Source organism: Pelodiscus sinensis, chromosome 3 (assembly GCF_052426305.1).
Source record: "Pelodiscus sinensis isolate ZL-2025 chromosome 3, ASM5242630v1, whole genome shotgun sequence".
Classification (NCBI taxonomy): domain Eukaryota; kingdom Metazoa; phylum Chordata; order Testudines; family Trionychidae; genus Pelodiscus; species Pelodiscus sinensis.
In genome coordinates, this window is record NC_143054.1 from 53,323,130 (window position 1) to 54,327,592 (window position 1,004,463).

Sequence of the window (1,004,463 nt, forward strand, 5' to 3'; positions counted from 1 at the left end):
ACCTGCCTTGAACTAATTTTGAGGCTTCCCTGCAGTGTAGATATGCTATTTTGAAATAAGCTATTTTGGAATAACTATTCCAGAACAGTTTATTTTGAAATAAGTGTGCAGTTTAGATGTACCTTAATTCCCAATGGCGGAAGGAGCCAAAACTCTTGTAAGTAGCATTTGCTGAGTATCAAATTTTGGCTCTATGATCATCAGACTTTTAGCCTCACAACAGCTCTATGAAATAGGGAGGCATTTCCATTTGTGTTTTAAAGACTGGAAAACGGAAGGTTAGGGATGTGTGATTTTCCCAAAGTCTCACAAGTCTGTAGCAGATGTGAGAGCAAATATTAAATGTCCTGTCTCAGTCCTATATTCCAGCCACCAGAGTATTTTTCCTTTCTCTTTCTGATTCTGAGCATGGAAGAGTAGAGTCTATTTAAAACGTCAAGTAAAAAAGATAAAAGAGTATGAACCATGATTTCAAGTATGACTTATTTGTTATCCTGCTCACTTTTTTCATGTTGGGTGAAACTAGAACTCTTGTTGGAAATTTTGTGAGGAAAAACCCAGTATAATGAAGATTCATAAGATCTGATTTTAAGGCCAACAAAGTTCAGATAAATTCTAGATAAGCATTTTTAGATGTTTATCCACTCAACATTAAACTGTTGAACCCTTTGATGATTCACTTTTCACAAATCACCACCTCATCTTCACATAAAAAACCAGATCTACAAGAAAAAGAGTGAACTTTAAACATATTTAAATGAGATGCTTTAAAGTAAGACTCTGTTCTCCTTACCTTCTATATATGAACTTGTAATCATTTTCTTACTCTATATCCTTTTTATCCTCTGGTTTACATGCCTAAAGGCTACATTGGAAGGCTGTCACAAGCACACTCACAAGGCCCAAGAAAAGTACAGTTTAGCATATTCAAGTGAGAATTAGCGGCAAGGCTCACTGTCATCAGTTTATCACAGACAGATGATATTACAGTGCAAGAACAGCCTGGCTTTTAAATGATGGGCTTAAAAAGGCAAACTAAATACCAGTCATCTGCTGTGCTTTGCAACATCAGTGCCATAAATAGGCGCATTTGCTTGCTTGGTTGGCTGGTTTTAAATTTATGATAAAGTATATAAAATTAATGACATGTGCTTACACTTAAGTGTTAAAAGCCAGTTCCCTGCTGGTGTGCTAATGCTGGTATACTTCATAGCCACTGCTCTACAACCAGAACCTATGCAACCTTTCATTCATGCAATCAAACTCAGGCAATTTATCTGTTGAAGAGTTTATTATTCATATAAAATAACTTTTTTATATTATTACCAGACTTGGAAGAGATTAGTGTGATTATGTAAAATCCCTGATTTGTGTTGGTGTCTGTCCTATCTTGCAGTATATTCTGTGCTCACTAAGTGGGAGGGTCACACTGTCTGAGACTAATAAGGACAGAGCTGCATCCTACTCTTTGGAGACTGGCTCCAGCAACTCCTCAGCACTACAGCAGCTTTGTGCAGACATTTACTGTGCTTCTGGAGGACTTACTAAAAATTAAAGGTAAGTTGTTCATATTTGTAGTCAATTAATGTTTACACATCACCCATACTATAGTATTTGTGTTCTGTTCACTTTATTGCCAATCAAAGTTTATTTCTGATTTAGCTGTATGTTTATGTATGATAGTCACTCTCGGGATAATGTACTATATAAATCTGGACACACTTGTGTAAATATTAGTATAGCTATGACTGTATATGTATATATATATTTGTTTCAATTAAAATGCTCCTAGTGCATGTATTATAAACAAAATGATTTACATGCTGTTACAAACTGGCACACGACCAAAATGTGGATATGTGTTAAATATTTGTGGATGTATGTATAATGTCTGTACAAAAAGCAAATATTGATTAGTCTGTAACATTCTCTGCAGTTGTGGGGCTCTGCTGGCCTAACTGCAGAGAGTGGAAAAGGTTTCTTGAACAAGGTATGTGGTGAAAGGACAAGGTTACTGGAATTTGCAGGTGCACTGCCAGGAACCTATGTGGATCTGGGGTGCTCTTGCACTTTCCTGCATGGAATCACATTGTTTGTGCATTTCACTGCCCGTCATACTTTTATTTGACTAGAGAGCATACAGGCTGGAGCAAAGAGAGAGAGAGCCTGATTCACCCTCTCCTCCCTACCTGGAGGCAGCAGGCGCTGCCCCTACAAGCCCCACCTGCCTTTTATGTTTGCTAGTTTTCTGGTAAGTTTGACTGAGTTTTGCTGCAGTTTAGCTCGTGGCCCCAGCTAATGCCGGATTTTGCAATGCCCCGGCAGAAAAAAAGGCAGTGTAGGCTAAATGCAAACCACCAGGTCCGCTGCCGTAGGCGCCGGGCATCAGCCCCAGCGACAAGCGCCGCGCTCTGCCGGCTGGGCCCCAGGAGGGGCTCTGCACACAGAGCCACCGGGTGCAGCGGTGACAAGCTGGGGCACCCCACACAGAGGAGAGAGGGGCGTCCCCCTGATCCCACGCGGCGCGCTCACCTCTCCCACACGGACGTGGCCACGGGGGGCGCCCGAACAGCTGCCGGGAAGGGAAGGGTCGGGTCCTGCGCCCCCAGCTTTTGCCTCCTTCTCTGCTGTGCGTGGGCGGCGGGCACCGCCGTCTCCTTGCCGCGAGCCGGGCTACGGGAAACACGGTCCCCAGATGCTGGCGCGTCTCCGCCGGGCGGGCTGCGCGGGGCACGCCCGCCCGGGGAGGGGCGAGCGAGTTGGGCTGGGGACAAAGGGCTTCGAACTAGAGAGGCTGGGCTGGTGACCCGGGGGCAGCGGTGGCTGGGAGCTAACCCTGGAGGGCTGCGCGGGAGGCTGGAGCGAGGCAGGAGTCTGCAAGCACAGGGCAAAAGCGGCAGGAGAGCAGCTGCTGCAGGAAGTCAAGAACCTGCAGGCAGCGCCAGTGGTGTTGCTGCCTCTTCATGCCAACTGACCAGCAGCGCCATGTCAGGCTGGGGGGTGCGCTGCCTTCCCCATAACAGCTTGGGCGTGCTCACGTGCAGAGGACTTAAGTGTCTGCACATTTCCCCCTTGTGCTGCCCAGTTATCTCATGGTCTGTCAGTTGGGATCAGTGTGTCTTTTATTGGCTGTAAAACAAATCAAAATGAATCAGAGAAACTAAATTCTAAGGCGGGTTCTGTTACATTCTGGACCGTCGTGAACTCAAGTCGATTCTTGCTATTAAGTTCTGGCATGTTGATTGTATAAGTGATCGATCATCCTCTGAAGTAATGAACTAGCTAGCTATACATCTACACGCAGAGATACTGTAGGCATAGTGAGGGAGATAGTGGCATTGGTAACGGTGTTATTTAATTTGTAAGAGCTTTCCAAGGATTTTAGAGCCATGGGCTGTAGCTCTTGTGCATTATTTAAGTCTCCTTGTGAAGCAGGTGGAGGAACATACAAGATGTTCTTTTGACATATATTCATTTTGTGTTACTGCCTGTGCTGCTGACAGAATAACTGTGAAAAAGAAAATAGTTCAACGCAAAAATAATCATAAAGATGACATTTCCGGAGCAGAGGTACCAGCAGATTTTTTTCTTCAGTTCATCTTCCTATTACAGGACCACATCATGCTTTCTCCAAGAAAAATGAATAACAATTTAGTGTTGCATTTTACTGTGCTTTGTTAATCCATATTTTCCTGATAGTTGTAATTGGCTTAGAAGAAGCTTGGTATTGTGTTCAGAGAACAAAGATATTTTGTTGGACAAGCTTCATTATTTTTTTTTTATAAATTTAAACTGCAAACCTAGGTCAGACTGCCCTAGACACTTGCATATTTTGCAAAGAAGAAACATGTCATATATGATTTTGTTTTTAAATAAAATACTATATAAAGGAATTATAAGTTCTCATTTGGTCTGATGACTTACTTCAGCAGTCATTCTGCAGCACTGTGCCACTAAATAATTTAACTAAAATATCTAAGAATAATAAACCCGGGGGGGGGGGGGGGCAGGAGAACTAGTCATTCTAATAAAATGATAATTTAGTGCCTTTTAAAATAATATCTGAGTTAGTAGTGCTATAAATGAATTCCTCATGAAACTAAAAAAAGTACCAATGAAATTCATTTATCACTCAATTCAAAATTCAGATTATTCTATATACTTTTTCAGTCTCTTTACGACAGATAAATAATATATGTTGTGTACAACAAATGACTTCCTCATGTGTGAGGGGTTTTGTTTCTGTTAGTTTGGTAGAGGACTGGGAAAGAGAGAATAAGAGTATATTGTTCCCATTGTAAGTATTTTTTTTGTTTGTTTCAGATTTGTGGCCATTTGTTCACATGTGTCCGTGGGGAGATGAAGAACATTGGACTCTCCATAATTTGGCTTTGGATGACAATTCTCTTCCTCCTTCCTGTTTCAATTTCTATGGCAGCCACTAACAAGACAGGTACTTTTCTCTCTCTCTTTTTTCCCCCTATCCAAACAGACAAAAGGCTGAAAAGAAGTCTCAATATTGACACAGCTCAACAAATAAATAATGATGCATAGAAAGTAAATGGACTGTGTAAGTATATGAAGTTACGGAAGCTCAATCAGTTTTAGCATCTCTTTTTCAAGAAGGCTGTATTGGATGTATCTAAAGGCAGCATTTCTGTTTCCTATACACAAAGAGGAATATACTTTTGGAAACAGCTTTAGATGCTTGCATTTTTGCAGTGTATTCTGATATTTTCTGGCACATTTACTTTACACATCCATGAAGAGTCCAGTCCTTGACTTGAAAAAATCTAGAACTCCATCAATACAGTTTTTTGTTAGTTTATTTTGTGTTTTAATCTGATTCTGAGGAAAGCACTTATTAAGAGCCCTAACAGCATTCTGTTATAGAGATACAGAATAAGGCAGTTTCTTGCCCCTAAATACACAGAAAAGAGAGTAATGTGATAATATTCTAGAAAAAATCGTCATAGTAAAGTGTGGTACATGTCTTATTATTTCTATGATTTCCCTTCCCCTCCTTTTCTCTGCTACCTCTTGCTATCTGTCTCTTATCTAATTGTCTTCTCTAGAACAATGTCCTTCTCCCCAACTTTTGTTTCATTTCTTCTGTATTCTGTCACTATAACACATTATCTCTGAAGAAGTACTGTAAATCATTTGTGCTCTTATCCATGGGACCATATGTTATGATATTGCATCAGGTAATGACATGTCAGTTTTCTGGGGTTGTCCATAGATACTCTCCACATCCCAGCTCCCTGCAGCATGCCTAACATCACTAACAAAAAAAGAAAAGAAAAGGTTTGTTATTTTTTTAAAAGAAAGATTAGCAATTAGGATCTGATTTTCAAAGATGCCTTCCTCCAGAAAGCCATTTGAAGATGGTATCAATTGTGGGTGCTCAGTGCTCTAGAAAATCAGGCACAAGGTGTTTAAAATTAGTACTTTGTACAATGCGATTTTAATCCTAATTAAGGCTTTTAAGTTCAACTAGTGTACAAATAATAAATAATAGTGATAATTATGATTTGGCATAGAGTACAAGTATTCCATGGTGGAGAATCTGAGTTTGAGTTCTATACTCTCTTGAATTGCTAGAGGAGCAAAAACTATGAGCTCTTTTTTATATATATATATATTTATTTATCTAATAACCCTTCAATAATCCCCTCTAATAATTCCTTCTTGCCATTTGAAGGAGTGTAGTTGGTGGGCCCAACCAGCTACCTCAGTTAGAGGGTTGAGGAAGGAACATTTTATAAGTTCTGCAGAAGATGCTAAAATGAACACCTGAAAACAGAACAGGAAGTGCAGCTGCCTTTAGTCAGGTAAAAGCCTTTTTATTTAAATGTAAGACAGTCATAGAAGACTCTTAGGCTGGGACATATAAAAGGAGAGACAGATGTCTAAACTCTTAAAAAAAATTTCTTCTTTCATTAAATCCAAGTGACTTTCTTATTCCCTCCTCAAGGTAAGTTCATCCTGGATGGTCCTATTGCCTCTGCTTTTTCCTCTCAATATCCTTGCATGTCATCCCTTGCTGAGGAACTTCTTAATGGCTGTCCTTTTTCACCATCTGTATTTTTTTCATTTGCCCCGACCTGCCTTGCAACTCAAGCTATGCTTTATCAACAATGTACTTCTGTAAAAGTCTCATACTGTGTAGCCTCAGGACCCTGACAACCCCTGTAATAAAGGCTACTTGTGGTACAGGTTGAACCTCTGTGGTCTGGGACTCTCTGGTCCAGCAACAACTGTGGTCCAGTAGAACCATGGATGTTGCGGGACTCGAGAGCCCCAGTGGCAGAGGTTGCTGGTGACTCAAAGTGGAGTTGGCCAGCAGGGCCAGTGGAGCAGAAGAGCTAGCGGGGGACCAAAGCACACAACAGGCAGGGCAAAGAAGCAGGGGGTAGAGCTCATGGGACAGTGGAGCCCATAGTGGGGTTACTGGAAGCTCCAGGAGGGTGAGAGGCCAACGAGGCGGTGGGACTGCTAGGATTGCCGGCAGAGTTGCTGCAGCTGGGAGGTTGGCGCCCACCTCCCAGACTTCACTTACTCCAGAAAACTCCCTGGTCTGGGACCTGTCAGGTCCTAAAGGTGCTGGACCAGGGAGGTCCAACTGTGTTTTGATGAAAGGCTTTGGAATGAAGGGAGAGTTCCCACATAAGTTTAATTATAAAGAAATATAGGAAATCAGTCATGCAAAAGAAAGTGGAAAGCTACATGTGTGGCTTAGCATGGTAAGGGGACAGATTTGTTTTCCATTTGTTATTCTGAACGTGCCTTGGGAATTATTTCATTTCATTAGTTAATATTGTTGTAATTAAAGAAATGGCAGTGCTGAAAAGAGGAAATGTTGAAGAGCATAACAAATTGCTCCGGGCCTACTTGGAGAAGTCTTATTTAGGCCCTGTTGAGTGTGCTGACATCTGTTTGATTCACAGCAAACATCCCTTTAAGTTTTTGTTTGTGCAGAACTTCTAGTGTAGTAACATTTACTGGAGGGAAGGGATTACTTCTAAAAATAAAAGATAGTAAATCTAAGGGAGAGGATAGTGTTACCGTACTGAAGATCAGTGAAGTTCTCCACAGCCATGCGTTAACTTTTCCTAAATACAATTAATGTTTTTCTCTATTTGTTTTCTTTTGTTTACATAGATGATTCATCTAGTTTTTTGTTATTGGGAGCATATGTTTTCATAGTATGGAACTGAGTCAATTCTAATGCTTCAGATAGCTCTCTAATGGGAACATTTCTGTGTTCTGTTTGAATGTTAATAGCTCTGCCTCATTCTGATCGTTGTCTTGTCCAACTTTTTGCAATGACTACCCATTTTTTGTAACATGGACTGCTAAGCTTTGTTGTCAGACTCATGATAGTATAGCATATAAAAAGTTTGGGGTCTGCCAACAATACAGGAAAAGACCTGCTGGATTTCCACTGCTGTTGACATGAAGTATGTTATGAAAAATATTCTCTTTAAATCAGATTTTTTACTCAGACACTACTAATGATTTCAGGGACACACTCCAATCATTTTGAAGTCTGATATGGAATATATCTCATTATAGAACATACTATATTTAATATTAGATAGTATGTTAGTACTGTGGTGAATTCATTAATATTTTGAATGTATAAACTGCCAGACTTATATCTACACTAGGAGTTAGGGGTATGTTCCCCAACTTGGTACAAATATACTTGAACCTCTTCAATCCGGCAACCCTGGAAAACAGGGTTTTCTGGATTAAAGATTTTGCCAAGGCAGGGAGGGAATGAGGGGAAGTGGATAGGGTATTTACAGACAGACTGAGGACAACGGCTGCAGCAATACTACTGAGCATGCTCAGTACAAGCCAAGCAGCAAATGGGGGGGGAGCGAAATTCCATTTGCCATCCCCCCACACACATATCATCTCTTTCTAGGGCTACTAAGGCACTAGAAATTTCTAGGTTTTTTTTGGGCAGATAACTTAGCAATTAGTTGACAGGAGCACTGTATATAATTCCTACATAAAAGAAAAAAAATTAAATATTAGACCCACTCAGCTCTAATATTAACATTCTGGAATCTCGTGGCAAGCTGCTTAAGAGACATTGGTTAGCTTTAAAATTTTAATATATATTCTTACTAACTCAGAGAGAGAGAGAGTAACTGTTAGGACTCCTGGGCTCTATCCCAGCTCTGGAATTGGAGTGGGGTCTAGTGGATTACAGCAGGGGGCGGGTACATTTGGGTTACATATAAGATTAGAATGGCCATACTGGATCAGACTAGTGGTCCATCTAGCCTAGTATCCCATCTTCCAACACAGGCCAATGTCAGAAGGCATGAACTGAAGAAGCATTCATTAGATGGTCTGTCTCCTGTCGCCCATTCTCAGCTTCTGGTGAACAGGCTAAAGACATCATTCCTGCCCATTCTGGCTAGTAGCCATTGATGGACCTATTCTTCTTGAACTTATTTTGTTCTTATTGGAACCCTGTTATAGTTTGAGCCTTTCCACCATCTCCTGGCAGAGAGTTCCACAGGTTGATTGTGAAGAAATAATTTGTTTTAAAGCTGATGCCTATAGATGTGATTGGGTGTGTTTCTTGTGGTATGTTAGTGAGGGAGTAAATAACATTTCCTTATTCTATTTTTCCACACCATTCATGATTTTGTAGACTAGTAGTTCCCAACTGCCAGTCCGTGGACAGATAGTAGGCCATGAAACGCTGGATGCTGGGCTGTGGCACACTGCCAGGCCACGACCACATGCTGGTATTCCCCAGGCACGTGGCCAGTGCCTGCTGGAGCTGAAGCTATCTGTTTGCAGTGGCCCTGTGGGTGAAGCCAGCTGCTGTGCGGTGGCTCAGGGGGCCAGGGTGTACTTGCATCTTTTCACACAGGTCTTTGAAGTTTGCAACTCCAGCCCCCAGAGCCACTGTGAAGTACCCCAGCCCTGGCCCCCGGAGCTGCCGTGAACAGCCGGCTTCAGATGTACAACCACCTGCCACATAGCAGCAGCTCAGGGGACTAGGGCTGGGGTACTTCGTGGTGGCTCTGGGGGCTAGAGCTGTAGACTTCAAAGAACTGTGCAAAAAGATGCAGCAGCAGAAGTCCCATTAAATAAAGTGTGTAAGTACAATGTTTAATTTATGCTAGTATTAATCATCATGTCAGTTATCAATAATATTACATTGTATATTTTCAGTCATGCAAATAAGCATTCTTATACAGCTCTTTGTTGACCACTTGTTCTGAATTTTGATGTAGTTTGGCTCTTTGGTTTGAAAAAGTTGCAGACCACTGCTATGTGGGGTAGTGCCAAAATTTCAGGTGGGTTAAAAGCTTGTAGGCTGATTTTGAATACTGGAACAAAAGGCCTAGCTCGTGACATTTGCATGATTACATTACATAGACGTTAATAACTTAAGATAAGAAAGGAAAGGAATCTTTTAACATAATTTGTTTTTAGTGTTGTAGATATCTGCAAACTCTGCTTTTTTATTTCTCCGGGTGGGTAGTTGAGGTTTATAAATGCTTGGTAGAGATCCTGAAGTTTCTACGTAGCCATTCCGAACTTTCTGTACTCCTCGTGGAACTATCTGTACTCCTCGTGGAATGGCTACGTAGTTCGAACTATCTAGCCCGTGCCGCGTGTAGCCGCGTGGCACAGGGTTCGCACTAGCCGGCTTTTAAAAATGGCGGCGCCGGCTTTATGCTAATGAAGCCCGGGAAATTCAAATCCCGGGCTTCATTAGCAAGTTCGGTATGCATACATTACCCCGCTAGTTCGAACTAGCGGGGTAGTGTAGACATACCCATACAGATTCAACTTAAGAACAAACATACAGTCCCTATCTTGTACGTAACCCGGGGACTGCCTGTATATGGTTGTGACATTTTTCTTCCACTATTTGATCTGAGGAAGTGGGTCTGGCCCACGAAAGCTCATCACCTAATAAACCATCTTGTTTTCAGGGAACTATCCACAATGATTCCAAGATAGCTTTTACTGCTCAAAAAAGAATTTAGACCCCATACTTTTTTATGTATAGTTGGAATTATATTTTTCCATGTGAATTATTTAGCACTTACCAACACTGAATTCCATCTGCCTTCATGTTGCCCAGTCACCCAGTTTTGTGAGATCCCTTTGTAACTCTTTGCAGTCAGCTGTGGGCTTAATTATTTTGAGTAATTTTGTACAATTTGGAAATTTTGTCACCTCAATATTTACCCTTTTTTCAAATTTAACAGTACTAGTCCAAATGCAATCCCAGCAGCACAACACTGCTACTCTTCCCCCCCATCTTTTAAATACCTGGCAATGTTTTCATGATGTGCTAACGACCCTTCAATTACTTGAATGTCCAATCATTATTCTTAATCACCTACCTCCCTCTTTTTATAGCAAACTTCCTGGCCCAAGGGCAAAGCTGCAAGCATCTCAAACTTTGTTGCATTTAAGAACTGCATCTGGAGCTACGGCATGTAGATTTAAGCAGCCCTCAAGTATGAAATATAGAGGTGCAAACTTCGGCGGGGAGGGACTACTATGTCCCCCCTATGGCCCCATAAGTGGCACCTTTGCTGCCAGGGTCTGTACTACAAGTGTTCCTGAATTAGGAAACCTGGAGTACTGAGTGTGACGGGGCGCTCCCGCCCCGCACTCGGGGGTGCCGGAGCGAGGACCGGAGGACTCCCTGGGGGGTGAATAGGAGGCCCACCACAAGGACCCTAGGGCGGAGCACGGGCCTAGGGTCCGGCATCACGGGACGTGGGGAGAAAGGGGCGCCGCCGGAGAATGCCCCGGGGGGAGGGGCTAGTGCGGTGCGGAGGGGTGACGTCACAGGGGGAGGAGGGCTGCCGGGCGTCGCAGGCGTGATGGCGCCAGAGAGCCAGGCCGGCGCGGGGTTTAAAACCACGTCCGGCACAGGGTTTGAGGGGAGAGGAGCGGAGGACTGGGGGATGTGGACCCGAGGGAGCGAGGGTGAGGCAAAGACCCTTGGAGGGGACTGGTCCCTGGGAGGGACCGAGTAGGAAGTGGCCCAGGGCAGGGTTGTGGAGCCCGTGAACGGGTGTGTTTAGGGGCACTACCCCCATCCGCTAGGCAGGGACACGTAGTCCCTGTCTTAAGGGCCCTGGGCCGGAGTTCAGAGGGAGCGCGGGCCCGAACTCCCCTACTCTGCCCAGTGGGGCAAGGCGCTTCGTTGGGGCCGTGCTGTTTGGTGCCAAGCCTGGGACTAGAGAGGCTCTGGGACTGAAGGGCCGGGGGCCGGGACTATGTTAAGGGGTGCCGGGCTATCTGAGGGGTGCAATAAAATGGGTGACAGGCGCCCACTAAAAGCACAGATAGCGTGACTTCTTTACACTGAGGTTGCAGTGTGCTAATGTAGATATAAACAGTGTAGGCATGGTAGTACAGAGAGTGGCAAGTGTGGCCTGGTTTAGCCTTGCCAAGTACAAATCCTTCTGAAATTAAGTCATGCTGCTCCTGGTACTGCCAATGCCTGTGCTGTCATGGCTGTGCTACTATTTGTACACATGTTAGCATAATCCACACACTTACTGTGTGTGGTATACTGTCCCATCTAGTGAAACTGAGACCACTTACATAGAGAAGAATGAGTCTGGTTTACAGCCTCACCTAATAGCTCACCAGTTGGCTTTTAGCTCATGTGGTAGAGGCTCATGTTCTAAGATTCAGAATTACACTAGCTCTCATTAAGCTACTGCTCATACATGTATGCGAGTTAGGGAATAATACCTGTAGCTTGTAAAGTAGAAGCAGCCTTATAAATTACTGGGGTTTGAAGTTTGTACTATATCTCTTTAGAAAGTTAATTTATCTTAGACTTGCATTGAAGCTTCAGGTATTGGGTATGATTCATATGTGAGATTATTAGTCTATATACATATAGTATTTGTAGAGTTAAATGAGTTTAGTCTTCTAAATCAATACAATTCTATTAGAAGAAGTCAGGCATTTCTATAATTTTAAGTTGTACACCCATTCTGAGGATGAATATCCTTATTAATTGCTGTATGTTACATTTTCAGTGTTCTTTTCAGGGCAGATGTGCCACTATCATTTACTTGTAATGGAAATAATGGAGCTACACTAGACACAAAACAATGCTCCACTCTGCGACTACATCTTCACTGCGAGTTCTTCCAGCAGAAAATATGCTAATGAGGGACTCATTAGCATACGTTGCAATCTCATTAGCATGTTTTCTGCCGTTTCTTTTTGCGCAAGGGGTTTCTTGCGCAAAAAGAAGCAGTGTGAACAGGGTTGGGTTTTTTGTGTGCAAAAACCCTGTTTTGTGCAAGATCCTTATGCCTGTCCCAGAGAGGCATAAGGATCTTGTGCAAAATGTTTTTTTTTGCGCAAAAAAACCCCTATCCACACTATTTCTTTTTGTGCAAAAAACCCTTATACAAAAAGAAATGGCAGAAAATATGTTAATGAGATTGCAGCTTATGCTAATGAGTCCATCATTAGCGTATTTTCTGCCAGAAGAACTCGCAGTAAAGACGTAGCCTGTTACTTTTATTCTGGTGTCATGTAAGTAAGAGTGAATCAGGACATCGTTTTTATACCCTTGATGAATGTTAAGAACTCTCTTATTTTTCTGATCATTCTCTTTATGTAGTCCCCTTGTCTAATGTCGCTTTCTAAACTGTTTAGTTTGAGTGGAGTATATAGGAGCTGGGTTGTCAGCAATAGTTAAAAATCATGCTGGGCCTTTCTTCCTCACTATAAAACATAGCTGTGAAACAGACATTGTATCAGTCTATAAAACTCAGGGAAGTCAACTCCTTGTATGAAAAATAATATGTATGGAAAGCTGTTGGTCTTAACATGCTAATTTCTTGGTTCAGCTCTCTAGAAAAATGTACTGTTGAGGTGATGGGGTCATTTTTAGCACAAGTTAAAAGAGTTGCTCTACTTCTTTCAGTTTTTGTGGGTTTACAGAATACAGCCAGCAAAGGAGCATTTATGTGGTCTTAGTATACTGTGTGTCCTGCCATGTCTGTTGTGCCATTGACAAAAATACACTCACAGTGCATGACATGGTCTTAGGCATCTCAGGAACAGCTTCAGTCAGCAAATAGAAGAGAAATTAGGGCTTGATTCTTCACTTGGACTTAGTGGAGAGGGGCCAGAGAGAGCCAGGTGCAACTCCCTGATCCTCTGTCAAGTAGCCCTAATGTGAGTTTAAGATGATGGACTGGAATTATGTTGGTGTCAATTCAGGGTAACTCCATTCACTGTCACAGTTGTTATAGATGTATATTTGTATAAATGAGAGCAGAATCTGACCTGCACATTATCTGACTGTCAGGGGCAAAAATTATCTAATGTGAACATGCCTCTGCGCTCTAGAGTGTATATTTCCACAAGAGCATTGGAAATACAATAAGTGCATGATAACAGAGAACTCGCTATACAATAAATAAAACTGAGAATGGGGTTGTATTGTCAGCTAGGAGTCTGATGAAAGATTACATATAAGCTACAGAGATGGCATTGGCAACACAAAGACTCTTATAGTTCTGCAGTCTCCTTGGAAAAAATGCCTCTAATGTGAACTATTATTCTTGTTCTTTTGTAAGAACATTTAGAAGAACATTTATTATCTATGACTCCTTACATGTCTAATAGTTGGTATTTTTGAAACAGATCTGCCCATAAATTACCTTGCTTTTTAATTGTGGGCTACATTGTAGATAAATTACCTTAATGTTTGACATAATCTGATGGTTCTTGCATATTACTGCTTTTATACATTCTGTGTTTAAAGATTTCTGAAATAAAGATGACATTGGTTTCATTAATCATTTCATGAGGTAGTAATTTTTTAATCTAAATTATATTTCCATCTATAAATTTATTGGCTACTTCAAATAATAATGCTAATTATAAAGATGTAATACTGTTATTGAATGGAATTTAAGATTTTTGTAGAAGAATGAATTTTCTGTATTTAATACAAAGTCAGTGTTATATTGCAAGCATTTTACAAGTGTTGCCATTTTCTGAGGCAATTTTCAATCTCTAACATATTTGGACATCCTTTAAATATATATATATAGTTTTAGTTTAGTGCTAGTTCATTCTTTGTATCATTTAACTGAACATACACACTGGAAAGTCCCTTGTCCTCTATTGCTGAAACTTCAGAAGTACTTTGGCAGTCTTTTCTGGGTACTTCAACTCACAACAGTATTGTATGCCTACAGAGTATCTGAATCAAATCCTGCTTCCTTTGCCTCTAGTAGTCTCAATAGGCTTTAGAGGGACTATTTTAATGAGTTTAGTAAAAAAGATATAGCCCTGTTTTAACATGCACAAAATTGATCTTAGTCTTTATCCTCTTCATGAAAAGGTGTGTGTATCTTTTCTGAAGAAGCTACTGCAACATGATGAAATGTTGGGTTAAGTTTAATTGATTTTAAGGTTTTGGAAATATAGGAGTCCATATATATAGATCCTCATACTTTAAAGCTAATAATAAAGGCCAGTTACTTTAAACTTAGCTTTTAATATACCTCACATTGATAAACTAATTTATCCTATTTTTATTATTGTCTCAGCTGTTAAATATAACCAGTCTGCTAGATTTAGCCTCTGCATGTGTACCATATTACAGATATTAGAATACTGTGCTTGTTTACTGGAAACATATTAATTCATAGATAAAACAATTTATAATGTAGAGCTGCTTAATTTGTAACAATCTTTTAAAGAGAAAAGCAATGAGATCTTCATTGTTTATATAATGTGACAATATCCTTGTTAATCCATATTTTGAAATAGTTATTTTTACATTGCAGGTAACATTTAACTATTTCTAGGCTAATCCATCATATGTGTATAACTTTTATTTTTGTATTTTCATTACTCTGCTGTAATTTCCCCCCAAAAAATTTACAGTACACATAATCTCTCCTGACAAGCATACTATAGCATGTTTTATAGTATTCTAGATTGGGAATAAAAGTTGTAAGAATTTAATATTATTTCCCATAGTGCTTGAATATTTAATATGTGCTTGCTTTAATCACAAATAATTTAATTAAAACATGATTACATCTTATCTGTTTATAATTATAATATTAGGGGATACTTTGAACACTAAAATGCAATTACAGATGTTTTTAATATGGTAGTTTGGTTTATTTCATAATCCTAAATGTAAAGAAACAAGAAGGAATATTACTAGTAATTTAATTACTTTGAAAATTGAACTCTGTTCATGTTGCTTTACAGTTCTGTGATCACTTCCATGATAATAAATAGCTTTATGTCTAATTTATTTTTTTTATTTGCTAATGTTTGATGGGAACTGTTATACCGTATTCTTTTGTAGTTGCAGTGTGCCCTATAATGAGATCAGATGAACATCATCTTCGACAAATCTACAAAAATAATCTTGATGTTTCAGGTAAGTCATTTCTTCAACACAGAAGGTAGAGTATCTAAAATTTAAAACCCTTGTGTGAAATCCTGGACCCACTGAAGCTGGCTTTAACTGTATAAGATCATTTTAGAAAATATATTTGTATTAAAATAATAATACATTACTTCTATAATTTTGTGGTTTAAATTATATACACAAGATTTTTTTTTCATGCTTGTTAAAATCTGGATTTGACATTTACTTCTCAGACTTACTGTAGATCTGTAGCATAGTTATTCTCATTAGTTCAGATGGTAAAAGAAAACAGCCAATGCATTCCTTAGAGGTTGAAAAGTCAAGTGTTCAGGGAATTTCATACTCGTATCCCCTCCTATGAGAAAATGCAAACTGGAAGTTTCTGTGACCTAAAGCACTTGGATTTGAAATAGCCTGTTAGTCTAGAGACTAGAAAAGCACCAAGCATGCTAAAAATCAATACTTCCCCCAGGTTTTAAAATCACTTTAAACAAAGAATAGACTAAATAAGTGTGTCACATTTCACAGGTTTTGATCTAGCAGACAGTTTTTCTCTGAGACGGGCATCTTGTGGAGATGAGAAAACTTGTTTTAAACTGGGAAGCACACCTCTTATAAGAAACACTCGGTAAGTAAAACAGTACTTTATCCCTAAATATCTTTAACAGGATCCAAGTTCAATATGTTAGTCCTTAAGTGTTTTCAGTTGTAAAAGTCTTTCCATACAAAACCATAATTATTATAGCTTTTCCTTATCTGGAGTGCAGAGATACATGAAAATGTAATTGAATGTATGCTAGTCCTTAGCATGCCATAGTGCTGGTATTGACATTATTTCTCTTTGGGCTTGTCTATACTACGGAGAAGATCGATGCTGCCACAGTCGATCTTCTGGGTTTCGAATTAGTGGGTCTAGTGAAGACTCAATAATTTGAACTAAGAGAGCTCCCCTGTCAGGACCAATAGTCCTGCTCCTCATATGGAGTAAGGGAAGATGACTGGAGCATGTGCTCCCATCGATCTCCCACTGTGCGGATAGTACAAACATGTGATTTTAGATACTTCAACTCCAGCCTTGTAATTAATGTGGCTGGAGCTGCATATCTTAAGTTGACTTTTCCCTTTATTGTAGATCAGGACTTTGTGTATAAAAAGAAGTTTTATCATTCTTAATTAATAGCAGGGTTTTTTCCCCTTTGGCTTCAGTGGATCTGGCACTGTATGGATTAAAATTAAGCGAAGTTGGAAATAAAATACTGATCCCTCAATACTTCCTCAGACAAAATACCCCTTGAACTCATACATGTTTCTCTCCTCATCTTTCTCAGAGTTTATCTTTTCTTCCCTTTGCTTTTATTTAATATTATTTTTGGATTCTTCTTGGTCTGACGCCTTCTTCACACATCTCAATTTTTTTCTGTCTATACAGAGTGGAGTTTATTTGAGTTTCTATTATGTAAGTTTCTTGTCTACCTCGATTTAACAGAAAACACAAATATTTGGCAAATCAAAAATCTGAAAATAAATGTTGGAAAAAATTTGGTATGGGTTTGAAATGAAAAGTTTTGTATGGACCTAATCTGAAATTTTTCATGTAGATTTCAGGTACTCTTACAAAAAATGATTAGATTAATAAAATGCTAGGTGAAAGAGGAGCAGGTGAGATATATGACTTTTATTTAGCTCAGTGAATAGGGGTATGTCTACACTACAAAGTTAATTCGAACTAACAGACGTTAGTTTGAATTAACTTTGATAGGCGCTACACAGCAAACCGCTAGTTCGAACTTAATTTGAACTAGCGGAGCGCTTAATTCGAACTAGGTAAACCTCATTCCACGAGGACTAATGCCTAGTTCGAATTAACTAGTTCGAATTAAGGGCTGTGTAGCCACTTAATTCGAACTAGTGGGAGACTAGCCCTCCCCAGCTTGCCCTGGTGGCCACTCTGGGCACCACCAGGGAAACTCTTCTGCCCCCCTCCTGGCCCCGGAGCCCTTAAAGGAGCATGGGCTGGCTACGGTGCCCGTGCCAGGTGCAAGCCTGCCAGCACCCAGCCAGCAGACCCTGCACCTGGCACAGCACAAGCCAGCCAACCGCTGCCACCCAGCCCTCCACCTCTTCCCGGGACCAGGCTGGCGGCTCCCGGGAGCCTGCCCAGGTCTGCAAGAGGCGGGCGCCCGCCTGGTCTAGTGCAGACATCGTGGACCTCATCCACGACCTCCACACTAGGCACAGAAAAGTGGCCATCTAGGGCAGGATAGCTGCCAGCCTGGCCACCCAGGAACAGGTTTGCATGAAAATCAAGGTGGTCCCCTGAGACCCCCGACCCTGAGCCCTGAGCTTAGAATAGCTGTACTGGGTCAGACCAAAGGTCCATCTAGCCCAGTAGCCTGTCTGTCGACAGTGGCCAACACTAGGTACCCTGAAGGGGATGGATCGAAGACAATGACCAAACCATTTGTCTCGTGCCATCCATCTCCAGCCTTCCACGAGTAGAGGCCAGGAACAGAGACCATTTCTACCCCCTGGCTAATAGCACTCCATGGACCCAACCTCCATGACTTTATCTCACTTCTCTTTAAACTCTGTTCTAGTTCTAGCCTTCACAGTCTCCTGCAGCAACAGGTTCCACAGGTTGACTATTTGCTTTGTGAAGAAGAACTTTCTGTTGTTAATTTGAAGCCTGCTACCCATTCATTTCATTTGGTGTCCTTTAGTCCTTCTATTATGGGAACTAATGAAGAACTTTTCTTTATGCACCCTCTCTACACCACTCATGCTTTTATAGACCTCTATCATATCCCTCCTCAGTCTCCTCTTTTCTAAGCTGAAAAGTCCCAGTCTCTGTAGCCTCTCTTCATATGGGACCTGTTCCAAAACACTGATCATTTTAGTTGCCCTCCCCTCTCCCACGCTCTCTCTTCCCCTCTCCCACCTCCTTTTCCCAGTCTCCCCGAGTTCTGTTCAATAAAGAAAGTTTCTAGTTTTGAACACACGTGTCCTTTATTTTGTACATCAGGAAGGGGGGTTAGGGAGGGGTAAGTGGAAGGTGGTGAGGGAGGAATGGGGTACGAGCCCCCGATGGGGAGGACTGGGCTGGCTCTGCGGGCTCCTTAGGGTGGAAGCTCTCCTGAAGCCCCTTGATTGACTCCCCCTCCGGATGGCAGCCTGCGGCAAGTGCTGTGATGTGTCGAGTGTGGGCACTCAAGGCACTCCAAGCCAGGACTGCTTTGCAAGCGGGGAACCCCTGAGAACTGTCTGTCTGGGGTGGAGGTCGGGTCCCTTTAAGCACAGCCCTTGGCTAGCCTGAGACAGCAGCTCCACACTCTAAGTTCTAATCTGATGCCCTGCCGGCACTGCTTCCGGCCATCCTTAACTCCGGTTCAGGGTCCACTCAGTGTGGACATGCTAGTTCAAATTAGAAAAACGCTAATTCGAACTAGTTTTTAAGTCTAGATGCGCTAATTCGAATTAGCTTAGTTCGAAGTAACTAATTCGAACTAAGTTAGTTCGAATTAGTGTTATAGTGTAGACATACCCCAAGATACTATTCTGTAGTGTATGAGACCCATTTTCAATTCTTCCTCTGTTTGAGGAGTAGAAACTACATGAATTTGGTTCTACCACATTGTAGAAAAGCATCCTAATCATTGGAGGTATGTCTACACTACCCCGCTAGTTCGAACTAGTGGGGGTAATGTAGTCATCCGCAATTGCAAATGAAGCCCGGGATTTGAATTTCCCGGGCTTCATTTGCATGAAGCCGGCCGGCGCCATTTTTAAATGCCGGCTAGTTCGAACCCCGTGCCGCGCGGCTACATGCGGCACGGAGTAGCTAGTTCGGATTAGGCTTCTAATCCGAACTAGCTGTACTCCTCGTGGACTAGCTACTCCGTGCCGCGTGTAGCCGCGCGGCACGGGGTTCGAACTAGCCGGCATTTAAAAATGGCGCCGGCCGGCTTCATGCAAATGAAGCCCGGGAAATTCAAATCCCGGGCTTCATTTGCAATTGCGGATGACTACATTACCCCCACTAGTTCGAACTAGCGGGGTAGTGTAGACATACCCTGGGTTATGGTATAGTAGGGAGTGTTGAAACTGTTCCACTGTGAATAATTAAATAGCACCCAGAACAGACACATGAACCTGAGTCCACTATATTTTAAGTGACAGCCCTAACCACCAGGCTACAAAGTTACTGTTGTTCTTGATCTCTCGGTGGCTTTATTATCATTATTAATTGCCCCTGTGAAGGACAATAAAGTCATTCATAATGAGGATGAATAGTCATTAATCCAGAGAGAGAGAGCGAGGGCAAATCTAAAGCTTGCTCCCCTCTTTGCTCCTCCATCTCCTGGCATTGTCTGGCTATACAGAAAGAAGGACAGGAGACATTTGATACAGGTTTAATGAGGCTGAACCTTTATTATTAAATGTCTGGTACTACCCAACAGATGTTTTCTCCCATAATTAACTAGTGGGGAGGGATGTTTTTACCAGCACTCCTGCCCCTTTTCAACCCATGTCCTTCCAGTAAATCTATTGCTAGGAACTTACCAACCCCCCTCTCACAGGACAGGTCGGGTGGACTCTCATAATGGGGGTGTTGGCTCCCTGCCATACCAATCATAAGAATCCCCAACTCATTTAATTACTGACCACCCTTCTCAAGTCCTTTCCCAAGCCATTTATCCATTATTGCAGCAGTTCCCAACTGCTGGGCAAGCTGCAGTGCCGTGGCAGCTCTGGGGTCTGGGTCTGGGGTACAGCGCTCCTACCATGGCTGTTTGGAGAGGTGTGTCCTGCCTCACCTCTCAGCTAACCAGCCCTGGGCAGAGGAGGGATTTCTTCCAAGACATAGAAGAGCGCTTTGCTGCATGGCAGGAGGGCCACGCAGAGCCTGGCACAGCAGCCTTAGAGAAGCTGGTGGCTGGGAGGCAGTGCAAGACTAGGTGAGGGGGGTGGGCAAGAACTGGGTGGGGACTGGGGGGAGCTAATGTGGGGGGGCTCTGGAGGTGGGGAGCACTAAGGGGGGAGCCTAAGAGGTGGGGGGCTGACACTGGGGGGCACTGGAGTGTCTGAGGTGGGGAGCTGGCTCTGGGGGTGGGGCTAATATTAGGGACTGGGGGCTGGCACTGGGGAGGGCTCAGGGGGGTTGGGTGCAGTGGGGCTCTGGAAATAGGCTAGCACTGTGGAGTCTGGTGGGTGGCTCATAGGGACAGGGGGCTGGCAGTGAGATGTTTGGAATGTGGGGGCTGGCACTAGGGGACTCTGAGGGCGAGAGGCTGGAACTGGGAGCGTTGGGTGCAAAGGACTCTGGGGTCAGTAGCTGGCGCTGGGGTATAGTGGAGGGGTTTAGGGGTTAGGGCTGGCATTGGGGGGCTCTGATGGCTAGGGCTTTTGGTGGACTGGTATCATTTTTGCATATTCACATATTCATTATTTGAATAAAAAACTATGCAAAAGTTTGTGAATGGGTTTGCCAGTCCACCGTATGGAAAAGGTTAGGAACCACTGCATTACTGTATGCCACCTTTTATGGAGTACCTGCACTGAACATCTGCTATACCCTTAAATAGTAAGTTATGACATATGGCCTCTGCTTCTCATGTCATGCATGAACCGAGCCCACCGGAACTGGCTCTGGGGAAGGCAAAAAAATAACAACAAACCTCCACCCCTCCAAAAAAAAAAACCAATCCTGTATGCACCTGTCCAATATGGTAGTAAGGGAAAAATTCGGTCCCAGCCCTCCTTATCAAGGTGGCCAGTGTAATAGGGATAGCCAATAACCTGATATGGTTTGGACCTCTCTGGTCCAGCAGACTCAGGACATGACTGATCCTAGACAAGGGATTTTTTCGGACATGGTTTGGACCCCTGCCACTAGCCCCCTGGCCCAGCCACTGGCCTCCCAGCCGGATCCCCACCTCCTGCTGGCCCTGCCGTCTTGTTCGGCAGCCATCACTTCCATGGGTCTGCTGGGCAGCCCAGAGCTGGGGCTCCAGGAAGCCATTAGCATCATATGCAGGGGCTCTGGGCAGCCGTGCGCACCAGGGCTCCCTGAGCAGCATCATGCACTGCTCATCAGGGCTCCCTGGGCAGCCTCATGCATTGCTCTCCCGGGCTGCCAGCCCTGCAGGGTAGCCACATGCCAGGTCTCCCAACTCCATTGGGCAGCCCCACTGCCACATGCTGGGAAGTCCAGCCATCAACTTCCTGTGCGCAGCCCACTGCTCTGCCAGTCCCGCTGGGATCCTTACTGCTGGCCCTCCACCAGAACTCTCTGGTCCTGTAACATCCATGCCAGACCATAGATGTTGCCGGACCAGAGAATCCCGGTGAAGAGAGTTTCAGTCTGTATACTTATCACCTGAATAAGGAGGGAGGGTGGGTGCTGCTGAGCCTCCTCTATGTGAAGGGAAGGGTCCCGGCACAGGCTGACCTTTTTAAACTTCTCATTCCTGGGTTGTGAGTCTGCCACCATACTGACCCTTTTCCCTGTAGTTTTTTGTCTCTCCTCCTCTCCCCTGCCATCAAAGGAACATTCTCTTCTCTCAGCCAGCCAAATATCCCCCAGCTCAAGATGCAGGACAGTGATTTTGTGGATGTAGTCCTTTGCTTTTTAAAATTGCCCAAAACTGAAAAAAAGTTCCAGATCAGGTTGAAACAAAACATTTTTTGTTTCAGTGTTGTTGAAACATTTTTATATTTTTTTTGTTCTGTCTGAAGTATTCAGCTAACTTGACACGAATTTATAAATTGTTTCAGGTTGGCAGAAACCACATTTTTTGGCAAATAAACTAGTTTCCAAAAAAGCCATGCAGCTCATTTTATGAATGAGTTATTCTAAACACCAGCAAAGTAACATCATTCTTGCCTGTGGAACCATCCTATAAAATTTTATAGCAGGGATATGATTAACGCATTCTATAGGTTTATTTTAAAACACCTGCAGAATATTTATTCTGTTTGGTTCTGTAGGTCTGTTTTATAAAGATGACGATAGTGTTAGTTGATTTCAGCAGGGTTTTTTTCCCACTCCCAAGGGAAAAAACTCAACAGTTGTTATCCATGTTACTTCTTTCTCCAGTTGCCCTTTATGCCTTCCTCGCTGTTGTTCTGAATGAGGGAACAGCCAGAACAGGGAGCAGCAAAATGAGGGAATCAGGATGATAGCTGTTGGTAAGCACTCAGCAGTTGTAATCAGCAACTCATAGTGTCTGTAGGGCAAAGCTGCACAAAGAATCTAGCAGAGAGTTATTTTTCTTCCTTACCTTCTTTTAGTAATTGGGGAGGGGAGGCATAGAATCACTCTGAGCAGTACAAACCAAACCACAAAATAAATAAAATACTCCGATTGTGACTAGATTCACTTTTTCCCTTTACTTACTCACGACCTTCTCTTGGTTCATTCTACTTCCATGCCCTGAATTCCTTAGAGGCATGGTAGTCCTGCTTGGGTTTCAATTAAACTGTGTCTCTCAACTCCTGATTTAACTCTACCACCCAAAGAAAGCAGGCATGGTGTCTATATCCAATTCAGATTTCAGCACTCTATCTCCATTCGTTCTTCTGGCCCTTTGCCAACACCCTTGCTAGCTACCTGAGTTTAACCCCTTAGTCACCTGGTGCTGGTCAGCACTCCTCCTATCCATTACAGAAAGTCTGTACAGGAATTGACTTTACACATTTTAAAGGAAAAATAGACTTTTCGGTCTCATCCCTCCATTCATTGTATCCAACTACAATTTAGCTGGATATGATTTCTGAATTCTTAGCAGTGAAATACTTAGCAAAGTTGACATTTAAAGATAATTAGGCTGAAGAGTTGTTCCCTTATTAATATTGACAGGGGCAGGTCAAGACTTCCAGAGAATTAGTTTATACTTGTCTATCTGCAGATGAAGGAAGAAAGCAGAGCATTGGTTCACATTCAGAAATATATGTCTGCATTCAGAAAAAAGTTTGATAATCTTTTAAAATGAAAATGTAAACTTTGCAAAAGCAGATGAATATAATGTTGGCTCCTCCTCATAAGCGTCTGGTATGTAGGCAGGTGAAGGCTTTGTCTTCCCAAACCACCAGGCATGGTCATGCCCACATGTTGCCCCCAGAACGCCTACAGCAGGCATTCTGAGGGTGGAGTGTTACTGCCCCCTTTGCCTGCCTGCTCTCCCCGTGCTCCTGGTAGGGGAAGCTGAAACCATGCAACCTCCTTCCCTTCCCAGGTGCTCCAGGAACTGTGCTGCATGCACACCTCTCTTTCCCTCCCTGGTGCTCTGGGGAGGCTGGGGAGAGCTTGGCGTGCTGCTTCACCTCCTCCCTTCCCACTGGTGCAGAAGGGGTGGAGCTGTGGGTGGGGTTGGGGGCCTGCCTCCTCCAGTCCCAGCTGTACCAACTGCCCATGCTCCTCTTGGTAAGCGAACTGGGAGTTTGAAGTCTATAGTTTAATGTAAATTAGAATTCTCAGGGGAATCAACTTTTCTGAATGGTTATTTCCTCCATTTTGCAGTAAAATGAAAAACACGAAATTTACTTTTTCTACAGTTTGTTAAATGTATAATATTTCTCAGGTTTTCTGCTAAAACAATGTGTTTGAATCCTTTTAGTACTTTCAGATACATTTCTAATAACTTGAACTGCTTTTCAAAAAGAGAAATTTCATAAATTAATTTGAAAGGATACTTAGCAGGAAGGAGAGTAAAGTCATTTTAATTTGATATGGTAGGATTACAATGAAAGCTGGTCAGGAACTCAGTTACTCAGAACTACTTTATCTCAGCTGCTCAGTGTCTTTAATATGTTATTTTTCATTAAATCTCCTTCTTTTACATTGTGTCAGATTATGTGGTTCCAGACATCTCAGTTTAATCAGATGCAATATGATTTATATGTTCATCCCATTTTATAGGATATGTAAATAGATCTGGTGTGCTATGAGTAGCAGGACACTGGTACCCATACTACAGGAAACTAGAAGGTATCTGATTAAGCTGACTAGCAGATGTCAAGATCTCCACTTACAATTGATTCATTCAGCTACAGCATTGGTAATAAGCTATGCTTTACCACTGTTCTTTCATGATGCCATTTTACTTTTTTTTCAATGACCCTGGAGTAATGCTGCAGCTATTTAGATGTTTGTAAATAAGTTGCTGTCAGGGGATTTACTACTGTCCTCTAGGGCACCTTCTTGTGGCCCTCTTGGGATTATCTGTCAACAGATCTGATGCCCCCTTCTTTGGTTACTTACTTGATGGTCTCCCTCTCTCTGGACTCATGTTACTCCCTCTTCATGACTTGGCAGGAGAGCCAAATCAGTATAATCTTCCCCTTCCAGGTATCCGGGGTCCACTGGCCATACTGTATATCTGAAATCTTGGACAGTCTTCCAATCCACTTCCCAGTTTGTGCTACTTTCCCAGAGGTTGGCAGGGTAACCCAGGCCTGCCTACTACTCCTGTTTCCAGCCGAGGGATCGTATGTCAGCAACTGTGGTCTGTTCAAGCACAAACCTTTTTGTTGTTCTCCTGAGTTCTTTCCTACCTCTTTCTTACTTATCTTCTTGCCCACCTCCAGGATACCAGTGGAGCTTCCTCCTCTCCTTCCCACTTTTGGCCAGAGTCTGTGATCCAAGGCAGGATCTCAGGGCCTGCTCTCTCTAGAACTTGTCCTTATACTCAACCAAATCTCTCTATTCTAGTAATGACTACAGCACTTGTGCTTGCTGCCCATTCTTATTATCAGCTTCTTCTTTTTATAGGCTAGCCCAGCTCCGCCCACAGTCCTTTATACTGAATTTGGGATGTTTCCTGTATCAGTATTTCTTATGCTCAAGAGATTTTAAAGGTAATGGTTGGCTCCTGTGTCAAGAGGCTACTATGTACACTTTATGTTTTATACTGCATAGAAAGAATAGCAATTTGATTATATTTATGAAAGTCCTTTGTTAATGGTTACTGTGAGTACTAAATTTAATTTAAAATACTATAAGCCAAATGCTGTAGTCATTTTCTGGCTATCATATTCATTCAGAGTTTTTCCTATTTAAGTCATACAAAATTTGTCCTCTAAACATTGAACAAAATGTACATTATTGGATAATCTTATTTTATAGTCGTAATAATAAACTTATAAAATATATTATTTCATTATGGTTTAATAATTATAAATAATTGAGATGAATTCCAGTAGGTATGGTTTAAAGAGATTGTAAAGGAAGTGAACAAGCTTGTTACTTTGCTAGTTTGAGAGGATGAGAGAGAAACTAAAATACTGTGTGTGGAAGTAAATCTGCAGACACAGGAAAAGTAGTCATTAAGTTTTTGTTACTACTCTTCAGAGTTGGAAAGCTGAATGTAGGACACAACTATAGTGTGTGTATATCATTGTCTGAATGTTTCACCATTCTTTAGCACTTGTAAGGATAAGAAAATACTGCAGCATCTCAGATATCATCGTGTGATAAACGGATAAAATTTATTTCTTCAAAGTGATCAGTACCTGCAATTTTATCAGACTGCTAATGAAAGGAGACTCTTGGCTTTGTGAAATCTGGTTGCCTCCTTTTGAAAAATCCTAGATTAAAAAAAAAAAATTTATCCACTTTCCTGTGGTCTAGACATATTTATAGTGTTTGCTTTTAAAGGCAATGTTTACCAACAATATTTCCTTGTCTGAAAATGGGACAGGGAACCTAGTTTTCATGAAAGGGCTTTCCCTTCACCCTCTCCATGGTTCTTGTCATGCAGATAGAAAGCAGAACATCAGAAGTAAAAGGTACAGGCAATTGAAAGTTTATTGGGCTTAGTTTCCAGTAAGCATGTATACTATAACTCTGATGCCGTAGAGCCTTGTTTCCTAGTGTGCCTTCCTGCCTTCCTTAGTATTTATACCTGAAATGCACAACCTCTGTCCCACTCCTTACAAAATATAGTCATGTTCAGTTTTGTGGAACTGAGGGATATTTGACCTACCTCTTTTCTACCCTATGGCTCTATGCCCCCCAGTTTGAACTAGGTATACAAATATAAGCAACCGAAATTGCTAATGAAGTGGGGATTTAAATATCCTGTGCTTCATTAGCATAATCTCGCCCGCGCGCTATTCCAATTGACAGCTGATTCAAACCAGGAAGTGCGCTCCGGGCCACTTTTGTTTTCTTCCACAGAATCAAACTTCTTGGTTCTAACTAACATTACTCCTCAAAAAATGAGGAGTAACGTTAGTTCAAACCAAGAGGTTTGATTCAAACTAATGAGGCCCGGAGTGCACTTCCTGGTTTGAATCAGCTGGCAATGGCAATAGCGCACGGGTGAGATTATGCTAATGAAGTGCGGGATATTTAAATCCCCGCTTCATTAGCAATTTCAGTCACCTACATTTGCATCCCTAGTTCAAACTAGGGGGCAAGTGTAGACGTACACTGAGTGTTGTTTACAGAAATTAGGGATTGTATGATTAAAAGATAATATACTCAACTTTTCTGAATGGAGCAATAGAATATGTCTGTCTTATGGACATTGGGTAAGACCTGTATGATCTCTCCAGCTAAAGAAGTAGTGATCTGTAGATGAATTAAGATCAGGAAAAGGGCTAAATTCCTCTGTTTGTTTAATTGTGTTAGAAATATTAAAAAAATATTTCTTTAGTGTTGTTTTGCTGATTATATAACAAAAGTAATATGAAGACACTACTTGGGAGATTTGACTCCCGTATCATGTTTGTTTATGTGAGAACGTGCAAGGCCTATTTTAATGCACACTGCATCTTGGAGAGTGGGGGGAGTGGAGAGTTCTAATGGCATCTGAAAGTATAAAAAACAGTGAACACCAGTTGAGTGCTTACAAACGACTTAAGAAGAATACTACCTTTTCCTGTAGTTGACCCAGCTAATTGACCCAGCTAGTGTCTTTAAGTGTTGCAGGGAGACTCGTAGCACAGCAATGTGGCTTCGCACACTTTTATGGAATTTGGAAAACTCTGCAGCTAGAATGATCTCTCTTTCCCTTATCAGTTTTAAAATTCCATCATGAAAATGCCAGTCTACAAATTTGAACATGTTTGTGGAAACATATGAAATGGTGCCAAATATTGTATGTTGTCCTGTTACGCCGTACGTTCCCCTCAGGCATACAACTTCTTCATCATTGGGGCATATTGGAGTTCTACCTCCGTTACCCCAAGTATTCCCCACACCCAAGCCAGTCTTTGGCTCGGACAGTCTTTGGCCTGCAGACCATGGTTTGAGCTCACTGGTTTAGACAGGCCTTTCTACCCACCAGGTGCGCTGTCTGAGTGGAAGGGGGACCTGGGCCCACCCTCTCTTCAGGTCCCAACCCAGGACCCTAAAGGCAGAGGAACGACTCCACTACCTGGTTGGTGGGGTGGTTCTCCGTAACTCACCAACCCTTGGGGTTGTTGGTGACTTCTTTACCCTGTCCTGGGTCGCTTCCTTCCCTCCGTTTGGCTTCTCCTCCTGCCAGCCGTTGGGTCGTTGTGGTCTGGTTCTTGCTGCTCCCCCGAAGCATTCGGCGAGCCCTCCATTCCCCCACAGCTGTTCGGACTTCCTGGAGTCCTGCCAGCCCCCGGCCACGGTCCTCCTGGGGTCACCTTTCTCTGCTCCTCTCTCCCCTCATCTGCGGAGTGTGGCCGCCATTTGAAGTCGTGCGCCGGCCCCATCACGCCTGGCGTGCCATGGCCTCACCCTGACACCCGACGTGCGGTGTCAACCCCCAGCATCTCCTCCCCCACGACTGTTGGAGCAGTGCTGGAGCATGCCGAACATGACCATCGCAGTGTAGCGTGGTCGCCAGCCAATGCCTCTTCAGGCTGCCAGAGAGTGCGGGGCTCTGCGGACTCAGCAGCCGCTGAGTCCAATGCCCCATCACATGTCCCAATAACTTTGTACCTAGGACACCAACTTTGCTTTAATAAACACTATTGCATATATAAATGATTGTTGTCTTCTATTGAATTAATCAATGTATGGAACATTATTTTAAATATTAATGCTATTTTCAAGTTATATGGAAAAGGGCAACAGAGAGGGCCGATTAAGGGTTTTTCTGGAGTAGAGACACTTCCTTTTTGTCTGCAGAATTGGTGAATGGTATTTGAGGAGATGCAGGTCAGTGCATTGAGATATGCCCTCCAAAATTAATCTTGTTTTCTTTCAACTTTCTGTGATGCACAGGAATCTCTGATGGAAATAGCTGAGGGTCAAAGTTTTGCATTTTTAGTGATCAAACTTAATGGTAATGAAGTATGAAGCATGGTTCACTAATGACATAGTGTGTACTCAGTTGCTATAATCCACTGAACGTGTTCTCACTGAAATTGTAAAAATAAGAAGTTATTTATTACAATAACAATATTTCAATTAATGGAGCAATTGTGGCCACTGCCAGTGCTGATCAGTGGTGGCTCCTATATTTAAGTATAACATTCTTTTTTTCACAGAAGGGAAGTTTCTTCATGAATTACCATATAGAATTGTTGCATAATTTGGTGCTATCTTCCTTTCCATATGGAGATTTTTATGGTAATGCTCCAAGCATCCACAGAGAGGGGGAAACTTTGATATAGACATGTGTGCAGAAAGGCTAGTGACAAGTTTTTATAGATTCGGACTAGAGATGACCATTAGATCATTTAGTCTGACTCCTGTATATTCCCATAACTTTTTTTCTTGTTACCTCTGTATTTAGCATAATAAGACATTGTTTTACTAAAATATATATTCTAGACTGTCATCTAAAAAATGAACACATATGAAAAGGACAAATCAAATTTCAAAACAGATGGGGGGGAAGGTAAATGTCTGTGAGCTAATGATATTAGAGGTGATAATTGGGGAAGCTATCTTTGTAATGGGTAAGATAACTAGAGTCTTTGTTAAGACCCCGGCATAAAGTGTTGAATTTTAGCATGAATATTTGAGGTTGGATATTGGGAACAAGGTTCTAATTATAATAAAGATGGTTAAATATTGGAATAGATTATCAAGGAAGGTTGTGGAATTGCTATCATTGGAAGCTTGAGAAATACCTTTCAGGAATGATCTAGGTATACTTGGCCCTATATCAGTGAAGAGGGTTGGATTTGATGAATGACTTCTCTAGGTCCCTTCTAGTCTTACATTTTTATAATTCTGTGATCTCTGAATCTTTTCAAAGTCACTGCTTTCCATGGCACAGAGTCCTATTTGGTAGGTATGGCCAAAGTCTTGATTCCTAGATGTATTAAAATGCAATTTGTTTGAATCCAGATTCCTCTGTAGTACTGCTGTTCTCATCATTATTTACCCCCTCCCACCAATCTTTATGTAATCTAGAAATTTTTATCAACAGTGGTTTTATATTTACTTCTCAGTCATTGGTGAAAATGTTGAATAGTGTTAGGCCCAACACTGATCTCTGCCAAACTCAATAAGAAACACCTATATGCAATATGGATTTCCTCACAGACTGTTACTTTTCGAGATCTGTCCATTAGCTCTTTCTTAATCAATTTATTATATGCTTTACTGATATAGCATAGTGCTAATTTCTTAATCAGAAAATTTGGTTCTAAGTTAAAGTATATTATATCCTCTTCTGTAGAGATTCTTTTCTGTCATGATGACTGTAATATGCCTGCATGCCTTTTACAAGTGCATTAAGCAATGGGATTACACATCTGTCAAATCGCGTTTTTTTTTCCTTTCATCCTCTTTCCTAAGGGATGGAAGTATCTGCACTGGTCTGCCTTGTTTTAGCAGATTTTGAAGTTTTATGTACTACTTAAATATACATGCTCCATATATGTGTTAGAGTAGGGAACTTAAAGAAATTTACCTTGCATTTGGAGTGGAAAGGGGTACGGTATCCCTGCCCTCTGAAACTCTCGTTTGTTGCCAGGCTAAAAGGTGTGTATGTGTGTGGTAGTCAGGGCGGTGGGGGGAAGGGATGACTGGTGACATAGCCCACAATTTTTGGAGGAAATTTCAAGTAAAGGAATTCCCTGTCTCAGTTACAGTAGAACTATAGTGGGGTGCCACACTTGGGGTGACACCAGATTTACTTTATTGAGTACAACCAGTGAAAACAGCTACTTATTCAGTTTCCAGATACAGAATGGAAATAGAGTAAGGATGTGTCATGTGGCTGCATATTGATGGAGCTTTAGGGCAGGGAGTGGCATTTCTCATCTCCTTCAGAACAGTGTGACTGTCATGGGGAACCGGTCACTTGGGATGACCTGAGACTTACTTTGTAACATAAGTCAGTAAAAAATTCAGCTCCATATTACAGCACATTTTACAATATGATGTTGTAAATAGGAGCATGATATCTCACAGCGTATTGCACAGGAACAAAGCTTCAGGAGAGTTACTTGGCTCTGCTTCTTCAGAATAATCGGAGACATGTGACAGTATGTCACTTGGGATGACCCAAAACGTATTTTGTCATGTATAACAGCCCTTCAATATCAAGTCCCTTTTCACATTAATTTGAATACATTTCTAAATATTTATTATTTAAATATTTTTAAATAATGTAGGGGATTTGAATGAATAACTTGGAATCAAATATGAAGCTGGTACCATGAACAAGGAGCAGGGCTAGGACTTCTAACAGTATTGAATACCTTAAAAATTACCCCCCAAATCAGCAAAATTTCTAGTGTAGACCTGGCCTAAGAGTGGCATGTGGGTTCTTCTACTGAACAGCCTTCCTTGCACTTTAAATATGCTGATCTTCATTCATTCTGAGACAGTTAGAAAAAGAGTTTTGCCTTTAGGACTTCCTTGTGGTAAACTCTTTGTAAGTTTTATCATTCTACTACAAAGTGTTGTTCGTGGTTGAAGGAGATAAATAGCCAAACAATTTTCACAACACTTCTTTAATTTTATATGAAAAGTATTAGTGTACTAGATTTTTACTTTAGAGTCCTGAATTCCAAATTCACTCAGCTCACGAGTATAATGAGCTTGATTGTTTCATCCTAGTCTCTGTTGGGTCTTTACCATGTCACAAAAATCCTTTCACAATTTGGAGTGATGTAATGCAATTCATCATGAATTTTGATCTCTCTGAATAGACTAAAAAGTAGGTTAGTGGGGTGGGAGCTGGGGGATGTAAACCACCACAGTAGCACATTGAAAGAACTGTGAGCAGTAACTTATACATTTTCTGCATGCATTATGCCTTCCTTTAACTGGTGCTGCTAGTCTTTCACTTTTATGAGCTCTGAAATTCTAAGACACAATAAATAAATAATAGCTTAATGGAGAACTCTACAACTTCTTTGCATCATTAGAGGTCTTGATGACATCCAGCCTTCAAACTTATACCTACAATACAGTAAATACAATGTTGTTATACAATGACACATAACATTGTAGGTTTCAAGGCCTAATATTTTGATGGGCCTCTTCAAAACAGACTATTCATTTGAGAGTTCAGGGTACTCAGCACTGTACATTTTGTGGCCTTTTTTGTTCAAATACTAGGAGCTGTTAGGTGCTGCTGGAATAGAATTTTTTCTAAACAGGCAAGAACACAGATTAGTAGGGGCTTTGATTACCAAATAGGAGATAGCGGAAATGTGAATTTAGAATAAATATTTTGTGTGTCATATGCTGCTATTCAACATCACCATAGTATCTAAGGTCCATATTCTTAGAGGTAGTTAGCTCCTAACTGCCGTCAAAATAAACTGGAGTTTGGTTTAAATACCTTTCAAGATATGACCCTGAGCACCTTCCATATAAAATGAACAGTACTAGTGAAGTTCCTTGTATACTTCTTGGAGTCTCTGAAGTTGCTTTCTTTTGGGGGTAAATATTCTGTCCAGGGTAGGAGTTTTTATTTTAATGTTTACACTTTATTAATTTCTTTGGTAGGGGTTTATTCGGTAGAAGGGATTATCATTGATAAGATTATAATAAAGATGTATATTTGACAAGGTCAGCCTCCAGCCCTGGTTTACCCCCAAAATCTGCCTCCAACTGCCCTGCTCTCATTCTGCATTGTGTCTGATAAAAATTCCAGGAGTAGCCCAACTTCCTCTACTACAGATTAATTCTCTTCTCTTCCTAGTTAAACAACTCTACTTCTCCAATTTAATTAAATTCCATGCTTTTAATCTGGGCCACTTTTTCACTACTTCCTTCCACTTACCTTTATTCCTCACTCAGCACAGGATCCTGCCAATCTGTCCCAAGGAAAAAAAAAAGACAAAATATGTAACTTTTTCATCTCCTCATGGCCTACTTTCCCTTTCCTCAACTCCTTCTATGACTCTTCCGAGTCAGAGATGTTGAAGTTTCCAATCTTCTCTCCTCCTCTAATTCTTCAAGTAGTTGCAGTTACCCACCCCATCTCCTCATTATAGTACTTACTCTTTCACCCCTCATTTAAAAGCATGTTTTAGTCTCTCCCATTTTCTAACCCACCCAACAACAACTAACCCCTCTCTTCCCCCCCCCCCTTTGACCCTTCAACAACTGCCCAACCTTACTTCTATCTCTAAGGCCATTGGTTGTGTTGTTTACAGTTGCTGTCTTGAGTTTCTCTCATCCACTTCTATCCTAACCCTTTTCCAGTCTGCCTCATGCCTCTTGCATTCAGCTGAAACTGCTTGAAGTCTCCAATTATCTCTTCCTAGGTAAAGCTCTGAATCATAATCCATCTTCATCCTCTTGGATGAATCAGCTGCTTTTAGTATAGTTGCCCATGCTCTTCTTGAACACTCATCTTTCTGTGGTTTTCTGTGACTGTGCTCATCTGGTTCTCCTCTTATAGCTATAACCACTCCATTATATCCTCATCCATGCTATAACTTTCTGAGGGGGTTCCACAGGACTCTGTCTTTAGTCTCCTTGCCATCTCCCTCTGTACAGCATCTCTGGGTAATCTCAGCTGCACACGCAAACTCAGCAAACAAAGCTGGGGCCGGAGGCAGCACGTATGTGCTGGCTCGACAGTAATGAGCAGCCCAGCAGTGGTAATGGAGCCCTCAGTAGTGGCACAGGGGCAGCCCAACAACCCAGCTGAGGCCAGAGGCAGCACAAGTGTGCTGGCATGGAAGCAGTGTTGTGCTGCGGCAGATGGATGGGGGCTGCTTGCCAGCCCAGCAGTGGGGACAGAGCCGTGGCAGCCTGCCCACTGCAGCTCCGCAAGGGGAGCCCTCTTGAAACTGTGGCAGCACAGTCGGGGCTACAGAAACCCAGCTGGGGTTGGGGCAGGCCAGCAGCCCAATCAGGGCTGTGCGGCAGCTGGCAGTGGGGCTGGTGCCCCAGCAGTGGGCTAGTGCTGTGTGCTGCCATGCCTAGCTGGAGCAGCAATTATGGCATTGGGGCAGCTATGTCACCCAGCCAGCAGCGGGGCCAAAGGGGAGGGGGCGGCAGGCCGAGTGGACCAATGATCGTTTGTGACTGCGCAGCTGTTTTCTGATCAGAAGTTTAAAGCTGCTGCACAGGGAGGGAGCTCATCTGATTGGTGGCAAGGTGGGGCATTGTCTTGCTGAGCAAGCAGCTAAATGAAGCAGTTTCAAGCATGGGGCAGCAGTTCCCAGAGCAGGTAGTAAAAAAGCAAGATAAGGAGAGAATAATTGGCTAGTCAGGGTGAGGAGGCATGAGAGAGTAAGTGAATGAGCAACTGGGAGGCGGAGTCAGAAGGGTGTGGAGTTTGGAGAATCCCTTGTGTGCAGGAGAGAGAGGCAGAAACTTAGCACTCTCAAGCTTGCTGGGAAGGGGGAGGTAATGGCTGATTGCATGGGGTAGATAGGGGAAAAAGGAGGTGGGAGGGTGTTGGCATTAGGGTGAGGAGGAGGCAGGAAGGGAGTTTGTGCTATGAGGTGGGGGAGGTGTAGATAATTTTTTTGTGCTTTAGCTGGGAGTTAGGACTGGACAGAATGCTGGTGCCTGCTACTTTGAGAAGCAGGATTTTATCCCAGCCCCCACCTGGGCTACGGGAAGAAGATTGCACAGGGGTAGGTGGGGGAAAGACTGTTGTTGACTTCAAAAAGTATCAATGGCATGTAGACCATAAATAGAAGTGAATAGGGTCTGAAAGTTTGATGAACCATCTTCTAAACAATCAGGATGGCCACTGGATAAGCAAGGTTGTAAAGAAGAACCCCCACAAGATAAGACTATTGTAGAGAAACCAAGTGAGTTTTCACCGCAGAAGATGTAAAGGAGATTCTCAGGCCTGAGACATTCTTTTTAGGTGACAAATCTGAGGAATAATCACAGATTATTAGACTAGAGGACATTTTCGAACAAATTGATAAATTAAACAGTAATAAGTCACCCAGTCTGGATGATAGTAACACAAAAGTTTAGAAGAACTCAAATATGAAATTGCAACATTCTTAACTGTGGTATATAACGTATCATTTAAATAATCTTTTGTACCAGATGACTGGAAGATAGCTAATGTCATTCCGGTATTTAAAAAAAGCTACACAGGCAACCCTACCAACTTAATTTAATTACCCTGCAAATTAGTTAAAACTATAGTAAATAGTATAATAACAGAATTATCAGTGATACAGATGAACACAGTTTGTTAGAGGGGAATCAATACAGCATTTGTAAAGGTAAGTCATGCCTCACCAATCTTTTGGATTTCTTTGACATGGATATGGGTGACTGTAACATGGCAGGATTCACCCCCATGGCACCTCCTGCTGGTCACTCAGGGAATCAGCTCTTCAGGCCTGGTGCTCCCCCTTCTGGCTGGTATCAAACCTGCTGTTAGCTTTTATTCTCCATCACTTTGTGTTAGGACCCACATACCTTCCAGACCGTGGTACCCTCCTATATGGGTACTGCCTTACCACAGTATACCCCTACTCGGGGTCCTCCCCATCAGAGAATGCCTAACCCTCTATACCCACCTTGCCACAGTGACCCACTGCCAGTCATTACCTAGCCTCTGCCACAGCGGCAAACTACAGTCTGAAATGGCCACACATCATGGGGGGGGGGAGGGGGGAGAAGAGACCCGCTGCCTTCTACTGCCATGGCTGCCTCTCTGCAGCCCTAATATCTTCAGGCCTTGCTTCAGGCCCTGCAGCCTGCAAGCTTGGCTGATCAGTGCTTCCCCAGCTCTGACTGCCTATCCCTAGTCCTGCTCTGTGTTAAGAAGCCTCTACCTTTTTTTGGCAATTAGGTCCCTCCTGCTCCACAGCTGGAGCAAGAGTGAGTCCCAGTCTTTCCTCCCTTTCAGGATCCTTTATTGATACTGCCCTCAGCTGGGCCCTAATTGGCTAATATCTGCCACAGCTGCTGGCTTCAGGGCTGGGGTTTAACCCTTAAAGGACCAGTGCAGGGCAGACATCTTGTCACAGTGACCTAGTTCATATAGTGTACTTGAACTTTCAGAAAACCTTTGATATCTTCCCTCTCCAAAGGCTCTTAAGGAAAATAAGAAGCCATGAAATAAGAGGGAAGGATCTCTCATGGATCATAATTGGTTAAAACATAGGAATTAAAGGGTAGGAATAATTCAGTTTTCAGAATGGAGAGAAGTAAAGACCAAGGTTTCCAAGGATCTGTACTGGGACCAATGCTGTTTAATATATTCATAAATAGTTTGGAAGAAAGGGGATAGCTTTGAGGTGGCAACATTTGAAGACAGTTCATAATTTTTCAAGATAGTTAAGTCCAAAGTTTATTGCAAACAATTACACAGGGTCCACAAAAATAGGTGACTGGGAAGCAAAATGGCAGATGAAACTCAATGCTGATAAAGGTAAAATAGTATATGTTGGAAACCATAATCCCAATTATACATACAATAAAATGGGATCTAAATTAGCTGTTACCCCTCAATAAAGAGATCTTGGAGTCATGAGATATGTCTACACTGCATGACTATTTTGGGATACCAGGGGTATCCTGAAATAGCTATCCCACATCTACCAAGCCACCCATTCTTTCAAACTATTTTTTGAAATAACGGGCAACCTATTTCAGCATCCCGGTAACCCTGGTTCCATAAGGGTTAAGGGAAGTCTTGAAATAGTATGTTATTTCAAAATATGTCGCTGTGTAGACATACCAAAATTTCAAAATAAGCTATTTCTAAATAGATTTGAAATAAAATATGCAATTTTGCATAGAGCAAATTGCATATCTTATTTCAAATTTATGGTGCTGTGTATACACAGCCATTGTGAATAGTTATCTGAAAACATCCACTGAGTGAGTAGTGGCAATCAAAGAAGCTAACAATGTTAACAAGTTTAAGGAAAATGATGGATAATGGAACATAAAATACATAGCTCTGTAAGAATCCATGGTAAACTCAAATCTTAAATACTGCTTGCTGATCTGTCTATAACATCTAATTACAATTGGAACACGTATAGAGAAAAGAAACAAAAATGATTAGGAGGTATGAAACAGCTTCCATATGAGGTGAGATTAAAAAAAAAAACAACCACCTTGGACTTTCTACATTGAAAAAGAGATGACTAAAGGAAGATATAATAAAAGATTTATAAAATCTTGACTGTTATGGGGAAAGCGGATAAGGAAATGTTATTTACTCCTCTACATAACTCAAGAACCAAGGGGTCACCCAATGAAATTAACAGGCAGCAGGTTTAAAACAAACGAAAAGAAGTACGTATTGATACATAAGTATAGTCAATATGAGCAACTTATTGTCAGGGAATGCTCTGTAATATGGTTCAAAATTGAATTAGATAAATTGATGTAGGATAGGTACATCAGTGGCTATTAGCAAGGATAGTGAGTGATGCAACCTCCTATCTCTAAGGCAGCATCTAAATTATGAACCTCTTCCGCAAAAGGAAATGCAAATGATGTGCTCATTTGCATTTCCTCCTTGGATCCCTTTTGCGCACAAGGTTTATGCTCAAAAAAGAGCTGTGTAGAAAGCTCCTTTTTACGCAAAACACCCCTTTTGTACATGAGCCGGTCTTCCTCATTTTTTGAGGAAGGGGTTTTTGCGCAAAAACCTCTTGTGCAAAAGAGATCCAAGGAGGAAATGCAAATGAGAGCGCAACCTATGCAAATGAGCACTCCATTTGCATTTCCTCTTGCAGAAGAGGCTCATAGTTAAACGCAACCTAAGTGTCCATAGGGTTTATTTGCCAGAAGCTGGGAGTAGACAGTGGGGGATGGATTATTGATTGCCTGTTCTGTTAACTCTCTCTGAAATACTCAGCATTGGCCTGTGTCAGAAGACAGGATACTGGGCTACATGGACCATTGGTCTGATTGACATGGTCATTCTTGCTTTCTTATTCAATATCAAAAGTCTACTACTACCTCCAATTAGTTCATAATGTCAACTTCCCAATGCCACTTGGTAAATTTTCAAACAAGCACATTCATGCTTTTTTCCCATGCTACCCTTCATGTTTGAGAGAAGCTCTCAATAAACATTCAGTAAATTAACTCAGTATTCTTGTTCAAAACCCCCAGAGGCCCATAAAAACTTAACAATGATTAATCTGCTAGCATGCAAATTCCATAGTTTATCATCTTGACTAACATGGTCTCATTGTTTCTTTTAATTCCCCCATCCGCTGTCTCTTGTCTTATACTTAGATTGTAAGTTTTTAGGAATAGGGACTGTCTTTTAATTCTGTCTGTATAGTGCCTTGCCTGGGCTTCTTTTCCATGACTGTGACTCCTAGGTGTTGTGATAATATAAATAATAAAAAATTAACATCAGTCAGTCAATAGCTGTGAAGTTAATCATATATAACAATGAAAAGTTTAGTAGGAAAAAAATCTGACAATTTAAGAATGTGCTTGTCTCTTTGAGGACTATCCTGTGAGATTAAAGGCAATGGGAGTTGAGGATGTTTAGTTCTGAAAGTTTGAGGTCTATATGAATGCTGGACAACTGGCAACATAGAAAGTAAATGAGCAGGGATAGCCATATGGAATAGAGAAATAGTGTAAGAAAATTCAAAAGCTGGAATTATCAACAATTTTTTATGGAACATAATTAAAAGCAACAAACCCAATAACACCAAAAGTTATTATGAAAATATTAGAATATCTGAAAATTGATTAATCAACAGGAATCATTCATCACCTCAATTTACTAAGTGAAAAATGGACATAGTCGAACTGATAGCCTATATGTGTAAGAGCTAGCTTTAGAAGGAGGTTCTTGAAGTTTGGAAAGTGGTGGATGCTAAATGTATTTATAAAAGTATGTGTAGCTGGATATGCTACCAGGAAGTTACATATCTATTAGCTTAACTTAGCTTGTGGAAGTGTTAGGAATGTTTAAAAAAACTTGTGCTTCAAGATAACTGATATGATTTCAGGAAAGGAAACTCATGATTCAGTAGCTGGTTGGAATTCTTGAAAGATTTAAGTGTTATAGCAATGCCCAGAAACACAGCTTGTGTTAAGGATCTATGAGTAGTATTAATATTTTGGGGGTCTGCAATTAAACTGCTTTGATTTGTATCATACTAAAACCATGTCATTGCAGTTAGAATTAATATCGTATCTTTAAAATATCTTAAAATTCATTTCATTCTAATCCATACAGTGATTGTTTCTACTATCAGATGTATTTATTATTTTATTAACTTACCTTCATAATACATTTTAAAAAAATTGTCTTTCTAAAAGGAGCTGTCAGCGGTCACTGAATTCAGTTTATAGAAGTGAATCAGAGCAGTCTGTTTGCACTTGTGATAGTCCACGAATTAAGTTAATGGCCTGATCATTTTACTTTATGCATGTATAGAAGGTGCTTTTATTCTAAATTTACAGATCTGAGATATTTAGTCTATGCCTCGTATGATGTTGTAATACAAAGTTTCTTTAAAGTTATGATAAGTTTGCCAAAGCATTTTTCTCATTAGCCAGCATTTTCCAATAGGCATTCAGATTTTCCCAGGCTAAAAATGAAGAGTTCTTCGTCTGCTATCACTTACTATAGGTTGAATCTCTCTAGTCTAGCACCACTGGGGCATGACTGGTGCCAAACCAGAGAATTTGCATTTCCAAAACTTCCACTGCTTCCTGGGCTCTTAGAAGACATTTAGGAGTAAATTAGAGCTAAATAACAGCACAGAACACTGAGAGCAAGAACTGGTGGCTTTAAACAAACTTTATGGGACCACTGGAAACTTGGCCACACCCAAGATGATTGGCCATCCCGCTAACTAAAATTATACCAGGGCACGGATTTTGCCAAACCAGAGAGTTCCGGACTAAAGGGTTTCAAGCTGAACTACTATGCCCAAAAAAAATCAGTTCTCCATTGCATATCATTATCACAGCAGTTGTATGATTTATTGGCAAATGTAACCTATATTAATACAAAGTGATTTGGTACATAACAAATATTTGTATTAAACAGGATGCTCCATTATATCAGTAAACTTTAATACTAATGACGTATGGATGCAAGACTTTCTATTACTTTGATTTTTTTTGAACCCAATCCACTCTCTTTAGGTTGTTAAAAAAAATTAAATTCTATAAAATGTCTGAAATATTGGCCTGAATTAATGAACTTTTTCAGAATTTGAGATTAATTGGATACATCATCCCAGAGAGTTTTGGAGATTATTTTTTCATTTTTCATGAAGGAACAGATAGTGAAAGGTACAAAAAAGTAAATGCTTTCCAGTTCTGTGTATGGATTCCAAATATCATATCCTTCACAGGATCCCCAGTTGAATTATGTATTTTTGCAACTCACAGTGGCAAGACCAGACAATATGACAGACACAAGGCACTAGTTTGGTAATTACATTAATAAAATAGAAGAAAATCTATACAAATAGGGAGAGGAGAGAAGGGGGAAATAGCAGAGGCAAAAGGAGTATAGGTTTGGTGGAATGAAGATCTAGCTTTCTTTGAGTCATCTCAATACGCAGGTATAGGTACCAAATTTCTTATAATTAATGTTGTAGATGTTTCTTTGAAAACAGGTCTGAATATGTGGGTTTTCACTCTTTGAAATTCCTCTTCCCACCCCCACAATTCAAATGCCTTAGTGGAAAATATTTAAAACTTGTGTTAGTTATTAATTCATGTTGAAAGCTATTGCAGGAGTCTTAAAAAAATTTACAAGTTGGAAAGCACTTCATTTAATTTGTCTTCAATTGTAAATAGAACACCAGGCACATAAATTCATGGATTAGTCATCAGGACTCTTAGAAAAGTTTATGACTCCCCTTCTACAGCTGCTAATGCTCCTTATGTCAGTTACTCTGCTGGCATCTTCACCACTTGTGCATTCTTTTTTGAATATTACTCTTGGGGCAGGTCTACACTAGACCCAGCAGATCATCTTAAGGTACTCAACTTCAGCTATGTAAAATATGTAGCTAGAGTCAGCTTACCTTAAGCTGAGCTTGGCAGTGTCCCATGGAGTGTGTGTGTGTGGCAAATGCTTCCTTTGGCTTCCCTTACTCCTTGCAAAAGCAGGTATGTCTACACTACAAAGTTAATTAAAAATAACAGCAGTTATTTCTAATTAACTTTAATAGCATCTACACCGGCAAACCACTATTTTGAAATAAATTCAAAATAGTGGAGCCTTTATTTCGAATTTGGTAAACCTCATTCTATGAGGAGTAACACCAAATTCGAAATAGCTATTTCGAATTAAGTGCTGTGTAGACACTTAATTCGAAATAGGGGGCCTCCAGCCCTTCTCAGAGAGCCCTGGTGGCCACTCTGGGCACAACCAGGAAAACTTACTCTCCTCTCCCCCAGCCCTGGAGACATTAAAGGGGTAGACTCTGGCCACAGTGCCTGTGCCAGCTCCAAGCCTGCCAGCTCAGAGCCAGCAGTGGCCACCGGGGCCCCTGACCAAGTGGCCCCAAAACATGAGCCAGCAAACCACTGGCAGCCAGCACTCCACCGCTCCCCAGGAGCCTGACATGGGCTGGAGAAGGCGGGAGCCTTCCTGGTTCAGGGTGGAGATCATGGACCTTATTCAGGTTTTGGGGGGACGCTCCCAACTTCCATGATCTCGGCCCTAGACGGAGGAACACAGCCGTCTATGGCAGGATAGCTGCTAGCCTGGCCACCAAAGGCCACATGCGAACCCAGGAGCAGGTTTGCATGAAAGTCAGGTTGGTCCAGTGAGACCCCCAACCCTGAGCACTGAGCTTGCCCTGCCCCTTCTTCCCCTTGCTTCCCCCTTCCAGCTCCCTCCTCCCAGGTTTTCCCCTCCCCTCTCCCACCCTCTCTCTTCCCCTCTCCCACCTCCTTTTCCCAGTCTCCCCAGAGGTCCACCCCCCCCCCCCCCAGTTTTGTTCAATAAACCCAGTTTCTATTTTTGAACATACGTGTCTTTTATTTGACATCAGGAAGGGGGGGCTAGAGAGGGGTAAGTGGAAGGACGTGAGGGAGGAATGGGGCATGAGCCCCCGGTGAGGAGGACCAGGGAGGCTCTGAGGGCTCCTCGGGGTGGATGCTCTCCTGCAGGGCCTCCTGGATCCTGACAGCCCCCCGATGGATCCCCAGATGGCAGCCTGCGGCAAGTGCAGCTCATGGCAACAACCCCATGAGATGCACCAGGGGCAGCTCTGGCTCCACGTGGCCGAGTGCTGTGGTTTCCCGTGTTTGGGCACTTAGGGCACTCCAAGACAGGACTACTTTGCTGTCCCTCATCAAGGTAGACAAGCAAGTGGGGAACCCTGAGAACCATCTGTCTGGGGTGGTGGTAGGGTCCCTTTAAGCAAGGAGCTCAGTAAGCCTCAGGGAGCAGCCCCACACACTAAGTCCCAAACTGATGCCCTGCCGGCACTGGTTCCGGCCAGCCTTAATTTTGGTTCAGGGTCCACTCAGTGTGGACGTGCTATTTTGAAATAGCAAAACACTATTTCAAAATAGCTTGTGTGTATAGATGTGTTATTTCGAATCAGCTTGATTCAAATTAACTATTTCAAATTAAGTTAATTCGAAATAGTGCTGTAGTGTAGACATACCGCAGGAGTGCCAGACGCATGCAGGGGCACCCTCTGAGTTTGATTTAGCAAGTCTTAACTAGACTCGTTAAGTTGAACTCTGGAAGATTGGTTGCGGCAGCAGCAATCTTCTCTATAGAGTAAACAAGTCCTTGGTTTTAGCTCCTTCTCCATCAGTGCCAATAGAATAGGCTGGCAATACATGCACTAATGTCTGAGCTACTGTTTCCAAATAGTTTTGCCTAATGAGATGTATCACTTGAGTCAGGGAGTGATTTCTTTTGCAGACAGTCTTGTGCTCTCACAAGAAAGGGGCTACAGCAGAATGTCCATCCCATTGGCTACCTGAAGAGAGTGTGGAGAAAACAGTTCGGCTACGTCTACACTGGCATGATTTTCCGGAAATGGTTTTAACGGAAAAGTTTTCCATTAAAAGCATTTTCGGAAAAGTGCATCTAGATTGGCAGGACGCTTTTCCGGAAAAGCACTTTTTCTGGAAAAGCGTCCGTGGCCAATCTAGACGCTCCTTTCCGCAAAAAAGCCCCGATCGTCATTTTCGTGATCGGGGCTTTTTTGTGGAAATCACTACTGTGCTGTCTACACTGGCCCTTTTCCGGAACAGTTTTCCAGAAAAAGACTTTTGCCCGAACGGGAGCAGCATAGTTTTTCCGGAAAAGCTCTGATGATTTTACATTAGATCGTCAGTGCTTTTCCGGAAATTCAAGCGGCCAGTGTAGACAGCTGGCAAGTTTTTCCAGAAAAGCGGCTGATTTTCCGGAATAACTTGCCAGTGTAGACACAGCCTTCTTCTAAACTTCATGCCACTGTGGTCAATACACCAATCCTATGAGCTGCTGCTGCCTCCTCCTACCAGTTGGGTCCTTTTTGAGTTATGGCAAAAATATGACAGCGTGGTTGTCTCAGTTTCTCCCTTTGTCCTTTGACCTACTGCAGCCATAGGAGGGACCTGGCTCTCTGGTCAGACCATTTTACAGAGTCCTGCCCCTTTCCCAGGCCACACAGTCCTCTACCGAAGTCCAGCAGCAATATGTCTAAAACCAAATGCTGAGCCCACCTATGCTGAACTGGTAATTATTTCATTACAAATGTGCCTCTGATGCTCAAAATTGTCCATCTGTGCATCAATCAACCTGTGATCTAAGGGCTGTCATACTCCTGCCTTTGCTGAAGGGTTCAGACAGGCGCTAGCTCTCTTGGATGGCTTCTAGGTCATCTTTGGAAAAACAGTCTGGTCTTTCTCTTTCCAGCCTTTTTTCAAGCTGCTGCTTCTCCTCTGGGTCTCCTCCACCAACTAGTTTTACTCAGGTTTTTATGACAGTCCCTATTTCTCCCCACAACCAGGTCTAATAACTAATTAGGGCTTGACCAATCTCCAGATGTGGCCAGGCTGGCTAATTGGCCTCTCAGGCCCATATTCTGAGTAGTCTGCAAATACCTCATCAAAAAGATGATATTTGTAGCCCCCTTCAAGGCTGTCAGGTGACAGAATGTTCTTTAGAATGGATAGGAGACATCTCCTCACCCAGCCCAACCTATGAAGTAGGTGGGGTGGGAGCTGTAAATCACGGAACTCAAGAAAAGTAATGGAAAATCATGCTACCCATGACTTCCTTGAGCACTATGGGTATGTCTACACTACCCCGCTAGTTCGTGGAACTAATGAAGAACTTTTCTTGATGCACCCTCTCCACACCACTCATGCTTTTATAGACCTCTATCATATCCCCCCCTCAGTCTCCTCTTTTCTAAACTGAAAAGTCCCAGTCTCTTTAGCCTCTCTTCATATGGGACCTCTTCCAAACCTCTGATCATTGTAGTTGCCCTCCCCTCTCCCACCCTCTCTCTTCCCTTCTCCCACCATCTTTTCCCAGTCTCCCCGACTTTTGTTCAATAAAGAGAGATTCTATTTTTGACCACACATTTTCTTTATTTTGTACATCAGGAAGGGGGGGCTAGGGAAGGGTAAGTGGAAGGAGGTGAGGGAGGAATGGGGTTCGAGCCCCCGATGGGGAGGACTGGGGTGGCTCTGCGGGCTTCTGGGGGTGGAACCTGTCCTGTAGCCCCCCAATTGTCCCCTGTCCCCAGATGGCAGCCTGCGGCAAGTGCTGCCGGTCTGATGGCCGAGTGCTGTGATGTGCCCAGTGTGGGCACTCAGGGCACTCCAAGACAGGACTGCTTTGCAAGCGGGGCACCCCTGAGAACTGTCTGTCCGGGGTGGGGGTCGGGTCCCTTTAAGCACAGCCCTCGGCTAGCCTGAGACAGCAGCTCCACGCTCTAAGTCCTCATCTGATGCCCTGCCGGCACTGCTTCCGGCCATCCTTAACCCCGGTTCAGAGTCCACTTAATGTGGACATGCTAGTTCGAATTAGCAAAACGCTAATTCGAACTAGTTTTTAGTTCTAGATGCGTTAGTTCGAAATAGCTTAGTTCGAATTAACTAATTCGAACTAAATTAGTTCGAATTAGCGCTGTAGTGTAGACATACCCTCTGAGACACTATAAACAGCAGCCACATACTGTTCACTTATATTTGTTGCTGCTACTTCCCTGGGTCTCTTCCCACTTGGCCCCTTTATCTTCACCTCTTATGTCTGGGTTAAAATTCTGAGGCTTCCCTCTCTCATCTTAAGCAACTGCAGCCAGAATTCTCTGGCTCTCCTCCACTACCTGGTTTTACTCAGCTGTTTATGGCAACACTTATTTCTCCATTCCACCCTTCCTTAGCTCTCTAGTTTCAGGTAGGAACTGACCTGCTTTGGTCCTCAGCTCTTTTATTTGGAACTATTGCATTCTGTTTGGCGGCTTCCATGAGGCCCCTCTAGATAGGCCTGGAGCAGCCACCTTCACTGCTGTCTTCTTGGGGTGGAATGTAGTAGGACTGTAGGGCTTGCAGCAGAAGATCACAAAAGCCTGATACTCCAAGTCATAGAGTGGATATAGTTTTTGGACATGCTGGCAATTGAGCTAGGTCTGCCTTACGTATGACAGGATGGGGGAGGCTGGAATGGAACATGGTTGAGATTATCTTGATATGTATATTGTTTTCATGATTTCTGAGAGAGCAATTCTCAATGGTCTAATGTTATGGGGTTATAAATTTTGTATAGTCATTTTAAATAATTTAGTTATTTTAAATAATTTAGTCATTTTAAATAATAGTTATTTTAAATAATTTGGGTATTAGGGAAGGAGTTGTAGGGTGTCTTAAGTGGTGCCTGATGAGAGGCCAGAGTTCTGAAACATGTTTTTTTAAACCCTGAATTGTGTATGAAATTTCAGATCCATCAGTACTATGCTAGAAGAGTTTCTTGTTCGAGTGATGTCCCAATGGATGCTCCACTATAAGTGCAGCAATGTTTTTCATCTGGAGTTGGATGTCTTCATCAACAGTGCCTATGAGACCACATATGTGCACTTTCCCTCTCACTGTGCATGGGACATATATACATAGCACTGACTACCATTGGTTCCTTCTCTATTGTCTGCAGTCTGGAACGGAACAGTTAACAAAGCCCCTGTTGTTATCTTGCTAGTGTCATATCTGTTTTTTTCTCTAATAGTTAGTGCCTTTGTTTTCCTTTTCTGCTTCTTCCTCCTTCAAAAAATAGTTTTCATTCTCTAGTTTGTTTCCCTCCCCTCCCCAGGCAAGCTATTTCCTCCTGGTTCACCTGGGTTTAAGCAGTGTGTCTCATGCAGAGTTGCCTTCTCTATAATGGATGGCCACCAGTGTTCCCTCTAAGCTGTGTGGCCACACAGCTTCACAGGTGATTAATTGGCTCCGCCCAGTCTGTCAGCTCCCTGCATGGAGCCCTGAGCCTCTGACTGGCGGGGCTGATTAATCATCTGTGAAGCTGTGCTGCCCAGAAGCTTAGTGGGAACACTAATGGCCGCACCCAGTATATCTGCTGCCTGGGAGACGGACACATACTCGATTCCAGCATTTGAAGCTGAGAGCTAGGAAGGACAGTGATCTTAAACTCAAATTAATTCTCATGTCAAAGTCCCTATGAGCAGCATCAGATCTCAGTTCCTACCTGGGCCATCCTTAAGATTTATGAGCCCCAAGCAGTTCTATTAAAATGGTGCCCCTATGCCTGATGGCAACTGGAGGTGATATTTTAGAGATGTGACTTTATAATCTTCAGCAACACACTAATTAAATAGTTTTAAAACAAATTTTAAACTAATGTCCTATAGACTAACACAATACATTCAGAAACTGCCAGGCTGTGTCTACACTGGCACCTTTTTCCGAAAATGCTTAAAACGGAACAGTTTTCCGATATAAGTATTTCCGGAAAAAGAGCGTCTTCATTGGCAGGATGATTTTCCAGAAAAGCCCTTTTTCCGGAAAAGCGTCCGTGGCCAATGTAGACGCGCTTTTCCGGAAAAAAGCCCCGATCGTCATTTTCGCGACCGGGGCTTTTTTGCAGAAAAGACTACTGTGCTGTCTACACTGGCCCTTTTCCGGAACAGTTTTCCGGAAAAAGGACTTTTGCCCAAGCGGGAGCAGCATAGTTTTTCTGGAAAAGCAGCTGATTTCTTACAGTAAATTGTCACTGCTTCTCCGGAAATTCAAGGGGCCAGTGTAGACAGCTCGCAGCTTATTCCGGAAAAGCGACTGCTTTTCCAGAATAAGTGGCCCAGTGTAGACACAGCCCCAGTGTATACCTGGGGTTGGGAAATGCCCATTAAATGGCTTTATTACCACTTGAATGACTCACAGGTTCAGTGTTCTGCTAATAGGTCTGGCAGGCTTTTTCAATTTTAAGTTAACTAGATCTTCTCTGAAAGAAGCATAGCCATGGAACAAGGAAAGAAAGAGGCTGGTGACCAAAGCCCAACAACATCTTTCAGAGCCACATTCTGTTGCTGGCAACCATAGAGAGTCCTTTACCTCATTGGCTATGCCAGGACCATTTCTGGCACTGAAGAAGCCCTCAGCCCAGACATTGGTGTCAACATTGGCACTAGCAAAACAGACAGCTCCAGTGAAGCCCTTGATCCCAATGTTGCCTCTGGCACTAGAGCGCTAGTCACACAAATCCTTAGCACAGAATAAGCCATTGACACTATCAAAAGACCAAATTAAATACACAGCTCTGGAAAGCACACTGACACCATCCTCTAATTTTTACATCTGACACCATACTCTGGAACATCACCGACAAGCATCTACCCACCATGGGAATTCACACAGTCATCAGACTTTATTATATCTGACAATCTGGATTCTCCAGACCTCAGGACATTTCCCAATCAAGATATTCCTCATACTCTCCCACAGGGATGACACCTCCTTTCCCTAGTGATGTGGTGGACGAGGAGGATGAATATCAAAATTGTTTTTTCCCATTAACATTAGGGCAGTTGCCAGTCTTATCCTGCTACACTTTAGAGCTCCCATGGATGGAACCTCATATTCCTTTTCCCCTTAATTGGTCATACTGGGATCCCTGGGGCATGTAAACGGCACAAATTGGTAATCCCATGTGGCTTCAAAAGCACAGTGCTCCATCCCTCCATCCCCACCTCAACAATCTCTCAATTTCCAGGATCACAACCTCTGCAGATACCTCCACCAGAGGAAGAACTGGAAGGACAGATGGATGAGGAGGTACATCTGGTTGCTCTCCTCTCTTCTTCTTCTCCACATGACAAAACTATCTTGCCACCACTTTTGATTGTGGCTGATGATTTTAGGCACTTTCAGGAGTTATTTTATAGCGTGTCTGACTCCTATATTATCCTACTTGAGGAGCTTAAGTAACAAGAAAAAGAACTGATTGACATTCTTCATACCTTCTCAACATCAAAAATTGCCCCATGTATTAATGATTCACAATTTGAACCTACAAACTTACTTTGCCAGACTTCAGCCTCTATCCCATCTACGTGCAAATGGGTGGATAGGAAATATTATGTACTAGTGAAAAATGCTGAGTTCTTGTTTTCACATGCTGCCCCGAATTCCCTCATGGTGAATATGGTGCAAGACAAGAGCCCACAGTACAATCTGATCCACCTATACTTACCAAGATTTGAAGGGTATACATCTTTTGGGTAGAAAATCCTATGTCTGCTACCCTCCAATTTCAAATTTCTAATTAAAAAGCCCTTATGGCCAAACACAACTATAAAATTTATTCTTAGCTGGAAGAATTTTGTCAGGAACTACAGGAAACAAAAAAGGAACAATTCCCACTCCTCATTTCAGAAGGGCACTTAAAGAGCCTGCACAGTCCTGCAGATTGTCCTGGACTTATCTGACACAGCATGACACCTTTCAGGAGGTGCAAAATAGAGTAAATGTTCTCCTGTCAGCAGGACAAAAGCTGTTTTTGAGCATACGAACAACTCCTTACACTCATTAAAGAGCTCCCAAGCTACTCTAAAGTTCTTTAGTATCTACATGCTACAGCCAAAATGAAAATTGGTAAAATATCAGCTCACTCCACAATCTCACCATCAGCCATACTACCCACAATGACATGTTGACACTAACATTGTCACCAACAGTGTCCCAACAGGCATAGAAAATCAACTGAGCATATTTGAAAGCATGGTCAAACTCCAGGGAACATTTTGCCTGCTCCAGTTGGTCCAATCTTCTGTAACCATCTGTGTAATTACAGTTTGGCAACCACCTAGCTCCATTTTTACCTCTTGGATGCTCTTTACTTTGGGTCCTTCCTCAACACAGAGCTCATGGTTTTTACTTCCACTCCCTTCTGGTACAAAAGAAGCCTGATATTTGGTATTCCATCCTAGACCTTTGCAACCCCAACAAGCTTGTCAAATTACAACAGTTCAAGATGATCACCCTATCCACCATCATCTCAGCACCAGACCAGGGAGATTGTTTCTTGGCTCTCAACTTACAATATGCATACTTTCATATTACAGCACACTCTGCTTACAGAGATTTTCTATGATTAATCATCTTCCATAGTCACTGTCAGCACAGAGTACTACCCTTCATATTGTCCACAGCTCCACACATTTTTCCAAGGTACTTACAGTGATTGTGGCTTTCCTACAAAAAGAAAAGCAAAAAAAAAGTATCACCTTTTTCTGTATCTTGACATTTTCCCTCTGCAAGTGCAGCGTGAGATCAAAGTGCTCTGAATTGTCCATACTACAATGACCATCTTCACAAAAGTTGGCCTTCTAATCAGTTTCAAGAAATTGACACTAACTCTAGTCAAATACTGGAATTAATTGGTGCTCTACTCAATGCCAAAGAGACAAGAGAATTTTTACCACCTCACAGGTCCACAGTGATAATGCAACTAATCTCAACTGCTCAACCATGTCCCCAAATACCAGTACTTACATGCCCTCTACTCCTGGGACATATGGATACATTTGTGTTCAAGAATGTCCACCATATACAGTGCTTTATAGAGACAATTTTTCTCCATCCAAAATCCCTACCACAGGTTATAACATTCTTTCATCTAAACCAGTTTATACTCCTCCCCTTGTTATTTTGCAAACCACACAACAATCACCAAGAAGCAGCTCTTCACACCTTAGACATGCAATGTATATTGTCTTCTTACTTGTGTAGAACCAAACCATTCAGAGAATGACCACAACCCACCACATGTACTAAAGGGCCTGTAATATCTAAACATTCTGTGCACAGAGAGAGAGGCAGGAGGTGAGCATGTGTAGTTTGTGTTGTTTGACTGGCTTGGTTATTGAAGATATCCGACTTCAGATGCAAAGGCACTGCCACAACTATAGTGGAGCACCCATGTGGACACACAACTTGAAAAACCTTAGCTACTGCACAAGGTGAGTAACCCTGTCTTGTCTATGTGAGCCTCCTGGGCTATGTAGTTGCCATTTAGAATTTTAGCAGGTTCTGACCTGTGGGACTCAGTTTGGTTACCGATTGAATTTTAGGACAGCATAGCTCATAGCTCCTGTTATTTCCTGCATGTCATTCTGCTCAACATAATTTGCAGTTTGGATTACAACGCTAATCTCATCTCTTCCCGTCTGTTCACCTCCACATTTATGCCAGAGATCTTCTCTTTCACTATGTGTGAAATATCCTTTTTTCATCCACTATTTCCGTATGGAGCAAAGACAATACATTACAATCCTGTATGCTCCATATCAGTATGTATTAGAGACTCTATTCTACCTCATCCACACTCCTCACAACCCACTTTCTAATGTTATCCATATGATGAATACATGTGTAAAGTGTCAGTTGTTTCATAAATGCATACACACAAGGGAACTGAATTAAGTTTTCAAAGGCAACCTTAATTTTGGCATTTCTAACTTCTGTATGCTTGACTTTGCAATGTTAATGTTTTTAACATAATCCTTGTATGTAATTTTCTTGGTTTTTAAAAAGAAAACTGAAAAGATGAATTTCTATCATGTGACATCCTACTGACTCACATCGCTTATCAGGAAGGTTGAAATCTTTAAGATCCACTGCACAGACCTTGCCACATGAACGAATGGAGTAACGCTTTGCCTGCAGGTTTCACATATGTGCGGATAGGAGAGAAATGATGAGATTTAGGAATAAGATTAAGTACTACTCCAGCCTTTGGAAGGTTGAGTGCTGTGGTGAGTATAGGCTCATCTGTCCATTCCTCCCACGAACTGTCACTATTCCTGTCCTATCGCTATATCACCACTGGCTCCTCATCTTCATTTCATCTTTCTTACTTATTAGTTCCAGTCTCTGTCCATTAAATCCTATTCTCACCCTTCTAGATTCCCTCTCCCAGTTCCTCTTTCTTCCCCATCTGTAAGCTCCCAGTTTCTTTACTCAGTCATTCTTAGCTCCTTCCAACCACCACCTCCTGGTTCACATTCTCCCAGTCAGTTCCAGTTCTCTCCATTCACATTCTGTCTTGCTAGTCCTTCCTGATCTCCAGTCACCCATCTTCCCCTCTCCTCATGTTCATCCTCCCGCTAGCTCCCCAATCCTGTTTTCCTCCATAAATGTGCTCACCTTCGCTGCTTCTTGTCCTAGTCTCTTTGTCCATCCACACCAGATCAGATCTGTTTCCCCTGGACACCAACACTTTTCTCAGTCTCTTGGGGTATGTCTACACTACAAAATTAATTCGAACTAACGGATGTTAGTTCGAATTAACTTTGATAGGTGCTACACTAGCGCTCCGCTATTTCGAACTTAATTCGAACTAGCGGAGCGCTTAGTTCGAACTAGGTAAACCTCATTCCACGAGGACTAAGCCTATTTCAAACTTACTAGTTCGAATTAAGGGGTGTGTATCCCCTTAATTCAAACTAGTGGGAGGCTAGCCCTCCCCAGCTATCCCTGGTGGCCACTCTGGCCAACACCAGGAAAACTCTATTGCCCCCCTTCCGGCCCTGGACCCCTTAAAGGGGCACGGGCTGGCTACGGTGCCCGTGCCAGGTGCAAGCCTGCCAGCACCCAGCTAGCAGACCCTGCACCTGGCACGGCTCGAGCCAGCCACCCGGTGCCCCCCAGCCCTCCCCCTCTTCCCGGGACCAGGCTGGCGGCTCCCGGGAGCTTGCCCGGGACCGCAAGAGGCGGGCACCCGCCTGGTCTAGTGCGGACATCGTGGACCTCGTCCACGACCTCCGCACTAGGCACAGGAAAGTGGCCGTCTAGGGCAGGAGAGCTGCCAGCCTGGCCACCCAGGAGCAGGTGTGCATGAAAATCAAGGTAGTCCACTGAGACCCCCGACCCTGATCCTGAGCTTACAATGGCCGTCCTGGGTCAGACCAAAGGTCCATCTAGCCCAGTAGCCTGTCTGCTGACAGCGGCCAACCATAGGGACCCTGGAGGGGATGGACCGAAGACAGTGACCAAGCCATTTGTCTCGTGCCATCCCTCTCCAGCCTTCCACAAACTTTGGGCAGAGACACCACTCCTACCCCCTGGCTAATACCACTCCATGGACCCAGCCTCCATCACTTTATCTCACTTCCTTTTAAACTCTGTTCTAGTTCTAGCCTTCACAGCCTGTTGCAGCAAGGAGTTCCACAGGTTGACTCTTTGCTTTGTGAAGAACAACTTTCTGTTACTAGTTTGAAGCCTGCTACCCATTCCTTTCCTTTGGTGTCCTCTAGTCATTCTATTATGGGAACTAATGAAGAACTTTTCTTTATGTACCCTCTCCACCCCACTCATGCTTTTATAGACCTCTATCCCATCCCCCCTCAGTCTCCTCTTTTCTAAACTGAAAAGTCCCAGTCTCTTTAGCCTCTCTTCATATGGGACCTGTTCCAAACCCCTAATCATTGTTGTTGCGCTCTCCTCTCCCACCCTCTCTCTTCCCCTCTCCCACCTCTTTTTCCCAGTCTCCCCGAGTTTTGTTCAATAAAGAGAGATTCTACTTTTGACCACACGTTTTCTTTATTTGTACATCAGGAAGGGGGGCTAGAGAAGGGTAAGTGGAAGGAGGTGATGGAGGAATGGGGTACGAGCCCCCGATGGGGAGGACTGGGCTGGCTCTGCGGGCTTCTGGGGGTGGAACCTCTCCTGTAGCCCCCCAATTGCCCCCTGTCCCCAGATGGCAGCCTGCGGCAAGTGCTGCCGGTCTGATGGCCGAGTGCTGTGATGTGCCCAGTGTGGGCACTCAGGGCACTCCAAGACAGGACTGCTTTGCAAGCGGGGCACCCCTGAGAACTGTCTGTCCGGGGTGGGGGTCGGGTCCCTTTAAGCGCAGCCCTCGGCTAGCCTGAGACAGCAGCTCCACGCTCTAAGTCCTACTCTGATGCCCTGCCGGCACTGCTTCCGGCCATCCTTAACCTCGGTTCAGGGTCCACTTAATGTTGACATGCTAGTTGGAATTAGCAAAACGCTAATTCGAACTAGTTTTTTAGTCTGGATGCATTAGTTCGAATTAGCTTAGTTTGAATTAACTAATTCGAACTAAGTTAGTTCGTATTAGCGCTGTAATGTAGACATACCCTTGTTCCACCCCCATGGCTCACAGTCCCCCTCTTTACTGCATTCTTCAGTCTTCACTTCCTGCCAGCCTCCAACCCCAACCTTTACTACCCAGTCTCCTTTCCAGATCTCCTTCCCCAGCTGTCCTTTACAACACACTAGGGTTTGGCTATTGCCTCTTTGCTTTTGAGTCAGGCTGTTTCCTCCTCCACACTGCCTGAGTGCTAGTTTGAAGATCATTGACAATACAGGAGATAGAGGGTTACTACACATAGTTGAAGCTTAATAATAGGTAGTGCTGCAGTATATGACTTTATAGTAAGTGTAAACTGGAAAGTAGAGAAGCATACAAAATATCTCTACTTCTGCTTCTACCTCTACTGCTACCTCCCTCTACCTCTACATCTATATCTACATATCTGCATCCTCATGCCACCCCTGCTGCCTGCTTCTGCCCTCAGTCACTTGCTGTGGACAGCCTTAGCACTGTCCCCTCTGAGCACGGGCTGCTACAGCTCCAGCTCCCACTTCACACCCTAGGGGACTGTGTTGCAGGGGAGGAGTGGCTGCTGCTGGGGCTGGGTCTCCTCTGCTGCCCAGCCCATTATCCACCCCGCCTCTCCGGGGAGCTGCTTCTGCACAGGGGCGAGAGCCACACATGAGTGCTTTGAAGACGTGGGAGCCATGCGGTCGTCTCCCGCACATTCCCCCCCTCTCATCTCTGCCACTGAGTGGGATAGGGGTGGTGGTGCAGGATATGGGTGGGAGGTAGGGTGCAGGAGGGGGTGAGAGTGCAGAGTCTGGCCAGGAGGGAAGGTGCAGAAGCAGGCTGGGTGTAGGGCATAGCAGCCAGAGGGGGTCGCTGAGAGTAGTGGCTGGGTGAGGGGGTACGGTCACAGAAGATCCCTTGGGGGTGCCTACCAGAGTGCTGACAAAGCCACTGCCCCTTACCTTCCTGCTTTCTGGGGTTTCTCGCTGCCTGATCCTGCTGTGCCAGCTCCACTGGTCTTCCTCAGCCAATCAAGCTGAGATCAATGCTCCCCCCACAGCTGACAAGCCGTGCAGTTTAGGGCCCAGCTTCCCGGGATACCACTCACCAAATGGGTTTAGAACCCCAAAGGTATTATTTAGGTAAACCCCCTTTAGCAATGAAACATCACATAGTCATTGCCCCCCCAGTTAACAATTATTTACACTGGGCTTGATAGAAAATAAAAGTGACTTTGTTAAGTACTAGCAGTAGGATTTAAGTGGTAATATGCGAGAACAGGCAGAACAAAGTACAGGCAGTCCCCGGGTTACGTACAAGATAGGGACTGTAGGTTTGTTCTTAAGTTGAATTTGTATGTAAGTCGGAACTGGTACATATTGTAGGGGAAACTCTACTCAAACATTTCTCCAGAGCTCAGTTTTATTCTCCCACACCTCACTTCCCTCAGTCCTTTATTCTCAAGCTGAGGTGTATGCTGAGAAAAGCTGCTCCGCGTCTCCCTGGTCTGCTGGGGGGAAGCAGCTAGTGCAGGGTTGCCTCACCCCGTTTGTAAGTAGGGATCCGATGTAAGTTGGATCCATGTAACCCGGGGACTGCCTGTAGATTACACCAGAAAACACTTAGCAAACTCTAACACTGAAACCTCAGTATACAAACATATTACAAATTCACCCTAAAACTGTTTCTTTTCCAGCTAAGCCTTCCAAACCAGGGCTGTTCCTCACCCTTGGGTCTTTAGTTCCTGCCCTCAGGTGTGCCAGCCATAGATAAAAAGCTCCTACATTTTTCCCATTGTATTAAAGATTTTCCCTTTTGCATGGGAAGCTACTTGACCATCCCCTATCAGGTAGTCACATGACTTTCTAAGACCAACCACTGCTAAGACTTAAAGGACAAAAGAGTTGTTTACAGTCAATCAGACCTTGTGGGGAAATGTCCTTGATGGCTTGCCTTTGCATTTTTTTAACCCTAAAACATTCCAGACTTCATGTATCTAACTTTACACATAAGCATGATACATACACCAAAATAAGATATACAGATCCAGCAGATTATGACATGCATACTGATAGGTTACATGAGACAATTTGCTCAAAGCACCCCTGAATTAGGCATATCTGTGTCCACAAGTCCACTTTCTAAAGCTTGTGGGAGGGGCAGCTCAGGGAGGTTGGCAAGCATACTGGCCAGAGGGACGGAGGGTTGGCATGCATAGTGGCCAGTGAGGGAAAGGGCTGGCATGCGTAGTGAGCAGGGGGCGCAGTCCCCTAATTTGTTATTTTTAAATTAGCACAGTCAAACATTTTGAATTAATTTTCACTTCAGTGTTCAGACTGAACTGTGGGCAAGGTTTTCAGTTGATTCTTCTATCTGAGCTGGTTGTATCTAAGTTATTAATGTTTCTTAAATTACATAAATAGTTTCCCTTAAGTTGTTTTCATATGATATTATATGATGCAACTTGATGCCTGATGCAACCTGAAACCACACTGTCCATCATAATGTGATTTGAGGAAGATGGATCAGGGAAAATTATTTCAGGTAACAGCTGACCTTAACTTTTATATCAATAAGCTTTCAAAATACCCATTTTAGGCACAGATTGGTAGATAGCTCCTATTAGCTGCTATCTTCTTTTTTGTTTATATTATTCAGTTGTGCTTCCGAATACCTCCTTTTTAGTCTTAACTCTTTTCTACATAGTAAATGCTATGGATAGTGAGCAGGCATTGATGATAAGAGCAGATGAAATTATTGCCTTTGGTCATCTGAGCTTTGTTTTCTCATTAACAGTGAGTGTCACTTTGAATTCCCTCATCACAAAAAGGGTAAGACTTAGAATCTCTGTCAATGGGGTATTAAATACATCATCCATTGCCATTGGAAAGCAGTTAAAGCTGACTGAGCTCTGCTCACCAAATTATTTGTAACGCAACAGCTGATGGTATATGTCAGCTGGAAAAGAAATGTCTTGACATAAACTCCAAGCATCTCTCACTTCACTCTCAGGAAATGTAACTCAGATCATCTTTCGCTTCCTGGAAGATATTCAGCAAGTCAGCGGCCCCACTGATACTTGTAAATACGGAAGTCATCATAAACTCTAACTCAGTCTCATTCACTGTGGAAGAATTAGAGTTCGTAAGATTTAAAAATAGCAGCTTCTTGTCCATCAGTGCTTTTTAAAGCAAAAAACAAAAGGTAAATAAAAGATTGCCTTACTAAACTTGATATGGGTAACTCTTACTTCTGCTTCACTAAAATAGCATTGACGACTGGATATAGCAGAGTGCTTGCACAGTTTAATTCATTAATTCATTCACAGTTCTTTCTTCAAGCACAGTAGAGCTAAGCAAACCATAAGAGATTTAAGTTTGACATGTCCAGAGCTTGTATTTGAAAAACCCAGAACTTGTATTTGATTGTCCCAAATCCCAGTGGACAGTGTGTCCAAGTATAAATTTCATGAAAAAAATGCATGTAGCTATTCCTTCACATTGCGTAAAAGGCATACTGTGTTGTCAGGAGTTGGTGGGAGACGCTCACTGTTGCCAACCCTTGAAAAGCATAGCAATGTATATTGCATTGCTGCAAAAGACTATGACAAAAACTTCTTGCCAATAGAAGACAGAAACTGATTGCATGAACTTATGTTGTCCATTGGTGTTATGATTGTGTGTTCATAGTTAATGTTCTTTTTAAAAAAGGCTCTAGAGGTGATCCTGACAATTATCAGCTGGTGAACCTAATTTCAGTACTGGACAAATTGGTTGAAAGTATAGTTAAAATTGACACACAGATAAACACAATATGTTGGAAAAGAGACAACGTGGTTTTTGAAATCATACCTCACCAATATATTAGAATTCACTGAGGGTGTCAATCTGCATATAGACAAGGGTAATCTAGTCAACTTAGTTTACCTGGATGTTTGGAAAGTCTTTGATAAGGTCCTTGTCAGGAGGTCACTACCTAGCAGCACTATCTAGCAGCTGGGGGAACTACTGCAGACCTTTTCTCACCCCTGGCATCCTCAGTATGCTTTTGGCTGATTTTGGTGGATCTTCTGTGGGTTGGCCCTCTGGCAAAGTCACAAAGTTCAAATGAACCCCTTTTAGGGTAGTAAAGAATCCAATAACTGAACTGTCCCGTTGCCCTCACTAGGGTTTTCACCCCAGCTCAATACCACTTAAATCCAGTCCTTTGTTCAGGCTCTTAAATAAGCCCTGTCTCCTCCTTGGGACCAATGCCACTAAGGCTAGTAGGGAAACCTGAGCCTGCCCACTACTTCAGGTTCCAAAACAGAGACCCTATATATAGCAGCTATGCACTGGTTGACTTTGGTTAGTTGCTATGTTTTCCCTTGGCCTCCTCTTATCTGACTCCTTTTTAGCTTAACCTTAACTCATAGTTAAGGTTCTTGGGTCCTTTTTCTCCCTGCAAACCTAGTTAAAGCAAATACAGCCAGAAACAAACTCTACTTATCCCTTGAATGTCACCATTTTTACCCCTCTGGTTCTAGCCAGGAACTGATCAGCTAAAGTGCTTTTCATTTTAGTCCACTGAGCTCTGATTGGCTGTATCTCTGAGATCTCTCTAGGCAGGCCAGAAGTACCCACCGTCACTGTTCCTTTCTGGGGCAGAGTGTAGTAAGACTGCAGGGTCATTTAGAGAGCCAAAAAGTCAAGTACAGGCAGTCCACGGGTTACATGGATCCAACTTACATCGGATCCCTACTTACAAACGGGGTGAGGCAACCCCGCACTAGCTGCTTCCCCCCAGCAGACCAGGGAGACGCGAAGTTAGCGCCCCCCCCCCCAGCAGACCAGGGAGATGCGGAGCGGCTTTTCTCAGCAGACACCTCAGCTTGAGAATAAAGGACTGAGGGAAGTGAGGTGTTGGAGAATAAAACTGAGCTCTGGAGAAATGTTTGGCTAGAGTTTCCCCTACAATATGTACCAGTTCTGACTTACATACAAATTCAACTTAAGAACAAACCTACAGTCCCTATCTTGTACGTAACCCGGGGACTGCCTGTATACCTCATCACAGTCGCTCAGCAAAGGCTATTAAGCAAACTAAACACTCATAGGATAAGAAGAAAGGTCCTCTAAATATATTAGAACCTGGTTAAAGATAGGAAACAAAGGGTAGGAATAAACGGCAGAGGTGAACAGCAAAGTCCCCCAAAAATCTGTTTTGGGACCTGTGCTGTTTAACATACTGATAAATTATCAGGAAAAGAGTATGAACAGTGAGGTAGCAAAATTTGCAGATAATCCCATACAGAATTACTTGAGTTAAGTCCAACGTTGATTGTGAAGATTTACAAAGGGATGCCACTAAATTGGAAATTCAGTTTTTGATAAATGTAAAATAATTCACATTTGAAAAAATAATCTTAACTATATGTACAAAATTATGAAGTCTAAATTAGCTGTTACCACTCAAGAAAGAAATCCTGGAGTCATTGTGGATAGTTCTCTGAAAATAATTACCCAGCATGCATAAGCAAACACGACAGCTAACAGAATATTAGAAACTATTAAGAAAGAGAGAGAGGATCTCTCTTTCTATATATAAAAAACATTTCCTGCTGGATGACAGAGTGACATCATCACATCACTCGGCATCCTCAGGAACAAGCCCCAGCAATTCCCAGCCTGGGTGCTGCGGCCCCAGCCTGGCTGGCCCTCGCCTTCCCTCACTAGTGGCCAGGTCAGAGCTCTAGTTGCCACGGATGGCTCAGCCCTGGCACATCTCCAGCAGCCAGAGGGGGGCCCAGAGACCATGGTCTGCACAATCTACATGGCCTGTGCTGCCCCAGCCCTCCTCCGGCAGCCGGAGGGGGCTGAGAGACCATGGCCTGAATGGCCTACGCTGCCTCGGTCCTCCTCTAGTGGTTGGAGGAGGGCCAAGAGACCACAGAATGCACAGCTCCAGCACTCCTCGGGTGGTCAGAGGGGGGCAGAGAGACTGTGGCCTGCATGGGTTGCCAAGAGGCTGGGGCTGTCTGTGGCCAGTGAGGGAGCTGGGGAGAAGGTGCAAGAGGCTTGGGGTGGCTGAGGCTGGGGGGAGGTGAGAGCCTGGGCTGGGTGTGGCCCCAGCCCTCACCTCCCCAGTGGCTGAGGGTAGGGGACAAGAGCCAGCTGGTGCAGCCCTGGCCCTCCCCTCCCTAGTGGCTGGGGGAGAGCTGGCCTACTTCAGAGACGAGTTGGCGAGTGTAGCAAGTAGGGGGGCACAGCCCCCTAGTAAAACTGAAAAATAATATTTCCACTATATGAATCCATGGTATGCCCACATCTAGAATATGTCATTCAGTTGTGGGTGCTCCATCTTAAAAATAATATTAAAATGGAAAAGGTACAGAAATGGTAACAAACAAAAAAAGATTAGGGGAATGGAACAGTTTCCATATGAGGAGAGATTAAAAAGACTGGAACTGTTCAGTTTAGAAAAGAGACAACTAAAGAAGGGGAATATGATGGAAGTCTATAAAATCATGGATGGTTTGGAGATAGTGAATAGGGAGATATTATTTAGCCCTTCTAATGACACAATAACTAAGGGTCACTCACTACAATTAATAGAAAGGTAAACCAAAAGAAGTACTTGTTCACAAATTGCATAGTTAACCTGTGGAATCTAGTGTCAGGGATTTTGTAAAGGTCAATCATATCATTGGGTTAAAAAAGAATTAGAAAAGTTCACTGAGCTTAATTCCATAAGTAACTACTAGCGGAGGCACCACGGACATAAACCTGTGGTCTGGATGTCCACAAACCACCAACCAACAGAAGCTGAATCTGGACAACAGGGAATGGAAAACTCAAAATTGCAGTCATTATTAGAAGACAATTATGCTGGGCTTGATGGACCAGTGGTCTAAATGATTAAGGCCATTTGTATTTTCTTGTTTGTGTGAATGTATGTTCTTTGACATATACTACATTACTCTGATATCACAGGGAGGATACTCTGAGGGTGCATCTACATTGCAGAACTTAACTCGAAATAAGCTACACAAATTTATCTATGTCAATTGTATAGCTTATTTTGAAATAGGAAGCATCTACACAGCACTTATTTCGAAATAGAGTACTCGTCCTTCAACTTCCCTTATTCCTCGTACAATGAGGGTTACAGGAGTCAGAATAAGAAGTCCTCCAGCTTGACAGTATTTCAATATTATTTCAAAATAACTGCCTGCTGAGTGGACACTGAGGGTATGTCTACACAACAGCACTAATTCGAACTAACTTAGTTCGAGTTATTTAGTTCGAACTAAGCTAATTCAAATTAGTGCATTTACACCTAAAAACTAATTCGAATTAGCGTTTTGCTAATTCGAACTAGCATGTCCACATTGAGTGGATCTTGAACTGAAGTTAAGGCTGGCCGAAACCAGTGCCGGCAGGGCATCAGGTTAGGACTCAGAAGTTGTGTCTAGACTACAGGGTTTTGTCGACAAAAGTGGACTTTTGTCGACAAAACTACACCTGCGTCCACACTGCCTTTGAGTTATGTCGACATAACATCAACAAAACTCAGCAGTTTTGTCAACATATGTAAACCTGATTCTACGAGGAATAACGCCTTTTGTCGACAGAGTTCTGTCAACAGAAGGCATTATTGCATCTAAACTGTCCTTTGCGTCCACACTGTTATGTCGACAAAGCAGCTTGCTTTGTTGACAGAACTGGATGTAGTCTAGACGCTCTTTGTCGACAGAAGCTTTGTCGACAGTTTCTGTCAACAAAACTTCTGTCGATAAAACCCTGTAGTCTAGACGTACCCAGAGTGTGGAGCTGCTGCCTCAGGCTAGCCGAGAGCTGTGCTTAAAGGAACCCGACCCCCAACCCGGACAGACAGTTCTCAGGGTTCCCCGCTTCCTTGTCTACCTCGATGAGGGACAGCAAAGCAGTCCTGGCTTGGAGTGCCCTGAGTGCCCACACTCGGCACATCACAGCACTCGGCCATCAGCTCGGCTGCACTTGCCGCAGGCTGTCATCCAGGGGTACCAATCGGGGGACTGTCAGAATCCAGGAGGCCCTGCAGGAGAGCTTCCATCCCGAGGCGCCCACAGAGCCACCACAGAGCCATCCCAATGTAAAAAATAAAGGACACATATTCAAAAATAGAAACTCTCTTTATTTAACAAAACTGGGGAAGGGGGGATTAACCTCTGGGGAGACTGGGAAAAGGAGGTGGAAGAGGGGAAGAAAGAGGGTGGGAGAGGAGAAGGGGAAACCTGGGAGGAGGGAGCCGGAAGGGGGAAGCCAGGGGAAGAAGGAGGAGGGGAATTACAAAACTATGGTACGCCATATCTTCAGTACTGTGTACAGATGTGGTCTCCTCACCTCAAAAAAGATATTTTGGCTTTGGAAAGGGTTCAGAAAAGGGCAACTACAATGATTAGGGGTTTGGAACAGGTCCCATATGAAGAGAAGCTAAAGAGACTAGGACTTTTCAGCTTAGAAAATAGGAGATTGAGAGGGGATATGATACAGGTCTATAAAAGCATGAGTGGTGTGGAGAGGGTGAATAAAGAAAAGTTCTTTATTAGTTCCCATAACAGAAGGATTAGAGGACACCAAATGAAATGAACGGACAGCAGATTTAAAACTAATAAGCAAAAGTTCTTCTTCACACAGCACATAGTCATCGTGTGGAACTCCTTGCCACAGGAGGCTGTGAAGGCTAGAACTCCAGGGGTATGTCTACACTACAAAGTTAATTCGAGCTAACGGACGTTAGTTCGAATTAATTTTCATAGGCGCTACACTAGCGCTCCGCTAGTTCAAACTTAATTCGAACTAGCGGAGCGCTTAGTTCGAACTAGGTAAACCTCATTTTACGAGGACTAAGCGTAGTTCGAACTTACTAGTTTGAATTAGGGGCTGTGTAGCCCCTTAATTCGAACTAGTGGGAGGCTAGCCCTCCCCAGCTTTCCCTGGTGGCCACTCTGGGCACCACCAGGGAAACTCGTATGCCCCCCTCCCGGCCCCGGACCTCTTAAAGGGGCAAGGGCTGGCTACGGTGCCCGTGCCAGGTGCAAGCCTGCCAGCACCCAGCCAGCAGACCCTGCACCTGGCACGCCATGAGCCAGCCACCCGATGCCCCCCATCCCTCCGCCTCTTCCCGGGATCAGGCTGGCGGCTCTCGGGAGCCTGGCCAGGACTGCAAGAGGCGGGCACCCGCCTGGTCTAGTGCAGACATCGTGGACCTCGTCCACGAACTCCGCACTAGGCACAGGAAAGTGGCCGTCTAGGGCAGGAGAGCTGCCAGCCTGGCCACCCAGGAGCAGGTTGGCTTGAAAATCAAGATGGTCCACTGAGACCCCCGACCCTGAGCCCTTAGCATAGAATGGCCGTACTGGGTCAGACCAAAGGTCCATCTAGTCCAGTAGCCTGTCTTCTGACAGCAGCCAACCCTAGGTACCCTGGAGGGGATGGACCAAATACAGTGACCAAGCCATTTGTCTCGTGCCATCCATCTCCAGCCTTCCACAAACTTTGGGCAGGGACACCATTTCTACCCCCTGGCTAATACCACTCCATGGACCCAACCTCCATGACTTGATCTAACTTCTCTTTAAACTCTATTCTAGTTCTAGCCTTCACAGCCTCCTGCAGCAAGGAGTTCCACAGGTTGACTATTTGCTTTGTGAAGAACAACTTTCTGTTACTAGTTTGAAGCCTGCTACCCATTCCTTTCCTTTGGTGTCCTCTAGTCCTTCTGTTATGGGAACTAATGAAGAACTTTTCTGTATGCACCCTCTCCACCCCACTCGTGCTTTTATAGACCTCTATCATATCCCCCCTCCGTCTCCTCTTCTCTAAGCTGAAAAGTCCCAGTCTCTTTAGCCTCTCTTCATATGGGACCTGTTCCAAACCCCTGATCATTTTAGTTGCCCTCCCCTCTTCCAGCCTCTCTCTTCCCCTCTCCCACCTCTTTTTCCCAGTCTCGCCCAGTTTTGTTCAATAAAGAGAGATTCTATGTTTGAACACACGTTTACTTTATTTTGTACATCAGGAAGGGGGCCTAGGGAAGGGTAAGTGGAAGGAGGTGAGGGAGGAATGGGGAAAAGCGCCCCCGATGGGGAGGACTGGGCTGGCTCTGCGGGCATCTCAGGGTGGAAGTTCTCCTGCAGCCCCCGATTGGCCCCTCCCCCCGGATGGCAGCCTGCGGCAAGTGCAGCCGGGCTGATGGCCGAGTGCTGTGATGTTCCGCATGTGGGCACTCAGGGCACTGCAAGCCAGGACTGCTTTGCAAGCGGGGAACCCTGAGAACTGTCAGTCCGGGGTGGGGGTCGGGTCCCTTTAAGCACAGCCCTCGGCTAGCCTGAGACAGCAGCTCCTCGCTCTAAGTCCTCATCTGATGCCCTGCCGGCACTGCTTCCGGCCATCCTTAACCTCTATTCAGGGTCCACTCTGTGTGGACATGCTAGTTCGAATTAGCAAAACACTAATTCGAACTAGTTTTTAAGTCTAGCTGCGCTAATTCGAATTAGCTTAGTTCGAATTAACTAATTCAAATTAAGTTAGTTCGAATTAGCGCTGTAGTGTAGACATACCCTAACAGAGTTTAAAGAGAAGTGAAATAAAGTGATGGAGGTTGGGTACATGAAGTGCTATTAGCCAGGGGGTAGGAACGGTGTCCCTGGCCTCTGTTGTGGAAGGCTAGAGATGGATGGCATGAGACAAATGGCTTGGTCATTGTCTTCGGTCCATCCCCTCCGGGGTACCTGGTGCTGGCCACTGTTGGCAGACAGGCTACTGAGCTAGATGGACCTTTGGTCTGACCCAGTACAGCCATTCTTATGTTCTTATGTTCTAAGCTAAGGGCTTAGGGTTGGGGGGCTCACTGGACCAACTTGATTTTCATGCAAACCTGCTCTTGGTTTCGCATGTGGCCTTTGGTGACCAGGCTGGCAGCTATCCTGCCATAGACGGCCACTTTCCTGTGCCTAGTGCGGAGGTTGTGGACATTGGAGGCCTCCCCCCAAACCTCGATGAGGTCCACGATCTCCGCACTAGACCATGCGGGCAACTGCCTCTTGCGGCCCCGGGCAGGCTCCTGTGAGCCGCCAGCCTGGTCCTGGGAAGAGGTGGAGGGCTGGGTGGCAGTGGGTGTCTTGCTCATGCTGTGCCAGGTGCAGGGTCTGCTGGCTGGGTGCTGGCAGGCTTGCAACTGGCACAAGCACTGTAGCCAGACCGTGCCCCTTTAAGGGCTCCGGGGCCGGGAGGGGGGCAGAAAAGTTTCCCTGGTGGTGCCCAGAGTGGCCACCAGGGCAAGTTGGGAAGGGCTAGCCTCCCATTAGTTCGAATTAAGTGGCTACACAGCCCTTAATTTGAACTACTTAATTTGAACTAGACGTTAGTCCTCGTAGAATGAGGTTTACCTAGTTCGAATTAAGTGCTCCGCTAGTTCGAATTAAGTTCGAACTAGCGGTTTGCATTTATAGATGCTATGAAAGTTAATTCGAACTAATGGCTTTTAGTTCAAATTAACTTTGTAGTGTAGACATACCCTGACTAAGTTATTTCAGAATAGCACTAGTTATTTCAAAATAGTGTTGTAGTATAGACGTACCCTGAGTGTTTGTGGGCAGGCTGGAGGCACATAACTGATCCTGCAACCTATGTTATAGTTTGAAATACATAGGTGTCTGTATTATAGATTTATATCCCATCTGCTACTTAATGAGCTAAATGCTTTTTACATTATGGTATGAGGAATTTCACTGATTTCTTCCATATACCAGCTATGCCTTATATAATGTACAACATGCTTCATATGCACAACTTAATATGGCATGGGTCCAACTGTGTTTATTCAGTTCATGTGTTTGGTTTTATTCTATTGTTTTCAGCAGTCTGTGCCAAAGACAGGCTTGTCTTTGAGAGCACAGAACTTCATATCAACTTTTATTGTGAACAATTGAGAACATGGACTGAAGGAGACTGTGACATTACATTTATTGCAATGGTTAATATGCCAATGTTACTGCAACTCATGTTGTATTGGGTCATCCTTAAATCTTTTTTGGATCTCTCCATTAGGTGTCTTCACAATTCTTCCTGCACAGCAGTTACTGTCTGTGACCACATTTGTTCTGCAACTCATTGAATACACGGTTCAGACTTGCAATTTTCCCCCATTTTAGGCTTAGACAGTGAGATGTACCTCTGTAAATTAAGATCACCATACTTTCTTTCTCTGTACCACTCAGATATTGGGTGATACTGCATCATGCCATCATCATTACACTGTGTAACTTGACTCTTTTTCACTAATGTGCAGTGTTGTGTATTTCCTTTACTATTGCAAATAATGGATGGTTCATTCTGATTTCATGGGCAATTCTATTTTCATGCTCACTTTCATAAGTACACCTAAATCACATACTATATTAAACTTTAAAATAGATTCTAAATTCCAGTTCTGTAAAATTCTAAATTGGATTTCCCCGCATATTAATGTTATGGTGTTCTGTGACTGAGGTTGTGTGTCTTGTCTTTTTATGGACTCTTGTATATTCCACCTTTGAAACACATCTCTCCCTAATACACCCTAATTTTGGTTTCAGTCAAAGACTTTATTATTTCAGTCTTTTTCTCTTAGTATAACTCTTTTACTAAGCATCTCTGTCTAGATACTCTTTAAAGTGGGTAGCTGCTTCTTTTATGTATAGTAAGAGCCATGCAAGCAATAGAATGTAGGCAGAGCCCAATAATTTTTTAAGATGCAATTGTCAAAGTTCCATTCCCTAGATGCCTCCATTATGGCATTCACTATTGAATCCTGTGAGACATCTCTTAATGATTTTCCATTAATTGGTCACCAGAGAATGTTCATTTAGTTGCGCTGTTGACTTTCTTTCTCTACTCAGAGACTAAATGCATGCCTTCTACATGCCTTTTGTTAAATTACATCTTTGCAATACAGTAGCTATGCCATGTGCTGACATAATGCAGTTGAGATAATTGTAGAGTTTTACAATTGTCTGTTTTTCAAAGAAGTGAAGAACACTAAGGGTACGTCTACACTACAGCGCTAGTTCGAACTAACTTAGTTCGAATTAGTTAATTCGAACTAAGCTAATTCGAACTAACGCGTCTAGAACTAAAAACTAGTTCGAATTAGCGTTTTGCTAATTCGAACTAGCAAGTCCACATTGAGTGGACTCTGAACAGGGCTTAAGGATGGCCAGAAGCAGTGCCGGCAGGGCATCAGAAGAGGACGTAGAGCGTGGAGATGCTGTCTCAGGCTAGCCGAGGGCTGCGCTTAAAGGGTCCCGACCCCCACCCTGGACAGACAGTTCTCAGGGGTTCCCCGCTTACAAACCAGTCCTGGCTTGGAGTGCCCGAAGTACGCACACTGGGCACATCACAGCACTCAGCCATCAGACCGGCTGCACTTGCCGCAGGCTGCCATCTGGGGAGAGGGGGCAATCGGGGGGCTGCAGGAGAGCTTCCACCCCCAGAAGCCCGCAGAGCCAGCCCAGTCCTCCCCATCGGGGGCTCGTGCCCCATTCCTCCCTCACCTCCTTCCACTTACCCTTCCCTAGCCCCCCTTCTTATTGATGTACAAAATAAAGGACACGTGTGTTCAAAAATAGAAACTCTGTTTATTTAACAAAACTCGGGGAAACTGGGAAAAGGAGGTGGGAGAGGGGAAGAGAGAGGCTGGGAGAGGGGAGGGGGAAAACTGGGAGGAGGGAGCTGAAAGGGGGAAGCAAGGGAAAGGAGGGGGTGGGGAAACTGAAGGATCAGGGGTGGGGGTCTCACCGGGGCGACCGCCTCCCAGTACGGCGAGGGAGGGGGCCTCGGCGTCCCCGGGGGGATGGGGTGGAGGGTGCGGAGGTTGAGGTGGGGGGTGTGGACATTGAGGAAGAGGTTGTGGGGGTTGAGGAGGGAGAGGTGGGAGGGGGAGCAGGAGTGGGAGGAGGGACAGCAGTTGGGGGGACAGCTGGTGCAGGATCAGCACGGGGCACCATGCTCTGCAGCAGGAGCTGCAGGTTGGTGCTCAGCCCTCAGAGCTCAGACAGCAGCTCGTGGCGGACCTGCAGGTCTTCCCGCATCCACGACCGTAGTGTGCGGTGCACGGCTTGCAGGGCCCCAAGGTGCTGGTCCCAGTATTCCTGCTCCGTGCTGGCAGTCCGGAGCAGGCTGCGGGTGCGGTAGCATGTCCCGGGCGGGGTGGTGCGCCCTGCACAAGCAGCTGGTGCAGCTGTAGAGAAAGAAGAGAAGGGGTCAGTTCTCCCTGGGGACGCAGAGGATGATGCCCAGCCCCCTCCCCAACTCCGCAACGTGAGGGTGACCATGTCCTGCACCGTCACAGCCGCTGTGCTTGTACAGAGGCCATGGTCAGGATGTCTGGCTCTCCCCGGGACTGGGAGCTGCCCCAAGACCGCACCCATGTCCCTGTGCCATGTATAGTGTGGCCGGGGCGGCGGGGGGGAAGGGGAGATGTCCCCTGCCTCCGTGTAGAGGGGACATGTGAAGGGAAATCATCCTGCTGGGTCCTGCCCCGGGGTCGGGAGCATGTCACGTCTCTTTGCACAAGCATGTGCCTATTGGGCAATGGCCCCTGGGTGTCACGCAGCTGGAGCCACCTGCCCAAGGGTGGCATGGCACGTGCTCGCACGTGCACAGGTGTCTGCGTGATCCGTGGAAGACATGGCCCACGCGCGCGGTCCCTGGTCTCCCTCCCACCTCCCCCCCGAACTACTTAATTCAAACTACTTACCTGGTACGGTCTCCCTGGACGACGCTGCTGGCGGTGACCCTTCTGGTGTGCCCAGGTCAGGGCCCTCTGGTCCCGGCTCGATGTCCCCCGGGCTGGCACGGACCGCCCTGCCCCCCAAGACTTGGTGGAGGGCAGTGAAGTAGGGGCAGGTGGCAGCCCCTGCAGTGGCGCCGCCTCTTGTGGCCCTGGCGTACGCCTGGCGCAGCTTTTTAATTTTAATGCGCACCTGCTCCTGGGTGCGCCTGTGTCCCCTGGTGGCCATGGCGGCTGCTATGCGCCCATAGACAGCCGCATTCCTCCTCCTAGTGCGGAGATCATGGACGTTGGGGGCCTGCCCCCAAACCTCAATGAGGTCCATGACCTCCGCACTAGTCCAGGAGGCCGCGCGCCGTCTACGGCCCCTCGCTGGCCCCTGGGTGCTGGGGGACTGGGCAGGGGACGTGTCACTCGCACTGGCCGCCTGGCTCATGGTGGGGCCACTGGTTCGGGGCAGAGACTCCTGGCAGGGCTGGCTGACTCTAGTGCCGTCTGGCCAGAGTCTACCCCTTTAAGGGCCCGGGGCTGGGGGAGAGGAGAAGAGTTTTCCTGGTTGTGCCCAGAGAGGCCACCAGGGGGAACCTGGGAAGGGCTAGCCTCCCACTAGTTCGAACTAAAGGGCTACACAGCCCTTAGTTCGAACTAGCTAGTTCAAACTAGGCGTTAGTCCTCGTAAAATGAGGTTTACCTAGTTCGAACTAAGCGCTCCGTTAGTTCGAATTAAGTTCGAACTAACAGAGCGCTAGTGTAGCGCCTAGGAAAGTTAGTTCGAACTAACGTCCGTTAGTTCGAACTAACTTTGTAGTGTAGACATACCCAAAGAGAGTAGTACATGTACTAGTAGTAGTAGTTGTTGGTGGTGGTGGTGGTATTTTTTGTGGGGGTGTGAGGGCCCAGGGTTATTGGTGATAAATAGATTAATATACTACTTCATTTATTTAGGTCTATTGATTCACCAGTACATCGTGAGTCTGATTCTTCTAGTATGAATCTTATTTAGAAATTTGAAATACTCCACAAAATTTACAACATTATCAGGAAATCATATGAAGCATGACTGATGGATTGTAGGAAAAATTAATCCTTGGTCTAACTCCATTTAAATCAATAGAATTAAGTTGACTCTCTGTGTATGCGGGTGTGTGTGCGCGCAGCGTGTGTTTGTACGTGTGCGTGCACGTGCATTTTTTACTCTGAAATGCTGTCCTCCATTGTCACTTTTCCAGCTCAGTGACCAGGGAAGCAAGAACAAACCCCTTATATCTGAATTATTTTGTTTCCCAAATTGTTTAGTGAACAGTGAGGATGGAAGGATGTGGTTTTTGTGTGATGCACATTGCACAGTCAGTCACAACTCTCCATTACAATACATCTGAGGTAATCTTTCAAAAGACAATTAAATGTTATTTATTTAGGCAGCACCACAAATGCTTAATGGGGCTAATGAGAGAAACACTTAATTGTACTTTTTAAAATATTAATGTAAAGACATTTTCTAGGAACTTCTTCACTATCTCACTTAACGGCCTTTCTCTCTTCTTTTCCTCATCACACCAACTTCTTCAGTTCACACCAAATTTTCACTGGGCCTCTCCTGCTGACTGGTAAAAGCTTTTTGAGGACATTCTTCTGCCTCAAGAAATATTAGATGTTCAGACCCATTTCTCCCAGCAGCTGAAACCATCCCGTGTCTCCTTAATAAGGGGTTCATATATTATGGTAATAGGCATCTCAGGAAAATTAACTGTCAAATGATCCCATGCATTGATGTGCTCTGTGGATTTGTAACAGGGTGGAGGAACCTCATCCACTGCAGGTTAAGTTCACCCAGTCCTTTGAGCTGCCCTCTGTCTCTAAGCAGAGAAACCTGAGGACAAAAGTTAATAGAGTTGCCCTGATCCACAGGACAGTTGGACGTGAGGCTTAGGTCCGCAAAACCATTATTCTGGTTCACAGAGCAGTGAGGCCTAGCAGACAGTGTCAACAAAGGTATCCTAGGTTCACAGGACAGTGAAGCATAGCAGCCCAAGTCAGTAGATACCCTGGATTTGCAGGGTAGTAATACCTTAGCTGCCAGACACAATAGAGTTACCCTCTGGTTGGGGCAGTTAGGCCTACTGGCCAGTTAGGAGGTGTGGGCTGCCACTTTGGGTATGGGTGAGAGCTAGGGTAGAAAGACCTGGGCCCTCTTTGCTCTATGAGGTCTCAGTCCAGGGCCCTGTCAGTAGCAAATGTGTCTGAAATTGAGTCAGCAGGGGATCTGTCTGCAACAAGCTGTCATTAAGTCTGTGGCTAATCCCTCCAAGGTACTTCCTATCATGATACTACTGGTGGTGGTGTGTGCATCTTTGTGGTTTCTGGGTTTCTTGGCTAGTGCTACTCCCTGGGGCATCCACAGGTACCTGGATGGCTGCTTGAATCTTGGTGCCTTTGGTTTCCATGGTCCAGGGCTCCATCTGCACTCAGGCAGGAGCTGCCAAGGAGCATCTTTTTCCTGCAAGGGCTAGCACAGACTGTGCCGTGCTGCTCCCTCTTAACATGGTGCTTCACTTGGAACATGGCCAGTTGGAATATGGGGACATGGCTTACTCCACGCACAGTGAGGAATCAACCTTTCCTCATCCATAGCAAGATGAATTCACTCCATCACAGGGTTATAGGCTCCTGCCACAGATCCTACTTGTCTAATATTTTGCTGTAAAAGAGGATTAGTCCTACTTCTTAAAAAATAATGTACTGTTTATCTATGGAGCCTCTTGTGTATTGTTTAGACTTGCAAGTACATGAAAATTCTTGCTCTTATGAACTGGGACACATTTAATTTCTTACTGAATGGGAACATGCAAATAACTGATATGTAGGTTCAGATTTACAACTTTCATAGAAACTATGCCCCTTTCTCTTGATGCCGGCCTGCGCTAACACACTTTTGGGAAAACAAGTGTATTGCAGCATAACTACCATTATGAGTGGAAGCTACACAAAGCCCCTCAAAGCAATGAAATATTGCTCTTGATCTCACTTCAGAATCAAGACCTGAAAAATCCCTATTTAAAAAAAAGTTTATTTCACATAAAAAGATACCTATGCAATTCTGTGTTTGTTTCATTAGACATGTATTGATCCCTGTGCAATGAAAATTAGAATAGACTACTACAGGATATGAGTGTAGTTTTATTATATCTGTGTCTGTTTACATTTGTCTTCCCAGTTGGAAACTTATTTCTTCAAATTGTGTTTACAGCATATTATCTTTTAGTTTCAAAACTCTAAGTCTTAATTATTGTAACCTTTGTCATCGGTAGGGTTTCATGAGTGTAAATGAGATCACAATTTGATACTGTGTGTTGAATGTGTGTCTGTTTTATCCTTAGGTTCCTCCCTCCCACTTTCTTTTCATTTATCAGAATAAGTTGAACCTTTTTTTCCCCATAGGCAAATATTTCCAAATGGGCTTCCTGAAGAATATTCCTTAATAGCCACATTCCGTGTAAGACGCAGCACCAGAAAGGAGCGGTGGCATATATGGCAAATTTTAAATCAGTATGACATCCCACAGGTAAGAATATATTTTATTTTTCACTTAGTTTTCTTTTTTTGTTGGAAGAGGCTATATAGCTTAGTGGATCTTTTACCTATGGAATCAGATCTAATTTATAAAAGACAAATCTGCTGTTCTGAAATAGCTTGATAGTTACTTATTCAAATCTTAGAAATACAGAAGTTTAGTAAAATGTCTCCAGTAATATTAGAATGAAAGGTGTGTTGAAATGTAGGATGGATGGGCACTGAAAAAGTTCCATGAGAGAATCTTTCATGATTCCTGCCTAATCTATTCTTTTAGGCTATTTACTTATTTTTCATCCTAGTTTATGTTCAGTCTTATTTGCTTGTAATTCTGACTTATTCTAAATTATGTTTCCCCCCACAGGTGTCTGTCATAGTTGATGGTTCAAAAAAAGTTGTGGAATATATAGCAAAATCTACTCAGGGAAATGTGCTATACCACACCTTTAAAAATCGTGAAATTTATCCTCTCTTCGATCGGCAGTGGCATAAGCTTGCCATTAGTATACAGTCAAGGATTGTTACCCTCTATGTGGATTGCAATGTGATCGAGAGATGGCAGACTGTTGAAAAGGACTCCATTGAGTTTCAAGGAAGAACTTTCATTGCTGCTCGAGCTGCAGATTACAAGCCTGTAGATGTGAGTTGTACCAGTGAGATGACACTTAAAGAAAATGGGATAATATGGAAGTCATGTTTTAAAAATACTTGTAATAGCACAATAAAGAAATATATGAAAAAACCCAGCATGCAAAAAAAAAAGAATACCCATTGGGTGGACTAGTAAAACTCTGTTATTCTAAGTGAGCGGTATTGTCTGAATAAGGACTACAGAATCAGGTCCCCGTTTTCAGTATTAGCTACATTTCTGTATCCATTTACAAATGAAAATTATTTTGGCTTATTGTTGTTATACCATTTAGGACTCAGTTTATAATAATTGTTTTGTGCTTAGTTTTTAACTTTTTTATTATTTAAAATGTCATTGAAAAGGAAAGAATGTATGACATTTTTAGTCACTCCAATTATTTCCTTGGGATCCATTAAATCCTTCTCCACCCAAACATGGAATTTGTATGAGTCTGAAAACAGTATAATTCATGCAGTACAGTCAGGGAAACTTCATAAGATAATACTTATTATCTTTAAATAAAATGGTGTAGTAGGTGCTCTGCAAAAGTGTCAGGGCAACTAAATTTTCCTATCTAATGACAAAGGGGCCTTTTTCTGCTGTTTGAGTCAACAGAGGAACCCTTACATTTTATAATCTGTATTCTAATCCAGAGATTTCCGCTTACATTTTCTTGTGCAAAAACTCGAGGAATTTATTTGCAGTTATGAGAAATGTTAGCTTCAATATTGAGTACACATCTGCGTAGCAGGTTTTAAGCCTTCTGTATGAGGTTTAGACTGATGGCATGAAAGTACTGCTTTCTACACTACACTATCTATATTGTCACATTATTATTGCTAAGTGTTTTAATTTATTTTATATTATTAACATAACTCAGCATTATTGCAGAGCTTGATCCTGCAGGGTGATGTATAGTTTGGTCCTGCTCTGGAAACACGTTTAAGCATGCTTCAGTGAAACTACTCATACACTTGAAGTTAAGCAAGATTTTAAATTTGTTATTGGATGGTAAGTACATAAGAATGGCCATACTGGGTCAGACAAATGGTCCATCTAGCAGTGGCTGTTGCCAAATGCATTAGAGTGAATGAACAAAACAGAAGATTATCAAGTGATGCACCCTGTTTCATCAAGTCCTGGCCTCTGGCAATCAGAGGTTTAGGGACATTTGGAATCATGGTCTTGCTTCTCTGACTGTCTTGGTTTATAGCTCTTGATGGTCCTGTCCTTCCTGAACTGAACTCATTATTTTCTTAACCCAGTTATACTTGGGGCCTTCACAGCATTCCCTAGTAATTAGTTCTATAGGTTGACTAAGCAATGTGAGGCTGTATCTAGACTGAAGGCTTCTTTCGGAAGAAGTTTTTTTGGAAGAGATCTTTGGAAAAAACTTCTTTTGAAAGAGAGCGTCCACACAGCAAAAGCACATTGAAAAAGTGATCTGCTTTTTCTAAAGATAGCATCCACATTGATTGGACACTATTTCACATTTAAGTTGTGATTACTATGGACAGAGTGGCCATCAGGGCACCTGTGCTTTTTCCTGAAGGCCTCTTCTTTAAAAAAAACCAACCAAACAAACCTCGTCCCCGTCCACACGTGCCTTTTTCTGAAAGACAACTTTTGGAAAAAGGCTTCTTCCTTGTAGAAAGAGGTCTACTGCTGTTGGAAAAACCCCTGTGTTCTTTCGACTTTCTGTCAAAAGAATGTAATTGCAGTGTAGACATACTGGCTACGTCTACACTGGCCCCTTTTCTGGAAGGGGCATGTAAATTTCACTAGTCGTCGTAGGGAAATCCGCGGGGGATTTAAATATCCCCCGCGGCATTTAAATAAAAATGTCCGCCGCTTTTTTCCGGCTTTTAAAAAAGCCGGAAAAGAGCGTCTAGACTGGCCCCGATCCTCCGGAAAAAGTGCCCTTTTCCGGAGGCTCTTATTCTTACTTTGAAGTAAGAATAAGAGCCTCCGGAAAAGGGCACTTTTTCCGGAGGATCGGGGCCAGTCTAGACGCTCTTTTCCGGCTTTTTTAAAAGCCGGAAAAAAGCGGCGGACATTTTTATTTAAATGCCGCGGGGGATATTTAAATCCCCCGCGGATTTCCCTACGACGACTGCTGAAATTTACATGCCCCTTCCGGAAGAGGGGCCAGTGTAGACATACTGAGATGTGCTTTCTTTTGTTTCTTTAAACCTCCTGCCTATTAATTTGATTGGGTGCTGGTTGGGTAGTGTATGAAGGGGTAAACAATACTTTCTTATTCACTTTCTCCACGTATTTCATGATTTTATATGCTTCTCTACCATATCCCCACTCAGTCATGTCTTTTCTAGCTGAACAGTCAAGGCTTTTTAACGTCTCTTCTCCCTTTTTAGAAGCTGTTCCATCCCCCTAAAATTGTTTGTTGCCCTTCTATGTTCCTTTTTCAATTTTAATATATATTTTTAGATGCCGTGATGAAAAGTGCAAATAATTCAGAATGCAGAAAAGTGCAAAAATAATTCAATAATAATTCAATAATTAAATATCATGGACTTATATAATATAATTATGGTATTTTATGATCTATTCCTTTCCTAATATTCCCCAATGTTATGTTAGCATTTTGACTGATGCTGAACACTGAACAGATGTTTTCAGAGAACTATCCACAAGATTTTTTCTTGAACAGTAACAGTTATTTGAGGCACCATCATTTTCTATGTATGGTTGACATTATGTTTTACTACTTTGCATTTTTCAATACTAAATTTCATCTACCATTGTATTGCCAAGTCACCCCATATTATAAGATCCCTTTATGATTCTTTGCTGTCAGCTTTAAACTTAACTATTTTGAGTAATTTTGTATTGTCTGCAAAGTGTACCTCTGAAGTGTTTGCCTCCTGATTGTTTACCCCCTGTTTCTGTTCATTTCTGAATATTTTGAATAGCACTTGTCCCACATCAAATTCCTTGCTGCGGGATCCACTATTTATCTTTCTCCAATGACTACTTACAAAATAAGCTTTGTTTTCTAACCAATAAATTAGTTATTGATCCATGAAAAGACTTTCCCTCTGATCCCGTGACTGCTTAGTTTGCTTAAGAGTTGTTCATGTGGGACCTTGTCAAAGGCTCCCTAAAAGTCTAAAGTGCACTATATCGATTGGATCACTTTTGGACACATGCTTTTTAACATCTTCATAAAATTTGAATAGATTGATGAGGCATGCATTCTCAACTAAAGCATGTTGACTCTTCATAAACATCATGTTCATCTACATGTCTAATATTTCTGTTTGTTCCTATCATTTCAACCAGTTTGCCTGGTTATGAAGTTAGGTGTACTGGCCTGTAATTGTCAGGATTGCTTTGGGAGTCTTTTTTGAGAAATTGGTGTTACATTAGCTATCTGTCAGTCATCTGCTGCAGAAACTAATTAGAATGATAGATTACAAACCACAGTTCTGCAGTTTCATATTTGGATTCTTTCTCAACTTTTGGATTAATATCATGTCTGGCTCTAGAGACTTATTACTGTTTAATTTATCAGTTAGTTCCAAAATCTCCTTTAATGATACCTCAATCTGGAACAGTTCCTTGCATTTGTCACCAAAATGAATGGCTCAGCTGTGGAAATCACACATCCTCTGCAATGAAGACTGAGGCAAAGAATTCATGTAGGTTCTCCATTGTGGCCTTATCTTCTTTGGGTACTCTTAGGCTTTGGTCATCGAGAACCCTGTTGACTGTTTGGCAGGCTTCCTGCTTTTGATGTTCTTACACAAAAAATAAACAGCAACTTTTTTTTTTCTTTTACTAGTTGTTCTTCAAATTCTTTTTTGGTCTGCCTAATTATACTTTTCTTTTTTTTCCTGCTTACTTTATTTGGGATATATTTTTAGTTTTATTCTGTATTATGGTGGGTTTAGTTTCCATACAGCTTACAAAACTGAAATGTCTGTGGTCACTACTTTTAATTTCCTTTTAACTAGCTTCCTCATTATTTTGAAGTTCTCCTTTTTGAAGTTAAATGGTACTGTGTTGTGTTTCTTTGGATTTTTTTCTCCTACAAGAAAGATGTATTTAATTCCATTATGGTCACCATTACTGAAGTGTTCAGCTACATTCCCCTCTTGGACCACATCCTGTGCTCCACTTAAGACTGAATGAAAGATTCCCTCTGTCTTTCTGGGTTCCAGGACCAGCTGCTTCAAGAAACCCTATATGGTGTCCAGAAATTTTCTCTCTGCCTCGTGTCCTGTGATAACATGTACCTAGTCAACAAGGGGATAGTTGAAGTCCCCCATGATTATTGGGTTTCTGGTTTTAGTAATCTCCCTCAGAATTTCAAAATCGCTATCATCATCCTTTTCAGGAGGTTGGTACTGTAGTCCTACTTCTGTACCCTTATTATTCAAGCCTGGAATTTCTCTCCCAACAGATTCTTTGATCAAGGTCAGAGTACTCAGCACATTACAGGTTGAAACCCATATTTACTGAAAATGTATAATGCCTCCCACCACCTCAGAAACTGCCCTTAAACCCAAAATACAGCCCCAGCCATTAACACAAAATAAAAGACCAAATTTTCAGTTTAATTCTCTAGCAGGAAATGTAGGGAAACTCCATTTGCATAAAGCTGATGAAGGCCTTGGAGATGGGTCCAGTATCACCAAGCACTTTCACTACTCCCCAAAGTACAAGGTGTTTTGGGGAAGAGAGGTGGTGTGCTGGTGCCCGAGGAGGACTGAGGAGGAGTTGTAGGAGAGTAGAGTCATGCTGTGCCAGTTCTCTGATACAAAGTACCCTGTGCAAGTGATTTCCATTAGTTCAGTGACCTATCTGCTCTAACATCTGCCAAGACTATCATCGGCTAACTATAATCAGATTCCTGGGGCTACCTCCTATCTGACAAGTGACCCTCAAGTCTCCAGAAAAAAAAACTTGCATATAAAATCTTGTATTCCTGCACTTCAAATGATGTTGTGGAAAGGGTTAGGCAAAGCCTGTCCAACATGATAGATCAGTCTCTGGCTCTTGAGGATTTCTAGAGGAGGATCATTCTAGAGGTGTGTGACATTGAGAATGCACTTCACTGGGTGTATAATACTCCAGTCAGATAGGAAGAACAATGCAGAGGATTACAACTTCCATGAAGACAACTAGGTCCCATTATAGGATTTATACTAAGAAGTACAGGCAGTCCCCGGGTTACATGGATCCGACTTACATCGGATCCCTACTTACAAACGGGGTGAGGCAACCCCGCACTAGCTGCTTTTCCCCCTAGCAGACCAGGGAGACGCGAAGCTAGCGCCCCACCCAGCAGACCAGGGAGACGCGGAGCGGCTTCTCTCAGCAGACACCTCAGCTTGAGAATAAAGGACTGAGGGAAGTGAGGTGTGGTGGGAGAATAAAACTGAGCTCTGGAGAAATGTTTGGCTAGAGTTTCCCCTACAATATGTACCAGTTCCAACTTACATACAAATTCAACTTAAGAACAAACCTACAGTCCCTATCTTGTACATAACCTGGGGACTGCCTCTATACTCGTATTCATACTCGTGTGATTTTAATTAAGTTCTGATTTTGTTTGTTTCTTGCATATTAAGTCAAACAAGATATTTCAGAATGATATATTATAAAGGCAAGTTTGGAAAATACAGTAGTTTCTACTACAGGTTGAACCTCTGAAACCTGGCTCTCTCTTGTCCAGCAGGACCATGGATGCTTCTGGGCCAGAGAGCCCGGTAGCCTAAGGGCCGGAGGGCCAGCTGTGGCCAATGGGGTTGGCAGCCTGGGGGGAGCATAGGACTGGAACTGGAGTTCTCTAGAAGCCTGCAGCAGCACAGGGCCAGAATCCCACCACAAGCCCATAATCATTGGGCGGAGCCAGAGCCCCCACAGTAGCTTCATGGGGCTGGGGCCCTATGGCAGCCCATGGCAAGGGGACCAGGGGTCTATTGCAGGAGCTGGATCCTGGGCCGCCTAGGGAGAAGGCAGCAGCTGGAACTTCCTCTGGTCCAGCAAATTTTCTCATTTGGGATTGGTCAGGTCCCGACAGCGCCAAACCAGGAAGGTCCAACCTGTAGTACCTAAACATAAACCTCTTTTTACTGCAGATATACATCCCTTTTCTTTTACATTTCTTAACAGATTGAACTTGGTCGCCTAACAATTTATTGTAACCCAAAATCTGCAGCTCAAGAGACCTGTTGTGAAATATCTGAGGTCATGGTAAGTTATTTTGCAAAAATGTAAATATAAAACTGAAAATGCATTAATCATCTTTTTAATGATAACATTTTCACCTTATTTTATTTAAAGAGCATAAAAAAGAAGTGTGGTAACTTTAATAGGATACATTTTCAAGGCAATCTCTTGCTAGGTGAGTCATTGGAACGTGATAGCATTGGCAGAGCAGCACTTGGGTGAGGGGCGCTGTTTAAATGGAGAACTCTGAAGACTGCCATGCCCCTTCTTCTAGATACCATAATCCATACTGATTAATAGCTGAGGAATTCACAGGTACAGGGATTAGAATATAGGTTGTTCCCACTGAGCTAACGGAATGTGTGGTTTCAGAAGAGAGAGAGACTTTTATACTTTATTTTCACTTTTACTTATGATTCCATTATGTGTAGACAGTGGGGCTTGTGGAAGAGGCATTATAAACCTGTATAAGATGGAATGGTGGGGAGGGGAAGGAAACAGGACAGAACATTTGTTAACATATTTTCATTGCACTACTCTAAGGAAAATGGAAATAAAGAACATAATAAACAGCTGGATGTCCTGTGCCTGATACCTATTTTTATCTCTGATTCACTTTGCATTTTTTGGATATACTTATAGTCAAGCAAGGGTGCCATATTAATTTAATTCAGTGGTATTATTTTTCTCCTTTGCTTTGACAGATACAAGATATGTGAGCTTGAAGTCATTGGGATTACTCACATTTTCTTGAAGCTGAGCATGTGATTAAGTTCTTTGTTGAACTAGGTCCATATTTTCAAAATAGTTGTACCTGAGTTGTGCATGCAAACATGGGCACTAGCACACACTTACCTAAATGCAGATTTGAGAAGAAGAAGCTAAGAGGGAGGGAATTTTAGATGGGTAGGGCAGCTTGGATGCATGATTAGTCAGGCTTTCACCAGAATATACACATGGATTTGAGAGGGAAGAATGGGCTTCCCAAATCCTCAACGTCCAAAAAGGGAAACAAACCATTGGATGGAGGACCACTAGTTTATCTCAATTGTAAAGAGACAGGGAAAGGAGAGAAAAATTTGCCATGATTAGAATAACAGAATACAGTGTGTTTGAGCAAGGAATAGGGAGATGTGAGGTCAGAAATGTGATGTGAAGCAAGCTTTTGAAGAAAAAATTCAGTTTTCAATAACACTTTTATGTTCAAATACATTTCATCATTTTTTTCCTGGTGAGAGAAACTTCCTCCTCAATATATAAACTCCTGGGCTGAGTATGATGGGTGGCATTTCTGTTAACTTCTTGTGCATGTAAGTGCAATGATTTTAAACTGGCTATACCACAACTACAAAATGTAGTAATGTACAGCTTCTGTTGGTGAGAGAGACAAGCTTTTGAATTACACAGCAGTCTTCTTCAGGTGCTTTTTCAGCTACCTTTCCATATTGAATTTATAGCATTCTTAAAATACAGTTCAATTACACTGATAAAAGAAGCTTTGAATACTTGCATATCTTATTCCAGAGCCAAATGACAAAGTGTCCTGTACTGATTATATAAAATGAATGGTGTAAACATGTTACTTTATTATAATCATAAACTTAGTTGCTTGAAATGTTACTATCATATGCAATTTTATATTTTCTGATTTTATAAGCCTTTCTTAGCAATCATAAGGGCTAAAATTTCATTTTTTTAAAATAAAAGCTTATATTGTAAAGCAAAAATCTGAACCAAGAGAGATATTCTGGGTGAAATGGCAGTGACCCTGGTTATTTATTAGAATATGCCACTAGTATGCCTCTTTCTAGTCAGCTTTCAGTATATGTTACATGTAGATTCAGCTGAGATTGTTTCCAGACATTTGAGCACTGGCTTCAGTTTTGGGGGTGTTCAGACTAGTAAACCCAGAAAGTTACATTATAAAAGTGACAAACCATGTTTGCCCATGAGTTTGCCCTTCTGACTTGTAATCATTTTCCGGAGTAATAAGGTGGCTCTGTAGCCTTTTATTCCCCTCTTGCATTTTCAAGGAAATTTGCTGCCTCATCTTCACTTCTTTCATTGGTAGGAGGCTCAGGTCTCTTTTTCATTTGTAGGGGACCAGGCAGGGGACAGTCTGACCCTCAAACTGTCACAGGATAAATAAAGGATTTTATAATGTTGTATTGCTCCTATAGTGACTTCTATTGTATTTAGTACACAGGCAGGCCTGGGTTTAGTGTCAGTAAGGAAGGGTCACACATCTGTAGTCCTCATTTTACTGGGGTTGCATGCAGTAGTAGGAGACAAAAAAAGCTGAATAGGGACAATGTTTGGTTTTTACTTGTCAGTTACCAGCAGTGGACTCAATTCAGAATTATCCTTATTTCTATTTTAGTGCCCTCTGGAGGACAGGTTCATTACTCCTACTTCATCACCCGTGACTGTTCATGTCAGCAAAATACATGCTCTTCCAGTAACACAGCATGAGTCTAAAGACCATTGCCTCTGCCTTCCAAACAAAGTATGAGAGTCTTCTTCTACACATATATCCTTTATCTTGCATGCTTTGCAGATTCTCAGACTGCTATTTCTACACCATCCTGCTGTAGAATTCCTGATTTTTTTAGGATGTGCAGAAATGGTTTATTTCTGTGATGCATTTATCCTTATAAAATAAATGTAAATTACATGAATGGTTGTTAGCTTTACAAGATTAAATGCCTTGAAAGCACAAAACAAATGGACTGTTTCTGGATCATTTTCAAGACCAGTGTCAAAAATGAAAACTATTCTTAAACTATTACATTTTATCTTTGTTTATGTGAGAGCCTACTAATTCCCTATACAGTTATCTGTTTCGTGTTGAAGTCTGTGTTAGAAAGAGGGAAAATAGCATACTTTTCTGTGATCTGAAAACTCATTTTTTTATACAGGGTGAAGCAGGATTGCCAGGAGTAGCTGGTTTGCCAGGTCAGAAAGGCGATAAAGGAGAAAAGGTAAGATACCAATCACTTATGACCTCTGCCAAGGCTTTACCTTTGTTTCTTCCTACTTTCCATGACAAGACAGATTATACAGCTTTTTTTAAAATCACTTAATACCTCTGTTTAAATATAATAATATAAATATAAAATAAAATATCTGTCTATATATTTTAGAAATGTCTGTCTGTCTATCTATGAGTCCATTTGTTTAAGAACTCCTAAACAATTAGAGCTAGGACCACCAAATTTGATGTGTAGCTTCCTCTTATCCTTACTTAATACAAGGTCAGAGTTTGGTTGTGCCATGACAATGGGATGTTCCTGGAATTCGATTGTTTTTCATAAAATGGAAAGAGAGAGGTCTGACAGGAGGAGCAGTTCTATTGTGGAATGACCAGAGGGGAGCAGCAAGTGACCCAGTCAGAAGTCATTGGCCAGCAGTACCCAACATCCTAACCTGTCACAGGGAATAGCTGCCAGCTGCTATGTTCTCCGGCCCCGGGGGATACTGGTGAGCAGCCCGCATGGCCCTCTGCAGCCTCAGGGCCAGCACCGGGGAGTACTAGCAGGAGGCAAGCATGGCCTCTTCCACCCCGGGTTGGGCACAAGGTGAATCTGGAAGACAGTGTATGCGGCCCCACCCTTGCACCAGGCCAGCCCCTTGTCATGCTGGCAGGAGGCCTGTGTGGCCCCCCTGCACTTCCAGGTTAGACCAAGGGCAAAGCCTGCAGCCAGAGTGCACAGCCCTGCCACTTCTCTGGCTGGACCTGACAATGCCAGGTAAGTCTACTAGTATTGTAATAAAACAGAATGGCACCCATCTTGTGTTCCCTCCATTTTCCTTGTGCTTTTCCGCTCTTCCCCACCACTATTCTGGACACTGCAGGGAGGGAAACAAGAGACCCAAAATGTGGTTTAACCAAGCCACCACTTTAAATAACATTTGGAAATTGTCCAGCAATAAATCATCCAGCAAAGGTCATCCTTCCTTCATCATCCATACAAAGCCTCTCAGCAACGTGTCATGGTCCCTAGGTAAGATGCTTTTTCACTCCTCCTGTTGCCCCACTGCACCTTTTTCAATTGGCGGGCCTGTGCCTTCATCTTTCTTTGGGAAGGGATCTTTGATCCAACCACCTTGACTTTGTCTTTGGGTCACATTTCCCTGGTTACCAACAATGGGTTTTTTTTTTAGATGTTGCAAGAGGCTTGGCACCTGCAAGAGTTTCCCTCTGGGAGATTGTGAACAGTGATAGGATGCACTGACACAAACCACTTCTCCTAACAAAGGGTATGTCTAGACTGCAGGCTTCTTTTGAAAGAAGCTTTTTCAGAAGAGATTTCTGAAAAAACTTCTTCCGAAAGAGAGCATCCACACAGCAAAAGTGCTTTGAAAAAGCAATCTGCTTTTTCAAAAGATAATATCCACACTGAATGGATGCTGTCTCGCATTTAAGCTGTGATTACTATGGATGGAGTGGCCATCACGGCAACTGTGCTTTTTCCTGAAGGCCTCTTCTTTCCAAAAAAACTCCCTCTTCCACGTCCACACACACCTTTTTCCAAAAGAGCTCTTTCTGAAAAGGCATTCTTTCTCATGGAATGATGTTTACCAATGTCGGAAAAACCCCTGCATTCTTTCAGTTTACTTTTGGAAGAACGTGATGGCAGTGTGGACATAACTCAGGTTTTGTTGGAAAAACGGCCGTTTTTCTGAAGAAACCCTGTAATCTAGATGCACCCAAAGTGGGATTTTTTTTGCCAAAAGGCACACAGCACTCAGACATGGATTTAAAATAACAAAGCCCTGGATATACTTTTTTACTCCCTTCTTGACTCTCCCTTTAAGTCTGTAGGAAGACCTGACTTAATTCTGGTGCCATTCCATTTTCCCTAGGCACCAAGTTACAGTCTTCTTGCTGAGGAACCCTGATTTCAGTCAGTCTCTGTATCAGCCTTATGACATCCTGAGCATTTACATCCACTCTACCTGAGGGGCAGATCATTGAACAGATCAGTGTCTTTTGATCCTCAGGTTCTCAGCCTTGGGATATAGTTCTGTAAGGAGAGTTGGAGCTGAGTCATCTCTCTTTGTCTAAACATGGATATTGTGTTAGCAAGGATGTTCTTCATCTTGGCTATTCATCTTTCCTTCATTTTCAATGGTCCATATATAGATATTGCAATGAAGCACCCCTTTTGCGGTAACCATGCATTCAGGTAGGCTAATCTCGTGTAGGGACACCCAAGGAAGAGATGGTACTTTAAAAATAAAGTTTCTTAGTTTTCCACATAATTTTTCCTCTATCTAGGTCTATTTCTCCCTTTAAGCAGGGTTCTCCCAGCTTGGGCCTTTTCCCTCATATCAGATCTCTTGTTGCTGCCTGGGATGAATCCTACCATAGAACGGAGTGTCTGTGAAGATCTGCCAACTGCCAACTCCTTGTTGTGGCAGCATGCAGTTCTAGATAGGCTCGGCTTGACACTGTTTGGAAGTTCCTTGACCCCAGGAGTAAACTTGCCAGAGATCCTCTTACTAGGGGCTTTCTTTCTTTAGAAGCCCTCCACCCCTCAGAGCTGAGCCCTAGTAACTCTTTATATTGCTCATTAGTTTCCACCCAGCCATGTAGGGATTTGATTACTTCCAGGTGCATCGGAGTTGCTCCATTCTTCCTTATAGCAGCCTGTCACAGGTAGGCCAACTTCCTGGAATGTGTCTGTGTTATACTAGACAGTATATGCCCTAACCCCATTTCCTACATTCTTTAGGAGATGCCTTCCCTAATCCACTTCCTGTTCTGGACTCTCAAGGAGCCAGATGCCTTATTGAACAATTATCTTCCCTGGGCTTCTGCCACCAGGAGTCATCAGCAGTTTTCTTGGCTGCCTAACCTGCAACATTTGCAGATTCCAAGACTATCTATAGTTCCTTCTTGCATAGCTGCCAGAATCTAATCCTGTCCCCTCTGGAGAAATGTACCAGCTCTTCCTAAATAGCCTGGATATTAGATATGCAAATTCAAGATGAGCAATCACCAGTCTACCCTGTTCATGTAAATTAGATAATAGTGGATTTACCTAGCTCCTGGTCTCATCTGTACATAAGGCCAGACAGTTCCCCTTCCAGATCCTTCCCTGTGGCATCTCAGACCAGGTTATGGTTACCTGGGAAGAGTCCTGGTTCCACCCCTAATCTCAATTTGTCCTTATTTTTAACTCTATTATTTTATTAAATCCCCAGATGCACTCTGATCCATTCACTAGGCTGAACATCTTAGCTGGGTGACTGATCAGTCTTTGTTTATCCATTTCCAACTAGGTCCATCGCTCCCTTTAAGTAGTGTTCTCCCAGCTTGGGTCCTTACCCTCATAACTGGTCTCTTGCTGCTGCCTGGGGTGAATCCTTCCCCAGAGCTGAATGCCTATGAAAATCGGCCAACTGCATCTCCTCTTTGTGGCAGCATGCAGTTCCAGGTATGTTGGGCTTAACACTGTTTGGAAGCTCCTTAACCCCAGGAACACGCCTGCCAGAGTTCCTCTGATTGGGGGCTTTCTTTCTTTAGGTGCCTTCCACCCCTCAGAACTGAGCTCTGGTAACTCTTTACTCATTAGTTTCCGGCCAGACATCTAGGGATTTGATTACTTCCAGGTGCATCTGAGTTGCCTCATTCTTCCTCATAGGAGCCTGTCACAGGTACGGTGAGTCCCTTGAAAGAGGTCACCCCTATTGCAACATGACACCATGTAGTTCCTCACCCTGAATTGGACATGAGTAAATTCTTCAAAACCTCCAGCAATATCCAAATATTTAAGGTCTAGCTCCTTTGCACCAGGACAAAATTGTTCAAGAACCAAAGTTCCAGAGGTCCAGCTGCACTTGAATACCCCTGCTCCTTGCTGGCTCCCAGTGCCAGCTCTCAAATTCTGCCTATGTCACGCCCTGAATGACTTAACAAATTGTTACCAACATGGACCACTGCCTGGTTTCTACTTTAGGCTCATTCCACTCATTCCTCACCTCATCCCTGCACCTAGCCACAGCCAGTAGTAAGGGAGCAAGAATTCCCATGCTGTGTATCTTTCACTGTTTTCTTTCAGATCCAATTAGCACTATTTGCCATAGTGGAGAACCGCAGCCCAATATTCCCCATTACATCAAATTAACTCTCAGGTCTGGCTCTGGCATCCACTTTTGAAAAAGAAACCCCGTTTCATTCACGACTCATCCAACGTTCAGTTGCCTCTCCATTTCTTAATTTGTCTATAGTAATAAATTGGGCCTGGCTGTGATTGAGGAGGCAGCTGTCGGCCAAGTGCAAGACGCCCATCCTATGGGCACCACCTGGGATATGAAATTAAAGATGTCCAAGCTTGTCATTCATGCAAAATAATCTTGGCTTAGGTACACCAGCCCTCCTAGCCAAGTTCCTCAACCCTGCCAGATTATTATCAGTGAGTAGAGATACCCGCATCCGTGTCTAACTCTGTCTCCAGGCAAGCCAGGCCAGTGTGTCTGTGTGTGTGTGTGGGGGGGGGGGGTTCTTTTCTTTTGCTGGCTGTACTCCTAATCCACCAATCACCCGAGAAGAGGCCAGCTGGCTTCTCTCCTCTCTCAAATCCACCTTCTTGCTGCAAATAACCATTTTTCCCTCAGCTGGCGCATCCTCTAATTCAGAAACCTGATCTGCATCCCACCATTCACTCTGACACTGTACCATACCTCTAGAGCCTGAGCACAACCAGGAACATATCTTGGGATGTGGCCCAATGAAAATAACTTGACCCTCAGAAACCCCAAGCAGAATAAACTCCCAGTGGGTAGTGGGCTTAGCTAGAAATCTGTTTAATGTGAACCTTACTCCTAAACTGCAAGCCCTCCACCAGTTTTCAGCAGAACAAAGGAGAAGTTAGAGATCATTATTCTAGGTTTTACCCATCATTCACTAACTTCCTCAGATGAAGGTAGTTTCTCAAGAGATACCTCCCAACAAAAGAGAGTCTGGCAGATCATCTATCCTGAAAAACCCTGCATCTTTTTTACCCCTTTTAAAAATAAAGTCTCACCTCTTGCTACACAATGTAAAACTTTCTACAGATGTCAAAGTTTGGAATAATTTTAGGAAATCTACTTGTATAAAACATTCAGCTCTGTTGAACATCCTTCCCACACTTTGCCCTCCCTTGTTAAGGAAATATTGCTGGAGTCCCCATAGCACCGTGAGCTCCACTATGGAGGAAGCTATTCTCACTATTAGTCATGCTCCTAGACAGGGAGCACTTGAGTGCCTCCCACCCTGTTTTTACATGGTGTTCTCCTGGGGAAGCAATACAAACCCTCTGTTTGTATTTGTGACAGGTTGGCTCACAGGTGCTGATCATACCATTGAGCCTGCCTGCCTGCCCTCTGGGGCACTCCCATCACCTGGCCCCTAGCCAAGGAACAGAGTTGGGGTAACCACAGAGTAACACAGATGCTAAACAAGCTCAGCTCTGTGAGGGCTTTCATATGGGGATTTGATAGCATCCAGAAACATAACCCTCAAAAGAGACCAAAATCCCAAATCAATTTGTTTTACTCTGTATAATAGTTTTACACAGAGAAAGCTTATAAAGATATTTGTCCCCTTTATGGCTCTAGCCATAACCCTATCCTAATCTGCAGCCTACCAGGTATCTGCAGTGAAGCTCATAATGCAGGCTGATGCTAGATATTCCAGGGTGTATGACAGCCAAAAATTGCAGCTTTCAGGTGCGGAATTTATTAGTTCTAGAGAATATTTTTAACTGCTCTCAAAGCTTTTCAAACAAGTAATGTAAGTATTCTGCAAGTACAAAAAGCCAGAAGTCATAGGGTATTTGCCTGAAGATTACTGCATTTTGATATAATTTTTTAATATTAGTTTTCATCTTTCTGCTGAACTAAGAACTTTACCTTGCTTCCTGTTTTGGAAACAGCTTCCACATCTTTAACATAGTGTGTGGCTATTCGAAGTCTTGCTTAGGTATGCATTGATTACAGTGTATTTTAGATCAGGTGATATAAACAGCCAAGTATATCATAGCTAAAATAATATCCCTGGTAGCAGCTTGAACAATAATGTATTTTAAAAAACTTAAAAAACAGCAATGGTCTTGTAGCACCTGAGAGACTAACCTCAAAAATATATAGATAAACCCTGCATCTTTTTAGAAGAAGTGGGTTGTGCCCACAAAAACTCATGATGCTATTTATATGTATTTCTTGGTTAGTCTCTAAGGTGCTACTGGATCATTGTTGTTTTTTAAAGTTTGTTTAGTTACAGACTAACATGGCTACTCCTCTGAGACTAAATGATGTATTTAGTGAACATGCAGCCCATTTTCCTGTCTTTATTGGAATATTACTGAGTTAGTGGAAAATATTCCTTGTTGGTTATTTACTTATTCTTTTGAAGTGAATATAGAGCTCATGAAAGGTGCTAGGCAGACATCTCTGGAGAATTAAGTATTTTATTATAGCAATAAGCTGCTCCAAGATGTACATTCATAGGCTATTGGAGAATTCCCTCAGTATAGCTGAGTGCCTTCAGACATCAAAGAGCCTATTGATGCACATCCTGGAATGGTTTATGGCTATTATATTATGGTTCATTAATTTACATTTTAATTAAAAGAAAAGAAGTGTCTTTCCACTAGGAAAAAGACACTGAAGCAGAATAAGAGAAATTACTAGAAATAACGAACTCATGGAGGACAGGAATAGTAGTTTAAAATTGCCCTTCTATCTCCTTCTGTCCTTCCTGCTTTTCCTCCTCCTCTTCTTCCCTTTCTCTCTTACTAAATCCCCAATTCAATAAACAGAATTGGCAGCCTTAAATCACCTCCCAATTTAGGCACCTCAGTCCCTCTTAAGCTAAAAAGTAATTTGGCAATGTTTAAGTTATATTTTTAGGACATGAAATGGTATAAGACTCCCAATTAAGTTTCTTAGGAATTTAGGACATTGGCAACAGGAGGCAAACACAGGAGATCAGAGGTGGGAAAGGCATGTTAAAAGCTTTGCTGCTTCTGAGGCCAAAACTCGTAACATGATAAATGGTGTGGTTGAGAAATAGAGCAGAACAAAGAAAAAACATCTTCTATACTTTCTATTTTACTCATAGTGGTGAGAAACAGTCTCTTCTCTCCTTTGAGGAAGAAGGCTCAGCTGTTCATCATTAAAAGTTGGTGCATCATGAAAAAGATTTAACCAGCCATTAGAACTTGGCTGGGGAAAATTGGAATTCTCAGCCATTATGCTCTGGTGTGCTCATCTAATCATACACAGAGTGTGCATAGCTCAGGCAATAGAGTCTTTTCAAGCTTCTCTATATTACTCTGCCAGTGCCCTCTCTTTTCATCTAGGAAAGAGCAGTGGGGGTGGAGAGGGATGGGACACTCCTTAAAGGAGAATGACGTTAATTCTTCTTTGAATGCTTTCTCATGTCCATTCCATTCTAGGTGTGTGTGCTTGCCACATGCACGGGTGCCAGCAGTTTTTCTCTAAGTGGTATTAATAGGGAACTGGCTCTAGCACCCCCTCTGGAGTAGCATGTATATGCCATGATATAAGGGGTGCTGCTGGCTCCCCCACGAGTGATGGTGCTGGAACTACTCATTACCTCCGCAAGCATAGTATAACTCAGTGGTTTCCTTCTGTGTAGTCTGAAAATAATTAAGTGTTTCTTTTATATTTTAGTGTTAGTAATAATTATTCTAGATAGTCCCCTTATGGGACTTTTGCCCAGGGCTGGGCTATCACCCGTTTCCTGGGATTTAAGTTTTGTGACTGCTATGTAGAGCCAATGTCAATCGGCAACCCACATCAAAGCTTCTTGAAGTGTTTGGGTGAAGCCTACATCAGTGACAAGTATCACATCTGCAAGAATGTCAAGCCAGGAATGAAAAAAAGAGCATGACATAAGATTGAGAACACTCCTTATGGAGTCAGCCCTCGCACCTGTCTCTGAGCCACCAAAGTCAGATTCAAGCATGAAGTATGGAGGCATCGGTGTGAAGTGTGCCTCTGGCACTGATTTCCTGATACCAGTTCCAGCCACTGGAAGCTGGAAAAATGTTCAAGAAGCACTGAGGATGGAGCGTGTTCTCTAGCTTCACATGGGGTGAGGGAAAAGGCAGCAGAGGAGCACAGACCCTCAAGGGGTAGAAGGTCTCCACAGCCCTGCCACGCCAGGCATTGCTGGCCAGATTCTCTAGTCTGCCAATGGACTCACTGTCCACTCTGTATAGTAACAAGAGATTCTGAGCTGCTGAAAACCCCATCCACATTGGAGGCCATTGTAGGTGGCCAAAGACATTGTCTTTGCCAGTGCCATGAAACCTTGCCTCAGCAGGTTTTTCTTCAAGGGGAAGCCATCACTGGGGCCTGCACCATGGTCCACATCAATGCAGCACTGAGGTGGTTGACGTCAAAGTGTTGATCCATGGGGATGCATGTCTACCTGCTCACACTGACTGGAGTCCCTGTCATCATTCCTGGGACTCTCAGTGCTGGTACCCTGTAGGATGGTGACACTCACCCAAGGCCTGGCATGTGATTGAGGTACACCAGTTCTCAGAGCAGTGCTGGTCTCTAGACAGGAGAAATTGCTCTCTGGGACATAGGTCTGCAGTGGAGCCACAACGTGGCAGATCCCTAGCACAGAATGAGAGATTGTTGGGCCCATGGTACTCTCTGGCTTCAACTAGGCATCGTTCCTTGCCATCATGATCCTGGTTGCTGGACTTCCAGTATTGCTCAAGGAGCTTTAGTGTCAATCAACAGATATCCATCACTGATCCACCGAGTTCCCTCTTTTGCCTCTGAAAAGCTGTCATTGAGATTTTGAGACTAAGTACTGGGGAGGATATCAGGAAGACTCAGAAGTCTTGTTGGCATCACAGTGGTCTCCTCACCTTCTTTAGACAAAGAGGAAGAGGTATAGGGGACACTTGAGTCAACTGCTTTCAGCCAAGCATGGAGAATACTGCCAGCTGCTTGGCCCCAGGGTCAGGGTCATGCTCATCAGACAGCAGATAAGCAATTGCCTCCCTCCCTCCCCTAGCATTGGATGTGGGTTCTGAGTCCAGTGCCCAAGAGCCTCCTACCAGCATAGAAACTTACCCAGACATGGAAGTGATGCCCAATCTTTACCTGAGCTCCACCTATTGTCCACACCAGAGGCTGTGTCAGGGTCATCCCAGTCACTGCCTCAGGATGATATTGATGCTGAGGCATATGAGGAGCTGTTAAAGACAGTTGTAATAAGGTGGAGGACTTGGTGGAACCCTCTGATGGTCTGTTCAATATCCTGGCCACTTAAGCCCCATCCAGGGTGGCACTTCCTGATCATGAGGGGGTGACAAAGCTGGTGAAAGCCCTCTGGCAAACCCCTTCTTCCTCCTGCTCCTCTCCAAGCAGGTGGAGAGAAAGAACTATGTCTCTGCTAAGGGGGTTTAAATATCTGCGCATACACCCAAATCTGGTTTGATTTCCAAAGATGAAGGTTACAAGAGGCTGGACTTGTTTGGGAGGAAGGTTTATTCATCTGCCAGACTCCAGCTCAGGGTGGCCAACCATCAGGCCCTTTTATTCCTGGTATTTTTCACATTCCTAAGACTCTGTCTCATTCTGAACCTACAAAATCTCAACAAATATCTCAAGAAGTTGAAGTGCCACATGTTCTTCCTGGCTTCTACCCTGCCTTCTATTGATGCAGAAGAGTGCTATGCCACCGTCCATTTGAAGGACACTTATTTTCATATAGTGATATACCACAGACAATACTTTTTCTGCATTTCAGAGTGAGGACTACTCACTACCAGTTTGCAGTGCTTCCCTTTGAGAGAGCAATAGCCCCAACGGTGCTCAACAAATCCTTAGCTCAGACATCAGGGTATCCAGATCTCCCCATATCTTGATGACTGGCTTGTCAAGGGTTACTTCAGGTCCCAAGTCCAGTGCAGTGTAGGAATATCTATGTGCATTGGGCCAAATTATATCCATCCATTCACCCATTCACTACATTTCCATATAACTTACTAATAAAACCATTGTCTAGTATGTGTGAGATAGGCAATTGGTGCTTCTCTTTGCACAATAGATTCATTTGTTGAAACTGATTGGAGATACTGTTTTCAGATTTAAGGACTAATATATCATGAATCCAATGTTATATTGTCATGTAAATACATTTTATTGGACTTCAATCCTGAACTTTCAAATATATGTTTTTAATAGCATGTGTAGCAAAACTGCTGTGAAAACTCGGTGGGTCCTGTGCTTCTGATTCTGGTGGATTTTGCTTGCCTCAGAGGCTCATAGCAGCCCACAATTTTAGGCACCATGCCCAAGGCTTTAGATTGCTGTTTGTTGAGCTCTTTTCATCATTGGAGAGCATATAGTAAAATGGAGAATAAACTCCACAACTATTTTCCCTGAGTGAAAATGGGGAGTTGAATGTTTGAGGGGGAGGGGGGAACCTGGGCCCACCCTCTATTCTGGGTTCCAGCCCAGGGCCTTGTAATAGTAGATGCCTATGTGAATCCCCAACACCTGCTATAAGACAGCTGCAAGACCCCTGGGCTAATTCCCAATACCTTCCCCAGCACCTTCCTTCTTTCCGGTTCATTCTTCTAGTGTTCAGTTGTTTTCTCCTTTCCTCCTACTCCAAGTGGCACCCTCCTTCATCCTCTCAGCTACATGCATGCCCCAATTGTAAGCAAAGCTTCTTTTTTAGCCAGTCTGAACTGGTTTTCTTAATTACCCGCAGGTCTCCTAATTAGCCTAGGCTGGCCTGACTCTTCAGGCTTGGTCAATTAGCCCCAGATGTTCCACTGTCCCTGATTGCCTCTGCTGGTTCTAAATCATCCCCTCCCTTTTACTCTGGGAACAAAGATCTTTTTAGTCAAAGGCTTATATATCTCCCTTCACTACTTTTTTATAGCCTTCTATATTGACCCTGTCATACATGTCTTCAGGATTGAGATATGAATTGAATTAAATGTGTCATCTTGAAGACAAGTTACACTTGTCATTCTTTTTAACACGTTTTGTTTTAGATCAGTTTTTCAGTGTATGATCCTACAATTGTAATTCATGATAAAAGAAACAAGAAACCATCTTTAGTGTTCAATACTAGTATGTACTTTCTAATTTTACAATAGGTACCCCACATAATGGGTGCATGGCATAAAAATTAAACAGCCAATTGTCTTTAAGGCATTCTGAAGAGTTAATGTAATGAGATGTTAAAAAATAGTGCTGCAGGTAGTATCAGATGTGCAAAATTCAGACCTGGATATGGTTTGCATTAAGGAAAGGAATATGTTGCTTTCAACTAGGGATGTGAATAGTTAACCAGTGGGGGCTGGAGAAGCCCCCTATCTTCTGTGGGTAGGTAACTGCTACAGTTCTGCAGGGTCCACCATGGGTGGGGAGATGCTCCAGCTCAGCCAGACTCCAGACAAAATTACTGAGGTCACCTCACTCCAGGAGGCGGGATCCTGGTTATGGATTGGTAGAACCTGGATTTAGTCACTTAAGTCCCTGAGGGGGAGGTTATAGAATATACCCATTCTCCTCAGAGTAGTAGGATGAGGGCATGAGACATAAACCTGATCTGAGGCCTAGCTAACAATGGACAAAACATGGCAAACATAAAACAAAGCTAAGCTGTGAGCAAAAGCAGACCCCTGTTCACAAAAATTGGCAAGAACAACGCTGAGACTAATTGAGACTTATCATGAGTTGTAAATACACAGCTTGTTGAAAAAGACCATGGTACCACTCCCCATAAATACTAACTGAGGTTCAGTGAAAGGTCTAAGATAACAGCCTGATGGAAGTTTACTCCCCATAAATACCAATTTAAGTTCAAGAAAAGGTAGAGGTTGATACATGATGGATGCAGATGGTCTAATCAGATCATGAGGCACAAAATGATTGGTGGTAATCTGGCAACATTAGAAGGTGGCAACCTCACACATCAGCAGTGATGTGTTTGTACCTGTATATACGGTGGTGTCTTGGGAGGACAGTCTTTGAATGGCCTCGGGCGGAAATGGAAGAGTTCCATTGTTTTGAGCCATTTCATTGTTACAAATGTGTAGAGGTTCAGTAGAATCTATTGACAACTATTACTGTCCTTCGCTTACCAATAAACCTGGCCTGGCACTTTCGATCCTTATCTGATTTTTGGTCTTTGGGGACTCTCTTGGAGTCTGCTGTAAAGACTAAGTGCACAAGTCTACACGGTCCATATCATTGAGCACACACACAAGCAGCCTTCTGGTTATCATCATAGACGGAGTCAGAGACATGCGAGGACATCACAACAGTGAATCTTGGCTCCTGCTAACTAACAGCATTGCTGAATGGCTGCCTGAATAACTGTACTCAGCAGCTCCTATTGTCTGTTTTAGGCAGCTCTTCACCTAGCTTGCTGGCTTTTGTGAATCACATTCTTAAGTGCCTAGTTATAAGTCCCTTTGAGGAGCAGGACCATAATGGCCTAGGATTAGTGTATTCTTTTCCTGCTACTTGTGTAGGAATCAGATCGTGTCCTTGCCTCTCTCCAATAGCTTTTGTGTGTATTGAAGATAGGCTATTTGTAGAATCATAAATGGTTAGGGTACGAAGAGAACTCAGGAAATCACCTAGTCCAACCCCATGCACAAAGTAGGATGAACCCCAACTAAATCATGCCAACCAGGACTTTGTCAAGGCGGGTCCTAAAAACTGCTAAGGATGAAGATTCCACTACCTCCAATATGTCTAGGTTACTCTAGATCCTATTCCTATCCTCCAGTGTATCTCCCTCTTCCACCCAGCTTAGTGTCATTCACAAACTTGCTAAGAATGCAATCCATTTCATTATCCAAATCATTAATGAAGATGTTGAACAAAACTGGCTCCAGGATTAATCCCTGGTGCACTTTGCTTGATACCAGCTGCCAAGAAGACATCAAGCCATTTATCATGACCCATGGATCCCAGTGATCTAGTCAGATTTCTGTCCACCTTACAGTCCACTCATCCAAGCCAGATTTCTTTAATTCGCTGGCAAAGAATCATAGAATCATAGAATAATAGGACTGGAAGGGACCTCAAGAGGTCATCGAGTCCAGCCCCCCGCCCTCAAGGCAGGACCAAGCTCCACCTACACCATCCCTGACAGATGTCTATCTAACCTGTTCTTAAATATCTCCAGAGAGGGAGATTCCACCACCTCCCTTGGCAATTTATTCCAATATTTGACCACCCTGACAGTTAGGAATTTTTTCCTAATGTCCAATCTAAACCTCCCCTGCTGCACTTTAAGCCCATTACTCCTTGTCCTGTCCTCAGAAACCAAGAGGAACAAATTTTCTCCTTCCTCCTTGTGACACCCTTTTAGATATTTGAAAACCGCTATCATGTCCCCCCTTAATCTTCTTTTTTCCAAACTAAACAAGCCCAGTTCATGAAGCCTGGCTTCATAGGTCATGTTCTCTAAACCTTTAATCATTCCTGTCGCTCTTTTCTGTACCCTTTCCAATTTCTCCACATCTTTCTTGAAATATGGCGCCCAGAACTGGACACAGTACTCCAGCTGAGGCCTAACTAGTGCAGAGTAGAGCGGCAGAATGACTTCACGAGTTTTGCTTACAACACACCTGTTGATACAACCTAGAATCATATTTGCTTTTTTTGCAACAGCATCACACTGTTGGCTCATATTCAACTTGTGGTCCACTATGACCCCTAGATCCCTTTCCGCCATGCTCCTTCCTAGACAGTCGCTTCCCATCTTGTATGTATGGAACTGATTGTTCCTTCCTAAGTGGAGCACTTTGCATTTCTCTTTATTAAACCTCATCCTGTTTACCTCTGACCATTTCTCTAACTTGCTAAGGTCATTTTGAATTATGTCCCTATCCTCCAAAGAAGTTGCAACCCCACCCAGTTTGGTATCATCTGCAAACTTAATAAGCGTACTCTCTATCCCAATATCTACATCATTGATGAAGATATTGAACAGTACGGGTCCCAAAACAGACCCTTGAGGAACTCCACTTGTTATCCCTTTCCAGCAGGATTTAGAACCATTAACAACAACTCTCTGACTACGGTTATCCAGCCAATTATGCACCCACCTTATCGTGGCCCTATCTAAGTTATATTTGCCTAGTTTATCAATAAGAATATCATGCGAGACCGTATCAAATGCCTTACTAAAGTCTAGGTATATGACATCCACCGCTTCTCCCTTATCCACAAGGCTCGTTATCTTATCAAAGAAAGCTATCAGATTAGTTTGGCATGACTTGTTCTTCACAAACCCATGCTGGCTATTCCCTATCACTTTATTACCTTCCAAGTGTTTGCATATGATTTCCTTAATTACCTGCTCCATTATCTTCCCTGGGACAGACGTTAAACTGACCGGTCTGTAGTTTCCTGGGTTGTTCTTATTCCCCTTTTTATAGATGGGCACAATATTTGCCCTTTTCCAGTCTTCTGGAATCTCCCCTGTCTGCCATGATTTTTCAAAGATCATAGCTAAAGGCTCAGATACCTCCTCTATCAGCTCCTTGAGTATCCTGGGAATACTGTGGGAGACCATATAAAAAGCCTGCTAAAATCAAATATAGCACATTCAGTGCTTTTCCCATATTCACAGAGCCAAATATATCATCATAGGAGACAATTAGATTGATCATGCATGAGTTGCCCTTGGTTGACTGTTCCTGATCACCTTACACTCCTCTAAGTGCTTCACAATGGATTCTATGAATGCCTCCTCCAATTTTCCAGAGACTGTGATGAGGCTGACTGGTCTGTCATCCCCTAGATTATTCTTCTCTTTTTTTAAAAAAGATGGGCTCTACATTTGCCTTTTTCCAGTTGTCCAAGACCTCCACTGATCACTGTGAGTTTTCAAAGATAATGGCCAATGCTCTGCAATCACATCAGCCAACTCCCTCAACACCCTATGATGCATTGCATCCAGTCACATGTTTGTGTGTGTTTGTCTAGCTTTTCTAAATAGTGCTTACTCTGTTATTTCACTGCTGAGGGCTGCTCACCTCGTTCCTAATGGTTTCTTTAATAAGATAAAAAGTAGACGTTAAGGCAACCTGAAAATATGATATAGGAACAACTTCACAGTCCAATTAGCTATGGAATATAGCTGTTTTCAAGTCTTTAGGAGGAAACTCTGTGTACTGTTATGAAACAGTTGTGTAAATTTAACATAGTTGACTAGTTAGTAAGTTGCTCACACTTAGAGCTTTTCCACAAAAGTAACATATAGAACTGTGTGAATTTATAACACACAATATGTAAAAGCATTCTCTGAATATACAATGTTTCTGGTCTCTCTCAGCTGAAAGTGGCATAGGAAGCAAAGTATGATGTAACATTTATTATGTGGGTGATTAGACAAGGAAACAGGAGTAATTTCTGCTGTTCAGAAATGGTGCTGCTGTCTACTTGTCATTCACATAATGAAGATTTTATTCTTCTATTGGGATTGAACTAACTTGACATAACTATATTCAAGAAAATTTCAATATGAAGAAAATTTTGTAAAAAACCTAATCATTGCCTTAGTTCAGTGGATTTGAATTTTTGCATGGATACACACGTGTAACTCATTTTGCTTGATTTGCTGATCCCACTCGCACACCATTAAATAAGAGTTGCCAGCTGGATTGTGCAGGTGCAATAATATGTATGGTTTTCTGTGACTGGATGTTGTGTCAAGAGAGGACAAAGACAGAGACAAGGGTAAGGGATTATAGGTGACAGAGAAACATTAAATTATGTAACTTAAAGGATCTTTTAGTTCAGGTAGGAATCATCTGGTGAAATTGGCTTTTAGAAACATAACCAGAAAACATGACCTTCAGATTGTAGACTTTCTTTTCTTTTCCTAGTGTCTAATTCTGTAGCCATTTCCTCCCATTGAGAAATACTTATGTGAGGTAATGCCATTGAAATCAGTGGATTACTGTCATATGTACCATTAACTGAAAAGGGGCTGCAGCATTGAGCTGTTAATTGCTAGGAAGAAAGGTTTTTTTTTTTTTAGATAAGAGTAGAAAAACTTTGATTTGTGATTATTAGAGTGTCTAATATTGTTTCAGTGTTTTTGTTATCTTCCTTTATTTTAATTTCAAAACTCCACAGATTCTCATACTTGACATTATTAATGAAAATTTAGATGTGTGATATTTTTTCACTTGTTTCTAAAAACAGTGGTCCAGTTTCCCATCTGTTATACAGTAAACTTCCGATAATCTGGCACCTTTAGGACCCAGGGGGTGCCGGATTATCAGATATGCTGGACTATCGGAAGGGGGGGCTATGAAGGGTCTGGGGTGGGGCGCATGCCACCCCAGACCTCTCATAGCCCCCCCCTCCGATAGTCCGGCTCTGCCCCAGGTGTAATTCAGCCGCTGCTGGTCAGTTTCAGCAGCGGCTGAATCAGGGACAGCTGGGGTGCTGCTGGGTTGGTCCCCGCAGCACCCCAGGTGCTCTGCCCCCGGCTTCCCCGATTCAGCCGCTGGTCAATTTTAGCAGTTCCGGGTTCCTGATGGTGCCGGACCATCAGGAGTGCCGGACCATCAGATGCCGGACCAATGGAGTTTTACTGTACATTGCAATAGCATCACTGAAGTCAGTGAGGTTATGCCAATTTACAGCAGCTGCAGATTTGTCCTATACAGCTTTTAGCAACCCCTTCGCCCCCCCCCCCCCGATTTTATACTTGTTTTTACGTATTAGGAATAGATTTACCCTAAAATGACTTGTTAGCATGAGGTGTGGATATTCCAGTTTAGTGAGAACTTTTGTCCCTGATCATTAGCATCTTAAAAATAAAGAAATACTAACTGCACATATGAGCTGTTAGCTGTAGAAATATTAGCTGCATGTAACTATATGTAGATACTGAACTAACTTCTGCAGTGAATGGGGATTTTGTTTTAAGACAGTAGGATTTTGGCCCCTATATTTTTGAAACATCCTATAATATGACAAAATTGATTGAAACACACTTTTTTCTCCGATGTATCCTAGTGAGTGGAGTACTAGATACTCATATTTGTGTGTATATATATAATCTTGCCATAGAAAGACAAATCTTGCCTTCACACATCTGCAATGTAGAAGAACACAAATCCCACCTTTTTTGTTATCATGCAAGCCACCAGAAGTGACCACCAAGAGGCATACCTTTAATACGATAGTGAGTAGTCCCACTAATATCAATGAGACTGATTAGGTTGGTCAAATTAAGCATGTGTATAAGTCAGAGATGCGGAACCTCAGGCACAGGGGCTGGATGCGGTCCCTGGTTTGACTGAATCTGGCCCCTGAGGCTTATGGTCCCCTAGCCTTGGGAAGCCCACAGTGGCACTCCAGCCTCCTGTGGCCCCACTGCAGGGCTGGAGCACCCAAAATCTACTAATATGGCTCTCTTCAGGCTGTAGTGTGCAATGGGAATATGGGGAGTGCCTTTCTCCTTCTCAAGTCAGTGGCCACGTCAGTGAGGGAGTGAGGGAGTGGCTTTTTTCCCCCTTCTCACTTGTGTGTGTGGCCCCCAACTGATTTTTCCATAGGTTAGCAGCCCCCAACCCAAAAAAGGTTCCCCACCTTTGCTATAAGTGCATACTGGGTTGTGGCTTTAATTTTAAATGGCTTTTCTTTTCTCTTTTTCATTAACTGAGGCATTTTAATGTTATGCCAGCAGGTTTTTTCACCAAAGTTTACATAGCTCATATTTTCACTAATCAAATGTTCTCACAATGAGAACACCATTTTATGATATCTTTTTAAATTGTGAAAGAAAACACAACTATATACATGGAAATAATAATCTATTAATAACATGTTGCCTTGGTGGCAAGCCACTTTTAAAAATGTTCAAAATCTTTAAATATGCAATTTATTTTTTAGGGTGAAGAGGGAGTTAAAGGAGAAGATGGTGCTTCCGGGCTTCCTGGAGAAAAGGTATGTTTGTACACATAATTGCATAGAAGATATTAAAACAACGTATCAGTGAAATAAGTTAGTTACCACATTTCAGCAATTATTTTTAAATTATTAACTGGGAATATTTGATAAAACCTGGGAGGCTTTCTACTCTCAACATATAAATGTACTCTCATTCTGGCATCTTTAAAATGAATATCAGCAGTTAAAAATATCATATTTAAATATGTTCGACTCTCCGAAGTAGTGGTGGCGTCTGTTGAGTATGGTTATGTAGAATAATTGTATTGGTTAAATTGGTCTAATTCAGTTTTGAGGTGGCACAATATTATGAATGGAATTGATCGTCAGGTTCAAATGAGGTTAATTTCAATTACTAATTTAAAAGATTATTTATGCATTTTAATAGGACAGTAAGAATTAAGAATATACTAAGGAAGTGCTATAATATAAATAAATCTCAGTGACTTTTTCCATAGTAACATGAATGTGAAATGGAATAAACATTTTATACTATTAATATTAGACTGAGAAGTGTAGGTATGTCTACACTGGGAAGGTTTAGCAACAAAAATATGATTGACATGCAAAAGTTACCAAAAGTGAAAACCAGTCAAACTAATTTTTCTGCTTCCCATTGTTGATATTTCATGGCCACATTGCTAGCACCCTGTTGACAGAGCAGAGCAATGTGGGTAAGCATCCCACAGTGCAGTGTTGTGGGAAGGCCGAGCTGATCCCTGCACTTGGGATTCCTTCGTAGTTCTGTGAGCTCACTGTACTAAGGAATGTCAAAGTAACATAGCAGTCTTTCCAGTCCTCCCACTGCAGCAGCAGCAGCAGCAGCCTGCCTGCTGCTGTGTTCCTAGCGCAGGGCAGATCAGAAGCATTCCAATGATTTGTTCTTTGTTCCCCAAGTGGAGCAGCTCACTCAGCTGTCAGTTACTTCCCAGAGCTTTGAAAGGGGATGGGCGCATGCCTACAGGGCAGCAGAGATCACAACACTGAGCACAGTCTTCAGGGCAGGCATTGTGGGATACTGGCAGAAGCCAGTTCTCTCAATAAAACAAACAGCAGAGTCCACACTAGTTCTTTTTCCACAATAAAGGGAGGAGAAAAGACAAAAGTTGCTCCCAAGGTTAGAAGTTTCTGTTACCAAAACTTGGTGTTTTTCCTGAGAAAAGTTGATTCTAGTGTAAACTCTCTCACTGTTTTGTCACCAAAAGGCAGTTTTTGGTGACAAAATATGCCAGTTTAGACAAGCCCTGAGTAATTTCTCTAGAAATCTGACAATTCAATTTCAGTTGTCATCTGAGAAATTTCCCATACAGTTTATTGTAATAATATTTTTTTAAAATAAAGTAAATTGTACCTATTTCTCTGTATTCATCAGCCTGAAATTTTAAAATGAGAAGCTCTGTTCATCAGAAGTAAACCATGAAATACAATTGAAAATTAAGTTTAATTACAGTTTGAATTTTGGAACCTCCTATTGAAAGTTACATTTTAAAATAGAACAATATAATAGGGGACTGGATAACTCTGAGGTTTGTATTTAGAGTAAAGAGCTTCCTCCTTTACGTTGTCAATTTAATTCCAGCACTGTTTGGAAGTGACTGAGGCTATGTGTATGCTGGTAACTAAACGACAAAACATTTATAGTTCAGAGGTGTTAAAATGACAAAACTTCAAAAGACAAAAGCTGTGCTGACAACAAGTGTTGTCGTGAGCACCCCTTTGTCGGCATGCACACTCCCATGCTGACAAATCTAATGCCATTTGTTGGAGGTGGAAGTATTTTGTCAGCAAAAGAGTTGACAAACAGTGATTACCCTGCCTAGTTTTTAGCAGAACATCTGTAGTGATATAGCCATGTCATTAAAAGCTGTGTAATATAGACAAAGCCTGAGTGTTGCTACTGTAATAGCAATACGGTACAGTAGTGCTGCTATGGTTAAAGTTGCATTAACACCTCTGTTTAAAGGTTGATCTTTACACAAAATCTTCTAAACTCAACATGCTTAGTCAGTTTTCTCTAAAATTCGGTGTTCCTCAATCATTTGAGCAAGGTCTAGAGAGCAGGCTATTTTTGTCACGTTAGTCAAAATGGTCTCAATTGTTCAATTTTTATCCAACGTAGTGCATGGCACTGATTAAATCTTTGGGGGTTCCAAAGTTTGAACAGTGTTTGAGAAGATATTTGCTGCTTTACCTGCAGAGATGTGTCGTCTCGGAGGATTTCAGTGTGCACGTACCTATAAAGAAATTAACTGTCAGAGGTTTTCTGAGCAGCCACTTGCTATATGTAAATTACTAAAAATATGTGTATTAGGAAGTCAGTAATGGCACTCTAAAATGGAAATATTGTACTTGGCTCTTTTTCTCACTTTACTTTTGTCTTTAGAAGTGCAGGTTTCCCCAAAATGATATGACTATGTAAATTTATGCAATTTAGTTTCTTTTGGGATGGGGGTTGGAATTATAAAAAACATCTTGCATTAGAATAAGCTCTGTTTAAGTCCCATAATAAAACACCTCCTGTTGTTTCCATAGTAATAACAAAGGTGAAAACTCCAAGAAATTTGCCTAAATTATCAGAAGTTGTTCCTTCCCTAACATGCATTCTGTGAGGGTATGTCTGTACTACATGGAAGATCAACACTGACATAGTCGAATTTTGGGATTTGGTTTAGCGGGTGTAGTATAGATCCACTAGATCAAACTCAAAGGGCACTCCCATCAGTGCTGGTACACCGGCTCCTCACAAGGAGTAAGGGAAGCCCATAGGAGCATTTGCTCCCATCAGGCTCCCATTGTGTGGATGGCACAGAAATGTGATGTAAGGTATGTCGACTCCAGCTAGAGTTGGAGCTTTACGTAGCTGGAATTGCATATCTTACTTCGACCTTCCCATATCATACAGACTAGGCCTAATTGCAGTTACTATTCTATCTTTGGTATCCGAGGTTAATGCTGATCGTTTGTTTAGTCTTCTCTCTGTTTATTGTAGCTTTACTGTCTCCCCAAATCCCAAAGCTGCTGTCTGTTTATACTTACTTATCTAACATCGGTAATATCAGAATTTCCAGCTTTCCTAAGCATTGTATTCCTTTTTCATTTTAGAAAAATAAGAGCTGAATTCTCAGAATATCGGTACATCTACACTAGCCCCCTAGATCGATCTAGGGAGGCTAATGAGGGCGACCAGAATTGCAAATCAAGCCCGGGATTTAAATATCCCGCACTTGATTTGCATGTTCTTTGCCGGTCGCCATTTTAGAAATTGACTAGTCCAAAGTAACTGCCTGCATCTATATGCGGCAGTGAAACGGGATTCCAGAATAAAGCCCCTACATCGAATTAGGTGGTAAACCTCATTCCCCAAGGAATACCACAGTTACTTCGGGCTAGTCAATTTCTAAAACGGCAACTGGCCGGGAACATGCAAATCAAAAGCAGGATATTAAAATCCCGGACTTGATTTGCAATTCCGGTCGCCCTCCTTAGCCTCCCTAGATCGATCTAGGGGGCTAGTGTAGACATACCCTATGAAATTAAAAGTAAACTAATATTAAATTAGAAACTGCTAGAATAAACTTGTCAATAACTGCTTTTTAAAAATTAACAACACACCTTTACAGGGCATAAATTATCTGAATAATGAGTCACTGTGATGCTTTGGGGGGATTTATCCAGGCAAGTAAAGTGTTGTGTCATCTCCTGCTCTGTATCAGAGGGGTAGCCGTGTTTGTCTGAATCTGCAAGAACAATGAGAAGTCCTGTGGCACCTTATAGACTAATAAATCTGTTAGTCTATAAGGTGCCACAAGACTTCTCTTTGTTCTTACCTCCTGCCCTGTAACCTTGAGTAGTTCTGTGCTGGGCATCTTAGAACCCTGACACCAGAAGCTTACTTACAGCTCAGTGATTTCACCCTGGTTTCCATCAGCCCGACTGCTCCTCCTGCAGTGACACCAAAAGCTTTCCAATCTCCCCAAAACCATCTTTTCTGCAGTGCTTAGCCCCTCACAAAGCCTTATCAAAGATATTGCTTCTTTAAAGAGACAGTACCTTTTAGTTTGGATGAGGAGTTCACTATTCACTGTAATATACTGCATAGGGATAGTTGTGTGATAAAACAAGATTAAGTTAATTAACAAAGAACTTCTACTTAACTGGTACAAAGTAAAAAGAATTGGGATAGAAATGTTTACTAAGAAACAAAATATGTTTCTAAGAGTAAACCTTAACATAATAAACTTTTGCTCACAGTAGTGCCATGGGACTATTCGTTGTTTTAAAGTTACAGACTAACATGACTACTGCTCTGAGACTTTTTTCTCATCAGTTTTTCTTCTAGTATGGCTGCCTGACCCTTAGTCAGGATACAACACAGAGCCTATAGCCTGTGGCTTTGTAGGGATCCTTCAGCTAAGGAGACAAAATGGATTTTTCTCTCTGCTTTATATCTGTAAAGTTTCTTTTCCTCCCACCATTGTGATAGTTAATTGATCATGTCCCCCGCAAGTTAGTCTCATGTCTTTCTTTACCTTTTATGTAAATGTGCTTCTGTTGTTTTTTCTCTTTTTGCTCAATGTGCATAGGGGGCACATTCAAGCAGGCAGGACCACATTCCTTTGACTGGGGCAAGGTGTATTAAGCTCTAGCTGCTAAAATCACTTTAAGAGCATATTTCCAGCACATATCTATAATTTGTCATATCTCTCCTGTACAAGCACCACACAATAAGATTAATGACTAATGTGTTACCAGTTCACATGAAACCTTTCATGACATCTGTTAAATATATTTCATGACAACAGTGAGCTGGTCAGGTCAGCTGAGACTCACTACTAGATACCAGGGAGTTCCTTGCCTACTGGACAGGTATGCTCTTTGGGTCACAGATAACCTGAGTGGATTAGTAAAAGCAATTGCAGAAAATGTTTGCAAAAACTATTATTGACTATGTATTTTACATCTCACATGATGTTTGCTAATCCCTGAGGGGATGTTTACACTAGCCCCCTAGTTTGAACTAGGGAGGCTAATGTAGGCATTCGAAGTTGCAAATCAAGCCCGGGATTTAAATATCCTGTGCTTGATTTGCATCTTCCCGGCCGGTCGCCATTTTTTAAATTTACAAGTCCGGACTAACTGCCCGTGTCTACATGTGGCAGAGACCCAGTAGTTCGAAATAAAGCCCTAGTTCGAACTACCTGTTATTCCTCCTGGAATGAGGTTTAACAGGTAGTTCGATTTAGGGGCTTTAATTCGAACTACCTGGTCCCTGCCACGGGCAGTTAGTCTGGACTTGTAAATTTAAAAAATGGTGACCGGCCGGGAAGATGCAAATCAAGCGTGGGATATTTAAATCCCGTGCTTGATTACAACTTTGAATGCCTACTTTAGCCTCCCTAGTTCGAACTTGGGGGCTAGTGTAGATATACCCTTAGTTGACAGTAGCAAACCTACAGCACCCAAGAACTGCCTGACACTCCAAGTCAATGTTTGTAGTAAATTATTTCAGGCTGGTGTAACAGATACAATGACTACTACTAGACTATTTGCTTTTTTACCCCTCCTACTCTCCTTTAGTAAAAATTTGGCAATAATAGCTTCTCTTTCTATGACTTTTATTTCATGATAATGTGTGCATGCTCCTTATACTACCTTTTGGAATTACTGAATTGTTGGTTGCTGTTAATTTGCAATAGCTGACTTTCAAATGGCTGCAAGGGATCAGGCTTATTTTTATGCTAATAGATTTAAGCTATGTGATGGACTGAGAGCCTAAAATATTAAATATTTCAGTGCCTTTTCAAAAAGGGGAGGTCTGAGTGATATTAGCTCTCTAAAACCAGTAAATATGCATTACTCAGCACTTTTGATTCAGCAAGATGGATTTACTCAGGCAGTGTGTTATTGATATAAATAATTTAGCAAGCTTAAAAGAAGAACTATATGCTTCTATGAACAAAAACCATTCACCATTTTGCTACATAGACTTATATCAGAGGTCAGATAGGAAGAGAAAGGAGCAGTGCATACTTTTTATAATCTCCATTCACAGCTCAAGTATCACCGCCACCCCAACATAGGAGACACCACTGTTCTTGGGAGACTGCAGTTTTCAGTGTTAGGATTGTTCCTCTTTTATGAATTTGTGATTATGTTTACAGATCCCCACATTAAGGCTAAAGAGTACTTCTAACAGTAGTGGGCTAAGAAGACATGGCCACTCAAAAGTTGCCTGATGTGCTTGCCATCGAGAACCTATTTAAATGGGAGCTCTGGTAGTCAGTCTATGTGGGAGAATGAAGGAGAGATTTGTTGTAAGAAGATAGTCAGTCAGTGGCTGCTGAAGCAGAACTCCCTCCAGAGAGAGAACTGGGATTATGAGTAAACTTGCTTGGATACCACGGACCTGGCCCTGCCCACTTTCTCCCAACTTTCATATCCAGGGAAATACCTGGACTCAGAGAGTGAGCTGGGAAAAGGCTGGGGCCATGCTCCAAACTGAAGGGACAACAGAGAAGGCAGGAAGCAGCTGGGGGAAGGCTTATCTGGAGTAGCAGCCAGAAGGACTGAGCCACTTCTTGCTTCTCTCTCCTTGTGCCTTGGGTCAGGACCCAGTGGAGAGTAATGGCCTTGGTTTCCCTACCCTTCCTTCCTCCACCCGCACTCTGATGCCTGAGGTATCCTGAAAGATGTCAAGGGAAGGAACAAAACTGTGCTGTGACCTCTAGGCCACCTGGACTGCTCAGAAGAGCCACCCTAAGACTTGAAAAGACTGTTTGGCCCAACATGACCACTGGGCCTGCTGGCTTTTGAGTCTGTCACAGCATGCTCTTCATGACCATTTTGAGCCATGGTAGAACATATTTTGAAACAGACTTTCTTACTGATAGCCCAACAGTGAATACAAGTAACTGTGGACAGTCTTCAGATTGAAAGGCAGTGGAACTTGGATGTATGATGTGAATTTGAAATTGGAAGGCAGTTTGTATGAAAGTGATCATAAAATGACAGAATTCATAATTCTAAGCAATGGCAGGAGGACAAATAACTGAAGTATATAGACACAAAATTATCTTACCTTAGCTAGTCATAAAGAGCAATAAGAAAACATTCTACAAATACATTAAATACAAGAGGAAGATCAGGGTTTAGATAGGCCTATTATTCGGGAAACAAACAGAAAATGTGGCAATGGCAGAAATGCTAAATTAATTCCGTTTTCCAGTTTTCAGCAAAAAAAAATTCATAGCTATTGGACATCTAATATAGTTAATGCCAATGAAAATGAGATAGGATTAGAAACTAAAATAGGAGAAGGAGAGTTAGATTTCATCAGGCCCTGGCGACTTTGACATACCTCCTAGAATACTTAAAGAACTGATGGAGGAGTTATATGAGCCATTAGCGATTATCTTCGAGAACTCATGGAGGACAGGAGAGATTCCAGAAGATTGAAAAAAGACAAATAGAGTGCCAATATATAAAAAGGGGACTGAGGAGAGTCAGGGAAATTAGACTGTCCACCTTAACTTCAGTATCTGAAAGGGTAATGGAGCATATAATTAGGGAATCAATTTGCAAACATTCAGAAGATAATAACTATAGGTGATAAGTACCAGAATGGATTTGTTAAGAACAAATTGTGTCAAACCAAGTTAATAGCTTTCTTTGACAAAGTAACAAGCCTTGTGGATGAGAGGAAGCAGTAAATATGGTATTTCTTGACTTTAGTAAGGCTTTTGATACTGTCTCACGTGACTTTCTCATAAACAAACTGGTGAAATACAACCTAGAGGCAGCTACTATAGGAAGGCCGCATAATTAGTTGGAGAACCATTCACAGAGAGTACAGATTGAACCTCTCTAGTCTGGCAATATCTGTGGTCCGGCATGATTTTAATTAGCCGGATGTCCACTTATCATGGGTGTGGCCAAGTTTTCCACAGTTTCATAAAATTTGTTTACAGCCACCAGTCCTGTCTCTCAGTGTTCTCTGCTATTATTTAGCTCTAATTTATTCCTAAATGTCTTCTAAGAGCCTAGTAAGCAGTGGAAGTGTTGATAATGCTGCCAGACAATATTGACCCTTCCGTGGTCAGCAAATTCTCTGATTTGGCACTGGTCAGGTTCTGATGGGTGAGAGTGTTTTGACCTGTAAATATCAGTGGTTCACAGTCAAGTTGGAAGGACATATCAAGTTCTCAGTCCAGTTCTCTTCAATACCTTCATCAATAATTTAGATCAAGAGTTCTCAAACTGTGGGTGAGGACCTTAAAGTGGGTTGCTACAAACCCATTTTAATGGAGTTGCCAAGGTTGGTGTTTGCTCTGAGCCCTAAGAAGTCTGAAACCAAAGACCAAGCGTTACTGCCTAGGGCTGAAGCCCAAGACCTACCACCAGGGCTAAGGTTATATGCCCCTGGCCCAGGGCAGAAACCCTTGGTCTTCAGCTTTGGTCTCCCTATCTGAGAACGCAGGGTTCTGATAGCAGGGCTCAGGCAGACACAGTTTTTGGTTCCCCTCTTGGCGCTGTGTAGTAATTATTGTCAGAAGAGGGTCACAGTGCAATGAAGTTTGAGAACTATGGATTTAGATAATGGCATGGAGAGTACACTTACAGAGTTTGTGGACATTATCAGGCCGGGAAGGCTTACAGGTGCTTTAGAGGGTAGGATTAAAATTCAAAGTAATTTGGACAAATTGGAGAAATGGTCAGAAGTAACTAGTTTGTCAAACTAGTTTTTCAGACCATTTCTCCAGTTTGTCCAAATAAGGACAATTTTATTCCCCAATTTGTCAATAAGGACAGTTGCAAAGTACTCCACTTAGGAAGGCACAATCAGTTGCACAAAACAAAATGGGAAGTGACTGCCTAGAAAGACGTACTATGGAAAAGGCCTGAGCATCATAGTGGATCATAAGCTGAATGTATCGACACCAGCTGAATGTATTGTTGCACCAAAAACAAACCAACAAAAACCACATAATTTCTGGGATGTGTTAGCAGGAGTGTTGTAAGCAAGACAGGGCTGTGTCTACATTGGCACCCCTTTCCGGAAAAGGGATGCTAATGAGACCAGTTGGAATTGCAAATTCCATGGGGGATTTAAATATCCCCTGCGTCATTTGTATTTACATGGCTACCGTGTTTTTCTGGCTCGGGGATATGCCGGAGAAAAGCGCCAGTCTAGACGCGATTTTCCGGAAAATAAGCCCTTTCCCGGAGGATCCTTTATTCCTACTTGAACGTAGGAATAAGGGATCCTCCGGAAAAGGGCTTATTTTCCAGAAAATCGCGTCTAGACTGGCGCTTTTCTCCGGCAAAACCCCGAGCTGGAAAAAAGCGGCAGCCATGTAAATGCAAATGCCGCGGGGGATATTTAAATCCCCCGCGGATTTGCAATTCCGAAGTGTCTCATTAGCATCCCTTTTCCAGAAAGGGATGCCAATGTAGACACAGCCAAGAGGTAATTCTGCTGTATTCCATTACTGCATGCTGTTAGGCTTCAGCTATAACATTATGTCCAGTTCAGGAAAGATGTGGACAAATTGGAGAAATCCTGAGAATATCAGCAATGATTAGAATAACATGACCTGTAAGGGACAATTGGAAAAAAAATGGCCTTGTTTAGTCTGGAGAAGGGAAGACTGAGAGAAGACATAACCGTTTTCTTGTATATAAAAGGTTGTTACAGGGGCGAGGGAGAAAAATTGTTCTCTTTAACCCCTGAGATAGGACAAGAAGCAATGGTCTTAAATTGCACCATGAACAGTTTACTTTGGACATTAGGAAAGAAGTTCCTAACTGTCAGTGTGTATAAGAAATTGAATAAATTACCAAGGGAGGTTGTGGAATCTCCATCATTAGAGATTTTAGAGAACAGGTTAGACAAACATCTGCCACAGATAGTCTAGATAATACTTAATACTGCCTTGAATTCAGGGGACTAGATTAGATGACCTCTCAAGGTCTCTTCCTGTCCTACAGTTCTGGTTTTTGCTTTTTATATTGAATTCTCTCTCCTTTACAGAAATGGGAATTTTTGTCAGTGCAATCTTCAGTTCTCTCAAGTCCAAGCATACTATCATTCCTCTTCATTCTTTGTAGACTCTGAAGCATTATCCTGGTTGTTGTATCAACATTAATTTTTGTCACATTTACAGATGTGTCAAGGTTCCATTTCTATTTTACTAAAATATTTATCTGGTGTTGCTCAGGTACTTCAGGACAGGGGGCTGGATGTGAGGAGGGTGCAGGTGTTGGAGCAGAGGGCATGATGTTCAGGGCAAAGGTGGGGATGCAGGAGTGAGGGCAAGGGGTATGGAGGTATGTGGGGGTTCAGAACAGGGAGTGGTAACAACCAGCAGGTGCTCCCTGGGGCTGGTCCAGGGTAGTGGGGGCTGTATCGCCTACTTGCTGGCTGCTCCCTGGGTCTGGCCTGGAGCACTGGGAGCCACACTGGCCAGCCAGCAACTGCTTCCAGGGCCAGGCCAGGGTAGCAGAGGTTGTGCTGCTCAACCAGCAGCTGCTCCACAGGTCTGGGGTTCTTGCTATCTCGCTGTGATCATCAGGAATACAACCATCCCTGCTTTCACACTCCTCCCTTTCCGTTTGATGAGAAACAGTCACATTCCACATACATCCTATTGTCCTGGCACATCCAAGTCTTGACCTTGCTTAAATTATGATAAGAGAAATCTGTATGCCAAATTTGGTGATCCTAGCTATTATTGTTTAGGAAGAGTTCATAGAATCATAAAATCATAGAGCTGGAAGAGACCTCAGAAGGTCATCAAGTCCAGCCTCCTGCCCAAGGCAGGACCAATCCCAACTAAATCAACCCAGCCAGGGCTATATCAACCCGAGACTTAAAAATCTCTAGGGATGGAAATTCCACCACCTCCCTAGGTAACCCATTCCAGTACTTCACCACCCTTCTAGTGAAATAGTTTTTCCTGATATCCAACCTACACATCCCTCTCTGTAACTTGAGACCATGGCTCCTTGTTCTGCCATCCATCACTACTGTTAATAGCATTTCTCCTCTTTAGAACCTCCCTTCAGGAAGTTGAAGGCTGCTATCAAATCCCCCCTTACTCTTCCCTTCTGCAGACTAAACAAACCCAAATCCCTCAATCTCTCCTTATAGGTCATGCGCTCCAGTCCCCTAATCATTTTGGTTGCCTTCCGCTGGACCCTCTCCAATGCGTCCACATCCTTTCTGTAGTGGAGTTCTTGAACAAATGCACAGATGGACATACAGACAGATATACAGATGCACAAACTTTCAAATATATAGTAGATAAAGGTTAGAACATGGTTAACAGGTGGTTTAATAGTTAATCAATATTTATAGAGGCTTCAGGGGTAGCCGAGTTAGTCTGTACAGGATAAACTTAAAAAACAACAAATGGTCTGGTAGCTCTTTATAGACTTACAAAACATGTAGCTGGTATCATGAGCTTTTGTGGGCACAGCCCATCTGAAGAAGTAGGCCGTGCCCACGAAAGCTCATGATACCATCTACATGTTTTGTTAATATTTATAGAGTCCAGCAGCTGAATAGGCTATTGATAACCATTTATAATGTTATAAATATCTATGAATTATTTATTAATCCTTTGAAAAAATGTGTAAATGAAATCTTAATATGAAGTGTGACTGTGACAGTATCTTATAGGGCTTGTTTGTTTCCTCCTGGAAACAAGAGCGCCCTGACACTGCTGTGCTCAAGGAGAACCTTCTCAAACAGGGCTATTGATCAGACTCAGTCTTCCAGGGTAGGTCTGTACTGCAATAAAACACACAAGCTGGCTCAGTTAAATGGCTTGGGATTTGTGGCTATAAAATTACAGTATAGATCTTTGTCTTGGGCTGGAGCCCATGTGGTGATCGCAGTAGTGGGAGGTCCCCAAAGGCTGGGCTGTAACCCAGGCCAAAATATCTACACTGCAATTTTAAGGACCCATAGCTCGAGCCCATCAAGCCAGTGTCAGCTGACACAGGTCAGCCAGGGGTGTTTCATTGCAGGATAAACATAGTCTCAGAGACCTAGAAGAGTGAGGAGGAGACTCTGACTAATCAGAGACTAACAACCCAGTTAAGGTGGTTTGTCTGCTTCTTCTTAAGGGTATATAAGGTAAAACTGGGACACGGGAGAAACTCTTCAGTGCTAAATTAGAACTCCAGGGCCAGGTCAAGGCCTTGCCCTCAAGCATTGAACTAAGTGGTTACCTTTGTTTAAAGATGCAGACAGCCAAATTCTGAGGGGGGGAGGGGGCGGGTTTATCCTTAGTTAACTGTTTAGAGACTGTTGCTTAGATAATGGCCTGAGCTGCTCGGTTCTGAGCAGGTGGCCATGAGTTTTGGCTTAAGGCAGGGAGTACCTGCAGCACCACCTTTAACTCCATAGGGGAGGAAGGCTATGCAGTATCTTCATCTGTGACTCTGAGTTTAAATTCATTAGGGACACTTTGTAATTTGTTCCAATAGATTATATCTTCATTACTAGGTCAGATATTTAGAGCCAATATTTAATGAACTATATCACCAGAAACTATTCAGTTAATGTGTGACAGAGTCAGCTCTTGAGGTCTTGAAGCTCTTGCAACAATCATATATGTTGTTAACTATAGTGTGGAAAACCTATCCAACATAGACCCTGTCAGGCTGTCTGAAGTAGCTCACAGCTGTGAGTGTCAATCTCAGGGCAGCCTGTTAAAAGCAGGGCCAACACCCTATGCTGGTGGAATGTTCTCTAATTAGATCTCAGTAACAAATGTGAACTTGTAGATCTCTCTGACAGTCTTACCATAGAGTCACAGACATTCCACTTGGGCTTGCCAGTCTACATTACTACTTAAGCTGGACTTAATATAATGATGCATCACTATGCCAAAAATCACAAAACACTGAGGTTGCACCAAGTCACTTACCCCAGATCATTTTGTACCTTAGATCTGACACCAAAGACAATGTCTTTAGCCAGTCTTTTAATAAACTAACTACAAGCTTATTAACTAAGAAAAAAGAAATGAATGGTTTTAAGGATGTTAAATATTAACTAATTGACTAATTGAATAGTCAAAGCATTTCGATGCATTTCAATAGGGTAATTCTGCCTTTGAAGTGTAGCAACAGCCTAGATGAAAGCACCGCGTGGAGCACAGGATCAGTTGGGGACTCCAGCTGATCCTGAGCTCTACGCGGTGCTGCCACTTTGAAACTCCGAGTGCAGCTTGACACTGGGCCCCCTGCATCATTTCAAAGCAGCAGTGCTTCATGGAGTCCTGGGTCAACATGGAAGTCCCCAGCTGATCCTGGGCTCCATGCAGTGCTGCCGCTTGGAAATGCTGTGTGCAGCTTGGGGACATACCAGCTAGGCCCGGACTGCACACAGCATTTCAAACAGCAGTACTGCATGGAGCCTGGGTTCTGGCCATAGGTTTTACATGGTGTTGCTGCTTTGAAGTACCCCTTCCTCTCCTTCCCCCCCCCCCCCGCCTCTTTCTGATAAAGGCAGCACGGGATGGGGGAGTGACTAGTCAACTAGCATGTCGACTATCCAATAAGCATTTGCTTATCGGATAGCCGACTAGTCCTTCACATCCCTAAATTGTTTTCAGGTTAAAGCAAGAAAGCATGTATGCAGAAATTAATTTTAATTCGTGATTCAAAAGGAGACAGAGGTATAGCAATCTGTCTGTATTGAATATCTTTTTAGGGCTTAACCCACATTGTTCCTGCTTTTTTTTTCTAGTTCCAGCTTTTGTAAAAGTTCATATCACAAAGAGATGAAAAATTATTGTGTTAGCTATGTTTATTTCCCTCTTCCAGTGTTCAGACTCATGGGACAAGGCCCCCCTGTACATAGCGCTCCATGGGTGGGTTGAGTTATTAACAAAACTTTTGTGCTGTGATGGCCCACTTTATTTTGATAGGCCTCCTGGATGGAGAGGGGGTTCTACTCTTCCTGTCTGAGTTAACAAGTTCAAAATCAGACATTTTTACAATTATAAAACATTTATATTTTATCTACTATCAGGAAGTACAGACATTACAAGTTAAATCAATGCATGCAGCAATTTACAAGCATTTCATGAAGTCTAGATGCAAAATACTTTTATACAAATAATACTTTTTTTTGGAACAAAGTAACATAATGATGAACTGATTTGGTTGCCAGCTTGAATTTGTCAAACTTGTTTACTAGCGCTTACAGACCAGAGCTGGCACCCGGTTTATCTACATCACAGACTCAAACACATTTTCCATTACATAATATACTTTCAGTAGTACAAGTATTCTGGCATTATCTTGAGGTCAGCAGAGAACATGTCACTGGTGATGATGCTGTCTTGGCTTTATACCCTAAGAATGATCTTAATACAAATGCACTTATGGGAAATTGTCAGATAAGTCACTAACATAGATGCTTAATAAATCACTATCATAGATACTTAATCCAGTTTGGATTCTTAAGGTGAAAGGTCAATGTGAGTGTATATTTTGCTCATCTGCCCGTCAAGAAAGATTTGGTATCTTCAGTTGCTCAACATTATGGGCAGGACTCACAGAATGCTACAGTTTTTGATGACCCTTCATTGCTCATGTCTCCATACTATATCATATCATAGGTGGGGATACATTTATTAATGCTATTCTAGTTTTTAGGTATCACTGGAAGTCAGCCTGGATGTAACTAGTAATGGTGAGTACCTGGTTTCAGCAGCTTCATCCTGATCTAATAGCAGCCTTTTCCTTTGGCAGGATGACGTCAAAGATAGGGCAGTCAAAACCCTCTCTTGTTACCTTATAAGTTATGGAGAGGAGCAATATTGGGTGTCAACATGAGTCAGTAAACCAAGACTGAGAAGAGAAATGACTATCATCTTGTACCAGGTTTGGGGGATCTTTCCAACTGCTAACTATGCTTGTCTCTTTGGCCCCAAATTTTTAAGGAATTCAGGATGATTATAATACAATATGGGAGCAAGAAGACAGTCTTTACATGGTGCTCATGTTGCACATTATTGATTAATACAGTGAATGTCATCAAAAGGCTACTGGATGTTGATTTTCAATCTCTCAGTATAATTAGCAATATGAAAGTTGTTAAGAGTCCATGTCTGGGAAAGCATCAAGGACCTATAGAGACAGCTATACTTGTATACAGGTTGAACCTCTCTAGTCTGTCACCTTTGGGATTTTACCGGTTCTGAACCAGAGAATTTTCCAGACCATGGTAGGTCAGTATTGTCTAGCAGCATTGACAAAACTCTCAGTCCTTACTGGGCTGTTAAAGGATATTTAGGGATAAATTAGAGCTAAAAACCATCACAAAACACTGAGAGCTAGGACTGGTGGATATAAACAAACTTTATGGGACTACAGGAAACTTGGCCATATCTATGATAAGTGGACATCCAGCTAACTAAAATCATGTCAGAAGCCAGATGTTGCCAGACCAGAGAGTTCTGGACTAGAGAAGTTCAACCTGTACCAAATTAATGTGGAAGATGTAACTATTTCTTAAGGAGTATTAGATTGATGTTGTTGCTGTATAAGACACTCAAGACTCAGATGATGAGCAAGCTTTAAGATGTACAATTCATGGCTATGAATTCACTGTCACCATGGATACTACAAAGTGTGGCCTTGCCATATTTACTGACACAGTCTTAAAGATGTCTCAGTCCTGGAGGAATCCAAGACCATGGGAATCTCTATTACTGCAATAAGCATTTGATAACTGACTGTAATGTGTGTCTGTGGACCTCCAAATAAAGAAGGGGTAAAGCCTCCCACACACCTCGCAGTGTACTTTGGTGACTTTAATAGCAAACTGTCTCGATGGGACTATAACAGAAATTATGCAGCTGGTGAGCAATTTACAGACCAGGCCTGATTTGCAAAGTTTGTCTCTCCCAGTGTGGAAGGTGCTTAGTTAGATACAAAACAAATTCAATTTCTTTGCAAGAAACCTTGAGAAAATGTCTTAGATCATGGTCCTGGAGAGCTACTATGATACCTGCACCAGTGCAGTCATTTGTATGGATTAGCTCCTGGAGACTATTCTACAACTAAATGAAAGCGCATGATCAAGATTAAGTAGCTGTTTGTATTCTCCACTCACTCCTCTGCCATCAGAGCTGGGTTGCTCTGAATTTCCTGTATATTTGAGATATTTCTACTTTTACTAATGTATGTTCAGTGATGCCTGCATATAGTTTGACTGAACAGCTCTTCTCATGTTGAATACATGCAGGTGCATGAAAAAAACAAAGTCCATAAAAGCTCTGATATTTTAAGATTGTATGTTGTGTGAATAATCTTGATGGGCAGACTCACTGAGTACTGCATTTTCCAAGATCCATTTGGTTGCTTCAGTGAGCACTGTATAATTTTAATCTGCAAGTTGTGGTTTGAATAGCCTTTGATAATAAATTTGGTTCCATAGAGCTGTCTGCTACATTGACTTCTTTTTGTCACCTTAGGTGATTTTTGTAGTTCAGATTTCATATACAGCTGAACATTTACGATGTTTCAGTTCTCAAACTCCTAACATTCACTCACTTGCAACAGTACAGCTTCTTTTCTTGACAAAGATCCTCGTATAGCTGGATTACTTCTATAGGCACTAGCTAAGAGTTCTATAGTCAGAGGTGATGTTGCTGGAAAGAGTTGTGTTGATAATTGAAATTATGCAGCTGGTGAGCAGTTTACAGACTATTCCATTTATACTGGTGAATGTTGGTACCCAGGAGCTTCCATTTTCTTTATTGTGGGTGTCCTTTTTCTTTTGTCTTTTACTTTAACTGCTGACCTGTGTGTCTAATCCACCATCTAAAGCATGCTTCATGCACTTCAGGAAGATAATTGCTGAGGTTTATTTGCTGCTCCCATCTCCCTAAAAATAAAGAGGCAGCAAATTGACTATAAGGGAAAAATGCAAGTTGAATACAGAAGTTTAATACAAGAATTACTGGAACTGCTCAGCAGCTCTGTGGTAAGACTCCTTTGGACTGGCTTCACTGCAGAATTTACATCCTGTAAAGATTTGATTTAAAATAAAACAAAAAAACCTCATGATCACTGGTCAGATTTTTTTTAAAATATATGCTAGCTGGTGAGCACTAGTTAATACTGTCTGGGGTCCTGTTGGATGGGGTCTGTTCCAGGGCCTTCATCTGAGATGTGGGGTTTCTGTTTATGGTCCTCTAGCTGGAATGTGCTAGATTTAGAGTTGTCATCTCTGAGATGCAGAAAAGCTGGCCCTTCCCCCCCAAAATTGGACATTTCTGTTCTCCCTTCCCTTAGTGCTGCTATCACTAATTCTCTCTCTCTCTCTCTCTCTCTCTCTCTCTCTCTCGCTGTTTTTGTCTCTTTCTATATTATTTTCATGTTATAACATTTTTCTTATCTAACATAGTGCCACAGCTCGTCGTACAGGAATGTGAACTCTAGAATGCTCAAACATGTCCCAACCCTGGCACATTTAATTTTTTAACTGGCCAATAATTACAAAACAAATCTATCCTGTTAAAAACTGGCCCATGATAAACCTAGTTGGATTCCTTCCTCTCTAAACTTGTGGCTGGGCTGTTGCCAGGGCTGCAGCTGTTCTGCTGGCTTGTAAGGAGTCATGCTTGGACATCTGTCTTATTGACACAGCAGCAGCAGGAGTTGTTTCTGAGCCCTCTCTATCGGGGGCAGTTCATACACTTCTCCCTCGGGAACAGCCATTCTCATCTACCTTCCAGAGTGCAGTCACATGCTCCTCCCAGCCCCTTCTGCAGGCAAGAGTAGCAGTCTCATCTGCTCCTTGCCTCTGTCTCCCTTTGTAGATAGCTCAAGCTGCATCTTCATGCCCCAGCCACAACCTGAATTTGGTGCCCCAAGCTCTGAGTAGCCAATAGCACTGATACAGTTATAAGAGAAATAATAAAAGAAACAAGATAGGCTTTGCATTACTGCTCTAGTGAAGAAACTACTAAACCAACTGGAGAACTTCCCCTGTCAGATAGATAGTCCACCTCCCTGAGATGCACTGTTGATGGGAGAAGCCCTCATCGGAAAAATGGCCATTTTTCTGAAAAAAACTCCAGTTACGTCTATACTACAGTCACGTTCTTTCAAAAAAAAATCAAAAGAACAGAGGAAATTTTCCAACACTGGTAAACCTCTTTCTATGAGAAAGAAGCGTTTTCCTAAAAGAGCTCTTTCGGAAAAAGGCATGTGTGGACTGGGAAAAGGGAGTTCTTTCGAAAGAAGAGGAAAGAGGAAAAAGGTCAGGTGCCCTGGTGGCCACTCAATCCATAGTAAACACAGCTTAAATGTGAGATAGCGTCCATTCAATGTGGACTCTATCTTTTGAAAAAGCAGATAATTTTTTCGATGTGCTTGTGCTGTGTAAGCGGCGAGGAGTCCTGTGCCACCTTATAGACTAAATGAAGTGTTGGAGCATAAGCTTTTGTGGGCAAAGACCCACTTCGTCAGATGCATGTAGTGGAAATTTCCAGAGGCAGGTATAAATATGCAGGCCAGAATCAGGCTGGAGATGACGAGGTGGATCCAATCAGGGAGGATGAGGCCCACTTCTAGTAGCTGATCTGGAGGTGTGAATTCCAAGAGAGGAGAAGCTTCCTCCAAGAGAGGAATTCACACCTCCAGATCAGCTACTAGAAATGGGCCTCATCCTCCCTGATTGGATCCACCTCGTCATCTCCAGCCTGATTCTGGCCTGCATATTTATACCTGCCTCTGGAAATTTCCACTACATGCATCTGATGAAGTGGGTCTTTGCCCACGATGCTCCAACACTTCAGTTAGTCTATAAGGTGCCACAGGACTCCTCGCCGCTTTTGCAGATTCAGACTAACACGGCTACCCCTCTGATACTTGTGCTGTGTAGACGCTCTCTTTTGGAAGAAGTTTTTTTGAAAGCTCTCTTCTGAAAAAGCTTCTTCTGAAAGAAGCCTGCAGTCAAGACATAGCCCCAGTGTTAGGACATAGTTATATTGCCATAGGTCTGTACTAGAGAGTTGGCCGATGATAGTAGCCTGTGTGAAATAGCAGTTGTTGTTAAATGAGGATATAGAGGGCACCTGTATCCTCCATTTGGAAAGTGTACCCTGAACAGGTTAGAGTAGGCTGCTGCATGTTGGCGACTCTCATCACTGTATTGCACAGCATTTAAATGAAAAAAATGTAATTGTTAAATGTAAGCACTCAGTGCCTTCATAAAAAAACAAATGAACACTACAATTCGAGTCCTGGATTAAATAGTTGTAATCCCTGTAATCATTTTCCAGTGTATTAACCCCAAACATTCAAAAAAATCATGAGTCAGGTCCCCAGAAGTCATGAGAATGGCTTAAAAACGGTGATATTTTTAATAGTTATACTTTTTAATTCTTTTAATGAGCTCTTAGGTTACACAGGGGTCACATTTTCATTAATTTTCTCTGCTATTTTGAAGGCTAGAAACTTATTTTCATCTGTTAACATGATTCTAGAAGTTGGAGTTTTAAGAAAAGCTAAACTCTTGGACTTTCAATAATAAGATATGGCAACTATGTTTTGGGAATGAAATTAGTCCACATGTGACAGGAAGTAATTTCTCTCCTCATGCTATAGCATTTTTAAAACTCGTCAGGCACCTTGTCTACTTCTGTTTCGTGTTTTTGTTTTTCTTTGAAGACATTGTCTATTGGATTTTGTCAAAGGCAGGATTGAAGACTTGATTGCAGACATTGATTATTTCGGAGAGGATAATTCTTATGTTAACGCTCTAATTTAAAAAGCAATGTATTATATTGAATATAACAAAATATTCCATGTGACTTACACCTTGTAGTCCAATTTTTTACTTAGAAGAAATTGTAAAAGCTCACTGCAAGCCCCAGAAAATAGTGTCCTTTTATATTTCACAAATTATATTGAGGCTGCAGGTTGTTTTGTTGGCTGCTGTGAGATTTAATGAATTGAACTATAATTCCACCTTTGCCATATTTTAAACTTTGGAGGATCTGTAATTGTGCAAAGGAGAGCCCAGGGGAAGACTTTTATAATAATTTTTGATCTCTTGGCTATAAGATCTACACTATATTTTTCACAGCAATACTGTTGGGGTTGAAGTAATACTTTATTTGCTTTCAATGAAACTAGCTCAAACATGAATTTTCTGCTAGACTGATGTTGTGGGTTGTTTTTATTGTTTTCCCACCCACAAAGCTGTTATAGCTACATTTTTAAAACAAAGATAGTATTTGTTACTTGTCAAATATCCAGTTGTCAGAAGTAAAAGCTGGGTATATTTAGATTCTTCATAGAGTAAAATCAATATGAGGTACTAAAAGTGTGATTTATTTTCACAGTGGGATCCCGTCAAAATGTCCATTGCAATGCACAAGATTCAGGTTGCATGTCTGAAACCTCAATTGATTAGTCCAACACAACTGTCTGAGGCTGGGCCATATTTAATATAATCATCAGTCAGTATTGCTGCTCTTGTATAAAGCTTCCAAAAATAAAAAAGGGCTTGCTAACTCTGCTGTTATATTTCCATCCAATGAACTCATTTCTAGCCTACAAAGTAAAACAAATGGCAAAGTGCATGTACTGCAGATGATTCAACACTTACACACATGTAGTACAGCTGGTAACACAGGTGTTTGATTCATAATAATAAAATATCTGAGAGAAGCCAGATTTTTACAATTGTTGTACAGAGAGCCTACTCAGCTGATTTTTTTTCTTAAATACAAGGTGCCCCCCACTATTATTCTTCCTGTGAATTTCAAATTCTTTGCCATGCTCCATAAGTGAGGGGGTGGGGAATTGTTTTAATTTGGAATAGGAGAGCACAAATCTTGAACACTAGTTGGGCCAAATTTATCCTGATGTTATGTCACCTAAATAGTTATGTTGGGGGATTCATTTATTGCATTTTCTTTATTGCATGTAAGATCTATTTTCTTTATTGTCAGTAATGGTTAAGTATTTTCATTAGCTGAAGTCTCCAGTGGTTGGTTTTCATTGAGCTGTCTATATCCTTCAGTGAAAGCTACCTCCAAGAGCAGCAGACACATAAAAATTATAAAAAACTCATTGGGGCAAACAGCTTCAAGTTATTGATTTAATTAACAAACAGCAGCTCAAAGCTCCATTGTACTGTGTGATGTAAAAACATAAAAGAATAGGAAATCTCCCAACGGGTTTACAATCTAGATGCCAATCACACAATACAGGGAGAGAGAAGCAGTGGGATAGGACATGTTGAAACAATGCAGCTGTAGTACTTAGTGAAGACGTTACGGTAGAATCATAGGGTAGGAAGATACCTCACGAGATCATCGAGTCCAGCCCCCTACCAAAAGCAGGAGCAATCCCAACTAAATCATCTTAGACAGGGTTTTATCAAGCAGGAACTTAAACACCTCTAGGGATAGAGATTCCACCACCTCCCTAGGTAATCCATCCCAGTGCTTCACCACCCTCCTAGTTTTCCCTGATATCCACCCTAGACATCCTCCACTGCAACTTGAGACCATTGTTTTTCGTTCTGTCATCTGTCACCACTGATAATAGCCTCTCTCCATTCTCTTGGAACCCCCTTCAGGTAGTTAAAGACTGCTATCAACCCCCCCCCCCCTCACTCTTCTGTAGACTAAATAAACCCAAATACCTCAGACTCTCCTCATAAGACATGTGCTCCACACCCCTAATCATTTTTGTTGCTCTCTGCTGGACTTTCTTCAATGTGTTCACATCCTTTCTGTAATTGGGGGAGGAGGCAGAATTGGATGCAGTACCACAGATTTGGCCTCACCAGTGCCAAATAAAGGGGAATAATCACTTTTCTAGATCTGCTGGCAATGCTCCTCCTAATGTATCCTAATATGCCAATAGCCTTCTTGGCTACAAGGACACACTGTTAATGTATATCCAGAATCTCATCCATTGTAATCCCGAAGTCTTTTTTCTGCCAAACTGCTACTTAGCCAGTCAGTCCCTAGCCTGGAAATTCTTCTGTCCCAAGTGCAGGACTCTTCACTTGTCCTTGTTGAACCTCATCAGATTTCTTTTGGCCCAATCCTCCAATTTGTCTAAGTCACTCTGGACCTGATCCCTACCCTCCAATGTATCTACCTCTCCTCCTCAGCTAGTGTCATCTGCGAACTTGCTGAGGGTACAGTCCATCCCCTCATCTGGGTCATTAATAAAGATATTGAACAAAACCATCCCCAGAACTGGGGCAATCTGCTTGGGTATGTCTACACTACCACCCTAGATCGAACTAGGGTGGTTAATGTAGTCAATCGAAGTTGCAAATGAAGCCTGGGATTTAAATATCCTGGGCTTCATTTGCATCTTGCCGGGCGCCGCCATTTTTAAATCCCCGGTGGTTCGGACTCCGTGCCCATGGCTACACGCGGCACGGAGTAGGTAGCTCGAATTAGGCTTTCTAATTCGAACTACTGTTACACCTCGTTCCATGAAGAGTAACGGTAGTTCGAATTAGAAAGCCTAATTCGAACTACCTACTCCGTGCCGTGTGTAGCCGTGGGCACGGAGCCTGAACTACCGGGGATTTAAAAATGGCGGTGCCCGGCAAGATGCAAATGAAGCCCGGATATTTAAATCCCGGGCTTCATTTGCAACTTCAATTGACTACATTAACCACCCTTGTTCGAACTAGGGTGGTAGAGTAGACATACCCCCAGATACCAACCGTCAACCAGACATTGAGCGATTGATCACTATCCATTGAGCCTGACAATCTGTGATGGAGTATGATCACAGAAAACCCCTTGGGATTGTTCCCCCATTTGCCACTGACACCCACCTATTTGCTCTGTGAGTCTTCCCTTTTACCTTGTTCTTCTGGGCCAGATCCTCTGGTGTCCTCCACACAAGGTACAGAGTTGGGGTTACTGCCCCTTGAAAAGCAGTGCAAACACTGAATCACTTCAGCTCTGGTACAATGCAGTTTTAGTGCATAGCACCCAGGAAACCACCTCCCAGAAGGGATCAAATCCCCAAATAAATCCATCTTTCTCTGTGTAGAAGTCTTACACTTGAAAGCTCATTCATGTAAGCTTTCTTTGTCAGTGAAAGAGGAACATGAACACTGGTTGTCCTCCCCCAAAAGATAGCAATTATTTACACTGGGCTTGATAGTAAATAAATGTGTTTTTATTAAGTACAAACAGTAGAATGTAAGTGGTTGCAAGAGAAAAGACAGATCAAAGAAAGTTACAACATTAAAATGAAAAGAAAATGTGTAGCTAGTTCTAATACATTAAAACTTATTGCAAATGGATTCTTCCCTAAAGAGCTGTTCTTGTCCTAGCTATCATCTTCAGGTACTAAGACTTTTTTCTTGATCTGGGTTCCCAGTCTTTTTTTTGTGTGCGCCATCCCAGCCAAAAACAAAGACCTGATAACTTTTCTTAAATAATCTTTCCCTTGGAGCAGGAATCCTTTGTTCTTCCATGGAAAAGTACCTGGTCAAAATGGAATCCTAGTGCCAGATGGTATGATCACATGTCTTACTAGTCCAATCACCTTTGGACTTAAAAGACAAACAAGGCTGTTTACAAATTGTTAAGTTAACCACACAGTCCTTAAGACTTCGGGAGGGGAGCGGGAGAAGGGAGGACGATTTATGGCTCTCATTAGCATATTTCAAACTATAAACAGTCTCATACTTCATATTTCTAACTTTATGTACAAGAATAATACCTGCACCAAAATAGTATATACAGATCCAGCAGATTGTAACATTAAAATTGATAGATTACAAGAGGTACTTTATCGAAAGCATCTTTGGGTTACACATATTTATATTCATAAGCCAATTTTCATAAAGCAGGAGGGATCCTCACAGCTATCTGTGCCAAATGAGAGCTTCTTCCATTGGCATAGGTTCTCTACCTTCCCGAGAGGTGGTAACTATGGCAATGGGAGAAGCTCTCCCATTGATATAGCACTGTCTACACCAGGAGTTAGATTGGCGTAACACACTCCTGAACAATGTAGTTATACTGACATAAATTTGTAGTGTAGTCTAGAGCTTAGATTAGCAGACTAGAAAAATATGTGTGCATTGGCGGCCTGTCAGTACAGGCGAACTAGGTAGTCACCTAGGGCACCAAGATAAACGGCCGTTGAGGGCTTTGGCGGCAGGGGCGCCGATCGCGTGCCGATCGCGTGTTTTGCATAGGGTGCCAGTTGCCAGCAGTTTGTATAGGGCCGCTCATGTTTGTGTGTAGAATTTAAATGCTTATTATTTATACTGTGAGCTTCAAAATAGCACTCTGATTACTAAAGAAAAGATTTCACAAATCTCTACAGGAAACTATTTTGTTGCTCTGTATCAGTGCTTGGTGTTCTAACAGTGGCGAAAGGAGGAAAAGGAGAAAAGTTCATTTTTATGTAATCTTATTGCGTTTGAGTGAGTGACTATAAACAAAACAGAAATGCCATCAGAGATTGCAGTGTTAGCCCTTTGTCTCACCTTTGGTTAATGTGAACCCACAGAGCTTTAGACAGTAGGATCTGAAGTACAATAATGGCTGCGGCTATTTTTTTCCTTTGAGATTTTCAATTTTTCATTGCATTTTAGATTGGGGCATTTTTCCAAAGTTGTAATGCAAGCCAGTGAGCTGAAAAGAGATGAAGCTACAGGAACTTCAACAAAAACATGTGGCTATTTTTCACTGACAAGGTCATGTTTGTAGTGCTGCAAAATGGCTGCAGGAGCTTCCTAACCAGACAATACAGATGCTTGTAAGTTGCGTGCTTGTGGAATGTATGTTGTGCCTTACATGAGAAAGAAAGGACATAGCCAGAAAAATGTATAATTACATCTATTTTCTGCAGCTGATTTTTCCACCAAGCAATTTACAAAAAATAATGATTAAAAAACCCATCCAAAACACAATACTTTATGGTACTGCTCAGGACTGTCCTGTGTGAGATGTAGTTTCAGTTATCCGTGTTCTGAACCTGGCTTCTTGCCCCTGATTTTTGCAGGTGAAGAGAATATTGTAGTTGAGAAAAGTGTCTCAGACAGACAGTCAATAGGAGTGTTCCTCTATTTACTATAGAACAGATTTTCAAAGGATCTCAGCTGTCTTTTGGGGCACCTTTTCTCAATAAGGGATATCTGGTACATATATGTTTGGTGCTGTCTGAGGAATCTCAGCTTTGAGACCTAGTGCAGTAAGAGTGACTGCACTTTGAGCCATTCCCACTCAGCTGCAGCAGAATGGGAGTGGTGGGCATGCAGGTAGCCTATCCCCCCTGGAGACATGGTTGTGTAATGCCCTCCTTCTGTCACTTGCCCCATAAAAAAGAAAAGGCTGAAGAAGAACCAGCCATCCCAAATATATTGTAAAGAAAAGGGGCAGGGGAACTATTACAAGGTTACTACACTGCTGTACTCCTCCCTCTGCTCCAATGAAAGATCACTCACGATTAGTAATGATAAGGTGACCCGGAGCTTGTGAGTAGGAGGCAATCCCATGGGGATCTCAGCTATTAAAATTATAAATACACTGTGTGTATATCCCACCTAATCCACATAGCCTCTGCTCCCATAACTAAAATATATCAAAGGGCTTTGGTTTCAAAATTAGGAGATACAACCATGAAAAAAATCTTTACATTCCAAATGGCAGTAGATAAAATAAAATGGTATTACTGCACTACTTGTATTGGATCAGTAGTGGGTACAAATTTCATAACTAGCTAAGAACACCACCCTCATGTTATCAGAACAAAAACTACTCTGATTTATGAAGTTCCACAATTTGGACCAGACCCTCCATTTCAGATATTATTTCAGTAAGTTCAACTGAGTTTAAATGACTTTAGTGGGTTTTAGATATGTTTTAAAGCTGTGTAAATCAAGCAACGTTGTGTCTCAGACAGTTTCTCTTTCGATAGATTCATACTGAGGAACCAAGTTCAGTTACAAAAATCTATCAATTTTTCCAGAATTTAATATCAGAATTTAAAATTTTGTGTATTTTATCAATACTGATGATAGACATATCCAGCTAGCTAGGCTTAATTTTCTAAGAATTTTCCACATGAGATTATTAATCTTTTAGAACCTTTTGTAAACAGAAGTCCTGCTTGTTTGGGGTTTTTTTCTGTCCTCAATAGCAAGTGTTTTCATGGGGATTTTTTTATTTCAATAGAAGTCATTTTCAACCGAGAATGTACATGTATCCCTCGAGATCTTCTAGAGGGCATATCAGCTCATCTAGCTATTTGCCTAGTTTTACAAAAGGCTACAGAAAGTCAGTACAACTAATATTTCATACAGTGACGGTTTATAGTTTTCTAGATACCTTACAGTGAAATGTAAGTACAATATTTATAAACAAATTACCATAAAATCACGAGTATAATATGCACCTAGGTATAATGCGCACTCTACCTTTTCAATGTCAGAATCATGGAAAAAACGGAACTCCTATATATAATGTGCTCCTATATATATCTACACTCCTGTCAACAGGTCTGCCAGCACCAAGCCCAGACTCACCCGCTTCCTGTAGCCGGCCCCAGGCTGCCCATGCGCTGCACTGAGCTCACACCTGCTGCGGGGGCCCTCAGGCTCAGCTACCTCCTCCAAGAGCCTCTCCAAGTGGAGGCTTTGCCAGACCCACAGCCTGGACCCGGCCATCATCATCAGCTGCAGCTGAGAGTAGGGGGACGGCCTGCCCAGGACACCCCGGGCCAGGGCAGTTGGCGGCCCCTTGGCAAAGTGCCTCACTGTCTTTTCCTCCTGTGCTCTGCTGCACCCGGGGGGCAGCGCGCTCTGCGGCTCACTCTCCACTCCCAGCCTGCTGCAGGGGCTCCTGGGTGCAGCCTGGCGGCACCACTGGCTCCTCGCCTTGTCCGGGAGCCAAAATAAAACTTTAAAAAATAACTGCTATGTATAATGTGCACCCCGACTTTGACCCAGAAAAAAATCGGAAAAAAGTGTGCATTATACTCGAGATTTTATGGTAATTTATTTTATGATTATATTATAAAATGAGAAAGTAAACAGTTTTTCAGTCATATTATTGTGATGCTTTTGGTATTTTTGTTTCTAATTTTGTAAGCAGGCAGTTTTTAAGTGAAATAAAACTTAAGCGTATGCAAGACAAATCAGACTGAAAGGAGTCCAGTAGTTTGGAAAGGTTGAGAGACACTGTCATAGAACATTCTCATTGCATATGTGTAAAAAGTTTACAAATCCTTACTAACATCTATTGGGGCCCAGTTTATAGCAGTGTTTCTCAGCCTATGGGATGGAAGTTAAAGGTGGGTCATAACAAGGCTGATTGCTAGGTAATTCTCACAGGTAGAGAAACTGTACAGCACCTTAAAAGCCTTCAGCCACTAGAGCATTGTAAACTGTTGTTTGGCCGTGTACAGTGTTTTTGTCTGCTCAGTAGACTCCATCACTGCAATATTTAAGTGCTTCACAGGCATTAGTGAATTTATCCCCAGAATACCCATCTGAGGTAAGGAAGCAAATAGAGATTTAAATGACTTGCCCTAGGTCACACAGAAGGTCTGGGAACTGAACATAGATCACTGAGACTCAATCTAATGTCTTATCAAAAATACTTGCCTTCATTTCCTCCTCTTCTTTTTGTAGTTCATTTCCTTGACACCCAGTTCTGCTCCCATTGAAATCGGTGGGATGTAATCAAGGCATTGTGCTCAGGGTTAGAGAGTGTACTCAGAAGGAAAAAATGTCAGAAAATAAAAATGGTTTTTCTCTCTGTATGGAAGTGAATATGCAAGAAAGCTGTTACTGGATTTTTTGGCAGTGCAGAGTCTGCTTTTGCAAGCATTTTTTTGATGTTGGGGAGTTCTTCATGGTGTCAATCAAGTCAGGGATAGTTGTCCATTCAAAGAGCTTGATAAATTCCATTCTTAGGATATTTTAAGGAAAAAATAGAGGCATAGCATTTTGACTATTTAGAAAATAAATTGTGCATGTCTTTGTGCCCAAATTTTCAAAAACGCGCACTCATATTTCTTCCTGTAATTGTGTGCAAAAATAATTAGTGAGTTTGACAACAGAAATTATGTTTGATTTTTTTTATGAACACCAACAATTCTACACATACCTTTATTTTATTGATTTAGTTGAATGTACAAAATGTGTCAGTCATTCTTTCTTGGTGTATGCACTATTTTAAAACATATTAATTAATCATTTAAAAAACTAGAATCCGTGCCAGCTAAAGAGAGTGGTCTAGAGCACTGAGCTTGGGGATCATGTAGTCTTACTTGCTAGTTTAAGTAATTTAGTAAATAGGACAAGAAATCCTGTGGCACCTTATAGACTAACAGATTTATTGAAGCATAAGCTTTCGTGGACAAAGACCCACTTTGTCAGATGCTACAATAAATTTATGACAAAAGTTTATGCTACAATAAATCTGTTCGTCTATAAGGTGCCACAGGACTTCTTGTCATTTTTGCAGGTTTTTGCAGATTCAGACTAACATGGCTACTCCTCTTATACTTAGTAAATAGGATTTAGCTTCTGCTTTTCAAATGATGTCTTTTTATCTCTCTCATTGCTTCCTTTACTTGGTTGTTATGCCACACTAGCATGTTTTTGGTTCTCTTACTAAGTTTTTTTTTAATTTGGAGCATACATTTAAGTTGAGCTATATTATATCTTTTAAGTTGAGCTCCTTGAAAAGTTTCCATGCAGCTTTAGCAGGAATTTCACTTTTGGCACTGAACCTTTTAATTTCTGTTTAATTAACCTCATTTTTATGTAATTCCCCTTTCTGAAATTAAATTCCATACTGCTGAGCTGCTATGGAGCTTTTCCCACCACAGGAATGTTAAATTTAATTATGTTATGGTCACTATATCCAAGTGATTCAGCTATATTCACCTCATGGACCAGCTCCTCTGCTCCACTTAGGACTAAAGCAAGAATTGCCTGTCCCCTGGTGGGTTCTAGAACCAGCTGCTCCAAGAAGCAGTCATTAAAGGAGTCAAGGAACTTTATCTCTGCATCCTGTTCTGAAGTGACGTGTACCCAATTCTGGTCTGTGAAATAGTTTGGTTCATTTAAGATTATTACTTCGTTTGATTCTAACCTGTCTTTCACATATAGTACCACTCCCCCACCAGTACGGTCTGGGAGATTAATACATGAAGCAACGTACAAGCATTTCATAAATTCTAAATACATTCTTATTGTTAAAGTAAATATTAGCATTATAACTAACACTCAAGTGAGCAGACTGATTCTAGGTACACATTTGTCAGTGATCAGCTGAGACCTAGAGACTTTGGCATGTGCCGGCATCCAATCTGCCAACATCACAACTACAACTTACATTTTCAACTATCTAGTTTGGTCGCCTTAATTTGTCGGTATCTGACTTGACATCCAGAGTCGCATTATCTCTGTGCTGGGGCCAGTGTAAGGAAAGGACTGGTTCAGCCCTCACCTTAGGTTAGGTTATCTTCTGAGGGTCAGCTGACTTGTATGTACAGTATCAGTGGCACAGAATCACCAAGGATGTAAATGTCTCCTACTCTGGGGCTGCTGTGGAAGGAGCACAGAGAGGTAGGAGATTGTTCTGTAACTCCTGAGGTATTTGGGATATTCTTGGGAAGGCCTTAGGCCTGCTACAAGGTCCCTCTTTGTTAATTTAGCTTGTTCAAAGGGGCTGCAAGGCACAACTGAACTGAGCCCTTAAGGCTTGAGTTTTCAGAGTGCTAAATATTGACAGTTCTCCCTGACCTTAGTGTGCTTTGAAAATGTGTGTTCTGGGTCTGTAAATGAAGTGTGAACATGAAACAAAAATGTCAAAATTTGAAGCTGGCTCCAGGACATGACTAGTCCATAGGATTCTCAGTGTGAGCACTAGTAAGTATCTGCTGTTGGTGGGGTTTTTTAAATCAAATTATACTTCAAAAGGTGATTCTAACCATTTGCTTTGGAAAACAAAGTAACATTCCAGTAAGATCAGGAAAATATCATACCAGTGGAGGAAAATCTGATATTTTTATTTATAAAAAAGCAATAACCTCTTTTTGTGGTTTTAGGCTTGTTCTTCCCATAATATGACCCTCTGGTGGTACATTTTGATAATTCCGCTCCATTTCTTTACCGCTAAAAATAGTTGTCCTCATATTCAAAGGCTGGGCCTTTAAGTGGATCCAAAGGCCTGGAATTCTCAAAGTAAATGAAAGGTGCAAACATGGATTTCAAAACTGTGAATAAGCTTTAACTGCATTACTTTAATTGATATTAACAGGAATTGCATGACTAGTGTTTCTAAAATATCATATAAATCCTGTAAATCAAACTTGAAATAGTAGTTCAAATTATACAAAAGGACTATTTACTTTTATATTGAGGATGGGAAATAGCTAAACATCTTGGATTTCATAAACTTTGTTGGTAAAATATTTATAAACTTTTAAAGTGTTTTTCAAGTAATTATTTTCATTCTTATCCCAAAAAAGAATCTCATTAAGTTCTACTATGTTTGATGTGATGTATACCACATTAACTTCTAAAGTGCTGTCAGTTCTAGACAGGGCTGGCCTTACCATGAGGCAAACTAAGGCTGCCACCACAGGTGCCAGACTGTAGAAAGTTGTGTCTGCTGCTAGGTGCATATGTATTCTCTCTGCTCTAGATGCATAGAGATGATTGAGTGTCATACTGGAGGAAAGAGGGCACAAGAGACATAACAGGCAGGCAGGAGAAAAGGTGTCATGGGGACATCATTTGAGCTCCCCACCTCAGGTGCCAAAATGTTGTGGGCCAGCTCTGGTTCTAAAGCATGTGATGCACTTAATGATTCTAAGTTGTTCTAAGTTTTTGGTATAAGTTTCTCCTTACCCTTTAAAATATGGATAGGTTATGTGATTTTTAATTAATTTTGGTACCATTTTGAGTAATCTTATATTACTACCTGATTCATGTAATACATAAAAATCAGGTATCTACATGTTAAAATAATGAACTGTGATCAATAATAAAATAAAAAGTATTTCCATCACTCATCTGAATCACTTCTGTTTGTGCTATCTGCTTTTGCTGGTAAAGTGCCGAAAAAATTACAGCATTCAAAGGTAGACCAAGGCCACTAATTTATATAATGGCCTAATCCTTTCCTTAGCCCTTTCCTACTACAAAATAAGGTCTCATTTAGTGTTTTGATTACATGTGCACATTGAACAGATATTTTCATTGAACTGTCCAATTGAATACATTGGAAGCTCTTTCATTTTCTCCATTGTGGAGGCATAAGTTAGAATTTGACTCTTTAAGTAGCTTTAGTCAGTTACCATGAGAATTCTTAATATTTCTTTTGCTTATGTGCTTTCCTTGCTTTCTTTTGCTTAAGTCAACTTTCCCCTTTAGCTTAGAAATTTTTTTTTCACATCTGCCTAACGTCTGCCCAGCAGTTAATTCTGCTCTGCTATTGGAAATAATTTTCCTAATACGTTTATCAATTCTTGGTGTCCACATGATCATTCCTGTATTAGCCCAACCACCAATTGGTATTGGTTATATAAGAAATAATGCAAGCACCTAATCAGCTGTTTGTCAGCTCAGCGCGCTAGTCTGGACACTCCTGCACCGACCTGAAAGCCCTTTATCGACCTCCCTGTTATGCCTCGTAGGATGAGGTTTACCGGGGAGGTCGATAAAGGGCTTTCATGTTGACAGGGGAGCGTCCAGACTGCCCCGATCTGCCAACAAACAGCTGATCGGCAGAGCGGGGCAGCCATTTAAATTTAAATGAAGCCGCGATTATTTAAATCGTGGCTTCATTTCCCTTTGCCGAACAAACAAATCTACATGGCTCTGTCTATGGAGCCATGTAGTCTAGATGTAGCCTTGGTGTAATGTTGGCCTGTATCTGCTCATAATTACTTGTAATGGGACTTGATTTGTTTGAAAATATTTCTGGGAATAAGCAGCCTTTATATTTTTCTTTCGGTTTCTTCATGTGTGCGATAGCCAATAATTAAGGTAATGTACATTTTATTTCAGGGAGAAGATGGCTTGGTAGGTGTTCCTGGCCTTCCTGGTTCCAAGGTAAAGGCATTTTAGTTTTATCTTGTATATTTGCATTTCTGAAGTTTCCTTCATTTCCCCATCTATTTAAATTGGTCAATATTTTAAATTACTTATAGGGTGTAAAATTCACTTACATCTAAGTGGAACTCTAGCTCTGGGCCTCTGGCACCATACCTGAGTCACAGTGGCCTGCATATGTCGTTCTGCATTCAGAGCTTGGAATCAGTTGAAATCAGTTCAAAATAGCGGTTTGCCTGTGTAGACTCTATTAAAGTTAATTCGAAATAACGGCTGTTATTTTGAATTAACTTTGATGTGTAGACATACCCTATGTTACTACAAAAAAAGACCTCTGATACAAACATAACTTAATTCTTTTTATATTTACGATAAAGTATAATCTTTCCAGATCTTGGGTCAGGAATTTTTAATGTTGGCTGTCTTGTGCTTCTTGGAAATATGACAAAAAGGTGTGTGTTCATTGTACTCATTAACAGAATATCAAATGTTCAGTTAACAAGACATAAGATGACCACCAAAGATGTACCTTGTGAAAAGAAGTATGTTTGTTATAGGCAGGACGAGTAGCCCTGCCTGTTAAAGTTGCTTGACACTTCCCACTTTGAGATCTTGCTTTTCAGCTGCATATAACTTTGCCAAACTCAAAGCATTTGGGCTGAAATTTTCATACCTCTCTGCCTCAGACTGAAAGCTTTTGACACATGACTAATCAGACTTAAAAGTTTAAATAAAGAAAAATAAATAAAACACTGATTTTCAGAATGAGAGGATTGGTTTCTTGGGCATGGTTGACTGGACTAACTAAAATGGACTATAAACAGAGTTAGTTACCGAAGCCAGAGAAAGTTTTCCACATAAGTTTGAGACCTTTTAATATGAATAAAAGATATTCAGTATCCAAGTTGTGTGGTCTCATCTAGCCTTATTTTTAACCTGAAATACAAATTACTGTAAATAGAATATAAATTGTGTAGAATGTTTGTCCTATATATGAGATTTGCTTAACATTTTCTATCCACAAATCTCGTCATTTGTTTTTATAAACAGGGAGAGCGTGGCTTTGAGGGTAAAAAAGGAGCTGAAGGTGAAAAGGTAAATCACTTCATTCATGCAGTTTTTGTGGTTACATGTTTTCAACCTATGATACTTCAGATAACTTTTGTCCTCACACACAGGGCCTAGTTCCAACACCCTCTTTCATAGACAATCTGTACTTTATACTATGTAAATTGTAGAATAAGGACTTTAAGTTGAACCATATTGTAGATATAATGAAATGTTCTCAGAGTTCCCTGCCTGTTGTGTTAGGTTGTGTAGGGAGATAAGATTTTATGTTAACCCTACTAGAATGACAGAATACTTGGTAAAGCTTCAAGTTTCAGGCACTAATATTGTGTGTGTTCCTTATTTCCATGGTAACTGGTAGCATGTACTGCTTGGTGAGAATATAAATAATTAGTATGGGGATATATTACTTTTAATTACCAATCAATTTTCAACATGTAAAGTTATTTAATTATTACAGGTAGTGCAAAAATCAAAATTTACTGTAGTTACTCTTATATGTAATGTTTATTGACGTAAGCTGATGTTTTTAATGGAGATTACTGTATGTAGTTAAATAACATTTAGCAAGTAACACATTTTTCCCTTTTACATTTTGCTCTTCTACTGATACTAGAATCCATTAGGGCAAAACCATTAGCAGAATTTGACTTACTGGAGTCTTACAAGTGTAACCAAGCTAAAAATTTAGTCTACTATGTCCAGGAATTAGAGGGGTAGCTGTGTTAGTCTGAATCTGCAAAAGCGACGAGGAGTCCTGTGGCACCTTATAGACTAACTGAAGTGTAGGAGCATAAGCTTTCATGGGCAAAGACCCATTTTGTCAGATGCATGTAGTGGAAATTTCCAGAGGCAGGTATAAATATGATTCTGGCCTACATATTTATACCTGCCTCTGGAAATTTCCAGTGCATGCATCTGACGAAGTGGGTCTTTGCCCACGAAAGCTTATACTCCTACACTTCAGTTAGTCTATGTCCAGGAATTAAACCTGCTTGCCTTGTTTGAATTCTTCATTCAGGTTGGGTTTATTTGCATGTGTGAATTTCATTTACAACTCCTTGCTCACCCACTGCACAATTTGGCTTAGTGTGTGACACTAGTACTGAATGTGTTTTTTTATCTCCTACCTTTTTTTCCTAAATATTAATATATATTTTACCTAGGTCACTCTTCACCAAAGCATACTATCATGTTAAAATTTCCAGCACCTGAAACAGATAGTAGAATACAAATACAGTAGCCGTTTCCTCATAGTGTAGCCCTTTCTAAATTTTCCTGAGGAGCTACTTAAACATAAAACTGGCATACCTGCAGAATGTAGATTCCAAGGTGAAGAACCAGTTCCACTATACCTAGGCCATATGTACATTATGTGAAAGATAGATGCTGCCCTATCGATCTTCTGGGATTCAATTTAGCAGGTGTAGTATAGATCTGCTAAATCGAACTCACTGGGTGCCCCTGTCAGCACTGTGAGGAGTAAGAGAAGCCTATGAGAGCATTTGTTCCCATGGGCCTCCCACTGTGTGGATGGTATATAAATGCAATGTAAGATACATCTACTCCAACTACATAATTTACGTAGCTGGAGTTGCATATCTTATTTCAATCTTCTCAGGTAGTGTAAACCTGTCCTTAGAGACTACATAAACAAAACTTTGAGAATACAGTTATGTCCACATCTCAGATAAGCCCCTGTGCTCTGAAACAGTGTAGAATACATATGTTAACCTAGGACCTAATTTGCTTACACTTCTGAAGAAAGATGATCCAGTGGCTAGGGCACTATGCAAGCCATTGAAGGCCTGGATGAAAATCTTGTTCTGTCATGAACATCCTATGTTACCTTGGACAAATCATTTAGAGTGGGACCCACAAAACTACTTAAGTGCCTGACTAATGTTTTTAGGCACGTCTGCTATCCACAGAACTACTGCTTAGCTGCCATTGAACCCATAGGTGCCTTGCTTCGTGCTTAAGTTTTTGCTGTAAGAGTTTCCTAGGTGCTTATGTTTCTGCCGTTGAATACATGCACTGTTTCTTCACCCTACACCCTCTAATGCCTGTCTCCCACCTGAGCGCCAAAGCAATTAATTAACCAGGAGAGTGATAGACGTCAAGACACCTAAGAAGTGCATGGGCCTAATCTGGTTGGCTTGCTGAGAGGCCACATTACTTCACAGAAAACAGCCTGGGTCTGTCTACACTACCCTCCTAGTTTGAACTAGGAGGGTAATGTAGGCATACCGCACTTGCAAATGAAGCCCGAGATTTGAATTTCCCGGACTTCATTTGCATAAACTGGGCGCCGCCGTTTTTAAATCCCTGCTCGTTCGAACCCCGTGCCATGCCGCTACACGGGGCACGAACTAGGTAGTTCGGACTAGGCTTCCTAGTCCGAACTACCGTTACTCCTCATTCCACGAGGAGTAACGGTAGTTCGGACTAGGAAGCCTAGTCCGAACTACTTAGTTCGTGCCGCGTGTAGCCGCGCGGCACGGGGTTCGAACGAGCAGGGATTTAAAAATGGCGGAGCCCAGTTTATGCAGATGAAGCCCGGGAAATTCAAATCCTGGGCTTCATTTGCAAGTGCGGTATGCCTACATTACCCCGCTAGTTCGAACTAGCGGGGTAGTGTAGACATACCCCCTGAGAGTAAAGGGTGAGAAGAAAGAGAGGAAGACTTCCCTTACAACCTTTAACCTTGTTGCCAGGGTACTCAACTGGGAAGTGGGAGAAGGGATTTGATTAGAGATCTCTGATCTCTCGAGTGAGTTCTTTACCCATTGGTTATGGCATATTCTGACATTTATTCTCCTATTTATAATAGGAGAATTAAGTTTTAATTTGGTCTGAGGAAAAAAATTAGAATGGCTCCATATCCTAGGGCAGTGGTCCACTATACTCAGAGTTAGATCCCTGTTCAATATCTTCTCCTTCTCAGCAAATCGGGGACTTGAACACTAAGACTCTCTCTTACATCTCAGATCAGTACCCTAACCACAAGGTTATAAGGGAGATCTTTCACCTCCCCTTCTTCCTCCCGGCTATTGTGTGTGGAATTAGGTGGCATCTGAATGTGCCTGTTTGGTCAGGCTTGCATATGGCTTAGGCCATGGAATGCTTGTGTTTCCCTGATTTGTGAATCATAAGCAGAGATTGGGCTGCAGGGAGACACCTGACTTCAGGGCCTGTCTCAGGGAGAGAATCGGGGCTTAGTACACACCCTGGTGGTTGGAATTTCCCTTTTGCTAACTAAGGCAGCTCCCTAGTATGCTGGCTATCTCTCTCCATACATTGTATAGGGAATGTAGGCGCCGAACTCAGGTTTTTTGTGGATTGTAACAGTGTTCCTGTAATTTTTCTAGTCATGTGAAAATTAGGCATTGTGATGCTCATCATGGCAAGACCTAAGTCCCTTTTGTGGGTCTGGTGCTCAGTCTCTCCGTGCCTCATTTCCAGTCTGAAAGAGGAGGCTAATTATATTACTTTGCTAATTTACAAGTATATTTGTGAGAATAAGGCCTGGTCTGCTCTGCTGTGGAAGTACTAAATAAGATACGCAACTGCAGCTATGTAAATCCAGCAAACCCTCCCATCAACTTCCCTCACTCCTTATGAGGAGCAGGAGTACTGGTACTGATGGGGGTGCCCACTGAGTTTGATTTAATGGGAAGCTTGACCATAGCAGCATCAATCTTCCATGTAGTGTAGACATGCCCAAGTGCATTAAAGATTGTGTGGTACTCAGGTACTGGGGCTATGTGGCACATATAAGATTGCCCAACAAAGAATCAGGATGGAGGAAGACAATTGAGGATATCATTCCTGAGCTCAGGAAAATACAGACTACTTATGAGTTGTGTTCTTTTTAAGAACTGGGGTGCAACCAGCCACCACACCTCTTCAGAAATGCCAGTCAGTTTTCACTGTTAATGCTTTAAAAGAAAATGTGTTATGGATTAGGAAAAAGTTAGTCAGATTTCAAGTTGTTTGTTTAGGAACAGAGAGAGAGAGATGCTATATTAACCAGTTCTGGTAATAAATAACAGAAGTAAAAATTGGCATCTGCAGTCTTTAAAAATTATGAGATGAGAAGATTCAGTTTCAGTTTTCTGAAAAATTAATTGTGAAGTTAAGGGGGGTTATCTAACTCTCTGTAGAATTCTCAGTCCTTTGGTTATGTTCCCATCCTTCAGTTCTGGAGTACTTGTTGACTTTGTAAGTATTTCCCTTGCAGCTGTGCCACAATTTCCTTCAGTCTTATGAATAAACTTTGTTTGGACACATGGTCATGATTCCAGCTGCTGCTGCCACTCTTTGTTCAGCTTCCCTTTATTTTAAGGTGACCATTTAAAAACATGGACTCCATAGTAGTAACAATTGTGAAAACTGAGTCAACAAGTCCAATTTTACCATTTTAGGCATTAATTAATAAGAACCAGTAGTTAAATTTATTCCCTGTTTAAGTGTTGACAATATACTTGGCTCTGAACAAAATGCAGAAAGCATGTTTTGAGCCTAATGGAATTTACAATATACATAGATGGAGAATGTTTGACTATGGAAAAGTTTTTCAGTGAAATAGAGGACTCTTGCCTTCAGCAATTTAACACTAGATAGGGTAAAGCACAGAGAAATTGTAGGGAATAATGTATAGGGAATTGTAGGGAATAATGTAATGATTGAGGTGGATTAGGTTATTTAGTCCACCCTTAATTTGTATTGTCCTTCTGAGGACTACTGATATGGTGCTCTTTCTCTGACTAATAGGGCAAATTGACACTATTTTCCTCACACTATCCTGAATCTCAGTACATTACTTTTGCAATTCACCTCAGATCAATCACTGGTGTGCAAAAGATTCTTGAATCCATGGTGTCTGGTGTTTTTTTTAAATCATACATTCCTGCTGACTGCTTTGGATCTGGTTTCTAACTGAAGTCAAGTGCCAAGTAGAGCAGTTTACCTATCCTGCATTTATTATATGTCTAGCTAACCTAACGGTAATAATATGTTATGGGTTATAAGCCACTGAATTTTAAAACAATATGTATTATTATTATTTCAACAACACAACTGAAGATATCTTTATCCAAAGGGAGCTTATCCAAAGTCCTTATCCAAAGGGGCTCACAATTTTAAAAAAGGACAGTGCTCACAGGGAGACAGGAGTGTGATAACTTACAAGCTTTCTTGCTTATAAGAACAAATGGGTATGAATAGTAATAGCGTTATATTCATGTAGTTTAGCATTTGTGAGCCAAAAAGAAGAAATGAGGCTTCCAGCGAAATTAAAATGAAGACGGGGGGTGTTCAATATGCTGGAAATGCATTGTCATTCAGGGCCTTATGGTAGTATAGAGGAAAACATGAAGTGAGAATGGGAAAATGAAATTGTAATTTACAATAAATAAAATAGGATATGTTATTTGCTAGAAACTTATCCTAACCCTATGAGTCCTGCTTTAAGAACACTTGAATGGCAAATTATTGAACCTTCATCCTGAATTATTATTTACATTTGTAAATAGTAGTTGTTTCTATAATCTTCTAAAAATTGGACTTTTCTGCCAAATTCATGATCCATTAAACTTCAACTTTCATAGCAAATTTACTGACTTTCAGGTCTTAGAAGTCCAAAAATGTCAAGGGGGCAACAAGCACAAAATAAAATTTTATTGATGTGGATAGAAGCAATTATCTTGTACAGTATTTGGGTTTTATCTGCTGTTGTAACATAGTCACCTGTGATTTGGGTATCTCTTTTTAGCTATATGATAATAAAAAATGTAAAGAGAACAGTTTCTTTCCTCGCCAGTGCCTGCCCAAACCTTGTGTAATGAATTGGTATAATCTCATCAGAGTGAGAAATGCAGCAAACTGTATACTTTCCCCTCACTCCCAAAGTTCTTGTACAAAGTGAGCAATCCTCCCCCCCATACAACCAAACCCTTACATTGCTTTAAATGATAAGAGGAAGCAGCATACAAAATTTAGTGTTTCTAGCTCTTACAATTTAGGAAGAGTTCTTGAACAAACTGACAGACAGACTTGCTCATTCTCAAACTTTATATATAGTGTATTAATACCTGTGATATGTGGCATATAATCATGATGTATAAATGCTATGTTAATGTGTGTAACTGATCACTTGCTAGACAACATTAGGTTGAGGGTTTTTTATTTACTATATTTAGGATGGAAATGTCAATATTGCTAAATTAAAATAATTGTAATACTAAAAAATTTTACTACTGCAAAAAAGTCACAGTCACATCAGGATTTACATCTGTCACATAGAATGAAATAATGTCAATTCAAGCAATATGGCATGTTTAAAAAAGCGCTGGTGATTTTTGACAAATGTAACAGCTACTCTTTTTGTATAAAAAACGTGTGAGAATTGAATTTTAGACTTCTGTTATGCTGACTGTGCTAATCTGTAAAGATGAACATTTAAAACTGACCCTATCTTCAATCTCTAAATTCATCAGATGTGAACTTGTTGGTTTGGATTCTTTGCTGGTCTAGCCTCTGCTTGCACACGGTGACAATGAGGGATGACAGGAAACTCAACACACTCCCTTTTATTCTCAATGGCCTCATCTTGGTTAGGTTTGGATATACAGCACAAAGGAGCAATTTTAATTTACACTGGGTACGTCTAAACTACATGGCTCCGTCGACGGAGCCATGTAGATTTGTTGTTTTGGCAAAGGCAAATGAAGCCGCGATTTAAATGATCGCGGCTTCATTTAAATTTACATGGCTGCCGCGCTGAGCCGACAAACAGCTGATCAGCTGTTTGTCCGCTCAGCGTGCTAGTCTGGACGCTCCCCTGCCGACATCAAAGCCCTTTGTCGGCATCCCCGGTAAACCTCATCCCATGAAGAATAACGGGGCTGCCGACAAAGGGCTTTGATGTCGGCAGGGGAGCGTCCAGACTAGCGCGCTGAGCGGACAAACAGCTGATCAGCTGTTTGTCCGCTCAGTGCGGCAGCCATGTAAATTTAAATGAAGCCGCGATCATTTGCCTTTGCCTATGTGTCTAATCTACATGCCTCTGACGACAGAGGCATGTAGTCTAGACACAGCCACTTAGTAGAAGATTCATCAGGGATGGATCAAGTATAGCAAAGCCGTAGTGTGCCATGCTTCACCTCCTCTTCCCACTCCCTGCTCCTCTTTACACTGGACAGTGGAGCCGAGAGAGAGAGACCTGGTCCATGAAGATTCAGATTTGTATTCACCAGTTTTGTGCTGGTGTAGCTTTCTCTTACACAGGGAGAATTCTCAGTGTAGTGTCTGGCTGTTTTAAATTCAATTTGTGTTGTGTAAATGGTGCAAAGTGAATTTGGCTACACTATCCAGCCCGTGGTATCCATATAACGAGTGAACCTAGGAGGAATGGATTGATTTCATGTACAAGACTACCTTGTATGGAAGTAAGTTGTTCTCTGCTATTCTGCACTTTGTTGCCTTCTGTGTAAGCACAGTAATCTAAAGAAAGATGTATTATATGAGACTGGAAGGTCAGATCTGTCATTTCAATTCCTCTAATATGATTGCTATGGGCACGCTTATCAGTACTGGAGATTGTTGGCTTTCTGAGCAGTGCAAGTATTATTCTTTAACATACAGTCAACCTGTCAGCATTCCAATAAAGCAGTAAATCAGCCTGTAAACTCACTTTGTTGTCATGCCATAGAGCCAAGTAGTGTGTATAAGTTACATTACCACTTCAGTTTATTTCTGATGGGATTAGTCTAAAGAAGACTTAGATGATTTGTTCTTTCAATATAATTTATTTTAACATACACTTGATAAAATGCTAGTTTAAGGCTCAAATAAAAATTCTAAATTCACATCTCATTCACCTTGTAAAACCATCATACAAGAACGTTTTTAAAAAGTTTCAAAATAGATGTAATGTTTCATGGTTCTTGAAGTGTAGGCTTAATTTATAGTAAGTACTAGGGAACAAATTCTAAACTGGTCTGGGGTAAATTTTTCATAAAATTGTTGCAATTTCTGGTTAAAAACTGTGAGGATATTATGAACTTGACCTAGAAATGAATGTATAATAAGAGATCAGGGACAGAATTTTTAAAAACAATGCATATTCATGGTTTCTACGGTACCTTTTTCATGGATCAAAATCTTAGCTAACTATTCCTTTATCACCATCCCAAACTTATTTTCTAATCATAATAGAGATGTAGCCGTGTTAGTCTAGTCTAGCTGAAACAAAAAACAGGACTATATAGCACCTTAAAGACTAACAAGATGGTTTATTAGGCGATGAGCTTTCATGGGCCAGACCCACTTCCTCAGATCAAATTGTGGAAGAAAATAGGCATGACCATATATACCAAAGGGATACAATCAAAAAAAAGTGAACAGATATAAAAAGGACAAATCTAATTTTAGAACAGAGGGGGATGTTCTGAAATTTGATTTGTCCTTTTTATATGTACAGGCAGTCCCTGGGTTACGTACAAGATAGGGACTGTAGGTTTGTTCTTAAGTTGAATTTGTATGTAAGTCAGAACTGGTACATATTGTAGGGGAAACTCTAGCCAAACATTTCTCCAGAGCTCAGTTTTATTCTCCCACACCTCACTTCCCTCAGTCCTTTATTCTCAAGCTGAGGTGTCTGCTGAGAAAAGCCGCTCCGTGTCTCCCTGGTCTGCTGGGGGGAGGGGGCGGGGATGCTAGCTTCGCGTCTCCCTGGTCTGCTGGGGGGGGGTGCAGCTAGTGTGGGGTTGCCTCACCCCGTTTGTAAGTAGGGATCCGATGTAAGTCGGATCCATGTAACCCGGGGACTGCCTGTATTCACTTTTTTTGATTGTATCCCTTTGGTATATATGGTCATGCCTATTTTCTTCCACAGTTTGATCTGAGGAAGTGGGTCTGGCCCATGAAAGCTCATCACCTAATAAACCATCTTGTTAGTCTTTAAAGTGCTACATAATCCTGTTTTTTATTTTCTAAACCACACACTCTTTCTCAAGCCATAGTTTTATAAGGCCAAACTTGTAGTAGTACTTCCTCCTGGCTTGGAAGGATATGGGATGATTTTACAATAACCTAAGTTAGAGGAGTAAAATGCAAATATCTCCCCAAAATTCATTTTTGTACTGCATAATTGTTAGAAAAATGTTAACATACATGAAAATTAGAAATAAAAGAAAAGCTACTAGGGGCATTGCTTCTCTAACTTCAATAGAGCTATCACAAGTGTACTTGTTGAAGATTTACCCCTCTGTCTTAAAGGGTGCAACTATCATTATTTTGAAATAATAATGCGAGCGTCTACACAGCCGTTCTGTTATTTCGAAATCTGTTATTCAAAAATCTGTAAACCTCTTCTACGAGGAATAATGCCTATTCAGAAATAGCTATTTTGAAATAAGGCATGTGTAGATGCTGCACTGCTGCTATTTCGAAATAGCCCCTCACCAGGGCCATTCTAAGTTATTCCTCCCCAGTGTCTCCTTGTAGAATGAGGTTTACCGCCATCAACAAAACTGCCGAGTTCTGTTGATGTTATGTCGACAGAATTCGGCGGTAGTGTAGACTCAGGTATAGTTTTGTCAACAAAAGTCCACATTTGTCGACAAAACCCTGTAGTCCTGACATACCCTAAGAGTTGCACATATAAGAGAGAGATTGTACACATGAAGAGATACGATTTTCTGGATTCCCTAAATCCTTTAATTCTTTCTTACAGTTTAAATATTCTTCTGGAAACTACACAGCAGGAAGTCAAAGGATGAGCACTCTTCCTTTGACTTCCCTTAGTCCTTGTGAAATGAGGGTTATAGAAGTCAAAATAAGAAGTCTGTCATCTCGAAGTTATTTTGAAATAGCTTGCTGTCTAGACACACACATCAGTTATTCTAGAATAACACTGCTTTGTAGATGTAAAGTGCCATAGGATTACTCATGTTGTTAAAGTTACAGATTAACACAGCTACACCTCTGGGACTTTTATAGCTACTTGTAGTAATTGCTAAGTTAAAAATAAATCGGTCACCAAAAATTAAAAATAAAATTAAAAACAATCCATCTAGATTACTTTAGCAGATTTTGACTTTTAAAAAAATTCTGTTTCGGAGGACCTCCCCCTTAACAAATTTAGTAATCAGAAATGTATCACCAGGAAATATTAAATATTACTCTTCATGCATTCTGATTTGGTTGAGATTTTTAAGGAATATTTAAATCTGAACTCAATGTTCCAGTTGAATATACTTTTCTAGTGATAGTTTGTAAAGACTTTCGGTTATTTTTTTTTATAAAACTGAAGCATTTAACCTAAATTAGAAAACCCCTTTTAAGTTTCTAGTTTCCTAATGACTCTAAATCATCTTGAGGACTCGGATATCTTTGAACAAGCATTCTGTAATGACTGTGCTCATGTTTCTGGCATCACTGAATCATGATAAAAGGTCTACTGATGGATGGAATTCAGGTAACCTCAGTATTACTAGAAACTTTAAACAAAGATCAAACTTGAGAAATCAGTATTTGATGAAAGAAGTCTGTCACCTGATATTAGTTACATTTTTCTAAGAATTTGTCAGAAATTACTACCAGTTCAGAAGTATTTATTTCACTTGAAGATTCACTACACAAGCCACACATTGCTTGTATTTGGATTATTAATAAATTATTGTGAATAGTTCTGTTTTGAATCAGGTATTGAAAGTTTTAGATGTCACATTAACTTTGCCAGTGTCATTCACAGATATTTGTAAATGACAGTTAGTACATGGTACATGGTACATGGTACATGGTTTAATTCTAAATCCTTTCACTTCTGGGACATCAAGAATATAAGTGCACAGGATTCACAAATGAGCTTTTGTGTTCTGGCACTTTTGTTCTTTGCTACTATAAAAACAAATAAAAAGCCCCAAATATTCAGAAATCCACTCAGTCATAAAATCAGGAAATTGTTTTATTGTCAACAAAGACATATTTGGACTATATGTACAGTCAGTGTTAGCTTTTTTCTTCTTCATCTCAAAGCAGTGATATTCACTGGCACCCGGTCACCACTAAAGAAACAGAGCAGTTGATTCTGCTGCTATTCTATAACCTGCTTTAAGTGGACACATTCCAGCCCTATTGTTTCAAGAGGGAGCACTTACCTGTTGTCATGCTTTGTCCATTGGAACTGACAGGTGTGGGACAAAATGGTGGCAGGATCACATAAGTACTGGTATGGATAAAGGTGAAAACTGCCTGATACAAGATCTGAATGCTGAAAGATTTTATTCTGACAACTCCAAGAATTTCTGGATTCCCTAAATCCTTTAATTCTTTCTTACAGTTTAAATACTCTTTTGGAAACTAACTCCATTGGCTGGTTTCATTGGAAGCTTTGTGGGATTTAACTTTTTAATCAAAATGTAACAATACTCTCATTTCTTGCAAAAACAAGGAGCTTCTTGGCACCTTTAAAGACTATAACATTTATTTGGGTATAAGCTTTCATGAGCTACAAGTCTCAGTTAAGTTCTGCTATATCTTTAAGGTTCAATTTAATTTTATTTCACAATTTCAGATTTGTTTAACAGAAAAATCAATAATTTATGTGTAGGTATATTGTCCTTGAACTTTCAAATGTGGGTGTCTAATATGGGAGACTGGTGTAGGTATCTAACATTTTTTTCATTCTTTTTTCACAATGAACTAGGTATTCTTTTGCAATGTAGCAAAGTATTCAATGTAAAAGATGAGAGAAAAGATGTAGACAAGTAACAAATACATAAAAATTGGCATCCTTCATATATATCCCTACTATTGCCTATGCACCCTTTTTTCTGAGTTTTAGACAAGTCAGTCTTGCCTTTCCCAGATCTGCCCTTATGACCTCTTCTTTCACAGATAGCTAAATTGCTGAAAATGTTCACTGTCTTCATGCTCTCTGTATAGTGTTTAAAAGACAAAAAAGGAGACCACATCTCACTCTAGAATGAACAAATTATATAAATAAAATAAAAGAAATGCCTCTTTTTCTAGCCCATTTTTTGCTGCATGTATATATTCCTATGTTCTCATTGTTATTTCACATTGATTAAGCAGAAACCAGGTGAAGCCCAGTATTTTTACTGGTTTGAAATTAGGTTTAAAATTTAACATGGAGTACAACCTTCATAGATAGAATCATGGGGAGAAAGTTCACGTGAACTCTAATTTGCGCAATACAAAAATTTAAAAAAAACATTCAAACAATATGTGCCCACCAGTAAGGGCTAAATATCATATCCAGGATATTTCAGAAGTTTGGTAGAACCAAAAATGTCACAGAACTAGCAACATATAGGCTGTGTCTACATTGGCCCCTATTCCGTAATAGGGATGCTAATGTAGCACTTTGGAATAGGCAAATCCGCGGGGGATTTAAATATCCCCCGCGGCATTTGCATTTTCATGGCTGCCGCTTTTTTCCCGGCTTCTAGATAAGCCGGAGAAAAGCGCCAGTCTGGACGTGATCCTCTGGAAAATAAGCTCTTTTCTGGAGGATCTCTTATTCTACTTGAAAGTAGGAATAAGAGATCCTCCGGAAAAGAGCTTATTTTCCAGAGGATCACGTCCAGACTGGCGCTTTTCTCCGGCTTATCTACAAGCCGGGAAAAAAGCGGCAGCCATGAAAATGCAAATGCCGCGGGGGATATTTAAATCCCCCGCGGATTTGCCTATTCCAAAGTGCTACATTAGCATCCCTATTACGGAATAGGGGCCAATGTAGACACAGCCATAGTTACATAAGATTGATAAAATAATGGTTTTTTTAATCTAAATAGACAGAGGCAACAAATATCAACCTAATCAAGGCCTGATAAACACATTACATAGTCATAAGTACAAAACATATTTCTGTATAAGTACTATAGAAGTATATCCAGCAAGTTTCAGCCCTTGCAGAAAAAATACTGTGGTCCATCAACTAGAGCAAATATTTGACATTCTTTTAACCATCTGCAATACATTTCTAGTGTCTAAATATCAAAAGCCTGCCATAGCTACGGAAAGAATTGGTGCCTAAAACAAAACAAAAACCTAACACATTCTGTGAAACCAATACTATTTGTCAGCCTCGTGACAGAAATAGATTGATTTTTGGTTTTCCTTAGGAGATCAGCCTTGAAAAAAATAAGTTTGTTCCTCTTACAGAAAAATCCTAACCCAACATTAACAAGAATGCAGTATAAACAGAAATCAAACTTTAGATTACAAAATGTGGGCCGTATCCTAACTCTGTGACATGGAAGTAAAGGAGATGTTAGCCCTTTTCCCCCTTTGCTTTCTCCATCACTGTCACTCTCCCATCCCCCTCTGGCACATAAGGGGAGGCACTTTCTTTTCTAGTTATACATTTCCTAGTATTCCAACCACTATGTGTGGCAGTACTATGAGGAGTCTTTTATATCGCCACAGAGTTGGGCTCAGCAGTTGTAAATAGCTGTTTCTAGGTGGGTGGTGGTGTGTTGTTTCATATTTTTTCAATTTGGCGTCGGCAAAATGAACGAGAATGGCCAACGCCTGCTCGAGCTCTGCGCTTTCTACAACCTGTGCATCGCCAACTCATACTTCCAGACCAAGCCCCAGCATAAGGTCTCCTGGCGACATCCGCGCTCGAAACACTGGCACCAGTTGGACCTTATACTAGTTCGCCGCTCAGCTATCAATTGCGTCCTGCACGTACGCTCTTATCACATCGCTGACTGCGACACAGATCACTCCTTAGTGTGCTGCAAGATCAGGCTGAACCCGAAGAGGTTTCATCGTTCAAGGAAACAAGGAAATCCTCGCATCGACGTCAGCAAGATGTCGCAGCCTGACCTGATGCAGAAATTCGCAGAAGCGCTTGAGAAGGAACTTGATGCTACACAGACAGGAGACTCTGCCATGGAAAAGTGGGAAACACTGCGGAACATAATGCACTGCACTGCCCTGGCAACCTTTGGAAAGAGGACCATAAAGACGCACAACTGGTTTGAAGCAAAGTCCTCTGTGATGATTCCAGTCATAGAAGCCAAGCGCGTCGCCCTGGCAGAATACAAGCGGTGGCCAAGCCAGAGGAACCTACAAATTCTCAGGGCTACTAGGAGCAAGGCTCAACAGGTTGCCAGACACTGTGCGAACGAATTTTGGCAGCAGCTCAGCAACGACATCCAGAAAGCAGCCATATCAGGGAACACAAGAGGCATGTACGACGGCATTAAGAAAGCGCTGGGCCCTACCCAGAGCAAAACAGCACCCCTCAAGTCATCTACTGGAGAAATAATCTCCGACAAGCAACAACAGTTGGGGAGATGGGTGGAACACTACTCCGACCTCTACTCCAGACGGAATACGGTGACCTCCGCAGCATTAGATGCCATTGAATGCCTGCCAACCATGGAAGAACTTGATGCAGAGCCAACAGTAGAAGAGCTCAGCAAGGCTGTTGATAAACTGGCCTCAAGAAAAGCCCCCGGCAGCGACGGGATTCCTCCAGACCTGCTGAAACAGTGCAAGTGTTCCCTACTGCACCCTCTTCACAAAGTGCTCTGTCAGTGCTGGAAAGAAGGAGCCGTACCGCAGGATATGCGGGATGCTAAGATCGTCACCCTCTACAAGAATAAGGGCGAGAGAAGTGATTGCAACAACTACAGAGGCATCTCCCTTCTTAGCATCGTAGGCAAAGTATTTGCTAAGGTCATCTTGACCCGACTGCAGAAGCTGGCTGAACGTGTCTACCCGGAGTCACAGTGTGGTTTCCGCGCAGAACGGTCAACCGTAGACATGATTTTCTCCCTACGACAACTCCAGGAGAAGTGTAGAGAACAGCAGATGCCCCTGTACGTCTCCTTCATTGATCTCACCAAAGCCTTTGACCTGGTCAGCAGAGACGGACTCTTCAAAATCCTTCACAAGATCGGCTGCCCACCAAAACTGCAGAGTTTGATTGAATCCTTCCACACAGACATGAAGGGAACAGTACAGTTTAACGGCAGTTGCTCCGAGCCTTTCAGCATCAGCAGCGGCGTCAAGCAAGGCTGCGTTCTTGCCCCCACATTGTTTGGGATCTTCTTTGCCCTGCTCCTCAAGCATGCCTTCGGCTCAGCAACGGAAGGAATCTACCTCCGCACCAGATCGGACGGCAAGCTATTCAATCTCTCTCACCTCAAAGCCAAGACGAAGATACGTGAGATGCTGATCAGGGACATGATATTTGCCGACGACGCAGCAGTCGTCACACATACCCAGGAAGAACTACAGTCGCTGATGAGCCGTTTTTCCATGGCCTGCAAAGACTTTGGGCTGACTATCAGTTTGAAAAAAACAATCGTCCTAAGCCAGGACACTGTCACTCCACCAGCCATCACAGTAGACGACTACCAGCTTGACGTCGTCCACCAGTTCACGTACTTGGGCTCCACCATCACCGATAATCTCTCCCTTGACGCTGAGCTCGACAAGAGGATCGGGAAGGCAGCCTCTACTTTAGCCCGCCTGACAACCCGAGTGTGGACCAACCCCAGGCTGACAATCGCAACAAAGATGGCAGTGTACAATGCCTGCGTCATCAGCACCCTGCTGTACGGGAGCGAGACATGGACCACATACGCGAGACAAGAGCGGAGACTGAACGCTTTCCATCTACGAGGTCTGCGCCGCATCCTGGGCATTACCTGGCAAGACAAAGTCTCCAACCTCGAAGTTCTGACTCGAGCCGGCCTCCCCAGCATGTACACCATGCTCCGACAACGTCGCCTGCGTTGGCTTGGCCATGTACGCCGCATGGAGGACGGGAGGATCCCAAAGGACATCCTCTACGGGGAACTGGCATCTGGGAAGAGAACCACAGGGCGCCCGAACCTGCGATTTAAAGATGTCGTGAAGAGGGACATGAAAGCCATCGACATAAACACGCAGTCCTGGGAAGACCTCGCAGCAGACCGCCTGAAGTGGAGGGGCACCCTGACCACACAGCTCAGGTCAGGCGAAACGAACATGATGCGTGCATCAGAAGAAAAGCGAGCCCACAGGAAGTTACGCAACAACAACAGCCAGAGAACCACCTATAGCTGCGACTTCTGCGGCAAAGAATGCCTGTCCCGGATTGGCCTTTTCAGCCACCAACGACGCTGTCCCCGACGCTGTCCCAGACAATCCGACACGAACCAAGACGAGAACTAGGATACGTCATCCATGGGCAACTGACCGACGGAGGCCAACAACTATGAGGAGTCTTTTATATCACCACAGAGTTGGGCTCAGCAGTTGTAAATAGCTGTTTCTAGGTGGGTGGTGGTGTGTTGTTTCATATTTTTTCTGCAACTTGAGTGCTTGTGGACATATTTAGGATTCTACGAAGAAACCTGAATCAGGATCTGGCTCTGTATATTAATATAAATATGAACCACCTCCTTTTGCATAGTCTAGAAAAGAGGAGACACCATAGTGGTTTCTTTTTTCCATTTACCTTAAACTATAAATATACTATTAATCGCTCAGATCCAGACTGATCAGAGTCTACTTTATTTCTCATTCAGTCTCACTTCTGGTAACAAGAGACAAACAGCTTGTTCCCCTCTGTCTTTCTCATGGCCAGTAGAAATGCTGGAGTTCTACATTCCTGGATCACTTTATGGAGCCACATCTTGTTATCCTAAGTTATTGAATTGCTATAATAGTAGCTTCCTTTGTTAACATTCCTTTGACTAATGAGTTACTGGAAGTAGGTGTTATCTCAGCTTCTAAAAATGCCCAAGAAAACCCAATGACTTACATAATTGTATTTAGTTGTTTTGCTTTTGAAATGAGTATTGTGCTAGTTAAAAGTGTTGAATGACAACTCAGGCCATCCTTTCAGATCCATGGAACAGATGTCATGTGTAGCGGTAGTGTAGGCTTCCCCATACTGCCCCACTCTTGTGTCTTATCCCTATTCTTGGTGGGTTGTTTATTCTTTATATCCATTTTGTTCTGCTTAGATCTCCAACAAAAATGTTCTGCCAAATAGCATGATTTGTAATGGTAATTTCTATGTATGGGGTATTTGTCCAGGAGGACCTAGACTGAGATCACCTGACATTGTTCATTTAATGGGTAGTAATCAATTTTGTTTACTATTAATTAGGTCTAAATTTAAAATAATGGTCTAGAGGTAAAAGATTTTATATTCTATTGCTTTCTTCTGAAATAAATATTTCTTCTTAAGAAGTAGATTTCTAGCAGGAGTGCACAATTCCTATTTACATTAACTCCAGCACACAATTCTGAAAAGTTACTTTTATCTCATCAGCTGATGTTGCCATAATTTACCTGGAAGATAATGTCTGTTGGTTTTCTATGCCTATTAAATATTTAGTCCCACTAAAATGTAGATTTTTTTTGTTTATTCAAACAAATTATCCTATTATTAGGCATGCCTAATATACATTTTTAAACAGTTGCTGTTGTACATGAGATCCATATATTGATAATATTTATTTCGAGTACAACTAATTCACATTATCAACTCAGCAGTTACTATGTAATGTGTGATTTACTCACTTATACAAAAGAAAGTTATAATGCTATTGTAGATTTTGATACCAAAGCTTTGGAGCTTAATTCAACCATCAGGTAAACATGTGTAATTTCATTTGAAGCCAATGGAAAGTGAACACCCTTATCTCAAGGCAGAATTTGTACCAATGACATACAATTAAGACTTTGTGTATGAGTGCTGTAATTCATATGATACATCTAAAATGCTTTTTGTGCCTGGATACATCATATGGTGTGCACTACAGTTGCATGCTGGACCAAATTTTTGAACATCAGTGGTGTTCTATGGAATTTAAGGCAGTGCAGAGTTTGACCTAAAGAAGAGTGCCAAGAACGGCATTTCAACCACTACCCCTACTTCATTTTCTATGTGGTCTATATTTTTCTGTGAAATTCTTTTTGCATTTTGATGTAGTTAAAATAAATAGAATATTACAGTTCAGAGTACTTTAGAATGCATACTACTAATTCAACTGAGTTCAAGTTGTTATAGTCTATAAATATACATCCGGGGATATTTTTAAATAGACATCTCAATGAAAAGCATTTAAAGGGTTACAACATACATACATTTTACTACTACTTGCTCTTAGATGGTATTAGAGTCTCTTATGAAAGATATTTCAAGGTAGTTTTAAGAATGTTCATTTTTTCACATTATTGAAACAACATGCATTTGCACACTTCACACTTAAATTAGGCTGAATGGCTCTACCTTTTACAAATGGAAGTTTGACTCTTTGATAACTTATTTCTCAAATTTTAGCCTTTGGAATTGTATCAGCTGAGATATAAACCAATATAAATCTTTTTAGTACGTAAAGGTTTTAAAAAATGTGTGACTGTCAGTTGTGCCAGCATAAATAGAAGTATTAATTAGAAAAGTGAATACAACAAAAATGGTTACTGTAGAGGTTTGCAAAGAAAAAGTTAAAATTTGTCCATTTCAAAGATACATTTCACTGAAAAGAAAGCAAATTGTAAGGCTTTAGATAGCTTGATACACGTTGTCAGGGAGCACAAGGTATCCTCAGTCTTGTACTCAAATATGGAGAGTGTATCTGTAGTCAACAACAATGTTAAACAGTCCCAAAGAATGAAGTTGTGTCACCATTCTCTTTTCATTCTGACCAAGGGCATGAGGGTAACATATCTTGCACCCTTTAAAGGGGTATCCAGCTTCTTCATCTTCTCTGGGATACCACTCTTTCAGGACTGTCAGAGGTGTTCTTACGCGGTCAGTGAGAATATCATTGTGATGGAGGGCCTTTGCAACCCCACCCCTGCATTACTCTGTCTGTAAAAGCCAAAATAGAGCTTTAAAGGCTTTCTTCAGCCCAATTTTCCCATTTTTTAAATTTATACCATCTGCAGGGAAAATTAGTGAATGTTGCTAAAGCTGGATTCAATTTATAAGGAGTTATGAAGAAATAGTCATGAGGAAAAGAAATTATTCTTTGGATACAGCCTACCACCACAAATACAGCTGTCACAAAGCATATAAGATTATTAAATGCAAAATTAGCTTTAAAAGCTGTAAAATAATGCACCCTAAAATCAGGAATTTCCAGAAGTCAAGGTTTCCAACTCAGCACTTAGGTACGTCTAGACTACAGACTTTTGTTGACAGAAGTTTTGTCGACAGATACCATCGACAAAGCTTCTGTCGACAAAGAGCGTCTAGACTACATTCAGTTCTGTCGACAAAGCAAGCTGCTTTGTCGACAAAACCCTGTAGTCTAGACACAACCCTGGATGCAATAACGCTTTCTGTCGACAGAACCGTGTCGACAGAAGGCATTATGCCTCGTAAAATGAGGTTTATCAGCGTCGACAAAACTGCTGAGTTCTGTTGACGTTATGTCGACAGAACTCAGCGGTAGTGTAGACGCGGTATAGTTTTGTCGACCGCGTCTTTCATAGCCTGCATATTTCATAGCCTGCATATTTCATAGCCTGCGTATTTCATAGCCTGCATATTTTAAAGAATAGATTGGATAAAATGAAGAGAATTATGGTTTTTTTATTTAATAATATTGACAAGGTAATGTTGTGAAAGAAATTTTAATTTTTGGAATTCTCTGACATGATTTTTAAATTAATTTTGTATTAATTATAGATTTTGTGTGTGATTTAAATGGGGGAAGAAAAATTGGAGGGGAGAGGGAAAGAGAAGGAAACACGTTTGCAAATTGAAGTATCTTCATAACTTGTTCAACTTAAACTCAGGCAGCCATAGCTGAGGCATCCATAACAAACAACTCCGAAGGAGCCATTATTGACATAAACTTCTTTTAACTGACTCCTTCTTAACAAATACATCTTTAAGTAATCCTTATAACTTTTCTTAACTGAGCCATCTTTAATGAATAGTTCCTAAAATGTAGCAGAAAAGTGAGAACATTTTTAACTTACTTACATTAAAATGCCAGATTTAAATGCTTACATTACAAAATACTGAAAACATTTTTTTTCATTTTAGGTTATATTTCCTTTCTCATACAAATTGTAAAAACAAGTCAAGCTTAATTTTTCCATCTTCAGCTATTCTTGCTTTATGTAAGCAGAAAATTCTCATGAGGATATGTGGCTCTCACCATGCTAACAAATTCAAACACTAGGTAGCTTAATTTTTACTGAACCCTTTTCTCTCTGTCTCTTTTTTAAAATATCTTTTTGGGGTGGGAATAGACTTGGAAAAAAGACCATACAAGGGATATGAGTCTTGGTCTATACTATCTGGGAAGGTAAATTAAGATACACAATTCCAGTTACTTAAATTAGGTAGCTGGAGTCGACATATCTTAAATACCTGTCCCCATATAGCAGGAGGTTGACCAGAGCAAACACTTCTGTTGGCTCCCCTTACTTCTCGTGAGGAGTACCAGCGCTGACGGGGAAGCTTTTTGACAAGTTCTTGTAGTGGCAGAGAGCAAACTCCTGGCCCCACAGAGGTATTTCCATTGACTTCATCAGGGCCAGAGTTTCATACACGTATCTTCAACTCTCTGAAGCAACCCACAGACTTATTGTTTGAGTATAATTGAAAGCAGAGTTCAACCCAGGAAATACACTCTCAACACATAATTCAACTGTATTTTTGGATTAGCTTTAATTAACAAATAAAGCATGCAGTACTTCCAGATCATTGTAATTTTGTTTTGCAAGTATCTCACAAATTAACTTTAATTGTCCCATCTGAAGATGTTTTGAGCAGACTAAAACAGGGGTCTTAAAATAGATTTTAACACTTTTTCTCCAAATATAAGACATATCCCACATATGTGGGTTATTTAAAACACCTACAACATGTCACTGAATATTAAATTTTTCAAATTGGCTATAGTTTAAGGTGTCACAAAGTGCATAATATATATAGTGACAAGATAACATGGTTTAATTTTCATAGGACAAAGTGATGAGAATCAGAACTCTTTTTATAGGCATTTTGCTTTGCCAAAGGAAAACATAAACAATCCAAATAATAATTTTTGTCATATGTTTGTGAATTAAAGTAATTTAATCTACAGAAAATTCAATAGAAACTCACATGAAATTCATCCAGTGTGGTGGATTTAACTAGGTTCTTTGGATGCTGAAGGAATCCTGGCCTGTCTTTTACATAGTCTTTGCATTTGTCTTATCTCAGCAACCAATGAGCATTTTGAAGTCTGACATCTTTTCAGTCATGGAAATGGTAATCTTTGTTGTACCTCTCACGTGCTGCCAGCTGCAATAATCACCACACTACTACCCCTTGCAGCCAGAACCCCTTTGAGCTGACTGCCTAAATGCAGAAGGAAGGAGCTGTATTCTCTAAGGCCCTCGTTCATGGTTTGTGATCCATCATCCAGATGGTCTGAGTTGTCTTAATTTGTGTTAGGCCATCTGATGATGCATGTTCTTTCTGCCAATGTGGAATGAAATATGGAAAGGGATACTGCATTCAAATTTGTAAAGACTTCATTTGGGTTCACCGAGCAACATCATTGTTGAAGCAACGTTGCATGTGTTCATACCATTTTCATGTAATTAAAAAATGTAAACAAAGATTCAAATATAAAAGAAAATATTTCCTGATAGTCCGTTGATTTTTAAATCTAGAAATATATTAGAAAAATCAAATTTTAAAATTCAGCTATAGTAATGGGATGTTGTTATAAATATAGTATTGTACTTATGGAAGTTCTGGCAAACTAACCATAATTTGACTGCTGGGAGTTGAAAAAAAGCAAAATCAGAATTAAATTTGTTCTTATTTAATGCAGTTTATTCTGAAGTCTTAAGATATTTTAAACAATATTAATTTGGGGGTTTGCTTTAATTTTAAATTGTCTATCAAGGAATATTATGCTCTTGAACATAAGGACAGAGAAAAAAAGAGTTTAGCTGATGTTTAAAATTCTGGTGATATATTTTAGCTAAGGATTTTTTAAATTTCTAGAATAGCCTTTCTAGAATGACATTAGGTTCCCTCTCTTTCTCTGTCTCCATCCCCAATAAATAAATAAACACAAATCTATGATAGCCTAGTTTGAACTGAAGCTTGGGGCAAATATAAAAGTATAGGGTGATACTTAGGGAAAAGCCTTCAATTGATAATATAGTTTAATGTACATATATATATATTTTAGTAACCAAATGGTGAAGAGTTAAAACAAAGAACTACCTAGAGGCCTCTGGTGTGGAAGTCCATTAAATTTATAGTCCTATTGATGGCAATTTATTGGTAGGCTTCAGTTGTTTAAGAAAGCTCATATAAACTCATTTTGCAAAAATGATCTTCTATTATTAGATGAAATGCCTTCTGTTATTGCCACTGGAGGAATAGCTTTGAATCAGGGTCATGTCACAAATGGAATTACTTGATCTCAGTTCTACAGCATTTAGCTAACAGAATTATGAAGATTATACAGACCTAATGAATAGGCTTTGCTCTGACCAATGTAGTCCCCCTGAGATGACTGAAATTCAGTGCACTGCTATTCTCTTTCTTTGGTTGACATGAAGGATTTGGTCTTTAGCACAATCTCTCCCCATGGTTTTATGGGAATTATATTATTCTTATTACTTTTGCAAAGCTCAGTCTAGCTGCATTTACTGAGCAGGTTAGCCTTGGTGGGTTTGGAAACCAATTTCCCATTAATTACGCTACTTACACAGAAATCTCTGTCATTCCTGATGGAATATGTAGTAAGGTGAATGGAGACAAGAGTTTGTAAAGAAGTACAGTTAAACCTGTGTTATCTGGCACGCTCAGGATAAGGGTGTTCCTGTTATCTAAAAAAAATCTGGTTATCTGAGGGTCCCATCAACCTAGGAAAAACCAATAGACAATAATAGTAAAACTCAAGTTTTTAATATTGGTAGTTTTGTAGTGTGAGGCAGTTGGTCTCACATTTCTATTTTGAGTTAAAGATGATTAGTACTTCTTAAATAAAAATTATTAAGCCAATAATAGTAAACCAAGCCAGGCCTGTGAGCCTGAAGATTTGACAGTATTTTGGCTAGGGGCAATGCTGGTTAACAAAGTTTTCTGGTTAACAGAGTGCCGGATAACAAACGGTATGTCTAGACTACATCCCTCTGTCGCCAGAGGGATGTAAATTAGACATACCAAAATTGCTAATGAAGCAGGGATTTAAATATCCCGCACTTCATTAGAATAAAAATGGCCGTTGCTTTTTGCCGTGGTGTCATTTTGCCGGCAAAAAGCGACAGTCTAGACGGGAATCAGTTGGCAAGGAAAGCCTTCTCCAACCAATCCCTTATGCCTCATGCAACGAGGTTTACAAGAGCAGTCAGAAAAGGCTTTCCTTGCTGACCGATCCCCATCTAGACTGCTGCTTTTTGCTGGCAAATTGCCGTGTTGGCAAAAAGCAACGGCCATTTTTATTCTAATGAAGTGCGGGATATTTAAATCCCTGCTTCATTAGCAATTTCGGTATGTCTAATTTAAATCCCTCTGGTGACAGAGGGATGTAGTCTAGACATACCCAAAGGTTTCTCTTTTGTCTCCTAACTTTAAAATAATATTTACTTTGTAATTAGTTCATATGTGAATGTGTTAAGTAGCCTATATCCTTCTATTCTTCAAATTGCATTTCCTTTCTATTCCCCAAATAAAGATATATTTTAAAATGTACTTAAAAGAAATAGTTTTAAAATGTGAACTCTGCTGATTTTTAAGTGAATTTGAACACCCATATAGCATTGTGGATTGAAGGCAGAGAAACTCTAAAAAAAATATAGTAATTTGTAAGATACTTCTTTAATACCGTGATATAAAACATGAACTTAGAATAGTCATTCCTGAGAATCATTTCCTTTGTCAATATGTTAAATTGTAGGAGAATTTGATGTTGTTACATGGAAGTTCCAAAGTAACAGATTCAAGTCAACATGTGGCATTCATTTTCTATTGGAACTTATAGTATAAATATGTAAGATCACATGTGGTGCTAGTGATAACTGTCATGGCAAGGATATGGGGAATAATAGTAAATAGTTATTCTCCATCTGGATGTAACTTTCTACTTTTAAAATTGTTTCTTGACAAACTGTAAACAAATATTAAATTGAAATAAACCATGTGGTAGAGGGAGAAGTAAATTATTTCAGTCGTAGAGGAAACTTCTTGTAGATTTCTTAGTCAAAGTCAAACTTAGTATTAGAGCACACTGTTTCAGCTGGCATATAGGAAGAGTACTAGTTCCCAGACATTTAACAGAAGACTGTCTCATGGGGTAGTTTTATGTATTTCATTTAAACATTGATCCATCTACATTTCCGTGAGTGCAACATTGCAAACATGAATACTTATATGTTGTTGAGTTCCTCTAGTAGAATACTGAGCATTAGCTCCTCAGATATTTGGCACCTTGCAAGGTCAGGATCTTAATTTGGATGAAACGCCTCTTGAAGTGTCAGAAATAGTTTTCTTATGCTGTCAGCAGTACATATATTGTATTGTAATTAGAGCACAGTAATGAATAGGATAACGTTTTTCCCTTAATGCAAGTTTCCAACTGAAAATAATTTTTGTTTAAAAATCTAACATATATGCTTCTCCTCCTAGGGTGAAAAAGGAGATAAAGGAGAATCAGGACCAGAAGGCATTCATGGAAAAGATGTAAGTTGGTGGATAAGTCTATAATTTTTATGCTTACATACAAATAACATACATTTTAAATTATATCCTTCACTAGAAAGCAGAGACAAAATTGCTGGTTTAGGGAATATGCATGCTGTGTTGAAAGTAACAGTGGATTTTCTCATTTTCTGTCTCCATTCTAAAAATGTCTTAATTAATTATTAAAGGCAGTGATTATTGTCCACGATGCCCACAAAGAGTCATCATTCCTGTTGGGTTTTAATCAGAATATTTTGAATGAAATGAAACTTAAAATGAAACAGTATAATGGAATGTATAAGTAGAAAATGTTACTTACATGAAACAATGAGTGTCTGGTAAAGCAGTAAAAATAAGTACACTACCTTATGAAAAAAGAGAGAAGGGGCTTTGAAAGTCTGTAGGGCTTGGGAGCTAAATGGAGGAAAATTTCAGGAGCATAATTTGATGGGGCATTCAGAGGTAAGAGGACAGGGAGCTCCTAGGAATTACTGCTCAGGTGCCATGAAGCAAATTGGAAGAAGTTTGCAGTTGGATATGAGCTCTAAGGGTGTTTTTGTATGTGTTTGCTATTTGTTTGTTTATTTTCGATTTTGTGTGTGTGTGTGGTAAAGAGAGGTCTTTTGGAGTGAGGGAAGCGAATGCTGGATCCTTGATGTCTGAGGAGGAAAAAGGCTTGCTGGCTAGGGTCATATGTTACTATGGGGCAAAGGAGGTTGTATTTGGAATTGTGGCGAGGAGTCCTGTGGCACCTTATAGACTAACTGAAGTGTTGGAGCATAAGCTTTCGTGGGCAAAGACCCACTTCGTCAGATGCAAGACTGGGCAGTATTTGGAATTGTGTGCAGTAATTAGTCCAGATTTTGTGCCTGGGGCTATGTCTAGACTGCAGAGTTTTTCTGGAGGTATACCATAAAAACTGTCGCATCCAGGGAATACATCCACCTTTTTGGAACAGTTTCTGAAAAAGTGGGCATATTCTTTCAGCATCCCTGTATTCCTCTTGGTGAGAAGAAGAAGGGTTGTTCTGGAAGAAGAAGGTTTTCTGAAATTTGTCCCTATGTAAATGGGCCAAATTTTGGAAAAGCCTATCTGGAAAAAAAAAGCAGAAAAAGATCTGCAGTCTAGACATAGCCAGAGGCTTCTGCCTGCATTGAACACTTCTTAGCTATCTCCCCCATTGCTGTACAAAGTATTGCATATATGCTGGAGAAGTCAGCAAGATGGTGTTAGTACCTGCTCCCATCCCCCATGTATCCCATTCAGGAGTATCATCACTTCTGTTTTTCAAGCCAGCTCTCTCTTTTGCTGGGAGTCTGAGATCTCCATGAGGAAAGAAGCTGGGCATTCCTTTCAGCTCCCCGGCCTGGGACTGCCCAAGTTTGGACTGCCCGCTGACTCCATGACCAGCCCCTGCCAGCCCAGCTGGAGCTCTCCAGTACCCACAGAATTCCCAGCTGACTCGTGCTCCTCGCCTTGCCTTCCTTCTTGACCATGGATGTAGCCAGTCCCAGATTTGGGAAGTTCAACCTGTATAACAAATTGTTATTTATTTCACCCTCTTCGGTCCTTGCTGTGACTTCCTAGATTGGGGCAAGGTAGGCTAAGTTCTGATTCTGCAAGGTATCAGTTCTGCAAAAAGAAGGGAAGCTGTAATGGGGATTGAGGGCACTTAGCGCCTCACAAATGCTGTCAAGAATGTTGCAGGATCTGAACCTTAATATATATGTAGCCAAGGTTCAGTGTGCTTCAGAGTTGCCTATAGATTCTGTTGAAAACTAGAAACATTACCAGGATCAGATGTGGAAGTCATGAGAATTAATTAAACAACTTTAGCCACTTCATCAATGAGAGATTCAGCCTCTGTGATATGAAAATATGTTGACAGTGTGTGCAGTATTTGCTAATAACTTTGAATAATAAGTATAATAAAATCATTAAATACTAGAACTGTAAGGGTATGTCTACACTGCCACCCTAGTTAGAACTAGGGTGGCTAATGTAGGCATTCGAAGTTGCAAATGAAGCCCGGGATTTAAATATCCTACCAGTAGTTCCAATTAGAGAGCCTAATTCGAACTTCCTACTCCATGCCGTGTGTAGCCACGGGCACGAGTCTGCACTAACGGGGATTTAAAAATGGCGGCGCCCGGCAAGATGCAAATGAAGCCCGGGATATTTAAATCCTGGGCTTCATTTGCAACTTCGAATGCCTACATTAGCCACCCTAGTTCGAACTAGGGTGGCAGTGTAGACATACCCTAAGGGACTTTGGAATATCATCGGGTCCAGCCCCTGCCCTCACGACAGGATCAAGCACTGTCTAGATCATCACTGATAGATGTCTATCCAAACTGCTCTCAAATATCTCCATTGATGGAGATTCTACAACCTCCCTAGGCAGTTTATTCCAGTGTTTAACCACCCCGACAGGAAGTTTTTCCCAATGTCCAACCTAAAACTCCCTTTCTGCAGTTTAAGCCCATGGCTTCTTGTCCTATCATCAGAGGCCAAGGAGAAGAATTTTTCTCCCTACTCCTTGTGACACTCTTTTAGATACTTGAAAACTGCTATCATATCCCCTCTCAATCTTCTTTTCTAAACTAAACAAGCACAATTCCTTCAGCCATCCCTCATACCTCATGTTATCTAGGCCTTTAATCATTTTTGTTGCTCTTCTCTGAACCTTCTCCAATTTTTCCATATCTTTCTTGAAATGTGGTGCCCAGCACCGGATATAGTACTCCAACTGAGGCCTAATCCACACAGAGTAGAGCAAAAGAATGTATCTTCTTGTATCTTGCTCTTGACACTAATGCATCCCAGAATCATGTTTGCTTTTTTTTCAACAGTGTCACACTGCTGACTCATATTTAGCTTGTGGATCTATGACCCCTAGATCCCTTTCTGCAGTACTCCTTCCTAGGCAGTCAATTCCCATTCTGTATGTGTGAAACTGATTGTTACTTCCTAAGTGGAGTACTTTGCATTTGTCTTTATTAAATATCATCCTATTTACCACAGACCATTTCTCTAGTTTGTCCAGATCATTTTGAATTATGACCCTATCCTCCAAAGCACTTGTAACCCCTCCCAATGTGATATCATCTGCAAACTAAATAATCGTACTCTCTAGTCCATCATCTAAATCATTGATAAAGATATTCAACAGAACCAGTCCCAAAACAGACTCATGGAAAACCGCACTTGTTATGCCTTTCCAGCATGATTGTGAACCATTAACAACTACTCTCTGAGAATGGTTATCCTGCCAGTTACCCACCCATTTTATAATAGCCCCATCTAGGTTGTATTTCCCTAGTTTACTGGTAAAAATGCCATGTGAAACAGTATCAAATGCTTGAATAAAGTCTAGATATACCATGTCCACCACTTCTTCCATTTCCACAAGACTTGTTATCCTATCAATGAAAGCTATCAGATTGGTTTGACATGATTTGTCCTTTACAAATCCATGCTGGCTATTACCAATAACCTTATTATCTTTTAGGTGTTTGCAGATTAATTCTTTAATTTTATTTGCTCCATTATCTTCCCAGAAGTTAAACTGACTGGTCTGTAGTTTCCTGGGTTGTTCTGATTTCCCTTTTTATAGATGGGCACTATATTTATCTTCTTCCAAACCACTGAAATGTATCTTGACTTCCATAATTTTTCATAGATGATAGCTAAAGGCTCAGATACTTCCTCTATCTGCTGTTTGAGTATTCTAGGATGCATTTCATCAGGCCCTGGTGACTTGAAGACATCTAAGTTTTCTAAGTCATTTTTAACTTGTTCTTTTTTTATTTTAACTTCTAAACCTACCCCATTTCTACTAACATTTACTATGTTAAGCATCCCTTCACCATCCCTTCAAACTTCTCTGTGAAAACCAAAACAAAGAAGTCATTAAACACCTCTGCCATTTCAAAATTTCCTGCTATTGTTTCTCTCTCTTCTATGAGCAGTGGCTCTTCCTTGGTCTTCCTCTTGCTTCTAATATATTTATAGAATGTCTTCTTGTTATCCTTTATGCCCCTAAACACGCTAGTATTAGCTCGTTTTGTGCCTTTGCCTTTCTAATCTTGCCCCTGTATACTTGCATTATTTGCTTATATTTATTGTTTGTAATTTGACCTACTTTTCTCTTTTTATACAACTCCTTTTTAAATTTAAGACCATGTAAGATCTCCTGGCCTAAGCCAAGGTGGTCTCTTGCCATAATTTCTATCTTTTCTATGTAGTGAAATAGTTTGCTCTTGGGCGCTTAATAATGTCCCTCTGAAAAACTGCCAACTGGATTCCCATGGGACCTTACCTACCAGCTCTTTGAGTTGACTAAAATCTGCCTTCCTGAAATCCATTGTCTCAAATTTGCTGTTTTCCCTTCTACCATTTCTTATAATCATGAACTCTACGATTTCATTATCACTTCACACTTCATGAGTATCCTTAATTGCATTGGAGCCTGGCATGCAGTATAGTTTTTTTGAACATGCATCCCATTTATGTAACTCTTTATTTCAACTGGCTTTTTATATGGTGTATGTTCTTTGCAGAAAAGATTTGTCTTGTATCGGGGAGCTATATTTTTACACCATATATCCAGTCTTTCTGCAGACCAGCATCTCCCACAGTTCTTGATGTCTGGGCTGCTCTTGTCTCTCTGTGACTCATTGATGAAGAACACTCCTCTCCGCACTTGCTTGCTTCCAGTTTCTCTGTCTCTTGAGCAGCATGTGGAAGCTGGCTTTTACAGCTCTCACCATCATATCTGCCTAACCGGGTGGGCGGGCGGGGAGGGCTTTTTGTCAGAATTAGGAGCAATAGTGAGCAATGCTCTTCATCTTGCCACAGGTCAATTTTGTAGCCAGCTGTTGCATACTTCAAAACCTCAGGATGAGTCTGCACTGCACCCTTTGCTCGAAATAAGCTACCCAGTTTGAGCTATGCACCAAATTTTGAAATAAACCACCTTTCCAAAATGTGCCTTTATCCTCATGGAACAAGGTTTACAAGTCTGATGGACTAGCGAGCCTGTTATTGAGCTGCAGAGGAAGGAGAGCAACCAAGACAGCCAGAATTGTGGGAGATATTGCTAGCAGAAAGGAAATTAACAATTAGAAATGTTCTGATTTTGGCTAATTATAGAAATCCTCTATTTGAAAGTGTATACTATACATTCGGCTGAAGCTACATTTAAAGATTCAAACATGTAATCTCTTGTAGCCTTCCTGTCTGTAAAGGTGAACTGTATACTTCTGTCATTCATACATATATGCTGACAGCATGGAAAAACACATCTGTGTTTCTTTCCATAGCACTGGAGACATTTCTGTGTTGGTTCTTACAAGATCTCTGTTACTACACAGGATCCTATTCCATAATCCTTTTTTGTATGGAGTAAAGTATACTGTGTATCTGGTGAACCCTGAGATAGGTTTGCACTGAGGTAGTATGAATGCATACAATATTAAATCTTTACAGTTTGAATATTTTAGTTGAATGTGCTGTCTTATAATGTGTCAAATGTGGTAGATTATTAGCAACACAGGACCTTCAGAAACTCTCTTAGAAAAATATACATTTGCAAGTCCTATTATACGTGACAATAATACACTAAGTTAGCTGGAAACATCACATGATTATTTTTAACAACACTTAAATAGGATGCTTTGGATTCAGTTATCAGCATGCTTAGAGATGCCAGTCATTAGGTTTAAACTTAAAGTGTAGTATACCCTTGTGTCTCCATTGCTATCAGTGTCTCTCAAACTCATTCCACACACAGAAATGCCACATCTAATATTTCTGAAATAAAGTAATCTGCTTACACTAGTGTAATTTGTAGTGCTGAATAAAGAGAGACTGAAAACACACAAAGGCAGTGGTATCAGCTGCTAGCAGCTGCTATCCCACTACTCTGGAGGATGATATCTACCATTTTAAACTGGGGTTCTATACTCACCACTGAAGAAATGTTAGAAGATATCATTGAACGGTTTTGAACAAAAGACTAAAATACAATATTTAAATAACATCTATTATTTTAACCAAAATCATATCTATAGAAAAGGTTTGATCTCTTCTTCAAAAAAATAATAATTGTACACAGGTAGAATCATTCTAATTATTTCAGGTATAATATCTTGGGATTAATCATGTTTTCAGGTATAAGGGAGCATATTGTAAAATCAGCTACTGCACAATGTCCTTGATTTTAAGTCATGATGCATGACAGGTAAGATCTTTTTCATCTTTGAGTAGCGTCCCTGTGGGTCCTCCACTTCACTTGTGCATCCTCCTCTCAAGACCTTGATTGGAAATTTCTAATTAGCAGTGCCCATTTGGCCCATACAGTGCACTTTATGCCTCCTGGTGGCACACACTAAGCCTATGCAGGGGTTTTGGCCAACTGCCCCCAGCTCCTTCTGTACTGCCTCATCCCAGAACTAAAGTCTAGCATGTCTCCCCTGAGTGTACTTGATATTCTCTTTATACATTTTACCTCTATGGTCCGGACTTCTATAATCCGGAGACATCCCTGGTGGCAACTGCATACCTGTGCAACCATCCCTTTCTGCCATCCAATCCTGTCAGTGTCTAAAAACCAAAGAATCCCTATTGGGGTAGGAACATGGTTCAGGGCAGATGTTTGACCCATGAGATAGGTCTCCACATCAACCTGTTGGAGCACAAAGAGAGATCAGGAACATGTGTCTCCATTTCCAATAGAATGATCAGGTTCATTACAGACAACACATTCTTCATGTTTTACATCAACAAATGGGGAGGAGCAACATCACTCTCTTTATGTGTGCTCTGAGTTATAAAGCTCTAGAACTGGTGCATATTCAACCACATTGAGATTTCAGTTGCCAAGCTTCTAGACATTGGAAACACCACTACCAATGCCCTCAACAGACTCTTCTCCAATGACTGTGCAGGAAAGGTTTCAGCCACCAGTTATTCCCAATCTTCTGTCTCAGGATGCAGCTCAAGCCCCTCATTTCCAACTTGGTGCTTCTGTGTCTCAGAACCTGGTTTCTAGATGGCCCTAGAGAACAGAAAGCTTCTGCTCTGCAGATGTACTGCAGAAGTTGCACAATAGAAAGACAACAACCTTCACCGTTTAAGCTATGTAGGCTTATTTTGGAAGAAGCTTTTCTGGAAGAGATCTTCCAAAAAAACTTCTTCTGAAAGAGAGTGTCCACACTGCAAAATTGCATCGAAAAAGCCTTTGGCTTTTTCGAAAGATAGCATCCACACTGAATGGACTCTATTTCGCATTTCAGCTATGATTACTATGGGCCAGTGTTTCTTAAAGTGTGTTCCGTGGCACACCGGTATGCCACGAGGCAGTTGGAGGTGTGCTGTGGAGAACAGAATTCAAAATGGACGCCCTTAAAAGGGAGAATTCAAAATGGCCTGTCTCCTGATAGAAGAGCAAACTGTTTTTCTGTGGGTTTTTTTTGCTCAACAAAAAACCCTTCGTGTTCTTCGTAAAAAAAATTATTGTTTGGTGTTCCTCAGTCTTCAAAAGTTTAAGAAACACTGCTATGGGTGGAATGGCCACCAGGGCACCTGTGCTATTTCCTCTTTCCTCTTCTTGTGAAAGAACTCCCTCTTCCCCATCCACACATGCAAAAGGGCTTCTTCCTCATAGAATGAGGATTACCATTGCTGGAAAAAACCCTCTCTTCTTTTGATTTTCTTTTGAAAGAATGCAATTTCAGTGTAGATGTAACTCAAGTTTTTTTGGAAAAATGGCCATTTTTCCGAAAAAAAACCCTCTGTAGTGTAGACATATCCTTACTTGCAGAAGGGAAAAAGAATAGACTGCTACAGTCTGCGTTGGTTCCTCTGACCCTCATCCTGAATTACTTGTGGGATCTGAAGATATCTGATTATCCAGCTTGATCAAGGAATACTTGGCTGTCATATCAGTCTTTCACCCCTCAGTCAAGGCATTCATTACCTAGTTGCCATCACATTGGTCTATAATGTAGGGAAAGTGGGGTTTGATGGCTTATCTGTCCTTTACCACATTTTTCATGATAAGGTCTCTTTATGCTCAGATCCCAGATTTCTACCCAAAGTTACTTCAAATTTTAATCTGAACTAATCTATATAGCAGTATGTTTTCTGAAACCTCACAGGTTTTAACAGAAATCTTAATATCATACCATGAATATTAGAAGGGAATTAGCCTTCTACTTAGATGGGACTAAGCAGTTTAGGCGATAACTAAATTCTTTCTAAGCTTCACAAATAAGTCTAAGGGGCCGTCATTTCTTCTGCATGACTTTCAAAATGGGTATTAGGCTGTATCTATACCTGTTAAGCGCTGGCAAACTCATTAAGCCATCTTGCAAGTGACATCTGCAGCATTTCTGAAGAATATTCCAGTTTATGAGATATGTAAAGTTGTTACATGCTCTTCATTCCATACGTTTGCACAGCATTATGCCCTTCTTCATGTCATCAGGTCCAATGATACGTTTGGTGAACGTCTTAAAGAGAACTGTCTGATAATCTGTTAGGGTATGTCTACACTACCCCGCTAGTTCGAACTAGCGGGGTAATGTAGGCATACAGCACTTGCAAATGAAGCCCGGGGTTTGAATTTCCCGGGCTTCATTTGCATAAGCGGGGAGCCGTCATTTTTAAAACCCCGCTGGTTCGAACCCCGTGCAGCGCGGCTACACAGGGCACGAACTAGGTAGTTCGAACTAGGCTTCCTAGTAGCCTGTGCCCCGTGTAGCCGCGCTGCACGGGGTTCGAACCAGCGGGGTTTTAAAAATGGCGGCTCCCCGCTTATGCAAATGAAACCTGGGAAATTCAAATCCCGGGCTTCATTTGCAAGTGCGGTATGCCTACATTACCCTCCTAGTTCGAACTAGGAGGGTAGTGTAGACATACCCTTAGAGAGGAGCAGCCATAGGGACAGTATGCTAAGAAAGGAATGGTACTTACCCTGTGCAGTTACTGTGGTTCTTCAAGAATGTTTCCCTATAGGTGCTCAACTATCTGTCCTCCTTCTTCTCTCCTTCATTGCTCCTAAAGTGTATAACCGGATAGAAAAGGAAATGATAGCAATTTGCCTATGCATTCCTATGTAGCCTCAGTGTCTGCCACAAGGTGGTGAGTTGAATGGTTACAGATAGCTAGAAACCACTGCTTAAGGGCTAAAGAGGCACACCCATATAGAGAGATGTATCTTGAAGAACTTCATTTGCTGCACAGGGTAAGTAACATTTCTTTTTGATGCAATATTTTATTTCTTTTTTCTGTTCTCCTCTTGTGAGAACTTTTCATCCAGCCAGAATGACACAGGGTTGCTGCGTCTTTTCTTTAGATTGGTAGCATGAAGTGCTGAGATGTGACTCCAGATTTACTTCCCTGATTCCAGATTAATTATATTTTCCATTTTATTTCATTAGTCTTATTTACAGAAAAGTTTGGGAGGGGAACTCTAGATATATTCAGTCGCATTGCACAAATCTGTTTACTACTGAGTAAACCCGAGTTATACAACACAATATCCCAGTTTTAACAATTATTCTAAATTTATCTGCCAGCATAGATACTTACTGTGCATGCCAGTAGCACAGCTGCTACCAATGGTTTTGTCTTCCTAAAGAATTTTTTTTAATTACAGGCTAACATGGCTACCCCTCTGAGACTTTTATACATATAAATAATTTACATGTTGCCCTTTTACTTCTTCTAATGTATATGTTTCCATTACACCTGTAAGTAATTATTTACATATAACATAAACAATACAAGAAAAACTTAAAAAACAACAAATAGTTTAGTAGCACCTTAAAGACTAACAAAACATGTAGATGGTTTCATGAACAAAACCCACTTCTTCGGGTTTTGATGACCGGAGTATAAGAAGTCCATTTCCAAGAATAAATAAGGGAAGGAGGTGAGAGGGGGAGAAGGAAAAAGGAGAGAGGGAGAAGAAAAAAGAGACAGTGAGCAGATAGTTCAAATAGTTACAAGAGGCTGTTAGAACCATTAGCACCTCCATTGGTTGGTTGGTTACGTCATTAAAAGGTGGAAGATAGTGTGTGAGCCACCCTCTATCCCAGTTCAGATCATTTGCATAAGAATTAAACTTGTGAATGAAGTTAAGTTCCAATCCTTCTCTGTATATTTGTGGAATTGGTCTGAAACAAAACGGCGACTTGGAGATCCAATAATCAGTGTCCAGGATGATTAAAGTGTTCTCCAACCAGTTTTTGTGTATTGCCTTTTTGGATATCTGATTTGTGTCCATTGTGATGGGCCCGCCGAGGCTTGCACTGAAACCGCTGGGACTCCGGCTGCTCGGCCGGAAAGGGGGCAGGGTGACGCGATGCTGGCAAATGGAGGCTGGCACCCACAAAAGTGGGGACGCTGGCAGACGGCTGTGGCGCATGGGGGCAAGACCCGGCGCAAACCTGTGATGTTCCAGAGCAGTGGGACGTAGAAGGGGCGGTTCGATGTGCCACAGCAGCCATCAGCGGGCCTTTTGAAAAGGCCCTGAGGAGGAGACGGAGGGAGGGTGCCCGGGACAAGCGTTGCCAGGTGCCTCTCAGGGAGCGACTTACTCCATCCCAGTGGAGGAACAGCTAGTGTCCCCCAGGAACCCAGAGCAGAGACGAAGGAACGGGAGAAAGCAATGAACTGGTAGGCCCCTTGAACAAATCCGGGGAGTTCTCTACTCAGGAGGGGGATAGGAAGCGCCCAGGGCAGAGCGCTTCTGGTACCCAGGGGCTCACGTGCTTCGGGTTGAACCCCATCAGCCGTGTAGGGGTCAATTACCCTGAGCTCTTAGGGCCCCGGGCTGAGACCCGGTGGAGAGGCGGTCCTGGGTCCCCCTAATTTTCCCCTCCGCCCCACTGCATGCTCAACCTCCTTTGACTTGACCATTTGGTACTGCAGGCCAAACGGCCTAGTGGCTAGCAACTGCCATTATACAGACCCCTGGAGAGGGTCACGATTTAGGGGCTGAAGGACCCCAGAGATCCCATGAGATACTTAAGGCGGTAGGCTCACTGGGCCCCACCCTCCAACAGGGGAAAGGGGAGCTTGCGCCCACAAACTCGCTACACCATTAATTCTTTATTCATAGAGACTGTCCAGTTTGGCCAGTATACATTGCAGTGGGGCATTGCTGGCATTTGATGGCATAGATCACATTAGTGGATATGCAGTTAAATGAGTCTCTGATCAGCATGGTCACACTCTCTGATAGCTATGTAAAGAGTCAGCTAATAATCCTGAAATATGCCCTGAGATGTATAATTACTTCTCAGTCAGGCATATTTCTGCATCTCACATGAAATAACAGATTTGCAATGTAAATACCCATTAAAGTAGAGATGGATAAATGCTAAGATCCATGTGCTATTCAGATTACTGCAATTTGAACAGGGAAGGAAACAAGGAAAGTCTAATCAATGAAATGCCAGGTTTTTCAGTCAGGCAGGACAGGAGTTTGTGTGACACTGCTGGTAGTTTTTTTGATAAATTAAATAAAATCCCTAGAATAGTAATTAAATGCACAGTGTTGTTGTATAACATCTACAATTTGGTTTAAGCACAACTAGGAAAAATTGAGTGGAAATAATGATAACTGAAATAAATTAAATAAATAAATAAATAAATATTAAAGGTTGAATCTCTCTTGTCCAGCACCCTGACTGGTGCGGAATCTGAGAGTTTCCTGGACCACAGGAGGTCAATATTGTCTACGAGCATTACCAACACTTTCACTTCTTATTGGGCTTTTAGAAAGTTGTTTAGGGTAAATTAGAGCTAAATAACAGACAGAGACAGAACACTCAGAGCCAGGACTGCCGCCGGCTGTAAAACTTTATCAGACCACGGGAAACTTGTCAATACCCCATGATAAGTGAACATCTGGCTAACTAATATCATGCTGGACTAGAGATGTTAAAATATGGGTATTTAACTAATTGAGTAGTCGATAGAATTTTTATTGACTATTCTATTAGTCAGTAGTGTCAGCCGATGGTAAAGGCAGTGCATGTGTGTGTGTTATACACCTGAGTCTTCAACTGATAGGACATGAGGTCCTGTCGCAGCGGGTGTCCTTAGGGGAGGCCGATGGGCGCCCCGAGAAGTTTTACGTCTGTGTCTTTGACCACTAGGACCGGGGTCCCTTCGCGGCGGGCAGCCATCAGGCTGACAGATGCCCCAAAGTTTGCAGGGAGAGCTTATTACACCCGTGTCTTTAGCTGCTAGGACCGAGATCCCGTCGCAGCAGGCAGCCTAGGGAAGGATGACGGATGCCCCTACAGATCTGTCCCCTGGAGGCGACATGATCCAAATGCCCAGCTCTGCCTGCGTCTGCTGCCTATGACCAGCTGGAGTTCTTGTGCTTGGTTCTGTTACAGCAACTGAAGGAGTCAGGTTAAAGCATAAACAGTTACAGGTTTATTAAACAAGCTTACAATAGCTATTGCTCTATTTCTTAACTGCTAGCAAATATAGATCTTAAAAATGGTTACAAAGAAAATAAAGATAGAAAATAGAAATAATGGTACCAAATGACAGCTTAATCTTTAAAGAACTCTAAGGCTATGTGTACACTTAAGACAAAGGACACATCCAGGTACAATTTTTCCCCCTTCTGTGCCTCTCGACTCCAGAGTATCAGGCCAAAGCCGGTCCCTCAATTCCTAGGAAAGACGAATACGAGGTGGGCGTCCCCGTGGAACCTCGGGAGGCCAATCACCTAACCCGACCAGCAGATAGATGGTAGCTTGACACTCAGAGTAAGTGTGCTGCTGGACCCATCTTTATACCCATAGGGACCCGTATCTTCTTTCTTATCTAAAATGCCAAATTGTGTTGGTCCGTCTTTGTGACGCCAGTTCTTACAAGGGTGTTTCAACTTAATTTACACTTGCAAGAGAGATAACTAAATTGTGAGTACTGGACATTTTTTACTGGGCGGCAGATTCCTTCCCCCGTGGATGGCTGTGTGTTCATATCAATAGAGGTGCTAGCCAAAGCATTTCTCACAGCCTTGAGGTCAACAATTGGCATATCTCTGTTTACAGCCATCCAGGGTCACTGTGAGCTAGCATATCCGGGTCGCCTGTCAAGACTTCAAAGACTGCTGATTTTACTACTCTGTGTGCCCTGTATGCTTCCAGGCAAGCAAAGATGGATGTTATAGGTGGGGGTTCCTGTCTGGCTACAAATAGGCAGTCCGTCTCAGTTCCAACTCGCACTGGGTGTGGGACCAAACCATACTGCAGCTCTGCAATTTAAAAGGCACTAGGAGCCAGGCAACCTGCCTCTTGGACATTATCCTGAAATAGTGCCTCTATGGAGATGTACCCTGAGAGACACAGAGAAAGATAGTCAATTGTTTATGTCCAAGCATGATACTGTGTGCCCCACTCTGTTACATCCTGGTGATATCAACCTATATGGCACCACAACTGATATTTCAATTTAGATTTCTTGAGTGTGCTATATAATAAATTATGGATTGGTTGGCTGCAGTTGTATAACTCAGAATCAATAGTCTGCCCTGAAGACATTTTTATTCATATTGCATGCAGTAGAATAGTAGGTTGTTTGCCCTGTTTTCAGTACATTAAGGGGTTGTACCTTTAACACAAAGATTGACTCCATTTATTCAATAACTTTAATTTAGAATGAAAGATCTACCATTCTTAAAAAGTTATTATAATCTTGTAGTATTTTTCAATCAGATGTTTGTGCAATGCAGTGTTTATCATGTTGTATTCCAGGTTTCAATAAGTGGCACATTGTGAATTGTGTGTGAAGAGACCAGGTTATGTGGTGGAGGTTCCACTGAGCTTATTTGTGGCATAATTTGTTCTCTGGAACCATAATCTGACACCACTTAGTGGTGTTTCTTTATATCTTATGAGGCATGTATGCATTGGCTGCCACCTAGCCTCTAAGAACATTATTTATATGTAGTCCTGATAGCGCTCAAAGGAGTCAAAGAGACTACTTTTTATATAGTAAGAATTCATCATGGAAAACATTTGGGAGCAAAAAAATCATTTTACTAATTTTCTTTAGGTTTCAGAATGTGACATGATTCTTTCAGGTAAATCCATATTGAATTCATAGTTCTCAGCACTATACGTCTCTTCTGTGGCCAGGTTCCTGGTTAATGTCGGGTAATAATCTCAAAGACTATGTCTAGACTGCAAGCTTCTTTCAGAAGAAGCTTTTCCAGAAGAGATCTTCCAGAAATGCTTATTTCGAAAGAGAGTGTCCACACAGCAAAAATGCAATGAGAAAGTGATGCGCTTTTTCAAAAGATATCATCCACATTCATTGGGCGCGATCTCGTATTTAAATTGTGAATAGTATGGATGGAGTGACCACCAAGGCACCTGTGTTGTTTCCTGAAGAGTTCCTCTTCAAAAGAATTCCCTCTTCTGCATCCACACATGCCTTTTTCTGAAAAAGCTTTTTCAGAAAAAGGCTTCTTCTTCGTAGAAAGAGGTTTACCGCTGTTGGAAAAACCCCTCCATTCTTTCAACTTTCTGTCCAAAGAATATAATAGCAGTGTGGACGTAAGTATAGTTTTTTCAGAAAAACTACCGTTTTTCCAGAAAAATGCTGCAGTGTAGACATACCCAAACAGTTGAAATCCATAGTGTAGGTAAGAGCAACAGAAGATCTTGCTAAGAGAAACAGGACGCTGAAAGTTTTCACAGTTCTTTTTTCTTATCTAGTAGTTAATAGTTGTCAGCAGTTGTTAAGTGTAGCACTTATTAATTAGTTCTTAGCTGTGGGGCTCACTTCGTGTCTCTGGGATGTCCGGCTAGGCATGCCCAGGCCCCAAGGCTTCAAGCTCTGTGAGAAGTGCCAGAAGCCTATGCCCTGTGGAGACTCCCATGGAGCCTGCCTCAAGTGCCTCAGTGAAGCCCACTTGTCTGAGGCTTGTAAGATCTGCAAAGTCTTCAAACCACGCACTAAATGGGAAAGGGAATCTTTCCTCAAGATTATCCTCATGGAGGCGGCCCTGCACCTTGCGCCAGCATCTGGCATCAGCAATCCAGAGTACACCAGCTTCAGGGCAGGAGGCACTTAGAAACTTGCATGCCTCTCTGGTACTGTACAGTCCTCGGCACCAGTCTTAGTCTCCGGTGCCACATAGCAAGAGGAGACCTTGCTGGGGCAGGTCTTCTTCAAGGCATGTGCCCTCTGTGCACACTAAGGTGGGTCTCGTGGAACTAGCGAGCACAGCTCCTGGACCATTGCATTCGGGTTGGCACCCCTCCAGCTTGCACTGAGCCCCTAGTCCAGTGGTGGATCTCCCATGGCACTTCACTCAGGATGCCTTCGAGGCAGTGAGGGATCTGATTGAGTTGACCTTATCCCTGACTCAGTGCCAGGTCCACCTAAGGAGCAAGATACCAGCCAGCACCGGTCCTCAAACATGGTACATGGCGCTCCAGCCCTGGAGGAGAGAGGGCATCACTGCTCCACCACGGCACCATCATCTTTGACCCCGGTGCCAGGTGCAGTTCACCCCCAGTGACAGCACTGGCCCTGGCTTCCACCTCAACCCAGGGACCGGCGCCAGAATTGGTCCCGATGCAGGGGCCTCACACAGCACCAGCCTGGCTTCCTGGCCCCTTAGATGTAACATTGAGATGCCAAGCACTGCCTCCAGCCATGGCCCCCTCCTCTTCCTTGGCACCAGGGAAAGCCTGAATTCATGGTCTGGCACACCCTGCACCAGGAGGTTGACAACTGCCTCTGCCACTGCACTGCCCTGGTTGACATCTGAATACTCAACCAACTCAAGAGGCAGAATTGGTTTGGTCTTTGCAGAGTTCCAGATCAAGGTTGCGGGACCAATCTTACTCCTGCCACCAGTCCAGGCACACCCACAGCACCAGCAGCAGCAGCTCTGGCCACAGACTACCCAGTGCCGGCAGTGCAACACTCTTGGCCCCCACAGCTCCAGGACCCAGCTCAGTGGCCTTTTTGGATTCCCTGGGCCTACCACCTAAACCAGAGTGTGGGTTCAGGCTAATAGAGTGTCACAGGATTTGGACACTATGGGTGACATCTTACAATCTGACACCCCCACCAGAGTGGCCTTACCCATCAACAAAACTGTGATGAAGATCACAAAGGCCCTCTGGTAAAACCCCAGCCTCTATTCTGCAGACCGATAAAAAGGCCAAGCGGAAGTACTTTGTACCACAAGAGGGGAACAAACACTTCTTCTCCCGCCTGCCCCTGGAGTCCTTGGTTGTCCAGGCAGTAAACCAGGGAGAGGCATGATGGCCATCCGACTGCCTCGCCAAAAAATAGGGATGCCCAAAAGATGGGCCTTCTGGGCAGAAAGACTTATACCTCAGGAGACTTACAACTCTGCATAGTGAACCAGCTCCACATAGTGAACCAGCAGGTCCTGCTGAGTCGCTATGCATATAATACATGGGCTGCTATGGATATGTTTGCTGACACCATCCTGAAATTTTAACTAGTTTGGATTTTCTTCAAGGAAGCATAGATAGTCCTTCTGCCCAGTCTCATTGTGTGCCAGGTGTCTACTCTGATTAACATGCTATTTGCAGGATCCTCAGCTCTCTGACAGACAATCCAAAGGTAGCCAGATTCCTTGGAGCAATGCAACTAACCAGACATGCTGTCTATACAAATAATCAGAGATTCTTTGGATCAAAGCACACTCCACAAGTTCCTTTGCAGCCTTGTAGGTAGAATGAGCAAGTGCATCCAATGCGGAAATTGTAAAGCAGCCACTTGGTATACAGCTGATATCATTAGTAAGCACTACAAGCACTATCTTTTTCTGAGGACTCCTTTGACAGGAAAGTAGTGCAGGTGGTAATCAAGAAATAATATAGACCTTTAAATGAGCTCATAAAAAGAGAGAACTTTTTGTGTCAGACCCCCCGCCTCCCAGCCTACATCTGGTCACTATTTACTGTTTCCCAGATGTCGAAATTGTGGGAGATGCTGGACTGCAGAACAGAATATTTCTTACTGATAATTTCCTTTTGTGCTAGGAGCTTCTCCCACAATTCTGTACACCCTCAGTCACTCAGGAAGGTCAGATATTAAATGGAATCATTAACACAGGACCATTTTTCCTTGCTTTACAGTGCATAGTTATTTCATTGTCATTGAAAATCTTTGTGAATAATGTTATGCAAGTTTTACAGCTTGCAAATAATTCAACTGATGGCCAAACATGATCAGAGTGTGTGTGCCCAGACTGTGAGGACGCAAAATGCTGATCTGCCTCCATGAAGAGGCAGAAAGAGGTAAGAAGTCCAGATGTCCAGAACTGAGTGAGGCACAGAATGCAGAAAGAATTTTTTCATTGACATGTTCTGATCATGGTGGCTGCTCCCTTCTCCTCATTGTTTTGGTTTATTAGATCAGAAAAACTGATATTAGGGGTGAGGAAAATAATTTTTAAAATAGTCAGAAAATGGTGTCAGTTAATACCATAATTTACCCCTTTAGCATCTAATGATTTGCCCACAGTTGACAGTTAGATCATTAACTCTTCTGGTAGTGCAACATTCTAAAATAAATGCATTTATGTAAGGAAACCAAATGGAAAGTTCAGATTCTTAGCACAACTTAGTTATGCTGTAACTTTTTCTGCAGTCAGTGGTTAAAGACTTTAAATAAAGGAAGCTTTCAGTCATATATTTGATCTGTAAAAAGAGCAAGTTGAATTTCTCTCAGAAGAGAAGGACATCTAGTTGAAACCTGTATGTAGAGTTTAAAAGTGTCATGAATTCCTTTACTCCTATATGTGCATCTACACAGCACCCTAAACTCAAAATAAGATACGCAATTTGCACTACACAAATTGAGTATCTTATTTCGATGTAGTTTCAAAATAGGCTATTTTGAAATTTGGTGCATCTACACAGCACCAAATTTCAAAATAACATGTTTTTTTGAGATATCCCTTAACCCTCGTGGAATGAGGGTTACCGGGATGCCGAAATAGCGCACCTGTTATTTAAAAAAAATATTTTGAAATAACAGGAGGCTTATTAAGATGTGGGGTAGCTATTTTGGATTACCGCTGGTATCCTGAAGTAGCCGTGCTGTATAGATGTACCCAGAGGGTATTATTGTGCTCCCTAGAGAAATTAGATTTAGAATTTATTTATCCTTTGTCATTAGATCAGTTGGAATTTTTATAATGTCTTTGCACATCAGTGAAATACTAGAATGGACTCTGAGTCAGTGGAAATTAGTCTGTTTTCAGAATCAACCATTTTCTTAAAACAGTGCTGAAAACAGCCTTTTTAAATGTAGTAGTTAGGTTAAAATTTCTTATATTATTTCTGATGAGACCTGAGTAACCACATGAATTCTTCTGAGGAATCTGAGTCTGGCCACTGTCAGTGACAGGATACTGCATTAGATTTAACACAGGTCTAATCCAGAATGGCAATTAATTTGCTTTTATGTGATTTCAGAGTCAGCAGCAGCTAGAACTTCTGGTCAGTTTAAAAGCAGGGACTACAGAGAAGAACAAGGCTGCTACAATGCCAGCTGTTTGTTTCCTGACATCAACTATGTCTGTAACATATTAACCTAATTAAAAATAAATCAAATTTAATTAAAACTATACAGTAGAAAAATATAAAATATTTATAGCATGAAATCATCTTAAGGATTTTTCCTACTTATTTTCTTGTTCATTAAATGTTGTGTAACCATAAAGGACAGACATGTGGCTAGCTATTGCTAGCTTGTTCAGGTATGTTGAAATAAATGCACGATTTAAAAGCCATGCTGGCCAGTTTGATTCCTTTCTTTACTCAATTTAGTCTATAAAGATGTTTTCAAGTGTGCTCATTTTAAGGTACTAACTGTAAATATAAATATTATCCAATTTCTCCTATTCCTCTCAATTTAAGATTGACCTCCATCTTCATTGTGTCCCGCAGTAGTAACTATTCTATGTACCTCTGCTAGGTACCCACAAGGCTCAGCAGTAACAGCTGTAAACATACCAGTTAGAAAAAAGAAGCTCATATCTTGACTGTGCACAGTTTGATTTCACTGTTTTTATTCTTCCACTGTTGCCCTTCCTGACGAATAGTGCCATATTAAACAGAGTTTCATTTTGGTAGCTGAAGAATCCTGTGTCTTTTTCACTTCTCTGTCTTGTTTTGTCTGATCTGTAAATACACAGCCAAGAACTAATTCCTCTAGTGAAACCTGTTGTTGGCACCACTGATTCTCTAATGCTGTCAATTCTGATTCTGATCCATAAAATAGAAAATAACACACTCTCTACAGTTACCTGACATATCTATCAAAAGTCTTCTATTTTATATATATAAAATATTGCCTTTTATACTCTTCTAGATGATGTCTGGTGCAGTAGGTACAGATAGATGTATATATGGGCTCTAAACATGAAAATTAAGAAGAAAAACTGGGAGGTGGCTTGTTTTTTGAACCTGTTTGCTTTAAAAAAAATTAAGATCAACCAGCAAAACTACTTCTGATTTAACTCTTACATATTTGGCAAGCTTAATAAAGGACAAATCAAAGCTAAATCAGGGGTATTTACAACAACCACAAATTTAATCCAAAGTGGGCACTTAAATGCTCGTATAGTTCTAAATGATGTTCCTTCCAGATGGTGAATTAATGTAATTTTAGCAGGAAGTGAAGTTGCACAAATATGCAGTATTTAGAACACTCGCTGATTTAATGTTTCTGTACCCACCAAGGCACAGATGTTGCATATCATTTTAGTGCCAGTTGTCTCTATCTTTCCAATTATTGCAAACTGAGGAATGGAGTTTTAAGGCATGGAAGACAGTGGGGAAGAATTCAGTGCAGTCAATCTTAATTCATGTCTAGATGACATCCAGTTTTTATTTCACTACCTCATCCAACACACTTAGTGCTGAAGGCGATGGCCTGCTTCTTAAGTGTGACCATATTACATCAGTGTTTCATGGCCTGTAACATCTGCTAGTTGGTTTCCAGGTGGAGTTTAAGGATCTGGTTTTGACCTATAAAGCCCTAAATGACTTAGTTCCTGCTTGCTGTATACCAGTTGCTTACTTCTGAAGCTGAGATCAGTGGAGGTGATGAGCTGGAGATGACTTGATTTAAAGGAAAGGTAGCTTCTGGCAAATTTGTTTTCTGTGATTGGCCCCAGCTTCAGAATTCAGTCCCAACCTAGTTCTAAAACGATTTGAACTGGCTGAGTTTAAGGGCACATTGCAAAATCTATCAATTCCCCTGGCTTTGGGGTAGTAAAGGGAAAAAGGAGAGTTGTTGAGTAGTAGTACTGAGGGTACATTCCAAGCAAGAGAAGATAAAGACATTTTTAGTGATGAAAATAAACAAAATTGCTGGATTTGTAATATTTAAGAATGGCATCCCATATTCTCTGCTTCTCTAGCTTTCACTGTTTGCAGCATGGAGAGGGACTGTCAAGAAACTGTTTCTCTCCAATTCTATTCCTGGCCCTAGCTGAAGGTTAAAACTTTCTGGGGAGTTGCTACCCTGACTATGATCTTGGAACAATATGTCAGCTGGAGACTGCACTCCCTGTCATATACAGTCCAACTACTCCTCCTGCTTCTCATCCTTATCCTCCACATAACTTCCCTAATGGACACGGTGGAGTGAGTGGTGTATGACCTGGCTTTTTGCCTGCAAGGCCATATGAAAGAGATCCTGAGCTGGACTCTAGAGGATGTTCCCATTCCCTTTACACTTCTGTCCAGATAATCTGACCCTGTATCAGGTGAGGGCACCTAAAACTTCTGGTAGGAGTCTCTTCAAGAATGTCTACACTACAGAGAAGATTGAAGCTGCCGCTGTCAATCTTCCAGTGTTCAAATTAGCGGGCCTAGTGAAGACACGGTAATTTGAACTGAGAGGGGCTCTCTGGTCAATGCTGGTAGTCCTGCTTCCACGATGAGTAAAGGAAGTCGAAGGGAGTGTCCTCCCTTTGACTTCCTGCAGTGTAGACAGTGCTAAAAGTTGAGTTAAGGTATTTCAACTTCAACTACACAATTAACGTAGCTGAAGTTGCATATCTTAATTTGACCTTATCCCATAGTATAGACATACCCTTGGTTTTTGAAAACAATAAATTGTTTCCTGTATTTCAGTACTAATAACATTAGTGATTTAACACTGATTTGATTAACAGATGCTAATTTATGCTAATAGAGAATTTTGCCCAAGATCATTTGTGAATCAAAAATGTATATGTACTATATGCTTTTTTTATTTGTATAGGGCTTAAAAGGTGATCCTGGTGAACCTGGTCTGGCTGGTCCTAAGGGAGAAAAGGTATTTGTGTGTCTATAAATTAATTAGCACACACATCATACACACACACACAAAGACATATTGCACATATAAAATTGTTAGAAGAGTATTATAGTCGCAAAGATGAACACTGAAAAGTTGAGACATAATAGAATTAAGGTTGCCTGCAAAAATTCAGTTGGGCCCTTTTGTATGTATTATGATATAATCTTTAATTACATGATCACATACAGCTTTTTTTTCCCCCACAAGGCCTGGTCTCACTTAGTATGTAGGATGGAATATGCTCACTGAATGAGCAATTCCTCAATCTTTTGTTTAATCCTCATTGTTCAATCTGTGCCCCCATATTTTGTTAACAACAATATGAGTCCTTATGCACTGTGCTTTTCATCTTAATAAGCATAATCATTACTGTCTTCCATTGCTAGCATCCACAAAAGCACACACCCTCTGTCCTCTCTTGATCTCTCAAATGTTAAATATAATATATCGATGTATTTTAAAACTCTAAATATAAATATAAATTATTTTAGTATAAGAATCAACAAGATGTGTGCATTAATGACTGTGATATCTATTTTTATACAGTATTTAACAACCGTGTAATGGGATGGCACTCACCTCTTGCAAGCTCCCCTGTTGGTCACAAGTCTACAGCAGAGGGTTTCATGGCCTAGTCCACACTGTCTCAATCCCCCAGTCTTCCCCAAGCCCTGCTCCCAATTTTGTCAGGCCATCCCTTGCTGTCCTTTATCTAGCTTAGGGCATGGATCTCAGCCTTATTTGTATACTTAGGCCCTGAGGATCTAATTCTAAAAATTACATACAAACACGACTTTTCAAATATAAACAATCATATTGAGTCCAATGAGCTAACTTATGTACATTAAATTAATCTTGTGTAGTGACTGTAGCATTGGTTTCTCAGATTGTAATCTCTTTAGATCAGGGGTTTGTCTTTCTGTTTATGTGTAAAATACTATGCACATCTGGGACAATACAGAAATAACATTTTATTTATACAAAAAATAAACATTTTATTGGACCAGCTTCCATTGGAGAGAGAGAAGCTGTACAGAGCTTTTCTTCAGATCTAGTGCAGGTATTTTAGATTTTACATATGCTTTTGTAATGTAAAAGCATCATATGGTTGACTAATATGATATCAAATTTACTTATGTTTCTGTCTGATATCTTCTAACTAGATGTAAAAGTAAGTGAAAGGAACTGTTAACTCTCCTCCCCTCTGATTTTCTTAGGGAGATGAAGGGCCTCCAGGACAAGCTGCCTTAAGGGTATGTATACCAGAAAACAAAGGAACAAAAAACAGTGGAAAAAGGAGGGAAGGAAAACACTCAAGAAATGTAGCTTTTTTTGGTGGTGTTTATTTGTCATGCAAGCCTCTTTCTCGTTAAGCAAAATATCAAAATCCTTCCTTCCAGATATCTGTACATTTTCTAAATGTCATATTTATCAGTATGTAATTTATTGTTAGATAGGGCATTCACTTCTTAGTTGACACTGAAAAGGTAAATGAAAATTTATAAACAACAAAAAGAAGGTAACAGTATTCAAAATATCCTGAAGATATTTTCCACAAAATTTTAATGAGAATGTCCTTCTTTATTCTTCTTGCTTGTAACATTTTTGATACCAGTTAAAGAACTAGATTGCTGATTTTTAGTAAAATACTTACTATATCCCAAAATCCTATTGAGGAGGGACTGGCTTTAGGTGGAGATAAGTCTGTCACAAATGCTATGGCAGGTGGAGAGGAGGGGCTCTGCACTAGCTAGTATCTAGTCCACTCAACAGTTATTAAAACTAGCACCTTGAAATTAATCCAGAATTGAACAGGGAACGAATGCATAGCCCAGAGCATGGGAACATAAAAATTGTCTGGATATGGTGGATCAGAATAAAGGTCCATCTACTCCAGCATCCTTTCTCCAGCAATGACCAGTACCAACTACTTTAGACGTAGGTAAATTTCATAGACTAATCTGTCCATACTGAAAATTTGTTTCCAAACAGCTAGTATTTAATTTGGCCTTTGACGTGAAACTCAAGTGCTTGTAGGCCTTCAAAGCCTCTGGGTCTTTTTTGTTTGTTTGTTGTTTTTCAAAAAATTCTTTACTAGTGTAACTGGATAATCTGGTGATAGGTAGTATTAGTTGTAGATAATCTGGTGATAGCTAGTTCCTAAGTATGATAGGTTCCTATCATATCAGGAACATCTATATCAGTTTAGAGGAGAGGTCCATCTTGTTCGGTATCTTTTCTGCAATAGTTACTAATACCATATGTTTCAGAGGCAATTATGAGACATCCTGTAGTGGAAAACTATGAAATAATTGTCTCTCTACAATAGAAGTTTCTTCCTGAACTCTGTCTGTGAATGGTTGCCTGATGCCCTAAAGCATCACTTTCTTATTCTATCCAGTTTCACTGTGGATATCTTTATTAGAAGTATAAACATCTAGTCGTTTGATATTTGTGTTTCATTACTCTATAATTGCTGAATGGATTTCTGCTTGGCATATGCCGTCAATCATATGTTGTCATATAGCACAGTCCATTAATCTAACCTGGGATGACAAAAGCATCAGGCCATATAGCTAAGTCCTGTTTCAAGAATGGGGGAGGGGAGTGAAGTCTTCTTATCAGGTGAAGACGAAGGAAGGCATTTTGGATGACTAGTGCTGTGCTGGGTCTAACTGCAATGAGTATAACAGAACCCTGAGATTGTGCGTTTTCTTAACCACTGATGGTTGCATAACATTGATACAGAGTCATGGGGGTTTTTTAGTTCATCTGACTGCTTTTCTCTTCTTACTCATATCATCTTCATCTTAATTGAATTTAGTATGAGTGAGTTATTTTTTATCCAAATTCTAATTTCCTTCTGAGTCCAAGAAAAGTAGAAGACAACATTGTCTCTGCTAGAGGAGAAAGACCCATGGAGTTGTGTGTCATAATGTGTTGCTAATATATAAAATATATCAAAAAATACATATTCTATATTTTTGGTCCAAATATCCAAAAAGTAATTATGCCATATTGCCCTCTTAGCCTTTCCCATCATTTTGTCACATCTAGAAGGGCACTCAAAGGAGGAAAGCAAATTATGAAGTTAATAGTGCTTCGTTGACAATCCTATGCCTCCATCACCCACCTTCCAATTTAAAAAGGGCACTGTCCCTCACGTGTTTCAGCTGATGTAACAGCATATGGAAAATGTTTCTTCAAGTAACTAGGAATTTGTAGAATAAAACCACAAGGTTTAACTGCACATGGAAATTAATTGAAAGGCAGTGCAGTCTGTGAAATATTGCAAGAAACACCATTTAATTATCTTCTGGGAAACACATAATACTTGTAGTCACTGTAAACCTACTACTAATAACAGTAGTATAATTCCGCCCCAGCTAAAGTTTAAAAGTAGCTTATGCTGAACATGTTCTAGTAATTTTTTGTCAGAGCAATGTTAGCATTGCAAGGCAAAAAGATTGCAAAATTATTTCAAATGTACAAGATTAAAAACATTTTGGGCTAGTTCTGTGTGATGGCTGAGTGTTGTTTTGTGCATTGGAGGTATTGCTGCCCATAGTGGTTTTCTGTCTTTCCCAATGTGAAGAAATGCACATTGAACGGGAGGGAAGAAAGAATAAAATCCTGCAAAAGATTGCATGAGTACCATTAGCGTAAATGTGCAATGACCTGATTTGCCACCGGAACCACATGATATGCCACCTAAGTAATTCCATTTATCCCTTTTTGTTTCTTCACCTATGGTACTAAAACCACATCGTGAACAATATCAAAAACAGTGGTTGAACTTGATTTTTTATTCATTCCCAGGATGAGATTAGAAACCAAAAAGCTTCACAGTGGTCTCTATAATTCTGTCAGGATCAAAGAAGTCTCAGGATTCCTTGTATTTGCACAGTTCCTGTGTTACTCCTTCCTTGTAACCTGCTTCAAGAAAAGAAAATTTGAGGTGGGGTGATAATTAGAAAGACCAGTTTCAAGAGATGATTTCTTGATCATGTTACACTTGCTTCTTTGAGAGAAGCTGGTACCTTGTGCTCCAGAAAGGAAATGTTGGCAGTCCTCTCTGCAAATATGCCACATGTCTCACTATTACATTTTATTAACCAGAAAGAAAACTAATCCAGTTTGCACTGTGTTAACTTGATGCTCCCTGAGCACCTACAGAACCTCATTGATGTATCCAGGCCAAAACTCTCCAGAAAAGGCTTTTGTTCTATAGAACTGGAAGTTCTGTCTTCATTAAATAATCGTATTCCCAAAGTAAAACGAAGCCTTCTCACAGCAAGGATATTGAAATTGTCTGAGGGTACGTCTACTCAGCAACATTATTTAAAAATAACTAGCATTATTACAAAATAAATTAGTCTGCGTCTACACAGCAGGCATTTATTTTGAATTAATGTTGATATACAGTCAAACTGGAGGTCTTCTTACTCTGACTCCTGTAACCCTCATTGTACAAGAAATAAGGGAAGTCGGAGGAAGAGTGCTCTATTTCAAAATAAGTGCTGTGTAGGTGTTCCCATTTCAAAATAAGCTATTTTGAAATAAGCTACACAATTGACGTAGTTCAATTTGCGTAGATTATTTTGAGTTAAGCCCTGCTGTGTAAATGCCCCCTCAGTGAAGACACCCAGGAATAATCATGTTTGTTATCAAAATGCAAGTTCCATGTTTTCTATCTTAATTCTCAGTCCAAAATGAGATTCAGTGTCTGACCAGCTGTTTGCATTGAGTCAGTGAGCCACCTGAGAGAGTACCTTGGTTTTCATGAGCTAACCCAGAGGAGCCATCATCCATACTGACATTGATTGCTTTGGGTGACTTCGTTCTTAGCATCTCTACAACAGAGAGGATCTCATGCAGTTCAGAGAGGACTAATAAAGCACAACAGGGTTTTCTGAATACTAAAATCTACTATAGCTCTGCTGCACCCTGGAATTTTCATAATAGATGTGTACAGTCTATCAGAGACATAATATTCTCACAGATGAATGGGAGTAGTTCACACTTTATATAGATTCCTAGATTTTCAGGCCTAAAGAGACCATTAGATCAGAAGACCATCCACAGCTCTTATTTACTTCACCCACAGTTCTTATATACTTCAGCTGGACTTGTGAGTGATCAGCGTCTCCAAAAATCAGGTCCGAGATGTGTCAAGTTGGTCATCCAAAATCAGAAGCCACTTTTGAACTGCTTGGGCTTAACCTTAATGTTGCTTAAATCATTCACCTTTATGCAACAAATGTCTAAACCTATCAGGCTTATTCTTTGATGGAAAGGTCTATAAGAGTGTTCCAGTTCAAATGATTCAGGCATAGTAAAGCAGCATTGCAGTGCTTCAAACACAGAAAGTTATGGTCTCTTCACAGCTTTTTCAAAAACAGCTTAAAATCTGCAGAAACTGATGAAACTCTCAGAGAATTTCTAGTACCAGCTGAAGAATTGCCATGTTGTTATCTGAGATATGAGATGAGAGTGAGGCTGGATCTCCATACCAATTTGAAGACTGATTATAGCATTACTTGAACAGATAGCCCAGCCAGAAAACTGTTGCTTTACTACTGCAGAAAATCATGCATTTCTGGTGGAAAGTACTGAAAAAAGACAAATGAGATCAGGCATGGTGATCAGGGAAAAAACAGTTTGTGTGGTATTTTTTTATTTAGCCATAACTTATAATACATATCCTCAGATGAAAGATGGCTCATTGTATCATAAATAAATACTAGGTACAAATGACACTGAATTTGGTCTGATACCAATACTATTCAGAGTACTATAGCAGAGACTGAGGTTTCAATGTTTCAGTTTCAGTTATAAACCTGGTTAAATGTAGGAACTTAAAAATCATCACAAAATAATAATTTGGGGCTATATCTACACTACAGGGTTTTTCCGGGATTCCTCCCAGAGGTATCCCGGAAAAACTCTGCTGCATTCAGGGAACGCGACTGCTCTTCTGCTTTTTTTTTTTTTTTTTTTTGCAGAAGAGCAGACGCACTCTTTCGGAAGTCCCTGTATTCCTCCTTCCACGAGGAAGAAGGGCTCTTCTGTAAGAGGAGGGTTTTCCGAAATTTGTCACAGTATCGACAGGCCAAATTTGGGAAAAGCCTCTTGTGAAAAAATTATCAGAAAAAGGTATACGAATTGCACTCCGCAATTTCCATACCTTTTTCCAATAGATCAGTGTAGTCTAGACATAGCCTGGGCTGAAGATTGGCATTACTTGGAGCCATTTCTGAATTTTCCTACTAATAAAATGTTTTGGTTATTTTGGTGATATGGAAACATAAAATAAATTGTTCTTAAGTGATTAAGTAAAATCAACTTGACTTTTAATCAGAAATTTTGTGGGGTAAACCATTCTTCACCCCACTGTACAGGAAGTGCTCAGGGCGTGGAGGATGCTGGTGTGGTAGAGCTCTGTTTTACTAATGCTCGTCCTCCACTGCATGAGATTTCTTCAGACCATGCACCAGTGGAATAAATTAAAGAAGGCCCGAGGCTCCCATATTCTGTGCTGCTCCAGCCCTACCATGAACTAGATCAGTGGTCCCCAACCTTTTGGGGCTGCCAGGCACCTGGGGGTGGGGCTACTTGCACGCCGGGCACCCGGGAGCAGGGCCACACACGCACCTGGGGGCATAACCATGCATGTGCCTGGGGGCGGGGCCACCCATACGGTGCACGCCTGGTGCTGGCACCACCCATGAGCCCCACTCCCAGGGCTGGCACCAGCACCGCTCCTGTGCCGCACGCCCAGAGTGGGGTTGCCCGTGCGCTGGGGCTGGAACAGCCGAATGCACCGCATGCCCGGGGGCGGGGCTGCCTCTGCTCATGTGCTGCATGCCTGGGGCTGGCGCCGCTCCTGTGTTGCACGCCCAGGGCCGGTGCCACCCTTGTGCCACGTGCCCAGGGGCTGGCACCGCCCATATGCTGCGCACCAGGGGCCGGCACAGCTCTTGCCCCACGCGTCTGGGGGTGGGGCCACCCAAACGCCGCCCGTCTGGGGCTGGCACTGCCCATGTGCTGTGCACCTGGGGCTGGTGCTGCTCCTGTGCTGCATGCCCACAGCCGGGGCCACCCCTGTGCCGCACACCCAGGGCCGGCACTGCCCATAGGCCACACGCCCAGGGCCAGCACAGCCCTTGCACCACACATCCGGGGCAGGGCCACCCAAATGCTGTGAACCGGGGGTGTGGCCGCCCATGTTGTGCGCGCCTGGGGCTGACGCTGCCCATATGCCGTGCGCTCGGGGCCAGCATCGCCCATGCGCCGTGCACCCGGGGGCAGGGCCATCCCTGTTCACTCGGCAGGTGCACAAAAATGGCCTGGCGGGCGCCATGGCGCCCGTGGGCACCACGTTGGTGACCACTGAACTAGATCAAACCGTTAATTGATCTTATTCATGCTGAACATGTGCTATTATAGAAGCAGGGAGACACAAGACATTTCTAGGCTCTCTATCTGCCTCTTAACATTGATCAGAATTAGGATACAGGGAATGGTGACACCCTCTGTATTTTCAGGGAAAATCCACATTTTTTCAGTAAGTGTTTTGACTGTGTGTATATGAGAGAAGTAACCCTTAGAGACAGTGCAGCATGTCTTATAAATAATTCAGGATCAGAATTGGTATGTGTGTCAAAATATATAATTTCTCAATAAACGTTAACAATCTTAACAGACAGGTGAAACACATACCAAAATATTTTAACAAGGAAAATACTTCTAAAATTCCCCAAAATGTTTAGTCAGTTGTAATGTATATTGATATGTCAAAATAAGCAGTACTCTGAGAGATCATAATGGTCTGGAAAATGTGTTCAATTAAATCTGAAAACCTTTCATAAAACCTCTTCACTGTCTTCCAAAATACAACACAAACTTTGGGCAAAAAGAGGCAGCAAAGAATTTAGGAAGGAATACACATGTTATACTGCTAAGTAAAGGTCAGATTCTAGCTCACTGAAGTCAGTGGGGTTTGGGTACTACAAAGAGGAATATGAAAACATAAATTTCCACAACATGTATACTTTGTTGTTTTCAACATAATCCCACCATGTTTAAAATATTTAGGAAAAAACAAACTAGAAATATAATATAATATAATATAATATAATATAATATAATATAATGTAATCTAAGAAGGAGACATAAATATAAATTTAAAGGCCTCTGTACATGGAACTTCGGTTGAAGTGAGTAGTCAAAAGGAACTTTGTTCAGGGAAAGTTTCTAGGATGTCTTACATATATAAGCAAATGCATTTGAATCATACATCATTACACAATAAGCTCTAATGGCTCTGATCACTACATTTTTAGGCATTTTTAAAAGATCTTTAATTCAAGATGTTATGTTTTCCTGATGTCAGTCATTCATACATCTGCTCATCGAATATCTTTTTTATTGAGTCCTTGATTATGGTAATGGTATGGCACAGGGAAGCCAAAGTTAAGGCTCATAGTCATACTTCATTTCTGCCAGTGTCTGTAATTTGCATAGTGCTTTACCTTTCCAAAGTTTTATACAAAGATGAAAGGGTCATGATTATTCTTTTGTAATACATTTTTAAAATTTATAATAGCAAGCCACAGGAATTAACTTTGAATCTTCTCACTTTAGTTATCTGTTTTTATACCCTTAATATTATTTAACATATTGAACTGGCTTACACATGAATGTTTTTAAGTCTTAAAAAGTTAATAATTTTATTATATCTAGTGCTAGCTCTAGAGATCAAACAGGGAATAAAAATTATAGTATTCTACCATACAGTTTTGTCAGAATATGGAATTTAGGCTCAAGAGGGGAGAGACTAGTCTCTGAAATGTCACAGATGGCTAAGCTCCTCTCTCCCTCTCTGGCATCCACCGCTCATGCCTGTGCATGTCATGTCAGAAGAGTGACAGGTGAAGGAAGGTGGTGCAGCGATCTCTCTTGTAAAGTATATGAAAACTATTCCTCTTGACACTTGATCTACTGATTTTAGTTCCCCAGGAAAATGAGTGTCCGTCTGTACGTTCTTGTGGGCCTATCCCTTTTGGGAGTTATAAAATACTCATCCAGATGGCACCAAGTGTTTACACAGAAGTCCTGGGTTAAGTCAGTCACAAGCAGACATACCTAAGACTTGCTTACTAAACAGATATTTGGAATGCTGACTCTTTGAGCCTTGAGGGATCAATTAAATCAAGCTCAAGGGAAATTCATACACATACTTTGCAGAGCAGCCACCATGAGGAAGTTGCAAATTCAGGCCTGGGCATGTTCTGTGGTCACTTTCAGATTCAGTAAACAGATGACATATTAACCACAGATTACGCAGCATTGATGCATCAGGTTATGTAATATTCACAGTGGAAATTGGGTTTAGATCACAAATCTTCAAGATACCTATTTAAACCTTGATTACTAAATTAACTGAAGATGTAACATACTGCTTATTTGAGTATTTAAGTTTGCCATTTGAAATTATGCTTTTCATACTCCATGGGCAGATCTGCACTGCCTGTGCAATTGGGCCTTCCAGACATCCTAAACTAGGTCTATTAGGGTATGTCTAGACAGCGGACATTCCACATCTTTTAAACGCGCCCATTATTTCCAAGTAGATTTTGAAACAACGGGCGTGCTATTCCAGCATCCCTGTAAGCCTTGTTCCACGAGGGTTATGGAATGTCTCGAAATAGCACATTATTTTGAAATTTGGCACTGTATAAATGGTGCCAAATTTCAAAATAAGCTATTTCAAAATACATTCAAAATAAGCTATGTAATTTGCATTGCACAAATTGCATTGCTTGTTCTGAGATAAGGGTGCTGTCTAGATGCACCGTTCATGTGAAAAAGGGTGTGCAGATTCAAGTCCTACAAGAGAACTCCTCTTTATAAATATTTCATCCAGTGTTATTTCTCCTGTTAATTTTTTTTTTTAAATTGCCAACAAAAGAAATGCTAGTGAGAGCAGGCTAATTAATAAAATAATATACAACTTGCAAGTGATGTTATATTTTCATTATTTTAAAAATGTTTCTATTGACAGAAACTGGATTTTAACCATTTCTGGCACATAAATAGAGGTTATTAGAGTGCATGCACATAAACCTATCTAGTTCTTTTTAGCTGAATGTAATCATGGAATCATCTTTAATGCTGATAGCAGAATTTGGAAATGCTCCTAGATTTTAAGTGGGGGAAGATTCTGTCAAGGAAAATTTGTCTAAAGAAACAAGGTGATATTAGACAATCTAGATAGTTTCAGTCTATTTTTATTTTTATCTTATCTGCACAGTAACACAAGAGAACTGGTCCTCAGGGTTTGAGGGAAGATTTATGTTTTGGTCTCAGAGATTTATGTTTTGTAAAAACCTGCACTGTGCTCAGTTGACATGGAAATGATTAATGTGTCTTTCATCAGAAGAATGATGTGAGAATAGTTTCCTGTTCCTTTCTATTACTAATGCACTTCAGTGTAAAGAGGCATTGCAAGTGACTCTCTTTCAGGAGTCTAAATTATGCATTTTTTTCATTTAGAAAATAAACTCTTGTCTAGTAAAAATGTTAGGTTCATAAACTATGAACATTTATGAAAGACTACTCTATATTTCTTACTGAAATGGCTGTCTCTATTGAAAAGAAATTAAAATAAAATAGATTTGAAGCTCTACTTTCTGAAAAAGGTGTACCACACCTATAAGAAAATGAGATTATATTTTTATTTGCTTCAGTAAAATATTATTTAAAAATTAAAGATACACTGTATACATTTGTTATCATTTGTAATATACAATTGAACATATAATTGAATGATTAATAAATTAATGTACATGCTATACCTTCTGTAATGTTGAACTGTTCAACTTTCTTAGCATTTTAATTCTTGCTCAGTCACCAATTAGTTCATAAAATAGAGGTTCTACTCTAAAGAATATATTGCTTGCTCTGGGCCATTAATGGCATTTCGCCACAGCCATACATTAGAGGCAAAACAGAGCAGCAGGACCCTGGCTCTGAGATGGCATGCATGTTGAGGGCTTTCAGGTTGTTCTACACACCTTTTATAGGAAGAGTATAGAAAGCTTCATATATGGCCAGGATGGGCAAATTTTTTAGCCCAAGGGCCACATCAGGATGTGGAAATTGTATGAAGGGCTGTGAATGCTCACAAAATTAGCATCGAGGTGCAGGAGTGGGAGAGAGCTCCAGCTGGAGGTACAGGCTCTGGGGTAGAGCCAGAAATTAGGAGTCAGGATGCAGGAAGAAGCTCCAGGCTAGGCCAGCAGATTGAAGTGTAGGTGTGAGGGATCTGTCTGGGTTCTTATGCAGATGAGGGCTTTCAGCCAGCTCCTATGTGGCTCTGTCCTCCCTTCTCTGACCCTCTCCCCATACTCCATCTGCAGTCACCACCCCAGCAGCTCCCACTGGCAGTGGTTCCCAGCCAATGGGAGCTGTACAAGCTGTGCACAGATCCCTCTGGCTGCCCCTGCACATAGGAGCCAAAGTGGGGGACATGCAGTTGCTTTGGGAGTGGCATGAAGTCACAGCATGCCAGGAGCAGGACACACAGGAGTTCAAGGACTAGATTAAAATGACTGATAATCCAGATGAGGCCTGTAGGTTGTAGTTTAGTAGTAAAATCAAACCAAGATTCTGCTTATCTTCTATCCCTTCTTTTCCCTTCTCAGCCAAATTGTACTGTGCGGTGGCTATGATTTGAGTGCAGTGGCTATGATTCTTAGTGTGTCATGTAAGTGTCTTTGCTCCCTCCAGCATGCAGTAGCTTTTTCTCACTTCAAAATTGCCATTGAAGTTAATTGTTACTTTTTAATCATGATACAAAATTACTGGTACTACTTGACTTCATTAATGCCATTCTACCATTTATTTAATCTTTGCAAGAGGCATGGCCATATATTGCCTTTTATCCAAGTCAGGACTTCCATTAATATAAATGAGACTTGTGCATGCAGATCAACATCAGCACATGGCAGTAGACATAAAATAAAAACATAAAGAGAGGGCCAAATTCTGCTTTCTTGTTCCCCATCATATAAATGAGAGCAGATCTGGTTCTATGGTATTTGAATAATTCTATTTAAAGAGGCAACGTACATTATATTTTAGAAATGTATTATTGTACATTATTTAGACAACTAAGTAATGCCCATGACACTTGAGTCTTAGAAAGATTTATTATAATGTGGTTACATATTATAAAAGCTCACACGTTCCAAACCTGGGGAAGTGATCTATTTAAACATCTCTATGAGTGATGGTTCCACATGTCCGATTTGGATATTTGTGTACTTTTGTTTAACTTGTCTCCTTAATCTCCACATACAGTTTACCTCCTGTTTGCAGCATTTATAGCTTGTGAGAATTGGGTACACCTAAGACTCTGACAGCTTCATAATGGGGCGGGGGAGGGGGGAGAAGGAAATCTGAGTTTTGTGCATATATTTTTAAAATGAATTAATCTGTGAAATTCTCATGAAGAAACAATTCCATACTTCAGTTAGGCTAATGTATTTATTAATTGTGCTAATGTAAGTTGTTGTGCATGGAATTCATTTCAGCAGCACTAAGTGTTTATGGATATCCTATCCAGTCTCACATTTCAAAAACCATCAGACACATTGCAGTAACTTTTATATATTTACAGTACACTTGTATAATATTTTTGTAGTACTTTGTTTTTGGAGTGGACTGAGGAAGTAAGTAATATAAATAATGTCTTTAAGAAACTTCACTTGTCCACTTCAGCTGCTTTTCATAATTAACTGACAGGTTTTGATTTGTGCTTTGATTTTGTTCAAAGCATGTTCTAATGTAATTTGTTTGAACCATTAAATCTAGTAGGCAGACATCTGCTGTGCTTTTTAACCATTTTTAAATATATGTTGAATCAGTACAAATGTTGTTTGTATCTTTATGGTCACATGAGAAGATTTTACTCTATGGCCTGTAGTCAGCAGCTTATAATGAGGGAGTTGTATGAAATCTAACACAGTTCAGGATACCTTCTGAAACTAAAAACAGTTTAACTGAAATGCATGGTTAGTCACTTACTTCCATCTTTGCCAAACACATATCTTTTCTCTCATATAAGTTTTAATAACACTTATATCCAGTTGATTGTCAAAAATATTGATTTAGGGGTATGATCAACTTAAAATATTAGCAATTACTATGTGTCATCACAAAAGGAAAAACTATGTAGTACTTTAAAGACTAACAAGATGGTTTAATAGGTGATGAGCTTTCGTGGGCCAAACCCACTTCCTCACTTCATATTCTGGAAGAGAATTGGCATGACCATATATACCAATTCTTGTTAGTACATATTAAACCATCTTGTTAGTCTTTAAAGTGCTACATAGTTTTTCCTTGTTTTAGCGAGATCAGACTAACACGGCTACCTCTCTATTACTATGTGTCACCAGTAACTGTAGTGCAAGAAATTATACATATTTTAATGATTCATTCAAGACATTTATCATTCACACAATTTCTTCAATGTTAGCCCATAAAACTTATGTATAGGACTTGTACTGCTATAATAACCACCTAGTTAAAAATATCAAAAGTATAGATTCTCTGTGCTGTGTGAGATTTATAGTATGTGACTTAGAAAAACAAGGAGAATTGGGCAATATATTTTATCCTGCTGTAGGTGAGTGAGACAAGCTTTCAGGCTCACAGAGAGCTCTTCCTCAGGGTCAAGTATTATCTAGATTATTCCTGACATTGGAGATTTTTAAGAGCAGCTTTAATGAACGCCTCAAAGGTAATTTATTCCCATGTATTACTACCCTAACAGTTAGAAAGTTTTTCTTAATGTCCAACCTAAGCATTCCTTGCTGCAATTTAAGGCCACTATTTTGTGTCCCATCCTCAGAGGCCATTATGACAATTTTTTCCTTTAAGATTTTTTTATACAGATACATAACACAGAGTGGTTCCTTTTATATAAAGCATAAGTTTCTGAAGTTCATACTCTGTCATATTTGTTATGGCTCTCTATTATTTTTAAAGAAACGTATCTTCTTACTGATCAAGATACAATGGATAGTTAGGTGCACAGACAAAAAATGGCTACGGTCTAGGAAGACCAAACACTATCTGTAAGGCTAAGGTCAGTGTCTTCAGTAAATTCCTTCATAAAGTTATTTGTTTTACTTTACAAATAAACTTTCTGACATGTTCTCATTTTACCTAATTGCTTCTGCCAATGAATAGTTTTAGGAATCTTTCCACTCCCGGAATTTCCAACAAACTATATTATCAAAAAGTTGATCGATTCTCTGTACAAGTTAACAGTACTCAGCAAATTTCTAAACCAATCTGGTGCTGTGCATTCTCAAGTAAAGGGGAAGTCATGGAGAATGCATGTGTGTGCGCCTGTGTGTGTCTGTTTAAATTAGATACTTATATTACAATTAGTTCTGTATGATTTCAGGTTGACATCAGAAATTTTTCATTTTCACATATACAAATATACTCTAGCAATTCTGTTATATTAGTTACCTTGTGAAAAACTATGCATCATTAGCCATTAATAATAGAAAATTTAGAAATTGTTTGCAGCATGAATGTAGTTTGCCGCAGTTTGAAGTATCTGAAACCATAACTTGTTAACATTAAATTCACAAGGCAGAAAATTTGTAGTGAATTAATAAAGTCTGAGGAGTTCTTCCCAGCTGTTGTGATTCAACAGGGGAATTTATATAAGTGGAAAAGTTCTAGAACAGATTAATTTTTATTTAAAATTGAATTCAGACAATTCATTTTAATAAAGTGATATCAGCTTTTGAAAGATTGGGAGGTAGCAATTTAAACCTCATTACTTTTCTCAGACTACATGGAATGCCTTATAGGAGATCAGAGACCGAGATACACCAAATGTTATCCTGCAAGGCAAAGTAAAGGTTGGCTCATGAATATAATATAGTCCTTTACTATTTTACATTTCTTTTGGATATAAATGTGGTTTGTTACAGGCTGAGACAAAGTAAGCCAATATCATTTTTAATGTTACATTTGCAAATGTTTGTATTTTCAGGGTTTGCCAGGGCTAGATGGTCCTCCAGGTCCACCGGGAAAAGAAGGTCAGAGGGTGAGTAAACTTTGTGAACAACTGGCAAGTGTGTGAACTGACTTTAATGAGTTACTTCTTTCCAAGCACCAATAAAAACAAGACTCAAAGATAGCAGCTGAGTAGAAAACAGTCACCTTAAACCAAGCTTTGAAATTTAAGTTTTGTCTTTGTTTGAACGAGGTTTATAATCTTAATTGTTTCAATGACTGACAGCACATATTTGAATGAAGTGCACCTGCGGACATTGAAACTAGAAAAAAATAATAAAATCAATCTCAACTTTCAGTTCTCTTGTGGGAATGGAAGGTATTCCAGTGTACGTATCATACGTCAGCATGTCATTTTTATACTAAGTCGTATACTGTTCAAAGCTAGGGTCAATGATCAGGTTTTACTATGGTTCTTTATATGTACATATCATAGCTGATAATATCTATATCAAGAATGGACAGCAGTTGGGAAGAAATAAGAAGCTAACAAGATATGCTCAAAACATGAAGTAAGTCTAAACTGATTTGTGAAAAATGTTGGATTAATTGGGTTTTTTATTCATTAGTGTTGTGCCTCTGTATTTCTTGGCTTCCTCTTGTACCAGCAGAAATAGTAAAATACAAAGATGGATGTTGATCATAGTATTTGAGGGTACGTCTACACTACAACGTTAATTCGAACTAACTTAGTTCGAATTAGTTAATTCGAACTAAGCTAATTTGAACTAACGCGTCTAGAACTAAAAACTAGTTCGAATTAGCATTTTGCTAATTCGAACTAGCAAGTCCACATTGAGTGGACCCTGAACAGGGCTTAAGGATGGCCGGAAGCAGTGCCGGCAGGGCATCAGAGGAGGACTTAGAGCGTGGAGATGCTGTCTCAGGCTAGCCGAGGGCTGCGCTTAAAGGGTCCCGACCCCCACCCCGGACAGACAGTTCTAAGGGGTGCCCCGCTTGCAAAGCAGTCCTGGCTTGGATTGCCCGGAGTACCCACACTGGGCACATCACAGCACTCGGCCATCAGCCCGGCTGCACTTGCCACAGGCTGCGATCTGGGGAGAGGGAGCAATCGGGGGTCTGCAGGAGAGCTTCCACTCCCAGAAGCCCGCAGAGCCAGCCCAGTCCTCCCCATCGGGGGCTCGTACCCCATTCCTCTCTCACCTCCTTCCACTTACCCTTCCCTAGCCCCCCTTCTTATTGATGTACAAAATAAAGATAATGTTTCTTCCAACATTGACTCTGTCTTTATTGAACAAAACTGGGGGAGACTGGGAAAAGGAGGTGGGAGAGGGGAAGAGAAAGGCTGGGAGAGGGGAGGGCAACTAACATGATCAGGGGTTGGGAACCAGTCCCAGATGAAGAGAGGCTACAGAGACTGGGACTGTTCAGCTTAGAAAAGAGGAGATGGAGCGGGGACAGGATAGAGGTCTCTAAAAGCAGGGGTTGGGTGGAGAGGGTGCATTCAGAAAAGTTCTTCATGAGTTCCCATAAAGAAGGACTAGAGGACACCAAAGGAAAGGACTGGGTAGCAGGCTTGAAACTAGTAAGAGACAGTTGTTCTTGACAAAGCAAATAGTTAACCTGTGGAACTCCTTGCTGCAGGAGGCTGTGAAGGCTACAACTAGAACAGACTTTAAAGGGAAGTGAGATCAAGTCATGGAGGTTGGGTCCATGGATTAGTCTTAGCCAGGGGGTAGGAGTGGTGTCCCTGCCCAAAGTTTGTGGAAGGCTGGAGAGGGATGGCACGAGACAAATGGCTTGGTCACTGTCTTCGGTCCATCCCCTCCAGGGTCCCTAGGGTTGGCCGCTGTCAGCAGACAGGCTACTGGGCTAGATGGACCTTTGGTCTGACCCAGGACGGCCATTGTAAACTCAGGGCTCAGGGTCGGGGGGTTTCAGTGGACCCCCTTGATTTTCATGCACACCTGCTCCTGGGTGGCCAGGCTGGCAGCTCTCCTGCCCTAGACAGCCACTTTCCTGTGCCTAGTGCGGAGATCGTGGACGAGGTCCACGATGTCCGCACTAGCCCAGGAAGGTGCCCGCCTCTTGCGGTCCAGGGCAAGCTCCCGGGAGCCGCCAGCCTGGTCCCGGGAAGAGGGGGTGGGCTGGGGGACATCGGGTGGGTGGCTCTGTGCCGTGCCAGGTGCAGGGTCTGCTGGCTGGGTGCTGGCAGACTTGCACCTGGCACGGGCACCGTAGCCAGCCCGTGCCCCTTTAAGGGGTCCGGGGCCGGGAGGGGGGCATACGAGTTTCCCTGGTGTTGGCCAGAGTGGCCACCAGGGAAACCTGGGGAGGGCTAGCCTCCCACTAGTTCAAATTAAGGGGCTACACACCCCTTAATTCGAACTAGTAAGTTCGAACTAGGCTTAATCCTCGTAAAATGAGGTTTTCCTAGTTTGAACTAAGCGCTCCGCTAGTTCGATTCAAATTCGAACTAGCGGAGCGCTAGTGTAGCGGCTATGAATGTTAGTTTGAACTAACGTCCGTTAGTTCGAACTAACATTGTAGTGTAGACATACCCTAAGATCCATTCTGAACTGGAAAATATTATAAAACTCAAGAGAGTATTTCATGAGATGGGTAAACCAATTCTAGCCCAAAGTTTGGATTTAAATCCAAAGTTTGGATTTACATTGGTTTAAGGTCATAGAACTATAGCATCATAGAATCCTAGGGCTTGAAGAGACCTCAGGAGGTCACTGAGTCCAACCCCCTGCCCAAAGCAGGAGTAACCCTAACTAAATCATCCCAGCCACGGCTTTGTCAGGACCTCTAGGAAAGGAGATTCCATCACCTTCCTAGGTAACCAGTGTTTACTCACCCTCCTAGTGAAATAGTTTTTCCTAATATCCAACCTAGACCACCCCCATCCTTGTTCTGCCATCTGTCACTACTGAGAACAACCTTTCTCCGTCCTCTTTGGAACCTCTCTTCAGGAAGTTGAAGGCTGCTATCAAATCCCCCCTCACTATTCTCTTCTTCAGACTAAATAGCTCAAATCCCTCAGCCTCTCCTCATAGGTCATGTGCTCCAGCCCCCTGATCATTTTGGTTGCCCTCTCCTGGACCCTCTCCAATGCATCCATGTCCTTTCTATAGTGTGTGGACCCCAAGATATTTATCTCAAACTCAGATTTACTGGAAAACCACACTAGTGTGCCTTTCTAGAGTTTGTTCATTCATAATTAATTTTGGCATAGTCCGATAAGACATTGAGGTACTCATTTTTTATTGAAGTTAATGGGAACGAGGGTGTTCAGTACCTTAGATTATTGGGTTCTTTCTGTGCAACTTTTCATTAAAGGCATAATGCTGATTGCTAAAGATGTGATGCTGCAGCCTTTATACAAAAGAGGTTTTTTTTTCAGGAAAGTAGTCCCACTTACTTCAGTAATACTATCTATAGTCCTGATCCTCATTCTTGTACACAATGATGAGTGTAGCAGTGTTCTAACTCATACTGTTATGCAGTTAAATAAGTGGACATTGCACAGGCCTTGCTTATCTTTTACACATCCCCTAAATAGGAAGTTTTTCCATGGAGTCTCAGATCTGCAAAATAAACAGAATGCTAACACTTATTTGTCCCTTGTATCTTATAATGTGAAAGATTATGTGAAAAACAGACATTTTTCTGAACTTTTATAATGTAGCCATTTTGGAGTGCTGCTTTTAGCCCAGGATGATATCATGATGTGCAGAGCTTGAAAAATGTATGTGTAGCTGTATTATTTTTGTTATAAAGGGAAATTTAGTAAGAATATAGATTTTCCTTAGTCACTTATATTTCAAATGTAACATTAAGCTGGTATCTTTTCCAGTATACAGATGATACAGTATAATCAGAAGTGCTTCAGCCCTGATTATCACAGCCCCTGCAGATTATATCCAGACAAACAATAACATAAGTATGGACTATGTCCTCTCTCATGCACTTTGTATTGTGTAAAGTGAATGGAAATGCCAAAGTTTTTCTATTTTCTTTAATAATCTCTTGCCCTGCACCATTCAGTATAATTATAATCATTAATAAATTAATAATGATGCATCATTGCAGTAGCTTCATTTACAAATTTAAAAAATCTAGAAATGGAGAAGTTAAGGTTTTAACACAGGCCCTCCCAACAGTTAGGTTGTTAGCCATTATTATAGTTACACTAACATAGGTGCATCATTCTAAATATGTAGCATTAGATATGGCATACTGATGTGAATCAACAGTTGCAAATCTGGGTCTGCACCAATGTAGCTATATCAGCATAGCCACCTGCATGCTAAATACCACCTGCTCTATGTTGTTATATGTACTGGCAAACAAAAACTATGCTAACAATGTTAAGATTGCAAAGTCATGTGCTGAAGAGTTAGGAAATTCCAGAATGGAGGTCCTGCATGCAATGTTAATTCCTCTTCCTTCTTGCATATGGATTTTGATGCACTCTTTTAATTATTGTGACTCCTAATATTTTTAATGAGACACTATAAAATAATCATGATTAACCGAAACACCAATTGAAATGTATTACATATTTTGGATGTTTTTCTACATTTTAAAATATATTGATTTCTGTTCCAACACAGAATACAAAGTGTACAATTCCTATCTTATATTATTTTATAACAAATATTTGCATGTAAAATGATAAAAGAAGGTAGGGGCTGTTCTCCCTACTTGCCACACTTGCCAACCTTCCATCGCAGGCGGTAGGCAACCCTGGCTTTCGCCACAGTCATTGGAGAGGGCTGGGGTGCAGCTGTGTAAGTTCGGCACCCTCCTTCTCCCTCTCATGCTGCACCAGCCTGGCCCCCTTCCTCACTCCCAAACTCCCTGCCAGCTAGGGCCCCCTTCTCCCTCCACCAGCCAGAGCTCCCTTATTCCTCCCCCCATCTGACAACCAGGGCCCCCTTCTCTCCCCCCACTCCCTACCGTGGCCTAACCATAACTCCAGTAACTGGGCAGTGGCACACAGCAGGCCCAGCTCTAATCCCAGTGGCCAGGCTGTGGTGTGCACCAGACCCAGTTCCCGGGTGCCAGAAGGGGCTGGATCCGAGGTGTCCTGGCCCTGTTTTCCTGCCAGGATGTGCTGGACCCAACCCATGCGGTCAGGGCCGCAGGACCAGCTTTCCCTCTGGCCATTGGGAAGGGGAGGGGAGGGCTGGGGCCATAGGCAGTCCCAGTCCTCCACATGGTGCCTGGGAAGGGCCTGACTAGGGGTGGATGGGGCATGTTTCTATGAGAAGCAAAGTGACATGATGACATCATCTGTCATACAGGAAATACTTTTTTATAGATAAAGTAAAATAGTATTTTTCAGTTCACTTCATTCAAGTAGTATAATGTGATCTCTATATCATGAAAGCATGATTTACAAATGTAGATTTTTTTCCACATCGTTGCTCTCAAAAATACCAAAACAACGTAAAATTGTGGCACCTGACTCAGGTTATGAAAATTAACACGTGTTGGTCCACTCCGCTTTGGATCATTATCAAGTGGAAACCATCATCAGCATGGACATGTGTCCTCTGGAATTATGGTTGAAACATGAAAGCATTTACAAATTTTTAGCACATCTGGCATATAAATATCTTGCAATTCTGGTTACAGCAGTGCCATCCTAATGCCTTTCCCACTTCCAGGTGTCATTGAAAACAAGAAGGGGACAATATTTTCTCCTGCAAATTGTAATCAAACTTGTTTGTCTGCCTAACTGGCTGAACAAAAAGTAGGTCTAAGTGGACTTACAGGCTCTAAAATTTTACATTGTTTTGTTTTTGAATGTGGTTATTTTTGTACATAATTATACATTTGTAAGTCCAGCTTTCATGGAACAGTTTGCAGTCAAGTACTTTTGTTAGGTGAATTAAAAATACTATTTCTTTTGTTTTTACAGTGCAAATATTTGTAATCAAAGTAAATATAAGCAAGCACTGTACATTCTGGAATGTAATTGAAATCTATATATCTGAAAATGTAGAAAAACATCCATAATATTTAAATTTATAGTATTCTATTATTGATTAATAGCATATTAATAGTTAATGACAGTGTGATTAATTGTGCTTTTTTTAATCATGCCATTAACTGCAAATAGTTTTTTTAATACATGATTAATTGTGATTAATTTTTTATCACTTGATAGCTCCAGTTTAAAAAAATGCTCTAATCTGCAGAGGCTGAAAAACAAGAACACAGAGTATAGCGAGAAACTATAAACAACAATTATAAAATAGGCAGCAAAAGAAGGAGCACAAGGAGCAAATTTTAACAGACAAGGAGGAGATGATGAAATCGGATGGAAGCGCAAATAGAGATGTTGAAGTCCCTAATTGCACTTCAGGCAAATTACATGCATGCATACATGTCTTACCATGCCCTACTCAAAATCCTTGCACAAATTCCTTTCATTTTCCCAGCCTATCTCAGTACCTCATTTACTCCAACCCTTTTGACAACTTCCAAAATGATTGCTAGAGTTACATTGTTACACAGACACATACACAAAACCTCACAAATGTTATGCAGTACATAGCAGGCTGTTATGACTATGGGAATGTTTACCTTAGTTACGTATAACCTGCCACAAAGGCAACACCAGTGAGCATTTAATCTGCCAAAAGTATATTCTATGGTCATTCTGCATCTGTTCAGCCAATTCTTGAAGTGTCTTTTGCTGCTTTTCAGGTTTCCCATGTAAGGCTTCATGAGCTCTGTGAATAAGGCTTATATTGGGTCTCCCATGAGTACTATAGGTATTTCAGTATCCCTCAATGGAATCTTCTGGTCTGGAATGTAAGTCCCTTCTTACAGTTTTTTGTACAGACAAGTGTTCCTGAAGATGCATGCAGCATGCACTTTCCCCAACCACCCCACATGAATATCAGTCAAACAATACTGGTGATCTAAAAGCACCTACATTATCATAGAGAAGTATCCCCTTTTATTGAGGTACTCTCTTGCAAGATAGTCTGGGCCAAAACTGGGCTATGCATGCCATCTATTTCCCTACTGCAGTTAGGGAATCCCATTGCTGCAGAGCTATCTATAATTTCACACACATTTCCAAAAGTCACAGTCCTCCATATTGATTAGTTATAGAAATGTAACCGTGTTAGTCTGGTGTAGCTGAAACAAAAAACAGGACTATGTAGCACTTTAAAGACTAACAAGATGGTTTATTAGGTGATGAGCTTTCGTGGGCCAGACCCACTTCCTCAGATCAAATAGTGGAAGAAAATTGTCACAACCATATATACCAAAGGATACAATTAAAAAAATGAACACATATGAAAAGGACAAATCAAATTTCAGAACAGAAGGGAGATGGGGGGGGGGGGAGGTAAATGTCTGTGAGCTAATGATATTAGAGGTGATAATTGGGGAAGCTATCTTTGTAATGGGTAAGGTAATTAGAGTGTTCAAACCTAAGTGTAAAGTGTCGAATTTGAGTATGAATGACAGTTCAGAGGATTCTCTTTCAAGAGTATTCTTGAAAAGCTTTTGAAGCAGGATGCAGGTAATTAAGTCGTTGAGACAATGTCCTTTCTGGTTGAAATGGCAAGAAACTGTTTTTTCTTTGTGATCCTGTCTAATATCTGTTTTGTGGGCATTGATCCTTTGGCGAAGTGTCTGAGACGTTTGTCCAATGTACATAGCAGACGGACACTGATACCATTATTGGACCTAACCAAGTGAATTATAAGATCAAGAACACATATTCCTGTGCATCCAGAAATATAATTTATGCTATCATGTGCCAAAAGTGTCTTTATGCCTTTAGTACTGCTGCACAGATAGCTTAAAACGAAAATAAGCAAACGTATTCACTCATTTTGGCTGCCTAACTTGAGACCCCAGAGTTTTGAGTTCTATTTTGTTTTTGTTTTGTTACTTTAATATTTGTACAGCATTTTATATGTTCAAAGCACAACTTCCAGTGACATCAGTTGCAGTTGAGAGTGCTCAACTTTTCTACAAAACACAAGCCAGGTTAGATATAGTGGTTGCCAGTAAAAGCAGGAGGAGATGTTGTGTTAATTGGACCCACAAACAGGCTATAGAACTTCCCAAAAATAATTCCTCTTGGAACTCATCTTCTAGAAAAACATCCAATCTTGATTTAAGAATAACCAGTGAGATCTCAAAACTCAGTTTACCTGAACTATTAACAAATAACTGATGATTTTCTCAATATGCATATCATTTATTTATGTGCTGACTTCTATAGCTGACTCTGCCACTCTGTGCTGAGCATTATTTATCAAGAAGGCACTGAGGTAATGTCCCAGAAAATGTATGAGAATTATTGTGAATTACATACAGTAGAGTGAGAAACAAAATTGAGTTTGGCACATTTGGATTAATAAACTTGTTAGTTGGTATTGGCTCCTTTCACCATGCTTCAGTTAGGAGCTCACATCTTCTGGAAAGATAATTATTTGACGTTTGACATTGTTCCTCTTTGCTCTATATTATAGAAACCACATTTCTCATTTATGTAGGTCTGTTCTGAGCAGAATTGTGGGGCCTTCTCTTTTCTCTGGGGTTTTTTTCTTAGTAAACTTTTATATAGCATGTCTGTATAAGGGTTCTTCCTTGATAGTTATATTTAGCAAGACTCACAGCTTCTCCTATGCTCTTTGTTACCCGGCATAAATTTGGAGTAATTGCATTAATTTAAATGGAGTTATTCTGGATTTACAAATGTGTAGATAAAAGCAGACGTTAGCTCTTGGGTTTCAGTCTTTGATTTCAGTCAGTACAACAGTGCTCAAGCATTTGGCACAACACTGATTTTCTAATGTCTTCATTTTCAGTTCAACAAATTACTTTTTCTACTGACTTCTTTAAGTATATTTTGTTCCCTCACTTCTTGTGAAAGTGAAGATCTGAGACACGGCTGTAGAGGAGAGCCCCTTTAAGCACGAGCCTCAGCTAACCTCAGGCAGCAGCTACATTAAGTGACTGCTATCCTGATGCCCTGCCCGGAGTGCTTCTGGGGGGCTTTAAATGCAAGTTAGGCTCTGAGTGTGGACGTGCTATTTTGATATAGCTCTGTGGTATTTTGATGGGGATTTGTAGTGTGGACATATTGTTTTGAAATAGTTATTTTGGGAGTTATTTCAAAATAAAGCTGTAGTGTAGACATGCCCTCCCAGAATAAGAGAAAGTTAGGAACCAAATTGTGACTTTGAGTATTACAGTTTTGTTCTTTTTTTGCTTTTGGGTACTCACAACTACATGCAAGTACTTACTCCAAGCTCATAGTGGCTCCATAATTTATCCCAAAGAAAAAGTGACACAGTCAGTGTGCACTCAACTCTTAATGATCCTGGGTTGTATCCACATTAGAATATTATTCATTAATCAGTTTGGCAGAGGAAACAGTAACTACATAGGGCACATTTTCAGAATTAAGCAGACAGATGACAGGCCACTTGTAGATTCAAATTGGTTTAATTAATGAACTTTGATCAAAACGAGCCTTTTCCTTTTTTTGCTGTTGAATTAGAGGGATCATATCTCTAGTTATGCTGAATTCTGGCAGTTAATGTGAATGTACTATATGGTTAATAAATAATACTTTTCAAGTGGGTAGTAGGATTTTTTCCCCTGGCTAAAAGGTAGATTACCATTAACGTTATTCATTATTTGCTCCTTAGTCATGATTTCAAATTCTGGCCTTGGAAATAAGTGTTTATCTGAAGTCAGTGGGAGGTGGCTATTCATATAGTAAATCATACTGCAATTTAGTACTTTATTTGTACCACAAGGAAGTTTTTGACCCTTATGTATGTTCTTGAAATATGCAAACTCCAAACATTTGTGAAGAAAAGGATAGCTGAGGGCTCAGTAGTAACTCAGTACAGGAAAAGTAAACTTATTAACTACCATTATTGTCATATTTTGTGTAACATTTTATGAAAATGTGCTAGACTATGCACAGAAATGCAACAGGGAAAGTCTGTTCAAATGAGATCATAAATACAAAAAAGGGTGGAAGGAATTATGAGAGCGACAAGTAATATGTGATTCTGCAAGAAAGCATGCACACACATCAGGGCTGTGTCTACACTGGGCCACTTATCCCGGAAAATCAGCCGCTTTTCCGGAATAAGCTGTGAGCTGTCTACACTGGCCCTTGAATTTCTGGAAAAGCAACGACACTCTACTGTACAAAATCAGCCGCTATTCCGGAAAAACTATTCTGCTCCCGCTTGGGCATAAGTCCTTATTCCGGAACACTGTTCCGGAAAAGGGCCAGTGTAGACAGCCCAGTAGTCTTTTCCGGAAAAAAGCCCCAATCGCGAAAATGGCGATCGGGGCTCTTTTCCGGAAAAGCGTGTCTACATTGGCCACAGACGCTTTTCCGGAAAAAGGGCTTTTCCGGAAAAGCAGCCTGCCAATGTAGACGCTCCTTTTCCGGAAATACTGAAAACGGAATTGTATTCTGTTTTAAGCAGTTCCCGAAATTCATGCCAGTGTAGACACAGCCTAATGGTTTAATTAAATTATGTGGCTGTTTTTGTGAATTTTTAAATTCCCTTTTCATTGAGGATATAGGAGAAATGAAAGGAGTTTGAAGGATAAGAGTGAAATATGGGTGATGCAGATTTGGGGTAAATGTTCTTTGCATAGGACAAAATGTAGGGGGGAAAAGGATTGCATCACTGAAGGATCAGAATGGTTTGATAGGACCAATTCTAGAAGATGCTGAACATTTGGTTTCCATGAATATCAGTAGGAGTTTCAAATGGTGAGCATCTTTCATCATTTGAATTGAGAAAGGCAAATACTGTGGGGCCAACTTTCAGTTGTTTTATGAACTTGAGGCACAGACCATACTTGCTGAATAGCTCCTTTTGTTGTGCAAATCATCTGACTCAGCCCAGGTTTGTAAAATTGAGTATAATATCTTTTTTTATTTGGTGTTGTTTATCTGGTCCCAAGTTCAACTTGCTGATCTTAATCAGTATTTCCTATAATTATTTTTTCCTAAAAGAAGAATGAATTCCTGCTAGAATTAAAGTTAAAGACCTATAAGCCCAGTCTCTCAATCCATTTTCTCCTTCATTTCATAGTCTCTTTCTTCCATTTATTAATTAATTTATCTCCCTACTTATATCATACATGTAATTTATCATTTTCTTTCGAGGATGCACATCTGCACCCTTTCGTTTCCCTTTCTCTCTCTCTCTCATTCTTCTCCCCAACACCACACAATATCCTATTCCTCACATATATTGTAAGATGGGAGATGAGATATCTCTCATTATTTATACATATATTTAATACCCTTTCAGATGATAAAATTAACTAAAAAGTCCTGTGATACCATGGTGATTGGATCCGTAGAAACATATTGTAAAGAGATTAAACCAAAGTTGAGAAAAGCCTGTGGGAAAATAAGCAATATTCAATACCAATTGCTACTTTTCTTTGTCATCACCATAACTGAAAAACAGGATTTCTTTTTGGAAATCTCTTTACTTACCCGTGACTTATCTCATTTAATTTATTTTGGTTTAGAAAACTGTTCAGCTAAAATTGCATACTAAACTCCAGGGAAGCACGTTATCATTGATATAATGCAAATGATGTCAGCATATCATCTTCTCCCAAACTGTTTTTATGTTTATTGCTATTGGCAATCTTCACATCTTTATATGTTGATTCACATTCTTAACTTCTGTCATTTCTTTTCTAGAATTGTATTAAATGTCTGAAAGATGCTAATTGAATGCAATTATAAAAACATTCAATTCAACATGCTAAGGGAGGTGTGTCTTTTAGAAAACAGAACTTTATCACTTAAAAAAAGTTATTGAGCTTTAGGCCATGTTTACACTGAGAGATTGAATTTATTAAAGTAGATTCTTAGTACCAGTTTTTGTAAAGACAAAGGTGCATGTCCTCACTCTTTGCATTAATTCGACGTAGTTTGAATTAACACAGAGATCGGCAACCTTTTCAAACAAAAGAGCCAAACTACATCAAAATTCAGAGCAAATGGTCTACAAAGAGCCACTATAAGTATGCCCATTGGCATGACTGAAAATACACAATTTATTAATCACCATTTCAATTATCAATAATATTATCAGCACAAATGAAGCGTTCTCACTGACTTTATTTAATGGCACTTCTGCTACTGCTGGGGGTGCAGTTTGTGGAAGTGGGGGTGCAGGATTCAGGATTGGGGTACTTGAGGGGCTCAGGGCAGAGGGCTGAGGATTGTGGGAGGTTCAGGAGGCAGGGCAGGGGAGGAAGCAGAGTAAGTGGGGGAGCCCTGAGGCCAGATTACCTTACCTGGCTGGGGCTGGGATGCTGCACTCGGGCAGCCACTACAGCCGGGCTGTTGCAGCAGTCACGGGGCCACCAGGGCCAGGCCGCGGGGTCTGCCGCAGGAGCACAGAGTCTGGAATCAGATCGTGGAAGTCTGATGAGGGCTGGAGCCAAGCCACCACAACCAGATGGAGGTATCTGCTGCCATTAGCCCTTCACACTATCCCAGATGAGAGCGAGCACACATCGGGTAAAGCATGCCCTCAGCTGGCCCTTTAAACCAGCAGAGTGTCCCAGCTGACTCTTGCCACAGTGCAGCCAGTTCTTACCAGGGTGCATTGCCTTACTTTCACCTCTGGTTAAAGGAGAAATAGACAAAAAAGACTCTCTGGACTTGAGGAATTACAATTTTTAAAATTTTTGAATTAAATTTTCATTTTAATTCAAAAAGTTGCATGTATTTGGGGAATGACTGAAGAGCTATAAGTTGCTGATCCCTGAATTACCACATCCCCAGTAGGGTGTCTGCCATCAACTTTGAGAGAACTGCACTGTGGATAGGTATTTCATAGAGCCTGCACCCCTTTGCATTCAGGGTTATCCTCCTAGGGCACACTGGGACTAAAACTGTGCAATGGGTGGCTCTGAGTACATGTCGTCAGCAGCCCATAATGCACTTGTTTCCTCCCTCCCCATGCAATGACAGATAGTCTATTTGTGCCCTTTTTTCTCTTGTTAGTTATCTGTGCGGATGCCATAGCAGCTGTAGTGGTCAATTGTGGAAGAACTTTGTACGTGTTAGTTTAGGGCTGCATTCTTTCCCCTCCCCTCCGCTTTCCCTTTCCCCTATATCTGATGAGCCAGAAGCAAGTTTTTGGGAACATATGCCACTTAAGATAAGCATTGTTGCCAGTATAGCAAGAACAAGTATGAGATAAGGGTAAAGGACAAGAACGCATAAACAATTCTGTTTACCCTAACATACTGATCACGTACTTCTCAATGGTGTTGTAGGAGCTGGTGGATCACAAAGGCCATTTCACTAATATCAATGTGAGATGATGGGAAATGTGCCTGGCACATCTTTAGGAACTCCTGCCTATTCTTCAAGTTACAATCGGAAACGTTGAAATGTCAATTGTGATACTTGGAGACACAGCCTACCATTTGCTCCTGTGGCTCATGAGCCATACACGGGCAGCCTGGAGTGCAGCAAGGAGCAGTTCAACTACAGGCTGACCAAGTGCATAATGGTGATAGAATGTGCTTTTGAGCATTTAAAGAGAAGGTTCTGCAATCTTCTAACTAAGCTAAACCTCAGCGAAAGCAATGTTCCCATTGTTGTGGCAGCCTGCTTTGTGCTTCCTAATATTTGTGAGAGCAAGGTGGATATATCTGCCCAGGTGGAATGCCAAGGCACAGTGTGTAGCCAGGGATTCTGAGCAGCCAAACACCAGGGCAATAAGGAGAGGACAGTGAGAGGCAGCATTAATCAAAGATGCTTTCAAAGACAGTTTTATGAATGTCCAGATCTGAGAGTCATGCATGTTGTTCTCAATGAAGTGCCCCTCTGTTCAGTGTGCTTTCCTATAACTCCCCACCCTCTCATTACAAACAATGAAGAGATGGTAGTTCAGAAATCATGTGTTTTTGTTAAGGGATCATTGAGCAATGACAGAAAAGGAGTCCAGCACAGGATCTTATGGGGGGCAGGGAGGAGGGAAGTCTGCTCACATTTGTGAGAAAGACAGCCTTTTGCTTCTTGACATTCCTGAGGGTTGAGTGTGAGGCTGTCCTTGGCTCCCCACCACCACTGTGTTCTAGGGCACCAGGGAGAGGAAACTATGGGACTCCTTGAGGAGGGAACGTTTGGTGCGCAAGTGAGGCTATCTGTCCAGAAAGGAGCCCTGGAATGCTGCCGAGCAGTCCATCACATTTTGTATGGACAACAGCACTCTCCTCTGATTCTTCACTTCCCGTTCCCTGTACACTCTCCTTTCCTTATTGTCAAGGCTGCTCCCTACTCTGGCACTTTGAGTGTAGAGGGTGAGGGCTTGCAAGAGATCTCAAAAATATCTTGGCTCTATAGGCTTTTAGGTCACAGATTCCCTGACCTTGGGAGATATACTGCCTCTACCCAAGTGGAAAACTTTTTTTCTTGAACCCAGGAAGAAATCACTTGGGAACTTCTTCCAGAGGGGTACCCCAAGCTCTTTTACTACAAGAGAGCTTGTGGGGCGGGAGGGGGAACAAACTGTTATCTCTTTCAGTTTTAGGCATGCATACACAGACCTCCTATTACCTTTCAGGACACATGAATCAGATCATAGTCTTAAAAGAGGTGATTTTGTTAACAAAACAAAAAATATTCTGGATTGCTAGGTGTTATAGAGCAATTTAGGAAAAACAAAATAAAGCACTGAGAATTGCTTCCCTAGGATTCAGCTTTAAAGTTGCAATGTATGGGCGGGGGTGGGGGAGAATGCACATAGACTCAGCACAGAGGAGTTTAACGAAACAACAAAACAAAGAAAATAATCTGACCACATCTAAATAAAAACATTCCTTATGTACTCACATATCCATACTTCCAAGATCCAATACACTCAAGTTAGTGTGACTCAGCTAGAGGGTTGAGCAACAAAAAGGCTTTTAAAGAGACAGTGCAGCCAAACAAACTTGACTAGACGGGGGCACTTGTGAAAGCTGGTTGCTACCCCCTGACTTCCTTGTGAAAGCAGGAGTACAGAAATTGACTTTAACAGCCCTTTAAGTCAATGGAATGGGCTTGGTATTGTGGACTTATTGTTTAGAAGATCAACCTAATGAGGCTAAGTTTGACCAAAACTCCCAGTGTAGACCAGGCCTTAGTGAGGAAATTGTCATACTTTTATTACATTTTTGATAACTAATGATTTGAACATGATGAATTCAAATTTGAGTATTCAGAGGTTGCCATAGAGACTAAAACTTGAAGTAAAAAAGTAAAAATATGAAACATTACTAATCCCGAAGAAATTATGTTACTAATTGTGTAATGAAAAATGTCTCACAGAGCCATTTATTTTTGCTAACATGTAATTTAAGCATGTTTAATGTAGCTTTGTAAGAAAGCCTCTAGTGTGGACATATAGTAGACAATAATGCAAAGCAATAAACACAAAAGGGTGCATTTAGGGTATCAGGGAGAGGAAGCTATGGGACTCGGTGAGCATTTTTTGAATGTACAATTTTTTCATTTTTAAAATTTTATTCTAAAAACTCATAACATGCTTAATTGTGTTCCCCAAATTTAGCTTCCTTATCCCTTTTGAATACTTGTACACAATTTCAAAGATAATGACCTTGTAATAGGTTTCCTTGCTGAAAAAGCAGTATATTTACTTTCTTTGTCTTAGCATTTTTAATAGAGGGATATTTTCTAGAACAAATTACAACAATGAGTAATAAAAAAGTTCCTTGAACATTTTTTCAGCTCCTGCAGGCAGTTATTGCTTTCTGGTATGTATGTGTATATATATATATATTTTAAGTAGCCTACAATTTAGGGAGAGATTTCTCTTAGAAAAGAAATACCGGGTGACTTTCTCTACATTAAGATTTCCTAATGGGGTATCAGTTCAGATAATAATGAGGAAATACTGTTACTCAGGAGTCCCAGGGTGAGCTATGTATTTTATTCTGACCTGTGCTTTTTATAATAATTTTCCCATTCCTAACAGAGTTAAGTTCTACAGTTTTTATATATACATTTTTATTGTATATTTTATTGATGTCAGGTAGAAGCTGTGAGCTTCTAATTGGGGTTTGAAATCTTGAAGCCTCTGCTCATTGGTTGAACCTTAATCATGGGGAGGGGCTATCAGTCAGTCCAGGGCTTTATAAAGGAGTGAGTCAGCAGCCAGAGAGCTTGCGACCAGGCGCTGCTAACAGGGAGTTTGAAGAGGGAGTTGGGAAGGGGGTGAGAGACACTCACCATTCTTTACAATATTTTCATTACACTCCTCCCCATCAAAGAAGCATTTAATAACATCTGAGGAATCTCTCAGAAGGAACGCAGGTATGGATGGTGATAGTTCTGCTGTTGTTACCTGCACAGCATGTGCCATGTTTGTCTCTCCCAGAAGAAAGAAGGGATTTCATCTGCACTAAGTACAAGATGGTCGCTTTTTTGGAAGGAAAAATTAGAGGACTCGAGGCCCAACTATCGACCCTACGTTCCATCAGAGAGTATGAAGACTTCCTCAATAGAAGGCAGCGTTTAATCCTGCAGGCACAGCAGGCTGAAGAGCTGTGCAGGACAAGGAAGAGAACTGGCAGCATGTAACCTCTAGAAGAATAAGAAGGCCAACTCAGATATCTCCCATTCCTGTGGAGGTAAGTAACTATTTTCAGGCTCTCTCCACAGGCACTGCAGTGGAGAACACTTTGGCAGGGACCTCTCAGGGAAGAAATCAGAAGGGAACACCATCTACCAGAAAGCATAATGCATAGTCCTACGGATGAGGGTTCTAGGACCACCACCCCAAAAGAAGAAGACGGGTGGTGGTGGTTGGGGACTCCTTCCTAAGAGGGACTGGGTCATCCATCTGCCGTCCAGACTTGAAATCTCGAGAAGTGTGCTGCTTATCAGGAACGCGCATTCAGGATGTGACCAAAAGTGATTAAACCTTTGGATCGCTACCCCTTCCTGCTTCTCCATGTAGGAACTAACGATACAGCCAAGAATGACTTTGAGCAGGTCACAGCAGATTGTGTAGCTCTGGGAAGAAGGATCAAGGAATTTGAAGCGCAAGTGGTGTTCTCATCCATCCTCCCTGTTGAAGGAAAAGGTCCAAGTTGGGATCGTCAAATTGAGGAAGTAAATGCATCGTTGCACCAGAGAGAGGGATTTGGTTTCTATGACCATGGGACTCTGTTCTGGGCATGGGGATTGTTAGAAAGAGATGGAATCCACCTAACCAAGAGAGGAAGGAACATCTTCATGGGCAGGCTTGCAAACCTAGTGAGGAGGGCTTTAAACCAGATTAATTGGGGGATGGTGACCAAAGCCCTGAGGTAAGTGAGGAAGTCTGATACCAGGAAGAAACACAAGGAGGAACGAGCAACAAGGAAGGACCCCTGATTCTGATGGAGAAGGTAGGGCAATCACCTGGTTATCTAAAGTGTTTGTACACCAATGCGAGAAGCCTGGGAAACAAACAGGAAGAATTAGAAGCTCTGGTCCAGTCCAGTAACTATGATTTGATTGGAATAATGGAGACTTGGTGGGATGACTCGCATGACTGGAGCACTGTCATGGAAGGGTATAAACTGTTCAGGAAGAGCAGGAGGGGGTGAAAAGGAGGAGGAGTTGCATTTTATGTAAGAGAGCAGTATGATTGCTCGGAACTCCAGTATTTAGAGAGAGAAAAGCCTGTTGAGAGTCAATGGGTTAAGTTTAGAGGTGGAAGCAACAGGGGTGATGTTGTGGTTGGTGTCTGCTATAGACCACCGGATCAGGTGGATGAGTTAGACAAGGCTTTCTTCAGACAACTGAGAGAAGCTTCCAGATCGCAGGCCCTGGTTCTCATGGGGGACTTCAATCACCCTGACATCTGTTGGGAGTCGAAAGGTATGTCTACACTGCATTCCTCTTTTGAGAGAGGACTGCAAATGCAGATGATCGAAATTGCAAATGAAGTGCGGATTTGAATTTCCCACTGTCTTTCAAAATTACCCTTAAACCTCATTTTATAAGGAGTAAGGGTAATTTCGAAAAAAAGGTTTTCTTTCAAAATAACTGCATCTAGACAGCATTTCTTTTTTCAAAATAGGGTATTTCGAAATAGCGCCTGGACCCAATTTTGCAAATGAAGCTCAGGAAATTCAAGTCCCAATACAGCAGTACACAGACAATCCAGGAAGTTTTTGGAGAATGTTGGGGATAACTTCTTGGTACAAGTGCTGAGGGAACTGACCAGGGGCCATGTGCAGCTTCACCTGCTGCTCACAAACAGGGAGAAACTAGTAGGGGAAGTAGAGGTGGGTGACTGCCTTGGAATCAGTGATCGTGAGATGGTAGATTTCAAAATCTTGACCAAAGGAAGAAAGGAGAGTAGCAAGATACACATCCTGGACTTCAGAAAAGCAGACTTCAGCTCCCTCAGAGAACTGATGAACAGGATTCCCTGGGATGCTTGAATGAAGGGGAAAGGAATCTAGGAGAGCTGGCAGTATTTTAAAGAAGCCTTATTAAAGACACAGGAAGAAACCATCCCGATGCGCAGCAAGAGAAGCAAATATGGTAGGTGACCAGATTGGCTTACCGGGGACATCCTGGGTGAGCTTAAACACAAAAAGGAAGCTTACAAGGAGTGAAAACTTGGACAGGTGACTAGGGAGGAGTATAAATATATTGCTCAAGAATGCAGGGGAATTATCAGGAAGATGAAAGCACAGTTGGAATTGTAGTTAGCAAAGGATGTAAAGGATAACAAGAAAGGTTTCTACAGGCATGTTAGTAATAAGAGAGTGATCAGAGAGGGTGTGGAGCCCCTACTGGATGAGAGAGGTAACTAGTGACAGACGATATGGGAAAAACTAAAGTACAAACTGAAATGGATCTCTTGAGTCACCAAGTTGAGTCCCTTACTATTGCAGAAACCTACATTTAAAATTCCTTGAATAAACTTCTCAAGCTATATCTTAAAACTAAATAGGTTTCTTGCTCCTACTCCTCTTGTTGGAAAGCTGTTCCAGAGCCTTACACCTCTCATTATTAGAAACTTAATTTCTAGCTGAAATTTCCTCAGAGCCAAGTTGTACTCATTTTTTCTCATGTCAGCTTTTTCCTTTACTTTAAATAGCTGTTCTTCATTCATGATGTTGACCTCCTCTCATCCCATGTACTTATAGAGAGCAATCATATTCGTCTGAATCTTGGTATTGCTGATTGTTGCGTTCATCTCCCCATTGAATTGGTTTGGGCTTTTAGCCAAAGTTGTTCTCTTGGTCATGGAATTTCAGTATTCTGGCCATATAATAAACTGTTCTTAAAGGATTATCAGGCTATGGCTAGACTGCAAAGAAAAGTTGGAAAAATATATGCAAATTGCAAATCACAATTTGTGCATCTTTTTCCGCTTTTTTTTTAGAAGAAGCTTTTCCAAAATTTGGTCCATCTTCATGGGGTGAAATTTTGGAAAAACCTCCTCTTTCATAACATTCCTTTTTCCTTGTACAATGAGGAATACAAGGATGCCAAAAGAATGCATCCACTTTATTGGAAACTAATACCTCCGGTACCCCGGAAAAGCTCTGCAGTGTAAACATAGCCTCAATTTTTATTTACATTGTTCTTCCCAGACAGTTTTGCTCATAATTTCCCTTAGTTTTGGGAAATGTGCTTACTTGAAACACTAACTACATGTGTATATCTGACATAATTTATTTTCTCATCTGGTGAATAAATGTCATATTTAACCAATTGTAATATCAGTTTTACACAGCAAGGGATGTAATAACTGTCATGGGTTAGCTTCTGGCACAATACAAAATCAGTGCTAATTGTGCAGCAGTTAGAAAAGCTAGGAGTCATTAGGAAAGGGATAGATAATATTATAGAAAATATGATAATGTCACAATATAAATCTGTGGTGTTCCCACCTTTTGAGTACTACATGGAATTCTGCATGTCCTATCTAAAAAACTGTGAATTCAAATTGGAAAAGGTACAAAGAAGAGCAATGATTAGTGGCATGAAATAGCTTCAATTAGTGGGATGGAATTGCTTCCATTCAAAGAGATATTAAAAAGACTGGTAATGTGCATTTTAGAAAAGAGATGACTAAGGGGGATATGATGGAGATCTGAAAACATTAATGGTATGGAGTACATGAATAGGGAAATGTTATTAACCTCTTCAATTAACCTATGAACAAGGGGTCACCCAATGATATTAATAAGCATCATGTTTAACACAAACCAAAGAACGTACTAATTCACAAAACATAGTCAATATGTGAAACGCATTGCCATGCAATGGGAAGGCAAAAGGTATAATTGGGTTCATAGATAACAAGTTCATAGAGAGTAGTCCATCAATGGGTATTAGGCAAGATGGTCAGGGATGCAATCACATGCTTTGGGTGTCCTTAAACCCCCAATTGCTGGAAGCATAAGGCACTAGCCAATGTCAAAGAAAGGCTACTGAGCTAGATGGACCACAGTATGGCCATACTGGTCTGGCCGTTCTTATCCTTTTATATGCTGAATTTGTCCTTCTGAGCAATTTCTTTCTAAAAATGGTTTAGTCATAGAGATTTTTTTTCTGAGGAGTCTTACAGGCCAGCCAGTTGACATATTGCTCATTAATCATACATATTAGTTAGAGTAGTTGAGGCTTTAAAACCCAACAGCCTACTCTCCAGAGGGACTAGTTCTTGTTTTCAAAATGTGATGACATATGCTTCAGACATTGCTAATTAGACCTTTCTCTTGAAAATTCATTCTGACATGTTTTAAGAACATTTTTCCCCTCATACTTTAGCATGGGATCATTACATTATTAATTCCCTTTCATAATCCTTATAGGATTTCCTGCATAATGCTACTTGTTTATATCTTAAAATATTTAATAATCGTGTAATATATTCTAGGCACCAGTGTTACTTGTATGTATTCTGAAGAATTCTGTTCTTAAAGTTGAATAGATTACATTATTTTATGATGCAGTAGAGAACTAAAGTACAAATTAATGTTCTTTTAGTATATATTAGCATTGTAGTAGTGCCTAGAGGCCCCAGTCAAAATTTGAGCCCAGTCTTGCTGAGCACTATACAAATGAATGGAAAAACATGCACAGTCTCTGCTCTGAAGAGTTTATATTGTGATTTAAGATAAACCTCTTCAGTTTTGACAAGCTAGAGAAATGAGCTCAAGAATAAGAGTAATAAGTTCCCAGGGGTACATATTCTAGCTGTGCACACAAGTTGAGAATTCTGAAGCATATATATTTTTGGTTGGTTTTTTTTATGGCTTTTTTTTTTTTTTTTTTTTTTTGCCTGTGACCTATCAATCGCTATATGATTGGTTGATCTGTTGGTGACAAAGAGTCTTCAGTGGTAGAAGAAGTGAAATACAAATTATTTCAGGGAAGGTGTTTCATGAGTAAAGGGAGGTAGGGTATGTCTATACTTGCACCCTAGTTCGAGCTAGGTTTGCAAATGTAGGCAACCGAAATTGCGATCACCCCCTACCGGTTGGGGGGGGGGTGTCTGCGGACCCCTCTGCCTCGTGACCGGGTCTGTAGTTCCAGCCCTTAGTCTAGTTTTCTGCTTTTTGGGTGAGATCACCCCCCTTTCTACGTGACAGCCGGGGGGGGGGGAGATCAGTGAACTCTGGTTCGTGTCCGGCCTTCGTAACCGGTTAAGGGTAATCGGGGTTCCACCGGGGAGGGGGGGTATTTGGGAATGTGGGAGGGGGACCCGGTCCCGCCCCCTCTCCGGGTCCCAGCCCAGGTCCCTAAGTGCAGAGGCTCGCATTAGCCCCTGCACGGCAGACTGGGGACGTGTTCCTCCCACAATTTATCTGCCCACGGGAGGCAGAAGGCTTCCGCCCTGGGCTGCTTCCTCCCTTCCTCCAGCCCCCTGAGATGTTCTGCCGCCTAGCCTGTCTTACCGTGCTTCTATAGGTCGGGTCCGGGGTTGGTCCACAGGGAACCCAGGGGTCAGCCAGCTCCCGCTTTTCTTGTCCCGGCCGGGCCGTCCTCTTCGTGGCCGCCGTAGTTCGTCCTGGTCGTCGCCTGATCCGGGCCTGGCTGCTCGCCAGCTGTGGGGGCTGTCCTGGGACCCCCGGGAGCGGGGGTGGGCCACCGGCCGGACTCGGGTGCGTCCCCGGTCCGTCCTGGGAACCGGGCCGCCTCCTCCTCCCTGGTGGAAGGCCTCCCCCTTCCTCCGAGCCAGCGGGCCGTTTTAAAATGGCCCGCCGGACCTAACGAAGGCCGGAGGCCCCATCCCTCTGGTGAAGCAGCTGGTGCGCCGGCGGTGTCCCGGCAGATGCTTGCTGCCATGGCCCCTCCCCCTGCTCCCTCAGAGAGGGGGCCACCCTCCTCCCTCTGGCACAGGCGCGGCGGCGGGCTCCAGCTGCGCCGCTCACCGTGGCTGCATCTGCAGCGCTGGGGCGTCTTGCCCGCAGGCCCGCGGGTCTCCCAGCCGGCTTGGCTCTTTGGAGTGCAGGCCGTCAGCAGCCTATCACACTAGGTAGTAAAAGAAATGAACAAATACAAGCTAAACATAATGGGAATTAACAAAACAAGATAGTTACAGTCAGGTAAGGTACAAGTTTCATCAGGGGAAATAGTGCTCTGCTCTGGCCATGAAGAGGAAAATGCACCACATACAGAGGGGGTTTCACTTTTGCTGTCACCAGACACACATAAAGCTCTTAGGGTATGGCTACACTAGCCACCCTAGTTCGAACTAGGGTAGCTAATGTAGTCATTCAAACTTGCAAATGAAGCCCAAGATTTAAATATCCCAGGCTTCATTTGCATGTTCCTAGGCGCCGCCATTTTTAAATGCTCGGTAGCTCGAACTACCTGCCTGCGGCTACACGCGGCACGAGCTAGGTAGTTCGAATTAACACTCGAACCTGCAATGAGGAGTAATGGTTGTTCGAATTAAGAGTGTTAATTTGAACTACCTAGCCCGTGCCGTGTGTAGCCGCAGGCAGGTAGTTCGAGTTACCGGGCATTTAAAAATGGCGGTGCCCAGGAACATGCAAACGAAGCCCGGGATATTTAAATCCCGGGCTTCATTTGCAAGTTCAAATGACTACATTAGCCACCCTCGTTCGAACTAGGATGGCTGGTGTAGCCATACCCTTATAGCATGGGAATCTGCAGGGCCAAGAAGTATCCTTGCAACATTTAGGACCATAAACAGGAAAATTAGTATGCACATCATTCAGTGTTATGCACTGACAAATGATAAAGAGGAATCAATAAAAGAAGAATTTTATAACAGACTACAGAATGTGCTTGATAAGACAAAACCAAGAGATGTCATCATAGTCATAGGCAATTTTAATGCCAAAGTAGGAGATGACAACACAGGATATGAAGAGACCATGGGGAAGCATGGGCTAGGTGTTATGAATGAAAATGGAGAAATGTTTGCTAACTTTTGTGCAGTTAACTAACCTATCATAGGAGAAAGTGTTTTTCCACATAAGAACATCTATTAAGCAACATGGATATCCCCCAATCATCAAACACAGAATTAGCTCGACCACTTCTGCATTAATTGACAATTTAGATAATCCTTACAGGATGTTAAAGTATACAGAAGAGTTGATGTGGCCTCAGATCACCATCTACTGCTGGCCAAATTGAAGCTAAAATTATGAAAGAACAGGACAATACAAAACTATAGACCATGTTATAATGTAGGATTTTTAAAAGACCAGGTAAAGAAAGAAATGTTCTGTATCATGCTTAGCAATAAATATCAAGTACTGGAACATCTAGATAAAAAGTTAACCATTGATAGCCAGTGTCAACAAATAAAAGATGCCTGGACTAGTATATATGAAGAAGTCTTAGGCAAAAAGCAGCGTCAGCACAGAGAGTGGATATCAGGGGGAACGAAGAGAGGAGAGAGAAGAAAGTATTCTTATATAATATTAAAACCAGAGCTGCCAAAATTATAGCCCAAGAGAACTATGCAAATGCAAACTAAAGGGTTAAGAAGAGCATTAGAGCAGATAAGAAAAATTATACTGACAACTTGGCAAAAGAAGCCAAGTTGAGGAAGCAGCAGTTATAGGAAATATGAAAGATCTGTATGATTCAACCAAGGAACTCTCCAGAAAATATTTACAAAATAACTGACCCATCAAGGATAAAATGGGGAGAAAGATTACAAACATAGAAAACCAGATGGAAAGATGGGTAGAACATATTAGTGAACTTATAAACAGACCAGTTCCAGAAGATCCCCCAGAAATCCAGCCAGTTGAAGAAGAACTCTTGGTCAATTGTAGCAAGCCAAGTAAAGAAGAGATAAAGGAAGCAATTCAATTTCTAAGAACTGGGGAAGCTACGGGTCCTGATGGAATACCAGCAGAAGCTATAAAGGTGGACATAGATAAATCAACAGAAATATTCCATAGCTTTATTGGTAACATTTGGGAAAAGGAAGAATTACCGAGAGACTGGAGAGAAGGATATTTAGTAAAATTGCCAAAGAAAGGTGACTTACAAGAATGTATGAATTATAGAGGAAACATGCTTTTGTCAGTGCCAGGCAAAGTATTAAACAAGGTAATTCTAGAAGGACTCAAGAAAACTATAGATTCCAAGCTAAGAGATGAATAAACAGGCTTTTGTCAAAATAGATCTTGTATAGATCAGATAGCCACATTGTGCATAATTATTGAACAATGTTTACAATTAAATGTTTCTTTGTATATCAACTTTGTGGACTATGAAAAAGGGTTTGACAGCTTGGATAGGGAAATGTTTTGGAAATTATTACAGCAGTATGGGATCCCTCAGAAGCTCATAAATCTCATAAAAAAGACCTATGAAGATATGGGTCTTGCATGAGGGTCAACTTACAGAAACCTTCAGAATAAAGTCTGATGTTCTGAAAGGTTGTCTGCTGTCTCCCTTCCTCTTTCTTTTGGCTGTTGATTGGATCATGAGAGAAACAACAGCTAATGAGAGGAATGGAATTCAGTGGACCCTGTTTAAACAGTTAGACCTTGATTTTGCAGATGACCTAGCTCTTCTGTCACATCATCAACTTCAAATGCAAAATGAAACAGTAAAGCTGGAGAAGATTTCACAGCAGATGGGACTGAAGATCCACAAGGAGAAGACCAAGATCATGAAAGTGAATGCAGCAAATAACAGTAGCCCAATTGTCTTGAGAGGAATGACACTGGAGAAAGTTGATACCTTCACCTATTTAGGTAGTATTGTAAATAAATTGGGAAATACTGACGAAGTTATTAAGACCAGAATACAGAAGGCAAGAGGTTCTTTTATTATTTTGAAGAACATATGGAATTCAAGAGAGATCAAGCTACAGACCAAAATAAGGATCTTCAGCTCAAATGTAAAATCAGTACTTCTATATGGCTCAGAATCATTGCAAACAACAAGGACAAACATCAAAAGGTTGCAAACTTTTATTAATAAATGTTTGCGTAAGATCATTGGTCTGAAGTGGTCTGACAAGGTTACGAACATTAGTTTATGGGAAAGAGCAGGGCAATGCCCAGTAGAGCAAGAGATGTTGAGAAGATGGCGATGGATTGGCCATACGCTGATGAAGTCACCGACTAGCATTACCAGACAATCCCCATCCTGGAACCCACAGAAAAAAAGGGGAAGAGGAAAGCCAAAGAATAGTTTGAGAAGAGACCTGGATGTGAATGTGAGGAAAACGGGCAAAAGCTGGAGAGAATTAGAAAAGGTGGCACAAGACAGAGAGGTTTGGAAAGAAATTGTTGATGGCCTGTGCTCCCATAGGAACTAAGGGCAAAGCAGCAGCAGAAGAATAAAGTATTTTTTTAATTTATCATTTGAGCAGTTCCATAATCCAGATATTTACACGCTCATGAGCCCAACAACTTGGTGAAAATGTGAATTTCACTCTAAATGTAACATTTCCTAGATAATGATGGGTATATGGAGTGCTGTGCTAAGTAAATGTCTAAGACCTAAACTTTTTATTATGAGCCTCCAGTTTGATTTAAAATTGTCCCATTTTTTAAGGTATATGTTCACTTTTATTAATTTTGTAAAGAAAACTCATTTTTTAAAATCGGTTATAAAAGGAAATAGAAGAATACCTGGAAACAACCACTTAACACACATAAACCTTGCATTCCTGGAATATTTCACCTCATATTATTTTAACCTCCTTTTGGCCCTATAACCTTGAGTATAACACAGTTTTTCTTGTAGCCATATGGATTGTATACACATGACATAAACCATTGTCTGCTACATTAATTGTAGAATATAGAGTAGGAGAAAGTATACTGTGTATTTCAGTAAATAATGAATGGCAAAGCAAAAACAGAACCAAAAAAGCTATTTGTCTTCCTGATTTTTTTTTCATGTAATTGATTTTAAAAGGCTTATCACCCTGTCTCATTTTAATTTTGCAATATCCATCATGAATTATATTTCGTGTCATGTTAAAAAAAAGACAAATTTAGCTCCCAGAATATTCTGTTTTTGCTATGTAATTAACACTCCATTCATGGTTGTGTATGCCAGTCAAAATCCTGTCTTCATTCCTTTAACACTTCCTTGATACTCAATGCACCCTAAAAATACTACAAAACAGGGCTATTTTATATTTAAGCCATCATATTTCTGTCTAAATTCTTTGGCGACACATCTGACTACTTACTTTGGGTATGTCTACACATCAAAGTTAATTCGAAATAACAGCCCGGGGTGGGGATCCCTTTAAGCGCAAGCCTCAGATAGCCTCAGGCAGCAGCCACACAAATAAACTCCTGACCTGATGTCCTGCTGGACCTGGTTCCTGCCAGCCTTCAATGCAATTCAGTGTCTACTCGGTGTGGATGCGCTATTTCGAAATAGCAAAACACTATTTCGAAATGCACTTTGTGTTATTTCAAAATAAGCTATTTCGAATTAACTATTTTGAAATAAGATATTTTGAAATAACTCTGTAGTGTAGACATACCCTATCTCACATTAGACTATATTTATAGTTGTAAAGGATATAATCCCAAACAAAACCATGGCTCTCTACAACGCTAAACCGTCAGAAAGTATGGAACCAGGTTTGAACCTAGTCCCTAACATCAATCTGTAAAGGGTTCAAAGAAAGCTTCTAGGTCTAAACACTTTTGAAATTTTAAAAAAGTTGAAGGTCTGAAAACAAATCCAAATGATGCTGTCATGAATTTAAATAATCGATTCAATTCTGTGATAATCTAGCAATGGCAATTTGTGACAATCATTTGGTATCTATAAGAATTTTCATTTTGAAAATTTTTGGACATAGTTTTTGGAACATCGTTTCTATGTTGTTCCTGTAAAAAACACGTTTATATTTACACACAAACAATGGAATGCACAAATAAAATATTTTCTGGCTAAATCAGGTTCTTGCAAATAAATCAGATGTATTTGTAAATTGTCAACTTGTACCTTTCTGAGTGTATGGTTACCCGCTATCCAGCAGTAGAAGTGGGCTTTTGGCCACAAATATGTATTTATTTTGCCATAGTGACTTGACAGTAGTTGTCAGTAGTTTTTGTGCCTAAAAATGCTATACATTAAATTTTACAATCAAGATTCAAGCTTGTAAATTTTCATTTTTTGGCCTGTTGGTCAAAAACAGAATTACTGCATTTGTTTACTCAGGGCTTGCCCTATGTCTATTCAAATCAGAGGAAATATGCCTGTTCACTTGGATCAGGCTTTAAGTAGGTATTTGCATGATTGGCATTTACAAATACAAATGCATATTTTATACAGAGGTAGTAACTGCATAAATAGGAAATATTTTTGAAAATCAAATGCTCTCACTCCTTGCCCTCCAGAAATCAACATAGCCGTTATAAGACATAGGGACACACTTCCTTTAAAAAAAAGTCTAACTGGCTGGTCAAGTTCTTCCTCAATATCTCCTATGTGTAGCTATTGATGTTGAGTCATCGTTTGGCTAAATTATTGCAGGTGTATTTACAGAATGTAAGAAAAGACAATGGTGCCCTCAGTTTTTGAACTCCTGTGAATTAAATAATCTTAAGTCTTTATATGCCTTTGTAACCTTGCTGAAGTCACTAAAGGGTGAATGTATATCAGAAAACAGCAGATGGGTCTTTGTGTTTTGATTAACAAGTAAGCAATAATTAGAACATATCATAGACGAATTGAGTTTTATATGAAATAATAGGAATAATATTGAGCTTAGCTAGTATCTATATCAAAAAGAAAGAAATCATGGTTAAGTTTCAGTATTATGGATAAATGTTATTGAAATTCAATGACAACATTCTTAGCTTGTTAGTAACATAGGACTATGAGGGGAAAAACAAGGAATGAAACCTCAAAATATTGCTAATTAATTTTTTCCAGTCTGACTTAAATCAACAAAGGTTTTCCTCTCAATCAGCGATAAAGAAACCTTTGATTATAAGCTGTGTAATTGGGTGTTAGCATGATAATTGAAGACTATAAATTATGAAATGGTACCAGGAAATGTATAACTGCTGAAGGATTTTAATCTATTCTCTTCCAGTCTTGGATTCCTGTATAACTGCTTAGCTTGTAACCTCTTGAAATCGAGGTTTTGCTGTTTGTAAATCTGAGTAGGTGACAAATGACTTAAGTATTGGAGATCAATAAGACACACATATTTCAGTTCAGTAGTGACACAGTTGAAAACCAGGTTTGAGAAATAGGGTGCTGGGCATATGTTAAGTGGTTTACATTCAACCTGTACAATTATTATATGGTTTATAGTGACAGCTGTGTTATAGTTTTACATCACCGACCATCGAATGATCAAATACAATGTAATTTATTTGGACATTGTCAGCATGCTCGGTTTTTTATATGTTACTGCCCTATCAGTATGCTTTCACTCTTGAAACCTACTGGGGAAAATGTGACTGTAAAAATTACAATGTTTGCCAGAGTTGTTAAGAACTTTTCTAAGGTAATAAGTTCTTATCAATGCTGCAGTAAGTGATGCAAAGTGTTTCTGCTTTGGATAGCTTTTGTTTTTTTCTTAATAAATAATACAAACAATCTTGATTTTACACAGATTGTTTTATTCCAAATCAATCCTCAGATGTAATATTCATGAATGTCTGGTTTTTGTTTTTGTTTTTGTTTCCAGGGAAGGCGAGGTAAACCAGGACTCCCCGGTAAACCAGGATCACCAGGACCTCCGGTGAGTAACCAGCATGGTTACTGAAATGAGGATTTCCCACTTTCAAGAATTGCTGTACACTTTTTTGTAGCAGCTTACCTGAGGATAACTTTAAATGAACACAATGTATCTTTGTTCTCTCTGCAATAGGAGACAGTTACAATTCCCAACCTTTTGATAGAACAAGGGTAAAGAATTGGATCCCAAATAAGAGAGGCTACAAAGCTCAGTATAATAGGGAAAATGCAAGCTCCCACAGTGCTGTATAACAATTCAGCAAGGGGCAGACTATATATGCTAATTGTGGATATTGTGCATTCATTCAGTTTACCAAATGTGTGATGCTGTATTTAAGATCAGATAATTTCTGTCTCAGGGGGGTAATTTGAAAGACGAAGGACTGTGTGATGAGCTTGCCAACTGAATGGTGTAGAGGATTATACCCAATAGTGAAATGAGCACTCAACTGTAGATCAAATGAGTTTACTGAAGAATTAAAAAGATTAAGAAATGCAAAACTATATGAAAGGATTAATAACATGTAGCACTAAGTGTTTTAGCTGAGATCTAAGAGTTTTGGTTTTATTAGAGGTACATGATTTAGAGTTTGAGCTCATGTATGAGTTTGGCTTGCTTCAGGTCTTCTCTGAGCAGTAACAAATGTGATCTTTGAGAGAAAAAGACTTGATGAGAATTGTGACATTATATCCCATTTGCCATATTGTAAAAATGCTGGTTGATCATTAGTAATATTCCCTATTTCAAACCATATTTTTAACAGTTTTCAGCTTTCCCTGGAATAGGTGATATCCAGCACTCCCTCTTTCAGAAACGCTCTTTCTACACATGATGTTGCTGGATACAGTGAAGAGCAGCTGTGAAGGATAGGTAAACTAGAATAGATGGCCCTGTACTCATCTAAGAAGATACAAAAGTTTGCACATTCTATCACTGCCAATTTCTTTAATTTTTTCTAACGTATTTTCAGAAAGAAAAATAGATGGCAGGGATCATTCATTGTGTATAAAAATAAGTAAATATTAATGAATCTTCATATAGCCATAGTACACTTGGATTCCTATGTACTTGTACAGATTGTGGTTCCTTGTGATAGAGACATCATACACCAGAGAGAATCTTTCCAAGAATAATGGAACAATAAAAGCAAAAATGTAGAACCTTATTGATTATAGCTGCTAAACATAATGGCTGTGTCTACACTGGCACCTTTTTCCAGAAATGCTTAAAACAGAACAGTTTTCCATTATAAGTATTTCCGGAAAAAGAGCGTCAACATTGGCAGGATGCTTTTCCGGAAAAGCATCCATGGCCAATGTAGACGCGCTTTTCCGGAAAAAAGCCCCGATCGTCATTTTCGCGATCGGGGCTTTTTTGCGGAAAAGACTACTGTGCTGTCTACACTGGCCCTTTTCTGGAACAGTTTTCCGGAAAAAGGACTTTTGCCTGAGTGGGAGCAGCATAGTTTTTCCGGAAAAGCAGCTGATTTCTTACAGTAAATCATCACTGCTTTTCCGGAAATTCAAGGGGCCAGTGTAGACAGCTCGCAGCTTATTCCGGAAAAGCGGTTGCTTTTCCGGAATAAGTGGCCCAGTGTAGACACAGCCAATCTGTTTAGAAATCAAGGTAATGGGTATCAGTTTTAGGCCTGATCTATCCACATTTTTTGTATCTGTATAACTGGCGGGGGGGGGAGGGGTTATTATATTTGTATTTGGTAGTACATCACTGGTGATGATGATGATATTGTTTCAGTTCTCATATATGGCTATGCATATCACTCCACAGTTCAAATCCTCATGTCCAGAGTCAACTGCTCTGAGGGCATGGGAAGTCTATATCTATTATGTCTCATGATTCAGTTCTATGGCATCTTTCACTGTAGCCTGGAGATGATTTTGTCACATGCTGATCTTATCAGAGATCATAGATGACTCACAGCAGCATTGTGCCCCAGCCAAAATTATAATTAAATGGGGTGCCCCCACATGCCCCTCTGAGTGGCCTTCCCTGCACCCCCTCCACCTGAAGCACAGGTACCATTTGCCCCAGTCCGAGACCACCTGTCCTGTTCTGAGCCATTTGCTCAAATTATTTGGGATTGAAGCCAGCCTACTGGAGACTGCTCTTCAGATTATCTTTGAAGCATTTATATGGATGAGCATCTCTCTCTTGCCCACCTGACTAAGCTCTCCATAAAAGATCTGTTTTGGGAGACAGCAGTCTTCCATTTTGATTACATGCCTTGTCCACCTAAGTTGCTCTCTCAGTAACATTTCCTCAATAGTGGTTGTGTTTGCTCTCTCAAGGACCTTAATACAGCTTACTCCGACCTGCCTTTGTTTTTGAACAGTGATACAATAGTAGCATCTTTGAAGCCTCATGGCATTTATTCTTCCTCTCAAATGCTACTCGGCATGTTGTGAAACCCCTTAATAGCCTTTGGACCTGCTTCTTTATACAGTTGTGATGGGATACCATCCTTTCCAGATGCTTTACCAGAGTTCAGTTTTTGATGGCTCTTAAAACTTCTTCAACTGATGGAGGGAGATTGTGATCTTCATCAGTGGGTTTCACTACTGAAGTGTTCAGCCCATCTCTGTATGATTCCCTCCTTGTCTTTGATGAAGATTTTACTATCTGCTGACTTCAAGAGGGCAGTGCCAGACTTAGATGGCCCGTAGACTGTTTTGAGAGAGTCAAAGAACATTTTTTCATTGTTTGTATCCACATAATGCTGGATGTCTGCAACTTTCCTCTCCCACCACTCCTCTTGCAATCTCCTTAGTTCAGACTGGGCCTTGCTTTGTAGGTATTTAAAACTATCTTTCTTTGAAATGAAAGTCAGTTCATTCTGCCATTTCACAATGTTTTCTGTTTTTCAGTTTGGAGATGTCCTCATTGTTCTCATCACACCAGCCCTGGTGTAATATTTTTTTTGATGGCAGCACTTATTTCTCTGTGTCAATAACTATATGTTTAAACTGGTTCCATTTTTTTCTGATTGGTTGTCAGTGATTGGCAGGCATGATAAAGTTTACCATCAAGTATCTGCTGAAACTGCACCTGATGGCTGGAATGGTTGAGTTTTGCTGTGTGGAAGGCTGTTCTATTAAGTATGCGACACTTGTGCTCTGAAGGGACTGTATGCAAGTTCAGCACAATTCTTATCAGTCTGTGGCCTGTTCAGCATTCTGCTTCACACATGGCTCTGGTAATGTCTCATTGGTGGTCGATAACACAGTCAATCATATGCCATTTTTGGATCATAGGTGCCCTCATATGTTTTAGATGTATTTTTTTCCCTAAAGATTAGCAGACTCTGTTCTGCACATTTACCCAAGAGAAGGAATTCATTGCTGGCATAATTTATTCCCCTTCTCACATGGGAATAAAGGTGCCAATATACGCACACATTCACCAGTATAACTACATCCACAGTAAGGTCACGGTAGTACTTCAATTATACTGGTACAACTAAACCAAAATTAGAAGTTGTTCTAGAATTTCTAAAGAGGCACTGTTTTTGTGAGTAGACAAGGCCATAGAAGGCTTTTTAAATTTCTTCTTTCTTTTTCAAGTGTGTCACTCCTCATTTTTGCTTGTCATTTCACGTCCCATTCAATCTACATCAATCCAATATCTTGCTCTTCCGTAGGCCCTTCCTCTGCTGGACATTAAATGGAGAGAGCTGCTTCATTCATGTGGGCACATTGGCTGCTCCTACTTTTGACCTTGCATCTCCACAGTCTAGGGCACAGCACAGTTAGCACTCCTGCCCATAGGTTTGCTATCACAAGATTAGCAGCTGTGGTTTATGAAGAGCTTAAGGGAGCTCAGCATGTAAAGCCTGGACTCTCCTGAAAGAATGAAAAGGGAGATATGAGATCACCACTCATAAGTACCTCAGAAAGAATAAGATAAAAGTGAGTAATTATTTAAGGTGGATAACACAGAGATTGGGTCTATGAAATTAATTCAGTAGTGTTTAAATTTGATAGTAAGAAAATGTTTTCAAGTATTAAAATGTGAAAAGGGCAGAAACTTCAATAAGGAGCACTCCATGACAGCAATGCTGAAGACAAGATAAAATCTTTAGGGAAGTTGGTATAAAAGATGCCCTAAAATAAGGCAGAGTAACAGGCTAGTGGGACCAAATGCAAGTGATGTGTATTGACTATTAAGTTGTACACTGGTAAGTCATGTGAGTGTTAGACAATCTAAATGACTGTTATTTGTGGAGCCAGAAGCTGCAAATTAAGCTAGTTCATATTCTCTTTACATCCCTTTGTGAATCTAGCCTGGTGACTCCTGACTTTCTCATCTGTGGCTCACTAATTTGTTCAGTGCCTAAATTCTGTATTATTTTTGTAAACTCTATATTTGTAGTGAGTTTATATTCCTTTATAACCTACTTTACAGTCTTGATTAAGAACTGTCATCCACCAGAAAGGCAAGTGATTACAGTTGTTAGCTGGAGTGTTCAATAAAGAGACATTTTTTGTTCATCCCTTTCCAGTGACTTTTAGTTTTGCTTCATGTATTCTCTGAGGTAAATCTTGCCCTCATGGAAGTCGATTAGAATTTTTGTTAATGAGTTATAAAATAAGATTTCTGTCATCTTATATCCCCCAGATAATATTCTGCTTTCCCCTTTGAGTTTTTAATGGGTTTATTAAACAGTGCGTAGTTGTAAAATGTATTATTTACTCCTAGTGCAGAATTCTTGATTTTTGTTCTTGCTCCCTGATATTGTTTTTGAGTATTGTTCCATTATTTCAGTATTAGACAGCTGAGCTGTGTGCTCATACTTGTCACACTTCAATGCATAAAAATTTATGCTGAAAACTGCAAAGCCAAGAAGTTCCTTATATAGAACAGCAGCTCCCTCTAGTGTTTCTTTGTTAGTTTCCCACCTTTTAAACAATTGCCAATTATATAATGGTCTACATTTAAATACACAGTATTCAATGATGCAGAATTAGATCCTGTATTTTCTCTTCATACCACTCTGGCATCTATGGCATTCATGAATTCATACTGCCCTTGGTTATTTGAGAAGTTTCCCAATGTTATGACTCTTAAGCCAAAAACTATTCATCTTTTGCATGAATTTCATATTTTTTCTTGCTAGTTTAATAACCATTTGTGTTGAAGGGAAAGTTATTGGTCTCACTAACTGTTCTTCCTCTTCTTCAGTCTTTGTTGAAGCCAAAATGATCAATTTGTGATACTAAAGTAGTCATTATCATAGCAAAACCCAGTGAGGTCATAAACACAGGATTATGCCTTCATTGCAGAATTAAGCTGATAAGAGCTTTCTCTCGCAGTATCTGCTTTAACTGCTAATATAAATTTCTCCTGGAATTGCAGCACAAAAGGTGATGCTGCCAAAGTAGATTCGTTTATATAAAATTATTCTGTTTGCAGTCTTGTTCCAGCAAGAAATTTCTCTTGAACATTTAAAGTAGTTTATAGGGAGTTCTGCATTTATATATGTTGTCAGCCTAATCCTGGATTGGCCCAAACCTGAAGTCCTTAGGCAAAATACCTTTTAATTTTAATTATTGTTTCATCTCCCTAAAGAACTACATGATCATAGTGTGTGTATTTGGGCATAGGTCCACATATTGCTTCATTTTAACATTTTTTCAGGCTTTCACAAATGCTGTTATGTCCACTTGTCTTTATGGCCTGCTTGGGTCATAGTTCCAAACCATACAACTGCTAGTGACATTGTTGACATTACAGTGTCCCCTTGTGGGTCGTTGGGATACTGAAAGACACCCTTATAGAACACATGAAGCAGCTAGTGAAATCCATCCAGTGATAAAAAAGCTTTATACTGGTTTAAGTTTCTGGAATTCTTCCCCTCACCCTCCTTTATGCTGGAGGAAGAAATGAAGAGGTTTCTTGTGCTTTCTTATACTGTCTCTTCCTATGATCCCAATATTACAGTATTCATTTGGACTGCTTTCAAGAGTACATGCTATTCAATGATGCAGAATTAGACCCTGTATTTTCTCTTCATACCACTCTGGCATCTATGGCTTACTATGTTCAATACCCGTCTGTTATTGGGGAAATCAGATTGTTTCAAAGCTAACAACATCACACATTCATGAATTCATACTGCCCTTGTTATGAAGTATGCAAGGTTGTCTCTCTGCATATAATAGTTCTGCATGCTTACATCTCTTTTCTCCCCTCTCCCACAATGTAGATGCACACACCCCATATTATCTCAGATAGCCCTAGTACCATAATAACTGTTCACCTCAGTCAGGAAAGTATAGTTATCTCCATTTTTTCAAACTAGGGAATTGAGGCACAGAGGGTTTGTCTACACTGTAATAGAACACCACAGCCTGCCCACGTCAGCTGATTTAGGCTCAGATGACTGGGCAATAAAATCTCAATGTAAACATTCAGGCTTACACTGCAGCATGGACTCTGGGACCTAAGCCCAAGCCCAAACATCTACATGACAATTTTTAGTCCCACAGCATTAGCCCCAGGAGCTTTACTAAGGTAAACTGACACGGGCCAGCTGCAGATGTTTTATTGCAGCATATACCTTGAAAGGCTATGACCAGACCAAGGTTATAGTGGAAGTCTGAGGCAGAGCAAGGAAATTAACCTTATGTTTCCTGACTTCCAGGCTAGCACCTTAAACTGAATGATCTGTCCTCTGAAAACTGCTCTTCTCTACTTTCTTTCGACCAAAACTCCCAAGATTTATGGTTTTCAGAGTGTCTATTTCACACATAGTTTGCCATTGAAATGCTTTTTTTAAAAACCTCTTTAGAATCACCTGCGGCCTTATATCCAGATCTCGTTCTCATCACTGAGTTCAAGGTTTGTTTGGAAATGGTTGTGGTTACGTATAGTGTTATGATCACACTTAGAAGTCCCAGTCATGGACCAGAACACCATTCTGCTAGGTGCTCTATAAACAGAACAAAAAGTCAGTTCCTGCTGCAAAGCGTTTACATGCTGCTATTTCTGTGTGTACCTTTAGCAATAGTTATTTCTTGAAAGATAGCCTTTGTGTTACTTGCTTATCTTTTAAATTATATGGGGTTTCATTGTTCTACATGACACCTTTTCAAAAGCTCTCTTCTTATTCATGTTCTATATGAAGCAATGGGGTGAGAGTTCATGGACCATTTGTATTCTGTCCATATTCTGTACACTTCTAGTCTCTTGTAATTCAGTATGTATGTCAGTGCCACTAGCCTACTTATCTGAAGTAGCCAGCAGTTTGCCTTAGAAATCTCATTTTCTCTGCTCAGGAAATACTGTAATGCTACCAATATTTTGAAAGTGAATAAATGTTATCAGTTAATTACAGTAAATAGAAAATCAAAGCAATGGTAAGTGGGAGACTATTGGTAGAGTTTCTAGCATTGTAAGACTTTTCTCTGTCTTCATAAGTATATTGGAAAACTGTGGTAGAGCTAAAGCATCTCGCAGTGTTTGGTCTTATTGGGTGGTGGGGGGGTTTTCTTTGTTTTGGGGGGAGGTTTGGGATATGATTATTTTTAAAAGACATGGTAACACATGACATGTTTTATTTATCCAGTCATGGTTGGTCATCAAGTCTTTGTGGCTTTTAGCAACTTCTCTTTGGTATGGCTACATTTTGTCACAAATTTGTGCTAATGATCCTCATATATCTTTATAGTATAACAAGCAGAAAATAATGTTTTTCTATGGGGGAAGCAATATGATGTAGAAGGAAGTAATTACTTTGAAATATTTCTTAGATGGGCAGACAGACTGACTATAGAAAATTCAATTTTTCATTTATAATCCTGTGAAAATCAATACCAAATTTTCTGTTATGTTTGCTATAAAAGCAGATGAAGTGCAAAACTGAAAGGACCATAATATAATTTATTAAAAATATTTTAAAATGAATTTAAAGGCACTTTCTCATATGCTTCCACATTCTTGCTCCCAGCTTCATTTAAAAATAATACCTAAAACCTGTGTATAATGTTTGGAAAACAATCAGGATGCACTTTTATTACTTCTTTTATTCATACAACCATAAACTATCTGTGCTTCATTTCCCTCAATTATATAACTCAACATGCAGTCCAAAAGCAGGCAAATCTAATTCAGGTAAGCACTTTGCTGATATTCATGAAGGAGCAAGTTTGAAAAATATCCGAAGTAGGAGAAGTGAAAAACAGACGCTAATTTTGCAGTATTCCTTTCACCTGTTAATTAAATTGCTGCTGAATGTGTGAACCAGTCATACGAGTTCTTTTGTGGCCAAAGAGGTCTGCAGGTCTTTCCAGAGCATTATATAGGCATGTTGGTATAGGAAAGTAATGTGAAAGAAAAAATAAAGACTGGTCCTCTCTAGGTATAGGTATATAGTCAAAAGTAGGAATATTTATGCTGATAAATTCTACTTTTAGGTTATTTATAGTCTTTTCATGGTGTTCATTACTGTAGCAATTGGACACCTCAATCTCTTTAATAAATTGTGTTCTACCCTCATTCATATACTGTAGGGAAGTGTTATTTCTGTTTTTACAGATGGCAGAGAGATTAATTTGTTCTCCTAAATTAACACTGGAAGTCTGTGGAAGATCAGGAATACAGTGTAGGTCTTCTGAGTTTTACTCCAACGCCTTAAACACAAGAAAATGTGGGATGTTCTTTATCCAACATCTCACCAAGGGGGTGAAGAGAAGATGATGAGTCAGGCATGTGATCTCAGTAAGAGTATTCAAATCTAACATCAGCTACAAATTTTAAAAGGTTCAGTGGGGGCTTTCTCCCACTCTGATCTAGCTATATTGGCTGGTCTTAAGGTTCTGCAATTATACTTCCTCGTGATGTTTTTAGGGTTGCCTTCAGTGCTAAAATGCCCATGCTTTGTTGCACCTACAATAAAAGAGTTGCAATTTTGCCAGGTCTCAGTACAAGAGCACCTTTAGGAGGAAAACTTTGATGTGCCTTGCTCTTCCTCCCCCCACAGTCCTAACTCCCACTCTTTCTTTGTAGCTGTGCAAGGCTACGCACCATCTCACCCTTTGGCATTAATTTTGATGTCCCTCTTTTTATAATAGCATTATCACAGTAAGCCACATGAGACATGCATTTTATAATTACCTTGTTTTGTGGCTGCTTGCAATTGGCCTTCAATTTTACATCTCAGAATACACCTGAGTTGTACCTTTTTGAAATAACACTCCTCTCTCAGACTTTATTATCCAATTCTTCATTTTAAATAACTTCTGTCTATTTGACTTTCAGTTGTCTGTACTGCTTTGTTAGCTTTTTATCTCTGCAAACTCCATCGGGAGTTCTGGAAGAATTTATACCCTTGAATGTCTCTCTTCAATGAATTCACTTTCATCAGGGCAAAAAGTTTTCCACCAAGGAAGTAACATTTTCTTTGGTTACTTGAAAACATGAGCCTGTTTCTCATGTTTAAAGTACAGTGCCTCCAGGAAGATTCGCTGATACAAGACATCATTAGGATTTTGCCGAATGGTGTTCTATATATTGGGGAAAATTTGGTGTTTGCCATTCTGTGCACTCCTATGGAACAGAGAGAGCTTGCAGGAAAAGACTTTGGGGTCAGAATTCGAATAATTTTCCCTTACCATTTCAGATTTATCTCATTTAAATGTTTTTAAAACAGGATTATATAGGAGCCAAATGATACCACCCTCAAGAAATGTATCCTTGAATGGACATCTGACTTCAACATGAAAAACAAAATTATTGAACTAGTATTATGTGCTTTATACAATGTCTTTATATTGTGGTCATTGTTAAGACTTGCTGAAATAAGGATTAATTAATCTAGGCTGATGTCTCAGTGTACACGACAGAGAAATGTGAACAGGCGCTCTTGTACTGATCCAACCTTGAGACTTGTAACTTTTCAGGCATGTAAGTAGTAGGAGTTGAGTGTGTCATGAAGAGATCCTTTATTTTGAAAGTTGAGAACAAAGGGAAGTAGCACTTTCCTGGTTATAGAACTGGCTGTTCCTTTAAGACACAGGTTGAATATGATGACCCTGTCTTCTCTTACAAAAGGAAAACATAAATTACGCTTGAAGAAATTACTGAAAATAACTGGATGAGTGAAAGCCATATTACCCTTTCCTCAACATTCCCATGAGTCACTCCTTTGAGTATGCATCTTCTTATTATATGCCTTTGAAGGAGCAAGAGTAAGATTTATGCTCAGAAGCTATCATTTCCAGTTACTATCTCCTCACCCAAAAGAATATATTAATTATACTCATTGCTCACTCTCCAGTGTGACCTAGTGGAGAAAGACAGTTTAGAATTGTGGATTGCACTCCAGACTGGGACCTAGGAGACCTGCCAAGGCAAGTCACTTTAATATATCTGTTCCTCAGTTTCACCACCTGTAAAACATGGGTAATGATACTGACCTCTTTTATAAAGCACTTCAAGATATATGGATAAAAACACTATGTAAGAGCTAATAATAATAATTAGCAATAATGTCACTTAAGATAACTTAATATTCTTCAAAGGAAGCTGATTTAGGGAAAAGCTGTATGAATATATATGGGAAGAATCCTCTTCTGGTATCAGTTATCAGATATTAGCAAGGTAACAGTTTCATTTTTCTTTTCAATCATAGTTGGAGTTCCATTACTCTTGAGAGCTATTATTTTCTCAGAAGTTATAACAAAATGCTTCCAGGAATCCATCACTACGTCTTTATGTCCAGAACAATTGGTACCAAAATGCAAAAGTATCACATAACAAAGACCTTCTGTCATATCGAGTTCACAGGTATCATCTTTCATACCCATTAATACTTGGAACTGTCAGAGCTATCAAGAATGTCATGACAAGGCCATTATATATAGGTATAGTCAAATTGTTCCTTACATTTTTCTTTTTTCCTGAACTATCTGAATTTTTATTTTAGCTACTCTAAAATTGGATAGTTGGATTTGTTTGAACTGTTTCTGCATTCTCCTTTATTCAGAAAAATGTCTCTATGCTTTATATTTAAAAAGGCATAAATATCCTTTCAGTATTTGCCTTCTGGCTATCTATGCCTGGATGGTTTTACACAAAGCAGAATCTTGTTTGGCCATGCTCCATTTGGACGTTCCTCCAAGTTGGAAGCTTTCTGAGGTTTTCCTTCTTGATATGATCAAGAGCCAACCCCTTTAACAGGTTTTTATTGAGTTTCCTTTAGCATCTCTTGATGTTCTATTCTTTTGAATTTCACATTGTCTCTTGATCTGAAAGTCTCTGCTCCTACCCAAACGAAAACAGTAGAATTCTAATACTGAATTATTTCCTAATCTCTCCAGTGTGCTATGGTGATTTGGGCTACTATCTTCTTGAAGATTATGGTAATGTGCTTACAAGTATTTGGGCAGAATGGCAGGATCACAGGGTTTTTCTATAAATTTATGCTATGAATATTTCAAAAGCATTTTTCCTCTTTCATGTTGCTTAACAATAATATCTTCAGTGTATAAGTTCTTGAAGGCTCTTAAAACATTTGTGAAAGTGTTACACAAAAACTGAACCTAGGGAGAAGTCCTGTGATATTTTAAAGACTAACAAATTGATTAGGTCATAAGCTTTCATGAGCTACAGTTCACTTCTTGAGATGCAAGAAAAGAAAAGAAAAGAAAAGAAAAGAAAAGAAAAGAAAAGAAAAGAAGGCAGAGCTGGGAGTGTAACATCAGGGCAAATTAAATTGGGCTGGAAATGGCTCATCTCAGCTATGTCTACACTGCGGAAAAACTCCACCACATCCAAGGAACTCATTTGCTCTTCTGCTTTTTTTGGCGGAAGAGCAAATGCGCTCTTTCGGGATGCCCTGTATATCTCATTCCACGAAGGATAAGGGCTCTTCTGAAAGAGGAGGCTTTTTGTGCCATTTGGCCCTGTCTAGATAGGGCCAAATGGTGGAAAAGCCTCTTCCGGAAAAGTGATCAGAAAAAGCTATGCAAATTGCGTAGCACAATTTGCATAGCTTTTTCCGATAATGGACTGTAGTGTAGACCTATCCCTCCAACAGTGATGAGGTGAGAATACTTAAAGGTGAAATTCTCTCTTGTAATGTGAGAGCCATGCCATGTTTCTTTTAACCTCTTTTGACATGTCAAATTTGAATATAAATACCAGATCAGCAGTTTCTCATTGCAGTTTGTTTTGAAGGTTTTTTGCCTGAGAATGGCAAGTCAGTAAGGCTACGTCTACACTGGCCCCTTTTCCGAAAGGGGCATGCTAATTTTCCAGGTCGTAATAGGGAAATCCACGGGGGATTTAAATATCCCCCGCGGCATTTAAATAAAAATGTCCGCCGCTTTTTTCCGGCTTGTAGAAAAGCCGGAAAAGAGCGTCTACACTGGCCCCTCTTATTCCTACTTTGAAGTGTTACACAAAGTAGTAACTTTGAAGTAGGAATAAGAGTTCCTCCGGAAAAGGGCTTTTTTCCGGAGGATCGGGGCCAGTGTAGACGCTCTTTTCCGGCTTTTCTACAAGCTGGAAAAAAGCGGCGGACATTTTTATTTAAATGCCGCGGGGGATATTTAAATCCCCCGCAGATTTCCCTATTACGACCTGGAAAATTAGCATGCCCCTTTCGGAAAAGATCCCAGTGTAGACGTAGCCTAACTGTGTGTCCAGTGAGATTAAAATTCTCCAACACTGGGTTTGGTATGTTGCCATTCTTGATGTCTGATTTGTGTCCATTTATTCTTTTGCATAGAGACAGTTTGGTTTGACCAATGTACATGGCAGATGGGCATTGCTGGTACATGTTGGTATATATTACATTAGTAGATGTGCACATGAACAAGCCTTTGGTAGAATAGCTGATGTGGTTAGGTCCTGTTAGTGTGTCATTAGGGTAGATGTATGGACGGATTTGACAACAGTGTTTGTTGCCGGGAGTGATTCCTGATTTAGTGTTTCTGTTGTGGGGTGTGAAGTTAGTGATGAGTATTTGTCTCAAGTTGTGGGGGGCTATATGTTAGCAAAGACTGTCTTGCCTCCCAAGGTCTGTAAGAGTGAGGGATTGTCATCTATGATAAATTATAAATTCTTGATGTGTAGGAGAGGTTTTAGGGCTGCATGTAAATGGTGTTCTGTTGCTTTCTCTGTTGGTCTGTCCTCTGTTGGCGAGAGTATGTGTGACCATGCAAATATAGATTCTGCTCCTGAAGTCCTTTCTCTCAGTTTAAAACTAGATGTCAGAGGAGAGCTAATTCAGACCCTACATTCTTCCTCCCCCCAGGAAGAATGTGTAATTCTGCCAAATTGAAGTCCATTTTGTCCAAAGTCCACTAGTTCTCTTGATAGGGTGTTAAGCTTGTAGAAGTTATTGTAGGCTTCCTATCAGGCAAGTGCATAATTTCTTTCCCAGGTATAATTTCTTCCCCATAAGTTAACCTGTTTACTGGGTTTATACCCATATTAAGCCTACTGAGAGTTGGCATTGAAGGGTCAGAGGGGGTTCTCCTGGGACTAGAGAAGGTGAGGATTCCCTGAGGGTCTGTCAGACATGGAATAGGCCATTGTGTCTGGAGCTCTAGTACTGAAGGGAACAAGGGACACCTTTCATTTGTATTAGTTGCTGTCCAGAAATTGAACTGTGTCATCACATCCTGTCTTTCTTATAGGATGTCTGGGAATTCTAATAGGGCAGATCCATTACTACAAACTGGTATTAGGTAATGGGCTTAAATGCTTCACAGTGGATTTTGGACTGAAGAAGTGAAGCTTTCACAGTGTTCAACAGATCAATGCTAGAATTGATCCATTTTAGGATACAGCACAGTAGTGTCCTTCTTTTGAGACTCATTCTCAGATGTGCTGAGTACGGGTGTCCATGGAGAAATGTCAGGGAGTTCTTATTCAGACCCTCCTTCCACAAGTTATAATGACCAGGCATTTGTGGTTATGTGGTGTTTAAACCATAAGAACTGCATAGTATCAGGCTAAACAAACTCTGTTTTAGAAAGAGACAGCTCTTTTCAAAATTGAGCCAAATTCAGCTCACAAACACAAATCTCCAGCTGGTATAAAGCCCCCAAAACGTGTTAGCCATCTACTAATGCTACCCCGGCCCCAGCCCAAATGCATTGGGTTGCTTGGACTTGTGCCAGGGGCTGAAATGACCTTAGGTGGCCACAGGGTCAGAGATGGGGAAAAGTTGCCATAGTGACATGTCTGCACCTAATTTAGCTCAGAGAGACCAAAGGATGTAATCCAGTATATTTTCCCATTGTTAATTTTAAATGAGTATCTCTCTCAGCCATCAAAATGGTATGTAATTTCTTTTATAAATTTCCCAGTTTCCTGCTTCCAAGGCTCTAATAGAGAAAGTTCTGTTCTCATTTCCAACATGTGCAAACCTCATTAGAAACACAGTTCAGTGCAATTGCAAGGGAAGAACTTAGCAAAATTCATTTTATTCTTCTGAGTTTTACAGATCTACATGGAATGTTTCTTTTCTAGAGCACTCAGCAACCCAGTATCTAAACATGGTATCTTCTTGTATGACAAAATTATACTACTTGGCATCTGTAAAACTGTAAAATATAATTATTCCTGATAAAAACTGCAAATTAATCCATCTCCTAATGGACTAATGGCATTCCTGTTTTCTCCTGTAAAAACAAAAATTTGCTATCTTTCATCTTAAGATTCATTAATTGAGCTGTTTCTCCAGTTCCATCAGTGACTACTGCTTAAGAATTTGTGTTTTTTTTTCTTCCAGTATAATTTGATGGGAGACTGTTAGGAGACATTCCAAACTAAAAAAGATTATACACCTAACAGAACAGACTTCATTTAAGCCTGATACAAATGTTTTCTCTTGTAATCTCTGCTATATTAATCCATGATAAAATAATCTGCTGGATCCCAGATTTGGGGGACTTTATCATGCTTACATGATGCACTCTTTTACAGTATTGGTAGTATTTTATTTATCCAGAAGTAATGGTAATGAATTTAGAACCAATAATTTACTATGTAAGCAAAATTAAAATGTGAAGCCATTAAAAGTGTGCCAGAGTTTTCACGTGGGAATATGTAACGTTAAGTGTCTCTATTTGAAAAGTATCTCCTTCCTCCCCCTCCAATAGGGTCCTCCTGGGTTACCTGGATTTCAAGATTTCTTAAACAGGCATCCTAACCAGGTATGAAGGTTAACTGTGTGTGTGTGTGTATGTGTGTATGTTTGTGTTGCTGTGTCTGTGCAAGTGAGAGTGAGAGATTGCCAACTGTACTAGACTCCATCATTGGAGTAGCACAAGCAGGTCAGAAGCTCAACCCAAAATCTGGCCTTTTAGATGCCATTCATGTGGTAAACTCTGGCAATAGAAATTACAGTCTGGGCACTGTGCAGTGTTTTGATTTAGAACATAGATATCAATATGCAATGTACTATGAAGACCAATTTTACAATATATTCCCAATTATTCTTTACAAAAAACATGCTGAAGTGGGATTCCTATAATCAACAGGTAGAGATCATATTTTTTCTCATCCAGATAATTGTGGAAAAACATGCACATACAAATCTAGTGCTCGTTAAATCAGCCCTTTTTGTGCCTACATGAAAATGAGATTGTGTATGTGTGAGTGTCATATTGTTTGCTAAATTCATAATTTTAATTTTTTCTAATTTGGCTTTCCATTTAGAAAAGAGACGGGGGGCATGTCTACACTAGCCACCCTAGTTCGAACTAGGGTGGCTAATGTAGTCATTTGAACTTGCAAATGAAGCCCAGGATTAAAATATCCCGGGCTTTATTTGCATGTTCCCGGGCACCGCCATTTTTAAATGCCTGGTAGTTCGAACTCCCTGCCTGTGGCTACACTCGGCACGGGCTAGGTAGTTTGAACTAACGCCTCTAATTCAAACTACTGTTACTCCTCCTGCAATGAGGAGTAATGATAGTTCGAATTAGGGGCTTTAGTTCGAACTACCTAGCCCGTGCCGTGTGTAAACTAGGGTGGCTAGTGTAGACATACCCTAAGACTTAGTGGTCTCTCAAAGGAACTGTGAAAGTCTCTTTGCTTGTCTAAAGGTATTTTTTAATAACTTCCATGAATTGTCACACAAGAGAAAATTCAGTAAAGTCTCTCAAAAAGAGAGCACATCATATTTTAAAGTTATTAGATAATTAAGGTGTGAAGAAAGCATTAAACGATTGCTAGTTTTCCTCCCCTATTTACATGTTCCTCACTGATATTCCTTTTTGATATCGTTTAATCAGTCCTTTGTAAAGAGCTATGAGAGCTATGGATGAAAAGCATACATAAAAAATAGGTATAATTATTATTTAAACTAAAAAACAACAAGGAGTCCTGTAGCACCTTAAAGACAAAAGGCATATACAGTGCAGAACTAAAGTCAAATTAAGCTACTGAACTTCAGCTATATCAATTGCATAGCTGAAGTTGAAATAGTTTAACTTGGCTTTTTGGCACTATCTAGACAGCAGGAAGTTGAAAGAACACTTTTCCTTTACTCCTCGTGAAATGAGGGTTACTATGAGTTGGTATAAGAAGTCCTCCAGCTCGACATGATTTTGAAATCAAAGCTTGTAGTGTAGCTGTGCACTTTGTTATTTTGGAATAACGTCAAGTTATTCCAAAACAATGCTGCTGTGTAGACGTATCCAAACAGATTTATTTGGACATAAGCTTTCATCGCTAAAAATACTTTGTCAGATGCAGCCCAAATAAATCTGTTAGCCTTTAAGGTTGCCATAGGACTCCTTATTGTTTTTGCAGATACAGATTAACGTGGCTACACCTCTGAGACTATTCAAGATAAAAAAATTAAATCCATTTGCATCAATCTGAGCTAAAAATATGCTTCTTAATCTGATCTGTGATGATACTGAGAATAAAATGGAAAGCTACAAACTTGGATTAAGAGATGCAAAGAAGTGTTTTCCATAAAAACCATATAACGTCTTTGAATATCTCAACCTTAAGGTCTAGTGTATTTCCTTGAGTATTTACTGTGTTGGAATCCAAATATATTGTCACTTTTTTATGTCCCTGGTCATTTCAGATTTCCAAATAACCTTCTATAAAGCCCTACATTTTCATTTTAGTACCTCAAGATTATAAGGAGTTCATTAAATCTTCTCTCCAATACCTACCAGATAAAAGTTTGAATTACTTTGACAATTTTGTCATTCATTCATTTGAATGTTACCAGAGTTTTGCCAGTAGTTCTGCTGTCTGTTGTAATTAGGAAATATGATTTGGCCTTGAGTTCACTTTTCTGTCACTGTAAGATGCTAAATCTTGGCTTTGAATTCAGTTTTATGTGTTACATTAACTATAGCTATATAGTGGACTTGATGCAGAAATTACTAGTTGAATTCAGTGGCTTATGTTATGCAGAAGGTCAAATTATATTATTATAAAAGGTATTTTTTTGTCTTTAAAATATAATATCAGCTATATCGCTGCTTATAGTCTGATAGGTTATGTTTTTCTAATGCAACATGTTGTGATGAATGTCATAACTCTGATTCTTTACAGAGAGAACTATAGAATGTTTAAATGATTTCATCAATGTTTGTGGCACAGAAGTTATATGTGATGTGCAACTGATTCCATGATATATCTCAGTTAGTTGACTCATTCCATAAGATGCTTTCTAGCTGTAAGCCCTAATTCAGGACATTTACTTTGCTGAAACTTAAGCACGTGCTTACGTGCCATCCTGAGGAGAGATGTTTTCCAGATTCAGGGCTTTAGTCTCTCTGCTTGGTCTGTCACCTTCCTGTGCATGTGAATATCTGATCACCTTAGCAATTTCTTTTTCTTGCCAAAAAGTAAATTCTCTTAATATCAAGTATTTTCCTTGTCTGCAGCTCATTAAAGCTGCTTCTCTATTTTCAGGCTATTTGACATCTTCCCTTTTTACATGTCAAAGACTCTCTTTGAATCTACACTATTTAAGACTAATTCTAAAGTGACAGTCGAGGTCTTCAGGATTTGGTATGCATCTGTCTACAGGAGTCATGTTTCTCACCATTCTGAGGCTCTAAGGGATGCTAGGGCATCTTATGTTTCCCAGTTAATGTATTTTGGAAAAATATAGTCCAGCTGTTTGTTTCAAGAAATTAATCATCTTTTAAATCATTTGCAGAGCACGAACTTCCTTCAGCTGTCTAGTGTGAAAAGTTTAATGACTAGTCACAAGAAAGTAACTTTTCAGCAAGGGCGCAATCAGTTTAGTATTTACTCTGATAGAGGGTTTACTAGTCTAAATACCCAGGTTTAAATACCCAGACTTTCTGGAAGCACAGGTTTACATGTCAGAAGGCTGATCCATGCCTTTCAAAAGCAGATACATTACGTTCTGTGTGGTTTAGGGTAGGGGAATATTATGGGAACCTATCAAGAACTCTTCCTGAATATTAAAAAATATATATCCCATTGAGTTATTCTCACAAGCAGGGGATTGTTCTGGCATACTTGATCTACAGTTCTGTTTTCTCACATTGTTATACAGGCAGTCCCCGACTTACGCGGATCCGACTTATGTCGGATCCGCAGATACGAACGGGGCTGCCACAGAGTACACGGACTGCAGGACCTCGCGGTCCTGCCGTCCGTGTACTCTGGGGCTTTCTCTGCGTCTCCCTGGTCTGCAGACCAGGAAGACGCAGAGCAAAGCCGTGGAGGGGCTCAGGCAGCTGGGCAGCCCCGCTGCCCGAGCCCCCCCCACACCCCCCCACTCCCCCCGCGCGGCTTTGCAAAGCCGCGGGGAAGCCGGCAGCGGAGCAGTCCAGGCGCCCCTAGGCTGCCTCGCTGCCCGAGCCCCCCCCCCCCCCCCGCGGTTTTGCAAAACCACGGGGAAGCCAGCAGCGGAGCAGTCCAGGCGTGCCTGGGCTGCCTCGCTGCCCGAGCCCCCCCCCCCCCCCGCGGCTTTGCAAAGCCGCGGGGGGGCTCGGGCAGTGAGGCAGCCCAGGCGCGCCTGGACTGCTCCGCTGCCGGCTTCCCCGTGGCTTTGCTAAGCTGCGGGGGGCTTGGGCAGCGGGGCACCCCAGGCGCGCCTGGACTGCTCCGCTGCCGGCTTCCCCGTGGCTTTGCAAAGCTGCGGGGGGGCTCGGGCAGCGGGGCACCCCAGGCGCGCCTGGACTGCTCCGCTGCCCGCTTCCCCGAGGCTTTGCAAAGCTGCGGGGGGGCTCGGGCAGCGGGGCACCCCAGGCGCGCCTGGACTGCTCCGCTGCCGGCTTCCCCGCGGCTTTGCAAAGCTGCGGGGGGGCTCGGGCAGCGGGGCACCCCAGGCGCGCCTGGACTGCTCCGCTGCCGGCTTCCCCGAGGCTTGGCAAAGCTGCGGGGGGGCTCGGGCAGCGGGGCACCCCAGGCGCGCCTGGACTGCTCCGCTACCGGCTTCCCCGAGGCTTGGCAAAGCTGCGGGGGGGCTCGGGCAGCGGGGCACCCCAGGCGCGCCTGGGGGAAGCCGGCAGCGGGACATCCCAGATGCCCCGCGGCTGTCCCGCTGCCGGCGTCCTCAGAGGCTTTGCTCCCCGTCTCCCTGGTCTGCTGGTCTCACCAGGGAGACTGGGAGCAAAGCCACGGAGGATCCAGGAGGCGGGACCGCGGTGCGTCTCGGTCCGCCGCCCGTGTCTTCCTGGTCTGCTGGGGTGGGGGGTGGGGCGCAGCTAGTACGGATAGGGACTGTAGGTTTGTTCTTAAGTTGAATTTGTATGTAAGTCCAGATCCCCCCCCCCCCCCCCAGCAGACTAGGCTTTTCTCCGGACGCCTGTGGCAGAGCAGCTGGGGCGCCGCTCTGGGTGCTACTGGTCCAACCCTGCAGCACGCCAGCTGCTCTGGTCCTGATTCAGCCGCTGCTGCTCAGTTTCAGCAGCGGCTGAATCAGGACGCCTGGGGCAGAGCAGATGGGGTGCTGCTGGGTTGGTCCAGTAGTGCCGAGGAGCGCCCGAGCTGCTCTGCCCCAGGTGTCCTGATTTAGCTGCTGCTGAAACTGACCAGCGCTGACTACAGGAAGCCCGAGGCAGAGTTGCTCTGCCCCGGGCTTCCTGGAATCAGCTGCTGATCAGTTTCAGCAGCAGCTGACTTGGGGACACTTGGGTTTCTTAAGTTGATTCTGTATGTAAGTCAGAACTGGCGGTCAGTTTCAGCAGCGGCTGAATCTGGACGCCAGTTCCGACTTACATACAAATTCAACTTAAGAACAAACCTACAGTCCCTATCTTGTACGTAACCCGGGGACTGCCTGTATAATGTGGAGAATCCAGACTGGGTAATCCTGCTGTGAGGTACCAGATCCCTTTACTGATAGTTTATCAATTGTAAAATACCTGTAAGATGAGAATCTTTATATAAATGCAAGATAATAGTTTCTGTGATAGTCTATGCGTTATGAGAGTCCCTTCAGTATGGGTAACAATAGAATGCCAATTTCCTTGATTTTCTGCAGCCTTCCAAGGCTCTCTCAAGTTCTCACTGAAGATTTTTTTGAATGGTTTTCCATATAGGGAAACTCTTGTGATGTCTTCAGTATTAGTCTTTCCTAGTGATATTTTCATGGTTTATTTAAAGTGGCATTTCTAGGAATCATGATGAATGCTATGGTTCCCATAAGACAAAAAATAGGAAGTGGAAATGACGAAGATTAATCATAATTTAATAACCACTCATCTCTACCTATTTCTCCAGATAGTCAGGACATAATCTGCTGATTATGTAGTTCTTCTGACCACATGTAGTTCTTCTGACTTTAATTTGTGGCTTCTTATAATTTCAAGGTACATAAACATAGGGTCACTTCAGTTTTAAAATCAAATCTTCTTCCAGACGTCATCAGCTCTGTGGGTCTCAATCAGGTCACAGGCATTGGAAGGTAAAAATGTAAAACACAGTGGAAAGTGAGTGAAAGAATATACATAAATTGTTTTAGCAAATGTTTTCAAAGTTTGCTTTAATTCTTGAATTATCTACAGTTACTTTCTATCCTGTTTTCTTCTTCAAAATATTTTTCCTGCTTCTTAAAATAGTAACAGAGAATGTTTTATATGTGGATATTCATATAAAATACAGCTGGTAGATCTAATATTATCTTTTTCCCAAAGATTGTTTTACATTTTTCCGTAAATATAAATTCAAGGCATATCTCAATACAAACAAAAACTATCTAGATCTATAGACAGCTTCAGTGTAGTAGCTATTTGCCTCTGGTTTGTTCTCTTCACCAACTGAGCTGTCATTCACTTCTGCAGCTATCCCAATATTAGTTAGTAACCAGCAAGCAGGTATTGACTCGTGTACATTAAGTACTGAAATACTCCTGAAATTGAACAAAAAGCCATCAAAATATAAACATTTTTCACTATAAAATCATTAGGACTATTAAGTGAAGTTTATTTTATCTCCTTTATTATTAATAAAAATATATATGTAGCTCTTGTTATTAGTAGATCTCCAAACACTTTATATCATTATCCCCATTTTAAACATGGAGAAGCCGAGGTACAGACAGCTAATTTACTTGAGGTCACCCAGCTAGCTAGTAAGGTACATTGCCTTGGCTACACATACCTATTTCATTTTTTTTACCATGTCTTCCATATTTCAGGCCTAGAGTGAATGGATAAATATAGTACAATAAAAATAAAATTTGAAGCCAAATTGCCGTAATTTGTTTATTCTAAGGAACAGTGAGAATGTAGTGTCACTAATTCATCTTTTTCTTTATCATTGTCTTCATGCTGCTCAAAACTAAAATGAATATTTCTTGAATTGCTTGTTCATATTAGAAAAGATCCATTATAATTTAATAACCTCTCATCTCTTCCTATTTCTCTAGATAGTCACAGCATCTTCTGTGCCCATGCCATATGTAGTTCCATTGACTTAAGTATGTTTTCAGTGGTTTTAAGTGAGCACATAATTTGGCCTTTAATTTGTGTCTTCTCATAACTTCAGGGTACATAAACATAGGGTCACTCAAGTTTTTAAATCAAATCTGCTTGCTGACATTGTCAATCACACAGAAATATATCGTTATAATAATCATAAAAATAACATTCTTTCCAGTGATTTAAGACAAAATTCTCAGATCTCTACAGTAGTACTTAACATAGATATTTTTCTCTCTATAGATGTAGAACTCCCTTTGAATGGAATACAAATATCTCCCGCATGGAGAAGTATACATTCTACTACCGCATAACTTTGATCTAACACATATTTTATCTTACCCTCTCCTTGATGCTAAATTAGAATATTTGCATTTATATTCAAAATCACATAACATAGGATCTAATATTGCAAAGTTATGGTTTCTGCATAATGCATTTATTAAAATATTGTATATTATATTTATTATATTGTTTCACTTGCAATTTTTCACAGGGTGATGCAGGACAACTACAGTTACCTGAGGCTGCCGGACATAAAGGACAAAAGGGAGAAACCGTAAGCATCTGAGATCTAATGGCATGAGGAATTGCAAAATACCAACCAGCTTGTCACTTCTAAGTTTACCTGTAATCTCATTCACCTGGTTTGTCATAGTCTTTTTCATAGGCAGGGCCGTAACAAGGGCAAGGCGAATGAGGCACTTGCCTCGGGCGCATAGCTGAGGGGGAGCAGAAAAGACAGCTACGTGCCTCGCACCACATCAGCACTCCCACCCACAACAAGGATGGTCTTGCCTCAGGAGCCAAATTAGCTGGTTACGACTCTGTTCATAGGAGGGGTGGATTTCCTACTTGATCAGCCTTTGGGTCCATCTAGTCTGGTATCTAACTTCTGTCACTAGCCAGTGAGAGAAATGAAGTAGGGAAAAAATTCTTAGTAACTCATGCCCTGAAACTGCCTAGCTTGAATGGCAACAACTGTTTAACCAGTCATGTATGTGTCCACTCTTTTTTTTTCTGTCTATTCTTAGTACTTGTCCAAAAAACTCCTATGTAAGTGAATTACACAGGTTAACTATTTTATTCTATTAGTTTTAAATGTATGTTTCTTTAATGTACTTGAATTTTCTTTTTTGTAGTGAGAAATCAGCTTTATCATTTGAAAGGACACTCAACTACAGTATACCTAACCCGCTGAAAAGTGCTGTGAATGCTAGGGTATACCAATCCAGAAGATGTTTAGTAGTGATTTGGGTGTACTATGTACTCAGAAGCCAATGTTGTAGGCACTACAATCATTAAACCTTCCAGGCTCTAGCTCTTCGTGGGTCCCCACAAATAGAACTTGATGATTTTTTTCAAATAGTTTATTCACTGGAAAATTCAGTTTTGATCACCCAAATCTATTTGAAATTTGGCAGAAAGCAACCAAATAAAATTTGGGAGTCAAGGAGGGTGTAATGTAGACACCATACACAAAGTAGGCTTATATGTGCACCTACCGGACATCCCACAGGTTAGGGTACTCACTCAAGGTGCAAAGGCTAGAGAACCATGGGTTCAACTCTAGGCTGGACAGGGAGAGGGGGTGTACACTTTGGTTTCCCACATTGTAGAATGGTGCCCTAGCCACTGGGCTATGGGATCTTCTGGGATGGGTTTCTTTCAATCTCTCCTGGTCAAGCTGTTCTGCTGTGTATAAATAATGAAGGAGATTGAAGGCCAAAAGCAAGACCTCAACGACATCAATCATGGAGCTCCAATACGTGGATGAAAATATTGTCTGATCTTTACACCGTAGCTCTTCAGACCATCTTAAGCACCTTTGCTGAAGTGTACAAGAATCTCGGCCTCACACTGAACATCAAAAAGACCAAGGACAACAGGATAAACTCATGTACCATCAATTAAAGTCAACGGAGAACTGCTGGAAAACGTGGAGCATTTCCTATATCTTGGAAGTCACTGACATTGACACAGAAATCCAGTGTCACCTGAGCCGTGCAAGCTCTGCTTTTGCCCGCCTGAGATGAAGGGTCTTTGAGAACCAGGATATCAGTGCCATGACAAAGCTCCTTGTGTACTGCACAGTGGTTGTTCCAACATTGCTGTACACATGTGAAACTTGGACAACATATAAGATTTACCTGAAGGCACTTGAACAATATCATCAACGCTGCCTCAGGATAATCCTAAATATCTCTTGGGAGGACAGGTGCATGAAAACTAGTATCCTGAAAGAGTCGAACATGACCAGCATTTAAGCTATTATCATCTACCAGCAACTGCACTGTACTGGTCATATGATCCAGATGCCTGATTGGCGCCTCCTAAAACAGATTCTGTTTCTAAGCTGAAGGAAGGGCGGAGGAGAGTTGAGGGCCAGAGGAAGGAATTTAAGGACATGTTGAAGGCAAATATGAAAAAGTGCAGCATCAGTGTCGACACTTGGGAGAACTTTGCCCAGGATCGTCCCCAGTGGAGAGCTGTAATCTGTGATGGGGTGGCACAATTTGAGAGGTCGTGCTGCAGTACAGATGAGATGTGGAGAAGGAGAAAAGAGTGGCAAAACCTGTCCAGAGTCCCCCCAATAGCCAACAGCACCTGCCCCTTTTGCAATAAGACCTGCGGATCTAGAATCTGGCTGGTCAGCAATCAGTGGATCCACAAATAAGAGGGTGACAGGAAAACGTCCTACTCATTATCGAGTGACCAATGAGACAGAAAGAGAAATAATGAAAGAGCCAGTAGAGCCATGGAGTTAACGTAGTTCTGTAGCTTGTAGATGAGAGCACTGATAAACAGGCCATGGGTCACTCTCATTTTCTCTTATACAAAATGGAACAGCTTTATTGGGGCAATGTCTAGACTGCAAGCCTCTTTCGAAAGAGGCTCTTTCGACAGATACTTTCGAAAGAGCCTCTTTCGAAAGAGAGTGTCTAGACTGCACGTTGAACTTTCGAAAAAGCGGCTTGCTTTTTCGAAAGAAAGCATCCAGTGAGTCTGGATGCTCTCTTTCGAAAAAGCCCTATTTACATTGAAGAACGCCTTCTTTCGAAAGAGGAACTTTCGAAAGAAGGCGTTCTTCCTCGTGAAATGAGGTTTACTGCCATCGAAAGAAAAACCGCGTTCTTTCGATTTAATTTCGAAAGAACGCGGCTTGAGTCTGGACGCAGGTGAAGTTTTTTCGAAAAAAGGCTACTTTTTTCGAAAAAACCCCTGAGTCTGGACACAGCCTGGGAGAGACTGAGAGAGCTGTTGAAGACTATGCTATAGTCCAGAGATAAAAGCACTCTCTTATAGTGTCTGAGACCCAATTTGATGCCAATGATGTTTTAATTACTTATACACAATGGAACTGCTCAATAGGAGAGATTGAGAAAGAGATCACCGCTGGCTAAGAGATGCTTCCATAATGTGAAAGACCTAAGTTCAAATCCACACTGGGCAGGGAGTGGAATTAAACTTTAACCACCCACTTCCTTAGTTACAATACTAAAAATTGTAACATGGGGTGGCACCACTGTCTTCTTCACTTTTTTTCCTTTTTCATTTCTGGAAATGAAATTATTAGTTTAAAAAAATATATTTGTTCACCCAAACCTAATTTTTCACCTTTTTGTTTGATTCACCACAATTTTTTTAAATAATCAGATGAAGATCAAACTTATTTTTTATCTGCCACTAAACTGAAAAATCAGTTATTTGCTCAGCTCTACCCATCAACACTCATAGTCTGATGAATAACAAAGAACTGCATTATGAGGGCTGCCAAAAATAAATACTACATTTCTCCCAGGTATCTAGGTTTTAATGATTCCAAATTAAAAGAGCGAAGCTTAACACAGAATCCCTAATCCAACCCCTATGGATAGTTTGAATCAAGTGTTATAAAGGTCAGCGACCTGAGGCCTACGGCCAGGGCTGTTCCCTGAAAGAATCAGTCATACACAGGCCTGGAGATCCCACAGGCAGAATTATGTTTCTTTGTCATCTTTAGATCAATCCATGAGTCCCGCTGTTCGCAGTCTGATAATAATTATCTGCCTGTCACAGCTAGCATTGGACCCCTGTAAGGAACAGGATTCCTTACAGCCTGGCTCTTAGCTATTCTAAATTCTCTGAGCTTCTCACCACAAGCAGCCTCACCTTGCCACTCCCGTCATTATAAGCCTCTTGTTCTCTCCTGAGCTAGGTCCCGTTTGACTTGGAGCAGTACTTCCTTTACTGTACTGGAGAGAGGTTGAACTCAAGGTTAGCACAGTGCTCAGTAATGAGTCAGTAGGTTCATTACAATATTATTAATCGCCACTGCTTTGGAATGCACTACATCTAATCCCAAAAGTTGAAAAATCATGAGTCAAAGCTCCCTCCTGAGATGGTTTTAAGAGATGATCTCATGTTTTATGGTCTGTCTTTTTGTTTTTGAACACCCTCTGGTATTTGAGTGACAATTCCACCATTGGCACTGCTCTCAAATGTATAGAGTTAGCTGCTGTAGAAGATCTCACAGAGGGATCCACATGAAATATGGATCGCCATATTTGGGGTCGGGAAGGAATTTTCCTCCAGGGTAGATTGGCAGAGGCCCTGGAGGTTTTTCGCCTTCCTCTGTAGCATGGGGTACAGATCACAGCTTGAGGATTCTCTGCATCTTGTGGTCTTCAAAGTATTTGAAGGCTTCAATATCTGAGATATAGATGAGAGGATTATTCTAGGAGGGGTGGGTGAGATTCTGTGGCCTGTACTGTGCAGGGGGTCAGACTAGATGATCATACTGGTCCCTTCTGACCTTAAAGTCTATGAGTCTATGAAATCAAATTACAATTTTTTTTAATAAAATGCTGCATGATTGTGTGGATCATCCTCCTTCTCCCCAAACCACAACATTCTAATTAATTCTGTGCCTCCACAGTCCCACATCTGTCTGTCATCTAGCCTAGCAACTCTCTCAGCATTTCTGGCCCCCAGCCCCACCTCTTCTCTTTCAGCTCTGGTGCTTCTTCACTCCATTTCTCAAATCTGGCAGGAAGGATACAGGGTATTCCTCTTTATCTTCCCAGTCCTGAGTGTGGGAAACAGTTTCAGGGTTTATTCATGCTCTTCTCCAACTTCTCAGGTCTTGTGTTGTTGGGTGTGGGGGCACACAGGGGCGATTACCCATTTTTAACAAGGGGAGAGGAAGAAGCTTGCTGGGCTCTTTCTGCTCCTTCTTTCCCCCCGCTCTCTATGAAATGTAAGCTGGTCCCTCTCTACCTCAGCTACCCAAAAATTCATTTCCAAAGGGTGGGGAGGGAGCTCTGTCTGATTCCTGATTGGCCTCCCTTCCTCCGGGGCAGGGGGAGGAGGCAGGGAGATGGGGAATAAGCCTGTCAGAGGGGTTTTCTCCAAATAGGGCTGAAATTCCTATGTCATTTTAAAGACTGGCTCCAGCAGGGGCCAAAAATGTGTGACTTGTGATGAAACTATGACACTTTGTTCTACTGTAATATTCTTTTAGAACTCTGAAAATATCATGTCTTCTTTTGTTCATTTCCTCCATTTTTTAGAAGTGAAAAAATATTTTCTTTGTTTTTAGGGGAGCAAAAGGAAATATACATTGTGCTTGGAAAATGTGCATACATAATATTATTTATTGAATCAGTAAGGGGAGCTCAAAAATATTTTAGTAGCACTGGCAAATGATGGGTATTTAAAAAAATTCTCTTTAAAAAAGTGACGGGGTTTGTTATAGCAAAAGTTTTTTTCGAGCAGTTTATAGCGAATTAAGTGGTCAAATGTTGGATGCAATCTTTTCACAACAATCACATGTGTATTTTTAATGGTGGGATATATATTTGCCAATTTCATGTACTGTTTGTCTGAGGAGAAAAGAGAGACGACAAAACAGATATATCACGGTGTTGCCAAGTGTTTGATTTTGAATAGCATATAGAACCTCCTGTTCTCCAGCAAATGACAATAAATTCAGTTGAGGCTGGTTAAATCACACACTTCAGTTATAAGGATTAACAAGAATTAATGCCACATTCAGTTTAAGGAGCCACTGGCAGGGGAAGATTCTTTTCATTTGTCAGAATAAAAAAAGGGCAAAGATTGCCAAGAGGGTTTTTTTATTATTATTTTCTTAATAGGGTCAGCAAGGAGAAATGGGCTTAGCTGGTGCAAAAGGTGAAAAGGTAAATAATAATTCAATATTCTTAGATGTGATGTCTAAGATAACTATGTCTGTTTTATTTGTATTGGGCCAAATCTTTTAAAATAGAGTCAAGGCCTAGTAGAAGAACTAGAGCCAAAGAAAAATATCCTCCATAGATAGGCTTTAGGCCCTTAACGGTTTATGTTTTGTTTCCTGGCCTGGATGTCTCTGCAGGGTAGCCATGGCTGTTGAGCATGTGGGTTTCTAATGGACTGGGCCAGCTGCTGTGCAGCAAAGCTGGGTTTAACCCTTGTGTATTGAAACTGTGTCCTAACTGCAGGCATCCAACTAACAGTTAAGCATGTGCTTAAGTAAGTTGCTGAATAGAGATAAGGTTCTGAAAGAGTGCTCCACTAACTGCTGAGTTTTTCATGTACTCATTGTACCCTGGGTACTGCTGCTCTGTGACATGCAGGGGGCTCTGAATGCTTTCTCTGCTGAACTGCTTACCAGCCAAGTAAGCAGATATTGCCCACAAAACAGATATTAGACAGGATCACAAAGAAAAAACAGTTTCTTGCCATTTCAGCCAGAAAGGACATTGTCTCAACGACTTGACTAACTGCATTCTGCTTCAAAGGTCTTTTAAGACTACACTTGAAATAGAATCCTCTGAACTCTCATTCATACTTAAATTCGACACTTTACACCTAAGTTTGAATAAAGATGCTAATTATCTTACCCATTGCAAAGATAGCTTCCCCAATTATCACCTCTAATATCATTAGCTCACAGACATTTACCTCCCCCCATCCCCCTTCTGTTCTGAAATTTGATTTGTCCTTTTCATATGTGTTCATTTTTTTAATTGTATCATTTGGTATATATGGTTATGACAATTTTCTTCCACTATTTGATCTGAGGAAGTGGGTCTGACCCATGAAAGCTCATCATCTAATAAACCATCTTGTTAGTCTTTAAAGTGCTACATAGTCCTGTTTTTTGTTTTACCAGCCAAGTGACATTGCAATATTACTGGTCCTTTGGGGCTTTCCTTTCTGATCCTGATGAGTCAGGATAAAGTCTATAATTTAGAGATGGGCAGCCCTGTTTCCATAAAACAAGACAAAAACTGCTGACTAAAAAAGTGCCATATAAAATTAAACTTTTTTACATTTTGTAAAAAGTTAGTTCACTTTTTCTTTTGCTTCTTCATTTTGTGTGCTTCGTTTTCTGATTTCAAGATGCACACATTCCCAAAACACCACAAAACTAGGCACAACAGGGAGGTAAAATAACAATATTCTTTTATTTTCTCTTAAATTAGGAACACATGAATGGCCATAGTGAGTCATGAACCAAATGGGGCAATTGTTGAGTGATCCATCCTTATGATTTAGTTAGGATTGGTCATGCTTTTAGTAGAGGATTAGACTCAATGTCCTCCTGAGGTCTCTTCCAACCCTATGAGTCTATCATCCAGTTGCAGTTTCTGGCACCCAGAGGTTTAGTGATACCCAGAACATGGGATTGTATCCTTGAGTATCTTGACTAAATGCCATGGATGGACCTGTCCTCCATGAACTTATCTAATTCTTTTTTTAACCCAGTTACACTTTTGACATTCATAACATCCCCTAGCAACAAGTTTCACAAACTGACAGTGTCTTATGTGAAGAAACTCCATCTTCAATACTCAGATGAAAAAAACAGCATTCTTAGCATTATCAAAGTTTAGAAAAAATACTTCGCTAGTTAATCATGTCTTTGTTTTAGTTGAAGCTTTCCGACAGCAGATTCAGCTGAAATAATTTTTTTCCCATTACTGGTGAAAAGATGCAAAATGCATTTTTCTAGAAATAGCAAAAAGCTCAATCATGCATTCATTGACTCAGTAAGAGTTTTGCTAGTGATTTATATCAGAGTAATGTTCAGCCCCAGCATATCAGAGAATCAAATAGTTATTGTTAAAACCTTGGTCTGTAAGAAGTAGTCATGCAAACAGAAATTTAGTTTAGCCTGTTAATTTGAAAAAGTCGTGGATTTGTGTAGTACAAATTACTAAAAGTCTTCTTAATTCAAATAATTTTTGGTTTTTGTAAAATAAAATGAAAATGTACCTACTTCATTTGAATCATTGCTCTGAGGTGGTGTTGGTGATGAAGAGTTTGGTGTGCGGGCTGCTCTGGGGAGAGAGGACTACAACAGCCCTCTCTCACTGCAGCAGCTTGAGGCCAGATGAGAAGCACCTCTCCAGCTGCCACCTGTCCAGTGTCTGGGGCAGATCTACCTTCATCTACCTTCTGCACTCCCCAGCAAATTGTGCACGTTCCCCTCACTCCCTAACGAAGGCGGACAGACAGCAATGTTCCCCTATGACCTGGGGAGGAGGGGTGGCGAGGATCTTCAGCCTGCCCTCCCTAAGAGGTGCTTGGGAGTAGGAGGCTCGGAGCTGAGACTGTGTTGGGACAAGGGAGAGCACCCCCAGCTAGCCCCTTTGACCTGCCTAGTGATTCTGTCTCTTTTCTGTATTGTTTTCTGAAAAGCAATCCCATTGCAGACACATCCCATTTTCCTGGTAGACAAACCCTTACGCTGCTTTAAGTCAGGATAAGAGGGAGATGTATAGTGAATGTGGTGGTGCTAGCTCTTACCATTTAGGAGTTCTTGAACAAAGAGAGACACACAGACAGTCTCACAGGAAAACTTTATAGTAGATTTGCTTATGAGATTTTAACTCATATAATCACTTAATTCAGTCATCACTTTCTGATATCTGATCCTGTATCAGACCCAGGTCATAGATAGATAACAGGCCAGCTGATTGGTATAAAAGGAGAAGCCAGATGCTCACACTGCCCAGGGTTCAGAGGCAGGAGCTTAAGAGCAGAGAGATTGAGACCAGGAATTAGACTGAGTTAGGAAATCAGGAGGGCAGGGTCATGAGAAGAGATGGCAGTCTAGAACCAGGAATCAGGCCAAGAAAGGAAAGCAGACAGTTAGGAACATATAGCACTGGGTGAGCAGTGAACAGCAGAAAGAAACCCCCTATTGTACTGACAACTTCCTGTTTCTCCGCCTGCTTTAAGTAGGGGAAGCGGGCCAGTCAGGAGCTCCATTGTCCAAGCAGTTGGTGCCCAGGGGTAGAACCATCTATCCAAGTGGGGCTTCAAGAAGTCCCAGGTGTAGCTGATGCTAGTAAGTCAGTGTGTAGAAATTTGGAGCATGATGATGTGTGGACTGAGGTTTGAAAGCTTTATGCTCATGATTACATGTAATACATAATATGTGACCCAGGCATAAAAGAAATGACCTTGGATACAATCACATTTTCTTATATGTCCATATTTTTATAATTGAATTATTGTAATCTTTAAATGGGCTTTCATAGTGTACATATTTTATAAAGTTATTTGTATGTATTAATTACATATAACTGTTAGTTTGTTTTCTGAATGTTTTGAAGAGTAGTTTTCCAAAAGCAGACATACATACTATTTAACATTTAAAATAACCATGTAGGTATTAACATTTACTGTATCCTATCACAGGGAGAATCTTCTGAAAAAGGAGAAAAGGGGGATCCAGTAAGTACACTTAAAACTTTGACTCAATATTTATGCTTAAATCCTATTTTATCACCATATTTGCATTGTCTTTTTTTTTTGGACATTTGAATATATTTCATGCCAAATATTTCAAACTGGACTATAAAAATGGCATCATGGGGTTCCATCTTTATTGCTTCTCAAGTACTGACATATCAGATTCACTCAGGTTACAAATAAAAAGTCAGCCTTTCCAATCACCAGCTCTTCAAACTCAGAAAGAGGTGTGGGTACAAAGGAGCCTTTCCCTTTCTTACACAGCTGCATGGTGGTAGCTAGAATCTCAGTGTTTGTGGTCCTTGGGCTAAATTTGTCCTGGGCTTTGGGCTAAATTTGTCTTGTGGAGCTATTTCTGGGATCTATTTTTGTCCCTTTAAATACAAGAATCAGGCTTTGGCACTGTAGATCCCTAGAAAGTAGAGATGGAAGTAACTAAGCCTAAACATCTCAATAGTGGCCTTATTCTGCTTATTAAAGTCAATAAGGGTATGTCTACACTAGCCCCCTAGTTCGAACGAGGGAGGCTACTGTAGGCATTCGAAGTTGCAAATGAAGCCCGGGATTTAAATATCCCGGGCATCATTTGCATCTTCCCGGGCGCCGCCATTTTTAAATCCCCCTTAGTCCGAACTCCATGCTCACTTGGTTAGGTCCAATAATGGTATCAGCAGAATGAATATGCGGACAAAGCTGGCAACGGGGTTTGTTGCGAGGGAAGGTACCAGGGTTGGTATTAGTGTGGTATGTCCTGTGGTTGTTGGTAAGAATCATCTTGAGGTTAGGTGGTTGTCTATAGGAGACTATGGGTCTGTCTCCCAGAGCCTCTTGGAGTTTTGTATCCTGTCCACATATTCATTCTTCTGATACCATTATTGGACCTAACCAAGTGAGTTATAAGATCAAGAACACATATTCCTGCACATCCAGAAATATAATTTATGCTATCATGTGCTGAAAGTGTCCGTCTGCTATGTACATTGGACAAACATCTCAGACACTTCGCCAAAGGATTAATGCCCACAAAACAGATATCAGACAAGATCACAAAGAAAAAACAGTTTCTTGCCATTTCAACCAGAAAGGACACTCTCTCAATGACTTAACCACCTGCATTCTGCTACAAAGACCTTTTACATCTGCACTTGAAAGGGAATCCTCTGAACTGTCATTTATGTTAAAATTTGACACTCTCCGAGAAGGAATGAACAAATACTCAAACTATCTTACCCATTACCAAGATAGCTTCCCCAATTATCACCTCTAATACCATTAGCTCACAAACATCTAACTCTCCCCACCTCTAATATAATTAATTCACAGACACTTACCTTCCTTTCCCCCCCCCCCCCCCCCCGCATCTCCCTCCTGTTCTGAAATGTGATTTGTCCTTTTCATATGTGTTCATTTTTTTAAATTGTATCCTTTGGTATATATGGTTGTGACTGTTTTCTTCCACTACTTGATCTGAGGAAGTGGGTCTGGCCCACGAAAGCTCATCATCTAATAAACCATCTTGTTAGTCTTTAAAGTGCTACATAGTCCTGTATTTTGCTTTTAGCCATCTTAGGGTGCATCTACATGGCACCATTATTTCGAGATAACTAGCGTTATTTTGAAATAACTTAGTCCATGTCTACACACGGGCAGTTATTTCAAAATAATGTCAAAATACTGTCAAGCTGAAGGACTTCTTACTCCAACTCCTGTAACCTTCATTGTAGGAGGAGTAAGGGAAGTCAGAGGAAGATGCTCTATTTTGAAAAAAGAGCTGAGTAGATGCTCCCAATTTCGAAATAAGCTACTTAGAAATAAGCTCTGCAACTGACGTAGTTGGGTCTCTAAATAGAGATAGCCTGTCTACATTTGGGAAGCCTGCCTTGGACTAATTTTGAGGCTTCCTGCAGTATAGACATGCTATTTTGAAATAAGCTATTTCGGAATAACTATTCTGAAATAGCTTATTTCAAAATAGCCATGCAGTGTAGACATACCCGTCGTGAGAAACTACAGCTATTTAATTAACTCTGCAATTAACACTGAATATCAAGCATAGTAAGTAAAATATGTATCCACCTTTATTACAAACACATTAATCCCTTGGGAAGCTCCAGAAAAAATTATTTTCAGGCAATTCTTCTTATAGTCCTATTTTTATATGTCACTTTTTTATTTCTAAAAATGTTTTCAAGAAAACAATCATTAGTCTTTAAGATTTCTTCTACGGCTGCTTTGTATTTCTTACTATGAGTTATAATCCTCTCTGTTATATTACAAATGTTAGTCACATTGCTTAATGCACTGTGGGTCATATGGTGATGCATGCTGTGTAAGAACCTATGTAGACTAGGATATACTGTAAAAATTAGTAGCTTTGAAGAGGCATACAATATCACAAACAGGTTCAATTCAAGTGAGGAGTAAACACCAGGAAGAGATAAGTGCTTAAGCAAATAATTTGTTTTCATTCAAATACAGACAGTCCCCGGGTTACGTCGGTCCGACTTATATCGGACCCCTAGTTACGAACCGGGGGGGGCGGGCCACTAGTGCAGGGTGCCTCCCCCACTGTCACCGCCTCCGGTGGCACGAGGGGCGCTTCCCCCCAGCAGACCAGGGAGACGCGGAGCGGCTTTTCTCGACGCGGAGGACACGGGCGGCAGGACCGCCGAGACGCGCCACGGTCCCGCCGCCCGCGTCTCCGTGGCGAGAAAAGCCGCTCTGCATCTCCCTAGTCTGCTGGGGGGGGGGGGCGCAGCTAGTGCGCCCCCCCCCTCAGCAGACCAGGCTTTTCTCGCCGACGCTTGGGGTAGAGCAGCTGGGGGACTGCCGGGTTGGTCCAGTAGCGCTGAGGAGCGGCGCTGTGGGACCAACCCAGCAGCGCCCAGCTGCTCTGCCCCAGGCGTGTCCGATTCAGCCGCTGCTGGTCAGTTTCAACAGCGACTGAATCTGGACGCCAGTTCCAACTTAGGGTGTGTCTAGACTACAGAGTTTTGTCGACAAAAGTGGACTTTTGTCGACAAAACTATACCTGCGTCTACACTACCACTGAGTTCTGTCGACATAACGTCGACAGAACTCAGCAGTTTTGTCGACTCTGGTAAACCTCATTTTACGAGGCATAATGCCTTCTGTCGACAGAGTTCTGTCGACAAAAGGTGTTATTGCATGTAGGGTTGTATCTAGACTACAGGGTTTTGTCGACAAAGCAGCTTCTGTACAAAACTTCTGTCGACAAAAGCCTGTAGTCTAGACGTACCCTTACATACAAATTCAACTTAAGAACAAACCTACAGTCCCTATCTTGTACGTAACCAGGGGACTGCCTGTATCAAAAATAAAACATGAGAAATTACCATACCCCGAAGTGAAAATAGAATCTTTCAAAAATCAGTCCTTTCCAAAGTTTTCCATGTTGCATGGACAACTCTTTAAATAATGGTCAGATATTAATTTTTTGCTACATCATGTTAATCAAATTGATATGACAATGTTTTTGTGTGTAGTAACTTCAACATAGTCAATCTTATTGTGATTATATCTGTTATTTTCAGGGGGAAATTGGAATGAAAGGATCACAAGGAATTAAGGTATATTTCTGATTGGTATCCACAGTATCTATTTTGTACATAGCTGTCTCTTGTGGATGTAACATTAAATTATTTGAAAAAAATGCTTTTTAGGGTGAAAAAGGAGATCTTGGTCCTCCTGGACTCACTGGAAATCCAGGACCAGAGGTATGCAAAAGTCTTTATTATAAAATTGAAAGAGGATTATTATTATGCCCTTTGTGTAAAAGGACTTTGGATGCTATTTCATTCATTTTAGATGGTATAGCCCAATTATTTTTACTGTGTGTACAAGCAGTCCCCGGGTTACGTACAAGATAGGGACTGTAGGTTTGTTCTTAAGTTGAATCTGTATGTAAGTCGGAACTGGCATCCAGATTCAGCCGCTGCTGAAACTGACCAGCGGCTGACTTCAGGAAGCCCGAGGCAGAGTTGCTCTGCCCCGGGCTTCCTGGAATCAGCCGCTGATCAATTTCAACAGGCTGAATCTGGACAGTTCTTACATACAGATTCAACTTAAGAACCTCAGGCGTCCCCAAGTCAGCTGCTGCTGAAACTGATCAGCGGCTGATTCCAGGAAGCCCGGGGCAGAGCAACTCTGCCTCGGGCTTCCTGTAGTCAGCTCTGGTCAGTTTCAGCAGCGGCTGACTTGGGGACGCCTGGGGCAGAGCAGCTGTGGTGCTGCCGGGTTGGTCCAGTAGCGCCCAGAGCGGCGCTACGGGACCAACCGGCAGCGCCCCAGCTGCTCTATCACAGGCGTCTGGAGAAAAGCCTGGTCTGCTGGGGGAGGGGGGCGCACTAGCCGCGTCCTCCGTGGCTTTGCTCCCCGTCTCCCTGGTCTGCTGGTCTCCATTCATTTTAGATGGTACAGCCCAATTATTTTTACTGTGTGTACAGGCAGTCCCCGGGTTACGTACAAGATAGGGACTGTAGGTTTGTTCTTAAGTTCAATCTCCAGCAGACCAGGGAGACGCTGAGCAAAGCCGCGGAGCACGCGGGCAGCGGGACAGCCCAGATGGGCCGCGGCTGTCCCGCGGCCCGCGTGCTCCGCGGCTTTGCTCCCCATCTCCCTGGTCTGCTGGAGACCAGCAGACCAGGGAGATGCGGAGCAAAGACACAGAGCACGCGGGCAGCGGGATAGCCTCGGCGCATCTGGGCTGTCCCGCTGCCCGCGTGCTCCGCGGCTTTGCTCAGCGTCTCCCTGGTCTGCTGGGGGGGCTCTCCCCAGCAGACCAGGGAGACGCGGAGCAGCTTTTCTCGCCCTGGAGGACGCGGGTGGCGGGACCGCGGCGCATCTGGGCGTCCCGCCGCTCCAGTCCTCCGGGGCAAGAAAAACCCCGTTCGTAACTGCGGATCCAACATAAGTCGGATCCGCGTAACTCGGGGACTGCCTGTACTTTAGTTGCATGCCTATAGTTCTTGTGTACATAAAAGCTGGGTTGTAAGTGCAGAATGGGTAACTTGTGCTCAAAATACATGTGTATGCAAAAGTCTGAATGTGCTTTTGGGGAATTACATTTTTAAAAATATGGCCTCCATAACCAAAAAGAGGCTATTCTGATGCCACTGTTTATGTAGGAGATCAATTGTATTCTATGAAGGGTGCTAAAAAATAGCAAACATCATTCTGGGATGCATTAGCTGGAGTGTTGTAAATAAGACATGAAAAGTAATTCTTCCCATCTACTCTGCACTGATTAGGTCTGGATTATTGTGTCCAGTTCAGAACACCACATTTCAGAAAAGGTGTGGAGAAATTGGAGAAGGTCCAGAGAAGAGCAACAAAATGATAAAAGGACTAGAAAACAAAACCTATGAGGGAAATTTGAAAGAACTGGCTTTGTTTAGTCTGGAAGAGAGAAAACTGAAAGGGAACATGATAAGAGTTTTTAAATATCTAAAAGGGTTTTGCAAGGAAAGAGAGAAATATTTTCCTTCACCTCAAAGGACAAGACAAGAAGCAATAGGATTAAATTGTAGCAAGAGTGGCTTATATTGGACATTAGGAAAAACTTCCTAACTGTCAGAGTGGTCAGCTCGGGTATGTCTACCCTACCCCGCTAGTTCGAACTAGCGGGGTAATGTAGGCATACCACACTTGCAAATTAAGCCCGGGATTTGAATTTCCCGAACTTCTTTTGCATAAGCCGGGCGCAGCCATTTTAAAATCCCAGCTAGTTCGAACCCCGTGCTGCGCGGCTACAGATTAATCCGAACTAGCTACTCCGTGCCGCGTGTAGCCGCGCAGCACGGGGTTCGAACTAGCCGGGATTTTAAAATGGCTGCGCCCGTCTTATGCAAATGAAGCCCGGGAAATTCAAATCCTGGGCTTCATTTGCAAGTGTGGTATGCCTACATTACCCTCCTAGTTCGAATTAGGAGGGTAGTGTAGACATACCCCTCTAGAATAAATTGCCTAGGGAGGTGTGGACACTCTATCATTGGAGATTTTTAAGAGCAGGTTATACAGACATTTGTCAGGAACAGTGCTTGGTCTTGCTATGATTGAAGGGAATTGGACTCAATGACCTCTGGAGGTCATTTGCAGATGATACACAGTTAGAGCCATATTCAATCCTCAGCATATGGCAGGGTTGATGTCAGTGGGAAAGTTACACAAGATAAGGCAGAATATAGTTATTCTACTTTTACTTAGTAAAGTTGTGATTAATTTCAGTATCATGCACTGGAGAAAAATGATGCGAGGAACTTTTAGGACCACTGCTGTTTTTGTACTTTGGCTATTTTTGTGTGCAATTACTCATTTTGTATTGAGGCTATGTCCAATACAGGCTAATTAGTAAGTCATCATCTGTCAGCCAGCCAGGTGGAAGTCAGAGTAGATTCAGCACTATTCCCCTTCCTCACAGAATGCAGGCAGGGTTCTCTAGCTCTTCTCTTGCCTCATTAGAAATAGCTTGTGCCTCTTCACTGAGGAACCATCTTTCCTAGAGGCCTCAGCTGAACTCTGTAATTAAATAGAATTGGAGGTAAAATGGAATCTTCTTCTTAAAGCCAAATATACGTATCCTGTGCCTTTCCTGTGCTACCTTTGTCAGTGGGCCCATTCCATCCATCTTTCCAAGCTCACTTATGAGCCATGCAGAGCATGCTTGCAGCACAGCCAAGCCCAAGCAGGGACAGAAGTGGTTCTGAATTTGTGGCCATCCTCATCTTAAGGCATTCAGGAAGAAACCATAGCCTGAATGAATAAGGCCTTTTCTGTTTCTTGCCTTTTTTGATTCTGCACCCACTCTGCCTCAGAAGGTGTTCTCAGACTCTACAGTTTGTATTTTGATTTTCATAACCTCTGGTTGCCCCAATCAATCATGGACTTAGTCCAGTGTTTCTCAAAGTGGTCTGTGGACCCACTCTAAGAAAACTGCTACTGGGCTGCTCCAGTTTGTTTACTTACCGGCTCTGCAGCCTCATGACTTCCAGTGGCTGCAGTTCTCCATTTGCAGCCAAGAGGAGCCACAGGAAGTGGTGTGACCTGGGCCACTGCATCCTGCAGCTCCCCTTGGCTGCAAACGGTGAACTGCAGTCAATGGAAGCAGTGAGGCTCTGAGGCTGCAGAGCCGGTAAGTAAACAAACTGGAAGGCCCGGTAGCATCTTTCTCAGAGTGAAAGATGAACCACTTTGAGAAACACTGACTTAGACATAATTTCCCAGTCTAAGGCCTGATAGCTAACTCTGGAGGCCAATGTGTTCTCTCATGAACCCCTGGAAAGAAGCTATGAAAATAATCTTTTAAACTGGGAAACATCCAAACCACTTTCTGGGCCTCTTGCCCTCTGTGCTTCACAGAGGATCAATGCTGTTTTCTCCAAGCTACCTTTCCTGGTACCCAGGAACCTCTCACGTTGCCCAGTCAAATATTCTCAACATGGCTCAGTATTCTGTTCACTCGCAGACCCATCTTTTTAACACTTCTGAACCTGGTCGTGAGGTGTGACTATCTTTGAGTTATGTCTCCTTGCCCTTGATCTTTGAGGTATGTCTACACACAGCAACGCTATTTTGAAATAAGCTATTTTGGAATAAAAACTCCAAAACCGCTTATTTCGAAATAGCGCATCTACACTACAAATGCTCATCAAAATAGTGCTGAACTATTTAGAAATAAAGCATCTACACTGATTGGCACTTCAATTGCATTTAAAGCCCCTCCAGAAGCACTTTGGCCAGGGCATCAGGACAGCAGTCACTTCCTGTAACTGCTTCCTGAGGCTCATGCTTCAGTTGTGACTCAGGCTCCTCTCTTTTGCCTTCCTTCTTAAGGGACAGCAAAGCCCTTTAACCTACTGCTCTGGTTGTCCTTGTGGACACCACAGCACTTCTGCCAATGAAGCCAGACCTGCTACAAAGCAGTCTCCAGCTCCTGAACCTCTTGATGCACCTTCTGGTGCAGTTTTTGCAGGCTGCTCTCATGGCACTGCAGAATCTGGACCCAGAGATCCTTACGGGACAACTCCTCATCTCTCTCCACATGCTGCTCAGGCAGCACAGCCTCTCCCACCTTTTCCTGTGCATCATGCACCGCCGTTTCTGGTGACTGGACACCAGTTCCGACTGATGGGACCGGATCATCATGGACTGGTGAGATGACCAGCAGTGGCTTCAGAATTTCCACATGCTGGAAACCTTCATGCAGTTCTGCAAGTGGTTCACCTTTGCCCTCAGGCAACGGGACACCCACATACGACCCACCATCCCCCTCCAGAAGTGGTCACCATTGGTCTGTGGAAGCTCGCCATGCCAGACAGCTACCATTCTGTCAGGAACCATTGTGGTCGTGGTCTTGCAGGTATGTTATACTCTTACTATGTTATTGGGAGGGTGATGAACTGCTGGAATGGGGTTCCCTTCCTTTGAGGTTTTCCAGTCCCACCTTCACAAAGCCCTGCTGTGGGATGGGGGAAGTTGGGTTGGGACTAATGCGTGTGAGAGGAGAAGCTGGACTCGGGGAGCTCCTGAGGGGTTTGGCAGCCCTGTGATTCCATTTGTCTCCTTCTACAGATGATGAGGCCATCGACACCAGCCTGCTGCACTGGCTCACCATCCTGGGCATTTTGGACCCCATCGTCACTGGCTTTGCCGCCATGGGTTTCGCCAACTGTGGGAGGGGGGCATTGATCGCACTCACCTCCCCATCCAAACCCCCAAACACCGGACATTTAACCAGAAGGGATACTCTTCCATGATCCTGCAGACCATATGAACCACCGCAGCTGATTCATGGACATCAATGTTGGGTGGTCAGGGAAGGTGCATGATGCCCACATCTTCAGGTACTCCGGACTCTTCTAGAAGATGCATGCCGGCACTTCTTTACCCAACTGCACCATCAGGGTTGAGGATGTGGACATGCCGATGTGCATCGTGGGGGACACTGCCTACCCTCTGCTCCTCTGGCTTATGAAGCCCTACACCAGACATCTTGACCAAAGCAAAGAATGGTTTAACGCCAGCCTCAGCAGGGCCCACATTGTGGTGGAGAGTGCCTTTGGGCATCTCAAAGGGAGGTTCTGCTGTCTCCACACTTGCCTGGACCTGGGTGAGCAGAATGTCCCCCAAGTGATGACATCATGCTCTGTCTAGGACAATATTTGTGAGAATAAGGGGGAGAGGTTCCTGTCAGGGTGGGGGCCAAGGCCAAGAGGCTTGCCAGAGCTTTTGTGCAGCCATACACGGCTACCATCCTACAGGCCCATCAAGCTACTGTGCACACCTGGGAGGCCCTGAGGGAGAGTTTCAGATAAGGACACCTGTGAGACTCTCCCCTAGGCCTCCCCACAGGGACCTGTGCATTGTTCCTCTGTGCCTTTCCTCCCACACCTTCCCCTTCCCCTGCCCTCCCTTCCCACTGTACCTTCCCCTCTCTACTCTCCTGTTGATAAAATAAACCAGACCTTTGTTCTGAAGCAAGCAATTCTATTTTTTGTTTAATTGGGGGTAATTGTAACTGGGGAGGGACTGGGTAAAACACCTGGGAGGGGAGAAAAAGGGGAATAAAGGGGAAGGAGAGGCTCAGGTATGGGGTTGAGAGTGGCACCTGTCTTGGGTGGTCCCACCGCCTCGTGTGCGGGGCCCTTGGTGGACATGGGGGGCCTAAGGCGAGAAGCCAGAGGGGCAAGAGCAGGAGTGGGGGCATGAGTAGGAGCAGGAATGGGAAAGGGAGCAGGAGTGGGAGGGAGGCTGCTCAGCTGCTCAGTGGCAGCAACCAGGTGGTCAATGGCGGTCGTGTATGCTGCACACGTGCTGTGGGTCTCTTGTGCCGGCTCAGACCGCGTGATGAGGAGCAGCTCCTGGTCTGCTTCCCTCTGCTGGTCCTGCTGCTCCAGAGATCGCTGGAGGCCACACAGGAAGGCGACATGTTCCCACTCCAGTTCCTCACAGGCTTGTCTGTGGTGGCAGCTCCAAAGGGGTCAGGAGGTGCTGCTGGAGCCTCACTCGCAGCTGTTCTAGCTGTGAAGAACAAAGACAAAGGTGATGTGCTTGGAGCAAGGCTATCTGTGGCCTATACAGTGGGTCTCTTACAGCAGGGGCACAGATGTCCCCGGGAGGGGTGGGGGAGCCTCACTACCCCCATGTCCTGGGGACAAGCAGGCATGGGAAGGTGCTGGCCGGGCCAGGAGCCTGTGGGGCGATGGGGTAGCTCGACTTCCCTCTGTGCCACGTACACACCCGGTCCAGCAATGGCAGCATCCCAGAATAAGAAGACTTCTGTCCCTTCCTGCTGGAGAAGAGGGGGGAGGGTATTCGGGGAGGTGTGACTGAGCGGCAGATGCCGCTTGCCGGGAAGGGTGCTAATGGGGTCTCCGCCCAGCAGGATCTGTTAGCAGGGGCTCAGTGTCCTCTGCCTCGCTTTGCCTGCCCGGGAGAGCACGGTGACCCGAGAGTGGGCATGCCTGTGTGCCGTGCATGGCACTGCTGTGTGTATGTGTATGTATCCCTAATCCCATCCTCCTTAGTAATGGCTTGTGGTAGGAAGGTGTCTCACCACGGAGTCGGGAGTAAAGGAGGCCTCTCCAGAAACCCTGTGTGCAGGAGCACAGGAGTCCTCTGAGGCAGTCTCAATGAGGCCGTCAGCTCTGGACTGGCGCTCCACATAAACCCACGTGCACAGGCTACTTCATGATCCCCAGGCTGAGCAAGGAGTGAGGAGCACGCAGCCCCTCGCCACCCAACACCCCTCCCCCCATGTGTGTCAAAGGCAAGTAATGGAATTCACCTGATGGCCCTTCCCTGGCTTCGTCCGATCCATGGGCGACATCCTAGGAGGATGGCACTGGGACTGAATGAGCTCCTGGCTGGTAGGCGTTGTGGATGCACTGGCCTGCTCCTCCTCCTCCTCCTCCTTCTCCTCCTCCTCCTCTTTCTTGGCCCCAGGCCTGCCCTCCAGGAGGGTGACAATAGCCATCTCCAGCACAGAGTCCACAACTGGGAGCGGAGGAAGGGACATACCTTCGCCCCCCCCCCGCCCGGATGCAATGGAGCTGGTCAAAGTAGGGCCAGGTCTGGGGTGCACCCCTGAGTGAGAGCTGCACTCCCTGGCCTTTGTATAGGCCTGCTTGAGCTCCTTGACTTTCACGTGCACCTGTTCCTGGTTGCGCATGTGTCCCTTCTGGCCTAGGCTATCAGCCATCCGCTGTGATCTTAGCATTCCTGTGCCTAGTGCAGAGATTCTGGAGGTTAGTCTCATCTTCCCAGATCTCAATGAGATCCAGGATCTCTGCACCAGACCAGGATGGGCCTGCCTCCTCCACACACAGGCAGGGGCTTGGGATCTGCCTGCAGCTGTGCTTGCAACCATGAGGGACTCAGGTGGCATGCTTGTTTCTGCTATGGTAGCAGGGAATCAGAGCTAGGTGTTGCTGTGTGGCACGGTGCTAGCACGGCTTGCATCATGCTGCAAACTGTTACCTGAGTCTGTGGCTTTAAGATCTGCAAGGGAAGGGGAACTATAGAGTTCTGATGCGTGTGGACAAAGTGGCCACCAGGGCACCTGTGGGAAGCCCTGGAGGCCATTTATTTTGAAATAACTCCAGCTGCCCCGTCTACACACACCCTATTTCAAAATAACTATTTCAAAATAGGTGTTATTCCTCCTAAAATGAGGGTTACAGAATTCGGAATAAGACACCCATTATTTCAAAATTATTTTGAAATAGCTGGCTTGCTGTGTAGATGCTTACTTTGTTATTTTGAAATAACACTGCTGTGTAGATGTGCCCTAAGAATCCCCATCTGATTGGAAATTTAATGGATTCTGCATTGATGAATATTTTGGAGAAAACAATCTTCCTCTCCTCCCCTGCTTCCCAGCTAAGGAAACACAAACCTTCATCTTTCTCCTTTTCCTCAAAAAGGAATAGACCCAGCTTCTTGGTGGGGAAATCTTCAGTGAAATAGGAACCTAAGAATAAACAGCATTCCTTTCACAAAGGGAAATCTAGCTTTGTCCAGACCAAAACTACTGGGGCTATTTCTGACTATTCCTGTCCCTTAAATCAGATAAAAAAAATCAGTGTTCTCCAGAAGAATCTGTCTTCTTTTACTCCTGAACCATAATTGCCTCAGACTAATGATAAACTCTAAAATCTGCCTCCATCAGAGCATTCCTTCCTTCAACAGCATCCTCAAGCAAGAAACCCCTATTCTTTTTTTTCCAATTCAATGGCTTAGGGTCTATCCAGTCATGCACGGTCTTGTTGGGAGTCTTATAGTCCTAACCTTTTCAGCAGCAGCTATTATCCTCTTCCTGTGAACATATTAGGCCAAATCCTCAGCTGGTGTACAATGTCCTAGTTCCATTGACTTCAATAGTTCTACACGATTCACACAATTGAGGTTCTAGCCAGTAAAGCAGACCTCCTCCGTGGACATGTTTTGAGAAATTAGACCCTTAATATGGAAGCTTGAAATGTAATATATTTCATTGGGAATGATAACTATGCAAATCCTATTGGGGATAGTGGAGAATGAAGTAGCAGTAACTGTTATTCCTTAAGCAAAGTAGAAAATAATTCTTAGTAGCTCTTTTGTATATGTCCTTGTAGAGGATAGAGTGCTTTACCATTTATTCAGTATAATATTATTGCAAATATATTGATTTTTAACTCAAATTAATGAGTATTTATATATATACACACACTGTAGGGACTGCAAGGGCCTCCAGGACCACTTGGACCCAGAGGACAGCCAGGAGAAGTTGTAAGTATTGTGTAATTTTCTACAGTCAGTAAAATCTGTTGAGGTGAAATATTAGATGATGAAACAGTGTCATGGGAACTATCGTTGTGTGGTCTTTTTATAGGGGTGGTTTAGTAGTTAGCTCATAGGATTTGAAAATGCCAATTCCAGCTCTGCCGTTGACTTGGTGTTTGGAGTTGTGCAAGACCTTTGTGAGTCTTTGTTTTGTCACATACCAAGCGGATATTTTATCACTACTTTGTCTAACTCACAAATGTCCAGATAACACCTTGCTATAGAAATACATACTAGACGAGGTGAAAAAATGTCCTGTGCTCCTTATTATATTATTATTGCTAAAATGTGTTGTTAAGCAATATAGAGACTTATTTGTCAATTCTGTTATTAGTGTTGGCCACACAGAATACGTGCAGGCATATTCAGATCGGCAATTTAAGTACAAAATGTGCAGCTCTGTGTGGAAAAACAAGTGACTTTGAACACAAGTAGTTGGTTATGCATGTATTAAATTTTTGGCACCTGAAATTGGTTACCAACACTTAGCTTATTGGTTACCAACACTTAGCTTATACATAATTTTCATGCCCAATTAGGTTTGTACAGTACATTCATCTACAGTGTCTTTGAACAACTGGCATATTAAAATATATATAATTTCAAGACGGAACTCTCCAGTTCCAAAAATTATTTCTGCACTGAACTGCAGATTTCTTGGGGTAGGGACTGCACAGCACCAACCAAACCTGTGTGTGGCATATAGAGTCATAGTTCCTGTTTTTGCCTACTCCTTGCTTTGCAACAGTAGAATTAGGATGGAGGTCTATCATGAAGTTAGTTTTGGTTCCCTGATTTTCTGCTCAGTGCATGGAGATGTGGGTGCTGCTTTAACATTGTTCGCCATCTGAGAAGTACACCTTCTCGCCTGTCTTCCTCTCTACCTCTCACATGGCTCATACACTAGGGCTTGCCAGGGTAGATAGCTTATCTGTACAGGGAGAGTGTCCCAGATTGAATCCCCTGTGTCACTAAACAGAGGTGGAGCAAGGCAGAAAGTCTGATTCATATACTTTTCACTCAGCTACAGTTCATGGATTTTTTTTATATACTTTTGAAATAAATGGCAATATGAACAAACAGTTGTTTGCATTTAGGGCAGAATACAGCCAAGCAAGGAAAACACACAGCCAATTGAATGCTTCCTGCTGCAGTTGATAAGAAGATGAAATGTTTGCTACTACAAAGCCGAAGTGATATGCCTTTCCAGATCTTTTAGACAATAATTAATTTTTCATTTGAATGTGCATATAATAGTTTGGCATGAACACTAGAAATTCCTGTCTTTGACTAGATAGATTATTTGCTATGCAAATGGTTCAGAATGGAAAAGCACACCCTACTTCATGGATTAAATGTAATGTAAACTATCAGCACATATGATACTTATACTTCCTTTTGGAACAAATGTAGAAAACACTGTTCTATTAAATAAATGAAAATCTTTTCAGTTTAAGCTATGCATGTTTAAGTAGGTTATTTATTTATTTTATTATTCTTTCATGTCTCTGCATATCTAGTTGCTTGTAGTATTAGGATGGAAAGGGCAATTATGAAAAAAAAGCTTTGAGGTTAAAGCAGACATCTGAAAGAGGGTCAGAATGTCATTATTTTTCTGAGATTTTTAATGGTCATCTTTTGAATATTTAAAACTAATATTTTAAAGGAATTTGGTGTTAATCAAATGTATAATATTAAAATTTGGTTCTTTAAGTCTTTAAGATTAAATAAAATATCAAGTGAGTTGTGCCCAGCACCATGCACATTGTATACCAATGCTACCTAATCTTTTAAAACTAATCATTTTATTTGTTACCATTTTCCTATAAACTCCATTAGTTTTCAGGACTTTGTTTTACTTTGATTTTTATTCTCAAAAATCTCTTAATACTGTAGAATCTTTTTATAAAGGTGCTGCTCAGAAGGCCATAAAGGAAATTTTTGGTTAGTAAATATTCATTTAAACAAAATATAGAAGTTCTCACTTATATGAGTAAGAGGAGCTCACCTGGGTCACTAATATACTCTAGTGCCTTTTTTTCATCTGTGACCAGAAAGATGCTGTAGGTCAATGTAAAATGTTGTTTATTTAATTAACTAGGGTTTACCAGGAGAGCCTGGAATACCAGGAAAACCAGGAATTAAAGGAGAAAAGGTAAGCACTAAAATGTGATCAATTAAATTTATAATTTAGAAAATATGAGTCATATATTATAATCTTGAAGGAGTCTTCTTCCATCCTTCCACATTGATCTGTTTAGGTACTTTAAGAATAAATAAAAACATGCCTCTAACTTGAAGAGTTTACCTTCTAATGTGTCGAGCTAATTGCTATTTAATAATTGCAAGAATCCCATTGACTTTGGTGTGGGGAAAAGGATGGAGGTTGGATTAGACCTTTAGTTAGACACAGGCCCTATCAGAGGGAGTGGGGTAGGAGGGCCACTTGGCCCTGGCCTCAGGAGACAAAGGGGCCTCAAATTTTGACATTTTCCCACCAAGTCATACATGGAAATGTATTATAACAGAGACAGCAAAGGAAGCTATATATACCTGCAAAAAACTGATTTAAAGGCTTTTTTGTGCTAATAAATATTTAATTCTAGTTGTTTAATAAACTTTATATCTAATCTGGCAATTGCCCTGTGTTCATATTCATAGTAACAGACCAGTTACTAGAGGAATTTAATAATGGGGACATGTTAGCAGATGAAATTTCAAGACTTTGAAATAAGGGACACAGTAAATAACACCTCCAAACCATTATTTTATAATTTATTGTGTGTTACCATGTTTTAAAAGAACTCCTTTATAAAAATGAAGTGAAATTTTGAAAGTGGTGCAAGTAAAAGACAGTGAAAGCAAAAGAGCGAAGCAGCAGTTAAGAGTTTAAAGCCAATAACATCATTTCTTGTAGAAAAGATGCCTCAGCCATTAGACCATACTGACAGTGACACTTCCAGTTTTGATGATGAAAATTTTGTATCCACAAATGACATTTCAATGCCACTGCCTCAAAATGAAGAAATCATTAATCAAGACACAGAAATGCCAATAGTGATAGACGCTCAATTTAGAGACTGTGCAGGCAGAAAATGAGGACCTTGGAGATGCTGCGCAGCAAGAGCAAGAACTTATGGCTAGCACAGGACTCAGCAGCATCAGAACCTGATTCTGGACTTCTTGATAAGAACAATATTGCTCAAATACAGTCGTTTATCATAATTGTTTTCTTATTCCAAGTAATATACCGAAAGATGCTGAGAATCATGCTTTTCCCACTAGTTTGCTGACAAAAACCTCTTCCAAATGCAGAGATCAACCAAAGAGACTGTCTCTGCTGGAGCATGGTAAAGCAGTCTCCGAATTGGGTACTCTGTTTTATTTTTAACAGTAATACTTCAAATGCATCAGCACTGTCTGATCCATCCAGATGGAGAATAAGTAGAGATTGGAGGAAGTTGAAAGACCTAATACCTGCACATGAAACTTCAGTATCGCATAAAGATAACTTTGTTACATGGAAATCAGCTAATAGAGCAGCACTAGCTGAGAGTTCAATTGAAAACTGAATCCTGAGTGAAATAAACACAGAAACTGATAACTGGAAAAAAAACTCCTTGAGCATCTGTTGAATGTCATTCTTTTTCTTTCTGAACAGGGATTGGCTTTCTTTGGTTTTAGTCAATGTATCAGTGACCCTACAAACAGAAACTTTCTTGGTATACTTGACCTTCTTAGCAAGTATGACACACTTTTATCAGGCCATATTAAGCGTGTTTGAAAATCACAAGTGAGCGGAAAACGCATGCAAGTCCATTACTTGTATAACAGAACACAAAATGAGTTTATCAAGCTGTGTGGGATGTTTGTGCAAACAGCAATTCTTGAAGAGATACGACATGTGAAGTACTTTTCAGTTATTATTGATGCAACTCCAGACTGTTCTCATAAGGTACATGCAACCTTCATTGTTTGGTATGTTAACATTGCAGAAGTTCAAAGGTTTCAATTGAAGAACAATTCATTTTGTTCAATAACTTCATAAAAAATGGAAAAGAAATTGCTGCTCATATATTAGAAATTCTGGAACGCTTCAAATTAAATTTTCAAGTCTGCATTGGCCAAAGCTATGACAATGGGTCCGATATGGCTGGGAAATATAAAGGAGTACAAGCAGTCCTTCTTGAACAAAATCCAAACTGTATTTTCTCCAATTGTGGCAACCACACACTAAATCTTGTTTGCACTGATTGCTCTGAATTATGCAAGGAAGCAATTGGAACAATCCAGCAATTGTATAACTTCTTCAGTATCAGTCCTTGAAAGTGGGAAATTCTGAATCAGCATCTGCCTGTTTCCCTTCATGGCATGTCAACAACGAGATGGTCAGCACAAATTAATGGCATTAAATCTGTTGCACAACATTTGGACTCTGTGAGAAAAGCTTTAAATGAGCTTGAATCTCTTACTCTCACAGCACAGGTTCACACTGACCTTAAGTCAATTCAAAAGTATACATACAAATTTGAATGCATTTTAATGTCATCCATGTGGGTGAAGCTGCTAAAAATGATCCACAAAACTAATCTTGTAATTGAAGTACGCAATGCTATATTAGATGTTGAGATGTTGAATGACTTCTTAAAGATTTTCGAAAGACTTGTGATCAATGGGACACAATCCTTTCAGAATCCAAATCAGTTGCACAGGTTATTGACATTTTACCTGATTTTTCCACTTATCGCAGCCTAATATCTCAATCTGATGCAGAAAGGCACCATTGATTCAATGGTTTGTTTGGGGGTTTTTTTATTATTGACGCCCTCAAATCTGGTTTTACATATCGATTTGAATCACTCCAACAAATTTGTATAGTTTTTGGAATCCTTTGGGAGTTTAGAGAACTAAGTGATGAAGATTCAGCAGCTGGACAGTGTCAACAAAAATACAACAACAAAATTTCAAAAGATCTCTGTGACGAGATCATCTTCCTGAAACAAATAAATTCAACAAATTTTAAATCAGACTGCAAGCCAAAAAAACTGCTTCAAGAAATATATCTGTCTTCTGTATTTTCTAATATCACAATTACATTACGTATTTATCCATCTCCCTGCATCAGTGGCTTCAGGTGAATGCACATTCAACATGTCAAAACAAGTAAGGAACTGTCATTGTTCTACAATAGGACAATGGTGTATGAATGGGCTTGCAGTGCTTAACATTGACACTGATGCTGCATGTAAATTAGATTTTTCTGCAATTATAAATGAATTTGCACATAGCAAAGCCAGAAAAGCATTCCTAAAATGAAGAGTTTTGCTTGCAGTGGAAATTCACAATTAAACTTACATTTAATATACATGCTATTGGTATAATGACTTAGTTGTTAATAAATAAGTGTCTCCAGTGTTCATTTCCATGTATTCTTTTGGTTTTAGTATGACCCTGTGGATGAGAAATTAGATACATCGGGGGTCTGAGGCTGGGGCTGTGCTAGGGCCTCTAAATTGAAAGTGGCCTAGGCCTCTGTCATTCTCTGAGAGAGCCTGGTTAGACATACCAGTACTACAGAATAGCAACAGTTAACTGTGTATATGTGCTGGCACGTATGGGGACAAGGGGATAATTATATAGGGAGAATGTGAGTTCTGAGATAAGTTATTGCATTTAAACTTCTTGGAGTTTGTTTTTTAAAGAAAACCAGTGAAGTATCTTAGTAGTTTGTGGGTGCAAGCAGTTAAGAAAGCAGAAATAGAGATCAGCATTGGAGCACAGACCTAGAGAAGCTAATCTTGTGAAACAGGAAGAAGCATAAGGTTGCACAATGGGACAGGATGAAGGAAGTCACTTGTGGTAGAAGGAGTTGGGCTAGCCAGAGAAATGCTATATTCATAAAGTGTAGAATTAAAATAAGAAAGATAGGGAAAATGTAGGCAGGAGTACAGCTGAGCAGAGCTTTCAAAGTAAAAAGAAGAAATTTCAGTAGTTGAGATAAGATATGGCTAAGGTAAAGACCAAGGTTTTTGCTATAAGGATGGAGAGGAATGAATGTACTATGGAAATGCTGTAAAGGAATACCTGGCAGGATTTAGAGATAGTCTGGGTATTAGAAAATAAGGGGCAAAGAAGTGTAGGTATGGTAACAGCATTGCAAGCCTTAGCAACCTGGGCTATGTCTAGACTGCAGGCTTCTTTCAGAAGAAGCTTTTCCAGAAGAGATCTTCTGAAAAACTTCTTCCAAAAGAGAGTGTCCACACAGCAAAAGCACATCAAAAAAGCGATCTGTTTTTTCAAAAGATAGCGTTCACACTGAATGGATGCTGTCTCACATTTCAGCTGTGATTACTATGGACGGAATGACCACCAGGGCACCTGTGCTTTCTCCTTTTTCCTCTTCTTCTGAAAGAACTCCCTCTTCTCTGTCCACACGCCTTTTTCCAAAAGAGCTCTTTTGGAAAAAGGCTTCTTCCTCATAGAATGAGGATCACCAATGTTGGAAAAACTCCTCTGTTCTTTCTATTTTCTTTCAGAAGAACGTGATTGCAGTGTGGATATAATAGACGTTTTTTTGGAAAAATGGCTGTTTTTCCTAAAAAAACTCTGTAGTGTAGATATTCCCTGGGAGAATGGGGTTATTAACTAGGTTAGATGGACACTTGGTGTTTTCTGATATAGCAAATCCCTAAATCCCTTGTTCTTATGGTTTGTTGGTTGGTTGGTTGGTTGGTTGGTTGGTTTGTTTACCTTGCATACTTACCTGCATAACATTTTTAGGGAATATATATACAGATTTCAAGGCATGTCAGTACTTCCAAACACTCTGTCGTAAGACTTGCTACTCTGTAGAATAAGTGTTGGCATATCCGATTTACTGTGAAAAGTCTCTGCTAGCAGTACAGTAAACACTTCTCTAGACTGTAGAGCCAGATTGGCATTAAAAGTAATGTTTTAAAGGTTGGTTTTGTTTTATGAAATTGGAGTCATGTCTTGGATTTCTAGGTATGCTGTAACAACAGTGGTGCAATCTGAAATAGGGCTGTTTAAATTTGTTCCCAATACCTAGAATTAACAAGCAAAGGTATGTCTTTACTTGCACCCTCTTTCGAGAGAAGGATGCAAATGAAGACATGTAAAACTGCAAATGAAGCCAAGATTTAAATATCCCGCACTTCATTTGCATAATCACGTTATGGCGCTATTTTGAAATAGCACTATTTCAAAATAACAGATGCTGTTAAGACGCGGTTATTTTGAGAGAAAAACCTCTCAAAATAACCCATATTCCTCATACAATAGACTTACCAGTTATTTTGGGAGAAAGGGTTTTTTTTTCAAAATAACCACATCTTAACAGTGTCTATTATTTAGAAATAGCACTATTTAGAAATAGCGCCATAACACAAATATGCAAATGAAGCACGGGATATAATCCCAGCTTCATTTGCTGTTTTGAATGCATTCATTTGCATCCCTCTCTTGAAAGAGGGTACAAGTGTAGACATACCCTAATAGAGAACTACCATGGAAGATAGTCATGATAACCAAGATGTACCTTAATGTTAATTTTCCTGAAAGAAAACACTAACAGTTCAATTAGTGGTTTATATCTATTCCACAGGGTGATTATGGAGGAATTATAGGGCCTCCTGGACATCCAGGTCCAAAAGGTGAGATAGGACCCCCTGGACCAAGTCTGCCTGGGAAACCAGTAAGTACTCATTCTCTGGGCTTTCATGGCTTATTTCCATGTAGCACTTATAGCATTACTGAAAATTACTCATATAGCAGAAGTAATATACTTTTGAAAACAAAGTCTATGTTATGCCTGTACAGAGAAAGGAAGTACAGAGAAAGTAAAGTTATGTTGTTGTTAATGCAAGTGCCTGTTCAATAATCCTCCAGGCTGTGGCACTAATAATGAAAGTGCAGCTAGATAATTTTTATTTATGATACCTCTGACAATACAATTCAATCAGACAGTAATTTCAAGATAGAATTATTGTTTTTTAGGGTCCAGCTGGCACTCCTGGGACCCCGGGTCCAAGAGGGCCTAAGGTATACAAAAATTATCACAGTTCCTGTCTCTAAGAGACATAAATAAAATGACTAATTTCTGTTTTTAAAGATTAAACAAAGTTTTGTAATCTTATCAGGGTGAAAGAGGATTTCCTGGCCTACAAGGGTCCCCTGGAGAGATAGGGCCACTCGGAATAGGAATTCAAGGACCCCCTGTAAGTATTGCAGACAGCAAATGAGAGTTTCATTGTAGTTATTATTGAGAAATCTATGTAATTAACAGGTTCATATAACATGTTTCAGATTAGATATTCCTGATATGAGTTGTGTGCTGCTCTGTGGCCACATCTACATTGCAGAAGTATCCTGAAATAGCTATTCTGCATCTTTAAAGCAGCACCTTATTTCAAAATAGATTTCGAAATAATGGGTGCGCTATTCTGGCATCCCTGTAACCCTCATTCCACAAGGGTTAAGGGACATTTTGGAATAGCACTTTATTTCAAAATTACCTCAAAATAAGCTACACAATTTGTGTAGCGTAATTTGCTAAGCTTATTTTGAGGTAAGGGTGCAGTGTAGATGCACCCTGAAGGTATGTCTACACTTGCAGCCTAATTCAAAATAGGGCTGCAAATGTAGGCATTCGAAATTGCAAATCAAGCCTGGGATTTAAATATCTCATGCTTGATTTGCATCTTCCCAGCCGTGCACCATTTTTTTAAATTGACAAGACCGGACTAACTGCCCATGTGTACATGCGGCAGTGAAATGGCCATTCGAAATAAAGCCCTAATCGAACTACCTGTTAAACCTCATTGCTGGAGGAATAACAGGTTCTTCGAAATAGGGCTTTATTTCGAACAGCCATTTCACTGCCACATGTACACGCGGGCAGTTAGTCCGGTCTTGTCAATTTCAAAAGTGGCACCCAGCCAGGAAGATGCAAATCAAGTGTGGGATATTTAAATCCCGGGCTTGATTTGCAATTTCGAATGCCTACATTTGCAGCCCTATTTCGAATTAGGCTGCAAGTGTAGACATACCCTGAGATTCCTGCCCCAACACTCTTTCCCTCTTCAAAGACTAGAAAAGGACATTACTGTCTAGGTCTTGCTGTTAGTCTCTCTAGATCTTGACTTGTGAGGGATGGGAAAGTTGAAAGAACGTGTGATATGAACCATCCCACATTAACTGCACTTTGTTGTTATAGCTGATGGCTTTTTTTCTGGCTGACTGCTATTATAAAGTTCTCTGATGATTCTGGTTCCAGCACCAGCACATGGGAAGAGACACAGGCCCCGTAAAGCATCCCTAGCTGTCAGTCAATAAACAGAGTCCCCTTTTTTATGTCATTCCCCATTCCCTGTACAGTGAGAGAAGCTGAGTCAGGTACTCTGCCTTGGGGAGGAACCAGAATATTGAGTATTGCTTGTGGGTGAAGAGTTTCTAGCTAGTGCTGCAAAACTAAGCTTTGCACCCAGAAAGCAACAACATCCAGATATTTTACCATGTATATTTTAAATATGAAACAAGGAAAAAACTATGTATCCAAAGTAATCAGAGTAAATCGCTGCAGCAGAATACCATCAGCGGCACACTTTTCAAAATGCTACTTCATTCTTGTTCTTTACACTGCATTTTTGTGACACTTATTACTTTAGTATTCGGCCCATTTTTTGAAGTCTCAATTCTTGCAGGAGCTTCTTCAGATATTTCCCCAAATTAAAAAGAACATATTTTTGAAAAATATGACACCAGAAAATATCAGTGTTTTTTTCTTTAGAATGTAGCTTTCTCCACAAGAGTAAGATAATTATTAATTTCATTTCAGTAATGTATGTTTATCCCAGCTTTTGCTGATAATGTAAAACATTTATGGCCCTAGAATTTTCCAAGGTTGCAATACCAAGTAACATATCCTTTGCCAAGGCTGTGTAAAGAAGTGTTGTACAAAAGGAATCTGTTATAGTGTGGACTGGAGGACACATTCCTCTTCAAGAGAGATTCAATGCTGCACTGGATTCCTTGAGGTTGCTGTCCATGTTCACCATGTGAAGGATTTCTCTTTGAACATTTACATTGTCATTCTTCACTTACTCATACATTCTCACTATTGTATTAGCCCCTCTAGAGAATAGGTCTACAGTGATCAGGACCCCTGTGTGCCCCCTCCATGACCCATGAAACCCTCTGCAAGTGAGAAAGCTGGTAAAAATTTGGCCTTAAAAGAACGAAGTCTTAGATAATGCCAACATTTGATCTGTAATCCAAACTATAATCTTTCTGTGTCTAGTGCTCTTCAGTGTTCAATAATATAGGGAGTAGATGGCTCATAAATTCTACTGTGATCAATAAGGCAATATCCTTTTCAGTTTATTGAAATGAATAAGTATTAGAATTCATAATGCTTGAGGCAGCTAGCTGTAAATTCAAATATAAATTTTAAGCAAGTCTTTACCATTTTAAACAAATTAACGTTATATAATTTTTAAAAAAAGTTTACATTGATTCGTGGGCACCTTACAATTTATAAAGATTTTGCAGTGAATAAATTTCAGTTTTCTCTGTAAATCTCATGCTAACTAAATAGCCCATTTCATAACATAGCTGTGTAGTTAAGTTACTCAGTAGCCTTACTTTCCATTTGAAATGGTTCTTAACCAAAATACTGAATCTAGTCACCCTTGAACTTCAGCAAAATTGGGTCCAGATTTGTAACCAGAGCTTTCAGCAGGCCCTTCTAAGATGCACTAAACCAAAAATCCACATTCAGTATGTTTGGAACATGCTCACTGCTGCTTTAAAAGTATTGCTTCTGTTATCTAACTTTACATTTGGCTTTTTTTACAGGGTCCTAAAGGTCCATTTGGGGAACCAGGTCCCCAGGTATAATGTGGAAAAATTATTTTAACTTAACATATATTCCATTAAACAGTCTCTTGAATCACATCTTAAATAACTGTTCTGTATGTTAGGGGCCTAGAGGACCTCCTGGATTACCTGGAACTCCAGGTACCCCAGGTGTTGATGTAAGTAACAGTTCTATTTATAATACTATATAGATATATATGCCACTTATCAGTGACTGACATTTTAACAGCAATGGCCTTTTTTTTAGGGTGCTCCAGGAGTAGATGGGAAGCCAGGACTTCCAGGCCCTCCAGGTGACCCAGTATGTATACCAACTATGCTTGATTTATATTGCTGGGATGCTAGTATTTTAAAACAGAAAGATACCAGTAGGCCAAGCAAACTTTATTCAGTCGACTGCCTACTGACTTCTTATAGTTATTTCAGGTCTTTCATGATAAATGTTTGTTTTCAGGAAGTTATGATTTAGCTGTTATAGTTAAAGCTAATAGTTTAATAGCTGCAACTTGACTTACCATGTCTGAATCCATTTTCAAGGAATGCAGTTTGTTTCCTTATTAAATACAAAACTAAGGAACAATTGTAAGATTCTGATTTTGCTCTTACCTGGGGTTCACCAAGTTTAACCCTGGGAAGGCTGCCAGATACTTCATTTAACTGAGCATCTACAGGCCTGGCTGCTCACAGTTCCTGTTAGCTGCAGCTCATCATTGCCAGCTAATGGGAGCTGCGGGAAGTGATGGCCCAGCCTGTGCTGCTTCCCACAGCTCCCATTAGCTGCGAATGGCAAACTGAGGACAATGGGAGCTACAAGTGGCTGTACCTGTGGAAGTTCAGGTATATGAAGTGTCTGGCAGCCTGCAGGAGCCAACCCTGGCAAACCACTTCAGGCTCGTGGGCCACTTATTATGCACCCCTGCCTTAACATGAACTAACTTTCATAAGTACTCACAAAACAATTAAGCTAAGATGAACAGCTAAGATGAACAGACATCTGAAATGAGTTTAAGTCCTTTAACATGTTTGTCAAGGCTGAAACTACATAAGCTTAATTTTGAGTTTAAAACAAATGCTGATATTGGCATTTAAAAAGATAAATAAAGCTCTCAGAATTCCTAGAGCAGGTCTTGCAACTTGTTCTTCTGCAAAGCAAAACCCTTTAGTCACTCATTAACCTTGCTTGTGGTTCAGAATTATATGATTTTGACTTTCCTAAGGGTTCGGACCAAAATCTATTACAATATAACCAGAATCTTAGAAAGGCTTAGTTTCAGTTAACAGGTGAGATATAATGATGATTCTCTTAATGTAGATAACTACTGCAATATCAAATAGCTTCTTAGTTTTCATTTGAGATATATCATAAAACAAAAAAGACATGGCTATCCAAAAAGCCACGCTTCCGTGCTGGGAAACCATATAGTGTCTTTCAGCCAAATCCCTGCTGCTTACCAAGATGTGAATTCAGCCTCTTCTCTATAAGAGCCGTCTTCTTGGTGAGTGCTTAAACCCTGCCATGTTGTAGACTAATCCTCCTCTAAGAACGTCCTTGGCAGATTTTCCAGAGTTTGTGAAGCCATGCTGACTGTGGTATGTCCTTCTCTACACTAGCTGTTAAGCCATGGTCAGCAGTGGTTCCATTGCACAGGTTGCTGACCTCCACTGTGAGCAAAGATCAATTTTCCAAATGTACTGAAGACTTCTGTTTTCCTGGCTCGGAAGCTTTAAAAATGTGAACATTTGAAACTGGTTACATTGAAGACAAGTGCACACCACATTTGTCAGTGTATCTAATACATTTTTCACCATGAATGCTCTTTATTTTTCTTTAAAGATATCATAATAAAACAGCCTTAGAACATAAGAACATAAGAACGGCCATACTGGGTCAGACCAAAGGTCCTTCTAGCCCAGTATCCTGTCTACCGACAGTAGCCAGCACCAGGTGCCCCAGAGAGGGTGGACCGAAGACAATGATCGAGCGATTTGTCTCCTGCCATCTCTCTCCAGCCTCTGAGAAACAGAGGCCAAGGACACCATTTTATCCCCTGGCTAATAGCCTTTTATGGACCTAACCTCCATGAAATTATCTAGCTTCTCTTTAAACTCTTTAAGCCTTACTCATTTGCATAATGATATACACTCTTTATACCATTAATACATATGAGAACCGTGGGCCAAATATTTAAAAAGATCAGGTATATAAAGCATATTAAATATTTCTTAAGTATGTGCATGTGTTTTATTTCAGATTGCACTTCCACTTTTGGGAGACATGGGTGCTTCATTGAAGGTAGTGTATTGGTAATGGAGAAAGTCTTTCCATAATATGAAAGGGTATGTCTACACTACAGTGTTATTTCAAAATATCTTATTTCAAAATAGTTTACTTTGTCTACACACAAAATACATTTTGAAATAGCATTTTGCTATTTCGAAATAGCACATCCACACTGAGTGGACTCTGAATCGCATTTAAGGCTGGCCGGAACTAGTTCCAGCAGGGCACCAGGTCAGGACTTACCATGTGGGGCTGCTGCCTGAGGCTGAGGTCTGTACTTAAAGGAACCTCCCCGGACAGCCAGTTCTCAGGTTTCCCTGCTTGCTTGTCTACCTCAATGAGGGACAGCAAAGCATTTTGTCTCTGCGTGCTCTGATTGTCCTCACTCGGGACACCACAGCACTCTGCAACATGGAGCCAGAGCTGCCCCTGGGCACTCTGGTGCTTCTCGTGGATGCGTTGCTGCAAGCCTGGCTGCCCTTTCTGCAGGCTGCCATCTGGGAGGTCCATCGGGGGGCTGTCAGTATCCAGGAGGCCCTGTGGGAGAGCTTCCACCCTGAGGAGCACTAAGAGCCTCCCTGGTCTGCCCCACTGGGGGATTGTGCCTCATTCCTCTCTCATGTCCTTCCACTTACCCCAACCTAACCTCCCTTCCTGATGTCAAATAAAATACACGTATTTTCATGAACACAAACTCTCTTTATTTAACAAAACTGGGGAAGAGGGAATGAGACTCTGGTGAGACTGGGGAAAGGAGGTGGGAGAGAGGAGAAGAGAGGGTGGGTGAGGGGAGGGGGAACCCTGGGAGGAGGGAGCTGGAAGGGGGAAGCAAAGGGAAGAAGGGGGAGGGGAAGCTCAGGGCTCAGGGTTGGGGGGTCTCACCAGACCAACTTGATTGTCATGCAGACCTGTTCCTTGGTTCACATGTGGCCTTTGATGACCAGGCTGGAAGCTATCCTGCCATAGACGGCCATGTTCCTCCGTCTAATGCGGAGATCATGGACATTGGGGGCATCCCCCCCAAACCTGAATAAGGTCCATGATCTCCACCCTGGACCAGGAAGGAGCCCACCTTCCCTGGCCCTGGCAGGCTTCTGGGAGCTGGCAGGCTGCTCCTGAGGAGCGATGGAGGGCTGGCTGCCAGTGGCTTGCTGGCTCATGGTTTGGGGCCAGTGGGTCAGGGGCAGTGACTGCTGGCTCTGAGCTGGCAGGCTTGGAGCTGGCACAGGCACTGTGGCCAGAGTCTATCCCTTTAAGGGCTCCAGGGAGGAAGGAGGGAGAGAAGTGTTCTTGGCTGAGGCTAAAGTAGCCCCTAGGGCACCCTGAGAAGACTGGATGCCCCCTATTTCGAAATAAGTGTCTACAGAGCACTTATTTCGAAATAGCTATTTTGAATTTGGCATTATTCCTTGTAGAATGAGGTTTACCAAATTCAAAATAAGCTCTCCACTATTTCAAATTTATTTCGAAATAGCGGTTTGGCTGTGTAGACGCTAGGAAAGTTATTTCAAAATAAGGGCTGTTATTTCGAAATAACTTTGCTGTGTAGACATACCCAAAGGGTTGTTCAAAACAAAATAGGCATTGGCATGTTTCCAGAGATATGCTTTTCCTAAAACTGAGGTTATGTTTTACTATATTCTGTAGATCACAAATGTTATGGATGTAAGACATTTCAGAGACAGTGAAAAGCTTGTCATGTCTGCCATTGGTAAAATTGAGTCCTGATTCAAATTCATACTTTGAGGCCTGGGTCCACCTCATGCTTTTCATTAAATCACTCAATCCTGTCCTTTGTCTAGAAACAAATCTAGTTCTTCTTCTTTACATAAGACAAGTAGTCCGGTAGCTCATTAGAGACTAACAAATATATATATATATATATATATATATATATATATATAATATTATGAGCTTTTATGGGCAAAACCCACTTCTTAGAGTTGGATTTTGCCCATGAAAGCTCATAATACTATTTATATTTTTGTTAGGCTCTAACGTCTATACTTCAAAACAAAGTCAAATTAAGATACGCAACTTCTGCTACATTAATTCCCAGCATAGACCAGAGTTCCCCTCTCAGTTTGAATGAGCTGTGTTAACTAAACCTGCTAATTCAAACCCTGGAAGATCAACAGACCTAGAGGGTCTGTTTTGGGACCCGTACTGTTCAATATCTTCATCAATGATGTAGATATTGGGATAGAGAGTACGCTTATTAAGTTTGCAGATGATACCAAACTGGGTGGGGTTGCAACTTCTCTGGAGGATAGGGACATAATTCAAAATGACCTTAGAAAGTTAGAGAAATGGTCAGAGGTAAACAGGATGAAGTTTAATAAAGAGAAATGCAAAGTGCTCCACTTAGGAAGGAACAATCAGTTCCATACATACAAGATGGGAAGCGACTGTCTAGGAAGGAGCATGGCAGAAAGGGATCTAGGGGTCATAGTGGACCACAAGTTGAATATGAGTCAACAGTGTGATGCTGCTGCAAAAAAAGCAAATATGATTTTAGGTTGTATCAACAGGTGTGTTGTAAGCAAAACTCGTGAAGTCATTCTGCCGCTCTACTCTGCACTAGTTAGGCCTCAGCTGGAGTACTGTGTCCAGTTCTGGGCGCCACATTTCAAGAAAGATGTGGAGAAATTGGAAAGGGTACAGAGAAGAGCGACAAGAATGATTAAAGGTCTAGAGAACATGACCTATGAAGCCAGGCTTCATGAACTGGGCTTGTTTAGTTTGGAAAAAAGAAGATTAAGGGGGGACATGATAGTGGTTTTCAAATATCTAAAAGGGTATCACAAGGAGGAAGGAGAAAATTTGTTCCTCTTGGTTTCTGAGGACAGGACAAGGAGTAATGGGCTTAAAGTGCAGCAAGGGATGTTTAGATTGGACATTAGGAAAAAATTCCTAACTGTCAGGGTGGTCAAATATTGAAATAAATTGCCAAGGGAGGTGGTGGAATCTCCCTCTCTGGAGATATTTAAGAACAGGTTAGATAGACATCTGTCAGGGATGGTGTAGACAGAGCTTGGTCCTGCCTTGAGGGCGGGGGGCTGGACTCGATGACCTCTCGAGGTCCCTTCCAGTCCTATGATTCTATGATTCTATGAACAGCCACAGCTTTGATCTTCTCTGTAGTGTAGATATACCTTAAGGCGCCAATGGACTACTAGTTTTTAAAGTTACAGACCAACACAGCTACCCTACTGAGTTCTTTCAATAAACTCACTATAGACACTTTAGTTCCTTCCCTGTAGGTGTGCTTGCATCCTCTGTGCCTTTGATTGGAGATTTCTCATAGAAGTGACTGTTCAGCCTACAGCTACATGTTACTCAGACACTTGCTCTGTGCTGGTGTCATATAGCACTGCATGGGAGATCTGCCCTTAGCTCCTTCTCAGTTGCCAAGCCCCGAAACAGCCTTAGCAGTTGTCCATGTTGTTTTTCCTCACATGTGTCCCCTTAGCTCTTTTAGTTTTTAGTTTATTATACTTGTTCTTAGTAGTAGTTAGTACTATTACAGTTTAAAAACAACTTTAAAAAAAGTCCAGAGAGAGAAACTCTTGTAGATAGCTTCTCCAATCATGAGAATTTTTACTTTACTGGGAATGGGCGCCCAATTCTCCTGGTTTTAAACACTGCCCAGTACCAGATATTCCCAATGCATCCTCTGCTTCAGGCAATCTCAGATTTTCCAAAAGTACAACTTCAGTCTGGAATTAAAATCTAGAGCCAAGAAACCAGGGAGATCATTCACCATTTTCTGTTTCATTCACCTTTAATACATTATCACTGAAATTTACAACACAGGAAAATTTTAAATAATAAAGCCCCTGGCATGTCTTGATATATTTAATGTCTCTCTAGAAATGTTCACCACCACAATTCTGTATATTTGTAACAAAAAGTTTGTAGCAAGCTGCCAAGCTGATGTTCCTGCATTAATAGGCAGGAAAGGAGGAAATAAAATAACAGGTTTACCTAACAAGGATGGTCACAAAATCAAGAAGGCAAGGCTACGGATGTGACTATATAATAACACAATCCTCTGTTTCTTTTTCTAAATTAATTCCTGACATTTTTTATTTTCCTCTGTTTTCCAGGGTGATACCGGACCAAAAGGTCCTCCAGGAATCCCTGGTAGAGAGGGGCCAAAGGTAAGTTTATTAAGTGAGTATTTCCAATTACTTTTTTTACCCATTAAAAATTCAGGAATAAATCTTATTTGCCTGTCTTATGTACTTATATCCCCCCCCCCACACACACACTATTGTGGTATCTTAGCACCTCACAATTTTTAATGTATTTATTCTCCCAACACCCCTTGTTCTAAAGTGTTGTGATTCATTCCCATGTTATAAATGGGGAACTGAGGTACAGCGAGCTGAGTGAGTTACCCGAGATTGTACAGAAAGTCTGTGGTAAAGCAGGGAATTTTCCAGTTGCCAGGCTTCCACCATAATCGCTGGACTATCCTGAGCAGTTACATATTGATATTCATGTGAACAATCTCATCGATTTCAAATGGGACAAATTCTAAACTCATGTCGAAGTCACTAGGAATTGTGCCTTAATGAAGAATGATTGAAGACTGCAGGTTTTGACACCTACATTCCTTAAAACAGAATCCAATAATAATAATTTAAAAGTAAAAACTTATTTGAAAATAATTCTAAACTAGTCTTCTTAATGCATGCATAATGTATCTCAGGTATCATGTGAGTAGGTTTCATCATTGAATTTGGTCTGGTAGTTGGATTATTACTTTCCTTGGTCTGGGTCAGGTACTGCTATGGAGTGCAATATGAATGCTGATCTATGCCTCCTCTAATCTAATTGTAATTTTTCTGACTAACTTTTGCATTCAGCATCAGTCTTTGGGACCAAACTCAACCTCAGAGGAATAGGAATTAGATATAATGTTTATTGACCATAGTGGGATATGTGCAGGTGTGGAATTTGACTCTGTCTGTTTTAGGGTCCTTTACTGCTAAGCCATAAGTTCCATACTAGCAAATTTACAATGAATCACACTACAGTCCATGAGTTTTGGTAACAGTAATAAAATACAGTAATCATTCAAAAGTTATATCTTCATAGGGAAGTAAAGGTGAACGTGGATTTCCTGGACTTTCTGGAGAGAAAGGTGATGAGGTAAAGTTATTTTAATTTAAATAATAATTTTATTAGTTATTACAAATTGAAAATTAAATCCACATATTATCTAATTTTCCAGAGTATCCAAAGAAGATATGGATCATTAGGAAGGCTGATATTAACAGTTCTTGAGTCTGAATTTTCCAAATAGTTAAGTTCTGTTGCTCAATTAAATAAGAGCCATTTTGTTTTCATAGTTCTTAATTGAATTACAAATGATTCTGTATAATTTTAAATGCTAATATTGAGACGATAATATAGGATGGTACAACAAATGGATATATGCTGAGCTTTCTCAGAATGTTCACATTTTATAACACATTTGTTTTGAGTATGTTATTAGTCCTTTAGTGTTTATGTTCCAAAAATATTCCAATGAACCAATTTAGTGTCAGGATAATTCATGGCAACATCAAATATTAACAGAATGTAGGAAATTATTCAGAGACTGAATTTTAAATTTGAAAAAGTGCCTATTTTCACCAGGTTTGAGATTCCAATGGTACTGTAATCCATTAAGGTTACAGAAAAAATGTCATATGACCTTTTGCCCAACGAAAATGAAATACCACAGCTCCAATTTTAAATGGCAGATATTTGCAATGAATGCTCAAGAGCAATCGTGTATCAAAAGAATTCACTGAAATTATAAATGTGAGTGAATCATGAAATTCTTGGAGATAATTTTCTAGATAAAATAGATTGAATAAAATATCCATTACAATACCAAAGCACCTGAATTGAAACCAGTAAAATACTACTCTCTTGTGAATGATATTGTTGTGATAAGAGTGAAAGCATCTGAAAAATTACGTGAGCTATTACTTGGAAATTTGAATGTATTCAATCATTTCTTATTCTTCCTGGCTATTTCTTGGTACATAGCTAAGGTTAATTATGGAATAAAGGTGAAATTTCAAACAAAATGATGGATTGAAAATGGTTTTCAAACTTAAATTTGTACCATCCATCATCTCAAGAGAGTTATCAGGTAGAGTGGAGATCAGGTAAATGGAATGATGATATTTTTCCTTTAATTTAATCAGTATGTTTCCCTTCTGCCCATACTCTGTCCTAGATCTTAGCTGCTTGCTGAAGTATAAATGTTTTTCAAAGTTATCATGCTTTTTTCTTTCTTTTGTGGTGACACTATTCAGAGAATTTTCCAGGCCTGTTTTTCTTAAATATTCAGGATGTCCTGAGGTTAGATTTAAAGACATACTTAAAAATAAAAATTACAATAATGAATAAGACCCTTAAAATATTTTATTTTAAAAATAAACAGGACTGTGGTAAATCAGTAGTGTGGCCTTTTTCTGTGCTCTCCATAGAACATCTCTGTGCAATGCATGCAGCAGTAACTTGAAGCACGGAGAACCAATTGTAAACAATTGTGACTGTATATAACTGCTGAGAGTTGAGACAGATTTTAGAGGCAATTGAGAAGGTAATAACAAAAAGACTAGGTTATAACTGGCACTTAGACTTTTAAAGAGACTCTAGGGTAAATTCATTTTAAGCAAATTTTTGTTAATTCAGTAGGGTACAGTGCTCATTCAGTCAATAAGGAAGCTATTTGAATGTTTCTTCAGTATTTGGTAGGTGCTTATGCATTTCAGAAATGTTGGGTGGCTCCAATGTTTCAGCAGATGCTATAGGCAACTACATTGTAAGTGGGTGAATGAATGTTACTTCCAGGAGACTACATAAATGAAGTTGTTATTCCAGCAATGGATCTAAAATTATCATGTTTTTTATTATTTAGTTTGATTACCAGAGTCACAAAATGGAACAATAGTTTCAGGGTCTTCTAAAGTTCAGTGGAAATACTCTCATAGACATAAATGAGCTATTGGTACAGGCCATTAATGATTATCCATTTGGATTCACATAGTATTTTATAATTCATGGAAATATAAACCAAAACTCTGTTCACACAGCTGAAAGATCCAGTGCCTCCCTAATCTCATTCAATGGTATATTTTTATTTGCTTCAATATCAGGACCTCTGTTGCTTACATATTATGTTTCTTCCATAACTGAAGAGTCTCTTTCCCTTATCTTCCCTTCACCTCTTTCATATTCCCTAGGAGTATCTGGTCTCCAAGTTTCAATATGGTTTGAGAATTTCACTGTTAAGGCAATTTAGGTTTTGCAAGGGTCTATGATATGAATTTTATCAGGTGCTTTTCAGATTGCACTTTCCTATTACAATATGAACTAAAGTGTAAGAATTATAACAAACTTAATTCTTAAATCTATTCTAGGTGTCTAAGTATTATTAATGAGGCTCTATAGCTGGGGTCAACTAATTCAGAAAGGGGCACAAGTCCCACAAAATATTGGGTGGCCCCTTTCCCCGGGGCTTGAGTCAATATGGCCTTGTCCCCCTGTGCACAGTTTGTAAAGCTCACTCTAGTCCCCACCTCTCCATCATTTCATGATTTTTCCCTTTTCTTCTTTAACTCTCCCACTTCCCTGTCAGTTTTCCCTATTCTGGGCTCCTTTGATTGCAGATTTTCTTTCCTACCCCCTCAGCAACTCTTTCTTTTACTCCCCTTCCTTCAACATGAAGTCTGTGTCTCAGACCAGCTCTTCTGCCTTCTGTAGGGCCCATTGCTTTCCCTTCTTCAACCAACTGGTGGCCATAGAAATCACATGCCTTTCACTAGTACTATCTGCCTCTTTTTTAGTAGATCGCACTAGAATATGAAAAAAAGATGCTCTGTATATAGCACACCCTTATCCAAGTAGGACGGAAATTGCTGTCCTTGTGGCAGAAGTGCCAAATCCAGGAGAAGACTGTATAGGGACTCACCTTTGTACTTTCCATACACATATATACTCCTGTTCCCTGTGATGTTGGGATTTGATATCAAGTTTAATATATCCAGAACTTAATGTGCAATAAAGGCATATCAGATGTTGATTGTGGTGCTTATAGGTCCTTTTAAGGTGCCATTTTGTAGATTTATCAGGATTATCATGAGAGTCATGGTTTTCTTAATATTTTCATATTTTAAATACATTCCCATTATTTGTGGCATACCAGGGCTACTGCATGTGTGAGGGCAGATGAGAGGGCAGATGCTTGAAGAGATGGGTAGATTTATACAAATTTTATTGATAATCTGAAGAGACCAGTCTATAGGATGGCACAAGAGGCTAATGGAGAGCAGTGAGTCAGCAATGGAATGAAGACATAGGGCTCGCAATGTCTGCCTTAAACACCAGATTATTAGACACTATGTTACATGGGAACCAGGTATTTAAAAAGTTAACAGCGAGAAGGCAGAACATTAGATTTCTCCACTGTATTGGGATAATGTTCACAAGCTGAACTATCAAAAACAGCGAATGAGACTTGCTCTGATTTTTTGTTTAGTACACTTTTATAATATAATTGGTAAAATATTCAGTGTTAGACACAACATCCCCAAGCTAGGTAACATTATTCTCATATTATAGATATGGAAACAGAACTACCAACTTGCTAAACAATTTGCCTTTGGTTACCTAGAAAGTACTTATCAATACACAACAGAGATTGTCTGACTCGGGTCCTGTGTTTTGGTCATAAAATTATTCAAAAGAATAACACAATTTAGTTATAGTTCAGATTATATCCATGTGCAGCCATTATTTTATGTAAGGTGCCTGATCTGATTTTATAGCCTCAAATTAAAAACAGATGAAGCTTTCTGAAATTATTCCATTGTCCTTTATGATTCTATACTGACATCAACATAACATGTTCAGATGCTAATTTCTAGAATTTGTAATGTATTTGATAGTATTTTTTTTACTTTTAAGTATTTAATACGGTACTCAGAGTTTAATAAACCTCAGTTTTACAAGCTAACTAGTTTGGACGTCAGGACTAAGGAAATTTTTGAGCACACTGAAAAGACTAGGGAAATTTTTGAGCACACTGAAAGAAAGCATCTTTTGGTAACTGAAAGCCACAATCAGTTCTGGAATCTACTACAAAAAGCAGCAGCACAACTGATGACAGCAAATGCAAAAAATATAATTTTCCCTCCCTTCAGGTACATTGTTATAAAAGAAAAACAACTTTGGGAAGTTACAGAGAATCTTTTTAGTTGATCTTTTGGAGCCTGAGACCTCCCATCATATGTTGAGATCATTCAGGAAAGATAAGGATAGTGAACTAACTTTCTTTGTTCGGAAATACTAAATCTGCATAGTGGCTAAATGTTTTTCCTTTCTATCCCATGCTCATCACCAGAGATTACACTGGAATTCAGAATATTAAACTGATAATATCATTCAATGACTTTTTACTATTGATATGAGGCATGTTTTATGAATTCAAACATTTATAAAGATTTAGCTATTCACCTTTGAGATGAAATCTTATTAAAACTATTAAATATATTTAAACATGAACATATAATGCTAGAGGATAGATATCAGAATCCATCAGAGTGAATTTTTATCCATAAAATAGAATTATGAGCAGTAGCTGGAAGTAAAGTGTGCAGTAGTTCATTAAGTGCTATAACAGAAATCCATACTTTTTATATATATAATACCAAAAATAATTGAGAAATTAGGCACAAAGTAATCTTTTGCTTAGATAACATCAGCTAACAGAGAGGAATTAACATATACCTTTCAGAATGGGTAGAAAGCTCATAGTGATAGGAAATGACAAAAATGTTTCTGAGCAAATCACAGATACCATTCTCTTGTCTACAGAGCTAAAGTGTAAAAAATATAAAGCACAGAAGTTACCAGTAGTAATGATGGAGAAGAGTATAATTTATCACTCAAACAAAAAGCTATCTTTTGTATGTTGTTTCAGAACAGTATATTGTTGTTGTCTAAAATCATTTGTATATGAACCGTAACAGTGATGAACATGATAAATATAATGGATTTCAAAATATATACCTGTGTTTTGGAAAAATATTTATAAATTGTTTTTACTTCTCAGGGTCTTCAAGGTATTCCAGGACTCCCTGGTATAACTGGGCCTAGTGGGCCTTCTGTAAGTGTTTGATATAATCTGTGATCTAATCTTTTTTTTTTTTTTTTTTGAGATTTCAATAACTATCTAGTAAACCTGGAGCACTCAATATCAAGATTAATAAAAAAGGGTATGTCTACACTACAAAGTTAATTCGAACTAACAGCCATTACTTCGAATTAACTTTCATAGGCGCTACACATGCAAACCGCTAGTTCGAACTTAATTCGAACTAGCAGAGCGCTTAATTCGAACTAGGTAAACCTCATTCTACGAGGAGTAATGCCTAGTTCGAATTAAGTAGTTCGAATTAAGGGCTGTGTAGCCACTTAATTCGAACTAGTTGGAGGTTAGCCCTTCCCAGGTTGCCCTGGTGGCCACTCTGGGCCAAGTCAGGGAAACTCTTCTGCCCCCCTCCCGGCCCCGGAGCCCTTAAAGGGCCACGGTCTGGCTACAGTGCCCATGCCAGTTGCAAGCCTGCCAGCACCCAGCAAGCAGACCCTGCACCTGGCACGGCATGAGCCAGCTGCCCGCTGCCACCCAGCCCTCTGCCTCTACCCAGGACCAGGCTAACGGCTCCCAGGAGCCTTCCCGGGGCCGCAAGAGGCGGGCGCCCGCCTGGTCTAGTGCGGAGATCGTGGACCTCATACAGGTTTGGGGGGGAGGCCTCCAACATCCACAGTCTCCGCACTAGGAACAGGAAAGTGGCTGTCTAGGACACGATAGCTGCCAGCCTGGCCACCAAAGGCCACGTGTGAACCCAGGAGCAGGTTTGCATGAAAATCAAGTTGGTCCAGTGAGACCCCCGAACCTGAGCCCTGAGCTTAGAACATAAGAACATAAGAACAGCCGTACTGGGTCAGACCAAAGGTCCATCTAGCCCAGTAGCCTGTCTGCCGACAGTGGCCAACACCAGCTACCCCGGAAGGGATGGACCAAGCCATTTGTCTCGTGCCATCCATCTCCAGCCTTCCACAAACAGAGGCCAGGGACACCATTCCTACCCCCTGGGCACCAATCAATCCAGAGTTGATTGTGTCAAACTTGAAGATGAACTGTAGCTCAGCAGTTTCTCTTTGAAGTCTGGTCCTGAAGTTTTTTTGCTGCAGGATGGCTACCTTTAGATCTGCAATTGTATGTCCAGGAAGATTGAAGTGTTCCCGTACAGGTTTTTGTATGTTGCCATTGCTAATATCTGATTTGTGTCCATTGATTCTTTTACGTAGGGACTGTCCAGTTTGGCCGATGTATATAGCAGTGGGGCATTGTTGGCACATGATGGCATATATTACGTTAGTAGATGTGCAGGAGAATGAACCAGTGACAATATGGCTGATCTGGTTAGGTCCTGTGATGGTGTTGCCACATATATACAAGTTAAGCTTTCTTTCAAAAATTATAACACATTTAGCAAAGCTTAATGGGCAATATGAAAATTGACATTTAAATAGCATGGCTACATCTTTAGCAAAAATTAAGGTCACTACATTTAGTCTGTCAAGGTTAAAATGCAAACACAAACACAAATTTTATCCTTCATAGGCTTATCGGTAGTATGCAGCTGTTGTTCAGTCAGAAGAAATATAAGCCTTGCGGGAGAGACATAATTAAGTTAAAATGACCTTCAAAATCTATGAGTTTTAATAACATAATTGCAATGCAGTACACTTTATTTTATTGTTTTATCACTAATGTGAAACAATCCTGTGTGTTTTAGGGAGCAATAGGAAGACCCGGACATCCCGGTCCAGTTGGGGCAAAAGGTGAAAAGGTATTGATTATTATACAATATTTCAGTTCTGGTGAAGGACTACAAAGAATTCTCTAGTTCCTTTCCTTACCTATGGTTTCCGTGAAATGCCAGAAACAGAGCATGATTACCTAGGGAGTCAAAGGGCTGTTTGGTATAAACAGGAATTGAATAGACAATATGGCTACCTATTTTTGACCCAAGAAGTTAGCCAAAATTTGGAGTCTTACAAGGTTTTTCCTGTTAAAAGGATAAATTGATGCTGCAACCAAGTATTTCTATAATGCAATCCCAATTTTGTATGAAGATGTACACAGTCTCTTTCAGCCATCTGTCCTGTCTCCTTAGTTTTACGCTTCTTTTTTCATGCTGATTTTAATGTTTCTTGTTGCTTTTCTCTATTACACACAGACATATATGTTTTCAGTCCAATCAGTTCCACTCCTGAGTTTATCAGAGCACAATGGAAACCTTCTTAGACCACATGTCTAACTCTACTCCAGCCTGGAACATGGCTTTATTTTAAGTGGAAGCCCATATTGTTTCAATGTTGTATAACAAAGCTCAATTTTACATTTTTTTTATGAATAAATAACACCAGGTTCAGTGCAGTTTAACACAGTCTATAAAGGTACCTTTTTCTAGAAGATTTCTCTGACTCACTAAAACAAATAATATAATTTTAATATGGTGTTTTTACCAACAAGTGCCATCCTTGTATATATCTCTCATGTTAAAGCAGTGGTTGTATTTGTTTGCTATTTCTTACAATCGAAAATATACTGCAGCCTTTTACTTACTTTGCATTAAGGTTTTTTTTAACAATATTGTACATATGTCCAGCACTCAGTAGTTCCCAGTCTAGTTGGAAGGCAAAATTCATCTCTTGTGTAATTCAGCTCAGTTCAATGGAGTTACAGTAGGTTTAAACTAGGCCTATAGTTACAAAGCAACGTCCATTTATAATCTTCTTTTTGTTCTGTGTGTGTATATCCTTTTGAAATTTTCACCATTAGCCTGAAGTTTTCCATGCTTAACGCTACCACATTAGAATCTTTCTGCAATATTTGCTGTGTTCCATAGTATTCTGCAAATTCTGAACTGTAACTGATTTTTCAAAAAGAAAAAAAATATTTGTCATTTTATTCCCATGAAGCTTTAGAGTCTTCATAAAGTAGATTAATTGAAAACTGCCTCTAACAAAACAAAAGCAGCGATTAAGTTAGGAACATACCTTGTTCCTCCCAGTCACTTAAGACAAAATTAAATGTGAAAAGCTTCCTTTTCTAATCCCAGAGTCTGGCACTACAAAGTTCCAATAATATTAAATCAGACATTGGACACACATTTTCTATTTTTGGATTTCTAGTTGCACACATTTTCTATTCTTGGATTTCTAATTGAGGGCAACTGGGGGGAAGGGCGCTTTCAAAGCTCTTTAGAAGACAGGCTCACAATTCAAAAGATCTAGATAAATTAAAGAGAGTCTGAAATCAATAAGATGAAAATCAATAAAAACAAGTGCAAACTTCTGCACTTAGGAAAGAAAATTCAAATGTGCAAATACAAAATAACCAGGTAGGCAGCTCTACTGCAGAACAGGTTCTATGGGCTGTAGAGGATCACAAACTGAATATGAGCCAACAATGTCATGGTATTGTCAAAAAAGCAAATGTCATTCTGGGATATATTTACAATTGTGTCATTCATAAGATGGGGAAGGTAATTGTTTCACTCCACTGATTACTGCTCAGTGGAGTAGTGTCCAGTTTGGAGTGCCATACTCGTAGAAGGATGTAGACAAATTAGAGAGAGTCTGGAAGAGAACAACAAAAATAATGATGGGTTAAGAAAAGCTAACAGTGAGGAAAAGTTAAAAGAATTGGACATATTTAGTCTCCAGAAGAGAAGGCTGAAATCTGAAGAGTGACCCTAAGTTTCCTGCGATAGATCAGATGAGAAAAGTTCACAAGCTGTTATATGAAGTTAAAGTAGCAATGCAGGGGTTCTCAAAAGAAGACGTTAGCATGACCAGCTAACTGGAATGGAATGAAAACGAACATGATTAAGACTACAGTTGTGTGGGTGAACAGAAGTTTCTCTCAACACTGGATATAGAGATTACTGGACTATAGCTACACCAGACTGACCAGTGTAAGAACCTTACTGGCTGGGTTAAGGAAGACAGCGACATAATATATGAGATACAGTTCAGACTAGAGAATGTTGGACGAGAGAGGAACACGTCAGGTTTTGTGTATGACAAGCACATGCCATAGGCACGGAAGAGGAGACTTTCTTTACCCTGTCTCCAAACACAGACTACCCAGACCCTGAAAACCCTCCACTGACGGGGAGCCAGGTACACACCAAGGGGGAGTTCAGAAGTGGCCCAGGGGAAACAGATGGTGGTCAGGCTAACCTAATTGCCCTTTGACGTGTGTCGGTATGTTATAGATTGGATTCCCCACTGACCCCAGTGGCCACCAAGACTGCCACTGCTAGGGCCCTGGGCCAGGATGCAGTGGAGTAGGGAGGGCCCACATCCCCCCTGCTACCCCACAAACTGGGTGGCAGTCTCCCCCTCCCCACTTGTGCCAAGAGACTGTTTATTTGCCTGCCCCACCCTGAACCAGGGCCTGGACCAAACTGACTTCAGTAACTGTTTGTTTGCCTGCCACGCCCTGAACCAGGGCCAGGCTGTATTGACATTGGACTGGCACAGACATTATGACCCACCCCACAGCCTGAAAGGGGCCTCTGGACCATTACTCAAGGACCTGAGCATAAGTCAGGGGGCCCAGGATTAAGCGAGACCACTTACAGAGCACAAGGAAAGCTGAGGAAGCAATGAATGTATTATTCATCAAAGAAAATGGACCCTAGTACAGGCTCAGACAGGTGAACATGGTGGATGCTTGCAAAACATCCTGATGCCAGATGATGACACTAGGAAAAAGAGAAAAGGAAGAAATTAGGCAAGCATCTGCCAAAGATGGTGTGTTTATTCTTTAGGTACCCGGGACTGTGAGCCACCTTGTTACCCCTTGCCTCCAGCAAGAGGGAGACTTGCTTGTTGTTAACTGAGTATAAGGTCCCTGATACCATCAGCCCTTTTGCCAGCCAAGCAATCTCCTCTGGACAATACCAGCCCTTACTTTGTATTGTATATTGACAATAGGTATGCCCCAGTCCCCAAGATCTTTTGACGCATAATCCTGTAATCCCGTCCTTTATTCATTGAACACTTGCAGTTTGTATAATTCAACTCAGGATCAGAAGTTTGTTTAATAATACAAGAACTGAGATATTTTTATAGAGAAAATTATACATTTATTATCAAAGACTCAAGAAAGAATGAATAAGAATAAGGTAAGCAAAAGGTTACATACAAATCAAAATTATAATCAACTTTCTAGAGATTAAACTTGCCTTGGCAGGCAAATCTCCTGCCTAATGAAGTTTATTTCATCCCAAATGTTGAAGCGTTTCAACCAAAGTGTGTTGAAATCCCATTTTCATGAAGGTAAACTTAGTGCTCATTTACTTCCTAGGTACACAATGACAGACTGCCTTCTCTGTTCCCTTAATATAATACAGCAAGCCTTTGTCAAGATATGCCCCCTGTGTTGTCTTCATAACTCTCTATTGACTTTGTATATAATGTCCCACCATTCTGTTGGTTTACTTAACATCTTGACCGAGAGACAAGAAAATAAACATCTTTTGTCTGACAGAACCCTGTTTCTCAACCTTTGCTGTGATACAGAATCTAAGAACATATTTTCAACGTACATATATAATTCTTTATCTAGTAGCTGTATGTACATTCACAGTATATTACCAATCAGTATGACCCTGGCTTTCATTTAAAACCTCACATGACATTATTTGGTGAACCAGAATATATATAGCAGAATCCAGATATTCATGTAACATCCCTTGGGTATGTCTACACTACAGCGCTAATTCGAACTAACTTAGTTCAAATTAGTTAATTCGAACTAAGCTAATTTGAACTAACGCGTCTAGAACTAAAAACTAGTTCGAATTAGCGTTTTGCTAACTAGCGCGTCCACATTAAGTGGACCCTGAACCGGGCTTAAGGATGGCCGGAAGCAGTGCCGGCAGGGCATCAGAGGAGGACTTAGAGCGTGGAGATGCTGTCTCAGGTTAGCCGAGGGCTGCGCTTAAAGGGTCCCGACCCCCACCCCGGACAGACAGTTCTCAGGGGTGCCCCGCTTGCAAACCAGTCCTGGCTTGGAGTACCCGGAGTGCCCACACTGGGCACATCACAGCACTCGGCCATCAGCCCGGCTGCACTTGCCACAGGCTGCCATCTGGGGAGAGGGGACAATTGGGGGGCTGCAGAAGAGCTTCCACCCCCAGAAGCCCGCAGAGCCAGCCCAGTCCTCCCCATCGGGGGCTCGTGCCCCATTCCTCCCTCACCTCCTTCCACTTACCCTTCCCTAGCCCCTTTTCTTGATGTACAAAATAAAGGACAATTGTGTTCTGTCTTTATTGAACAAAACTGGGGGAGACTGGGAAAAGGAGGTGGGAGAGGGGAAGAGAGAGGCTGGGAGAGGGGAGGGCAACTACAATGATCAGGGGTTGGGAACAGGTCCCATATGAAGAGAGGCTAAAGAGACTGGGACTTTTCAGCTTAGAAGAGAGGAGACGGAGGGGGGACAGGATAGAGGTCTCTAAAAGCAGGAGTTGGGTGGAGAAGGTGCATCCAGAAAAGTTCTTCATTAGTTCCCATAAAGAAGGACTAGAGGACACCAAAGGAAAGGAATGGGTAGCAGGCTTCAAACTAGTAACAGAAAGTTGTTCTTCACAAAGCAAAGAGTCAACCTGTGGAACTCCTTGCTGCAGGAGGCTGTGAAGGCTAGAACTGGAACAGAGTTTAAAGGGACGTGAGATCAAGTCATGGAGGTTGGGTCCATGGAGTGCTATTAGCCAGGGGGTAGGAGTGGTGTCTCTGCCCAAGGTTTGTGGAAGGCTGGAGAGGGATGGCACAAGACAAATGGCTTGGTCACTGTCTTCGGTCCATCCCCTCCAAGGTCCCTAGGGTTGGCCGCTGTCGGCAGACAGGCTACTGGGCTAGATGGACCTTTGGTCTGACCCAGGTCAGCCATTGTAAGCTCAGGGCTCAGGGTCGGGGGTCTCAGTGGACCCCCTTGATTTTCATGCACACCTGCTCCTGGGTGGCCAGGCTGGCAGCTCTCCTGCCCTAGACGGCAACTTTCCTGTGCCTAGTGCGGAGATCGTGGACGAAGTCCACGATGTCCGCACTAGCCCAGGCGGGTGCCCGCCTCTTGCAGTCCCGGGCAAGCTCCCGGGAGCCGCCAGCCTGGTCCCGGGAAGAGGGGGAGGGCTGGGGGGGCATCGGGTGGGTGGCTCGAGCCGTGCCAGGTGCAGGGTCTGCTGGCTGGGTGCTGGCAGGCTTGCACCTGGCACGGGCACCGTAGCCAGCCCGTGCCCCTTTAAGGGGTCCGGGGCCGGGAGGGGGGCAATAGAGTTTCCCTGGTGTTGGCCAGAGTGGCCACCAGGGAAACCTGGGGAGGGCTAGCCTCCCACTAGTTCGAATTAAGGGTCTACACAGCCCTTAATTCGATCTAGCTAGTTCGAACTAGGCTTAATCCTCGTAAAATGAGGATTACCTAGTTCGAACTAAGCGCTCCGCTGTTCGAATTAAGTTCGAACTAGCGAAGCACTAGTGTAGCGCCTATGAAAGTTAGTTCGAACTAACGTCCGTTAGTTCGAACTAACTCTGTAGTGTAGACATACCCTTTGTCAGTTGTCACTGAGGGTTTATAGGTCATAGATCATGTAGGTACATGAGGTCCAAGCATGGGTTCAATGATGGAAATGACTGCAATGTCTCTTTCAGTATTGCATTTCCATGAGTGTGCTTTTATTCACTCATAGTAGTGACATTACCAGGGCTGTGTCTAGACTCAGGGGTTTTTTCGGGAAAAGTAGCCTTTTCCCGAAAAAACTTCCCCTGCGTCCAGACTCAAGCCACGTTCTTTAGAAATAATTTTGAAAGAACGCGGCTTTTCTTTCGATGGCGGTAAACCTCGTTTCACGAGGAAGAACGCCTTCTTTCGAAAGTTCCTCTTTCGAAAGAAGGCGTTCTTCAATGTAAATAGGGCTTCCTCGAAAGAGAGCATCCAGACTCGCTGGGTGCTCTCTTTCGAAAAAGCAGATTGCTCTTTCGAAAGATCCGCCTGCAGTCTAGACGCGATCTTTCGAAAGAAGCCTGCAGTCTAGACATAGCCCAGAAGAACTGACTGTAGCAGTCCACACTTGGTCAGAGTGCCCACAAGTATGTAAACTGGTTGAGGAACTGCTCACATTTCAGTCCATGTCAGGCAAATTGGCAACAAATATATCTACCCACAGTTAGACCATCATCACAACTCACCACAAAAAGTGGTGATTCATTCTTTCTGGCATGTTTCAATAATAGGTGTGTTTTTGTTTTGTTCTGTTGTTGTTTTTTTTGTCTAAGTGATTGTTGTTTCTTTACCTCTACCCATAAACTGAAGCTAATGTTCAGCAAAGTGGTTTATTATTTACTAAAGTGATTCTGATCCTTTATCTTCCAAATGCTGTTTATTTCTAGAAAGTTGATATGAACACCTTCCCACTGCCTTCTCTTCTATATTGTATTCAGTTACTAAAATCACTGTGGCTTACAAGTAAAGCTACTATGTTAAAAAGTCCATAAGGAGACCTTTAGCAAATAATCAGATCTAATATAAAGATATTATTCACATATTAACTTGTGTGCTTATTTATTCATTTATTTTAGAGGATTAAGGTGAAGCTAGAGAGAGAGGGTGATGAATTCACCTCTTATATAACTGTGCTTCTTTGGGCTCACCTTCCAAAAAAGAAAAGAGAGGGGAGGAGTCACAAGAATGTATTTCTTGTTCATTATCACTATGCTAGGTACTACATCAGTTTAATTAAATGAAATGTATGAATCTTGTATTGTCATAGGGTAATGAGGGTTCTCTTGGAAAGCCTGGACCACCTGGACCTCCTGTAAGTCATTTATTTCATAGTTTGAATAATATATTTTGATAATTTGTCTAGAGATGTGATGGATTCTCCAAGCTCTTGAATCAACATTGGATGTCTGTCTAAATCTAAAAGATATGCAATAGCTCAAGCAGAAATGTGAGGACTTGGTCCAGAAAGTTTTGGGGGAAGTTCTATGGATAGTTTTGTGCAGGAGGAAAGATTAATGATCGTAATGGCCCTACTAGCTCAAACTCCCATTGATACGAGTAGCCAAGATTTCAATCTCTGGAAAATAATATGAGAAATTTTCTCGGTAAAGCCCCCTTCCTAAAATATTTCTGTTTTGAAAAGATGAACTACAATAAAATAAAAATGTTTTAAGAATATGACAGGCTACTGTGGAGAAGATATACTGAAAATAATATGAGAGAGAGATTCTTTCTCAACAAACTTAGAGGCAAGGTTCAGGGTCCAGGTTATACATGGAGTCTTGTACAGCCAATGAGTTGTTGTAGTGTCTGAATATGTGACCATTCCCTGTTCTCTGCCATTCCCTTGTTCTCCCCATCCACAGCTGTGACTGTTCTGCTGCAGCCTCCTGGTTTCACCAATAAAGCATGTGAAAGTAAAACCTGCCTTTTTTTGTTTTGCATGATAAAACTTCACATTTTAAACTCTTCTGAACTTAGTAAATTTCTCTTATGCTGAAAACACATAGTAGTTCAAATGCAAATTGATTTCAGGTCTGACAAGGTGCATGTCATCTTTGGTCTTCGCTTTGTCATTTTTCCATTTTTTATGCATAAATTTTATAAATCTCCATATATGAAAAAGATTACATCCATATTTCCTACCTTCACCTTAAATATCCAGTGAATGGCATTTGAAATAATATAAATATCTTTCCAGAAGCAAGAGTTTCATCCATTCGTATCTTGAATGTGCTTGTGTTAACTCATGCTTTTTAGGCTGTAAACATTTAGCATAAATAGTTCAGCTATTGAGTTTTATTGAATACATAATTTTTCTCCTGAATTTATTAGTGTCTCATCTGTCAAATCTGAGCATTATTTCAAAGTTATAGTACAAGCCTCTGTATTCTTGGGATACTTGAAGCCTGACTCAAATGCTTTGCAGTTTTCATTTAAAATGTAACTTTTTAAGGTGATAAGAAACTAAATGTACAATACTTTGCATTCCTTTACCCACATCATTTGGCCAGTCACATAAATGGCTTGGCAATTTTATATAGCAAAAGTTATACAATTACCTTAGGATTCATGAGCCTTCATTTTTATAAAATGATAAAAGGCCCAATCTTCTATTCATCATAAATCCCAAACTCAAACTGACTTCCCTGGAGTTTTTGCAGGACAGACCTGTCACAGGTTGGGAAGCTGCACCTATATTTCCCCCTTATAAGGTGCCACAAAGGCGTCCATCTTGGGCTTCCAGCTGCCGTTACCACTCTGGGCATAGACAGGTATCTCTGCCTTCTCACCATGGTAATTTCAGGCCGCACCACGACTACAAAAAAGGCTGTGGCCAGAGAGTAGTTTTTAACACCCTACAAAGGGTTTATTCTGTGGTCACAAGTTTATAACAGCAGTTAGCTAAGAACAAACACACATATTGGGCCATGTCCTTCCAAGGATTGGAACTCACCCCTTTTGGACAGAAGGTTTTGTTTGTTCAATGAATCAGAAATAATGAGCTGAATCCGTTTTAAGTCTTTTTTTATTGCCCCCCTGAGAATCCAGTTTGAACCAGGATTTATGAATCTCTCTAAAGGTGGCGGTAGCTCTCTAGAGGTGGTAGAACCTTAGAGAATTTATCTAACCACCCCACACTGTTCTTAGGTCCTGTAGAGTAGAGCTCTGCTTCCCCTCTCACTCCCTCCCCCATAGAATTATACATAGTTCCTGGCCTACAAAGATAATAAACTTAATTCAATAAGGTTTGACCATGATATTTCAGGTAGTTGCCTTGCCTGTCACAAGACCCATTAACAGAAATGGTACTTCAGCTTTATTGTGAACTAAAAATCCAAATGATGAAAGGCAGTATTGCCATTGATTTTTGGAATATTTTCTGAATATTTTCATATTTTTAGGGTATGTCTTACAATGAAAGGAATGGAATGAGCAGCTTATATAAGCTACAGGTATTTTTCTTTATTAAATTATTTAACATTTTTCCTGATTACTACTTTATGGAACAAATAAAAATGTAGACTTTTCTCTTTCCAGGGAGGTGTAAGTGTTGCTAGTTATCCTGGCCCACCGGGCCCTCCTGTAAGTAATTTATAATTATCATCTGTAGCATTTACTTTAAAACATAGAAATCTTCATATTTTGCATGCAATTTGTTCCTTAGCTGGAAACAGAAGACTTTGCATCTGAAAAGTAGCAATAAAAACCAAAATAGGACATAACTGATACACATTAATTATAAAACACACATTTTGTAAGTATGCCTGACAAACATCCTAACATATACTGGGAGGATTTTAATTTAAATATTGAGAATTACAATGCTGGGTTTTGCTGGATAGTTTTTAAAAATGCCAGCACCCTGAATTAAATTAATAGGATTACCCCTGTGAGTAAGTGCAGTTAACTACAAATATAGGTTGAAGAACTGGGGGTATGTCTACACTTGCCCCCTAGTTCGAACTTGGGAGGCAAATGAAGCGTACCAAAGTTGCTAATGAAGTGTGGGATTTAAATATCCCGCTCTTGATTAGCATATTCGCGGCCTTGCCATTTTAAAAAAGCCGGTAGCACGAATTAACTCGCCGCATGTAGACACAGTAGTCCGATCCAAAACCCTTTCCTCGAATTAACTGTTACTCTTCATTGCACGAGAAGTAACAGTTAATTCGAGGGAAAGGTTTTGGATCGGACTACCGTGTCTACACGCGGCGAGTTAATTTAGGCTACCGGATTTTTAAAATGGCGACTGGCCGCGAATATGCTAATCAAGTGCGGGATATTTAAATCCCGCGCTTCATTAGCAACTTTGGTATGCTTCATTTGCCTCCCAAGTTCGAACTAGGGGGCAAGTGTAGACATACCCAGGGCGATTTTTGAAGACCAAAATAATTAAATCTTGGACTATGTATTGTAGTAATATCATAATTCTTAAAACACAGTGCACTTTTTGTCTTTAGAGGCAGTGTTGTGTAGTAGTGCATTAAATTTGATGCTGAAAATGAGGAGCTGACACTGACTCACTGCATAGCTTTGCACAAGTCTCTTAGGGTATGTCTACACTACCCTCCTAGTTCGAACTAGGAGGGTAATGTAGGCATACCGTACTTGCAAATGAAGCCCGGGAAATTCAAATCCCGGGCTTCATTTGCAAGTGAGGTATGCCTACATTACCCCGCTAGTTCGAACTAGCAGGGTAGTGTAGACATACCCTCACTTCTTCAAATGCTTTCTCATGTCTATTCCACACTAGATGTGTATTCACCACATGTACCAGTGCTGGAAGTTTTTCCCTTAGCAGTATCTACAGGGGAGCAGCTCTGGTGACCTCTGGAGTGGCACCCTCATAGGGCGGAATAAGCAGTGTCACCCTCCAAGGTTTTAAGTCATGTGATTGCTCTAAGCACCTCATGCCCATCAGCGATCTTCATATCTTCTGATGGGACAAATTAAAACCCATGGGCCCTACAGTCTGGCTCCTACCAGGCAGCAAGATTAGGACAAATTTGCCAGAAGGAGCCAGCCCAACACCCAGGCACTGTGGCAAGCAAGTGCAGCTGGTGATCTACCCATCCTGGGAGGCTAGAGGGTGGGGTGCATGAGCCAACTGTGATCCTGCAAGAGCTGGTTCAGATGGTTGGAAAGGGACCAGGGAAAAGTCACTGCCATGGTCATGAGCGTACCAAACCAAGCATGACAATCATGCTCAGTCCCTCTAGATTTTTACCAGGACCCATTCCTCTTACACATACTCTTGGACTATGGAGCCAGAAAACCATATGGCTAGTGCCTTTGTGATGTTACAGCCATAGGCAGGCTGGGCATAATCATTTGGGCAGCTGTGTGGCCACTGAAGAACTGCTTTCCCCTTTGGGATATCATTTGCACTTTGTGACACAGAATCAAGCAAGGCCACAGAGATATGCCCTGCTTTTCCCTATAGAATAATACAGAATTTGATTTGACCCACATTTAACAAAATAAGATTGCTGGTAGTAGAGATTCACTACACTACCATGTTGATACAATTGTTATATATTTATATTGTAGTAGCATTAAAGACATCACACTCTTATCTAATTGTGTTCAGTTAATTCCTAGTACCTTTGTTTCTCTTTCTTGGCAGGGTCCAAAAGGTGATCCTGGCACTATGGTATGTATATTTTATTGGAAGGTGTCCTTTCTGGCATACTGATAAGTGTGTCTTCATGAACTGGGATGTGAGGATGATGATGATCATAGGATCATAGAACACTAGAACCTCGAGAGGTCATCAAGTCTAGTCCCCTGCCCTCACGGCAGGACCCAGTACCATCTAGACGATCCCTGATAGATGTCTCTAACTTTCTCAGAAATATCTCCAGAGATGGAGATTCCACAACCTCCCTAGGCAACTTATTCCAGTGTTTAACCACCCTGACAGTTAGGAAGTTTTTCCTAATGTCCAACCTAAACCTCTCTTGCTGCAGTTTAAGCCCATTGCTTCTTGTCCTATTCTCAGAGTGAAGGAGAACAATTTGTCTCCCTCCTTCTTGTGACACCCTTTTAGATACCTCAAAACCGCTATCATGTCCCCTCTCAGTCTTATGATAATAAGGAGTGGGGTTACTACCAGGGAACTGATGTCTTTATAGATCATCAGAAGAGCCCCTCACAAAGCTCAAGTATGACCGTAACAATTTGAGTGGCACAGTCCAAGTAATCTCCTTAACCAGAAAGTTAATCTATGAATACATTTAAGAAAACTTATTTTATAACCTAGGCTAAAGAAACGTAATACTTGGGGTACATAGTTTTCTTTTTAAAGCTGTCAATATTGTGTTCGGTGATACATTATAAAAGCTGTTTAGTAATCCATACAGGCATTTAAGTATACACATGAAGAATGTTTATTATTTCAAGAGATGAAATCACTATGGACACATCTACAAAGCAGGTTTAAATTCCAAATAAGCTATGCAACTTGAGCTACACTAATTGCGCTAATTGCTTTTGGTGCTGCCTACACAGATGTTATTTCAAGAAAGAGCACTCTTCCCCTGACTTCCCTTACTCCTCGTACAATGAGGGTTACAGGAGTCGGAGGAAGTGGAACTCTAGCTCAACATTATTTCGACATTATGTCTAAAGAACTGCTTGCATGTTGACGCGAACTATGCTATTGCAGAATAACTGATGTTATTCATGTAGAAATAGCCTACGTGAAGCAGGCCCACCAGAAATAAAGATGGAAATGTTTTAATTTTGAGCCAAGTGCATTAACATATAAAGTTGAAGTTGCTCATAGGAGGTGATTACATTATACCAACATTAGGTAACCAGATGAATATTTTTTTCTTAGGGAACAGTGCATTGATAGGTTAATGCTCAAAAGTAATTAGAATGTGATAAGGTTTTCTGTAGCTGCCAAGAAGCTGATAATTGGAGCATCACAACTGTATAGCTACACATTCAAAATCTATCATGAAAAAAGCCAATTCACGGAATGCTTTGCTGTTTCTCCTCAAAGATTGCAGTCAGCCCTTTTCACATAATCTTTATATTTCATATATTTACAATTTTAAAGTACATAGAAAAGCTTTGTAATGCCCAGGTTTTTATAGGTATTACCAGGGAATACTTTTCAATTTTAATATGGAGTTTTCTAATAGCGTTTCATTCAAAAATGGACATTTACCACTCACAGCAGTTAATTTACCACAGTATTCATTATTTTCTAAGTGTAAGGAATGTCACAAATATCACGGTCATGAGGACAAAGCAGCACAAACATACAATTATAGGCATGAGCCATTGCAGAAAAGGAGGCAAAATGGCCCTTCTGTTCCTCCACATTCAGTATGGCAGAATCATAGCCAGACAAGCTATTTTGCATAGTATACTGGCTAATGAACTCAGACTGCCTAGCCCAGACATAAGTTCTCAGAATCAACTACTGTGGACAGCATCTTTCACTGAAAAGTTCAATAGAATGTTTATAAAGCCCAACAGGAAAGAAAGTTGTATTATCCAGCCTACCACCTGTGGTTGAGTTGAAGCTATCACTTTGGACAGACTCAAATCAGCTTCTGATGACAGTTCAAGGCTTTGGCCCTAATTTTCAAAGCAATTAATGGATGGAGCCTTAGCTATATCATAGACCAAATGTTGGTATTTAAACCCATGTGATATCTGTCCTTCTCTAGAATAGTACAGGTTATAAAGCACAGGCTCAAGTATGAGAAAGCTAGGAACAAAGCATTCCCTGTCAAGGAGCTGTTGGTAAGGAACAACCTTCCAGAAGAGATTGGGCAAATCCAGAGTTTACACATTCCTAGGAAGAATAGGCTTTACTTAGGAAACAGATTTTTGCTCTCAATCCCCCAGACACATCTGTTTTTTACAGTCAAAAGGAAAATTCTAGAATAATCTTGCAACCCATGTTACCTCTCTAATGGACAACATACATTCAAACCTCTCACTTTGTCTGGTAGTGATTTAGTGCTGACCTTGATCAAGTAGATAGACCACAGGGGATTCTCTCCTGCAAGTTCTTAATCAAGATTGGGAAAAAAAAGAATCAGAAAATTAACCTCTACTTGCTCTGGGAATAGTTCTGATTCTCAGATCAACAACATACAGCAAAAGCTCAAAATAAATAGAATATTTAGCTAATAGTTACATTATCTCAAGTTGAATGCTTTTATTTTCTATATTACTATATTCTATATTATTTTGTATGTCATTCAGAATGCAGACACTAAGCAACACTTTTTTAAAAAACAGGGAGAACCAGGTCCAATGGGACTTCCTGGACTCGAGGGAGTCCGAGGAGAAAAGGTAGGTCTTCATTAAAGACAAATTCCTTGCTTTTTTCCACTAGAATTGCTGCATTTTATATATCTAAAGTGTTTATTGGCAGGCAAATGTTTCCTTCAATTAAAAGTCTGTTCTCTTGTTAATGGTATCTATCTAAGCAGAATGTTTGGTGCAAAATTGTGTCTGCATATGTAGAATTGTATACCTACCTGTATTTCATTTTCTGTTCAAACTCTGGTCTAAGTAATACAGTTCAAATAAATCCACTTTTCCAGGAATAACTATAGTTGTGTGTTGTCAGCCTTCCATCCATTACATCATCTTAATCTAATCTAGTTATGCTGTCCCATTATAAATGCATTTCTGAGGCAGAGAACCCACCTGAAAGCGCAATAGGCAAGTACTGTAACCATCAGACTGCCTGCATTGCATGACTTCTATAAAGAAAGCTAATTCAAATTAGACCAAAAATGTATGTAAGCAAAGTGGACCAAATCCAGAGAGTTGGATTGCAAATTCTAATGGGCTCAGTCCTGCTCCTAATAAAGCTAAAGGCAACTCTTGCCTGGTAAAATTTAATCTGCTATTTTTAAATTTGTGAATTGTAACCATTTTTATGTAGTACTGGGTAACAAACAGGAAGAACTTGGCCCAGTCCAAGAACTATGATTTGATTGGGAAAACAGAGACTTGGTGGGATGATTTTCATGACTGGAGCACTGTTATGGAAGGGAATAAACTGTTCAGGAAGAACAGGCAGGAGAGAAAAGGAGAAGGAGTGTCACTTTAAGTAAGAGAGCACTATGATTGCTCAGAACTCTAGTATATAGAGGGAGAAAAGCCTGTTGAGAGTCTGTGGATCAAGTTTAGAGGTGTAAGCAACAGCAGTGATGTTGTGATTGGTGTCTGCTACAGGCTGCCGAATCAGGTGGATGAGATAGATGAGACTTTCTTTGGACAACTGAAAGAAGTTTCCAGATCGCAGGCCCTGGTTCTCACGGGGGACTTTAATAACCCTGACATCTGTTGGCAGACCAATCCGGCAGCACACAGACAATCCAGGAAGTTTTTGGAGAACGCTGGGGATAATTTCTTGGTAAAAGTGCTGCAGGATCTGACCAGAGACTGTGCGCAGCTTGACCTGCTGCTCACAAACAGGGAGGAGCTAATAGAGGAAGTAGAGGTGGATAACAACCTGGGAAGCAGTGATCATGAGATTTTAGATTTCAGGATCCTGACCAAAGGAATAAAGTAGAGTAGTAAAATACACACGTTGAACTTCAGAAAAGCAGACTTTGACTCCCTCAGGGTATGTCTAGACTACAGGGTTTTGTCGACAGAAGTTTTGTCGACAGATACTGTCGACAAAGCTTCTGTCGACAAAGAGCGTCTAGACTACATCCAGTTCTGTCGACAAAGCAAGCCGCTTTGTCGACATAACAGTGTGGACGCAAAGGACAGTGCAGATGCAATAGTCCCTTACAGCTGCCATCAGGCGCCGACCGCCTGGCTCCCACAGCACTGGCCCGCCCGCATCCCCGCAGTGCCGGCCAGCAACACCCTTTCCCCCATGGCCATGGGGCCCTACATGGCCCGGCGCATTCGCCAGCAGCAACAGCCAGGCCGGACTGGGCCACGCTTGAGCTGTGCGCCCTGGGGGCAGGCCCTGCTCTGTGCACCAGCGGCCATAGCCGGGCCGGCCATGCACCATGCACCCCGGGGGTGGGCCTGCGCACCCTAGGGGGGGGCCCGCTCCCCATGGTCAGGCCCACGCATATGCCATGCACCCCGGGGCGGCACCACACGCCTGTGCCCGGGGCCCCAGAATGCCTGGGGCCAGCCCTGTTGAGAATGCAGGGGAGTTATCAAGAAGGCAAAAGCGCAATTGGAATTGCATCTCACAAGGGATGTTAAGGATAACAAGAAATGTTTCTACAGGCATGTTAGCAAGAAGAAGGTGATAGGAGAGGGTATGGGGCCCCTACTGGATGAGGGCGGTAACCTAGTGACAGATGATGTGGGGAAAGCTGAAGTACTTAATGCTTCCTTTGTCTCTATCTTCACGGACAAGATCAGCTCCCAGACTAATGCATTAAGTAACGCAATATGGGATGAAGGTGGACAGCTCTTGGTGGGGAAAAAACAGGTTAGGAACTATTTAGAAAAGCTAAACGTACATAAATCCATGGGTCCGGACTTAATACATCCAAGGGTACTGAGGGAGTTGGCAAATGTCATTGAGGAGACTTTGGCCATTATCTTTGAAAAGTCGTGGAGATCAGGAGAAATTCCAGATGATTGGAAAAAGGCAAATGTAGTGCCCATCTTTAAGAAAGGGAAGTAGGATGAGCCAGGAAATTATAGGCCTGTCAGTCTTACTTCAGACCCTGGAAATATCATGGAGGGGATCCTTAAGGAATCCATTTTGAAGCACTTGGAAGAGGGGAAGATGATCAAGAATAATAAGCATGGATTCATGAAGGGCAAGTCGTGCATGACCAATCTGATTAGCTTCTATGCTGAGGTAACCTGGCTCTCTGGATATGGGAAAGTCAGTGGATGTGATATACCTTGACTTTAGGAAGGCTTTTGACACGGTCTCCCACAATATTCTTGCCAGCAAGTTAAGGGAATATGGATTGGATAAATGGATTGTAAGATAGATAGAAAGCTGGCCAGAAGGTCAGGCCCAGCGGGTAGTGATCAACAGCTCAATGTCAGGATGGCAGTCAGTTTCTAGCAGAGTGCCCCAAGGTTTGGTTCTGGGACTGGTTTTGTTCAACGTCTTTATTAATGACCTGGATGAGGGGATAGATTGCACCCTTAGCAAGTTGGCAGATGACACTAAGCTAGGGGGAGAGGTAGATATGCTTGAGGGCAGAAATAGGGTTCAGAGTGACTTAGACAAATTGGAGGATTGGGCCACAAGAAATCTGATGAGGTTCAACAAGATGAAGTGTAGAGCCCTGCACTTGAGACGGAAGAATCCGAAGCATTGTTACAAGCTGGGTACCAACTGGCTAAGTAGCAGTTCTGTAGAAAAGGACCTGGGGATTACAGTGGATGAGAAGCTGGACATGAGTCAACAGTGTGCCCTTGTAGCCAAGAAGGCTAATGTCATAGTAGGTTGCATTAAGAGGAGCATTGCCAGTTGATCCAGAGATGTGATTATTCCTCTCTACTCAGCTCTGGTGAGGCCACATCTGGAGTATTGTGTCCAGTTCTGGGCCCCCAATTACAGGAAGGATGTGGATGCATTGGAGAGGGCTCAGCAGAGGGCAACCAAAATTATTAGGGGTCTGGAGCATATGATCTACGAGGAGAGACTGAGGGAGTTGGGTCTATTTAGTCTGCAGAGGAGTAGAGTGGGGGGGCGGTTGATAGCAGCCTTCAACTTCCTGAAGGAAGAATCATAGAATCATAGAATAGTAGACTGGAAGGGACCTCGAGAGGTCATCAAGTCCAGTCTCTGCCCCCATGGCAGGACCAAATACTGTCTAGACCATCCCTGATAGACATTTATCTAACCTAGTCTTAAATATCTCCTCAGATGGAGATTCCACAATTTCCCTGGACAATTTATTCCAGTGTTTAACTACCCTGACAGTTAGGAACTTTTTCCTAATGTCCAACCAAAACCTCCCTTGCTTCAGTTTAAGCCCATTGCTTCTTGTTCTATCCTCGGAGGCCAAGATGAACACGTTTTCTCACTCCTCCTTATGACAACCTTTTAGATACCTGAAAACTGCTATCATGTCCCCCCTCAAGCTTCTCTTTTCTAAACTAAACAAACCCAATTCTTTCAGCCTTCCTTCATAGGTCATGTTCTCTAGACCTTTAATCATTCTTGTTGCTCTTCTCTGGACCCTCTCCAATTTCTCCATATCTTTCTTGAAATGCGGTGCCCAGAACTGGACACAATACTCCAACTGAGGCCTAACTAGCGCAGAGTAGAGCAGAAGAATGACTTCTCATGTCTTGCTCACAACACACCTGTTAATGTATCCCAGAATCGTGTTTGCTTTTTTTGCAACAGCATCACACTGCTGACTCATATTCAGCTTGTGGTCCACTATAACCCCTAGATCCCTTTCTGCCGTACTCCTTTCTAGACAGTCGCTTCCCATTCTGTATGTGTGAAACTGATTGTTCCTTCCTAAGTGGAGCACTTTGCATTTGTCTTTATTAAACTTCATCCTGTTTACCTCAGACCATTTCTCCAATTTGTCCAGATCATTTTGAATTATGACCCTATCCTCTAGATTAGTCGCAAGCCCTCCCAGCTTGGTATCATCTGCAAACTTAATAAGTGTACTTTCTATGTCAAGATTCCAAAGAGGCTGGAGAAAGGCTGTTCACTGTAGTGATGGATAGCAGAACAAGGAACAGTGGTCTCAAGTTGCAGTGGTAAAGGTCTAGGTTGGATATTGGGGCTATGTCTAGACTGCAAGCCTCTTTCGAAAGAGGCTCTTTCAAAAGATACTTTCGAAAGAGCCTCTTTCGAAAGAGAGCGTCTAGACTGCACGTTGAACTTTCGAAAAAGCAGCTTGCTTTTTCGAAAGAAAGCATCCAGTGAGTCTGGATGCTCTCTTTCGAAGAAGCCCTATTTACATTGAAGAACGCCTTCTTTCGAAAGAGGAACTTTCGAAAGAAGGCGTTCTTCCTCATGAAATGAGGTTTACCGCCATCGAAAGAAAAGCCGCGTTCTTTCGATTTAATTTCGAAAGAACGCAGCTGCAGTCTAGACGCAGGTGAGGTTTTTTCGAAAAAAGGCTACTTTTTTCGAAAAAACCCCTGAGTCTGGACACAGCCTAGGAAAAACATTTCACTAGGAGGGTGGTGAAACACTGGAATGGGTTACCTAGGGAAGTAGTGGATTCTCCATCCCTAGAGGTGTTTAGGTCTCGGCTTGACAAAGCCCTGGCTGGGTTGATTTAATTGGGACTTGATTGCCTTCTATGGTCTCTTCCAGCTCTATGGTTCTATGATTCTATGATTATGTTACAATGAGTCTCTATGTAGGCTCTTCAGGAGACCATCTGATCCCCAAGCACTTGCTCCTTCCCCCAGTTTTGAGTCCCAGTTAGGACCAACAATACTGAGTTCTCTGAAATCCATGGACAAATGGGAGGTCTCAATCCATCATTTGCTAATCACTGAAGCTAAATTGCATTCTTAGTACATACTAGTGGTCAGATGAATGACTTAATATGTAACCCTTGTGGATTCTAGGATATTACAAATTAAAAGCAACTGAAGATCAACAACTCTTAAAAAGGAATAAACTTGTAATTAATAGAAAGGATATGAACAATTTAGTAGAGGTAAATACTGGAAATATGTAAAGGGACGAGGCAAGGGAACTGATAAATTAATGAACAGGTTTAACCTTCCAACTGCAATCAGATCCTTTCTGAAATAAAAATATTCTTCTAATAAGGTAATGCAATCAAAATCCCAGGTGATCCCAGAAACTGCCAGCAGGTCCCAGGTGAATGCTGTTGATGAGTTGAAGCACAATAGGGCTGACAGAAGAGAAGTAAGTTGAATCATGTAAAGGTAGCAGGCCTAACCACCATTCATGTGCAGTGTGGTATCACCCACTTTGATTCCAGGTGAGCATTTTCTTGGCTCTGCATCCACAAACCAGGGCTCTTCATACCCCTGGCTTCCCTTTCTATATATCTTGGTGTACCCCAAATATTCACTGTTGAAATTGCAAGGCAGATCCCTCATTGAGTGGCAGACCCCAGGTGGCTCCAACCCTGGCTTTCACTTGTTTTCTGATAACCTAGGGTTCTCAGTTAATCATTTTGTCAACAACATGTTGACATTCCTAGTCTGCGCCAAATACTGTAGTATGTTATATTTGTATCTTTGATATGAAAGTCTCAAAACTAATAACAATTAATTTGTTCTCACAGTATCTCATACTTGTCTTGCTTATTATCATCAGAAACCCTATTTTATATATGTTGAAAATAAGGCACAATGCATTAGAGAAAAGATCTATGGTAAAGGCAGAAGTAGAATTCAGAACCCTAATGCTCATGGCCTCCCTCCCTGTGTAATAACTGGACCATGTATATATCAATAATATTGGTATGAGTATCAACTATTTTAGAGTTACATGGAAGTTAAAGATGCTTGTAAAGTACCAAATTAAGTGATTTATTCAATACCAAAAAATGAGTCAGTGGCATAACTAAATATTAAAATGTAGGAGTTCCAGACTCTTGTCCCTCTGCTGAATTCACTGTATAATCCTGCCTCTCCTATTCTAGTAATAGAGAGGTAGCCTGATCTTGCTAAAACAAAAGGAAAAACTGTGTGGCACTTTAAAGACTAACAAGACGGTTTAATAGGTGATGAGTTTTCATGGGCCAGACCTACTTCCTCAGATCATATTCTGGAAGAGAATTGGCATGACCATATATACCAAAGGAATACAATGAAAAAAGTGAACACATTATTAAACTGACACATCAGATTTAGTACAGAAGGTGGGGTGAGGGAAAGGGAGGGAGGGAATAGCTGTTTATGAGTCAATAAATGGCTAATCAGGAGTGCTAAGTGGGGAAGCTATCTTTGTAATGGGTAAGGTAATTAGCATTTTTGTTAAGGCCCATTCGTAAAGTGTCAAATTTATGCATGAATGAAAGTTCTGATGTTTCCTTCTTTAATCTGATGTTAAAGTCTCTTTGAAGTAAGATGCATATAGTAAAATCATTAAGACTATGTCCAGGTAGGTAGAAATGAAATAAACTGGTTTTTCCTTGTGAAGATGTCTGATGTCTGATTTGTGGGCATTATTTCTTTGGCGAAGTGTCTGAGAAGTCTGTCTAATATACATAGCAGAAGGACACTGTTGGCACATGATGGCATAAATTATATTTATGGATGAACAGGAATATGTGTTGCAAGGGAAAGTTTCAGGGTTGGTATTAATGTGGTATGTCCTGTGGTTGTTGGTAAGAATCTTCCTGAGGTTAGGTGGTTGTCTATAGGAGACTATATTCTAAACATATCTTCATTAATAAATACTGTTTGAAGATTCTGTGTCCTCATTTGCTGGAAATATTACAATATAGTGGTATCTTTTCCTTAGGGAGATCAGGGACCTTCCGGTTCACCAGGAGCCCCAGGGTTACCCGTGAGTATAATCACAAAAGAAACATATTATTTCTTGGGAAAAGTTGAAAAATGCAAAAGCATATAAAATGCTTGTCATATTACTAATTACTATTTGTGGAGCATCAATGGTTTGCTAGAAATTTTGTAGACATGTACGAAGACAAGATCCTTGATCTACAGAGTTTCCAATCCTAATAACATCAGAAGATAGCCTTTTTAATAAAATGATAGGAGAGCATGTGACAAATATGCGATGTAGGCCTGAATTCAAAGCTGCTTATATAGACTGTGTCAAAACAGTATATGAGATTGTCCTGAATCTCATCAGTTTATTAAAAGACAAGTGAAGAAGATATTTTATTTATTCTTGGAGAAAAAGACTCTGAACATAGTTCTAATATATTGATATTAGAAGATGACTCTGAAAGATATTTGAGCTCACAGGGCCCAGCCATAATTTTTTTTTAGTCAAGATAAATGCAACTATAAAGATAAATTTCAGTTGTTCATTTTAATTGTGCATTTATTTCATGTAGGAAAATAAATTAAACTTTTATTTAGATTGCAATTTCAGGTCGCTTTTAAATGGTTAACTTCCATTGTTCAGCAGGCAGCATGATAACAGCAGTGTTTCTATGCAAGTATACTTATTACTATTAAATTTGGGACACCGCCAACCAGTTCAGTAACTGCTTTATAAAATGGATGTGGTAAAAAGGTAGTCAGTATTTCTACTTTAAATTTTCATTAGCTACTGTTCCAGTGAGAGATAGCATAAGAGTTTCAAGGCATGTTGCTGTAGGAACATCAAATGTTGGACATTATGAATTAATAGTGCAGGAGCAAATTAGACTAATCAGCTGCAATTCAATCAAGGGTATTTATAGTATAAGTCATGGACAGATCACAGGCGAAAAACAAAAATTCATGGCCCGTGACCTATCCTGACTTATTCTATTGGTAGCATGACTAAATCTTAGTGGGGCTACTGCTGGTTGGGAGCTGGACCAGGACACCAGCTGTCAGGGGTCACTGAAGCAGCAGCTGTTCCAGCCACCCCAGAGACTACTGCTTGGGTGGTCCCTGAGACCAGCTGTGCTATCTGGTGTTTAGGCAATCCCCAGAATGCTGGAGATCAGGTAATGTGTCTGGCCATCGTTCACTCCAGCAGCAGCTGCTGCAGCTGATTGTGGGGATACCCAAGTGGCTTGCTACAGAGCCACTCTAGCAGTGGCCAGTGTGGCTGTCCCTGGGATCACCTCACCGGCTGGCCCTCAACCAGCTCCTTGAGCACACTAGCCACTGCAGAGTCATAGGGGTCACAGAAAGTCTTGGAATCCGCAATCTCTGTGACAAAGAGCCCTAATAATAACTGTTCATTCCCTGTGGATTTCTCAATGGTTATGAGGGTGGAGACACTGCAGAAAGAAAAGAGATGCAAGGATGTCAAAGAAAAATAATTCCAACAAAACCAATACTAATGGTATCTAAGGGCTAGTGGAATGTTGTGTGCTCGGACCTGACTGCATAGACTGTGCTCAGTGGAGCATGACTGCGTAGACAGAAAGGAATGGAGGTGCTGTACTGCTCCTGTATCTGTATATATGCTCCAGGATGAAAAGAAGAGGGCTTGGAGTATGGTTTTCACTTGGTTAAACTAAGCCGTATTTGTTTTTAGATAAGGAATTGGATGAATATGGTATAAAAATAAACAACTGTGTTTTAAAGCATTTATTACAAAATATTTCTGATAGCCCTCTGAAAGCATTTAGTGAACTATAAATGATATAACATTTTGACCAAATAAGCATAATATTTTCTATTTTATTTAAAAGAAAATGATATTTTAGGGCTGATACTTTAGTTAAATGTTTCTCTTTGGTCTCTCTCCACAGGGAAAAACTGGATCTCCAGGGCCCCCGGGAATGCCAGGAGAACCAGTGAGCATTATTATTATTATGTTGTAATTCTTATATACAGGGGTCGACAAATTATGGAAAACCCTACTCGCCAGACAAAAAAAGGGACTTGCCACCCTCCCCCACAAAAAGTGTTTTTTAATGGCATAAATTCCTAATAAGAATAAGAACAGTAATTACTAATAAGTTATTAATAAATATCACCCAGGTTATTAATAAATATCTTATAAACCTCTACCTTTTCTCTCTGCTGCCATGTCTCCTCCCCTTGCTCCATCAGCTCCCCTGGTGCCTGCTGCCCCCCAACCCCTCACCCTCCTCTGCTGTCCTGACTCCTGCCCTTCTCACTGCCCTCAGCCTTCCTGAGACCTGCCCCCCTCCGCCAGCCCTTCTCTCCGCCCTGTGCCCACTTCTCCAGTAGCCCCACTCTGATCATGTGAGCTACCTCTCCTCATCCCCTCTCCTAAAACCTCCCTCTACACACCTGCCCTGCCTCCCTCCCCTGCAGGTGTCTGCCCTTCTGCTTCACCCCCAGAATCCCTTGGCACCTGCACCCTCCTGGTGCCTCCCCCTTCCCTCACTGCCCCTGCCCCTTTTGCTCTCTTTTTCCCTGATACCCACCCCCTCACTACCCTCTGCCCCCATTCCCCTCATGCCCCGCTGTCCCTTGGTGCCTTGCCCTTTCTTCTTATTCTTCTTCTCCTGACCTCCTCCCCTCAGCACAAGCCCCTTCCCCATACTTCCCCCTCCCATCCCACAGCTTAGCTCAGCCCAGCCCCTTCCCCTCCTCAGGGGACAGCTCTAGGTTTTTTGCTGCCCCAAGCAAAACATTCCCCCCCCCCCCCCGTTGTTGTTTATTACACGTTAGCATTTTGCAATGGGTTTTTTTGTTTTCTTTTTTGTCCCAGCATTTTAGCCCTATAAATAGCCAGTAGCATTTTCATTTTTTTCCCCATAAAGCCAAAGGTGCTCCAAGTGAACTCCCCCTTTCACTCACTGCTGGGTCACAGCAGCCTTTTCCCTGCCCTGTCCAGCTCCTCCCTATGGGCAAGCACCCTTCACTCCCGACCCACAGGGGGAGCAGGGTGCAGGGACAGCACAGAGCCAGAGGGGTGCAGGGAACAGTGGGAGAGTACGGGGGTGGCGCGGGGAACGGGAGGCACTGAGCCAGAGGGATGCAGGGATCGGGAGTAACAGGGTGCGGTGGAGGCACGGGGAATGGGATGCGGGGAACGGGAGGGGCAGAGGGATTGGGGTCTAGGGGCAGTGCATGGAACGGGCAGCACAGAGCTGGGGGGGCAGGGATCGGGGGGAGCGGGGTGTAAGGGCGGCACAGAGCCAAAGGGTCGCAGGGAAGAGGGAGAGCAGGGGTCCTGGGGTGCAGGGGAGGCATGGGGAACGGGCGGCGCGGAGACAAAGGGGGGCTGGGGCTGGGGCTGTGGCAAGACTGGAGCCAGCGAGGCGGGCCCTGGCTGTGCCGCGCGCCGCAGCCAGCTCCCAGGGACACATGGCCAGCGCCGAGCTGCCACGGCCCTTTGAAATCAGCGGGGCTAGGTCATACCAGTGTCCTGCGTCTCACCCCACCTCCTCACGCCGGAGCTGCACGCAGGCAGCTGGATGGGAAGAATCGCAGCACTTCCCCCTTCCCAGCGGCGCTGTGCTCCTCCGCCAGCCAGCGGATTGGATGGGGCCGTGCCGCCCGTAATGCGGGCTTCGGCCAACCTGTCATAACAGCCCACCGGGCTAGTCCACCCCTGCACTCGCCAGCTGGAAAAATCTACTTGCCACAGGCGAGCGGGCGAGTGCATTTGTCGAGCCCTGCTTATATATTAAATATAAAATGGAAAATTGTATATATTTGTGTGTGTGTTTCTCATTTAAGGGTGAAAGAGGCCCCGTAGGAGACATCGGCTTTCCTGGGCCAGACGGGCAAACTGGAATGCCAGTAAGCAGTTAATCACATATCTAGTGTGTATGAAAACTAGAAAGGGGTAGAGATAGTGCCCATCTATAAAAAGGGAAATGAGGGTGACCTAAGAAACTACAGACTAGTCAATTTAACTTCTGTGCCAGGAAAGATAATGGAGCGAATAATTAACGAATTCATCTGCAAACATCTGGAAGATAATGAAGTGATCAGTAACAGTCAGCATGGATTTATCAAAAACAAATCATATCAAACCAATTCGGTAGCTTTCTTTGATAGACTAACAAGCCTTGTGGATAAGGGGAAAGCAGTAAACGTGGTATACCCAGACTTTAGTAAAGCATTTGATATAGTCTCATCTGACCTTTTTATCAATAAAATAAGGTGAACGCATAACTGGTTGGATAACCGTTCTCAGAGAGTAATTATCAATAGTGACCAGTTATACTGGAAGGGCATAACAAGTAGGCTTCTGCAAAGATCAGTTTTGGGACCGGTTGTTTTCAATATCTTCCTCAATGAGTTAGATAATGGCAGAGATTATGCTTATGAAGTTTGCAGATGATACCAAGCTGGAAGCGGTTGCAAGTACTTTGGAGGATAGGATTATAATTCACAATGATGTGGACAAACTGGAAAAATGGTCTGAAGTAAATAGGATGAAATTCAACAAGGACAAATGTAAAGTTCACCTAGGAAGGAACAATCAGTTTCACGCATACATAATGGAAAGTGACTATCTAGGAAGGAGTACTGCAGAAAGGGATGTAGGATTCATAGTGGACTTCAAGCTAAATATGACTCAACGATGTGACACTGTTACAAAAAAAAAGCAAACATAATTCTGGGAGTCATTAACAGGAATGTTGTAAGCAAGACACGAGATGTCATTCTTCTGCACTACTTTGTACTGATTAGGCCTCACTTTGGGTATTGTGTCCTGTTTTGGGCACCACACTTCAGGAAAGATGTGGAGAAATTGGAGAAGGTCCAAAGAGCAACAAAAATGATTAAAGGTCTAGAAAACATGACGTATAAGAGAAGATTGAAATAATTGCATGTTTAGTTTGGAACAGAAAAGACTGAAAGCGGGCTTAATAACGGCTTACCTAAAAGGGTGTAACAAGGAGAAGGGAGAAAAATTATTCTCCTTAACATCTTTCAAAATATTTATTAATTCCATCACAGTTCACAAGATTTTCCCTTGCCTGTTTCTTATTTTTAACATATTTAGGTGCCTATAGTTAACTTAAAACATAGTTTTCTTTTTACAGGGAATAAATGGAAAAGATGGATTACCAGGACCTCAGGTAGGAAAATTTAATTTGGATTGTTAGTAGGAAAATTTAATTTTAGACTCTATTTTTCACAGATAATGTAACTCTTAGTCACAGACAATTACTTTCAGCTGTGTTAATAACTTAATGTATAATCAAGTTGTCAAGCAAGTCATTTTACACTTTCAAAAAATTATTTTCAGGGTCTGATGGGAAAAGCAGGTGACAGAGGTCCCAAAGGAGAACGTGTAAGTCTTAGCGTAATAACCCTTTGTAGTATATACCATTATTTGACTTGGCTCTTTGAAAAACATCCAGGTGTCTGACTAATACATTTTTAAATCTTAGAGACAAAAGCAACAAAGAGTTTTAGTGAGAACTTCAATAAGGGTCGGCTTTTAGGTCTTGAGTAGGTCAGGGCCAGAGGCCCCCCTTGTATTGGGGAGCTAGAGTTGTAAAGGAGAAATCCTGCATTTGTAAAGAGAAAAGGTTTGTAGCATTTTTTCTAGCAAAGATGGCCTTAACAATTTAAATCAATCACTACTTGTGGAAAGGAACAAGAACCAAAACTCTACTCTTACAGTAGGCAGCTGAGGGAGCAATAAAGATTCCGGCCTACCCTTGCCAGGACTCCAACACACATACACACATTTTATATGAAACAATTTAATTAAGTTTGAGTGGGGGAAGTCCAGAAATCACTTCACTTAGGCAGTGTTGTTCATAGTGGTGTGATTTTGGTATCCATGAATCAGTTATATTTGGGGGATGTAACAAAAAATATTTTCCAAGCTCACACAAAAGTGCTAGTTCTGGCTCTGACTCTATCAGCAGTTTTCTACTGCTGATGGTTCTGTTCCTTGGAGGTAAAGCTCCACAATTCCAATGTAACAACATTAACAACATGTTTTAGTTGGAGTATCAGAAAATCCTGTCCCTAGGGTAACAGAAGGAACTCAAGATTATAGTGTAGAGAAAGAGTGAAGTTTGTATCAGTTACAATAATTTCCATGTTAACTAATGTTTTGATATTTTCTATTCCTGCCTTTAAAAGTAAAGGACCCAAATGAACCTTATGAATCATGTTCTAATTAAACATTCCACTACATACTATGTTCTATTGCTCTATCTTGCCCTTTACGGTGTTCTTTAATTTTATTGATTATCCATGCAACTAGTAGAAAAGATACTAAGGGGGGGATATGATAGAGGTCTATAAAATCATGAGAGGTGTAGAAAAAGTGAAAGAAAAGTTATTTAATTATACCCACAATATCAGAACTAGGGGTCACCAAATGAAATTAATAGGCAGCAGGTTTAAAACAAACAAAAGGAAGTTTTTCTTCACTCACCACACAATCAACCTGTGGAACTCCTTGCCAGAGGATGTTGTGAATACTAGAACTTTAACAGGGTTCAAAAAAGAGCTAGATAGATTCATGGAGGCTAGGTCCATCAATGGCTTTTAGCCAGAATGGGTAGGAATGGTGTCCCTAGCCTCGATTTGTCTGGAAATGGATAACAGGAGAGAGATGACGTGAGGATTACCAGTTGTGTTCCCTCCCTCTGTGGTATCTGTTGTTGGCCACTGTCAGATGACAGGATACTGGGTTAGATGGACCTTTGGTCTGACTCAGTATTGCTATTCTTATGTTCTTATGTAGTATCCTCTCAGGTAAAGTTAAAAGAAAAGGCTGTCCATAGAGAGGTTTTACACTGAAACATACATTGGGTGCACTTACAACTTTTCTGACTCTTTGAAAGGGCCAACCCATTCTAGCATCAGTCAAATCCCTAGTTAGTGGGATTCTGAGCAGTGGGGCATTGGAGTACACAAGAAGCGGCTTCCCTTCACCATTCTGTGCAGTAGCTTTTGTGCTCCTTGCATTCTGCTACTAAAGAGTAAGACACCAAAAAGGGGTAAGAAGGCTAGGATCATGGCCCTTACTCCTCTCTGAACCAGAGTTGGACTATAGAGGTGTGTCTAGACTACAGGGTTTTGTCGACAAAAGTAGACTTTTGTCAACAAAACTATACCTGCGTCTACACTACCACCGAGTTGTTGACAATAACTCCTTTTGTCGACAGAGTTCTGTTGACAAAAGGTGCTATTGCATCCACACTGTGCTTTTTCAAAAGAGAGCGTCTAGACTCTCTGTTGACAAAGCGGCTTGCTTTGTCGACAGGACTGGCTGTAGTCTAGACACTCTTTGTCGACAGAAGCCTGTAGTCTAGACGTACCCTAAGGGTATGTCTACACTGCATTCCTCTTTCAAGAGAGGAATGCAAATGCAGCCGAGCGACATTGCAAACAAAGCACGGATTTGAATTGCCCGCGCTTCATTTGCATAATCGCGTCCAGCCGCTATTTCAAAATACCCTATTTTGAGATAAAAAACGCCATGTAGACGCGGTTATTTTGAAAGAAACCCCTTCTTCTGAAATAACCGTTAATCCTCATTTTTAAGTAGTAACGGTTATTTCAAAAGAAGGGTTTTTTCGCATCTACACAGTGTTTTTTCTCTCGAAATAGGGTATTTTGAAATAGCAGCTGGATGCGATTATGCAAATGAAGCACAGGAAATTCAAATCCGCACTTCGTTTGCAATTTCGCTTGGCTACATTTTCATTCCTCTCTCAAAAGAGGAATGCAGTGTAGACATACCCTAACACTCAGGCAGAAATCAGTTCCATCCAAGTGAATGGAAAAGATTGTATACCTTTGCTCTCAAAAAACACAAGGTCAATTATGCCTGCCTCTGCTGCTCTTCTTGGAGAACAGCTTCCCTCTGTGCACTCCATATGTGGAAAAGCCATACTTAAAACATTGACATGTTAGAGATCGTAATGGTTCCAGTGATACTTGCCATTTTAACTATAAAGATCCCTCACTGTCTTGTAAAACAGAAGGGTCATGAATGCAACCACTGTACCATGTTTACAGAATGAGGATGAAATTAACTTCCTCTCTTGGAATCAATTTTTCAAATTCTTCAGTTGTTCTGCAAACACTAGTCCCATTGATGTGAACCATAGATTTGCATGGGGACCAATTGTAGAGTGGACAGTACAAGTCTGCATTGCAAATAAGAGATCTGTAGTGCCAATCAGAGAGGAAACATTTACTTTGGAGAAGGTGATAAAGCCTTTGAGAGAGATTTCAACAATTACAGAAAATAGCACAAGTCAGTCCATTCTTGCAACAGTGCCTTCCTTGATTTCTCTCATTCATAGCTTCAGGATACCTTCTTCAGGGTGAGAGCAGTTGTAATGGTTATAAAATAAGAGAAGCATCAATTCTTGAAGGGCAAAATGAAAAGGAGAAAAAAATAATAGTGCTGATGATTTCATACCTAAGTCTTTGTTGAGTCCATTTTAAGCAGGAACAGGACCAAGGTGGATGAATGTAAACTGAGATCACTTTACAAACTCTTTACATGATTACACACACCAATGATAGATATTTTGTAAATGCTATGTAACTAGAGGTGCCAAATACATTCTTTTTAAATAGCTATGACATTATTAAAATATAATAGATTCCTAGGAATACTTGTATGAGACCACTTGTGCATCTGCAATAGCATTTTTGCCAAAAAGAAATCAACATTTCTAATTTTTTTGTGATACCCTATATGTCCTTAAACCTAAACCAGTAAATGATAATTATATATATGTTTGCACTGCTGAAACTCTTAAATTAGGCTTCCTGTAAGACTACTCTACCTCAGGTTGCTGTTTTGTTTATAGTCTAGTTTGAATTCATAATGATTCCAGAGCAGAACTGGGTCTGTTGACATTTTTTCCATACCCAATTTCAATCTAAAAAAGTTAAATCATAATGCTGGTTATTCTTTTAACTTTCAATACTGTACTCACTCCAGAACAGGATTTTCTCATCAGGCTCATTTTAGAATGCTTCTCTGGCTTCACTATTGGGGCATAGGCCTTAGAGTCAGAAAGGAGCCCATCTGCACTGTTGAGTTCTTGCACACCTTACAATGGTGAATTAGCTTTGCATGCGCAGCAAAGCCTTCATCAGACATATTATATTTTTCTCCCAAAATATAATTACACATGCTTAGTAGACTTTTCCATAAGAAGCTAAGTGAGTGTAGATTAGTCCACTTCAGTAATACTGGCAGAGCAATTGTCTAAAAACATCATGCTAATGTATCCCTTGAATCCATAGCTGTAGGAGAATGTTATTGTGACACTCTGAAACCTTCAATGTGCACAATTGTTAGCAGTTTGGGACAGGTTACATTGATATATTGGGTGGAGAGATTACAGGATTTAGAGATTTTTTTGCAGTTACAGCCTTTCTGCAGTCTATTATTGCCTGCACGTTTACCATTGATAATTTAAACCCCAGTCAGAAATTCATTACAATTTCAATTAATTCAGTAAAATATCACAAATCACAGTGTTCTCAATAAGTGTTTAATAAGCTTTAACTCATTGGAAATCAGAGATTTGGAGGTAAAATAACAGATAAAAAGAGATCTCTAAATTTCTGCTATACATCCTTCACTTGCTGTGTGTCTTTTTTTCCCTGAAGTCTTTAAGTTTTGTGGTTACTCCTACAATGTACAGTTACAGTTTTACTATTTAAGGAGTCAGTAATGCTTCAATCTCTGTACAGATTACCATCAATTCATTTCATTGCAGTTTATTAATACAACTAATAATTTTGTTTACTTCATTTTTATCACTGTGAATTCAGGACTTAGTAAAAAAAATAATTTCTTTGTAATAGTCACTTGCAATAATGTAACTTAACATTAATGTAAGTGAGTCAGCAAGGAGAGTTAGTGACTCTTAAGGGCTATCAGTTGCTCATTAGTGGTTCAAATGCATGACTTGCTGCATACTGTTCCACAGCTTAAGTTCAACAGACTAATAACAACTATATTAAGTCATTCTTAAAGATTTAATTCCTTCAAACAAAACAAATCAAGGGACATCTGAGCCAGGAGCACCCAAGATCTGATTAAATCTGTTGCTGGCTGAAATGCTGACCTTTGATTTGTTTGTTTGCAAGGAAGTAAATATTAAAAATAACTTCTTATATATGCTATTATTTTGATGAATTGAAACTGTGGAATACACTAAGCCTAGAAAAACACATGCACTTAATTTCTTACATTTTTATCGTCAAGGTCAAATGCCAGAGCTGTTCAAATGTCTACTGTACAGGCAGTCCCTGGGTTACATACAAGATAGGGACTGTAGGTTTGTTCTTAAGTTGAATTTGTATGTAAGTCGGAACTGGTACATATTGTAGGGGAAACTCTAGCCAAACATTTCTCCAGAGCTCAGTTTTATTCTCCCACACCTCACTTCCCTCAGTCTTTTATTCTCAAGCTGAGGTGTCTGCTGAGAAAAGCCGCTCCGCATCTCCCTGGTCTGCTGGGGGGAAGCAGCTAGTGCAGGGTTGCCTCACCCCGTTTGTAAGTAGGGATCCAATGTAAGTCGGATCCATGTAACCTGGGGACTGCCTGTATTTCTTTTCTCTAATTTATGTCTGGTATATTGAGTCTGTGTATTCTTTTAGTACTGTATCGTGCACATGGCACATAAATATCCCCACTGATGTATTATGTCCTGACTCAGTAGAAACTGTGTTGCTCTGATATAGTTCTTTCTCTTCACTTTTTGTGGACGCTAGAGCAGGGATGACCAAAATATGGCTTATGGGACAAACACAGTTCATAGAATTCAACAGTGCATCTTATTGCTACTTCACTCAGTTTAGTAGGGAGGTATGTCCCATTGAGTTCAAGCCAGATTGCTAGTACAGCTCCCCTTTGGTCACAGCTTGTAAATACTTGCTATGCTGAATGAATGCTAATTCATATTTACCTCCCAGTAGCATTTCATTGAACTACTAACATTCAGTTATATTTGCACTTTATAGTATAACTCCTTTTAGTCAATTCATATCTATATTATGTCCCTTCTAGCCTGTTTTATGTGTTAGACCTACTACAACCTGCTGCTAATAAGGTCAGCTGTAGGTCTTCACTAGAGAGAAGGTTAAGCTTTCTGTGGTTCAGTGGTTCTAGTCCTTTAATAGTTTGGCCTGATCCTTTGTGACGTGAGGTAAGTCATTCAGTCACTTTGGGCCTTAGGTCCATATCATCAAATGTGGATGATAGTACTTCTACCTCACGGGGTGCAGAGGATTAATTAAAGATAGTCAGGAGCTTCAGGGGGTAGCCGAGTTAGTCTGTTAAAGAAAAAGCAACAAATCATCTAGTAGCACTTTATAGAGTTTCGTTAGTCCAGACCATTTGTTGTTTTTAAAGATGGTCAGCGCTCAGATACTATGATAGTGGGGGCCATATAAATGTGAATTATTGATAGGAAACAGTCTCTTGATCAAGCATAATGATCAAAGAGCTTTTAAGAGAGAGGCCATCTTTTGAAATGCAGTACAGTAATGCCCAATGTGTTATCATTGGGTGTTATTTCATTCTTGTTCATAAACATTTATGGTCATTGAATGTAAACACTACAACAGATGAAAAGAGAATATTGTTGCCTTTGTTTTTCAAAGAAAGCATCAGCTTCTGAATTATTTTTTGGAATGTTTTCTCTCTCCAAATAGACATTAAATGTCATTGAGGAAAGAAGAAATTTCTTCTCAGCATTTTGATTGAGTTTTAATTAATTATAATGGATGAGACTGGTATATAATAACAATCCCTTTTATGCTTCTTAATTTGGATAGGGAGATCAAGGTATTCCAGGGGACAAAGGTCCGCAAGGTGAAAGAGGAAAGCCTGGCCCTCCAGGAGAAAAGGGGGTCATAGGGCATGCTGGACCACCAGGAGACAGAGGCTACCCAGGATCACCAGGTCAACAGGGTTCCCCAGGTCCTCCAGGTCTTCAGGTAAGAAAAGAAAGAGCTCTGGTTGGTTGCTTGTGGAACCTAGAGAAGTAAACGCTTTGTGTGTTGCAGAGTGGAAATGAATCCATATATACCCAGTACAAGCAGATCACAAATACTGAACTTACTCTGAGCTGTGTAATTACTCAGTTATCAAATGAAAAATCAGTGCAAGCAATCAAGTCATCATTTTTAGTCTTCCTTGTTTATTTGTTTGTTAGTGTTGTATATCTAAACTCTGGTAGCCTCTGCTAGACTGAAGATAGTTTAAGACATTTTTTAATAAGTGAAGCTTCATTAAATGAATGGCTCTTTATTTTTGCATCAGGCTGACCCAGATACATTTGAAGAAATAAAAAAATACATCCGACAAGAGGTTCTTAGGGTTTTTGAAGGTAAGAAAATATGATGTTCTGTTCTAAATGTTTTTTTTCTGCATAATCTTTGTGTATGCTTCCTAAACAATTGTACAAGAATTTCATTGTGCTTGATTAACTATTTATACTTAAACATAATAAAAGTGAAAGTCTACTTCATTCCAAAAAACAACAAATAGTCTGGTGGCACTTTGTTTTTAAGTTTATTCTGTACAGACTAACTCGGCTACCCCCTTTACTTCATTCTCTTAGACTTATAGGGTGTGTCTAGACTACACCTCTCTGTTGACAGAGAGATGTAGATTAGACACGTTGAAATTGCTAATGAAGCGGGTTTTAAATATCCTTCATTAGCATAAACATGGCTGCTGCTTTTTTTTCAAAACGGAGCTTTTTCGAAAAAAGCGGCAGTCTAGACGCAGATTTGTCAAAAAATAAGCCCTTTTTCGACAGATCCTGTATTCCTCAAAAAATGAAAAAGGGTTTATTTTTTGACATCTGTGTCTAGACTGCCATTTTTTTTAAAAAAGCTCTGTTTTGAAAAAAAGCGGCAGCCATGTTTATGCTAATGAAGCACGGGATATTTAAATCCCCACTTCATTAGCAATTTAGAAATACCTAATCTACATCTCTCTGTCCACAGAGAGGTGTAGTCTACACTCACCCAGGGTATGTCTACACTACCCTCCTAGTTCGAACTAGGAGGGTAATGTAGGCATACCGCACTTGCTAATGAAGCCCGGGATTTGAATTTCCCGGGCTTCATTAGCATAAGCGGGGAGCCGCCATTTTTAAATCCCCGCTGCTTCGAACCCCGTGTAGCGCGGCTACACGGGGCTCGAACTAGGTAGTTCGGACTAGGGTGCCTATTCCGAACTACCGGTACACCTCGTTTCACGAGGAGTAACGGTAGTTCGGAATAGGCACCTAGTCCGAACTACCTAGTTCGAGCCCCGTGTAGCCGCGCTACACGGGGTTCGAAGCAGCGGGGATTTAAAAATGGCGGCTCCCCACTTATGCTAATGAAGCCCGGGAAATTCAAATCCCGGGCTTCATTAGCAAGTGCGGTATGCCTACATTACCCCGCTAGTTCGAACTAGCGGGGTAGTGTAGACATACCCCCATAGAGTTGTTTGTTTGTTTGTTTTCCTATTTGAGGAATAAATTAGTATATCTTTAGTAGAGAATTTTCCAGTTCTCAGTCCTCAGTGGAAAGTTATTTCCCCCAGTACCTCAAAGCCATTTTCCCTATCAGTTGGCTCTGCTTGGTTCATGATGCCTTCAGATATCTCCCTCCTTCCCTTCCACCATAGTGATTACTAGAAGCAAAGTTAAGGTTGAATGTGCAGCCTTCAAAACACTGCAAAGAGCTCGGGAATTAAACCTGTCTTTCTGACATGACAATCCAAGCACTAACAACTGGACCAAACTTATGCAGAACAATAATCAATTTGTTACAAGATAGGTATGTGCCTATACTTGTAAATGGAAATCCTGCCAATGAGAATAGGAATCCTGTACATGGAGTGGCTACAGATTAGGGATGCAAGAGAGTAGTCAATTAGTTGACCGCCCAATAAGCGTAGGCTTACTGGGTAGTCGAGTCGACTGCTTGCATTTCTCCACCTCTTACTTCCTCTATATCAGAGGCAGCAAGAGGGGCAGAGCAGGCGATGGTGCTGGGAGGGGCCAGCTTAAAAGGGATCCAAGTGGGGAATTGGGACCCCCCTGTGAACATGAGCTTCTGCAGTGAAGCAGCCCCTGTTGGCAGCCAGCCAAGGTGAACAGAGGCTCCATCCCAGCTCACACTGGGTCCAGGAGCTACCCCTGCTGCAACTCTGCAGTTTAATTGTAGTAGGAGTCGGGCTGTCAGGCTTTTACTACATTTATACTGCAGAGCCACAGTCAGGGTAGCTCCTTTTGAGTGCCTTCCGTTAATCATGTATTCGATCCAAATTGTTGCCTCTTATTACCTGTCTTTTAACATCCTTACTACAGGATCAGGCCCTAGGTTTGTGTGTTGTCATTCATGGACAGAAATGTTTAAAAAGCAGAAATGAATACTATAGGAAGCCATTTGTGCATATGTTTTCTATGCACAACATCCCGCATGATAAATATAGTGATTTGGAGTCAAACATAAGCAGGAACCTCATAGTTGTGTTTCAAAATAGAATTGTATGTACTGTCCTCTTCTCCTTTTTTCACCTTAATATTTTATTTTCTGTCTGTGCTGTTCTTTATTCAATGTTTTGAATCTACAGTATTAGAGTGGTTTCAAAATTAGACACTAACAACCTTTTTCTATATTTAAAGAATTAATAAGGCAGCTGCAAGTAGATTAAATTATCCCTAAACTTCCAACTACCAGGACTTCGGACTGAATAGCAGAAAATGAATCACTCGAAATTGCCTGCTTTATTCATTCCCTCTGCGGTATCTGGTCCAGAAACAGTATATTGAACTACATGGACCATTGGTCTGATTCTTATGAATATTTTAAATTAAAAATTTCTGCAATAGACATGGTTGTAATTAGGAAATTGACCAACAACCATAAGCAGTTTCTTTCCTACTACATCTACCTAAAAACTAAATCCTGCATATATCTCTCCCAATTCTTGTGTATTAGAGGCAGTGAGCTAGCAAGATATAGTGGAACCCATTTCTCAATTATTTTTATTCAATAATGAATTAATTCAGCATTTCCTACCTCTCTACACACTGAAAAATTAGTTACTTGCACCTCTCTGACAGGTCAAGTATCTGACAACTTTGACTTGCCTCTGTTTTTAATTGTGATTACTTTTTAAGATTTGACACCTTCAGATACTCCATCAGGTCAGCATTTTTTTAAAAATTAGTAAAATGCCAAGGTAACCAGAGAAGGAAATTCATCCTACTGCAGAGGGCAGTACAAAAGCTGTGTAGAATTTAAGTCCATCTTAAGCCCTGTTATTGTATCTTACATAGAATTATAGATCTTGTATAGATTTTTGACACTGGAGTGAATTTCAATAAGATTATATACTGTCTGTTCTGTAGCCATGTATTTGAAAACTTCTGTCACCAGGAGATGGTGTAAATATTGTGTGTGTGTGTGTGTGTATGTATTGATATACATAGGGACACACACAGTGTGTCTTTACCTATATCATATTAGTGTTAGTATTTTTTTATAAAGGGCTCAACTCTGGGAGGTGTAAGCACTCCTGCCATTAAAGTCGGAGTGTTTGAAGTTTGCCAGTGATTACACCTTGCAGGATCAGGATATTAGCCATTTTAAAGGAATAGATAAAATTATTTCTGGTAACTACTTCTGGATTACTTTGGAAATTGAAGTTGAGGGGTTGGTTAGTGATTTTAATAGGTTGTGCTAGTAAATCTCTTACACGTTCTCTTTTCTGTGTCCTTTGTTGATGAAGAGAGGATGACTCAGTTTATATCCCAACTGAAGCTGCCAGCTGCAATGTTAGCCTCCCATGGTCATGGAAAACCAGGTCCACCAGGAAAAGATGGATTGCCAGGCCCACCAGGAGAACCTGGACCTCAAGGTAGGGTTTCCAATAAAATGTTCCTAGGTATTGTGCTTTTTAAGTCTTCATATACTTGCTAATGGTAGTTAAATTAGAACTACATATCTAGCTTCCTAATGATTAACTTTTAAAACCATACTACTGCATTTCCAGAGCAGATCTGTAAATTAACTCATAGCAAATGTGTGGCTTTTACTTATTAAAAACACCTAAGCAGTGCATTTTTTTCTAATAAATAATAAAGTTTAGATATCGAAACATGTTATAGTAGTGATTTGGTTCAAAAATACATTCACAAGGAAGAAAATATATACCTTCAATTCTAGCAACCAGGTTATCTCCTGAGAAGCAAAGATTTAGTCTGAGTTCTCACAGCTCTGATCCAGAGACAACACTGATGAGAAAAGACGGAAGGCAAAGAATTTTCCCCATATAGTGTATCTCTCTTACAGTGAAGTCATTTATTATCATAACACAGCTTCACACTAAGTGGATTTGTATTATATCCAAAACTACAAGTTGCACAGTGCAGTGCATTGAAATAATTTGAGACTTTGATTCTACTGTACTGTCCTTCACCATAGAAGTAGTTTCACAGTATCTGGTCTCATTATAATTGGATTTTCCTGTATTTCTGCACAAACTACACTGGTATGGGAGATTAATAGGAAAAGATTGACAGAAGAATTTATAAAATATATAAAATGATTTGGGGAGAGTATATAATTTACAGTATATGTATAGGCAGTTCTTTATTATTATCTTTTGTTAGTTTGGTCTGCTCTGGAGTCAGAGCAAGTCAGACTGGAATGAAGAACATGAAAGCAAATCTGAAGATGTGTGGAATGGAGAGCTAAAAGAAGAGTAAAAACTATTAACACTGATAAGAGCAAAACCTTGACTGAAGCTTGAAAAATGAGATGAGTTCAGACTAAGAAGAACAAACAAGAATAAAGGATCAAAGAAGGCAATAAAAGGGATTTAGAGTTTTACAATAGTGACTTGGTCATTATCTAAATATTCAGATCACTGTAACTGGTCATCATTAATGCCAATGTTAGATTGTTCAATGAGATTGTACATGGTAGATACTCTCAGATGAGTCTGGGAAGTAACAAACCATAATATGAATTACTTTAAGTTAGTGAATTTCAAGAAGTGAAGATGATAGCTAAGTATAGAGAAAAAGTGTTTAGAAAAATTAATCTTATTATTTTTGTGCTTTATTCTTAAGTAAAAGTAATGTCCCATTGACACAGGGTTCCCAAACTTTATCCTTCATTTCAGCACACTGTTTCAGTATATAAAACAACAAGACTTGAACTAGATGAGAGGCATTCCTACCTTTGATGCATAAAATATAGACATATCAATGTAAAATTACACTTTGAAGGAAAGGAAAAGCAAAAGTTTCACTTACTTACGCCTACAGCCATAGTGAAAAACCAAAGAGGGCACATAAGCACTTGATACCCTTCCCTGCTATGCCTGTTCATTTCACTCTTGGGAGCAGGCACCAAAATAACATTTAAATTACTGAGCAGACTAACGCTACGGCTACACTATGAATTTTTTCCGGAAGAGGAAAAGCAAATGGAGCACTCATTTGCATATCTTTCGCTCTCATTTGCATATTCTCTTCCGATCCTTTTTGTGGAAGAGATTTTTGCGAAAAAAGTGCTGTATAGGTGGGGCCTTTTTGTGCAAAACCCCCCTTTTGCGCAAGATCAAAGGAAGGGATCTTGCACAAAACGGGGTTTTACACAATAAGGCGCCATCTACACAGCACTTTTTTGTGCAAAAACCTCCTCTGCAAAAGAATCAGAAGAGAATATGCAAATGAGAGCACAATATATGCAAATGAGCACTCTATTTGCATTTCCTTTTCCGGACAAAGTTTGTAGAGTAGCGGTAGCCTGAGACAGTAACAAATGTAGTAGAAAGATTGTTCAAGAAAGCATGTAACATACAAGTATGCCTAGTCGCAGCAAGATAGCATGTTATTTGCATGTGTGTCTAGTTTCTGCAGGGTATGTTTATGGGCGTACCTGGTATACCAAAGAGATAACATGTTCTGGACTGGTATACCAAAGAGATAACATACACTGCAGTTCTGCCATTGTTTTTTGAGAAAAGTAAAGGTCTTAAATGCCAGTGCATAAGAGCATCAGTGCTCACATTTAAGAAAAAAAATTATGCCGTAGGGATCACTAGAACAGAGTCATAAAATTTTAATGAAGCTCAGAATTGTTCTCTGCAAGAATTGTTCTCTGTAAGTGTTCTTACAATGCAAGGAAAACTGAAGTTAACCTCATTGGTAGGTTCATCGGACAAAACATGTCACATACAAATAATCATGAGGTTACTTTATGATTGCAATGAAATGATATAATATAATAAAGAAGTTACAGCATAGATGCCAGAATATAGGATTAGCTATGAAGCTTTTAGGCTGTATGTAAAAGAAGTTTTCTGTTAAAATTAAAAATTTCAGTACTAATATTGCAACATTACACTATGCAGCAGTGTTATCAATGAAAAATTGGTAAAGTAACACACCAGTTTAATGAGGATTATAGGTATTTTGTGAATGTTAAGATTCTGGGAATAGTACAGGTTGTACATCCCTAAACCGGGACTCTGATCCGACAACACCCATGATCTTGCCAGAGCCCCGTGGTGGGTAGGACAGTTCTGCGGCGCATCCAGGAGCCCGTGGCAGTGGGGGCAGTCAAGTGTCCTGCAAGCCCAGCTAGGGACAGCAGCATAGCTTGTTGGAGGTAGAGGGGGCCATCCAGTACATGAAACAGAGCTGGTGACAGGCTGGGGACTTGTGGCAGGGATATTCACCTGGTTCTGCAAATTCCTTCATTTGGGACTGATCAGGTCCCAAGGGTATCAGAGCAGAGAGATCCAGCCTGTATAGTAAAGGAAACAAATGTCATACAAAAATATATGCAACTGATTTACAAGTTATTTACAGCAGTAGCATTCATGTTAGGCTATATTCTGTCCAAAGTTATAGTAGTTGACTTAATGAATTCCATTGATTTAAGTGAGTTTTCACAGACGTAACTGAGAACAAGAAGGGAAGTGCAGAGATCTTTCTGTATGAAGCAGTTTGTTTTTACACACTCTATTATACTGGAGCACTAGCAGTATACATGATCCTTGCAGCCACAGATTTGGCTGAACTGGACCCACACACAGAACTAACATAGAATATCAATGGGAGATCAGACTAGCATTTTGTTCTTATAATTCTTTATGGTGACTTGCTGCTCTCTATATATTCAAGAGTTCTTTAATATCTAGATTATTTGTACAATAAAATGCATCAGATATTTTGGCATTGTTGTCCATTGTCCTCTCATGTATGCTAGCGAGCCTCATATTTCTCTAGACACTACTCATATAACTCTCGTGAGTAGTAGTGGAGAAGAGAAGAGACTCTGGATTTTATCCAAAAAATCCTGTTGAAGCTTTTCTGAATTAAATAACTCAGTGATTTTTCTCTTCTAGAATGCTCATGCATGTCATTTTGCCCTCTCTGAATACGTACTATTGGATTAGATTTGTGATGCTGCTGATGGACTATTAATGATGATAATATTGTCAGTTAGCAATATAATGAAACTGTATAAAATTCCACTGAACTCAGTCTCTGAGAAGAAAACAGCACTATACCATATTTCAGGTTAGACATCCCTGGTCCAGCACCCTTGGGACCTGATGGGTCTCAAACAAGGGAATTTGTCAGACCAGGGAAGATCCCCGTCATTGACTTCCTAGCCCCCCGCCCTGCCTTACTGCCAACTGCTTCTAACCTACACCTGGCTCCCCTTCCCCCGGTATTTACCAAAACTATTGGCATAGACTCCTGATGTACCTAAATATTCTGGGTCTATGCTGCTTTAAGAATTACAACAAAGTAAAATTTCCAGACACAGCTCTAAGAAAACTGTTGCCTTTGTGAACCTTTTGAATAAAGCCTGGTACTGGAGTTTTAACTCTGCGAACAAAAAATGCACCTGTGCCTGGGTTTTCTGTAATAAACCTAAAGCCTTATTTAGGTGAATGGTAATATTTTTCTTTGCCTCATGTTAAAAATTTGCTCAGGTAAATTGTAATATTATCCTCCAGAAGTGAAATCATGGGACCTACTTCTGCATAAAATATACCTCATATAAAACTGACAGTTTTACAGAAAGAGTTAAAATCTTGGGTTGTTTCAGAAAGGTGCTCCAATAATATACTTACATGCTTTCCTTATTGTTTACATGCTGTAAAATAAAGCATTATTTTTAGAAAAGTTACACGAGAAATGTTTTATTAAATGTTGGTATAATTGAAACTTATTATGCTGATATGTACAAAATATTCATTTGTACATGTGCACAAATGCAGTTAGCCTTTGTTTATACTATTTTCACTCATGAAGTGTGCCTATCTCGACTGCTTGGTTTTGAGAATTTTTTTCATTATTATTATTTACTTGTATTTCAGTAATATTTACAGAATTCGTCAGTCTGCCTCAGTCCCCTTGTGACCATGTTGTTATGTACACATGATACATTGCATAGATTGTAAACATGATTATTTTTAATGTGATTTCTTTGTGTGCCATACATATAGAAATACAAAATGTAAACAATTAATGAGAGTGCTGTTTTATTAAAGTATTATTAGGTGGGTTTGTTCTGATAAAATGTAGTCTACTAACTATAAAATTAAGGTGCATAGAAAAAGAATAAATAGGAAATGTAATAAGCATCTTGATTATATGGTTGACTTTAGCAAACATTGGCCACTACAATGAATTGCACAAAATTTAGTCACAAATATTGTTAATCGTGGCAATTTAAAAACAAATTCAAGATCTATTATTGAATATAAGCTCATTTATCTTTCCTATTGAGGGTTTCACAGTGTGTGCATCTCTTAGGCACTTCTGTTTAATAGGGCCCAGCTACCAGAATGCATGGCTGATTTAAAGAGTGGGTTTTCTTTTCTCTCTCTCTCTCTCTGAAATATTTAATTGCTTGCTTTCTTTTTAGACCCCTACCTGTTTTTCTATGATTTTCCTTTTTTGCATGTCACATTGCTTACATAGCCTATTGTTTTGGAATGCATGCATGCCAGTTACCATTTCAGCGTTAACTTGAGGAGGAATGTTGGGATGCTGAAAAAGGGGAATAAATTACCAATTGCTGCTTGCGACAGTTGATAATAGATTTTCTATTGTATGAATGTGTGTACTGTTCAATTGTATAGTTTCATTTGGTGCCCACAATAGTTATATGGCTTCCCATTTTCTTTTTCAGTTGCAATAGGCAGTGGTGTTGCCTTATAATCCTGCTAAAAGGCTACTCCAGCCATACATCTGACAATCCCATTGTTGTTCAGATAACAATTAACTAAGTACTCATTTGTCACCTCATAACCCTCCTCTTCTAATTTTTCCCTGACCAACGGAAAGCTGCCCCAAAAAGGGAATGGCCTCGTAAAATACTGGAAATATATTGCAATTCTAAATGTAACCATGGATGGAGCATTGCTGCTCAATGTATATAACCAGCCCACCCATACACACAGACACATTTACTCCTGTATGGAGGAGGAGGGCCTCCCACAAATCCTTACAAAAGTTAGGTGTTGGTGTCAGATTTGTTATTCCCCATAAACTATATTTATTTACCATCAGTCATTTTGCTTTAATGAAAAAGTTACAGGCCTATTTTTAACGATGGGGAAAATTATAAGTGACCACGGTACTGCCATTGTAAGCACATACAGAATTTTCCCAGATGATGGAACCATCAGCTTGCCAAGAAACAAGTGGGGTGAATCTAATTTGCATACAGCTGAGAGCTGACTTTGTTTGCATACAGCTGAACAAATATAGCCACTCATCTTCAGTACAGAGTAGTGAGGGCAAATCCCAGTGTGCTGTGCACAATTATTGAACATGTGAGCAATTATCAGGTACATAGCTCACAGTAGTCCATTGCATGCTGGCACCTATAATCTTCACAACCTCCACAACAGTGTATTAAAAGTGAAGGTAGCTGTAGGCTATAACTAAAGGGATTTCCTCCTCTTTATATAGTGGGATAGGTATACATAATACTTTACAAACCCACCAGATGATGTAGCTTTGCCCAAGAATTTTACAATCTAAAACACACACATAATACAAATGATAAAAAATTTACCTGCAGTAGCTCTTAGAGATACTGAGTTACTGGTGGTTAGTAAGTTTGACTACCTTGTAATGGAAGTTACCCTCTGGCATTCTATTCTGCTCAATACAGTGAGCACATTGTGAGACTATCAAATCTCATATTCTTTCTTTAGATACATTGTAGGAAGCTATTTTATTTTTTCTGCCATACCTAAATTTTTTGTCGATATATTTTTTCACCTCATGGTTAATGTTGAAAGAGCTTACACCATCAGCTTTTTGTCCTTTCCAAGTAGCAGAAAAATTTTGGAAAGGGAGAGGCCAATTGACTCTTCTATGTCAGAATCTATTAGTTAGGGATTATTAGTTAATGAGTGGATTATTAACGGCTGAAAAAACTGACATCGGTTTCCACATGGGGTTTGGGACTTTTTTGTAGTTTTATGTCGGAAAGTTGGATAGAAATAACTATTTTTATAATTACAGGGCACTTTTATTCTTTTTTTCTTTTTCTTTTTTCTAGGTTACAGAGGACAGAAAGGAGAAAGAGGTGAGCCTGGAATTGGACTCCCAGGTAATCCTGGTCTACCTGGCCCTTCAGGTAAATGTCTCTAGTTTTACAGAAACAAAAAACAGGACTATGTAGCACTTTTTTTACACACTTCTTTCAATCTGCTTCTGGTCTCACACTAGTTTTATACCAGTGTACCTTCATTTATTTTTCATAAGGTAACCCCTGATTATTTTTTTTTATTTCTTTTATTTTTGGTTTGAGGTCAGAATCAGTCTCCGTGCCTCTTGTGTAGTTGGTATGAAGGAGCAGGCTTCTGAGGCTCACATATGCACAGTGAAGATGTCTATGCTAATGGCTATCTTTCTTTCATCAGCCACTGGTGTGCCAGGTCCTCCAGGCACTCCAGGATCACCAGGTCTCCAGGGGCCTCCAGGGCCGAGTGGAAGGTGCAATCCAGCAGATTGTTACTATCATGTATCTCAGGCTCGACAGCGTGCCAGTGGGAAATAAACATCCCTCCAGAGACACACTTTGGTTCATGTTTATACCTTATTTCCCTTTATGAATCCATTTAATCTTCATAATACTTAGTGTATTTTTGTCTATATATATATATATATAGACTGTACAATGTATAGACATTTTATAGAGCATTTAGACTGTGTCTTTTACTACAGTAATTGCCTTGTTGGAGTTTTGAAATGATTTTATGAGTTCATTCCATGTGTCATATTTTTACTGTTTCTCTGATTTAGAGCGGGCAACAGGCCCAAATAATTCTTCTGAGCTTTTGTTTTTAAACAAAATTTATTTTCTTACATTTTGATGATCTTAAGTCAGTACCGATTCTGAAGTATTGTTAATACTATTTTATTCCCCGTATTACAGAGTAAATTACAATTGTAGAGTTTTTAAATTCAAATATTCACACTGAAGTTTATTTTCTTAGGTACAAGTGCTGAGGGAACTCTGTTCATACAAAATGTTACCAATCACTTCAGAAAGTCATGTCTTAGGTTTTCATACCCAGCTGACCTATCCTTATGGTAAACACCCAAAACATTCTGGGTTGCTTGAATGCCTTCTGTGGAGCAAGAGGGAGGAATGAAGATTCTGTTGTTATATCCTCTCTACCCTTGTGCACCATATTGCTGCATTCAGACTGTCAGGAAATCGGTCAGCTCTGACTAATAAAGGCATTTTGTATCTCTGAATGATAATTCTATTCAGAACCAGCTCATTCACTGAACTTCAGGTGATTAATCCAAGATGGCCAATTGTTGGGGATTGGCTTTATTTTTAACTTGGACCTAAATTAGTTGTGGTATGTCCTACATCAAATAGGTTATATGTGGTCTCCTAGATGTCTACACTCAAATTAATCCAGTAAGCAGGCATTATCCCTGCTTGCAATGTAAAGACCTTTTACTTTAGAATGTAAGTATTAGACAATGATAGAATCAATGAGGCAATCTTTAAAACTCAACTGGTGTTACATTCACAACATCTATTTCCTTGATGTCCTCCTTACACTGACAGTATGTGTCAAAAAAGGATATCTGAACAGGGACTGATAAGGATACAAAAACCCTAGTTGGAATACATGATATGGCTTGGAAACATGTAAAATTCACTTTGGAAAAGCATCATGGAGCATAACTGTGTACGGTTTACAAACACTGTGTATGTCTCTTACCATGGCAGATTCTATCACTGGAAAACAAAATAGAATGAAGTGAAATGAATCCTAAAGATATTTAAGAAGTTGGGCCATTTAGCAGAAGGTCAGCAACAATAAATAAAATGTTCAGTTCATCCAGGGCTAATGAAAAGAAGCTTTTTTCTTGCCAAAGATATTGTTAGGGCTGTTCCCCACTCTGACACTCTGAGTGCAGAAGTTGGGGGCTTCCAATAGACCTTAAATACCTTGCCTCTATAAGCTCTGCTTACAAAAACTCCCCAGAGTTACTGACTTTTGGGAGGCTAGCTGCCACCACCACATGAAACAAACAAAAAGAAAAACCCTTTCTTCTTGAACCCAGGAAGGAAGCACTTGGACTTCTTCCAGAGGGGTACCCCCAACCTCCTTTACCACAGGAGATCTTGCAAAACACAGAGAAAACAACTGCAGTCTCTGGTAGCTGACCTCTTAGTTTGAAGCATGCATACACACAGAGAGACAGACGTGTTTCTTTCCAGGACACAAGAATCAAATCATCACCTTTAAAAGAGTGATTTTATTAACAAAACAAAAAAGATATACTTAATAAAGAATACTTGGTTGCCAGATGTTACAGAGCAACTAAGTAAAAGAAATTAAAACACAGAGGCTGTGTCTACACTGGGCCACTTATTCCGGAAAATCAGCCGCTTTTCCAGAATAAGCTGCGAGCTGTCTACACTGGCCCTTGAATTTCCGGAAAACAACAATGCTGTACTGTACAAAATCAGCCGCTATTCTGGAAAAACTATTCTGCTCCCGCTCGGGCATAAGTCCTTATTCCGGAACACTGTTCCGGAAAAGGGCCAGTGTAGACAGCCCAGTAGCCTTTTCTGGAAAAAATCCCCAATCGTGGAAATGACGATCGGGGTTCTTTTCCGGAAAAGCGTGTCTACATTGGTCACAGACTCTTTTCTGGGAAAAGGGCTTTTCCGGAAAAGCAGCCTGCCAATGTAGACGCTCCTTTTCCGGAAAAACTGATAACGGAATAGTATTCCATTTTAAGCATTTCCGGAAATTCATGCCAGTGTAGACACAGCCAGAGAACTTATCTTAGATAGTGAACGTTGGAGGGAATCACACAGAGAAGTTTAACCAAACAACCAAAACAAAGAAAAATTCCCCAAGCGTGACTAAATACATCTTTTCCCTTTATTTACTCACAATCCCTTCCTGCTTCAGTCCAATTCCATTCCCAGTGTTCCTTGTAGGTATGGTAATTCTGATTACTGCATGTTTTTCCCTCTCACCCTTAACTTAGAAGACACTAAGAGAGCAGGCAATGTAGCTAAATACAATTCAGACTTCAGCACTTTATACCCATTGGTTCTTCTGGTCCCCTGCCAACACCTTTGCTAGCTATCTGAGTTTAAAGGAAGAAGCCTTTTTCCGAAAGAGCTCTTTCGGAAAAAGGCATATGTGGATGGGAAAGAGGGAGTTCTTCCACAAGAAAAGGAAAAAGCACAGGTGCCCTGGTGGCCATTCCGCCCATAGTAATCACAGCTTAGATGCGAGATAGCGTCCATTCAGTGGACTCTATCTTTCAAAAAAGCAAATTGCTTTTTTGATGCGCTTTTGCTGTGTAGACGCTCTCTTTCGGAAGAAGTTTTTTTGGAAGATCTCTTCCAGAAAAGCTTCTTCCAAGAGAAGCCTGCAGTCTAGACGTAGCCTCAGTGATTTGTTAGTGGTTTTCTTGGATTGTGTTCAGCTAAGTGGTCATATATAGTATGAGCTTAGGGAGACAAGACTTCTTGATTCACAACTATTAGGGGGCTGTTGCCAAATCTTGGCCTTTCAGACACCAAAAGAGAGATTCAGAAGATTTTTTCTTTTTTACTTTTGAGTACAAATTGGGTGTTAGTGAAGCTGTTGTGTGGATGCCTTCAGAGAATCTGCAGTGACAATAAATTTGGTCTGAATAGAGTTCCTCGCAAGTATATCTAAAGACAGACTTTAAATGGGTTGCTTTATTCATTTGTTCTCCTGAGTATATGGTCAAAATTCACTTCTGGCATAATTCTATTGATGTCAGTGAATTTATACCAGTAGAGAAATTGTCCCCATGTGTTTTCAGTTTAGTTACATGAACTGCTGGTCAGGTATATTTCATGGGTATTTTTTAAGTTGATTTATTTGTACATCTCTAGTGATTCCAAAACTTATTTAAAATATTCAAAATATTTTTTATTTTATTAATTAATTTTAAACTTTATTTCCTGTGATAATACTAAAAAGGATGCTATCTTTTAAGAAAATCACATTATTGGAATCTTTATTAGCTTGTTCCCTTTCCGGAATGCTACACAGAACAGTGTATATAGATATATTACTTCGTGTTATGTGTATATTTTGGACATTGAGCTTGCTGAACTACAACTCTGAAAGCTTGTAACTTACCTAGCCTGATTTTATAAATGTTAATTTACTTGAATTTATCACAAAACAAAACATTTTACATATTTTAAAAAGATTATTTTTCTTACACATTTCTTACAGCTGCTTTTTTCCTCGTTTTTGACTTAGTAGAGTGTTAAAAATCTGCATTTGAACATTTTGATCTCACAGGTAACTATGTTAGTAATTAATTTATTTCAGGCTTTTTTTTTTGGTTAATGATTTATGATTTAAAATAATTGCATACTTGTTCCAAGTTGCAGAGCCACATCATATGTTTAGCAAGAATAGTATCACTGTAGATTAAGTCTACTTTTATGCTGAGTTATTTCAGTTTTACATGATGAGACTGAAAAGCAGAATGTGGCCTGAAACATGCTTCTCTTCTTATTTGGCAGATTTAACCTTCCAATTTTTTTTTTTCAGTTTCAGATTAATGTTTCCTTGATTTATATCTTTTTTGAGAAGGTTGCGTCTCCTCTTCAATTACACATATATATATATATGTTGGTTAATAAACATGTGCTATAGTAAACATTGCTTAATAATAAGGGATTATCTTTCTGACAGCACAAAGGTATTTTTCTGAACTAGGAATTTTTTAGGTAAAACAATATTTAAAATGAAATATGAGAAATGATGGTAATAAGGTACTTCAAATTGTTCTAGAGTTTAGATTGTACTCAAATCCCACTGCCCCATATTTATGAAAATAACTTTAGAATTTGTTTAATGTAGATGGTATATTTGGAACTATATAGTTTGGCTTTAGCAAAGTAATAAAAGTTATTGTGGCTTAATATCAAAGCCTTTCAAAGCTATTCAGGACCAGGACTATAACCTCATTTTGTCCACATGATGGTACTCAGGACAGTTTTGTTAGTGCAAAGGATTGAACAGAGACTGAACTCTAAAAATGAAAGGAAGGAGACAGTGCAACGTAGCTATATCAAATCTTGTGCCATCTTTCCACTTTTATCCTTGAGGTAAATATTTTTTTCAAAATTAAGGTTTGGTTTTAGAGAGCAGTGCTGGGAAAAATAGTTTCATAGGTGGTCAGTGCAGCTAGGGCTGAGGGATGCAGGCCCTTAGCCCCATCTACAGCCCTGCTCCCTCTGCTGAGGCCCCACCCCAACCACAGGGAGAGAAAGAGTGGAGAGGAGTCAAGCATGTGTGCCCCAGCCTCCCTGGCTCTGGAGAACCAGGGAGGGAGGAAGGCACAAGCTCCAGCATCCCCGACTTCTGGAGCAACACTCTGCGCCCAGAACGTCTACAACAGTTATTCTGGGGTTAGAATGTGGGCAGGGTCATGCCTGGCAGTTTGGGAAGGCAAATTCTTCTCCCATCTAAGCTACCAGACACCTATGCTGCCTTGATTGTATGAATATTTCTAGGTGATATGTCATAGATTTTGTTTATGTTTTGTATATGCATACAGTGCAGGAGAATATATAGTAATAAAACGTCACTCCTAGACATTAATTTGTCTCTACTTTAAGGGTATGCATCTCTAAGGGAGCAGTAAGTCTATTGGAGTATTGATTAAATCAAGGGAGGGGAACCTTTGTTAAGTCGGGGGCCACTGACCCACAGAAAAATCAGGCAGGGGCTGTACACAAGTGAGAGGCAAAACAAAAAAAACCCCAAATCCTCACTGACATGGCCCCGACTGAGAGGCAGAAAGATGCTCCCCACATTTTCCTCACATACTAGAGCCTAGGGGAGCCCAGGCTAATAGATTTTGTGTGCCCCAGCCCCGAGGGCAGGCAGGCGTTGGAGCTCCATTGTGGGCTCCCCAAAGCTGGGGGGAATCCTGAGTCTTGGGGACTGGATCCAAGCACACCACGGGCCACATCCAGCCCCTGGTCCTTAGGTTCCCCACCCCTGAATTAAATCTTAGAGTAGGGTGCTTTTTAAAATCAAGTAGCTTTGCAATCTACTTGTGACCTTTCACATTAATGTTGTTAATACATGGATATTTTGTATAAATGACCTATACTTGGTTTCAGTGGTAAAATAAGCACATATGTTTCTATAGCATACTATTAGGATTGATTTCCCTTATTATCAATCCTCCTTTTGTGTTTTCTGATCATATGTGTTGTAGACAAATTTACCTGTTTACCTGATAGGAAAGGCTAAGTGTGAAGTAATTTCTTAACTCACTTACTGATAGCCATTTAATAAAATATTTTAATGCTTCTGATTGTTACAATAGTGAACTATTACTTTTCATGTGCATCTGTGCCCATCTTTATGGAATACAGAACCTGTTTCTTTTCTTTGTCCTTTTCATATTATTTGCTGTAGTGTCCATAGTGTTGCATAACAGTTGTATGAAAAAATATGATCTAGACAGTTTATATTACATATCCACATACCTCTGTTTTCCAAATATACTGCCATGTCATCTTTGAATTTTATCTATTTACTGAAATAATTGCTGTGATATAAAATTGTTTTTGTTCAAATATTAGTTTCTCAATAATCAAGACTAAAATTGACAGTATTTTTCGCTGAATAATTTTACTTTATATTCTGTGTATGTCAATAGCATAAATTTAACTTTGAAACATGGCATGCATGCTAAACCTAAAACACATTCAGAAGCACATCACATCCGGCATCATCCCCTATATTTGGTATGGTTCATCAAGACTTACAAATTAAACTTTGTAAGTGGCTTTGACTAAAAAGTTTAGCTATTCAAATGGAAAATCCAAGCTTTACCATACTGTAAGAGAATGTGTTTATCATACAGCATGCTAACAGAAATGCTACATTTTAATCGACCAAAACAAGCTCATAAGTGTAAAGAATGTAATCTACAAAGATTTTGAGACTTCTGTTTTAGAAAATTGTTGCATTTAATTACATACCGAATTTTTCACTGTAAATGTATTTTGTGTTAGTTCACAGTTTGAAGAATTTTATGATATACTGTATTTTTATTGTATTTAATTTTCAAATAACATTTAGCTGTCATTGAATCCATCATAGTACATGCATACTGATAAACAGAGCCCTGGAAATCTGAAGATGTCAGAGGACCATGGTTGCAGATCATGAATCTGATGTGGATACAAATTTTGTATCCATGCAAGGCTCTACTGATAAACGTTATACCTCTTGGTTTCCTTATTTTTTTCTCAATGTTTGAAGTTCAATTCAATACATACATGTTAAATGGATTAAAAGATATGATCTTTCACTGCTTTGTATCTTGCATAGTCATTTACACCCATGTCAGATACTACCAGATAAGAATGGTAGTGGATTACACCCATTCCATAGCTACAATAATGACAATATAAGCTTCAAAGACAGGTGGCCTCTCCTTTCCTTGATTAAGCATAAAAGGCATGATTAAGGCCAGGCTCAGTGGCAGAACAATTGACCGCCAGTCAGATTGATTAACTTCAGTGAAAGGCAAAACCTCTCCTATCATTGTAGTAACTGTCTACACAGAAGATCTACATTAGTGTAGCTGCATCAGAGCATCATCAGTGCTGCTGTAACAGTTTAAGTGTAGACATAGCCTCAGCTACAAACAAGTAAATTCAGATTTTGCTATTCACAATGGCCAGTGTTTTCAAAGGTAAGTGCCTGGCTATCTAAAAGGGTATTACAAGGAGGAGAGAGAAAAAATGTTCTCCTTAGCCTCTGATGATAGGACAAGAAGCAGTGGGCTTAAATTGTAGCAAGGGAGGTTTAGGTTGGACATTAGAGAAAACCCCAATTGTCAGGATGGTTAAACATTGGAATAAGTTGCCTAGGGAGGTTGTGGAATCTCCAACACTGTAGATATTTAAAAGCAGGTTGGATAGACATCTATCAGGGATGATCTAGATCAGTGGTTCCTGAACTTTTTGGCATCACGCCCCCTTCCAAAAAAATTGCAGCAAAACTTGGGATGGGATTGATAGGGGGTGGGGGTGGCTGGGTTGCCTCAGGCCTTCCCCCCCCCCCCCCGAAGTTCTTCACGTCCCCCAGTTTGGGAACCCATGATCTAGATGGTGCTTGGTCCTGTCATGAGGGCAGGGAACTGGACTTAATGACCTCTCAGGTCCCTTCCAGTTCTAGTATTCTATGATTCTACGATTCTATCTAGGCTGAAATCCTGGTTTCATTGAAATCAATGGGAGTTTGATTTCAGTAGAGCCAGAATTTCATCCCTAATTTGTGTTATAGACATCTGAGTGTAGACTGATTTTTCAGAGGCTCCATTGACTTCAGTGGGAGCTACAGGTAGATAATCAGATCATCTAGTTAGTTGCCTAAATAGCGGGTTGTAGAGTTGCCTATTCTTAGATTCCTGCATCTGAAAAATTTATAAAAATGTCCAACTGTCTCATGAGGAAAGAGAACAGGCAATGGATTGAGTGGGAATAGGCTCTGGGCTGCATTTTGACCATTAATAATAATTTTCTTCTCAAGATAAAAGCTGCCTCAGCAAGCTCACTGAACCTATTGTGTACCGTTTTCTGTCTTTAAGGATAATTCACAGAAATGCAAATCACAACAAGGTTTTCTTCTTACTATGACTATTTTGAAATTAAAGAATTGGAAAAAGTCCATTTTTAAGTGCAGGATTATGACATAATTAAAATGGGAGCAGAAAGGGCCTTGCCAAGGAAGAGAACTAATGTACATATTGTCTCTCTTCCTTCTATTTGTTGTCTATGGCACTTCAACAGAGAACATATTGCTGAAAATAAGGTCATTAACTTAGAGAATGGAAGAAAAAGAACCTATGGTCAGTTAATAATACCAAATGCAGTGGCATCCACCATCTCCTTGAACTATCCAGTTATCACATCAAGGTTTCACCCAATTACTCCATCCAGCATGCAACACTTGTGCAGCATGACAAACAGAGGCAACTAGCCCCCTGCCCCTCCTCTTCTGCCTTCCTTCATAGCCTCAGCTTCCCAGTGCCTGGATGGCATGATTGCCATGCCACCAGTCCCAATGCTTCAGGAGCATGGCAGCATCTTCAGCGAGCAGCACAGCTGCAGTGCCACCAAACTGGTGCTCCAGACAGCACAGTCGGGGGCAGAGAGCAGGTAGCAGGGCATGTTGGATAGGGTAGAGGTTTCAGGGGAGGCCAGAGGAAACGGGTGGATAGGTAGGTGACAGGAGTCCTTGGGGTACATGAAGGGTGTAGGAGGCTTGGTTGGGGCCATGGTTTCCATAGGGTCAGGTGGTGGGGAGTGGAATTGGCCACACATAGCTGTTTGGGGAGTTATAGCCTTCCCCAGCCTTCCCCACCCAGCCCTCCAAAAAACATCCATATAAAAATGTGACCCCACTAACCCTGCCTCTTCCACCTGAGGCCCCATCCCTTCTAGGCTTGTGGAGATGCCCTTCCGCCACCCTGCACATTGTCAGGTGCCCAGCAATCCTATTGGTTCCCCTGCTGTATTCATATAGAGCTCGTGATCCACCTCAACTCTCAGATCCTTCTCAGTAGTGCTGCTTTCAAGCCAGTTACCCCATTCTGTATTTGTGCATTTGATTTTTCTTCCCTAAATGTTGCATCTCATGTTTGTCTTTGTTTAATTTTATTTTGCTGGCTATAGCCAGTTCTCTAATTTATCAGGATCTTTCTGAATGTTAGCGTTATCTTCTAAAGCAGTAGTGACAGGCCACATGCAGTTCCTCAGGGTAAGCTGCTGGTGGACCACCAGACAAGTTGTGTACTTTGTGCCTATAAATACAGTCTCCTGCAGCTCCCATTGGCTGTGGGTCACCATTCCTGGCCAATGGGAACTGTGGGCAGCCGTACCTGATGACCCATTGCCTGCAGGTTGCCCACCATACACTGAAGTAATTAATGCCAGTCCCTTCCCCTCTCCCCCCAGCTTTGTGCCATCTGCAAAGTTAATCAGGAAGCTACATCCCAGTCATTAATAAAGATGTTAACGAATATCAGATCCAGAACATATCCCTGTGGAACAGCACTTGAGACCTCCCTCCAAATTTACATCTTTCTGTTAATAGTTACTCGTTGTTTGCATTTCTCCAGCTTACTTAACAGAGTGTCATGTGAGACTATGTCAAAAGCCTTGCTGAAGTCCAGGTACATTATTGTGACTCTTAAATGGCAATGAAAAATTGTTTGTGAGTCATTCACACTGAATGTATTTTAGATAAGTATTTGAAAAGAGAATGACTAGGAGCACCTGTGTGCAATATCATGTGCCCAATGCCTTGCAAGTGAAGAACCATCTATTAATCTTGATGTGATTTCATATGCTGGGTTATTTAGCTGAAAACCTAATAAGTGCTACATCAATTAGATATATTAATTGAATCTTATCTGAGTGTCATAAATTGATTAACCACATGCAGGTATTACATTTGTATTTAATATGAAGCAACATTTTGCTGCTGTTTCATATGTTGATAAAGCTTCAGCTAGAGTATTGTTTCCAATTCTGGGTGCCACATTTCAGGAATGATGTGGACAAATTACAGAAAATCCAGAGAAAACAACAAAAATGATTACAGGTTTAGCAAGCATGAGCTATAAAGAAAGACTGAAAAAAATGGGTTTATTCGGTCTAGAAAGGAGAAAATGGAAAGGGGACATGCTAAAAGGTTTCAAGTACATAAAAGACCATTACAAGGAGGATTAAAACATTTTTATTAACCTCTTAGAATAACACAAGAAGCAATGGGCTTAAATTTCAGCAAGGATTTTTTAGGCTGGACATTAGGAGAAATTTTCTAACAGGGTAGGTAAGCACTGGAATAAAGTGGAATTTCCATCATTGGTGGTTTTAGGAACAGGTTCGACAAACACCTGTCAGGAATGCTCTAGTCATTACTTAGTCCTGGCCTTGATAGCTAGTCCTGCCTCTAGGTCCATACCAGTCCTAAACTTCTGTGGTTCTATGATTCATTCTACACTTATCCTGGAGTGCAGTATAGGTAACTGTGTTATTTCTCATTATGCTGTCAGATTATAGCATTAATGGAGATGCAGTCATACCCTTGATTAATGACACCCATTCATCTTAACTGATACTCTTCTGGCAGAGATTTAAAATAAATATCAATGGCAGGTGATGCCAGGATTTCTGCTCTTTCCTTGTTAAGTCAATGAACTCCCATTTATTTCGGGTAATGTTCATGCTATAGACTCTGTTTAGCAGTGACCCATGTCACTACTTCTATTTTGTTTTCTTGCTCTTTTTAATATAATTTTAATATTTTAATATAATTGTCTATTTGTAACCACAGTTTTGTTTTTGTTTTAAATATTTGATACATCTTTCTTTGAAAATATTTATAAATTCCATTGATTAACTTGCCAGATCTTCGACAGAATAATGTCACCACTAAAATCAATTTTACACACATACCACCTTAAAAATGTTTGGTGTTTTCACCTATCTTATTAAATGAATGGAACATTTTATTATTCCTAACTATGGAAGAATGGTATATACACATAGATTACAAATAGGTGCCATCCATATATATTCTGACCAGTGAGACCTCTGTCCTTGTTCCATGTACTTGGCTAATTCATAGTACTGAGGATTTACGAGTCAGTTGTATTTTGCCTTTTAAACTAGAAATTCACCTCCCAGTTCAACTGTAAAATAGAAATTCTGCTGCAAAATCAAATGTTATCCATTTAACTGAAGTTTGCATTGAATTGAACTCAAAACGTTTAATGTGTTTATTGTAATAGTTCTATTTATTTATTTATATATATATATATATATGGTAACGTTTTCTACCTTACATCATTCATTTCTATTGTGGAATTTTTGGCATTTAAGACTGTAATAATTTTTTTTAAAAGCAGTTGAATTTGTTTTGCTTCTTTTTCTTCCAATTCTTCTTGATGTTACTTTATTACATGTAGAGAAACAGTTTTCAGTATGTCTCCACGTTTCTTTTTACTTGTAAGAGTTTTACACATTTTATTACATTGATACAGTGGAAATAAAAATTTGTTGATGAAACTATACCTTTGTATTCAGATTATTGACTTCACCGTAGTCCCTATTCTTTGGGGAACTAAGCAATTACAGGAAATTGAAACAATGCAGCACCTCACAGGATTGCACCCTACTCTTAAATTATGTGGGTTTTTCAATTAAAGTCCATATATCTGTGGAAAACACAGGCCAACATCTACTTATTGAATAACCCTTCTCTCTGGGTGAACAAACTAATCACCTTTCATAAAAGTGCTGAGCTGTATTTCCAAAGTATCTAACTCCCTGGGGCAGATCCTGTACGGCTCACATTATGGGGGTATCAACATAGAGGACTTTGGCTGAGAGTCAATGTGGTATTGTGAATAGCACACTTGGCTGTAATGCAGGAAACCCAGCTTCTCTCCTTAACTCTGCCACCATCCTACTGTGACCTTGGGCAATTCACTTTGTCTATCTTGGCCATTTAGACACTAAGCATTTGGAAGAGGGAACTCTCCTACTTCACTACTCCTACAGTGCTTCTGCCCTGATCTTGGTAGGATCCTCTAAGTCATACCAATAATACTAGTAATAGATAATGCCAGTGGTGCTTCAATTATAGTTAAGGTTGAATTGCTTTGTTCTTAAAGCAGGGATACAACGGTTTAGATATATCGTATCTCAATTACAGTGTATTCTCTCCAAAGTTACATTTAGTGATACTGAATTAATTGTTCTGAATATTTACAAGAACATTTCTAAGAATGATTTTAATGGATTCTTTAAGAAATGCTGAAGACCTTTCAGTCGCAGAAGCTCACAATTAATCCATGATCTGACTACACAAGAGTGGCAGATACACAAAGCTTGAATACTTCTTGGGCATTGGGTAATTTAAAAACAAACATTGGAAGTAAGTGACCTTTTCCCATTATTCATCGTAACTTAAAGTTTCTCCTTCAGCAGAGGCTGAAGAAATCTCAGAGCATCTCAGAATGGGTGCCCATTGTTTTCAGTGGGGCTAAGGCCACTGGCTGCCTCTATCATTGCTGATGGCTGCAGAAGAATGGAGACTGTATCTGAGGTGTGATGTGTGGCTGCTGGAAAGGATTTGCTTCAGGTTGGAGGGTTCTCTGTGAGCAAGGACTGGCCTATTTCCCAAGGTCTGTCATAGTGAGGGAACATTTTCCATGATAGGTTGTAGATTGTTGATGATAAGCTGGGGGGGGCGGGGGTTAAGGTGGGGGATTGTAGGTGATGATCAGTCATGTTCTGTTCTTTTCCTTGTTGGGCCAGTCTTGAAGTAGTTGACTTCTAGTACTTGTCTGGCTCTGTCAGTCTGTTTCCCCACTTCCCCAGATGGATAGATCATGATAGCACATGATTTTATATATTTTGGTTAGTGTCTAAGGTGCCACAGGACCACTAAGCACAGACATATTCATAAATACTACCACTCATGTGAACCTGCATGGGGCCATCAACCAATTTTGTTTATTTCTTCTTTTGTCCTTATTTCCTTCCCAAAGAAATATCCTGTAACTGCTGTTGTAACACCAAGCTCTACTAACACATCACCAAACCTAGAGAGATCCTCTACTTCTACCCCCGGTCTACACTAGCACCTTATTTTGAAATAACCCACCCTGGTCAAATTTCTAAGTGGTGTGTCACATTACCAAGCTCAGAGGGGTAGCCATGTTAGTCTGAATCTGCAAACTCCTTGCCACTATTACCAAGCTCATTATTTTGAAATAACAGGCCATAGAATTAAAACTCTATACTCCTGTTTTTCATCATGAGTAACACTAATTCCAAAATAGTAATTTTGAAATAACGGTGGTGTGGATGTTCTGGTGCTGCTAATTCAAATAATTGGCCTCCGGAGGCCTCCCGCAGCTGCAGTTCTGACCACTCTGGCCACACCAGGAATCTCTACTGCTCTCCTCCTCCTATGGAGCTCTAAAAGTCCCAGGAAGAGGAAAAAGGCTTCTCCCATGTGGCTAGCTGTGTGAGCCCTGTGTGAGAGACCAGGAAGAAGTGTTGGCTGAAAATACAAGTGCTGCACCAGGCCTACCACATGGCCAGGGAGCAGACTGGATGCTCTGGAGAGGCACTGCACAACTGCCACTACTTTGAACAGCTGGATGCCATCCTGGGAGGTAGGGCCTGTCATCTTCCCCACCGTCATCATCAAGTCTGGCCAAAACATGCCAGATGTCAGTCTGCAGGAGGGCAGGATGGCAGAGGATGAGGAGGAGGAGGAGGAGGAGAAGCTTCTCATTACAAGTAATGCCAGGTAACCATGCCCTGCAAGCCAGGAGCTGCCCCTCACTTTGGAGACAGTTCTACCCACCCCAGGCTTCCGACAAACCTAGAGAATGCACTTCAGGTGAGTTCTCTACCTTTCCCTATCTACAAGCAGGGTCAGGCAATGGGCTGCAAGAGGATGCATGCTCCTTATTCAGTCTAGGGTCGCACAACAGTTTGTTCATGTGTGTGCACATGAAATGCCAGTCTGGAGCACTCAGCCCCAAGGCTCTCACACATGGGAACCCCTTCATCCTTCTCACAAGGTTCCTGGAAAGGTCTGTCATAATCCGGCCTCCAAGGTGGGACACCTTCCCACACCAAGCCACCACTAAGTAGTCTGTGATCATGGAACCACACAGAAGTGTCACACATGGCACTGGGTCGTGCCCTCACTCAGTCAGCATCCGCTCTCAGTCAAGCACAGTGATGCAAAAGCAAACTGATATTGAGCATGGGAACTCACTGGGAGGAGGAACAGGAGGGGGAACCCTTTAGCACTCTCTCCAGCAAGCAGTGTCTGCTGCTCGTACACACCTCCCCCAACACCACCCTCCTCTAGTGGGCAGCGATAGAAGTTCTCTCTGTGAGATGCTGCGAGTGCTGGACCTGGAATGTATGGGACGCAAAAGGAAGCCAAGCCACCCCTTTCCCTCCCTCCATGCCTGCTTGTCCCCAGGCCATGGGTGTTCTGATGCTCCCCTGGGACATCTGTGCCCTGCAGGAAATTCCTACTTTCTAGGCAACATATGGCCTTGCTTAAATTTCATCGCCATCATCTGAACCGAGATCTTCAGTGTCAGCTCAGAGATTAGAGGCAGGCTTCATACATAGTGTCTCCTGTGATGACTGCCCTTCTAACTTTTCTTCACAGCTGGGACAGCTGCGAGCGTGGCACATCCCCTACCTCCCACCCCATCTACCCAACTGAACAGGATCTGCAGGCAGAAAAGCACCCAGGAGGAGCTCATGAAGGAGCAGATGGTCTGCTTGCAGTCCCTCATCCAGGGACTCGAGGCAAAGTGTCAGGAGCGGGCCACTGACTGGGAGGAGCACCAGACTCCCCAGGAGGAGAGGAAGGCTATGTGGAAAGAGCTAGCACAGCAGCATGACCTCACCTCAGTGATGGAGCACATGGCATCATTCATGGAACAGGCCACCAGCCACCCACCTGGCCACCTGATGGTTTCCTCTTCAAGAATACCAAGGGGCTGCCAGGGCCCCAGATCTCAGAATGTTGGGGCCCTTAGGGCAGCCAGAGCCTCCAGACCACCTGGAGGCAGGCGCCAGTCCCAGCCCCAGCCCTGAACCTCTCCCCTTCCGTATTCCAGGTTCTTTACCCTGTTGTATGTCCCCCCCGAATAAAGATTCCTGTTTTTTCAAAAACAGTGTCTTCATTGTTTGGTCTGCAGGGGAAGGTGGGAAGAAAGGACAGGGAAAGGGTGGGGTGGGGGATGAAAGGCACACAGGGAATGCAAGGGCCACTTGTGAAGAGGCACAGGGGAAGAGTCTCCAAACTGTCCTTGCATCAAACTGTCCTTCAAGGTCTCTCTGATGAGAATAGCCCCTTGATGTGCTGTCCTGATGGCACTGGTATCTCGCTGCTCAAACTCCCTGGCCAGCCATTCAGCCCCTCCCCCCCTCCCCAGCAGAAAAGTCTCCCACTTGTTCTCACACAGGTTGTAAAACACACAACAGGCCACCACCACAAAGGGGATGTTTCACTTGCTGAGGTCCAGATAGGTGAGAAGACTCCTGAACCTCCCCTTTAAATGCCCAAATTCACAGTCTACCCCCATTTGGCACCTGCTCAGCATGGTATTAGACTGCTCCTTGGTGGGGTCCAGGTTGCCCAGGTAGGACCCCATGAAGCAGGGGGGCAAGGGATAGGCTGAGTCACCCAGGATCATGATGGGCATTTCCATCTCTCCAACTCTGATGGTTCAATCTAGGGGAAAAAAGTGCTGGCATGCATCTTTCACAAGAGGCATGAGTTCCAAAAGATGCGGGCGTCGTGCGCCTTCTCCGACCATCCAGTGCTGATGTCAATGAAGTATCCCTTGTGACCTATGAGGGCCTGCAGCACCATGGAGAAGTACCCCTTCCTATTGATGAAATCTGAAGCACGGTGGTTGGGGACCAGCATGGGGATGTGCATAGCATCTATGGTCCTTCCCCCCCCCCCCCCCCGCTCCCCCTGCTCCCCTCCCTCCCACAGTTGGGGAAACCCATGGCAGCAAAGCTGTCAACAATGCTGTCCAAGTTGCCCAGAGTGACAACCCTCCGTAGCAGCACGTGATTGATGGACATGGCTACCTGCATGAGCATAGTCCCAACTGCGAATTTCCCCATACTGAACTGGTTCCTGACGGGTAGCTGTCTGGTGTAGTGAGCTTCCACAGGGAGATGGCCATGTGCTTCTGCACAGGGATGGCGGATATCATGCAGGTGTCCAGTCACCTGAGGGCAGGGTTGAGCCACTCACAGAGCACAAGGAAGGTGGCCCTGGCATATGCAGAAGTTCTGCAGACACTGCTGATCATCCCGTCTCTGCATGACAATGTGGCCCCACCAGTCCGAGCTCATCTCCCTCCTCCAGAAGTGGTGTTGAACTGTGGCCAGGGGCTTAAGGGGTGTGCACAGCAGCAGGAGTGCCAGGACCTGGTGAGCAGGGCCTGTGGGCCATCCTGGGGTTCATCCTCCTCGGCCTTGTCCTGGTCCCACTGGAGCAGTATGTGGGCAGTTCGGAAGTACTTCACTATGAAGCACATCTCGAAACGTATGAGCCTGGCATGGTTTTGCAGCTGCTCTTGCTCTGTGGTGTCAGTGCTGTGGCATTGGCACAGGCAACCAGAGCACAAGAAGGCACATGCCCACTGTGTCCCTTTTCTATCCCATGACGGGAGAAGCAGTGGATGAATGACTTGTGATACACAGCCATCGATAGGAGCCCCTCTAAGCTGGCATTCTGCAGCTTTCTGGACCAAAAAGCCACAGGAAGTATCCGCCCTCCTGATGCCCTCCCCAGAGTTTTTCCTTGGGCTCTAAGTCCGAGACAGGGTCCTTTCAATGTGGACATGCTATTTTGGACTACAGGCAGTCCCCAGGTTACATCTATCCGACTTAAGTCGGATCCCTAGTTACGAACGGGGGGGGGGGCGCAGCTAGTGCGGGGTGCCTCCCCCATGGTCGCCGCCTCTGGTGGCACGGGGGGTGCTTCCCCCCAGCAGACCAGGGAGACACGGAGCTAGCACCCCATCCCCCAGCAGACCAGGGTGACGCGGAGCGGCTTTTCTCGCCGCGGAGGACGCGGGCGGTGGGACCGCCGAGACGCGCCGCGGTCCCGCCGCCCGCGTCCTCCGCGGCAAGAAAAGCCGCTCCACGTCTCCCTGGTCTGCTGGGGGAGGGGGGGCGCAGCTAGTGCACCCCCCCCCCCCCCCCAGCAGACCAGGCTTTTCTCACCGCTGGTCAGTTTCAGCAGCGGCTGAATCAGGACACCAGGGGTAGAACAGCTGAGGGGCTGCCGGGTTGGTCCCACCGTGCCAAGGGTCGGCGCTACCAGACCAACCCAGCAGCACTCCAGCTGCTCTGCCCCTGGCGTGTCCGATTCAGCCGCTGCTGGTCAGTTTCAACCTGGCAGCACCCCAGCTGCTCTACACCAGGTGTCTCAAGTCAGCTGCTGCTGAAACTGATCAGCGGCTGATTCCAGGAAAATGGAATCTGCAAAAATGGAAGTCAGCCCTGGGGGAAAAATTCCCCTCTTTAAGTTGTTTTGCTATAAGTCCAAGTTTTTTGGAATGTATCTTGGACTTATACTGAGGCCAGCCTGTACATTTCAAGTTAAGCACATGCTTCAGTACTTTGCTGGATCTGCTATTACATCCTCTTGGTATGTGCCTGAAACAAGAAGGAACTGATTTTCTTGGAGGAAGAGAAGGAGAGAAGATTGCCATTGTTCTGCTAATTATTAATTCCATTACTGCCCCTCAGAGGAATTACTCAGAAATGCATTGAGCTTTAATGCACAGTCTCATCAAGTGAAACTGTTTCAAGCACATTTTATTTCCAGATTCCTCCACTTCCACCTTCCACACACATTGATCTTGTTTGTATTTTCTGGTCAATAGTTTAGCTGACTAATTTCCTCCCGCCCCCATTTTTATTTGCATGTGAAGAATTAAGCATAAGCAAAAAAAAAAAAAAGAAGAAGAAGTGGAAGACATTAATATTTATGGTATCTGTATACTGGTGTCAAATTTTAAAATCATTTGAAAACTAATGGCAAGAGGGGAAAAACATTAAATCAGGACAGTTTTATTTCTATCTTGAGAGAGGACACTTTAGAGAAGATATATATTCAAAAACGCACAAACTTTAATTTACACAGTAGAGAGAAACAAAAATATCCACATTGCACATTTTTCTCTAGCAATGGAGTTGTAATAAAAAAGGAAAACAGTGATGTTGCTATGGGACAGACTCTACCTGAACTATTTCTTTTAACTGTAATGTATATGATCATTCATTCAAAACGTGCAAGGAGTTAAGAAACATCATTTATTTCTTCGTTTTGTACAACCAGAGATGTCACTTTAGACCTTTAAAATAAATAATCTCAAATTCATTTATTTCTGGTTATTAAAATTCCCTTCACAGTGGCTTGTTGCCTTCTTATTTTGATTTCACATAGAAGGACCTGAGATGGAGCAGGCTTCATATAAAATCAGGGACTTAACACAAATAGGAGACAAAAAAAGAAACCCAGCATTATGAATAGAGGTTATTGTACATGATGTACTCATAATAACCCAGTGATCACACATTTACAGAGATTTACAACATACAAAGTATTGAGTGTGACATATTCTTACAGGAAGGGTCTGGCAGTCATGTTTGTACAATTTAAATCACAGTTTTTGGAGACAGATTTAGTATACATCGTACCACACATACATATCATGAGATGAATGTAGCTTAGATGATTAAATAAGTTCATTTCAGCTCCAAGGAATTTACTTTATAAGTGTATCCCCCAAAAAAGTAACTGCTACAACTGAAGTAAACAAACCATTCTGTCTTTTTATTTAGTTCATGCCCTAAGACACAGTACATCCCTGTATATCACATAGGAGGGGAGGGAGAGTGGTAGAAGTGACTGGGAAAGGGCTTTGCTTATTTTAAAAAGAAATTGGTTTAAGACAACTGCCTTTTTATCTCCAAGGGGAAAAGAAAGCCAAAGGGTCTTGACTGTGTAGTTTTTTAAGCACCAGCATCCTAAATTTGGTTGTCTTTTTGTTAAGTATGTCCTATTGAAGCCTTGGATGCTAGGTTTCTTCTCTTTGTTTGGTAGGTTTTGTCTCCATTTTTTTTCTTGTTAGCTATATGTGCAGAGAGTAAACTGATACTAACAGTTCACAGCACTTGCATTGCACATTCATGGCCCTTTCACGTTCTTACCAGCTGTCTGTCCAGCTTGCACTGTGCAAGATGATGGCTCACAATATCCTGGAGGACCAGCAGGACCTGGAGGACCAGGTACTCCAGGCTGACCAGCCACTCCTGGTGGGCCTCGTTCACCATCATGTCCTTCTCTTCCATAGCTGGGTCTGCCAGGTTCACCTGGGAGAAGGGACATACATGTAAATGGAAGCACTACATGGTAGATATAAAATGAAAATCGTTTTATTTAAAGTTTGGCTTTCTGTTTAAAAGAGACAGTGAAAATGGCTGTAGGGGGTTCAGTGTTTACTGTCTGTGAGTTCCATATAACATGTTTTCCTTTTACAAATTAAAAGATGTTTCTTTATCAACCGTCTCTCCAAATTCAATCTGAGTTTATCACGGGTAGTCTGTGAGAACCCAGACAAAGTGTCCAGAGGCCAAATTCTCCCTGCAGTTACTTCTGTGCTATTTTAATCCCCTCAGTTGTGTTGCAGTATGAATTATTAGAACCTAGTATACAATTCCGTTGATGATGCACAAGGATAGAATCTAGGCTATTAGTACTCTAGGGCTAACAGAAATAAAAAGCACTAAAAATGTATTTCTGTCCTCCAGAAAAATATGACTTTTAATACACATAGGCTGTGTCTAGACTGGCAAGTTCTTCCGGAAAATCAGCAGCTTTTCCGGAAAAACTTGCCAGCTGTCTACACTGGCTGCTTGAATTTCCGGAAAAGCACTGACGATCTCATGTAAGATTGTCAGTGCTTTTCCGGAAATACTATGCTGCTCCCGTTTGGGCAAAAGTCTTTTTCCGAAAGACTTTTGCGCAAAAGGGCCACTGTAGACAGCACATTACTGTTTTCCGCAAAAAAGCCCCGATCGCGAAAATGGCGATCGGGGCTTTTTTGCAGAAAACTGCGTCTAGATTGGCCACAGACACTTTTACGCAAAAAGTGCTTTTGCGGAAAAGCATCCTGCCAATCTAGACACGCTTTTCCGAAAATGCTTTTAATGGAAAACTTTTCCGTTAAAAGCATTTTCAGAAAATCATGCCAGTGAAGACGTAGCCATAGAGAGCTGCTCTCTTAAGCAGTAAGGTGTATTTTTATGTATTTCTCTTTACATTGTCAATGAATGGATAACATAATAAGCAATTTCTGTAAGTTTCTTCTAGTGGCACACACACATAAATTGAGAGCTTTATAGATCTCAAAACATCTGTGTTTGTTAATAAGTGAAACCATTGTCCTTGTTACACAGAAAAGGACATTCGGTAGCTTATAGCCATACATACACACAGAAGTGTGTTGTAGAGAGAACTTGTTATATTGAAAATGAATATACCTCTTCACTTAACCACTTGAGGGCAGTTGTGTTACATTCATGAGCAAGAATCTGGATTCTGAAATTCTGTGATGCAATATGGCAAATAACGAAAATAGGGGACTGTAATTTGAACTGCTGTCTCCTCACAAAAAAATAATTATAAACAGATTCTTTAAATTCTCCACTATTACTGATGAATTGGGGGGTTTAGGGTTTTGTTGTTGTTGGGGTTTTGTGTGTGTGTCTATGGTTGTTATTAGAGGAACTGCATATGTGTTGTTTTTGGTTTACACATGCTGGTCCCAGTCCTAATCCCATGGAAATCAATGGGAGTTTTGTCATTACTTAGATGATAATAGGATCAGGCCCAGGCCTATTTTTCTTACTATGAACATGATAGTTCTTATTCATGACAGTGTATATAAATAAAAACACTGGCATGCAACTGATTCCTTAACAAATTACTGGACTTTTTTTTTTAAATAATGTCAATTCCTCCCTTTTCCCCAGCTCCCTTCTTATATATTCCTCTTATTACCTCCACATACCCCTGAATATTTACCTGGAAGACCTGTTATTCCAGGTAAGCCTTTGGGTCCTCTGCCTGGAAATCCTCTCTCTCCCTTTTCACCAGCTTCACCTGAGGCAAATTAGTGAAATGTCATTCACAGATGTGCAAAGTTTTTTTCTACCTCAAGACAATTAACCATCAGGAAAACAGACTCTATGAGAAGGGGAGTTTAATAGAAGACGCATGTGGTGAGGTGCAGAGCAAGCATGCCAGAGTGATGATCTGACTTTCTTTCACCAGGAAATAATGTGACAAGCTTCCAAGCTACACAAAGCTCTTCCTCAGCTCTGTGTAGCTCGAAAATGGGTCGCTTTCACCTACAGTTGATGGTCCAAATCAAGACCATACTTCACCCAGCTTGTCTAATATCAATGAGACCAACTTGACTACAACAACACTGCAAACAATGAATTACATACTTGTAAAAAGTCAATGTGGACTTTGTAATTGTAAAAAGTCAATGAGTTGCATTTAAGGGAAAAAGGGGGAAAAAAGCATTTCCACCTATGATGGCAATGGCAATTGGGTTATACTATGTTTCACATAGCTTAAAATATCTAGTCACAAACAAAACATGAAGGATGAAACAGGCAAGGAATTTTGGAGGGAAAATCTGAAATAGTCAGTGAAGGAACTTTTTTAAGCTACATGAGGTGGACTACAAAGTACAATAGTTCTCAGGAGCTTAAGGGATAAGTTTGAATTAAGATACCCAACTCCAGCAACATTAATTGCATAGCTGGAGTCGACATACCTTAATTTGAACTTTGGCACTGTCTACACAGTGGGAGGTCGATAGGACAAGTGTTCCCATTGACTTCCTTTACTCCTTGCAAAGAGTAGGAATACCAGTGTCCCCAGGGATGCCCTCAAAATTTGATTTCATGGGTCCTTACTAGACCCGATAAATCAAACGTCAGAAGATCGACCTCCAGAGCATCAGTGCATGAGTAAGTGTAAATGTGGCCTCAGTTTGTGCATGGCTACATTGGATGTCATGTCTTTACAGGATATGGCAGGACAGAAGAAAAAGAAGCCAATTCTTACTAAATGTTCTGTGGTATCCCAACTGGGTTTAGGCAGCTGAAAGAATAAGGAATACAGAAAAGGAGATGTCTCTTCTCTTGACATTAAAACATTACAATTATGATAGTTTAGACATTAGGGTTAGGTACTGTAGAAAAGAAAGAAGTTCAATTAGATTTTCCTTTTGTAGAGTCACAGCCTTCCTTCAAAATCTGTTTCATACACTGCTCTGAATAAAGAAGAGGATGAAGTCCCTTAGAAAGATGTGGGAGCTTTAAAATCTTTGCTATTTGACCATCTGGATTCAATGCTGTTCACCCCATGTAGAGTCACTGTCAATTCTTGCATCCTCTTTTGAAGAGAGCTATGCAAGCAATCCCTTTGGTGTTCCACAGCAAATACAAAGATGGAAGTTTAACCCTTTAAATATGTACTTAATAATGTTTGAGACCATTAAGACTAAAAACTACAGTAGTTTCGTTCCTTTTCATGATCCTAATGTGCTGCATCCAGTATTGTGAGTCTGACCTTGATTAGGAATGGAACGGCAGAAACTTCGTGGGTTGTCATTTGCACTGTCCAGCTCTCTCATGTGTTGGAATAGCCATTGAGGAAGATGAAGGAGTACCTAAGAAGGATTCTGCTATCTCTAAATTTTAGAGATTTTAGAGATTACAGCTGGCCAGTCTGCCTGAAGATTAATTCTGTCCTTGTAATTACAGCCTCAGGCAGACTTGATGTTAAGTTACATTAAATATATATGGGTATGTCTACACTACCCCCCTAGTTCGAACTAGGAGGGTAATGTAGGCATACCGCACTTGCAAATGAAGCCCGGGATTTGAATTTCCCGGGCTTCATTTGCATAAGCGGGGAGCCGCCATTTTTAAAACCCCGCTGGTTCGAACCCCGTGCAGCGCGGCTACACGGGGCTTGAACTAGGTAGTTCGGACTAGGATTCCTATTCCGAACTACCGGTACACCTCGTGGAACGAATCCTAGTCCGAACTACCTAGTTCGAGCCCCGTGTAGCCGCGCTGCACGGGGTTCGAACCAGCGGGGTTTTAAAAATGGCGGCTCCCCGCTTATGCAAATGAAGTCCGGGAAATTCAAATCCCGGGCTTCATTTGCAAGTGTGGTATGCCTACATTACCCTCCTAGTTCGAACTAGGAGGGTAGTGTAGACATACTCTATATTAGTACTTCTAACTACAGAAAACTTTGGAATGGAGTCTACTACTAGTTATAGACACACATCCTTTCTCTTTGCACTAAAATCCTTGATTTTATCATTTGCAGCTGCACCCTCTGACTCTTTTCTTCCCATTTTCTATCTGACCTACTTCAATGTGGCTTTCAATTGAATTTCCACTTCTAGCTGCCTGCATTCCATCAAAGTTGCTTTCACTACAGACCTCCCTCCTCAGACCCAATCTTTTTCACCCTTGCCACAACTGATCACTGCTCACATACTCTCTTCCCAGATTTTCTTGCATTGTGCTTTCGACTTTTGTACTAGCCTTTTAGCGTGCGCTCCTTTGGCTCTGTAGTACTTGGTGACCCTGCATAGACCTCATTTCTTTTCTCTCTTGGCTCTCTCCCTAGCTGACCTCTTCTAGTCCCATGGGTTCATTTCTCTGCAAATACTTTCCAATGTTCACTTTTTCCACTGCATTCAGAACCGCATCTTTGTATGACTCTATAAACTCTCTGTCACGACTGTGCATTCAGGTGGTAACACTTATTTTCAGAGCAGGGACTTGCTATTTGCTTGGCACAGTCTGCCTGTTGCAGAACACCATGTATCCTTTTGCCCTGTATTAATAAAAGAATGCCAGAAGGCAGGGATTATCACATTCAGAGCTGTACTTTGTATTTTGTTCAGATCAACTGCAGCATGTTATTTTTCTGCAGAATAGTTTTTTTTCTTGGTGCCACTTAAAAACCTCTTTCCATCTTCCAAACCTAAACTAGCAAGATCAGAAGCACTCTGCTGCTGTTGGATTTTTTTTTTTTTTTTTTTTGAGGCACGGTGTCTAGGTGCCAAAGCAGATACAGCCTGAAATGTCTCAGACAACTCCGCAGAACAAGCAACATCCAAATACTCCTATGACTCCAGTTGTTTGGGATGAAGCCTCTGCTGAAGCTCGGGGGCATCATTTCAGATTTTGGTGGGGGTAGAGAGGTGACCTGTGCATGCCACGATGTGAGGGGGGGGGAGGAATGAGAGCATGGAGAGGGTGAACTAAGGACAGAGGCTTCAGCAGTGTTACTGAGTATGCTCAGTACAAGCAAAGCATCAAATGGGGGGGTAGAACATATCCCATCCACCCTCCCACACACACACACACACATTATTTCTATTTAAGGGCTACTAAGCACTGGAAAACTCAACTTTTTTTTTTTTTTTTTTTTTTTTTTTTTGGCAGACAGCTTAGCAGCTAGCTCACAGGAGCACTGTATCTAATTCCTTATTGTCAACAGAACTCGGCGGTAGTGTAGACGCAGATATAGTTTTGTCGACAAAACCCTGTAGTCTAGACACACCCTTAGTGAAGGAATTAATAGCATTTCCTTATTCTAGTTGTCCCCACCATTCATGATTATCTAGATCTCTAAGGGTATGTCTACACTACCCCGCTAGTTCAAACTAGCGGGGGTAATGTAGTCATCCGCAATTGCAAATGAAGCCCGGGATTTGAATTTCCCGGGCTTCATTTGCATGAAGCCGGCCGGCGCCATTTTTAAATGCCGGCTAGTTCGAACCCTGTGCCGCGCGGCTACACGAGGCACGGAGTAGCTAGTTCGGATTAGGCTTCCTAATCCGAACTAGCTGTACTCCTCATTCCACGAGGAGTACAGCTAGTTTGGATTAGAAGCCTAATCCGAACTAGCTACTCCGTGCCTCGTGTAGCCGCGCGGCACGGGGTTCGAACTAGCCGGCATTTAAAAATGGCGCCGGCCGGCTTCATGCAAATGAAGCCCGGGAAATTCAAATCCCGGGCTTCATTTGCAATTGCGGATGACTACATTACCCCCGCTAGTTTGAACTAGCGGGGTAGTGTAGACATACCCTAACATATTCACCACCACCCCATTAGTTATTTCTTTTGCAAGTTAAAAAATTCCCATATTGTTAATCTCTCCTTATATGGAAACTGTTCCTTACTCCCTACACATTTCTATTGCCTTTTCTGTACTTTTTCCAACTACAATATATCTTTTTTTCGATGGGGTGACTAGATCTGCATACAGTATTCAAGATGTGGGTATACCATGATTTTATATAGTGGCAATCTGGTATTTTGTGTTATTATCTATTTCTTTCATAATGATTCCCAATATTCTGTTAGCTTTTCAGTTTTCAGACTGCCACTCCACATTGAACAGATGTTTTCAGGGAACTATCCACAAGGATTCTAAGATCTGTTTCTTGGGTGGTAACAGCTATTTTACACCCCCATCATTTTTGTATCTATAGTTAGGATTACATTTTTCCATGTGCATTATTTGCACTTATCTACAGTGAATTCCATCTGCACGAGTTACCCAATCACCCAGTTCTGTGAGATCCCTTTGTAATTCCTTGTCGTCTGCTTTGGATTAGTCACTGTTTCCCCCTTTTTCAAGAACATTTATGAGAAGTTTAACAGTAGTGATCCAAACGCAGATCTATGCATCACAACACTCATTCGTACTCAAGCAGCTCAAACTCTTTGCAGTTAAGCACTGCCTCTGGAGTCAGAACATGGGTTTTAAGCAGACATCAAATATGAAATCCAGGGATTCCAACTTGTAGGGGTGGTCTACTGTCTCTCTATTCCACCATAAATGGCACCCTTGCTATAGATTTTTCTGTACTTATCTTACTTTACTACTCTAAATCTCTTGTATTCAAGAGTGTAGGAAAATTATCTAACCATTACGTGCAAAGAAACCTTTTTGTAAGGATTGGTCCAAGAACAATTATAACCAAAGATAAACAATTTCAGGTGATGGCTATTTCACAGCCTAAAATACATGCTTCACCATAAAAACTCTTGCATTGGACAGAAAATATACAACTACAGAGGTATTTAGATATGCACCCACAAATTTACCAGAGGGTAACATGGAAACAAGTCATGATAGGACGTTATTTTTTCTACATTCTGTTTTTTATTTGTTGTTTGGGCTTAAACTTTTTTATTTATTTTATAATTGTATTTTTGGCCAGGTAAAGAATGTTAAATATGTGAACTTTTTTCTTCTTTCTAAGAAGAGAATGTGGGTGAGACTACATTGTATATTCAGATTCCTTGGCCAGAAGGAGCTACTGCGATCATCTTGTCTGACTGCCTGTATATACCATAGAATTTCTTGAAAATAATTCCTTGAGCAGCACATCTCTAGCACCACCGTAATTAGAGTTTGTCTTTTCCTTTTATGCTGTACCTCTCATCAGGTCATCAGGGTTTTATATAATTTTGCTTTGACAAAAACTAACACTCCAGTACTGTAACCCAGAGGGTTTTGCAAGAGAACAGACTTTTTAAAAGGACACTGCTGCTGCCTTCATACAACAAAGATAGCTGGGGGAAAACCTGGCTGCTGGCTAGAAACAGAAATAAGTACAATAGTTTTACAGAAAAATTCCCCGACCCCAAACCTTCCTTTGATGGCAAAATCCCATTAGGGTATGTCTACTCTAGCCACCCTAGTTCGAATTAGGGTGCCTAATGTAGTCATTCAAACTTGCAAATGAAGCCCGGGATTAAAATATCCCGGGTTTTATTTGCATGTTCCCGGGCGCTGCCATTTTTAAATGGCCGGTAGTTCAGACTCCCTGCCCGCGGCTACACGTGGCACGGGCTAGGTAGTTTGATCTAAATCCCCTAATTTGGACTACCGTTACTCCTCCTGCAATGAGGAATAATGGTAGTCTGAATTAGGGGCTTTAGTTCTAACTACCTAGCCCGTGCCGCGTGTAGCCGTGGGCAGGGAGTCCGAACTACCGGGCATTTAAAAATTGTGGCACCCGGGAACATGCAAATAAAACCCAGGAAATTTTAATCCTGGGCTTCATTTGCAAGTTCAAATGACTACATTAGGCACCCTAGTTCGAACTAGGGTGGCTAGTGTAGACATACTTAGTGAGAAACGAACAATTATTAATTTAGATTAAATAAAGATTTTTAATACATTCAACAAGCCAATTCTTTAACACAGATTTCACTTTTTCAAAGGATCCATAGATTTTGCAATGTAGCGTGCAAAGGTGCTGAATGTAGAATTTGATTTATTATTACAACAAACCAATAAGGAAGAATTCTTTTAATCAGCTGTAAGCCAAGACTCCTGATGGATGAAACTCAGAGGGTGCGTCAAGACTGGCAAGATTTTGCACAGAAGCAGCCGCTTTTGTGCAAAAACTTGCCAGCTGTCTATACTGGCCGCTTGAATTTGTGCAAGAGCACTGACGTTCTAATGTAAGAATTCAGTGCTTCTTGCGCAAATACTTTGATGCTCCTGCTCAGGGATAAGCCCTCTTGCCCAAGAATACTTGCCCTCACTCAGGACACCACAGCACTCTGCAACATGGAGCCAGAGCTGCCCCTGGGCACTCTGGTGCTTCTCATGGATGCGTTGCTGCAAGCCTGGCTGCACTTTCTGCAGGCTTCCATCTGGAGGTCCATCGGGGGGCTGTCAGTATCCAGGAGACCCTGCGGGAGAGCTTCCACCCTGAGGAGCACTAAGAGCCTCCTTGGTCTGCCTCCCTGGGGGCTTGTGCCTCATTCCTCCCTCACGTCCTTCCCCTCCCTAATCCTCCTTCCTGATGTAAAATAAAATAGATATATTTTCATGAACACAAACTCTCTTTATTTAACAAAACGGGGCAGGGAATGAAACTCTGGTGAAACTGAGAAAAGGAGGTGGGAAAGCGGAGAAGAGTGGGTGGGAGAGGGGAGGGGGAAACCTGGGAGGAGGGAGCTGGAAGGGGGAAGCAAAGGGAAGAAGGGGGAGGGGAAGCTCAGGGCTCATGGTTGGGGGTCTTGCAGGACCAACTTGATTTTCATGCAAACCTGCTCCTGGGTTTGCATGTGGCCTTTGGTGGCCAGGCTGGCAGCTATCCTGCCATAGACGGCCGCATTTCTCCATCTAGTGCGGAGATCATGGACGTTTGGGGCATCCCCCCAAACCTGAATAAGGTCCATGATCTCCACCCTGGACCAGGACGGCACCTGCCTTCTCCGGCCCTGGCAGGCTCCTGGGAGCTGGCAGACTACTCTTGGGGAGCGGTGGAGGGCTGGCTGGCAGTTGCTTACTGGCTCATGTTTTGGGGCCACTGGGTCAGGGGTATTGACTGCTGGTTCTGTGCTGGCAGGCTTGGAGCTGGCACAGGCACTGTGGCCAGAGTCAACCCCTTTATGGGCTCCGGGGAGAGGGGAGGGAGAGGAGTGTTCTTGGTTGATGCCGGAGCGGCCACCAGGGCATCTAGGGAAGGCTGGAGGCCCCCTATTTTGATATAAGTGTCTACACAGCACTTATTTTGAAATAGCTATTTTGAATTTCATTTATTCCTCATGGAATGAGGTTTACCAATTTCAAAATAGCAGTTTGACTCTGTAGACTCTAGTAAAGTTATTTCAAAATAACAGCTGTTACTTCGAAATAACTTTGCTGTGTAGATATACCCTCAGAGCCCCGGTATACATCCTGGGGGTTTTGTTGCAGCACTAAAAATAGCAATGAGATGTTCCTGGTCAGTCTTTGAAATTTGGCGAGGAGGGTGGATCTGGCAGTCAGGGCTCAAGCCCAGATAGGGACATATTTACCACTATATTTAGTGCCAGACTTTGAGCCCCCTCAGCCAGACTCTATAGGGATTGGCTGAGAGTCTTGCTACAGCAGGGGGTTTCTTTGCAATCTAGATGTACCCAGAAATGCTTGAACTGAAGGCTCAAGGAAATGTACTTCAATCTGCTGAGGGAAAGGAAAAATTAAAGATTTAAATTCAGACACTTTAGCAGAGAAAGGAGGTTACAGCATTAATCCTAAAATCAAAGTGTTAAGTGCTTTCTGACCCAGACAACTTATGACTCAGTGGTGATTAAGCGTGTTCCTTGTAATGCTCAACCTCACCACAGATTCGATTGCGCAGAAGGAATGATCCACCTTACCAAAAAGCAGACAACATTTATGCTCCACAAATTAAAAAGCTTATTATAACATTTCTTACCTTTTGGACCTTTGAAACCAATCTCACCAGGAGGACCTTTAAGACCTGGCAAACCACGGGGTCCAATCTGTCCTGGAAAGCCATTTTCTCCAGGAGATCCGGGAGCACCTGGCGGTCCAGGTCGACCGGGGAGACCCGTAGCACCAGATTCAGGCCTCCTAAGGCTGGCTGCTAGTTGAGCGAGGTGTTCTGTAATCAAGCAACCGGCAGAAAGAAATCAAGAGACAGACATATACACCACATAGTAGTGATTTGCAGATTTTGAACCTCACACTCAAAACATTTTATGGATGTGAGATTCTAAAATGATCTAAATAAAGTATATACATTGTAAATCATCTATATGTAGCGTTAATAAAATAGTAAATAATAGTGCTGCCTTAAAGGGTGTGTGTGTTTGTAGATCTGTGTGTGTGTTTCCATTTTATTATAGTTAATAATAGGATCTGGCCTCAAAAGAAGGGGCATTTAAATAATAGCAAGATAAGGAAGAAATATATCAGTTTACATATAACACTAAGCCAAGACTTGGAATATAAAGTAATTAGAGAGCAGCTCCTAATTTTCAGGGAAAAGAAATTAAAATTCGCATTTAATTTGCCAAAGACAACGTGTATACATTCAGCATGTAATTGTGTGAGAGTTTATCTGCATGTGTCATATAGCTACTTGTCTCATTAAAGTCAATGGCAAAGTTCTTTTTTATTGTTAGAGGCATAAGATCATCTCCTCAATATTCCTTCACATTGGCTCCACAAACTTCTTCTTCTTCCTTCTTTTCTTGCAAGCCACTGCCATACTCATCCCAGACTATTCAGCAGTTTTCTTTCATTTAATGATCCTAACCTACATTGAACAGTCATTCCCAGGCACAGTCAGGCCCAGTTTTGAGCCAGACAGTCTGTTTTTCTTGGCTAAGCTCACTCTTCTCAAGAGGAAAGGAATAGAGTGAGCCTAACATGTAAACGCATGGGATTCCAGTAGGGACCAGAAAGTAGGAATGTACTACAGTTAGGGAACCCTGGGATAGCTGCCTCGAAGTTAAAAGACAATACAGAGGTGAGAGAGACATTTTGGGGTGGATGGATATGAAGAGCTGGGCTTCAAGGCAACTGTCTTTAAACAAAGTTGGTTTCAGGAGCAAGGTACTTTGAATATTTTTAATAAGAACATTTAAAAGGTTTGGTGTTGTTTGGAAAGGACTGAATGGGCACAATGGGACAATCGAGATTTTTCCAAGCCATTTTATTCATCACTAGCTGTGATGCCTGCACGTTTATTCTTCCATTTCTATACCTGATTTCATTATAAGCCTCTTCCACTACCCTGCATTTTCTACTTTGCAAGGGAACACTTCTTTTAAAGGAGTCCTTTAATATTGGTAATGGACAGATCAAAATCCTGTTTTGCTAAAGCAGCCAAGTCTGAAATGAAATAAGATAATAGCCTATTGGGCAGTTTTAAAAATGGTTGAGAATTTTCAACTTAAGTAATAAAGAACAATGTCTTCCAGGGAAACAATAACCTAATACCAAAGAGCATCCTTTGTGGCAGACATCTAGAAATCTTTTTTTGTATTTCAAGGATGGTATCAATGCTTATATTCAAATCCCACCCAACCAACGGAGTTAGAGGTTTGAATATTTGCTTATGACTTCCACGTAGCCAGATCATTTAATGCTACAAGACCCCTACTAGCCCTCTGCATTTATATTTATATATATTGCAAGTTAATGGTTTAATGATATAAAGTAAAGTGAACAAGTATCAATAGCAAATCATGCTTTCAGTGCAGGTAGTTACTTTCATTTTAAACCAGAGTGGCTGAAGTGATTTCAAATTAAGCAAATTTACTTTTTTCATAAAAATACTTTCCATTTTCCAGTTACCATGCACAAAAGAACTGGCATTTCAGTGGGCTGCAAAGGACTCTTTGATAGGTAAGAGATGTTCACTTCTTCAATAATATGGGTGGGATTGTCTCTCTCAGGTCCTAAAGCAGAGGAAGCCCACTCTGTAGCCATTGCCGTAGTCTTCACAAAAGTAGAAAGGCCTAGCCACCCTTGGCACAGTTGTTCTAATCTGCAGAGGCTATGTTGTGGGTCCAGAAACTACAATAGGCAAGGCTGGGGCCTAGGTATAAAGGGGAAAACATTGTCCCTCACAGATGTAGAGTCCACAAAAACACAGGAATTGGGACAGCTATGGCAGCTGGTCTATGCCTTGGCTGCAAGGCACTGCAGGGATTTGTGCCTGCTACTCTGGGGAGGGCGAAGATAGGAATCCCACCCCAATAGGGCCATAGACAAAGAACTCTGAGGGGATCATGGCAGTGATTTCTCCTGGGGGGGGAGGGGAAAGGCGGGTTCCCATGAAAGTCTGTTCTCCAGCTCTCTGTTTTAAATATCTTACCAAGCAATATCAATTGTGTGTAATGGGGATCCACAGGGCTTGCAAAGTCAGAATAGTAGTTCTAAGCCACCTCTCTTCCCCTCTTCTAAGGGCTGGGAGGTGGGGGTAAGATGGCATGTCTGGGGAAAGGGTGAATGTCTGAAGCACCACGCTACTCTGGCTATCTTTGGCTGATGGGGCTGTGGAAAGGCAGAAACAAGTCAGAGCAGCCCAGAGGATGCTCTTATGCAAGGAGTGGGACCAGCCCCTAGTCGGCCTCAGAATCAAATGGGTTTAACGGTGGCTTAAAACTGCCTTTTCTCCCACACCCACATTCTGGTCCTGCACTGAGGGCATTTGTAACACTGGCACATCTGTCTCACAACTATTTTATTTATTTTTCAAATGAGAATTTAATCTACTATCCCATGTAATGCCTATGCTATAATTACAAAATAGATAGAGTCTGATTTTATTTTATTTATTTTAGGTGGCATTTGGGATTTAGCCGGAGACGGTAGAGGTGGCAATCACATTTGGGTTCATTTTTTGCATTGGTCTGGATAGGACATTTTTCAGGATTAGGAAAGGTTTCACTGTTTCAAAAGATGATAGGATGACATCAATAATGGTAAAGCTTGCTTCCACAGCTGCCATCTGTTTTCCATCTTTTTACCCGAAAGTCTCTTTCTTTAAGGACCCTAAAAAGGCAGGACTCAGTGGAATAGCCATCCCTTCATTCTGTCTATCAATTAGGCCTAATATTATTACCAGGTATGATTTTAACTTAGTGTTTGAACCATAATAGTATGCCCTTTGTTTAAGAGTAATTTAGTCTTTCTTCTTTTCATGCCTTTTTACATTAAAATGTCACAATAACATATAGTAACTAATATTATGAGTTTTTACATACTTTTTACAGTTGAACTTACAATAAGGGTGAATTTTAGGCCTAATTATTACAACAGGTCAAATAATAATTATGTAAAAACAATAGATGGTGTTATTCAAAAAATTAAAGTTTTACAATCTTTAAATTTCATGTTAAATATATGGAATAAATATTCTTAAATCAACCTCCAATAAGATCTCAAGTAGCATTTTTTCTAACTTCGCCTATCTACAAATTTCTGTTCTTAGCAGTAGAAATATTTTTGTAGTAGTTTGTGGGTGAACTGTGAAACTGACACTTACTGATACAAAAACTAATCCTTCCAAGTATACATTGACAGGCCCACTGACAAAGGAAAAGAGGAGGGGGCAAAGGGGGCAACTGTCCTGGGGCCTGTTGATAAAGGGGCCTGTGGCTCCCAGCTACCAGGAGCAGTGGTGGTCAGAGTCTTGGGATCATTTAATCACTGCTGGAGCCTCATACTGTGTGCTCTGGACAGTGGTGATGGCTGCCTGGAGTAGGCTAGCTCCTCCCCACCCCTCCTGCCCATGATCCCACTTCTTCCAGAAGGCAGAGAGCTGCTGCATCTGCCTCTGCACTGCCTTGTCTGGGGGCCCGGTGAGGCTGTCAGCCCCACTGTACATTAATATGTAAAGTCTCCCCTTAATGAAGGCAGTAAACCCCTAGAAAGGCAGAGTTATACTAGAGAACTCCATAGGGTTGCATTGGTTTGAGGGAGGGAGCAGGATTTGGCTCTAGAAATATATCTTTAAATGGTTTTGAGCCCACTGAACCTATTTGGCAATTATTGTGTTTCTAAACGAAGAAGGGACCAAGACTGCTCTGCATCTGGTTAGATTAGTCCACAATTATTTACATGAAAATAATCTCTCTGCTTGATAGAGCCCAAATTCTGCCTTCATTTAGTCCCTGCATAGGTCAGTGGTATTGCACAGGGGGGTAAGTGAGGGGAATATTTCTCTTTTCAGGGGTCTTCATGGGAAAGCATTCAATCCAAGACAGAGTATGCTGAACTCATCCAAATTCTACTTCCTCTACTCTAGGGAGATCAAACTCACTCTGTATATGGGGACAAATTCCATTTTTAATAAATTGTACAGCTTTAAAAGCACCCTCAGTTTACAGCTGAACTCATAAGACAGTGCAGGGTTTGCATAAAGACCAAGAGTACAGTATGGCCTTTGTGTAAGAATTATATGTTATCACAATTATTTACTCTTTCCTCAATAGTTTTTGCTGTAGTGAATATCACTCAGTGGGAGAATGTGCTCAACTTTAGGACCACCACTATTTCCACTCTTTATTTCTCTTCTTTCCCCTTCTCTATCCCTTTCCTTTGTGTCATCTCTTTTCTTCCCTTTGCATTTTCTCCTTGCAATAATTCCCAATTCCTGCCTTCCTTTTGGCTTTGCTCCCACTCCTCCCTTATTCTTTCTGCTAAAATGTTCTGCAATCAAAAGTTAGTGCTGACATTTAACATGTAATCATCAGGCTTTTGATGGAAAATGAATAAAATAGGAATGATTGTTCCAGGTTCTCTGTGGGTTAAACTTGCTTCACTTTGAAGTCTCTCTTTGTAATCAGGAGGGTTAAAAATGTTTTTAAAAAAATCAAAAACCTTAGATTCTGCAGAACTGACTGTGTCAAATGTTTTGCACTAATTCATCACAGAGAATGTATCAACCAGTGGATTAGGTGTTTGAAACCCCTGCTTTAAATGCACAAGAAAAATTAAGCATTAAAATTATTTACCTTGCATGACTCTCATGCAGACCTGCTTAATGTGCTGATCTGTTGGCTCCCTACCCTGGGATTAAAAAAAATATTTATTAGTGGTTAATATGTTCTAGATATTTATAAAATGAGAATGATGCAATAAGACTCTGACTGGTGGATGATAAAAGTTCTAGTTCTTCAACCATATACCTGTCCCCAGTCCCAATGAGGTAAATAGTAGTATCAGTGTAGGACTATTTTTATGATCTTGATACACAAACATACCACAAGAATGCATGCAGTGTAAGAATATGAATAGAACACGTCAGTAGACTGAATGCCATAAGTTAGTTACTCAGATATGGGGCATTACTACATTGTAATCAATTGTCACAAGATTCTTAGACGTATAGGGCTAGAATGGGAGCTTGAGAAATCCAACCTTTACACTGAGACAGGGCCAGATAAACTTAGACCATCCCTAATAGGTCTGTCCAATATAAAAACCTCCAATGATGAGAATTCCACAATTTTCCTTAAAAGCCTGTTCCAGAAATTATCTATCCTTATAATGAGAAAGTTTTCCTAATGTCTAACCTAAATCTCTCTTCCTTCAGATTAAGCCCATTACCTCTTCTCCATGTCAATTGAGGGAGGAAAACAATTGATCACAGTGCTCTTTATAACAGCCCTTATCGTGTCTCCCACTGCACAATCCTCTTTTCTCAAAAAGAAACATGCTCTATTCGTTTTCACCTTTCTTCATGCGTCAAATTGTTTAAATCTTATCATTATTGGTGCTCTCTTTTGCAGTCTCTCCAGTTTTTCCATATCTGTCCTTAATGGGGTATCCAAAATTGGTCACAAAATTCCAGCTGATGCCTCACCAGTGCCAAGTAGCTTGGGACAATTATCTCCCATGTCTTACATATGACCCTTCTGCTAATACACTGCAGAATGATATCAGCCTTTTTCATAACTGCTTCACACTGCTATCTTGTATTCAGTTTGTGATCCACTATACTCCCCAAAGCCTTTTCAACAGCACTAGCACGTACAAAGGAATAATATAGTACAGAATATGCAGAGGTGTTTGCTGCTGATGGGTTGAGGATGTGAATAACGCATTGAAGCAAGTCCATGTGATGTTCTGAGGACCTCAGCAACTTCATCCAGGTGATTTCAAACACATCTCTGGTCTAACTACATTCCTTGTTTAATGAGCTAGCTGAGAGACAGAAAAATCCATGCAACATAAAAATAGCACTTACAGCTGGACCCTGGCTGCCAGGCAGACCCGGAGCACCTTGTTCACCCTGCAAACCGCGAGGTCCAGGTGAGCCTCGTGGCCCTTCTATGCCAGGCAGTCCACGACTTCCTTCAGGCCCACGAAGGCCAGGCTCACCAGGGTTACCAACCTACAAATGAAAGACAGTGACCTCAGATGACTGCCATTTTGTAATACAAGCCATGCTCTGTGTTTCTGCAGTAACGGATATGCTGTATGAGGTGCCCGTGCTTTCACGTTCCTAACAATAAAAGAAGACAGCCCACTCTGTCAAATTCCGTTAGCTATTGGCTGACTTGTTGCTTATCCTTTCTGTTGCAATGGATGAACCTACACAAGGAAGTATAAACTCTATGGCTGCGTCTAGACTGGCATGATTTCGCGCAAATACTTTTAACAGAAAAGTTTTTCCATTAAAAGTATTTGCACAAGAGAGCATCTATACTGGCATGTGCCTTTGCGCAAAAGATTTGCTTTTGTGCAAGAGCATCCATGCCCAGTATAAACGTTCTCTTGTGCAAGAAAGCTCCGATGGCCATTTTAGCCATCGGGCTTTATTGCGCAAGAAATTAACGTTCCTGTCTACACTGGCCCTCTTGCGCAAGTATTCTTGCGCAAGAGGGCTTATGCCTGAGCGGGAGCATCAAAGTATTTGCGCAAGAAGCACTGGTTTTGTACATTACAAAGTCAGTGTTCTTGCGCAAATTCTCGCAGCCAGTGTAGACAGGTGGCAAGTTTTTGCGCAAAAGCAGCCGTTTTTGCGCAAAAGCAGCCACTTTTGCGCAAAATCTTGCCAGTCTAGTCGCACCCTATGTGTGAAATTCTGGCCCTGTTGAAGTCAAAGGGAAATGCCCCTTGACGCCAATAAGGCTAGCATTTTACCTCTTGGCTACGTCTACACTGGCCCCTTTTCCGGAAGGGGCATGTAAATTTCAGCAGTCGTCGTAGGGAAATCCGCGGGGGATTTAAATATCCCCCGCGGCATTTAAATAAAAATGTCCGCCGCTTTTTTCCGGCTTTTAAAAAAGCCGGAAAAGAGCGTCTAGACTGGCCCCGATCCTCCGGAAAAAGTGCCCTTTTCCGGAGGCTCTTATTCTTACTTTGAATGTGGAACCAATTACTACAGAGGACATCTGCAGTGAGTTACAATGCTTCCCCCCTTTCTGCAGTTATAGGAACTGATGCAGGTGAAGGGATCCCAATGGAGGCAAGGCACTGGTGGAAACAAGTGACAATATGACAAAGTGGAGGTCTAGGAATCAGGGGGGGAAATTATGTAAGAGTTTAAACACAAGGGCTACGTCTACACTGGCCCCTTTTCCGGAAGGGGCATGTAAATTTCACTAGTCGTCGTAGGGAAATCCGCGGGGGATTTAAATATCCCCCGCGGCATTTAAATAAAAATGTCCGCCGCTTTTTTCCGGCTTTTAAAAAAGCCGGAAAAGAGCGTCTAGACTGGCCCCGATCCTCCGGAAAAAGTGCCCTTTTCCGGAGGCTCTTATTCTTACTTCGAAGTAAGAATAAGAGCCTCCGGAAAAGGGCACTTTTTCCGGAGGATCGGGGCCAGTCTAGACGCTCTTTTCCGGCTTTTTTAAAAGCCGGAAAAAAGCGGCGGACATTTTTATTTAAATGCCGCGGGGGATATTTAAATCCCCCGCGGATTTCCCTACGACGACTAGTGAAATTTACATGCCCCTTCCGGAAAAGGGGCCAGTGTAGACGTAGCCCTTGTGTTTAAACTCTTACATAATTTCCCCCCCTGATTCCTAGACCTCCACTTTGTCATATTGTCACTTGTTTCCACCAGTGCCTTGCCTCCATTGGGATCCCTTCACCTGCATCAGTTCCTATAACTGCAGAAAGGGGGGAAGCATTGTAACTCACTGCAGATGTCCTCTGTAGTAATTGGTTCCACATTCCTCCACAGGAAAGAAAATCCCACAGAGCACTCTCATGCCTTCCTAGCCCAGGGAACCCCAAAGATGCCTTTTCAGTGTCAGGGAAGTAAGAGGAGTGTACTATGGTGCTGAAACTGTCCTTCCTGTGGCAGCCAAGCTCAGATTGGTAAGTACAGGCTACCCTAGTAGGGTCCTATGAAACCTACAAGTACAGATTAAAGGTCCCCCAGACTAGTCACACAGCACAGAAAGACACGTAGTGTGCTTTTTTTTTAGAGGATAAAGTTCAGTCATCAGAAGATTTATTCTCTTTGTTACAGGGAATAAAGCATTGAAGCAAGGCCATGTGATGTTCTGAGGACCTCAGCATCTTCATCCAGGGGGTGGGAGAAGCAATCATTTCCCCTGACAATGCAGCCCCTAAACCTCCACAGTGCTATACTACAGCAATCAGAGTCCCTGCACAGGCCTAAAAAGGTTAAATCCAGTCCTAGGAGAGAACTGGGGCTGTGGAGCAAGCAGGTAAAGCAGCTAGCAGCCAGTTAGGGCCCAGCTGAGGGCTATATAAATAAGGGCTCCTAAGTGAAGCCGTCTCACATACTGTTGCTACAGCTGGCTGCTATGGAAGCTAGAGGTTTCCTGACACAGAACAAGGCTGGGGGCCTCTGTCCAGGCAAACTCCCAGGCTGAGGCCGTGCTCTCAAGGCCTGAGGCAACTAGGGCTGCAGGGAGACGGACAGGGCAGCAGAAGGTTCACGCCCCTTGACAAGGATGTGTCCATTTCAGACTACAGTTTGCCCCTGAGGCAGGGGCTTGATGATGACTGGCACTAGGGTCACTGAGACAAGTGGGCATAGGGCAGTTGGAGGTTCCCTGATGGGGAGAGCCCCAGAGGGTGGAGAGCAGTACCCTGAGGGAAGGGTGATGCAATCTGGGAGGGACATGGTTCCCAATATAGGATGGCAGAACCATTAAACACAAACAGGTAACAGTGAGACACCGGCCAGAAGAGGGCGCTCCCTGGGCTGAATTGAGCTGATTTCCTGAGTGTCCAACAGGAGGCGCCACACAGTGAGTGCTCTCTGTTACAAGACCTAATTTTTTATTAGCCTTTGCAAAAATCCTATAATAGTAAATATTTAAAAGTAGCCTAAAAACCAAAAAGGGAAGCATCTCATTTTTTATTCTGTAAATATAAATATTTAATATGCTGAAGAAAGGTAATCAAAGTGCTTTTAAGCTGAAGCCTCAGAACCATAAGGAAGAAACTTTACTGCAGTCATTTAGCTTTTCAAAGAAACAGAAATTAAGCAGTCAATGTTAATGGCCACAGCTCTTCACACGCACTGCTCAAGGATTTTGCTACCACAATCTTTGCAGTCAAAGTAAAAACTGCATTTGTTTAATGCAGAAAAAATGGTTTGCAAGTCTCCCAAGGGTCTTGCATTTCTCTATCTCAGCAGCCTGAGCTGTAGAAATGCAGTAGGTATTTGCCTGAAATTTTGTCTTCTGATCACACAGAGCTGGTGTGGTGCTTGCCAGTGAGGCAGCCAGGTGCTGCCTGCCTTGTTGCTCCCTGTGCTGAGTGCAGCCAGAAAGGAGCAGAGAGAAGATGAGATAGTGGCAACACAATGATAAGGTGAGGGACCCAATACGAGCTCCTGCATCCTCCTGTAGTGCAACAGTCCATCACATTGCTCCGCCTAATCCCACCTAAGTACTCACCAGCAGTTACCAGGAACCTCACTACTCCATGCATCAGGTCTCAGCCTGGGATCCAGCCCAAGCCTAGAGATCTATACTGCCATTTTTAGCCCTGAGACCAGATCCCCCAGGTCAACTGACCTGGGCCAGCCACAGCCATGCCACAAGTTGTTTACTGCAGTGTAGACATACTCTCTGTATCTCAGAGAACTATATATTAATCTAGATCAATGAATACTGGCAAAGTGGCTGGGATGGGACCAGAAGAGTTGCTTTATATGTCTTTTAAAATAAGTTACTGGAGACAGTTTTGACATAACCATCATGGGACATATAGCCTTATCTGGAGCGTTCTGTCGTCCTGAACTCAGGAAGTCTGACACAGATTAGTCAGCATCCATGTCAGGTATACATAGAAGATATTGGGGATGGGTTACACACAACTTTTAAAAGTATATTTGTATTCCAATTTCAGGCCAGGTTCTGTCCTAATTCATATCATGTGCAATCCCACAAGAAGAGGTGGCCCTGTAACAAGTCCACTGACTTTGCCACCATGTCCCACCTCCTTCTCTTTCCAAATGCCTAATATTCCTCTAGGGTACAGCTAAACTACAAGTTTTTGTCGGAAAAAGGAACGCAAAGTGTGCTCCACTTTTTGCGTACCTTTTTCCAATTCTTTTGTCCGAAGAGGCTTTTCCAACATTTGGCCCATCTAGACTGGGCCAAATGTCGGAAAAAAACCCTCTTTCAGAATCCCTTTTCTTCCTCATAGAACGAGGAATACAGGGGCTTCTGAAAGAGCGCGTTTGCTCTTCTGAAAAAAAAACGGAAGAGCAAACACATTGCCTAGACGCTGCAGTTTTTTTGAGATACGGAACCCCCCCCACAGTCTAGCCGTACCCCTAGTGACAAAAGCCCTGAGTGTCTTCCAGCTACCAATCCCTGTTGACCCATTGTCTGCAGACCCAACTGCAACAGCATAAGTACGTACTGTCAATCAATACAGAATTCTGCATAAACATGATAACCTGTGACAGTAAAGAAATGGGACAAGTTTTGATGGATTATTTTGTGGTGAGGTAAATACGAATATGCAGACTCCAGTCTTGCAAACCTTTACACATTTCCTAAACTGAATGTTCATGAATTAATAGGACTGCTCATAGTTAAGCAAGTGCGTTAAGGTTTGCAGGGTGTCAAATGTGGATTCTAAAATTTGCTGTGTCGTCAATCCCTTGAGCCCACACAGAGTACCAGGGAGAGCAGGCAGAGAAAAGTTTGAGAAGATTGGGGCGGGGGAGGGGGAAGAGATGTTTGTTTGCTTTGTTTACCTCATTTGTGTTCAGCCAAGGCATAATGCTTTGCCTTGAGCACACACTGCAGGGGCTGTAGATCTAGTGTAGATTCGCCAGCAAAAAAAGTCTGGAACTGGAATAAGCTATACAAGCAAAAGCACTCATTTGCCAGCATAAACTGTGTTTCCACTGGGGGTGGAAGGTGGGAGATGTTTTGCTGGTATGTCTACACTGCTGTATGGAACATACTAAAACAAAAGGAAAAACTATGTAGCACTTTAAAAACTAACAACATGGGCAATCACTTTCCAACTATTAGCAGGCCTGAGACTGTAAACTCTTCAGGTCGGGGACTGTCTTGCACTCCTGTGCTTGTGCAGCACTCAGCACAACCTAACTGGGGCCTCTGGGTGCTCCTACAATCAATCGATTGATCCATCAACAAGCAAGCCTTTTACCTATCTATAAACCTATCAAAAATAGGCAACTTCCCAACACTGAGGATGCCCACAAATGTGGCAAGTTAACCATATGTGATCTCTGTAAAACCCACAAGATGGAGCTCTTTTAAAAGCTACTGGACTTGCATAAAAGAAATCTTACAAGTATGCTTTAACATCTTTGCTACAAAATGAGCTGACCCACCCTTTACTCACTCAGAAGGCCCTGCATTGCCCCAATCTCTATATCTCCCCATATTTGACCAATTGCCAAGTTTATCTCTGCACTGCCAGACCATTCAGTAGAATGCTCAGTCTAGGCTGCAGTAGGGAAGAATGCGATTTTAGGCAGCAACCCTTTAAAAGATCCCATGTTTCATTTATTCTATAAAACTCCTATTTAGCATTGTATGGATTCTAGCAATTGCCCTGAAACCTTTTTCAGCCCCAACGTTCCGCCTTCCATTGATGATGCTGGCAGAGCTTTTCTTTGTAGCCTCTGCCCCTCAGTTTCTCATAAGAATTATAGTCACATTCCAATCCCTCAGCTACAGTAACACTCTCAACCTTAAATGTTCCAAAAATTAAGGATCAAAATGTAGCCTCCAGTTCTTTTTCCTCTTTGGTATATAAGGTGCTTCTGCTAGGCTTTCCCATCAGCCCACTCTCGTTAATTTCAAAATGAGGCTGAACACGGGATTGGTACCAGAAATAATTCTGCTTTCAAAGACATTCGAACCTTATATCCAGAATTGTCACAAAAGAAAAACTATATACTGTCTTCAGGACACCAGTCCTTTTATACAACATCACTACATTATATGCATCCATCTTCTATTCAATTTTATTAGGAAAGGGAAGGTTACCCTCTACCTGAAATAGTCACAAGACATATCCTAATTTTAAATAAAAATATCCCATTCTTATGGGATTTAATTCACAAGAGATAAATTCCTGTTCAAAAAGGAGTTAGGCTGCATCTTCAAATTATCCAGAATTTAAAAACAGAAAATGAGAATGGGGTCTCATTTGCCTACACTGCAGCTCTTGAAGAACTAAGTGTTTGTACTGTTTCTTAATCCAGAAAACAATCCATGTAATTTATTGTGCTTTGAATTTCTATAACAGTGTATTTCATCATACTTACTGATCCCTTTGGGCCCAGCAATCCCACATCACCCTAAACAAAGAAACAAGACAAATTATGTCATAATGGGATATTCATATTCAATTACAAATGCAGTGTACTCGACATGTTTCCCCTCAATATTTAAAAATGATTATTCTATTAAAAGCTAAGAAATTTGCTGAAGTACACAAAATGTCACCTATAAATCAACCAAAAGAATTTAAAGACATTTATATTAACACATTTACTAGCAAAGAAAATGGATTTCAACTTTTCCATTAGTTTTGCAATTTCAAAAAGAAATTTTTCTACCATGTTGTCAAATATGTTTATTGACATGCATCTGACGAAGTGGGTCTTTGCCCACGAAAGCTTATGTTCCAATATATCTGTTAGTCTATAAGGTGCCACAGGACTTCTCGTCACTTTTGCAGATTCAGACTAACACGGCTACCTCTCTGATACTCAAATATGTTTGTTTGTTTGTTTTTCAAAATAAACAGGCAAAGCCCCCAGACATCCCAATGCTGAGTAATAATCTATAATAATTAGAGCTGGGCAGAAAGTCATTTTTAATCAGAATTTGCTCATTTACTGAAATCAGAATGTTCTGCAGAGCTGCCTCAGACTTAACACGTCTTCACCAGAAGCCAAGCAAGTTTCAAACCCTGCCTGTTGTCCTGCCATCTAGCCAGCATGGCTTGTCGGTGATAGCCTGACTACCTGAAGGAGAGTCAAAAGCCTGGAAGCTCTGGAGACCAGGGTCAGCAAGCTCCCAGCTCTCCAGCAGCCAGGCTCTCTAGGTCTGGAGTGGGTTGCTGAGTAAGCAGCCTGAAAGTCTGTCTACACTAGAACTGGAGGTGTAATTTCCAGGTTGTGCCAGTTTTGATTTGTCTTGCTTGCTAAAAATAGCAACGTGGGTGCAGCTGAACCAGAAGAGAGAAGCTAACAACCTTGAATATGTACCTGTGGATTCAGGTCTGGACAGTGTGTCCATTCTAGCCAGCTGTGGTGAAACTGCTATTTTTAGTGATCTAATTTGATTAAAGCTAGCACAGATATGTCTACACAATCTGGAAATAACGCTTCTAGCTGCAAAGTAAATATATCCTAAGAGGCAGCGCTTACAGGACTTCCAGCATCTCCAGCTCCAGAACAGCCCACCAGGAGGAATATCCCAAAATCAGCCTCCCAGTAGAGCTGGGCAGGGAACGGTAAATTCCATTCATTATAAAATTTTGAAATTAATGGGTTCTGTTCCAAATCATAACAGAACCAAATTTTAAAATCTCAACTCCCTCTGTGGAACAGAATTTTATTATTGTGCCCCATCCAGCTCCAATAAGTATATTTATGATATGTGGATTCATTTTATCATTGCGCACAGAGATATTTCTCTGAAAGTGAATGTTCTCCCAGGTCCTGAAAGCGCATAGTGGAGTAGCAGGTTTCCAGTGGCAGGGAATGAGGATTTATTATCATTACAACAAATTTGAAGTAACTGGTTTTACAGAGACATGTCTGTACTGTCATATTTTTCCATTTAGTACCAAACATGCCACATCATCTCTTTAGAAACTGACTTACTAGTAACAGTTTCAACATTTTGCTTCACACTTGCTGAAGAGCAAATCCCCTGAAGTCTTTTAATTGCTGATGTAAGGATAATGAAACATTATACTTTAGGACATATGCTGATCACTGCAAGAGATAGGAATGAATTTTCTTTTCCAGTGTATCACATTATACAGTTGGTTAGTATATTGTTTTACAAAAAACAAGGCTTTGTCTTCCTGTGAAACATCAAGTATTGGCCATTGTCAGAAGCAGCATATTGGACCTGATTGACAAGTGTGCTGATGTTTCCATTTTTACACATATTTTTAAAGACAGAAGCAAAGCTTTTATGTTTCAGAGGAACCAAACTGAAACATTGGTGCAGCAAGTCCCAAAGGACATTGCAAAACTCTGTAGTACAATCAAATAAATCCATGCTACTTTTGCAGTGATTAAATTACATAAACTGAGATTTGGTTTCCAATGGGGGGAGGGGAAACATGCTGGAAAAATTTCTTCAGGAGTTGAAACAAAAAAAAGTTAGTATCATGCACAGAAAAAACATCTTAAAATAGGTGAAGTGAAAATAAGACCTTACCAGGTCACCCCTTTCACCTGGTTCTCCTTCTCCTCCAGCAGGACCCTGTAACAAAAAAAGACACATGCTATAAGAGTCTGAACTTCCTTAAAATGTAGCTGATTCTTCAGAGTACAGTGATCAATATCACGATTAGCATTAGGAGACTTACTTGTTCCCCTTTAGGTCCTGGCTCCCCAACCAAACCCTAAATGTAAAATAAAAACAAAATATTTTAGAAATCACTGAGGAATTTCATACTTCACTCTGGTCAGAAGTAAGAGGCAACAGCGAAACTAAGAGGCAATCATGAACAAGCATTTCTAGGGCATTTGGTACCAAAAGCAGCTTTTTCTTCCTTCATCCTTTTTCTTTTTCTTTCTTTTTCTTTTCAAAAGTATTCTGAGAGATATTTGGGTCTCAAATCCTGTTACAATATCCAGATCAGGTGCTTTTTTGGTGTACTTTATAAATCAGATTCACTTTCCATGTCTCTTATAGCAGGGGTTTTCAGCTTTTTTCTTCCTGAAGCCCCTCCAACAAGCTGTAAAAACTCCACAGCCTACCTGCCACAACAGGTATTTTTGCATATAAATGCCAGTATCCATGTTAGGAAGTAGCCAGCAAGGCAACTCCTTGGGCCCACACCACAGGGTGCCCAATAAAGCTAAGTTGCTCAGGCTTCAGTTTCAGTCCACGTGGTGAGGGTGGGGCCCCAAGCTTCAGTCCCATGTATTGGGGCTACAGATTTCTGCCTGGAAAGCTGCTTGACAGACCCCTGAAATTTGCTCACAGAAACCTAAGGGCCCCAGATCTGTGGTTGGGAACCACTATCCTTCCGGGACGGATCATGATAAGGACAAGGAGAAGGCTCATGTAGGGCTGTTTCTGAAATTTTCCAAACCCCTTTGTCCATCTTTAGCCACACTTGTTTAGAACGTGTATACTTGGGGAACAGAAAGTTCAAACATTTGGCCACTGGAAACAACATTTCATTCCAGTTCCAGTTCAAAGCAGGAGAGTAGTGACCAAATGTTATCGGGGTGCCAACAACCTCCATGGACCTCTGGGCAAGATGTGGGGAGACTGACTCCCAAAAGGGGTAGGGCCTCATGTACAAGGGGTTGGGCTGGGGGCAGCCAGTCCTCCATGCTACCTGGAGCATGCTGTTGTCCCCGCCCTTCCAACTGTCAGAGCTGCCTGAAGAATGTGGCACGGTGCTCCAGTGGCAATTTAAAGGGCCTAGAGCTCTGGCCACCACCACTGCTGCAGTAAGCTTCAGTGGGCTTTGGATCTGACCCTATATTGGTTATCTCTGTCCAATTTAAAGTGGAAAGGTGTTCATAAGACAACACCATCATCACAGAGGACTTTAAATGGCACTTCAAGACGGGCCACAAAAAAGCCAGAGGTAATCAGCCCAAAAGATGGTGAATCAGAAATATTGTAAGACATGAGAGTTATATTTCCTTCACCTGCCCAAATAAATATGAAAAAGCCATGCAGTGTAATGGTGGCAAAGAACATACAGCATAATTCCTGGGGTTTAAAGGATTATTAAAATGCATTGTCATGCGTTAAAGTGACTTTTTCTGTTTACTCTGTACATCAACTCTTAACACACAAACCATTGGGCTTTTGGTTCCCGGAAGGCTGGGTACGTTGCCAGTTCCTAGGAAATCGGGAAGGGAAGATGGGTCTCTCTCAAAATAAGAAAAGTAAAAAGGAACAATGAGCTGAAATAATTCTTAGCATAACTCCACTTACTTTAAGGGAGTCACATTGGGAATGAACTTGGCACTATGCTTAAAAAAAGGCAGAAGTAGAAATATTCTCAGAAGTTATTTAAATAATGGAAGTCATCTGTATGTACTCTCCCAAACTATGAAAGACACTTTGATCTACCAGAAAAGAGGAATTTGCAGATATCTGTCTGCCATATTAGTGCATATACCTGAAGTCAACATTCTGAAAACCACACCCAGGTATACTAAGTTTGTAGTAATCCAGAGAGGAGAGATGTTCATTGCTAGTCTTTAAAAACTTGCCAATTTACCTAGACAAGAAACTTAAACATTTGCCACAAAGCTTTTGTGAGCAAGCACAGGAGTAAGGGGGCATAAAGCACAAACCCTGCCTAGCCTCTCCACATCACAAATCTGTGTTCTTTGTGCCCTTTCCTGAACAACTGGAGGAAAAAAGAGCATCTTTTGCAAAAGAATCCGTTGCTATTCAGTGACATTCATCCTGCAGGGTAGGAAATCTCCCACAAGTGAGGAGGAATTACTATTTGAGATACATGTTGCATGTGTACAGATAGCCTCAGAAACTGCAGCAGTCACTTTGTTTCTATAGAATGTACAGAGTATATAGAAACAGAAGTAGAATAAAATTTTCAGTGACTTCTCATTTTTAAGCGTGCCTAAGTCAATGATTTTCAAAGAGGGTTAGATACTTTTGAAAAATGTATCTTTAAACCTATTTATGTACTGGGTTGGAGAGAGATTCTTGGGTGCTTTAATTAGGTATAGAACACATATAGCACCCTAACTTCTAGGCAGCTTGTACTGATCTTGGCGTGAAACAAGAAACTCTGAGAAATTAATAATCCATAACAATGAATGAGTGAGGTTAAAATCATTTTATCCTGTTGTTACTCTGGGATTCTTTATGGTACATACAAACACATTTCTTACCCTGTCACCTTTGGTGCCAGGCAGGCCTGGAGGACCTGGCAGTCCTGGTAGTCCTAGGTCCCCTTCAGGGCCCTGTGAAAACAAACCAAGGTTGCAATGTGTAACAAAGGGCCATATTCTGGGCCCCTTACATACACTGCGAACGATTTTATTTCAGGAATGGTCCAAACTCATGTCATAGGGGAATACTCAGTGTTAGTAAAGGCAGAATCTTGCCCATCAAAATAGTACTTTTGAGGATCTTTTTATAGACATATACACATAGCAGCACTTATTAGACTTTCTCCTCCAGTCCTAGTGCTAAATAGTTTAGTTCTTTTAAAAAATCCTGTGATTTATCACCCCCATGGCTTGTACATTCCTTCTTAACAGCAGGCTCTTTCAACTCAGACCTCTCCAACTGGGCTTCGAACTATTCCTGTGTAAATATTGTTTGAGTGGTAGTAAAAGAGGGCATTCATGGTCTGTCCCATTCATTAGTTCAAGGCAGTTGGGGGCAGAAAACTAGTCTTTCAGTAGTCCTACTTCTTAAAAATGTACCACACATACACACACAATTTTACAGCATGGGCTTTGGGCCAAAACAAAAAGCTTTACACTTTTTCTACCTTGCCCCCTCTTACAAACACAATACACACTCAACACCTTTTCACATGCTTTAAAAAAAGACACATTGTGATTTTGCTACAAAGTACTAAAAAGAAAGCTTATCAATCATCCTTTCCATCAAATTCCTTCAGCTCTCTGGGCAAATGAATAGGTGAATGAGGATTCCTTCCTATGCCATAAGTTCCTGGAAAATAAAAACAAGCAGATAGGAATCAAACTATGCTGCTTACCAGTTTCCCTGGTGGACCGGGAGGCCCAGCAGGTCCTGGCTCGCCTCTGCTACCCTTTTAAGAAACAGAAGGGCATTGTTACAACATTGACTATTTATTTTCTAATGAAGTGTAAATGAATGACCTTTCTTCCCCTTTCTCTTCTTGATTCAGTTACTCTTTTAACAGTGGGCTGTAATTAAGGCTCATGTATATTAATGCAAACAAATGAAAGAGTCATAAGTTCTTAAAAGTAGTTTAGAAATCACTATACATCTGTGTCATGTCATAAACTCTGTTAATTAACATTACATGCCTGGACGTTTCTTATAATTTCCAAATACAGACAAATATTGTTCATTTTACCATTTCAATGTTTACAACTATTTTATAATATTTATGGACAGTGTGAGCTCCCAAGTCATGCTAGTAAGCCATTACTCACAGAAGTGATCTTGTCTGTGAGACTATCCAGTGTATAACAACTCATCACTAGCCCCACTGCCAGAAATCACTTGGTCACTTCATTAAATCCATCCCTATCCAAGACAGAACTTTAGTGTGTGCTTAACTTTAGGCATGTGCTTTTAAATCTTATCAATCGGATTTATGTGCATACACAAGCAAGGTCATGGGGCCCAGTAGTATATCATAATCTGGCTTTTAACTACTAGTTTAACGATACATACTCCCCTACAGAGGACACATCCAGAGCCAAATGTGAAGATTTCAAGGGAGAATCCTGGTCAACAGTAGATTCAATATGGTAATATAGACCATGAATTTTATGGAAAAAAGTCCAAAACCTTCCAGATTTTGTTAGGAAAGTCATAACAAGCTACATCTTTACTTTAGGACACTTATACATATTAAGATTTCAATAATTTGTTTTTACACGTCATACTCATGTTGATGATTTAATACCAGCAAACTCTGTTTAAAATATGTTTTGGATGAATTTCAAAATTTGAAAAATTTTTGAAAGTGTATAAAAGTCACATTTTCAAAAGGAATGTAGGGCCAAATTTTCAAAGATATTTCACTGAGAGTCAAGCACCTAGGTGCTTTTGAAAATCCCACTAGATGCCTATCTTTATCTTTAGATGCCTAAGTAACCTTTAAAATCTGGCTGTTTCCATAAGACCCAGGCATCTAAATCACTTGTGTCCAGATTTTTAAAAGTATTCAGCCTTTGCAGTGCTCACTTTTGAAAGACATTTAGATTCTTGGGAGCCTAAATCAGTAAGTAACTGTCCTAAGTCTCTTAATCCCTTTGGAATGTGAAAATTGGATTTTTAAAACAGTTAGGCATTGCACTGGTGAGTGTCATAACAACCTTTAAATCCCTGCAATTCAGGGACTTTTGAAATTTCTCCTGTATACAATTTACAGAGAATACTTGCTATGAAATCATGATGCAGCAATTAATAAGAATATAACATTGTTTGTTTGCTTTAGCAATTATAATTATCAGTTATAAAAACAGGTTATTTTAAGCGGTTGTATGTGTCTAGCTAAGAGTAGATCTAATTACTCTAATATGGCATACAGAAGATAATTTCATCTATAGTTACTATTTCAGAATGAAAAGGAAATTGTAACATGAGTCGATAAAAGTGGAATGAAAGTAGACATGAAAAATGCATTTTACACTACATGTCGTAAAAGCATGGACTGGCTTCTCAGACAAGGTTTGAAAGACTGAACTGTCAAATATTCATAAAATAATGAGGTATCCTGGAGAGATCAGAGAATTTATAAAGCTTTGTTTCCAGTCATTTCCTCAGCAAAGTTCCTATGCTGTTAAAGCCATTATTTTAAAAAAGCATTGCTGCATAATTTGTGAAAGCATTTTTCATAATAATAGTCTGATCCTCACCCTCTGACCCAGAAAACCCAGTAATCTTCTGTAAATCCTACATTTAGCCACATTAATTCTGTATTACTCTTAAACCTGAGGATTATCACACATTGTTCTAGATTTCAGGTTTAAGAAAGAAAATTTAATTTTAAGTAGGATCCATTTTAAAACCATTTATATCTGTATATCCCATAAGGACCACTTCTGAATGACATGCAAATATGAGATGTGTCCTTGCAACACAATTACATTGACACAGAAAAATTATTTGGGAGCTGAATCATAAAGGTTCTGGTGCTATGGTACTAAATTTGCAACTTTCCCACAAATACTAGTATATTTTTTTGTTTCTTAGTATGGTGAAAAAGTACATTGAAGATATTATCTCGTGTTACCACTACCACCATCACTTATTGGATGGATTATTTCAAACTAAGCCACATCTTTGGACCCAGATGAGCTGTGCTTGACACTGGTCCTGGGTGGAGAGATTGGTAGACAGTAACTCAAAGCCACTTTCCACCAGCAACCACTCCACAATCCTAGGGCCAGCCGGGGATCTACATAAGCCCCCAGCATAATTTAAAGTAGCCCAAGCTGTGTTCAACATTACACTTGATAGAACAATCCCTAGGATGTGTTTCGCTGGCCAGAGATCACCAGAACACAAAAGAGGTTGGCCAGGCTCCCAGCACATTGTTTCTGTCATTGGTGGAGGGGACAGAAGTAGGTGGCATTTCACTGCTTGGGGATTCCCTGATGTCATATGATCCCCAGATGGTCTGTTACAATAGCATCCTGGCTCCTCTAGTACAAAGCAGCTGGAGGGCAGGCTGATGGTGTGGGCCAAAGACAAATTCTGATCATCAAGAAAAAATATAAGAACATCTTAAATCACATCAGTTTTATCTTATCTCTTATATAAAGCAGATGGATTTTATATTACATGTCTTGCAGCTGTGGAGGGACCATCTTGCTCTGTCTGAAATCAGTGGGAATTTTAACATTGGCTTTAATGGAGGTAGGATTGTGATCTTCATATGTAGAATGTGCTTCTGATACAGGTTGTAGGAATAAAAACTGCTTCCTTCTCTAGAGATAAAACTGAAGAGTAATAAGGCTTTGAGTGGGAAAGTCCCAACCAGACCCTCCACCCAGCACCATAATAATGCTAATGAATAATAGAACTGTCAATTAATCACAGTTAACTCACATGAGTTAAAAAAATTAAAACATGATTTAAACATTTAATCACTGTTTTAATCAAACTATTAAATAATGGAATTCCAGTTGAACTTTATTAAATATTTTTAATGTTTTTTCTGCATTTTCATATATATTGACTTCAGTTACAAGTGCTCATTATATATTAGTATTTTTATTACAAATATTTATACTGTAAAAATGTAAAAATACTATTTTCAGTTCACCTCACACAGTGCACTCTCTTTATCTTGGAAGTGCAAATTACAAATGTAGATTTTTTTTTGCATAACTGCACTCAAAAACAAAACAGAGTAAAACTTTAGAATCTACAAATCCACTCAGTCCTACTTCTTAATCAGCCAATTGCTAAGATAAACAAGTTTGTTTACTTTTTCAAGAGATAATGCTGCCAGCTTCATATTTACAATATTACCTGAAACTGAGAATAATCATTTGCATGGCACTTTTGTAGCCCTAGCATTGTAAGGTATTTACAGGCCAGATATGCTGGCTCGTAAATATCTTGTGACACCAGCTAGTACAGTGCCGTGTGAACACCTGATCTCACTTTAAGGTAACATGTAAACAATAAGCGGGCAGCATTATCTTCAAATTAAAACAAACTTGTTTATCCAAGCAACTGGCTGAAGAAGAAATCGGACTGCACTGACTTGTAGACTTGAAAGTTTCACATTGCTTTATTTTTAAATTCAGGTTTTTAGTACATAATTCTACATTTGTCAGTTCAACTTTCATGATAAAGAGATTATGTTACAGTACGTATAAAAGAGGAAATGCTATTTATTTTGGTTTTTTTACAGTGCAAATATTTGTAATAAAAATAAATATGAAAATTTGCACTGCACATTTTAAAGTCTGTGTTGTAATATGAATATATTTGAAAAAATATGAAATATCCAAAATATTTAAATAAATGGTATTGTACTATTATTTAATGGCATAATTTAATTGCAGAATTAATTTTAATCACTTAGAAGCCCTAATAGAGAGGCATCACATGGAGGAACTTCAACCAGACCTCTCCGCTGGTATGAATTTCACACCATGTGGAATTGTTATGTAAAAGGTGAATTCACCTCATTGTTGGTGAATTCGTTAAATTAAGTCACTTGTAATGCAGTACAGACGTATTGTCAGGCTAATTATTTTATTTCCATGGCTTTCTGAGCTTCTATATATTCTATAGTGATGCTCTTGTTAGTGAAAAAATGTGAGAAATACAGATGTATTGCTAACCTTGCACTTCAGTAAATTGCACTGCTAATCTACATAAAAACCAGCAGCTCTTCTCCACCTTTCAGCAAAGATGGTACAGACAAAGCTTACTGAAATCTCACATTGCTAAGTCTTTGCTACTTTTACAACATTTATTATGGGGCATTTTGTAGTTTATGAGGGAGCAATATGATAACTAAAGAAAACTACAATTGAAAAAATAAGTGAACATATATTTTGTGATGTTTTAGCTTTGCTTTTATATTTACTCGCTATTTCACGTGATGCAATCACTTGCAAACTCAGTCATCATTATGATTAGCAACTGCTTGTTGTCCTTGTAAAGTTGCATTTATTATGGCTATGTCTATATCTGAAGCTGCGGGTGTGAGTCCCAGCTCATAAAGACATACTACTAATTGTTCTCATGCTAGTGTGCTAAAAATAGCAGTGTAATTAGGGTAACATGGGCTAAGGCTGGCATGGAATAGACTTGCTGCCTAGAGTATGGACCCATTGGGTCCAGGTGGGTTTTTATTCACAGAAGCAAGCTCATAACACTGCTCCCCATGCTACTGCAGCAACACTACTACTATTTTGCCCATGAAAGCTCATGATACTATATATATATATATATTTTTGTTAGTCTCTAAGGTGCCATAGAACTACTAATTGTTTCACGGCTACTCCTCTGAGACTATTATTTGTAGTATGCTAACTCAATGAGAGCGAGTGGAGGTACTATTATGCAAGCTAAGAACCTTACCCCTCACTCTCAGGCTTTGTCTACATGGCAGGGTTTTTGCAAAAGAAGCTTTTTGCAGAAGAGATCTTCCGCAAAAACTTCTTGCACAAAAGCGCATCCACACCTCAAAAGCACACTGCAAAAGTGATGTGCTTTTGTGCAAGAGAGCGTCCACATTGCATGGACACTCTTGTACAAGAAAGTTCTGATTGCCATTCACAGAATGGCCATCAGAGCACCTGTGCTTTTTCTCAGAGGCTCTTTTTGCCCAATAAACCCCTGTTGAGCATCCACACACATATTTTTGCGCAAGAACTCTTGCACAAAAAGGAATTATGCCTCGTAGAAGGAAGTTTACCTACACCACAAAAAGCCTTCCGTTCTGTCAATTGACTGTAGATTTTCTTGCGCAAAAACGTGCTTGAGGTGTGGACGCTCCACAGGTTTTTGCGCAAAAACTGCTGGTTTTGCGCAAAAACCCTGTAGTGTAAACATAGCTTCAGTGTAGATCTAACCTTAATTTATTATATATATCATTTTTCCCATCCTAAACATCTGAGAGAGGTAAATATTAATATGAGGTCAGGGATTTAGCTATGACTCCTGCCCAACCCATAAGCTTTGCACTAAAACGTGCCCCAAAACATGTGCTGGAAGAAGCATTTACAGTACATAGTGCCCTTTATCTGATGTTCTATAAGGAACTTCTGCACATGAACGCATGAATGCATAGAATGTACGGAGGGAAGAATGCAGATGACATTCCATTAATCAACCTGCATTATTTAAAGTTACCTGGGGTTAAATATTTAAAGTTCTGATATGTGCTAATTAATACAGTAGAAATATACATTCTGATAAGGATTAATATACACTTATTGCAAGTGCCAAGTGATTGCATGGCCTGTGTGTGGCTTATGACATTACCCCTTCAAAATCAGCTCAGGCACAGAAGGGAACCTGGAAACCTCGGTTCTTTGGCTCACATCTCCTGTGCATCTTTAAAATAGGAATACTACTGTGCCTCCCAGGAGTTGTTTAAAAACAACTTCATTTTTTGGGAAGCTCTAATACTAAAGAGAAGATCGGTGCCAATACATTTGTGCATGCACAGTACATCTTGGGAAGCTGAAGATATCTGACTATATATCTTGCCACAGTGTTGATGTTAAACCAAAAAAAAAAAATGGACATACTATTTAAACTTCAGGCATGCATAGAGACCTGGTATCAATTAGTACAGAAATCCAGGATTCATTTCAGGCTTAAAAAATAGGTCTTACAGTTGTACCTATGAAAATAATTGTAGCATATCATAAAAAGTAATTTAGCTAAAAACTACTGTATATATACTAAACATGTTTTTAAAAACTGCCAATATATAAAAGCAAATATGCATACAAGTCTCAAGGGTGTTTACTGAACTTAGTATTAAAGGTTGTAAACGTTACATTAAATTCTTAAAATACCCAACCTATTTAACAAATTCAGAACTATACAGATTGTTAGCTTGCCGTAAAAGCTAGGAATGAAGCAAAAGGAACAAGTATCTGGTATAAATTCACTATGAAGAATTAAATGCTGCTAAGTCTTAATTAATGTGTGAGGAGGAAAAATAGTAGATAATTAGCTGGAGGAGCACAGTCGACCTTACTGATTAGGCGTGACACTTCGACATTTCAGAATTTTTTCTTTTGGGCCAGCAGCCACTTGCAATGACCAGTTTAAAAATGATTTAAACCGTAAATGATTTCTGTAATTATAGTATTCAGAATGATGTGTAATGTGATGCAAACATACTGTTAACTGACAAAACAATTACAATGGAAAGGAAGATATGTTTGATTTAAAAATTAGAAGTTGCAAGTTCTCTGGTATTCTTGTTACACATGAAAGCATGTCATTTTCCGGTTTTATTAAATGAAGGTTGAATATTTCATTAAACATGTAAACATTAAAACATGCTTTTTGCAGCTGCCCATATCAATTTTCTAATTAAGATTAGCTAGATGATTATATTTTCTCAAGTGTTCATTTTACTATGCAGAAAATCTTCAGTAATCAAACAGATAATATTATATGATCTCTTCCAACAAACAGATAAAAGTATTTTATCTGTTGATGGAATAGTCTAAGTAATCTAATTTTCTTCATTTTGAATCGTTAAAACCTCCGCTGGACAGCTGGTATAAATATTTAAAATATTGGATATGACAGCTCTGCTTTCTGAGCACTGACTGGATTTTAATAATACAAATTATCCTATTTATATAGCATATTACATCCTGAAGGTTTCCAGGCGGATATGTTAACAATACACAGGTTTTACTTCACCACTGAAAAGGAATCGCCACTGTGGGAAATGAAGCCATCGTTTAACAAGTGCACAGAAGCAGCTTCGGGGCTTGAAAATTCACTCACTAACAGAAATGGAAAATTTCCACTGGTAAGTGTCTCTTGCAGACTGCTTAAGTAAAAGAGGCAGACTGAAAATATTGTTAATAAAACAGAAAAAAAATCACCTGCTTAAATTAGTAACAAGAAAATCACTTCCCCTTATTCTTCTAACTCATAAGAAGGTGCAGTGGCTCTCTAGTCCTCTTACTTTCTTGGGGCCATTAAAAAAAAGATTCAGACAGCAGTGACTTCTGGATGGCTCCTACTCTTCTCTGTCAGAAGGAAAAGGGAAGAACTCCAGTACCCTCCTGACTCTTGCGACAGAGCCCTTCACAAGGAAAATGCGGGTAGGGGTTGGAAAGAGAAGGGAGTCTGGAATACAGGCTTAATATGAGTAGAGGGCCTTTGACAGTAGAAGGAACTTGGAGAGAAGAGAAAGGGAGGGAATGATTGGTAGGAGGATGGAAAGTGTAGACTTAAGGAAAAGAAAAAGGTAGAAGAGAGGAAGGAAGAAACTGCAAAGAGGCAAAGAGGAGACCAAAGAAGGAATTACAGGATGGGGAACAAAAGACAAGGAAAAAATAATTCATTGACGATCACCCATGGACTCTTTGACTGTATGTCACGAACAGAGCTCATCAAAATATTTCAATTTTTCCAAAACAGATAACATTTAAAAATATGTTTACCCCATTTTAAACAGTTTCCACTGTTTTTGACCAGGTATAGAAACAAGACAAAATACTGCAAATGTCTAATGCTGACATTTTGATTTAAAAATCAAACCTGCAAATATACTGAGAAAAACATTGTCAAATGTTCCCTCTTTTTTACTATATTCTAGTCATGCCAGCCAAACGATGGCCTCTCCAGAAGCTTGTTGTTCTACACCAACACAGCAGGGCATTGGTTCATCAGGAGTAGCTCATAGAGTTAATCATTGATATATATGAAACAATGTTTCCATACTCAGAAACAGATTTCTAAGTAATCGGTGGGCAGTTACTATCATTGTTTCATGAAGATTGAACTGAAATTTGAGGCAACTGTGTAATGAAGTGAGTTTTATTTTGTCAGTAAAATGTGGACTAAATGCAGTGCTTGGCTCAGCTCTCCAACTGTTCTCACTCTTTGGATGTCTAAGCACAAAATAGGGTTTTGCACAAGCTCATCAATATGAGGCCTGATCAATATGACATGGGAAGGTCAAAGTAAAAAACACAACTCCAGCTACGTAAATTATGTTGACGTATCTTACATCACGTTTCCGCACCATCCATACAGCAAGAGGCTGGCAGGAGCAAATGCTCCTGTTGGCTTCCCTTATCCCTTGTGACGAGCAGCAGTACTGGTGCCAAGAGGGGCACCCTTTGAGTTCAATCTAGTTGGTCTATACTACTCCCACTAAATCGAGCCCTGGAAGATCAACTGTGGCAGTGTTGATCTTCCATATAGTGTAGATGTGCCCAGAGAGAGAAGTTACTGACTGGACTTATGAGACTGCTCAAATCCCTTGAGTTGTCCTCCTATGGTAAGACGTAAGAGTACGCACAAACCAAACATAATTCAAACACTATGGAAATTAGAGCTTATTAAGCAGAGCACTCCTTACAGTATGTGTTTTATTTAGGGGCCAGCTTCTAGATTCATGTCCAGCTGTTCTGAATGCTGTCACCATATGTTGCAATGACTATCACTTAACACTGGATTTCATAAAACTTCACAGTAAGGCCATTCTTTTTCTTTGTAGACCCCATCCAACTATAGGACCAATTCTGTTGGAGAACTGTCATCCCTACACCATCAGCAGAACTAATACTACTTCCAGCATATGCAGAAACTGTACAGCATCTGCTACAAGTTTCAGATAAAAGCTCCCACAGGTTATGCACAGTCCAGAGTAAAAGAGAGTGCAGCGAGCACAAGGTGCTATACCTATTGGGCACTGCAGAGGAGACAGGTCAGGAGGCAAGTTGTAACTGAGTAGTAGGGGGAGAGCAAATGTTGATATACAAAGAGTACAAGGAATGTGCCTGCTGCACAACTGAGCATACAAGCAAGGACAAGGCAGAATTTTGTCCAAAATAAAGTGAATCTCAACTATCCTCCCTAAACTGAACATAGATTCCTGACTCTTCTCACTATCATTGAAGCTCATGCGTGAAAATGACTTGGACTTCCTACCCTGATTTCCCACCCTGGTTACCCAGACAGCAGGAACCTGTGACCACCATTCACAGTTTGCCTCAGTAAAATGGCACTGAACAGTGTCAGAGTTTTCATCCAAAAGGTAGCCTATATATTTGGGGGGAATAAAATGCTATGGCTGAAAAACTACATCATTCTACTTAAATCTGTGTGATGTGCTTTATTTCTAATTCCCTATAATGATAACATTCACAAGCTGTTCCTTTATTTTTGTGGACTTGAAGCCACTCTTTTCTAGATTTTTTCCCCCATATTTCTTGCATGTTTACAGAAACTGTTGCACTACTGAATGATTAAATGAAATGAGTGGAACATGTTCCTCTGATCTCTGCAAGGGCAAACAGAAAAATCATTGTATTTAATCTGCATTAAACGTTTCTGTCTGACAACAGGGTTGCTAATAATTAACCCAGCATGTCAACTCCTATTTCTCTGGACCATTGGTTTCATAAACTCAAACTTGCATGTTATGGGATTAAAGGCATAGTTCAGCAGATTATTTTGCATTATCAATTTAGAGAGGTACTTTATTCAGATCAAATTATAACTTTTATGTGTTTCGTAAGTATTTAGGAGAGCAATGCCAGTAGAACAGTTCAGAAGAAAATTCCATTCCATCCAAACTAATTCAGTTGGAGGCTACCAATGAACTCAAGCTTTTATGAGTATAGTTATGGCAGGTATGAGATATTGTGTTCCAACATTCTGAGTATATATGGTCATGTTATCTATTTTAATATCCTTCCTAGGTAACCAATGGCCAAAAGTCATGCCAAAGTGTGTTTCAAAAATATAGTGTGTTATAATAAAGTGTATTCGGCAAATGGAAATGCAAACCTGAAAAACATACAGAGAGGAGAAGTAAACCTGTTCTTTAGCTGAGATTTCTTAACTATTAAAAGTCAGAAAACAATTGGTTGTATGAGCCAATTTTCCTGCCTATTTCCCCTTAAAAGTAAATTACTAATGTTATATCATAGCACAAGATCAGTAGGTTCCAAGTGAGCACCTCTGGAGTGAAATGGCGAGAGAGGAACTTAGGTCATGAGGCATGGGCTCTTCTGAGCAGCAAATGATCTAACTCTGTGAATTCTAGTGCATTTAAGCTACCCTCAACTCACAGACAGTCTGTTGGGGACTATTCCAGCAGCCTCATGCTCTTCTAACTTCTCTTCCCAGGCAAGAGACAGAGAGAGAAAATCAGAAAGCTCTTACTAGTCCCTGACAATCACCACTGCTCATATCTCATCTACAGCAGAGACTGTGTCCCTCTGTCTTCACCACTGCGCTTCAGTGAGTGCCACCATCCTTCTCTGTGTAACCTCTTTCTTCTCCTACCCACTCTCCCTCAAGCCTTATTCTTCTTACCCTCAACTAACCATCTTGCAAAAGCTTCTCTAAATGTTTTTAAATTAGGTAGTGCTGTGGAATCAATCTTCAGTGAAAGTACATGCCCCTCTAACATCAGAGGGAGTTTCTGCTGTTGAAAGCACTTCCAGCCCAGCCCCCATCACCGGTGAGTATATCTATTGAAACATTACAAAATGCATCCATGCTACAAAATTCATGTTTAGCAGGCCAATGTTCAGATGTGTGGCTGTAAAGCACTGGCTCACTGCATATGATGATGCCTCTTCTGTTGCTAAACCTAGCCTTGTAAAGGAAGAGCATGTTCTTTGCTGATAGCTAATGCAATTCCTTTTTAAACTTAATTTATAGGGATTATGCTGTCAGTGTTGAAAGTGTTGGGCTTTGGTTCCCACTCTTGACTACGTGGCTCTGTACATGTGCATCTATGGGTCTTTCTATCTGGATGTGAGGATTTTGCTCAGTGCATTATGAAAAAAGGGTCTAGCTTCCACATGAGGATCCATGTTTCGATTTAAAATTTGCCACTCCCTCCCCTCCAAAAAAAATAAGTAGTGGAATATTTGTATCTATTGTTTTGTTTAAGTCCAGCTGAATTCTGTGCATACTGTATGCATGAACACAAGAGCTTTGGGGATTTTTTTTTTTTTTTTTTGTGAGTTGAAGCTCATCCTCTTGACTAAGGAATTAGAGCTCTTAGTGTTTTCCTTAAAAAAACTGGCACTATGATACATAGCATGTAGACTACATTGCTGGGTACTTCAGGACCTGATACATTACAATTCAAAATGTACACAGTAGGAAACAATTCAAATACTTACAGGTGGACCCCTTGGTCCTATTGGTCCCTGTACTCCCTGTGGTCCTTGTTCACCCTGTTTTCATGATAATAAGAATAAAGCATGATTGAAAACTGATTCTTTGCACAAAATAGGAATGTTCTTGTGAAAGACTCAGAAAAGAAGAAAAGTGATCTTACAGGTTTACCAGAATTTCCCATCAAACCTGCTCTCCCAGGGGCACCTGCATTACCCTGTTAGACAGAAAAGTTAAAATGTTAACCATGCCAAGCTACCAGTTACCACAGCAGTTTAAGAACATTAACAAAAAAAATTAACAAGCAATGAAATCAAATCACTTGTTGTACCCATTTTTGCTCTTACTCTTTATTCCCCATCTGATTCTCTTGTATGCAATGCCTCTAAGTTCTTCTCTTACTTTTGGACAGCAACAAAACATATTGATGGGACGCCAATTGTAGTGACTACATGGACACATGCAATTTATTTAAATTGAATCCCAACTTCCAATTAGATCTGTTTTGAGTTGCTCATGGTTTTCCTCAAAAAAATTTCTTTTAGTCTGTTAGAATCAAAAGCTTTTGTCATTTTATCCATGTAATGCAGCTGCATAAGTTGGTCTTACTAATGTATCTAATACTTTTTTTAAGTATAATATGCTATTTGTGTCAATTATATCCTTTAGCAGTGAATTCCATAGAATTTCTATATGTTGCATTTTAAAAATACTCATTTTTAAGTATTTGGAATCAACAAAACCTTCTCTTGTCTTTTATGCAAGATCAATGCTATTGTCACAATGAAAGAACTACAAAAACTGCAGACCAGCCACTGATTAAGTGTTTATTTACTTATCTGGCATGTATCATTTTTTATATCAACAGATATTTTCTTCATTTTATCACAATGATAAGAGGAACAAAACATCATTGGCTGTTTTAGAATTTGATACACACAAGATCCAGTTTTAGAGAAGAAATGGATTATTTAAACTACGATATTTTACCTTTGGGCCAGAAAGACCTTTGACACCTGGGGAGCCAGGTAAACCCTAAAAGAAACAACATTATAAATATCACCTATATGTTACTACAGAGTATAGAGAAGTATAAAAAGCACCTGCTGAAACTGTTGTTAAAAACGTAACTCTATATTCTCACAATAATAATTTACACTTTTCTAGTGCTTTTATCTGAAGATCCAGATACACTTTCCAAACAGCTGCCCCCCCATGAAGCAGGTAAGTAGTACAGGTTGGACCTCTCTGGTCTGGCTCCCTCAGGACCTGACCAGTCCTGAATGAGAGGATTTGCTGAACCAGGGAAAGCCCCTCCCCTAATGGCCACAATACCTGGCTCAGCTGGTTCTGCGGCTGGGGGCTGGGGCTGAAGCTTCCTGGCTGCCACTAGAGCTGGAGCTCCCTGGCCGAACTCTGGCCCTGTTCTGGCCCCACAGGCCAGGGAGCTCCAGCCCCAGGCACAGCCAGGGAGTTCTGGCCTCAGCCTCAGCTATGGAGCCAGGTGGCTGCAGAGCTCCTGCCGCAATAGCAGCCAGGAAACTCCACAGCTGCCTGGCTCTGGGGCTGGGGCCAGAGCTCTGTGGCAAGGCCAGAGCTTCCTGGTCTCTCCTGGGCTGGAGCTCCTGGACCACTGTGTCCAGAACTCTCTGCCATGCTGACCGCCCTCCATCCCTGACAGGGCACTCCCACCTGAGTTGCTGTCCCTTCCCCCACACTGGGCTCCTACCCCAGCACCAGATCTCCCTATTCCTGGGCTCTGTGGCCCAGAAATAACCATGTCCATGCCAGATCATGGATGTTGCTGGACCAGAGTCCCGGGTTAGGGAGGTGAAAGACTGTGCTTTGCACAAAAAGGCTGTGTTTATTCTTTCAAGTAGGAATAAGAGATCCTCTGGAAAAGGGCTTATTTTCCGGAGAATCACGTCTAGACTGGCGCTTTTCTCCAGGTTATCCCCAAGCCGGAAAAAAGCGGCAGCCATGTTAGTGCAAATGCCGCGGGGGATATTTAAATCCCCCGCGGATTTGCCTATTCCAAAGTGTCTAATCTGCATCCCTTTTCCGGAAAAGGGGTGCAGTGTAGACACAGCCAAAGGGTTTTTTGCGCAAAACGGACATGGCCACACTGCTTATTTTTGCGCAAAAAACCTCTTGTGCAAAAACACTCGGAATAGATTATGCAAATGAAGCACAACAAAATGCTAATCAGCACATCATTTGCATTGCCTCTTCTAGCAAAAACTCGTAGTGTAGGCATAGCGAGCAGAGTGATTGTAACCAGCCTAGGTAATATTCTTTTCCCTGGCACTAGAGATTGATTTTTTTCTCTATCTGCAAATATAAAGGAAACAAAGTTTTTAATTTGGGAATATTATGCACTATCCATATTCCTAACATATTCATCATTTTAAAACTATAAACTACAAGATTAAAAATAAAAATGTAATTACTGAAATGGTACATGAATTAAGAATAGCACTGTATTTTAACAGCAGAATAGTGCTATGCTTTTTATGTACATATTTTATGGTAGATTAAATTTGTTCTTAGTCATTCATACTGTTTGAATTAAATGAAACCCTTTTAACAGTCAAGTGCAGAGAGCCCCATAATGGGATAGCCGGTGATTCTCCTATAACAGGCAAATCCCTCACCTACAAAAAGCAAGTGCATCTGACCACTAGCTCCCCCACACTCTTTCCATATGGGACATTTTGGGGCAGGAGGAAAATATGGGGTGCTCCAGCAAGCCTAGAACAAAACAGGGGATTCTGCAGAACAGCCATGGGGAATTACTTCACCTAAGGTATACTTACTTGGTCAGCCTTAGGCTGTTCTAACCTGAACTGTGGATCAGTTTGGCCCTCAGTCAGTCTGGAGATTAGGGAAGGTGGAAAGCTATCTTTCACTACCTCGCTTTCTTTCCCAAACACAAGATCAGCACATCTGAGGAGTTAGCTCTTAGGCTGTGTCCAGACTCAAGGGTTTTTTCGAAAAAAGTGGCCTTTTTTTAAAAAAAAACCTTCACCTTTAAATTAAATCGAAAGAACGCGGCTTTTCTTTCGACGGCGGTAAACGTCATTTCACGAGGAAGAACGCCTTTTTTCGAAAGTGCTCTTTCGAAAAAAGGTGTTATTGAATGCCAACAGTGCTTTTTAGAAAGAGAGCATCCAGACTCACTCGCTGCTTTCTTTCGAAAAAGCGGCTTGCTTTTTCGAAAGTACTGCTTGCAGTCTAGACACTCTTTTTCAAAAGAGGCTTTTTCAAAAGATACTTTCAAAAAAGCCTCTTTCGAAAGAGGCTTGCAGTCTAGACATAGCTTTAGTGTTGATAAAGACAAAATAAAATCCTGATATACAAATATTGGAATCTAGCTTCAATCCTATAACTCAGACAAAAACAACTACCTCAGCAGCAGCAATGCCTCCTACACATCAGGATGACCACAACCCTCACATCCTACAGCATGAAATCCAAAAGCCACACCAAATAAATGCATTCCAACAAGTAATCCTGGATGCTTATGTTAAAATTTATAAGGCACTCAGCATAGGATTCAGAAAGATATTTAGGCACTTAACTCTCTTCATTTCAATGTGTGATGAGTAAGTATATAAACCTAGATAGGTGGACAGAATTACAGCGAGATAATGAGTAAAAAGAACTGAATAAAGACTAAATACTGGTAGAAAGAATGAAAACAGTATTCTATTGATTTATAAACTAATTCCTTTATATTTAAATCCAACTCAGACTCATAAACCACTGCTTTTAAGACAAGGTTTAGTAAACTTCACTGCCTGGAAAAACTTCTGCAAAATTAAAAACTTTTTGGGACACATCCTCAGATATGCCCACTGTGCACAGAGCAAAAGTCAGGTGTATAAAGCTCCTGCTTACCCTGTTCTGATCCTAATTCCCAGGACTTTTGCTATGTGCTCTTTTAGAGTAGCCCGTGGGCTGTTATAATTGTCTGCAAAGCATTGAACCCCTAGGCCAGAAAGAACTCCCAGTGAAATTACATGTGGGTTCATCCTTATTTAGTAATCTACTTCCCTATTATGCAGACAGCCAAGAGGCTGTTTTGCATGCAACCTCTATTGTGGCTATATACTTCCAAATCACTCTTGCACTGGAGTTAGCCTTCCTACAGCATTCACTCAATTTTTCCACCCAAAGTTGAATAGCAATGAAGCACAACACTGGGTACAAATGAATCTGAGGACCTGTTCCCTTCTTTGTGTTTGAATGGAATACTACTTCCACATTTAAAGATAAGATACCTACTGGCAGTCCTTGAAGTCCTGCATCACCTGGAACACCAGGTTTTCCTGATTCACCCTGAAAAAAAAAGATTTACATAAATTATATAAAATTGTATTAAATAAGTTAAAAAACTTTATTCCTAGAAAGCAGAAATAGAGTGACTGTAGACATTTAGATTAGCCAAGTATACGACAAATTGCCACAGTATTGTTTACAAACCAAAAGCAGTAACACAAATGAAAAACACACAAAATATATATGTTAGTGAGTGGAGCTACTGCAATTAGAACAATGTGAATCAAATTACATGTAAACTGAGATTGCTAGATAGACTACAGTTGCCTACCTTTGCTCCAGGCATTCCAGGGATCCCTTCTCGGCCATCAACCCCCGGTAAGCCCTTTAAACATAAATAGCAAATTGTTATGAAAAACATTCATTGCTTGGCTTAATGCTACTCCCCAGCATTTGCAACATAAAGGATCATGAGAGGGAGCAAGTTTTTAAAATAAATGAGATATACATACAGCTTCTCCTTTAGGCCCCGGGAGACCGGTTATTCCTCTAATACCTTGAGGACCCTAAAAAAAAAAATTGAAGTGACAGATGCATGAAGCATCATGTATTAGGTAAGTTACCATCAGCACATGTAATGAGATATATACTATTATTGCTAAATGTTTGCTTGTAAATGTTACTTGAACCTACCCTGTCTCCTTTTGGACCTGTTTCTCCCCGTAGACCTCTCTGTCCCTGGTCACCCTGCAGGAAATATTTTCATTTAGCAACAAAGTCAGAATAAAGTTAGTCATATTGATTAAAATAAATCACATAGAAAATCAAAGGTGAAATTCACTCTTCTGAAGAAAGTGTGTGCTTGGCCTTTGCAAAACTAGAACCCCAAATCAAGGGTTTAGGTCGGCTTTAACTGGTACATAGCAACTTTGTGGTTCCCTTCTAAATGGTGAATTTCAGGTCTATGTCTCTTTTTTGCATTATTTTGGAACATCTAAAGTTCCCAGTGAAGCCTGTTGGAGTTTGGGTACATAAAGATATCTAAATCCACTGCATGCTAGTGTCTGCTCACTAGTCCATTTGGGCAATTATAGGTAGGTACGTTGTTTTCTCAACCCTTTAAAATATATTAGCTGGTACTTTTCCTCCCTTTATTGCATCAAAACATCATTACAGGTATTTAAGTATTTATGCTCTGAGTGAGCAAATCTATATTTTTTCTGAGGAGGAAGCACTAATTCTAAATAAATATGTCTAATTTACATTGAAACTAAAATGTAATTTACATTGACGTGGATTGGATTATGCAGTTTATAGTTGTTAGGCCCTGATCAAGGCTAGAAGTTAAAGTGCTCACACAAGAGGTGTCACCACTTGCCTGATTTCTACTTGATAGAAACTACTTAAAAATTGACTGGGCCACAAATCCATCCTGCAGCTGCCCTGCCACGCCCCCACCCGCAGGCAAGTCGAGATCACATCAGGAAACCACACACCCCTGGCATGGTGGGGCAAGGAGAGAGAGACTTTGCATGCTCCCCTCCAACCGCAGAGAAAACCACATGCCCCTGGTGGGCTGGGCAGGGCAGGAGAGCCAGGGACTATGTCTTCTCACCCATCTCCAGGCCCTTTCTAGTGGTTGGGAAGCACAGCACTGTGAGGGGAGGGGAGGTGCCTCCCGAACTAAGGGGAAAGCCTCCCTTTGGCCCCTCTCCTTATGCTGCTGCATCCTTCCTTCCTTCCTTGGCAGGGATGGGATGCGTCCCCGATTGGCTTGGAGGTGGAAGGACCACAGGAAGTCTCCTCATACCACCAGGGGCACATGGTGCCCAGAGGGAAACTAAGAGCCAGGCACCCATGGCAGGATGGGATCAAAGACTTCACACACTCCTTGCCCCAGGCCAATCAGCCCTGCCCCTTCCACCCGAGGCCCACCTCTTCTGCCTGAGGCCCCTCCCCTTCTGGGGAGGCCGGCAACCATTTCCAAAATTCACGACGTGGCAGTTAAAATGGAACATAGACTCTTCTTCAGGTTTTGGAAGAAAGCTTTTCGGAGAACTGGACTTAGATATCACCCATGTCATAAGCATTTCCTGTTGTCTAGTTCTGGCAGCTCCCCTCTCAGCTGGCTGGCTTTTGTGAATCTTTTTCTTTAGCACCTAACTCTGCCCATGCATTATATGTGGAGCCTGGACACCTAACTTAAGGCTGAGGATTCCATTGGAGATAAGGTACCGGAAAGTTAAATACTGAACCATTGAGCCAAGAGTCATTTTATGGATCTGTTCCAATGTATAATAATAGTGTGCAAAAAGAAAACAACCCACTTCACCTTCAGAGCTCAAGAGGAGTTTACAGACTTTGCAGTGAGGAGTAAACATATTTTTAATAAGTGCTTGCTCTGCTGTTATCAAGTTGTATCATTAACTTCAGTAGCAACATTATCATACTCAAAATGTCTGAAAAAAGCTGATACAATACACAATACCACCAGTATAAAGGTGCTTAATTAGAACAATTTCTCTGCTTTTATTTCTCTTTTATTCTCTTTTATTTCTAAATATATTGAATTCTTTTATTATAATATCTAAACCACCCAAACTGTTTTCGCCACCAAAACAAATATTGTTAGAAAAGGGATAAAGTGCCCTTGTGTAAATGAATAATATTTAGCTTCTATTGGAGCTAAAATTATTTGCTTATCCTCGTATATGAAAAGGAAGCATCTGCTTATCCTCGTATATGAAAAGGAAGCATATCATTCAACTGAATAATTAAGGGAGAAGTTTTTCTGTTTTGTTTGTAAAACAAGTGATTTTTGTGTTTTCAAAACATAAGAGTGCCCATAGCCATGTTACGAGAGTGGACAGGGATAGATGCAAAGTTATGTATGACGTGCCCAATTTTTTAAAAAACATTTTTTCTTTATTTGTTACACGTGTTATTTGAAAAATATGAGTTGTTATACCACCTTAGTCTAGCCCATCTTCTTTTATAAGTTATAGAAAATCATCTGTTCCTCATGCTTCAGACATAGAAATGCTCAAACACACACAGGTTAATTGTGCAATGTTACATCATGGACTGGAGAAAAAAATATTTACACACATTAAAATTCATACAGTAAATGCTTATATCCTTCTGCATGAAGAAATCCCATCTAACATAGATTAAGTCAGATCAACTATAAGGTAGAATGTTATGTGAAGGGTGGTTGGGGTCACAATGAGAGAGCTATGTCGACACTGCAGGCTTTGCTCAAGAATTGTTTTGTGCAGGAGTTTCTGCACAAAAATTCTTGTGCGAGAATGCGTCCGCACTGCCATATGCTTTTGCACAAGAGATGTGCTTTTGCACAAAAGCATCCATGGCAGTGTGGATGCTCTCTTTCACAAGAAAGCTCTGATGACCATTTTAGCCATAGGGTTTTCTTGCACAAGAAACCTCTGTTGCCCGTCCACACTGCCTTCTTGCTCAACAGCTCGTGAGCAACAGGGCTTACTCCTCGTGGAGAGAGGAATAACTCTTGCGCAAGAAGCCCTCTGTTCCAATGCTTTACTGTAAATTTACTTGCTCAAGAACATGCGTGCTGTGTAGACGCGCCGCATGTTTTTGTTTAAGAACACCTGTTCTTGCTCAAAAAGCCTGCAGTGTAGACATAGCCAAGAAGAATAATGAACCTAGGTTAGAGTGGGCAATAAAATGGTGGTGATTCGCCATAGTTAGCCCCTTGAGAGATGCCACCACTATATTTACCTGCACCTCCACAGGTACCAGCAACTGCAGCTCCTGTTGACCGCAGATCACGGTGCGGACTGGGATACAGCTTCCCACAGCTCCCATTGGCAGGGAATGGCGATACCTGAGAAGGCGCAAGTAAATATAGCAGTGGTGGCCCGCCAAGGGCTAATCCTAGCAGACCAGATCTAGCACATGGACCATTAGTTGCCCTCCCCTGAACTAAAAGGCTGCGTCTAGACTGGCATGATTTTCCGCAAATGCTTTTAACGGAAAAGTTTTCCATTAAAAGCATTTGTGGAAAAGAGAGCCTAGATTGGCACGGACGCTTTTCCGCAAAAGCACTTTTTGCGGAAAAGCGTCCGTGCCAATCTAGACGCACTTTTCCACAAAAAAGCCCCAATTGCCATTTTCACGATTGGGGCTTTTTTGCGCAAAACAAATCTGAGCTGTCTACACTGGCCCTTTTGCACAAAAGCTTGGAGCAAAAGGGTCTTTTGCCCGAACGGGAGCAGCATAGTATTTCCGCAAAAAGCACTGATTTCAGACAGTAGGAAGTCAGTGTTCTTGCAGAAATTCAAGTGGCCAGTGTAGACAGCTGGCAAGTTTTTCTGCAAAAGCAACTGCTTTTGCGGAAAAACTTGCCAGTCTAGACACAGCATAAATGTTTGTGAAGGGTACTTGGGGAGACAATTAGGGTATGTCAAAATAACTTTCCTAGAGTTTACACAGCCAAACTGCTATTTCGAAATAAATTTGAAATAGCGGAGTGCTTAATTCAAATTTAGCAAAACTCATTCCACAAGGAATAATGCCAAATTCAAAATAGCTATTTCGAAATAAGTGCTCTGTAGACACTTATATCGAAATAGGGGGCCTCCAGCCTTCCCAGGGTACCCTGGTGGCCACTCCAGCCTCAACCAAGAACACTCCTATCCTTCCCCCCTCCCCGAAGCCCTTAAAGGGCTTGACTCTGGCCACAGTGCCTGTGCCAGCTCCAAGCCTGCCAGCCCAGAGCCAGCAGTCACTGCCCCGACCCAGTAGCCCCAAAACAGGATCCAGCAAGCCACTGGCAGCCTGCCTTCCACCGCTCCCCAAGAGCAGTCTGCCAGCTCCCAGGAGCCTGCCAGGGCCTGGAGAAGGTGGGCGCCTTCCTGGTCCAGGATGAAGATCATGGACCTTATTCAGGTTTGGGGGGGGATGCCCCAACATCCATGATCTCCACACTAGACAGAGGAACGTTGCCGTCTATGGCAGGATAGCTGCCAGTCTGGCCACCAAATGCCACATGCAAACCCAGGAGCAGGTTTGCATGAAAATCAAGTTAGTCCAGCGAGACCTCCCAACCCTGAGCCCTGAGCTTCTCCTCCACTTCTTCCCCTTGCTTCCTCCTTCCAGCTCCTTCTTCCCAGGTTTCCCCCTCCCCACTCTCACCCTCTTTTCTCCCCTATCCCACCTCCTTTCCCCAGTCTCACTAGAGTTTCATTTCCCACCCCCCCCCCGCCTAGTTTTGTTAAATAAAGAGAGTTTGTGTTCATGAAAATACGTGTATTTTATTTGACATCAGAAAGGGGGGTTAGGGAGGGGTAAGTGGAAGGATGTGAGGGAGGAATGAGGCACAAGACCCAGTGGGGCAGACCAGGGAGGCTCTTAGTGCTCCTCAAGGTGGAAGCTCTCCCACAAGGCTTCTTGGTTACTGAGAGCCCCCAATGGACCTCCCGGATGGCAGCCTGCAGAAAGTGCAGCCAGGCTCACAGCAACACGTCCACAAGAAGCACCAGAGTACCCAGGGGCAGCTCTGGCTCCATGCTGCAGAGTGCTGTGATGTCACGAGTGAGGGCAACCAGAGCACTCAGAGACAAAATGTTTTGCTTTCCCTCATTGAGGTAGGCGAGCAAGCAGGGAAAGCTGACAACTGGCTATCCGGGGGAGATGGGTCCCTTTAAGCACGGGCCTCAGATAGCCTCAGGCAGCAGCCACACAAAGTAACTCCTGACCTGATGCCCTGTTGGCCTTGGTTCCGTCTGGCCTTAAATGCGATTCAGCGTCCACTCACTGTGGATGCACTATTTCGAAATAGCCAAACACTATTTCGAAATGCATTTTCTGTGTAGACTTATTTTGAATTAACTATTTATATAGATTTATATATAAGATATTTCAAAATAACGCTATAGTGTAAACATACCCTTAGAGCAGTGGTCCCCAACCTTTAGAGGTTCCCGGGTGCCTGGGAGGTGGGGCCATTCACGTGCCGGGTGCCTGGGGGCGGGGCCGTGCGTCCGGGGGCACACCAGAGGACTGGGATGCCCTTGCACCTGGCGCAGACGTGTGCCCTAGGGCCGGGGCTGGGGCCGCCCGAGCGCCTTGTGCTGTGGGCCCGGGGCCGGCGCTGCCGCCTGAGCCACACACCTGGGGCCAGCACCGGCGCCGCTCGAGCACCATGCGCCCGAGCGCCCACATGTGCCCCGGGGCAGGGGCCGCCCAAGCGCTGCGCACCCAGTGCCAGTGCGTGTCACGTGCCTGGGGCCAGCGCCTCCCGTGCACCAGGGGCGGGGCCGGTCCAGGTTGTCAGCGGGCACACACGAATGCCCCAGCGGGCGCCATGGCGCCCGCGGGCACTGCATTGGGGACCACTGCCTTAGAGAAATAGAATGATCTTAGGTAATATGGGGCAATTACTTCCAGATTCCCTCAGAATCTGCTTACCCATGAAACATGTTGAAAACCTTTATAACTGGGACACTGATGCCAAAGAGTGGCAACTGTAATCCTCAGTAAGGGTATGTCTAGATAACATGCCTCTGCTGACAGGGAAATGAGGTTTACAGGAGCAGTTGACAAAGGCTTCCCCTGTCGACCAATCCATGTCTTGACTTGTGCGCTGTGCCAATGATCAGCTGAACCGGCACAGCGTGGCGGCCGTTTTTATTTTAATGAAGCCGGGAATATTTAAATCCCTGCTTCATTGACTATGTCGGGTATCCTATTTTATGTGTCTCCGTCAGCAGAGGTATGTAGTCTAGACATACCCTAAATGGTATCATTTGATCTCTTTCTCCTTCCCTTCATTTCCTCCCCACCTTCTCCCATTAGTTTAGCTAGATCTGAGAATTGAAAACCTGGGAAACTAGGGGGATGTGGTAGGTTGACAGGGAAGTACAAGGAAAAAGAGGCCTATTGTGCCCTCTCTCTTAATTTTCTCTGAGGATACCTGTACTGATCATTCTTTAAAAGTTTGTATTTCAATACTGAATGTAACACAACCATGGGCATGCTTTCACTAAAAGGGCCAGAGGCCTGGAGAAAGTTTGGAAGCCTTTACAAGAACCTGAAGAGTTTTGGACAGGAAAATAAGAGTGAATGCTAACTTTGGAACATTAACATGGCAGCTGGGACTGGTGAAAATTACCCAACAAGAACATCATGCTGCAGTAAACAGAGGTGGAACTAGAGCAGTTCCAACATAACCAGGAGTCTCACAGTTGCAACCAGCTGTGAAGTATATAGCAGCATGTAAAGCAATGGTATCCAACCTGAAGACTGGAGTGGGAATGTTTGTGGCCCCCAGGACACAGAATTGTTCCCTTTCAGTGCAACGATTTAGATATCGGCATAGAAAGTACGCTTATTAAGTTTGCAGAGGGTTGCAACTGCTTTGGAGGATAGGGTCATAATTCAAAATGATCTGGACTATTGGAGAAATGGTCGAAGGTAAACAGGATGAAGTTTAATAAGGACAAATGCAAAGTGCTCCACTTAGGAAGGAACAATCAGTTTCACACATACAGAATGGAAAGCGACGGTCTAGGAAGGAGTATGGCAGAAAGGGATCTATGGGTTATAGTGGACCACAAGCTAAATATGAATCAACAGTATGATGCTGTTGCAAAAAAAGCAAACATGATTCTAGGATGCATTAGCAGGTGTGTTGTGAGCAAGACATGAGAAGTCATTCTTCCGCTCTACTCTGCACTAATTAGGCCTCAGTTGGAGTACTGTATCCAGTTCTGGGCACCACATTTCAAGAAAGATGTGGAGAAATTGGAAAGGGTACAGAGAAGAGCGACAAGAATGATTAAAGGTCTAGAGAAAATGAGCTATGAGGGAAGACTGAAAGAATTGGCCTTGTTTAGTTTAGAAAAGAGAAGATTAAAAGGGGACATGAAAGTGATTTTTAGGTATTTAAAAGGGTGTCAAAAGGAGGAGGGAGAAAACTTGTTCTTCCTGGGCTGTGAGGTTAGGACAAGAAGCAATGGGCTTAAACTGCAGCAAGGGAGGTTTAGGTTGGAAATTAGGAAAAAGTTCTTAACTGTCAGGATGGTTAAACACTGGAATAAATTACCTAGGAAGGTTGTGAAATCTCCATCTCTAGGGATATTTAAGAGTAGGTTAGATAAATGTCTATCAGGGATGGTCTAGACAGTACTTGGTCCTGCCATGAGGGCCAGGGACTGGACTCGATGACCTCTCGAGGTCCCTTCCAGTCCTAGTATTCTATGATTCTATGAACTATGTCAAGAAAAAAATGCCCTGAAATGTTTAAACCAAAGTGTTTGAATTAACTCTTTTACTACAGGGATGCAGATGGGGGTCACCTCTTTCTCCATTGCCTCAGGAGCAGCTCTGAAGTGAGTAGGAAGCATACTGAGCAACTGCTCTCCCATCATTGCTGTAATTGCCATGCAGCTCACCTGCTAGGCAACTGCTCAAGAGGCTGCACAAGTGGCTGGACAAAGCAGCATGGATTGTTTCATTTCCTGCTTTCCTGTCCGAATGCAGGAAACTCGATTGGTTCTGTCTGCACCTGTTGTTGTGCCTACCAAAGAATGATTCCCCTCCTACCAAACCTACCCCGAGGGGAAATGAGAGAGAAGCTGACAAACAACACTAATAATAGCTCACTTATCCTAGAGAAGTCTCCCCTCAAACTGCTCTGACTTATGCCAGCTAGAGATGTCCCCCAAAAGCTATAAACCAGCTGGGGCTAGCCAGATCAGTGTGCTTCATCTATTCCTCCTTCCAACCCCCGGAGCCAAACAGTGCAAAGTACATGCACTGGGGCAGGTGGCCTGCTCTAAAGTATTGTCTGTAACCCTTTGACCTTGGTGAAATAATGTGTTCAGCCCTGGAGATGAACATATTAAGCAGCACTGCTGCTGAGAATGTAGGTGCTGGAAAGATTTCAGCTTTCTCAATGTGGTAATACATGAGCCACACTACAGATAGAACAATGTCTATTGTGGCTGTTGTGGAATTAGCTAGGGGCTAGTTCCAGGAGCCCTTAAAGACCAGCTGCCCCTGAATTCTAGTTAAGGTAAGTGACTATTTAATACTTGGTATGAAAATATGTAATCTTTTGAAATCATAACTAATCTCAGTGGCCCAAATTCTTCTCTCATTTGTACTGATATCAGTGGAATCACACTGAATTTACAATGATCAAATGAGACTAGAATTTTGTCCTTTGGTCTTAATTTATCCACAGATCAATTGCACTCTTGTATCAGAGATGTCAGGGTAAACTCTCACCTTCATACTTGTAAGGAAAAGACATCTTAAATCACTTATTACCTCCTCTCTGTTTAGGAAAACCTTCAATTCCACATACCGAGGGAAACCCGTTGCCAAAGCAGACATCCGCCTGTTATATGTCTATAAACTTACTTAACTTTGAAGGATCTTGCTAATACAAAGCTCTACTTACAGATCCACCAGGGAGCCCTCGAGGACCAGCGTCACCATCCAGGCCACGGGCACCCTACAAAATAAAGAGATAATACAAGATAGCAGAGCTGACACTCTGAGACCTACTGAGTATCTACATATCCCACTTACTGCACCTCTCTGAATTTGTAATACAAATAGTTTTACAAAGTGCTTTTTAATTTTCTTTAAACTCTAGTTAAATGCCAGCATATATTATATATGGAATTACATCATTCCTCTATTAATATGTACTGGTCAATGATGAATTAAGCCACTTAAAACTATTTTAGAACAATTCATTGTTATCCGTAACTAATTCCCTGTATTACACCAAAACAAATTGCACATATATAGCATTATGGACTGACACCAGCATGTGAACTGCATTTGAATAATTCAAAACAGTTGATTTTTATATAGCGTATTATACAACTATCTTCAAAAATGCTTTATAGAGAGAATCACTTATAAGTCAATGTGAAAAGAAATGTATTCAGGAAAGATTTAGAAAGGATAAGGAACGTGTGTCTCAAAGAGAGCCATTAAGTTTTTCGTATTGCTGGGGCAGAAATATAAGTGGCCAAATAACAGTGGAGCATGAAGGGACATAGCAGGAACATATGGTTGGAGTAGCAGAAAGAGAAAGAGGGAGAAGTCAGTCAGTAAAAATTTCAGAAAAGTTGAAAAGGCTAGTCATGGAGAATTTAAAAATCAGAGAAGCAGTTTGATTGGGTTCCAAAGACTAATAGGAAATCAGTGAAGATTAATAAGAAAATAAAATGGAATGGTTCCACTTCATGGGTTGAGAGATTATTCTGGTCACTGCATTCTGCCCCCCACAAAGTGCATGTAAAAATCAGGAACAGTGAGATGTTATTAATGAATGGATAATGATTCAGGAAGAGCAGAATGAATTCCCAAAATATTCTGGTCATGGTAATAAGTGAATGAGAAGATGGAGGAAATGCAAAAATCTGGGTGGACAATGGATATCAATAGATCTGAATAGGTATTGTATGTTGTCAACATTGAGAACTGGCCTTTTGCACCAGGGAAATAAATTTCAATAAACAGTGAGTTTTGCTTTCCATATCGCGAGTTGGATACTCAGACTGGATTTGTGCCATTCTGTTCAGTGACTGGCTATCAAAACTGAATTAGTGAAAGTGACCCATGAACCAAAGCAAGCAAGTAAAAACAGGAGAAGAAAAACTAGACAGGTTGAAGAGGTCACAATCAGGGAAAGGAATAGTCAATACACTTTGGTTTTATTTCAGAAGTTTATGCCCAGTGTAAATTAAGTTCCCATTGCATAGTGACCCGGGGTTTAAAAAGTGATGTGTAGTGGCCCACTCCAGCTACCAGCTGCATGACTGATAGCAATAACTACTAGTACTGCACTTACTTTGTTCCCTTTGGCTCCCATTATTCCAGTTATGCCTCTCAAACCTTGAATCCCCTGGAAATGAAAAGTAAGAAGAGTATTGTGACAATTTAGATCATACTACTCTTTCATTGTAGAAATACAGTAGTTTTCAGATAGTAGTCTTCTTAAGATACTATATATTCTCTTTGTCTTCTGCATTAAAATGTTTAATTCATATGGTAATTTGAAAACTGCACCATTAATAAAATATCACATCAGAACATAGGTAGTTCAGTTTAGAGAAATTCTCAGATACACCAAAACTGCACCAAAACTTCAAACACAAGTATAGTTTAGGGCCAAGAAAAACACTCATTGTTCATAAAGTTGAAGAGAATCTCTTAAAAAAATCTGTGAGGAACTGGGTCTAGGGTTTTGTATTTAAAAGAAACATTTTACAGACTATTTCAATCCTTATAAAGCTACCCCTCCAGCCTAGCAAAACCTTTTTTTAGGCAGACATCTCTTTCTCTGCCTTCTGAATCCTGGATTGTAGTGGTCATCACTTAAAAAATATTGTGATTTTGAAGATCTGTTAATAAACCCACCTAGTGATGATGCAGTGGAGTTGAAAGAGCATTGTGTTATTTCCTGATGAATTCACCACATGAGAACTTGTCTGGGCATAGGCCACTAACTACAAGTGTGTTAAATGACTAGGCCTGTCTGAAGACAATCACTACAGATCCCCTTCAGGAACAGAAAATGGATATTTTAGTATAGTGAGCTCAGGCAACTACTTTATCAGGGAAATTGTATCAGTCTGAAGTACAAGAAAAGACTGTATTCTTTATTCTGTGCAATCTCTTGTAATTTGTTAAGCTCTAATTAGACTTCCGTGTTTATCTAGACCTCCAGGATTTATAACTTGTAAGTTATAAGCATGAAGGATTATTCAGGCTTACTGAGTGATTTTATTTCCCCCAAAATTGTACTAGTCGACTCTCCAGTCAAACTTGAGTACAGTAAGCATTACAGAATTTTTTTCAGCCCCAGAAAAATAGAAGTCTTCACCATCCACACTTCTTTCTCCTGACTCCTACCAGGAAACAACAGACTATGACAAAGGAAGTAAGCATGGCCTGATTGTTTGGGATGTTGTTGTTGGGAATGACCCCCTTTGCTCTTTCCCATTCCCTACTGCCTGTCCTAGCTATGGGAACTGGAAGGAGGTCTGATCACAGAGGAACCTACTAATGAAGAAAAAACAGGAACAGGGAACTTAGGATTCTTGGGGAAGGCACAATGAAACTATAGAAAGAGTATGCCACAATCTGCCCTATACTGGTGGTCACTAAGGCTATGTCTACACTATCACTTTTGCTGGAAGAAGCAAAGTAAATGAAGAGCGGATTAGCATTTTCTTGTGCTTCATTTGTATACTCTCTTTCGTTCCGTTTTTGCTATAGGGGGTTTTGTGAAAAAACAGGCAGTGTGGCTGTGGCCTTTTTGTGCAAAACCCCCTTTTTCCGCAAGATCCTTATGTGTCTCCGGGACAGGCATAAGGATCTTGAGGGAAAAGGGGGTTTTGTGCAAAACGGTCATGGCCACACTGCCTGTTTTTGTGTAAAAACCCTTAGCACAAAAACGGAAAGAAAAAGAATATGAAAATTAAGCACAAGAAAATGCTAATCCGTGCTTCATTTACATTGCCTCTTGCAACAAAAGTCATAGTGTAGACATAGCATAAATGCCCAGTTCTGTAAAGGATATATCTACTCTGCAAAAAAAAAAAAAAAAAAAAAAAAAACCTTGTGGCAGCAAGTCTCAGAGCCAAGTTCTAGAGACATGGGCTCATATTGCCATGCTAAAAATAGACTTGTTAGATGTTCCCACTCAGATGAGGAGCATGGTCTCAAAGGTTGAGCTCCAACACAAGTGAGAACATCTGGGAAGTTAATTTTTAGTGCTATTGCGCAAGCCCAAATCTGTGGAAGTGGGTTCTGAGATTCTCTGCTGCAGGGTTGTGGTGTTTTTTTGTTTTATTTTTGTCAATATAGATGTGCCATAATTCTTAAAGTTGAGCACATCTATGTCACGTAACTCATGCACTGTAAGGCCATTAAAGTCCAATTCAGTCATCTAGTAGCCCCCATGGTTTAAAAAAAATAATATAAGAAACACCATACTAATTGTGCACAATGTAAAAGCATTATAAGAACCAGGCCATGACTGCAGAAAAGGGCATGTTGTGAGATTTTACTATGCAGTTTTAAATATTTTAGCTTTATTCATGATCAGTGTCATATTATTAAAAGATGGATGTGTAATATTTTTTAATTTCTAATGCTTATAATAAAAGATATGGTCACATCAGACAAATTGATAGTGCTGTTCAAAAGGAAATACTTTACTGGAGGGCCTTGAGCTCCAACATCACCTATGACTCCCTGGGCACCTTCCTCACCCTGGAAAAAAAAAGAAAAAGAAAACTGAAGCAAATACATACCAGGAATGGTAAAACACTATCAATATAAGAGTTACCACTTCTTACTTAAAGATTCTTGTCAACATGCTCTACATTGAAGAAAACACAGAATAAGACACATTTTCTGCCCCACAACACTTAACATTAGTAAATTAAGATACATAATATATTGGCTCATTAAATCACAACACAATTCAACCATTTCTGTATTAAAAAATTCTTTCTTTGCCAAATCAATTTTTATAGGCTTCATGGAAGAAATGTGTTTTTAAAAGGACTATGAATTAAGATAAGGGGGTCATTTCATGCAAAAAAAAGCAAGGATATTTTAAATTTAGGCTAAATTATTTACATTTTTCTCACAGTTACTAATCCAAGGTTTGTTAATTCATATTTTAAAAACAGTAATGAGGTTTAGTCCGGAGTCTGAAAACTGGATGTGTGTACTGGTAGCCTTACATGCAATGTAGTATTATCCTTCGGTGTTATTTTTATTAAACCAAATACTGTGTCTAATTAATCTGGAAACCTTCCTAGTAACCAGCTGGCACCGTGCCTTATGCTGTTAGAGACCAGAGCTACAATTCAAGCTAGGATGACTTACAAGAGGTCGTTCTGGGACACAACAAAGATTTGTCAACTCTTAAAGCTCAAGAATAATGAAAAGGTGGGGGACTACTTCTGAGAAGTTAATATTGTTTTAACTGTACATGTGGATAAGGAGCCTGAGTTTATGGCACAAACTTTTTTCCTTATTTTTAAGGTCTTTTAAAGTGCTAGATTGCCTACCATGGAAAGAGAAGTCCTCTATGGAATAAAAAGCTGTGTTATGGCCGAAGGTGCCCCAGATTTCTTCACAAACTATCCAACAAGCCCATTCCAAATTAATTATGTTTTTAGGTGAGAATGTAGTTCAGTCTTCAAGCAGATTCAGTTCTTGGCCCTTTCCTTTATCTCTACTGTGGTTTCTCTTTCTTTTCCTCTCTTCACCATACACCTCTATATAGTATTCTCTCTTCTCTCTTTTCCCCCAGGATGCCATCTCATTCTCTTTTTGTTCTCTCCGGCTACGTCTAGACTGGCATAATTTTCCGCAAATGCTTTTAACAGAAAAGTTTTTCCGTTAAAGCATTTGCAGAAAAGAGCTTCTAGATTGGCACGGACGCTTTTCCACAAAAGCACTTTTTGCGGAAAAGCGTCCGTGCCAATCTAGATGCAGTTTTGCGCAAGAAAGCCCCGATCGCCATTTTCGCCATCGGGGCTTTTTTGCGCAAAAATTTTTAGCTGTGTACACTGGCCCTCTTCCGCAAAAACATTTCCAGAAAAGGGCTTTTGCCCGAACGGGAATGTCAAAGGATTTGCGCAAGAAGCACTGATTTCGGACAGTAGAACGTCAGTGCTTTTGTGCAAAATCAAGCGGACAGTGTAGACAGCTGGCAAGTTTTTGCAGAAAAACTTGCCAGTCTAGACGCAGCCTCCCTGTTCAGATGTGACACCCTAAGCATTTAGTCTCCTACAAACGCTCTGTGCTTAATTTCCAACATTTTAATGCTAATGAATGCTGGTTTTATTGTTCAGCTAGTTCAATAATAATTATTGTCAAAATGAAAAGTGGGAATGCCAATTTCTGAGTGATAATGAATGCAGAATGGAGAGATGACTTAGCGTATAATATGCTGATAGAGACCCAAATGCCATACAGGAAGTGGCCTCTCAGTCCTTTATGGCAGGACTATCAATAATTTTGATGGATTCTAACAAGATTTTTTTTTTTTTGAAGCAGCTGGCAGATAACTTGTCAGTTATTTTGCTACAAATCATTGACCTTCCGTTAAAATGCTACTTGTCTATCTTACCTTATGACCTTGTTTTCCTGGTTCACCAGCCTCTCCTTTTACTCCTTTGTGACCCTAAAGTAAAGGAATAAAAAAAGAGTGTAGATAATTAATTTAGAATTTTAAATATCCAAACAGCCTACCTACTGCTCTTCAGCTGTACCTTCTGTAACATCTCAACTCCATGCACATCTAGGCACATTGGGACATGGGTTGTGATGCCATCTTCAGAAAAACCTAACCCCAGTAAATCAATGTGTCCAACACTGTACTAGTTATCTCCTCACAGGGTTAGTATCCCCAGAAATCAGACAAAACAACATAAGAGAAGCTAAAGTGTGAGTCAAGAAGGTGCTTTTTTCAATTTGACATATACTTCTATTAAATCTAACAGTTAGCATGTCTGAAGCTCTGGGACTATACACACTGGCTACATCTAGATTGCATCCCTTTTTTGTAAAAGGGATGCAAATTAGATGTATCGCAATTGCTAATGAAGTGGGGATTTAAATCTCCCCCATTTCATTAGCATAAAAATGGCTGCCGCTTTTTTTCGGCACAGAGCTTTGCCGGAAAAAAGCGCCAGTCTAGACACGGATCTATTTTAAGAGGGATAAGGGATCTTTTGGAAAAGGCTTTATTTTCCGAAAGATCCGCGTCTAGACTGGCACTTTTTTCCGGCAAAACTCCATGCCAAAAAAAAGCGGCAGCCATTTTTATGCTAATGAAGTGAGGGAGATTTAATTAGCAATTGCGATACGTCTAATTTGCATCCCTTTTACGAAAAAGGGATGCAATCTAGACGTAGCCACTGTGAAAAGTGATCTGAGACATATCTTGGCACCAGGCTTTTTTAACAATACAATGGGAGACTCCAAGGCCAGCAAGACCACCCCATCAGTGATTCAGCATTACAGTACACATATCTACAGTGGTAATACAACTAGTTTAAGTACATCAATTCTCTTACCTTCATTCCCATAAGGCCAGCATGTCCTGGACGGCCAGGTGCACAAGCATTGGGACACTGAAAAAGTACCCACACATTGAATTAACATGGATAAGAATTGTTAAAAAGGTATATTGTGGTTTAAGATTGAATTTTTCAAAACAATGAACAAATGTCTCACCAGTGGATCTCCTTCATGAAGCCCAATTGTTCCCTAAATTTGATGAAAAGGTTCAAAGTTAGAAAGAGATCAACAGAAAAAAATGACCTTGTCTCCTACAACAAAAACTACATCTAGCATTGCAGTGTAGGAATCAGAAGGTACCGAATTCTCAGATAATCAGTGGGCTGAAATTCTGAAAAATGTGTGTCTTCTGTTTGAGTAAGTGTGTCTTCTGTTTGAGTGAGACTCTTAGGGTATGTATAGACTATAGGCTTTTGTCGACAGAAGTTTTGTTGACAGATACTGCTGACGAAGCTTCTGTCGACAAAGAGTGTCTAGACTACATCCAGTTCTGTTGACAAAGCAAGCTGCTTTGTTGACATGACAGTGCAGATGCAAAGGACAGTGTAGATGCAATAATGCCTTCTGTTGACAGAACTCTGTCGACAAAAGACATTATTCCTCATAGAATGAGGTTTACTGCCATCAACAAAACTGCTGAGTTCCGTCGACGTTATGTTGACAGAACTCAGCGGCAGTGTAGACACAAGTATAGTTTTGTCGACAAAAGTCCAGTTTTGTCAACAAAACCCTGTAGTCTAGACACACCCTTTGAGAACTGATATAATTTAGTGAAAACACAAGTATTTGGGAAAGGTTGGGAAACTTTGGGAGAATATAGTAACCTTAATTGGAATGTGGGTAGTGCACTGTAGTAATCTGAGAGGGATGAAATCTCCAGGATAAACAGAGAAGGAGCAGCACAGCCTGATCTACGTCATGGCTATTTGCTTTTTGGGCATTTTTTGCAGTTTAACCATTCATATTTTCTACAGTGGCGACATCAAATTTTGTAGCAACTTCTGTGGAAAATGAGATATGCCCTCCTTCCTTAGAGCTCCAACCAGAAGCCTACCCTGTATCCCTTGGCCTAACTTAAAGAGTTAGTGGAAGGTGAACCGCCCTCATGGAGAGGCAGAAGGGGGCACCTTTTTTATGCAGGCAGGAGGCGTGACAACAAGGGAGCCCCAGTACTCAACCCAGGAGGCAGGATGTCCCTACTTGCACTAATGGGCTAGGCCCATTGAATACTTCTCTCCAGAGCAGTAGGCCTTAGAGTTAGCCCTTCACTGAGATGTAAGGGATAGTTCACACCCCTCAGAGTTCCTTACATTCTGTTAGCTCTTTTGACTGCTACTGTATATTCAGTGGATGTTTTCAGCGAATTATCCACAGTGACTCCAAGATCTCTTTCTTGAGTGGTAACAGCTAATTTAAACCTGATCACTTTATATGTATATTTGGGATTATATTTTCCACTGTGCATTACTTTGCATTTACCAAACATTACATTTCATCTGCCATTTTGTTTCCCCTTCACCCAGTTATGTGAAATCCCTTTGTAAATCTGGGCAGTATGCTTTGGAATTAACTATCATGAGTAGTTTTGTATCATCTGCAAACCTTCCCATCTGACTATGTACCCCATTTTATAGATCATTTATGAATAGGTTGAACACCACAGACACTGTATGGTCTGCTGTGGGACAACACTATTCATCTCTCGCCATTCTGAAAATTAACCATTTATTCTTACCCTTTATTTCCTGTCTTTGAAGCAGTTACTGATCCAAAAAAGGACTTTCCCTGTATCCCATGATAGCTTTTTTACCTAAGAGCCTTTTTTGAGGGACCTTATCAAAAGCTTTCTGAAAGTCTAACAATCACCCTACTCCACATATTTGCTGACTCCTCAAAGAATTCTAATACAGTAGAGTCCTGATTATCTGACCTAAACGGGACCGACAGGTGGTTGGATTACTGAAAATGTTGGATGAAAGGGACTCTGCTGTAGCCGGTGCTGCTTGGTCCCCATCCCTGCCTGACCGTGGCCCCTTCCCTCCCTGCAGCTCTCGGGCACAGGTCGGGAGAATGGCCCCACACGCTGCCCCGTTGCTCTCCTGGAGCCACTGATGCTACTCCGGCCGGCGCTGCTTTGTCCCTAGGTGCTGCAGGGTCGGATAAAGAGGAATGTCAGATTACCGAACGTCAGATAATCCGGACTCTACTGTAGCTGAGTGAGGTATGACTTGCTTTTACAAAAGCTGTGTTGACTCTTTCCCACCAAATTGTGTTTAGGTGTCTGATATTTCTGTCCTTTAGTATAGTCTCTACCAATTTTCCTGGAACTGAAGTCAGGCTTACTACCTGTAATCAGTGGGATTGACGTTTTTGTTAAAAATTGGTATCATATTAGCTATGTTCCAGTTATCAGATACAGTATCTGATAGGTCATACAGGACACAGCGCTTATCCAAATATTAGCATATATTAAACATAATCACTTACTCTGGGGCCTGGAGGGCCTGGTGGGCCTGGAGGGCCTCTCTTTCCTGCATCACCCTAATATTGAAGAACACATTTAATTAATTCATCATAATGATATACACATCAGCAGTACACAAGACTGAACAACCAATCTCAGAACAAGAAAACTCAAATTTCAAGAATACAAGTCTGGTTGTAGAGAATGAGGAGACAGGAGACAGGTGTGAGATTGTATTTGTTTGTATTCCATGATTGACATAAGAGTGTGGAGTAATTCTCATACCACATGTACAGTAAGAGCCTTTTTGAATAACATCAGTCCTCTATTTACTTCATATGACAGTTTTCCCCCATGTTTTATGAAAATTAGCTTATGATTATGAACAAGCATAATTTGGAGCTGCTTTGAACAAAATACCCCATGTAACCTATCAATTTTAATGTTCCAATCTGCTGGCTTTGTATATCCTATTTTGGTGCATGTATCATTCTTGTATGTAAAGTTGGAAATATGTAGTATATAACTATTTATAGTTTTAAATATGCTAACGAGAGCCATTACTGGTGCTCCGAAGCCTTAACAACTGGATGATCAACTTAATGATTTGTAAACAGCCTTTTTTGTCCTGTAAGTCCAAAGGTGAATGAACTAGTAAGACATATGACAATACCATCTGGTACTAGGATTCTATTTTTGATCCAGGTAATTTTCCATGGAAAGGGGATTGTAGAACAAAAGATTCCCACCCTGGGGAGAAGACTATTTAACCAAGGGAAAGTTATCAGGTCTTTGTCTTCGGCTGGTGTGACATTCGCCAAAAAAAAAAGGGCTATGGGCCTAGGTTAGAATGAAAGATCATCTCTGACCTGAAGATTATGCCTAGAACAATAACAGCTTTTTAGGGTAAGCATCTTCTTGCAGTAATTTTTTTTAGTGAATTAGAACAAGCTATGTGTTTTCTTTTCACTTTTTTAGTAACTTACTTTGATCTGTCTATTTTCACTTGCAACCACTTAAATCCTACTCTTTATACTTAATAAAAACATTTTTATTTACTATCAGGCCCAATGTAAATAATTGTTATGGGGGGAGACAAACAATCTGTGTGCATATCTTTCTTTCATTGATAAAGAGAATGAACATCTTCATGAGCTCTCTGTGTGTAAAATTTTTACTCAGTGAAAGATGGATTCATCTGGGGTTTCAATTCCTTTTGAGGGTTGGTTTTCTAGGTGCTGTGCCCTAAAACTGCACCCTCCTAGAGCTGAAATGGGTCAGTCTCTGCATTGCTCTGCATAGCAGTGCTAATCCCAATTCTGTGCTTTGTCTGAGGGAGACCAGAAAATTTGGCCAAGCATGACAGGGTGGTGGGGAGCCCCAGAGAGAAAGAAGGTAGGTATCAGTGGCATAATCAGCACACTGAAGAACAATCCCCACAGATCTTCTGTCACCGCACCCCATCACACTTCATATTGAGTGCAGGTATCACTGGTTCTTATTTAATAGTGAGTGAAAAGATATCACATAACATCTGCCATAAAATGGCCATTTCCAGCATGACAGGCCACAACAGAAATTTCCTTTGAACTCTAAAGCTTTGGATTTCGTTTGCTATCTCCCAGGGAATTCTATAGAATAACAAGTGAAATGATGCTGTCAAGCACTGTTGTATGCAAGATGTTTGGGAAGCAATATTTTACTGTGCCCCATTACTTTTGGAATTTTCTATTTTTCAATCTCACGCATGGCATAAGACAGAAAAATGATTGTGTTAAACCAGACATTTCCTTATCTACTCTCTGTGTGTCTTCAAAACATAAACCTGTACCGTGGACTAAATGGGAACTCTGCAATTGTCTTTACAGGGAGCAGGAGCGGCCCCAAGCTAAGATTTTACTACTGTTGTCATTGGAGAACTAGTAGAGTATTTTAAGTAAACTAGATCCTATTCTGCCTCATGTGTCTTCCAAAAAATTGTCAGCTAACTTGTAAAGAAAGAGCCTTCATCTCTGGAAATGATGTACAAGTCAGAAGAGAACAACGCGATTTTTAAAGCCCAAGCTAAGAATTAGAATATTTTGATTTACAATGTTGTAGTCATATTGGTCCCAGGATATGAGAGATACAAGGTAGGAGGCAATACACATTATTAGACCAACTTCTATTGATATAAGGTACAAGCTTCCAAGCTACACAGAACTCTTCTTCAGATCTCAGGAAGCAGACATGCTGCTTCCTTTCCCAAACCTGAATAAGGGCTCTGTTCTTATTAAACTCTTGATCAAAAGCTTGTGCCATCAACAGAAGTTGGTCCAACAAGTTATGTTACCTCACCAACCTTGCGTCTCTAATATAATTTTATTTATAAAACAGAAAATTTGACGTGGAAATAAGTGAAAGGATAATTCAATAAAAATATCACTGTGGTAGTTCTGTATCATTTTTCTGACTACAGTCTTCCTTTAAATCAAGTCTTATTACATATTGATTGAACTTAGCTTTTAACTATTTTCTTATCTGCTATGACTGACTATAAAGTGTTTTGTGATGTTAACACTGGTGTTAAATGATCAACTGAGAAAATAGCTTGGATGCTTCATTTTAAAAGTAAAATGCTATTTCTTACTTTCTTTCACATTCAAAAGTATAGTGTTGTCATATTTCAGTGGTAAAATATGATGCAAAAATAGGACAACTTGCTGAATCTGCCCTTACTAACATTTGTAAAGTAGCCACCACCGTGAAAAAGTGGTTAGGAGAGAGGGGGCAAGGGACACCATTGTTCAGAGTAGCTATGTAAACAATGGCAAATAAGCTGTTCTAAAAAAAAGTAGTACTGTAATTACACCACTATCCACTCCCACTGCTGGTCAAGGGAAGTAATTATGACTGAATTACAGTTTATTTTCAGTTTACTTATGAAGTAGTGGAATTATGTACCATCTCTGATTCAAGGAAGAGTATAACCCATAATGTCTCTACAGAGCTCTGAAGATGTGAAATATAGTGCTCAGTAGACTACAGAGACTACTCCATCCTCATGGCTTTGTGAATGGATGGGATGTACCTAACTTGTACAGACTAGCCCTTAATTTCTCTCTATGTCAGTTCTCCTTCTGAAAAGGAGGATGATAATAGTTCCTGACTTCACAGAAGTGTCTAGGGGAAAAATTAATTAATTATGTTTGCAGGTGCTCAGTTAGTCTGAAGATAAGTGCTACAAGAGGTAGCAAGAAAAGAGAAAAAATCCTTAATTAGGGCAGGATTGATTGGTGTGCAGTAAATGGGGCCATACTAAATGATGAGGGTAAAAAGAAATATTGAATAACTGCATTTTATACTGATATGAGATGGCTCCTGGGGAAAAACAGTGTGTGATCATGTAATAAAATATTTAACATAATGTATACACAAAAGGGGCCAAAAGTTAACATTCTATATCCAGCCTTAACTTTGCCATTTCCTAACTATTTAGTGCCTGCTATTGCATACAACGAACAAGATTTTTTGTGTGGAATACTGTATGAAACACTTTGTTGCATTATTATAAATGATCTATTTGTGCTATTAATTATTTATTTCTGGAGAGATTTCCTCCAACCTGCTCCTCTGCCTAAAATCCCAACAGGAAAACAAACAAACAAACAAAATACTTATGTATGTTTTTGTGTTCTCATGTCTTAAAGCATGTTTGGATGGCATAAAAATTATGTTTCCTGCTGCACAGTGTCTTTCAGACAGCAAGAAAATGCAAATTATGGCAAACATAATGCAGTACTCACGGTTGGACCAACACGGCCTACTTCACCAGGAAGTCCTGCTACACCAGGGGTACCCTACAATAACCAAGTAAAAGAAAGAAATATTTATAAATTGTTTACATCATCTTCATAATAAAAATGGAAGTACCTAGGCAAATATCTTCCCAAAGCAGAAAGAGACAAATAATGCCCTCAGAAACGCATACCTACTCCCAAAGAAGCTCTCTCTTTGGGAGAACTAAAATGGTATAAAATTTTATACTCTTAGGTAAACAGGATGAAGATTAATAAAGACAAATGTAAAGTGCTCCACTTAGGAAGGAACAATCAGTTTCACACATACAGAATGGGAAGCGACTGTCTAGGAAGGAGTACAGCAGAAAGGGATCTATGGGTTATAGTGGACCACAAGCTGAATATAAGTCAGCAGTGTGATGCTGTTGCAAAAAAAGCAAACATGATTCTGGGATGCATTAACAGGTGTGTTGTGAGCAAGACTTAAGAAGTCATTCTTCCGCTCTACTCTGCGCTGGTTAGGCTTCAGTTGGAGTATAGTGTCCAGTTCTGGGCACCACATTTCAAGAAAGATGTGGAGAAATTGGAGAAGGTCCAGAGAAGAGCAACAAGAATGATTAAAGGTCTAGAGAACATGACCTATGAAGGAAGACTGAAAGAATTGGGTTTGTTTAGTTTAGAAAAGAGAAGACTCAGGGGGGACATGATAGCCGTTTTCAGGTATCTAAAAGGTTATCATAAGGAGGAGGGAGAAAACTTGTTCATCTTGGCCTCTGAGGATAGAATAAGAAGCAATGGGCTTAAACTGCAGCAAAGGAGGTTTAGGTTAGACATTAGGGAAAAGTTCCTAACTATCAGGGTAGTTAAACACTGGAATAAATTGCCCAGGGAGATTGTGGAATCCCCATCTCTGGAGATATTTAAGAGTAAGTTAGATAAATGTCTATCAGGGATGGTTTAGACAGTATTTGGTCCTGCCATTGGGGGTAGGGGACTGGACTCGATGACCTCTCGAGGTCCCTTCCAGTCCTAGTATTCTATGATTCTATGATTCTATGAAAATGTTAGTTGTAAAAAATGATACTTATGAATAGATATTTATGAATAAATCAGTGCCCCCAAAATTATTATCTATCTTTCATTTTATTACTTTGATTTGTTATACAATCATGATCTATACATTGTATAAAATGATACTTACTGGTGGTCCAAGAATCCCCTTACCCTGAAAAAATAATAATGTGTGTCATTGGCCAGGGTGGGAAGGCAGGGATAGGAATCAATTTAATCTCACTAAAGTGAAGATCATTAATATTAGCAATATAGAAAGAAGTTCAGTAATTTACCTATTCTCTCTAGCATTCAGTCAATTTACTCAGTCTGAAGAGTAAACATAATTCCCCAGAGAGGTTTATCCTGAGTGACACTCTGTCTGAATTTGGCTTTCTCCTGTTAATAACCATGGTGCCAGATCATCAACACTGAAGTCCTCCATACAGTGTATCCTTTCCTCAAGTGTAGGGCTCAGGAGTCACATTACTAAATGGACAAGCAATGTGCTATATCCTGTCTTATCTAAGCACAATGAAATGATACTTTTCAACAGTAACAGCAAGTACGTCGAGTACATCCCTCTTTCTTGGCCTGAGGCATTTCCTTTGACCTGAGAATTATTAATATCTCTGTTCTAGGTCACAAGTTTTCACAGAACATCTGCTACCACACATTTCAGAATTAGTGATACCTGTTTACCAATCACACTACCGTTCATATCCTACTAGGCATATACAGCAGTACAGTTTGCAATGAAGTAAAAAAAAAAAATCAATTGCTACCAAGGCATACTGGAGTGTATCACAGGCGGCTTAAAAGTCATAGGTCAAATGAAGGTCATTGATCTGTAAAACAATGGCCCGTAGTCCCATGATACTCAGATATCCTCCATTTATGACTTTTCCAGCCCCCAAATATGATTTCTAAATCACTGTCTTGTCACAGGTGACATTCTTCCATAATGTGTGTGCATGTGAAAAACCTGTGTTCTCTACAAACTTTACCAGGATCATTTGAGCTCTTATAGGCCAAATCAATTCCACTCCTAATAAAAAGGGCAGTAATCTTGGAGGGTTAAGAAGCTGAGGTTTCTTTTAGTGTGATGTATCTTTGGTGTTTTTTCATAGTAGCATCTCTACTTACAAAGGAACAGCTATGCTTTTTACACGTTTCTAACATCCACCTTTCCATCAGGTTCACCTATTATTCTGTTCTGGAACCAACATTTTCTGCAGATTCCCTTTGTATTAAATTAAAATACTTGATGCATTTCCCAAGTTTCACATATTCTATAGGAATGTAGCCCAACTACATGCCATTTACTTCAAACTGAAATAAGACAATTAATATGCCTTTTAATTTTCCCCAGCATGTTTAGTCTCAAGTGTTAAAATCTCTTGAAAACACATTTCTTTCTGATCCTCTGAGTAAGAGAACTGGAAAACCAAAGTGGTTTCCTTCGTGCTATGTCTTTAATTGTGCAGCTAATTTAAACCACTCTCCTAAGCAACCATTTCACCTTCAACTTTGATGAATAAGTGGCAAATCCTCTCCTTCTCCCAAAACAGTCCATTCAATCTACTCATCAGCCCTCTCAGTCTTACTATTTCTGTAACTAGAGATTGGTTACATTATGGATCCAAAGACTGCCACTAGCTGTCACAAGTTAGTACTTTAATTGTCCTAGGTTTCAGATTTTCTGCTAAGGAAGAGAAAATAAACGAATATATCCACATGAAATGATGGACCTTAAGTATGAACTTTTTCTAAATGTAAGCTCTTCTTCAGGATAAGGAATATATTTTCTTGTATGCCTAAATATTTAAGTGATTCTATATCTAAATAATAGTAAGACATTAATTGAAAATGAAAACACACAGTCAGTGCTCCAGAGTTCTGGATCAAGATGGAATAGAACAAGCCTAATTACAGTCTGAGTCTCAGGAAAGAATCAATTCTTAATCCCATGAAGACATACAGCAGGACACAATAGCCCCCGTTTTTTCAAGTACTCAGCTTTTTAAGAATTTCCTTTACAATTTCAGTTTCTGTTTATCTAGAATCATCCAGGTCTCCAATTATGGAAGGTCCTAAACCTAACAATTATTCTCAGCCTCCAAATCAGAATATGGGCTTTGGGCTGTGACCTAGGGCAGGAGGTTGAGGTGCCAGGTCTGAGAGGGAGGTATGTATGTAGGAGGATGGCAGAGTGTTTGGATTCTGTGGGATAGGGCGACAGGAGTAGGAGGCAGAGTGTTGGGGAAGGGAAGGTCTGGGATCCCAGAGGCAGGCTCTGGCTGGAAGGCTTGTCTGGGTGACTCCCAGCCAGCAGCCTAGAAGGTTTCTCAGTCATGGTCCCAGCCTTCCCTGCCCCCCAACCCAGCTGCAGGGGCTATATGGGTCTATGAATAGCTGTGAGCCTGAGAGGACAAGATGAGCAGTGCTTTTGCACTCTGCTTGTTCTTCAAACAGGCAGTTCCCATTGGCCGGAAACTGACTAATGGAATTATGCTGGGAGTGGGGGCAGCATGCTAAGCCTCTCCCCACTCCCCTGGCTCCCAGCTATTCAACGACAAACAGGGGTCTGCAGCTCTGCAGAAGCTTTTCTAAGCAATGGGAAGGAGGGGACGAGGCAGGCAGGTAGCCTGCCTGAGGCTTCCTGCTGTGTCCAGGGGCCAGATTTGGCAGCTTGGAACTAGCCCGTGGGACATATTTTGCCCAGTCTTAGTTTATATTATAATGAATATATTACTTACTGGAAGTCCACGGCCTCCAGGCAATCCAGGTTCACCCTGCAAATAATACAAATATTATTTGTCAAATTATAATAGCTCACTTGGAGTATGTCTATACTGTGCAGCTATTTCAGCATACCAGAAGTATCCCAAAATAGCTACCCCGTGTCTTAACAAACTGTCCATTATTTTGAAATATCTTTTGAAATAATGGATGCTCTATTTTGGCATCCCTGTAACCCTTGGGTTAAGGGATGTCTCGAAATAGTACATTATTTTGAAATTTGGTGCTGTGTAGATGCACCATTTTTCAAAATAAGCTATTTTGAAATAGAATCAAAATAAGAGACGCAATTTGCGTCTTATTTTGAGTTTAGGGTGCTGTGTAGACGCACCCTTGGTGTTGTACACAACATGTAGGAAGATATAGTTCTTGTCTCCTGAAGACTACTAACTAAAGGATTATTCAACTCTTACTTACCTTGACTACCTTATTCAAACAATCTAATTTAATTCAGTGGAACTGCATATAAAGGAAATTTCTATTCATAGTGAGAAAAGGACAAAGAATTAGCCTATCAATATTAGAGTTTTGTTTTGTCCCTGCATCTGATGAAGTGTTTTTTACCCATGAAATTGTATGCCCAAATACAATTATCAGTCTTTAATGTGCCACAGGACTCCTTGTTGATTTTACATTTGGATTGTGGAGGTACTGAGGTTTTGCAGCTACAGTGGTGGCTATGATAACTGCTATAATAAGGCCCAATGCAAAGGACTGAACATCCCCTGAGACATGCTGCGCTCTTTCAACTCCTAATGAAGTCAGTGGGAGTTGAGAGCATTCAGTGTCTCAGAAGGAGGCTCCGACTGGTTCAGCGTTGCATTCCATACTAATTAGAAAAAATGACTATTTTATTATCCTCAAAAAAAAATCTATGTTCCTGTGAAAAATGAATCCAAGATTTATTCTTACCTTTTGTCCTCGGGATCCAGCTGGGCCAGACGATCCATCTGGGCCTGTCAGTCCCTTTTGAAATGAAGTGCAACTTATCAGTTAACTCACATTTTTGTTAATCACAAAAGAATAGTCTATATTTAGAAAAGTGTATAAAATACTATGAAATTGTCTTGTAATGAGAATAATTTAGAGAGATATAGAGATGGAGCTGACTTTCATGTTTGAAATCAGCCGAGAAAGATGAACTTTTGGTGACCTCTAATGAAAAGCCCCACCCTTTCCTCCATATTCAGCTTAATGTGAAAATGGAAATTAATAATCAATCAGTCCCTTCCCTAAAAACCTCTACATTACATTTGATTTATGCCCACACCAATACTGTTCATATTTTGTACATTTTATCCATACATATAAGGCCAGGGGTGAACAATAAGCCAGATGCAGCTCTTCAGGGATAGCCCCTGGAAGGCTGCAGGCTCTTTATTTACATATGCCACTTCAGGTACAGCTTCTTGAAGCTCCCATTGGTCACATATCACTGTTCCCAGCCAATGGGAGCTGCAGGAAGCAGCAGCTCCCATTGGCCAGGAATTGCAATCTGTGATGAAAGGGAGCGTCAAGCGGCTGAACCTGCGGAGCAACAGGTAATTAAGAGCCAGCAACATACCAGAGCTAAACCTGATCAACCACCTCCAGCCTATGGGCTGGTTAGGGCCCACCTCTGTATAAGGCCTTACTTTGACTTTAAAACATGACTTCAATGACCGTTATTCACAGGCATCCAGAATAGACTATTTTTTACAGTAACTTAGGAGATGCAATCATTTTGAACCAAATGTTAGCCCTATGTGTGTAATAAGGGACATTACTACATATGGCACTACACCCCGGGCTGACCGGTCCAGAAGACAGTTAGGCCTAGGGAGTTGGGGAAGGGGAAAAGAAACCACATCTGCTCTGTGCAAGAAGGAACATGATGCAAATGACTTTCCTAAATCACTCCTCACAGCAGCCCTCTATGAATCTTCTCACCCTTATCTTCTCTCCCAAAACAAGTTGAAGAGGTTATTATTGAGGGAGAAAGGCTAGAGAGAAAGGATAGAGAGGAAGGCCATAGCACTCTGAGGAAGATTGTCTTCCCTTGCTACTTCTGATTGCAATGAGAAAGGACAGAAATTCTTTAGCCCTCCCTTCCCTCAGACTAGCAGCTCCCCTGAGGCCATGTCAGTCATGATACCATTCTCTAGGCCACACGGATCCCTTCAGTATCCCTAACTGTCACTCTCTTCTTCTTTGCCCTTAGCTGCTATGGGAGCATAGGCCATCAACAATTTCTTTCCAAGCCTCTCTGTCTTGTGCCACCTTTTCTTATTCCCTCCAGCTTTATCCATTTTCTTGACTTTCACATCCAGGACTCTTCCCCAACTATTCTTTGGCCTTCCTCTTCCCCTTTTTTCCCTATTGGTTCCAGGATAGGGATTGTCTGGTAATGCTAGTTGGTGGCTTCCTCGGTGTACGGCCAATCTGTCAAACTGTCACTCTGGCCGCATCTATACTTACTGGAAAATCGATGCTCTGGAGGCACCCCTGTCGGCACCAGTACTTCTTCTCACAAGGAGTAAGGGAAATGTTTCCCCTGTCAACCTCCCACAAAGGGGACAGAGCCAAAGTTCAAATCAAGGTACATCAACTCAGGGCCAGCCTGAGCCCTTTTGACACCCTGGGCCAGGGCATGAGGTGCCGCCCACGGGTGCAGGGCGCATTCACAGGCCCGCCCGTGGGGTGCAGGCCCGCCCCCGGCACCATGGGGCCAGCGCTGCGGGAGCTGGGCACGCGGCTCCTGATGGCAGCTGTAAAGGACGCCGCACGCCCCTTACAGCTGCCATCAGGCGCCCCCCGTGGGTTGGTGTCCTGGGCAGCTGCCTGGCTCGCCCATGCCTCCGTCCGGCCCTGCATCAACTCCAGCTACACAATTAACTTAGCTACAGTTGCTTACCTTAATTCAAATTTGTCCCCCAGAGTAGACCTGGTCTCAGGGAATGAGGAACTGGCTCCCATACTATACAGAAATATTGGAATAGGCCTCTCCAGTGTCATCCCCACCAGGGTCTTGATAATCACACATGGCAATTAGGGAGTATGGAATCATAAACTCAGCCTCTGAGGGAAAGTTATTAAATAAAATATCTGTGCAGATTCTTTGAGGCTAGAACTATACCCTGGGGCTGACATAAGTTGGGCCATGATTTGGTCCTTAAATCATACTTGTCTCTCTGACTTTAAAAAAAAAGACAATTGTAGCAAATTTTGGCCAAAAAAGGCCCAAAAAAGGGCGTTTGATAAAGTTCAATTTGTCCTCAATCATCTAATGTTGTTTAATAATTCAAGAAATCTATTAAAATCCTTGCTTTTATGTTTGTCTAACATTTTCCTTTATGGTGAGTTTCTAACAATTAAATATGTGACCCCAAAGGCTTTTTTCCTGCTAATTTTCTTTCTGCAGTGGACATGGTCATTATGAACAATTAATGGGCAGTATTTTTTGTTCAATTTTTTATGCTGGATAGTGGAATAATTTGTAAGAGAAAAACAAAACTAAAGAACTCAGAATTGACCCAGCAAAGTATGGATGAGAAAGGACAGTATCAGTGAAAAACCCAGATCCATGATATTTTTAATTCTATACCTATTGGATGCACAACGATTATATATTAAGTTCAATTTGTGTACTTTACAACTGTAAACATGGTTACATTTTACTATTTTTCACTCATTCTATAACAGCAGGGTATATGCATGAGCAAGAAGGCATCAAAACCACAATAACTTCCATACAGGGAGAGAATAAAAAGACTGGGACTGTTCAGTTTAGAAAAGTGATGACTAAAAGGTGAGTATGATAGAGATCTATAAAATCATGATGTTGTGGAAAAAGTGAATAAAGAAGTGCTATGTACCCCTTCATATAACACAAGAACCAGGGAGTCACACAGTAAAATAAATAAGTTTCTAAAATACATAAGGAATATTTCTTCACACAACACACACTTAGCCCCTGGAACATGTTGCCAAGGGAAGTTGTGAAGGCCATATGTATAATTGCGTTAAAAAGAATTAGATAAGTTCATAAACTTTAATGGCTATTAGCCAAGACAGTTAGGTATGCAATCCTGTAGGTGTTCCTAGCCTCTGTTTGCCAGAAGCTGTACTGGATAGCATAGGATAGATCCTGATAATTGTCCTGTTCTGCTAATTTCTTCTGAATCATCTTGTACCAGCCACTGTCAGAATACAGTATATTGGGATAGATGGACCATTAGGTTGAACTGGTATGGTTATTCTTATATTTTAAGGAGTTTGAGAAAATTATGTTGTTTAGGTAACTGAGTTGCCTTGAAAAAGTAAAAAAGCATCCAGAAATTGAGTCTTGGCAGGAAAGTAAAGGAGACAAAGATTTTCAAATATTTGGTTTTATATTTGGTGTTTGCTTATTGCTTTTCAGTTTGCACACAGAGAGTTTCAGAGAAACTTAGTGAAGTCGATTTGTAATGTGAATTTGGCATGAACAAATCTCTATTTTATTATTAATTTTAAAAAAGTTGTAATAGGAGTTTTAAATTCCCCTGCTTCAGAAGACCTTCTGCAGAAAAATGAATAATTTTCCAACATATTTCCTTTTATTTTCAAGTGTATTTTTAGCACTTCTATAAAACGTAGGTAGTTTAATGTTCTCTCCTCTAAAATTGTGGGGTCAGGACTTATTATATAACAAACTATTTTTTCTGTCAATTTTTATATAAGCTATAGAGTAATGTGCTTAAATCCTTGCATAAGACATAAGTACCAATATGAAACTCCATCATAGCAAAGAACTACAATAAGAAGTTTCCCCAATTATATGAATATGATAGTGTTTTAGTGCCAGTATATCTTTTCTATGGATTTGTTTTAGCTTTCCACCAAATAAGAATTCCCTTGAATCTTGATTCTTTGAGCCCTTCTATTGTTCCTCCTGAAGAAATAAAGTCATGAGGGCAGTAAAATTGTTGGGGTGGACTGAAGTCCTCCTTGCTTCAAAACAGCATATTGTCAGGTCATTTGGGATTCTGTTTCTCCAGGGATCACATTTAAAGTCCATCCATAAGCATCAGCTCAGTAAAGCATAATATTACTTTACCACAGTTTCACATAGCTAACTGTCTCAAATTTGGATGTCCTAAATGTGATATTATAATAGTTTTCTTGCACTTACAGGATTATGTATTGCTACAGAGGAATAAAAATTCCATTTGGGAGAAATGTTTATATAATATAAAAAGAGCAAGATGTGTTACGCAACACTTTTAAAGACCATCAATCATCTGCTTGGGTATTCAAATGAATTTGTATTTTCATATTATATTTTGTTTGTAAAATTATATAAAGATGTCCAAAATATATATTTTAAATTGTGCCAAATCAGCCTATTCCTTCATTTAAACTGCAAAAAATGGGTCTCGTTTATTTCCATAGGGCACTTAAAAACTTGTATCAATTTTGTAACTATGTGTTACAATAAATACATGGCCATTCACATTATAGAGTACATTAGAATTCTATCTGAAGTTACTGAGAAACTAGTGTTTCTGATTAATAATACAACCAGACAATAATTCTCTGTTTATTTACTTCTTATATCATATGGTTTCATGGTCCAGGGTTTATTATATAAGGCATAATGTTTTCGCATTGGATTACTGCTTGACCTGTCACTATAAAGCTTCATAATCAGAAAGTAATGAAAAATATGTGGCAGATGTTTTTCTCCAGTTCATTTTGTAGGGTGAAAAATCTAAAAATATCCATTCCTGACTGAGCTTATGTGTAGGTAACATATTGTTAAATCTATGAATGAGATTTTTATCTTCTGTATTTTAGTTCACACACTACTGTTATTCTAATATAAAATAAAATAATAATATAAAATAAAAGTCTGTTCCTCAGCAGTAAATTGCAAATCTCAAAAAACAAACAGAAAACATAGCTTTTCTCATGGAGAATGACTCAAAACAACCTTTGAGATTTCCAGAGCATTGTATCATGTTTTAAATGTATTCCTTCTCATAGTGAGTTTCTTGCATGAATCTTGCATTTAGTCTTGTTAGGCTCTTGTACAGATATTCTCCATTTTCTTCATTCTGTCTCAATGTTCCCCAAAAGAAAGTTGCTCTGTTTGTACCATCAATTGCCCTTAAAGTGTGTTGTACAGGGGAAATGAATGTGATACTTCCACAGGCAGGATAAAGTGGTTTAATCTATGTAGCTAGTACTTAACATTCAGGAAACTGCTAATAGACCAGTTATATCATCTGGAAATGGGGAAATTACCTCAGTCCTTGGTTGGTTACCTCAGTCCTTACTTATCTGAAGAGACAGCTTTTGCCCTTCTCTATTGGTCAGTATGAGGCAATTGAAAGCATCTTTCACTGTTTTCCTTTTTCTCATTACAGAGCAGGACAGAGATGATTCCCCAGGGTGCTCCCAGAACCCCCTCAGGTAGGGGAGGAGCTGATGAAGAATGCTATCTGGCAGGGCTTGCTGCTAATGAGACTCCTTTCATCTTCTCTGGCTTCATTCAGCCACAAATGCCCCTGGCTCCCATTAGTTCCCTAAACTTGGATTTAATATGGAAGGTAGCATGCACGTCCTGGTCTACAAGAACCCAGAGCCAGACATAGGGCTGGAGAGAGTGCCCTTCCCTAGGGCAAGGGCTGTTGCTCGACTCCTCCTCCCTCTTCATTGCAGCAGCTGGGTCTGTGCATACTGTGTGTAGATGAATGGTATGGGCACCTACACAAGGGACTTTTGCCTGGTCCCTCCCTCCCTCCCAATCACTTTCCTCCCTCCAAGTACCTTCTCTCCTCTTGCCACAGCTCTTTTCCCTCCCCAGAGCAAGAGAGGAGAGAGCTGCTGCTCAGTAACTTGAAACAATCATTGCTTTGTTATTACTTAAGGAAAGGCTGGAATCCTTAGTCTACCCCAGAGACCTCAGGCCTCCAGACTCAGCGCCCTGTCTCTCTAACCACCTTCCAGCCCAGCCTGCTGTGTGTAAGAGAGAGTCTTTCAACCAGTAGCCAGATCCTTCACTCACACACTCCCACATGGCTGGCCATCTGGGTTGTTATTAAACAGGGGACCTGTCTACAGAAATAGCCTGGAGAATGAATTATTTTTCCAAAAAAAGAAAGCAAATTCTACTCACGTCAGCTCCTGGCTCTCCTGGCGTCCCTGAGGCACCTGGTTTACCTGGTTCACCATCTGGACCCTTCAGGATTCAAATGGATAAAGAAACAATGTAATTTAAAGCAAAAAGCAAGCAGACCTGATACAAAGATCTGGGATGAACGCATTGCAAGATCAAATGCAAAGCAATGTATATTACTTACCGGAGGGCCTGGGGGACCATTGGGACCTCTGTCTCCCTAAAGGGATGTAAAAGGGAAACAGTTCAGTCAGCCACTTTTACGGTCCTGGGGTGATACCAACAAACCCATGTTAATTGAACAGGTGACGGGGAATGATCCCTAATCCATTTCTATTGTGTAATCCCTTTCTATGGGGAATAATTCTGTCTACCTACTGTATGCTCTGAAGAATAATCCTGTATAGTTCTTTACAGATTATCAAGAATAATTGCAGATGATTTCTATCACATGCTATAATAAATAATCCCAGATAATCCATTTTTACAGACTACCAGACTGTCCCAGTCCCCAATTCCATCCCATTGCTGTTTCAGCCAATGTGGAACAATAATTCTTATGTGCGTTATTTAGCACACTAGAGAGTGCTGTCACATTCAGTGGATCCCAAGGGCTAAATATTGATAATAAGAACAATTCAGGTGTGTGCAGACAGCATTCCTAGCTGCCAACTGTGGTGACTCATGCGTGGGAGACACTTACATCTATGCCATCAATGCCAGGAACTCCTGGTGGCCCTGGTGGACCAATGGGACCTGGTGGACCTGGGGGGCCTCTCTGACAAGAAATAAAACAATTAGACATTGGGCGGATCACAGGAAATGTGCTGCAACTTGGAAGTGGGGGAGCAGGAAAGCGGAAACCCCACCCTATAGAGAAAGAACTTCCAAAGGCTGCTAAGTCACCAGGGCTCTTAGCTGACCATACAGTAGGTCTCATACACCTGAAGATTAGAGTAATGGCCATTTTCTACAGTCCATCTTGTTTAGTGGTTGCCAAAATGTCCATTGCAATCAGAATAAGGATTATAAATTGTCAGAAACTCCCATTATCCTCATCTATTGTCATTCACGCACTGCGTAAGAATAGGCACACTAGAGTGAATGTCACTGTGTAACAGCACAGTACAATCTGAGCTTGGCAGAGTGAAAGGTTTGAGGATAATATCTGAATCGGAAATTCACTAGCGCAATACTTGAAAATCAGTATAAAATCAGTGGAGGAAAAATAATGATGTTCTTTATGAATAAAGTTTTGAAATTCTCCACACCTATTCTAACGAGCTCATTGAGCCAAAACAGAAGAGACTTCTTAAGAGTATGTGTTAGGGACAAAAAATAAAAAATACAACTCTTCTCTGTTCTCACTAATGTATTCACAGAAAGAGCATTTTTCCCTTATAAAAAATTCCTGTCCTCCACGGGCTGGGCCCCTGAAATGGGTGTTAGCAGGCACTGCTCAGGTTTGAACCCAAAGAAACATGTTCTTTGAAAGAATGTTTGTAACCCTCGAGTTCTCTAATATACTGAACTGTTTTCTTTATTGCTAAACACCAACTGCCAGGCGAAGCAAAGCTCACAATGGGGGCTTTGTGAATGAAATCTCAAGCCACCACAGGAGGAGGTGATACACTCAGTCTGCATGAGCTGCCAGAGTCTGAAAATTCCAGTTGCATCAGGCAGTACTAGTCCTGTCCTTCCTGCTTTTTTTCTAAATTTACTGGCACATTAGCATGCCTCTTTCTTAGAACAACCTCTCAGGTTCTTATTAAACTGCTGGTATTCCTACTTGCATTTTAAACCCTGCCATGCCACTGCTCATTGGCACATTACATAGAAAGGTTCTGTTCAAAGCAATTGCAACTACTGCATCTATATCTCTTTGCTTTACTTATTTTCTCCACATTATAAATGTCAATGTGATTTCAGTTGTTGTTTTTTAAATTCAGTTACAACCATTTTGAAAAGTATCTGATTCCGGACAAGAGGACAGGAGAGTGTCCTTCGCTTTCCAAGGACTTTGTATAGACCTTTCCCTTTCCACTGAGCAGATTCCTTTTCCTTAAAACTTTCCTGCGCAGAAATCTGGCTTCTCTGTATTGAATAAGAAATGTACAATAAAAGTCAGGTACAACTTACTTGAGCCAGGCAAAGGCACATAATTTGTAGAAAAACCCCTAGAGGTAAGGATCCCCTGCCCCGAGCAGTACTAGCCATGGTCACTTCTCGGCTGGCCAGCAATACTTTCCACTCTGTTGCTCCTGATGGATTTTAGGACCTGCAAACAATTTCCCTCAAGTGACTCTAGCCGCAGCAGCAGAAAGGTAAGCCCTGCTACTTGCATCTGTTTCTTCTGTTTATTAATGGCCTTAGAGGAGGTTAATGGGGATTGGAGAAAATCTGAATGCCAGGAGGGAGGGGATTGAATGACACCAACTCCTTTAACCCTTTGCCCTGCTGCTGCTTTTCTAATTGTGGTCCTCAGTAGCAATCCCTTAACTTCCTGTGTTAATTATCAAGCAAGAAAAGCATGCTATGCCGTGGTGCTTTCAAAGAGCCCCAGTCCCTACAGAGGCACACATTTTAAATATCTCTGCCATATCCAGTCTAATAAGAAAAAAAATAAGACAAAAGAGAAGAGTACAAAACATGAGATTATTTTGAAAAGCACCAAATCCCAGATACATTTGTTAAAAATAGGTCTCCATAACCATAAGAAAAATGAAGATACTGATAACTGCTGATGATTCAGAGCAAAATATTGCAGAGGTTGACCCCATGATGGTCTGACTGTTACGTGTGTAAGACCCAGAAAACCCTTACCCGTGTCCTGGCTGGAAGTTCACTGCAACTTTCTCTTTGTGGTCGCAGAGGGTCACAATGAATCAGCATCCATTGGATTTCAAACTAGTGAAGGAGATAAAATGAGATTAATTTATTCCAGATGTTCATGCTTGTCAGGTTTGAATAACAAAACAACTCTGCTCAGCCATATCTGAGTTTTAAAAGCTGTGTAACAGAAAATAAGTGAGAGGTCACTGAGTCCAATCCCCTGCCCTCATGGCCGGACTCAGTACCATCTAGACTCTTAAATATCTCCAGAGATGGAGGTTCCACAACCTCCCTAGGCAACTTATTCCAGTGTTTAACCACCCTGACAGCTAGGAAGATTTTCCTCATGTCCAGCCTAAACCTCCCTTGCTGCAGTTTAAGCCCACTGCTTCTTGTCCACATATTAAACATATTTAACAGTTAGAGTTTCTAGAATATTAACCAAGCATTCAACAAATGAATGGTATCAGGTACTAAAGCTTCTTTAGAACAGACCAGTTAGTTACCTTCGACTCTTTCCTTGCTCTAGTATCAATTTGTGTATGTAGAAAGGGGCATGTAACCTGTTGTATGCATTAAGGGAGAAGGAAGTCTATAGTTGGTCATGTCCAAGAACATGTGTTCTTTCATGTTTTATATTATTCTGTGGAAGTTGTTTAATTAACGAGCACACATTCACAAAATTATGTCCTTAAAATTAGACAGTTATATGGTCTGAATGCAAAGGTCAAAGATCTACAAAAGAGGAATCCTAGAGACACATTACATACTAAAAACCTTCTAAGGAGGTCTGATACACATTTGTGAGATTTCACATCTTCTTCAATATTTTCACATTAACTCTATAAAAAGACCCAGAAATAAAAGTCCTTCTTTGCCTCTAAGAACTAAAAATTGGTCCTTTATGTGTGTGCATAAAATGGGCTTTACATATCCTCTGCTAGAAATGACTGGGTAACAGATGCAGTAAATAGCTTCGGAAGTATGTTATCTGGTATGTAATGTGCATATTGTGCATTAAATTCAAATGCATCCATGTACATTATATTAGCACTTATTCATATTATTTCTTTTTGTGAGATCTTAGTTCAGCTTCCCATCTCATTCTACCTGATCTTTGTGGTCATGAAGCTAATGAATGGTCTCTTCCATTTTTTTTCTTAGGATGCAGAAAGGTCAAGTTCATAACCTTCCTCCCTTTATGAGCAAATGGAATGGGAATGAAGGAGCATGAAGCTTTTTTTCTGGTGTAAAATGTACTCATAATATGGAAGAGATTGAGAGCCGCCCTTCCTAAGAACCTCAAGAAAGAAGTAGGAGGGACTTTCATTTCCTGGTTAGGTTCCCATTTCCCTGATTCTTATTATTCTTATTATTAATGAATGTGACATCTTTCCTTCAACCCTTGCACTGTTTAATGCCTTGAGGCTTTTTGGTCTTCTTCTTTGCTCCCTTTGGGACATCACATTGTCCTCTTCAATCTTGGTCATGATTTCCAGGCAGATAGAAACCAGTCTACATTTCCCTTGACACATTCTTAGATCCCTCCATTTCAATCTAGTTTCTTATGTTGACTTCCTCGTTTGTACATTGTGCTGTACACTGTTCCTCATCAATACATTAGAAAGTGAAGCACAGTCACATATATGTCTTGTCATTTGCCCATTGCCACCTCCAGAAAATGGTTAGATCTCTTCTTTACTTTGATTCTGCCTTTACTGAAATTCTTGCAACAAGTCTTTATTGTTCTCTATATTTACTCAGGATATTTCAGAGTTTCCAGAATGGAGGAGCTAGATCTCTTCCCCAAGGATTTTGTGCCATAGTCCCCAATCTCTCACATTTACTGTCACCTCATGTATTTAAAGCAAATTTAAAATCTCCCCTCTTGGTTTTCAAAACTCTCCATAGACTGGTTCCATCCTACTTCCCCAACTATATCTACTTTCTTTCTACAGTAACTAACTTGTTCTGTTTGCTGTTCATGGCCACATTTTAGCAGTGCTATATTACCTATTTTGCATTATTTATTTGGCTCTCCTATCTTATTTGTGAGTCACTTATTTACTTCACTTCTCCAACAATCATTTTGAAACATTCCTGCTTGTTCTAACCAAAGCCAATTGACTATAACATGATGTAAATTATAGTTAAGCATTGTAAGGCCATAACAAAATAATAAAAAGACATTCAAATTCGTATATACACCTTATGACTTCAGATTCAATTAATTCCATAACTGATACAAGGAAATCTTGACTCTAGACATCAAAAGATTAACCAGGCTGAATATTCCAATGAGTTATTTTCTTTGATATCATTGAATATTCCAATGAGTTATTTTCTTTGATGTAGCTGGTAGTGCTATTGACATTTTACATTTTAAGACCCTGTTTTCAATTATAGCTTTGTTAAACTGTAACTATGGGGACCAAAATATTGATAGGAGTAGACAGAAGTGTGGCAGGATCTAGAATGTGTAGGGATTGTATAGATACAGAGTAAGAGAGGTACAGAAAATATGGAGGTGCGGAATAAGAACCTATGGTACAGGAGCTGGGAAGATTTACTGGGGTGTTAGAAGCAAAGGAGAAGATAACCAGGAGCAGAGGGATTGCGTGCCTGGTTGGATAAAAGCGTAGGGGTGAGGTGCTGGAATCAATGGCAGAAGAGGAAAGGTGAACATGTATGAGCCGGTATAGACGGGACAGAGTGCTGGAATTTCTGATTTTGTTTGGTTTGTTGTATAGTTTTTAAAAATATAACATTTGATGTAGTTTAATATAAGGCTGGAAAGTCAAACATTCAAAAGTTAGTAAACACCAGAATTAAGGGTTGTCATTTGTAAACTTCAGCTGGGTCCTTATGTGAATGACTAATAATACAGTCTTTAATAACACAATCACATCCTATTTTTTCTACAGGATCCCTACCTCATTCAATGCACAAGATGGAAAGGACTTTTGGAATGATTCATGGTGTTGTACTGAAAGAAATTGTTGTCTGTAGAACCCCTACCTCATTTACTGCAGAAATTGGAAGATGAGTAGTGAATGAGGAGGGAATTTTAGGAAGAGAAAGCATGTTTGTTTGTTTTTTAAATCTAAACACGTTACTCTAGAGAATTGAATTCTACCCCTGCCTCTGCCACAGAGATTTTATGCAATGCTGGGAAAGACACCTAAACCAAAATTTCTACATTTGGTTTCTAATGGTGTGTTCCTCATTTTCTGGGTGCCCAGTGTAGGGAACAGGTGTGAAGAAGTGTTGAGGACTTCCAATTCCAGTTGAAGTCAATGTTAGCTATGCTGTGACATATAGGCTAGATCTACACTACCAGGTTATTTTGAAATAAATTATTTCAAAATAATAACTCCCAAAATAACTATTTGAAAATAAACTTATTCCTCTTCACAAGCAGGAGTTATTATTTCAAAATAACAAGCTCGTTATTTTAAAATAACAGGTTTGGTAGTGTGGACACTCACTATAAGGTAGTGTTATTTTGAAATAAGGTAAGTTATTTTGAAATAACTCCCCAGTGTAGTCATGCCCATAATAAAGTGCTAACTAATGGTGATCACTCTAAAAATCAGGCCCTCAGTATCTCAACTTGGATGTCCAAACCTGGTGGGCACTTGACAATTTTGATCTTAATCACTCTCCTGTGTCTCAGTTCCCCAGCTAATCTCACAGGGTGTGGAGAAGATATATTCACTGATTTTTCTGAAGAGCTCAGATAGATGGTGACAGCATTGTAGAAATGTCCAATCAAACAAAAACATGGAAAACAACCATTCACTGAGTGAGGGAAGTGTCCTTTGTGAAAAAATAGTGAATAACCATATAATTCAAGACTAAATCATAATGCAGTCTCCCAAAGGCGAAGGATGCAAATTAAGGTTGCACTGGCAGTGTAAATTCTGGCATTTCCTAACTTTTGAATAATTGCCTTTACAACCTTAATGCTTTTTCCTTGTGTAATGTATAAGTAAGCTTACATGAAAGCAAATTGTCTCTCTCTATATATAAAAAAGTTTTTCCTGCCACATGACAGAATGATGTCATCAGCCTACTTGAAAGCAGAGTCTCAGCATCTTGTTTACTTGTGCTTCAACCAGAACCAACTGTGAAACTGAGATCTGTGTGTAGATCCATCTGTAACATGTAGTACGTGGGCAATAGACAAATTAACAGGTTTTTTCTATACAGCTTCATGTGTTCACTTTTCTATATAATCAGTGCAAAATTAATCTGCCTTTCACTGACAGAGAGGGGGTTAGCAAGCCTAGCAAGCATGGGCACAGCCCCCTAGGTTTTTTTTAAATAGAAAAATAAAAGTTTATCTATGAATTCATTGTTCAAAGCTTCAGCTATTTGTAGCCAATTAAAGAAAGAGAATAACAATTTTTAGAGAGATGCTGCAGCCCAGCCTTGCATTATAGGTCTGTTCCCAGATAACCAAACCATCATAATCAAACTGACCCTGGATTATATTCTGTTGAACAGGTATAGGTGTGGATATGAGGATATTTTGCCATGCTTTCTTCCCGTACAAATCAGTACAATGAGTTATTACTGGAGAAATGAAGAATTGAAGTGCTCAGAAAAGAACATGGAAATATTAGCACAAATATAAACCAAGCCTATTAAAAGAGCTTTCCTCACTTTTTTATTTTCTTGTGGTTTTTAGATCTGAATAATAGCGTTATATGTGAAGGAGACATGGTGACCAGCACATTTTAAAAATAAGGGATCGATCCTGAAAGCTTTTCTCATGTAAATACAGATGATTCATGCAAGCAGACCCATTAATGTCAAGGATGTATACACGTGAAAATAATAAATTGCATGAGGAGGCATACAAAGTTAATTATAGTTAATTAACAATTCATTTCTGAATCATTCCATCTTTTAAATATTATACTTGAAGCAAATGCATTATATCTGTGTGATATTCACCACTATGTATTATATGTCTAGTCACATAGGATACATCTACACTACAGGATAAAGTCGAATTAAGATATGCAACTTCAGCTACTTCAGTTAATTGCATAGCTAACGTCAAAGTAGCTTATCTCGGCTTTTGGCACTGTCTAAACTGAGGAAGTCGAAGGGAGAACACTCTCCCTTCGACTTCCTTTACTCCTCATGGAAGCAGGATTCCTGGCATTGACCAAAGTGCCTCTCTCAGTTCAAATTAGCTGTTTTAACTAGGCCCTCTTATTTGAACCTTGGAAGATCAATAGCAGCAGCTTTGATCTTCTTGGTAGTGTAGACGTACCAATACAGAACAAATCTTGTCACTCTCATTTTACTCTGGGTTTATTTAGAATATCTAATTTCACATGCCTGTGTTACAGAAACATGACTATATGATGGAAATAATTTGACTGGATTCTTAATGTCAGTTGATTACTTCATCATGTCCCGGGTCTGCTCTCAAACATTCGTTTATGAATTCTTTTGTAGCCATATGCAAAGCAGACCTTTTTACAATACCTAGATACTATAATGATTGGTGTTTTATAAATGCAATAATTTAGGAATTACGTGATTAATAGATTAACATCAATTTTCCAAGATTTCTAAGAAGCAGTTTTCCCTGTAAGCTGAGCACTTGGGCAGCCACCCGGGAAAGAATCAAATGTCGCCCAGCTAATTAACAGTGACCACAGATGACAGCATGTGTTTCTACTAGTAGTGTACATGCCTCAGTCACATAACAAAATTTATTCTGCACATGGATGGAAAAATTTAGAGGGAACATTGCTATGGAGGTTAATTTATTATATATTTAAATAGCAAATACATATGACTGAGGTTAGTTCTATTTTTCTGTACATGGTTTCATTTCCTAAGTTACCTGGAATCGTATGTAAAATGTCAATAGTTTTGTAAAACATTAACAACAGAGCAAAACATGCTGTCTTATCTGTGCTGTGTCAGAACGGAGGGAGATTAAGCATAAGTAGGATCTAAATGGGACCTGAGTTTCCAAAGCAGAATTTGCTTTACAGTAGCATGAGAGCTGACTCTCATTTAGCTGTCTAATATGCTTTAAGAAAATGTGTTCCACTGCATGTAGAATAAATCTAACACATTGTCTCTAATCAGTTGAACTGCCTGTTCAGTGAATTGCCTTGTATGTGCCTCGTTGGTTTTATTGCCATCTAGTGGGTGATTCAAAAGGTAATACACCTTTTAAAATACAATAAATCAACTCTGTTTTTAAATTTTCTCAATCTATATTGATGCGCCTCTCTCTTAAATCACTGATTTTACACAGTGTAAAAGAGCAGTTAATCCTAGTCCCCTAGGTCCTGTCATGGATTCTTTGACACACAACCTAAACAATGGTACATTCAATGTGGATTATGTACAGTCAATGAGTGTTACACTGTATAATTCTGTAATATAATCTCTTCAATTTAGTTTACACAAAATCAGTATTATTTGTATTGGGGTGCTTTAGTGTGCAATTGGACATGCAGATTGTGTAAGAAGGGAGTGTCTAGGAAGAAATACATGCTTAATAGCAAGTGGAATATGGAAATAACCAGCACAAGAGAGCAAAATAAATAGAGAATTTTCAGAAACATGAGGCATCTTAGAGCCATCACTTAGGGCATGTCTACATTAGGAAATTATTTCAAAATTACTTATTTCAAAATAATAACTCCAGAAATAACTGTTTTGAAATAGTGTGCACACTACAGGGAAGCCTCAAAATTAGACCGAGGCAGGCTTCCTTAATGAGGATGTGCTACTTCAACTTAGAGCCCCAGGAAATACTGGGGAGAAATTACTTTGAATGACTCTGAGGAGCAGTTATTTCAAAATATCAACATTGGAGCATCCACACTACCACTACTTCAAAATAACTATTTTGAAATAAGTGTTATTCCTCATGGAAAACAGGAGTTATTATTTCAAAATAACAGGCTTGGTAGTGTGGACACCCCGCTTGTTATTTTGAAATAAGTGTAGATCCGGACTTAGTGAAGTTAAGGCTATATTCTCACTCATGCATGTCTGGGGCTCCCAGTCCAGACAATGGCAGCCTTACTGTTTGGAAATTACAACGAACCAAAGTTTTGATGTATTAAGCATATATGAGCATTTTCGAAACATTAGAGGTAAAATCTTGGCCAACTTAAATCAATAGTAAAGCTTCCATTTTCACTTGGAGGAGCTGGAATTTCACTACAGGCAGTCCCCGGGTTACATGGATCCGACTTACATCGGATCCCTACTTACAAACGGGGTGAGGCAACCCCGCACTAGCTGCTTCCCCCCAGCAGACCAGGGAGACGCGAAGCTAGCACCCCCCCCTCCAGCAGACCAGGGTGACGTGGAGCGGCTTTTCTCAGCAGACACCTCAGCTTGAGAATAAAGGACTGAGGGAAGTGAGGTGTGGGAGAATAAAACTGAGCTCTGGAGAAATGTTTGGCTAGAGTTTCCCCTACAATATGTACCAGTTTCGACTTACATACAAATTCAACTTAAGAACAAACCTACAGTCCCTATCTTGTACGTAACCCGGGGACTGCCTGTATAGGTATTTTCTGTGTTTCAGTTTCTTTTACACTGTATTAATTGTATACCTACAAGAGAAATATTACTCTACATTACATTTCAGTTCTTTCTGTGAAGTTTAGCCTACAGAATTGTCCTGTAATGAAAATGATTTGAGAATAAATGCATCTTAGAAATGTTAGAAACACTGATAAACGTCCTGGCTCATATACCCCTGCCTTTCGACACACCGAATTTTAAGACCTGACAATTCATAATATACTGGAGGAAAAGTGAAAGCAAGATGCTCTTTCACTGAGCTCCTTTCTCAGGGAGATTGGAGAAAATCTTTTCAAGGAGAGCATCAATAGAAGAAAAGCTTAAACCAAAATTCATGCTCTCAGAAAATGGAGATGGAGGCATCTGTATGCACTTACAGTATATAAAAAAGCTGAGGAGGACCCCATGGTAGAAAGGGCAGATAAAACAGATGGTTCCAGTAAGATTATTAATTTGTTATGTTCATTCTGGTTCATTGGAGCTTAAAGTTGAGCCTGGGACCACATAGTGCCACTTGCATCATGAGCAACAGAAGCTTCACAGCTGGAGAGCTGGCTCGCAGAGGAATCACCTGATTGGTCAGACTGTCTCCAAGGTTGCCAGCTATATTCCCAAAAATTCAAACACCCTTGCCCTGCCCCTCCCCTGGGGCCATGATCCTGTCCCGCCCCTTCTATGAGGCCTTGCCCCCTCTGTCACCATTCTCCCCTCCCTCCCTCACTTTCACTCACCAGAGGTTGGGGTGCAGGAGGAGGTGCAGACTCTGGGCTGGGGGATTTGTATTGAGGGATTCAGAGCATGGGAGGGGGCTCCAGGCTGAGCATGGGGCAGGGGATTGGGGTGCAAGAAAGAGTTCAGACTTTGGGCTGGGGCCAAGAGGTATGGAGTGTGGGAGGAGCTATAGGCTGAGCCAGGGGTTTGGGGCACGGGAGGGGATGCAGAGTGTGGGCACTGGGAGCGAGCTCAGAGTTGGGGTAGAGGGTTGGAGTGAGGGAGCTGGTGCAGGGTGCAGGCTTCAGATGGCAGCACTCACCTTGGGTAGCTCCTGGAAGCAACTGGCATGTACTGCTCCTAGGCTCAGGGGAAGCTAGCTGGCTCCATGTGCTGCTCCTGCTTACAGGCACTGCCCCTACAGGTCCCATTGTTCGCAGTTCCAGCCAATGGAAGCTGCAGAATCAGTTGTCTGTGTGGGGCATCGCACAGAGATCCCCTGGCTACTCTTGCGTCTAGGAGCCAGACATGCTAGTCACTTCTGGGAGCCACATGAAGCCAGCACAGGTAGAGAGCCTGTCTTAGCCCCATTGTGCTGCCTGACTTGTAGCTGCCTAAAAAATCCTAAATTGGCTTCAGTAGCCTCCAGGAGATCAATTACAGGATACTCCTGGCCAGTCCAGGAGGGCTGGAGATCCTATACCTCACTAGCTGAGGGGATCAGCTATTAAGCAGTGTGCTAGCTGTTCAAACCCCTATCTGTGTCAGTGCCTTTGCCTGCTTGTTCCCAGTGCTACCTCACTCCCAGGTAACCAGCTTCTTATTGTCATTTCTGACTTCAGCTCTGGCCTTAGACTCCATTTCTTATTCTTGGTACTCATTCCTGACTTCCAGCTCTGACATATGGACTTTTAGCTCTGACCTTGCATTCTTACACAAGGTTACCTCTCTAAGCACTAGGCATGACTCCTGTTTTAACCAATATGCATGGTTTAACCAAAACTCCTGTTGCATATTCTAACTACATACTGAATCCATATGGTATTGGTTTTTTGTTTTTGTTTGTTTTTTTGAAGATTTGACTTCCTTTACATTTCTTTTTCATTGCAGGATTCTCCACCTAAAGACTTTCAATATGATTATTCTAGGCCTATTTAAGGATAGAAAAGCCACTGCTTATGTTAGCTGACCTTTTATAGCAAGAGTTCCACCTTTTGAGCTTCAGAATACCCATCATAAACACAATCAGAAAACTTGTAGGCAACATCTTTTAGCACACCAAGACCATTGGCCATAATAATATCCTAAATTGAAACAATTCTCCTAATCTGAGTATGGAACAAATCCACTACTATGCACAGTGTACTGATAACAGTTGCCTTTTAGATGTTACATGCCATTTCACTGGTTCAGACTGATTAATCTATTTAAATATAAACATAAATAATGTGTAGGATGGCAGCTTGAGGGTCAGCTCCAACAAAAGGCAAAGGCCTACAGTGAGGAGCTGTACACTCTTCATTCCTTAAAAATTAGTGGGAGCAAGGGAGCTCAATACTTTGTAGCAACAATCACTTAATCACTACTTTACTGAAATGTTGTTCTTTTCTTGTTTTCTTTAACAGGAATAGCCTATGATAAAACACTGATTTATATAAATGACATATAATTATAATTAAGAGATTGGAGTCTAAATCCTCCAAGAGAAAACCATGGGCATTAGATGACTAAATAGCTTAAAGATCCTTCTGTCCAGATGCTCAGTTGGTATAAATTAAAGTAGCACCACCAAAGTAATGGAGCTTCAGCAGTGTTACATCATCTGAGAATCTAGAGAGAGCATTTAGCAAATGAACAGTAAGGGCCTACTGTTCTAATGGTTTGCAAGGTGGTTTTGGGTGGGGTTTTTTTCTTTATTTTAATTTGGTTTGGGTTTGTTTGTTTCTTTGTTTCGTTTTTTTTGGGGGGGAGGGAGTGGGCTTTTTTGATTTATTTTGTCTTTTGGTATCACAAACAATTGGCAACAGATTTTCAGCAGGGTTTTTTTTCAGTTTTCAGACGATAGTATACTCTGTATTGTTTTGTGTCTATAATGGATTATTTGGTTTACCATTTGACAAAAAAAAGAATGATAGCATACAATGTAAAGCCACATGAACTTTTAGCCTCTGAAAAACATACCAGAAACCTTGGGCATAAATTCTTATAGAGGCTCAAAGGTCAGTACACTTTTCTAACAGAGCTATACTAACAACTCTCCTAAGCAATCATAGTGACATGTAGGCAACTTCTTTTAGAACACTAAGAATTTCTCTAAAAATATTTTTTTATAGTATACCTACTAGAAGCCAGGCTATTCTGTACAATAAACAGAGCTATAGTAAAATATTGGAAAAGGAGAATAGGAAACACAACTTAATTTCTTTGAAAAGTTATACTCTAAAGGGTACATCTACACTGCAGCACTATTTTGAAATAACTAGCTCTTTTCCAAAATAATTTAGTCCACGTCTACACAGCAGGCACTTATTTCGAAATAGCGTCAAACTATTGTCAAGCTGGAGGACTTCTTACTTCAACTCCTGTAACCCTCGTTGTACGAGGAATAAAGGAAGTCGGAGGAAGAATGCTCAATTTTGAAATAAGTGCTGTGTAGATGACACTCTATTTCTAAATAAGCTATTTTGAAATAAGATACGCAATTGATTTACCTCAATTTGCATAGCTTATTTCGAGTTAAGTACTGTAGTGTAGATGCACCCTAAGTAATATATTCCAACAGCACATTGAAATGTGCCTTGAATCCCCAAAATAATAATGTTGAGGTATTTATTAGTATACTGTACAGTCAATTAGAGTGAAATGCTTAGAACTCCTCCCTCCACCCCCACCACAACTGATTTTATTATTCAGTTTCACGTGAAAGCAAAAAAGGCAGGAAGAAACATATACTTGTGCAAAATAAATGAAACTTTTAGGATTAATAGTCCATCACATTGGGTATTATCTGTGTCATATATTTAAGGTATATGGTTTTCATAGCTTTTAAGATCAGACAGGACTATTATGATGACCTGATCCGACTTCCTGCATAACATAGGCCATAGAAGTTCATCAAGTACTTTGTGCCAGTCCATAAATTAAAATTGAGTCAGACCTTATTTTTTTTAAAAGACATCCAGACATGATTTAAAGATTTCATATGATAGTGAATCCACCTCATATCTTGGTAATTCTTTTCCTATGGTTAATTACCTTCTCCATTAAAAATGTGTTGTTTGTTGCTAGTTTTCAAAGTCTATTTTGTGCCAAGAACTATATCCATTCAAACTTATGCCTTGGTTTTGATTGAGTCTTCTCTCAAAAATAATAAGATTGACAAATTATAAATATGACTTGATTCAGTTTTATTAGAATAAAAAGCTAAAATTTAATTTTAACCCTACCTTAGTCTAGTGCTTTTAAATCCCTTAGTTGGTCACAAATAACTTTCATACCCTAAGTCATTGCTTTTATCTCCCAGGCAGAAAAAATGGATCTTTGTTTCATTAGGTGGGTAGCACTAGAAAAGTCAACTTTTTTTAATCTTTGTGTATCTTGCAATCACCAGTAACTAAGAAAACATTCCTAGAGCTATGCCATCTTGTACCATCCCTATTCTTTTGAAAAGGATCCCAAAGGAATTAATGTAGTAGTGGCAAATTCAAAACTCATGAGGCAGTTCCAAAAAAAATCATGAGAACATAATGAGGTTTTAGGGTTTTTAGTAACAAATTTGGAGTTGTCTTTATTTACATTCTGTTTTTGAGCTTTGAGGGTTTGTTCAAGTCACATTTTTAAGCTTTTCTCCACAATCATGAGGGTTGGAAATGTATTTTTCCCAAGAAAAACAAAAACTGATATTCTTATAAAGCACCTGTCTTCAGGAACTGAGGTTTTAAGTAAGACATTTCATCTAAAATTGTGAATTGGCAACATTATGAAAGGGAAATTATCTCTTTTCCAACCAGCCTAGTGCTGGGGGATTTTTAATGACTCGTGCCAGATTTAACTTTAATGGGGTCTGAATTCATGATGGGCAAAAGATCTTGAACAATCCAAGGGAAAAGGTCAGTTCTGGTCCAGCTCATTCAACTCTTTCATTCATGAGCTTTCAGTGCAATGCTGTGGCCAAACAGACTGATTCATTTCTGAGATGAATAAACTAGGGATTCTTGAGTAGAAACACCAAGGCTATATTGCCTCAGTATTCGGCAGTCATGCAACTGCTGTTTGAACTACTGTCTCCAATTCCACAAGGATACTGATAAACTGGAGAGAATTCATAGAAGAGCCATGAGAATGATAAAGGACTGGAAAGCATACTTTATAGTCATAGACTAAGCATATTGAGTCTGTTTAGCTGAAAAAGAAGAATGTTAAGTGGTGACTTGAACACAATTTGTAAGTACCTCCATGGGAGAAAAAATCTGATAATGGGGTCATCAAACTAGCAGACAAAGGTATAACAAGAACCAATGGCTGGATGTTGTAGCTAAGGCTACTTCAGATTTCAAATACGATAAAAAAAATTAACTTTCTGTGTTATTTACAGTTGGAACAATTTGCCAAGGGTTGTAGTTGATTTTCTATCACTGGCAATATTTAAATGAAGTTTTCCTATAAATTATAGAAATTAATTCAGCAAAATCCTATGGCCTGTGTTAATGCAAGAAATCAGACTAGATGATCCCAGCAGTCTTACTCTGACTTTGAAAGCTGTGAGTTCTCTAAGAAAAGATACTGTATTCTTTGCACGTCCAAAATAATCATTTACTTTCAATATACTGACTCGATTGAAAATTTTGGGCACATGGTGGCCATTAGGATAGGTGAGGAGGGAGCACCAGATTTTTGCACTTGATCAAAGTTCCACAGGTCACACATCTGATGGGCCTGGCCCAAACTTTTCTGAGTAATGGTTCCCTATTAAATTAGAATAGCTGATGCTGGAGTGTCCTGGGGTATGTCTAGACTACATGACTCCGTCGACGGAGCCATGTAAACTAGTTTACCTGGCATAGGCAAAGAAGCGGGGATTTAAATAAACATGGCCACCGCACTGTGCTGATAATCAGCTGATCCAGCACAGCGTGGCAGTCTAGATGTGGATTTGTCAGCTGGGGAAGCCTTTGCCGACTGATCCCTTATGCCTCGTGAAATGAGGTTTACAGGATCGGTTGGCAAAGGGTTCCCCAGCCGACAGATCCGCATCTAGACTGCTGCGCTGTGCCGGATCAGCTGATCGTCAGCACAGCGTGGCGGCCATGTTTATTTTAATGAAGCAGGGATTATTTAAATCCCCGCTTCTTTGCCTATGCTGGGTAAACTAGTTTACATGGCTCCGTCGACAGAGTCATGTAGTCTAGACATTCCCCTGGAGTATTGTTCTGTCTGCCTGGCTGCAATGACAATTAAATTTAATCTGGCCGCCCCTACTTATAGACAGAGGAGTGGCCAGCCCACATTTCAGTGAAAGGCATTGTGACCTGATGCACAGGACAATGCCATTCAAATTTGGGAATTTTCAGACCAAATGATGTTGTGACTGGTACAGAGGGAGCCTGTTCTTCTGTGGTGGAATGCAGGGGAGTCTGCAGCTCCATAGAGTTCAATGGGGTTGCAGAGTGGGAGAGGGTTCGCCATAATATTTTAAGAAGGTGAGAATCTAAAATCCTTTCTAGGTGCAATATAACATTTGTGGCAGATTTATTGTTGTCATGAAAGCATGTATATTAAGTATGCTATTTGCACAATATATTCCTCCAGCATTGCTTAGAGCAGGCAACAAGATAGAGTCAAGATGAAAACATGCAATAGTCAGGCATCAGGTCTTTATATTGACTCTGCCATTGAAAATTGAAACAATTTTTCAAAAGATTAACTGGAGCTTTTAATGGAATTCATTTGGTTTGCCACCTGCTGATGTTTTCCAATCTGAAGTCATATCAATATGTAGAAAGGTCATTTCCAGGCATTTATGACAGCTTGTGGCTTAAGCTGCCATTTTTCAAGTAGAACTATTTTCATTTCAGCAAATGTAAAGCACTTTTTGTATAAATATAAAGGTGATGGGGCCATATAAATATCTGAGTAGCTTAAAACTAAAGATGCTTCAAATTTTATAAACCAAAGCACATTGGCTATGTCTACACAGCAATGTTATTTTGGAATAACTGACATTATTTTGACAAAATGTCGAGCTGGAGTTCTGCTTACTCTGACTCCTGTAACTCTCATTGTACGAGGAGTAACAAAAGTCAGGGGAAGAGTGCTCTATCTCCAGATAACTGCTGTGTAGACAATATCTAAAGTTGAAATAAGCTATTTCAAGTTGTGTAGCTTATTTTGAGTTTAGCCCTGTGTAGATGTGCCCATTGAGAGTATTTCTTATGCTGCAAGATACATCCATAGGGATGGCACAACACTAACTATTATATAATGATGCTTGGAGCCCATATAGAAATAAATAATCATGAAAGAACCTTTTTTGGTGCCATATATTATTATCATTCACATTATCTGTTTCTAACATATTTAAGAGAACTCAAGTGTCATGTGAGAGACAAAGAAGATAGCATGCTGGATTTTGCAATGCTCTGTGCATTTTTCCTCTTCATTTTTAAACTATTTTCATCCTACAAGTTGAATCCAAAAATATCCTGCCTTTCTGTGCTGTCATAAGGCAAAGGTCTTCTGCATTGCTGGACATCCAGTACATTATAAATAATTAGCAGAGAAAACACTGTCACAAGTGTCTACAAGAGTGGAGATGTGGCAGCTAAAAAAAATTTCTATCCATCACAAATTATAAATATTTCACTTTTCCTACTTCACACCAATCACATTTTTTTTCCTTGAAATAAGCTAATTTAACAGTGACAAAACTGAGAATCTTAATATCCAGTTTTCACTGCAGAGGAAAGAGAAACACATTTGAAATTCACCATGTGCCCCCTTCAATGATGCTGTCACCAGAAGAGCAATTGTGTGTCTATTATGACTGGCTTATTATTAAAGGTTCCAAATAATTTACTCTATGAAGCAAACACCTGCCCAACCATACATATTTCATGTGAAGAAATAAAGGTTATTTATTTTAATAAAGTATCCATTTATAAAAACAAGGAGTACCATTCTGCTTTCAGCTATATTCATGCAACCCAGTTGACTCTAGTATAATTTTCAGGTATAGCAGAGAGCAGCTTTTCTCATAAGAATTAGTAAATATTTTAATTTTGGTAAATGTACTAACTATAAAGTACTGAACAAACTATCCATGCTCAATTGTAATTTATTAGGTTCTAATTATTTTTGGCATTGCACTGTAATGTAAATGGCAAATACTAAATCTTTTGTGGGAAATAATATTCATAAACAATAACTGTAAGACACATTTTAGGATTAGATATGGGACAATGCCTAGCTTTCATTAATGTTTTCAGTACTTGGCTGTGTCTTATTTCCATTTCTCTAACGCTTTCCTGGAAATGAACTCTTTTTGTTTATTCAAGTTCTATATGTACAAAGTTTAAAAGCCAGTAACTTTTACTTACCTCCAATTTCCCATTGTCAGAAGCTATTTGAAGTGTTCACCGGGGAAAAAAGGGTTACAAATAAGAAGATTTTCTAGCACTTTTTCTGTAGTATAAGATTTTGAAACTTACCGGAACTGAAATTTGAGGAGTATTTACAAGTTTTCCCAGCAGAGCAAAGCCATCAACGTTGATTTTGCCCCTGGGCTTTATCTTTAAGGATTCTATCATAATACAGTCAATAAAAAGAGTAACATTGTTCTTTTCCACACTGACCATAACCTTGTGCCATTGAGAATCAAACAAAAAAGGCAAACGTGAAAAAGTTGCAGTCTGGAGACTTCCATCCAGTCCTTTATAAGAAAACTCAAGAGCTTTTGTTTGACTATTAAGCTTCACTGCAACTTGCTCTTTTCCTGATGAATCCTGGACCTGCCAAATACTCCAGCTTTTCTGAAGTGTGCTTCCAGTCATTCGAAATGTAGTTAGAAAGGAATATTCATCAGGCAATCCATTGGGATACAAAAATCTGTATAGGATAAAGTACAATAGAATTTTGTTGGTATGTGGTGAGTCTTCTATCACTCAAAGGACTCCATCACTCAAAGGAACCACACTATAGCTATAATCCATCCCTCTAGAGAACTAGGGAGGGACCCTCTTTGAGCCATTAGTGTTGCTCCTCATTTGGGCAAAAGAAACTTTGTTTTCTTCCTACATTACATATTGTTCATGCCAAGCTCTCTGCCCATTATAGTTTAAACCATCAGAGGTCAATAGTTTGAATTAAATCAAGATCTTAGATAATAATGCTATGTACCTACGGCCTATGAAAACAATAAGCCAGTTCCACTTTTTAAATCTGTTGTTCTGCTATAATGTTCTTTCTAATCAATGCAGAACTGTTTTACTTCTAAAATTCCACGATTATTTTATTTCAAACACATTTTGTTGATCTATCCAACAATAACCATTTATCTTGTATTAGCAATTGCTTTAGCTGAAGCGGTTTATTCATTTCAAAATTATATAAAAGGTAAGAACTCACACACAAAAAATGTACTGTATTCTGTGGTAGTCAATTTCAGTGCAATCTGCATTAGAGAACAGATTGACTATTATGAAAAAGTTAATCCTTCTCTTTATCATTTGCATTATTTTATCCTTTAAAATATGCAGTTCAGAAACATAGAACCAGCTAATGTTTGGGAGACCATATTTACCTGTGCAGAATATGAGACACCTGGTAAAATTACTCATATTCAAGCAAGTTCCATGACAATCAAACAGAACTATGCAGTACAAACTTTCCAATTAACATCAAGTTGAGAGCTCCTGTTAAAAAGAAATTCTGTGAAGTTGGATAACTTCTTATCTTTAAGTCTTTAGTGTTCACATACGGAAGGGCCGCACACACACACACACACACACACACACACATTCCTTTTCTCACACAGGTGCAAGGGAGGAAGGAAGGTGACCTGGTCCCTGTTTTTGCAGAGCACATCTCTTCTCCTACTCCCCCTCTCCTCTGTGGCTTGAAGCAGTTTGTCCTTTCCAGCCCACACACTGTCAAAAGGCAGCTAACCCTCTAGGTTGCTGCTGAGCCCCAGACACAGTGTGAGCAGAAAAGGGTTAAGCCCTAAGAGAACCTGACTTCAGGTATTTCAGCAAACCCAGAGAGGTGGCACAGCAGAGAAGGGCCCTAGGTGATGGAGCAGCCTCACCCTTCCTGAGGGCAGGACCTAGGGCAGTGGTATGTGAAGAGAGCGTTCCCTGAGGGTCCCTGTCTAGATGCTGCACAGACAGGGACAGGTAAGAGCATCCCCCGGGACTGCTGTGGAGCCTACAGGGTCTGGGTGCAAGCAGACTTCCCCATCACCTCACCACAGCTTAGCTGAGATGCAGAGAGGCTTCCCTGTGCCAGCACAGTGTGGGGGTTTGGCACATGCAAGATGCAGCTCCTGGCCAGCGTCATGAGCTGAGTGGTCTTGGGCTTTCCCAGGGCACCAACACAGCCAGGGTATGTCTACACTACCCCGCTAGTTCGAACTAGCGGGGTAATGTAGGCATACCGCAATTGCAAATGAAGCCCGGGATTTGAATTTCCCGGGCTTCGTTTGCATAAGCGGGGAGCCGCCATTTTTAAATCCCCGCTGGTTCGAACCCCGTGCCGCGCGGCTACACGCGGCACGAACTAGGTAGTTCGAACTAGGAAGCCTAGTTCGAACTACCTAGTTCGTGCCGCGAGTAGCCGCGCGGCACGGGGTTCGAACCAGCGGGGATTTAAAAATGGCAGCGCCCCACTTATGCAAACGAAGCCCGGGAAATTCAAATCCCGGGCTTCATTTGCAATTGCGGTATGCCTACATTACCCTCCTATTTCGAAATAGGAGGGTAGTGTAGACATACCCCCAGAGATTGGGAAGAAAAGAACCTGCTAGCCAGGCTCTTGATGAGCTCAGTGCTCTGACCAGGGCTAGTTCTCCACACAGTGCTGGGAGTGAGATGCATCCTACCGGGGGTGGGGCATGGAGGACCAGTGGGGCAAAGCATAAAGAGGACAGTGAGAGGGGGAGCACATAAAGGGCTGATGGGTGGGCAGCAGAGGTGATACTTAACTGGCCACCACCTGCTGCCTGCTCGCATACACCAGCCACCACTGCTCACAGTGCTCAGCCTGTACCAGCCAGAAATGGGACAAGGGGCAGATCCCTGCCAGCCTAGATCTGGCATGCAGTAGGGACTACACTGATGGACCAGCAGGGGGAGTGGCCAGCCTCATCTGCTGCAGTTTTGCCCCATCGCCAGCCTTATAACCCTACCCCCATCCTCAGCCGTTGACCTCCCCTCCACTCCTCAATGGTGAGTGGGTGGCTGGCAAGAAGGAATCTGGCCAGCAGCAGGATCTGCCAGTACTGATGAGAAGGAAGCAGAAAATATGGGACAATTTGCCCATTTTTAAGAAAAAGTCAGGACATCTGCAGGCAGGCTTAAATATGGGACTGTTCCTTTATAAACAGGATGTCTGGTCACCCTACTAATGTTTTTTTTTCAAAATGGCAATGTAATATAACTGAAGCATGCTTGTTTCTAGAAAGCTGTCTCAATGCATCTGATTTGAAAGATTATGCTACTTATACTTGCTACAGATACTTTCACCAACCTTTAGATCAGGTAGGGCTTTTGTTCACATTTAAAAATCTTATAAAAAGAGAAATATGTTTCAGTAAGCCTAATAAAGCATGGGGATGTGCCAGACTACACTGTCGAGACAACAGTTTCTGGGGGACAAGTAGGTTACCCAAAAGAAGTCATCTGCCTTGGCATTGTAGGGCTTATTGGACCTTCGCTAATGGCAATTCAGCCACTAGACCTATGGAGAAAAGTGAGGAAATAATCTTAGAATAAATGATCTATCCTAGCACACAGTTCAGTTAATATAATAAACTAGCCCTTCCGGATTAACAACTGCAATATAAACAATAGAGATTTTAAGTGCCTGAGACTGTGAAAGCGACGAGGAGTCCTGTGGCACCTTATAGACTAACTGAAGTGTAGGAGCATAAGCTTTCGTGGGCAAAGACCCACTTCGTCAGATGCTGCATCTGACGAAGTGGGTCTTTGCCCATGAAAGCTTATGCTCCTACACTTCAGTTAGTCTATAAGGTGCCACAGGACTCCTCGTCGCTTTTGCAGATTCAGACTAACACGGCTACCCCTCTGATACTTGAGACTGTGAAGTCATATTCCAGTAGGGGGCTCCAAAGCAGCAGCAGGAAGGAACATGACTAATCTGGCAGAACTGAGTGTCCAGGTATAGACTCTACCTAAAATATTCATGGAGTGGTGCCTCTGCTTCTCTTCTTTATCCTGTGAACCCAATACCTGCTACTATCTGGGCAGCAAAAAAAAGATGGTATTTTGGGAGGTGGAATGTGCAGTATGAGATTTGCCATAGCATAACCTTCACTCCTGTATGCATAGCATAACCTTCACACTGTGCAATGCAGAATTAATATTCTCTGTAGAATTTCCTTTTTCTTTGCAGAACAGATTCTAGAAAACTGCTGGCATTGCTGGATCCCCGGATCCCCAGATGCCCAGCTCACAAACAGAAGATGCTGCTGGCAGGAGAGAGAGGTTTCCTGGCAGCTGCAATTCACAGCACATTCTGAAGGAAAGAAGTGGCACCTTGGAAACTCCATTCAAGTCTAAGATCCAGCATCAGTCTGTTTCTTCCTCTGGATCCCTGGGCTCTGTGGGAGATGGGTATGGGTATGACTGTCTGGGCTGTGGGACTCCCCACAGCTTGAGGTGTGGGGGTGACTGTGTGGGTTAGGGAGCATTGGGAGGCTGGGAGTGAAGGGGTGCTATTGTCTGTGAGGCTAGACTTTGCAGGTGAGGATGGGACAACGAAACAATTACAGCGTTGTCATGAAGGGGTTAGTGCTCTACTCTTGGGGGAATCTTTTCTGCTGTCTTTATTGTTATAGACATAGATGCTGGCAGGTATTTTGAAAAGAATTATCAAAACAAATAAAACTGGTGTGATTATATAGTGCTATTTTGACAAATAAAATACACCGAATTTTGTAGAATTTTGAAATATTTTACACAGAATTTTTAATTTTTGGCACAGAATTCCCCGAGAAGTACTATATGGTGGATGGTATGTCTGTGTAGACTACAATATGTCTTTATATATTGGTGAGAATGCACACAGGCAACCTGGGCTGTACCTATATATGAATAAACCTTTAGAGTTGGATTTTGAACTCAGTATGAAAATGTCCACATGTACATGCTTTGCAGAAGCTTAAGTCTTATTGTGCAGATTCTTTTGTTTTAGTTTTTATGTTATCGCCTCTAACATAAAATGTCAAACCTGATTTTCTATCTCTGTTCCTTCCCTTCTTTACCGGTAGTGACAAATCCACCATCTTCCCTGCTACTTAGTATCATAGCCTCAGGGTTGCTTTTTCATACCCTCTTTCCTCCCCCACATTAAGACTCAATGGGACTCTTTCACTGCCTTCAGTGGAAATCATCCTCTCGAATATCTCTTAAATGTGTACTTCTTTCTATCCCTACTGCTAAGTCCTTAGTTTATGTGTTGGACATTTCTTTCCAACTACTGCAACCCTTGTATCTCTGACCTCCTTGCTTCTGACCTATCTTTACCATGTGTCTATATAAGATGTTGCCACTACATCATCTTTCTATCCTGCTGCTATAACCACATCACCCCTTTCTTCAAATCTGTCAATTGAACTTGATGTACAAAAAGAGGAATCCAATTACCCCATAAGAACCCATATGTTACTCAGCTACAGTGAATGCCTCCACATCATGGGGTCTCTGAGGAAGATGGGAGTAGAATCTGGCATTAGGGAAATAATGAGAGAATCTCAAACAGTCCCTCCTCTATCTTATTTTAAAAATATATTGTAATTTTTGGAAACTGCATAGAAAGAAGAGAAATGATTGTCTAACCAGAGCTACTGTTTCCTTTAAGAGAAAACAATGAATAGAAATACATATGTACCAGTAAAGGAAAAGACTATGTCTTTACATAAACTTAGCTTCATAGTTCAATCCTGCTGCCCTCCTATCAGAAACTGCATTCTCACAGAGCAGCATGAAACTTGGTAGGATTCCAAACAAGAAATATTTAGAGAAAGAAATTACCTAATATTGTGAATGTTTTATGAATGTGTTATATGCATAACACTATTGAATCGTGCACAGGCAGACAGATTCTCATTTCACTTATACTGGCATAAATGTAGAGTAACTCCACAGGCTTCGTTGACATCAGTGTAGGTGGGTACAGAATTTGGCCCAAACTCTGCCATATTGACTAAAGCAAAATTAGAAACATTTCAGACAAAATATTTGCAGCTAATTCTTCCTTTATATCCCTTCAAAGACTGGAGAATCAGGTTCTTGTATTCCCCTGTGACTACTGATGGTGACACAAGCACTTAAAGCATGAAACTCCGCTGCAATACATGATTCTGTTAGCCCTAACGTATGGAGGGGAGAAATCAAGGAATTCTGGATTTAGAACTTGGCAGATAAGTAAAAGAAAAGCTAACGTGCAAATATATATTTAGCATGTGGACCAAATTCAGACCTGACTTAATCCCTCCTCTACCATAGGGCTGTCAGAGCAGAATTTCAACCTTTATCTATTTATAATTCTTAACTCTATACATAGGGCCTAATCCTGCTTTCCATGTGAACTCAGAAACACTACTAACAGTATGAAAGTGCAAACAATGCTGGATCAGGCTGATATTTTGTTATTCATCTGAGTTCCTAAACACTTTTTTGAATGTGGTTTTCTCTATATATATACTTTTGCAGTTTCCATTTAGCAAACTTTTTAACATTACCACTTCTTTTTAAAATGTTTCATTAAGACAGGAGAGTTACTAAACCTATAAATCTAGAGCACACCCCAGAAAGTTTCCTTTAATTATTTAGGACCAGTTTCTGCCACCCTTATTCATTTTGAATAGTACCTTTCTCCTTAACTAGTTCCACTGACTCCACTGAGACCACTCGTGATGCAAGAGTGGCAGAAAGCAGCCATTCAAAAGGTTAACTTACCCTTGCTGTTGATCTGCAGTAATACAAATCTGTTTCTTTAAGATCAGGTTCCTTAAGTGGGTTCCATTGCCCTTTAAGATGATATATCCTTAGAAAATTAATACCTTATTAGTAGGCGACTGCTTTTTATCCCTGTTGTTATAGCATGACACCAACATCAGTGGTATGCTTGTACATAGGTTTGATACTCAAGATAAAAAGAGAAAAGATGGTAGAAGACCATTTATGGCCTGGACCAGACCAGCAGGATCTTCATGGAGCCCTCCTTCACAGAGAAGTGTTATTCTGGAATAGTTTCCTCAGGAAATAACAGTGAAAGCAGTTTCTGAGAGTTCTCTGCAGAGATACAAATCTCTCTATGTAGAAAATTTATAAAGCTACTTTTGTTGCCTTCTACCTTGTTAATGTAATTTAGTTGGCATTTCACCTGTTAAAGGGAGCTTGCCAAACCCTTGTAAATAAATATTGTACTATTTGCTCTAGAAATTTTTACAGCACTTTGGTTTCCACTCCAGGGAAATCTTAACTTGAGAACCCAGGCCTGCAGTTTGCAGAATCATAGTGTTTGGGTACTGAGATACCAATCTGCAGGTAATTTCAGTCTTCACTGTTTATGTGTGCACTCTGGGGACATAGAATGGTAGTTTGTTAACACATTACATTGCAGTGGGCAGACTTCATCGCTGCTTAGCATATCATAAACACTATCCTCGTATAATTTTTTTTCAAAAGCCTGTAGTTAAACAGTTATTTACAATAGAAAGGGATATTCCATTTATATTTTAATTTACTAATAACAGGTACTTTTACAGATACTAGCAGTGATTTGAGAAGTGACACATTCGCCGTACTGGTCTTGAGTACTGGACTTGGATTGTATGTGTAAAGTGAGCATCATATCTTACAATTCCACAGGCAATTCTGATTCTAACTGACACCAATTCTCCAGTGAATTTTATATCAGAGTGAACAAGGCTGGGATTTTATACCAGAGTGAACAAGAAACTAATTTGGATTATGTGGGGACTTCAAATCAGACCTTGCAAGCAACCACGTACACATGTACCCTGGCTCATTCTCTTCTCTCTTCAGCATCCCTGAAATATGGATCTAGAGAACTTGGCAAGTACCATACAGTAAAAAGGATCTGGGATATAAATTAATAGGTTTTAAAGAATTTCTGCACAAAAAAAGTACAAGCTGTCCCTAACGAAAATGGTGGATACATGTGCAGAAAAATGCTGCTCTGATAAAGCCCTTTCTGAAAAAACTTTAAAAATAACTAATAGTCTTGCAGCACCTTAGAGATTAACAACATTTGTAGACAATATCATGAGCTTTTGTGGGCACAACTCACTTTTTTCAGATGAATGGAATTATGGAGTCCAAGTTCCAAAAAAATAGCAGAGAAAGAGAGGGAGTTGGAGGTGGAGAGAAGGAAAAAGAAGGGGGGAAAAGGGTGGGTGGGTGGGGAATTGTCAATTAAAGTGTCCGTGTTTAGCATGTTTTGAATGGACTCTCTGACAATTTTTTTCGCTTCTTTTTCCTTCTCTTACTCCCCCAGCCACCAGTCCCCTTTCTTTCTCTGCTATTTATTTGGAACCTGGACTCCTTAGCTCCAGTCATCTGAAGAAGTGGTTTGTGCCCACAAAAGCTCATGATACCATCAACAAATGTTGTTAATCTCCTTGGGATACGTCTACACTGCACTCTTATTTTGAAATAAGCTATTCTGGAAGAAATACTCTGAAACAGCTTATTTGGAAATAGCACGTTTATTAGAAGGAATTTGGGATGCCTATTGCCTACATGAATCAGAGTGACAAAGACTGTATTATGCAGGTCACATCAAAGTATTTTCAGTCTCTGTGGGTGTCATGCATAGCCCTTTCACTACTTTAATGCTCTGAAGTCAGCCAGCTAAAATTCATGCCAATAAACCCATAAACCACACATAACCATGCATGTATACTAGAAAATCTATTAGAGAAACTGTTGAAAGAGTTTTTAAGAATTTTTCCTTGGACTACACATTGCCTCAGGGCTGACTCTACTGAAGTGCTAGATCCAGTTATCTGAACTCAAGTTCAAGTGGCCATGCTGCAAAAATACACTTGTGCTGCATTGAATGACTAGATTAGTAACATAAAGTAGCTGCATTCCCAGTGCACCACTAGCTTGAGCATCAGACTCTCTCACTGGCCAGCTAACTGGAGCTTAAAGCACCACCTAAATCAAGATAGAAATTTTTGTATGTGGACAGGAATCAGGATATGGGCAACACTTAAATTACAGCACGAGCTAACAGTGCAGCGAAGACAGGTGATCAGTTACCATATGTCCCAATAAAGCACCTCTATGAATGACTTAAAACAGCTTCTTGATCAGACTCCAAAGTTGTAACATTTTAATTTCTATATTAGGCTATTTGAAAATCAGAAACACGAATTACATATCACATTGAAAATCTGGGGCTTTCCCCTTTTCAACGGGGAATTAACTTCCCCATTTTCTGCTATGGTTGTAATCAATAAGGAACCAGGATTTCCAGCTGTTTTGTGTGACTTCAGTAATGCAAAGCAATCATAAACCCAGTTTCCCCAGACAGTTAAGCTGGATTCTAGCTTTAGTCTAGTAGTTAAGCAGATAGGAACCAAAATATTTTCCTGGGGGCAGGAAGTTGTGCAAGACGACCTGCTAAAACGTAGCAGTAGTATTGTGCTCTCCAGTGATCCATAGCTAAATAATGGTCCATTCAGGGGCACTGTCAGCCATGATAAAATAAAACCGTTCTAATTTTCAAAGAAGCTGAACCAGCCCCTTTTCTCCAGGTGAACATAAGGTATCTTAATTATGAATTCTCTCTAACCTTGTGCTAACCAGAGCTCACCTCGAACCAAGGAGCTGGCTTATAGAATGCAAATATGAATAGATCCCAAAATACAGTCTCCTGAAGCAATCTGTCTGTGATGTGTGGGGAGAGAGGCTTTCAACTCTTCTATGCCATGTGACCAACACTCAACAGAGAGCATGTGTACACTCCCTTCCCAAAAACACTAAAATAAACCACAATATTATCCATCTCCCTCCTCCCTACCTTCCCCCTGTGACCACTCTTCTTGCTCCATGACAGAACTATTCACTCCCTTTTCCTGTGAGGCATCACCACTGAAAGGATCTTCTCTAGCAGGAAAATTCCAGTCCCAAAGATCAGCACTACTGGTAGGGGAAGGGAATGGGGAAAACTCCCTCTAATTGTTACTGCCTGGTCAATCTAGTCTTAGGACATCACCCAAAAATAAGAAGGGGGAGACACTGGATAAACTGTATACATTCCAAGAGCTTTGCCAACCCCAAGAGGTCAAGGCATCAAGAGGACAAAATGCTAAGACAGTGTTTTATGTATTACCTGGTTGGGATCCTGAAGTCTACATCTGTGCCTAATTTATAAGCCACTTGTAAAGCTGTGGAGCCCATCACTCTCTGGATAACTCCTCGGGAGGCAGCTTTATCTAGCTGGAACTGAGAAATCAGGTCGTAACCTACAAGAAGAAACATGTACTGCTAGAAATTATTTCTTTATTTTGAAGTGAGCATTGAAGAATCCCAGAGCTGAATGTAACTTGATTATAACATCTGAACAGCAGCTTTTCCCTGCAAAGTTTTTACTTGCCTGGCAAGTCATCTTCACCAGTCCTGATTGCTGGGCAGAGGTCAGTCTTTGGGTTAGAGCTGAAGGTGACCGGGAACCCTGCAAAGAAGAACAAACATGTCATCCTGCTCTATCACAAAATGGAAATTGGCTGAAATTGCCCAACTAAGGGAATTAATATGAGAACAATGGTCATATACTAAATCCCAGAAACCGATGAGCATCTGCTTTTAGAAGTCTCCACATTCAACAATATCATTTGACAGCTGGTTTGCTTGCACATTTTTGTGTAAGTCTTTACATGAAAAAAGGGTTGAAATTCTTCCTCCTTCGGCACTGTTTGTGAACTGTGGCTAATGCCAGAATTCATTGCAGTTGTCTCATGTATCTTGCAATATACAGCGGCTTGGTCGAGAACCATTGGTGGTTTAGGCAAATGTTTCAAAAATGCTAGTTAGCTTAATCTACTGCCTCTCTAACTCAAAGCAATCCTCACACTAGCTGAAGTGGCTGTTGAGAAGGGAAGCTGTTGGCATCCAGTCCTTTTTTTGATATTCCAGGTGTTCCCATCTACATCCTTGCCATGTTTCACCAAATAACAAGCCCTAGTGAAACATAGGATTGGGGCCAAAAGACTTGCAGGCTCTCTTTATTGACAAGGACAAACGTGTAAAAGAAATTTATTTGGGAACCCAAATAAATGTTCAGCTTTCTAAATACTCTTTTTAAAAGTATTGCTGCGAGCAATAAAATAAAACAGTTGCTCTGTCTTAAAGAAGTAAAATGGCAAAATAAACATTTGCTGGAAAGAGCTCGGCACATGACTACCACCAAGTCAAACTGGAAAATGTTACTAAAGTTTGGATGGGAAAGAAAAGTGCATGCAAGTTGGAAGGAGACACCTTTCCAGCCTACAGAGGGCTTCTTGTTTGCTGAAAGGACTCAACCATAAATGTGGGTTTCCTTGTCACAACATAACTGTAAAGGAAAATGGCAAATTTACATTTTCAACTTAGAAATAGCCATATTCTGTGTCATTGAAATGGATATGTGGCAGACATCCAGTCATTTATGCCTGATGGGTAGCTAATACAGTGGATCCAGTTTATTGCACATCTACCAGAAGAACCTTTAACTAGAGTTGCAGGATGACTTTTTTACTGTATCCAATCTTTAGTATCCATTTCCAGATTGTAATCTTGCTTTAGAAATGTATTTACTCTCTGATCTGTTTGGGTGGCAAGAAGAGAAACAAGAACAATGGAAAATGTAAAACACAAAAGATAAATTTAAAATACTAGATTGTGAAAGACATCACACTCTTTAAATTACCTCTTTTGCTTTCACTGTTTTACACACATGTTTTTAGTTCCATACTTAAGCGATGTCTAGGCTAGTGAGAAGTTTTAGCTACATCTAAGCATAGACTAACTCTTTTGAATATCAAAATACCAGTGAAATGAAACACAGATAAACGATAAACCCTTACTTGTTTGCTGCTGGATGTCACCTATCACCAGACCCCACAGAAAGCTGCACATGTACAAGAAAATGGAAGCTTGCCTGTGAATAGAAAGAAAACATAAACAACTCTTGAGCTATCATGCAATCCGCTTTCATCTCATGGTCAGGCATATTAAATAAATAAATAAATAAATAAATGGATGATTTAGGGATTGCTAACACTTGTCAAGCAAACTTTTAAGCTTTTTATCTTTAATCAATGAAGCTACCTCAGTTTCCATTTCTTACATACAAAACCTTAATAAAAATAATTTAAAAAATTGGGAAGACAGCAGGAAAAGACAGTTTTAAATGCTATCAATTCATCACATTCTTTCTCATCTGTTAATTACTGACCACTTACAAATGCCACTTGCTCTTTTACCTGTTATTCTTCATTTTCTTTGCTGGTTTTCTTCAGCTCTATCATGTGAGTATTTTGGGAGTATATTTATGTCCTGTGATCTCCTGTAGTTAATCCCATAAAGGAGTGTATGAATGAAGACAGATTCAGCTCTTTCTGCCTCATACAGGACTTCTGAAGGGAATGAAGCTCAGTTTGCTGGGGCTGCTTTAATCCTACAGAGGCAAAGAGGTGGGGGCTGGACAGCTTGTGTGTCTGGGGGAGGGGGTGGTCTGAGGGCAGTTCTCGGGAGCTAGCTAGGATATAAAAAGTCAACCAGAGCAGAGGAAAAACTCATGTTCATGCCAGCTTCAGAGGGAGGATGTGGCTAGGAATAATAAATTATACCAGTGGTTTTCAAACTTTTTGGGCTCCGGAGCCCTTTACATGTGTAAAAATTTATGCGGAGCCCCAGCTGTCCACTGATTGTGTGTGTTGTACCTATCGATGTTTCCAGTTTGTCAACCTCGTGGAGCCCCTGGAGATGTCTTGTGGAACCCTGGGGCTCCACACAGCACAGTTTGAGAAACACTGAATTAGACAATACCACACACTGAACGGCAGAGTCTGCTGGGTGAGAAAAGCCAATGAAAAAGAAATGTGTTAAGGGGTCTAGAAGAAACAAGTAGGCCTACGGTGTGTCTATGTTGCCAGTTCTGGATAAGATTAAACTACACCTTGTAGTAGAAAGAAAAGCCTTTTCACTGACTTTCTCACAAGACTGTCCCAGCTAGACCCTGGTAGATATGACAAAGGACTCTTCTGAGCAGAAGTCATCATTTTTAAATTGGTTTCACTGCTTCAGCCAGAATCCTGCCAAGGTATACATATTTCATAGCTAAATAGACTGAAGTTGCTTAGTCCTGGTTGATAAGCAGTCTTTCCTAGAGGCCATTTATTTTATGTTTTCAGACATAAACATTTGCTCTCATGGCTGCAGAGGGTGAAAGGGACTAAAGCTTATATGCATGGAAAGGCTGAGTCAAAGAGCATGAACCACTAGGAGGAGACTCTGATATTTCCTGCTGAATGTGGAATGGAAAGGCATGGTCAGAGGCTATGTCTACACTACAGAGCTTTTTCAGAAAAATGGTCATTTTTCTGAAAAAACTTGCATTATGTCCACACTGCAATCAAGTTCTTTAGAAAGAAAATCAAAAGAACAGAGGAGTTACTTTGACAGTGGTAATCCTCTTTCTATGAGGAAGAAGCCTTTTTCCAAAAGAGCTCTTTCGGAAAAAGGCATGTGTGGACAGGGAAGAAGGTTTACTATCGAAAGATGAGGCCTCCAGAAAATAACACAGGTGCCCTGGTGGCCACTCCGTCCAAAGTAATCACAACTCTATAGTTCCTGTCTCCTGACCCCTCTTAAAGCTGCAGGCACCCTAGACAAGCCTTGTGGCAGGAAGCTAGTCTTGGAGCAGAACCCTGACCATGTGGCTCTCCCTGCCACAGGCCTGCTCACCCATGGTGCAGCCACAAGCCCTCCAAGCCTCTTCTAGCCCTCGAAGGGAGCAAAAGCAGGGTTCCCAGGACCCTGCTAGGGGTAGCAAGTGGTGTGCGCCCTCCTGGTCTGGAGCGGACATCCTGTCCCTCCTCGAGCTGTGGGACTAGGAGGAGACACTACAGGATCTCTGCTCCAAGCGCTGGAACGCAGACATTTATGGGCATATGGCTGAGTCCCTGGCAGAGCACAGACATCTACCCCAGACCGTGGAACAGCTTACGCTCAAGGGCAGGACCCCACACTTGCCCCTACTATGCTGAGCTCCACCAGATCCTGGGGGGTAGGGAAGCCATTTCCCCACCCATCATGGTGGACTCCAGCCTCAACATGCCCGTTGTCGCCTGCCCAGAGGTCATGGCAAAGGAGGAGGATGAGGGACAGCAGTAGGAGGAGGAGGAGGAGACGGCCACCGTCACGCTATTCTTGGAGACAGTTGGCTGTAGGCCAGGATGTCTCCCCAGAAGAGATCTTCAGGTGAGTGCTCTCAGTTTGTCACACACACAGGGTGGGGGAGGCGGGCGAGCGCCACTTGGCCTGCTCGGGCTAGACATCATGCTGCAATCCGTGCACGTGGAATCACATGCAGTGATATTGTGCACCACACGGACTCAGCAGGCAGCCCTTGAGCATGTCCGGGATCCTGCTCACAGACTCAGGGGAGGCCATACACATGTCTGGCCCCGGGCGGGGAGGAATGCCCTCCCACCACCCACCATCTGCCACAGCTGAAAGCAGGCTAGCCAAAAGGGCGCAAGCATGATCCCAGACACCCCTACGAGTGCTGCACACAGCAAAAGGGCATGCCTGCACGTGTGAGGCAGCACCTGCTCCCATGGCACTGCTGTGAGCCGCAGGTGTGTGTGCAGGCCCCAGGGAGGGCCAGGCTGCTCCTGGTTCCTCTGCCACCCATGGGGGGGATCCCACTGTTGCCGGACACTTCCCTTGCCTGCTTGTCCATGGGCCCGGGGGATGGGAGGGGAAGCAAGCAGAATGGTCCCCTAGGCATCATGGGGCCCCTGTGAGGCCTGCTGTGCAAGCCACACATGACCTTGCTCCCAGGACATCCGTCTCCTCTGGCCCAAGGACTGTTGGTCGCTGATCACAGAGAAGGGCATGGCCTTAGGGACAGTGTCTACATAGATGATTGACCGCCTCCCCCTCTTTGTACTCTCCCCAGCCAGACCAGTCAGGACTGAGGGGCGTGCCACACCACATAAGCCAGCCACCAGAGCCTGGGGGACCTGAAAGCACACCAAGTCCATGAAGACCTGATGCGGTAGCATTTCAGCATCCTACGCGACATGCAGCAGACTCTGGCGCAGAAGATCTAGGAGGATGCAGAGTAGCAAAGCCATGTGTGGGACCAGCTCATTCAGCAGTGAGATAGCATGTGTGCCAACATGCTTGACATGATGGCACACCTGGCTGCTGTTGCTGCTCCCGCCTACCACGCTCCTGTCCCCCTGCTATGCCCATTCCCCCTTCCCCTGCCCCCCAAGTGAGGCCTCTGCTCCTTCCCCAAGCAATGCCCATCACCCCTCACCAAGTTATGCCCATGCCCCCTCCCCCTGTCCCCTGCCATCCCTGACCCCACTCCAGCCCCCCTCCGGCCCACCCTCCTGTGATCCCAGGACCAACCTAACCCCAAGTCTGACAAAGTCCCTGCACCCAAGGTGGTACATCCAGCCACACCCCACACCACTCCGAGCCCTCTCCCCCTCCAGGTTATGAGCCCTCCTCCCCTTTTTTTCTGTAAAAGACGAATACAAAGTTCATTGTGTTCAAATCCAAACAGGTGTGTTTATTCTGAGATCATAGAAGGGGTGAAGGGAGGGGCTATGGTGGGAAAGGGATAGTGGAGCAAAGCCAAAGGCCTCTAGGGGGGAGGCCCTAGGGAGAGTTACTGGGGTCCTTGAGAGAAACTCTCTCTTAGGGCCTTCCAGATATGCACCCTGGCCTGATGGGCCTGGTGGATGGCAGCTGTCCACAGCTGATCAAAGGGTCTCCCCTCGCAGCCGGCATCTGCCCCCGACCCTGGCAGGATGGCCTCCCCCTTCTTCTCCACAATGCTGTGGATGACACAACACGCTACACCACCTCAGGGATGTTGTGCTCCCCCACGTCCAGGCAGGTCACGAGGCACCCGAAGGCGCACTCCACCTGAATCCTGGCCCGACTGAGATGGGCATTAAATTGGTCCCTGCTGGGGTCCAGGTGGCCAGTATAAGGCTTCATAAGCCACGGCATGGTGGACTAGGACCTGCAGCACCATTGAGATGTAGCCCTTGCGGTTGATATACTGAGCTGCTCCATATTGAAATGAACGGATTGGGATGTGGGTCCCATCAATCACTCCATCGCAGTTCGGGAACCCCAGGGCAGCAAATCTAGCCACGACTGGGTCCAGGTCTCCCAGGAGGATGACCTTCCACTGCAGGATAGAGTTGATGGCCCTCACAACCTGCAGAAGGAAACAAACAAACACACAAAACAGAGAATGAAAGAGGGATTCTCATCTCCTCTCCCCCTCAAAAACCCCATGAGTCACCCCCTGGGAGGCTGCCTGCCCCAGCAGCAGGGCTGTGTGAGGCAAGACAGCACAACCCCCCCCAGGGATGGGGCCTCTCCCACACCCCAACTACACCCCCACATCTCCTCCCTCCACCCCCTTTCTCGAGGGTCACCCTTTTCCAGGACTTCCCCTCCTCCCCCGTGTAGGGACTGCAGCCCAAGAGTGCCTTACCTCCATGAGGAGGGGCCCCAACAGTGGACTTCCCACGCCAAGCTGGTTGCCCACCAACCGGCGGTGAGCTTCCACACGGCAATTACTACCCGCTTCTCCAGGGGGATGGCAGGCCCCAGGTGGGTGGCACATGGTCAGAGGACAGGGGTGAGCCAGGAACACAGTTCCAAAAAGATGGCCTTCCACATGCAGAAGTTTTGGAGCCGCTGCTGGTGGCTCTCCATGACCAGCCAGTTGCACCAGTCAGAACTGGTGTCCAGTCTCCAGAAACGCCTCTCCACTGTGGGTTGCGGTTGCACAGGTGTTGCTTTCGCACACAGGGAGTGAGTCCCCAGAATGAGCTCTGAGTCGGGCTCATGCAGGACCAGGAAGGCAGCTTGCACAAAGTGCTGCAAAAACTGCAGCCTGGCCGTGTGAGGCCATCACCTGCCCAGAGAGAGCTCCGTCTCCATGGCACAAAGACAAAAGCTATGGCATCCAAAACAACTGGGCAACCACAGCACACACTGCAAGAGCTTTGCTGTTCCTCGAAGAGGTAGGCAAGTATGCAGCAGAAGCAGAGAAATGGCTGTACAGGGGGGTCTCTTTAAGCGCACGTCTCAACTAGGCTCCAGCACCAGCACTCGGAAGCAACTGGTGACCTAAAGTCCTGCCTGAAGTGGCTCCGGGTGGCCTTTTCTGTGAGAGAGCATCCAATCAGTCTGGATGCTATCTTTTGGGGATCAGAGCAGTTGAAAAAAACTAAAGCCCAGATTGGTTTGTTAAAGTGATGATTTTAAAAAAGTAAGGAGTGGAAGGAGTGGTCATTGCTACTTCTTGACTCTTAGGGCATTGCTACTCCTTGACTCTTAGACTACATGCCTCTGCTGATAGAGGCATGTAAATTAGACTTACAGACATAGTCAATGAATCAGGGATTTAAATATCCCCTGCTTCATTAGAATAAAAATGGCCACCGCATTGTGCCAGCTCAACTGTTTGTTGGCAGAAAGCGGCAGCCAAGACAGGGATCCGTCAGCAAGGAAAGCCTTTGCCGACCGATCCCTTATGCCTGGTGCAATGAGGTTTACAGGATCGGTTGGCAAAGGCTTTCCGTGCCGACTGATCCCTGTTTTGACTGCTGCTTTGTGCCGACAAACAGCTGAGCCGGCACAACACGGCCATCATTTTTATTCTAATGAAGCAGGGGGGTATTTAAATCCCCGCTTCATTGACTATGTCGGTATGTCTAATTTACATGCCTCAGTCGGCAGAGGCATGTAGTCTTGACATACCCTTACTTTCTGTTCCTCCACACTGTCCCATTTCCGTAACTCTGTACCTGTGCGAGGTGGAGGCTATTCTCCTATTGATCCTACTCTATGTGGAATCCTATCTCTGAAGCACTTTTCAATTTTGCCTTCATATTTTAACTTTAGCTTTCACATATCAAATTTTCAAAGATAGGCATGTAAACTGAGGATGCAAATGACTAATTGCAGTCCAGATAGCTATTTTGTTCACGCAAATATGTATTTGCAGATAAAGTTACCATTCAGTACATTCAGGGTTTATTGATGGTCCTGAATATTAACTCCCTTCTGTTGCTGTGACCTTCTATTCTCTAGTCTGCACACTATAACTTAATTAAAAAAGGTGTTAACAATTCAGCTTTTTTCTCCTTATTCTCCTGCATAAATAATTTCCTCATCTGTCCTTTGATTTCAGTTGTAGTACCAGATTTGTAATGTAAAGACGTGTAACTCCCTTGAGTTTGTTCCTGCTTATATAATTTTATACTGGATTCTAAATGTCCTAACGCCTAAAAAAATAACTATGTATAATTTGAGGGATTGTATTTCTGGAAGTTCTATTCATTGTAACTCATTTGAAGAGTTGAGATATCTTGGATCTGAGAGTGTTTTTTTTTCCTAAAATAAATGTCAGAAATTGCACTGTCATCAAATACCTTCTAATTAAAACACCAGAAATCATTAAGCTAATATCTAGAAGTTGGAGCTAATTGAATTGACAGTAAAAGTATAATCAGTCAGGCTCCAACACATTATTGGAGGGTAATAAATAATTTATTATCCTAATTCGTTTTTACCTTCATTATAAAAGTATACTTTTTAGTCCAAAGTTTGGCATAGGAGTATGGGGAGAGATTAAGCAGCTTTCTCCAACCTAACATAGTCCAATTTTTGTTAAAAAAGGGGGGGGGGATATTTCTAGGATAGGTCTGGAAAATCTGAGAATATACAAGACCAAATTTTTATCTCCTTTACAAAGAAGCCTGTCTAGAGTAACGTCAGTGAAATGCCACTGAAACCAGTTGCAAATTCAATTTCCATCACAAAGTCATCTTTAAAATTAAACAAAATTATCAGTGAAATGTTTAAAGGGCAAAGGTAAAGAAAATACATAAACTGGAGCCAGTTTAACTGTTTCCATGCTTCTCTGTCCTTTTGATCATTACAATTCCTTTTTCATGATGAAACCTGCAGTTCCCATGCCTTTGAATGAAAATCCAGATTGTGCTATCTTTTCTAGGTCAGAAGATATGTACTTTTGTCTGCAGGGGTGCCAGACAGTCATTATCCTCTAATGTTACAGTCAGTAATTCCAATTAACTTAAATACAGCAAAATTTATTTACTAACTGAATTAAAGAGAAAATTAAAAGAAAATAGTAGAATATAATCAAAGCCATGCTAAGATGACAATAAATACAGTTAGGCTGCAGAAGAGTACCAAAATCTTATCTTACTTATAATGGCTTGACATCACTGTAAATACATTTGACTTCAGTAGCTTCATTCATTTATACAATGTCGGAGAGGTCAGAAACAGACTCTGCATGGCTATGTGTTGGTGTATATAAGTATAAGCAATTTAAAATGTACCAAGGAATAATTTAGTAATAATATTCAGTAATTAGTGAGTCAGCCTGCAAATTCCCTAAGTGCTGGTGTCTTAATTTACAAGTCATAGAATAATGAGTGCACAAGAATTTTCAAAATATTTCCAAGTATTTTCAGTTACATTTTAACGTGCCTGCCTGGATCTTTACCTTATTTCTCTTACTGTCCCCATTTGCTCCCATTGTATGCTGTTTGAGAATTCCACAGTGACAGCTCAGATGAGGGAAATGTGTTTTTATAAATCCCAACAGAATGGGAGAGTAATAAAATATTTAGGTAAAATATTTTCAACACATTTAAATTAATTTTGAGCCAGACTCACATTATATGATCACAAATTATTTATTCTTATGAGCAGGTCCCTATGTACGCTCTATGGCACAATGGAACTGAATTCTGTGGTAGCAATCCTTAAATGCTTCAAGTGAAATCCCAGCCTCATTGAAGTCATTGGCAAAACTCCTATTAACTTCAATGTGGTCAGGACTTCACCCATAATTACTCTCTCTCTCTCTCTCTCTCTCTCTCTCTCTCTCTCTCAGGGTATGTCTACACTACAAGGTTAATTCGAACTAACGGACGTTAGTTCGAATTAACTTTGATAGGCGCTACACTAGCGCTCTGCTACTTCAAACTTAATTTGAACTAGCGAAGCGCTTAGTTCGAACTAGGTAAACCTCATTTTACGAGGACTAAGCCTAGTTCGAATTTACTAGTTCGAATTAAGGGGTGTGTAGCCCCTTAATTCGAACTAGTGGGAGGCTAGCCCTCCCCAGCTTTCCGTGGTGGCCACTCTGGCCAACACCAGGGAAACTCTATTGCCCCCCTCCAGGCCCCGGACCCCTTAAAGGGGCATGGGCTGGCTACGATGCCCGTGCCAGATGCAAGCCTGCCAGCACCCAGCCGGCAGACCCTGCACCTGGCACGGCTCGAGCCAGCCACCCGATGCCCCCCCAGCCCTCCCCCTCTTCCCGGGACCAGGCTGGCGGCTCCCGGAAGCTTGCCCGGGACCACAAGAGGCGGGCACCCGCCTGGTCTAGTGCGGACATCGTGGACCTCATCCACGACCTCCACACTAGGCACAGGAAAGTGGCCGTCTAGGGCAGGAAAGCTGCCAGCCTGGCCACCCAGGAGCAGGTGTGCATGAAAATCAAGGTGGTCCACTGAGACCCCCGACCCTGAGCTTACAATGGCCATCCTAGGTCAGACCAAAGGTCCATCTAGCCCAGTAGCCTGTCTGCCGACAGTGGCCAACCCTAGGGACCCTGGAGGGAATGGACCGAAAACAGCAACCAAGCCATTTGTCTTGTGCCATCCCTCTCCAGCCTTCCACAAACTTTGGGCAGGGACACCACTCTTACCCCCTGGCTAATACCATGGACCCAACCTCCATCACTTTATCTACTTCTCTTTAAATTCTGTTCTAGTTCTAGCCTTCACAGCCTCCTGCAGCAAGGAGTTCCACAGGTTGACTATTTGCTTTGTGAAGAACAACTTTCTGTTACTAGTCTGAAGCCTGCTACCCATTCCTTTCCTTTGGTGTCCTCTAGTCCTTCTATTATGGGAACTAATGAAGAACTTTTCTTGATGCACCCTCTCCACCCCACTCATGCTTTTATAGACCTCTATCCTATCCCCCCTCAGTCTCCTCTTTTCTAAGCTGAGAAGTCCCAGTCTCTTTAGCCTCTCTTCATATGGGACCTGTTCCAAACCTCTGATCATTTTAGTTTCCCTCCCCTCTCCCACCTTCTCTCTTCCCCTCTCCCACTTCCTTTTCCCAGTCTCCCCGAGTTTTGTTCAATAAAGAGAGATTCTATTTTTGAGCATACGTTTTCTTTATTTTGTACATCAGGAAGGGGGAAGGGTAAGTGGAAGGAGGTGAGGGAAGAATGGGGTACGAGCCCCCGATGGGGAGGACTGGGCTGGCTCTGTGGGCTTCTGGGGGTAGAAGGTCTCCTGCAGCCCCCCAATTGTCCCCTCTCCCCAGATGGCAGCCTGCGGCAAGTGCAGCCGGTCTGATGGCCATGTGCTGTGATGTGCCCAGTGTGGGCACTCAGGGCACTCCAAGCCAGGACTGCTTTGCAAGCGGGGCACCCCTGAGAACTGTCTGTCCGGGGTGGGGGTCGGGTCCCTTTAAGCACAGCCCTCAGCTAGCCTGAGGCAGCAGCTCCATGCTCTAAGTCCTCATCTAATGCTCTGCCGGCACTGCTTCTGGCCATCCTTAACCCCGGTTCAGGGTCCACTTAATGTGGACATGCTAGTTCGAATTAGCAAAACGCTAATTCGAACTAGTTTTTTAGTCTGGATCCGTTAGTTCGAATTAGCTTAGTTCGAATTAGCGCTGTAGTGTAGACATACCCTCACACACACACACACACACACACACACACACACACACACAAATATAAACACAACTATGGTTCATAATTGCAAGTACTCAAAGAAGTAAAGTTAGTGTGTGATTATTTCAGACAGCAATTATTTTTTCATGTGGATTTTCCGTGACACTTTCCAGAAAGTCTATTTCTACTCCATAGATTTTGTCCACCACATAGTTGTCCTGGTGACCTGGCTCCTTTCTTCACTGTTCCCACTGCAATGCAAGCAACAAGATGAACTTTGTAAACAGCTTCTGTGGCTCATGTGTCCACCTTACTAGGCCTCAGCGGCTGCACTCTTCTTCAGGCAGCTCAGCTGGCTCCCTATGCCACCAAGCTGCCAGCTGGCTCTCCTGACCTTTTGCGGCCTAGCTCCATGTGGCAGTGCAGGAAACATAGCCCATTAGTCCAACTAACTCCCTTTTGTGGGGGAAAGTCCAAGAGCAAAATGCAGCTGCAGACAGGTCCCAATAGGGCACACAGAGAGAAAATAAAATGTGAGGTATTTGCAGCAGAAAAGGCAGATTCCTGTGGTGGGGAAAAAGAATCAGATTTCTGTGGGCAAAAGCCAGATTCCACAACCAAAGACCTCATAGAATAAAAAAGAATTTCATATTTTTTCTGCCTCTTGTCTCACACTTGTACTTCTGTAAACTTCAGTGGGCATGTGTAATGTGCACACATTCATGTTTTCAATGCTATCTTCACAACCAGAAGAATAGACACATATTTTTTAAAAAAATGAAAACTGAGTTTTTGCTGCACAATTCCTCAACAAGGGGTACACCTAGTAGCAAATTCCATGGCCACAGAATCGCGGAACGTAAAAGGGCCCTACCTACAAGTTATAAAAGTATATCTTTTGTTTGCGAAGTTGCATCCGATATTAAAAAGATCTCTGTTAATATTTTATATTCTAAAACTCTTTTATCTCTTATAAGAAATACAAAATATCTAATATAATTTTCCACTTGACAAACTCTCACTTAATATGACAAACTACTTAATATGAATAATGTAAAATGTAGCAAAGTATGATTCTTAAATCTTATAAATATGCTGCCGTTTTATTAAGAGAAAAAGGACCAGATTCTGTTCTCAGTTATAGCTATGTAAATAAAAAATAATGCTCTTGTCTTCAATATACTTGCACCAACATGGAAGTATTGTGATCAGAAATTTACTGAAGGGAACCTAAGGATTGGGGAAATGTGCAAATATGTTTCAGTAAATTTGCTAAAATTAATTTTGCCATCTTAATTTGCTTCTCAGTCATTTCACTGTTATACCACTGCTGGATGCATAGTCCTGTGCAATGTGCCTGCTTTTTTATGTCTCTCCCAGAATTTTATTTGGAGCTGGATGGACACAACAGCAATTAGCAGTTTAGACTTCCTCTGTTTTCCAATGTAGGCCCTTCTTTTTCATGTGACTGCTGTCTGGCAAGTCTTCTAGCATTGAGTCATATAAGTGATAATTGGGAATAGAATATTTTTCTCAGTTATGCTGTCTTTTCTGACACTGCTGACACTGATTGCCTGAACTTCTTTTTCCCCCTTCAGTTTAAATATAGGCATGTGCAAAGCAAGAAGGGGCACCTTGCTGCATGAAAAGAGAAAGCCAATGTGCTAACAAGACTTAAAAGGCTGCTTAAATGAAGTCTCATGGTAAAGGTTTGACTTTTCTACATTATACATTTAAAACCAGGAACTACACTGTACCAACTGTAAAAGCCAGAAAATGTACACACAATAAATGCCACCAGAATCAGCAATATTTTTCATAGCGCACCTATCACTGATGTGCCTTCCCTTCTATCTCCTTTTCTCAAGTAAAAGGTGGTTATATTTCCACAGCTTCAACAATTAGAGTTTTAAGAAGAGACTGCCTAGGTGGACTTATTTGAGGAAGTTTATGACCCCCTGGCATGCTAGGGTCCAGTGGTATAATAACTCCAAGAAAGAAAATCTCTGTCTCTGTTTATATCATATAAATAATATGTATCTATTGGCAACATAGTGAATTACCCTGATCCTTTACTGAGCTCTCTGCAAGCAGTCCACTAGATTTTTGCAATAATTTGTTTTTACTATTGGCTATACTCCAAGACGTCTTAATATTTTCCTTCTAAATCCCCGTTTTCAATTGCAGATTGAACTTCTCTAATCTGGCACTCTCTGGTCCAGCATGATTTTAATTAGCCAGATGTCCAATTATCATGGGTGTGACTACATTCCCACAGTCCCTTAAAGTTTGTTTACAGTGGCCAGTCCTGGATCTCAGTGTTCTGTGCTATTATTTAGCTCTAATTTACTCCTAAAGTCTCCTAAGAGCCCAGTAAGCAGGGGAAGTGGCTGCTAGACAATGCTGACCTCCTATGGTTCGGCAAATTTGCTGGTTTGAAACTGGTCAGGTCCTGAGGGTGCCGGACCAGAGAGGTTCAACTTGTACTTATAACTTTTTTGTCAAATTTTAACCTTTCAGGGTAAAATTTTTCCTGCTACGCATCTGCCTCAGCTTCATATTTTGTTTGAATGCTTGCTTAAGTGTCTGTTAAACTCACTTCAGAGAATGAGGTAAAGGGGGAAAATATTTTAACCGTGTTAAAAATTCTTACATTAGTTTCATGATGAACTCTCGAGCCTCTGTACTTTGAAGCAGGGACTTGAAATTGGACAGAGGGACCATCCTCATGGCAGAGATATGCTCCTTGCAACCCACATGAAAATCTTCCTTCATCTGGTCCAGTTATAAACCTCTTGAAAAAAATGACAGTCTGCACATGGTCATTATAGGCTAGCACATGATACTCTTCATGCTCTTTCACATCTACAAGCTGATGAGACTGCACATGTTCTATCTCAGGACTGGGTCATCATCAGGGACCACTGTACAAGGCAGCAGCACTGAGAGCAAGACTTTTTCCTGGGCAATCGGTAAAAGCCCTGGAAGGCAGTGTTCAGCTAAAAGAGCAAGGGAGAATTCTTCAGTAATCCCTGAAGCATGAAGGACAGAGAGACAATGGGGGGAAAGCCCTTGGAGCTATAACTCAGGGTGAACTCAGAAACTGTTTTTGTTTGTTTTGCCTCTGTCTGGAAAAACTAAACTATGCCTAGAAAGAGAACCTAGGTGTAGCACTGGGTCTTTCAGGAGCTGGGGCTAAGCCAACATATGATATAGGGACAGACGGGGGAAGACAGGAGCAAAGGTAGACATGGACAGGTTGGGGACGTAGGACAGAATGGAATAAGGTATGGAGTAGCCCAGGGTGGACAAACATTTTGGTCTGAAGGCCATTTCAGGTATAGAAATTGTATAGAGGGCTGGGGAGGGAAACCTGGGTAAGGCTGTGACCCCTGCCCCTCCCCAAACAGCCAGGCATGTCCTGGCTTCAACCTCCTAATCTACTCCCCCCTCACACACTCCCTTCCAGGGTATCATGGCTGGTAGTATGGTGACTGCGCTGCCCAACATTCCTTTTCTATTAGCAAACAGCTCTGAAATCTGCTGGCAACCTATGTCTCTCATTCTCCTCTAGTGACTTTTCTATGTGGAGGATAACAAACTACTGCTGCTGTCAGTTTCCCCATTACCTCAAATGGCAGAGGTCAGTACTAAGCACCTACAGCAGGGGTTCTTAACCTTTTTACTTTCACATCTCCCCCGAAAGTGAACTTCATGTTCACATCCCCCTGGGAGCTATTTTGTGCACAGCCTAGTCCCACCCCCTCAGGTGACAGGAAGCTAAGGGGCGTGGCTAGGACTATAAGAACTCTGCCAGGGAGCTCAGTTGGGACCTAGCCTCTGATGGAGACAGAGGCCTGCCTAGAGCTCCTGGCTGATGAGGCTGAGACCTGCCTGGGCTGCTGAGGCCTGGCAAAGCTGGACATCAGGGCTACCCTCTGACCTAGAGGAACCCAAGGCTCTTCTGGTGCCTGGCGATTCGGAAGACCAGCCTGAGCTGAAGGCCTGGCTCGAACCCTGAGGCCTGCCTGAACCCTGGGATCTGGTGAACCAGCTGGATGCTGGATGCTGCTGTCCAAGCTAATTCCCAAGTCTGATGGCTGGTGGTGCTGTGGGGTTAGTGAACCCCATTACAATGCCTAAATGAATAATATGAGCTTTTTACTTTGAACCTTTTCCTAACAAATTTACGTAATATTTGAAGATGAAAGTTGGCAATGCTTGCGTACTGTTATTGCAGTGTGTCATCACATAGGCCTGATTGATTCGCACTGCTATTGTAGTGTGCTGCTCTCTAGAAGTTAATAAGAAATTAATGTTTATAATTTTAATTCATAATATTAATTATGAAGAAATCTAAACTTTAGAATTTTATCCAGTGAGAAGGCAATTGCGATAAATTTTCTGGGAGGCACCTCACACCTCCCCCTGGGGAGGCTCACCTCACTGGTTAAGAACCCCTGACCTACAGCTTCTGATGCTGATGATGAACCTTGTGGGTATGAATATGGTTTAACCTAATGGAATTTCTGTGGGGCTACTTTTTTTAAAAAAAAAAATTAGAAAATTTCATACAAAAATTAAGGTTGCAAAGTCAAGAGTTGATAAATTAAGAAATGCTAAGCTGAGTTGCCCATGCAATTTTAATTTGGCCCTGTGGTGTACATATCTCATTCACTGCTCAGAAAGGAAGTGTTCAGCAAATGAATCTGGGAAGGAGGCTGTTCTTCATAGAACCCCTGCTTCATTTTCTGCAGAAACTGTAAGGAGTGTGATGACAGAGGCAGGAAATGGCTAAAATATGATCTCCTAGTTAAGACAGCTGGAGGCTGTCCTGGGGGGACTCGATTCTATTCTTGTCTCTTACATAAAGCTTCCATGTGCTGCTGGGTATGTCAGTTTAATTCAACTTTCCACCGGTGGTCCTGAATGGCTGACTTGAGTCCTTGTAACCTGATTTATAGAAATGCAGAGCATTTACAACTTTAACTAAAGTTAATGGGATCTGTGCCCTAAAATGCTATAAATATGCTAAGTACTCTAAAAAAATCAAGTGTTAGGTACCTCAAGTTGGGCATCTGAATTTAGAGGATACTTGAAAGTTTTGGTCTTAACCTCTGTTCTTCAGTTTCCCCAGTTTTAAAATATCACCTATTTTCATGCCTATAAACATACATTCATTAATGTTTGCTAAGTGCTCTCATACTATGGTACTAAGGCTACAATTTTTTCAAGGAGATTGTGGAAGTCACAGAATCCATGAACTCCATGATTTCAGCCCATGGTGGCTGAGATCTGTGGGACACCACTGCCACTGATGGGGGTAGCTCAGAATTCCTGCCCACCATGAGTGGTGTGAGGACTTCACTGCTGAGCTCCCCATTTCGTCATGGATATTTTTAGTAAAAGTCATGGACAGATTATGGATTTCCAAAAAAATTTCTTTATTGCCTTTATTTTGTTCATGACTTTTATTTTTTCTTAATTGGCTGTATCCTGTACAAACTCAGAACAAAAAGCTGGTCCCAATTCTAAAGGGTTTCTAATAATCCAAGATGAAAGGCAAAACATGGATATAATAAACAGAGAAAGCTCAGGGAACAATGAGACAGTACTCATATCCATCTTAAGCAGTAATCACAGCACAAGAGCTGCCTAATCACTGTTGAGATGTGGGGCATCAGAGCAAAGGAGAGTTGCCAGGAAAGGTTAGAAAGAGGACAATGAGGTGGCTTTATGAACTGTGACTTTGCCTTGAAAAATGAAGACAAGCTGTTGGGGTGAGGAGGCAATGCAGGAATGCAAAGAGAGGCGTGACATGGTCAAAGTGAGAAGCTGGGGAAATAATCATTACGAGTGTGTTGAAGACTTCTAAGTGGAACAACCTGGAATTAGTTGAGCCTGGGAGAAGTCAAGCAATACTGAAGGCTGTGAGGAATTTTTATCTGTGTGTATGGAAGGGAAAGGATGGATTTTAAATGTTGTTCAGGAAGAAACAGCATGTTTTGAATGCCTGGATATGAGGCTCTAGTCTAGAGAGTATCATGATCAGTGGAACTGGATTTGGAGAGCCCATGTTTGCTTGGAGGGATTGGAGAATGTGGGGAGCTAGGCTGCATGCTGTTCAGAAACAAAACAGTGCAGAGGGTTTTAAAAAGTTCCACTTGCACAATTTAATCTGCATTCAGCTCTAGGATACAGAAAAACACAGACTGGTACAGAATGTTTTCTCAGCAACTTTTCCATTTTTAAGTTACCTGTATATTTGTCTTTTCTGTCACCCTTTCAAATGCTGCCTTGTGACATATTTCCAGACTGAGGTCAGGTCTGCATTATAAACTTTTTCCAGGAAAGCAAGGTTGGTTAGGTATTTGGGGGAGGAGTGTTATAACACATTGATGCCTGCAAAAGCCCTACCATACACGGTTATACCAACAAATAAGTGCTGTTGCCAATATGGAGTATTTTGTTCAGAGAAATGGTAAAAAATGTACCGTAAAAGCATGTCTACATTAGAAGAGTTGGCTGGTATGGAAATACTGGTATAGCTATACTAGGAAATTTTTCTGATACAGAATAGGCCTGAATAAATGAGTACAGCACAATTAGTGAATTCTCCTTTCTGTCCAATAGGTGGAGTTTTACAATCACTAATACTCTCTTTTGCAATTAGTTATTTAGACATTGCCTTGGTTTTTATCTTGTATATCAGTTATTTAACATTAATTATATAAATTAATGTATTGCATGGATTAGTAGATTACCCTTCAGATCTTTAGTACTATTGAGTCTATTGAGAGTCAGAGATGGTCCAAACCCAGTTCAGAAAGGTGCAGTATTATTATTATTACCACTATCAGTCCAAAAGGAATTGTCCATGACAATATCAAGAATTAAATTTTATTCTTGTATTTTTTTTTAGGCACATGAATCACTCTAACATCACCTACAAAAATCATAACTGAACTGTTTACATAGAAGTTTGCTGCAAATATTTAGGAAATGTTCATTCTTCCAAATATTGCTTGTTGACTTTTAACATTATGTCTTTGTTGTATGAATACTACTCAGTTTGACCTCCCAGTTTAACAGTGAGCTATTTACCACTTTTCCTATTTTTGTGTCTTATGCAAACTTCATCAATTATGATTTTATGTTTTTGTCCAGGTTACAGATAAAAATCACATCATAAATAAAGCTAGTGTGTGGTACACTCTATACACCAATCAGTGGGTTTTAGCATTTCTTCTATAAGAATCAAATATCTTCTGCCTTTTTTGTTTTGTTCCATTTTCTTTTGTTTTGTGTTGTTGTTCACATTTGTGCTGATAATGTGCTTGGCCCCATACAGACATATGGAAAAGCCCTGATGAGATGATAGTCTAAAAAGATGACGGTTAGTCAATGTAAAACACAGGCATTCATTTCAGTATTCCTTCATATGTTGCCTCATGCACAGAGCCTTTCATTTTTCAATTGTCATTTGTTTAACTCTTCAGTGAGTGCAAAAAAATGGCTGAAATGTGTAGCTTCCTTTTTCATTTGAAGAAGGGAAATTTTGCTCCTAAAACTTTGACAGTCCTGTATATATGCTGAATGTGCGGGACTGGGAGATGGGTTGGAAATGGGAGGGACTACGGCCTATAATGGCAAGGAGAAAGGAGGGTCAGGGCACAACAGGGAGGCAAGATCAAATCAGTATCTTAGATGCCTATATACAAATGCGAGAAGTATGGGTAATAAGCAGGAAGAACTGGAATTGCTAACCAATAAATACAACTATGATATCATTGGTATTACAGAAACCTGGTGGGATGGGACGCATGATTGGAATGTTGGTATGGAAGGGTACGGCTTGCTCAGGAAGGACAGACAGGGAAAAAAGGGAGGAGGGGTATATTAAAAATGTGCACACTTGGACTGAAGTGGAGATGAACGTAGGAGATAGATGTGTAGAGAGTCTCTGGGTTAAGCTAAAAGGGGTAAAAAACGAGGGTGATATCATGTTAGGAGTCTACTACAGGCCACCTAGCCAGGTGGAAGAGGTGGATGAGGCCTTTTTTAAACAATTAACAAAACTATCCAAAGCCCAAGATTTGGCGGTGATGGGGGACTTCAACTATCCAGACATATGTTGGGAAACTAACACAGCAAGGCACAGGCTATCCAATAAGTTTCTGGACTGCATTGGAGACAACTTTCTGTTTCAGAAGGTTGAAAAAGCTACCAGAGGAGAAGCTGTTCTGGATTTGGTTTTAACAAATAGGGAGGAACTAGTTGAGAACTTGAAAGTGGAAGACAGTATAGGGGACAGTGATCACGAAATAATAGAGTTCATGATCTTAAGGAAAGGTAGAAGGGAGACCAGCACAATTGAGGTAATGGATTTCAGGAAGGCAGATTTTGATAAGCTCAGAGAACTTGTAGGTAAGGTCCCATGGGAAGCAAGACTGAAGGGAAAAACAACTGAGGAGAGTTGGAAGTATTTCAAAGGGACGTTGTTAAGGGCCCAAAAGCAAACAATTCCGCTGTGTAGGAAAGATAGAAAATATGGCAAAAGACCAGCTTGGCTTAACAAGGAGATCTTGCATGATCTCAAAATAAAAAAGGAGTCATATAAAAAATGGAAACTAGGACAAATAACAAAGGATGAATATAGGCAAGCAACATGGGAATGCAGGGGCAAGATTAGAAAGGCAAAGGCACAAAATGAGATCAAACTAGCTACAGGCATAAAGGGAAACAAGACCTTTTATAAATACATTAAAAGCAAGAGGAAGACCAAGGACAGGGTAGGCCCACTGCTTAGTGAGGAGGGAGAAGCAGTAACAGGGAACTTGGAAATGGCGGAGATGCTCAATGACTTCTTTGTTTCGGTCTTCACCGAGAAGTCTGGAGGTGTGCCTAACATAGTGAATACAAGCAGAGAGAGGGTAAGTTTAGAAGATAGGCTACACAAAGAACAAGTTAAAAATCACTTAGGAAAGTTAGATGTCAGCAAGTCACCAGGTCCTGATGAAATGCATCCCAGGATACTCAAGGAGCTGATAGAGGAGGTATCTGAGCCTTTAGCTATGATCTTTGAAAAATCATGGCAGACAGGGGAGATTCCAGAAGACTGGAAAAGGGCAAATATTGTGCCCATCTATAAAAAGGGGAATAAGAACAACCCAGGAAACTATAGACTGGTCAGTTTAACGTCTGTCCCAGGGAAGATAATGGAGCAGGTAATTAAGGAAATCATATGCAAACACTTGGAAGGTAATAAAGTGATAGGGAATAGCCAGCATGGGTTTGTGAAGAACAAGTCATGCCAAACTAATCTGATAGCTTTCTTTGATAAGATAACGAGCCTTGTGGATAAGGGAGAAGTGGTGGGTGTCATATACCTAAACTTTAGTAAGGCATTTGATACGGTCTCGCATGATATTCTTATTGATAAACTAGGCAAATATAACTTAGATAGGGCCACGATAAGGTGGGTGCATAATTGGCTGGATAACCGTAGTCAGAGAGTTGTTGTTAACGGTTCTAAATCCTGCTGGAAAGGGATAACAAGTGGAGTTCCTCAAGGGTCTGTTTTGGGACCCGTACTGTTCAATATCTTCATCAATGATGTAGATATTGGGATAGAGAGTACGCTTATTAAGTTTGCAGATGATACCAAACTGGGTGGGGTTGCAACTTCTTTGGAGGATAGGGACATAATTCAAAATGACCTTAGCAAGTTAGAGAAATGGTGAGAGGTAAACAGGATGAGGTTTAATAAAGAGAAATGCAAAGTGCTCCACTTAGGAAGGAACAATCAGTTCCATACATACAAGATGGGAAGCGACTGTCTAGGAAGGAGCATGGCGGAAAGGGATCTAGGGGTCATAGTGGACCACAAGTTGAATATGAGTCAACAGTGTGATGCTGTTGCAAAAAAAGCAAATATGATTCTAGGTTGTATCAACAGGTGTGTTGTAAGCAAAACTCGTGAAGTCATTCTGCCGCTCTACTCTGCACTAGTTAGGCCTCAGCTGGAGTACTGTGTCCAGTTCTGGGCGCCACATTTCAAGAAAGATGTGGAGAAATTGGAAAGGGTACAGAGAAGAGCGACAAGAATGATTAAAGGTTTAGAGAACATGACCTATGAAGCCAGGCTTCATGAACTGGGCTTGTTTAGTTTGGAAAAAAGATTAAGGGGGGACATGATAGCGGTTTTCAAATATCTAAAAGGGTGTCACAAGGAGGAAGGCGAAAATTTGTTCCTCTTGGTTTCTGAGGACAGGACAAGGAGTAATGGGCTTAAAGTGCAGCAGGGGAGGTTTAGATTGGACATTAGGAAAAAATTCCAAACTGTCAGGGTGGTCAAATATTGGAATAAATTGCCAAGGGAGGTGGTGGAATCTCCCTCTCTGGAGATATTTAAGAACAGGTTAGATAGACATCTGTCAGGGATGGTGTAGACGGAGCTTGATCCTGCCTTGAGGGCGGGGGGCTGGACTCGATGACCTCTGAGGTCCCTTCCAGTCCTATTATTCTATGATTCTATGATATGTTAGACCAAAAAGATGCCCTTAAAAGGAAACCATACAGTGCTGAAGTTTGAAGTAATGGTAAAAAGTGTATACCAGCTCAATGTTTAAACAGTAAATGTGATTTAAGTAGGAGAGAGGCTAAAAATTAAAACTGTAAGGCATACATGAACATCGCAGCACAAGAAATAACCATTAGGTACCTCAGAGTAATGCAAAAGACATACTCCTTTTAAAAAATTGCTAGACATTTCAGGTAGTGTATAATTCTGGCATATACTCTGGTAACAACCAGGAAGAGTTGTCTTATATTGCATTCAGTTAAAAAACAAACAAACCATTAAAGTTACTTTGGAAAAAGAAAATGAATTGAAGTTACAATAGACTAAGAGCTCAGTTTAGTTAGGTCAGACAAACTGAGATGAGTTACTCTATATTGCCATTTAATTCTAAAATCTTATTCAACCAAGTGTTACAAAACAGTAAAGAAAACAATAATTGACTAGCATAGTCAATGTTATTGTGCATTACTGACTACACTGCTCTCTTTTGCAACAGTTAAGAAATTGCAGGTTTAACATGGCTGTCTTTACCAATGCTCTTTTAAGCCTTATATAATCTGATTTGGACAAATGCCAAATGTGGAAAGGTACCAGTATAACAAGTACCAGAGGAGCAACAAGTAGGAATGTCTCATATTTCAGTATAAGAAATATTAGCTTTGTTGAAATTTGTGTCTCATAAAAAAGAGGACCAGAACATGCTGCGAGTAGTAAAGGCAAGAAAACTACTGTATGACGTGAAGATGCTAAATGCTATATTCTGGTATGAGAAATCCTATGGAAACTAAAGACTATGGGTATGTGTACACAGCAGGGCAAAAGTCCAATTAAGATATGCTACTTCAGCTATGACAATTGTGTAGCTGAAGCTGAAATAGCTTAATTTGGCTTTTGGCACTGTCTACACAGCAGGAAGTTGAAGGAAGAACACTTTTCCTTTGACTTCCCTTACTCCTTGTAAAATGATTACAGGAGTCAGAGTAAGAAGTCCTCCATCTTGACATTATTTCAGAATAATGGCTCGCTGTGTAGACATACATTTCATTATTTTGAAATAACATCAATTATTCTGAAATAATTCTGCTGTGTACACATAGCATATACGATTTATTTGGGCATTAGCTTTTGGGGGTAGAAACCACTTCATCAGTTATGCTTATGCCCAAATAAATTTGTTAGTCGTTAAGGTACTACAGGACTCATCAGCTACCCTTCTGAAAATAATCTGATATGGTTAGATGTGATAAAGGGCATTAGAATTGAGTGTGTAAATATTACTAGAACTGAAAATACAAGGCATCCGGAACTATATTATGTCTTTTAGACCACAGTTCCCAGTAGGGATGGTGAGTTCCATGGTTTGGGTGTACATTTCAGGTAGTGTATAATTCTGGCATATACTCTGGTAACAACCAGGAAGAGTTGTCTTATATTGCATTCAGTTAAAAAAACAAACCATTAAAGTTACTTTGAAAAAAGAAAATGAATTGAAGTTACAATAGACTAAGAGCTCAGTTTAGTTAGGTCAGACAAACTGACTACAGGGGTTGTTGTTTTTTTTTTTTTTTGAAAAAAAGTAGCCTTTTTTCAAAAAACTTCTCCTGCATTTAGACTGCTTCCGCGTTATTTCAAAATTACATTGAAAAAATGCGGCATTTTTTTGACCGCGGTAAACCTCATTTTACGAGGAAGAACACCTTTTTTTGAAAGTGCTCTTTTGAAAAAAGGCATTCTTGAATGCAAATGAGGCTTTTTCGAAAGAAAGCATCCAGACTGCCTAGGTGCTCTCTTTCGAAAAAGCGGCTCACTTTTTCAAAGAAGTGGTTGCAGTCTAGACGCTATCTTTCAAAAAAGCCTCTTGAAAGAGGCTTGTAGTCTAGACGTAGTCTAGACGTAGTCTAGAGGCTCGTAGTCTGGACACTGTAGCAGTCGCTCTTCCAGCGTTTGATTTAGAAGTCTAGTAAAGATCCGTTAAATCGAAAGCTGATGGCACCTCCATCAATTGCAGTACTCCTCACAGTTCTTTGTGTATGAAGACTTCACCTGCTTTCCCATAGTTCTCAAATAACTTTCTCATCTCCTCCTCAGTAATATCTAGGGGCAGTTGTGAGGAGTAAGGGAAGTCAATGGGCATGTTTCTCCCATCGATCTCCTGCTGTGGAGCCATCCCGGAAAAATTGATTGTCATAGCTGGAATTGCATATCTTACATCGATTTTTTTTTTTTTTTTTTTTTTTTTTTCTGTCAGCGTAAACCTGTGTAGACCTGACCTTAAATACAATACCTTCTGGAGTGCATGAAGAGTACTACCATCTTTTGATAGTATTTGCTCACCACTGTGCAAAAGAAACTAATAGTACAGAAACTTACTTTCCCTCTCATTTTCAGATGTGAGTCTGTCAGAACAGGATCATTACATATTTTATATCATTGCACAAGTCTGTCAGACTTCACTGAAACACATAAAAGGCAGCTCCCTGCTTCCAGCCGTTTAGGGCAAAATTTTCAAAAGGAACTGATGATTTTGAATGTCAGTGTGCGACAGCTTGAGGAGTAACGTTAGTTCGAACCAACGGGTTTGATTCGAACTAATGCATCCCGGAGCGCACTTCCTGGTGTGAATCAGCTGTTGAGCAGAATAACAAGTGGGAGAGATTATGCTAATGAAGTGTGGGATATTTAAATCCCCGCTTCATTAGCAATTTCAGTCGGCTACATTTGCATCCCTAGCTCGAACTAGGGAGCAAGTGTAGATGTACCCATAGAGCCTCCCACGGCTGCCAGCACTCCTGCTGCTCCCTTGGCTGCCACTGGCCAAGGATGCAGAAAATCTCCTGCCTGCACTATGCGGAGATCCTAGACCTCATCGAGGTCTGGGGGAAGGAGACCCATCTCCAGAATCTCCACCCCAGAGAAAGGAATGTAGCAATCTATGGCTGGATCACAGCCAGTCTGGCTGACAAAGGACACAACTAGACACTTGACCGGGTCTGGATGGAGATCAAGGAGCTCCAGCAGGCCTACCACAAGGCCAGGGAGTGAAGTGGATGCTCTGGGGTGGACAAGGAAAGGCACGCAGAAGGAATGCAGGAACCCCTTGTGGAGAGCCACAGGGGAGAGTCTCACTGCTGGCCTTGCATGAAACACTCCTTAAGGCCTCCCTGATGAGCACAGCCCCTTGATGTGCTCTCTGGGTGGCACTGGTGTCTGGTTGCTCAAAAGCCCTGACCAGCCTCTGCCCCCCACCCTGGCAGAAAAGTCTCCCCCTTGTTCTTGTAAAGGTTGTGGAGCACACAACAGGCCACCACCGCAAAAGGAATGTTGCACTTGCTGAGGTCAAGGCAGGTGAGGAGACTCCTGAACCTCCCCTTTAACCAGCTGAATACACATTCACCTACTCATCCTTGTGCTGAAGTGCTCCTTGGTGGAGTCAAGGCTGCCTGTGTAGGGCTTTGAGTCAGAGGAGCAAGGGGTAGACTGTGTCACCCAGGATCTCTATGGGCATGTCTACCTCCCCAAACTCCGATGGTCTCAATTGGGTGTCCTGTCACCTGAGGGCAGGGGTGAGCCACTCGTAGAGCTCCAAAAAGGTGCCCTTCTGCATGCAGAAGTTCTGCAGACATTGTTGGTCGTCCTATCGCTGCAGGGCAATGCAGTCCCATCAGTACAAACTGGTCTTCCTCCACCAGAAGCAGCTTTCAGTGATGTCCAGAGGACTGAGGGGCATTTGCAGCAGTGGGAGCACCAGGACCTGGGTGATGAGGGCCTGTGGTCTGGACTGGTTGTCATCCTGCTGGAGCAGCATGTGGGCAGAACTATGAACTATGCCATGAGGCACAGCACAAGGCCTATGAGCCTAGCACTGCTTTGCAGCAGCTTCAGCTCCATGTTGTGAGTGCTGTGGCATCTGCAAGGGTAACCATAGCACACTGCATCAGTTTTGTGTCCTAGAAGGTGGAATACGCAGCCATAGAGAGGAGCCCCTGAAAGTACACACCGCAGCTTGCCTGACCAAGCAGCCTCAGGAAGTCTCTGCCGTCATCGTGCCTGGGGACTCTACATCCAAGGCAGGCTCCAAACAATGTGGACGTGCTATTTTGAAATAATTCCGACTAATTGTGATGCTTCCCCATAGTGGGAGCATGCTATTTTGATTTTGTTAAATCAGGAGTTATGATGTCAAATTTCATTATTTTGAAATAATTTCCTTGTATAGATATGCCCCAAAGTATCAAAGTTTACAGGTGTCGAGGGATAAAGATAGAAAAGCTGCCTTGAGATTTAACGAGGAACTTGGTGCGTTTTAAGGAAACCTGATTGGCTGTAAAACAGAAGCACTGTTTCTGCTGCATACTTTTGTCAATAAATGATTATTTTAATTTCTGGTTACATCAATGTTATTTTTCACAATTCACTTTAATGTTTAAAAAAATACAGATAAACAGTTAACTTCTAATCCCTTTACCACCCAACGTTAAGAATAAGATTAAAAAATAGACATGGAGGTCCAAATTCTACTATGTTGCACTGAAGTTAATACTGAGTATCTCCAATGAAGTCAAATCATGTTCTTCAGATTAACAGGGGTAAAGTTAAGACAGGAATTTGGCTAAAGAGTATATCTTTCAAATACTACATTCACAATACGTGAAGAAATGTCATATATAAATAATGAAATCTCTTAATATCTGTGTTTTGTCTGTTGGCATCCCATCAGAAATTTGGACAATGAATCATGAAAAAATTGCTAAAGGAGGAGGCAGAGGTTAACATAAGCCATGATACTGGCCTAGGCATTACCTATTCAGTGAACCTCTGTAACTTCCTAGGATGCTGTAATGTCAGAGAAGCATATGTTTAGTCAGCATTCCTGTTGAAGGAATAAAGCAACCACCTTAATGATAATAATGACTTAAATGAAGTGTGATATGGCCTGTATTAAAGATGGCATGGAAATAATTATTTCCACTAGAACCCCGTCATGGCCTGCAAATCCTAGGCTGTGTCTACATTGGCATCCCTTTCCGGAAAAGGGATGCTAATGAGACACTTCGGAATTGAAAATCCGTGGGGGATTTAAATATCCCCTGCGGCATTTGCATTTACATGGCTGCCGCTTTTTTCCGGCTGGGGGTTTTTGCTGGAGAAAAGCGCCAGTGTAGACGCGATTTTCTGGAAAATAAGCCCTTCTCCAGAAGATCCCTTATTCCTACTTTCAAGGGATCCTACTTTGAAAGTAGGAATAAGGGATCTTCTGGAGAAGGGCTTATTTTCCGGAAAATCGCGTTTACACTGGCGCTTTTCTCTGGCAAAAACCCTGAGCCGGAAAAAAGCGCAGCCATGTAAATGCAAATGCCGCGGGGCATATTTAAATCCCCCACGGATTTTCAATTCCGAAGTCTCATTAGCATCCCTTTTCCGGAAAGGGATGCCAATGTAGACACAGCCTAGGATTTGCAGGCCATGACGGGGTTCTAATGGAAATAATTATTTCCATGCCATCTTTAATACAGGCCATATCACACTTCATTTAAGTCATTATTATCATTAAGGTGGTTGCTTTATACAGCTGCAAGGCACTCATAGTTTGAAAACTCCTAAGACCACTGTTTATCTAAGAAAAAGATGCAATTTTCTAATTCTCTTAATTAGTAGGAATCAGTCATTTGCTCTGTACAACATGCTAAGGCAAATAGCTTCAAAGGTTTTGTCTTCCAGCGACATGGATTGTTTAAACAAACAAAAAAACCCAAATAGTCTGGTAGCAATTTAACATACTTCAGCATATTTTGTTAGTCTTTAAAGTGCTACCAGACAATTTGTTGTTTTTAAAGTTTTTCCCATCACAGACTAACTCGGCTACCCCTCTGAAGCTTTTGTTTAAACAAAATCATGAAAGAAAGAATCAAGGCATTATCTAACCTCAACATAATTAGTATATTTAGTTCCTATTAGAATGGATGAGTGTTTACTCATTAAAGATATAGAAATGAATAAATAATTATAATTATTGTTTAAAAAGGGGTATTTTATGGAATTTTACTTGTCAGGCTTGCTAGTCTGTGCCCCAGGTGAGCTACTTCTGAAACTGGAAAGAGTAGGGAAAATAAATGTTTATCCATTTTTTAAAAGGTGTAAATTTATCATCACCTCTAGTGCTGTATGGCTGGGACTAGCACATTGAAATTTGGAAAGAAAATAGCTCTCATTAAAAACAAGTGAACTTGAATGTGCTAATGAAAATCAGTTTTGATTTTGCAAGTTAGGGTATGTCTACACTACAAAGTTAATTCGAACTAACAGCCATTAGATAGAATTAACTTTAATAGCGGCTATACATACAAACCGCTAGTTCGAATTTAAATCGAGCTAGTGGAGAGCTTAATTCGAACTAGGTAAACCTCATTCTATGAGGAATAACGCCTACTTCGAATTAAGTAGTTCGAATTAAGGGCTGTATAGCCACTTAATTTGAATTGGTTGGAGGCTAGCCCTTCCCAGGTTGCCCTGGTGTCCACTCTGGGCCAAACCAGGGAAACTTTTCTGCCCCCTTCCCAGCCCCAGAGACTTAAAGGGGCACGGTCTGGCTACAGTGCTTGTACCAGTTGCAAGTCTGCCAGCACCCAGCCAGAAGACCCTGCACCTGGCACGAGCCAGCCACCTCCTGCCACCCACTACTACACTTCTTCCCAGGACCAGGTTGGCGGCTCCCAGGAGCCTGCCTGGTGTCGCAAGAGGCGGGCGCCCGCCTGGTCTAGTGCGGAGATCGTGGACCTCATCCAGGTTTGGTGGGAGTCCTCCAACGTCCACAACCTCTGCACTAGGCACAGGAATGCAGCCGTCTAGGGGAGGATAGCTGCCAGCCTGGCCACCAAAGGCCACATACGAACCCAGGAGCAAGTTTGCATTAAAATCAAGTTGGTCCAGTGCGACCCCCGAACCTGAGCCCTGAGCTTAGAACATAAGAATGGCCATACTGGGTCAGACCAAAGGTCCATCTAGCCCAGTAGCCTGTCTTCTGACAGCGGCCAGCACCAGGTACCCTGGTGGGGATGGATCGAAGACAATGACCAAGCGATTTGTCTCATGCCATCGATCTCCAGCCTTCCACAAACAGAGGCCAGGGACACCATTCCTACCACCTGGCTAATAGCACTCCATGTACCCAACCTCCATGACTTTAGCTCACTTCTCTTTAAACTCTGTTATAGTTCTAGCCTTCACAGCCTCCTGTGGCAAGGAGTTCCACAGGTTGACTATGTGCTGTGTGAAGAACTTTCACTTATTAGTTTTAAACCTGCTGTCTATTCATTTCATTTGGTGTCCTCTAGTCCTTCTATTATGAGAACTAATGAATAACTTTTCTTAATTCATCCTCTCCACACCACTCATGCTTTTATAGACCTCTATCATATCCCTGCTCAGTCTGCTCTTTTCTAAGCTGAAAAGTCCCAGTCTCTTTAGCCTCTCTTCATATGGGACCTGTTCCAAACCCCTCATCATTTTAGTTGTTTTTTTCTGAACCCTTTCCAAGGCCAAAATATCTATTTTGAGGTGAGGAGACCACATCTGTATACAGTACGAAAGATATGGCGTACCATAGTTTTATACTTCCCCCTCCTCCTCCTTCCCCTGGCTTCCCCCTTCCAGCTCCCTCCTCCCAGATTTCCACCTCCCCTCTCCCACCCTCTCTCTTCCCCTCTCCCACTTCCTTTTCCCAGTCTTCCCAGAGGTTAATTCCCCCCCTCAGTTTTGTTAAACAAAGAGAGTTTCTATTTTTGAACACACGTGTCCTTTATTTTGTACATCAGGAAGGGGGGCTAGGAAGGGGTAAGTGGAAGGAGGTGAGGGAGGACTGGGGCACGAGCCCCCGATGGGGAGGACTGGGGTGGCTCTGCAGGCTCCTCGGGATGGAAACTCTCCTGCAGGGCCTCCTGGATCCTGACAGCCCCCCGATTAACCCCCTGCGCCCCCCCCCCCCCCCCCCGGATGGCAGCCTGCGGCAAGTACAGCTGGGATGATGGCCGAGTGCTGTGATGTGCCAAGTGTGGACACTCAGGGCACTCCAAGACAGGACTGCTTTGCTGTCCCTCATCAAGGTTGACAAGCAAGCTGGGAACCCTGAGAACTGTCTGTCTGGGGTGGGGGTTGGGTCCCTTTAAGCACAGCCCTCGGCTAGCCTGAGGCAGCAGCTCCACGGTCTAAGTCCTAATCTGATGCCCTGCCAGCACTGGTTCCAGCCAGCCTTAACTTCGGTTCAGGGTCCACTCAATTTGGACATGCTAGTTCGAATTAGGAAAACGTTAATTCGAATTAGTTTTTAGGTCTAGATGCACTAATTCGAATTAGCTTAATTCGAATTAAATTAGTTTGAATTAGTGCTGTAGTGTAGACACATACCCTTATAGTCTTTTGAAAATCACACTTTTTGCATGGATAGGTAGAATGAGAGCTCAAAGCTGTAAAAATACTGCACTCGAGTTACAAGACTAATATGATCACATAACCAAATACTCACCGTGACATGATGAAGTTCTTTAGCTGCAACTTTTTAAACTGCATTTTATATTTATACATTATATATATAAATTAATTTTATGGTCATTGATTATATGGTATGTGCACAGAGTATTATATAGCAGAAGAAAATGCTACATATTTGGTACAGAAACGCAAATGATTTAAGGAGTCACAGGAACATGAGAACGGCCATACTGGGTCAGACCAATGGTCAGTCTAACCCAGTATCCTGTCTTTTGGCAGTGACCTATGCCAGATGATTCAGAGGGAATGAAAAGAATAGCACAATTTATCAAGTGCCTCATTCAAACGTGCTGATGTCACTGTTCCCTACACCCCCTTCAGGGAGGAGCCATTCCCATGGTGTCTGCAGAGTCCCTAGAGTTGGGATAGCTAGTGCAGGAGGCTGCGGAGCTGGAGAATGCGGTGCAGGGCGCACTCAGGCTGTGTGGGGGGTAGTTGCTGCTGGCCCATGGGAGAGACACTGTTAATGCAGGATGGGAGGACCATTGGGTAATGCATTCACAGCGCACACACTCCCTCCCTTCTTCCCCCCACATACGGGCCTGTAAATCTGGAATATTTCATTACTTGATAGGGACACCGGGACAGAGTATTAAAAATAGTGACTGTCCCTGAAAATCCATGATGTACGGTTGGCGTAAGCATATAGGACAGCTCCATCCCTGGCTGGAGGCCGAATGGAAAAGCCTATATGGATGACTGCATCACAGGGCTTGGTGGAGTTTGCTTGATCTGGACTCCATGTGAGCTCCTAGCAGTGTCTTCTCCTCAGTGCTCACAGGCACCAGCCCCAATTCCCCTTGGCAGCTGGTTAGTCAATTTCTTATAATCTCTCCCCCCAGGAATTCCCTACTGAATGCACAGGGGCTGTCTGTGCAAACATCCTTGCCTCTCTGAGACTGTGAGGCCCATCCCCAGAGACAGCACCCTGCAACCCCCTTCTACACCCCAACACTCTACCTCATCCTGAAGTCCCCTCCTGCACCCAAATTCCCTCCCAGAGATTGCACCTCTTACCTCTAAAATCCCTCAGACCCAGCCCAGAACTCAAACCCACTGCCCTAGACCAGTGAAAGAGGGGGGGCAGTAATAGAGAGTGGGGGGAATGGAGTGGGCAGAGCCTCAGGGAAGCAGGGAGCCTCAGGGAAAGGGCAGGGTAGATCCTGGGTTACTCTGACATTTAAAGTGATCATGGGAGAACAGTGTTCATCCCATTGGGCCTGCTCTCTCTTCCATGATGGTTGAGATAACTGGTACAGGGGAGCAAGCAGACCTCTAAAGAGGACAGACCAAACTCAGGCCTTTTGTAATTTGAGAAACATACTAACACAAGATTTGCCTTGCTAGATCAGATTCACACTCCATCAACTCCAGCATTATGTCATGTTGGAAACATGTACAAGATGTTTCAAATAAAGGTTCACGAAATCCACAGTACATAAATGTTACTCTGGCCCTGTGAAGACCCAGATTAATCCCTGCTAGTTAAAAAAACATGAGGCTTATAGCCCTTCAAATTGTCTGGGTTTTAGTATTAACTGTCATGACTCTGGACAATCTTGTTATCTATAAAAATGCAAAATCGATTTTTTTAATCTTGCTGTTCAGAGAGAACTTCCACTGAAGTTCGGATTGGGCTCAATTTTAATTTCCTGCACTAGATTTTCTTTGATATAAACCTAGTTACATTGAAGTTCACGTTAGGTTTGCCACGGGTTACAACACTAGCAAACTTGAGTAATTGTTAACTTCCCTTTTCCTTAATTCTTTCTGAGAATGTACTGGTATGGCCAAAAAGGTTCAAAAGTGCTAGCAAACTATTCTGAATATTAGGCTGAGCTCAAGTAAGTGTGAACACACAATATTGTATCTCCAAATACGGCCTCAAAATGTATTGTCTGAAAAACAAGGCATGAAAATTAAACTATGGGCTGTGACAGTGTTATGTTATGATGCAAAAACCACTATTACGGCAAACTACTAAAACTTATACATTCCTTTAAATAATACCTCACGTGTCCTGTGCCTTAAAAAGAACTATATTAATTCCTATATTTCTTTGCCATGAAAAGGCAAACTATTAGAATGCATTTAAGCACAGAGAAAAACTAAAGCTTCCTCCCATCTGTAGATAGAGAACTGGAACACATATACATATGTTCAATTTGAGGACCCTTCTAAACTGTTGGCTCTGTGTCTATGAAGTGACTCATCCTATTTTAGACTGTGAGTGGAAACAGTGTCCAGGCAATGGAGAAAAAACTCAAACATAAATGGAATGATTTTCAAACTAATCTAATCTTGTGACAACAACCAAACCTGGACCATTGCACTTCTAATAATTCTAATCCAGTAAAGGAGCAGCCTTTCTAATGCTTTAGTATATTGATAAGATTGGCTTTGTCTTGAAATATATTTTAATAGGCTTTATTTAATTTTAGACGGCTGCCCAAAAAGTCTGTCAACATTCACAACCGACGCCTGGCTAGTATTTTAACACTGATAAATTACATGAGTTTAGGATGGGGTGGACAAGACAGGGTCCATGGCGCATATTTGCCCCAACAAGCCATTTGATCAGACCCATGGCAGTCCTGTCACTCCCCCCGCCTCCAGGCTAATTGAGACCTGGAGACGTGGGAGTACACAAAGTCTTCTGCCCTCACCAGGGCATATGGCACCAGAGGGAACCATCAGCAATTCAGGGCAGGGGCGAGAGACTTGTATGCTCTCCCGCCCCCAGGCCCTGATTGGCCTGGAGGAGGGGAGAGCGCGCAAAGTCTTCTTCCGCCACCAGGGTTACGTGGTGCCTAGAGAAAACTGCCAGCTGTTCAAAAGAGCTGACAGTTCTCTCCGGGCACTGCTCACCCCTGGCAGGGTGGAGGCAGGGGGCAAAGACTGTATGCACTCCCCACCCTCCAGGCTAATCAAGGTCTGTGGGCAGGGGAGCATGCAAAGTGTCCTCCCCCACCTCCAGGGGTGAGACACATCTAGAGGGAAGAGTCCCCCTCTGCCCAAGACCCTGTCCCTTCTACCGAGGCCCCATGCCTTCCAGAGTGGCCCACAACCACTTGCAAAATTCATGAAGTGGCCCCCCTTCAAACATTATTGCCCACCTTTGGTTTAGGAACATGACCTCATCTCCAAAATTTTACAAAAATATTTTTCTCAAATTTGATTAGCCTCAGTGCCCTTATTGTCTATGCACAGGCCAGCTGAGCTAATATTCACTTGCAAAGTTTCTTGAATAATTTCAAATCTATATAGTTAATATGGTAACCACTGGACCTCAGGATTCACATATAAAACCGCGGCACGGGGCATGGGGTCCGACCTAGCCGGCATTTAAAAATGGTGCCGGCCGGCTTTATGCAAATGAAGCCTGGGAAATTCAAATCCCAGGCTTCATTTGCAACTCCGTATGACTACATTACCCCCCCTAGTTCGAACTAGGGGGGGTAGTGTAGACATACCCCAAGATAGCTGCCCCTTTCTGAGGGAAAGGAGGGTTCATCCAAAAACAGTCAGAGCCCCCTTTGCCACATATAGACATTAGTGATCCCTTTTTATCTTTCTTTGTTTGGACTACCCCATCAGGGGAAATCTTTGGATTGAGCTAGCCTGGGCGGGAAGAGCACGGAATTAGCCCAAGGAGGGCAGCCTCAGTAGCCAGACCACTGGTAGCCCCAAAGGACCCAGGGTCAGAGCCTAGTAGAATAGGAGGACTTGAACTCTCCTACCAACAACCCTCTGGTGGTCATGGCTTTTAGGCCTAAGCATTATGCCACACTTCCTGACTAACCCCCAAGTGAGGGCCAGTACAGATATAAAGTACTAAATAGTGTTAAGCATCATTATTTATGTAAATTACAAGGCCTGGATTGAAAATAAGGGGAAAATGAAATATGATTCTTCTCACAGTTTGGACACCTTCCTAAAAATGTCCTTTAGAAAGTAGTAGAGAATTATAGGCTTGAATAAGATTTTTGAACCATTCTACACAATTTATAGAGAATTATGTCTATGCTAGAGTGGATCAAGAAATCCTGCAGGAAGAATGTAATTCTCAATCAACTATAATAGATTAAGTTTTTTATAGAACCTTATTAAAATTCTATTGACCTTCATTAATTTCATGTCCATTAAATTCCATAGGATTTTTCCATAAGAATAGAATGGAAAAGCCTGCCAGCCTTTAGCTAATAACATCCTGTTTATCACCCATCTAATAAAATGAATCTCAATCATCATCTATTATAGAACATCCTTAATGGAATGCTGAAAATGTGCTTTGATTGCCTTAAAGTTGAAGGGCAAGACTTATTAAATATATGGAAAAACTAATCCGTTTGGTTACAATTTTTAGCATTTTACTTGTGATACCCATTAGAATCTGAATGGAAATTGTACTGAGAGCATCAGGTATAATGTTGTGTTTATATAGTCATTTTCCTGTCGACAGACCAAATACTGGCAGCTGATATTATGGGATAGAATGAAAACAATACAATGTAACAAACATCATCAATCCTTTTATTGTAACTAAAAATTTGTAATTCTACTTTGGGCTTCAGACCTGAAGATATGGACAAGAAGTTTATGACATGTGGAGGATAGCATTGTGTGCTTGTTTAAAGATTAGGGTTCAACAACTAACTATGAGAAAGTTATTCTCCAGATCAGATAGCATGTGCCCAATGATGTTGCAAGTCCAGTCAGCCCTATTAAAAAGATAACACAGTGCATAAAATCCTTTAATAATTATTAATATACACAGACCTAGAATGTAGACACCCTACATTTTATATTAGAATTCTCTGATATTAGCAAAGCAGTGAAGGACAATTACCTAGTAAGACTTTTGACATCCTCTCAAAAGCCCACTAACAATAGCATTGTGTAGTGCTATACCATCTTTCATCCCAGGCTCTAGAGGTACAGTATTTTACAAGTATTATCCAAACCATAAAGTAAAAAACTGTAAAGTAGGTAAATATTATCACCATTTTATAGATGGGTAACTTGAGGTATGGAGAAATTAACTGATTTTTTTGAAGTTCATATAACAAGTCAGGAATAAAACCCAGGAATCCCAAGAACTTGTCTGAAGAAAAATAGTAATTCATGTGTTATGGAAATTATATAGAGATTAATTTGTTTGACAATCTGAAAAGGGTTTTCTTGATGTGGAACATATATATATTCAGAAATATAGTGAAGAATATGTTAGGAAACAACTTCCTGGCAAAACTATTATTAAAGAGCTATTATTATTGTGCCTTTATCAGATGTCTGAGTAGTAAACAGGATATTCAGTCATGCTGCCAAGGAAAGGCATGGGAAGAATTGTTTTTAATAAATGTTTGCTTTAATCCAATGGGTGGATATAACAGACTGTACCCTTATGTTCACTGCTTTTTTAATACTGATACATATTGTACATTGTATGCCTTGATGTATCATTTGAAAACTCATAATCTATTGGACAATATTATTCTAGTAAAATATGTATAGTAACAGTATCTGTAAAGTTATAAAATTTTACTGTATGACATTCTAAGGCATTTGGAAAGCAGCCCAGATTAGTTCCTTGGGGACAAAAGGTTAGTCAGCACCTCAGCTGGGTGTCAACATATTCAGGTGGGCTATTACTGAGTAAAGCTGCCATTCTTTGCTAGATAGAAGGGTTTGAATGAAAAATTTACATATTAGCAAACAATCTCATTGTCTCCTGATTCCCATCTGGAAATAATTCTTGAAGAGAAATGCTTTAAGAAGAGCAAACAGGGGATACAAATCACCTCTCTCCCCTCATCTCTACCAAGAGCATCAACAATGTTTGAAAGACAAAAGGAGCATCATCGAACTGGGATGCCTTTTATGCTAGTGTAAGGGGACTGTTACCCCTTACTAAAACTCTGTGGGAGTTTTTTGGTTTGCCAGCTCCCAGTTTCAGAAGGGGAAGGGTTCATGAGACTGACAGACCCCAGAGACAATGGAAAGCAGCCAACACTCCAGCTCAGCCTGATTGACAGGTTGGAGAGGCCAGTGAGGAAGGGGAGAGGCCAGGCCCCGTCCTCCCTGTGAGCTGGGATTGTTCTGGCTCTCTCTGAGCAAACAGAGAGCTGAGACACAGCCCAAGGAGTGCAAGCTGTGTGCTGAGGGGCAGTTTTTGCAGCAGCTGAGCCTGACACACACAGCTCAAAGAGCACAGACCCTGTGTTGAGCAGCAGACTGGCAGTGCTCAGAGAGCCAAAAGGAACAGAGAAGCAACGCAAGAAGCTAGAGACTGGCCAAGCAGCTGGGATGTGGTGAGCAGCTGGGATGTGGTGAGCAGCTGGGAACTGCAAAGTGTGGGGAGAGGCTCTGGACTGGGAGAGGGATCTGGCCACTTAGAGCTTGAGGCTGTGTGGTCACTGCCAGAGCAAGCGTGTCCAGCCTGCAGCCCCCCCCCCCCCCTCCCGCAGCACATCCAAGGCCTCTAAGAGGCCTCTACGGAAGAGACTGTGGACTGTCCTTACACTCTGCAGGCTGCTGTTTTGATATCCCGGTGCTACAGAGCAGGGCTGTGTGTTCTCATTTAACCATTCTCATTTTTTCTTATTCTTTTCTCTTTAATCAGTTGATGTTTAATAAATTGTATTTGCTTTGAACCTTATGAAGTGATCACTGGGCCAAGAAGGCCTGCAGTGTAAAGAGAGCACCTCAGAGTGGGGACACCCTAACTCCTGCCCCTAGTGACTACAAGGTCGGGGATTAAGCCCCAGGAAACCTGGGCCCAGCCTTGTTGGGGTTTCAAGGGCTCTGCTACTCAGGAGAGTGGAGGGGGAGCCCTCAGGATCAGGGAGGCCGTGGGGTAAAGGAAGTGGGAGCAGGGACTCAGATCCTTTTGTTGGTCCATTTCACCGGGGTGGTATAGAAGCCAGGAAAGTTCCCCACAATAGTGGGACCATTCCCCCGCTTACACTAGTTTTCTGTGACAGCAGTCACTCCTGATCTGCTCACACACAGCTTCCAGCACGTAAGTCATCCCTACCTATACTGTATGTGTACGCCTACACAGCAGTTATTCCAAAATAACATAGTCCACATCTACACTACAAGCAGTTATTTCAGCATAATGTTGAAATAATGATGAGCTGGAGGACTTCTTACTCCAACTCCTGTAATCCTCATTTTATGAGGAGTAAGAAGTCAGAGGAAGAGTGCTCTACCTTGGATTTCCTGCTGTTTAGATAGTTCCAAAAACCGAAATAAGCTATTTTGACTTAAGCTATGCAATTGGTGTAGCTCATGTTGTGTAGCTTATTTTGGCTTTAGCCCTCCTGTGTAGACGTGACCTTTGAGTGCTATGGCAGTGATTTTTGAATTACACTGCAGGATGACATCATCAAACTCCCAGTCCCAGAAATGTATGTCTTGTACTGCCCAGAACCCTCCTGGACAATACAAACTTATAGAATATGCTATTTTATTAATAGAATATGCTATGCACAAGTCTTATTATCTCAAATGGAATCCCCAGATACTTCAATCCAACCATACACTTGTATAGATTAAACAATAAAATCTGTTTAACTACAGAAAGATATATATTTAATTCATTTTAAGTAATGAAGCACAAAAGTCAGAATTGATGACAAAAAAAGGTAAAATGTGCTAATACTTATCAAACTCAGTAAATCCAAAGGAAATGATCTCTTACCACACTTGCTGGATGGAATCCTTTCAATCAGAACTTATAGACTCATAGACTTTAAGGTCAGAAGGGACCATTATGATCATCTAGTCTGACCTCCTGCACAGTGCAGGCCACAGAATCTCACCCACCCCCCTTAGAATAATCCTCTCACCTATATCTCAGATATTGAAGCCTTCAAATACTTTAAAGACCCCAAGATGCAGAGAATCCTCCAGCTATGATCTGTACCCCATGCTACAGAGGAAGGCGAAAAACCTCCAGGGCCTCTGCCAATCTACCCTGGAGGAAAATTCCTTCCCGACCCCAAATATGGCGATCAGCTAAACCCTGAGCATGTGGGCAAGACTCACCAGCCAGACACCCAGAAAGTTCTCTATAGTGACTCCTATCATCCCTCCATTGACCTATTTCCCACTGATAATGAATGGTCAATTAGTAACCAAGATCATGGTATCTCATTAAACCATCCCCTTCATAAACCCATCTAGTTTAATCTTGAAACCAGATAAATCTTTTGCCCCCACTACTTCCCTTGGTTCCAGAACCTCACTCCTCTAATGGTTAGAAACCTTCATCTAATCTCAAGTCTAAACTTTCTACTAGCCAGCTTATATCCATTTGTTCTTGTGTCCACATTGGTATTAAGCTTAAATAATTCCTCTCCCTCCCTGGTATTTATCCCTCTAATATATTTAAAAACTGCAATCATGTCCCCCCTCAGCCTTCTTTTGATTAAGGTAAACAAGCCAAGCTCCTTGAGTCTCCTTTCATAAGACAGGTTTTCCATTCCTCGGATCATCCTAGTGGCCCTTCTTTGTACCTGTTCCAGTTTGAATTCATCCTTCTTAAACATGGGAGACCAGAACTTCACACGGTATTCCAAATGGGGTCTCACCAATGCCTTGTATAATGGCACTAACACCTCCTTATCCCTACTGGAAATACCTCGCCTAATACATCCCAAGATCGTATTAGCCTTTTTCACGGCCATGTCACAATGGCGGCTCTTAGTTCCAGTGTTATTTTCTTTGTCCTTCAAGATTTGTAGATATCTTTGATCAAACAGAGGAGTATTTTGGAGTGTCTGTTTTCCTTTCCTATAGTTCTTTTTCCTTTGAAAATCATTTCCAGTTGAGGTTCAGAATACAAAATATCTGGGTAAGGTAACTTCCCACTGTTTCTTTGCCTACAGTGTAGGCTTCTCGTTGACATCCTTTTGTCCTCATAAAATGAGGAGTAACGTTAGTTCAAACCAAGGGGTTTGGTTCGAACTAACGTGTCCCTGCGCACACTTTCACTTTCGAAACAGCTGTTGATCGGAGTAACGCGCCGGTGAGATCATGCTAATGAAGCGTGGGATATTTAAATCCCTGCTTCATTGACTATTTCGAATGCCTGCATTTGCATCCCTAGTTCGAACTAAGGTGCCAGTGTAGACATACTCTTGGTTATTATGACATCTTATAAACTTCATATAGTTTTTACTAATCTCTCAATAAGTATTACCAACTGTCAACAGATCTCTAGCATGCCTGTACTAATACTATTACAAACAAATAGTAACAATGGTATTAAGTACTACCTAAGTAGTTTAATTTTGCAAGAACTTAAAACTCCCCCCTCCCAGCCCTGGACCCCTTAAAGGGGCACGGGCTGGCTACGGTGCCTGTGCCAGGTGCAAGCCTGCCAGCACCCAGCCAGCAGACCCTGCACCTGGCACGGATCGAGCCAGCCACCCGATGCACCCCAGCCCTTCCCCTCTTCCCGGGACCAGGCTGGCGGCTCCCGGGAGCTTGCCCGGGACCACAAGAGGCGGACACCCGCCTGGGCTAGTGCGGACATCATGGACCTTGTCCACTATCTCCGCACTAGGCACAGGAAAGTGGCCGGCTTGGGCAGGAGAGCTACCAGCCTGGAGAGCTGCCAGGAGCAGGTGTGCATGAAAATCAAGGGGGTCCACTGAGACCCCCGACCCTGAACCCTGAGCTTACAATGGCCGTCCTGGGTCAGACCAAAGGTCCATCTAGCCCAGTAGCCTGTCTGCCGACAGCGGCCAACCCTAGGGACCCTGGAGGGGATGGACCGAAGACAGTGACCAAGCCATTTGTCTTGTGCCATCCCTCTCCAGCCTTCCACAAACCTTGGGCAGGGACACCACTTCTACCCCCTGGCTAATAGCACTCCATGGACCCAACCTCCATGACTTGATCTCACTTCCCTTTAAACTCTGTTCTAGTTCTAGCCTTCACAGCCTCCTGCAGCAAGGAGTTCCACAGGTTGACTCTTTGCTTTGTGAAGAACAACTTTCTGTTACTAGTTTGAAGCCTGCTACCCATTCCTTTCCTTTGGTGTCCTCTAGTCCTTCTTTATGGGAACTAATGAAGAACTTTTCTGTATGCACCCTCTCCACCACACTCATGCTTTTAGAGACCTCTATCCTGTCCCCCCTCCGTCTCCTCTTTTCTAAGCTGAAAAGTCCCAGTCTCTTTAGCCTCTCTTCATATGGGACCTGTTCCCAACCCCTGATCATTTTAGTTGCCCTCCCCTCTCCCAGCCTCTCTCTTCCCCTCTCCCACCTCCTTTTCCCAGTCTCCCCCAGTTTTGTTCAATAAAGAGAGATTCCATTTTTGAACACAATTGTCCTTTATTTTGTACATCAAGAAAAGGGGCTAGGGAAGGGTAAGTGGAAGGAGGTGAGGGAGGAATGGGGCACGAGCCCCCGATGGGGAGGACTGGGATGGCTCTGCGGGCTTCTGGGGGTGGAAGCTCTCCTGCAGACCCCCAATTGCCCCCTCTCCAGATGGCAGCCTGCGGCAAGTGCAACCGGGCTGATGGCCGAGTGGTGTGATGTGCCCAGTGTGGGTACTCCGGGCACTCCAAGCCAGGACTGGTTTTCAAGCGGGGCACCCCTGAGAACTGTCTGTCCGGGGTGAGGGTCGGGACCCTTTAAGCACAGCCCTCGGCTAGCCTGAGACAGCATCTCCACGCTCTAAGTCCTCCTCTGATGCCCTGCCGGCACTGCTTCCTGCCATCCTTAACCCCGGTTCAGGGTCCACTTAATGTGGACATGCTAGTTCGAATTAGCAAAATTCTAATTCGAACTAATTTTTAGTTCTAAATGCGTTAGTTCGAATTAGCTTAGTTTGAATTAACTAATTCGAACTAAGTTAGTTCGAATTAGCGCTGTAGTGTAGACATACCCAAAGGTATTTTGAAATAAGATACACAATTAACATAGCTCAATTTGCATCGCTTATTTCGAGTTAAGCCCTGCAGGATAGACACACCATAACATAGGATAAATCAAGAAGTCTAAGAATGGACTAGAGGCCACTAATCCTGATCAGAAGAAGACATTCACAGATGACATTAATGAAAGTTGTTACAGAGCATGAAGAGTTTGAGAGAATTAGAGGGGAAATTGAAGGGATGTGAATAAACCACTTGCTTGAGAAGCACAAGCACAAAGGAAAAAGCAATCTCCTAAAGACAGATGGAGCCACCACAGAGCACAGTTCCCCTCTGAAGCTTTTCTACATCTTGCTCTGCTGCTCACCCTACCTTCAGTGGAGCTGGAAAGCATCCTGCTGCTTTCCATTCTTCCTATGCAGAATTTGGCTGGAAGCAAGTAAAAATTGCAGTGACCATGCAATCTGGCATGTCTAATTACAATTTTCCAGTTGCAGCATTGCCATTTAAAGGAACATAATTGTACATTTGCTCAAAAACCACAAACTTGCATGCTTTATAGGTGGTAAAGCTTGAGTCACTCTTCTAATCGCATTCAATTTGCAATTATTGTACAATAACATACATCTTTTGTCTTAGACTCCAGGAGCTAAATTCACCATCGGAGTTCATGGAGTTATATTCACATATCCCAGGTGTGAAATTTGTCTCTAATGTTATTGTATAAACGAATAACATTTTTCTATAAGGCTTATTTCCAGAGACTACATTGCAAAGTACTGCAGCTCTCTATTGTGTCACATTCTGGTTTAGTGGTGGTTTTGGTATGTAAATCAAGAGTGTTGCAAAAGAAAGCCATTAAGCAATCATCTCAGAAAACCGTTCAAAGAGAAGCCAATGTATTAGATTTAGTTGAGGACTTAAATTACTGCTACTTTTGCCTGGCATATTTTTGTATCTTCACACTTTAATAATATCATTTAAAGTTCAGACCTCCTGAAAAGTAAGACATGATGCTACAAAGCGATCAAGAACACAGGATGAATAAATCATTTTGTAGAGGATTTGATGCTTAATTTATTAAACAAGCTGACTAATCAAATCTATTAGAGAACCAGAAACTCTTGCCATAATTTTCCACTGCAATAGAGAATCTGGCTGGTAAAGTCTATTGGGAATGGTTCGGCTTTCAGTTAAACTGGTTTAAAAAAATCCTTTGAGTCAACACTTGGCCCTACTAAAGTCTAAGGCCCAACACCCATTAAGTTCAACAGGGCCAGGATTTCACCTTTTCAATTTGTAATTTATTCTGTATGTGTCATTGAAAGATAAAAAACTTCTGTGGTAAAGACCAGACTGCTACAAACACTGGACAAGCCATGTATGATCACTGTCTTTTAAAGACTTCCATCCACATAAGGAGGGAATTTAAAAAACCTCTAGTAAATTTAAGATGCATAAAACACTATTCTTCAATAAAGCCCACTGCTGCAACTAACCTAATTTCTATCGGAAAACCAAATTAATGGTATCTCCTAATGAGTCAACGCCATCTACATTCTCAGGAACCTATGATTACTTTGATGTCGTCTTTCAATGACACCTACAGAATAAATAGCATGGAAATGGAAATGCTTATCCAAAACTGGACATTTGTTTGATAATATATACTCCAAAATACCCAGATGAGTCTTTGAAACTCCCTCTCCCTCTCAGGGTAATTATATTTAGTAGTAAAGTTCACCTTTATTCATTGCTAAAGTTTAGTAGCAATGAGCTAGCTTCTGGAAGAAAACTACATATTGCACATGCCCAGTGAATAATAAGCAAGGGTATGTCTACACTACAAAGTTAGTTCGAACTAACGGACGTTAGTTCGAACTAACTTTCACAGGTGCTACACTAGCGCTCCATTAGTTCGAATTTAATTCAAACTAACGGAGTGCTTAATTCGAACTAGGAAAACCTCATTTTATGAGGATTAAGCCTAGTTCGAACTAGCTAGTTCGAATTAAGGAGTGTGTAGCCCCTTAATTTGAACTAGTGGGAGGCTAGCCCTCCCCAGGTTTCCCTGGTGGCCACTCTGGCCAACACCAGGGAAACTCTTCTGCCCCCCTCCCGGCCCCGGACCCCTTAAAGGGGCACGGGCTGGCTACTGTGCCCGTGCCAGGTGCAAACCTGCCAGCACCCAGCCAGCAGACCCTGCACCTGGCACAGATCGAGCCATCCACCTGATGCCCCCCAGCCCACCCCCTCTTCCCAGGACCAGGCTGGCGGCTCCCGGGAGCTTGCCCGGGACCGCAAGAGGCGGGCACCCACCTGGGCTAGTGCAGACATCGTGGACCTCGTCCACGATCTCTGCACTAGGCACAGGAAAGTGGGCGTCTAGGGCAGGAGAGCTGCCAGCCTGGCCACCCAGGAGCAGGTGTGCAAGAGAATCAAGGGGGTCCAGTGAGACCCCCGACCCTGAGCCCTGAGCTTACAATGGCCGTCCTGGGTCAGACCAAAGGTCCATCTAGCCCAGTAGCCTGTCTGCCGACAGCGGCCAACCCTAGGGACCCTGGAGGGGATGGACCGAAGACAGTGACCAAGCCATTTGTCTCGTGCCATCCCTCTCCAGCCTTCCACAAACCTTGGGCAGGGACACCACTCCTACCCCCTCGCTAATACCACTCCATGGACCCAGCCTCCATCACTTGATCTCACTTCCCTTTAAACTCTGTTCTAGTTGTAGCCTTCACAGCCTCCTGCAGCAAGGAGTTCCACAGGTTGACTCTTTGCTTTGTGAAGAACAACTTTCTGTTACTAGTTTGAAGCCTGCTACCCATTCCTTTCCTTTGGTGTCCTCTAGTCCTTCTTTATGGGAACTAATGAAGAACTTTTATGTATGCACCCTCTCCACCACACTCATGCTTTTAGAGACCTCTATCCTGTCCCCCCTCCGTCTCTTCTTTTCTAAGCTGAAAAGTCCCAGTCTCTTTAGCCTCTCTTCATATGGGGCCTGTTCCCAACCCCTGATCATTGTAGTTGCCCTCCCCTCTCCCACCCTCTCTCTACCCCTCTCCCACCTCCTTTTCCCAGTCTCCCCCAGTTTTGTTCAATAAAGACAGATTCCATTTTGGAAGACAAGTTATCTTTATTTTGTACATCAGGAAGGGGGGCTAGGGAAGGGTAAGTGGAAGCAGGTGAGGGAGGAATGGGGCATGAGCCCCCGATGGGGAGGACTGGGCTGGCTCTGCGGGCTTCTGGGGTGGAAGCTCTTCTGCAGCCCCCCAATTGCCCCCTCTCCCCAGATGGCAGCCTGTGGCAAGTGCAACCGGGCTGATGGCTGAGTGGTGTGATGTGCCCAGTGTGGGTAGTCCAGGCAATCTAAGCCAGGACTGCTTTGCAAGCGGGGCACCCCTGAGAACTGTCTGTCCGGGGTGGGGGTCGGGACCCTTTAAACACAGCCCTCGGCTAGCCTGAGAAAGCATCTCCATGCTCTAAGTTCTTCTCTGATGCCCTGCCGGCACTGCTTCCGGCCATCCTTAAGCCCGGTTCAGGGTCCACTTAATGTGGACATGCTAGTTCGAATTAGCAAAACGCTAATTCGAACTAGTTTTTTAGTCTGGATCCGTTAGTTCGAATTAGCTTAGTTCGAATTAACTAATTCCAACTAAGTTAGTTCGAATTAACGTTGTAGTGTAGACATACCCTAAGTGATTAGATCCTCTCTTAATAGTCAAAAAAATACTTTAAAACTAGAGTAGGTCAAATGCTGCAAAAATAGTAGTCTCAAAAATTCATTGGAATGTTGATTGTCTACTCAATTCCTCCTCACCTAGTACCATTTGTTATTTTTCTGATTATTCATGCAAATAGATTATGTTCACAAATGTTTTGGGAACAAGAATATTCACCATTTGTTGTTGATCTTCTCCAGATTAATAGTTTGAATCAGCTGTTTGTATAACACAAAGAATACCATATGACCAGGGCAAACAGTCACATGTCCTGAAAAGATCCCATAAGCTGAAATTTGATCACATAATTGGTAGGTGAACATCTGTGAATAACAAATCTTTACAGAAATCGAGACCGGAGATTGTTGTTTTTCTAAGGTCACACAGCAAGTCTGCAGATTAAACTGGAACAGTACTCAAATTGCCTGAATCTCACTCCTGTGCTTTAACTAGAAGAAAATTGTAGAACAATTACACTCCACAAAGGACAACAACATCTAAGGTGACATAATGTGTTGGATAACTACAGCCTATAAATTCAGGCCTGTAGTTATCAATTCCTGTATATAGTGTTTTTTCTTAGCTGTTGTCCCATTAAGTAGCAGGATCAGCCCATATTTATCTACATTTGTATTTAACATTGAGAAACTCTAAATATGAAATGTGATTACCTGTATTTTAAATATAAATACGAGTTACTCATGGAAAAAACACATGCATAAACTGTTCAGGTTAACTGAGCTATGCTCTGAGGAAGCCTTCAAATTAATTTAAAATCCCTATAAATTAATATTCATGACATGCTTATATAACAAAAAATCTTAAAATTAAACAAGTCTTCCCTGCATAGGCTAAGTTAGATATTAAATAATTGTATGTCACCTAACATATTTACATCTATTCTACAAACTCTCAGAAGGCCACACTAAATGCCTTTTCTAGCTCACATAGAACTTGATATCTGTTCAATCAAGTTTGAATTTCAGGCATTTCTAGAGACACACTTACTCATTGTCTCTGGACATTCATAATGCTTTGTCCAAAAGCTTCAGAGAGGTAGCAGTGTTAGTCTGTAACTGGAAAAACTTAAAAAACATTAAATAGTCTAGCAGCACCTTAAAGACTAAGAAGTGGGTTGTGCCCATGAAGGCTCATGATACCATCTACATGTTTTGTTAGTCTTTAAGGTGCTGCTAGACTATTTGTTGTTTTTTAAGTTTTTATAATGCTTTGTGTCGGAAAATAAAACCACAACAATACAGATGAGTTAAGCTCTTAGATAGCTTTACAGCCTGCAGTATTTTGAGTAAAAACCATACTATATATTTAGTGCTAAAATTCTGATTTTAGAATTATGAACAGTTCAGTAGTGTTTTTGTGGAACATGGTGATGCATGAAAAGATGCACAGATGTACACATCGTGGCTACGTCTACACTGGCACCCTTTTCCGGAAATGCTTAAAACAGAACAGTTTTCAGTTATAAGTATTTCCGGAAAAAGCGCGTCTACATTCGCAGGATGCTTTTCCGGAAAAGCGTCTGTGGCCAATGTAGACGCGCTTTTCCGGAAAAAAGCCCGAATCATCATTTTCTCGATTGGGGCTTTTTTGCGGAAAAGACTACTGTGCTGTCTACACTGGCCTTTTTCTGGAACAGTTTTTCCGGAAAAGGACTTTTGCCCGAATGGAAGCGGCATAGTTTTTCTGGAAAAACACTGACAATTTTACAGTAGATCGTCATTGCTTTTCTGGAAAAGCAAGCGGCCAGTATAGACAGCTCGCAGCTTATTCCGGAAAAGCGGCTGCTTTTCCAGAATAAGTGGCCCAGTGTAGACACAGCCAGTATATACTAAGGACCAGTTACATTTTTTATTTATTCATTTCATATTCAGTGCTCTTCCCATTTGTATCTGAGTGCTTTATTAATAGAGTACTACATATTGGCTACGTCTAGATTGCATCCCTTTTTCATAAAAGGGATGCAAATTAGACGTATCGCAATTGCTATGGAAGATCACTTATCCCTTATTTTAAGAGGGATAAGGGATCTTTTGGAAAAGGCTTTATTTTCCGAAAGATCCACGTCTAGACTGGCGCTTTTTTCCAGCAAAGCTCCGTGCCGAAAAAAAGCGGCAGCCATTTTTATGCTAATGAAGCAGGGGAGATTTAAATCCCCGCTTCATTAGCAATTGCGATACATCTAATTTGCATCCCTTTTACAAAAAAGGGATGCAATCTAGATGTAGCCATTAAGTATTGAAATGTTTATGACACAATGGCATGAATCCAGTTAAGCAATTGTAGACATGGTCCATCTGTTACCATTAATTATTTTATCAATGGCATGAAAAGAATCAATTATAGATGCACACAGCATAAAGAGTTTGGGGATAAACATTATGGGAATATGTTGCACATTCTTATCTCAGCACATTCCAAGCACACACCTATTTTTGTCAGGTTGGCTTTCTATAACCCACTGTTCCTTTCCAATATCTCTGCTGCCACATTTTTGTATTTAAAATCAAACTTCTTCTGTATTATGTAGAATAGTTAAAATAAAATCAAAAAAGAAGGGGGCAGAAGAAAAACATTATGTACGAGCAAGTCAGATTTTTGCATGATATAAAATGTCATATGTCTTACATAAACAATTTGCTCTGCAGAGCCTCTTACTTTTTAGTCTTTCTTATCTCATATGGTTAGATTTTTAGAGCTCCCTTTATCATACCTTAGATCATACATGATACATTTTGGTATCTCTATGTTATTCTACCTCCCTGAATATAGTTAATACTTCCAGGCTTCTATTAATTTGATTTATTATACTAAATATCCATCAGCGTTATTGTGCCCCTTTATTTTTAGTGAGCTGTTTCTCTCTAGTTTTGGAAATGGGATTAATAAAATATTTGGGATTCCAGATAAAATCTTTTAAATGTAAGGGTATGTCTACACTTGCACCCTCTTTCGATAGAGGGATGCAAATGAAGGCATTTGAAATTGCAAATGAAACTGGGATTTAAATATCCCGTGCTTCATTTGCATATTCACGTTATGGCGCTATTTTGAAATAGCACTATTTTGAAATAACAGATGCTGTTAAGACACGGTTAGTTTGAGAGAAAACCCTTCTCTCGAAATACAGTAGACTTCCGATAATCCGGAACCTATGGGACCTAGGTGGTGCCGGATTATCAGATATGCCGGACTTTCAGGAGGTACTATAAAATGGATATATATATATACTGTGTACATTATATACTGTATATAAAGTGTTCTTAACTCTTTTTATTGTACATACTGTATACAGTATACTGTAATGTTTGTTTTTTTAAGCCTTTTTTACCCTTTTTGCTCAGTTCAGCTGCTGCCGCTGTTACCTTGTGACTCATTTTTTGCTGAAGCTCACTCACTAGGCTCTTGCCATTTTGATCCCGGACTATCAGGAGTGCCGGACTATTGGATGCCGGACTATAGGAGTTTTACTGTAACTGGTAAACCTCATTGTATGAGGAATAAGGGTTATTTCAAGAGAAGGGTTTTTTCAAAATAACTGCTTCTTAACAGCGTCTGTTATTTCTAAATAGCGCTATTTCGAAATAGCGCCATAACGCGAATGTCTTCATTTGCATCCCTCTATTGAAAGAGGGTGCAAGTGTAGACATACCCTAAAGCAAAAGCAAATCAACATTGAAACATTCTTATTTACCAGTAACTCCAACTGTTACCCTCTCGTTCATCAGCCCTGAAGGCATGAAACCAGACCCCGGTTACCAGCTCACTTTGGTACTCAACCCCCATACAGTTTGCACACCCAACAGGTGCTTAGGATGAGGAGGGGAAGGTTATTTAATAGAAAACACAGATTCAAAGAAGAGCCAATAAGAGAAAAGTAAAAAAAAATTTTCTCCATTTCTCCCCCTCCTCCCTGAGTCCAAAATTTCCCCTGGACTTGATGCTTAAGAGTCAGTGTCCTTTTCAGTTTAGAGTTGTTTCAATGTCTTTCGCTTAACTCTCATGTCGGCCATTGCACTTTCCTATGTTGGACACTGGATAATTACTTACAGCCAGTTTTATTTAAACTATTGGTTTGGGAGGTACCTGTGACAGAGTGCTGTTATCTGACAGGCTGTTCAGTGGTCTGATAGCTATAGCCTCAATTAGTTCCCCTAGTGATGGCTGACTGAAAAACTAATTAAAAGAGAGACTGTGGAGGTAAGGAACTAATTAGCTCTGATCTGTCTATCCTGATAAAAAGCCAGGAAGGCTATTGCTAGGGGGAAAGGAGGACAGGGCTAGTTGAACCTTGAATTAAAGAGTTCCCTAGAGAGGGAGGCTGCTTTTCTACTAGAGCCCTAGTAAAGATGGGCTGAAAGATGTGGAGATTTAAAAATGATGTTGCTTTCTATAGGTGTGGGTGGAAGGATTTAGAATAAAATACAGCCAGAGCACTAAAGGAAATTGGGTCTGTGCAGTCTCTGGTGTAAAAGAGGGCCAGAAGAGAGAATGGCCCCCTCACAGTAGCCTTACTTGCCTGCTGTTCATAATCGTTGTCTGTACATTTGTCATAGGGTATGGCTACACTACAAAGTTAATTCGAACTAACAGCCGTTAGTTTGAATTAACTTTAATAGCGGCTATACATACAAACCGCTAGTTCGAATTTAAATTGAACTAGCAGAGCGCTCAATTCGAACTTGGTAAACCTCCTTCTACGAGAAGTAACACCTAATTTGAATTAAGTGCTGTGTAGCCACTTAATTCGAACTAGCTGGAGGCTAGCCCTTCCCAGGTTCCCCTGGTGGCCACTCTGGGCCAAACCAGGAAAACTCTTCTGCCACCCTCCCAGCCCCAGAACCCTTAAAGGGGCAGATTCTGGCTACAGTGCCTGTGCCAGTTGCCATCCTGCCAGCATCCAGCCAGCAGACCCTGCACCTGGCACACCATGAGCCAGCAACTCGCTGCACCCAGCCCCTGAAACAGGGGAAGAGGGGGTATGTCTACACTACCCCGCTAATTCGAACTAGCGGGGTAATGTAGGCATACCGCACTTGCAAATGAAGCCCGGGATTTAAATTTCCCGGGCTTCATTTGCATAAGCGGGGCTCCGCCATTTTTAAATCCCCGCTCATTCGAACCCTGTGCCGCGCGGCTACACGCGGCACGAACTAGGTAGTTCGAACTAGGCTTCCTATTTCGAACTACCGTTACTCCTCGTGGAATGAGGAGTAACGGTAGTTCGAACTAGGAAGCCTAGTTCGAACTACCTAGTTCGTGCCGCGTGTAGCCGCGCGGCACAGGGTTCGAACGAGCAGGGATTTAAAAATTGCGGAGCCCCACTTATGCATATGAAGCCCGGGAAATTCAAATCCCGGGCTTCATTTGCAAGTGCGGTATGCCTACATTACCCTCCTAGTTCGAACTAGGAGGGTAGTGTAGACATACCCAGGAGGAATACTAGGAGGACGACAGCCAGGAGCTGCAGGAGCCTACAGGGAGCCTGCCCAGCACCCAGGAGCCCCGAGTCATCCCACAGAGCCCATCAGCTATGTCATCTGAGGCCGGGGAGGGCTCCATATGTGAGTGCCATCATGGCCCCCTTTTGTGGGGGGGAGAGGGAGACCAGGGACCGTGCATCTGGGCCTTGCCCACCATGGTGCAGCAGCTGGGTGTTATGCAGGGTCCCTGGCTCATTCCCCACACGCCGGCCTTGCCTTGCAGAGGGGGACTGGGTTTCACCCACTGTGTCCCCAGGGAGAACTGATCACTGCTCTTGTTTCACCACAGCCGCAGCACCTGCGAGTGCAGGACGCACCACCCCACCTGGACCAACCACCCACTGCGGGGCCAGCAGGCGCACCCAGAACTAGGAGGAGTACCAGTGGTGGCACCTGTGGCTACTGGGGCAGCAGCTCCGCAACCAGGAGCACTGGGTCTGCGAGGACCTGCGGCTATGGCAGCAGAGCTTGCAGGCACTGGAGGAGCAGGGCCGTGCCTTCCAAGGCCACCTCCAGACCCTGGTGTACAGGTTCCTGCCTCCTCCTGCTCCAGCCCCTGTGGCCACCCCAGCTCTCACTCCTCCTCCCATCCCTGCTCCCCCTCCCGCTTCCTCCGCCCCCCTGTCCCTCCTGCCCCACCCTCCACACCCACTCCCCCCCGACGCTCCCGCCCCCACCCCCGTAGTGCTGCTGGGAGAACCAGCAAGACCCTGAACCCTGAGATTTCCCTTCCCTTCCTCCCCTTGACTCCCCCTTCCAGGTCCCTCCTCCCAGGTTTCCCCCTTCCCTCTCCCACCTCAGTTCTATGAAATAAACAGACATATTTGTTGGCAAAACAGGTGTTTTTATTTTACATTAGGAAGGAGGGTTAGGGAGAGGAAAGGGGAAGGAGGTGAGAGTGGAAGAAGGCCCCAGTGGGGCATGCCAGGGAGAGTTCAGTCCTCCTCCACATGGAAGCTCTCCCACTGGCCTTCCCGGATCTGGACAGCCTCCTGCTGGGCCTCCTAGACTGCGTCGGTGTGAGGCTGCGCGTACAGGCCAGCCAAGTGTTCCACCTCAGCCATCCAGGCTGGCAGGAAAGCCTCCCCCTTCCGCTCACATAAATTGTGCAGCACACAACATGCTGCCACCATTGGAGGAATATTGTACTCAGCGAGGTTGAGGCAGGTAAGGAGGCATCTGAAGTGGCAGGCCCTGGTGAGCCTGGCATTGAAGGTCTGCCAGGAGGGGTTGAGGTGTCTCATGTACGGCTTCATCAGCCAGGGCTGTAGGGGGTAGGCCGCATCCCCCACCAGGCACACTGGCATGTCCACTTCCCCAACCCTGATGTGGTAGTCGGGGAAGAAGGTCCCGGTGTGCAGCCTCTGGCACACAGAGGAGTTGTGGAACACCTGTGTGTCGTGTGCCTTGCCGGACCAGCCCACACTGACGTCCATGAACTGGCCCCAGTGGTCAGACACGGCCTGCAGAAGCAAGGAGAAGTAGCCCTTCCTGTTGATATACAGGGAGGCCTGGTGTTTGGGGGCATGGATGAGGATGTGCGTCCCGTCGATCGCTCCCCCTCTCCCCCACAGTTGGGGAAGGCGAGGGCGCTGAACCCTTGGATGACTGCGTCCAGGTCGGTGAGGCAGACAACCCTGCGGAGCAGCACCATGTTGATGGCCTTGACCACCTGCAGAGAGACACACAAAACCGAGAATCACTGGGGTGCCCGGGTGGCTGAGAGTGTTCGTTCCCTGGCACTGCCCCACGCTACACTCCCAGAAGCAACCCCTGCTGCAATCCTGATAGCTGTCCAGCATGGAGAGCTTCCATAGGCGATGACCACCTGCTTGTGGAGGGGAATGGTGGGCCCCATGAGAGTTTCCTGTTGCCGCAGAGCAGGCGTGAGCCACTCGCAGAGCTCCAGGAAAGTGTCCTTCATCCTGAAGTTCTGGGTCCACTGTTGGTCTCCCCAGTGCTCCAGAATGATGCGGTCCCACCAGTCGCTGCTGGTGTCCAGATGCCAGATGTGGTGGGGCACGCTGGCATCCAGGCGCTGCTGCGGCACCTCCATGGCCCCCAGGGAGGCCAAGAGCAGAGACAGGGGGCTGACGTACACCAGATGGTGCCAGGCAGCCTCCAGTCATTGCTGCCAGGCTTGCAGCAACAAATCCAAAAACTGCACCAGAATGCCCAGGGGCAGCTCTGGCTCCGTAGGTGGCTCAGGGTAGGAGGCTGGGGGTGGGTGGGGTGCAGAAGTCAGAGTGGGGGTTGAGTAGGGGCACAGGAGAAGGGGATGTGGGAATCAAGGTTGGGAGGTGACAGGGAGCTCAGGGTGGGGAGTGCTGGGGGTTGCGAGGAGAGGAAGCTCAGCTGAGTGTGTGGGAGGCTCCCTGGCATCTTCTCCAGCATGGGGGTAGCCACGCAGGGGGGCCAAGGGAGGAGGCGCATGCTCCCCAGGCTTAGTCCAGGGGCCAGAGGGGGGGGTTGCATGCACAGGCTGGCCCTGCCAGTGCTCCCTGTGCCCAGCCCGGGTGGCGGGGGAGAAATGGGGGACCATGCAGGCTGGTCCAGAGGCAGAGTGGGGTGCCATGCAGGCCGATGCTCTCTAGGTTGGCCCAGGGGCAGAGAGAAGGGAATTATGGAGGCTAGATGGGGGGAGCAGGTATCCTGGCAATGTGGGGGGGGGGGAGAGGCCAGGCCATTGCTCCTCTGGGGTGGGTGATGGGGCTGCACAGCTCAGCCTGGACGATGTTCCCAGAGTGGACCATGGCAGTAGCACTGGTGCGGCTTCCCCCTCCCTAATTCAGCACAGCAGTTCAGAGCTGAGGGGAGGGGTTTGGGCCGGGGGACCACGTACCCAGGCCAGTAGCCATCAAGATGGCAACTCTATTCCTTGTGCAGCAGCCCCCCTGTGGTCACTCTGCAATACAGCTGTTCCCCACATTTGCTGCCCTCAGTCACACTGCAGTATAGCTGTCCCTCTGATCAGCAACCTCCTCCCTTTCCATGTTATAGAAAACAATTGAATTCCAAGCATATCCTGTTTTTGTGGCTCAGCCAAACCCTCGCCTTGCTTTAAATCAGTATAAGAGAAAGCTGCATGCCAAATTTGGTGGTCCTGGCTTCTATCATTTAGCAGGAGTTCTTGAGCAAGTGGACAGTCAGACACACACACACACACAAAACTCTTATCTAAATATAGATGGATTCAAATTGTCCGATATGGAAAACAAAGAAAGATTAGAATATTGCTTGGGCCTTAAATGAGTTTGAGTGATAATCCAAAATTACCTGGCTTGTGAGTGCAGAGAACTTGTCCTTCCAAACAGGTGATGTTACCTTACCACGTGAATCTTTTAAATTTGATGTTTATTGTACTTTGAATTATATTGCATCATACACCATGCATAGCTAGCTTCAAAATAGGCTCCAGATCCTAGGGATCTACAGAAAAGAAAGCAAAACACCTCTGTACAATAGAGTTCAGTTTTACTAATCACTGCTTACAGTAGACTTATTATTACATAGATAAAGTTTATTTTCCAAAATCCATTTTCTGTTTATGGACACATTCTTATGTAACATAAAGATGGCTCCCGAAGGACAAAAGTGAACAATAGTCAATGTTTTCATTCATTCATCACAACAGCGATGTTGTTGTGCTCATTTAACCTACTTACTACGTACATCAGCATCCTCCAAGTTTTCCAGTTTGTGATCATACATTTCAGGAGCCACAATATCAACCAATTACTTCAGTAATTTTTCCAGGTCCATTTTTGACCATCAATAATCCTTCCAGCATAGGAATGGACAGTTTATGTCTTATATTTAAGTAACTGCCCTGCTGTGACTTACCAGAGGGAGCCTGGGGAAGGTTGCTATGCCCAGTCCACTGGATCTTCTTCACCACGCGCACCCCAGCCACTGGCAGCCCAACAGGAGTGTGTGCTGTACCAAAAGTGTGTGCTTGCCCACCAAAAGTTGCTGCTTTGCTGTTGCTAGTGACACCAAAGAAAAGTTCAAAGCCAAGTCAGAGGGAGCCCCCACCAGAAGAATTCCCCTCTCTACCCCTGTCCTGGAACTTATAGATTCCTAGGAACTGCCCACTGGTGTGAAACTCGCCCCGGGGTCAAGGAGGAGGGACTCCTCATCGATATTGTAAAACTCTGGGTTTTTTACAATAGCTAAATGTTTTTATGGACAGATCCAATTTTAGCTCTTTTTCATGCACTGTCCATGAATTTACTGATGTTTGGCAACCCTGGAGTAAATGTGATTGCTTAATGGAACATTCAGTAGTATCAGAGTGCAAGTGCTTTATTTTATGTTTCCAAATGCAGAAAGGTATTTGAGTGGTATCTCACTGCAGGTAGAGGTATTTGGATCTTATTTGTCAAATTATTTGATGGATTTTTTTCCTTTCTCCATTTAATAACTTTTTCGGCAGATCAGCTTTTTGAGTATTTTACCAGTCCTGCCTGTAGACAAAGGAAGTAGGGCAGGGCCATTGAGACCCAAGTTTGAACAAGTGGCCTAACTATGGTGTGATGTTTTTGGAGAATCTATGTATAGCATTCGAATTCCACTTTAATTTTCTGAACTGCCTTTATACTTATTTCTTAAAACTGTCTTTGCCTTATGCTCCTTGTGCTAAGGGGATAGGCATTGGCAATTGCATGTCTGTATATGAAAAGGAAATCATAAAGAACTATCAGCACCTAAATAGATCTTACCTGGACAGGGGGGAAAAAGCCTCCATCCTAACGAATGCCAATTTTATCCAACTTCTCTTCAAGGGCAGGCTGGGTTTTGAAGGAATGGAATTTCCCCAGAAGCAGAACAAACAAACCAGATGTTCGTGCTAAGATTTAAAACCTCAGAGAGACTCTCAGAGACAGAGGATGCTTGGGCAGAAGAGAGGAACAAAGAGGGTTTATTTCATAGCAGGAGAGTTGTTTTTCTAACAGTGGAACCTGGAAGAAGGAAACTGGCTGGAGATGAAGAAAAACTTCATGATTCAAACAGAGACTGTATCTTGGAGGAGGGAGATTCTGGATGCCTTTGAGGACTTGACTAAATCTCCTAAAACTGTTTCAGATTGGGGAGGAAAGTGAAGCATGGAAGAGTGTACAGATGTTTCACTGTTTTGTCTCTATCTGTATTTCTCTTGTGCTGGCAAACTTAGGGATGATTGGTTTTGGAATCTTTTGTAACATCTGCCTATTATGTGCTTAAATGATCGCATGTTTCTGGAGAATTCAACTGTAACTGAGAGTGACCACAAGACTGGAGCTCTGAGAAGGCGTGTTCTTAAGCAGCTGAGATGTCTGTGAGGTCAGCGCTAATCCCGAGGGCTAAGACAGTTGGAGCATGAGGTACCTATTCCCAGAAATAGGAACAGAAAAAATTCTACAGCCACAAAGTGCACAGAAAGGCCAAGGTAAAAGACAGTGCTGGAGACTGTTCAGCCAAAAGGAAACTTAAAAGCACATAAGCCCAGTGTGTGAGCCCAAATCAGCAGCCTGGTGAGTATTCCACAGGGAGAGCTTACCAGCTGCTGTGACATATAGATAGAATTAAAACTCCTAGTAGAACTTCCTTTATCCTCTCAAGTTGGAGATGTTTTCTTCTGTGTACCTATGGGTATGGAAAGTTCACTGTTTCATGAAGCTGCGGGCTTCTCAGACAGAATGATCAGCTGGAGGGTTATCAAATCATCCTTACCATAAGGTCCTGAGTACAAGAAAAATAGATTGTAAATTCCCGCACATATAACACAGTTGTTTCACATTTTGAAAATATAAAGATAACAGAGAAATGTTTAAACACTGATTAGGTGACTTAGGTGACTAGGTCTTACTGACTTTGAAAGTTAATGAAATTTTGGCTCCTAAGTCATTTAGGTAATTTTGAAAAAATTATGCAAAGAATGGAAGATTTCGACTACAGTACTTTGCAATGAATCAGTACGGCTCTGTAGTAAATTCTCTAATTTTTTTCCCTTTAAATCATGGCCTGCTGTTAGAATGAAAATCTTCTATTCTCAGAGAAAAAATAAAAAAAGGTTTTGTGGAGGGAGGTGGAATGTTTTTTGTTATTCCTTAGCCAGGTGTCTTCTCTCACTGCTCTTGGTACCAGTCAGTGTGACAATTAATTTTCTGCTTCATTCTGCCTACCTATTTAATTTCCTGCTTTTCATTTCCTTTCCAATACTTTTCAATATTCAGTAGAGACTCCTTCCCAAATGGAACTTTGATTATGCTCGTATTTCCACAATAAATTTAATTTGCTGCAGCTCAACTCAAAATTAAAGACAAGATGACTTTCACTAAGTATTTTATATGGAGTAGCTGTTTATTAATTATTTAATTTGTACTGTGGTAGTGCCTCAGAGTCCCAATGATAGACTAGGTCCCAGTTGTGCCAGCATAAAGCTACATCACAGTCCCTGCCCAGCAGAGTTAACAATCCATGTAAAGTTTATGCCAGACCTTTCCTCCAGTCTGCTGAATTCTCTTTGACTTGCTTAATCTTCTTGTTTACATTAAAAACAGATATACCTCACAGTTTCCAACCCAGCCTTTGAGGGCACTCCAGTCTAAAGGGGAAATAAAGGGTGTTAAGATTCCAGAATAATTCTTCAGCATTGTCTTCTTGCCTGCAGGTCATTGCTCTGTGATTTCCTGCTGATTCCTTGTCAGCAGCAAGGTATGTCTCAGTCTAGCTCTAAGGCCCTCCTGTCCCAGCTATTAGCCCACCTGCTATCCAAACTTCCTTCTTCAGTAAGCACCCCGACTGCTACCTCTGGCCTCACAGTTGTTGTTCTCATGCAATCTTTGCTTCCTTTCTACCCCTACTTCCCTGTGACCTCAGACTGTATTTCCCTTTCCTGTACTCTCAGGGCTATAGATCTTCCACTGGTTAGATTTTTGCACAGAGAGTTTGTGCAATGCCTAGTATTGAGCCAGCAGGTTGACTACAATAGGCACATTGGCAGAGAGTGTGAGTGTCTCCATATTGCTTTGGGATATACTTCCACTTGCCCTTGAAGGACAAATTTGGTGACAAGATAATTCACTTTAATGGCAGATGCAAGCCCACTGATGGGAGGAGGATGGAGGAAAGCAGCAATTGCTATGGAGCCTGGCGATTCGAAAGGGCCCAGGATTCCTGGCTGCTGCTGCTGCTACCCTGGTAGTGGTGATAGCCAGAGCCCTAGGCCCTTTAAATTGCCACCGGAGCCCTGCACAGCCCACTCTCAGCAGCTCTGAGATGTCAATGTTGGGGGGACAGCCTGATGTGGCATGCTCTGGGTGGCCCTGAGGACAGGCTGCCCCCATCTTGCCCTTGTTTCCTTTGTCTGCTTAGATTGTTTAAATTGTAAGCTATTTGGGGGCAGAAACGGTCTTTGTGTGTCCCTAGCACAATGGAACCTTAATCTCTGCTGGCACTACTATAGTACAAATAAGGATGCAAATAAACATGTTTTAAAACAACATGTATCATCTGCTTGTAGACAAAGACGTTTAAATACATCACCTACTTGTGCTTAACCCTAAGGATCACATGGGACTGATTCAGTCTATTTAGGAACAATGTGGTGTTTAATAGTGTGTTATTAGTTAACTCGTTCTCTAAAACAGCTCATTATCCCATTGTAACATAAATCTCAGGAAATCATTGAGATCGGTCCTATAGTTGTGTCAACACATACCATTGACTCCTTAGAAGGTGGTACCTGAAATCTTGTTGTTACTAATGCTATAGATTAATTTTAAAATCATTTTTCACTACTTCAAATTTTGTCAGATATTATTTTTCATACATCTACTCCTAATCACTTTAAAGGACATGCAATGTTTGTAGGGTAAAAATTTGACCTATTTTGGTTTATGTTTGATTTACGCAATCCATGTAATTCCTTCGTATGTGATTTTTTTTCTCCCCAGATAAAATTTTAGAGCCATATTCTGCCTTCAGGTCATGTAAGAGGGATACAGAGGCATCTAAGAGCATAAGCAAACAGTATTTAATTAAAAGTCAGTCATTAAAAGATATTGTGCACACCTGTAGTCCATATTCTAAACCTACTGTACAGACTGAAGATTTTAGAAGGCAGGAGCAAAAATGATTTTTTATATTTGGCTTTTATTTCTAACAAACCTGGCTGAAAATTTTCACGCAAAAGAGGGTGCAAGCAGCACAGCCTTATCATTGCATCCCAATTTAACATTGCTGCCCAGCATTGCTCTGCTGAAATGTATCTGCCCCAAGCCAGCAGTAATCTCCTAAAAAAGATCAGTGTCATGATATATACTCCTAATCTGAATATTGAATTATGGAAACAAGATCTAAACATAGGATGACATTCTGTGCTTTGCCTGTAATAAGTATACCACAGAACTCAACCCAGAGGCTGCGTCTAGACTGCCATGATTTTCCGCAAATGCTTTTAACGGAAAAGGTTTTCCGTTAAAAGCATTTGCGGAAAAGAGCGTCTAGATTGGCACAGGTGCTTTTGCGCAAGTACTTTTTGCGGAAAAGCGTCCGTGCCAATCTAGACGCGGTTTTGCGCAAGAAAGCTCCAATTGCCATTTTCGCCATCGGGGCTTTTTTGCGCAAAAGTTTTTAGCTGTCTACACTAGCCCTCTTGCGCAAATACATTTGCGCAAGAGGGCTTTTTCCCGAACGGGAGCAGCATAGTATTTGCGCAAGAACACTGACAACCTTACATTAGATCATCAGTGTTCTTGTGCAAATTCAAGCATCCAGTGTAGACAGCTGGCAAGTTTTTCCACAAAAACAGTTGCTTTTGTGGAAAAACTTGCCAGTCTAGACGCAGCCACAGAGTTTAGGCCACATTTGCCTCTTTCCAATCATGGGCTGCTCCAGGGGCTGGAGAGATTCTGAACATAGTTTGGCTCCAGGAGCCTGTCTAAAGTATAGCAGCCTCCTTCTTAGGCCTGCCCTATGGGTGACAGTACAGCTCAGAATCTCAGCAGTTCTGTGTCCAGTGGTTCCATCTCTAACACCGGTTGGGTCGACAGCCTAGCCAGGCCCCTGGGCAAGGTTGGGGGTGGCCTGCTCTATGCTCCCAGAAGGGGCACGGCTTCAGTCAGAAGGGGCAGGATGAGAGTTGGGCAGCCCTCGGCACCACCTAGAGAGTGCCGTGCGTCCCCCAGATAGCCCGTGGTACTGCCCAGCGTGTACCATGCAGCACTCTGGCAGCAATTTAAAGGGCCTCTGGCTCTGGCTTCTGCCTCTGCCACAGTAGTATCAAAGGTGGGTGGGAGCTCTGGGCCCTTTTGTATTGCTGGGCCCCATGGCATTTGCCCCTATTGCCCTCCCCCAGCAGACCTACCTAAAACATCCATCCCAAACCCAATAAAGGGGTTTGCATGCAGATCCCTGTAAGGAAGGCTGACAACTATATTCTGTAGTGCATATGCCAAGGAAAAGTTCTCCTCTGGCTGGATATGAGGAATTTAAGGCCACTTTATAAACTGCTCTACCCCTTTCACCGAGTATAAAGGGGCAAGGGCCAGGGTGAGAATCTCAATCATAAAATTAGCAACCAAGGGTCAGAAGTAAAGTGTACATATCTACTAGAGCATTATACATTATTTGCATTATTTCATGCACTCAAGCAGCCAAGATGTGCAGAACAATTTTCACCTCCAAATCCATAAAACATACACATGAACCATCCAGATATCAGCCCCAACAGCCTGAGTGAGAACTAAAGCAGGGGAGCACCATGTAGGTTGAAAGAGGAGTACATATGTGTGAGCTCTACACCACTGACCACACAAACTTCTGTTGTACTTCTGCAAAATCACAAGTTCCTTATGCCCTATGGAATCCTGCCTTATTCAATGTGTAAAAGTTTGGTACATTTTAGTATATAGATAAATTATTCACACACATCTGCATACATAGTACACACTATTTTCATCCTGAAAATTAGATAATCTGTAAAAAATTGTTTAAAAAATTATGTCACAGTATGATTTTCAAAGATTCATAAAACACAGGCACAGCTGCATCTACAAATGCAAAGCACTCCACTTAGAAAGGAACAAAGAGTTGCACATATGCAATGTGAGAAATGACTGCTTAGGATAGAGTACTGTGGAAAAGAATCTGGAATAACGGATCACTAGCTAAGAATGAGTCAGTGTAACTGTTGCAAAAAAAGGCAAGCATCATTGTGGGATGTATTAACAAGAGTGTTGTTAGCAAGAGACAAAAAGTAAGTCTTCTGCTCTACTCAGCACTGATTAGGCCACAACTGGAGTGCTGTGTCCAGTTCTGGGCATCTCAATTCAGCACAGATTTGGACAAATTGAAGACAGTCCAGAGAAGAGCAACAGAAATGATTAAAGGTCTAGGAAACATGACCTATGAATGAAGATTCTAAAAAATCTTTGTTTACTATGGAGAGAGGAACAGGAGATTGAGGGAAGACCCAATAATAATTTTCAAGTACATAAAAAGTTGTTAGAAGAAGGAGAAAAATGGTTCTCTTTAACCTCTAAGGGTAGAACAAGAAGCAGGGGGCTTAAATTGCAGCAAGGGCAGTGTGAGCTGGACTTTAAAAAAACTTTGTCATGATGGCTAAGCACTGAAATAAATTGCCTAGGGAGGTTGTGGAATCTCCATCATTGAGGATTTTTAAGAGCCAGTTTGACAAACATTTGTCAAGGATGGTCTAGATAATACGTAGTTCTGCCTTGAGCGTAGGCGACCAGACTTGAACATCTCTCTATGTCTCTTCCGGTTCTATGATATCCTGACCAATTTTCAGCAGAAAGCATAATGGCAATTTTCATCAATGAGTGCTTGTTCCATGCTGTATTTAAACTTTTGACTCCAGATATTTCTGTGTAAGGATGATCAAAGTAAAATCATAAGAATTGTTTTATATTGAGGAAAGTGTTTCTCACCTAACAGCTCCCAAACATTCCCTGTGTCTCCCCTTATTCAAAATGGTTGAACTGTTTTGGCTCAAAATATTGTTAAAAAAAGGTTTTTTTGCATTAAATGGCTAAAACAATAGGAACCACATGGAAGGGCAGTCAGAAATTAAGCTATGTTGTATGGGATATTTGCTGTTTATTGTTTGATCAAGATGTACATGTTTGTAAGTAGAAGCAGCTTAAGCCACATCTATACTTACCAAGCTGGAGATTGATTTTCTAGCATTTGATTTAGCAGGTCTAGTAAGGACCCACTAAATCAAATGCTGAGGACATTCCCACTCGACGCTACTACTCCTTGATTCATGAGGATTAAGGGAAGTTGATGTGAGCATTTGCTACTGTTGACCTCCTTCTGTGGAGATGGCACCAAGCTCGGTTGAAGGTAAGTTGACTCCGGTACATTATTTACCTACCTGGAGTTGCATTTCTTAAGCCAATCTTATAGACCTGGCCTAAGAAACAGAAAGAGAAGGCAGCAAGCAAGCCAAAGAGACAGCTAGAAAGGCACTGAGAGCATGAGAAGGAATTAGCAAGAGAACTTTTTGGGTAGAATGTCTCTTCTTAATGGAAACAACCCACAAGATCCTGAATATTGGCTAATCATTCAGGAAGAAAAGAAAAGCATTCAGTATTTTAATATAATAAAACTTATGGCATTGGAGTTGTTGCTTTAATGGATTTATTCTTAATTTATTACCTCAAAAAGTTAGAAAGTGCAGGTTATTTTCTGTAAACTGAGTTGAGAAAATTCACAGCCTACATGTGTGTTCCAAAAATAATGACCTATTCAAGTTTTTAGGTCTATACTTGCTAAGTTCATCCATAATAACCAGAAACTGGTTCATCTGAATATAAATACTGATCCTGAGAGTCTAGATACTAGATTTTGTGACATTGTTGTCCCAGTTATAATAGAATGTATTGCTCTCATGTTTACTGTGTATTCTGTGCTGGTAAATTACCAGTTTGCTTGGAAGTATGTTACAATTAATTTAGTAGATAGAGAAGCCTGTCTTTTCATTTAAATAACAGCCTATTTCTGATTTGGTTTTTTTTTTTGCCTCTTTAGGAAACCTAATGGGAAAATTGCGCTGTAACTTGGGGATATATTTCTGAATAAAATGTACTGATTTTATTTAAGTCCAGCAAAAATAGAAAGTGATTATAGGTAGGTGACAATAATAACTTGAAGCATGGAAAGACTCCCATATGAAGGGATTGGGATGGCTTAGTTTGGAGAGAAGATGAATAAGGCTGTCTACAACGCAGCCTTTTGTTGGCAGAGACAATGCAAATGAAGTGCTCATTAGCATTTGTCACGCTGTCATTTGCATATCTCTGCCGATACTTTTTGTGGAAGAGGTTTTTGGGCAAAACCAAACAGTATAGATGGGGCCGTTTTGCGCAAAAAAAACCTTTTGCGCAAGATCCTGTATACCTCCTTTTTTGAGGCATAAGGGATCTGCGCAAAAGGGTTTTTTTGCACAAAACAGCACCATCCACACTGCTTGTTTTTGCATAAAAACCTCTTCCGCAAAAAGCATCGCTCTAGATATGCAAATGCCAGCATGACAAATGCTAATGAGAGCTTCATTTGCATTGTCTCTGCTGACAAAAGGCTGCAGTTAGATCTAGCCTAAGAGGATATATTAACAAGGCATACAAATTAATAAATGAGGCTGTGGAGATTCTTTCATATGCCCCTGAAGCATCTGGTTTGCATCAGAGACCAAACAGTGAACTAGATGGACTACTGGTTCACTCTATTATGTCAACACCTATCCTCAGTGAAAAATTACTCTTCCATTGTGGACTATATAATGAAAATAAGTGTTGATCTGAAATCTGCTTAAATCAACTACTAATTTAAACTAGATATAAATCAGAATAAATGTATTCTCTTATTACCTCAGTGATATAATAACTTGCAATTTGCCCTGGTCAGGGCTCTATTATGTTAGATACTGACAAACAGGGTGAACAACACCTATATTTTGCACCTTTTACCCTAAAAGATCTGAAAGTGCTTTACAAATTTTAATACATAAGAATTTAATCTATTTTAAACATTCACATAGAATGTAGGATGTATGAGAACAATGAAGCTATCCTCCAGTTCTGCTTTCATGAACAATATTTAATGATACACTACAAATTAATTACAAGTTGGCATGACAATGCTCACATAATCCCCAACCTGCGAACACTGAGACCTTTCCCTCTCAGTATCCCTTCTCTCACCCTCAGAAAAATCTGCATGACCGGATAGGTTTTGCAATGTGCCCCTATGATCAATAAATATGAGTTCTGTTTAAGCAAAAGGGAAGTAAAGTTCCAGATTTGGAGTACTCCTATTAGAACTTCCTGAACATGAGTCTCTGCTGCTCTGGACTTCGTATAGTAATTTACACTGGATCAAAGTGGTTGTAAAGTGCTATTATATCAGAATAGTAGCATTTTATCCACCACTTTAAATTCACTTTGCACGGTCGTAAGTGTATAGTTATTTATGGCAGTATATACAAGGAAATAGGCTTTGGAAGCTGGCAAAGTATAATTGATACTTTCTGTGATGCCTGAAATAATAACTCCATGAGATATGAACCACTCCACTCTGCTTAACTCTGAAAGCATCTGCTAGATCAGGAAGCATAGTCAGTGTTTTCATATGGGGTTGGCTATGGGATCCCCATATAGAGTGTGTCTAGATCCCCAGATTACATTATTTTGACCCTATATGGGCCCTATTAATCTAGAATGTGACCTTCTCTGTGCCAGATCTGCTTGTTTCTCCTACCTTTTCGTATGGTAGCCAAAGGAATAAACGAGGAGATGTACAAGAAAATCATGAGTCATAGTCAAGTTTACACAATCAATTTTTCTACTTTGGACTGGGTGAAATGTCTGCTCATTAGATTGCTTCATCATTCTCCTGTTTCAGAGAGTAGCATACAAAGTAGGTAATCATCTGAAGACACCTATTTGGAACAAAGCCAGGCTTCATGTGGGAGACCTGCCTTACAACCATGTAGGGTGTGGGCATTAGGGTAGATAGTCATTTCAGAGATGGAAGAATTCCAAGTTTTAAAGGCTGCTTTTTGACCGTTCCAGACTAATAACAACACTCATATGGAGCTCTTGGAGTTCTTCCATTGCTGAAAAGAATAGAAGTCTCATTCTCAAAATGCAGAGTGTTGCACTTCTCTGGCCAGCTGCCATAGGCGTAGCACTCTTGCCTGTCAGAACTAAGGCAGTCACTGCAGATTACAGCTCTGCAGCTCACGGGAACTGCTGATTCCTTGTATGGGTTCTCCACCCTCCTATTCATCTGTAGAGCAGACATTTATCAGTCTTGCTATTTAGTCAACACCCATACTAGAAGAGGGCTTGGTTATTCCCTATGTAAAATATATTATAACAACTCCCCAACTTCCTTAACTATTATGAATGGAAATTTTATAGAATGATTCTTAGCCTGTAGCAATTGTTTAGACAAAATAATCTGAATATACTCAAGTCAAAATAATATATTATTTCAAATATCTCACATATTTGCAATGTTTGCTTAATTAGTGTTAATGTAATCAAATGCATCTTTGTGAGAAAATGTCCATTATTATTTAAATATAGACAAAGCTTAATGAGCTGCTCATCCACCAGCTAAAATGATAGTGGTGCTGATATTCTCCTAAGGAAGCCACATCCAATCTTCTTTGCTCAAGGAAGATTGCTATGATGTAATGCTTTGAACAAAGGAGTGTCTAAAAGTGGGAGGAGAAAGGCCTCTACTGAGAAATGCTTATGATTTCCTTTTGGTTTTTTTAGTATTTTAAAAATTAGATTAGGGTGGGATTCTGGGCCAAAACATTTTCTGACAAAAAGTATAGATTTGGGTTGACTGACATTTTTGCAAATTTGAGTTGATTTTGGCTAATTGTTTTAGCTGAAGTGAAAGAAGACTTTTTTCCTAATATCTAAATAGTTTCAATGTTCTAGATTAGATTCACATGGGGATTTAGCAGTGGTCCCACCACTGCTTCCTCATCTCTTTATTCCTACAACCCCTGACACTCACTGGGGGATGACACACTAGAATAGGGACTTAAACCCAAGTCTTCCCTCACCCAGGTTATTGGCTATTCTAGGGTGGATTACTCTTGGTCTCTTCTGTTGAAGCAGATCCACTTGGTATAAAGTACTTGACTAGTCACTGAGCCAAACAGACTGGTTCTGTAGCCTGGTGATTAGGGCACTTACCTAGCAGGAGGTTTCAGTCCCTGCCCCCAATGAACATTCAACAGGAAATACAGCATGTGCTGGAGATTGACCTATTTGGGCACAATTTTTCACGTGTATACTGAGGCAGTTTCTAAAGAATTTACTTCCTCAGTGTTCATTATGGGTGTGTTAATCATTTGCATTTGATCATAGCTGAATCATCATGAAGTGTTTTCTAAGTGACAGCTGAAATTATTGTCTCTTTGTCTTCATACAAAAAAAGTTAGACTTGTCCTATCAGTGTAGTCACCTGGAAGATAGCCTTGAGTATCAGCGTGTTGGTTAATCTCAGTGGGCTCAATTCACCCCTGATATAACTTTATTAGTTACAATAGGTTTACACCGGGGATGAACTGGGTCCTATGTGCACTGAGCCTTTGGTTTCTTTAAAATTTTCCTCACAGGAATTAATTACCTCCAATAAGAGGATGATTCTTCTGATGTGTATGCCTGTTAAATGACTAGGATATGGACTGAGACCATTAACAAATTTCATATAGGCCAACAAATAGCTACCAAATAGCTATGTCTTTTTATCTCTTTTAATCAGAGAATATGTTAAAATGGTTAACCAGTTAAATGATAGCATTTAACCAGTTAACCATTTTAACCTAGAATCCACTGCCTGACCCCACATTGGTGTTGGGGTTCAGCCAAGGCCAGGGTTTCTCCACTCGTCCCACTGGCCCTCCACAGCTGGGACTGCTCTAGCCTGGCATGGCTGGCCATCACTGAACTTAATTGGCAAGGGCCATTTAACCAGTAATGAGTAACTATACCTCATGCTTACCAGTATATTTACCAGTTAATATCCCTAAATCAGGGTCAATTTTGAAAGGATCTGTTTTCCTTTAGGGTACATCTACACTAGCCCCTTAGTTCAAACTAGGGAGGCTAATGAGGGCGACCGAAATTGCAAATGAAGCGTGGGATTTAAATATCCCGCGCTTCATTAGCACATTCCCGGGCGGTCGCCATTTTGGAAACTGACAAGCCCGGAATAACTGCCCGCGTCTACACACGGTAGAAAAGCTCGATTCCAAGATAAACCCTTTAGTTCGAATTAACAGTTAAATCTCATTCCAAGTTTAACTGTTAATTCAAACTAAGGGGTTTATCTCGGAATCACGCTACTCTGCCGTGTCTAGACGCGGGCAGTAATTCCGGGCTAGTCAGTTTCCAAAATGGCGACCGCTCGGGAACATGCTAATGAAGTGCAGGATATTTAAATCCTGTGCTTCATTTGCAATTTCAGTTGCCCTCATTAGCCTCCCTAGTTCGAACTAGGGGGCTAGTGTAGACGTACCCTTACTTATTTGTTTAGCCATGCAGTTCCCATTTAATGTGTACAATTAACAACAAAGTGGAACACTTCCTGAAGAACTGTCAGTTTATTCATCAGTATCAAATAGTTCCTCCAGACTTTTGATTGTAGACAGTCAATTTCACATACATGGTGCTTTATGAATATTCCATAAAGATTAATAATATTCCCCTCATATTCAAAATAGACAAGAAACCACTCAGAGCCCTGGTCTACACTAGGGAGTTATTTCAAAATGACCCCTTTATTTCGAAATAACAAGTGGAGGATCCAAACTACAAAGCCTGTTGTTTCGAAATAAAGTGCTGGTTATTTAAAAATCTATATTCCTGCTTTCCTCTGGAAAATTTTATTTCAAGATAGCATTAGTGTGGGCCCTCCAGTGCTGCTAATTCAAAATAATTGGCCTCCTGAGGCGTCCCATAGTTGCACTTGTGCCTGCTCTGGCCACACCTGCCAGTTCCACAGCTCCTCTTCTCCTGAGGAGCTTAAAACAGCAGGCCGCTGGAGAAAGGCTTGTGGTACATAGACAGCTTGGCAAGCCCTGTGTCATACAACAAGAGCCCATGGAGCCATAGCAGACCACAATGCTCCCTCTGAGCCTCCCACTGCTGCAAGCACTCCTACAGCACCTTCAGCTCCCTCTGGCCAGGGACACAGGAGAGCTCCACCCTGGACTGGTGTAGAGATCCTGGATCTCATTGAGATCCGGGGGGAGAAGACCAACCTCCAGGATCTCCGCATCAGAAAGTGAAATGTCGACATCTACAGACAGATGGCCACAAGCCTGGCTAACAAAGGCCACACCCAGATCCTCGACCAGATTCAGATGAAGATAAAAGAGCTCCGGTAGGGAGCAGAGCAAAAGCTCCGGGGTGGCAGTACACATGTGCCGCTACTATGAACAGCTTGATGCCATGCTGGGAGGAGGGCCAGTCAGCTCCTCCCAAGTCATGCTCAACTCCAGCCAGAACACGCCTGGTATTAGCCTCCAAAAGAGCAGGGTTGTGAACGAAAAGGAGAAAGTGGCCAGCCAGATGAGCATGCCCACCAGCCAGGACCAGCCCTAGAGCCAGTCTCCCTAATGCCCCCAGAACGTCTCCCAGGCTTCGGACAAAGCCAGGTGAGTTCAGGTGAATTCTATAATGTTCCCTATTCACATGAGGGGGCAGGCAATGGGCTGTGAGAGGCTGTGCTCCTCTTTCAGCCTACTTTGCCTGGGGGTCACACAACAGTCTGTGCATATGGAGCACCCGTTTAGAGCACTCAGCCCCATGACACTCTCACACAGGAACCCCATGGTCCTTCTCACAAGATTACTGGAGAGGCTGGCCATGCTGGGACACCTCCCCTTGGAAAGCCACCACTTAAGAGTCTGGGGTCATGGAACCACACAGCAGTGTCGTACACAGCACGGGGTCATGCCTGCACTCGGGCAGCTTCTGCTCCCAATCAAGCTCAGTGATGCAAAGGAGACTGATCCCCTCCATGGGAACCTGCCAGGTGGAGGAAGATGGGAGGAGACCAGTAGCACTCTCTCCAGCAAGTGGTGTCTGCCACTCATGCACCCCTCCCCCAATACCCTGACCCCTCCAACAAGCAGGGATAGAAGTTCTCTCTCTGCAGGACTCCACCAGTGCTAGACCCAACAGGTGTGGGACACAGAAAGAAGCTGAGCCACTCAATCTCCCCCTCCCATCCACAGGCTCATGGCCTGACTGACACCTTCCCATGCTTGCTTATCCCAGGCCATGGGTATAGCAATGCTTCCCTGAGATATCTGTGCCCTTCAGGAAAGCGCTCACTGTCTATACAACATATGGCCTTGCTCGAAGCACATCGCCATCATTTGAACTGAGACCTCCGGTGTCGGCTCAGAGATTAGGGCTAGGCTTCATACAAAGTGTCTCCTGGGAAGATTGCCCTTGTAACTTTTCTTATCAGCTGGCCCAGCTGCAAGCATAGCATGTCCTTCACCTCCCACACCATCTGTATGACTCCACAGGACCCACAAGAGGAAGAGATCCTGGGAGGAGCAAATGAGGCAGCAGAAGGCCTTCCTGCAGTCTCTCATCAGGGGCTCAAGGAGGAGCGCCAAGAGTGAGCTGCTGACTGGAAGCAGCAAAAGGTTGCCTGGGACCAGCTGGTGCACCAGCATGAGGCCATGTGCTCCTCTCTCACCTCGGTGGTGGCATGCATGGCCTCATGCATGGAGCAGACCACCAGCCACCTCCCTCCCCCATGGCATTGAAGTGCTCCTTGGTGGGGTCCAGCTTCCCGTGTAGGGCTTCATGAGCCAGGGAAGAAAAGGGCAGTCTGCATTGCCCAAGATGAATATGGGAATGTCCATCTCCCTGACTCTGATGGTGCAGTTGTCGGGGGGCTGGGGGAGGAGTGCCAGCATGCATCTTTCAGAACAGACATGAGTTCTGGAAAATGTGGGCATTGCGCACCTTCCCCCATCCATCCAATGCTGATGTCAATGAAGCTTTCCTTATGATCAATGAGGGCCTGCAGCACCATGGAGAAATACCCCTTCCTGTTGATGTAGTTCGAGGCACAGTGATCGGGGGCCAGGATGGGGATGTGAGTGCCATCTATGCCTCCCCCTCTGCAGTTGGGGAAGCCCATGACGGCAAAGCCATCCATGATGTTATCCACATTCCCCAGAGTGACAACCCTCTGAAGCAGCATGTGGTTGATGGCCTTGACTACCTGCAGGAGCACAGCCCTGACTGTGGATTTCCCCATGCCGAACTGGTTCCCAAAGAAGCGGTAGCTGTCCAGTGTGGAGAACTTCCACAGGGCAATGGCCACATGCTTTTGCACAGGGATGGAGGGTCTCAGTCAGGTGTCTTGTCACCTGAGGGCAGAGGTGAGCTGTGCACAGATCTCCAGGAAGGTGACCTTCCGCATGTGGAAGTTCTGCAGACACTGTTGGTTGTCCCATCGCTGCAGGGCAATGAGGTCCCACCAGGGCAAACTCCTCTCCCTCCACCAGAAGCAGCGTTGGATGGTGTCCAGAGGAGAGAGGGGCATTGGCAGCAGTGGGAGCGCCAGGACCTGGGTGATGAGGGCCTGTGGTCCTAACTGGTCCTCATCCTGCTGTAGCAGCATGTGGGCACTGTAGACAAACCGTGTCATGAGGCACACCACGAGGCCCATGAGCCTGGCACTGCTTTGCAGCAGCTCTGGCTCCATTTTGTGAGTACTGTTGAATCATCAAGGGCAACCAAAGCATACCACATCTGTTTTGTGTCCCATGGGGGGGGGGATACACAGCAATGCAGAGGAGCCTCTGAAAGCACACACCGCAGCTTGCCTGACGAAGCAGTCACAGGAAGTGTCCAGCCTGGAGTGCCTCCATGGGCTCTAAGTCTGAGGCAGGCTCCAATCATTGTGGATGGGCTATTTTGAAATAATTCTGAGTAATTTTGATGCTCCCCCGTATTTGGAACACTCTGATTTGTTTTTCTTATTTTGGGAGTTATTATTTTGATTTTACTTAGTTTGAAATGATTTCCTAGTGTTGACATGCCCAGAGAGAGGCTTCAAAGTCAGCTATACACTAAAGACATATTTATATCTTGTTATCCTACTGCAAAAAGTGTAATCACATGAATGTCTCAGTTCTTCTCAAGATAAATACCTGGATGTAAAACAACTGGCTGTAGCTTGCTCCATCTAAAATAGATGCTGTGCTGAATGATGTTGATAAGAGAGAAAAATTCTTATAAACAGAGATTGATTATATGGGATGTACAAGCTCCAGGAAACAGCTGATCATCTCCTTGGGAGTGCAAAGGATATACCATTAAAAGGGAATGTTTATAAGAAAAAATTATTGGCCTTAAAGTACCAACATTTTCACTGCAACATCAATAAGAGCATCAAGAAAATGAGCCCTTATTTTTTTAAAAAATATTACAGTGCTGGGAAAGGTGAAGGTATTTAATTCTTGAATTATATTTGGTGTCATAGACTTAGCGAGTGAGTCTGCTTTGCCATAAAACCAAAGAAGAGCAAGGAGAGGTAAGACTCCAGATAAGAATGCCTATGGGTTTCTGTTGGATAGAGAACAGAAAGATAGACTCTCAAGGACCTGCAGTGAAGACTTTGTTTTATATTTTGGACTTGGGTACCCCAGAAGTGGTGAAGCTTGTGTTAATATGTCTAGAAGGCCATGTCACAGCCGTAGTCAAAATAAGCTGTGAAAGTTCTTGCAAATCCCCCCAAAAGTGGGGAACTAATGCAGGGTTGCCTGTAAAGCAGGGATTCTCAACTTATTTCTCTCTGTGGGCCACTATGCAGCCACAATGTATTACCTGGGGTACAGATTGAGAGCTGCAGCACTACCACTCCAGAACTCACTTACGCATCCCTTTGTGCAGTGCCCTTACCACCCTGGCTCCACCACACAGCAGCCTTGAACTGAACCCTGCCAGATGGCAGGGCAGCACCACCCTGAACCTGAATCCCGTGGCACAGGGCTGCACGGGGGCGCAACCTCAAGCACAGACCCTACAGTGCAGGACAAAGCAGCCTGGCAATTCCAACCCCTGACTCTGCCAAGTGGGGAAGGGCATCTGGGACCCTGAACCCCACCACACCAGAAAGAGAAGCATGGCAGGCAGGACTCTGGACCCCACCACACCAGGCAATGAGGGAGCCTACACCCTTGACCCTGTTGTGGGCCCAGTGGCCATTAACACACAGGCTAATTTGCCTGCATGCAGCCCATGGGCCTGGGGTTGAACACCACTGCAGTAAAGCATCTCAGGCCATGAGGTGGTCTCTGGAGATGGTGAACCTGTTACAGGGTCTTAATGTATTTGGGTATCCTAATCCCATTAAAAATTCTTAAATGGCAGCCCAGAAACAAGAGGGCTGCTATGGGAACATGAACATCTTTGAAAGTCTTCAAATTAATAGTTTACTCTATTAGACGTCTATTGGACCTAAAGACATCTACGGGACCTACAGTTTTCTTAATGGATAACTATGAGCTATTGAGGAACATTCTATTTAAAATATGAGTGGACAAAACAAAGAAGAATAGATGAAGGAAACATTGTAAGCAGAAGATGAACTAGAAGTGTTAAGAAGTCATTTCCAATTCACTTTTCTATTACTTTAATTTGTTCATTGCCTAAAAATCAAACTGTATAGTTAACTTTTGATGTCAATCTGACAATATTTTCTTAATTTTTTTAAAATCTTAATATAATTTAAATAGCAATAAAGACAAATCCATAAAACAATAGTAAGGCTCATAAAATTATTAGTAGTATTATTGGTTTCCAGATCATAATGTATATACTCTCATGGAGAAAAACCACAATACTAAACATAGTGTACAATATTAAATACTGAGAAATTAATACAGGGCAAATTCAATGAGAAATCAACTGACATTTAACTATTACAATCTTAGGATAATATCTAATTCAGGGATGGTCAGTAATTTTTAATAGGGGAACACTTTTGGTAAGAGATCAAGGGCCACACTTCTATGGAGGGGGTGCAGGGTCTGGGACTATGGGTTGGGACAGGAGGGAGCTTGGGATAGAGGACTGGGGTGCAGGAGGGATTGTGGGGGTCTGAGAGGGAGTTTAAGTGGAGTAGGTGGCTGTGATCTGGAGCAGGAGCTTGGGATGCAGGGTTCAGGAGAGGGTAGAAGTGCAGAAGAGGATTCTGGCCTGGGGAAGAGGGTTAGGAGGGGGTGAAGGGCCTGGGAGGGAATTGTGACCTGAATGAGGTTGGGATAGGAGATACAGAGGGTAGGGGTGGTGACCTGGAGCAGGTAATTGAGGAAAGAGGGGGTGGGGCGCCAGAGGCAGGCTGTGGCTGGGAGACACTTACCTAGGTAGCTCCCAGCCAACAGCCCAGCAGGAACCTGAGACAAGACTCCATGCCTGTTTGTTGGATTGCCTATTCCATGTGGCTCTGCTCCAGCACTGGGAGAAATGCAGGAAGGAGACTTTGCTCTGCCCCTGCCTCCAGCAAAATTTCTCAGTTTCTATTGGCCAGAAATTGGGCCAAATACTCCCACCCCTCCCTAGCTTACAGAGCTATTAGCAGCCAACTGTTTAAAACACCATGAGCTCCTGTGTCGGCGAGGTGGCTGTGAGCTGAATCCGGCCCACTAACAGCCTCTTGACCACTCTGATCTAGTAATTCAAGAGTTCCATAGAAAGGCATGAAGACACAAGACTAGACATTTTCAAAGAACAAAGACCCAAAGACACAGAAGAAATTAAGTCTCTGGCTTAGTTAAATCAGAGTTTTCTTTTTCTGTTTGCTGGTGGAAGCTGTTCATATGATAGTATGGTTAGTATATCTATTATTTCTCTGCTTTTCCATGGAAAATACATCACTAATCTTGTGCAACCACTCAGCTATTGTAAGACTGATTGGTTAGGCATTTGGAAGATGCAAGACTTTGGCAGCAGCAAATGGGAACTCTGGAAGGAGGGGATATCCGCTGAAGAACACCTTGAATAACAGAGGCAGAATACATACAGGGTCAGATTATTCAAGGCATTTAGAGGCCTAATGCCAATTGATTCAACAGTCAGCAGAACTTAGAACAATAGAGTCAATACCTACGTTTATCATAGTGAGCTGCATTTTGTTCCCTGACAGACAATGAAACTCCATTTTGTATAGCACGAAAATAACCAATTACATTAGATGGGATATTTTATAAGGAATACATATAAGCACTTATTTTTCAGGGCATAAGTTAAATGGAAGGGATAAGAAGAAATGTCCTTTGTAGCCAGTTGTAAAAAGTTATTCAGGGATCTTTTTGAATACAGGCAGTCCCCGACTTACGCGGATCCGACTTATGTCGGATCCGCAGATACGAACAGGCCTGCCACAGAGTACACGGACTGCGGGACCTTGCGGTCCTGCCGCCCGTGTACTCTGGGGCTTTCTCTGCGTCTCCCTGGTCTGCAGACCAGGAAGACGCAGAGCAAAGCCGCGGAGGGGCTCGGGCAGCGGGGAAGCCCCGCTGCCCGAGGCCCCTCCCTCCCCTCCTTCCCCTCCCTCCCCCCCTCTCCCCCCGCGCGGCTTTGCAAAGCCGCGGGGGAGGAGGGGGCTCGGGCAGCGAGGCAGCCCAGGCGCGCCTGGACTGCTCCACCGCCGGCTTCCCCGCGGCTTTGCAAAGCCGCGGGGGAAGCCGGCAGCGGGACAGCCCAGACGCCCCGCGGCTGTCCCGCTGCCGGCGTCCTCAGAGGCTTTGCTCCCCATCTCCCTGGTCTGCTGGTCTCCAGCAGACCAGGGAGACTGGGAGCAAAGCCGCGGAGGACCCAGGCGGCGGGACCGCGGTGCGTCTCGGTCCGCCGCCCATGTCTTCCTGGTCTGCTGGGGTGGGGGGGGTGCAGCTAGTACGCCTCCCCTCCCCCCCAGCAGACTAGGCTTTTCTCCGGACGCCTGTGGCAGAGCAGCTGGGGTGCTGCTGGTTGGTCCCGCAGCGCCGCTCTGGGCGCTACTGGTCCAACCCAGCAGCACCCCAGCTCCTCTGGTCCTGATTCAGCCGCTGCTGGTCAGTTTCAGCAGCGGCTGAATCAGGACGCCTGGGGCAGAGCAGATGGGGTGCTGCTGGGTTGGTCCAGTAGTGCCGAGGAGCGGCACTACTGGAGCAACCCAGCAGCACCCCAGCTGCTCTGCCCCAGGCGTCCTGACTTAGCCGCTGCTGAAACTGACCAGCGCTGACTACAGGAAGCCCGAGGCAGAGTTGCTCTGCCCTGGGCTTCCTGGAATCAGCCGCTGATCAGTTTCAGCAGCAGCTGACTTGGGGACGCTTGGGGTTCTTAAGTTGATTCTGTATGTAAGTCAGAACTGGCGGTCAGTTTCAGCAGCGGCTGAATCTGGACGCCAGTTCCGACTTACATACAGATTCAACTTAAGAACAAACCTACAGTCCCTATCTTGTACGTAACCCGGGGACTGCCTGTATATCCTAAAATCATGTGTTAGAACTCTGCACAAAGCTGCTGATATGGAGTGGTTTGTGCAGCTTGTTAATTCCACCTGGATATAATGGAGGTAGGAGCAATTTTTGAGCGGGATAGAAAATCAGAATCAATACTCAATGGCAGAAGAAAAACCTGCAGTTTTCCTCAGAATTTAAGCTATTTAAACAAGCGATGGAGTGAATTTACACTCCTGATGAAGAATTCTCATTGTCAGCTCGTCCCTCGTTTCCAGACACTCTCTGATGCTCCAATATAATTACAGTTCTAAGAACTACTTTTTCCATTCTCATTCTAGTCTTCAAGAGTCCCAAATTGCCTTTGGGACTTACTAGCTAGCACCTGTTCTTCCTTCTTCTCTCTCTCCAAAATTTTGTCAGAAGACCTCAAGGAAATAATTAGATTGCCTTCTGACTCTCATATGACTCTCTTTAGATAAAATGGAAAGTAAAAAGCTGTTAGAGATGGTCCATAAATTTCTTCATTCCACTATTACTCTCTGAGAGCATAGCAGACAGAAAAAAAGCCCTTTAAAGAGATCTCATGCCAACTTTCTTAGTCTACTATTAAAAATATGAAGCCACAGGAAGAGTTTGAAGTTCTGTACTGCAATTATAATAATAAAATGTCAAAAGGCTCACTTGTGGCCCATTCATATGATGTAGATTTGATAACTTAATTATAGGATCAGGTAGAAAGAGGAGATGGGCTGAGAGTGTGATAGCTCTTATGTAAACAAAAATGTTAACCCATGAAATAAGAAAACACAGAAATCTGAAATCCTGGTACGCTGCTTTTCCATAAATGTCCTCATTTTTTAAACGTTTTTCTCTCTTATGGTTCTTATTCTTACCATTTCATGGATAATTGTATGCAGATAGGCCACTTTTCAAGGTGCACTTGTTTCTAACTTTAATGGTCAGATGTGGTTATTAATGGTTCATAATATGTTTTCTGTGGTAACTATTAAGAATAGTCTAAATACTCTGTGGTGACTCTGGAAAATATCTTATAATGTGTTGGATTTCCACAGAAATCATGTTTATTTTTGCCATCGGAACCATGAAAGATCTTCCATGAAAAGTACATCCATTTTTTTCATAGATGTTGAAAGCAAACACATCTTTTCTGTGAAGTCACTAGACAATCTTTAGTAATCAGAATGCATTTTCTAAAATGATTAGAGAAAATAAGTGAAAATTAACTTCAAAGTTAACCTTCACTCTGAAACTTTTAAAATCTCCTACAATTTCAATATTGTTACAATTAATGCCTATGATTTCTGTAAGTAAAGAGATTAGAGAAAAAAGTCTCTATTTCAGTGTATTTACTCTGTGAATTTGGCAGCATTTATTGAAGAGTTAGTTATAGGTGGTGGGTTGATATTCTGGCCAGATCCTGCTAAAACATGCTTAATTTTACATGTATTAAACTCTATTGTCTTAAAAATACAGCCATGCCCTAAGAGACAACCAGATTTGCTCCAATCCCATAGACAAATTCTTACAGGATCTATATAGAACATTCTTAAAACTGAAATACTCACCTGGAGAAGTGAAAAAACAGATTGACAAAGCCAAAAGAGTAGACATGAACTACTTCAAGACAGGCCCAAAAAAGAAAACAATTCCACCTGTCATCACTTACAGCACACAACTTAAACCCCTCCAACACATTATAAAAAATCTATAATCTATCCTGGAAAATGTCCCCTCACTCTCACAGGCCTTGGGGGAAAGGCCAAGCCTCACCTACAGACAACCCCCTAACCTCAAACAAATTCTTTCAGTAACCACGTAACACACCTCCATCATAATCATCCAGGAACCCACCCCTGTAATCAGCCCCGGTGCCAACTCTGCCCACACAGCTACACAAGTGATTTCATCACTGGGTCCAACCACATCAGCCACCAAATCAGAGGCTCATTTAACAGCACATTAATAATATTAATAACACTAATATGATCTATGCCATCAAATGCCAACAATGCCCCACTGCCACGTATATTAGCCAAAATGGACAGTCTCTATGGGAAAGAGCCCCCTCCCCCCCCCCACACACACACATTTATTCTTGGATCTGGACTTCTAATACCCCGTCATCTGAAGAAGTGGGTTTTGCTCACGAAAGCTCATCATAATACCATCTACACGTTTTCTTAGTCTTTAAGGTGCTACTTGACTAGTCATTGTTTTTTAAGTTTTCCTGTTAGGGTATGTCTACACAGCAAAGTTATTTCAAAATAACAGCCATTATTTTGAAATAACTTTCCTAGCGTCGACACAAGCCAACAGCTATTTTGAAATTATTTCGAAATAGCAGAGGGCTTATTTCGAAATTGGTAAACCTCATTCTATGAGGAATAGCGCCTATTTCGAAATAGTGATTTCAAAATAGGCGCTGTGTAGACAGGGAATAGGGGCTATATTGAAATAGGGGGCCTCCAGCCCTTCCCAGGGTGCCATGGTGGCCACTCTGGGCACAAACCGGAAAACTCCTCTCCTCCCTCCCCTCTCAGAGCCCTTAAAGAGGTAGAGTCTGGCCACAGTCTTTTGTGGCTAGCATCAGGCCTGCCAGCCCAGAGCCACTCTGCTGCTACCCCTGACCCAGGCCACATCATGAGCCAACAAGCCACTGGGAGCCAGCCCTCCACTGCTCCCCAGGACCAGTCTGCCAACTCCCAGGAGCCTTGCTGGTCCAGTGCAGAGATTGTGGACCTGACTGAGGTTGGGGGGATGCCACCAACGTCCATGATTTTCGCACTAGACGAAGGAATGCAGCCATCTACAGCCGCATGGCTGCTAGCCTCACCATCAAAGGCCCCATCCGAACCCAGGAGCAGGTTTGGATGAAAATTAAGGAGCTGTGGCAGGCATATGCCAGGGCCACAGGGGGCAGCTCACAACCAGGGGCAGACCCAGAGAGCTGCCCCTATTTGGATGCCCTAAACTGCATCCTGGGTGGCGGGATGATCCGTGACCCCCAGGTGATCATCGACCCTGGGACAGAGGGCCCTGACCAGGGCACAGAGGAGAAGGAGGAGGAGGGCCAGGAGCCACAAGATCCCAGAGGGAGTGTGCCGTGCAGCCAGGACCTCCGAGCCATCCCAGCGGACCTGTCACCGGTGTCATCCGAGGCCGGTGAGGCAACATGTGAGTATCATCACTGTCCTCTTATGCCAGGGCAGGAGGGGAGGAAGACCAGGGACTGCACCCGTAGGCCTTGATGACCACGGATCATGCAGCAACCTGTGCACGTGCGAGCATGTGCTGTGCCACCCCAGGCACATGGCCCAGCTGGCTGCCACACAGGGGCCTTGGCCTGTTAGCCACACGCGTGTGTAAAGAGGCATGACATGCTCCTGGACCCAGGGTGAGATGCCCTCCCTTCACAAGCCCCCTCTACACAGAGGCAGGGGACATCTCCCCCTCCCCCATACACACCCACACTGATGCCGCACAGAGGCATGGGTGCAGCTCCCACTCCCGGGGACAGCAGGAGATCCTGAACATGACCTGTGTGTAAGCGCATCGGCTCTGATGGTGCAGAGAACTGTTGTCCTCACTTGCAGAGGGGGGCTGGGCTCCACCCACTGTGTCCCCAGGGATAACTGACCACTTCTCTTGTTTCTCCACAGCCACACCAGCTGCGAGTGCAGGACACACCACCCTGTGCAGGACATCCTCCCGCACCCAAGCACTCTGCAGGCTGACCTGTGCACAAGAGGACTACCAGCGGCAGCACCTGGGGGCACTGCGAGCCCTGCACCACCCAGTAACCCAGGCTGGTGTTTTTACAATGAGTTTATGATTTAAAATGGAGTCTGCTGATCCCCAGCAGTGTCTCTTCCTGCCAAAACCACCTTGAAGAAGGCTTCGTACTCCACTCTGGCCTCTGCACACATCACCAGACCTGTGCACCCCACACTAATACCATGCGTGCGCATCCCAGTTATGCACCCAGCACCCTTTTTCCTGTGCACACCACCCTATTCTGTTGCACCCCACTCACTAGCCCTTACTATCATTATAAACCCTCCCCTGAGAATGGTTCAGGTTGGATCTCCTCTACCCGTCCATTGGTCTTCGTCGATCCGATTGTAGCTGTGTTGTTGTTCGTCTTCGTCGGTCAACCTTGAGGAGTGCCATCCACACGTGGCCTGGTAAAGACTACTCAGGTCCAGCACTAGTTGTGCCCTCCTGAGGGTGAGAGAAGTCTCCTCTCTGTAAGGATTTTTGGGGACTGGTGATCCTGGACTCTGGGACTGTACCATCATTTTTACACCTACGGACCTCACCTAACCGAAGGATTGGTGATAAGGAATCCGGAGGGCGTCCACCACATGGAGAGGCAAGGATCTGCTTCGAGGACCTACTCAGGATCCGGAACTGGTCGGAACCCCAAGGGATCTCCCTGCAGTCCTCCCGCAAGGCTTTCAATTAGCCACAAGATAGAAGGTCACAGGCGTCCATCGCCGCCTTCAATTTTTTAAGTATAACCCCTTTTTGTATATGGGATCTTTCCTATGTCCTTTTCTTCCGGGTTAGGGTGGGACGCTTACTGTTTTATTGTTGATTGCTACGTGTTCGCAATCTTTTAAAATATATGGTTTGGCCCTAAATTCCATCTCAGACCTGATTTGTGACTAGCTGTTCACCGGTGATAGATACGGGTACCAGGTCAAATCTGGCTTCTGTGGGGGAGGCGCATTAGGCTTTAATTAATTGCCCACAGCAGTTGTTTACCTCAGCCTTCTAGGTAACAGTTTGGCAACCGCGGCAGGACCTGGTGAGAACAAGTTTAGTTCTTGCCAGGCCCTGGGCCCACCTTTACTTATAGGGGTGGTGCATGAACATGTATCAACAGCCGGATAATTGTACGGTCCAACGAATTGGGGAGGAAATCGGGGTAAGCTGCGGCCTACTCCCGCTTTGCCGCTTTGTGGATACATTGCGCAGGAGCCCCCATCCTTTTCCTGTTGTTTTATTTTCAAGGTGATCTTGTGGCAAGGCAGAGTGAGGATGCTCCTCTGTAGCCCAAATCATCATACAGCAGCAGGTTCCCAACCTTGCTGGCTGAGGGCAAGGCCCTACCCTTGGAGTAGTTAGCCAAAGCAGGCTGCGGCCTACTTCTGGGTTTTAAAACCCCTTTTGCCATTTGCCGCTTTTGCAGGCAATCAGTTGGTACTGCTCCACGCTGTCTTGTTTTGTGTTTTGCGTTCGGTTTCTGGTTTATTTTAGTGAGACACCACCAGCAGGCTTTGGTCATCAAGCCTAGCTATAATCTGGTGACGCAGTTCTCTTTAGTGGGGCTGGGTAAGCAGCCTGTAAAAGCAAGATGACAACACCCTGGCTTTTCAATGATGATGGCTGGAGACCCGCGCATAATAAACTGTCTTTAGAATTTGCTGTAAATAGTTATAGGAAGGGGACTAGCCCCTGGGTTGAAGGATCTTTTAAGGGAGAAGACTCCATGGAAAAGTTTTCAAGTTTGTGGGAAAAATATATGAGGGCTAAGCCCCAACCCAAAAAGAAACACCAAAAGCAGGCATTGTTGTATGAGTTAGCCATGACTAACCGAGAGCAAGCCTCTCAACTTAAATTGTTAAAATCAAGGTATGATGAAAAGGAGTGTCGGTTAACTGAGGTGGAAAATCAACTGGTAAAAAGGGTAGCGGAGACGGAAGCTAAAGACTCTCAGATTCAGAGTCTGCATGCTAAGATCTCTGGTTTGGAAAGTAAAATAGAGGACCTGTGTGAAAAGAAAAATAAGGCAGAAGAAACAGTTTTAGAACAGACTGAGCAGTTTAATGACACCCAAGCCGTCGTAGGACAGCTCCTTAAGGAAGCCAGTGGTGCTCATGCTGCAGGGGATCACTCACAATGTCAGCAAGAAATTGGTAAGCTGCGATAGCAGCTTGGGATGGCCAAAGGGGTGGTTGCAGCTATTCAGCCCCAATATCAAGTGGATTGGTTGGGGGAAGGTGAACCTGACTCCTACCTCCCCTTGGCTCCCCCTCCCCTGTATCCAGGAGGGGAAGATAAGGTGGACTCTATGGCAATGGCACCAATCACCACCACCTGAGTGCAATATCCTGGGCAGCCCTACCCAATAATAAAACAAGAACAGAGAGTCCTGACCCCTGAACAGGCTCGGGCCTTGGGAAAGAGCATGGGCCCATTCAGTAAGGAGAGAGTGCTAGACTGGATAGCAAGAATATGTGCAACCCCGAATCTCAGCCCAGAAGATATTGGGATATTATTGAAAGAGTGTATGCTGGTGGAAGACTATCTTGCAATGCAGTACATGGTAGTAAATAACCCCACCATAGAACCTTCTGAGTTATACAAGGCTGTGCAGCTGTGCAGGGCTGCGTGTACAGGCCGGCCAAGTGAAATGCCTCTACTTTCTCAAAAGATCATCTCTAAGGGTGCATCTACACAGCACAGTTATTTCAAAATAACTGATGTTATTTTGAAATAACAATGTAAGTATCTACACAGCAATTTCATTATTTCAAAATAAATTCAAAATAACGGATGGCTTATTCCAACTTCTATAAACGTCATTCCACGACGTAAATAGCTATTTAGCTATTTCTAAATAGCTGTAGTGTAGAAGCTCCACTGCTGCTATTTTGAAATAGCCTCTCCCCAGGGCCATTCAAGCTAATTACTCCCCAGTGCCTCCTGGGGCTCTAAATCGAGGTAGCATGTCCACATTAGTGAAGCCTGCCTCAGACTAATTTTGAGGCTTCTCTATACTGTAGATGTGCTATTTCAAAATAAGCTATTTCGGAGTATTTCTTCTGGAATAGCTAATTTTTAAATAAGTGTGCAGTGTAGATGTCCCCTTATGGACAACTGGTCCATTACTTCCTTCCATTCTTCCTCATCTCTCCATCTACAAATTTTTTGTTGAAGAGAAGCACACATGAAACATTTCAGAAATATTTAATTTGGGTGAAATCAGGGGTATCAAAGTTAAAATCAGCTTTACAAGCTTCCACAACCAAATTTTTGGAGGAATTGCTATCTGTTAATAATTTTGAAACAGCTTTTGTAATGCCCCAGAATAACATGTGAAACTGACTAGGTTTTCTACTCGACTATAATTAACTTCACACCGTCACCAGCACCTGTAGAATATATTAATACTGCACAAAAGCAGTTGTACTTAAGTGATATGTTTCTGTAATAACCTTGTAGTTTTTCACATTGTTCACCTGGCAGATCACAGTAAATTAAAAATGTGGGAACAGAGAGAAGCCAGATCTTTGGATGTCATGCTTGAAATATATAATATATTATTATGGATTTAGAGACTCAGAAAAGTGTAAGCTGGATAGAAGTTTTGTTTATAAGGCTGATTGATTAGGAGAAAGCAAGTTGTCATATTATTATTTACTAAGCACTATGTGTTTGGCTCTGTACAAAACACATAGAGTTTACACAGAAACATATTTTTAATCTTGAAAATAGTATAGATTTTATGGAATAAAGAATCTAAAATTATTTAATGCTTTTGGATTGAACTAGGTTCAGAGTCTTATCTGGGTGGTACAATTTAGAGAATTTAGTCCTTAGAATGCAGAATACACAAATCTTGCTGCACAGAACTTTCAGAAATAAAACATAACAATCCTTGTTATGTTAAAGTATATCCCATTTTTATACTGAGTAATTAATGACCATAGGCAGAAACAAATGTCAATGTCCTTCGTGCAGCTTTTTTAATAAAACTACGTAAATTATTTTTTAGTCATTAATTGTAACTGTCCATATTTTTATATAATAAATCTATTAGCAATTTGCAGTGATTTAAATTGCACTCTTTAATGTAACTCAAAATGTCAAAGGTAGTGCTCTGCATTTTATATTATTTTGTGGGCTTGATTACTGTCTTATTAATAATTGTATCATCCATCTGGAAATAAATTCATTTGACATTTAGCTTCAGTTTGTTTGCTTATAAACTGTGAGCAAACTTTTTTGGTAATCATGTTCCGAACTAGTGGAATAATGCTTTGCTCTTTTAAGCCCTGCCTATGCTGTGCCAAAAACTAGGTTTGAATTCATTTAAGACATGGGAGACCTAGTGTAGAACACAAATTCTAAACATGGCATGAAACTATCTATATTGGCTGCCTAACCATGTTTAAAGCAAGAAAGTCTCAGATGCTTTAATACCTTGTTTTTAACTTATTCAGCAAACTGATATGGAATAAACTTGCTATAAATAGTTACAACACTCATTGTCCAGTATTATTTCCAGAATATGATAACAAACTTGGACTACTTAGAACTTTTCTGTTGTCAGAGAACTGGTCATTATAGCTATTCATAACTTCACAGAGATTGTGTTTATACAGTAAAACTTAACTACTTTCTACTCCAAAACCATTGGCTACTAAAAGGGAAATTGATTTAGATAGTAGCAGCAATTTCCCTGTGATGAAGAACAAAATACTCGCAGTTCCCATTGGCTACGGTTTGCCGTTTCCAGCCAAGGAGCGCTGGGGGAAGTGGTGTGGCCTTTAGGATTTGAGTGTTGCTTTACTGGGGATATCACAGTTTAGATTAGGGAGTTATACAACCTTAAAATCCTGTCCAAAAGCAATGACAGCTGAGAATGGAAGCTTTTAAGTGGGTGTCCCTATGGGACCGTGGAGAGGCAAAATATAGAGGAAAACTGTGACAGACGTATCTAACATCCCTATGACTTTTAATATATTTACCCAGTGAAATCACATTATAATCAAACAAGTAAAAATTAAATGGGCTTTAACATTGGTTCGTGCAAAACAATTTTCAAGGACAATAACAGTAATGAAATGAAGTGATAAAAGCATGCTAGCAGCCAAATTTTTTTCAGTCAACATAAAATTTTCATTGACAAAGCTGATATATCACTGTAAACTCTTTAAACAGAGAAAATATAAACAGATTCTGGTATGCTGACTTCAGTGAGTTTTGGACTGGATCCTTGAACTGGAATAAAAATTTTAAAAATTTGAATAGTAATCTGTATTCTCTCCAAGTTTACATATTTTGCCCTGAGGAACCAATTTCAGGGTAACAGGTTAAATTTATTTGTAGCATTAAAAAAAACCCTAAGACATGGGCTATTATTTAAGCCTAACATGTATATATATGGCTTCTATTTATATTTTTATATGTCTTGTTCCAAAGGACATTTGAAATTCAATAGGACAATCTAATAACCTCTTAGTGTCCTCTGGAAAAGACAAGCTGCTTTCTGCTCAGTTTACCTTTTCATTAGGGCTGTCAAGCAATTGAAAAAATGAATTGCAATTAATCACACTATTAATAATATAATACCATTTATTTAAATATTTTGGATGGTTAGTACTTTTCAAACATTGATTTAAATAACAGCAGAATAGAAAGTACTCAGTGCTCACTTTATTTTTTATTACAAATATCGGTACTGTAAAAACCAAAAGAAATTCTATTTTTCAAACCCTCCCATTACAAATACTGTAGCACAATCTTTAATTATGAAAGGTGAACTTACAAATATAGAATTACCTTCAAAAATAACTGAATTGAAAAATAAAGTAGACTCTAAAGTTTTACATTGTAAGTCATCCTAGTCCTACATCATGTCTAATCAATCGCTCAGACAAACAAGTTTGTTTACATTTGCAGGAGATAATGCTGCCCACTTCTTCTGTCACCTGAACAAGAGAACAGGTGTTCACATGGCACTGTTGTAGTCAGCATCACAGGATATTTATGTGCGGAGGAATTCATAAGTCCCTTTATGGTGCTGAGGATACATCTGTCTCTTCATGCTTCAATCACCATTCCAGAAGACAAACCCAAGCTGATGGTGGATTCTGCTCAATAATAGTCGAAAGCAGTGTGGACCAATGCATGTTTATTTGCATCATCTGAGTCAGATGTCACTAGCAGAAGGCTGATTTTCTTTTCTGGTGCTTTGGGTTTTGTAGTTTCTATATCAAAATGTTGCTCTTTCAAGACTTCTGAAACAATGCTCCACAACTCCTCCCTCTAAGATTTTGGAGGACATGTCAGATTCTTAAACCTTCATCCCAATGCTGTAGCAATCTTTAGAAATCTCACATTAGTGCCTTCTGTGTGTTTTGTCAAATTAGTGGTAAAACTGTTCTTAAAATGAATATGTACTGGGTAATCATCTGAGACTGCTATAACATGAAATATATGGCAGAATGTGGGTAAAACAGAACAGGAGACATACAATTCTCCACCAAGGAGTTCAGTCACAAATTTAATTAACACTTTTTAATGAGAATAATACACCAAAGTATGTCCTCTGGAATGGTGTGTGAACCATAAAGGGGCATATCTGGACTGTAAATAATTTGCAGTGCTGGCTACAAAAGTGCCACGAAAACACTTTTTCCTCACTTGCCAGTGACATTGTAAAGAAAAAGTGGGCAGCATTACCTCCCATAAATGTAAACTAACTTGTTTCTCTAAGTCAAGGGTGGCCAATAATTTCTGACAGGGGACCATTCCAAGTTTTTGGAAAGTGGTCAGGGGCCACACTCTTCCATGATATTAATGGAGGAGATGTGGAATCTGGGATGGAGGTTGGGTGCAGAAGGGAACTTGGGGAAAGGAATCGGGTGTTACCCTGGGTTCTTTCAAACCAAACCTCTCGGTAAGTTTTACTCTCTGCGAGGCGATGTCAGGAAATAATTCAGGGGAGACACGGTCATCCAACCGATAGATGGATGGTACAAACAGGACAACACAAGAGTGCTTTCACTTAAAGCTAAACTTTACTTTGTCTCAAGCACTTACACATATCTGCAACAGGTTAGTAAAACACCCCCACCCTCGATAGTTACTGAAGTTGAGTGTGGCTCTCAAGTGACACTGGGCAGGCTTCTGATGGCCAGTCTTCCATCTGCCGGTGGGGACAAAGATGCATCCAGATGTGAAGAGTCCTCAAGGAGTCCTTGAGGCGTCCCTCCAAGTGTTCCCCAAAATTGTCCCTCTAACTCAAACTTTCCTTCCCTATTTATCCATTAGTATTACAATAACATGTCACTCAGAAACTTGTTAGGCAAGCACTTTTTAAAGGTTAGGCAAGAGATTTTCTTCTGATCATCACTTTCACCAGATGTGCTTTTCTTTTTCAGAGACTCCATGTTCGGGGGGCCCTGACAGACAGGGCCGGCCCGAACTATTTTGTCACCTTAGGCCCCAGGCGCACGGCGCCATCCCCAGGATGCATGCGCGGCCCCACTCTTGGGGCATGTGGGTGGACGCACAGCACATGCACTGCCCAGTCGGCCCAACCACCGCCGATGACATGCAACCCGGGGCCGCCTGGGGCGGGCTGTGCCTGGCCGTGCAGGGCCCTGCGGCCGCGGGGGGAAGGGTGCTGCTGGCCGGTGCTGTGGGGATTAACACGGCCCCCACCCCGGACGGCCGCTGCAGCCTGCCAGGAGCCAGGCGCCCCCCATAGGTTGGCGCCCTGGCAGCTGCCCGGCTAGCCCATCCCTTAGTCCAGCCCTGCTATTTAAATAATCGCGGCTTCATTTAAATGTACATGGCTGCCGCGCTGTGCCGACAAACAGCTGATCAGCTGTTTGTTGCCTCAACGCGCTAGTCTGGACGCTCCCCTGTCGAAATGAAAGCCTTTTATCGACATCCCCGGTAAACCTCATCCTACGAGGCATAACGGGGATGTCGATAAAAGGCTTTCAGGTCGGCGCGGAGCGTCCAGACTAGCGCGCTGAGCCGACAAACAGCTGATTAGCTGTTTGTCGGCTCAGCACGGCAGCCATGTAAATTTAATGAAGCCCCGACTATTTAAATTGCGCCTTCATTTCCCTTTGCCCACAACCCTCATCTACATGACTCCATCGATGGAGCCATGTAGTCTAGACACAGCCTTGGAGATGATGAGAGAACATCCGTGGTGCCAGAGACTAGATGAAAGCTGAAGAAATTAGCAGAATAGCAGAGTCCTTGAGACAGATGGACACTCCCGAAGGTGAGACCACAAACAAAAGATAAGAAGCTTAACAATAACCATCAAAAAATAACTGAAAAACTTGAGATTAATACCTTTTAAGGATAAATGATTGCAGCATGACATAGCAATATCCGTAGACTCAAATGGGAATTTACGTGTATAAGAAGGAAAGTTTTTGCCAGTAAGACTCTGAGTTCAGTCCTGCAAGCCAAGCCGCAGAGGAGTCTCAGAGAAACCCCAACTCCTCACTCAGTCAGCCTTTCCTAGCCAGCAAAACAGACTTGAGCCATGGTAGACTGGTAACTATACACCATCTGCAGGACCTGTGTGTGTGTGGGCTTGTCTTTATGAAGCATATGCTAATTGCTTTTCTACTGAATTCTCAATAAATGCGGTGTATTGCCTTTTCCCCTGAAAAAGATCCCATGTGCTTCTTATAAGCATAATAACTTAAAAGTCTACTTTTGGTATAGGTTCAAAAAAGAACTAGATAAATTCATGAAGGTTAGGTCCATCAATGGCTATTAGTCAGGATGGGTAGAAACAGTGTCCCTAGCCTTTGTTTGTCAGAGGCTGGAAATGGATGACAGGAGAGGGATCATGTGATGATTACCTATTCTGTTCACTCCTTCTGGGGCATCTGGCATTGGCCACTGCTGAAACACAGGGCTAGATGGACCTTTTGCCTGACCCAGTGTGGCCATTCTTATGTTCTTATGTTTTAAGTTGGTCAGCTATCTCACCTTCCCAAGAATCAACCAGTGCAAAGCCCAAGTCCATTTCAGACTCTTTTCCCATGGCACGCTTTACTGTTTAAATATATACATTCATACACAAACCGAAGCGATTCCCAGGACCAAACCAGACTACATCCACAAACAGTTTGCCTTGCTCAGCTCTCCATCACCCAGGCTTGCCTCCTTTATAGATTCCTCCTATTTCCAGGTTCTCTCTGAGGGTATGTCTACACTACAGAATTATTTAGAAATATCTAATTTCGAAATAATTATTTTGAATATCTTATTTTGAAATAGCTTATTGGCTCAGGGCTGGCAGGCTTGGAGCTGGCACAGGCACTGTGGCCAGAGTCTACCCCTTTAAGGGCTCCGGAGAGGAGACAAGGGAGAGGAGTGTTCTTGGTTGAGGCCAGAGTGGCCACCAGGGCACCCTGGGAAGGCTGATGGTGCCTTCACCCCCTATTTCGAAATAAGTGACTACACAGCACTTATTTCGAAATAGAAATTTTGAAATTGGCGTTATTCCTCGTGGAATGAGGTTTACCAATTATGAAATAAGCCTTCCGCTATTTCGAAAGAATTTCGAAATAATGGAATGGCTGTGTACACGCTAGGATAGTTATTTCGAAATAACGGCTGTTATTTCGAAATAACTTTGCTGTGTAGACATACCCTGGTTGAGCTGGGACCACTTCATATGGTCCAACTGGGAACCACACAAACCAGTCTTCTCTCCCCTTCCCAGCTTAATCTTATAATCTTCTATGAAAACTACCAAGCCCGAACTCCTATTCTTAAAAGGGTCCTGCCTCATATTTGGGCTGTCTGGACCCAGAGTCATCTCAGCCCTTAAAGGGGCAGACTGCCCTGTTACACAAGTATGCAAAATATCTTACACCAGCAAAAGGACTGCGGTCTGGGAAAAGGACTGTAGACCAAGGACAATGATAAATGGAAACATAGAGCTGTGGGGAAACATCTAATTGAATATCACAAGTGTTGATTTTAGGTCTTGCTTTAATAACAATTTAATTAAACTTCTTGAATTGGAGGTAAACAACATATTAAGTAAAGTTATAAGTGACACTAAATGGGGATACAAGTGAGGGCAGACAAAGAATACAGAATGATTTAAAAAGATTATGAGCAAGAAATAACAAAATGAGATTCAAATTGGATAAATGCAAAGCTAATACATCTACAGAAAAATCATTCAAAACAGAAATATGCAATGGAAAATAGAAATGATGAAAGTTCCCTAATATAGTGGTGATAATGGATAGCAAATCACATAAGATTCCAGTCTCATCTGGCCCAGAAAAGGCATTGCTGTTTTGAACTGCAGATTTGGGGGCATTGGAACATAGAATAAATTGACAATAGTAATTTCCTTATGATACTGATGAAAATGCACCTCAAATATTCTGTTCCATCAATAGCATAAAGGTGTTGAAAACGCTGAAGGAATTTAGAGAAGAGCAAAAAATTGAGACACAAAAGATATTTGATTATGAGAAAATATTAGTAGTCATAAATATGTATAATTTGCCTAAATGATGAACAAAGATTTAGTGTGGGAATATAATTATCTACAGATATTTCAGATATCAAGACATTATAAGAGCAGAAATGGTGCTGTAAGTATAATGTGGAACAGCAGCGTGAAAGTGTACAAAAAATACAGAATATCTGCTATATATTTTGAAGAGTTTGATTGTTTGTGGGTTTGTTTGTGCAAAATAAAGTCATACTTTGCTATTACCTACAGATACCAAAATTTGCATAAACAATCCTGCCACTTAAATTAGCTGAAGGGACTACTTTTTGACCCAGAATATGTTGGATGGAAGGTTTAAATAATTATTTTTGTTTTTCAAATGAAAAAAAGTCAGGAATCCCACACTAATTAGAGTTTATAAAAAATATTTGCTAACAAAATTACAATTGAGTCACCTGTTCAACTGTCATTTTAGTGCAAAAAAATATTTACTGATACAAATCAAAAAATAATTCAAATTAGTTTACGGAAAGAATAATGAAAGCTTTACAAGTTTCTGATTCAAATTTACTAAGTATGTAAATTTACTATGTATTATTCAATAAAATGAATGATATTTGAAGTTGAAATCTTACACATTTAAAACTGTTCTTTTACTTCCCTTTTGCAAGTACATTAATAAAAAATTCTATTACATATATTTAATTTCTTGAAGTTTCCTAAAAGTGTAATCTATGTAAAATGACTTTATCCGGTCAACGACAGGCCTCACCTGCTAGTTAGGAAATAGTTTCTAGCTATGAAATATTCCTTCAACAGATATGGTAGTAATCCCCAAAACTCAAATAACTTAAAAGTAGGCTGGGCCAAAGCACTGAAGAACAGTAGATGATGTTTGTCATTGATGTCACAGAGTCTCGGGAGAAGGTTCCATGGCAGTTGGAGCCTAGAATCAGTTGGGAGGATTGCTACCAGAGAATGATATGTGAAGAAAGCGATTTCCAGTAGCTCCATGGGAGAGGTTGAGTATATCTATCACCCTGTGAATGATCTAGTTCTGTTGCTGCCCCCAAGAAAGCTTGGAAGATTGAATTAATTCCTGCTGTTAAGTTTTCCTAATAAGGACAAAAGATGCTAGATATAAATAAGATTATTGGTTATTTACTGGATTCAGATGTTGGAATTTGACGTATCTTTACTTCCTGACTAGCCATAATACTTTGCAGTATTTTATTTTCTATAATCTCTCTTGGTTTTATTTTTGTAGTATGTCAACAATCTGTAAATTACATTTGCTTTTTATAAATGGTAGCAATTACAGGCCTAGGTTTTTTCTTTATTTGTTTTTTACATTTCTCTGTCTGTGGCATTCATTCTGTGGACTTTTTCTATAGCATTTGATACAATTTTTAACATATTTCTTGTCTTGTACCTGTCTCATTTGACTTTTTTTTTTGTTTTTTGAAATATTGCACACTTGTGATCAAAATAATATGTCAGTTCTCTTAACTAAAACTATTTACTCCAAGGTCTCTAATGTCTTCTGATGAAATATAGAGGCTTGCATTTCATCTTTATCTTCCTTGACCTCTCTGCTGTTTTTTACAGTTGATTACATGTTCCTGATTAAATTCTTTTTCTCCCCGACTCACACGTCTCATTTTTGAGATCTCTTTTTTGCTTAGACAATTCCAGCCTCTTGAGGAGGAGTATGAAGAAGATCAGGCTGATGAGAATTGCTGTTGGGCTTAGATAAGATGGAAGACATTTCTGATTGCAATTACATGCCTAGAGTAACTCAACACAAAGATAGATACTAGCACTCCTCCCTTGTTATAAAAGCTGTCCAATACCACATGCTGATATGCTGATTCTGAGTTAACATCTATTAAAAAATCTATAAGGTATGCAACTCCAGCTATGCAAGATGCATAGTTGGAGTTGGCTTACCTTAAGTCAAGACTTGGTAGCATCCACATTTTGGGACGCTGATGGGAGCAAATGCTCCCATTGGCTTTCATTCCTACTCACAAAAGGAGGAGTACTGGACGCCAGCAGGAGCTGCCCTCACAAGTCTATACTAGATCCACTAAATCAAATGTCAGAAGATGGACCTCTGGAGCACTGATGTTCTGGTAAGTACAGACATGCCATTTGGCTGATGGGACTAATATGTAACTAGTGATGATGTTCCACACACCGCCCATTTTGATTGTCATGTCTACGGTGCATCCAATCTTAGATGAATCCATGCAGAGGAACTCCATAACCAAGGAACTTAATCACTCTAAGTATAGCAATTCCACAGAATGTCCTAGAGGTGAGGGCAGTTTTCTGTACATAATAAGGACCTTCAAAAAGCTGGTACAGGCAGTCCCTGGGTTACGTACAAGATAGGGACTATAGGTTTGTTCTTAAGTTGAATTTGTATGTAAGTCGGAACTGGCTCCAGATTCAGCTGCTGCCACTGAAACTGACCAGGGGCTGGCTACAGGAAGCTGGAGGCAGAGTTGCTCTGCCCCCAGCTTCCTGGAATCAGCCTGATCAGTTTCAACAGCTGCTGAATCTGGAGCCTGGGACAGAACAGCTGGGGCGCTGCCCGGTAGGTTCCCACAGGACCAACTCGGCAGCACCCCAGCTGCTCTACCCGAGGCGTCCCGCAACAAAAGCCTGGTCTGCTGGGGGGGGGGGGGCACACTAGCTGCGCCCCCTTCCCCCCCAGCAGACCAGGGAGACCCTAGCAAAGCTGCCCAGGAGGCGGGACCCCCGCCGCCTGGGCGGCTTTGCTCCTGTCCCCCTGGTCTACTGGGGGGGGGGTCCAGCAAAGCCGCTGGACCCCCCCAGCAGACCAGGGACACCCGAGCAAAGCCGCCGCCTGGGAGGCTTTGCTTGTAAAGCTGCCCAGGCGGTGGCTTTGCTCGGGTGTCCCATGTCTGCTGGGGGGGTCCAGCGGCTTTGCTGGACCCCCCCAGCAGACCAGGGGGACAGGAGCAAAGCCGCCCAGCCGCTGCCTGGGCGGCTTTGCTCCTGGGCAAACGAGCAAAGCTGCCCAGGCGGTGGCTTTGCTCGGGTGTCCCTGGACTGCTGGGGGGTCCAGCGGCTTTGCTGGACCCCCCCAGCAGACCAGGGAGACCGGGAGAAGCTTTTCTCGCCCCGGAGGACACGGGGGCGAGAAAAGCCCCGTTCGTAAGTGCGGATCCGACATAAGTCGGATCCACGTAAGTCGGGGACTGCCTGTATCCCAAAAAGTGTTTCAAAAGGAATGTCAGCCCCTATGCTGCACATAAACAACCAATGGCACACTGGACTGCACACATCTTTTGTTCTGGGACCCACAGCAAGAGTAGGAAGTGAGCTCTGCCCCACACTCATTGCTACTTATTTAGAAAGGAAGAACATGAACACAGATTGAACCGATCTATGACAAGTGGTCTCTGGATCAGGGAATGGCACATCAGAATCACCTCGTAGGAGATGGATCTCTGCCAGTCATCTGAAGAAGCTATCAATAGTCTGATCATGGCTTCAAAACAATTGTATTAGCAGACATTATTTCTCTATCCACTGGGGAAGAAGTTTCCTGTACACTGATTCACTAGTCCCTCTCTCAACAGTTCTAGCAAAGTACATGAGAGACAAAGAGTAACTATCATAGCGGTCCTGATAGTTATATTTCTGAATTCTGTTGCAAATATCCAATTCTAATCCCATCGTGGTATCAGTTTAGCCTTGGACACTTGATCTGAATCAGCTAATCTTTCTACATTGCGATGCAGGAGCCTTCTATGCAATGCTTTGGCTCCTGGCATCAATAAGCATGATTTCTCTGGGAAGGTTGATTGTGTGCCTCTGGTATTTTATTCTCAGGTACCATTTACCAGAAAGATCTACCTCTCCAAATGGAAAATATTTTTGTGTGGTGTAATCAAGATTAAGTGCATCATTTTATATGCCCTGCACAAAAACTGTTTCAGCACCTTTCTCGTGTGTCTGAGTGTAATTTTATCTAGTCATCTAGGCACATTTGGCAGTTATTTTGACCCGTCATGAAATAATCAAAGGCAAATCAGTATCATTATAACCCCATATTGTCAGATTTCAATGTCAGTGTTGACATTTTGGAAAGCTTGATTATAACAAGCCCTTGGTACATTCATGAGGTCCTGATAAAGAAGATGTAAGCTTTTTTCTGACTCATTTACTTCCTGTGAACTTAATTTTTTTACAGGGAAGTTCCTCTCAGCCTGCAGATTGAATAAACACCTGGCAGTAGTGCCTAACCTATATTTGATCATATTTTACAAGGATAAACAGGGGCTGTGGACTCATTGGAGATTCCTTTCCAAGGATGGTTTTGAAGTGCCACCATTATTGGTCTATAATCCTATCATTCTTTCAATGCCAATCCCAGAGAGGCCTTCCTCCTTATCACTGATGCTACGAAGTTCTTGGATTTCTATTTGAACCAGACTAGTTTCAGATTCATCTTTTAATTTCTCTTGACACTGGGTGATTGGAAAATAGTATTACCAAAACAACCATATCTAAATAGAAGTCCTGTCATGTTTAACTCTGTCGTGAGTTGACTGGCATAAAGCTGGAAAGTTACAAGGTTTATAAGACTAAAGGTAGGCCTGCAAACCATATGTGTCTTATAAACATTTCCAATACAAACATCTACAAAGCAGCTACATGTTGGTTTTGAACTTCAGACAGACATCCATTTGCTTCTACAGAACGTTTCAAGGCAGGGGAGGCCAGGCCGTCCTATCATAAAGAAATTGGGGGATGGAGGTAGGAGAAAGGGTTGATTTGAGTGATTTTATTTTCTGGGCTTTTGGCAGGAATCTCTTATTTTCACTAGGTAACCTTTTCTTGGGGGGTGCAGTGGGGGAGAATGGAACTTTTCTGAATGGAACCTGTTAGTGAGTTTGGGAAACATCTTAACCCTCTTGCTTTCCTAGTACTACAGTATTGTTGTTCTTATTAGTGTCTTTTTGCAAATGTGCTCTCATTTCCCCTCAGTATCTTCCTGAGGTCTCTCCAGGAGTGAGAATGCTGTCTGTAGACTGTGATTAGAGAAAGCTAATCATCTTTTAATTTTGCTTCTCTGAAGCCACTGCCTTGCACAGGATTCTGGTCCAGCTTCCCTGCCACCTTCCTTCTGATTTCGGAATTTCTCTTTTTTGAGGTGTTTTTCCTCTCTTGGATCTTGATGAGTATATGGCTTCTGAGGCAGATATTAGGTTGATTATTTTAAAGAGGCTTTTTTTTTTGTGTGCGAGTCTGATGTCTCTCGCCATGTAGCCTGTTTGGAGGGTAGTATTTGTAAGTGACAGGGGCGGCCATAAGCGGCCAATAGGGGGCCTGATTTACACTACCCCTCCCGCTGCTATCAGACAGTCCCAAGCCTTGGCGAGAAGCTGCGACCCAACGAGGGGAGGTCTCTGCGTTGCCTCAGAGCCAGATTTCGGGGTGAGTAGTATCCTCTCGTTTATCGGCTCACCGCCCGCCCCCCCCAGGCAGCAGTGCGAGCGGGAGGCCAAGCCAGCCTCCCGGGAGCTGACAGAGGCGTCTGGGTGGCAGCCGACCTTTGCTGCCGCGGTCCTTCCTGTGTGGCTAGGTTCGGGCCAGCTGCACCCGCCCCCAGCGCTGCTGGCACGGAGCAAGCTTCTGCCCGACCCTCCTCGCAAGCAGCAGCAGGAGCCCGGCTCGTAGGAGCAGCAGGGGGAGCACGAGCCCGAGCAGCAGCCGCAAGGGGAGCAGGAGCGGGCGCCGGTTCGGAGCACAGAACAGGAGCCGGGGGCAGCGCGAGGCTCTGGCGCCACCGCCGAGCCTGACGCGGCCGCAGCGAGACCCAGGCGCGCGGGGCTGAGGATGTGGCGGTAGCGGAGCAGTCACCACCGCCGGCCTCTGCCCTCCTACCTCCCGCCCCCCCAGGCTGCGGCCGCCTCGCAGCTCCTGGGAGCAGGAGCGGCGTGTGCCCGGCGGTATCAGCGGCCAGCAACCCCCGCCCTCCTCGCGGAGCGGGGCGCCGGCGACACAGGCCGCTCCTGCAGCAGTCGGCGCTGGCGTCGGATGTATGCGCTACGCCATCCCGGTGTTGCCGCGGCCTGGCCTCTGCTGGAGGAGAGCAGAGCGGGGCGGGCGATCCCCGGACTCCAGCGGCGGCTCTATTGTGGCACAGGTTGGTGCGGGAAGGGGCTGCGCGAGGCAGAGCGGAGGGAGGGTTGAATGCCAACGCCGCGGCCCCTCACCGCAGCTGGGGTGGGGCAGGGGGTCTGCGTTCAAAGCACGCGAATGAAAGCTCCTCTGCTCAGCACCGAGCGCGCCTGCCTGTCTGCCGCCCTCCTGGGTCTGGCCTGGGCGCGGGGCGGGGAGTCCGGGGTCCCGGGCACTAACAGCAGGGGCTTGTTTGTTTCCTTCTGGCCTGCGAGGCTCGTGCTAGCCCCGCCTCGCGATGGGGCAGCAGCAGGGGAGACTTGGAAACCAGGGAAGGGAAACTGCCGGAGTTCCCTCATTACCCCCGCCTCTGGGACGTGGAGGGCCCCGGATGGGTGCCCTTTCCACCCCCCTGAGCGTCCCCCAGCAGCGGCAGCAGTGACTACAACTCGCAGTGCCCCTCTCCTCTTTCGTTGTAGCGGGAGGTGAGAAATCGTTTATATGCGCCCTGTCCTTCTCGTATCGCTCCTTTGGCTAATGGATAATTCTAGTGCTTTGTCTCTTAAGAAGTTATGCCATGGAAGGATTTTTTTCTTTGTGTTTAATCCGTATAACATAAAGTATTAGATATATGTTAAAATAATTCCCACTTCATTCTCTTGGGAAAGTGACCAAGTAACAAATGTGGTGAGTGCATTAGATGCACTCCTTGGCTATTGTTGCTTTTTTCAGGTTCTTTTTGGCTACGGCAATTAATATTGGCCTGTTGTTGAAGTATTATCAGCACTGTTAATGTTGTTTCCTCGAGTAATCCAGAAGTTGTTGGATGTCTTTTGGGAATATTTTATAGCTATATTCTGGTACACAGAGCTACTTAGAGATTGCATTTAAAGGACTTGCCAAATACATTTGGACACCATCATCTAATGCTCTGCAGAAACTTCACATAGGGAAGTGTGCTTCCGTGTGGGGGGGGGGGGAGGAGATATTGTTATTACTATTCCTGCTGAATACTTTAGCTGTGTTTAAAAAATGTAATCTATGCAATTATATTTGTATAACAGTGAATTGAGCTTTACACTTACTATAAATGATCTATTTTCACTCAGCAAATACTCAAACTTCCATTAGCTGTGTGTATTATTAAAGAGAGAATAAATCAAAATATCAGTACAGTTATAGTGAATTTGATCAGAAAGTACTGTTGTAGAACTGGGAAGAGTCTTATTAAATAAGGCTATGTCTACACTGCAGTTATTTCAGAATAAACTATTCCGGAATAGTTATTCCAAAATAACTTATTTAGAAATATCACATCTACACTGCGGGGAAGCCTCAAAATTAGTCTGAGGAAGGCTTCCCTAATGTAGATGTGCTATCTTTATTTAGAGCCGCAGTAGGAATAACTTAGAATGGCCCTCGTGAAGGGCTATTTCAAAATAGCAGAAGCGGAGCATCTACACACACCTTATTTTGAAATAGTTATTTCAGAATAGGCGTTATTCTTTGTAGAATGAGGTTTACAGAAGTTGGAATAAGCCGTCCATTATTTCAAAATTACTTTGAAATAACAGAATTGCTGTGTAGACACTCACATGGTTATTTCGGAATAATGGCTGTTATTCTGAAATAAGTTTGCTGTGTAGACACACCCTAAATTATCTAGAGAGACTGCCTTAATGTGACTCTCTGATGTTAAATTTTATATCATATTTAGATTATTTGAAATATTTTATGAAATCTAAGATCAGTGTAAACGTTTTTCTGAAGTCTGAAAACGTTTTAAAAAAATATTCATGCTAGTGCATGAGACACTGAAGATAAATTTGACTGCAAAATTGACAAGATACAAAAGTGACTACTAAATTTTTTCCCATTTGAGAGAGAAATCACACAACATATATAACAAATAAATGGAAATAACTTTAAAAATCTAAGAGAGTGTTAGACTAACTCGTGTTAGTCTGTAACTTTAAAAACAGCGAGCTGTCATGTGATACCTTAGAGACTAACAAATTTATTAGGTCATGAGCTTTCGTGGGTAAAACCCACTTCATCAGATGCATTGGAGTGGAAATTACAGAATCCAGGGTATATATAACAGCAAAGGAAGTTACATGTTAATTGTAAGATCAGTGTTAATGAAGTGATTAGTGGACACAAATCAGGCATCAGGAATGATCAAATGTTTCCCTACAGGTTTATGTATGTTCATCTCCCTGACCCTCAATAATGGATTTAAAAGTAGGCATTCTTCCACAAAAGAATTGTATCATCCATTACAAAGGGAGACATCTGAACTGGAGTTCATTTACAAGTTCAACACTAGTAGCTTACGCTTCGAGTAAAGAGCTTAACTGGTTAGCACACTACAAAAACAAAATCCCCGCCTTTAATGTTCACATTTACACGTCACATGCTATGAATGAGACACAACCAGCTTGACTTAATTAGCTTCATTAACATTGATCCTACCATTGACAGGTAATTTCTTTTGCTGTTATATATATATATATATATATATATATATATATATATATATATATATATGTATATATATATAAAAATACAGGCAGTCCCCGGGTTACGTACACGATAGGGACTGTAGGTTTGTTAAGTTGAATCTGTATGTAAGTCGGAACTGGCATCCAGATTCAGCCGCTGCTGAAAACTGATCAGTTTCAACAGCGGCTGAATCTGGACACCAATTCCGACTTACATACAGATTCAACTTAAGAACCCCAGGTGTCCCCAAGTCAGCTACTGCTGAAACTGATCAGCAGCTGATTCCAGGAAGCCCGGGGCAGAGAAACTCTGCCTCGGGCTTCCTGTAGTCGGCCGCTGGTCAGTTTCAGCAGCGGCTGACTTGGGGACGCCTGGGGCAGAGCAGCTCGGGTGCTGATGGGTTGGTCCAGTAACACGGCCGCTCCTCGGCGCTACTGGACCAACCCAGCAGCACCCCAGCTGCTCTGCCCCAGGCGTCCTGATTCAGCCGCTGCTGAAACTGATCAGCAGCGGCTGAATCAGGACGCCTGGGGCAGAACAGCTGGGGTGCTGTCGGGTTGGTCCAGTAGTGCCAAGGAGCGGTGCTGCGGGACCAACAGGCAGCGCCCCACCTGCTCTACCACAGGCCCCGGGCTTTGCTCCACGTTTCCCTGGTCTGCTGGGGGGGGGGCACTAGCTGCGTCCCCCCCCCCCCCAGCAGACCAGGGAGACGCGGAGCAAAGCGGCGGAGGACCTGGGCCGGACCGCGGCGCTTCCAGATCAGCGCCGCGGTCCGGCCCGGGTCCTCCGCCACTTTGCTCAGCGTCTCCCTGATCCAGCTGGAAGTGCCGCGGGTCTGGCCCTGGGTCCTCCACCACTTTGCTCAGCGTCTCCCTGGTCTGCAGACCAGGGAGACACTGAGCAAAGCGGTGGAAGACCTGGGGCCGGACCCGCGGCGCTTCCAGATCAGCGCCGCGGGTCCGGCCCGGGTCCTCCGCCGCTTTGCTCCCCGTCTCCCTGGTCTGCTGGCTCCCCCAGCAGACCAGGGAGACGGGGAGCAGCTTTTCTCGCCCCGGAGGAGGCGGGCGGCGGGCGGCGGGACCAGGTGTCCCGCCATTCCAGTCCTCCGGGGCGAGAAAATCCCCGTTCGTAACTGCGGATCCGACATAAGTCGGATCCGCGTAACTCGGGGACTGCCTGTATACACACACGCACACACACTGGATTCTGTAATTTCAACTCCAACTCATTTGATGAAGTGGGTATTACCCATGAAAGCTTATGACCTAATAAATTTGTTAGTCTCTAAGGTGTCACATGACTTTGTTATTTTTAGAAATCTGTAGTGGTATTGTTAACATAAGTAAGAATATGTCAGATTTAAAGTATTGTGTTTTAGAAACACTTTTTGTTTTGTTTTTTAAGGTCTACCCATTCTGTTTCTGTGATTTGCTGCTAGTGTTGGAGATAAACTTATTTCAGTTGTTTTCCTATCTTACCTTATCTAACTGTTTAGGTTTGTTTTATCAGTGGAGAAAGCACAGGTTTTTTGTTGTTTTTATTTTTTTCTGTTATGCTTTTAAAAAAATCAACCCACTGAGTAATCTGAATTAATGTGTGATACTATTTGGTAATTTTTCATTTTTTGAGCTGGCAAGAAGTGAAAGTTTTACTAAGGTGATACTTATTACTGTAGAAGGGATTGATCATATTGGTAACAGTGGCACTGGAATAATTTTTGACGGTGCTGAAAGACATTTAATGAAATTGTAAACCCTGTATGTGATGGAAGCCACTTAAAGCCAGGGGGTGTCACCACAACCCCCGTTCCCTCACCCCGATTGGTAATATAGAAATATGTTAATGTTTTGAGTATGAGAAACAACTGAAAAGGGTGGGTGGGATATTTACTGTAGGTTGAAGTATGTTAACACAATCTGAATTAGTAAGGATCAGTTCTGTTGGTGCATCATTACTGTATGTCGTACTGGAACAACCCTTGGTATATGAAAAATACATTGAGTGCTTTAACCTCCCTGTATAGCTCCTGCAAAAATTCCTTGAGCTTGTTCAACCCAAAAGGACTTGAATATGAAAGTTGAGAGGTGGATAAGCAACTGGTTAAAGGGGAGACTACAGCGGGTCATATTGAAGGGTGAACTGTCGGGTTGGAGGAAGGTTACTAGCGGAGTTCCTCAGGGATCAGTTTTGGGGCCAATTTTATTTAATCTTTTTATTGCTGATCTTGGCACCAAAAGTGGAAGTGTCCTAATAAAATTTGCGGATGACACAAAGCTGGGAGCTATTGCCAATTCAGAAAAGGATCGGGATATCATACAGAAAGATCTGGATGATCTTGTAAATTGGAGTGATAGCAATAGGATGAAATTTAATAGTGAGAAGTGTAAGGTTATGCATTTAGGGATTAATAACAAGAATTTTAGTTATAAGCTGGGGACACATCAGTTGGAAGTAACGGAGGAGGAGAAGGACCTCGGAGTCCTGGTTGATTATAAAATGACTATGAGCCGCCATTGTGACATGGCCGTGAAAAAGGCTAATACGATCTTGGGATGTATTAGGCGAGGTATTTCCAGTAGGGAAAAGGAGGTGTTAGTGCCATTATACAAGGCATTGGTGAGACCCCATTTGGAATACTGTGTGCAGTTCTGGTCTCCCATGTTTAAGAAGGATGAATTCAAACTGGAACAGGTACAAAGAAGGGCCACTAGGATGATCCGAGGAATGGAAAACCTGTCTTATGGAAGGAGACTCAAGGAGCTTGGCTTGTTTACCTTAATCAAAAGAAGGCTGAGAGGGGACATGATTGCACTTTTTAAATATATTAGAGGGATAAATAGCAGGGAGGGAGAGGAATTATTTAAGCTTAATACCAATGTGGACACAAGAACAAATGGATATAAGCTGGCTAGTAGAAAGTTTAGACTTGAGATTAGATGAAGGTTTCTAACCATTAGAGGAGTGAGGTTCTGGAACGGCCTTCCAAGGGAAGTAGTGGGGGCAAAAGATCTATCTGGTTTCAAGATTAAACTAGATGGGTTTATGAAGGGGATGGTTTGATGAGATAACATGATCTTGGTAACTAATTGTCCATTCATTATCAGTGGGAATAGGTCAATGGAGGGATGATAGGAGTTACTATAGAGAACTTTCTGGGTGTCTGGCTGGTGAGTCTTGCCCACATGCTCAGGGTTTAGCTGATCGCCATATTTGGGGTCGGGAAGGAATTTTCCTCCAGGGTAGATTGGCAGAGACCCTGGAGGTTTTTCGCCTTGCTCTGTAGCATGGGGTACAGATCACAGCTAGAGGATTCTCTGCATCTTGGGGTCTTCAAAGTATTTGAAGGCTTCAATATCTGAGATATAAGTGAGAGGATTATTCTGGGAGGGGTGGGTGAGATTCTGTGGCTTGCACTGTGCAGGGGGTCAGACTAGATGATCATAATGGTCCCTTCTGACCTTATAGTCTATGAGTCTATGAGACCGTTCTATAAGAGGCAAACAAGATGTCAGATCTCAGTGATGTATCTTTGAAAATACCTTCTATGAATGACACATAAATTTCTATCACATAAATCTATCATCTTCTCTCCATGTACATCCTAGGCGCTACCCTTGTCACTTTCAAAAAACCCACACCAGAGATGTCAAAGCAGATTAAATATAATACCAATCTGCACCAAACAGGGAGCTTAAATTTGTGTTTTTCATCCTTACTACTTCTGCTTTCCTCCAGTATTTCTAGGTTTCTTTCACAGCATATTTGATTCTCATTCAAGCTTCTCACAAACATTGTCTACACTACAGCTTACGATGATGTAAATTAAGTCACTTGGGAATGAAAAAACACACCCTGTCCTTCGAGTGATGTAACAGACATCAATCTAATGCGGTGTCTACGCTGTACTGTGTCAAGGGGAGATGCTTTCCCTCTGGCTTACCTTCTGCCTCTTGGGAAGGTGGAATACTGAAGTTGACAGGAGAACGAGCTCCCTTTGACTCATCATGTCTTCACCAGACCAGCTAAATTGATGCCGCTGCGCCGATCAACATGCAGTATTGACAAGCCCTCGGTATTGGCTTGTAACCAATTCAAAATAACAGAACATAAGTTAGAAAGTATTCTTTACATTATTTAAACAAGCTTATGTGAAATGTAGTACTTTAAATTCAGTTACAGAGACTGACTAATAGAGTGAATGGAAGACACCAGCTTTTTTCCTCATAGAAAGGATAAGTTGTTGCCCTTAGTGAAATGAATACAGTATGTTTAAATCTAGTTCAGGTGACTTATGCAACATTTATGCTGTCATTGTTAGAATGTTTGGCATGAATAGTAGCCAGGTATGATTGGGAGCACGAAAGGACTAAGCTAATATACTGGTTGAGTTGTTTTTTCTAACAGAAGATGGATCTTTTAAGGTCAGATGGATCTTTTAAGGTCAAAATTAAAATTAATTGCAGTGGAAGAAATTAGAACTTAAGATTTTATTACTAGCATCTTTTTTTTTTTAAAGAAAGTATAGTCTAGTGCCCATCATTCTTTCTTCTCTTTTCAAAAATAACTTGTCTTCTCTTTTTGTGATCTCAGACTACTCACCTTTTCCTCTGTTGTGCCCCTTCTCTCAGAATTCTTTTGTAAAGCAGTCATACTAAATTCTACTCACTCACTCAACAAAGGTATGAGAGTTGTAGGTATTTATTTCATGGGGACAAAAATATCATTAAAGCTTTTATTTTCTTGATAAGAGCAGATGAGCAGTGTTTATTGTGTATGAGTGGGTAAATACTCTTGACAGTTTTGCTAGTTCACTGTTATATATGATAGTCAGTTTTGTAAATTCATTGTGTAGGCATTTATATTCAGTGCAAAGGCATATGATTTCACATTGATTTTTTTTAGATAATTTTTTTATTAAAAAATTCATGAATTCCACATTAACCACTGCTTCCGTATTCAGTATACATAAATATGATATAGATATTTACATTTGACTTTTTTCCTTATACGGGTTGGTGAACCTTCTGAAACTCTGGCTGGATCTGGTTTATCAGGGTTAGCAGTGGTGGGGTGCCAGATTCTTTGTTTACCACAGGCACAGTGCCCCACAGCTCCCAGTGGACACGGTTCGCAGTTCCTGGCAAGTGGGAACCGTAGGAAGTGGTGCCTTGGTCTGCAGTGCTTCCTTAAGGTCCCATTGGCCAGGAATGAGAGCATTAGCAGGGAGCTGGGAATGGCTGTGCCTGTGGATGCTCAGGTAAACAAAGCTTCTGGCAGCTCATTGGCAGCTAACCTTGAGGACTGGAGGTTCACCACTCTGCCTCATAATAGGACCAAGGAAGGGGTAGGAGTATTTTGGTTTTGCTTATTTGTAAATTTTTATTGTGTAGAAAATGTTGTGATTCTTAGACAGTGACTTTGCATCTGGGAAACTATCCATATATCCATAACAAGAAAAAAAAGACTGTTTGAACCTGCAAATCTCATTGACTAGAGTCAGACTGCTTATGAGTAAGGACTACCTCTGAATGTGATTACAGAGTCAAGCTCTATGGCTCTGGTTCAGCAAAACACTTAAGCATGTGCTAAAGTTCCCCGCAAGTGAGACTTAAGCGCACAATTTGCTAACCAAAAATGCCATTGAGTACTTGCTTAGTGATTTGCTGATTATGGGTATTCACAGATATTCTGTTGGGCAGAGAACACTTTCTCTCTTTTAAGTACATCCTGAAGAAAACAACAAATTTTTTTGTTCTAGTTTCATATTTTGAAATTAAAAGTTAATATAAATGCATGTTTTCTCTTTTCTAATAACAGCAGCAGATCTTTGTTATAGTATATGCAATTTAATTAATACTTGTAGAAATCTCTCTCTCTTAATAATTCACTTTTCTCACAGAACAGTGTACGCGAAGCATCCAACAATAAAAGCAAAAGGGCCTACAACAAGGAAGCAGGAAGGGAGGAAAAGAGTTCTTTCCACTCTTTGGGGTCAGTGAGATGTCAGGGGAGCAAGCTGTGTTTATTTTAAGCAGAAAATAGAAAACTGTCACAGCACAGTTCCTATGGCAAGCACAGATGGAAATTCAGGGAATAGAATGAAACATCTGTGACTGCTGTTTCAAGGTAGATTACAGATTGAAATATTGCGAATAAAAACATAGTTTGAGAGGGGGAATAAAACCACATCTATTGGTTTAATTTTCACCAGACCAGTTCTATTTTATAGTTTGTGTTCAGTTTACTTTTTCATCAAACGCAGAAGTTTTGGAATAAAGGATACGTCTCAAAACAGAAAAGTTTTATTGTTACACTATTGTCAGAAAAAGGGTACAGAGAACTCATCAACATTTCTGTTTGAAATACATTCAGAATTTTCCACCGTTGCAGAACTTGAATAAGGAAAACTAAAAACACCACTTCCCACAGCTCCCATTGGCTGAGAGTGGGAATCTGCAGCCAGTGGAAGCTGTGAGCAGTCATACCTGCAGATGCACAGGTAAATAAAGCACAGGTGGCCTTCCAGGGGTTAAGCCTGATGTACTGCGTCCATCTTTCAGGCTGCTTATTGCCTCCCCACCCCACAGTAATGGGCTCAGTATAGGTTCTTTAGCCTTGGTGTTCAGGGTGGTCTGATAAGCCTGAAGCTTTCAATTTTTCCTTATCTGTGGTAGGTGAATCTTCACTATTGAAGCCACAGAGCCTACATGTAATGCTATCACTGGCTCCTGCTGCAGCTATGATGTAACATCACAGTATGACTATCCTGAGGATGGAGGAAGAGGCAGCCAATGGTAGGGCAGCTTGATTTGGGTATGGGGTTTGGAATTCACCCCAAAATGGCAGCTGGAAAAAACTATTAGAGAAAGAGACACATCTAGATACTGAACTAGTGGATAAACTGGCACTGGGCTAGGATAAGACTGGGGACTTGGAAGTGTGAAGAAGGAAAGTAGGAAAGACTTTAGGACAAAAGAAACATTGAAAATAGGCTTGAGAGTGAGATCAGAAACTATTAGAGAATGGATATAAAATCCACAGACATGAGAGAGAGGGAATCTCAAGGAAAATAACTGATAGGAAAAATAATTGATTCCTCTTTAACCAATCAAAACACTATTAGGTGAAAACAGTAAATGAGAAGCCCACCCACGAATCACCTAAATTATCTGAACAGAGAGAATAGAACAAGTGTTTGACCTGTTGATGAAATACAATTCAAAGGTGTCTAATAGAAAAGTAAGGGCCCACTAGGTGAAAAAGCCCTGCTTTTGGATAAACTTGATGTAAAGTATACAGCCACAGGAACATTGACTCTGAGTACTTCAAGCCCAAAAGAACAGGACAGCAGGAAAAGAGCTGGATTTATAGCAAAGAAGAGGAAAAGCTGATTCTTTTCTGAATTGACAGTATATTGAGTAATCTCTTTTGTTCGTGTTCATAACAATGCATTTGGAAGCATGTACGCATTTGAAAAGAATAATGTGTTGTAACCTATACTTCATGATTATCCATAATAAGTACTTGGTAAAGGGCTATATTATTTATAATGCTGGTACCATTTTGGGGTTTTCACTTACAATTTTAAATTTTTAGAGCTTTATCTCTTGTCTTCTTTTGCCTCTGCTTCTTCTTGCGATTAGCAGAGTCTAGTGTAGGTTTGTCTCCACTTCAAATTGCATCATAAACAGGATAGGAGGAGTGCAGAGCTGGAGATAAAAGTCTAAATGAGGCAGACGGGGGACAACACAGGAGAAAGTTAAGAATGTTAACTCCAGGAACCTTAACTCTGTACCACAATCATCACCCCAGACCAAGAGTCACATTATTCATAATTGTTTTTAGGCTTGGCAGTTGATTTTGATTGGTAATTATCAGTAATAGTCAATTTAACGGTCAGAATTATTCATATTTTAAATTATTAATATTGATGGAAAATCAGCAAACACTAATTTAATAATAATTTCCCTTGAATTTAATAACAATTTATTTAATTTAATAATTTAATAGCTATACGGTTGTTCTAAAGATGCCTAAAAAGCCTAACTAGTAAGAAATTTATAATAATCAGATAATATTCAGTGCAGGGGCGGGGGCAGGCTGGAGCCAGTGTGCGTAGGGAGCTGCGTAGGGAGCTGGCTTAAAAGCTGGCTCCCCCTGTGCACTGGCTCCTGGGGAGCCAACTCTCCTCCCCCCCCCCCATGTAACCACTGAAATTTTCAGTGGTTATATGTTTACTTAATTAAATGCTTTTTAATATCCTTAATTGCCCATTCTTCCCCCTTCCTCTCTCCTTCCTTTCCTCCCAGAGTTTCCTGAATGGTGCAAATCAGCTGTTTGTGGTGCTCTGGAAGTGCTGGAAGGGAGGAGGAGGGCTGTCAGTGCTCTGAGGGGAAGATGAGGGTTGTGGGAAAATTTGTGCCAGTGAGGGCTCTGTACCTACTAATTTTTCCCCATGATTGCTCTAGCATCAGAGCACTCACAGAGTTAGTGCCTATGTTCCCAAGGTCTTTCCTTTTCTATTTCTCCCTCTATTTCCCCCCCTTGCCTCCCAAAAAATACAACCCTGCTTTACCAGCAGAAGGGGGAAGATCTGGGCTTCAATTAAAGACAGTTTTTCATTGTCTTGTTATTGTAGCTCTTTATTTTATTAGTTACTTTTAGACCCATATGTCCATCACACACTGCAAGTTAAAATCATAGAGAGGATCCTCAAGGAATCCATTTTGAAGCACTTGAAGAGGGGAAAGTGATCAGGAGAGGTCACCATGGATTCATCAAGGGCAAGTCATGCCTGACCAATCTGATTAGCTTTTATGATGAGGTAACTGCCTCTGTGGACATGGGGAAATCAGTGGATGTGATATACTTTGACTCTAGTAAAGCTTTTGATACGGTCTCCCACAATATTCTTTCCTGAAAGTTAAGGAAGTATGGATTGGATAAATGCACTATAGGGTGGCTGGGGACCGACTGGCTAAGTAGCAGTTTGGCAGAAAAGGACCAGGGGATTACAGTAGATGAGAAGCTGGATACGAAGCTGGCAACAGTGTGCCCTTGTAGCCAAGAAGACTAATGGCATATTAGGGTGCCTTAGGAGGAGCATTTCCAGCAGCTCTAGAGAAGTTATTAATCCCCTTTATTCAGCACTGATGAGGCCACATCTGGAGTATTGTGTCCAGTTCTGGGGCCCCCACTACAGAAAGTATGTGGATACACTGGCGAGGGTCCAGCGGAGGGCAATTAAAATGATTAGGGGGCTGGAGCACATGACCTACGAGGAGAGGCTGAGGGATTTGGGCTATTTAGTCTGAAGAAGAGAAAAGTGAGGGGGATTTGATAGAAACCTTCAACTTCCTGAAAGGAGATTCCAAAGAGGATGGAGAGAGGCTGTTCTCAGTAGTGACAGATGGCAGAACAAGGAGCAGTAGTCTCAAGTTACAGTGGGGGAGGTCTCAATATCGGTTGGATATTAGGGAAAACTGTTTCACTAGGAGGGTGGTGAAGTACTGAAATGGGTTACCTAAGGAGGTGGTGGAATCTCCATCCCTAGAGGTTTTTAAGTCCCAGCTTGACAAATCCCTGGCTGGGTTGATTTAATTGGGATTGGTTTTGCTTTGAGCAGGTGGCTGGACTCGATGACCTCCTGAGGTCTTTTCCAGACCTAGGATTCTATGATTCTACTACTTATTCTCACAGCCTTCTTTTTTTACTTCCTGGTTGAGGCCTTCTGTACAAAATATATAGAGAGATCCTTAACCAAACTTAAGCAAAATCTTAATTCTTTAATTTCATGTTTATCCTACACACAATAGGACAAATTTTTCTATTGATAAGGATCAAAATATTCAGATAGGCAATGTAAAAAAAATGCTGCTCAAGAGCTGATTTATCTTAATCTGATTTAAGGCTATTTAGTCTGATTTAAAGCTATTTACTTTTTTAATTTTTGGTAATTTGTGTTTTAATGGCTGTAAAGCTTTACTTTTTTATCTATATATCCATTATTATAAAACGTCTGACCTCTCTGCACTTCCTGAAACTGTGAAAATAAAAGTAAATTCTTAAATAAACATAGATATAATCCATTGAATTTATACAAATTCAATTCTGCCTTACCTAACTGTTACACGTGTCATTACTAAAATGCAATTTGATAGAGAGGACCAAAACTAGCAAATAGCATCAGTTGTCTCTATGTTCAGGAGGAGAATAAGTTACTGTGAGTGATAAGGAAGGCATTGATGGCCACACTCTAAATACCTAGAAGATTAGCAGGTAGACTTATATAACTTGGCTCTGTATGGTAGGTCAGCTTATTTCTTATTCTTCATAATGTTGTATTTAATAGGTTTTCTCTCATTTTGACATAAATTTGAAAGCTATAAATTGGTGTTTACCAGAGGTCGAGTTAATTTCTTACTCCAATATGTAAACAGTGGAAAAAACAAATTAATAGACAACTATTTTAAATTACAATGTACATGTTGTCAGTAGTTTTAGCGACAAAAAGGATTCATGCTCCTCTGAAAAAGCACAGAAAACTGGTACCTTTGTATTCATCAAGATTAACAAATATGTGATTAAATGTGCCTGTTGAAGCTTTTAAAGCTGATCCTTCAGTTTGATACATTTTCAGGGCCATTGTGCCTGAAACATGCATGATAATTTTAAGTCTCAGTCAGAGGCATTCTAGCAGCTCTTCTGTACTGGCTTCATTTTAGAGCAGTCTGTCTATTTTAGACACTCAAATTGCAAAGATCAATTATTTGCCCTTTTATTTTATGAATAAAGTTGTACTTGATAAGTTTGCTTACATTCCTTTATGCTAACTTTACCTTCAGTGTAACACAATGTCAGAGAGACATGATTGAAGCACTTTGTTCTAGAAATAATTCTGCAGACAGTTTTAAATTCTCATGTACTCTGCATTAGATGGTGCAAGTAAAAAAAAATTAAAGGATTATTGTTACATTAATGCAATATTTTTAGTCTGTTTTAATAATGGCTATACGCATTCATTCAAAGAAAAATGCTATTGGTTTTTCAGTTGAAAAGAAAATTGGTCATCTGGAAATGCAGAGTGAAGTGTGACTCTTTGCCACTTGTTCAATCTACTGATCACTGTTCTTACCTACATGCCTCTAGCTCAGTGATCACCAACCTGTGGATCGGGATCTATTGGTAGATCTTGGAACCTCTGACAGGTGATCCTAACTGGTTTGGCCGCATAGCTATCAATTGCCAGCACTTCAGCTGTTCCTCCTCCCACTGCTGTGCATCTCTGGCCCTCTGCCTTGGTGCTGTTTCCCCAGAAGCCTCCTGTTTGCTGTCTAAGACAGGGGTGGGAGTGGGGAATGCTGATGTCAAGGTGCCATCTTCTCCTACCCTGTATCTTATCTCTACAGAGCAGAAAGGGGGCACAAGAGGAATAAGGATAGAGCAAGTTTGTTAGCTGCTTTTGGGAGTGTGCAGAGGTGAACCTGCATGTAGGGCAGAGGTGAACCTGCATTAGCCCCACTGCACTGTCCCCCAGGAGCCACCTGAGGTAAACAGTGCCTAACAGGATACCGCATCCTGAACCACTACCCAGGTCATGAATTGCATCCTATACCTAAAGTCCCTGCTCTAGCTCTGAGCTCCCATCATCCAAACTTCCTCCCAGAGCCTGCACCTAGAATGCCCTCCTGAAACCCCTCTGCCTGCCCCAAGCTCAGTTCAGAGTCCCTTACACTCTAAATCCCTTAACCCAAGACCAGAACTTGCACCCTAACCCTCTGCCCTAGCCTGGTGAAAGTGAGTGAGGATGGGGGAGGAGGGAAGATGGAGTGAGCATGGGTGGGGCCTCAGAGAGAGACAGGGCAAGGAGCACAAAGGAGACAGGGTAAGGGTATTTGGGTTTGAGGTAGAACTTTGCTTGCACTTAATTAAAAAACTGATCTCGTGCTTAAAAAGCTTCCATCACAGATTCATTACATTATACATTTTCTATAGCTAAGCTCTAAGATACAACCAGATTTGCTCAGATAGAGATAAACACCTATAGGATCTTTATCAAGCATTCTTAAAACTTAAATACCCACCTGGGGAAGAGAAGAAACAGATTAACAGAGCCAGACAAGTATCCAGAAGTCACCTGCTTCAGGACAGGCCCAACAAGGTAAATAACGGAACATCATTGGTTATTAACTACAGTCCGCCCCCTCTCCCCCCCCCCCATCTAAAACCTCTCCAGTACAACATTGATAATGTACAACCAATCAAGGAAAAAGATCTCTCACTCTCTCAGATTTTGGGAAACAGGTTGGTTCTCGTCTGTACATAGCCCCCCAACCTGAAGTAAATACTTACCAGCAGCCACTCAACACCAAGGAACCTATCTCTGCATCACACCCTGTTGCCAACTCTGTTCCTATATCTATTCAAGCACCACCATCTCAGGACCTAATTACATAAGCCACTCCATGAGGGGCTCATCCATGTGCAATGTTCCTCTACCATGTATATTGGCCAAACTAGACAGTCTCTACAACTAAAGGATAAATGGACACAAATCAGACATCGGGAATGGTGACACACACAAACCTGTGAGGGAACACTTTAACTTCCCTGGATATTCACCTATGGATTTGAAAGTAACCATGCTTTTACAAAAGAATTTCAAAAAAAGGGAAGCAGCAGAACTGGAATTCATTTGGAAATGAAACACTATCAATTCAGGATTGAATAAGGACCTCAACTGGTTAACACATTACAAAGGCAATTTCTCTTCTCTGGATATTCACATTTCCACACCAAATGCTGTGAACGACCCACTTTCATCCTGACTTGATTAGTTTCATTAACACAAGCAACTTCTCCCTTGCATATACTCCTGCTTCTGTAACATCCGATGAAGTAGATTTTATCCATGAAAGCTTATGCCCTAATGAATCTGTTAGTCTTTGAGGTGCCACAGGATTCCTCATTTTTGCAGATACAGGTTAACACCCCTCTGTACTAATGAAGTAAATTACATATCATGTGTATTCTGCATTTCAGTTAATAAAACTGATTCTTTTTCCAGTGGGCATGCTTCAATTGGGCAAACTTGCAAGAACTGTTTGTTATTTTGTGCATTATTCTGATTTATGAAATCAGTAGTAGAAGTTTAAACAGGTCTTTGTTTTGCATTCTAAGATTGCTCCACCCAAGCAAGTGTGAAAGTGAGGTGAACTCCAAGGATATAGATAGGTCCAGTTAAATAGTAGAACCCTTATCAAGGACTTTTACCAATTGCAGTTTTTCATGTCTTACGGAATCAATTTTTTTTGAAAATATCAGTCAGCAGCTTCATTTTACGGTATGCATAATTCTTTATTGTAAATAACATTAAAAAAGTGTAGCATTCCATTAACAATTCTGAATCTTGCTAAGCTTTATAATTTGTTTAGCCTGAAAGAGGCATTATAAAAGTTGGTTTAAAATAATTGATTGATTTTTCCGTAATTTAAATGCTGTCTTATTCTCTCAGTGTTTTTGGAAAAGTGTGCTTATAGGATATGTCCATAGATATATATAATATAAAAGCTACTATGTGTTTCCTTATTAGTGTTTTCCAATGCTTCTATCCGATTTTATCTAAATAATTAGTAAAAAGATGCCATGATTGAGAGTTTGGGTCTTTAATTTAATTGTCCTGCCCTGCAAATTTGCCCTAGATTGTTTCTGACTGTCTTAACTCTCTATATTTATTAAAAAATAATTCCTGTGGGCTGACAGAGTGACATCATCATATCACCAGCGTCAACAGGATATCTCAGGAAAGATAGGAAGCATGGGATAGGAGAGAGGCCCTGTTTAACTGTGAGTCAAATGTAAGAAGGAGGAAATGACCTGACCTACAGCAGAGAGGGAAGCAGGGCCGGCCTGAGCCATTCGGGCGCCCAGGGCCCCAGGAGTGCGGCGCTGCCTGTGGCAGTGTGACGCATGCAGCGTGCACGCGGCACATGCATGGCACCACCCCGGGTGCCTGGCGCATGCGCTGCGCCACCCCCGCCCGGCCCAGCAGCCCCGCACGGTGCCCCTACAATGGGGTGCCCCAGGCAGTAGCCCGGTCAGCCTATAGCTTGGGCCGGCTCTGGAGAGAAGCCCTGTGAAGGAAGATCCAGGATTCTTTACAGGACCTTTTACCCTTTAACTACGGACTCCTTTGTCTGTCCGTTTCCTTTCCCAGTTATCCTGCAGCCCCAGTTCGTTCCCTCTGAATCCCTGCTGCCCCTCCAATTCCTGCCTTCTCAAACACCCCGCGCCCTTTCAGCTCAGGGCGTGTGCAGTCCATTGCAGAGCAGGTGGGCTTGGTGCTAGCAGTGCCTCCTGGCTACCCTGGGGGGACCCTGCACTGCAGCTTTTGGGGTGGGAGCAAGGAGTGTGGGGGCCCAGTCCCTGACAGTTGCTGCAGCACTGCCTCGTCAGCATGGCCAGTAGCAACTCTGCTGCCTGGTTCCCTCCCATCCAGGATGGTGGAGAGCACCTGGCCCCTGCAGCACTGTGCAAAGCCTCTCTCATGCATCTGGCAACTGGTATGGGGGCACAACCCTTTGAGGGTTTGCCCCCGCTGAGCCTTGGGGTCCTGTCAGCCCTCTTGGAAAGGCCTCTCCCTCTGGGGGCACCTTGTCTGCCCCTCTGTTCACAAAGCTAGGCCCCGTTCCTGCGGGGCCCTGGCTTACCGCTTCCTCCTCCAGCTTCCTGTGGGGCCCTGCTCGCAGCACTGCACCCTGGCCTTGTAGTGAAGGGGTATTCTCACAGGAGCATCCCCTACTGCCCTATTAGCCATGTCTGGCAGGGGCCATGGGAGCTGTCAGAGGAAAAGCATTGGTGGGGGCAGATGGAGAGTTCAGGGACCCCCGCACAGGTCTAGCTGCTTATTGTAGCAGCACGGGTCAGGCAGCCCTGCAAGGCCTGGGTGCTGCCCCCTTTATAGACATGCTGCCAGATCCATATCACATGTGCTTCCCATAGCCTGCAGCATCAGCCTACTTAGTTTTTCTGCTGTGGGAAGAAGGGCTTAGCTTGGCATGTTCCCTCCCCACTGTGGGCCGGGTCAGAACTGGTTCCAGGGCAGAAGGCGATCCCAGTTTGTCTAAAATTAACATGCTCTACAAGGGAGGAAGGGCACAAGGGAAGCAAAGCGAAAAATAACAAACATCCATCCAAAAACCGGTATCTGGAGCGCTGTGTAAAGCCGCCTCACCCTTCCCACCACCAGAGAGAGGTGAGTGGGAGCTGCTGCAGACACCGGGCATGGTGAAGGGTTGGGGGGCAGAGGGTATGAGGCACTGATGGAGCTGGGCACAAGAAGGGACTGGCACGGTACAGGGGCGGGGAGTATAGTGAGGACTGGGCAGGCATGGGGTGGGGCTGGCAGGGTGCAGCAAATGGGAGGTGCTGCAGGGTCCAGGCACAGGAAGGGTTGGGGGCACTGTAGGGCCTGGGCATGGAGAGGGGTGGAGGGCCCTGAATGGACTGGGCACTGGGAGAGGTTGTCAGGATGCAGTGGGCTGGGTGTTCTGCAGGTACTGGGATAGGTACAGGGAGGGAAGGATGGTGCAGTGGGTGGGAGGGGCTGGTGGAGCGCAAAAGGTGGGGGTCACTGCATGGCTCGGCTGGGCACAGGGAGAGGCTGGCGGGGTGCAGTGGTTTGGAGGGGCACTGCAGGGACTGGGCACAAGGAGAGCTGTGCAGAGAGCTGTACAACAACAAGGAAAGGTTGTTGGGGCACAGTGGGTAGGGGGGCTGCTGGGGTCCATCATGGGGAGGGACTGTTGGACACAGGGGTCACTGCAGGGTCCGGGTTTTTGGATGGATGTTTATTAGCCTTGGGGGGTTTTGTTTATTATTATGTATTGTTATGTTAAGTTGCTTTTGGTTATGAATGTTTTCTCAGCGTCAACAGGCTCTCTCAGCAAAGCAAAAGAGGCCAGAGAGAGGGTGGTTGGTGAGCACAGTGAGCAGGGAGCAGCTCCTTAGTACTTGCTAAAAAAAATTCTGCCATTTGACCTTAAGCATAAGTTGTGATAAGAGGACCAAAACATAAACCAGTTCTTAGAATTCCTGACACAATCTACAGGGCTATCATGAGTAAAAACTTAGTAATACAACAGATTTGGCCCTGAGTACACACAGATAACTACCGGTAATATCTTTTACCCCCTTTTTGGAATATGAAATATCATCTTTCTATGTGTATATGTACTTTCTCTAGAGTGTGTGTGTGTGTACATATACTCTATCTATCTATAAAAATAATCTTTAAATATTAGAGTGCCTGTTAAATTAATAATTAACTGCAATTATAATATACAAACATTGGTTAAATATAAGCCCCTTCTAATATCTAAGCTGTCATAAAAAATTGTCGTAAAAATTTCAGAATAAGGTTCACAAAAACAGCAAAGTGGGAAGATTGAAATGATGAGGGTGTTTTAAAGCAATTTCATTTTTGATACCTTGCATTTTTGAAAGACAGTTTCTGATATACTTTTTTTGAAAATATTCCTACAAACTTAATAGGATTTAGCATTTCTGATGTTAATAATATACAGTCCTTACAAAATGTTTTTTACACTGTTAAGCTATTAAGCTTATTTCGATCATTAAGGATTTTTAACATTATACAATATTTATACTACTGTCAAACATCATAGAAATACAGTGGGTTTGAATGAAATATAAGCCACAGATTTTAGCTCTAAGGATCATCATTTAACATATTTACATTACTATGAAATACTTGAGAATATTCAGCTAGTTGGTTTTTATCTCACCATTCTTAAGTTTCTTTCTAACTGCTTTGATAGCAGTACATTACAAGACAAAAGATACCAGATGCACTTTATTCATTAAAGTTAGAAACATAATAAACCTGTCCACTTTATTGTCTTTCTGTATGCATTTTCTAAGGAATTCAACTTATTTCCTACCAACAAACTATTATATTTAACTAGCAGATGTACCTAGCATTGCTCAGGTTTGCAATTCGGGAATTCCATCAAGTATATTCTTCCTCCCTATAAACTCTTATTATTTTAACAAAAAAGGGCTATAGTCAATTATATCACATATTGTCAATAACATCTTTTTCTAGTTTTCAAATATTACGCATTGATTTGGCTGTGCCAAAACAGAACATTTCTCCACATTTTATCTCTTTTCTGTAAGGTTTATTGAGAAGCAGTCGTATTCCAGGTTCATTGTATTTTTCTGGCTCATCTTGGTTCAGCCTCTTTCAAAATCCTCTCAGTTTGTCTATTTTGAGGACTGTAAAGGTTAAAACTCTCTTAATGGGTATTCTCTGGTTCGTTAACATCCATGGTTTGGCACGGATATGGCAGGATCAGAGAGTCCTGGTGGAGGGCCAGCAGCAAGGATCCCTCTGGAGCTGGTAGGTCTGTGGGCTGCCTGCAGTGAGTTGATAGTGGGGCTGCTCATCATGTGGCTGCCCAGTGGGGTTGGGATTCGTGGTAGCTTGGTGGGGCAAGAAGCTGCAGTGATTGTGGCTGCTCGGCAGGTCCCAGAGCCCCACCACTGCACATGTGGCTGCCTGCTGGGTCCCAGAGCCATGGCAGCAATGGCTGCCCAGCGGAGTAGGCAGGGCAGCAGGGCCAGCAGGAAGTGGGCAGCAGGTCAGCGACTGGGTCAGGGCAGTTGGTGACAGGGGTCCAGAAATGACCTCCCCTGGTCCAGAGAAATCCCTCATCCAGGACCAGTCAGGTCCTGAGGGTACCAGACCAGGGAAGTCCAGCCTGTACTTACTTTGGTAATTATGTCTCTTTTCTGTTTGGTTTTATGAGAACCAATCCCATTCCAGGCACATTCCATTTTCCTGGCACAAACAAACCCTTATGTTGCTTTAAGTTATGATAAAAGGAAGCTGTGTAGTGAATTTGGTGGTCCTAGCTGTTACCATGTAGGATCAGATAGACAGACAAACTTACTCAAATATATAATAGATTTTCATAACTGATATTAAGTAGACTTAAAGTGAACATGAGAGTCCACTGCCAAAGTACTTTGATCACTTTCATTCTTCTTTGAGAAAAGGAAGTGATAGTAACTAGTTTCATTTTCTCAACTTCTACTCTCCTCACAAGTCTGGCAGAGGCCTGCCTGCATAGGCAAAATATGGAATACCCTAAATTTCTGCTAACTTCCATGGGAGAAAATCTGTTTTACTTATGAACTTTGATTAGCAAACATGTGCTTTTCTTTCTCGAGAGAAAGCGAAATAATGTCCGTTTGTTAATTGAGATTTTTCTCTTTTTTTATAAATGAGCATGGAAATACTATGTTATCTATTAGATATAGAAAAGAAAATTGAAAAGATATTGAAAGAGCCGTAGCTTGTATTTGGGAATGAGGAGCAAGCAGAAGGATGTAAAGAGAAGGGTAACATGAACGAATCAACAGACAAAAATATGAAAAGGGTGTGTTGGGTCCAGGTTGTGTCATTCTTTTCTCTAGCCTTGACAAATGCAGTAATTAAAATGTGAGATGAGTTCTAGATGAGAGTTTTAGCTGTGTGTGGGGAATAAGAGAGGTAATCTCTTAGGCCTTTCTTGCAGCTAATAGTTAGGTTAACCTCACTGCTCAGGTGTGAAAAATTCACCTCTACCTCCAAGAGATAAGAATGGCCATACTGAGTCAAACCAAAGGTCCATCCTGCCCATGGAGATATAGCTAAGGTGACCTATGCCTAGGTGTAGAGATGCTAGGTCAATGGAAGAATTCTTCCATTGGCCTGGTTATTGCCTCTCAAGGGGGTAGTCTTGTACTAGAGTGACAGAAAATCTCCTTCAGTCTCTACGAGTATACTATCCAGTACTGTTCTGTGTAGCTCTGTTTTGCTATATTTAACTTGAACTGATGTCTAGACATCAATGATGCATGTCAGAGAGGCTGAGATTTTGGTTATGGCAGTTCTGGAGTAGTGAGGTAGATCTGTGAGTTGTCAGCATAGACCATAGATGGTAATTGAATTTGTGTTTGCAGATGAGATTACCAAGAGATAATGTGTAGAGGTAGATGAGAGGGGGACCAAGAACAGAGCCATCTAGTCCTTCAACTTTTTGCGGGGAAAAATCACTTCTTCTGAACTCACTGAAAGAATGATTAAAGACATAGGAGAACCACAAGATTACAAACTCGTGTAATTTACTGTCTTCTGTCCTCCCTTCATTGTTTTATGTATATCTTCTATTCAGTCTTTTCTCACTGTGCTTTAGTGGCTGTGAAGGTCAGCTGCTTCCTCAAAATTTAAATTGTGACGGATTCTTTAGGATTTTAGCACTAAAAATATCAACTACTCAACTTGAGTTTTTTCTAAATTCAGTTATCCCACTGTAAATCTTTTTAAAGATAGGTGTGCGGAGATCTGTGTTACCCACAATGTTATAGGGATGTTAACAAATAACCGGTTGACTGGTACCTGGGGAGCAGCCCCCTGCCGTGGGCACAGGGCTACTCCAGCCCCACTGGACCCCTGCATAGGGCTGCCACTTCCAGTCCTGCATGAGCTGGGAGCCCTGCATGAGGCCAGAAGTAGCTGGACTGGAGCAGCCTCTGCCCCTGGTGGTCTGGAGTGGTCCCCTAGTTCACCCCCATTTAATCAGTGAACTGGTTAAACTTAACGTTTAACTCGTTAAATAATTAAACAGGATTTTGCATCACTACTCTGTAAGCAAAAGAAGGGAAATTCTGGCCCTACTGATGTTTGTGAGGGTTTTGCCATTGGTATTAGTGAGAGGGGCTTTCACTTAAGGAACTTTTAATAGAATCCTTGGAATTTAAAGGCACTGTGTTAAGACTGGCCCACCAAGAAGAATTCCCATTTTGAGAAATTGCATGTATATTTTTATATACTTTTATATCTTGATTTTTTTTTTCTGTGAAATTAAGGCAGCAACTATTTAAATTGTATGGGAAATCTAATATCTGCTTGAGCCATCCTTAAGAAAAAGTAGAGTTCATTTTATTGTAATAAGTATGAATCCTATTTCTTTCCCGCTTGAAATCCAAAGCAGACTTGGAAAATCAAAATTTTTGACAGTACTTTCATTCAGTTAGAAGCCTGGATTTTTCACAAATATGGTGGAGCTAGAATTATTCTTTACTAATATTTTGAAGATAATAGATTAACAAATATGAGGAAAAGTTAGGAAAAATAATCGTGTGCTCACCTTAAGAGGTATCACTTTTTTTTTTTTTTAGCATGGACGTTATGTTTTTGATAGCAGCAATGGAGAATTGGAAGATTGGTTATTTTACGTATTAAAATGAATTGTTTACCAATACAGGTAAGAATAAAGTTTTTTTTTCCCTAATGGTCATTGATCCTGTTTTGTCACCTAACCTCGTTGCAACTCCTTCTATAGCCAGATAGAATTAAAGGTGTAAATGAAAGTGGAATTTTGTCCCTTAGCATAAAATAAGATGTTTGTAACTAACATCTGATTCACTAATTGCTGTCTAATGTAAGGATTTCCATTCTTAGTGCTTAATTCTATTGGATTTCAAAATGATCTTCAGATTTTATGTGTGTCAAAAGAACTGGACACAATACAGTAGAACTTGGGAGTTTCAAATTCCAGAGCGACAAATGGACTTGTCAACATCACACCTGATTTGGAATCAGAATTATTCAGTTAGGCAGCAACAGAGTCAAAGAGCAAAAAAACCCAAATGCGGTACAGTACTGTGTTAAATGTGAACTATTGTTTTAAAAAGGGAAATTAAAAATAGATTTGAAAGGTAAGAAAACTGTTTCTGTGCTTGTTTCATTTAAATTAAGATGGTTAAAAGCAGAATTTTTCTTCGTGGTAAAGTTTCAAAGCTGTTGTAAACTTTGGAAAGAATAACCATAACATTTTTTCAGTGTTATGAACATAAGATGTTCATAACTGAGGTTTTACCCATTACCAAGATGTTCATAACTGCACTTTGTACTAGTCACCAAGGGCAACTAAACCCTTGCATTAGTTCTGGTCTTTATATTAGGCTACACTTCACTTTCATTATAAGGTCTGCTGTAATGTATGTCAACTGCATTGGTTCTTGTAGTTGTAGCTCTGGGTATTAGAGAGATTCTTTGGGTAAGATGATATATTTTTTCTTGGACCAGTTTCTGCTGGTGGTAGAGGCATGTTTTTGAGCCACACAGGTCTGAAGAAGAGCTCTATATAACCCAAACACTTCTCTCTTACCAGCAGAAGTTGGTCCAATAAAAGATAAATTACCTCACCCACCTTGTCTCTTGACTCCGGTTCTCGTGCATAGTCAGTTTTTCACAAAACAGTCTACTGTTTCTTAGGCGGGACATCGAGTGTTGAAATACCTCTTTCTTGAGGGTAATCACTTGTCTTAAGACCTAATATGGCCTTATCTGATTATTTTCATAATGCTGCTACTTGTTGAATAAGACGCAAATTTTTATGCTGTTAAAGTCAATGGTATCTGGTTTTAGCAGTGTGCAAAGAAACACTTTTAAGGTTATGTTTTCTTCTTTTTAACTTTAGCTTTTTTGGTGCTACATCATATGTAACGAACAGCATTCATAGATATGGACAGACAGTTTTAGAGAAGAAACTCAAATCTACAAAATCTGTAACTAATTAGTAATTAAAACTGTACAGCAGAAAGAATGTTGAAGTTCAAGACACTGTTCTTGCTTGCACTGACTTGATTTAAACTTAAGTGGAACATAGTGATTCAGTCTGTTTTTAAAACTGATAACCATCAAAAAAAAGTGAATTAAGCAAAGAATGTCAAAATAGTGTTCTCCGTGGCTAGGATTAAACGGTATCCAAACAATGATCTTTTTATTTTTGTCAAGTATCAGAGGGGTAGCCGTGTTAGTCTGAATCTGCAAAAGCGGCAAGGAGTCCTGTGGCACCTTATAGACTAACTGAAGTGTTGGAGCATGCATCTGACGAAGTGGGTCTTTGCCCACGAAAGCTTATGCTCCAACACTTCAGTTAGTCTATAAGGTGCCACAGGACTCCTCGCCTCTTTTTATTTTTGTGTCTGAAAATGTATGTGAAGACTTATTAGAAAATAAATATAAAATCATTTTTAAAAGGGCTAGATAGTGGTTTTGCTAGAAGCCCTATGTATGGGATGGCATGAAGGTGTTGTGGATGAAGGAGCAGAACAGGGAAAGCATTATGCCTAGGAGAAGCAAGTTCTTCCTTCTAATTGTTTTGGGGTAGAAATTTGCAACTAGCCAACAAGGAGTGGAAGCAAAACCTGTATTTAAATTACTAGACCTCTACCAATCCCACATGCTGGCTCATCTGCACTCCACAGGTATGTTTTGGTGTGGAGAGATGAAGCTGAATCAAGGCGTGGTAGTAGGATTTATTGGCATGTAGTATCTGCTTACTCCTAATGCATCTAGACTCAAAAGTGTGGAGAGACAGTGTGGAAGCTTATGCACAGCCCATGTCACATACTGGTTCTGAAAAAAAGGTGTCTTTTTGCCTCTGACTACAAAAAAATGTTTTCTCTGTTTTGTTTTGTTTCCAGTAACTAAGGTGCTGACAGCAAATCTGGCTTATGCAGCTATAGAAAATGAGTGAAGTACAGGCTATGGTAGAATTCTCCGTGGAGCTCCACAAATTCTACAATGTGGATTTGTTTCAAAGGGGGTAGGTATTTCATTTTTTTTCAAAATTTAGAGGAAATTGTATTGTAGTGGATGGCTGTTACAGGAGAAAAATATTACAATTTAATTTCTGTCAGTATATTAATTTAATCTTGTCAACTACACACATCCCTCCTCTTGCTGCCTCTGTATCAGAGGCAGCAAGTGGAGGGAGGATGTATGTAGTTGACAAGATTAACCAATCAGAGGCAACAAGTGGGGGAGAAGCAGAAGCCAGTGCTGTGGTGAGCTGACTTAAAAGTTGGTTCCCCCTGGAGCCTCCTGCTTTCTACCCATGCTGGGGGACGGGCAGGGGGGCTGCCATGAAGCAGCCTGTGTCCGCAGCAAGCCCAAGCTTAGACCCCTCTGCAGCCAGGGGCTGCTGGTGGACCAGTTTTTGTCCTAGGCCAGCTCGGGCCACCTCTGACAAAGGCTGCTTTGTGGCAGCCTCCCCGACTCTCCTCTCCCCCCTGCAGCACCCTCTGTCCATGCGGAGCTTGGACTCCCTGAGGACAGGAGCTGCTGCCAACCTACACTGCTCCCTCTGTATCAGAGGCAGCAGACAGCTGGTCTGCATGGGGAACTTGTTTTTAAACTGGCTCCCACCTGGCATCCCATGCTTCTGCCTCTGATACAGCATGGGGTGGCAGGGGTCTCCCCAGGAGAGAGGTCATGAGTACACTGTCGGCCAGCACCACCCCCAAGAACTATAGAATAGTTGAGAGATAAGAATTCATGCACTTACTGAACAATTCAGTTATCCAATATCTAATATCCCTGCTTTTAAGGTATGTGGAGATATATACTGGCACTGTACACCAACTTCAACAGGTATGCTTATAATTCCTATAAGTGACGATGCATGTTTCATTCCTGATTTTGTATGGTGACCTGAAAATTGTTTACTGCTCATTACAAAAATAGATGGGAAGAGCAACTCCTGCCTTAGAGTTTATATGAAGATTCAAAAATCTTAAGTAGAGAGCTTCAGCTAATGTCAAACGTGTAATTTGATTGGAGAAGAGTTGTAAACGTTACAGACTCTGAATGTGGATTTTGCTCTTGTTCAAGCCCTGCCTTCCCCATCCTACTGTAATCTCACTGATTTACAACAGATTTAATTCCTTTGTTGAGCCTCTGCAAGAGAAATATTGTGATCAGTTTAAAGCCACTGTTGAGGAGGGACTTTTAGCAAAAACATTGCTACAGGTCTCCTTAAATTCTGGTCTATATCCACTCCAGTGTTCATGAGAAGAATGTGTTGGCTGCATATTTTGAGACTTCTGTGAGAGGTTCTTGTATTTGAAGATCTTCCTTTTGACAATTACAAGTTCTTTGTGGACTCAGTGAATGTCTGTTTACATTGAGGACTTAAAAGTCATACTGAGATCTCTTTGAATCTATATTCTTGTAAATAGGACGAGATTTTGTAAATTTCAGATGGCATAAAGAGCATTCCCAGTCTTGTATTTAACTTACTGTACACTCTCTGAATCCCTGGCCAACGTATTCAAAAAAGATAACCCAGCGGCTACAATTACATCCACTCAGCCATCTGTATCTGTTAGGCAGCAATTTTGGAGGCTTGGTTGAGTGTCTCAAACAATTCAGTCCAAGGGACTTTACAACCGCAACATTCTACATGCCTGTAAGTGCGCGCACACCCCGCGCGCCTCAATTCCCCTCTTACAATAAGAGACTTTACGTAGTCCACTGTCTGCTACACCACTTTTAATAAGTGCACCCCCAGTCCCTGCCAAAGGTTTCGCATTACAAGTCAAGGGCCTCTGGATGCCCTCTCTGAGTATTGCTCTGTGGGGTGGAGGGTAGGAGGACCTGGGCCCACCCTCACAACCGGGTCCCGGCCCAGGGCCCTAAAAGGAAGAGAACAGCTGCCTTCTCTCCCTTATGGTCAGCGGGGTGACTGCCCGTAACACGCCGACCCACGGGCTTCCCTTGCCCTGCCCTGGGCCACTTCCTACCCTCCGCTGGCATTCTCTGCGCTGGGGTGGGAGACCCCTGTTTCCCGGCACCTTCCCGCAAACGCCCCTCAGTCCTCTGCCTCTGGCCATCCTGGGCCGCCTCCTCTGCCTCTGCCCACCGGCCAGCTTTTAAAGTTGGCAGCACAACGCCGCCTGACACCGCCACACCCCCAAACACTCCTGCCGCACCCCCGGCGTCCTGCGGGGTGCGCCGAGTGACATCATTGCCCGGCGCACGCTTGCCTATGGCCGCGGCATCCTCCCTGGCTCCCTGGCCGGGCTCTTGCGGCACAGCCCCGTCCCTCCTTCCCGGTTGCTGTAAGACTGGCAGGGTTTGAACGTGGAGCTCTGGCGCTCCGCTATGCTTGGCGCTACGCTACGCTCGGCTTCCTAGCCAGACTCGTGCGGCGTGTCCTCACACCCCCCCCCCCCCAGTAACTGGAAGGCTGGCGGGGTGCCAGTGCGGAGCCCCGGTGCTCCGTCTTACCACCCCTCCTCATTTTGGATGCTGCTTCTCCACACACCCCTTTTTAGGGATGCAGGGATGCCTATTAGCGATGTAATAGTATAGTCGATTAACCAATAAGAAAAAGCTTATAGGTTAATGCTGTAGACTACATGCATTTCCACCCTGCCTTACCAGTAAATTTTTTAGCAGGCTGGCCAGCAGCCCAGCTCAGTCACAGCTTACACTGGGTCCTGGATCTACCCCGGCTGTGGCTCTGCATTTAAAATGTGTTACGAGCCAGGTAGGCACCCTGGCTCAGTTCCGGCTCATGCTGGGTCCGGGAGCTCAAACCCCTCCCCTGGACAGGGCTGCCCTGGGACCATAGAATAGTCGATTAACCGATAAGAATTCATGAGGGTAATCGACTATTCAATTAACTGCTATTTAACATCCCTAGTGCCTATAACGTTGGACAAATGGGTTTTGGGAGCAATATCCTTTGGTTTCACTATAAATTTCAAGGCTCTCCCGCCTACACATCCCTGTTCTTTAGGCATTCTTCTCACAGTCTGTTACTAGAACAAGAAGTGACCTCACTGTTAAGTTTAGGAACAACAGAGGACTCTCAAAATATTTCCTGATACCCAGGGCTCGACAATCTATGTAATCTACTCGCTCGTGGCAAGTAGATTACAACCTGGAAGAGCCGGGTTCGGGTGATCTGCGCATGCGCAGATCGCCGGATAGCGCGGCTGGTGAGCGGGGCTCGCCACGGCTCAGTGAGCCCTGCTGATACCCAGAAAGAAGGGGTAGTGGAGACAAATTTTAGAACTCAGACTGCTTAACCAGATACATTAACATAAAACAGCAAAAATTCAGGAAGAAGACCCTTGCAGCAATAATTTCATTATTATAGTTAGGAGATTGGGTCACAGGTCCCAATCTACAAGATGCATATTTTCATTTTGCTATTCACCCATCACAAAGGAGGTTTCTTTATTTCCAGATCAACATCAAACACTGCCAAATCACCGTGCTTTCTTTAGGAAAGATGTGCTCAAAGATTCTGGCAGTAATTGCTGTCCACCTTTCATTTGGGTAATGTTTTCCATTCCTAGATGATGGGCTGATAAAGGGCAGATCCTGTTGAAAGGTTTGAAATCAGTAAAGACCATGTGTTCTCTGTTTTACAGCCTTTGGGAAGTTTATTTTGATCCCTCTACAGTGTCTAGATTTAATAAGGGCTTCCCTAAATTAATTGATATGCACAGAATAGCTACCATCTCAAGATTTCTCACACTAGTAAACCACATCTCAAGGATTCAGGGACATTTACAGTAAGATATCAATTGCTGGGACATATTTGCATGTTTTTTTTGTAGTGTACCATGCCTGGGACCTCACAAAATGCAGGGCAAATGATATCCACAAGAGCAGTTTCTCCACATAAACCTTTTGGAATTCAGAGCAGTTAAAAATGCTTAACTACACTTTCTGTCAGTAATAAGATAGAAGTCAGTAAATACAATGACAGACAACATATCATGCATGTTGATTACAAACCATCAGGGAGGTACGTATTCCTCACTTATCTCTGCTGAAGTGATAAAACTCTGAAATTGATGCACACTCAGCCACATACTCAACCTCTTACCTCCAAGCTATTCAAAATGTCACAGCAGATGACTTCAACAGACATTTCTCTCTAAATTACAAATGCATCACATATTGCTCCAGGGAGAGTCTTGATCCCCCATCTATAAGAGATGCATTTCTCATCTCTGGTAGAGTCCATGTATCCACTAACACAATTATTATTGATGGTTTTCAATAAGATTGGGCCAGAGTCATATTAGTTACACCTATGTGGCCAAGATAAGCCTGGTATCCCTATCTCATGACTCACTTCTTCTTCATGGAAGCTGCCAATCATTTTTTACCTACTAACTTAGGATGCAGGTCAAACATTTCACCCCAACTTACAGATTCTGTGGCTCCAAGTACAATTCCTCAGTGGTTCACAGGAATAGAGAGATTTTGTTCCTCTTTTATATAATGCTGTATTGAATAAATAAAACCATCTACAAGAAATGGAAATGATAACATCTTGGGTGTAATCGTCATCAGATGTTGCTATCTTGCTTTCCCTTCCTAGGGTACTGGATTACCTGTTTGTGATTGAAGACCTCAAGTCTCTGAATTCTATTAGGGTTCATTTAGCAGCAATAACAGCCTTTCACACACCCATAGGTTTCTTTCTTTCTGTCTCTGTCTTTCTCATCATCCAGCTCTGGCAAGATTCCTGGAAGGTTTGACAGTTATTTACAGATTAGAAGAGGGACCAGGGCCTAGTCTAGGAGTGGGCAAAAGTCTCTCAGCAGGCCAGATCCAGCTTGCCTTTGATCCACCCTGCACTTCACTTTCTGGCCCCGCCCTCTAACGCATTACCTGGGAGCCAGAGACATGCGAGCTATTTTAACTGCTTCTGTTTGAAGGGCTTGTGCCTTCCCCACGCCTGTCAGGCAACATATTGCTTGTCAGCTGTGGGGAAGGCATGGGCCCTTTTAATAGAAGCAGTTAAAAGGGCATGCATGTCCTGGCTCCCTGGCAACATGCTAGTGGTGTTGGGAGCTGTGAGCCCTTTTTAACCACTTCTCTTTAAGGAGCATGTGCCTGTTGGGAGGCTGCATTGCCTGGCAGCCATCTGGCAGGCACAAGCCCTTTAAATAGAAGTAATAGAAAGGGCTCGCAGCTCCTGGCCCCATGCTACCCTATTGCCTGGAAGCCATCCATTCAAGTCCTTTCAACTGTTTCTATTTCAAGGAATCACGCCTTCCCCACGGCTGTCAGGCAACAGCCCAGGGGAAGGCACAAGCCCTTTAAATAGAAGCAGTTGAAAGGACTCTAGTGTCCTGAATTCAAAGGGCTTGCAAGTCACATCCCTTGCTAATGTGACCAGTCACCACCTTGGGGTTGACAGGTCCTTTATACTAGGATCAGGCCCAGTATTTAATTATTCTGTGATTGGGAATCTTGATGTGCACAGTTGCAACACTTTCACTATAGGAACTCTTGTATATTTACAAATATAGTTATTAATATATTTAGCACAAACACACCAATTTCATAAGATACTTAGGGAATGTACATCTCTATTTCCATACCTTGTAGTCACACTATTCCTTACAACTTTTGAGGTGTTAGTCATCATCTTCCTCATCAATTTCACCTTCTCCACCATCAGCCGTGGCCATCATTCTGGCACCTCCCAAGGACTACATCTCCATCTCCTACTGCCTCTAGTCTGAGATGCCACTTCTATAATATGTTATGCTGATATTGTAGAGAAAGTTTTATGCATATTCAGTAGAGAAAGTTTCCTTTCTTCTTTATTTGTATTTCCTCACCTTACTAATGGTGAAGTGTCTTTTCCGTGTAGGTGAGTATATTTTTTATCTCAGCTTACTAGCATATACGTCAGTTTGTTACCATGGGCCTTTTGTGGTTGACTATCACATTTGTTGTTTGGATTATTCAGCTAGGTCTTAATCAGTTATTTCAGATTTTTCCAAGTAATGATGTACCTGCTAAGCTTGAGGGTATTCTTTGAACCCCTTATGCCATTGAAGGTTGTTTTATGTAGGTGAAAGATCCCGAATAGATATGCACATTGACTTTGTTATCTGGGTGAAAGGTCCCAGGCTAGGGCATGCTAACTTTGCCTTAGCTTAACATACAAAATGTGGCCAGTAAATCCCTTGTGATGCAGCCAAACTGCCAATATAAACCCACTGAAACTTATTATAATAAACATATAATTAAAACTGTAAGGAAATAATAAATGTATATATCTATAGGCAAGCAAGCAGGTTACCCCTACTGGGTTAGCTCAGATTGCAAAGGTGAATGCTTTTTTGTGCTTTATCCTCTGATGTGGAAGAGAAAGAAAGACTCAAAATCTGCCATTTCCGGAGGGAAAGGAAATTATACCTCAAAGGCCAACAAGAAAAAGAAAACGTATTCCAAAATGAATTGTGGGGGATTCTCTCTAATTGGAAATTTTTTAACCCAGATGGGATGTTTGGATGTTAAATTGTGTTTAATCAGCTAATTGAATAGTCTTTGGAATTTCCATCGACTACTCAATTATTTGATAAGGAGGAAACTGCAAAGCCACAGCGGGGTTAACTCTCAGCCCCACTGTGGCTCTGCCTCTTAAATGTCTTAAGAGCCTCCAGGAGGCATAGTGGGAGGAATGGATGCGAGCTGAGAATCAGCTGATTCCCAGCTCTCACCTGATCATCCCCCCCCCCCCCCACTGTGTCTTGCTTTTTAAAACATTTAAACATTTAAAAAGCAGAGGCTCGGCATCTGGGATTGGGCTTGTGCCAGGAATCAGCTGATTCCCAGCTCACATTTTGCCCCAGCTACACCTCTGTCTCCCCTCCCATCCCACCCCCGAGATGGTGCCAGGGGGAACCGGCTTTTAAGCCAGCTCCCCGCAGCACCGTCTCCTGCTCCCTCCTTATTGCCCCTCTCTGATAGAGGCAACAAGGCAGGATGGGGAGCGACTAGTCAAGTCACTACTTGATTACCCTCTAAGCATATGCTTATCGGGTATTCTATTAGTCTCTTACATTCCTACTCCTGTTACATCAGTGCCATTGGACTTTGAAGTAGGAAATAATTCAAGGAAATCCTAGGGCTTGTGTTATGTATATGTTGTTCTCTTCTGGCTTTATAACCCATGAATCTAAGAGAGAATTACAGTAATCATGTTGTGTCAGGATGTTATCAGTGTAAATCCCATAAACCATCCTCTGTTCCCTCTTTTCCTCAGCTACCATGGGCTTTGAATTGTGAGGTTATGAATGAGGGTGAATGAGGGTGAGGGCTGGCCTGCCATGTATTCCCAATCATGAGGAGTCATAGGGTGCATGTGTGACCCTGCTGGTCACAGCTGTTTAAAACAAAAAAAGAAATAAAGCAGATCCTGTGCATGTGAAGTGCATTCACACCTACAATTAGATATACACTGATACCATCTTGTGGAACCACGGTTACCATAAAGTAGCGAAACTGTTCTAAGATGCATTGATGTTTCCTTTTTTTTAAAGTAGCTTTTCCTTGATTATATTGTATTGTGTTACCACAATTTTTTTCTGATTTCTATTCAGTCTTTAAAATTTTGACTAGATCCAATGGCATTTCATAAAGTTAGGACAAATTTTAAATAACCAAAAGACACAAGTTCTGACATAATAGGTTGCTGGAATAACTTTTCAGGAACATGGGTTATTCATAAATATCTATTATTAGGTTAATTTTTAATTACCCATACTATTTTTAGACCTCAAAGGTATAACTAACCATTTAAGTATTTATTTGCCATTTGAGATGTTGTGTATGCACTGTGGTAAATAGAAGATACATTCATGCACATATTTGCATCAGATTTATAAAGAATTGTAACTAGTTACTGGTGTTACTAGTGTAATGAGTGAACTGTGCTAAACAATTAATAAGTACTTGCTTTGCAATATTATGAGCTAGAGGCACAAACAGGTGCAATATAGTTGAGTACAGTACTTAAACAGAACATCATAATTGAAATGTTTCATGAAATGGGCAGTTGTTAGCAATTCTTTTGAAAATAGACACATTGAGGGAGCTTAGCTTAAATTAATTGGGAAGCTGACCCTAGCTTACAGAGAAGGCATAGAGTCAGGCAAGACAGGAGTGAGTGAAAGAGGCAAAGGGGAGTGGTCAGGAGTGAATCTTCAGTGGAGCAAAGAGTGGGTGTGAAAGAGAGGGGCAACAAAATACTTGGTAATATTTCTTTTAGAGTTTATAGGTTATGCATATGTCTCGGTGACTGAAATAACTTTTCTCAGTGTAGCTCTTTGTCTGCAGCTAGACTCTTAATATTGATAGTACTGTATTTGCAAATCAGAAAGGCAGGGTACTTCTGCACAATTTTGGTAAATTGTTTGTGAAAGTGCATGAGGATGTTCACCTTCCTGTAGTTAACTCATTACTAACACCATAAATCAGGGAATGAGATTTTAACTTAAAGTTTACATATTTTGTCCTGAGCTGAACCCCTACCGGATTTTGATATTAAGATTAGAAAGTAAAGATTTTATATATTAAATAAAACCTCCTAAAGTATATATGTGCATGGAGTATCATGATGCCACTTGTCCTCAACCTCCCCCCTCCGCGCCCCCCCCCCTGCAAAAACTCAACCTCCTCCCCTCTTCAACACACCCAAATTGAACTACATAGTGCAGATAGCATGCTGTGTGTAGAGTTTTCCTGAATTGGAAGTGAAAGGAAAAGCACAGGTGAAGCAATATATTTTTCTTTTTATCTATTTAAACTTTAAATTAATACACGTCATTTCATAAGAGTCATTTTGCTGAAATATACATCTGTCAATCTCTGGATACATTTATCATAAAACAATTTAAGTACTTTGGATTGTAAGTATTATTAAATAGTATCATTAAGGCAAATTAACTTTTTTGTATGAAATAATTATTAAAGATTTCAGAAAACTCTCTTCCCCTTTTAAAATATATCTTTTCCAAATTCTGTTTTCTTTGCAGTAATCTTTTTGCTTTTAGCTTCCTTCTGACTAAAGAGTTAAATTAAGGTTCCAGTTCAGCAAACCATCCTTATGCAGTAAAGTTCTTAAAGTTAAGTATATGCTTAAATGCTTTGCTGAACTAGGACTCAAAGTCCTGAATCTGCCTTTAAAACTGTGCAGATGCAAGGATCTGCCCACATGATTCTCAGTGTGTGTTTGGGAACCAACTTTGCAGGTAAAGTTTCAAATGGAATAAACTCTGAGTGAGATGGCTGACATCTTTACAAACTGTAGAGAATAAATATTTAATCTATAGGATGCCCAAGTTTTTCATGTGTAAAAACTACTTCCAAAACCTAAATCTGTTAAACAGCAGCTCACTATGCTGCTGGAAATCTGTGTTGGACCACTACCAGGAGTTTTGAAGACTAATAGTTGTGTTGAACCACAGTTTGAGAACAGCTATTTTAGTATTAAATTAATTAATTAAAAGTAGACTTATACAAATGCTAAAAAGGGCACATAATCAAGGTGCCTTTGAGACAATTGATAAATATGTCACAAATAATATCTTCAGTGTTGCAGTAAAAGTCACTGTAACACACCAAAGTTGAGACAGGCAACTTGAAAGTTTGTTAGTGTCGCTTCCAACAATTTTCTACGTTTTTAATTTCCCCCAGTTTTAAATGCATGGGGAAAGGAGAGGAATTTTGACATGACCCTCAGGGTCTAGTTATTTTGGACAAAGAAGTGGAGCAAATTCCAAAGTCATATTCAGAATAACGTGAAAATCTAGGTGGTTATTAGAAAAATGTTATATTTGGATCCAGAAACTATGTACATTTGACTAGGGATGTTAACTAATGTGTATTTGTGTAAATATATAATTTCTGGATTTTTTAGTAGTTACATATTTACATGTAGGAAGGAGGGTCAGGAGGGAGCCGGTGCTCAATAAAGAGGCAGCAGTGCGGGGGGGCAGGCAGTTCCATGGCGAGCCAGCTTAGCCCTCCTGAGCACTGGCAAAGGCAGCTTCATGGGTACCGGCTCCTGCCTGCCCTCCCTCACCCTCTGCATTGCTGTGTCTTTAAGCTGGCTTCCCCTGAACACTGGCTCCTGTCTGCTCCCTTGGGCTGCTTCCTTGGTAGGAAGCATTGGGAGGAGGGCAGCTAGCTCCGTGGGAGCCGACACGAGTGGGGAGCTGGCTTAAAAGCTGGTTCTCCATAGACACCAGCTCCTGCCCCCCGTTGCTGCCTCCCACAGAGGTAGCAAGGAAGGGGTACACGTAGTCATTAGGATTAACCAATAAGCCCATGCTCATCAGTTAATCTTGTAAACAACTACACGCTAACATCCCTACATTTGCTTATAGCATATGTTTAAGATAATAGCCTTTGATGAAGTCAGCAGAGAGTTGGTTGACTGTGGTATGCCACCTCATCTTGCTTTAACTGAAATCATTATTACCATTATGAGATGATGCAAAGTCACAGTTGATCCAAGAAGTTTCTATATTAGCATGCTTCCTACTGGATTTCTGTTGAAGAGTTCTATTTTAGTTAAGCGGTCTTCTCAGTTCCTTTATAGTGATAGAATGAGATGTTGGATATCTAATTTAAATATTTTGCATGTATTGAATGAAAAATTATCATACTTAACTCATACTTGACAGTCATTTCTTTGAGTATTTAATTTTGATAGCTGTTTTTGGACAGCTTCAATGTAGATTTCTGAAAAATTGCAAAGCTGGTAAATGTAATATGGGTTATGTTTTATCACATTTTTAAATGGTGATATTCTGCATTATGCAAATTCTTCAGAGCAAGGATGATCTCCCTTCTGTCTCTTCTACAAACATTGAGCACATTATTAGCATTAACTGCGTCTTACAACAATTGACTGTTTATCCCACAATTTTGGCCAAAAAGAAGCTTTCTTGTAACATAGTTTTGTGTAAAGGTTCAAATTTAGAATGGATTTTAGTTACCTAGTTCTTTCTTACATTACTTACAGTAGTACCCAGAGGTACCTGTTGTGTTGAGTTTTGGTGATGGCATTTCAAAAGATATGTAGTAGAAATAGAGGTGGATAGGTGACTAAAATGAGTCACATGAAATTGACATGATTATTTATGACTGCTTCGTTTAGAGAAGAAATGAATACGCGGAGTATACAGTAATGAATGAAATATAAGTGATAAACTATTCACTTCTAACTGTACTTTATCATAATATGAGAATGTAGGGTCTGTGTGAAATTGGAAGGAAGCTAATTTAAAAGGATACACGTAAATTCTTTACATAACCTGTGGAACTCATTTCCATAAAATATTAGGCTTAGTCGATACTTACACAAAGATTGATGCTCCGAAGCTCAATCTTTTAGAGTTTGATTTTAGTGGGTCTAATAAGGACCCACTAAATCAAACGCCGAGGGTGCCCCCATCAACCTCAGTTATCCACAGGTTGTGAGGAGTAAGGGAAGTCGATGAGAGAGTTTCTCCTGTTGACCTCCCACTGTGGGGCCACTCCCAAAATTTGGTTTAATGTCAACTCTAGCTATGCAATTCTTGTAGCTGAAGTTTCATATCTTAAATTGAATTTCTCCCCCAATGTAGAGCTGGCCTTAGTGAGACTGAACTTAGTGGGATTCAAAAACTTGATTAGACACTGATATGGGCAATCAGAAATTCTCCATTACATTAGATGAGATTTTTTCTAAATTAGAAAGGAATAATTTTTATGCCTCTGAGATTTTATGAAGATGCTTCTGCTATGGCATGTTATTCCTGTCCCCTGCAGAGCTTCTTATACCTTCCTGAGAAGTATCTGGTCCTAGGGTTGGAATACTAGCCTAGGCAGAGGATCCGGTTGAATGCAGTGTAACAGTTCCCACGTCATGAGCTATACAAACACAGATATAGACACATTTCTATGAGAGATTATAACCTGATGATGAGCAGGTCTAAAAGTAAAACCTCTCTTCACACCAGCCTTTCCAAGATGATGAAAATAAGGAGTAGACAGAATAGTGATCATGTACTTTTAGACTCTTATGTCTCAGGGATGAGATCATTAGGAGTTCAGTAGATTAAAAGAAATATCAATGATACGTTTTCTTGAGCTGTGGGTGGGTTATTGTTTTTTTTGTGACCAAAACCTAAATCAGTATTAATAAGGAATTGGAAGGGCACTAATAAAATAAGGAAGAGAATCTCAGAAGATGAAATTGTATAATTTAGGCTTCAGAGGGTATTTGAATTTTAGACATATCCTTACAGTTAATGATGGGTAATCATGTGGAAAGTAAAAGAAAGTTACAATTGTAACCTAATCTTTGGAATTCTCTCTCCAGCCCACCTCTCACTTATAAAAGTATGAAACATGAAGAAGGTCATGAAAGGAAAATATGTATTTAGTATTAGAATTTTTGTATCTCTGTCAGGAGTGCTGACAGCCTCTGCATGTCCCTGAACAAGGAGTGGAGGGCTCCTACTCCTGGAAGGGGTTGGACCAGGGAAGCCAACCCGCAGCAATGCCCAGAACACACCATGCCAGCTCCCAGGAAGCCTTCTGTGGTGCATGCTCCCCTCTAGTTTTTAGCGCTGCCCGGAGTGTGCAGCATGGTGCTCCGGAAGCAATTTTAAAGAACCCCCAAGGCAACTACCACTTTTGTCCCCTCATTGGTGGGCCTGGTCTCTATATATGCGTATTGGTAAATATATGAGAATGACTATTTATTTTATAGTTTGCAAATGAAATTATTGGTCTCTTTCTTTAGTTTTTACCAGATTCGTGCATCAATGAAAATTCCTCCAAGAGTTCCACACAAATTAGAAGCTAGCTTGTTACGTGTTACAGGTAAGTACAGGAATTTTTACAGTGAATGTAGTCTGATTTGACTATATTAATTAAGACAACACTACCAGGATTTTAGGTGTGGAATCTTCCTTTAAATTATTATAAGACAGCTGTTGGCAATGCTTCATGTTTCACATTTTGTAATATAAAAAAAAATCTGTAAGAATAACTGAGAATAAAGTTTCTTTTTTGTGCTGACCTATGTATATTATCTGCCTTGTTTATCTTCATAGAACTATTCACTGAAGCTGATTATACTCTTTATTACTAGAAATGTCACAGAAGAAACAAAAAAAACAGCTTGACTTTCAGATTTAATGTTATCATGAGCTTTCGTGGGCACAACCCACTTATTCAGATGACAGGAGTGTTGGAAGTCCAGATCCAAGAATAAATAAGGGAACGGGGGGGGGGGACGGGAGGAGGAGAAGGGAAAAAAAGTGGAGAGGAGGAAGAAAAAAGAGACGGTGAGTAGATAAGCTTCAGAGGGATAGCCTAGTTAGTCTGTAACAGAAAAAACTTAAAAAACAACAACTACTCTAGTAGCACCTTCAAGACTAAATAGTTAAAAGAGGCTAATAAGAACCATTATTATAAGTTTGCACCAACACCAGATTCTACACAGACATCAAGAACCGTTAGCAGCTTTGGTTGGTTGGTTGGTTAAGTTATTAAGGTGTTGAAGATAATGTGCGAGCCATCTGATATCCCAGTTCATACTATTTGAATAAGAATTAAACTTGTAAATGAAGTTAAATTCTAACCCTTCTCTGTGTATTTGGCTTGTGGAATTGGTCTGAAACAAAACAGCAACTTGGAGTTCCATTAATGAGTGTCCAGGAAGATTAAAGTGTTCTCCAGCAGGTTTTTGTGTATTGACTTTTTGGATATCTGATTTGTGTCCATTAATTCTTTCTCGTAGAGACTGTCCAGTTTGGCCAATATACATGGCAGTGGGGCATCGCTGGCATTTGATGGCATAGATCACATTAGTGGATGTGCGGTTAAATGAGCCTTTGATTTGGTGGCTGATGTGGTTGGGTCCAATTATGAAATCACTTATGTAGATGTGTGGGCAGAGTTGGCACTGGGGCTTATTGCAGGGGTGGGTTCCTGGATGATTATGATGGAGGTATGTTGCGTGGTTACTGGAAAGAATTTGTTTGAGGTTAGGGGGTTGTCTGTAGGTGAGGATTGGCCTTTCCCCCAAGGCCTCCAAGAGTGATGGGTCATTTTTCAGGATAGGTCGTAGACTGTTGTTTTCTCTTGGGACCTGTCTTGAAGTAGTTCCTGTCTGGGTACTTTTTGGCTCTGTTAATCTGTTTTTTCACTTCTCTGGCTGGGTATTTCAATTTTAAGAATGCTCTATATAGATCCTGTAAGTGTTTGTCTCTGCCTGTAGGATTTGGAGCAAATCCGGTTGTATCATAGGGCTTGGCTGTATATAGTAGATTGAGAAATGTGTCTGGGATGGAAGCCAGGGGATGAAGGTAAGTGTAGCGGTCGTAGGTTTCCAGTATATAGTGGTGGAAATTTGTCCCTAATTTAATTGTACTGTAGTGTCAAGGAAGTGGATTTCTCATGTGGACTGATCCAGGCTGAGGTTGATGGTGGGGTGGAAGTTGTTGAAATCCCTGTGAAATTCTTCAAGAGTCTCTTTCCTGTGGGTCCATATGATTAAGATGTTATCTACATTGTGGAGGTAGAGTAAGGTTGTTAGGTGGCGAAAGTTGAGGAAACGTTCAAGGTCAGCCATAAAGATGTTGGTATATTGTGGTGCCATACGGGTGCCCGTGGCTGTGCTGCTGACTGGAAGATACAAATTGTCTCCGAATTGGAAGTAGTTGTAGATGAGGACAAAGTCGCAGAGCTGTGTAATCAGGTGTGCTGCGCTGTCATCTTATATCAAATTTCTGTTCCTCATATATGTTCTTAATGGGTGATTTGACCAGAGTATAGAAGTCTGTTGACGAGTTAAATAAATTGAAGTCTTTGAGTGTGTCACTGTAAGGCAGGTTCTCTAACCTTTCTGAGCTATTCTCATGGCACTTATCTGAACCATCTCCAATTTACCAACATCCTTCATGAATTTTGTATACTATATTCCACTAGCAATAACTCCAGTAGTTGTGAAGACAAAGGTAATATATTTGTAGTGCTTCTTGAGCTTTCCTAGTAGTCAAAGATTACATTAGCCTTTTTAGCCACAGCATCTTGCTGGGAGTTCATGTTCAGCAGATTATCCTCATAACCCCTAGAGTTGCTGTTTCCCCTCATAATCGCTAAGCTACGTCTAGACTGGCATGATTTTCCGCAAATACATTTAATGGAAAAGTTTTCCATTAAAAGCATTTGTGGAAAAGAGCGTCTAGATTGGCACGGACGCTTTTCCGCAAAAGCACTTTTGGTGGAAAAGCGTCCGTGCCAATCTAGATACGCTTTTCCGCAAAAAAGCCCCAATCGCCATTTTCGTGATCGGGGCTTTTTTGTGCAAAACAAATCTGAGCTGTCTACACGGGCCCTTTTGTGCAAAAGGACTTTTGCCTGAACAGGAGCAGCATAGTATTTCCGCAAGAAGCACTGATTTCAGACAGTAGGAAGTCAGTGTTCTTGCGGAAATTCAAGCGGCCAGTGTAGACAGCTGGCAAGTTTTTCCGGAAAAACGTGCCAGTCTAGACGCAGCCCTAGAGTATACTATAAGCCACAGTTATAGTATAAAGGACTAAGTGCCTGATCTTATATTTGGCTGTGTTGAAATGTACTTGTGCTTGTCTTACTTAGCGAGACAGATCTGTATCAATGACTTGTTCTTGCCACTTCTCCAATCTTTGTGTTATATGCACACTTTTTTATCAGATTTTATATGTTCTTCTAGATCTGTGGTCCCCAACCTTTTATGCCCAAAATCCCTTTCTGAATTTAAGATCAACTCAAAATCTATCCAGCTCCTTCCCTGAGGCCCAATCTCTCATCAAAGCCCCACCCACTCATTCCACCCCCCTTTCTCTATAGCTCAGTCTCCCCACACTCACTCACTTTTACTGGGCTGAGGCAGGGGGTTGAGTGTTGGAGGGCGGGGTGCAGGAGGGAGTATGGGTACTGGTGCTCAGAGGGGAGCTCAGGGATAAGGTTTTGATACAGGAGGGGATGCAGGGTGCTGGCTCTGGGAGAGTGGTCAGGTTGAGATAGTAGTTTGTGGTGCTGGTTCTGGGATGGGGGATCGTGAAGCAGAAGGGAATGTGGTGTGCTGGCTCTGGTAGGGGGTAAATTAGATCTTCTGAATTTCCATTGTTTAAAGCAAATTAATTAGCTTCTCAAACAAAGAGATCAGGCTGGTGTCATATGATCTACTGTGTTGTATTTTATCCCAATTTACTGTCATCCTCTGTTTCCTTAACTACTTTCTCTTTCAAAATTTGTTGGAAGACCTTGCATATAATTGAGGTCCAACTAATGAGCATGTAGTTTCCTGGATTGCTTTTTTCTCCTTCCTTAAAAATAGATACTATATTAACGAATTTCCAGTCATAGCATCTGTCCCTTATAGATGAATTAAAGGTCCTTGCTATTGGACTTGAAATTTCATGCACCAGTTCCTTTAATATTCTTGGATAGAGATTATCCTGGTCCCCAGATTTCTGTCTCATTAAACTATTTGAGTTCGACTTCCACTTCACATGTGGCAATTTCTACTTTCATATCCTCATTTCAATTTGTTACCCTGCCTTTACCCCTAAGTTCCTTATTACTCCTCTTAAAAACTGACAAAATATTTATTTAGGTATTTAAAAATCAGTGCTTAGTGGTCATTTTGTTGGTGTTTTCTTCTTATTTATGTAGTGGTAGAAGCTTTTGCTGTTGGTTTTTGTTTTCTTTATGAGGGTTGAACTCTGCTTGGCTTTAGGCACTTTCTCTGCACTTTCTACTACACAAAGTTAGTTTTCTTTGCTGATCCTGTCCATTTTCCATTCCTTGTGGGCTTTCTGTTTTCTCTTAATAACCTGTTTGAAATGCTTGCCCATCCAGCTTGGTTTGCAATTGTTCTCTACAAGTTTTTCCCCTTGCTTGGGGCACAGGCTTCAGATAACTTCTGTAGGTTTATCTTAAATTAATTCCAAGCCTTCTCCAGATTCAGATCCTTGAGTTCTTCAGGCCAGTCCACTTCACTATATTCCCTTTACAAAAAATAAGTTTACCCTGTGTACAGGCAGTCCCCGGGTTACGTACAAGATAGGGACTATAGGTTTGTTCTTAAGTTGAATTTGTATGTAAGTCAGAACTGGCTCCAGATTCAGCCGCTGCTGCTGCAGTGGACCAGGGGCTGACTACAGGAAGCTGGAGGCAGAATTGCTCTGCCCCCAGCTTCCTGGAATCAGCCACTGATCAGTTTCAACAGCGGCTGAATCTCAAGCCTGGGACAGAACAGCTGGGCTGCCAGGTAGGTCCCTGCAGGACCAAGCCGGCAGCACCCCAGCTGCTCTACCCCAGGATCCACAACAAAAGCCTGGTCTGCTGGGGGGGGGGGTAGGGGGTAGGGTCGGGGCGAGAGAGTCCCGTTCGTAAGTGCGGAGTAACTCGGGGACTGCCTGTATATCAAGAACCCTTGTTCCAGACATATTTTTTAATCCTTCAATTTGGTTTAAACTGAATTAGCTTAGGATCACTTGTCCCATGAACTGCCTTCTCCAACCAATTTTTCTGTGAAGTCCTTGCTACTTACCAATACTTAATCTAAAATGGCATCTTGTTGGTTCAGTGACTGTTTGATTTAAAAAAATCATTCAGCTGTCACATCTAGAAATATTTAGGTCCTATAATTATTAGTAATGCTTGTCCTCCAATTCATATTGGGCGAATTAAAGTCTCCAATAATAACACAATTCCTATTACAGGTTGAACTTGACTACTCGCTCCCAGCCGCGTTGGTGCCTCTGTATCAGAGCAGGAAAGCAGAGAGGAAACTGGAGCCGGTGCTGGGAGGAGCTGGCTTAATTTGTATTTAAAAATACAAATTACATAAGAACTTATAAATTGTACTGAGTACACGATTAGTCAGTTACCTGCCTCTTAACATCCTTAGATTTGAACCTCTCTAGTCCAGCACCCTTGAGATCTGTCTGGTGCCGAATGAGAGAATTTGCCAAACCATAGGAGGTCAATATTGCTTGGCTGCATTACCAACACTTGCACTGCTTACTGGGCTCTTAGAAGACATGTAGGGGTAAATTAGAGCTAAACAGCACACAACATTGAGACCCAATTGGCTATAAACAAACTTTATGGGTCTGCAGGAAACTTGGCCACACCCATGGTAAGTGTACATCTGGCTAACTAAAATCATTCTGGAGCACGGATGTTGCCAGACTAGAGAGTGCCACACTAGCGAGTTTCAACCTGTAGTATATATGTCAATAAAAATATTAAAGAAGTCTCTGCATATAATCAAATCATATCCTGGGATCAGCAGTGGCACCAAGCACTATCCCAATGAAACTATTTTCCAAAGTGATTTTGACCCAAACAGAATTCTGTTATCCATCCATTACCTCTAATTAATTTCCAGTTTATCTCATCATTAACATATAATGGCTACTACACCCCTTTTTCTTTTATTTCTGTCTTTGCTGAACAACACATACACTTCAGTACCTGTGCTCCTGTTATGACAACTATTCCACCATGATTCTGTTAATCCTATAAAATCTAGTTTCACTTCCTGCACAAGTCATTCTAGTTCTTCTATTTTGTAGCCTAGAGTCCTTGTATTGGTGTACAAACACATTAGTTATTTCTGCTTGGCTTCACCCGGATCCGTCACCCATCTCTTCAGTTGGTGTCTGTTTTCCTCTACTCTGTTGCTCCTTTTTCCTTTGCCAGTTACTTCAACTGCAATTTTTTTACAATTGGCTGCTTTTTGTGTACAGGCAGTCCCCGGGTTCCGCGGATCCGACTTATGTCGGATCCGTACTTACGAAGGGTGCTTTTCTCGCCCCGGAGTACGCGGTCAGCGGGAACGCCCAGACGCGCCGCGGTCCCACCGCCTGCGTCCTCTGGGGTGAGAAAAGCTGCTCCGTGTCTCCCTGGTCTGCTGGGGGGGGGGAGCCCCCAGCAGACCAGGGAGACGCGGAGCAAAGCCGCGGAAGACCCGGGCGGCGGGACCGTGGCGCGTCTCAGTCCCGCCGCCCGCGTATCCCTGGTCTGCTGGGGGGGAGGGGCGCAGCTAGTGCGCCCTCCCCCCCCCCACAGCAGACCAGGGTTTTCTCACGGACGCCTATGGTAGAGCAGCTGGGGCGCTGCCGGTTGGTCCCGCAGTGCCGCTCCTCGGCGCTACTAGACCAACCCGGCAGCACCCCAGCTGCTCTGCTCCAGGCGTCCCCAAGTCAGCCGCTGCTGAAACTGACCAGTGGCTGACTACAGGAAGCCTGAGGCAGGGTTTCTCTGCCCCGAGCTTCCTGGAATCAGCCGCTGATCAGTTTCAGCAGCAGCTGACTTGGCGACACCTGGGGTAGAGCAGCTGGGGTGCTGCCGGGTTGGTCCCCGCAGAGCCGAGGTGCGGTGCTGCGGGGACCTACCCAGCAGCGCCCCAGCTGCTCTGTCCCAGGCGTCCAGATTCAGCTGCTGTTGAAACTGATCAGCGGCTGATTCCAGGAAGCTCGGGGCAGAGAAACCCTGCCTCAGGCTTCCTGTAGTCAGCCACTGGTCAGTTTCAGCAGCGGCTGAATCTGGATGCCAGTTCCGACTTACGTACAAATTCAACTTAGGGACTGTAGGTTTGTTCTTATCTTGTACGTAACCCGGTGACTGCCTGTATTCCTTCTTTTCTGAGCACCCAACATGTAACGTGTGGGGTGTGGTTTTCAGAAGTATAGAGGACTGATAGCTGGGGATGTGAATGGGTAGGCTTATTGGTTAATTTATTTGACTACTCACATTCCTTCCCCCCCTCCCGCTGCTGTCTCTGTATCAAAAGCAGGTACTGGGGGGAGCTGCCCAGTTCTCCTCAGCATTGGCTCCACGGTGCCACCTCCCCTTCCTGCACTGCAGTCTCTATCAGAGGCAGCAGCGGGGGGAAGAACACCATTGTGTTCTTCAACCACTGATATTATCCAATGAAGTTCAAAGAAAATAAAAACAAAATTCAACAATCCTACTCCATAACAGCACAGTGGGTACTAATTAAGTTTGCACAAGCAACCGTTCTGGTATTTCCTGACTTTACAACTTTAACATTCTTTTAATTAATATTTTTGAACAAAATACTATAGAAGTGCCCAAGGACCTCTGTCAAGCCTGAGACTCATACTGAGAATACTGCATTATACACACATGGAAATACACATTTCGTTGGGATTGGTCCTTGGGCAGGGAGCTGGACTTGATGACCTCCTGCTCTATGATTCTATGATTCTATTTCCTTCGTTTTAGAGTTTATACTCTAAGACCAGTTGTTATATAAAGAATGTATGAAAACTAGGAAAGAGATAACCATATGCTGCTTGAAATTGTTGTAACATTTATAAGTGCCTGCTATCCCAGTCTAGTAAACCCAGACATTTCTAGTTCAGACCCTCCTGTTATAAGGAAATTTCTTATTGTTTTGTGGAGAAGATTAAACAGATTAGAGATGGGCTGTCTGCTTCCATGGTGCAAGAATGAATGAATTCTCCCCTGATTTTGTTCAGTGGTTCTGTATGTTGACCTTTCAGTCACTCCCTCTCTGAAGCTGCATAAGCCACAGGAATTAGTCCACTTGTGTCTATCTAAGGTTGTTGAGAGAGTAGTCTGAAGAGTCTAGATCAGGGGTGGGCAATAATTTTTGGTGGAGGGAGGCACTCCAAGATTTTGGTAAGTGGTCAAGGGCCGCACTTTTCTGTAGAGGGGGGTGCAAGATCTAGGTTGGAGGTTGCGTTCAGAATAGTGCATGGGGACTGGGGTGCAGGAGACAGTGTGGGGTCTGAGAGGGTGTTTGGGTGAAGGAGGGGTTGTGACCTGGGTCAGGGGATTGGGGTATAGGGTCAGGGCAGGAGTTTGGGTGCAGGAGAGGATTCTGGCCTGGTGGAGGGGTGTAGGAGGGGGTACAGGGTCTGGGAGAGAGTTGTTTCCTGGGGCAGAGGGTGCACAGAGTTTGAATGGTGATCTGGGGGAGGGAGTTGGGATGCAGGAGGGGATGGGGTGCCAGAGGCAGGCATTGGCTGGGAGTTTACCTAAGTGTCTCGCCCCAAGATATTTTTTGCTTAATATCTGTGGGGGTCCTTTTTTTCAACAATTTTTCTCCAGTGTTTTTTTGGGGCGGGAGGGAGAGGGAAAGTGTTTGGTATTTTTGGTTAAACCATCTGGCAGCCCTAGAATCAGCTGGAAAGGACTCTTCACAGGAATATGTGTTTGTAATAGAATGGCTTGCTTGTGGCCTGGAGAACTTGGGGCTAAGACAGCCCTGATTGCAAGATGAGCCTCACTGAAGAGGAATCGGGATTCCAATAGAAAAGGTATCAGAAAGCTCATACTAAGCTGCAGAAGTTCAGGAGAAATCTCTTTTAGCAGGGAGGCCCGAGAGTGACCCTGCACAAGGAGCAGGGCAGAGACTGCAAAGACCCATCTGAAAAAGCCTTTGGAGAGGGACAGCTTCCATACAGGAAGTAATGGGAAAGAGACAAACTTTCAGGGAGAGAGAAGACTATGCCCGACTGCAGTGGGTGAAGACTTCATGAGTATGTGTTTTGCTTAAAAAGACTTTGTCATAGATTAATAAGGGAGGGAGATTGAACTAGGCTTGGAGTTGGAGGGCCCCATTGTACATGATGACTAAATGAGATCCTTTATGGGGATTATTTGAATTACTTTTTTCAACTGTGAGTTTTTAAAAGGGTCCTGAAGAGATGGGACAGCCACAGAGGGGTAGGGCTGGGGCTGGGGCTGGGCCTGGAAAGCAACTTTGGGCCAACAAGGGTGTAAGTTTTCATGGTATTACATTGTATGTTCATGTGTGAACTTTAAATTTCTTCTTGACTGACTGCTGGTCTGCCTTGAGAGAATGTATCCTTTGTCATCACCAAATTGATGTAAGCTTAGTGCATTCTCACCATTGTTCTATACCATCTTGTGCAGCCTATAGAAGAGACGAGATTTGGGAAGCTGTGTAAAGCTGAAAATGTTATTGTGAAATCATTGTCAATTGTATCTATCGCTTGGGATAGATAGGATGCAGCCAGTATACTTATTTAGTCCAAAAGGCATGCAGAGAGCTTGCAGGATAGGAGTTGGAGGACTTGAATTTGAGGTGGTTAGAACTCAGAGCAGCCATTTAACCTGAGTATGTAGGCATAAATACTCCAATGAGTAGTGTGACCATATTTCTGTATGTACAATTCGGGACACAAGGGGGGGGGCTGGTGGTGCTTGGGGCTTCAGCCCACAGTTCTGGGGACGGGGCATCGGCACTCAGGGCTTCAACCCTGCAGTGGTGGGGGGAGGACCAGGAAAGCTGCCAGTACTCAGGGCCCCCACAATGGAGGGGAGGAGGAGCCACCAATGCTTAGGGCTCCTGCCCCACAATAGAGGAAGGAGGAAATGGGATAAGGTGGGGGCCACCTAGGAACGGGGCTGAGCTCTGGGGCGGGGTCTGCCTGAGAATGAGGTTTTGGCCCTGCAATGGGTCCTCCTGGGAATGAGGCTTCAGACCCCCGGCGACGGTTATGTGGGAACTGGGCTCAGCCCTGTGGTGGGAGGCTGCCTGGAAACAGGGCTTCAGCCCTGTGGCATGGGTTACCTGAGAACAGGGCTGAACCCCATGGCAGCAAAAGGGCTTCAGTCTGGTGGCGAGGTCTGCCTGGGAAAGGGGCTGCAGCCAGCAGTGGGGACACCAGAGAAAGGGGTTTCAGCCCTGGGAGGGAAGAGCTGATGGTCTGGACTTCAGTCCCATATTCTAGAAAGGCTGTCAGACTTTCCCCCTTCTTTAGGGTGCACAAGGAGAGAAGACACTATATCTGGTTACCCTACACCTGGTTTCTTTCTGTGTTTTTCCCCTCTGTACCCTGTCTGACTCCAGACACCACATGCTTTACCACCAGCCGCTAATAGGAGGCTGCTGCAGCTGTGCTGACTGGGGTATTCAAGGACCAGCAGAGGGCATGCAAGTACAGGCCATTTTTAAAAAAAAGTTGGGATGCTTGGAAGATGTCTTAAATATAGGGCAGTCCCGGTAAAAACAGGATGGATGGGCACCCTCCCAGTGAGCTAATACTTGTATATGTTTCAGCTTCCTGATAAAATGCAAAACTATAATGTTATGAGGGTTATAAAAGAGCGTTGTTTGCCATACTCACACAGTACAGAAGTGAAAACATGTTTTAGGATATTGCCCTGTCTATCCATTGAGGGTTGTCCCTTATTGCACAGTAATGATCTTATTGCTATTTGTCCTGCTCTAATTTTAAGTATATTCCCTTGGTCATTATTCAATAGGTTAATGCATTTCACTGTCAGTAAATATTTGCTTTTAAAATTGTATCTCATTTACTCCTACTTAAACCCTTTCTATCATAATGGATGAATTCTCTATATTCTGGTGTTTACACTCTTTAAATATTTGTAGCTATTACTCAACTTTTAAAATCTTTCCTTTGAAGTTGGTCTCTCTCCTTCTCTAACCATTCTTGCCATATTTCTGTACACTCATTTTCTTCAATACATCCTGTGTTTAAAGTAAATGTGCCATATTGAACAGATATACAGGCAGTCCCCGGGTTACATGGATCCGACTTACATCAGATCCCTACTTACAGACAGGGTGAGGCAACCCCACACTAGCTGCTTCCCCCCAGCAGACCAGGGAGACGCAAAGCTAGCGCCCCCCCCCTCCCCCACAACAGACCAGGGAGATGCGGAGCGGCTTTTCTCAGCAGACACCTCAGCTTGAGAATAAAGGACTGAGGGAAGTGAGGTGTGGGAGAATAAAACTGAGCTCTGGAGAAATGTTTGGCTAGAGTTTCCCCTACAATATGTACCAGTTCTGACTTACATACAAATTCAACTTAAGAACAAACCTACAGTCCCTATCTTGTACGTAACCCGGGGACTGCCTGTAAAGGTTGGATGCTATGTAATGCAAAGAGAGTGATATGCACAGTATTGGAATCAAGATGACCTATGTTCTATTTCCAGATCATCCACTGATTCACTCAGTGACTTGGTCAAGTCAGTTTTGCCAATTCTGAAATGCAAGTAATATGCAACAATCTGGCAGGATGTTGAGATGACTGATTTCATAGATTCTACAAATCTCTATGTGTTTACTATCATAACATTTCATAACCTTACTTGGTTTATTAATTAGGCAAAAATAGGTTAGTGCCCTCAGTCTATTATGTTTTTGAGTAGTAGTGCATACTTTTATGTGATTTGAAAATTTTACGGTAGTCTTTGTTTGATCTCCAATAATACTAACACAAAAAATGAGACTATTGGGTCTCATGTGGGAACAAAGAAGCAATAATATATTAGCAGTTTAGAAAACATTTAACTGTTCCGTTCTCACTTTAAAACCCTCCTGAAGAATCACTTTTAAAGTAGTGCCCCAAGAAGTGAGTCAACAATATACTTGCATGTTACATTTAAATATTTATGTGTGCATGAATACAATATCTCTGAAAAAAAAAACCCTGACTGCACTGTGGTACCTCTTTGCTCAGTAACTTGAATCTGATTGCTATAGCCCCCCTGTTCTTCCATCAGTCTCTCATCTCCATGGTTTTATTGCATCATAATCTGAAATTAGGTAGAAATTCTTAGAGATTGGGACCTTGGCTTCTAGTACTCATTTGGATGCTGTAAAATTATAATAGATTCCAAAGTAGAGCAAAAGAATATTTTCATTATCTGCACTGGTTTCTGCTAAAACTTCTCTCTCTGCTTGATTTTCAGGTGCTGATCTTGCCTTTCCAGCTTCAGTCCATGACAGTGTAATCTGCAGTAAAACATTTCAAATTCTTTACAAAAATGAGGAAGTCTCTGTGAATGATGTTATGATCTTCAAAATTAAAATGCTTTTAGATGAACGGAAGGTAATCTGGCATTCAAGTATATTTATCTATTCATATACAGATGGAAACTCTCTAAACCGGGACTCCGGTTTGGCAACATCCATGGTCCAGCACACATTTTGCAGGACCAGAGAGTCCCAATGGAGGGCCAGCAGCAGGGAGCTCTGCAGGGCTGGCGGGGCAGTGGGTTGCCCACAGCAAGCCACAGGTAGAGCCACTATGTACACAGCAATAGGGCTGCCAAGCAGGGTCAGGAGCTCTGGCATGTTGCTTCCTGGTGAGGCCAGAAGGGCTGATGGGCTGGCAGCAGGTGGAGAGCCAGCTGGGATGCTGGCGACTGTGCCAGGACTGGGTGAGGTTGGAGGTAGGGGGGTTTAAAATGACCTCCCTTTGTCTGGCAAAATCCCTCATCCGAGACTGATCAGATCCTGAAGGTGCTGGACCAGGAAGGTCCAACCTGTACTTCATAATCTTAAGGTATAATTTGCAAAATACTGAACATAATTGCCATATTTTTAACTCCTTTTCAGATTGAAGAATCCCTCAATGAAATGAATTTCTTGCTATCCTTAGATCTGCATTTCACAGACACAGATTATTCGTAAGTTTAAAAATAATACATATAATACATGCTTGTTAATCTTTCCATTTTAAACAAACAGCTAAAACTATCATATATATACAAAATATTGTTATTACACAAAATATTTATAAAATCTAAAATGTTTAGTTTATTTTAAATTAGCTATTCCTATATTAGAAATTTATTTGCTTGGGCAGAAAAATCTGGTAAATCTCTTGAAACTGCTTGTGGGTTTAGGAGAGAAGTCTTGTTTACCAATTTATCCTGCTGTACCCTTTTAGAGATGTAAATGGACAACAGTTTACCTAGTAAACATCGCCCTTACCGAGTGCTGCTTACTCGTAACTGGCTAATCAGTCCCTAAGCTGGTTGGAGCAGCTTTTGCCTGCAGCATGCTGTGGGTGGGGGCCACTCCAGCCCGGCCAGGCTTACCGCAGTGTGCTGTGGGCGGAGAACTGCTCCAGCCCAACCAGGCCTGCCGCAGCATGCAGTGGCGTCAGGCAGTTACAGCCTGACTGGGCCCACTGCAGCGTGCTGTGTTTGGGAGGCTGATCCTGAGTAAGTGGACCCATGGCAGCATGCCATGGGTGGGGAGGAGCAGGGTGCACTTCAGCCTGGCCAGATTCACCACGCCATGGGCCAGGAGTTGGCAGCCTTTGGGGCTGGGAGTCGGCAGCCAAGACCCATGGTTAATCATATACCGATAGAATTTTTGTAAGTTACATGGTTAATATTTCATGGAGGTTAGGTCCATAAAAGGCTATTAGCCAGGGGATAAAATGGTGTCCTTGGCCTCTGTTTGTCAGAGGCTGGAGAGAGATGGCAGAAGACAAATGTCTTCGTGTCTTCGGTCCACCCTCTCTGGGGCACCTGGTGCTGGCCACTGTTGGCAGACAGGATACTGGGCTAGAAGGACCTTTGGTCTGACCCAGTACAGCCGTTCTTATGTTCTTATGTGTGTGTGTAAATATATATTTTACATCCCTCTTCCGAGAAGTAATACAATACAGGCAGTCCCCGGGTTACGTACAAGATAGGGACTGTAGGTTTGTTCTTAAGTTGAAACTGTATGTAAGTCGGAACTGGCGTCAGCCGCTGCTGAAACTGATCAGTTTCAACCATGGCTGAATCTGGACGCCAGTTCTGACTTACATACAGATTCAACTTAAGAAACCCAGGCGTCCCCAAGTCAACTGCTGCTGAAACTGATCAGCGGCTGATTCCAGGAAGCCTGGGACAGAGAAACTCTGCCTCGGGCTTCCTGTAGTCAGCCGCTGGTCAGTTTCAGCAGCGGCTGACTTGGGGACGCCTGGGGCAGAGCAGCTGGGGTGCTGCTGGGTTGCTCCAGTAGCGCGGCTCCTCCACACTACTGGAGCAACCCAGCAGCACCCCAGCTGCTCTGCCTCAGGCTTCCTGATTCAGCCGCTGCTGAAACTGACCAGCAGCGGATGAATCAGGACACCTGGGGCAGAGCAGCTGGGGTGCTGCCGGGTTGGTCCGGAGCGGCGCTGCGGGACCAACCCGGCAGCCCCCAGCTGCTCTACCCCAGGGGTAGGCAAGAAAAGCCTGGTCTGCTGGGGGGGGGCACTAGCTGCACGCCCCCTCCCCCCAGCAGACCAGGGAGACGGGGGTGGCGGGACACCCAAGTCCTTCACGGTTTTGCTCCGTCTCCCTGGTCTGCTGACCTGGGAGATGCAGAGCAAAGCCGCTGAGCACGCGGGCAGCAGGACAGTCCAGGCGCGCCGCGCTGTCCCACTGCTGGCATGCTCCGAGGCTTTGCTCCCCATCTCCCTGGTCTGCTGGTCAGACCAGGGAGACGGGGAGCAAAGCCTTGGAGCATGCCTGCAGCGGGACAGCCCCGGCGCGCTTGAGCTGTCCCCCTGCGGGCGTGCTCCGCGGCTTTGCTCCCTGTCTCCCTGGTCTGCAGGGAGATGGGGAGCAAAGCCTTGGAGCACGCCCGCAGTGGGACAGCCCAGGCGCGCCTGGGCTGTCCCGCCGCCGGCTTCCCCCGAGGCTTTGCAAAGCCGCAGAGGGGCTGGGGCAGGGGCTGGGGCTGCGGGGGAAAGACTCGGCGGGAAGCCGGCCCCTCCGCGGCTTTGCAAAGCCTCGGAGGAAGCCGGCGGCCGGGACAGCCCAGGCACGCCTGGGCTGCCCCGCAGCCCCAGCCCCTCCGCGGCTTTGCTCTGTGTCTTCCTGGTCTGCAGACCAGGGAGACGCGGAGCAGCTTTTCTCTCCCCAGAGTACACGGGCGGCGGGACCACGAGGTCCCGCAGTCCATGTCCTCCAGGGCGAGAAAAGCCCCGTTCGTAACTGCGGATCCGACGTCATTCGGATCCGCGTAAGTCGGGGACTGCCTGTACTATATAGTATAGTAAAACAATACTATATATAATATATTAAAGTTATTGAAGACTAATATTGCTATGGCCTTGTGTTGTTTAAATAATGGATTGCTATTTATGTATTTGGGATTTTATTATTGAATGACTTAAAACATTGTTCCAGTAATTACATTTTTTTTTTAAAGGCCAGATGACCTGAGCACACTGCAACTAATTAGTAGCCGAACTTTAAAGTTGCACTTTAACTTACACCAAGGCCTTCATCACTACGTCAATGTTATGTTTGATTACTTCCACCTCTCTGTCATATCTGTTACAGTCCATGCTTCTTTGGTTGCTCTACACCAGCCACTGATAAGGTAAAATCCTATTAATAAGATGTGATTAATGTATTAGGTTTTTCATTATTGTAACTTGAGAGTTTGGTGAAATGGATGTAAAATATAAAGTTTATGTGCATCATATATTGTGCTTTATGATGTTTTTTAATTAGAATTTGCTTTGGTGATTTTTTTGTTCTAATTAGTACTAAAATAAAAGGAGTGCAGATGATAAAACACACATAACTGCAATAATTAAACACATCTAAGAGGAAACAAGTAGAGAGCAAGCAAATATCGTCCTCTGCTAATGTTCATACAATTTGTAGTTAGAGTGAGGTGATCTTGATTCATTTTATTTGTCCATGCATTGAGCTGATTCTCAGTGACTTGACACAGAACTCTTTTCTGATGCATACACTTTGTACTCCAGAATCTGCTTTCATCTATGTAATATGAACATGGCATAAACAATATACTAGTGTCTTTTTGAGTGTAGAGACAGTCTGAAAAAGGAGCTGAGTTGTGAACTTTCATTGATTAAATAGATTAACTCTGAAGCATAGTGATGACACTATCCACATCAGCTTTAACTATTACATAGATTATCAAAAAATATGCAAGAAAGAAAAGGGATAACCCTGTTATAAGCTTGATCATTGTCTACACTGTGTTATATTCTGATACTTCATTTTGTCCTGAGTGGCGGAGATTGGTTTGTAGTAGGGATGTATGTGGGTAGTTGTGTACTCGACTACTTGATAAGGCTAAGCTTATTGGGTAGTTGAGTTGAGTACTTAACTACTTGCTTCCTCTCTTTGCTGCCGCTGTGCCTTTTATCAGCAGCCCCAGGTGCCGCGAACAGAGGCTGTTCTGGCAACAACCACTGTTCGCAGCAGCTCCGGCTGGCTGTGGGCAAAGGCTGCTGCCAAAGACAGCTCTGTTTGCAGTGGCTGGGGCTGGCTGCAGATGGGCTTCTGCCAGAGAAGCCTCTGCCTGTGGCCAGCCCAGGCTGCCATGAACAGGGGCTGCTGTAAATAGCAGTGTAGACAGTGAAACACTGCTTATGTTAGTAAAGACACACCAGAACTCTGAGTATGTACCCTACATGGCTCTCTGCATACTCAAGCAGTGCCTCTCTTATCTACACATCAAAACTAAGTGTGGTGTTTGGAAAAACAAACAACATTACACTGTAATATTATTGATTTTGTAACTTAAACACAGATTTTTCTTTAAAGTATCTTTTTTGCTTTCCTCCTAAGTCTTCAAATACTTCATGCCAGCTCTTTCTCTTTTTCCGAACTTTTCCTCATGAGTGTCAAGATAGAAAGTACATGGGTAAATGTCAATCTGCAAAACGATATTACAGGAAGATGAATTTTTTATTTAATCAGTGGTGCACAGATTTCATGTATGCTAGTAAAATTGTTTTTGTTTGTATGTATGAGTTTTCAGAGTATCAGGATAATATTCCTTCATGGCACATTTATACTGTACTGGCAAAAAAAAAAAAATTGCTGGTGTGCTGTATGTGCAAATTTTTCCTCCCAATTTTGGCTCTTACAGTGGTGAGTGAATGGAGCGATTTAACTTTATATCTCAACCCAAAGTAATGTGAAAAGAGGCACTAAAACAAAGTAGCAATTTTCATGTTGCTTCAGTCATCATTAAAGTAAAATATTACCATTTCACCCAGAAATATTTTTAAATACTTTTAAAATGTTGATTACTCCAGGTGTACTTTTTAATACTTTGCATGACATTTTAAATAAACAAGCTTTACAAATATAAGACAGTACTCAAAACCAGTAATTACCTGCACATTTTGATTCTCCCTGATTTCAATTACAAATACAAATGTTTTGTGTTAATTATTCAGTTCACTTTGTATTTATAATAAAGTGGATATTCTTCTATATTTTTAAATGATTCTGTCAGCTTTCCTCGTCCAGTGAAGAATACTTGGTTAAACAGGAATGCACCAGCACAGAATAGGGACACTGTGATTCCTACTCTTGAAAGTGTGGTCTTCGGCAATAACTACACAAAGCAATTATCAGCAGATGTAAGAATATAATCAATTGACTATTTTATTTATCATATTTTTTACTTTTATTGAATAATAATTATTTTTTAAGTACAGGTAATCCCCGGGTTATGTCAATCTGACTTACGTCGGACCCCTAGTTACGAACGGGAGGGAGGGGGCGCAGCTAGTGCGGGGTGCCTCCCCCACTGTCACTACCTCCGGCGGCGCGGGGGGTGCTTCCTCCCAGCAGACCAGGGATACACGGAGCGGCTTTTGTCGCTGCGGAGGACGCGGGCGGCGGGACCACGGCGCGTTTCGGCGGTCCCGCCGCCCGCGTCCTCCGTGGCGAGTCCCCAGCAGCTTGTCAGGTGGACTGCTTAAAGGTTCGGGGGCAGCCCACCATGCAGAATGTCCCAGAGGCATGGTTCAATGCTTTTTATGGAGAGTTTTGAAATGATGGAGTTTTGTTCTGAATAGTAACAAAATGTTTGAGAGCCCCTGTTGTTTAACCTTACTAAATAAATAAATACAATTAAAATGAAATAATCAAAAGATTGGCTAACAAATCTGAAACCTCCTCCAGTAAAATTGCTTTTTAGCAGAAAGCTGGTTCATCCACTTTTTCAAGTAATTCCTGTACGAGAGAGCACATACTTAGAAAAAATATAAATGAATAAAATAACCGCGTTTTCCTTGTGCTTTTACCTCAGTACCTAATATGCTGTCAAAATCACAGAATCCATGCATAAGTATCTCTGCATGAAAACACACAAGAGAAATGGGCTTTCATTTTTGCATTAAAGTCATGTACATAGTTAATATAATCCTATATAAATTACTTTGCATCATCTCTTTACATTTGATGGATCCCTTTAAAAAAAACAGGAAAGAAAGGAAAAAAACTACTGGCAATTTGACACCTCTTTATAGTTGGAGTTTGAAGGTGACAGTGGGGGAGGCACCCCGCACTAGCTGCTTTCCCCCAGCAGACCAGGGAGACGCAAACCTAGCGCCTCCCCCTCCCCCCCAGCAGACCAGGGAGACGTGGAGCGGCTTTTCTCAGCAGACACCTCAGCTTGAGAATAAAGGACTGAGGGAAGTGAGGTGTTGGAGAATAAAACTGAGCTCTGAGAAATGTTTGGCTAGAGTTTCCCCTACAATATGTACCAGTTCCGACTTACATACAAATTCAACTTAAGAACAAACCTACAGTCCCTATCTTGTACGTAACCCGAGGACTGCCTGTAATGGTAATGAAGGAAAAATTTCATGAAATGCACTTTACTATGCCTAATGACATGACATAAAGGGAAGAATTTTATCAAAAGTTGTGATGTATTTTTCATGCTCCCTTTTTTGGAAATCTTAAAATATTTAGGGTGTGGTGTTGTGGGTGTGGTATGTGTTTTTTTTGAGATTGCACTTCAGTGGAAATTGTAGACCCATGAACAAGTTTGTTTGAGATAAGTTTGAGATGGAGGATGATGGATAGAAAATAAGTTTTATTTATTCTACTAACTCAATTTCATTGAATGCCATTAATATGTGTATTAATCCTTTTTTAGGGTTGCAGTTTTGTGATTGCAGAATCCTTCCTGAATCACGCCCACAATCTCCACTATACACTTTGTGCCACTTTGCTGCTGGCTTTTAAAGGGTTACACAGCTATTTCATCATGGTAGCAAAAGAGCTTCCCTCCTGTCACCGAATAGAACTGGGTATGCTGAACATAATAAAATAAATCACTTTAATTTTCTATAATAAAATATTTTTCTATCTTCTTGCTGTGTTCCTTAGGCATTTTTCTTCTCCTTTCTTCTAGATTGAAATATAATTAATCTTATACCTTGTACCTATTGTGCATCTTCTGTTTTACTACTGGAGTTGAAATGAGACTTTTAGTAATGATCAAAAAATAATGAAAAACACTGCCATCAGGTTAATAATATTGACAGACTGACTTTACATTACGGTATCTTCCATTATTTACTTGTAACTTTTTCAAATCCATACATTAGTGCTAACATAAGAACAGGTTCCTCTAGCCCACTATGCTGTCTTCTGACAGGGTTCAGTGCCAGATGCCCTGGAAGGAGTGAACAGAACAGGGAATCATCAAGTAATCCCTCTCCTGTCACCCATTCCCAGCCTCTGATAGAGGCTAGAGACACCATTCCTACCCATCCTGGCTAATAGCCATTGATGGACCCAACCTCCATGAATCTTTTGAAGCAAAATACCCCATTCTAAATATTGTGTAATGCCTATGTGCATATGATAAGAAAACATGCTTGTGTATATAAATAAATTTAAAGTTTGATTCTAAGAAATTCTGGAAGTTTTGGTTTGAAAGCAACATCATGGGAATATATGGAGGGGAAAAAAGCTAAAGAAGAAAAGATTTCTAAGACAACTTTTTATTTTTTTTTAAGTCTGGATGCTCTTAAATTGACATAACATTAATTATCTGAGTCTTTGGAAACACAGATTACATTAAGGATTAAATCTGTGTAACAGAGCAGACACTAAGATTAAGCTTAGTTTTGAGAGCAGCCACTTTCTCCTCATGATTAAACTTGAATAATTAGAGAACATATTCCTAATATAAGAGAGACTGCACGGAACTTGATACATTTTATTGACTTTGAAGAAACTCTGGCTAGAGTTTGAATCAGCTACCATTAACAGATGGAGCTATACAAATATTGATTAAAATATAGTTCTAATAATAAACCTTCTACAAGTCCTTCTACAATAAGAATTTACTTTAGTATAGCATTGTCCCATTGGGCTGTGAAAAATCCATACTCCTGAGAGACCTAGCTATACTGACGTAACTCCAGATAGACAGAGCTAAGTCTAGCTCTTGGGGAGGGAGATAACCTATAAGAATAGAAAATCTCTTCCCGTCACTATAGCAATATCTATGCTATAGTATTTTAAATATAGGTGTATTCTAATATTCATGATTAGTACTAAGTTAATGTCTCTTGAGTTATGGATCCAAAAAGATGTCATGGGGTAAAGGGATAACATATTGGCATTCTCAAGGACAACTAGTATTTACATCAAACATGTTTGTGTTGAACATCAGTTTTTTTGGCTTTAAAAATAAAGTGGGTGGAAGGGAATTTTGGAATCTGAATGTGATATGGTTTACCATTTTTACTTCTGTTAATTAGCTTTGTCTTTTAATATTATAAGTTGAGTAATCCGTAGCAATTTATCATGCAGGTCTTGAGACATGAAAACTGTTGGCAAAAATGAAAGAAAATAAATTATGAATATAAGGAATACCCTATAAATGCAGGAGAACCTCAGAGTCATGAACACCAGAGTTACAAACCGACCAGTTAACCCCACACCTCATTTGGAAGCAAAAGTATACAGTCAGGCAGCAGCAGAGACAAAAGAGGAAAAAAAGCCCCCAAATACTTGAGTTAAATGTAAACTAATTACAGGTTGAACATTTGTAATCTGGGATTTCCTGGTCCGGCAACATCTGTCATCCAGCAGTATCACGGAGGTTACAGGGACGGAGAGTCCCAGTGGAGGGCTGTGAGGCTGGGCTCTCCCTGCATCTGGGCTTCCCATTTCCCCACAGGTGGGCTGCCTGGCATGCTGCAGCTGGGCAGCCAGGCACAACCCAGCAAGGCTTCCAGGCAGGGCCAGAAGCCCAGTGTGCCACAGCAGGGCTGCCCGGTAGGGCCAGAATTTGATGCGCCATAGCAAGGCTGCCTGGAGGGGTCAGGAGCCTGGCATTCTGTATGGGGACTGACCAGCAGGGCCAGGAGTGCACCAAGACTGCCTAGAGGAGCCCAGAGCTTGGCATGCCATAGCAGGGCTGCCTGGCAGGACCAGGAGCACAACGGGGCTGCCGAAAGGGGCCAGGAGCTTGGCGTGCAGAGAGCTGGGCTGCAGCTGGGTTACCTGGCATAGCAGGGAAGGAGGTGGGGGGACCAGCAGGCAACAAGGCTGATGGCAAGGGGAAGTCAGCCAGGAGGCCAGCGGCTGGTCCAGGCCTGGCTGGGAACCGGTAGCAGGGAACCAGATATGACCTCCCCTGGTCCAGCAAAATCCCTCATCTGGGACTGGTCAGGTTCCGAGGGTGCTGGACCAGGGAGGTCCAACCTGTAATAAAAAAAGAGGGGGGAGCATTTTTTCTTCTGCGTAGTAAAGTTTTCAAGCTGTACTAATTCAATGGTCAGTTATATATTTGAAAAGAACCATCAAATTTTGTTAGTGTTATAACCATTTAAGAATTATAAAAATCTCTGTTCTTGACTCTGAGGTTCTACTATAATTTATTTGATAGTGTCTTTTTTCTCCATAAAAAATTATGCTAATTAAAGTGCCATTTACACTAGAAACTAGGCTTTCTATTAATCAATAACAGGATTATAGTCACAAGTGCTTATAGTCACAAGTGGCTATATTGTGTGCCAATTACTTGGATCCTCTTCTGGCAGGGAACATCTTTTTATGTCAATTACTTAGCTTTTATCAAGGAAACACCTTAAGTGCCAGATGGTATCTTTGTTTTACTCTTACTGAAAAGATATGCTTAGAATATAAACTTAATTGAATACTCCAGATTGAACTTCTGAATCAATCACTGCTTTTCCTTCAATTTCCTGAACACATTTTATAAAATAAAAAAATATATTATAAAATAGAAACCAGCATCTGAATAATATAGCTCTAAGTATCCAAAGCCCATTGAAGTCAGTGGAAAGGTTCCCATAGTCTTAAGTGAGTAGGGAATCATACTTACTTTCAGAATCTTAATTTACCATGAGATATTGCAAGTCAGAACAGAAATAATCAAAATAATATATTTACTGCTTTGAAAATTAGGACTCATCTTCTATACATGTTATACATTTATTGATGTCATTTTCTGTATTTTTTTTCAGTGTTTGAAGTTTAGTGTGCTGACATCTTTTTTTCTTATCTGATTTTTTTTGTTTATTTTATATTTCATATACCTTGATTTGGACTGTTTATATGATAACAGTGATTAAAGCTGTTTATACAGATACTAACATTGCTAATATTATTCACTTTGCTTCTGAAAAATAACTAATATGGATAGCTAAGAACAAGGACAGCTTTTATTAAAATCTAGCAATTATCAAAGACAATTGTACTTCTGTAAATATCCAAAAACCAAACAACAAAAAAACCCAAACGTGGCAGATTAGATTTTCACATTCTATAATACATGTTTTATTTTTGTCTTCTGTTATTACTCTTTATCTTGAATTTTTACATGGTAAAGTATATTTTATATCTCAGATTTAAATGGGCTTTTTTTGGGGAAAGTCCAAAATCCTTTTTTAAATCTCATAAAAACTATCGCTATCCTTCATGTTAAATATAATGTCTTTATCTTGCTTTAATTTTGTTTATTTTGTTTACTTAATTCTATGATGTACATTTTTATTCATTTAAAAATTTTGATCTATATTTTAAACATAAATTGAATTTGCAACAGCATGTGCAAAAAATTGTTGGACTTGATAAATAACCTTAATTGTGAGCAGCTGATCAATGTTCATTTTAAGAAAACCAAACATTAGAAAATTTCAAAAATAGCTTTGATGTACATCATGAGTAACACCTAATCTAGAAACTTTACTAAAATTTTATGCTTTAATGTTCTGATCTAATTGCACTAATTTCTAGGTTAGCAATAAACTTTCTTACTAACTTTAAGGCAAATAAGCACAGATTGAAAAAAGGAGTGTAGTAACTAGTCATGTGTGTGCAATCCTTATAACTAGCCCAGGCCAGCATGCAGGTCCTTTATGAACGCCTTCTCAGAAGAAAATATCCACGAACCCAGAGAGACGCCTATCTAGGTATGTTTTTAAAGCAGATGATATAAACCATTAGATTTTTATTATTAGTCCAGAGTATTTTTGTTTCAGGTTTAAGCAGGAGCAACACCAAAAAAAACCAAAAAAAACACCTAAAAGGACTTTGTATCAGGGCTGAATGTGTGGCACTTGAGTGAAAATAGTGGCTGGGCTAAATCTAGCACTCTATATCAATGGAATGAGCTACCTCTAAAGATATACTATTGAGTTTCTTTCTGCTTAATTTAACAGAAGTGATTGAATAGTTAAATGGATTCATCTGATTTGAAATCAAGTAACTGACAAAACAAGAATTCCAGTTAGCTTCATTAATTGGTACCTCTTTCTAAATGGTAAAGATGAAGGTATTTTCTTCCTGGGGAGTCTTCCATGTCTCTGCTGAAGTACCCAGACTTGGCTTATTTCTAAACCAACCAGTTCTCAAGTCTTCAATTGCAAATGTCTTTTTCTAAATGTCAGCATTGTTCCATAATTGATCAGGGGAGGCTGACATTGTAGTGATCTCTACCTCAGAGATTTAGTGGAAAGGGGGTAGGGGAGAAGCTGGTCCACCAATCAATTGCAGGAATTTTGCATGACAGTGCAGAGACTTTTAGTAGGCCTAAAAGTTCGGCAAATACGGATATGACAGTGTTTGGACTGGAATTTTGTACTGCTTTTTAACCAACAAACCTGCAAAATCATATCAAATCATTGCGGGATGAACAAATATTTTACCTTATAAGGTGGTCTGATTTGAAAGTTGGTTATATTCAAGAATAGTAGCACAATTGCAGTTTCATCTTTCAATTTGTTCTTCAAAGTATTATAATTGGAGGTGAAAATCAATTTGGGGTTGCTGTTGACACACATGGTAACCCTTCAGCGTGATGATGGTTGAATAAGCCATGTCATCGTTTTATCAAGTAACTGAATGTGCGTGGTCATACAAACAATTGAAAATGATCTCAAATAACAAATTTTCATTTAAGTTTTGAGAAGAGGATAATTATCTTTATCAGCTATTTAGGTTATAGGAGTGTAATTTAATTGTTTTTGCTGTTTTTGCTAGTATTGACAAATTGCATTACTACAAATTGAAAGTTTGATTTCTCAGAATGAAATAGGCTTTTGATTATGTAGATTATTGCTCATTTGTTGTTATTTTGAAACTTTTTTTAAAATAGGTATGATAGTTAAAATTAAATACATTTTACTAAAAATACTTTAAGAAATCTATTAATATAAATTAAGTAAATATTTCTGTCATTCTGTAAATGTGTAAATATAAAGTATATCCATGAGGTTTTGTGTTGACTCACATGTGTCCATGAGATGTATTTCCTCGCTTGCCATGGTCTTATGTGATATTGCAATGTTTCAAAAATGGAATTAACCATATAAAACACAATAAATAATTTAGGGGTATATTCTGCCATCCTTAATCATGCAGCCTGAGGTAAGATGGCAGAATGTTCCCTAAATTAGTGTTTGTATACAGATTTGTTTAGAGGAGTTATCTGGTACAGGTTGAACCTTTCTAGTCTGGAATTCTCTGGTCCAGCAACGTGTGTGGTCCAGCATTGTTTTAGTTAATCAGATGTCCCCTTTGGGTGTGGCCAAGTTTTCCATGGTCCCATAACGTTTCTTTACAGCCACCACTCCTGGCTCTGTGTTCTTTGCTGTTATTTAGCTCTAAATTGCGCCCTAAATGTCTTTGAACAGTCCAGTAAGCAGTGGAAGTGTTGGTTATGTTGCTAGATAATATTGACCTCCTGTGGTTCGGCAAATTCTCTTGTTTGGCACCCGTCAGGTCTTCAGGATGCAGTACTAGAGAGGTTCAGCCTATGTTCCATTTTTTGAAATACCTACAATATCATGAAAATCAAGGACAGTTGAAGAAATAATTTATCTCCTGGCAATATAAATGAGTGAGACTATTGAGTGTTCATGATGTGAGGCTTGTCCATAAGTCTTTGAAGGATTTGGGCTTTACTCTGCATACAGTTCTGTTAATTTCAACACTAAATTCATTCTTACAAGATATTTTATTATCTAATCTCAAACTGTCTTCATGTACAATTTCACAATATCGACAACTTGAAATGATAAAGAGTACTTATTTTTTAACAAATATGTATTCCCTGAATAATTTGAACTAAGGTTAAAAAAAAGTGATAACTTTGGCAGCCTGGCCAGTATATTTGAGATATTTCATAAGAGAGAACTCTTCTTTAAAAATAGATTCTTTTTGAGTACGAGAGAGAGGTACAGTTGTTTCGTAAGTGTTCCTGGCATTTAATTGCTACCTTTCTTTTTATAAAGATTGTGCCCCATTCTCAATCCTGCATATGATCAGATTCTACTACCATGCTCAAAACTCTTCCAAAAAAATTCTGCCATTCCAAATATAGAGAGAAAATATTTCTAATTTATAGATAAGTCAGAGCTGCAAAATTTCTGATAAGTTTGGTTGGCAGGTATTTAAAAGAATAGTTTCAAGAATAAGAAATTGAAAAGCTCATGAGCCTCTTTTCTAATTAGAGTTAGACACTTGAGTCATTTAGATGCTTTAGAAATTTGTATGCAAAATATTAATTTTTATTCTATCAAGTATACAAATTTATATAAAATACATGTACATTAGCTATACCACAAAATATAAATGCCTTATTTACATACAAAAGAGTTGATACTTCTTAACAAATTTTATTTTTTTTATTCTGAAATTCTCTATTGATATAAAAGCATTTTAATCCAGCAGTTTTCTTTTATTGGGAAAAAAAATGAACAATTTATCAAGTCCTAAAAATGAATGTTTATAACTGTGGAATGGTTCCAGAAAACAGTTACATATGTGTGTATTATGCATTCCACTGACTTCAACAGGACTATATATATGTTTAGTTTTTCACATATGGGTTGAGGCGTATATATTACTGGAACAAAGAATGTACATCATATAAATCAACACTTAGGCCCTGATCCTGAAGTCCAATCCATGAGGATGAGCCCTATAGAAGTGAGTGAGACTGTGCAAGGGTACAGACACACTGATCTAATTGCATCATCATCATGACCTTAGTCTTGATTTCAGTCATGAACTTCAAATCACTAAAATACAAATGTCAGTTCCTTTTATTATGCTGTGTTCCTTTAAAGGGACATCTTCTATTTTAAAAAAAATCACACATCTATATGAAAGTGTTATCGATAACATCTAAGGTTACTATGATTAAAGGAATGTTCTAACCTTTATCAGTAGGTTTTCTTTATGCATTTGTCAACATAGTATGTGTGTGTCCCTGTTGCTCAGTTTTTTCAGTTACTCATTTCCCATGGTTCTTATAAATATTTCAAATAGCTACCGGAGAGATTAAAAAAAGTAGGCAAACATAATTATAAAATTAAATTAAACAATAACATACTAGCTTTCAAGTTGAGGTTGGCTTTTAAATGACATCATGCTTTCTTTGAGTCTTTTTTTGATAAATTACTTTATGAGGGAAGTTGATTTGCTTTATAAGTTGGAAAGTATTAGTCTAAATTTGGTAAAATATAATTTCATGCATATGCATCCTAATCTTTTCAGAGAACATAGATGTAGAAGCTCGCCTTACAGAACTGTGTGAAGAAGTAAAGGTACTTTTTGTCTTCTATTCATAATAAATATAAAATAAGTTAAAAGCAAAATATTTTTCTGTCAGTATTTCATAGATTGCTGCAGAGAACATTTCTGGTTTTAGTAATAATTTCCTATGTTGTTTGTTGTTCATTTCAAGAGATGGTGTATCACGCTTATGGACTGTGGCAATTTGAGTGACATAATTACTAGTGATGTTTGAAATGCAAAGACTACTGAGTCAATTTTAATTTTGGTACTATTTCTCCTCCAGTTGGACAGTCTGTTGCTAATCTCTACCTACTCTTCTTTAAATTTGACTTTCTTCTAACTGTTCTCTTTCTAACCCTTCTCTGCCTAGAATCTGAGAAATAATAATAAAAAAAATTTGCTTTCAACAGACTTTTCTTCTATTTTACCTCATCGCCAGGTTCTGATATCTTACTTTTGCTACTCCATAACCTATGATTTATATCCCAATTTCCCTTATTACTACTTTCAAATCAACTTCCCTTATTTTATTAACCCAAAACACAATTTCAGTATGCCTTTGTATTCCATTTTCTATCTGTAAACCTTTTCCTCTTCTACTTTATTGCCAAAATCCTTGGACATAAATGTCTACTTTCTCTGCTTAGTTTTCCTTCACAATTCTCTCCTTAGAATTTATCCAGTTATATGCTCTCTTCATTCCATAAAAACTGACCTGAGCTAGGTTACTATTTACTCTGAGCAAAGGTTAAATCAGGAATTCACAAATATTTTCATAGCGTAGTCCTCCTTTTTTGTAATTCAGGAATATGCAGTCCATTCTCCCTTTCATTCTCAATAGCATAATATTGCTGAGGCAATTATGTGCAGCAGTATACCTTGGGTAAGAGCAACATGTCCCTCTGTTGGTCCGATGGAGCAGGCAGCAGGTTAGGCTGCTTGGGGTTTGTCCGGGTGGGGCAGGCTCTTGTGGTGCGTAAGAGGCCAGCGCCTCTTCCCCTTCCCCCACAGCAGGTTGGGCTGTGCCATGCCCAGCAGCAGTGAGAGGATGCCACACAGGGACTGAGGACCCTGTACACGCAGGAGGCAAGTGGGGTCCTGGGGTCTTTTGGGGCTTTGCACCCACGGGGACTCAGTCAGGGGGAGGGGCTGAGCAGCGGCTCGGCTCCCAGCCGTGCAATGGACTGGACCTCTGTGAGACACCAGCATCACCTGGACACCATAGCATCACCTACCTACCCACCCCCACCTTGCTGCGCCGCGTCCAGCTTCCCTGCCCCTTGCTCCTCCATTTCCTTGAGCCACCCTCCCGAACCACCATGACCCCAGCCCTATTCCCAGGCACTCCTTGCCCCCATCTCCCTGCCCCTGGCTAGTCTGCTTCTACGCCCTCCCTCCTGGACAGACTCTTCACCCTCCTCCCTGGCTAGATACCATGCCTCCAGCCTGCTCTTGCACCCTACCTCCCACCCAGACCTTGCACCCTCACCCCTTTCTGCACCCCACCTCCCTCCTAGATCCTGCATCCCATCCCTATCCCACTCACTGGCAGCCCTGTCCTGTGCACTGAACACCTCATTTGTGTCCTCGCCCCAGATCCTAAGGAGATCCATAAAATCCACTAGCTCAGGAACCCCAGAAAAATAGATCTGGCCTATGGGAAGTCCTGAACCTCAGTCCTCCCTGTCCTTTCTCTTCTCTTCACCCCGTGGGGTTGGAATACTAGAGGAGTGAGGTCTCAGTTGGGAGCCACATCAGTGAGGGTTGGGGGTTTTTTGGAGGAGTTTTTTTGCTTCTCGTTTGTGTGGTCCCCAACTGGTTTTTCTTTGGGTCAGTGGCCCCTGACACAAAAATGGTTCCCCATGTCTGCCATAAATAAAGAAAAGATTGAAACCTTTTGTGTTGGACATTAGTTAATATTTTTCTTTATTTAAAATGAAGTTTGAAAAACTAACATGAGAAAGTTAAAGCGCTTAAGCTATGTAATAATTTAAATTAAACCAGTCTCCCTAGCTGCAGCACTAGCAAAATGTCTCGGTGTAATTATGTAATTAATGGTGAGTTACCATTAGCAACTGGTGGCCGGCAGAAAGGTTTACATTGAGCCAGATGGTCTGTGGGCCAAAAAGTTTGAGAACCACTGACTTAGAGGTTTCATCTCTGTTCCCAACCTCACCTAGATGATTATTACATCTCTGACCTTTGTCCTTTCTCCAGTCTTATGTCTCCAGATACTCCTAAGATATCTCTTCTTGATTTGTCCCAGTGTGAAGTTAAACTCCTCTTTTCCAAAATGGAACTTTTTAATCTTTTCGTCCGCTTTCTTTTTTTCTGACTGTTGAAAATACCAGTACTTACCAATCTCTCAAGATTAAAATATCTGTGCATTTTTTTTTTACTTTGAATTAGTTACTCTCTTGGTCCTCAAAAGCATGTTGGGTGTTTTACACATCCACACTCCCGCCCATCCCCCACTCCACAAGACTGGATTCTAGGGTCGTTTGAGTGTAAACGACTAACTGTTGAACTGATAAGTGGATGCTTACCAGTTAATGATGTTACACTCAGCAAAGCTGCTCCCCAGGAGCCAGGTGGGCAAAAGATACCTGCTCTACTGCTGGGGAGGAGGCCTCACTGCCACAGAGAAGCCTCCTTCCCAGGAGTCCGGCTGGCAGGGACTGAGGTTCCTACTTCCGGAGAAGCTTCACTGCTAAGCTTTTCATCAGTGTTTCCCAAATGGTGTTCTGCAGAACCCCGGGGTTCCGTGAAGTGAAAATAAGGGTTCTGCAAGAAAATTCCATTATAGTAAGATTTTATTATTGAAAAAAATAATTATTAATATTTTATGCATATTAGTTTTTGAGCTTCATTTTTTGTACACATTAAATGTGATTTTTGTTTCTAAATATGTGAAGTTAACTAAATGTTGATATCATGACCTTGTTTAGCATTTGTTTATTCTTATTCTTATTTGTGGTCTACTTTTTCACCTTCATATATAAGACTGTTATTCGGGGATCCGCAAAATTCTTTTGGATTTTAAAAGGGTTCTGTGGCCAAATAAAATTGGGAAACACTGCTTTACATGACAGCCTGCAGTGCAGGAAACTGTGTAACTGTTGAGATTTTCAGCAGTTACACCGTTACCCTATTACACAATTTTTAACATTCCTACTGGATTCTAGCCACCTGAATGCTGAACATAGTATGAACAACAAAGGGAAAGGAATGTATTCCTAAATAGAAAAATAACAAGTGAGATTATTTATAGATAAATTAAATGTATTCAAGTATGTAGAGTCTGATGAAAGTTTGATGGTGAGGTCCCAGAAGACTGGTTTCTATACTACTACAGTGGTTTACAGAGACAAAAAGAGCTTCCTTGTGAAAGGCAGCATATAGGACCGGTGGATGCAGCCCTAAATTGCCTACCTCATAGCCTTCAGTGTCAGAATATGGTAGGGCTGGGGGTAAGAAGAGTAATTGGAGCATACTATGCTCTGGCAGTTCTGTTCAATTCTGCAGAACAGTGCATAGCCAGTCAGATAAAATTAGAGCAGCCCGTTAGCCTTCTCTAAATTACGCAATGGTCAGTATTAGCTCTCAAATAAAAATCTTGGAGGAACAAGTATAGATGAAAGCTCCCTTTAACCTGCCCATACCTCTTTCTGAGCTTGGGCTGTTCCTTGAAGTGCATGCAGCTCAAAGTTCAGGCAAAATGTCAATTGAGAGCAACAAATAGTGGGAAGAAACTGAAGTATGGAGAACTTGTACATCATCTCACTACACCTAATTCCTGATTCTTCTTCCTCGGCAACATAACCAAAATTAGCTCTTTCTTTACTAAACTAGCTGCTAACATTTTTGCATCAATACCTTGGATCATTTCTCACCTGGATTACCTTCCCTTGCCACTCGTATGTTTATAGTGGGGCTTCAAGAACATGTCGCTGGTCTAATAGCAATTTTAATTAAGGCTGTCAAGTGATTCAAAATTAATCAAGATTAATTACATGATTAAAATTAATCATTAATCACATGATTAATCACACTTAATAATAAAGTATAATTTATTTAAATAGTTTGATGTTTTCTAAATTTTTAAAAATACTGATTTAAATTATAGCACAGAATACAGTGTTATGAGTATTTATACTGTAAAAAACAAAAATAGTATTTCCCAATTCACATCATATAAGTACTTTAGTGCATTCTCTTTATTATAAGACTTGAACTTACAAATACAGAATTATACACAAAACCCACTACATTAAAAAATAAAACAATGTAAAACTACAAGTCCATTCAGTCCTATTTTTTTGTTCAGCCAGTTGTTCAGAAAAGCAAGCTTTTTCTATATTTGCAGGAAATAACGCTGCCTGCTTCTTGTTCAGTGTCACCTAAAAGTGAGAATAGATGTTTGTGTGCCACTGTTGTAACCAGTGTTGTAATGTATTTACATGCCAGATGCGCTAAAGATGTCCCTTCATGCTTCAACTACCATGCCAGAGGACACACATCCATGTTGATGACAGGTTCTGCTCAATAATAATCCAAAGTAAAGTGGATTGATGCATGTTAATTTTTATCATCCAAGTCAGATATCACCAGCAGAAGGTTAATTTTTATTTATTTATTTATTTTTATTTTTTTGGTACTTTGGGTTCTTTTGTTTCTACAATGGAGTGTTGCTCTTTTAAGACTTCTGAAACCATGTGCCACACCTCATCTCTCTCAGATTTTGAAAGGGCACTTCAGAATAAACCATGGGTCAAGTGCTGTAGCTGTCTTTAGAAATGTAGTACCTTCTTTGCATTTTGTCAAATCTGCAGCAAAAATGTTCTTAAAATGAACATGTGGCGAGTCATTATCTGAGACAACTGTAACATAAAAGATATGGCATATGTATGGGGGTAAAACAGAGACATACAATTTTCCCTCAAGTTCAGTCACAAATTGTATTAATGCATTATTTTTGTGAGCACCATCAGCATGGATGCATGTCCTCTGGAATGGTTACCAAAGCATGAAGGGGCATACAAAGTATTTAGCATATCTGGCATATAAACACCTTTCAATGCTAGCTTAAAGAAAAATCCCAATGCGAACACCTGTTCTCCCTTTCTGGTCACATTGTAAATAAGAAGTAAGCAGCATTATCTCTCATAAATGTAAACATACTTGTTTGTCTTAATGATTAGCAAAATAAGTAGTACTGTAAGCTCTGTAGAAGTAGTACTGTAAGTAGGACTTGTAAGCTCTAAAGTTTTGCAGTTTGTTTTTGAATGCAGTTATGTAACAAAAAAAATGTACATTTGTAAGTTTCACTTTTCCAATAGGATGCACTATGGTATTTTTATGAGGAGAACTGAAAAATACTAGTTTTGTGTATTATTTTTTCAATGGAAATATTTGTAATAAAAATAAATACAAAGTGAGCATTTTATTTTGTGTTGAGTTGAAGATGCAGAAAAACATCCAAAATATTTAATACATTTCAGTTGGCATTCAATTGTTTAACAGTGTAAACTGGTGACTGATCATGATTGACAGCCCTAACTTAATGCATGGTGTTGTTTTTCTGAGATTAGTTTAGATTAGTGTTAAAATATATATAGTAATTGAACATTAAGATCCTTATAGCAGGGAATGCCAAGGAAAAACACCATCTGTAACAATCAAATTACATTTAACTCTAATGGAACCATGCTGCAAGAGAATGTCTTAGGGCTGCACTAAAACTCAAGAAGGAAATACTCCATTTCCTATATATCTTTGTTTTCGAGGGACTGGTTCTACAACATCATTAGAACCTCTTGAGAATGGGCCCTACGGAAGCAAAATGTCTTTTTAAAAATACAAGTACCCCACAGTCATAATCAGTGGATATATGGTGCTATGTTGGAGATATGGTGCTAACTTTAAACTAGATGTAAGAGAGCGTCCGTATCTCAGCTTTATAGCTGCAACACCCATTGTTGGCAATCATACTGGTTTTGTTAGTGTGTCATGTTCTCAATCACAAATTTTATTAATACATTTTTTAATGATTCCCAGTTTTTGTTCTTTATACTGTAGTTTAAAACTATACCAAGTACAGTGGTTACAAACTGGCCTTCATTTTAAAATTGATATTTTAAACAATTGTTGTGAGTCAAGTTTTCATTGAAATTTAAGACGATGTAGCCTGATTCTAAAAGACTTTTCAGGATAAAATCCAGAACTACACAAAAGGTGTTCTGTTAGTAATGTAATTTTAAATGAAACCAATTGTTTTTTATATTTAGATGAAAAAGCTTTAATTTAAGCATCCTTTTTCATAAAATTGTTGTATTTTATTTTACTATATGAAACTGAGTTTAATTTGTTCTGTGTGCATGTTACTGTATCCTCTATACCAATTATTTATATATGTAGTAAGAATATTTTTTCCTGACTTCAGAAAATGGAAAACCCTGATGAACTGGCAGAACTTATCAACATGAATCTTGCACAGCTTTGCTCTCTTCTTATGGCTCTGTGGGGACAGTTTCTAGAGATCATTACTTTGCAGGAGGAAGTCACAGCATTACTTGCCCAAGAACATCACACTCTGAGGGTAAGTATTGAACCTGACAGTTGGGCATTACATAGAACAAATTCACATCTTTTTAAATTTAATTGATGACCTTTTAATCTGTAAACTGGTAGACTTTGTCAGATGACAAATTCTACTTTTTTCTGCTATACCTGCCTGGTCTACCCATTGTACTCCTCTGTTACGTGTAGGAATTCCTTGCCAGCCATAAATCAAAACATTCAACTTATTGAATGATAGTATTTATAACATCTTGAAGAGAAACGGCTGTTATGGGGAATCTTAGAAGAAAAGAGACAAATAAGAAACAATCCAGGGCATGAGTAACAAGCATCTGCTTTGGGCTTATTTTAAACAAAACAAGTGTTGCTGGTTGGGAGTAAAATACTTTCAAGAATAAGCAAAACTATGAGCAGAGCCTCAAATTAAGGTATTTTCTCCTTCCTCTCTTCAATTATTAAGATTATGTACAAACTTGGAGTTTAGGAGATAGTAGGAGCAGGTAGAAACCTCTTCTGTTTATATCTGATCAGAAAATGGTATCCGTCCTTGCTGATGTTAAACATAAAATATTTGAACTGATGATTTGTAAGTGCAGTATCTTGTACTTGTTTTTAAATACCCTATGATTTTAAATTTTTTTGAATCTTTTTAGTTCTTTGAAAATTACATTTTGATGCACTTACATTAGGTAATTTCAGTCAACTTCATCAGTGTATGCTAAACACCCTGTTAACTATGCTGAGTTATATACATCTACAAAAACATTTTTTTCACTGCCACAACCCTACTGCAGCTTCCACTCCACTATAACATCCCACATAATTTCTATATGCATTACCTCCATATTATTGACAGTGTTGTACTGTTTTACAATAGCTTTTTTATCTATATATTATTATTTCTGTTTGGGATATTATGTGTTTAAAAGAAACTTGTAATGTATACCAATAGAGTCATTTGCTGTTACATGGGTTTGCTTTGGGTTCTCTCTTTTGAAGTTGAGGGATGGCTGCTTTCAAGCTACTTTTGATCTCAGAATCACTTTTGAGCATAAATATTGCTCAAACTTATTTCTTGGGCAGAAAACCAGAGTTTAAATCTTCAAATGTAGCTACAGTAATATACTTCTGTGAGGTATAAACCCAGATTCACAGCCCCAAATCGGGATAGAGGGATTCCATGTTATCCACAATGTAGGGTCCTATGGAGGGATTCACACTTTTGCAGTGTTTCTGAAGTGGCATGACATCTTTGTACTTGAAGGTGATCCTTTTTATAGCTAAAAAGAGCCAAGCTAATCAGGTCTTTTAGAAAGTGACCCACAAGTATTTAAAAATAAATTAAAGTTCCCATATACAGTGAAACTCCGATGGTCTGGCATCTTATGGTCTGGCATTCCTGATGGTCTGGCACCATCAGGAACCCGGAAGTGCTCCGGGCAGCCGGACCATTGGAGCTACTCTGCCCCCAGCTCCCCCGATTCAGCCGCTGCTAAAACTGACCAGCAGCTGAATCGGGGACGCCTAGGGCAGAGCAGTTGGAGTGCTGCTGGGTTAGTCCCGTAGCGCTGCCCCTCGGGGCTGCGGGACCCAACCCAGCAGCACCCCAGCTGTCCCCGATTCAGCCGCTGCTGAAACTGACCAGCGGCTAACTCCAGGAAGCCCGAGGCAGAGCTGCTCTGCCCCGGCTTCCTGGAATCAGCCCCTGATCAGTTTCAGCAGCGGCTGACTTGGATACACCTAGGACAGAGCAGCTGGGGTGCTGCCGGGTTGGTCCAGTAGCGCTGAGGAGTGGCGCTGCGGGACCAACCTGGCAGCACCCCAGCTGCTCTGCCACAGGCGTCCCCAAGAGCAGCTGGGGTGCTGCCGGGTTGGTCTCACAGCGCCGAGGGGCAGCACTACCGGACCAATCCGGCAGCGCTCCAGCTGCTCTGGTGCAGGCGACCCCGATTCAGCCACTGCTGAAACTGACCAGCAGCGGCTGAATCAGGGACGCCTGGGGCAGAGCCGGACTATCAGAAGGGGGAGCTATGAGGGGTCTGGGGTGGCATCCCCCCACCTCACCCCAGACCCCTTATAGCCCCCCTTTCCGATAGTCCGGCAAATCTGATAATCCGGCACCCCCTGGGTCCTAAAGGTGCCGGATTATCGGAAGTTTACTGTACTATGTGCTCTATCCAGACATCAAAGGGTGAAAAGGAAATGCAGGATATAAATAGTACTAAACCTCTCTTTGTCTCTTGACAAACTCAGGTTTTTTGGGTCCAGCTCTTTGGTCACAGTTGGACATGAATTGGGTCAGAGGTTCCCAAACTTTTTGACACGGGGACCAGTAAATCCATTCACGAGCTTTTGGAGGACCGGTAACAATCATTTGCATATTCATTAATCAAATGATAAATATTCAGATAAGTTGTTTCTGGTCCTCCAAAGCCCCCAGTGCCAGCTTTAGCAAAACTTTTGATATGGTCACCCATAATATTCTTGCCAGCAAATTAAGGAATACGGATTGGATAAATGGAGTGTAAGACAGACAGAAAGCTGGTTAGAACAGGGTTTCCCAAACTTTTTACTTTAGTTGAAACCCTTTTTTTCCCATACTGTTTTTTGCAGCCCAAAAATATAAACACGTACAAAACAAACTGAGAAAATATCAGACATATAACATGTCTGGTATTTTCTCATTAGGTAAGTTGTATTATTACTAGATGTATCAGTTCGTACTTTTGAACTGCCTGGCTGGTAAATGTGCTCAGACTGCATGAGTGTGTCTACCAGCCAGACAGTTCACAACTACTCGAGAGGGTGGGGGAGGCACAATAGAATCCCCGGGCCGGACTCACTTGTGCTTTGTGGGGGGGAGAGAGGGAGGGGAAGGGGAGCAGTGCCCCAAGATCTGCATATGGCCGGGTCAGTCCTGCTTCCCGCCTGCCGATTCGCTCCCCCCTGCTGCGCCTCTGGCCAGCCCCACTTCCTCCAGCCCCCTCCCGGACAGCCAGTTCTCCCCCACTTCTCCTCCCAATCTCCCTTGGCCAGCCCCACTGCCCACGTCCAGCCCTACTTCCGGCGGCTCCTTCACCACCACCCCCATCTTCCCCGGCCAGCTCCCTACCCCCGACCTCATGCACCCCACCAGCTCTGCTTCCGCCGGCCCCCCAATCTCTCCCAGACAGTCCCAGGCAAGCCATGCTTCCAGCGGCCGCTTCTCCCCTACTCCTTCTCCTGATCTCCTAGCCAGCTGCCTGCCACCCGGCCAGCTCTGCTTCCGCCAGCTGCCCGTCCCCCAATCTCCCTAGCCCACCCCAATTTTCCCGTCCGGTGCTGCTTCCGATGGCTGGCTGTCCCCGCTCCTTCCCCACCACCCCCCGACCTCTCCTAGCTACGCCTCTGCCGGGATCCGGAACATCCGGCTGCAGACTCTGCCCAGGCTGGCCGAGGCCTTGGGGGACCCGGCGCCACACAGGCAGTCCGGGAGCCTGAAACACCCTGGCAACCACGCTGAGGCCCGGTATTTTTTTCCTGTGGCGTGGTACCGGGCCACAGCCCATAGTTTGGGAAATGCTGAATTGGGTAATATACCATCAATTGAGAAACCCTCCTGGAACTAACTTATAGGATGGCAGTTACATGGATTTTTTTAAATTTGTAGAGCACTAGCTTGCAAAGGTAATTTTTTTTTTACTGTTTTCTATACCAGAAGATTAAAAAACACGTATCTTTTAATGAAAAATAAGAAAAAAATCAATGTCTACTTAATTGACCCATATAGGTTGGCTGTAGGAGTGAGTAGAAAACTCTCGTCCATATAGTAGTCCACAGAAGACACTCTGTTGTTCACATATCATTGGAACTGCAGCCAATCCTAGAGTTCAGGGGACCTAAAATAAAAAGGGAATGGTAAATTTATGAATATTGATTTCAAAGAATGTTTGACTGTCTACTTGGAACCTAATTCTGTGACTCACCCTATAGCACTTTAGGTTATGCACTAAATACTAGTATGAGTCTTTATGCTCTGGGAATCCAGGAGAGCTTCTTGTGCAGAACTTGCAGTGAAAAGTGTTCTCACTTGTGATATGGTCTGTTCATATCCAGTGGTGCACCTTTTTTGGTTTCAGGTTGCTAATAATTGTAGTTGTGATAAGAGAGATCCTGTTTTTTGTCTCTTAGCCACAAAGTCTTTTGCACTTTTATTGCAAGAAATTGGTAGATTGCTTAATAACATGTTCTATTTAATGTTTCTTATTTGCTGATTGTACCATTCTCATATAGACCATCCCTTTTGCAAAGCATCACCTCTCCCTATGACAGGGGTGAACATAAGAACGGCCGTACTGGGTCAGACCAAAGGTCCATCCAGCCCAGTACCCTGTCTGCCGACAGCGGCCAATGCCAGGTGTCCCAGAGAGAGTGAATCGAACAGGTAATGATTAAGTGATCTTTCTCCTGCCATCCATGTCCACCCTCTGACAAACAGAGGCTAGGGACACCATTCCTTACCCATACTGGCTAATAGCCCTTAACCTTCATGAATTTATCTAGTTTTCTTTTAAACCCTGTTATAGTCCTAGCCTTCACAACCTCCTCAGGCAAGGAGTTCCACAGATTGACTGCGCTGTGTGAAGAAGAACTCCTTTGTATTGTTTTAAACCTGCTACCCATTAGTTTCATTTGGTGGCCCCTAGTTCTTATATTATGGGAACAAGTAAATAGCTTTTCCTTATTCACTTTCTCCACATCACTCATGATTTTATATACCTCTATCATATCCTCCTTTAGTCTTCCCTTTTCCAAGCTGAAAAGTCCCAGTCTCTTTAATCTCTTCTCATATGGGACCTGTTCCAAACCCCTAATCATTTTAGTTGTCCTTCTCTGACCCTTTTCTAATGCCAGTATATCTTTTTTGAGATGAGGAGACCACATCTGTATGCAGTATTCAAGATATGGGCGTACCATGAATTTATATAAGGGCGATAAGATATTCTCCATCTTATTCTCTTTTCCTTTTTTAATGATTTCTGAGATCCTGTTTGCTTTTTTGACTGATACTGCACACTGCGTGGACATCTTCAGAGAACTATCCATCATGACTCCAAGATCTCTTTCCTGATTAGTTGTAGCTAAATTAGTCCCCATCGTATTATATGTATAGTTGGAGTTATTTTTTCTAATGTGCATTACTTTACATTTATCCACGTTAAATTTAATTTGCCATTTTGTTGCCCAGTCACTTAGTTTGGTGAGATCTTTTTGAAGTTCTTCACAGTCTGCTTTGGTCTTAACTACCTTGAACAGTTTAGTTCTGTCTGCAAACTTTGCCACCTCACGGTTTACCACATTCTCCAGATCTTTTATCAATAAGTTAAATAGGATTGGTCCTAGGACTGACCTTTGGGGAACGCCACTAGTTACCCCTCTCCATTCTGAAAATTTACCATTTATTCCTACCTGTCTTTTAACCAGTTCTCAGTCCAAGAATCTTTCCTCTTATCCCATGACAACTTAATTTACATAAGAGCCTTTGGTGAGGGACCTTGTCAAAGGCTTTCTGGAAATCTAAGTACACTATATCTACTGGATCCCCCTTGTCCACAAGTTTGTTGACCCCTTCAAAGAACTCTAATAGATTAGTAAGACATAATTTTCCTTTACAGAAACCATGTTGATTGTTGCCCAGCAAATTATGTTCTTCTATGTGTCTGACAATTTTATTCTTTACTGTTGTTTCAACTAATTTGCCCGGTACTGACGTTAGATTTACCGGTCTGTAATTGCCGGGATTGCCTCTAGAGCCCTTTTTAAATATTGGCGTTACATTAGCTGTCTTCCAGTCATTGGGTACAGAAGCTGATTTAAAGAATAGGTTACAAACCATAATTAATAGTTCCGCAATTTCACATTTGAGTTCTTTCAGAACTCTTGGGTGAATGCCATCTTGTCCCGGTGACTTGTTACTGTTAAGTTTATCAATTAATTCCAAAACCTCCTCTAATGACACTTCAATCTGTGACAAGTCCTCAAATTTGTCACCTACAAAGGACTGGTCAGGTTTGAGAATCTCCCTAACATCCTCAGTCATGAAGACTGAAGCAAAGAATTAATTTAGTTTCTCCTCAATGACTTCATTGTCTTTAAGTGCTCCTTTTGTATCTCAATCATCCAGGGGCTCCACTGGTTGTGTAGCAGGCTTCTTACTCCTGATGTACTTAAAAAACCATTTTATCACATTTTGAGGTTTTGGCTAGCTGTTCTTCAAAGTCCTTTTTGGCTTTTCTTATTACATTTTACACTTAATTTGGTAGTGTTTATGCTCCTTTCTATTTACCTCACTAGGATTTGACTTCCACTTTTTATAAGATGTCTTTTTATCTCTCACTGCTTCTTTTACATAGTTGTTAAGCCATGGTGACTCTCTTTAGTTCTTCTACTATGTTTTTTAATTTGGGGTATACTTTTAAGTTGGGCCTCTATTATGGTGTCTTTGAAAAGTGTCCATGCAGCTTGCAGGGATTTTACTTTAGTCACTGTACTTTTTAATTTCTGTTTAACTAACTTCCTCATTTTTGCATAGTTCCCCTTTTTGAAATTAAATGCCACATTGTTGGGCTGCGGAGGTGTTCTTCCCACCACAGGAATGTTAAATGTTGTTATATTATGGTCACTATTTCCAAGCAGTCTTGTGTAAAATTTTTGAAGTAGCACTGGGCCACCCAGGAAGGGGTGGGGCGGGGCTACCCCATCCCAAGACCATGATTGGTCTGGGGGTTAGGAAGCCCCTTAGCCCCCCCCTTCCCACTAGGCACCCATGCCCTGGAAGAGGCTTGGCACGCTCCCCCACCCCCAGGCTAATCAGGTCCTGAGGGCAGTGGATTACGGTGAAGCTTCCTTCCCACACGGCCAGGGCAGAGCGAAAGAAGCTTCACGCAGCTCCCACACCCTAATTGGCCTTGGGGGGTGAGCTCTCAAAGCCTCCTCCGCTCTCCCCTCTGCCGTGCGAGCAGCACGTGGCACTGCTCCTGGCAGGGTGGGAGGAGGCTTCATGCGCTCCCTCTCTGCGTGCTACTCGCAGGACAGGGGCAGAGCAGAAAAGGCTTTGGGCACTCCCCCCGTCCCCAGGCCCTAATTGGCCTGGTGGTGAGGGAGCAGCTGGGCCTCCGTGGGCCGGATCCATCCGTTTGGTGGGCCAAATCCAGCCCGTGGAGGTCCTTTTGCCCACCCCAGCCCTAAGATAAACATGTATTATGCTGAGTGACTTTCCTTGCTCTGGATTTTGTGTAGTGTTTATCAGAGACATTTGGGTCTGTTAGTTATGGTCATTGTATGTCTTGATATTGTAGTGTAAATATTTCTGAAGCAGTTGTGCTGAATTTTTGTTATTGGAGACATTCAGCATATCATGCAATTACAGATTTTGATTGCTGTGTTACAAAAATAACTACAGTATTGCTGAAAGAGAGTTTGTGTACATAGTTACAAAATATATCCAATAAGGTTTTTGATTAGGTTATGTGAAAAAATTATTTAAAATTAGAGAATGTTATTTCTAGTATGTAAACATTTTGTAATGAAAAATGTTTGTTCTATAATGCCATCTTCTGGGAGCCCTGAACATATTATCCTTAAACTATTTCTTCCAGCTTGATATCCCTATTAAAAATATAATGAAATTAAGTATCTCACATTGTTTGCCTGCTCATCTCTGGACAACAATGAGGTCTCCTCAATAATATATTTTTCTAAAAGATCCCTCCTTTTTGTCTGTTTTTATTTCTTATTGATGAACCATAAAACAGTTTTGGGGGCCTTCAAGCTAGAGGATTTGTAACAGGATATAGAGCCTTTCACAGCCAAGTCTTTTTTATGAAACCACCCCAAGTTGGTAATGATAGAAAGTAATTGCCACCTGCTGGTTGGTAGATGTATATTGCACCTCTGGTATTGACATACTTGACTAACTTGCCAACAACTGTCTATATTATAGCTATTCCATTGTATACGGAAACCTGTTTAGAGCTGTTAAACCAACTCCTTTCAAAAGTATTAAAATTCATTTACTAAACAGTTGTTTAAGTTGTCACAGCTCTGTCAGTCCCAGGATATTAGAAAGACAAGGTGGATGAGGTAACATCTTTTATTGAAGGGGTTCCCAAACTTTTTGACATGGGGACCAGTAAATCCATTCACAAGCTTTTGGAGGACCGGTAACATTCATTTGCATATTCATTGAGCAAATGCTAAATATTCAAATAAGTTATTTCTGGTCCTCCCAAAGCCCCCAGTGCCAGCTTTAGCAAAGCTTTTGATACGGTCACCCACAATATTCTTGCCAGCAAGTTAAGGGAATATGGATTGGATAAATGGCTTTGTAAGATGGCTAGAAAGCTGGCTAGACCAGGGTTTTCCAAACTTTTTACTTTAGTTGGAACACAGTTTTTTTTTCAGTACTGTTTTTTGTAGCCTAAAAATATAAATGCATATATAAAAGGAATTAAAAATGAATAAATTTTCAGTGTTTTGCCCGGCTGCAGGACTTGGGGGACCCAGTGCTGCATGGGCATTTCAGGAGCTAGGAGCAGATTGGGGGTAGAGTATCTGGCTAGGAGTGAGGGTATGGAGGGGTAGGGTTGCCAGGTGTCCAGTTTTGTACCGGATAGTCCGGTATTTGAGGGGTCTGTTCTGGAAACAAATTGAGAAAATATTGGACATATAAAATGTCCAGTATTTTCTAATTAGCTAAGTTTTATTATTATTAGGTGTATCAGTCCGTAGGTGTGAACTGCCCGGCTGGTAGATGTGCTCATGCTGCATGAGTGTGTCTACCAGGCAGGCAGTTCGCAACTACTCAAGAGAGGGTATGCGTGGGGGGTGGCAAAATGGAATCCCCGGGACTGGACTTACTTGTGTGCCCGGGTCTGATGTGCCCGGATCAGTCCTGCTTCCCATCGGCCGATTCACTCCCCTGCCCCCGCTTCTCCTCCCGATCTCCCCAGGCCAGCCCCGCTGCCCTCGTCCAGCCCTGCTTTTGACGGCTGGTTCTCCTGTCCTCCTCCTCGTGATCTCCCCCATCCAGCCCCCCTTTTCCCGTCCCCTGGCCAGCCCGCTGCCCCCATCCAGCACTGCTTCTGGAGGCTGATTCTCCAGTCCTCCTCCTCCTGATCTCTGCCAGCCAGTCCCCCTGGCCAGCCCTGCTTCCGCTGCCCTCCCACCCCGATCTCCGCAGGACAGCCCTGCTGCCCCCCAACCCTGCTTCTGCCATCCGATTTCCCCCCCACACACACATCCACCTCCTCCCAGCCCGCCCCGCTCTGCCCAGCCCCGCCCCACTCCCCTCCCAGCAGCCATGTTGAGGCTCAGTATTTTTTCCCCCGGCTGGTAGTTTGGGAAACGCTGTTTTATTGGATCAACTTCTGTTGGTGAAAGACACAAGCTTTTAAACTTTTATATAGAGCTCTTCTTCAGGCCTGGAAAATGTATTGTGAGTGCCACAGCTAAATACAAGGTAGAATAGATTGTTCAGTCTCAGTTAATAGATATTATGAGAGCATTCAAGGTCAAGTGGTCTGTTAACATGTCTCTAGGTATAGGGGACAAAAAAGGGTGCGTGCGGGATTTTGTGGGTAATATTGTTATCATAAGCTATGAATCCAGTGTCTTTATTCAGTCCATGATTTTTTGTGTCTAGCAAAGTTATGAATTTAAGCTTCCAGGTGTTGGGTAGGTTTCGTTTTGAGGATGAGGACTGAGAGGCCAGATATGCTTTGGGAGAAAGTGTTTACCGTGAGGTAATTTGGTGTTTGTCATTTATCATTTTTCTGTGAGAGTGAATTCAAGAGTGTATTGATTATCTTGTTTCACCCACATAGCTGTTTTTGAAACATTTAGAGCATTGTTTTGTACCTTTTGAGATGAATTTGTAGGACGCATCATAAGGTCATTGATGGATTTCATTTATATCATTACATCAATGATAAATCCCTAAGTACCACCATCCATCAAAATGATGTTGCTGCATTCTTCAAATATCTTCAAGGCAATGGACAACTCTCAGCCATCTCAAACACATTGCCAAACTCATCTGTTTCATTCTTTTCCGCAACAGTTTTATATTCAACAACAAACCTTTTATCCAAATCATAGGAACAAGCAAGAGAATTAGGATGGCTTATAAAATTTGCAGATGACACCAAGCTGGGCTGGGTTGTAAGTGTTTTAGAGGATAAGGTCATGCAGAGGAGGAGCGCATGAAGCCTCCTCCCACCCTGCCAGGAGCAGTGCCACGTGCTGCTCGCAGGGCAGGGGGGAGAGCGAACAAATGCAAAGTACAGTAAACTTCCGATAATCCATCACCTTTAGGACCCAGGGGCTGCCGGATTATCAGATATGCCGGACTATCGGAAGAGGGGGCTATGAAGGGTCTGGGATGGTGTGGGGGGATGCCACCCCAGACCCCTCATAGCCCCCCCTTCCGACAGTTCAGTTCTGCCCCAGGCATCCCCGATTCAGCCACTGCTGGTCAGTTTCAGCAGCAGCTGAATTGGGGATGCCTGCGGCAGAGCAGCTGGGGTGCTTCCGGGTTGGTCCGGTAGCGCCGCTCCTTGGTGCTGCAAGACCAACCCGGCAGCACCCCAGCTGCTTCGCCCTAGCTGTCCCCAATTCAGCCGCTGCTGAAATTGACCAGAGGCTGACTCCAGGATGCCCGGGACAGTCCTCGGGCTTCCCAGAGTCAGCCGCTGGTCAATTTCAGCAGCGGCTGAATGGGGACAGCTAAGGTACTGCCGGGTTGATCCCGCAGCCCGGAGGGGCAGCGCTATGGGACCTACCAGACAGCACCCCAGCTGCTCTGCCCCTGGCTTCCCCGATTCAGCCGCTGGTCAGTTTCAGCAGCAGCTGAATCAGGGAAGCCAGGGGCAGAGTAGCTCCAATGGTCCGGCTGCCCAGAGCACTTCCGGGTTCCTGATGGTGCCGGGCCATCAGAAGTGCCGGACCATCAGATGCCGGACCGATGGAGTTTTACTGTACTCCACTTAGGAAAGAACAATCAGTTTCACACATTCAGAATGGGAAGTGACTATCTAGGAAGAAGTACTGCAGAAAGGGATGTAGGGGTCATAGTGGATCACAAACTAATAGGGTTGCCAGGTGTCCAATTTTCTACCGGACCGTCCGGTATTTGCACCGTCTGTCCAGTAGAAAAATTCAGAAAATACCGGACAATACCCCCTCCCCGCCCCGCCAGCTCTGCTTCCCACCCTCCCTCCTCCCGTCTAGCCCCCCAGTCCTCCCCTGCCGGCTCTGCTTCCCGCCCTGCCCACCTCCCGGCCGGTTCTGCCGCCCCTCGCTCCCCTCTCCATCCCCCCGCCCATGACCAAGTGTGTCCGTTTTTTTGGCAGGATCTACCTGGCAACCCTACAAGCTGAATATGAGTGAGCAGTGTGACACTTGCACAAAAAGCAAACATGATTCTGGGACAAAATACAGGACTATGTAGCACTTTAAAGACTAACAAGATGGTTTATTAGGTGATGAGCTTTCGTGGGCCAGACCCACTTCCTCAGATCAAATAGTGGAAGAAAATTGTCACAACCATATATACCAAAGGATACAATTAAAAAAAATGAACACATATGAAAAGGACAAATCAAATTTCAGAACAGAAGGGGATGGGGGAGGGGGGAGGTAAATGTCTGTGAGCTAATGATATTAGAGGTGATAATTGGGAAAGCTATCTTTGTAATGGGTAAGATAATTAGATTCTTTATTCAGACTCAGGTGTAAAGGGTCGAATTTAAGCATGAATAACAGTTCAGAGGATTCTCTTTCAAGTACAGTCTTAAAAGGCTTTTGAAGCAGGATGCAGGTAATTAAGTCGTTGAGACAATGTCCTTTCTGGTTGAAATGGCAAGAAACTGTTTTTTCTTTGTGATCTTGTCTAATATCTGTTTTGTGGGCATTGATCCTTTGGCGAAGTGTCTGAGACGTTTGTCCAATGTACATAGCAGACGGACACTTTCGGCACATGATAGCATAAATTATATTTCTGGATGCACAGGAATATGTGTTCTTGATCTTATAACTCACTTGGTTAGGTCGAATAATGGTATCAGCAGAGTGTATATATATATATATACACACAGATGATAGCATTCAATCTTCTATTTCCATTTCTAATCATTAGTTTAGGACAAGAATCAATTGTGCTTTAACTATGGATAATTTGAGTAATTTCACTTTTAAGAAAAGAGACCAAATACTCAAAGGGGATGGGAGAGGATGGGCAAGAGAAGGTAACAAGAAAACATTGTTAAACAGACTAGCTACAAGTACAATTAGATGGCAAAGTGATTTAAGCTTTCTTAAAATTATTATATAAGCTAGAAAATGAAACAGATGCTCTGCTGAAGATAGTAGCCCATGGAGTTGCTTGAAACTCGGTTGTTATATACCCCAAGAGCTTTCTTTGCACCTCCTTTAAAACAAACCTAAGTAAAATCTATTGTAATGCCCATTATAATTTCATGTTTGAACTCAGGGGTGAGGAGATGCAAAAGTAAGACTATTTGTCAGACTATTGTAGGCATATATAAATATATGATACATGCAATATGGGAGATGTAAGGTTGCAATAAGAACCTTAACTTTTGATTTACTGACTATCGTGTACTAGAGTGGAATATTAACGTTGCACTACTGCAATTTTTTATATGTATAGAATTATAGAATACTAGGACTGGAAGGGACCTCAAGAGGGACCATCTCTGGTAGACATTTATCTAACCTACTCTTAAATATCTCCAGAAATGGAGATTCCACAAACTCCCTAGGCAATTTATTCCAGTGTTTAACCACCCTGACAGTTAAGAACTTTTTCCTAATGTCCAACCTAAACCTCCCTTGCTGCAGTTTAAGCCCATTGCTTCTTGTTCTATCCTCAGAGGCCTCCTCCTTGTGACATCCTTTTAGATAACTGAAAAGCGCTATCATTTCCCCTCTCAGTCTTCTCTTTTCCAAACTAAACAAGACAAAATCTTTCAGTCTTTGTTCATAGGTTATGTTCTCTAGACCTTTAATCATTCTTGTTGCTCTTCTCTGGACCTTCTCCAATTTCTCCACATCTTTCTTTAAATGCGGTGCCCAGAAGTGAATGCAATACTTCAACTGAGGCCTAATCAGTGCAGAGTAGAGCAGAAGAATGACTTCTCCTGTCTTGTTCACAGCACACCTGTTAATGCATCCTAGAATCATGTTTGCTTTTTTAGCAATAGCGTCATACTGTTGACTCATATTTAGCTTGTGATCCACTATAACCCCTAGATCCCTTTCTGCCGTACTCCTTCCTAGAAAGTCATTTCCTGTTCTGAATGTGTGAAATTGATTGTTCCTTCCTAAGTGGAGTACTTTGCATTTTCTTATTAAACTTCATCCTGCTTACATGAGACCATTTCTCCAATTTGTCCAGACCATTTTGAATTATGACCCTATCCTCCAAAGCAGTTGCAACCCCTCCCAGCTTGGTATCATCTGCAAACTTAATAAGCATACTCTCTTTGCTGATTATCTAAATTGTTGATGAAGATATTGAACAGAACCGGTCCTAAAACCGACCCCTGTGGAACCCCACTTGTTATACCTTTCCAGCAGCATTGTGAACCGTTAATAACTACTCTTTGAGAACAGTTATCCAGCCAGTTATGCACCCACCTTATAGTAGCCCCGTCTAAGTTGTATTTGCCTAGTTTATTGAAAAGAATATCATGTGAGACTGTATCAAATGCCTTGCTAAAGTCTAGGTATACCACATCCACTGCTTCTCCCTTATCCACAAGACTCGTTATCCTATCAAAGAAAGCTATCAGATTGGTTTGACATGATTTGTTCTTTACAAATCCATGCTGGCTGTTCCCTATCACCTTATTATCTTCCAAGTGTTTGCAGATGATTTCCTTAATTATGTAATAGATTATACTCCACAGCTCCCATTTTTCCATTAAATATATGGTATTCTTGTATTTTGAGAAATACATCTATATAGCTCGTTCTTGTTTTTTGACTATATGCTCCTTTGTGCTGCAAAATAACTAAATATTTGCTTTATTTTATTCATATAGTTTGACAACTAAATCTTAATGGATAATCATTGCTGGCACTGTACTTTTGTAATTGCAAACTGCAGGAGCAATGGTAAAGACAATTTAAAATGTAAAATACATTATACAGATTGCATCTCTGAAAACTGGCACTCTCTGGTCTGGTGCTGGACCAGAGATCCAGGGAGCCTAATGGCCGGAAGGCCAGCAACCTGGCCAGAGCCAGGAGCAGCAGGGCAGGAGCCCCACAGCAGTACTGGGGCTGGGACAGAGAATCCTGGCAGTGTAGGGCCAAGCAACCGTGGCTGCCTGTGGATAGCATGGGGCCGGAGGCCTAAGAAGCCTGGCTGCCCTCAATAATTCAAAGCCAGGGAAACCTGGCTGCTCACAGCAGTGCGGGACTGGAGAAGCCTGGCAGCACATGGCAGCACTGGGCTGTAGAAGTTTGGCCACCCACAGCAGTGCGGAGCTAGGGATAGGGAAACCTGGCTACCTCCAGCAGTACGGGACCAGGGCTGGGACCTGGAGAACCCCAGCTACCCATCGTGGGCTGGGGCTAGGGGACTAGCAGCAGCAAGGTGGACAGTCCAGCTAGGAAGGGAACAGAGGAGCTGATGGTAAGGGACACCTCCCCTGGTCCAGTGAATTTTCTTGTTAGGGATTGGTTAGGTCCAGTCTAGGCTAGACCATAGAGGTCCAGCCTGTCATTGGATAAATGGACTATATTTTGTTCACTTTGAAATCTGGGACAAAAAAAAGGTCTAATTATGCATCTTTATATAATTTTAGCCTGCTGCATTCTCATGACCTGAAGAATATTTGATGAGTTTCCACTCTTAAAGATAATCATAATATATTTTTGAACTTGCTCATATGAAATGAATTAAACTTCCTTTTATTCAAATTTATCATAGTGTGGTGTTTTGTTTTTTTGTTCATGTCCTTGCTGTGTATCCAGATAGGCAATGGGGCATGTTACATCTCACTTAATTTTTCAAGACCATGCTTCCCATTCAAAACTACCTATCCTAATCATACATCTGTATAGTGCTTTTTAAAAAGAGTATCAGCTGGCACGCTTTTTCATGAAATGTGTTGACTGAACATTTCATGAAAATTTTACTATTTATTTATTGAAGACACTGACATTGTGGCATAACAATGTTGTTGATTTTTTTAAAATAGTTTTTCCCTATAGAGAGAATTGTTTCATTTGCTGTATGTAATTGTTGGAATCTTTCAGGTACGAAGATTTTCAGAAGCATTCTTTTGTCTGGAGCACCCAAGGCAAGCTGCTCTTGCATATCAAGAACTACAGTAAGCAATTTGAAATAAAATATATTGAGACTTTTCTTATTACTTTTCTAAATCTTTTTGCTAAATACAGAGAAACAGCTGTTGTAACACACAGCATGTCACAAGCATTATCTTTTAATATGCTTCATATTACAAAAATGTCTGTACACACTTGTGTAACTAATTAAAATAAGAATTTAGGTTTAATGTGTTCTGTTTAAGTATTAACAGTAACAACTTACCCTGTAGGATTACCATCCTCTTATAATTTTTTTAATGCAAAGTAATATTTTTTCAGTGCTCAGAGTCATCTACAGATGTGTACAGCTATCAAAAATACCTCCTTCTGCAGTTCTCTTCCACCTCTTCCTATTGAATGCAGTGAACTAGATGGAGACCTGAACTCATTACCTATAATCTTTGAAGATCGGTATTTAGATTCCATTACAGAAGGTAAATACAAGTTTGTGTGTGTTTTCTCTGAAGGATGAGTAAAACTAGAAAAATTAGGTATATTTTTCTGTATATTTTCTAGCTGAAGAGAAATGTTCCCTTGAAATGTTTTTCTAGTTTGTATTTTGAATATTTGTAAAGTTTATTTATTAATGAAAGTTGTATAGCGTTAGTAACTTGCATAACTGTGTTATAAACTATACTTTTCTTTTCTCACTTTTTTTGGTAAAAGATTTGGATGTACCCTGGTTGGCAGCAGAAAATCTTCAGAGATCAGAGTCCAACAAGCTGGATAAATTTGATGCTGAAGAAGGTTTTATAGCTGGTTTTTCTAGCCCTGAATTGAAAATCAGACCTGCAGGGGCCTCCAACATTTGGCATTCAGAAAGTGAAAAGCAGCTATCAAAGTCTTTGAAAGGGAAAAATGAAGATGCAAATAAATCCAAGGTTAAGGTTACTAAACTAATGAAAACAATGAAAACTGAAAACACAAAAAAAATAGTAAAACAGAACTCTAAGGACTCTGTGGTCTTGGTAGGCTATAAATGTTTGAAAAATACAGCACCAGAGGATGTCTCTAAATGCTATGAAGGCAGGCCTTCATCTCATCAGAAAGGACTGGATCCTGCAATAGGTGGCTTTGCTTGTGACACAAGGACCTGCACCAGGCAAATCAGTCAAAAAGAACTGAGATGTTTTCCATCTAGAACTGAACAAAAATCTGCCAAAGCTGATGATGTACAGCAAAGCCAGTGTAGCCCTGTGATCTCTTATTGTGCAAATTCAGCCATTTTGGGCAGACTTAATATCCCCCAGGCAGGTACTGGAGTTACACAAATGGATAGTATCTTGACATCTAGAAGCACAGTTGAAGGTTGTCATGGCTCTCAGCCAGCATCGTTGGGAGTGAGGACAATTGAGGTCAAACCAAATAAGAATCCTTATGAAGGGGAGAAAGTGACTGTTCATATTGGGTCATGGGCAGAATTTCTGCAAGATGGAGAGAATTTACAGGTGCCTGACTTTTCGATTACAGAATCTGGATGTAAAGCTAACTTGGAGGAACAGGTTCTGCTTGAAAAGGAAAATGTGCAAGAAACAAACTTCCAACATACTGAAGATGCCTTGACAAGATTAAAAAGCAATCATTCTGCTCTCGCTACAAAAGAGACTCATATTGCTGTATGTGGAGACACGATTAAGTTACCGGATGTTAGTGTCTCACATGCCTCATCTAGGTTTTCAGATTCAGGTGTAGAAAGTGAACCAAGCTCTTTTGCAACACACTCCAACCCTGATGTGTTTTTTGAAGCCATTCAAGGGCAAAGTGCTTACAATAGTGAAAGACTATTTCCTCAGCTTTTACTAAAAACAGATCATATAAAAAATGCAGTAGAAAGCTATTGTACTGAGAGTACTAGTGCACTGAGCGAAATACAATCATCCCTGACATCCATAAACTCTCTACCATCAGATGATGATGAGCTTTCACCAGATGAAAATTCAAAGATATCTCTTGTACCTGAATGCCAGCTAAGTGACAGCAAAACTGTATTAGATCTGGGAACAGTATATTTGCCAAAATGCGATGACAGCAAAAAATCAAATATCATATTACAGAAACAGTGTGTGGTATTTTCAGGGCATTCAGATAATGAAACTGTTTCTCTACATTCCTTACTTTCAAACATAAAAGATCCTTTACAGTTAGTTGCTTCAGATAAAGATACATCTGCTGAGATAAAAGGTTACAGCCTGCATGGGAACTTTGACACAGTTTTTAAGGACTCTCAAAATCTTGATAGGCATCAAAACACTACAGAAGGAACAATTGAATTACATTCAGAAGTTATTTATCTGGGAGAACCATGTGTTGTTTCAGGTTCAGTATCTAGTAATGCTGAGTGTAATGTAGAGAAAACAAATGAGGGAGAACTTAATAAACTTTTAGAATTAAAGCAAACAATTGAAGAATTGTCAGCAGTTGAAAGTGAGACTCACCCAGATGCGAATAATCTCTCATCAACCAGCAGTACTGATATGGTAAAACAAGGTCTTGTAGAAAACTACTTTGGCTCTAGAAGTAGTACAGATATTTCTGATATTTTCCCTACTGACAACAGCAATCCTGTTAGCCCTCAAAAGGAAACATCTGAAAAACAAACTGTTGGCTCTTCACAACAGGAGGAGGAAGAGGAGGAGGAGGAGGAGCAGGATCAAGATATGGTTGAAAATGGGTATTATGAGGAAACGGATGATTGTAATATTTTAGATGGAGATACAAATACTGACTTTGAGCAGGATCATGGTCTAATTGAAGAGAAAGCTTTGAGATCTGAGAGGATCAACAGTGAGCATCTAAGGGATGGAATGAATATAGCTCCTATATGTACTCCTAGTTGTTTGTCTTTTCCTTCTGTACTGAGAGACTCTCCTTGCAGTGTTGTATGTTCTTCAAAAAGCAAATCTGATGCAATTACAAAACAGCCAGGCAGTACATTTTGCAGCTCAGCTTCATCTGTTTCCTGGTATGAAAGCTCCCCCAAACCTCAAATGCTAGCGTAAGTGGTAATTTTTAACCAAAGTCTCTTTAAATGTTGAAAAACTTTAAAATATGATATTCAGAGGCAAAAAATATTATCTTTGATCAAGATGTCTTCCAGATTGCTCAGTTATATATTTATTTTCTCTTGCATACATGACTAATTTTGCCGTTTTAGAGGTTTGTTAGAAGGTTTGTGTTAACACAGAATTCCCATTATCACATCTCATCTTATGTGGTCTGGCAAGTTTAAAGCTAAATTGGAAATTTGAGATTTAGATATTGAATAAATTTATATTAAAACACCTTTAAAATGAGGAGTTACAGAATAGAATATTTCAGGTTCTCAGAGAAAAGAAAAATGGTGTTTTATAAAATGAAAACTTAACATAGTAAACATACATCATAGGTTACAGATTTGTTTAAACAACTAAACTAGCTGCCCAGCATACCTGGCCAAGCAAAGTGAAGTGTAACACTCAATTCGTGGCAATTTTCTGACATCTGTTTGTCTGTAACACAATAATTTTGAAACCTAGAATTACAAGGGAAAGTTCTAAGCATTCATAGTCACAAACCTATTAATTTTTTACCAAATTAGAACACCAGAGAAGTCTGATTCAGGGGGGAAATCAGGGCCCAGAGGCTGCTCGGTGCTGGAGGCAAAGGAAACTCTCTGCCCCCAATCCTTACTGCCTAGACATATCAGAGACAGCAGCTTAATTTGCCATGTGGAGACATTGTTCATAGCCCAAACTGTACCACAAGAGAGCTTTACTGGAAGGTTTGTGGTGGGATGGAGTACAGGGTGAGGAAGAAGTGAGGTCCAGTGGGGGAAGCAGGTGGGAACAGGGGGATAGGGAATGGTGGGAGGAAAAACAGCCATGATGAAATCTGGTGAGGGTGGTAGAATCAGGGACAGAGATATGGGAGGCGTGTGTGGAGGGACCTATAGGTGAAGGGAGGAAAGCAGAATCCCAGAATATAGATGAGTAGTTGAAGGGCAAAGTAAGAACTTTTGCAAGATTGGCTGGAGAGGAGGAAGTGGTGGTGATGAGGGAAATGAGGATCTGGAGTAGGGGATAGGGTGGGTCTGGAAACAGAGACGCAGGTTTGAGGAGTAGAGTTTGTGAAAGGAAATCAGTAACTGGGGAGGAGATATGAGGAGGAAGGGAGAAGGATCCAGAGGAAGGGGAAACTGACATCGTAGGGGTGGGGTTGGGAGTTGGAGATAGGATGGGGGAATGAAGAGAAACACAGAGACACTGCCATTGTGAGAAGTAGGGGCCAGAGAAAATAAGAGTCAGTTATATGGAGGACACATACACAGCCCCTGGTATGGGGGTGATGGGACTAGCAGAGACTCCTTGAAATGGCTAGGCAGGGTATGGTGACATACAAGGTGTTTATGGGAGCTGGAGTGGATGGGGAGAGGAGGAATGGAGGGAAGCAGGAAGCCTCCGGTTGGTGCAATGTGCTTGGCCTACAGAAGCTATGATGTGTGCAACCCCCTATTGGTAAAGAGTGAGAGCATTTAAAATATTCTCACCATTTACATAGATTAGAGCCGTGGCATCAAACCACTTCTGAAGCAGTAGCCAGTATGGTGGGTACTGCTGTAGCAAACTAGCCACATTATTCTGAAATAATCAAGAATTGTTCAAGCCAAGTAGCCACACTCAACTGGCCAAATGTAGCTAGTGGCTAGCACAGGGGTGGGCAAAAGGGCCTCTGCGGGGCAGATCTGGTCCACCAAGTGGCTTGATCTGGCCTGCGTAGGTCCTGCTGCTCCCCACCCTGAGGCCAATAAGGGCCTGGGGAAGGGAGAGCTTCCTCCTGCCCTGCCGGGAGCATGCAGTACTTTGAAATGCCATGTGCTGCTCTTGGGGCAGAAGAAGATGTCACGCACTCCCCCGCCCCCAAGTCCTGATTGGCCTGGGGGTGGGGGAACTGCACAAAGTGTCCTCCGCCCTCCCCCCCACTCCCTGCAAGGAGCACTCAGCACTTCAAAGTGCCGCATGCTCGCGCAGGGTGCGGGCAGGGCGAAGGACACTTTGTGCAGCTCCCCCGCCCCCAGGCCCTGATTGGCCTGGGGGTGGGGGAGCGCGCAAAGCCTCCTCCTGCCCTGCGAGGAGCAGGGAAGTGCTGTGTGTTCCTGACAGGAGGGAGGGGTAGGGTGGGAGGAGGCTTCATGTGCTCCCTCACCCCCAAGCCCTGATTGGCCTGGGGGTGGGGGAGCATGCAAAGCCTCTTCCCACCCTGCCAGGGGCATGGGTACCTAGTGGGAAGGGCGGAGGCAAAAGGGCTCGCCCATCCCAAAACAATCGTGGGTTGGGAATGGGGAAGCCCAGAAGCATCCTGGCCCTGCCCCTTCCAGTTTAGGCCCTGCCCCTTCCAGAGCGGCCTGGGGCTACTTCAGAAACCTTTGAAGTGGCCCTGGCCAAAAATTATTGCCCACCTCTGGGCTAGCATTTGGACACACTGTATTAGAGCCATACATGTGGGGCTCGTCTACATTGGCCCCTTTTCCGGAAGGGGCATGTTAATTTCAGCGATCGTAATAGGGAAATCCGCGGGGGATTTAAATAAAAATGTCCGCCGCTTTTTTCCGGCTTTTAGAAAAGCCGGAAAAGAGCGTCTACACTGGCCCCGATCCTCCGGAAAAAGCGCCCTTTTCCAGAGGATCTTATTCCTACTTTGAAGTATGCTTCCTACTTTGAAGTAGGAATAAGATCCTCCGGAAAAGGGCGCTTTTTCCGGAGGATCGGGGCCAGTGTAGACGCTCTTTTCCGGCTTTTCTAAAAGCCGGAAAAAAGCGGCGGACATTTTTATTTAAATGCCACGGGGGATATTTAAATCCCCCGCGGATTTCCCTATTACGATCGCTGAAATTAACATGCCCCTTCCGGAAAAGGGGCCAATGTAGACATAGCCGTACAGTAATTCATAAAGTCTGGATCTATACTAAGGACTTCTATCTGTACAGTAATCATATATAAACAAGCATTGGCAAGGGCACTTAGAATAGATGTGTTTTTTATAGTGAACTCATTTTAGGATCTGCTATTTTCCTGAATCTCCTACTTGATGGCTTTCTCTACTAAAGAGGATGGTGCATGGTTCCTTTGGGAGCACATCAAAGGTTCCGCAGGGGTCTGTTTTGGGACCGGCTCTGTTCAATATCTTCATCAATGATTAAGATATTGGCATAGAAAGTATGCTTATTAAGTTTACAGATGATACCAAGCTGGGAGTGGCTGCGTCTGCTCTGGAGGATGGGGTCATAAATCAAAATGATCTGGACAAATTGGAGAAATGGTCTGAGGTAAACAGGATGAAGTTTAATAAAGACAAATGTAAAGTGCTCTACTTAGGAAGGAACAATCAGTTTCACACATACAGAATGGAAAGCGACTGTCTAGGAAGGAGTATGGCAGAAAGGGGTCTAGGGGTTATAGTGGACCACAAGCTGAATATGAGTCAGCAGTGTGATGCTATTGCAAAAAAGCAAACATGATTCTGGGATACATTAACAGGTGTTTGGTACGCAAGACACGAGAAGTCATTCTTCCGCTCTTCTCTGCGCTGGTTAGGCCTAAGTTGGAGTATTGTGTCCAGTTCTGGGCACCACATTTCAAGAAAGATGTGGAGAAATTGGAGAGGGTCCAGAGAACAGCAACAAGAATGATTAACGGTCTAGAGAACATGACCTATGAAGGAGGACTGAAAGAATTGGGTTTGTTTAGTTTAGAAAAGAGAAGACTGAGGGGGGACATGATAGCCGTTTTCAAGTATCTAAAAGGGTGTCATAAGGAGGAGGGAGAAACTTGTTCATCTTGGCCTCTGAGGATAGAACAAGAAGCAATGGGCTTAAACTGCAGCAAGGGAGCTTTAGGTTGGACATTAGGAAAAAGTTCCTAACTGTCAGGGTAGTTAAACACTGGAATAAATTGCCCAGGGAGGTTGTAGAATCCCCATCTGTGGAGATATTTAAGAGTAGATTAGATAAATGTCTATCACGGATGGTCTAGACCAGGGGTGTCCAAACTTTTTTCAAAGAGGGCCAGATTTGAAGAAGTGAACATGCGTGAGGGCCGTCCCCGCACTCTCAGCCCCAAGGCGGAGGGCCCGCAGGGTCGGAGGCGGGCGGAGAGCGCAGGGCACGGCGACCTGGGGGCAGGGCGAACCCGCAGCCAAGCGGGGGAGCGGGGCTGTGGACGTGCCCTACAGGGCAGGCTCTAGGACCTCGGAGGCCATGGGCAGCGGCGGCGTGGCCGGAAGCGGCGCACTGGGCACGCCAGTTCAAAAGAGCGTCGGGGAGCCAGGAGAGGGGGAGGAAGCGGGGGCCGTATTAAATCGGAACACGGGCCGCAATTGGCCCGCGGGCCGGACTTTGGACATGCCTGGTCTAGACAGTATTTGGTCCTGCCATGGGGTTAGGGGACTGGACTTGATGACCTCTCGAGGTCCCTTCCAGTCCTAGTATTCTATGATTAGTGCCAGGCCCCCAGTTCAATCCTCAGTTTGATCCTGAGTCTCCCATATCTTAGACAAGTGCTTTAACCTCCAAGCTATAGAGTCATTTTCATGCTTGAGTGCCCTCACTCTTGCTCTTTCTCAAAGTTCATGGAGTGAATAGAGACACTAATTTACGATTTATTGCAACAATCTGTAATCCACTAAAACTCTGCTCCCAGCTTCCCCTTTCCATCCATGATTAAGTGTAACTGGTCACTTCATCTTGTATGGTCCCTTGAATTATGTTAACTACTTGTGTATTCACCTTGTATTTTAGCTGTGGCACTCTAAGTACAATTCCAGACCTGAAGAGCTCTGTGTAAGCTCAAAAGTTTGTCATACAAGATAGTATTTCTGCTTCAATGATTGTTATTCATTATTTTGTACAGTGCAACAGCTTCAACAAGAGAGATGAAATGAGTCCCATATCAAAATATACCACAGTCCAGTGGTTGGGCATTCACCTGAAAGGTGGCAGATTCTGTTCACATTTCTTTTAACCCTCAGGTGGCAAGGGGAGTTGAACTAGGTATCTCTCATATTCCCAATGTGTACCCTAACCACTAGGCTAAAAGTTGAGGGAATGTCTCTTCCACAAAACCCTACCCTCTTCTTGCTAAAACATCATAGATTTCTAACTTCAAAGATAGCTTCCAGCTGTGAATTGCTAGCAGAGATAGATATCTTCTTGCAGCCAAGATTTAGGCTACATCTACACTACAGCACTTACAGCTGTGCACTGAAGTATTTGTGCTGAAGACACTAAGTTGAGAGAAGAGAGCTCTCCCATTGGTTTAATAACACCTGCCTCTATGAAAGGAGGTAACTATGTTGATGTGATGCTCCACATTGCAACACCTAATTCCTTTTGTGCATCCAGGACTAAGGGCTTGTCTCCACTACCCAGTGGGTCAATGCTGTAGCTATCAATCCACTGGCGGTCAATTTATTGCATCTGTTTAGATACAATAAATCAGTCTCTGAGGGTATGTCTACACTACCACCCTAGTTCGAACTAGGGTGGTAATGTAGGCAACCGGAGTTGCAAATGAAGCCCGGGATTTGAATTTCCCGGGCTTCATTTGCATCTCGCCGGGCGCCGCCATTTTTAAATGTCCGCTAGTACATGTAGCCGCGCGGCACGGACTAGGTAGTTCGGACTAAGCTTCACGAGGAGTAACGGTAGTTCAGACTAGAAAGCCTAGTCCGAACTACCTAGTCCATGCCGCGTGTAGCTGCGCGGCACAGAGTCCGCACTAGTGGACATTTAAAAATGGCGGCGCCCGGCGAGATGCAAATGAGGTCCAGGAAATTCAAATCCCGGGCTTCATTTGCAAATCCGGTTGCCTACATTACCACCCTAGTTCGAACTAGGGTGGTAGTGTAGACATACTCACAGAGCTCTCCTGTTGACTCCAGGATTCCACGAGGATGAGAAGAGTAGGCAGAGTTGACGGGAGAGCATCAGCCACTGACTTTGCTGCATGAAAGACACTGTCAGTTTCAGCTAATCTATTTGTGAATTTGAGGTTGCATATCTTGGAGGGAAGCGGTGGGGGCGTGGTGTAGATTGGGCCTAAGTGCCTACCTAATCCAAACTCCAGTAAAGTTAATGGGAGTTTGTATTTAGTTTGACATCAGTGGGCTTCAGATCAGGCTTTAAGAAAGAATTAAACCCAGTTGTATTCACATTAATATTTCATATTGTTTTTGAACTTGGCAGGAATAACTTCAGTATCTTGTGAACCCATATGATAAACCTCACTGACCAATTTGCACAGGTGTTTGGAGCATGGAGAGCTTGTGTTTGAGGATGGGGACTTTATTTGGGTAGAATAGGATTTCATGAGAGTTGTGGCGGGATCTGCCCATCTGGTCACATAACTATGGCTCCTCCGATGTGTGGTCACCATTCTTGATTGGTCACTGGACTCCCGGCCTTCTTACTAGTCCATAACTCCCTTGCTCCGTGCAGGACTCTCAGTCCACCAGTAGTCTGCTCCACAGGGCTAATGGTCTCTTAGTCACAATCAATAAATGTCCTTAACCCCAGGGTCCTAGGGCCTAATGGCCGAGGTCAATCAGTGCCCCTGTTTTCAGGGCATTAAGGCCTAATGTCCAGAGTCAATAAGCGCCCCTGGTGGCAGGGTTGTAAGGCCTAATGGCCAGAGTCAGCAAGTGCCCCTGGTTGCAGGGCAATAAGGCCTACAGGCCAGAGTCAATAAATAAGGGTTTTTCCCCTGGTAGGGGGACCCAGACCCATCCTGCTCCACTGGGTCCCAACACAGAGCCCTATGAGCGTAGGGATTGCCTATTGCTCCCTTTCATTGGGGACTCCTGCCGAAACGCGATGAGGATACCTGAGTGGGAGGGGCAGCCCTCACACCCTCCCTGGGTCGGTCCCTACAAGTCCCGTCAGGGCATCATCCCACGTAGCTGTTGGGTCTTTCTGTTCCCAGGTGGTGGTTTTTCCTGGGCTGTCCGTAGGGGTTGAGCAGTCTCTGCCTCTTGGCCTCTCAGCTCCCTCTAGCTGGACCATGGGCTTTAACACAGCTGGAGCTCCATCTAGGGAACCTTCCCCTTTGCTGGCCAGCCCAGAATGAGCTGCTCCCTGGCCCTTTATACTGCCCCAGCACTTGGAGCATGCCCAGTCTGCTTGGGGGGGGCGGGACTTCCTCCACCCAGAGGATTTTCACCCCTCCCATTCTAGTGCGGGGTCTGCCCACCCCGTCACAAGAGCTGAGGCGGAAAATTTGGATTTTGGGTAGTGACTTGTTTTGTTAGTTTGGCACTGCTTGTATTTATCTTGGATTGCATTTTTTAATAATTTGTCATAGATGTCTGAGCCTAGGCTAAAGGTTTTTATGCTTTATATGAATTAATTAAATGAAATATTTAATAAAAAGCAGTGGGAAGTTTATGGTTTTGCAGACCCTATATTTATTGGATTTTAATAAGGTGTATAACGAAATTATAATAAGCATTGTTTTATTCCAGTTTTCTCCAGGCTAAAGAGGAATTAAAACAACTTAAACTCCCTGGATTTATGTACAGTGATGTTTCCAGACTAGCTTCATCTGCACCTTATTTCAGCACAGAAGACGACGAAGGTGCAGAAGATGGAATACATCTTGTAGTCTGTGTTCACGGCCTAGATGGTACGCTGTGGTGGTTGTTACTGAACAACATATCAATTGAGAATGTAGATCAAGCTTTGGTTTTGTTGTTTTGAACTCTTGAGTTAAAAGAAATAGATTCATTAAAGTGAATTAAGAATGTGGAATTCTTCAAGGAGCATTCCTGAGTGCTCCATTTGAGGGGTGTATGCACCTCTTGGACCCTTCACTGGAGATTTTTCCATTAGTAGTGCCTTTTTGGCCTGCACATGTATCCTGTGACTTATTGTCCCAAACACTGGGACTATTTAGCAATGCACAGGCCAACCACCCTAACTTCCTACTCTGACTAGTTTGTCTGAGATAGAGCTTTAGCATGTCTGCCTTGATAGTGCCTCAGCTGTTATGTGTTCTCTTTTACCTATAGTTGTTCATTAGGATGAGTTAGTATAAGTTAAAATTAGTTAGCTTTTAAGTAGTGAGAGAATTGTTCTTCAAGTGATTGCTCATGTCCATTCCAGTGTGTGTGCACACGCGCTATGTACATGGTCATAGGGAGATTTTCCCTAGTGGCACCTATCTGGTCAGCTGTAGCACCCCAGGGCATAGCAAGTATATCCCTGCTGACTGGACTCCCGCTTCAGTTCCTTCTTTCTGCCAGAGCTTCTGCCAGATGCTTTGCAAGTAGTTAGCCCCGGCATAGCATTTCTTTGTTGTTTTTGTTGTGTAAATTAGTAGTTCTTCAAGTTACTTAGAGTAGTTCGTTTTGGGGGGAGGGTCTCCCCCCTCCTATTGTCTGTGTTCCTGAGGCCCAGCAGCCCCAGGGTTTCAAGCAGTATGCTAAGAGTGGCAAACATATGCTCAGAGGGGATCCTCATGCCACCTGCTTGGAGCCTCTTGAAGAGGGTCATCTGCGAAAGTGTAGTATCTGCAGGGGGTATAAGCTGCAAACGAAAGAGTAGAGGGATCAGCAGCTTAAACTAATCCTCATAGAATTGGTACTTAGGCCTCAACCAGCCACTCTGATACCAGTGGTGTGCAGCACACTGCCCCATGTTCTAAAGAGTGGCATTGGCACCATTCATCTGTGCAGAAGGCATCATCCTCCCAGCAAAGGTTGCATTCCATGGTGCCACATAAGATGAAGACAGACAGAGGCAGATCCCTCCCAGGAGGTCAAGTAACGCCATGAAGTTATCCCACCGCATGCAGCCCAGTGCTTCAGTCTTGACACTGTCAACTCCGGACCAACTCCCAAGGGCAGGTCCATCAAGTCTGGGGTCGGTTGACTCCCCAATGCAGATGGTGGTGGAGGAGGACTTTACTCTTCTATACACAAAACACATTTGTGAGTGCCCGGGACCTTATTGAGTTCATGGTTGTGTCACCTTTTGAGACACAATACCTTCCCTTGCAGCCACTGGCGATACAGGCATAGGCACTGGCACCAGTATTGATGGCATCGACAGCACCTCATTACCATGACACTGGTAGCATCGACGCATAGGACCCACCCGGCACCGAGCATCACACTGGTGGCTCCTGCACTGATGATGGCTCCATTGCCTGCCATGGAGCCAATGTAATCTTTGGCACTCTGGGAAGCTTGCGGCCATAAATGTCCACTCCTGTTTACTTCAGTACTGTGTTCCAGAATCATTGGAGTCAGTTGCTCTATAGTTGGTGTAGGCGTATACTTCAGAGTCAGAGATGAAATCCTTTTGTGTCCAGGAGCTCGCAGTACCACTTCCATTCTCGTCAGGGCTCCCAGCACTGTCATCCAGAGGTCCCGGCAGCACCGACGCAGGCCTAGCCTCTGCAATGACAAGTGCCTGTTCAGTGGCCCTTTTGGACCCTGTGGGCCTTTCACTGGGGCAGGAACTGCCCACTCACACTACATCAATGGCACCTTCCACTCAGGCACCAAGTTCTGCCTCATCAAATACCCCAAATGGTCGGAGGCACAGGCCTCAGTGGTGGCTCAATCATTGACAGTCGTCCTCTCCTCCTCCCAACCAACAGCCAAGAGGGGATAGGGATGACGATCAGGCAAGACAAGAGGACCTGATTCCCTCCGGTGGCCTCTTCCTCATCATCCCCCTATGAAGCAGTGATGGGTACCACCGTATCACCACCCTCTCTGGACTCTAGGACCCACCAGGACCTGTACAAACTCGTGATCCAGTGCCTTTAATCTCCAAGCAAAGACAGTGATTCAAGAGTCCTATCCTGTTGTGGATATCCTTTCACCAGTGGCCTGGCAGTGGTGGCCCTGCCTCTTAAGTCACTAAGATGGTCTGGCAGACCCCAACCTCCATTGCATCCACAGCCAAGGGTATGAAAAGGCACTATTTTGTGCTACAGAAGGGGTACGAACACCTATATACCCACCGTCAATGGGACTCACTGGTAGTGGATGCATTTAACCACTGTGAGCATCAGGGACAACCTGGTCTTGCCCCAAAAAATAAGGATGCTAAAATGCTGGACCTGTTCAGATGTAAGGTCTGTTCGACTCGGGGGCTTCAATTGCAGGTCTTGAATCAGCAGGCGCTCCTTAGCTGGTATGCGTTTAATTCCTGGAACGACCTCTCCAATTTCCAAGCATTTCTCCCATTGGACACCTGGCAGTCATTCTCAGTGTCAACTACCCCAGTGGCTTTTACAGCACCAGGGGATTTACTCTCTCTCTCAGTACTGGTATTGCTGGTTGCTCAGGAGTCACACCCCTCAAGAGTATTGAAACTTTTGACACCAATGCCAGTGATACAGCATGTAGTACTACACCAGCTGCTTATTTCACAGACAGTCACAGACATCAATACCATTCAAAGGGGAAGCTAGCAATGATTGTGACTTTTCCCATCACCAGGTTCTCTGCACGAGTCCTCGGCACCAGCTAGAGAAGTTCCTCCATGGTTGGAGGAAATGGAATCCTCTTCATCTGACTTGGAAGTGGCATCTTATATCTCACAGCTTCAGAGCAGGATCCACCAGTCCCCACCTAGATTCTCTTTTTACACATTCCATCTGAATCCAGGTAGCTTTACACTTCAACTTCAGAAAGCTGTCAGATTTTTATGCCGAGTTTTTCAGCTCCTGATCAAGGGAAACAGCACTAAGGATGTTAAATATCGACTAATTGACTAATCGATTAGTCAATGCATTTTGCATCGACTATTCAATTAGTCTATAAGACGCATCCACCTTTGAAGTGCTGCGTGGAGCCCAGGATCAACTGGGAACTTCCCCACTGATCCTGGGCCCCGTGCGGTGCTGCCACTTTGAAACACTGTGGCGCTGCTGCTTTGAAATGCTGCGTGTAGCCTGATGCCGGGCTCGCTGCAGCATTTCAAAGCGGCAGTGCTGCGTGAATCCCGAGGTCAACGGAGGAGTCCCCAGCTGATCCCAGGCTCCATGCGACGCGGCCACTTTAAAACACCATGTGGCACCTGGGGATGCCCCGAGCTGCATGTGGCATTTCAAAGAAGCAGCACCTCGTAGATCCTGGAGTCTGGCCCCAGGCTTCAAGTGGCGCTGCCACTTTGAAGTAGCTTCTCTTCCCCCCCCCCCCCCGGCTGCCTCTTTCTGATAGAGGCAGCAAGGGAGGGAGCTACTAGTTGATTATCCTTTCGACTGTCTGATAAGCATTGCTTATCGGATAGCCAACTAGTCCTTCACGTTCCTAGATAGCTCATTGACAATGTCCTACCTCAGCAAGCCGGAAGGAGCCCATTTGTCTCCACTCTGTAGAGGGTTCTTTGGTTTGGGAGCCACTGAATTGCCACCTTGATAGATCTGGAAGCTTCTTACCTACCAGGGGTTCAGAATGATCCAGTAGGTCATTTGAGTTACCATGAGTGGTCTTTTTTTCTAGCTATTTCCAGTTACATCAGTGAAATCTCCAAACTCATTTATACTAAACTTGAACCTAATCCCCCTGAGATGGGTTGTGACTCACCATGCTAGCCTCCTGCATGCCAGCATCCTGCTGGCTGTCCCACGGATTAGCTCTGCTAGCCAATATACCATTGCCTTATGATGTTTCACCACCTGGAACCATGTCATTCCAAAGATCATGGCATCCTCTTAGGACACAGCCCTCCAGCTGTGCCACACTTTGTACCTCACCCCTTTCTGCAAGAACGCACCACAGTCCAAGTGTTCAGCTACTTTCTCAGTGGCAACTGGGGATGAGAGGAGGACCCAGGACCACCCACGACTCTGTGTCCCTCCCAGCCAGAGATCTGTTGGTGGCTGCTGCATCGCCTCCAGCCTTTCAGTTTACTTCCCTGGGCCACCTCCCTGCAGCCCTAGCACCTTCTCTGGCCTTATCTCAGGGCCTTGGCATGCCAGTCTTAGCAGTCAACCAGGAGCTTTCTCTCTCTCCCGACTCCAATCCTGCCCAGCCCTGTTCTGTCCTAGGTGCTAGCTTCTTCCTGTTGCAAGGCAGCCAGTTCTCCCTCCTGAAGCACAAGGGACCAACTAACTACATCGGCTCTGCCATATAAACTCCTTTTATATGGGGCTGCAAGCCACAGATTGGCTGTTCCTTTTAGCTCCTCTCTCACTGACAGCTTTCTTCAGTCTCCCTAGGGCTCCATTAACCCTTTACAAGCTACTGTTGGACAGTTGCCCCATCACCCTCCTAAACTCATGGTCATCTACTGCAGCCAGGCCTGCAGTCTCTCCATTTACTTGTTTAGATGTTCTGTGATTAGACTTTAGAGAGAGGTTTTGTTCAAAAGTTCAAGAAATCCAGCTAAATAGTAGAAAGACTTCTACTAGTACTACTTACCTCTCTAAGTGGGTTTGTTTTTCCTACAGGTCTCTCCATTACGGAGTATCACCTTCCCATTCTTCCATTTAACACATACTAGATTACTTATTACCTGAAACCACCTAGATTAAGATGTTAGTTTTCTATCAAGGTACATCTGGCATCTATTTCAACTTTCCACCCTAAAATAAATAGCTGGTCTTGGGGAGGTTTTTTTCTAATAAAATGTCCATAAAGTTTTTTAAAAGACCAGTCAAATTGTATAATCAGGTGCAAGACCCCATAGTCCCAGGAATGTAAAACTTAATGTTGACAAACATATGGGTTCCCATTTGAGTCTTTAGCTACTTGATTTTTGCCACATCTATCAATGAAGGTGTCATTTTTTTATTTCCATCACCTGTTCTAGAAGAGTAGAACACCTGTGTGCCTCAGTGTCAGGTCTTTCTATGTGATCTTCTTTAAGGGCAAGGTATACCTGAGGTTTGTCCTAATGTTGGTATTCACTTTGCATATCAACCAGCCAGTTTTCTTACCTGTAAATACATTTGAGCAGGGAAAAAGGATGTTTGAAGAGCTATTGCATTTACCTGGACAGAACCAGGTACCTCCGTAAGTCGTCTCACTTATTTATAGCTGTGGCAGACAGAATAAAAGGACAACCAGCCACCAATCAGAGAATTTCATCTTGGACAGCCTTTTGTATATGCATGTGCTATAATTTGGCTAATATAACCCTGCTAAGCTGGCCACAGCTCATTCAGTGAGATCACAGTCATCCTCAGTAGCATTATCCAGCATATGTTCCAGTTGTGGACATTTGTACAGCGGCAGACTTGTCTTCAGTCCACATGTTTGTATCACATTGTGCTGTCACTAAGGACTAACAACAGTGCTACAGTTGGACAAGTCCTATAGTCTTTATTGAAATACACTCCGAATTTCAAAACTGGAGAGTTAAATGTACAATGACTCAAAGAAGAAAAATGTTATTAACCTGTTCAGTAACTGTTGTTCTTCGAGATGTGTTGCACATGTACATTTCACAAACCATCCTCCTGCCCTAGCAAAAAGAAACTAGGAGGCCTGGGGGTGGCTCTGACCTTTTTATGTGTACACAGTGGCACATAGCAGCAGAGGCTCTCAAGTCACCAAAAGGGTACCACAGAAGGGAAAAAGTTTCAGGTGGTAGGGGATGCGGAGACCAAGAGTGAAATGGATGTGTAAGTCACATCTTGAAGAACAGCAGGTACTGAACAGGTCAGTAACCTCTTTTTCTATAATCCATTTTTCCTTAGTACTTTACTTATCCTTTTGTAGTGCTGCTTCTCACCAATCTTTTACTCCTCACCGCCATCCCTCAAATTCTCTAATCCTCCCCTGGTCTGAGTTCATTTCACTGAATTTTATCAAAATCACTACTTTCTGCCTTAACATCCAGCGAATGGAAAATACTGTGAACATATTCACCAAAACTTAACTATGTAAGTCTTGCATTTTCTAAAATGGCTATGAGCTTTGTGTCATTTCTGTAGATTGTGATTATACCATTATGTCTGATTTTACTAATACGATATTAGAAATATTAATGAGTTTTAATTCTGAAATGATAAAATTTAAATTAGCATAAGTTTTCTGGGGAGTGCCAGTGCTGCAGTTGTCTGTCTGGCCATTTTATCTGTCTTGTTTTTAAAGTAGAGTATTTACTTTATTAAACAAAAAGATAACTTTTGTCATAGCAAACATGTGAACTTTTGTTTTGTTTTAAGGTAATAGCGCAGATCTAAGATTAGTGAAGACTTACATTGAGCTTGGACTACCTGGAGGACGAATAGATTTTCTTATGTCTGAGAGGAATCAGGTATTTGAAAAACAACAATAGTATTTTCATACAAAAAATTAAATAGTATACATTTTTAAAAAATAATGTTTACATAATTACCATTATTATTGTATTGTAATGAAGTTAAACCTCGATTCTGCAGAAGTATCTATACATGAAGACTGCTTAGCCCATTCAGATAATTACAGATTGGACCTCCTTGGTCCGGCAACCTCAGGATCTGAGAGGTCCCGAACCACAGAGTTTGCTGGACTAGGGGAAGTCAAGGCTCCTCTCTGGGCTGTGGGCGTACCTAGAGCATGGGCTTCCCTCCCTGCTGCTGGCCCCATGCTGAGGCTTCCAAGATCAGCCTCTTCTGGTTGGGATTCCCCCGCTGCCAGCCCCTCTCTGCTGGGGTTCCCAGCTAGGCTGGAGCTTCCTGCTGGCCCCACTGCCACTGGGGTTCCAGACTGGAAATTCCCTTTGGCCATCACCGGCCCCCCGCCCAGCCACCACTGGCCCTGCTTCCACCAGGAATCCATCTGGGGATTCCCCACACCTGCCGCTGGCTCAGCTGCCACCTGGGTTCCCGACCAGGGATTCTTCTTAGCCGCTGCAAGGGCTCCCTGGCCTGGGGCTCCCCAGAGCTGGACTCTTCACCCACCACAGGACCAGCCCCTTTCAGCCCAGCTGGGACTTCCCAGCACCCCCAGTACTCCTAGCTGGTTCATGCTCTTCACCTCCAAGACACTCTTGTTCAGCAACATCTGAGTTCTTTCCTTCCGGACCATGAACGTTGCCAGACCAGAGAGTCCCAGATTTGGGAGGTTCAGCCTGTATTGTAATAAGGTAACTCAATGGTCATAAAATGGTCCGTGTAAGTGGGTCCCCTTACAGAATCAGGGTATGTCTACACTACCACCCTAGTTCGAACTAGGGTGGTAATGTAGGCAACCGGAGTTGCAAATGAAGCCCGGGATTTGAATTTCCCGGGCTTCATTTGCATCTCACTGGGCGCCGCCATTTTTAAATGTCCGCTAGTACAGACTCCGTGCCGCGTGTAGCTGCACGGCACGGACTAGGTAGTTCGGACTAGGCTTCCTATTCCGAACTACCGTTACTCCTCGTTACTCCTACCGTTACTCCACGGAGTCCGCACTAGCGGACATTTAAAAATGGCAGCGCCCGGCAAGATGCAAATGAAGCCTGGGAAATTCAAATCCCGGGCTTCATTTGCAACTCCGGTTGCCTACATTACCACCCTAGTTCGAACTAGGGTGGTAGTGTAGACATACCCTCAGAGATTTAATTTTATTATATACTAAAGCAATTATACAAACTGGCATGACCTTGAAATTAGATATATATTATAAGTTATGCATATTATATAAATAGATACAGTTCTACAGAGCATTCAGAGATATAGTAATATAATCTGGAATCCCCTCCACTTCTCATCATAATAGGCAATAAAGACTTAGACTACTTCTAATTTTTCTCCATCTTAGCTGCCAGGAGTGGAGCCCATGTTGGGCAGAAAAAAGAGTTAAATGTTTCATGGAACAGAATCTGAGAACCACAAAATAGTCAGCTTTTTTTTTTCTTTTGTCATTGCACTTCAGTATGGGCACTTTGATGATAAAAGTAGCAATTACCAATCTTAAATATCTTTGATTTTCTTAGAATGACTTTAGCTTGAAAAAAGTATAGCTTGACATTTCATATGATTTTTATCCAATTACAATAAATGTTCTAGATGTACTTCAGATAGCTAGTCACTAATAGATGGAAGGTAAAACAACTTGTTGCTATAGAGAAAAAGCCCTAGATTGAAATAAGGGCCATTTTTTCACACTTTGAAATAACAAGATGGCGGCATACGGTAACTACTACTGTTGCATACAGTAAATTGCCTTGTTATCATTTCAGATACAGTGTGGCTTAATCTGGGCTATGTGGTTTGTCTTTTCTCTGTCCAGCTGATGAAAACTGTGCATATGTGATAGAGGTTAGACCATCAGTACTGTTAATATTTATTATGGTGTTTTTAGTGTGAAGTACTTACTATACAATTATGTTTAAACAGTCATTTATTCCCTGCTCCCGAAAAGCCCCCACCCAGTGGGTTGCTGCAATGTTGTGTTCTGTTATTAAAGTTAGTATGCATTTTTTATAGGTGAATTAAATTATTTCATAGTTGATTAATAAGAGTTTATACTGAATGCAGAACAGCTGACAGTATTTGGAACATACATAATTATTTTTCCCTTCTACAGAACGATACCTTTGCTGATTTTGATTCCATGACTGATCGCCTTTTAGATGAAATAATACAATATATTCAAATTTACAACCTAACAATTTCAAAAATCAGGTAATATCTTTATTATATATTACTTTATTTCTATAAAATATATAATGTCCACTAGAACATACATGGATAGTTATCCTAAACTGTCATGCAAATACTTGATATTCATGTTCAAACAATAGTCAGTTAGGGGAGAATATGCCAAAATGGAAGTAAGAAAATTAGGTGACGGAGCTAGAAAATAAATAACAAAAAAAGTTTTAATGCACAATATAAAAGCTATAAATAATATTATGGCTGCAGGTAACTGACTGTTTAAAATTTTAATAGCCTGCAACATCTTAAAAGAAGAATTTTTTCCTCAGTAACGGAAGTTCCCAGAAGATAATATATTGACTTTTAGATGCACACTGTGGGAATTAGTGTGATGGGCTCTGTAATCCTGAAACCATTTCAGGTAGTCTAGCTTTAAGATGTTATTGTAAGGATTTAGGCACACTGCATGCTGTTGCATTATAGGCATCATGGGCTGATTGTAATGGATTCTGGGCCCTCCTAACGTATTGCCTTCAGTAACCTGAGAACATCAAGAAGGAGATTTTTCATTAGGAGGATCTTATTTCCTTGATCAGTGGTCTCTGAAATTTAAAAAGTGATCTTGTGAGTAAAAAAATTAAAGCAACCCAGGATCTACCCTGCCCGTTACCTCAATGCCCCCTTTCTCTCCGTCACTTGCTCACCCACTTTCACTGAGCTGGGGTAGGGGTTTGAGCTCCAGGCTGGGGCCGAGGGAAGCAGGAGGGGGTGATGTGTGCAAGCACTGAAAGTGAATTTGGGTACAGGAGGGGGCTCCAGGCTGGGACAGAGAGTAGGGATAGGGATACAGGCGGGGGTGCTCTCTCTGGCAGGGAGCTCCAGCCTGGGGCAAAGTGTTAAGGTATAGGTTGGGGCATAGAGTTCTGGCTCTGGAATATAAGGGGAAGCAAGAGCTTAAAAAGACGGTTTCCCCTAGCACCATCTCCACACCTGTGTGTGTGTTCCCCCTCCTTTCCCCCTCTCCCCCCCCCCCGGCTGCCTCTGATAGGCATCCTGGCTCTTACTACATGTAAAATGAAGAGCTGCAGCACTGGGTCCAGGAGCTTACCTTCTCTGTGGCTCTGAATTTTAAATGTAGTAAGAACTGGGCTGCCTGATTCCTACTACATTTAAAATGCAAAGATGCAGCAGGGGTTACCCCCAGAGCCAGGACTGAGCTGGGCTTGCTCAGTCCTGGCTTGTACCGGGTTTGGGATCTACCCCCACTGTGCCTCTGTAGTTTAAATGTAGGAGTCAGGCTACCTGTGTGCCCTGCTCTTACTACATTTAAACTGCAGAGCATCAGCCAGGGGTAGCTCCTGGACCAGGCGCAAGCCAGAACTGGGAAAGTCTTCCCTTATTGACTAATCGTGTGGTCAATAACAATTTTATCAACTATATGATTAGTGAATTACCCACCTTTTAACATCCTTAAGATGTACGCCACACGATATCATCAGTCCTTGTTAACGAACAGTACTCATGGAGGCACCAGTTGCCAGCTCCATAGTTAAAGCTATATTGTGGTTTGCACTTGAAGAAAAAAATCATGCCTTTTATTATAAGGTCACAATTCAGACCTCCAAACTATTATTTTTGGCTCTCTTCAAACTCAGACACACGGGCTGTGTCTACATTGGCATCCTTTCTGGAAAAGGGATGCTAATGAGACAAGTCGGAATTGCAAATCCACGGGGGATTTAAATATCCCCCGCGGTATTTGCATTTACATGGCTGCCGCTTTTTTCTGGCTTGGGGATAAGCTGGAGAAAAGCGCCAGTCTAGACACAATTCTCCGGAAAATAAGCCCTTTTCCGGAGGATTTCTTATTCCTACTTTCAAGAAATAAGAAATCCTCCGGAAAAGGGCTTATTTTCCGGAGAATCGCGTCTAGACTGGCACTTTTCTCCGGCTTATCCCCAAGCTGGAAAAAAGCGGCAGCCATGTAAATGCAAATGCCGTGGGGGATATTTAAATCCCCTGTGGATTTGCAATTCTGACTCGTCTCATTAGCATCCCTTTTCCGGAAAGGGATGCCAATGTAGACATAGCCACATTGTTCTACTGGTTAGACTTGGATCACATTTTGAAGATTTTCTTCACAACAGTAACAGCAGGCTAATATTTTTAATGAAAGTTGAGAGAAAACATAAATCTATCTACAACCACTGTTATGGGAAATGCTGTTCCTCCACCTTTTCAAAGATCTAACTTTCTTATTAATAGCTTTTGAGGAGACTGAAGGAAACCAGAGCAACTCAGTTTCTAGAGGGGTTTCATCTTGCCAATAAGTGAAGACAACTTCCATCAGGTATAATAGGCACTCTACCCAGTATCACATGGAATCACTCACCAGGAGTGTCTTTCTTACAGCCAAAAATATCCCCAAAACCTATTTCCAGGTACTCTAGGACTGCTTCATCATCTAAAAAGTAGCAGTTTTGATATCCTAGTAGAGAGCCCATTCCCAGTACAGGCACATGCTGTTCCTCTTTGTCATTCTTCTGCATCATTTCACAGGGTAAATGATCTGTATCCATACACTTTCTGCATCAGATATCAGTTTCAGCTATATCAGACTATGCCTTTTTCATTTGTTTTCACAAAACCTCATTAGCATCCTTCAAGAGATTATAATGCAAAAACCATGTGTCGAAAGAGCCTTGAGTAATTGTTTAGAAGGATCCAAACTCTTTCAGATTCTTATTTCCCTATTCATTCATTCTTTTAGGAAAAGTCCAAAGGGAAAGTGATCTATTCAAAAAGAGTCCAAATGATTACAACTCAGTATCTAGAGCTGTTATGAGCAGATAAGAGTTTCAACACCAGAAATACCTTTAAGTCTCTTTCTACCATTTAGCAGATATCTCCATGACTTATCTGTGTAATGTACCTTCCTCTGATGTTAATAAGGCTGCCTTTCAGAATTTAATCCACACATTTAACTAGCAGATTTTCTTAACTTTAGAGCTGAGTATATAAATAAATAGAACCCAATTACATGTTTGTTTCAGGATAGCACGACTTCAGTATGTATTTAGTTAACCATTTAGCTCTCATTTTCTAGAGTTCTACTTCTTGTTAATGTCTGGAGGAAGCATGTATTAACCAAGTAATTAGAGTTCTCTGAATATAGTCCCTCTACAAATCAACACAGAACCTTCATTCTTCCCTGCTTCTCTTGGAGTTTCAAGTGGCTTAGATAAAAGAAATACCAACTTAAAACGCTTGAAGTAACAGGCCAGTTAGAATGTTAGTTACCGCCTAATCTTTATGCACCACCTAATAGCTAACCTATTTTAGAATCCTCAGAGGGGTAGCTGAGTCAGTCTCTAACAGGGAAAACTTAAAAAACAACAAATAATCTAGTAGCACTTTAAAGACTAACAAAGATGGTATCATGAGCTTTCATGGACACAACCCACTTCTTCAGATGACAGGAGTGTTGGAAGTCCAGTTCCAAGAATAAATAAGGGAAGGAGGGACTGTGCGGAGGGCTGGGGGGCAGAGAGAAGAAAAAAACATGGAGGGGAGGAATAAAAAAAGAGACAGTGAGTAGATAAGCTTCAGAGGGATAGCTGAGTTAGTCTCTAACAGGAAAAACTTAAAAAACAATGAATAATCTAGTAGCACCTTAAAGACTAAAGAGTTATAAGAGGTTGATTAGAATCATTAGTTTGAATGGGGATGTCAGATGGCTTCACATTATCTTCCACACCTTAATGACTTAACCAGCCAACCAAACAATGAAGGTGTTAATGGTTCTTGAACTCTGGCCCACAAAAGCTCATCACCTAATAAACCATTTTGTTAGTCTTTAAAGTGCTACATAGTTCTGTCTTTTGTGTAGAATCTGGTGTTGGTCATCTCCCTTTCCAAGTGCAAACTAATGATTCTTATCAACCTCTTATAACTCTTTAGTCTTTAAGGTGCTACTAGATTATTCGTTGTTTTTTAAGTTTTTCCTGTTAGAGACTAACTCAGCTATCCCTCTGAAGCTTATCTACTCACTGTCTCTTTTTTTTATTCCTCCCCTCCATGTTTTTTTCTTCTCTTCCTTCGCCCCTCCCCCCGCCCCCCAGTCCCTCCTTGCCTTATTTATTCTTGGAACTGGACTTCCAACACTCCTGTCATCTGAAGAAGTGGGTTGTTTCCATGAAAGCTCATGATACCACCTACATGTTTTGTTAGCCTTTAAGGTGCTACTAGATTATTTGTTGTTTTTTAAGTTTTTCCTATTTTAGAATGGTTTCCAAGATTAGAAGGCTTAGCTCATACCTCCTACAATGAGGGTCAACATAAGCAATTATATGAGAGAGAATAGCAAACTTTAATTGCATAATTATTAAAAGTCCTTTCCAGCTGACATTTCTATTATTATTCAGTTAATATACAACAAATACCATAGGGTGCAGGGATAGTGAAGTGCTATCTGCTGAGACAGCATTTTAAAAGGTTACCTTCTGGAGGACAATACTGTGTTAAATGATGTAGAGCCAGAAGATCAAAATATATCACACACTACAAAACCCTTAAGAGAAATAACACTTCTGTAGGGGAGTATGCCCGACACTGAGTTATATAAGGACTTCCAGAACTCCTGTGTTCAAGTTAGACAAATTTATAGTTCTTAATTTTCGTCATGTATAATTTTGTCCTTGTGAAAAATGCCGGATAGGCATCTCTGAAGATTGCCCTTTATTCTCGTAGAGATCTAATACATCATGGATAGTAGCAGTACCACATTAGTACTGTCACACTATACTACCAGACTATAATAGCAGTGTAGCTTGTCAAACTGATGGAATCTACCTGAAGTGTGGGAAGCTACCTTATTTTCCATGTTGATTTAATTCTTGACTTATCTCCTGTGACTGCTTTCAAGAATGCCAGTTGTGGCCCTCAATGAGTGGACTGACATTTGATTAGCTTTTAGAGTAGCATGTTCTGTGCCTCTAATGTCCCTGTCCCTGAGGCCAGAAGAGCTCTGTGGCTCTACTGATTATTGGGTAAGCCCAGTCGACGCAGTGTGCAGCGGCAGTCAAAAAAGCAAACAGAATGTTAGGAATCATTAAAAAAGGGATAGAGAATAAGATGGAGAATATCTTATTGACCTTATATAAATCCATGGTACGCCCACATCTTGAATACTGTGTACAGATGTGGACTCTTCATCTCAAAAGATATACTGGCATTAGAAAAGGTTCAGAGAAGGGCAACTAAAATGATTAGGGGTTTGGAACGGATCCCATATAAGGAGAGATTAAAGAGACTGGGACTTCTCAGCTTGGAAAAGAGAAGACTAAGGGGGGATATGATAGAGGTATATAACATCATGAGTGATGTGGAGAAAGTGAATAAGGATAAGTTATTTATTTGTTCCCATAATATAAGAACTAGGGTCCACCAAATGAAACTAATGGGCAGCAGGTTTAAAACAATACTAGGGAGTTCTTCTTCACACAGCACATAGTCAATCTGTGGAACTCCTTGCCTGAGGATATTGTGAAGGCTAGGACTATAAAAGAGACTAGATAAATTCATGGAGGTTAAGTCCATAAATGGTGTCCCTAGCCTCTGTTTTTCAGAGGGTAGAGATGGATGGCAGGATAGAGATCGCTTGATCATTATCTGTTCCATTCACTCCCTCTGGGACACCTGGCATTGGCCACTGTCAGCAGACAGGATACTGGGCTGATGGACCTTTGGTCTGACCCAGTATGGCCATTCTTATGTTCTCTGCTTTCCCCCCTTTTTTACATGCCATGGAATATTAGTAAATGTTCTAAACAATAAGGATATTTAAGCTCTGGAAGATTTGTCCAGAGAAGTTGTAAAATCCCCATCATAGGAAGTTTTAAAAAAACAGGTTGGACAAATTCCTGTCCGGTGTGGTCTGGGTTTAGTAGCGGTGGACTTTTTTTGATTTCTCACGGTCCCTTGCAACTCTACATTTCTGTGACTGTTTAGATCAGTTCCTGGCACTGATTCCTGGCAGGCCATGATTTCCTTTGAAATCTGTAGGTACTTACCGTAACTATGAATTCAATGGCAAAAACAAATTAAAAAATCCTGTGTTAACATAAAGTTAAGGTTGCTTGGTGGCTATGTCATCCCCTTGCAAAAAGCCGAGTTGTGCAAAACTCTTGAAAACCAGGAAATGCACAATTAAGGTTGCCTATGTACCCTAATTCTGTCCTCCCTCAGCAAAGCCCTAATACACCATGTTAACACAAGTACCATAGCTCTACTAATGCACAGTTATTGAAACGTACAAGTTCTTCATCTCCTTTTACAACCCATTCTCTCTTACCTAGAGTATTCCATCTAACACTACTGAAGGACCTAAAGATAAAAGGTTGGGGGCTGCCCATGTCATCTTCTCTCTGATCCCCTGGGTCTGACAGTAGTCAATAGGAATTTTTTGCATACTCTCAAGGTGCAATCAGTATGCTGGAGACAATAATTGGGCTTGCTTAGTAAAGATGCATTTGTGATATGAGGGCACATGCAAATTACTTTGAAGCATGTGTAAGAGCTGTGATTATGATACGAGATGTGTTTGGTACCCTCTCATTTTTTGCAAGAAAAGGAATGTGCCTTCAGGAGCCAGTATGTATCATTCAGATGCAGAATTATGTAGGTTATCAGTATAGGACTTTTATTACAAAGGACATTGTCAGCATTGAAGTGGAAAATGAAAGGATTTAAATGCTTTAATAATGGTTAAGAGAAAGTGTAGGGTGAGGTGATAATCATGTCAGAAAGCATAAGGGAATTGTAAAAGGCTGTGAGGTGGTTCTTACTCTGCAATGTGTGATATTCTTCCTGGGGAATTGAATAAGTGTGTGAGTATATGTCAAGACTAAGAGCCATCTGAACCTTATAGAACCAAGGGCTAGTGAGAGTATGTGCATATTAAGACATTGCTTGCAGAAGGTAGAGGAAAGGTGGTGTGGGCAACCTAATGTTTTTCCCCTCTATCCTTCAGTAGTACTAGTCCTAATCCTCTTTTTAAAAGGAGATGAAGAGCATGTATATTTCATCAACTCCTGGGTTGGCAAAGTAAAAGTATATACGTTAACAGTACATTTTGGGACATTGTTGACAGAGGGCCAAGTCAAGTATACATGGGCATCCTTAACCATGCATTGCTTAGTTTTCAGAAGTTTTGGTTCAACTATGTATTCTGAAAAGGAACAATAACCTTAATGCTGTGTTAACATAGTCTTTTGCCATTGGATTTCCTAATTTTTTTTAACAGGAAAAGCTAAGTTGGTAGAAGGAGTTAGAAGTCATTTAGGAAGTTGCACATATGTCCCTCAGTTTGCTTACTAGGCCAAATTAATCTATAGTAAGCAATTCCCATGTCATTGTAGTCCTTGCTTTGCCACAAACTTCTGCAACCTCGTAATCCAGGAATTGCTTATAATCTACACATTGGCAACCCACACATTTCTTTTCCCTCGGCAGTCAAGATACTTGCACTTTCAGTTCCAAACCTTCCTGCTCTGTGTCTTTTGAAATAATACACTAAACTGCCCCAAATTCAGAAAGTAGCACTTGTCCCCTCTCTCCGTTGCTTCCATAAGGGTGAGTAAAGTATACATTTTTCAAACAACCAGTCCAACACTTGTTTACCATCCCTATTCATTGTCTAACCCTTCTGCAGACACAAAACATGTAATAATAGAGGCATTTTGTAGCAAGCAACATGAGATAACTAACTCTTCACTACAAAGGTGCCCAAAGGTTCAGATAAGTGATGTCAGCAGTGAGGTGTTCACTGGAGCAGTGGCATCAGCACATTCTCTTCAGTTACCCAAGCAAGCACAAGTGACTGCATGGAAACTCTCTATTTTTTTTTCTGTATTGGTTCATGTGCGCTATAATCATTCCAGACTGCACATCTATCAGACAAAGAAATGTTTTGAAAAAAAAATACATACCTAGAAACTTTTTGAAAAAAAAATCTATTTTTGAGGGTTCATGTCTCTAGAATCTGTGGCTCACATGACCCAAATTAAGGTCACTGTAACCTTACCTAGCACACACAGAAGTCATTGCAGATTTTTAGAAAACTGAGCAAGCATGCAGATTTTAGAGCACTTAGAAGTGTTGCTGTGCTTAAAAGAAGCACCCGGGATCTTTTTCAGGGGTATAAGGCAACACGCCACATTTATTGAACATACATAGATCAATCAATACTTTATCATATGCATATGATACATTACACTCGTGCACTCTTTCTCTCTCTCTCTCTCTCTCTCTCTTTCACACACACACACACACCCCTAACTACACAGGCCAGGTGAATTATAGGGGAGGGGTGGAGCCGGGCTTCTGCTGATCTGGATCGATGCTCCAATGTTGACAAGACGAAAACCCGGAGTCCCTCTGCAAGATGCCTCATATTTATCCCTCTTATGCAGCCAGTTAGTCATCACTTCGTCTTTTTTAATGCTGCTTCAAAGAGGGTCCTTTCAAGGGCAGGCACTTGCTGCTTGACTCCCAAGGCAGTCTATATGTCAATGAGCTCACTTCACAGGTATTATCTTGGATCTGGCTCCCAGCCCCTCTTCACTTTTGCAACTGCTGCTGGGGGTGCTCACCTTTCATTCTCCAATCACACCTTATTCATTTCAACAGGACAAGGAAAGGGGAGAGATCTATTCTACTCCTAGCAAAAGACATTTTTCTTTATCTTAACTATTCCTAAGACCTATAGCATAAAGAGCTTGATACAAAGTTTCTATGGAAAAGACTGGATACAAGGTTTCTCTTAATATAAGGATAGAAATGTAGCCGTGTTAGTCTGGTGTAGCTGAAACAAAATACAGGACTATGTAGCACTTTAAAGACTAACAAGATGGTTTATTACATCATCTAATAAACCATCTTGTTAGTCTTTAAAGTGCTACATAGTCCTGTATTTTGTTTCTTAATATAAGGATTCTATAAGAAGGCTTAACATAAAGATGTATGTAAAAGAACAAGATATGTGTATATATAAAATCTCTTAATACAAAGTTATATAAGAATAATACATGGTTATATGGAAATGTTACAGAGATTTATCCACATTATCCCCCTTTTGATCTCTCAAGAACAATTCTTGAGTGGTCAGCATTTACATTTTATGGATCTGTTTTAAAGCTACATACTGGGTCTTGATCTCAACCTGTGGTTTCAATTTACAATGCATTCGTTTCGTCCAACAGCACATGCAGAGCTTTAGAACCAGCATAATAGCCAAGATTATTACAAAAATAATAATAGGATGAAGGATTATATTAAAAAATATAATCTGCTGACCAGGTAGGGGACCAACCCTTATAAACACATCATACCAATGATGAATACTTAATTGTTTTGCCTGGTCAGCCACCCTGAGTATTTCTTCTCCCTCATGGAGGATGGCCAAACTTCTGGTTTGGATTTTCCTTCGAGTGGTTTTTGTTAATATACTAATTTGTTCATTATTATAAATCCACCCATACAGGCCTGTCCAATTAATACCAAAAGACAAATCCAGATCAAGGTCCACCATATCTTAGGTTTCTATATCAATTTGTTTTTCTTTGTGTTTTGGGAAATAGTATACCAGTTGAGGGGAACGGAGTATGGAGACATTACACATATATTTTTGGACCAAGGGATCTGAATGAACCTTTTTTTGCCATATTACAGGCTCCAATCCCACATCACAAACACAATTCTTTCCATTAAAATACACTTTGGTGATGGAGTTATCCATTTCATCCCAAAAACATGTAGCTAATTCTCTGCTTGGAGGGAGCATGGTTTCTTCCAATATGGGGAATGTGGGGCACACCCATTGTTGTGGGGACCACTCCTCACACCCTCGGAGGTCCATTATATTCCCTTTGATATTCATGTATATCCCAGCTAGCCTGGGAACCCAAATATGTTTTCCTTGGATTACTGGCAGTGCTTAGAATGGCCAAATCAACATAGTTGTCTGTACATCCTGGGCTCTCAGCACCTGGATGGAAATGCTCCTGCTCAGTTGCTGTACATTAAGGAAAGAATATAATGGTTGGTGCCATCCAGCAATGTATGGCAAGAATAAATTACTTTAATGTTGTGTCAATAGACGGGCTAGGACCATCATATCCTTAGCCTTCACCCAATCCATTTCCCTTTCCATTAGCATGATGGAAAGGATTTGTTGTTGTGAGTACCACAGAGCCAGGGCAGTTTTATCTGCAATGGCTCTCATGGTGGCGAATTCTGCCCAGAAAGTATGGTTTATGTGTTGTCAAATATGCCATTTTAAGTCTTCAGTATCTATACTTGTTTGAACCATCTGAGTGATTTGATGTTCTTGTCCTTTGGTTATTGACTAGTGAAGGGTTTCAATGGCACTAACTATTTCTTAATGCTTCAAGATCTATGGAGATCAGGACACCGGTCCTGGTTCCTGTCCCCCCTAGTACAATGTCTACTATACTCCAAGCCCTCCTCCTTGGAATATGTTCTTGCAGTAATGACTGATACCACGCATCAAATATGGGGGAACTGTGTGGGGCACACTTAGGCTTAACCCCAGCCAGGTCATTCTTATCCCGTCTCATCGTGATATGTAGAGTAGAGATCACGGAGGCCACTTGCACCTGAATACAGGGTTGCCTCCAGAGCAAGTGGGGAAATTTCAGTCTCTGGATCTGGGCCATTTATAATAAAAAAAAAGTGACATTCCCAACAAACATTGTTTTATTCACCCAGAGTGGTGTTGTTCTAGTCTCTGTAGGCTCCTGTTTAAAAGGGGGTATAGTTTGGATTCCAGGCTGAGCAGGTTCGCAGGAGGGGTGGAGCCCTATCTAGCGTCTCCTGGAGCTGATACAGAAAAGATGCATCCATAATCACCAGGGGTGATATTTACCCAGACTTGAACTGATAGGAGTATGAAGATTCCCTGCAGTGTGTTGCTGGCCACTAGTATCTCCTGCGGTGTGTTCCAGCTGGTCCAATTATACCACTAAATTCCCCATCGAGAGTCCCATTGCTGTTTTGGTTCTAGTGCGTGGATTGCCAAAGTTATATAAGAATGATACATGGTTATATAGAAATGTTAGAGATTTATCCACAGTGTTGTCCTTTAAAAACGGATAGTGGGATAATGGAAGGAGATGCCTTTTCTACATACCCACACACAAAGCTCAGAAAGCTGTGACTTGATCTGTTCATCTCAGTGAGCTGTCCTCAGCTCTAAGAGAACACCCACCGGAAACAATAACTCTAAGATGTGTGAACTACTCCATTCATCTTTGCAGGTGTTCTCATCCCCTTTCTATTGCACCATTATAATGCCGTAAGTTTACCTCTCAGCATATTTAATTGAAAATCCTTTCAAAAGAATTGCTTTAAGTATAAGAGGAGAGAGATATACATGGAGTATGTATGTATGGTACCATAGAGCTTAGGACAGGGTTATGTTTATCCTGATAAGTGAATCCAACTTTCAGATAAGAGAAGAAGAGGTCCACTCCTCTTTACCAGTGGAGGTAAGAGATTTGATATAATCCTGTCAGCGATAGCTGTCTGACTTTTGCAGTTAGCGTAACTTGCTCACAGCTCTAGAGGAACAACTGAACCATAAAGCTAAGTATTCAGCTCTTTATTCCAAATCTACCTGAGATGTTGCTTCCACCAGAAATAAAGTATTCTACTTGTAGAATCTGCATGATACAAGTTGTGTTGGCAACTGTTAAGCTTCCATCCAGTTAACCTCTACAATTATTAAGTACTAAAATGATGTTTTATTTGGTCATGCACATCCAATTTAAAATGTTTACAGAAGTTGTTGCTATTGGTAACTAGTTCAGAAACAGTAAACTTGAAGAAAATTGGGGCATATGTTAACTGAAATGGGTTTTTTATGTGTTTAATTCTGAGGAGTTCACAAAAGACTTCTCTCTAAACTAGTTGGACAGTTTGAAAATACTGAACCTTTTTAGTAACTTGTTTTTGTTTTGTTTTTAAACTTGACATCAAGTCTGGCAGGTAGGCTAGAAATGTCTTTCTTTACTCCTTAAAATATTTATAATACAATTTCACTTTAAGGAAAAATCAAATTTAAAAAACTCCACAGGGTTTCAGTTTACACTGTTTTGTTTTTCTTTTTAAATAGCTTTATTGGACATTCTTTGGGCAATTTAATAATCCGTTCAGTGCTTACAAGACCTCGGTTTAAATATTACCTCAACAAACTTCACACCTTCCTGTCTCTCTCTGGACCACATCTCGGTACTCTCTACAACAGCAGTGCTCTTGTTAATACAGGTAAACGCTTCTATGACACAAATTCAGGATAAATTTGTTCAAGGGAAAATTAGTAGGCATTTCTGGGGCCTACAGCTTTGTGTATTCTTTGGATTAGGAAAATCAGGCATATTTTTACACTCTGCCTTTAAGAACAAAGGGAGAAAGTGGCAAATGTAAAACCTTAATAGGAAAAAAGATAATTATATGAGCATACATGTGATGGCTTAGATCACAAAAGTCCCCTTGGGATTGTCACCCAGTGTGCAGATTAAGCCACTGAGCCCACCTTCCTGCCCTCTGGGACTTCCCATCACACTGTCCCCGCTGGGTCAGAAGCTCTGGTTTCCCGGAGTCAAGGCACAGAGTTGGGGTAACTACCCCCAATAGAGCGACACTGAACCAGCTCAGTTCTTGAAGAGCTCAGCTATACGGCCCTTGGCAACACACAGGAACCCAGCCTGCAAAAGGGACCAATGAAAGAGAAATGCTTTACCTCCCCCCTCCAGTAGCAATTATTTACACTCGTCTTGATAATAAACAAGTTTTTATTAAGTATAAAAACTAGGATTTAATTGATTACAAGTGAAAACGGACAGATCAAAGTATATTTCATTAAAATAAACAATAGATACAAAATAATTCATATATCAGGCCATATTTGATCTTTTTCTGGCCTGGGCCCAGCAGCTTTGCCTTCACCCTTTCACTACAGTTTTTTATTCCAGGTCTCTTTATTTGTATCCTCTTTGGGGTGGGGAGGCAATTTCCAAAGCCAGCTGAAGACAAAAGACTGATTCTTTTCCATTACTTAAATAGACTTTCCATCAGGGTGGGAACGCATTGTTCAGTCTCCGTCACTATTGAAAAGCACTAGATTCTAGATGGATTCCAGTACCTGGTGGCATAGTCACATGTCTTTCTAGGACAAACCACTGTTTGGGCTTTGTACACGGTTGGGACTCTCGGAAGGGCTTTTCCCCTTCCGGGTCAGTGTGCAGCCACTTTGCCCCACTACAGGCTACAGGAAAAATAAAATCATTCAGGGATTGTTAGTTTGAGTACTGAGCCATTAAGCTCCTAAAGTATCACAAATGGCTCTCATTAGCACATTTAGAATTAAAAACAGATTCACACTTCATATTTCTAACTTCACGTACAAAAATGACGCATGCACAAAAATAGGATATATACATTCATCAGATTGAAACTTTAAAAATAATGTTAATGACCTGTTTTGCATAAAGTGTATTAGAATTATGCATATTCATTTTCATAAGCCAATTTTCATAAAGCAAGGGGGTATGACAATACCAATGTGTTTGAACTAGTTTTTATGTTAAAATATGTTTCAAGGTATAACTTTCTAAGATTAATTTTAGCTATGATATAATTCAACAAATCTTCAAAGAAAAATATTTTAAACAGATAGACACATCAATTCACCATACCAAAACAACCTTTGATCCTTGTGGTCATAAAAAGTAACAAAAACTATTCAAATATTGAATATCAAATGCACTCAACAAACTGCTTGGTGTTCCCAGACCTTTAATACTATATGCAATTTTGGACAGTCCTTTGAGAAAAGATAAATTAGAAATGCAAAAGTGTTCTCCAACAGGTTTTTGTGTTGCCTTTTTGGATATCTGATTTGTGTCCATTAATTCTTTCTTGTAGAGACTGTCCTGTTTGGCCGATATACAGGGCAGTGGGGCATTACTGGCATTTGATGGCATAGATCACATTAGTAGATGTGCAGTTAAATGAGCCTCTGATTTGGTGGCTGATGTGCTTGGGTCCAGTGATGAAATCTCTGGTGTAGATGTGTGGGCAGAATATGCCCAGAACAGAAAACAACAGAATTCCACTTGTCATCACCTACAGTCCACAACTTAAACCTCTCCAATGCATTATCAACAATGTACAGCCTATCCTGGAACATGACCCCTCATTCTCACAGGCCTTGGGGGAAAGGCCGATTCTTGCTTACAGACAACCCCCTAACCTCAAACAAATTCTTTCCAGTAACCACGCAACACACTTCCATTATAATCATCCAGGAACCCACCCCTGCAATCAGCCCCAGTGCCAACTCTGCCCACACATCTACACAAGTGATTTCATCACTGGATCCAACCACATCAGCCACCAAATAGAGGCTCATTTAACTACACATCCACTAATGTGATCTATGCCAGCAATGCCTCACTACCATATATATTGGCCAAAATGGACAGACTCTGCGAGACAGAATTAATGGACACAAATCAGATGTCTGAAAAGGCAATACACAAAAACCTGTTGGAGAACACTTTAATCTTCCTGGACACTCATTAATGGATTTCCAAGTTGCCGTTTTGCATCAGACCAATTCCAAAGAAGCCAAATACACAAAGAACTTAACTTCATTCACAAGTTCAATTCTTATGCTAAGGGTCTGAACATGGATATAGGGTGCCTCACACACTATCTTCCACCTTTTAATGACTTAACCAACCAACCAATCAACCAGTGGAGATGCTAACAGTTTTTAGCAGTCTCTTGTAACAATTTCAATTATCTACTCTCTCTTTTTTTCTTCCTCCCCTTTTCCTTCTCCTCTCCTCTCCCCTCCCCCCCCCTCCCCCCCTTTCCTGTCCCCCCCCCCCCCCCGCTTCCCTCCTTTGCTTATTTATTCTTGGATTTGGACTTATTATACTCCGGTCATCTGAAGAAGTGGGTTTTGTCCATGAAAGCTCATAATACCATCTACGTGTTTTGTTAGTCTTTAAGGTGCTACTAGACTATTTGTTGGGTTTTTTTTTTTTAGTTTTCCCTGTTACAGACTAACTTGGCTACCCTTCTGAAGTTTCTTATGTTTTAGAAAGGTTAGATATTTCAGCATCAAAATATTTGAAATATTATTTTAAAAATCTTGAGAGTATATCTGTATGTTACCTTGTTAATATTTAAAGAAAAATCTTGATTTTATTTTTATTTATTTTTTTGCGAAAAGGAAAAAAGTATCACCAAGAATGTTAATTTTGTTTTTACTAAGGACAATATTCATTTTTTATTAAATATTTATCAGATAGGAAACATTGATGGCTGAGAGAACAATAAAATGATTGTAGGCTTAATAATGCAAACATAAAAATGAAAAAAGAAGGGGGAATGTAATGTATGAACTTTGACTTTATGCATTTAATTGACATTTAGTGGTTCTTATTTTACTGATGAATGATACTTACTTTCACTGTGTATAACTGTACAGGTCTTTGGTTTATGCAGAAGTGGAAAAAGTCAGGGTCTTTATTACAGTTGACATGTCGAGATCATTCAGACCCACGGCAAACTTTCTTGTACAAACTTAGTAAAAAAGCAGGTAAGCTTTGTTCATGTTGTTCATCTTGTAGATAAGTAAATATAAGAAGTCAATACAAAGAAAAAATAGAGAACATCTTTTCTTAGAGAAATAATTGCATGTTCTACCATTGTGTCAATTTTGCAATGCATTATTTGTTTATACAAAGTATTGTTTCAGAAATAAATCGGCCATTGTGTTTGTACTCTGGTAGGTAGATCTGGACCATAGTCTCTATTCCAGTGTGCTGAATGGAAAGTACCACACTGCTTAGGGCCAAGGACTAGTGTGAGATCATTATTTATTGCTATCTTAACAGTTGTTCATCAGTTGGGTCTGAAATTGCATAACCTCACTTGCAGTGAAGACTATTAAAGTTGCCAACCTCTAGTGCTGGATGCTTATGCGTAGGGGGATTTGCAAACCCCATGTTTTACCCAATGGCTTATATACATTTTGTGATTTGAAACCCACCAACTTCAAATTGTCACAAAAGGGTGAAGATTAAATATGGACAGCATCCAGAATATCCTTACTGATGTACATGGGTCAGCAACATTTCACATGAAGACTGTGGCTTACCTTCTCTCTCTCTGTGTATACAGGCAGTCCCCGGGTTACGTACAAGATAGGGACTGTAGGTTTGTTCTTAAGTTGAATCTGTATGTAAGTCGGAACTGGCGTCCAGATTCAGCCGCTGCTGAAACTGACCGCCAGTTCTGACTTACATACAGATTCAACTTAAGAACCCCAAGCGTCCCCAAGTCAGCTGCTGCTGAAACTGATCAGCGGCTGATTCCAGGAAGCCCGGGGCAGAGCAACTCTGCCTCGGGCTTCCTGTAGTCAGCGCTGGTCAGTTTCAGCAGCGGCTGACTTGGGGACGCCTGGGGCAGAGGAGCTGGGGTTCTGCTGGGTTGCTCCAATAGCGCTGCTCCTCGGCGCTACTGGACCAACCCAGCAGCACCCCAGCTGCTCTGCCCGAGGCGTCCTGATTCAGCCACTGCTGAAACTGACCAGCAGCGGCTGAATCAGGACGCCTGGGGCAGAGCAGCTGGGGTGCTGCCGGGTTGGTCCAGTAGTGCCCAGAGCTGCGCTGGGGGACCAACCGGCAGTGCCCCAGCTGCTCTGCCCAGGGTCCACAACAAAAGCCTGGTCTGCTGGGGGGGGGGGCACACTAGCTCTGCGCCCTCCCTCCCCCAGCAGACCAGGGACACGGAGAGCAAAGCCGCAGAAGCACGGGAACCTGCCGCTCCTGCGGCTTTGCTCCCGGTGCCCCTGGTCTGCTGGAGACGGTCCCCAGCAGACCAGGGGCACCGGGAGCAGCTTTTCTTGCCCCGGAGGTCGAGGTGGCGGGACCGCTGCCTGCGAGCTCTGGGGCGAGAAAGTCCCGTTCATAAGTGCGGATCCGACATAAGTCAGATCCGCGTAAGTCGGGGACTGCCTGTATATACAAATTTTCTGTGGGACAACAGTGATGTCATCAAGTCATTCTGTGTCCACAGGAGCCAAGCCCCACCCACTCCCAGCCTAGCCCTCCGCAGGGCCCATGTGGAGAGTTGGGGCTGCCTGTAGCCCTGGCCCTCCCCTCCCTTCCCCAGCAGCCAGTGGGAGAGTTGTAGCTGCCCTGGCCTCAGCTCAGCCTTCCCCAGCGGTGAGAGGAGGCGAGAAACTGGCACTGCCTCAGCTGTGGTGCAGCCGAGGGAGAGCTGGGCCCGGCATGGCCTCGTCCCGCCCCTTTCCCAGCCAGGGTAGGGGGCAAGGAACAAGGGAAGGGGCCCAAGAGCTATTAGCGTTGCGAATAGGAGGTGCAGCCCCATAGTATTTTCTTAAACTGATTTGCTTCATTCAGCATGGTGTGAGTTTCTTGTAGAAAAATGTCAGCCAGAACTTCCTTTGACAAAATACCAGTAAGTTCTGACTTGGCAACAGGCAGCCCTTCAACAGTCAGCTGATTTTCTATGACTAGAAAATCATTGTCAGGAACCCATTTGACTGGTTGACAGAGATTTGTAATAATCCTCAAATTTGATCTGCTAGTTGGAATGTATTTCTCCAGATCGCAGACAAGCTATAGCTGAATAACATGCATCGTGAAGGCCGATTCTTTGTCCCCCAGAATAAAATAAATATTTCATAGCAGGATTCTGCACCTTGATAGTTTTTCTGAAATCTTTTTGTCATTATTTATTCTGGGTTTGATCTCTTTGAACTTACTAACATTTTTTAAATTTGCAGATGAGATTTAAAACAGAACAGTATAATTCAGAAGGAAAAGAGTCCACATTTTTGCCCGTTATATTTTGTATTTTCAATTATTTTAGGGACAAGGCAATATATCCTACAGGAATTTAAACCATTATTAATTCAATGTTCATGTTATCATAATTTTATACAGTCATTTTATACATGATGATCAATTTTCTGAATGCTGGTGTCCTCTTGATGTTTATTTTTAAAATTCTGTCCTTACCTTTTGGAATAATATTTTTGAAATCTGCCTATCCTATCTTTAGCAATCACAATATTGTTTAGCAGCATTACCAACACTTTTAATATTTTAATACATGACAGTAAGTTTAGAACTTAACATAGATTATCTCTTTTGTGTTTAACTTTAAATATTTGAAATAGAAACTTGAATTTAAATTAATTTTTAATAATCCAAATTTCAGTAACAAATCAGATATTTAAAATTTTTATTTAAAAATCGATGTTGTATATCTGTCTGCATATGTCACCCGTATAGAGCTGCCAACTGTCAAATCACATAAACCCCTTTGCTTTGCTCTTTTTGAGGCCCTGCCTCCACTCACTATATTCCTTCCTCCCTGTCATTCTCTCTTCCCTACCCTCCCTCATTTTCACTAGATCAAGCGGGTTGGAGTGTGGGAGAGCGTGCAAGCTTAGGGCTGACTGAGGAGCTGGGCATGTGGGAGGGGGACTCTGCACTGAGCCTGGGGCAAGTGGTTAGGGTGCAGGAGGTGGGTGCGGCTTCTCAGACGGACCTTGGGTGCAGCAGAAGGTTGGGCAGGGGGTTGGATGCAGGGAAAGGATAAGTGGTGCTGGTACTAGGAGTGAGTTTGGATATGGAGAGGATCGCAGGGGTTGGGGTTAGTGTTCCCTCTAAGATTTTCCAACCATGAGTGGAGTGAGTTTTGGCCATCTCAGCCGGCTCCGCTTGCTGGAGCACCCTCCTGCTGTGCGAGTGGGAGTGCTGCTGCACAGCTCTCTAAAGTAGGTGGGCGGGGGAAGAATTTTTTTGTGTGCAACTGTGCAGGCACACACCTTAGCAGGAACTATGGTTGGGGTATAAGAGAGACTGCAGGTTCTGGAGAGGAGTGCAGACTCTGGGTTGGAGTTTGGGTATAAGAGAGTGGTCTGAGCTGGTGCATGGGATTGGGATGCAGGGTAGGGAGTGTGGGCTCTAGAAGGGGGCTTAGGGCTGGGCAGGAGGTTGGGGTATGGAAAGTTGAGGTGTGGGCTCTGGCCAGGCAGCACTTACCTCAGGCAGTTCCGAGTCCCAGGTGGCAGCACAGTGGAGCTAAGGCAAGCTTCCTCCCTGCCCTGGCCCTGTGCCACTCCCAGAAACAGACAACATCTCTCTGCCACCTCTAGGTAACGCCCATGTGGCTCCATGCACTGCCATTGCTTGTAGACACCACTGCCATAGTTCCCGTTGCCTGCAGTTCCTGGTCAGTAGGAGCTGTTGGGTCACTGCTTGGCATCGAGGCACCGTGCAGACACCCCGTGATTATACACACAACCTGTGGTTGTAAAAGGAAGGGAAGTGCCAGTCACTTTGGGAGTAGCATGGAGTCAAGGCAGGCAGGGAACATGCTTTAGTCTTGCCACGCCATTAGACTTTTAGTGGCCGATCTTCTGATTGGCTTCAGAAGCCTCAGAGAGATCAAGCCCAATTCCAGGAGACTCCCAGCAAAATTGAGAAAGTTGGCAACCTTATACCCACACAACTCAAGTGTTTGAGTGTGTGAACTTATTTTGATGATAAAGCTCTTTGAGCTGAGTAATCAGGGGAAGGAGCTTCTCCCTCAGCAATGTATGCTTATAAAGTTACGTGGTTGTAAATCTCTGAATTCCATCAGAAAGTGCAGAAAAAAATTGAGAACCTTTTTGCAAGTCCCATGTGTAGGCCTCTTTCTGGAAAGCAGAAGCCACAGTGTGTTCTGTGTGCCTCAGACATCTCCTATTTCATGAATAGGAAAAGCCTAGCTTTTCAAAAAATCAGTGTTTGCTTCAGTTGTTTTCTTTCAAGAAGTCCCTTATTTCAGTTCTTTGAAAGGTGTTTTTTTGGAGTACAATTTCTAGCTGTTTGAAAAAGTTCACTGTTCTTGGAAGGGTTGAAATGCAACTTGATTGGATATAATATTTTTAGCTATAACAGATGAAATCTCCTTTTCTTTTTACAAGATCTAATAATAAATCAGCGTCAAATTTCTGTTTAAAATGTTTTATGATCTTGAAGCAATTTTCAAATGAATCATATTCTTTATATTTGCAATTTATTTCCCTTCTTACAGGTCTTCATTACTTCAAAAATATAGTGTTAGTTGGATCCCTGCAGGATCGTTATGTTCCTTATCACTCTGCCCGCATAGAGATGTGTAAAACAGCTTTGAAAGACAAACAATCAGGTAATAAATGAGTAGCATGTGAAGTCTCCCTATGTTTTAGTCCACAGATGGCTTTATAACAAATGTCAGGATAAACAAACATTTTTCATATAATGTTGACTTCGGGAGCAGAAAGGTGTCTGTAATTTTTTTTTTTTAAAAGATCAGCTTTTATTTAGCCAGAGACTCAATTCCATACTAGCTGTGAAAAGAAAGTTGATTGTTTTCCCACTTAGGATCGTTTATGACTACAGTTCATGGTGCGATATTACTATAGCATTCTCTATCTGAAAAATAAATAAACAAAATATTCTGGATTAATTATGAATTAGTACTAATAAACACACTTTGAAATACGAACATAAAATTGATGAGTTATAAGATTATCTTTTTTAGAAAAGTCTATAGAAATCAGGTTTCAAATGTTCTCTTAGTAGGGAGACAATATAAAATAGGTCTCTTTTCTGGAACATGTACAGTAAAACTCTAGCTGTCCAGCATCCAGTGTTCCCGCACTCCTGATAGCCCGGCACCAACTGGAACCCGGAAGTGCTCCAGCCAACCAGACAATTGGAGCTGCTCTGCCCCCGGCTTCCCCAAGTCAGCTGCTGCTGAAACTGACCAGCGGCTGACTTGGGGAAGCCGGGGGCAGAGCAACTGGGGTGCTGCCAGGTTTGTTCCGCAATACCGCCCCTCACCTGAGTGGCGCTGCCGGGTTTGTCCCGCAGTGCCACTCAGGTGAGGGGCGGTATTGCGGGACAAACCCGGCAGCACCCCAGCTGCTTTGCCCCCGGCTTCCCCAAGTCAGCCACTGGTCAGTTTCAGCAGCGGCTGACTTGGGGAAGCTGGGGGCAGAGCAGCTGGGGTGCTGCCGGGTTGGCCCTGCAGCACTGCCCTCTCCCACGCTGCACAGTTCCCCGCCAACCCCCCTCCCGCCACCCCAGACCCCTCATAGCCCCCATTCTGGTACTCCAGCATATCTGATAGTCCAGCACCCTCTGGGTCCTAAAGGTGCCGGATTATCGGAAGTTTGCTGTACGTATTTTCATATTCAAGGAAACATAACATTAGCTCATCCTGGATGGCTCGTGTAATTCAAATTTTTTGGTTTCTTTGTTTTTTACAGGACCAATTTATGCAGAAATGATCCAGAATCTGCTCCTGCCCGTTCTTCAAAACAAGGAATGTAATTTGGTTCGTTATAATGTCATCAATGCATTGCCCAATACAGCTGATTCTCTCATAGGGAGAGCTGCACACATTGCTGTTCTTGATTCAGAAATATTTTTAGAAAAGTTCTTTTTGGTTGCTGCCCTAAAATATTTCCAGTAGAAGAAAAGCATTGCAAGAAACTTCACTATTACCTCATTAACAGATGAATTAAATAATGTGTGGTATTGAAGTATAGCTGCAGCTGTATTTTGAGATATTTATACTTTTGTATGGAAGATAATTTATATCATCCATGTTTAGAGCTTTTTTAACATCAACTTTACTTTCTAGGTAATGTGGTTGTGCAATATTTTTTATTTGATTCTTTTTATTTTTCTATTACTTTTTCTTAATTTTGGGGTACCTAATTGAGTGGAGATTAAATTGCAGTATGTACATTTGGTTGGTTTATTATTGATTCTTAGACTATAAAAGTCACTGCTATATGACTACATTTTAATAGAGGCTTTTGGATGCCAAAATAAATTGGAATTTAAAAATTCTAATAAAGTATTATGCATCTGATTGCTATATTTTAGCATTTTAGAAGTCTAACTGGAAAAACAATTAGCTGCTAAAATATCATACTTTGAAAACAGCTATATCTGAAATACTGGTAAAGGCCATTATTTTAATGAGCAAACTGAGTCTTCTGTTCAGATATCACTACATCCTAGTAGTTTTCTATAAAATTGTCATTATTAAACATGTTATGCCTGTGGATATATATTTTCTACTGATGATCTCAAAAACATGTTGGTTTACATATTCACTTATATTACTGGAACTGTAAGGTTCAGAAGTAAGCTGCAATTAGGGATTTTTGAATGTTTAAATGACAGCTGCCTTCTAATAATTGAGATTTTGCAAAGTTAAATAAAATTGCTCTTACTCTCAGTTCAGTTCTTCAAATGAACCTTTTACATGGACTTCCTTGTATGTGCATAAAATAAGTAATGTAATAAATTTCTGCAATACTTTTATGAATTTAGATAATTTTTAAATATTCTTAAAATATTTTATTGATTACAAAGTATTGTAAATATAAATCAAGGTATCTTGAAATGGAACAAAATTATAAACTTTACATGTTCAGTGATGCAGATAAAATGTTTTTGATATACAGGAATGTTAAAGATCTGTTGACTTTTTATTGGTGCTGAATAGCATTATGTTCAATTCCTCCTCCCTACCCCTTTACCTGTTTAAAACAGTAATGCACTAAATGTGGAAAAGAGGTAATATGTGCATTCACTAATTGTACTGAACAGAATTTTTTGAAAAACAAATCGGTTGTATAAGTAATGCATGTTTATTTTTAGTATTGTGTTCTTGCATCTGGCATTAATAAAATGAACAAATGATTCTACTAGAAAATAAAACTGAAATCTTTTGCTAATTTACAAAATGTTGGGAGGCTGTATATTGTGTATTATTTAACACAGCTATGTCAATAATAGTTCATAATTAAGTAACCTTGCATTTTGATAGGGTTTGATCTTGTAATCTTTGTCAAGTTATTTTTTCTCTGTAGTTTATAAGCGTCAAAGGGCCATCTTTATATTAGTCTGCAAAGCAACCATTTGATCACTTTAAATAATGTTGTATTATTGAATTGCATAAGGCAAGTCCTTATGCTAGTGGTTCTCAACTCGTTTCAGTCCATGGACCACCAGGCCAATCAAAAAATTTTCGTGGACCACCTCCTTTTTGAGACATGATAAAAAAGAGCAGACAACGAATATTTTGTTTTGAAATGTATTTCTTACTAAGAGATTTTTAGATTCTCTTCTCCCTGACAAGTTTTTCAGTGTTTGGAGTGGTACTTGATAATGCACAACAAATATCGCTTTCCACTGCAAGCTGATTCCTCTGTTTGAACTTAATGTGCAACAAATATGAAAATCCAGTCTTACACACACAAGTTGATACAAATGGCAAAAGAAATCTGACTGCGTGTGTTGACAGATTTGGGTAACTCCCGGTCATGCTGACCCAAAATTTCTCTATGGTGGACTGCTGGTACACGTCTTGAGCCGCAAAATCATTTTTCAGATCCAAGAGTTCCTTCTCCAGATGCTCTGGAACACTATTAACATCTGTTGTAAATGGATTCCTGATGAAAAATAATCCATCCCTTGTCCTGTCCACCTCCAGAAAGTATAGTTGGAATTTGTCTCATAGCTTCTGTAAATGATGGAGAATTTGCATCCGAATGGCTTCCTTTTCCCTGAGCATGGCATCCATGTATGGAAATTGAACCAAATGATTGCCTTCGACTCTTATGATCCAGAGTTCCAATTTGTCAAGAAAAGCCTTGATGATGCTTTGGTGAGAAAACAGATTTGCACCTTTCCCTTGCAGCTGAAGATTCAGTTTGTTCAAGATTCCAAAAATTTTGACAAGATACGCAAGTTCTAAATTTGACTGCGTCAACACATTTCGGAATTCCTCTTTCCCTTGAGCCTGGAGAAATAAATCCATCTCCTCTCTCAATTGAAAAACTCTGTTGGGTATGTTCCCTGCTGACAACCACCATACAGAAGTATAGAACAGCAACACATCAAAGTCGGAACCCATGGCCAAGCAAAATCTTTTGAACAGCCTGGTGTTCAGAGCCAATGATTTGATGTGATTCACCACTATTGTCAACCCTTCGAAAACGGCATTCATTTGATCAGGCAATGTTTTTTGACACCAAAGCTTCCCTATGAAATAAAGCAGTGAACTCCAGTTACCATTGGAGCGTGCTGTTTCACTAGCGTGTGGTGACACCCACAAGATTTACCCAATCCAGATCATGTACTTCAAAGAAATTGTTAATTTCCATCACATCCTGAGCCTTTGTGGTGGTATCAAGAGTCTTACAAAGAAGAAACTTGTCTTTGAAGTCTCCCTCAATCGTGCGAACACCAATAGCTGAGAGCACGTGATGTCAGTCGATTCATCCAATTGTAAGACAAACAATGGAGACTTCTTTATTTCATCCACAACTTGTTCACTGATGTTCTGTGATATCTCATTTATCCATCTTGATACTGTGTCATTAGAGACAGATATATCATTCAGCTTCTTTGCTGCTTCTTCACCAAGAATAAGTCGCACCATCTCTTTTGCACAGGGGAGCACAAGTTGCTCTACAATGGTATGAGGCTTCTTGGCCTGTGCAACTTTGTATGCAACAATGTAGGAAGCATGCACTGCATTGCTTGTCTTATTGCAGAATGCACCTGTTGAGGCGCTGCCGTTTCAGACCTGATAACTGCCATTCAAAATAATCTTCATCCTTTTGCAACAAGTTGGGGTGACACTTTTTGAGATGGAGTTTCGGCTTAGCTGGCTTCATTGAGTCATTCCCCAAGACTTTGAAACAAATAACACATTGTGGCAAATCCACACCTTCTTTTTCTTAACAAGTGAAGCCGAATTTGATGTAGTCCTCTGAATACTTGTGCTTGACATTTCTTCCTGTCGTTGCTATTATAAACAAACTACACCACACCTGTAAAACAGCACATGTAGCACCAGACGAATGACACAGCAACCGCTCAGCACAATGGCGGCAGCTACACTGGCGCTCAGAGCCTCAGACGGAAGTTACTGGCAACACAATGTGGTTGTGTCCTAGGTGAAGCTATAGATGACGCGCCGTGTGCTTCTGAACACGGCATAAAACAGCCTAATGGCAGCACTTGCTCATGCCGTGTGACTTTGGACAATGTTCCTGTAGACCACCGAAAAAGTCACCATGGACCACCAGTTGAGAACCACAGCCTTAGGCTGACAAAAGAATACAACAATCAAGACATTCAACTATGAAAATGGCTCTTTTATTGGTTGTGCATAGTATTTACACTCACATTACTCTAAAAATGTATTTTACATTCTTGTAAATGTTTGTTACGTTTGGAGGCATTTTTGTCAAAAGACACCCAATAGCCAAAGCTTATTGGGTAGTCAAGTGACTACTCGCTTCCCCCCTGCCCCACTGCCTCTGTGTCAGGGGCAGCAAGAAGGGGGGAGCAAAACCCAGCTTTTAGACGGTTCAGTCCAGCACCATCTCTGTGGTGTGTGAGGAGGGGGAAGGGAAGCAGAGCCCCAGGAGCTACCCACACTGCAGTTCTGCATTATAAATGTAGTAAGAGGCAGGTAGCTCTTACTACATTTAAAATGCAAAGCCTCAGTGGTTCCAGAGCTGGCGTGAGCTCTGCAGTTTAAATGAAGTAGGAGCTGGAATGCTGCGCACCCAGCTCCTACTACATTTGAACTGTAGCGGTGCAGCAGGGGTAGCTCCTGGACCCAGCATGAGCCAGGACAGAGCACCTCCCCTTATCGACTAATTGTGTCGTTAATACAATTTGCATTGACTACATAATAAGCGAATTACCCGCTTAACATTCTTAAATGGGATCAAATTCTGCAGCAGAAATTAATACACTTTTATGCCCCTTCGTTTACAATTTAAGCATATTTTTACTAAAGAAATCCTGAGGTCTACAGAAAGTATTTTTCATTTTGTTCTGATTGTCACCCTACCTTTTTGTATCAGTCAAATATAATTATTAGGATAATACAATACATTACATAATCTATATTTATTATGATAAAACATTAGTTTGTGGTTATATGCAAAAGCTGTCTGTTGAAGTAAGGCTATGTATTAATCTAGAAGATGGGTGAGCAATCATTTTATTAGGGGCCACTCCAAGAATTTGGTAAGTAGTCAAGAGCTGCGCTCGTCTATGATATTAATAGAGGAGGTAAGTCTGGGATGGAGGTAGGATGTAGAAAGGAGCTTAGGGCATAGGGTTGGGGTGCAGGAAGTAGTGTGGAATTCGGGAGGGAGTTTGGGTGAAGGAGGGGGTTGTGAACTGGGGCAGGAAAATTTGGGCACAAGGTGTGGGAGGACATTCAGGTGCAGGCGAGGATTGTGATCTGGAGGAAGAGTGTATGAGGGTGCAGGATCTGGGAGAGGATTGTAACCTGGGGCGAGCATGCTGGAGGGTGTCCATAGGATTTGAGTTGTGATATGGGGCAGGGAGTTGGGGTGCAGGAAGGGGTGGGGTACCAGGTGCAAGCTCTGGCTAGGAGGTGCTTACCTGAATCCACTCTCTGGCTGGTTTCCTGCCTGTTATGCTCCCTCATGCTGTTCCAAGTGTCTGGCTGTGGGGACCATGTGCTCTCTGCATCCCATGAGCCCCTTGGGGAGGGAAGCCCTCTGTGAACTGTGCAGCAAGCACAGCCCAAGCAGGTTTCATTGCCTAGTTTCTGGTTGTGTGAAGTGCCCCCCCAGAATGTGTCACGCAGAGAACATACGGTCCCCACAGCCAGACACTGTAAGTGGCATGTGGGGGTGTAGCAGGATGGGAGCCTGCCTAAAGCTAGCAGTGAGTGGCATGACAGTAATGGGCCAAATACGGTAGTTTGGCAGGTCAGATCTAGGCAATGGCTGTATTTTGACAGTCCATGGCCTAGAAGATAAACCCAGTAAACAGGCATATATGCGTGCAAGCTCCAAAGTGCATGAACCTCACACCGACCAGATATGCATTTCAAGCTGGTAGCAGATAATACTAAAATAGGAAGACAATGAAGCTCTGTACCAGCCAGCATATGTTTGAGAAAGCAAGGAAATATTCAAAGGTATTTAAAAAACAAAAACAGAACGTGATGAAGTTGAGTAAGCTTTACTTGAGAATCAGAGATACATTGTTTTCTTAAACTCACATGTTTAATCTACTGAATAAATGTTTCCTGGCTACTCATCTGAAGCAAGAATTGTTATTAACAAATGTAAATTGTTTCTAGAAACTGATGTAGTTAAACTACTTAAATCTTATTGTGTACACACTCTCAGATTAAGCATATTTTATTATACTAGTTTCATTTCCATTGATCAGAAACTGACAAGTTAAATCTATATGGGTATAGGCTATGCAATTGATGTAGCTGAAGTTGTGTAGCTTTTAGCCCTGCAGTGTAAATGCACCCTATAAGATGGTCCAATCTGAGCGTCCAAAGAAGAGTTATGCAGATTTAGTGATGGTTGGTATATTCTGCTTGTAGACAAGGTTACAGTAGGAGTTTTATCTTCCTGATGGTGCTTTATTCCTCTCCTTAAACTCTCTGGACTTTTGATGGGGAGGGGGCTAGTTTAAAATATTTTTCAGTGAATGGCACTAGCTATCTTCCTCTAGCCTTTTTATCATTCTACCAACATCTCTTACACTTATGGCACAGAATAGGCTTTTCCACTGTTTTCAGAGAAGGCCCTGGGAGAAGGGGGGGCTGTTTAAAATATTTCTCTTACTGCAGTAGCTGAAGGAGTAGAGAACGTGAAGGGGACGGTTCTGACTCGGATCTGTGTCCCTTCTGCAACGGAAGCGCCCGGGACCTCAACGCGCGTTGTTCCTGAAATGAGGGGTTCCCACGTTGTTTTATCAGACACGGGCGGCGCCCACCGCCCGGCTGTAGCTCCCCGGGAGCCGGAATCGGGCGGGAATAGGGGCAGGGCGGGGCCCGACACGCGTGTGCCGGCAAGCAGCAGCTCAGCGGTTGTCACGCCCAGCCTCGCCCGCTGCGCGCCCCGCGGGGGGTGAGCGGAGCTGCCGCGCAGGCCCAGGCCGGCCCACGCCCCTGGGAGCTCCGCGCTATGGCGCTGCGGCTGCTGCAGCTGGGCCGAGTGGCGAGTAAGCGGCGCGGGAAGGGCCCGCTGGCTTGAGGCTGCCTGAAGCGCCGGGGTAGGGGGAGCCCCGCGGCCCGGGACGTTGCAGCACGTCTGGGCCCCAGCGCCGCGCCGCTGCCGGGGGCTCTGCTGCTGCAAGCCAGGCCTGCTCGGGCGGCTCCCCGGGGGTCGGTCTCCACCAGCTCCTGCGAGGGCGGGCTGCGGCCTCCCGGCGCTGGCTCGCAGGCGGGTGTCCGGGCGGGAAGCCCCCCGGCAGCCAAGCCGCCTTGGGAAACCCGCCTCTTCATCGGCCCCGGCGGGCGCGCGGGTTTCGGGCCGGATCCAAGTGTTTTGGAGGGGACCCGTAGGCCCAGTACCAGGGAGCGGCCCGGGGCGCGCGAAGGCTTGTTCCCTCGCTTTCCCTTTGCACGCGCCCTGCTCTTTCTGCCCCTGCTCTTCGGTCACGTTCCATCACGGACGTTTCCTTGAGCGAAATTCCCCTCCCCTCCCCTCCCTTCTTTTTAAAATTCTCTCTCGTTTTCTGCGTACTCGAAGCGTCCTTTTCTCCCAAACCTGTAACGTCACCGAGCGCACCTGCACCTCCATCTCCACCGGCTTTGTTAGTAAGTGACAGCTCGATCTCGGTGCAGACACGCTGCTTTGTGTACGTGTGCGGAGACCTTCGTAGCTGTGCTTTGACGAGCTGGCCGGTTTTCCCGCGTGCCTTGGCTGCAATGGATGGTGAAGTAGGGCTAGTGCCAGATGTTCTCCCAAATTCACTTTTTAATGTGGATCGGGCTTGCCGACAAAATCAATGTTTTTCTTTCTTTAAATGTTACCTGTACAGGCTGATTGTATAAATTAGATTGAATTCGGATCTGCTCACTGTTGTCTCGGTTTACTCAGTGAAAGCTTTGGTTGTAACTGCTTTGCTGCTGTAGCAAGGGGTTGTCCAGTGGTCCCAACACCTGCCACTAAGGTTTGCTATCTAGCTCCAACTCTGGGTGCAGGCCCCAGAAATCAACTAGGAAGTAGAAGCCCGCTCCTGGAGGGGGGGAAATGTGTATATTGGTGTATGCCAGCATACTTCTTATCTTGACTCTGAAATACAGGACAAGATACTTCAAGTGATATATAACCTTGTCAAGTTTAAAAGCCACAGATACACACTAGACCATTGATGGGTTTGTTTGTATCTCTCTCTAGGGGCTACATTTAAGAATATGCCCTAACAGTTTAGGATTTGGCACACAAAATATCTTTTTGTGCTCTTGCCCAGAATGAGCATTCATTCTCCAGGAGGTGGAGTGGAGTAAGTTTGGATGAGGGTTTTTAAACACTGGTTGACACAGTTATTCAGCATAAAACTGTTAATTTTAATAAACTTACCTGTTAATGTGTGTTTATTTGATAGGGCCAGTGTCACTGTGCAGCTCTTTGAGGAGAACTAGTTCTAGTGTGGAAGGAAAGTCTGAACCTATCCAGAAATCCCCTAAGAAATCAAAATTACCTGTAGGTCGTCTTGATGAACCAGAAGAGTCCAATAGAGAGAGAGAACCACTGGAAAGTAAGTTATGGGTTTTCTAAAAAGAGGGAAACAATGCAATTAAGGGAGATGCTAAGTGCCTGCAAATCTTATGTGAGCAGTGGATGCTTAGCAGTTCTTGGGATCAAGCCTTGTAGAGGAAAACTCTGAAACATGCTATTTATCTGTTCGTAGCTGGCATTAAATACCTGTTTTATACTGCAGTGGGAGGTGGAAATGGGTGATCTGGTGATTCCTTCTGTCCTTAAATTCTATGACTGAGTTGTATATAGTGGTAGAAAAGCAAAAGCATCAGGCCACTAACTCCTTACAAACTGCCATTTTAGGCATTGGTCCTGTAAAGCCCCTTGCACTTGATTTAAGTGACATATAAATTGTGTGTGTTTTCACAGCCATCTCTAGGAATCGTTCCTCTTGGCCTAAGACAAGTAGTTACTTTAAACTAGCAGTACTCACCCATTGCACCATGATCAGTTGCCTTTTGTTGTTCATCTCTTAGAATTTGTGTCTTATAGTTGTGCCACCTAAATTACTTTTAAGCTGTCTAGCGCAAGGCTTTTTTTACATGCCTGTAAACACCATAAACATTTATAGTGCTATGTAAATGATTTACAAATAAGAGGAATGTCTGAGGCTGTGAATAGTATTGAACTGTGATTACCATCAGGATTTATGCAGCTTTGGAGAGACTGTGTAAGGAGAGAGACAAATGTTTAATTCTGATTCTGTCTTGTATCCTTTTACACCCAAAAGAAGTGAATGCCATCACTGATATTACTTTAATGAATCCATACTTTTTTGTTGTGTTCATGTTTAGGGTTTCTGTATTTAGGGCTAAGTCAGAAAAAGCCTTGAGTTTTCATTTTACCTGTACCTGGGTTTACTGATCATGACACTGCAGTAATTCTCACTTAGAAGGCCAACAGCTCTATGCTGGCTCTGAACCAGATAGCAGAGGACTTACAATAGCAGTAGATAGTGAATAATTAGTTTATCAAAACCACTGAGGAATCACTTGAGATTCTACTGCTTAGATATTTTAAGAAGTTTTATAGCGTTCTATTAAATAGAGATGATGAAGCATTTGTGCTTCTCCTACCCATGCCAGAATCATATGCATATATTGACATTTAAAAATCCATGTAGATGCTGAACAAAGCAAGATAAAAAGGCACATTTAAAAATATTTGATTTTTTTTAAAGCTTTTCTGTCTATTTTAGGGTTTTATGTTTTTGCCTGTCATTATAGTACTTGGTGCCTTCCTCATGAAGTGATAGCAATCAACACACAGTTCCTGGTAGAAATTATTGCTTCTATAAAAACTCAATTATTTTTACATAAACTGAGATGTCTTCCCACTCTCCTGCCTAAAAAACAAAGAAATATAGACAGAATGTATCTTGGCCAATATTTTTAGATTTGAGTATTTAAAATTAGAGGCGTAAGCAAAAGTGAAGAGTGGACTGATTTTCAGAGGTGCAAGTATGTGCACTTCCTATTCAATTAAGTGTATTTTCATTTCAGTGTTAATAGCTGTGAATGAGCAGCTTTTGTTTTGTTTTGAATATCAGGTCACATTTATTAAGGGGCCTAAATTATGGTATTAGGTTCCTGACTATAGCTACTTATGTTTGATAATTGTGGCCAAGATTTTGAACCCAAAGCTCCCAAGATGTAATAATGTCAATCTTTACTGTTGTACTATGGCTGCCAACTTGATTGGTCTTTTAATCATAGAATTATAGAACCATGGGGATGGAAGGGACCACGTCTCATCTAGTCTAGCTCCCTGCCAAGATACAGGGTTTGTTATGCTTAATCATTCTGGGCAGATGACTGTCTAGCCTCTAAAGTTTCCATATTGTTTTAGAATTTCCAGATAACATCAATCCTGCCACAAAGGAAAAGGGTGGACCCAAAGGCCCTGAACCTACTCGTTATGGAGACTGGGAGAGAAAAGGACGTTGTATAGATTTTTAATGTACAAATATATCTATATTGCGAACAGGATGTTTGATACATGTTTAAAATATTTAGATAGAAAAATTTCTCCTAATTGTTCCTTTTAATTCTTAAATGGAGCTTCTTTTTTGCAACATGTATTTAAAGAATATCCTGAGAGATGTTTTCTGCAAATAAACATTGCTAGTTAATATTCATCATTTTAGTCCTTTTTTTCTTGTATATTAAATTCATTTGCATATAGTCCTGGGGGATTTCTGTGACAAAGTTAAATTCTGCACACAATGTTTGAAAATTCTGTATATTTTATTTGCCAAAATAATATAATATAATTGTGCCACTTTCAATTATTTTAGTAATTTATTTCAAAATACCTGTCAGCAAATATGTCTGTAACAATACAAGCAAAAAACTTTTTTTTTTACAAATAGATTCCTTACTAGACATATTAATACAGAACTATGTGTAATTCATTTAAATTACAATTCAGAACTGTATTTCCCGCAGAAGCAATACAAAGGCTTGGGGGAGTCGGGTACTGCAGGATTTGAGGGAGAGAGAAGGAGCCTAGGAATGAACCTATAGGTTGTTGGATATGGTTGGAGAAGGGCTTTTTGTGGGGTGGGCATTGTTAGGGAGTTGGGAAGCCACCCTAGCAGGCCTTGACTGACACCAGTCTCTCCAATTTAGTCTGGAACATTTACCCATGGTCCTCCACACCCTATGGATCTCTTCATCTACTATCCTCAGGCTCAGGGTTATCACCCCATTATCCCTAAGTCCATAAGTCTGTCCCTGCACTAGCTATTCTGAATCCCAGGCTGTCTCTCCCCACCAGCCCTATTCTGTCCTAACCTGGCTTTGCAGGCAGGGGTGCTGTGATGAATTGCTACTCTAAGGGGAATTCTATAGAACTGGACATAGAACTTTTGTTATTTTCATACACGAAAAAACGTTGCCTAAACGTGCTGCAGTTCCTCCTTTTGCCTGTCACAGCAGCCTGTGCATCACTTCTTATGCAACATATTTTTTATGCAGGAAAATACAAAATTAAACAAGATAGGAATTCTGGGGAATTATGTGCATCTGCAGACACACAGGAGTAGCATATTAATTTCTCCTGGAAATGTTAAGATAGTAGCAAAGAGTGTGTTTGAATACTAAGGCCCAAAGAGTTGGTTCTTAAGCTACCAGGACAAGCTAGTGCCTCCAGCCAGATGCCATCAGAGTTGATTAGCAGTCACATGTCAAATGGCCTTTAATTTGCATTGGAGAGGTAGGAACAATTTAAGTTGCATTTTAAGAAATACAATCAGGGAAAAAATCCAACATGGAACTTTCTTCCTCATCAGACTCTCTTCTTTCTCACAGCTTGAATGAACTATATTTGGGGGATTAGCCTTCAGAAGAATCAATTTCAGAGGTTCATTGGACTTTAAAAGAGGGAGGCAAGGAATACCAATTTTTTTTAAAGGAAAACTAAAGGATCCAGCATCCTGTACTTCTGTGGAAGGTCCATGTTGGACAAAGTGATTGGTGAGAGAAACCAAAGCCCGTATCTTGGCTAGATAAAGTATTCGATTTTTAGATGTGATTTTCATTTTTAATTGTACATAACCATCTGTACTTTCATTTATTTTACTTGGTATCACTTAACCTATGTTTTGTTGTTAATAAACTTATTTTGTTTTAATCTACACCCAATCTAATACTGTATTTGAATTGAAAAGATTAACTCCAATTTATATGGTAAACTGCTAGGCCTTCATTCTTTATAGGAGCAAACTAACCTTATTCCTCTGAATGGTCCAGGAAGAGGCCAGACATTGCAATGTGTGTGGTTTGGTGAAAATTCCACACTGGGAGTGTGTTGGAGTTACTTGGTTAGAAGGAACCAAGATTGGTGTACACCAGAATGTGGCTGGGTGTAATAGGAAGGCTGCTGTGTGACGGGGTGGAGCAACCCCGTCACCAGCTGCGGGCGGAAGGACCGTCCGGGGCTGCAGGAGCCGCCGGGGCTGCGGCGGCAGCCCTGGGGAACCCACCTCCGGACTGCCCCCGAGACGGGCAGGGGCCGGGGAAGACTGCGGCTGGCTGGCCCGAGGGCGGGGAAGACGGCGTGCAGCAGCGCTCGGAAATGATATCAGCTGACGTCACCAATGCGATGGGCAAAATGGCCGCCGGGAACCCGGAAATGGGGATAAACGGCTGAGGGGAGGATAAAAGGGGCCGGATGGGCCAGCGAGAGAGAGGAAGGAAGCAGGAGGAAAACGGAGGAGCAGGTACCGGGGCTGGGGAGGAACCAGCGGGCTGGGAGCCCGAGTCGCTTACGCCAGGGTGGAGCGGGGAGAGTTGAGCCCGTCGCTGGCAGGGTCTTGAGGCCCAGGGAGGGTCGCGAAGCCCGTGAGCAGGCGAGTTTAGGGACAAGCCCCCACCTGCTTCCACTGGGAGTCAAGCTCCTAGTGTTAGGGCCCTGGGCCGGGGTTCGGGAGCGAGGGAGGGCCTGGACCCCACCCCGCCGGCAGCAGCCGACACATTAACCCCAAAGCCTTCCTTGTTTTGTTTTTGTTGACAATACGGTTGGGACCAGCGGGTGGACCGTGACATGCTGTAATCAGAGTACTCAGCCAGTGCTGTTTAATACACAGACACTCAGTACTAGAGATGTTAGACAGCGAGTAATAGAATAGTCAACTAACTACATGAATTTTTAGTAGAGTCCGCTATTCTATAGTCCTGGGGACAGGGCCGGCAGCCAGTGAACTCCAGCCCCACTCCCAGGGAGCCCACTGCCATCCAACGCTGCTGCCTCTGTATCTGCAGCAGTGGGGGTGCCAGACGGGAGCTGGCCCACAAGGGGAGACCGTTTAAAAACCAGCTTCCCTCACGGACCAGCTGGCTGCTGCCCCATGTTGCTGCCTCTGATAGGTCACATCTACACAGCTATGCTAAAGTAAAACTAAGCTACGCAACTTCATCTGTGTCAATTGCGTAGCTTAAGTCGAAGTAGCTTAACTCGGCTTTTGGTGCTGTCTACACAATAGGGAGTCTTCCTTCGACTTTCCTTACTCTTTGTGAAATTAGGGTTACCATGAGTCAGAGTAAGAAGTCTTCCAGCTTGACATTTATTTTGAAATAAAGGCTTGTAGTGTAGACGTGCACTATGTTATTTCCTAATAATGTTGTATAAACATAGCCATACAGAGGCAGCAGTGCAGGGTGGCAGCAGCTCCTGTCCATGGGGAGTCCAAGCTCCTTGTGGACAGACACTGCTGGGGCGGGGGTTTGGGGAGGCTGCCATAAAGTAGCCTTTGTCTGCAGGAGCCTGGGCTGCCTGCAGACAGATGCTGCTGCTAGAAAGTCTGAGTTCCTTGCAGACAGAGGATCCCCCATGGACAGAGGCTGCTGCTACTGGGGAAGAGCCTCTGTCCATGGCAGGCTCAAGTTCACCACGAACAGAGGCTGCTCTCTGGAAGAGGGAGCAGCCTCTGCCCACTGGGATCTCAGACCCCGCCACCCACCGCGGACAGAGTGAGTGGGGGAATGAGGAGTGCATGTAGTCAACTACATTAATGGATAAACCTTAGCTTATCTGTTAATCTACTTGTAAACATCCCTATTCAGTACATTCTTGTCTGTTGGCTGTCAGTATCTAGGCTGCAATACATATCAGCAGAGCATCTAAGGCACTTGGGATTACAGGGCAGACAGTGACACAATCACTGGAGTGGTCTGGATTGCACCCCAGAATGTGACAGTCTCCTTATTTGGGGGTCAAATGTTTGTGTTAATTTTTAAAATAATTATAGTGGAAGGATTTACTGTAACAGAAGCAGTAAAATTACCTTGAATAAAAAAAAGTATTGAAGATCATGGGATGTTCTTATAAAACCCTTGGAACATAGAATTCCTAGTTTGAGAATCACAAGAAAATACATTTATTTTTTAAAATTAGAAAACTTGTACTATCTTTTCAGTTAGTTGAAATAAAGTTATCACAAATACTAATAGATTATATATATTTGTGTACGTTTATAATATATTTTGACTTTATTCCTTGAAGGACCAAAATTTCTTACTTTGAAAAGAAATATGAATAACATGAAATGTTAAAGGACTATAGCAAGGCAGTTATTTTCCTTGGTAACAGGGATGTTTTAGAAGTCACTGATTTTTATTTGCCTTCCCTCAACTGTAAGTGAGCAGTATGAGAATGTATCTCTACCTGCATGCAAGTAATGGTTAGATTTTTCACTGAAATTAAATTTCTAATAGTTTTCATAGCATGTTTCTTTTAAAACACTTTTGTTGATTTGATAGTCTATATACCAATTAACACAGACTAAGAAATTCAAACCACATGCTGGTAGGAACACATTAATGCTTCCTGTTTAGCTCTTGCCATTGGTAAGAGGAGGGGTAACTAATATAAGTTATGAATTTTTGTTGCGGTCATGGTAATCTACAAAAGGAAGCAAGGCAGTAAAATTGGGATCAGTCATCTAAATTTTAATTTCTCTTACTGCTGCAAAAACTGATTAATGAAAGTTTGCCCTATTAAGAACGAACAGATTTGGCCTATGTTTTCCTTGAAAAATTCATCATCTCTCCATGTATTTCATACGGTAGAGATTAGGGATGTGAATGGTTAATCAGTAAGCCTCCCCTTTAATGAGTGAGATTAATCATACTGACCTCCTATTAAAATGCTTTGAGATTTCCTGCTGAAAAGTATTAGAAACAAGCTAGGTGGTTGTAGAATCAGTTTGACAGTGGGACATCAACCGTTGGTACTGTGGTGATGGAGGTTTGCAAGGCAATGTCTTTGGTTCACCCATGGGTAACAAAGACTGGAAATGGCCCTGAAATAATGAAGAGCTTTCAGCAAAAGAAAACCCACTGACTCATACAGTTACCTACATGCTTCCAGCTCCCATCCAGAACACACCATACGATCCATCATCTATAGCCAAGCCCATCGATACAACCGCATCTGCTCTAATCCCACAGACAGAGACCAGAAATCCTCTACCAAGCATTTATAAACCTCAACTACCCACCCGGAGAAATAAAAAAGCAAATTGAAAGAGCCAAACGAATACCTAGAAACCATCTACTACAAGACAGACCCAAGAAAACCAACAATAGAACACCACTTGTCATCACCTACGGCTCCCAACTTAAACCTGTCCAACACATTATCAATAGATTACAGCCTATACTGGAACAGGACACTAAACTCCAAGAAGCTCTGGGAGACAGACCCATAGTCTCCTATAGACAACCACCTAACCTCAAGATGATTCTTACCAACAACCACAGGACATACCACACTAATACCAACCCTGGTACTTTCCCTTGCAACAAACCCCGCTGCCAGCTTTGTCCACATATTCACTCTGCTGACACCATTATTGGGCCTAACCAAGTGAGCTATAAGATCAAGAATACATATTCCTGCGCCTCCAGAAATATAATCTATGCTATCATGTGCCGAAAGTGTCCGTCTGCTATGTACATTGGACAAACGTCTCAGACACTTCGCCAAAGAATCAATGCCCACAAAACAGACATTTGACAGGATCACAAAGAAAAAACAGTTGCTTGTCATTTCAACCAGAAAGGACACTGTTTGAATGACCTGCTAACCTGCATCCTACTTCAGAAGACATTCAAATCTGCACTTGAAAGGGAATCCTCTGAACTGGCATTCAAGCTAAAATTCGACACTCTCCGCACGGGACTTAACAAAGACCCCAGCTATCTTACCCATTACAAAGATAGCTTCCCCCATTATCACCTCTAATTCTGTTAACTCACAGACATCTCCCCTTCCCCACCTCTAATACCATTAACTCACTGGCATTCACCTCCTTCCCCCCCCCCCCCCCATCCCCCTTCTGTTCTGTAATGTGATTTGTCCTTTTCATGTGTGTTCATTTTTTTTAATTGTATCCTTTGGTATATATGGTTGTGACTATTTTCTTTCATTATTTGATCTGAGGAAGTGGGTCTGGCCCACGAAAGCTCATCATCTGATAAACCATCTTGTTAGTCTTTAAAGTGCTACATAGACCTGTATTTTGTTTCAGCAAAAGGTCTTTTTAAACAGTGCTGGTTCCATCTGTCACAGTTTCAGCACCTTTAACAGCCCCTACCCCTCCCTCAAGAGACACACTGTTCGAAGAAAGTGCTAAATGGCCTTCATTGGGAGCTGTTTTGCTATGTTAATTGCTCAAATCAGAACTGACTTCTGTTATGGCAGGACTGTGTTTCTTCCCTATCTGATAAGAACAAAAAATCACTTGACAGATGAAATCACTTGAGATGTGTTTCTGTCCATCCTGCAGAGAGCTGAAAATTAAAGGTGACTGACAGCTGATGAACAAGTGGCAGGGGAGATGGAGAGGTGCAACATGTAGCCAGCTGGGCAGTGTTGGAAAAGCATGATGAGTGGCTGGTGGGAGCAGCTGAGTGCAGAGAGCAGCTGGGTGGTGGGAGCAGCAAACAGACAGCCAGTGAGCAGCCAGCAGGGTGGCTGCCAGAGAGAGGTGGCAAGCAAGCATGCCTGAGGAGCTAAGCAAATTAGGTGACTCTTCACCTTCCTCTCAGGGTGGGAGGTGAACTCTGCAGATGCACCTCGGAGCTCTGTGTCTGCACTGACCAAGGGCAGCAACTGAGGGTGGGCTGCAGAGAACGGTTTGACACATGAAAGGGACATTTGAGTTGCTGGACTTCAGAGCCTGAGAGGAAAATGAGGCTGCCCAGCCTGTGGGGGATGGGTTTATGTTTATGAGCCCTCTTTGTGGTATTTTCCCAAATTCTATTCTTGCATCATACTGATCACTATAGGATCTGAGTCCCTTCCAGTAACGCATTAAGCAACATGACCATCGTTTATTCAATTAAGTGTGCAGCGTCCATGAACCCTATTTCAAACTAAGCTATTCCGGAAGAAATACTCCAAAATAGCTTATTTCAAAATAGCACCTCTGCACTACAGGGAAGCCTCCAAATTAGTCCAAGGCAGGTTACCCTAATGAGGATGTGCAACCTCAATTTAGAGCCCCAGGAGGCACTGGGGAGTAATTACTCTGAATGGTCCTAGGGAGAAGCTATTTTGAAATAGCAGCAGTGAAGCGTCCTCATTATCGCTATTCTGAAATAGCTATTTCGGAAGCGGCATTATTCCTTGTAGAATGAGCTTTATGGAAGTTGGAATAAACTGACCATTATTTCAATTTTATTTTGAAATAACGGAATTGCTGTGTGGACGCTCACGTAGTTATTTAGAAATAATGTTTGTTATTTCGAAATTACTGTGCTGTGTAGATGCACCCTTCTCTGTCTCCAGGTGGGGACAAGCATTTGCAGAAGTCTTGTTTTGGTTGAGTTTGGGGGGCAGGATTAAATATTATTTATTACTAGTATTACCCATCCCATTGTGATGGTAGACATACATGGGGCTTCCTCCCTCCCTGTTGTTCCCTGAGGCTTGGGCCAGCTCAGGCTGTGTGGCCGCCTTCCTTTCCACTGTCCAGGGCCCGGGAGACTGGAACCACATGGCCTCATCCCTCCCTGCTGCCCTTGGGGCTGGGGAGACGTGGGCTGGCTCAGACTGTGGGGTCTCCTTCCTCCCCGCTGTTCCTGGGAGCGGGTGGGGATGCTTGGGATCATGCGTCCTCTTCCCTCCCTGCTGCTCCGGGGATGCTGGGGGGCGGGGTGTGCGAACATGGCTTCCTTCCTCCCCACTGCTCCCTTTGGTTGGGAGGCTTGGGCCATGCATCCTCTTCCCTTCCCGCTGCTCCTGGAGGCAGGGGGAGGGTTGGGACCATGTATCCTCTTCCCTCTCCACTACTTCGGGGATGCTGGGGCATGCACACTCGCTCAGCGCACTGCTTCTCCTCGTCCTTGTGGTGGGAGTCGGGGTGGGGTCTGCCTCCCCCTAGTAACTTCTCAAGTCTTCTCAAATGTTCTCTGACTGACAGCATGAAGGATGCCTCTCCTTTAGTGATCTCCAACCTTTTTAACCGCAAGATCACTTTTTTCACTTGAAGTGCAATGTAAGATCCACCTCAAACCCAAATACCCTTTGTCCTGCTTCTTTCCTGCCCTTTCTCTAAGGCCCTATCCCTGCTCCACCCCTTCTCCGAAGTCTCGCCCTGCTCACTCCATCCCTCTTCCTCCCCCATCCTCACTCACTTTCAGTAGGCTGGGGTAGGGGATTTGGGTGCAGGCTCTGGTTTTGGGCCAAGTGGTGGGGAGTGTGGGAGGGTCTCTGGGCTTAGCTCAGGGCAGGGGATTCAGGTTCAAGTGGGGATTCAGGGTGTAAGCTCTGGGAAGGAGTTTGGGTGCAAGAGGACTTGTGTCTGAGGCAGGAGATTGGATGCAGGATGAGGCTCAGGGCTGGGACGGGTTCACGATTCAGGTTCTGGCTGAGCACTGTTTTATTGAGCTGGCTTCTGGGTGGTGGAGTGGTAGGGTTAAGGCAGACTTACTCCTGAAAGCGTCTGGCATGTACAGCAATGGCTCCATGCCACCATGTGCTGGCCCTCATCTACAGGCATTGAGCCCACAGCTTCTACTGGCCACAGTTCCCCATTACTGATCAATGGGAGCTGCGGGAGTGGTGTCTACAGGTAAGGACTGCTTGTGGTGACCCCCTGCTCTGCCTTTCTCAGGGACTTGCCAGTCACATCCAGGAGCAGCAATTACCACAGAGATAATACTCCAGCCACGACAGGTTCGGCATTTTATAACTCACTGCTCAAAGACTTAAATGTAAGTGTAAAAGAGAAATGAAAATTATGAAATGCACAGACCAGTGAAAGCCCCAAAATAACACACTTTGTAAGCAGTAACAGAAGTAACAACAACTGCCCGCCCCCACGTGTGAGTTAGGTTAGGAGATGTGAGTGAAGGATAGTGTGGCTACATCTACATTGCTCTCTCTTGTGCAAGAACGTATGCAAATGAAGCAAGGCAATGAATATCGCTGCGCCTCGTTTGCATGCTTAGTGAGCTGCCATTTTTGCGCAAGGGGCTTTTGCACAAGAAGAAGCAGTCTACACTGCTCCTTGCGCAAAAAACCCCTCTTGCGCAAGTGCGTTCTGCCGCTTATTTTCAGGCAAAACGGCTCTTGTAAAAGGGGTTTTTTGCGCAAGAAGGAACAATGTAGATTGCTCCTTCTTGCACAACAGCCCCTTGTGCAAAATGGTGGCTCAGTAAGTATGCAAATGAGGCACTGTGATATTCATTGCCGTGCTTCATTTGCGTATGTTCTTGCACAAGAGAGCGCAATGTAGATGTAGCCTATGTGTTTGTGAGAGTGACAGATTTTCCTTCCATCCCCTTCTCTCTGGGTGGAGATGGAGACAAGAGTGGGGGGAGGAGGGAGACCCTAACATCAGCACACACACACACACACACACACCCATCTCCCTCCCAGCACTCTACTCCCTCCCACACGCAAACAGGAGGCTCCCACGTGATAGTTCTAAGGCAGGAGCAGCAGGACAGTGGGTGGAGGGTAAACTGAAGTGCCAGTGCTTGATAGCTTCCTGGCCAAACCAGTCAGGATCACCTGTCAGAGGCTCCAAGATCTACCAGTAGATCGGGATCTACTGGTTGGTGATCACTAGTATAGATTATTGTATTATTCGATATTACCTTTGTTAGAGAAGTCAACATCAAATAATATGTCTTGCTTTGGAGTTACTTCCCTCTCTTTATTAAAAGTTTATTTTGTGCACCCAGAGTCTGCTTGTGAGTGAGGAGGTAGCACCTCTCAGAGGCACCCAAAAGCGGTGTATAAATTTCCCAGGTTACTGGGTGGAGGCCAGAGCCAATTCTAACTGTATCGATGGAAAGGAACCCTAGATATTGGGCCCAGCCCTGGTTGTTGCTGGTGCCACCTGGCAGAAGGGTTACTCTAGCAAACTCTAAACTGCAATCTGCTTCTGAGCCTGGATGGCTCCAGCATCTCCGTCTGCATACTGAAGAGGTCATTCCTTGATCTCTTCCTTCTGTTTAAGAGGTTCTGGATCCTGGTGCTTCCTGTTAGAAAATCCCAGATTGGTGCCTCATCTGCAGTGGGACAGATGAAAAGCAGTGAATGTATGATATTTTTCTGTCTGGGTTAAAAGTGAAAAGTTTCTCTCCTCTAACTTTCTCGGTCACAGAAAGGAAAAAAATGCAACCTTTATTCTGTTAGCAGTGATTCCCCATATCTGCATTTCTCTACCCTGAAGCTTCTTGATCCAAGGTTCCTTCCTGGGAGGATAATGCTCTCTATATAAAATATTTTAAATTTTTAATTTTAAAGTCAGCTTGGAAGTGTGGGAGGAGAGATCTGAGTCATCAGAACAGTATTAATGATGGTGTTAACATTATTTCAAACTATGGAGGCATTTGATGATATGAACTTGTCTGAAATTTCTGAGTGAAAGAGAACAGTTTTTCTAGGTCTCTAGGGGTACGTCTAAACTACATGCCTCTGTCGGCAGAGGTATGTAGATTTGTTTGTTCAGCAAAGGCAAATGAAGCCGCGATTTAAATGATCGCGGCTTCGTTTACATTTACATGGCTGCCGCGCTGAGCAGACAAACAGCTGATCAGCTGTTTGTCGGCTCGCGCGCTAGTCTGGACGTTCCCCCTGTCGACATCAAAGCCCTTTGTCGGCAGCCCCGGTAAACCTCATTCCATGAGGAATAACGGGGCTGCCAACAAAGGGCTTTGATGTCGACAGGGGGAACGTCCAGACTAGTGTGCGAGCCGACAAACAGCTGATCAGCTGTTTGTCGGCTCAGCGCGGCAGCCATGTAAATGTAAATGAAGCCGCGATCATTTAAATCGCGGCTTCATTTGCCTTTGCTGATCTGTCTAATCTTCATGCCTCTGCCGACAGAGGCATGTAGTCTAGACACAGCCTAGGAGAAAACCCTTCCTCTGTGCCATGAAACTGTTTCATTGTCTGGTGACTGCTAGGCAGATTCATGCCTGGAGAGGAGGGCCTGGGCGTTGTTCTATGGCAGTGGTCACCAACCAGTAGATCGGGATCTACTGGTAGATCTTGGAACCTTTGACAGGTCATCCTGAGAGGTTTGGCCGGGAGGTTATCAAGTGCCGGCACTTTGGCTACCCTCTCAGCGCTGCCATGCTGCTCCTGCCCTTTGCCTTGGAGCTGCCCCTCACCCATGGGAGCCTCCTGCTTGCAGTGCAGGGCACAGGAAGAAGAGGAGGGGGGTACTGATCTCAGGGTGCCCCTCCCTCCCTCCACCTGTATCCCATCTCCACAGAGCAGAGGGGGGCAGGGATGGAAAGAGTTTGCTGTCTGCTTTTGGGAGTGGTGTAGGGTCAGGGCAGGGGTGAGCCTGCCTTAGTCCCCTGCACCACCACTCAGAAGCCACCTACGGTAAGTGGAGCCCAGCTGGAGTCTGCATTCTGATCCTGGCCCCAGTCCTGAATCCCTTCTGCACCCAAAATTCCAGCCCCTGGCCTGATAAAACAGAGTGAGGATGGGGGAGGGAGGATGGAGTGAGCAGGGGCAGGGCCTTAGAGAAGGGGTGGGGAGGACGCGGGGCAGAGGTATTTGGGTTTGAGGTAGATCCTGGATTGCACTTACATTCAAAAAGTGATCTCATGTTTAAAAAGGTTAGAGACCACTCTTCTATGGGAAATCTGGCAGACTGGAATTCCTGCTGCATAAAAAGTCATCCTACATCCTTACCCAACAGTGTCTTGCTGCATCCTAACCCTGAATCATTTTCTGCCTATCTACATTCTAAACTCTTTGTGGCACATCAGATGTTCTTCTTTGACTGCAAAATACCTAGAGCACATTTGATTAAATGTTATCATAGTCCAATATTGGGCACATATTAGTTATTGATACCCATGTTTAAATGCTCACTTTTTCTGCAGGTTGCTGGATGAGGATGTTAACCTAGAAGGGTAGCCAAACAGCACTCTGAACACACAGAAATGCTAACAAGCATGCTTTACTCCAGCTCAGGTCAGCATTGTGTGCCATGCTATGTATGCCTCTTTCTGGGCAAGTTACATACCATTTTGCAGATGGTGCCAATACAGACATTATGTGTTTGGTGACCCATCCTTTTTCAGGGATCACATTATATGATGGAGTCAACAGTTGGCACAGAAGTTGATGATATAAACATTATTCCTATGGCTTAAAGTTAAAGACAGACATTTTCAAAGTAGAAATAAGGCCTATTTTTTAATAGTGAGGGTTACTGACCATTGGTACAAACTACCAAAGGAAGTGATGAAGACTCCAGATCTTAATGGCTTCAAGATTGGATGCTTTCTGGAAGTTATGCTTTAGCCAAAAACAAGGTACTAAGTTCAATACAAACATAAGTGGATGAAATTCTTGTAGCCTGTGTTATACAAGCAGTGAAAACAGGTGATCTAATAGTTCTTTCCTTAAAATCCATAACTCATCAGATTGTGGTGATCCCTAATATAACAATTTAGGTACGTCTGTTCAGATGAGAGCTATTTTTCTACCACAGGGCTTTGTTTTGGACTCCATCACCCCAATATGTGTTTATTGGAGTAAGAAGATCTCAGCAACATCTACAGAAAGTCATTCACAAAGACTTTGCTTTTGCTTGCCCTTTTTTATTGAGATGAACTGTATAAATCATTCCTCCTCATGCTGGGAAGTTACTTAAATAACAACTTCCCACACAAAGATGAAATTGAAACATGTACGCACTTCTCAAGAATGAATATCTACATACATTTAAATACATTTTCTCGTATATATGCCTATTACAGAAATGTTTGCAGATTTTTTCAGTGTGTGGGAGGTTGCCATTTCATGAACTAATTTCATAGTGCTTGGAGTTTTGATAGATATAATGTGTAAGAAAATATTTTATAGCACTGCTAAATCACAGTGAACACCTGTTTTTATTCTGAAGTTTAATTAATAGTCCTTTATGTGTCCGTTTATAAAGCTATATTTCAGATCAGGCTCTTCTACCAGACATCTACTCCAGAGAGTTGCAGCAGACAGGCAGTCACTATAAGATCATTTAATTCCCAGCCCTGTTTATCTATGATGAGCTCAGCTAAGGTATGTTGTTTGTGGCGCCATCTAGTAGTTAAATACTATAATACAGTTTAGTATTTTGATACAACCACAGCCCACACAGTAGGCTTTCCAACACCAAACTTGTTAGTAACGGACCTGTTTGAGGTGTCCAACTTCCAGGTGGTTATAGTAACCCACTTCTGACCAGCATGGCTTCCCTCAAGTGTGTGCCTTCATGCTGGAGAGCTGGGGCAAGCGGCTCAGAGAGCTCCATATATGTAACTTGCCTCATGTGAATGCTCTGGAACCAGTGCTGGTCATTTCAGGTCTCTATCATGATGATAGAATCCCATGAGTCTTTGCTTATGGCTTTGTTCCAGAAGTGCTAGTCTCCATAGGGGGCAGCAGCAGCTATATCAAGCCACATCAAAGACAGTCCGAGACTTCCATGTCTGTATTGTCATCCTCCTCTTGTCTTCAGTACGTCAGGAAACATTACCAAAGTGTCCACCAGCATCTCATGGATACAATGTTTCCTGACCCAAGAATGGAAGTGCAGTCAGGACCAGTTCTTTACATGATGATTTCTGTGTTGCTGACTCTGGTTGCCAGGAGCCTGCAGACCCAAAAGACAGATGTGTTAGTGGGCTGCAACCACTTCCCCGAAAGTGCCATGGGATGGACAGTCAAGTTTTCCCACATACAAAAGGCTAAAGCGGCTACAAGTGGGCAGAATGCTAGGATGCCTGAGAGAGGCTGGTTTGTCTCAGCTTTGTGCAGAGTAGTGCAGATGCCTTAGAACAGGTGTTAGGCCTGAATGCAGAAAGTCTAAACCTAAGGTCGGTATTCAGCATAGATGCTCAAGCGTAAGCTTACAAATAAGAACCCTACAGACCTGGGCTTACGTTGCAGTATAGAGCTAGCCTTAGGGTATGCAGGGGCAGCTCGTCCATATAGGCGAACTAGGCAGTTGCCTAGGGCGCCAAGTTAAATGGGGCACCAAATGGTGGTGCAATATCATTGGGGGCGCCGATTGCATGGTTTGCCTAGGGCGCCAGTTGCTGGCAGCTAGTCTAGGGCCTCCCCTGAGGGTATGTCTACCCTTCAAGCTGTGTCATTTAATTCCCACCTGTTAGGTCACAGAAAATTGGGCCTAGGGCGGGTATCCTAAGGCAAACCAAAAAGAAGCTAACAAAGGTTTCTGGGTAATCCCTGAGCAGAACTGGAGACACGGTTCAAGCAAGGGCACACCCTACATACTTGCTTAGGTTGCAAAGGTACAATAAGTAAAAAATTGCATTCTTGTATCTGCGGTGAGTAGAACAGCTTGTTTTGAGAACTGATAAACTAACTCCCTGTTTCTGTTCTCCCTCGCTGATCTTAACTCCCTGTTTCTGCCCTCCGTTTGTTCCTAATTCCCTGTCTCCTTGTTGTCTGGTACCTGTCTTCTGGGCTGATAAGAAAGTTACTGATACATTTTGAATTGCTTAAGGCCACGATGTATAGTCGGCTAGGTATGCATGAGCACTAGAAGCGTCCAACTAGTTAAGGGGGGTGGGTTGCTTGGGCAAACGTTTTATGACGCGACGGAACTGTCTATATAAACCTACTTGTTACTGAAATCGGGGCTGGTTCTCTTTGGAGACGGGCCGCTCTCTATTGTTGTGTGCACTCTTCAATAAAGAGCTTGTGATTGGACCTTGCTGGCGTTGCCTGTCTCTTTGCGGTCAGACAACGAACTGAAGCCGTCTGGGTTCGAGTCCCCGACACACCCAAGGAGACATACCTACAGTAGCTGTGTTTGTAAATGGTGCTAGCATGAGCAGTGGGATGGTTCAGCTACCCCAACTGCATACCTGGCATCTCAGACAGGATTGTACTCCAGGAGGCTAATCCCACTTGCCCCTTACTATGGTGAGGCTACACTCTCTTTATAGAATGATAACTCAGAGTTAGGGGGCATCTCAGAATGTGGAATCTCCTCAGAGACTTTGTCTACGCCAGAGAACTTGCAGCGGTGGAGCTGTACTACTTTAAGCTCTCTAGTGTGGTTGCTCTATGCCAAAGGGAGAGAGATCTCCTATCAACTTAATTAATCAATCCCAAACAAGTTGTGGTAGCTATGTCAGTGAGAGACACTTTCTTGCCAACATAGCACTGTCCATACCAGCACTTATGTTGCAGTAACTTATGTTGTTCAGGGAGGTGCTTTATTCAGATCCCTGAATGACAAAAGTTATATTGACATAATTGGTAGAACAGACATAGCCTAAGTTAGTCCAACATCATGGGAACCCAGTTCCCTGCTGAATGTTTTTAAATGTTTTAACCAGTCTAAGTGCTTCAAATAAGAGGGATTTTCACTGTTTTGAAGAAAACATAAGAGTAAAGGGGTACTGTCAAAGCTTCTTCCCCACTCTGGCACGATAAATGTAGAAGCAGGGGCCCCCAAAAGTAACCCAAAACCTTATCTCTACAGGCTTTGGTATAAAACTTCCCCCCAAAATCTTAAAAACCTAGATTTTGGGGATAAAAATCTGCTGCCGCCACCAAGTAATAATAAGGAAACCAGAGGAGAGATCACTTGGGAAATCTCAGCCCTACAGTAAAACCAGGACACAAAAATTAACCAATACCAGGTTAATAAAAAGGAAAGAGAAATAACTTTTATTATCACCACAATGCTCCTGTTACAAGCATAATGACTAGAAGGAAAAGTCACCAATTAATATACTCATGGGGGGATCCCCCCATGGGCCTGCCCTTGAGCTTAGTTACAAGGAGAGGAAAACTCATTTTTAAATGCACATACATCAGATTCCCATTCCCAAACCATAAAACAATAAAACCTAATGGATTTATCTAAACTTTACCCTACTTAGAGATAGTGAAGAGTCTTTTCTTGGAGCGAGATATTTTGTCTCTCCCCCTCAGTAGCTGGAGAGAAACTGCTCAGGGACAAAGGAGGGAAAAACCAAAAATTCCTTTGTCCCAATTTGAAATTCTTACCTACATTTCTATTGGTTACTGGCTACCTGGTTAGGTAAGGGACATAGTTAACCTCTTAGTCCACAGCTGCTGGCTAACCCTCATGGTCATGACAGGTACAATCAATAAAACTACAAGGCCTTTGCTAATATAAATAATTAGAAGATATTCCTGACTTTGTTTGGATCCTTAACTCAATTATTTGTTGTTTCTCTTCATTTAAATCATTAGCTTGGGATGGGGCTAAGGTTGAGGAGTTCAATATACAGGCTGTCCCTGGGAAAGAGAAGTGCCTCTCTATGGCTGCTGCAGCTCCAGCAGGCACATCCGGAGGGAGGGCTGTATGTCCCCCAGCTGAGGCATGTTCAGGTTCGTCTTCCCCCTTTGCTCTCCAGCCAGAGTGAGGAATGCAGCAAACTGTGCACTTTCCTCTCCCACTCTGATGAAGTGGAATAGCCAGCAACATCCCCATATGAATGAGCACCTGGGGGCAGGGAGACACAGAGCTGGAGCAGTTCCAGATGGGGGGATATGCCCCCAGACAGCACCTTTCACCTGCTTAGTGATTCTGTCTCTTTTCTGTATGGTTTTATGAGACTCAATTCCATTCTGCACAAAGCCTGTTTTCCTGGCACAACAAAATCCTTGCTTGAAGTTATGATAAGAAACTGCATACCAAATTTGGTGGTCCTAGCTCTTACAGTTTAGGAGGAGTTCTTGATCATACAGATGCACAGACAGGTTCATGCACAAATGCACAGCAAACTAATTCTCTCAAATATATAGTAGATGTGCAAAACAGGCCTAACTGAGCAACAACCTGCTCTCGCACCTAATGAAGTCAATTACACAATTTCCGTTGATTTTAATTGGAGCAAGATTGAGTCCCAGGGGGATAAGGGAATCTTTTTATTTAAAAATGTTTGATTAAAACATTAGTATTTTGCATATTTATCATTTGCAATAATAATACCTTTACACTGACTTTTTCAGTAATTAGAAAACAAAATTAGTTTGAAAGACTTTTTAGATATGGAATTACATTTTCAGACTACTTTCTGCCGTTCCACTGCCTCACTGGAGGGATCATTTGATTAGTTCTATCTTCAGAATTCACACCCACAAATGTCCCCTTACTTAGCCTTACTGATACATCAGCCAATCCATGTTGTGTATGTACGTACTGCAGCTGCCTTGATGTTTTTAATTAATCTTCCCCTAAATTCTAATGTAAGCTGCAGTGTCTAGTTATGATGGACCATATCCTGGCTTCTGACTACACTTTTAGTAAAAAATAAAAAATAAAAAATCAGGGAACTGCATTCTATATGTATTGTGTAACCACAGCTAGCTTCTCCACAGACTTACACAGTTCACACTTCCTTTGTCCTCCCACGTACTGAATTGCCAAATTGCATTCCTGGGCAAGGGAAATGGTCTGCACATGATAGTGTAATCTACCTGTGACCTCCATCCACCTTCTATTACTTGGGTTGCTGCTATGTGAGGGTTGAATTGGAATTCCCTAGCTGGTCAGTATACAAGCACAAAATAATGTTGCTTTTGCATCAAGCTGTAAGCTGCCAGAAGAGGTTAAGAGAAGCAGAGTCCTAGTGCTCTGTACTCTCTGTTTGCTCAGCACCCGTACCGCAAGGCTTCTGTGGGAAAAACACTCACAGGGCTTAATAATAAAAAAAACTTTAAAAACAACAAATAGTCAGGTAGCACTTTAAAGACTAACAAAATATGTAGATGATATCATGAGCTTTCATAGGCACAACCCACTTCCTCAGAGGACTGGAGTGTTGGAAGTCCAGAACCAAGAATAAATAAGGCGTGTGGGTGAAGGAAGAGGACTTTGGGTAGATACGTTTCAAAGGGATAGCCAAGCCAGACTGTAACAGGAAAAACTATAAAACAACAAATAGTCTATTAGCACCTTAAAGACTAAATAGTTAAAACAAAAAACAGGACTATGTAGCACTTTAAAGACTAACAAGATGGTTTATTAGATGATGAGCTTTTGTGGGCCAGACCCACTTCCTCAGATCAAATACAGGCAGTCCCCGGGTTACGTACAAGATAGGGACTGTAGGTTTGTTCTTAAGTTGAATTTGTATGTAAGTCGGAACTAGTACATATTGTAGGGGAAACTCTAGCCAAACATTTCTCCAGAACTCAGTTTTATTCTCCCACACCTCACTTTCCTCAGACCTTTATTCTCAAGCTGAGGTGTCTGCTGAGAAAAGCCGCTCCACGTCTCCCTGGTCTGCTGGGGAGGGGGGGTGCTAGCTTCGCGTCTCCCTGGTCTGCTGGGGGGAAGCAGCTAGTACGGGGTTGCCTCACCCCGTTTGTAAGTAGGGATCCGATGTAAGTCGGATCCATGTAACCCGGGGACTGCCTGTAGTGGAAGAAAATTGTCACAACCATATATACCAAAGGATACAATTAAAAAAAAAAGAACACATATGAAAAGGACAAATCAAATTTCAGAACAGAAGGGGGATGCGGGGGAAGGGGGAAGGTAAATGTCTGTGAGCTAATGGTATTAGAGGTGATAATTGGGGAGGCTATCTTTGTAATGCGTAAGATAGCCAGAGTCTTTGTTGAGCCCCCCGCGTAGAGTGTTGAATTTTAGCATGAATGACAGTTCGGAGGATTCCCTTTCAAGTGCAGATTTAAAAGGCTTCTGAAGCAGGATGCAGGTAATTAAGTCATTGAGAAAGTTGATTTGTCCTTTTCATATGTGTTCATTTTTTTTTAATTGTATCCTTTGGTATATATGGTTGTGACAATTTTCTTCCACTATTTGATCTGAGGAAGTGGCTCTGGCCCAGGAAAGCTCATCATCTAACAAACCATCTTGTTAGTCTTTAAAGTGCTATATGGTCCTGTATTTTGTTTCAGCTACACCAGACTAACACGGCTACATTTCTATCACTATTCTAAATAGTTAAAAGAGGCTGATAAGAATCATTAGTTTGCAATAGGAAAGGAAGAGTACTAACACCAGATTCTACACAGACATCAAGAACCACTGGCACTTTTATTATTTGGTTGGTTGATAGTGTGCGAGCCATCCGATATCACGATTTAGACCATTTGCATGAGAGTTAAACTTGAGAATAAAGTGGAGTTCCAATCCTTCCCTGTGTATTTGGCTTGTAGAATTGGTCTGAAACAAAATAACAACTTATAGATCCCTTAAGGAGTGTCCAGGGAAGTTAAAGTGTTCCCCAACAGGTTTTTGTGTGTTGCCTTTTCGGATATCTGATTTGTGTCCATTAATTCTTTCCCATAGAGACTGTCCAGTTTGTCCAACATATATCGCAGTGGGGGCATTGCTGGCATTTGATGACATAGATCACATTAGTGGATTGCAGTTAAATGAGCCTCTGATTTGGTGGCTGATGTGGTTGGGTCCAGTGATGCAATCACTTGTATAGATGTGTGGGCGGAGTTGGCACTGGGGTTGATTCAGGGTTGGATTCCTGGATGCTTATGAGGTAGCTGTGTAGGGTGGTTACTGGAAAGGATTTGTTTCAGGCGGGGGGGTTGTCTGTAAGCAAGAATAGGCCTTTCCCCCAAAACTGCTGAGAGTGAGGGGGGTCATTTTCCAAGATAGGTTGTAGATTGTGGATAATGCATTGGAGGGGTTTAAGTTGTGGACTGTAAGTAATGATAAGTGGAATTCTGTTGTTTTCTCTTTTGGGTCTGTCTTGAAGTAGTTCATGTCAATTATGTTAATAATTGTTATATCGTGTGTGTGTATATATATATATAGAGAGAGAGAGATTAGATAGATATAGATATATAAATGTTAACCATGTCAATTAGTTAATATGTCAGCTAGTCTGTATGCCCAAGAAACCACAGAGTATGTGTGTAATGGATTGGCTCAGAGGGAGATTACTCCACCTTACTATATCTTAATGGTCAACAATCAATTGGGGAGAAATAAACAAATCTCCAGTCCATTGCCCTGGCTCTTTGAGCAGGATTTAGCAATAACCTGTCTTTATCCCCGCCTCCTGGCCAGGACAGACAATGTAGGGCTGGAAAATGAAATCACTCTTGTAATGAATAGTATCTACCAATATGACTCTGTACACCTTCAATAAAATTGCTGTAATGAAACCACCTTTTATTATTAATAAAATTATCACTAATGTGACATTATGTAACATCAAGAATTATGAACCAATTTTTATTAATGGGATTTTATAAATGAAACAGTGTTAATTACCTTTGGATAAATTGTGTTAGTAGCTTGTTAAAAATTGCCTTTGAGAAATCCTGTTCTTATAATTCCTTTTTAATACATTGGAACTAAATTGACTCATTATTATAACTGAAACTCCATTTTAAATTTCATATTGCCCTAACTCTGTTTGAAGTTAAAGCAATATGATCTCATTAAAAGTGTGAATGTGAGTGGGTATGTAATGGGATCAGTCCCAATGCCATCCCATCTCGATGACCAGCCGCCAACACCATGATGGCTGAAGAAGAACATGGGTAAGGCCTGCAAAAAAACAACAACAAAAAATGTAACCCCCTTTTTCCTCCCCGGGTTACTCAGGAGTAGGTCACATTCACAGGTGTACCTGGGTACCTGATGGTCTTGACGTAAAAAAAAAGATCCTGAGTACCCCAGTGGTGATGTTGTTTGGTTGGGGAAAACCTATCCCCCCCCCCCTTTGCTGCAGTCCCTTGCTCATAAAGAATGTACAATGGCGGTACCTCCACGTGGCGGGCCCTGTACACACTTACTGGTGTGCCTTGGGAACCTCCAGGAATAAACTTATTCCAGCAATAAACTAAATCTAACTTCAGAACAGCAATTACAAATCATAAATAATATACATCTAATAGATTGCATTAGAATAAACAACCTTTACTTAATTTAAAGAAACAGGATTTAACAAATTAACAGTGAATAACATCAGTTAACCAAGTACACAAAAGTTAAAGGAACTTATCTAGCTGCCATTTGCACTGCCAATATTTACCCCACCCCAGAATGTACATACCCCTGGACTCAGAGTCCCAGACTCTTGCTTGCGTGGGTGCGCTTGAAGAACTGCAGCTGTAATGGAGATTCTCTGTAGGTATTGTATATGTGGGTCCAAGCTATGCAGCAGCTCTGGTTCCCTGGGTTGGTGTCTCTGCCTCTCTTTGAACCCAGAGTTAGTCTGTTGAAAAAGCTACCAGGGGGAAGCTGTTCTAGATTTGATCCTAACAAATAGGGAGGAACTGGTTGAGAATTTGAAAGTGGAAGGCAGCTTGGGTGAAAGTGATCATGAAATCATAGAGTTCACAATTCTAAGGAAGGGTAGAAGGGAGAACAGCAAAATAGAGACAATGGATTTCAGGAAGGCGGATTTTGGTAAGCTCAGAGAGCTAATAGGTAAGGTCCCATGGGAATCGAGACTGAGGGGAAAAACAACTGAGGAGAGTTGGCAGTTTTTCAAAGGGACATTGTTAAGGACCCAAAAGCAAGCTATTCCGATGTGTCAAAAAGATAGAAAATATGGCAAAAGACCACATTGGCTTAACCACGAGATCTTGCATGATCTAAAAATAAAAAGGAGTCCTATAAAAAATGGAAAGTAGGACAAATTACAAAGGATGAATATAGGCAAACAGCACAGGAATGCAGGGGCAAGATTAGAAAGGCAAAGGCAAAGAATGAGCTCAAACTAAATACGGGAATAAAGGGAAACAAGAAGACTTTTTATAAATACATTAGAAGCAAGAGAAAGACCAAGGAGAGGGTAGGTCCACTGGTCAGTGAGGAGGGAGAAACAGTAACAGGAAACTTGGAAATGGCAGAGATGCTCAATGACTTCTTTGTTTCGGTCTTCACCGAGAAGTCTGTAGGAATGCCTAACATAGTGAATGCTAGTGGGAAGGGGGTAGTTTTAGAAGATAAAATTTAAAAAAAGAACAAAAATCACCCAGAAAAGTTAGATGCCTGCAAGTCACCAGGGCCTGATGAAATACATCCTAGAATAGTCAAGGAACTGATAGAGGAGGTATCTGAGCTAGCTATCATCTTTGGAAAATCATGGGAGACAGGGCAAATATAGTGCCCATCTATAAAAAGGGAAATAAGAACAACCCAGGAAACTACAGACCAGTTAGTTTAACTTCTGCGCTAGAGAAGATAATGGAGCAAGTAATTAAGGAAATCATCTGTAAACACTTGGAAAGTGGCAAGGTGATTGGGAACAGCCAGCATGGATTTGTAAAGAACAAATCATGTCAAACCAATCTGATAGCTTTCTTTAATAGGATAACGAGTCTTGTGGATAAGGGAGAAGCGGTGGATGTGGTATACTTAGACTTTAGTAAGGCGTTTGATATGGTCTCACATGATATTCTTATCAAAAAACTAGGTAAATACAACTTAGATGGGGCTAGTATAAGGTGGGTGCATAACTGGCTGGATAACCGTACTCAGAGTGTAGTTATTAATGGTTCACAATCCTGCTGGAAAGGCATGACAAGTGGGGTTCCGCAGGGGTCTGTTTTGGGACCGGCTCTGTTCAATATCTTCATCAATGATATAGATATTGGTATAGAAAGTACGCTTGTTAAGTTTGCAGATGATACCAAGCTGGAAGGGGTTGTGAATAATCTGGAGGATAGGGCCATAATTCAAAATGACCTGGACAAATTGGAGAACTGGTCTGAGATAAATAGGATGAAGTTTAATAAAGACAAATGCAAAGTGCTCCACTTAGGAAGGAACAATCAGTTTCATACATACAGAATGGGAAGCGACTGTCTGGGAAGGAGTACAGCAGAAAGGAATCTAGGGGACCACAAGCTGAATGTGAGTCAGCAGTGTAATGCTGTTGCAAAGAAAGCAAACATGATTCTGGGATGCATTAACAGGTGTGTTGTGAGCAAGACACGAGAAGTCATTCTTCCACTCTACTCTGTTCTGGTTAGGCCTCAATTGGAGTATTGTGTTCAGTTCTGGGCACCGCATTTCAAGAAAGATGTGGAGAAATTGGAGAGGGTCCAAGAGCAACAAGAATGATTAAAAGTCTAGAGAACCCATGACCTCTGAGGGAAGGCTGAAAGAACTGGGTTTGTTTAGTTTAGAAAAGAGAAGATTGAGGGGGGACATGATAGCCGTTTTCAGGTATCTAAAAGGGTGCCATAAGGAGGAGGGAGAAAACTTGTTCATCTTTGCCTCTGAGGATAGAACAAGAAGCAAGGGGCTTAAACTGCAACAAGGGAGGTTTAGGTTGGTCATTATGAAAAAGTTCCTGTCAGGGTAGTGAAACAATGGAATAAATTGCCCAGGGAGGTTGTGGAATCTCCATCTGTGGGGATATTTAAGAGTAGGTTAGATAAATGTCTATCAGGGATGGTTTAGACAGTATTTGGTCCTGCCATGAGGGCAAGGGACTGGACTCGATGACCTCTCGAGGTCTCTTCCAGTCCTAGTATTCTATGATTCTATGTATCTCTGAGGTCTGTCCCAGGCAGCATTTTCCCAAAGATGCCCAGTTACTCTCAGTCTCCTTCTGTATGCTGGATGCAGAGTAGCTTCTAGCCACAAGTACAGCCAAAGGGCCTCCCCTCTAGGGCAATCAGAAGCACCCTGCTAGATCCCAGTTCCAAAGGCTCGCTGTCCCAGACTGTAACTGCAACATAACAGTTCCTGAACTGGATCAAACTCCTCCACAACAGCCTGGCTCCCTTTCTGCTCTAAAAGCAGAGGGAAGAGTCCATAGACTGCTGAGTCTTCCTCCACACACGTGGAGAGACTCCCATCTCCCCAACAAAAGTCACTTCCTTCCTGGTTTCCTCCAGGGCTCATGGGAATTGTAGTCTCTGGGGCTAGACTGTAGCACACAGGATCTTCCCAGAGAATAAGCAGAGGCACCTTTAGTAAGGGGACCTCACAAAAAAAACCCACCCCACCCAAGAAAGAGAAACAAAAGCCCCATTAAGAAAAAGATCCAAGTCACATCTGCTCTTTAATTGATGATTCCTGGCCATACAGTGCCATGGGAGAGTGGGAAAGGATGGGTTCTATGGACTAAAACATATAAAAAGATGAGCACTGAGCTGAACAAGAGCCTGAGTGACTACTGCAAGATATGGACCTTCAGTTGACCAAAAGCAAGACTATCTCTAGCACAGCGGTTTTCAAACTTTTTTTTCTCACTCATTCTCAAGAAAATTGTTGATGTCTTCAACCCAACATACTTTGCCTAGAGTTTAGGCCCTGGGGTACTGTGAAGCCAACCAGCTTCACAACAGACTGACCTTTGGCTAGCTGCACCAGATGTTTCAGAGAAAGTTACAAGAAACCTCACAGATGTGAGATAATCTGCCTTCATTATAGTCTCCTCCTAATTCCCAATACTGAGAGCTTTAAGTTTTATAGTTCTTCTAAAAACTTTTTGTTTTAAAATTTACTATTGTATGTAAACATCCGGTCCCTCTTTGAATCTTTCTAAATTCTTGGTTCCACATCAATGATTCAAATGGTCTATGTATGTGTTGTGTGAAAACATATTTCTTTTATCACTTTTGAATTTGCTATCTTTCAATTTGATTAAAACTCTAGTGGGGATAGGTATTAGTGCAAATACTGTGTCATGATATAATTAGAGAGAAGCAGAATTTACAATGTAAGTGCCTATAAGGAGTCCAGAAGTGACAATCCTGCACAGATGGTAAATAAGAAACTCAAAGGATGTTACTCAACATGGAAGCATAATCAAGAACATTGCAGGAGGGAAGTAAAACTAATGTAATGACATAGTAACTGTGTTTTTTAAATAAACAAAGGAGTGATAACTTGCCTCCCAACTTAAAAGTGTATATAAGAAAATCCTTTTGGGATATATTCAAACAAAATTCTATTTAGCTTAATAAAAGAGAAGGTTGAGAAGTAAATTAATCACAGTCTATTAGTGTCTGTTTGGGGAAGAAAGTTCTGATAGCAGAGGGCTCTTTAATCTCATAGACAAAAGGTATAACAAGATCTAGTAGCTGAAATGAAACAAATTCCAACTAGAAATAAGTAAATTTAAGTAATTAACTAAAGGAACAACTTACCTACAGGTGCCGTAGATTCTCTGTCACTCGAAGTCTTTAAATCGAAATCTTATCTTTCAACATGATGTGCTCTAGCTCAGCCAGAAGTTATTGAGTTTGAAGCAGGAATTACTGAATGAAATCCTATGAACTATGTTATACAGGAGGTCAGACTAAAAGATCATGGTGGATCTTAGAACGAAAGTTAATACATTTCCAAAACCATTGCCTTTGTTAATAGGGGACAGTCTGATAGGCTCAAAAAATTGAATGGCATGAAAAAGTGTGGGCCCCTTGTTTCAGAAATAGCTTCTGGAAAGCTGACAAATGATGCTAAAAACAGAATTTATTCTTAGAGGCTGGATCTAAATAAGAATCTTGAAACCAAAGTAGAGGAGACATACACATGCTTTACATAAGGCTATAATTAAACCATCCCTGTGGCATTTGGATGGAACTTCTCATAGTTGAATTCTATAGGCTTTGACATGACTGAATAATTGTGGGCCTCCAATGTTAGGTATTAATAAATGCAGTCAGAAAAGCTATTGAATCAAAGTCCTCAGGGTGACAGTACCAACCAGGGAACTGGATTCATAAAATCACAAGCTGAGTGGATTTTCTAAGGTCTCTACTCCAGTTCAGGTAGGACTGCAAGGACCCTGAAATTTTGGAAGAGGAAAAAATCCTTGTTGGAATAGATATTTGATCAAGGTAAACTCTATGCTATACAGTTGAGTATCTTTTAACTGATTTTTTAACTGTTCAGCAACAGCTTATTAGTTTTACAGCTATTCAAATCTGAAGTTCATCAAATTTTGCAGGAAGGTTCCTTAATGGTTTCTGTCCTCAATCAAGCTGAAAATATATATGGACTTCTGAATCACTCTGATCCTGAAAAGCTATGGATGCTTTCTCCATATAACAATAACTTACATATGGAAAAGGTGAACTAGGGAAAAAATCTGAATAAACTCAGCCTCTCCAACTCTGCATTGGGGCATTGTGGAAAGACTCAGGGAGAAGACTGCATGGAAATGAGTTGACCATTACCAGTGCTCCACAACTTCCCTTTGTTGGAGTTGCCTCTGTTAGCCTACGTACTCAACCTACAGGGAATTCTGAAATCCTTCCGCTAGCAAACACAAGATGGAATAGTAATGGCCCAGTGCAAGGATAAGTTTTCCTTGCGCTAAATAATAAAATTGGATTTGATAAGAGATGGGGAATATTTCTTTCATCCTCTATGGATCCAAAATTTTTCACAGCGGTGCCCTGCCATGCGGCACATATGCAGATGGCACCTGGTGGTGTAATTGGTCCCCATTGACTGCATGCACAGCATGGCTCCCTCAGTTCCTTCTCTACCATCCTCGGCAGCATATGGTGCTGCCTGCACTCACCCTCTACTAGCCTAGAAAAACGACGATAGAGTTAGAAACTTTAAATTCCCTTCACCCCAGTTTCAACTAACACCTTTTTTCCTTTAAAATAAACACTTTATTTTTTGTCTGGGGCCTTCCGGCCCATTGGATCCTGCCCTCCATATTTTTTGTTTACCCTTAGACTATCTATCATGCCTTGTTCACTGGGATTTGAAAGCTGTGACACATGTAAGGATCCAATGCCCATTTCTGATGGACTTTCCTCCTGTGGCAAATGCCTAAGAAAGGGCCATGTTCCACTGAAGTGCCCTCATTGCTCTAACATAAACGTCAGAGCTATGTGAGTTAGAGAACTGTGCCTAAAAATGATCCAGATGGAAAAATCTCTTCAGCCTTCAGGTGAGGACCCTGCTGCTCAAGATAAGACCAGTCCAAAAGACATAGGACAAGTCTCAGTCTTTTACCACTGTGAAGAAGTGCATCTCTTCATCTTCTGATAAAGACTCTCACAAGTCAAGGGCTCCTCTCACCAGATCATTGCCCACAATGCCAAACTCCACCAGAGTGAGCACCATGGACAAGCCAGGCATTTCTGGCACCACCTCAGTAAGGGCGCCAAGACACAGAAGCAGGCAAATTCAAAGCTGAGCCAAAAAGTCTCCACAATGGCACTGATCATGCTACCTTGGGGTCCAGCACGAAAGCCAACGTTCACCAACATGCTGCCTCCACCCGCACTCAAAAGAAAATAGGGGGTTGGAGACCAATACTCAATCTCAGGAGACTGAACAAGTGTATACACAATCAAAGGTTCAAGATGATCACTCTTGCCATGGTCATACCAGTGTTAAACAGGGGAGACTGGTTCTCAGGATGCATATTTTCATATAGCGATTCATCCAGCACATAGACGTTTCCTGCATTTCAGTCAGCACAGAGCACTACCAGTACAGGATGCTCCCATTTGGTTTCTCTACGGCTCCAAGACATTAGCGTTAGTTGCAACACAGCTCCGTTGCCAGGGGGTGATTATATTCCCCTATCTGGATGACTGCCAAGGGTACCATTTATGAAGAGACACTAGACATGGTACACACCACAGTCTCTTTATTCCAGTATCTGAAATTGCAGATCAACCTCCAAAAGTCAACATTGGAACCAACTGAGATCCTAAAATTTATAGGAGCTTTATTAGACTCTACACAGGCCAGAGCAACATTGCCCCAACAGATTCAATATACTCACCATTCTTATTGATACAGTTCAAATCAGCCTTTTCATTACAAAAAGGACCTGCCTCCAAATTCTTGGGCATGTGGATGCCACAACATACGTCATGAAGTTCACCAAGCTACACATGCATTGTCTTCAGGCTAACTTCTGTCAGAATCACAGACACCTCCCTCCTCAGCTGGGGAGCTCATCTAGGAAACAACATGATACAGGAGAAATGGTTTCCTCAAGAATCTATGCTACACATCAATCTATTAGAACTGAGGGGGAAATGCAATGCCTGCTAGAACTAGGTCCCACTCATGCCATACATACAGAACAGAACCATCTGGATTCTCACAGACACCACCTGTATGTTTTACATCAAATGACAGAGGAGCATGGCTGCACTCCCTCTTTGCGGAAGCAATCCAGTTATGGAACTGGTGCATCCACCACAATAATACACCTATTGCACCTTACCTACTTGGATTCCCACAACACCAGGGTGGACAGTCTCAGCATCATTTTTCTGAACAGCATGAGTGGATATAGACACTATGATTCTCCACAAGAACTTTCACAGGTGTGGACCACCCTCAAACCGATCTTTTCACAACTCGCATAAATCACAAATGCTACCAGTTCTGTTCTGGAGTGGGTTCAGGCAAAGGACCACATAGTGATGCCTTTCTCATCTGATGGAAAGCACCGGTTCTGTACGTTTTTCTGCTAATACCACTCATGCTGCGAGTAATAAAAAAGATACGTGAGAACCAAGCACTCATCATACTCATAGTACCAACATGGCCCAGTCAGACTTGGTTCCTCTACCTCAAGCGACTGACTCTCTGCATCTGCATACAGCCGCAATCTATTATCTCAGCACCACAGTTGTGTGCTTCATCTGGATCCAATAACATTTCACTTCAACGCCTGGCTGCTCCATGGCTCCATCATGCCAAAAACACCTGCTCACACAAAGTAAAACAAATATTAATAAATAGCCGCCACCCCATGACCAGAAAGACTTACCTGCACAAATGGAAGCAATTCTCTGTGTGGTGTCAACAGAGATGACAAACTCCACCTTCCTCAGTACCTCTTTCCATAAAACTAGACTATTTACTGGACTTGGAGGAACTGGGTTTATCCTTTAGCTTGTTAAGGGTACATGTACACTGCAACACTATTTTGGGATACGAGTATCCCAAAATAGCTATTCTGCATCTTAAAAGGTACTTTCGAGAGGAGCTCAGGTAAGTGTGGCTTTTGGGGGGCTGTGTTGTGAGCTGGTGGAGTGAGTATCAAGTGTTTTTCTGTCTGTGAGCATTTGTTTGACTGTGTGTTTGGCAGTTTGAAAAGAGTGAGGTTGGAAAGTTTGAAAACTATGAATTGGGAGTGCTGTGTTCCAGGTGGGCCTTCAGGGGCTGATTGGATTAGAGGCAAGACTTTGAGATAGGCCTAACCAGCAGCCTTATAAAAAGGCAGCCAGAGCAAATGTAGTGAGCAGCAAACAGGGCAGTTTGCCTTGGAGTTCGCCTTGGTTGGTAGTCTTTTTCTTGTTTTTTTCCCTCTTCTGCCCTTCAAGGGGGCATTTAAAAACACCCGAGGAATCTCTCTGAAGGAAGGCAGGTATGGATAGTGATAGGTCTGCTGTTGTTACCATGTTTGTCTTCCATGTTTGTCTTCCTCCCACAAGATAGAAGGGATTTCATCTGCACTAAGTGAAAGCTCGTCGCCATTTTGGAAGAAAAAATTAGAGGACTTGAGGCCCAAGACTTCCTCGATAGAAGGCAGCATTTAATATTGCAGGCACAGCAGGATGAAGAGCCAGTGAGGGCAATACAGAACAAGGAAGAAAACTGGTAGCATGTAACCTCTAAGAGAAGAACATGGCAGTTCGGCGAGCCCTGTTCATTTGCATAAGCTTTTCTGCAAGAAGGCTACAGTGTAGACATAGCTCTAGTGACAGCTGATGTGGAAAAAGCTGAAGTACTCAATGCTTTCTTTGCCTCTGTCTTCACAGACAAGGTCAGCTCCCAGACTACTGTAATAGGCAATGCAGAATGGGAAGGAGGTGGGCAGTCCTCGGTGCAGAGAGAACAGATTAAGAACTATTTAGAAAAGCTAGACATATACAAATCCATGGGTCTGGATTTAATGCATCCGAGGATACTGAGGGAGTTGGCAAATGTCATTGCAGAGCCTTTGGTCATTATCTTTGAAAACTCATGGAGATTGGGAGAGATCCCGGATGATTGGAAAAAGGTAAATGTAGTGCCCATCTTTAAAAAAGGGAAGAAGGACGATCCAGGGATCTATAGACCATTCAGCCTTACCTCAGTCCCCGGAAAAATCATGGAGGGGATCCTCAAGGTATTCATTTTGAAGCACTTGGAAGAGGGGAAAGTGATCAGGAATAGTCAACATGGATTCACCAAAGGCAAGTCATGCCTGACCAATCTGATTAGCTTCTATGATGAGATAACTGGCTCTGTGGATATGGAAAGATTGGTGGATGTGATATACCTTGACTTTAGCAAAGTTTTTGATACTATCTCCCACAATATTCTTGCCAGCAAGTTAAGGGAGTATGGATTAGATAAATGGACTATAAAATGGATAGAAAGCTGGCTAGATTGTCATAGTGATCAACGGCTTGTTGTCAGGTTGGCGGTCGGTTTGTAGCGAAGTGTCCCAAGGATCAGTTCTAGGGCCAGTTTTGTTCAACATCTTTATTAATGACCTGGAAGAGGGGATGGATTGCACTCCCCAGCAAGTTTGCAGATGACACTAAGCTATAGGGAGAGGAAGATATTTGGAGGGCAGGAATAGGGTGCAGAGTGACCGAGACAGATTAGAAGATTGGGCCAAAAGAAATCTGATGAGGCTTAACAAGAATCCCACGCATTGTTACAGGCTGGGGACCGAATGGCTGAGTAGCAGTTTGGCAGAAAAGGACCTGAGGATTACAATGGATGAGACACTGGATATGGTCAACAGTGTGCCCTTGTAGCCAAGAAGGTGAATGGAATATTGGGTTACATTAAGAGGAGCATTGCCAGCAGACCTAGAGAAGAGATTGTTCTCCTTTATTCGGCACTAGTGACGCCACATCTGGAGTATTGCATCCAGTTCTGCCCCCACCCCCTACAGAAAGGATGTGAACACATTGGAGAGGGTCCAGTGGAGGGCAACCAAAATGATTAGGGGGCTGGAGTACGTGACCTACGAGGAGAGGATGAAGGATTTGAGCTTATTTAGTCTTCAGAAGAGAAAAGTGAGGGGAGATTTGATAGCCTCCTTCAACTTCCTGAAGGGAGGTTCCAAAGAGGATGGAGAGAGGCTGTTCTCAGTAGTAACAGATGGCAGAACAAGGAACAGTGATCTCAAGTTACAGTGGGGGAGGTCTAGGTTGGATATTAGGGAAAACTATTTCACTAGGGCCGTGTCCACACTCAGGGGTTCTTTCAAAAAAAGTACCCTTTTTTCGAAAGAACTTCCCCTGCGTCCAGACTCAAGCCGCGTTCTTTCGAAATTATTTTGAAAGAACGCGGCTTTTCTTTCGACGGCGGTAAACCTTGTTTCACGAGGAAGAACGCCTTCCTTCGAAAGTTCTTCTTTCGAAGGAAGGCGTTCTTCAATGTAAAGAGGCCGTCTTCGAAAGAGAGCATCCAGACTCTCTGGGTGCTCTCTTTCGAAACAGCGGATTTTTCTTTCGAAAGATCCGCCTGCAGTCTAGACATAGCCTAGGAGGGTAGTGAAGTATTGGAATGGGTCATCTAGGGAGGTGGTGGAATCTCCATCCCTAAAAGTATTTAAGTCTCAGCTTGACAAAGCCTTGGTTGGGTTGATGTAGTTAGGATTGGTCCTGCTTTGGGTAGGGGGCTGGACTCGATGAACTCCTGAGGTCTCTTCCAGCCTTCTGATTCTATGATTCTATGAACAGCAAACCTGTTATTTCAGGCTCGCTATTCCGACATCCCTGTAAATCTCATTCCATGAGGTCTAAGGGACATTTTGGAATAGGGGATTATTTTGAAATTTGATGCTATATAGAAAGCACCAAATTATGAAATAAGATGTTTTGAAATAAGATTGAAATAAGATACTCAATTTGCATAGCTCATCTTATTTTGAACTACAGTGCAGTGTAGATGTAGCCTAAAGGTCCTTTTGGCATTCCATGATCCAATAGAGGGCTCCTTACTTTTTTTTCCCACCCCATCAAAAAACATTTCCTCTTGGGTATTCAAAACACATATCCCATGGTTAGGGACCCCACACACCACTCTAGGACCTTAACCATATTCTTAAGAGCCTGATCAGGTCTCCTTTCGAACCATTGGTGACATGTTCTCTCTTCCACTTGTCCATGAAAGTGGCATTCCTTGTGGCAATCACATCAGCCAGACATGTTGGAGAGAAAACAGCTGTCTTGGCCAACCCTCCCTACATCATTTTCACTGTTTTTCCTAATGTCCAACCTAAACCTCCCTTTCTGCAATTTAAGCCCATTGCTTCTTGTCCTATTATCAGAGGCCAAGGGGAACAATTTTTCTCCTGCCTCCTTGTAACACCCTTTTGGATACTTAAAAATTGCTATCATGACCCCTCTCAGTCTTCTCTTTTCTAAACTAAACAAGCCCATTTCTTTCAGTCTTCCCTCATAGGTCATGTTTTCTAGAACTATAATCATTTTTTTGCTCTTCTCTGGACATTCTCCAATTTCTTCACATCTTTCTTGAAATGTGGTGCCCAGAACTGAATGCAATACTCCAACTGATGCCTAACTAGTTCAGAGTAGAGCGGTAGAATTACTTCTCGTGTCTTGCTTACAACACTCCTGTTAATGCATCCCAGAATCATGTTTGCTTTTTTTGCCATAGTGTCACACTGCTGACTCATTTTTAGTTTGTGATCCACTATGTCCCCTAAATCTCTATCTGCATTACTGCTTCCTAGAGAGTTGCTTCCCATTCTGTATGTGTGAAACTGATTGTTCCTTCCAAAGTGGAGTACTTTGCATTTGACCTTGTTGAACTTCATCCTGTTTACCTCAGACTATTCTCTAGTTTGTCTGGATAATTTTGAATTATAATTCTGCCCTCCAAAGCTTGCAACCCCTCCTAGCTTGGTATCGTCCTCAAACCTTATAAGCATACTCTGTAGGCCATTATTTAAATTGTTGATGAAGATATTGAACAGAACTAGTCCCAAAACTGATCCTGTGGAACTCCACTTGTTTTGCCCTTCCAGCATGACTGTGAACCATTGATAACTACTTTCTGAGAACTGCTATCCAACTAGTTATGCACCCACCTTATAGTAGCCCCATCTAGATTGTATTTCCGTAGTTTATTGATAAGAAGGTCATTCAAGACTGTATCAGATGCTTTACTAAAGTCTAGTTATACAACATCTACTGATTCCCCTTTATCCATCAAGCTTGTTATCTTATCAAAAATAGCTATCAGGTTGATTTGACTTGGTTTGTTCTTTACAAATTCATTCTGACTGTTATTTATTACTTTACTATCTTCCAGATGTTTGCAGATGCTTCTCTATGGTATAAGTTCCTCCTTTGTGGATATGTCTTTGTAGAATATGTCTTATAGTTGGAGTGGGCAATAAAATGGTGGTGGTTCACCAGGGTTAGCCCTGGTGGGCCACTACCACTATATTTATCTGAGCCTTTGTCACTATGGGCAATTGCAGCTCCTGTTGTCCATACATTGCTGTTCCCAGCCAATGGGAGCTGTGGAAAGTGGCACAGATCAGGACATCACTTCCCTCACTCCCATTGGCCAGGCATAATGATCCGAGGCTATTGGGAGCTGCAATTGCTGATAGCTGCTGAGGTGCAGCTAAATATAGCAGTGGTGGCCCACCAGGGGCTAACCTTGGTGAACAGGATCCGGCCCACGGGCCAGAATTTGCCCACACTTGTGTTATAGTATTTCTGCAGTCTCTGTCTTTGTTTTCTCTCTTTTCCATCTTCATGACAGCCTGACAGCTCTTGCTGACACTTCCTGGGTAGCCTCTGGCTATCTATTCAACCCTCACTCATTCTTAGGCCCAGACATGGGGAGTTGGTGAACACCCCATTGGGGGACCCCCTCCCACCCTCCTGAGGCCCTCCTCCTATCCCACCTCAAGACTCCCACCAAGGCTCAAGCTTCCTCAGCCCCAGGCCATCCCAGCCACCATCATTCCATGCTACCCCAGGCCACTAGCCACCACAAGCTGAACCCTGTTGGCTTTAGGGGAGAGGCAGAGCAAGGCCTCAGAGTGGAGCATAGACAGAAATGTGGCCTGCGTTTGGGAAGGCTTAGCTTGGCTATTATATTTGCTGCCCATGGGTCCAGGGACTTGTCGCCCTGGTCTACACTAGGACTTTATTCCAAAATAACCCCCAAGGTTTGAATTTATAAGTGGTGAGTCCACACTATCAAGCCCATTATTTCAAAATAATAGGCCACGGAATTCAAACTCCTTTTCATGAAGAGTAAAGTTAATTCCAAAATAGTAATTTTGAAATAACATTAGTGTGGATGCTCCGGTGCTGCTAATTCGAACTTATTGGCCTCCAGGAGGCTTCTTGCAGCTTCCCAGAGGCTCTAAGTCCAAGGTAGCGTGTCCACATTAATGGAGCCTGCCTTGCACTAATTTTGATACTTCCCTGTTGGGAGGATACGCTAGTTCAAATTTGTTAGGTCAGGAGTTCTTAAATCAAATTTAATAATTTCAAAATAGTTTCCTAGTGTAGACATGGCCTTACTTTTTAGTATCCTTCTTTTGATCCCAGGCTTAGCTTTGGGAAGAGTCATCCATTCTTAGCCTGGCTGGAATCAGATAGTAGATATTCCCAATAAATAATTTCCCCGTGATTTCCTCAAGGACTCTTGACAAGTGTGTCATTATTTCAGCTTTCCTACTTGTTTCCTTTTGCAACCCCTTTTGATCTATCTCAGTAGCAAGTGACCCATCAGAAACAAAAACACAGAAGCATGCACCACATTTCTGAAAAATTCAGCTATTTCCTAGTTTGTCATATCACATTTAAAATGTTTCTACTGCCTTGAATACCTTTACTGATTTGAGTAAGAGTTCTTCTAAATATAATGGGTAATACTGGTAGGACCAGTGAAGATTTTCAAACTGGTAGAAATATTCCCTTTTATTTAAAAGCAGTACTCTGACTTGAAAATGTAAAATATGGATTAATTTACACCAGATATTACACAAACAATATCAGATAAACAAAATTATATATATACCTTGAGTACTAATTATGGAAGATTATCTCTGTTTTCACCAGCTACATATAAATGTATGTGTCTATGGAACCCGATTCTTCTTAGCAGTTACCAAGGGCAAGATCTTCCAAGGTATTTATGTGCCTAGATCCCATAGCTCCCATTGAAATCAATAAGAGTTAAGTGCCTACATATTTCTGAGGCTCTGAGCCTTATCCTTTGTACAATGGATTCTCCAAGTGTGTGACTTCACTGGGGCTCAACAAGAACTATATACAGTAAACTTCCGATAATCCAGCACCTTTAGGACCCAGGGAGTGCTGGATTATCAGATCTGCCGGACTATCAGAAGGGGGAGCTATGAGGGGTCTGGGGTTGGGTGGGGGGGATGCCACCCCAGACCCCTCATAGCCCCCCCTTCCAATAGTCTGGCTCTGCCCCAGGCATCCTCAATTCCACCGCTGCTGGTCAGTTTCAGCAGCAACTGAATCTGGGACACCTGCGGCAGAGCAGCTGGGGTGCTGACAGGTTGGTCCGGTAGCGCCGCCCCTCGGCGCTGCGAGCCCAACCCGGCACCACCCCAGCTGCTCTTGGGGATGCCTCGGACAGAGCAGTCGGAGTGCTGCTGGGTTGGTCCCGCAGCGCCGAGGAGCGGCGCTACTGGACCAACCCGGCAGCACCCCAGCTGCTCTGCCGCAGGTGTCCCAGATTCAGTCAGCCCCGATTCAGCCACTGCTGAAACTGATCAGCAACTGAAACGGGGAAGCTGGGGGCAGAGCAGCTGAGGTGCTGCCGGATTGGTCCCGTAGCGCTGCCCCTTAGGACCAACCCGGCAGCACCCCAGCTACTCTGCCCCAGGCGTCCCCAATTCAGCCGCTACTGAAACTGACCAGCGGCTGATTCTGGGAAGCCTGGGGCAGAGCAGCTCTGCCCCGGACTTCCTGGAGTCAACTGCTGATCAGTTTCAGCAGCAGCTGACTTGGGGACTCCTGGGACAGAGCAGCTGGGGTGCTGCCGGGTTGGTCCCGAGGGGCAGCGCTACGGGACCAATCCTGCAGCACCTCAGCTGCTCTGCCCCCAGCTTCCCCATTTCAGTTGCTGATCAGTTTCAGCAGTGGCTGAATCGGGGAAGCCAGGCGCAGAGCAGTTCCAATTGTCCAGCTGCCCAGAGCACTTCTGGGTTCCCGATGGTGCTGGACCATCAGGAGTGCTGGAGCATTGGATGCCGGACCAATGGAGTTTTACTGTAGTACATGGATCACAAATGCCTGTCATTAGAAAGCTGAAAGTAAATCCCATACTATCTGAAGAGAAGAATGAAACCTCCCTAGTTTCAATCATCCATCTTCTAACAGTTCACTTTATTTGTTCTTGATATATTTCTTCAGAATTCTTTTAGTTTATGCAGCAATTTATTTCAAAACGGATGATTATGCTTGTCCTTGGAAAGTTATCAAGGACTGCTGATACCTAAGGCTAGCTCTCTTATTCTCATAGACTGAGGGAGCCAAATATATGACTCATAGTTTCCTCTAATACTCTCTCTATGATATATATTCATTATAACATCTGTTTAGAAAGCTTGAAGTTAAAATAAGGTAAAATTAAAAGTAATACTGGCTGAACCACACGTGTTTTAAATAACTGAAAATGTATCCTGAACATTTAGAATGCAAAATATTTTGTTTTAAAGGGATCTTCCAGACCTGTCAGAACAGAAAGGAATCTTGCGTTTCCTCAGATGTTATACAATTACTATAGACTTAGAGAATACAGTAGTCCAATATTTATAGTAGTTTGACAAGCATTGTATGAAAGTCTTTCATTCGCAGTCCATTGAGTTTATACAATTTATGATCAGCAGCAGATCTCTTTCAATATGTCCAGCAACCTCCACCTATTTTATTTGTAACGTGACATTTTAAAAATTTTCTACTGGCCATTTGTAGTTAGCATTGCAATTGAGAAAATAATAATTGCTCTCTGTAGAACAAGCCTGTTTGCATGTGTGCTTGAGAAGTGCCATCATATGCTGGGAGGTTACCATATGATTAATCTCTTTAAATATGAATAGAGATCCATATCTAACATTTACAGATTCTTGGCCTGATTTTCAAAGGTGCAGAAAAACCACAACTGTGATTTCAGGGGAATTGTGTGTGCTCACCACTAACAGTCAGGCCATTCTTTTAATGGATTAATGCAGTCACAATCTGTTGCATGGCAGGCATAGAAGTGGTGGATTGATGGTTCTGATTCTTTTCATCTGTGTCAACTGCTCCATATTAAATAGCAGGATGAAATCAGCAATGAAAGATACTCATAGCTGAACCCAGCAACTGCATCCATCAACACTGGTTTGGTTTTGGCAGATTTCTCGATATGGGCATATTATTGTGATGGAAGACCAATAAATTACATAGAAGGTATAACAATGAATGCTGCGACTCAGCAAAAGATCAGCCAATCAACAAAAACTTTGGTGATGCAGCAAGATTGAGATTGATAGATATAAACTGAATATCCAACCAGACCACCTTAAGAACCTAGCTAGAGATTGTTCTGGGTGGGGCTTGCTCTGCAATTAGGCTCTGACCCTTGGGATTTCCAATGATGACAATGATGCAGTCACAGCTTGGAATTTATTGACTAATTTAATTTAATACCAGGTGCTCAGTCTCCTTGTTACGAAAAAGAGGAGAAGCAGGGAGAGAAGAAGAGGGATAATTTACATCTGATGAGGCAATCAACAATGAACTGTTAATTGTATGATTAAAAAGGGAGGAACACCACAGTTCATGACTGTCCTGGGATCAACTATCAACTAGTTGCAATTATACAATATTTATAAATCATAGCTATTTAATTTGTCTTGTACTTTATAATTATGACTTCACTATGTGAAAAAAATAGTGAAACATTTGGGGGAAAATGAAAGCATAATTTTGTCATCTTTATGGAAATGCAGTCTTTCAAGTTTTTTCCAAGTAACGTTCATCATGGTAGTGTCTTTGCTGACATCTTTATTCCTGATTGTTTGAATTATATAAACATTGTATTGTATTAATCAATGTGTAATAAATACAATTACAAAGATACATAGCTATTATAAAGTATAAGTACAAGGAAGCAAAGGCAAGGTTGAGCTCCTAACTTTTAGCCCTGTGCTTTTTGAGTTTTGAGTGCATGATTTAAAAAAAATCATGCTGTGTTTACAGTATTTCATGGAATTTTCTTGCGGTTTCATGGGTTTTTTTAAAAAACAAGGAGAATAATTTAGCTAATGTAGCTGTAAATTCCATGACCTAAGACTTTTTGAGTGAGCACATAAATAAATATCAAACAAAAATAGGGTTCTTATCAGCTTTAATATTGCACCAGAGATTAAAATGTCACACCTATTTAACATCTCAGTATATACTACTTAATAATTGTGCACTTGATAAATGCATCTTTATTAAGTCAAATTTATGCTAATACTGTCCTGATTTAGCAGAATACTGAGTATGTCCTAGTTAGGTAAGTATGCTTTGTCTATGTTTAGCCCCACTGTAATGGTTTATGAGGCAAAGTAGCCATTGGCAGTTGAGAAGAAGAAATTTTGCATGACTGAGGCAAATTTTGCACTTACAAAATGCACCTTGATCTCTTTAACATCTATACAGAGAGGAACCAGAACTTCAGTTTATAAGATCTGATCTAGAAAAATGTATATACTGAGTCACCTGGACTCATTTTTTCTTTCTTGAAGGTAAAGGCCTGAACCATATCTCTGTGGATTTGTAGCTCTAGCTAAATAATTTCAAACCTGTTGGTTGCGTCACAAAATCAAAGTCAGTCTACAAAGCATAGTTTATTTTTATAGTATCCTGACCTTCTGTAGGCTCTGAAAAACAAAAGTAGAGCTAGGATACAGAGAGTGATGTTTATACTTCCATGTCCTTCTTTAAACTGTAGGGAGAATGTAATAGTATGTATATGGCATGCTATTTTCAAATATTATCTAAATATTCCTCTCTGTCCCACGGTGAGGTGGGTAGATAAATCAGTGCTGATTTACATAAGAGAAGACAGGCTCTTAGAAATAAGACCTTCTTTTTCAGAATATCTAAGCACACACATTTTTCTTGATTTCAGTCTGAATGGGGACTTGATACCTCTGAAATTCACCTTTACATGAATTGTTCAGTGCTAGATAAGAAGGCATTAGAATCTAGAATTAAAACCAGATTCTTGATTGTTAAATCAATGGCCAATCCACTAGGCCTCAATTCCTTCAAAGCATATGCTTCAGTGATCTGTCTCACTTTCCCAAGGTATACAATTTAAATAATATTTTGTACTTATATCATGCTATTTAAATACATGGTCTGTGTATCTGAGAGTACTGCAAGGTAGGTGAATAGAATTATATCCATTTTGAAGAAAGGAAAACTCATGCACATAGATTAGATAAGGGGCTTCTCAAAGTCTGTTAAAAATTCCAGCAATGTGTTTTAATTCATTTTTAAAGGCACAACAGGCCAGTATCAGAAACTGGGTTGGAAACACTCAGATATTCTAAGTCCTAGGTCTAAGTCAGATCATGTTTTCACAGATTACTTTGGGCACCTTTGCAGACATATGAAGATTTGGCAACTTCCAGTTCTGTCCATTCTTATATTGTAGCAGTAGGATGGAAAGAGAAACTCAATACAAGTTGAACCTCTCTAGTCTGGCAACCTTGGGACATGACTGGTGCTAAACCAGAGAATTTGCTGAACCATGGGAGGTCAATATTGTCTAGTAGCATTACCAATACTTCTACTTCTTACTAGGAAGACATTTAAGGGTAAATTAGAGCTAAATAACAGCACACAAACTTGGCCACTCTCACAAGTTGGCATCTGTCTAACTCAGTGTTTCCCAATTGGTGCTCTGGGGAACCCTGGGGTTCCACGAAGCAAAACTAGGGGTTCCGCGAGGAGCTGGCACTCCCCTGCCTCCTCTGAAAGAGAGAGAGAGAGAGCCGGCTAGCCAGCAGAGGCATGAGCAGCGAGTTGTATGGGCTCGTGTTGCCCATGTTCCACCAATATTTGGAGCTGGAGCAGGTCCCGCCCCCTCTCCGCGTACCCTCCCCCCCGGTCCCAGAGCGTCTCTCCCCCGTCCCCGGACCCGTCCCGTCCCTGCCATGCACAACCTTCACTGAGTTCCCCCTTGCTGGCTGCTGCTGCCCTGCGCAGCGTGCTCAAACCGGTGGGCGGGAGATGCCCGGGCATGACATAACGTCACAGCCCAGGATTTTAAAACTTCTGGACGCTGCATTGTGCCGCACGGCTGAGTTGTGGGTTCAGAGTCCAGGGATGGAGCACAGACTCCAGCCCCGCAAAGTGGAAGGCAGAAGGTAGAGGAAGGGGAAGGGCTGGGAGAGGAAGGGGCTTGTGCGGAGGGGAAGGGGAAGGGCTGGGAGAAGAAGGGGCTTGTGCGGAGGGGGAGGAGAGGGGGGGAAGAGAGGGGAAGGCACCAAAAGGACAGGGTAGAGGAGAGACAAATGCCAGGGGGCCAAGTGCAGGCAATGAGGAAAAAGGCAGGAGGGGAAGTGCTGGGAGAGGCTTGAAAGAAGGGGAGGGCATGAGGAAGGCTGGGATGGAGCAAGTCACGTGTGAGGACACAGGGGCATGAGGGGAACGGGGGCAGAGGGTGGTGAGGGGGTGGGCATCAGAGAAAAAGAGGGCAAAGGGGGTAGGGGCAGTGAGGGAAGAGGGAGGCAACAGGAGGGTGCAGGAGTAAGAGAAGGTGCAAGTGCCAGGAGATTCTGGGGGGTGAAGCAGAAGGGTAGACACCTGCAGGGGAGGGACCAGCACCAGAGGAGAGAGGCAGGGCAGGTGTGTAGAGGGAGGTGTTAGAAGAGGGGATAAGGAGGGGTAGCTCACAAGATCAGAGTGGGGCTACTGGAGGAGTGGGCACAGGGAGGAGAGAAGGGCTGGTGGACGGGGGCAGGTTGCAGGAGGGCTGAGAGAAGGGCAGGAGTAAGGACGGCAGAGGAGGGTGAGGAGTTGGGAGGCAGCAGGCACCAGGGGAGCTGATGGAACAAGGGGAGGAGACATGGCAGTAGAGGGAAAAGGGAAAGGTTTAAAAATATTTATTAATAACTTTGGTGCCACAGTTGCACATCCAAATAAGCCACATGAACTCAGTACTGGTGCACAACACAAAATTCATTTTTGCTAATGCGAGGAAACTCTTAGGCTGTGTCTACACTGACAGTTTCTTGTGCAAGAACATCTTGTGCAAGAACAAGTCCACACTGCCATGTGCGAGCTGTGCTTTTGCACAAGAGCATCTATGGCAGTGTGGATGCTCTCTTGCCCAAGAAAGTGCCAATGGCAATTTTAGCCATAGGGCTTTCTTGAGCAAGAAATTCATGTTGCCTGTCCACACTGGCCTCTTGCGCAAGAACAGTTATTCTTGAGCAGGAGCATCATAGTTCTTGTGTAAGAAGCCCTGATTTCATACATTAGAACGTCAGTGTACTTGCGCAAGAACGCAGCCAGTGTAGACAGGAAGCAAGTTTTTGCACAAAGAGCAGCTGCTTTGGTGCATGATCGCAGCAGTGTAGACACAGCCAACGGGAGGGATGGAGGGAGGCAGGGGCAGGGAATCAGAGCTGGCTCAGCATGTCTGCATGGTTTGGGGGAAGGTGCAGGGAAATTGAATCAGCTGGGTTGCAGCATGGGGAGGTCCGGGGAGCTGGGCTGGGCTGGGCTGGGCTGCGGGGTGTGCGTGTATGTGTGGAGCTCAGAGCTCAGTTTGGCTGCAGGAGGAGGGAGGTGCCGGGAACCGGAGCTAGACTCAAGGGGAGGGAGGGGCAGGGAATTGGCGCTTGGCTCAGCAGTTTTGCAGGGCTTGGAGGAGGTGCAGGGAAACGGGGCTCAGCTGTGCTGTAGGGGAGGCATGCAGGGAACCAGTGCAGGGCTCAGCTGGGCTGAGGTGGATGGGGGAGAGCATACGGAACAGACAGGCAGCTCAGTTGGGCTGTGAAGGGCTGCAGGGAACTGGTGCTGCACTGGTTTTGGGGGAGGTGCAAGGAACCAGCAGCGTGGGCAGCTCATTTGGGTTGCAGGGGACAGAGGTGCAAAGAAGCGTAGTGGGGGGAGGAGGGAGAGACCAGGAGCCCTGAAATGACCTCCCCTGGTCCAAAAATCCCTCATTTGGGACCAGTCAGGTCCAGAGGTGCCATATCAGGGAGGTCCAACTCCTACCCAAGTCTCCTCCTTGCACCCTCCCTCATAGCCAGACACCCTACCCCCAATCTGCTCCTGCTTCCTCCCGCTGGCCAGACACCCTATATCCAGCCTGCTTCTGCACCCTACTTACCACCCAGACCTTGCCCCCTACCACTCCCCACCTCCCTCCCAGATACTGCACCCCATCCCTATCCTGCTCCTTGGCAGCCCTGCCATCCACCCTAGCACCTAGCATCATCCTGGCCCTGGCCCTAGCACCCTGCCTCACACCCCAGGACTCAGCACTCTGCCATCCACGCTAACACCCAGCAGCACCCTCTTCCTTGTCCCAGCACCCTGCCAGTCATTCTTGTGCCCAGCAGGACCATGCCCCTGACCACAGCACCCTGCCACCTGCCTGCCTCAGCACTCCGCCACCTGAGCCAGCATCTTTCCACCCAGCAGCATCCTCTCCCCAGCCCCAGCACCCACTTTCACTCTGTCCCCTGCCCCCACCAGCACATTTGGGACCACATTAGTGAGGCTTGGTTTTTTGTGGAGGGTTGTTAGTTTTTTTTGCATTTCACTTGTGTGGCCCCAACTGACTTTTCTGTGGATCAGTGACCCCTGACTCAAAACAGGTTCCTCACCCCTCTCATAAATAAAGACAATGCTAAAACCTTTTGAGTTTGACATAATATTTTATTTAAAAATGAAGCCTGGCCAACATGCTCCCAATTGGGGGCAAACCTCCACCTCACTGCAGCATCATAACACTCTTGCACCACCTGAGCTCCAAATCTGAGCCTGTCATACACTGGAACCCCCAGTCCTGAGCCTCTTACATCCCCAAACTCCTGCATCCCCACATCCTTAGTCTTCTGCCACAACATTCCTCCACCATCCATACATCACAAATCTGTGTCCTGAGCCCATCATACTCGCAACCTTCTTGCCCTGAGTCCCTCACATATCCAGCCCGAATTCCTGCACCCTCACATCCACAAGCCCAAGGCTTGCTCAGCACCCCAACCTTCCACCTGAGCCCAACACTACTGAGCCTGGAACCCCCTCCCCGAGCCAACATCTCCTTCTCCTGCATCCAAATTGCCTCCCAGAACTTGTACTTCTCACCCCTTCCCACATCCAAATCCCTTGTTCCCACCCCAGACCTCCTGTCTCAACCTAGTGAGAGTGTATAAGGGGATGGCAAGTGATGGAGAAGAGGGGAACAGAACGGATGAGGCCTCAAGGAAGGGAGTGGGGAGTCTTGGGGAAGGAATGTGATTTTCATGCATTGGTGGGTCTCTCTCCCCCCACCTTTTTTTTGCTTGATAAACCTAGGGGTTCCTTGAAATTCTGAAAAGCTGAAAAGGATTCCTCGGCCAAATAAAATTGGGAAACACTGGTCTAACTAAAACAATGCTAGACCACATATGTAGTCGGACCAGAAAGTCTCAGCCTATATCAAATTCTCCTACCCTTGTGTGACGTAGTCGGGAGTACCTTGCTGGTTGCTATGCTGGGCAGTGAGCTGTGGGTGACCTCCACTGGCTGCTGTCTGCAGCAAGGCCCAGCAGGGCAGGGGATGAGTCATTATGCAGGGAGGCTTCAAACCTGTCTGACCAGTTAATCCTGGGAAATCCCAGGTCTTGGTGAGTGTGATGGCGCGTTGGGGTTTTCCGATCTCCTGCACCCCCATAATGGCACGGACAGACTCCACCAGCCATTAGAATAGAGGGAATTTATTGCTTCTCCAGGATATAGCACAGCACAGATGTAATCTGGTTACAGGGCAGGCCTAGGATGCCTCAGCCCCCCCTTGAGATGGGGGAGACTGGGCCCCTAAATTCCTGCCCTTTTCCCCACTGTGTCACACCTTGTACCTCTTGGATCCCATTATTGCAGTGGTAGTGGTGAGGCACACAACCTATTGCTGCCCCTGCAGGCTGGAGGCATAGGGGTGGCATGCAAGGAATGACAAAGATGAAAATGGGAGGAGATGAAGTGGGCTCTTAGCTACCAAGCCATGGAATGGGTTGATTTTCTTGATATTCTACTTTTAAAAGACACAAGAGATATGATACTTAGTTTTCATTTTTTTTAAATCTTCCAGTTCAGTTGTGGAAAAAACTTGAAGACTAGGGTTGCCACGTGTCTGGTTTTGAACCGGAGAAGTCCAGTATTTGAGCTTTCTGTCCGGGAAACAAATTGAGAAAATACCAGACATATAAATGTCCGGTATTTTTTAATTAAGTAAGTTTTATTATTATCATGAGTATCAGTACGCAGTTGCATACTGCCTGGCTGGTAGACACACTCATGTAGCATGGGGGCGGGGCTGGGGTGGCATGGAATCCCCCGGGCCAGACTCACCTGAGTGCTCCGCCAGGACCATGCACGGGATGGGCAGCACCCTGGCATCTGTGTGCACCTGGGCCAGCCCCGCTCCCCGCTGGCCGGTTCCCCCTGATTCACTCCTCTCCCGGCCAGCCCCACTCCCCGACTCCCTCCTGGCCAGCCCCGCTCCCCTCCCCTCCTGGCTGGCCCCCCCATCTGAGATCAAGTGTGTCTGGTCTTTTTTTGAAATCATCTGGTAACCCTATGGAAGACCTTAGTAAGTCGACCACCCGCCCACGTATACACCGTTTTATTTTTCTAATGCCGCCTGATTTCCAAGCCAATCTCCTGCTGTTGGGGTTCAATCAATGCATTTTGAACGGTGGGGGCCATAAGAACGTGCCTGTGAAGTGTAAGGTTGTGCCCAGCTGACACTGCGGGGGAGGGGGGGGGGGTTGAAATACACCCCTCAGCAAGACCCAAATGCCTTGGAGTTACAAGACTCGTGGCAACTAGAGCACGAGGCTCCCCCCACCCAACACGCCTGGCTCCGCCCCTCGCCGCTGCGGCTGCAGGTGGAAGCGCTAGGCACAGTCAGCGCTCGAGGCTCCTGTCCAAGCCCCGCCCCTGCCGTCATTGAGGTGCGCCCGGATCTCGCTTAGGCGTTCACCTGTGCGCGGATGGATACGTGCGGTGGTTTGACACCCCGCCTGTAATTCCAACACACTGGAGGGATATTTGAATCCCAGTTAAATCGCAAAGGCAGGAAGCGCCGTGGGAATCCCACTAGGAAATCCTGTGGGGACAGGGCCCCTGGGACTAGTGTTCCAGGCGGAGGACTATTTTTTCTTGTGCTATGTGGACGCGGTCCATGGTAAAGGGGAGCAGGCGGATGTAGCTACAAGTAGTTCCGGTTGAGGAAGTCGGTCCGCAGCCGGCTGCCGGTGCCTGGTTGCGCGAGGGGCCGGAGCGCTGCTGGTCCCCGCTCTGCGAGCGCGCAGGGAGCCGCCGCCGCCGCCGCCATGTCGACCCGCTCGTGCCGGGAGAAGGCGCAGAAGCAGAACGAGCAGCACCAGGCCATCCTGGCCAAGCTGCTGCGGGAGGAGGACAACAAGTACTGCGCCGACTGCGAGGCCAAGGGTACGGGCGGGGCCGCGCCTGGGGACCCCTGCGCCGGCTCTGTCGGTGGAGCGGGAGCTCGGCAGGGGAGGGGAAGGGCCAGGCCGGGGGCCCCGCGCAGGAGGCGGCGGCTTGGCAGCGCTTTGCGGTGCGGGCAGGACCGAGCCTCCCTCCGGGGCTGCGGGCTTGTGGGGAAGCGGGCGTGGGCGGGTTTCCTTACCGGCCACTTGGCAGGGCCCGAAGGAGGAGTCAGGGATGGCGAGCAGGGATCGCTCCGCAGGGGCTGGGCTGGCCGAGGGGCCGCGAGGGCGATGAGGTCGGGGCGGGGTGGTGAGGGCGCTCTGTGCAGCCTGCCTGTCAGCGCTGACAGCTCTGCCGGGGGGCGCCGCCGGCCAATGGCTGACTAGGAGTGAGTGTGTGTGTGTGGGAGGGGGCGGGGTGGGGTGGGTGTCTTGGCCTGCGAGTACGAGGGACCCAGGTTGCTGCTTGTACTGCGAAGGGAAGAGCTGGGATTTGAATAGCGAACACGGGTCGGGAGGGGGCTGCAAATCAATTATCCTCCCCTTTAATTGTGAACTAATTTCTGGTCCTTCCTGCCCCACGTGCGTTGTGTTCGATTATTCCAAAATCCGGCGAACGTCATTTGGGGTTTGATGCAGTAGTTGACGTTCCTCCCTTGCCTTTGTTGTCACTGTTCAGAAGCTTGTTTCAGTGAGCTGTTGTTGGTATCAAGCATCAAGAAACTCCCTCGAATATCTGGTACAGACCCTGGATTACTTGAATTACAACCCTAGACTATAGGTGATTTTTTAAAAAAAGATTAATAACTTAATTGCCTAAATACTGAATATTTAAGGTCTAATGCACATAAGACTTCACAAACAAAATATTTAGCAGTATTGGTTTGAATGTTGTGATGAATGAAATGGAAGGATTATTAATAGTAGTGTTTCTCAAACTTTGGTCTGCAGACCCCTGGGAGTCCATAAGGGAACTCCAAGGGGCTATGTAGGTCCTGCTGATGAACTTCTCCCCTTCCTTATGATGTGACTGGAAAAACAGAGATTTGGTGGTGGTAACTCATGTGACTGGAGCAGTCTTGTGGATGGTATAAACTCTCCAGGAAGAACAGGCAAGGAAGAAATGGTGGAGTTGCACTATGTTTAAGAGACTTATAATTGCTCAGAGCTCCATTATGAAACTGGAGAAAAGACTGAGAGGCTTTGTGTTACAATTAGAAGTAAGAGCAATAGGATTGATGTTGTGGTGGGCGTCTGCTATAGATCAGACAAGGAGGATGAGGTAGACAAGGCTTTCTTTGGACAATAACATATCTTTGGTTCTCACGGGGGCCTTCAGTCACTCTGTCATTTGCTGGAAAAGCAATACAGCAGTGCACAGACAATCCAAGAAGTTTTCTGAGCGTTGAGGACACCCATCTGCTGCAAGGCCTGGATGAACTAACTAGGAGATGTGCTTCTCTTGACCAGCTGCTTAAAAACCCATATGGGATATAGTTTGATTATTCCAAAATCAGAAGAATGTCATGTGACCTCACCCCGTCACATGTCATTTGGGTCTTATTCAGTATCAGACCTAACCTTTCTTGAAATTTCATTGTGGTCTTTTACTGTTCAATTTGTAATGGACAGAAGTGAATCCTATTTCGGTGGTAGTTCATCTGTTTAAGTTCATAGCTTCAAGAAGCTAGAAGATTTTGATAGGGGCAGTAGAAATGGGTGGCAACCTGGGCAGCAGTAGACATGAGGTGGTTGTGTTTGGGATCCTGACACAGGAAGAAAGGAGAATCTCAGAATGCATACACAGGACTTCAGAAAAGCAAGGGATTGATGGGCAGTACCCCTTAGACTAATATGAGGGGAAGAAGAGTCTTGGAAAACTGGCTGTATTTTAAAGAGACATTTTTGAGGGAGCAGGAACAAGTCATTCTAGTGTGCAAAAAGAATAGCAAAAATGGTAGGCCACCAGCTTGGCTAACCAGAGAAATTTTGGTGAGCTTAAACACGAAAAGGAAGCTTGCAAGAAGTAGAAGATTGGGCAAATTACTAGGCAGGATTATAAAAATATTGTTCAAGCATGCAGTAGTTTAATCAGTACAGCCACTCCCTGAGTTACGAACCAGCACTTGGTCCATAACTCGAAGTGGTCGTAACTCAGATCTCATAGAGTTACATGGTGACCGGGCTGTTCGTAAGCACGGATTGCCATTTGCAACTTGGATCTGCATTTACGACCGCTTTAGTCGTTAAGTGCAGATGGTTGTAAGAGGAGGTGGTCATAACTCGGGGAGCGGCTGTAAAGCCAAAGCACAATTGGCATTCCTGCTAGCAAAGGATATGAAGGACAACAGAAGGGTATCTACATGTGTGTTAGTACTAGGAATGTTAGATATTGTGTAATTGAATAGTTGTGTAAGCACATGGAATTTTAGCAGTTACATGATAATTCAGTAGTCCCTGGGTGTGGGGCCATCAGCCAGTGCAGCCTCCTGGGAAGCCTCCTGCCACCCCGTGCTGCTACCTTTCTGTTGGGGCAGCAGTGTGAAGTGGCAGCAGCCCCTCTATGGGGACTGAGGAGGGGGAGAATCCAAGCTTCCCACAAACAGCAGCTACTCCGTGGTATGTGGAGTCCAGGCTTGCCCCACAGACAGAGGCTGATTGATGGGATGCTGGAGCCCCCGCAGACAGGGGCTGCTTTGTTGCAGCCTTCCTTGCTCCCTGTGCTGTTGACCCTTGTGCAGCCAGCATTTTGGAGCTGATACCATGGAGCTTTTAAGATTGCTCCACCCAGCACTCATTCCCACCTTCCCCCTTTGCTGCCTCTGTAGGAGTCAGTGGGAGGGGGCAGACAGGTCCATTGGAGCCAATATGCATGGGGAGCTGCTTGAAAACCGGCTTCCTGCACATATTGGCTACAGCCTGCCCCCCTCTCCCTCTGAGCTGCTGCCTCTTTAGAGCTGCTGCATGGGGTGGGGGAGCAGGAGGATCTGGTTGTTGTGAGGAGCCTGCTTAAAGCTAGCTCCTACTTGCCCCTCTTGTTGTCTCAGATAGAGGCAGTAAGGGGGAGGGAGTGCATGTAGTCGATAGGATTAACAGGTAATCTAAGGCTTATTGGTTAATTGCTTACTTGACTATACACTAACATCCCTAGTCAGCACCGAGGTCAGGGAAAGTGAGGGGCTCTTGCTGTACGGGGAAGGTAAATTACAGACAGATAATGTGGAATAAGCACGGTGCTTTTTTTGCCTCCATCTTCACAGACAAAGTCCGCTCCCAGACCACTGCACTGGGCAGCAGACTATGAGGAGGAGGTGAGAGCCTTCAGTGGTGCAAGAACAGGTTAAGGACTACTTAGAAAAGCTGGACATGCCCAATTCCATGGTGCTGAGTCTGATGCTTCTGAGGGTGCTGTGAGAGTTGGCTGATTTGATTGCAGAGTTCTTGGCCATTACCTTGAAAACTTGTGGCGATTGGGGAGGTCCAAGACAACGGGAAAAATGCAAATGTAGTGTTCATCTTTATTAAAAAAAAAACCCCCCAAAAACAAAAGAATCTGAGAAACTACAGACCAGTCAGCCTCACCTCGGTCTTTGGAGAAAACATCATGGAACAGGTCCTTGAGGAATCCATTTTGAAAGACTTGGAGGAGAGGAAGGTGATTGGGAACAGTCAGCATGGATTCACCAGTGGAAAGTCATGCCTGATCAACCTGAATGTCTTCTATGATGAGAGAAATGGTTCTGTGGATATGGGTAAGAAAGTGGGTATGATGTATCTTGACTTTAGCAAAGCTTTTGATATGATCTCCCACAGTATTGTTTGGATAAAGGAGGAGGTGACTGGGATGCAGAGTTGGGGACGAGTATGGGTGTAAAAGGATTCTGACATTGCGGGAGGGGTGTTGTAACCTGAGGCAGGGAGTTAAGGTGTGAGAGGAAGTGGGATGCCAGCTGTAGGCTCTTGCTAGGAGGTGCTTAGCGTAGGTGGCTCCCAGCCAGCAACCCAGCAGGACCCTTAAGCAGGCTCCCTGTCTGCTGTGGCCCCTTCTGCTGTGGCCCCTCATGCTACTCAATATGGCCAACTGCTGGGGCCTGTGTGTGTGTGTGTGTGTGTCTATGCAGCGTGCTTCTTGCTGGGGGGCAGTGGGTCAACACATGCAGCACATGCCAGCAAGGATGGCACAGACAGCTCCTCTTAGCCAGTTTCTGGCCAGTAGGAGCTGTGAGGATTGTGCTGGGGGTGGGGAATAAGAAGGGAGAGAGAAGAAAAAAAATTAGCTGTCATTTGAAGTCCTGAGGTTAATTGAATGAGCTGAAAGTGTCCCATACTTAGCTTTTGATGTCAATAGGGTTTTGAATATGAGGAAAGTTGGTTTTATAATATGCTAACCAATTCAAGCCTTTGTTCAGGCCAAGGGAGATGGTGGTTCAAGTTCAGGGCCAGATTATCATTTTGTGGGCCTGCATGTAGTCGTAATTAGGGATATTAAAGAGTAACTGGTTAAATGGTTACTCTGTGTGGCTAATAGTTACCTGGTACCCAGGAGCAGCTGCTGCCCACAGTCCAGCTGCAGAGGGAGGGCATCTCCAGGTGCAGGGGACTCCTTGTGCAAGGCTGCCAGCTCCCCGCCTGTAGCTCCCCACAGGGGAATGGGAGCTGTGGTAGTGATCCCTGCATGAGGCCAGAAGCAAATGGACTGGAGCACCTAGGGCCTACCTCTTTAATTGGGTAAATGCAGCGTTAACTATGTGTTCAATCATTTAACCAATTAAACAGAATTTGACATCCCTAGTCATTATCAGCCCCTTTCAAGTGTAAACCTAGTATGTCAGTGCTATAGTACACCTGGTACTGAGTCTCGGAGGCATTTTTTGTTTTGATCACACACTGCTGTGAGATTATACTTCTATACACAGCTTCCTCAGCCCCCAATTTTTCTTTACCACAATAAGCAGAAATGTCCTAGTGATCAGGAGAAACTCCCCACGGATTTCTCTCCTTTCTTTTCCAGGCATCCTATAGCAATGTCTCCAGGACAGGGGAGGCCCTTGAGGCTAGGCAGTCGCCTAGGGTGCTGCCTGCCCAAGCACCCGATGATGACATCACGGGGCGTTGGGGCACCCTGTGATTATGTCACTTCCATTGACGGCTGTGCAGGCAGGGGTGCCAATCGCACCTTCCGCTTGGGGCACCAGCTGCTGCAGCCAGCCTCGGGCTGCTCCTGCTCCAGGACCAACCTGTTTCACTAGTCGCTGTGTGTTGTCCTGGTTTCAGCTCAATAAAGTTGTACAGTGAGCAGCTATCTAATCAATTCTGACCAATCCCTACCCCAACACCCAGTAAAGTAGAATAGTTTTTAGTTTGTGTGTCTGAAGAATATCTGGAACCAATTGTGACACTGTCCCATATAATGAGGAAAAGTTGAGGTGCCTTTGTTCTTTTGTTCCATTCTTTGTTGTCCATAGCACTGCCCCCTTCCAGCAGCCCATGGTGTGCACGGCTCACAGCTTCTCCCACTCCTTCCCCTTCCTGTAGCTAACAGCCAGTAGAATGCTAGGAAATGTAGATCCTTCCCTGTTCCAGAGCCAGCTCTCTAGGCAGTGAGCTAGCCAAGGAACTACAGCTTCCAGGGTACTTTGGGCTCCCCATCATGCCCTGCACAGTACAGCTGTGAGGAAGGCAGAGAAATGGGGCCCTTCTGAGCTTGGGCCTGGTGCCGAGGAACAATTGGCTCAATGGTAAATCCACCACTGTTCAATATAATAAAGCAGTATTAACATTTTTATAAAAGCTGATTAAAGTAGTATTGTTTATATGTCTCTTTGAAGATTGTGGTAAACTATGAACTGTTTAATAGGTAAATTACTTTGTGCTAATTGCCATGATGTTTGGGAGACAGAAGGTATCTTAAAAGCCTGTTGTGCTTTTCCAAGCCAAGAAGACAGGATCCTTTTTGTCTGGTATCTGCTTGAATGCTCAAGGGGGAAACTGCAAGCCATAAGAAATGAAATCCCAGGATATCCTGGTGCCCCTTTAATGAACATTAACTTAGGGTCTCAGATCTGCTCCTGTTTTCATACAGGGGAAGCATAAGTCACAAGGGTTGAGGTCCCAATCATTGGCTTTTAAACAATACTCTCTTTAAAATAAATGTTAGTGTAGTTAATAGGAATTGCATACAAGTGTGAGCCTTAAGTTAGTTAACCAGGTATGGTCTCTGGTCCAGAAAGATCAGTGTGTTTACTAGGAGTGACAAAGTGTAGTAGATGAGAGGATGATAAACTGATAATCCTGGGCTTACCAGAGATCCTATTGACTACACACATTCCTCTTCCCCCACTGCATCTGTATGAGAGGCAGCAAGGGCAAGGGGAGGCAGGAGTTGGTGCCTTTGGGGAGCTGGCTTTTAGGCCTGCTCACCACAAACACTGGATCCCATGTAGAAAATTGACTACACACTTTCCTCTTCCCCCACTGCATCTGTATGAGAGGCAGCAAGGGCAAGGGGAGGCAGGAGTTGGTGCCTTTGGGGAGCTGGCTTTTAGGCCTGCTCCCCACAAACACTGGATCCCATGTAGAAAATTTTACAATGTTTCATGAAATGTAGCTTAATGTAGTGTATAAATGAATGTTATAGTTTAACTTTGTTCGTCATTCTTCTCTGGTTAGCATCAAGCACACTGCATTTGCCTGTTCCTGAAGTTAAAGCAGAGAAAGATCAGAAGGATCCTTGTGATTTTTAGCATGATCACACTGTTGCTTTAGAAATAGTTAGAATATAGATTGTATTATAAAGAAAATATGATGAATTATTAAACGTTTATACTAATAGAAGCTTTGTATTGGAAATAGATGGATATATTTTGTATGGACAGTTTTTCCCTTTTCCCATGTGAATCAATTGTGTAGTTCTTGGGGCGGAGGAGTGAATGAGTGTGAAATGTGAGTGTTTAGAAAGAAATAACTGCTTGAAGGCTCAGCTGTTTCAGAATTCAGATGATAAAGGAAGGGGGAAAAGAAGATGGTACCTTGGCACCGCCAAGTTTTACAGCAACTGGGCCAAGGTAAGACAAACTGGCGCAGGACATACAAACAGCCTAGGAGTTGAGAGCAAGCTCCTATTTACAAACAAGACAGCCTTGTAATAACACTGGGAAGAAGGCACTAACATACTGATGTCAGATGACAAAGAAGAATGACTTCCAGATAAACAGAACTGATAGTGATTAAGACCTGACACAGGAAAATATATAGACCTGAATGTGAGAAAAGTCTTATAAAAGATGGGGTGTCTTGCATGAATCTCTGGGTCTCATCAAGATTGGAGTGTTGGTCCGGACTGAGAGAAGCCCCTGCTCCTCCCCCTCTCATTTAACTTGCCTGGCCAGTGAGTTAATGTGAGCAGCAAATTGGTAACTTTAAGCAACAACAAGACTGTGTATGAATATGCATATAACATAATAATGTTACATTGTCAATAAATGTGGCGTTTTGCCTTATCCCCTTGAAAAAGATCCTGTGAAATTCTTTCAAGTATGACACCTGCGGAGCTGCCTGTTAGAGAGGCAGCAGTGCGGAGGCTGTGTGTGGGTGGGCGAGGGAGGAGGGGTGTGGGCTTTTGTAATACTCATACATTTACTCTGGGATTCCTGGGTAAACATCCTGTTTGTCACTGCTTATTACTGTACAGGTCTAACTAGACACATGCATCTTTCTTCCCTATTGGAAGCTTGTGACCAGTGATACAGTGACCACTAGCCATCTTAAAACTAAGTATTAGATTTCAAAGACTTCATTCATACGTAATTTGATCTTAGTTTCTATGCTTCACTCTAAGATTCCATTTTGAGTTACAGGAAAAGAAAAGAGCCAACCTACTTTTAGGAGGCTAAGATGCTTTGGTCAATCCATGTCTGATGTCTGTCTTCCAGAATGTATCCTCTGGTTAGATTCCCCTATGCTCTCCGACTCCATAGAAAATCATTGCTCTTGAAAAGTCATTTTTCTAAATAAGCGGTGTCTTTGTGTATTTTCCCCAGGTCTTTTAAGGCCTTGTTTGGCAGCAGTGGGGCCAACAGCCTTGCTGGGTCCCTGGCTGGCACAGGGGCTGCTTAGATCTGCTCAGGCTGCCCCAGAGCCAGCTGCATTGGGCATTGCTGAAGTCACAGAGGTTCTGGAAAGTCATGGAATCAGTGATCTTTGTGACAGACACACAGCATTAATTATGACCATTTAAGAGTACATAGATTTAAGCCTTGAATGTCAGTGAAGAATAGAGTGGTAACTTATCGAGTTAGATAACACCAGTAGAATTGAAGTGTCTTCAGAACTGATTTCCGGACAGCCTGCACATGTAGGTGTGCAAATCTGTGTAGAATAGCCTGTACTGTAATAATCTCAGGATATGCTCTGGTTCCCATTTATTGGATGTTTCTCTTCTGCACTCTATACACCTCTCTTCAGACACATTAATATAGCTTTACTTATGTTTATCCCCACCAATGCCCCTCTAATTTCTTAGTATTTGGAGTGAATTTTATGCCCGTTAATATGGAGATAATGTGTGGCAAATCACCTCCATATTCGTGCACATAACAAAGTTCGTTCTGCACATGGATGGTGTGTGTGGTGGGGTGGAGTTGAGGAGTTCACCGTGTAAGGAGGAGACTCTGCAGTGGTGCAGGGGGAGGGCTCTGGCTGGGGGTGCAGGTTCTGGGGTGGTGCTGGGGATGAGAGGCTTAGGGTGCAGTTTTCCCCTTGGGGAATGAGACTTCCCCACCCCCAGTAGCTCAGGGCCAGATGACTAGTCTCTCTCTCATGGGCATGTCAGTTCTGTGCGGTTGGGTCTGGGTTGGGTTCAAGGGAGGGGCAATTGTCCCCACTGTAACCCTGAGCTCCTACACAGGGCTCAATAGACAGCTTCCTGACCACACAGCTTAGAGGGAACTTGATCCCAGTCATCTCTTTAAAACTTGTATCTACTTAAGATTCCAACATTCCCCCTCTGCATATTGAGGCTGTCCCAAGAGCTAAGCTGTAGTTTAAAGCTGTTCCAACTCTAGTCTTGGATGTGTTCTTTACCAGGAAGCTGTCATTCTACCAATCTGTACAAAGACCAACACAGCTCTTTCCAAGTCCTTGGTCTCTTGTAGTCTGAGACTAGAGTACGGCTATATTATAGCATCATCTAAACTATAATTAGTTTGTGGAAACCCCCTTTTGTGTCAGTGACTTTGCAAAGCTATAGAACACTTAGAAATTGGTCATGCCTCATGGGGGTAGCGATGTGCTGGTGTTGAAAGGCAAGTAAATGATCTCAAATTTAGTCATTTGAGCAAGGGATTCTTGTTAATTTCTACCTAAGTGTCTTTGCACAGACATAGGTATTGAATTATGCTCTAATCATTCCCAGACCATCACTCAGGCTATGTCTAGACTGGCATGATTTTCCGCAAATGCTTTTAACGGAAAAGTTTTCCGTTAAAAGCATTTGCAGAAAAGAGCGTCTAGATTGGCACGGACACCTTTCCGCAAAAGCACTTTTTGAGGAAAAGCGTCTGTGCCAATCTAGACGCGCTTTTCCGCAAAAAAAGCTCCGATCGCCATTTTTGCAATCGGGGCTTTTTTGCGGAAAACAAATCTGAGCTGTCTACACTAGCCCTTTTGCGCAAAAGCTTTGCGCAAAGGGACTTTTGCCCGAATGGGAGCAGCATAGTATTTCCGCAAGAAGCACTGATTTCAGACAGTAGGAAGTCAGTGTCCTTGCGGAAATTCAAGTGGCCAGTGTAGACAACTAGCAAGTTTTTCTGCAAAAGCAACCGCTTTTGCGGAAAAACTTGCCAGTCTAGACATAGCCTCAGTGTATATCGCAGTAGAGTATGGCCTTCCACTATCCCTTTTGGGGGACAGAATTGAAAACTATATTTGAAAAAGAGCTTGGGTCTACAGATAGATACAAGCCTGGTAATACAGGCAGTCCCTGGGTTACGTGGATCCGACTTATGTTGGATCCCTACTTAAGAACGGGGTGAGGGAACCCCGAACTAGCTGTGCCCCCTCCCCCAGCAGACCGCCGAGACGCGCTGCGGCAGTCCCGCCGCCCGCGTCCTCTGCAGAGAGAAAAGCTGCTCCGCATCTCCCTGGTCTGCTGGGGGGGGGGGGCCTCCCTAGCAGACCAAGGAGATGCGGAGCAAAGCCGCGGAGGACGCGGGTGGCGGGACCGCCGAGACGCACCACAGTTCTGTCACCCCCGTCCTCCGCTGCGAGAAAAACCTGGTATGCTGGGGGGGGGGGGGGAGCTAGTGCGCCCATCCGCCCCCAGACCAGGCTTTTCTCACTGCTGGTCAGTTTCAGCAGCAGCTGAATCAGGACGCCTGGGGTAGAACAGCTTGGAGGGCTGCCAGGTTGGTCCCACTGCGCCGTGGTGCGATGCTACTGGACCAACCCAGCAGCACCCCAGCTGCTCTGCCCCAGGCATCCCCAAGTCAGCAGCTGCTGAAACTGATCAGTGGCTGACTACAGGAAGCCCAAGGCAGAGCTGCTGTGCCCCGGGCTTCCTGGAATCAGCCGCTGGTCAGTTTCAGTAGCGGCTGACTTGGGGACACGTGGGGCAGAGCAGCTGGGGTGCTGCCGAGTTGGCCCAGTAGTGCCGAGGAGCGGCGCTGTGGGACCGACCCAGCAGCACCCCAGCTGCTCTGCCCCAGGCATCCCCAAGAGCAGCTGGGGTGCTGCTGGGTTGGTCCCGCCACGCCAAGGGTTGGCGCTACCAGACCAACCCAGCAGCACTCCAGCTGCTCTGCCCGAGGCGTGTCCAATTCAGCCGCTGCTGGTAAGTTTCAACAGTGGCTGAATCTGGACGCCTGGGACAGAGCAGGTGCGGCGCTGCGGGGACCAACCTGGCAGCACCCCAGCTGCTCTACCCCAGGTGTCCCCAAGTCAGGTGCTGCTGAAACTGACCAGCGGCTGATTCCAGGAAGCCCGGGGCAAAGCAGCTCTGCCTCGGGCTTCCTGTAGTCAGCTGCTGGTCGGTTTCAGCAGCGGCTGAATCGGGGACACCTGGGGTACAATATGTACCAGTTCCGACTTACATAAAAATTCAACTTAAGAACAAACCTACAGTCCCTATCTTGTACGTAACCTGGGGAATGCCTGTATATGCCACACAATTTAACTCTGCCTGTGCAGATAGAATCAGCCACTAATAACAGATGTGAGTTGTTCAAGGTCACATACAGGCAGTCCCCGGGTTACGTACAAGATAGGGACTGTAGGTTTGTTCTTAAGTTGAATCTGTATGTAAGTCGGAACTGGCGTCCAGATTCAGCTGCTGCTGAAACTGACCGCCAGTTCTGACTTACATTCAGAATCAACTTAAGAACCCCAAGCGTCCCCAAGTCAGCTTCTGCTGAAACTGATCTGCAGCTGATTCCAGGAAGCCCAGGGCAGAGCAACTCTGCCTCGGGCTTCCTGTAGTCAGCGCTGGTCAGTTTCAGCAGCGGCTAAATCAGGATGCCTGGGGCAGAGCAGCTGGGGTGCTGCTGGGTTGCTCCAGTAGCGCCACTCCTCAGCACTACTGGACCATCCCAGCAGCACCCCATCTGCTCTGCCCCAGGCGTTCTGATTCAGCCGCTGCTGAAACTGACCAGCAGCGGCTGAATCAGGACCAGAGCAGCTGGGGTGCTGCTGGGTTGGTCCAGTAGCGCCCAGAGCGGCGCTGTGGGACCAATCGGCAGCGCCCCAGCTACTCTGTCACAGGCGTCGGGAGAAAAGCCTAGTCTGCTGGGGGGGGGGGGCGTACTAGCTGCGCCCCCCCCCCCCACCCCAGCAGACCAGGAAGACACGGGCGGCGGACCGAGATGCACTGCGGTCCGCCGCCTGGGTCCTCCGTGGCTTTGCTCCCAGTCTCCCTGGTCTGCTGGAGACCAGCAGACCAGGGAGACTGGGAGCAAAGCCTCTGAGGACGCGGGCAGCGGGACAGCCGTGGGGTGTCTGGGCTGTCCCGTTGCTGGCTTCCCCCGCGGCTTTGCAAAGCCTCGGGGAAGCAGCCCAGGTGCGCCTGGGGTGCCCCGCTGACCGAGCCCCCCTGCGGCTTTGCAAAGCTTCGGCGAAGCTGGCAGCGGAGCAGTCCAGGCGTGCTCAGGCTGCCTTGCTGCCCGAGCCCCCCCGCGGCTTTGCAAAACCTCGGGGAAGCCGGCAGCGGAGCAGCCCAGGCGCGCCTGGGCTGCCTTGCTACCCAAGTCCCCCCCCGCGGCTTCCCCGAGGTTTTGCCAAGCCGCGGGGGGGCTCGGGCAGCGAGGCAGCCCAGGCGCGCCTGGACTGCTCTGCTGCCCGAGCCCCTCCGCGGCTTTGCTCCGCGTCTTCCTGGTCTGCGGACCAGGGAGACGCGGAGAAAGCCCCGGAGTACACGGGCGGCAGGACCGCGAGGTCCCGCAGTCCGTGTACTCCGGGGCAGCCCCGTTCGTAACTGCGGATCCGACATAAGTCCGATCCGTGTAAGTCGGGGACTACCTGTACTAAGATCACTGAACCTAAGCACATCCAGGCACTAGAGGTTTTAATTCAACCCTTCACAGTCATTTTAAAACAAAATGTAGGCATGTAGCTACAATATGCCTTTGTCAAAGAGGGTGTTTACTTTTCCTGAAACAAATAATCTGAGCACAGCAGGAAATTCAGAAGGTATTCAAACTATATTTGAAAAGAGACTGAATTACACAAGGAAATGCTTGTGAAGGAATGAAAGAGGAGTAAAGAAAAGGGCTTTTGGTGAGAGGGGAGAGAGATGATAGGGTACTGTGAGGGTGTTGGGAATTATAGGTCGGATGGGTTGGTAGGAAGACTGACAGGGGCAGGGTGAGTGTGAAGAATTAGAGATAAGGGAGTGCCTGTCAGCCCCCACAATCTGCTCCTGTGTTTTCTGAGTTTGTAGGGGAGGATTTGTTCCTCTGACTGCAGGAGAATTTGATCCCATCACATCTTTTTGCCCTGTGAGCAAACATCTGGGGAAGCCCTGTTCCTCTGGGGGCTGCCTATGCAGAGATAATATCAAGTCTACTTATTTTACAACCCCTTCACCCTTAGGCACTCTATGCTATCTAACAGTTATGCTTTCTCTCACCCGTTAAGAGCATAGATAGGGATATTAAATATCGGTTAATTGAATAGTTGAATAACCTCATGAATTCTTATTGGTTACTCAACTATTATATAATACCCCGGGGCAAGGCTGGCAGCCAGTGCACTCCAGCCCTGCTCCCTAGGAGCCTCTTGTCACTCTGCGTTGCTGCCTCTCTATTAGAGGCAACAGCCTGGGGTGCCAGATGGGAGCTGGTCCGTGAGGGGAGCCAGTTTTGGCTGTCTATTGACCGATGCTGCTACCTCTCACAGAGGCAGCAGCGTGGAGTGGCAGCAGCCCCTGCCTGGAGACGGGTCTGAGCTCACCGACCTGATGTGAGCTGGAACTGAGCCGGACTGCCTGCTTGCTGGGCTCCAAATATACTTCAAATGCAGAATTACAGCAGGGGTAGGCAGGGGCCGATGAGAGCGCTGTGGGGCCCCTCCTTTGACATGGCGCATGCGCCGTGGCGCCATGACACATGTGCGGGGCCTCGGGAAGCGCGGGGCACGGGGCAGCAGCCCTGCTCGCCCTGCCCTAAATTCGCTGCTGGGGGTAGGTCCCGGACCCATCATACACCAGGGCTGAGCCAGACTGCTGGCTAACCTGCTAAAAAATTTACTGGCAGGGATGTGGGAAATACGTGTAATCTTTAGTATTAACCTATAAGCTTTTGCTTATCGGTTAATCGTCTACACTATTACATCCCTAATCACAGATCACATTTCTAACTCTTGAAAATTTTCATGGCAAGAAAGCCCTCATGCCTTGCTCCTGACCAACCCACGCAATACAGTGCTGAGATGAGCACATTATACCTTATGGTACATGTGCACATCTTTCCTTCGATCACCTAGTCAGGGAGTGGGCTCTTCCACCCTGAGAGGTACAGTCCCCCTTTCTTCCCTCATATCACAATCACAGATCTGATAAAATATTTCAGCTAATTTCTTTATCAATATTGCTACACTTAATACAGTCAGTGCAGCTTTAGGGGGGCATGTGTGGCATGCACCTTAACTTTTCATTTTCTGGTTTTTGAAACTGCCTTTTGCTGAACTGTGCATTCTAAAAGGGCCTGAGATGCTACCAGATAATATTGGCTCTTGATGATAATTGAAATGAATACTATTTCATTTGTATTAATGAAGTTTTATGTCAGCTAATAGGCACATGACACTCTTGAATATCTCTGCACTGGTTGCAACCTGTTGTTGCTGTTCCTAGGACAAAAGGCTTAAATGCTTGCTTGCATAGAGAAGGAGTATGCACACCCTATCATAAATAGTAAAAAGGCTATTTATGGATACCAGAACTTTAGTTTCTCAGTTGGAAATTATTCTGTAAGATGTATCTTGATTTTTGAGGAAATAAAGGCCAGGTTTACTGTAAGGATGTTAAATAGTGGTTAATTGACTAGTCGAGTAGACGATGGAATTTCTCTACTAGTCGATAGGCAATTCTGCATTCCTCCTTTAAAATGTACAAGAGCCCCCCCTCCCCCCTTTGAAATGTAGAAGAGGAATGCAGAACTCCGCATGCATCCTGGGGCCAGTGGGAAGTCCCGCTGACTCTGGGCTGCACGTGGTGTGTCTGCACGTGGTGTGCCCCCAATGGGGCTCTTGTGCATTTCAAAGTGGCAGTGCAGCATGGAGCCCAGGGTCAGCAGGGGACTCCCCAGCTGATCCCGGGTTCTGCAGAAATGCAGCACTGGAGCCTGAGATCAGCTGGGAGTCCCCACGCAGCAGTGCTGCACAGCTGATCCTGGACTCAGCTGTGTGGCACTACTGCTTTGAAATACCCTCTCTATCAGATAGAGACAAGGGGGAGGAGGGGGTGCGCAGATATTGACTTAAGTATTTGCTTATCAGATAGTCAACTAGTCCTTAACTTTCCTAGTCTACCCTAGACTTGGACAGTTAGCTTAAGGTATGCAACTCCAACTATATAGAATATGTAGCTGGAGTCAACTTACCTTAAGCCAGGCTTGGCACAGTCCCCATTGTGGGAGGCCAACGGGAGCAAAAGCGAAGAGTACAAATGCTGACTCACTGACACTGATGCTGAGCTGCCCTCAGCGTTCAATTTACGGGTCTATACTAGACCTGCTGAATCAAACACCCCAATGTCACACTCTGGTATAAGTGAAGACATGTCCAAAGACTGATTAAAACCAGCTGGTGTAGTTGGATTTATGTTGACAATTTTGTGGAAGAACCTGCAGCATTTCATATTTGCAATATTGTTGTAGTCGTGTTGGTCCTAGAACAACAAGTTACCGGTAGGTGATGTGATGATTTTTAGTGGACCAGCTTTTATTCAAGTCTGGTACTCAAAAGCTTGTTGTTTTCATCAACAAAAATTGGTCTTTTTCATGTCATGTTTCTAATATTCTGCCTTCTCTTGTTTCTTTGCTTATATGAACAGATCTTAACATTAGGGATGTCGTGTAGATGACTACATGATTAACCGATAAACCTAGGTTTATTGGTTAATCCTGTTGACTACATTCATCCCACCCCTGCTGTCTATCAGCACTGCCCATGGGGAGCTGGCTTTTAAGGCTCCCCACAATCACCGGAGCCACCCTCCCACTTCCCCCCGTGCTGTTATCTCTGCAGCAGCAACCTCTGTGTGTATGAAGCTTGGACACCCCTCCTCCCCTCCACACACACATAGGGGCTGCTGCCGCAGAGCAGTGTCTGTTCACAGAGAGCTCCGTTGTTCCACAGACAGGTACTGCTGCCACCCCATGCATTTGCCTTTGCATCGGAGGCGGCAGTGTGGGGTGGTAGGCAGATCCAGTTTGTGCAGGGAGCTGTTTTAAACTGGCTGTTCTCATGGAGCAGCTCCTGCCTGCCACCTCACGCTGCTGCCTCTGATAGGCAGCAGCATGGGGCTCCCCAGAAGTGGAGGCCAGGAACACACTGGCTGCCAGCCCCGCCCCCAGGGACTATCCCATAACTGCTTATATTTGATTCACAACTATTCAATTACATGTTCTCTAACATCACTTTTTTCTTGTTTGGTGGAAGTAAAATATCCAAAGATTTTTTACAGGGAGATTTTCTTATTTAGTCAGTAAGTGGGAAAAATTAATGGTTGATTCAATAAAGAAAAACATTTTGGTTTAATAATGTTTGTAGTATTTTGGTGCTTGTTTCTAATGAGGTTTTAATATATATATAAATTGTGAAATCTCAAAATTACATATCTCTATATAGTGAAATCTTGTTGAACCAGTTAACGCTAGAATTAAAATCTGTATTTCCTACAATAGGAATAACTTTAATGTTCCGCCAAAATTAGTGTTATCGGCGTGAAAAATATCATACTCCTCACTTACCGCTTCGTTAATTTACATTGGTAGCAACATTTATATTAAATTCTTACAAGAGTTCTGGTAAGAATAAATGAGGCAGGAAAACCAGTTTAATCAGTAGTCTGTATGCCAAATACTTTATCAACTAGTTTGACATAGTGCAGTATTACCATTGTGTTGCCTTAAATTTGAAAGGTTTGTTGAATACTTCATGGAAGAGTAAAAACTGACTTTTGACAGTTTTAGACTGTTAGCGTCTAGTTTTCTTAAGCCAAAGCAAATACAATGTTGCGTATTTGAGGCTTACATTTAGAAATAGTTACATTTTATTTGTAAATGTGAACGTTATCATTCACGCATAGTGTGACCATTCATAATCAACAATGGAAATACTTTCTCATCACCTAAGAGGCTACTTGAGAATTTATCTAAGGATATTTACTTTGTGTATATTAATGTGATGCTAACAATAACTACTTGAAGGGAGGGATGGGTTCCAAAGAGGTGGAGAGAGGCTGTTCTCAGTAATGACAGATGACCGACTGAGGAGCAATGTTCCCAATTTGTAGTGGAGGAGGTCCAGGTTGGATATTAGGGGAAAATTTTTTTTTTTACCAAGAAGGGGTGAAACCCTGGAATGGGTTACCTAGAGAGGTGGTGGAATCTCCACCCCTGGAGGTTTTTAAGTCTCGACTTGACAAAGCCCTGGTTGAAATGATTTAGTTTGGGTTGATCCTGCTTTGGGCAAGGCATTGAACTCAACCTCTTGAGGTCTATTCCAACCCTATGATTGTATTAAAAAATCCACCAAGATTCAGGGCAAGTAAGTTCCCAGATACCTTACCCTTTCCTCAGGCAAGAGACAAAGATAATGCAAGTGATAACTTTCTGTAACTTCCCTCGTGGGGCAAAAATATGATGCCTAGCTTACAAAAATACATTTTAATAAAGAAGTTGTTAGTGTCAAATTTTGTATGTGTCCATAATATACTAAGGCATGACTAATAATTGTCTTTGAAGCTTTCAGTTTTCCAAGATCTTGTGGTTCCCGCAGCTCACATTTGTCTCAAGGGCCTTTGCCATGTACCTAAATAATGGCACATGTTTGCTTGAGATTTTTTTCCCACACAGCCAAGTTGTGAATACTAAGACAACCACCGTCCAGATGGCCAGTTGTGTTATGAACTTTGTTCTAGGTGATTATGTGCATTTTTCTTGTCACAGTTCTCAGTTTCTCTTTTGTTAGAGATTCTTTAGACCCCTTTAGCAAATGTAGGGATGTTTGGCAAGGATTATCAATATAAACCCAAAATGTGATCTATGAATTTGGATTTTAGGGGATGCATCAGACTCTGGGAGTGGACAACTTCAGTCCCCTTACGCATCGGTGGATTGTCACCAGAAGAATGATTACAAGTCAGATCTAACTACCCAAATGATGGAAGAGCTTTTGCCTAGATCTTTGGGCTGGCTAACTGGGAAAAAACAGTCTAAAGCAGAAGGAAAACTTAAAATCAGTACTATAACAGTTACCATTGAATAATGGTATGCTAACTTGACACATGAGCACATGGAGATCTGTGCCTTCAGAAAAAGTTTCCTTGAGAGGCACAAATTCAGGGGTGGGAGGCACTTAGGGTTAGACCAAACAAAGTTTTAGGAGTTATTGACTTTTCAAAAGAATGTGGTTTGAGTCTTTTCAGTTCTCCTTAAAGTGTATACATGTATAGCCTATATACCTAAGTTCTAAGTCCTTTGGTCAGCAGTATCAGTTACAGCTGTACATGTACCATGAATATCCTTGTATCCTATGCCAATGTCACACAGAGGTGCAACAGACCAACCACCATTCTCACTGCCTCCTGGTTTTAACATGGAGTGGCTTGCTGTGAGTTAACAAACACTTGTTCTTTTTACTGCAGTTGTAAATAATACAGTTGGTGGTTGGCATCTTGTTACCGACAACACTGCTTGCATATTTTACATAAACAGGCTAGATGGGGCATGATCTCATGCATTAGGCATGGAAGCTATTATATTATGGAACTGGTGCCTTATCTGTGGCATCCACATAAATGCATGCCACCTCCCTGGCACCCCATATACCACTGCCAACGTGATAAGCAGAGCCCTACCACAGGACCACAAGTGGGAGATCAAATACTTTGTCCTTACAATGATATTTACACAGTGGGGATATTCCTGGATAGACCTCTTTGGCATCAGGGCAAACAAAAAGGGCTCCTTTTACCTGCTCCAGGGTGGACACTGGAAAAGAATCTTTGGGAGATGCCTTTATCCTCATGTGGGATCATCACCTACTCTGTGCATTCCTTCAAATTCCCCTCCTCAACAGAACACTTACGAAAAGACAGAGGGACAGGGCGAGAGTCATCCTCATTGCCCCCTGTTGGCCTCAGCAACTGTGGTTTCTTCTTCAAGCATTATCCCCATGGGTGCTCCACTGTAGGTATCAGGCTCTTTCTGGGGTTGCAGGTTGGAGAATCGTTAGCAGTAGTCTGCAGGACTGCGCATGCACATCTTCTGTCTCATGCCGGTCGTGCCATTTCTGAGCGCACGCAGTCCTGCTCCCACCAGTTCATCCTAACCATCCTCGGTTGCAGGCAGCGTGAACTTCCTCTCCTCAGGTTTTCCTATGAAGAAATCAAAGTTAGATAGTTAGTTGTTGTTGTAGTTCGTTTACATAGTTCCGACTTCTTAAAAAAACCAACAACACACTGTCACTTCAGTATTCTGGGACCTCCTGGATTCAAGAAATGCAGCTCATGTAGGGAGCTTGTGCCTGCCTCCGACAGGCACTCCTTTTGTGTTAAGTGTCTTGGTGAGGGGCATATTCCCCAGAAATGCCCTCACTGCTCTAAGCTTACAGTGCAGGCTAGATGCGAGAGGGAGATGAGGCTGAAAATGCTCCTATTCAGTAGAGCATTACAGCCAACAAAAACAGATTCCTCCCAACAAGACAAACCCTCGGAGCCCAACAAGTGCCGGGCACTCTCTCTGGCCCAGACAAAGAGGAGGCCTTCACCTTCTTGTTCATTGCTGCCCATACGGGAGAAAAACCCGGGACTTCAGGCATGGCTTCTGTGCGCCGCTCTGATAAGCAAAAGTCGTCCTGGAGCATATTGGCACTGGTGCCTCCAAGGGTGCATAGAGTGGCACCGACTATTGACTGGGCACCAACTACTCCTGTGGTGCCTAGACACCAGGAGGCACTGGCCCCATTGGCACCGGCCCCTTTGGCACTGGGGATCTCGGCGCCGCAAACTATACCCGTTTCAGCACCACGAACAGCATATACGTGCTCTGTATCAGTGTCCTTGCAGGAGCATTCGCCGCAGATGACTAAGGCAAAACAAAAGTCTTAGAGGGTAATTACTCCCTCCCTTGAATGTTCTACCGTTTTGCCGGTACTGCCATCACCATAATCGGTTTTGTCAATCCACTTCACGGATGAGCGTGGATTCTACTCCCCCAGGTTGCACTATTCACCGAGGCGAGAACCCGCCTCTCCACATGATTACTGCCGACACTGCCATGTGTCTTTATTGCCCCAACCTTCAAGGGCCATGTCTTGATTGCTTAGATCCCTCTCACGATTGTCTTATTCACAATAGCACCACATGCATGATAGAAGATACTTTCCATGATATTCCCCTTCATATTCAAGATGATGGTTACTATGCTCATAGTGATTACTGCTGCCGCTGTTCATACTCTAGAGCAGGGGTCTCCAAACTTTTCAGCCCGAGGGCCGCATTAACTATCAAACAGCAGTTCGGGGGCCGACTACACACTTGAGGTCCAAATAAAAAACAATCAAAACATGGATGTTGTTTTTAATTATTTATTTAATATTATTTTATTCAGTTATTATTTAATAACACATTCATACACTACACATGAACACCTGTATTAGTGTGAATGGTGAAATTGTTTCCTGGATGCCAAAATAGCAGACATTTCTGGCTTTAGATTTGTTGTCCCTAACATCAACAGTGACCTGAGATTATCATCGGACAAGTTTGTTCTCAAATTGTTCTTCACGTATTTCATTCTTGAAAATGTTTGTTCACACAGGTATGTTGTTCCAAAGATTGAAAGGTACCTTGATGCAAAAGTTTTGACATTAGGAAAGTCTTCCTTGGGCAAAAACTGGTAAAAACCCACCAGTCCTATTTTGAACTTGTCCCTAAGGAGGTCATTTGCTTGCAACTCAATGACTTCCAGCTGCAGTTCATCTGGGCAACTGGCCACATCTGCTTCAAATGGGTTTTGAAACAATCTCACTTCTTCTGCCTTTGAATCCAAAAAGGTCTCCACGGGCCGGATGAGAGGGCCTCGCGGGCCGCATCCGGCCCGCGGGCCGCATCCGGCCCCCGGGCCGTAGTTTGGAGACCCCTGCTCTAGAGAGTGATCCCCACATGGCCACCAACCACATGTGGAAGTGGAGAAAGCCAACTCTCTTACACCTCTCAGCACTAGACCTCTCAGTCCTTCTGGGAATGTGCATATGCCGGCATCTCAGGACCCTGAACTGGAGTTAGGCCAAATATCTGACCAAGATCAACCTCAGGACATATCAACCACTGACCCATTCTCTTTGCCTGCTGACAATGCAGTATTTCCAGGAGATTCGTCACCCACGGATGACATCTGTCAGTTCCAGGAACTGTTCAAACGGATGGCTGATAGCCAAGAGGTGCAACTCACTGAGGTCCAGCAGAAACAACGTTGTCTGCTTAAAAACCTTCAGCCATCACAAAAGTCTAAGGTTGCTCTCCCTCTTGATGAGGTAATCTTAGAAGTAGCAGATGACATCTGGCAAACGCCCACAACCAATAAGATGGCTGACAAAAAATACTTTGTTCCCTCCAAAGGAATGGACTTTTTGTACACATCTGCATCCAAATTTTTTAGTAGTTGATGCTGCTCAACATAGGGGCAAGGCCCCTCAATACAAGAACACAGCCAAGGACAGGGACAGTAAACGCTTAGGGGAACCCTTATTATAGACCTTTTTGCTACATATCTCAACGCAAAGTGTCAACACTATTGCTCCAGAGCGGGCATAGGACCGTGTTCCCTAGGGGATGCCTTCCTAATCAACTGGAACTGGTACCTCCTGTACACTTTTCCTCCAACTCCTCTACTTCCAAGAGTCCTAGAGAAAGTAACCAGAGACAGGGCCACAGTTATACTTGTAACCCCTTTCTGGCCATGCCAAACATGGCTCCCGTACCTTTTCTGGGTATCCCCATACTCTCCATTTCACCTTCCCAATCAGCACATTCTACTGATGCAGGACCAGGGAACCTTAATACACCGTCTGCCCAACTGCCTCTATCTCACGATGTGGCTCCTAATTGGTTCCAACAAGCAGAGATGACTTGTTTCCAAGATATAAATCAGGTCCTGATACATAGCAGGCAATCCTTGACTCAATCAACTTATCTTCAGAAACGGCGTTGTTTTCATTCATGGTGTTCGCACAACAACCTGGATCTGTCATCCGCCCCACTACATTGGATCCTAGACTACACTCTTGATCTCAAATGCATGGGTCTCGCGCTCTCCAATTAAAATCCATCTGGCCACGATCACAGCCTTCCGACTGTTACTAGCACAGGCGCACTAGCAAACTAAATTTAATGGGCCTTGTCTTAAATGACATTAAATGCCTTTGTCCCAGAAGATGGTCCGCCCTGGAAACTACTGTATCTAATCACTGGCGGGTTTCTCATCTCCGAAATGAAGCACAGACACAAATGTCAAATTTAAGAATATATTGTAAAGTATAACAGGTAACAGGTAAATTAAAATCATGGATTACAAACACTGAAAAAATTAACCAACCCCTCACCCACTGATATAATAGAAAATAGAATAGGTAAATGAAACAGGCTGTACTCAGTTTGTCAGAGGCTCTGGTGGTTTTGAAGCTCAGGACCTTCTACCTTTTAGCTGCTGTTAGCATTAGGGCAGGACCACTGACTGAAGCATCCTGAACTCCGGTATGTTAGCGATGGTATGGCGGAACAGTTCAGTTCTTTGCTTAGTCCCTGCTTTCGCAACAGACCAGTATACTGTTCACAGAAGGCAAGCTGAACAGTTCCCGGTGCTGTAGAGGGCCTTCGCCACAGCATGCAAATGGAGAACAAGACTCCGTGGTGTCACGATCTGATGGTCTGGAGAGCAGGTAGCTGGGGTTCACATTGCTGAGCAATTGCCACAGCTATGGAGCGGAGCGCCCTGTTGGCGGCAGTGGAGTTAGGTCTGGTCGGTCACTAGACTGGTCCTGGCCTTCACCACAGTCTCCAGATGATGGAACGACTCTCCTCCAGGGTGGAACAGGAAACTGCCAACCTGATCTCCTCACGAATCCAGATTATATAGAACCCAAGGCGGGAAAACACTGAAGGTCCCGAGTGCAAAAGGCAAAGTGTAACAAGTGCAAAACTTTGGGGTCTTGTGCAGATTCAGCGCCGTGTGCAGCTTGATGGTGCCGTGAACATGGCCACGTGCTATGTGCAAAGATGGTGTTTTGGCGGCAAAGTCACTTGGGTTCCATCTTGAATTCTTTCTCAATCCACAGACTCCATTTTGATTTTATAATGTCCATGAAGCTAACACAATCCCGTCGACAGCTACTCAATCTTCACTCCTCCAATTACTAGAAGATTAACAAAAGGGTTAACGAACCTCTTTTACCTCGAACCTTTGGCCACATGTGATTTGCCAACCCTAACTATGAGGATTTCCTTCTTGTTAGCAATAACTTCAGCACGGAGAGTGGGTGAATTGGCAGCCCTCTCCGCAGCACCACCCTACACTGTTCACACCTCATAGGTTGGGGGCGGAGAATGGCCCTACCTTCTTACCAAAGATAAACTCAGAATTCCAAATAAATGAACCAATAGTTCTTCCAATTTTTTTTCCTAAGCCACATTCTTCTCAGCAACGTGCCTGGCTTCACATGTTAGATATGCGGCGAGTTTTAGCATTCTATATTGACCGGACACGACTTTTTCAGTTATCGCAATGACTACTACTTTCCATGGCCGATTGTTTGAAGGGCCAACCAATATCAGCACAATGCATATTGAAGATCATAGTCACCTGCATAGTGCGCTGCTATTCTTTACAGGGCAGACCACTCCCGCACATGGTCAGAGCCCATTCTACTAGGGCAATGGCCACCTCTAGAGCCTTTTTAAAGAGAGTTCCCCTTAGAGATATCCATCGTGCAGCAACATGGTCCTCTGGCTATACTTTTGCAAAACATTGCGCCCTCTTTTACATTGGAATCTGTGACACAGTAGGTGCCTCGGCGGTACTTTTTATCGCCTCAAGGTTCTAACTCCGAATCCTGCCTCCTTACATCGGGGCTACCGCTGTGAATCACCTACAGTAGAGCACCCACGGGGACACTGCTCAAAGAAGAGGAGGAAGTTACTCTCCTTGGTGCAGTAACAATGGTTCTTTGAGATGCGTGTCCTTTTGGGTGCTCTTCAATCTGCCCTCCTCCTCGCTTTGGAGTTTTCTCACTGTGTCTTTCAGATACTCGGCATTTAGAAGGAACTGGTGGGAGCTTTGGGGGGTTTATGAAGGCTTTTGCTGCGGGTGTGGGCTCTGGGATGGGGCTGGAGATGAGGCATTTGGGATGCAAGAGAGGGCTCCAGGCTGAGGCCAAGGGGTTTGGAATGCAGGAGTGGGCTCAGGGAAGGTGGCTGGGCTGCAGTTATGGGGTCTAGGCTAGAGAGGACTCAGGGTTGGGGTGTGACATGTTTGTGGTATTTGAGTAGAAGTAACTCCTATTGATGAGGTATTTTGAAAATTGTTTTTGTCTGCCTTGAATGTTCTTCAAATAGTCTCTTCCTCTGTATTTGTAAAATATGATTGAAAGTGTCAATAACTGTAACTAAGGTGTGTGAATAAACTGTAGTGAAATTGCCAGTGACAAACTTTCTCTAATTGAGTCTGATTACTTTAATCTTTATAGCTTTAGGAAGCTGAACTTAAGGTATCATTTCACCTACAAATACACCAGTTTTAGCCCAGATGATAAAGTTCTGGACAAGTTGTGAACGAAATGAAAATAGGGTCAGTCAGCTCTCAATGTGGCAAATGCCTCAACTGGAATTATGGCATTAGCTGTGATCATGAATAGGGATGTAAGTGACTAGTCTCTCTCTCTCTTCTCTACCACCCCACCCCCCGCTGCCTCTATCAGAAAAAGGCAGCAAAGCGGGGGGGAGGGAAGGTGTTGGCTTAAAAGCCGGCTTTCTCCAGCTCTGCGGGAGGGGACTGGGGTGCAGTGGTACATTTCCATCTTTGAAATGTACAAGAGTTCCCACTGGGGCTCCTGTATGTTTCAAAGCAGAAGCTCCGCATGTGGCCTAAGCCAGTGGGGGACTCAGAGTTCCCCGCCAGCCCCAGGTTGTATGTGTCGTTTCAGTCTTTGAAATGCACAGGAGCCCCTGCTGGGGCTCTTATACATTTCAAAGGCAGACCGCGCTGCATGGCACTCTGCCTTTGAGATTTAGCAACAGCTGGGATGGCTCTTGCTACATTTCAAAGTGGAAGCACCTTTATTGACTAATTGAATAGTTGATGAAAATTCTGTTGACTATTTGATTAGTTGATTAATCTAATTTTAACAACCCTAATCATGAAGAGAGCCTCATGGGCTGCATAATTATGGGCATTGTGTCTGATGTGCAGCAAAATATTGGTGACTTGTTCAATGCAGGTTTTTGTTTCTGAAAAGACCTGAGACTGTATCTTTTAAAAGGATTCTTGAGCTAGTTTGCATTCTGTGAGAGTTAATAGTTCAGCTATACAAAGACATGGCTGTAGTGATCAGCAGAAATAATGCTTGCAGTATTTTTTAAGCAGCTCTCCTTTCCTGTAAGGCAATGAGACTACCCCGTGAAGGGTCGAAGAGCCAAGAGTTGAAGGCCCTGTGATTCTGGTGTTAGCTTCCTCTCCTGGTGTTTATCAAGTGTACTGTTTGACTTGTGTGTCCTGAGGGGCAAGTCCTGGAAAGAAGTTCTCTCATGTTTTGTTCATGCTGTGCTAACTTGATTGTCTAGGTCATGGGTTCCCAAACTGGGGGGGGGGGGCGCATGAAGAAATTCTAGGGGGAGGGAGTGAGGTGATTCAGCCCCCCAACAAACTCCCCCCTGGTCCATCCGTCCGCCCACTTGGGCTTGCTCGGGCAGATTAAAATGGCCACCTTAAAGGGGTAATGCCTGCTCTTAAATGCAATTTTTTTTCCCAACAAGTTTTGTTGCAATTCTTGTTTTTCGGCCCCGGTCAGTTCCTTTTTTTTTTCCCCTCAAGTTTTGCTGCTATTTTTCTTGCGTGTGTGCATGAGGGTTTCTCAAAAATCAAAAAGGGGGCATGATTCTGAAAAGTTTAAGAACCACTGGTTGAGGTCATTCTAAACAGCAGAAAATTTTCATTTGGTCCCACCTCAAACAATTAAGTTCACTGGGGCCCTGAGAGTCTGTACAAAGTTGTGTTTTTTGTCAACCATCTGATTCCATGTGATCTGCCGATTCTGTACGAAGCTACAGTCTTAACCCTCAACCAAAGGAGTATTCAAGTCTAAGGTTTATTTTCTTTTGAGTCTGTGGGATGAAAATCTTGCTTTCAAAAAAATCAGCTCTTCAGTGCTTTTAATTACTAAATTATATTCTAGTTATGATTAGTCATTAGTTATGATGTCCTTAAATGTTATGATTAATTTTAAACAATATATCTAGAGTTGTGTATTCAGATCATATCTAGTGGTCTTTTTATCTACTCTAGGTATTCTATTTTTTTAATATTGGATGCTTTGGTTAATGTTCTTGTCTGGGTTAGTTTTCACCTACTAGTGAATAATCATTATTCTGTGCAGAAGCTCAAATACCACTGTCAACTCGAAGCAGAATAATGTGGATCGATACGTAAGCCTGCATTGAAAACTTGATTTGTTATGGTAATATACCATTGCATTGTGTTTAAAACAACAACAAAAAACCCTAAATCACTGATCAAGTGGCTGCTGCATTTGTTACTAATTAAGATATGGTAAAAATTGCAAAATTATCTTTTTAGTATCTGAATGGAGACTTGCATTTGATGCATATCCAGAGGGATTAATTTAAATGCAAGCAAGACCTTGATACTGTTAATGAATCCAATTTTTACTGTGAAATTTCATGGGATTCCTGACTTACGTGTGCTGTCTAAAAGGTTTTTCACATAAATTAGTTATAAAATGATGGACAATTGTAGGTAAAATTGCCACAGAGTGAGTGGAGAAAACCACTCAGTTTTTCCCTGGATGATTTATAACTAGACATTGCTAACAGAGACAAATGGCTTTGCTTAATATGTAGCAGTCAATCTTATTTCTCTTAGCACTATGTTAGAACAGTGCAGAAATTCAAATCTCCTTGTTATGTGGAATTTTTAAAAGAAATTGCCAGTTAATACTTATTTTTGTTTTAGGTCCAAGATGGGCTTCTTGGAATACTGGTGTTTTTATTTGCATCAGATGTGCTGGAATACATCGAAATCTTGGGGTTCATATATCAAGGGTAAAGTCTGTCAATTTGGACCAGTGGACACCAGAACAAATACAGGTAAAATATCTCTTGTAAATGAGATTTTTGAACTGGAAGGTCAGGTGTAAAAAGCTACACTAAGTCATGAAGGGGGGGAGGGTGTCCTAATTTTGCTTGCCTGATATATGGGAATCAAGAATAAGTGATCTTTTTTACAGTCCTATTGAAAACTCAGTATAGGTAATTACTCTAGTTTCAAGTAATTATCTATACTGGATGGGTAATTTCAAAATAAATAAGATTAATATCTAGCATATTTTATGTGCATCACAAATCATGTATTTATAATGCCACGCTCATCTAGATTTTGTAAGAAAAATAATATTCATATATATCCATATTGTAATGAAAATGTGGGGGGGATGAATATTTCATGCATTGAAAAAAACTTTGATTTTTCAAATGAGTCCTTTTCAAATTCACTCTATTTCTAAATAATGGTCAACTTGAGCAATTACACCTTGGAATCCCACTGCCAGATCCAATTTTATATGTGTCTTCCATTGTGCTGTGTGTCAAACTTAGGCAAATGGGAAACTAAAGTACATGGGGTTTTAAAATTGCAGTAAAATGTGTGAAATAAAGAAGCTGACTGATACAGTTCATGTGGCCTCTGTGTAGGGATGTAAGCGAGTAGTCGAGCAGTTAATGACTACCCGATAAGCCTAGGCTTATCAACTACCCACATTCCCCCACTCCGCTGCCTATGTATCTGAGGCAGCAAGGGGGGAGGGGTGGAGCAGGAGCTGGTGCTGGGGAGAGCAGGCTTAAAAGCTGGTTCCCCCCAGCACTTTCTCCGCAGTACCACCTTCTCCCCCCACCCCCATGCTGTTGCCTCTAAATGTTTGACTACACAATTAGTGAAATACCTGCTTCTTAATCCCTACCTCTGTGCATTCCTACACTTGGGCTGTGCTTGTGGTTCATCTCTGGTGGAATGCTTCCTAGCAGTGCCCCTTCCTGTCCCATCTCTCACTGTTTCCATAACAGAGGGTCTCAGACAGCGTTCCCTCTAAGCTGTGGGCTTGATTAATCACTTGTGAAGCTGTGCTGCCGCACATCTTAGAGGGAACACTGGTCCTAGATTACAGAAGTTGAGCTGGCAATCAGAATCAAGTTGTTCATGTCTTGGGAGTGAAATGGAACAGAGGTAGCAATGTAATCTCTCTCTGTCCCTATATGGATCCTCTGTCCATTGAGTAGGTCACATCTGATGAAGCAGTGAAGCTAGAAATCTCAGCAAACTTAAAATTGAGAAGGGGAAGAGCTGTTTCCAATGACCCGTAGTTTTGGTACAGGAAAAGGACAGTTCTAAGGACATTAAACTATACTCCATGGCTTTTTGTCCTTTCCTTGGAGGGGAAAACAGGAACAAGAATGACGGTTCCTCTTTACAGGCAGTCCCCAGGTTACGTACAAGATAGGGACTGTAGGTTTGTTCTTAAGTTGAATCTGTATGTAAGTCGGAACTGGCGTCCAGATTCAGCCGCTGCTGAAACTGACTGCCAGTTCTGACTTACATACAGATTCAACTTAAGAACCCCAAGCGTCCCCAAGTCTGCTGCTGCTGAAACTGATCAGCGGCTGATTCCAGGAAGCCCGGGGCAGAGCAACTCTGCCTCGGACTTCCTGTAGTCAGCGCTGGTCCCTTTCAGCAGCGGCTGACTTGGGGACGCCTGGGGCAGAGGAGCTGGGGTGCTGCTGGGTTGCTCCAGTAGTGCCGCTCTTCCCCGCCTGTCTCTTCATCTTCCAAGGACTGATACCCACAGTAGTGGTCTTGAGGAGGCAGTTGGAAGAAACTAAGGCTGGAGGATCATTCCCTTTTATAGTTTTGTCCTCACTTTTACCATTAGAACTTCATTGCCGGTACTATCTAAGAGTCCATCTTGAATTTGAATTACAGATTAGCAATTTCCTATTCCCTTTAATCTTTCACTTGCAATCTTAGAAGTTACATTTGAAATACTACGTTTAAACATTCAGTGCATGCAAATAACCAATTCTGCTTTTATCTGAGAGACTTTGTGTGTCAGTTCAAGAACTCCTAAATGGTAAGAGTTAGGAGAACCAAATTCGCTATACAGCTTCCTCTTGTTGTAACTTAAAATAAGGTAAGGGTTTGGTTGTGCTAGGAAAATGGAATATGCCTGCAATGGGATTGCTTCTTGTATTACCATACCAGAAGAGAGAAAGAGAATCACCAGGTAGGGGCTATCTGGGGGTGCAGAGCAATGATTTAAATAAAGAAAAACAGAAATTGAATTAAGGACCCAAGCAACGTTGGGTAAATTTTCTATTAGAATATAACACTTAAATTAAGTGGTAAAATCAGAATATTGCATTCAGATGATTTTAAAGAACTTATGTGAAACAAGTTGATGTGATCAGAAGATTTAACCTTTTTTTTTTTTTTTTTTTTTTTTTTTTAAAAGCAGTGCACAGGAGTTTTTAACACTCTCACTTAATGTGGTCAGAATAACAATGTGACATGTGTTTCCAAGATCTAAAACAGCAGTGTACAAAATAATTCTTTTACTGTCTGTCTTAGTGCATGCAGGATATGGGAAATACGAAGGCAAGGATACTCTACGAAGCTAATCTACCAGAGAACTTTCGAAGACCACAAACAGATCAGTATCCTTTTTCTGTTCTAAAGCTTTCAAATTCAAGGAACATTTGTATAACCCAAGGGTTACATAACTAGATGAAGAGTTTGATAAACATGTCAATTTCATACCAACCTTAATTAATGTTGATTTTTTTTTATATCGTTTTGTGGTGCCTAACTACAAGCATTGAAAAATGGGAAATGATTCAGAATATATAAACTATCTGAGGTGTAGCAAACCTTCTGTACGGTAAGGAACTTAATCTATTTATCGTCTGAAAGGGTAATTAAAAACTCATAGTGTATAAGTACCTTCATAGGGAGAAGATTTCTGATAGAGCACTTTCAGGTGTTATGCCTTTCTCATTTAGAACAAATTGCTGGAAGCTAAAGCTAGACAAATTCAAATTGGGAATTTGGATGGGGGGGGGGGGGTGCAATGAGGATAATTCACCATTGTAACTTACCAGTGGAAATAGTGGTTTCTCCCTCACCTTTTGTGGTTTTAAATCAAGATTGAAAGTTTCTTTTAAAATATATGTTTTAGTTCAACCAGAGGTTATAGGACTTGATACAGAATTTAGTGGTTGAAACTGACAACCACTGACAATCATGCAAAATGCCATAGCAGATCAAGGATGTGCAATTTCAAGATATTAGGAGATTTCCAGAATCTACTAAGAGTGATCCAATTTGCTGCAGAATACAGGTTTTGGTAAAGCTATTGCTTCCTTAAAAGACTTTGCTTCCCCATAAACATGGGGTCTGACACCTCCATGCACACCACCAGCTCCACTTATTGTCTGCACACTGGCTGAGAGTTTGGGAGCTGAGAATCAATTACCAGTAGTTTCTGACCAGTTCCTTTTCCAACACTGGGGAGAGGCAGGGTACACCTGCAGTAATTGGAAGGAAGTAACTAGAACTAGGTGGCATAAGATGGAGCCAGAACCTGTGTCAATAGGGGGCCAGTGCATGGGCCTGATAATGCCTGTATCCTAACAATACCTGTATCCATGGGAGAACAGAATGGAGGCAGGGAATGGGACAAAAGGACCTTGTGTGCCAGGTCAGAGCCACTGAAATTTGGCTTGGCTGTCCCTCCATGCCAAAGGGCTCTACGTTTAGGTCATCAGGTTGTTAGTACTTCACCAGAAGCGCTGACTCTATGGGAATAATAAGGCTGGAACACCCACAAAGTTTAAAAACCACAAGACTATATTAATTATATATCTCAAACAAAATATCAGCTATGCACAACAGCAGGGGGTTTACCAGAGTCAGTGACGCTTGGGACGATTGATGGTTGCTGGCGACCTCGGTCTTTGGTCCTTTTGGGACTCAGACGAGGAACAGTCAGGAGTCCCTCGTTGGAAGAAGATGTTGAGGCTGGCGACCTCAATCCTTTGGCTTTTCTGAGCCTCGGGAGAGGTACTGCCAGGAGTCCCACGAAGAACTGGAATAGAGAGCGACGATCGCCTTCCGCAGGTCATGCCTCTTCCTGCTCTTTGGGGGCAGCTGGAGCAGACGATGGAAGTTAAACCCTAAACTGCTATGCCCTAAACTTATCCTAAAAATTAAACCCTAAACTATCTCCCGATGTGCCCGCCGTACAGACTCGATGACGGCCAATAAGCGGTTCCCGACGCGGCCTAATGGACAGACTCGATGACGAGAGATAACCTAACTAAAATACTAAACTAACTTAAATCTAAAGTGGAAAGACATAGACCTTCCGTCTAGTCACTTCCTTAACTTATCATAGTGCATTTGCTCTAATCAGTCACGCTCGGGACAGCACGATCCAACCACCAGGTCTCTCATACCACTAACCTAGCCTATGCCTGACCCGACGCAACGCCCACCGTATGCGTTGCGGAGGCTTTTATAGGCTACAGTCATGCATATGTATGAGGACTTAGATTTAAAACGGTTGGCTGGTGGAGGACGCTAATTTACATAAGTTTGAAATGATTGGTCTTTCTACACATTAATACATTATTCAGGAGACAACGGTATTCCTTATGAATATTCATCCAGTCAACTGTTAGACTGATGAATATTTATTTACAGTTGGTCAGATTTTTAAAAGACCGCATTCGCACAGTCAGCATGACTCAGCATTATACATATATGATGACATATGTGACAGATCTTAAGCAACACAGCTTATTCAGTTTACATACATATGACTCATTAACATTAATTATACATAGTTAAAACAGATGCTCATTACAGGTGTTATTACAGATATCATGTCAGGCATTCATTTAATATGCAAGCATTTATTTAACATGCAGTTTATTCCAATTCTGTCAGCAGCAGTTCATGTTCACTGTTGCTAGTCACAGTACAAGCTATTAGGGATTTTAAGAGGCAGGTTATCGGGTAATTGTGTAGTTGATACAATTTGTATCAATTAGGGAAGGTGTTCAGAAGGGACTACTCCTGCTGTGGCTCTGCAGTTTAAATACAGTAAGAGCTAGGGCTATGTCTAGACTGCAAGCCTCTTTCGAAAGAGGCTCTTTCGAAAGATACTTTCGAAAGAGCCTCTTTCGAAAGATAGCGTCTAGACTGCACGTGGAACTTTCGAAAGAGCAAGCCGCTTTTTCGAAAGAGAGCACCCAGTGAGTCTGGATGCTCTCTTTCGAAGAAGCCCTATTTACATTCAAGAACGCCTTCTTTCGAAAGAAGGCGTTCTTCCTCGTAAAATGAGGTTTACTGCCGTCGAAAGAAAAGCCGCGTTCTTTCGATTTAATTTTGAAAGAACGCGGCTGCAGTCTAGACGCAGGTGAAGTTTTTTCGGAAAAAGGCTACTTTTCCCGAAAAAACACCAGAGTCTGGACACAGCCTAGGTGCTCAGGCAGCCCAGCTCCTACTACATTTAAATTGCAGAGCTGCAGCGGGGATAGCTCATGGACCCAGCATGAGCCAGGACTGAGCCAGGCTTGTTCAGTCCTGGGTCACGTTGGGTCTAGATGTCCCTGTCTGCCGGGGGTCCCAGCAGTGGGAGTGAAGCTGGCCGCAGACAGGGGCTGCTTTGCTGAAGCAGTTCCTACCTGCAGGAGAGGGGGTCCCATTTCCCTTTGGGGACCCCCCCTCCCGCAGACAGGGACTGCTGCCAGATTAGCCTCCCCTGGCCCTCCCACATTACTGCTTCTAATAGAGGCAGCAGAGTGTGTGTGTTGGAGGGGGGAGGGGGCGGAAAGTGGCACTGAGGAGACTGTGCTGGGGGGAGATGGGGGGATGCCTTTTAAGCCAGCTGCCTCCAGCACTGGCTTCTGCTTTCTCCCTTTGCTGCCTCTGATATAGAGGCAGTGGTGCGGGGGGGGGGGGAGGGGGGAGGTTTGCAAGTAGTCGAGTCAACTACCTGATAAATCTAGGCTTATTGGGTAGTTGACTAATCTACTCCTCTTTTACATCCCTACAAGTTATTACATATTGCTGAGAATTTTTCTATATATTTATAGGGCTTCTGTAAATTCATGCTTTGTGTCATATTCTTGCTCAAAATAAAATTATAGCCACAATCAGGCTAATGGGAAATTGGTAATAAGTGCTGTGTGGTATGAGGTGGAGCCCCACCCTTTCCTGAGTGACAGGAAGATGGTTGAATCAATGAGTGACATTGGGACTCTGCACATAGGGGTCCTACCCCCAAGCCCTGGGATCTGATCATCTCTTTACCCCCTGCTACACTTGTCAGTTTAAATACTCTGACGGGTGCTCTGATTTGTGTGGGTACAGATTCTAATTTGCTGGTCAATTCTAATTAGCCGGTGCATTGCACATCTCTCCTCCCCAAAGTATTTTCACCAGCTGCCTATGGGCATGCCAAATAAAACCATCTGTATTATGCTTAGACCCTAACCCTAAACCATCCCTGCATTAGATGATGATTTTGATATCCCAGGTTGGTGTCATGTATTCTAGATTAGGCAGAACTGAAAAGTCCATCAAAAGAAGAGTTTTTATCACAGTAATGTTTAAAACAGAATGCACCATCTTTCCTTACCTTAAATAAGGTGGTTCTTCAGATGATGTTCCCATGGGTGCTCCACTGTAGGTGACGGGTTTATCTCCAGAGCTGCAGTTCAGAGCTTTTCCTAGCACTTGACAGTTGGGCCACATGTATGGAAGGTGCCTCACACCATTGTCAGTTTAGTGCCTTGCATGCACAGACCAATTCCCCCCTCCCCCTTTCAGTTCTTCGCTTACCTCCCTGGGTCGTGAATGGAGCTCATATTTTGCCTCAGGTGTTTATTCTCCTCATGCAGCCTCACAGTTTCTTCCTGACTCCTTTATCAATTCCTGGTGTCTTCTTCAGCTCCCCGGACTTGCTGAATATGATCAGGGGAGTGTGTTTTTCCCTCACAACACTCCTCTCCTATGACATCTCATCACTACCATCAGTACCATGGAAGACTACCACCCGCCATGGTACCTGGAGTGGTCATACCCTCCTCCCCATTACCCACCTTGATGGGCCCCATGGGACCTCTGGGAGTTTGAGATGCTGCTACACGCCCTGTCTACTCCAGCAAGGAGGCTTCCATCAGCCTCTCCATCCCACACCCTCTCGACTACAGTTGACTCGGAGAAAGAGGAGGGTCAAATCCTAGATAACATCAAAGCACAAGCTCCAGAGAGCGCTCTTAGAGACAATTCAGCTTCACCTCCTTATGACGCTGTAGTTCCAGAAGACATGCACACCTCTGATTACTTGAAAGAATTCCAAGAACTTTTTAAGAGCGTGGCCACCACCCAGGAAGTTTCCCTCCTAGACACAAGAGAAATAGCATTGCCTCCTGAAGAACATCCCCCCCCCTCTTATCAGGGAAGGATTGCTCTACCAATCGGTGAAGCCATTATGGAAGTGTCAGATGACATATGGTAAACACCCGCCTCCATCCAGCCAACTTTCAAAAAAGGCGACAAAGTACTTTGTTCCTGCTAAAGACCTAGACTTCCTTTTCTCCCATCACCCACCAAATTCCTTAATAATAGAGGTAGAAAACCAATGCTCGAAAACCCCTCAATTCAAGGTGGCACCCAACAACAAAGAACATAAAAAATTAGACCTCTTTGGGGAAAAAAATATATTCTTCAGCCACACTAGAACTCAAATTTACTAACTACTCAGGATTCCTAGCTAACTGTGATTTCAACAACAACTACAAACTGGCTGAACTTCTGGAATACCTTCTGGACTCCAAAAGGCCCACCCTCAGAGCTGTCCTCTATGAGGGGCATACCATCTCCCATATGGCACTATAATCGGCAATTGATGTGGCTGACACAGTGGCTAGTGCAACATCCGCAATGGTGGTGATGAGGAGAGAGTGCCTAGGAGCTTCAAACTAAGGTGGAGGATCTCTCTTTCGACAAAAAAAGCTCTTTGCCGCCACCACAGACAAGATCCTACACAATAGCAAGGACTCCAGAACTACTCTCATACAGGCGGAAACACTACACCTCATACAACAGAAACAGGGACTCCTACTACAACTGTCCTCAGCACAAACTTTATGATTACAACCGATCCAGACCATAGCCTCAGAGGAAGTGCGTACCCCAATCACGCTTCACCAGCCTCCAGGCTTCCAAACAGCAAATTAGAAATTTTTGTCGAGGGTCTGCCCAACCTCCCCAGTCATCCAGTGACAATAAGCTAGAAACGCCTTTTTCCACCATTGGGACTCCATAACGTTGGACCAATGGGTAATAGAAATCATCCATACAGGATACACTATTCTCTTCACTTTGCTTCTCCCTACCCTCCCCCATTTTCTGTCCCTCTTCAAGGACCCCCTCACAAGACCCCAATTAGGAGCAATAGAAGGGGTCCTTGATCCATACTGGGAAGGTGGGTTTTATTCAACTTCCTGACCCAAAAGTGCACAAGAGGCTGGAGACCAATTTTAGATCTCCGCAAGCTAAACAAGTTTCTACGGAAACAGCACTTCAAAATGGTCACCTTGGCTTCAGTTATTCTGGCACTGGACAGAGGGGACTGGTTTGCAGCCCTTGACCTATAAGATGTGTGCTTTCACGTTACGATACATTTAGCCCACACACGTTGCCTCTGCTTCACTGTGAGGAAGGATCACTTTCAGTACAGGAGTCTCCCCCTCCGCCTTTCCTCTGCCCCTCGAGTTTTCTTGAAGGTCCTTGCAGTAGAGGCAGCCAACCTTCATCAACAGGGGGTCGTGATTTTCCAGATTGGACAACTGCCTCATAGAGGGCTACTCACAAATGGTAACCACCAGCATAGTTTCAAAGGCCAACCATCTATTCAGGCATCTAGAACTTCTTATAAATAAACAGAAATAAACTTTACATCCTGTTTGAGAGAGTTCATTGGAGCTCATCGTGATTCTATTTTGGCCCAGGCTTGTCTCCCACATCAACCGTTTATTATGCTGCAGGACTGAGCGGTCACCCTTTCTATGAGCCTTTCAACTACCGTACATACCTGTCTTCAGTTGATGGGCCATATGGCCACTACCACATACTTTGCTCAGTATGCATGCCTCCATTTCTGTGCCCTAGAGCACTGGCTGGCATCCGCTTACCTGTAAAAATGGAAACAGTTCTCATCGTGGTGTTCCGCTCCATTCAGTCCTCAACTACATATACCGTCTAAAAAGTGGAGGCATGTCCACCTCCTCTCTCAAGGTACATTTGGCAGCGATCACAGCCTTCCATGAATGGATTGATGAATCATTGGTATTTGCTCACCCCATAACCAAGAGGTTCCTCGAACCTCCAGAACCTCTACCCTCCTTGAAGCCCCCCATCACCTTCCAGGGACTTAAATTTGGTTTTAGACCCTCCTTTGAACCCATGGTTAGCTGCCCACTCTCTCTTACAATGAAGGTGCTGTTTTTAGTAGTTATCTCAACAAGGAGAGTTATTGAAATAGGGGCCTTAATGGCTGGGCTGCCTTACATGATATTTACCAAGGACAAAATAACTTTACGACTGCATCCGTCATTTCTACCCTAAATTGGCACCTCCTTTCATATCAGTTAGCCCATAGTTCTACCTACGTTTTTTCAAAAACCCCATGCATCCAGAAGGGACTCCATGCTTTATACCTTGGACGTTTGGCGGGCGTTAGCATTTTACATAGACAGGACATAGGTAATCCACACCAAAATGATACCTTCCTATATACCGCAATGCCACTCTCTCCACAATAAGTCACTAGCAGCTCCATCAAAGCACACTCCACCTGTGCTACAGCAACATTTATGGCTTTCCTACACAACGTGCCTCTTAAAGACTTATACTGGGCAACCCCTTGGTCATCTGACCATACCTTCTCCAGGCATTATGCTATCATGCCTCAGCTTGCAACCAACGCAGTGGTGGCTACAGTGGTGCTATCTGTGGCTGCCAAGCAGTAACTCAGAGTCCTACCGTCCAGAATGGATACTGCTTTGTAGTCACCTACAGTGGTGCACCCACAGACATCATCCAAAGAAGAAAAGGAAGTTACTCACTTTGTGTGGGTGCTCCGCCTTCCTCCCTTCCGCTCAGAGTCCTGAGACAATGAAATGAAGGGAATGGTCAGGCTATGTGCGCAGGGCACCAAACTGCCAATGGCATGATGTGCTTTCCGTGCATCTGCGGCCTGACTGTCAACTGCTAGGAAAAGCTCCAAACTGTGGGTCCAGGGATGATCCATCACCTACAATGGAGCACTGGGGGACACACCTTGAAGAACAGTTGTTTCTGCACAAAGTGAGTAACTTCCTTTTCTGTGCCACTGTTGTCACTTGTATAGGTCGAATGGAGTAATGCTTGCTTTTTTTGTTGTTGTCCCACTTGTCAGAAAATTGGAAAACCTCTTTTAAAACAAGAATTGCCTTCTCATATTTTCACATACGTGTGTCAAACTTGGGAAAAAAAATCTAGAGAACGTTACTTTTGTGTTGCACAAGTTTTCACTCAGAGCTGCATGTTTAAACCTTTGATTGCTAGGGATCATGTCCCTACCTATCCCTAGTACCTTCTAGCAGGGATGACTGATAACTGTCCTCATGTTTGCAACTACTATGCCTTACCTTTCTTTAGGAAGGCTTCATGCTTTGTCTTGTATATTTCTTACCGTGACTTTGTAAAATTACCTTGAGTTGATGGGATAAATATGATCAACTTCTGTTGAATTTAAGCTTTTATTTAAAAAGGTCATGGGACTCTTGGTTGACTAAAACCTTAAAAATGTGAACCATATTTAGTAGCTGCTTTATTTTCCATTGTCCTTGTTTCAGGAGCAAAGATAATAGCAGGGTAAGGTTGCAGCTACAACAGCTACTGCCGAATACTCTGCTTCCCTTTTCCTTGGGATATATCTGTTAACTTTTGACTGTCTAAAGTTAGACGCAAAATATGTCTCAGCTACCTCTTGAGACTAGTCCCAGCTGCTTCCTCCTGCCTGACTCCAGATGTTCTCTCCTTTGGTTTAGATAGTGAATAGAAAATACACAGTTCTTTATTCTCCCCAGCAAAGGATCAAAGCTCCTGTCAGTTTAGTTTCCCTTTTCGGCAAGCAAGGGAGTTGAATAAATGCCTGGTCCCTTGGTGGAATGTGAGGAAAAACTGCTCAATATGAAGCAGCAGGAGATGAGATCATGGAAAAACATAGCCTGTACATTTCTGTATACAGCCACTGAACATTTGAAGGTGTACTGCTGAGTTCATTTGGTGTGACTGGGAACTGAACTGAATATGTGGTGAGTACCGGGGACAGAAAGGAGTATGAGAATTGATAGAGACCAGAAAAGATTGGATTAGTTAGCAAAATAAGTGGTGAATTTGCTAACGTTAGGGAAATTTAATTTGAAGTGAATGAAGGGCTGAGTGAGTCAGGTGGATGAATGGTGACTGAATAGGAAGGATAAGTAGGGGTTGAGTGGGGCTGAAGAGGGAGTAAATTGATATCGTGGTTTGGTATACATGGAAAAACATTTATGAAATGTGTTGGTGTGCCCTGGAGTGTTGAAGCGTACAACCAAGCTGGTGGTAATTTTAATAGTGTGCTGGTAATTTTTTTTTAAATTTTATTTTGGAAAGCTAACTTACTAGTATTCATTTAGGTTCCATAAACTAGCTCGATTTTCATTTCCAGACAATTGCGGAGCTAGTACTAGCTGTGTATGTGGGCTTCTAGCCTTTATAAGCTACCTCAATTGTTTGTTTGAAACCTAGCTGATCCACAAGAATGGATCTATACTAATATCTCATTTCTTTCCCTGAAACAGAGTTGAAAATGTTTGGTGTTCTTTGAGGAGTGTCCCTGTGAGCACACCACTGTAGGTGTCTTAGTGCCCTTGTACTTCTATTTGGAACTTTTTAGCAGCAGTACCCTGGGTGCAGATGTGTATGCGTGGTGCCGCTCACGCTGGAGTGAATGTGTCAACGTATGTGCATCATCAGTCGTCCCTCAGTTTCTTCTAAACTGCCTCAGGCTTAGTTGGAACTGAGCAGCGGTTCATTCTTATCATCAGATAAGATTGTGTAGTTTCTAGTGAGGTTTTTTCCTCCCTTATTTAGTTTGGGTGCTTTTCCTTCCTTCCTTTTTCCTATTTAAAAAAAAATCCCATTTCTTTCGTTATTTCCTTACCGGTTAGTTGGAGAAGAATGCCAGGCTCTCCTGGGTTTGAGAGGCTTTACTTATTGGCTGTCCATCCCAATAATGGATGGACATGTCCAATGTATCCGTTGTCAGGAGCAAGATCATTCCCCACAGAAAAGCCACCATGGTGTAAAAAGCTTTCTTGCAGATCACTGGCTCTTAGGGACCTGGAACTCAAGTTCCTTATGATGGAGAAGACTGAAATCAACATCTGAACTGGTATCACAAGCTTATCCACCCCAAACATCTCCCACAGCAACTTCAGACCAAGGGACATCAGTGCTGTAGGAGCCTCTGGCTAAGACAACCTTGAAGAGGAAGCATTCCTCTCCTACCACTGAAAGACCTGCAAAAAAGGTTTCCCCTCAAAGCCTTCCTCAGCACTGACTGTAAAGGTTTAACGGGACAAGCAGGTTCCAGGCACTCCTGGCGCAGACAAGTTCTGATGGGCAGTGCCAACCAAGGAAGCACTCCCTGTGGTCTCGGCACCAAAACCAAAAAGGACCACATTTGCACCATCTGTACTAACAGCATCATCACCAGGACAAGTGGCACTGAAATGCACACCACATAGGAGTAAGGACTGTTTGGATCCATCAGCACAGACCCTGTCTAAGAAAGTACTGGGGCTGTGTGCTGAGACTTCTTCGGTACTGATGGCAGCCATGACTCACCAGCATGATGACTCTGTACTGCCACAGCATACCCAGGTGACTACCAGTACTGGTTAACCACACAACAAGAACTGGTGGTCATGTCAGTGCTGGGGACCCCTCTCTTCAACACTAATGCCACACCTACCCTTGAGAGACCAAGAAGGCTTGCCACCCCCTGTAGTTCTGCTCTACCTTTTTCGAGTGCGGATGAGGACAACGAGGAAATCTCTCTCCTCGCCACTCTTTGCCCAAATCTGCTTCTCAGCTGCAACAGCAGGCCAGATGTTGGCAGCCTTTCCTCTTTTCTTTCAGGAAAGATGTTCTCCATAGAGTCAGCACTCCATATCAGTACACTAGATCTCTGAGCGGTCATATGAGTCTGCAAACATTTCCTCTCCCTGACACGCCATGAATAAATGAGAATACTGACAGACAACATGGCATTCATGTTTAATATAAATCAGCAAAAGGGGAGCCAGGTCTTACTATCTTTGCAAGAAGCCACCGCCCCCATAGAACGGGTGCATTGAGCATTGATGAGTGGGGCGTCTACCTCCCATGAAAGGAAAATGTGATGACAGATTGTCTGAGCCAAAACTTTCATCAGAAATGAGTGGTAGATCTACTCATAAGTCCTGCATACCATGTTCCAGAAGTGGGGTTTTCTGAATGTAGACTTGTTTGCCATATTTCACAATGTGAAATGTCCCAAGTACCGTTGCAGACTGGGTCTGGACCAGAACTTTCTGGGTGATACTCTGTTGTTCAACTGGGCAGACAAACTAACCTATACTTTGCAACTCCTTACCACTATTCAAGGAGGTCATCCAGAAAATAAAACAGGACAGGGCCAAAGTCCTATTGGTAGCGCTGGCATGGCCCAGGCAGACCTGATTTCCTTTCCTGTTGCAGATGTCTGTTGCTTCTCTGCTTTGTATTCCACAACTCCCGAATCTCCTTATCACAGGATGAAGGCAGAATTCTCTACCAAGGTTTTCAGAGATACACCTCAAAACCTGTATCCTTCAAGGCTAACCTTATCCAACTTCATCTATTTGAAAGAGGTCTGTCACTTAATCATGAACAGTCACAAAGCGAGCACCAGAAAAACCTACACCGAAAAAGGCATAATTTCATTATTTGGGCCACTCACAATGAACTATCCTCTCGCTCAGCACTGCTACCAAGAGTGCTAGATTACCTTCTTTTCTTGAAGATGCAATCTCTCAAACTCATCAGTGAAAGTTCACTTGGCAACTATCTCAAGTGAGTATTCCCACATAGACGGATACTCTCTTCTCACCTGACTACAAAGAAGTTTTTGAAAGGATTCAACAATGTGTTCCCTCTCTTGAGGCAAATCACACCATTCTGGGATCTGAATTTCATCCGTTCCACCTTGACTAGTCATCCATTTGAATCAATGGCAACTTGTTTACTTCCACTTCTTTCAATAAAAGTTGTTTTCCTCATGACCATTACCATGGCAAGAAGAGTCAGTGAGCTCACTGCATTCATGGCTGACCCACCCTTTACTGTATTGTGTAAGGACAAAGTGGTGCTCAAACCTCACCCAAAATTCCTTCCCAAAGTGGTCTTGCAGTTCCACATCGAACCTTTATACTTACTTGTCTTCTGCCAGAAGCCTCATCCAGATGCCAGTGCCACTTATATCCATTCTTTAGACGTCCGTTGCACTATTGGCATTTATGTTAAAAAAAAAAAAAAAAGACATTCTCTAAGGCTCTTTCTTTCCATAGCAGATTGTTCCAAAGGCCAGGCAATTTCTAAAGACTAAGTGGATGGTAAATTGAATCAGAATGTGTTGTTCGCTCAACAAAGTACCACTCCCAGATCAAATTCGAGCTCAGTTCACCAGAGCAGTTGCTGCCTCTACAGCTTTTCCTCAATGTCCCTATTACTGACATTTGCCGGGCTACAACATGCATCTCAACACATACCTTCACAAAACATTACACTATTGATAGATATGCTTTTCAATACACAAAATTTGGAGTGGCAGTTCTCTCTGCCACTCATAATACAGATCCAAAGCCCCTCCTTCCAAATTCTCAGTGCACTGCTCCATAGTCAACTACAGTGGAGCGCCCACAAGGACACTCCTCAAGGAAGAAAAAAAGTTACTCACCTTATGCAGTAACTGGTGTTCTTTGAGATGGGTGTCCCTGTGGGTGTTCCACAACCCTCCTTCCTCCCCTCAGCTTTGGAGTTTTAACATCTCTGGTAGAGAGGGAACTGAGGAATGGTTGATGGCATGTGTGGGTCAGCAAGCTCACTATGGAGCAAGTGGCACTGCGCATGTGTGTCGGCACTCAGGGTATCACTGCTAAAAAGTTCCAATTAGAAACATCAGGGTGCTGAGACACCTAGAGTAGAGTGCCCACAGGCACTCTTTTTAAAGGAATAACCTTTTTTTATGGAACAATAAATTTTTATTCTCAGCAGTCTTATCTATGGTGCATGAAATGGTTAGACTATCTGAAAGCTTTCTGTTTGCAAAAGCATTAAAACTGAATGCTTTTTCTTTCATTCTAAGCACATTTTAGGGAACATGTTCCAGACTGTAGTTAGAGCCTGGATAACTTTATATTTGGACAAATGCTGAATGAAATTTATTATAATAAAGAATGCTAAAGCAGCTTTGATTTTTAGGTGATTGGGTACTGGAGTTGGTCATGAACTCACCATGAGCGTTGAGTCTCTTTTCTCCTATAATGCTTATTGCCACAAGAAATAAGTCGAAATGTATGAAAAAGAATATTCAGGATGGACCTTTATATTTAGCAAAATGATAAATGGCCTTATTCTATTACAGTAAACACCTTTAGGACCCAGGGGGCGCCGGATTATCAGATTTGCTGGACTATCAGAAGGGGGGGCTATAAGGGGTCTGAGGTGGGAGGGGATGCCACCCCACACCCCTCATAGCCCCTCCTTCCGATAGTCTGGCTCTGCCCCAGACGTCCCTGATTCAGCCGCTGCTGGTCAGTTTCAGCAGTGGCTTAATCAGGGATGCCTGCAGCAGAGTAGCTGGAGTGCTGCCAGGTTAGTCCGGTAGCGCCGACCCTTGGCACGGCGAGACCAACCCAGCAGCACCCCAGCTGCTCTTGGAGACGCCTGGAGCAGAGCAGCTGGGGTGCTGCCGGGTTGATCCTGCAGCGCCACTCCTCAGTGCTACTGGACCAACCCGGCAGCACCCCAGCTGTCCCTGATTCAGCCCCTGCTGAAACTGACCAGCGGCTGACTCCAGGAAGCCCGAGGCAGAGCTGCTCTGTCCCGGGGTTCCTGGAGTCAGCCGCTGGTCAGTTTCAGCAGCGGCTGAATCAGGATGCCTGGGGCAGAGCAGCTGGAGGGCTGCTGGGTTGGTCCCACAGTGCCGAGGAGCAGCGCTACTGGGCCAACCTGGCAGCACCCCAGCTGCTCTACCCCAGATGTCCCCAAGTCAGCCGCTGCTAAATCTGATAAGCGGCTGACTCCAGGAAGTTCGAGGCAGAGCTGCTCTGCCCCGGGCTTCCTGGAGTCAGCCGCTGGTCAGTTTCAACAGAGGCTGAATCCAGATGCCTGGGACAGAGCAGCTGGGGTGCTGCTGGGTTGGTCTGGTAGTGCCAACCCTTGGCGCTGCCAGTCCAACCCGGCAGCACCCCAGCTGCTCTGTCCCAGGTGTACCCAAGTCAGCCGCTGCTGAAACTGATCAGGGGCTGATTCCAGGAACCCCGGGACAGAGCAGCTCTGCCTCGGGCTTCCTGGAGTCAGCCGCTGGTCAGTTTCAGCAGGGGCTGAATCGGGGACAGCTCGGGTGTTGCTGGGTTGGTCCCGCAGCCCTGAGGGGCAGCGCTATGGGACCTACCCGGCAGCACTCCAGCTGCTCTGCCCCGATTCAGCCGCTGGTCACTTTTAGCAGCGGCTGAATCGGGGGATCTGGGGGCAGAGCAACTCCAATGGTCCGGCTGCCTGGAGCACTTCCGGGTTCCTGATGGTGCCGGGCCATCAGGAGTGCCGGACCAACAGATGCTGGACCATCGGAGTTTTACTGTAGATAGAATTTTTTTGCCAACTCTTATCCCATACTCTGAAGAGTACATCTATTTGTGGTCACAAACAGATTTTACAAGAGAACCTCTACCTTGGTCTGGAATTTTCTGTTATAGCTTCCTATTGAGATCTCAAATTATTGGTCCATGATGAACTATAGGCAGCATGCTGGAATCTCTAACTGAACAAAAGTGATTCTTGAGGCAGAGCAAGAGAACCCTGAATCCTGTGGGGGGGGGGGGGGAAAAGCAGAAGAAGTGGGAGAGTCTCACTAAAAATGGCACCTGAAGTTGTATCCTGTTCTTTGCTCAACTAGCCATCCAGAGAATAAGTGAAAGACTATGCATCATCTAATCCATGCACCAAGTCTATACAGGTGACCCCTGCATTTACGACCTAATTGGTTCCTGGAGAACTGTTATAAGTCAAGCCAATATTATAAATGGTGGTTCCATTCCTGGAAACCCATTTCATACCCTAAAAATACCAAAATTGACTATGGAAATGGAAGAAAACTAAACTAAATAGTTCAAATAATGCACAAAATAACTAAAAAGTGAAGACTGATATGGCAGAGATGTGCATAGGTCAAGCAGCAGCTGTAGACTTGTGAGTCTTACAGACGTTATGCATTTCCTCTTTTGGGATGACATGTGGACTCTGCGTCATATGCCGCCGTAAATACGATGTGGATTGGGGGATTTTAAGATCTATTTTGGATGAAAAAATGGCTGTAAATGCGGGGGGTTGTAATTCGGGGGTCGCCTGTGTACATCTGAAAGAGAAAAAGGAGAATCACTTCCCTGCATGCAAACTGAGTTCAAGTCACTTGCAAAATCAGAACTAGTTCTCAGCTGAGATTTGTCACATGAGCTAGGAAGACGATGGCTTCTGAGTTCTCCAAGATTCCAGTCCTAGGTTAGCTACCTAGTTAGTCAGAAGTCATTTTGGGTTAAAAGCATACTATTCCAAAGCTACCAAGAGCCTGATTTTAGGGTATTTTCATATAGATGCAGAAATGATTAGAAAGATGCAAGCATTGCATTTCTGTGGTAGGGGGAATAGACTAAGTGAATAATGTCTAGCATAAGTTCATTATGTACACTATTTTTCTTTCAGATTTGTTATTGCCTTAATAGCTAACCCTTTTTTCTTCTCATTGTCTGAATTTATTGTATTTTTCTGCCAGGTAAGTACTGCTTTACTATTTATGTAGTTTAAACATGGATTTTTTTTCTGAAGCATTTTTCATAATACAAGCAGTTTTTTTTCTATAATCAAATTTTAATGCATAGTATAAATCATATACCACCAAGATATCTCTAAAAACCTGAGCCTCAATTGTCGTTCCCTAGAGCAGTGGTCTCCAACCTTGCTAAGCATGAAATCACTTTTTGAATTTGTGCAATCTAGCATCTACCTCAAACCCAAACACCCTTGCCCCGCCTCCTTCCTGCCCCTTCTCCGAGGCCCCGATCCTTCTCACTCCATCCTTTCTCCCCTATCCTCACTCACTTTTATCAGGTGAGGAGTAGGGATTTGCGGTGCAGAAGGGGTTCAGGACTGGGGCCAGGTTTCAGAATGCTGGCTCCAGCTGGGCACTTCTTACTACAGATGACTTGTGGGTGGTGGTACAAGGGACTAAGGTAGGCTCACCCCTGCCACTCCCAAAAGCAGCCAGCAAATTCTCTCCATTCCTGCCCCCACTCTGCTCTGTGGAGATGATGGGTTACAGGGTGGAGGGAGGGGCATCCTGACATCAGCTCCCCCTCTCCTTCCTCTTCTTTCCGGGCCCTGCACAGCAAGCAGGAGGCTCCCAGCGGTGAGGGGCACCTCCAAGGCAGAGGGCAGGACTAGCACCACAGAGCTGAGAGGTACAGATGAAGTACCAGCACTTGATAGCCTCCTGGCCAAACCAGTCAGGATCACCTTTCAGAAGTTCCAAGATCTACCAGTAGATTCTGATAAATTGGTTGGTGACCACTGCCCTAGAGAGAAAATGAGGTATGTTTCTTTTCATCCCATTTTTACCAAAAAATGATGCTGTCATTAAAGCTAAAAATGGGAAAAATAGAGGTGACATCCTGATAGTGATCCATTGTAAACTGCCAAATTAGGAAGACGATTGTGGCATTTTTTGGGGTGGGGAGGGGGAGAAATAAATATCCAAAACACAAGACCTGGTGGTGGTAGTTCTTGGAATGTTCTAAGGACAACTTTTTGTTTTAGTAAGTTTAACCAGGGTCAGCTATTTTTGACCTGTTTCTGCCTTAACAGTGAATCTGAAGGTGGAAGGCAATTTGAGCTAAAGTGGTCAGGAAATGATAGATCCAATGATTCTAAGAAAAGGAAGGATTTGCAAAATAAGGACAATAGACTAAAAGAAGAAAAAGCAGACTTTGACAAACTCAGAACTGTTAGGTAAAGTCCCAGGGGTAGAAAATATAAACGAAAAGGAGTGCAGGGAGCTAGCGGTTTCTAAAGGAGGCAAGATTAAAGGCACAACTCAATGCAGAGATAAAATAGGAAATATAGTAAGGGAAAAATATATACTCTATAAAGAGTTTTTTAAACGCCTGAAAAAAAAAGAATTCTACGGAAGTGGAAACATGGACAAATCAGTAAGGAAGAGCTTAAAAGAATACCACAAGCAACTAGGGATAAAATTAGTTGCAGCTTTTAAAAGCCGCCAGACTATTAGAAAAGGTTCTTTAATATAGAAAAACAAAGGAATGTGTGGATCCTCTACTTAGCAGAAGAGAGCTAATAACTTACGATACCCAAAAAGCTGAAGTGCACAATGCCAATTTTGCATCAGTTTTTTTCTTTTTTTAATGTGAAGGGTGATCAGATATGCATTCAACTCAACTGATATCAACAAGGAGAACAGAACACAAGTCAAACGGGGGAAAGAACAGGTTTAAGCTTATTTAGGTAAGTTAGCTGTATTCAAGTAAGAAGGGCCTGATGAAATTCATCTTGGGATATTTAATGAGCTAGTTTCTTGAAACCATGGTTTCTTGGAACCATTAGCACCTTTGTAAGCTCATGAAGGACTGGCAAGGTCCCGAAGGACAGAAAAAATTGTGAATGTAGTACCTGCCTTTTGAAAAGGGAAAACGATGAACTAGGAAATTAGACCAGTCAGCCTAATTTAAATTTCTGGAATGATATTGGACTAATTATTAAGTTTGTAAGGTCCTAGAAGATACAACAGTTGTAAGGAATAACCTGCATTGAGCAAATCATGGTACACCAATCTAATTTCTTTCTTTGAGAGAGTCACTGACTTAACAGGGAGAAGCAGTATATATTGATTTTTTTCGTAAGATTTTTCACATGGTCCCATACAACATTCTGAGAAGCAAAGCAGAAAAATAATACTGACTAGATGAAGTTACAGTAAGAAAGGTGCACAACTGTTTGAAAGACCATACTCAAAGAGTAGTTATCAATGGAAGTGTCTAGTAGGGTCCCACAAAGACTGTCTTCAGTTGATAGAAAGTATTTTCATTAATGACTTGGGTAATGGAGTGGAAAATATACATATAAAATTTGTGGATTAATACCATGCTGAGAGAGTTGCAGGCACTTGGAAGGACATAATGAAAATTCAATTAGACCTTAACTAATTGAAGAGCTGATTTGAAATCAAGAAGTTGAAATTTATTAAAGTATTTATTTAGGAAGTAAAAATTAAATGCACACTTACAAAATGGGGAAGAATTGCCTATATGGTATAGGTTGAACCTCTCTTAACTGGGACTCTCTGGTCTGGCAAGATCTCTGGTCCGGCAGGACCATGGGTAGTCCAGGACCAGAGTGTCCCCATGGAGGGCTAGTCACTGGAAGTCCTGCAGGGGGGCTAGAGCCCAGTAGTAGTGGGGTTGCCCTGTGGCAGCAAAACTGGGAGCCTAGCAATAGGGTTGCCACCCGGTGCCAACACTGTAGGAAGTGGGGTTGGAGCAGGAGGCAGCAGGGATGAAGCTCAGCAGTGAAACTGCCTGGTGAGACTGGGAGGCAGTGGGCCACTCAGCAGCACAATCAGGAGCCTGGCAGCTCTGCTACTGCCAAGTGCCTCAGCTGAGCGGTGGCATTAGGAGGCAGTGCTGCTGCCTTGCAAATCCAGGATTCTGACCATGGGGCTGCTTGACAGCGGGGTCAGGAACCCAGGAGTGGGGCTGTTGCCCAGTGGAGCAGCTGAACCCCAGCAGGGGGCTGCCCCGTGGGGCCGGGAGCCTAGCGCTGGTGGCGGGGCTGCCATGGAGGGGTCTGGAGCCAGTGGTAGGAGGGAGCCGTCTGGGAGGTTGGCAGTGAGGCCATGGCTGGGGGCCTGATAACGGGGGAGCCAAGAAATTACCTTCTCTTGTCTGGCAAAATCCCTCATCTGGAACCGGTCAGGCCTCGAAGGTACTGGACCAAGGAGGTCCAACCTGTACTATTGTAGAAATTGATCAACAGGTGGCAGTGGGTCACAAATTGAGTATGAGTCAATGAGATGCAGTTGTGAAAAAACTAATACTGTGGGATATATTAATAGGAGTGCCACATATAAGACATGGAGGTAGTTATCCTGCTCTACAAGTCTCTGGTGAGGCCTCAGCTAGAGTACTGTGTCCAATTCTGGGTGCCATGCTTTAGTAAAGATATGAACAAATTGCAGAGTTGAACGGAGAGCAACAAAAATGGTAAAATGTTTAGGAAATCTGACTTTATAACAGAAGTTGTATACTTTATAAAAAAAATAAATAAATAAATCCTCACTGACACGGCCCCTGACTGAGAGAGACACTCCCAACATTCTCCTTGTACACCAGAGCCCTAGGGGGGCCCCAAGCTAGTAGATTGTGTGTGTGCTCCAGCCCTGTGGTGGGATGGCAGGGGGGCTGGAGCATCAGCACAGTCTCCCCACTGCTGAGCGGGGGAGGGACCCTGAGCCTGGAGTCCAGATCCAGACAAGTTGGGGGCCACATCTGGCCCTGGGGCTGCTTTATAAAGACAGTTTTTAAAAAACTGGGCATGTTTAGTTTTGAGAGACTGAGGGAGAAACTGATAAGTCTTTAAATACATTAAGGGTTTTTAAAAAGACAACTGTGATTAAAGTGTTCTCAATGTCCATTGAAGGTTGAACAAGAAGTAATGGGCTTAATCTGCAGCAATACAGATTTAGGTTAGATATTCGGAAAAACTTTCTAATCATAAGGGTAGTTAAGATTTGGAATAGGCTTCTATGATAGAAATTCCTTGGCAAAGGATCTCCTATTCGTTGCAAAAATTATCACCACTGACTTGACAAGCCCACTACTCCACAAACACGTATCTGATGGGATATTTATCCATGAAGAGTAACATGTCAGATATCTATCGAAAGCTTGTAATTTGTTATGATTTATTAATCATTGCAAGATGTATGTATGGGTAATATTTAAGGAATATAATTTTATGGAAAATATGCTTTATGGACTTCGAGTAGAAATTACTCACAAGGGCTATGTGTAGACTACATCCCTCTTTTGAAAGAGGGATGTAAATTAGACATATCAAAATGGCAAATGAAGCTGGGATTTGAATTTCCCACACTTCATTTGCATAATATGAAATGAAAATGGGTTCTTTTGAAAATGGGTATTTCGAAAGTGAAACTGCTATCTAGACGTGGTTCTTTCTAAAAAAAAATAAAACCCCTTTTTTCAAAAGATCCTGTAAACCTCATTTTTGAGGAGTTACAGGATCTTTCAAAAAAGGGTTTTTTCGAAAGAACCACATTTAGACAGCGGTTTCACTTTTGAAATACCCGTTTTCAAAAAAAGAGGGATGTAAAAGAGGGATGTAGTTTAGACATGCTGACAGAGATAATGTTTCTCAGGGAGGGCCCATGTGGATAAGGGAAGTTGTCGCTCCACCCTGTTTAGCTAGTAGTGCAAGCTAACCAGTCAGCTCAGTTTTCAAGCCTTCGTCCTCCTGAAGACTTGACAGAAAACCATTAGAGAACTAGAAAAAGTGAAACCCTGTGGCGCTGAAGAGAAAACTTTTTACAGTAAAGGAGAGTTTTCCTAATCTAGGAACAGAAAGAAAAGGCTGTTTACTCTATAAAACAGGAGGGTGAATCACATTACGCACATGGTAGAATCATAGAATACTATAACTGGAAGGGACCTTGACAGGTCAAGTCCAATCCCCTGCCCTCACAGGTACCATTTAGACCTTCCATGATAGATGTTTATTTAACCTGCTCTTAAATATCTCCAGAGATGGAGATTCTATAACTTCCCTAGACAATTTATTCCACTGTTTAACCATTGTGACAGTTAGGAAGTGTTTCCTAATGTACAACCTAAACCTCTCTTGCTCCACTTTAAGCCCATTGCTTCTTGTCCTATCATCAGAAGCAAAGAGAAACAATTTTTTCTCCTCTTCCTTGTGACACCCTTTTAGATACTTGAAAACCTCTATGATGTCTCCTCTTAGTCTCTCCTTTCTAAACTAAACAAGTCCAATTCTTTCAGTCTTCCCTCATAGCTCATGTTCTCTAGACCTTTAATCATTCTTGTTGCTTTTCTCTGGACCTTCTTCAGTTTCTCCACATCTTTCTTGAAATGTGGTGTCCAGAACTGAACACAATACTCCAACTGAGGCCTAATCAGCTCAGAGTAGAGTGGAAGAATGATTTCTTGTGTCTTGCTCACAACGCCTCTGTTCATGCATCCCAGAGTCATGTTTTCTTTTTTTTGCAACGGTGTCACACTGTTGACTCATATTTAGCTTGTGGTCCACTATGACCCCTAGATTCCTTTCTGCAGTATTCCTTCCTAGACAGTCGCTTTCCATTTTGTCTATGAAACAGATTGTTCTGTGATTGGTCTGGGAGTATCGGAGGTAGGGGGGGCTTGCAACAACCCTTCCAGTCTGGGGAAAGCTCAGGACAACCTCCTTCCACCTTCTCCAACCCACCAACCAATGTGGCTTGCAGGAGATTAGCAGGACCAGTACTAGCAGCAGGAGTCTGCTGCCCCCCTTTTCCCCAATGCACTCACCAGCTGCTTTGCTGCCGCATTGCTCTTCTTCTCTCTGGGAAATATAGGGTGATCCTACTCCCTGCCCCGGAGCAGTGCGGACAGGAGAGCAAAGCAGCATGGCCGCATTATTCTGCATATACTTGCTGGTGAGTGTGGGGGATGAAGGGGTGGAAGATGGCAGATGCTGCTTTCCCTAGCAGCTGCCATAATTGGAGGATGGGGCAGTAGTCTTCTCTGCTAGTCCCCACAATGGCTGGTGGCAGGTCCCTTGCCTCTCCCACCCCCCAGCATTGGGGGTGCACATGACCCTCCCCCATGTGTCACTTCTTTAAATCCTGGTACCTGTGAAACCAGTCAGCTCTACAAGAGTGAACTTTGTGGAGAAAACCTATTTTATTATATAGGAATAATTAAGTGCAGACCCAGGTTTTTGTTTTTTCTTATAACAAATAATTTCCATCACCTTCTCATACTTCTAGTTAAATCCTACACTGTTTAGATAAGCCTTAAATTTATTGTAAGGGCTCACAAGTGCTTTGTCATTTACAGACATGTTGGCTTAAGATTAAAGCTGTTAAACAAGAGTACTCTGTGAGTAAGCGATGAGTAGTGAACTTTATGGGCTAGATATCATAGGGGAATGATTCAAAATATTGTGAACATAAGAGCGGCCATATTGGGTTACACCAAAGGTCCATCTAGCCCAGTATCCTGTCTGCCAACAGTAGCCAATACCAGATGCCCCAGAAGCGGGGAACAGGTAATCCTCATGTGATTCCTCTCCTGTCACCCATTTCCAAACAGAGGCTAGGGACACCATTTCTACTCATCCTGGCTAATAGCCATTGAGGGACCTAATCTTCATGAAACTATCTAGCCCCTTTTTTAAACCTGTTAAAGTCCTAGCCTTCACCACATCTTCTGGCAAGGAGTTCCATAGGTTGACCATGTGCTGAGTGAATAAAAACTTCCTTTTGTTTGTTTTAAACCTACCTATTAATTTCATTTGGTGACCCCTAGTTCTTATATTGTGGGAATAAGTAAATAACTTTTCCTTATTCACTTTTTCCATACCAGTCATGATTTTAAAGACCTCTATCATATTCTCCCCTTAGTTTCCTCTTTTCTAAGCTGAAAAATCCCAATCTTTTAAATCGCTCTTCATATGGGACCCATTCTAATGCCCTTTTCTGAACCTTTTCCAATGACACATCTTTTTTAAGATGAGGCGACCACATCTGTACAGAGTATTCAGGATGTGGGCGTACCATGGTTTTATATAGAGGCAATAAGATATTCTCTGTCTTATTCTCTATCCCTTTTTAAATGATACCTAAGATTCTATTTGCTTTTTTTGACTGCTGCTTTACACTGAGTGGATGTTTTCAGAGAACTTTCCACAATGACTCCAAGATCTCTCTCTCTCAGGTAGTTGTAACTAAATTAGTCTCCCTCATATTGTGTGTATAGTTGGGATTATTTTTTCCATTTTTTTAATTTACATTTATAAACATTAAATTTCATTTGCTATTTTGTTGCCCAATCACTTAGTTTGGTGAGATCTTTTTTGAAGCTCTTCACAGTCTTCTTTCGTCTTAACTATCTTGAGCAGTTTGGTATCATCTGTAAATTTTGCCACCTCACTGTTTACCCCTTTCTCTAGATCATTTATAAATAAGTTGAAAAGGGATGGGTCCCAGGAAGGATCCTAAGGGGACCCCACTAGTTACCTCTCTCCACTCTGAAAACTTACCATTTAGTCCTACCCTTTGTTTCTGGTCTTTTAACCGGTTATGAATCCACGAAAGAACCTTCTCTCTTATACCATGACAATTTACTTAAGAGCCTTAGGTGAAGGATCTTGTCAAAGGCTTTCTGGAAATCTAAGTATACTATATCCCTGGGATCCCCCTTGTCCACATATTTGTTGATCCTCTCAAAGAACTCTAGCAGATTAGTAAGGTGTGATTTACCTTCACAGAAACCATGTCGACTTTCCCCAACAAATTATATTAATCCATGTGTCTGACAATTTTATTCTTTACTATAGATTCAACTAATTTCCCCGATGCTGACAGACTTACCAGTTTGTAATTGCCAGGATCACCTCTAGAGCCCTTTTAAAATATTGGCATCACATTAGCTATCTTCCAGTCATTAGATATGGAAGCTGATTTAAAGGATAGGTGACAAACCACAGTTAATAGTTTTGCAATTTCCCGTTTGAATTCTTTCAGAACTCTTGGGGAAATGACAGCTGGACTTATTACTGTTAAATTTATCAATTTGTTCCAAAACCACCTCTAATGACACCTCAATGTGGGACAAATTCCTCAGATGTGTCACCTAAAAGAAATGGCTCAGGTTTGGGGATCTCCCCGATATCCTCAGCTGTGACGTCTGAAGCAAATAATTCATTTAGCTTCTATGCAATTCTGGGTGCACCGATTAATGTACCAGGTGACGTTGGGGCAGATATCCCAGAGGACGAGAGTGCTTGAGTCTCTAAAAGGCTGGATGTGTTAAGGAGCTGATAGCCAGCTACCATAAGGAAGACTCCCTCTTGCTGAAGGCAGGAGTAAAAAGATGTCTGTCCTGGAAGCCGTGAGAACCGTCATAGCTTCCAAAGGAGACTGTGCAGTTCTCATTGTTGGAATTCGTTAGAAATGGGTTAAACAAACATCTGATGGGGTGGTCAAGATTTACTTGGTCCTTTTGCCTCATAGCATGAGTCTGGACTTGCTAACTTTTCAAGGCCTATTCTAGCCTTATATTGCTGTGATTGGTGATGCGGCATTGTATGTTTCTGTAAGTCTTTGAGTATGCACAACCTATTGCATGATATAAATATTGACTGTACGTGTTCTGATGTCAGGAGATTTTCACATTTATTTTATATATCCATTATTCATGTTGTCATTGTGAATTTTATTAAGAACAGTTTGTATGAAATCTAAACATTGTTAGCTGTGAATGAATTTTTACTATTGATGAGTTTCTTTGAAAGTGATTGAGTCTGTTCAAGACTAACCAAAGCAGTTTGGGTTTGATTTTGGGGTTTCCTGCCTTAAAATGAGATTGCAAAAGTGAAATGTTGGAGAACTAGAACCTAATGCCATTCTTTTAGTCTGAATGTCTTAATTAACCAATTTTTAGATTGGGTTTTCTTCTTTGTGTTTTCCTTAACTGTGTGTTTTCAGAGCTGTAGAATTTTTCATCAGGGATAAATATGAAAAGAAGAAGTATTACGACAAAAATGTGATCAGTGTCTCCAGTGTAAGTATGCAGTTTTTCTAACTGCAGGTAATATTTTTTGTAGTTTTCTTGAAGCTTTATATTACTCTCGGAGAAATTTAAAATTTTTACTTACAGTATCTCTTCTAAGTACTTATCTGAGAATATTAAATAGATTATAAAAATGTGGAAACATAATAGTAAATGTTCATTTGGTCCCCAGCCATACAATGCTGACCTCCATTATCTGTGTATTTAAAAAAATATACAGAGAACTGTCCTCTCCCCCACAAAAACCTAGAGGTGAACAATTTGTTTGTGAGATAATTATAATTTAGTTAAGCTTGTGTTTCAGAGTTTAATTTTAATGGGAACTTTAAACTTTATTTTGTAAACATTTTATTCAAGTGTCAAACTAAAACACAGAGTATGAACTTGGAGCTGTATTGATTTTTTTTTTCTTGGTTACTTGATGAAAAAATTATTAAATTGAGAGAATAATAAAAAATTTAAAATCACTGCTTTAGAAGACTTCTCCCTTTGTAGGCCAAGAAAAATGAAGTGAGAAAGATCTTGCCAAATAACCCTGAAGTATTAAGTTCCCTGAGTTGGGAAAGGGGAGACTACAAATTCAAATCTTACCCTCACCTCCTAAGTGCAGTTTAAATTCTCATACCATTCCAGCACCCTTCCTTCCAGAATGACTGAACCACTTTTATCCTTTTTCTAACTACTGTAAACTTCCTTCCCAAAGGCAAGGATAGAATCCAACAATGCTGATCACCAATATTCTACTAATAATTAAATGTAATGATATGAACCAATGTGAAAGTTTGTCAAGCTGCTGGTCTTCAAAGGGCTAACAATTACTTCTATAGCTCATATAGTCAAGATATGAGCTGGTAATATAAAGGCCACAAAGGTTTCAAACTGTACTTTTGGGCTGTGTGGGAGGGAGGTGATTCACACAATTAGACAACTTTAAAACAAGATTGATAGTAGTTTCTCAAACTCAGATGAACTGCTCTTTTGAAATGGTTGATATAAAAGCATATGAGGTCAGTGATACATTTTTTTGCATTAGAATGTGAGTTTGATGTTGAGGTATCTATTGGAGGTTGAAGTGAAAGCCTTATGAACCATTAGTGTGTAATCAACTCTGTTACAGGCAATATGAAGAGGAAAATATGTGTCCTTTTCTGCCATGGGCTATTGGATTTCCACTGTGATCTATATTGTGGTGGGCAATAATTTTTTGCTGAAGGCCACATCAGAAATTTTTGAAGTGGCCCCAGCTGCTCTGGAAGAGGTGGAGCCAGAATACTTCCCTGCTTCCTCACCCCCGGACCATGATTGGTCTGGGGGTGGGGGAGTAGGTGAAGTCTTTGCCCCTCCTCCTGAGGTGCCCCTTAGGTGCCCATGCCCTTGACGGTGGGAGGAGACTTCATGTGCCTCCCTGTTCTGCTCCCAGGCTAATCAAGGCTTAGGGGCGAGGGGGAGTGCAAAGTCTTCTCCTGCCCTGCTGAGAGCGCATGGCGCTTCTAAAGCACTGCACGCTCCTTGCAGGGTGGAGGAAACTTCTCGCGCTCCCCCTGCCTTGGGACAGAGGGAGTGCTCAAAGTGTCCTCCCATCCTGCCAGGAGCACATGGGGCAGGGGAGCGGCAGGGCCTCCAAAGGTTGGATCAACCCACTTGGCGGGCTGCATCTGGCCCGCAGAGGCCCTTTTGCCCACCCCAATCTGTTATGGAGAAGTCCTAGTATTTTCTGTTATCTAAGATTAAAAACAATCCTTCTGTTGTCAGCTCAACTTTTGCTAATCTCCACTCTTTCAAAATAAAAGCAAATAGATAATAAAACCTTTGACAGGGAGTGTGTGTCGTGTGGTGAGATACCTAGCATTCTTTTTTGGGCACTGTGAAATAAATGTCAGCCTAAAATATGTTATCCTAGATCAAAGAAAAGATATTCTGAAAAATATGAAGCATACTGGGCAGTATGTTGTAGAGATGGATGTCCGTATTTGCAATCTTGTTGGGTTTTTTTACTTTTTTGGGGGGACAGGGAGAAGTGAGAGAGAACGGGAGCATTCTAAAAAAAGTGTGCTAACAACTTCCAATCTGGTTTGAATCAACTCAGTTCCCAGAGCAAAGTCCAATGTTAAAACCCATTAGCGGGGAGGAAAGCACTGCCAGTCTCCTGACAGATGACTTCAAGCTCTTCCATGAGTTTACCTAGCTCTTTTCTGAGCTTTGTTAAAGTGCTGGTCTTCGCGACAGCCTCTGGCAGGGAGTTTAAGTTGACTGCATGTTGTGTGAAGAAATAGATTCTTTTGTTTATTTTTAATTCTGCTGCCCATTGATTTGATTTTGTGATCCCTAGTTTTTGTGTTCTGGGAAGGAGTAAATAACTTACTTACTCCACACCAGTCATGATTTTATTGATCTCTATCATGTCACACCTTAGTCATTTATTTTCTTAGCTCCCACATGCTGATCAGCTCCTGGCGAGCCAGCTTTCAGTTAGCATAAATCAGAAACAAAAAACAGGACTATGTAATACTTTAAAGACTAAAAAGATGGTTTATTAGGTGATGAGCTTTCGTAGGCCAGACCTACTTCCTCAGAAGTAAGAGTAGTGATGAATGAACTTAACTTGAAATTAGAGTCAGGAGAAGTGTAAAAAGCAAATGTTGTCACCCATTGCTGTATGGTAACTTGTTAGTGTAGAACAAGGAAAAGTTTTACTCTGAGTTCAACTTTTTTTACTCTGAAAGTTTTGTATTTCACCATTTTTTTTAGATTTTGAAGCAAGTTTTTGGTTTATTTTCCAATTGATTTTATCTCACTTTTTATTCTTTTCCTTCCTCATTATCACCTTCCCCCCAAAAAAACTAGAAAACCATTTGGGAATACAGGTGACAGTGCAAATAAATATGCAAAAAATAACTTTCAAGTATAATATTGTACGCAGGAGTTTAGACATTGCCTGTGTTGAGTCAGTGCAGACACTGACCATTTCCCCCTTTAATGGAACCTTACTTCCAGATAAAGATATGTTTTTTTTAATTGTGATGAAAATGATTTGAATGCGATGAGAATGATTGATTTGAATTTTTGAAAGCAGTTTATTCCAACATTGAGGGTTTAGGTCATAGTGACTTAGCACTAGTGCAGTGTTTCTTAAACTGTGTTCCACTGCACATCAGTGTGCCACAAGGTAGTCGGAGGTGTGCTGCAGAGAACAGAGTTCAAAATGGCCACCCTTAAGGGGCGGGCGACCTTTTTGCTCAATAACTTCCCCCCGACCCTTTTATTTTTTTGGCTCAACAAAAAATCCTTGGTGTTCCTCATTAAAAAAAATATTGTTTGGTGTTTCTCATTCTTAAAGATTAAGAAACAATGTACTAGTGTGTAGTACTGTGTATGGTAATAAATGAGCTAACTTTAATTTCCTCATGTTAAATATAAATAGCAAATGTTCCTGAGACCTCTCAGTAATGTCATTTTATTTGATGTACCTACTGTGTGACACATTTAAAATTTGAGATGGTCTGAAAATTAAGTTGGTATTGATTTGTTTGTGAAGGGGCGAAAGGTCCAGCTACTACAAGTTAGTGTTAGCAGAATGTAAAATATTCTTGAAAGCACAATGTTCTCTTCGGGTGATGTCTCTGTGGTTACTCCACTCTAGGTGTCAGTGCATCTCTGTGCTATTGATTGATTTTATAGCAGTGCCTGGTCAGGATGTGTACACGCAGTTGGTGTTTTGTGGCATAGGCATCTGTTTAGTATGTGAGTGTGATCTGAGCCCCTTAGTTCCTTCTCTACCATAGAGTTCTGTAGGCAAACTCCAAAGTAGAGGGGAGGAGTTCGGGTAGTGGCACACCCATAGGTACACATATGTTTGAGAACCTCAGTTGTTGCACAAGGTTTGTAACCTTCTCTTCTCCTTTTAATGATGTCTATAGGTGCTCCACTTTCAGTGAATATGAAGCAGTACCCTTCAGGATGCAGGGACTTGAGAGATGCAGAATTGGTAGAAGCAGACAGCACCATGCAGTCTAGAAGGGTGTCTGATGTAGGGATGATGGTTCATGAGTTAACTGGTAAAGATTATGTTTAACCAGATAACTGATTAAACAGGGTTGGGCAGGACAGCTAAGCCTGGCCTGCTGCAGGTGGGGGCTGCTCTGGCTGTGCTGGAGTGTCTCTGCCCATGGCATGCTTGGCTTGCTGCAGATAGGGGCTGCTTCAGCCAGGCTAGAGCACCCTTGTCTGCAGTGTGCTGGGCCCTGCTGGAACAGCCCCCTGCCTGCAGCGGGTGCGGTGTTGCTCCAGTCCACCTGTTAACTCCCAGTAAGGGTGATGCTTACCGGTTAACCATTCACACCCCTAATCTGACCTGGTGTCTTCGATTGCATAATGTTTGGCATTAATAGATCAATAATAAGAAAATTGTGTAAAAAGGCTGTGGAATTAGACATGGCTTAGGTGGAGTGAGGAGATGTCCTCAGTGGATTTGAAGCTATTTGTTTGGTAGCAGGACCTAATATAGTCCAATATCCACTTGAATGGTTGCTGATCAGACACCACACTCTTGGAGTGCTCAGCAATGTACAGGAAAAGTCTTGGGGATTTGTGAAAGGGTTTAGTTCTGTCCAAGTAGAATGCAATTGCACATCTGATGTCAAAGGTATGAAGTGTTGCATTTTGTGAATTTTTGTGGGCTTTGGGATAAAATGTAGGTAGATGTATAAGTTCATTAAAGTGGACAGTGGACGCCACCACCAGTGGTCAAACCAACTGCCTAGGCATCTAAAAGGGCACCTACTAGGGGCCCTGGTTTAACAGGCACCAATGGCATCAAGGACACCCGAGGTGCTTCGAGCACATTCAGTATTCCTGGCATAATGTGAACCCCTTATGCAATCTCCTCCACAGGTGTCAGGAGGTGACAGGGCTAGTTCCAGTTGCCCTCCAGTATCTCATGCTAACCCCACATCTCCCAGGGTCGTGACTGCACCAGTGCCCCACCTCATATACCGGGGGACTCAGCAACGGCTCACAGAGCATCATCCCACAGCCGTTCCCCAATGCACAAAACACAGGTACCAGCGGGACAGGACAGGAGGGTCAGAACTGAGCCCCCTGTTCAGCCTTCAACTCGGCATCACTCTCCATTACCAATAAGGGGCTCACCATGTTTACCTGCTTTGTCTCAAATCAATGCCTATGAAAGGGGATTCAAGGAGTAGGTTCTCCTGTCAACACTCCTCCCCTGAGAGAGCATATGCACCTTACGGGGCATACGGTCTATGACCTGTATACTTTCAGAACCATTGTGTTCCCCATCCAAGGGCACAGACCTAGAGGAAGGGCAAACTGAGGATGAACCAATGGTCCAGCAAAAAGATATACCACCTAATGATGACTCCTTCTCGACTCCTGATGAAGCGGTTATTCCGAATGATCCAGAACCTAGTGATGACCTTAAACTGTTGCAGGATCTGTTTAAGAGAGTAGCTATCAGGAGGTAGTTTTATCACAGGTGCAGGAAAAACACCACAAGCTCCTAAAGAACCTGCAGCCCTCTGCAAAATCCAAAATTGCCCTGCCTCTCGATCTCTAGATGAAGCTTTTCTTGAGGTAGCTGAAGAGGTATGGCAAACCCCAGCCACGGTCTCCACAACCAACAAAAGGGCCAACAAAGTATTTTGTCCTATCAAAGGGCATGACATTTCTGTACTTACACTCTCAGCCTAACTCCTTGGTGATTGATTCTGAGAACCAAAGGGCCAAAAACCCGCACCACAAGGCTCAGGACAAAGACCACAAACGCTTCGATGTCTTTGGGAGGAAGATGTACTCCTTCTCAACCCTGCAACTTCGCATAGCCAGCTATACATTGTTGCTTGTAAATCTTGATTTTGACAATTACATGAACTAACAGAGCTTATGCACAATATTGCAGAGCACAAAAGACCTACCCTTAAGGCAATCATTAAAGAGGGATACACTGTATCCTGGACAAAAAACAGGACTATGTAGCACTTTAAAGGCTAACAAGATGGTTTATTAAGTGATGAGCTTTCGTGGGCCAGACCCACTTCCTCAGATCAAATAGTGGAAGAAAATGGTCACAACCATATATACCAAAGGATACAATTAAAAAAATGAACACACATGAAAAAGACAAATCAAATTTCAGAACAGAAGAGGGATGATCGGGGGGGGGGGGGGGGGGGAGGTACATTTACATCCCCCTTCTGTTCTGAAATTTGATTTGTCCTTTTCATGTGTTCATTTTTTTTCTGCTACACCAGACTAACACGGCCACAGTTCTATCACTATATCCTGGACAGTGCTACAAATGGCCCTAAATGCTGCAGATATTGTGGCTAGGTCTACTGAGACATCTGTGGTAATGAGACGTGCATCTTGGCTGCAAGCAGCAGGAGCCCCTAAGGACTTCCAGTTCAAAGTAGAGGACCTGCCATTTGATAAGACCAAACTATTTGCTACAGATACTGACAAGGCTTTGCACTCTAGCAAAGATTCACACATTACTTTGCACTATACACATTACCAGACAGACAGGGATACTGCCTTTACTAGACAACAGCAGTACTAGCCTTTTCACCAGAATCCGGGAATGCCATTCTCTACTTGCACATGCGTAGCCTGCCTGATGACTGCTTGAAAGTCTCCGATCCGTGGCATTGAGACGAGCCCGACACCAACAGTGGAGCACACAGGGGGACACACATCTCGAAGAACAATCGTTACTGCATGAAGTGAGTAACTTCTCTCTCTTCCCCAACAAGGTAATACTGTGAGCACCACAGGCATAGGCATTCTTACAACCATTGACCCCATTGGATGACACAGTATCATTACCCAACGACCTATTGCATACCGCTCTCTCTCTCTAGACACCAGTCAACAGTTTCCTCTATGCTAGGCTATAAGCAACCATCACTCCACAAAATGGCTATTTTATAGGGTTGCATTTACTTGCATCTGACAAACTCTAATGGGCAGGCCCAGAAAGACCTAACTAAATGAGCCTGTTTTGTGGGTTAAAGGACTAAAAAGTCAATAAAGAAGTACTGGGAAGTAGGGATGTAAGAATTTAACCGGTTAACCGATAAGCTGATGCTTATCAGTTACTGTTAACAGTTGAGCACTGCATAGGCCAGGAGCTGGCAGCCTTGTGGAGCTGGGAGCCAACAGCCCCACAGTGACCCATCTAACCAGTAGTATTTTGATTGGTTATATAGTTAATATTTTTATACCCTTTTTACATTCCTACTATAGTAGTGGGAAGAGTACTACTTTGGCCTTGTGACTTGATGTAAGAAAGCATTGTACTCATTTTCACTTTAAAGGCAACTTTTGATGCACTAGGTTCCTTGTAAAAGTCATACTCTTTATGTGAACCTACTGTGACATCTTCTGATTGTTTTGGTTTCAGCATATAAGTAAAGTTGATAGCATGAACAGGTATTTAATTTCTGAAAACCAAACTATTGACATTGCAAAGATACTATTTCACTGGGTTTCAATTTGTTTACATAAAACTGCTTATTACAGTTGTGTTGCGAACCTATCAGTCTTATTCACAGTCCTTTGTAGCAGCTACAGGATAGTGGTTGTTACAAGAGATGTGGAATTGCTAATATTCTATGAATATTAATGTGCAATTCTTGGGTCACATGCAATGTTTATACAGTCAAGTCAGGTAATGTTATATAACTATGGTGGGATTAGAATTTCCAATGTGACTATTGATTTAGATTTAGTGCTGTTGAAAGAAACTAAAAAAGCAACACAGCAGATCTAAATAAGGACATCTTAGCACAGTTGAAAACAGTGGTCAAGCTGTTAGCGTCACGTATCCTTTGTCTCTATCAAGTTGCAAGCTTTTTTGCCGAAGTTAGGAGCCTGGAAATTAAAAGGACACTGAAGTTATAAAGACCTTCCTTGGCATTAAGAATGGGGAGCACTAGCCAGTTGCTTTCTGGAATGACAGGTTGACATGGACTGCTGAGAGAATCTAAAGAAATTAGAGAGCCCCAGATCCAGGGAATGGTAATCCTTAGGGAATAATTAGGTTATGTGTAGGGTTAATTTTGTTGTTTTAAGGCCTCTTTTAAAAAAATGCAGTGGTTCTTGGAGGCCTGGTCTGAGAGTGGGATAATCTTGTGATTCCATCTGGAGCCAGGTGACAGCTAGAGGTCTCAGTTGTGGGAATGGTGTACTCCACAAAACCAGAAAGGGTACAGTAACTGAGATATCTGTATTAAAAAAGAGTTTGAGGAATTAAATAGACAAGCTTTTTAATGCAGTGGATTCTTGGTTATATCTCCATATGCTTTATTTCCTTTCCCTGGCTGTAGGACTTCATTTTCTTTAGTAATAAGCCTCTCCTCTTTGCCTGGAGTCTTCCATTACTGAAACTTCTCCAGGTCCTTTTACACTTAGGTTGTATCTTGCATGTCTGCTTACTTGTCTTTTTTGTGCCTGTCAGGAGACTGGGTTATAGGTGGTCAGATTGAGGGCATAAGGTCAGAACTAGATTATCAAAAGTCAGAGAAGGCAGGAGCAGGGCTGGGACAGGTTGGATGTGGGCAGGAGTTGTGGAGGAATGGAGCAGCACTTGGTAAGAGACAAGTCACAGGGAAGCTGAATGTCTATGGGTGTGTGTGCTGAGCCAGCTTTTGCTGCTGCTTAGCTTTAAGAACTGTCCTGCTAGCTTCATCAGCCAGTCAGGTAGGATTGTCCATTAAACATCTTAGCTGGCTCATTAGCCTATCAGGACCATTGAGTAGGTGCAGCTACAGCTGTAGTAGTTTTTCACCAAAACATCTTAACTGCACTCCACAAACAGGCCCACTGACATGGGCAAAAGAGGCAACTGTCCCGGGGCCCGGTGATTTTAAAAAGGGCACGGGGCTCCCCTCTGCCACCGCTGCTACTGTGCTGGAGCCCTACACCTTTTAAATTGCTGCTGGAGCTCCAGCTGGCGCTGAAGGGTGGGTGGGTGGTGGCTAAGCCCCAGCCCTGCCCCTTCTGTCTGAGGTCATGCCCCTTCCGGGAGTGTTGAGCCAAACCCCTCCCCCCATCTTGCATAGGGGTCTGACAATTTTGTTTCCCCTCCTGGTTATAAATATATTTTGGAGGGGCAGGGAGGATTATAACATTCAAAATGGAGCTGTTGGAAGACCTATTGAGATGATCCTATCCTCCTAGAAAAACTTATTTCATTTATATACGCTTTACTTTTGTTATGGAAACAATTCTCTAGATCACACAGTGGTCCTTTAATACATTAACAGCTCTCAAAATGAACAAAGGATCAACATGAACACTATTTGAAAAGTTTTCCAGTAGGTGAGACCTCATTACTAAAGTAATACTACAGTATGATCCCACTTGTAGATTTATTATCCATATCCCATTTTACAGACAGAAGTGTGTTTTTTTTTTTTTCTTCTGAAAACCATGATTCTGGAAACATGATTCTGTGGTTCTGTGTATGTCTCCCTTTACTGCTTAGTTTGGGTCTATTATTAAGTGTGTATTGGCACCAAATGTAATAGAGACCTAATTGGGATTCTAGCTACTATTGCTAAGCAAATAATAAAATATTTTAGTAGTCAAAGGTGCATTTAATTTTTTACTACTAAATATCTCAAAGGCCTGAATTAAAGGAGAAGTCTAATTGCAAGATATAATTAACTAGATACAAGAGTTAAACTTTAAAATGGTTTACTTGTGTTTGAGGTTCAATTCTGAATTTCTTCTCTGTAAATTAACTGTGCATATGTTAAACAGACACTAGAGGGCACCCTTGCTTGGTTCAGCTCTTAAACTCTGCATTAGTTAAATTTAAACATTGAGGAGTCCTGTAGCACTTTAAAGACAGATTTATTTGGTCATAAGCTTTTGAGGGCAAAGACCCACTTTGTAACATTTTAGGTACTGTTCTTTTGTGGTCTTATGAAATCCATCCATGATTTAGTGCATGTTTAAAAGATTTTTTTTTTTAATTTCTTGGTGTCTGAATTACCTGGGAAACCAACAGTGTCAGAGTTAAATAAAAGGTTGTGATATTTTTGGTGTTGCTGGGTTCTTACTTGGCATTGTTTTTTTTCAAAATAATAAACTAAAACGCTACACATGCATTCAAAATAATGAAAGAACTTTTTGGAAACAGCTTGTAAAAGCTTTTGTAAAGTTACTGTAAGTATACATGTTTATGGCTGTTTGTTTAAAAGTAGTCACTTCTATGACTGTATACTTCCTTCATGTATTCCACCCAGGATCATATCTAGGTAAGTATGTCAGGTTTAAAACTGAAGCAGAATCCTACCTGGTACTTTAGAAACTTTATCCTTCTAATTCCCCTCCCCCCTTTAATACACATTTAAGAATATTTCACTTCTGGTAATGAAATTTGAAAATTCCAACTTAATAATTTTCATTCAAATGAAAATCAGTTCAAAGTGTACAGGCAGTCCCCGGGTTACGTACAAGATAGGGACTGTAGGTTTGTTCTTAAGTTGAATCTGTATGTAAGTCAGAACTGGCGTCCAGATTCAGCCGCTGCTGAAACTGATCAGTTTCAACAGCGGCTGAATCTGGACACCAGTTCTGACTTACATACAGATTCAACTTAAGAACCTCAGGCATCCCCAAGTCAGCTGCTGCTGAAACTGATCAGCGGCTGATTCCAGGAAGCCCGGGGCAGGGGCTTCCTGTAGTCAGCCACTGTCAGTTTCAGCAGCGGCTGACTTGGGGAGGCCTGGGGCAGAGCAGCTGGGGTGCTGCTGGGTTGGTCCAGTAGCGCCGCCGCTCCTCGGCGCTACTGGACCAACCCAGCAGCACCCAAGCTGCTCTGCCCCAGGCGTCCTGATTCAGCCGCTGCTGAATCTGACCAGCAGTGGCTGAATCAGGACGCCTGGGGCAGAACAGCTGGGGTGCTGCCCGGTTGGTCCCGTAGCGCTCAGAGCGGCGCTACGGGACCAACTGGCAGCGCCCCAGCTGCTGTACCACAGGTGTCTGGAGCAAAGCCACGGAGCACGGGGGCAGCGGGACAGCGGGACAGCCCAGTCGCGCGTGGCTGTCCGCTGCCCGTGTGCTCCGCGGCTTTGCTCTGCTTTGCCCCCCCCCGTCCTCCTGGTCTGCAGACCAGGGGGATTGGGGGCGGGGGGGGTAAAGCAGAGCCAAGCCGCGGAGCGCGCTGCCTGCCCAGACGCGTCTGGGCTGTCAGCTGACCGCGCACTCCGCAGCTTGCCTCTGCTTGGCTCTGCTTTGCCCCCCCCCCCCGTCCCCCGTCCCCCTGGTCTGCAGACCAGGGGGACGGGGGGGGGGGGCAAAGCAGAGCCAAGCCTCGGAGCGCGTGGGCAGCGGACAGCCCTGTCCGCTGCCCACGTGTTCCGCTGCTTTGCTTCCTCTCCCTGGTCTGCTGGAGACCAGGGAGAGGAACCCCGTTCGTAACTGCGGATCAGACATAAGTCGGATCCGCGTAACTCGGGGACTGCCTGTATTGCACAGATCTTGGCAAAAATGTAAAAGGAAGTTAGGTACTGTAAATGTTAAGCACTTTTCCTATGAGATACTATCATATTTAATCTATTAATTGGATGGTAGAACAACTGGGCAGTAATTTCAATTCAAAGCAATCAGTTTGTATAGGTTATTAGATTGTTTTTCCAGCTAGAGAGTGAAATAAGAACATTCAAATAAGAAACTGAAATCTAGTGCATTCTATTACATTAACTTTTATTCCTATTAAATTGGATCTTTTAGTGGACCAAGAATCTTTGTTGGTAAGGGTAGATGATGAGGTTAAAATCTTAAATTCATGGAAATGTTTTAGATGCAAAAACATTTTGAGTAATGATGATTTTAACAAATTATTTACCATAATGTCTTGTGCAAAACATCTGACACAGTGAAATATACCACTAAGTTAAAATGGGCAAAAAGATCCACTAAGAAAAACAATATCACCAATAGTGATTGAAAAGGAAGAGCTGGTTGGGGCTAGAAGGAAGAGAGGCTTGAATTGCTGTAAGTGAACTGGTTTCTAGTAGGTCTTTCACAAATCCTTGAAAACATGTACAGTGGAAATCTAACATACATTCTGTGAAATAGGAATAGGGGGAATCTATAAATAGTTTCCAGATTGAAGACCCTTCCTTGATATCATCCTGCAATGAAAGAACTTGAAGACAGATAAGAGAGGATCCAACTGATCTCAGTAACCTTTCAAGAAATGTAGCTTTTTATAATTTAAAATTTTTATAAAAAGCATCAGTTCCTCTACACACTAAGGCCAAAGTGTGCTTCGTGTATTCAATAACAATATAACTGGTCACACTCAGGTTTCTCAGAATAGTCATCTTGCGAACTATTGGTATCATTGTTTCCTCTGGGCTAAACAAAAATCATTCAACCCTTGACAAATAATGTTTCCAAAGCTCTTATCACCATAATATCTTGATATTAGTTGGCAGTCCTTACAGAGCTGAAAATACTGGTGGTATCTCAACCCATGATTTAGGATTATCCCCTGAAGATTTCAATTGTATATTTAATAGCAATGGTAATGTAAGATATTGTTGGCTTCGTCAAAGAAGATGAGACGACAGCCCACTGCCTAAGTTGGGCATTCCTCTCCTGCTTGGATACAGCTAATCTAGTGTCAAATGGCCTACGATCTTATCAAAGAATGAAGAAACAAAGTCACAGTGGACAACTGTTGAATCAGTTGTTGTCATTCTGGATTCAAAATGTTTGATTCCAAGTGCATTGTAATACACTTAAGATGTTTAAAATTGTTATGCCTATTATGTAGGCACAGGGTTTTTGTGTTTGTCATTTAGTAAATGGACTAATGCTGCAACATATGTTTATGGTATAGATCATGATGGGCTCAGAAAGTTTGATACCTACTGCATCATTTGAATGTGTGTTATGTCCTGGCTAATGGAAGTTATCATTTGTTTAACGGACTTTAAAATGCAGAAAACTCCAATTTTGCAATTTAAAAAGATTCCACCCCCCAACCGCAAACGCTGCCTCGTATTTTGATTCTGACCCATGTGTGAGAGAATTGAAGAGTATGTTTCTAAGCACCAGAAAGAACAGCTGCACATTTAAATGATTTTATGGGGTGTCTTGCACATCTGACCAAAGACTTGGCTGTCTTGATTTTAAATAAGAGCAGTGCTGTAGCACCTTAGAAACTAATAAATACTGTATACAGAATCCAAGATATATATAACAGCAAAAGCAATTAACTTTTCATTGTAAAACCAGTGTTAGTGAAGCTAATTAAGTGGGCAGGCTGTTGTAGTTTACTATGTATTATTACCAAATCTTTTCATGCTAAAATAAGGCTATAAGTGACTAACCCCCATGTCTTCATTTTGGAAATTAATTTGGTAAAATCAAAATGCTGAATGTGATATCACTATTTCCATAGCAACAGAAAATTATAAGCATAAGATTAAATTTACTGCATTACACAAGGAGAGTTGCTCTTACAGTAATACTAGTAGTTTCTATAACAAAGTAAAAGCAAAAACATACTGACCAAGTCACATTTGTATAAATGTTTCACTTATGCAAGTTTAACCCAGGGTGAAATTTCTTCTTGAAAATACTGAGCACACTATTTTAAAAATGAAACCAAACACCCTTTTCTTTTCTAGAATATTATGCACCAACCTTCAGAGCAAAGCATATTTCCAGGGTCTGTTTCTGTATGGTTAGTGGATATTAATATTCAAAACATGCATAAAATAGCTATAGCAATACTTCTGGGATCTTCTATGACAAACATGCAACACTAAAGATATAACAAGGAGTTTATTTGTAATTTTCAACTACATTGTAAGAAGTTGAGTCAGTTTATTTAGTAAAAAAAGATAAGAATGCCACTTTAAATATTAGCGGTACAAGATGGGTGAGGTGGTAATTTTTATTCAACTAACTTCTGTTGGTAAAAGGGACAAGCTTTTGAAATTACGCAGAGCTTTTCTTCAGTTGCTGGAAAATACTTTTCCCATGCTTGAAGAAAGAGCTCTGTGTAAGCTCAAACTTGTGTGTCTCAACAGAAGCTGGTTCAGAAAAAGATATTACCTAACCTACCCTTTTTCTTTATTATTCTCGGATCAACACAGCTACAACACTGTATCTAAATAATCAGGGTTTTTTGACAGTACAAAGACCTGTGCTATAATAGCTCCATTTATTTTTAAATTTTCCTTGTAGGTACTAATGATATATGGCAATTCAGAGTTGTCAGATTTATTGCTCTGAAGATTTACTGCACATTTAGTAAACCTATTTCAGTGGCCTTTTCCTGTAAAAAGGAATAGAAGGATAATGTTGATTACTTTAATGGAAGCTACACACACCAAAAAAAAAAAAGGGGGGGGGGTGCTAGGAAGATGTATAAAAATGCTTTCAGACTAATCCCATTTTCAAATGTAAATTGCCTCTGGTGCATATAACTCTCATATAATATCTTTGGTAATTCTGGAAGTTGTGTTGGTAATAGTGGTTGTGCACAATGATTTTTAGAATGAAATTTATATATTATATATAAATAAATATAAAATTGCTTAGTGCTGCTTTGTAGAAACCACTTTTCCCTGTTTAGTATGTTAAATGGAGAGCAGTTCATTAGAACTTTAATTAAATGTGTAACTTTCAGAGTTATTTTTCTGTATTCTTTAAATAAATATTCCGTTACAGTGAACAAGAACAAAAGCATGCCTTCATGCTCCAGGACATTAATATTTCAGCAGTCACATTGGATAAAATTGAACAGTGGATGAAACCTAATTATTTTTCTCATTCTTGTGATGTGATCTTATCCAGGTTCATTTTCTTATTTTTATATTCTAGTGAATTTCATCATAAATCATTCACTGTTACCTTGACAAACCTCTCTTCCTTTAGAAGTAGCACTAATAAAATTCAGAAGACCAGAATGTAAATGCTTTCTCTCGTCTGCTTTGGTCTTTTAATATTGTAAGATTCCCCTTCCTCCAAAGTGCTTCTGTATCTTGGGGGAAAAAATGGAATCTTATGTTCTTTGCTCTTTCTGTAGTCTATTAATTCTGATAATCTGCCTTGGTTCCTTTCTCATCCCTTTCATCTGCTTTGTACAGATGCCCACCTCTGATGCTGTTCAGCCTTTGGCATCTTCTCCTTCTCTGCAAGCTGCTGCCGAAAAGAGCAAATTGGAGGTATTGTTTTCCTAGTGTAATTTTTTGTCAGTCTGAATGTTATAATATAGTGCACAGATTTGTACATTTGATTTAATCCATAGTGTAGAGTTGCTTCCCTGGATTTTAGCATAGTGTTTCATTATCTTTGAAAAGAGCTAGTGCCTCTAGGGATATGATTTTTCACCTATATATACTTATTTGGGGTTATCATGTTCAAAATTTTACTGTTTTGTCCTAGAAAACCATATAAACATACCTTCACACCACTAGCAAAGAGGCATGAGTTTGTTTAATCATTCCTTTCTATTAGAGCATTACTTAGATAAGGCAACAAGCTTCTGCCTTCTAGTAAAGCAAGATTTCCAAAATTGCTTCAGAAATCTCCCCTGAAAGGGTGCTGCTATTCCAGTCAACCCATCTAGCAGGTCTAATAACTTTTTTAACTAATTTTAAGCAGTGAGCCCATAAATATGGACCCATTTGGTTGAAATTTCACTAATTCACATTGTCTTTTTAAAAAAAAGACATTCTTCTAGTTATGGACAGGGTATACACATTGAAAAAAATCATAACCTCCTAAAACACTGAACATTTATAACCCTCTGACACTACACAACTACAGGTGGTATGTAAGATATTACACTCATGCTTGGGACTGTTGTAGTAAAACATGTATTTTTCTTTGATGAAACCTGTATTCTCCATGTGCCTGTGGGTGCTTCATTGTAGGTGTGTCTGTAGGCTTCTGATTGGAGAATATTGGTAGCAGTGTCCATTCAGCCTGCCTGTGTTCTGCTCTCCCTTGTCTACCCTCCCAGCTCTCTCATGAAGCTAAATGGTTTTGTGTGGGCAAACCCTTCTCAATTCTTTCTCAATGACCATGGCTAGACACTGAGATTTAGCTGTCTATTAGCAGTTACTCTCTATGGAATTACTCATTTGTTTCTCAGTCTTTTAGAACTTCCTTTTCTTTTTCACTTCCTTATCTTATATTTTTGCCTTCTAAAAACCATAATACTTTAAACTTAATATCTCTTCAAACTCCTGTCACCTCTTCTCCTTCCCCCAACAGGGTATGCTGGGTTCACCAGGTTTCAAGAGGTCCCTCAGTTACAAAGTCTCTCTCACAGTGAGTGATGGGCACACTGATGATGCATTTGCTGCTGAGAGAACCATACCTGATACAAGTACGGTTTATGCCAGCAGTTGAAATCCAGATCCAGAAAGGAGGGAAAACTGAGACTCAAGCTTCTGCTAATGGAAATGGCCCCCAAACATCCTTGAAGTCACTCCAAAACTGTGAATGGTGGGAATCCTCACTACAAACCTCTACAGCAGTGGTCAAAAACCAGTTGATCACGGTGCCACTAGAAGTCGATCACCATGGCCCTGGCTGGGTGGTTGCTTCTCATTGATCCAGCCCAGCTGGAGCATGGTGCAATCTTGGCAAACACTGTGACCAGTTGCGCTGCATCAAAGAGGTACAGCCGCCTGGCCAGCTGGCTGGGGGTTCAACCTGCCGAGGCTATGCCGTGCTCCATTTGGGCTGGAGCAGAGAGGGGCAGACGGCTGCATCTCTTTGTTAACTCGCTACATTTCCAAGTATGTGAAAGGCCTTTGGTGCATCAGATTCACCTCTATTCGTTACTGAGTGCACTTAGAGATCTAGGCTGCTTGATGACATGCCATGCCACCCCCATTTTCTGACCTTGGGGGACACTGAGGATTGACTTGTTTGCTACTTGCCACAACAAGAACCTCCATGGTACTGTCCTCCCTGTCTGTTCCCCTGCCCTTGCAGCCCATATGAACCATGTGCTGGTTCCTGTCCCGTTTGCAGCCCAGCTGAGCTGTGTGTCAACTCTTGGTTCTCTCCCCAGCCTGGCTGAGCTGTGCACTGGCTCCTGGCCCCTCCCCAGCCTGGCTGAGCTGCGCATCGGCTCCTTGCATGCCCTCCCCCAGAGCCCAGCTGAGCTGCATGGCTCTTGTCCCCCTTGCAGCCCAACTGAGCTGTGTGTTTGCTTCTGGCTCCCTCCTTACAGCCCAAATGAGCCAACCACAGGCTCCCAGGTGTCCACTGCCCTGAAGCATGCTGGGATTCTGGAACATCCATTGTCATGCCAGACCACGGTTGTTGCCGGACCAGAGAATCCTGGATTTTAGAGGTGCAACCTGTATCATCGATCACTGGCTCTATTCCAAAATTTAGGAGTTACCTATGGTGGTGCACACATGGGGGCACTACTCAAAAGAAGCAGAGGAAGTTACTCACCTTATGAAGTCATGATGGTTCTTTGAGATGTGTGTCCCTATGGGTGCTCCATGACCCTCCCCCGAGTTTCAAAGTTCTCCTCATTCTCTGCAGTAGAGAAGGAACTAGGGGAGGAGGGCGGGGGGAGGGGGGGCTCACCCATACTGCTGGTTAGCCTCATGGCAGACCATGAAGGGGGACAGCACATGTTCAGGCCAAATGGACACTGTTACCAAAATTCTTCAATCAGCACCTCAGGGACACAAACACACCTACAGCTGGGCACCCATAGGGGGACAGATCTCAAAGTTCCCTTGTTATCGCACAAGGCAAGTCCCTATTTTATGCAGTGATAAATGTGACACACAATGTTTTGGTTTTCAAACTTGGGTAACCATCTTTAGGTATCATACATTTTGAATTTTTGGCTTAATTTTGGCTTTAGAATGTATGAAGGTAATCATGTGACCTAAAGAATGTATGAAGGTAATCATATGACCTAACATCTGATTCCTGTGATGTCCTCTACGATAGTTAGACATAGGAAATCTAAGTAGTGAATGTATTTATTGTATAAGTAAGCCATATCTTATTCTAAGCATTTTCAGCAATTTAAGCCCATTCCTTCTTGTCCTATTCTCAGAGGCCAAGGGGAACAATTTTTCTCCCTCCTCCTTCTAACACCCCTTTAGATACTAGAAAAGTGCTATCATATCCCCTCTTAGTCTTCTCTTTTTCTAAATGAAATGGGCCAAATTTTCAGTTTTCTCTCATAGGCCACGTTTTCTAGATCTTTAATCATTTTTGTTGCTCTTCGGATCTTCTCCAATTTCTCTACATCTTTCTTGAAATGTGGTGCCCAGAACTGGACGCAATACTCCAATAAAGGCCTAATCAGCACAGAGTAGAGCAGAAGAATGACTACTTCTTCAAGGAGTGTTCCTGTAGGTGCTTCACCTTAGGTGCTTCCGTGCCACTGAGCCCACGAAGGGATATTTGTGACAGCAGTATCCCCTGTCTGGTTGCACGTGCGAGTGTGTGTTCTAAGGAGGCTATTGCACATGCGCAGCTGGCTGCCCCCCCTCAGTTCCTTCTCAACTGCTGCCAGCTGTGGTCTCCGATCAGCAGTCTCCCTTTACCTCATCTATTACTTACTTATCTATACTTTGCCCTCAGAAACCCTTCCTACTTTTCTTCTCCTAACTGCTGCCTCTCCTTAGTAGTCACAAAAAAAATCACTAGAAAAGTGCACGAAGGACATACTAAACCCACGCTTACTGCCCGCGCTCTAGGATATGCTGGGCTTGTCCTGATTTAAAAGTGTACGGGCTGCAGGCTATCCATTTCAATTTCTGACAGGCACGCAGAATGTGTTTGCTGTTTTGGTGAACAGCATGCCTCAGAACACTGTCCACATTGTCAGAAACTAACAACCCTATGATAGGGTTTGGAAGAGGCTGGATACAATGGGGCGGGGGGGGAAGGCATATTCATCAGCAAGCTTGCTCCATTACTTTCATGAGTCAAGTAAATCTTTCTTTTTTTCCCTTGCTCCTCAATTGGGGCCAAGTCAGTAAGATAATTTTTCTCCCCTCCTGCTTATTTGGGAGTCAGATCATTGAGGTTTTGAGTTTTCTTTCTCTTTTTTCTCTCTTCCTTTGACTGATTTTTCTGTGGGTCAGTGGTCTCTCACCCCTGTCTTATTGCATGTCACTTTGGCTGTATTGGCTTTACTGGGGACTGTCATTGCATGTGCCCCAGAGAAGATCCCCTTTGATGCATCAAAGAAGTGGGAGAAATCCTAGTCTCTGGTGACATTTAAGTTTTCAATGAGTACACTGAAGGATATGGACTCTAAAAAAGTAGACATTTATGGGCAAAAAGCATACTCCTTTGCCTTACTGCAATCTCAGGTGGCAAACTACCAGGCTACGGTCACAAAACTAAGTTTCTTATGTACAGAAAGGATTACTGCTTGTGTTCCCTGTAAACTGTGCGCTTTTGGGCCACTCAGGAGAGAATCAGATACTGCCTGGCTGATTGGCAGAGTTCCCACAATTAGGTCTCTGTTTCTATTGGTGGTGGACATTCACACATGCTTCAGTTATGTAAAAAATATTCCGCATGTGGATGGAAAAGATTAGAGGGAACAATGGTCACTGCCTTCCTGTCACTAGGTAATTGTAGAGTAAGATCCCATAGGACAACAGGAAATATAATAGATTGGCACTTATTTCTCATGAGTATCCTCTTTCTCTGACTTTCAGTGCCTGCAATTTCTTAGCTCTTTTCGTTGTGGTGGCGCCCATCTCTCAAAGTGCCCTCCCCTGGCCAATGTATTTCTTCAATGACTCAGTTTTCTGGTCAAGATGCCACATTATCTGTAGCCCTCTTTAGACTCTGTTCCTCAGTCTGACCAACAGGGCCTGTCTCAGTACTTTAGTTGGCCATCTCACATATGGAGGTTCCTGCTCTTGGGTGGAGCAGCACCCCCAAGGCTTCCTCTTTGAAGGTTCTTCATTTTCCCTTTGTTTTCTTACTCTCAGCTCTCCAGCTGGGTCAGTCTAGATCAGCCCCCTTCTGCAGGGAGAGAGGGAAGAGGACAGTTTCACAGACAGTTCTTTTCTTGAGCCTGTCTTCAATGAGTACTGGTAGCCGTATACCTATGTCATCAGTGAGTCATAATATTTCCATATTTAGACAACTGCCTCATAAAGGCACGTCCTTCCAAGAGACAAAAATCATGTGAGACTACCACACGCCACCTGTTCCGCCTCACTTCGATATAAACTATGAGAAATACACACTCCATCCCATTCAGGTGTTGGAGTTTATAGGAGCACACATCATTACTGTCGCAGCCAAAGCAACTCTGCCCACACACAGTTTTGACACATTATACAATCTCATAGCAGTGGCTCGGGCAACCGCTAACATGGCAGTTCACGAATGCCTAGAAGTCTTAGGCCACATGGCTGCCACAACCTGTGTCATCAGGCTGGTGAGGCTCCACGTGAGATGCCTTCAGTCTTGGCTCGCCACACTTTATACCCCATCCAGAGACCTGCTCTCCAAGTCAGTTACCATTCCGCCACAAGTCCTCAACTCCTTGCACTGGTGGAAGAATCCACACAATGTTTTAAAAGGCATTTCATTCCATCAGCCATCCCCTACACTTACCATCATGACTGATGCATCACTCATCTAGGAGCCCTCATGTCCCAAGACAAATGATACTTTGCAGAGCAAATGCTCCATATCAGCCTTTTAGAACGGAGAGCAGTGTGGTATGCATGCCAGCATTTCCTACACTATATATCTCACAAGACTGTCAACATTGACAGACAACACCACTTGCATGTATTATATTAATCGGCTAGGCAGTGTGCGATCCCCATCCCTGTGCACGGAAGCTCTCAAACTATGGAATTGGTGCCTGGTGCACCAGATTACCTCCGTTGCCACTTACCTCCCAGGGGTGCTAAACGTTACAGCAGACGCCCTCATTCACAAGTTCTGCCACCGCCACGGATGGAAGAGAGACATGCACACCCTCAGTTATGTGTTATGCCAATGGGATCAGCCAGACGTAGACCTTTTCATGACCAGGGACAATCGCAAATGCCACCTTTACTGTTCCAGGGCAGCCTTAGGGAAGCACTCTCTCGGGAATGCTTTCTCCATCAAATGGGATGCACTGTTATTCTACACGTTCCTACACCTTCCCATGCTCCACAAGGACATCATCAAAAGCAGAACAGAGTGAGCACCCATGATTCTCATCGCACGAGCATGATTGAGTCAGACATGGTATCCTTACCTCCACAGAATAACAGTAACGGAGCCATACGCTTTACCACCTCAACAAAATCGTCTCTCCAAGAATCAATGTGATCGTGTCTCAAACAGTTCTCCACCCCAAACCGCACAAATCCCACCCTCTCCCCTCCATGCCTGGCTCCTTCTTGGTTCCAGGATGCTGAAAACACCCATTCAGAGTAAAACAAATACTAATCAACAGCAGAAGAGAATCCACCAGGAGAATGTACTTCTACAAATGGAACTGATTCTCCCAGTGGCTTAAATGTACTCACACTATACTCTCTGAAACCCTCCCCCTCCTATTGGACTATACCTTATACTTAGAGGGTCGGTCCTGGCTTTAAGTACTATCAAGGTTTATGCAGCTGCTATAGCAGCCTTTCTTTACACCACTGAGGATAATTATTTCCCCTCTAACCCAATCGCCAAAAGATTCCTCACTGGTCTACAAAATACCTTTTCATCCATTTACCCACCAGTTCCCATGTGGGACCTCAATCACGTACTTAAGAGCCTGATGAAGCCACCTTTTGAGCCATTGACAACCTGTCCTTAGTCATACCTATTTATGAAGGTCTCCTTTCTAGTCGCAATAATCTCCTTTTTAGTCGCAAGTAGGGGAACTTGCAGCCCTAATGGCGAACCCCTCTTATACAATTTTCAGCAGCAACAACAGAGTGACGCTTTGACCCCATGCCAGATTTCTTCAGAAAGTTCTCTCTGCCTTCCACATGAATGAACAGATAGACTTTCCTGCGTTTTTCCCCAAGCTGAACACTGGGGCCACCCAGGAAAGGCTGGCAGATTCCTTCCCTCCCTGTGCACCTTAAAGAAGGGGGGGGGAGACAGTACTACCTTGTTTCTTTCTGTTTCTTTGTTGGCACCCTGCCTGGCTACATGGGTTGGTGCCTGTTATACTGCCAGCCACAAATAGGAGGCTGCTGCAGCTGCACTGACTGGGGAACTCAAGGACCAGCAGAGGGTATGCAAATATGGGACATTTTGTCCCCTTTTTAAAAAAAAGTTGGGATGCCTGGAAGACATGTTAAATATGGGGTAGTCCTGGTAAAATCGGGATGGATGGTCACCCTATTGAACCTACATAACCTCATTCATGTCCCGTATCTTCCCAACAGTTCGGCACATGGAGCAATGTGATAAGAATTCTGCAAAACTTGCATAATTATGTCTAACATAAAATTATGATTAATGTGCAATATTATTTTGGTCCCAGTTTAAGGTGGCAATTTTTTGGTGGCTTTCTGTGGATTTCTATGGTAGGGTGGGGGAGAAGAAAAAGTTGATACAATAAAGGTCAATTAATGTAGCAAGGTTATAGTACTGTAATACAACATTGAATCTTTTTTGATTTCATTGTTCCCTCTTCAGAGTATCATAGTACATTGCATTCAAGTAAAGGCATTCAGTGTTTCATAGGCATAATTTGTGCAAGCTTCAAAACCTCAGTTTATTAGTGCCATGTACTACAATTATAAAAACTAGATCATTTTAGGCCTGATATTTCTCATATCTCCTGACACTAACTGAAAACTTGTGAGATAAGGAGTGTTAGGCAACGTTTTCAAAAGCATCTAAGTTACTTGGGGGCCTGAATCCTATGCTCAAGGTGACTTAGATTCTTAAGTTTCTCAGTTTCTAAGATAACTTCTGAAATGGGAATTGTGCTTTTCAAAATTTTATCCATTAAGCAAGCGGGAATTCAACCTTGTTTTTGTGTAAAGAACATATGGTGTATCTTCCCAAAATTATAACATTTGCTCTCTGCACAGAATGAGTTTGGAACATTTACAAATAAATGAATTAATAAATTCAAATTAATTTTATTGTAGGTCCTTCAATAAATTAGCACTCAAGTGTGAGACCTTTCATATCCAAATTCTTACCTTATCTTAAATTACCAAGAGAAAAATGCAGATGCTTCAGACTTCACAAGTAATTTAAACTAATGTCTCAGCACTGACTCTACTTGAAGACTTTTAAAAATAGGATTATTGAACATTTTTTACCATTATACTTCATAACTAAAAGATTATTCTTCAACAAGGCTGTTCATTGACACTAAGGGGAAAAAGTCTAGGGTGTGTTGAAAAATTAGTTTAATCTTATTGTGGGCCACAAATCTAATATTATACACTAATTGTAACTTTATGCCAGATAGTTATGCAAACTTTGAAAAAGCTGGTACCGCACTGTTGCAGGTGACAAACTGTTGAAAAAATAGTACAAATGATTTTTGCGGGGGGGGAAGAAACTGATCAAAGTAGTACTAATTGAAAATGAACGTTATTCTAACTGCCATAGTTCTCTGAACTCAGATTATACATTTAAAAATTATTTCCTATTCACTCCGAAGTGTAATGAGGTGTGTAATAGGGATGTTAAGGACTAGTTAACTAGTCGACTATCTGATAAGCATGTGCTTATCAGATAGTTGACTAGTCGCTCTCCCCCTTTGCTGCTTCTTAGCACCACACAACTGATCCTGGGCTCAGCACGGCGCTGCCCTTTTGAAATGCCACCACAGCATTTCAAAGTGGCAGCACCACGTGGAGCCCAGAGTCAACTGGGGACTCTCTAGCTGATTCCGGGCTCCATGTGCACTGCCCCTTTTAAACACTGTGGAAGTGTTTCAAAGGGGTAGCGCCATGTGGACCCCACAGTTAGCTGGGGAGCCCCCAGCTGACCGTGGCTCTGTGCGGTACTTCCCCTTTGAAATGCCGTGGCAGTGTTTCAAATGGGCAGTGCTGCCCTATCGACTAATTGAGTAGTCTATGCAAAAATGCTTAGTGAATTACATGGTACTTACCATCCTTAGTGTGAACCCCTGCTATTAGAAGTTAAAAATCACTAACTGTTGTGTCTTGAAACATCTTCACTTAGAAAACTAGATTGCTGAGCCTGAAACAGCTTGGCTTTTTTACTGACTAGAGACTTATTTTAGTTTGGTAATCTCTCTTTGCAACATTGAAAACTACCATACTGATTATAGACTATTACTATAACATACAGGATGAAAGTACAATAAATAATTTTGTTTCAACATTTTCAAAAATTATAACTCTAAGATGTAGAATAAGTTTCTATATTTTATATGAAAACTTTCATTTGTGCTCAGCAGGATTTACTTAAAATTTAAAATTTAAGTTAATAATATTTGCAAACATTTTTTTTTCCTGTCAAGTAACATGGTCTTTCTTTTACAGAAGGAAAAAGAGAAAAAAAAAGATGAGAAGAAGAGAGAGAGGGAATCAGAAAAGCCATTGAAACCCCTAACAACTGAAAAGGTAAAGCTATTTCATTTTATTTCTTTTAATTTACAAATAGATATGGCATTAAGCCATGTATTATGCCTGGAGTTAGAGATATTTGAAATGTAATTCATAATTATTTGAGTGATTGTCCTACCTGCAAGGACTGAGGATCGGAAGTAACTTTCCATTCGCATGAAGGGAACAGGGAAAAAGGGCTGTTATTAAACTGTTTGACTGAGATCCTACCGAGGAACCACTCTGCCCTCTTCCGAGCCGAAGCTGTCTTTCACCATGCCTTACTAATGATCAGCAGTCAACCCTCCAGTTGCTGTATGTGGAGCCCAGCACCCAGCCAGATCTCATGAATTCTCCCAGAGTCACTTATGAATCTGAGTAATGCACCAGATCAAATCTCCCTCAGCTCCCAGCTCTGTACCCCAAAAATATATTATCTAATTTATTAATTAATTCACTATTGATCAATAGAAAGTGGATATACACTAGTCTTTGTAAAACTGGTGAACAAATTTACCATACACTTCATACAACTAATTGGTAAAAATAAATAGTAAAAGAAGTTTATCGACTACAAAGAATTTAAGTGACTATTAAGTTTTAGGCAAAAATTCAGAGTAGTTACCAAAAGAAAATATTAAACAGTCTAAACTCTCAACCATATTAGACGGGGCAACAAACTAGATCGTGCAGTTTTTTTCTCACCTCATTGGACACTGCAGTTCATAAAACAGAGATTTCACCTTTGAAATCTGGACCCATGCATCTGTTGGATTCTTCAGAGTATCCTTGCACATAGGGCAGGAGAGACAAAAGCATGGGTCCCTGTGATAAGTTTTTATTAAGTTGGAAAGCACAAGCCCAGGCATGTCTGGAGGCATTGCTGAGGCTAAGTTTACATTTAAAATGTAAAAATATGGCCATGGCACCAGTGCTGGGAGACAGATATCCAGTGCTCTATGTAAACCAAATAAATGAGAGGCATAGTTCCCAGCTCTGGAGCCTGTTTACATTGGCGCTTCACAATGCTGTAAATTGGTGCGCTCGGAGGTGTATGTTTTTTCACACCCCTGAGTAAGAATATTACAGCACAGTAAGTTGCCAGAGTAAACAAGCCCTGAGTTTCCAGGCAAAGATGAGTAGTTTCCTTAGGGTGGCTTCATGCAGGTAAGTCATTACATTGTAGCTGTCTTGCTGGAAAATGGCCATTGACACTCTGCCTGGGCATTGGTTACTCTCGTTGTTGTTGTTGTTGTTGTTGTTGTTTCTGGGAAACTAGTATCTGTCTGATTCTCCAACTTACAATCTGTTTTAGTGATAACATGCACGTACAAAAAATGTGAAATGACTACCTAGGAATGAGTACTATGGAAAGGGGACACAGTGGACCACAAGCTAAGTGAGTCAACAATGTGACACTGTTGCAAAAAAAGCAAACATTGTGGGATGTACTAATAGGAGTGTTGTAAGCAAGACACAAAGTAATTCTTCTGTGCTGATTTGGCCTCAGCTGGAGTTTTATATCCAGTTCTGGGTGCCACGTAAATAGCTTTGCATCACCCTGTATGTGCAGCTCTCTACACTAAATTTTTTCTCACTGATTGGAGTTCTCCATAGTAAAACTCCTCATTGAGCCATGGTCGATGTACTGAAGTTGAGGTGTGAGTGCAGATGTTGCATTATTAGGGTGAACTCTTTCAGTCTTCCAGAAGCTGTCTAACATTGACTGCTGTTTTGCCACTGTGAGCTGTACTGCCAACGGGTCATGTTGACTGGAAGCCCACTCTCCTAGCCTGCTCCTTTAATGCCAGCAACAACCTTGAATTGGTTCTTGCTACGTCCCAGAGCCATTTAACCTGCAGAAAATCATCTCTTCTTGTGACTCTGCAAATGCTGGCAAGTAGTACACCCTGTGCTTGTAATGCCAGTGACAGTAATGTAGATTTGTGTGGGCTCTGTGCCCCTGTTAGATGGCAAAGAGCAAGATCTGTGCAGGTTCATGAGATTTTCAAAATAGGTGTGAAAGTTATGAAATGGAGATGTCATTATGGAGTGGAGAATATTGCATGATGGGAACTCGACTACTCTACATTTGCAAAACTTTCCAAAAGACAGCATTTTGGGTGTTGACAAGCTGCACACCAGGATGCTGTCCATTTTGCACTGCATGTTGAAACACGAACTCATGATCGGTACGACAAAGCTAACTGTGCAAGAGCTTTAGCTATATATTAACTATGGTGGTTTTATGCCAATGCAATTTGCAGTGGCAAAAATTTGTAATGTAGAAATAAGCTTTTAGTACATGTGAAACTAGCTCAAAAGTGTGAACATCACAGTTCATTCTAGTGTATGCTAAATCAAATGCCAAAAATGATACTTTAAATGCCAGCATAGTTAATTATTTCACTGTTCATCCAGGCAGGTGATAAAGGTGAGAAAGTATTGTATCAAAAGTAGGCCTACACAGTTTATTCTGAGGCCTCACTTTCACTATGAAAAAGGCCTTCTATTCACTATCTTTCATGTTAGCTGATCAAGCAAAATCTCCCCAGAGTTCACCTCAGTTGTATTAAAACTCCAACTGCTCTATAGCTGTACACTTTACGCTAGGATTCACACTTTTTAACTTGTTGGCTTTTTCCCCCTAATGTGAACGTGATCTTACTGATTGCTAGTTTGGGTAGTTCTTTAATAACTCAAGAGAAACAATGTAGGTCAGATAATCTTTTGGATAGGATCAGCTTCTGGTTGTGAAAGACACACACTTTTGACCTTATACACAGCTCTTCAAGTTCATAAGATGAGGGCCCAGCCTAATTACAACAACACTGTGTACATTTAATAATTCATGTTAGTGTGTGAGGGTGGAGAAAGGCATCGTTTTATGTATTTCAAAAGCAGCACTCAGCCAGAAGTTTGACAAGATTTTTTTTTATTCATCTTGTGGGCTTACCCCATATTTTAGTTTGAGAGAACAAAGCAGACAGTCAAGTACTGAAGCTAATGCTATTGTTCCAAAATATGGTGGTAATAATGCTGATTGGTTTGTGTATGAGGCCATGTAGTGCCTTCGAGTTTTTGGCTAGATTAAGGGAGCTGTCCATTAAAGAACTTTATCTTCCAACCAAGTTTTAAAATCTGTTACATTATTTTGAAGAAATAGCTGAATATAAATAAGCAGTGTGGCGCAACTTACCTTTTACACTTTGATTTCCTGATTGGCTTTGTGATTGCTGTAGTAACTGTATGCTTTTATTCTTGATCCTCAAAGGCTTATTGCTCCAAAATGTCTCCTCTTCTCTAAAAAATATGTATGTTAAGATACTCCTGTGTCTCAGGTCTTTAGCATAAGACCAGTGAAACATTCTCTGCTTTTAAAGTGCTTGTGGTTCCCTAAGGGTGCCAGATTCAATTGAATTGTGAAAATTAAATTGTTAATGATTACAAATTGCTACTTAGGAATATGGAGGTTTTTTACAATTTTTTTATTCAGAATATTCCATCAGTTTGACTGACCTTAGCTTAAACAGCATGGAGACTAGGCTGGTTTATTAACATTTTTTACTTAGTGATTATGGTTAGAAAGCAGACTGTTGAAGTTGTATCACTTAATCAACAGCTTTGCTCCTGTCTGTTTCTGGTGTATCTGTTTCAGTAACAAAATATTTTTTCTGCTTCCATTAGTCCTGCAGAATTTACAAAATACAGGCAAGTAGTGAGGAGACTATTCTAGTTCATTCAATATCAGCATATTTGTTATTGAAATTTAATTGCATGACAGATTTATCCCTGTGGAAACATTGTAAATCTTGCCGAGGACAGAAATTGGGGTTACAACCCCTAGCAGACTAACACAGACACTGAGAACAGCTCAGCTATGGGAGGGCTCAGCTACAAGGATTTGACAGCAACCAAGAGTGCAGCCTTAAAAAGCACCAAAACCCCAAATAAATCCATTTTACTTCGTATAAAAGTTATACACAGAGAAAGCTCATATGGTTCACTCTCTTTATTAATGAAAGTGAGAGATGCACAGCTGTTGAATGTCCTATCTCTTCTCCCCCCTTCCCCCCGATAACCATTAAGTATAAAAAGTAGGATTTAAGTGATTGCAAGTGAAAACACACAGATGATCAAAGCAAGTGAGTAATCTAAAATAGATAAAACATGCCAGCTAAGCCTAATACACTCAGAGAAATTACCAATCACATTGCTCACCCTAGTCCTTATTTCATGTAAAATTCTTCTTGTCAGAGTTGATCTTTTCTCTGGCCTGGGTCGTCTCTCCTTAATCTTTACTTTCATGTTTCTTCATGTGTGTCCCCTTAAGGTGGGGAAGCAGTTTCAAAGGCCAACTGAAGACAATTCTTTTTTGCTGTTGTTTCCTAGGGCAGGAATCCTTTATTCAGTTGTACCCATAGTCATGGAAGAGTATCAAATTCCAGATGAGTTACAGCCCTGGATGGCATGCTCACATGTCTTTTGTAGGACCAACCACATTTTAGGCTTACATGACAAATACAGCCATTTACAGATCATTGACTTTGTCACCGGGTCATTAAGTACCTTAAGTATCACTAATGGCTTTCACTAGAAATTAAATGGAGTAGCTTTACCTTTCTTTCTTTATGAATAAAGAAATCAAATTATATACATCAACCGTAAAGTTCTTGGTGCAGTCTTGTAGCAGTGATGGAATAATTTGCCATCTTAAATGAAGTCTTTTGAATACATCTGCTCTTAGGATGGGTCCTCAGTTATTTGTTTCAGGCTTCAATTCATAGCAAATATCCTCCGGGGGGGAGGCGCAGTATTGAAGACAAAATGAAAGAATCTCCAGGGCCCTTTTTTATATCGCGGGCCATGTGAACAGACTCCCATTGTTCTCCTGTATAAAAGGATAACCCAAGATGGAGTTTGTCACATGAGCAAGTTACCTGGCCATGCATAACTCAGTTGTTGACAGGTGAACACCATTGCTTCCATGCTCGTCTGAAGGTTCACAGAAAAGCTCATCAGATGTGGATTGGCACAATCCACTGTCCATTGGATTAAGGTTCATTGTCTGTCTGTCTCTACTTCTATTTAGTTTACTATTATGAAAGGACAATTAGTTTAGCCAAGCTTATTTTGGTGTGTCCCAGAAGCAAACATTTGAAATACAAGTACATAACCCATACTGGTGCTCACCAACCCATTAATTGTGATTGACTAGTCGATCACCATGGCCAGTTGGCAGAGTGGCTGCCCCTTTTTTTCCAGCCCAGCTGAAGTGCAGTGCAGCCTCAGCAGGTTGAATGCCACAACTAGCTGGCTGGGTGGCTGCCCCTCGTTAACTTGCCAGATGGGGAGAAGGGTGCACATGTCCCTGGCTCTTGCCTCCTGCTCCATAACGGGGTGGGGCTGGGCCTGCTCCGCAGAGCCAGGGCTGGGTAGCTGACAGATGGCACACTGTGCTGTATGCGGGGGCAGGGAGTCCCTTCCCCAGTGCCCCACTGCACCCCCAAGTTCTGCCTGCCCCTGCCCTGGCCCTAGGCTCTCTTTGCCCCAGCTCCTACTCATATTTAGCTTGTGATCCACAAGGTGAACCAAACCCCCCAAGATCAGTTTCTGCGGTTCTCCTTCCTAGACAATCCCATTCTGTATGTGTAAAATAGATTGTTCCTTCCTAATTGGGGTACTTTGCATTTGTCCTTATTAAACTTCATCCTATTTACCTCAGACTGTTTCTCTAGTTTGTCCAGATCATTTTGCATTATGATCCTATCCTCCAAAGCAGTTGCAACTCCTCCCAGCTTGGTATCATCTGCAAACTTAATCATACTCTCTATGCCAATATCTAAATCGTTGATGAAGATATTGAACAGAACCAGTCCCAAAACAGACCCCTGCAGAGCCCTACTTGTTATGCCTTTCCAGCATGACTGTGAACTATTAATAACTACTCTCTGAGGATGGCTATGCACCTACCTTGTAGTAGCTCCATCTAGGTTGTATTTCCCTAGTTTAAGAAGGTCATGCAAGAGTGTATCAAATGCTTTTCTTAAGTCTGTGTATCCCACGTCCACCGCTTCTCCCTTATCCACAAGACTTGTTATCCTATCAAAAAAAGCTATTATATTGGTTTGACGTGATTTGTTCTTAATAAATCCATGCTGGCTGTTACCCATCACCTTCTTATCTTTCAGTTGTTTGCAGATGAAATCCTTAATTGCTTTCTCCGTTATCTTTGCTGGCTTAGAAGTTAAACTGACTGGTCTGTGGTTTCCTGGGTTGTTCTTATTTCCCTTTTTATAGATGGGCAATATAATTGCCCCTTTCCAGTCTTCTGGACGGTCTTCCGAGTTGCGTGACCTTTCAGAAACGATAGCTAAAGGCTCAGATATCTCCTCTATCAGCTCTTTGAGTATTCTAGGATGCATTTCATTAGGCCCTGGTGATTTCAAGATCTCTAACTTTTCTAAATAATTTTTAACTTTTTTTTTTAATTTAAATTCTAAACCTATCCCATTTCCACTAGAATTCACTATGTTAGGCATTTCATCACCATCAATCTTCTTGACAAAAACTAAAACTAAAAAATTGTTTGCCAAGATGGGATGGCTTGCAAGCACATTGAAGGACTAGATTAGAATTCAAAAGAATCTTGACATATTGGAGAATTATTTGAATTGGACAAGATGAAATTTAATAAAAAGACATGTGCAAAGTACTTCAGTTAGGAAGGAAAAATCAAATGCATAACTACAAAAGGGGAATAAATGACTAGTTGGTAGTACTGATTAAAAGGATCCTGGGGGCTATAGTGAATTACATAATGAATATGAATCAGTAGTGTAATGCAGCTTAAAAAAAACTTCTCACCATAATATCCTGGGATATGTTAAGAGAAATGAGTTTAACATTTCAACTGACTTGATGAACCTATAGGGATCTGTCTCAGAACCGCTTCTACCACTCAGCTGGTAGAATTTTATTCCGGATGTTACAAGCCATGCAGAGAACGGTGTTCACTAGACAACTTTGTGGCATTATTTGTAACATGTCTAAAACGCATATGGTACCATCTGTGGACAGTGACATTGGTAGTCTGTAGACCAGAGTGAACATAAACATACATATTACAGATTTTGTCATTCCACTTTATGCCCAATATGCAGTGTCAGCATTTTGCATGGAAAGTCTCCAGCATTTCCCAGTCCGAGCGGTGTTGTGTCTGTTTCACAGCTGAACAATAGCATGGGGAGGATACAGCTTGAATAGATCCTGAACTTGGTGGTTGTGCTGAGTCAGGGATGTAAAATCCCATGTAAAATCGTTAACCAGTTTAACTATAGGACTAACTGCCTGTTGTGGGTGCAGGGGTGGGGAGCACTGCCACAGACTCCTCACCCACAATGTGGTGGGCCCAACTGGACTGATGCAGTATCCCACCCATAGTGGGTGAGGAATTGCTCCGGTAGACCAAACAGCAGTTAGCCAGTTATCCTGGTAAACATGTTAAACTTTTGCATCTGATTGATGTTTATTCCTTATTCATTGTAAATGACCTATGGCAACTGCTCTGTTGCCAATTTGATGTAGAATCTCCATTAGACGGTTGGATGAACTAATGAGTATAATATCCACAGGGCAAAAAATGGACACTGATTGAACAAAACTGTTTAAAGAGATGAGAATCATGAGTGAGACCTAATGCTACATTTTGCAGTTTTGTCTTTCACCACAAAACCTGGAAGCCCATTCCTCTATTTTCTAGAGTGTCTTGTGAAACCTGTTGCGACTCTGTACTAGAAGAACAACATCAGCAGCATACTTAGGGTCTGAGAGTGAGCAATTATGATATTTATGTAACTGACAGATTTCTGCATTATGAAATCCAGTGCCTGATGATGAGGTAACGTCGTCTGATGTCAGATATTGATTTAATTGGTGTTGACATCCAGTTCTCAAGACTTACGCGGACAGTGGTTCCATTATGCATCTCTCTAATCAAAACCAGAATTATAGGGACACTTATGCCCTTTAAGGCCTTTCATAGCATGGCACAAGTCAACTGAATCAAATGCACCCTTAAGATCAATTTACGCTATGTGCAGAGGCTTCCTGAACTTGTGGTGTATGTCCAACAAAAAGTAGAGAGCCAAAATGGCATCTAATATGGACTTTTCCCTCATAAAGCCTGACTGTTGTAGATTAAATTTCTGATGTAACAGAGGCTCCAAGTGTGCCAGCAAAACATGCACAAACACCTTCCCTGGAACAGACATCAAGGTGATCACCTGTAGCTCTTACAAATCAGTACAGTGGTCCCTTGTTCTTATAAAGCAGGCCTTGGAAAAATACAGCGTGCAGGCTGGATCTGGTCTGTGAAGCCACTAGATCCATCTTGCAGAGGCAGTGGGGAGCCTCCCCTGCTTTGCCCTTCATCCTGCTCAGAAATGCAGCTGTGGGGCATTTTCTCTTTTTAAACTGTAGAGGAGGGGGGAGGATTCTAGATGCTGCTCCTACCCCCAGCAGAATCCCATTGGCCAGTTTCTGGCCAGAAACTGGCCAATGGAGCTGTTTGAACAACAGGCAGCCACAAAGCACAATCCACCTCTTTTCCTGCTTAGTCAGTCACTCTCACACATGGTGGGGCACATAGAACCATTTTAAGTTCTGCAAGCCTTTAGCTCTGTAGGCAGGTTTGGTTTGCAGCTGGCTGGTAAGTCTTCTGGGCAGAGTCTGTCACTAGCACCCAGCCCTTCCCTTTCCCAACCCTCTGCCCGCCACTCCTGCCCCTCTACTCCATGTATCCAATCCTTCCCCCCCCCCCACCCCTTTGCGCACACATACTCTCCCAGATCTGGCACTGCAATCTCCTGCCTGAGATCATAGTGTCCTCATACTCTAGGTCACATCCCAAAACCCTGCACCTCAGTGCCCTGCCCTAGGTCACAACTGCCTCATTCACTCAAATTCCCTCCCAGACTCCATTCTCCCTCCTTCACCTCAATCCCTTACCCCAAGCTCCCTTCTGCACCCACCCTCCCTCCCATTGATACCAAGGAAGAGTGTGGCCCTCAACCACTTTCCAAATTCTTGGAGTGCTCTTTTCCCACATCAAAAATTATTGCTCGCACTTGTTATAAAGTGAGATCACAATACTATCCTTCCTGATGGTAGGTAAGATTCCAGTTCTCCAACAAATAAAAGATGGCCAGAAATGTTTCCTTTTTAAGAGTCAATAGCATGTACTGTACCTCCAACCTGTGAAAAGGCTGGCCAGAGGTATTATATATCAGCTAATGGCTCAATTTTTATTTTCGCATTGACTTCCAAATTCTCTAGTAGATACTACGAATAAAATAATGAAATGACATTGTTCCACACCAGCCCCCCCAGAATAAGGACCTTAATATGCATGATCTGTTTGGGATAAAAATTAGTTAACTCATCAGGTTAGAACAGTTAATTATTAGGCTTTGTTGGTGAGGTATGGCTATATAAAGTATAATGAATGTTTAGAGTTCATTGAATTGTTTTACTACAAGATTTAAAAGGGTCATTTTCAGTTCATTGTTTGAGGGACAGTCCATAGCCAGAGCATCTTTACAGACTGGTCTAGATGGGACTAACAGCATTGTGATTTGTTGCTGTGGTGGAGGTGATGCCTATAGCATCCTGACTTGAGTTGTAAAACATTCCAATTGAGGGAGGCGCAAAATACAATAGAAGGTCTACCCTTTGATGGGTTGACATTTGTGTGTGTGTGTGTGTGTGTGTGTGTGTGTGTGTGTGTGTGTGTGTGTGTGTGTGTGTGTGTGTGTGTGAGAGAGAGAGAATATGAATCCCACTGCTTTTTTTTAAAAGACTCTTGAGTGACATGATGGTCCCTTAGAGTATACACACATGCAACTCAAAGAAAATACACATCAGTTCTTTCAAAGACTGTTTCAACCATCTTACTATAGATCACGGAACCTCCAGGGAGACAGCAATATTTTCAGAAGAAATAGTCTGCTGCTTCATGTCCTGGCAATGTGCAATCCTCTTCAGCTGAACAATGTTGATAGGCAGCTTGAGAGCTGCATTCTGCTCAGTCTGTTAGATCTAACAAATTCCTACCCTTCTCCTGTTCATCCCAATGGAAACTGTTTTGCACACTTCTGTAGTGTGTGGGAAGTTACAACATCAGAAAGCTGGGTCTTGGAAGTGATTACTTCTGGTTATACAGTCCACTATATGGTTATCTCGTTCTCTCTGACTGTGCCCCCCCCCCCCCCCAACCCCATCTCCCTTCAACAGTTACTTTCTTGTAAAATAAACCAGAGCTTTGAAGGACAATTGAAATGCCTATCTGCATCTGTCCTCCCTTATCTAGTCCTTGGAACCTCCAAATTGGATGTCATGAATATTGCTTTAATGTTTGTGGAGTACTAAATCAGACAGATTTTACTAAATTTATTGGAATGACAAACTGGCCTATAAACAGGGATTGCTGATCGTTGTGCTAGGTGTTCTCAATACCCTATTTTGAAATCCTTGATTAATTCAGTACACACCTTTGGCAGAATTGATCTGTAAGGTCAAGCTGATATTTTCCTTGCCTGAACCAAGAATAAAAAGATACAATTTCTTAAGTGCTATTTACATTAAAATACAGGTTAGATAGTTTTACATACACTTTTGATGAAGGAAAGATATATATCTGCTCTGCTACTTGGGTGGAAGAATTGATGAGCAAGAGAATAATTGACCAATTTAAACTTATATAGAATGGTGGATTGATAGACCACAAGAGTGGTAGGCTGTTGATGTCAATAAAGAAACTGATAGACACCTACTGAATAATGCGCAAGTATCCATGAGTTTGTAAGATGCCTGGAGAAACATAAATCTGACCCTAAATAAAAGGCAAGACTAAAATTCCTCCTCTTCTTTGAAAGACAATGCAAAGGATTAGTGGCTTCATGAATAACCGTTCAAGAAAATACGAGGGGAAAATAACATTTTCTATTGTAATTGAACAAAGAATAGGAACCAAACAGGTTTATAGTGTTAGCTTTGCTGGGAAATGATAAACCATCTTTTAAAAAATTAAAGGGGGTGTGTGTGGGCGGGGAGGGGGGGAGGAAGGGAGGCAGAATAATGACTTGCATGTAGTCAAAAGAGTAAAAAGAAATAAGGGCCAAGATTTTTTTAATGACTAATGATTTTGGCTGCATAATTTTCAGAGGGCGAGTGTGCAGCTAGTTCCTTTAAAAAATGTTGGATGTGGGATTTGTGAATAATTGGAGTAAAAGTAGTACTAAAAATTAGGCATAATCCTAAGGAGGAAGAAGATGAAATCTATCATTCTGAACTGGCTGAGAGAGTGAACTAATTAGTTTTGTACAGTTACATTTGTGGAGATCTTGTTAAACAAGATTTGATAAAAAGCAAGTATGTGACCAACTGGAAAAATCTGAATATATGCACATCAATGGTTTGAATAATTCGCAACTGACTATGTTAATAGGCTTTCGTGGGCACAGCCCACTTCTTCTCTGTGCCCATGAAAGCTTATGATACCATCTACATGTTTTGTTAGTCTTTAAAGTGATACCATACTATTTGTTGTTTTTTAAGTTTATCCTGTTAGACTAACTTGGCTACCCTCTGATGCTTATGTTAATTGAGTAACATGATAGAAATTTCTGAACCAGTGAAAGTTGCTTCTGAAAACTCATGGATAAGTGGTGTGAAGTACCAGAGGTTTGCAGAGAAAAGTAAAATGTTTTGAAACGTTAAGTGATACTGGCAAAGTCCAGGTAATCTAGCTTCACTTTCTGGTATTTGCCTGCATGTTCAACAAAAACTGTGTACGTTTTTTTGTTTATAGAATCAAAAATTGACTTGCATGTCAATATCAGGAAAAATGTCTCAGCTATGCTGTCTCAATTCTCATTGATACAATATTAATTGAATCCTCCTCTTTTAATTACTAATATCTCTGAGCTCTAAATTCTGTCATCAAAAAAACTCTGGGTTGGTGTGTGGGGGCAGGAGGTTGTTTGTTTTTTAAAGAAAGCTTATAAAGCATAACAAGTGAACATTCTTTGCATAAACATTTAAATATATCGGGCCTGATTTTCAAAAGTACTGAACAGTTTCAGCTCCAGTGAAGTGAGCTTGTGGTTCACATCTCTGAAAACTGAAGGTCACAATATGAATTTCGATATTGGCATTTAGTGTATAGAAAAAGATTATGGGAAAAGATGGCACTTAAAATATTAAATTACTGTTAAGATCCAGTGTTTTAATTACTCTTCCAAATCATGAGTGTAATGAGTATACACCTAACTGTTCCCCCTCTACTGTAAAATACCCTGAGTATTTTCTTATGCTGATTGTGAAATGTTAGGCAGATTGGCATTTATGTGGATGGTAACAGTTAGTAAAATGTTCCAGGTCTGTTTGAGTGGCAGTTCCTGTTCATGTAGCAGCCCTGAATTATAACATTAAGAGACATTTAGTTTAAAAAAAATACTTGACCAGTAATAACATTGTGTGTTGGCCTCTGGTAATAAAGGTCAAAACAAGTCAGACTTCTAAATAATCAGTCACAAAAGGTCTGTATTCACCAACGAGAATTATCACAATTAGCATAACTATTTATCTATATTATCAGGCTATTCTAGCTGCAGTTCAAGGACAAAGGAAATTGAAATAGTGAATTGTATAATCTGAAATTGGTTTGTTCACCCAATCTTCTTTATAGTAGCATTTTATGCTCATTGTGCTTTTTCAGAATCATGGATCCGGTCTTGATGATAATGTTATTTTAGGAATATACAGTAAGTGTAGCAGCACAGACTTCTACCCAGCACAGTTGAGGTGAGTTAATAACTCAGAAAGGGTTGTAAAATTACTTTTGTGGATATAGAAGAAAGAGACCATCTGGGAGGAAGCTGTGCTTTTAACCCAGGCTGAGTAAAACTCCAAGTTGGGAATGCTTGTTACAGTTCTTAGGGCTTGACCTGCTAGTCCCCCAATACAAAAGCGTAGATTCTCCTTTCCAAATATGTCCAATTTAGCCGTCACTTGCAAAATCCAGAGGGTGTCTGATTTTATTGGGAACGTCTTATAGAAATGTATAATTCTGAAAATAGAAGTAATTCTCCATTGTTCACATATGACGACAGCTATAAATTCAAAATGTACCGAATAAAGTAAACAGACACTATGATTGCAGGTAGTTGAACAAGGCAGTTGTCTTGTTTCTATTCTGAAAAGACGTGCCCATGACATGAGTGAGACTCATGGCAAGAGTGAGGGCTCGTCTAGACTACATTCCCCTTTTGAAAGAGGAATGTAAATGAGCCAGATTGAAAGCACAAATGAAGCATGGATTTAAATATCCCTTGCTTCATTTGCATATTTGCGGCTGATTGTTGTTTCGAAAAAGGGGTTTTCGAAAGTGAAACCGCAGTCTAGATGGGGTTCTTCTGAAAATTTTTTGAAAGAACCCCGTCTAGACTGCGGTTTCACTTTTTAAAAAAACCCCTTTTTCAAAACAGTGATCAGATGCAGATATGCAAATGAAGCACAGGATATTTAAATCTGTGCTTCATTCGCACTTTCGATTGGGCTCATTTACATGCCTCTTTCTAAAGAGGAATGTAGTCTAGACGAGCCCTCACTCTTGCCATAAGTCTCACTCATGTCATGGGCATGTCTTTTCAGAACAGAAACAAGACAACTGCCTTGTTCAACTACCTGCAATCATAGTGTCTGTTTACTTTATTCGGTACATTTTGAATTTATAGCAGTCGTCATATGTGAATTTGGTTCTGGCTCTTAAAATTTAGGAGGTGTTCTTGTACAGACAAACTCTCTCAAATATATAGTAGAAAATACTATATACAACCAACTTTCACCTGATCACCTATGAGTACAACAATCTGTATTTTGTGTGCTTCTCTCTAGCTCATGTCCTTCATAAACAGTCCTGATCTTTAAAGTCTCTCATTAAGCTACTAATCATTTATGTCACTAGTCTTTGAATTAATGCCCTCTTGTTTTATTTTACCCTTTTGGTGATACAATAATTTAACACAATATTGTAAACGAGACTGTTCTGTTAGTTTTTTATTAAAATGTTGTTATCCTAGTCCTTCTGTGCCCTAAGACTGCTTTTTGACTACACTCTGAGCAGATATTTTCATTGAACTGTTCATTGCGGTGCTTAGTTGTTTTCCTGGAGTGCTGACAATTCATTTAAATGCTGCAAGGTGTATGAATAATTCATGTTAGTTCTGATACACATAACCTTGCATTTGTCAATATTAAATTGTATATACCATCACTTAGCTTTGTGTTATGATGTTTCTATGGGCTGTTGTGACAATTTTTATCATCTGTAAATGTTATTGCCTTCACTGTCTGGTCTCCCTTCTCCAGAGTACTAGAAATAAACATTTGTTTTTGGTATGCTACCTCTTATTAATCTGCATTCTGAAAACCATAAATTATTCTTGATTTTTCTTTCTTAGCTAATTTCTAATCATCTAACCTCTTACTCCATAATCAACTAGCTTCCTTAGTAGCTTGTTGTGATAAAAATTCTGGTTCTTTTTTATCAATTACTTTAACACCCTCAAATAATTATTCTTGGTTAGAGACACTCTGCTGTGCTGGTTTGTCCTTAACCTATCATGCTCACATTGGTGTTTTTAATTAACTTTTGATTACTGAAATAAATTTACTGCTTCACAAGATCACTTTTTTATATGTATAGTATTTTCTAACCACTAGTATATTACTTCATCTTAATGCAAGATAGCATATTTTCATAAGCAATTAAGCACTTATTTTCAAATTCCTTCAGAATTCTTGGGATTTTAGTATATAATGCTATCTTGAATTTAAATGGGATTATACCAGTCAGTCCTGGTCACTGATGCTTTTTATTTATCAGTTTGTTCCAGCTCCTATTTTTAAATTGAGGAACCAAAAAGTTTCATCTGTGATCAGGACCTTGTTGTTGTAGGAGCTATACATATAACCAAACAGATAAAAAGGTCAGCCTCTAAAAGCATATCCTTTTTCTTACTTGGGAAAAGTAGACTCAGGATAATTCTTTTGAATATCTTCATCTGTGATGAAGACTGAGGCAAAAGGAATTGAACTTCTTTGCAATATCTTTGTCCTCAATTGCATGTAAAATGTTCTGGTTATTAACATGTTCCCCATTTTTATTGCGGTGAAATTTTTCTTTCTTTGAATATTTGCTGCTTAATTTCTCTTGGAGCTCTTGGCCTTTACATCTTACCTGACGTTTTTATGCTCTTTTCTGCTGGTTCACTAGGATTGGATTTCCTTGATGATGATGAGGTTGAGGTAGTTGTGGTGTGTGTTGTTGTTTGCCTACTTGGTTTAAGTAACATCTTGAGTCTTGCCATTTAACCATAATATTTTTTCTTGCTCTCCTGCTTTCTCTGAGAATGGTGAACTTAATTGTATTGTGGCTATTATAATTATTGAACTACTTCCTGGATTACTTATGACTGTTGAGAATAATCTCTTCTTTATGTGCCTCTAGCATTAGCTAGTCCATTACCCAATCATTTAAATAATTGAAAAATTATTTCTCTAGACTTTATTACATTGTAATATTTGACTCTGTGATAGATAGGTCATCAGAGTTACCCATGGTTGTTTTGTCAGATTCAGTACTTTTCATACACTCTTCCTGATCAAGTTGCATACCCAAAGTGATATATTGCCATATGTTCTTATGGGTTTAGAGCCTCTTTTGTTAGGTGGTCTAGTTTATTTATTTATGATTGTACATTTTTACATTGATATATTAATGTTGTAGACTTTGAGACAGATTTAAAAAAAATCTCATCTCCTACTTAGGCATATAAACAAAGCAGCTGGATTTTAGAATTCAGCACCTAGCAGCTGTTTGTCAGAGTTGTTTGTCAGACATGAGTGCTCATCAGGACATGTCAGTTTTCCTCCAGTTCCCAGTTTATACCTTGTCCATTTTCTGTGCCAGCAGTCTGGTTGCACTGTGCTTACACTAGGGCCCATATCTTTGCCCTCCCTTAGAAAGTGCCCCATTGCCAAATAAATTTCAGGTGCTCCTATTTATACTGTCTTCTCATTCACGCAGTAAGAAACTGAATTCTTCATTGAATTGATATTATCTCCTCATTCATGCAGTGAGAAGCTGACCCTGAATGTGGAACTGGAAGAACTTCAGAAAAAGCTAACATTAGCCCTGGAACTAAGTCTATTCTGGTATTCTAAGTAGACTTCCAAGATTTCTTTCTCTCACCTCCCCATATTATATACCTTGATCAAAGAATTCACTCTAGAAGTCTTGAGATCCATTGCATTTCCATATGTGTGGAAGTCATCAGACAGTAATGGTCAACATATACACTGTCAATGTTTCTAATAATTGAATCTCTTAAATTTACAGTTATTTGTATTATGGGAGCACCTAGGAGCCCTAGTCATGGACCAGGTGTTAGTTGCCGAAACAAAGACAAAACTCCAAGATTAAGAGATAATGGATGCTGACAAATGGATAGTACTAAGATGCAATTAAGCAATATTGGTCACATGATCGGCAGTAGTCTCAGCACATCAGAAACCTAGTCATTGTCAAACAGAAAATGTATCTAAATCTCACAAGTGTAACTCATTTACAAGAGTGACCTCTGAAATCTGAGAGGAATGATCAGTAATCACTGTCTCATACTTCTAACAGATTATGGTAGTGATTAAGTTAATTTTTTCCTCCATTCCACTTGATATTCTCCTAGCATGAAACGAGGTTCCTCAACTTCAGCTGGACTGATGCAATCAGTTCTGAATTGGGACTGTTTGAGTGTGTCTCTATGCAAATAATTCTGTCTATTTGCTCTGTCAGTGCAACTGCCCTCACTTCAAGATGCTACACTTTGAGGACTGGCAATTGCTTGAAGTTGGTGCAGACGTACATCAGTTGGCTGTAATCCAAAGTATTGTCAGTTCTGTACTCTGTGTAGTAAAGTGGTAATATCAGTCTTTGAATAATATACTGCTGATCTTCTACATCTAAAGTTAAAGTGAAATTGTACATTGTTACTGGGTATTAGATTTTATCTTCATTTTAGAAGCCATTTAGTAGTCAGTGTCATTTTAGATTTTTCATTCACTTTATGCTGAGCTCCCCTGTGTTCATTCTGCCATGGCCTCTCATTGCAACAAGTCAATTTGGTTAACTTTAGATAGAAATGTTAGAACAGAAATGTGAAGGTACAGATTCCAGCAGAGTTCATGAAGCCCACAAATTTAAAAGCGTCACTGATCAAAAATCAAAGTAATATCAGAGTTATTAAAGTAATGAGTCTGAGAGTTTTAAATAATTATCATGACATTTGAGTAAGGATGTTATGGCATTAATTGGTATGATACGAAGAGCTCTTAAATAGACTTCTGTTTTATTCCTTAAATTGAAAAAAATAATGTAATGTAGAAAGGAGTGTAAGGTTAGTTGATAAGCTCTATATATTGCTAAGAGTTCGATGGTAAGAAGCACCTCCAACTCAAAGATAATTCTGAGAACCTTTAGGGCACATCTAAACTACATTCCTCTGACAAAAGAGGAATGTAAATGAAGCAAATTGAAAGCACAAATGAAGTGCAGATTTAATTATCCCACACTTCATTTGCATATTTGCATCCAAGTGCTTTTTCGAAAATGGGTTTTTCGACAGTGAAAGCTCAGTCTAGACGTGGTTCTTTCGGGGGGGAAGGGGGAACGGACCCTTCTTCAAAAGAACCCGTACTCCTCAAAAAATGAGTACAGGATCTTTCAAGAGTTTTTTTCCAAAAGAATCGCGTATAGACAGCAGTTTCACTTTCAAAATACCATTTTTTTTGAAAAAGCGCTCAGATGCAAATGAAGCACAGGATATTTAAATCCCCTCTTCATTTGCACTTTTGATCTGCCTAATTTACATCCCTCTTTCAAAGAGAGATGTAGTTTAGACATGCCTTTAGTGTCTTTTAAGGACAATGTGTAAGTGGACAATGATCCTCTTTAGCAAAGAGAATGGAGTAGCTGACAAGTTACGTTCATGCAGCTATGCTTATGTTTCATGCTGAACAATACAGAACTAAACGTTTTGGCTTATCAAAAAGAAAAATGTACTATATATTGCTTAGTTGACCCTCTACAATTGGGTGGAAGGCATGCTCTAACTAACAGCTTATGATGTATCTTGATGGAGTAACTGAAGGTTAATACCAGAGGTAGGAGAGTGAGGTGTGAAATAGATTGATGAAGTAGCTTGGATTAGTAGAATTTTCAGGGAGTGGGGGCCACGTAGCCTTCGTCTCGTTGCTGGAAAATTGTGGCCTGATATTCAAAAAATTATGAAGCTGCTGAATGTATTGGGAGATAAGGTATTGTCCTAATCAACAGTCTAAAACATTTTTTTAAAAAGTTGTATTAGCACCAGAACTATCTTTAGCTCCTCGCTTGTCTGTGCACTATATAATTATTACTCTACAATTATTCAACTTGTTCGGTAGAAAATTGGCAATAAGGTGACACTAGTAATCAAAAAAATATTCTGTGACCGATACCTCTGGTGTTCTGTGTTGGAATTGAAATGACTGAGTGAAATCTCTGTGATTTCAAAGCAGGCATTTTGTATTCTATCAATGGAATGTAATAACAAATTCATCATATAAAAAAGATTAATCAAATGTGATGGTTATTGCATCTGTACAGAAACAATGAAACATACCCACTGAAATCCAGGTGAGATGCATTATCAAATTCTGTTAATGGTGCTAAGCATATGGTAATTACTACTCTATTGTATAAACAAAGGTATGGTGGCTCTTCAAGGAGTGTCCCTATGGGTGCTGCACTCTGTGTCTGGGGCACTGCTGCACCTCTAGTCAGAGAATTTTGGTAGAAGTGCCCTTGGTAGGCTGTGCACAGGGGGCAGCCAGCACCCACTGGTGCAGCTACTCTGCATGCGCAGACAACCGTCCATTCAGTTCCTTCTCTGCCGTCCCTGCCTTCAGTTGGAGCTAAGAGATGCCCTCCGAATATTTTGAAAGTTTTATTAAATAGTTAATGTTGTTAGTTCTTGTTACAGTAGCTGTTTGTTCAATAGTCATAGTTAGTTTTAAAAAATTTGTTTTAAAAAAAATATATTTTTTCTTCTTGAGGCCCTTTTTGCTGTTGGCTGATTTTTCTCCCTGGGATGTCTTGTTCCCCAGGTTTCAAGTGTTGCCTAGTGTGTTCGGTGACTGGGACAAGCTCACACTACTTCCCAGTGTGAGCACTGTAAACATCTCACAGCGCACATGTGGAAGTCCAGGTAACTTCTGCTGAATTTACTCTTGCTAGAAAACACCATGCACCCGGCATCAGACCTTGACCTCTCAACATCACCAAAGCAACCATCCCCAATGGTGATGTCAGACAAAGACGCCCCTTCAGGCTTCAGCACAAACCAGCAGTCCAGAAAGCAAGCCTATTCAGTGGCCAGAGGTGACTCCCTTTTAAAAACACAGGCACTACCTCACAAAATGCCTCACACTGGCTGCATCTAAGGTGCTGGAAAGAGAGGCACCAATGCATCCCCAGGGTCTAAGGACCTTGCTATGTCCAGTTCCAAGGTGCTGAGAAAGTACAAATCTAAGTTGGCACTGCCAGCATCTTCCAACTCCACGTTAGCACCAAAAAAGCCACGATCTACCTTGGCACTAACTGCATCCATACTGCCCCCAGCACTGAGCAGACATAAACACTTGGCGTCGATGTCACCACACATCCCTCTGGCCCCGCCTTCGGTACCAGCTGCGGCACTGCCTTCAGCACCAACAGCAATGGCACTGCAGCTCTTCACCATTAGTACCCACTGTTCCATATTGACAGCACCTTGACCTCGCTAGGTTTAGCCTCTCCACTCCTGCAGGATCTGTACAGGTGCTTTCCAGCGATGAAGAGGAGTCTACAGTGAGTGTACACACACCCAGGCAGGCACCCTTCTCCCAAGCAATCCTGACCACCACCTTAGTGGCAGCCATCATACTGGATCTTCTTCCACCCCCAGTACCAATGCCCAATAACTGGCCCTATTGGGACTCCTGGGCATTATATAGGACACAGGAGCAGCAACAGCAATCTCTATCTCAGGCGCTGCCGTTCTGCATAACATAAGCTTCAATTGTATGCTCTTTAGACAGGTCAGCAGTGCAGGAAGAGGATTCAGTTACAAGTGATGAGGAGATCTCCACTTCATTACCATCCACCCATACCTCATTCTCATCACCAGACGATACCATAATGTCTTCTCCGCCCACATCAGGAGATGACTTCAGGTCATTCCCGGAGCTCTATAAGAGAGTGGCAGATGTGTTGGAGATCTACCTGCTGGAGACCCAGCATGAACTAACCGGCATTCTGCATGCCTCCCCTTCAACGAAATTGGCATTGCCAATAAACCTGCCTCTGATGGACCCTGCCAAATCCATCTAGCAGACACCTGCTACCATTCCATCAGTCTGTAAAAGATCAGAAAAATCAGCCCTTATGGTGCCACATACTATTTTCTGTCTGTTCTCCCACTCCTCCCCAAACTTGCTGGTAATAGAAGCAGCAAACCAGAGTGGAAAGCAAAGTGCTTTCCGGACCACTCAAGGTGTAAGGTCAGTTGTCTCCAGAGGAATCCAAATTGTACATAAACATACTGGAGCTCAGGGTAGTCAGCAATTCTTGCCAACACTGTTTATATTTAATTTGCAACAAAAGAGTACAAATTTTCATGGAGAGTCCACAAAGAAGCCATGGCATCTTCCAGTGCTCCTGCATCTCCTGACTCAGAACGCTGGTCACATACACCATCCACATGTCCAAACTCTGCATATGCAGGCATGTTTTCTGACTGGTTCACCTCAATAGAGCTGATCTGTCCTGGGCCTGTGCAAGAGATTCCTCTCAATAGTTGCAGACTAACTATGAGAACATCATACCTGTATAAATGGCCCAGATTTTCCATGTGGTGTCAACAGAAGCAAGCAGCTCCTGCAACTGCCTCCCTATCTCTGGTCCTAGAGTACCAATTATCTCTCAAAACCTTGGGGCTCTCCTTTAGCTCCCTAAAGGTTTAATTGGCTGTGATAACTGCATTTCACCTCCCAATAGATGTCTATTTTTACCCATCCCATCATTGAATGTTTTTTGAAGGGGATCCAAAATACTTTCCCACTCACAAAGAGCCCATCTCCACCTTGTGACCTCAACCTAGTACTTAGGGTGCTGACCTGCAAGCCCTTCAAACCTCTGACTACCTGTTTGATGCTACACTTATCTATGAAGGTGGCCATCACCTCTGCCAGAAGAGTAGGAGAACTTGGTGTTCTTATGGCAGATCCACCTTTCACGGTATTCCACAAGGACAAAGTTATTCTATGCCTGCACCCAAAATTCCCCCTGAAACGCCCAACTCCCTCCCATTGTAACGAACCCATCTGCATACCTGTCTTCTTCCTGAAACCCCATGAAGATACCAGAGAGTCTGTGGCATACAGTTGACATCCACAGAGTTGTCAAGGTTTATTTGGACAGAACTAGACAGATACATAATCACCAAGATTTTGTCAACTATGGAAAGATCCACGGGCATGCCAATTTCCAGAGGCTGTCCAGATGGATTGTGGACTGCATAAAACTGGCTCGTCGTACCTTTCGGCAGGACCCTCTGCTGCAGCTACATGCTTATTCCACAAGAACAATGATGACTTCTACAGCATACCTGAGCAACATTCCTCTGACAGACATTTGTAGAACTGCCACATGGTCCTCCGCTCATAAGTTTACCAGGCACAAGACACTTGAAACTTGCGTGTCTTATGACACTCGCTTTGGCCAGTGAATAAAAGTGATCGACCAAAGCTCCCTCCTCCAAGCACAAGTACTGCTTCATAATCACTTAAGGTGGAGCACCCACAGGGACACTCCTCAAAGAAGAGAAGGTTTACTCACTTTGTGTGGTGGTAGAGGTTCTTCAAGATGGCTGTCCCTGTGGATGCTCCACCATCTCTCCTTCCTCCCCTCTGCTTTGGAACAACTTATTTCTGGGGCAGTTGGTTGCGCTTGTGGAGTAGTCACACCAGCGCATGCTGTCTGCCCCTTGTACATAGCCTACTGAGGGAAGTGTTACCAAAATTCTCTGACTAGAGGTGCAGTGGTGCCCCAGGCACCTAAGGTGGAGCACCCACAGGGACAATCACCTTGAACCTCCATTACTGCACAAGGTGAGGAACCCTTTCTTCTAAAGTGTTTTTGGTCCGTGGGTACTGGTGTCATTCTTCAGTTGTTTAATATTTAGGCTCCTATCCGTTACACTAATCTTGAACAATGCTGACTTTCCTTAAATAAGGAAGAAGAATTTATTTGGAGTCTAACAACAACTGTTAAAGAGCTTCATTTGGCTTGGATGCTTCATGCATCCCTAGTGGCCCAGTTCAGTGCATGGAATCTTTATCTCTAATTTCCTGTGTTACAGTGCATTGCATAGCCACTGGATAGATCCCAAAATCTTGATTAAAAACAGATAAAAGAAAGTTCAGTTACGGTAGATATATGAAGGCACAGTTGGAGTATTGCATTTATTTCCTTCACTGGGCCTTGGCTACTGCTCTTCCCAGGTAGTTCTTCTCACCTGAAGATGTTCCCAGTCCATCATATTTCTGAGACTAAAGCGTTGCTCCAGGCAGTGACATGATTCTACTAAGTTGAGGTTTTTCCAGTTAGGTGCTTTACTGGGGATTTTCAGTCCCATCTGGGACTAAACTATCAGAACGTCTTAGAGGAATACGATCCATAAAAAACATAATAGGATACTTGTGTATGCACTGAATCATGTATGCTGTTAGTCATATTTATTCTCTTCTTTGTGGATACATCTTTGTCTCATTTTACAGGTCATTGTCATCACATTTATCTCTAGGTGAAAGTCATTGAGAGTTTGTTATTATTCATTTCTTTTGAAAGTGGGAGAGATGTAAGTTATTCCATCTCCCTCCTGTGTCATCCTATTCCTTTTTGCTTCCACCTCTCTGTGCTGACATCTCCTGCAAAATCTCTCTTCAGCTTTGTTCCATTCAGCATTGAAATGGGGGAGACATTACTTGTCCCTACTGTTATCTCTTCCCTCTAATCATTCATCATAACATTAAGGAATTCTGGGACTGAGCGCACACGAGATTATTCCTGCCTCTTTGGACCCTTCGTTCTCTTCATTCTGCTCTGGAATTCTTGAAGAGTCCAGTGCAGCAACTGTGGCAAGGAGAAGAGGGAATTAAGCCCCTGGCAAGCCAGGGGATATGGCAACACTCCAAGTTCTAGCAACTAGAAATGATTGGATCTACATTTTCTCTAACCAGGGGCAAGCCCATCAAAATAATGAAACTGTATGCCCTTAAAGCTTTATGTGAATCAGGGATGAGCAAGGTCTCCTTCTCATATTATGAAGCCATGAAATGGGTGCACATTCAATCAAATCTTGATCTCAACTTCTGATTTACCGGGAATACATCCTACCCCAGCAGACACTCTCAACAGGCATCTCTCCCAAGATTTCTCCATGGTTTTTTCCCCCCTTTTAGTTTTCCTATAGGGTTCTTTGCTTACCACCCTCAATAAAAATACATGAAATTCTGGGTTTTTTTGGGGGGGGGTGTCTTCTTTGTTTAGGATTATATCTTCCCTAAGCATATCCATCTGACCTGAGTACTGAGCAAGATCAAAACAAGAGAAAGTCAGTAATTTTAGTTGCACTGACTTGGCCCAGACAGATTTGGTGCGCTTACCTGATTTGTCTTGCTTCTCATCCACCTTTGAAACTCACTCTTTCCTTATCTTCTTTCTAGGACTCTAGGCATAATCTTTATCCCAACTTCGGAATTCTTCAGCTTAATATTTGGCTTTCTAGATGGTTGGTGGAGCTAGAGACTTGCTGTTTGACAGAAGTACCACAGGCATCATTAAACAGCAGAAAGTCTTCAATGCAAAATTCTTACCTTCAAAAATGAGAGATGTCACCATTGGTATGTCCAGCAGACATTGCCTATTCATTCCCCCCCCCCCTTTTTTTCTGTCCTTGACTATCTTTTTAAATTAAAATAGTCAATGAGCTCTGTTAAAGTGCACTTGGTGATTGTCACAGTCTTTCATTCATTCACAGAGGATTTTTCAAAGTTTGCTCGTCCCATAATGGCAAGATTCCTCCAAGAACTGATTAACCTGCAAAACCATTTAAGAACAAACTTTAATATGGGATTTAAAGTTGGTCCTTAATTGTCTTATAAAGTCCACTTTTGAACCGCTGTTACCTGTTCATGACTCGGCTTGTCCATGCAAATGGCCTTCCTTGTTACCATCACTTCTTCCTGAAGTTATGTAGAAACGGGGTCTCTGGAAGATTGCACATCACTTCAGTGTTCTTTAGGGACAAAGTTTCATTAAAACTATATCCTAGATTTCTAACTAAAGTTTCTTCTGAGTTCCATGTTAATCAACTTATTCTTCTCCTGGTTTTCTTTCCTATGCCATACCAGACCTGAAAGGAAGCCACTTTTAATTCTTTGGTTGCTAGGAGGCCACTGACCTTCTGTTTAGGTAAATTCAAGCATTTCAGGATATCTCCTAGACTTTTCATGTCAGTTGCTAACACATGCAGAGGATCTACAGTTTCATCCCAAAGTGGATCTTTGGGTTTGTTCTCTAATATGATATTGATAATAGTAAGCCTCATCCTCATCCTAGGATAACAGCCTATTCTACAAGGTCCTGGTCTATTTCTGTGGCCCTCCTGAAGTATGTTACAATTGTTGAAATTTGCTGAGCTGCAACATGAATCACAGTATGAATCTTTTTCAAACATTGGGTTCCAATTTATACTTCTATGTGCAATGCTTAGTTGGCAATGAAATTTTGTCTTCAAAATTAGGTCTAGCTCCAAAGATACTATCTCCTTCAAGGGATACTGCTCTGGTCAGGTGAAGTGAAGCACCCAAAAGGGCACCACTCAAAGGAGGGAGTGGTTACTCACCTTGTACAGTAATTGGAGTTTTGAGATGTGGAGCACCCATTACAGAGACACATTTGTAGCACATCAGATGCTACACAAGGTGAGCACTTCTCCTTTGCATACAATGATTCTAAAATAGTCTACAGTGTATTTATTCCAAGATCCTCAACCAGAACTAGCTTTTGAAAACTGTCACAGTACTGTAAACAAATATATCTCGTGATACTAATGTAGATTTTTATATATTTTCTCTTCACTATAAAAAGCACCAACATTTTAATTATTTAAAAACAACTGAGGTCATCTGAACTCTTTTGTTATAAGACACCTGTACGTGTAAATGAGATGCTGAATGAAACCTTTAATAATATGGCATAAAGGGCTTATCTACAGAGTGGGATGATGTTCTCTACAAGGGTGTTATTTCTAAGACCATGTGTCTACTTACCATGTTAGAGATCAATTTTCTGGTGTTTGATTTAGCAGGTCCTGCTAAATCAAACACTCAGGGCTCCCCCAGTCAGCACCAGTACTCTTCCTCCTCACAAAGAGTTAGGGAAGCTGACAGGCGCATTTGCTCCCATAGACCTCCTGCTGTGGAGATAGTGCCAAGCTCGGCTTAAGGTATGTCGACTCCAGCTATGTTATTTACATAGCTGGAGCTGTGTACCTTAATCCCACCTTCCAAGTCTAGTATAGACCTGGCCCAAAGCACAATATTTTACATATGCATTATTTGGTACATGAAGACTCTTGGTTCACTTTAACATAGTACTGTTTTTGAAACAGTATCACATTATCATGAAAAGCACTCTATCGGTGGTCAATATAACTGCTATAAAGACATTTTAAAGGCCAATATGAAGTCATGCAGCATATCTCCCAATGATCTGGAAACTCTAGTTCAGGACAGATTGTTCTGGTGACATACCATTGTACAGGCTCTTAATTGCTTTGAGAGTCAGTGTATCCAGGCATTGCAGGAAAAGCAGAGGATCCGAAAAGAACATACAGCACCTGTAGTTGGTGGCTTTTTATGTGACATCTCTAATCGGCTCTGCCGATCAAGGATTGGTTTAGTAACTCAGCAAAGGGATCATAGAAGATGAGATCTGTTGATTGATGGTTCAGTCCACGAAGAAGTACGATCAGTAACCTTTAATGCCTACCACCACTGGCAAGGTCTTCATGGGCCAGCTAATGTTCAGTAAGCACATTCATGTGCTTTAGAAGTCACATCTCTATAGAGCATCTTACCCCACCCGGTAGACAAGTCCTAAGATACACTAACATCAAAAGGATGTTTGAAGCTTGATCCCATACAGTCCTTCATGTGAAGACTTGCTCAGGCTCCTTTTAATCTTGGATGGTAAACTTTCGGACCAGCTCACTTTTTGATTCTGTTCTCCCAGTGATAAGCCCTACCTATCATTATTATAGCTGACATAATTCTGTGCTGTACAGATTATATTCTCTCATTGTGGTTTTTTTGAGAGTTTTGCTCATCTTTATCCAATTGTGAGCGTCCTTTTCCCCCACCAAGGTAAGACCAAAAAAGGGATGGCTATCCAGGTGAATCAACCAAAACTCAAACTGAGGACTCTGTTTAATAAATAGAATCAGAACTGGGAAGCCAGTACTTCTACAGATAGATTTGGGTTTTTTTTGGTTGGTTTTTCCTTCCTTCTTGACTTTGGATTTGCTTTCTTATGTCTCCACTATTCCCTTTTTTATATTAAATGACCAGTTTTCCTCACCCCTATTTTTTGTATTTCAAATAAGTGTTCTTTTTTGTATAAAAGTTGGTAGAAATGTACACATCTATTTATTTTTTCAAATCTGAATTGTAACCCACAATTAAATGTCCATTTTGATGGTTTGCTTAACAAGTGAATGTACAGTTTTTTGCCTCTTATCAGAATGACACCTCCTTTGATGCTCATCTTCTAAGGAACCTCTCCCTACTTAACCTTTTTTCTACAACCCTGCCAGTCCCAGTAATGGTTCACAAAATAACACAAGGCAGAGGCATCAATTAATTTAAGGATGCATGACAATAAGCAGGGCTCGCCGAACCGCGGCAAGCCCTGCTCACCAGCTGCGCTGTCCGGCAATCTGCGCATGCGCAGATCGCCCGAACCCGGCTCTTCCGGGTTACAATCTACTCACCATAGGTGAGTAGATTGTATTATTTGTCGAGCCCTGACAATAAGTATAACTTGTTACCAGTAGGCCTATTACATGTTGTTATGCAGATTTTCCTTTCCTTGCCCCATTTGCAAAATGCCACAGATAGCTGGCAAGTGGGTAGGTAAAGTAGCTTCGGAAACTGTACACCATGCCAGCGTGAAGAAGGCTATAATTCCTGACTCTTGCAACCATGTGGATTTTGAAGACTCATTCCATCAGCCTGCATATGTGATCCCTTCAGTTCTTTGTACTATATTTCTTAATCTTCAAAACATGGAATCTGTATGTTGTTCCAAGTTGCACTACTAATATATGTTTTAAAGGGCTTTTCCTACTGCTCTTTGGGTGGGTGGAGCAGGGGACTTGAATCCTCAACCTTGTTACAGGCTACTCATGAGAGGTTTTTCCGGGGGAGGACCTATTAGTTAAAAAACTGTGTATTTATTTGCTCATTAGTGCCATCTATTCTGAAGTACCTGAAGGAAGAGAGCTTAGCTGCAGGCAGGAAGAAAGAGAAAAGCAGTCAGAAAATTAGTGAGCAGTAAGAGAAAGGCCAGAGAGAAGAGGGGGAAACTTGATTCTGGTAAACAGCCTTTGTCTAAACAAGTCTGGCCCTTTTGAATGCCCTCCTCAAACACCTCCTGTGTTCTCCTTGCTAGATAGTAACCTGGCTCTCCTTGGATGGAAACAGCAAACCAGAGCCAATGAGAGCTGTGAGGCTCCGTGGCTATGGGGCCTTTACATAAACAAAGCAGAGTGGCCCGTTAGTAGCTTTCCCAAAAGACTAACGAATCCATGTGTATTATGTTAAATGATTCAGTGGTGCACTCACAAAGCCCTTTTGGACAACACAATCTGTTGGTGACTGTAAAGATGGTCTCTGTTGAAACACAGATTCTGTGCTAGCTATGCCAAAAACTATGGATCACAAATCTTACCCCTTTCCACATTAAGAGCAAGACACATTTATTTGACCTTGCTTCCTCTAACTTTTTTTTTTGCATTTGCATTTGAAATAGATCTTTCCTGAGACAAAGGCTAGAAGACAATTTTCTTTGCCCACAAAGAAGTTAAATTTGCGACATTGATAAACAAGTAAATTTAAAACGAATAATTTTTACTGTGAAATACTGAAGTTGTATTTTGCAGCAAATATTAATTAACTGTACACTTAATTAGGATTTTCAAGCATTTAGCTTCTTACCTTATTTTGTCTGCATATTTCTTCTCTATTTAGGAAGACTTGACTTATGCAGAAATCATGAATTCCCTTGTACATCACAGAACAAATAGTTGCTCAAACAGGTCTGTTTGGTTTGTCTTCCATTAATCAGCTGTGCGCGCCTATATGGTACTATTATCGATAGAAGTAGGTAAGGGAGAAGAAAAATAGAATATATAAAGTATACTACATGAATTAAAGAAACCAAAACATTGTAAGAGAGAAATGGGTAAAGAATAAATATAAACTGTTTATATAAATAAAGATAGGAAGGTCGTGCTATAGTTTTGAAAGTATAAATCTGATGTACATTTTTGAACAGCCTTAAGAAGAAAGTGAGGGGCGATGAACAGGAAGCGAAATAATGTGTGGAAATACTGAAGTGACTGGACTGGAAACTAGATATTGAAGGACTATGTAAAGCTGCCAAATGTCTCATGGCTCAGAATACTTGTCTTTTATTTTGTACAGATCACCAGAATGGACTATGTTTTGTATTGGTAGGTACAGATTTTCCCTGCAGTTTCTTTTCCCAGTTACCAGGGGCTGCTGTTCTGCTGGATGTAGAGAAAACAGGAAAATGAGATGTGAAAATAACCGAAAAGGTGGGGAAGTAGGAATTAAACAGAATTATGTCTTTGAGAAGGTATAATTCCTACCTATAATTCTGCTCTCATTTATTGGGCTCCTATTCTTAATAAACTACTCAAATCTGTAGATTCTGCTGTGATGGAGAAACAATTAAAATAATAGATGAAAGTAGTTTAATCTATGCAGAAGCTGTCTACATTAGGAAATGGACCTGTTGTGCAGAATATTGAAAGGATGGCAAATAGCCAGAGGTAGGGCCATATGGTTCCCAAGATGAGAACAATTAAGTATATACTTCAAATTAGATATGGAGATGGAAATGTATTGCTTCGTATTAGTAGAAGATTAGGTTTTGGAACAGATGTTTGCAAAGTGACATGCCAGACCTCTTGAAAGTTATCAGGAAAGGGTTGTAATATAGTGTTTGCAAGAACCATTTTCACAGGAAATAATCCCTAGAAAACATCATTTACCAGCATGATGGTAACCTTTGTCTAGCAGAAAGCTCAAATGACTAGGGGTGTTAGATGTTGTGTAATTGAATAGTCATGTAACCACATGAAATCTTAGCAGCTACACAACTATTTGATAGTCCCCAAGGGTGGGTCTGGCAGCCAGTGTATCAGAGGCAGTGGTATGGGGCAGCAGGCAGGAGCTGGCCCACGTGGGGAGTCAGTTTAAAAACCAATTCCCTGTGCAGACCGACTGCCTGCCGCTCCTTGCTACTGCTTCTGATAAGAAGACAGTAGCTTAGGGTGACAGCAGCCCCTGTCCGTGGGCGGTCTGAGCTCCCCACAGACAGAGGCTACTTTGCCTCCCATGACACCTTCTGCCCCGCGCTGCTGCATTGTATAGAGGCAGCAGTGTTGGTGGGGCAGCACTGGGGAGCTGGTGCTGAGGGGAACCGACTTTAAACGGGCTCCCCCACAGCACTGACTTCTACCTTCCTTTTTCCTCCTCCTGCCATCACTGCCTCTGTAGGAGGCAGCGGGGTGGAGGCAGGCAGGTCTGTGGGAGCAGATATGCGGGAAGCTGGCTTGGAAGCCAGCTTCCCACATGTATTGGCTCCGGACTGTTCCTCACCCTCTGCACTGCTGCCTCTCTATCAGAGGCAACAGCATTGGGTGGGGGGCAGGTGGATCTCATACTTCTGTGGAGCTAGCTTTTAATCCAGATCCTCATGGGAACTGGCTCCCGCTCTCCTCCACCCCCTACCCCTTGCTGCTTCTGATGCAGAGGCAGCAAGGGGAGGAGAGGTATAGTGGACAAGATTAACCGATAAGCCTGGGCTTATCAGTTAATCATGTAGTTGTCTACATTATAGGTGACACACATTCTGACATTTGGAATCCAAATTCCCAATGTGAAAACAATTACTGTAAGGGAATTTTGTTGAGAGTGGAAGAGCTATAGGCTGCTTCTCTGAAGTATCCGGATTAACTCTATAGAAGATATGTTAATATTGGTATTCTATCCAGAATAATATTAAAATGAATGGCTGTTAGTATCTTACATATATCTAGTAAGTAGCACAAATGGTTTTTTCACTTTTAAATATAATCAGAATTTCAGGTACTTGTTATGCCTTCCGGATATGAGGTTGTGAACTGGATATTTCATTCATAAAGCAAGCAAATTGCATTTGTGCCAGGGGGTTGAACAGAAAGTCTTTAACACTTTGTCTAGCCATTCACTTCTGCTTCAGTCAAGAAAAGATATTTCATTGGTCACTGAATTCGTTAGATACATATTAGTGCTAACTAGACAGATGTAAAAAGTAATAAAAGATAGTGGGCTAGAGCTTGCAAGACAACAGAGGTATTTCTCAGTGTTGGGGAGGTAGGCAAAATATATGAGGTTTAGAGGTGATTTGGTGAGGATAGAGGGGAAAGTATTTTAAGAAGTTAAATGTTATAGATTTTTGTAAAATGGAATGTGTTTAATATTATGTAGTATTTGAAATATTTTTCTTAACACTATAGGACTACATCTAGACTGCATCCCTCAGCCAACAGAGGGATGCAAATCAAGCACTTTGGAAGTGCAAAGGAGCCCCGGATTTAAATATCCCATGCTTCATCATGTTCCGACACTGTGCCGATCAGGCTCAGTATTGAAAGTGAAAGTAAAGTGTATCTGTGGCTCTGCCAACAGTGAGGAGCTTTTTCAGCAGCTCCAGTACTCCTCAAAAAAATGAAGAGTAAAAGGCAATGTAAGTTGACGGTTGACATCAAAATATTATAAACATAATTGTCTTGGGGCTATTGTTGCATGCAACACACATTAGGCAGTGATGGCTTTGTACTTAAATAAAAAAATAAATTCAGATCATGACCTTCATTCGTTTTTTTTAGACCACTTCACTGTATTTCAGAAGTACAGATTTATATCCCAAAATGTTGTTGGGATTGGCAATTGAATTTAGTATTGTATCTCTGCTTTAAAACATCTAATGGCTTCCTGCAAGTACCTTATTTTCAAATAGGACTGTAGTACAGTTCCTCTTAGCATTAGTCTGTGGCTGAGAATTAAGTTTGATGTATAATGTTGGCAACTCTGAAATGTAAGCCTCCCCTCCACTCTACCAGTGATAGCATTTAGGCTTTTCTGGAATGCACTAATTGTTGCCCTTAAGTTATCTCAGATGCAAAGTTAGAGTCTTTTTACGTAAGTAAAAAATAATTCATTGAAAAGTTTGAAAGGCTTGTTTTAGAGAAGTTTTAAAAAAATGAATGCGCCTATACAGCTACAATCTTGTAGAATGGTTGTAAGAATTCTGTCAAAATGGCACTTTTAAATTATACACACTTAGAATTTGCAGGCATGTGTTAGGATTGTACTGAAATATGATGCAAGTTTTAAAGTACCATTTCTCAACATTTTTTATTTAAACAAGGTTTGACTTTTTTTTTTTGTGGTAATGGGGAAATTGGGGTGATATCTATCAAAACTGTGGCCACCAGTTAGTGATAGGGCCATATGGTTCCCAAGATGAAGACAGTTAAGTTTGTACTTCAAACTAGATATGGGAAAGGAAATGTATGAGTAGAAAACTAGGTTTTGGAGCAGGTGTTTGCAAAGTGACATGCTAGACCTCTTGAAAGTTGTCCTGAAAAAGGTTGTAATATAGTATGTTCAAGAACCATTTTCACAAGAAAAAAAATCCCGAGAAAACATAATATACCAGCAAGTAAATGCTCTCTTAGGGAATTTTTGGTTGTCTGACTGGCTAATTTGCTAAACACTGTATTTTATTTTTTAAAAATACTTTTCTGAATGAAGAATAGATAAGACTACTGCAACATAACATAGCTACCTAGGCAATCCAGAAAAAGCTTTAGCTTTAATGCTAGTGCTATGCAAAACATTTGATTTCTAAATAAACTTTTGATTCAATAATTGACAATACAGCAATTGAATGAAAAAGTATTAAGTGTCTCACTTCCATGTAGCAGTAATACAGAACATAATCATTGACTAGAGTTGACCATTTATGTCTGTTCATACAATCTAAAACTCTAAATTCAGCAAAATATAGTAATGTTTCTCAGAGCTGAGAGAAGCAGTAAATAGGTCTCCTAAAATAAATTTATAAAAAATCTCCACCTTAATCTCATATGTTCTATTATATAAAATAGTTTGGTGAGGTGAGGGAAGAAGCAAGATCACATTTCTAATCTTGTCCCAGATTTGCCTACAGAATGTTTGAAAAAGGATGAGACAAAAGGCAGATTTAAATTGTTGGGGCCTATTCTTACATATTTATAGATACAGTGAGCCCTCGCTACTTCGCGGTTCGACCATCGCGGATTCACGACTTCGCGGACTTTTTTCATTACGTATGTATATATTATAAAAGAAATATATCGCGGATTTTCCGGAAATTTCGAAAATAGCCGCGATATATGAAGACCCCAAATATTTCGTTAATTCCATTAATAATTAGTAATATCTGCTCTTACTGATGGTTCATTGCATTACATATGACATATAATTCAGTACAGAAAGAAATAAAACACGAAAAGAGAATGTGATCATACGATAATTCAGTATACGTAGTAAAATTAAATCGAACATGAAACACAAATCAGATGCAGTCTGACTTTGTCATATTTGAATGGTGTAAGGCTGCTGATGGCTACTACTACAAATGTAATGGATGTGCATCTTTTCCATGAATCTTTTGTATGTATACGTAGTACTGCATCCAATAATATTGTTTGTTGCTTGTCTCCGACCAGTAGCATCTTCTCGCGGCCACTTTGTTTGCCGCTCTCTCGCCGGGTAGATGCTGCTACGTTACTGTGTAACTTTAACCTGTGCTGTGCGTGACTGTTTGAAGTTGACACTACGGTGTCCCTACTTCGCGGATTTTCAGCTATCGCGGTCGGGTTTGGAACCTATCTACCGCGATAAACGAGGGTTCACTGTATATTGTTTCGCTCAGATTACATGAACAATGGAAATCTCCAATATGAATACCGGAATAATCTTATGAAACAGTCATGTTTAACAGATATGCAAGATAGACATATATGATTTCCCTCACTTATTTTCTTTTAAGTAATAGCACATAACTTTAAACAGAAGAGAGAAATTCCAATGGGGAGAGTGTTTGACCTAGTCACCTAAGGCAACTTCCCATTTAATTTTGATTAGTTGATGTCATTGCTTCTTTTATAAGCTTTTGATGTTGATATGGCTTTTCACAACAACAAAACTTTTGCAGGATTATATAAAAGAAAAACTACTATTGATGAATATTAGAAAAGATTTATTGATAAAATAAATATTAATAAAGATTTGGGGATATTCTGAAGTGTTTTAACATAATTATAGAGATGCTGGCAACAATATTTATTGTAGTGAAGATTTTCTTGGTAGAATATTTAGACTCTTTATGATAGTTATACCTTGCAAGAATGCCTCCTAAGTATTTTTAGTGCAGCTCAAAAATAGACATACAGTATTGCAGTTAACAACTAATGTTTTGATGGTGCATCTTGAGCTCATTTGTTTCTTCTGCGTTTGAACTCTGTATGAACTCTGACCATCACAGGACAAGCAGAAAACTTTTATGAATTGAGAGTATTAATAGCAAATTTGATGGAGTTATGAGAAGTTGAAGTGATTCTAGATACTGAATGTGAATGGCAGCTAATGTGACTTAAATTTTAAAAGGAAAAGTTCCTCAATGCATGTAAATTGAGCACATTTCAAAAATGTTCTCTTATGTAAACATGATATAAAGGTAGGAAATTACTATCCTGGGGTATGTCTACACTACAAAGTTAATTCGAACTAACAGATGTTAGTTCGAATTAACTTTGATAGCTGCTACACTAGCACTTCGCTAGTTTGAACTTAATTAGAACTAGCGGAGCGCTTAGTTGGTACTAGGTAAACCTCATTCTATGAGGGCTAAGCCTAGTTCGAATTTACTAGTTCGAATTAAGGGGTGTGTAGCCACTTAATTCGAACTAGTGGGAGGCTAGCCCTCCCCAGCTTTCCCTGGTGGCCACTCTGGCCAACACCAGGGAAACTCTATTGCCCCCCTCCCGGCCCCGGACCCTTTAAAGGGGCACGGGCTGGCTACGATGCCCATGCCAGGTGCAAGCCTACCAGCACCCAGCCAGCAGACCCTGCACCTGGCACAGCTCGAGCCAGCCACCCGATGCCCCCCCAGCCCATCCCCTCTTCCCAGGACCAGGCTGGCGGCTCCCAGGAGCTCGCCCGGGACCGCAAGAGGCGGGCACCTGCCTGGTCTAGTGTGGACATCATGGACCTCGTCCACGACCTCCGCACTAGGCACAGGAAAGTGGCCGTCTAGGGCAGGATAGCTGCCAGCCTGGCCACCCAGGAGCAGGTGTGCATGAAAATCAAGGTGGTCCACTGAGACCCCCGACCCTGAGCCCTGAGCTTACAATGGCCATCCTGGGTCAGACCAAAGGTCCATCTAGCCCAGTAGCCTGTCTGCCGACGGCGGCCAACGCTAGGGACCCTGGAGGGGATGGATCTAAGACCGTGACCAAGCCATTTGTCTCGTGCCATCCCTCTCCAGCCTTCCACAAACTTTGGGCAGGGACACCACTCCTTCCCCCTGGCTAATACCACTCCATGGACCCAACCTCCATCACTTTATCTCACTTCTCTTTAAACTCTGTTCTAGTTCTAGCCTTCACAGCCTCCTGCAGCAAGGAGTTCCACAGGTTGATTCTTTGCTTTGTGAAGAACAACTTTCTGTTACTAGTTTGAAGCCTGCTACCCATTCCTTTCCTTTGGTGTCCTCTAGTCCTTCTATTATGGGAACTAATGAAGAACTTTTCTTGATGCATCCTCTCTACCCCACTCATGCTTTTATAGACCTCTATCCTATCTCCCCTCAGTCTCCTCTTTTCTAAACTGAAAAGTCCCAGTCTCTTTAGCCTCTCTTCATATGGGACCTGTTCCAAACCTCTGATCATTTTAGTTGCCCTCTCCTCTCCCACCCTCTCTCTTCCCTTCTCCCACCTCCTTTTCCCAGTCTCCCCCAGTTTTGTTCAATAAAGAGAAATTCTATTTTTGAACACAATTGTCCTTTATTTTGTACATCAGGAAGGGGGGCTAGGGAAGGGTAAATGGAAGGAGGTGAGGGAGGAATGGGGTACGAGCCCCCGATGGGGAGGACTGGGCTGGCTCTGCGGGCTTCTGGGGGTGGAAGCTCTCCTGCAGCCCCCCAATTGCCCCCTCTTCCCAGATGGCAGCCTGCGGCAAGTGCAGCCGGTCTAATGGCCGAGTGCTGTGATGTGCCCAGTGTGGGCACTCAGGGCACTCCAAGCCAGGACTGCTTTGCAAGCGGGGCACCCCTGAGAACTGTCTGTCCGGGGTGGGGGTCAGGTCCCTTTAAGCACAGCCCTCGGCTAGCCTGAGGCAGCAGCTCCACACTTTTAAGTCCTCATCTGATGCCCTGCCGGCACTGCTTCCGGCCATCCTTAACCCCGGTTCAGGGTCCACTTAATGTGGACATGCTAGTTCGAATTAGCAAAATGCTAATTCGAACTAGTTTTTTAGTCTGGATCTGTTAGTTCGAATTAGCTTAGTTCAAATTAACTAATTCGAACTAAGTTAGTTTGAATTAGTGCTTTAGTGTAGACATACCCCTGGAGAGTTTACAACCTGAAAGAGACACTAGGAATATAGGAAATTTATAGGAGAAAATATTTAAATTTTATTGCATCTTGTGGGCATTGTGGAAGTGAGGATTTTAGGAGATTTTTGAATGAGGAGAGGGGTTTTGTGAACCAAGATTGGAAAGTTATTTGAGATTTTGGAAGATACTTTAAAAAGCCGGAAGTGAAGCAATCTGTTTTAAATCCCCAAAATCCTATTTTCTATTTCTCCCCTTGTTTCTGTATTTGAAAATTTACAGTTAAACCCCCCACAAATATTTTCAAAGCATCCCTGTATGGCTGACCATTGCCTTAACTAATCTACCTACCTTTTTTATTTTCAGTTAGGTCATTCTCACAAACTTTCAATGCTGCTGTTTTTCTGCTGAAAATAGACCCTCCATTTCAGCAGCAAGGGAGCCTCCTAAACCATTATGTATAAAAGGTTAAACCATTAGTCTAGATTCAGATCAAAGCAAAGTAATGGGAAGCAAGCACTAAAAGTGATGCTGTTTTGTCTTCGTTAATTTGAGTTAAAATTTAAGTCCTTGGAAATATTACAAAGGTTTTTATTAAAAAAAAAAACCCCTCAAATCTATTAAATATTGTTTGCCTGAAAAGCAAATAGCTATTCATTTTATCTAATTTATTCAAGTATAACAATTTTTAAAGCGCACGCATGAGATTCAAAATAATGCACAATGTGTTTATTTGCTTTGCTGCAATAGTTACGCATTTAGGTGGCTGCCTTGCATGACTACGTAATGGGCTTAAAAAATTCAATTATGTTGGCTTCCATTCTGAGAGTACATGAAACTACCACATCTACATCACCTAATCAATAAGTATGACAGGACTTCAGAGAAGTAATCAATATTGGCTACCGTATATTCCGGCGTACAAGACGACCTCTGATGTTAAAAAACATCCCCCAAAAATCGGGGGTCGTCTTGTACGCCGGATGCCCCGCCGCCGGAGCCCCTCCGCGGCTTTGAAAGCCTCGGGGGAAGCCGGCGGCGGGGCATCCCAGGCGCGCATGGGCTGCCCCCCCGCCGGAGCCCCTCCGCGGCTTTGAAAGCCTCGGGGGAAGCCGGCGGGGGGGGGCATCCCAGGCGCGCATGGGCTGCCCCCCCGCCGGAGCCCCTCCGCGGCTTTGAAAGCCTCGGGGGAAGCCGGCGGGGGGGCATCCCAGGCGCGCATGGGCTACCCCCCGCCGGAGCCCCTCCGCGGCGGCGCGGAGGGGCTCCGGCGGGGGGGCAGCCCATGCGCGCCTGGGATGCCCCCCCGCCGGCTTCCCCCAGGCTTTCAAAGCCGCGGGGGGGCAGCCCATGCGCGCCTGGGATGCCCCGCCGCCGGCTTCCCCCGAGGCTTTCAAAGCCGCGGAGGGGCTCCGGCGGGAGGGGGGGGGGGCAGCCCAGGCGCTCCTGGCGGCTTTGCTCCCGGTGCCTCTGGTCTGCTGGGGACCATCTCCAGCAGACCAGGGACACCGGGAGCAAAGGAGGCGGAGGGGCGCTGGGGTATAAGATGAAACCCTATCTTTTAATTAAAAAGATAGGGGGTCGTCTTATACACCCAGTCGCCCTATACGCCGGAAAATACGGTAGGTTTATTACTTTCAGTTTTTGGGGTTTATAAAAATATTTGTCTGAGAAGCCAGCTTGTTGGTTGTGCCACTCAAGTTCAATTCTTAGTTGCAGCATTTTTGTTGACAGGCTTCTATGTACAGGCAGTCCCCGGGTTACGTACAAGATAGGGACTGTAGGTTTGTTCTTAAGTTGAATTTGTATGTAAGTCGGAACTGGTACATATTGTAGGGGAAACTCTAGCCAAACATTTCTCCAGAGCTCAGTTTTATTCTCCCACACCTCACTTCCCTCAGTCCTTTATTCTCAAGCTGAGGTGTCTGCTGAGACAAGCCGCTCCGTGTCTCCCTGGTCTGCTGGGGAGGGGCGCTAGCTTTGCGTCTCCCTGGTCTGCTGGGGGGAAGCAGCTAGTGCGGGGTTGCCTCACCCCGTTTGTAAGTAGGGATCCGATGTAAGTCGGATCCATGTAACCCGGGGACTGCCTGTATTACTCTTTCATTGAAATTCAAGATACTGTGACTTTTTTTAAATTGCTTGGGTTCAATTTTCAAAATATGAAAGTCTATAAAAGAAATTGCTGAAAGGCACATTTTTCATGACAGTCTTGTACTACATTAATGTCTGCAGTTGGATCTAAATTTTTCACTAGTGTGCTCATAAGAATGTGTAGATTATCAATCTGTGGGACTGAAGTATAGAAAAAATTGATTATAGTGAATTAGAAGCAATTTAAATAACTAAAATAAGTTTTCAAACATGTATGAGACAATTTTAAATTGTTTTGTTATTTTAATTATCTGCAGTGAAGCTGCACAATAAATTTTAATCTTTAACGTTTAATTTCAAATTTCAAAAATGTTTGACAAAGTAGTAATATGCAATGAAATAAGATTTGGTTTATCTATTTTGATATAAGATTTAAGGGCTACAAATAATTTTTAAAATGATCTGAAAACCAGCTGCCAGCAGCAGCTGTTATGGTTTCTAATACCTGCTTAAAGTAACTGGTATCATAAGGGTATAGGAGCTGTCAGGAAAAATCATATCTTCCAGCCTATTTCAAGTTTATAGTAAATTGCTAACATTACTTTGTCTCCTTATGGGAATTCTCAAATGTTTATGCCGTTGTTTAAAGCTTTATTGCAAGCAAGGCAATAAAAAGGGAAGGAATCCAATTACTTTAGGCACAAAGCTTTACAATTCCCATGTAATGAGTGTAAACCTAAGACTTTGTTCAGTAAGCATGGAAGCATTACAAGCTCTAGTGAGTAAACTGGAAATTACTTTAAGTAGCTTGAAAATACTTTCTTGGTAAATTGCTTTGATAGAAGTTAGTTTTTATAACATTATGATAGTGGTAGCATGTAAATTTTTTGGAGAGCCATAGTAGAGCATGGAAATGAAGGAGACATGTTGAAGAAAGCAGGCCTGATATCTGTAAAATTGGGTTTTAAAGGAAGCTTAATCCACTAACATTTTTTTCATCTTTCAGATTTGAAAATGAGAAAACAGAATGTAAAGGAAATGTGTTCTTCACAGTCATTTTTTTTTTTTTTTTTTTTTTGCCCAATAAGAATGTAGGAATAGCCATAGTGTGTCATACTAGTATTTAACCTGCATCTCATTCTTCTGTGTAACGGGCACAACTTCTTTTAGGGTGGACTTTTCATGCAGTACTGTTTTTGGAAATAGGAAGAATAATTTCTATTTCTTTCTAACGCTAGATAGTTAGGATTGGCTTATGCCCTGCATCATGGGATTTGATATAAATTTTTCTTCACTGCAGCTCACAATAAGATGAATATAAATTTCAAATCCCATTTTGAAACCTGCAGAGTTATTTGTATCAGTAGTTTGTGGTAGTGAGCTAAGCAAGGTAACTTGGAAATATTAGAAAATATACATTTGTCGTTGTGGCACTCTAGCTCAAAGCACTTCCTTGGAGCCCCCATATTCACCACCCTTATTTTAGCAAAATATATCATAATTCTGTATGCCTTGTGAGAGATCATTTTGAAAGTCACTGAACATTAATATCCTGTTGAATTGTATGTGCTCTCATTGTGTATGAAGTTGTTTGCTATGCGCGTGTTGCTTATATGTGTTAAGAGGTTGGGAACACCAACAGCCAGCCTTTCAGGTAAAACAGTGGAGCAATCAGATACGCTGATGGCCCGTTACAGGGACTCCACTTTCCCAACAGCTATTGGGGTGGACTCCATAAGAGACTAGATCTGTTCAACAGAAAAGTTTACTCTTTGTTTGGATGTGTCACATAATTTAACACATGCTATGGGGACATTAGTGGTGATGCAGAGATCCATTTGGATCCAGTCATTGGGAATAACCAGGAAGTGCAGATCACACAGAACCTTCCTCTCAGGTGCTGCAGCTTCTTCCATTATGACATCAATGAGGTATTCCACTCATTAAAGAACTCTAGAACATGAGTAAAAAGCAGATGATCCAGTGCAGATGACCCATCTTCCAGAAGTACAACACACTCAATTCTTCTAGACAGAAGGTTTCACTCTGATGCAGAATGGGCTTCTAATCTTGCCATCAGTAAAATAAAGCTATCGGCAAAATATGATTGTCATCCTCATACCCCCATTGTCTGTGTTCTACTTTACATTTATTTCCTTTCCCTACTCATTTTGTAAAGAAAGATTTCCAGTCACAATATGAGTCCGTCTATCTTGAGCTGCAGCTTCCTCTTCACTCAAGATCCATTGTCTTTGTAATTTTTCACTGAGCAACTGGACAGTGCTTTTTTCTCCCAAAATCAACCTGTTAGTAAATTTGGCAGAATTCAGTTTTTACTTTTGATGATTTTGATGGATAATATCCATGTTAATTTTAAACATTTTTAGATTTTTGTGCATTTTAAATGTTCAGTTGCATGAAATTATGGGGCAACATTTTGAGCTCAGGCAATAATGTAATGAAAATGGTTGAGATTCAAAAAGTTTAAAACTTTATAACCATTAAAATACAAATTGTCAACATCTTATGTCAAAATGTACAAGGTAAATACCCTTAAATTAAACTTGATAAAGTTCCAAAGCACCATTTTTTATTTTTTTTTCCAGTATGTAAATGTTAATTGTTATTGATGGAAATATTTTTATTGGTTTTTGTGTGTATCAAAAAATGGATGTGTTCCAAGAAAAATCTAATCCTTCCAAGCCTATTTATAGTTAGTATATCATGGTAAGAACAGTGTTTTTGTCCGTTGGCGTTTGCATTTTGAGAGAGAATTTAGTCAGATGACCTAATTGACTGGAATAATGAAGATCTTAATTTTGTATGTTGTAAATATCTAGATTCTAGAATAAACATTTTAAAGTTAAATAGAAGAGTAGAATTAACAGATGAATGATGCAGAAATTGGCAATCACAAATAATGATATCCATTTTTAGTCTATTAGATTTTATCCACAGATTGACAGTACCAAACATAAATAGTGCTTAGAATTTTTACTGCAGAGGTTTGTTAGTTTAAATAGCCCAGCGCTTCTGGGCATTCAGGAATGTAATTTGGAAGCATAACAAGTGAGAAATCACTGATATGCTCAAACACAGTTTAGCTGTTATCCTTTCAAGTCCTGCTGTGCAGAATTACAGATTATAAAGCAGGGGACATGCTGTTTTTCCATTATAAAGTCTCTGGCCCAGAGGTGACTCAGACTAGTGGGGAAACAAAATTATAATATTTTATTCCACTGACTCTTCTCTTCCAAAGAGATAGCTAATGACATGGTTATTCTTCGAGTCACGTCCCTGTGAGTGCTCCACTGTAGGTATCAGGCTCGTTCCGGCACCGCAAATCGGAGTCTTCAACAGCAGTAGTCAGCTGGACCGCGCATGCCCGGTCAGCGTCTTGCGACATTCGTGCCTTTTGTCTCGTGCACACAGTCCTGCTCCCACCGGTTCTTTCGTTGTTGCCCTCAGTCACAAGTGGATCGAGCTTTCCTCAACTGTTGACAAAACATGAAGAGTTTTGTTAGTTTACTATTCCTGTGCATAGTTATAGCTCATAGCATAGTTAGCTAGTTTGTACTTACTCATTAAAAACATTGATTTTCTTTCGGCCTTTGCCATTTTTTGGAAGAAAACCCCCACAAAAGACAGAAAAGAGAAACAAGGAGAAAGGACTGAGGTTACACAAATTGATGTTAAACTCCCAACGGTTTCCCTCTCACAATGCTGGGTTTCAAAAAATGCGCCACATGATGCGAAGCCATGCCAGCGTTGGACAGACACTCGGCATGTAGCTGATGCCTAGGAGAGGCCCATATGCTTCAATAATGCCCGCATTGTTCAAAGCTCACGGCTACAACTCATCGTGATAGAGAAATGCGATTAACCATGCTCCTCTTTGATAAAGCGCTGCAGCCTGCGGACAGTGCTACACCCACGGCTCCTTCAGATCCCCCTAAGGCTCAAAAGCACAGCACTTCCTCCCCCACTATGGGGTGTGCATCAAAAAAGCGAACTTCTCCTCACATTCCTTGCCACCGGTACCGGTGAGCAGGATCAGTACTGCAGATAAGCTGGGTACCTCCGGCACAGCTCTGCCATGTCCTAAGGCACTCACGGACCTGAAGAGGTGGCACCAAACACTGTAAGTGCCGACAACAGGAAAGGAGTCAGAGCATCCTGCACTGAAGGCATCAGCAGCAGCTGAATCAACAAAGGCTTTGGCACTGAAACCCCAGCGGTGCCAACACGGACACCTCGCCCTTCCCCGGCAGCAGAGGCACTGGATACACGTTTGACACAGAGGAAGGCACAGGGAAAGTTGAATAGTCTGCGTAGCCCTAGTCATTCACCGACCTTCTCACCAATGCCGTCTCCTTCACCACCAGCACCGAAGTCACTGCTGTTACAGCATAGGTCCTTCGCCTCTACCATTGACACCAGGAGAAACATTCCACCATACCACTCAACCGAAACATACGTTTCTCTTATCTCCCCCTTCATCGAGAGACTCAATGATGAGTCACCACTCTCCAATCACATCGGGCCGTGATATGTGCTGGGAGGAACACAGAAGTGTGTATTCTTCTAGACAGTCGTCACTGTACCATGATCACCATAGGTACTATTACGACGGGTCACATGACCGATACCAATATTACTCTTCAAAACACTGCTCCCCTTGCTGCTATACATCCAGGTGTCCACATCACGAACTGTCCCCTCTGCCTATCTCTGCACAGCACAGCCCACCTCAAGTACTTCCTTCCCCACCACACCACTGAGAGCTGGAGGAAGGTTAACTCTCCAGACGAGAGGAACAACTGCTGAATACATCACCCACAGACCACTCTTCTTCTTCACCAGATGAGGCCGTCATCCATGGGGATACATCCCCCCTGGATGACCTCAAACAGTTTCAAGAACGGTTTAAAAGAGTGGCCACTAGCCAGAAGGTTCAATTGACAGAAGTGCAGGAGAAGCAATATAGTCTCCTAAACAATTTGCAACCATCTCAGCGTGCAAAAATAGTGCTGCCAATAGACTATGCCATTATGGAATTGGGTGAGGAAATCTGGCAGACCCCTCTGCACCTATAAACAAGAAGGCTAACACAAAAATATTTTGTTAGGACCAAGGGTTCAGAGTTTTTGTTCTCTCGCATCAACTGAATTCTCTGGTAGTGGAGAGAGAAAAAACTCCACAAAATAAGAATGCTGCAATGGACAAAGGTAACAAGCATATGGACTTTTTTGGCAGGAAGATATTTTTCCTCTACACTTTTATTGCACATCGCTAATTGTGGCATTGCTGTCGAATCATGACTTTGAGAACTATACTAAGCTCACTGCAGTAATAGAACATCTGCCACATGCCAAAAGGCCCATTTTAAAATCTATTGTCCAGGAGGGTTACGCCTCCACCAGAACTGGGCTACAAATCGCTTTGGATGTCGTGGATACGGCTGCTCGTTCCACAGCCACAGCTATAGTTATGAGGAGGTCATCATGGCTACAATCATCAGGAGTTCCATGGAAGCTCCAGACTAAGGTGGAGGACCTCCCTTTTGACAAATAAAAACTCTTTGCTGAAAAGACAGATGAGGTCCTCTATTCCAGCAAGGACTCGAGGACCACTCTTTGAACCCTGGGGATGTACATGCCCCCATTACGCCACAAGAGATCTATACCATTCCAAAGGCATTATGACTTCTCACAGTCCTTATACCATCAACGTCCATTCTATCAGCACCAACAGATGAGACAAAGACCCCAAAAGATTCACGCCCAAAATAACTGCGCTTCCACTCAGCCTGCTAACAAGCAGAACATTTGACAACCTGGTCGAGAGCTTGTAAACCCCCTGCACCAGGCACCAGACCAACTCCGCAGTCACCAATTTCCATCACCGGCTCAAACCATTTTACCAACATTGGGCCAACATCAATGTTCTCGAGATCGTCTCAACAGGTTATACCATCCCATTCACATCAATACTCCTCAACCTCCCCACCTTCCCTGTCCCTCTTCAGGGACCCTTCTCACAAGTACCAGTTACAGCAGGAAGTCCAATGCCTCCTTACTATCAGAGCAGTGGAAAGGAAACCCTATGAGTTCAGTGGCAGAAGCTTTTATTCCAATTACTTCCTCACCCAGGAAAAAAACTGGAGGTTGGAGATCTATACTCAGTCTTTGGAAACTCAACTGCTACCAGTGACACCAGTGTTTCAAAATGGTGACTCTTGCGACCATAATTCCAATGCTAGACCACGGTGATTGGTTTGCAGCCCTCGACCTTCAGGATTCATATTTTCATGTGACGATCTATCCTGCTCACAGAAGGTTTTACCATTTCATGGTAGGGGAAGACCACTTCCAATATCAAGTTCTACACTTCAGACTCTCTTCAGCACCCAGAGTCTTTTCCAAAACACTTGCAGTGGTAGCCGCACATCTCCGCTGCCAGGGTGTGGTAATCTTTCCCTATCTCGACGACTGCCTTTTGAAGGATCCAAGCAAAGCCGAAACCTCCAATGTGGTTGTGACAACGAGACAGACATTAGAGTCTCTAGGTCTGATTGTCAGTGACCAGAAATTGACATTAGAGCCTACTCAAAATTTAGAATTTGTAGGAACACATTTGGACTCCCCCACAGCAAGAGCCTATTTACCTATACAGAGATACCAAGCTATACAAAATCTGATTACTGTACTTACCTTAAGACCTACAGTCTCAGTCCTCACGTGCCTACAGCTCGTGGGCCATGTCAGCCACAACTTATGTGGTCCACCATGCAAGACTGTATTTTCGGTGTCTACAACAATGGCTGGCATCCGTGTATGTCCCCATAAAGCACCACGTTGGCAAACAAGTCACTCCAGCATCTGCTGTTATATCTTCTCTGGAGTGGTGAACTAGACCACACAACCTCCTTGTAGGAGTTCCATTTAATCAATCTCAGCCTTCCATTCAGATAACAATGGATGCCTCTTTGATCAGCTGGGGTGCTCATATGAACGGTCTGTCCATTCAGGGACAATGGACACCATGGGAGGCAGCCCTTCATATCAACATTTTGGAACTCAGGGCTGTCCTCAATGCCTGCAAACTTTTCAGAGCACATATTTCTGGTACTACGACCAGAATTCTCACTGACAACATCACCACAATGTACTATGGGAGGGGCCCAATCCCGTTCCCTTTGGACAGAGGCCCAGAGGTATCCGCAACAAGATTACACTCATAACTTCATACTTACCAGTGGCCAGCAACACCACAACAGATGCGTTAAGCAGAAAATTTGCACCAGACCATGAATGGGAGCTCCAGGAAGACATTCTCCTGCACATCTTCCACCTCTGGGGTTTCCCACAAATAGATCTGTTTGCTTCCCGCAAGACTCAAAATGTCCACAGTACTGCTCCAGGGCTGGGATTGGCATACATTCTCTGGGCAATGCTTTCCTTCTCAGTTGAACAGGGCCATTCCTCTGTGCCTTCCCGTGTACCTTGCTCATTCCAAGGGTTCTGGAGAAAATCAAAAGCTACAGAGCAAAAGTAATCATGGTAGCACCATCATGGGCTTACCAGCCATGGTTTCCTTTTCTTTATCAGATGTCTCTTTGGCCACCTTCTCCCCTCTCCAGCCTCCCCGACCTACTGACCCAGATCCACAGGACCTTTCTCCACCCACAGCCTCACGTTCTCCACTTTGACAGAATGGCTCCTTGCTGGTTATCCAATGCTGAGAACCTCTGCTCCTCTCAGGTCAAACAAATCCTAATACATAGCAGGAGGCACACTACAAGAGCAACCTACACACATAAATGACTTAGATTTGTCTCCTGGTGCACTAACAGATGTGTGGACCCACACATGAATGAAATCCTCAAAATATATCCTATCATTACACCACTCTGGGTTAGATATAGCATCACTAAAAGTGCAGTTGGCAGCCATTACTGCCTTCCCGACAGCGTGTGGATAGCAAGTCCATGTTCTTGCACCCAACCAGCAAGTGCTTCCTCCAAGGGTTAACTAACTTGAACTCTCCCCACAGGCCTGCACCACCTTGATGGGACCTGCATCTAGTCCTGGACACCCTCACTAAACTCCCCTTTGAACCATTGGCAACAGTATCCTTTCCAATGATCACATTGAAGATGATCTTTCTACTGGCAATTACTTCGGCCAATAGGGTCAGCGAACTGACGGCCCTGATGGCAGTACCACCATATACTGTTTTTAACAAAGGCAGTGTAATATTACGCATGCACCTAGCCTTCATCCCAAGGTCTGTTCCCAGTTTCATACTAACAAACCTATTGTTCTTCTGGTATTTTTCCCTAAGCCTCATACCTCTGAGAGGCACTACTGCATACCCTCTATGTTTGCAGAGCACTGGCCTTTTACATTCAGAGGACTCAGGAATTAAGGCAGTCCCAGTGCCTTCTAGTGTTTCTAGAGGAGTGCTCTAAAGAACACTCACTGTCCTCTATCTTGGACCTCCATAGTTACCTGCATCAAGAGATGTTACACTATACGTAACAAACCAACAACAACACTTAGGACTCATTCTACCAGAACCATATCAGCATCCATAGCGTTCCTGAAGGGAGTTCCTCTTCTGGATATTTGCCGCTCAGCCACGTGGTCTTTGAACACCAACTTTATGAAGCACTATGCGATACTGTATCATTGGGCCACAGATTCAATGGTGGCAGCAGCTGTACTTTCCACAGCCATTAGAACGTGACTCTGAGACTCATCATCCGGGGGCTCTTGGCGACTGCTACAAAGTCACGTACAGTAGAGCACCCACGGGGACATCTCTCGAAGAAGAGGAAGTTACTCACCTTGTGCAGTAACAATGGCGTCTTTGAGATGTCCCCATGGGTGCTCCAGTACCCGCCCTCCTTCCCTCTTCAGAGTGTCTCGGTAATTATCTTCTTTCAGATACTTAAAAGTATTTGCGCAAAATCATGCCAGTCTAGCCACAGCCTTATTAACATTTCTATAGAAATGGGTAGAATTAGTTGTTTAAAAAAAGTGATCATTTTCTAATTCTGTTATGTCTGTCAAATCAGGTTATTTTAAAAAGTTCAATAAAATAGTGTTCAGTGTTTCAAGTTTTTTTCCTGAGTAAACTTTTACTTATATTTTTCTCAGTAATAGGACTTTTTAAATCAGGAAACATTATTTTAGTTAATTGATTTTTATATGATTTAAATCATAACATACATTCAACTTTTTATAATCCAAGACCAGAATCTATTAAAAATAAGTTATATTTTATCTAAAAAGCATATTATAACATTATCAGTGTACTTTCATTACATCTGTGTATTTATGAATGTACTTTCAGATGTATTCTGTGAGTGTACACCAGGGAAAAAGAATCCCAGATCTTGGCCACACTGATTTTATATTAAAATCCCATTTAAAAGACTTCTTGTTATATAGGTGTGGCTATCTCCAGAGTTTACATTACCTAATTTTCCCTATAGTTGTTTGAATATTATTGTGTATAGAAAATACTCAGGTTAAGTGTTATAGTTCTCTAAGCTGTTATCTAGGGCAGTGACAACTTTTAAAAGGTTTAAAAGGACTACTTTATGCATGTGTGATAAAACTTTTATGGCATATCACACAAATTAAATTTGTATGTATAAACTTAATGTGTGGCATGCCTCAAAAGTTTTATTAGAATGTGTTTGGGATTGTGGCATTACTTGAGTTGTATTTGAGTGAGTTAAGTCCAAAGCAGAAGGTAGGGAATTGCAGATGTATTTCACAGAACCGGATGACAAAGTGGTACAAAATGAACTTCTCTAGTCTGGCACTTTTTGGTCTGACAGCATGTGGGCTCCAGCATGATTTTAGTTAACTGGATATCCATTTATTATGGCTGTGGCCAAGTTTCCTGTTGTCCAATAAAGTTTGTTTACAGCATCCATTCCTGGCTCTATGTTCTGTGCAGGTATTTATCTCCAGTTTACTGCTAAATGTTTTCTAAGAGTCCAGTAAGCAGTGGTAGTGTTGGTAATGCTGCTAGATAATATTGACCTCGGCAAATTCTCTGGTTCAGCACCAGTCAGGTCCCGGGGTGCCAAACTGCAAAGGTACAACCTGTAGATGAAATTTAATGTTGGTAAGTATGGAAAAATTCATATTGAAAAAATAATCTCAACTATACATGTATATAATCATGGGTTCTAAACTGACTATTATCACTGGCTATCTTGGAGTCCCCATGGATAGTTCTATGAAAACTTGATCTTAATACACAGAAGCAGTCAAAAAGGCTAACAATGCTTGTAACTGTTAGGAAAAGGATAAATAATAAGATAGTAAATATCATAAAATCCACAATATAGATCCATGTTTCCCCCACCTTCAATACTATATCCAGTTCTTGTTGCCTTCTGTAAAAGAGCTAAAGTGGAATTTGAACAGCAAAAAGAGGGCTAAATAGGAGAAGGTCCAGAGAAGTACAACAAAAATGTTAAAAGGTCTAGAAAAACATGATTTATGAGGGAAGATTAAAAGAATTGGGATTGTTCAGTTTGGAAAAAAAACTGAGAGGGGACATTTATAGCATCTTTCAGACACAAGACAAAGCAGCCAAACATGAGGTCCACTCCCCCAGACAAGGACCATATACGACTAGACATTATTGGAAAGAAAGTCCACTCCTCTGCAACTTTAAGTCTAAGGGCAGCAAACTGTACCATGATGCTAGCCAATTACGACTCCTCAAATTATTCCAAACTGCGAGAACTTCTCTAATTCCTGCCCGAGAAGAAGATGCTGATACTACTCAACATTATGCAGGAGACAGTCACCATCTCCCGCACTGCATTACAATCTGCCGTGGACATGGCTGATACTACATCCCGTGTTACAGTATCTGCCATTGTCATGCACAGGGCCTTGTGGCTTCAAGCATCTGGGGTACCCAGGGACCTCCCTCACTAGAATGAAGACCTCCCCTTTGATAAAACTACCTTTTTTGCAGCAAAAATGGATGAGGTCCTTCATTCAGTGAAGGATTCACGCACAATCCTTAGGATTCTGGGCATGTACGTGCCTCCCAACAAAAGGATAAGGTAAATACCTACCAGAGACCCAGGGAATAATACTGGCCACAGCTGAGGTGTAACTTCAGAGAAAACATAGGTCTCCATGATGCCGTCCTCAGCGCCAACAGCAACCTTCAACGTCCCAGCCTGCATCATCAAAACAGCAAATTTAACGTTTGGTCAGGTGCCAGAGAGAGATGCCTGCTACTGTTATACTCCCAGATGGACAATTACCATTCACCCACTGCCTCCGCCCTTTTTTACATCAATGGGCACAAATAACATCAGATTGATGGGTACTAGAGCTCATCAGAGTGGGCTACTCCATCCACTTCATCTCTATTCCCACTATCCATCCCCCTTCTCCATCCCTCTTCAGGGACCTCTCTCATGAGACCCTCCTCCAGCAGGAGGTCTGACACCTTCTGCAAATAGGTGCAATACAGCCAGTACCAATGGCTTTCCAAGGGAGAGGGTTTTATTCAACATATTTCCTAACCCAAAAGAAGACCGGTGATTTGAGACCCATTTTAGATTTAAGGAGGCTCAACAAGTGTGTCAATACAGAAGATTCAAGATGATGACACTATCAACAATTATTCCAGCACTAGATCAAGGGGATTGGTTTTTTGACTCTCGACCTTCAGGACGCATATTTCCACATAATGATACATCCTGCCCACATATGGTTCCTACACTTCACAGTTGGGAACCAGCACTACCAATATCGAGTTCTCCCATTCAGCCTCTGAACAGCTCCCAGCATTTTTTCCAAGACACTGGCAGTTCTTAAAGTATACCTATGGTGTCAGGGAGTGATAATATTCCCATACCTAGATGACTGCTTTATAAATGGCACGTCTTTCCAGGAAGCACTGGACATGGTCAGTACGACCACAAACCTACTTGAATTTGGCTTCCACAGAAACTACCAAAAGTCCATGCTCCAACCCACCCAAAACCTTAGAGTTCATAGGAGTGCACATCAATATCATGTTAGCCAGGGCAGTTCTACCAAGATAGAAATTCAAGGCCCTCCATAATCTCATAACTGTGGCACATGCAACCTCAACTACAACAGTCCATGACTGCCTCAAGATTCTTGGTCATATGGTCGCAACCACTTGTGGTCACACTGGCCAGACTACACATGAGGTGCTTTCAGGCCTGGCTGGCTACACTCTACATCCCTTCCAAGGACCTGCTTTCTAAGACAGTCACTGTCTCACCACATGTCCTCAATTCATTGGACTGGTGGACAGACCCACACAATATACTACGAGGAGTAGCATTTCACCAGCCAACCCCAATAGTTACCATTACAACGGATGCATCCCTTAGGCTCCCCATCCCATATCTTGAGACAAGGCAAATGGTCTTTCAATGAGCAAACGCTGCACATCAATCTGCAAGAACTCAGGGCAGTGCACTATGCATGCTGCCACTTCCTACAGCATATAGCACGCAAGACAATCAGTATCATGATGAACAATACAAAGTGTATGTACTATATCAACCGATGGGAGAGTTCAGTCTCCCTCCATTTGTATAGAAGCACTGAAATTATGGAACTGGTACGTTGCACACCAAATTACCCCCATAGCCATGTACCTCCTGGGGGTACTCAGTGTCAAGGCAGACATCCTCAGCTGCATCTTTTTCGACTATCACAAATGAAAGATAGATGCTCAAGCCCTCAAAGTATTCCTCAATGTCACTGGAGGACATTTGCAAGACAGCCACTTGGTCTTCTGATCACACATTTGCAAAATCTTACGCTCTCACTCTGCCATCATTCCATCCATGTGCAGTTGGACAAGTGGTGCTACCATCAATTGCATTGGCAGGGCTCCAAACCCATCTCCACGATACGACTGCTGCTTTGTAGTCTTCCAGAGTGGAGCACCCACAGAGATATCACTTGAAGAAGAAAAGAAGGTTACTCACCCTGTGCAGTAATGTGGGTTCTTGAGATGTGTCCCCCCATGGGTGCTCCACTATCCGCCCTTCTTCCCCTGCTTTGGAGCCTCTTTGGTCCAGTGGCCAGGGTAGAGAAGGAATGGAGGGGGCTGCACCATATGTGCACCTAAGGAGGAAGAACCCCAACAGCACAAGAAATCACTACAGCACATGTGCAGTGTGGTAGGGCGCTGCTAGAAGAGTCTTGGTCACTGGCGTGAGAACGCACCAGCAGCCTGAATAGAGCACTAATGGGGGGAGGGAGGGACATATCTCAAAGAACCTTCATTACTGCACATGGTGAATAACTCTTTTTTGGCAGCTGTTGGATTCCCAAGAACCACCCATCTGCACAAGAGGAAGGTAAAAGTGAGAAGGTGGACCCGCCAAAGAAACATAGGCAGAGCATTTAAATTGTAAAACTTTATTCAACTAATTGAATTAGTATTCTAATTAAATATGTGCACATTGGTTTTTTAATTATGATAATTGAAATGTTTGCATCCAGTCTTCATGAATTTGTGCTTAAATATTTTAAAATGATTTTCATATGATCTTATTCATATAGAATTGGATTATTTGCCAAGTTCAATTATAATGCGGAACTCTATTTTAAATAGTACGTTAATGTGGTTATTTAATTTTCTTACAAAAAATTGATAACTGGAAAGTGTTAGGCTTTCAACTGTGCTATCATATATTTTAAATGGCAGGGAAATGGAACAAAAATGCAGGAGTTGGAAAGTAAATGATTTTTGATTAAATTATATTGAGTGGTTTTATGAATTACAAGCAGATTGGCTGCAAAAGCTTCCACTAATGAAGACTTGAATAATTTGAGCCAGACATCTGCTCAGCATGAATCTAAGGAAATTACATTTTATAAAATTATTGTATCTAAGTAGGTCTCTGTTCTTACTCGTTATATTTTAATAAATTATAAATAGTTTAATTTTTATTCACTCACAGTTGACTGCTTTCTATATTTGTTAGGCCATGAATTTTATGTCTTCTGGTTTATTAGGATTAGGGATGTGAAAGTATAATTTTGTACATGGTTAACTGATGAACCTGTCTTCCCCTAACACGCACATACACTCTTTATCTGAGGTAGCAGTGTGGTATGGGACAGGGTGTGGGGAAGGACGGGAGCCAGTGCTTTTGGAGAGCTTTAGGCAGTGGGGGGGGGGAGGGGGAAAGGAACTGGTTTTTAAGATGGCTCCCCACACACACACTGGCTTCCGGAGAACCACCTCCATGTGTAATTGTGTAACCACTGAAATTTTCAGCAGTTTCACATTTACCTAAATAAACACATTTTTAACATCCCCAATTAGGACAAAACCTTAAAGTTGAATGACTGGCTGCATAAAGGTTGATAGCATTGTATGGCTGTCGAATACACAGGAACATGAATGTACTTCTGGTATATCCAAGCCAAATGATTTTTCTGTGATCAAATGAAAATTTAACAATTCATTCATTACTGTTTTTCAGAAATGCAGTAGCTAAAGAAACAGACTGAGATCAGATTATGAATAGATTATGTAATCTGTTCACATTGATGATAAAGGATTTGTCGTATTAAAGTTGTAATGATAAATGCACAAGTGAGAACTTAATTTGTATTACAAATATTTTATAAAATTTACAAAGAGATCCGGTTAAGAAATGTGATTTTATGTGTTAGGCACTTAAAATAGGGAATATTTACTGCTTTTGGTGCTATCTGCGCAACTTTGTATATTGAAGTATATTAGTGCTATGTCACCACATGAGTTTATTATTTTTATTTCACAACTGTGATCTAAGCAGTTTACAGTTTAAATTAATAAATAAGAGCTGGACAGCTAGAGAGAAAAGACTAGATTTCAGAGAGAAGAAATGGCAGGATTTAGAGATGACCTGAATTAGAGAGGAGGAAATGGGAGAGAGGATGGATAATTAAGATGACACAGATTAAAGCAATAGGGCAAGGACAAAATTTGGAAGATTTGTTTCCAGCATTGTTCTTTGATAAGACACCTACGTGCCAGTTATAGTTGTGTGTTTGCATGGAGAGAGATTTTTTTGGGGGCTTCCTTGTGAGCACAGGCCCCAAATATCATTTTGACTGTATGCATATGACAAACATACAAAATACTTCAGGGGATAGCCGAGTTAGTCTGTACAGGATAAACTTAAAAAACAACAAATAGTCTGGTAGCACTTTAAAGATTTGCAAAGCATGTAGATGGCATGATGAGTTTTCGTGGGCACAACCCACTTCTTCAGATGACCAGAGCATTGGATGTCCAGAATTAAAATAAATAGGGGAAAAGGGAAGGGGAGAGGTAAGGGAAAAAAATGGGCAGGGGGGGAACAAGAAGAGGCAGTGGGTATAAAAATATCAAGGAGAAAGCCAAACTGGAATGTAACAGGAAAAATAAATAGTCTGTAAGCGCCTAAGGATAGTCAAAAGAGGCAGATAAGAACCATTAGTAGGCAATTAGAGAGGAGAGTATTAACACCTGATACTATACAGACAAAGAACCATTGGCACCTTCATTGTTTGGTAGGTTGATAATGTCCCAGGCATCCAGTATCTTTCTTTAAACCAGTGATAGAAATGTAACCGTGTTAGTCTAGAGTAGCTGAAACAAAATACAGGACTAACAAGATAGTTTATTAGATGATGAGCTTTCGTGGGCCAGACCCACTTCCTCAGATCAAATAGTGGAAGAAAATAGTCACAACCATATATACCAAAGGATACAATTAAAAAAATGAACACATATGAAAAGGACAAATCAAGTTTCAGAACAGAAAGGGGATGCGGGGGGGGAGGGGAGAAGGTAAATGTCTGTGAGCTAATGATATTAGAGGTAATAATTGGGGAAGCTATCTTTGTAATGAGTAAGATAACTAGAGTCTTTATGACCCCGGCGTAAAGTGTCGAATTTTAGCAGGAATAACAGTTCAGAGGATTCTCTTTCAAGTGCAGTTTTAAAAGGCTTTTGAAGCAGGATGCAGGTAATTAAGTCGTTGAGACAATGTCCTTTCTGGTTGAAATGGCAAGAAACTGTTTTTTCTTTGTGATCCTGTCAAGTATCTGTTTTGTGGGCAATGATCCTTTGAGAAGTGTCTGAGACGTTTGTCCAATGTACATAGCAGACGGACACTTTCAGCACATGATAGCATAAATTATATTTCTGGATGCGCAGGAATATGTGTTCTTGATCTTATAACTCGGTTAGGTCCAATAATGGTATCAGCAGAGTAAATATGTGGACAAAGCTGGCAACGGGGTTTGTTGCAAAGGAAGGTACCAGGGTTGATATTAGTGTGGTATGTCCTGTGGTTGTTGGTAAGAATCATCTTGAGGTTAGGTGGTTGTCTATAGGAGACTATGGGTCTGTCTCCCAGAGCCTCTTGGAATTTAGTATCCTGTTCCAGTATAGGCTGTAGTTTATTGATAATGTGTTGGACAGGTTTAAGTTGGGGGCTGTAGGTGATGACAAGTGGTGTTCTGTTGTTGGTTTTCTTGGGGCTGTCTTGAAGTAGATGGTTTCTAGGTATTCGTCTGGCTCTTTCAATTTGCTTTTTTATTTCTCCGGTTTGGTAGTCAAGGTTTGTAAATGCTTGGTAGAGATCCTGAAGTTTCTGGTCTTTGTCAGTGGGATTGGAGCAGATGCGGTTGTATCGAAGGGCTTGGCTATAGATGCTGGATTGTATTGTTTGTGCTGGATGGGAGCTGGAAGCATGTAGGTAACTGTATGAGTCAGTGGGTTTTCTGTAGAGGGTGGTGTCTAATTTTCCATGGTTGATTTGTACTGTGGTGTCCAGGAAATGGATCTCTCGTGTAGAATGGTCCAGGCTGAGGTTGATGGTGGGGTGTAGGTTGTTGAAATCTCTGTGGAATGTCTCCAGTGTTTCTTGGCCCTGCGTCCAGATCATAAAGATGTCATCAATGTAGTGTAAGTAGAGAAGGGGTAAAAGGGGACGGGAGTTGAGGAAACATTGTTCTAGGTCAGCCATAAAGATATTAGCATACTGTAGGGCCATGTGTGTACCCATGTCTATACCTCCAGATCAGCGGCACAAGTTGTTCTCAAACTGGAAATAATTGTGGGTGAGAACAAAGTTACATAGGTCTGCTATCAGGTTGGCAGTGGTGTCCTCTGGGATAGTGTTTCTAATTGCTTGTAATCCGTCTTCATGTGGGATGTTGGTGGATAAAGCTTCTACATTCATAGTGGCAAGGATGGTGTTATTGGGGAGGTTATCGATGTTTTGTAGTTTCCTTAGGAAGTTAGTAGTGTCTCGGAGATAGCTGGGAGTGTTGGTTGCGTAGGGTTTGAGAAGAGAGTCTACATAGCTGGATAGACCAGTAGTGAGCGTGCCAATACCAGAGATGATGGGACATCCGGGGTGTCCAGGTTTATGGATCTTAGGAAGCATATAGAACAATCCTGGTTGGGGGTCAGAAGGTGCTCTCTGCTGCCGGCCCCAGCCAGGACTGCACTCCTGGCCCTGCTGCCACCAGCCCTGACCAGAGCTGCACCCCCTCACCGCACCAGCCCTGAGCTCAACTGTGCTGTCCACCTCAGCAGCCTTGCTGGAACTGTGTTCCTGGCTGATGGCCCTGCTGCCTCAGCCCCGGCGGGGGCTGTGCCCCTTGCTGCAAGCCCTGGCCAGCACTGTGCTCCCCTCTTGGCTAGTCCTACTGGAGCTACACTCCCCACCACCAGCCTAGCCCAGGCTTTTTTTCTGAACCTGTCCTGCTAGGGTCCATCAATATTCATGGTCCTGCTAGATCACAGATGTCGCCGGACCAAAGAGTCCTGGATTTTAGAGGTTCAACCTGTAGTATTGCAACTGGCTATATAAAAAAGCACTGGCAAAGTCAGGCCAAACTAAAATTCCACACAGACAGTGACTTGTTTTATATTGCTCAATATATGATATATTGAAATGTAATAGAATATTTATATTTCAATTGATTTATAATTATATGTTACAAGTGAGAAAGCAAGCAATTTTTCTATAACCATGTACTGTTACAAAATCAGACATAAAAATACAAAAGTATAAGCCATGAGTTTTTGAAAGGTGTAACTTGAGAGCACCAGATAAAACAGATACCTGAAAGGGATATAGTAATCTGGAAAGGTTGAGAGCTACTGCTTTAAAAACATAAATTATAGGAATGGCTAGAGAATAATAGGGATGAGTTGACTAGTTTGTAAACGAAATCACCACCTATTTGGCCCTGCAGTCAACAGAAGTTGTCACCTGCTGATAGAGAGCCAGCATTGCCAGAAGGCAAATGGGGCAATGAAACATAGCCATTGAAATGATTGATGATTAAAGAAGGCACAGCAAAAGGAAAGAGCTCTTAAATAAAATTGAAATTTGCAGGCCATTCTTCAAAATGTTTGCAGCATTATTGACTGTGCAGTTTTCATTATTAGTAGTATTATAGTATTATTTAAAGACCTCAGTCAAGATGGGGATGATTCATGCTAGGAACTGTAGAGGTACAGAACACAACCCTGCACCTATCCCTATAAGCTTACCCTCTATAGAAAAGCAACAAATAGAAACAGCAGATAACATTTTAGTCCAAATGTTTATATGCAGTATATTAAAAGTACAGGACTTGTTAATATTTCCTTTATTTTCCTGTTTTCATTTCCCCTAAACAAGTCCACTTTCCTCCCCTTGTCAGTGTTCCATAGCCAACCCAAAGTGTCCTTTCTTCATCTTGTGAATACCATTAATAAGGGGGGAGGGAGATTCCTTGGCCAAAAGTGTCCAAGGACCTTATTAAAAGTATGAATAGAACGCCATTTTCCTGCTTTGCAAATCTTTATCATAGAAGCCTACTTCAAATAAGGGCAGGAAAGACCTCAAGGTGCTGCCTTTCTGTCTTATGAATAAGAGTGGACAATACAGCCCTTAATCTAGTGGGAAAGTTTATTTACTAATAGGTTCCCCTTTATACTTCTCCCCATAGGCAAGAAATAATCTGTTTACTTTTCTGAAGGGCTTAGTCATTTCTAGGTTATAGCACAGCATACATTTCCCACTAAGGAGTGACTTCGGAAATCTCTTGGGTGAGCATGGGATTTGGTTACTTTTAAGTATCACTGTAAAGGGTAGAGAGACCATCAAGGCTCTGAAATCACTAATAATCCCAGCAGAGGTAATAGCTATTGTAGCGGGTTCAACTCACTTTCAGCATGGCTTCTTCCCTCAGGGTGGCTCTGGGGAAGTAGCTAGTTGCTCTGATGCACCCCCTTTGGGTGTGGTGTCTTCAGGGCACTGCCCTCCAGCAGTGACCACTCTGGTCATGGTCTACGCCCCCAGGGGGGAATCATTCTTCTTCCTTCAGTACAGGGTCCTCCCTAGGACACCCTTGTTCTTCCCGGGAACACCCAGCTCCCTCCTGATACACACAGTGCCTCAGTGCCCTCCAGGCCTCAGTGGCTCACTACCAGTTCCTCTCTAGCCCTGTGTCGGGGTGGACTGCAGTCTCTCCCGGCCATTTCTCCCTGGCCAAAGGCGTGCCTCTGCCTGCCCGTTTGCCTCCTGCAACCCTGCCTTGTGGTCTTATGGCCTGGGGCTTCCCTGGATTGAACTCCCCCAGCCTACCGCAGCTGCTTCTTGCAGAACCGCGGCTGCCTCCTTGCAGCCATCAGCCTCAGGCCGGGTAGCCTGGGTTTGCTATGCTGAAGCTTCTCTCATTGCAGGCAGGAAGATCTCTCTCCTCCATCTGGGAGTTGCTTTATATGGCCTCCAGATGGGCCCTCGTTAGCTGCCTCAGCTGGGCTTCCCTCCTTCACTCGCACTCCCAACCCCTTTTTATAGGTGTCTAAGTCCCCTATCAACATCTTTAAGACCAGTTTCAAATCTTAAACTGAGGGAGATTCTCTGATAGTGGGAAAGGAATTAGCTAAATTAAATATGTATGTGTATCCTATATCCCTGTAATCATCCTTTTTGTGCATACCATACCTGAGTATTTGTGGTTATTATTTCTCAAGACCATTTCTTTCCATAAAGCTCAGTCCACTGTGAGCCCCACATAAGCAAGACTATTGAAGGATGGGAATTCTGTACCAATTAGGTATGTCTCTTATTATTTTGATGTAAAATTAGCTTCTGCTAATTTTGATGTCCCATCCAGTCCCATGCTTCAGTGATGTCCGCAGTGAAGACAGCAGGCTAACTACCCAGATTTTGAAGTATTCAGTAGTTGTTCGCTTTCAGTGTGTCAGTGCCTAACTGAATTAGGATCCTAACTCTCATCTGAAATGACTTAAGAAATCATCCCAGATTTAGGGTCACTCATAAGTGCCTAAGTCACCTTTTCAAATTAATCTTGCATTCTTACGTCACTTAGATGTTGCTTCTCTGGGTGGGAAAATGACAAAATACCATTGGAAATCTGGACCTAACTGCTTAAGTGTTTTTACACTTAACTTGCTGCTTAGGAAGTAGAATGACCAGAAAATGGAAACTGCAAGTAATAAGAATAATGCTTTATGTATATTGAAGCAAGATCTAGTTTGCTGTGGACAGAAGTAGAAAAATAAACTGAAGTTTTTTAGCTGGATTGCATTCATGCTGACACACTAAACTGGTACATGCTGAAATTGCTTAGTCAAATTTGTTGGAAGAGCTAAGTATAGTCTACTCCAAACTGAATGCATGTGTAAATTGGATGCATCATTCCTTTTTGTGGTTATGAAGTGTTCCAAAAATGTTGTAATCAACAGATTTCTTTGAAGTTGAGAGAACCTCATGGATGTGCTTCTATCTATATCTATAAACATCTCATTTTCATCATTATTTTCCTTTGTTTGCTGTTTAAAAGGGGTTATACTTTTTTCCAAAATGAAAAAGTTCTTTAAAAGCTGCAGGGCATTTCCAGCATTAACAGTTCAGTATTTTCTGCAATTAGTTCTTTACATTTTAATGTTTGATTCTTTACCACCTTTTCCCATAAGCTTATAAATATTTTTTATTATATTATCAATTAATATAGTATTTATGGAAAGAAAAGAACACTGCCAGAGTTTGTTTAAAAGAACTTTTAATTAACTGAGATATTTAATGCAGTGCATGAAGAGCAGAGATTTATTGTTTGTATAGGTTGGACATCTCTGATCCAGCACCTTCAGGACCTGACTGGTCTGGAAGAAGGGAGTTTGCCAGAGAAGGGAAGGTCTGCCCCTCTGTTTACTGACTCTGGGCTCTCCCAGGGTCTGTGAACAGATTGCCTGGATCCTCTGCCCCTGGGCCACCAGACTCCTGGCTCCGCAGACAGCACCAGGGACCACTGAGGCTTCGTGGCCAGCCCTAGGTGCTCTCAGAGTGTCAACCTATAGTAGAATGTAAGGAAAAAGTGCACACACTATCACCAACTACAAAAAGTAAAAAATCATGAGATTTAAAAATAATAAAAGTGTAGAGGTTTTATTTACCTTTGGTTTGAATCTTTAAAGTGTACTTGGGTTACATTTTTGAGATTTTTCTGTGCAACCATGAGAATTAGACATTAATTTGTAAATGAAGGCTAAGATATCACATAATTGAATATTTCCAGGAATTGGGGATTTAAGTAAAACAGCAAGTATCACATGACTTGCCAAAAAAAAACATAAAACCCGAACAGAGAGTACAAGTTCACAATATGACAGATGGATGTTAACTCTGTTCCACTGTAAAATACCTCTGCTTTCTTTCTGTAACCAGTGGGAAAGTTTGATCAGGTTGTATTCCCAAGAGAAAATGAAAACATAAATTCCTGATTTGGGGTTTATCATTGTGTTGGTTTTTCTTGTAAACTCTTTTTACTATCCGTTCCTGTTCTGGCCTATTTATAGGTATTATAAAAGCTCGTATGAAGTAAATAGTCAAATAATTAAAACATTGTTTGACAAAACAAAAAAGGTCCACATAGTGGAATTTTATTACTTTATTTTAAAACAATAAGATTAATTTCCTATAACAATCAAAATGTTTTTAAGTTCCTACTAATGAATGCAAGACAGTGCTTTGGTTTTTATGAACATACGGTAAGGCTTATTTGAGACTAACCCTGTTATGAACATTTGAATGTCATTTCAAATGCTGCTGAAAATCACCCTAATTTGAGGCAATACAAATTTTGAACATTTACTACAATTTTAACTTAGTGGGTTTTTTTCAAAATAATTGGTATATGTTGAGAAAAGCATTCAATTTTTTAAAAAATAAAGATTAGAAGAAAAGTAATATGTTAAATGCATTTCTTTTCTCAGCTGCAGTGATCTATGACACAGATCATAGTGTTCCTTACAGCAGTTGAAAAAAGGCAAATGTTTATAATTTTTGTAATTTATGCACCTTGCATGAAACATTTAAGGTTATTGTGATTAATATTTCTATCTGTACTTTAAATTTAAATTGTCTTGAATCAAAATATACTCAGTTGTGGGAGTCCTTTTTCTTTGTCACAGAGATGTCTTAGTTTTTTTAATCTTTGCTGTTCAGAATTTGTACTTTTCAGTATCAATTTGGTTACATTTCATTGCATTCAATATTTGACAAATTTTTATAATACAACTGCAGATAAAATTAGATTTGTATCTAAGTTTGACATACTTTACAAAATCTGGTCTGGTAACCATCCCGCTTCTTTAGTGGACTGGCGATCTTTAGGTCGCCTCAAACTACAACCCACCTTTTAATCACAGATGTCTACTTAATGCAAGCATTTCTATACGTACATTTTGAAGGGATATTGTAGAATAATAGACTCCTAGGGCTGGAAGAGACTTCAGGAGATAATCGAGCCCAACCCCCGGCCCAAAACAGGACCAATCCCAACTAAATCAAGGACTTTGTCAAATTGGGATTTAAAAACATTTTAAGGCTGTCTGAGATACTATAGAACTGTCCCACCTCTGGGCAGACAGCCCTTGTACTGTTAAGGAGGATAAAAGGCTCACGGAAGGAAAACATTCAACTGGAGCAGAGGGAAATGATCCCATAGTTGGGATCTTTCTTTCAGAGGATGTTACGGTATCCTCTTGCACTGAGGAGGTGGTGGTGGTGGGATGCGGTACAGGGTGAGGAAGAAGTGAGGTCCAGTGAGGGAAGGAGGTGGGAACTGGGGGATAGGGAATGGTGGGAGGAAAAACAGAGCCATGATGAAATCTGGTGAGGGCGGTAGAATCAGGGACAGAGAAATGGGAGGAGTCTGTGAAGGGACCTATAGGTGAAGGGAGGAAAGCAGAATCCTAGAATATAGGTGAGTAGTTGAAGGGCAAAGTAGGAACTTTTGCAAGATTGGCTGGAGAGGAGGGAAGTGGTGGTGATGAGGCAAAAGAGGATCTGGAGTGGGGGATAGGGTGGGTCTGGAAACAGACCCAGGTTTGAGGAGTAGAGTTTGTGAAAGGAAATCAGTAACTGGGGAGAAGATATGAGGAGGAAGGGAGAAGGATCCAGAGGAAGGGGAAACTGACATTGTAGGGGTTGGGGTTGGGAGTTGGAGATAGGATGGGGGAATGAAGAGAAACACAGAGACACTGCCTTTGTGAGAAGTGGGGGACAGAGAGAATAAGAGTCAGTTATGTGGAGGACACGTACACAGCCCCTGGTATGGGGGTGATGGGACTAGCAGAGACTCCTTGAAATGGCTGGGCAGGATATGGTGACATACAAGGTGTTTATGGGAGCTGGAGTGGATGGGGAGGAGAGGAATGGAGGGAAGCAGGAAGCCTCTGGTTGGTGCAATGTGCTTGGCCTACAGAAGCTATGATGTGTGCAACCCCCTATCGGTAAAGAGGGAGAGCATTTAAAATATTCTCACCATTTACATAGATTAGAGCCGTGGCGTCAAACCACTTCTGAAGCAGTAGCCAGTATGGTGGGTACTGCTGTAGCAAACTAGCCACATTATTCTGAAATACTCAATAATTGTTCAAGCCAAGTAGCCACACTCAACTGGCCAAATATAGCTAGTGGCTAGCACAGGGGTGGGCAAAAGGGCCTCTGCGGGGCAGATCTGGCCCACCAAGTGGCTTGATCTGGCCTGCGTAGGCCCTGCCGCTCCCCACTCCGAGGCCAATAAGGGCCTAGGGAAGGGAGAGCTTCCTCCTGCCCTGCCGGGAGCACGCAGTACTTTGAAATGCCATGTGCTGCTCTTGGGGCAGAAGAAAATGTCACACACTCCCCTGCCCCCAAGCCCTGATTGGCCTGGAGGTGGGGGAACTGCACAAAGTTTCCTCCGCCCTCCCCCCCACCCTGCAAGGAGCACTCAGCACTTCAAAGTGCCGCATGCTTGCACAGGATGGGGGCAGGGTGAAGGACACTTTGTGCAGCTCCCCCGTCCCCAGGCCCTGATTGGCCTGGGGGAGGGGGAGCACGCAAAGCCTCCTTCTGCCCTGCAACAAGCGCAGAAGTGCCGTGTGTTCCTGACGAGAGGAAGGGGTAGGGCGGAGGAGGCTTCATGTGCTCCCTCACCCCCAAGCCCTGATTGGCCTGGGGGTGGGGGAGCCATGCAAAGCCTCTTCCCGCCCTGCCAGGGGCATGGGTACCTAGTGGGAAGGGGGGAGGCAAAAGGGCTCGCCCATCGCAAACCAATCATGGGTTGGGAATAGAGAAGCCCAGAAGCATCCTGGCCCTGCCCCTTCCAGTTTAGGCCCTGCCCCTTCCGGGGCGGCCTGGGGCCACCTCAGAAACTTTTGAAGTGGCCCTGGCCAAAAATTATTGCCCACCCCTGAGCTAACATTTGGACACACTGTATTAGAGCCATACATGTACAGTAATTCATAAAGTCTGGATCTATACTAAGGACTTCTATCTGTACAGTAATCATATATAAACAAGCATTGGCAAGGGCACTTAGAATAGATGTGTTTTTTATAGTGAACTCATTTTAGGATTTGCTATTTTCCTTAATTTCCTACTTGCTGGCTTTCTCTACTAAAGAGGATGGTGCATGCTTCCTTGGGAGCGCATCAGAGGTTCTGCAGGAGTCTGTTTTGGGCCGGCTCTGTTCAATATCTTCATCAATGATTTAGATATTGGCATAGAAAGTATGCTTATTAAGTTTGCAGGTGATACCAAGCTGGGTGGGGTTGCGTCTGCTCTGGAGGATAGGGTCATAATTCAAAATGATCTGGACAAATTGGAGAAATGGTCTGAGGTAAACAGGATGAAGTTTAATAAAGACAAATGCAAAGTGCTTCACTTAGGAAGGAACAATCAGTTTCACACATACAGAATGGGAAGCGACTGTCTAGAAAGGAGTACGGCAGAAAGGGATCTAGGGGTTATAGTGAACCACAAGCTGAATGAGTCAGCAATGTGGTGGTGTTGCAAAAAAAGCAGACATGAATCTGGGATGCATTAACAGGTGTGTTGTGAGCAAGACACGAGAAGTCATTCTTCCTCTCTACTCTGCGCTGGTTAGGCCTCAGTTGGAGTATTGTGTCCAGTTCTGGGCACCGCATTTCAAGAAAGATGTGGAGAAATTGGAGAGGGTGCAGAGAAGAGCAACAAGAATGATTAAAGGTCTAGAGAACATGACCTATGAAGGAAGGCTGAAATAATTGAGTTTGTTTAGTTTAGAAAAGAGAAGAGTGAGGGGGGACATGATAGCGGTTTTCAAGTATCTAAAAGGGTGTCATAAGGCAGTGGGAGAAAACTTGTTCATCTTGGCGTCTGAGGATAGAACAAGAAGCAATGGGCTTAAACTGGAATAAATTGTCTGGGGAGGTTGTGGAATCCCTATCTCTGGAGATATTCAAGAGTAGGTTAGATAAATGTATATCAGGGATGATCTAGACAGTATTTGGTCCTGCCATGGGGGTAGGGGACTGGACTCGATGACCTCTCGAGGTCCCTCCCAATCCCAAGTTCAGGACTCTACACTTGTCCTCCTCAGATTTCTTTTGGCCCAATCCTCCAATTTGTCTAGGTTACTCTGGACCCTATCTTTGCCCTCCTACATATGAAGCAAAATACAGGACTATGTAGCACTTTAAAGACTAACAAGATGGTTTATTAGATAATGAGCTTTCGGGGGCCAGATCCACTTCCTCAGATCAAATAGTGGAAGAAAATAGTTACAACCATATATACCAAAGGATACAATTAAAAAAAAATGAACACATATGAAAAGGACAAATCAAATTTCAGAACAGAAGGGGGATGCGGGGGGGAGGGGGGTTAAATGTCTGTGGACTAATGATATTAGAGGTGATAACTGGGGAAGCTGTCTTTGTAATGGGTAAGATAACTAGAGTGTTTGTCATGTGTGTTCATTTTTTTAAATTGTATCCTTTGGTATATATGGTTGTAACTCTTTTCTTCCACTATTTGATCTGAGGAAGTGGATCTGGCCCATGAAAGCTCATCATCTAATTAAAGACTAACAAGGTGGTTTAAGTGCTACATAGTCCTTCTACATATCTACCTCTCCCCCTATCTTAGTGTCATCCGCAAACTTGCTGAAGGTGCAATCCATCCCCTCATCCTGGTCATTAATAAAGATGTTGAACAAAACCAGCGCTAGAACCAAGCCTTGGCACACTCTGCTTAAAACCGTCTGCCAACCAGACATTGATCGCTATCTGTTGAGCCTGACAATCTAGCCAGCTTTCCAGCCACCTTACAGTCCATTTATCCAATCCATACTTCCTTAACTTGCTGGCAAGAATATTGCTAAATATCTATCTAAATAAACTGGGAATTCATAGTCTGCAGGACCCCCCCAAAAATGGAGGGTTGTTAGGATACAGTAGTGAGTTTTTAGCCCATCTGAAACACTTCACAAACGTTAAATATTGGTCGTAGCCTTCTTCCTGTTCCTTCCTTTTTTGTCAATGGGGAACACAGAGCATTATCTGGATTAAGGATATTTGTATCCGTGCTGGTTACATTTCTACAAATTTTCTAATCTAGGAGAGCCCTGAGGTTGAAAACCTCAGTGACTTGACCAAAGCCACAGAGGAAGTTTATTAAAGATGGAATTAAAATGCAGGATTCTCTTGTTCTCAGCCCTATGCCTAGTCTGCAATTAGGCTACTCGGCCAGATGTGTTATTGAACAATCTCTCTTGGCCAGAAGTGTCACACTGAACAGCAGAAAAGCAGGTCCAACAATATACACTGTTGTGATGAATATAAGGGGGGAAATAGTGTCCTAAATATGTTTAGAAGAATTTGCAGTGGTGTTAATGGGAGCCATCTTCTGCCAACTAATTTGTGATCTTTCCAGGACTTGAGAAATTTGTTGTCCTGGTTTTGAAACATTACAGTAGTTAACTAAGATAAATGTAGTAACCTGTACTCTTTACAATATGACAAACTCACTAACCTTTGTGCTCAGTTTATATGCATTAACATTTTAAAGGATTTCTATAAGAAAATGATTAGAAGCCTCATGCTTAAAATGAGGGCAGGGGCTAGGATACTTGTTTGTTTCTAAAGCTACACAATTAAATGTCCACAAACATGAGATTTTTTGCAGACTTGAAGACCCCCTCTGCATTCACTAGCACCTGAAAATTCTGCCATTTGATTGATATTCTCTTTCTATAGGGATGTCAAATGTATTTTCTTTACTAATCTCAGAACCTCCCCCCCCCCCCCCCCCGTACAAACCTGTTTTTCCCTCCCACACTGCAAAAACTATATAATTTTGTGGTCTAATAAAATTAGTCAATAAATAGTTTGGGCAAAATGAGTGAGTCATTCTTTAACTCAGTAACAGCAATTCCTGGCAGTAAATGATTAATAGTTTTCTAACGTGTTACTTATTCACTGCAGTTTTTAAATATTAGATTTGTTCTAAATCCAGTAAATAATCCTGCATCTCACATTGTACTTAGAATTTTCATAAAATTGGTGAAAGAATAAGGGTAGCTTGCTTCCCCCCCCCCCCCCCCCAAAACCTCTTCTGCATCTGTAGTTCATTTTTGTCAGAAAAGAGTTTATAGTCAGACTTCAGTACTCCGTTAGTCTAGAAAACAACTTTTATTTGTGATATATTCAAGTCTTAAAATCCTTATTCCTATTAAAGAGTAACGGAAGACTTGTACCATATATTATAAAACTTATTTATGAGTGTGAATATTTTTCTTTGTAAAGCCTCAGAAGAAAGAGGATCAGCAATTAGAGCCTAAAGCAAGTCCGAGAAAACCACCAGAACCTACTATAGATCTTTTAGGACTCGGTGAGTAATAAATAATTAAATTCTGTGGGTTTTTTGTTTGTTTGTTTTTTATAAAAATGACTACACAGGACTTTAATAAAATGAATGTATTGTCTTTATCTTCCATATGCTAGCAGACATTTTTTGTTGAATTCGGCCAATCATATTTTCATGTAATCTCAGTTTCTCCAGTATTTTGTAGGGTTTCATGACAACAGTGGGAATTATTCATTTTAATCTAAGATAACTTTCTCTCCCCTCTCCTGGCTGGCAGACGACAATGTACTTGTCTTGAACTAGCTTTGACTTAAAGAAATAGTATATCCTATGCAATATCTATTTACAGGTATCATTCTTTTCATATTCTTTCCCCTTCTTCACAAAATTGCCAGACACCTTATTTTAAAAACCATGTCTGATCTTCTAGGAGGTTAATAATGAAAGCAGAGAAAGGTGCTATATATAATTATTTTAGTTCTTCTTTGAGGAGTTTCTCTGTGGGCACTGCACCTTAGGTGCTTGAGTACTGCTTGAAGTCTTTTTTTCTTATTGAGACATGGCTAGCACGCCTGGGTGTAAGAGGTGTGTAACCTGCAGGCTGTCCATTCCTATATTAGATAGTCACTCACAGTGTGTCTGCTGCCTAGGTGAGGAGCACTCCACTGCTCAGTGCCCCCACTGTAAGAAATTATCATCCAGGATGAGAAAAGCCAGAGAACTTCAGTTAAAAATGATGCACCTGGGGAAAACAGCTTGTCCAGAACAAAAACAAAAAGTGACCATATTATTGCTCACGTGCAGGCTTAAGCCCACAGTCATTGGGAGATGCATTAAGCATAAGGTGGGAAGCACTGCTACTATATGCTCCTCCACTGCTCCCAATGATAAAACACATGAGCCGAAAAATCAGACAGGATAAAGTGAAGGTCATATTGATAGCCCCGAAGTGGCCCAGACAGGCTTAGTACCCCTACCTACTGGGGATGAGCGCTTGACCGCCCTATGCTCTTTCACCACTTTGGTCCCTGTTGAAGCAACAGGACAGACAGACACACTATCCAGAAGTGAACACACTTTACCTCCATTCATGGTTGGAGATTGGCTTGTGCGGTTGGAGGCCTATTACTCAGATGAGGTACAACAAATCCTCATCAACCGCCTCAGGCCTGCAATTAGAAAGACACGCAGTCAGAAATGGCATCGCATTACACTGTGGTGTTTAGAACGCACTCTCATCACAACAGAATCAGGGGTCTCGGACATTTTAGCCTACCTACTACACCTGCACAAGACAGGACTATAATTGAGCTCACTCAGAATACATAGCGGCATTGCACCTGCCAATACAGGGATACTTGGCCTTCACTCACTCATCTACCAAAACATTCCTGCGAGGCCTGCAGAGTATGCTTCCATCAAGATGGTACTTGATCCCTGCATGGGACATTAATTTAGTGCTAAGGGCTCTTATGGGCAAACCCTTTGAGCCATTGGTCACTTGCTCCCTTCTATTGGAGCACTTATCTATGAAGGTGGCATTTCTGGTGGCAATTAGCACTGCTAGAAGGATATGAGAGATAAGTGCACTCATGACACAACTATACTACATGGTAATCCAGAAAGACATGGCGGTACTAGGTATGCACCCTAAACTCCTACCTAAAGTGCTTACCTTGTTTCATTGCAATGAACCAATATTTACCTATCTGTCTTCTTCCCCAAACCACACAAGGACAACAGGGAAAGGACACTACACATGCTAGATGTCTGCAGGGCAATAGTCTTTTATATACAACACAACTCTTTGTGTTTTCTATGGAAAAATCAAGAGGGTTATTCTTATATCCAAACAAAGACTATCAAAATGGATACAGGAGTACATATGTCTAGCTTGGGACATATTCCACAAGGAACATAAGAGTGCACTCTGAAAGCAATGGCAGCTACAACTGCCTTCCTTAATGGGATACCAACTGAGAACATATGCATGGTCACAGCACTCATATTCACGCAATATTATGCAATTTAGGTGATTGCTGATACAGACACGTGGTTTGGGTGAGCTGTTCTTACAGCTCCTGAGCTAACACAGGGGTCAGGCAAGACAGTGGTGGGGCCAGAGCAGAGAGGGCATTGTTCCGGCCCTTCCCTGGGTGGTGCAGGGAGGAGTCATGTGGGGATGCCAGGGCCCCCACTGCCGTCTCCTTAACCAGTCACCCGTGCTTTCCAATTGTCGTTTTCTATACTGGGTTCCATGTTGCTGCTCATTGCACCTATAGAGGTTGAATTAAGCAGTTTTTCTTAAAAATATTTGTTAAAAATAAAGAAAATGATAGTTGTGGTGAGATCCTTCCTTAGCGAATACACATTTACTTGGATCAATCCATTTGAGGATAATACTATCCATTACTAAGGACTTTTTTAAAAAACAGTGCATACTGGCACTTCATTTTTGAGACAGATGTTTTTTCAGTACTCAGTGTTGAAGTATTTACTTTCCACTGTGTTGAATTTGCAGGAAGAAATACAACTCAGTTTCCATTTTATGCATCATTCAACAGTTATGTGTACCATTCAGAAAAGACAGAATTGAATATGAATAATTGCATATCTTAAAGTAACTTCATAGTGTATTGGCACTGGTAATGGATGATATGACATGATCTGTGAAGACAGATAAGTAATTACTATTGTTTTTCACTTCATTATATGAGATTCATATAATATAAGCAAGTTACTTATGAAAAACAAGCTCTAAAAATACAACCTCATTACTCTGGAAATATAAGAATAGAGCATACTATTATAAAACTTTTTATAAGTATCAGGAAATGCTACACATATCTGACAATGTGTTTCTGGACATTAATCTGTCATAGTTTGGTAATAAAACATAATACTGAAACCACTTAAGGACAACAGTATCCTAAAAATGTAGTACCTTATTTACAATGCTCAGTAATATGAAGTAGAACTGAAAGTTACAAATTAAGGAGGCATGTGTATTTACTAGACACTATTACCACAGATATTACCAGTAACAAATTGTAAAATTCCATTTTTAGCTGAATTTCTGTGAAAAGAAAATAGACTAGTATTGCCCTAAATATTAGAAAGCATGATACTTCCCCAATATTTATATAGTAAAACTGACTTTCATCATGTCAGTTCTGGATCACATGCCCAGGCAGCTTTTGAGTATCTAACACTTATATAGACTTCCAGGGTCTCTTGTTTTTGGGGAACTCCTAATTGCTTTGGGAAAGCAAGACACCTGTTTTTTTCTGGGAACAGTTAATCTTTCTTGTATCTAAGAATTTTAATCGCATGTTACATCATCTTCCAAGTGAATGTGGGGCTAACTCTGCTTCTAACATCCAAAACTATATATCTGTTAAGTCTCCACTTTCGCCTGTTTCATTTCTGCTTACATACTCAGAGGGTTTTATTGATCCTTCATGTACATTTTCTAGATGACCTCCCCCCCTACACCCACATAATTTATTACTTTCCAGCAGGGCCGACTTAGCCATTAGACACAGTGCCTAGGGCCCTCGATACTTTTAGGGGCTCACAAAAATGTTTTAATTTCTTTTAAAATCAGAAGAAAAAAAATGAACTTTTAGGGTCGAAGAAAATATTTTAATTTTTTTCTCACATCAGAAAAAAATGAAACTTTTAGGGCCCACAAAAATCTATTAAATTTTGCCTAAAACAGGAAAAAAAATGTTGAAGTATTTAAAGTTATATAAAAATATTTTTTTAATATTGATATTATTATGGTGGGAGGGACTCACGAAAGTCATAATGCAGCCCTGCTTTCCAGTCCATTTTTGGAGACACAAACATGCAATCAGCTTTACTCCTGGGGGAATTCCTTATAAAAAAAAATTAAATATTCTGTCCCCAGCATATTTTGTCAAAATAATACAATATATATTATTCACTGACAAGTATTTTGAAATAAATTACCAAAATAATTGAAAATTGAGTGATTATATTGTTATTTTGACAAATAAAATATGCAGAATTTAAAACCTACAGTCCCTGTCTTGTACGTAACCCGGGCACTGCCTGTACTAGTTTGTGTAAGCAAATTGCTTACATATTCATATTTAGCTACTTTTATTCCTGGGGGAATTTCTGTGCAGAAAAATAGCTGGCCATTTAAAAAAAAAATTCTTTCAAAATAAGATTTTTAGTTTTTTTCTAAAATGTGCGATTTTTAAAAATACATCTATTTTTGGCCAGATAATTCCAATAAAAATTAATATCCTGCACACTTTACATTTAAAATCCATCAGAAATATAACCCTTAGTGGTGCCTCTCTTCCTGCCAAATACACTTTGTTAAATGTATAGTGCTTCCTCCTGGTTCTACTTAAGGATTAAAATAAGACTAATTTCTCTGAGGAGGAGGAGCAGCATCTGCTGCTGTAAAATGTGGCAGGCAGCAGTCAAACATTATCTGTTATACTAGTATAAATGCAAAAAGAGAAGGAACAGCAGGTGAATCATCTGTAATTCTTAACAGCTAATAAATATCCATTTTGGGACCACAACTAGAAAAGACAATTTGGAAAGTAAATGGATATTATGTTGTTCATTACTTTTTCTGACTGAGCATGAAAGTTTTTCCTTGAGTGTACCCTCATTGCAATGGAAACTGCCATGTCTAATACTTCATCCTTAGCAACTGATGCATCCTCTAGAGAAGTGATGAATTTAAAATGGTAATACTGTTTGTTAAAGTAAGCTGTTTCACTGTAATCCAGTGATCCTCACCCTTACAAGACCTCTATTGCTTACTGCTTTTTGAGATTCTTGGTTATCTTAAAGATGTGCTATAAATTCTTAGCTTACCATCTCAGGATTTTGATTCCCTTGTATACAAATATTAATCTTACCTTTTGATCAAGATGGCATTCTAAATTACTGGAGTTTAAAAAATCAACTGTATACCAAATGTTTAAAAAATTGTGTGTGTGTGTGGGGGGGGATTCTTTAATTAAAGAAGAATTAAAAAGTTATTCCATTTGTCAATTATGGCTCTCTTTTGACACACATTGTATGTAAACACTAAATAGTGTGGTAGAGATCAGTCATTGTTGGCATTTTTTCAAGCAAATGAGCTATATTCTCCTCTGCTGTCAATGTGAATAGAAGGAAAATATTTTTTATGTAATTCTTGCAGGTTAGGGGTGACAAAAGTAGCTAGCAATCTTTCAGAGGCTAAAATAGGAAAAAAACAAGTTAAAACTTACTTAAACAAATGAGATGTCTTCAACTCAACAAGGCCCAATGAAATGCATGTTAGAATACTGAGATATCAGAGCCATTAGTGTTTATCTTTGAAAAATCGTGGAAGATGAGAGCCGTTCTAGAAGACCAGAAAAGGGCAAATATACTGCCCATCTATAAAAAGGAAAATAAGGACAACTTGGGAGATTACAGTCCAGTTTGCTTAACTTCTGTACCTGGAAAATAATTAAACAATCAATTTGCAAACATCAAGAAGATAGTAACAGTAAGGATGGATTTGTCAAGAACATAATGTCAAACAAACCTGATGGCTTTGTTTAACAGGGTAACAAGCTTTGTGGATGTGGGCTGGAATGGTAGATGTGGTATATCTTGACTTTAGTAAGGCTTTTGATACTGTCTGCCTTGCCCTCATAATGAAGCTAAGGAACTACAACATCGATGAAGCTACTGTAAGGTGGGATGGATAACTGGTTGGGAAACCATTCCCGGAAAGTAGTTATCAGTGTATCACAGTCATACTGGAAGTGCATAATAAGTGGAGTCCCACAGACAGGGCTTGTGACAGAATTGCCAGGCCCCTGGGCCAGGTGGAATGAATAGTTCTGGGCCCCCATAAGGAGTAAGGCCTCAGGAGAAGGGATGGGGTTGGAGGCTAGCCTCTTCCAGTCAGCCTTTTAGTGTTGCCCAGCTCATCCTGCCTGGGGCTCTGGCAACTGTTTAAAGGGTCCAGAGCTCCAGATGCTGCTGTGGTAGCAGTGGCAGCAGTTAGGAGCCCTGGGCCTTTTTAAATTGTCAGGTCCCAGGGCCACTGTCCCTTTTGCCCCATCCATAAGCTGCCCTGGCTGCAAGAATCAGGTTTGGGTCTGGTTCTAGTCAATAGCTCCATCAGTTATTTAGGTAATAGCATACAGAGTACACTTATAATGTTTGAGGACAATACCACACTGTGACATTTCAATTTAAAACTGAAATCCATGAAATGTACAAATTTTAAAATCCTTTGGCTGTAAAACTCATCAAAATGGACCATGAATTTAGTAGAGCCCTAGTGTTAGTTCATGCCCTGTGGGCACCAGCTGTGTAAAAATTAAGTTTTGTATAGGCCTCAGAACAATGGAGAGTATAAAGGAGGATGTTAATTTTTAGTTTTGAGGGTATATATGGGGCAGGTTAAGGGTGAGCATCAGCATGAAAGAACTAGTTTGTAAATTTAAAAAGTAGGTAATGGAGTTTTGATGGGTTAATCAGTGGTGGGAGTTAACACCTTAATAGCAAATGAGAATGTCAAGGTCAAAGGAAAGGATTACGCACTAATTGAGACAAGATAAAATCTTAGACAAGAGTTTTGGCTGTATGGATGGTTAGGAAAGGCCATATCTTAAAGATGTGATGCAGAATGAATCATCAAGAGTTAGACATAGCCTGATATGAAAATGACCATTTGTCCTCATTCATGAAACTAAATTTTGGTATCACAAAATGGCCTCAAATTTAAATGAACAAGTCTATGAGATATTTGGAAGGTTTGACAATTTTCACCACTCCAGTATAGTAGGTTTGCATGAGTGTCTCCTCAAAACACAGTCCTTTATTGGGTGGAATTTTGGAACAATTCAAATGTATGATTATGTTGCTCTCTAGTGGCTTCAGTCTGCAGGAGAAATAAGAAAAGAAGGGATTTTGTAGGCAGAAAGAATCAATATAAATTTGCTTTGTCAATCTATAATATTTTTCTCAGCAGCAGCTAATATTAAATATTCCATGTAAGCAAAATATTTAATTTTCAGTAGATAAAAATGATTATGAAAAGTGAAAGCTCCACATTTTAATGCAACTGATATTTTTGTACTTGAATATAATTTTTAGCTATTTTATATTGTTAATCGTACAAACAAAGTTTAGAAATCTTTTGTGTTCAAAGACATACATTTCTGTTTTCAGTGGAATACACTTCCTGCGTATACTTTTCTGGGTTTGAAATAGCACATGCTTATTTTTAGCCTAGATTTACTTTTCCTGGGGTCGGGGGGAAGCCACCGAATCTATTCAGCTATATTCTAATAAAAGGAGTGTGGGAAGAAAGTGGTTTTCCGATGTTTGAATTCTATAACTTAGTCAGCAGGATTTCTCCTCTTCTCTCATTCTAACAGGCAGGATGGCAAAGAGTTGCTACTCAGCATTTTCCTAATATCTGTAGCTACTTCTTCATTTTCTCGACTCTGATTCCTGCCTCATAAAGGGTAATAGGGCTTTGTGACCCATTTGCCTCTTGATAAAGCCAAAGACAAATAAAACAAAAGACCACTACTTAATTATACTTCTTGAAGTAAAGCACTCTTCAAGGGACCTCAAGTATTCTTTCTGCTATCCAGCAAGAGAAAACTTCACTACCTCAGTAGAATGAGGTGGTGGCTGAAGCAATTTCTTTGGCTGAGACACTGACAGCTTCTTGACTACCCAAAGAAGTTCATACACAGGATAAAAGACTCTCCACATAGCAGCAGCAAAGCGAGGCAATCTCTAGGGTTGGAAGACAAAACTAGCCAATCCAGAGGGGAGAAAAGCTGAGCCGTGATGGGGCGGAGGGCGGGGGGAACAGGGGGACCAGGATGAGCTGTTGGTTAGAGAGCCTCAGACGAGGAGTCTCAAGTATCTCAATGAACTAACTCCATCCCTCTTTTTCTTTTTCCTGTGAAGTACTTGAGTGGATCAGAAAATCCTTCTTGTCTGTTAAATCTTACTAGGAAGCTTTAACTTCTTTATCTAGACCAGTGGTCCCCAACCTTTAGAGGCTCCCGGGGGGAGGGGCCACTCACGCGTCCTGGGGCACGCCAGGGGCGGGGATGCCCTTGCACCCGGCGCCGGCATGTGCCCCAGGGCTGGGGGCGCCCGAGTGACTTGTGCCGTGGGCCCAGGGCCGGTGCCGCCGCCCGAGCCACGCGCCTGGGGCTGGCACCGGGGCTGCGCGCCCGCATGTGCCCCGGGGCTGGGGCCGCTCGAGCGCCGCACACCAGGCACCAGTGCGTGTTGCACGCCTGGGGCCGGCACCTCCAGTGCACCGCGCGCTGGGGGTGGAGCCAGCCCAGGTTGTTGGCGGGCGCACACAAATGCCCTGGCGGGCACCATGGCGCCCATGGGCACCACGTTGGGGACCACTGATCTAGACAGTGCATAAAAAGCTTTGAGGCACTTTCCAAGCATTTACGTTCAGGCTGCTTTTTCTGTTATTTCCAGAAATTTATTTGAGATAAATGTAAATTCTCTTAATAAAGAGATCTTCAGAGTTGCTCATGCTTCCCTCTCTCTCAGCTTTATATGACTGCTGATGTGGGCCATACTTTAGAAGAGGAAGCAATATCCTCAACTTTGAGAAGTAAGACCAGACTCCATTCAAAGGCTCCCTTGAGGTTTGAGAATATTCTCTGAGCTATGGTTTTGGCAAATTCTCTCTGTCTGTCAATCAAAAATCATGGAATCTTTCTGCCAGTTAAATTATATACAGGTTTATAGTTGCCTACAGGAGGTTCAGGGGATAAATGGTTTTCCACATACATTCCTGTGGAGTCTGTCAGCTGAAATATTCCCTCAAGTTTGCAAGGAAGTTTCCTATGAACCTTGTGTGTCCCAGTTAGTTACTTGTTACATGTTGGAATTTCAGACAATGAGATTTTTTTCTTAGCACATTCCTAGGAATGAGAAATAATGGGGAGGAAACTCTTCAGGGTTGTGGTGGTAGTTAGTACTCTGGAATAAATTGCCTAGGAAGGTTGTGGAATCTCCATCTCTGGGGATATTTAAGAGCAAATTGGATTGACCCCTATCAGTGATGATCTAATCTAGACGGTGCTTGGTCCTGCCATGAGGGCGGGGGACTGGACTTGATCTTTCAAGGTCCCTTCCAGTTCTAGCATGTTATGATTCTGTGATAATACTATTACCCAGGAGTCCCTGAAGTTTACTGATAACATCCTCAACTCCTCCAGAAGTGTTCAAAGCATTATGGAATTCCCCAGTATGTAAAGGAGAAATACCTTGAACCATCTCTGCATGATGTTTTTCCCTTTTAAGGGGCATGGTATTATGGGGGAAACCTTGGATTGAGCACACTGTCCTGTCCAGTTTAGCCTTCCACAAGGACAGGGTTGCCCTCTGTTCTAGTTTTTGCCAAAAGTCCTGTCCCCTTCTCATTTAAACAAGATACCTTCACTCTGAATTTTTCAGTTCTAAACAAAGGGAAACATTATAGACCCCTGGAGTTAGGACCCTAAAGGTAGGTTTGGATAAGAAACCTTAGAGAGTGGATCCCATTTCATTTGCTTCAGGAACTCAAGATGTCTAGATGGCCAGATAGGCCAGGTCTGCTATTAAGTAGACATTCAGAGTTGCTTTTGTTTCCTGTCCAGAAATACTTTACTCCTATAGATCCAAGGCCAACTTCTGCATTAGAGAAGGGTAGTTATAGCCATAGACCAGCTTTGCAAAGATGGCACCTTGCATTTATTTTCTGAGCATTGATGTCTGAATATGCAGGGGCTGTGGGTGTGACTTTTGACCACAAAGTGCCCCAATCTGGGCTCCCCTAAGAGAAACTCCCCTGGAGTAGTGCATTGGGGTTAGACGTTCCCTTCTTCTGTACTCCCTCTTCTGTATCGACCATTGGAGGATTTTTTTTTCCACTTTGAATGTTTTTTCTCAGAGTACTATTACAAACAACTCAGCATCTGCATCATTGTGGCTTCAGCCACAGACCAGCAAATTATATACCCACTTACTCACTTACAAATTGCTTTCTGTAATTTGGTCAAAACAACATAGATTCCTACGCTATTAGGATTTCTATACAGTGACAACAAACTCACAACCTTAGAAAGGGAGGTTTAGTAGGTCAAGATTGTATTTTCTATTAGAAGAAATTAAAACTGAGAAGCAGAGGAGGAAGCCTTAGAGAATATGACAATCCTGGACCAGTTGTCATCTTGCCTGTCAGCGTGAGTGAGGAGGGAGCAAGTAAGTTTCTGCACAATGTTGATTGAGTCACAGAAATAAAATTAGCTATTATGTGGGAATATAATTTGGCTAATGGATTTTTTTGCCTTATTAATTAGACAATTGAAGAGACAGTGTGTCTTGTGGTTTACAGGTAGGCAATCTAAGAGCGGGGAATGGGAGGACTTATAAAGCATCAGTTCCTACAAGCATCAATGACTTTAGTGTGGAGTGGATGTATACTGGGGCAACTTTATAGCGGGGATGCTCTGTATACAGAAATACTTGGGCACTATCTAGGATTTTAATTATTTATATTGTCTTTTAAGGCTTTACTTTAGTGATATTTCAAATAGATTCAGTGTGTCAAACTTTTTTTAAAAAACTGTTATTGATGACTAAGTGATAAAACACAGATGTTTACCATCTTTGGGGTATTTGTGTATAAAAGGACAAATGTTAATTCCAGTCCTGGTTGGACCTCCATGGTCCAGTGTCCTGGGGATCTGACTGGTCCAGAAAAAGGGATTTCTGATCTCCCAACCTGGCTCCTTCTCACCCAGCCCCAGTCTCCCTGCTGGCTTCCCCCTGCTACAGGCCCCACTGTCTCACCAGCAGCCTGCTGCAATGCCGAGCTCCCAGCCCTGCCATAGCAGCCTGCGGTCTCGCCACTGGGGCTCCCCACTCCACCAGCTATGCTGTGGCTGACCCAAGGCTCCCAGTCCCAACAGACCTACAGTAGCTAGGGTTGCTATATGGGTTCAACAAAGATACTGAACTCTGCCCCTTCTCCCCCCCCCCCCCAAAAAATGGGGAAAAAATTCTGTTGAGGGGGGGAGGGAAGGGGAGGAAACCAGAGTTGTTGAGCAAAATAAAAGGACTCCGAGTTATTAAGCATAAAAAATTTTAAAAAAATGTAAAAACAGCATGGCCCCTTTAATTGCATGCAGAGTCAGAATAGGGATAGATAGAGGAGGGTAGAGCACTAATGCCAGGGAAGGCATTGCTTCCCCTTGCTCAGGTCTTTAGGTTTTTTGCCGGCGGCCATCTTGTTTTCTTTGTCCAGCTAGAAGGGAGCTTCCTTGCGGAACCAGGTAAGCAGGGGGTCCAGGGGCTGAGCCCACTTGCTGGGTGTCCTGATGTCCGGTATTTTCCAGGTGTCTGGTATTTCCGCCACCTGGCAGGGAAAAAACCAGAAAATACTGGACATTTTAGGTGTCTGGTGTTTTCTGAAATTTTTTACTGGACAGGAGACAAAAATACCGGACTCTGTCTGGGTCAATACAGGACATCTGGCAATGCTAGCAGTGGCAGCCCCACTGCAGCTGATAACTGCCCTGCCACTGGGGATCCTGGCCCTGCCAAGGCAGGCCGCTGCCCCACTGGAGCCTGCTGTCAGCTCAGCTGGACTCCCATGGAAGGGCTCCTGATCGCTGGTCTCCCTACAGCCAGCACTTTGTAGGTTCCCAGCCCCGGCAAGGCTCCTGCCTCTGGTCTTCCACCGGGACCCCCTGGTTTAGTAACAGCCACGCTCCTTCATGGATGTTGCCAGACCAGCGAGTTTCAACCTGTATCTATTGTAATAAAAATTGAGCTGTTCTCTGAGCAGCTGCATGCAGCGGAGGCGGGGAGGAGTGGAACCCTTAGGATTTAGGGAAATTTTCAGAAATGGGATGGCTTACAGATTCCAGAGCCATCAACAACTGTATGTAAATATCCATGTACATGTATACTTGGATATTTTCCTTCTGTAGGAAATCCTACATTTTCCTCCATCACTACAGAGAGATTTTTTCAGCAAAGGAGGAAGCTTGGAGACGATCAAAAACCCATCATACAATTGTGCAAGCTGCTAGGATGGGGCATCTGTGCAATGACAGAGAATAAGTCACTGCTCCCATGGGATCCCATTCAATCCACCTTCCTTTCCCCAGCTCATTGTAGACTATAGTAATCTCTGCAGAGAGGCTCTTTGCAGACTGCAGAGCAGCTGCAGAGAAGTTACATAGATGCTATGACATGCAAGTGGCTAGAGTTGTTTCCACAGGCCATTGCATATGGCTCACTATAGGGAGAAGGACCAGAGAATCTGCATTGTAGATCCTCTGGCCCCACTGTATTCATTTGCTAGCTCACCATGGTCTGCTCCCTTGCACTTCAATTAAGGAAGCTTCCACACAGCAGGTCTCTGCACTATGTGAGGTGAGTGCATCCACTGCAAAGCTTCCCTGCGTCCTGCTGCTTGTGCTGTGGAGCCATTCTGTTTCCATGACCAGGGGACCTATTTGACTATAGAAGAAAGGACAAGATTAGTCCCAGAGGGCATATTTCTAAGTATTTATATAAGTAGGTAGCAGGGTTGCCAACCCAAAGAAATTTCATTTATGGACAAAATCAGAAAAATTTACAGACAGACAAATTTTTTACAGACATAATTTTTATACTATATTAAGACAACATAAATGGACAGAAGTGAAAAGTAATTGTTGTCATTCAGACATCACAAGAACAATATGCTATTTAACTCACTTTCATTTAGTCATGGTCCTGGACGTTTTCCATTGAGCTAAATAAAAAACTAAAACATCCAATTTCTGCTGCTCCGCAATAAAATGGCTGAAGCAGCACAGAAGAAATTTAATTGCTGTTTTTTAAAATTTTATTGCACTTTTTTATGAAATTTCTGGACACCTACATTTTTTTTTACAGACTTTACATACATGTCCAATTTTGGCTAATTTTTTACAGACTGTCCATAAATTTACTGACAGTTGGCAACCCTGGTAGGTAGCTATACAAACCTTACAGAACAGACCGTTTTTAGCACTGTGGTACCTTATAGCAAGTTACCCTGTAAATGCTACTAAATCTTGACATCCTTTCACTCTACCCTCTTCTCTCTCCCTCCCTCTTCTCCCCCCCTTCTGTCCCCCCCCTCCCCCCCACACACACTAGCTTTCAGAAGTCCATTTTAAGGGGATCCATTAGGCACTGGGATGGTTTTTGCTGAGCTCACGTGTCACCACTTCTGTGCAAAAGGCAGTCTGCAATGTGCAATGGTACTTGAAATAGATTGAGAGTTTGCTATACAAGGTATAGCTTGATGGTAATCTAAAAACATAGATGTAGACAAATACGGATCCCATATTGTGCTTATATAAGTGCGATTCTCTATAATCAGGAGACCCAACAGCCTCACTGAGTCTCTGGGCAAGGTGGGAGGGGGGCTGGCTCCACATTCCCAGAAGGGACGGGGCAGAGGCAGCTAGTCCTCAGTGTGACTATCTGGAGTGCGCTGCCTGGCACTCTGTGAGCAATCCATGGTAGCTGCGGTGGTGTTTGGGAGCCCCAGGCCTTTTGAATTGCCAGGCCCAGGAGCAGTTGCCCCTTTTGGTACATTGTATTTTTTTTAACAATTTATATTTTAAAAACTCTTCAAATAGTCACCTGCTTGCACATAAGCACTTTTAGTTTTCCGTTGGGGTGTATTTTTTCTGTTCTATCTATTAACCCTCTTGTTCATGGAAAGGTGAGGTGAACGTAAAAAAGCATCATAATATTGGAGATTTTACACACTAAAATCAGGCAGTTGAAAGTTGTGGTTCCCATAGCAACTGTAACTGTGCCACACTTCATATACATATTAATGTATAAAGGTTAATACCTCTCTACAGTAATGCAAAATTCAGTTACACACAATGTGGGGAGAAAACTCATAGCTGCTATGTATACTTTAATTTTTAATTGCCTGGCTTTTTGTTATATTAAAGCTTTAAACAACATATAGCAATAGCATACTCTTTCTCCTTTAAGAACACACTCTCCTTCAAGAATAAATGTTCATGCAGTGCAGCCTTGGTTGGGTCACTTTCCATGTGAGTCTGAAGACAGGCTCAGGCCATGGATACATTACTTCCTCAATTGGCACTACTGCAGATGGTGCAGCAGTGCCAATTTAATGGGTCTGGTGCAGACATGCTAAGTCAATGGAAGAGCACACTCCTAGCAATGGCTGTATTCCACCTCCCTGAGAAGCTATGACAGTAGGAGAGCATCTGCCATTGACTTAGCACCATGGGGACACCGCAGTAAGTTGCCCTAAGTTAGTGTAGAGCAGCCTTTAAACTTCAAGGGTTCCTCAGGTGATTAAACCCTCCCACCGATTCTATTCCAAGATGTCCTGTCTCCAAATAGTAGCTCAAGGCAGCTACAGGACTCGTGTTTCGTAAGATCACTATTTTTTCTCTCTTGTCAATCACTATTTTTTCTCTTAACAAAATGTTCTCGAGATTGAGTTACTTCAGTGAGATCTTTTTTTTAAACTGTATTCTCTTTTTTTTCCCCTTTTTGGTCCCTTTTATGTGCTGTCTACACTACTAACAAACGTACGGCTATGTCTACACTAAGGACCTTATAGTAGCACAGCAGTTCCACTACTGCCATGGCTGCTCTTTAAACTTTTAAGTATAGACAAAGCTTGAGTCTCCAACTCTCAGGCAGAACTGCAAGGAGCCCATAAGCTGCCGACACCCACCACTGGTCCCTGAGCAAGGTGTAGATAGGAGGCCGGTTCTGCACCACTAGAACTGGCAGGGCGGAGCAGTGGGGCTGAGGGCAGTTAGCCCTTGGCACCACCAGACCATATGCCCCTTCCACCTAGCCATCAGAGCTGCACAGTGCACCAATGGTACTTAAAGGGGCCTGAGGCTCCAGCCACTGCTGCAGTAGTGGTGGCAGCTGGGAGCTTTATGCCCCTTTGAATCTCTGTCCCCCAGGTTAACTGCCCCCTTTGCTCTTCCCTTTTCTCCCCCAGTTGGTAGACCTGCCTGCAGATTGAGGACAGAAGATAACAGTGAAAGACAGTAATTACTTGTCCTGTTCTCCCTGTTGTCTTGTAGGCAAACTGACAGATAGCTGGAACCTGGAATTTATTTTGTTCTTATGTGAACAATTGTTGAAGAGAGGTGTTAATACTGTTTTACAGCATTTTGGTTTGTTCCACTGATATTTTTTCTTTTCTTTTCTCAGATAAAAATTCTATCTTTGATTTGTCAAATGTTTATTTTTAGAAGTGGGAAAAGAAATGACAGAAAATATTTCAATGAGAGAGCTGAAATTATAGTTGTACCATGTGTTAGTAAATAATGGAGGAGTTTTATATGAATTAAACTTTAATTAAATAATGCATCTCTCTCATGTGCTTTTCTAGCATGAACACAGTCTTAGAAAATGATCCAGCAAATAAAACAGATAGGGAAGTACAATATATGAAAATCTCATTTCTGTCATCTTCCATTTCTCTATTGCTGTGTCAGACTTTTCATGTGTTGTCATTGAATATTTAATGTTGATGTTCTGACAATAGACATTGGCCCTCCAAATGAATTTAGTCCTTCAAGCCATTCATAGTTATAGTGCTGGAGCACTGGAAAATAACTTTGGTATAGCCAGAGAGAAAGTGTAATATCCATATTCTTTATGGATTTGTTGTAGATATCTTGATGCTTTTGATGAGTTTAAGACTATTATTTAACATGTTCTCCAATTTAAATTTGATGAATGCATTACAATGTTATACTGTTAATGTCCACTAGGACTTCAGATAATCGGTATATTTTAAGTTGAAGTTGCTTCAATATCTGCTTCTCGATTACATATGCTGTACATTTTTCACTTACAGTAAGTAAAATGTTTGGATTTTTAAATGATAAAAAAGTGTATTTTAGTATTATGGGATAACTAAATTTGATTATTATTTGTGACCATCTACATTGTTTGTGTCCATCTACATGGATACCACTCTTATTGTGAAGAGCAAATTTCCATGCATGCAATATCTGATTTTTCTGGGTTAGCAGCATCCATGCTAACGTCTGATACTTTAAGGGGACTGGGGAAGGTTATCAGATATTTAATATATAAACTAGCTCACACCTTCCCCACTCCTATATAGGGGCTCTGGAGATATGTCAGACATGAGATTGAGGGTTCAGAATCTGCCTCTTGAGTGAAGCTTTAATGTTGCTTAGCAACTGGCACTCCAAATGCCTCTTTTGTTTAGAAAAGAGGCATATTCCTCAGCACTGTCCCATATGTTGTCCTTCTCTACACAGATTAAAAAAGCTGGAGCAGTCTGCCTAAAATTTATTTGTCTCTGAGTACTCTATGAAAGTCCTAGGACACAACAGTTGAAGGGCAGCCAGTGAGCTGACAAATCATTCTGGTACGCTAGTACCAACCATTTAAAGAGAGTACCAACAGTATCCACTAAACTACTAGAGACTTGAATGGATACAAATTTCTACCCGTAGATATGGCTATTCCTAAACAGAAATCAGTATCCACAAAGGAACACTGTGCTGTCGCTCTCAAAAGTCACTGCCCCATAGTGGTAGCTCCTCCTGGCTGTGTGGATGTATTGCCTCCAGCTGCGTCTCTTGTCTGGGGTCATACAATTCTACTGGTAGCAGGGCTGGGGGAAATACGGCAGCATGGCCCGGAAGAGCTGCCAGCAAAAGCACCATGTTCCTCTCCTCTGGTCACAGCATCTTCTGGGAGGAGAGCCCTGTGGATCGGTGGATACTGATTTCTTTCTGCAGATAGAAATTTGTATCTGCACGGTGGTCTACAAAGCACTGCACTAAGTTTCTCTTAATACCAGTGCTCTTGGGTGTTGGTCACCTTGGAAAAGTGGTCCTTGGTACCAAAATTTGTGTATCTGGTTTTATAATACACAGGACAAATGTGGTACAGAGTTATTTAATTGAAACTGGTATTCTCCTCAAGAGGTTGAAGATAGTGATACTTAATGAGTTAAAGACTCATCAGTGCAGCAAACAAAGGAGAGAGATGTCTGGTACTGACTTCATCCCCCACCAATTAGGTAAGGTACAATAAATCAAAGCACATACTAGATCTTTTTGTATACTTCACCCATCACCTTAGTATCTGAGAGCCTTCCAGTAGTATCTTGACTAACATCTGTCAAGTATTTGTTCTCTCATCATCTTTCCAGGGGCCTGATAGAATAGTCCCATCTTTGGAGGCGCATGCACTCCTTTTTCTTCATTCTCCTCAAGGCACAGAAAGGAATAATCTCCTATACACCAATTCCCTCTTGTGTAGTACAATGGGAATCAGATACGGATTCTAGGGAGAATGTCCTACAAAGAAAACACTCTTGGGCTCACAGGAAAATCTTTTTTGGTATCCTTTGTGTGTTTCACTCTGGTACCATCTACTTATAGCCATAGCGCTATTTGAATGACCTGAGATATGGGGCCATATTCATACAAGCCAGCATTTTCTCTTCTTTCAAGGATTACAACTTTCTCCCCAATCATACAGTATAGACCAACCCAGGCAGTGCAGCCTGTGAGTTTAGAAAGGAAGGAGAAGGAAAGTGAAGAGGAGCAACATTATCAAGGGGAAGAACTACTTGTTCTCATTTAATTTCTTTATTTTCCCTCAGTGAAGCAGTAAATCCCTGAATGTCTTCCTCAGTTGATAACTTCAGGTTCTTTTTTGAGTGTTTACTCATGTCCATTCCACATTAGGTATGTGTGCTCGCCTCATGAACCAATGCTGGAAGTTTTTCCCTCAGCAGTGTCTATGGAGGATCAGCTCTGATGCCCTCTGCATGGCAAGGCATAAGGGACTTCATCAGTTTCCCCCCATGTTCAGTTCCTTCTTACCACCAGTGACTGCATAGAACATTCACTGCTCTTACTAGCATGGCTTTTGCTTTGTTTGTAGGAACTTTAGTCTTTGTAGAATTAGTGTAGTTAGTAATAGAGTTAGTTAGTCCTTAGCAGTAATTAGGGTTCTCTTAGTCTTGTCTGGGACTCAGCCGGGTCATGACATGTGCAGGTCCCTAGATTTTAAACATTGTGATCACCATAAACATCCTCTGCCCATCAGCAATCCACATATCAGTAGTCTTAGGTGCCTTGGTGAAGGGCTCATAAGCAACAAGTATCACATTTAAGTCCTTTTAAACCTAGGTCTAAGAGTGCATGATAAGGCTCAAAGCACTCCTGATGGAGTCAGCACTCACTGTAGCCCTGGAACAGGAGTCTGACTCTGCAGCCAGTGTTGTAGCATTGATGTGTAGTGTCCTAACAGTGCCATCGAAGAGCTGTCATGGATCCTTCTCTGTGGTCCCAGTCAAGAGATAGAAGAAGGCAAGGAGGGTGTTCATCTCCTCCTACACTCTGCAATGGGAAGGACAGGCTAGGGATGAGCCAAGACCCACATTGAGCAGTTCTTCTCCCCATTCACTGTTCATGTCAAGCAGTGTAGCCAGTCCCATTCCTTGCCTGGAAGTTCAGACACACAGATGGGCCTGCATCGGCTTCAGGTGCTGTTGACACCCAAAGATTTACAGGCTGCACAGGAAATATGTTCCCACTGCTGCCCCCACCAGCCCTAGCAGTGCCTAGACCTCCGTGTAAGTCCACCTTTAGACCCTTTCTTCCACCTTCATCCCAGTGGCACCACACTCCATTGTGGGAAACTTCCCACCACTGATCACCCACTATAAGCTGGAGACAGTCGCAGCAGATCTCTCTTTAGTCACCAGATCCTGGGTGCCATCAGCAGGATTTGAGGCAGACCCCACTGGTTACTAGGTGCAGATCCAAAAAGGCATCTATGGGTAATCTCCTGCAGGCATGGCAAGAACTTAAGAACTAACCCATTTAATCTCAAGGTCACTAGAGATCTGTAAGACCAATTCTGTGGGCCCCACAATCAGTCACTGAGATGGATGTCGTCCCATTTGGGGAAGTCCCCCCAGTGACCAGCCCATGATGCCTCTAGGTCTCACTCCTTGTACCAGAGTGAAAGCCATGAATCAGCTGAGTGTGCCAGTCACTGAAATCCCCATAGAGGTGCACATCCTGCTCAGTCTGTTCTTCCTCCAGATGTGACCACAGGTACTGCCAGATGTGAAGTTGCCACTTCCAGTAGATCCGGGTCACAGGATACTAACCATTCCAGGTGTGGCTCCAGTACAGAGCAGGAATTAATATTGATAGGGAAACCTCCCATTACCTTTGATGCCATCTACACAAAGGGGTGTCAAAAATAACTAGCCCCCTGTGGCAAACCCTCTCCTCTCTACCTCCCACACTAAGTGGGCAGAATGTAAATACTGTGAGTACCTCTACTCCCACCATTCCCCAAATTCCCTAGTGGTTGAGGCAATTAACCATAGGGGAGCTAAATTTAGGGGAGCTACCCCAAAAAATAGACTCCAAGAGGCTAGACTTGTTTGGATGGAAAATATATTTGCCTACAGTTAAGTGTGGCCAACTACCAGGCTCTCCTGGGCTATGCAGAGGATTCAGATGGTGATTTGGGGGACAGCGGGAGCAGGGTGCAAAAGGCAGGCTATGGCTGGGCGGTCCTTACATAGGCAGCTCCTGGCCAGTAGTCCTACAGGACCCAAGGCAGGCTCAGGCTACTGAAAATAGTTGGATGCTCCTTGTGGCTCTCTGCTCTGGGTACTGGAATGAGAGGGAGGATTAATGTGCTGCCCCCGCTATAGTAAACTCTCTCAGCTCCCTTTGGCTGGTTTCTGCAAAGCCTCCTTGTCTCTCTCCTGCCTACCTCCCACCCCCCAGTGCCTGGAGCAGAGAGCTGTAGGGATCAGCCAGCTGCTTAAAACAATATGGGGTTGCTCTGTGCCAGAGGTCCCGTCAGGATAGCCCATGGGCTGCATCCAGTGACTTGGTGGGCCAGATCTTGCCTGTGGGCAATACCTTGCCTGCCCCTGCGCTACATGTTGGGACCATGCATAAGTGGTTCAAACTGCAACTACCCAAGGGTTAGGGGAGCCAGCCACAGCAGGTCCTGCTGAACAAAAAAGCCTAAGGACTATAGATGGTGCATGAGCCACCCACGTCTACCCTCTGCTCAGTTGGACTCAGCCCATTCCAACTTTTGAGCATACATCTGAGAATGACATACCAGACCTTTCCTTGAATTGAACATTTCCAATTTTGAGCAACAGCCTTTCCCTTTTTCTCCCACTAACTTTGTCGGCACTAACTTTGGACACTGGGTCCTCAGTACAGTAGTGCACAGCTACACCCTCTAATTTATTTTTCTCTCCTCCACCCTCCCCCATTCCTCTTCAGGGACCCTTCTCATGAGAATTTCCTCCTACAGAAGATTCAGGGGCTCCTATAATTGGGGACAGTGGAGGAGGTTTCACTTCAATACTGGAAAGAAGGGATTTCTGTTCCTTGTATCTTTTTTTTTTTAAATTCCAGAGGTCAGGGGGCGGGGGAGGAGGGGGAGAGAGAGGGTCTGAATCCTGTCTAAGACCTAAGAGACATAAAGTAGTACCTACAGAAACTAAACTTTTACATGGTCTCCCTGGCCGCCATTATCTCTTCCCTGGATGTTGGAAACTGTTACGCTGTCCCCGACCTAAAGGATGCATACTTCCAAGTAGTGATTGTCCCAGGTCACAGACAGTTCATTTACTTTATGGTGGGTTCTGTCCACTATCATTTGGCGGTCTTCCCATTTGGCCTAGCTACAGCACTGAGTTTGTTTATCAAGTGCATGAAAGTAGTTGTGTCTTACTTCAGGCACTAGGGTGTCCAGATTTACCCACACCTTGATGACTGGCTGGTTTAAGGCAGCTCCAAAGCACAGGTCCAGCACAACATCAAGGTCCTGCAAGCCACATGCTTTCTGCCACTAGACAGGTTTCAGGCCCTGATGGACCTTATCGCAGAAGTATCCATGTTTCTCTTGACAACTTACAGGGTGTTCCTGCACCTGCTGGGCAACATGGCAGTGCATATGTATGTGGTTTGCCATGCCAGGTTCTGCATGCTATCTCTCGAGCAGTGGTTGACATCAACCTAATCCCAGATCAGTGACCACTTGGAGATTGTAACCATTTCCCTAGTGGTACCTCATTGCAATGTTGGACTGATCATGAGAAGATCCTGAAAGGACTTCCATTCAACAATCCCACTTCCTCCCTGGAACTGTTGATAAGACTCCTCAGACCTGAGTTGGGTCATGCCTCTTTGATCTCTAGATCCAGGGGCTGTGGACACCAGAGGAGGTGACATTTAAATATAAACATCAAGAAACTTATAGTGGTTTGACTGGCCTGCAGGGTTTTCCTGCTGCATTTGTCAGGCATGGTGGTGAGAATACTGACCAATAACACAACCTTGATGTTTTACGTGAGCAGGCAACGAGGAGCATGCTCATTGGCTCTCTTCCAAGAGGTGCTCTGCTTCTGGGATTTCTTCATAGTTAAGATAGTTAAGACTAAAGCAGACTGTGAAGAGCTTCAAAAAGATCTCACCAAACTAAGTGATTGGGCAACAAAATGGCAAATGAAATTTAATGTTGATAAATGTTAAGTAATGCACATTGGCAGGGCTCAACTATTAGGGCAATCTACTCGCCCGTGGTGAGTAGATTTTAGCCCGGCACGGTGCCTCAGCACGATCAGCGCATTCACGGTGTGGTCTGCGCATGCGCAGCATGCCAAACCATATGGCTGGTGAGCAGGGCTCACCACCGCTTGTCAACCCCTGCACATTGGAAAACATAATCCCAACTATATATACCATACTATGGGGACTAATTTGGCTACAACTACTCAAGGGAGAGGTCTAGAAGTCATTGTGGATAGTTCTCTGAAAACATCCACTCAGTGTGCAGCAGCAGTGAAAAAAGCAAATAATGTTAGGTGTCATTAAAAAAGGGATAGAGAATGAGACAGAAAATATCTTATTGCCGCTATATAAAATCATGGTACGTCTACATCTTGAATACTGCATACAGATGTGGTCACCTCATCTAGAAAAAAGAGATATTAGCATTGGAAAAGGTTCAGAAAAGGGCAACAAAAATGATTAGGGGTTTGGAACGGGTCCCATATGAAGAGTTTAAAAAGAATTGGACTTTTCAGCTTAGGAAAGAGGAGACTAAGGGGAGGGGATATGATAGAGGACTATAAAATCATGACTGGTGTGGAAAAAGTGAATAAGGAAAAGTTATTTACTTATTCCCACAATATAATAACTAGGGGTCACCAAATGAAATTAATAGGCAGCAGGTATAAAACAAACAAAAAGAAGTTTTTCTTCACTCAGCGCATAGTCAACGTGTGGAACTCCTTGCCTTAGGATGCGGTGAAAACTAGAACTTTAACAGGGTTCAAAAAAGAGCTAGATATTCATGGAGGTTAAGTCCATCAATGGCTATTAGTCAGGATGGATAGGAATGATGTCCTTAGCCTCTGTTTCTCTGGAGGTGATTGACATTGGAGGGGTCACATGAGGATTACCTATTGTGAACCCTCCCTCTGGGGCATCTGGTATTGGCCACTGTCAGCAGACAGGGTACTGGGCTAGATGGACCTTTGGTCTAACCCAGTATGGCCGTTCTTATGTTCTTACGTTCGTTCATCTTGAGTTAGGTCACCACCTGAGCATCAGGGTTGCTCTAACGGATCACCTTGCTGCTCTCATGAATGATTGCTCCACCCCGAGAGAGCCTGCATGATCTTCCAGAAGTGGGGGAGGTCCACAAGTAAATCTGTTTGCAACCAGGTAAAATATAAGTTGCCATCTGTTTTGTTCCTGCCAGGAGTACCTCTCTGATGCTTTCCTCCTATTATGGGCTAAGGGTCTGATGTATGCATTCCCACTAATCCATGTCACCAGCATTTTCCTACTAAAGATCAAGAACACAGATTGTCACTATCACCCCCAGCAGTGTCTCAAAGCACTGGTTCAGCTCGCTCATCAATATGATGGTGGGCCCTTCCTTACCCCTTCCCAGTTTTTGGATCTGCTATTGCAGCACTATGGTCAGCTCCTACACCCCAACCTTGAATCTGTACACCTCTTGGCATGGAAGCTCCATGGTTAAACCTGAAAGGGTGGACCTGTTTGGAAGAGGACCAACAGGTCCTCTTGGGAAACAGGAAACTATCAACAAGACTGATTTAACATCGTCTATTTGGCTGTGTCCCCCACTGGGCATCAGAGCATGGCATCTCCTCCTCATGTTCTTCAGTGCAGTCAATCTTGGAGTACCTGCTGCAACTCAGGAACTGGGATCTGGCAAATTCTTCAATCACAGTGCACTTTGGGATCAGTCTCTCTCTTGATCTTTAGTAGGACCACGGATCCAGGGTCAGACTGTGTTTTCTTATGACATGATGGTCTAATTCCTGAGGGGCCTTTACAGACTTTACGTGCAGATATGGTCCCCCATTCCACAGTGGGACCTTAATGTGGTACTCTTCAGGCTCACTGGCCTCCCTTTCAAGCTTCTGGGCTCCTGCTTCCTATCCCACTTGTCCTGGAAGGTCACTTTCCAAGTGGCAGTGACACTGGCAAGATAAGTCTTGGAGATCAGGTCCCTTTTATAAGGAAAGTTCCAGCTGCAGCCTCGCCCAGCCTTCCTACCAAAGGTGGAGTCTTACCTCCATGTGAACCAGAACATATTGCTGCCTGTGTTCTGTCCCAAGCCATACAAAATGGTGGAGGAGAGGCATCCCCATGCTTTGGATGTCCAGAGGGCCTTGGCCTCTTCCTGTGTACCAAACCTTTCCACAAATTGATCCAGTGCTTCATCACTAGAATGGATAGGATGAAGAGCCTCCCCATTTCCTTGCAGAGAATTTCCAATTGGATCACCTCTTCAATAAGCACTTGTTCTGAGTTAGCAAGGTTCCACCGCTGCCAGTCATCTGAGTCCTTTTAGTTAGAGTGTAGATCTCTTTGGTAGCCTTTCCAGCACACATTCTAATCCAAGATGCATGCACATCTGCAGCGTAGTCCTCAGTCCACATGTTTACATGCCATCACTCAGCAGGCAAGAGATGACACTGGGTTTGGCAGAGCTGCATTGCTATATATGTGTCTGGGAACTCCTACCTGCCTCCACATGTACTGCTTGGAGTCAACTAATGTGAAATGGACATGAACAAGCCCTCAAAGAAGAAAAGTGTTACCTTGTCCATAGCTGTTCTTCAGGATGTCTCCTGTCCATTCCATGACCTGTCTTCCTTCCCTACTGTTGGAATTTCTGGCAAGAAGGAGCTGAGGGTGGGGGGAGCAAACAATGCCCCTTATGCTGCACCATATGAGTGCCACTCCAGACGATGCCAGAGCCGCTTTCTTATGGATACTGCTGAAGTAAAAATCTTCTGGCACTGATGCATGTGGCAGTAAGGAAACTGGGCTACTGTCATCTGCAGAAGAGAAGAATTAGTAGATTTGATAACAGCCTTCACTTATCTAGAGGGGAGTTCCGAAGAGAATGGAGCAGGCTCTTTTAATTCGTGGCGAATGACAAAACAAGAAGCAACGATCTCAAGTGGCAGTGGGGGAGGTCTAGGATGGATATTAGGAAAAACTACTTCACTAGGAATGTGGTGAAACACTAGAATGGGTTGCCTAAGATGGTCATGGAATCTGCATCCTTAGAGGTTTTTAAGGCTTGGCTTAATGAAGTGCTGCCTGGGCTGATTTAATTGGGGTTGGTCCTGCTTTGAGCTGGGGGGGGCAGGGACTGAGTGACCTTCTGAGGTCTCTTCTAACCTTAGTCTTCTATGATTCTAAGCACGCACGCGCACACCCAATATGGAATGGACATTAACAACAAATGTTAACACCAGTCACAGACCAGCCAATTGTCTCATTCCAAGATCCTATCAAGAGACTTTGTATATACTAGTAGAAGTTGCATGGAAAAATTTTTACATGGCCCTGGATATTTCACCCTTCCTTCCTAGAAGGCTTATCCTGCTAATAAATGTATTGTTGGAGCCTGTAAAAGACTTGTGGCACATGCCAGAATTGATATTGATCACACCTAAGCAAGTTGATAGAAGATATGAAGTATCTTCCCTGGGATGTGAATGCTTTTTATTCCAACCCAGAACTAGGGGATCGTGCTGCTGTCTGAGAGTTCAAAGCAGCAGGGGCTTGCCAAATACACACCCAGAGAGAGAAACCCAGAATCTCTACCTATTTGGATGCAAAGTGTACTCTTCTGCAAGCCTCCAAACATGTGGATGAGTGACAAATCTTCCTCTCTCTAACGGACTGTCTTAGTTTGTGAACTAGCTATTGCAGAAACATTGAGGAGCTAAAAGCCATCATGACTGAGGGACAGCTGATACTTCATAGTTCCCTGTAGACTGTACAGCAAAGGTCCAGTACAGAGGTGTGGATGATAGTCAGATCTATAGTGATAAAAAAAATCTAGCTAGGTTCAGTACTTGGAGATTCCCAGGAGGGTCCAAACTACAACAGAGAAACTTACCTTTAAGAGTAAGTAATTTTTAAATTCTAAAACATCCTGTCCATCTGTTGAGGCAACTCTGCATTCTTTGGCTCTCTACATTTCAGCTCCAAGAGGGAAACAGGTGAAACCACATGCTTCCTTAAAGCAGCATCCCTTTGCCATCACTATTATCAGCCTCCGAGGACGTTGGAGCCACCAGCGCCCAGCAACAGTGACTTTCCACCTCTTCTTCCATTGTTTCATGGTCTTTGTCTCAGTTCAGATACCAGTTCTGATACTAGTATGAAGAGCCTGCCGAACAGATCTCTTCCCTTCCAACACCTTTGGCAACTACCTCTTTATCCTAGGTTGGATACTAGGAAAGGAAAAATTACTTCACTAGGAATGTAGTGAAACACTAGAATGGGTTGCCTAAGAAGGTGTAGAATCCCCATCCTTACAGGCTTTATACTGCAGAGCCCACAGAATGTACAACTGCTGCGATTTTTGGAGTTACCCGGTTACCTATTTAACAGACTTTTTACATCCCCAATATGAACCAATTTATTCAACTACCAGTTTTCTTCTTTAAGTCGCTCTCTACTGTAAGGGAAGTTAAACTTCATATGCTTGTTGTAGTCAGGGTTTTCTGCTGATGTATAGGTATTATGGTCACAGTACTATTTACTGGAATTATTATTATTTCTGTTGCAGTAGTATTTGCAGCCTCAATTAGTAATGGGGGGGGGGGGAGGAGGCATAGCTCAGTGGCTTGAGTATTGGGCTGCTAAACCTACAGTTGTGAGTTCAAGCCATTTAGGGATCTGGGGCAAATCTGTCAGGGATGGTACTTAGCCCTGCCATGAGAGCAGAGGACTGAACTCAATGACCTCTCAAGGTCTCTTCCAGTTCTATGAGATAGGTATAGGGACCTAGTCTACCTTATAATAATTGTTTTAAATCCTCCAAGGCAAGTCACATCTCTTGAACATTCTTTGAGCATCCTTCAAAATTGGTCATACTATACCCCTTTCTATTATGTAACCTGTTGTTAAAGGAACATTTTGTGTTTTTCAAACATTGAGAATAGTATTATGAAATAAACTGCATTGTTTGCAACCCATATATTGGAGCATTGAGAGTCTAAAAACTAACTTGCATGATTTTTACTGCCCAACCTGAGAGATACATAATTTAAAAAATGAAAATAAAATTATATTGCTAAAACTGCCTTATTAAAACTCCAAGGCACTAATGGTAAGATGGCCAAATAAGTTTTTCCATATGACTTAATTATTGGGGTGGTTGTTTACAATTTATAAATTAAGATTTAAAATAAAGAACTTATGAACATTTGTTATTAATACCATTACTCTCATTTACCAGCCTTCTTCTTGTTTGTTGCATCTTCTCTAAACTAGATTGTAAATTCTAAAAGTCAAGTAATGTATCACATTGTGTGTTTGTACAAAGCCCCTTACAAAACTTTTTTCTGGATCCCTGGGAATTGCTGCAGAGCATGTGACTAGTAATTTGATATTTTTCTTTTCATATGGCAGTTGAAAAAGGAAGATAAGTTGAGGGGAAAATAACACTTATTTACAGGGGCACAATAGACGCAACTAAAACAGGTTAAGGAAAAATATTCAGACACAATATTAAAATAAGATAAGAAATAAAATAAACTTTAATGATCTAGAAAAGTGTTAATTATATTTATCATTAGGGCATACCAAATTCATGGTCCATTCTGGCCAATTCTCCTCCTGTATGATTTGAAAATTGGTCAGTGTCATGTTTTTAGAAGTTTTCATCTGAAATTTCATGGGTTGTAATCATGGAGGTCCTGACCCCCAAAAAGTTGGAGAGTGTTGCAAACCTATTGTAGGGAGGATTGAGAGATAGCCACCATCACTTCTGTGTTATCTACAGAGCTGGGCACTGAAGGCGGCTGCTGTGGAGCTTCTTGTAACTGCAGGTGGTTCCAGGAGGTGGAGGCTAGATGTTCCATGCTAACATTCAGTTAATGACATGTGAAACCAGAACTTGTTGCTTGTTTTTGTTAACTTAAGACAGTGATGCTCAAGTTTGAGGTTACTAATTGAGATGACTGTCTTAAAAACAACCTCAGATGATCAAATCTGTCAATCAGTGAGCTGAGCCCTGAGTATGATTTGCTGCTGCTATACCAATAAAAAAATTCTATCAAGTTCTTAACCTTTATTTTTATTGAAACAATTGAATAATTGCATCTGGAAGGGGGTAGTTCCCTATACAATCTCTCACACACATCCCACCCCTGCCCCACCCAGCCCGGGGCAATGCTGGGACAGCCCCACTCTGCTCCAAGTCCCGCATCTCCCCACATTTCTTCCAATCCCCCCACTCCCAAGCGATGCAGACCAGGGGACTAGTAAGACAGACTCCAGTAGCAGGGGTCAGACCTCCCACACTCACCAGCAGCAGAAGGGGAAATGGGAGTAACGTGGCCTGTTCGCTCTGCTCCTCCAACTGTGTTGCTCCTCTTCCTGACAGTGAGGTGTTGCGGGGGGGGGTAAGAGGAGGTAGTCCCTGAAAGATGCACTGGGAGAACAAAGTAGAGTTTGGATCCCTGCTGCAGATGCCAGAGCCCCCCCCCCCCCCAATCCCACTAGTCCCCATGGATGCCCAGAGACTCTGGCCCTACCAACTACTGGCTGGCCCCATGCCCCTCTTGCCAGTGGTTTTCGGGTTTGGGGGTACTACCTCATGCTGGTGCCTCGCCGCCCCTTACAGAAAGCAAGTGACGAGGAGGAAGAATCATAGAACTGGAAGGGACCTCGAGAGGTCGAGTTCAGTCCCCTATCCTCACACAGGACCAAGAACTGTCTAGACCATCCATGACAGGAGTCAGTCTAACCTGCTCTTAAATATCTCCAGTGATAGAGGCTCTACAGCCACCCTAGGCAATTTATTCCGGTGCTTAATTACCCCGACAGGAAGTTTTTCCTAATATCCAACCTAAATCTCCCTTGCTACAATTTAAGCCCATTTTTTGTCCTGTCCTCAGAGGCCAAGAAGAACAATTTTTTTCTCCCTCTTCCTTGTGGCACCCCTTTAGATACTAGAAAACTGCTATCCTGTCCCCTCTCAGTCTTCTCTTTTCTAAACTAAACAAGCCCAATTCTTTCAGTCTTCCTTCATAGCTCATGTTTTCTAGACATTGAGTCATTTTTGTTGCTTTTCTCTGGACCCTCTCCAATTTCTCCACATCTTTCTTGAAATGTGCTGCCCAGAACTGGACACAGCTCTTCAATTGAGGCCAGATCAGAGTAGAGTGGAAAAATGACTTCTCGTGTCTTGCTCACAACACTCCTGTTAATGCATCCCAGAAACATGTTTGCTTTTTTGCAACAGTGTCACACTGTTGACTCATATTTATCTTATGGTCCACAATGACCCCTAAATCCCTTTCAGCAGTACTCCTTCCTAGACAATCACTTTCTATTCTGTATGTGTGAAACTGATTGTTCCTAAGTGGAGTACTTTGCATTAGTCCTTATTAAACTTCATTTTATTTATTTCAGACCTTTTGTCTAGTTTGTCAAGATCATTTTGAATTTTGACTCTATCCTCCAAAGCAGCTGGTAGATATCTGCAGACTTAGTAAGTGTACTCTCTATGCCATCATCTAAATCATTGATGAAGATATTGAACAGAACCAGTCCCAAAATGGACCCCTGTGGAAAACCCACTTGTTATGCCCGTCCAGCATGATTGTGACCTGTTAATAACTACTCTCTGGGAACAGTTGTTCAGCCAGTTATGCACTCACCTTATATTAGCCCCATCTAGGATGCATTTCCCTAGTTTATTGCTAAGAAGGTCATGCGAGACCATGTCAAATGCCTTACTAAAGTCAAGGTATACCATGTCCACTGCTTCTCCCTAATCCTCGAGGCTTAATATCCTAACAAAGAGAGCTATCAGCTTGGTTTGACATGATTTGTTCTGTACAAATCCATGCTGACTGTTACCTATCACCTTATTAGCTGCCAGATATTTGCAGATGAATTCCATAATTACCTGCTCCATTATCTTTCCTGAACAGCAGTTAAACTGACTGGGCTGTTATTTCCCTTTTTATAGATGGGCACTATATTTGCCCTTTTCCAGTCTTCTGGAATCTTTCCTGACTTCCATGATTTTTCAAAGATGTTAGTTAAAGGCTCAGATACCACCTCTATCAGCTCCTTGAGTATCCCAGGTTGCATTTCATCAGGCCCTGGTGACTTGCAGACATCTAACTTTTCTAATTTTTCACTTGTTCTTTCTTTCTAACTTCTAAACCTACCCCATTTCCACTATCATTCTCTGTGTTAGGCATCCCGTCACCATCCATCTTTTTGACAGAAACCGAAACAGTCATTAAGCATCTCTCCCACTTCCAAGTTTCCTATTATTGTTTCTCCCTCTTCACTGAGCAAAGGGCCTATCCTGCCTTTGGTCTTCCTTCTGCTCCTAATATACTTGTAAAACATCTTCTTGTTACCTTTCATACCTCTAGCTAGATTTAGCTTGCACCACGAGTTGTAGCTGGGAAACGTACCCAAGAGCAGTCACACAAGGAAAGAGGAAATCCAGTCCCTCTCTTGCCTGGTCAGCGATTGGCAGCTAGAAGCCCAACTGTGGTGCTCCCAACATCATGGGGAGATCAGATGTACCTCCAGAAACCTCCTCTAGCTTACAGGAACCACTGGGGCGGCTGCATAGGCTCTGTAACTTCCAGCATCTGGGGGAAGTACCCAGAAATCGGTCTGATATATCTCCCAAAAGCAGCTATGCAGGGAAAGAAGTTCTGACCCTTCCCAGCCCAGCAGCTAAGAGTTTCAAGCTAGGACGCTCCCTGCAGCAGAGGAGAGATTGCATTTCACAGGGAAGGGCTTATTTCGTGATCTGCAACACATTTTTCAAAGCTGTTAAGTGAAGCTTGACCTGTTGTCTTTTGGTTAGGAGAGACCATTTTGATGAGACGTGTAGCACTTCAGTGCCCTCACTAGAGGAATCTTTGTTTCTGCTCTTAGCAAAGGACATTCCCAGACTCGGATTCCTTTTATTCAAGACAAAATACTTCATAGAATCTGCATCCTAATTTTTTGTACATGTAACCAGCATAAAGTTCCATGAAAACCATCCATTCAACTTCATTATTTGCCAAGTTCAGTGTAAGAAGGTTGTTAATTTCTTAGGAGAATGCACATTGCATCATATATTGTTACATAAGATTTCAATTTTTTCTACATAATGTAAACTTTGATGCAAAATAGTCAGTAAGGGATCCAGAAATGTCATGTATATTTTGTAATACTTTTACATATGTGTCTACTTTTGGTAACATGTCTTCCTTCTCAGTCACTGTTGATATTAACAGTAATGTCCATGTTTTAATTTGGTATAATCTCATCAACATTATAATCCTGAATCCTACTAGGAGTAAAAATGATTTGTAGGCATATTTTAGAAAATGTAAACTACACACTCGCATGTCTACACATATAGCAGTTATTAGAAAATCAGTTATTAAATGTGAAAAAATTAAAATGTTATACAGCATGATTTTGTATAATGCTTTCTTCCAACTTCTGTCGACTTTCAGGATGATGTAATTTACACCTTATACATTGTAGGCTCTGGACAGGTCAGACACAATATTATTTTATGGCTGTCATGCACAATGTACAGCTCTACTTCTATAGAAATAAATATATCTCATTTAAAAGATAGGTGCCTTCATCTTTTTTCTTCATATCAAGAATATGTATTAAGTATTTTGAATAAATATGGCATTGTAAGTAACTTCAGGGATTAGCAAATATTTAATATCTCCAAGGAGTTTAAATTTATGTACATGATAGTTCTTAGGTTGAATAGCCAAAACATTTTGGTAGCTAGATGCAGGATAACTATTAAATTCCATTGATAATACTGTAGTGCTGGTGAACACTGAACTAAAATTGTGAAAAGGCTTGCAAAATTATATTCATTCCACTGAGTAAGATGCCATGGTAGAAGTCTTTAAACTGTATCTAAATGTTCAGTTAATTATATTAATATATCATTCTTTTTCAGTTAGAATTGTCCTTTCATAACTTTGCAGATCTGAGATATTGTATTTAAGAAGTTTGTTTACAACACTGAGTCAATTTAAGTGATTTTATTAATATATTTATGTTTTACAATTATTAAATTCTTGGTTTTAATAGTTTCTACTTTAAAACTTGAATCTGTTGTCTTTTTAAGATGGCCCTCCTGACGCACCTGTTACAAATGGAAGCACCACTACCATCACAACACTGAATGATGACTTGGATATCTTTGGCCCAATGATCTCCAATCCTTTGCCAGCAGCTGCTGTACCACCTACTCAGGTAAACTTTAGAAACATGTATTTGTCTATTATAGGTAAATATAATGAATTAGGGCAAGCTTTCCCACAATGCCTTACCAATATCTTAACCAGACAGAGAGAGAACAATACACACTGAGAGGGATTGATTTTTCTCTATGCCCATTCAGTCTTAGGTCTCTGAATTTGCCACAGAGGATGTGGTTTGTCTCAGTTATTGTCATGTGAACTGTGCACTAAGAACTACACAAAGTATACCATATAATTACATGCAAATAACTAAGTTGCCACCAGATGTCAGTAACTTGTTGTCACGGAGCAGTTGTGTATTTTAACTAGTGAGCTAGGTGTGAACAGCAATAACATTCTCATTTCTTCTTGGAGTGATTGCTCATGTCCATTCCATTTATATGTGTGTGTGCGTGCACAGCGTGCATGATTGTTAGAAGGTTTTTCCCTCAGCAGTATCTGTTGGGCTGGCAGGGGAGTCCCCTGGAGTGGCACCTACATATCCACACATATATACCCCGGCCATCAGATCTGCAAGATGGGTTTCAGAGTTCTGAGCTTTAACCGTGGATTTTCCTTACATTGTTTTCTTTAAAGATAATTTCAGGTTATGCCCATATCTGGCATTCTTGCCTAAGGTGATGTGTCAATTCAATTTTCACCAGGACATTTTTCTACCAGTGATAGAAATGTAGCCGTGTTAGTCTGGTGTAGCTGAAACAAAATGCAGGACTATGTAGCACTTTAAAGACTAACAAGATGGTTTATTAGATGATGAGCTTTCATGGGCCATACCCACTTCCTCAGATCAAATAGTGGAAGAAAATAGTCACAACCATATACACCAAAGGATACATTTAAAAAAATGAACACATATGAAAAGGACAAATCAAATTTCAGAACAGAAGGGGGATGCGGGGGGAGAGGGAGGAGGTGGTAAATGTCTGTGAGCTAATGATATTAGAGGTGATAATTGGGGAAGCTATCTTTGTAATGGGTAAGATAACTAGAGTCTTTGTTAAGACCCTGGCATAAAGTGTCGAATTTTAGCATGAATAACAGTACAGAGGATTCTCTTTCAATTCTCTGAACTGTTATGCATGCTAAAATTCGACACTTTACGCTGGGGTCTTAACAAAGACTCTAGTTATCTTACCCATTACAAAGATAGCTTCCCCAATTATCACCTCTAATATCATTAGCTCACAGACATTTACCTTCCCCCTCCTCCCCCCCGCATCTCCCTTCTGTTCTGAAATGTGATTTGTCCTTTTCATATGTATTCATTTTTTTAATTGTATCCTTTGGTATATATGGTTGTGACTATTTTCTTCCACTATTTGATCTGAGGAAGTGGGTCTGGCCCATGAAAGCTCATCATCTAATAAACCATCTTGTTAGTCTTTAAAGTGCTACATAGTCCTGTTTTTTGTTTCGTTTTTCTACCAGCGTTCTATCTAAAACCACACACTGCTGGTAAAGAACAGGCTCTGCTCAGCTTTGATGTGAGATGTGCCTTGGCTTTTTATTTAGACAGAACAAAACCATTTTGTAAGTCCCCCCCAACTATTCATCTCAATAGCAGAAAGAATGAGGGGTCTCCCTATTTTGGCTCAGTGTATTTCTTCCAGGATTGTTTTCTGTATCAGAGCATGTTACGACCAGGCCCAGGTACCAGCTCCTATTCTTACAGCCCATTCCACTAGAGCCCAGGCCTCAATGGCTTCCTTCATAGCACAGGTGCTCATCCTAGATATCTGCAGTATGGCCACTTGGTCCTTGATTCACACTTTCACAAATCATTATGCTCAGCTGGTCAGTGATGATGCAGCATTCAGCAGAGCAGTGTTGCAATCCACTTCTAGATAGTCTCTGACCCCATCTCCAATAGTTCGGCTTGGGAATTACCTAAATGGAATGGACATGAGCAATCACTCAAAGAAGAAAAAGAGTTATTTATCTTATGTAACAGTTGTTCAAGATGTGTTGCTTATGTCCATTCCAAATCCCCCCTACTTCTCCTTTGTCAGAGAATTCCGGCAAGAAGAAACTGAGGGGGCAGCCGGCTAGCAGGGGTATATATGTGTGGATATGCAAACACCACTCCTGGGGGCTCTTCTGTGGGCTCTACGCCTAAATGGAATGAACGGGAGCAACACATCTCGAAGAACAACAGTTGTGAAAGGAAAGGAAATGTTTTATGTGTTGACTGTGTACCCAATTTTGGAAGGAAAGAATTGATGACTAATGGATTTTTTAAATGCAGTTTATTACTTGTCTGCAGCACGCTGCCAGGCCACAACCCCAGATGCTAATGAACCCACCCACTGGGGCTCCCCACAGCAAGTTGAGTGGCTGGGCGGACAAGCATGTGCTGTGGCTGGAGCCAGGGCCACATTAAAGCTGTCCCAACTCGGGCAGACTCACCACGACCTTGGTTCCAACTCTGGCTGCTGCTACCCAGCATGGCTGGCAGGGCTGTGTAATGGGCAGCTGCAGCGCTCAACAAGAGGCTCGGTTGTGGCAACAGCTGGGCTCCATGCAGTGCTTAGTCCCACACAAGTGATGCAACCGCATCCAGCAGGGGACCAGCTGCTGTGACGCTCAGCAGGGGCCCACCATGCTGCAGGCTCTGCGCAGTTCTCCCGTGGCGCAGGGAAGTGCTCCGCACTCAGCTGGCGGCTGGGAGGCAGCATCAGAGCTAGGTGAGGGAGTGGGTGGCTGACACTGAGTGGCACTGTGACATCCAGGATGGGGAGCTGGCAGTTCTGGGGGTGGGACTAGTAGCGAGGGGGCAGGGCTGGCACTGGAAACAAGTCAAATATTGGGGACTGGGGGCTGGCACAGGGGGCTCCTGGGCGGATTGGGTGCAGTAGGGCTCTGGAAACAGAAGAATACAACTGAGGCATTTGGGGCAGGGGGCTGGCACTAGGGAACTCTGAGGGCAAGAGGCTAGCCCTGGAGGGGTTGGGTGCAGGGGATTCTGGGGCCAGTGGCTGACTCTGGGAGGTAGTGGAGGCATGTGGGGTTCTAGAGGGTTAGCACTGGGGGCTCTGGGGACCGGGGCTTTTTATACGGGGACCGGCAAACCCATTCACAAACTTCCTATAATGAATATGCAAATAACATGTTACCAGTCCACCAAAAGTTTGTAAATGGGTTTGCTGGTCTGGTATTAAAAAGATTGGGAGCCACTGTTGTAAACCTTATCAAACACATTAATTTTTAATCTGATATACATGAAGAAAAATGAAACACTATTAATCCTTACTAGGGAGGATGATGGTTTGAACTAGCTGCAGGGGTTGATGCAGGTCCTTGTCTCCTCCGCACTATTTTCTTAGGTGTGATTTTGATCTTCCTGCTTCTCTCTCTGGCTTCCTCATGATGTTTGGAAACAGGATGTGGTGAACCTCTGTCCTTGAGTGGCAGTTATAGAAATTCTGGAATCCCGATTTTAGGGTTTTAGGATTCCTTTTTCCTTACAGGTCTCAGAGCTTTGCTTAGGCCTCACTTTACTACCATCTCCCTTCTCCCTCTTTGTGACTTGTTGTGAACTGATTTAGTTTTTGCCAGACTTCTTGGAATGCTGAGTTTTTAGAGTTTGGAAGTCATTTTTCCTGTCACATACAATGAGGCTAATGCCAGGTGGTTTTTGCCACATATTCAGTAATCAAGTGACTGGTCAGATGTAGTTTTACACTGAATGTTTGTTGCAACACTTTCTGGAAGCCAATATGGATATTGGCAATTGTCAGTCCCGGCTAGCAGGTTGACAGCCCTATTTTTGGCAGCCTGGGAGGTTAGTATATTTAGCACAGGGAGGGTGCTATTATCTTAAGTGTAGGATTTACACACCCTACACATCCTTTCATCTGTTCCTCTAATTTTAACATGGTTAAAATTAAAGGGAAATTGTATCTGCAGGTCCATATCCCATATTCTTGCCAGGAGTTTAACTCCTTATTTTGTTTTTGATGGTTTATAGGATTTACAAGTGGCGAATGCTCCAATATTGGGAAATTTGGTTTGGCCCAGGTATAAAGTGGGTAGTTGAGGTGGGGGTTAACCGTTACAAATTCTGCTTAGCCCTATTTTAATCATGTATTTCAATTCTAATTAGCCATAGTTGAATAATATATATTATTGTCCAGTGTATCTTTCTATGCATGGAAAGTCCAACTCAGTCGTGAGTTCCCACTGGTAAAATGAACAGTCCATTCCTGGTAGAGGGTTATATTGTGTAAAGACACTGCTATCTCTTCAGATATCCTGGCAAGGAACCATACTGTTTGTGCATCAATAACAAAATAATAGAACCTGAAAGCCATCTTCCTGTAACTTGTTTATAAAGCATTGATTAAAAGAATTAATAAGGCTGAAAAAGATTGAACATAAGCTTAGAGGCTTTTAAAACTCAAGATAGTGCTGATTTGCACTGTGATGGCAAATTAAGTGTCCAAAAGACAGTATTCCACATGTGAAAATACCAAGAAACAATTCAAAGGCAAAATATTGCAGAAAGATAAGTTGCTTATAATTCCATGCACAAGTCTATTGAGCAATATTGTTAGGGTAAAAAAGCCAACTGTAAACAAGATAATGTCTTTCAACACTGTGAACAGCTTTTATTTCTTATTTAATTGTCTCTAAGAGAATCAATGAAAAATGTGAAATTGTAATGTTCTTCTTGGTTTCTTAATCAAAGAACATTCATCTGGAGCAGAGGGAAACCATCCCTTAGTTGGGACCCTTCTGCTGGATGATGTTGCAGTATCCTCTCGCACTGAGGATACCTCTTCAAGGAAGGGAACTCCAGTCATTAGGAAAAGGCAGGTGTTAGTAATGGAGGGATTTGATCATTAGAAATGTAGATAGCTGGATGAACCATAGGGTGACTTTCCTACCTGGTGCAAAAGTTGCAGATCTTTCTAGACATCTAGATAGACTTATGTGTAGTGCTGGGGAGGAGTTGCTGGATGTGGTATTTTTAGGTACCAGTGACATAAAGATAGGAGAGAGGTCCTGGAGGCTAAATTTAGGCTGCTAGGAAAGAGATTGAAATAGAGGACCTCTATGGTAGCATGCTCTGAAATGCTTCCAGTTCCACATGCAGGGCCAGGTGGCTTGGCAGAACTTCAGAGTCTCAATGTGCGCATGAAACAAGGCTGGGAGTGGGGGGAGGGTTAGATTTATTAGGAACTGGGAAAATTTGGGGGAAAGGGGGAGCCTATATAAGAAGAATGGTCTCCACCTAAACCAAAATGGAACCAGATTGCTGGCAGTTAACATTAAAAAGGTTATAGAGCAATTTTTAAACTAAGAGCTGGGGAAACCCGATGAGCACGTGGATCAGACAGACATATCCCTTAGGGGAGGGTTTATTAATAGAGATTCTCTAGGTTCCAGTAAAGAGGAGAGGATGGAAGATGATAAAGTATGGGTAAGATGAGATGAAAATCAACTGAAAAACAGTTTAACGCATCAGGAAGTAGCAGACAGATAACTAGTGACAAATTTTTAAAGTGCTTATACACAAACTCTAGAAATCTAAATAAATAAGATGGGTAAAATAGAGTGCTTCATATTAAAGGAGGGTATTGATATAATAGGTATCACAGAAAGTTGGTGGAATGAGAACAATCAATGGGACACAGTCATACCAGCGTACAAAATATATCAAAAAGACAGACCAGGTCATGCAGGTGGGGGAATGGCACTATCTGTGAAAGAAAATGTAGAATCAAATGAAGTAAAAATCTTAAATTAACCAAAACATTCTATAGAATCTCTATGGGTAGTAATTCCGTGCTATAATATAGCAGTAAGGATACATTACTGACCACCTGACTAGGATAGTGATATTGACTATGAAATGCTAAGGGAGAATACAGAGGCTATAAAATTAAACAATTCAATAATAGTGGGGGGGGGGGGGGGGGGTTCAACTATTCCAATATTGACTGGGTACATGTCACCTCAAGATGGGAAGCAGAGAGACAATTTCTTGATACTTTAAATGGCTGCTTCTTGGAGCAGCTGGTTCTGGAACCCACAGGGGAGAGGCTATTCTTAATTTAGTCCTAAGTGGAACACAGGAACTGGTCTAAATATAACTGGACCTCTTGGAAACAGTGACTGTAGTGTAATAGAATTTACCATCCCTGGGGTGGGGAAAACACCTGAGTTGGCCAACCACTGTGGCATTTAATTTCAGAAAGGGAAACTACACAGAAATAAGTAGGTTAGTTAAACAAAAGGTACACTGCCAAAAGTAAAATCCCTGCAAGCTGCATGGAAACTTAAAAAGACACCATAATAGAAGCCCAACTTAAATGTATTCCCCAAATTAAAAAACACAGTAAGAGAACCAAAAAAGTGCTGCTGTGGCTTAACACCCAAGTAAAAGAAGCAGTGAGAGATAAAAAGGCATTGTTTAAAAAGTGGAAGTTAAATCCTAGTGAGTAGAATAGAAAGGAACATAAACTCTGTCAAATTAAGTGTAAAAATATAATGCAAAAAGGAACTGGAAGAACAGCAAGCCAAAACCTCAAAAAGTAATAGTAAAATATTTAAGTACTTCAGAAGCAGGAAGCCTGCTAAACAACCAGTGGGGCTCATGGAGGATCGAGGTGCTAAAGGAGCACTCAAAGACGATAAAGTCATTGCAGAGACACTAAATGAATTCTTTGCTTCGGTCTTCACAGCTGAGGATGTTAGGAAGATTCCTAAACCTGAACCATTATTTTTAGGTGACAAATCTGAGAAATTGTCCCAGATTGAGGTATCATTAGAGGAGATTTTGGAACAAACTCATAAACTGAACAGTAATTGCAGAACGATTAACTGGGGTTTTATAATCTATTCTTTAAATCAGCTTCTGTACCTAATACCTGGAGGATAGCAAATGTGATGCCAATATTTAAAAAGGGTTCTAGAGGTGATCCTGGCAATTACAGACTGATACATCTGCCATCAGTACCTATAGTAAAGAATAAAATAATCAGACACATAGATTAATATAATTTGTTGGGGGAAAGTCAACATGTTTTCTATAAAGGGAAATTTTGCCTCACTAATCTAACTAGAGTTCTTTGAGAGGGTCAACAAGCATGTGGACAAGGGGAATCCAGTGAATATAGTGTACTTTGATTTCCAGAAAGCCTTTGACAAGGTTCCTCACCAAAGGCTCTTAAGTAAAGTAAGCTGTCATGGGCAGGGCCGACTTTAGGAAGTGCGGGGCCCAATTCGAACCATTTTGGTGCCCCCCCCCCCCCCCCGGATTTTTTGTTGAGCAAAAAAAAAACCACACACACACACACAACAAACCACAACCACACACAAATATCACATCAGAAGTAGATCTGATCAAAATGTGTATAGTTGAACATTTAAAAAAAATGCAATCCTTTATTATGCAAAATTTTACATAAAATTAAATCAGTTGCCTTAAGTGTAGGTCAAATATTTTCAATTGCAAACTATCCAGTTTTTTCAATAAAGTTTAAAGTTTGATTTTTAAAAAGTTACCAGAGAGCGTTGCAGTTTTCTGTTACATTGATTTACTTTTTAAATAGCAAAAATGGAGTCTGTTAAGAAAGTGTCAGTTCTGTGTCCTTAGTTCCAGTCCTTAGTGATTTCAACACCAATGATTTCACTAGGTAATATGGTACCTCATCACCATTGCCTCCTTTGCACTGCCCTTCAACACACTGCCTGCATGTTGAGTCCAAGGTCAGTCTACACAAGATTTTATCAATGATTTTTGCTCAAGCGATCACTGAGACAAGACAAGGACTCTCAATTGATTCTAGTCAGCTCTGTCTTTAAACACTAGATGTAAAGTCAGTTATAATTGAGGACTCCCAAATAGACTCTACACCACCAGAAATAAAACCTGTTTCCATCTTCTGTGACTTTCACTTAGATGTGACTCACTATCCTCTGCTTAGTGTTCAAGTTATGGTAGACCCTAAGGTAGGTCATATTAAGTTCAGGTCTTTAACCTTTTAATCATACAATATGGATAACATTTCATTCTCCCAGCTCCAAGTCTTAAATGAATTTCAACCCAAAAGAGCCAAAATTAATCACCTTGACACAGCAAGTGTGTCTACTGATCTCTGTGGCAAAGTAGGTTGTCTATATAAATAAGGTCTGCTCGTGAAGCCTTTTCCTAGAGTTGATTAACAGATGGCAGTAGATAGCTCATTCAGACCACTGGCTGATAAAAGTTAGTCACCCTGACCAGTCATTAACCATAGTCATGGACTCACCCTACTCTCCATTGTCTCTATGATTCTTTGACGACCTGTGACAAAAAAGGAGGGTGGAAAGGGAAAGTGAAGGGAGAGATCTCTCTAAATTCACCAATCAAAGAGCAGTATTGCCAACCCAAAAATCACAAGGAACACCTACACAAAGTTATGAGACTGGTCTACAAATCATAAGATTTTTTAAAAATAAAACGTTGGATTTTTATTGGCCTTTTGTTTCTTGAGTATTTAGGGTTCATGTTTTAAAGCTTTCCTCCTTAGCTGTAAGGCCCAGAAGTAGGGAACTTTTTTAAATGAAAGCTAAGATTCCTACATAATCAATTGACTCCAGGCCTTTAGAAAAACACCAAATTTTTTGAGACTCAGGGTAAAACAATGGAGGAATTCTTGTGAGCCCATGCTTTGCCCACAGTATAAATAAAACGAACAAACAAACTATCTTCTCCACTAAACATCCTAATGAGATACTGCAAATGGTGAACTGAATTCAACAACTCCTAATATGAACAGGTATCAACCTAGTTTTTCATACTTGAGATGGGTTACCAGGAATCATACATGACAATATGAAATCTTTCCACTCTCATGTCAGCATATTCACAAAGCACCTATAATTTTGATCCATGCATTTATTGGATAGTGAAAGAGAAAGGATGGGAATTAGTATAGATAAATGTTCACATTTAAAAAAAAAAAAAGCCTGAAGGAATTAGGACTGGGCTCCTACATCTCACGTTCAGAACTGACTAGGACACTTATGACCAGATTTTCAAAGGTGTGTAAAGATCAGATAGATATCTTTGAAGATCTGAGTTGGCAACTGTCTCTTTAGGAGCTTAATTACCTTTAAAAATCTGAGCTTAGATTTCCAAGTCCAATTTTCAAAAATGACTTTAGTCACAAGTACTTTTGAAAATTTTAACTGGGGACCTAAAGAGACAAAAATAGACACAAGACAGGAGATATGGTATTCCTTTTAAAAACGTGTGACATCTATTTTTAACTAAATTTTATATTATTTTTCTCACGGGCAACTGACCCCTCCAGCCCCCTCACTATGCCACCGCCCCCCCTCCTGCAGATCTATCCTCTTATGAATGTGCAAGATCTGTGAGAGCCATCCCATGAATCTGCAGTTAGTGTCTGTGGTGCCTGCTTCTGGGTGGTGTCTCAATGCTGCCACATTCACCTCCAAAGAGGGGGCTTCCCAAAGCAGGTCCTTGCTGCTGACCCCCCAAGGCATCCACAGGTCCAGTCTCCTTTCAATGGGCCCACTTCCCAGGGCTCATTGATCTTGGATCTGGCTTCCATCCCCTCTCCAACCCCCATCAGAACTACTGTGCCCTCCTGGCTTAGGAAAAGAATAAACAGGAGGATTGGAAATTAACCTGCCCAGTCTCACGTCCCCTGGGCAGGGAATGAGCCATCTACATTAGGCCCCAGCTGGAGTATCATGTCCAGTTCTGGGCGCCACAATTCAGGAAACGTGGAGAAATTGGAGAAAGTCCAGAGAATATTGACACAAATGATGAATGGTTTAGAGAACATGAGAGATGAGGCAAGGCTGAAGAAATTCGCCTTGTTTACCTTGGAAAAGAGAAGACCGAAAAGGGACATGAGAGCAGCTTTCAAGTATCTAAAAGAGTATCATAAGGAGGAGGAAGAAAAATTGTTCTGCTTGGCCTCTGAGGTTAGGATGAGAAGCAATGGGCTTAAATTACAGATATTTAAGACCAGGTTAGACAGACACCTGTCAGGGATGACCTAGGGCTACTCAACTTTGGAAGCCCCAGGGGCCGCACTGAAACTTACAGAACATGCTGAGGGCCTCAACTTAAGTGTGGCTGCATATGCAAGCAATATATACAAATAGCTTCTCTCACACTGACAGGCATGAATACAAAGATTAAGGCAAGACTACACAACACACAGACCCCATTTAAGTCAGTTCTGCTGATAATAATAAAATGCAATATTTACCCGATTTCTACCCATGTGACAGCATTTTTCATGAGCAATGACAGTCCAAGAATTTAACTACTAAAACATATCAACAAAAGATTATTAAACTGACTACTTTTGTTTTGGCTCCCACTCGCTGGCCATGTGTTGATCCTCACATAAACCCAAACTGCACCATGGGGCGCAAACAAACTGGCCATAGGCAGCATACCAAGTTATCAATAAATATTTTATAAACCTTTCCCTTTTCTCTCTGCTGCCATGTCTCCACTCCTTCCTCCATCATCTCCCCTGCTGCCTGCTGCCCTCAAACTCCTCACCCTCCTCTGCTGTCCTGACTCCTGCCCTTCTCACTGCCCTCAGCCCTCCTGCGACCTGCCTCTCTCCACCAGCCCTTTTCTCCCCCGTGCCCACTCCTCCAGTAGCCCCACTCTGATCATGTGAGCTACCCCTCTTCTAACACCTCCCTCTACACACCTGCCCTGCCTGCCTCTCTCTGGTACTGGTCCCTCCCCTGCAGGTATCTGCCCTTCTGCTTCATGCCCAGAATCCCCTGGCAACTGCACTTTCCCTTAGCCCTGCACCCTCCTTGTGCCTCCCCCCTTCCCTCACTGCCCCTGCCTCCTTTTTCCCTGATGCCCATCCCCTCACCACTTTCTGCCCTCATGCCCCCGTGCCCTTGCACGACTTGCTCCATTCCCACCTTTCGCATGCCCACCCCTCCTTTCAAGCCTTCTCCCAGCACCTTCCCCTCTTCTCCTTTCCCAGCATCACCCTGTACCCCCTCCCACTGACACCTCCCCTCCTGCCCTTTTCCTCATTGTCTGCACTTGGCCCCCTGGCATTTGCCTCTCCTGCATCCCTGTCTCTTGGTGCCTTCCCCTTTCTTCCCCCTCCACACAAGCCTCTGCCTCTCCCACACCTTTCCCTAGTTTTCCTCCTCCCCTACCTTCTGCCTTCTTTGGGGCCGGACTCCAAACCACGTGCACCGCCACCTTTTCAGTTTCAAAATCCCGTGCGTGACGTCATGTCACGCCTGGGCATCTCCCTGCTCACCTGCATGGCGGCAGAAGCAGCCAGCAGCGTGCGCAGGTAAGGGTGGGGAGCCGAGCTGAGGGAGCCGACTTCTGGGTATAGGGCGTGGGGCCCCCTTAGGTGCGGGGCCTGAATCGGCTTAAGGCCGGCCCTGGTCATGGGGTAAGAGGGAAGGTCCTCTCATGGTTTGATAACTAGTTAAAAGACATGAAACAAACGGTAGGAATAAATGGTCAGTTTTCAGAATGGAGAGAGGTAACTAGTAGTGTCCCCCAAGAGGCCGTACTGGGACCAATCCTATTCAACCTATTTAGAAATGATCTGGAGAAAGGGGTAAACGGGGAGGTAGCAAAATTTGCAGATGATACTAAATGGTTCAAGATAGTTAAGACCAAAGCAGACTGTGAAGAGCGTCAAAAATATCTCACCAAACTAAGTGATTGGGCAACAAAATGGCAAATGAAATTTAATGTTGGTAAATGTAATGTACATTGGAAAAAACAATCCCAACTATATATACAATAAGAGGGGGACTGATTTAGCTATAACTACTCAAGAGAGATATCTTGGAGTCATTGTGGATATTTCTCTGAAAACACCCACTCAATGTGCAGTGGCAGTCAAAAAAGCAAACAATGTTGGGAATCATTAAAAAAGGGATAGAGAATAAGACAGAATATCTTATTGCCTCTCTCTAAAACCATGGTATGCCAACATCTTGAATACTGCGTACAGGTGTGGCCACCTCATCTCAAAAAAGAGATATTGGCATTGAGAAAAGGGAAACACAAATGATTAGGGGTTTGAAACAGGTCCCATATGAAGAGAGATTAAAAAGACTTGGACTTTTCAGCTTAGAAAAGAGGAAACTAAAGTTGAGGGTATGATAAGAGTTTTATAAAATCATGAGTGGTGTGGAGAAAGTGTATAAGGAAAAGTAATTTACTTGTTCCCATAACATAAGAACTAGGGGTCACCAAATGAAATTAATAGGTGGCAGCTTTAAAACAAACAAAAGGAAGTTTTTCTTCACACAGCTCATGGCTGGCCTATGGAACTCCTTGTCAGAGGATGTTGTGAAGACAATGACTTTAAAAGGGTTCAAGAAAGAACTAGATACATTCATGGAAGTTAAGTCCATCAATGGCTTATTTGCCAGGCTGGGTAGAAATAGTGTCCTTAGCCTCTTTCAGGGGCTGGGAATGGGTGACAGGAAAGGGAATACTTCAAGATTCCCTCTTCTGGTCACTCCCTCTGGGGTATCTGGCATTGGCCACTGTCAGCATACGGGATACTGGGCTTGATAGACCTTTGGTCTGACCCAGTATGGCCGTTCTTATGTTCTTATTTTCCATCATTTAACTTCATTTTATGACATATGCCATCCACACATGAAAATTTAGTGACAGCAAGAGTTGTGTAACCTATGTATTTAAGCACAATTCGCCCAAGGTAATTTTTGCTGTTTGTGTGTTAACCTGAATTGATCCTCCTTGCTTATGATACACATTGGCAAGTGTTGGGTTTCTTTGTAGTAATATTAAAAAAATTTAAAATACTGATACATTTACAACTTATTTAATAACTAAACTGCTTTACAATTAGTTTGAGCGAGAATGCACAGCTCTATATCAGACATAATTTCTATAGGTGGTTTCATTGAATAGTCTGTTTTGATCTTTATTTTCCAGAGCACTTCCACTAATCCAACAGCTGCCACCTTATCTGCTGCATCTGGGGATCTTGATCTGTTCACTGAACAAACCACAAAATCAGAAGAGTCAGCAAAGAAACAACTCTCCAAAGATTCCATCTTATCACTGTATGGCACAGGGACCATGCAGCAGCAAAGTGCTCCAGGTAATTAATTTTTAAAATCTGTTTCCAAAGTGATTGTTTTTAAACAGTATTTAGAATATAATGACTTTAATCTCCTGTCAACATAAAATAAAGCACATTTTCCTTACCTATATTCAAGTGGATTAGTTTATCATTTTCATGGGTAAAAACCTAAAATAAATGAGACAAGGAGTACTACAAGCATCTGATGAAGTGAGTCTTTGCCCACGAAAGCTTATGCTTCAATAAATCTGTTAGTCTATAAGGTGCCACAGGACTCATCACTTTTGCAGATTCAGACTAACATGGCTACCCCTCTGTTACTTAAAATAAATGAAGCATTCAGACTGATTTTATTAGAGATTATAGCTGTTGACATGTTTTAAACTCTCACCAAATATACTGATAAACCTGATTTTTTTATTTCTTGCTATAATTTATGTTGTTTGAACATTCATTATTTGATTATGAAATGAGATTCCTCAGTATCTGAACAGCAGACTGCCCAAATCATTACAAAGAGTCATATTTTGGTCTAATTAAACCAGTGAGAATCCAGTAATTTTCAGTAGTGTGACTGATAAAAATTTGGCTCTGCAGCTGCAGTGTTCAACTTTAGCAGTTAAACTGTTATTTTTGCTGTCCATTTCTTGTCATTACAACATTCTTTTTAATCGCTTTCTCCATTTTGCCAGATACTGATTTTGTGCACAACAGTGTGGACAGAATCAGCTCTACAAATTATCTTAAAAAAATGACTTTTACTGGTCTAAACTTCAGGGGGGAAAACATCAGTACAAAATATTTTTCTTTCTTTCTATTCCTTCCCCCTTCCAAAATGCAGGTATGTTTATGGGATCTTCTTCCATGCCATTTACCACACAACCATCAACTCCTTTTCAAAGTTTTCCAGCCATGGGAGTACCTGTGCCTGCAGCTGCTGGAATGATGGGAAATATGATGGGACAATCAGTGCCTGTCATAGGACAGGCCACAGGAATGATGGTGGGCATGGGCATGCCCAACGGTTTCACTGGCACTACACAAGGTGGTGTGATGGGACTTCCTCAAAATGTTGTTGGAACCCAAGGAGGAATAGTAGGACAAATGGTTACTGTACAAAATAAATATGGCATGCAACAAAATCAACAAGCTCAATGGAACATCTCTCAGGTAAGGATTTATTGGATAAAAGCTACTGTTTTATGAATAAAGCCATTTGTTTTCCACATACTAGAAGTTGAGCTATACATACTAGAAAGCTGTAGCTACAAATGTTGTAGATACTGTGATTTGAAATTTTCTTCTGTGTCCAAGCAGTCTGCATAGTATTACAAATGTGACATGTAAACGGAAGCCTAAAGACTAGGTGTACATCAGACCTGGAAGGTCAGCTTTAAGGTATGCAACTCCAGTTACATAGAATATGTGACTGGAATCAGCTAACCATAAGCAGAGCTTGGCGCTGTCCTCACTGCGGGATGCTGATGGGAACAAATGCTCCCATTGGCTTCCCTCACTCCTCGTGGCTGCAAGGAGTACAGACTCTAGCCAGAGCTGACCTCAGCATTCATTTTATGAGTCTATACTATACTCACCAAATTGAACACTGGATCGTCTATCTCCGGTGCAGAAAGTGAAAATGTGCCCAAAGAAACCATTAATTTTAAGTGCAATTTATCCAACTCCTAGAACAGATTGAAAATCACAAATAATACTGTCTTAATTACTGTGTATTAACTGCAGTTGCTCAATTTATGGAACCAGATTCTGCATTCAGTTGCGTGCGCAACTCCATTCTAATGGAGGTGAGTACAGAATTTAGATCCAGTGAGAATGGCCACTTGCCATTCATCTGCACTTTCAAAGGAAGTGTGCACATGAGCAGGGCTCGACAAATAATACAATCTACTCGCCCGTGGCGAGTAGACTGTAACCTGGAAGAGCCAGGTTCAGGCGTTCTGCACGTGCACAGAACGATCTGCGCATGTGCAGATTGCCGGACAGCGTGGCTGGCGAGTGGGGCTCGCCGCGGTTCGGCAAGCCCTGCACATGAGTAATCTGTGTGCTCAGTGGTATAGGTCAGTGGGGCCCCCTTACCAGTAATGGAATTTGTCTGCACATATACATGCATTATTGCACAGCTAAATATTCTGCAGCAGAGGGTATCAGCAAAACTGGGGTCACAACTGGGGATGTGGCTAGAGAAGGGATGAAGGCAGAGCTGGGTGACACTCCCTTCACAGCTCCGGTAGAGGTGAGCCCAGGCCCTGCCAGGTGCACACACTGCCTCTCCTCCCCCCACCTCCCCACCAGATATTCCTCCATGTCCCTTGAGGAGTGTGTACCCCTAAATAAAGTTTTTCATGCTGGATGACAGAATGACATCAGAATCATAGAACACTAGAACTGGAAGGAACCTCGAGAGGTCATTCAGTCCAGTCCCCTGCCCTCATGGCTATACCCAGTACAGTCATCATGCTCTCACACCCTCTGGCTACAAAAGCTGCCAGAGAGGGGGGTTGGTGAGCATAGCGAGGGCAGGCACAACACCTCCCTTCCTTCCCCTCCCCCCAGTATTATAAAAGCAAATATTTTAAGAGAAATGTTAATTTTATATTTACACACTATTTTTTCATTAGAACTTTAATGGGCTAAACATGGATAATATAATCATTAATTTTAATTTAAATGATTTTAACCAATCATATTAAGTTTAAGCCTTGACATAAAATATTTAAAATTAAATTTGAAATTATGATCAGGTAATGCAAGGATTTTAATATTAAAAATTTTGAATCATATTTGTTAAAATTGATTTTATCCACTCTGTAAAATATTTTTGCTTGTAAGTCTAGTCTTAGCATTACATTATTTTCTTAAAAAAACAAGCTCAGAAGACTGTCCCACAAAAACTTGTAGATTTTCAGGCATACACCAATTCTGCACAAACATTCTGCTAATAAATTAACAAAATATAATTGAAAAATCATAGGCCTTCTGTATGTAAATATAAGAGAGCCTTAATTTCAGGATTGCAAACAGCTTGTTGAACAAATTCATTTTGTAATAGTTAATGAAAGCGTGAAAGTCAGTGTTCTATCTCTCTAAATCATAAAGCACATCCAAGAATGATACTGCACTTTGCTTGATCAGCAAATGAGAGGTAGACAGTTCATAAAAAGGTTGAAATACTCAATCTTCACTCTTTTTTGTGAATTAGTTTAGCAAATTAAAAAGGAACAGCCAGCTGTCTTTCATGTAACTTTTGTATTTTTTTTAAGTGTAACTTTAAGTGGTAAGAATACTGCTTACATTCTACCAAAGTAATTCACAAAAACTTTCAAGAATCAATTTAGAATGTTTTGGTAGGAAAAAGCTATTTTTAAAGAAAATTTAAAAAATATAATTTCAGAATAAATCTGCACAAATCATATGCACAAACCATATTTACCATATAAAACTATATTTATTTGCAGTGTTCAGAGAACAAAGCAGCTTTTGGAGAAAAGATTTTAAATTAACAAGTAGGAGTTGCTGGATAAGTGACTTGAACGGAACACAACAGTTTAGAGACTGTTTTGATATATGATGGTGAGATGCACAGGATTGTACGCTCTCACTTCTGTAATTTTAAAATCCTCCTGTGAAGGATTTTGCAGAAAGAAGTTTAACATTCATTTAATAAAACAAGGAGCCCTGTGGCACCTTTAACTAACAGATTTATTTGGGCATAAGCTTACATGGGTAAAAACCTCTTTGTCAGAGTGGTTTACCCACAAAACTTATGCCCAAATGAATCTGTTTGTCTTTAAGGTGCCACAGGACTCCTTGCTGATTTTGCAGATACAGACTAACATGCAGATACCCTCCTAAGATTCATTTAGCAGTTACTGTAAATATATCTCTTTAGCATTTATAATGATACAATATTACTCTATTAATATCCTGACTCTTCTAATTCATATATGAAAATCAAACCAATAATAACTGAAATATGAAAATTACAAAATGCAGTACAGATTAACCTATAGATTAAAACGTTGACAAAATGCTCATCTATTTTTATTATGTAGAATAAGTTAACTTTGTTTTTTTTAACTGGAGAGTAAGACATACCACTACAGATATCCAAAAAGCAAACCTCACTTTCTTTTGCTCAGAGAGCTGATGATACGCATTCTGTCCACAAACTGTGCAATATTAAGTTACTGCTAATAATACCATTTGATACCTACATATGCTCTTATACTATGTATTTGTGCAGAAAGTCAACTTCTAGTATGCACTCTTATTTGTAAAACTGAAAGGAAAATATTAATATTTAAAGAGAAACACATCAGTTAGATATTTGGGGAAAAAATCTTAGGTTAAGACTGAACTTTTTTAAAAACTGCTACTTCACTTTTAATACTTTTTAAAAGTGTTATATATTTTGTTACTAGTGGCAGCCATTACTTTCTGATACATTTTAGTTTAGTCATATTAACAAATGCTGCTTACCTTAAAAAAAAAATTCAGTTGCAGAGCTGAACAGAACTTTAGGAATTAAGATAATTAAATCTCTATTAACCCATCCAAGTATATTTCATGTGTGTTATAGGAATAAACAGCAAAGTAATTATTTTAATTTTCCTCTCCAGTTACAAATATTTTAGTGATCAAATATAGTATTAAGCTACATGATTGTCACACTCCTTGCTACTGATTGGCCAAACACCTGGAAGCAGACTTTAATGTTCTGAATCATCTTTTTGACTGTAGTGACAATATTTGTTTTATTCTTTAAGTTTATTCCACTAGTTTATTTTAATGATTAGTTTACTCAAAGGTAAAAACCAGTTGAGGGTTGAAAAGGCAAGAAAGTTTGTTTCCTCTTCCAGTCTATGAATTAAGTTAGGTGATAGAGAATGAGATCTACTAATTGTAAAACCCCAAAGGAGATGGTGACCAAAATCAGTTCAATTTAGTAACTACTGATAGCATTTCCTTTGTTTCATAATTATTGACTCAGAAATATAGGGGTAAAAGTGTGGGTGGAAATGAACTGGGGCCCGGGGCAGAGCAGGGAGTTGAGCACTACTGGGGCCCAGAGGAACCTGGCTAATTTGTAGTCAGTACTTTTAAGGTAGTTTGATTTCCTTAAGAAATTTAAATCTGTTTTTGTATACTTAATTGAATCTAAATGAGTAAAATATTATTCATCTAGTTAATACATCATTTACCATTTTCTAACATAAAGATGTAAAAATTTAAGAATCTAAAGGTGACAAGCTGTATAATTTTAAAATATGTATAGAAACACCGTATCTTGCTGGTTAGCCAAAAAAGCACCATATTTATCATAAGGCTACATTTAGCTGCAAATAACATGTTGTAATATTTATCAACTAATAAGTATCAGTCTTTCTTCAGGAAAGTACAAATGCAAAATACTAAAATCAATTAGTTAATCAAGGTTTCCTGCTTGCTTGTCTAAATTAGTGATTTAAATCAATCCACCATGTTGTTCCCTAACATTACACTTTATTTGGTTTAGAAATACATATACTGCTTGAAGCTGATTAAAAGTTTGTGTGTTCTTACATCAGTACTAACTGGAATCATGTGTGCATTTCACAGATGAATCAGCAAATGGCTGGAATGAATCTCAATAGTTCCAGCAATATGATGGGGTTTGGCCAGCCCCCCAATACAGTGGCAGGATGGACTGGAAGCTCTTCGGGTCAGACTCTCAGTACACAGTTATGGAAATGAAAATTTCAACAGAAATTTCATGCATAACAGTCACTTGACATTCCTTGCTCAAATGCATTTATTTTTTCTTTTCCCCCCAATTGTTCACATTAAGAAGTTATCTAACTGACCGTATTGTGGCCTATATTGATTGATTCAATGTGGTGGAAAGCAGATTGAGAATACATTCATATATCATTGGCAGCTTTTTCACATTACAGTGCATATGGTTTCTTAAACCATATCTTTTAGAAGCTGCTTTACCAATTGCATACTCATTTTTTCTCAATTATAGATCAAACATTGGCATATAAGGGATGTAGCTATCATGTTAGTAATATCTCTAAATATATAAACCTCACCCCCAAATAACCCAGTAATCCTTGTAGAAGATACTCTCTGAACAAATGTTTAATCATACAAATAGAATGTAAATGTATCACTGAACAATGTTTTTAGTGTATCAAACATACTTTGTTTTATCATTCATTTCACTGTGATGTTATTATGGTGTGCTTAACACAGGGAACGTGGTTAGTGAAAGCAAGATAAACCTGGATGTTACTGTAGTTCCACATGTTCAGTTTATTCTTTCAAAACATGAATATTTAATCCATTTGAGTTTCCTGTAACAAAATATGCAATTTGGTTCCATACGTGTATACATTGTACTAATAAAGAGAACGTATTGCACAATATGCATACAGGGTAACTCACCATATATGAATACTTTGTCCTTGCAGATATATCCAGGTTTGACAGTAATTGTGTTTACATTTAATGGTGCCTCGTATTGATAAAAATGTTATTTCCCTATATTAAAATGATAAATCCATAAACCATTGTGTGGTTTTTATTTAATACTGTATCATCTACCTGATCACTGTGACTTCAAGAAAGTTGCTGTTTAATACAAGAAAAATGCATTTAAATCTGGAAGGCGCTTTTAACCATTTTTTTTGTGACCAACATTTTGCAATTTAAAAACAGTTTATAATATTTTTGTCAAGTTAGATAAATAATGCTTTTGAAAAGATTGCACTGCAGTTGTTTCAGTCTTAAATTTGCATTAATATGTGGAAACTCTTAAAACAAATTATTATAGTTCAGTTCAATGATGCTGAGCTGAGAAGTGCATGCAACACAAGATGTTATGTTTCAGACCATCAGATTTGCTTATCTGACAAGTTTTTGTTTGCACAGAAGTCCATCAAATGACTAGTACAGGCTGCTGCAGAGTGGTAGATCTGTACAATGCTTGAATTCTTAATTGACTGAAGTCAGGTAGGCATCTTCAGCCACATCCATTTCCTATGTCTGAGTTACATCTCTAGATCATACTTCAATTTTAACTGTGTCTAGTTGATATTTTGGTTCATTACCTAGATCTACCTTTTCTGTTCGAGTGTGCCATACAAGAACCTAAAAAACAGAAGGTTAATTAGTGCCATATTTGATAAACTATAAAGATAGCTGTAAGTACTCTCCAACAGTAGTGGATTTAGTACCTTTGTGCAATTGTTTGCTTTTGGTTCCAGTTCCTCCACTGTTGTTATCTGTTTCAGAAAATCAGATTCTTGCATTCCTGGTTGAGACCCACGTCGTTTAAATACAGCTTTAGGATTTGACAGAATCACTTGGAGGCTCACAGCAAATCCTTTAAGACAAGATTTTAAAATAAAAAGTTAAGTTTTAACATTTTAAATGTGACTGTCCTTTGAATCTGAAAATCTCCCAGTAACCCTACTCCTGGGTTAACAACTTGTATATATAGTTTATATCCCCATGTATTGCTTGGGAACACTTTCATACTATACAATTGTAGACTAAAGCCTATTGATGATATCCATTACTTTTCACTGTGAAACTAATGTGTCTGTATCATTTAATTTCTGCACATGTACACCAACTGTCTATTGTGCAACAAAATCACTTTTGTTTTTATATTCCTTTTAGCTAAAGAGAGCACAATTAATAGCACTGATTTTTGAGACACTTTCTCATTTTTCATTACCTTGGCAAATATAAGCCAATAGTTAGTGCAAATGTTGTGAATTCACACATACTGTAAACACTTACAGCTCAAACAAAGGTGAATTAAAACGAAAGATTAATCCACAGCAGCTGAGTATATTCTCTGACATAGCTTCTTTAGCTACTGAAGTTTAGGATCTCAAACAACTTTACTGTTGGAAGGTAAGCAAATTTAGATTGTATTATAGGTTAGAGTTAGTGTTAACACTTGTGTACCAAAAAATCATTTATTAAAGAAGTATCCACAGATCTCCAGTTTGCTGTCAACTGACAAGACTAAGTAGTCTGTCATGTATGTTTATTACATGAGCTACCCACTTTTTGTAAAACATTGAATAAAAGGCCAACCTATCTAAAGGGAAAAAAAACAATTTTGAAATCTATTCTTCGGTATTGACAACTATATAATGCTGCAAACAGTCTGAAATGCAACTTTAATGGTGCATGTATCAGTCCCATTTTCTACTACAGTAATCCTTCAGGGATATTTTCTTTGAAACTGTGAGAGAGAGAACTCTTAGGGTGTGTCTAGACTGCTGCCGCATTCTTTTGAAAGTAAATCGAAAGAATGCAGCAGTTTTTTGACCACGGAAAACCTCATTTTATGAGGAATAATGCCTTTTTTGAAAGTGCTCTTTCAAAAAAAGGTGCTATGTAATGTAAACTGCTTTTTCGAAAGAGCGCATCCAGACCACTGAGGTGCTCTTTTGATAAAGCAGCATGCTTTTTTGAAAGTACTGGTTGTAGTATAGATGCTCTTTCAAAAGTATCTTTTGAAAGAGGCTTGCAGTCTAGACATAGTCTTAATGTTTCTTATCAGGTCCCTTTAGTGCAGCAGCATCTTCAGACAAAATTGCAACTGAATAAAACAAATATTTTCATGAATCACATTCAAAAAAGCTTAAGTGCTATTGTTGCCCTCTTGCAAGTACTTTAGATGTGAACATAGAGGTTCTCCATTTTAGCAAGTCAAGTCAGACACCAATAGGTATAATCTAAAAATAGGACATCTTATAAAGCCATTCTGACATAGATTCAGCCAGAAGAGTTTACTTTTCTGATCTCTTTGCCTAAAAATGTGCCGACACGACTAGTTTATTATTTCAGTTCCTCACATATGTTTTTCCCCCACGTACTTCATGTACATCTTGATTTAGAAGCTGAAACTCCAAAAGCCAGTCTTACATATCCCCGAGCACCAATAAGCAAACATCAGTGGGAAATTTGGGGAACTCAAATGCACATCCTTAATGGGGGAGGAGGGCATGAACACAGACAAAGATGAAAAGAACCTGGAAGTCCGCCTCCAAGAATCAAGAGAGCCCTGCCTAGCCCAGCCAAACAATCTTAACCAAGGGAACATCCTCCCTTAAGCGAACCTAATGAAAAAAACAAATCCTCCTACCAGGAACTGTATTGTATTTGGTCAGAAAGAACATTTTTACAAAGGCCTGCCCATTCATGGACCATAATTATGGGCATGCCTGAAGAGCTGATCACAGGCTTTGAAATAGGGAACAGAAGATGATGGCTATGATATCAACAGATGGAATGTCTGCACAGGGACTGAAATTCACTCTGTAGCCAGACCTTAGTCTGGCAGAGGCTGGTGGGGACAGTAGGTAAAGCTGAGGGCCAGAGTTCCCTCTAAGGCATGCACCTATGCAGCTGCACACCAAAAAATTCTCTGCCCACCACCTCCTTTGCCGAGCTGTGCCTACCTACTCCCCAGGCAACCATGCAGCACAGCTGGCAGGGCCAAGTGGCAGGCAGTTGCCCCGCTGTGCTGCAGCTGAAGTTCAGGCTTTAGTGAAGCTGTCCCTACTGGGGTAGCCTTACCACAGCCCTGGTTTCAGCTCCAGGATCAGCCCTAAGCTGCACTCACTGCACTTCTCTCCTCCTGAAAGAGAGCCAGGAGTGGTGGGGGGAAGGCACCCCAGCAAGATATGCACATGGTTTGGTTTGGGAGGAGGGTGACAGGTGGGGACTGGGAGAGGAGATATTAGTCCAGTGGGAAGAAGCGGCAGCTCTGGCTCCCTTTGTACGCAGATGAGAGAAGAGGCACGGGTCATGCTGTGCTGGTGAACTCTGGGATCCTGCCCTTGCCCACCCCCCGCACCACCACAGGCACTGCCCAGCCAGCAGTAGCACCTAGCTCTTCACTGCCCTGCCCAGGAACAGACCTCGCTTCTGACTCTTTGGACCCCACCAGTGTCATTAAGCAACTGATGGGGCTGAAGGTAGGGAAAGCAACAGCAGGGCTATGTCTAGACTGCAAGCCTCTTTCGAAAGAGAGCGTCTAGACTGCATGCGGAATTTCGAAAAAGCAAGCCGCTTTTTCGAAAGAAAGCACCCAGTGAGTCTGGATGCTCTCTTTCTAAAAAGTCTGTTTGCTTTCAAGAACGCCTTCTTTTGAAAGAGCACTTTCGAAAGAAGGCGTTCTTCCTCGTGGAATTAGGTTTACCACCGTCGAAAGAAAAGCCGCGTTCTTTCGATTTAATTTCGAAAGAACACGGCTGCAGTCTAGACGCAGGTAAAGTTTTTTCGAAAAAAGGCTACTTTTTTCGAAAAAAACCCTGAGTCTGGACACAGCCCAGGGGAAAACCTGTTCCCAGCTCGTTGAAGGGCTAGTTTCTGAAAGTTAACTGAAAGGGAGGGAATCCAGGGAAACAATTTGGGTGGGCAGAGAAAATATTATATATCTCTGTGAATCTCAAGGAGCTAATATTTATTTCCAACAATATCTGGGATGGACTGTCTGTCCCACCCACAAATTCATGACCACTTAACTCTGCCAGCTCAGCCCCTCTGAGAACAAAATTCCTTTTGGCTTTATGAAGGGCTTGTCTGACACAGGGCAGCAGAAAGTGGGTTCAGATCTTATCTGACAGTTTATTTTAGGCTTGGTTTTACAAGAAGAAAAGGTTATCAGTCTAGTCTGGCACATACTGGAATTTTTTATATATTATATATAAAAATTATATTTGTTGACTTGGGTTCTACAGTGGCACATGTCCAAACAAGCACACATGAACTGGTGCACAAGACAAAACTCACTCTGTTCATGGATGGAAAATTTTAGCAGGAATACTGCTGAAGACATTATCTACCTCCAGTGTATCCATGAGGACATATGACCCTACCCAATGAGAGATGTACACATGGAAACATTACAGGCTGCAGTAGCAAAAGACCTGACCTACTTCTTTATACTTGGATATTACTGAAAGGTCCTCAAAGAAGAGGTCAAAGAATCGCAAGATATCTCCTTGGAGAAAGTGGAGCTGGACCAGAAAACTCAAAAAGGTAGGAGACAGCTTCAGTGGCTGAGGGGGAAGCCTGGGAAGAAGGGGAGAATCAAAGGAAGATGAAAACCCAAAAGAAAGAGCATTCCCATGGGTGAAGGATCTGTTACCTGCGTCCAACTGAGACCACCGAAGCTTGCCACTGCCTATCGAATCTAGACATGCTTTCCAATGAGAGGGACTTTGTAGAAGAATGCAGGAAAAAACCCACATTATGCAAAGTTTATGAGTAGCTTTCCAGTGGGGATAGAAAATTACTGGACTCAACAGTTGAACCAGTGGCCCCACATTGAACAAACAGGTGAGGCACACTGAGCAATGAAGGATCCTAGAATAGGAGAAGTAAGAATGTAACTCATAGTACTCAGAAAGTCCAGAGTGGGGTGCATACAGACCCATATGGAGTCACTTGGGGGAAAATATTGTTGACAGAGGGCTCTGGTGTTTTATAGGCTGGACATCCACCTGGAGGTGGGAAAGGACTGTCCCCTATGCCTAGAATGCCAGTGGCAGGGTTAGAAGAATGTCCCCTGCTGCCACTACCCACTGTAGGAGCACCCTTTGGCTGTGTCTACACTGGCACCCTTTTCTGGAAAAGGGATGCTAATGAGACACTTCTGAATTGCAAATCCGCGGGGGATTTAAATATCCCCCGCGACATTTGCATTTACATGGCTGCCGCTTTTTTCCGGCTTGGGGTTTTTCCGGAGAAAAGCGCCAGTCTAGACGCGATTTTCCGGAAAATAAACCCTTTTCCGGAAGATCCCTTATTCCTACTTTCAAGGAATAAGGGATCTTCCGGAAAAGGACTTATTTTCCGGAAAATCGCGTCTAGACTGGCGCTCTTCTCCGGCAAAAACCCCGAGCCGGAAAAAAGTGGCCGCCATGTAAATGCAAATGAGGACATATTTAAATCCCCCGCAGATTTGCAATTCCGATGCGTCTCATTAGCATCCCTTTTCCGGAAAGGGATGCCAATGTAGACACAGCCCTCGAGTAAATAGGCATAAATATGGTGAATCCAGGTGAGAAGGCCACAACAGAACATGAATCTTGGGCCAGAACCCCCCAGGTCAGTCCCATCTATTCAGCAAGGAGAGCTGTCATTGCTAGTGAACTCAAAAGTATCTACTGGGGTGGAGATCCTGAAATCATCATTGAAAAACCAAAGACAAATTTAACCCAACACCTGATGAAGCTGAGGCCCACAGAAAGCCAAATCCTTAAAGATGTCAGTGTGTCACTTCCAGGCTAATGGGCTGGTCAAGCAGTTTAACAAGAACATTTAACATGTTGGAAAAAGTTTGACCACCAAACCCCAACGCTGCAACCACTTGATCCCCACTCTCTCGTTTACCATCCACACGGTGGCCCAGGCATCCACAGTGTTCTCCCCATTTCAACTGTTATACAGGAGGCAGACAAGAAAGATTGTGTACTTCCAGGAAATGGGAAGAGTAAGCACCAGGATGAACACAGTGATGTAGGTTATACAGATTCAGGACAAGTTGAAGACTCTTGGAGAGTTCACAAGAGAAAACACCCAGAAAGCACAACACACATAGCAACATGACTATAACAAAGTGGTCCAATTATGCAAGTTACAGTCAGGAGACCAAATGTTACTGCTACTACCAACCTCAGAATCCAAGTTCTGGACTAGATAATAAGGTCCCTTCCAGTTGGTGAAATGGGGTGGGGAAGCTTATTACAGATTGTACCTCCAAAATCCGTGACTTTCTAGTCTGGAAATATTCGTGGTCTGGCAGGACCAGGGATGATCCTGGAGCAAAGAGCCCTGGACCAAGAAAGAGAGGGACTCCCGGTTGAAACTCCTATTAATGGAGTCGGCACTGCAGTCCAGGGCGAGGAGTGCCCCCACTCCATCCGCAGCGCACTGTCAGCAGCACCCGTGTCAGCCAAGCACTGATCAGAGGCCGATAAGACACCGAGGCATAGATCACAGTCCCCAGTGCCAAGGGGCATCTGTCTTCTAAGGCCTCAAAGAAGAGGCGCAGCCCAGACAAGGGCAGGAGTTCAGGGCAGGCCACGGGGATAGGGAAGGTCTGTCGTCCCTCCACCCCAGAAACTTTTGAGGCAGCCCGAGACCTCATTGAGATGACCGCGGAGGAAGGAGAGGGCCGGGTGCTGCAGGGGTGGACCGTGCCGGCGCAGGGCTCAAGCGCACCCCAGCAGGCTCCGACAGCTGGGCCGTGGGACTCTGGGCGAGGTGCAGGCCTTGGCCCAGCACCAGCAGCAATTCCCAGTGCCAGCAAGAGCACCAGCACTGGAGCAAGGACAGACACCAGCCTCGACCCCGGCCTCCTGTCCAGCAGCAGTGGCAGCAGCACCGGGAGCGAGTGCGTTTGCGGCACCAGTACCGGGGCACCCAACAGCCTATACAGGACCGGTGCAGGGCCCCGCACCGTATTACGTGCCAGTTACGGCACTGCAGCCGGTGTCCCGCACAGCACCAACGCTGCTGCCTCTCCCCGAACCAATCCCAGCTCACGCCCTGGGAGCACCAGTACCGCAACAGACTGCGGTGCCGCAGCAAATGGCGGCACCACTTGGTTATTTACCAGCCTACTAAATGCAGCTGGGCACGGTACCACCGCAGCAAGTGCCACCACTTATGCCCCCTCCGGCACTGCGTGTGGAACACAGGGGCAAGCAGTCAGCCATGGTGGCGCAGCAAAGGGTGCAAGCGTCATCAGCTCCTCCCTGGCCGGCATCGGACTATTTGTCAGAGTCAGAGGCTGAATCGGTGACATCAGCCTGGTCATCGTACAGGTCCCGATCCCATCATAGGTCTCGTTCAACTATTAGATTGGGTCACCAGGACTCAGCGGACCAGCAGCAGTGGCAGGGACAACCCCAGTGGTCATTCTGGACGCCCTGGGGTCCACCACCAGGCCCAGGGGCCCCCTCCTACGATGTCGGTGGCTGGGTCATCCTGAAGGAGTAGCGCCCCATCAGCCACCCCATTAAGAGCCCCTCTGCCTGAGGAGAGCCCGCCCATGGCAACAATGCCTAGGCCTCAAATAATTGGCCAAGGGCAGGAGGCTACGGTCCAGCCGGGCTCGACCCAGATGGGCATTTCGGCTGGAGGGAAACCGGAGGCACAGCTCGGTGGGGAAGAGGTGGTCCCTCCAAGAGAGTCCTCATCGTCATCGCCAGACGAGGCTCTGGCAGACTCTGCACCTCAGCCCCCTTCAATGGACGCAAGGGCACACCAGGAGCTGCTCCGAAAGTTGGCAGTTAACTTAGCAGTCCAGCATGAGGAGGTCCACGAGGACCAAGATCCTATGGTGGACATTCTGACTGCAGCGGGCTCTGGGCGAGTGGCGCTCGCACTGAATAAAACGGTGGACAAGCTGTCAAAGACCCTGTGGCAGACACCGGCCTCCATCACGCTGACCCAGAAAGGTGTGGAGAGGCGGTACTACGTTCCTCAAGCGGGGCACGAGCATCTTTTCAACCATCCAGCTCTGGGGTCGATAGTAGTGCAGGCCGTGGGGCAGAAGGAGCGTAAAGGGCCTCCGGGCCCCACCCCAAAGACAAAAGAGCCCAAGAAATTGGACCTGCTTGGCCGGAAGGCCTACGCCACAGGGGGGCCTTAAGCTACATATAGCGAACCAGCAAGTGATGCTGAGGCATTATGCCCTTAACACATGGGCATCAATGCAAAAATTTGGCAGCCAGCTTTCCCCTGAATCCCGACAAGAGTTTGGGGCCATGATGGAGGAGAGAAAGGCAGTGGCATGTACGTCCCTCCAGGCGGCTCTGGATGTGGCCGATTCAACTGCCCGCACTATGGCTACTGGGGTGGTCATGAGGCGTAGTGCGTGGCTACAAGTGTCCGGCATCCCGTCCGAAGTGCAGACCACTATCCAGGACCTACCTTTCGAAGGGTCGGGCCTATTTTCAGAGCAGACTGACTCCAAGCTTCATAGCTTCACATCCCGGCCCCCCAGAGACGTTCCCTCCAGGCTAGAAGCTATCCCAGACCCTTTCAGCAGAGACAAAGCATTGATAGGGTCCGTAGGAGGAGTCGCAACAATAGCCGCCCCAACCTCTTTAGAGGTAGGCATAGAGGTCCTCAGTCAGACTCAGAGAGGCGCAGAGCCATCACCTGGCCACCAGACTAAGCCTTCATTTTGAAGGTACGCCGGAGAGCAGAGTACCAGTCGCACCTATCTATCCACCCTTTGGGGACCATCTCTCCCTCTTTTACCAGGAATGGGTAAAGATCACGTCGGACCGCTGAGTCCTAGACCTGGTAAAGCAGGGGTATACTATCCCCTTCCTTTCCTATCCTTCCCCCCACCTCTCCTCCCTGTCTCTTTTCAGGGACCCCTCTCGTGAGACACTCCTCCGGCAGGAGGTGTCCAACCTGCTAGCACTAGGGGCTATGGAAAGAGTGCCCCCAGAGATGAGGGGAAAGGGTTTCCTGCTATTTCCTGGTACCCAAAGTGATGGGGGGCATGCGTCCCAGATTAGACCTATGAAACCTGAACGCCTTCATAAGAAAAGCAAAGTTCAGGATGGTGATGCTGGCTTGCATCATCCCATTGCTCCAAAAGGGGGACTGGTACGCTGCTCTCAATCACGCGTACTTCCACATTTCGATTTTTCTGAGTCACAGAAAGTTCCTATGGTTCTGGTGGGACGGGATCATTTCCAGTTCATGGTCCTCCCATTTCGGCTGTGTACAGCCCCGTGGGTGTTTACCAAATGTATGATGGTGGTAGCCGCGTTCCTGTGGTGGCATAGGGTCCGAGTGTTTCCATACGTGGACGATTGGCTGATAAGGGGCACGTCTTGAGAACAGGTGCTAGATCACGTCACACGGGCGAGGACATTGTTCGGGAGCCTCGGGCTATTCATAAACGATGCCAAATCCTTATTAGACCACGCAGGTGATAGACTTCGTAGGGGCCCATCTAAACTCACCCGCAGGAAAGGCGTCTCTACCGAGGGACAGATTCCTTGCTATCCGCTCGTTGGTAGTGGAGCTACAGGAGTTTCCTACTACGACGGCGAGGACCTGTATGAGGCTCCTAGGCCACATGGCGGTGTGTACTTATGTGGTCCCACACGCCAGGCTGCGCATGCGCCCATTTCAGGGATGGCTCAAAGTAACACACAATCCTTTGAGGTTGCCTGCAGGGCGTTCCTTCTCCACTTACAGAACTGGGTGGTGGCGGTGTTGACAGACAACACTATGGCCATGTATTATATCAACAAGCAGGGTGGGGCGCTTTCTTCTCCCCTGTGCCAGGAAGCCCTAGAACTGTGGGAAATGTGTGTATCCCACAGCATTTGTCTGGAGGCGTCTCACCTCCCAGGGACCAGGAACGGGCTAGCGGACAGGCTCAGCCACTCGATTCAGGCACACGAGTGGGTGCTAAGGCAAGACATACTTCACGAAGTCTTCCAGAGGTGGGGGTTTCCCCATCTGGACCTGTTTGCAACACTGAGCAATGCCAAGTGCCGGCAGTACTGCTCGTACATGGGTCACGGTCTGGTTTCTTGGGGCGATGCACTACAGATCAGGTGGCCCAGGGGTTTACTCTATGCCTTCCCCCCGTTCCCTCTGATTCACAAGACGCTCATCAGAGTGCAGAGGTTCGGGGCCCAGGCCATTCTGATAGTGCCAAGTGTGGCCTCGCCAACACTGGTTCTCCGCTCTGTTAGATCTAACCGTGGAGGGACCACTCAGGCTACCTCTCGTGCCAGACTTAATCACGCAGAGCTGCGAGGCCGGAGTAGCACACCACCCGAGCCTGTCATTCCTGCACCTCGCGGCGTGGTTCCTCAGTGGCTCTCGGTTACGGAGCAAGCCTGCTCCAGCACAGTCCAGGAGGTGCTGTTAGAAAGTAGGAAGCCGTCCACTAGAGCTCTTTACGAGGCTAAATGGAAGAGGTTTACCTCGTGGCTAGGGGGCAGAACGCTCGCTCCAGGTGAAGGGGCGGTCCCGACTGTCCTGGAGTACCTCCTCCACCTGCGGGAGCAAGGCCTCGCCACAGCCTCCCTGAGGGTACACCTGGCAGCTATAGTGGTTTTTCACCCTGGGGAGGGTCAGAGGTCCATCTTTGCTAATCCTATCGTTAAAAGGTTTCTGAAGGGAATTGACAGGATGATACCATATGAGAGGCCGCCGGTCTGCCTTGGGACCTTAAGCTGGTCCTGACTGCCCTTATGAAGCCGCCATTCGAGCCTCTGGCATCATGCTCTCTGAAGCACTTGTCTTACAAGGTAGCTTTCCTAGTGGCCATTACCTCGGTCAGGAGGGTGTCAGAGCTTAGAGCGCTGACTTCAGAACCGCCCTACATGGTGTTCTTTAAAGACAAGGTGAGGTTGCATCCACACCCGGGGTTTCTACACAAGGTTGTCTCACACTTCCATCTCTCCCAGGATATTTACCTACTGGTTTTTTACCCCAAGCCACACGCCTCACCCAGGGAACAGGCTTTGCACTGCCTGGATGTTAGAAGGGCGTTGGCTTTTTACATAGACAGGACGCAAGGGTTTCGTAAATCACCCCAATTGTTTATTTCAGTGGCAGAAAGAATGAAAGGGTTTCCAGTCTTGGCGCAGCGTATATCCTCGTGGATGACTTCCTGCATTTGGCTATGCTACGAGGGTGCGGGTAGGTCACTGCCGCGCATAACGGCCCATTCCACGAGAGCTCAGGCAACGTCGGTGGCGTTCCTAGCTCATGTGCCGATCTTGGAAATCTGCAGGGCAACGACATGGTCGTCGGTGCATACCTTTGCGGAGCATTATGCGATTACACAACTGGCCAGGAAGGATGCTGCCATTAGGAGGGCAGTTCTGAGATTTGCAGAAGGATAATTAGGTAGTTAGTCACCTTCCGACCCCGCCTCCGGGGGGGGGGGGGGGGGACGACACGGCTAGGGATTCACCTAATCAGAATGGACATGAGCAAGCACTTGAAAAAAAAGAAGAGGTTACTTATCTCGTAACTGTCTTCAAGATGCATTGCTAATGTCCATTCTGCATCCCACCCGCCTCCCCATGTCGGAAGGAGCTGGCAAGAAGGAACTGAGGGGTGGAGGGGCCAGCAGAGGTATATATACACCGGTATACTGGCGCCACTCCAGGAGGCTCCCTGCTGGCCCTATGGATACTGCTAAGGGAAAAAAGCTCCGGAATCCGTGCACGCAGCGCACGTACACCTAATCAGAATGGACATGAGCAACATATCTCGAAGAACTACAGTTACGAGGTAAGTAACCTCTTCATAGCCTGCTAATCACTCAGTTTTTCCTCCACACCGGAGCTCAGGCCCACCACAAGATTGTGCCATACCTGCAGGAAAGGTCTGTAGCCTAATTCAGAGTAACAAAATTCACCAGTTGGTCAAATCATTGCCCAAGGTGTTTTTGTTAGTATCTTGGTGGACCCACCTGATGTTCCACCACATAGACACCAAACAAGGAAGGGAGACACACGTGAGCCACAGCCTTTCCCAAGAAAGATGTGGGAGACTCTTCTAGTTCACCAGGAACTCCAGGCCATGATAGCAGTCAGTGTCAGAGCGGAGGATCTCCATCATACTTGTGCCCAAGTTGGATGGGCTGACACAGTTCTGTATGGACTTCAGAAAGATAAACATTTCAAAATTAAATGCATACCACATGTTAGGTTTGAAGAACTGCTGGAAAGTTTGGGGCTCACTAAGTATATGCATATCCAATCTTGACTAAGGAATATTGGGAAATCCCCTTGACACCTGAATCTAAAGAGAAAAAAACCACTTTCTCCACATTGAAGACTGCACCAGTTTAAACTTTAACCACTTTCCAGCAGCTGATGGATAGTATGTTACAGCCACATGGGGCATGCATAGCCACCTACATTGACAGAATAAAGTACAGCAAAAGCTGAGACAAACATATGAAGCACATAGTGGCAATATTACAGGTTCTCGAAGAGGCAGATTTGATGGCTACCCCAACCAAGTGTCAACTGGCTACCCAGTAAGTCACCTACCTGGAGTATGCTGGAGGGGGACAGAAGAGAAACTTCATGGCTACCACAAGGGTATATCTCCATAACTGCCCTGGCCCATTCCCCCTCATTTAGAGATCCTGGGGGCTGGCGCACACATCTCACCTATGGCTTCCCATTTGCTCATCACGTTAATGCAACTTCCTACCATCAAGGACTCTTGAAAAGGAGAGTCCTGTTACCTCAGGCCAGCAGCTGGAAGGGGAGAATGAAATGTAAGCAGCAACCTCAAAACTGGATTTTATTCTCTTCCCAATGCATGCTACTTCTAATCACTGGACGTGCTATTCTGAAAACACTAGAATTTTTCTTTGAGGTTAGCTTTGCCATAGAATGAACTTGGTTCACTCTCTGCTAAACATTTTTTTTTTGCCTCTTTAATCAATCTTAATTGTACGGAACATCTGAGAGCATCTCTACATGATGCTTTAGTCTGCGTAAGTATGTCATTCACTAACTGGCCTAAATGGACCCTTCTAGTGTACACAAAATATTTTCTCATGCATGTTTACATAGTGCTGTTTGAAACCAGCTAGTCACTCAAACTAAGGAACCATCAGGTACCATACTGCCTAGTTAGTGTGCAACATTTTCAAGTGCACTGAAATTTACAACTCTCTAGTGTAGACTTAAGTGCCACGTAGACAAGCACTGTGGACAAACTCATTCTTCCCCCCCTCGTCTTTAGCTCCGAAAGGGTAGAAACCAAATAGTTCAGTAGCTGAGAAAAAGACAGGGCTTACTGGTGAGGAAGCCTTCACCAGAGAAGCAGGCCTATAGTCATAAATGGAGACATTAATTTTTAGTTCCTAAATATTCAAAGAAATTGTATGTGTGTGCACACAGCCTACTTTATGCAAGAGCATGCTATGCTTATCTCTGGCTGTTTGGAGAATACATTTCTCACAGTTTGCCCATCCACTGCTTCTTTTCTGTAGGAAGTTAGAATGAAAACATTTTTCTGCACTGCATGTGCTGCTTAGAGTAATCTATGAATACACAAAACCCTTTTTAAAGCAAGCAGCTATGAATGCTAGCTGCTTAGTGGCAGTGACTAAACTGACAATGGTCACAGCTGAGAATTTTAACTCTTGACTGACAACATTCTTTCTGAGTAGCTTTCAAAGCATAAGCATTGGTCAAAGGTTATTCAGCTCAAAAGTAACTTGCATGTACTCTCTCAAGTAGTAGCAGTATTTCAACTGTGAAGGGATTCATTTCCAGGCCAAACTGACTTTTCCAAGCCTAGGAAATAAGACACCATAAACCTGGTTTACAGTATGGGTTAGGTCTAAGGTAGCTGTGTTTAGTCTATTTTGGTGTAGAATGTATCTACACCAAACCCCTTCTACCAACCTTATGGGATTTTAAATTGAACTGCTATACTCTGCCTTGATGAGATGAATAGGGTATTTGATCTTTTGGGGTCAACTTTGGGGTAGTGTAGAGACAGTGCTATTCAATTTGGCATTTTGGGACTTCAGGAATGTCCCTCAGTACTCCAATGTGACCACTCTGTCCAGCATTTTCAACTCTGCTGCACTCCCAGGAACACAGGAAAAGCACTGGGGAACTCCTGAATTTCATTTCCTCTTCAGTCAGTGTGTTGAGACCATGCATTCCCAGGACTGCAAACAAGCTGGATGGACTAAGGAAATAAAAATAGCTGTTAAGAAATTTTGTTGTCTCTTTTGCCATTTGGACTCTGAGGGTGCGTCTACACTGCTCTATAGGCTCAAAATAAGATACACAATTTGAACAACGCAAATTGTGTATCTTATTTCAATCTTATTTTGAAATAGCTTATTTCGTACTTTGGCGCCATCTACACAGTGCCAAATTTTGAAATAACCTGCCATTCCGAAACGTACCTTACTCTTCAAGGAATGAAGTTTATAAGGACATTGGAATAGCAAGCCCGTTATATTTCAAAATCACAGGCCTGCTGTGAAGACGAAAAACAGCTATTTCGGGATACTTTGGTATCCCAAAATAGCATTGCAGTGTAGATGTAGCCTGATGGGGCTGGAGCTACAAAACAGAAGCAGAGATTCCCCAGGGTCAAGATTTTCACAGCTAACAGATTACCAAAACTCTTGCCACCTTTTAAAACCATGGACTTTAACAAATTTGTATACATATGCTCATCTTCTCTAACCTTGTAGTATGCTTTCATTTCCTTTTCCAAGTTAAACAAATGGAAGATTAATTATTATAGGATGGGCTGCAAGCATTGTCTTTGGTTTGAGATATATGATACAAATTTACTTAGGTGCAATATAACGGGTTCTGGGGGCACCACTGAGAGGGTCAAATCGGTGAATTGCTTAGTCAGGGCTACTTACAGCCCAAGACTGGAGGGTTCTCCCTTACGAGGCACGCTACACTAGGCACAAAGAACACTTCAGCTGCCACACTGGCTAGCAAGAAGTCATACAAGTCATCCCTTCACACACTCCATCTTTTCTTGTGCCACAACCTTACAAAAATTAGAGGTTATGAAAACCAAACAGGTTCTTCTGATACTAAGGGACCAGCCATATTCCCAGGGAGTTGATACCTTAGATCTTACTCAAAAGAGCATACTGTGCCAATCCTTTATACTCTAAAGTCTAAAGGTTTATTAAAAGAAACAAAGAAGAGTTTGAGAGTTAAGATTGATAAACAAGTCATATTACACACACCAATCTCAGTGTCCTTGGTGCAGGCTCTTAGCAGAGATGGAGCTGAGAGCTTAAAAGTCTCTGGATGGGTCATCAGTTCTTCTGGGCCCTTTGTTCATAGCAAAGATGCTTTGAAAGTGAAGAGATGGAGTGAAGACAAAGATGGAGGAACCCCCAGGGCCCTTTTTCTTGCCTGTGTGGAGGGAATACTCTTGTTCTCGCTGTCTGCAAGTACCTCCCGAAATGGAGATTGTCATATGAGCAATTCACCTGTCCAGGTCCTTTTTAGGCAAGAGGCCATGAGATGCCTGTTACACTGCAGATTTATAGTAGAATTCCTCAGGTGCATATCAGAAACACATAATGTTCATTATTCGTCAAGTACTGCTACTCTCTTGATTATACGCCCTTTTCAATAGATGGGTGATGCTTATTGATCTCTCCCAGAAGCAAATACTTGAAATACCAGTACATGGCCAATATTTACAACTTTAAATAAAAAAATCATACAGGCACATGAATAACAAACAGAATCAGCAAAGCATAAGCTTTCAATACACACCTCACTTGGCCCTCTTTGTACAAAATTTGGGGCAAACACACAACAGTATTATGCATGTTCACATCAAAAATCCAATAACGTTAAGAGCAACATTAGTATTTTGTGATCTTTGATATAACATAGCAACTAACAATCATTGAGAGTTAAGATGGACTGGACTGTCCAAGGCAACTGAGGTTGACTCCATTTTAAGAATGTGACAGTGCTTTAGAAATTCACATTTGTTCCTGGATTGATGAACAAACAATCAGTTTGGGATCTGTGACCTGCTTCCTGATAGTCTGCCTCATATTAGAGAAGAAACAGGCGACCCAGGAACAGTTTGGATAAACGGAACTGCTTTATTGCCCATGCATGTTCACCTCGGACATTCAACACAACCTGGTGCCAATCACACACTTATCTATTTTAGTATGTTAATTAACACGTCTATTACCATTTTTCCTAAAACTTTATTTAGTCATGTTAACTCCTACACAATGAATATTAATAAGTAGGCGATGAATACAATTATACCCGCCCCGGTTTGTTTAGTGGTTTTTAGTTGAATCAGCATTACATACTGTCTTAATTAGCAGCTTATACAGAGGGAGAAAGCGCTTCAACCCTGAAAATGTTTTTAAAGACAAGTGCAAAGACAAAACAAGACACTGTTCAGTGCAATCGTCTTCCAAAGCTGCCTGGACAAAGGGGGAAAACATGTTCATAGGGCAATGGCAATGCCTATTCTGACTAGACCTCTTACCCACTGAAGTATCATCATCCTAGACCCCTATTCATTTTACATATCCCAACACCTTAAGGTTAACACTCTGTCCTGAGACAGTCCAGACAGCATGACAATCACTATTCTCAGAACTAGCCAAAAATAGGAGAGAAGTCTATCCACATATTTTAAACATGCACTAGTTACTCATTAAATTGAGAAATGATTTTGCTGGACTATTTTACTCTTACCACCAGAGAGATGTACAGCACTGTAGCATTTCAATCAGTGTTGCACTATTAAACCAAAATATTTCTAGCTTAGCACTGCTACAACGAACTGCAACTGCCTTCTTTACAACAATAAGCAGCTTTTGGACAGTACAGACCTTTTTCATCTCTTCACTACAAATCATCACCTTCAGAATAATCATTCTAGACATTTCCACAGAAGTATGCAGGATATTTAATTTAAATTTGTTGTGTCACGATAGTGTGTCATAGGGCTATGTAAGGATGTAAAAGACTAATCGAATGCTTATTGGATAGTATTTTGACTAGTCGACTATTCAATAGCCTCAGCTGCCCCTTTGATCAGCTGTGCAGCGGCTTCCCCTTTGAAACTGCTGCCTCCACCCATTTTAAAGGGGCAGCAGAGCGCAGGGTCAGCTGCAGACTCCCCAGCTGATCCTAGGTTCCAGGGAAATGCCGCAGAGAGCCTAGGGTCGATGCCAGGCTCCATGGCTGTCCCTTTAAAATGCCACCTCCACACATTTCAAAGGAGCAGCTGCATGGAGCCAAGGGTCAGTAGGTGCCTACTCCATAGACACTTCTGCATTCCTCCTTTGAAATGTACAAGAGCCCCAGCTAGGGACTCTTGTGCATTTCAAAGCAGGCATGCCCTGTGCAGACCGGACTTCCCGCTGGCCCTGGACTGTAGAGTTCTGCAATACTCCTTTGAAATGTACAAGACGACTAGTCGAGTTGTCAGTTAACTGCATTTTAACATCCTTAGGGCTATGACCATCTTAGGACCTAAGTTTTTGTCCAGTATCTGAGGGAAACATAATTTTATGCAGAAATTTAGAAATAACTGAATTCATGTTTGCAGCCACATAAAGATTTCATAACATTTTTATAACTCTTTACATATTGCATCCAATGTGCAACAGATTGGTGCAAAAAGGGGCAAAATTACACTTACATTGGTGACATTTTGTACAAATAAAATAACTTAAGTATGTTGAATAAATATTCAATACAGTAATTTACACACACACACACACACACACACACACACACACACACAGAAATATCAAGTTCTCAAAACATTTTGAGTAACCACAAATTTCATTTTTACATACAGAAATGTAACCTATATGAAAGAACTCAACCAACATTTCCCTTTTTTTTAAATCAAATCTCACTTCAATTTTACCAGGTTATTAAGTTATTTTTTTAAAAGCCCACCAAGATTAAAATTAAAACTCTCTTAATAAGATGGTAAGTACATGCAAAACTTATTACTCTCTTGATCAGAGTTTTAGTATAAAGAAACCAATAAAGAAGTAAGTCAAAACTGGTTTCCATATTAATCAGTTTACTTACAGAAAAGCTTACAAAATTAAATATTATTTCCCGGGTCATGCTGTGTCAATTCCAATGATCAGATGAAAACTAAGTCAAGTTTGTTTTTTATATTGTCAAATTTCAATTAAATTGGACGTAGTTATTCAAAGGCAAAGCCTATAGAACTAGGCCTTGTAAACATAAATCAGATATTTTTAGAAGACTTTTATATTCAAATTTCATTTACATCAAATAACAGATTCATGTGAATCATCTAAATTTTTTGTATCTGCAGGTTTACTCCACCATTAATTTTTGAATAGCCAAAAGAAAAACTATATTTCCATAATCATAACAGATGTAAATTAGAGTATACACCCAGTCAAGGTTGTATTGAAGGAAACGGGAAGGGTCCTGCTAAAACCAATGGGAGCAAGATCAAACCCCAGACATAAACAAGAAAAAAAAGATAGCAGATCTTGACACAGAAAATTCTTTCAACAATGCAAGTTTTTCCCTTTAGCCACTGAAGCTCTGCCTCCCCCCATCGCTCAGAGATGATGTTTGGGGGAAACCCGCTTTTAAGCTGGCTCCCCCCGCCCCCAGCACCGACTCCTGCTTCCCTCCTTTGCTGCCTCTAACATTGGGTGAGGAGAAGAGAAGGGACAGGGAGGACTGAGGTTCAGGGCTTTCCATAGGCCAGATTTACTTTTCTGGGGTTCCAGAGTTAGTGGATTTTATGGACCCACTTAGGCTCTGGCGCAGGGACACAAATGAGGCGTTCAGTGTGCGGGACAGGGCTGCCAGTGAGTGGGATAGGGATGCAGGAACTGCATGGGAGGTGGGGTGCAGGACAGGGTGAGGAGAGCAGGGTCTGGAAGGGAGTTTGGCTGCAGGACAGGGTGTAGGGTGAGGATGGGAGGGGGTTTGGGGAGTAACACAGAAAAGGTGGGAGGGTGAGAATACAGCCAAATAGCTAGTTGGGGAGGGAGGAGTAAAGGAAAGTGCAGTTTCAGCAAAATAAAACTATCCCCCCCCCACATCTTCCCTCAGCCCCATTATCCTCCCTCCCCCACAGCACCCCATGTCCCTCAGTGCAACCCCTGCCCCCTCCCATTCTGCCTCTGCATCCTCCTCCACCCCGCATGCCCCCACATCTCCGTGTCCCCAGCGCACATACCAACAGGGCAGCAGTACTGGGACTCTCAGCAGCCCAGGAACAGTGCTGGGATGAGGAGAGGTGGGGGCAGAGCCTCTTCCCTGCCCATCCCAGCGCCAGGGCTCACCCCTCACCTGCAGGCTGAAGCTCTGGGGTTGGGGCAGACAGAGCCCCGGTCTGGCTCCAGCCCGGCTGGGTGCAGCAGAGCACTGGAGAAGGGGCTCCCCAACCTACATGCAGCCTGCAGGGAGCAGCACAGCACAGCTAGGGCCTCAGTGCAACACATGTGACCAACCCCAGCTCAGCAGAGCAGTCCCAGCCCCACACCCTCCCAAAGTAGGAAGCAGAGCCCGTGGCTGGGAGGGAGGGGTTAACACCATAGCTAGGGTTGCCAGATGGTCTCCCAAAAAATACTGAACACACGGGCTAAAAATAAACACCACCCACACCGAACACACATCCTGTGTGGCTACTACCAAGAGCCCCCAAGTTGGGAACAAAGGGGGAGGCAGCAGAGCCTGCTTTGCAAAGCAGCCGCCTGCTACCCAAAGCAGAGAGGCAGACCCTGGGGCAACACAAGGGTGAGGGGGAGGCGACCATTAGGGCCGGCTTTAGGAAGTGCAGGGCCCAATTTGAACAATTTCGATGGGGCCCCGCAACAATTTTGGTTGAGCAAAACAAACAACAAAACAAAAAAAACAGCGCAAAAAATCCCCCTCCAACACACACACACACCCCCTCCCGTGGCACAGGAAAACCCTGCGCTAAACTCACACCTCCCGTGGCGCAGGCAGCCGACACACTCCTCCTCCGGGGCGGCAGATTTGTATAATTTTTAGTGGTGCCCCATTAGCCACACCCTCTGACCCCCGTTAACTACAACAGGGACACCTAATTAACACTATATGCTAACACTGAGAACTCCATACACTAAGTACAATAAATATGCAATAGAAAGTCCAAGCCACTGGGAAAGAGGTCTTGCAAGAGCAAGAAGGATCATTCCAGGCAACCATTATGGGTGGTAAGAAAGAACTGAGAAGGTATAGGGCTGAAGGCACCCCTTATACCAGTGCATATGCACATAGCTCTCCAGTGGGCACTAGTTGGTCCTACAGGTACTAATGAGGGGAAATCCTCCAGCAACTGTGCATGCAATACGCATGAATCTAGCACGAGCAAGTACTCAAAGACATGACAGTACTGGTCAAAATGTCTGCATATGAACAGCATTCATTTTCAAATGTCTGCTTCATTCTTCATTTACATATTTCACTCTTATTTTTTCCTCTTTCAACTCTGTGGCTACATCTAGACTGCAAGCCTCTTTCAAAAGAGGCTTTTTCGAAAGATACTTTTGAAAAAGCCTCTTTCGAAAGAGAGCGTCTTGACTGCAACCTCTTCTTTCAAAAAAGTGAGCCACTTTTTCGAAAGAGAGCACCCAGGCTGGATGCTCTCTTTCGAAAAAGCCATGTTTGCATTCAAGAACGCCTTTTTTCGAAAGAGCACTTTCGAAAAAAGGCGTTCTTCCTCGCTAAATGAGGAGTACCGTCGTCGAAAGAAAAGCCACGTTCTTTCGATTTAATTTCGAAAGAACGTAGCTGTAGTCCAGACTCAGGTGAAGTTTTTTCGAAAAAAACCCTGCAGTCTAGACACAGCCTTTGTCTCCAGCTAATTATGAAGTAACAGCACCTTTGCAAACGTGACTTGTCTGTTTACCAATCCCAGACACTGAGTGTAGCTCTTGCTTTAACAAAATAAAGACGATGAAAAGGTTTAGTATTTAATAAAATTAAATTAATTAAATTTAAAAAATAACACTTGGTACCAGTAAGCAGAATTTTCTCACAAATCTGTAAGAGATTTGCTTTCTAACGTTTCATATTCCACTCCATATCAGCAACTCTGTTTCTATGTTCCCTTAAAAAGCAGCTTACTGAAGATAAGCAGATATTTCTCTTTGGTGTTGCTTCTCCCCTATATTTACGCCAGTGTATCCCCCTGACCTCAAAGTATAAACCAAGATAACTCATTAATTTTTCATATGCCTCTTCGTCTAAGGATGAGATTCCCTGGACTTAAGTTGTCTGTCTTTGCCTGTAGATAATGAATTATAGACCTTCCTATCATCCTTTGACTGTCCATGAGCATAACACCAGTGTTAAAAACAAACACGCATTACATTGCAGCATAACATCTGCACAGCATAACACCAGTGTCTCTCTATAACTCTGCAGACAGGAATTGCTCTTTTAGAGTATGGTTGCAATGCTCCCCAACCACACCACACATCACTATGACAAGTCTGCACTGGTTTAGGGACTGAGAATCCAAGCTTTGTCCCTGAAGTAAGTATTCACAAAGAGAAGTGCAGCTGCTATCTCAACGAGCGTGACAAAAATGTAACTGTATACATTTAAGGCCAATTGCTTTCTTTATCTTATTGAAATGTTCCTACACTTGGGACTTAACATTCGTGTTCCAAATACTGATCACTTCTTATTCAAAATTGCTAGTGTCACCAAACAAAAAAATATTAGAAATTATTTTAACCACCATTACCTTTCTATTACTGTTTTTAGAGGTTAAACATTCATATGCTTTATGAAACATTTTGGATAGTAAGCATGAAATACTGGGTTCCCAATGTTCTTGTAATGAAAGAAAAATACACTGCTTCAGACCACACAAAATAGTAGCCACCATGTATGACAGATTAGTCTGCCCCACTAAGGGACCGGGGCAGGAGTGAGGGAGTGTCAGCCCTAATCATTAACCAAATGTAGCAGAGAGGACACCAATGATCCCTGCATAGCCAGACTATCATTAAGATTTGGAGTGCAAAGTAACATAAACGTCCACACAAAATTCCAAGGAAAAAATACATGGTCATTTTGCATTCCTTTCTTCCTATGCCTAACCTTCCCACAGAAAAACAATACAATGCTGTTGGTTTTTTAAGTACAAAAGTTATGCCATGCTGAAAGACTGCTGCAACAGAAGTCGGAATTCAGCAGACAGGAGATTCTGTCGGCAACTGAGATTTATACACGAAAGACTGGCCAAGCATGGTCTGACAGCTACACAGAGCTATGTGGTGTGCTAACTTCACAGTTGAAGATTGATTAGATCTATTTTAAAGCTTTTCTGCCTTCACCTAGCAAGCTATTGTTGTCAGTGATTTTTCCCCCAAGCCCGATGTTTCAAACCATATCTATCTACAGCTATCACTGTCATCATTTCACAATAACCAACAGAAAATGAAACATTTCATGATAAAGTAGCATTTTACAGCATGAGGTTTACGAAAGATCTGCAATTACACTGCGCAGTGTGTGTTGATCATGCAATGAAAGACACAGGATTTCTGCCAAAAATAATGATTTGCAGACAAACAATTCAATCAAACACAAAAGCTAAAATTACCACATAAAATTATAGCAAATTACAGTATGTTGGGTTAACTATTTTAGTGGATAAAATGTGCATGGTAAGAGTTATAAGATATTTAAAACCAGAAGGGCAATATACTATCTATCAGTGCACTTCAAAAGTCTGTTCTTTTAAAAGATGTTTTCAGCAATATTCCTATCCACAGAATTAAGAACTCCACAGGAAACTATGGAAACTTTCAAAAGTTGCCCTCATTTTAAGGATGACCGCTATACAAGCAAACACATGCTTTCAGCCTGTTCATGAGTACAAATAGGACACTGAGTTTATACAGAAATGCTTATCAGTACTTACCTGCCATATCAATGGCAAATGGCCGGTCTGCTCTCCAGCCAGTATACCAGCCAACAACTTTTCCATTTTCCACTAGAGGGCGTTCATATCGTCGACCTCCCACCAGCCCCACAGGCCACACGGATACTTTGTGGGTTGTACGCATCTGCAAGGAGGGAGAGGAAGAAGGTAATTTCCCTTAAGTTCTCTCAGTAGAATGTGCTTCTTTTGTAAATGCGGGAAACAAAGTCTAGACATTTCAAGCCACCTCAAGATGTTTACAGCTGATTGAGTGCTTCCAGATTTCAACCCTGGAAAATGTTGGTATTCAGAGGATGTATGTAGACCAAAACTCTCTATCAGCTAGTTCTTCAACTCTCTATTCACAAGGCACTTCAAGTCTACTGGGAAAAACCTGAGAAAAATAAGTATTGCTTAATAACTAGTATTGCTTAAGATATGAGCCTCCAAAATATCCCCATCCTATATAATCTCTTTCTCAAAGAAAAGCACTGATGTCTGTGGTAGACTTTTCCTCTGGAAGGCTATTTTGTTGTTTTAACATGCTTCTTTCTATAAATCCTTAATGCACTTACATCATGACTGCAGAAGCCTAATCAGGGTAGAATGGAATGTTTATGTTACATTCTGTGATCTGCATTTATAAAGACACACATACAATATAGTCTGATATAGACCTCGAAGTTGCATCTAGAAGCTATCAACAGACTCTAGAAAGAAAATAAATCCTGATTCTGACTGGAAGCGCACTCTCACACAAGCTCCTGCCATATGAGGTTTGCTCAATCAATAAGTGTGGATGAAGTGTGTTAAAAAGTGGCCAGTAGAGGACAACAAAATTGGGCCTTTGACTCCCTCCCTTCCCCATGGTGCCTGAAATATTTTAATATTTGAAAAAAAAATAGTGGGGATTAGGGATGTCAGCGTGTAGATGAATACATGATTAACCAATAAGCCTGGCTTGTCAGCTAATCTTGTTGACTACACTCATTTTCCTCCCATTGCTGCCTCTGTATTAGAAGCAGCAAGGGGGTGGAAATGGGAGCTGGTGCCCAAGAGGAGGTGGCTTAAAAGCCAGCTCCCGACAAGCACAGGATCCATCTGCCCCATCTCACCCTTCTGATAGAGAGGCAGCAATTCGGAGGGTGAGGGGGGAAAATTGGACCCAATACGTGCAGGGGGCCCCCCCCACGTGCTAGCTCTCACGGCCCTGCCTGTCCCCTCCCCTGATGCCTGCCAGAGAGGCAGTGGCATGCAGGGGAAGGGGAGCAGTCAGGAGCTGATGGAGGGGGAGCTGGCTTAAAAACAGGTTCCCCCCAGCACCAGCGCTGCCTGCTCCCCTCCCCCCTGCACTGCTGCCTCTATCAGAGGCAGCAACATGGGGAGGGCAGCAGAGGCTGCTGTGAAGCAGCCCCTATTATTGGTGGGCCCGAGCTCCCCTGGACAGAAGCTGTGCCATGGGATGCAGAGCAGCCTCTGTCCATGGGGAGCGCAGGTCCTCCAGAGATAGAGGATGCTCTGCCACAACAGCCCCTGTCCATAGGTGATCCCAGCTCCCCGCAGACAGGGGCTGCTCCCTGCTAGCCCATGCTGCTGCCTCTGCATCCTTAGTGGGATGATGGTTTTTCTCTCATGAATTCATCGTTTCCAAGGCCAGAAGGGACCATTATGATCATCTAGTCCAGTGGTCACCAACCAGTAGATCAGGATCTACCAGTAGATCTTTGAGCCTCTGACAGGTGATCTTGACTGGTTTGGTGAGGGAGCTATCAAGCGCTAGCACTTCAGTTGCCCCTCCACCCACTGTCCTTCTGCTCGTGCCCTCTGCCTTGGAATTGCCCCCCTGGAGCCTCCTGCTTGCTGTGTAGGATGTAGGAGGGAGAAGAGAAGTGGCACTTATGTCAGGGTGTCCCCTCAGGGTGTCCCTTTCCCCACTTCTGTATCCGATCTTCACACAGAGAGAAGTGGATGGAGGGAGCTTGGCAATGCAAATCTCTGTCACTCTCATACACTGTGTGTGTCTGTCCTTCTCACAAAAACACACCTTCTTTCACTCACATCTCCTGACCCAACACACACACGGAGAGCGGGGGGGGTTATTGTTACATCTGTTACTGCTTGCAAAGTGTGTTATTTTGCGTCTTTCACTGGTCTGCATTTCATAATTTTCATTTCTCTCTTGTACTTGCATTTAATACTTTGAGCAGTAAGTTCTAAAATGCCTAACCTGTCGTGTCTGGTGTAATTATCCCTGTGGTAACTGCTACTCCTGGAAGTGGCTGGCATGTCCCTGCAGCCCCTGATAAAGGCAGAGCAGGGAGTCTCCACATGCTGTCTTTGCCTGCAGACACCACTCCTGCTGCTCCCATTGATCAATAACACGGAACTGTGGCCAGTAGAAAGCTGTGGGCTCAGTGCCTGCAGATGACAGGCAGCACGTGGTGCCATGGAGCCACTGCTGTACATGCTTTCAGGAGGGGTACAGGGCCAGGGCAGGAGTAAGCCTGCCTGAACCCCACTGCTCCATCATCCGGAAGCTGGCTCAGTAAAATGGTGCCCAGCCAGGGCCTGCTTCCTGAACCACTGTCCCAACTCTGAACTTCCTCCAGCACCCAATCACCTGCTCCAGACATGAGTCCCTCTGCACCCAAACTCCTTCCAAGAACTTGCACCCTGAACCCCCTCCTGGACTCCAATTCCCCACCCTGGGCTAATTTCAGAGCCCCTCCCTCACTCCAAACTCGTTGGCCCAAGACCAGAGCCTGTACCACAACCTCTTACTCCATCCTGATGAAAATGAGTGAGGATGGGGGAGGAAGAGGGATGGAGTGAACAGGGTGAGGGGTGAAGCAGGGGCAGGGCCTCAAAGAAGGGGCGGGAAGGAAGTGGGGCAAGGGTATTTGGGTTTGAGGTAGATCTTGCATTGCACTTACATTGAAAAAGTGGTCTTGTGGTTAAAAGGTTGGAAACCACTGATCGAGTCTGACCTCCCCTATAATGCAGGATTTCTGCAAAATAACTCCTATAGTTTATCTTTGAGAAGACCATCCAATCATTATTTAAAATGATCAGAGGTGGAGAATCCATCACAAAGCCTGGTAAAGTGTTTGAATGGTTATTTACTCATGCAATTAAAAACGTACACCTTATTTCCAGTCTGAATTTGTTTAGCTTCAATTTCCAACCATCAGATAGTATTATACTCTTCACTGCTAAACTGAAAAGACCATTATTAAATATCTGCCCATCATGTAGGTACTTATAGATTGTAATCAAACTCCCTCTCCCCCCAGCCTCTTTTTTGTTAAGTTAAAGATTCAAGGAGCTCAGTCTATATCCCTAAAAGGCATCTTTCTAACCCTTTAATAATCATTCTCGTAGCTCTTCTCTTAATACTCTTCAATGTATCAACATTCTCAAATGGTGGACACCAGAATGGAACACAGTATTCCAGCAGTGGTCACACTAGTGGCAAATACAGAGGTAAAATAATCTCTCTGCTCATACCTGAGATTCCTCTCTTTATGCTTCCCACCACTGAGTTAGCCCTTTTGGTCACAGAGTTGACACACGGAGAGCTCATGTTAAGATGATTATCCATCACAACCCCCAAATCTTTTTCAGAGTCACTGCTTCTCACTATAGAGTCCCTCATCTGTCAATAGAGCCTACATTATTTATTCATGAATGTATATATTTACACTTAGCCATATTAAAATGCATATTGTTTGCTTGTGCCCATCCTACCCAGCAAGTCAGGTGATTGTGTAGTGACCTGACCTCTTCACTATTTACCCCTCCTCCAATTTTTGTATAATCTGCAAATTCTATTAGTGACAAGAACTAATCCCTGCCAGATCCACTAGAAACACACCTGTTCAATGAGGATTCTTAATTTACAATTATATTTTACAATTAGCTAGTTAGCCAGCTTTTAATTCATTTAATGCCTAACATGTTAATTTGATACATTTTTAAATCAAAATGTCATGTGGTACTAAGTTACATACCTTTTAGCAGTCTAAGTATATTATATTGACACTATCACCTTTATCAACCAAACATTTAATTTCAATTTTAAAAAATCTAAGTAGTTAGGATCTAGTTCTTCATAAACCCATGTTAATTGGCATTAATTATATTTCTGCCCTTTAATTCTTGATTATTAAAAAAAATCAGCATTAATAGTCTATTGGGCTACTCACCCAGATCATTAAAACTCTTGGGTGCAGGTTATCCAAGCCTGCTGATTTTAAAATGTATAACTTCAATAGCTACATTTTAACATCCTCATAAGAAACTAATGGAACAAAAACAAAAGAGTGTTATTATATGATCTGACTACATAATCTGTTTTTTCCCCCAAAATACAAAACAGAAATACTTACTGGGTACTTTTGCCTCTTCTGCATTATCATCTATAATTCTACTATTTCCATCTTGTAAAAGGCTAATAACATTATTAGGATTCTTTTCCCCCAAAATATATTGAAGAGCTCTCATTATTATTGTCTATTATGCTGGAAATACAGGTTGTACCTCCCTAAGCCAGGACTCTCTGGTCCAGCAACAGGACCATGGATGTTCCTGGACCACAGAGCCCAGGAACAGTGAAGTCTGGCAGCAGGGCAGGAGCACAGCAGGGGGAGGCCAGCGATTCAGCCGTAAGTCCCGTAACGGGGTGGGTGAGGAGGCGTAGCAGGAAGCTCCAGCCTAGCCATGGTCAGGGAGTTCTGGCTTGTTCTGGCCCAGTGCAGAGCTCCAGCTCCAGCGACAGCCAGGGAATTCTGGCCCCCACCCTGGTTGTGGAGCTCCAGCCTCGGTGCCAGGTGGCTGCAAAACAATCTGGCTGCTGCTAGGGCTGGAGATCTGCAGCTGCCTGGCTCCGCAGTCAGGGTTGGAGATCCACAGCAAAGGCCGGAGCTCCCTAGCTGCCGCTGGAGCTCCCCTGCCCCTGAGCCAGAACAGGGCTGGAGCTCCATGGCTGGGAAGCCTGAACAGCACCCATGGAGCTCTGGGCCCTGCTTCAGCCATGGAACTCCAGCCCCCGTCACAGAGTATAGTGGCAGTGGAGCTCTAGAAATAGCACTCTGCCCCAGCAGCAGCAACTGAACTGGCATCCGGTAGGCCGTGTCCAGACTCAGGGGTTTTTTCGGGAAAAGTAGCCTTTTCCCGAAAAATCTTCCCCTGCATCCAGACTCAAGCCGCGTTCTTTCGAAATTATTTCGAAAGAACGCGGCTTTTCTTTCGATGGCGATAAACCTCGTTTCACGAGGAAGAACGCCTTCTTTCGAAAGTTCCTCTTTCGAAAGAAGGCGTTCTTCAATGTAAATAGGGCTTCCTCGAAAGAGAGCATCCAGACTCGCTGGGTGCTCTCTTTCAAAAAAGCGGATTGCTCTTTCGAAAGATCCGCCTGCAGTCTAGACGCGATCTTTCGAAAGAGGCTCTTTCGAAAGATGCTTTCGAAAGAGCCTCTTTCGAAAGAAGCCTGCAGTCTAGACATAGCCGTAGAGAGTACCAGGGAGCTAGGACACCACCAGGGTCAGGCTGAAGCCCTAGTCCGGGGACAGCAGAGCATCACCGGCCATTAGGGAAGGGACAGACCTTCCCTGATCCAGAAAATCCCCTCGTTCAGTACTGCCCAGGTCTCAAAGATGCTGGACCAGAAAGGCCCAGCCTGTACATTTCTCCTTGGGTACCTGTGTTTCCCTTTTAAATTTTCTACAATTCCTCACTTCCAATTTATAATGAACGCTATCTTATTTTCCTTTTCTTTTATATATTTATAGCTGACCCCACTTCCTCTCTAAATAATGAGGCCTTCTTCCTTGACTGTGACTTTTGGGGAATCTAGTAAGTGTTCTTAAACAATTCCCAATTGTTTTTCTGACTCAGTTCTTCCTCAAAGTTATCTTCAGCTGCATGCAATCTGCCTTTTTAAAGTACCACATCTATATAGCATTGGTCTAGAGACTTTCTTCTGTTTGCACATTACAGGCAGTCCCTGGGTTACGTACAAGATAGGGACTGTAGGTTTGTTCTTAAGTTGAATTTGTATGTAAGTCGGAACTGGTACATATTGTAGGGGAAACTCTAGCCAAACATTTCTCCAGAGCTCAGTTTTATTCTCCCACACCTCACTTCCCTCAGTCCTTTATTCTCAAGCTGAGGTGTCTGCTGAGAAAAGCCGCTCCACATATCCCTGGTTTGCTGGGGAGGGGGGGGGGGGAGGGGCTAGCTTCGCGCCTCCCTGGTTTGCTGGGGGGGGGGGGGGAAGCAGCTAGTGCGGGGTTGCCTCACCCCGTTTGTAAGTAGGGATCTGATGTAAGTCGGATCCATGTAACCCGGGGACTGCCTGTATAAAAAGTCATCAAATCATAATCATTTGTTCAGAGATTACCATTACATTTTAGTGCTGTCATTAGTTCCTCTTTACCTATTAAGATAGGCTCGAATACAGATCGTCCATGAGTTGGTGACACTTTCAGAGTTAAAAAATTGCAGATATAATATTTAGAAAGTCCCTGTATATTTGTCCTGACAACATGAGACCTTCAGCATGTGACACTCAAAAACAACCTCCCACCCACCCATAGTAGAGCCTGGAGAGCCTCCCACCTACCCGTGGCTCATTGGGGCTGGCCAGGCAAGAGCAGCCCTCTTCCACAGCTGGGGGGGCTGGAACAGCCCCCTCCTGTGGCATATCTGGAGTATTCCCCCCTCCCCCGAGGTGGCGGGACCACCTGGGTCACAGCAGCTCCCCTCCTTCCTGGCACAACAGGATGTCTGGGCTGGAGCAGTTAATCATTTAATTGATTAACCTTTCACATTTACATTCCTAGTAAGAAGCCTGTTTTCATGTTTCCTCAAATGATTGTAGCAGACACCAACGAATACTCTAGCTTGTGAATTATGTGTTAGAACCTTATGCTATACACATTCAGGATAATCTTCTTCCAAGTTATCAGTGACTTAAACAGTTAATTCTATTTTTGATACTGAGTAGGCAGAACGATAGGATGAATGGCAGACTATCATTCCTAAATAGGTTATAACCATTGCTTTTACACTGATTCCAATTATGTTTGACAACAGAAGTAGGAATTTTGCCATTAAGTCAGATTTCACCCTAGAAATGTAGTCTTGTCTACACTGGAAGAATCTATTGTTACCGGAACACTATGGACATTATGACATGACCAGAAATTGCCTAAGATATTCTCTACGCTAGAAAAGTTCACCAGTCTAACATAATCCAATTAAAAATCAGTCTTGTTAAACTGATACAATCCCACAGTATAAGGGAGCATAAATCAGTCCCAATTTAAGCAAGGATAACCCCCACCTAAGCGAATCTACATTAGGGATTTGCACTGGTGTAATACGATTGATTTTTATATTGATTTAGTTAAACCAGTTCATGCTTTAAGGTCTTACAATCCCTTCACCTTACAATTACTCTTTTTCCAGACATTTAAAATTTTGCCTTTACCAACAGCACTTTAGCTCAATTGTCCAGGGGACACTCTAGAGAAAGAAAGCTGTTGTTAAAGATTCAGTACCCCACACTCTTTCCATCCAGCTCAGAGCACTCATAATACCCATCCTCTTGCTCCCAAGAGCTCCTCCTCCTGCAAAACCAAGAAGATCAGATTGATATTCCTTATGACTCCAAAGATGGAAATACTAGCAGAATAAAAATAAGAAACCCTTATCTATCAGGTCTTCTTTCTACATCTTAAAAACTTCTCAAGATGGCCACTAAATCTTTTTTTTAATCCTTTGCAAGACACTTTTATATTTTTCATCTGAGTTCCTACGTGGGTTTCTTTTAACTGTTTTTCCTTTTTAAGGCATTTTGTTTGCTGTCATTTTCCCCTGGTCTTTTACTGTTCTAGTTGGGGAAACAGAAAGTTCACAACATTAATTACAGTCTTCTTTTAAATAATTCACACACAAAAGTCATTTGGACTACTTCAGGACTGCAAAACGTAGTGTTTTTGGTAGCTGTGGTTTCAATCCATATTTTGAGCTTTCTGTACAAATCTAACGTCACAAAAATGTGCACACAGGTGTGGGATCATGCTCTCTTTTAGGGCATGTCTGCACAGGAAATATTACCAGTACAATCAATGGGTATAATTAAACCAACATAACTATACCTGTATAAACCCCAGCACAGATGCTCTTATTCTTTTAAGAGTGACTTTCTCCAGGTAGCTTAAATTAAACCCTTCCGCAAGCGTCATAAGCTAAATAACAAGAACAGCCTTCTTTTACCAGAGCAACAGTGTTGACACAGGAGATCATTTAAATTCACACTAGGGATGTAAGCGAATAGTTGACTATCCGATAAGCATATGCTTATTGGACAGTTGACTAGTGACTCCTCTATCAGTGTTGGGGGGAAACAGCTTAAAAGCCGGTACCCCCAGCACCTTCTCCCTGGGCAGAAGGGGGTGAACACAGTGGGGAACTGGCGGCCTTCTGCCTTTGAAATATAGCAAGAGCTGATGGGGCTCTTGCTACATTTCAAAGGCGTAGGCACTCTCATTGACTAACTGAATAGTTGATGCGAATTCCATCAACTATTCGATTAACTGATTAATCTAAATTTAGCATCACTAATTCACACCTTATCTTATATTGATACAACTTTCCTATGTAGGCAAGCCCTTATCCCAGTGTAAATAAGGAGCACCTCCACTGACTTCAGAGGAGAAAATCTGGGTCATCTCTGCTGTGCTCTAGCACTCATCAACACTGTACAAGTTTTAAGTATAAACTGCTTAACCAAACACCTGAAGAGGAAAAAGAGACCAGATATTTTCAGACTTCTTTGTTTCCTTGTGTTATTTCCTCACTTCTTTATTCTCTTTCCTATCTATTCCATGATTCTCATCTAAGTGAGGTATAAAAATTCCTTAGCACAAAGTAAAAGGATGTATCTAAGGCTGTGTTAATGCTAACTGTAGACTATTTCACAGCCTCAGGATATATTTAAGGGTGTAAGTGGCAAAATGTCTTAAAGCCTCTAACAACATATTAATGTGCTGATATTTGGAGAACACCGTTCACGTACCAGCGTAGGGGAAAATAATATGGATTAATAGGTCAATTTGTGTCAGAGATTTCTTTTTGTTTTCTATTCTACTTGACTCTACCAAGCATTAGGACACAGCAAGAGTAATTTTAAGATATTAGACTACAGGTCGAACTTCTGTTAACCAGAAACCCCTGGTCTGGCCAGACCACAAATGTTCCTGGACCAGAGAGTCCCGGTGGAAGGCTGGCAGTTGGGCTGGAGCTGGGAGTCCAGTGTGCAGGGAACTGGGCTGGAGCCGGACTGCCTGGTTTAGCAGGAAAGGGGGGGTGGAATTGGCAGAGCAGCAGAGGCTGGTGGTGGGGGGGAGGGGAAGTCGACTAGGAGGCCAGAGGCCAGTCCAGGGCTGGGGAGGCTGGTATCAGGGGGTCCAGATATGACCTCCCCTGGTCTGGCAAAATCCCTCATCTGGAAAGGGGTCAGGTCCCAAGGGTGCCGGATAGGGAGGTCCAACCTGTACCACATACCAATGGAATCCCGTGCATTGCACAACCAGCGCCCTACACTGCTTCTCTCACTATATTAATGAACAGCAGCATATCTGTTACTGAATAATCAAAACCTGAAGCCACAGTATGTGTGTGACAATCTGCTGTTTCCAAAAGGAACATGGTAAGAGGCAGTACAATGAGAAAGTAAACAGGTAAAGCCAGGAGAAGAAAGAAGGAGATGGGTAGGGGCAGGTAAAATAGATGAAGAACAAGGGAAAACTAAAAACTGGAAGGTCAGAATATTGTGATAGAGAAAGAATCAGAGGATAGATAAGGAAGGAAGGAAGCACTCAAATCCAAGAGCTGAGAGAATGTAAAAAACAAAAGCAGAGATAGAACAAAAACAATTCTCTCTCTCTCTCACACACACACACACACACACACACACACACACACACACGCACAAAAAAAACCAATCTTTCCAAAAATAGCACTTCATTAGTCACTGAAGATGACTAAGACACGGGAAATGCAGAAATGATAGGGAAGTGGTCAAATCAGTTGGAAAATGAAAATAAAAAAAAACCAGGGAAATGTGAGCAAAAGGCAAAGAGGAAGAAATCTATTCACCAATTCTGCCATGAAAAGGCTTCTAGGTTATAACAGTTTGCTGTATATTTTCAAAGCCACCCACCACTGCCTTCCCTTTAGGGCACAAAGTTTCCAGAAAATTCAGCTTGCTATAGCATTGTTTCCTTTTCTCAGTTTTCAATCATTTCAGTTCCTATGCAATTTTCAATCTGATGCAGTGCTAGTGCCCATCTATCAATTATAATTATTGCCTGGACTTGCCACACAATACCAATCGAACACCAACAGACTTACACAGCTCTAATTTATTTTACCAGAAAATGGATATAGATTTCCATCTCTTCAATATTTACCACTATTATCCCTATAAAAGAGAAAAAATATAGTGTATGGTAGAAGCATGGACCTTAGAGTAGAGGTCTGCTGACCATCAGCTCTAACGCACAAATCTTATGTGACCGCAGGCAAATCATTTAAGGCCAAATTGTGGCCTGAGTCATGCAAACACACAACTCAGTGGGTCTGCACAGTTGTGACAGGAAACAGAATTCAGTGCATCATAACTGTGTCTCAAATGTAAAATGGGGCTATACCATGCATAGAATCATAAGACTGGAAGGAACCTTGAGAAGTCATTTAGTCCAGTCCCCTCCACTCATGGCAGAACTAAATATTATCTAGACCACCCTGACAGGTGTTTGTCTAACCTTCTCTTAAAAATTTCTCATCACAGAGATTCCCTAGGCAATTTATTCCAGTGCTTAACCACTATTACAGGAAGTTTTTCCTAATGTCCAACCTAAAACTCCCTTGCTGCAATTCAGCTCATTGCTTCTTGTCCTAACTTCAGAGGTTAATGAGAACCATTTTTCTCCTTCCTCCTTTTATGCAACCTTTTATGTAATTGAAAACTGTTATGTCTCCTCTCAACCTTTACGTCTCCAGACTAAAAAAAACCACCACCCTTTTTTTCAAACTTTCATTGTCAGTAATGTTTTCTAGATCTTTAATGATTTTTGCTATTTTCTAGACTTTCTCCAATTTGTCCACATCTTTTGTGACATGACGCACCCAGAACTGGACACGGTAATACAGTTGAGGCCCAATCAGTGCAGAGTGGAAAAATTACTTCTCATATCTTACAACACTCCTGGTAACAGGTCCCAGAATTTTTTTTGCAACTGTATTACACTACTGACTCATACTTAGCTTGTGATCCACTAGGACTTTCCAATACTCCTTCTGAAGCAGTCATTTCCACTATGTATGTGTGCAAATGATTGTTTCTTCCTAAGTCAAAAATGTTGAATTTCATCCTATTTGGATCGTTTCTCTAGTTTGTCCAAATCATTCTGAATTTTAATCATATCTTCCAGAATAGTGTTTTTCGACATTTTCTTTTTTAAGTACCACCCCTTTTTTTAAAAAAATTATAAATACCCCCAGCACCTACAATTTTCAGACACGCATAATTTATTTCTACCACTGCAAAACATTTGTTTAAACAACTTAATTGTAGCCAGGCGGGTGATGAAATTTTTGGGAGTAAAAAGTATAAAAATAATAAAGTGCTGTAAAACTTAGAGAAAAATTCAGTTTTCTCCAAATTTCAGTTGTGTGGACGTACCCCCCAGATTGCTCTCAAGTACCCCTAAGGGTACTTGAACCACTGGTTGAGAAACATTGCTCCAAAACACTTGCAGCCTTTCCAAGATTGGTATTGACCACACACTTTGTAAGTGTGCTCTCTATAATTATCTAAATTATGGATGAAGATTTTGAACAGAACCAAACCCAGAACAGATCGTGGAGGGACCCCACTCAATATTCCCTTTCAGCTTGACTGTGAACCACTGACAATTACTCTCTGGGAAAAGCTTAAGACAACAAATAGTATGGTAGCACTTCAAAGACTAACAAAACACGTAGATGATATTGTGAGCTTTCGTGGGCACAGCCCACTTCTTCAGACGACCGGAGTGTACTGGATGTCCAGAACCAAAATTAAATAGAGGAGAAGGAAGGGGGGAAAATGTGGGGCGGATGAGGACAAAAAGAGGCAGTGGGTATATAAATTTCAAAGGGAAAACCCAGCTGGTATGTAACAAGCAAAACTGATAGTCTATAAGCACCTAAAGACTGGATAGTTAAAAGAAGCAGATAAGGACCATTAGTTAGCATTTAGAGAGGAAGAGTACTAACTCCAGAATCTACAGGAAGAACTATTGGCACCTTCATTGTTTGGTTGGTTGATAATGTCCCAGCCATCTGGTATCTCGATTCAAACCATTAGCATGAGAATTAAACTTGTGAATGAATTGTATGTAGTTCCAACCCTTCCCTGTGTATTTGGCTTGTGGAATTGGTCTGTAACAAAACAGCAACTTGAAGATCTCTTAATGAGTGGCCAGGCAGATTAAAGTGTTCATCAACAGGTTTCTGTATGTTCCCTTTATGGATCTGATTTGTGTCCATTGATTCTTTCCCATAGGGACTGTCCAGTTTGTTCAATATATATTGCAGTGGGGCACTGCTGGCATTTGATGGCATAGAAAAGATCACATTACTGGATGTGCAGTTAAATGAGCCTCTGATTTGGTGGCTTATGCGGTTGGCTCTAGTGATGAATTCGCTTGTATAGATATGAGGGCAGAGCTGGCACCGGGGCTGGTTGCAGGGCTGGGTTCCTGGATGCTTATAGTGTAGCATGGTTACCATAAAGAATTTGTTTCAGGTTGGGGGGGTTGTCTGTAAGCGAGAATAGGTCTTTCCTCCAAGGCCTCTGAGAGCGTACAGACTAACTCAGCTACCCCTTTGAAGCTCTCTAAGAAAAGTTTTCCAGCCAGTTATTAGGGATGTTAAAATGAATGAAATAAAGTAACTGTGTAATCACTGAAATTTTCAGCAGTTACATAGTTACACAAGGGGCAGCAGTTGGCTCCCTGGGAGCGGGTGTATGCGGGGAGCCGGCTTTTAAGCCAGATCCCTATGTGTACTAGTACTTGCCTGCTGCCCCGCTCTGCTTCCTTTGTACTAGAGGTAGCAGCACAGAGCGGAAGGGGGGCTCCCTAAGGGTGTGTCTAGACTACAGGGTTTTGTCGACAAAAGTGGACTTTTGTCGACAAAACTATCTGTACGTAACATAACGTCGACAGAACGCAGCAGTTTTGTCGACGCTGGGAAACCTCATTTTACGAGGCGCCTTCTGTCGACAGAGTTTCTGTCGACAGAAGGTGTTATTGCATGTAAACTGTCCTTTGCGTCTACACTACCATGTCGACAAAGCAGCTTGCTTTGTTGACAGAACTCAATGTAGTCTAGACGCTCTTTGTCGACAGAAGTTTTGTCGACAGTATCTGTCGACAAAACTTCTGTCGACAGAAGCCTGTAGTCTAGACGTACCCTAAGAGCTGGTGCACACAGGGAGCCAGCCATTAAGCCAGCTCCCTGCACATACCAGGAGCCAGCACATAACCATGAACATTAATGAATGAACCCAGGCTCAACTGGTTAACCATTTAAATGGTTACATTTTTACATCCCTAATAATGAGTAATATATAATATTTATATTTTGGAATCTTCTTCTAAATTTACTAAAGCAGGCATGCACCAAAACTAGCTTTAAAATTAGGACAAGAATACTTCTGAAACAACAGCTTATATTTTGATAATGAATATAGCAAAATATGGATACATCCCAATCTTTGAATTTCATAGACTTTCTACCCCTGAAAATATTTGCTATTTAAATTTATTATCCCAGTTTTACATAATAGTTCCTCTTTCCCTTTTCTCATTGTGTTATTCCAATAGGATCCTGATCTTGAAAGATGACAAGTTCCTCTTAAGAGCTGCTATTGACCCTCAATTACTATTAATAGCAATGGTCTAGATTTCACTACAGGTATTATGTGAAAAGACAAGATATGGTTCCCAAAGAGCTAGAGCTGAGGATGCTCACTATCTCTTGAAGATGCCCAGAATCCTGCTAGACAGGGTCCCTAATCCTTACATACCTGCACCAAATCCCTTTTTTCCTATTATCTAGTTTCTCTCATTTTAAAGTTACTCCAGCTTTTTTTCTAACAACTTATGTTTATTCTGAACTATTTAGAAAAGGCATCGCTTGGCTAACCGTAATATGAGTGTGCGTTCATACACCCTCAAGTGTATCAAATTCATCTACACAGAAAAATATTTAATACACTACTGGTTCATATTTAGATTTTTTTTCTTGAGGTAAATATATTTTTAATATGAAGGAAAAAATCAGTGACAGATGGCTAATAATTTCATTCTGTCTAGGATGCTAAATACTGTTTCCTAAAACTAGAGAGCTGAGCAAAACTCTGCTTTTTCCAACCAATTCTGCAAATTCAAAGATATCGTAATACCCATCATATTTTAAAAATACAGGAATCCCCCAAGTTGCGACCACCTGAGTTGCGAACCCCTACACTTACAACTGTTTTTTAAAGTGCGAAAGGGGACGAAAACCCCCAACTTACATCCTTGGCCCACATCGACGAAGGCACCCGGCTCCCATCGTCAATGAGGGTTTGAGTTACGACGCCCCCAACTTGCAACGCTTCCCCAGGAACCAATCGCATCGCAAGTCAGGGGCCGCCTGTACTGATAGAGCTTATCAGGGGTGGGGAAGCTCAGGCCCAGGAGCCAGATGCGGTCCCCAGCTTGCATGTATCCAGCTCCCGAGACTCATGCTCCCTCCTGTTCCCCCCAGCATTGGGGACCCCATGCTGGTGCTCCAGCCTCCCTGCCGCTCCACTACAGGGCTGGAACACCCAAAATCTACTAAGATGGGCCCTCCTCAGGCTCTGGTGTGAAAGGGGAATATGAGGAGTGTCTTTCTCCTTCGCAGTCAGGGGCCACATCAGTGAGGGTGTGGCTTTTCCTCCCCCTCTTCACTTGGGTGTGGCCCCGGAATGATTTTTCTGTGCATCAGCAGCCCTTGTCCCAAAAATGGTTCTCCACCCATTATTATATATATTAATGATTTTTAAAAAAAAAACAATTTGGCTATCATTTTATCCATAAAGAGTTACACGGGAATACATTTTTCACTGCCACAGAAGTTCGCTGAACTTATGGTAGACACCAAATCTGCATGTGTAAATTGAACATATATAGGTTTTTAAAGAAATGGCCCATTATTTAAAATATAAAAAGGGCAGAATAAGTGAATCTCGGTCTAGTGGCATATACAAGGTGAGACTGGAGGGATATGAAAAGTTAAGGTAAGGTTGGACTTGGAACCTAAAACTGTTATTTTTTATTTATTAAATCTAACATTCTATGAAGGCAGGATTACAGGATCAGATAGTCTCAGTCTTGCTTAAGACTTTTGTCTGGAAATCTAAAAGTATGCAATTAGAAGTCAAAGTATGGGAGTCCCATGATTATTAATTACTTGTATCCAGGCATAGGATGACCTAAATGCAACAGAACGTGTAACTGCATCACTCAAAACAGCCTACTAGAAAAGAACAAAATAAAAGTCACACACTGATTCATGCTGAAATCTCAATAAATTCATGAAATAAATGTAAGTTGCTTTTAGTCCTTCCACTGGCTCTGCCTGAAAATTAATTTATTGTTGGGTATCTTGCCTGAACAGATTATCAAATACATTTCCAGAACAGGGGTTATTGCTTTTCATGGAGATGGGTCTGCAGGTCAGTGGTCCAAGCCTGTGTTAGAGAATCAATCAGCTTCTAAGTCTCTAGGTTATGAAAGTAACTAGACATAATACTGACATAGCTGTCTGAATTAAAGTTAAAGTGTACAGCTATATTTCTAGGTCATATCCAAAGTGAAAGGAATTGTGAGCAACTAAAGCCCAGACTTCAATTTATTTCAGAGAACAATTTCTCAGCCATTGTCATAATCCCACTTAGCACTCCAAACACCAGGCCAACCAGGCCAACTGCTCCTCTCACAGAAGCATCCTCTAAATTATTTAAAACAAAAACAAAAACCCCTCACTCCTGACATAGGATGCAGAGAAACCAACTGGGAGTAAAGTTGAGCTGTAGGGGTAGCTAAGGACAAACCATGCTCAGCACCACTTCAGAGACTATAATTAAAACCTGCTTGGAGCAACCTCATTTAACTGGAACAGGAGAGCACACTTCTGGCTATTAACAAATTAAACTCCATACCACCCAGGAGAAGCAGGCAAGTGTGTAGGCTACAGTACAAAGAGCATGGTGGGGTTCCAAGTTTACTATAGCTGTTAATGTTTTTTTCCCTAAATTTAATTATAAAGTGAAACAGTTGCTTTTGACTAGCTTTAATATTTAACATTTCACCATTTAAAATAAAGCTGGTGAGTTTCTAATATGGGTATGAAGCACACATTATAAAAGGAAGTTTAGATTTTTCAAACTGACATCTCTATGCAAACAACCCGACATTTCAAGGCTGAAGTGTGTTCCCTTCTGTCCACTTTTACTATAGGTTGCACCTCCATAAACTGGGACTCTCTGGTCCGGCAACATCCGTGGTCCCAAGTCTCCCAGCGTCCTGTGGGGAGTGGGTGAGCCGGGAGCCTGATGTGATGTGGGGGGAGGGGCGCATTCTCAGCTGGGCTGGGGGGGAGCGGGAGCCAGATGGCGGGTCCGCTGGGCTAGGTGAGTGGGGGAGCCATGGGGAGCGAGTGTGTGAGACGCCCAGCACAGGCAACCCAACTGAGCTGTCCAGGGGAACCATGGAGCCTGGCACGTAGCTCAGCTGGGCTTCAGAGGGAGCCTGGAAAGCCAGCATGTGGCTCACCTGGGTGGGGGGCAGGCGAAGCTGGAAAGGCCAGTGTGTGGCCCAGCTTGGCTGGGGGAGCAGGAGGAGGAGCAGGAAGTCTGGAGTACAACCCAGCTGGGGTTTCAGAAGAGCCAGAAAACCAGGATGGGTGGCAGGGCAGGCAATGAGGCCAGCAACAGGGAGGCCAGAAATGACCTCCCCTGGTCCACAAAAATCCCTCATCCGGGACCAGTCAGGCTCCGAGGGTGCTAGATTAGGGAAGCCCAACCTGTAGTAACACAGCTGCTTCTGGTGCATCATTAGAGAGGCTCACATTCTTTTTTAGGCACATTAGAGACATTTGCAGCAGTGGAGCTATACTAATGCAAACTTTTACACTAGGGCTATGTCTAGACTGCAAGTCTCTTTCAAAAGAGGCTTTTTCGGAAGTATCTTTCAAAAAAGCTTCTTTCGAAAAAGAGCGTCTAGACTACAGCCAAGACTTTCGAAAAAGCAAGCCGCTTTTTCGAAAGAGCACTCAGACAGTCTGGATGCTCTCTTTCAAAAAAGCAGTTTGCATTACATAGCGCCTTTTTTCAAAAGAGAAAACTGCTGCGTTCTTTCCATTTACTTTCGAAAGAACGCAGCAGCAGTCTAGACGCAGGGGAAGTTTTTTCAAAAAAAGGCCACAAAAAATATGAGTCAAAAACATTACCAAAACATCCCTATTTTTGTCACTAAAATCAGCAACTCTGACTAGGAACACACGCATGCGCATGCGCACGCGTGCACACACACACACACACACACACACACACACACACACAAGATCTATTTAATAAGATGGCAATCTTACATAGTCACCTTCTGTGACTTGTTCAAAGATCACAGTGTCTGTGCTTGAGGCAGGACTATAATTCAGGAATTTCTGCATTCCAGTCCCATGTTTATACCAATGCCTTCTCCCATCTACAGTATATCATAAATAAGATTTCCTGTGGAATTAGAAATTCAGCAACCACCATTCAAAAGAGTTGCTGCTGGAAGGCTGGGAAACAGCATTAAGCATTAACAAATTCCCTCTCACAACTCATTAAGCCATTTTCATGAAGGGAATTACTACAGGATTTCTGCCACATGTGATGTATTCCAAGGCTGGCCACTTCATGCTTGGAGAAGAGGATCAAAATTTACACTCAATGAATCAAATCCCAAAGGAGTGATGGAGATTTATTTTACAAGTGTCAAGTCAGAATCTATTAAAATAGTGTAGGTTTTCCAATGAAAATCAGGAAGGCTTTTCAGTGAGCAACAAAAATCTGACCAATGTCATGACTGAAAACAAGATTTATGTGATTCACCTTCTCACCAAAAAGGCACACTCTGCTTGTGGCATTTGCAAAGGCTCATTTGCAAAGGATTTTACTTGCTTGAACAGAGAGCATCAAATCAATATGGGGGGAGGGGATTATTTGTGTTCCAGTTGAGCAGCACTTCCCCCATGCCATGTCCCAGAGAAAGCCCATCCGTGCTTCACGGAAAACAGAAAGGGGTTGTTCCATCGATATTTGAAGACTGAAATCTCATTGAAGTGGATCTGTTTTGTTTCTACTACTGCATCTCACAACAAAAGCTTCACTTGCAAATGTGTTTCCCTGTGAACATGGAGCTGTTCAAAGCAAACATTTCTTTCTTAGCACTGAACCATGTTGAAAGAAGGTTTAGAATTGTTTTGATGCATGTGTGAAGAGGCTGGCATTCCTGTTAGCAAAGAGAAATAATTGAACATGGATTGCCTGTTGTGCCTACAATCTTCAGTGTTAACCCTACAGGTTCATCCAGCCTTTCTGTTCCTGCATTCACAGCCAGCACTGTAGGAAGCTAAATTGTACCTTTTTAATTTAATCATCCTCAGAAATTAGAAGCAAAGGAGTAGGGAATAAAAAAAGATTCAAACTGACTTGGGCCATCTCCTCTTAACATTTACTCAACCGGTGTGCACCTTCATTTCACTCAGTGTTTCCTTTTTTCTGTATCGGTTATAGAAACGATTTGTGTCCAGCCAACACTTGCCCTTGTTAAACTGCTGGGAGTGGGACATTTTTTCTGGACTGGATTGTAGCCTCCATTGAAATGAACCACACCAGCACTGAATTCCATTAGAACGCAACAGACATCATTATACAAGATGAAGACATAGAATTCATTTGCATTGATGGGGAAGTAGGGATAGTTAGAAAAATAATTTAAATTCAGAAAAAAAGAATATGGCATTTCTAGTGTAAGGTCTTCAAATTACGAGCTTCAGAGTTGGAAAAGGAATTGAGCAGCTCTGCTAAATGCACCTGGCAACATACTGAAGAGGGAAGTGAACAAATTTTGAAAATCAACACTAATCAATTCTGTCCACCATCATTTCTGAAACACCTCCCACTAGGCATTTTATGTGCTAAGCATCTTTGTATATGGTGTTTTTCCTCTAGTCTTACTGTAAATCACCCATGAATGTAAGGTATTAGTTAAATACAGGATACTATCATACATTGCTAGGTTCATACCATTAAGTAGTGAAGAATGCGGATTTCAATCTTTCAACTCCTGCACATTGGCTGCCAATCTACTTTTTCTCTTTCCCTCTCCCATATTTCTGCCAAGGTTACTCTTTTATCTGTCAAAGATACATGATCTTTCGTCTGCTGTTTTATGTCCACTTATTAAACTGCTTGCCTTCCTTTCTGCCAGTGGGAAATCGGAGAGCTGGATAACCTCATCCCTATGCACTTGCCAAATCCCACAGAAAGGGAGCAAGCACTTCACAGAGCGGCTGGAATGAAGACAAAGCACATCCCCTTACAACTGAGACTCCTGAAAAGATATGTAGTCTTTTTGTAAACGATTTTCTGCTGTTAACAATGTCAGGTTTCAAAAAGAGTGGGCAATTCCAAGCAAAATAATTCACTGCAAGTTAAATTATAAAGCACCACGATTCATGATGTGAGTTTCCCCTCCAGGGCAAAAGAAAGAGGCACAACCAGAAATGAAGAAATCAAAGACATTGGTGTCCCTTTTATCCCAGTTTTAACAGAGACACAGTGAAGTCATTATATAATCTCCCACTCTGCATATCTCAGCAACAGAATGAAAAAAACAGCAATAGTGAATGCTGCTGGATGTAGGAAAGAAAAAAAGGGAACAGTTTCTGAAAGGCAGAATTGAGACTAAGGTAATGGTAGAAGGAGCAGCACATTGGTACTCTGAATGCATGCAGGATGCAGTAGTCTGGGAGACAGGAATATGTAAAGAGATGGATATAGGGAAAGATTTGTGCAGAATGTTGAAGTGCTGTGTATGAGTTTGGGGTAAGGTGCCATATAGTGTGCCCGAAACTGAGTTGTAGGTGTACTGGAGATCTCGAGCTGCTGAAACTGCATGCATAGTGCATAAAACTGTGTCTGTGGGCCGATGCAAGGTCTGTTTCCGCACCTGGTGGAGGTGCCGGTGCGCTGCACCGGCCAGCAGGGTGAGCGGCAGGATGCAGGACTCTGGACTGGCTGCAAACGGGCGTAGGGCAGGGTGTGCCAGGCTCCGGGGCGAGCGGAGGCGCATGCAGGATGCGTGGCTGTGGCGGGCCAGTGGGTGCCCGAGACCCGCCCCCCTTCCCCAGCTACCTCCTCGAAGAGCTCCAGGCTATAGGTGTTGTCATCATCGGCGAAGAAGAGCACGCCGGGCTGTGGCGGCGGCAGGTGCTGGTGTCGCTGCCGGAGCCAGGCCAGGCCGGCGTTGCGCTGCTCGGTAGCGCGGGGCAGGCCGGGCCGCTTGTACCTGCGCGGGGTGGGGACGTGCAGGTGGGTGCAGGGCAGCCCGGCCCGCGCCACGAAGCGGCTCACCAGCTCGCTGCGCCGGGCCGCGTCCTCCACCAGGACCCAGTGCAGCCGCGCCACCTGGCGGAAGGTGTTGGCCAGGCGGGTGAGCTCGGCTTTCTGCACCGGGCGGCTGTAGGTGGGGGTGATGGCATAGATGGGGGGCAGCGCCGGCCGCCGGGGGGCCGCCTGCTGCGGGGGCCGGGCGGGGGAGGCGGGCGGCGCGCGGCTGCTGTCCGTGTCCAGCAGTAGGATGACGATGAGCGCCCAAGGCAGCAGCAGCAGGAAGCGGCTGAGGAGCAGGGACTTCATGGTGTCCCCGCCAAGCGCCGGGCGCGGTGGGGCGCCGCCCTCACAGCACAAGCGGCCGCCGCCCGGGCTCCCCTCCCCATGGGAGCAGGGCGAGCGGGCTGGGGGGTCTCAGCGCATCGCAGCCAGGCGGGGGCAGCTCCAGCGACCACTCGGGGGCTAGTCACCCCCTGCCTGGCCACGGAGCTGCTCAGCCCGGGTGGGGGTCAATGCACCCGGACCTTCTGCCCTGGGCTGCACGGAGCGGCTCACATGGCGCGCAGCCGGTGCCCGGGGGGCTGCCGTTCCCCTCTTCGCCCGGCCAGTCCTGCCGGGGCTGCTTCCTCGCCGCTCTACGCTGGCTGCTGCCCTCGCAACATCCCTCCTCGGGCCGGGGCCGCCGGACTGTCCTGTACGCGACGCGGGGGGCGATGCACGGTGGGGCGGGGCGGGCCGGGGGAGGCGCCTCGCTGGGTGCGCGGGAGGAGAAGCGGCTGTGCAGGGAAGGGGGCTGCTGCAGCCCGGCTCGCCGAAGGAGCTGGCCTGGCCAGAGAGCTTGGCGGGCTGGCTCCTGAAAGGCTGCGGGGTCTTTCGAGAGCAGGCGGCGTCGTGCTCACGTGCTGAAAACTCCAGAGACCGGAGCATGGGCGGCGGGCAGGGGGAGGTTCGTACCGCCAGCGAGCCAATGCGGGGAGCTACACGCCTTGCCGCCCAGGAGTGTAAACCACTCACGGGCGGGGCTGGGCTGGGCGGCTGCACAGGGCAAAGGAGACCCCCCCCCCCCCCAAGGGTTCCGCGGGGGCAGCGCTCCCCAGCAGAGCTTCTAGGGTCTGCATGCAGAAGGAGCTAAGGCCTGGCCGGGAGGCTCGCTGTGAAACAGCCCTTGTTCCCCTCGCCCACTCAAAAGCGTGCGCCCTTAAACTTCTTTGTTTAGCAACTGTGGCAGCTCTTACGCGCCCTGAAGCTCGTGGCTAGCGTGGCTGCAGCGAGACCGTCTCTGCGCTCTGGGAGCCGCGGTAACACTTGGACATCAATCCTGGCCGAATCCAGCTCGTGCGGTTCGCTCGTCTTCTGAAACATCCCATTTTCTACGCAGCCGTTGGCCACAGAAAATGAAATGCCAACCGCTCCAAAAAGGGAGTATTTCGGCTTTGCAGGACTGCACCACTGTATCCACGGCTCGGAAACCTGTGCCAAAGGTTGACTGCGCGGAGGGCTTCACTGCTCTTCTCTGAGTTGCACAGGAAATTAAGGATCTACAAGGCAGTTGTTTTGTAAATAAAACTTTTTCTGACATGGAGAAAAGTTGAATACTAGAATATATGTACTATGTTCTGCTGCCCGCTTTTCTGTCACCTTTAACTGGAAGAATAATGTTCTGAGATACACAGAATATTTATAAACTATTTGAAATCATTTCATAGGTTTACTTTTCTTTTTCTTGCCTTGATTTTTGTCGGCTTCTTCATGTTTTTGTATTTTCAGTAGAAGGTTATTTTAAACTCTGAATAACACATACCCTTACTACCTAACAAAACATTTTAAGTACTGCTGTAAAAGGAGTTCTAACCCCATAGACTGCCCATTTATGAATCTCCTTTTCTTTGTTTTTTCACTATATTCTTTCTAAATTTACTTCAACTTTATTAGAAAACAAAACCCCAGGGAATTTTTTTCAAATAAAATATGTACATTCTTTTATTTTCTAATCAATCATATATCCGTATTAATTTCATCTGAATATGAATCAATCTACTGTCACAACAAACTTCATTCCATCATACCAAAATGAAACATCTTCCAAACTCTACTCCTCCATTTCTTATGAATGCACAAGAAATGTCGGTTGCATTGTTCAGCATATCATATGTGTTGTTATAATTAACAGTTTAAAAGTGTACTTGTTCCTTTTCATTTTATGTCATGCAAAATTGATAGAAAGACGTACTATTAGTAATTACAATAAGAATTAGTATATAGTACACATTAGATGTATATAGAAAATTATGGCCTAACCAGTGTAAATATGGAATAATTGTATCTGACATTAGGATTTTGCCCATTTCACAGTTCTTAGTGGAATGATTCTACTGTTAAAAGAAATACTCATATTTTCAGACAAGCCCTTGTTAGCTGAAAGTACACATTTCTGATCTGTTTTTATTTATATACTTGTTATTCAAATAGACATATTAACCCAAAGGCTCAAAAACAGAAAGGACATTAGAAGTGATATAATATAAAATGAAATGTCTGACAATGAGAGTAACAAATCACTATGCACTGAGCATCTAAATGAGAAAACATCTGTGCAGTGTAGCAATAATTAGAGTGAGCATGTTCACTGAAGAAACTGAAAGCTTGTTATGTGATTAATGAAATACTGTACTGTGGAGGCATGCAGCAAGTATAAGTAGTTTAATATAAATCAAAAGCATCTCTGACCTGAAATTAGTTGTCCATTTTGTGCTGATATAGTTTACCTAAAGGATAATAATCTAAATAAGTCTGTCAAAAGGCTGAATATGCTGTGGTTTCCCCATGTATTGAACAATAATATTTACAGATGGTGCTTACTCAGGTAACATAACCTATGTATTAAAGCCACATTCCAATAAGATTTCTTTTTAAAAGTTAATGGTAACGGCAGGGGAGAGCAAAGATCATTATCACCAAGATATCTTAGTATCAGAGCACCAAAAGCCCACTGGCTCACAGACTAAAATTAAGAATTAGGAAGTAGTGTATGTTAATAGACATATTCTATGTATAACACCTAGTCTTTTCTCAGGCAAAAATATTATCTTTAGCAGGAATTTTATAGGAGTAATCAATACTGATATATAATACCTTAACCAAAGGCAGCAATAGGAACAGCTGGTGTAATTGCAACAATTTAGAAAGGAGCACAGCCACTAACTCAACATCAAGGCGGGTTCTTGATGGAATTTTTGATACTATTCCATCTCCATAATTGACTATATTTCTGGCATCTGGTAACTAAATTCAGTGCTCATATACATCTATTCAATTTGTATTTACTATTTCTAGTTATTTACAACATATTGTAATATATTGATTGGTTTTATTGATGAAAAACAGCTGACAGTGTGTGATGATATACATTTCTAAATAAAATATATCTACACAGTGTGAACTGTATTTATATATTGTTTCGTAGGCAACACTCACTAGCCTGTTTTTTCATCCATATACTATGTAATTATTTTACTATGCCTATAGTTTTACTCCTAAACTGTTGCATAATGTAAGCTATGACACAGCAGCTGCTTTTTGCCTCAGAGGTGGCTGCATTTCAAAGGCAGATTAAGTACATACTGTGTAGTAGCAGATGCTAGTTACTGATGCAGAAGCATGTTCTTTTATATCCAAATGCAGATTATTTTAGACCAAAAGAAAAAGAGTGAGCTGTGAAGTGTTTGAAGAGTTTTGAAATCCCTGGGGTAGAAAGGCATGATATAGAAATGAAAATATTATATATTAAAATTGCTCTCAAATAAGCAAAGCAAAATATTCTTGTTTTTTAAATTAAGGAGACGCAATCACATTATATAATAACAAAACATGTTATATTTGTGTGAAAACATTGAGTGGTCCCGTGGCACCTTAGAGACTTAAAATATATATGTAGGATCATGAGCTTTCATGGGCAAAACCCATTTCTTCAGGCTCATCTCATCTGAAGAAGTGAGTTTTGCCCACAAAAGCTCATGAGATATATAGATATAGTTAATCTCTAAGCCAGGGTTGTGGAACCTCAGGCCAGATGCAGCCCCTCATTTGCCTGGATCTGGGGCCCGAGGCTCAGCCCCCCCGCCCCAAGACTGGGGAGTCTGCACTGGTGCTCCAGCCCCACCACTGCCCTGCAGAAGTGTCTTTCTCTTTCTCAGTCAGAAGCCACATTAATCACCGGTTTTGTTTTGTTTTGTTTTGTTTTGTTTGGGGAGTTCGGGTTTTTTTTTTTTTTTTTGCTTTTCACTTGTGTGGCCTCCAACTGATTTTTTCTGTGAATGAGTGGACCCAAACCCTAAGATGGTTCCCCACCCCTGCTCTAAGCCCAGGTCTACACTAGAGAATTATTTTCAAATATCCCTCCTTATTTTGAAATAATAAGCAGAGTACCCACACTACCAACCTCATTATTTTGAAATAATGGGCTGGTTATTTTGAAATCTATGAAATTGCTTTCCTTGCGGAATAATGCTTATTTCAAAATAGCATTAGGATGGATGCTCCATTCCTGCTATTTTTAAATACTACTCCCCAGAGTAATCTGAAGTAATTACTTCCCAGTGCTTCCTAGAGCTCTAAGTCAATTTAGTGCACTCAGAATAACAGAGCCTGCCTCGGACTAATTTCAAGGCTCCCCTGTAGTGGGGACACAATTTTGATTTTGTTCTTTCAGCAGTTGTTTCAAATTTAGTTATTTTGAAATAATTAGCTAGCGTAGACATGCTCTAAGGTGCCACAGGATTACTCATTGTTTTTAAAGTTAAACTAATATGGCTACCCCTTTATGTTAGCGTGGTAAGACTAGCTTCAAATACAGATTTTAGTACAAAACACATGAGCACCATTTATTAACAGAATTGTTATATTTGATTTTGGGCCTCAGGTGTAACACTGAAAGAAAGCACCAGACTCTGCCTTGTGTTGGATGTCACAAATCATTGCATGACTCAGACCATTCTTATGGCAAAAGTAGAGTAGAGCATATTTGGAGATGCATGATAGCATGTTTTTCTCTTAAGAATGCAGAATGGTTTACTTGCAGAAGGTTATTGTGCTGTTCATATGTTATAGTGTTGCTGATCATTGCCTCTATTCCCTGATGAATATTTTTGTCATGGATTTGTCAGGAGGTTGGTGCCAATATTTCCATCCTAGGGATGCTATGCACAGGACTCAGCTGCTTTGTATGAGTTAAAGCATATTGCAGGCTGTTGCCACATACATAGGAAACAAGGAGACATAATGACAGCCAGCAATTGCATGCCTTCTTTCCACTTATCACAATCCCTCCAACACATGTATGACAAAGCTTTGGCTGGAGTAATTTAGTTGGGTTTGGTCATGCTTCCAGCAGAGCGTTGGACTAGATGACTTCCTAAGGTCTGTTCCAACCCTCATCTTCCATAATTGTATGTATGATATAGTACAGAAGCTGTTACAGCTGGACAATCTGAGAATCCTCCCGCATTTCTTCTAGCCCTGAGACAGCTCAATTCTCTGCTTTTTTCCCACTCAGCCCCTGGGCCAGTGTTGCTACAACCTATCTCCAGACTTTCCTGTCATGCCTGTCTTATTGGCAGAAAGTCTGATATTTTTTACTTGTTCAAATATCACTTGTCCCTTCCCAGGGTTCTGAGCAATATGGTTTCCCCAGGCTGATAGTATATCTATCTTAAGTTGTAGTTGGTGATAGAAGCCTTTGAAAGAAGCAATTAAAAAGGGGTTTTTTCTGTATGCTCTGCAATAATGGGAATATTTTGCTCCTGAAGGAAACTGCAGCAAAGCATTTAGGAAAACATACAAAATGTGGACTTATTTTTAATTACTGGATAAAATACTGAAGAGGGATTGTGACTGAAATTAAATAAATACAAGCAAATGATGCTGGTTCATTACTTTGGAATGTTTGTGACTGCTGCTCTTATCAGAGAAGACCAAAGATATCTGAAGATGGATAGAATTGGCATGTAAAGGTGGGTTGTGGTCAATTTACAATAGGTGGTGAAAACCAGAATTTATTTGACCCAAAACATGGTATGACAAAATTATCTTGCCTCCCTGAAGAAGCCCCCCCCACCTGCTATTTATAAAAGCAGCTTTTTTTTCCTAGTGTTGAGGTTGCACAAGTGATTTTATGTATTCAGTAGCAGTGGAGGGTGTGCTACTATAAATTGGGATCCATATTTTATAAATATAAAGTCAACTAAACTAACAATGATTTGTCTTAAGTTGAAGTACTAATATAAATCTTAACATCTAACCCTAGAAAACAAGGCCATTGTTACTTTAAAACTCCATCGCACTCCATGCTGCCTCAGTAGTAGAAAACACTGAGTATAACATTTCTGGAAACCTCTGTGGTACTCAATTTGATCAGTATCTGCAAAATTCTAAAGGCACATCTCCTCTTGAAAGCAATAGGAATTTAGCCTGAATGAGAATTGAGTAAAGACTCCAGAATTTAGCTTTACAGCACTAGAAAAAGGAAGACATTTCAGTATGTTAAAGCGGCGAGGAGTCCCGTGGCACCTTATAGACTAACTGAAGTGTTGGAGCATAAGCTTTCATGGGCAAAGACCCAGTTCGTCAGATGCAAGTGCACTTGCATCTGACGAAGTGGGTCTTTGCCCACAAAAGCTTATGCTCCAACACTTCAGTTAGTCTATAAGGTGCCACAGGACTCTGCGCCGCTTTTGCAGATTCAGACTAACACGGCTACCCCTCTGATTCAGTGTACATTTTAACAAATACTATAAACCCACTAGAATGATACACCTAATTTCACAGTGAAAGATTGATTCTTTGGATATGGTCCTTCAATCTGTTGTAAACCCACATTTTAATAACTTCATTTGGATTATTGTTCCCTAATTTGCTTCTGAGTCTGTCATGTGGAACAGTGACAAAAGCCTTACTAAATTCAAGGTATATAAGATCTACTACTTGCCCCATCCATGTTAAATAAATATATGAGAAAAGAAAATTAAAAAGGTATTAAATCATAGACACAATACTAACATTTGTATGTTTTATTTTGTATTTTGGTGATGTTTTGATATATTACACTGGAAACTGTCTGAAATGCCCTCAGAAAAAGAATGGCTTCTGGTAGCTAGCAGTCACTCTTCAAAAGGAAAGATTATTTTATTCACTAAACAAAGAATTTTTAGAAGAGCCTCAGGCGGATATGTGGTTTTGTCTCTGAGAAGGCAAAGAGCCTTCTCAAGTTCCTATCTACAGTATCTATCTATCTAATCTTTGGTTAGTCTCTTTCGAAAGAGGGATGTAAATTAGACAGATTGAAATTGCAAATGAAGCTGGGATTTGAATTTCCTGCACTTAATTTTTATAATGGCAGCCACGCGTTCTTTCGAAAAAGAACTTTTCAAAAGTTAAACCACCATGTAGATGCGGTTCTTTCAGGGAAAAAAACCCTTTTTCGAAAGATCCTATACTCCTCATTCAGAAAAGATCCTGTACTCCTCATTTTCACTTTCGAAAAGCTTTTTGAAAGAACGTGTGGCTGCCATTATGCAAATGACGTGCTGGAAATTCAAATCCCGGCTTCCTTTGCAATTTTGATCTAATTTACATCCCTCTTTTGAAAGAGGGATGCAGTCTAGACATGCCCTAAGGTGCTTCAGGACCATTGGTGGTTTTTTTAGTTTTTTTTAATTCCTACTGAAGTTCATGCTGATCTGACCTCTATGGTGCAGAACTGGGGCTTATATCAGGCCCTGTGTACATAGGAGTGTTGCATAGATCTAGCCTAATATTTGCATTTAAACTAATACCAAACAAAGCCTGTTATATTCAGGAGCATACTTATTTAATCTGGGATATGCTTATTTCAGTGTAAAGGTGGCATTTTACTGCTTAGTTTAAGTTGATTATGTAAAAGTTTAAGCTATACCAAAATACACCATTCTTAAGCACAGATAAGAATATGCACATTGATAGTTTGTTCCAGTTTAATAATATCAGTTTAAAATTAATTTAAATTTAACTGGAGCAGCTTTCACTTATAGACAAAATCTCAGTAAGAAAATTAACTGAATCTTGATTGTAGGTTAATTCAGTGAAGTCCTGCATTTGAGCCAGTTTCATCTGGTGGTGGGTGACTAGGGAGAACAATAAAGCAGTGACTTCCTTGATGCCTGTAACCCAGTGGCTCACAAGGTGAGGTTCATGGTTTTCCAGACTTCCAATCTGTTGCAGCCCTGGAGAGCTAAATGTCAGTCAGTCTTAGTGGCCTACAACAGGGGTCAGCAACCCCTGCTACAAGTGGCACATGAGCCGATTTTCCTTGGCATGCAGGGCGGGAGTTCAGCCTCACACCTCCTCCCCTAGCAACTGTGAGCCACTGTTCCTTTAATGTGCACAGCTACGTAGCAACACACACAAAAAATCTAAGCCTGCCCACCTCCACAGAAGCACTCACTTTCCTCCTGTTCCTGGAAGGTGAGTGTCATGGCTGCTCCTGCCGATGGGGGCAGAAGCAGGGATGGGGACAAGGATGGCCCAGGGCTGCATTTGCGGGGAAGGGGGGCGGGACTGAGGACCAGAGGGGGGGCAGTTGAAGCTGCAGGCAGCTTGGGGACCAGAGGGAGGTGGTGATGAAGCCACGGGCAGCTTGGGCACAGGAGGAGGGGGTGTTGAAGCCGCAAGCACTTGGGGACCGGAGGAGCAGGTGTTGAAGCTGCGGGCAGCCTGGGAATTGGGGAGGGGGTTGTTTAAGTGGTGGGCAGACTGGAGGGGAGGGCATTGAAGCCACAGGTGGCCTCAGGACCAGAGGGAGGTTTTGAAGCCACAGATGGCCTGGGGACTGACTCTGGAGGGGGCATATTGAAGCTGCGGGTGTCCTGGGGACTGAAGGAGGGTGTGTTGAAGCCATGGGAAGCTTGAGGACTGGGGGAGAGACTGTTGCAACCACAGGCAGCCTGTGACATGTTGGGGGCCGTCTGCCACTGGGGCTGAGGCTGCATTGTGGGACAGATGGTGATTCAGGCCTAGAACACGTGATGGCTGGGAGAATTGCTGCCGTGGCATGTTGAAGCTGCAGGTGGGTGGATTGGGGACTGGAGGAGGATTGCAGCTGTGGGCAGGTTGGGAACCAGAGTAGAAGTTTTGCAGTGGTGGGTGGGTTGAGGACGGGAGGGAGGTTTGATATTACAGGTGAGTAGGTTGCTGCTGCTGGGCGTTGCAGTGGGCAGGTGGGTTGCTGCTGTTGGGGGTTGAATATGTATTGCATATCCTGAAAAAACTATTGCTCTTTGCATATGCATAATGCTGACTGCCTTGTGTGCTGCTTAAAGTATCAAACTCCGAGCACGAGATCGGGGAATTCATCAAGGCTAAGGATCAAGCCAAATGGTAAGATCTGCATCTTAATTTATTTATTAGTGAAGCTGCTGTAAGTAGGACTATTATTGACTTTAAAAAGTATCACCAGAACTCGGATGCGCACATGGAGGTAAATAGGTCAAAACTCGGCACTCCACCTGTGATAGGTTGGTGTCTCCTGGCCTAGAAAGTAGACAGGCCAAGACAATGACATTGTGGCTAACTAAGCAATGATTCTTCCAGGTGGTAATTAGGTATGTGGGTGTCATACAGCAACCATAAAGGCAGCATAGGTCAGTGATTTGGCTTCACACTCAGCTCCACATCTGATACTTGGCATGATAATCAAGTGATAGTTCAGATTATTAAACATCTGGTGCCAATGTCTCATCAAGTAACAAGTCTGGTTCTGGCTCTTGGTTCAGCTATTTCACAACATCTTCACTGTCATCTTACTTGGGTCATGCTGAGTGAAATAGCTGGAAGAATGGTCACATCATATAAAGACAAAGGGGCTGGAAAAAGGCCACATCATGGAACTGTATGACACTCTGCCTGTTCTCTAACATAGACCAACCCCATAAACCTGGTATTTAAATCTGGCTACTATAGTTGAGTTTACATGTTGTGATAGAATGCTCTTCTTCCAGTGGCAGTTCCTGGTAATCCCTTGCAGGACAGTCACCATGACACCATAAATAGGTGTGTTACCTATTTCTTTTGCACTGAGCTTGCAACCTTAGCCACTATGGCTGGGCTTCCAAGAAAATGATACAGACTATGAGTAGATGGTGATGTATCTGACTGGGAGGGGTGATATCCCCCTGTTAGACCATTTGTTCATGTTTCTACTCTTTCTTCCCGATATTGTTCTTAATAAGGTGCTCCTGAGGCCATAGGGGTCACTGGTCAGAGTAGTGTGTCTTGGACTCAAAAGTAAATGATCAGCAAAAAAAAAGTTTTTGTCACTGGAAATTGAATGTGACAAACTGGATCACTTTTAAAGCAATCAGGGGCATATGCTCGGTTCAGCCCAGACACCTCTTCCATGACATGGCTGAAGTATCATAGCCAATTAATCTCAGTGTGATTGAGAGGCAAGGGGAAGTCACATGGATTGTGAAAAGCCAGTTATTGTGGCTGGTGGAAACTTAGCAATGAGGCCCCCACTCTCAGTATGAGAGATGGGATGTTTAAGCATCATCATGCAACGTACTTGGGCCAGGTGACTCATAAAGAGGACCCAGGATGGGTCAGAAAAATAGAGTTCCCCCATTGCAATCAATAGGTAAAGGATTTGGCCAGGCTCCTTTCCCAAGAGTTATTTTTCAAGGACGATATGCCCTCTGGCATTATTGTGATTAATACAGCTGTGGTCAAGCTAGGCACATTTCCCTAAATCATTATGTGCCTGTCTTCCTCAAAGCATGACCTTGGCAGATTATGTGTAATTGGAATGTAAGGCTCTCTGGCTGCTGTTTAATCTGCTGTTTACTGATATGCTCTTTATCAGTGCCGGTGGGGCATGGGGTTTGTTTTTATTTTGCTTGGGGTTCTTTTTATAATTATGTTGTCTCTTACATAATTATGTTTAAACAGCACTTGCATAGTCAGAATCTAGCCCTAGACTTGTTCAAATCCTTTGATTTCTCATGATTTTAAGGATCAGAGCTAGATACTGTAACAAAAACAGAGCCGCAAAGTATGTTAACCTTGACAAATGTTTGGGCCAGATTGTGCATTGATGGTACTAGCCTGCATGAGGAGCAGTATAAGAGGTGACTGTCTATAAGGATTTCCAGGAATGACTGTGGCTCCAGGCACTGCAGTGGAAGTGCCAGTTATGTACTATCCAAGGGAACTGTCTGATATTGCCAGGTCTGTGCATGTTTGGAGCATCTGTACACCAGACCAAGGCACTCAGATTCCACTGTGTTGTACATAGTATCAAATCCCTGCCTTTATATGCCCATATAAAAATATAATCTCACCCAGACTGTATCATATGGAGCATTAAAGTTATATCTCTCCACAGTGGATTTCCGGTCCTACAGGATGAATTCTATTGAATAACAATGAGTATCTGTAAAAAGGGAAATCTTGCTGCATGGCAGGTGAAATTTTAGCAGTCCAGGACTATAATATAGTTATAAATAATATAATTCTACCAAATAAGTCTGATCAGTTATTTCTGAGAGGGACACAGCACCATATCTTTTGCAAAAAAGGCAAGGTAAATAGTTCTACCCATCACAACTTTTTACAAATAATTCTCAAATGATGCAATTTTATATTGTATAACTACGTCGATGTTTTCACTAAGGATTGCAGAATTCTCAAATGGTACCATTTAACATACCATATTTGACAGATCAGGATTAATTATGCTTAGCATGAACAGAAACAATATTATTGAATGCTATTGAATATTACAACTGTTCATTACTTACCTTAATCAGCTTTCATGTTACCTCATTTATGACCTTATTTGCTCCACAATTTCTGAGTATGGCATTTGTTTCAAACTTGTGAACTAAATTTAATACTTTATGAAAGGTCAAACAACATTTTTATAGGAAATAACAAGGGGGCTGCACCGCCTGCTCGTTATGCTCACCAACACTCCTTCCGCCTCCCCAGAGAAAAGGGAGGCCGCACTGCTCCAGGCCCCACTCAGAGCACTAGGGAAGAGGGAGGCCAAGTGGCTCCCGCCCCCCCATTCCCCGAGCACCGGGAAGACGTGAGGGGGGAAGCTGCGGGGCATTCATCCCCTGAGTACGGGGGAAGGGGCGGGGAGGAGGCTGCACTGTTCCCCCCTCCCAGCACCAGGAAGGGGGTAGGCTGTGCCATTCCCACCCTGCCCCAGCACCGGGTGGGGGGAGGAGAAGCTGCACAACTCCCTCCCACCCACCTCTGAGCCCCAGGGAGGAGGGAAGGGGAAGGCTGTGTGGCTCCAGCCTCTCCCTCCAGCACCAGGGAGTGGGGAGGCCACGTGGCTATTCCTCTTGAGCACCAGGGAGAGGGCCCCTTCCCTGAGCACTTGGCAGGCTGTGTGGCTGCCACCCTGCCTTCTGGAGCATGTGGGAGGCCAAGTAGGCCGGGTGGCTGCTGCCCCCACCACCAAGCACTGGGTAGACTGGGCACCGGGGAAGGAGGAATGTGGGGAGGGAGGAAGGATGCTGGGCAGCTGAGGAGGGAGGGGCTGCGGGATGCAGAGTGATGTGCTGATGTCACTCTGACCTCCCGTAGGAAACTTTTTTTAATAGAAAGAGATGTGGAAATATGATATACATTTGGGTAGGCTTTTCAGAATAATTCGCCTAGAATTTTCAGTATACCTAACTACAACTCTGTTGTTCCAGTTTCTGTATTGAAATCTACATGACACAGATTAGAATCACTATTGTAACATTTGTTTAATTAAAAATGTAGCAATGGGATATCGATCATTACAGTCTTCTATCTCCCCATGAAAAGATCTATTTCTTTACAGATCACCAGTTACTGTGAAGTCTGATTCATCTCCCTGTCTTGCTTTTCTCTCCAAGAATCTTTTAAAAGATGAGGATTTAAATTATACATCACTTTAAGAGCTGGGCTTGCTGATCCCTTCTCTCACTCAATTCCATTATCTTGCACCTCTAATTTTATTTATAGTGTTCAGAACTGGAATGTGCATCAGGCAAAACAAAAGATGAAAATACATTTGAAAGACAGTTTAATAATCCTGCTTAGATATACTATTTGGCAATGCTCATCTTTATTTGTTTAGACGCCTCCTACTCTTCGAGCTGTCTGTGACTGATGTCAGATTTAAGCTTGAACATATCTTTACACAAGAAATCCTCAGATTCTCCATTTCACACCAGCCTCCTTTTCTATCTCAGAGAAAAGCAATATCTCTTGAAATCTTAGATGCTGTTCATTTATTTACAGGCTACTTTGACAGGGGAATATTCTGATTGCACACTTACAAGTTTAAATGTGCTGCATGATTTTTAGTGTTATTTATTATTATTGACTTTCAATTAATTTTAATTTAATGAGCTGGGGATTGTAAGATACTAGTCCCAGGATGAAGCACAAAAGAATCAAACTTATATGGATGGGAACCCCGGTGTGCACCACAAAGAAACTCACACTGAGCGCACAGTAAACTTTCACCACTTTTATTAGCACGATTAGTAAAAGACCGAAAAACTCCAAATCACAAAAAGATACCAAATGCAGAGTAAAAGTGATATCTTGTACCATACCTCACATATATGATCACGTATATGTACTCTCATCTTTCCTTGGGAATCTGGTGGTGAAAGACAAAGAACCTTCCCTGACCCCGATGATCCAGATCAACTAACTACCATTACGTTGAGGTCTGGCCTATTATAGGGCCTATTGCGGTATGGCTACACTTCACACTTATTTCTAAATAGCACATCTACACTGCAGGGAAGCCTCAAAATTAGTCGGAGGTAGGCTTCCCTAATGTAGATGTGCTATCTCTTTTTAGAGCCCCAGGAGGCACTGGGGAGGAATAACGTAGAATGGCCTTTAGGAGGATCTATTTCGACATAGCAGCAGAGGAAGGTCTACACACACCTTATTTCAAAATAGTTATTTCGGAATAGGTGTTATTCCTTATAGAATGAGGTTTACAGTTACTGGAATAAGCCGCCTGTTATTTTGAAATTATTTCGAAATAACAAAATGGCTGTGTAGACGTTCACATTGTTATTTCACAATAACTCTAGTTCTCAAAATAACAGTGCAGTATAGATGCACCCTAGGTGTCATGAATAGTCATTCAAGCATCTGGCCTTACTCATCTATATCTAAATTCTTCACCCTAATGATGTTGGGCTTTTATCCATAGATTGTATATTAATAATTGTAAATTATTACTATATATGTCAATTTTCAGGGCAAATTCATGATTAAGTATCTACCAACAGTCTATCCTAAAATACCAAGTGTAGGATCAGCTCAGTATTCCTGTGGTTTTCTGGCTGTATTTTAGACAAACCCTTCGGAATCACACTATTTCCACTTCCCCAAAACTCAGAGTAACTGTTGGCCTTTATTCATGTCAAAGTTCACAGGCCTCAAAGCATTATGCTAACTTACACCTTAAGCTACCATTTTGCATGATACAGACATGAAAGTTCCTTATGTTACGGCCAATTAAAATAGCTAGCTCTGTAAGCTACAAGCATTAGTTAACTTAGGGAAGGCTCTTTAGAATTATTGGGTGAAATGCTGGCTCCACTGCAGTTAATGAGAGCTTTGCCATTGACTTCAGTGGGTCCAGATTTTCATTCATTTATCTAATGGAAATGTTAGTTTTGTGTAACTAATAGGACTATGTCATAGGTGCTAACACTCAACAGCAACAAACAAACAACTGTTTAGGGAGAAAACAGGAACAGTATTATTATTGCTGGAGTTATTACTACAGGCAGTCCCCGGGTTACGTACAAGATAGGGACTGTAGGTTTGTTCTTAAGTTGAATTTGTATGTAAGTCGGAACTGGTACATATTGTAGGGGAAACTCTAGCCAAACATTTCTCCAGAGCTCAGTTTTATTCTCCCACACCTCACTTCCCTCAGTCCTTTATTCTCAAGCTGAGGTGTCTGCTGAGAAAAGCCACTCCACATATCCCTGGTCTGCTGGGGGGGGAGGGGGGGGACGCTAGCTTCGCGTCTCCCTGGTCTGCTGGCAGGAAGCAGCTAGTGCGGGGTTGCCTCACCCCGTTTGTAAGTAGGGATCCGATGTAAGTCGGATCCATGTAACCCGGGGACTGCCTGTACTGTGTTAGCGCTCCAAAGCATGACCAACACGAGAGTCCTATACTGCTAGGTGCTGTGCAAATAGAAGATCCTGCCTCTGAGAATTAAACTCATTTGAAACAGATACAACTGAGTGTAACAAATAATAGGGGGAAGGTGGGAAAGAAGTATAATAATATGTTGAGCCTTATAGAAATGTACAGTACTGTATTTAATGAATTCAGATTTTGCTAAACACTAGACTTTGTGCTTTTTTATAGCTTCCAGATATTCGTGCCATAGACACAGCTGTAACAGGCATTTTCATTATATGCCTTTTTCTTCAAATGCCTTTATAGCTTTCTGAAAATAAAAATCCTCCCCATCTAATTTTTTAGACTGTAAGCTTTTCAGGATAGGGACTCTAGGGCTACGTCTACACTGGCCCCTTTTCCGAAAGGGGCATGTTAATTTCACAGGTCGTAATAGGGAAATCCGCGGGGGATTTAAATATCCCCCGCGGCATTTAAATAAAAATGTCCGCCGCTTTTTTCCGGCTTTTAGAAAAGCCGGAAAAGAGCGTCTACACTGGCCCCGATCCTCCGGAAAAAAAGCCCTTTTCCATTGGATCTTATTCCTACTTCAAAGTAGATCCTCCGGAAAAGGGCTTTTTTTCCGGAGGATCGGGGCCAGTGTAGACGCTCTTTTCCGGCTTTTCTAAAAGCCGGAAAAAAACGGCAGACATTTTTATTTAAATGCCGCGGGGGATATTTAAATCCCCCGCGGATTTCCCTATTACGACCTGTGAAATTAACATGCCCCTTTCGGAAAAGGGGCCAGTGTAGACGAGCCCTAGATGAAAGTCTGCTTCTAATGAAGTCAGTGGGAGTTTTACCATAGGGTCTGGATTTTATCTCCAAATCTTCATCTGTGTTTGTATGGCACCTAATAGAGTGGGGTCTTGGTCTTCACTGGAAACTTGTGTGTTACTATAATATATAAATAAAAATAAGAGGTGAGATTTCTTATGCTTCAGAGTCCCTGTTTTGCAAAGAACATTTGCCCATTTTAAAATTTTGTCTGTGGGCATGGAAAATGATTCGTACATCTGAAAAATTTCTTAATGTAGGAATTGTAGCATTTAGCTATCTCAAACTGGGTTTTTTTGGGGGTTTTTTGATAAAAGAGTAAAACCTGCAATGAACTTAGCCCCATTTTTGCAAACATTTACATAGGTCAATGGACCTATGTACATAAACAAAGTTAAATATTTGCATATGTATTTTCAGAGCCATAGTCCTCAACAAGGGCAATGTTTACAAAATTTTAGTGAGAAACCTGCTTAAACTGTTTGAAAAAAAAATCTCAGCTGCAGAAGCACAATACATGCTTTTCTACTACAATTTTCACAGTGTACTGTACTCAAGTGGCTTGAACCAAAGCCCAGAGAAGTAAATGGAAAGACTCTATATAAGTTTAGTTGGCTTTGTAACCATACCAATCTGCTGAACTGAAGCGATTACATATGGAAATATACATACTTCAATAACTACCTTAGCACATTCAGATAAAGACACTAAGTTTAAAAAGGACTGTGATTGCTCATGCATTCAAATAAAAAGGGTATCTTTGGTGATAGATCTTAATTTTATAAACATGGAGAAAATATAGAATTCCTCCCTTCCAGTAATAATGAAACAAAAGATTAGTAGTCAAGAGACACAGACACTAAAGTTCTGCCAATATATAAAAAACTTTATAATAATTAACAATTAAGTTAGTCCAGCTCCCAAACAAATGGTACAAAATCCCCAAGAGAATGAGAAGCAGTCACAATAACTGGTACAGGGGAGAAATTACTATTATACATTCAGATTAAACTGACTAATTACTAAAGCATCAATCCTGCAATAAGCTCCATATGAACAGTCCTGAGAATAAATGCAGCTAAACGTCATTGCAAGATGGAGGCAAAAATGTCCCACATGTCCTGTGTAATATAAATACAATTAATAGTTAAAAAATGACAATGATCCTGTAGCACCTTAGGGTACCATCTACAAAACACTGTAAGTTCAGAAGAATTGATGTTACTTGGAAATAACAAAATGTGCATCTACACACAATCAATTATTTCAACATAATAATAATGTTGAAATAATGTCCAGTCGGAGGACTTCTTACTCCAACTCCTATAACCCTTATTCTATGAGGATTAAGGGAAGTCAGAGGAAGAATGCTCTATTTCAAAATAAGTGTTGTGTAGATGCACCCAAATTTGAAATAAGCTACTTTGACTTAAGCTATTCAATTAGCATAGCTCACGTTGCATAGCTTATTTCGAGTTTAGCCCTGCTGTGTAGATATACCTTTAGAGGCCAACAAAAATAATAAATAGTATCATGAGCTTTCATGGGCACAAGCCACTTCAGATGACAAATATTGTGGAGCAAGGGGCACAGAAATCTGCTCTATTATTTAAAATCTGTGCCCCTTGCTCCATAATATTTGTCATCTGAAGAAGTGGATTGTGGTCACAAAAGCTCATGATACTATTTATATATATTTCTTAGTCTCTATGGTGCTATAGGACCATAATTGGGTTTTTTAAAGTTTTTTTTTGTTTTGTTTTTTTGTTTTTAGTTACAGACCAACACGGTTACCCCTCTGAGACAATTAATAGTGTCACTGTAACATCTTCAGGCTGCAACCTATTACATCAGTCTGCCACTGGTACAATGTATGTATAAAACAGAGATGGGGGAAAAGGAAATGAGATTAAATATCCAGAACAGAATTTCCTAATACAATCATTGTCTAAACCAGTGAAATATCCCCATGTTCTCCAAAACTGGTTTTCCCAAATTTTCTGTCAGATGGGCAGGAAAAAATTATTTGGCAACATCCTAATCTAAAAAAACAATCTACCTTCCAGAGAGAAGTGAGAGGTTTTCAGGGAACTCTGCACAACTCTTAATCAATATACCCCTTCTGTCTGAATTTCCAGCAAATGTTGACTCATCACCAACTACTGACTTCAGTACAAAGTGTCAGGCACTATTTGTGAAGTGGATTTGTAAGTAAATAATTTAAATTGCACAAATTTGGAGGCCAGAAGCAAGAACTCCCTCATTGCAGGAGGCTACAAAGGATTGTGAAACATCCTCACAATTTCCAGGGCAGGTTTGAACATTTGGTTTCAAGAATTGTTTCTGAAACTCCATGTAACTTTGTTTCAAAAGAAGAATCACCTTCAATTTCCCCCATGAATCGCAGAATGTATATCCAGACTCTTATGTTTTCTAGAGTCTATTTTCTAGCAAAAAAATATTTTGCTTTTTATTAAAACTGCCCACAGAACCTTTGAACTATTGAACTGAATTTTTAAGGAACCAGGTTCTTTTGGTATAAGAGCTCTTCCAAGATTTGTTGTCTTCCCTTCAAGTTTTGCTATCAATAAGCTAGGAAATCTAACTATAGTGCCTCTTGTATGATCTGCAGAATACAGTGTGCAAATGAGTCTCATCCTTTTCAGAAAGGAGTATTAGTCCCTCTTACAAATGACTTGAGGAATTAATTAGTGAATTTGCCATCATACTGTTGAAAGCCAGTAGTTAGCTTCATGGAGAAGCAATAGAAATGCAAACTCATTTGCATGCCTCCTCTGAAGCTGGGAACTGGAACTGCTCATATGGACTTGTTTTGTCCTTCCCTCCTGTGGTGGGGGCTATACTGGAATTGGTGCCTCAAAGAAAAACTGAAGTTCAAAAATCCAACACAAGTTATGAAAAAAGAAAAAATGTTCATGAAGGGGAGGTGATGTAGACGATAAAGGAAACTCGCAGTATAGATAACTGATAAATAAAATAAATAAATGCAACCCAATAAATAGCCATAATGTAAAGAAAGCTATTGAAAATGGAGCCCCTTCTCCCACTGATGTCTGCTCCCTACATCATTCTGATGTGAAAGTGAGATACTAGACAGGTTCTGACCCCTGTCCTAATCTTTGTTGTTCCCCACCACCCTCCTTTTTTAAACAAGAGGTGGTTATTTTCATACACTACCGCTGATTTAGGCATTACAACTGCTACCATGGTAACTGACTGTATGTGCACTGTACAGGTGGCTTGTGTTTCCTATCTGTGAAGCTTATGTATTCTTTCCCAGACAGCTCTAGGGTTCCTTGTGCTGTGTTTTTGGCCACTGGTGTTGGGGCTAATCATTTTTAGTAAAACAGCGACTAAGGAACAAATCGAGATGAAGTCACATTGTGCCAGGCACTGTATGAGCACTGAGTAGCAATAAGTCAGTGCACGTTAGAGTTTACAGTTTAAAGGTATGTCTACATGGGGCCCAAGTTAGTTGCCCTGAGTTCACAGGGCTCAGGCTCCAGGGCTGAAAAACTGTGTATAGAAAAGTTGTGATGAGTAGAACTATTCAATATTTTAAAATGCTTCCCTTTTGAAATTTTGCACTGGTTAGTTCACATTTATGTGAGTTCCTTAAGCGAAAGAGCCACAATATTTACAAACTTCAAATTTTGCCCAAACACAAGAACACATATGTATGTTCGGATAACATCATCTACTCAGGCCATTTTTAACCTTGGTGAATTTCATTTTAAAAGAGTTTTCTTCCTTATTCAAAGAATCTGAGTTTCACCAAAATTCATTTATTTTTTACTTTCAATTAAAACAAAATAGGAATGTTTTCAAAATGTGTACTCTTTCAGGATTTTCTCTCCAGTTCTGACACACCTCCCCTGGTTGCTGCTCCCACAGCCAGCAGCATAGAGAAACCAGTCTGAGAGAATGCAGCACGAGGGGCTCCATGCAATGCATTGCAGAGTAATAGAGACAGCAGTGTTGAGGAAACACCCCCAAGAGAGGGTGCTTCTCATGCTACAGACCAACCATACTGCACCACTTTATTCCTCCCAAACAAAAACCTCATTCCCAAACCTTGCAGATAGAACACACCTTTAACTCCTCACATCTCCAGTCACTCTACCCAATATCCTGTTCTTCTCTTATCCTCAGTTCCTCAGTTTCTCAATTCCTTATCCTTCAGTATCCTCAGTTCCTGATCCTGAAGTAGCTCCATAGAAGGCAAAGATGAGGAGTGCATTAAAAGAGGGAGCATGGGGGCAGCCAGCCATTTGAGGACAAATTTGGGGGATGGAGCATAGAGGGAGCTGAGTATTTTTTGGGAACTATGGGGAAATGGAGCTTGATCTGGGAGGGCAGAAGCAGAGGGGAGAGAAACTTTTGCTATAGAATGTTCAGTTCTAAAATCCAAAGATAGGGCTTCAAATTTCAAGGTATGAGAAACAAAAGGAGATAAAATAAAATCACTGTTGTGCAATAAGCTGTGTTTGTGAGGCCCACACTCAGTAAGAAGGTATATAAACCAGTTAAGGTACATATAACAAGAAGTTTCTGGGGGGAATATTTGCTTCTTTACACTCACATGAAACTCTCTTGAATATTAAAGGACACTATGTCTTTGCATTAAAGGCCCACTTCCGCATGTCCTAAAATCCAATTCTTCCATGCACTCCTCTGTTTTTAATGAGTACATAATAAGTAACTGGCTGTTTAATTTCCTTTCTAAGTTCTGTGAATTCATGCAACAATGGAAGTATTTTTCTAATCAATGAGTTGAGTTTATTATTAACCTTATTTATCCATTTTCTGTTACTTTACTATGGCACTTGAATTGTAATTCCATTTCAGTAATAGTCTCCTAATAGTTTCTTTACACAGATTGCTTCTGTGTGAGCAGCAGGATTTTCTTAAATGATTCTAGTACAAATTCCTTTCTGTTTTAGTCTCTTCTGACTGTTCTTGTATTGTTTATCCCTAATGGGTACTGTAAGGGTTTTAGAACATAATAAACACTCCAGGTAAATGTAAATATTGTAAATGTAACAGGTACAGCACCTTTGTGTATTGTGACATGGAAAACTGCAAGGAAACAAAGGACAAAGCATC

The 1,004,463-nt window shown here is 42.1% G+C and overlaps 6 protein-coding genes across 23 annotated transcripts; 4 read left to right on the top strand and 2 right to left on the bottom strand.

Annotated features, from left to right (window-relative positions):
- Positions 1-1,194: 1,194 nt before the first annotated feature.
- COL19A1 (collagen type XIX alpha 1 chain) lies at positions 1,195-369,801 on the top strand. 7 transcript variants are annotated; one of them, XM_089777103.1, is made up of 52 exons: positions 1,198-1,557; positions 4,324-4,453; positions 15,377-15,451; positions 15,971-16,070; positions 71,533-71,656; positions 72,029-72,304; positions 78,437-78,517; positions 80,874-80,999; positions 81,412-81,474; positions 99,425-99,478; positions 131,547-131,591; positions 132,642-132,686; positions 157,300-157,353; positions 178,663-178,716; positions 179,958-179,993; positions 193,826-193,879; positions 223,020-223,073; positions 238,202-238,255; positions 245,472-245,534; positions 251,113-251,157; positions 254,669-254,704; positions 258,277-258,312; positions 258,406-258,459; positions 267,455-267,508; positions 269,664-269,717; positions 275,187-275,276; positions 275,579-275,623; positions 275,722-275,799; positions 278,438-278,473; positions 278,563-278,616; positions 278,706-278,759; positions 280,710-280,751; positions 284,849-284,902; positions 285,846-285,899; positions 290,863-290,916; positions 292,613-292,666; positions 299,657-299,701; positions 301,794-301,844; positions 301,930-301,974; positions 304,019-304,045; positions 306,658-306,711; positions 313,799-313,843; positions 315,720-315,764; positions 317,626-317,688; positions 318,945-318,980; positions 319,151-319,195; positions 325,684-325,845; positions 326,171-326,237; positions 329,645-329,773; positions 336,463-336,540; positions 368,290-368,344; positions 369,286-369,801. In XM_089777103.1, the coding sequence occupies exons 2-52, from the start codon at positions 4,360-4,362 to the stop codon at positions 369,314-369,316; spliced, it is 3,324 nt and encodes a 1,107-aa protein (XP_089633229.1). In that variant the 5' UTR covers positions 1,198-1,557; positions 4,324-4,359; the 3' UTR covers positions 369,317-369,801. The 7 variants fall into 7 exon arrangements, with proteins under 7 accessions (XP_089633230.1, XP_089633232.1, XP_089633231.1 ...); XM_006127229.5 differs by lacking the exons at positions 368,290-368,344; positions 369,286-369,801 and adding an exon at positions 336,827-342,302; XM_089777104.1 differs by lacking the exons at positions 238,202-238,255; positions 368,290-368,344; positions 369,286-369,801 and adding an exon at positions 336,827-342,302 and having other exon boundaries at positions 1,195-1,557.
- On the bottom strand, positions 355,179-465,374 carry COL9A1 (collagen type IX alpha 1 chain). The gene is made up of 37 exons (XM_006127230.5): positions 465,147-465,374; positions 464,748-464,821; positions 463,280-463,357; positions 463,016-463,148; positions 453,121-453,517; positions 437,114-437,197; positions 434,994-435,068; positions 434,475-434,510; positions 434,291-434,353; positions 428,065-428,118; positions 427,110-427,145; positions 424,502-424,525; positions 423,307-423,360; positions 419,545-419,598; positions 417,214-417,246; positions 417,054-417,110; positions 416,105-416,158; positions 414,175-414,228; positions 411,800-411,853; positions 410,393-410,446; positions 401,641-401,694; positions 401,460-401,513; positions 401,279-401,332; positions 400,954-401,007; positions 397,657-397,701; positions 396,830-396,883; positions 396,672-396,725; positions 384,851-384,904; positions 384,012-384,083; positions 381,488-381,523; positions 381,337-381,381; positions 379,200-379,232; positions 372,696-372,842; positions 371,461-371,515; positions 366,405-366,593; positions 358,151-358,228; positions 355,179-356,436 (listed from the first exon to the last, which is right to left on the bottom strand). Exons 1-37 carry the CDS (start codon positions 465,158-465,160, stop codon positions 356,252-356,254), a joined length of 2,745 nt encoding a protein of 914 aa, XP_006127292.1. The 5' UTR covers positions 465,161-465,374; the 3' UTR covers positions 355,179-356,251.
- Positions 465,375-553,660: 88,286 nt separating this feature from the next.
- FAM135A (family with sequence similarity 135 member A) lies at positions 553,661-688,136 on the top strand. 7 transcript variants are annotated; one of them, XM_025186756.3, is made up of 22 exons: positions 553,661-553,708; positions 581,602-581,687; positions 583,915-584,036; positions 596,835-596,914; positions 608,834-608,973; positions 609,483-609,553; positions 612,063-612,236; positions 614,139-614,265; positions 615,795-615,948; positions 620,017-620,094; positions 623,684-623,733; positions 630,147-630,302; positions 645,611-645,684; positions 645,962-646,116; positions 646,349-648,677; positions 656,174-656,334; positions 662,842-662,933; positions 665,171-665,268; positions 677,435-677,586; positions 680,822-680,932; positions 685,450-685,563; positions 686,669-688,136. In XM_025186756.3, exons 3-22 carry the CDS (start codon positions 583,960-583,962, stop codon positions 686,872-686,874), a joined length of 4,599 nt encoding a protein of 1,532 aa, XP_025042541.1. In that variant the 5' UTR covers positions 553,661-553,708; positions 581,602-581,687; positions 583,915-583,959; the 3' UTR covers positions 686,875-688,136. The 7 variants fall into 7 exon arrangements, with proteins under 7 accessions (XP_025042541.1, XP_006127290.1, XP_025042544.1 ...); XM_006127228.5 differs by lacking the exon at positions 553,661-553,708 and adding an exon at positions 558,045-558,162; XM_006127226.5 differs by lacking the exon at positions 553,661-553,708 and adding an exon at positions 558,276-558,874.
- Positions 688,137-693,195: 5,059 nt separating this feature from the next.
- On the top strand, positions 693,196-697,124 carry SDHAF4 (succinate dehydrogenase complex assembly factor 4). Its single transcript, XM_006127225.5, has 3 exons — positions 693,196-693,443; positions 694,833-694,985; positions 696,836-697,124. The coding sequence occupies exons 1-3, from the start codon at positions 693,407-693,409 to the stop codon at positions 696,943-696,945; spliced, it is 300 nt and encodes a 99-aa protein (XP_006127287.1). The 5' UTR covers positions 693,196-693,406; the 3' UTR covers positions 696,946-697,124.
- Positions 697,125-742,332: 45,208 nt separating this feature from the next.
- Positions 742,333-940,087, top strand: SMAP1 (small ArfGAP 1). 3 transcript variants are annotated; one of them, XM_075923713.2, is made up of 12 exons: positions 742,333-742,591; positions 769,548-769,681; positions 772,212-772,297; positions 796,840-796,915; positions 812,065-812,142; positions 813,197-813,253; positions 821,422-821,502; positions 887,954-888,038; positions 919,830-919,957; positions 932,909-933,077; positions 933,901-934,229; positions 938,679-940,087. In XM_075923713.2, exons 1-12 carry the CDS (start codon positions 742,474-742,476, stop codon positions 938,811-938,813), a joined length of 1,476 nt encoding a protein of 491 aa, XP_075779828.2. In that variant the 5' UTR covers positions 742,333-742,473; the 3' UTR covers positions 938,814-940,087. The 3 variants fall into 3 exon arrangements, with proteins under 3 accessions (XP_075779828.2, XP_075779830.2, XP_075779829.2); XM_075923714.2 differs by lacking the exon at positions 813,197-813,253 and having other exon boundaries at positions 742,338-742,591; positions 938,679-940,048; XM_075923715.2 differs by lacking the exons at positions 812,065-812,142; positions 813,197-813,253 and having other exon boundaries at positions 742,337-742,591; positions 938,679-940,050.
- B3GAT2 (beta-1,3-glucuronyltransferase 2) lies at positions 939,358-984,329 on the bottom strand. Of its 4 annotated transcripts, none has more exons than XM_025186762.3 (4): positions 983,125-984,329; positions 962,577-962,721; positions 940,301-940,449; positions 939,358-940,214 (listed from the first exon to the last, which is right to left on the bottom strand). In XM_025186762.3, the coding sequence occupies exons 1-4, from the start codon at positions 983,626-983,628 to the stop codon at positions 940,128-940,130; spliced, it is 885 nt and encodes a 294-aa protein (XP_025042547.2). In that variant the 5' UTR covers positions 983,629-984,329; the 3' UTR covers positions 939,358-940,127. The 4 variants fall into 4 exon arrangements, with proteins under 4 accessions (XP_025042547.2, XP_075779831.1, XP_075779834.1 ...); XM_075923716.2 differs by having other exon boundaries at positions 983,878-984,323; XM_075923719.2 differs by lacking the exon at positions 983,125-984,329 and adding an exon at positions 966,782-967,656.
- Positions 984,330-1,004,463: the final 20,134 nt, after the last annotated feature.

Bases quoted from the DNA above. Each gene is read 5' to 3' on its own strand.
- COL19A1 (XM_006127229.5), top strand. From the start codon at position 4,360: ATGAAGAACATTGGACTCTCCATAATTTGGCTTTGGATGACAATTCTC. The intron at 4,454-15,376 runs GTACTTTTCTCT...ATTCTTTTGTAG, and splicing joins GGCAGCCACTAACAAGACAG to TTGCAGTGTGCCCTATAATG. The intron at 15,452-15,970 runs GTAAGTCATTTC...CACATTTCACAG, and splicing joins AAATAATCTTGATGTTTCAG to GTTTTGATCTAGCAGACAGT.
- COL9A1 (XM_006127230.5), bottom strand. The intron at 434,354-434,474 runs GTAAGTAATATA...TGAATCCTGAAG, and splicing joins ATGGTCCCCCAGGCCCTCCG to GGTCCAGATGGTGAACCAGG. The intron at 401,695-410,392 runs GTAAGTAGAGCT...TATTTCCTGCAG, and splicing joins GAGGGCTCCCTGGTGGATCT to GGTGACCAGGGACAGAGAGG.
- FAM135A (XM_025186756.3), top strand. From the start codon at position 583,960: ATGAGTGAAGTACAGGCTATGGTAGAATTCTCCGTGGAGCTCCACAAA. The intron at 615,949-620,016 runs GTATGCTGAACA...CCTTATAACTAG, and splicing joins CTGTCACCGAATAGAACTGG to CCCAGGCCAGCATGCAGGTC. The intron at 662,934-665,170 runs GTATTTGAAAAA...TCCCTTCTACAG, and splicing joins TTATGTCTGAGAGGAATCAG to AACGATACCTTTGCTGATTT.
- SDHAF4 (XM_006127225.5), top strand. From the start codon at position 693,407: ATGGCGCTGCGGCTGCTGCAGCTGGGCCGAGTGGCGA. The intron at 693,444-694,832 runs GTAAGCGGCGCG...TTTATTTGATAG, and splicing joins GCAGCTGGGCCGAGTGGCGA to GGCCAGTGTCACTGTGCAGC. The intron at 694,986-696,835 runs GTAAGTTATGGG...ATATTGTTTTAG, and splicing joins AGAGAGAGAACCACTGGAAA to AATTTCCAGATAACATCAAT.
- SMAP1 (XM_075923713.2), top strand. From the start codon at position 742,474: ATGTCGACCCGCTCGTGCCGGGAGAAGGCGCAGAAGCAGAACGAGCAG. The intron at 813,254-821,421 runs GTGAGTGATGGG...TTTCTTTTACAG, and splicing joins GTTACAAAGTCTCTCTCACA to AAGGAAAAAGAGAAAAAAAA. The intron at 821,503-887,953 runs GTAAAGCTATTT...TTCTTTGTAAAG, and splicing joins AACCCCTAACAACTGAAAAG to CCTCAGAAGAAAGAGGATCA.
- B3GAT2 (XM_025186762.3), bottom strand. From the start codon at position 983,628: ATGAAGTCCCTGCTCCTCAGCCGCTTCCTGCTGCTGCTGCCTTGGGCG. The intron at 962,722-983,124 runs GTAGCTGGGGAA...CCCTCCTTGCAG, and splicing joins GCCTGGAGCTCTTCGAGGAG to ATGCGTACAACCCACAAAGT. The intron at 940,450-962,576 runs GTAAGTACTGAT...CTTGTCTTAAAG, and splicing joins ATTTGCCATTGATATGGCAG to GATTTGCTGTGAGCCTCCAA.